General features: G+C 41.1%; 16 protein-coding genes, 3 long non-coding RNA genes, 1 other non-coding gene and 2 pseudogenes across 40 annotated transcripts; 13 read left to right on the top strand and 9 right to left on the bottom strand.

Annotated features, from left to right (window-relative positions):
• Nucleotides 1-23,323: 23,323 nt before the first annotated feature.
• On the bottom strand, nt 23,324-23,395 carry TRNAA-GGC (transfer RNA alanine (anticodon GGC)). The gene has a single exon. It is a non-coding gene; the product is annotated as a tRNA-Ala (tRNA).
• A 20,301-nt stretch (nt 23,396-43,696) lies between these two features.
• On the top strand, nt 43,697-54,427 carry HSPB3 (heat shock protein family B (small) member 3). Its single transcript, XM_069556556.1, has 2 exons — nt 43,697-44,593; nt 53,236-54,427. Exon 1 carries the CDS (start codon nt 44,133-44,135, stop codon nt 44,580-44,582), a length of 450 nt encoding a protein of 149 aa, XP_069412657.1. The 5' UTR covers nt 43,697-44,132; the 3' UTR covers nt 44,583-44,593; nt 53,236-54,427.
• A 49,822-nt stretch (nt 54,428-104,249) lies between these two features.
• Nucleotides 104,250-153,739, top strand: SNX18 (sorting nexin 18). 2 transcript variants are annotated; one of them, XM_069556555.1, is made up of 3 exons: nt 104,261-106,101; nt 131,020-131,162; nt 153,067-153,739. In XM_069556555.1, the coding sequence occupies exons 1-3, from the start codon at nt 104,475-104,477 to the stop codon at nt 153,382-153,384; spliced, it is 2,088 nt and encodes a 695-aa protein (XP_069412656.1). In that variant the 5' UTR covers nt 104,261-104,474; the 3' UTR covers nt 153,385-153,739. The 2 variants fall into 2 exon arrangements, with proteins under 2 accessions (XP_069412654.1, XP_069412656.1); XM_069556553.1 differs by lacking the exon at nt 153,067-153,739 and having other exon boundaries at nt 104,250-106,101; nt 131,020-133,690.
• Nucleotides 153,740-367,270: 213,531 nt separating this feature from the next.
• LOC138421531 (tubulin alpha-1A chain-like) lies at nt 367,271-368,860 on the top strand (annotated as a pseudogene).
• Nucleotides 368,861-411,639: 42,779 nt separating this feature from the next.
• LOC138422011 (chondroitin sulfate proteoglycan 4-like) lies at nt 411,640-484,854 on the bottom strand. Of its 2 annotated transcripts, XM_069556551.1 has the most exons (11): nt 483,176-484,854; nt 472,011-472,174; nt 468,119-471,685; nt 466,014-466,484; nt 461,121-461,297; nt 447,436-447,634; nt 443,737-443,868; nt 441,885-442,010; nt 434,091-434,263; nt 416,529-416,712; nt 411,640-415,898 (listed from the first exon to the last, which is right to left on the bottom strand). In XM_069556551.1, exons 1-11 carry the CDS (start codon nt 483,252-483,254, stop codon nt 413,851-413,853), a joined length of 7,320 nt encoding a protein of 2,439 aa, XP_069412652.1. In that variant the 5' UTR covers nt 483,255-484,854; the 3' UTR covers nt 411,640-413,850. The 2 variants fall into 2 exon arrangements, with proteins under 2 accessions (XP_069412652.1, XP_069412653.1); XM_069556552.1 differs by lacking the exon at nt 441,885-442,010.
• A 78,830-nt stretch (nt 484,855-563,684) lies between these two features.
• Nucleotides 563,685-640,948, bottom strand: ESM1 (endothelial cell specific molecule 1). 13 transcript variants are annotated; one of them, XM_069556538.1, is made up of 8 exons: nt 640,821-640,940; nt 639,415-639,739; nt 625,383-625,470; nt 619,719-619,930; nt 574,944-575,086; nt 570,895-571,691; nt 567,724-567,876; nt 563,685-563,944 (listed from the first exon to the last, which is right to left on the bottom strand). In XM_069556538.1, exons 6-8 carry the CDS (start codon nt 571,193-571,195, stop codon nt 563,844-563,846), a joined length of 555 nt encoding a protein of 184 aa, XP_069412639.1. In that variant the 5' UTR covers nt 571,196-571,691; nt 574,944-575,086; nt 619,719-619,930; nt 625,383-625,470; nt 639,415-639,739; nt 640,821-640,940; the 3' UTR covers nt 563,685-563,843. The 13 variants fall into 13 exon arrangements, with proteins under 13 accessions (XP_069412639.1, XP_069412640.1, XP_069412638.1 ...); XM_069556539.1 differs by lacking the exon at nt 619,719-619,930 and having other exon boundaries at nt 640,821-640,948; XM_069556537.1 differs by lacking the exons at nt 574,944-575,086; nt 619,719-619,930.
• Nucleotides 585,236-585,655, top strand: LOC138421718 (histone H3.3A-like). The gene has a single exon (XM_069556087.1). It carries the CDS (start codon nt 585,245-585,247, stop codon nt 585,653-585,655), a length of 411 nt encoding a protein of 136 aa, XP_069412188.1. The 5' UTR covers nt 585,236-585,244.
• GZMK (granzyme K) lies at nt 597,675-608,141 on the top strand. The gene is made up of 5 exons (XM_069556536.1): nt 597,675-597,898; nt 598,166-598,313; nt 604,682-604,832; nt 605,610-605,879; nt 607,740-608,141. The coding sequence occupies exons 1-5, from the start codon at nt 597,835-597,837 to the stop codon at nt 607,899-607,901; spliced, it is 795 nt and encodes a 264-aa protein (XP_069412637.1). The 5' UTR covers nt 597,675-597,834; the 3' UTR covers nt 607,902-608,141.
• A 9,528-nt stretch (nt 640,949-650,476) lies between the features above and the next one.
• On the top strand, nt 650,477-662,360 carry LOC138421548 (granzyme A). Its single transcript, XM_069555750.1, has 5 exons — nt 650,477-650,607; nt 652,808-652,955; nt 655,980-656,121; nt 659,422-659,700; nt 661,383-662,360. Exons 1-5 carry the CDS (start codon nt 650,547-650,549, stop codon nt 661,533-661,535), a joined length of 783 nt encoding a protein of 260 aa, XP_069411851.1. The 5' UTR covers nt 650,477-650,546; the 3' UTR covers nt 661,536-662,360.
• Nucleotides 662,361-667,412: 5,052 nt separating this feature from the next.
• LOC138422006 (granzyme A-like) lies at nt 667,413-679,069 on the top strand. Its single transcript, XM_069556530.1, has 5 exons — nt 667,413-667,685; nt 671,323-671,461; nt 673,230-673,371; nt 673,570-673,839; nt 675,816-679,069. Exons 1-5 carry the CDS (start codon nt 667,619-667,621, stop codon nt 675,975-675,977), a joined length of 780 nt encoding a protein of 259 aa, XP_069412631.1. The 5' UTR covers nt 667,413-667,618; the 3' UTR covers nt 675,978-679,069.
• Nucleotides 678,812-750,710, bottom strand: CDC20B (cell division cycle 20B). The gene is given in 13 exon segments (XM_069556535.1): nt 678,812-680,762; nt 681,688-681,903; nt 689,613-689,730; nt 690,832-690,957; nt 696,341-696,566; nt 698,928-699,022; nt 700,554-700,750; nt 705,718-705,828; nt 713,860-713,953; nt 718,040-718,170; nt 721,149-721,368; nt 750,155-750,217; nt 750,469-750,710. Coding segments are annotated over 12 exon segments (1,677 nt in total). The 5' UTR covers nt 750,664-750,710; the 3' UTR covers nt 678,812-680,762; nt 681,688-681,802.
• Nucleotides 735,235-740,317, top strand: GPX8 (glutathione peroxidase 8 (putative)). Of its 2 annotated transcripts, XM_069556531.1 has the most exons (3): nt 735,235-735,720; nt 736,332-736,593; nt 739,729-740,317. In XM_069556531.1, exons 1-3 carry the CDS (start codon nt 735,517-735,519, stop codon nt 739,890-739,892), a joined length of 630 nt encoding a protein of 209 aa, XP_069412632.1. In that variant the 5' UTR covers nt 735,235-735,516; the 3' UTR covers nt 739,893-740,317. The 2 variants fall into 2 exon arrangements, with proteins under 2 accessions (XP_069412632.1, XP_069412633.1); XM_069556532.1 differs by lacking the exon at nt 736,332-736,593 and having other exon boundaries at nt 735,476-735,720.
• Nucleotides 750,711-759,688: 8,978 nt separating the features above from the next.
• LOC138422004 (uncharacterized) lies at nt 759,689-767,183 on the top strand. Its single transcript, XR_011249711.1, has 3 exons — nt 759,689-759,809; nt 764,175-764,277; nt 765,843-767,183. It is a non-coding gene; the product is annotated as an uncharacterized lncRNA (long non-coding RNA).
• Nucleotides 767,184-770,757: 3,574 nt separating this feature from the next.
• On the bottom strand, nt 770,758-778,632 carry MCIDAS (multiciliate differentiation and DNA synthesis associated cell cycle protein). Its single transcript, XM_069556529.1, has 7 exons — nt 778,396-778,632; nt 778,211-778,307; nt 777,938-778,029; nt 774,433-774,505; nt 773,662-773,855; nt 772,964-773,074; nt 770,758-772,711 (listed from the first exon to the last, which is right to left on the bottom strand). Exons 1-7 carry the CDS (start codon nt 778,510-778,512, stop codon nt 772,271-772,273), a joined length of 1,125 nt encoding a protein of 374 aa, XP_069412630.1. The 5' UTR covers nt 778,513-778,632; the 3' UTR covers nt 770,758-772,270.
• A 3,729-nt stretch (nt 778,633-782,361) lies between these two features.
• On the bottom strand, nt 782,362-784,984 carry CCNO (cyclin O). Its single transcript, XM_069556526.1, has 3 exons — nt 784,308-784,984; nt 783,513-783,698; nt 782,362-782,875 (listed from the first exon to the last, which is right to left on the bottom strand). Exons 1-3 carry the CDS (start codon nt 784,689-784,691, stop codon nt 782,390-782,392), a joined length of 1,056 nt encoding a protein of 351 aa, XP_069412627.1. The 5' UTR covers nt 784,692-784,984; the 3' UTR covers nt 782,362-782,389.
• Nucleotides 784,690-806,117, top strand: LOC138421964 (uncharacterized). Its single transcript, XM_069556466.1, has 4 exons — nt 784,690-784,796; nt 784,888-785,218; nt 785,357-785,558; nt 804,127-806,117. The coding sequence occupies exons 1-4, from the start codon at nt 784,690-784,692 to the stop codon at nt 804,144-804,146; spliced, it is 660 nt and encodes a 219-aa protein (XP_069412567.1). The 3' UTR covers nt 804,147-806,117.
• Nucleotides 806,118-806,334: 217 nt separating this feature from the next.
• DHX29 (DExH-box helicase 29) lies at nt 806,335-860,758 on the bottom strand. Of its 4 annotated transcripts, none has more exons than XR_011249708.1 (28): nt 860,163-860,758; nt 853,180-853,253; nt 851,894-852,007; nt 849,930-850,059; nt 849,069-849,214; nt 840,536-840,658; nt 836,141-836,267; nt 835,282-835,440; nt 834,499-834,664; nt 834,114-834,237; nt 830,343-830,951; nt 828,887-829,030; nt 824,288-824,464; nt 822,816-822,956; nt 821,681-821,825; nt 821,436-821,553; nt 820,742-820,826; nt 819,276-819,364; nt 818,194-818,322; nt 818,029-818,104; nt 817,127-817,351; nt 815,916-816,052; nt 815,430-815,523; nt 811,190-811,492; nt 810,297-810,428; nt 808,705-808,801; nt 806,826-807,000; nt 806,335-806,615 (listed from the first exon to the last, which is right to left on the bottom strand). XR_011249708.1 is itself a non-coding variant. In XM_069556522.1 (27 exons), the coding sequence occupies exons 1-27, from the start codon at nt 860,338-860,340 to the stop codon at nt 806,560-806,562; spliced, it is 4,098 nt and encodes a 1,365-aa protein (XP_069412623.1). In that variant the 5' UTR covers nt 860,341-860,758; the 3' UTR covers nt 806,335-806,559. The 4 variants fall into 4 exon arrangements, 2 of the variants coding, with proteins under 2 accessions (XP_069412623.1, XP_069412624.1); XR_011249709.1 differs by lacking the exon at nt 860,163-860,758 and adding an exon at nt 856,003-856,518; XM_069556522.1 differs by lacking the exon at nt 806,826-807,000.
• LOC138422002 (uncharacterized) lies at nt 809,305-814,532 on the top strand. The gene is made up of 3 exons (XR_011249710.1): nt 809,305-809,384; nt 809,883-809,956; nt 814,484-814,532. It is a non-coding gene; the product is annotated as an uncharacterized lncRNA (long non-coding RNA).
• Nucleotides 860,573-955,590, top strand: MTREX (Mtr4 exosome RNA helicase). Its single transcript, XM_069556525.1, has 27 exons — nt 860,573-860,924; nt 867,190-867,327; nt 868,958-869,024; nt 871,875-871,937; nt 872,835-872,947; nt 888,099-888,273; nt 889,219-889,309; nt 890,530-890,654; nt 891,793-891,891; nt 892,295-892,397; nt 893,441-893,572; nt 895,133-895,212; nt 897,180-897,290; nt 899,125-899,226; nt 901,375-901,500; nt 905,318-905,468; nt 912,608-912,780; nt 913,363-913,431; nt 921,652-921,780; nt 924,700-924,810; nt 925,883-926,071; nt 931,143-931,306; nt 934,112-934,217; nt 938,951-939,007; nt 941,284-941,446; nt 949,959-950,063; nt 951,407-955,590. Exons 1-27 carry the CDS (start codon nt 860,791-860,793, stop codon nt 951,457-951,459), a joined length of 3,129 nt encoding a protein of 1,042 aa, XP_069412626.1. The 5' UTR covers nt 860,573-860,790; the 3' UTR covers nt 951,460-955,590.
• On the top strand, nt 926,097-931,135 carry LOC138421999 (keratin, type I cytoskeletal 18 pseudogene; annotated as a pseudogene).
• PLPP1 (phospholipid phosphatase 1) lies at nt 950,242-1,069,019 on the bottom strand. Of its 2 annotated transcripts, none has more exons than XM_069556527.1 (6): nt 1,067,206-1,069,019; nt 1,029,503-1,029,657; nt 993,787-994,067; nt 963,046-963,103; nt 952,856-953,032; nt 950,242-952,055 (listed from the first exon to the last, which is right to left on the bottom strand). In XM_069556527.1, the coding sequence occupies exons 1-6, from the start codon at nt 1,067,261-1,067,263 to the stop codon at nt 951,924-951,926; spliced, it is 861 nt and encodes a 286-aa protein (XP_069412628.1). In that variant the 5' UTR covers nt 1,067,264-1,069,019; the 3' UTR covers nt 950,242-951,923. The 2 variants fall into 2 exon arrangements, with proteins under 2 accessions (XP_069412628.1, XP_069412629.1); XM_069556528.1 differs by lacking the exon at nt 1,029,503-1,029,657 and adding an exon at nt 1,002,090-1,002,241.
• A 58,800-nt stretch (nt 1,069,020-1,127,819) lies between these two features.
• On the bottom strand, nt 1,127,820-1,145,416 carry LOC138421533 (uncharacterized). Of its 2 annotated transcripts, none has more exons than XR_011249525.1 (2): nt 1,144,737-1,145,416; nt 1,127,820-1,127,970 (listed from the first exon to the last, which is right to left on the bottom strand). It is a non-coding gene; the product is annotated as an uncharacterized lncRNA (long non-coding RNA). The 2 variants fall into 2 exon arrangements; XR_011249526.1 differs by lacking the exon at nt 1,144,737-1,145,416 and adding an exon at nt 1,130,759-1,130,843.
• Nucleotides 1,145,417-1,153,433: the final 8,017 nt, after the last annotated feature.

Here is a 1,153,433-nt window from a genome sequence, read left to right as displayed (position 1 = left end):
GGAGTACATTAGTTAATATAGTTGAAATGTAAAAAAAACAGGTAGTAGCCTTGGTATTAACCACACCAGACCTTTGAGCTAATAAGTTCTTTTTTGTAACCCACTACACCTTTGCTCCATGAAAATGTAACTTTGTTTAGTACTTTCTGAGGCTGACACAGATTAGAGGTATAAAAAAAAAACCCAAACACTTCAAGGGAAAACAAGTTTTCTGGTTGATCAACTTTTATCAAAAAAGGGTCATAAAATGTCAACAGGCATCCAAGGCCAGAAGATAATGTACACAACATAAAACCCTTGTTTATAGAAAAGGTATACAAAAAATATCCTGGTTTCGATAAGGACAAAACTGCTGGAATGTTTGAGTTGACTCTACATGACTTTGCCTCTTTCATTTTCCTCTATGTACAAGTCAGGGTATAAAAGCCCCTTTTAAAAATAAAGATACAGGCTTCGCTCACTGAAGCTTGGTCTCCCCGTGTCATTCTTTCGCCAATGCCATTCATCCTGGTGGTATCCCTGGACTCTGCTGGGGCTGGACCCTAACAACAGCTCATTCAGGAAAAGTGAAGTCTTGATTCTATTCTTTTATCAATTTTGAGAGCAAAGAGCTGGTAACCCAGATGACTAGAACCAGTGAGTCTTTCTGTGAATGTTATTGTAAACTACTAAATTTTTATATAATGACTTTTTAATCACTGATGTTATTCTTTTTCGCTCAGATTGTCTCAACTTTGCAGCAGAAGCCTTTTCAGTTTAGTGTTTGTGTGCCTTTGATAAGGCCTCTTCAGAGTTGCAATGTTTCTTTGTTTTCTGGCACAAAATCATATCTGACTCATTTTGTAAATGTCCTGATGTAGACTTGAAATCCACTATTTTCTAAAGGAGCTTCTTTTAGTGGAGAATAGTATCTAAAGATCATATTCTGATCATTAAAGGCAATATTACTCTTCAACAAGAGCTAGATGCAACTGGATTTTTCCAACTATACTGATAAAACTTTTGTAATTCCTTCAAGAGAAAATAGCTTTATTGCCAATCTAAACTCAGTAGTCTTGGCTCCATTTTCCGCATGAAAAAAATTTTTCCTGCTTCTTTGATAATATGAGTCTTAGGAATACAGCTAGGTTTAGCCAGACTTATAGGGAAGTGATAGGAAGTACTAGGAAACTACCTTAAGTATTTCCAAATGCTCAACTATGAAATTTTGGACTCAGAAGTTATGCTTCAAATTTTCTTTTTATTTTTGAATATTAACACATTTAAAAGAGTAAACATTTGTTCCTTTCTTGGTTGGAACATTAATATATTTTCCATTTTATAGATTATTTTAGCTTCATAGATATTAACTATTTTGATTTTGTCCTTGGTTCAGAAATCTGTTCTTTTTATTTGTGGCAGTCATTTGCAATTCTTCAGATTAACATGTGAAAAAAATCCAACTCCAACTTTATTGGTAACCAAATGATATGCAAATTAAAACAAGTGCATTTTTCTTACAACAAATTAGCAAAGCCTTAAAAAAATTATTCTTCATTCCAGGAAGATTTACAGTCTCACTTTTTAGACCTGTGCTATTCTCATGATCCCAGAATTTAGTTATTTTCTTTGTAGGGTGTCTTCTACCTCCTTCTTTCCCAACGCATCACAGCTCCCCTCCCCCAGGCCCTCTCTTCTGACCTGATAGGCTTGAACTATAATCTAAATAGAATTCATGGTTCCACTAGTTCTTTCTGTAAAGGGCCAGATAGTAAATATTTTAGCCTTTGTGGGCTAAGCTGCAAAATAATTGAGACTTATGTAACTGTTTAAAATGTAACCATTAAAGAAGTGAAAACCATTTTTATCTTGCAGGGCTGTATAAGAACAGGTGGCTGGCCAGACTTCGCCCTCAGGCTGCAGTTTGCCAACACTGGTTTAGATCTTCCTGTAAGAAAGGAGTAATGCCCAGTCCTGAGGAGTATTATCCAACAACCTTGAGCAGTTAGCTTTTACCTTCGCTGTTGTTGTTTAATTGCTGTGTCATGTCTGATTCTTTGCAACCCCATAGACTATAGCCTGCCAGGCTCCTCTGTCCATAGAATTCTCCAGGCAAGAAAACCAGAGTGGGTTGCTATTTCCTCCTCCAGGGGATCTTCCTGACCCAGGGATTGAAGCTGAATCTTTTGCATTGACAGACGGATTCTTTATCACTGAGCTTCACCTCAACTTGAGCCCTGATCACAGTATGTTTGGTGTCCTCCAGGCAGTAACTGAGCAAGGTGTAGCCTCCCACTGACAGCCAGCAAGGAAAAGGGACCTGAGTCCTCTAACTGCAGGCAACTGAGCTAAACCAGCAACCTGAACGAGCTCAGAAGTGGCTGCTTCCCTGGAGCCTGCAGGGAAGAGCCCAGCAGCTATGTGGTCTCACGAGATCCTGAGCAGACAGCCAGTTGAACTCACCCAAGTTCTTAAATAAAGAAATAGGAGATAATTACCAGGTGTTATTTTCAACCACTAAATTTGTGGTAATTTGTCATATAGCAATAGCAAATGAATACACTGGGAATTGGTGTTTGCAGGGGACAGTCTCTATAACCTAGAGCAGACTTGAGGGTGGGGTGGTGTGTGAAACAAATAATGGACCTGAGAGCAAAGAAGCCAATACCCAACAGACCATACCACAGTTTTGTTCACACATCCTTAAAGGCTTTTGGCATATATGGATCACTCTGTTTTCTCAGTGATGATGAAGATTTCATCAGCTAGCAAGAGAGGCTTCATTTATGATGACCATATGATGTTAGAAAATTCAGCTAATTTTTGTGAGTCTTACTGGACAAGGATTTTAATAATTGATGATGGCCATGTCCGCCTTTTCTTGAGACTGGCTCTCTCCATCTGTTTTGATGTTTGTGACTGAGGAACAGTTACTAAGAGGTGGGGGCTGCAGAAAAAAGCCCAGGACCACATGGATGAATAACAGTGAGTATTCCTGACAGGAAGCTTGGTAGCCAGCTGCTGCTACCTGCGGCAAGCACCTGTGAGAGCACAGGGAGTGATGGAGACAGACAAAGGTCACTCAGACGACAAAAGACCAGCTCCCACACGGTTGCTTATAAAAGTCCAAACAGAACCTAGAAGTCTCACTGCCTAAGCTTTTAAAACTCCATTGTTTCATCCAGTCGGAAGCACTTAGAGGAGCAAAATGGCTTATTTCAGTATACATGTAGAGAAAGCAATGTCACAATAGAGCAAAGCTTTAAGATCCTGTGATCAAAGATTTGTGAAACCAATAGCTAACACAGAGGAGGATAATAGCCATTTAGAATGCATCTTGAGGGCTCCTATGAGAGGTGCAATCTAACTGTGGTGTAATTGCCAGCTACTGATATTGGTTTTTATTCCTACCGTTTGTGCTATATGAAGTCTCTATCTGTTAGTGCTAGAACTGTATAGATGACCAGGGCTGGGGTAGGAAACTCTGAGGCAATCATTGAAAGCAAGAAGGCAGATGGAATTGAACATATTGTGTACCAGAAAGTTTAAGCACTTAGTTTCTCTGATAACCAGTTCAAGCTTAATTGTACAGAATTCTGAGACCTCATTAATGAAATACAGTATAATGTTTATATTATTAGCAGTAATAGTATCATATTGATTATCTGATTTTAGAGTAAATAACTGAAGGGAAAACAGTTAGGGTTTATTCTTCTTTATTGTAGCAACTGTTGTCAGGAAAAAGAAAAAGTCTTTTTTTCATTAAAGCTCTTATTTATGGAAGAATATTAGCTAATAAATGTAGTGATGATTGGAATAGAAAAGAATAAGTTTGCAAGATATAATGAAATAACTGATGCAGGCAAGAATCAATAATGAATGCTAAAATTATTAGCAGAAGGACTGAATTGATAGGCAGCTAGGTATTCACTTGGTACAAAAGGACTACCTCACAGATGGTTTGCTAATAGCAGTTGGGGTGGAGTGCCTTTTATAATAGAGAAATATGGCTATTATCACTTGGTAGTTGAACTTACTATCCAATTGTTCACTATTAATGAGGTCTCAAGGCTCTGATAATGCCTTATAAATGATATGTATCACCTGTATTATAATTAACAGTGTTTAAATGGAAGTTGAATCTGAAGGCTTGATTAGATTCACGTTAAAGGAATACAAAGAGGAGAAGAACAAACTAAGTGACAAGTCCATTCTGAAGGAGATCAGCCCTGGGATTTCTTTGGAAGGAATGATGCTGAAGCTGAAACTCCAGGACTTTGGCCACCTCATGCGAAGAGTTGACTCATTGGAAAAGACCCTGATGCTGGGAGGGATTGGGGGGAGGAGGAGAAGGGGACGACAGAGGATGAGATGGCTGGATGGCATCACTGACTCGATCGACATGAGTTTGAGTGAACTCCAGGAGTTAGTGATGGACAGGGAGGCCTGGCGTGCTGCGATTCATGGGGTCGCAAAGAGTAGGACATGACTGAGCGACTGAACTGAATGAGGAAGCAACTGGATACATTTAGAATGTGGGACTTGAACAAAACTGGTCCAATCTCTTTTTAGAAAGTCAATGGCAAGAAAAAAGGAAGGAGCTGCTAGATTAAGAAAATAAAAAGGCATAACCGAGTTCAGTACAAGATCTTTCATTGGATTTTGGTTAAAAATAATCTTTAAAAACACTTTAAGCTAATGGTGACATTTGATTATGGATTATCCAAATGTCAAACAGGGTCCTTGCAGGAAACAAACTCAAAGAACCTACTAATGAAGCACTTAATGACAAGACTATTGAGAGGTGTGGTCAGGGCTAAAGGAATCAACAGGATGCTGAGCTACCCAGGGTTAACAGGGAAGCCGTTGCCAGCTACTTTTAGACCTTAATAAGCAAGTGCGGGTCCAGTTCCAAGAGCCCAGTCACGGGTGGAGCTATGGCAGGGGATGATGCTTCACAGAAGATTCAGTAGTAGGTACAGTAAATGCCAGACCAGCAACCTGGCAGTGTGGAGCAGAGAAAACGTATCCCAGCTTATCTCTGCGCCATCATCTTCTATTAGTGCTTCTGTTAGCCTCTGGTATCTGTGGGCAGCTCCCACTGGCTGAACTCAATTGGGAGCCTGGCTGTGGCAGTCTGTACAAGTCAGCTTCTTGGGGCTAAGAGCACAGAAAGTGGATAATGTATCTGTAGGTGAGGATCAAAGGGACAATAAGGCACAGCTGGGGAGTAGAGTAGAACATTCTTCTTAATTGTTAGATGATAATAATGCTGGGGTTATATATGAGAATGCCCTGAGTTTGGGGTTTTTTTGTTTGGTTTTTTGAAATGCATGTTGAAGTATTAAGGGATGAAATGTGATGATGATATATTTACTTTGAACTGGTTCAACAAGATAGATAAGTAGATACTTGAAGCAAATATGGAAACAAGCTCAAAGGATTTTCTTCTTTATTGCTAAAGCTTTTTGCACTCAAGCTCCAACTGTGTCAAGCCTGAAAAGAAACAGTTCTTCCTCTCTATTCCCATACCCAGTATCTGACATACGGTAGATGCCAAAAATTGAATTTTGACCCAGACATCTCTTTCTCAGTGATAATCATATTTCCTGGCTACCTTATATGTATTTCTATTATAAATGCACATATCACATTGATACATTTTGTCTTTCCTACAGTAGGGCAAGTTCCTTGATAGCAAGGGTTTTGTTTTGTTCATCCATGAGCACCTGCTGTATGCCTCATGATCTCCTCTAAAATATGATATGATTTGGTCCTATCACTCACAGAAGAAATGCTGTAAGAGGGGACAAGTTTGAAAGAACAGAAAAAGTCAGAACAGAAGTTATATCAGGTGATAGAGCCTTGATATAGATTGAAAGTATGTTTCCCCACCAAATTCACACACTGAAGCCCTAATCTCCAACATGATGCTGTTTGGCTGCTGCTGCTGCTGCTGCTAAGTCACTTCAGTCATGTCCGACTCTGTGCGACCCCATAGACGGCAGCCCACCAGGCTCCCCCGTCCCTGAGATTCTCCAGGCAAGAACACGGGAGTGGACTGCCATTTCCTTCTCCAGTGCATGAAAGTGAAAAGGGAAAGTGAAGTCGCTCAGTCGTGTCCGACTCTTAGCGACCCCATGGACTGCAGCCTACCAGGCTCCTCCGTCCATGGGATTTTCCAGGCAAGAGTATTGGAGTGGGGTGCCATTGCCTTCTCTGGATGCTGTTTGGAAGTGGAGGTAATTAGGTCATGGGGTGGAGCCCTCATGAAGGAATCAGTGCCCTATGAGAAGAGACAGAAGAGAGACGATCTTTCTTGACCATACAAGGACAAAGCAAGAAGGCGACAAAGTGTGAACCAGAAAGAGGATTCTTACCAGACATACAGTCTACCAGCACCTTGACCGTGGATCTCCCAGTCTCAAGAACAGTGAGAACTACATGCCTGTTGTCCGAGCCAGCCAGTTTGTGATATTTTGTTACAGTGGCCTGAACTGATTAAGACACACCTGATTTACCTGCCAAACATGACTGTCATATATGATCAATTAATCTACATCAAAGAATATACAAGAATATACAATAAAGCAAGAATATACAATGGAGAAAAAAACATCTCTTCAATAAGTGGTGTTGGGAAAACTGGACAACTACACATAGCAGAATGAAATTAGAACATTCTCTAACACCATATACAAAAATAAACTCAAACTAGATTAAAGACCTATGTGTAAAACTGGATACTATAAAACTCCTATAGGAAAACACAGGCAGAACACTCTGACATATATTGCAGCAATATTTTTTTTGGATCCACCTCCTAAAGTAAATGAATAAAAGCAAAAATAAACAAACGGGACCTATTTAAATTTAAAAACTTCGGCACAGCAAAGGAAACCATCGCAAAACAGGCAACCTACTGAATGGAAAGGTTATTTGCAAATGATATGATCCATAAGGGATTACTATTTAGCATATATAAACAGCTCATACAACTCCACCCCAAAAAAGCAAACAACCCATTTAAAAATGAACAGAAGATCTGAATAGACATTTTCTCGAAGAAGAGATACAGATTTCATGGCCAACAGCACATGAAAAGATGTTCAGTATTACTAATCATCAGGGAAATGCAAAGCTAAACCACAGTGAGCTATTGCCTCACACCTGTCAGAATGGCTATTATAAAAAGTGTTGGTAAGAATATGGAGAAAAAGGAACCCTCATACACTGTTGGTAGGAATGTAAATTAGTGCAGTCATTGTGGAAAGCAGTATGAAGCATTTTTCCCTCAAAAAAAAAAAAAAGGATAAGAGAACTATTACATGACCCAGCAATTCCAGCCCTGGGTATATACCTGAGAAAAACCACTAATTCAAAAAGATGCATGCACCCCAAACTTCACAGAAATGTTATTTGCAATTGCCAAGATATGGAAGCAACCTAAGTGTCCATCAGCAGATAAATGGATAAATAAGACATGGTGTGTGTCTGTGTGTCTGTGTGTCTGTGTGTCTGTGTAATACTACTCAGTCATAAAAAAGAACCTTGCCATTTGCAGCAACATGAATAGCCTTGGAGGGTGTTATGCTCCCAAGTGAAATGTCAGACAAAGACAAATACTGTATTATATCACTTATATGTTACACAGTATGATATATACATAAAATACAACAAGCCAGTAACTAGAACAAAAAAGAAGCAGACTCACAGATAAAGAGCACAAACTAGCGGTTATCAGTGGAGAAAAGGGAAGGAGGAAGGGGCAATATGGAGGTGGTGGGGTAAGAGTACAAACTATTAGATATAAAATAAACTACAGGGATATGTTGTATAATATGAGGAATACAGCTCATATTTTACAATAACTATAAATGGAGTATAATCTTTTAAAATTGTGAATCACTATATTTTACATTTGTAATATGTAATATTGTACAGTAACTATAAAAGTTAAAAAAAATAACTTTCATAAAGGAGAGAGAAATCCAAAGGACAGAGCTTCAGAGGGAGAGAGGATGAAGGACAAAGCTTGATTAAATGGATGATTCTCAGCGAAGTTCAGCCTAGGGTCATAGGGTGTGGGAAGGCAAATAACAGCAGGGCCTTGGCTGGAGCTAAAGCCTCCAGGAGATCTGGGATGTCCACTAGTAAGGACGAGCCAGGCAGTGCTTGGTCATCCAGACCAGTTAGCTCATAGGCAGAAGTGAGGCCTGGATGTGAACAGACTTTAGGGCCCAGGGACCAAACAAGCAGGTAGGAGAGGCAGAGTGTAGAATCCAGACAGAGAGGCTGACAATAAGATCTGAGACTCAGTACAGGTAGGTTTAAGAGAAGACCAACTATAGACTGATGGAGATCGTCATTTCTGGAAATTCTAGTTAGTGACTCACTCTGAACTCCTATAGCATGATATCACTTGAAAGGTACTTCTGTAATAATTGCACACACATTTAATAAGGGCTTAGCTACCCTTTTATACATACTATATAAACTCATACTAATTCCATGAAGGTAGGTACTATTATTATGGCTGTGTTACAGATAAGAAAAATAAGAGGTAAGAATAATTTAGGTTAAGCTAATCCTCTACAGGCTGATCTTACAGAAGAAAGGTACTGGATTACTCCAGATTTCCATGGAAACTGATCAGGACTGATTGCCTTCACCCATGGGCCATAGATAAACACAAGTCTTATCCTTTACTCCTTCTTCTTACTAGGAAAAGCTGGTGCCTACCAACCACAAATGGTGAGGTGATGGATCCTGCCACTGGCTTGCACCCCAGTTTCCCTGATCTTGCAGACAGACAGCTGCTGCTACCCTAATCACCAATGCTGAGCTGGAAGGACAGAGCAGGAGGCAAGAATCTACTCTACCAGACTGCTGCTATATTCCAGTCCTTGATGACCCAGAGAGGAGCCTGGGCTTTCCTAACCATGCAGCTCGAAAGCTCCACAACCCAGGAACAAGCAGAGGGCCCCTCTCCTGAAATCTGAAATGTAGATCCGCCAGATTGCTGTGTGCTGTCCTAGAGTGAGTAACTAGAGACCCACACATATAGTCGTTTCCCTGTCTTCTAGCGTTTCCCAGTGGATACTGCTTCAGAAGGTTGGCCATTTGTCCCCCCCACCCCACCTTGTTTCTTTGTCTGTTTGTTTGGTTTTGTTTTGTTTTAAGACCAGCCAAAGCATGGAGAAGAATTTTCTAAAATTACATAGCCGCTAGGTGGCAGAACTGAGATTTGAGCTCAGGCTGTCCAGTTTACCATCTCTTGGGCATGACTTCCAGTGGGTTAGGTATGCTTTTGTGTCTCTGCATTTCCCCATGATATGTAGCACAAAGACTTGTACATACTTTCTCATTAAATACTTGAATGACTGTAACAGTGATATGAAATAATAAGAGAGAGAGCACTGGTTTAACAAAAAAAAATCTCTTGTAAAACTAGCCCAGCAAAGTCTCTACACATAGGATACAATTTTTTTGCATTTAATCACTAACTTGTTTTGAAGTTGAATTCAAATTAATAAATGCTATTGCATCTATCAGTTAAATGAAAGGGCCAATAAACAACCAACTGTACTTTCCAATAAAGAGGAAACAATCCTTTACGGAATAGAGGTCTTGAGAGAGTGTATGATCAATATCAAGTTGTGTGATAGGCTTTTAGAGTCTTAAGAGATGATCAGGCAAGAGAGAAAGATAGAATTGGGGTACCTGGCATAAGACTTTCTCACAAATGTGTCTCTCAGTGGATTTAGGAGGAATGATTTGGACAGAAGAAAAGAAGAGAAAATTTGCCTACAGGCATAATGAAAAAGAAGGCAGAAATGCATAAACAAACACAGAGGTATTGCAGGCCAGTGAGGAAGGATCATGATCTAGATTAGGGAAACATGATGTCTGCAAACAGTGAGAGAAATTAGAAAAAACATGATATGATATACTATATGGTTTCAAACATTATCAGTGGGCACTTGAGCTAGAAAGTAATATAATGCTCATAGGTATAATGAAAGAAAGCAATTCTTTGCAAAAATTAATCTGGTAGTGATATATACAGTAGAGGAGCTTGGCCAAGATGACTAAGTAGGAAGACCCTGAGCTTACCTCCTATCATGTGCACACCAAAACTACAAACTTTTTAAGAGCAACTATTGATGAGAAAAACAGAATCTACCAGAAAAGATCTTCTACAACTAAAGACATAAAAAAGCAACCACAATGAGATGAGCAGGAGAGGCAGATTCCCATGGATCTAAGACCCATGTCTGCAGAGGGAAACTCACAAATGGGGGAATAACTACAATTGCAGATATTCTCCCAAGGAGTAAGGGTCTGAGCTCTACACTGGGCACCCCAGCCTGGGGATCCTACAAGGGGAATGTGAGCCCCTAGGACATTTGACTCTGAAGGCCAGCAGGGCTTACTTTGGGGAATCCCAGAAGGCTGTGGAAAATAGAGACTTCACTCTTAAAAGATGTGCACAAAATCTCGTATGCTCCGGGACTTGGCAGAAACATTAATTTGAAAGGAGCCTGGGTCAGACCTAAATGCTGATCTTGGAGAGCCTTGCTCTGGGGACATAGACACTGGCACCAGCCACTCTGGGGAGCTCCTGCTACCACATGGACGCTGGTGCAGGCAGGTGAAATTTGCAATCCCCTCTCTAGCTTTTATTAACCTCAGGATCCAGCCCTGCCAGCACCCACCAACCTGTAGGCACCAGTACTTGGGTAAGTCAGGTAACTAGCCAAGGAGGGACACAGTCATGCCCACCAGGAGGCAGGTTGCCTTAAGTCTCCCTTAGCCCACAGCCATCCCTGGACTTGGCCATGTCCACTAGAGGCCCAGGACACGACCCGTAAATATACCACACTGGTATATCCAGGGTACAGGCCATACAGCCAGGATCCCCAGGGCCCTGCAGTCAGAAACCCCAAGACCCAGCTCCATCCACCAGTGGGCAGGCACCAGCTCCAGGACCTGCTGGGCCCCCGACCTTCCCACCAGCAGGTGGACACCAGCCCTAGGATGACTGCAATCCACAGCCTGCAATGGCAGGATTCAGCCCACCCACCAGCAGACCAACACTAGCTCTGAGACACCACGGGCCCCTCAGCCAGCCATCCTGGTACCCAGCCCCACTCACCAGCGAGCTGACACAAGCTTTAGGACAGGAGAGAGAGTCCAGAAGTTAATTCACACACTTGACAGTCAATTAATGTACAGCAAGGAAGGCAAAAGCATAGAATGCAGAAAAGCCAGTCTCTTCAATAAATGGAGCTGGGAAGATTAGATAGCTATACTTTGCCGACTAAGGTCTGTCTAGTCAAGGCTATGGTTTTTCCACTAGTCATGTATGGATGTGAGAGTTGGACTGTGAAGAAGGCTGAGCACCGAAGAATTGATGCGTTTGAACTGTGGTGTTGGAGAAGACTCTTGAGAGTCCCTTGGACTGCAAGGAGATCCAACCAGTCCATTCTGAAGGAGATCAACCCTAAGATTTCTTTGGAAGGAATGATGCTAAAGCTGAAGCTCCAGTACTTTGGCCACCTCATGCGAAGAGTTGACTCATTGGAAAAGAGTCTGATGCTGGGAGGGATTGGGGGCAGGAGGAGAAGGGGACGACCGAGGATGAGATGGCTGGATGGAATCACTGACTCGATGGACGTGAGTCTGAGTGAACTGCAGGAGATGGTGATGGACAGGGAGGCCTGGCATGCTATGATTCATGGGGTCACAAAGAGTCGGACACGACTGAGCGACTGAACTGAACTGAATTGAACTGAAAAGAATGAAATTAGGACAATTTCTCATACCATATAGAGAAATAAACTCCAAATGGATTACAAAGACCTAAATGTAAGACTGGATACTGTAAAACTCCTAGAGGAAAACGTACACAGAATACTCTTCAACATAAATCATAGTATACGTTTTTGGATCTGTCTCCTAAGGCAAAGGAAATAAAAGCAAAAATAAACAAATGGGACCTAATTAAACTTAAAATCTTTTTCATAGCAAATGAAATTATCAACAAAACAAATAGACAAACTACTGAATGGGAGAAAATATTTGCAAATGATAAGACTGCGAAGGGGTTAACAAATGTATAAACAACTCATACAACTCAATATCAAAAAAATCACAAACAATCTGATTAAACAATGGGCAGAAGAACTGAATAGACATTTTCCTAGAAAAGATATGCAGATGGCCAATAAGCAAATGAAAAGATGCTCAATGTTGCTAATTACCAGATAACTGTACATCAAAACCACAATGAGACATCACCTCACAGCTGTCAGAATGGTCATCATCTAAAAGAACACAATTAAATTTGGTGAAGATGTGGAGAAAAGGGAGACCTGTATACTGCTGGTGGTAATGTAAACTGGGGTAGCCACTGCGGGAAACACTGGGGAAATCACTCAAAAAGCTAAAAATAGAACTCCTGTGTGACCCAGCAATTCCACTCCTGGGTATATATCTGAAAAACCCCACTAATTCAAAAAGATACCCACAGTGCAACATTCATAGCAGCATTATTTACAATAGCTAAGATGTGGAAACAACCTAAGCATCCATCAACAACTGATGGACAAAGATGTGGTATATATCCAGCATGGAATACTACGCAGCCAGAAAAAGAATATAATTTTGCCATTTGCAAAAACGTGGATGGACCTGGAAGGTATTATGCTGAATGAAATGAGTCAGACAGAAAGACAAGCACCATATCACTGATACATGGAATCTAAAAAATAAAATGAATGACTGTAGAAAATACAAGTAGATTTCTAGAGAACAAACTGGTGGTTACCAGTGGGGAGGGTGGGTAGTGGAGGGGCAAGATACAGGTGAGGGATTACAGATACAGACTGCGGTGTATAACGTAAATAACTCACAAGGATCTATTATACAATCCCAGGAATACAGCCAGTATTTTGTAATAACTTTAAATGGAGTATAATCTATAAAAATATAGAATCACTAGACTGTTGCTGCTAAGTCGCCTTAGTCGTGTCCGACTCTGTGTGACCCCATAGATGGCAGCCCACCAAGCTCCCCCATCCCTGGGATTCTCCAGGCAAGAACCCTGGAGTGGGTTGCCATTTCCTTCTCCAATGCATGAAAGTGAAAAGTGAAAGTGAAGTCGCTCAGTCGTGTCTGACTCTTAGCGACCCCATGGACTGCGGCCCACCAGGCTCCTCTGTCCATGGGATTTTCCAGGCAAGAGTGCTGGAGTGGGGTGCCATTGCCTTCTCCAACTAAGCTGTACACCTGCAATTCATATTTATATTATAAATCAATTACACTTCAGTTAAACATTTTAATCTAATAAAAGGGTTAAAATGAATTGGAAGAAAGACCATTTAGAAGGGTTTTTGTAGACTTCAACTGCATGATATTCTGAATGGATGCAGATTTCCTCCCAGTACCAAAACTCAGAAGTAGGAGATCAAATAGTAATGGGTGGTGCACAGTGGTGGTAAAAAAGAACAATATGATAGAGGGACATGAAGAATGGGATAAGGGGGGGGATCAGATTTAAGATGCTAAGGTCCTTAAATGTAGCATGTATAGTGGCCTGAAAACACAGTACTAAAAGAATAAAAAGAAAACACATATTCTAGTCCAGTAGCAGGAATAAAGAAAAGAATACAAAGGGAGGTAAGGAAGAGTGCCCTCTGGAGCAACACAACAGGATATGAACCATACTTCCTTATAAGTAATAGAAGTATTAAACACAGGGTGGGATGGACACATCAGTTTCAGAATAGTAGTATATTCTGGAATTTTTTCATATAAGGAGGGAGGGAAGCAAATGGAATTAGGAGAGGGTTCAAAAAGGCTTCATTTCTACCTGTACTGTTCTTGGTTTCTTGAAAACATCTGAAGCAAATACCTATATCTCCCTATTAAACCTCAAGAGGAGTATATAGATTCATTTATTAATTTTGTGTTGTATAATAAATATTGGAAAAGCTATTGAAGTGAGCTTGAATGAACCTGATGTGAAGGGTCCAGTTTAGCAGGGACCAGAGCACCTTCTAACCAACCTTACCTTCTGCCCTTCCACCTGTAGCAGAAATCCTCTACATAATATCCATGAAGATGGCTCAACAACGAGATAAAAGAGTGCACAAGTCTCAAAGAGATGTTCTTTCTCTTGTTGCTAATGGTTTAAGATTTTTTAAGACAAATAAAGTCATGCTCGGTACCATGAAAGACAGAGGTTCGTCCTGTAATGTTTATAGTGCCCCCTAGTGGCACCTCTGCACCTCCTCTAATGAAACAGCTTGCTTTACATGTTGCAAGTTTGTATACATTTTCCAACATTGCCACAAAACATGCATCGGATTTTGTTTTCTTCTTTTAAATTATTATTAAGCAGATATACGAGTAATTTCAGAGTTATTAGCTTTCAATGTTATTGTTCATTAATAATGGGTAATTATTTATGAAAGAATCGTGCTTTTCTTTTTAAACTGTTGGTTAAATCTATTAAATTTCCATCAGTAAAATGTTAGCAACATAATACTTTAGAAATGTTGTATTTCATGGGAAGTCCCTAGAGAAATGTCAATGCCCTCATTTTCAATAATATGTTTCAACCTTAGGAAAAATACTGAAATAATTTATATGAAATAGTTCTGATGAGGTTTTCTGTATTTATCAGAGTTGTGGTGGTTGTTTGGTGATATTAGTTGAGAGCACTATAGGGTTATCAATCATGATTTCATTTATTATTTAAAACTTGGCTGCAACATTGCATCTTTAATTTGAATCTAGCATCTTCTTGGCCAGTGTTTTTAAAATGCATATTAGACTTGACTTACTGTCTTTACTTAATTTTCTTGATATACTCTTCAGAGTCTTAGAAAATGCTTGGTATGTCATTGGTATATTATGTCTTGGTACCTTGTGTCTCAAGATTATATGTAAAAATGACATTCATCCATTTTTACAAATCAGATGAGATACGTACTGACCTTGAAAACTGGCTAAATATTGTCCTAATAGACATATTATCTAAAATGTTTTTTTAATTACTTCATTTTTATTTTACATGCTATAAAACAACCAGATTTACTTATAAATTGCAATATTATTATTATAAAACTCTCAAAAGGCCTTTTACTTTAAAAATCACCAATAGTACATTTACCACAGTTGTTGTTAAGTCTTTATCATCTACAAATAGATTATTTTACTCTAATGTCTTCCTGAAAGTTCTGTAATCAGCTACTGATCAGAGTTTGTGTCTTCACACAATGACTGTCTCAGAACCCCACAGAAAAAGACTGTACCAGGTATGTTAATGACAATTCAAAGAACAGGCTTTGGGGTGTAGACTTCTGTTGGCATTACTCAGTCAGGTTTTAGTCTATCACTGAGGACGGAGTTGAGATTTCCTGAACTCTTTAGCTAAGAGCAGATGGCATCATAAAACTGCTAACTAGAGCTACAAGAGAAGACGACTTAATTACCTGGGATGAATGAACTCCTGAGGCATGATGGTGGTTATATGTTTGGAATATTGTTGATATTGTTTTAATGCTATACTTTCTGGATATAAAAGGAAGCCCTTCCATCTTTATCTGTATCCCATAACAGTTTAATATACTTTTATAAAGTGAAATAAAACATTTTAAAATGGTATGTTTTTTCTTGCTGAACTCCCCTCTCCTCTATTACTTGAATTCAGAAGATATTGTTGAATATCCTTACTTTAAACAGCAATAGATTTATTTGCAAAGGTTCAGTGAGAATCTGACTTTCCAACCTAGATGTCCATCATCAGATGAATGGATAAAGAAATTGTGGTACATATATACAATGGAATATTACTCAGCCATAAAAAGGAACACATTTGAGTCAGTTCTAATGAGGTGGATGAACCTAGAGCCTACTATACAGAGTGAAGTAAGTCAGAAAGAGAAAGATAAATATCGTATATTAACACATGTATATGGAATCTAGAAAGATGGTACTGATCAACCTGTTTATAGGGAAGCAATGGAGACACAAGCATAGAGAACAGGCTTATGGACCTGGGCAGAGGGCAGTAAGGAGAGGGTGGGGGAATGGAGAGAGTAACATGGAAGCATATACACCACCCTATGTGAAAAAAAACAACCAAGGGGAATTTGCTGTATGACTCAGGGAGCTCAAACCAGGGCTCTATGGCAACCTAGAGGGGTGGGAAAGCGTGGGAGGTGGGAGGAAGGTTAATGAGGGAGGGGACACATGTTTACCTACGGCTGACTCCTGTTGTATGACAGAGGCCAACACAATATTGTGAAGCAATTTTCCTTCAATTAAAAATAAGTAAGTTTGGGGGAAAAAAAAAAACCACAGAAAAGAATCTGGCTTCCTTTAACCAGGTAATAACTAGAAAAATAAATTATGCAATCAAAGTCTTGCCTGGAATGTCATACTTGGGAGAGATACCACTTAATCAGATATGACTAAAGACTTTTGGGGAGCTAAAGTCACCTTCCCCCCAAAACTGGTTTGTTGCCTGGCTTAAAGGACTATCCTTCAGGAGAGTAGGAAAGGTCATTTCTAGGCAGGCCAGGAAGTTTGAGGAATTTGAGGGACCTGAAGAAGAGAGGAATTTGCTCACATTTATAGGTGTTGCCAGTGAAATTTGGAGGAGAGAGATTTTTCAGCTGGGCTAAGAGTCTAACCTGAAGGAAATCAGCCTTGAATATTCATTGAAAGCACTGGTGCTGAAACTGAAACTCCAATCATTTGGCCACCTGATGCAAAGAACTGACTCATTGGAAAAGACCCTGATGCTGGGAAAGATTGAAGGTGGAAGGAGAAGGGGACAACAGAGGACGAGATGGCTGGATGGCATCACCGACTCGATGGACATGAGTTTGAGTAAACTCCAGGAGCTGGTGATGGGCAGGGAAGCCTGTCGTGCTGCAGTTGATGGGGTCGCAGAGAGTCAGACACGACTGAGCAACTGAACTGAAGAGTCTGACCTCCAGGACATCCTTTTAAAAGCCCATCTAAGACTCTTTATGATACTTTCAGGAAAGCAAACTTCGAAGATCTGTGTGATAAATTAATATATTGGTTGCTCCTATGTACCAATAAATTATCAGGCAAACCTATATGGCTTTTCTTACTGGTCTAGATGCTATCTATATTTTCTGCATGTTAATATTCTGATTAAATTTTATGGCCAAATACACTATTACTATCTCTCGTTCTTTTTTTCTGGTCATGGACAGATTATTAAATTCGATCTAGTTCTTTCTTTATAAATCACTTACTGTACAATTTCTCGGTTCATTATTTAATATGAACTGAGACAGAAAGAATGCAATCTTTAAATCTTCACCAAATAATTCATTGCTCCGTTTGGCAGGGGGGCAATGCGTAATGCATAAGGGAAGATGGAGGGTGGTTAGGGGGTTAATGGAATCTAGGATATCCAAGAATAAAAGCAGAGAAGGTTCTGTTTCAGAAATAGGATACCAGACTCTTGACAGCATGTCACTCTCCTTTTTCTCTTCTGCCACAGTTGGAGAAAGGAATATTTCCAATTTTATGCTTAATTCTGAGAAAACAGTATTGTTGCCCTGTAGGTATGATTTACCCCTAATAATAATGATTTGAGTTAAAATGATAGGTGGTATTATTGCTACTACTATAATAGGTGGACATTTAATGATTGAATTGCTATTTAATAAAGTATCTGATTTGTATTAAAAAATAATTATTGATACATAAAAATAATTATTTGAGGTAAATTTAGATTTTTACATATAAAATTATCTATTATTAATTTCATATTTCTATTACTATTTTCTGTCAAATTCCAAAAAGGAGAATTGGAGAAGAACCAGTGTAACTAAGTTTTGACTCTGTTCCCTAGGCCTCACAGCATACTTTTGGCCCTGCCAGCCTTAAGTATTTTCACATGTTTTCTTGATGGTTTTGCTCACTTAAATGGCACAATTGGTTTCTTTTCATTGAAGTGTAGTTGACAGATTAGTTTCCGATGTACAACATGATTCAATATTTGTTTATATCAATCACAACAGATTTTAATTACTCTTTAGTAGTTCATATTATGTACTAGACTCCAAGGTAAATATATCTTGTTCAGGACAAAATCAGTGAAATGACATTCAAATATACTGAAAACAGAAGCCGTAAGTTCTGGAGGCATCTGCTTCAGTGGGCTTTTCTTCTTCTGGGGCACCTGTTCTAGTTCAGGAACTGCAGCCAGGAAGCACGTGATAAGGGCCCTTCTGAAAGGTTTTGAACCAGCCCTTAAACTAGATTAGAATTGGTTTTGTGTGTGCACTTTAAACATATTCTCCCTTATTTATTTTCAAAACTTTCCAAGAATTTCTTCTATCATCATTGTACTTCCAGGCATAGTCCTCTAATCTCAATGAGGTGGTTGGGTGTATAGAGAGCAGATGACTCCTCTGTGTAGCTTGGAATCTAGGACTCCACCCTTCATATCCCAGCTCCCTACCTACACGGAAGTTATTTCAATTCTCTGTACCTCGGTTCTCTAATCTGGACAATGGGTTTGGTTATAGTACTTACAGGGTTGCTATGAAGATTAAATAAGAGAGCTGCAAATGAAGAGCTTTGTATATGGCAAGCACAAATTGAAGCACTTAGAAGTTTGCTGATATTATTACTACAAAATTATTTCTAGCCACTGAGAAGATTTCATTCTCTCACAGAGCTCCAAAAGAGGTATAATAGAAATGGAAAACCATCCTAGACAAGATTTAAAAAAATGGCATGGCAGTGAACTTTGGGTTTGGAGGTCAGCTATATTTTCTGTGTGCTTGTTAGAAACTGGCAGCAAAGTTTTAGAAAAATGAACTTTTGTCTACAGCAACTACAGGGTAGCAAGTGATCGGCATTTACTTTTCCGTCTTCAGTGTTAGTGGAGGCTCCATGCCTGGAAGCTAGAGTGCCCTGATCCTCCATGGATTTGGTGTTGCGCTCGGCACTCCCACATCCACTCAGCTGGAGGGAAAACCCTTTTCAGACAGGACCCTGCTGCTGAGGGTCGTGTCACAGTAACTTTGGACCCGACATGGAGTTACCTGCAACTCTTCCTGAGGTCTCACAGGGGCCTGTGGCCAAGGCAACACTTCTCTCTACCCTGATCATGCTGCTGTGGCCATCCTCACCAGTTCATCCTCTCCCCACCAGACACCACTACTGTAGCAGCTAGGACCCCAAGGGGATGCAGACGGTCTGTTAAATTAGGGTTATCCAAAGAGAACAAAGGTGTGGCTCAGACAGTAAAGAATCTGCCTGCGGTGCAGGAGACCCAGGTTTGATCCCTGGGTCGGGAAGATTCCCTGGAGAAGGGAATGGCTACCGACTCCAGTATTCTTGCCTGGAGAATTCCATGGACAGAGGAGCCTGGTGGGCTACAGTCCATGGGATCACAAAGAGTCAGACACAACTAAGAGACTAACTAACACTTTCACTTTCAAAGAGGTCTTGTTTTCAAAAGGACCAAATATATAGGAGTGAGGGATGCATCAGAACCATAGTCCCAGCAGGAAAACCCAGAAACTGGCAGCAATAGGGGTTTCCTCCCAGGCCTGATCAGACAAGGGCAGACAGATGATTCAAACCTGGAAGGATGAGTCCTGTCCAGCAGGTCCCCTTCAAAGATACAGTGATGTTAGGTGAGGTGCATAGTCAGCCTGGGTGACCTCTGGGTGACCTTACAGAGAGAGAGCTGGGGAACCCACACCCCCACCTTCCTCCCAGTTCCTCCCTCTGATCTCCTGCCTGTTGGCTCCTATTGGCTGAACCCAGAGGGAAGCCCGGGAGCTTGGATGCCTATTGATGTAATCGCTATTGCTCAGCCCGATGGAGGCAGAAAGATGGAGGGACAATCAAAGATAACTTGGCACATTTGGGAATAAATGAGGAAATAAAGAACAACAGGTATTAATTTTAGCACCTTACTTAAAATTGAGCAGGTGGCTGTGTACTGGCCCCACCTGGTATTCTTCATGCTGATTTAGAAGATTTTGGCTTCTGAATCACCCGTGTTGTTGTCGTTCAGTTGCTAAGTCATGTCCGACTCTTTGTGACCCCATAGACTGTAGCCTGCTGGGCTCCTCTGTCCATGGGATTCTCCAGGCAAGAATACTAGAGGGGGTTGCCGCTTCCTCCTCCAGGAGATCTGCCTGACTCAGGGACTGAACCCATGTCTCTTATGTCTCCTGCATTGGCAGGTGGATTCTTTACCGCTGGGCTCCCTGGGAAGCCCTCTGAATCACCCAGGGCAGCATTTATTTTTCCACATAGCAGTCTTCCCTAAATGACAGTTTAAAAAAAAAATCATTTGGCCCGGACTACTGCACTCAGTCTTGAGGCTTTCTCCTTTCTGGACTGGATGATGGTCCTTCTAGACTTCCAAGCCCCTGGTCTCAGAACCTACGCTGGGCTTCTGGCTCCCTTGCAAGTGTAGCTCCAGCTCTGGCCACCCAGGTTCTGGGCTCTTTTCCAGATCTGCCCCATCTTGTCTCCAGTGCCTTCAGATCCTGAGTGGATCGCCTGGCAGCTAGAGCTGATGTCCTTATGTTTGTCTTCACAGTTCTGGTGGCAAAACGATGACTCCTAGGTCTTCCTCCAATGGCCTTCTGATTCCAGAGGAGCCTCCTCTCTTGGTTACACTGAACAGCAAGGATCTGCAGGCTGCCTTCTCAGGCAGAGTGCGATCCCACAGTGACTCTCAGTAGCTAATCCAGGGTGCTCCCACATGACCTGGTTTGTCTTATCTCTTTCTATTGCTCCCTCCTCTGCTGCTTTCTGCCACAGATTTGCAAAAAAGCAACCTTCTTTTTCTTTTAATGCCTGCTGAATGTTTTTGTCCATATCTTCCAAAGATGTTAAGCAATTGCCCATAAACTACAAGACATTAGTTGAGCTGGATTCATCCTTAAGGATTAGCAAAAGGCCTTTTCTCCTTCTGCCCTGGCCTGGCCCTCCAGGGTCTACTACCTAAGGGCATTTCTTTAAACCACCTCCCTCTCTTTGGAGAGAGGTCTTACCATCTTTCCGTACTACTGTCAAGTGCAGGCCATTCCGAGCTAGCCAATCCACTACTTTTTCCTGGTCTGTGAAAGGATGTAAGAATTTTTCCAACTGCTGATAAATCTAATGCTGATTCTATTAATCAGCTGCAGGAGGTCTGTGGGACTACAATGTAATACTTGTGAAATAAAATTCCAGATTTCTGTATATGCTTTCTGTCTTTGGGCTCCCATGAAAGCAGACCCTAAAATGAAGATTTGGATAGAGGTTATTAATTTGAGAGGTGATCCCAGGAAAGATGGTGAGGGAATGGGTAAGACAGAGGAGGGGAAAAGAAACTAATATATATGCGCATTTATGAGCACATTACTGCTGTGGGTGGGGGCTTCCCAGGCGGCACTAACAGTAAAGAACCTGCCTGCCAATGCAGGAGAAGTAAGAGATGTGGGTTTGATCCCTGGGTCGGGAAGATCCCCTGGAGGAGGAAATGGCAACCCACTCCAGTGTTCTTGCCTGGAGAATCCCATGGACAGAGGAGCCTGGTGGGCTACAGTCCAGAGGGTTGCACAGAGTCAGACATGACTGAAGCGACTGAGCATGCACAAACTGCTGTGGGTATTGGGGTGTAATCCTCCTGGGGGCCTCTGAGAAACTACACAGAACATACTCCAGAACTGTCCTACTGAGAGAAGACAAAGTTGAGGTATTTATCTACAAACTCCTGCCCCTCTTCTGTTGAACGTGGATCCCAGGAGGTTAATTTCCTTGCAGCCCTGCACACAGGTTCCCCCTGGTCCAGGGAACGTCCCCAGAAGCAGAGTCTATCAGCACCAAGGGAACTGTTTGCAGGTGAGTTCTGGGCTGGGCACTGTCAGCATCAGTTACTGTCTTCTTTCCAAGAAGCACAAACAAGTGTTCTTTTCTAATGCCCAACTTAAAAATATGTAGCATGTTCATCATTTGAAGCTTTGAAAAATAAATATGTTTTCCCCACTTTTCCCACCAGCTGCCTCTCATGCAACCCCATGGACTGCAACATGCCAGGCTCCCCTGTCCTTCACTGTCTCCTGGAGGTTGCTCAAACTCAGGCGCATTGAGTCAGTGGTGCCATCCAGCCATTGCACCCTTTGCTGCCCTCTGCTCCTTTAGCATATATACATATATATATCCTAACCACCTGTTCCCTTACTTCAGAACATTCCTCAGAGTTTTCTGAAAGACTGTCTCCCAGGTTATAATCCTCAGGTTGGTTCAAATAAAATTTTCCTTTTCTTTGATTATTGAGTAACTTTTTTGGTCCACGTTAGTATTTAGATGTTGCCAACATTAGTTAGATCTTGGAGAAAGCAAGGGAGCTCCAGAAAAACATCTACTTCTGCTTCATTGACTATGCTAAATCCTTTGAGTGTATGGATCACAACACTGTGGAAAATTCTTAAAGAGATGGGAATATCATATCACCTTACCTGTACCCTGAGAAACCTGTATGCAAGTCAAGAAGCAACAGTTAGAACGGAATATGGAACAACTGACTGGTTCAAAATTGGGAAAGGAATATGACAAGGCTGTATATTGTCACCCTGCTTATTCAACTTATATGCAGAGTACATCATGTGAAATGGTGTTCTGGATGAATCACAAGCTGGGATCAAAATTGCTGGGAGAAACATCAACAACCTCAGATATGCAGACGATCCACTCAAATGGCAGAAGGTAGAGAAGAACTAAAGAGCCTCTTGATGAAGATTAAAAAAGGAGAGCAAAAAAGCTGATTTGAAACTCTACAGTCAAAAAACTAACATCATGGCGTCTGGTCCCATCACTTCATGGCAATTGAAGGGGAAAATGTGGAAGAAGTGACAGATTTTATTTTCTTAGGCTCCAAAATCATTGTGTACAGTGACTGTAGACATGAAATTAAAAGATGCTTGTTCCTGGAAGGAAAGCTATGGCAAATCCAGACAGCATATTAAAAAGCAGAGACATCACTTTGACTATACAGACCTTTGCTGGCAAAACTATGGCTTTTCCAGTATTCACGTTCAGATGTGAGTGCTTGTGCTTAGTTGCTCAGTCATATCAGACTGCTTGCAACCCCATGGACAAAGTAGCCTGCCAGGATCCTCTGCCCATGGAATTCTCCAGGCAAGAATACTGGAGTGGGTTGCCATTCCCTTCTCCAGGGGATCTTCCCAATCCAGGGAGCAAACCCAGGTCTCCTGCATTGTAGGCAGGTTCTTTACCACCTGAGCCACCAGGGAGGCCCAAAATATGAATATGGGGGTACTGGGGATTGAACCCAGGGTCTCATGCATGCCAAGTATGCACTCTACCACTGAGCCATACCCCCAGGCAGAGTTGATCATAAAGGAGGCTAAGCACTGAAGAATTGATGCTTTTGAATCATGGGGTTGGAGAAGACTTTTGAGAGTCCCTTAGACTGCATGGAGATAAAATAAGTCAATCCTAAAGGAAAATCAACCCTGAATATTCCAGACTGATTCAGGACAGAATATTTGGAAGGACAGATGCTGAAGCTCAAGCTCAAGCTCCAGTACTTTGGCTACCTGAAGTGAAGAGCTGCTTCACTGGAAAAGACCCTGTTGCTGGGAAAGGTTGAAGGTGAAATGAGAAGGGGTCAGCAGAGGATGAGATGGTTAGATAGCATCACCAACTCAATGAACATGAACTTGAGCAAACTCCGGGAGATACTGGAGGACAGAGAAGCCTGGTGTGCTACAGTCCATGGGGTTGTAAAGAGTAAAGACACCACTTAGCAACTGAACAACAAATATTTAGACAACAAATGAAAAAAAGGGAAAAGATGAATTGAAAAGCCAGATGTTGAAATGAAAAGGGACTAAGAAAAAGATCGCCATAGCTGACACAACTTTAGCCCAAGCAGTTTAACTGCAGAGGAAAAGGACAATCAAAACAGGCAAAGTTCCCCTGCACAGGAAATAGGGAGGTGATAGGAAAGAGACATAGGGTTAGGAAACCCTTCAGGGGTCCCATCAAGGGACAGAGTTAGCTGAGGACAGCTTAAATGCCATCTCAAGGGACTCCAGAATGGATGGAAGGGACAGACAGCCTGCAAGCTGCCACTCATGGGCTTCAGACATTCATGTGTACTTAAATCAAGCAAATGAAGCCCAGTGAAAATATCCACTGATGTTCCCACTCCCCAACCAAATGAGAGCAGACATCAGAAATTCATACAATTAGATGGGAAAACCACTGGGTTCCATGCCTCATTTTTTAAAATTTAATACCAGCTAATTCAAACTCTTAATTTATCCCTCCCTCAACTCTCTTCCCCACTTAATAACCATAAGCTTGTTTTCTATGTCTGTGACTCTAAGTTCATTTCTACCATTTTTCTTTGTTGTTGTTCAGTCGCTCAGTCGTGTCCAACTCTTTGCGACCCCATGGAATGCAGCATGTCAGGCTTCCCTGTCCTTCACTATCCCCTGGAGTTTGCTCAAACTCATGTCCATTGAGTCGGTGATGCTAACTAACCATCTCATCTTCTGTTGCCCCCTTCTCCTTCTGCCCTCAGTCTTTCCTGGCATCAGGGTCTTTTCCAGTGAGTCAGCTCTTCAAATCAGGTGCCCAAAGTATTGGAGCTTCATCCTTATCCTCAGTCCTTCTAATGAATATTCAGGGTTGCTTCTAAGTTCGTTTGAACCTTTTTTCTATATTCTGCATATAAGTGATATCGTATATTTGTCTTTCTCTTACAGACTTCACTCTGACGGTCTCTGGGTCCATTCAGGTCACTGTAAATGGCAGTTTCTCCCTTTTTGCTGCTGAGTAATATTTCACTGTACAGATGTACTGCTTCTTCTTTATCCTGTTTCTGTTGATGGACATTTAGGTTGTTCCCATGTTCTGGTTATTGTAAATAGTGCTGCAGAGAATACCGGGGCACATGCATCCTTTCAACTTATGTTTTGTTTTTTTTTTTTTTCCCCAGATATATGCCAGAAGTGGGATTGCTGGATCATATGATAGCTCTATTTTTAGCTTTTAAGGAACCTCTATACTATTCTCCATAGTGGCTATACCAAATTATATTCCCACCAACAGTGTAGGGGGGTTGCTTTTTCTCAGTCTCTCTAGCATTTATTTTTTTGATGATAGCCATTCTGACCACTTGTGGTGGTACCTTACTGTACTTTTGATTTGCACTCCTCTAATAATTCATAAAATTGAGCATCTCTTCATGTGTGGTTTTTTTTTTTTTTGGCCATCTGTATGTCTTTGGAGAAATGTCTATTCAGATCTTCTGCCCATTTTTAAATATTTTAAAATATTACAATGCATGAGCTGTGTGTACATTTTGGAGACTAATCCTTTGTCAGTTGCTTCGTTTGCAAATATTTTCTCCTATTTTGAGGGTTGTCTTTTCATTTTATTTTGGTTTCCTTTGCCATGCAAAAGTCAGTTTAATTAAATCCCATTTGTTTATTTTTGTTTTTACTTTCATTACTTTAGGAAGTGGAATGAAAAAAATCTTGCTGTGATTTATATCAAAGAGTGTTCTGCCTTTGGTTTCCTCTAAGAGTTTTATAGCATCCAGCCTTACATCTAGGTCTTTAATCCATTTTGAGTTTATTTTGGTGTATGGTATTAGGGAGTGTTCCAATTTCATTCTTTTACATGTAGCTGCCCAGTTTTCCCAGCACTATTTACTGAAGAAACTGTCTTTGCTCCATTCCTGCTTCTTTTGTTACAGACTAGGTGGCCATAGATGCATGGATCCTAAGTTAATTTTTTAAATCAAGTTTTCAACTGGTTTGTATCAGAGATACTCACCTCTCTCTCAAATCTACACCTTTTCCTACAGAGATTCTTGGCTGTAGCCCAGGAAGAAAGACAAGTTAGAATGTTAAAGTCCACAAAAATATGAAATGAAATATGGGGGGCTAGGAAGGCTTGGGATCGGGGATCCATTTCCCAAGGGTGATTACTGTAGAAACAGGTAACCAGCATTCCAGGGATGACAGACAGAAGAATATCACAGGGGAACCCATTTTTCCAAGATGGACAAACTGAAGGATGTAAGAAGAAGTGAGGAGAAATGCTTGTTTCATATTATTAACTAAAAAAAAAATATATATATATATATATATTCCATTTAAATACACAGATAACTTACATGTGAAATCTAAAAAATACAACAAATTAGTGAATGTGACAAAAAAGAAGCAGATTCACAGATAAAATGAACAAACCAGCGGTTACCAGTGGGAGAGGGAACGGGAGGGCAAGATAGGGGTAGGGGAGTAAGAAGTACAAACCATTATATGAAAAATAAGCTATGAGGATCTATTGCACAGTACAGAGAATAAAGCCAGTATTTAGTAATAATGATAAACATAGTATAGGCTAAAAAATTGTGAAATCATTTGTATATTTGTATAGCAATATATTGTATATCTATATTGTACATCTGTAATTTATATAATGCTGTACATCAACTATACTTCAATAATTTGTTTACACTTTTTCATACTTCAATAATAAGTAAATACATAAATACACACAGATAAGAGACCGAGGAATTTCCATTGTCAAAAAATTTAAACATGCAGAAACACCAAAACTTGTTGTAACTTGGCCCCCATTTTCAGATCTTTAAAATACTCTTGCATTTTATACGTCTATAGTTACAGAGTTAACTATCTATTGAAAATGTGGAGCTTTTCACATCTTAAATAAATGATGTCATTCTGTACCTGCTTTGCAACATACATTTTCACCTAATATCTCTGGAACATTGTTCCATGACGTTCACAGTAAAAGCCAAACCAAAGTAAACCAGAAAGTTCAGCATGGTATTCCACAGCACGAACGTGCCATGACAAACGTCTTCAGTTTCCTGTTGATAGGCACTCTGATGATTTCCAAGACTTCACTTATCAGTACTGCAGTGAACGTAACTGCATGTGCCTCTTTGTACATGTGGAACAAGTGTTTCTTCAGGGCAGAGTATTTTCTATCACATACAATTTCTAGCACAGACAAGCCTGTCTGTAAGGATCCAATTTCTACTCTGTCCCAGTCCAGCTGTATGTTGACAGTTTACTTAACCCCTCTGGGCCCTCGTTTCCTTATTTCCTCAAATTAGGGTAAAAATAAAATGTCTTCACAGGATTCAAGTGAAGATTAAACTAGCTGATATAACATCCCAAGAACAGTGCCAGAGACATCTTGAGGGCCATAGAGCATCCAGCTCAGTTCGGTCCAGTCACTCAGTCGTGTCTGACTCTTTGCGACCCCATGGACTGCAGCACGCCAGGCCTCCCTGTCCATCACCAAGTCCCGGAGCTTACTCAAACTCATGGCCATTGAGTCAGTGATGGCATCCAATCATCTCATCCTCTGTCGTCCCCTTCTCTTCCCACCTTCAATCATTCCCAGCATCAGGGTCTTTTCAAATGAGTCAGTTCTTCGCATCCAGGTGGCCAAAGTATAGGAGTTTTAGCTTTAGCATTAGTCCTTCTGATGAATATTCAGGACTGATTTCCTTTAGGATGGACTGGTTGGATCTCCTTGCAGTCCAAGGAACTCTCAAGAGTCTTCTCCAACATCACAGTTCAAAAGCATCAATTCTTCGGCGCTCAGCCTTCTTTATAGTCCAACTCTCACATCCATACATGACCACTGGGAAAACCATAGCCTTGACTAGACAGACCTTTGTTGGCAAAGTAATGTCTTTTCTTTTTAATATGCTGTCTAGGTTGGTCATAGCTTTTCTTCCAAGCAGCCAAGTGTCTTTTAATTTCATGGCTACAGTCACCATCTGTAATGATTTTGGAGCCCATGGAAATTCTCACTGTTTCCATTGTTTCCCTATCTATTTGCCATGAAGTGATGAGACCAGATGCCATGATTTTAGTTTTCTGAAAGTTGAGTTTTAAGCCAACTTTTTCACTCTCCCCTTTCATTTTCATCAAGAGGCTCTTGAGTTCTTCTTTGCTTTCTTCCATAAAGGTGGTGTCATCTGCATATCTGAGATTATTGATATTTCTCCCAGCAATCTTGATTCCAGCTTGTGCTTCATCTAGCCTGGCATTTTGCATGATGTACTCTGCAGATACGTTAAATAAGCAGGGTGACAATATACAATCTTGATGTTCTCCTTTCCCAATTTGGATCCAGTCTGTTATTCCATGTCCAGTTTTAACTGTTGCTTCTTGACCTGCATACAAATTCCTCAGGAGGCAGGTCAGGTGGTTTGGTATTCCCATCTCTTTAAGAATTATCTATAGTTTGTGGTGATCCACACAATCAAAGGCTTTAGCATTGTCAATAAAGCAGAAGTAGATGTTTTTCTGCAACTCTCTTGCTTTTTTGATGATCCAGTGGATGTTGGCAATTTGATCTCTGGTTTCTCTGCCTTTTCTAAATCCGGTTTGAACATCTGGAAGTTCACGGTTCATGTACTGTTAAGCCTGGCTTGGGGAATTTTGAGCATTACTTTGTTAGCGTGTGAGATGAGTGCAATTGTGCAGTAGTTTGAACATTCTTTGGCACTGCCTTTCTTTGGGACTAGAATGCAAATTGACCTTTTCCTGTCCTGTGGCCACTGCTGGATTTTCTAAATTTGCTGTCATATTGAGTGTAGCACTTACACAGCATCATGTTTTAGTATTTGAAATAGCTCAACTGGAATTCCATCACCTTCACTAGCTTTGTTCATAGTCATGCTTCCTAAGACCGACTTGATTTCGCCTTTTAGGATGTCTGGCTCTAGGTGAGAGATCACATCATTGTGATTTTCTGGGTCATGAAGATCTTTTTTCTATAGAACATTAGGTCTTGTTGTCACTGAGATAAAGTAGACAAACCTCTTACAGTTTAAGTAGATGATTCTGCAAAGGTAGTCAGAGATTGGCCATGCAGGCTTTCTTTGTCCAGCGCTCTCAGAACAGCAAAAAATTCCTTCCCCTGATACAAGATTTGAAAGGAGAGGTGGCTACATTTATTTTAACAATATTAATCTGATCTTATTTGCTCTGCAGCCAATATATGCCAGGCCCCTTGTTACCAGACATCTCAATAAATTCTCAAAACAACCTCCAGGATATGCTGTCTTATGTCCATTTTATAGATGAGATAAACCAAGACCCAGAGTATTGGGAACACTATTCTTCTTCTTTAAACTTACTTTCTCTATGCATTTACACATACCCATATATATATACACACAGAGATATACATATGTGTACATGTGTGTTGACCTGTGTATGTGAATACCTACATGCAATTATAATATGTTACCTGCTAGGTCAGAATCTTTGCAAAAAAAACTATTATTTCAGTGTTTCACCCCCACCGCCACAAAGGGAACAGGGATTCTCTGACCTATGTATTTGAGTAAAGAAATACTCACTGGAAAATAGTGAGAACAGGGTGAAGAGATCCTTCTGCAAGGTCTAACATGACCCAGAGCTCTAGCCTTGAGATAGATGGGCTCAATGTGGGGGCTTAGTCAGGCTTAGAATTCCTGACTTACCCCTTTGCAGTGCTGTGGGCTGCAAAGCTCTAGTTAAAGCTCAGAGAGGCCAGGACTGAGGTATTAAAGCTCAGGGTTTGCTAGGTTACTGATTTTGTTGTTGTTGTTCAGTTGATAAGCTGTGTCTGACTCTTTGCGACCCCATGGATTGCAGCACATCAGATTTCCTTGTCCTTCATTATCTCCCAGAGTTTGCTTAGATTCATGTCAATTGAGTTGGTAATGCTATCTAATCATCTCATCCTCTGCTGATCCCTTCTTTTGCCTTCAGTCTTTCCCAGCATCAGGGTCTTTTCCAATGAGTCAGCTCTTCGCATCAGGTGGCCAGAGTATTGGAGCTCCAGCTTCAGGATCATAGCTAAAAGATATGCTCGGCCTTGAGGCCTCAGAAACAAGCATAGGTTTTCCTGATTTGAAATCCTTGATTCAGGCTATCATGAGGATAAGAGGATGAGGCTAGAATTGAGCAATCATGCCTGGAAGTCCTCTGGACAGGGGAACCTGGTGGGCTACAGTCCATGGAGTCACAAAGAGTCGGACACAACTGAGCGACTGAACTGAACTGAACACACATGTCCTAGAGAAATGGAAGGCTAGGTTGCCAGAAGGGACAGATGTCTGTGCGAGTTTGGGTTAACGCTGTAAAACCATGGAGAGGTGGAAGCAGAATTTGCAAGTCTGGGTAGAACACAGTCACTTTCCTTTGGCTTTGCCCCAGAGTGACTGCCACAGTAAGATGAAACTTCTGCTTCTGTATCCTTTATTTAATCTGCTGGTTCTTAAAGCAAACCTGATTTTTGAGGGCAGTCGCTTCTGGGCTGTGTAACCTAGAAACCTGACTTAAACAGAATTTCATTTTGTCTGCAGATCGGCCTTCACTGAGGTTCCCTGTTAATTTCTGCTTCCGCAGGCCACTGGGATGAAAGTCACTGGGCTCCGGCTGTCATTCCTCTTTGATCACTTAAGAATCCCTCTGTAGAGCTGCTGTTTACCTACTGTGGCTCTTTAATCTTCCAGAGGCAAACATGAATAGAATGATACTTTGTGTGATCTCAGAAATGAACAGCTCTTTCCAATATTGTATGAAGAATGATTTCTTTGTTGGCAAAGTAATGTCTCTGCTTTTTAATATATTGTCTAGGTTGAAAAGGCAAAAAGATATGATGGCAGTAAAGCTGGAGAGAACTGATTTGGAGAGGTTCATGAAGGACTCAGGTTTCGGGCTGTCCTCACCAGCGGCACACTTCCTAGGAGGACTTCAAAGCAGGTTTGGAGCTGGGGCTCTTAGGAGACACAGCTTAGGGTAATGTCCTGCTGATATTAATGCCCGATCTTTTTCATTTCTCTTTTTAATTTTTTCACTTATTTTATATATTTCTTTGTTTTCACTTGTGCTGGGTGTTTGCTGCGTGCAGGCTTTTCTCTGGTTGCAGTGAGTGCGGGCTGCTCTCTAGCTGCAAAGTATGGGCTTCATTGCAGTGGCTTTTCTTGCTGCGGAGCATGGGTTCTAGGGCACGTGGAGCCTAGCTGTGGCTCCTAGGCACTAGAGCACAGGCGCAATAGTTGTACTGCACGGGTTTAGTTGCTCCACACCATGTGGGATGTTCCCAGATCAGGGATCGAACCTGTGTTTCTTGCCTTGTCAGGCGGATTCTTTACTATGGAGCCACCAGGGGGAAGCCCTCATTCTTCACTTGATAGATCTCCATAGTTACATTTAGTATAGAATTTCTCTTCCTCATTTCAAAACATGCCTAATTATCAAAGAATTCCCATTCGTCTTGGAAAAATGGTATTTTTTCTTTTTGTTCCAATGCATCAGTAACCGGTCCCTGGCTACTGCCTTTCTTTACTAAAAACTGGTACAACCCAAGTCAATGAAATTTTTTTCTAAGTGTTTATCACTAGTCTTCTTTTTCATCATTTGTCTCCTGCACTTATCTGAGATTTTAAGAAATGAGTTTTTTATCTTCACATAGCCCATACTTTTCCTGGACCTGGCACATAGTAGGTATTCAATGTTATGTCACTAAAATATATTGGAATGATAGAGGCCCCCAAACATGGAAATATATTCTATAGTTTATTTTCTCTGCTGCTCACAGAGCCAATTTAAAAAAAAGTTTATTTTTAACTGCTTCAATTAAAATTAATTCAATTAAAAGATTCAATTACACCTTTACATTTTTTTTTCTCTTCTGGTTAACTTAGTAGGAATTCCCATTTCCTCCATAGAATAAGAGGATTATTTCAATTAATGTTGATCATCTCTTGCCCTGGCTTCCCTCTTCCACCTTGTCTTGGGGGAATTTTCTTGGTGGTTTTTTTTATCCCTTTCAGACTTACTGTTGTGGACGGCGGGGGGTTGGGGGTGAGCACTGGTAGAGCTGTGTAAGGGGACTAGTTAGGATAGAGATTTTATGGCTCTGACTCTTCCCTCTTTTTGAAGAGGATGTCAAAAAAAAAGTCTATTAATTAATTATCCTTGTGACAGAAGAGTAAAAGCCTAGGTTAACTCAAGAAGAAACAAGAAATTTATTAATAGGGTCCCAAGGAAGTCATGGATGTAAAAGAAGTCAGATCTCTGGAAGGACGTGGAAACAGGTGAAGGGAAACCCATCCTCCTGTCTTCTCCTCCAGTCTCTGTATGGACTGGCTTCCTCTTCTCTTCAATCCCCAGACATGGCCAAGAATGGCCGCTGAGTTAGTTGGGTTCTCTGGGAAGCGGATATTGAGATAGAGTTAGAAGCATAAAAGGCTTGCTGGGATGAAATGCCTGTGAAGAAGAAGAGGAGGAAGGGAGATGGACTGGGAGAGCTTTCACAGCCTGATGGAGATCTGCCGCCTATCACAAGAGAGTGGGGAACAAACAGGATGGAGAGCCTCAGGCTGTGATGCAGACATGACGGGTGCTCCAGAGTGAAGACGATCTGTAAGAGATGCTCCGTGTGGATAGAAGCATCCAGGCTCTAGAGCCCCCACAGACCTTAGTCTTGGGGGACAGGGGAGGAAGCAGGGAGATTTCTGGAACAGGTGGGGCCTCAGCTCAAAAGCCAAACACTCTCACAATTCTCACTCCTGGAAGCCGTCGCTAGCCCCACGCTTGCATTTCCCAAGTCTACTCCTTTCTTCACTGGGGAATTGAATGGTACACTTCTGTGGCTGCCACAGCTAACAAAAACCCCAAAGTTTCCTTGTCATTGTAAATCAAAACTGAGAATATTCCTGAAGGTTGTAATAATTTTCTGCTCTTGGTAGCCCTGGGGCCATTGCATTACACTAGGCTTTTCCTCAATCCTCACCTCTGTAGTAGTCTATTTTTTTAATTCTCCTTAAATCATTTCCTAAGGGGCATGTGACCTACACACATAAGACAGCGACTTGGGACAGTGTTTCGGAAATCTGGGGAAAAGTTTCAGTGGGTAAATGTCAAGGGGTGTGTGTGTGTGTTTGAAGGAAGGGTAGGAAGAAGGAGATGCAGGCAGTGAAGTTGTAAAGATAGGTTCCTTGGAGGTTATAGTCCTGGAGGCAGTAGATTATTGAAGTCTACACTTTTCATGGGTTGGGAAAAGCAGTGTACAGTGTTGTGAGAAATGAAACAAATACATTCTATAAAAGCACATGCTGTAACTACTAAGATGTTATCACAAGGAGGTACTTAAGAGATGGCCAGATTGTTGCAATGAGATGTGGCGACCCAGTAAAGTTAATGTTTTGTAGAAGTAAAGGAAAGAAATGAACCCTTGAGTATGTGCTCTGTGTTGGTGTTCTGACATAACATGCCACTCAAGGAGACAAGCCTGTTGACTTTGCTTCCATCAAGCTATGAAGCTCAGGAACTGGCTATGAGATAGTGCATCTTGCTCTGGGGCTTAGAAAAGACATCTTCAGAACAGTGTCCGCTGTGAGCATGCCTGCCGACACATAGAGAGGTAAAGAAACCACTGGGGTTTGTTCTGCCCTTTGACTATTGCTGACCAATTGCTGTGGGCAGTGAGTTGCTATGAATTTTAATTAATACCAACTGGGTCTTACTATCAAAGCACTAAGCATGCCTTCCCACATGTAGACAACCTACACACCCAGTTTCTCAGCTGTCTCTCTAGTTCCACCTGTGACCAACAAGCTAAGCACTTTATATGCATACAGGCCACCTTTTATTTTTATGTAAAAGTATTTACAACTGTGTCTGCTACCTACTGGATGCTCCATGTATGAACTCATTTGGTGTTACAAGAACCCAATGAGTTGGATACTAAGCTATTACTAGAAGTTTAGGTCCTGAGTGGAGTCAGCATTTGAACTCAGACAACTAATTCTGTAGCTTATGCTCTTGACCATCATGCAACACTGCCTGTCATGAGGTCTGAATGGATGGGCCGCATGAGCACGCGAGCAGATTGCCTCAGTTGGGTAAGCCTACATTCTTCCTCCAAACGGGCCTCCAGAGAGGACTTTCTGAGTCTAGTCCGTAAAAATACCACCTTGAGTTTTTTTCAATTATAAGATCTTAGATCTTAGCATATTAAAAGCAGAGACATCACTTTGCCTACAAAGGTCTGTATAGTCAAAGCTGTGGTTTTTCTGGTAGTCATATAAGGATGTGAGAGTTGGACCATAAAGACTGAGCACCAAAGAATTGATGCTTTTGAATTGTGGTGTGGGAGAAGACTCTTGAGAGCCCTTGGACAGCAAGGAAATCAAACCAGTCTATCCTAAAGGAAATTAACCCTGAATATTCATTGGAAGGACTGATGCTGAAGCTGAAGCTCTAACACTTTGGCCACCTGATGCAAACAGCTGACTCATTAGAAAGGACTCTGATGCTACGAAAGGGCAGGAGGAGAAGGGGGTAACAGAATGAGATGGTAGGATGGCATCACCAACTCAAAGGACACGAGTTTGAACAAATTATGGGAGACAGTGAAGGACAGGGAAGCCTGGCATGCTGCAGTCTATGGGGGTGCAAAGAGTCAGACAGAACTTAGTGACTGAACAACTGTTCTTAGCTGTTTGCTTTGTAACAAAATAGAAAGTCTGATCAAGTATATTCCTCTAGAATTCCCATTAGAGCCAGGAAAATAGCATAGGAGGCTGCTATGGATTTGAGGAAACCTAAGAAGAGGAGAGTGAAAAAGTTGGCTTAAAGCTCAACATTCAGAAAACGAAGATCATGGCATCTGGTCCCATCACTTCATGGGGAATAGATGGGGAAACAGTGGAAACAGTGTCAGACTTTATTTTTTTGGGCTCCAAAATCACTGCAGATGGTGACTGCAGCCATGAAATTAAAAGACGCTTACTCCTTGGAAGAAAAGTTATGACCAACCTAGATAGCATATTCAAAAGCAGAGACATTACTTTGCCAACTGAGGTCCATCTAGTCAAGGCTATGGGTTTTCCTGTGGTCATGTATGGATGTGAGAGTTGGACTGTGAAGAAAGCTGAGCACCGAAGAATTGATGCTTTTGAACTGTGGTGTTGGAGAAGACTCTTGAGAGTCCCTTGGACTGCAAGGAGATCCAACTAGTCCATTCTGAAGGAGATCAACCCTGGGATTTCTTTGGAAGGAATGATGCTAAAGCTGAAACTCCAGTACTTTGGCTACTTCCTGCGAAGAGTTGACTCACTGGGAAAGACTTTGATGCTGCGAGGGATTTGGGGCAGAAGGAGAAGGGGACGACAGAGGATGAGATGGCTGGATGGCATCACGGACTCGATGGACATGAGTGTGAGTGAACTCCGGGAGATGGTGATGGACAGGGAGGCCTGGCGTGCTGCGATTCATGGGGTCGCAAAGAGTCAGACACGACTGAGCAACTGAACTGAACTGAACTGAAAGAAGATTCTTCTGCCCTCAAATGTATCTCTAACAGCTTGGATTGTGTCTGAAATGCCCCTTCTTGGAGTCAGTCCAGGACTAACTAATCATGGATTTACTGGGGTCTTGAGCCCCAGAATAAATTCCTCAAAGCTCTCCTTTACCCATATGTGTTTGCTTTTTAAAGATTAGCAGAAACCTACTAACACTAGCTCTAGAAATAAGATAATTTTATCCAAATGATACAAGTGTTGTTTAACAAAGTATTAACACAAGGGCAAGAAGTGACTTGGGAATCGGTTCTTAGCAATTTTTTTTTTGGTTTCTAGGGAAGTCCTAATTCCAAGACAACTATTCTCTCTGAGGCTGCATGAGCACTCTTCTCTGCAGTTCCCCACAGAGAAAGGAGAGCAAGTTGGACACAAGGACTGTCCCTCTCTGCCTTGGACCTGTCATGGCGGGAAATGCCCGTTCAATGCCATGCACACCTCAGCCCAAGGGCCGACAAGGGCCTGATGTCTCAGAATCCCAATGCCACGCCCCCATAGAATCTGACTGGCTCACCTCTTGTCAGGGGTCTACTCTTGGTCCACTCACCTGGCCTGGGCTGCTAGGCATGAGTGTGAAATGGACAGAAAGGCAGTTGCTAGGGCTGGAAAACAGGGGGACAAAAAAGAAAATGGTTAATGTTTTGGAGAACACTTTGGCAAGCTGCATAGAAACAGCGTCGTACCTGTGTGTCTTCTTTTCTCCATCTTTTTTTCTTTTTAACTTTTAGTTAAGTCGTTTTTCTGTTTTTCCACCTGAGAACTGAGGTCCATGGATGTGATGATGACCTACCTGGGGCTACAAAGCTGGTTAGGACTCCTGCATTCTGTCTCTGCCACTGACTGCCAATTCTTCACTCTACCCTTTGCTTACAGTCTCCAATCCTACATTTTCTTTAACCTGACATCCTTATCTGACCTTTAAGTTAAACTATATTGTGGAAGAAATAATACCTCCCTCCCCCTGCCAAGAACCATTTGGCAAGTTGTATTTCCTTGCAATTTTCCTCAGGTTAAAAAAGCAGACTTGAGTTTCTCAAGCTTGGTAGTTCAACAACTAAAAAGTAATGTTAATAGTAATAAAGGGCTTAAGAGCAAACTGTGGAAAAAGAATAAAAATCATTTGATCATAGCTGATAAAGACACTCTGGAATGATAGGAAAGCCTTAGGTATATCTCTCCCAGGGTCTGGCTTGATCTGAACCTTATCTGCACAGAATTAGTGGCTTGTATAGTTATCTAATAACATCTCACACTTGCCAAGGCCTTGATTAATATTTAAAGAAACATGGGCTTTTAAAATAGCCACTACTGAGTTGAAATGGATGTTTCTTTCTCTAAAGAATTCTAATCTTATTGTATATTACAAATAATAATATCTAATATTTGTTGAACACTTTCTATGTGCCAGGTTCTAGTCTAAATGTTTTATATCTCTTTGCTAATCCTCACAACAACCCTAAGAGAGAGATGTATTTTTCCCATTTTCCTGGCAAAGAAGAAATGAAGCCTTAGAGAAGTCGTGACTTGCCCTAGAGCAAACAGAGAGTGTGAAGGGCAGAGTGAGGATTCAAATTTAGGTCTTTATTCTCCCTAAAAACTGTTTCTTTAATCACACTCTTTAGGTACATTTATATAGAATCAGCATAGTTTGTGCTTGATAGTTTTCAATCAGAAAGCAAGGTTTCAAAATTTATTCTTCAAAAATTTCCCAATCCTTATCCCACCTCCCATCCAAATACAAATGATCTAAAAGCTGCAAGGGTTGGGAAGGATAGTGAAATGGGCTCAGTGTATGAGCACCTTTATTTGGAACACAGAGTCAAAAGACAAGAGGAATGAGGTGCTCATTCAGAATTTCAGTTATTAGTATATCTCTTATGAGTGTAACTCTAATCTCTGCCACCAGAGGGCAGTTATCTCACAAAAATATGAAACCACTCCTGGCTTCATTTTCAGACTTTCACGTCACAACCACGTCTGGATTTAGTTTTACAGCTCAGTAGAAATTCCGGGATCTCTGTTTCTTTCCAGTCTGAAACTAATATGTCATGTCTTGCTTTTTTGGCCCAGCAACTAAAGGAGCTTAGTATATCTTAGAAACCGCCTCTTCGAATGGGAATGTTAACATGAGCCAAAGACAGCTGCTTGGTTGGTCCTATTTTGAAGGTAGAAACCTTACACCAGTCGGTGACAGTCAAAAGCACCCTCTGTGTCCAAGATTTTAGAATATATTCCATTTAAAATACCATCTGGGCTTCAGTAACATGTATTGCCCTAGAAAATTAGATTTATATGCTTTTCCAAGAAGATTCTAAAGAGTAGCTGAGAAAAAGGATTAAAGTTTTTGATTGACAACAAATAACTTCAAGTGTCCAGTCTGTTTATGATTTAGAGAGATCACCAGGAACACTTCATTTATTGATCACTTAGCAGAATGCCTTATAGTGAAAATGCTTTGTGGCCAGAATTAGGTTCAATCTTACCAATGTCCCTGGGAGGTACATTCTGTTGCTTTTGCACATTTTAGAGATGAAGAAATTGAAACATACTCAGGTGAAGCTATGTGCCAAAGAATGCATGCTTAGTCTGTTTTATTAACCACCATGAAGTAGTGGGTCTATTGGAGATGAGATGGGCCCAAGTTCGGAGACTTGGCTCCAGGTTCAGGAGAGAGGACCACTAGTGCTCAGAAAATCCACGTCAGGAAAAGGAGGATGAGGCAGGGGAGGCACGAAGCTACCTGGCTGCTCCCTCTGGCTGCACTATAGGCTCCACCACTAAGTTAAAAGGCATAGCTGCTTAAGCAATGGTTACAGGTCATCCTTCGATGACTGGCAAGGATCCCAGGTGCTGTTTTAAGCCAGAACTCAGACAGCTTGGTAGCAGCCTAGCTAGAAGGTAGAAGACATAGGAACTAGATCTATGGCTACAGAAAGAACAGGGAGGCTCTACCTGAGTCTCCTGGACCCAGGCACCAGCTAAGATTCAGAACCTTACCAGGCCTTATGGCATCCAGGCCTTAAGAGGGCCTGTGGAACCTGGCAGGAAAAAAGGCCTCAAAAGGAGAAACCCGTGGCTAACATTCAGCTTTACAAATTGGGTGACTCCAATGGGGGGGTTGATGCCAACTCTAATTTGGAATCTGGCTGGAGACTCAGAAGGACAGGCAGACTCCTGGTTGTTGGCTACGCCACAGGCTCTGAGAAGGTCAGGTCTGATGTGAGTCCCTGTGATAGCGAGCTGAGGCTGTTGATGAGCTGTTGGTTGTAATGAGCCTGGGAGCAGAAGCAGGGTCAAGCCTCAAAGTGGGTGCCTTGGTAAACCCAATAGGAGGGACTAGGGAAGGCAGAGTGAACACAGTAGGGACTCTCTCCTGGTCTATCCTCTCAAACCCTGTTAAAACGGCTTCTATCTCAAATGTAAATTCCTTCATGGCCTTAAGGCTAACATTCCAGAGCTGACTCCAGCCTCCAAGATTGCAGCAAAGTCCAATCAAATTATCATTTGTAATAATTGTATTTTTAGGGTTCCTTCAGGCATGTGTCTATGTTCTAAGTCGGTTGTCACTTTTATCTCTTTCCAGACTGCTGATATCATCTGCTTCTGTCTCATTACTGCTTCCTCAGATAGCAGAGGCCCTTTGCACTTGTTTCCCCAAAGCCTGGTACAATCTCTGCCTTGATTCTCTCGAAGTCTATTTGACACCAGGCTGAAACACTGAACAAAAACTTTACTCATGATTTGAGGATGGCATAAGAAAACCACTTTGTTTAAAAGGAATATTTAGGATATCAGCCCTTCAGGTCTCAAACTCCATCAACTATGGCCCATCAGGGCCCCTTACTAACCAATTCTCTCCTTTCCATCAGACTAATGGTCACTTTTCTTAAGAAAATCTTATTAAAACAAAACAAGCCTTCCAAACCTTATGTCAGCCTCTAGTGAATGTGTTCCATCTCCTCCCAACCCAACTCCTTGAAATTGCAACATGCACTCCCCAAACAACTGCAGTTCAACCTTGGCCCGATTTTGCCTCTGACTCTCCCTCATTAAATCAAAGACACCCTCACTGCTAAGTCTGTGCTTCCATCCTTATCATTCTTAACCTTTCAGCACTTGACACAAGCTATGCCATCTGGTCTTGCTACATCTCTTGCTTCCTTACCCACTCAACATCTCTCTGCAGCCACAGAAGAAAAACCAGTGGAGACCATCATAGTCTCCCTACAGAGGGATAACTCACCCTACAAGGATGATGAACCACCTTGCTTAATAATATAAAAAGTTAACTAAGTGCTTCCCAAACTGGCTGTAAAATCAATTTAGTGAGTTGCAAGGCTCACTGTTAAGCTAAATGGAATCAAATAGAGACCATCAGAGTGTATTACATATAGTAAAGCTAAATGTTTTGTACCCAGTATGGGTATATGTGGGCTTTTCAGGTAGCTCAGTGGTAAAGAATCTGCCTGCTAATGCCGGAGCTTTAGGAGATGTAGGTTTGATCCCTGGGTCAGGAAGATATCCCCTGGAGGAGGAAATGACAACCCATTCAAGTGTCCTTGCCTGGAGAATCCCATGGACAGAGGAGCCTGGCGGGCTACAGTCCATGAGCTCACAAAGAGTTGGACATGACTGAGCACGCACACATGTGCGTATGTGTGTCCACTGGTGACGATATGTTTCTTATTGTGGGTATAGTCAGAAAAGTGAAGAAGGCACTGATTTGGGTCTTTGTGAAGTTAACACCTATGTTTCAGAATAGAATCTAAACCTTAATTTGGAAAAAAAAATCCTCAGTGGGCCTTTTGACTATGAAGAGGAAGATTAGTGTTTACTCTAAAACAAGAATTCTTGTATCACAGAGCAACTGGTAGCTATTTGAAAACAAAGATGACATACAAATCTCTCCTGATCTGGTCCCTGCTCCCCACCTCTCCACCCTCATTTCTCCCACTTCCTACTCTGTGGCCTGCACTGTGGTCATGCTGTGTCTTTTGTCCTCCAAACACAGAATCTTCTTCTGGCTCCAGGCCCTGGAACATGTCACTCTGTTGCCAGGAACACTTGAATTCCCAAAGCTCCATTTATCCCCCTTTATCATCTTTTTGTCCAGGCCATGAGATTACTCTTTCTAGGGAACCTTCTCAGACCCTAAGCCTTGTTGGTACTGAAATCCCCCCAAAGAGCCCCTGACACCATTGGGGTCTGGATGAGCAATTCATGAAGCCAACTAGAACTGCATCCTCAATTTTTTCTTTATTACTGCTCCAGCCTTCCACCCCCAAGAGTCTTTAAGACATTTTCCACCTGATTTCTCCCCCCTCTCCCCCATGAAATGTTAATTCCACAGATATTCTTTATGACTGTTTATGTACCTTGGCCTTTTGGAAGACCATAATCCATTCCCTAGAGCTAAGATTTGGTATAATCTTAGATAACATGAATTTTTTGTTTGATTGATTTGCTCCATAAGAACCAACTTTTGCCCCCTTAAGGGTGATATCACCTCCACTGAGAATGCATGGAATAGGATAAGAGAAAACTCTAGTTGTTCTCTCGACAGGGCTAGGACAAAAATAGTTCACATTCTTTCCTGCTGAGAGGCTTATGTCAAACGCTCAAGAGGTTAAGGAAGTTAAAGTATAGATTTGGCAATAAGGCTGACTTTGACATCAGTCCAGGGCAGAGTTATTTTGCAATAGCATAAAGAGTTATCATTGAACACAGGCTGCAAATTCAAGGAGCTGGGCTGGGAGGGGAATAATTAGCTAGGGGGTGACATAAGGGCTTGTTTTGGTTTAAAAAGATGAGGTACAACTGACTTTATGCTGATGGAAAGAGGCCTGTGGAGAGTGAGAGACTAGAGAACATCAAGAAAGGGGTAAGTGGTTGAACAGAAGCCTAGAGGAGGATAGAAGGCGCAGGATTAGGGTCAAAGGGCAGTTTGGGGAAACAGCAGAAGTAGAAGGCTTGGGTGTTTGCTCCAGAAATGTGACTACTCCCTTTAAACCTCAGCAACTCAGTCATACAAGCAACATGGAAACATCACTCATATCTAGTCCTCCTCACTAATTTTAGAGATCCTTAAGGCAATAACCCATAATTTGGCTATGTTTTTCTCTGTCCACCCTACCAGCATCTTTCTAGTATTTATTTTTTTAGAGAAGTTTTAGTTTTTTTAATCGATTTTTTTTTTTTTTTTTTTGGCCTTCCCTGGTGATCCCATGGTTGGGAATCCACCTGCCAATGCAGGGGACATGAGTTTGATCGCGGTCCAGGAAGATTACACATGCCTTGGGGCAATGAGCCCATGTGCCGCAACTCCTGAGCCCGCACTCTAGAGCCCACGCTCCACGAAAGAGAAGCCACCTCTGGGAGCAGCCCTCGCTCAAGGCTAGAGAAAGCTGGAGGGCAGCAATGAAGACCCAGCACAGCAAATACACAGGCTTATTTTTTACAGCAGTTTTTCAGAACAAAGGTTGGGAGGAGGGGAGGTGAGTAGATGGAGCTCAGAGGATTTTTAGGGCAGTGAAACAACTCTGTATAATACAGTTTTGGTGGATACACGTGATTATACCTTTGGGCAAATTCACAGAATGTGCAACGCAAAGAGTGAAACCTAATGTAAACAATGTTATTAATGTAGGTTCACTTCTCATAACAAGTGTACCCTCTGGTGGGGATGCTGACCATGGGAGATGCTATGTATGTGTGGGGGCAGGGGATATATAGAAAATCTATATACTTTCTTCTCAATTTTGCTATGACTCTTTCCAGCAATTTAAAGCCAAATCCTTAGTACCGTATATATTTCCTGCCACTGGTAGTGAGTTCTGTTTTTGACTTACCACTCAGAGCAGCATCAATGAAAACATCTCTCAATATTTTGTGAGTCAGAGGACATTAAAGATTTCAAAGAATACATTTTTCCATTAAGAGTCATCAACCTGCAAAATGCAAGTCAAAAAAGCTGTGTGTGAACAGCATAATTAAGGCATATTTTAAACTATATACCAATCCACTCAGAGTTTTAGGGTATTATAAAAGAGCTAAAGGAAATTGTTCCCTTCTGTTTTCTAATTTTTAATTTTTAAAATTTAAAAAATTTAAAATTTTGTTTTTTAGTTTTTAATTTTTTAGACTTTCCTAAGTGAAAGTGAAAGTGTTAGTCACTCAGTCATGTCTAATTTTTTGTGATCCCATGAACGATAGCCCACAGGCTCCTCTGTCCATGATCTCCAAGGCAAGAATATTGGAAAAGGTTGGCATTCCCTTTTCCAGAGGATCCTCCCAACCCAGGGATCAAATCTGGGTCTCTGGCATTGCAGGCAGATTTTTTACCATAAAAAACTAAAACTAAAAACTAGTTAGATTTATTTTTAATTCTAAGAAAATGGACATGTGTTTTAAGGAAAGGTATTCTGGAGTCTACCTATTCTAGAGAATACTAACCTCTATGGAGAGGAAGTTTTCTATATTTTAAACCCTCTTGTGTGTATGTTCATTACAAACACAGTATAAAAGTTAAAAGCACAAATGTGTTTATAGTGATAGGCAAGTCTCCCTCTAGCCCCTGCCTTCTGATCACTCTGCTACCATCCCAGGAGGCAACTTCTGTTCCCCATGACATAACTTTCAGATTCTATTTCAGAAGCAAATGCCTACTTAAGATAAAAGACAAATACAGCACATTATATGCTGTCCTGGACTTTCCTTTTGTACTTAACATGTCTTGGATATCTTGCCATAGCAGTGGATAAAGAGTTACCTCATTCTTTTTCAATCTAAATTTAATGTTAAAGGGGTTACAGTTAAGAGTTATGTTATTTATTTTTGCCATTTCAACAGCAGAGCCACTACTAGATTAATCCTTAGTTTTCTGGGCTTTAGTATCAAATAGTCAAAAAGCTTTAAGCTTTTTCTCTGCCCTGGAGCTCTATTTTCCTTACTAAAATTCTCTGTTCTATGCCTTTCCAACCCCATCTGAGGTTGGACATCATTGTCTGGCTCAGTCATTTGATCTCATTTTTCATGAGTCAAATTTAAGAAACCCAGATGGCCTGGCTCAGATGTCACTTAAGGATAGAAGATTAAAGGATGAAATGAAAGTAAATGTATAGGACAGAGGGCTGAGGGCTTGTTGAATGTTTGAGATTTTAATGGGCCTGTGTGTGTGTAATTGATTCCTAGTCAATTTAAAGCTCAAGTCACCTCCCCCTGACTTTGTGCCTGGAGACTAGGATTAGTGCAGACTTAGTTTATCCAAGATAAGTGCTCATCTCTAGGTTGTTCTGATCCCTCAGTTCACTGTAGTTCACAAAGACAGAGCACTCAGATATTTCTCAAATATTGTTTCTGACTCTCTTTTTCTCTCTGGGTAAGCGAGGCCGACACACTTGCCAAGGATAACTGAGAATGTAAGGGCAATCCTTGACTCGGCAGCTCGAGCAGGCTGTGTGCTAAAAGCAACTTCGAAACACACCCTATAAATAGCTGTTCATTGTCAGCAGGAGCGAAAAGACAAGAGGGAGCGTGCGGCACTGTGATTCAGGTCTAATTAAAGAGTTGCGTCTGCGCGGAGTTATAAGCGAAGAGCAGCTCTCCTCTGATAATCCAGTTGGAAGGCAGCGGCGAAGCTCCACGCGGACGTCGGACGGGGAGGACGCTGCTGGATGCCGGCTTTGCTTCCACTATGGCAAAAATCATCCTGAGGCACCTCATCGAGACTCCAGTGCGATACGAGCAGGAGTTCGAAGCTCGAGGTCTGGAAGACTGCAGGCTGGATCACGCTTTATATGCACTGCCCGGGCCAACCACGGTGGACCTGGGGAAGGCCAGGGCGGCCCAGGCTCCTCCAGTGGACGCCGCTGAGATGCCGCCCCAGAGAGGCGAATCCCGCTTCCAGGTCCTGCTGGACGTGGTCCAATTCCTCCCTGAAGATATCATCATTCAGACCTTCGAGGGCTGGCTGCTGATAAAAGCTCAACATGGAACCAGAATGGATGAGCATGGTTTTATCTCCAGAAGCTTCACCCGACAGTATAAACTGCCCGACGGCATTGAAACCAAAGATTTGTCGGCGATCCTCTGTCACGATGGAATTCTGGTGGTGGAAGTAAAGGATTCGGCTGGGACCAAGTGACATCGTGTCGGGTTAGTGTCTGTTCATACGTCGAGAGGAAGATTTTAGTTTAGCCCATGGTATCACGGGAATGTGTATATTACCCACGTTTGAAATGATTTTTATGAAGATTAAAAACACAGACATAATTCCTGGTATGTTGAGGTTGTCTTTGTTATTTTTATTCCGAAAGGAAAGTTGTTAAATATGTTCCTACAGCTCAGGTTGATGCTGTTCTTAACACCTGAAACATTGACAGTTTAGGAGATTGTCCTCTGATAGTAGAAACGACTCAGAATTATTTCTTCCTTACTTCAACAATGCCAGAGAAGCTTGCATTTGTAACAGTTGATGGCAAAAGAGCTATACCAATTTAAGAAATTCTTATCCATTTTATGAAAGTGTTTTATATTGCTAAAAAGAGCTGTGATCGCCTTCGCTTAATAAGCTTTTCTTTTCAGTGTATTTTAGTATAGCGTAGCTTTGTAAATATAGAATATGAAGGTTAAAATATAGTACTGGAAAATTGGATCTGAAATATATTAAGCTGAATCTTAGCTGCAGCATTTTTTAAAGCACAGTGTATGTTCTGTGGATATTTATGAAATATTAAGATGTAGTAAATCATACTTAAATTATTATGAAGTTTAGGAAACCACTTTGAAAAGTACAATGACTGAATTCAAGAAAATTTAAACTATGCTCTTTAAATGTTACTTAAAATGTTAGATTTCAGAAGATGGCAAAATGCACTGCATCTGTTCTCACTGCGTAATCCTTAGCTTTAAATAGCTTGGCAGGCAATGAAAGTTCTGAGGCCCAGCTTACGTGGGTGTCTGAGTTTATACAGAACATCGGCTGCTTCTATTTCCCCCAACTGCTGCTTTGGCCCAAAGAAGTGGCTGAGACATTGGTGGTTAGGAACAATTGCCTGCAACAGCTGGTCTGTGACATTCCAAGGATTTGCTATCTCATTCTCTACATGTGAAGTACTTCTTTGGGGGAAAGTAGCTGCCTTTGGAGAAGGCAATGGCACCCCACTCCAGTACTCTTGCCTGGAAAATCCCATGGATGGAGGAGCCTGGTGGGCTGCAGTCCATGGGGTCGCTAAGAGTCGGACACGACTGAGTGACTTCACTTTCACTTTTCACTTTCATGCATTGGAGAAGGAAATGACAACCCACTCCAGTGTTCTTGCCTGGAGAATCCCAGGGACATGTGAGCCTGGTGGGCTGCTGTCTATGGGGTCGCACAGAGTCAGACACGACTGAAGCGACTTAGCAGCAGCAGCAGCAACTGCCTTTACCCCGGACCCCATGTGAGGCTGAGGACAATGCTATGAATAGCCGGGGAATCTGGGTATGGAAAACAGCAGCGTAGCTGCTGACTGCTGATAACACCCGAGCTTCTCTATGGTGCTTTGTTTGTAGTTTACATGCAGATGCGAGAGGTATGCAACAGTAGAAAAATAAATCAGAAGCTATGCAAGTCGTTTTGAAAACAGAGATGTTGGTTTATAGTTTAACTAAATTGAGAGCATTTTGAAGCTAGGTGTTTATATGAAGTTGGTGATTGTGCATCCAACTCTAGGATCACAAATTTTGTTCTTTGACAAAGTGAATGTCATAGACCAACTCTGCTATATAACAAAGTTAATAGTAATTAATGGATTACATCTACTAATATGACTAGGACTGGGATGCCCTTTGTCTCATATTAGATTATTCTTTTCTATTATTGGGCAGAATAGTGTGAAAACAAGCTAGTACTTTGAGAAACACAAACATCCTCTCGTTGGCCTTGATCTTACTCTAGGTGAGATCTTCTGAGAAATTTCAGAAAGTGAAGTTCTTAACGTGAGGAGCCACTGATAGGAAATGTTTTCCTTTAAAAGTTAAAATTAAACACATCATTCAATTAGCATTTATTTTTCCTAAGATAAATTTTAAAGTAATACATTTTTAAAAAAATTTGGGAGATATACCAAGCACTATAAAAAATAAAAACCATTTATTATTCCTCTACTACCATGAGCTAGCTACTTTAAATTTATAGTTTGGAATTCTCCTATACATAAATACATGTATCACTTTTCTCAAAATTAGGATTATGTTTGCAAAGGGTTTGATATCCTGATCGTATTGGTTATTGTCTGTTGCCCTCCCCACCTCTCACCAACCCAGATCATCCTCTGCCCTACTCAGCCCCACTCTGAGCCCAAGCAGGCCCACCCTGATGGGCCGTGTCATGCTAGTTTCCAACGAGGTTCAGCCAATAGGAGGCACTGACTGCAGAGCAGAGATTGGAGAGAGGAAGCTGGCGGGCAGGAGGGGTGGAAGAGGAGGGCATTTCATTCTCCACTGCCAGCCTGCTGCAGATGAGGCTCCGGCAGGACCTGCATTCCCCGGGACTGGAGGTCTGCAGGGACAGTTTCTTTTCCAAGACGTGGAATTGTATCAGGCACCAGTATTCCAACGCTGTTTCTTCCTTATGCCCCTTCAACACTTGGGATGGTGATATCTTCTGCTATTTCTTGTTCCTGGTACTTCACAATTCCCTGTTGATTCCCTTTACTCTGCCTGCTCTCCCATAAATGATTCCTTCATTAAAGACCCTTTCAGGCGATAAAAGAAAATTTCACATATTGAGCTATGAGGAAGTCATTCTGGCTAATATATGAGTTGACTTGAATTTTAACTGCTAACTAAAACAGCCTGTTTTACACCTGCTTTAATTATTGAAGAAAGGGCACATTGACCAGAAGTAAAGAATGTCTATGTTAAAAATAAAGAGCAAATGATTCCCGTCCTGGGACACCAATGCTGTTCCTCCTTCCGTTGTAAGACCCCCTTCCTTGGTGCAAAGGCCATACTGACTCACTGTGTGAATGCGACCTGTTTTTCTGTAACCTTGAAGTACGTGTGCATGCTAAGTTGCTTCAGTTGTGTCTGTCTCTCCACAAACCTATGGCCTGTAGCCGGCCAGGCTTCTCTGTGCATTGAATTCTCCAGGCAAAAATATTGGAGTGGGTTGCCATGCTCTTTTCCAGGGGATCTTCCCAACCCAGGGACTGAACCAGAGTCTCCTGCATCACAGGCAGATTCTTGACCATCTGAGCCACTAGAGAAGTAAATGCCTGGCTTATTTAATGTTCCTGGTTCTGACAAGATATAAAACTATGGTGACAATCATGTGTCTCTGCAGCAGTTCCTCAGAGCTGACAGGCTGTCTTCCAGGCGATAGTCCTCACTTTGGCTCAAATAAAACTTTCTATTTTTTTTAATCATTTCTATTCCTATTATAGATTACTTATTGATTATTTTCATCCACACGGGAGATGGAATTCTGACTGGTCTTGTTTGTTTGCTTTTGCCAGAACCCTGATTGCTTGACTTCTTAAGCGATTAGAAAAAAAATAGCGCATTACTTTCTTTTGCTAGAGAACATTAAGTGATTTGTAATGGTTACACACAATTCCAACACAGATAAACAATAATATCATTTAACCATTCCTTCTCATTACTCATCCCAACAGGAAGCAGATGGCATTGTCAAATTGGAATAATTCAAATTAGAATAATTTATTTATAAAGAGATAAATTACAGAGGAGTGGGCAGGGTGGACTTGAGCCACAAGGCAGCACCCTACCCTGAGGGTAGCAGTGTGGAGCTCTTAGGTTCCTTAGGTCCAAAGGAGTGAGAGGAGGAAGCAGGCCTCAGAAATCAAAAAGAAGGTCAGATAGAGAACTCCAGCTCTGACTTTCATCTTCAGGGACACAGTCAGCCAAGGTGACCTCATAGGCACCAGGAAAATAAATACTTTTCTCCCTTCAATCTCCTACTGGGGCATCCTATTGGCTGGACCTATCTGGTAGCCAGAGGGTGTGGATGTCCTGTAGATACAGTTCAGCAACCTCCCAGGGCAGAGAGCAAGGTGGAAAAAAGTGGAAGGTGACTCCTAGGGGCCAGGGGAAAACGCCAGCTCTCCACTAAAGTGAAAACTGTTGCTATAGCTTTTAGGAAATCTTTTCTACAAAAAGACAGAGCCTGAGACACTATTTGGGTGCCTTCAAGTTGCAATACAATTTGGTACGTGCAAGCCCAGAATGGTAAAGGTGAGGAAATAGGGAGAAAAAGGGAAGAAAATACAAGAAACAAAGTGATGTGATGTGTGGCTGTGCTGGCCACTGTTTCACAATGACTATAAAGAGACTGCAGCCTCTGGGCAGGGGTGTTGGCCAGGCACCTGGAACTTATGCAGAAGACCTTCAGGAGAAAATCGAATATTAGAGCACTCCACAGGGAATAAAGGAGGGGAAATCGCCCTGTTCCCTACTATTTCCCATATCTCATCAGTCAAGTTTCAACTCACAGGCAGTAGACTCTCCTGAACTCTGAGTTGTATCATCCAGCCCCTTAGTGACTGCTCAGAAAATCGGACCCATGCCACACAGTGTGACATTTTATCCATTCTGGGGACAGAAGGATGACTCAGCCTGGTTAGGGCTCACTCCGTCAGGGAGAAAAGTGCAGACTTGGGGCTTCCACCTGAACAGCAGCCACCTAAGGAAGTTTAGCAAAGGCTCTGGCAAAGGTGGCAGCAGCATGGCTTGGGAGGCAGGTGACAAGCTTCAAAAAAAAGAAGGCAGGCCAGGAGGTACACAGGGTTTGTACTGACAACAATCTCAGACCCAGAACTGCAGGAAGAGGGTGTCAGGCGAATCACAGCATCTACACTGACTTCAAATTTAAACTCTAATATCACCTAATATATAATATTATATATTATATATGATATTATTATGTGTTATATATGTTATTATATTATTGTATATTATATATATTATTATAACATTACCATATATAAAATATATATGCTGATGTTATATATATTATATATGTATAATATATATGGTGATATTTTATATATATTATATGTATAATACATAAATTATATAATTTATATAATATATAAATTGATTTAATGAAAAAGACATATATCTCATATATATGATATATATTATAATTATGTATTATAATTTATATATATTATATAATGTGTATATTATATTTGTTATATATATATATATATATATTTGTTTGGGGGTTTGTTTGTTTGTATTTTTTGACCATACTACTCGGCACGCAGGATCTTAGTTCCCTGACCAGGGATAGAACCCATCCCCCCTGTAGTGGAGGCATAATATCTTAATCACTGGATCACCTCATATTTTGATCTAATTTTTAATGTGCAGTGTAAGTCCCCTTAAACTTCTCCAGGATTTTTCTTTTTCTGAAGATGGTGGACCACTCCTGGAAGTCCAAAAGTCACTGGAGATTTTTATCCCACTGACTGCCCTTAGCTTATTTCTCACCTACTTGTGATTATCTGGAAATTGCTATTAATGGTCTTAGCACATCTGAAGAGGAATTTTTAAAAAACACAACAACTTCAGGTAAAAAAAGATCCAAAATATCTAATAATCATCTACACAAGCTTGACAAAAATATGGGCTTCCCTGGTGGCTGAGCGGTAAAGAATCCGGCTGTCAGTGCAAGAGATGCAGGTTTGATCCCTGGGTCAGGAAGAGCCCCTGGAGAAGGAAATGGCAACACACTCCAGTTTTCTTGCCTGGGAAATCCCATAGGCAGAGGAGCCTGGTGGGCTACAGTCCGTGGAATCACAAAGAGTTGGACATGACTTAGCAACTAAACTAAAGCTAAACAAAAACAGGCTTTTCAATAATAACCACTGTTCTCTTCAAAGGCTCTCAAATAATTAGTTGGAAACAAGAATTAAAATGTTGATTCAATGTGCTGATTTACAGCTTGGACATAATTTGAAAATAACTCTGTCTTAGCAATTGAGTTGGCTAGATGTTCTCCACAAAATAACAGAACAGTATTTAAATTTGAAAGATGAAGAATTCTAAGTAACTAAATAAATGATTTGAAGTAACTATTTTCTTTTGTTTCCTCAGCATTATTTACTATATAAGAGCATGTATATTTGCATGTATATATTTACAAAATCCTGTTTATTAGTGTTTTCTAACTTCAAGGACAAATACAAAAAATATACTGACGTAATATAAAATGGCTTCTAGAATACCATTCTTTGTAATTTGTTGAGACTTTCCCTATGACATGGTATGTAGTAATTTTTCTTAAATGCACTATGTATACTTGAAAATAATATAAGTGTATACTTTCTATTTGAGAATATATATGAATAATCTCCTAATGCAAAGGAAACAAAAGCAAAAATAAACAAATGGGACCTAATTAAATGTAAAAGCTTTTGCATAGCAAAGGAAATCATCAACAAAATGAATAGACAGTCTATTGAATGGGAGAAAATATCTGCAAATGGTACAAGTATTAAGGGGTTAATATTCAAAATGTGTAAACAGCTCATGCAACTCAACATAAAAAACCACAACAACCAAACAACCCAGTTAAAAATGGGCAGAAGACCTGAATAGATATTTTTCCAAAGAAGACATACAGATGACCAACAGGCACATGAAAAGATAATTAACACTGCTAAGATCATGAAAATGCAAATCAAAACAATGTCACCTCACACTTGTCAGAGACTTTCTCATCAAAAAGACCACAAATAACAGATGTTGGCGAGGATGTGTCCACTGTTGGTGGGAATGTCAATTGGTGTAGCTATTGTAGAAAAACAGATGTTCCTCAGAAAAAGTAAAAATAGAATTACCATATGATACAGCAGTTCCACTTCTGCGTATATATTTGACCAAAACAAAACACTAATTTGAAAAGATGCACGCACCCTAATGTTCATAGCAGCATTATTTACAACAGCAAAGATATGGAAGTAACTTAAGGGTCAATCAACAAATGAGAGGATAAGCAGATGCGGTATATATACACAGTGAGATACCAATCAGCCATTAAGAAAAGAATGAAATTTTGCAATATGCAGCATGGGTGGACATGGTGAATATTGTACTTATTGAAATAAGTAAGAGAAGGAAAAATGCTGTATATTATCATGTGTATGTGGAATCTAAAAAATATGCCGAAATAATGAATATAATGAAACAGAAAAACTTCCTTCTATTATCTAGTAATATATATCGAGATTCCACAGGAGAGAATGAAAACTTGCACATATCACATAGCAGTATCCATTTCAAAACATAGCTGAGTAATTAAGGTTTTTATATTTGACATTTCCCCCCAGTTTTCAAAGCTACTTTTTCCTAATAATTTTCATCAGAACTTAAGAACACTTGGGAGCTGCTCTACATAGTGATAAACCATACTGTCATGCCACAATAACGAAAATACTGTGTTCCTGCACAAAAATAAATGAATCAGTGGAACAGAGTAGGAAACACTGAAAAGAACCCCACTGTAAAAATTTAGTTTGATAATGGCAGTTGATAAAATGAATAGGAATATGATACAGCATATGTACCTAAGATAACTATACAGGTATCTAAAAAAATTAAATAAAAAGCTTATACCTATGATACAGTACAATCAAAAGAAAAATTACAAATGCATTTTAGAAGTACTGAATGTAAAAATAAAATAGAAGTACTAAATAGAAAAACAAAAAACAAAAAAATGCCTTAAGTATCCACTGCGTTGGTTATTCTATTGTTTTCTTGTCTTTCTCTGCCCTGTTCTGTGGCCTCAGGGCACTGCTCTCTGATTTCAAGTTGAATTTACCCAGCTGAAGGCACCAACAGACAGCAGCCTGCGGAAAGACAGGCAGATTGAAGTATTTTATTCCCTGCCTCTTGCTGTTTTGATTCCAGGTTGTAGGTGGGATTGCCTCTCTCTGAAAGCCGCTCTGATGAGACTGCCTTTTCTCCTCTGGCTCCAGCCCACGTTGATAGTTTTGTTTCCTTTCCCTTGTTTCTTTAGGATCAAGGGGGTCATGACTTCCCGTTGTTACTGGTCTCTGGGTGCCTATAAATGTGCATCAATTCTGATGTGTGGGAGTTTTCCCCATATCACCAAGCAATTCTGTTATACCAGCTCGATATCCTAAAATTCATCTCAATTCTGACACTATCTACCCTTAGATCCCACAAGTTAAGGGTTCAGTCTGACAAGATTTCTCCTCTAACCCCAACTTCAGACATCAGTTGCAAGCCCAGCTTATTACCTGTGTTTCTAATAACCGGCTATATAGACTGGCAGTTTTAATAGCCCCTTTCTTGTATTGGACTAGTTTGCTAGACTGGCTCAGAGAACTCAGAGAAACATTTTATTAATACTTAGTAGATCACTAGTTTATTATAATATATAGTATAAACTCAGGAAGAGGCAGATGGAAGAGACGCATAGGACAAGATAAGGGGAAATGGGGAGGAGTTTTCACACTTTCTCTGGGGGTCTGTCTCCTTGAATTGTCCACCAACATGGAAACGCTATGAACCACCTCCTTTTGAGTTTTATGGAGGTTTCATTACACAGGCACGATTGATCAAATCCTTGGCCATAGGTAACTGAATTCAGTTTCTAGTTCCTTTTCTCTCCCAAGGATGAGGACTGAAAGTTTTCTAAACCTCTAACCACATGATTGGCTATTCTGGCAACCAACCCCCATCCTTAGATTACCTAGGGGCTTTCCAAAGGTAACTCTTAACATAATAAAAAAATGTCTTTTGTCTCTCTCTCCGCTTAGGAAACTCCAAGGATTTTAGAAGCTCTGTGACAGAAATGGAGCCCAAGATGGAATATATGTTTCTTACTAGAAATCCCAATATCACAGTGCCTCAACATTTTGTTGGTCCCTCAGCCCTGCCCACATCTCTGTAAATAATCATTTTATTGTATATTTTTTAAAAATCCAAGCTAAGTATGCTTTTTGTGTCCCTTCGTAACTGTGAATGGCATATTCACCTATATATTCTTCCTCTGGCACAAGAAAGGCCTCTTGTGCCCGAGGAACAAAAAGACAACAACAAATAGGGAAACATAAGAGGAAATTGCAAGGAGATCCAACCAGTCCCTCTTAAAGGAAATCGGTCCTGAATATTCATTGGAAGGACTGAAGCTGAAGCTGAAACGCCAATACTTTGGCCACCTGATGCGAAGAACCAACTCTTTGGAAAAGACCCTGATGCTGGGAAAGATTGAAGGCAGGAGGAGAAGGGGACGACAGAGGATGAGATGGTTAGATGGCATCACCAACGCGATGGATATGAGTCTGAGTAGGCTCTGGGAGTTGGTGATGGACAGGGAAGCCTGGCGTGCTGCAGTCCATGGAGTTGCAAAGAGTTAGACATGACTGAGTGATTGGACTGAACTGAACTGAAGAAATATTTGTATTTTGGGGGGATTTTGTCTAGTCAATAAGGCTTAAAATTATGATGATATTCAGTGTTGCTTAGTATGGTAAACAATACCTCTTTGTTGCTGATTTGTAGCATAAATTAGAACAATCTTTCTGCCAGAGAGTATGTTAAGGCTCTTAATATAATTTGAGAAGTAGAAGAGCAAGAATTAAAGAAGTTACTCTGTTACAATAAAATTATACAAAATTTGTGAGGCATTCTGTAATCTGAAATGTTGAAAATGTAAGAAATTTGTTAAGCAAACTAAAGTCTATTCCAGTTATAAAATACTATCCTGCTAATAAAAATCATTTTCCAGAAAAATATTGACTGAAGTGGAAAAATACTCACTAAATTTAAGGAGAAAAGCAAGTTACAAAAGGAATACATGGGGGGAGGGGAGAGAGGCTCAGAAGGGAGGGGATATGTGCATAATTATGGCTGATTCACACTGTTGCGCTGCAGAGACCAACACAACATTATAAAGCAATCTTCCTCCAATTAAAAAATAAATTTAAGAAAAGGTATATAAAATTTTCACCTTTTTTTTTGTGGAGATATCTCTATGTCAAAAAGTTTTTGTTTAGGATGTGATTTTAATGGAAGTATTGTACTTCATAATATGGATATGCCAAAGCTTATCATATGCAGAGAAGAATCAAAGTTTAAGTTTCAAAATGCTGAAAGTGGAGAGGGGTCAAGATGGCGGAATAAGTAGACATGGAGCTCACCTCCTACCATAAACATATCAAAAATATATCTGTATGTGGAACAGTTCTCACAGAAAACTAACCGGAAACCGGCAGAAAGCTGGAAGAAAACAACCAAGGCTGCAAGAAAGATTGCCCCCAACACATATGGCCATCCCCAGTTCCAGCTAAGTAAATGCTCCAGTCCTGCCCGTTCCATGCCGTAGCTTTACGCTGGATGTAGGACAGCCGGGTCCTGAGAAAAGACTGAATCTAGAGATGCAGAGGTGACCTGGGAGGTGATTCAGGTGGAGCCGTGGCAGCCTTTCTGCCACTCACTCAAACAGCACCACGGAAGTCGCCCAGCCTTCTGACAATGGGACAGCTGCTTCAGTTCCTGCAACTGCAATGCCGCAGTCTCCAGTCGTGCTAGGGCAAATGCTCAGGCCCTGCTCACTTTCTGCCACAACCTTGTACTAGATCTGGGACAACCACAACAAGGGAGAAGACATGACTTTGGGCTGTGTGTGAGAGAGGAGGTACAGACACATACACAGAGAGCACACTGGACCTCTGTAAGCACACAAGCCCCACATGCTTCAACACTGGGGTAAAAGCAAGGCCCCAGTGTGGGGAGAAGGAAAAACACACTTAACAGGAACAAAACCTGCTCAATCTTCAAGGCTACCGCTCTGGCAACTTGGGAGCAGACCCCGCTTCTGATAAGATGGTGAAGCCACTAAACAGAGAGGAAATCCTATCTCACACTTTGTGCAGGTTTTAGCTCCTTCAACACAAGCCACACACCCTATCAAGGTGATAGTGACCAGCACACCCGAGGAAGGATGTGGCTGGCATTCACATAAAATTTCTTGCACCAAAGACACTGGACACATGCAGTCTACATAGAAATGCTCCCACATAAAAAACACCAAAACAGATGACTGTTTCACCTATATTTATGGAGACAGAGAAAGTTAAGAAAATGAAAAGGTAGAGGAAATATTCTCAACTGAAAGAGCAAGATAAAAACCCCTGAAAAAATAAATGAAAGAAAGATAATCAGTCTACCAGACAATGAATTTTAAAAGTTGTTAATAAAATACTTACGAATTAAGAAAGAGAATTTTTGTAAGCCCTGCTGCTGCTGCTGCTAAGTTGCTTCAGTCGTGTCTGACTCTGTGTGACCCCACAGACGGCAGCCCACCAGGCTCCCCCATCCCCGGGATTCTCCAGGCAAGAACACTGGAGTGGGTTGCCAGTTCCTTCTCCAATTCATGAAAGTGAAAAGTGAAAGTGAAGTCGCTCAGTTGTGTCCGACTCCTAGCGACCTCATGGACTGCAGCCTACCCAGACTCCTCCATCCATGGGATTTTCCAGGCAAGAGTACTGGAGTGGGATGTCATAGCCTTCTCCGTTTTGTAAGCCCAGATCATTTTAATAAGGAACTAGAAACTATATAGAAGACCCAATCAAAAACAGATAATTCAATTTCTGAGATAAGAAACTCTAAAAGCAATGTACAGCATGCTAAACTACACAGAAGAATGCATAAGTGATCTGGAAGATACAATAATGAAAATCACCCAATCAGAATGGCAAACAGAGAGACAAATGAAAAGAAAGCAACGTAAGAGGGCTATAGGATGATATAAAATGTGCCAACATTCACTTCATAGGGGTTCCATAGGAGAAAAGAGAGAGAAGGGGATAGAAAATGTATTTGAATAAATTATGACTAAAAACTTCCCAAATCTAAAGAAGGAAACAGACACCAGATACAGGAAGCACAGAGTCCCAGACAGGATGAACCCAAATGACCCCACACCACTACATATCATAATTTAAATGGCTTAAATTAAAGAGAAGATTCTAAAGGCAGCAGTAAAAAAGTGAAGAGTCATATATAAGGGAATCCCCATAAGGCTACCAGTTGATTTCTCTGCAGAAACTTTGCAGGCCAGAATGGAGTAGCATGATATATTCAAAGTCCTGAAAGGCAAAAACTTGCAACTTAGGATACTCTACCCAGCACAATTATCATTTAGAATAGGAGACATAAAAAATTTCTCAGACAAGCAAAAACTAAAAGAATTCAGCAATACTAAACCTATCTTAAAAGAAATGCTGAAGTAAGAATCTATCAGGGAAGGGAAAATCCCCCAAATACAGGCAAATGTAGAGTAAGGACTGAAGATTACTTAAGCCAATATGTATATTAAAAGACAAAAATTATAAAAGCAACCATAATCACAATAAGGGCTTCCCTGGTGGTTCAGTGGTAAAGAATCTGTCGGCCAGGGCAGGAGACCCAGGTCTGATCCTGGGTCAGGATGATCCTCTGGAGGAGGAAATGGCAACCCACTCCAGTATTCTTGCCTGGGAAATCCCATGAACAGGGGCACTCAGTGGGCTACAGTCCATGCGGTTACAAACAAATCGAACATGACTTAGTGACTAAACAACAACAGTAACTATAATCGAGTAAAAGGATGATAAGCATGAAGATGTAAAATATAACACTCCAAACACAAGATGTAGGGGAGGGGAGTAAAAACGTAGATCCTTTAGAATGTGTCTGAACTTAAATGATAATCCATTTAAATGGATCAATATATATGAACTTCATGGTAACCAGAAATCAGAAATCTACAATAGATACATAAAAACAAAAAAGAAAGGAACTCAAGCATACTACAAAAGAAAACCGTTCAACCACAATGAAGGAAACAAAGAAGAATTACAAGAAATAAAATGGTAATAAGTATATACTTATCAATAATTAGTTTAAATGTCAATAAACTAAATATTCTGATCAATAGGCTTAGGATGACTGACTGGATTAGAAAACAAGGTATCCCAATCTGCTATCTATAGGAGACTCACTTCAGGGTGAAAGACACACACAAAAGTGAGGGAGTAAAAAAAGATATTTCATGGAAACATAAACAACAAGAAAACAGGAATAGCAATACTCATATCAGACAAAATAGACTTTAAAAGGAAGGCTATAACAAAAGATAAAGAAGGCGTTATATAATATAAAGTGATCAATACAAGAAGAGGATATTATACTCATTAATATACATGCACCCAACATAGGAGCAAAACAAATACAGACAATAAATGGGAAAATTGACAGGAATACAATTATAGGAGGAGACTTTAATACTTCTCTGACAATGGACAGCTTTTTCAGACATAAAATCAGTAAGGCAACAAAGATCCTAAATGACACAATAGAATAGTTGGACTGAATTGATATCTATACGAGACTACATCCAAAAAACATAAAAGAATACCCAGTCTTTTAAAGTATGTATGGAATATTTTCTAGGATTGACCACATACTGGTACACCAAACAAGCCTCAACAAATTTAAGACCACAGTTATTTTCGGATCACAGCGATATGAAACTAGAAATCAACCACAGAAAGATAAATGGAAAAACTTGCAGTGATCAGACTTGCAAATGATCACAAGGAGACTAAACATGCTACTAAAAAATCAGTGGGTCAAAGAGGAAATCAGAAAATGTCTTGAGACAAACAACAATGAAAACACAACTTCCAAAAATCTGTGGGATGCGGCATGCTATGCTATGCTAAGTCACTTCAGTCCTGTCCGACTCTGTGCAACCCATAGAAGGCATAAGTGGTTCTAAAAGGAAAGTTCACAGTGATACAGGCCTTACTCAAAAAAAAGGAAAAAAAGGAAAGAAAAATTTCAAAACAACCTAATCTACCACCTAAAAGAATTAGAAAAAGAAGAACAAAACCAAAAGCCAGCAGAAAGAAAAAAAAATAATTAAGGGAGGAAATAAATAAAACAGATATAAAAACAAAAATATTAATGAAACCAAGAGATAGTTTTTTGAAAAAATAAAATTGATAAACCGCTAATAGGATTCATCAAGAAAAAAAGAAAGTCAAAATCAGTAAAATCAGAAATGAAAAAGAAGAATCTAGAACCAACACCACAGGAATACAAAGGATCGTAAGAGATTGCTAGGAACAACTATTTGCCAATAAAATGAACAACCTAGAAGAAATACATGGCCTATCAAGAAGGAGTCAAGAAGAAACAGACAATTTGAACAGACTGATCATTAGAAGCTAAATCAAATATGTAATAAGACAATATCCCAGGAAACAAAAGTTTAGGAACAGACAGCTTCACAGGGCAATTCTACCAAATACATAAAGAAGAACTTACCCCTTCCTTCTCACACTATTCAAAAAAATTGTATAGGAAGGAATACTTCCAAATTCACTTTACAAGGCCATTACTCTGATACTCAAACCAAATACACTACCAAAAAAAGAAAATTACAGGCCAATATCTTTCATGCATATAGATATAAACATCCTCAACAAAATATTAGCAAATCAAATCCAACAATACATAAAAAGGATTATATACCACAATCAAGATGGATTTATTCTCTGGTCACAAGAGTGATTCAATACACGCAAGACTGTTTTATTAATTCAATGAATATGTCCCATCTTTATTCTGTTGCGGTATTCTGAAGAAATCAGAATTTTCAGAACCAGCAATCTCAGGAGGATGTGATCTATAGGATGCAAGAAGCACAACTTTTTAAAAGTCTAGTTTTCAGTGAATTTGAAAACTATTTTCCAGTTTGAACTGGAGATGCAGCCCAGAACTTCATTTAAGCTCAGGGTTTATTAGTGCGGGAAATCAAATAAGCCATCTTGGTTGAATGGCAAGCTAGAAAACATATCCCCTTCTTCAATTCCCCTTGTGGATGTGACCGGATAGGGCAACCACCACCTCATCCTCTTTGAAATGCTACCCTGGGGTGGCCACAGTCTTCAGAGAAGCTGCCAGGCACATACCATTCTCCCCAAACACTACTTTTCACAAGGGTGAGATTTCCCTGTACTCTTGTCTCATATCCCCAAGCCCAGTATTCTCAAATTCTCCAAGCAACATACAAAGGCTTGGAGAACTCAGTGCGGCTTTAATTTTCTGTTGCTATTGAATGGGATACAATTTCTCATGGAACTGTTTTTGTTTTTTAATTTGCTAGGAAATTTTAAATAGGCTCCTTTGATGCTAAGTCTATAGATAAACTTTATTCCTGGGACAAGGAAGAAATAATGAAACCTGTAAGGACTGTAACTTCTTGGCAAAAAATAGCTAGGAAAGTAGACTTTGGAAGCAAACAAATGGAAACAGATAGGGGTTTGAGCACCAACTCTGCAACTTTCTAGACCAGTCATTTTGGTCAGTTTGCTTAACCCCTCTATGCTTCAGTTTCCTCACCTGTAAAATGGGGATAATTATAGTACCAATAACATGTGGTTGTTTTGAAGATTAAATCAGATGAAGATGTAGGGTAACAAATAAGCACAGTCCACCCAGACCTAAGTGGTTTCTTGGTAAGACTTTCAGTGCTAAAGCTGAGACTTTCCAGGCAGACTAGTATGGTTGGTCACCCTATAGAAGGTCAAGTACTTATACATTGCCTAGTATCCACAAATGATAGCCATTATTTTATGTATTACAAATATCTTTGAGAATTTTCTCATGGGCATGTTATATAAGTTAATTAGACACATCTCACTTTATGCTTTATAAAAAGGCTAAAACATTTAATAAAAGAAGACTCTTGAGAGTCCCTTGGACTACAAGGAGCTTAAGCCAGTCAATCCTAAATGAAATCAACCGTGAATATTCACTGGAAGGACTGATGCTGAAGGTGAAGCTCCAATACTTTGGCCACCTGAGGCAAAGAGCCTATTCATTGGAAAAGACCCTGATTCTGGGAAAGACTAAAGGCAGAAGAAGAGAGCAACAGAGGATGAGATGGTTGGATGGCATCACCAATTCAATGGACATGAACCTGGGCAGACTCTGGGAGATGGTGAGGGACAGCGGAGTCTGGCATGCTATAGTCCATGGGGTCATGAACAGTGGGACATGATTTGGCAACTGAACGACAACCAAAGAAATCAACCCTGAATGTTCACTGGAAGGACTGACGGCTGAAGCTGAAGCTCCCATACTTTGGCCACCTGATGTGAAGAGCTGACTCACTGGAAAAGACCCTGCTTCTGGGAAAGATTGAGGGCAGGAGGAGAAGCAGGCTACAGACGAGGAGATGGTTGGATGGCATCACCAACTCAATGGACAGGAGTTTGAGCAAACTCTGGGAGACAGTGAAGGACAGGGAAACCTGGTGTGCTGTAGTCCATGGGTTGCAAAGAGTCAGACACGACTTAGAGACTGAACAATATGACCCCCAAAAAAAGCTTCATTAGTGGATCATAATTACTGTTCTTTTCAAAGGTCTACTTGGTTATTTCTAAAGTTCTGCTTTTTTTTTTTTTTTTTGCTTACTGAAGACAAGTCTTAAAAAAAACCTTCACATTGCTCTGTGAAGTAGTATGTAAGTACATATTTCTTCAAAAGTGCACTTGTGGCAAGGTAAGAAGCTTTGTTATGATAAGACTTGTAGAATAACCTTTTCAGTACAACGAATAAAATGTCATTCATTGCGGGGACATCAAGCATTTGGAGACAATATTCCCATCCAAAACATTTCTATTTAAGACAACCTGCTGAGCCTACTTCTTTGTCAATTCTCTCCTACCTGTCAATCCAATTTAGTGACATAGACTTCTCTTTTGTCCTTAATTGCTGGTATTGTGGCGACTAGGCAAGAACTTGTCAGGTAACATCAGACTGCAGCCAACTTCTAACTGACCAAAAGTACTTGGGATCACATTGGCATACCAGGGGGAAGGGATACAGAGTCATTGTTTTCTAAGTTTGTCTGGTTTTAAGAGTCACCTGGGAGGGACTCCTATTGAATATCCAGATTTCTGGGTTCCTCCAATAGAGATACTGATTCAGATGTGAGGTGGAGAGCCCTTGAGTCTGTAATTGATTGGTCCCCTGAAATATTTATGATGGGACAAGTTTGAAAATGGTTCTCAGCCAGGGATTGTTACTATGCCTGGGGGCCTCCAGACACTTAACGCCCTGGAACCGAGGATGCTAACCATCCCACAGTGATTGAGCCAACACAAAACACAAAACAAACCCTGGAAAAGAATGACTGTACAGAATTTTAAATGGAACTCAACACTTCATTTAGACACTTCATTAATGTCTGTCAAGTTAACAAAACGATTGCTACCCCCAGAAGTTAGACTAAATATAGGCTGACCTAGTAATTTTCCAGTGGATGATAACCTCCCTGTCTTTGAGGGATAAGAGAAAATTACTTTCATACAAGCAATTATTTTTAAACTGATTTATTCCTGTTCCCAGGGCTTCCCTGGTGGCTTAGTTGATAAAGAATCTGCCTGCAACTCGGGAGACCTGGGTTTGATCCCTGGCTTGGAAAGATCCCCTGGAGAAGTAAATGGCAACCCACTCCAGTATTCTTGCCTGGAGAATCCCACGGACAGAGGAGCCTGGTGGGCTACAGTCCATGGGATAACAAAGAGTTGGACACAACTGAGCAGCTAACATTTCATTTTCATTTCGTTCTTGTTCTTGTTTTCTTCAAACATTATACAATGTTATGTTTTATATATTATACCGGGAAAGACTGTACTATTCTTTTCAGAGGGAAAAAGAAAAAAAAGAAAATAACATTTTGAAAAAAAAAAAAAGAAATAACCACATGTAGAAAGGTATGCTTTCACAAGTCTTTTTCTTCATTCCCTTCCTATTCAACATGGCATACATAGCGCTTGCCCTTCTATTTACCTTTTTATTCTTTCTGCAGAGGTTCCCAGGTATAGTTCTCTACACCTGGAAGGTTTCATTTTCCCAGAGTTCTGTCTTCTATTAATATTTTGATTATTCTTGATTTTCTACTTGATAGTACAAGTAGAAATATATGTACTTGCACTCCGTCTACTCTTTCATTTTCTCTCTAGCATTTACACCCTCCTGCCTTCTGACCTAGAGTCTCTAGCGCCTGTATTATTCCTCTGATGTTACCAGCCAGCCACCTGATGTAGGATGACCAACTGTCCCCCAGCTTGCCCTGTACTAAAAAAAATCCTTAGGTCCCAGGCCAACCAGGATGGCTGATCACTGTACTTAACCAGTAACCTGGGGAAATAATACATTGACAGGGATGGAGGGAAAAGTAACTTTTTGGTAGTACCCTGCTGGCTCACTGTATTTTAAAATTAGTGATTGTTGGAAGAGAATGCAAATACAAATAAAAGAAATAGGGGTCAGAAGCAATTTTAATTAGCAGGTCAGATGATTTGAAGGACCAGAGAAACCACGTATGTGAGTAAAAGAGACTGAAGATCAGTGTGAGACTGAGTTGGTCTTTAGAGCCAGAGGTTGTGAAGCTCATGTGCAGCCTGCCCCTGGAGAAAAGAGGATAGCTTTGGCACTGAGATGCTTGAGATGAGTGAAAATTTGTGACGTAGTCTATTCCAGAATAACTGACAAATTAGGAGGACACATCGACAAGGCAGCAACATGGCTCTTCCTGCTCCTGGGAAGCATTGTGGAGACTGAGTCTCACAGTATGAGTTGCAGGATCAAGGAATTCCCACCAGGGAGCTGATTGAGAGCTCTCTTAGGGGCTCAGCAGACATCCTTCTGTGGCTTTCTCTAGTGCTCTTGCTCAGAGCTATTTAGAGAAGTTAGGGGCCATAATTCCTGACCAAAAACAAGCTTCACCACCCATAATTCTACCATTAAAAGGACCATTCCTCTTTTTACCTTCAGACTGCCTTTGAATGTGCCAATATCCTTAGTCAAAGGCCATGCTATGGCTCACATCTGCTGCTGCTGCTGCTGCTAAGTTGCTTCAGTCGTGTCTGACTCTGTGCCCATCGACAGCAGCCCACCAGGCTCCCCCGTCCCTGGGATTCTCCAGGCAAGAGTACTGGAGTGGGGTGCCATTTCCTTCTCCAATGCATGAAAGTGAAAAGTCAAAGTGAAGTCGCTCAGTCGTGTCCGACTCCTAGCGACCCCTTAGACTGCAGCCCACCAGGCTCCCCCGTCCCTGGGATTCTCCAGGCAAGAGTACTGGAGTGGGGTGCCATTTCCTTCTCCAATGCATGAAAGTGAAAAGTCAAAGTGAAGTCGCTCAGTCGTGTCCGATTCCTAGCGACCCCTTGGACTGCAGCCTACCAGGCTCCTCCGTCTGTGGGATTTTCCAGACAAGAGTACTAGAGTAGGGTGCCATTTCCTTCTCCAATGCATGAAAGTGAAAAGTCAAAGTGAAGTCGCTCAGTCGTGTCCGACTCCTAGCGACCCCTTAGACTGCAGCCCACCAGGCTCCCCCGTCCCTGGGATTCTCCAGGCAAGAGCACTGGAGTGGGGTGCCATTGCCTTCCCCGATGGCTCATCTCTACTGCAGTGCTAACTGATGCCCCAGGGTTTGTTTCACTTTTAGGAGTCATAGGAAGATCTGTCACCCCTATGCTTCCCCTGTGAAAGAAGATTCCCTCTACTCGGTGCACACAACGTGTATGACAAATTAGATAATTCTGAATACATAGCTTGTTCTTCCATAATTAATCCATTCTAGTGGAAGGCACAGAACTGTGAGATTCTTAACAGATGAAGGGAGTGAAATCCACAGCTCTAAATACTTCTGGGGAAAGACTCAACCATTGTATCTTGCCTTCATTCAGCACACTGCTTACTGAGCATTTAGTATGGATTGAGCACTCTGCTTGGTGTTGAAGATAAAACAATGAAAATGGTATAATTCTTGACCTCAAGGCACTGATGCTATGGTTTTTGGAAAGTTACGTGCATATGAATAATAAAGGTGACAGGTGCTAGAGTCAAAGCATATTCTGGTTACAAGGATGGTACAAGGAAGGGCATGGTTCATTCTGCCTGGACTGGGGGACGGTGACTGTAGTCAGTGTACTGGTTGAGCCTATTAGCTCTGGAGGAGAAGGTCTGTGACTGGGATTGATTTATTCATCATTGATCTCTACTCAAGGAGTACAGCCTAAGGGTCCAGGCCCTGAATGATCCGGCCCCTGACTCCCACTCCAGCTCTGTCTCCCATGCTCTGCTCCTCTTCTGTCATGCTGAAGAGTTAAGGCTTTATCCTGAAAGCAATGGGGACCCAGAGGGGAGCCTTAAGCAGGGCTGTGACATGGTCAGCTTTGTGTTTTAGAAAGAAAGAAAACTCTGGCTGCAGTGTGAAGGATGGATTAGTGGGGGGAACCTGGAGCTGGGACGATCACTCAGATTAGCAGTCATTCAGGTGAGAGAAGGCACACAAGAATCACCTGGTAACTGTCCAGGATCCACCCCAGATCATCTGAATCAGAATCTCTGGAGATGAGACCCAGATAGTAGTAGTTTTAAACTGCGCCAGGTCATTCTGGTGAGAAATGAAGTTGAGAATCAGTAGCATAAGATGGTTGCAGAATGGAAAGAGGGCATAGATACACAGGCTTTTAAAGGTAGAGGAACAAGACCACTAAGTAACAGTGGCGAGGTCATGGAGACAGGGAGGAATTGAACTACTCACAGCTTCCACTTGGAGTCATTGAAATGAGAGGTAGGATGACTGACCTTTCCAATTTCCTAGGAGTATCTTGATTTCAGTATGGATGCTTCTTCATCCTAGGGCAGTGATCACCCTACAGGAAGGATAGTGATAACTTTTACCAAAATAGGTAATAGAGATCAGAGTGTGATTGGGAGAAAGATGGGTAACTTTAAACATGAGTGACAGCAGCTAAGTACTGGTGACTAAGGCTGTCCTAAACCTCGCAGCTGAGGATCAAATGAGCTAAATACCCGACACTCTAAATGCCTAAAATCACAGCTGTTGAGGCCATCCCCTCCTTAACAGGGCTTGCTAGGAACCAGGAAGTAGAACCAGCACCAACACCTCACACTCTAATATAAAGTGAGGTTGAATGGGAGAAGGCTGTTGCCTTTTGTAGAAATACACCACTCATGCAGAAGTACTTATCCCCCAGAACAAGGTCAGGGTGGGTCTGGGCTGCTTCTCATCCTCAAGGCTGAGCGAGGGAGCTGACAAGAGGACTGCTCACAGGTGTGAGTCTCTGCTGTTGCTGGCCCCTGTCTGGACAGTTACAGGCTCTCTGTCCAGCCCCTGTGCTACCAGGATCAAGGAAAATTACATTGGGAAGAGATGCTATGGTGAGAGACTGCTGGGTGAAGCGGGGTCGAGACTGTCCCCCTTCAAAGTCCGAGAGGTTTGGAAGATGAATCCTACGATACGCCTGAAGACACAGGAGTTGGCTGTGGTGAGTAGATCGTGTCTGTAGTGTTGGTCTTACCTGGGAAAGCCACAGCACTGGGCGAGGAGGGATGGGATATGTGGCTGCCAGCTCAGGGGCTGGGCCTGAAGTCAAGAATGAAGCTCCTTCAGCAGGCACCCCTAACAACTAGAAAGAGGTTAGTTGCTGCTTACCAGCAAATCCTTTGTCAGGCAACTTTGTCAGCCTTCATCTGCCCACACTAACCACAAGGACAATTCAAGGCACTCTCCCTTCTTCAATCCTGTTCCCTGACTTTTACCAGTGAGCATCTGATGGATTCATTGCAGAATCCACCTGCAATGCAGGAGACCCCAGTTTGATTTCTGGGTTGGGGAGATCTTCTGGAGAAGGGGTAGGCTACCCACTCCAGTATTCTTGGGCTTCCCTTGTAGCTCAGCTGGTAAAGAATCCACCTGTAATGTGGGAGACCTGGGTTGGGAAGATCCTCTGGAGAAGGGAAAGACTACCCACTCCAGTATTCTGGCCTGGAGAATTCCATGGACTGCATAGTCCATGGGGTTGCAAAGAGTTGGACACGACTGAGTGACTTTTTCACTTTTCATCTGATGGAAAAACATGGGCAGGTGTGTGTGGACCAGACCACAGCCACAGCCCTATCTGCCTCAGGAGAGGAGGTGGGAGAGAGTAGAGACAGTGATTCGATGTGAAACTAGAGCTTTGAAATAAAAATCACTGAATCTTGGGGAGAGAAGTCGTTGTAACAGCTGGAAGTAACTGAGGGGACTAAAAAGTTAGAGCATTGGGCTGAAGTCATTAATTCCATGGAAAATGGAATTTTGACAGCAGTTACTGCCACACCATGAGCAACTCTGTGGAGGAGCCAGGTAGGGAGAAACTGAAGCCTGCCAACAGAGAAGTGGCCCCTTCAGGTGACCTCCGCCCCACAGGCAACTTGAATGACCTCTTGGGAAATTCTGAGACAGAACGTAAGGCACTCCTGTATTCCCAACCTCCAGGAATGTGAGATAATAAATGTTGTCTTAAGTTGCCAGTTTTGAACTTATGTGGCCATAGATAAGGAATAAGAGTTGCCCTGAGTTGGGCTGAAGAGGCCAAGCCTGACTTGCTGACTAGTAATGGGGTACAGACAGCTCCTTAAAGCAGGATCTCTTTGGACAAAGCTGTTTTCTTACCTAAAGAGGTCAGACAGCTGAAGGTGGTTTTCCAACAGTATTCTCACCAGCTGGGTGATTTAAGACCTTTGGAGGGTTCTGGGCTGCTCATCACAGCATTCACCATAAACTGTTTAGTTTGGAGCATCTATGGGCCTCCAGAAAGAAGCTTCTGGAACACAAAAAAGGTGTTGCAAGCTAGGAATCAGAATGAGAGTCTGGGAGTCTGCCATGCATCCTATTCTCTTTGTTACCACTGTTCTTTCAAATGCTGGGATTTCCTGGGGTTTCATTCTCAACTTCCTCTACATCAAATCTCTGAGTAGGAAAATCCAGGAGACCAGTGTCTACGAAGCAAGGAGGAGGAGAGACAGAGGAAGAATGTGGTGGTTGCTGAACTTAACAGTTGGAGTCTCGGGGAAAAAGACAGATGGCAGACTCCAGGGGTGAGACAGAAAATACTTCATGAAGTGCTGTGGCCTGGGATGGGGGTGGGGGGGGGCACCACCAGACCCGCAGCAGGGAGAGCAGGGAGGACGTGCCACGCTTGGAGAGCGGAGCTCCATGGAGAAAGCTGTCCGTCGGGAGCTGCGGTCCCGAGAGGGACATAGTGAGCCGAGGATGCTAGACAAGGCCAAGGGGACACACACTGGCTTTACTGTCCTCCTGCCTTCTGGGTTTTCACTAAACCTACCTGGGAGCCAGATGGTCCAAGGAGCCCATTGGTGCAGCTCAGCCAAGTCCGCTCCCTGCTGGCTGCCCCCACCCTGGGCACAAGGCAGGGTGGGAGAGGGTGGAGGGTGGCTGTGCAAGGGCAGAAATAAAGGTGTTGAGCAGATGAGAATTTGGCTCACTCAAGATCATCTCCCTCTCCAAGTGATTTAAAATAATTGCAAATGCTCAAGTGCATTGGAGTTTTAAGGATGATATCTAAGAGAAATTACCACTCTCTTCTCCCATAGTATCCTTGATACACTGACAGATCCTCCATAAGGAGGTATCATTCCTAGGGTATTACTTTCCTAGCAAATTATTTTCAGCTCTGTTTCTTGACTGTGAGTCAAGATTGTCCAAGTCCAGCAACACCGCTGCAGGTAAGCAGGAAAAGGGTACAGGAAAACTACTTTTTTACAACTGCATGTAAATCTGCAATCATTTCAAAACAAAAGATGCAATTAAAATCACGTTTATTTATATCGAACTCATTCCACTTATGATAATTGAACTTAAAGCTTTAAAAGTGATGCAGAATTCCCCAGGAGTTGCTGAGCTAGTTTGTATTCTAATTTTGTCAGAAAGAAAATTTTGAGTCACCTGATCCCTATGATTTGGAATGTGCTTCTCTCAAACACACTGTTGCAGCCTTGAATAAGAAAGAATGAATCTCAGGCCCAGGAGAGGGGCCTGAGGCCTCAGAATGCCTGTGATCTAATAGACCGTAATTGAGTCTGCCTCACACGCACACTTGGGCCTAGTTCTTGCACTGACATAATGACAGAACAATGGTACAGCAGGCTGTGCTTCTACTTAAAGTCCTTAGACGCTGGATCTATGAGTCTCATTTTGTTTGGGTTTTTAGCTTGCCAGAGTGAAGGGCATTAACAGGGACAAATCTCCAGTTATAAAATAAGCCACAAGAATATAATATACAGCATAAGAAATATGGTTAATAATATTGTAATAACTTTGTATGGGGAAAGATGTTTATCAGACATTATGGCAAACATTTTATAATATATACAAATGTCAAATCACTATAAAGTACACCTGAAGCTAACAATATTGTACATGAACTCTATTTCAATAATATCTTTAGATGCTATTGCTCTTTCAGAGGTTTTTGGTTAGTGGAATTAACTAGCTTATTTATCATTAGAATAATGTAGCAATGAAAAAACCAAATCTATGTCAACAAGTTTATTTAGGGAACAACAGTGGCTCTAAGATTTCAGAGAAGAGGGAATTAAAAACCTGATCCCAGCCAAAGACATTTCTAGACTGAAAGTGCCTGATGTCTAACTCAACTAAAATGAGTGTTTGCAATATGTGTGGAATCTTTGGAAGGACTGATGCTAAAGCTGAAGCTCCAGTACTTTGGCCACCTCATATGAAGAGTTGACTCATTGGAAAAGACTCTGATGGTGGGAGGGATTAGGGGCAGGAGGAGAAGGGGATGACAAAGGATGAGATGGCTGGATGGCATCACTGACTCGATGGCTGTGAGTCTGAGTGAACTCCAGGAGTTGGTGATGGACAGGGAGGCCTGGCGTGCTGCGATTCATGGGGTCACAAAGAGTCGGACACGACTGAGCGACTGAACTGAAAGTTTCCTTGTACTTTTCTTTCTTTGGATTTTTTTTAGCGCTATGACGTTACATTCACAGATTTAATATGAAATGGCTTGGTAGCCTAACGTTACAGAACAAAAACACTAATTCTTGGTCCTGTTTTTATAACAGCTGTCACTGACAGTGTGTATTCTTTATTCCTTTCCTTGAAGATCAAGGTTTAAGTGGTTTTATCTCCAGGTAAGATGGGTTTCATACAGGATAACTCTGGATACCTTTTTCTATATATAATTATTTCTGTCAGGACTGAAAATTTATTTTCCATCTCCTCATAGAAAATAATATAAGCACCTTATTAACAGCACCTAGGCCAGGAAATGCAAGGGCATTATAATAATTCTGACCTCATTATGATCTTAGTGAACAGGTTTAGGTTCAGGCCAATACTGGAAATGAGGGATTATAAAGTGCATACCTCAATCAGTTTCCATGGAGTCCTTATTCAGTGTGAGATAGATTTAATGCACATCACTGCCAAATGTAGCCGTGTTTGCGGAATCACTGCCAAATGTAGCTGTGTCTGCGGAAAAATGGACAGTCATTATAGCACCACTTCATAACAGAAATTGTACTATCAAGGCCCACAGATATCACCACTAAAAACAGCCCCTTTCCTAGACGTTTACATTTGATCACCCAAGAAAGAGCAGCTGATGAAGGTTAGCAGAAGGTCAGGTCTAAGGCAAAAACATGGTTCCTTTATGAAAGAAACTGCTGTTTTATCTGTCCCCTTAAATGGTCCTATTAATTACATTCAAGCAAGTAGGGTGGTGACAAATTCGATTTTGTGGAATTGAAAACAAAGGGTCTAGTACATCCAGATGGCTGTTTTGTCAGACTCTGTTAGCTATAAATACATTTAGAGTTGCTGCTATCATTTATCTTCAAGTCCTTATAACTTCTCATTATCAAAGTGAACGGGGCGGGGAGGGGGGTGTGCGGGGGGGGGGCGGGGGGAAGGGGGCGGGGAATGAATCTTCCTGGGCCTCTTCTTAGTTCAGGAAATCAGTCGGTGGCATCATGGAAATTTTCCCTTTTTATTCAATCCTGATTTAGGTTCAGAGCCTAAATTGAGTCGTTGTTCTGTACTTGTGTGTCCTTGGGGAAGTTACATGACTTTCCTGAGCTTCTATTTCCTCATCCATAAAAGGAGGGTTGTGGGATTCAGAGCTAATATATCTAAAGCACTGAGAACTTCATTGCTGCACCATCCTCCTTAAATGATTTTCCGATAATAAATCTGAGACAGGTTGTTAAATAGCTTTTTTTGGCCTCCTTCCACGTTTGAGACACATGCCGGAAATAAAGCAGAACACTTAATTAGGGCTTGTTTTTTCAGAGATAAAAGACTAGATAGTGCCCTCTAGTGGTAGACAGGCCAAACGCCTGAAGGACATCTATTTCTCACTTGGATTCAGACGGAAAATACAGAAACACAAAGAACGCAAAACTATGGGGTCAAATATAATCGATATTTGGACAGGATTTTAACTATCACGCCATCCTATAAAGGATAACCTTCTCTATTATAAAACAAAAGGCAGTTGTTTAATCATCTGAGCAACAAAACAGAGTCAGAAACTATCCTCTTTTTCAGTCATATGTGACCACTTTAATACACTTTTGCATTCCTGACTAGTATTACATAAAGAAATGATTTCAGCTGTTCAGCAGGATGAGTGAACAGACTTCTTTCCAAGTTCACATAGTAGTACAGAACTGAACATTTCACAGGATTTCTGGTAGTCTCTGACAGTTTAGAGAAAAGGACGTGTGCTGTAGAATCCTCCCAAGTCTTAGAGTTCACTCTCAGCGCTAGGCATTACAGAACTTCCCTTAGCTGGACATTAGTGAAGTTGTTCCCAGCTAGCTCCTGAATTCCCACAGTCTGCACATCTACACCACTAGTGCCTTTGCAATTCAATCAGGGCAGTGTCAACAAAAGGTTAAAGGCATGAACTCTGAAGCCAGACAGGGCTTCCCTAACGGTAAAGAATCTGCCTTCACTGCAGGAGACACAGGAGATGCAGGTTCAATCCCTGGGGTGGGAAGATCCCCTGGCAGAGGAAACGGCCACCCACCCCAGTATTCTTGCCTGGAAAAATCACAGGGACAGAGGAGCTTGGTGGGCTCCAGCCCAAAGAGTTGGACAGGACTGAGCACCCGTGCGCATACGCACTGAGTCAGCGGGGCTTCAGCTCTACGCCTCAGCTTTCTCACTGAGGAAAACACCGGTGTTAATACCAGCTGCTTCATAGCACTGTGGCAAGGATTGATTAAGCTCATACGCGGAAAGAAATTAGATCCTGGAATTTTTCTTATTGCCCAGTTCTTAAGTACCCCATCCTTCTCAATATTACAGAAAATGTATCAGAAGTAAGATCCAGGCCTGGCCCTTGAAGAGTTTATGGCTTACATGGGAAGGCCGTGCTAGAGGGGCGGGCCTTTCCCCACTTCTTGGTTGGCAAGGGGTGGGGGGGCTTTTCCTGAAACAGATCCAGGGCCACTCATGCTCTTCTCTCCACGGGAAGTGGAGTGACTCAGCTGGAGTGGGGTAACCTTGGGGGCAACCCCATGAGCAGGAGACCCATTTTTCTAAGGCAGGTACATTAGAGAGTCACTGGACTCTCACTCTACAGCACATCCTCCAACTTAGCTTGGTCAACAATACAGGTGTTGACCGGATTCTGCCAGCCAACCATTTGGTATAGCTCTCCATTTGTTCGGAATTTGGTCTGAGAGCTGGAGAGCTAGTTTTCAAAAATATTTATTTACTTATTTATTTGTGGCTGAACTGGGACTTTGCTGCAAGTGGGGTACTCTCTAGTTGCCTGGGCTTTTTATTGTGAGGGCTTCTCCTGTTGCAGAGCACTGCCCTAGGGCACGCAGGCATCAGTAGTTGTGGCACATGGGCTTAGCATTCCACATGCTACACAGCATGTGGAATCTTCCCAGACTAGGGGCTGAACCCGTGTCCCTTGCACTGGCAGGTGATTTTTAACTACTGGACCACCAGGGAAGTTCTGGAGACCTATTTATTAAGGTGACCCCCTTGGAGACTCCAACAGAACATGCTGACCCATAAAAATAATTCATTGCTAACCTGTATGGTATGGACATACACACCTGTCCAGAAATGAGAGTCTGGAATAGTCTGAAGGAACAGAAAAGAGTTTCATGGAAATGGGACTTACGTTGGCTCTTCAAGAATGGGATAGAATTTGGGTAGGAGGGGTCCTTCTGCTAGCAGAGCAAATTTTTCCTAAAGCTTGCAGCAATTTGCACTTCTGTGCCATTGGAATAAAATATAAAATAGTGGTTAAAATTAGAAAGTCATTTCCTGTTTGATGACTACATGGTGCTACAGCCAAGCTAGGGCAGAGAAACGGGTGATGTAGTTCCTCAATGCCTGATTTTCCAATCACATGTTACCCAGTGCCAGGAAAGTTCTAAGGACTTTATACATACCAATCACTCACTCCATACAGCAACCCTGAGATCCAGATATTATGTTTTCCCCATTTTGTGGCTGAGGGTATCTTGCTGCACAAGACATTACTGCAAACTAGTAGCTTTAAAACATACATGTTTACTACCTCACAGTGGGTCAGAAATCAGGGTGGCTCAGCTGGGTCCTCTGTAAGGTGCCATCAAGGTATCAACCAGGGCTCAGTCCTCATCTGGAAGCTTGACTAACCACAGTGAATCCTCTTCCAAACACATTTAGTGAAGTTACTCAGTCGTGTCCGACTATTTGTGACCCCATTGACTGTAGCCTACTAGGATCCTCCGTCCATGGAATTTTCCAGGCAAGAGTACTGGAGTGGGTTGCCATTTCCTTCTCTAGGGGATCTTCCCGACCCAGGTATCGAACCCAGGTCTCCCACATTCCAGGCAGATGCTTTACCATCTGAACCACCAGGGAAGTGTAGTCATTTGTTCAGCATCAGTAAGAAATAGAACAAGGGCTTGAACCCATGCAGTCTGACCCTAGACACCATTCTCTCACATCTCTCTGCTTTGTGATTTCTCAGTCCAAGAGAGGGGGTTGAGCTGAGCCTTCCTTATGAAGGTGATCAGTAAAGAACCAGCCTGATCAGGGTGAAGGTTTAGACTTTAGAGGCTGCAACAGCAGGCTAAGAAGTAGGTGGGGCTGGTCAATCAGTTCAGTTCAGTCGCTCAGTCGTGTCTGACTAAAGAGTCAGACACGACTCTGCAACCCCATGGACTTCAGCACGCCAGGCCTCTGTGTCCATCACCAACCCCCAGAGTTTACTCAAACTCATGTCCATTGAGTCGATGATGCCATCCAACCATCTCATCCTCTGTTGCCCCCTTCTCTGCCTGCCTTCAATCTTCCCCAGCATCAGGGTCTTTTCAAATGAGTCATTTCTTCTCATTAGGTGGCCAAAGTATTGGAGTTTCAGCTTCAGCATCAGTCCTTCCAATGAATATTCAGGACTGATTTCCTTTAGGATAGCCTGGTTGGATTTCCTTGCTGTCCAAGGGACTTTCAAGAGTCTTCTCTAACACCATGGTTCAAAAGCATCAGTTCTTCAGTGCTCAGCTTTTTTTATAGTCCAACTCTCACATCTATACACGACTACTAGAAAAACCATTGCTTTGACTGGACAGAACTTTGTTGGCAAAAAAAGTCTCTGCTTTTTAATATGCTATCTAGGTTGGTCATAACTTTTCTTTCAAGGAGCAAGTATCTTTTAATTTCATGGCTGGAGTGACCATCTGCAGTGATTTTGGAGCCCCCCAAAATAAACTCTGTCATTGTTTCCCCATCTATTTGCCATGAAGTGATGGGAACAGGTGCCATAATCTTAGTTTTCTGAATGTTGAGGTTTTTTTTTAAAATTTATTTATTTTAATTGGAGGCTAATTACTTTAAAATATTGTAGTGGTTTTTGTCATACTTTGACATGAATCAGCCATGGGTGTACATGTGTTCCCCATCCTGAACCCCCCTCCCATCTCCCTCCCCATCCCATCCCTCAGGGTCATCCCAGTGCACCAGCCCTGAGCACCCTGTCTCAGGCATTGAACCTGGGCTGGCTATCTGTTTCACATATGGTAATATACATGTTTCAATGCTATTCCAAATGTTGAATTTTAAGCCAACTTCTTCACTCTCCTCTTTCACTTTTATCAAGAGGCTCTTTAGTTCTTCTTCACTTTCTGCCATAAGGGTGGTGTCATCTGCATATCTGAGGTTATTTATATTTCTCCCGACCATCTTGATTCCAGCTTGTGCTTCCTCCAGCCCAGCATTTCTCATGATGTACTCTGCATATAAGTTAAATAAGCAGGGTGACAATATACAGCCTTGACATACTCCTTTTCCTATTTGGAACCAGTCTGTTGTTCCATGTCCAGTTCTAACTGTTGCTTCCTGACCTGCACACAGGTTTCTCAAGAGGCAGGTCAGGTGCTCTGGTATTCCCATCTCTTGAAGAGTTTTCCACAGTTTGTGGTGATCCACACAGTCAAAGCCTTTGGCATAGTCAATAAAGCAGAAATAGATGTTTTTCTGGAACTCTCTTGCTTTTCCCATGATCCAGCGGATGTTGGCAATTTGATCTCTGGTTCCTCTGCCTTTTCTAAAACCAGCTTGAACATCTGGAAGTTCATAGTTCACGTATTGCTGAAGCCTGGCTTGGAGTATTTTGAGCATTACTTTACTAGCATGTGAGATGAGTGCAATTGTACGGTAGTTTGAGCATTCTTTGGCATTGCCTTTCTTTGGGATTGGAATGAAAACTGACCTTTTCCAGTCCTGTGGCCACTGCTGAGTTTTCCAAATTTGCTGGTATATTGAGTGCAGCACTTTCACAGCATGATTTTTTAGAATTTGAAATAGCTCAATTGGAATTCCATCACCTCCACTCGCTTTGTTCGTAGTGATGCTTCCTAAGGCCCACTTGACTTCACATTCCAGGATGTCTGACTCTAGGCGAGTAATCATACCATCAGGATTATCTGGGCTGTGATGATCTCTTTTGTACAGTTCTTCTGTGTATTCTTGCTGCCTTTTCTTAATATCTTCTGCTTCTGTTAGGTCCATGCCATTCGTGTCCTCTATTGAGCCCATCTTTGCATGAAATATTCCCTTGGTATCTCTAATTTTCTTGAAGAAATCTCTAGTCTTTCCCATTCTATTGTTTTCCTCTATTTCTTTGCACTGATCACTGAGAAAGGCTTTCTTATCTCTCCTTGCTATTCTGTGGAACACTGCATTCAAATGGGTATATCTTTCCTTTTCTCCTTTGCCTTTAATGTCTCTTCTTTTCACAGCTATTTGTAAGGCCTCCTCAGACAACCATTTTGCCTTTTTACATTTCTTTCTCTTGGGGATGGTCTCTTATCCTTCTCCATCAGAGGGCAGACAGACTGAAAACCACAATCACAGAAAATTAACCACTCTTTCTTGCACAAGACCACAGCCTTGTCTAACTCAATGAAACTATGAGCCATGCTGTGTAGGGCCACCCAAGATGGATGGGTCATGGTGGAGAGTTCTGAAAAAACATGGTCCACTGGAGAAGGGAATGGCAAACCACTTCAGTATTCTTGCCTTGAGAACCCCATGAACAGTATGAAATGGAAAAAAGATAGGACACTGAAAGATGAACTCCCCAGGTTGGTAGGTGCCCAATATGCTACTGGAGATCAGTGGAGAAATAACTGCATAAAGAATGAAGAGATGAAGCCAAAACAAAAACACCACCAGTTGTGGATGTGACTGGTGATAGAAATAAAGTCTGATGCTGTAAAGAGGAATATTGCATAGGAACCTGGAATGTTAGGTCCATGAATCAAGGCAAATTGGAAGTGGTCATACAGGAGATGGCAAGAGTGAACATTGACATTTTAGGAATCAGCAAACTAAAATGGACTGGAATGGGTGAATTTAACTCAGATGTCCATTATATCTACTACTGTGGGTAAGAATCCCTGAGAAAAAATGGAGTAACCATCATAGTCAACAAAAGAGTCCAAAATGAAGTAGTTGGATGCAATCTCAAAAGTGACAGAATGATCTCTGTTCGTTTCCAAGGCAAACCATTCAATATCACAGTAATTCAAGTCTGTGCCCCAACCAGTAATGCTGAAGAAGCTGAAGTTGAATGGTTCTATGAAGACCTTCAAGACCTTCTAAAACTAACACCCCCAAAAGATGTCCTTTTCATTATAGGGGACTGGAATGCAAAAGTAGGCAGCCAAGAAATACCCAGAGTAATAGGCAAATTTGGCCTTGGAGTACAGAATGAAACAAGGCAAAGGCTAATAGGGTTTTGCCAAGAGAATGCACTGGTCATAGCAAAGACTCTCTTCCAACAACACAAGAGAAGACTCTATACATGGACATCACCAGATGGTCAACACCGAAATCAGATTGATAATATTCTTTGCAGCCAAAGATGGAGAAGCTCTACAGAGTCAGCAAAAACAAGTCTGGGAGCTGACTGTGGCTCAGATCATGGTCTCCTTATTGCCAAATTCAGACTTAAATTGAAGAAAGTAGGGAAACCACTAGACCTTTCAAGTATTACCTAAATCAAACCCCTTATGATTATACAGTAGAAGTGAGAAAGAGATTTAAGGGACTAGATCTGATAGACAGAGTGCCTGAAGAACTATGGACAAAGGTTCGTGACATTGTACAGGAGGTCAATGGAAGGTCAATGGAAGGGTTGAAAAGCCAGGTACTGAAGTTTAGATTCAGAGATAAAAAGAAAGAGGGAGATTAATCTCATGATGTTCCTGCTCAAGAACGATTCTATATTGCTCATCCTATTAGCTCCAAAGGCGGCTTCAAGTGTTTCACTTTGGCAGAATGGACATTATACATTTATGTAGGTATGACAGAACAAAACTGAAGTGAGAGTGAAAGTCACTCAGTTGTGTCCGACTCTTTGTGACCCCATGGACTATACAGTCCATGGAATTCTCCAGGCCCGAATACTGGAGTGGGTAGCCCTTCCCTTCTCCAGGGGACCTTCCCAACCCAAAGATCAAACCCAGGTCTCCCACATTCCAGATGGGTTCTTTACCAGGTGAGCCACCAGGGAAGCCCAAGAATACTGGAGTGGGTAGCCTATCGGTTCTCCAGCGGATCTTCCTAACCCAGGAATCAAACAAGGGTCTCCTGCATTGCAGGCAGATTCTTTACCAACTGAGCTATGAGGGAAGCCCTGACAGAACAAAACTAGACCCTGATCCTCTGTGCATCAGCTGGGCCACCGATGGGTAGGGCTTGTGAAACGTGTCCTCATTCAGCCTTGCCTTCCAAGCATCTGCCTAGAAGGCAAGCAAGGCTGGAAGTATAAGTGTGAGATTTAATATGTTGATATACTTAAGAACTGAAACCATGACACGTGAAGCTCCCTGAAAAACAGATTGTAGAGGAGGCAGAAGAGAAATACCAGTAGAAGAGGGAACATGGGCAGCCCAGGGCTGTGGGTGTTAGTGGACCTGTAAGACTTTCCTGGTCAGCTCCTTTAAAGTAGTGGTAGAAGATGAGGACAGGTACAAAGCCAGGAAATTGAATAATGAGTTGAAAATCATAAAAGAGAGGGGATGAAGCTTGGCTTCTTCCCTTACATCATTAGTGCATCAGGTAAGGAAATGGACATGTTTCCTGGTTTGTGTGGTGCTCCATACTGTTCACCATTCTCCTGGGGCACTGCTCTTGCTCCTGTTTAGTTGCTAAGTCATGTCCCATTCTTTGTGACCTTCAGACTACAGCCCGCCAGGCTCCTCTGTCCATGGGATTTCCAAGGCAAGTATACTGGAGTGGGTTGCCATTTCCTTCTCCAGGGGATCTTCCTGACCTAGGGATCAAACCTGCATCTCCTGCTTGGCAGGCTGAAGGTGAATTCTTTACCATTGAGCCACCTGGGTTTTAAACTGGCTCTGATGCTGCTGGCAGTGGTGGTGAACAGGCACTTTTGAGAAGTTTGGCAATAAAAAGAAATCAGGAAAGGGTAGCAGATTTTTTCAAAGATCTTTTAAGATAAAAGGATTTAACAGAATGCCCAACTTGTGGTATCATACATGTTTAATTCTTCCTATATAAATGCCATGATTATGTCATCAAGATCTTCGTATCAGGCCAGACCCCACCAGAAAAGCAGAAACCATCATGACTACTTGAAACTGGGGGCTTTAACGCATGTAACTTATGTAGGTGATAGAAAAAGTTGAAAATTCAAATAGAGGACAGTGGGACAACTTAGAAATTAGCAACAGCAGGAAGCCACTTCTTTGCCAAGTCTGTGATTTGGAGGGTCAAAGAGAAGAGGCTGATTTACTGGACATCAGAGACCAGTTTGACCTGCAGAAACTGGAAGAGGTGGGCCTGTGGGAAAGTTTGACAAAGAAGAGATGCAACTGCTGCCACAGCATCCCCAGAATGGGGGCGGGAGGAGCCTCTAGCGTTTCAATTCCTCCCACTCCAGTCTCCCTCTAGCACCTCCCATGACTGAGTCCAGTGGGACATTCACTGATGGGGAGCCTGGGAAATTCATCCAGGAAGGGTCAGGCCCCAGGACACAGAACAAAGCAGGGGACTGGCCAGGGGGAGGGGGCACCTGAGGGCAAACACATCCCAGTCCTGACCTGTGCTCATGTAACATCTGGCCCATCGTGGGGATGGTCTCTTCCTTACCAAGAGCCGAGGCTCATCTGAGGGTGACGTCATTTCTATGAGAAATAATTAGACTCATTCTTCAGCCTCAATTCCAGAAGAATCAAGGTGCCTACTGGTGCCTCTCGGGTGGGCATATGGTTTCTCCCAGATGGAGGGAGGCCAGCTGAGAGGTAGAGAGTGAAGGGTCAGGGAGAGGATCTCAGGAGCACTTCCCTCCCCCGTTAGAAGCTGTGAGAAACATACTGGGGTGGGGAGCAGAGTGGGGCAAAGCTGGGCGTGCTGGAGCTGAGTTGTGATAGGAATAGAGACTTCTACCTTGTAAGCCAGAAGGTTTCTATGTATCCCGTACTTCCTCTTTGGTTTTCTTTCTGTGTTTTGATAAATTAAGAAAAGACATTTGAAACCCCTACATGTGATGGTGGTGTTGAGGAGATGGGTGGGGTGGGTGGAGTTTTGTTCAAGCTTGTGCCACAGCTTTAGAGGGCAGTGGATTCCTGGGGCTGGTGGTCATGGGAGCCGAAGCCCAAGGGGAAATGAAATCCAGAACAGAAGGTCCAGGCAGAGGGAGGCAGTTGGCTGTGTGCCTGACTATATAACCCTGTGAGATGGTTGGAGAGTATCTTCAACTCAATGGACAGGAATTTAAGAAAATTCCAGGAGATAGTGAAGGACAGGAAAGCCTAGCGTGTTGCCATCCATGGGGTCACAAAGAGGTGGACATGACTTAGCAAATGAACAACAACAAAGCTTAGTGATTTGGAGGGTTTTTGTTTTTTTTTTTTTTTTGCCACACCTCCAACTTCCCCAAACAAGGATAGAACCTGTGCTCTACGCAGTGGAAGTGTAGAGTCTTAATCATTGGACTGCCAGAGAAGTTCTATTTGGAGTTTTTTTTAATAGCTAAGAGTTATTGAGCACTGTCTAACTCTATGTCCTTTTATTTACACTGCCTGTATCAATTAGTTTAACCCCAATAACAACCTTATGAGGCAGATTAAAGATGGGGAAATCAAGGCTTAAAGGTTAAGTAACTTGCCCTGGGTAAACTGTGGAGCCAGGACTGAATTTTAGGCAGGCTGTTTCCAGAGTCTGCATGTTTAACCACTTTGAGAAAATCTGAGAATGTTGAAAAACAAGAGAAGATGTCTCTGGGAAGAGAGGGAAGATTCTGGAAAAGATAAGATGAGAGAGGGAGCTCTTAGAAGAAGATGGGAAGGGCTGGAGAGGAGAGGACAAGTGAGTGGTTCTATGAGAAAGTCTATGCTGCCCTGAGATTACATCAGCCAAGCTGAAACACTGTTGTACAGTCTGTGTCTGACGATTCTAATAGCTGGATTCCCTGTGGAGCTGTGGTCTGTTGTGTCTGTTGATTCTTATTCAGGGCCTTGTCTCCTCATGTTTCTGGCACTCACTGAGAGGTGGAGTTGTACTTTAAAAAATAATTTATGGAAATATTTTTAAGTCTAGGCTTGTGTTAATTATCCTCAAAAAAAGACTTTGGTTTATTTCTGGGAAATGCTGGCAATCTGGGATCAGCTTACTTCAAGTTCAAGGCCTGAGGTTTTTCTGAACCACCAGGTAATGATAAACCTTGCCTGGTATAAGCTGGCTTATTTCTGATTTACTCTTTCTCTTGTGGTTATGGGAGAGGTCTTTGGGGTCTTAGGCCATAGCAAAGGATTACTTTCCATGGAAGAAGTGCTATTAGAAATAATGAGAAAGCAGTGAATGGATTGCTGTACGTTTATCATGAGCTGGTTCTGCATTTCCTCTCAGACCTCTGCTTTCTCTTTCCTATCAACTCTTGTTGATTGTTGATTCTGGGCTGTGGACTGAGGCAGGTGACCTGGACAAAGGTCAGTGTGGGGTCACAATCAGTAGACTAGACAGAGAACTATAGAAATGGTTGGGTGTAAACTCAATGCTGAACTTTCAGAAATACCCTGAACAATCTAAACTCACTCTCTGATTCAGAGAGTCAACATGAGTCATGAGGGTGCCGTGGGCTGTGACATCTCCCACATCATGAAGAGACAATGAGGCGGGGAGAGGAGGTTTGGTGGTCCTCGCTCAAGCACAAAAGGGCCCAGGTCAGTGGGCTCCCTGACCTTGCTTTTCCCACCAGACCTTCTCTTGGCTGTGAAGGGGGCTCCCAGGAGCTGAGGAGGGCAGGCTATGTGCTGTGACTCAAAATTGGAAGGGGCAGGGATGGTCAGGGTCTGGGATTTGATTTTATCCTGTTTTTAAGTGAGTAAGTTAGTTTTAAAAAGCTAATTTGGGTAAAGAAAATATGGGGTATATATATATACACACACACACACCCATATATACACACACAATGGAATATTACTCAGCTGTAAAAGTAATAGCTTATACACACACAATGGAATATTACTCAGCTGTAAAAAGGAAAAATGCCGTTTGTAGCAATATGGATGGACCTAGACATTATCATACTAAATGAAGTAAGTGAGAAAAAGAAAAACACCATACGATATCACTTATATGTGGATTCTAAAAAATCATACAAATGAACTTATTTACAAAACAGATTCACAGACATAGAAAACAAACTTGTGATTACCAAAGGGAGAAGGTGGGGGAGTTGGGGATTGGCACATACATACACACTACCATTTCTAAAGCAGATAAACAAAGACCTACTGTATAGTACAGGGAACTCTACTCAGTATTCCATAATAACCTATATGGGAAAAGAATCGGAAAAAAGAATCAATATATGTATATATATAACTGAATCACTTTGCTGTACACCTGAAACTAATGTAACATTGTAAGTCAACTATACATCAATATAAAATAATTGGCAGAGGGGAGATGGTCATGATCTGGGATTCGATTTTATCCTATTTTTAAGCTAACAAATTAGCCTAAGTATTTCACACACGCTAGTGGCAGACATTGACTTGGGTTTCACGGAGATGGGACTTTACTGCCCGTGACATAGCACGGCCACTACCACACTGGCATGGACTCTTCTTGCCTCTGGCAAGTCCCTTGAGGGTAACAGAGGGGCCTGGGATAGCCATCTGCACAGGCAGTGAGGGGTGCAACAGAAGATAACCTTGAACTTGGGAAACCTGCTGTTTAAGAACCAGCAGTGAACAGCTTCCCCTTTGCCCCAGGGGGACACTTGATCTCATTCCTCAAGGTTGCCCTTAGCAAACAACCCTGAGAAATGAATTAGGAAAATCATGGCCCTGCTTCATCCACATGCCAGCAAAAATGCCCAAGGGCCTTTCAGGTTTCATGGTAAATTCGTTTTCAGACAGAGGTGCTATAGGGGGATAACTTAAAATGTGCGTAACCTTAAAAAATTCTTACTTTCCATTTGCAGTCTCTAAACTTGGTGGTGAAGGCCCCAATTGTTAGGGTTCTGCTACTTGTGGGATCCCATCTGTCCAGTTAGCACGGCCTCCTTCACTGTTCTCTCCTGAAGTTTGCTGCCTCAGTTCAACGCTGTGCATGTTTTCAATCATGTTCTTTGCATGCTCTGCTGATTTTGAAAGCAGTGTGCACGGTGGCATGTTTGCTGATCTTGGCATTAAGAAAGCTGGGTTTAGGTCCAAGCTCTACCATTTGCCAAACAGGACACCAACATGGCTGTCAGGCAATTCAAAGCTGGGGTAACATAATACCTTTCCTTCGTTTAGTGAAGTACACTTCAAGATGTTCATTTTGAAAGTAACTTCTCCTCCCAAAAAGAGTTCCACTGCATTCTTTATCTCACTTAGGGACACCATCTATCTGTCCGGATTCTTATCTTCCATGCCTCTGCCTCAGGCTGGCAAGCTTTACCTTTTAAGTAGTGCTATTCTTTTCATCCTCTACTCTCTCTTCTCACTGACACTGCTCATCTTGATCATGTTTCACCTGGAATCATTCAACAGTTCCCGCAGGAGCTGCTGGCCTCAGGTTCACTATCCTTCAATAGAACCATCTTACTACTTACTGCCTGGTCTTTTTGTTTCGCTCGTTTCAAATGCCTCTCATCCTTGTCCAGTCAAATCCCCTTACAGCACATGCTTTTTCCTTAAGTCCTTCTGTACCTTACATTGTATTATTGTTACTTACTTGTATTTCTTAGCTCCCAGCATGGTGTTTTAAATCACTGAGTCTTTGACGTTCTTCCTACCTGGAATGACAATCCTCTCTATCTAAGCCCCATTCTTTTAAAAACTCAGGTCTTCTAATAGCCAATTACATGGAAAGGAAATTAGGAGTATAAAACTGGAATGGATATTATAACCCAGGAAAACTCAAAACAATCAATAGAAAAATTACTAGAAGCAATAAGAGAATTCAGTAAGGGAGCTTGATCAAAATAGTACCCAGAAACATCCATCAATGGGAGAGGGAATGTTTCAGTGTATTATGGTACACCCACATAGTGTGATGTGATGGTGCAGTAAAAGGACAAGGGCATTTCCTATATCCGGACACAGAAGTATTTCTAAGATATGTTGTTTAAAAAAGTTGCTTTACAATGCATATAATATGCCACCTCTGTAAAGGAGGAGGGATAAATATATATGTGCAAGGAAACTGTGTATGCAGGTCAAGAAGCGACAGTTAGAACTGGACAGATCCACTCACAGTCTGGAACAAGAGGCTGGTTCTAAATTGGGAGAGGAGTACATCAGAGCTATATATTGTCACCCTGCTTATTTAACTTATATGCAGAATGCCAGGCTTGATGAAGCACAAGCTGGAATCAAGATTGCTAGAGAAATATCAATAGCCTCAGATATGCAGATGACACCACCCTTATGGCAGAAAGTGAAGAAGAACTAAAGAGCATCTTGACGAAAGTAAGAGAGGAGAGTGAAAAAACTGGCTAAAATTCAACATTCAGAAAACTAAGATTATGGCATCTGATCCCGTAACTTCATGCCAAAGAGATGTGGAAACAATGGAAACAGTGAGAGCCTTTATTTTGGGGGATCCAAAATCACTGCAGATGGTGACTGCAGCCATGAAACTAAAAGACACTTGCTCCTTGGAAGAAAAGCTATGACAAACCTAGACAGCATATTAAAAAGCAGAGACATTACTTTGCCAACAAAGATCCATCTAGTCAAAGCTATGGTTTTTGCAGAGGTCATGTGTGGGTGTGAGAGTTGGACTATAAAGAAAGCTGAGTACTGAAGAATTGATGCTTTTGAACTGTGGTGTTGGAGAAGACTCTTGAGAGTCCCTTGGACTGCAAGGAGATCAAACCAGTCAATTCTAAAGGAAATCAGTCTTGAATATTCATTGGAAGGACTGATGCTGAAGCTGAAACTCCCAATACTTTGGCCACCTGATGTGAAGAACTGACTCATTGGAAAAGACCCTGATGCTGGGAAAGATTGAAGGCAAGAGGAGAAGGGGACAACAGAGGATGAGATGGTTGGATGGCATCACTGACTCAATGGACATGAGTCTAAGTAAACTCTGGGAGTTGGTGATGAACAGGGAAGCCTGGCGTGCTGCAGTCCATGGGGTCGCAAATAGCTGGACGTGACTGAGCAACTGAGCTGAACTGAAGGAAACTCTTGAATGATAATGCTAAGCTACTGCTAAATCACTTCAGTCGTGTCCGACTCTGTGTGACCCCATAGACGGCAGCCCACCAGGTTCCCCCATCCCTGGGATTCTCCAGGCAAGAACATTGGAGGGGGTTGCCATTTCCTTCTCCAATGCAGGAAAGTGGAAAGTAAAAGGGAAGTTGCTCAGTCGTGTCTGACTCTTAGTGACCCCATAGACTGCAGCCTACCAGGCTGCTCCGTCCATGGGATATTCCATGCAAGAGTACTGGAGTGGAGTGCCATTGCCTTCTCCATTGAATGATAATAAGAAAGTATAAAAGTTCTTGCTTTGGGGGACTTCCCTGGTGGTCCAATGGTTAAGAATCTGCCTTGCAATGCAGGGGACAGGAGTTTGATTCCCAGTCAGGGAAATAGGATCACACATACTGCATAGAAACTAAGCCCTCAGGCCACAACTACTGAGCCCATGTCCTCTGGAGCCACAACTAGAGAGAGTTTGTGTGCCACAACAAAGGATCTCACATGATGCAAGGAAGATCCAGCATGCTGCAACTGGGACACAATGCAGCCATATTAATCGATTAACTAAAAGTTTTTGCTTTTGAACAGGGATAGTGGAGAGGGCTGGAAGGAGACAGGACAGTACAGGGGCAAGACTTCCTGCCGCACACTTTATATTGTTGAGTTTTGAATTAGATGAGCTTATTCAAAAGACTCAAAACAAAAACAAAAAACAAAACCTCAAGCAGTATCTCTGCTCCTTTATGTCTCCTTCACATGAGAGGAAGTCCAGTGCAGTGGCCAGGAGCAGAGGCTTGGTGTCCAACATGTCTGGATCCAATCCCATGCCTGCACTTAACAACTTTTTGACTGAGGAAAGTCATATGTTCTCTGAGTCTCAATTTTCTTCCTTATAATTTGGGAATAACCGTCCTCAAAGTAACACTTTTAGATGCATATTGCAATGATGTTTGCAATGTAATTAACATGGTACTTTAAATAAAATCAGCACTTGGCATTTTATACATGCATATTGACATATATCTACATAATATACACACATATATACACACACAGTTAACCCTTGAATAACATGGGGGTGAGGGGTACTGAAACCCCATGCACTCAAAAATCCAAGTACTGCTATCTCTGTTTGAAAAACAAAGGAATTGGTAAATGGCTCATCTAAAGTTGTAACAGTTTAGATAGAATCAGGACTCAAATCCTAGGTCTGCTGATTCCAGATATGGTGACCACTAATTGAAAACAAACTTTCCCCCACATTTAAAGATAGACATTACTTTGCCAACAAAGGGCTGTCTAGTCAAGGCTATGGTTTTTCCAGTGGTCATGAATGGATGTGAGAGTTGGACTGTGAAGAAAGCTGAGTGCCGAAGAATTGCTGCTTTTGAACTGTGGTGTTGGAGAAGACTCTTGAGAGTCCCTTGGACTGCAAGGAGATCCAACCAGCCCATTCTGAAGGAGATCAGTCCTGGGTGTTCACTGGAAGGACTGATGGTAAAGCTGAAACTCCAGTACTTTGGCCACCTCATGCAAAGAGTTGACTCATTGGAAAAGACCCTGATGCTGGGAGGGATTGGGGGCAGGAAGAAAAGGGGACGACAGAGGATGAGTTGACTTGATGGCATCACTGACTTGATGGACGTGAGTTTGAGTGAACTCCAGGAGTAGGTGATGGACAGGGAGGCCTGGCGTGCTGCAATTCATGGGGTCACAAAGAGTCAGACACGACTGAGCGACTGAACTGACTGAACTGAAAATGGCCAAAAAACACACCAAATTTATGGTTAGCAAAGGGGGTGGTGGAAGGGTAGATTAGGAGTTTGAGATTAGCCATCTGCTATATATAAAATAGATAAACAACAAGTTCCTACTATATAGCACAGTTAAGTTCAGTTCAGTCACTCAGTTGTGTCTGACTCTTTGAGACCCCATGGACTGCAGCATGCCAGGCTTCTCTGTCCATCACCAATTCCCGAAGCTTGCTCAAACTCATGTCCATTGAGTCAGTGATGCCATCCAACCATCTCATCCTCTGTCATCCCCTTCTTCTCCTGCCTTCAATCTTTCCCACCATCAGGGTCTCTTTCAATGAGTCAGTTCTTCGCATGAGGTGGCCAAAGTATTGGAGTTTCAGCTTCAGTCTTCCCAAGGAATATTCAAGACTGATTTCCTTTAGAATTGACTGGTTTGATCTCCTTGAAGTCCAAAGGACTCTCAAGAGTCTTCTTCAACACCACAGTTCAAAAGCATCAATTCTTTGCTGCTCAGCTAGCTTTCTTTATGGTCCAACTCTCATACTCATACATGACCTCTGGAAAAACCATAGCTTTGACTAGATGGATCTTTGTCGGCAAAGTGATGTCTCTGCTTTTTAATATGCTATCTAAGTTTGTCATAGCTTTTCTTCCAAGGAGCAAGTGTCTTTTAATTTCATGGGTGCAGTCACTATCTGCAGGTATTTTGGAGCCAAGAAAATAAAGTCTGTCATTGTTTCCATTGTTTCCCCATCTATTTGGTATGAAGTGATGGGATCAAATGCCATGATCTTAGTTTTCTGAATGTTGAGTTTTAAGCCAGTTCTTTCACTTTCATCAAGAGGCTCTTCAGTTCCTCTTAGCTTTCTGTCATAAGGGTGGTATCATCTGCATATTTGAGGTTATTGACATTTCTCCCATAAATCTTGATTCCAGGAACCATATTCAGTGTCCTGTAATAAACCATTATGTAAAAGAATATGAAAAAAATATATATATATAACTGAGTTACCTTGCTGTACATCAGAAACACAACATTGTAAATCAACTTCAATAAAAAATTTAAAAAATACGGATCTATAAAATAAAAATATAGATACTATATTTGGGGGAGAAAAAATTCATATATATAAATGGACCCTTGCAGTTCAAATCCATGCTTTTTGAGTCAACTGTCCACACACATGCGCACGCGCGTGCACACACACCTGTACATATAAAATACATACATATATGTTTCAGGAGAAGTATAGTTCATGCTACACAGCTACTTTTCAACAGGGCACAGACATTCTCTCTCCAGCCAGGATTTAGGCAGGTAAGAAGTAACTTGGACTTCAAAACACGTGGCTGCAAACTGGAAGCCAGTAGAGCAAATGTTGCCCTTAGAAACATGTTACTAGATTCACATGTCTTCAAAATAGGGACATTTTACATCCAAACCAAGGTTTCTGGCTTTTTAGAAAAATTAAGGCATCTGGCAATACGAGGCCTGTATTACAGCAGACAGGTTTCCAAGAGGCAGTGCTGAGTGTCAGCGTCCTTTTTAGAAGTGCTGCTGCTGCTGCTGCTGCTAAGTCGCTTCAGTCATGTCCGACTCTGCGACCCCATAGACGGCAGCCCACCAGGCTCCCCCATCCCTGGGAGTCTCCCGGCAAGAACACTGGAGTGGGTTGCCATTTCCTTCTCCGATGCATGAAAGTGAAAAGTGAAGGGGAAGTCGCTCAGTCGTGTCTGACTCTTTGCGACCCCATGGACTGCAGCCTACCAGGCTCCTCCGTCCATGGGATTTTCCAGGCAAGAACATTGGAGTGGGGTGCCATCACCTTCTCTATTAGAAGAAGTGAGCTCCCCTCATTTCACCATAGGCCCCCAACTTCTAGCACTCACCACCCCAGCCTCCACCAGTCCCATTTATGCTACTTCTCTGACTCATGTCGGTATTTAAACTGATGATTTCTCACCTAAAATGTTATTTATCTCTCATACATCAGCATCTATGTTTCACATTTAAACAATAGGTCTGCTCTGTACCCACCTCAGGTAAGTCAGATTCCTGGATTAGCACATAGTTTTACCCTTGTATTATAAAAAAATGGGAACGCCCTCCTAGACTGCTGTGTTGTTTAAGTTCTCAGGAAGATAAATGTTCTATTTCAAACATATTCACTTCCCTTCCAACTTATTTCCTCATCTTAGAGACATTTGTTAGTGTGTTTTGATAGGCATCTTAGAGGAGTTAAGATATTATGAAAACTGATCCTGAATAAATTTTCACTTAGGTTTTGTTTGGCTGTGTATCCTTTTAGGTTTGCTTATTGGTTTATTTCTCTGAATCTTAGATTTTCCTCCAATTTCTGACATCCAGGCAAAGGTGGATGAATGCAGTTCTGAAATGACAATGAGATAATCACAGTCAGAATTAACTGGCAAGAGAGATGGACACGGCTGCTCTAGGGAGAGCCACCATGGTCTGAGGAATGCAAGGGCTTTTCTCTACAGGATGACTTCTTTCTTTCCTGAGCTGCTGCTGCTGCTGTGTCACTTCAGTTGTGTCCAACTCTGTGAAACCCCATAGATGGCAGCCTATCAGGGTACACTGTCCCTGGGATTCTCCAGGCAAGAACACTGGAGTGGGTTGCCATTTCCTTCTCCAATGCATGAAAGTGAAAAGTGAAAGTGAAGTCGCTCAGTCGTGTCCGACTCTTTGAGACCCCATGCACTGCAGCCTTCCAGGCGCCTCCATCCATGGGATTTTCCAGGCAAGAGTACTGGAATGGGTTGCCATTGCCTTCTCCGTTCCTGACTAAAGGATGAAAATGGAAAACTCTTACTACTTCTATTCAGGAACTGAAACTCACCATATTTATCCCAAACATCTCCTTTGATTCTCCTACCTAACTTGGCTAATGGTCTCTTGGTAGTACGCTTATATTTCCTATGTTGTTGTTCAGTCGCTAAGTCATGTCTGACTCTTTGTGACCCCATGGACTGCAGCACACCAGGCTTCCCTGCCCTTCACTATCTCCCAGAGTTTGCTCAAACTCATGTCCATTGAGTCAGTGATGCCATTAAACTATCTCATCCTCTGTTGCCCCTTCTCCTCTCACCCTCTATCTTTCCCAGCATCAGGGTCTTTTCCAGTGAGTTGGCTCTTCCCATCAGGTGGCTAAAGTTTTGGAGCTTCAACTTCAGCATCAGTCCTTCCAATGAATATTCAGGATGCATTTCCTTTAGGATTGATTGACTGGTTGGATATTCTTGCAGTCCAAGAAGACTCTCAAGAGTCTTCTCCAGCACCACAGTTTGAAAGCATCAGTTCCTCAGCACTCAGCCTTCTTTATGGTTCAACTGACACATCCATACAGGACTACTGGAAAACCATAGCTTTGACTACAGAACTATATATTTTCTGTTTGTTGTAGAGTCACTCAGTCATGTCTGACTCTTTGTGACCCCATGGACTGCAGCACACCAGGCTTCCCTATCCATCACTAACTCCTGGAGCTTACTCAATCACATGTCCATTGAGTTGGTAATGTCATCCAACCATCTCATCCTCTATTGTCCCCTTCTCCTCCTGCCTTTAATCTTTCCCAGCATCAGGGTCTTTTCAAATGAGTCAGCTCTTCGCATCAGGTGGCCAAAATCTTGGAGTTTCAGCTTCAACATCAGTCCTTCCAATGAATATTCAGGACTGATTTCTATTAGGATGTAGTGGTTTGATCTCCTTGCAGTCCAAGAGACACTCAAGAGTCTTTTCCAATACCACAGTTTAAAAACATAAATTCTTCAGTGTTCAGCTTTCTTTATAGTCCAACTCTCATATCCATACACAACTACTGGAAAAACCATAGCCATGACTAGACGGACCTTTGTTGGCAAAGTAATGTCTCTGCTTTTTAATATGCTGTCTAGCTTGCTCATAACCTTCCTTCCAAGGAGTAAGCGTCTTTTAATTTCGGGACTGCAATCACCATCTGCAGTGATTTTGGAGCCCCCTCCCCCAATAAAGTCTGTCACTGTTTCCATTGCTTCCCCATCTTTTTGCCATGAAGTGATGGGACCAGATGCCATGAACTTAGTTTTTTGAATGTTGAGTTTTAAGCCAGCTTTTTCACTCTCCTCTTTCACTTTCATCAAGAGGCTTTTTAGTTCTTCTTTTCTTTCTGCCATAAGAGTGGTGTCATCTGCATATCTGAGGTTACTGATATTTATCCCAGCAATCTTGATTCCAGCTTGTGCTTCTTCCAGCCCAGCATTTCTCATGACATACTCTGCATGTAAGTTAAATAAGCAGGGTAACAATATACAGCCTTGATATACTCCTTTCCTGTTTTAGATCCACTCTGTTGTTCTGTGCCCAGTTCTAACTGTTGCTTCCTGACCTGCATACAGATTTCTCAAGAGGCAGGTCAGGTGGTCTGGTATTCCCATCTCTTGAAGAATTTTCCAGTTTATTGTGATCCACACAGTCAAAGGCTTTGGCATAGTCAACAAAGCAGAAATAGATGTTTTTCTGGAACTCTCTTACTTTATTGAGGATCCAGCGGATGCTGGAAATTTGATTTCTAGTTCCTCTGTCTTTTCTAAATCCACCTTGAACATCTGGAAGTTTATGGTTCATGTATTATTAAAGCCTGGCTTGGATAATTTTGAGCATTACTTTACTAGCATGTGAGATGAGTACAATTGTGCAGTAGTTTGAGCATTCTTTGGCATTGCCTTTCTTAGGGATTGGAATGAAAACTGACATTTTCCAGTCCTGTGGTCACTGATGAGTTTTCCAAATTTGCTGGCATATTGAGTGCAGAAAGTGAAGAGGAACTAAAAAGCCTCTTGATGAAAGTGAAAGAGGAGAGTGAAAAAGTTGGCTTAAAGCTCAACATTCAGAAAATGAAGATCATGGCATCTGGTCCCATCACTTCATGGGAAATAGATGGGGAAGCAGTGTCAGACTTTATATTTTTGGACTCCAAAATCACTGCAGATGATGACTGCAACCATGAAATTAAAAGACTCTTACTCCTTGGAAGAAAAGTTATGACCAACCTAGATAGCATATTCAAAAGCAGAGACATTACTTTGCCTACTAAGGTCCGTCTAGTCAAGGCTATGGTTTTTCCAGTAGTCATGTATGGATGTGAGAGTTGGACTGTGAAGAAAGCTGAGGGCTGAAGAATTGATGCTTTTGAACTGTGGTGTTGGAGAAGACTCTTGAGAGTCCCTTGGACTGCAAGGAGATCCAACCAGTCCATTCTGAAGGAGATCAGCCCTGGGATTTCTTTGGAAGAAATGATCCTGAAGTTGAAACTCCAGTACTTTGGCCACCTCATGCAAAGAGTTGACTCATTGGAAAAGACTCTGATGCTGGGAGGGATTCGGGGCAGGAGGAGAAGGGAACAACAGAGGATGAGATGGCTGGATGGCATCACTGGCTTGATGGACGTGAGTCTCAGTGAACTCCGGGAGATGGTGATGGACAGGGAGGCCTGGCATGCTGCGATTCATGGGGTCATCAAGAGTCGGACGCGACTGAGCAACTGAACTGAACTGAACTGAACTGAGTGCAGCACTTTCACAGCATCATCTTTTAGAATTTGAAATAGCTCAACTGGAATTCCATCACCTCCACTAGCTTTGTTCATAGTGATGCTTCCTAAGGCCCACTTGACTTCAGATTCCAGGATGTCTGGCTCTAGGTGAGTGATCATATCATCGTCATTATCTGGGTTGTGAAGATCTTTTTTGTATAGTTCTTCTGTGTATTCTTGCCACCTCTTCTTAATATCTTCTGCTTCTGTTAGGTCCATACCATTTCTGTCCTTTATTGAGCCCATCTTTGCATGAAATATTCCCTTGGTATCTCTAATTTTTCTTGAAGAGATCTCTAGTCTTTCCCATTCTATCATTTCCCTCCATTTCTTTGCAGTGATCATTGAGGTAGGCTTTCTTATCTCTGCTTGCTATTCTTTGGAACACTGCATTCAAAGGGGTATATCTTTCCTTTTCTCCTTTGTTTTTTGCTTTCCTATAGCTACTACATATTTGTTGACTTCCAACAAGAAATATTTCAGTGTCTCCTGCCATTAGGATAGCTACAGAGAATATAGGCGTGAACCAAGAATAACCTAGTCTATAAGAACCATCACCTCAAACTCCTGGAATTTTCACTCTGAAATCCATGTAAGGGGGCAGCCTGGTGATGAATCTGTAACACTGGAGTGGGTTGCCATTTTCTTCTCCAACACAATGGGATAGAGGCCACAAAACAGGTATAAACAGAATGCTGTGAGAACACGAGGGAAGGAATAAATTATTCTGCCAGGGTTGCCAAGAGATGGTTCTTGGGAGAAACTTAACAGGATTTCAAAGTATGACCAACAGTTGTGCTAAGCAGATTACTACTCCAGGTAGAGGAAAGAGCCTGGGTAAAAGTCCCAAGTCTAGATAGGCACACAGCCTATTGAGGAAACAATGGGAGAGCTAGTCTGGCTGAAGTGGAAAGCAAATAATACCAGCGCACTTACAGTCCATTATAGTGAGAAATGAGCCTAAACTCAAGTAATGGTAGACTGGATGCAGGAGAAGGGTTAACCTTGGGACATAGGTGAGGGAGGGAGGAGCAGCAGGAATTAAGCGTAACTGAAGTTTGCGGTTGCTATCTCTTGTCTATGCTCTCTTACTATGGCAATTTCCCATTTTACAGCTCCTCAATTACCACCTAAACTGGTGACTTCCAATTCCATGTCTGCATCCTTCATCTCTCTCTGGATTCCAGACCTTTTTGTGCAACTGCCTACTGAACATTTCCACCTGGGTGTCCTACAGGCACCTCAAACTCAGTGTCCAAAACTGCACTCTCATCTTCCCAAGCCAAACCTGCTCCCACGTATGTCTCATCTCAGCAGATGACTCCTCCATCTACTTGGCTGCCCAGGCTCCTCAAAATTCTAAGTTTCACAGGACCATGTCAGTCTTGGTCACCGCTAGCACAGTGAGTGGCCTACACATAGCAGATGGGTGTAGGTACAACAAATGAAGGAGGCGGATCGGGTCCTTAGGTTTCTGACTTCTGTCAATCTCCTTGGAATAAAAGCCATTCTCTACCCTCCTCCTATCCCATTTTGGTCTGAATTGATCAAACCGAGCACTATTTGCTTTAGAAAGACGTCCCTAAGTATCATCCCACCTCCGTCCATGATCTGCTAAATGTTGTAATTTCCTGTATATGCCCCAGTCATAGTTCATAGCAAATGACTTCCACCAACTCCCTAAAGGAAGAAGCAGGTATCTTCTTTATATCCTACTCCCTACTTGCTTGATGGAAGGAAGCAAAGAAGGAAGGACAAACTGACAGGAATTCTGCAGTTAAAAATGAGTATGGGGCTTGGAAGAAGTCTATGGCAGAGACAAATGTGAATTATCCATGGTGATGCCACTGGGGTGATTGCTTCTGCCCTGGAGGATGTGTGAGGGACACACGCTTCCATGTCTGTAGGAGCTGAGATGGAAGGTGGTCTCCAGTAATGAGTAACAAGGACTGGCAAGAATGTTCCTATCTAAAAAACAATTACTTTGAAGAAGTGCTAGTCCAGGGTAGCCAGATCTTCTGATCTCTCTCTCTCTTTTTTTTTTTCCAAAAGAAATAGAAATAAATATATTTCTGAACAAGGAATCTCCTACATTTTAAATGCTGGTCAAACTAAAAATAGAGAAGGCAATGGAAACCCACTCCAGTACTCTTGCCTGGAAAATCCCATGGATGAAGAAGCCTGGTAGGCTGCAGTCCAAGGGGTCGATACTAGTCGGACTCGACTGAGCGACTTCACTTTCACTTTTCACTTTCATGCATTGGAGAAGGAAATGGCAACCCACTCCAGTGTTCTTGCCTGGAGAATCCCAGGGACCGTGGAGCCTGGTGGGCTGCCGTCTATGGGGTCGCACAGAGTCGGACACGACTGAAATGACTTAGCAGTAGCAGCAAACTAAAGAATGTAAAAGTCGCTCAGTCCTGTCTGACTCTTTGCGACCCCACAGACTATACAGTCCCTGGAATTCTCCAGGCCAGAATTCTGGAGTAGGTAGCCAATCCCTTCTTCAGGGGATCTTCCCAACCCAGGGATTGAACCCAGGTCTCTTGCATTGCAGGCAGATTCTTTACCAGCTGAACCACCACGGAAGCCCAAGAATACTGGAGTGGGATTGAACCAGGGTCTCCTGCATTGCAGGTGGTTTCTTTACCAGCTGAGCTACCAGGAAAGCTGGTCAAACTAAACATTAGGCCAGATTCAGGCTTTAGGTTGACAAATTGTAATCTCTAGTACAAAACATTGAAGAATGTTGACTTTTAAACCATCAGATTGTGGAGAACTCCCTGGTGGTCCAGTGGTTAGGATGCTGTTCTTCCACTGCAGAAGGCATGGGTTTGATCCCTGGTCAGGGAATTAAGATTCTGCATGCCACATGGCCAAAACCGAAATGAAACACTATCAGTTTTTGTATATATTGAAAATGAGACAGAGGCCACATTCAAAAGGGAAAAGTAAAAAAGCAAATGGGGAAATCTATCTATAAGAACACCCTCATCAGTCGATAGCTGAGTTAACTTAGGAAACACATGTTTGAAGAAAATGGAAAATTTATAAAAGGCGTCGTTGAATTGAACATTGAATCAGGTTCTTGATTTGATTTTGGAGCAGGAATGAGCCATATATGAAAGAAGTCCAGTACTGAAATATGAGGGATTTGTTCAATAGTGTTTTAGGTCCTTGTATTATATTCAATAACACTGCAGAAAAAGCAAATCTCATAGAATCCAAATACAAAAGTGTATCTAAGTCACTGAGCTCTCTGCTCACCTCAGGAATGAATTGTGCAATTTGGGAAACTGATTTTAATATAAAGAATTGGACTATGTTTTAAATTATATTAAAATTACTTTTACGCTTTGAACATTATAAAAAAACCATATGAACTAAGTACTTCATTAAATCCTATTGCAAACCTATGAATTATTTTTATTCTCATTTTTTCACACTAGGAAACAATTGATCGGAAAGATTTGTTCATTCATTCATTCATGTGACAAATATTTATTCGATTTAATATGCTGGGCATACAACAGTGAACAAAGCAGACAAAAAATCCCTGCCTTCATGGAACTTATTCTCCTGGTAAAATCAAGTAGTCACAAAGACATAATAATTAGTCTTCCTTTCAGACACAGAGCTGTCCTTGAACCCAGGCCTCCTGTTAAATCATTTACAAAACATCCAGCAAGTGGTCAGTACTCTTTAGCAGTAGCAGTTTTGAGGAGCCAGCAGGGGGCAGACCTATGACAATGGAAGCTCTCACGGCAGCTAAGTAGCCTCTGGCCCTCTCCCCAGCTTCATGACCTCAGCAGAGAGCCCTCCATGCAGTCTGTGACAGTGGAGATTACATCTGCTCTGTCATGGAAGAGCTTCTTGAAAATACATCAGCAAATAAGATTTTAAAGGATGTGAGCGCTTGTAAAATCCTACGTATTTGTGTAATGCTTGATACAGTAAATGAAAAGCTTCTAAGTAAATTGTAAATGCAGTGTTTTATATAATATTATACAAATAACTGAATACAAACATAGATTAGCCAGCTGTGAAATTTTCAGCAATCTCAGAAAATGTGGAGTGGTGTTTTAGGTGGTTGAGTTAGCTTTAATGATGTTGCTTTAAAGAAGTGTCATTTGGGCCTTCCCTCAGGGTTCAGTAAAAACTCCGCACTCCCACCTCAGGGGGGTTGGGTTTGATCCCTGGTTAGGGAACCAGATCCCGCATGCTGCAACTAAGGGTTTGCATGCCGCAGCTAAAGATCCCACATGCTGCAAGGAAGGGATGATCCTGTGTGCCACAACTAAGTCCTGCAGCCAAATAAATAAAAATTATATATATAGCTATATATCTATATATCATATCACATGATCTAGTTGCTTAGTAGTGTCCGACTCTTTGCGACCCCATCGTCTGCCAGGCTCTCTGTCCATGGGATTCTCCAGGCAAGAATACTGCAGTGGGTTGCCAGTTCCTTCTCCAGGGAATCTTCCTGACCCAGGAATCAAACCTGGGTCTCCCACATTGCAAGCAGATTTTCTTTTACCATCTGAGCCACCATAAACATATACATATATGGGTTCCCCAGGTGGTGTTAGTGGTAAAGAACCTGCCTGCCAATGCAGGAGAACTAAGAGGCGCTGGTTCCATCCCTGGGTTGGGAAGAATTCCTGGAAGAGGTCAAGCAACCCACTCCAGTATTCTTGCCTGGAAAACTCCATGGACAAAGGAGCCTGGTGAGCTACAGTCCATAGGGTTGCAAAGAGTCGGACACGACTGGAGCAACTTAGCACATGCACATATATATGTGTGTGAGTGTGTGTGTTCAGTTGCTTCAGCTGTGCTTGAATCTTTGTGATCCTATGGATCGTAGCCCACCAAACTCCTTTGTCCATGGGATTTTCCCAGCAAGAACACTGGAGTGCATTCCATGCCCACCTCCAGGGGATCTTCCTAACCCAGGGATCAAACGTGTATCTTCTGCATTGCAGGCAGATTCTTTACCACTGAGCCACTGAGGAAGCCCATAAATATATTTAGCTGTCCTTAGAAATATTTAATTTCTGCCAGCAGTTGAGAGGCACAGGCAAATAGAGCCAGACACAGGAAGAGCTACTGAGAAGAGCTGACCTCCAGGGAGATAACGAGTGGACATCCCCTCATTTGTACACTGAACAAACATTTGTGGGTTTCCTACCATGTCTGTTTTGTTCATTGCTGTATTCTTAGTACCTCCAAACAAACTCGCTGCCGTGACTATATTAATGGGTTTATATTGGGTAGTAAGTGCTATGATGAAAAGTAGCACAGGATGAAAGAAGGAGATCGGGAAAGGGGAGGTGGTATTTGTCAGAGTAACTGAAGACAGCTGCCTCAATAAACAAACCCATGCAATCTCACTAGCTTACCCAACAAAGGTTTTTTTCTCTCCCAAAATCCAATTGCAGTTGGTGACTCAGGGGCCCGAGCTCCCTCCATCTTATCTCCAGGTTCTCCAAGGCAGGAGAAGAAAGGAGCGAAGGAAAATCCATGTTGATTTGGAATGAAATGAAAGTGCAGTATGGTAGACCTCTGGGGGAAGAGGAATCCAGACAGAGAAAACAGCAAAGAGAGTAAAGCTGAGCAAAGTGGGAAATCAACCACCCTCCTTAGACCTGTAAGAAAAGTAGGGTCACAGGGCAAACTCCCCAAATTGGAGAGACCCATGGGAGGATATAGAGGATCACAACTTCCTAGAGTAGAAACCTTTGCAGGAACCAAGGCTGGATAGGAAAACCTGAACTGTAATTCAGGAATTGCTGGAGGCTTAGTGTGGACAACTCTGAGAGTCACAAACTCCAGGGAGACCCAGTCGTCAGGGGGTCCCACACATCTGTGAGTTTCACCTCTTGGATCTCTACCACGTGCTCACAGTGAATATCAGAAATATTCTGGCAGGGAAAAAGGAACCATTTTGAAATATTCCAGAGCATTCTGTTCTTCTTAACAAGAACTTCCCCCAGGAGAAACTTTCACCAGAGCCTAAGCTGCTTGGGCTTTAATGGAGCCCAGCTGATCTGGGGGCAGGGAAGTGCCCAACTCCAGCGTCCTCTAGCCATCTAGCCTTACTTAAGAGAAGCGCATGTGAAGTTCAAAATCCAGAGACATAACCTCGCCAAAAGCTTGAGACCTAATCATAGACTAAAATGTTTCCTAGCCCCCTACATCTTACCATGTAGCACTAAAGGCCAATACCTCATGCCTGGCTAGCAAGAAAATTTTACAAGGCATACTAAAAGGCAAAAATATAGTTGGAATAGAGAAAGATCAAGCATTAGAACCAGATTCGTATATGGCCAGGATGCTGGAATGATCAGATTGGGAAATTAAAACAACTATGATTAAAAAGCTAAGGGCTCGATGAATAAAGGAGACAGTATACAAGTACTGATGGGCAGTGCAAGCAGAGAAATGGAAATTCGAGGAACTAAAAGAAATGCTAGAGCTCAGAAACACTGTAAAGAAATGAAGAATGCCTCTGATGGACTTACAGTAGATTGCACATGACTGAAGAAAGGGTGCATGGGTACCCTTGTAGGAGATGCAGCTCTTCATGCCCTTGAACTTGGTCTGCTAGGTGGGGCTGTTGATGATGCACTGGAAGGGGTAGGGTTTCTTCCTGCCACTTGGGGCCACAGGGGCCCAGCACCATACATGACTTGTCCCCATCCTTCCTCTTCTCATGACTGCTTTTCAACATCATACTGGAAGTCCTAGCTAAGGCAGTGAAGAATAGGAAAAGTTATACAGTTTGGGAAGGAGGAAATAAAACTGTTTGCAGAGGATATGATTATTTATGCAGAAAAATCCAGTAGAATCAACAACAAATTCCACCCCCCCCCCATAAAATCCATTATACATTATAGCAAGGTTGCAGGATGCAAGGATAATAGACAAAAGCCAACTGTTTTCCTATACACACCAGCAATGAACAAGTGGAGCTAAAATTAAAAGCACAATACTACTTATACTAGTACCCCCTCAAAATGAACTACTTAGGCATACATCTAACAAAACACGCACAAGATGTACATGAAGAAACTACAAAAACTGGGAGAGATATGAACAAAAATGGAGAGATAAGAACAATTACGCAAATGGAGAGATGGTCCATGTTCCTAAATAGGAATACTGCATATTGCCAAGATGTCAGTTCTTCCCAACTTGACCTATAGATCCAATGCAATTCCAATCAAAATCCCAGCAAGTTATTTTGTAGATATCCACTAACTGATTCTCAAGTTTATACAGAGAGGTAAAAAACCTAGTATAGCCGACACAAAGTTGAAGGAGAAGAACAAAAGTTAAGACTGCTGAAACTACTCAACTTCAAACTTTCCTCTAAAGCTGCAGTAATCAGTACAGTGTAGTACTGGTGAAAGAACAGACAAATCAGTGAAACAGAGAGCCCAGTAACAGACTCATAAATAGAGTCAACTGACCTTTGACAAAAGAGCAAAGATAGGTTTTTCAATAAATAGTGCTGGAACAACTGGACAGCCACATGCAAAAAAAAAAAGAAATCTAGACACAAATCCTATACCCTTCACAAAAATTAACTCAAATGGATCAGAGACCTAAATGTACAAAATGCAAAATGATAGAAATCCTAGAAAATAACATAGGAGAAAACCTAGGTGACCTTGGGTATGACAATGACTTTTCAGATATAACTTCAAAGGTGCTATCCATGAAAAAAAATAATAGATAAGTTGGACTTCATTAACATTAAAAACTTCTGCTCTGTGAAAGATTACATCAAGAAAATGAGAAAACAGGCCACAGATTGGGGGAAATATTTGCAAAAGACACAGTTGATAAAGGACTGTTCTCTAAAATATTCAAAAAATTCTTCAAAATAAAAAATAAGAAAGTAACCCAATTTAAAAATGGGCCGAAGACCTTAATAGACACCTCACTGAAGAAGATATACAGATGGCAAATAAGCACATGCAAAGATGCTCCACTTCATATGTTATCAGGGAAATGCAAATTAAAACAACAATGGCATACCACTACAAGCTTCTTCAGTTCAGTTCAGTTCAGTTGCTCAGTCGTGTCTGACTCTTTGTCCACACTGGTGTAATGGAGTACTGGAGTTTCAGTTTCAGCATCAGTCCTTCCAAAGAACACCCAGGACTGATCTCCTTTAGAATGGACTGGTTGGATCTCCTTGCAGTCCAAGGGACTCTCAAGAGTCTTCCCCAACACCACAGTTCAAAAGCATCAATTCTTCGGCGCTTAGCTTTCTTCACAGTCCAACTCTCACATCCATACATGACTACTGGAAAAACCATAGCCTTGACTAGACGGACCTTTGTTGGCAAAGTAATGTCTCTGCTTTTGAATATGCTATCTAGGTTGGTCATAACTTTCCTTCCAAGGAGTAAGCTTAATTTCATGGTTGCAATCACCATCTGCAGTGATTTTGGAGCTTAAAAAAATAAAGTCTGACACTGTTTCCACTGTCCCTCCCTCCTAATCCTTGGTAAACACTGATACCTTTTCTACTTCAAAGTTTTGCCTGTTCCGGTGTGTCATATAGTGGGAAACATACTATGGAGCCTTTTCAGATGGGCTTCTTTCATTCAGTAATGTGCATTTAAGATTCCTCCGTGTCTTTTCATAGCTTGGTAGCTCATTTCTTTTTAGAACTGAATAGTATTTCATTGCCTGGGTATGCCACGGTTTATCCATTTACCTACTGAAGGACATCTTGGTTGCTTCCAAGTTTTGCCAATTATGAATAAAGCTGCTGTAAATATCTCTGTGCAGGTATCTGTGTGGCTGTAAGTTAGCAATTCCTTTGGGTGACTATCAAGTAATGCGATTACTGAAGTATGTTTAATTTTGTAAGAAAATTCCAATGGTCTTCTGCAATGACTGTACCAGTTTGCATTCCCACCAGCAAAGAATGAGAGTCCCTGTTTACTGCAAATCCTCACTATCATTTGGTGTTATCAGTGTTCTGGATTTTAGCCCTTCTAATAACCTCATGCTGGAGAAGGAAATGGCAACCCACTCCAGTACTCTTGCCTGGAAAATTCCGTGGGTGGAGGAGCCTGGTAGGCTATAGTCCATGGGATTGCAAAGAGTCGGACACGACTGAGCAACTTCACTGACTTCAATAACCTCATGCGAAGAGTTGACTCGTTGGAAAAGACTCTGATGCTGGGAGGGATTAAGGGCAGGAGAAGGGGACAACCGAGGATGAGATGGCTGGATGGCATCACCGACTCGATGGACGTGAGTGTGAGTGAACTCCGGGAGTTGGTGATGGACAGAGAGGCCTGGCGTGCTGCGATTCATGGGGTCGCAAAGAGTCGGACACGACTGAGCCTGAGCGACTGAACTGAACTGAACTGAGGAGGGAGGGAGGAGGGAAGGGATTAGCAGGCAGAACACAGAGTCGTCTTGGGGCAGTGAAAGTATTCTGTATGATAATGTAATGGTGAATACATGTCATTATACATTTGTCCAAACCCACAGAATGTACAACACTGAGTGAATCCTAACACAAGCTCTGGAGTTTGGGTGATGGATGTGTCCATGGGGAGGCTGTGTATGGGGGTGGTAGTAGAGGGGCAGGCTGTATACGGAAATATCTCTTTACTTTCTGCTCAGTTTTGCTATGAACCTACTACTGCTCTAAAAAACCAAAGTCTACTGGAAAAAAAAAAAAAGCAAGGCATGCTTGTCTTGTTCCAGAAATAGCAGAGAAACCACTGCGGTTTCTCTCCAGTGGAAGAGAGGGATAGAAAGAGGGGCAGGAGCCCAGCCACCTAAGGGTGAGGCCTCCTACCTCTGAGGCCAAGGAAAGAAGTGTGAAAATGTTTGGAGCCATTTAGTATTCCCTAGTGACTTGTTTTTAGAAAAGCATAATGAGATGGAAATAGTTGATGGTTATAATGATGATTCTGTAAATTGAGTTAATTGAAGTTCTGTAAATTGAAGTAATATGCTTCATTTTCTAGAGAAATCTCTTTACAATGTACTACTATATCTACTTCCTTGAGTGAACATTTATAAGATTTAATACTTGAGTATATTTTCTAGCTATCCACGGCCTTTAAGGGGTGGGGTCTTTCCTGCTATTAGGGTGCCATGGGGCTAGGAACCATGTCCCTGTCGTTCATGACCGCTAAACATTTGCTCCTGCACTGGTTCTGCAAACAACCTCTGGAATTCAGCAGTTCCCCAGCCATGACTCTACAGAGAAGTCCAACCTATCTATAAATCCCCTCAAATTTCAGCAACATTCACACCTGAAACAGATTTTCAGTCTCCCTCCCTATTTGAAATCCCAAAGCATCACAAGTTTCATGCTACTTAAATAACTCTTTAAGGTTAACTACCAGATGAATAGTAAAGGTGAAACAGAATAGATTTATCTTAAATATTTCAGATTAGCTTCTCAGGAGCTAATAAGCAAAATAAATTGTAATCTTGATGTTTCATAGATGTTGATGTCATGATTCTGACCACATCAATTGCTGACATCAAAATTCAGTGACCTCTGTTACTTGCTGTGAGAACTGTCCTAACCCAGAATTTTCAGCTACAAGTGGTGTAATTCAGAAGTTGCTTACTGAACTGAATTAAGGGTTTGTATTAGGGATAAATACTGTGGGAGTAACTCTGGTATACTGGGTTGGTGGTTTTGTGCAGGAAGCTTAGAATTCCACAGCTCTTATAATGATTGTATACTCTTCTGGCTTGTTTCCCAGATTTGCTTGAAAAGGGTCAGAAGACAGGATGAAATTAATGACATATGAATGCTAACACCCAATTAGAGGTGTCTTCAAAGGAATAATTAGGCTAGACTTAATAAGAGGAGATTCTGAGAAGAAAAAGCTTTAGGCAAATTATACTCTGAAAGAAAAGAAAATGTGAAATAAGGCAACTCTAGGAGATTGGCGTTGATTTAAACTTCAGGAAGTGATTTTATCTACTTATCTTAAAAATAATATAAACATAGTGAGACAAATGAATGGAGAGGGGTGGTCACTGAGTCCAGACTAGGAGCAGGGGTCTGAACACTGGTACCCTTCCTCCAGCACATATCCGGAGACTGTAATTTTAGGACCCCTGTTCTCTTTATAATGGAGAAGGAAACGGCAACCAACTCCAGTATTCTTGCCTGGAGAATCCCATGGACAGAGGAGGCTGGTGGGCTACAGTCCATGGGGTCGCTAAGAGTCGGACACGACTGAAGTGGTTTAGCATCCTGGTGGCTCAGGTGCTAAAGTGTCTGCCTGCAGTGAGGGAGACCTGAGTTCAATCCCTGGGTCAGGAAGATCCTCTGGAGAAGGAAATGGCCACCCACTCCAGTATTCTTGCCTAGAAAATTCCATGGATGGAGGAGCCTGGTGGGCTACAGTCCATGGGGTCACAAAGAGTCGGACAGAACTGAGTGACTTCACTTCTTTCTTTTCTTTCTTTCTTATGAAGGACAAGGTTTTTGCTTTTCAAAATAACAACGGCAGCAGCAACAGCGGCAGCAAACACTTAAACGGTGCTTCCCACCTATAATGCTAGCTCTCTGTTTCATTTTCCTCCTCTGTCTGCACGATTATCAAATCCCCACAAATCCCGGAGTGCAAAAAGTGACTTGCTCAAGGTCATACAGGCAGGGATTATCAGAAGACAGATCGACCCCAGTAGCCTGGGGCGGAAGCGTAAACTCTCATTCAAGCGTTTTAGGGAAGGGACACAGACAAAATGCAAGCTTTCTCAGCACATTCATTTTAGTGTAAACTCTCCAATGCCTCCCTCCGCCACACCACCCTTAGCCTCTTAATCGGTGAAACGCAGCGCCTCCCTTACTTTGCTCTTGTCACGCTCCTCTCTTTTTTGACCAAAAACCTACAGTGGGTAGATGTTAGGGAGCTCCTCCGTCAGTGTACAGCGCCCCTCCCGGCATTCCGTCTTTCTTAGCGCAATAGCTAACCTTCACTGAAAACCCTTCAACAGACGCGAGGGTTTATGTCATTGTACGAGTATTCACTGAGCACTCAGAGTGGGAACGTTAATCAGCAATGAAAATATTAACTTACTTTCTAGGATACTTTTTTTTTTCAACTTAAAAGCCTAAAAAAGAAAAATCTCAGTTCACTTCTGAATAGAAACCTTCACCCTCAAGCTCTCACCCCTGCGCCTCACTGAACGGCACTGGCCACAAGGGGGCAGTGGCGGCCACGGAGTCGAACCTGGGGTCGTGCGCCGCGGCTCGGCCATCGCTTGCTCTCGCCTGGAGCGCGGCTCTCGGCCGTGGATTAGCGCAGCTGGGGACGTGGGAGGCCCCGGGCCCCGCCCCCGACCGGCGGCGGCGGCCCAGCGCGGCAGTCTGCGCTGCTAGCGGAGCGGCGCGGAGGGCGCGACCGGCGGGTGGGGGCTCAGGAGCGTGTACTGCCCTCGGGGCTCCTTTCCGCGCGCCAGGGCGCGGGCACCACCGCAGGCCCCTCGGGCGGGCGCCAGGCTCAGGGCGCCGGGGGTCAGGGGGCAGCCCGCCGGGGTGCCGGGACCATGGCGCTGCGCGCCCGGGCGCTCTACGACTTCAGGTCGGAGAACCCGGGCGAGATCTCGCTGCGGGAGCACGAGGTGCTGAGCCTGTGCAGCGAACAGGACATCGAAGGCTGGCTCGAGGGGATCAACAGCCGCGGAGACCGCGGCCTCTTCCCGGCCTCTTACGTGCAGGTGATCCGCGCCCCCGAGCCCAGCCCGGCTGGCGACGGCGGCCCGGGCGCCCCGGCCCGCTACGCCAACGTGCCACCCGGCGGCTTCGAGCCCCTGCCTGCCGCGCCGCCCACCTCCTTCAAGCCGCCACCCGACGCCTTCCAGCCGCTGCTGCAACCGCAACAGGCGCCGCCGGCGAGCACCTTCCAGCCGCCGGGCTCGGGCTTCTCGTACGGCGGGAGCGCCCTGCAGCCGTCGCCGCAGCAGCTCTACGGCGGCGGCGGCTACCAGGCCAGCCAGGGTAGCGACGATGACTGGGACGATGAGTGGGACGACAGCTCCACCGTGGCTGACGAGCCGGGCGCGCTGGGGAGCGGCGCTTACCCAGACCTCGACGGCTCGTCGTCTGGGGGCGTCGGCGCTGCTGGCCGCTACCGCCTGTCCACGCGCTCCGACTTGTCGCTGGGCTCCCGCGGCGGCTCTGCGCCCCCGCAGCACCACCCGTCGGGGGCCAAGAGCTCGGCCACCGTGAGCCGTAACCTCAACCGCTTCTCCACCTTCGTCAAGTCGGGCGGGGAGGCCTTCGTGCTGGGTGAGGCGTCGGGCTTCGTGAAGGATGGGGACAAGCTGTGCGTGGTGCTGGGCCCCTATGGCCCCGAGTGGCAGGAGAACCCCTATCCCTTCCAGTGCACCATCGACGACCCCACCAAGCAGACCAAGTTCAAGGGCATGAAGAGCTACATCTCGTACAAGCTGGTGCCTACGCACACGCAGGTACCGGTGCACCGGCGCTACAAGCACTTCGACTGGCTGTACGCGCGTCTGGCCGAGAAGTTCCCCGTCATCTCGGTGCCCCACCTGCCCGAGAAGCAGGCCACCGGCCGCTTCGAGGAGGACTTCATCTCCAAGCGCAGAAAGGGCCTCATCTGGTGGATGAACCACATGGCCAGCCACCCGGTGCTGGCACAGTGCGACGTCTTCCAGCACTTCCTGACCTGCCCCAGCAGCACCGACGAGAAGGCCTGGAAGCAGGGCAAGAGAAAGGCCGAGAAGGATGAGATGGTGGGCGCCAACTTCTTCCTGACCCTGAGCACGCCCCCCGCCGCCGCCCTCGACCTGCAGGAGGTCGAGAGCAAGATCGAAGGCTTCAAGAGCTTCACCAAGAAGATGGACGACAGCGCGCTGCAGCTCAACCACACAGCCAACGAGTTCGCGCGCAAGCAGGTGACCGGCTTCAAGAAGGAGTACCAGAGGGTGGGGCAGTCCTTCCGCGGCCTCAGCCAGGCCTTTGAGCTGGACCAGCAGGCCTTCTCGGCCGGCCTGAACCAGGCCATCGCCTTCACCGGAGATGCCTACGACGCCATCGGCGAGCTCTTCGCCGAGCAGCCCAGGCAAGACCTGGACCCGGTAATGGACCTGTTGGCGTTGTATCAGGGCCACCTGGCCAACTTCCCTGACATCATCCACGTCCAGAAAGGTAAAGCCTGGCCTTAAGAGCGTACGGTGTGGGATGTGTTGTTCATGCTGAGAGGGTCACTTTGACAGAAGTCCCATTGTCTGTTTCAGATTAATATCCCACAGGTCGGGATCCCGGCAGGGATGTGGGCAGCCAGGCGGTGCCCCAAGGGTAGGGCGGATGGTGGGCTGGTAGCTTCCTCCTTAAAAGTATTTCCAGACAGGCTGCGGGTACACTCTTCAGAGGAGGTTGGGAGAGCACTTTTGGCAACAGTGCTGTCATTTTAGAGTTTGAATAGCTGGGTAATGAGCTTCTGGGATCGATCATCTTGTGTCTAGGGTAGAATGAGAAGGGGACCCAAGCCATGTTAGGCATCCATTTGAACACTGGCAGTGTCACTTAGCCGTGGGTTTTGGGAAGTGTGGAAATCAGGGGCAAGAGTGGATATCTGCAGAAAGGTAGGTCCTGCTTTTGCCCCTCTGCTCGTCTCAGCCCCTGCATTGGTAGGGAAATTAGGGTCAGTTCTCTGTAGGTACTACTTAAATGGGGCGGCATAGGAATTTCCTGCACAGTCTTCTTGCTTGCAGCCTTTGTAAAATAAGGTAAAAGACTCGGCCAAATTTCAGGAAGTTTTAAGAAAATTACTCTCTTTAAGCTTGGTCATTTTCAATTTGGTGTCTACTAACTGACTGAAATTAAGAGTATTATTTAGGAAAATGGTGTAGGGAAGCTATGCAGAATGTAGAGGATCTGAGTATTGTGTTTGAGAGCAGTGTTTCTGGTATCTCAGCGAGTTAGCTGCCCAACTGTCAGAGCTTGTTTTATTTAGTTGTGGTTAGTGTCCCTAAAGACTGAAGTTTGCAGATTGTTTTCTTAGAAAATAAGTTAGGGCAGAATTAGAGCAGTAATTCCTGCCTTAACGTTACTCGCTGGCTTGCATTCTGATAGCCTGCCTGGAGAGGGCTTGGAGTGGGGAGGCAGCCTTGCTGAGAGGTTTTCGGTTCAGTGTGGGGGAGGGGAAGAGGACGTCACTAACCACCTTCCTGAGGGGGTGGAAACCTCCTGGCCTTGGGTAATGAGTCGCTGGCTGCCCTTTCAGGTGGGACAACCCATTTACAAACAGCCCAGATCTTTAACCTGTTCTTCCTGGTATTAAACTAAAGTTTGTCTCTCTTGATTCTCTTTCTTTTGCCTGGAAACACACACAGTAAGTTTCTTCCTCGTCATGTCAGCCCATCAGACCCTTTGGGACAGCAGCTTCCTTCCTCTCTGCTGCACTCCTGCCTCTTCCGGATAGGTGACAGGCTTCTAACTCCCCAGAGCGGGGTCCTGCAAACATGCTGATGCTGGTATAGTCCCTGCTAAAATGCACTGCCCCAAACATCTGCAATACTAGTTTCAGTGGAGAACAGTAACTTTTTTGACAATTTACTGTAAGTGCAGTGTAAGGTTAAATTAGCTGTTTGGGCAGCCGTATCACTATTGACCTGCATTGAACCTGCATCTTTGTTCCCTGTGACCCCCCCTTTTTTGCATAAATTGCTATGAATTCTTGATATTTTTAGTCGGTGCTGGTGCAGCTGACTCTTTGAGCCTTTAATGCAGGATCTGACATTTAAATTCCACTGTGTTACATCATTCTGGATCCAGTGCTGGGTGCCTTTTTACATGTTTCTGTGAGTTTATGCAGATTGTTGGTCAACAGTTGAAAGGGTGGAGCCAGGTGCAGACTCCTGCAGTCACACACAGGTGGCTGGCTACTACGGGGCAGCATCAGTTCATTCAGTGGCTTTCCTGTCTTCAGGCCACACACTCAGCCTTGTTGAGTGGCTCTGCTGTCGAAGTGAGTAGAAAATACTTGATGTTTGCCATAAAGTCTATTTTGAGTTTATATGTAGTCTGTTAATTTAACACTAGAACTAAAATCGTCTCCTATTGGGATTTGAGAAGCTTCCTTCATTAAAACCAGTACCATTTTTATGTTGTTTAAATAATTCAAGGGCCCTAAACATAATCTTCAGGAACTTCAGAAAGAACATCTGTTGATATTCAACATGGTTTGTCTCTGCTGTAGCCTTGGTGTGTGATGTACAGTGAGCCTGTGTCCCTGGATAACGTGTCTTTAGAATGTACTGCCATTTAGAGCTGTAGTGTGCAATGCATACAGCTAAAAGCATTTGTTTACAGCCAGCATTTATCAAGGATGCTAGTGTTGGCCATTTTAAGAATACAGATGAGCTTTAAGCCCGGCTGAAGCTTTTTGAACATGTTCTGAATGTTCACATGATGGTATAGAGCAGAAGAAACATCCCCCTCCCGCCCCTGCTACACAGTTGCTGTTGGAATGAATCTTCATCTGAGCACTTGGGAATTTTGTTTTCAGGTTGTTTTTCCCTTCAGGATCTCAAAACATAATCATATTGTAGGCCTTACTGTGACTTTTGAGAGAAGAGTCAAAAAAAAAAAAAAAAAAGTGAAAATCTTTAAGCAGTTTGTGCGATCTTTTGTTGTAAGTATTTGGCCCAAAGTTTATATTAAGTCTTTGTTGTTTTCAGTAAGAGAAAAGTGGTTTTATCCCTTTTACATTTTACATGTTCTAATCATATATTACCCTGGAGAAAACCTTGGCAACCCACTCCAGTGTTCTTGCCTGGAGAATCCCGTGGACAGAGGAGCCTGACAGGCTACAGTCCATAGGATTGCAGAGTTGGACACGACTGAAGCGACTTAGCACGCACACAATCATATATTAAGAGACCCACATTCAGTTGAGTCAGAAAAAGATTAGAAAATACTTTTTGATTACTAAAGCAGTTAAGAAGGGGCGTTAATTAGTTCTTTTTCTCCCTTAATTCTTGGGGGAGAGGATGGGACCATTAGACTCCTCTGGAGCCTCTTTCTTATCCAGGAGACTGCTGCCGTCAGCCAGCTTTCCCAGAGTTTTGGACCTGAGTTCTTCCATGCTGAGTCTGTAAGCCACACATAACTCTTTAAGTTAGTTATAGTTCAATAAAAATTTTAAAAATTCGGTTCCTTAGTCATACTAGCTATACTTCAAGTGCTTTATAGCCAGTGGCTACCATACTGGACAACAGAGATGAGGCCTGTTTCCTTCCTTGCTCTAGGTTCCCATTGGACCGTGTTGAGCTGGACTGTTGGCCAGAGTTTAACTGTCCATCCTGTCATGGGTTTCTCGCAAATCGATGGTCTTTTCACATACTTCCAGATAGTTTTCTTTTCTCTTTATTATCACCTGGCATCCCCTCTCTATATGGACTTAAGGGATAAAAAGTAGGCAGGGAAACAGGTCCTGCTAGATCTTTCTCTACAGAACATCCTGGGTACCCAACCATTGAATACTTGTCCAGCGGGAGGAAGTCCACCGGCTTTGCTGCCTGCCTTCATGGCCCGTTCAGAGAACCCAGCTGGGTTCTAGATGGACATTTGAGGCTCATAAGGAACCATCTCCAGAAAGAGGGTGGAAAACGTAAATACCCTGCAGTATGGTCAACTGGGGTTTACTGACCATGCTTAGTACTGAAACCACTTACGCTTAATAATGGTTTTAGTATAAGTGCTTTCTGCAAAAATGAAGAGAGCCTCGTGTTTCCTTCGGTGAAAAGGGAATGTTAGAATTCTGATTTTTTTTTTAAAAAAAGCTACTGATGAAGTCTTAGATAAACAGACCTATTTTGGTTCATGGAGTTCAGTATAGGAAGAAGGCAGTTTTCTGTAGTCTGAGGTACAGTAGATGGAATTCAGAACCTGTTTGAATTTTATTCATATTTTGCTTTGTTGTCACAGGAGCCCCTTAAATTCTTTGTTCATGGACGGTTCACTGATTACTGATAACCAGCCTATACAGGTCTTTCAGTGAGCTTTGTAACCCTGTGCTCTTGATTTTCTTTTCTTGAAATGGCAGCCTCTTATCCCCTTCCTCTTAATCGTCCCTGCCTGCTATGTGCTTTTATAATGCCAGTGTTAGTGAGTTTGGTGTGGTGTGTAGAATATATTTCACTATCAGTTTCTTAGCATATTCAATTCTGTTTCCAAAGATACGATTAATCTCTGGTATTTAATGAAGCTTAATCTGGAAGGCAGCGAGGGATGGTGGTTTAAAAGCTTTGGGCTTATCTCTTGGGGAATTCTGTGAAAGGGAAAAACTGTAATGTTAGATGATGAGAAATGTTGGTTTCATCTTTGTTTATGAATCTGGACTAGATAGCCAGAGGCAGTGACTTAAAGGGAAACTGTATTCCAGAGAAAAGGTATAAAATCATGTAAAAGTGATGGGTTAGTATAGTCTGAGTATGTGAAGTGGGGATGCAAAACCAGACAAATAAACAGGCAGTCCTGTTTTCTGTGCTCGTAAATTAAACACTCAGGGTCTACTTCACTGCCATCTGTAAATGGTCCAGACGGAGCTTTCTTTTCAACAAAAAACAACCCCAGGACCTCAGGAATGGTACACCAGTAGTGAGCCTGTCAGTCTTGTGGGTAGAATTTCACCATTGTGCTTCCTGTCAGCACAGGGAGGGTTGGTCTTCTGTCCCTCAGACATTAATTAAAGATAGCCAGAGTCCCCGCAGGGCACTCGAGGTGAGACTGGGCCACTGCGAGCCCTTCGCTCTCTGCTCCCCATTCTCCTGTGTCTAAACATAGCCCTGAGAAGGTGGTGCCAGAAGTACAGAGAAGAGGTCTATTAAGCGGGCTGTTTACAAGCTCATCCTTACTTTGAAACCTCTGGGCTAGCAACTGAGGTCATTCACCTTTTTTGCTTTAGTCTCATCTTTAACTGTACCATTCCTCTTCCCGCATCCACTCCCAGCTATTTTTCAAGGAGACTTCAGTTCCAGCCTTACAATTTGGCCCAATCTGTATTTTCTTAGTGGAGACAAGGTTGCCTTTGGGGTTTTTGTTATAGATGACTGAATCCCTTGGTTAAAGCATCAGTGTGACTGGCCACCGAATGTCTTGGTCACAGTCTAGGTGGGGACACTGCTCACATCACCTTGTCATTGGTTTCTCTGACTTCTTTTTTGAGCCCTGAAGCCCTCTACAGAATCGTATCAGGAAGTCTGGTCTGTTAGGCCGGTCGCTGTAGAGCCCAGAGGTGGCAGGGACCCGAACTTCCACTCACGGTCTTCTGAGGAATCCTGGGCTCAGCTGGACTGTCTGTCCTCTTGAAGTGTCATATGCACAGGCTCCTATCTGGTCATTTTTGAATTTTCGAAGACCATGTGGAACCCAAACAACCCTTACCAACACGACACTTTTCTTAAACAGATTCCTTCTTTTCAGGCTAAATACTCTGCTGTCTCTTGAAGTGTTTTTTAAAACTAAAGTTTCATATCAAATTAGATTTAATTTGCTATCTATTTATGATGATCACACACACACATACAAATAGCACACTAATGCTTAGCTCTGTTTAGAGAGACTGTGCCCAGAAGACCTGAACTGTTCTTCATCCAGTGTTTATAGAGCACAGACTCGATTTTGTGTCTGCAAAAGGGATGGACAGGACTCTGATCCTCATGGAGGTTTTTGTTGTTGCAGTGGAGGTGCAGAGAAAGTCCCATCACAGAGTCTTTTGACTGGTGGCAGGGAAGCTGTGCGTCAGGGTGCTGAGAGTCCCCGGGGCTACACAGAGCAGATGGGGTTGGTCTGGGTCTGATGAGGGGCTGAGTCGGCTCTAGAGCCCCACAGCAGAGTCCGGTCACCACGGGCCAGCCCGACATCTGGGTGACCAGATATGAGGGGATCCTTGGGCCGCTGTTTTAACCTCTTTGAGCCCCATTTTCTCCCTGACAGAGGGAACACTTCCTCGTAAGGTCATCATGAGGACCAAATGTTATGGTTCTTAGTAGTTGCTCACTAAGCAATTGATTTTGCAAAGTATAAAGGTACTTTTAAGATGGGAGATACTCTCTCTTAAAAGACAATTCCAGAGATCTATCATCCCCCTTCAGGCGGCCTTTTACCACCAGAATTGGAGACAAAGTATAAAACCCCATCGAGTCATGGGTACAATAGTTGCGTGCTGTATTTTAATGCAGCTGTTGTTTTGCACAGCAGGGAAAATGGTGACAGAGGAATAATCCTTGGTGTAATTGGAGTCCCCAGTTTGCTGTTGTTCACATTAAGGGTTTATGTAAATTGTCTCTTGTCAGCCTCTCTCTTCCTCCAAATTACTGTGTCCTTGCACAAGTGCTGGCGTTTCTGAGCTTCAGTTCTATCACCTGAAACGATGAGGTTCATGGTTTCCTGGATATCGTTTTGTTGGTTAACCCTTTTAATAGCATCATTCCTGCATTGAAAATAAAATATTCCAAAAAAAAGAAAATAAAATATTCCAAAGTATATAGTGAACATTTTGACCTTGTTTCAGGCTTAGTTTCAAGAGCATTCTATTTGTTTATGTGACTCTGTAATCTAGGGGCATGAAAATCCTTTATCGGTTGGCGTGAAAGAAAAGTCACACACATTTAGTTCAGATCAGCAAACACACATCCAGGGCTTCCCCTGCCAGGTGTTGCAAATGTGAAAGTGATGACTCCCTGGCCTCCTGCCTGTGATGAGAGCTCCCAGGTGTTCCGACGCCAAGGCGTGCTGGGTGGCTGGAGCAGCTTCCCTCTGACCCAGATGAGGGTGTAATTAATAGGGCCACCAAAGAGAGAAGGTGTGATCGGCTGTTTTCCCTCCTGCAAGTTGTAGTCACCTTGAGTTCTAAATACTGTCTCCTCTTCAGACGTAGAGCCAGTCTTGTATTGTTGATCTTGATTTGTAGCTCGGTTAAACTTCATGGTTAAACGAATTTTAGTCCACATTTCATTTCTTCTCCCTTTCCTTGGAACTCTGTATCTCTCACTGTGATGTGACTTTTTTCTTCTGATAAAGAAGTTTGATTTGTTATTTAGCAGGTAGGGAGACACTGGTTGGGGAGGGGAGCTTAACATCATTCAGTTTATTCATGAGATCTCTGAAAGCTAAACCTGATTTTAGTCAACAAATTTCTAAGTGCCCATCATACATCAGACACTAGTAAAGATGCTAGGGTTGTACCAGAAGTCAAAGCAAAGACCACCACCCTTGTAGAGTTTGCATTCTAGCAGGGTGGAGACACAAAGAAAAACACACACTGAGTAATGTGTGTCCAAGTTTGGTATGTGTTCAGTTCAGTCACTCAGTCGTGTCCGACTCTTTGCGACCCCATGGACTGCAGCATGCCAGGCTTCTCTCTCCTTCACCATCACCCAAAAGCTTGCTCAGACTCATGTCTATCGAGTCAGTGATGCCATCCAGCCATCTCATCTTCTGTCATCCCCTTTTCCTCCTGCCTTCAATCTTTCTCAGCATCAAGGTCTTTTCCAGTGAGTTGCTCTTCGCATCAGGTGGCCAAAGTACTAGAGCTTCAGCTTCAGCATCAGTCCTTCCAGTGAATAGTCACAATTGATTTCTTTTAGGATTCACTGGTTTGATCTCCTTGCTGTCCAAGGGACTCTTGGGGAACCGCACCTAAACCCACACCAGCCTCTCTGGGTCACCCCTCACGATCCAGGCCGGTCCCTGCCTCCAGAGTGCAGTGGGAAAAACACCTCGGTCAGAAAGAATCTGGCAACCGGGACCCAGGTGTGCCCACCACCTGCCTCAATGCCACAGCCTGGGCCTGTCCCCACCTCCAGAGCAGGTCACTGGGGGACCTTGGGGCCGAGGGGGAATGAACGCTCCTAAGGGTGGCACAGAAGTAGGCCAGACCGCCAAGCCACAGGTGCTCTGGGCACAGAAGACCCTCTCCCTGCCCACCGCGGTGGCCTGGCCCAGGTAAGGCTGGGCCAGTTGGTCTCTGCAGCCGGAGGGGCACAGGGCGGTGCTGGTTGACCTGATCAGGTGACCTCGGAGCTTGAGTCTGGAGCGCAGTGATAGTCACCTGCCTCATGGTATATGTTGGGGGAAAATAAAAGTGGAACAGAACAGGTGAGCTTGCGGAGGCAGGATGAGGCACGTATTTAAAAGCACGATCATCAAGGCCTTGTTGAGAAGATGAGATTTAAGGAGGTGAGGGCGTTAACCAAACAGGTATGGGGGGAGAGTTCTTCAGGCAAGAGATACAGCTAGAGTAAAGGTGCTAGTGTGGGTGTGTGCTGGGCCTGCCGAGGGACGGCAGGGAGACCGGGCGATGGGTGCTAAGAGAGTCTGAGTGGGAGGTGAGGTCCCAGAAGGTTCGACTTACAGGGCTTCATAGGTCATTGTCAGGGTTTGGAGTGAAAGCCCTAGTTTGTCGGGAGCCATTACAGGTTTTGAAGGAAGGAGTGATACACCAGTAGGCCTTTTAATAGGCTTCAGTTGCTGTGCTGAGAAGAGAATGGGCAGGGATGAGGCAGGGTGGGGAGGCCAAAGGTAAGAGCTGCTGCTGCTGCCGCCGCCAAGTCGCTTCAGTCGTGTCCGACTCTGTGCAACCCCATAGACGGCAGCCCACCAGGCTCCCCCGTCCCCAGGGTTCTCCAGGCAAGAACACTGGAGTGGGTTGCCATTTCCTTCTCCAATGTGTGAAAGTGAAAAGTGAAGGGGAAGTCACTCAGTTGTGTCCGACTCTTAGCGACCTCACGGACTACAGCCTACCAGGCTCCTCCGTCCATGGGATTTTCCAGACAAGAGTACTGGAGTGGGGTGCCATTGCCTTCTCCAAAGGTAAGAGCTAGGGGCCAGTAAATCTGATAATGTGGCTGAGAGATGATGAGACAGTGAGGTTTCACTCTAGACTGATTTTAAAGATGGGACCAGCAGGTTTTCCTAAAGGAACGGATGTGGCACCTGAGAGGAAGAGGAGACCTCAGAGTGAGTCTGGTTTGGGCTTCACCAGTGCTAAGAGTGGAGTTTCCATCAAGTGAGATGAGGAAGGCTGTGAGTGACACAGGGGTGCAGATGGGCTATTAGGACTTGAGTGTAATCCTTGAGGGTGGACAGCCTCCTGCATTCTGTTCCACATCCCCTCCACCCAGCGCATTCACAGTCAAGCCCCAGGTCAAGTTCCTGTCCTTGGAGTATCCCAGCCCTTTTCTAAGTTGTCTTTGCTGATAGAATGCTGACTGGTGTGCCAGAGACTGATGTTGCTTGGTTAGTGTGCAGGGATTGTGTTTTTATGTTCCTCAAGTATAAAATTCCACTATTTCATACATGCATAGTAAGTACTTGATGAATGCTTGTTGAATTAATGAAGTAGGCACTCCAGAGTACTTCTTGGTTAATTTTGAAATAGATTTCGTCTGTGAATTATAGAATGTTTTTGTTTTTCTATTTATATGATGATGGATAACAGGATTTAAAAGCATACAGGAAATAAAGATAGGATCTGGATGTGTTTTATGGGTGAAGTCACGAACATGTGAGCAGTTTAAGTCTTAGACTTAAGTATCTACGAAATGACTTTCCAAAATTCATTGGAGTTGGGAGGAGGAGAGGAAGTTTGAAAATGCTTCATTTTATGTGCTAGAAAAATTATGTACCTCATGATTAAACTTTATATTGATTCTTGGTGTTTAAACTCGTGTATCGTATGTTTTTGTCCTCTTTGATAAGCTTTCGTGATACTACTCTTTCCCTGGGGTCCCTTTTGCTTAATTCAAAACGTGAATTAGAGCATGTGTGTTCAGGGTGTTGAGTGACTTGGATACACAAAGCGCTGGGTGTGGGTGTTGAGCAGGAGGTGCCTGCCCTCAGGGAAAATGCAGTTCCATGAGGGAGGGAGAGTGTGTGTACAGAAAACTGAAATCAGAGGTGGATGTAACTTAGTGCCTGTGTAATAATAGTGTGTGAGAGTCCAGGGTTGTGTTAGAGGTTTGAGTGGTACCATTGGTTTTCCCTTTGAAAGATAGTTGTATTTTGCCTTTTGGAGGAACACTGATGGACAGTGCATGGTTAATCCTGGGAATGCTTTAGGATAGGTTTGATAAGCATATAAGAGCTAATATGCTCCATGCCCAGAGCTTAGGTTACTGAGGGAGGCTGACAGGTGAGTTAGCTGTCACAATGCAGTGTGACCCATACAGGCATGCTAGCACATGCCGTGGTGTGAAGTAGGGAGAGGAGATGTGGTTACTTATGCAGAGTTCAAGGGTGGCTCCTCCCTGTCTCAGTCGAAGAACAGTTTTGAAAAGCAGTTGGGAGTTTGCCTGGTGGGCAGCGCAGGGAAGGGCATTCTGGGCAGAGGGAACCATGAGTACAAAAATCAGGGACAAAACCCGGCTTCCTCCCACATCAGCCTTGGCATGGTTGCAGCTGGACATAGGGCCCCTTCCGGATGCACTGAATCTGAAAGACGGGAACATGTAGCCTAGACACTGGTGTTCTTAAGAAAGGTCCTTGTGATTTTGATGCTGGAGGTGATGGAGGGAGCCTCACGGAAGATTAACAGGGGTATTGATGTGCTCGGTTCTGCAGTCCTGGTGACAGGTGTGAAGGGTGGCTTGGGGTGGGGCAAGATGGGAAGTTCCTGCAATAATTCAGGCAAGACGTGGTGAAACACTAAACTGAGAAAATGTCTTTGGGGGTGGGGAAGAGGAGACAGAAGGAGGTGTTGGCCAATAGGAGTGGGGGAAGGGGCAGGGAGAATAAAATGCGCTGCACACTGAGCCTGTGGAGCTGCCAGCAAAGATGCTAGACGATGCAGTGGGGTCTGCAGCCAACAAGTCAAACCCACCCAGGTGCCTGTTCATTTATAGCACTTGAGCTTAAGGGTGTTTTATATATATATATATATATATATATATATATATATATATATATCTGTGTGTGTGTGTGTGTGTATATGTATATATGTATATGTATATTTTTTTAGGCCTCAATTTTGCCTCAACTTGCAAAGCATCAAATATTTACTGTCTGACCCTTAAAGAAAATGTTTGCTGACCCTCCACTTGGAGGTCAGGCAGGTTAGAGAGTTGATGTCTGTGTGGCTGTTGCTACCTTTTTTGAGTACTTACTGTGTGAGCAGCAGTATTCCGGGCAGTCACATCCATTGCATCTAATTCTCTTCAGGGGTGGGTGTGACAGCAGAGTGGTCGTGAGCCTGGACCTCAACCATATGGGGCTGAGTTCCCACCAGCAGCTTCGCTCAGCCTCAGTGTCTTTGTGTGACACCTGGAATAACCATTTTCTATGGCAAATATGTCTCTAAGCATTAATGATTAGCTGTTGAATTAGTTTGCCAGGACTTGCTGTAACAAATTAACCACAAACTGGGTGGCTTAAGAAAAGTATAAGTTTATTCTCTCCCAGTTCCGGAGTCTAGAAGTCTGACATGAAGACGTGGGCAGCGCCACTCCCCTCCAAAGGCTGGAGGGGAGGACCCTTCCAGCTTCTGGTGGTTGCCGGCATTCCTTGCGGTTCCTGGCATGTGGACCCATGGCTCCAGTTTCTGCCTCCATCTTTACCTGGCAGTCTCCCTGTGTGCTCATCTCCTCTTCTTTTAAGGATACTACCACATTGGATTTAGGGCCCATTCTTCCAGTATGTCCTTGTGCTTGCATGCTCGGTCACTCAGTCATGTCCAACTCTTTGCAACCCCATGGACTGTAGCCCGCCAAACTCCTCTATCCATGGGATTTCCCAGGCAAGCTTACTGGAGTGGGTTGCCATTTCTTCCCCCAGGGATCTTTGACCAAACCTGTGTCTCTTGCATTGGCAGGCGGGTTCTTTACCATTGAGCTACCTGGGAAGCCCAATCCAGTATAGCCTCACCCAAACTAATTATGTGGGCAAAGACTCTATTTCCAAATAAGGTCACAGTTCCAGTTCCAGGTGGATGTGAAGGAGATGCTGTTCAATCCAGTATAGCTATTTAACTCCCCAACTGGGTGCCAGGTGAGGCTCAAAGAAGTTGAGTGATTTCCAGGATCACACAGCTAATAAGGAGACCTAGGATTTGAGTTCACTTTTAGCCTGACCTGAGATCAGTACTCTTTATGCTACAATAGGTAGGATGCCTGCTAGAAAATTGTTTTATCCTATAGGCAGTCAGCAGCCACTAAAGGTTTGAAACTGAAGAGTGGCTTCTGAATTGTGATAAAAGTAGCAAATGTACATTGAGGGTTTTTGTGTGCCAGGCATGGTGCTTTGCACTGGATTATATCTATTTAAACCTCATGGAAGATTTTGAGGTAAATTCTCTCATTATCCCCAGTTTGCAGGCAGGAAAGCGGTGAGCCATAGAACCTAACAGTGAGCTCTTGGCATGCGTCCCCCGAGTGCAACCTGGTTCCCAGGAAGCTGCTCCTGTTGGCTGAGTACAGACCTGCAGAGGCTTGTTAGTAGACCAGGCTCAAGGCGGGCTTTGAAAGAGCAGGTGAACTGAAGACACCTGTCAGGGAGAGTGGAAGACTGGCGAGGGTGGCTCTCTTGAATCTAGAGTTATTGTTTAGTTGCTAAGTCATGTCCAACTCTTTTGTGACCCCGTGGACTCTAGCCTGCCAGGCTATCCTGTCCATGGGATTTCCCAGGCAAGAATACTGGAATGGGTTGCCGTTTCCTCCTCTGGGGGATCTTTCCGACCCAGGGGTCCAACCCACGTACGTCTCTTGCATCTCCTGCATTGCAGACAGATGCTTTACCACTGAGACACCAGGGAAGCTTGAGTCTAGAGTTACCTTTGAAGTTTTAAGTTTGAGTGACAGAAAGTAGTGATGCCAAGAATAGAAATAGGTAGGTTTAAGAAAAGAAAGATTAGAGGGAAATAGAAGGAATGGGGCTGAAGGGATCCTTAGAAAATCCCATTTTCTGGACTTTTTATTATATTTCGTTATATTGACGTTTGTGATTTTCACAAAAGCCCACCTATTGCCTGCAGTGAGAAATCTCTATAAATGCTAGTAAATGTCAGCATGGGTAATCTATAAGTTTTCATGTTTTTTGAGTTATATTTTATGTCTGTTTTAAAATACTGTATTTCTATTTGTAGGTTGTTTTGACTTCAGATGTTTATTTATGATTGGTTCAGGAAGTCTAGATGTGGCCAGAGTAGAGACTCAGCCAGTGGAAACCTGGTCCCCGCCATTGGCAGAAAGCAGGGACACCCCAGGGCCAAGAGTGTTCTTAAGTTTAGAACTGTTGATTTAGGAATCATCCCCAAAGTGTAGTGATTGTAAAATGATGTGAAGTGCCGGTCATAATGCCCACAGCAAACACCACTGAGGGGAGGCATTAATGCTGGGCTGCTCACCACTTAGTACCCACCAGAACTTAGGTAGCTGCTGGTAATGCTGGGGTTTACAATTACATGTCTAAAGTTAAAAACTAGATATTATTTGGGAAGAATACTTGAAAGAAAGAAAAAGATCCTTTGAAAATGTTGTTCTAACTGTGGTAGTAACTGCAGCCCTCTCAGAAGCAGTCCTGCGAATCACGGGTCTGGCTTTGGATGTGTGCCTCACGTGTCTGTTTCTTTTCTACAGGGCCGGTGCCACCTCACTCTGTTCTTCCCCCATGGAGTGGGGCCTTTCGGCTTAGCTGCTTCTATTAGGTTTATGTTAGTCTGTGTGCATGTGTGCTCACTCGTGTCTGACTCTTTTGCGACTCCAGGGGTGATAGCCCACCAGGCTTCTCTGTCCATGGGATTCTACAGGCAAGAATACTGGAGTGGGTTGCCATTTCCTTCTCCAGGGAGCTTCCCAATCCAGGGATTGCACCTGCATCTCCTGCATTGGCAGGCGAATTCTTTACTACTGTGCCACCTCTTAGCTTGGGCCTCCCTTTATCATCCTAGAAATAAAGAAACTTAAGGTTTTACCTTTGGTTAAAGGTAGTTTCCAAAGTCCATTTTAGTCTTAGCTATAGGTATGTTTTGTTGTATATCAAAGGTCATTTAAATCCAAAGTACTTGCAGCTTGCAAATATCCCTGCTGCTGCTGCTGCTGCTGCTGCTGCTGCTGCTGCTGCTGCTGCTGCTGCTGCTGCTAAGTCGTTTCAGTTGTGTCCGACTCTGTGATCCCATAGACGGCAGCCACCAGGCTCCCCCATCCCTGGGATTCTCCAGGCAAGAACACTGGAGTGGGTTGCCATTTCCTTCTCCAGTGCATGAAAGTGAAAAGTAAAAGTGAAGTCGCTCAGTCGTGTCCGATTCTTAGCGACCCCATGGATTGCAGCCTACCAGGCTCCTCCGTCCATGGGATTTTCCAGGCAAGAGTACTGGAGTGGGGTGTCATTGCCTTGCCGCTTTATTTGTACAGACCAATATCCATGCGTGTATATCAGGAAACAAAAGGATTAGGAATTAGGAATTATCCACTGTGCACCTCAGGCATCAAGTGTATTCTCTGAATTTTAACCACACTATGGATTCTGTTTTATAGCATTTGTTGTTTTATTTGAGTTTTATTGTATGTTCATGATTATTAAGAATATTCCTTCTACCTTATTTTATTATGATTCTGTGGGTAGAAAACCTTTAAGAAAGAAAATGATACATGTTTTTATTATCCTCAGATTTTGGTCTTTATCTCGATTTGCTTGGCCGTAGGCACATCAACATTTTCACCATTGTATCCAGAGTCTTCTGAAATAAAAACACTATTTTTACAGTATTCTCTTGAATCTATCATCCTAGTATCTTTATCATGTATTTAATACTTAATATAAGCTGAAACACAAGAACCTTTATTATATATAACATTTCTTAGCTGTGAACAGAACAACCTATGTTACAAATGAGCCATAAGAGATATAATCACGTGATTTCCGTCTTCATTTCTGAAACAAGGTGAGCTGTATGGATATATGTACATAATGAGTAGAAGTAATCCAATGTTTTAAGATCTGGTGTACTCCAGTGAATGTTTTCATTCTTACTAAATGTCTTTCTGCCTGTACACTTCTGGTGATTGCTGAATGGAGCTAAAAGAGCTGCTTAATTAGGAAATAATAAGACTTTTACCAGAACAAACAGCTTCTTATTGTTTCTTCAGGACCAAAATGTAGAAGCCTGAGTTCTTTAAGTGATTTTTTTCATCATCAAGCAATCAGGTCTTTGTTGTTATTGTTATTATTTAATTTTTTTTTGTAATTTATTATTCTGGTCCTGCCCCTCTCTGTTCTTTTTGAATGACTCAAAAGTTCTCATTGTGAATTGAAAGTGAATTTTAAATTACTTGTATCTTTGAATTTTGATAGTTCTTGGCTCTAGGGACATTTTGTCCCTTCAAAAAGTTGCTCTCACTGATGAGTTCAGTGGTACAATTGCACCCTCTCAAGTTTATTTACGTGGTCCAAATCTGGAGCCCACTTAGTCAGACTTGATGCAGGAATAAATAGAATTGTGAGGGCCTGGAGGCGGTTCATGCATGCCTGCTGGGTTGCTCAGTTGTGTCCTACTCTTTGCGACCCCATAGACTGTAGCCCTCCAGGCTCCTCTGTCAATGGGATTTCCTAGGCAAGAATACTGGAGTGGGTTGCCCTTTCTTTCTCCATGGAGGTGGTTCATGGGTTGCTTATCCCAACATGAGGCCTCTGGAGGCTTGGTGTGGTGTGGTGTGGTGTGGTGCCCTGTGTTCTGAGCCTGGTCCGTGGGGCTTTGAGATCTCAGGCAGGAGGCAGCCCCAGTTGGGCAGGTACAGGGAACTGCGTGGGTTAGGAAGCAGACCCAGATTCACAGGTAGCTGACACCTTGTAAAGTTATTTACCTTGCCTAAGCCTCTTGTCCACCTCTGAAAATGAGTCATCCTTGCTTTTCTTTCCAGGTTAAAGATTAAAAAAAAACTAGACATGCGGGGTATAGACCACAGCTTTGCATAGAGCAGGTGCTCACATGGGACTGTTTTGCCTGGATGCATGGCCATCCTATCCTGCTCCTTTTATGTAGATGTCAGTCTTTGTTTTTGGAGCTATTTTACTAATAAAAAAAATCAAAAAGTAAATATTGGAGCAGAAAGAGGAGAAGGAGGAGTCAACAAGTGGGTGGATAGAAACCAAAAGGAGGGAGGAAAGTGGAGGGGGAAAGAGTTACTGGGGAGTTAGCAGGGACCCAGGGGGGTGGGTACCAGTGATGAGAGGATGAGAGCAAAATAGGCCACGTTGGCCAAATTAGCATTTTCTTTCAACATTTTACAAGTACCAGGGAATGAAGAAAAACAGGTCTAGTTCACCCAGCTTCTGTACAGCTGTCCCTGTGCCCTTCAGCCTGTCTCCTGTTCTGTGCCTCACTGCCTGGGTTTTCTGGGGCAGGGTCCCAGGAAGACAAAATCTTGTTAATGTTCTTGGCACATTCATGATTTCAAAATTAAATGAAGTGCTTACTTTTTTCTTCTAATTCTTTTTTTTTTTTTAAGGAAGAAAATGTAGCCTTTGGATCCCTGTTGCTTAGTGACTGAACCTTTTGTATAATTGGTCCGAGGAGGGACAAAGCACACGAGAATAAGAGATTTGGTTAAGGAAAGGAAGGCAAAGTTCAGGTGCAGAAACTAGTGGATTGGGAGCTTCTGAAGCAGCCAGCAAGCCTAGGGGGTAGGGTGGGGGCCTGAGAAGGTAAAGGTGGAGGAGAGGGCCTTACCCGGAGAAACTGAAGGGAGGCCAGATAACTTCAACTGAGTTGAGAGCCTCCCTGGTTAAAATGTCTGAGGCACTGCAGTATGTGAGTGGGTTGGTTTTTTTTTTTTTGCCTCTTTCTGGTTTTGCTGGGTCAGAAGTTGCCAGGGCAGTGCTTTCTTTCTGCAAATCAGAAGGAGATGATACAGCAGAGTTTAGTGTAGTGTAACTGTATTTGCTAATGTGCTTTATAGTTCAGCTCACGGAACCGATCAAAACTGACAAATGTAACACGGAATGATCAAATCTCTGAAAACAAGGTTGAGCAGCTGTCGTTGCCTGAGGGCAGCAGAGAGCCGGCTGGTTGACTGTCCCTAACTGTCGTCCTGTTCTCTCCTGCCCTGGCATCACTGTTCGCTCTCTAGGGCTCAGACATCCCTTCCAGAGCAAGGCAGTCTCTGGCCAAGCCTGAAATCCTACCGCATTTTCTGCATGTATGTGTATTACTTTTTAAATTGCAAGGGAAAAAATAAACATTATATTTTTAAAAAGAAAACTGGGTATATTTTCCAAACACATTTCCCTAAGCGATTGCTCTCAAAATTTAAAGAAGTGGAAGACTGTTCCTGACTGTTGGCTATTCTTCACAAGTTCTCATTGACTAGATGATACCAGAGCGTCAGTGTTCTCATTCTGCTGCTGCTAAGTCACTTCAGTCGTGTCCGACTCTGTGCGACCCCATAGACGGCAGCCCACCAGGCTCCGCCATCCCTGGGATTCTCCAGGCAAGAACACTGGAGTGGGTTGCCATTTTCAAAAACAAAATGGCAATGAAATGCTTCCTGAACAGTTTTACTAATGTACATAATTTAATGGCATGCTGTGTGAATAATGTGATGCTTTTGAAAATGGTGCTGACTTCCTGGATTGTAATTAATCTATGAATTTGAGCCCTTTAAGGTTATAATAATAATGAACTTAGTCATGTGATTGGATTCTTTTATGTGTCATTATTTTGTGTTCCCCACAAGCATGCGTAACATCATTCCTCTAAAATTGAGTGCATGTGGGTTATGAATTAGGATGCTCCTTCTGGCCTGAGCATGCTTTAAAATTATGCTCACATTGGTAAAATACCAGAACATGGGAGGAGACGAGTGGGAGTGAAGTTAGGACATGCGTTCTGCTGGGTTTGGTGATGGGGAAGTGGGCAAAACGCCTTTCTCTGAGCCTGGGTAATTTCAATAAGTATCAAAATGAACAGTTAGGAATTTTGCATGTACAGAGTCAGCTAAGAATGCCAAAAAAGTCTGGGTCCTAAAGCAAGGTTGAAATACTGGTTTAGTTTTCCTTTTATGACTCCAAATGTAGAAAGGGAAGGACCCTTTTCAACAGAGTGGAGCAGAGGCCCTGACTGGAATGTTAAGTGGAAAGTGGCAGGGCTGGAAGGCAGGTAGGAAGAGTTAGTTCTTTGCCAGGAATTAGCTGTGGGACTTTGGACAAGTCAGAGCCTCTTGCTAGAGAGACTGAAAAAAACTACCAAAACCTCATCTAACCTTCACAACCTTATAGCTCATTGAAAAAAAAAAATCAGAGACCCAACTCTGCCCTTCTTACCAAGGACTCAGTTCTCCCAGCTTCCCCAGTGGTACCTTGCCAAGGTGGAGTGGTGGATGAGGAGGAAGTTGTCATGGTCCTGCTCCATCCCTTGGAATAAAGGTTTAGGGTGATCAGTTCCTGAGTGAACTTTCTATCCTGTGGAAATCCTTTAATACTTTGTCCAACTATTTTAATAGTTAGATTGAGTGCTCAGCTGCACGTCCCTTCTCAGCCTGGAAGCCTTTTTAGCAGGGTGACTCTGTATTATGAAAAGACTCTTTGCGGTCCATGGACTGTAGCCCGCCAGGCTCCTCTGTGCATGAAATTTTCCAGGCAAGAATACTGGAGTGGGTTGTCATGCCTTTCTCTAGGGGATCTTCCCGGACCCAGGGATCAAACGCGCATCTCTTATGCCTCCTGCACTGGCAGGCCGGAGGCATACCACCAGCACCACCTGGGAAGCACATCTCTGTACTCTCTTTTCTGCCTCCCCGCCACAGAGATTCCCTGAGGAAGAAACACCTGAAATGTGTCCAGCTCAGCCCAGTGTCCTGCATGGGAGCTAGATTGCTTTTGCCTGTTGGGGAGCACAGTCATGGGTGTGATGGAAATACGTTGCCCACTTTCATGATACCTTTTCCTGTACTTCTAATAAATACCCTTTAAGAATTTATTTTTAGTTGTATAACTTGGGGAGGCTGCACCATTTTACATGTATTACCTTCTTGTTATTTTGTCTTGTTATTGGTACCTTAATGAAGAAAGTGTTCATTGTTCTGTAATTTCAGCCTCTTCTTATTTAATGTCAGAACTTAATAATTGCCTCTATTTTCTTTTCTTGATAAAATCTTATTTTGTTCATATATAACCCCATATGTTTGTCTTTTAGCCCGAGAAATAATTTTGCAGTTATATACTTGTGTTCCTACTCTGAAATGTGTTTCCCTCTGATCCCTCCTATTTTTAATTTTTTTTCACTTTAAAACAGTTGCTGTGCCCATGAGTATTATGGGTCTTTTGTTTAGTCCAGAAGCAACCACTTTTCACCTTAGGCTTTATTTTATTATTTCTCCCCCTTATTGTTTGATTTTCCTTACTGTTACAAAAGCAGGGTGACAGTGTGATGTTTGTGACAGAAGAGGCCTGGTAGGGGTTAGATTCCTCCTAAATTAGCCACTATCAAAGTACAGCTTTTGGGGGAGGGGAGTTTGGGGGACAATGGATACAGGTATATGTATGGCTGAACTCCTTCCCTGTTCACCTGAAATTATCACAACATTGTTAATCTGCTCTTCCCCAAAACAAAGTTAAAAAAAAAAAATACAGGTTTCGAAAACCTTTGCCTGGTTTTGTATTGACGGCATGATAAAAGTATGTGTTCCTGTTGGTCTTTAGATTCTGGGCCATGTTTCTAGCTTTTATTTACACTCCTCTTGGGTTTGGTACAGCTGAGAGAATACTTAAAATATGCTGTAATGTTTGTTACAACTCTGCAGCTGGTTACATTGTACCTCTGCAACTGATTCGTAGGCTACAAGTTAATATTTTAAGCTATCCTGGAAGTAGCAAGTCTGTAGGGATTTAACCCTGCCCCTAATAGTTTTCTTTCTCCAACACTTCACTCTTTAGAAGCTAAACCTGATTGAAAATGTGGCTGTCTCTGCCTTGTGATGTTTAATATTTTAGATTTGGAAGTATGGGAAGCATAGATGTGTGTACAGATAATTCCCAGTTTGAGAATTGGCAAATAAACTGCAAGAATACACCATCTGTGACAAAATGTAAGTCCTAGTTCTAATAGTGAAACGATTTTACTTATATCTAATGGATGTTTGTAATATCATTTCTATTGGAAAAGTATGTTCCCACTTTGACCTTGAGAGAAGCCAGAGTTTAGAAGGGCAGTGGGTAGAAGTGGGGTAGAGGAGAGCTTCGGGGAAACTCCAGAAAGTAGTTCTGTTCATCAATTCCCCAGTGGTTTTTCCTTTTTTCTGTATACTCTCAGACAGTAAACTAATTAACTTCCATAATTAGCTTATTGAATGATTTGACTTTATCTTTCTCATAAGAAAACACACTAAACCCTTAGTATTTGTTAAAAATGTATGGGGAAAACTAATCAGAGGCTTGTGAGGTGAATATTTAAACACAGAATGGTTTTCTTCTTGAAAGAAATGAGTTTTTAACTGTCAATATTGTTTTGACTTACTTAAGATAACTTTTGAGGGGGCTTGGGGTTCAAGGTCTTTGGGTTGTCATCCTGAAATGTAACAGCGATGCTTAAAGAACAGGATTGCTGTCAACTTGGGAACTCTTTCGATTTTTCAAAAAGTATATTGCTGTCAGGCCTGTTTTTTGTTAATCATCTTTCTTCAGAAGGTGGGTCTGGAGGGAAACCAGTTTAACTACATTTTAGTTAAAAGACATTGTGGTTTTAAAATCTGCTCCAAATTCATGGGTCCAGTTTTGTGAAGACATAATCTTCCTTGATGACACCTAGTACTCCCTCTTCTACCAGCGTGTATGTTTATGGAATGCTGTTCAGTACCTTCATTTTCTATCTGGTGTAGGTCTTTAATGGTTTCAGGAATGTAAATCTTGTCACCTCAAAAAATAATTCGAGTCCCTAAAACAGGAACCATGTCTCTTTCTGATAAACATATTTCACCTATTTCCTTGCTCCTTGCAATCCTGATGCATTACGCTAATAGATTTGAATTGTATTAAGTGCCTTAAACCAAAATTCCAAGTGAAATTGCCCTTTGGGTACTTTTCTTCAGTGGTTTGTTCTGTTCTTCCTATTTTGCAAAATAATTTTTGGCTGGGCTATCCAGCTGCACCAGAGCAAACAAAGGCAAAGCCCATCCAGGGATTGTATGTTACTATTTTTGGTGATAGTTCTTGGCTTATATAATTTTCCAAGAGAATCTAAGTCAGTGAGAAGGGGGCAGGTGGAGGGAAGACAAAACCCCCCACCCCCCATGTAAGTTTGAGTTTAAAATTTCAAAATAATGAAATATGTGCTGCCTTTTCGATTTTTTTTTTTTGTAGCACCCTAATTGTATGCTTCAAAGATAAGAAAGTCAGACATCTTATGCATATTTTTTAGAAGGCTCTACAGGCACAATTAATGAATTGAATGAGGTTACTAAGATTCCAGAGGGAACTTTTCAACACCTATATGGTTTATTTTACATATTCACAAGGTCTCCTGATGTGCATGTCAGAATAAAAGCCGGGGACCAGCAAGGAAGGCAAAAAGAGAGAAGGGGAGGCCAGGAGCTCCTGCCCTTGTCCCCAGCACCCTGCTTGCCAACCCACTGTGCCTTTTTGCCTCTTCAGTCTCCAGTTTCTTTCCTGAATATTTGTGGTGTTTGCTTTGAAGTCTGCACTCAGATCCCATCTCTCCCGCCTCTTACTGGGTTACTGCTAACTTCGGGGCTCAAAGAATGTGGGTGGCTTTCTCAGTTTCCTTGTTGTAAAACAGCAGTAATGTCTGTAGCAGAGTTGCAGCAGGGTTAGACTTGGTACACAGAAAGTGCCTCACGTATACGACTGTTTTAGGCAGCTCCCTTTTACTGTTACCTCCGCTTATTCCTGCCCCCACCCTGGCACCCTTTGTCCTCAGCACTGCCTGGCACAGAGCAGGTCCTCCAAGCATTTTCCCTTGTGACACGATTACATTATCTTGGAAGAAGCCATAGTCTGTTCCCGTGCAGAATTTCATGCTTTGCAGCGCTGTTTCACTTCACGTCATGGCCGTGTGCTGGTCCTCAGTGTGCTTTCTCATGGTGTCTTCCTTGAGAGTTCCGGAGGCTGGGGACTTGAACACTTGGTGTGAGCCCCGCCATGTGCATCCCCCTTGCCAGCTCTGTGCTGTCCTTGTGTGTGTTAAGTTGCTTCAGTCGTGTCCAACTCTTTGCAACCCCACAGACTGTACCTGCCAGGCTCCCCTGTCCATGAGGATTCTCCAGACAAGAATGGAGTGGGTTGCCATGCCCTCCTCCGGGGGATCTTCCCCTCCCAGGGATCTAACTCATGTCTTCTGCAGCTTCTGCACGGCAGGTGGATTCTTGACTGCTGAGCCACTGGGGAAGCCAGGCCCTCCACAAATGTTGGTAAATGAGCTGAGATTATTGCCTCGGAAACCCAAGTGTTCAGAGCTCTGTGTTATTTACAAAACAAATTCATAGCTGGGAGAAAAGTGAGTCTTCAATTCACAGCTCCTTTTTAGTATGTACGCTCAGAAAGCTTGAAGGTGACAAACGCCCAAAGCTGTTTAGGCCTTGGGGAGATTTAGTGCTTGTACTGTGTCCAGGAGTTTTGAAAATGTATTCTGATGTGATTCAGGTTGTGAAAACGTCAGGCTTGTTCATTTGTAAATTGGTTTTTACGGATGCACGTCTGCAGATCTGTGTCATAGAATGTTGTTTCTGAGAAGGTGGTGATCTCATCTGGAGGCGGATGAGCTGCAGGTTCATCGACCTTGGCACTGCTCAGGGCCAGGTTTCTGAGTTCCTCTGCACTGGACTCCAGTGACTGGAGCAAGTGACACTTGCAGCATATTCCCGGTGCCCCGCTGCCTCACGGCTGCCCAGGGATCTGTGCAGGGCAGGGCGTCAGTGCCTGTCCTCCATGCTCAATAGCCGGCACCTCGGCCCTGAATCGCACGAAATCAGGTCGCCTGAGACTCTGCTCTCTTGATGCCTTGTTTGGGCTTCCCAGGTGGCGCGGTGGTAAAGAATCTACCTGCCAAGCAGGATACACAGGTTCCTTCCCTGGATCAGAAAGATCTCCTGAGGAAGGAAATGGCAACCCACTCCAATATTCTTGCCTGGGAAATCTCATGGACAGAGGAGCCTGGCGAGCTACAATCCACAGGGTTGCAAAAAGAGAGTCGGACACGACTTAGCAACTAAACAGTAACAGCAAGCTCTCTCTCAACCATTTTCAACGTAAATTTCATAGTTTCATATTCTCAGTCATCTTTTAGGTAATTTTTTCTTTTTTAGTTTGCTGTCTCATGCTTTCCTAGTTTATTCAACTTCAATTTTTATATATAAATGATGACACTTGTACAAATATAATCAATATAAGTTCGCTATAAGAAATTATTCTTTTCTGTCTCTAAGGAAGAGGAGCATTCTCTGTTTAGTGTAGACCACAGGCAGGCAGGTTGCATTGCTTCTTAAGGCTTGTCTGCTGTGGGGGAAGTGTTAACAGGGCCACGTTTTCAAGGTGATGGCTACTTAGGGGATTGGGTAGGGGTCTTCCTGTAGCCCTGTTAACATGGACAACATCTCCACTGTGTGGTGACGGGGCAAGCAGGATATTCTGTCTGCTCTAGGGCTCTCCCGCTTTTCAGGTTAAGGTCTTCCTTAGAATAGATAAATGAAAATATACAAACATACATACATTTATATCTGTAACATTTGTTGTTGATGAGTTTTAATTTCTCAGGTCTTGGAGTTGTGCAAAAAAACACAAAAGTGTTTAAGGATTTTATTTAATAGTAGGTTTACTCTATTTTGTAGATTTGAAGAAATTTAGATACAGGGCTTTTCCCCTGTATATTTCACCATTGGCTAAAACAACATTTCCACAACAAAGTTGCTCAGCTTCCCCACTGCCTTCTAAACAGGCTACCTTTCCCTCCACTTAGCATCATCACATCCTCAGACCAGCAAGCCTGGTGTCCCAAGTGTTTCTCTCGTCTTTCATCATGGTTCAGTAGAATGGATGCATGTGGGGTCAGGAATCTGGATTCTTGAGCTGGCTGTGCTCAAGTGATTTGAACTTTATCATCAGTCATTTTTAAGAACACATGACTAGTCTTTATTTTTCCTACCTCCTATGCATCCTCAGGCTTTTGTGCTTTTTTTAATGACTGTGCTTCTAGGGGAAGATCTGCCCTCGTGTGGCACTTGCCACAGAAACCATCCTCTCCACCCCACCCCACCCCCAACCCCTTGGGCCCTGCATCCTCTGGTGATGTTTCTTGGCCACAGGCTATGACACCTCTGGCTTCATTCCCAGGTCACCATTAGGGCAAACTCAACACTCACTGTTCTTTACAGCCTGTAAAGAGAAGGAGGCATATGTTTACTGCACAGGGCCATTATGCTACAGGTATGGATCTCCTGGTAGAATGTGGAGTCAGAATCAGGCATGCATGCAGTATGCTCCACTTTAGAGATGACCTTCTTAATATATGTGTATATAGCGGTGTTGGTGGCTCAGATGGTAAAAAAAATCTTAACTGCAATGTGGGAGACCCAGTTTTGATGGCTGGGTTGGAAAGATCCCCTGGAGAAGTGAATGGCTACCCACTCCAGTGTTCATGACTGGAGAATTCCATGGACAGAGGAGCCTAGCAGGCTAGTCCATGGGGTTGCCAAGAGTCGGATGTGACTGAGCGACTAACACACACACATACAGAGTGGTGTTACACTTTGTCCCTTAAGAATGTTAAAATTACAGAGTTTCTTGGTTTGTCTTTAGGAAAAATTCCTTGCAGTTTTTTGTCTGTAGCATATAGTATCTCTGCTTTTGGAAGAGATGAAACATACTATTTGGTCAATGGCAAAGGCTTGTTTTGATAAGTGAATTTGTAGCAGTGGAGGTATTTTCAGAAACTTTACCAGATTTCTTCTTTTTTAATAAATAATTATAGTCACCCCTTTAAATGCCGGAGGACTTCAAAATAGTTCAGGCAAGTATTTATAATGCCCAACATTCTGTTTACTATGTAGCTGTAACACTGGGACACATATGTATTTTTTATTTTTTTATATGTATTTTTTAATTAATTTTTTTTTTAAACTACAGGAGCTCTTACCAAAGTAAAGGAGAGTAGGCGACACGTGGAAGAAGGGAAGATGGAAGTCCAAAAGGCTGATGGCATTCAGGATCGCTGTAACACTATTTCTTTTGCTACTTTGGCTGAAATTCACCACTTCCATCAAATTCGAGTAAGAGACTTTAAATCACAAATGCAGCATTTCTTACAACAACAAATAATATTTTTCCAAAAAGTGACGCAGAAGTTGGAAGAGGCTCTTCACAAATATGATAGTGTTTAATGACTGGACGTTGGATTGTGGACTTTTTTTTTCAGTTCAAGGATAATTTCTACAGCAGAATACAAACTGCTATCAAAGAACTATTGCCAACTATCAGCAGTGGCACAAGGATGGTTTTGTGTTCAACTGAAACTGGGCTGAATATATAATTATGTAGGAAAGAAGCAGTTAATATGTTTATATAACAGAAACAGTACCACACATTGTAACTAAATTATACTCTGTATGCCTACACTACCATTGTAACTTTTGGAATAATGAGTATACTATTTGCCTTATTGCTTTTTGAAGTATGGGTATTTTAGTGCATACTTTGTAGACCTCAAAACCCATGAAGGGTCTCAAAGAAGCTGGCTGGTTAAAAGCCTGCTGTGGATGCCTTTTTACTCTCATAGATTGGGATTACCTAAATTCAGCCTATTCTCTGTTTACAAACTCCAACTAGAGCAGCTATGCGACTTTGTGCCTTTAGACTCTTGGTTTTTCATTTCTCCACCCCCTACCCCCTTTTTAAAGCAACCACAACTTTTCTGATGGAAAGAGTGAAAGGCCAGTGCACATAATGACGAACTGCTGGGAACCTCCTGTTGGCACTGGGGGCAGGGTGGGAGGATCAGCTGTCACCAGTTTGCCCAGCGAGTTTTGTCCCCTGATAGATGCTGGCGAGCACAGAGGAGGGAGCCTCAAGTTCACCTTCAGATAGGGTGTCTGTTAGGGAAGAAAATGGTGCCACTCTGCTCCCTTAGATGCTGCAGTAGCCTAGTCTCTTCACTCAAGTGTCCTGGAAACTTGACGTGGAGATTTAATCAAACATGTCTTACAACCCGGAGAAGGGGTCTAATCTGTTGGGGACATGAGCACAGAATCAGTGACAATACACACTCGGTTTTAATTCTTACGAGAGTTTTCTTTTCTTTTTTTCCTTTTTTAGCTTGAAATTTTTCTTTTAATATTCTGTGTGTGTGTGTGTGTGTGTGTGTGTGTGTTTTAATGGATCTACACTGTTAACTGATTGAGACTCCACTGTGATTCACTTGTTTACTTAATCAAAAACTTTTCAGGGATGTCTATAAAATTCAGTGTTATACGTGATGAAAAGTAATGTTGGTTGATCTAATGAGGGACCAGAAATAATTTCTACTATTCCAAATGCTGATGGAAAAAAGTAAATTTTTTTTTTAAGTATTGATAAGCCCCAAGGACATTTAACCTTAAAAATTACTTTAAGTGTATTCTTTTATTACTATAAGGGAAATACAAATGGCTGATAAATACCAAAAATATTCAAAAGCAGCTTAATCTAAAAAGCACAAAGAGATTTTGGTTTGAAATACCAGAATCTCAATGTTTTTATAGTTGCTGAGCTCAATAATGTGATTCTTGAGTTTACAGATTTTAAAACTGTCACTGAAAGGTTAAAGTGTCTACTGTTTTTAATGAAGTCAAACTTATGCTGCCTCAGAAATCCCTGGGTATTCAAGTGGTAACATAGAAGTAAAGAGGTCAGTTTGGAATGTTGGTGAGTCACATTGATTAAAAGAAAATGGTCAATTTGCATATAGTCATACAAAGTGAAGGTTATTGAAATGATTTCTCAATAGCACATTTACTCTATGAAGTAATCTCACATGGGTTGAATTTTTAAGATCAGATTTGATCAAAACTTTATACCTTAGGTAACTTAGAGCCAGATTTAACATCATGTGGCTTTGTCTCTACTACCGACAAGTGGAACTGTAACCAAATATATTGTTCTCTAAAAAAATAACTTTCTCCTGTTGATTGCAAGATACAGTTCTATAAATGAAACCCATATATATATATATATATATGTTAATTTTATTGCAGAAGTTTAGAGATGATAATGATAGCATTTAATTTAAGTTTGAGTCTGTATTGGACAAATAAGCACTATGCTTTTCAAATGATTGGAAAATCATTTTTATTTGCCTCCTTTTTTTGACAGTGGTTTGATTTTTTGTTTGTTTAAGTAAAAATCACTAAACTTGTGCAATGGTAGCATGGAAATTATCTGAGGTGTCTTGTATGATTGTGCTTTGGCCAGGGTGGACATAGTTCAAATTGTAAGAGCTAAAGATTAAAGAGCAAGAAGGTATAGGTTCATGCTGCCTATTTAGAAGAGAACTTTCATTCTTCAGAGCTACATAACATGATAATGCCACTGATTCATAAGGGGTTTAAATTAATTCTAAGGGGTAGGACACCAGAATCATTAGTGTTCATTTTCATCTAAGATCTTTCTCTCTCTAACGTTCTTGGTCCTATTGAAACATTTCAGTATACAAAAATACTGCGATGTTAATACCCAAGAGAAAAGCCATCGTAATGTGTATGCTGGTCATTATGATCAGTGTGGTACAATTTTTAAAAAATAAACTATCATGCCCTTCATGCCATTATTTGTCTTTTTTTCTGTAATTCATAATCTATGATTCAAGTGTGTATTTAGAGCAGGGCGTGCACTTGAGCCTGGCTTTGCTGTTTTAATTAGAAACAGTTGTAGCTGTTCGTGTGCTGTAACTATAATGCAGCAAGACTGGTTCTGCAGCTGTGCCCTGGAGCTCTGTCACTCTGCTAGACTCTCTTATCTGAAGGTATATTTCAAACCTGGAATAAGGGAACACGTTGGAAAGTGAAATGGAAAGCCAGTGCTCATTGGCTTGAATGGAGTTGTAACTGGGATTTTCTTGGGCTTCACTAGTACTTTTGTCTTACATTTATTCTTAACAACACAGCAGCTTCTTAAATGCCAGCTTTTAACTGTCTTGAATTTTGCTGCTGTTCTCATCATTAAGGACTTGAAAAGTGTTTTGGTCTCAAATGAAGCATGTAAAGTTTACATATAAACCTTTAAATGTCATTCTTTCCTAAGTTCATTTTTTTTCTATTAATTTACCAAGCCCGTTTTTCCATTTATGCTTTTATTTCTTCAGAATTGAATACCATGGTCAATACTTTTAAATCCATAGGCATTATCCAATATTCTCATTTCCAACCTTGTCTTTGGCTGACAGAATAAGTAAAACAGGGTATTATTTATTTGTAGACTAAAACTATTGAATATTGTTTTATTTCCTTCACAATATTATGATTAGTGCAGATCAGCCATGTTTATCTTTTAAAAAATAAACAAAGGTTGCTTTATTTCTCAGCTTCAATGGAATATTATAATTATTTTTTTCTCCAGTAATCAAGGAGGCATTTATTTAACGTGAAAGACTTAAACAGAAAAATAGAAGACTGAATTCACTGTCTTGAGCTTCCACCTGCAGTTGCCGTATAAATTGTTCATGAAATTCTGTACTGTTTGATTAATTTAAATCCGTAAGCCATTTGGAAGTCCCACTGAATATCTGCTTGTGTTAGTAACTTAAGTAACTTTTGAGCTTATGACAATAAATTGTGAGTGAGGTGTTTTGAAATAGTAGCTACTGTGTGTCTAGCACCTGACACATAGTAGGTGCTTAAGTAGTTGCGTGTTTTCTCTGTTGGGAATTGTCGCTATTGGTTGCCAGAGGCAAGCCAGCTCCAACTAGCCTAATCCTAAATGCGAAGGGTCGCGATGGGTACAGGGACCTGGAAATCCCATACAGGGCCAAACTCTAGAACTAAGCTTGCCATCCATGTGGGGCTTTGTAATCTGTCAGGTTCTTATCTTTATGGGTCTATTTTATTTATTTATTTTCCTGTGGCTTGGCTTTCTCAGCCTCTTCTGATACATCTAAAATAGCCAAGCTATCTTGCAGTTCACAGATTTCCTTAGGCCAGTGGTGGAAACCTGACCCAAGCTGGAGACTTCATCTGCGGCCCAAGATTGAGGGGTGGGACATGAGAAGGAGAAGGTCTCTTAAACGGTGTTTGAAAGAAGAAAGGAAGCCGCAGGAACTAATGTGAAATTCAGCATTTAATTCCGCTTGGTCAGGGTCAGAATTAGCCATGACAAGTTCCCCTTGGTCACAGGTAGAAGCAACAAACGATTTTCCATGTGGTAAGTTCTGCTGAGGCTGAGGAGTGGTGGAGTAAACTTCTAGGCAGAGTACAGAAGGGTGCTCTGCTAGGGGTCTGGGGGCAGGCCCCTGGAAAAACCCAACTCAGGGATTTGCCTCTATCCCAGGCCTCTGACATTGTGGGCAGTTAATCTAGGATTGAGTCATAGCTAAAGCCTTTCTAGGGATCACGAGTTCCTCCTACTTGGTCTTGATTTCCCAATCCCATTATTCCTGTGGCAGAGATGGAGCTTCCAAAGGTGGCTTGTTTTATTAAGTCTTGTTTAGTCACTCAGCCACGTCCAACTCTTCGTACCTCTTTGGACTGTAGCCTGCCAGGCTCCTCTGTCCATGGGATTCTCCAGGCAAGAATACTGGAGTGGGTTGCAATTTCCTTCTCCAGGGAATCTTCCCAACCCAGGGATCAAACCTGGGTCTCTTGCATTGCAGGCAGATTCTTTACCTGCTGAGCCATTGAGGAAGTTCCATTTCCTTGGATGAACTTGTACCAGAAGCCAGCATTACCTGTGAAGCTACCCTAAAAGGGACTTAGAAAGACACAAGATGTGTGACATTCCTTTGCTGTGCATCCCATTAGCATATGTGGAAATGATTTCTAAGTTTGAAGTGGCCAGATGCATCAGATCTTATTTTTCTAGTGGTTTAAATTTTCAGTTACTCCAAGAAATAGCTCTCAGGACTTAATAACTGCTGAGTTGCTGGACTTCTCTGCCTACATAATGGGGAAGCTGACCCAGCATATCTGTGAGAAAGAGAATGCATTGGAGCCAGGGGTCATATACTAGCTCCTACTCTCTGAATGACCTCAGGCAACTCACCAGCCCATCTCTGGGCCTCCATTTCCTCCATTGTAAGATAGGCCTATTTAGATTTTATTGAATTATTGAGAGTAGTGGATTAACCAGTATGTAATCCCTTCACCATTCAGCAGTATTCCCTCTAAATAACAACCATGGGAAGTGATAAAAATTCCAGAAGTAGGTACTTAGTAAATGATAGCAATGTTCCCAAATGCTGTGTGACCTTGAGGTAGTCACTTAACTTCTCTGAGCCAGTTTTCTGTCTGTGACTAGGAGAGACTGCTTCACAGAAATTGCAAGAATTGAATGACACATAAAGAGCCCTGAGCCCAGTGCATGGCAAGAGTAAGAATGATAGATTGTGATTATGAGAGAAGGGATGAGATGTTATAGGGACCTCGTATAAGCTATAAGGAACCCACACCCTGGTCCCCATCAGACAGGAGTTCCCACTGTCACCTTGTACCTATCTTGGCCAGCTGTCCCCTATCCAGCTCTGGCTCAGGTCTAAACTCCTCTCCAGGTTCCCAGAATCCTAGCACAGCATCCTTACGTATTCTGCCTAGCAGCATAATTCATTGCTTCTCAGACTCTAAATTCTTCCTGCTGGGGTAGGCAGGGGCTCAGCTCTCTAGTGATCAGCCCTTGTCCATAAGGCTCCCTACTTGATTTTAAAGAGTTTAAATACCAGTATGTTTACAAAATTGTCCTGTAGCTCTTACCAAGATGAAGACAGCTCAGAATTCTGCTTTTGTTCACCAAATTAATAATGGTTTTATTGATGTCTGCTGTGTTCACACCCTAAAATTATATACTTGAGGCCTAGGATGAACAAAGAGGGGCAACATGCTCTTGTGTTCAGTGTCTCAGCCCTGACCTCATGAAATGCACATTTAGACACATTTCAAAATGACTGTCATTGTGTTCATTCTGGGAAGCTGAATTTTTCGAATGACTTTTGGAGCAACCATGCCCTGTATCAAAGAAGACATCCATGTAGACCAAGTTTGGTTAGACAACGTCGTAGTTCAGCTTTTGTTCAACCTCACGGTTTTAGGAAATGCAGTTTTCGTTTTTAATTCAAAATGGTTTACTTGGGGAGAAGAATGTTTTTTAAAAGTTGGAGTATGGTTTAGTATCTAGCAAATTTGTTTCAGCTTAAATCCTGCAGTGTTTCAGTGTATCTGTTGATGTTCAGAGTCTATAGTTTTGATCACTTATGTCCTGGCCTCTGTTTGTGAACTGATTTTGAGTCACCTGGAGTAGTGAGGTGCTAGCTGCATACTCAGTACAAGGCTGCAGCCACGTGAGACCAAGTCCATGTTCTTTATCTGAACCCAAATGCCTATGGAAAAAGCAAAGCCTTCCCTTGGGGGAAGGAGGGAGGCCTTCTTAACAAGTGGTGCTTTTATTCTAGAATCCATGGAAAGAAAATTTGACATTTTAGGTACCCATGCTGATAGGTGATCCCATGATAAATTGCACAGTTACCTGAAAGATTAAGACAATAGGTATCAAACATCTAAAAAAATAAAGAAATATCTTCATATACTAATATAGAATTTTCTCAAGAAAAATTTCATGATGAAAAGAATGTGTTACCCTTTGAGTAAAAGAGGAAATTCTATTTAGTTATACACGCTGGGACTATTTCTGCAGAGATAAGCAGTTGGTGACAAGAGTAACATTGTTTGCTTTGGGGTCTGGGAACTGGATGATGGGTGAGAGGGAGTTTTTTTATTATATGACTTTTTATATCTTTGAAAGTTTGAATGTATTTTCTGTTTTAAAAATAAGGATAAATTTTAAAGTTGACAGAGGTACTAGTCAAAAAAATATATATTTATATATATATACACACACACACACACACACACACACACACACACAAAGGAGGTTGGAGCCACCTCTGAGACCTGGAAGAAGGTTGTCCAGATGTAGAAGGAACAGTCTCCTGTGGACAGTGGACTCACAATAGTGAGCAAATTAGCCTTCATTGTGATAGTCCTTGTTGAAATCCAACAGCATTACTAAGTATCCTATTACCAGGATGGGTAAAGTAAACTGTAAAGAGTGAAAGTGAAGTGAAAGTTGCTCAGTCATGTCCAGCTCTTTGTGACTCCATGGACTATATGGTCCATGGAATTCTCCAGGCCAGAGTACTGGAGTGGGTACCCTATCCCTTCTCCAGGGGATCTTACCAACCCAGGAACTGAACCCGAGTTTCCTGTATTGCAGACAGATTCTTTCCCAACCAAGCTATTACGTAAGCCAGACTGTGAAGAGAGGTAGACCAAACCATAGCCTTGTTTTCTGTAGCCCAGTTTACTCTCTTGCCTTCCTCCCTGCCCAGTGAAACCTTCCACAATGCTCCCTTGTGTCTGGTCCCTTCCCTGAAACCCTGTCACTTTTGTGATGACATTTAGCAAATAAGCACACATGGATCCTGGGCTGAGATGGATTTCTTTTTCCTGCTGCTTACATCTAGAGTGTGTGTTATGCTCTAGGTGTGGTACTATTCCTGGCCATTAAGTACATTATCTACAGAACTGACTTAAACAAAACCATTTTGCAAACAAGGATATAGGCTTCTAGACATTCTGTGATGGTTACGCTAGCCAGAAAGAGGCAGAGTTGGGATCTGAACCCAGGTCACCTGATTCCAGCGCTGCTTCCAGTGGCTCAGAAATAAAAAACCTGCATGCAGTGTAGGAGCCGCAGGAGACGTGGGTTCAATCCCTGGGTTGGGAAGAGTCCCTGGAGGAGGGCATGGCAACCCACTCCAGTATTCTTGCCTGGAGAATCCCTATGCACAGAGGAGCCTGGTGGGTTACGGTCCATGAGGTTGCCAAGAGTCGGCCATGACTGAGGCGACTTAGCACACACGCATGCACCTGACTCTGGGATCACCTAGCCCCACAACTCGGTCCTCCTATTTGAGAACAGAGGTGCAAGTGCTTGAGCCTAGGAGGAGGAGGTGTGATATTCCCCTTGAGGACCTGCCCTGTCCTCCTCCTGGTGCCCCAGTAGGCAGCATGAAGGGCCCAGGCAGTAAGGGCGGGAGGGGGGACTGTGCTTTGAGAGCAAAGGATGTCTGGGACTCGCCCAGTTCACGAATTACACCAAATTGCATTTTAGGAAAAAAGGAAAGGCCAGAAAATCTTAGCCCTCTGCATTCACACTACCAGCACAAGTGGTTAGCCTTCTTGTGAGGGCCGTTTTCCACACAGACAGACCTGTGTTCTGGTTCCAGGAGGAAGGAGCCTGTGGCTGCAGGAGGAGGGGGCTGGGGAATGGCAGTGCAGTCAGCCCAAGGCAGCGATGAGCCATCGTTTTGACTGTCAAATCCACAAACACCAGGTTGCTGCTGTATGTTTTCCCTAGACACAACTGGCAGAGTTTCCCTAAACACAAAGGCACAAGCTGAGCTCCAGAATCAAGAGGAAAGCTGGCCTCCTGGCCACTGAGTGTTGGGGCAGGGGGTCTCATGGGTCAAGCCCGAGAACTCACTACAATGGAAGCTGTTTGGAGTATGAAGCCCTAAATAAGATGAGGAAGTCACCACTGCCCTGCTGTGTTTTCACTCCTTCAACAGGAAAACTTTGACTGGAGCTAGACAACATATCCTCTCCTGCTTTACTCTTTGGGAAACCAAACCCTCATCAAAAGGTTGCTGTGAAAATGTAGTCACCCCAGCGTCATCACTTACTTTGGAAAGCTTGATGAAGCCATTGGTACAGTAGAGATATCCTGGCTGTTGAATAAATACTTACTGATGCCTATTTTCTAGGTATTGTGCTAGGCTCTAGGAATATAGCAGTTAACAAAACCAACCAAAATCTCTGCCCTCACGTATTTACATTCTAGTGGGAAAGACATAATAATCAAATGTATTAGTGAAATATGGTATATTTAGATGATGATTAGTGGCATGGAGAAAAATAAACTGGGGTGGAGGTGGGGATGAGTAGAGAGAGGTGGGAGAATTTGTTATTTTAAATAAAGAGGTCAGGACAGGCCTCCCAACCTGAAGTAAAGAACTGAAGGACTTGAGAGTGAGCCCAGTGGACACCCAGGGGAAGAACATTCCAGAAATTCAACAGCAAATGCAAAGGCCTCAGCATGTTTGAGGATTTGACAGTCAAAATGATGACTGATCACCAAGGGAGGCTGGGTGGGGTGGGAGTGGGAAGTGGGGGGAGGGGTAGAGGTAACACAGGGCTGAGTAGGAGGAAATGAGGCCCAGAGGTGTGGATTCAGGTCATAGGTGGCCATATACAAGCTGTTGTGAGGATTTTGGCTTTTCCTCTAAGATGGGAGCCAATGAAAGGTATGAGGAAAAGAGCATGACCTGCCTCATATTTTGACAGGGTGACTTTAGCTGCTTGCTGGGAGCAGCAAAAGCAGAAGCAGGGAGATAAGTTGGGAGGCTTTGTGTTAGTCCAGACACAATGGAGGCCACAGTAAATGCGGGCAGTGGGAGATGAGGACAGTTGGGTGGAGACCTCTGACCAGGGTGCTGTGTCCCCACTCTGGAGCTTATGAAGCACAGATACAGTGCCTTCCTGGTTTTCTGTGGCCCCATGGCTGACAACCACTCCTTCCAATCAGATAACTTCTTACTCTGTAATTTCACAGTCCGCCTTGCTCTGATTCAAGAGCTATTCATCTCGCCTTAGCAAGACTCTTCCTATTAAGTATTGATTTTGTAACTAAGCTCTCAGAGAATACCCTATGGAAGTCCGTAGGGCCCCTTCATCACTGTCCCCAGGTATAAGAGCCTGACTAGAGCTCTGACACAGAATATTAACTTCCGTGGTTCTGTATGCACGCATCTGTATTTCAGCAGTAGATTGACTATCCTGGTCACAGCCTGAGAATCTTGTCTCTCTCTTGGCACAGTGATGTCTGCCTGGTTGCCATGGAAGCTAACCTCTGACCAGTGCTGGGATGTCCAGCATAGGGGTTGAGGGCCCAGTGCTTGCCTCTCCATCCACCCTGGAGACCTCCCAGTTGCTTTGTCAGGATGTTGCCACATGATATTTGAAAACTGAATTGACAACTTGACTGTTCACAGCGCTTCTCACTGCTGCTGCTGCTGCTGCTAAGTCACTTCAGTCGTGTCTGACTCTGTGCGACCCCATAGGTGGCAGCCCACCAGGCTCCCCCATCCCTGGGATTCTCCAGGCAAGAACACTGGAGTGGGTTGCCATTTCCTTCTCCAATGCAGGAAAGTGAAAAGTGAAAGTGAAGTTGCTCAGTCGTGTCCGACTCTCAGCGACCCCATGGACTGCAGCCCACCAGGCTCCTCCGTCCATGGCATTTCCCAGGCAAGAGTACTGGAGTGGGGTGCCATCGCCTTCTCCATCCTTCTCACTATGCATCTGCAAGTGCATGAAGATGTGTTGCTGTTCATGGTCGGGCCTGCACCATGACCAACACCCACTGGGCGCCCAGGGTGCCCCGGTGGTACCATTGTCTGTCCTTAGTGAGACTTTTTATTGAAATTTCCTTTGGCTCCCATTTGTTCATCTGTGTTTTGTTTTAGTTTTTTACAATTTTCTTTGAATATCACAAATGAATTAATAAAACTTTAAGGGGTTCCTACGTCAGTCTCTCCTGCTTTCATTTATGGTATTTTTTGACCCTGGCTTTACATTGGCATCACTTGAAGAGCTTTAAAAAATATATATATATTAAAATGCCTGGACCCCACTCTAGACCAACTGAATCGGAATCTAGAAAGTGGGGCACAGGCTTCAGCCTGTTTTAAAAGCTCCCCAGATGATTTTGATGCACAACTTGGCTTTCTTTCTTCCAGTCAGTATAAACAGGGCCTGGCACCGGCAGGCTGTTGCAGCATCTTATTCACTAGGCTCTCAAATGTACCCTCTACGTGAGGCCTTACATAGAGTCAGATACAGGGAAGGGATTGAAAGAAGAAAATGTTCACTATATAAATTTCAAATCTGTTCCATTCCCAGAACACATGGTCTGTCATGAACTGTGAATTAATACATAATGTTATTTCATTGTGTTTTATATGTGTTAAAATGAATGATCTGTTAAATATGGAATATACCATAAAATCTTTTTCCTTCTTTAATTCATCAGGGCTTTAGAGAATTAGGAGTGGCTTCGGCCTGCAGAGCAGAGTGCAGGGCTGGGACTTCTGAGAGCCAGGTCTTCCTTTTCCCGCCTAAGGCCGTGCAGATCCATTAATTCTCTCTTGAAAGGAGGATTTTTATGATTCTGTCGTGAAGGTGGGGAAACTGAGGCTCAGAGAATGTAACAAAGCTAATTATGTGAAAGTCCTCGTGTAGGGTTTTAACGTTGACTGTTTTTTTCAAATGCCGCCAGGGTCACACACCCACAGCGGACCTCACACCAACGAGCCTTTTGTAAGCTGTTTCTTCTACCGGGACGGGCTTCCAAGTCTTCTTTGTCTGACTGAATCTCACTCCTGTGGGATTGGATTCAGGCATTGCCTCTTCCTGGCAACTGTCCCTGTCCTGCCTTCCCACCCTGACTTCCCGCATGAGAACCTCCTGTGCCCCCAAGGTACCCAGTCTTCCCTCTGCTTTGCCATGTCTTGCACTGAATGATATCCTTTTGCTTCTTCTCTTCCTCCTCTAGTCAGCCAGCTTTTCTCTGTATTTTCCAGTGTTTAAAGTGCTTGGTGTATTTACAGGTCGATTATAAGAAGGAAATAAGACTGGGTGAACCCAGAGTACTATAATCTCAGTGTTGTGTGTTCTATTTGTTATGCATTTACGATTAACTGGAATCTCTTTGCTATATTCTAGAACCTCTGCTCTATTAAAAAAATTTTTTTTAAATTCATTTTTGGCTGCACTGGCTCTTCGTTGCTGTACTCAGACTTTCTCTAGTTGCAGTGAGCTGGGGCTACTCTCCAGTGGCAGGGTGTGGGTTTCTCATTACGGCTTCTCTTATTGTGGAGCACAGGCTCTAGGCATATGGGCTTAGTTGCCCCGCAGCATGTAGAATCTTACCAGCCCAGGGATTGAACCCGTGTCCCCTGCATTGGGAGGTGGATTCTTAACCACTGGACCACCAGGGCAGACCCCTCTCTTCTATTTTAAATTGATGGGCAGGCCCCCGCCAAAATCAGAAGGAGAGAGTACCTCCTGGGGAGCAGCTTGCTCTTTGGTGAAAGCCTAACATTCTCAACATCCATGGTAACAATGCAGTATTATTGTCAGGCTTTTATTAATGGGGGTTAAGTTTGCTTGGGCTTCCCTGGTGGTTCAGAGGTTAAAGCATCTGCCTGCAATGTGGGAGACCCAAGTTCTATCCCTGGGTTGGGAAGATCCCCTGGAGAAGGAAATGGCAGCCCACTCCAGTATTCTCGCCTGGAGAATCCCATGGATGGAGGAGCCTGGTAGGCTACAGTCTACCGGGTTGCAAACAGTCGGACATGATGGAGCAACTTCGCTTTACTTTACTCACTTTAAGTTTGCTTACAATTTTTTTTTCTTTTTGGTCCCAAATGATGCTGCAGTGAGCATCTTTACTCACTGTGTTAATTTCCTATTGTTGCTGTAACAAATTATCACACACTTGGTAGCTTAAAACAAATATATTGGAACTTCCCTGGTGGTCCAGTGGGTAGAATACACGCCCTGCAATGCAGAGGGCCCAGGTCTGATCCCCGGTTGGGGAACTAGATCCCGCATGCTACAACTAAGGAGTTGCAGTAATGAATAAATAAAAATAAATAAATACATTATCTTACAGTTCTGGACAGAGGAGCCTCGTAGGCTACAGTCCATGGGGTCGCTAAAAGTCGGACATGACTGAGCGACTTCACTTTCACTTTTCATTTTCATGCATTGGAGAAGGAAATGGCAACCCACTCCAGTGTTCTTGCCTGGAGAATCCCAGGGACAGAGGAGCCTGGTGGGCTTCCGTCTATGGGGTCGCGCAGAGTCGGACACGACTGACGTGACTTAGCAGCAGCAGCAGCAGCACAGTTCTGGAGGTTAGAAAACAAAAATAGATTTCATTGAGCTAAAATGTAAGTATTGGCAGGGCTGCATTTTTTCTATGGTGACTCAAGGGAGAATCCTTTTTCTTGCCTTTACCAGCTTCTGAATATCACTGCCTTCCTTGCCTCCTGGCTTTCTTCCATCTTCAAAACCTGCAGACATTGAATGAGTCTTTCCCACACCAGCACTGAATCACTCCTACACTGACTTTTCTGCCACCCACCCCTTATCCGCATTTAGATAACCCTTGGGATTTCACTGGGCCCACCTGGTATCATCCAGGAGCATCTTATATTAAGGTCAGATGATTAGCAACTGTAATTCCATTTGCAGCCTTTATTACCTCCTGCCATGAATACGACATACTCACAGGTATTCAAATTCTAGGGATTAAATTGCTAGCCATCTTTGGGTGACCATTATTTAGCTTAACATACCTACATCTTTGAACATTTATATGACTGTTTTTGTTGAATAAATTAACTAGAAATGAACTTGCAGAGTTGGGGATTGACGGGAGACACACAAAATTTTTCTTGAATTATTTCGGTTTCTTTTTTTTTCTTTTTTTTTTTTTTTTTGCTTGTAGGATCTTAGTTCCCCAACCAGGGATTGAATGCAGGCCCTTGGCAGTGAAATCCCCAAGTCCTAACCACTAGACTGGGAATTCCTAAGTTCTGAATCTTTAATGTTTAAACATTTGCCAATCTGACTCTTAAAAGTCAATTAGTACTCCAGAATTTGAAAACTGAGGAATTCTGACATGTACATTGACATTAAGAAGCTGATGAGACACAAAAGGGTTTGTGATCCAAAACTTGATTGAGTTTGCATTTTTAAGGTCTAATGCAAGTGTTTTTCATCTACTTAATCTTTGAAACTGTGTTTTGCTTAGGTTAATATTTAAATAATTTTGCATTCTCTAAGTACCATCACCCTTGATGACTAAGGGTATGGTACAGAATCAATGAGAAGGGAAATACCCTGTGTTGGACAATTTCTTGCTAGCAATTCATGAAATAGAATCTGAATTCACTAGCTTATTAATTTATTAATTAGTCCATTAGTATTTAATATATTCTTAATGCACGCACACCTGCCTGACCTCCAAGAATTTCCAAAGCAGTGAAAGGGATAAGACACAAGTGCCATTACATGGCAGATCATTTGAGGATGGACTGTACTTGTGTAAAATTCGTCCACTGAAATTTATATGATCTAACATTATAATAGATCACCTTTATTTTGGAAAACTTTATGATTTTTAACTAAATAGATAAATGAGCAATATATCGATATAGCATGTAGTGGCCAAACTTTTGTCTGAGTATAAAAATTTAAGTCTCAAAAAATAATCTAAAAATTTGATTACCTGAAATAAGCCAGTCACAAAAAAACAAATTCCACTTATAAGAGGTACCTAGAGTAGTCAGATTCATAGACATGGAAATTAGATTCGTGGTTGCCAGGGCTGAGGAGAGGGGAAGATGGGACTTGTTGTGTGATGGGTATAGAGTTTCAGTTTTGCTATTAGATGAAAGGATTTCTGGAGATCAGTGATAGAACAATGGAAATATACTAAATACTACTAAACTGTACACTCAAAAATTATTGAGATGGTAAATTTTATGTGTTTTATCCGTGATTTTTAAAAATCTAAGGGATGATTGTCTCCTAAGCAGTCATAGGAGGAAGTTACTGTAAACATTTATTAAGTGCCAACTGTGTTGGGCAACTCCATGCATCATTTTGTTTAATCCTCCCAACAATCCTCTATGGTAGGTATTATTTGATCTGTTTTGTAGGCGAAAAAACTTGAGTAACTTGCCCAGAGTCACACAAACTGGGATTTGAACTGGCTTTTTCTTTCTCCTGTGTCCTCATGCCTAATCACTAAAGGCGCATGAGTGAGATGAAAGTGATTTACACTGAGAACACTATCCCAAATATTCTCTAAAGTTATTGTTGTTGTTCAGTCACTAAGTTGTGTCTGATTCTTTGTGACCCCATGGACACACACCAGGGGGGTGTCTTTGCAGCACGCCAGGCTTCCCTGTCCTTCACTGTCTCCCAGAGTTTGCTCAAACTCATGTCTATTGAGTCAGTGATGCCATCCAGCCATCTCATCCTCTGTCACCCCCCTCTCCTCCTGCCCTTAATCTTTCCCAGCATCAAGGTCTTTTCTGATGAGTCGACTCTTCGCGTCAGGTGGCCAAAGTATTGGAGCTTCAGCTTCATCAGTTCTTCCGTGAATATTCAAGGTTAACTTCCTTTCGGATTCACTGGTTTGATCTCCTTGTTGTCCAAGGACATGGTAGACATGGTCATATTAAAAGTGACACAAGGACACACACTTACTTAGCTGGAATATAAAATTCCTAGAAACATTCATTGGCTTCCCCAGCTAAGGTTTATCTTACTAAGTAATAGGATGTTAATGCCTTTTCTTTCTTCCCTTCTTCCCTCCTTTCATTCTTTCAGTATTAGAGTAATGTCTATATCATGGTCACACAGAGCAGTATAATAATAGTATATATATAATATATATATATATAATTAGAGCTGCCTCTGCCCATCATATCATTCTTTCATCCAGAGAGGGCTGGGAAAGATCTGTAATGAATGAAGGGCTTGCCCCTCCTGTTCCTCTTCTGACGTGGGCCCTGGATGACATCACATAAAAAGTTATTTCCTGCTTGGTCCTTATCTCGAATGCTGACTAAATTATTAGCCTTACTTCCTTTACTTATGTGTAATGGAATTTAGGAATAAAAGTAAAACCACTTCCTATTGGAGTTTATACTTAGGTCCTTTAAAGGTCATGTACTTGGATGCTTTTTCCATCTCTGGGGACTGTAAAGTTGTTTGATGCAGACAAAGAACAACAGAAAATGTCATGCTGAAATTCAGTGGGAGTCCTGGATTACCTACTACTCATGTACTAGTGAATGGCTTTCTGACCCCCAAACTTGCTGAAGATTGGAAACGAGTAAAGCATGCAGGTTTTAAAATTAATTTTAAAAGACGGCTGTTTAAACTAAATCACCCCCGTGTGGTTCTTGGATGGTGCCCTATGCAGTGTGAGGTAATGGGAAAGGCACCGGACTTGAATTCTCATTTTGGCAAGAGAAGATGGAACTGCTGATCCCAAAGGGAGGCATGGCACTGACTGACAAACCTATGTGAAATGTAAACCTTCAGGATCCCGATCCCGTAAGGAGAGATGGTGATGTCTGAATTTGTGCTCTTCATTAGGAGACCGGCTGGATATCGAGTAGCCACTCCCAAGAGGTGAGCTCTGAGAAGCTTACATTTTATCAGTTATCAGTGTCCATATTAAGATGGCTCTATGATAAAGAGTCAAGCTAGTAAATCACTAAGCCAATTGTCTCCTTTACCCCTTTTTATGAGCATAAATTTTCCCTTTGTCTCCCAAAACTTCATTCATTCATTCATTCATTGTCAAATGCTGAAATAGGGTGCTTTTTATGAAACGCATATGGAGAATGTCATTTGTTGAATTCATGGTCTTGAGAAAGCAAAATACTCCTGGTCTTCTGACTATTGACTTTTAAATAGAGCTTGTATGTCATTATTATTCCCCTTATCAACAGGAAGCAGATATACAAAGGACAAAATCTCATACCAGGCAACAAGTTTAAAAAATTTATATATATATTTTTTCATCAGACCATGATTATTTAGGGGAAGCTTAGCATTCAGTTTGGATTTTTCTGAAATGAGGTTTTTGTTTTTCTGATGATAAAATTAATACATGATAAGTAATGCCTATTAAGTATAAGGAAGTATTATAAAAACAATTGCTCCCATTAATTGAGCAGTTTTCCGTTACCCATGGAACTCCCTGCTAAGTGCTTGGCCTCCATGAGCTCATTCCATCCTAAGAGCCCTTTCCTGACAAAGATGCTCAGGCACCAAGAGTGAGGTAACTCTCCAGAGGGGTTTAAATCCAGGTCATCTGACTCAAAGGACACGGCTTTATACCTGGGTTGGGAAGATCCCCTGGAGGAGGAAATGGCAACCCACTCCAGTATTATTGCCTGGAAATCCCATGGATGGAGGAGCCTGGAGGGCTACAGTCCATAGGGTCACAAAGAGTCAGACACGACTGAAGTGACTTAGCATGCACACATACCATCTAACTCCAGAGCCTGTGTTCTTAATTATTATATAATCTTCGCTGTTTGTTTCTGGCCTGTTTTCTAAAAGTATGATAAATATATAGGCAGATCAATTGTTTGTGATATTTAAACATTCTCTATATCATTTGAGTAGAATGTGATGGTTATGAGAAGGGACTGTAAGGAAAGGGACCATCTCTTCTCCTCCGCCTTTTGGATGCACGCTGTCAGGCTGGGACTCCGCCTGACCCTCTGCTTTGTGATCCAAGCAGTAGTAGCTCTAACCCTGGCAGGACTGGTTTGACCTCTCAGGAGACCCTTAAGAGCCTCTCCTACAGTTTTTTGTATGGATCTGATTCTTTCTATTTCCCTTTCTGCTTGAAATAGCTTGAATAGTTTCTTTTCTAGAGCTGAACCCTGGACTAATAATGACAAATTTATTACATGCATTTTATAATACATGCAATTTTTATAATTGAAACCAGATACAAGTTATTTTTTCAGGTTAATATTTTCTCAGAAATATTGAATAAATTTTACAATGAAGTATTTACTTTTTGGTCTGAGCCACCAGGGAAGCCCCACTATTCCTTTATATAAATGTAGCATCACTTATCTTCTATTCCTTTATTAGTGAGCATTTAGATTCTTTTCAGATTTTTACTGTTATAAATGAGTACTTTTTGGACATAGTGCATTAGTTTCGTATTGCTGTTGTGACAGATTACTGTAGACTTAACGGCTTAAAACAACATGACGTTTGGGAAGCCAGAAGTCCAAAATTAATCTTACTGGGCTGAGTTCCAGGTGTTGGGCAGGACTGCATTCATTCTGGAAGTTCTAGGGGAAGAGTCACTTCCTTGCCTTTTCCTCAGGCTGCCCACATTCCTCGGCTCCTGGACGCTTCCATCTTCAAAGACAACAATGGCTGGTTGAATCCTTCTCATGATGCATCCCTCTGACACTGACTTTCCTGTCCCCTTCTTTTGCTCATATAACCCTAGTGATTACATTGTGTCTACCTAGGTAATCTGTGATCATCTCTCCATCTCAAAGTCATCTGCTTAGCTCCCTCAGTCCCACCTGCAACCTGATTCTTCCCTGCCATATAGCATAACATATTCACAAGTTCCAGGAATCAGGATGTGGGGAATCATTTGGGAGAACCATGCTTCTGCCTACCACATGCAATAAGTCTGCTCTGAGGAGTCCATCCAGCAGCAAAAAGCTGAGATCTGGATAAAGAAAAATTTTAAAGGCTTCTGACATGTCAAATATAATTGTACCAACTTATATCCCATTGGAAAGTTTTAAAAATTCCCATCTCATTCTCATCACAGTGCTGCTGCTAGCCTGGAATATTACTGTCTGGCATAGAAGATTAATAAACACAACACCTGCATGTCATAAAAAATTCAAAAGGTACAAAAGAATACGTAAAATAGATCTCCTGCTTATCTGTATCCTCCAGAGGCTACCACTGATGCCAGTTTCTTATATATCATTGTAGAGTTATTCTGTACGTATATAAGCATTCATGTAGACTGTCTCTCCTTTTTATATACATGGTAATATACTATGCACATTCTTCTGATCTTCTCATAGATTTTTGAATTAGGAGTGGTGTGAGTAAATAGATATAATATTATAATATATATCTCTGATCTAGAATATAATATCTCTGATCTAGAAGTTACTATATGTTCTAAAATAACCACAATTAAGATGTATTTGAGGACTTTCCTAGTGGTCCAGTGGTTAAGAAACCACCTTACAATGCAAGAGACACAGGTTCAATTCCTAGTTGGGAACCTAATCTCATGTGCCACAACTAAGACCTGATGCAGCCAAAATAAATACATTTTTTTTTAATGAAAAAGATTTATTTCAGTGAATGATGGACCATATAGAGACCCTGACATCTCTTACTTACAAGCATGAGTGCATTAGGATTCCATTTTTCGTAGGTGCAAAGGCATATTGAAGGAAATTCAATCTCTGAAGAGACATATGCAACTCCATCATTAGATCTTAATGCTGTGAAAATGGATGGTGTATTCTGTAATGAGAAAACAGTAGCTGTTTCAAGCTACAGAGAAATTTATGGTATAATATATAAAAATGTGAAATAAAAAAGATTACTATGAATTCATATTTTCATAAAGAATTATTCTGTCACCATTATGTAATAATCTCTTTCTGAAACTCTCTGTAACATTCCCCAATTATGGTTTAGAAGGTAGTAATTTTAATGGAAGCAATCTATTATTAATATCAAAGAAATTCAACCCAGCTTCCTTATATTCAAATAATCATTTATAAAACACAGAGAAAAATATCATTCACAATAGTAGCAAAAACTGAACATATAGGAAAAAAACATTAAACACATAAAAATAAGCTATGAAATTTTATGAGAATATTAAAGATTATAATGAATAAATGGAGAGATAGAATTTTTTAGAAAGTATAGTCTTAAAAATCATAAAACTTGCCTCTAGTCTCCACATTTAATATAAACACAATCAAAACTCCAGTAAATTTTTGAAGGAAATTATTAAAATGATGCTAAACTTAATCTAGTAATTAAAGTGTGCTATTCTAGAGAAGAAGAGTACAAAAGAAATTTTTTGCCTTCTAGATATTGAGCCTTATTATAAAGTTATAATCATTAGCATAGTATGACATGAAGGCAGGACTAAACAGATCAAAGGAACAGAATATGATGTCTAGAAATAGATTTTAATTTTAATGGAAACAAGCAGATGCAAAAGAAGGCCCTCAAATCGTTGCAGAAAAGATATCATTATTCATAAATAAACAGGGACCAATTTGCTTCTTGTTTAAAAGCAAATTATATATATATATATATACATATATATATATATATATATATATGTTTTTGCATTGCAGCCTGGAGATATGGGATCTTAATTCCCTGACAAGTAATCGAATGCATGCCCCTGCAGCGGAAGCATGAAGTCTTAGCCACTGCAACACCAGAGAAGTCCCCAGGAAACAAATTATAATTCTTACAACAAAATAATAAACTCATATATATCAGATTTCTTTACAAAGTGAAGTCACTCAAGTCATGTCCGACTCTGCAACCCCATGGACAGTAGCTTGCCAGGCTCCTCCATCCATTGGATTTTCCAGGCCAGAGTACTGGAGTGGCTTGCCATTTCCTTCTCCAGGGGATCTTCCCGACCCAAGGATTGAACTGGGGTCTCCCATGTTACAGGCAGACTCCTTAACGTCTGAGCCACCAGGGAAGTCCTTTCTTTACAAACCATAAACCATAAACACTTAAGGTGGACATTTACTGGAATTTCTTTTTATAATCTTGAGGAAGGGAATAAGTTTGCTTCCTTAGTTTTCTTCTCTTTTAGGATTTTACAAAATACTGTCCATCCCACATTCTTTCTTTAGATTTGTCAAACTTGTGCAAGTACAATCAAATTTTGCTGATTTGGGAACAAAGGTGACTTAGCCTTTAAGCAGAAGGATGGATGCGTGTGTGTGTGTGTGTGTGCACACACACATATGTGGTGGGGAGAGTTGATACTATGCTGTGGCCCTCATGAGTTGTGTGTGAGGACAAAAGTCACTGGGAAAGAATTAGAGCGAGGTTTTTCTGACCCAGGACAGGTTGAGGAGGGGCGGGGTGTGAAAGATTTGTTGGAGCTATTTGTACAGTGCAGGCAAATCAGCGGGGGACCAGAAACAGCCAGAAGGTATCATGTGCATTTTAGAGTAGGCAGATTGGGGACTTTCCCCAGCCCTAAACTGCCTTGGCTGGGAGTTAAAGATGGTTCATTTTGTCCTTACAAAAACATCAGGGCCATGTGATGGGAAGGACAAAAGGAAGGCACTGGAAGGATGTGCCTTGCTTTCCACTGCACATCTTACTCTCTTTATAGAAACCAGAGCTGCTTAAGTAGTTCACGCTAAACCACCAGAGTATCTGGTAACAAGCAAGTGGTACAGACAAGATCACAGACTTAGCAGAAGTGGCTATTGGCTGTAAAGAGAGTTATGGCACCCTGGAGGATACTCAGGAAGTATCTCATGTTGGCCCAGCAGCTCAAAGTACCTTGGCGTCCACTTCTTGCCTGGTCTCCTGGGGCTCCCTCCGCCCCTGTGGAGACTGCTGGTGCCAGCTGTGCCTGGGGTCTCTGCGTGGAATGTTCTGTGTTTGTGGGGAATTGCTGCTGGAAGGGAATGTTGGTCCCTGGGTTTGGGAACTTCTGTGTGTAATGAGTGTTTGCCTCCTAATGTACTATTTGCTTTTAAAGTTTCCTTAGAAACCTTGCATATAATACTTAATTCACCCTTGGCTCTGTCCTGACACTTATTTTTTTGTGGAAGTCACAAGGACTGTGCTTTTTAATTGTGGCCTTTTGTTTCTCTCTGCTTTCCCTCAGTCTCCAAAGCGTGACCATTCAAGAGGGCCAAGGCCTCATTTGTCACACCAAGATTTGTGTCTGTGCTCTTGGCAGGACATGTTGTTAACCTTTAAGTGCTACATCTCTGGAGAAGGATGTGCTCCAGTGACACACTTTATGTTAGAAATTTTGTTAGTGGTGGTAGAAATAATATCAGCAGGGGACCTCTCTGGTGGTCCAGTAGCTGGCACCCTGAGCTCCCAGTGCAGGGGGCCCAGGTTCAACCCCTGGTCAGGGAACTAGATCCCACATGCTGCACTGAGGAGTTGGCACACCATAACTAAAGATCCTGCATGCTGCAACCAAGATCCAGTGCAGCCAAATAAATAAATTTAAAAAAAAATTTTTTTTTTTTTTTTTTTTCAGAAAAAAGAAATAACAACAGTACACAAGCCCAGTTCTGTGGCAGCTGTGGGCATCCCTATGCCAAGCCTTGGAGAAGCAGAAGCTATGCCTTTCCCTGCCACATCACCTGGCCTCCATCATCTAGGCCCTCAATGTACACCCCCACTTCTGTTGTTTTCCTGTCCACCTTCTCCCCTCCCCATACTGCTGCACAACCATTGCCCTCCTCATTCCCAAGGGAGAAAGAGCTTTGGGTCTGAAGGACAGCGCCTAAAACACTGTCCCAACCTCTTTTATAGTTCCTGCTTCTTCTATATAACAGAGCCCCGAAGAGGCTAGACTTAGTGTGAGTCCCAGAGGACTTGGCTAAAATAAACTTTGATTCCAAAATAATTTGGGTGTTGATAATGGTTAGAGTGCAGAGAGGCCTCAACCATCATCAGTTGTCCTTCATTACTCGTGGCTGAAAACCCCCAGAGTTGAGTGGTACGGTTTTTCTAAATGAAAATTGTTTTCTTTTTGCCTGATTTTCTGTATAATATGAACTTATTGTAAAAACTTCAAAAAATATTGAAAGATGTAAAGAAGAGGGTACCCCCCCAACCCCACCCTCAAATAATCTGGTTAAGAATTTTGGGGTCAAAATTTCTAAGCTTTTCCATGCATGCACATCCATTTATACTTTAAAAAAAAAGTGACTGTATTGTGATGTTTTGTAAACCATCCAATGTATTGCCACACAAAACCAACCTAAAACTTAGAGGTATAAAAGAGCAACCATTTGTTACAGCTCATGAATTCTTTAGGTGAGGAGTTCAGAGAGGACAGAGCTGGGATATTTTTCCTCTGCTCCATGAAGTCTAGGACATCAGCTAGGAAAACTCAAATGGCTAGGGATAACTGGAATATCTGGGGTCTGGAAATACCTGGAAGCTTCTTTTCATACTCACAGAGTTAACTCAGTTGTGATTGTACGTGAGAATACCTGCATGTGACTTTTCTGTGTGGCTTGAGCTTCCCCACGACATGGTAGGCCTCAGGGTAGTTGAAGCTAATGACTGATCTAATGACTGATGTCCTTATAAGGAGATAAATTTGGATTGAGACACACAGCCACAGAGGGAGTATGCCATGGGAAGATGGAGGCAAAGATTGGAGTGATGTATCTGTCGGTCAAGGAATATCGAGGATTTCCAGCAGCCACCAGAAACTGGGAAGAGCTAAGGAAAGACCCTCACCCAGAACCTTCAGAGAGCATGTTCCTGCTGATACCTTAATTTTGGATTTCTGGTCTCTAGAGCTGTAAGAGAATAGATAGCTGTCATTTTAAGCCACCAGGGTTTATAACAAGTACTTTGTTATAGCAGCCCTAGGAACCAAACACAGTTACCCATATTAACATAGATCTGTGTCATCATTTCATAGGGGCACAGTGACTATCAGTGCAGTTCAGCTGTGCAGTCGTGTCCAGCACTTTGTGACCCCATGGACTGCAGCACGCCAGGCTTCCCTGTCCATCACCAACTCCCGGAGTTTACCCAAACTCATGTCCATTGAGTCAGTGATGCCATCCAACCATCTCATCCTCTGTTGTCCCCTTCTCCTCCTGCCTTTAATCTTACCCAGCATCAGGGTCTTTTCAAATGAGTCAGTTCTCATCAGGTGGCCAAAATATTGGAGTTTCAACTTCAACATCAGTCCTTGCAATGAATATTCAGGACTGATTTCCTTTAGCATGGACTGGTTGGATCTCCTTGCAGTCCAAGGGACTCTCAAGAGTCTTCAACCCCACAGTTCAAAAGCATCAATTCTTCAGCGCTCAGCTTTCTTTATGGTCCAGCTCTCACATCCATACATGACTACTGGAAAAACCATAGCCTTGACTAGATGGACCTTTGTTGGCAAAGTAATGTCTCTGCTTTTTAATATGCTGTCTAGGTTGGTCATAACTTTCCTTCCAAGGAGTAAGAGTCCTTTTAATTTCATGGCTGCAGTCACTATCTGCAGCGATTTTAGAGCCCCCCAAAATAAAATCTCTCATTATTTCTGCTGTTTCCCCATCTATTTGCCATGAAGTGATAGGACCAGATGCCATGATCTTACTTTTCTGAATGTTGAGCTTTAAGCCAACTTTTTCACTCTCCTCTTTCACTTTCATCGGGAGGCATTTTAGTTCCTCTTCACTTTCTGCTATAAGAGTGATGTCACCTGCATACCTGAGGTTATTGATATTTCTCCCAGCGATCTTGATTCCAGCTTGTGCTTCATCCAGCCTGGCATTTCTCATGATGTACTCTGCATATAAGTTAAATAAGCAGGGTGACAATATACAACCTTGACGTACTCCTTTTCCTACTTGCAACCAGTCTGTTGTTCCATGTCCAGTTCGAACTGTTGCTTCCTGACCTGCATACAGATTTCTCAAGAGGCAGGTCGGGTAGTCTTTCAGAATTTTCCACAGTTTGTGGAATCCACACAGTCAAAGGCTTTGGCATAGTCAATAAAGCAGAAATAGATGTTTTTCTGGAATTCTCTTGCTTTTTCCATGATCCAGTGGATGTTGGCAATTTGATCTCTGGTTCTTCTGCCTTTTCTAAAACCAGCTTGAACATCAGGAAGTTCATGGTTCACATATTGCTGAAGCCTGGCTTGGAGAATTTTGAGCATTACTAGCTTGTGAGATGAGTGCAATTGTGTGGTAGTTTGAGCATTCTTTGACATTGCCTTTCTTTGGAATTGGAATGAAAACTGACCTCTTCCAGTCCTGTGGCCACTGCTGAGTTTTCCAAAATTGCTGGCATATTAAGTGCAGCACTTTCACAGCATCATCTTTCAGGATTTCAAATAGCTCAACGGGAATTCCATCACCTCCACTAGCTTTGTTCATAGTGATGCTTTCTAAGGCCCACTTGAGTTCACATTCCAGGATGTCTGGCTCTAGATGAGTGATCACACCATAGTGATAATCTGGGTCGTGAAGATCTTTTTTGTATAGTTCTGTGTATTCTTGCCACCTCTTTTTAATATCTTCTGCTTCTGTTAGGTCCATACCATTTCTGTCCTTTATTGAGCCCATCTTTGCATGCAATTTTCCCTTGGTATCTTTAATTTTCTTGAAGATATCTCTAGTCTTTCCCATTCTATTGTTTTCCTCTATTTCTTTGCACTGATCATTGAGGTAGGCTTTCTTATCTCTCCTTGCTATTCTTTGGAACTCTGCATTCAAATGGGTATATCTTTCCTTTTCTCCTTTGCTTTTTGCTTCTCTTCTTTTCTCAGCTATTTGTCAGGCCTTCTCAGACAGCCATTTTGCTTTTTGCATTTCTTTTGCTTGGGGATGGTCTTGATCCCTGTCTGCTGTACAATGTCATGAACCTCCATCCATAGTTCATCAGGCACTCTATCAGATCTAATCCCTGAGGAATCCCTTGAGAAATAGAGTCAAGGGATTAGATCTGACAGTAACCATAGAATGCTTAATCATCACTTATTTAATCAAACTTAAACAGGTCTAAGAAATATAGTTCAATAATTAGCATGAGATTATATTCTGTACAATAAAATGGGTGACTCATAACCTCTCTCACAGACTTCATTTGTTTCCTCCACAGGGCCTAGCTTTAACTTATCAATTAACTTATAAACACCAATAAGAGAGTACCAAGAAATACAAAGTTTGATCACCTACCAGCATTATATTAAAGGATGCCCAATGTTAAGGATATTAAGGTTTTCAAGACAATCCTGTCCCTTCTGGAAACCTTCTTGGTTAGTTGACTGGAAGGACAGGTAAAAACTTCAACCTAACTGAGCACTCCTATAAAACATCAAATATTTTTAAATGAAAGTGACTATAGTACAAAAAGTTTAAATCCCATTGCTCTTACTGATGTGATACTTCCAGTTCCCCAGCCACAAAAGCAGTTTTAAACATCTAAGCCTCTTTGCCAAGCGTTAAGAAATGACTCAGAAATGTAATCCTGGCAGACGACTACGGAAACGTACCCTGCGCATCCTAGACCTTTTCTGCTGCTTCTTTATGGCTCCTGGGTTGGATGAGGCCTCCTGCGTTTTCCTTCTCAAGTTCGGTTCTCTGTTTCTTGGCTCATTTGTGACTTCCTCTACACAGAAGGGCGGGCATGGGGCAAACCTGGAGAGGAGCCCCGGTGCCCCTCCCGGTCTCTGACGGTGCCAAATCAGAGCAGCAGGCTAAGTGCTTAGCTCTGTAAGTTGCGTGGCTGCAAGCCCTTCCAAGCTCCTCTTTTTCTTTCTTCCGCAGACCATGAGTCTTCTCCAAAAGTGCCTGTAGAAAAAAATAAAGCCTTTTTTAACTCTAAGATGCTTGGCAGTGCTTTTTGCCGTTTTCTCAAAGTCTTTAGCCACTCTGAACATAACACTCTGGACGACTGGAGTGCAACAAAAACTGCTCTGAATTCTTAGTTCGGTGTGGAAATCTAAAGAAAACTGTGCTGCTCACATAGGTGCTCATTGCAGGCTACCTGATTGGAAGAGCTTGAAATCTTCATGTTTTCTGAATATCTGGGAGGTGGTACCTCTAACCATGGCTAAACAATGCAAGGGTCATTCCCTTTCCTCCCAATGGGGCCACAGCAGCCCTGGGTCCTGGTGTTTATTTGGTGGGGAACAAGGAGCTCTGTTGTTTTAAATGAAGATTTGATTCTGAGCTTGAGTTTAAACCTCAGTCCTCTAACTCCATCAGATCTTGGCCATGACACCTCAGCAAGTCATTCATCTTCTTAGAAAGCATTTTTCATCTGTAAGAAGAGAGATGAGAAAACCAGCTCAGGGGATATAGAGCAGCATCATAGATCTAGGACTTTGCTTTTGGTAGGGCCTCATTTTTATGGAGAAGAAAATCGGAGCCCAGAGAGTTTAAGCAATTTGCCCGTAGTCATACAGCTAATTTATGGCAGAGCTAGCATTAGTATTTCAGTCCCTGTTGTTCTTTCAGCTACATTAAGCTGTACAGAGTAACTCAGGAGAAGGGATGCAGGAGACTAAGGTGGATGTAGGGATGAAGTGGGATTCAGTATAAGCTGAGGGCTTGGCATTCCTGAAGGCCTGGGAAAAACTGAGACGGGGTGGCTGAAGTGGTGGAGGCCAGGAGGAAGGCGGAGGAGCTACCCATAGTTCTTTCTTCCATCCACTTCTGGGTTTTGTGTGTAGGAACTAAGGAAGTGGCTGCAGCACCACGTGTGATTGTTGAAACTGCTGTGAATTCTGAGAGCCTACGGTGTGAAGAACTAAACTAGGTCAGATCCAAGCCTGACACAAAGCAAAAAGAATGCCACAGATTTGCAACTGAGGTTGCAAGTTAGGACACAAAATGCCCTGTTTGCTCCCAGGCTGGCTGGGCCCCACCTCCTTCCCATTTGTAATTAAAGCTCTTTAGGAGGGGTTGGGTCCCTTGCTCTGGAAAATCAATGCGCTGTTTCTGGAGGTCCCCTAAGTGCCATGCCTCCCAACTTTTCGACCTTAGCCCATGAATCAAGTCTGATGACTTAATTTACTGTTGAAACAAACACATCCATTGCAAAGTGAAGCATCACAGACGTTTCCACTTCTCACTTGCCAGGGTAGTTGCCCCAGAGAAGAAAGGAGAATTAATCCTTTCTCTAAACAAAGACATTCTCCCTGTGGTAAAACCAGAGAAGGAGATAGAATCTGAGTGTGTTCACTGGCTTTAGGCAAGCAGATGCCAATCATTTCCTCCCCACCCCCCCGGCCCCACAGCAGAGGCCCCAGAGCCCTAACCCACCCTGTCTCCAATGCAGCAGCTGGTCAGCCCTTGCTCAGCCTAGCCTCTTCTCCTGCTGTGTGTGTACTTGGGAATGGGAAGCCACAGGCAGTGAGCCGAAGGCCATGGAGACCAGGGAGTTGAAGTTGCATTTTTGACCAATCTCCAGAGAGACCAGAATAAATTAGATGTATAGCAGCAGTAAGAGGTTCTTCTGCCCCAGGGAGAGAGATGGTGATGGAGAGAAGTGACCTGGTCCCAGAGGCTCCTCTGTTGACTGTGCGGGGCCTGCTGTACTTCCTACTCTGGTCCTGCACGATGTCCCTGAACCCTTAGAATAATTTTCTCCTCATTTCTATGAGCAGGATAGGTTTCTATCTCTGAAATCAAATGCTTTTCTTACTTTTAATTTTTATTTTTTAAAATTATGATGATGATGATTATTTCTGGCCATGTCACATGCTTTGCAGTGCGATCCTAGTTCCTGACCAGGGATGAAGCTCGTGCCCCGTGCTGTGGAGACCCAGAGTCCCAACCACTGGATAACCAGAGAAGTACCCCAAATGCCTTTTTAAAAAAAAATTATTAAATTACCTAATGTGCAATGCCAGACACTGTGGGGAGAGTCAAGAATGGTTACATAAGGTAGCTAATTGATCCCTTTGAAATACCCTCCGTGTGTTTTGTTCCTTTCACAAGTACACCCACACTCATCTACCATTCTATTTCACTTACCATATTGTTTAAGCAGCTAGTTATTTACTAGTTATTCAAAGTTTGTTGATCTTAACTCTCTAATTGGACTGAAAATGGCCTCATTTCAAAAAAAACATGTCATAAATATTTTTTGCACCCCCTAACAGTGCCTAGGTCAGTATCAAATATACTTTAGCCAATAATTACATTAATTTTTAATATTTTATTTGCTTAAAATAACAAACTGATTATAGAATCGGGAACCAATTCAGCTATTTATTTACTTTAATAAATACTAATTTCACTTATTCCCTTCTTCATCCATCCATTTATCAGTCACTCATTCACTTAAGCCATCTGATTTGAGTAGCTTGGGTTTAAAGAGCTTGGGAGAAGCTAAAACAATTCAAACTTCCTACAACTCCCTAAGCATAAGGGCCTGTTTAGTAGGAATACAGAGGAAGGTACCTGTGTGAGGATTTTAGGAGTAAAATCCATGACACTTAGAAACTAGAAGGACTGTGGACTAGAAAGGAAAATTAATCAAAGATAAGGAAGAATCTTAGATTGTTCCCAAGAGGACTCACTAGCAAGGTCCTGGGTATGGGTGATGGGGTATGTGGCTGGCCTTAGCCGTACTGCAAGATGCATCTTCCTCTCTTTCAAGAAATTATTTTTTTGAAAAACAGAGAAACAGTAGTTCCTAAATATAGAAGTTGAGCAAAAGAAATACGTTGTCCTTCTAGCGAGATATGTTTTCGCATTTGCCAGATGGACTCAATATTCATCTGTCAATAATTCATTTGTCCACATGTAGACACATTCAATTATTTAATGAGTTCATACAGTCTGGCTCAGTTTACACCGGCTGGAACACACGCGCAGGCACACACACACACACACACACATACACAGAGTTCCAAGGCAGGCATTTGCTTGATGGGAATGATAAAACTGATCAATAAAAAGCATTTACAGAACACTTCCACAAAGTCCAGGTTTAACAAATATTGTGTATGTGTTAGCTGCTCAGTCATGTCTGACTCTTGTGACCCCATAGACTGTAGCCTGCCAGACTCCTCTGTCCATGGAATTCTCCAGGCAGGAATACTGGAGTGGGTTGCTGTTCCCTTCTCCAGAGGATCTTCCCGACCCAGGGATCACACCCTGGTCTCCTAAATTACAGGCAGATTCTTTACCATCTGAGCTACCAAGGAGTTTAGTTCAGTTCAGTCGCTCACTCGTGTCTGACTCTTTATGTTTGGTTCTTGCCTGGGAAATCTCATGGACGGAGGAGCCTGGTGGCCTACAGTCCACGGGGTTGCAAAGAGTCTGTCACAACGGAGTGACTTCACTTTCACTTTCCCTTCACTTTTCATCACTATTTCTGGCACAGTTCAGTTCAGTCGCTCAGTCGTGTCCGACTCTTTGAGACCCCATGAATCCCAGCACGCCAGGCCTCCTGTCCATCACCAACTCCCAGAGTTCACTCAAGCTCACGTCCACCGAGTTAGTGATGCCATCCAGCCATCTCATCTTCTGTCGCCTCCTTCTCCTCCTGCCCCCAATCCCTCCCACCATCAGAGTCTTTTCCAATGAGTCAACTCTTTGCATGAGGTGGCCAAAGTACTGGAGTTTCAGCTTTAGCATCATTCCTTCCAAAGAAATCCCAGGGCTGATCTCCTTCAGAATGGACTGGTTGGATCTCCTTGCAGTCCAAGGGACTCTCAAGAGTCTTCTCCAACACCACAGTTCAAAAGCATCAATTCTTCGGCACTCAGCTTTCTTCACAGTCCAACTCTCACATCCATACATGACCACTGGAAAAACCATAGCCTTGACTAGATGGACCTTTTTGGCAAAGTAATGTCTCTGCTTTTGAATATGCTGTCTAGGTCACACTTTCCTTCCAAGGAGTAAGCATCTTTTAATTTCATGGCTGCAGTCACCATCTGCAGTGATTTTGGAGGCCCCCAAAATAAAGTCTGACACTGTTTCCACTGTTTCCCCATCTATTTCACATGAAGTGATGGGACCGGATGCCATGATCTTTGTTTTCTGAATGTTGAGCTTTAAACCAACTTTTTCACTCTCCTCTTTCACTTTCATCAAGAGGCTTTTGAGTTCCTCTTCACTTTCTGCCATAAGGGTGGTGTCATCTGCATATCTGAGGTTATTGATATTTCTCCCAGCAATCTTGATTCCAGCTTGTGCTTCTTCCAACCCAGCGTTTCTCATGATGTACTCTGCATAGAAGTTAAATAAGCAGGGTGACAATATATAGCCTTGAGGTACTCCTTTTCCTATTTGGAACCAGTCTGTTTTTCCATGTCCAGTTTTAAATGTTGCTTCCTGACCTGCATATAGGTTTCTCAAGAGGCAAGTCAGGTGGTCTGGTATTCCTATCTCTTTGAGAATTTTCCACAGTTTCTTGTGATCCACACAGTCAAAGTCTTTGGCATAGTCAATCAAGCAGAAATAGATGTTTTTCTGGAACTCTCTTGCTTTTTCGATGATCCAGTGGATGTTGGCAATTTGATCTCTGGTTCCTCTGTCTTTTCTAAAACCAGCTTGAACATCTGGAAGTTCACAGTTCACATATTGCAGAAGCCTGGTTTGGAGAATTTTGAGCATTACTTTACTAGCGTGTGAGATGAGTGCAATTGTGCTAACAAAGATTACCCTCTGTCATTTCCCCTTATTGTTGTTAAGTTGCTAAGTTGTGTCTGGCTCTTTTATGACCCCATGGACTATAGCCCACTGAGCTCCCTTGTCCATGGGATTTCCCAGGCAAGAATACTGGAATGAGTTGCCATTTCCTTCTCCAGGGGATCTTCTCAACCCAGGGATCAAACCCCGGACTCCTACATTGGCAAGCAGATTCTTTACCACTGAGCCACCAGGGATACCCTTCCCCTTATTAAGTTTGGATTTATGTCTGTATTTATATGGATCTTGAAGGATTTATCCACTTTTGAAGGATTGCCACATTTAGCAGAAGGTCTCAAAGGTTTATTTTAATAGTACTTATTTAAAAAGTCTAAAATTTATGGATTAAGAAAGAGATGGAATAACTGGCTCTTAAGCAGGACTGCATTTATTCTTTTGCTCTCTCACATTTGTTAGGAGCTTACTTTTACAATTTATGATTCATGTTCGTGATTTTAAAGCTTCTAAGAGCAAAGCACTTCTAGCTGTTAATTATCTTATTCATTTGACAGCTAGGTAAAGCACATACCTTCTCTTTGGCTAAAGACAGGGAAAAGATTTTTTAGAAGTGTACCAAGATTTTAAACCAATGTATATATTATCTCCAAGTCTCCTTGCAAGTGTAGATTTGCCTGCAAATTATAAATGCAGAAAGAAAAATAACCACTTTTTTTCATTTTCTCCAAAAATATCGATTGAGCATATCCTACATGCCGTTCTAAGACAATGGTTGAAAAGAGTGAGGCACTGTCTCTGACTGCAGGGAACTCACGAACAAGGCGTTATGCCAAGGTGGAATTATGATATGTTTCTTGGGGACATTCAAGAACCAGTTTCCTCTGACACACTAGGAGACAGCTCAGGACTTTTGACTTTTGCTTTGGGAGAAACTACGCTCAAAAGTGAGCACTGATTTAAAAAAAAAAAAGGTGAGTACTGATGGTCTTAAGTGGTATGAAGCTGCGGCCAGGGGTTCTCCAGGAAAGGGCCATGCAGGGGGCTTAACGGAGGAGAGAGGTGGGACTTAAAAAGGAGGCATTGGAGCTAGAAAAGCAGAGAGAAAGGATAAAGGTCTATCAAAAAACTGACCCCTAGTCCCAAGAAAGCAGAAGGTCATTTAAAGAGCGTTGTGAGAGATCAAACTAGAGTGGCCTGTTCAGCTGACAAAGATTGTGTTGTATCTTAGAATTCCATGGCCTAGCGCCCACTGCAGTTCTCTTCTGTATCCTTTCTGTGCCAAGGCATAACCTGAACAAGCCCTGAATAAAGAGAGTCATATTTGGGAAGACCTAATGTGGCTCCACTGTGTGCAGAAGATCAGAATGAGAAAAACACTAGAGGTGGGGAGCAGGGACTAGTCAGGAGCAATTGTCTAGGAAATGAATGAGTGTTTTAGGAATCTGGTTGGGACTGGGGTTTTGCCGTTTCACTCTGGGGTTATGGATTCTAAAACAACACCATGCTGAAAGGGAGATTTAAAGGAAATGGCCTGGCTCAGGTTCACTTGAGCATAAATGATGACAAATGTCTCCTCAGCTTCTTCCCAGGCTCTCCTCTGCTCTGTAGGTTTATCCCCTGCTCCCAAGGGCTCCTTTCTCCCTCTCTTGTACCAGAGACTGGGGTGCATGGGCCCCTTCCTGCTTACCACCAATCAGCAAAGAAAGATACCCCGTCCAGTAAAGGCTAGCAAGGCTTGTGGGCAGCTGGCCATTTGGGGATCTCTTGTCCAGATGAAGCCTCCTCCACATGATCTTCCCCATGAGTCCTCTGTGTGGGTGGTGGTGGGTGTATTCAACCCAATCTCTCTTTAGTTGCTGTCATAACATAAGGAAACACCCAAGTGCCAATGCCCATTTGGATCTAAAGATGCCGAGTGTGCTCTGTTAGGGGAGAAAACCAGGGACACCACCACAATCGCCTCCAGCTGGCACCACTCACCAGGCTGAGCTCAGGGCCACTGTCAAGGGAGTGGAACTTCAGCTCTTTGCAGAACACCATTCAGGGATCTGAGAGCCAAGAAATCCAACTGCTGTTCAAGCTGCTTGTGAGAGTTCGTGTCTGCCCCAGCCCAGACCTGGGCACAGGGCCTCCCTAGAAATGGGTAGTAGAGAACTTTGTGGAGTAAATTCAGGTCATGGCTAAAACTCTGATTTCAACGTTTTAAAGGCTTCTGGTTTTCTTGTTAAAAATTTTGAAAGTGAACAGGTCCCTGGAGCTAGGCATCCTAATCCTATACCATTTACTATATTTTTAAAAATCTCTCAGGCGGCAGCAGCTGTCTGTGTCTTAAGTTGAAATTATTTGTGGCTGAGTCAGGAATCACAAGACATCCTGTGAGCATTAGAAAAGTTCAGGACACAAAGTTATATGATTTCAATGGTAATGTGTTTTTCTAAAAATTCTATTTATATCATTTTGTTCTAAACATAGAATCTATTTAGAAGTTGAAAAAAAAAAAGAAAACCAAAATACATAACTTACTATCACTGACTTTAAAAGAAACAAACCAGTCATGGTATCTGGTTGTGGGGGGAAAGTATAGTAATGGCATCTAAATTTCTTCTTTCAAATCTCATCTGTCCTTGAGAATTTGGTTCAAGTCCCTTCTTTACAAAGCCTTTCCTTAGTCAGAACAGCCCATAGCCACCTCTTTCTTTTCTGAACCGCTATAAAAATTATAGTCAGTACCATACAATTTAATCCTTCCTTTTGAACCATATCATTCACCATTATACGTGCTGCTCCCCAACCAGATGGCAAGATATTTTAGAAAGCATGGATCCTGTTAGGCCTCTTGTTATCTCCTAAAAGCTGGGCATGTTCCCAAAAGCGTCATAGGTATTTGATCAACACTTGAAAAAATAGGGGCTTCCCTGGTGGCTCAGAGGTAAAGAATCTGCCTGCAATGAGGGAGACTTGGGTTTGATCCCTGGGTTGGGAAGATCCCCTGGAGAAGGGAATGGCTACCCACTCCAGTATTCTTGCCTAGAGAATCCATGCAAAGAGGAGCCTGGTGGGCTACAGTCCATGGGATTGCAAAGAGTCAGACAGAACTGAGCAACTAACATTTTCACTTTTACAATTAAAAGAAAACATTGACGATCGAAGTGGGCCTCCTTTCAGGTGCAAGATCTGGCTCTGGGTCTTACCTTTACTGCAGAGGAAGCTCAGACTCAGTGTGGTCCAGGGCTGGACACGCAGAGGCAGGTCGTGATGATGTCAGCTACTCCTTGTTGACAGCCACAAGTGGCAGGGGGACATACTGGTTAAGAACAGTCAGCAAACCTGGGCTCAGATGGTATATTTCCCACTTACTAGCTATGTGGCGGAATTCCCTGGTAGCTCAGCTGGTAAAGAATCCACCTGCAATGCAGAAGACCCCAGTTTGATTCCTGGGTCAGGAAGATCCCCTGGAGAAGGGACAGGCTACCCACTCCAGTATTCTTGGGCTTCCCTGGTGATTCAGATGATAAAGAATCCACCTGCAGTGTGGGAGACCTGGGTTCAAAAAATCCCCTGGAGGAGGGCACGGCAGCTGACTCCATGGCAACAGATTCTACCATGGAGAATGGAGTATTTTCCATTATCTTACCTGGAGAAACCCCATGGACAGAGGAGCCTGGTGGGGTGCAGTCCATGGGGTTGCAAAGAGTTGGACAGGACTGAGTGACTAAGCACAGCAGAGCACAGCTATGTGACATTGGGCAAGTTACTTTACTAAACTATATTTTCCTTATGCATAAATTAGGAATAAAAATAGTACTACCTCATAGCATTTTTTTTTCAGGAATAAAATAAGTTATGTTGAACCATATGTCCCACTTCACCAGTTGCGTACATCGGTAATGTAATTCCACCCACTGGCTCAGAATATGCTACTTGAGGGCCCACGTGTTCAGATTAGGAACACTGATAATTCTATTACTTCCCTGTGGACCTACTTCCAGTGACCAGCCTGGAGACTCAGTAGAGCCTACTCAGTCTCAAGGATCAGCCCTGGATCTTCTTACCTTGCTGGGGTTCCAGGCTCTCAAATGACCTCAGCTGTAGCCATGTCACTGCCAAAGCCTGATGGTGGCAACCTATTACAGGTTGGGTGATCCAGAGCAGCCCCTTCACAGCCACAGTCCTCCCTGCTTCTCAGCCAGTACGGAGGCTGTTTCTGGGTTCCTGATGTTACAACTTTTTAATAGAATTTCCCCTAATTTCTGGAGTTTACTCTGGATCAAGGGGAATAGTCAATCCATATATAACCCCCAATGGCTTATGGAGCTAAGAGAGGAAAGGGCGTGTGTGTGTGTGTGTGTGTGTGTGTGTGTGTGTGTATGTGTGTGTGTGTGTGTGTTAGTCACTCAGTTGTGTCTGACTCTTTACAACCCCATGGACTGTAGCCCACCAGGCTCCTCTATTCATGGAGTTTTCCAGACAAGAATACTGGAGTGTATAGCCATTCCCTTCTCCAGGGGATCTTCCTGACCCAGGGATTGAATCGCTGTCTCCTGCATTGCAGGCAGATTCTTTACCATTTGAGCCACCCAAGAAGCCCCAGAGAGGAGGATACCTAACCTTAAAGTTTCATCCAGTTCAAGGTAAAAAAGTCACAATTTCAGTTTCAATCAGGTCTTTGTGTAGCTGGATCCTGGTCATTAGGGGTTCATGGCCTTATTGTTTGAAAGGATTATTAACAGGCCAGCTTTCTGAGCACTGAGGGTCTATGGGGGACAATTTGAGACACGGAAATATCAACAAGAACAACAGCAAAAAGCTGCCTCTAGCTTTTTCATAGTTGGGGGAATCATTATAGATTGTATGGTACTTAGGAAAGACGTTTCTCTCCTTTAGAACTGAGAGGTTTGTGTGTGTGTTCCAATCACTAACCACCAGAAGAATGAGGAGGCCCAGCTTTGACTCACATGGGCGGGTGGTCTTGGAAGACGACCAAACCCCCAGTACTAAGGCCCATCCCAGGCCATGCTGTAGAAACACCTCAGTATTACTCGAAACTGCATTTCCTGTACCAGACAGGCCAGAGGGGGCCCGGCACATTTTTCTGTGTACCTGAAGTCTTGGCTATTTACTTCTCATGGATAAAATGTAAAGAAGGTCAAAAAGCAATTTGATGACCTACATGTTCTGACAAACTTCTTGGTTTCTGCTCAGGAGAACTGAGTGGGGAATTGGCCACACAGGGTCAGGCAGCAGAAAGGCTCAAAGGTTGTGTATCTTTTTGTGCTGAGAGGGTGGGGTGGGGTGGGAGCCACTGAGGCCTGGTCCCATCCCCTTGGTCTTCCGTCACACTAGCTTCTGTGATCTTGAATAAAGGGAAATGGGATTTTCCCTGAAAGAGATGACCACTGTGCACGATTTATGGGACCTGGCTTGTGTAGGATTGATAGGAGAGCATTCCTAGAGTGAGGGACATATTATTCGGTAAGGATGTGATAGTAGCAGGAGCATAAACAAAGGTCTCATGACCTAGGACCCTGGAAATGGCCACGCTTTAGCCACTCCTAAGCTTTCTACTGGAGAAGGCGATGGCACCCCACTCCAGTACTCTTGCCTGGAAAATCCCATGGACGGAGGAGCCTGGTAGGCTGCAGTCCATGGGGTCTCGAAGAGTTGGGCACGACTGAGCGACTTCACTTTCACTTTTCCCTTTCCTGCATTGGAGAAGGAAATGGCAACCCACTCCAGTGTTCTTGCCTGGAGAATCCCAGGGACGGGGGAGCCTGGTGGGCTGCCGTCTATGGGGTCGCACAGAGTTGGGCACGACTGAAGCGCCTTAGCAGCAGCAGGAGCAGCAGCAGCAGCAAGCTTTCTACATCTACAGTCTGGCTGTAAGGAAATAAGGAACATAGCAGGTCAAAAGTCCATCCTTGTCACCCCGCTGTGAGGGCAGCAGCAAATCCAGGGAAAGCTAAGGTGGGAAGGAGCTTATGATGTAGAAGAGCAGCGGCCCAATAGAGCAGAGGAAGGGCCCCTTGCTGGGGAAAAAGGAGGGTACATGGTAAGGTTAATGGCGAACTGTTCTGACTCTCTTTGCCTCTTCTAGGGTGGAAGCCCATTTGCCCAACTCCAGGTGGTAGGGTTGAAGCCTCACCCACTCAGGCAAGTGTTCCCCTTGAGTATCTAAATGTTGGCAGAAGAGCCAGTCAACCTCTATGCTCATAGTGAATTTTTGAAACCTGAGAACTGGGACTTCCCTGGTGGACCAGTTGTTAAGAATCTGCCCACTAATGCAGGGGTCATGGGGTCCATCCCTGGTCCAGGAAGATCTCACATGCCCTGGGGCAGTTAGGCCCATGCACCACAACTACTGAGCCCATGCGTGCCTAGAGCCCATGCTCTGCAACAAGAGAAGCCATCACAATGAGAAGCCTGAGCACGAAAGCTAGAAAAAGCCTGCATGCAGCAACAAAGACTCAGTGCAGCCAAAAATAAAGAAATAAAAAGAAAAGAAACAGTAATTCTAAAATCTGAGAACCCACTGCCTTACCCTGTCATCAACTTTTGGTCTAGGTCATTGTCATTCATTCAAAATTTTTAATAATTTTTAGCCTCAAAATAAAAAGAAGTTAATTGCTGGTTCTTATGTTAAAATAAGAATAAGGGGCTTCCCTTGCAGCTCAGTTGCTAAAGGATCTGCCTGCAGTGCAGGAGACTCAGGTTCGATCCCTGGGTTGGGAAGATACCCTGGAGAAGGAAATGGCAACCCACTCCAGTATCCTTGCCTGGAAAATCTCATGGACAGAGGAGCCTGGTGGGCTGCAGTCCATGGGGTCGCAAAGAGTCAGACACGACTGAGTGACTAACACTTATGTTAAAATTAGCATATAAACAAGTGGTTAGGAAAGCAATTAATAGGTAATAACAAGCCTTGTCAAATCAAAGACACAATCTATTACTGTCTGGCCTTAAAAAAGCTACCCTCTGATAAGAGGGTAGCTCTTATCAGAACAAAAGGCTATTCTGAAAATATTTTTATCTCTGTAGACAGAAGACTGTCGATAACTTCTTTGTTGTTCCATCACTCAGTCATGTCTGATTCATTGCGACTTCATGGACTACAGCATGCCAGGCTTCCTTGTCCTTCACCATCTCCAGGAGTTTGCTCAAACTTGTGTCCATTGAGTCGGTGATGCCATCCAACCATCTCATCCTCTGTCGTCCCCTTCTCCTCCTGCCTTCAATCTTTCTCAGCAAATTCTAAAAGACAAAAAAAAAAAACAAAACTAAAACAATAAAACTCTTATTGTGCTATCTCTGTGAGGCGCCTACTACATATACTGGACTCTGTGTGCCTTTTTTGTTGGTTTTGTCAGTATTCCAACTGATTTTATTGTGCTCTCTTTCAGTACGTTTAGTGATAAATATTACTGTGGGTAACATCACCGCTTATCAAGAAAGAAGGAATACAGCTCCATGCTTTCCATTCATCTCAGAGCCAGAGGTGACAAGCTCATCCCTTATAATCATTCTCTAGTTCTTGTGCACACCAATAACCCCCACTGTTATCTGGCACACAGCCACCTAAGGCACAGTTTGCATGTCCCTGCCTCCCTTCCACTTAGGCATGGACACACGACTTCCTTCTGGCCAGTGGATTGGGAACAAATGTGATGAGTCCATCTACCAGGATGACCCTTAAGGGAAGGAGTATGCCTCCCTTTTCCTCTTCTCCTTTCAAGGTAGTGGGCCTCCTTGGACCACATGTAAGAAGGCAGTCTGTTAGGGATGAAATGCAGCAAAAGCCAGGGAACCTGGGCTTCTGACACCAGCATCCAGTGTCAGAATTTCCTGCACTTCCTTGTTTCACAGTACCGTCTCAGGAATTTCTTCATAGCGTCCCTAGGCCAAAAAGAAAGGCCTCAAAATAAAAATTCTATTTATTAAGTAATGATATGCAAACAATTTAGTGTGCACTTAGGTCCTAGCAACGTGTACACCATTTGAAAAACCAATACAAATAAATTCAACAACAAAAAAATGTTCTTGGGAATTCCCTGGCACTCCAGTGGTTAAGACTCAGCACTTTGGCTGCGGTAGGCCAGGGTTCCATCCCTGTGGTAGGGGAACTAAGATCCCACAAGCCACATGCAGCATGGCCAAAGCAAAGCAAACCAAGTAAGTAAGTGTTAGTCGCTCAGTCATGTCTGACTCTTTGTGACCCTATGGTCTGTAGCCTGCCAGGCTCCCCTGTCCATCAGATTCTCCAGGCAAGAATATTGGAATGGGTACCATTCCCTTCTCCAGGGGTTCTTTCTCACCCAGGAATTGAACAGGGGTCTTCTGCATTGCAGGGAGATGCTTTACCCTCTGAGCCACTGGGGAAGCCCAAACAAACAAAAAACCCCATGGTTTTTGGTTCTTAAATAACCACCATCACTTACTAGTGAGATGTGTGCACCTGTGGGGCACCACACGGCTTCTCAAACCTTGAATTCAGTTTGGGCACTGGTACCATCTTTTACTTGTATTTTATCAGAGCAACCAATTACCACCATTCAGGTGTCTTAAAACAACAGAGATTTATTCTCTTATAGTCCTGAAGCCAGAAGTTGGAAATATGGAAGAAGCAGGGTGACGTTCCCTGCAGAGGCTCTGGGGGAATTCTGCTGCTTGTCTCTGACAGCATCTTGTGCTTTCCTGAGCTTGCAGCTGTATCACCCTGATCTCTGCCTCTGTGGTCACATTGCCTCCTCCTCCTGTCTGTCTTTCCTCTGTGTGTCTTTTATAAGGACACCTATGACTAGACTTGAGACCGACTCCTGGTTGAGATTCAGTGACAAGGACTGAACTGTTGGTCAACTTTATTCCTGTCTCATGTTGATTGGGAGCAGGTGGTACTAAAATCATGGATAGTTTAACAAGAAATCTCTTGAGGCATTTGGAAGAAAGAGCAAAGAGAAGGCAACAAGGAACCATCAAGCTGACCTCACTTCCCTGAGCGGCTGCCCTGTTGTCTCAGGCTTGGGTGAGGGTGGATAGCAGATTTGGGAGGGGAACCCATGCCCCGGTGCAAGGCCTCATCCTCAGTCCAGTATGCCTTTAGATTTGTTCAAGAGTCAAGAATTGTACAAAGCAACAGCTGTCTCTGGATGCAGCGAGAAGAATTAAGACACAAACAATCTCCAGGAAACTGAAGGTGAGGAGGAGTGAGAGGGAACCTGTTGCTCATCAATGATTCAGAAGAAATCAGTGAGTCACTGCTGTGTTCTTTTTTTTTTTTCTTTTGAACATTAACTTTTTTTTGGAACTTTTTATTTTACACTGGAGTATAGCTGATTAGGAGAAGGCAATGGCAACCCACTCCAGTACTCTTGCCTGGAAAATCCCATGGACGGAGGAGCCTGGTGGGCTGTATTCCATGGGGTCACTAGGAGTCGGACACGACTGAGCGACTTCCCTTTCACTTTTCCCTTTCATGCATTGGAGAAGGAAATGGCAACCCACTCCAGTGTTCTTGCTTGGAGAATCCCAGGACGGGGGAGCCTGGTGGGCTGCCGCCTATGGGGTCGCACAGAGTCAGACACGACTGAAGTGACTTAGCAGCAGCATAGCTGATTAACAATGTTGTGATAGTTTCAGGTGAATAGTGAAGGGATTCAGCCATACAAGAATCCATTCTCCTCCAAACTTCCCTCCCATCCAGGCTGCCACATAACATTGAGAAAAGTTCCATGTTCTATACAGTAGGATGTCAACTTTGGTTTTGATTTCAGAAAGCAAGAAAGATCCTCAGACTTCTCTTACAGTGTTTTTGTTCTTCTTCACCTACCTCCCACCCCAACCAGTATGCTTGTCAGAGAGATTAAACCAAGAGGGTGACATTCCCCAATGTGGTGGTTCTACAGTGGGGGCTCTCTTCCCTTCCTCCTTCCCAAAGCTCTTGGCTGCTGGACTGGTCTGTGGTCAAAATAGGGGTTAACCATTAGCTGGGAAGATCTCTGACCTCCGCAGTCCCTTCTCTTTCTTGGTTAATGCAAATAGCACTGCCATTGGTGAAGCCAATTCCAGAATCTTGGTCTTCCTCTTTTAAAATGCAAATGCCTATGAAAAAGAGGATAAAATCATTTACCCATTTTAAGACTTCTCTTAGGATATTGTTGTTATTCAGTCACTCAGTCCTGTCTGACTCTTTGTGACTCCATGGACTGCAGCACGCCAGGCTTCCCTCTCCTTCACCATCTCCCAGAGTTTGCTGAAACTCATGTCCATTGAGTCAGTGATGCCATCCAACCATCTCATTCTCTGTCGTCCCCTTCTCCTCCTACCTTCAATCTTTCCCAGCATCAGGGTTTTCCAATGAGTCACCAGGTGCCAAAGTATTGGGAGTTTCAGCTTCAGCATCATTCCTTCCAATGAGTATTCAGTGTTGCTTTCCTTTAGGATTGACTGATTTGATCTCCTTGCAGTCCAAGGGACTCTCACAAGTCTTCTTCAACATATATTCTCTTAGGATATAGTCCTACTTTTTTAAGAAAAGAAAAACTGTAGCAAGATGAATGAGGTTTTTAGAGGCATATCTGCCTGAGGGCCAGTGTTCTTTCTTTCCTCCACTATCTCTACCAAAAAGACCTTTCAGGAATTAAGAAAGCATTTCTGGCAAACATAAAGGGTCCTGGGAGAGGTTCAACCCCAGCAAGAAAACAAGCAAATAAAAGGCTTTCCTTTGGAACTTTGTTCAGGATTGGCTAATTTGTTTGTTGTTTGCCCTCCTCAGGACAACGAGTAGGGAAGAGCTCTTCCTTCAACAGTGAGAGATGATGGAGTCTGGATGATTAACAAGTGAAGAAGTCAAGGTCACATTTTCTGCTTGCTCTGTCCCATGGCAGTGTAAGCCAGCTGTGGGAGAGTGCTCCAACTTAGGGACCAGATGTCCTGGGTCCTCAGACCTTTCAGCCACCAGCTGCCTGTTTTATGGTCTTAGCAAGTCACAATCTACTTTGTACATCTCAGTTTTATCTGTAATTGGGACAGATAGCATCTACTCTATCCTCTGTACAGATTTTTATGGCACTGCAACCATCATAGTGAGGAAGTGGTAATAGGGACATCTATGCTCCTTCCCCTCCTGTTTCTGCAGTGTGTCCTGAGTAGTGTGTACTACTCACTAGTATGAGTGAATCGAAGGAACTGGTGACTGGAAATAGCCACAGATCAGACCCAGATGAATAGATTGAAAACGGGTGAACCATGGAAACATCTGTATAGTCAAAGTTATGGTTTTTCCAGTAGTCATGTACAGATGTGAGAGTTGAGAGTTAGACCATAAAGAAGGCTAATTGCCAAAGAATTGACACGTTTGAATTGTGGTGTTGGAGAAGACTCTTGAGAGTCCCTTGGACTGCAAGGAGATCCAACCAGTCCATTCTGAAGGAGATCAGCCCTGGGATTTCTTTGGAAGGAATGATGCTAAAGCTGAAGCTCCAGTACTTTGGCCACCTCATGCAAAGAGTTGACTTATTGGAAAAGACTCTGATGCTGGGAGGGATTAGGGGCAGGAGGAGAAGGGGACGACAGAGGATGAGATGGCTGGATGGCATCACCAACTCGGTGGACGTGAGTTTGAGTGAACTCTGGGAATTGGTGATGGACAGGGAGGCCTGGTGTGCTGCGATTCATGGGGTCGCAAAGAGTCGGCCACGACTGAGCGACTGAACTGAACTGAACTGAAGGATGAAACGGTTGGATGACATCACCAATTCAATAGACATACATTTCAGCAAACTCTGGGAGACAGCAGAGTGAAGCCTGGCATGCTGGAGTCCATGGAGTCACAAAGAGCTGGACGCAACTGAGTGACCGAACAACAACAATGGAAACATCCCGTTATCCATTCATCATCCCTGTATCTGTCAATGTATGTATCAGTGCATTCGTTTGACATGTATGAAGAGCATACCCAGGTACCCCAGGTACTCTGAGTCCCTTTTGTATCTCTGCTCTGGGCCTGTTCGCTAGACTGTAGCAGTGCTAAGCCCCATTCCAGTACTCTTGCCTGGAAAATGCCATGGACAGAGGAGCTTGGTAGGCTGCAGTCCATGGGGTCGCACAGAGTTAGACATGACTGAGCAACTTCACTTTCACTTTTCACTTTCATGCATTGGAGAAGGAAATGGCAACCCACTCCAGTGTTCTTGCCTGGAGAATCCCAGGGACGGGAAAGCCTGGTGGGCTGCCATCTATGGAGTCGCACAGAGTTGGACACGACTGAAGCGACTTAGCAGCAGCAGCAGCAGTGCTAAGAGTATGAGGACAGCTTTACCTTTTCCTTCAGGACACCCTGGCAGACTTTTCTGTCCTTATAATTAGGCCAGACGCTACATGTGGCCTGGAGACAAGGAGTGGCCTGGGGACAGGGAGCAGCCTGGCCTGACAGGAGAGTTTTGACCACCCTTCTGTCCTGCTCCTATGAGGTAGCAATGCTCCAGGACCATTAGTGACTAGTAACTGGCAGCAGCACCAGAAAGGGGAGGAGTACTCAGGACTGGCAGGGAAAGGGGGCCGGCAGATGAACTTCACCTGCGGCCATCCTGCCACCTGGTTTCCACCTCTCCCTTCTGTCCTCTTGACCTTGATCTTCTCAGTCTGCTTCTTGCCTTCTCAGCTGAGATGTGGTCCACTTCCCTATTCCCTCTTCTGCCCGCTCCAACATGAGATAATAAGAATGACACATGATTGGGAAAAGATTGCAAATTTTTTTTGGCCACATTGCTGGCTTGTGAGATCTTAGTCTCCCAACCAAGGACCAAACCTGGGCCCCAGTAGTGAAAGCCCCAAGCCCTAACCACTGGACTGTCAGGGAATTCTCTGCAAATTACTTTTTTTTTTTTTAAGAAAAAAAAGCATATTAGGAACTAGGAATTTGGAGACAGATTTTGGGTGTGGCTTTAAGGCATAACTGGAGTTTTATAAAACTCCCTATTCTCTGTTTAACTGTTAACCAAGTTTCTGAAACTAGCATTTCCATTTGATAGACAGTAATCTTACTCTCCTCATGCCCAAGACTCAGTGTTCTCTGAGTGAGCAAAACTCACCCCACTAGAATGGCTATCACCTGAGGCAGAGCCCTGGCTGTGATAAAGCCTTACTGCTACTGCTACTGCTAAGTCACTTCAGTCGTGTTCAACTCTGTGCGACCCCTAGACAGCAGCCCACCAGGCCCCACCTTCCCTGGGATTCTCCAGGCAAGAACACTGGAGTGGGTTTCCATTTCCTTCTCCAGTGGATGAAAGTGAAGTCACTCAGTCGTGTCCGACTCTTAGTGACCCCATGGACTGTAGCCTACCAGGCTCCTCCGTCCATGGGATTTCCCATGCAAGAGTACTGGAGTGGGGTGCCATTGCCTTCTCTGGATAAAGCCTTAAGGGATCTTTTAATACAGGGAGATGCAGAATTGGAGAGGCAATTGAGGCGTCAACCTATAGGTCAACCTATAGGTGAAGGTTGACCTGAGGCTACCTGTCTGGGAATCATATAGGCAATAGACTGTGGAGACTGGACCCAGGTGAAGGCCAGTGGCTCCGATACAGAGGGTGGGAAGAGCAGGGAAGGTGGTGGGGCCCCTGGGGAAGTGGTTGTGATCTGGCAGGCTTCTGGAGCCTACTGATGTTGAGATTCCAGGAGGTTTTTCTTATCCTCCTTTGTCTCAAATTCAGCTGGCTGAGATAAAAAGTGTTCTAATAGTAAAGGGAGCTGGCGGGATTTTGGGAGGCAGTAAAAGGGAGGCAGTATTTGGGGAGAAAATCCATGGAAATGGCTCCTGGTGCCCCCACTCCAGTACTCTTGCCTGGCAAATCCCATGGACGGAGGAGCCTGGTGGGCTGCAGTCCATGGGGTTGCGAAGAGTCAGACATGACTGAGCGACTTCACTTTCATGTTTCACTTTCATGCATTGGAGAAGGAAATGGCAACCCACTCAAGTGCTCTTGCCTGGAGAATCCCAGGGACGGGGGAGCCTGGTGGGCTGCCGCCTATGGGGTCACACAGAGTTGGACACGACTGAAGCAACTTAGCAGCAGCAGCAGCATTATACATAAAGTACAATATGTAGTGTGCATGTATAATTTATTATATACAATATGGAGTAGTAAAATACATTATTTACCTGCATATGGCATGTGTGATCAGAATTACCAGACTGAGAACTACTTAAAAGTCATTAAAAGTTTTATTCCAAAGACTGTTACTTGAAATTTTGAGAAGTCTTGGGATATCAGAACTTGTATTTTATCTGAACCAAAGACTCAGCCAGCATGCCTCAATTCTTAGAGTCAGATGATGTAATTAACAGAGTTTCAGCTGTTCTGCTTCCTTTAGTCCTGGCTCTGACAAGTGCTTTAGTCCAGAAATCAAAGGGAAAACGATGAGAGAAGAAGCAAGGAAGAAATGCCTAGGAGGCAACTGGCCTCAGTGGGCCTTTTCTTTTGCTCCCTAAAAAGCCAAGGAAAAGTCTTCAGTTCTTACTAATCCATAATCATCAGGCTGAATCTAGGCAACTCAACTGAGAAAATCAAGCTGTAAGCAAATCTTGGGGATTTAAGTCTATAAGTATTTATTGGGTGTCCTCAGTGTGCTAAGGGCTAAGGTTACATGATGAGACCTAGCCCTGCCCTCAGGTAGTCTGTCATTGATTTAAGAGATATGGTGGTGCTTTAGAAACTAAGTTCCATCTGACTCTTATGACCCTGTGCACTGTAGCCCACCAGGCTCTTCTCCCATAGGATTTCCCAGGCAAGAATATGGCAGTGGGTGCCATTTCCTTCTCCAGGGGATCTTCCCAATCCAGGGATTGAATGTGGGTCTCCTGCATTGCAGGCAGATTCTTTACTAACTGAGCCACCAGGGAGGCTCCTTGATTTAAGAGGAGTAGAGAGTAAAGAAGAGAGAACAGTTGCTGAGGACCTACTTCATTTATCTAACAAAAACTTCTGAGTGTCCACTGTGTGCTTGTCCTAGGTACTGGAGACACAGGGAAAGAAAAGATAGATGTGATCTATCAACTACATATTGGCACTTGCCAGGGACTGAACAACAACAACAACAAAGGCACTTGCCATCTGCCTCTTTGGAGAGTGAGCCCCGTGCTGCTGCAGCTGCCCACCTTCAACACCCCCTGAGGGGAATTCAGGGTGGAGAGTGAGGCACTCTGTGCTCCAGGGAAACTGGTGGAACAAGTCTTTAGATAGACATTTTCAGGAACTGATTTCATGATCCCTGTCTTTGCATCTCCTCGTATCTAGAAAAGCACTAAATCCCTTCATGGTGACATCAGTGACTAGCAGAAAACCTTTTGTAAAATGAGTACTTGATTGCATTGAACTCCCCCTTCACCAAAATCTTAGGTATTGATCTTTCTCCACTGCGTTTTTGGAGCAGTTTCTCAGAGCTATCTGAGGTTAACTTGCAACTCTCAGGTTGTGCATCTTTTTAGTCGACAGGTCCTTCCTCTCCTGAAGGTTTTATTGCAGTGGAGCAGACAAACAAACGCATTTTCAAAATGCCATGCTTATAGAGATCCCTCCAAGAAAATTAGAGATACCAAGGGAACATTTCATGTAAAGATGGGCACAATAAAGGACAGAAATGTTATGGACCTAACTGAAGCAGAAGATATTAAGAAGAAGTGGCAAGAATACACAGAAGAACTATACAAAGAAGATCTTCACGACCCAGATAACCATGATGGTGTGATCACTCACCCAGAGCCAGACATCCTGGAATGTGAAGTCAAGTGGGCCTTAGGAAGCATCACTATGAATAAAGCTAGTGAAGGTGATGCAATTCCAATTAAGCTGACCTTTTTGTTATTTGTAGGCATCTTCCTTTTTAGGTTTGCATTCCCCAGAAAGATCCTCTAGTTGACTGGGAATGTTCTAGAGGTGGTGGGAGAGGCACCTGAGTCCTGAGTGAAAGTGCTGCGTGAAAGTGCTGCACTCAATATGCCAGCAAATTTGGAAAACTCAGCAGTGACCACAGGACTGGAAAAGGTGTTTTCATTCCAATCCCAAAGAAAGGCAATGCTAAAGAATGCTCAAACTACCACACAATTGCACTCATCTCACACCCTAGTAAATTAATGCTCAAAATTCTCCAAGACAGGCTTCAACAGTATGTGAACCATGAACTTTTAGATGCTCAAGCTGGATTTAGAAAAAGCAGAGAAACCAGAGATCAAATTGCCAACATCTGTTGGATTATTGAAAAAGCAGAGAGTTCCAGAAAACATCTACTTCTGCTTTATTGACTTCGAAAAACATCTATTTCTGCTTTATTGACTTCGCCAAAGCCTTTGACTGTGTGGATCCAACAAACTGTGGAAAATTCTTAAAGAGATGGGAATACCAGACCACCTGTCCTGGCTCTTGAGAAATCTGAATGCAGGTCAAGAAGCAACAGTTAGAACTGCACATGGAACAACAGACTGGATCCAAATCAGGAAAGGAGTATGTCAAGGCTGTGTATTGTCACTCTGCTTATTTAACTTATGTGCCAAGTACATCATGAGAAATGCTGGACTGGATGAAGCACAAGCTGGAATCAAGATTGCCGGGAGAAATATCAATAACCTCAAATATGCAGATGACATCACCCTTATGGCAGAAAGCAAAGAACTAAAGAGCCTCTTGATGAAAGTGAAAGAGGAAAGTGAAAATGGCTTAAAACTCAACATTCAGAAAACTAAGATCATGGCATCTGGTCCCATCACTTCATGGGAAATAGATGGGGAAACAGTGAGAGACTTTATCTTTTTGGGTTCCAAAATCACTGCAGATGGTGACTGCAGCCTTGAAATTAAAAGATGCTTGCTCCTTGGAAGAAAAGCTATGACCAACCTAGATAGCATATTAAAAAGCAGAGACATTACTTTGCCATCAAACATTCATCTAATCAAAGCTTTGGTTTTTCCAGTAGTCATGTATGGATGTGAGAGTTGGACTATAAAGAAAGCTGAGCACCAAAGAATTGATGCTTTTAAACTGTGGTGTTGAGAAGACTCTTGAGAGTTCTTTGCACTGCAAGGAGATCCAACCAGTCAATCCTAAAGGAAATCAGTCCTAAATATTCACTGGAAGGACTGATGCTGAAGCTGAAACTCCAATACTTTGGCCACCTGATGCGAAGAACTGACTCCTTGGAAAAGACCCTGAGGCTGGGAAAGATTGAAGGCAGGAGGAGAAGGGGACGACAGAGGATGAGATGGTTGGATGGCATGACTGACTCGATGGACGTGAGTCTGAGTGAGCTCCGGTAGTTGATGATGCACAGGGAAGCCTGGCGTGCTGCAGTCCATGGGGTCACAAAGAGTTGGACACGACTGAGCGACTGAACTGAAGTGGAAGGACAATGACTAAAATAGAAGTGGGTTTAGGAACACTGTACAAAGAAACAAAGAGCGCTGTACAGAGAAGGAGGAAATGCATTCTGTCTCAGAAAGTTTGAGGTAGATTCATGGAGGCAGTGTTTTACTTGGGACTTAAGTCATAGAGAGAGATTCATGGGGAGAAAGGCTGAGGAAAGTGTTCTAGATGGAAGGAGGAGTATGGGCAAAGACTCAAAGTTGAAGTTTAGACTTTTTTTTTTAGGTAAGAAGTGGATTTATTCAGATACAGAGAGAAACACGCCCTATGGACAGAGTGTGGGCCATTGCAGAGGGCGAGTGCAACCTAGACTTTTTTTTTTTTTTCATTTGAAGCCTTTAGGAAAATGTAGAGCTGTGCTTTTTTGCAACAGAGGCTGTGTACCTGAAATGCTAGCATGTATGAGCCATACAGCAGTCATACTCCTAGAGGCCAATATTGCTCAAACTACTTAATTTTTCATATAATTTTGTTGCAGGAAGTGGGGCCTGAAAGCAGGCTCTTGTCTAACACTCGGAAATGAATTGTCTGAGGAGACACATGTGCTGACAAAGCAAGAGATTTTACTGGGATGGGGTGCCCAGACAGAGAGCAGTAGGGTAAGGGAAACCAGGAGAACTGCTCTGCCACGTGGCTCGCAGTCTCGGGTTTTATGGTGATGGGATTAGTTTTCAGGTTCTTTTTGGCCAATCATTCTGATTCAGAGTCCTTCCTGGTGGCACATGCATTGCTTAGCCAAGATGGATGTCAGCGAGGATTCTGGGAGGTGCTTGGACACATGGTGTCACGTTTCGACCTTTCCCAAAATCTTCAGTTGAGGGTGGCCTACTAGTTCTATGTTCCTTACCAGGACCACCTGTCGTAAAACAACTCATGCAGATGGTAACTATGGTACCTGGCCAGAGTGGGCAGTTCCAGTCGGTGTGCTTCCCCTACCAATTTTAAAATTTGAAATGTTTAGATTGAAAAGCTACTGTTATGTCACAGTAAGCATAGATGTGTTATGGAATGTAATGGAATATTTACATAAATTTTACAGGTATTTCAGGTTTGAGATGGCTGCCTGGCTGCGCACAAGACTATTATCCATGTGTGTGTAAATATCTACTTTCCTCTATTTTTACAGAATATTTCACTGAAAAAGTTAGAGAATGACTGAATTGTAGGTGATACCCTTACATAGATAGTTATCAGTTAATTATTTCTTCATGAACATTTTTCTGCTATTAATTCACATATTGTAAATATGATTGCTAAAAGGTCCTCCTCTCAATTTTGTCTTGTCTTTCTCTGTACCTCCAAGTCAGTTCCTCTAAAAGTTTATCCAGATTTTGGTTCCAATGACAAGCATGGTGTCTGACCCATGGCTAGCCTTTGCATTGTTGAAGATAACTTTATAAGGACCTGGTAGTGGCAGTGGGTCTGTTGGCTCAGTTCAGAGACATTCACTCTGTCGTGCTCTTTCTCCCAACCAGGAGGGTCCTATAATCCAGATAGACTCCCCATCCGTCATACAAGCTTTTCTTTTTTTGGCTGTGCCATGTGGTTTGTGGGATCTTAGTTTCTCCTTCAGGGATTGAACCCAGGCCCACAGCAGTGAAAGTGCAGAGTCTTAACCACTGGACTGCCAGGGAATTTGCAATTTAAGCATTTCTAAAATTGAAATACTGTTTTGAGATAATTGCATATTCACATGCAGTTTTAAGACTCAACACAGAGAGCTCCTATGTACCCACTTCTCACTTTTTCCTAATGGTAACATTTTGCAAAGCTATAGTATGACATCACAACGAGAGTGTTGACATTGATGCAAGCCATCCATACTTTTCACATTTCCATGCTTTTATTTGTACTACGCAATTTTTTCACCTGTGCTGGTTTGTGTATTCACCATCCCAGTTGTGATACTGACAGCTCCAGCACCACAAGGATCCCTCATGTTGCCCATGTACAACCACCATGCCACCTCCCTCACCCCTGCCTCCACCCCTCTGTCCTGACAACCAGTAACAAATCTCTTCCATTTCTGAAACTGCATCATTTCAAAAATGTTATCTAAATAAAATGAGACAGTGAGTAATCTTTTGAGACTGGCTTTCTTTCTTTGTGTGGTGTGTTCTCACTCTCTAAGTTGTGTTCAACTCTTTGCAACCCCATGGACTGTAGCCTGCCAGGCTCCTCTGTCTATGGGATTTTCCAGGCAAGAGTACTAGACTAGGTCACCATCTTCTCCTCCAGGGGATCTTCCCTACCCAGGGATCAAATCTGCCTCTCCTTCATCTCCTGTGTTGGCAGGCAGATTCTTTACTACTGAGTTACCTGGTAACCACACATAATAAAGAGTCTAACTCCATTTTTTTTTGGCGGGGGCCAGGGGGGTGCTCCAAAGTCATTGCTGATGGTGACTCCAGCCATGAAATTAAAAGATACTTGTTCCTTGGAAGAAAAGTTATGACCAACCTAGATAGCATATTAAAAAGCAGAGACATTACTTTGCCAACAAAGGTCCGTCTAGTCATGGCTATTGTTTTTCCAGTAGTCATGTATGGATGTGAGAGTTGGACTGTAAAGAAAGCTGAGTGCCAAAGAATTGATGCTTTTGAACTGTGATATTGGAGAAAACTCTTGAGAGTCCCTTGGACTGCAAGGAAATCCAACCTATCAATCCTAAAGGAAATCAGTCCTGAATATTCATTGGAAGGACTGATGCTGAAGCTGAATCTACAATGCTTTGGCACCTGATGCGAAGAACTGACTCCTTGGAAAAGACCCTGATGCTGGGAAAGATTGAAGGCAGGAGGAGAAGGGGATGACAGAGGATGAGATGGTTGGATGGCATCACCGACTCTATGGACATGAGTCTGAGCAAGCTCCAGGAGTTGGTGATGGACAGGGAGGCCTGGTGTGCTGCAGTCCATGGGGTTGCAAAGAGTCGGACACGACTGAGTGACTGAACCAAACTCCATTTTTGGATGTTTGCTGACAGTTTCCTACCTCACCCTTCCCTCTGCCCCTTACATCCCAAAACTGGGCAAGCTGATCTGAAAGCCCAAATTCTTTCCTTTGGTGCTGGTGGGAGATTCCAACCATGTGAGCCCCTACTGTGTGGGGAAACCCTCACCCCAGCTCCACCCTTATAAATAATAACCACAACAAAAAAACCCCAAGCCAGTCTTCTTTCCCTGCCTTCTCAAGTCATTTTTGGGCTGCTTGGTAAGCCCATTTAGCTGACTCTTGATAACCATATTATGTGAGTCATAAATCTTTCATACCCCCTTGATGTATGTGTAGAGTCATCAGTATCAACATTTGAACTGCATTTTGGATGGGAGTCCATCTTATTTCTGCAGGATGGCTACCGCAGCATAATTTCCTGGACATACATTCAAGTGGTTGCATGTATCAATAGTTCATTTCTTTTTATGGCTGAGTAGTTATTCCACAATCTGGATGTACCTCAGTGTGTTTAACCATTTATCTGTTGAAGGACATTGTTTGGTTTTATGTTGTTGTTCAGTTGCTAAGTCGTGTCCAACTCTTTGTGACCCCAAGGACTGCCGCACACCAGGCTCCTCTGTCCTCCACTATCTCCTGGAGTTTGCTCAGATTCATGTCCATTGAGTTGGTGATGCCATCCCACCATCTCATCCTCTGCTACCTCCTTTTCCTTCTTTTGCCTTCAATCTTCCCCAGCAACAGCATCTTTTCCATTAAGTAGTCTCTTCGCATTAGGTGGCCAAACCTATATTGGTTTTTATAGTTCTTAGCTATTATAAAGTTGCTTTAAACTTCAAGTGCACATTTCTGTGTGAACATAAATTTTATTCCTCTAGAATAAATGCCCAGGAATACAATCGATGTTTCATATGATATTTACATGTTTATTTCATTTTTTTAAGAAATTGCCCAACTATTTTCCAAAGTGATTGTTGCCATTTTACATTCCCACCAGCAATATACAAATGTCTGCATCCTCACCAGCATTCGATGGTGTCATTATTTTTCATTTTATCCATTCTGATTGGTGTGTGGTGATAGGTCTCACAACCTCTGTGATGATATTAATTTCCATAAAAGACTGAAAGAGCATCACATCTGCTCTGTCTGCCCAACCTACATAAATATCAAACTCAAGAAGCTTGACTATGGGTTGTTACAATGCCAGGGATAAGGCTAAGTCTCTGGAGCATCCCACCATGAAATATGGATTCTAAGCTTTATCAGACACATTTACCACCAGGAACCACTATGAATGAGAAGTCTGCTTATACTTATTATTTAGTCATTACTTAACATTGTGATTATTGTGATTATTGTCTGTAGTGAGATATTTCTTTTTTTTTGTTTCAATCTCACTAAATGCCATAACAAACCACTGTGGAATCTTCATTCCTGAACAGAAATCTAGCCCTGAGCCTTTAGAGTGGAAGAGCTGACTCCAAGACCCTAGACTACCAGAGAACTAACCCTAGGGAGTATCAAATAGTGAGAACTGACATGAAGGAAACTACTTGAACACCAAGATATTTCTAATAAGGACCATTCAGGTTATCATCTTGGTGGTAGAGCAACTGATGAGAGGATTGTTTTTTTCTAATTTTTCCTCTTGCAAGCTGAGATTTTTAAACTTGGGTTTATTAGCAAATGCACTGGGCTTTATGTTTGTCATAAATATGGGAAAACAACATCCACTTAATTTCAAGGGTGTGAGAAATGAAGCCTGTTTCTGTTTTCCCAGAGACCTGTGCCATGGGCCCTCTTCCTTCTCCTGTCCCATGGCACAGGCTGTGACGAAGGCTGTCTTTGCTACAGTTTTCACCAGGGCAGACACTGACTCTGGGGAAAGTGATGGAAGCAGTCTGCCAACATTTGGCTCGGTCAGTGACATTCCACACACTGGCCCCAGCCACTGGTTCCCAAACCTGAGGACTCCTAGTCTCAGCATATGCTCAGAGAACTATGCTCTTCCTTGATCATCTCACCCCACAGCAAATCTTCCCTTATGGATTTGCAACTGAAAGCCTGGCCTCTCTGACGCTGATGCCAAATCAAATCTCAGAGTTTTAGGTCAAGCAGAAAGGATAGCTTTATTGCTTTGCCAGGCAAAGGGAGACACACTGTCTTCTGCCTTGAAAACTATGTGTCTCCCTAGGGAGAATTTGGTGGCGTTTAACAACAGTGATTCAAAGATGGAGTCTCTGACAAGATGTTTGCATTCCCCTCAGGTGGTAGGTCTCCTAATCTTTTTGAGCTTCCCTGGGTCCTTTGCCTTTCTTTGGGATTGGAATGAAAACTGACATTTTCCAGTCCTGTGGCCACTGCTGAGTTTTCCAAATTTGCTGGCATATTGAGTGCAGCACTTTCACAGCATCATCTTTCAGGATTTGAAATAGCTCTACTGGAATTCCATCACCTCCACTAGCTTTGCTCATAGTGATGCTTTCTAAGGCCCACTTGACTTCACATTCCAGGATGTCTGGCTCTAGATGAGTGATCACACCATCGTGATTATCCAGGTCGTGAAGATCTTTTTTGTACAGTTCTTCTGTGTATTCTTGCCATCTCTTCTTAATATCTTCTGCTTCTGTTAGGTCCATACCATTTCTGTCCTTTATCGAGCCCATCTTTGCATGCGATGTTCCCTTAGTATCTCTAATTTTCTTGAAGAGATCTCTAGTCTTGCCCATTCTGTTCTTTTCCTCTATTTCTTTGCATTGATCGCTAAAGAAGGCTTTCTTATCTCTTCTTGCTATTCTTTGGAACTCTGCTTTCAGATGCTTATATCCTTCCTTTTCTCCTTTGCTATTCACTTCTCTTCTTTTCACAGCTATTTGTAAGGTTTCTCCAGACAGCCATTTTGCTTTTTTGCATTTCTTTTCCATGGGGATGGTCTTGATCCCTGTCTCCTGTACAATGTCACGAACCTCATTCCATAGTTCATCAGGCACTCTATCTATCAGATCTAGGCTCTTAAATCTATTTCTCACTTCCACTGTATAATCATAAGGGATTTGATTGAGGTCATACCTGAATGGTCTAGCAGTTTTCCCTGCTTTCTTCAATTTCAGTCTGAATTTGGTAATTAGAAGTTCATGATCTCAGCCACAGTCAGCTCCCAGTCTTGTTTTTGTTGACTGTATAGAGCTTCTCCATCTTTGGCTGCAAAGAATATAATCAATCTGATTTCGGTGTTGACCATCTGGTGATGTTCATGTGTAGAGTCTTCTCTCGTGTTGCTGGAAGAGGGTGTTTGCTATGACCAGTGCATTTTCTTGGCAAAACTCTATTAGTCTTTGCCCTGCTTCATTCCGTATTCCAAGGCCAAATTTGCCTGTTACTCCAGGTGTTTCTTGACTTCTTACTTTTGCATTCCAGTCCCCTATAATAAAAAGGACATCTTTTTTGGGTGTTAGTTCTAAAAGGTCTTGTAGGTCTTCATAGAACTGTTTAACTTCAGCTTCTTCAGCGTTACTGGTTGGGGCATAGACTTGGATTACTGTGATATTGAATGGTTTGCCTTGGAAATGAACAGAGATCATTCTGTCGTTTTTGAGATTGCATCCAAGTACTGCATTTCAGACTCTTTTGTTGACCATGATGGCTACTCCATTTCTTCTGAGGGATTCCTGCCCACAGTAGTAGATATAATGATCATCTGAGTTAAATTCCCCCATTCCAGTCCATTTTAGTTCGCTGATTCCTAGAATGTCGATATTCACTCTTGCCATCTCTTGTTTGACCACTTCCAATTTGCCTTGAGTCATGGACCTGACATTCCAGGTTCCTATGCAATGTTGCTCTTTACAGTATTGGACCCTGCTTCTATCACCAGTCACATCCACAACTGGGTATTGTTTTTGCTTTGGCTCCATCCCTTTATTCTTTCTGGAGTTATTTCTCCACTGACCTCCAGTAGCATATTGGGCACCTACTGACCTGGGGAGTACCTCTTTCAGTGTCCTATCATTTTGCCTTTTCATACTGTTCAGGGGGTTCTCAAGGCAAGAATACTGAAGTGGTTTGCCATTCCCTTCTCCAGTGGACCACATTCTGTCAAGTAAAGTAAAGTAATGCTCAAAATTCTCCAAGCCAGGCTTCAGCAATACGTGAACCGTGAACTCCCTGATGTTCAAGCTGGTTTCAGAAAAGGCAGAGGAACCAGAGATCAAATTGCCAACATCCGCTGGATCATGGAAAAGCAAGAGAGTTCCAGAAAAACATCTATTTCTGCTTTATTGACTATGCCAAAGCCTTTGACTGTGCGGATCACAAGAAACTGTGGAAAATTCTGAGAGAGATGGGAATACCAGACCACCTGACCTGCCTCTTGAGAAATCTGTATGCAGGTCAGGAAGCAACAGTTAGAACTGGACATGGAACAACAGACTGATTCCAAATAGGAAAAGGAGTGCGTCAAGGCTGTATATTGTCACCCTGCTTATTTAACTTCTATGCAGAGTACATCATGAGAAATGCTGGACTGGAAGAAACACAAGCTGGAATCAAGATTGCTGGGAGAAATATCAGTAACCTCAGATATGCAGATGACACCACTCTTATGGCAGAAAGTGAAGAGGAACTAAAAAGCCTCTTGATGAAAGTGTAAGAGGAGAGTGAAAAAGTTGGCTTAAAGCTCAACATTCAGAAAACAAAGATCATGGCATCCGGTCCCATCACTTCATGGGAAATAGATGGGGAAACAGTGGAAACAGTGTCAGACTTTATTTTGGGGGCCTCCAAAATCACTGCAGATGGTGACTGCAGCCATGAAATTAAAAGACGCTTACTCCTTGGAAGAAAAGTTATGACCAACCTAGATAGTATATTCAAAAGCAGAGACATTACTTTGCCGACTAAGGTCCATCTAGTCAAGGCTATGTTTTTTCCTGTGGTCATGTATGGATGTGAGAGTTGGACTGTGAAGAAGGCTGAGCACCAAAGAATTGATGCTTTTGAACTGTGGTGTTGAGGAAGACTCTTGGGAGTCCCTTGGACTGCAAGGAGATCCAACCAGTCCATTCTGAAGGAGATCAGCCCTGGGATTTCTTTGGAAGGAATGATGCTAAAGCTGAAACTCCAGTACTTTGGCCACCTCATGCGAAGAGTTGACTCATTGGAAAAGACTCTGATGCTGGGTGGGATTGGGAGCAGGAAAAGAAGGGGCTGGCAGAGGATGAGATGGCTGGATGGCATCACAGACTCGATGGACGTGAGTCTGAGTGAACTCTGGGAGTTGGTGATGGACAGCGAGGCCTGGCATGCTGCGATTCATGGGGTCGTGAAGAGTTGTACACGACTGAGCGATTGAACTGAACTGGGTCCTTTAATCTTGCCTCAGGTGGTTTCTTGGCTGCTCCTCCCTTGATTAGCAACTGTGGACCTCAGAGAAGGTCATGGAGGCTGGAGTCCTGTCCACAAGAAATGGGGGACAAAAAGTCTTCTGCCCCGGGAACCGCACAGGGCCCCCCCGGTTTCAGAATCAACATTCCTGGCCTTGCCAACTAGCTATTGGGGTAATGTGGAAATGGTTATAATGACTGGAGCTTTTGATGGGGGTTACCCAAATGCCTTCAAGGGCAGGTGGGCGAGTGTGTCATGCAGGGGCTGTACAGAATTGTGAGGGCTTTGGAGTTGTTGTTCAGGCGCTCAGTGGTGTTAGACTCTTTGCAACCCCATGGACTGCAGCACGCCAGGCTTCCCTTTTCTTCACCATCTCCTAGAGCTTGTTCAGACTCAAGTCCATTGAGTTGGTGATGCCATCCAACCATCTCATTCTCTGTTGTCCCCTTCTCCTCCTGTCTTCAATCTTTCCCAGCATCAGGGTTTTTTCTAATGAGTCAACTCTTTGCTTCAGGTAGCCAGAATATTGGAGCTTCAGCTTCCAATGAATACTCAGGATTGATTTCCTTTAGGATTGACTGGTTTGATCTCCTTGCAGTCCAAGTGACTCTCCAGAGTCTTCTTCAACACCACAGTTCAAAAGTATCAATTCTTCCGTGCTCAGCCTTTATAGTCCATCTCTCATACTGATACATGACTACTGGAAAAACCATAGCTTTGACACTATGGAGCTTTGTTGGTAAAGTAATGTCTCTGCTTTTTAATATACTGTTCTAGGTTTGTCAGAGCTTTTCTTCCAAGGAGCAAGCATCTTTTAATTTCATGGCTGCAGCCATCATCTGCAGTGATTTTGGAGCCCAAGAAAATAAAGTCTGACACTGTTTCCATTGTTTCCCCATCTATTTGCCATGAAGTGATGGGACCAGATGCCATGATCTTCATTTCTTGAATGTTGAGTTTTAAGCCAACTTTTTCACTCTCCTCTTTCACATTCATCAAGAGGCTCTTTAGTTCCTCTTTGCTTTCTGTCGAAAGGGTGGTGTCATCTGTATATCTGAGGTTATTGGGTAGGGGAAATTTCTGGCCTTCCTTTGAAAATCCTGTTAGGGTTAATGTAGTTCCTTAGAAAAAGAGATGTTTATCCTGCAGGAAACAGTTACCAAGGGCATTAAGGTTAGATTTGTTCTGACTAAGATAGTGAAAGGCAGCCCTGCCAGCCCACTGGCCATCATGATTTTCAAAGCTTAGAACTGTTATTAGAATTAATATGAATTAAAAAAAAAAACAGGAAGGAAAAAGAGCTTTTGAGCTGTTATCTGTGATTTTCTTGCTGCTTCTGGGGCTAGAAATAGAAAATATTCCTTGTAGTTTTCTCTGGAGACGAGAGGGCCTCACACTGATGAGACCAATAGACAGATAAGAGAGATTTGTGGAATTTAGTAGGGTTGGGGAGCCTCAGGGAGCCTACTCTAAACTTCTAGATAAAGGGTTTAGAGTAAGAGTTTTGATCAGTGAATGGTAATCTCTAGTTATAGTGAGATAAGATACCACTTGTATAACATAGATCTCATTCAATCTAATAATTCATAAATAAGGAAAAATAATGGTACAGATTTAAAAGACATAAACACTAAAAATAAAATTAACTGACCATTTCCCCTGTACCAGCCACAGTGTTGATCTTCATAACAATCCTTAGAAGAAGATATAATTGTCCCCATTTTACAGATGAGGACACTAAGGGTCAGAGAGATAAAGAAACTTGTCCAAATCACCCTTTCAGCCAACCAGTAAATGATTCTATGAACCCTGGTCTTACTACTTGGATTTTTTTATGAAAAGAAACAATATGGATGGGTTGGATATTCAGGGCTCTGGGACTTCAGTTAGAAAGGCTTGGGAGAAAGCCTGACCCAGTGTAGATCTACATTGGTCGTACAGTTTGATAACCTATGTTCTGAACCAAAGTTGGACTAGGTAAGAGATTGCTGTCTCACTTCTAGATGCCCACCAGGTAAAGAACAAACCCTAGAGCAGAGTCTAGATGGTTCTTTGTTGTCTAGTTCTTGGTTATGGTTCTAACCCATCTTCCCCATCATGTTTACCCATCCTTAGTGAGGTGTGTAGCTTCTCAGGACTTTGTGCTAGGCTGATGCTGTTTCCCTTTGCTCAGTTCAGTTCAGTTGCTCAGTTGTGTCTAACTCTTTGTGACCCCATGGACTGTAGCACACCAGGCTTCCCTGTCCATCACCAGTTCCTGGAACTTGCTCAAACTCATGTCCATCGAGTCAATGATGCCATCCAATCATCTCATCCTCTGTCATATCCTTCTCCTGCCTTCAATGTTTCCCAGCATCAGGGTCTTTTCAAAAGACTCAGTTCTTTGCATCAGGTGGCCAAAGTTCTGGAGTTTCAGTTTCAGCATCAGTCCTTCCAATGAATATTCAGGACTGATTTCCTTTAGGATTGACTGATTGGATCTCCTTGCAGTCCAAGGGACTCTCAAGTCTTCTCCAACTCCACAGTTCAAAACCATCAATTCTTTGGCGCTCAGCTTTCTTTATAGTCCAACTCTCACATCCATACATGACTACTGGAAAAACCATAGCTTTGACTATGTCCATCTAGTCAAAGCTATGATACTGTAAATACCCTGGATCTGCCTGATTAATACATTTCTACCCGTTTAAACACAGACAGCTTGGGCCATCTCTTCTGTGAGGATATTCTGTCCTTACCCCGTCACTTCCCATCTGCCAGACAGAATTAGTCCCTCCCTTGTCTGTGTCCTCAGAGCCTGGTTGCATGCTTCTGCCAGAGCCATTAGTCCTAAGGTATCTGTTATTACTAAATACTTCTGAACATACAGTGCTGTCTTGTGCCGGTGCCACCTAGTTTAGGCTCTAACCAAATATTTCTGGACTTTAATCAAGAATGCAAAATCCAAAGGCAAAGAGCTTCTGTTATTCACATCTCCATCAGTATGGGTACTTTGCCAATTAGCATAGTTCATGTCAGAATTTTTTTCGTGTGTGTGTGAAATTGGTGGCATTTGATTAACATGATGAAAGTTAGAAATGGTATCTCCTTGATAAATAAAAAGATATTCAAGATAAGCCCATAAATTCAAATAGTTTAGAAACCTTCCACTCTTGCCTGAGTAGGACAAACATATTCAGCTAAAATTACAATCTTCACCCTTAGAATGATCCTCAGGAAAGCCTTTCCTTTGTCTTGGGTCCTGTCATGAATTCTGGAGGATTCTGGTTGCCCCTTGCTGGCTATACTGGCGATAGATTTCTGCCTCTGAAATACTGGCAATTGTTTTGAGAGAGTCTTGCGTGCAAGGTTATAGAAACTTCTTATTAATAAGTGTCTGTAAGAGCAGCAGAATTTTGCCGGTGGCTTGCTTTGATCATAACCAGGTAACAAAGTTGTAGAGGAGAGTAGCTGGCACTCTTGGTTTAACAATTCCTGGGTGGCTTATATTTTAATACCAGTAATCCTGCTCAGGTCAGTTTGCAAGATCTACTCACTAGAGTAAGTTTCTCAAGGACAGAAACTCACCTAATTTACTTAAGTATCTGTGAAATGTTTGAAAGTGAAAGGCGTCTGGGAGATGGAGTTTAGATGCCAAAATAAGAGCATTTCAGGGAAAAATTGGAGAAGGCAATTGCAACCCACTCCAGTACTCTTGCCTGGAAAATCCCATGGATGGAGGAGCCTGGTAGGCTGCTGTCCATGGGGTCTTTAGAAGTTGGACACGACTGAGCGACTTCACTTTCACTTTTCACTTTCATTCATTGGAGAAGGAAATGGCAACCCACTCCAGTGTTCTTGCCTGGAGAATCCCAGGGACGGGGGAGCCTGGTGGGCTGCTGTCTATGGGGTTGAACAGAGTTGGATACGACGGAAGCGACTTAGCAGCAGCAGGGAAAAATGGCAGAGCACAACTGAACTGAGAAAACGCAGGCCCCATGATTGCCACGCTTAAAAGGCAACTCTCTCCCCAGGGCTTGGAGTGACTGAGGACCCAGGCTGCTTCCATAGGACACAACTTTACAAACTAACTATTAAGATCCATAAAAATCATATTCCCTGAACCCAAAAAAATGACTGGGAGATTCCTGAAGCTGGGCTTCTAGCTCAGAACCTCCTGGGGGTGCTTTTTGCAAATGCAAATTCGTCGTCACTTTCCAGGCCTCCTGAATAAGCACCTGTTCCTATGGGGACCAAGTGTCACAAGTTTTAGCAAAATTTCCAGAGGTTCTTATCTATTTAATAATAATGAACTTAGCTGCTCATGAAAAATAAGCACTACTACATTGATGAGTCACATTGATTATAAAAACGCATTTTGCTTGGTTCAGAAACATTAAAATGTGGGTGAAATGTGATCTTGGAATAAAAGTAAAATAGTATCATGTCTTCCTAGATAATACATTTGTATTTTAACCAGGCCATTGCCACCTTAACGAAAATGAGGCTTTTTCTGTCCTCGAGCAGGCCAACAGGAGATAGTTGAGGGGTGAGGAGTCTCTCCAGGGTCCCTCACATCACATTGAGCTAGCTGTATCTTTGAATTGCAGTTGTCCCTTTACCCTGCTCTCCATGTCCTTAGACAAGAAGGAGTTCTCTTCATTTTGAGATTTAATATTGAGGCATAGAATGTGAGTAAACAACCAAAGCCCCCTTCTAAGAAAGCCAGTGGTCAGGCAAAACACACAAGCAGTGTTCTGATTCTTGATGAAACCACAAGGCCTTTCCTTCCCGTAGGCTGTCATACAGAGCCTTTCAACAGATGAATTCCCGACCTAAAGATTCCCTTTCCTTTCCTTTAAAATTCATAAGGCGTGACAGACAGAACAGAACAGAGCATGGAGTGCAGATGAATCTATCCACCAGTCATTCTGACATGTCCTGTTTAGTTCCTCAGGGAAATCACAGGGGAAAATATCACAAGGGAAAATACAGTATTCTTTAGAAAATGTTTCTTTAAAAAGGACGGGAGGCCATGTGTAAAATAGATAGCCAACGGGAGTTTGCTCTATGGTTCAGGGAACTCAAACAGGGGCTCTGTATCAACCTAGAGGGGTGGGATGGGGAGGGAGATGGGCGGGAGGTTCAAAGGGAGGGGATATATGTATACCTATGGCTGATTCATGTTGAGGCGTGACAGAAGACAACAAAATTCTGTAAAGCAATTATTCTTTAATTAAAAAAAAAAAAGGACAGGAGGAATGGTGTACTTCCCCTTCACAAGCAAAACTTTTCGAAATTTCCAGTGTTTTAACTCTTCCAGCCAGTCAGTTGCATGTGTTGAGGATGTCCTATGTGGGAAAGACCAACACAGACTGTGGGGAGGGTGGGATGGGGTGGGGGTGCTAAAGAAATGTATAGATAATATTGCCTCAGGCTTAAGAAACAGAAGTTCTAGCTTAGGAGACAAAAACATCCCACAAGCAAGATGATTATATCTCTGAGTGAAATTCTGGAAAGCATTTGTTCCTCTCTGTGTGTTAATTTTGGAGAAGGCATTGGCACCCCACTCCAGTACTCTTGCCTGGAAAATCCCATGGACGGAAGAGCCTGGTAGGCTGCCGTCCGTGCGGTCGCTAAAAGTCAGACACAACTGAACGACTTCACTTTCACTTTACACTTTCATGCATTGGAGAAGGCAATGGCAACCCACTCCAGTGTTCTTGCCTGGAAAATCCCAGGGACGGGGGAGTCTGGTGGGCTGTCATTTATAGGGTTGCACAGAGTTGGACACGACTGAAGCGACTGAGCAGCAGCAGCAGCAGCAGCTGCGTATTAATCTGCTAAATAACTGTGCCACACAGTTGGGTAGGAAATGGCAACCCACTGGAGTAATCTTGCCTGGAAAGTCCCATGGACAGAGGGGCCTAGTGCTACAGTCCATGGGGGTCACAAAGAGTGGGACATGACTGAGTGACTGAGCATGCGCAGCTGGGTAAAGTCAGCCATGGAGAAAATGCTTGAGATGAGGTCTATATCAGGCAGAGAGAAGGATCATGGTGGGAACACATTCCAGGTGGAGCATTACAGGTTCAGGTGAAGGTCTGAACTGAACTGAATTGACAAGGTGGGAGGAGTGAGCATGTCAAAGGGCAGCAGGCAGCGGTGGCATGGATTATGCTCTGGGGGATCACTTTGACCTGGTGCCTTCCCATCCTTTGCCACTCACCAGCTGGGTCACATTGAAGGCATGACCTTCCTGAGCTTGTCTCCTTGGTTCTAAAAATGGGATGACTCATAGGGTCAGTTGCCTTGAGAAGGAAAATAACATGCCATGCCCAGTAGCTAACAGACATTAAATAAACAGGCAATTAGCCTTTGAAGTAGAAAATGATTAAATGTGGAACTGGTGAAATGAGAGAAGGAGCTGAGGTCACTGGCAAAAGGAAAGGGAACCTCATGAACCCCAAATGTTTAAACATTGTAGTGTTTTCCCAGGGGATTAAATCCATACCACTGTAGCCTTTTTTTACTTTTCAGATATTAAACTCTGAAAAAACAAACAAAAGTATGACACATTGCTGACCGTGGCACAGGTGGAAATACAGAGCAGTCAAAATTATGGACAAAGACAGGTTTCAATTAATAAGCTGACTTCTATTCTGCGGCTGCAGATTCTAAGATTTAATTAGGAAGCAAAGATGAAGAAGATCCCCCAAAGCAATAGAAATGCCTACATTATTATTTAAGTGAGTGATTTCTAAGGACAAATGGCACATTTAAAAAACTCTATCATCTGACATGGGCTTTTCATGTTAGGGTCCAGTGTACTATGGACACTATGACTCTTTTTCCAGGTGGAGGAGAAGAGAAGGTTTAGTCTTTCAGTTTTCCACCTCTGTTTTATAGAGAGCTCTATCAGTCTGAGAAGCAGATGTAACACCCAAATTAGGATGATTTGGAAAGGGCTTATTTGCAGAGATGAGTGCAATTGTGCAGTAGTTTGAGCATTCTTTGGCATTGCCTTTTTTGGGGATTGGAATGAAAACTGACCTTTTCCAGTCCTGTGGCCACTGCCGAGTTTTACAAATTTGCTGGCATATTGAGTGCAGCAGTTTCATAGCATCATCTTTCAGGATTTGAAATAGCTCCACTGGAATTCCATCACCTCCACTAGCTTTGTTCGTAGTGATGCTTTCTAAGGCCCACTTGACTTCACATTCCAGGATGTCTGGCTTGAGGTGAGTGATCACACCATCATGATTATCTGGGTCATGAAGATCTTTTTTGTACAGTTTTTCTGTGTATTCCTGCCACCTCTTCTTAATATCTTCTGCTTCTGTTAGGTCCATACCATTTCTGTCCTTTATTGAGCCCATCTTTGCATGCAATGTTCCCTCGGTATCTCTAATTTTCTTGAAGAGATCTCTAATTTTCTTGAAGAGATCTCTAGTCTTTCCCATTCTGTTGTTTTCCTCTATTTCTTTGCATTGATGGCTGAGGAAGGCTTTCTTATCTCTTCTTGCTATACTTTGGAACTCTGCATTCAGATGCTTATATCTTTCCTTTTCTCCTTTTCACAGCTATTTGTAAGGCCTCTTCAGACAGCCATTTTACTTTCTTTCATTTCTTTTCCATGGGGATAGTCTTGATCCCTGTCTCCTGTACAATGTCACGAATCTCCGTCCATAGTTCATCATCTCAGATATGCAGATGATACCACCCTTATGGCAGAAAGTGAAGAGGAACTAAAAAGCCTCTTGATGAAAGTAAAAGAGAAGAGTGAAAAAGTTGGCTTAAAGCTCAACATTCAGAAAACGAAGATCACGGCATCTGGTCCCATCACTTCATGGCAAATAGATGGGGAAACAGTGGAAGCAGTATCAGACTTTAGTTTTGGGGGCTCCAAAATCACTGCAGATGGTGACTGCAGCCAGGAAATTAAAAGACACTTACTCCTTGGAAGAAAAGTTATGACCAACCTAGATAGCATATTCAAAAGCAGAGACATTACTTTGTCAACTAAGTCTGTCTAGTCAAGGCTATGGTTTTTCCAGTGGTCATGTATGGATGTGAGAGTTGGATTGTGAAGAAGGCTGAGCACTGAAGAATTGCTGCTTTTGAACTGTGGTGTTGGAGAAGACTCTTGAGAGTCCCTTGGACTGCAAGGAGATCCAACCAGTCCATTCTAAAGGAGATCATCCCTGGGTGTTCTTTGGAAGGAATGATGCTAAAGCTGAAGCTCCAGTACTTTGGCCACCTCATGTGAAGAGTTGACTCATTGGAAAAGACTCTGATGCTGGGAGGGATTGGGGGCGGGAGGAGAAGGGAACAACAGAGGATGAGGTGGCTGGATGGCATCACTGACTCGATGGACGTGAGTCTGAGTGAACTCCGGGAGTTGGTGATGGACAGGGAGGCCTGGAGTGCTGCGATTCATGGGGTCGCAAAGAGTCGGACACGACTGAGCAACTGAACTGAACTGAAGTATTTGCAGAAGTGTGGTCACAAAGGAGAAGAGATAGTACAGTGGTCCAGGGAGGCTACCAGCAGCTCTGTTCCCATCTCTAGGCCTGTGACTCCGGGGGAGGAAAAGAATCATAGAGTAGTGAACTGCCTTGAGAGAAGATGTAATCTTCAGTTGAGGGACAGTCGGCCAGAGGTGACCTTGCAGGAGAAGAGGCAGGGGAATAAATACTGAAGGGGAGTGGAATATGGCTTTTTGGCATAGGCTTATTTTGAGCTGATTATCTTGAGAAACAGCAGACAGACGTAGGAATTATCCTTTTGTAAGGAATATTTGCATTTATGAAGGAACTCTCCATTGTAAGGGTGTCTCCCTGTCTCTCTGTAATAGGAAGAGATGGATGATTCTGAATCATCATGGAGAAAGTACCTGCTTAAATCTGTATAACAAACTATACTCTGCTGACCTTATTTTTCCAAGTAACCCCCCAGGACTGGACTCCTCCATCTTTCTTTCTTTTGTCTTTAACTGAAGATGCAATTTAATCTGGAGTTCTAAGCCACCTTGGAGAGTTATTCCTCTTTCACTGGAGTTATTCCTCTTTCCTATATGTATACAAGTTATTAAACTTCTGTTTGTTTCTTCTCTTATTTGTTAATCTGTCTTTTATTACAAGGCAGGCAGAGAAGGGGATGACAGAGGATGAGATGGCTGGATGGCATCACCAACTCAAGGGGCATGAGTCTGAGTGAACTCCAGGAGATGGTAATGGACAGGGAGGCCTGGCGTGCTGCATGCAGTCCATGGGGTCGCAAAGAGTCAGACACAACTGAATGACTGAACTGAACTGAACAAGGGTCTCAGCCAAGAACTTAGAAGGATAGAAGAAGGTAAAACTTTGATACATGAACTTTGTGGTGGGTTGGAGGGCATAATTCAATCCATAACAGTTGGCCATAGGATTTATAGCAGCTTTAAATGACTTCTATGAACATATAGGTAATTGGAATAGCTCACTGAACATCCAGAACCTCTCATTTTGATTTTATTACACATCACTTTATTCTTCCAGACATCTTTTTCTGGTATTGGATGTCCATCTCTACCCCTCTGACAACAGGGCCCTTGAGTCATGGAGATTCTGACCTGGGCTGTTGACTTCCAGATATCTAGTGAACTTCAATCCAATCTGCAGCCTCATTCAGCCCTATAGTTTTCAATTCTTAAACAGCAACATGCATAAACAAGTTCTCTTTTTACTGGATTTAATTTGAGTTGAGTTTCTGTCATTTGTGTCCCCACCTTCTGACTAGTCCTGACTAGGGATAGAGGGCATTTATTTGTGAGAATTTTGTTCTAGTTGCCTAGGAGCAGGAAAAAAAAAATTAGAAATGTCACTCAATTGAGATTTGAGGTGAGTTTAATAAAACAGCAACCAGCCTATCTCTATCACTAGCATATGGGTCTACCCCTTGAAGAGACTGATAGAGCCAGGGATGAACACTAGGGCCCCTGTTTAGTGACCACTGCAGTCAGTCATGATGTATCTCAACACAGACCTTTACAAAAATATCAAGTACAGCATCACTGTTCACATTTGGCATTCACAGGATCACTTAGGTATCAGGCAAGGATTAATCCTTGATCCCCCAGGCTGGCTTGCTTCCCCACTCTCCTTGTTCTTGATGAGATGGGTGGGTTGCAGCCAGAGGCTCTGGAGAAAACTGTGTCTTTGTCAACCCTCTAATAAAATGCCTTGAATTTGTTGCCTCGGAAGCTGCAGACAGCTACTCTGCTAAATTATTCACACTGACTTTTACTGGATACCTTCCTCCCATTTCAATTACTTGGGATTTTTAATAGAAAATTGGCTGTGGGAATTTGACCACTCCAACTGCCTGGTAATAATCTGATCTGAATAGTAAACTCAGCATGGATTGATTTGGGGACAAGCCAGAGCATTCTCAAAAGAATTTATGAAGATCTGCCCTCCACTACAGAGAAAGCTAGGAATCTGTTTATACAAAATGAGGATATTTATTGGTGAGAATCTTGTGCTATTTACATAGTAACAGGAAAAATGAGAAGTGTCACCCTTCATCAAGATTGGAGGTCAGTTTTCTAAACTAGCAGTAAGCCTTTTCGTAAATGCTTTATCATCGTCTAGTGGGACTATGAAACTGCTCTTGAACATCTGTATTATAATATAAAGAAAGTTTGATGTCCACACACAAGCCATATACATAATGGTTGAAAGCTTGGCTGGGTGCTTATTCTGTGCCAGTTACTGTGCTCTGTTTAAGTTCAGCAGCTCTTTTAATCCTGACAATAATACCGTGAGATAATGGCTGTTATCCCCATTTTGCAATTTAGAAAACCGAGCCTCTAGGAGATTATGTGATGAGGTGAATTTACATATTAATAGCTTCTAAGTGGTGGTTTGATTTCAGAGCCTGGTTCTTCATAATAAGCTGAAATACTTTACAGTTAGGCCATGTTTGTAGCAGACAAAAATAAGTATTAAATTCTATAATTAATTTGCTTTTTTACTTTGTGTGTGTGTGTGTGTGTGTGTATGTGTAAGTCCTTTTAGTCATGTCTGACTCTTTGCGACCCCATGGACTGTAGACTGCCAGGCGTCTCTGTTCATGGGAATCTCCAAGCAAGGATACTGGAGTGTGTTGCCATGCTCTCCTCCAGAGGATCTTCCCAACCTGGGGATCGAAGCTGTGTCTCTTACATCTCCTGCACTGTCATAGTCAATAGTAATTTACCATAGTCAATAGTAGTTTTTCCTTGACTTTTCTTTCATTAAGAGCAATACAAGAGATACAAAAAAAAAAAAAAAACACAAAAAACATTTTGGATCATTCCAAACACATTGTGTTATATTTCACACTTGGGCTCAGTACTAATTCATATCTGCAGTGCTCACCTCCTGTTTGAGAACTTGAGATGTCTAAACTTGAGGGCCTCAACTGTATATCATAGGTTTGCAGATAAGTCTAGATGGTCAGTGGGGTGGCAAGACTCATCCTTTAGGGCAGAGAGAGTTCTCTACACAAACTCGGCTCAAGGATGAGAAACCAACATCAGGAGAAAGCTCAGTTACAAGTTTTGAGATCTGCTCATTTTCCAGATCCCCCAGAATATGTGCCAGAATCCTTGGGAGATGAAGTAATAAAGCGTAAAGAACCAGGGGCCTTTTTACTCATCTCTGTAGGAGCTTGAAAGCAAAAGGCACTGCTGTACTTCAGTGATGGGACTCTTGGGGCCTATGACACAGAGGCTGGCATGTCTCTGGAATGGGGCAGGTGGGATCTATTCTAGGTCTGACACTGAGGGGGCAGTCTCCCTAGCAGAAGAGAAGGAACCAGCAGGTTGCACACTGCAGCTACAAAAACTTGCAGGATTAACCAACAAGGACCCTACTGTAGAACACAGGGAACTATACTCAACATTTTGTAGTAACTTATAAGGGAAAAGAATCTGAATAGCAATCTCTCTTTCTCTATCTACTTATCTATCTGAATCACTGTGCTGTCCACCTGAAACTAACTTATTTTAAATCAACTATACTTCAATAAGGACTTCTCTGATGGTGCAGTGGTAAAAAATCCGCCTGCCAACGCAAGAGACTCGGATTCAATCCCTGGGTCGGGAAGATACCCTGGAGGAGGAAATGGCAACCCATTCCAGTATCCTTGCCCAGAGATTCCCATGGGACAGAGGAGGCTGGTGGACTACAGTTCATGGGGTCGAAAAAGAGTTGTACACAATTGATCTCCCACCCACCCACCCCAACCCTCTGCCAACCCCACACACACTTCAATAAAATTAATGAATTTTTTAAAAAGAACTTGCAAGAAGGGGGGTGTGTTCTATTCATAATCCAATCATCTCCATACCTACACTCACTTCATGTACCTAGGAATTTCCTCGGCTACTTGGGAGAATTGAGGCAACTAGACTCCCCAAACGTGTAAATGGTTTAGAGCTAGAGAAATACTGTCCTGTTGACATTAATGAGATTCTGTTGGTCTTGGGAAATGTAGATCAGTGCAAATTAAGAAAATGAACTTTAAAATGTTTTTGAGCTTTTTGTTATTATTTTTGCAAAATATGCCAAGAAAGACAAATAACACTCTTACCTGGGCCACAGAGGAAAACGGCTCTTCAAAGATCTCTTCTTTCTGATACACTATTCTCCTCCACGATTTTAGCATCTGGAATTTTGACTAAAATTAGGTCATACAGACATTTTTTTAAACCTCAGCCATGAATAAGCATATCTTTAAAAGTTCATTATAAAGAAATATGGTTAGTAAAGATCTCAGTGAAAGAATTACAACCATCTAGTAGACCACTGAGCAGTTTTTAATCTGAAAACACACATTGACTAAATCCATCAATGTCATGCTCATCTTTTCACTAGATCAAACTGTCTACAAATAATCCTGCTACATAGCATCAATTAAATACCACACTCTGCAGAAGCTACATAAAATAATATACTTTGAATGGTCCTAATAGTACTCGATGTTGAGTTCTCCCAGTATTCAAGTGATCTCCTAAATTCTCTCCACTGTGTGACTTTTCATCATGGGCGATTTAGAGAGACTTGGGCTCCAGTGGATTATCATTAGCAAGGCATTGTCTCCTGAGTACTTTACTTAAGTTTCACTCTTACTGTGATCAAATGCCAGACAGGGGGTTTATTTTCTGCTAGGATACAGAAGTGAGAAGACAAGAATTCCACCCTGCATATCACGTGTTCTGGAGCTCCTGAAGCAAGCCAGAGGCTTACAAGTACCTTATTTTAGTGCTTCCAGGACATTTTGGGGGCTTCTCAGTGACAAAAGAATCTACCTACTAATGCAGGAGGCGAAGATGCCGATTGGATCCCTGGGTCAGGAGGATCTCCTGGAGAAGAAAATGGCAACCCACTCCAGTATTTTTGCCTGGAAAATCCCATGGATAGAGGAGTCTGGTGGGCTATTGCCCATGCAGTCACAAAGAGTCAGACACAACTGAGTGACTGAGCATGAGCATTCAGGGTATTTTGGAAGAAAATTTCCAATCAAGACCTCAGTGCCACTATTTCAAAATCGAACTACAAATTTATGATTGTGTGGCAAAAGATTCATCGAAATGTCAGCTTCTCAGGCTGTTCAATTTCCTGTTTAATGGGAACAAAAACTGTCTTTGTCGACAAGGAGACTTTAAGGCTTATATAATAATGGAACTAAAAATCCAGAGCAGACAGGTCTAAAGCAATAGAAAAATTCCACTTAAACTTGATCTCCAGCAGTTTCCATCTCCAGGGTGAATGGAGGAAAAAATAGCTGTCAACATTGAGCTCCCTCACCACCCCCAGGACATGTGGCTTTGCAAAGTCTCCTGTGAGCCAAGTCAGTACAGATTGATTCCTGATAGTCATGTGAAAGCCTATCAGTTTTCCCTCTGAGGCTAGGGTGCCAGAAGCTTATATGTTCAATCAAAACAGCCCAAACTGGATGTTATAATGAATATGTATTTTTGAGCACCTGACTTCCTTTGGAGCTATATCTCATTCAGTCTGAGGCCATGATATTTGTTGAAAAGTTCCCCATCCTGTACTCCTAGGGGTGTGTATGTGTGTATTAGTTATCTATATCTGTATAACTAATAACTAAACTTAACAGATTAAAACAATAAACAGTATCTCATAGCTTCTAAGCATCAGGAATTTGAGCACAGTCTATTTTGCCTCAAGATCTCTCACAAGACCAGGATAATTTGTTAGTCATTGTTAAAATCATCCTAAGTAAGGCTCAATTAAGGGGAGATCTGCTTCTAAACTCACCCACAAGGTGGTTGGCAGAGGTTGAGTCCTTGCTGCTCTTGAGAGAGCCATCAATTTCTTGCCAAGTAGTCCTCTTCATAGGGCAGTTCACAATATGGCAGGGTAAGTGAGATGGAAGTAACACAATCTCGTAAGTGACATCCTATTACTTTTACTTAATTCTATCCATTAGAAGTGAGTCCAAGGACTTCCCCTGTGGTCCAGAGGGTAAGAATCCACCTTGCAATGTAGGGATACAGGTTCAGTCCCTGATTGGGAAACTAAGATCCCACAAGTGGAAGGGCAGCTAAGCAAGGGGGCCACAACTACTGAGCCTGATTGCCACACTGAAAGGTCCCACATGCCCCAAGACGTTATGCAGTCAAATACATAAATAAATACATCAAAAAAAAAAAAAGTGAGTCCAGCATACACTTAAGAAGGAGAGAATACATGAAGTCAGGAAAACTAGGAGATAGGAACCAGTGGAGGCCACCCTAGCGGCTGTGCACCACAGGGCTGTGCTGACAGTTCAGGGAAATCATGTGACATGTTCTGTTTCTCTGGCCGCAACGATTGGTTCATCAATGATACCTGATCCAAGTCAGGCCAATGGGACTAACCCTGGAATTCTGGCCAGAACTTTTGGGAAAGAGACCTTCTTTCTCCACTGGTGGTGTTTCTAAGAAATCAGCCTGGACCTTCATTGGCTATCTCTGTCACCATCTTGGGAAAGTATCTTGAAAATGAAGCCAAAACAGAGGAAAAAAAAAAAAAAACAACAACCCAGAAGACAAAAGTGAGATATTCTTGGTGTCATTGTTTGAATACCTTGATCTAGATGCATTTAAAGACAATTTTACCCCAAGATTTTTCATTATATGACCCAATAAAAACCTTCTTTTATTTATTTGTTTGACTGGGTGGGATCTTAGTTTCGGCATGCAGGATCTATTAATTGAGGCACGGGGGTGGGGTAGTAGGGGGAATCTTTTAGGTGCAGCATGGCATGTGGGATGCAGTTCCCTGACCAGGGATGGAAACTGGACCCCCTGCATTGGGAGTGCAGAATATTAGCTGCTGGACCACTAGGGAAGTCCCGAAAATCTTCTCTTTTTGCTTAAGCCACTTTGAATTGAGTTTCTGTCACTTGTTCCATACAGTACGAAAAGCTACTCTATTTGTTTTTAAAATTTTCTGTCTGGTAAAAAAGAATCAGCAAGGTCTTATAGCTGGGCAGGGATGACAGACCAAGCCACTTTTTATATTTGTAGTAAACTATTTGCTCAGTACCTTAAATTTATTGGGCCTCAACCAATGAGAGAATTTTAACTAATTTGTCCTAAGTCCTTGTCAGCACAACAGCAGATTGAGTAGTTCCCTGTTGCCCTTCAGATGCTCAGCTGGCTCCTTGTGTCTGATTGAACTTGGGTTTGAGAGATAGCTCTACTCCAAGTCAGTTTTTCTCAACCAGGGTGATTTAACAAGGCTGGAGACATTTTTGGTTGTCACAACTGAAGCGGCAGATTGCTACTGTCATCTAATGGGTAGGGGTCAGGAATGCTGCTAAGCTTTCTACAATGTGCGGGACTGCCACCTCCCAACAACCCCAACAAAGAATTGTCTTACCTAAAATCTGTGTGGTGTTGAGCTTGAGAAATCCTTCTCTAAACCATCTATGGGTAACTTAGCAAATTACACTGAAAGACTACGTTAGCTTGTTCCTGATTAAATAATATTACAAGAAGGTGCAAGCTTGAAGATGTCAAAATGTGCTCACTTGGAAGAGAGTCTGTCTTTGTCCTGCCTCCCATGGTGGACCCTAAAGCTTGAAAAGTAATACAGCAGAGAGTGGATTCTTAATGTTTCTTTTAAAACTGTTTAAAAGGATTCCTTAGGCATATATTTACATCCTCTGTTCTTTCCTAATACAAAGATTTCCATTCCAGGGTGATCTGAAATGCTGAGTGAGGAAAGAAAGTTATTTTTGATAGCTGATGGGATCTGGTGCCACATCCTGCTTACAGATTCAAATCAATACCAGGATCCTGATTTTAAAGACTAAGGGCCTTTTTCCCTAGCTGGAATATGGGGCAATTAGTATTTTAATCTATGACACTAGGATTTGAATGGAAAAACCAGGACTAAAAACATAATCCTATTCTTTGTACTAGTAGAAAATTTAGTTTTTGTATGATCAGATGATATTTAGCTTCTCTGCTTCCTTCCCTTCTCGGGGATGTGTTTTAAGCCCCATATAGGATGGCCGTGAGTAGAGATGTGCTCTTTCATTTGTTTACGCACTGACTGAAGAAATGTTTGCCTATTTCCCATAGTGCCTAGCACACAGTGAGTATTCAATACCCTTTACATCGTGCTTTGTTATAAGGGATTCTTCAATTGCTAATAACATGTTCTCCCACTCCCTCTTGCAGGCTGCAGGGTTAACAGCTGTTTTCCAAGGTTCCAGGGCTTCCTTGCGCAGTGGTGGCCAGTTGTATCAAGCATCAGCGTGTACATGAGTGAACCAACGGGTCTAGAATCCAGCTAAAGGATTCTCCTCCTCAAACTGTGTGCTTGACCCAGAGCTGTGTTTACCAAAGACACTGCCCATTAGCCAAGCCATGCTCCCCATGGAGCCACATTCCTCCAAGAGGAATGCCCTTGACTTCAACAGAATTGAGTGGCCATTATGAGGACTCCTACCTAAGTTGCCCTCAGGATATCTGACAGAGACTTTTCCACCTGCATGCAGACGTCCACGAGCTCCTCGAGCTCGAGCCTTATTGCAGGTTTCCATTATCTACACCTACAGCCTGGATTCACAGGCACTATAATTTTCAGCTCAGCAGGGTCTTATTAAATCCTACTACCTGACCATAAAAATATAGCAGGTGCTTATTAGGCCCTGACATATACTGAAATACAAATTACATGGACACTTTGCTAACAGCATGCACCCGTGTTTTTGACTTGAAGTCCATGTTGCCTTTGGCTTTACTGCACGTTAATCATTTGGAAAATAGAGTTGACACGTTGTGATTCCCCTCCTGCAGTTAATTGCTACCTAAGATCCCAAGAAGGTGAGTGAGAAGAAACTACCCTGAATCAAAAGGTGAGGCCTTGGAATTCCCTAGTGGTTCAGTGGTTAAGACTCTGTGCTTCCATCACAAGGGGGTACAGGTTCGATCCCTGGTTAGGGGAACTAAGACCCCACATGCCAGGCTGAGCAGCTTAAAAAAAAAAAGCGATGCCATTCATATTAACTTAGATCTAAGAAAGGCACTTGAGGACATTATTGAGCCAACTATTTATTATATTTGACTCCTTAGGAAAACTAAGAAGGGTTTTCCTTCTTAGTGAATGATACCGCCAACCACCCCAGTCCTCAAGTTGGAAACCTGGATGTCATCCTTGCCCCTCATTTCTCTCTCCCTTGCAGACTGTCAACCCCACCTCTTTAACAACTCTTTTACCAACTTTGCCTCTTCACCTCAAGACCCCACTGCCTTAGTCTAGTGGTCACCATCTGTTGGCTGGTCTTTTACAGTGAAGTGTAGCCCGGCTTCCAATCCCTTCTCCGGGCAGCTGCCCCAAAGACTGTGAAACTATGAATCTGATCATGCTGTTCCCCAGCCCATGCTGTTCCTTTCCTCTGATGTTCTTTTCTTCACGCTTGTGCTTCTGATGAACATCTAGCTCTTCAGCTTTATGAATCATCGCATGTGAGGGTTTTTTCTTGCCAACATCTTCTGCCAACACTTTTCTAGGAGTGGCCACCCTAACCTTTGCCCCATGCTGTATCCTGAATACACTTCTTCAGCCCACCTGTGTCCTCCACACTGGAAACTTTTTCAAGGCCAGGATGCCTTCAGCCTATAGTGTCCTAATGGCTACTGGGCAGAGCAGTCGCTTATTAAATGCCTGTGGTTTACAAGAATGCTGTTTTGTACTTTGCTGTTCCCAGAGCACTTTGAAAACATTGCCTCACCTAAAACACTTTTTTTTTTTTTTTCCTGAGACTTTCATCCTGGCTTTTGAGAAAGTCCCTCAATATCTTTGAACCTAATGCCCTTATGTATCAGAATATAGTCATACTTATTTGTGAATTAAAGTCCGTGTTCTACTTCCTGTCTTGAAGCTATCTCTAAAAAAGTGAGAGAAAAATGACTCTTTCCATTGTGTTGTGGGTAACTGCACAATTACAAGTGCAGGTGCTTGTGACAAAACTGAAAACTTTATATCTCCATTCAGTTAAGTTCAGTTCAGTTCAGTTCAGTTCAGTCTCTCAGTCGTGTCCGACTCTTTGTGACCCCATGAATCACAGCACGCCAGGCCTCCCTGTCCATCACCAAGTCCCAGAGTTCACTCAGACTCACGTCCATCGAGTCAGTGATGCCATCCAGCCATCTCATCCTCGGTTGTCCCCTTCTCCTCCTGCCCCCAATCCCTCCCAGCATAAGGGTCTTTTCCAATGAGTCAACTCTTCGCATGAGGTGGCCAAAGTACTGGAGTTTCAGCTTTAGCATCATTCCTTCCAAAGAAATCCCAGGGCTGATCTCCTTCAGAATGGACTGGTTGGATCTCCTTGCATTAACCAAATTCAAATTTCAGTTTCCACTTTTCCAATCACTCAGATCCAGGTGTTGTCTGTGTGGAATACATATCATTGTACTTTTTGGAATGAATTTGTGCACTAAATTATACAGTTTAATGAAGCCAAAGGACCAATGAATTTTTGTCACTGTATTAGTCTTTCACACAGATAAAGCCGTCTATAATGCGATTATTATAACCACTGTCCCCACGGTGCTGCATTTATCTTTAGTGAGTCTCCTTCTTGCTGAAGCCAGGAGATAATTTGATTAGGACATCGATAAAATGCTTATTGTGTGTTTTCCACAGCAACTATAGTAATTTGTGTTATCCAAGTTATATAAGGTTTGATTCTCTCTGAAAGAGTTTGTGAATATCTAACCCCTGTATTATATTGGGACTAAAATACTAGTCCAAATTACTGAAAGAGAAGACTAGAAACTAGGGGGATAGAAAGGCAAGATCACTTTCAGTTGAGAGATCAATCCATCCTTGTATTATGGAGGAAAAGTAGACTTTCCTTTAAGGCCAAGTAATAAATAACACCAGTCAACTTTCCGTGTTAAACACCTTAAAATACTTCATTTGATCCTTTAGAGAGCCCCATGAGGTTAGCATTTATAATCATATTTTATAAAGGAAGAAACTTAAGCACACACACACACAAAGCAGAGTCAAAGGAGTGGAAGCAAAAAAATTTAATTCACAGAACTGGTTTCTGCTTCCACTCAGTCAACCCACTCTGTAAATTAGGCAGTGTCTGATGATAGCATTATCAGGTCTTACCTGAACAGATGAATGATTTGCCAAATCTGCTCCAGCTCTGCTGTGGTTTAAGCCCCCTAATCCCTGTTCTATGAACACGGCTGGGAGAATTGATGCAATAGTCTGGATTAGCTCTCCCTCTGAAGTTAGACATTCCCAGACTGCTTACACAAGATGGATTTGAGTTTTGGAGAAAGGTGTAGTATGTGTTTGGCTTGGGGAGGAGGCGGGTAGCGGGTGGGAAGGGAGACAGTTTGGGAAACCCTGCATCCTCACTGTTCTTCTTAGAGGTTCTTCTCATTTTGAAAGCTGATTTACCATTTCTTTTGTGTCCTTAGTCACTCAGTCTTGTCCGACTCTTTGTGACCTCATGGACTATAGACCGACAGGTTCCTTTGTGCATGGGGTTCTCCAGGCAAGAATGCTGGAGTGGGTTACCATTCCCTTCTCTAGGGGATCTTCCCAACCTAGGGATCGAACATAAGTCTCCCATGTCTTCTGCATTGCAGGCAGATTCTTTACTGTCTGAGCCACCAAGGAAGCCTACCATTTCTTTAGTCAGTAAAAAATAGTTCTCTGAGGATCCATGGACTCTGCTGGAAGCAAAGTGCCACCTCTGACTGACCATCCTTGAATGCAGAACATCATGGCCTTTTGAAAGACATAGCAATCAAGATCTGGTGAAGGGAGCAGGGCTCAGACTGCAAATCAATTGCTTCATAGTCACTGGTGAGCACTTTTTCCAGGCACCCAGAAGAGTATAGGTTCCCAAGCCTCTCTTCATGGGACTTGGAATCCACTGGAAAATTCCACCACCTACAGAGGCAAAAACGAATTTTAGAAAACTAGTAATTCAAAGCAAAACAAAACAACCCATCTCCCTGAGGGTATTTGAATTTAGCTTCTGATGAAAATAAGGCCATTTCAGTGACATCATACAGCCATGTTTATCTTTTCCTACCATCTCTGATTGGAGCCAGCTCAGTGCTTGTCCCTGGCCAAAACTAACAGCTGGGCGTCTTTTGCAGCATTGAGAAGCCACACTTTTATTCAGTGCTGAGAATTCTCTCTAAGGAATGTTTCACAGAACTGTGCTCAGTGTCCACCTCTTCTCTAGGGAAACAAGTCCAGGATGATGTTAAGGGTAATCAGTTATCACAGAGTCAAAGTTTGTATCATTAAATCAGGGTATTGTTTCTGTGGATATTTGACTTAGTATGTGCTTAAAAGGACTCCAGATAAAGCATTGTGACCAATTCCTCTTTCACTTCTCTCTCTGCAAAAAAAAATAAAAGCTAAACATTAAAATCCACATGCTTGAATCTATTCTCTTCTATACAAGGCTATTATTAATGTAACTTTTATTGAGTTCGTACTGTATTTAAGGCTCAATTTTGGATGTCATGCTAAATGGAAAGGTGAGAAAGACAATCTTTCTCCTCTCTAGAAGATATTGAGAAGATATCACCACATATAAAATGTCTGAACAAACCTTGTGATAATCATCACTAGTTGAAGAAACCTCTAGGAGTCAGAGGAACAATCTGAGAGGAGAGATTTGAACTGGACTTAAAAATGTATAGGACTTAAGAGGGACAGGATATATGTATACTTACTGCTGATCCAGGTTTCCTGGCAGCTCAGTGTTAAAAGAATCTGCCTGCCATGCAGGAGACATGGGTTCCATCATCCATGGGAAGACGCCCTGGAGAAGGACATGGGAACCCACTCCAGTATTCTTGCCTGGGAAATCCCATGGACAGAGGAGATTGGTGGACTACAGTCCATGGAGCCGCAAAAGGATTGGACCTGATTTAGCAATTAAGCAACAACAACAATAGCTGATTCACGTTGTCCCATAGCAGAAACTAACACAACATTGTAAAGCGATTATACTCCAATTAAAAAAAATTTTTTTAATGCGCAGGACCTTCCTGAGTAGCTTCAGCAGAGTTGTACATGATTGATTACACTGTACAACACTTGGGGAAACAGCCACATTAACCGTAGCTATTCATTGTCAATGAATGTTGTGGCCTGTAAGTTTTAGCTGCCACTGAACAGGGCCAGCGCAGATACACTGAACATATTAACAGAGACCAGAAAACTTCTCACCTCTACCAGCTCTCCTATTGCACAGAGTGGAGTTAACCAGAGATCCCAAGAAGGCTCGCATGTTCTTGCTCTAGTCTCTACAAAGGTTGAGTGCAGCTCAGAGTGGAGAAGGAATGGCAACCCACTCCAGTATTCTTGCCTGGAGAATCCCGTGGACAGAGGAGCCTGGCGGGCTGCTGTCCATGGGGTCATACAGAGTCAGACACGACTGAAGCGACTTAGTGTGCATTAATGCACTGGAGAAGGAATGGCAACCCACTCCAGCATTCTTGCCTGGAGAATCCCAGGAACAGAGGAGCCTAGTGGGGTGCCATCTATGGGATCGCACAGGGTTGGGCACAACAGAAGCGACTTAGCAGCAGCAGCAGGATAGTCTTGGGAAGATTCTGGTCACTGGTCCAACGGGCACCTGGTCCCTGGAGCACATTCCCCTTGTAGGGTCCTGCATTTAAACAGACAAGACCCCCCTTTCTCTTTCTACCTCCTGGGCTATGTTTCTTGTAGCTCAGCTTCCCAGAGATGTGCAGAGGCCAGAGTAGCGGATCCAGCCAAAACATGTCCTTGGCACAGATGCCAAGATAGAGTCTTGAAGAGCAAAGGAAGCCTAGCAGATAACTGGCTTCCTCTGAAGGAATCCAGAGGGTTATGAATACAGCAAGCTGTTGGCACCAGTGGGGGATGGAAACTGGGTCTTGCAAACTGAATCCCAGCTTGTCTGTGTAGCTTGGCGGCCTGGAGGCAGTCAAACCTGGCACCTGTGGAGGGTGAACAAGAGCTGGGCGCAGGATGCCATGGGCGCTCCCTTTTGGTGGTGTGGCCTTTCCCAGGAGCCCAGCCAAACCACAGAGAAGGGAGCTGAGTCACACAGGGAGCTGAGCTGTGTGCTCTGACCACCAGAGGGGCTGCTTCAGGCTAAGGAGGGATAAGGAGATTTGTACTGGTTTCTTTAAAAAGAAAATACACAAGTTGTTTCTATTTAGCCAAGCCTCAGGCAGATAAGAAGTATCCCTTCCAAATTCAGGGTGGTGTCTTTCTGACTGAGGAATCACTTGGTTTCCTAGCTAAAGAAGCTATAAACTTCAGGCCTGGTGAACTTGAATCTGAGGAAATTTTGGAAGTTTGCAAAGTTTAATGCATGCCCCATGTGTGTCCTTTGCCCTAGATCAGTAAAATCCTGCCTCTAGTTGCAAACTGAAGGACTGGGAGGATTGCATTTTGTATACCAAGCAGGGGTGGTGGCTTTCAGAAGACGTAAATGAAATTCAAGACATTTGCTCACTTCCCCAGACATATTTAGATCCTGAAGCTGAGGCCCTGTGATACCTCAGATACTAAATAGTTCAGTGACTTCAGTGGTCACTGAACGCCTACCTCAGCTAGTTGCGTGATAAATTGTTGCAAGACCTTTTATATCTCTGAGCTTCCGTTTCTGCATTTTCTAAAGGGTAAAATGGACTGATTGAATGCAGTTGGAACTGAGAGTTCATCCGGTTTTGTCTGGGTTGAACACAGGACCCCCACGAGAGCTCCAGGAACAAATGACAGCATCTGCTTTTATTCTGCTGAGGTTTAGTGGTTGAGAACCTAGGCTCTGATGCAAGACCTTCCTGTCTGAAACCAAACTCTGACACTCATTTGCTGTATGACTTGGCAAGTTACTTCATATCTTTATGCCTCAATTTTCCCATCTAAAAAGGAATATAATAATAAGATATTCCTCATAGGTATTATAATCACATTAAGCACTTAGAATTTCACCTGCATGGTAGAAATATTCAACAAATGTTGGCATAGTATTCATTTTACATTTTAAAGATGATCCTTTGGAAGACCTGCCAGCTTAATAGCTGACAGCTTCCCTGGGGCTTGAACATAAATTTTCTACATGTCTTGGGATAGTAAACTACATTCTTTTAGAGTAAAAAAATATTTACCAAGTCTACTTGGTACAAAGGTGCAGAGAAAAGGTAAATACTTTGCCTTCATGCAGCCATTAATGGGAGATAGGCATTTTATCGTTGGTTTACTTGTCAGTAATCGTACAAAGTACTATGAACAAAGGAAGACGTTGTTAGTCTTTGGAATCCTTTTCACTTTGCTTTCATGGCAGAATCTCATTTTATCCTGACAACAGTACTGTGCAAAGCAGGCAATGTTTAGGAGATTGGTTTTCAATACTCAGTGGCTTGAGGCAATCTTTGGAGGTCCTTAGAAGCCAAGGGAGGTGAAATGAAAGTAAGGGTCTCCCCGCCCTTCCTTCAAGTACAATCAGTATATGTCTGTTTTAACTATTTGAACTTCCTCAGGAGGTTATCATTAAATCAGAGTTCTGGGTATAGAGGGTGGTATTCTCAAGCGGCACAGTGGCAAAGAATCCGCCTGCCAATGCAGCAGACACGAAATACAAGTTTGATTCCTGGGTTGGGAAAATCCGTTGGGGTAGGAAATGGCAACCCACTCCTGTATTCTTGCCTGGAAAATTCCATGGACAGAGGAACCTGGTGGGCTATGGTCCATGGAGCCACAAAGAGTCGGACATGACTGAGCACAGCAACAGCAATGAAGGAAGAAATCCAGGATCTGTCTCCTTCCTACAAATGAGGACTTCTGAGGATGGCCTTGGCATAGAACCCGGGCTCAGGAAGGGGAGGCAGAGCCTCGGGGCTCTTTCTCCTGAAGGTATTTGCTTCCCTTTGGGTTTTATTTACTTCTTTTTTTTAAGATTGAAGCCTGTAAATAATTTAGTTTGCAGTTCCAGAGGATAAAGCCATTTCTGAGCACCTACTCCACTCAGAATTACACATGTAAAAACCTTCTAACACTGGGATGAGAATCGGGAATCAAACTCCAGGCTGGAATAAAATGCACTGCAATTCTGAAAGGCAGATAATATATTTTAACCAATTTTACAAATATACTCTGTTTAAGTTCAGTTCAGTTCAGTTCAGTCACTCAGTCGTGTCCGACTCTTTGTGACCCCATGAACCACAGCACGCCAGGCCTCCCTGTCCATCACCAACTCCCAGAGTCCACCCAAACCCATGTCCACTGATTTGGTGAAAAAAATTATTGACCTGATTTATAAAATAAGCATTTTTAGAATAATTATTGCTTATCAGTGTATTCATTTCAGTGCACTGGCAATTTACTGATTACATTTAAATTACAAGTTTAATTTAATTTGTAGAAATTAAAAATTTGCTACAAATAGCATCATAAGCTATTCACCTTTAAATTTTTCAGTTTTAGAGCAGCCAGAAAATTTCATAGTGATGAATTTCTGAATTTTTGTGCCCAGATTATCATTTTCTTCCTTATTGATAGTCATAGTGTTTTTGAGAGTCTCAGAAAACATTTGGGTTGATTTGGGCCATTTGGTGGAGAGTATTCTCCAAGTGGGAAGTAGGGCTTATCATAATCAGAAGGCTTAATTATTATCATTAGCATAATAATGGATAAGACTTTTACATCCGTCATTTCAGAAGTCTTGGCACTAGAATCTAAAATCAACACTGTAGCCCTGCAGAGGCTCCTTAATTTAAACAAGACACAGAAGCCTTCATGGTGTGAGTAGATGAGATCTCCAGGCATGGGCACAGGGGTCCCTGCTCCTTTCTGAATGTCCACCTGGCCTGAGAGATTCTAACATTTCCAGTCTATCTGTCACTTCCCCGTGGGCTTGGAAGACATGCTATCCCCCATCCATCCAGCCCAGCAAAAACAAAACCTAGCCTTTTGTTTTTCCTCTTGTTTTTTAATAGACTTCATTTTGAAAATACTGGCATCTGTTTAATGTGAAAAGGGAAAATTTCAGAAAACAAATACAGATGATAAAACAACACAAAATCTACAAAGTCTCTGAAGCACCTGCTTTGGTTCCCAAGCCTCCCGGTAAAATCAGTGCTCTGGTCTTCTGCCCCCGACATGGAGGAGTGGCACCACATCCCCAGCCCTTTTCCTGGTATTCTCTTTTCTTATGGTTGCCTTGTTTTAGGTTACTGAAATGACCTCATCACACTGGGCTCAGAAGGTCATCAACTACAACATCTATTTCAGGAATGGAAAATATCTGCCATTGATTGATGGGGGCGGCATATGCAGCGGATGCTGTGTGCTCAGCCTGGATCTCCTCTCAGGAAGAGGCACTACTGGGACCGTTAGATGCTGAAGCACTGGGCGAGTGAGTCCTTACGGGAATTACTCTCTACCAATGACAGCCACAAAAACAAGTCCAGGAGCTGACTGTGGCTCAGATCAGGAACTCCTTATTGCAAAAGTCAGACTTCAATTGAAGAAAGTAGGGAAAACCACTATACCATTCAGATATGACCTAAATCAAATACCTTGATTATACAGTTGAAGTGACAAATAGATTCAAGGGATTAGATATGCTAGGTAGAGTGTCTAAAGAACTATGGACAGAGGTTTGTGATATTGTACAGGAGGCAGTGATCAAAACCTTCCCCAAGAAAAGGAAATGCAAAAAGGCAAAACGGTTGTCTGACGAGGTCTTAAAAATAGCTGAGAAAAGAAGAGAAGTGAAAGGCAAAGGAGAAAAGGAAAGATATATCCATTTGAATGCAGAGTTCCAAAGAATAGCAAGGAGAGATAAGAAAGCCTTCCTCAGTGATCAATGCAAAGAAATAGAGGAAAACAACAGAATGGGAAGGACTAGAGATCTCTTCAGGAAAATTAGAGATACCAAGGGAACATTTCATGCAAAGATGAACTCGATAAAGGACAGAAATGGTATGGACCTAACAGAAGCAGAAGATATTAAGAAGAGGTGGCAGGAATACACAGAAGAACAGTACAAAAAAGATCTTCACGACCCAGATAATCACAATAGTGTGATCACTCACCCGGAGCCAGACATCCTGGAATGTGAAGTCAAGTGGGCCTTAGGAAGCATAACTATGAACAAAGCTAGCGGAGGTGACGGAATTCCAGTGGAGCTATTTCAAATCCTAAATGATGCTGTGAAAGTGCTGCACTCAATATGCCAGCAAATTTGGAAAACTCAGCAGTGGCCACAGGACTGGAAAAAGTTGGTTTACATTCCAATCCCAGGAAAGGGCAATGCCAAAAAATGTTCAAACTACCACACAATTGCTTTCATTTCACATGCTAGCAAAGTAATGCTCAAAATTCCCCAAGCTAGGCTTCAACAGTACATGAACTGGGAACTTCCAGATGTACAAGCTGGATTTAGAAAAGGCCAAAAACCAGAAATCAAATTGCCAACATCTGCTGGATCACAGCAAAAGCAAAGAATTCCAGAAGAATATCTATGTCTCCTTCACTGACTACTCTAAAACCTTTGACTGTGTGGATCACAACAAACTGTGGAAAATTCTCAAAGAGATGCTAATACCAGACCACCTTACCTGTTTCCCAAGAAGCCTGTATGCAGATCAAGAAGCAATAGTGAGAACTGAACATGGATCAACAGACTGGTTCAAAATTGGAAGAGGAGTATGTAAAGGCTGTGTGTTGTCACCCTGCTTATTTAACTTATACGCAGAGTACATCAGGTAAAATGCCAGGCTGGATGAAGCACAAGCTGGAATCAAGATTGCTGGGAGAAATACCAATAACTTCAGATATGCAGATGACACCACCCTTATGGCAGAAAGCGAAGAGGAACTAAAGAACCTCTTGATGAAGGTGAAAGAGGAGAGTGGAAAAGCCGAGTTAAAACTCAACATTCAAAAAACGAAGATCATGGCATCCGGTCCCATCACTTCATGGCAAACAAATGAGGAAACAGTGGAAACAGTGAAAGACTTTGTTTTCTTAGGCTCCAAAATCATTGCAGATGGCGACTGCAAAGTTGCTTGCTCCTTGGAAGAAAAGTTATGACAAACCTAGACAGCATATTAAAAAACAGAGACATTACTTATCCAACAAAAGTCCAAATTGTCAAAGCTATGGCTTTTCCAGTAGTCATGTGTGGATGTGAGAACTGAACCATAAGGCAAGCTGAGCGCCGAGAACTGATGCTTTTGAACTGTGGTGTTGGAGAAGACTCTTGAGAGTCACTTGGACAGCAAGGAGATCAAACCAGTCAATCCTAAAGGAAATAAAGCCTGAATTTTCATTGAAAGGACTGATGCTGAAGCTGAAGCTCCAATACTTTGGCCACCGGATGTGAAAAACCTGCTGCTTCTCCCCCTGCCTGTCCTGCTTCCTCATCCCTTATAGATGGATTTGCAGTAGTTCTCCACAGTAAGCTGCCGCATGCAGACCATCTGACCTGTGGCAGACAAGGCTGACTTTGTGGGTTTAAGATCACAGCCCCATGCTCAAAAGGGCCTCATACTGGCTTAATGCTCTCCTTTAGTCATCTTGAAACTCAGCAATTTTTGAATATTGGCCCCTACATTTTCATGCACTGGGCCCTGCAAATTATGTATCCTGTCCCAGTGACAGTGTTTAAGGGAAAATCTACCTGGAACAGTTATGTTGAAAGGGAATCTGCAGTGTCCCTGGGCTCCGTGGGAGTGAATTCTATGGTGGATGGGCTGTGTCATTGTGGGTCTCAGGAGAGGTAGAGGCTATGTCAGCACTAACTACTTTCTGCCCCTGATTTGCTGAGCAAATCCTAGCCAAGCAAGGGACTTAGCTGAGCGTTTCACCTCTCTGACCTCTCACTTATTTCTCTTCTCTGGTCCAAGAGAAGCCTGGTTTTAAGCTTTTTAGGTCTTCTAAATTTTGACCACAGCTCAGTCTGAGGCATGCTTTTCTCTCCAGCCTTTTTTACCAGCAGGCACACTCACACACAGGCCTGTACTAGGATGTGTGTTTCTAAGTCTAGCCATTCCAACTTTACACTTTCACAACAGAACCATGCCTCACCTGTTGAAGAACTGGACATATGACATTTTGATGAGATCTTCTTAGTGCAGCCATTTTGACTCTAGGACTTTTCAGCTTGGGGAACTGAAATTAATTTCAGTAATTAAACTTTCAGTGAAAAAAGCCCTGAGTAATGTGTGAGACAGAAGCATCAGGTCATCTCTCATTTTCTCTTCTAGTAGCACTTTGACAAAACGACCAAATAAATGTGTCTCTTGTTCATATCTCAAGGCCCTACATTTCCGCATCTCTACTCTGCTTCTCATCCCAAACCTGCCTCCCTTCCCAACCACAATCCTTACTCTTGGGGTTGCTCAAAAATAAAGACGCAAAAATTAGAACAACAGCTTATTACTACTGAGTGAAGTGTCCATCTAAACAGACAACACATTTAATTTTAAACTGGCAAAATAATGTATATATAAATATGTAATTTTAAATCATATATAATGTATAATGTTAAAATATATATAATTTAAAATTATATATAATATATAATTTAAAGTCTAGGACATTCCTGGTGGTACAGCAGATAAGAATCTGCCTGCCAATCCAGAGACCTGGGTTTGATCCCTGGTCCAGGAAGATTCCACATGCCATGAGCAAGTAAGCCTGTGCTCTAGAGCCCACAAGCTGCAACAAATGAGCCCCTATGCTGCAATTACTGAGCCCACTTGCTGCAACTACTGAAGTTCATGTGCCTAAAGCCTGTGCTCCACAACAAGAGAAGCCACCAAAATGAGCAGCCTATGCATGGCAACAAAGAGTAGCCCCGGCTTACTACAACTAGAGAAAGCCCACAAGCAGCAACAAAGACCCAGAGCAACCAAAAATAAATTAATTAATTTAGAAATTAAATCATAATTATATAATTAAAATTATATAATTACTTGAGAGAATACCTGACATGTGCAATAAGCATGTATAACATATTTGGATGCATTATAAATGATATGTAATACATTTACATATAATAACTCAGTTAACCCTCACAACATATTGGTATCAATAAATTGGTACAAAGAGGTTACACAGGCACTTCCTTGATGACTCAGTGGTAAAGAATCTGTCTGCCAATGCAGGAGACACAGGTTTGATCCCTGATCCTGAGAGGTCCCCCATCCCTTGGAACAACTAAGTCTGAGCGTCACAACTACTGAGTCTGTGCTCTAGAGCCCCAGATCCACAACGCGAAGGAACCACAATGAGAAACTCATGCGCTGCAACTGGAGAGTAGCCCCTACTCTCTGCAATTAGACAACAGCCTGAGCAGAAATGAAGACCCAATTCAGTCGCTCAGTCGTGTCCGACTCTTTGCGACCCCATGAATGGCAGCACGCCAGGCCTCCCTGTCCATCACCATCTCCCAGAGTTCACTCAGACTGACGTCCATCGAGTCAGTGATGCCATCCAGCCATCTCATCCTCTGTCGTCCCCTTCTCCTCCTGCCCCCAATCCCTCCCACCATCAGAGTCTTTTCCAATGAGTCAACTCTTCGCATGAGGTGGCCAAAGTACTGGAGTTTCAGCTTTAGCATCATTCCTTCCAAAGAAATCCCAGAGTTGATCTCCTTCAGAATGGACTGGTTGGATCTCCTTGCAGTCCAAGGGACTCAAGAGTCTTCTCCAACACCACAATTCAAAAGCATCAATTCTTCAATGCTCAGCGTTCTTCACAGTCCAACTCTCACATCCATACATGACCACTGGAAAAACGATAGCCTTGACTAGATGGACCTTAGTCGGCAAAGTAATGTCTCTGCTTTTGAATATACTATCTAGGTTGGTCATAACTTTTCTTCCAAGGAGTAAGCGTCTTTTAATTTCATGGCTGCAGTCACCGTCTGCAGTGATTTTGGAGCCCAGAAAAATAAAGTCTGACACTGTTTCCACTGTTTCCCCATCTATTTCCCATGAAGTGATGGGACCGGATGCCATGAGCTTAGTTTTCTGAATGTTGAGCTTTAAGCCAACTTTTTCACTCTCCTCTTTCACTTTCATCAAGAGGCTTTTTAGTTCCTCTTCACTTTCTGCCATAAGGATGGTGCCATTTACATATCTGAGGTGATTGATATTTCTCCCGGCAATCTTGATTCCAGCTTGTGTTTCTTCCAACCCAGCGTTTCTCATGATGTACTCTGCATAGAAGTTAAATAAGCAGGGTGACATTATACAGCCTTGATGCACTCCTTTTCCTATTTGGAACCAGTCTGTTGTTCCATGTCCAGTTCTAACTGTTGCTTCTTGACCTGCATACAGATTTCTCAAGAGGCAGGTCAGGTGGTCTGGTATTCCCATCTCTTTCAGAATTTTCCACAGTTTATTTCCACAGTCAAAGGCTTTGGCATAGTCAATAAAGCAGAATTAGATGTTTTCCTGGAACTCTTTTGCTTTTTGCATGGTCCAGAGGATGTTAGCAATTTGATCTCTGGTTCCTCTGCCTTTTCTGAAACCAGCTTGAACATCAGGGAGTTCACAGTTCACATATTGCAGAAGCCTGGCTTGGAGAATTTTGAGCATTACTTTACTAGCATGTGAGATGAGTGGAATTGTGCGATAGTTTGAGCATTCTTTAGCATTGCCTTTCTTTGGGATTGGAATGAAAACTGACCTTTTCCAGTCCTGTGGCCACTGCTGAGTTTTCCAAATTTGTTGGCATATTGAATGCAGCACCTTCACAGCATCATCTTCCAGGATTTGAAATAGCTCAATTGGAATGCCATCACCTCCACTAGCTTTGTTTGTAGTGATGCTTTCTAAGGCCCACTTGACTTCACTTTCCAAGATGTCTAGCTCTAGATTAGTGATCACATCATCATGATTATCTGGGTTGTGAAGATCTTTTTTGTACAGTTCTTCCATGTATTCTTGCCACCTCTTCTTAATATCTTCTGCTTCTGTTAGGTCCATACCATTTCTATCCTTTATCGAGCCCATCTTTGCATGAGATGTTCCCTTGGTATCTCTAATTTTCTTGAAGAGATCTCTAGTCTTTCCCATTCTGTTGTTTTCCTCTTTTTGTTTGCATTGATCACTGAGGAAGGCTTTCTTATCTCTTCTTGCTATTCTTTGAACTCTGCATTCAGATGCTTATATCTTTCCTTTTCTCCTTGGCTCTTCGCCTCTCTTCTTTTCACAGCTATTTGTAAGGCCTCCTCAGACAGCCATTTTGCTTTTTTGCATTTCTTTTCCATGGGGATGGTCTTGATCCCTGTCTCCTGTACAATGTCACAAACCTCATTCCATAGTTCATCAGGCACTCCATCTATCAGATCTAGGCCCTTAAATCTATTTCTCACTTCCACTGTATAATCATAAGGGATTTGATTTAGGTCATACCTGAATGGTCTAGCAGTTTTCCCTACTTTCTTCAATTTAAGTCTGAATTTGGTAATAAGGAGTTCATGATCTGAGCCACAGTCAGCTCCTGGTCTTGTAGACCCAGAACAGCCAAAAATAAATAAATAAATAAATAAATAAATAAATAAATAAAATGCACTTGATTAAACCTACTCATTGAAAGATGCAAATAGAATTCATGGTGGAGCGGCTGACATGTGGCAATTAATAAATTCACTTTGTCCAATCTGGAAAAGACCAAGAAATGAGCAAAACATCTGTGAAGAATAAACACCATAGGAATGCCTACATGTTTGAGGACTGAGAGAAGAATTTTGAGACTTTTGATCCCGGAAATGAAATACAAAGTCACAACTATCAGAGAGGAATCTTTTCATAATAATTTTCTTATGAATTATAATTTTCTTATAAATAAAGCTTTCTTTTTCTTTCTTTTCGGCCACACCATGTGGCAAGCGGGATCTTAATTCCCTGACCAGTGATTGAAGCCATGCCCCCTGCACTGAGTGCATGGAGTCTTAACCACTGGATCACCAGGGAAATCCTTGAATAAAGTGTTTAATCTTTAATCAAATGTTCCTCGGGTCCAGAAGAGTGGATTCAGATTCCTTATTGAAAGAAGTTTGCTTATAAATTTAGATTTTGCTGGTTGATACCAGCAGTGAGGAATGGAGTGGAGTGGGGTGAGATGGGCTAGGTTCAGGTATAAGGGTAGATGAAAGCTTTAGTACAAGCAGTGCATAATAGGCAAAAGGTTTCAATGAAAATGATAAATGAAGAGATATGCAGAGGTAGAATAAGGGTCAGACTAGCTGACATCCGAGAGAAATATCAGTCACCTCAGATATGCAGATGACACCACCCTTATGGCAGAAAGTAAAGAACTAAAGAGCCTCTTGACGAAAGTAAAAGAGGAGAGTGAAAAAGTTGGCTTAAAGTGCAACATTCAGAAAACTAAGATCATGGCATCTGGTCCCATCACTTCATGGCAAACAGATGGGGAAACAGTGGAAACAGTGTCAGACTTTATTTTTCTGGGCTCCAAAATCACTGCAGATGGTGATTGCAGCCACAAAATTAAAAGACACTTACTCCTTGGAAGGAAAGTTATGACCAACCTAGACAGCATATTCAAAAGCAGAGACATTACTTTGTCAACAAAGGTCCATCTAGTCAAGGCTATGGTTTTTCCAGTGGTCATGTATGGATGTGAGATTTGGACTATAAAGAAAGCTGAATGCCGAAGAATTGATGCTTTTGAACTGTGGTGTTGGAGAAGACTCTTGAGAGTCCCTTGGACAGCAAGGAGATCCAACCAGTCCATCCTAAAGATCAGTCCTGGGTGTTCATTGGAAGGACTAATGTTGAAGCTGAAACTCCAATACTTTGGCCACCTCATGCAAAAAGTTGACTCATTGGAAAAGACCCTGATGCTGGGAAAGATTGAAGGCAGGAGGAGAAGGGGATGACAGAGGATGAGATGGTTGGATGGCATCACCGATTTACTGGACAAGAATTTGAGTAAACTCCTGGAGTTGGTGATGGACAGGGAGGCCTGGCGTGCTGCGGTTCATGGGGTTGCAAAGAGTTGGACACGAATAAGCAACTGAACTGAACTGAGTCATCTTTTTAAAAAAGTAAAACTGTGTCAAAACAGCCTTGTGGAAACACTGTTCTTTGGTTCTGGTCCCTCTAATTACAGAATTATGTGTGGTTATTGTGCAAAGTGCCTAGCATGGTCCCTGGCCCTCTGGAGGGTCTCCACATTCTACATAAACCTTTTTAGCTTTTTGGCTGCACTGGGTTTTCTGTTTTGTCACTCGGGCTTAGTTGCCCTGCAGCATGTGGGATCTTAGTTCCCCTACCAGGGAAATAATCCACATTCAAGGCATTGGAAGGCAGATTCTTAACCACTAGACTACCAAGAAAGTCCCTAGATAACTTTTTTAAAATATAAATTTATTTATTTTAATTGGAGGCTAATTACTTTACAATACTGCATTGGTTTTGCCATACATTGACATGAATCCGCTATGGGTGTACATGTGTTCCCCATCCTGAACCCCCCTCCCACCTCCCTCCCCATCCCATCCCTCTGGGTCATCCCAGTGCACCAGCCTCGAGCATCCTGTATCATGCATCAAACCTGGACTGGCGATTTGTTTCACATATGATAATATACATGTTTCAATGCCATTCTTCCAAATCATCCCACCCTCGCCCTCTCTCACAGAGTCCAAAAGACTGTTCTATACATTTGTCTCTTTTGCTCTCTCGCATACAGGGTTATCGTTACCATCTTTCTAAATTCCATATATATGCATTAGTATACTGTATTGGTGTTTTTCTTTCTGGCTTACTTCACTCTGTATAATAGGCTCCAGTTTCATCCACCTCATTAGAACTGATTCAAATGTATTCTTTTTAATGGCTGAGTAATACTCCATTGTGTATATGTACCACTGCTTTCTTATCCATTCATCTGCTGATGGACATCTAGGTTGCTTCCATGTCCTGGCTATTATAAACAGTGCTGCGATGAACATTGGGGTACACGTGTCTCTTTCAATTCTGGTTTCCTCGGTGTTGTATGCCCGCAAGTGGGATTGCTGGGTCATAAGGCAGTTCTATTTCCAGTTTTTTAAGGAATCTCCACACTATTCTCCATAGTGGCTGTACTAGTTTGCATTCCCACCAACAGTGTAAGAGGGTTCCCTTTTCTCCACACCTACATAACTTTGTAACATCTTCTATTCTACAGCTATCTGCCGAGCCAGCCCAACTCAGAGGTGAGAGGCCTGTTCTGATTGGTCTGCTGCTTTACCTTATCCAGCAGGAAATCCTGGACTGCTCTCCAGTTTCTGCAAGGCTTCTTCCAGTTTTCAAACTGCTGGATTGGAGAGACAATCTGATGCAGTTCCCTATTTCACAAACTGACAAAACTGGCTTTATGATTCTTACACTTGATGTGATTGTCCATTCATCAGCAAGACAGGCTCTCTTTACAATTTTTGATATTCAGTACCTATTGATACTCTAACTCTACATGAAGTTTTTTGAAGAATGGCTGCTGGATAGATAGTATGTTGACTTTAATGACTTAAAAATATCCCTGCCAGGGTGTATTTTCAGATAAAGTCAATGATGCCTTCTGAAAGGCTTATGGTTTTTGCAAAAACTGTCATTCCCCCCACCCACCTGGGCCATTGGTATAGGAAGGTTTAAAATAAAACACCTTGGCACTGGTGTCAGACAATCTGAGTTTGTGTTATTTTTCTGACATACCAATAAGTTTTATAAACTTACAGGACCACTCTTGAAGCCTCAGTTTTCATGTCTAAAGATGGATATGATTTTACTCCTCATATTTAATGACACACAGGACAGTTGAATAGTAGTATATGAAATCTTTAAAGTGTGGTGAAGAATTTTCCTTTTAGGAAGAAAGCTGCATCTTAAGACTGACTCTTGGGGTAAAAATTATTGATCGATGACTGGCACTGACAGCAAAAGTTTATGTGTACTTACTGATATTCTAGATGAATCGCTTCATTTATCTAAATGAATAAGTGTGCAGAATAGGTATTTTTATTGCCCACCTTTATAGATCAGAAAAATAGAAGTGTAGAGAGAGTCAGCAACTTGCCTAAGTTCACCCAGAAAGAATGGTAGGAGCTGGGATATGAACCCTGCCTCATCTCTTGACAATCCTTCTCTTTCTTTTCTTTCTTTTTTTTACATTTTGAATATTTAATTGTTCATGCTTTTAAAAAACTTGTGTAGAATACTGGCTTTATTCTTTATGTTGTACAATATATCCTTGTAGTTTATTTTACACATAATAGTTTGTCCCTCTTAATCCCCTACCCCTTTATTGTCCCCTCCCAACTGGTAACCACTAACTCATATATTCTTTATATCTGTGAGCCTGTTCCTTTTTTTTTTTCTGTTATAATCACTAGTTTGTTGCATTTTTAAGATTTCACATGATAAGTGACATCATACAATATTTTCCTTTCTCTGTTTGACTTATTTCACTCAACATAATACTTACCCTGGTGGCTCAGATGGTAAGGAGTCTGCCTACAGTGCAGGAGACCTGGGTTCTACCCCTGGGTTGGGAAGATCCCTCAGGGAAGGAAATGGCAACTCACTCCAGTATTCTTGCCTGGAGAAATACATGGATGGAGGAGTCTGGAGGGCTACTGTCCATGGGGTTGCAAAGAATTGGACGTGACTGAGCAATTGTCACTTCATGTGGCCTCCCCTCCCTACCCGGGATCAGCTATCAGAGCAGGAAATCAGCCCAGATATAAGGTCTGCTCTTCAAATATCTTACCTTTTATTTATTTTTGTAAGACTCATTTTAAACAGTATCTCAATAGAGCAGCAGCAGCAATAGAGGGGAATATAATGTGGAGAAAAATCATGTTTACATTTCGGAAAATCTAACTGGAAAGTGAAAATTTTAAAGTCCTGCCATGAGTTTCCTAACTCAGACCTCTTGAGGGTGACAGTGAAAATTTGCTCCCAGGAGTCATGATGGGTTGGCCACCAGAAGCTTTTCTAACTGGGGAAATGAAACTTTAAAACCAGGAAAGTGGTAGGTGAGCATTTTAAAACTCCAGTTTTTTTGTATGCCTTATCATCTTAAAAAAAAAAACAAAAATGAAACAAACAAACAAAAAAACCCAAACAAACATTCAGAAAAACTAACACATTAGAATCTATATTTATATTTTGTGTAAAACTTCTGTCCTTAATTTGTGACTTATTGCTCATGTATCATAGGTGCCCAGTAAATACACTTTAAATGAGCAAATGGATGGATGAATTTGGCAAAGCCGATGTCAATACCAGCATTGACCAAAATAGTAATTTCTAATATTTACTGATGACTTACTATGGCAAGTAGCTTAAATACATAGCACACCTCATTCATTCAAACTTTCAAGCAACCCTTGGAAATAAGGGCTATTTTTATCTCAATTTTGCAGATGAGAATACAGGAACTGGAGATATTTCACAATCCACACAAAGTAAATTATACACCCAAGATTTAAGCTTGGGCCCGATGGCCTGGGGCCTATCCTGAGATCCACCAAGGCCGCCCCCCATCCCCACCCCCCAAGACACAAAGTTCATCTGGGCCTGATTTAGTTTTGCTTAGTCACTCCCAGAGGAGAAGTAGTCTGCAGGATTTTTTGAGGGGCCTCTCAGAGGTTAATGATGAGGCTGACCAATGAGGTTATGTAAGGGCAAGATGACGTTGAGCAATGAGTGAGAATGGGCTGGGGGCCAGGCTGAGGACTAAGGGAGTTGTCATTTCCTGCGGCTGAAGGAGGTGGTGCTCCTTTGGCAGAGCTCCGTAGGGAGTCCAATTGGAAATAAGCCTTTAAAAGTGAATGAAATTGGGAATATGGTGATTATAGGCCTCAGTTTTCAGAATCTAAATTCAATATGATGTCCAACATGTACCCTGGCAGAATAAGCAGAGGTAAAAGAAGCCCAACCTCAAGCATCTCCTTGAATTATAAGGCCCAGCCTTGGGAGAAGAGGGTCACCAATGTCAGTAGAAGTAAGGTCTCTTCTCTTAGGTCCTGGCCCTCTGGGAGGTCCTGGATTACCCATAACAATCCTGACAAGGTACCTCCCAGCAGGGAACTGTCTGGACGAACTTTTAAAAAGATTGATAATGTCTCCTAGTTTCTCCTCGACTGTCATAATGGCAGAAAGGAACTTGTGTTGACAACCCAAGAGAGGGTGTTTCCAAAGCCCTCTGGGATGGCGTGGGATGGGGATGTGTAATTAAAACATATAAATTTGTCCATTAAAATCAGATTTATTTTTTTAAAAATCAGGCAAAAATAAAAAGAGTTCCAGAGTCCAATGTGTATCCACCACTCTGCTTTTTGTCATGAGACTTTATCCAGGAGTTCAACACCACCTTTCTCCTCATCAGTGTCAGAGCAGGGCAGCACCGGTGAGCCCTGCCACAGGTGAGGCCTGCACAGAGTCCGCTTTGGCTCAGAATTACTGTTATGTCCTGATATATTATTATAAGTAATACTATTATTATATATTGGGATGTCCTTTGTGGCTCCATGGTAAAGAATCTGCCTGCAATACAGTAGACATAGGTTCAGTCCCTGGCTTGGGAAGATTCCCTAGAGAAGGAAATTGCTATCTACTTCAGTATTCTTGCCTGGAGAATTCCATGGACAGAGGAGCTGGTGGACCATAGTCCATGGGGTGCAAAAGAGTCAGACACAACTGAGCCACTAAACATTATATATTATAATATGTTATCTATGAAACATTATATATAATTTTATTAAATTTACAAAATATTATATATAATATTATATATGTATATATCCCTCAAATCCAGTGGGCATAAAAGAGACCAGAGGCTTTCAGTACTATTTTTTTAAAAGCAGAACTTTTTCCTGAATGAAATCATGTCTGGGACCTCAACACAGAAAGTAAAAGGGAGTTCTCTTGAAGCACGAGTCAGGGGTCAGGTGAGGTGGGGAGAAGGGAGTAGTAGGCAGGGCTGGAACTGGTGACATCCCAGGAGGGGCACCCCTGAAATGACAATGAGGAATGAAAATTCTCTGAGGGCAGTCCCATCCTTTGTTTTGGACTCCTGCCCTGTATCCTCAGGCCTAGCCCAAGACCTGGCTTGTTCAGTACTTGTTGAATGAAGTGGGGAAGAAGAAAGAAACAGGGGCAGCCACACTGTTCACTAGGGTAGGGGCTTCAGAGTGGGCATGAAGAATGAGTTAAAGAATGGGTGAAGCCAGGCGGCAGGCAACAAAACCCATTTTCTATCCACTGTTTGTTATTCTTCCTTCTGTTGCTGATAACTATACTGATGTTCATCAGCTGGTCATCTGTGCAAGTATTTGTCCCTGAGCCTCAAGTTTTTCTTTTCTTCCTTTCTTTTTCTTTTCTTCTCTGATCTTTCTCTTTCTTTCCCCTCTCTCTCTCTCTCTCTCCCGCCTCCTTCCTTCTCTCCTCCCTTTCTTTCTTTCTTTTGAGAACCAGCTCTCTGGATCCTTCACCATCCCAAAATTCCTCTTAGAATTCCTGCCAGGAGTCCCATGAGAAGAATGTAGGATAGTTGTTCCAAGTCACCGCACCCTTTGAAATGCTCTGATGAAATCCTCACAAGACCCTGTGAGGCATTCCCCACCCCCTCATGAAGTATTTTTAAAGTAAACTGTCTGTAGCAAGTTTCTGAGAAATAAAGGTGAACTTTTAAAAATTATTATCTTCAGAAATGAATATTTCATTTGATGGTATCTAACCCACTCCAGTGTTCTTGCCTGGAGAATCCCAGGGACAGGGGATCCTGGTGGGCTGCCATCTATGGGGTCGCACAGAGTCGGACATAACTGCAGCGACTTAGCAGCAGCAGCGGCAGCAGCATCATTCTGAAGGGGTGTGATGAGATTTGCATTGATTCTAGGTGTTCAGAGTTAGTTTTACTAGTCTCTGAGAAATAAATGAATAAGATGAGAGCAGTTTACAACATGGTAAGATTTATCAATGGGCTTGCAGAATCCTTCAGTTATGTGTAAGTATTTTCTTGGTCTTACTGCCAAAGCTGGAGTGGTAATTTAGCTGGGTAACATCATATGAGGAGTGTTTGGTTGACATTTTTTCCTCCCCCACCAAATCATATAAAGGATTTTATGCTCCAGGAATGTAAGCATTTTTGTCTCTTTTATTTGCTGTTGTATTCTAGGCAACTAGAACAATGCTTTGTAAATGGTACGCACTCAGTAACTAGTTTCTGAATATATGAAGCATGCTACTCTGCAAAAGCCTTTGTGAAATTCAGGCCCATGGGCAAAAAGGAATCAGGTATCAACTTCTTTGACTTTCCAAACTTTAAATATTTTTTTTTCTCAGCTATAGATACATTTACCCATGTATTCCACATTCTTTGACATAAACAGGACACAAAGACCAACTTCTAGATTGAACTCAATACAAAAAACCCCCAAAATCCCAAACCTCAATATAAATGTTCATTCCCTGATAGTATAGAATAGAAGGTCCCAGTGTCCAAGTATAAATATGTCTGCTTAATATTCAAAATTTTGCATATTGTCACACAATGGTTGTTGTATTTTTAATATCCAGTGATTGCTTTTTGCCATAATTTATTTTCTCAATTAAAAATTAAGTCACAGTTAAAAATAAATTTGCATTTAATAATTAAGACTACACCAATAGCACTTGAAAAAGAGTAATTAGTATATATGAAAAACATTTGATTTGTAATAATGCTTGACATGTATATAGATCCATGGTGTTGACTAAAATATATAGTCACAACCTGAAAGTAGAGAGTTATTTTATTTGGTGGGAATATTTAGGACTCAGAGCCCAGGAGATGGCATTTCGGTAGCTCTGGGAAAACGGCTAAAAGGAGGTAGAAGGGTGAATCAGGCTATACACAAGTTTGCAACAAAGGGAACAAGCAGTCTGAACATCAAAGATTATAGTGAGGTAAGAAGGGGACGACAGAGGATGAGATGGCTGGATGGCATCACTGACTCGATGGACGTGAGTCTGGGTGAATTCTGGGAGATGGTGATGGACAGGGTGGCCTGGCATGCTGAGATTCATGGGGTCGCAAAGAGTCGGACATGACTGAGCGACTGGACTGAACTGAACTGAACTGAACTGAACTGAAGAAAAATCAGATATTAAGTTAAGGAATTTCAGTGTATGGGAAGATGCAAGCCTCTGGGCTCACTGAGTTCCTTTCATGTGTACCTCAGGTATGGGGCCAAGTCCTGTTTCCTTGTTCATTTTAAGGAGTGGTAGATATGGCAGATGGCTGATTCTTGCGTCAGGCGAGTGTATTCTCTTTGGTTCAGTCTTGTCACAACAAAGATTTGGAGTGACGGACATTAAAGCCCTTGGTGCATCACAGCTCTCGAGTTTTGGAAAGACCGCGTAATAGCTCTCAGGTCTCAAACAGACATGATATAGCTCTTAGACAGATCAGTGTTACAGCTTCGTGTTACAGCTCTATTTATTTAGAAAATAGCAGGAAAATCCATCCTTGAGGCGTGAGGGCATGCCGACATAAGGATGCAGAGAGAAGAGAGTGGGGGAGCGCTCCAGCGCATGGGAGAGAGAGTGGGAGGGAGGGAGGGAGGGAGGGAGGGAGAGAGAGAGAGAGCCCTTTGGCTCCTCTTTTTAAAGGCTTTTTCCTCCCCCTGGGCCTGCCCTAAGTAAATTGGGCTAGCCAGGAGTGGTGTTTGTTCTACCTGAGGTCCTCACTCCAGTCCTCCTTTGACCTTCCTTTGTTCTATTTTCGCGGGCTTTTCCTTTCCTTGTCTTTTAGCCACTGCCATTTTGGACTCCTGTTTCCTATTCTAACTACCTAACACTTGCATTCCCCCAGCTCCTCGGCAATCACTGTGGGGGTGGCGGCAACTACTGGATCAAAGTTTTGGGAGCCCTCATTCACATTTGGAGGCTAGAAATCGATGATGGCTGTGACTTTTCTTGTATATCAATATGGCAGGAGATATTTTCATTTCACAGTGGACTACCCTCTTCCCCTGTCCCATCCCCTCCAAATCTATGGTGGAACTGATATAGATAGATCATGTTACATTTACAAATAACAGCTACTTTTGGTTAGTTTACATAAATTATTTTTAAGGAATTAAGTCTTAGTAATACTAGTAGTAATAGATGAACATGCTACAGCTATTCACTATCCTAAGAGTGAAATTTTGGAGGAGTAAACTCCTTGAGATAGGAGGAGAAGGGAAGGAAAACAAAAGATAGCCTTTCTCTTTCTGGTTTTCCCTATCATAATTTAGGACACAGGACATGCATCTCAGAGAGCAAACCCCCCCACCCCTACCGCCCCCCGCCCCCCGCCCAGGTCCTCTATTATTGCCTTGAGCCACCGACAGGTGCCATCATTTTACTCACTCAAGAGGCTTCCCTTTCAAGAATATATATTGCTTCTTGGCCTCTGCCTTCTCCCTGAAGTCCTGGGCAAAGGGCCAGGAAAAGAATGTGATTGCTCAGGCAAAAATCAATGGTCTGGCATTTCTTCTCCTTGGGTGACTCCACTTTATTCAAGGAATAAACTGAACTGGCACTAAGCTTGGAAAGCAGCACATCCCCTTTGAATTTACTCCCTGATTTATAAGCCATAACCTCAGGGACAAATAGCTGGAGGGCCTGCCAGTATCTGTGAGCCAGCTGCTCAACTGATGTCACAGTGCTTCCCTGGCATCTGAGAACTTGTGTAAAAAAAAACCCAAACCACACAAAGTATTTAATATTAATGTTATTCCAAAGGTGAAGCAGCGAAAGTATGAAGAGTTGATTCCCCCCAACTTTCTTCAAGTTTGAGAGCCTAATGTGATGATGGCTTCTGTCAAGAAGGGAAGTCAGGGAATATCTAAGGCAGAACTTGCCACAAAGATAACTGACTTTTTATCTGTACCTGAACAGGGTAACAGTATGATTGCTTTAGGAATGGGGTACAGCTGTCAACTACAAATTGGCACTTATCAGTGATTGAACAACAACAACGAGGGCACTTGCCATCTGCCTCTTTGGAGAGTGAACCCTGTGCCGCTGCAGCTGCCCACCTTCAACACCCCCTGAGGGGAATTCAGGGTGGAGAGTGAGGCACTCTGTGCCCCAGGGAAACTGGTGGAACAAGTCTGTAGATAGACATTTTCAGGAACTGATTTCATGATCCCAGTCCTTGCATCTCTTCATATCTAGAAAAGCACTAAATCCCTTCATGGTGACATCAGCTCCTGTGACTAGCAGAAAACCTTTCGTAAAGTAAGTACTTGATTGCATTGAACTCCCCTTTCACCAAAATCTTATGTATTCACCTGCCCCCGCTACCTCTTTGGAGCAGTCTCTCAGAGATATCTGAGGTGCTCTCTCCCGGGCTGCAGTCCTCATTCTGCCCCCAGTACAACTTAACTCATAAACTCTCATATTGTGCAACTTTTTAGTCCACAAGTCCAGAGATTAAAGCCATGGATGACTATCAGAGGATCCATAATAATCTCATTTGATTCATAGAAGAGACTGTTACAGTCCATGGGGTCACAAAGAGTTGGATTCAACTGAGTCCGCACTCAGGATGTGGAAGCTGTTACTTGTTTGCCTGGCCTCCCTTTCCCCTTCTTCCTTACTAAGAGAACCTCAACTGAATGTTATCAGCAGTGCACCCAGCTGAAAAACCACATTTTCAATCCTTCCTTTACACAGGTGACTAGGCCATTTTGGCCTGTGAGATGTAGGTGAATATGATACTGTGATTTATATAAAGAAATATGTTAACGTGTTTGGTTCTTGTCTGGGAAATCCCATGGACGGAGGAGCCTGGTGGCCTACAGTCCACGGGGTTGCAAAGAGTTGGACATGACTGAGCGACTTCACTTTCACTTTCCCTTCACTTTTCATCACTATTTCTGGCACAGAGTTCCTAAAACCCCTGAAATTTCCTAAGTGATAAGAGTAATAAAGGTGTCTTGATATTCAGAAGAAACTCTCTTCAATGACACCTGAGTTTATTCTAATGAGGTGACTTTTGGACCATACCTAAGTGGTTGCAGGAGAACCAGCCCTGTGATTAGAGGGTTGGAAATTTCAGTCCCACCCCGATCTCAGGGGAGGGGAGAAAGGCTGAGCCATTGAATCCATGACAGATAACCAATGATTTAATCAACCATGCCTAAATAATGAAGCTTCCACAACAACTCGTAAGGTAGGGGTTTGGAAATATTTTGGTGCAGTGAGCACGTGAAGTGGTAAAATCAGAGAGTGAAACCATGCAACTCAGATTAGGACTTGAACCCATGGTCTTTTTTTTTGCTGTGCTGGGTCTCGGTTTCTACCCATGGGCTTCTCTGGTTGTGGAGAGCGGGAGCTACTCTCTAGTTGTAGAGAGCGGGAGCTACTCTCTAGTTGCAGAGAGCAGGAGCTACTCCCTAGTTGTGGTGCATGGGCTTCTCACTGCAGTGTCTTCTCTTGTTGCAGACCATGAGCACATGGGCTCAGTAGTTGTGGAACATAGGCTCAGTAGTAGTGGTGCACAGGGTTCTTTGCCTCGTGGCATGTGGGATCTTCCTGGATCAGGGATTGAACCCATGTCTCCTGCATTGCAAGGCAGATTCTTAACCTCTAGACCACCAGGGAAGCCCAAATCCATGGCCTTTTCACTGAGGACATACACTTGGTCTTAGGACTTAATGAAGCTTAGGTTCTTGATATCTCATCTCACAGAGAATTCAGTGAGAGACAAAGTGGTAGGTAAGAAGTGGATTTATTTAGAGAGAAACACACTCCATAGAGTGTAGACCAGTTCAGAAAGTGAGAGGCCTAGAAATAAGGCATGGTTAGTTTTTATGGGCTAGGTAATTTCATAGGGAAGCCTGGCGTGCTGCAGTCCATGGGGTCGCAAAGAGTCTGAGTGACTGAACAACAACAAAATTTCACAGACTAATGATCAGGAGGATTATTCCAACTATTTTGGGGAAGGGGTGGAGATTTCCAGGAATTGGGCCACCTCCCACTTTTTGATCTTTGATGGTCAGCCTCAGAACTATCATGGTGTCGGTGGATGTGTCACTTAACTTATGCTAATGTATTACAATGAGTGTATGAGGCTCAAGGTACACTAGGAATCAAATCTTTCACCATCTTGGACTTAGTTGGTTCTAACCAGTTTTTGTCATGCTCGAAGACTCTTGAGAGCCCCTTGGACTGCAAGGAGGTCCAACCAGTCCATACTAAAGGAGATCAGTTCTGGGTGTTCATTGGAAGGACTGATGCTAAAGCTGAAACTCCAATAATTTGGAGTTTCAGTTGTGTCCGATTGTTTGTGTCCCTATGGACTGTATCCCGCCAGGTTCCTCTGTCCACGAGATTCTCTGGGCAAGAATACTGGAGTGGATGGCCATGCCCTCCCTCAGGGGACCTCCACCTCATTTGAAGAGTTGACTCACTGGAAAAGACTCTGATGCTGGGAGGGATTGGGGGCAGGAGGAGAAGGGGATGACAGAGGATGAGATGGCTGGATGGCATCACCGACTCGATGGACAAGAGTTCGAGTAAACTCTGGGAGTTGGTGATGGACAGGGAGGCCTGGCGTGCTGCGATTCATGGGGTTGCAAAGAGTCAGACATGACTGAGCGACTGAACTGAACTGATGGCTACACAGTGGAGAAGGAAATGGCAACCCACTCCAGTATTCTTGCCTGGAGAATCCCATGGACAAAGAAGCCTGGTGGGCTACCGTCCATGGGGTCACAGAGTTGGACAAGACTGAGCGACTAACACACACACACATGGCTACCCAGTGGCTCAGAGGTAAAGAATCTGCCAGCAATGCAGGAGACACAGGAAACATAGAGTCAGTCCCTGGGTCAGGAAGGTCCCCTGAGGGAGGGCATGGCCATCGACTCCAGTATTCTTGCCCAGAGAATCTTGTGGACAGAGGAGCCTGGCGGGATATAGTCCATAGGGTCACAAACAGTAGGACACAACTGAAACAGCTGAACATGCACGCATGCATGGTTATGTCATTCTTTTAAAGGCTGTGCCCTGCCCGCTTCCTTCCTGTTTCAAGACCAACATAAATCCAACCTAGGTCAGTTTCAAGAGGGCACGGCAACTCCAAGACCCTTTCCCCACATCTTGTCCTGCATACGTCTTCCATCTGGCCGTTTCTGAGTGATATCCTTTGAATAAACTCATAATCTAGTAAGTAAATTTGTTTCCTGAATCATGTGAGCCATTCTAGAAAATTAGATGAACCTGAGGAAGGGGGCATGGGAACCTCCAATTTATAACAAGTTATTCAGAAGCACAGGTGACAAGCTGGATTTAGGACTGGGATCTGAAGTGTGGGAATTGGGCAGATGATCAGTCTTGTGGGGTGGAGCCCTTACCTTCTAAAATTTGATGCTATCTCCAGGTGCGTACTAAGTTGCTTCAGTCATGTCCGACTCTGTGCAATCCTATGGACTGTAGCCCGCTCGGCTCCTCTTGTCCATGTGATTTCCCAGGCAAGAATACCGGAGTGGGCTGCTATTTCCATCTCCAGGGGATCTTCCCAACCCAGGGATCAAACCTGCATTTCTTGCATCTCCTGTATTGGCAGGCAGGTTCTTTATGACTAATGACACCTGGGAAGCCCCTATCTCCAGGTTCAGTTCACTTCGGTTGCTCAGTCGTGTCAGACTCTTTGCGACCTCATGAATCGCAGCACGCCAGGCCTCCCTGTCCATCGCCAACTCCCGGAGTTCACTCAGACTGACGTCCATCGAGTCAGTGATGCCATCCAGCCATCTCATCCTCTGTCATCCCCTTCTCCTCCTGCCCCCAATCCCTCCCAGCATCAGAGTCTTTTCCAATGAGTCAACTCTTCGCATGAGGTGGCCAAAATACTGGAGTTTCAGCTTTAGCATCATTCCTTCCAAAGAAATCCCAGGGCTGATCTCCTTCAGAATGGACTGGTTGGATCTCCTTGCAGTCCAAGGGACCCTCAAGAGTCTTCTCCAACACCACAGTTCAAAAGCATCAATTCTTTGGCGCTCAGCCTTCTTCACAGTCCAACTCTCACATCCATACATGACCACTGGAAATAGCCTTGACTAGACGGACCTTAGTTGGCAAAGTAACGTCTCTGCTTTTGAATATGCTATCTAGGTTGGTCATAACTTTTCTTCCAAGGAGTAAGCGTCTTTTAATTTCATGGCTGCAGTCACCATCTGCAGTGATTTTGGAGGCCCCCAAAATAAAGCCTGACACTGTTTCCACTGTTTCCCCATCTATTTCCCATGAAGTGATGGAACCGGATGCCATGAGCTTAGTTTTCTGAATGTTGAGCTTTAAGCCAACTTTTTCACTCTCCTCTTTCACTTTCATCAAGAGGCTTTTTAGTTCCTCTTCACTTTCTGCCATAAGGATGGTGCCATTTACATATCTGAGGTGATTGATATTTCTCCCGGCAATCTTGATTCCAGCTTGTGTTTCTTCCAACCCAGCGTTTCTCATGATGTACTCTGCATAGAAGTTAAATAAGCAGGGTGACATTATACAGCCTTGATGCACTCCTTTTCCTATTTGGAACCAGTCTGTTGTTCCATGTCCAGTTCTAACTGTTGCTTCCTGACCTGCATACAGGTTTCTCAAGAGGCAGGTCAGGTGGTCTGGTATTCCCATCTCTCTCAGAATTTTCCACAGTTTATTGTGATCCACACAGTCAAAGGCTTTGGCATAGTCAATGAAGCAGAAATAGATGTTTTTCTGGAACTCTCTTGCTGTTTCCATGATCCAGAGGATGTTGGCAATTTGATCTCTGGTTCCTTTGCCTTTTCTAAAACCAGCTTAAACATCAGGAAGTTCAGGGTTCACATATTGCAGAAGCCTGGCTTGGAGAATTTTGAGCATTATTTTACTAGCATGTGAGATGAGTGCAATTGTGCAATAGTTTGACTATTCTTTGGCATTGCCTTTCTTTGGGATTGGAATGAAAACTGACCTTTTCCAGTCCTGTGGCCACTGCTGAGTTTTCCAAATTTGTTGGCATATTGAGTGCAGCGCTTTCACAGCATCATCTTTCAGGATTTGAAATAGCGCCACTGGAATGCCATCACCTCCACTAGCTTTGTTTGTAGTGATGCTTTCTAAGGCCCACTTGACTTCACATTCCAGGATGTGTGGCTCTAGATAAGTGATCATACCATCGTGATTATCTGGGTCGTGAAGATCTTTTTTGTACAGTTCTTCTATGTATTCCTGCCACCTCTTCTTAGTATCTTCTGCTTCTGTTAGGTCCATACCACTTCTATCCTTTATCGAGCCCATCTTTGCATGAAATATTCCCTTGGTATCTCTAATTTTCTTGAAGGGATCTCTAGTCTTCCCCATTCTGTTCTTTTCCTCTATTTCTTTGTATTGATCGCTGAAGAAGACTTTCTTATCTCTTCTTGCTATTCTTTGGAATTCTGCATTCAGATGCTTATATCTTTCCTTTTCTCCTTTGCTTTTCACTGCTCTTCTTTTCACAGCTATTTGTAAGGCCTCCCCAGACAGCCATTTTGCTTTTTGCATTTGTTTTCCATGGGGATGGTCTTGATCCCTGTCTCCTGTATAGTGTCACGAACCTCAGTCCATAGTTCATCTGGCACTCTATCTATCCGATCTAGGCCCTTAAATCTATTTCTCACTTCCACTGTATAATTATAAGGGATTTGATTTAGGTCATACCTGAATGGTCTAGCGGTTTTCCCTATTTTCTTCAATTTGAGTCTGAATTTGGTAATAAGGAGTTCATGATCTGAGCCACAGTCAGCTCTTGGTCTTGTTTTTTTTTTTTTCCCTTGGTCTTGTTTTTGTTGACTGTATAGAGCTTCTCCATCTTTGGCTGCAAAGAATATAATCAATCTGATTTCGGTGTTGACCATCTGGTGATGTCCATGTGTAGAGTCTTCTCTTGTGTTGTTGGAAGAGGGTGTTTGCTATGACCAGTGCATTTTCTTGACAAAACTCTATTAGTCTTTGCCCTGCTTCATTCTGCATTCCAAGGCCAAATTTGCCTGTTACTCTAGGTGTTTCTTGACTTCCTACTTTTGCATTCCAGTCCCCTATAATGAAAAGGACATCTTTTTTAGGTGTTAGTTCTAAAAGGTCTTGTAGGTCTTCATAGAACCGTTCAACTTCAGCTTCTTCAGCATTACTGGTTGGAGCATAGACTTGGATTACCGTGATATTGAATGGTTTGCCTTGGAGACTAACAGAGATCATTCTGTTGCTTTTGAGATTGCATCCAAGTACTGCATTTTGGACTCTCTCGTTGACCATGATGGCTACTCCATTTCTTCTGAGGGATTCCTGCCCGCAGTAGTAGATATAATGGTCATCTGAGTGACATTCCAGGTTCCTATGCAATATTGCTCTTTACAGCATCGCACCTTGCTTCTATCACCAGTCACATCCACAGCTGAGTATTGTTTTTGCTTTGGCTCCATCCCTTCATTCTTTCTAGAGTTATTTCTCCACTGATCTCCAGTAGCATATTGGGCACCTACTGACCTGGGGAGTTCCTCTTTCAGTATCCTACCATTTTGCCCTTTCATACTGTTCATGGGGTTCTCAAGGCAAGAATACTGAAGTGGTTTGCCATTCCCTTCTCCAGTGGACCACATTCTGTAAGACCTCTCCACCATGATCCGCAGGGTTGCCCCGCAGGCATGGCTTAGTTTCATTGAGTTAGACAAGGCTGTGGTCCTAGTGTGATTAGATTGACTAGTTTTCTGTGAGTATGGTTTCAGTGTGTCTGCCCTCTGATGCCCTCTTGCAACACCTACCATCTTACTTGGGTTTCTCTTACCTTGGGCATGGGGTATCTCTTCACGGCTGCTCCAGCAAAGTGCAGCTGCTGCTCCTTACCTTGTATGAGGGGTATCTCCTCACTGCCGCCCTTCCTGACCTTCAACGTGAGATGGCTCCTCTAGGCCCTCCTGCGCCTGCGCAGCCACGGCTCCTTGGACGTGGGGTTGCTCCTCCTGGCCACCACCCCTGGCCTCAGGTGTAGGGTTGCTCCTCCCGGTTGCTGCCCTGGCCTCGGGTGTAGGGTAGCTCCTCTTGGCCACCACCCCTGACCTCGGACGTGGGGTAGCTCCTCTTGGCTGTGCTTAGTGCGCCAGTTAGTGTCAAAACCAAGTTAAATTGTAGGACACCCAGCTGGTGGCACAGAATTGCTTGATGTGGGAGAAAAAAACCTCACATGTCTTGTGTCAGAAGTATTATGAGTGTGGTAGTAATGTAAAAGTAAAAGGGAAACACAAGGAAGAAGTAAGTTTTTCCTACACAGTGAAGGTTCTTGACTGGGGCTCTTTCTGAAAACTCTAATATAAGGACTGACCCAGCCATACCTATGGTCCTTGGTTCTTCCTCTTCTCTTCTAATATGATAGCCAGAGTGGCAGCTGCCATCTTGAGACAAGAGGAGACCATGAGGTTGTAAAGCATCTTGTTGTTGTTCAGTTGCTAAGTCATGTCTGACTCTTTGCTACCCCATGGACTGCAGCATGCCAGGATCCTCTGTCATCCATTTTCTCCCAGAGTTTGCTCAAATTCATATCCATTGAGTCAGTGATGCTATCTATCTCATCCTCTGGTGCCCCTTCACCTTTGGTTCTCAGTCCTTCTCAGCATCAGGATCTTTTCCAATGAGTTGGTTCTTTGCATCAGGTGGCCAGAGTATTGGAGCTTCAGCTTCAGCATCAATCCTTCCAGTGAATATTCAGGGTTGATTTCCTTTAGGGTTAACTGGTTTGATCTCCTTGCTGTGCAAAGGACTCTCAAGAGTCTTCTCCAACACCACAACTTCAAAGTATCAATTGTAAAAGCATACCTAGGGTAATAAAGCAGATGGAAGAAACTTGGGCCCCTGATAACATAGCAGAACTTCCAAAGCACCCTCAGCTGCTCATTTCTGGACTTCAGGAGAGAACATAAATTCCATGTGGCTCAACTTAGTGTTATCTTGTGGACCAAGAACATTGGCATCACCTGAGAACTTGCTAGAAAGGCAGGATCTCAGGCCCCTCCCTAGTCCAACTCAATTAGAACCTGCATTTAACAACAGGCTCATATGCTTTGCATGCACACTGAAGTTGGAGAAACACCAGGCTAGATGTAGTTGGTGTACATACCTCAGTTTCCCTGGTTATGAAATATAAAAATAATGCATCCTATGTGCCAGTACTAAAACATAATTATATAATCATAGGACAGAACAACTTAAAGGGGCCTGAGTTCTTTGTATACAAAAAAAGGAAGCTATTGTGTAAATTAACTTATGTTCCAGCCACTATACTTGGCACCAGAGATATAAAGATACTCTAGCTCTCAAGTTCATAATCTAACAAGGGAGATGCGGAAGCATTGTAATATGATAACTGTTTACAGGCAACAAGAGAGATGTGCCCAGGTGTTTGGGGAAAACAAATGAGGAGTCTAAGCTTTCCTTCCTGGGCTATGGAGCAGGTTAGAGAAATTACCAAAGTAATTATGAATTATCTTGCTTCTTTTCCCAGTTTCAGGGATGTAGAGGCCATCCTCTGTGTACTTAAGTCAGCCTACCAGCCTCCTTGGGCTTCCCAGGTGGCTCAGTGGTAAAGAATCTGCCTGCCAATGCAGGAGATGCAGGTTTGATCCCTGGATCAGGAAGATCCCCTGGAGAAGGAAATGGCAATCCACTCTGGTATTCTTGCCTGGAAAATCCCATGGATGGAAGAGCCTGGTGGGCTACAGTCCATGGGGTCACAAAGGGTTGGACATGACCAAGCAACTAAATAACAACAACAAGCAGCCTTCCCACCTCTCTGGAGGAAGAAATAATGCTTAGAAAACACAGATTTTAACACTACTGTCTTCACATCATGCCACCTTTAGTTTCTCAGTTGGTTCTTTGGCATCCTTAGTTCTGTTTACAGTTGAGGAAAATGCAGACACTGAATGTGAATGTAATTCTAGAAACTCAGAGTAGGTGATAGATTAAGCCCTTATGAGGGTTTAGCATTCATTGACTGCTGTTATCTTCTCAATTTTGTCAACACTGGGTTTTGAATTCAATCATCGATTAGCTATTTCTCTTCATGTGTCTTTCCTGCACAATCTGAAGTTAGAAATCCTTTAGATGTTTAGAATACATTTTTCCCCTTCTCTTTATATTTCTTTTTTATATTCTTCATTATATTATTCAAAATGAAATCACATTTTTGGATATTTGTGGTTTGGCTGGCTAGTTGGGAAGCTGTTTTCTGGCATTCATTAATGCTTTTCTTTTTCTTTCCATTTAAAGAACATTTACTGGATTTGGTACTTGAATAAAGAAAGTGCCAGATTAAGAAATAGGATGGAGAATAAATGGCCTATGCTTGCAAAAACCCAGAAAGACTTTTTTCCCTTCCAATTTTTATGGATTTGACAGTACTGGGTAAGGGAACACTGTTTCCAACAAAATCCAAAATTTTATTTCTCTCTCCAAGAGATATGGCTTTAATTGTTTTCTTTTTTCCTGCTGCTTTTTTGAAATGCTTTTCTAGGATCTGATTTTCTTCTTCCTTAAACTAGACAAAAATAGCCTTGGTGGTAAATACCATCATGGAAGTGAAACAGACAAAGACTCAGCTTCCCTCATACTCGTGGTCTGTCCACTTCTCTAGACAGTGCCTGTGTTCACAGCTCTCTGTTTCCCATTGCCCTAGGTTAACTGCAACAAGGGGAAGACAAGGAGAACCTTGGGATATTTTTATATTCTCCTCTATCCCGAAGAATTCACAAGCCAGCAAGTATTCAACCAGTGCTAACTAGAAGGTATTGCCAAGCATAACAGACTATACACAAATCAACAAAGCCTCCCTCATATTGCAATCCCAGCAGAAAATGACGCAGCAAAAGCCATCTGCACTCCTTGTTTGCCTGCCACCCAAGTTCTTGTTCCAAGCTATGTATTCAGCCAGCTTGAGGGTGCCGCTACCTTTTCCTATGTCCAACAGGAGGTTTACAACTTCAGTCCTGTCCACCCAGAATGTGTTATTTGGCTCTAACAAACGCAAGAGGAAGTGCCCTTCCCTGTACAGAAATCCAAACATAGAGTGAAACCACAGCTGGTTTTCAACAGGCCTCCTGTTACGAGCCCTCCTGGCTGCACTGGCCTTTCTGCAAGGGAGCTGGGGACTGGTGGTTCCAAGCAGTGGCCTCTGCCTCTTCCTGAGGATGCCTCTAACGAGGGTCTTGAGATCATTAGTCATGAGCTGGATATTCACCAACATGGCTCATTGAACCAGATCACACTTCGTCAGATGTAAAATTCTGATGTGCTATCACATTACTTGTTTGCAAACTGTGCCTTAAACAAATATGCTCATAATATATAAAACAATATAGTTCTCTGAGTTAGTTCATTATTTATAGCATCATTTACTCAATGATTGTTTATTATGTGCCAGGCTCAGGGCTATGTGCAGCAGTTACCAGTCAAAAATGAGATGGCATTGCCCTAGGTAGGCTAAGGTAAACCTCTGTCTTACCTCTCTCCACTAAACTACAAGTTCAGTGAGTGCTGGCTGGTATATAGGGAGTATTGTGGGAATGCAAAAAATGGAGTAGTTGGTTCCACTTGTGCAGGAGGGGTGCAGTTAGCACATACAACACCTTTTTGTAAATTAGAGCCTCATTCTCTGGGACCATGTCCCAGAACATGCAGTTTGGTGAGTGGAGTGTAGGCTGGGTTTACCCTACACTTGCCTCCATGACAAGTCCTTATCAGGATAATTTTCTTTAGGGGTGGTGCTTAAACTCAGTCTTGAAAGATATGGAGGTTCTACTGAGAGGACAAGCATAAACAGAGCATGACCATGGAGCACAGGTGAAGAGATATGGTATAGTTATATCTGTGCCACAAAGAGATGTGGCACCACTTGGCATAGTCTGAGAACTACAGGTAGTTGCACTTGGAGGGATGGGCATAAAAGGAAGCAGAGATAGGCAGAGGCCTGGTTGTAATCCACTTTGTGTTCCAAACTAAGGGGCAAGGTCTTTATCTTGAAGGTGGTGGGGCACCACTGAGGGGGTTCCCAGAAAATGAGTGAGATGGTCATGGTGCTCATCCTCATGGCAGCATCAAAATAGGTTGCAAGGATAGAAGACAGGGGTAGGAGACCATGAAATAGTTTGGGTGATCAAGACTGAGTCTGAACTTCCAACAGGCAACAAGGATGTAGAGGTGAGCATAGATTTGAGGAAAGAGAAGGTGGTAGAATCTTCAGAACTTGGGAACTGGTTGGATTCTAGAAGATTAAGGAGATCCTGGTGTCAAGGATGAGTGGCTCCCAGACATCTTGTTTGAGATCCTGGATAGCTGCTAGTACTTTTCACTTAAGAGGGATGAAGAAGCAGGAGATGGAGCTTAACCAGTACCCTCAAAGGAAGGATTCAGGGCACTGTCTTACTAATGGCTACCACCTATTTATGGTACTGCTTTGGCACCAGTAGAGGTGTAGCAGGCAAAGTGCAGAGGAACTTATCAGTTCCTACTTCATGTCACAGATGACTAAGGAACTTTTACCCAGACCAGACTCAGAACTTGAGCTGCCTACTCCATCATCAATCACATGGAGAAAAATATTCTTCCAAAACTATGGCTCCGTTGGCTCTGACCAGTCTGGAGAAGGCAGTGTCTGCCGTTGCTCGTAGGGGATGGTGGGATGGTGGGTCAGCCTAACATAATGCACCCCCCTGGAAGGGAAGTCTCTGAAGCACATGATTTGACACAAGTCAATACCATTGACTTGCCCTACAAAATAGGAACCCCATACTCTTTAGCACTGATAAAATATGCTGCTCTTCAGCTGCAAGTTATGCATACACTCGTGGACTTAAAAAAGAGGTCAGGACTAGAGTTCATAGACTTTGTTTCTTCTTCTAAGTCCTCAATTTAATGGGGGTGTATATTTTTGATCTTATTATTATGCACAGTTTTAAACATATATGAAAATAGAAAGGATAATATTAATATAATATACCCATCCATTTATCCATCACCCAATTCCAACAATTATTAAGTTACAGCCAGTCTTTTTTTTTTTTTTTGCCATACCATGTAGCATGTGGGATCTTAGTTCCCAACCAGGGATCAAACCCATGCCACCTACATTAGGAGTACAGATTCTTAACCTCTGGGCCACCAAGAAAGTCCCTAGAGCCAGTCTTGTTTCCTCTATACCCCTGTCAATATCCCCCCATCCCTAGATTATAGACTATTTTGGAGCAAATCTATTTCAGATATAAATATAATACATTAGTAGCATATAAAATATTACATATATTATATTTATAAAATATATTTTTACATGAGCCTTTTGTTTTGGAAGTTTAAAATCCAAAAAATTTAATTTCTTTAATACTCAATTTCCCCTATTATTAAAAGTTACACTAGTAAGTTATATTTGCTATAATTAACAAACCAGCATTGATACATTACTAACTATAGAGTTCATACTTTATTCAGATTTCCTCTGTCTTTCCCTAACATCCTCTTTCTGTTCCCTGAGCCTCTCAGAGGTACATTTCACTCTGCATTTGAAAATCTTTGAAGACTTAGGAATTTGACTCTCCATTTCATTGATTATGTGTAAGTGTTTCAGGTCTAAGAAGCAGGCTTCTAAGAAGAGGCTTTATTTCACCTCTTTGTCCTTCCTCTCTCCCTCTCTCTCACACCCTAATGGGAAATGGATGTGTAGCACACAGGACCATGGTGTAGCACTGGCCCCTTCGCTACCGTAGGAGCACTTTAGGCACAAATCACTATGGAATTAATGCTGGGACAAACCACTGAACAGAGTCTAGGACAATGGGGAAGCAGAGAATTCAGGAAGAGGCAATGTACCTTTAAAAATACATTTGTGAGTTCACCACATTAACTAAGGGTTTCCCTAGTGGCTCAGATGGTAAAGAATCTGTTTGCAATGAGGGAGACCCAGGTTTGATGCCTGGGTCAGGAAGATCCCCTGGGCGAGGGCATGACTACCTTCTTCAGTATCCTTGCCTGGAGAAAGGACGTGACAGAGGAGCCTGGTGGGCTACATGGGGTCGCAAAGAGTCATACACGACTGAGCAACTAACACGCTCACATTGTTTCACACATTAACTACATAAAATGGAACTAAAGTCACCCAGGAGAAGACAATGGCAACCCACTCCAGTACTCTTGCCTGGAAAATCCCATGGACGGAGGAGCCTGGTAGGCTGCAGTCCATGGGGTCGCACAGAGTCGGACACGACTGAAGCAACTTAGCAGCTTGGCAAAGTCACCCAGGCTGTTTGGGTCAAGGTCTATGTTGGCTGTTCACAGCTGTGACTCAGAGGCTCTGTGGAGACCTGGGGAGGGGCCTCTGGCTGTTCGCCCCTCCTTGCTGCAAAGCCACCTGGGCAATGGCCATTTGTTCTCTGCTGGCGTCACAGGAAGTCAGTTCTCTTTGGAGGTGTTTGGCCTGAATCAGTGGTGTGTGTGTGGTGCCACGTTTCTGATGCAATCAATGCCTGCCTCCAGCCAGCCTGTTGAACAAATCTAAGTGCTTTGGGCGGCTGGCTCAGGGCCAGAATGGCGTCACTGCCCATTAATAGAAGTTGATGGAGCTCAGAAAAGTGCTTTAGGTCTGGCAACAACCCAATTCCTCCTACTCTGTGTCTGCCTCCAGGCAAATGTATAGAAAAATCAATTCAGGAAGGCTTATTTTCACCAGTTTGTGCTAATTTAAGCATTGATTTGCCTAGTTACTGTTGAATTAAAAAAAAATGGTTTGTGACACATCTTGTTTTTACCCAATTTATATATTCTTTTATAGGCTCTGCTTCTTTCCAAAACGAGTTTTGAGAATTTGAGATGATTTATCACAAAGGACATTTATTATTAGCATATACACTTCCTCTGTGTTTCCTTGATGATGTTCTACTTATGTAAATATAGTTGATGATGTAAGAGCTTATTTATTTGTCTATCAAACATATGGAATACCATTATGGATACATTCAGAGTATATAGAGATTTATATCATATAAAAAGATAACACAAATTATAAATAGATGAAAAAGAGATAAGGAAACAGAACAGAACAGAAAGCATAGCTGGAAAGTAGAAATAACCAGAAATTGACACCATGAAATCCTCCAAATGGGTCACTTATCAGTCAACAAGCCTCAGAGAAGCCATGAATAAAGAGAAAACATGACCATTCGGTAAACCATAGTGGCACTATCTGAAAATAAACTGCACAGCTCTTCCTGATACCCAGGTCAGAAAGAAAACACTATGTAATGAGTATCCTCAAAAATATTCTTATTAGAGACTATTGTGGGCTAAGCTGCATGATCCTCAAATTTATATGTTGAAGTCCTAATGTCCAAGTGTCTCAAAATGTGACTGTATTTGGAGATAGGGTCTTTTAAAAAGTAACTGAAATGAGATCATTAGGGTGTGCCCTTGGGCTTCCCTGGTGGTTCATACAGTAAAGAATCCTCCTGCGATACAGGAGACCCAGGTTCGATCCCTGGGTTGGGAAGATCCCCTGGAGAAGAGAATGGCTGCCCACTCCAGTATTTTTGACTGGAAAATTCCATGAACAGAGGAGCCTGGAGGGCTATAGTCCATGGGGATGCAGTGCAAAGAGTCTGACACGACTGAGTGACTAACACACACTAATTCATTATAACTGGTGCCATACAATGAAGAGATTAGGACATACATAGGCTCAGAGGGAAAAACATGTGAAGACAAGAAGTAGCCAAGGAGAGAGGCCTCTGAAGAAACTTGCCGGCACTTTGATGTTAGACTTCTGCCCCCCAGAACCATGAGGAAATAGATTTCTCTTGTTTAAGCTACCCAGTCCACAGCACTTTTGTTATGGCAGCCTTAGCAAAACAATACAGAGACATGGTAGTGTGTCTCCTAAGGGATATCTCTAATGGTGTCCCTCCTTGCAGAGTGATTACATCACCCTACAGTGCAGAGACTCCTCTGTTCCTACCTCCCACTCGAATTCATGTAACTATGGTGGCAACTTTGATGTTCTTAAGTGATCTTGCCAAGCTGGCCAGTCTGGCAAGGCAGACAGTCAGACAGCTAATCAGTCTGGAGGCAGGCATCTGATCTAAGACAGCGCTATCAGGGCCCTTTCCTGGAATTTTTCTACCAGGAACTGAGAGAACTTAACATTAGTCAGTCCTCTCTGATGGCAGAACCTATAAGGTGGAAGCCTTGTTAGCTGTCAGTGGCCATGTTTTCTCCCAGGTAGGAGATGCCAGGCAGAGAGAGGCTTAGCATTATTCTACTTTCTAGTTTATTTTTTCATTCAACAATTATTCATGTCACTATGTTCTAGTGCTTGTTCAGTTGTTCCTGAAGTTCATTAGCATCTGTGCTTCCCTGGCAACTTAGTTGTTGCTACCCTTTTATTGATTTAAACACCAGTAAAACCCCCCTCCATTATGCCTAAGCCAGAGCAAGTGGATTTCAGTCACTTAAAGCCAAAGTAATGTATTGCAATCCTACACATTCTCCCTTCCCCCGGGTCACAGTGAATTGCTGGTAGCTCCTTGAACAAGTCCTGTTGTCTCAGGATTAACAAGCATCAGGCAAGAGACAGTCGTGCTTCTCAACATAAAAAAAGGCAAATTTCAAATACTAACTATGCCGATTTCCTCGTTCAGCCTGTAAAAACCCATCTTTTTCTCCCAAATATCTGAGCTGAACTGGATATTCCTCTCCTCTTTCAGATTTGAAGGGGTGGTTTCAGAGGCTTTTACTCACAACCAGGTGACTGTGTCAAAGAGTAAGAAGTACCTAAACTCTTTTATAACCTCTCCCAAAGTGGAAAGGATTGGTAGTAACAACATTCAGGGCTTCCCGGGTGGCTCAGTGGTAAAGAACCCACTTGCCAAGCAGGAGACGTGGGTTCAACCCCTGAGTTGGGGAGATCCTCTGGAGAAAGAAATGGCAACCCACTCCAGTATTCTTGCCTGGGAAATCCCATGGACAGAGGAGCCTGGTGGGTTACAGTCCATGGGGTCATAAAAGAGTTGAACACAACTAAACAATAACATTCAGTCATGAATTCAACATTATATGTATTAATGGATTTTTACCCATCTAATAAATCATTCTCTTTTCTTTAGTCTTACCATTAAACAGAAAGTGGGTGCATTATCTTCTATTTCATGGGGAATTTATCTTTTAGGAAAGATGCACAAAGTTTTGTGTAACTCATTTATTTTCTCATTTTGTAGATTTTAGGTTTTTCCCAAAACAAAGTTGAAAAATTGTTAACTCTGTGATGAGGCTTTCAGCCATAAATAGAAAATGGGTACTCAATCAAGTATTTCTTAGTTCAGTTCAGTTCAGTCGCTCAGTCGTGTCCGACTCCTTGAGACCCCATGAACCGCAGCACACCAGGCCTCCCTGTCCATCACCAACTATTGGAGTTCACCCAAACCCATGTCTGTTGAGTCGGTGATGCCATCCAACCATCTTATCCTCTGTCATCCCCTCCTCCTCCTTCCCTCAATCTTTCCCAGCATTAGGGTCTTAAGACATCTTCAAATAATTTAATAAATGTTTTCTGTTCTTACAACACCAAAGCCAAAGATCTAATACTTAGAAAAGAATGCTCTTTTGTTTTCATTTAGAAAGTGCATATTATCTCTGTTTCTGTAGTGGAAACACAAGATCTTTAGCAACCCAAGTTTGGATACCACCATTACTTAGGAGAAGGGAACACTCTGCTAGGTAAGTCATTAGACCCAGGGGCCTCAGTTTTTCTCCTCTATAGAATGAGAATTATTTATAAAATTTCTACTTTGCAGTATAATTGTGATGCCAATGATAGTAAAATTACTGTCACAAGTGGCTGGCACACTATAGGCATTCAAGAAATTGCACTGTCAGAACTTTGCTGGTGGTTAAGACTCCACACTTCCAACGCAAGGATGCAGGGCAAGGGTTTTATCCTTGTTCGAGGAACTAAGATCCCACATGCTGCTGTGGGGTAGCCAAAAAAAAAAAAAAAGAGAGAAATTGTATTATCATCCAGTTCAGTATATAATTGCTTATCTCTGATTTTCAATTGCCTTGTACCCTTAGCCTCTATTCTTTCTTTTATTATTTTCTTTTTATCATTTGATAGATAATTTCTGGGCTTTTGGGGACATAAAACTATTACCATGGCATTTTTTGGCTTTCATAAGCAAGCTCGGAGGTAAAGAATCCACCTGCAGTGCAGGAGACACAGGAGACTCAGGTTCAACCCTAGGGTCCTGAAGATCCCTTGGAGAAGGAAACGGCAACCCTCTCCAGTATTCTTGCTGGGACAGAGGAACGTGGTGGCCTCCAGTCCCATGGGCAGAAGAACGTGGTGGCCTATAGTCTGCTGCTGTTGCTAAGAGTTGGACACGACTGAGCACACAGCAGTGGAATAGAATGTCACCCTGCTTATTTAACTTCTATGCAGAGTACATCATGAGAAACGCTGGACTGGAAGAAACACAAGCTGGAATCAAGATTGCTGGGAGAGGGACTTCCCTGGTGATCCAGTGGCTAAGACTCTGAGCTCCCAGTGCAGGGGGCCCGGGTTTGATCCCTGGTCAGGGAGCTAGATCCCACATGCTACAACTAAGACCCAGAGCAGCCAAAAAAAAAAAAAAGATTGCCGGGAGAAGTAACAATAACCTCAGATATGCAGATGACACCACCCTTATGGCAGAAAGTGAAGAGGAACTAAAAAGCCTCTTGATGAAAGTGAAAGAGGAGAGTGAAAAAGTTGGCTTAAAGCTCAACATTCAGAAAACGAAGATCATGGCATCCGGTCCCATCACTTCATGGGAAATAGATGGGGAAACAGTGGAAACAGTGTCAGACTTTATTTTGGGGGGCTCCAAAATCACTGCAGATGGTAATTGCAGCCATGAAATTACAAGACGCTTACTCCTTGGAAGAAAAGTTATGACCAACCTAGATAGCACATTCAAAAGCAGAGACATTACTTTGCCGACTAAGGTCCGTCTAGTCAAGGCTATGGTTTTTCCTGTGGTCATGTACGGATGTGAGAGTTGGACTGTGAAGAAGGCTGAGCGCCAAAGAATTGATGCTTTTGAACTGTGGTGTTGGAGAAGACTCTTGAGAGTCCCTTGGACTGCAAGGAGATCCAACCAGTCCATTCTGAAGGAGATCATCCCTGGGATTTCTTTGGAAGGAATGATGCTAAAGCTGAAACTCCAGTACTTTGGCCACCTCATGCGAAGAGCTGACTCATTGGAAAAGACTCTGATGGTGGGAGGGATTGGGGGCAGGAGGAGAAGGGAACGACAGAGGATGAGATGGCTGGATGGCATCACTGACTCAATGGACGTGAATCTGAGTGAACTCTGAGAGTTGGTGATGGACAGGGAGGCCTAGTGTGCTGTGATACATGGGGTCACAAAGAGTCGGACACGACTGAGTGACTGAACTGAACTGAACTGAACAGGTGGGAAAAGGCAGAGAAGAGATACTAATTTTACATCAAATCATTCATTTATTCATGGAAAGTATTTATTCATAGTTCATACCACTAGAACAGCATCAGGGTTTCAAACCAAATTATGCAAGTCAATGCCTTTCAGCTAAAGATTAGCAGGAACACATCTGCTGGTTTTCTTACTTTTTGCTGGGGAGCAGCCTGTGCACCCATAAGAGAGGGTTAAAAAGGAGTTGCAGGATTTGGGCATATGATGGCAACCCACTCTAGTACTCTTGCCTGGAAAATCCCATGGACAGAGGAGCCTGGTGGGCTGCAGTTCATGCACGACTGAGTGACTTCACTTTCCCTTTTCACTTTCATGCATTGGAGAAGGAAATGGCAACCCACTCCAGTGTTCTTGCCTGGAGAATCCCAGGGATGGCGGAGCCTGGTGAGCTGCCATCTATGGGGTCGCACAGAGTTGGACACGACTGAAGCGACTTAGCAGCTTAGCAGTAGGTGACATGCAGAAGGCAAAGGAAACAGGGCCTGAGTGTAGATTGGAAGCTGTTGCAAAGGTGGGGAAAACTACAACTGGGTGTCTTAATAAATCCTATCTAGGAAGAGAGAAGACTAAGGTTATAATTACTAAAGAGCAGTACTCACTCAGATAAGCAAGAATAGGGGGATATCTGATTATTTTTTGTGATTTGAACAATGTTCATATTAATCACTGTTCAGACATGACACAGAATGGTCTTTATGTGGCTCCATCACAGTCAACAGAAGGGCCTTGTCTGAAGCTGATGTTCTGAGAAGTTGTTTGCATTCAACAGTAGAATACATGGCCTATCTGCAAGCACCAGATTGCTTCCTAACAACCATGAAATGTTGCTGTATGTATCAGGCCAGCTTCCATATGTCAGGCTGCTTTTCTCATTCTTGGGTGTTAACATGCTATATAATAGAATTTAGGTGTGGATAACAGGCACTACTCCATTTTAAGAGAATAGGATTTAGTACAGGGAATTGGGTGCTTACAAAATTGTCGGATGAACTGAAATAATGGTTCTGGGCTTAGGATCCAGGAGCAATTTCAAGAATCACCCCATTGAACTGATCCTCCAGGGGAACTGCTAACCACTTAATTCCCCAGCTTCCTGGTTGTCCCTGATAGCTCAGTTGGTAAAGAATCTGCCTGTGATGCAGGGGACTCTGGTTCGATTCCTGGTTCAGGAAGATCTGCTGGAGAAGGGATAGGCTACCCACTCCAGTATTCTGGCCTGGAGAATTCCATGGACTGTATAATCCATGGGGTCACAAAGAGTCAGACACGACAGAGCGACTTTCACTTCATTTCACTTCACTTTCGGGTTGTAGCAATCGCCACTGAAGTTGTTCGGTCTAAGAATATGTGCTCTTCAGAGATCAGGACACATTGCCGCAACTTGCAGCTTTGAAAAAAATCATCATATCTGCTAGGTAAATTCTAGCTCATCTGAACCCTGCCTCTTGTCTCTAACCATGCTGGTGGCCAGAGCATGGGTACTTCTGCTACCTTAACCATGGGACAACGCAACTCTTCTGCAGCAACCTTTGCTGACAGAAGCAACACAAATTGCAAACCACCCATTCTCATTATCACGTCCAATTTCCAGATCTCAAGTCAGCAATCTGATTGCTTGAATCAAATCATATCCAGAACTCTAGCTGCAAGGGAATTTGGGTTAGTGTTTGGGTTTTCTAGTCTCTGCAAGAGGAAGGCATATTGGAAGGAGGTTGGAATGGAGGTTGGTTTCCAGGTCAGTTTATTCATCATAAACCCTCACAGTAAAGAGGCCTTGGATCTAACCCTAATTCAGTCACCTATTTGCTATGTGAATTTAGAAAAGCATCATTGCCTTTCTGGGTCTCAGTCTTCATGACCAAGTTAATGTGGTTGATATCCAAGTGTCTCTCTTATCTTAGAATTCTGTGATTCTATTATAAATTATTATATTTTTTAAATATTAAAATATTTTCTTAACTATATCATTTTGAAAAGCATTTTCAGTACTTTTTTTACATATTTTTTTTTACCACTATTTGTAGCAAAATAAGAAGTTCACCAAGATGATTGGTGGGCCCAAATGATTTTTAGCTTCCAGTATTCTTACCCTCCCATATTGACTAGAGCTGGCCCATGTAACAGGATATTGTGGAAATAGCACTGTGGGACCTAGGGTTGTCATAAAAAAAAAATTGCTGCTTCTTGGATGACTTACTCTGGGTGAAGCCAGCTATCCTGTCATGAGGACACTTAGCCAGAGCTGTGAGATCAGGTGATGAGGACTGAGGCCTCCTGACTATAGCCACCACTGATTTGCCAGCCATATGAGTAGCCACCTCTGGAAAGTGAATGTCCCAGCACTGGTCAAGCCTTCAGATCACTGTCACCCTTGCCAACATCTTGACAGCAGCCTCATGCAAAACTTTTGTTTTTAACTAATCGAGTTTATTTGGGGCTGTGTTGGGTCTTCGTTGCTGCCTGCAAGCCTTCTCTAGCTGTGCTGAGTGGAGACTACTCTCTAGCTGTGATGTGCAGGCTTCTCGCCATGGTGGTTTCTCCTGTGTGGAGCACAGTCTCCACATGCCAGCTTCAGTAGTTGTGGCACATGGACTTAGTTGCCCCACAGCATGGGGAATCTTCCCAGACCGGGGATTGAACCTGAGTCCCTGCATTGGCAGGTGGATTCTTAACCATTAGCCCACCAGGGAAGTCCTCATGTAAAACTTTGAGCCAGAACCACCTGTCTAAACCCCTCTCAAATGCCTAACCCACAAAAACTCTGTGAGATAATAAATATTTAATGCCATTTTAAGCCACTAAGTTCTGGAGTAAAGAGTTAAATAGCAACAGAAAACTAATATATTCCCTAATTAGTATGCAAAATAGCATAAGAATTACTGAATTTATTTCTTAATCTCCAACATCAAATTTCACTTGCTTATCCATTTTTTTATATAAAGCTGGTAGCCTTTGAGGTTATATCTCTAGGACTTTGAAACCATTAAGTGTGTAAATCATAATTAAAACTAAATAATCTTTTCCTGAAATTTTATAAAATGCAGTAATGGGTAGACAGGAAAAGAGCTTATTGTTTATACACTAAGTAGCAAATATTTTCTCAGGCAAAATGCCAGGCACTTGAAACTTATCACAGGGTTAATACATTTTTTGAAAATAAAGCTAGTAGAACACAATAAATAGTTAAATGACTCTTTCACAGCCATCCCAATCAGCTCTGCAAAATGACTTTTAATTAGTGAATGAAGTATGCTGTGTCTATCGGTTAACAAGCATTTCAGTATGATAATAAAAGATAAAAGTTGCCTGTAGCTGAATTATTTTTTGTTTCAATCTAAATGGTAAATTATTTTTTTTCTATTTATGATGGCTTAAAGTTTCATTGAACAAAGAATGTTCCAACAAAACTTACTCTATAATTCTTCTCTAAGTTTATTTTAATTAATGCTCTCTTTTCTGAATTGCGCACACATGTCTGATAAAAGCATAGTTTCTTAGAACAGTAGTCTTCCACTTACTGTTACAAATATGAGTGCATTAGTTTTGGAGACTATATTAACTAGAAGTTTGAGTAACAAGTGCCACAAACTTTGTATAAATTAGCTTGAGCAAAAAGAAGAGTTTACCAGACAGTCACGGCATTCTCCTGGAATTCAAGTCACAGCCAGGTCCCGATGGAGCTGGAGCCTAAGGCACCAACAGAGCCAGGACTGGAAAGCTGCCAGCTCTCTCAGCCTCGCCTCTGCCTTTCTGGGTGCCAGCTTTGTCTTGTGGCAGACTGGCCTTCTCTTTGTGGTGGAAAACAGTTGTTGGCAGTTGCCAAGTTTCATATTTTTCCGCTTCAGCCACTGGAGACTTGCTCCGTGGGTTGAAATGCAAGTTTGCAGTGACGTCCAGTCAGGATTGGAGTTGTACTGTTCAACATGGCAGCTCTTGCAGTAGGTGGGGAGGGAGGAAGTCTTCCCAGAACAACGGCAGGCAGGAAAGACAACGCACACAATGCCCCCGTGTGTTAGATTCCTCGAGCTGCTGTAACAAAGCACCACAAGCTAGGAGGCTTAAACATCAGAAACGTATTGTCTTGTGGTTTAAAGTCTGAGTTTTTTTTGCTGTTTTTATTCTTTAATTGAGTCTTGTGGAATCTCCCTGGCCAGGGATTGAACCAGGAACTGAACCCAGGCCCTGGTACTGAAAGAGCCAGGTCCTAACCACTGGACTGCCAGGAATTCCCCAGAGCTGGTTTTTTTCTAACCTGTTCTGGGCCTCTCTCCAACTTCTGATAGTTTGCTGACAGTTTTTGGCATTCCTTGGCTTGTAGAAAGAAAGAAAGATAGCGCTAAGTCGTGTCCAACTCTTGGGATCCCATGAACTGTAGCCAGCCAGGCTCCTCTGTCCCTGGGATTCTCCAGGCAAGAATACTGGAGTGGGTTGCCATTTCCTTCTCCAGGGGAACTTCCCAACCCAGGAATTGAACGCAGGTCTCCTTCACTGCAGGCAGATGCTTTACCAACTGAGCTACATGGGAGGAAGCACCCTAATCTTGTCTTTATCTCCCTGTGTGTGTTTTGTATCTAGATTTCCCCTTTTAATAAGGATACCCATCATACTGGATTAGGGGCCACCCTAATAGAATGGCCTCATCTTAACCAATTTCATCTGCAATGACCCTTCTCTCAATGTCACATTCTGAGATACTGGGGGCTAGGACTTGCATATGTAAATTTGGGGGAGGAGAGACCATTATTCAACCTATAACATTCCACTTAGGGCAGCATATCATGTACACAGTATCTGAGAACAAAGAAAAGCAAGGACACGGAGAAGTAAACCTTGAATTATGAAACCCTTCAGATTTCATCTTCCAAGAAAAAAAGTAGGTAACAAACTTGCACCCCGAGAAGGAAGTGGAGGATGTTTTTATGGTGATGAAGTAAGTTTAGACAGGGAGAAATATAGGTCAATATGAATACCTCATGCCTATAGATACTCACTGGACATACTGACCTGCACGGATGGCCCCATTTTCTTTCTCAGGTTCAACATCCCTTCAGACCTCCAGTTGCCTAGGATCAGGGATGGGAAGAGGGGTGCAGAATGGGGCATCAATGTGTCAGGCGAGTGTATGCTCCTCAGTTCTGTCTCATCACAACGAAGATTTGGAGTGACGGACATTAAAGCCCTCGGTGCGTCACAGCTCTCGGGTCTTGGACAAACCATGTTATACCTCTTAGACAAATCAGTGTTACAGCTCTATTTTATTTAGAAGATAGCAGGAGAATCCATCCTCGAAGCGTGAGAGCATGCCAAACCAAAGACACAAAGAGAAGAGAGTGGAGGAGCGTGCCAGCACACAGGAGAGAGGGGTGGGGGGGGGGGAGAGAGAGAGAGAAAAAAAGAGAGAGAGAGATAGAAAGACTGAGAGAGAAAGGGAAAGAGTGCATGCATGCAGGAGAGAGAGAGCACTTTGGCCCCTCCTTTTATATGTTTTCCCTCCCCCTGGGCCTGCCCTATGCAAATTGGGCCAGCCAGGAGTGCTTTGCTCTACCTGATGTCCTCACTCTGATACTCGGACCTTCCTTTGACCTTCCTTTTTTCTATTTTCGCGGGCTTTTCCCTTCCTTGTCTTTTAGTCACTGCCATTTTGGACTCCTGTTTCCTCTTCTAACTACCTAACAAGTGGAAACAAACAGAACAAAGAGCCCAGTTTCTACTGCCCAGTAAACCCGACCAAGATTGGAAAGTAGGGAGAGGTGGAGAGAGGGACAAAGTCAAATGCAGCACTCCACTTTCCCCTCCTACCTCCATGGGGTGCAGTGAGGGGTCTGCACTTTGGAGCTGGAAGAGTGTTACAGGGAAGAGCCACTTGTGGCTCCATGCTGGATTTGTTTCTTTGACTTTAACCTTTGCTTTTTGTTGCTTTTGTTATATAACCATACATAATGGCCTGCCTCAAAGAACCCTGCCCGTCTGCCTGAAGAGATTAACACATCCCCTCCCTGAAGTAGGCCATTCCAGAAGATATTTGCAAGGTAATGGTCTTTACTTCCTCAACTCCTCCCTTTCTCTGTTCTATGAAAGAACCTGGCATCCAGACCCCAACAAGAATGGCTACCCACTCCAGTATTCTTACCTGGAAAATTCCATGGACAGAGGAGACTGGTAGGCTATAGTCCATAGGATTGCAAATAGTTGGACACAACTAAGTGACTAACACTTTCTCATTTAGTACTTACTATGTGCCATGTAAAGCCTGAGTGCACTAATTTGCTCAAAAAAATCAGTGGGTCTTACAAATATTATTTCCATATTACAGATAAAAAGACTAAGGCTTAATGAAGTTGAGAAACTTGAACTAAAACCTAAGTGTGGGTGAATTGTATGCTATGTGAATTATTATCTTAATAAAGCTGTTATAAAATGAAATAACATGAAACAAATCTGCTTGATAATAAAACCTACATACCATATATCATAGGCAAAATCTGGCTTAGCTGGGGCAGTTGCTAGTAGCAAAAAAAGTGGATTGCTCTCATTTACATTTTTCTTGTTTAGAAAAGCATAATATATCCCAAGACAGAGATTTATTAATTTGGTTATACAAAGTTCCAAGGCCAGGGCCTCCTGTATTCTGGGTGATGTCTTCCATGGAGGGTTACCTTGTCTCCTCAGAGCGCAAAGGCCAGATCAAAGCCTGCTTTGCTAATGAGGGAAAAAGGGAAATATGCTATTTATTTAGACATTATTTATACCCAACACTGTTCAAAACCATGTTTTATGTGATTTTGATGAAATCTTAATTTAATCCCTTGGTTGGAGCCACTGGTACATCTTTAAGGAGGAAATCATTGAATATACTAGGAGAATTCATTCTGTTTTCATATGCCACTAAAGGCAAATAATTTATCACCTTGTAAGATTTCTGAAAAAATATTCATATTGATGTTTTCTAAGTTTTTTGTGAATAAATTTACAAGCATGATGACCTCTTTGTTTCATAATTTATGGTAATGGATTCAAGTTTTTATCTCATTTTATAATATATTCTATTAGAGAAATTACTTGACCTGGGCAGTCAAAGTGGATATTTGTTGAAATGACAAATTTGAAAGCCTTGTGAGAGTTTTGTTCACAAGCCATGAGATGAATGAAGGCAATATTTCAAAGTCCTTTAATTATCTCAGATGATGTGATAAGGCAAATAATATACCAACTGCCAAAGCAAAGTCATACATTGGGATGAAGTCAGTTGCATATACAATGGATTCCTTTCTCTTGAAAATCATGGTCTAGACACATTTCAGTAACTCTCTTCTTTAGACACAAGCAATGAACCACAGAGAAACCATGAGGTCTGCGATTCTGCAGGGGGCACTTTCAAAACGCTGACTTGCTGCCATGGAAGGTCGCCCAGGGTATTGAGCAAAGTGGAAAATGTAAATTGTCCAACAATGTGTACAGTGTTGACCATTCACAAGGGGAGAAAAGATATGATATGGTACATTACAATTTAAAACAATACTATACTTCATTATAAACATAGAAAGGCAATTCTGAGAACCCAAAGAAGCATTTAACAGTTGTTGCCTATGGAAAGAATAAATTGGGGATGACAGTGTCTTTTACATATTATGGTTGAAAAGATTTTGTGGCAAAGATATTAGGAATATTAAAATTAGCAAATAAAAGAAAAATTAGACAAAAATAGTGAGTTTCTACTTTATAAAGAACAGTAGGCTGGGAAGAGCTGCTAGGTTTGTCCCTTGGAATTGGACCTCAGCAGCCCATCAATCACTTGCTGACCCACCAGCACTTAGCTGACTGCTCTCTGTCTGAACGCCATTATGTGCTGGTTGATCCCTATTGACCCTTTGTATCATGCACTGAACCATTATGAGATGACAGCATACTACACCCACTCCATATCTGTCTACCTTTCTGACACAGTAACAATTTCACATTTAAAAGACTAATAGGATGATGCTGGTAGCTACTGTTAGAATGTGTATCATAGCATTTAAGCAGATATTTAAGCTCACTAAAGCTGAAAGAAGAAATCACAGATGAAAAAGAGATTGAGTCAAAAGAAAAATCATTACAGTTTTCAGTGTTGTGATAAGCAACAAACAAAAAGCTGATTTTGGAAAAGTTAAGTTTTGACCTTCTCCTGAACCTGCTATCCACTAATCTGGAATACTGAAAACATGTATTCTTGGAGACTTGTAGAATGCTTTTTGATTCATTTTATTTCACTGTTTAAATGGTATTCTTTTATTTTTTATTTATTTATTTTATTATTTTTTAAAATTTTTATTTTTACTATATTTTACTTTACTGTATTGGTTTTGCCATACATTGACATGAATCCACCACAGGTGTACATGAGTTCCCAATCCTGAACCCCCTCCCACCTCCCACCCCATATCATCTCTCTTGCATTTTCACGTGGGAAAAGAAACATGTGTTCTAAATACTTTGAATTTTCTCATAAATACCACTTCATCCTTAATATTCCACCTCCCTCCAGCTGTAGATTTTATCTACTGGTTGAGAGACAACAAATGGTATAGTTTTAAAAATCAATGTTGATGGATTCCAACATGAAATGAAAAGATGGGTATTTCCAGTGAATGATTTCAAAGGTATTAAAAACAACACTTGATTTTATATTTTAACAAATAGAGTATAAAGTTTTGAAAAATTTGGCAAAGCATAGGGTGCAAAGTAGATATATCTACAAGCAAATATCTGCCAACTATATTTCCTAGTTGGGATGGTTTGCTATACCCTGTCTGCTTTCTCAGATGTGACAGGTCCATAGAAGCCTCCTTTCCAAACTAGAGCAGAGAAAACTGGACTCTGGAGATGTGGCCTCCTTTCCGTATTTCCATCCCTTAAGAATGCTATGTTTATTCCTACTCCAGGGCCTTTGCACTTGCTCTTCCTTCTGTTTGGAGCTCTCTTTCCTAAGATTTACAGCTTGCCTTAGTTTCACCATGTAGGTCTGTGATTGGTAGAATCACATCTAGTGTGGGAATGGTACCTAGTGATGCCCACATCTTAATCCTTAGAACCTTACATGGCATAAGGGATTTGGCAGATGTGATTAAGAATCTTGAGATGAGAAGATTTTCCTAGATTATTTCAGCGGGTCCAAGGTAATCATAAGGGTCCTTATAAGTGAATGAAGGAGACAGGAGAGTAAGTATCAGAATCGGAGATTTGAAGGTGCACCTCTGCCTTCTGCTGGCTTTGAAGCTGGAGGATGAAGCCACGGTAGAGGAGTGAGTACACCTTCTAAAGGCTGGGAAAGGCAAGGAACTCGAGCCTTCAGAAGGAGTGCTGCCTTGCTGACAACTTGGTTTTAGCCCAGTCACACCTGTGTTGGACCTCTGACTTCCAGAACTGTGAGACAATAAATTTGTGTTATTGTTTTAAGTTTCTGGCAATTTGTTACAGCTGCAGTAGGAAACTAACACAAGGTCTTAACCCAGATGTCAACTCTTAGAGGGAACTTCTTCACGCCTTAATGAAATAGTCACTCTTTACCATATTATTCTCTTTTAGCCTCTTCATAGTATACTTATAAGTACCTGAAATATTTTAGACGATAAGCACATTAAAAGCATTTTTTTTCCTTCTGCTAGTATATGAACTCCTTAGGGACAGCACTTGCTCATCCAGCAAGTCGAATAATATCTGATGCATTATAGATGCTTATGAAAATGTGTAACACTGCTTCCTTTACAGACTTCCTCTCTCCTCCTTTTTGAAAAATCACCTGCGTTGGGTTTTTGTTGCAGTGTTCAGACTTTCTGCAGTTGTGGCTCACAGGCTTAGTTGCCCTGTGGCATGTGGGATCTTCGTTCCCCAAGCAGGGATCAAACCTGCGTCCCCCAGTAATGGAAGGTGGATTCGTACCACTGGACCCACCAGGGAAGTCCCATTCCTCTTCCTCTTCTTTTTTAGAATATGCCTGTGGGGAGAGAAAAAAAAAATTTTTTTTTTTCATTTTACATGTTTGTGCTTATTGCAAAACAAACAGTTCAGAGCCATTTCTAGACGCTGGATGCTGGGTGGGAGTGAGAGTCCCCCAGATACCCTCCCCTCTCCTGCTTGTCTTTCTTCCCAAGGCTGGGAATGAGTCAGGCCAAGCAAGTTATTCCAGAATATCATCAGATTTGTTTAAGCCAAGAGGGAGGCTGAAATTTCAAGATTCAGATCTCTTGTGAATTTCCTGAAGGATATAACTTGGGCCTGAGCTTGATGTACTTCCAGATTTGATATTATCGTTCATTTATGACTAATTGGAAGCTCTCCGTGGGCATGTACCATAGAAGAGGTTGGTGGGTGGAGTGAAAAGGCATTTGTCAAATACCTGCCCTTGGCCCGCAGGATCCTGCCATTCTTGGCCACTGCGGACTTGACTCAGTTCAGTTCAGTTGCTCAGACGTGTCCGACTCTTTGAGACCCCATGAATTGCAGCACGCCAGGCCTCCCTGTCCATCACCAACTCCCGCAGTTCACTCAGACTCATGTCCATCGAGTCCATGATGCTATCCAGCCATCTCATCCTCTGTCGTTCCCTTATCCTCCTGCCCCCAATCCCTGCCAGCATCAAAGTCTTTTCCAATGAGTCAACTCTTTGCATGAGGTGGCCAAAGTACTGGAGTTTCAGCTTTAGCATCATTGCTTCCAAAGAAATCCCAGGGCTGATCTCCTTCAGAATGGACTGGTTGGATCTCCTTGCAGTCCAAGGGACTCTCAAGAGTCTTCTCCAACACCACAGTTCAAAAGCATCAAATCTTCGGCGCTCAGCCTTCTTCACAGTCCAACTCTCTCATCCATATGACCACTGGAAAAACCATAGCCTTGACTAGACGGACCTTAGTCGGCAAAGTAATGTCTCTGCTTTTGAATATGCTGTCTAGGTTGGTCATAACTTTTCTTCCAAGGAGTAAGCGTCTTTTAATTTCATGGTTGCAATCACCATCTGCAGTGATTTTGGAGCCCCCCAAAATAAAGTCTGTCACTGTTTCCACTGTTTCCCCATCTATTTCCCATGAAGTGATGGGACTGGATGCCATGATCTTCATTTTCTGAATGTTGAGCTTTAAGCCAACTTTTTCACTCTCCTCTTTCACTTTCATCAAGAGGCTTTTACTAAAAAGCCTCTTCACTTTCTGCCATAAGGGTGGTGTCATCTGCATATCTGAGGTTATTGATATTTCTCCTGGCAATCTTGATTCCAGCTTGTGTTTCTTCCAGTCCAGCATTTCTCATGATGTACTCTGCATAGAAGCTAAATAAGCAGGGTGACAATATACAGCCTTGATGTACTCCTTTTCCTATTTGGAACCAGTCTGTTGTTCCATGCCCAGTTCTAACTGTTGCTTCCTGACCTGCATGTAGGTTTCTCAAGAGGCAGGTCAGGTGGTCTGGTATTCCCATCTCTCTCAGAATTTTCCACAGTTTATTGTGATCCACACAGTCAAAGGCTTTGGCATAGTCAATGAAGCAGAAATAGATGTTTTTCTGGAACTCTCTTGCTTTGTCGATGATCCAGCAGATGTTGGCAATTTGATCTCTGGTTCCTCTGCCTTTTCTAAAACCAGCTTGAACATCAGGGAGTTCACAGTTCACGTATTGCTGAAGCCTGGCTTGGAGAATTTTGAGCATTACTTTACTAGCGTGTGAGATGAGTGCAATTGTGCAGTAGTTTGAGCATTCTTCTGCATTGCCTTTCTTTGGGATTGGAATGAAAACTGACCTTTTCCAGTCCTGTGGCCACTGCTGAGTTTTCCAAATTTGTTGGCATATTGAGTGCAGCACTTTCACACCATCATCTTTCAGGATTTGAAATAGCTCTACTGGAATTCCATCATCTCCACTAGCTTTGTTCGTAGTGATGCTTTCTAAGGCCCATTTGACTTCACATTCCAGGATGTGTGGCTCTAGATGAGTGATCACACCATCGTGATTATCCGGGTCATGAAGATCTTTTTTGTACAGTTCTGTGTATTCTTGCCATCTCTTCTTAATATCTTCTGCTTCTGGTAGGTCCTTTACCCACTTTTGTCCATATGGGTTATGTTCTTAGGTTCCCTGGAATCCTTACTGCTTCCTGAAATACTGTCTTTTCACACTCTGTGTCTTCTTCGTGTTGTGTCTGAGCCTGGAAGGTCTGTCTCCTGGTTCATGTGGCAAAGTCATGGTCTTCCTTCAGAGACAGATCTTCTTTTCTGCTCTCTGCCACATCTCCCCTGGGTACCCTGCATTGACTGACAGCTATACCAGACATACATAGCCACTGATATCTTGTGTAGGAACACTGTCTTGTGCACTCTGGCATCGCTAGTGCCTCGCATAGGGACTGACATGGTCATTTGATGGAGGAAGGAATCTCTGTCTTGAATTAAACTGGACCAGAGCCATTCTCATTCATCTTTCTATCTCAGAAAGTGAGTGTCCCAGTATGCATCAAATATATGTTTAATGACTAGACTTGAGCTAAATGGTATGGGTTGTAGAAACTATTACGCTTAACTTGTAAGAATTTAGTTTGGCACTTAGCTATATAAAGGGCTTCTCTGGTAGCTCAAATAGTAAAGAATCCGTCTGCATTGTGGGAAACCTGGGTCCAGTCCCTGGATGGGGAAGATCCCTTGGAGAAGGAAATGGTAACCTACTCTAGTATTCTTGCCTGGAGAATTCCATGAACAGAGGAGCCTGGCAGACTACAGTTCATGGGGTCACAAAGAGTTGAATATGACTGAGGGACTTACATAACCACTAGCTATCTAAAACGTTTCTCAGCTTTACAGCTAGCTGTGGCCAAATGACCAAGTTCTGGTTTATGAAATGTGAGCAGATGTGTCATATGGAAACTTCCAGGAAGCTTCATCAAGAGAAGAATGACATACGCCCTTTATCTCTTCCTTGGGTCCTGTCCCCATTCTCTTGTCTGGAACATGGATGCCTCTAATCATGCAGTGTCAGAATCCCAGTGCAGTATCCTGGGGCTGGTAATAGTAGAATACTGTTAACATCCCCAACCTGGGACAAAAGAAAGGAGCGATAATTGGTATCTGAAAGAAGATGGCTGTGTAGAGAGGGACATTCCTTAGGTGCTGTACTAGGGAGATCATCAATCAGCCTATAGGAAGATAGCTAAGGGAATAAATACCTGACCTCACTTTTCTTCATCCTCAGGTCCTTGTTCCCCATAAACTGAACCAAATGAAAATTTTAAGGCAAGGGAGCCTGTTAATGTAGGGATCTCCATAGGCACAGCAAGTGGAGAAGGATGGAGAGAGGATTTGGCTGGGTAAACAGAAGATATTCAGCACACTTGGATAGATTTCTTTTCCCATTTTAAAAATAATGGAATAGGATGAATAAAATCTCTACTATTCTTCCTGGTTGTTGTATTTGGAGTGGATCTTCTGCATTAATTGGTTTCACTTTTGCAGACCTTTGTGCTAAGGCTATAGAGCGACTGCAGTCAGACACCCCAGAGTAGCAGATAGTATGACCAATGTTTCAACCCCAAATCATATTAGTTGGTGAATAATACATATTGAAAAGCAGAGACATTACCTTGCCAATAAAGGTCCGTCTAGTCAAGGATATGGTTTTTCCAGTGGTCATGTATGGATGTGAGAGTTGGACTGTGAAGAAGGCTGAGCACCGAAGAATTGATGCTTTTGAACTGTGGTGTTGGAGAAGACTCTTAAGAGTCCCTTGGACTGCAAGGAGATCCAACCAGTCCATTCTGAAGGAGATCAGCCCTGGGATTTCTTTGGAAGGAATGATGCTAAAGCTGAAACTCCAGTACTTTGACCACCTCATGCGAAGAGTTGACTCATTGGAAAAGACTCTGATGCTGGGAGGGATTGGAGGCAGGAGGAGAAGGGGACGACCAAGGATGAGATGGCTGGATGGCATCACTGACTCGATGGATGTGAGTCTGAGTGAACTGCGGGAGTTAGTGATGGACAGGGAGGCCTGACGTGCTGCGACTCATGGGGTCTCAAAGAGTCGGACATGACTGAGCGACTGAACTGAACTGAATACATTAAATCGAAAAGTCCAGAAACAGGTCCTGATACATATGAACCATTCATTTTATGACAAAAGTAACACTGTAGAGCAGTGGCAAAAGAATAGTCTTTGTAATAAATCAATTGTATATCTTTACGGAAAAAATATCTTACCTTATACTCTCTACACAATTCCATACTATTGATCTAAATCTAAAACAAAACAAAAAATAAAATTTCTAAGGAAAATATAGGAAAGAATCTTTATAGTATTGCTGTAGAGCAAAAGAATGGATAGAAAGTTAGAACAGCACTCCCCAAATAGTCCATAAACCTAAGAGAAGAGTTCCACTTTATCAGTTATTACAAGAATGACTAACATGACATAGTCATGCAATGATGATTTCATAGTTGTCATTACATAATGACAATAACAAGAGCTGGTAAGTTTGTGGAACAACTAGAACACTTATATACTGCTAGCGAGTGTGGAAATTGGTACAGTCACTTGGAAAACTCTTTAGAAAGTTGGTCATATATAATAGCTATGACCCAGAACAACTAGGTATATCCACAAAGAAATGCATGCCTATGCTCACTTAAAAAGCAAAGACATTACTTTGATGACAAAGGTCCATCTAGTCAAAGCTATGATTTTTCCAGTAGTCATGTATGGATGTGAGAGTTGTACCATAAAGAAGGCTTAGCCTTGAAGAATTGATGCTTTTGAATTGTGGTGTTGGAGAAGACTCTTGAGAGTCCCTTGAACTGCAAGGAAATCAAACCAGTCAATCCTAAAGGAAATCAACCCTGAATACTCATTGGAAGGAATGATGCTAAAGCTGAAACTCCAATACTTTGGCCACCTGATAAGAAGAGCTGACTCACTAGAAAAGACTCTGATGCTGGGAAATAGTGAAGGCAGGAGAAGGGGACAACAAAGGATGAGAAGGTTGGATAGCATCACCGACTCAGTGGACATGAATGAGTTAGAGCAAACTCCAGGAGATGGTGAAGGACAGGGAAGCTGGCATGCTGCAGTCCATGGGGTGGCAAAGAGTCAAACATGACTGAGTGACTGAGCAACAATAATGTTCACTTAAAGACATATATATTCAAGGATATTCATAGCAGCATTCTCCTTAAGAGCCAACAATTTAAAAGCCCAAGTGGATATCAACAGTAGAATGGACACATGACTTGTGGTGAAAGTTAAAAGTGTTAGTCACTCAGTTGTGTCCCACTTTTTGAGACCCTATGGACTATAGCCCACCAATGGTATATTCATATAGTGAAGTGTTAGTACAGAGCCATAAAAATGATTAATCACTACCTGCAGCACTGAGGCTGAATTTCATGAAAATTAGACAGAAAAGAATACTAAATGATTACATTTTCAGACTTTAAAAACAGGCAGAGCAGTAATCGATGGTGTCAGAAAGCAGAGTTATGTTTCCTTTTGGGGAGAATCTAGGAACTGGATAAGTAACAGAAGCTAGTGGATTTTCTTTTCTTGATCTGGGTCATGGTTCTTTCGGAGAAGGCAATGGCACCCCACTCCAGTACTCTTGCCTGGAAAATACCATGGATGGAGAAGCCTGGTAGGCTGCAGTCCATGGGGTCGCTAAGAGTCAGACACGACTGAGCGACTTCACTTTCACTTTTCACTTTCATGCATTGGAGAAGGAAATGGTAACCCACTCCAGTGTTCTTGCCTGGAGAATCCCAGGGACAGGGGAGCCTGGTGGGCTGCCGTCTATGGGGTCGCACAGAGTCAGACACGACTGAAGTGACTTAGCAGCAGCAGCAGCAGCAGGTCATGGTTCTACAGGTATGTTCACCTATGGAAGCTCTTTGAATTGGACACTAACTTATGTTTGTTTCTGTAAACAGAGACTTACTACACCAATAAGTAAATGTTATCATTTAATACAGCTTTTTTTCTTTTTTAAAGAATAAAAGCAGGGTAGGAACCCAAACACCAGCCCTTTGCTGTTCAATACTAACATAAATATCAGAACAACAGCATGTCTGTGTTGCCATTGAGGAATGAACAGCAGTGAATGATTTCAAACAGGTTTTCTTTGAACAGGTGTTCAAAACCAGAAAGGTTTCTGAAGTCATTTCTAAAGCCAAATTTCACTGTAGTCTGGAGCCCTTGGTATCATGTCAGGAGTCATACGCAATGAGATAATTTTCTTTTGCCCACATTTCTGTCTAATAAAGAAAATAAATCTATTTGACAGAACAAAGAATTGCCTCAGATGAAAATACGTTGGAGAAAGGGCAGCATTATTCTCAACTCTATGTGCCTCAGAGAAAAACAATATGAGGTTTAAATAATAAGTTCTCTGTTCTGAGAAAGATTAACACTTTACCTACTGTTTCAGGAATTAGTCCATTTATTAAGTAAATTCCAGCTACTTCCAACAAGTCACTAAAAAAGTGACTTACTAGAAAGACACATGAGCATAAACTAATGATGAAAATAACAATGATAACAAAAACAACCAAAGTGGGAGGTGGTTTTACCATCAAGTCTCTCTACACCAAATTTACTCCAATTGTATACTACATTTCATTGTTATTGCCCTAGTGGTCAAGGTGAAAGAGAAATTTAATAAATTATTAAGCTCTTCTGTAAGAAAAAAGAAGGAAAATGAAGGAAGTATGCTAGTCCAACATGAGGAACAAACATTCCCAGCATATTAAGAGAAATTAATTAGGATTGTTTATATAACAAGGTTTTTAAACATTATAATAAAAACTGTCATGATAGGCAGTTTTATATCTATATGAAAACATTCTTAATTCTCTCTGGCAAAAGGCAGAGCCATAACATTAAATCACAATTTCTTGAAGGCACAGTATAATATATGTGCTCCTAATGATTTAAGTTGGCATTGAAGTGATTCTGCAGTGTCCAAGGGGAAGTGATGAATTTGTGTAACTAGTTGCCTTGGCTATACCACTCTGGAGCAAAAGTAAAGTAAGCCAGCAAGGTTTGTCTGACTCCTCCCTAGCCAACTCTGCAGCGTCCCCCCAGCTGTTCATGGGCATCCCTAGGGATGGCCGTGTGTGCCCTCCCATAAGGCCCTCTCAGCTACCATGGGTCTCCTGCACCCAACTTTCCTCCTCTGTGGCTCCCGGTGGTGATGTGTGTGTAGGTATGCATCTCCACTGGAGACATCAGCGGCACTGAGCTGGGATAGCCCTGCTTCAAAGCCCTTATTGCTGATTACTGATCTCTCTCATATGCTTCCTGAATGTGGTGCCTCCACATTTGTCTTCCTAGGTTGGGCTGAGGTGGTCTTAGCCCCGTTCCATCCATTCTGGGCTCCAACCCATTTCCCAATCCCAATCAGAAGGCAGCGTAACTCCTTGTGCTCTCCTCTGATAAAGCTGCCACTGTGCTTCCAATATGGTCACCTTCTTACTTTTTTACTGTCTCCTCTCCTTCGGGATCTAGTCCTTGGGGGCAAGACCAGAAACATTCTGATTTGGACCAAAGTGTGGGGGTTATCGTATTTCAATCTGAATCAAGTTGTATACCAGACTTGATTTCCCTGGAAAATCCTTTCCCAGGGTGGAGGGTCGGGGAACCTCTGCCAGGAATGCCCAGGAACATGTGAATCCAGGGGAAAACCGATCTGAACTGGAGCAGAGGCTCCAGCAGTAACAGCATGTCCCTAGTACCATTCCTCCCAAATGTTTATGCCTGATGCTTAGATCTTGTGTGAAGCCAGGCTCTTCCGGAAAGTTCACATTCCTCTTCTGACCTTGCATCATCCCAGAGCAGCAGCTCTATTTAAATAACTATAGTCACAATTGCTTAATGTCTGGTTCATCCTGGGCACTTTGGGACCCTATTTCTGCTTTTCACAATCACTCTGCAAGGGAAGTGCTCTTATCCAAATTTTAATAATGAAGAGATTATTGCTGACTCACATTGAAACTGGAGGGAAGGGGACAGGGCACAAACTTAAAAAGAATGACACAGCCCAAGGGCATGACATAAAATGATTAGAACCAAAAAGGACCAAAATGGTGGAAAAGTCAACTTCCGCTAGACCTTAAGCCTCAGTATATGCTCATTGTGGGCTTCCCTAGTGGCTCAGACGGTAAAGAATCTGCCTGCAATGCCAGAAACCTAGGTTCAATTTCTGGTTGGGAAGATTCCCCTGGAGGAGGGCATGGCAACCCACATCAGTATTCTTGCCTGGAGAACCCCATGGACAGAGGAGACTGGTGGGCTACAATCCATAGGATTGCAAAGAGTCAGACCTGAGTGAGCGACTAAGCATAGCACATACGCTCATTGTAACACATCAGCGAGCTAAGTGACACATTCATCAGTGCTATGACAGTTCCAAGGTCAATCATTAAAGGTCAAAAAGGGGGCAGTGGCCCAATTCCTGGAAACTCCCACCCCTTCCGCAAAATAGTTGGAATAATCCTCCCACTCATTAGCCTATGAAATTACTCAGCCCATAAAAACTAAGCATGCTATATTTCAGGGCCTCCTTCTTTCTGAAACAAACCCACTTCTTACCTAGTGTGTTGCATCTCACTGAATTTTTCTATACTGAGACACAAAGAACCTGAGCCTCAGTGAGTCCAGACACTGAGTTAGTGATTCTAAATGAAAGGACTGTGGGTTTAAGTCCCAGTCTGGATTTTGACTAGGTTCAAGTCTCAATTTGAGGTGCATGGTAATAATATGATAGCTCAATTTTTAATTTTTAGAGGAATTTCCATACTGTTTTCCACAGTGGCTACACCAAATTACATTCCCGCCAACTGTGCACAAGAGTTCCCTTTTCTCCTCATCTTGGACACTTGTTATTTGTTGTCTTTTATTAATAGACATTCTGATGGGTGTGAGGTGATATCTTGTGGTTTTGATTTGCATTTCAAATCACTGATTTGTAGATAGAACTAGACTTACCATGGTGATCATTTTCAAATGGATAGAAATACCAAATCACTATCTTGTGTTAATGAGAACTACCATAATGCTGTATATCAATTACAATTTATTTTTTTATTATAAAAGTTTCTTTTTAAAATATAAATTTATTTTAATTGGAGGCTAATTACTTTACAATATTGTTTTGGTTTTGCCATATGTCAACATGAATCCTCCACGGGTGTACATGTGTTCCCCACCCTGAACCCCCCTTCCACCTCCCTCCCTCAATTACACTTTAAGATCAACCAAGCAACCAAACAAACAAACTCAAAGAAAAAGAGATCAGATTTTTGGTTAAAGAGGTGGAGATCTGGGGAAGGAGGAATTGAATGAAGGTATTTAAAGGTACAAACTTCCAGTTATAAGATAATAAGTACTAGGGATTTAATGCACAACATGATAAAACTAAAATAATATTTCTGTTTATTATGTGAAAGTTGTTAAGAAAGTAAATCCTGAATTCTCATCATAAGAAAATTTTTTCTATTTCCTTAATTTTGTATCTGTATCAGATAATGGATGTTCACTAAACTTACTGCAGTAGTCATTTTATTATGTATATAGGTCAAATCATTATGCTGTATACCTTAAACATATACATGTTATTGCTATCTCAGTAAACTAGAAGAAAAATAAATAAGTAAAATATTATGCACATCAAAAGAAATTAATAAAGATGAAGCGGTTAAGTAGTAAGGTTCAGTGACTTGCCCATGGCCATGGTGATTGAGTGGTGGAGCTATAATTCAATCCCAGATTTGTGGGAAACAAGCCTAGCCTTGTCTTGATGAAAGCAGTTCAGTATCATACAGTCCTTGGAACTAGAACTTTCTTACGAACAGCTCTTTTAAGACACATTCAAATAATTTAATCTTCTTCTCTGAGAATTTAAGAGACAGATTTGCACTCCCAAACAAACAGCCTCCTGAGTCTTGGCATAAAGTCTGTTCCTGGCCTTCTTGCCTTTGCACATCAATTTCATGCCTTGATCATTTTCTAATTGAGGGCAGCTTCCATGTCTATTATGCTAAGTATATATTCTGCTGCTGCTGCTGCTAAGTCGCTTCAGTCGTGTCCGACTCTGTGCGACTCCATAGATGGCAGCCCAACAGGCTCCCCCATCCCTGGGATTCTCCAGGCAGGAACACTGGAGTGGGTTGCCATTGCCTTCTCCAGTGCATGAAAGTGAAAAGTGAAAGTGAAGTCGCTCAGTTGTGTCCAACTCTTAGCGACCCCGTGGACTGCAGCCTACCAGGCTCCTCCATCCATGGTATTTTCCAGGCAAGAGTACTGGAGTGGGGTGCCATTGCCTTCTCCAAGTATACATTCTAGGATTGATCAATTCAAATTCTTTCCTTTTGCATGGGTTCATCCTTGTAGAAAACCGTGGGCCTATTCAGGCTGAGAAGGACCCTTCTCCCATGTGTAATATTAGCACCCCTGCCAAAGTCCTTTCCCTGAAATCCACACTTCTTTGTATCTCTCTCTTCCCTTTCCCCACTCCCAGGTCTACTCAGGAATTTCTCACACCTGTCCCTGGGGTAGAGTATGTGACTGTCTTCAGATCATGTGACTGATTAACTCAGCTTAGGTCAGGGATGCCATTCTTGAACTAGATTGAGTCCTAGGATTCTTTATAAGAGTGTTGGGGCAAAGAGACTGTCTCTTCTTTTTTTGGCTGGATCTCAGCAAGGAAGTATGTAGCACTGGGAGTTGCTTATGGTCGGTCATCTTGTGACTGTGAGAGGACTCAGTCTTAGAATACAGCCAATAACACAGAAGATGGTAGAGAAATAGAAAAGAAACACAGTGACTGAGGGACTTCCCTGGTGGTCCAGTTGTTAAAAATCCACCTTGCAAACTGCAAGGGACCTGGGTTCGATACCTGATTGGGGAACTAAGATCCCACATGCTGCAGGGCAACTAAGCCCGCACACTGCAATTAACTGAGTCCACAGGCTCTAGAACCTGTGCTCTGCAAGGAGAACATTCTGGGTGCCACAGCTAGAGAAAACCAGTGTGCCACAGCAAAGAGCCAGCGCAGTCAAAAGAAAAAGAAAAAAAAAAAAAAAAAGACAGAGAGAAAGGAAGAGAGTGACAGAGCTGCTGAGAAGCAGCTTGTGTGAAATAAATCCTCCCATGGAGTTTTCAATCGTGAGCCAATAAGTTTCCTTCCTCGTTTGGGCCTGATTGAGCCAGATATTCTTTTGCTTGCAATACAAGCATCTTAAATGTACATTGTGCAACAATGAGTCAAGTTTTTCAAACGTTTCTCTCACTCCCTAGGGGGCTTCTTGATCCCTGAGAGAAAAGTGGTTGACTGAATGAGCGGGTCAAAGGAATAAGGAAAGAGAGACCACTTGTTCGTGTGTGTTGAAGACATTCACCAGTTCTTCAGGCTTCCCAGGTGGCTCCGTGGTAAAGAATCTGTAAAGAATCTGCCTGCTAATACAGGAGCCTCAGGAGATGCTGGTTCAATGTCTGGGTCAGGAAGATCCCCTGGAGGAGGGCATGGGAACCCATTCCAGTATTCTTGACTAGAGAATCCCATGGACAGCAGAGCCTGGCCGGCTACAGTCCATGGGGTCACAAAGAATCGGACACGACTGAGTGGCTGAGCTCACACACTTAGCAACAAAGCACTTGGGAAACGGATGCCCTGGGAGCCCTCTGCAGGGGTGTTGCCAATTCACTCCAGACTCAGAGGAACCTCAACAGCCTTCTGCTCCACAAATAAAATCATGTGGATGAAAATGGTGATAGTTTAAGTAGATGCAGATTTTCTGTTCTCTACTTTGTGGCTCTAATGAATTCCTGATGCTTTCAGGTGCATTATGAACACCCCCTAGGGATGCCTCAGGTGGTACTAGTGGTAAAGAACCTGCCTGCCAAGGCAGAAGAAGTAAGAGACCTGGGTTCGATCCCTGGGTGGGGAAGATCCCCTGAGGATGAAATGGTAACCCACTCCAGTGTTCTTGCCTGGAGAATCCCATGGACAGAGGACCTTGGTTGGCTACAGTCCATAAAATTGCAGAGTCAGACACGACTGAAGTGACCAAGCACACATGTACACACATATGAGCATTCCACCCCCCACACCCATCCAAGGCAGCATTTTCAGTCAAGAGTGTCAAAATGAAAAAGTGAACTTGTCACTGAAGCCCCAGGAGAAAAGTAACTTGTGCAGGGAGAGATTTCTTGCTGTTTCTCTTGGTTTTGCTTACCCGAGCTTTTGCCCCTCCCACCTTCACACCTCAAAAAACCCTCCCCCTTTACACCTCTCTTCCCCTTTCACACTCCTCTCCCCTAGCACACACAGAGGAACAGCTTTGTTGTGTGGGAAATGCTGGTCAGGAGGAAATGCCCTTTTTGGCCTTTGCTTTCACAGCATCAAAGGTCAGGAGCAGTAAGCACTGTGGAGGAAGCGTTGCATGTGTAACTGAGTTAGCAAATTGGAACTTAGGGCTTTCAGATAACAGCGAGGAGGAAATAATGGGGGGACAGAAAGTTGCTTAAGAATCAGATTCTAGGCCTGGCTCTTCCACCATTTTTGAAACACTTGGCAAGTCTTTACGCTTCTCTGGACCTTGACTGCTTCAATAACAACACAGGGAGGTTCTGGATAATGAAATGAGGCAAAATGGCCATTGACACCTCCATATATCCCTCTGGCAAAAAGCAAAAGGACAAAAGCCATTTTTCTAGTTCCTCCAGGGTTTGTCCCACCAACCCCAGTAGCTGCCAGGGAGCTGCCTCTTGAGTCCCTTGTCCCACCCCCAATAGATGTCCAATAGCCTCCCCCTCCTCACTCAGGGTCTCATTTCCAAGAGGCTCTTACCTCCTGCCATGCTGTCTCATCCAGGAACAGATAAAAGGAATCTTCATTTGGTACGTGCCATGGTCTGACGTTTGTATTCCCCTAGAATTCATATGTTGACATCCTAACCTCCAAAGATGATGGTACTAGGAGGTAGGGGCCTTTGGGACATGCTTAGGTCCTGAGGATGGAGCTGTTATGACTGATATTAGAACCTTTTAAAAGAGACTCCAGAAGATGATGAGAAGATACACGAAGTCTGCGACCTAAAACTGGGTCCTCACCTGACCATCCTGGTGCTCCAATTCCATATTGCCAGTCCCAGGGCCTGTAAGAAATGCATTTCCATTGTTTATAAACTACCCAGTCAGTGGTACATTATTCTAGCCACCCAGACAGACTAAAGCAGTTACCCAAATTGCAAGAATCACAACTAACTGACCATGTGAAGTGGTGTCACAAAGAATTATACGCTGGCAGAAGTGTACTATCCATCCTCCATTCTATCAACAAACATTCATTTGTTAAACAAATATTTAGGTTGACTTCATTCACTCACTCATCATGTATTACACTGCCAAGATCTTGGGGTTCGAGAGTAAATAAGGTGTGTGTGCATGTGTGTGCTTAGTCACTCAGTCATGTCCAACTCATTGCGACCCCATGAACTGCAGCCCGCCAAGTTCCTCTGTCTGTGGGGATCCTCCAGGCAAGAATACTAGAGTAGGTTGCCATTTCCTCCTCCAGGGGATCTTCTCGACCCAGGGATCAAACCCAGGTCTCCTGTGTCTTCTGCATAGCAGGTGGATTCTTTACCCATAGAACCATTGGGGCAGCCCTGAATAAGGTGTGGACATTTCTTTCTTGTCATTTAGTTTAGTGGGAGATACATATTAATAAGTGGCCATAAAAAAATACAATCAAATCAAATTTGATAGAGAAGCCATGAAGTGCTACGGCAGTGCACATGAGGGGCAACTATGTCGCTAGACTTTCCAAAGGAAATGACATACAGTAATGAGCAGCAGGAGTCAGCTGAGGAAGAAGGGTTGGGTGAGGGTCTAAAGAGAGTAATCCAGGCAGGAACGGCCTATATGAAAGCCCAAAGGTGAGAGAGGACCGGGTGGATTACAACAGCAGGTGTATGAGGATGGGGTGTGGACTGGGGGGAAGCTTGAATCCTGTGATAGTAATAAGGCACCTCTGTAGACTCTTGAGGGCTTCCCAGGTAGCTCAGTGGTAAGGAATTTGCCTACCAATGCAGGAGCCTCAGGAGATGTGGGTTTGATCCCTGAGTCGGAGGATCCTTTGGAGGAGGAAATGGCAAGCCATTCTGGTATTCCTGCCTGGGAAATCCCATGGACAGAGGAGTCACTGTCCATGGGGTTGGAAAGAGTTGGATACAGCTGAGCAACTGAGTACACGTGCGCTTAGATTCTTGAGCAGGAGAGTAGCACGGTAAAAATGCTTTAGGGAAGCAATTAGTCTGTTTCCTATATTCAGCGAGCATCAGAGATGACAGAAACCAGAGGTAGGGAAAGGAATTCAGGAGTATTGGCAATAAAGAAGACAAGGACCGGAGTGCCATCCATTAAAATAGAGAATAAAGAGCTGAAAGCAAGACTGTCTCTCAGATGAGCCTATGCTGCACCAGGAGAGCTGGAAGAGAACTCTGCTAAGTAATAAATGAGTTCAGGAATTGCCATCCATTGGGTGGAATCTGCTCTACATTCACCTGGACTTATTCATCATCTGGGCTTTCAAACTATGTCCAAAGATCCTTGGCATTTCCCAGAGGTTCTTTAGAGACCCCATTAAGCCTGGATGGTTCTATGTTGATCTCTTCTGGACAAATGGAGGTTTGAAAATCACCAGTATGCTTTTTCATAATGCACACGTTCTGTCCAAAGCCATTGTTCTTGATACTTGTTATTCATAATTTTTGATATATGTGTGTGTCCAGACCACTATTCTCTCTTGGCAGTTTCTTAGCAATATCCCGTCCAAGCCCCTACTAATGACATGATCACTCTTTTTCTGATATTCTGTTTTCTGTTGTTCTTCCTCTCTACCTAGTTCCAGAACCAAATAAAACCCTTTCTTAGCATCCCTCCCCACTTTCACTCCCTTGAAACTCTTCTCTAGGGTGGAAAAAATTTATTATTGTTATCAAAAACAATCATAACAAAGCATGAAAACTGACTGATGAAGTTTTAGTTCGGGCAAACCTCCTGAGAAACAGAAAACAAAAAGTCTTTTTCCTTGACTAAAATGACCATTTGTCATAGGAAATAACAAATCCTGTGCTCTTTGGGAGGAAGTGGACAGAGATGAGGGAGGTTCAGGATGTTCAGGCACAGGCCTTGGTCAAAGAATTTATTCAATGAATGTCAAGTTCATAGATTCTTCCACTCATTCTACAAAGACAAACTCTGATCTCTAGGAGTATTTAATTTGCCTCCTGAGTTGTCACTTGGCAAGACCAAAAAAGTCACCACACAAATGATGTCTGGTATCTATCAGCTGGCTTGATTTCCTGAGTTGAGTTCTGCAAGTGAGCGAGAATCAAAAGGCCCTTGGACTTGGAAGGGGCCTTTAAAAATGACTTGAAGTCAATTGCCCAGGAAGATCCCTCCCAAATATGAGTATGTTTGGATGTGTCCAGCCTCTCTGTCTTTGGATAACTCTACTAGTAAGCTATTCCTGATATTGAGCTGATATTAACCACCTCATAGTTTCTCTCTATTGTGTCAAGAAATCCAGCATGGTTTGGGGATTAGGAGGAAACACAGAATTATTCTAACTCCTCTTCTTGTTGCCAATCCTTTGAATATTGGAAGATAGAGTCCAAGTTCTCTGGGTCTGCTCTTCTCCAGTTTGTTCAGTCGTTCAGTCGTGTCCAACTCTTTACAACCAGGCCTCCCTGTCCATAACCAACTCCTGCAGTTCACTCAGACTCACGTCCATCGAGTCAGTGATGCCATCCAGCCATCTCATCCTCTGTCGTCCCCTTCTCCTCCTGCCTCCAATCCCTCCCAGCATCAGAGTCTTTTCCAATGAGTCAACTCTTTGCATGAGGTGGCCAAAGTATTGGAGTTTCAGCTTCAGCATCAGTCCTTCCAATGAATACCCAGGACTGATCTCCTTTAGAATGGACTGGTTGGATCTCCTTGCAGTCCAAGGGACTCTCAAGAGTCTTCTCCAACACCACAGCTCAAAAGCTTCAATTCTTCGGTGCTCAGCCTTCTTCACAGTCCAACTCTCACATCCATACGTGACCACTGGAAAAACCATAGCCTTGACTAGACGGACCTTAGTCAGCAAAGTAACGTCTCTGCTTTTGAATATGCTATCTAGGTTGGTCATAACTTTTCTTCCAAGGAGTAAGTGTCTTTTAATTTCATGGCTGCAGTCACCATCTGCAGTGATTTTGGAGCCCAGAAAAATAAAGTCTGACACTGTTTTCACTGTTTCCCCATTTATTTCCCATGAAGTGATGGGACCAGATACCAAGATCTTCGTTTTCTGAATGTTGAGCTTTAAGCCAACTTTCTCACTCTCCTCTTTTACTTTCATCAAGAGGCTTTTTAGTTCCTCTTCACTTTCTGCCATAAGGGTGGTGTCATCTGCATATCTGAGGTTATTGATATTTCTCCCGGCAATCTTGATTCCAGCTTGTGTTTCTTCCAGTCCAGCATTTCTCATGATGTACTCTGCATAGAAGTTAAATGAGCAGAGTGACAATATATAGCCTTGATGCACTCCTTTTCCTATTTGGAACCAGTCTGTTGTTCCATGTCCAGTTCTAACTGTTGCTTCCTGACCTGCATGTAGGTTTCTCAAGAGGCAAGTCAGGTGGTCTGGTATTCCCATCTCTCTCAGAATTTTCCACAGTTTCTTGTGATCCACACAGTCAAAGGCTTTGGCATAGTCAATCACGCAGAAATAGATGTTTTTCTGGAACTCTCTTGCTTTTTCCATGATCCAGCAGATGTTGGCAATTTGATCTCTGGTTCCTCTGCCTTTTCTAAAACCAGCTTGAACATCTGGAAGTTCACGGTTCACATATTGTTGAAGCCTGGCTTGGAGAATTTTGAGCATACTTTACTAGCGTGTGAGATGAGTGCAATTGTGCGGTAGTTTGAGCATTCTTTGGCATTGCCTTTCTTTGGGATTGGAATGAAAACTGACCTTTTCCAGTCCTGTGGCCACTGCTGAGTTTTCCAAATTTGCTGGCATATTGAGTGCAGTACTTTCACAGCATCATCTTTCAGGATTTGAAACAGCTCAATTGGAATTCCATCACCTCCACTAGCTTTGTTTGTAGTGATGCTTTCTAAGGCCCACTTGACTTCACATTCCAGGATGTCTGGCTCTAGATCAGTGATCACATCATTGTGATTATCTGGGTCGTGAAGAACTTTTCCTTGGCATAAGGTTTTCAGATTCAAAATTATCTTTGACCTTCCCTCATTAAGAATCTTCACTTTCCTGCTCTTAAAAATATGCTGCCTAGAACAGAAATTCTTCTGTATTGCCCAAGCATCTGTAGCTTTATCTAAAAAACTAACAAAAATGTTTATATAGTTATGGTAGAGAGCCAAGCCATGGTATCAATAGGGAATTTCCTTTACATTGATTCAATCTATTATTAATCAGCATCCTTTGTGTAAATCCATCCAACCTATAAATAATCCACTTAGTTTCATTTTTATCTAGTGAATAATTTTCCCTCTTGAGCAAAATAATATCATGAAAATTTTTTCAAATGACTTGCTGCTGCTGCTGCTAAGTTACTTCAGTAGTGTCCGACTCTGTGTGACCCCATAGATGGCAGCCCACCACTTTCCCCTGTCCTTGGGATTCTCCAGGCAAATGACTTTGACAACTCCAAAAACAAAAAGGCTGCGGTGTTTTCTTTCTCTATCTATCCAGGAAACTACCACAGAAGAAAATGTGTTGTTGTCTGTGAACTCCTGCAGTTTCCTAGTGATCATAGGTCTTTCATCTATGTGTTTATAACTCACCTTAATGATGCTTGGGAACTTCACACTGAAGAATAGAAATTTTTATTTTCTAAAGAATCTTATGCATTAACTAAAGTAATGCTAGTAATTGAAGCAGATAAATCCCCCTCAGTGGCTTAACCCAGTAGCATATATTTCTCACGTGAAGTCCATAAGGGACATTCCTGATTAGTGAGCGACCTTATTTTCAAACAGTAATTCCGAGCTCTTGGTTCCTTTTCTCTTATAGTTCCATGATTTGCCTAATGCAAAGGATAATGCATAATTAGATAAAAAAAGATTTCGATAGGAATAATGAGAATCACAGACTGATGGGGAAGAAAAAAAAAAGCAAGGGTGGAAAGATGTGTAGAGGATATGTCACACTCAAAGTAGGGTATACAGGGCAGGCTTCTAGACAGGAACTGTGTCTTCACTTGAGGGTTGAGGGTATGTAATGACACAAGGAGGGAGCCGAAAAAATATATATTTTGACCCCTGACCTCACTTTCTTCCCACAGGGATCCCCGTTGTCCCAGCAGAACCATTAGCCAAAGGGCAGGGGAGCTCACTGATGCTTTCCCAACAGGTTGGTCTTCAGTACACAAGATAGGAGGAGAAAGGTACAGAGGACGTATGCAGAGTTAAACAGAAGACAGCAGCACAAAGTAGCACAATCCAACTTATGCTTTGCAGAGATTAATTTGGTAGTGGTGGAAACAAAGATTGGAAAGGGGAGATACTGAAAGCAAGAAGACTCTTAGGGAGGCGAGGGCCAGGACAGGGTGAGGTAGGATGAGAGGCAAGGGCTAAATACTAGAATCAGTGAATGGCTGGATATCAGAAGCAAGAAAAGAGTTGGAGGAAACTCCAAGGCCAGGGTTTTAAAAGGAAAATGGTGAGTTCACTTGGGGACACATTAAGTATAAATTGCTGTGGGACATCCATATGGAGATGTCCTGAGTCAGCCCAGCCCCATGGGAACTGATTTTGTCATCTAGGTCTGCTGCATTCTGGAAAGCTCTCACAAATATCGAGATAGTAAAGCCTGGCCCAAAGTGAAATCATAGGTGCCTATTTAAATCATCCTTTTCTTAATAAAAAATTTCTGAGGAGCAAAAGATATTTTATATGAACTCTATATCTTTAAGAATTATTTATTTTGTGCTATATTGAATTGGTTTCCAGAAGATGCATGCTATAGATGACTTCAAGGCAACATTTGCTACCTGAAATGTAAATGGAACTTAAAAGTGCATGTTGGAGTATCTTGCAGAAGGATGGAACTGAATCAGAGCTTGTAAAAGTTAGCTTTAGTCTCAAATACATGTTTTAAAACACAGATAGTCTCAGAATTTATTGCTTAAAAACATAAAAATCAATGTAACAGTTCACCAGGCTCAGAATCTTGCTTGTCAAATATTTGTCTAAAATAAAAATCACTTTGATATAACAGATCCAATATTCAAACTTATTCTTGACTGAGTGTTGAAAACAACTTTTAAGAAACATGAAATATAATTCTAAATTGAACCTAAGTAAACAAATCTGGAGTGTAATGTTGGTGGCCTTAATCTGTGGGTAGTCCCACAATTCCATTCATTTATTTAATATTTTTACATTCCACCATCTATAATAATTATCTTTCTAAAGCAATTTGGTTGATTTTAGGTTGAACCATTTTAAATAGAATATACAACCATTTTTCTATTTCTATACATTGAAATAAAGTAATTAGTCTTATAAAAGTTGGCCTAAAGCTCAACATTCAGAAAACTAAGATCATAGCATCTGGTCCCATCAATTCATGGGAAATAGATGGGGAAACAGGAGAAATATATGGGGAAACAGTGGAAACAGTGTCAGTCTTTTTTTTTGGTGAGGGGGGGGCTCCAAAGTCACTGCAGATGGTGACTGCAGCCATGAAATTAAAAGATGCTTACTCCTTGGAAGGAAAGTTATGACCAACCTAGATAACATATTAAAAAGCAGAGACATTACTTTGCCAACAAAGGTCCGTCTAGTCAAAGCTATGGTTTTTCCAGTGGTCATGTATGGATGTGAGAGTTGGACTGTGAGGAAGGCTGAGAGCCGAAGAATTGATGCTTTTGAGCTGTGGTGTTGGAGAAGACTCTTGAGAGTCACTTGGACTGCAAGGAGATCCAACTAGTCCATCCTAAAGGAGATCAGCCCTGGGATTTCTTTGGAGGGAATGATGCTGAAGCTGAAACTCCAATAATTTGGCCACCTCATGTGAAGAGTTGACTCAATGGAAAAGACCCTGATTTTGGGAGGGACTGAGGGCAGGAGGAGAAGGGGACGACAGAGGATGAGATGGTCGGATGGCATCACTGACTTGATGGATATGAGTTTGAGTGAACTCCAGGAGTTGGTGATGGACAGGGAGGCCTGGCATGCTGCGATTCATAGGGTTGCAGAGAGTCAGACACGACTGAGTGACTGAACTGAACTGAACTGAAGGTAGCTGTAATACCAATTACCACAGATTTGAAAAGCACTTCAAAAATAAAATGACTTAAAATTGCAGATAAGAATCAGAATAAAGTAGGCAGCATGTGGTATTTAATCATGCATATGATATCTCACAACTCTAACTGGTGTTACGAACATTTACGCTGACATCATTTTCAGTAAGAGAGTCACATTTTAAGGATGGTTGACTTTTTAGGGTCCTCAGTAAATTGGAAATTGTTCATTTCTTCGAAAATGAAAAAGTATGAGATATTTGGGGGACCTCAGTTAATTGCCTTAATTATCGGCTATTCTTAAATAGCACAGGCTGGGCTATGCTGTAATAACAACCCTAATCACTCAATAATTTAAAGCAATGTTCATTTCTCATACAGGCATTACATTCATCACCCTTCAGCAGGGGACTCTGCTCCATATATGTACTCAGAGAGCTAGGCCAGTAGGCCCTTCACTAACGGGACGTTGCTGATAACGATGACATTGGGAATAATCACTGGTAAACTTCTTAAAGATTTCCACTGGGAAGACATACATATCACTTCTATTTACATGTCATTGGTCAAAGCAAACCATATAGCTATGTCTAACATCAGGAGGGTAGGTAACAGTAATACTACTCATGCCCAGAGAAGGAGAATTAGAAATATTAGTGAAAAGCATCGGGGTCTACCATGTCACCCTTTGTTTGAATTTTGCTTTTAGTTTCAAAAGTGAGTTGCCACATCAAATGCAATTGGAGGGAACTGAACTTGCATGCATGTAGGGGTTCCTGGATTTCAAAGACAAAAACAGTTCCAGAATTAACATGCATTTGGTCATCTTGACGTAGATTGGCCTGTCCTGAAATCTACCTGACAAGGAAAGTTGCAGAGAGAGTAGAAGCATAACCCTTATGAGCAATGGGTGTGTGGCCATCAGATAAATCAGAGTGAGAAAACATTCCTTCTGGAGGAGTAATCTGCCTTCTAATCCCTCTTGCCCCTCTTCCCCCTGAAGCTGTTCATTCTTGAACATCTCTAGCATTTTTACATTGGGAACGCCTCATATATTTGTTGCTTAGGGAACTACTTCTTGTCAAATGGTTTTAATTTTCTTTTTAATTCCTCATTTTTTGGTATGATATGTATTTAGTTGAGTATAGTTTGGGAGGACATTAATCTGAGCCATCTAGTTTCTTATTTTTCAGTTCATTACTTTTTATTTTGGATCAACTGACATTTTCCTCCTCTGTTTTTATATTTTTTCCCCTTAAGTGGCTCATAATGTTGATTCTTAGGATTTTTGAAGAATGTAATAATTTGGCATTGATCACACTTCCCCAGTTGGACCCAAGCACACATTAATTTCCCTATCACTCTGATTTTTTATTTAAATCTTTTCTGAATCTGGGTAGGGTACAGTTGAAGGGTTTTGTTGTTGTTGTTTGCTGACTTTTATTTTTTTTTAAACAGGCCATCTCCTTTATGGAATAGCTTCTTCCAAATTTTAAACAATCAAGGAATTCCTTTAAACTGTTCTATAATCTGGAAACATCAGAGCTTGAAAGAAACCTAAGCACTTAGTTTGCTTTGAGGATAGACAGGATGAAAGCTTAACTCGGCAAATAGAAAAAGCTGGCCTTAGGACAGAGTCTGAGCCAAATCTCTTTCAATGGTTACATCCACCAATGGGCTATGGAATTGCCAGCTTGCTGGCTCTTAGGGATTTCTGGAGAAGAAAGAGGGAAAAGATGAAACTTATTCTCATAGAGCTCCTCCTTCCCTCTTCCTAAGGATAAATTATTTAAAAATTTATCCTTTCGTTCAGTCAGAGTGAGTATAAATAAAAGCCTACATGCTAACCACCCATAGTTTGAGATTTATAAAGCAAATTAAAGTCTCATTAAAAAAATGAATACGTTGTATTTTTTAGAGCAGTTTTAGGTGCACAGCAAAACTGAACACAAAGTACAGAGTTCCCATGTATCCCTACCCCAACCCATGCGCAGCCTCCCCCGCTGTCCACATCCCGTACCACAGTGGTGCATTCAATCACTCCTTCACTGAAGGAATATGGTCTTCCCTTTTTTTGCAGATCCGAGTTTCTGACCTGTTATCCTTTTTCTCACCTTAACGAACTTCGTCTAACATCTTGAAGTCAACTTTACTGGCAAAACAATCCCTCAATTTTTGAGAAAGTCTTAATTTCTCCTTCACTTTTGAAGGATAATTTTGTAGGGAATAGAACTCAGTGTTGATGGTGTTTTTCTTGGAACATTTTAAATATTTCACTTCACTCTCACACACATATGGCTTCTGATAAGTCATATATAGTTCTTAGTTTTGCTTTCCTATAGGTAAGCTGTTATATTTCTCTGGCTTCTTTCAGTAAATTTCTTCTTTGTTTTTTTTTTTTTTGGTATTTCAGCGTGATGTGCCTGGGCATAGTTTTTTTTTTTTTTTTTTGTATTTATTCTTTGGTATTTAGTATATTTTAGTATTTAGTATTTATCCTGAGTTGCATTTTCTGAGCCTTCTGGATCTGTGGGATGGTGCCTAACATTAATTTGGGAGTAATATCTCAGTTACTGCTTCAAATATTTCTTTTCTCCTTCCTTGTCCCTCTGGTATTTGTATTATGCATATGTTATATCTTTCGAGGTTGTTCCATGATTCCTGGAAATTCTGCTGGTTTTTTTTCTTTATTTCTTTTCTCTCTTTGCTTTTCAGAGCCCATATTCCAGAATTCTGTGTCTCAACTGCCTACTGATTTCCCTTCATCCCCACTCCTCTAGTGCAGCACGCACACAAGGATAACTCAGCCACTACCTGGTGAGGTGTCGGCATCCACATGTCTAGCTTTCCCTTTGGGCACTAAACCTCCTCTCTGTTGTCTTTCCATTTGGAATGTGGCCTGGGTAGCCAGAGTTGTTCCGAAAATGGGTTCCATGTATGTGTGAGTCTAGGCTCCTTCAGTCAATACTTCAGTGAGCTTAGATGGTAAAGAATTTGCAATGCAGGAGACTCGGTTTGAATCCTTAGGTCAGGAAAAAGAAATGGCAACCCACTCCAGTATTCTTGTCTGGGAAATCCTATGGACAGAGGAGCTTGGTGGGCTGCAGTCCATGGGGTAACAGAATCGGACACAACTGAGCAGCTAAGGCTGTCTCCTTCCAAGGAATCCAGGGCTTCATTTGGACCCATTATAGCTCCTCACACTGTCTTCCTGGCAGAGGTTCTGTAACACCACTTCCTTGAAGAGATGAAGCCAGCTCAGATTCAAAGTTCTGAGTGTTTCTCACCATGTTCCAGCTGAGTCATCCAGGTCAGCACAAGGCTATCCCAACCCAGGATGCTGAAGATGGCATTTTAAGTGCAGCTGGAAATTTCACAAATCCAGAAAATGCCAGAGAAAAGGACTAAGAGAGCAGCCTAGAGTGGGTCATGCAAATAACAGCCCTTCTTGATTGTTGTTCATGCTTCCCAACCAGCCAGGGACAAACACAGGAGAAGTTCAGTGACTTTCTTAGGGTTGCTCAGCTCAAAAGAAAATGGTTGGGCTTCCTGATGCACATTTTGAAATTTATTTGTTTCTTTAGTGACCTATTGACTACCTCCTGTTATTTGAACTGCTACAATTTTCCAGCATTGATCAAGTTACAATTGCATAAGAAGAACCATAAGATTATTTTTACAGTCTCAAAGTAGAAAAGAATTTCTTCAATAAGACATGAAAGAATCAACTGTAAAAGCAAATATTATTAATATTTATGGAGGGATTTTTTTGATATGAATTAAATTTTTTTAATGTAGTCAAGTTTATCAAAGAGAAAACACCAGCTACTGACTGGGAGGGATTAACTCATAATCACCAAAGGAAATATATCCAGCACCTAAGAAGAATTCCCAGATCAATAGGAAAAAATACTCAAAATATTCAATAGAAAAATAGGCTAAGGATATAAACCAGCAGTACACATAAGAGGAACCCAAAATAAGAAATAAACATGAGCAATGCTCCATCTTACTAGAAATCAAGAAAATGCAAATTAAAACAACTGTGAGATCTTGCTTCTCCAGAGTATCTCCAATACTAGGGAATGTTAAATGTATCCTTTTTTTGTCAGTCTGATGAGTGTGAAATGGTAACTCTTAGGTAATGCTGGAAGGGTGTGAATTGGTACAACCAATTCAGAGAGTAATTTGATAACATAAAGATGTGTCTACCATTAGACCCATCAATTTTATTCTTTGTGTCTACTTCTCAGAGACTCTTGCATGTATACAAAGAAACCCAGGTAAGAAAGTTCATTTGTGGCATATTCATCATTGTGAAAAGCTGAAAGTAACAAAGATCCATCAACAGAAGAATGGGTCAAAAAAAGAAAAAATGAATGGGTCAGTAAATTGCGGTATATTCACACAATGGAAGATTCTATAGCAGCTGCTCCTGCTAAGTCACTTCAGTCGTGTCTGACTCTGTGCGACCCCATAGACGGCAGCCCACCAGGCTCCCCCGTCCCTGGGATTCTCCAGGCAAGAACAGTGGAATGGGTTGCCATTTCCTTCTCCAATGCATGAAAGTGAAAAGTGAAAGTGAAGTCGCTCAGTCGTGTCGACTCTTAGCAACCCCATGGACTGCAGCCCACCAGGCTCCTCCGTCTAATATGAATGAAATAAAGCTACACGTATCTATAGGTGGGCTTCTCTGGTGGCTCAGCAGTAAAGAATCCATCTGCAATGCCAGAGATTCAAGAGACTCAGGTTCAATCCCTGGGTCAGGAAGATCCCCTGGAGGAGGGCATGGCAACTGCCTCCAGTATTCTTGCCTGGAGAACCCCATTCACAGAGGAGCCTGTCTTTGCAGTCCATCTGGTTGCAAAGATTTAGACAGGACTGAAGCGAGCACGCATGCACATATCTACAGGGACAAATCTCAAAGACACTATTGAGGAAATCAAGTTTCAGATGGGTAGCATACAGTTGATATCACTTCTATAAAGGTTTTAAGCATGAAAAACCATAGTAAATATTGTTAACAGATGCATATAAAGGTGGTAAAAACATTCTTGAAAAACAAAGAAAATTGAAGATAGTGTAGGCTTCTGTAAGGAGCAAAGGAGGACAATGGGATTGGAAGAGTTACACAGGAGGCTTCAACTATATCTGAAATGCTTTTTTTCCCCTTAATGTTTTGCTGCAATTTGTTAAATGTTGGTTTTTTTTTTTTTTTTAAGTTCTGAAGCAATCTGTATGGTAGATACATAGGTAAAATGCTAGTCACTGTATTTCCTTATAGTTTGAAATATTTCATAATAATAAAAGAGAAAGAAATATCTCCAGTGACAATGTGTAGATTATTTTGGAGGAGTAAGTCCGGGGAGGAGGAGACCAATTAGCCTGGTTGAGAAGCAGTGGCAATAAGATGAGTAATTGTTGTAAAGGGCCCAGATTATGGCGGAGGAGTGGGGATGGAGGGGAAGACACTTCAAAGGTGGAATCAACAGAGCTTGGGTATTCATCAAATGTGGGAAATTAGAGAAGAGGAAGAATCAAAGATGACCTGAGAGACTCAGAACTTGAAAGGCGAGTTGGCTGATACTGTTGAGAATACAGGAGGAAGGCAAGCAGGGGCTGGCAGAGTTGGCAGGTTGGGTTTGAGGGGTCCATGGGTCATTCAGGCTCAGTTGCCTGGCAGAAACGTTGGCCTAACCTCAGAAAGGCCATCAATTAAGTTTCAGCCCCATATCTTATTTTTGCCCTGGCACTTACGTATGTACCCGTACACACGAGTCAGGAGTTTCTTCACGCTGCCCCTCCTCCTTCTCTGATGGTTTCGTGGCCATATCATCTCCCTTCTCTTTGGCCATTACTGGTTTGAATCTCCATTCCAGAGCCATATACTCTGACTGCTCTTTCTCTCTCTGTCCCTTGATTTCTTGCTGGTATCTCCTGTAACCAAACCCACCAGAAGCCAGAGGGCAAGGGAGGTTGACTGATGCAGGCTGTAAGAATCAGCCTCCTAGGACTCAGAGCCAGAGAGAGGTGTGTGGAGAACTGATCCTTGGTCGGATGTGAGGGGATACCAATGAGGAATAGCCAGGATAGCCATGTTTGGCCCAAGATTGAGATGATAACTCAACCCCTGTCAGGAGGAGGATGCTATGCTATGACCAGCTCAGCCTAGACTATGTGTCACAGGCCAGGGGAAGAGGGCTTGTTACCAGAGGTAGGAAATTAGGAAACTTGCTAAACCTTGAAAATCTACTATAAAATCCAGCTGAATAATTCATTAAAATCATGTATGCAGATGAGGTAGGAAGGCCACAGAAGTGCTTACTTTAGAAGAGAATGTAGTAAGGAGAGGAGATGGACACAAGTCAAGGATGGACCCAGCTAAAGCACTGACTTTTAGGGAAGAACTCCCAGAAGAAGAGGTATCCACAGAGCAACTGACAACAAGGAGCCAGAGTGACAAGAGGGACGTGAGAGTGCGGTGTCAGTAAAGCTGAGGGAGCAGAGTTCCAAGGAGAAGACAGGAGTGTAAAACGGGAAGCCAAGAATACCAGTGGACGCGGATATTGGGAAAGGGGAAGACAAGGAGAAGACACCACAGTTAGAGCTTTGGAGGTGACCAAACTCCCTGAAAGGAAAGGAAGAAGAGAGTCACAAGACAATGGTGAAATGATATCATGGATAGTCGGGAAAGAACAGAAAATGTCAACTCAGTACATGCAACCCTAAAACAGCTCTGTGGGGAATAAGATTTGATTACATCTGATAATTACAGTTGTTTTAAAACAGAAATGAATCCTTATACTACCCTCTTCCAATTACATCTTTACGTGGGCCCATTAGATTCCAGAGCCTCCTGTAACTTTCTCTGTTTTCAAATTATAGTCCATCAAACTGTCTTAGGGATCCCTAATGGTTCAACTGGTAAAGAATCTGCCTGTAATGCAGGAAACCAGGTTTGATCCCTGGGTCAGGAAGATCCCCTGGAGTAGGAAGTGGCAACCCACTCCAATATTCTTGCCTGGAGAATTCCATGGACAGAGGAGCCTGAAGGGCTACAGTCCATGGAGTCTCGAAGAGTCAGACATGACTAAGAAACTAACACACACATCGAAACTGTCTTCCTAGGGCTAACAAGGAGGTAAGGAGAATAGCCACTCAGTGGCAGAGGGAGGCATGGAAGACAAGGGTGGTGGCAGAGAACAGCTTGGGTCACACAAAGCCCAGACCTCAGATCCGATTCTGCCATGACCGCATTGCTAATCACGGGGCCACCCGGCCATCTCCATAGGCCACCTTTAGGATTGGATTGGGTGTTCACTAGCGCTACTTTCAGCCTGGACTGTCTGTGGCTCTGACCCTGGGGGTCAGACAGGAAAGCCTCTAAGGGTTCTGTGAGAGCAGCATTGCTCAGTCAGCGAGGGTACTCCAGGGGATAGGTCTAGCAAAGACTCCTGAAGCATCTCCTCCTCGGTGCTCACAGGAGGCTGTCTGATGGGGAGTCTATAGGAGGCGCTCTCCTCAAAACTCAGAACAGATTCTAGGGCCCTTTAGCAGCTTCTCTTTCCACAGGTCAACCTAGGGCCAAGGTGCCTGCTCTGCTGGGCAGGAAGGAACCCTTAGAAGGCAAGGAGCTGGCTCAATGCCTAGAGCATGTGCTCAGAAAATGCGCAGGGTGTGGACCTGTGCTGGGTGGAAAGTCTGAGGCTGGGTGGTTGTGCTGGGAGCCAGAGCACTTTGGGAGAAACTGCCAAAATTATTCAGACAAGCACTTGGGGGAATTTCAGTTGTCCCCAAAGTACCTTTTAATTTGAAAACAATCAAGAGGCAGGTCAGAGGGTGTTTCATCACTTGGCAGTGAGCGGTGGTGCCTGGTCTTAGAGAGCCTGTGCTACGTTACAGGCTCCAATTAGGTGTGAGAAGAGGTGGCTGCCGCTGCCAACTGGGGAGGAGCCAGGTAGCTCGTTATCTCTTGTCTCATAAATACAAGGGACCCCAGCACCAAGCCCAGAAAGACCAATGACACCATCCATCATGCAAAACTTTCCAAACACTGGCGGAAGCTCACAGGTTCTGCAGCACCCAAGGGTCTGAGATGACACCACTCAGAGATTTCTGCAAATAGAGATGCCTGTGACACAGACAGTATAAGAAGACCAGCACCTTTCTGAGTTCCACCAAAAGGAGGTATGAAAAGAAAAGTCTTTATCAGTGACTTTGGAGCAGAGACAGAGTCTCAGGACACAGCAAGGCAAGGAACTTCATATGAAGAGCAGCCCCCAGCACCTTTTCAATAGCCTGTGAGGCCCCACGACAGTTGGACCTGGTCCTCACCTCTCTCTAATTCACTCTGAGCACTCTCCCCTCCTTGCCTTGTTTTCCCATCTCTAAAGCAAAAACCAAATTTCTCTCTGTGTTCAGTGAAGGCTGCTGCTGCTGCTGCTGCTGCTAAGTCGCTTCAGTTGTGTCCGACTCTGTGCAACCCCATAGACGGCAGCCCACCAGGCTCCCCCATCCCTGGGATTTTCCAGGCAAGAACACTGGAGTGGGTTACCATTTCCTTCTCCAGTCCATGAAAGTGAAAAGTGAAAAGGAAGTCACTTAGTCGTGTCCAACTCTTAGCGACCTCATGGACTGCAGCCTACCAGGCTCCTCCATCCATGGGATTTTCCAGGCAAGAGTACTGGAGTGGGTTGCCATTGCCTTCTCTGCAATGAAGGCTAGTTTTACTTTATTCTTTGAAGTGCCAAGGCCAAAACACACCCAGGCCCTCAGGGTTCCCAAAACATTTCCAAACAACAGCTATCAGGATTATAAAAATTTCTTCCATCTCTTAATATAAGGTTCTCAAGCAATTTACAAGTATTGCCCAATAGCAAGTCTTCTCAACCCTGGCTTACATCAAGAGAAAGTGAATGTTTTGATTGGAGGCAAAGTCAAAATAGAAATGCATTTTCAGTTCCTCAGCTGGGTTCTCTAACACACAGTGTGAATATTGGGGATAGCCTCTTAAGCAGCTTACAAACATCCAGATCAGAATGTCCCCTCACGCACATGCTTCCAGGGCAGGAGAAATTCCGCCTCACCTCCCATCGCTCTTTCTCTCACTTCCTTCCCCCTCAGGAAGGGCAAACCCAACCGCAGGTGACCAAGGCCACAGAACCAGGGAGCCCTCTCTCCAGCCCTGCGGCTCGCTCTCACCCCCAAGCCACCCTCTATCTCTTGCCCCTACTGGCAACAAAGCAGATCCGCTGATGTGAGCCCAAAGGGCCGCCTCTCAGCGCTGGAGGTCTTCAGCGCAGTGAGGACAGGGCCCCTGAGAACGGGCGGCATAGGGACAGGCCAGCCAAGACCCCAGGACTCACCGACCACCACCTCTTAGCCTGAATGAAGTCTGTCAAGAGAGTGCCTTAAGCACTTTGATAATTTAAAATCCTAATTGACTTTTTCCTTCACATCAATTGTGGGGAAGTGATACCCTTATCCAGGATGGGGTTACTTCTCTCCCTTTGATCAGCAGCCTGGGGCAAGTCCCTCCTTATAACTCTGGGTTTCAAGTCACCAATTTGCAGCGATCTTGCAGAATCCTGTGGAATGTTAATGTGGAATGCCTGCATTTCCCAGTTGCTTGTCTTCACCACAAGCCTTTAATTTCCTGGTTCCCCATTCTCCTTTAACCCCATCCCTCCCCAGACCAGTGCAAGCATCTGAAGGTAAATAGACCCATCGAGGGAGCTCATAACCCTAAACATCTCCATGTTATTGAAACCAGTAAAACAGGCTAGTTAAACTTTCCCAACACTCTTCCCCCAAACCAAAAAATATCCCAGCTCTGTTTGTTTTTAATGTGTCTATTTCACTTGTTAAAAATAGATGTTCCTGGATCTAAGATGTATTACAAAAATAAAACGCATTTGTAAAACCGACAAAGGACTTAATGCTGAGAAACTGCATTTCCATCGGTCTGAACAGGACAAGTGCAAGCAGATTAAACTGGTATTAAACTGGTTACCACAGCTTGATGCTGATAACCTCAAAATGCTATGGTTGTGACAAATGGGTACAGACTTTCAGTTATAAGGTGAGTAAGGGCTGAAGATGTAATGTGTGATGTAATATGCTGACCAAACTTGACAAAACTGTATTGTATAATTGAAATTTGCTGAGAGAGTAGAGTTTGAGGAAACTCCAGAAGATAGTGAAGAACAGGGAAGCCTGGTGTGCTGCAGTCCATGGGGTCACAAAGAGTCGGACACGACTTTGTGACTGAATAGCAACAGAGAATAGAACTGAAATATTTTTACCAAAATACAAAGTTAAGTGTGTGAAGTGATGAATTTGTCAATTAGCTCAAAGAGAGGGAATCCTTTCACAAAGTAAATGTGCATCAAATCATCATGTTGTTTACATAAATATCACATTTGTCAATTATAACTCAATAAAGTTGGGGGGGAAAGGTTATGAATGGGTGCTTGTTTTTACATACAGAATAGTTTAATCAGATTTTCTTCTAAACAATTTTGGGGGTAGAATGGGTGAAGGAAGGAATGAAACTTGTTACTGACCTTGTCCAGTTGGTGTCCAACAAGCCCAGTGTTCTTAGAGCTAACAGAACGAGACTGGGTTTGATTCAGAAGCAAAGTTTTACTCTTTGGTCAAGGAGTGGAGAGGTGTTAGCTGATGCTCTGGAGTATAACAGTCTGCACAGGCTGCTGTTGGCGGGCTGCTTTATGAGATTCTCCTCAGCAAGAAGGATGGAGGTCTGTTCTGCTGGTGTGGTGCTCATGGCATATCAGACTGAGGTGCTACAGCGTGTCTGCACACCACACGCCAATGCCATCTTGAACTGGGGTGCCATGGGCAGCACTTCACGCAGCTGAGGAGCTGAGGTGTTGGGATGTCAGGTTCTCTGAGGAAAACTCCAATCCGATTTCTTAGGTCCAAGGCCTCTGTACAGGACCTAGGCAAGTGAAACTAGACTTGACACAAAAGAAGTGGATAGATCTTATCACCTGTGTTCCCTCTCATTTTCTCTACGGTTCCCAGGGGGCTTTGCCAGTGACACTTTGCCTCAATCAACCCCCTTCTCTTTCCTCAGATCTTCTCTACAAAGTTTATTGTCAAACATGTTGGTATTTTCAGAATGTGTCATTCAAACCAGACTGATAAAAATAGAAATATGTATCTTTTATTATAAATGAGACTGTTAATTTTGAAAAGTAAAAAAAAAGAGTCACGCAGAGATTTTAATTAAAGCAACCTGATCAGATGGGGGTTTTCTCTGGGGGTCACCAGAGCCAAACCCCTCACAAAATGAACTTTAGTTGACCTCCTGTGTCCTTATTTTAGAACTATTCCTACAATTCCCACCCAGTTATAGACCCTACTGGCATTAGAGTGGCCCGCTCTTATAAACAGAAAAAAAATCTAGATTCTTAAGAAAACTAAAAATGCAAATATTTTGGATCCATTGAGCGTTCAACTATGATTAGTGATGGGCAGTAGTTTCTACCTGTAAGAATCATGACTTTGATGTTTCCTAAGAACTGGGGGATGAATTTGGTAGGACATGTACTAACTCTTGATGCTCCTCCCAGAGTGATTTCCAAGAAATTTCCAAAAAGAACACCTCTGAAGAAGAAATGTTTGCACCCCAGTAAGGCCCAGAGGTTCAAATCAGTGAAGCCTCGAGTGACATAGGCTGGATCCCTGGGTAGCAAACTCAAATGCAGAGACCAGTGGATAGGATGTTTCTGAAGGCCTGCTCTTGGGATTGACAGCTGCAGAAGAAAAGAGAAGAAATCAGGATTGGGCACCAGGAGAAGCTGAGCTTTGATGCTGGATATTTCAGTGGAAGACAGTAAACCCTGCACAGAGTTCTGAAGATGGAATCATATTCAGAGGGCCCCTCATTGGGAAGAAGAGGGAAGATACTTTATACCTCCTATTGGATGTGGTATATGTGTACTAGATTATTGGTTATGGGCTCCCCGGGAAAGAGGTAAGGGTGTGTGTGTGTGTATGTGTGCGTGTGTGTATGTGTATATGTGTGTGTGTGTAGGTCTCTCTTCGGCTGAGGCCTTCCCTGTGGGGACAGATAGACAAAGGCAGTTTATCTGTAGCACTCCCTGTAGGAATAAGTCTTTCATTCCTGAGATCTAAATGGAGCATCAGAGCACATTTGATGTTGTGGAAGTGAAGGACTTCCACATTGAATGACGTAGAAGTGAAGGGCTTAAGGTGAAAGGAACGGGCTCTGAAAGCTGGTAGAACTGTTCGTTTCTTGCCTTTCAGGGAAATACAAAAGGAAGAATGCACTCAGAGTCAGGTAGTCTTTCACACTACACAAGATATTTTTTCACAAGGAACATTCTGTTGCTTATTTAGCACTGCTAGTGGATATTCTCCGGAAAAGGCAATGGCAGCCCACTCCAGTACTCTTGCCTGGAAAATCCCATGGACAGAGGAGTCTGGTGGGCTGCAGTCCATGGGGTCACGAAGAGTCAGACACGACTGAGCGACTTCACTTTCACGCATTGGAGAAGGCAATGGCACCCCACTCCAGTGCTCTTGCCTGGAAAATCCCATGGGACAGAGGAGCCTGGTAGGCTGCAGTCCATGGGGTCGCGAAGAGTCAGACACGAGTGAGCGACTTCAGTTTCCCTTTTCACTTTCCTGCATTGGAGAAGGAAATGGCAACCCACTCCAGTGTTCTTGCTTGGAGAATCCCAGGGACAGGGGAGCCTGGTGGGCTGCCGTCTATGGGGTTGCATAGTCGGACACGACTGAAGCGACTTAGCAGCAGCAGCAGCAGTGGATATTCTTGGTTTACCTGAACTGTGATAAAAAAAACTATAAATATTTTTATCCAAATCTAGATTCTTTTAAAAAGTAGGAGGCAAGGAGCAGGGAGGGTGGGTGATAATTAGCCTGTTCCTAGAGGACAGCCTTAGAACCCAAAGTGAGGCCAGAAGGCATTCGTCTTTCACAGGTAGTGTCTGGTCACTTTACTTGGGCTAATTCAGGCTTGTAAGTGGCACAGTTTGGCAATTCATGCAAATTTCTCAATATGTTATGGTACGGCTCTGTTGTATGTAACTGAATATGTTTGGAGGTGTTTGAATGCATTTTATTCACTTGCTTTTACAAAAATTTGGTAGTTCTCTTGGCCTTTTTGTAGTCTTTTTATAGCTTGGAGATCTGTTTATTTTTTTCTAAACATAAGAAACCATAGATATTTTATAGTGTGTATTTTCTCATTTAATTTTGAAGTCTCTGTGACCTGTTCATTTCTGCCTATTCTCACTCAAGACATCTAGTTTATGCAACTGATCATATTTGACCATGTTCAGTTCAGTTCAGTCACTCAGTCGTGTCCGACTCTTCGCAACTCCATGAATTGCAGCATGCCAGGCCTCCCTATCCATCACCAACTCCCAGAGTTCACTCAGACTCACGTCCATCGAGTCCATGATGCCATCCAGCCATCTCATCCTCTGTCGTCCCCTTCTCCTCCTGCCCCCAATCCCTCCCAGCATCAGAGTCTTTTCCAATGAGTCAACTCTTCGCATGAGGTGGCCAAAGTATTGGAGTTTCAGCTTTAGCATCATTCCTTCCAAAGAAATCCCAGGGCTGATCTCCTTCAGAATGGACTGGTTGGATCTCCTTACAGTCCAAGAGACTCTCCAGAGTCTTCTCCAGTCATTATATTTAAAAATAACTTAGGAATGATCCTTCAAGGCTGTGGTTCCTTACACTATCCAGGTGATCATAAACTCACACAAGGGATGGTGTACTTCTGGCTTTTCACTTGCCTGCTGGTACAGGCCTTTGTATCCTAGTTCATTATATTTGGTGAAGAAATGAGACTCTCCAGTTTTGGTGGGACCCTGGCCTTGACTTCTTCCTTTTGTCTTTTGAGGCCACCAAAACAGCACCTCAGCTTTACATGTCTTCAGGTTTGACCATTGAAATTGGGTCAAAGTAGCTTCCAATACCCAGTTTACCTCTCTGGATTTGCCTTCTAGATTTTTGCAGATTAAGTCCTCATGATCTTGTTAGCTTTCAAGTTTATAAGTTAAAAAAAGTTAAAAATTAATGATACCCAGTTTTTTTTGTTTATTTGTTTTGCTTGGCTTTTATCTTCTTCTTCTTCTTTTAGTTGTTCTTCTTGGAAGGGAAGAAACCTCTGATATGTCTTTTCTGTGGCAAACCTTTTGGCATTCTTTATGAGAATTTAAAGGATATCAAAGGCATCTTATATGGTATCTCAAATTTGCAAGCATATTTTGTTGGTTGAAATTGAGTCAGAGTCAAATATTAGCATTGCATGTTCTAAGAACTTAAATAAATGTCAAAATTTTTCATTAGGCATGGACCTGATTTTCCACATAGAATGTAATCACATAAATATAAGATGTTAAATTATCATAACTTCTCTAAAACTAGCAGGATGTGATACACAAACTTTAAAAAATAAACCTATAGAAATATATGCATCATCAATGACATTTTCATTTTTAAGTTATTTAGAATTTACTGGAGGTGGGATGAACTTTTGGTAGGTTATTTGAGGATGAGAAAATTAAAAAGAAGAAGTCAAGTTTTTTTTTTTTTTTTTTCAGTGCAGGAGAGGCAGTTATTTTCAGTGATAGAAAAAAAAATTCAGGTCTTCCTTATAATTATTGAGCTAGCACACAGTAATTACATGAGAAAAGCCTCTCACAGATAACAATGTAATCTAAACTGTCCAGTTTAGGGTAATTTTCCTTATTTAAAAAGTGCCAAGCACAATAAATGTTGAATAACTTTCCAAAGAATAATAATGAACTTTCATCTCTCCCATTCAAGATGAATCTAACCTAGAGACATGAGTTTCTTATTTCAGGAACTAGTTACCCACAAATGAACCCTTATGACATAAATGAAACCTGAAACTCTTTAAGTGCTGGATTTATTTCCATGAGGTCAATTTAAATAAAAAAGATTCATTCTCTCAAAAGAATGATTCCATCTCCCTTGCAATGCTGTGGTTTATAATAGAGTTATTATTAGCTTTGACCACAATTATGTCACTGTGACAACCTCCCCACCTGCCTGGACCAAGAGTGATCTCCCTATCTCTGGAATGCTGGTTGCACTTACTCTTCATACCACTTAACTGGCACTTAGCATCGCTAAATGTTACTTAGCCTTTTATATGCACGGCTATCTTCTCAAGGAGACTGAACCCTTGAAGGACAAGAATCCTGCCACATCAGACCCTGTTATATAGCTGGTCCCTGAAGTGCCTAGTCCCAGTGCTTCTATACAATATGCTCAATCCATGTTTGTTAATGATCATTATACATCATATTTGACTTGAGTGAGAAATGTATTAATATCTTATTCATTATGTTCCCTCAAATCCTAGCTCAATGCCTGACCCAGAATAGAAACTCGAGAAAAGTTTACTGAATGAATGAACAAATGAATGAAGGGATGAGTCATTAAGTGAAAATATGGCGCTTTATATTATGAACTAACTGAGAAGTCCAGTGTCTGGGACATTCTGTCCCCGATCTTCCACTCTACTTTAGAAGAAGACTATGACCCATTCCCTGGGATTTGGAGAAGACAAGACATTGGGAAACTCTATTTGATCATAATAAGAGACAAGAGTCAAAGCGGTGTAAAGAAACAGCTTTAATTATCATACTTCACATCTAAAAATTATATCAGCACTGGGTTAGCCTTGAATGGCTCCGTTGCTAAAGAGAGTATTGTTTTCTTAATTAGATGTATTATTCTCTAAGATTCCTTCTAGCTCAGTGTGTTTTGTAGGGAATATATTATAGATTTTGGAGTTTGATGGTTTGAGTGTGAAATTCTAGCTTCACTTTTCCCACAGTTGACTTTGAGCAAACCATGCAATCTGCTGACGCTCTGACCCTTTCCCAATTACTCCTGTGTAGACTAGGATGTATAATTCCTGCCCTGTTTCTCAAAGTATAACCTTGAAACGCATTGGGAAAATGCATATTAAAGTACATTAATTACTAAACTATTCAGATATAAGACATTAATTGATAGTTAAAGAAGATAAATATCTTCCCAGGAGACTATAGGGTTCAGCAGGCTGAGCATTTCCTGAAGGGTGTTTCAGAGAACACCATCGTTTTCACAAATGGTAATAGCCATAACATGACAAAATCATTTCAAACAAGCATGGGAAATTCTATGCTAAGCAAAAGTAAGCATATTCTTTCATTGAAGGACATATTAGAACTGGTAACATGGTCATGTGCTTTGTGATTCTCTATTTCCCAATCTTAATAGACAGGATTAGGATCCCTGAAGTACAACTTGAGAAAGGCTGAGCTAGCTTAAAGGCCAGACCAAATCTCACAGTACTCTGTCAGTGCTGCCCCACGTACCCAAATACCAATCTGAGAAATGTTTGTTCCTTATCTCTGGTGAGAAAAAGAGCTTATGAGAGGATATAAATCAACACATGCTTCTTTCATGAGGAAAGTCTTGCTACTAGAAAAAAAAAGTCGGTTATCTGAGTTTTGCTGATTTATTTTGGTGCAGGCTCCTTATCAGCTTGCACAGCAGCAATGGTCCTGCCCTACTCCTCGAGTAGCATTGCAGCAATTAACTCGATGGGGATGAGACTTTAGTGAAAAGGTAGGATCAAAAGAAGAAAAGCCCTTTTCATACCTTGCACTTGGTAGCAGATGTGAAGTCTGGTAGCTGTGTAATTCATTAAGCTCCAGGCTCTCAGACTAGGGGAGTAAGAGAGCAAGTTACCCTTTGATCCTCAGGTAAATTGGCATACTGGGCAAACCTACTCCACTTTCTTATCTAAAGCTAATGTCACACTCACTGGCTCTAGCCCTTCAGAGAAATGACGATCCCTGCTAGGGTCCTTTGCAGACAGAAGCTGAGCTGAGATGTTTGAAGGGCAGGTGAATTAACTTCTCAGTGACTCTGTTCAAACACTGAGACAACTTTCTCTGAACAACTTTCCAGGGGTAGTCTCCTTGGGAAACAAGGGACACAGTCAAATGGGGAAAATAGAGGAGAACTTATTGAAGGGATGGTTTACAAAAATGTACTGGGTTAAAAGTGAGAAACAGAATATTTCCTGCTGTGTCAGTAAACAAAGGGTGTCACAGTCATCAGCAATTGCAGCCACAAGGATGGTGAGCTGGTGAGCCCTGAAGAAACTCGGGAAGGCAAGAATACCTGCCATTTAGTAGCCATCAGAATGTATCCACTCCCTATAGTGAGCCCTGAGGAAACTCAGGATGTAAAAACGTAGGCTACCGGCCCCAGGCAGGTGAGACGCACATCAAAGGAATGATTTCAGTGAGCCCAGACACTTGCATCTTCCCATACATAGAAAAGTGCTAAATTCCTTAAATTGGGATATCTGATTTTCTTTAACTTACAGTAATCTTTTGATGTTCTGACTCCCTGCTCTTTGTTGCAAAACTGTCATATAACCTAGCTTTCCCCCTCGCCTCCTTAGGGTAACTTGGGATGCTGCCCCTCTTACTCAAAGGGCTAAAAATTCTCACCAAATAAAACATAACTCTCAACTTTCAGATTGTGACTGTTTTTTAAGTTCACAAAAGAAGACAGCAAGGGTAATGTTGCTAGGAAGGAAGGCTGTCTGCCCGACAGGAGCATGGCCCAGGTGGAGGAGCCCAGTCTCTGGTATTTTAACTAAAAGGCCTCACCTGTTTGATTCCTGAGCTTTTTCTTTTAAACAGAATTACCTTTGGCGGCAATGTAATGGTTCCTACACTGTTGTCATTGCTAAAAGATCTTTGTCTGTTTCAACCTTTATTGGGCAGTCTTGGCAATGGTAAGAAATATTTCTCTTTTGAGGACAGACTTTGAGGTTTATTATTTTCCCTGATGGCTACCAAGTCTTGGAAGACGTCACGCAGCTGAGACAAGTTTGAGTCAAAAAACAGCTGCATTTATAACATAATTTTATTGGTTTTGCTATATGGCTGAGATATCATTTCTGGCTCAGCTGTCAAGGACAGGGTCCACTCTAGTTGATTCAAGCAAGAAATAATTCAGTACAAGGTGTAAAATGGAAGCTGGAGATTAAATTCAAATAACCCTACTCTGACAGCTAACCCCTTCCACACACAAATACAAATACATGAACACAAATTCAAACTATACTTATATATTAAAATATATGTATATATGGTATACCAGTTTTGTTCAGTTTACCTGTACCACTAAATACTAAAAACATAATTTAGACAAACTCATAGAATTTTTTTAACTTAAAAATAATGTTATTTAAGTGAGGTTGTACTTTAAAACATTTAGGATAACTTGAATTTTCAACTATTAAATAGTGCTAGGGTTAAAATCCTTAATTATGAATTTTGGTGTGAACTTTGATCTATTTTATAGTAAATTGCTAAATGTAGAATCATTGGTCCTGAATTAAGAAACTTTTTAAGACCACAGACTGCCAGAAAATGTATGTCTATTCATGTCATCAGCAGGTATAAGCTGCCTCTTTGTCAATAGCCGGGTCATTGGAATCCTGCAGTTATGACAGTTTACAACAGGCTCTGGGAGTCATTTCATTATCTTCATAATCATGTGACCTTTGCATTCTATACAATTAGTTTTGGGGGTGGCACACTTACGGCACTACAATGGGGTTTTACTTTTACTATGGGCCAATCTGATAGGGGGGAAATGGGTAGTTTGTTTCATTCTGCATGTCTTGAATACTAGTGAGGCTGAGTTTTTTTCAGATATTTTGACAGATATTTTTGCCATTGTCTATTCTTCTTTCCTAAATTGCTTACACTATCCTTTACTCATTTCTTCTATTAGAGTACTCATATTTTTCCTGCGATTTTAAGTAATTCTTTTAATAAAAAGGTTAATGTTATGCACTAGTTATAGCAAACACCCTTTTCCAACAACACAAGAGAAGACTCTACACATGGACATCACCAGATGATCAACACCGAAATCAGATTGACTATATTCTTTGCAGCCAAAGATGGAGACACTCTATACAGTCAGCAAAAACAAGACTGGGAATGAACTCCTTATTGTCAAATTCAGACTTAAACTGAAGAAAGTAGGGAAAACCACTAGATCATTCAGGTATGACTTAAATCAAATCCCTTACGATTACACAGTAGAGGTGAGATATAGATTTAAGGGACTAGATCTGATAGATAGAGTGCCTGATGAACTACGGACGGAGGTTCGCGACATTGTGCAGGAGACAGGAATCATGATCATCCCCATGGAAAAGAAATGCAAAAAAGCAAAATGGCTGTCTGAGGAGGCCTTACAAATAGTTGAGAAAAGAAGAGAAGCAAAAAGTAAAGGAGAAAAGGAAAGATATACCCATTTGAATGCAGAGTTCCAAAGAATAGCAAGGAGGCATAAGAAAGCCTTCCTCAGTGATCAATGCAAAGAAATAGAGGAAAACAATAGAATGGGGAAGACTAGAGATCTCTTCAAGAAAATTAGAGATACCAAGGGAACATTGCATGCAAAGATGGGCTAAAGGACAGAAATGGTATGGACCTAATAGAAGCAGAAGATATTAAGAAGAGGTGGCAAGAATACACAGAAGAACTGTACAAAAAAAGTCTTCACAACCCAGATAATCACAATGGTGTGATCACTCACTTAAAGACAGACATCCTGGAATGCAAAGTCAAGTGTGCCTTAGAAAGCATCACTATGAACAAAGCTAGTGGAGGTGATAGAATTCCAATTGAGCTATTTCAAATCCTGGAAGATGATGCTGTGAAAACGCTGCACTCAATATGCCAGCAAATTTGGAAAACCCAGCAGTGGCCACAGGACTGGGAAAGGTCAGTTTTCATTCCAATCCCAAAGAAAGGCAGTGCCAAAGAATGTTCAAACTACCACAGAATTATACTTATCTCACACGCTAGTAAAGTAATGCTCAAAATTCTCCAAGCCAGGCTTCAGCAGTATGTGAACCATGAACTTCCAGATGTCCAAGCTGGTTTTAGAAAAGGCAGAGGAACCAGAGACCAAACTATCAATGTCTGTTAGATCATCGAAAAAGCAAGAGAGTTCCAGAAAAACATCTATTTCTGCTTTATTAACTATGTCAAAGCCTTTGACTGTGTGGGTCACAATAAACTGTGGAAAATTCTGAGAGAGATGGGAATACCAGACCACCTGACCTGCCTCTTGAGAAATCTGTATGCAGGTCAGGAGGCAGCCGTTAGAACTGGACATGGAACAGCAGACTGGTTCCAAATAGGAAAAGGAGTATGTCAAGGCTGTATATTGTCACCCTGCTTATTTAATTTATATGCAGAGTACATCTGAGAAATGCTGGTCTGGATGAAGCACAAGCTGGAATCAAAACTGCCTCAGATATGCAGATGACACCCCTCTTATGGCAGAAAGTGAAGAAGAACTAAAGAGCCTCTTGATGAAAGTGAAAGAGGAGAGTGAAAAAGTTGGCTTAAAGCTCAACATTCACAAAACGAAGATCATGGCATCCGGTCCCATCACTTCATGGCAAATAGATGAGAAAACAGTGGCAGACTTTATTTTCTGGGTTCCAAAATCACTGCAGATGGTGAATGCAGCCATAAAATTAAAAGATGCTTGTTCCTTGGAAGAAAAGCTATGACCAACCTAGACAGCATATTCAAAAGCAGAGACATTACTTTGCCAACAAAGGTCCATTTAGTCAGGGTTATGGTTTTTCCAGTGGTCATGTATGGATATGAGACTTGGACTGTGAAGAAAGCTGAGCACCAAAGAACTGATGTTTTTGAATTGTGGTGTGGAGAAGATTCTTGAGAGTCCCTTGGACTGCAAGGAGATCCAACCAGTCCATTCTAAAGGAAATCAGTCCTGAATATTCACTGGAAATACTGACACTGAAGCTGAAACTCCAATACTTTGGCCACCTGATGCAAAGAACTGACTTATTTGAAAAGACCCTGATGCTGGGAAAGATTGAGGGTGGGAGAAGTGGATGACAGATGATGAGATGGCTGGATGGCATCACCGACTCGATGGACATGAGTTTGGATAAACTCCAGGAGTTGGTGATGGACAGTGAGGCCTGGTGTGCTATAGTCCATGAGGTTGCAAAGAGCTGGACACAACTGAGCGACTGAACTGAACTAATGTTATGTAAGCATTTTGTGCTAATACACTCTTTTGGGAGCTTCACGATGTTTTTGCTTTTAATCCTCATACCAAAACTATGAGGTAAATAATATATTATGTATTTTGCGAATGTGCAAATGAAGACTTGGGGAGGTTAAGCAACTTGTCTATGATTTCACAGCTGCTGCTGCTGCAGCTAAGTCGCTTCAGTTGTGTCCAACTCTGTGCAACCCCATAGACGGCAGCCCACCAGGCTCCGCTGTCCCTGGGATTCTCCAGGCAAGAACACTGGAGTGGGTTGCCATTTCCTTCTGCACAGCTAGAAAGTGGCAAATCTGAAATCTGATCTCAGGTCATCCAATTCCCAAGTATCATTATTTCACCAGATGAGTCATGTTGCAAACATTACCTCCTTCCCACCACCCCCAATCCAGTTTATTGCCTTTTAATTTGTTTTGGGTTGGTTTGGGATGAAAAAAATATTGATTAATATAATAGAGATGTTTCTGGATACAACTTGTGCTATTCTGGGAAGGAAAGTGCACTTCTAATAATAGTGCTTTCTATTGGGAAGTCCATCAGTCTCTAATGCTTGAAAAATTAGAGCCTGCACTCAGACCAGGTGGTGAGGTTTACCTGGCTGATAGCAGCACACTCTCCGCTTTGGAGCTAACTTGAGCCACTAGAGGCATGGACATTCCCAGTCGTGGTACTCAGAAAGTGTACCCCTCCCTAGCTCCTAGAATATCCTGTGTTGGATAATCTCTGACCCCTACATGTATGTCCACAGGCAGAACAGCTTTCTTTGAGGGAGATATGGGAGAGAGTTTAACTTAAGAAGCAAGGAGCCATTTTCTAATTGTAGGTCCACAATCCTTTATGTGATATCCTTGGAAGTCAAATGTATTTTATTCAGAGTAGCAATTTTTTTTTCCAGAAGAAAATGAATAAATATTTACCTAAATTAGGATTAAAAAAAAAGATTATAAATGAACTTACAGTAAGGTCAGGTCTTAATGCCAAATGAGTTTGTCACAAATTTGTCAGAGTAAATAGGTTTTCAGAGTTTTGGGATTGCTGAATTGTAGAAAAGGGATTTGGGAACTGTTGTTTCTCAGGGACCCTGAGTTTCTCATCTGTCGTTGTTATTCAGTCACTAAGTTGTATCCGAATCTTTGTGACCTGATGGACTGTAACATGCCAGGCTTCCTTGTCCTTCACTATCTCCCAGCATTTGCTCAAACTCATGTCCATTGAGTTAGTGATGCCATCCAACCATCTCATCCTCTATCACCCCTTTCTCCTCCTGCCCTCAATCTTTCCCAGCAACAGGGTCTTTTCCAATGAATTGGCTCTTTGCATCAGGTGGCCAAAGTACTGGAGCTTCAGCTTCAGCACCAGTCCTTCCAATGACTGTTCAGGGTTGATTTCTTTTAGGACTGACTGGTTTGATATCCTTGCAGTCCAAGGGACTCTCAACAGTCTTCTCCAGCTCCGCATTTCAAAAGCATCAATTCTTCGGTGCTCCGCTTTCTTTATGGTCCAACTCTTCACATCCATACATGACTGCTGGAAAAGTCATAGCTTTGACTAGATGGACCTTTGTTGGCAAACTAATGTCTCTGCTTTTTAATACACTGTCTAGGTTTGTCATAGTTTTTCTTCCAAGGAGCAAGCATCTTTTAATTTCATGGCTGCTGTCTATGTCTGCATTGATTTTGTAGCCCATAAATAGCAAATGAAATCTGACATTGTTTCCACTTTTCCCCCATCTGTTTGTCATGAAGTGACAGAACCAGATACCATGATCTTCATTTTTTGAATGTTGAGTTTTAGGAGATGCTATAATAGAGTCCGTACTCCCATATAGATTCTGTCCCCCTTGGAGTCCGTTCATTATTCTATCCCCAGTATTTATAAGAGTGTCATCTCCTGTGTTCTCTTCTTGCAGTTATGCACCTCAGGGGAAAGGTGTGATTGTGAGATGCAGCAGGGAAAACCCTTACGTGACCTGGGCCTGCTCTTTGTTGCTTCCTCCCTGGTCTTTGCAGTTACAAGAGGGTGGCTCTCACCAGAGGGCCCCTGCCAATTTTGGTTTCTTGATGAATACTCCTCTTCGCACCCTCAGACAGGAGTAAGAAATATTCCTAGGAAGCTGATGATATTCAGCAGCTGTTCTTCTTAATGAATGATGAGATAACTTAAAAATGTTCTTCAGCAATGTAAATCTTTTACTTTTTGCTCCACGCTTACTAGAAAATGAAGCACTTCTTGACTCAGAGATTGATAAACATTTTCTTAACAGAAGAGTGCCAGATTCATCTTCATTAAAATCTGCTTCCTAAATTCTGCCATTTTCCTGCTCTAAAACTTTCAAATGCTTTCCAATGCATACTGAAAAAAGTCTTTCAAGACATTTATGCTCTTCCTTTCGGCCTCTTTGCTAGTCTCCTGGAATGTACTATGTCATAGCCAGCTTCTGTTTCTCCTCAGTCTTCCCTTTCTCCTTCTCTGCCTTCCTTCCACAGACTTTATTGAGCATCTCTTCTGTGCTAGGTAGTGGACAAACAGGGGTAAACAGAAGAGACATCGACCCTGCCTCTGTGGAGCTTTCTTGTAACTTGTGTTTCTGTAGTAGCCGCCCTTGGGCCCCTCCCCGTGTTCCCTCACCCTGACCACTTTGGCACACATCTGTCCAATTTCCAGCATCTGCATTTCTTTGCCTGAGAGTTTTCTGTGGCTTCCAGAGCTTATTTTGTCATCTATATGGCAGGTTGAAGATGTTGAGGAATTAATGCTCCCCGCTCATCCCCAGCATTCTCCAGTCAATGGATGGAAAACCTAATTACTGAGCTCCTCAGGTGCAGGTTATACACTGAATCCCAGAATTCCCTAGCAGAATTCAGTTCTACTTACCTTCATGGGAAACTTGTTCAGTAATAGACCATCTATTGGTTCCCTTTCTGCCCTGTCTTTTTCCCCCAGTTCCTTATCAAAGTTTCCTGGGATTAACTTCAAAATACCTGCATTTGAGTTTTATCTAGTCTGGCTTCAAGGTAACCCATAGTCATTTGCTGAATATCCTCACATTTTCTTACATCTGTGTAACAGGTAGCACAGAGAAAGCATAGATTTTGGCCTCATACAGACCTGGGCTTGAATCTTGGCACTGCCATAGACTCACCTGTGACCTGGGTATATGCATATAGAAGGGAGAAACTGGGCCATAATGAAGATGATATTGACAATGGCACATAGTTGGCACTCGAACTGAATCTTGTCTTTCCAGATTCCACTATCTTTATTCCAGCTGCTCTCTCTGTCTGGAATGTTCTTTTCCCACCACTTTTGCCTATGGAAACTTTGCAGTTGCCCCTAAGTCAGCATCAGCCATGAGATCTTCTCTGAATATGTGGGAGAGAATGAGGTCTTCTGCTCCTCAGTTCCTGTAGAGCATGCTGTTTGTTGTTTAGTTGCCAAGTCCTGCCTGACTCTTTGTGACCCCATGGACTGCAGTCTACCAGGCTCCTCTGTCCATGGGCTTTCCCAGGCAAGAACGTTAGAATAGGTTACCATCTCCTTCTCCAGGGCATCCTCCCAACCCAGGGATCAAACCTACATCTCCTGCATTGGTAGGCAGATTCTCTACAACTGAGCCACCTGGGAGGCCCAGTGCATGTTACTAGGAACATTTAGCTAATCTGCTTTATAGTGTTTTGTTCCCATCCCATCTGCTGTGTTCACTGCAGACTGACCAAGTCCAGGAGCCACATCTGGATTTAGGACAAGGCATTCTCTTTGCCGAGCACCTGGTAGAACTTCCCTATCTTCTGCTTGGTGGAATCCTGGTGACCAGCTCACATTCCAGGAAAGATGAGATCCCATGACACAAATTACAATATCAGAATAACTTTGTGTTCATTCTTGACTATAAACAGCCTGTGTCTTAATCCATTCAGACTGCTATAACAAAAAAAAAAAGCATAAACTAGTTGGCTTGAAAACAAACATTTATTACTCACAATTCTGAAAGCTAAGAAATCCAAGATCAATGTGCTGGCAGATGTGGTGTCTGGTTAGAGCTGGCCTCCCTAGACAGCTTTTTTTTTTTTTTTTGCTTTGTTTTTGTTTTGTTTTCTTGCTGTAACATCACAGGGCAGAAGAGGCAATGGGGCTCTTGTAGCTTCTTTCATAAGGGTGCTAATCCCATTTATAAGGGTTCTCCACTCAGGACCTGATCACTTCCCAATGGCTCTACCTCCTAATAGCATCTCCTTGGGGATGTGTGAATTTAGGTTTCAATATGTGAATTTAGGGGGACACAGATATTCACAACGTAGCACCCTGGCTTTTAACAGTTAAGCGAAAAAAGAACAGATTGATCTTTTATTTCCCAGGATCTTGGGGTCTAGGGTAACAGGGAGTCAATCTCAAGGCCACTTACTGTGGGTGACCTGTTCCCTCTACTTGGACAAAGTCCTTCTTTGTGTTCTTCCCCTGCCTCCCTCCTCGTGGGTCCCCCCGGAAGGTGAATGTCCTGAATGCTTTATTCATGGCCATGATGCCTCTTTGAGGAGGCTTCTAAGAAGAACAAGAATCACGGTGGGCTGCTGCTGTCCTGAGGTTGCTGGGGAAGCTTCTGTAGGACTCCCCCAGACCCCCTGTAGGTGATCACCCCTTTGATGTCACATGCTTATCAGGCATGACAGCAGAGAGGGGCCAAAGCACAGTGCAAAATCACATTGCATCTTCTTATCTTCTTTTTGTTTTTGTTGTTTAGTATTTATTTTATGAAAGTTGTACATACATATCAGTTCATTTCAGTCACTCAGTTGTGTCCAACTCTTTGTGACCCCATGAATCGCAGCACACCAGGCCTCCCTGTCCCTCACCATCTCCCGGAGTTCACTCAGACTCACGTCCATCGAGTCCGTGATGCCATCCAGCCATCTCATCCTCTGTCGTCCCCTTCTGCTCCTGCCCCCAATCCCTCCCAGCATCAGAGTCTTTTCCAATGAGTCAGCTCTTCACATGAGGTGGCCGAAGTACTGGAGTTTCAGCTTTAGCATCATTCCTTCCAAAGAAATCCCAGGGCTGATCTCCTTCAGAATGGACTGGTTGGATCTCCTTGCAGTCCAAGGGACTCCCAAGAGTCTTCTCCAACACCACAGTTCAAAAGCATCAATTCTTCGGCACTCAGCCTTCTTCACAGTCCAACTCTCACATCCATATATGCATATAATACTAGTTAAATAGTCCACAACACCAATTAGCATACCAAGAGTTATTCTTCATGCCCAGCCCATCCTAACTCCCCTGTAGTGACCACATTCAACAATTTTAATGCTTTCTTTTGATATTTGCCTTCACATCTCTGAACATGCTTATATTGTTACTTCTCCATTCTCCATAATGAATAAACTAAAAAAAAAAAACAAGATTTAACTTTTTTTTCACAGCATCACCACACCACCCCTTTCACAGGTCCACTTCCTATCTCCTTTTTCTCTTAAAATAGTTATGTCTAATGTTGAATATATCAATAGTCAGTGTTTATACAATTACAGCTATGTAAACACTTGTTATGCAGATGACACCACCCTTATTGCAGAAAGTGAAGAGGAACTAAAAAGCCTCTTGATGAAAGTGAAAGAGAAGAGTGAAAAAGTTGGCTTAAAGCTCAACATTCAGAAAATGAAGATCATGGCATCCTGTCCCATCACTTCATGGGAAATAGATGGGGAAACAGTGGAAACAGTGTCAGACTTTTTTTGGGGGGGGCTCCAAAATCACTGCAGATGGTGACTGCAACCATGAAATTAAATGATGCTTACTCCTTGGAAGAAAAGTTATGACCAACCTAGATAGCATATTCAAAAGCAGAGACATTACTTTGCCAACAAAGGTCCGTCTAGTCAAGGCTATGGTTTTTCGTGTGGTCACGTATGGATGTGAGAGTTGGACTGTGAAGAAAGCTGAGCACTGAAGAATTGATGCTTTTGAACTGTGGTGTTGGAGAAGATTCTTGAGAGTCCCTTGGACTGCAAGGAGATCCAACCAGTCCATTCTGAAGGAGATCAGCCCTGGGATTTCTTTGGAAGGAATGATGCTAAAGCTGAAGCTCCAGTACTTTGACCACCTCATGTGAAGAGTTGACTCATTGGAAAAGACTCTGATGCTGGGAGGGATTGGGGGCAGGAGCAGAAGGGGACAACAGAGGATGAGATGGCTGGATGGCATCACGGACTCAATGGACGTGAGTCTGAGTGAACTGCGGGAGTTGGTGATGGACAGGGAGGCCTGGCGTGCTGCAATTCATGGGGTCCCAAAGAGTTGAACACGACTGAGTGACTGAACTGAACTGAACTGAAGCACTTGTTCATCACTGAGCCAGGTTGCAGACTCTTAGAGTTTTGCCTGTCTTGCACGTTTATTTTTTGTTTTCCTAGAAGTTAGTGATTGTCTTTGTTTTGTCATTTGCTTGCTTTTCTATGTAGTTGTCATTAATTCAGCTCCAAATATTCTGTAGTTTAAAAGTCGTTTAAAAGTTCTCAATATTTTCAAATATGTCAGATTTCAGTTTCAACTTCTTGAAGATGTATCTCCCAGATAGAACATTCTAACATGCTCTGTGTTGACCTGGTTGCTAACTCTAGTACAGAATTGTCATCTTGAGAATGTCTCATCACAATAATCCTAGAAATTTCTTTTGCTTCTCTCTTTTGAGGCTTTACATGTTTGAAGATATTTTTATTCTACCCTCACACTAAATTGATAGTTTAGCTGAGTAAGAGATCTCTCACAATTTTAAAGGGAATTCTCTACTGTGTTTTAACTTCTAATAAGAATCTTTAGCAAGTGAAAGCAATGATAACAGTTGATGCCTTACATGAGAATCATTTTGTTCCTCTGGAAACTGGTGAGCTTTTCCCCCCCAGTGTTCTGAAATTTAATGATGTGCCCTGGTATGTGGATCTACTTTCATCCACTGAACTTTGTATTCAAGGAGCCTTTCCATTTATAAACCCATGTCCAGATTTACTTATTTTCTTTATTTCTTTCCCTCAGTCTTTTTCCATTCTCTTTCATAATTCTTGTTGAGATGTTAGAGCTCCTGGGTGGATTCTCTAATTTTCATATCTTTCTTTCCTATTTTTCTTGACTTGATTTTCAAGTCTTCTAATGAATCTTGCATTTCTCCTAACACAGTTTTAACTTCTAAAAACTCTGTCTTCTTCTATAATAAAACTCTGTCTTCTTCTATAATTATCCCATTTTTATGGCATCTTATTCTTATTTTATGAAGTTATAACTTTTTAAATCTCAGAGAATATTAATTTCTTAAAAAAAGTCTTCATATCTTTTCATAGTTTCTGTTTTTTCCAAGTTGCTTTTGTCTTTTCCTATTTTTTTTTTTTTTTTAATCATGAACTGTAAAGAGTCTAAGATTTTACCCCACTTGTAGGCTAACAGGTCAGCCTAGCACAGTTGCAGGGATGCTGGCAGAATTCATGAGACTTCTGGGTCAGAGACAAGGGACTTTGTTACCCCTAGAAATGCTACAGCCAGAGTTTCAGCATTTACATCAGTTTCTCAAGGATAATTTCCCACAGGGCAGTGCTAAGAAGCCTGGGTGATGCCTGAACACAGTAAGATGTGTTTTAGGAGAGGAATCTCAAGCTTTGGGAACCCTACTCTTTTATAATGTTCAGTATGTCTTTCTGACTTTTGCTCCAGCAAAAGATAATATACTGGGCAGCAAACAAATCTGCCCTTTGCCTCATGCGGAGATACCATCGTTATCTTTCAAGGCTGTTTGCTATATAAGCGTTTCTAAGATAACCTAGAGCAAAAGCACAGTGCCTCTGCCTGAAAGATGCAAAAAGGTGAGAGACTCACTAGAGAATTATCTCTCAACATTGTTTGTTCTCTATCTTTCATAGTAAACATTTGCCTCAAATATCTGATGACCCTTGGATTATATTTAAGAAATTCCTTAATGATATAAGCTTAGCTGCCTGAGTTTTGAAAGCTTCTTTCCACTATGGAAAGAAGTGGAAAGAAGGCTGTGGGGGATAGTGCAATTGGAAAGAAAGTTTCAACATTTAGAATTTAAGCTTCTATGTAACCCCCTTTTTTTGGAGTAGTTTCTTTGCTTTCAACTGTGCTTAGTGTCCCTCAGCCCAGAGGCCCTTTCTTTTATGCTCTGGAAACTGCAATTGAGCCTATGAAATGTGGGTTGTTCAAACTGAGGTGACTTGTAGGTGTAAAATACTCTTCAATTTCAAAGACTTAGTACAAAAAAAATAAAATATCTCATTAACAATTTTTAACCTGATCATGTGCTAAAATAATATTTTTAATATATTGTATTAAATAGAATATATTATTAAAATTATGTTTATATATATTTTTTACTTTAAAAGAAGTGGCTCCTAGAAAATTCTTAGAATCATGATGTTCTTCTTCAGTACTTTTTGGTGATATATCGCACTTGGACTGTAAAGAAGGCTGAGCACTGAAGAATTGATGCTTTTGAACTGTGGTGTTGGAGAAGACTCTTGAGAGTCCCTTGGACTGCAAGGAGATCCAACCAGTCCATTCTAAAGGAAATTGGTCCTGGGTGTTCTTTGGAAGGAATGATGCTAAAGCTGAAACTCCAGTACTTTGGCCACCTCATGCGAAGAGTTGACTCATTGGAAAAGACTCTGATGCTGGGAGGGATTGGGGGCAGGAGCAGAAGGGGACGACAGAGGATGAGATGGCTGGATGGCATCACGGACTCGATGGACGTGAGTCTGAGTGAACTCCAGGAGTTGGTGATTGACAGGGAGGCCTGGTGTGCTGTGATTCATGGTGTTGCAAAGAGTCGGACATGACTGAGCGACAAAATGAACTGAACTGAAGATCTTTTTTGTACAGCTCTTCTGTGTATTCTTGCCACCTCTTCTTAATATCTCTGCTTCTGTTAGGTCCATACCATTTCTGTCCTTTATCGAGCCCATCTTCGCATGAAATGTTCCCTTGGTATCTCTAATTTTCTTGAAGAGATCTCTAGTCTTTCCCATTCTGTTCTTTTCCCCTATTTCTTTGCATTGATCACAGAAGAAGGCTTTCTTATCTCTTCTTGCTATTTTTTGGAACTCTGCATTCAGATGCTTATATCTTTCCTTTTCTCCTTTTTGTTTCGCCTCTCTTCTTTTCACAGCTATTTGTAAGGCCTCCCCAGACAGCCATTTTGCTTTTTTGCATTTCTTTTCCATGGGGATGGTTTTGATTCCTGTCTCCTGTACAATGTCATGAAGAATTCTGAATTCTGTTCCTTAAGAGTGAATCACTAGGCCAAGTCCACATTCAAAGGCAGGGGATTATACAAAAGAATGAAGACCAGAGTGTAAGCATCACTGGGGGCCATCTGAGAAGCTGCCTTACCACAGATAGGGTGGCCAATGGAAGCCTCACTGAGGTGACATTTAAATAAAGGCAGGAAGTAAATGAGAGAGGAAGAGGAGGAATGGCATACCTGGAGGAAGAGCATTCCAGGCAGAGTGAATAGAACATGCAAAGTTCTCCAGGCAAGTGCAAGGCTGGTATATTTCTTTCTGTAAAAATTATCACCTGGATGGTCTCCAAGGTTCTTCCTGAGTTTAATATATTTTGATCCCAAATGCACTAATCAATAAGGTCTCTCTATCCAGTGAAAACATATCATCTCTCATTTGTTAATTTCTATGCAAGGCCAAGAGTGCCAACAATGAGTTCAACAATCACAAATCAGAGGAAAGCTTCTCAGGCTTGCACATAGACCCCAAAGCTTTGTTTTTAAGAGGGTGGTCTGCAATTTTGATGATTCCACAGCACTTTCCTTTAAACTCAGAAATTGTCTAGAAATCAAGAGGCTCTCGATCTATCAGGAGTTGTTAACCTAGAGTCTTTGCATAGAGTTCAGAGTGTAGGAACTTGGATGAGAAAAATTTATATCTCTATTTATACCAAGCTTTAACTTCAGTTTACTTTGTCCTTCTGTTTTGAGCATCCGTGTGATAACCAGCCTCCCATATGGCTTCCACCTCACGAATGTTCACACCCCTGTGCAGTCCCCTCCCACATGTATCAGGGTTGGTCTGTGTGACCCATGGGATACAGAAGTGATGGCATGCTACTTCTGAGATTAGGTTATAAAAGCAGCTTCATCTTGGACCCTTGCTTTTTCTCCATCACTCACTCTGAGGGAAGCCAGCTGCCATGATTTGAGGATAGGTGACAAGGAAAGGAGACACCCAGCCAAGAGCCACTGAGGACCTAACACCAGCCATCAGCCACATGATTGAGCTTGGAGGTGGATCTTCCGGTCTTCAGATGACACAGCCCTAGCCAACGGCTTGACTGCAACCTTGTGGGAGACTCTGAGTAGGAGCATCCAGAATCTCCTCCCGGATTCCTGACCCTCAGAAATGGAGTGCAACATTATTTGTTATCTGCTGAGTTGTATTATGCAGCAATAGATAACCAATACAGTAGGCAGCATACAGTCATATTAGCAGTACCCGGGATTTTGTCTTCAATTGAGATCACAGTTACTTTTATATCATAGGCTTCCCAGGTGGCTCAGTGGGTAAAGAACCCACCTGCCAGTGCAGGAGACATAAGTGACGAGGATTCAATCCCTGGCTTGGGAAGATCCCCTGGAGAAGGGCATAACAACCCACTCCAGTTGTTGTCTGGAGAATCCGCATGGACAGAGGAGCCTGGCAGGCTACAGTCCATGGGATCACAAAGAGTTGGACACAACTGAAGCAACTTAGCACAAGCTTGCATAGTCATTGAAGGGAGAGTCAATATATCATCATGACTCCAAAATTATAGCAGAACATCTTGTATATATTAATACAGAAGCATGTATCTTACTTTATCACAACTCGATATTTTTATAATTGAATTTCAGCATAATTGGTGTCCTTTAAAATCCTATGTGTGCATTTAACTTTTTGCATTTAACAATATTCTTCTGAGAAGGGGTCAATAGGTTTCACCAGACAGCCGAAGGGCACAAAAATGTTTAAGGATTCTGGATTTGGGAGTTTGATTTCTCCCTACTGATGTACAGGGAAACTTACTACACTTCCTGCGAATAAGTTCTGCATGGCCAAGAAGGCAGGATCTTCCAGCTGCCCGGCCAGCTGTCTACCAGCATGGGATGTACATGGTCAGTGAAACTGATATGCAGGAGCCATAGTCAACCAAGGGAGGAGAAGATTCTGTAGCAAGCCTGGGCTCCTCCAGCACTGGGAGCTCCTCCTGCCCAGGGTTTGCATCAGACACTGCTCTATCCTTTTTATCTAGTTTCAGAACTGAGTTTTCAGTGGCTGCCAAGCCTGAAGCATGCACGACACAGCAGAATGCCGTCACTGTGTTGACAGCCGTGTGAGAGTCAGCACAAAGCACTGTGTGCTGAGGGGCAGGAGGCCAGGCTCAGCAGAGGAGCCAGAGAGGGGAGCCGTTTGTGGAGCTGCTGTCAGACCACTTCCTCTCCCCTTGACCCTCGGGAGTCCTGTCTGGAGGAGAACCGCCCCAGGGGCAGCCTCCCAGCCCTTCCTGCAGAGGGAGGGGCACCAGGACGTCCATCTCCATCATAAGAGTCTCTTCCTGCTCTTAGAGCTCCCCGGTGACAGAGCTAGAAGAAAGCTGGAGAATGGTGGCCACTCTCTGGTGTCAGTCCCATTGTAGAGATGGGGACACAAGAAAAGAGAAATGTCTTCTCAGGACCATGAGGTTCATTTGCCAAGAGGCAGGTCAGAATTTTAGTGTCTTAACAGACTGTCTTGTTGACAGTTGTATTTCTAAGGCCTGGCAGGAGGCTGGACACATAAAAATGTGCTGAAGGAATGAGTGAGCACAACCCAATCTGGCTCTTCTTTCTAGCCATCAAATGTTTATACACTTTCACTCAAGAAAATGGAAAAACAGAGTGGACCTGCGTGAACTTCTTCATTTTAATGTTCTCCTTGTGCAAATAAATGGTAAATCATTCTCCCATCTCTCTCCCTCCTTTCTTCATCCCAAAATGAAGACACCCTCATTTTGGCACGCTCTTAGGTCACAAGAGTGCATTTTGTTGTACATTTGATAATCCTAGGGTCATCATTACTTCAGTTTGAAAATGAAGCTATACTCTAGGCTGATATAACACACCTGGCCTGGGATGAGTGGGAGGGAAGGGGGAGGAAGACCTACTCAGTGTGTGAAAGTATTAATTGCTCAGCTGTGTCTGACTCTTTGTGACCCCATAGACTGTAGCCCACCAGGCTCCTGTGTCCATGAAATTCTCTAGGCAAGAATACTGGAGTGGGTAGCCATTCCCTTCTCCATGGCATCTTCCCAACCCAGGGATCTAACCAAAGTTGCTTGCATTTCAGGCAGATTTTTTAACTTTCTGAGCCACCAGGGAAGCTTTAGCCCTGTCTGAGAAGACCCATATCTCCCCTACTGTGCCCTACACGCAGCACAAATAGTAAGTGCTCAATAGAGATCTGCTGGCTTGCAGACTGAATGACTGATGAGTGAAAGTACCTACAAGCTGAGCCCTGGTGGCCTCCACAGCCTCCTCCATTTTCTCCTTGCAGATGAGATGACCTGCCAAGAGATAAGGGCCTAACTGATCCAAGATAGGGCTTATATCTCAAGTGTGCCTTTCTGGGCTCCAGTAATGAGGAGATAGGGATGCAGGAAGGGTTATGGATTGCAGGTATGTATATACCCTGCCAATATGTACCTCTCTAGTCAGCTAACAGCAGCTAGTGGACTCTATCAAGGCTTGACAGCCAGACTCAAAGTTGTGACATCATGATTTCAAAACTGAGTTTATCTTTTCCATCTGGTGTTGCAGATAACAGGGACTAGGTCTTGGTGTTAGAGAGTCACATTGTCACTTTCAAATGCTCTTCCTGCCAAAAGTATACCTCATTAACAACAAACAAAAAACTTTTAAAATAAAATTTTTAAATATACTCATTTATACACATTTTTTTAATCTAGAAATATTTCCTTCCTGCATCCCTATCTCCTCATTACTGGAGCCCAGAAAGGCACACTTGAGATATAAAAGATATAAAAATCAAATAAGAAAAAAATCAAACAAGAAAGGAAGTATATTCTATTTTGGCTTGTTTCCTTTTTTCCAGTCTTCTCCAAATATTTGGATGCATGCTAAGTTTATGAGTTCATGGATTGGATACTGTACATGCTTTGAATTTTTATAAAATCCTTAGGAAATTATACCAGATACAATTTTTTCCTTCTTGTGATGTATTTGAGGAGAAGGAAAGACAAGAGGCACAAAGTTGAGCAGGCAGTGCCTGTGTACTCAGTCGCCAGGCTCCTCTGTCCATGAGATTTTACTGGCAAGAATACTGGAGTGGGTTGCCATTTCCTCCTCCAGGGGATCTTCCTGACCCAGGGATCAAACCCGTATCTCCCGCGTCTCCTGCACTGGAGGCAAATTCTTACTACTGAGTCACTGGGGAAGGCCAGGTAGAGAATGAGAAGGTTAACATTGCCGATGACCAGTTGTTATCCAGAGACCTGAGAAAGGAAGATTGAGGATCCTACGACCTAGTTCCTTTCCGCCTTAGAATTTCTCTCCTTACATTCCCTAAGTGATTTTCCATGTTCACATTTCCTTAATGATAATGATAGATGTCAAGATGAAAGAAGGCCAGTGAGTGTATCTGAGTATTGTGCTTTTGCCTTTCAACTAGGCACCTAAGTACATCCACAAGTCAACTCTTACTCAGAAGAATGGCCCTGTAGAAGGTATTGTCATTGTCCTTAATCTCTAAGCCCCTTCTTTGAAATGACTCTCTGACCTTCTGCCATTTGCACTTTTTCTTGGCAATTTTTCTTCGACGGTATCTTTCCTGTTTTCTCTCTAGCCATTATGTTATCTATTTTACTGATGAATACTATTTCCTCCCTATCTACCCATTAGCTTACTTCAGCTTTATTTTACTCTTTCTGACTATTGCCTCTTTACAAACTTCCCACACGAGTTCCCCTTTGGCACTTTTCCAGCCATTTTCCTTCTTAACTCCTATTTTGTTCAGAGTTCATAAAAATATATATGTAGTGAATATACAACACTTGTTCCCAAGGGCAAGCTTTACAGGAAGCATCTCACAGGCCCCATTCATCAAATTCCACACTGTAACCTGGCCTCAAATGCTTAAGTATTACCCTTATAATAGCAGATTCTATTTAAAGCTTTTGGAGCAGCATCCTGAGAATGGAACCTAACTCCTTTCTCCGTGTCCCCCTTCCTCAGCTGTCATAATGTGTGTGAAAAGGCTTTGAAAACACTGAAGCATGTGCTGTGGTTGTTGTCATTGCTGATATTACAGTGTGTTTGCTTATGCCTTCACTGAACAAGAATTTATTGAACACCTACTCTATGTCAGGCATTGGAGATAAAATGTGAGCAGAAGAGAATGGTCCAGAATGCAAATGGTGAGAACAAAAAAAAAAAAAAAAAAAAGGAAAATTACATAGTTCCTATTCTCATAGGTCTGGAGAAGGCAATGGCACCCCACTCTAGTACTCTTGCCTGGAAAATCCTATGGACGGGGGAGCCTGGTAGGCTGCAGTCCAGGGGGTCGCAAAGAGTCGGACACGACTGAGCGACTTCACTTTCACTTTTCACTTTCATGCATTGGAGAAGGAAATGGCAACCCACTCCAGTGTTCTTGCCTGGAGAATCCCAGGGACGGGGGAGCCTGGTGGGCTGCCGTCTATGGGGTCGCACAGATTCGGATACGACTGAAGTGACTTAACAGCAGCAGCATTCTCATAGGTCTTACAGTCTAGAGAAGAATATGGGTGTCACTTGAATAGCTGTGTGACTAGGTTTATAATTACCACCAGGTTTGATGCTGTGAAGAAAAGGTTTATCATGCCGTATAGTAGGGGGTGGGCAACTGATTTCACCTTGGAGGAGTTGGAGTCACCTGCTACATCTTGGGGGATAATGGGGAGTTAACTGAACCAAAGCAGGTGGTGAGCAGCACCCCAGGTACAGCGCACCTCAAAGTGGGAAGCAGCAGGGTTAGCTGCTTCAGGAACTGGAAGAAGGTCAGTGTGATTGGATGGGAGAAGGGAAGGTCAAGGAGGGATGTGGTCTGTGATGAGATTGAAGGGAAAAAAATGGTTGGGCCAAGTTTCGTGAGCAACACTTAAGGGTTTAGCTCAGTTCAGAGAGTTATGGGATGAGAGTAAAGCATTTAAACAGAGAAAAAAATTCCATTCAAAATTTTTCTCTCTGCATACAGTGGAGAATGGATTGTATTGTAGGGAAGAGCAAGGAATAGTCAATTCAAGGAGCCTGGGCGGGGAGGATGATAGGTGAGAGAGATGGTGGTGATTTAAGCTTAGGTGGTGGAAGCAAAATTGGAAAGAAGTGAGGAGAGTTGAGAAAATACTTAGGATGTGAAATTATCAGAATTTGGTGAGAAAATGAATGTAGCAGCAGCAGAAGAATGTGAAATCAAGATTTGCTTTTTTAAAAAAAGATTTGCTACTAGCTTTTCCACTTGGGCAACTAGATGTTCATGGAATCATTTGCTCAGCTCTTCATCCATGGAGTAGTAAGTGAGGCCATTCTGAAAGAGCATCTCTCCCCCACACCTACACACACAGCCTAAGATTATGAGTGTGCAGTGGTCTTGCTGAGCAGCTCTGTTTCACAGTGGCTGAGAAATCCATGATGCTAACTCCAAAGACACTAAAGGACAGGAGTCTGAACTTCAGAAATGAGACAGCCTCCATTCAACTACAGATCAGCAACCTGTTAGGCAAGACCTTCTAAACCATAGTTTGGTCCAGTCACTCCACAAACACCACGTGATGCCTGCTCATTGAGCTCTTCTCAGTCCACAGGCCCCAGTCCCATTAGAGCCACTGACGGATCCCAAGTCCAGGTCTCATGGTGAACACCTGCTAAATTTTCTGTCCAGAAAATTTCCTGCCTCAGAGCCCACATAATAATTTCCTATCTCAGAGTCCCAATCCCTCCTCTGTTATGACCTAAACCACAAATCTCTCATCCTAAATGCTTTGTAGGACAAGAGTTCATCTGCCTCTCTGCTGGAGAAAAATACAAAAAAGCAGGTTGTTGCCGGAGGTGTGATGCCCAATCAAACCTGGACATTTCTCTTTCTGAACTTTAAAAGGTTATTCTTTCATTCTTTTTGGACAATAGAATGGGATTACCTTCAAGAGGATTCTAGTCTGCCAACACAATAGATCTGCTCACAACTCCATCTCTGTGATTAGAGATGGAAGAAGAAACACCTTGAGTTATTCTCCCAATGCTGCTTGAAAACCCTCTGAACCCCACTTTCTACAGTTCAAAACAAAAACTGTTTAAGTTCATCTTCAGCAAAGCACTCTGCTACACCTGTTACATTGTCAATGATATTGTCAATGAAACTTGCACTGTGAAGAACGTATCTAGTTGTCCTCCAAAATCCAGTCTCCCCCTCTACCTAGATGGATGACCAGACTAAATTCCCAGTCCCCACTGTAGTCATGTGTGACCCTAGGTCCAAGTTCTCTCCAAAGAATGTGAGTCATAATGGTTTGCTCTACTTCTCGGTCTAGACCATTAAATCCTCCAGCCTGGACCATGAATGATTATAGAGGATAATGGGTCTCCTGACTAAAACACACACACCATGACTATTAGATGAGAAAGAAATAAGCTTCTTTTCTTTAAGCTGCTAAACTTTTGAAGTGTAACAAGTAAACAGAATATTTTTTCCTCTGAGGTGACTCATTCACTAAACCATGAGCTTCTTAAAGGCAAGGATTACACTACACCTGATTCTTCATTGAATCTATTGCCCCTAGCACAGTGCTTGACAAATAAGAAGCTGTGCAAGAAATGTATTTCAGATATGTTGTATTGCTTAGGAAACAGTATGCAATAGCCTTGCAAGTTTGCTCACATGGCAACTCAGTCATACAGAGAGATGTTCAGTTCAGTCGCTCAGTCATGTCCGACTCTTTGCCACCCCATGAATCGCAGCACGCCAGGCCTCCCTGTCCATCACCAACTCCCGGAGTTCACTCAGACTCATGTCCATTGAGCCAGTGATGCCATCCAGCCATCTCATCCTCTGTCGTCCCCTTCTCCTCCTGCCCCCAATCCCTCCCAGCATCAGAGTCTTTTCCAATGAGTCAACTCTTCACATGAGGTGGCCAAAGTACTGGAGTTTCAGCTTTAGCATCATTCCTTCCAAAGAACACCCAGGACCAATTTCCTTTAGAATGGACTGGTTGGATCTCCTTGCAGTCCAAGGGACTCTCAGGAGTCTTCTCCAACACCACAGTTCAAAAGCATCAATTCTTCAGTGCTCAGCTTTCTTTACAGTCCAACTCTCACATCCATACATGACCACTGGAAAACCCATAGTCTTGACTAGACAGACTTTTGTTGGCAAAGTAATGTCTCTACTTTTGAATATGCTATCTAGGTTGGTCATAACTTTCCTTCCAAGGAATAAGCGTCTTTTAATTTCATGGCTACAATCACCATCTGCAGTGATTTTGGAGCCCCCCAAAATAAAGTCTAGGCATAACCTTTCTCAAGATGGTTCCCTTGCTTGATAGTTGGGGTTTACAGAAAAAAGAATGCTAAATGTCCAATCCAGTGAAACTTCTGTCTATTGCCATTCTTAAGTAGCCTCATTGGGCAAAGATTAAACTTCAAAGATAATTGCTCTCATTTATTCTCAGTTGACTGCTTCCCCAGTGGCTCAGCAGTAAAGAAATCCCTGGTTCAAAAAGATGCCCTGGAGAAGGAAGTGGTGACCCACTCAGGTATTTTTGCCTGGGAAATGCTATAGACAGAGGAGCCTGGTGGGGTCCATGGGGTCACAAAAGAATTGGAAACAACTTAGAGACTAGACAACAAATTCTCACTGGACTTTCTTCCAGATGGCATCTGTTGTGTAAGAGGAAACACATTTGAGTAAAAGGGTCTCAGACCTACCTGATACCCTCCCAATCCCGGATGGCCTCAGCTGTGGAAGATCTGATTGTGGTGTGCCGTTGCCGAATGTTTTCTCAGTTTAGTCAGAGTCCTGTGTCCACTTCTTGTTGATTCGACTCCCTTGCTTTTTGCAGGCGAGACTCAAACTCTCTGAGTCTCTGCTGTGTCCTAGAACCCTGACCCAGACTTTCCTGCTCCATCCTGTACCATGAGATCTCCACCTCCCTGGCCTTCTCTTTGGTGTTCACGCCATGCAGGAATCAGGGGAGACCCAGGAGTGCAATCTAGATTCTCCATCCAAATACTGACCATTTTACTCAGCTGCTTGTCTCTTGTTTCATGGGGTCCATTGCACAGAAGCCTCTTGCAGGTTCAAAACAGAAAATGATACAAAAGAAATGCAGGACCAGTATGTCTGACAGTTTTCCTCTCCTGCCTTCCCTTCCCTCCTTTTTCCTATGATCACTTGGGGCCGAAAAAGGCTAGAATTTTTCTCCTCCTGCACAGCAAACCCTCCTACCCAGTGAACATCATATACCCAATGAACACATCATAGCAGAAAATGTGTTTGGCCCCAGAACATATTTATTTCTTAGTGTAGAGACATGTGCTCCAGGTGTGATTCTAGCTATGTGAAACTAGAAATAAAGGATTTGAGAAATCTTTTCTCTGACATAAATCTGATCTTCAAATATTTTTAGAAAATTCTGTATTGTCACCCTACTTATTTAACTTATATTCAGAATACGTCAAGTGAAATACCAGGCTGGATGAAGCACAAGCTGGAATCAAAATTGTTGGGAGAAGTATCAATAATCTCAGATATGTAGATGACACTACCCTTATGGCAGAAAGCAAAGAGGAATTAAAGAGCCTCTTGATGAAAGTGAAAGAGGAGAGTGAAAAGCCTGGCTTAAATCTCAACATTTAAAAAACTAAGATCATGGCATTCAATCCCAACACTTCATGGCAAATAGATGGGGAAATAATGGAAACAGTGAGAGACTTTATTTTCTTGAGCTCCAAAATGCCTGCAGATGGTGACTGCAGCCATGAAATTAAGAGACACTTACTCCTTGGAAGAAAAGCTATGACTAACCTAGACAGCATGTTAAAAAATAGAGACATTACTTTGCCAACAAAGATGCATCTAGTCAAAGCTATGGTTTTTCCAGTAGTCATGTCTGGATGTGAGAGTTGGACCATAAAGAAGGCTGAGTGCTGAAGAATTGATGCTTTTGAATTGTGGGGTTGAAGAAGACACTTGAGAGTCTCTTAGACTGCAAGGAGATCAAACCAGTCAATCCTAAAGGAAATCAGTCCTGAATATTCACTGGAAGGACAGATGCTGAAGCTGAAGCTTTAATACTTTGGCCACCCGATGTGAAGAACTGACTCCTCAGAAAAGATCCTGATGCTGGGAAAGATTGAAGGCAGGAGGCGAAGGGGACGACAGAGGATGAGATGGTTAGATGGCATGACCGACTTGATGAACAAGTTTGAGCAAACTCTGGGAGTTGGTGACGGACAGGGAAAGCCTGGCATGCTGCAGTCCATGGGGTCGCAGAGTTGGACACCACTGAGAGACAACTGAACTGAATTTTCAAAATCAGCTGCTAACAAGTTTGCAAGTTTGGTGAAACTCAAGTAAGTCAGTCTCTTAAAAGATAAAATCCAAGTCATGTTCATGCTTCCCACATTAATTTTGTACTAAGTTCCCCTCAAAATAATTAAATCATCCTCTAGGAAACAGAAAACTTGGTCTGACTAGAGAATCACACACTGGAAATACAAAAAGGAAACTTCTGTTAAAATTATATCTGACTCCAACTCCATTTGGGTCTTGGAACAACATGAAATGTTACCTTGTAAAAATCAGATCTGTAGAAGGTGAGAGAAACATGATTTCACCTACAACCAATGTCTTTATCAGCTGTGATGTTGACATAGGCATCTTGCTTAATAACCAGCTGTCTCTCTTAAACTATAGGGAATGCAATTATCTTTTCAAATTGGCTCTGACTTCTTCCCGAGTTTGGACAGTGGATGCCCTGAAAATAATGAATGCAGAGCACAGACAAGAAACAGCTATTTAGTTCATTAACGATAACTTGAATAATCACACGACTTGTTTGCCTTTCTCTTTTCCAAAAGGAGTTTACGTTAAACACAATTATTCATGTCAGACAATCTAAAGCAGACATCTTAAAGAAGGGAGATTAAAGTCTAATAAAGATACTAGTGTGTTATTCATCCTGACATCATAACAACAAAAGAACTTTTTTTTTTTAATGAAGTGTGTAATGTGAAATCTTCACAATAACCCAATGAGGTAGTCACACTTGTTATTTAACTTCTGCAGGTGAAGAAACTGAGGCTTGGAGAAGTTAAATGTCTTAGTCAAGGCCCACAGGGAGAAAGCAAGTAGTAAATGGAGCCAGGACTTGAACCGAAGTCCTTTGCCTCTTGGATCTGTTTTCATTTCACTCACTATACATACCATCAGTCCTCGTGTCTGAACGTTATTCCCGCTATGATTATTACTGGTTGTGCTGGGTCTTTGTTTCGGTGCACAGATTTCTCTAGTTGCAGCAAACAGGTTTAGTTGCCCTGAATCACGCAGGGTCTTAGTTTCCCAATCAGGCGTCAAACTCGAGTTCCCTGCATTGCAAGGCAGGATTCTTTACCACTGGGCCAGCAGAGAAGTCCTTGAACATTACTCCTTCTGATTTCCAACATCTTGAGCCTTTTTTTCTCTCAAGACCTCATGACATTTAATTGGCCAAAGCCCTCAAAAATGGATGGTGGTGCTATGGAGACTTCCTTGATACAGGAATTAGCTTGTTAGTAAATTAAATCAGCCTGTAAAAGAATCTTACTCTTACTCTATTACTTTAAGCCATCTGCTTTGTCATGATCCAAGTTTTAGCTTAATGAAAGAAAAAGTTGAATTAAAGTTCTTTTTGTTTTGTTTTTTTTTTTATCATAACACCAGAGGCATAGGTGGGAGACGTTTGCCATAAGCTTCGGATGGCTCATCTGCCTCATTTGTGTGCAGAGCACACAACTCTAGTCTTTCCAACATTTTTGCAAGACAACAATGGAATGGAAATGTGAAGAGATCTCTTCCCTCTGAGCTTCACAGCTCTGCCAAGCCAGGAGCAATACGGGAGCAACAAAATATAGCAGAAAACTCATTTTTATATTAACCCATCTGTCTGGGTTCTGTTTCTTTTTCTACATAATAGTTTGTAACAGTGTTTACAATATAAACTGTCCAAGACCACAGACCAACATTTAAAAAAGAAGAGAAAGAGGAAGGAAGAGAAAGAGATGTATTTCTGTCTTTAAATACTCTGAAAACCGTTGTAGAGGGAAAGAATCTTCAAACTTTGAGCCTGGCCTTTCCTGCTCTTTATTTTTATTTTTATTTTTGCTGAGCCAGGGCAGCTGTGCCTTACTCACACCCTTTCATTTTCCTCTTCTTGTGTTTTCTCCAGACAAAGCATCCATTAGCCTCTCTGGTGTGTGTAATCTAACAAATAATTCTTTTTTTTTTAAATTAACTTAAAACATAACCTCTAGCTCATGTCTTCATTATTTGAAACAATTTAACTCTAGAACCAATCAAATAAAGCCACCTAAATTCAACCAGTCATTTGTGAAAGTGCATTAATAAACTTGAATGTTAATTAACCAAAGCTATTTCTTCCACACTCCTGCATCAGGTCTCTCTCTCACTGAAGTGTCTTAGCACTGATCCATGGACACCTTCCAATTAGCGTGGCTTTCTAGAAGCCTTTAGCCAAAGGTTTAAACAGCTTATGTATTATTTTGCACATTAGTGGCGATTAGCTTCAGTAATCACAATTCCCATTTGCTGCGGGAGCCTGGCAATTAATTCCCAGAGCAGGCTGAGCACAGGACAATAGGTCCAAAGGTGTTTTAAAAGAAAATATAAATAGGTTTAGTCATAATGCATTAATCAAACCAAACATGTCAGTTGGTCTCAACATCTCTCTGTCTTCACTTTTCCGATCCCCAGTTTATATGTTTACTGTGAGGACAAACAGATGATTATGAAAATAGAGATCAGTTTTACAGGGATGGGAACCAAACCTAATTGGTATTGAAAAGACAAAGTGGTCAGCACCATGGATCGCTACCTGTCAGTTACCATATAGGTCTGGGATTCTGGGGGTTGAGCCGGAGAGCTTGCTTGGGGAACAGGGAAGGGAACTATAGGGGGAAGGGGAGGTTCTAAGATTAGCCTATTTCCTGTCTCCAGTCTTTGTTCTCATTATTAGTTTTCTCTATTTAGAACCAAAAAGCAAATGTCCACAATCCCTCTACTTGACATATCTGTATGACTTACGAGAATATTACCATAATGATGAAGAAACTGTACTTTTCTTCTGAAAAGCGTTTGATAAAAAAGCCACAAGACGGGTCTCTTACTGGGTGAAGATGAAGAATCTCCTTTTCAGCAACTCATCATCTTTTTACTTATGAAACCTCAAGGAGTTAAAATTCAGCTGAGCACAACAGATATCCCCTATTGTCATTGATGCTGTAAATGCACTTCCCGGGACACGTCTTTCATCATCATCACAGCAATTTGAGAATCCAAGTAAATCGAGGAAACAGTCATGAGTTGCAATTCAGAAATCACACTGGTATTATTCTTGCTTCCAAAGCAGATTATAGGATCAAAGATTAAGAACATGGTTTTCCTAACTTCTGACGGGAAAAGAACCACAATGATTAAGCTCCACATTAGGAATCAGGTGCAGAGAAATGGAGCTACCGTCTTTTGGAATGGAATCTTTGAGAAGGCCAATCTGCATGGTCATTTGGAAGGAACGGAACAGCATTTAGGCCCAAATGTGTATGTGTGCTAAGTGGCATCAGTTGTGTCTGACTCTTTGCGACCATAGCCTGCCAGGCTTCTCTGTCCATGGGATTCACCAGGCAAGAATATTGGAATGGGTTGCTGTGCCCTCCTCCAGAGGATCTTCCTGACACAGGGATCGAACCTGCATCTCTTAACGTCTCCTGCATTGGCAGGCAGATTCTTTACCACTAGCACCACTTAGGAAGCTCTTAGGCCTAATAAGGCAGATTAAACTTTTATAAATGCTATTATAATTCTCTAATCATTACCTTTGGCCAACTGATGTGAAGAACTGACTCCTTAGAAAAGACTTCGATGCTGGGAAAGACTGAACACAGGATGAGAAGGGGACGACAGAAGCTGAGATGGTTGGATGGCATCAGTGACTCGATGGACATGAGTTTGAGTAAACTCTGGGAGTTGGTGATGGACAGGGAGGCCTGGCATGCTGCAGTCCATGGGATCACAAAGAGTCAGACATGACTGAGCAACTGAACTGAACTGAACTGAATCATTGCATTTAACAGTAGGGGACTAGAATCATCCATAGTTTAGGAATTTAAAAAATCTACTATTTAAAGGGAATTGGTCAGCTTGGGCTCTCTTACAAAACAGCATAAACTGGAGCTTAGAAAAACTGAAATTTATTTTCTCACACTTATGGAGGCTGAAATTCTGCGATCAAGGTGCCAGCACGGTCAAGTGTTGGTGAGTGTTCTCTTCTTGTCTTGCAAACGGCCACTGTGTCCTCACATGGCAGAGAGCAAGTTCCCCGAAGAGCACTAGTTCCGCCAGACCAGAGCCTCAGCCTCATGACCTCATCGAGCCTTAATTACCTCCCAAAAGTCCCATCTCCAAATACCATCCCACTGGGGATTACAGCCGCAACATGTGAATTTTAGGGGGATATAAGCATTCAGCCTATAACATAGAGCAACACGAGATTCAAAACTTGGCCACATGGAATAGTGAGAAAAAAAAAATTAATAGCTATAGTCTTTAGAGCCAAGAATTTATGCTAACGTGTGCCTCCTTATTTTGTGATTCTAAAATCTACAATTCCATTACCTGGAGACATATTCATACTTCACGTACCTAAATACGGAAGAAAGGAGCTAAACACACAAGAAGCACCCTCTGCTGCATCAAATAACTTAATGTTTGGGAACTGAATCATCTCCAAATTATGATTAAAAGAGAGTGCAGAAAAAGGAATGAATGACTCAGCAGCCCAAAATTTAAAGCATATTTGGGCAATTATTTATTCTGTCTCAGCTTCCTCATCTGTAAAATGGGGAGAATAGATACCCTATCTATTTTACAATGCTTATATAAGTATTAAATGAGGTGTTATTGAAAAGTTTGCCTGAATAAGTAGATATTATTGTAGTATTAATGTTGCAAATACTTATTTAGTTCTACATATCTTGTATTCTGCTGTATTCAATAAATGCAAAGTTAAGTTAGACAAGGGTCCCTATCAATAAGGAGATCACCATCTGGAGGCAAAGACAAATCCATAAACAATGCTAAGCAACTGATTAGGGTACAATGTAATAAATGTTGTAGAAGAGCTGTGTATGAGATACTATAGAAGTATCACATGCACACTAAGTCACTTCAGTTGTGTTAGACTGTGACCCTGTGTACTGTAGCCTGCCAGGCTTCTCTGCACATGGAATTTTCCACACAAGAATCCTGGAGTGGCTTGCCATTTCCTCCTCCAGGGGATCTTCCCAACCTAGGGATTAAACCCCTGTCTCTTAAGACTCGATCATTGGCAGGAAGGTTCTTTACCACTAGCACCACCTAAGAAGCCAAGGAAATATCACACTGGAGGCTTAATACAGGATTCAGAAACTAGTTATTTGGCATGAACATCTGGCCAACCATTTGATCAGATCTTTCAGTTGGCTCTCAGATTTCTTGCATATGGTCTCCTTGCATGGACTAGATTGGCTGCATGGATTTTTGAAGCTCTACTATTTGAGGCAATTAATGTTTCAGTTCAGTTCAGTTCAGTTGCTCAGTCGTGTCCGACTCTTTGTGACCCCATGAATTGAGCACGCCAGGTCCATCGAGTCAGTGATGCCATCCAGCCATCTATCTCATCCTCTGTTGTCCCCTTCTCCTGCCCCCAATCCCTCCCAGCATCAGAGTCTTTTTCAATGAGTCAACTCTTCGCATGAGGTGGCCAAAGTACTGGAGTTTCAGCTTTAGCATCATTTCTTCCAATGAACACCCAGGGCTGATCTTCAGAATGGACTGGTTGGATCTCCATGCAGGCCAAAGGACTCTCAAGAGTCTTCTCCAACACCACAGTTTAAAAGCATCAATTCTTCGGCGCTCAGCTTTCTTCACAGTCCAACTTTCACATCCATACATGACCACTGGAAAAACCATAGCCTTGACTAGATGGACATTTGTTGGCTAACTAATGCCTCTGCTTTTGAATATACTATCTAGGTTGGTTATAACTTTCCTTCCAGGGAGTAAGCGTCTTTTAATTTCATGGCTGCAGTCACCATCTGCAGTGATTTTGGAGCCCCAAAAAATAAAGTCTGACACTGTTTCCATTGTTTCCCCATCTATTTCCCATGAAGTGATGAGACCAGATGCCACGAACTTTGTTTTCTGAATGTTGAGCTTTAAGCCAACTTTTTCACTCTCCTCTTTCATTTTCATCAAGAGGCTTTTTAGCCCCTCTTCACTTTCTGCCGTAAGGGTGGTGTCATCTGCATATCGGAGGTTATTGATATTTCTCCTGGCAATCTTGATTCCAGCTTGTGCTTCTTCCAGACCAGCGTTTCTCATGATGTACTCTGCATATAAGTTAAATAAGCAGGGTGACAATGTACAGCCTTGACATATTCCTTTTCCTACTTGCAACCAGTCTGTTGTTTCATGTCCAGTTCTAACTGCTGCTTCCTCACCTGCATACAGGTTTCTCAAGAGGCAGGTCAGGTGGTCTGGTATTCCCATCTCTTTCAGAATTTTCCACAGGTTATTATGATCCACACAGTCAAAGACTTTGGCATAGTCAATAAAGCAGAAATAGATGTTTTTATGGAACTCTCTTGCTTTTTCCATGATCCAGCGGATGTTGGCAATTTGATCTCTGGTTCCTCTGCCTTTTCTAAAACCAGCTTGAACACCTGGAAGTTCACGGTTCACGTATTGCTGAAGCCTGGCTTGGAGAATTTTGAGCATTATTACTTTAATAGCATATGAGATGAGTGCAATTGTGTGGTAGTTTGAGCATTCTTTGGCATTGCCTTCTTTGGGATTGGAATGAAAACTGACCTTTTCCAGTCCTGTGGCCACTGCTGAGTTTTCCAAATTTGCTGGCATATTGAGTGCAGCACTTTCACAGCATCATCTTTCAGGATTTGAAGTAGCTCCACTGGAATTCCATCACCTCCACTAGCTTTGTTTGTAGTGATGTGTTCTAAGGCCCACTTGACTTCACATTCCAGGATGTCTGGCTCTAGATTAGTGATCCCACCATCGTGATTATCTGGGTCGTGAAGATTATTTTATACAGTTCTCCTGTGTATTCTTGCCACCTCTTCTTAATATCTTCTGCTTCTGTTAGGTCCATACCATTTCTGTCCTTTGTCAAGCCCATCTTTGCATGAAATGTTCCCTTGGTATCTCTAATTTTCTTGAAGAGATCTCTAGTCTTTCCTATTCTGTTGTTTTCCTCTATTTCTTTGCATTGATCACTGAGGAAGGCTTTCTTATCTCTTCTTGCTATTCTTTGGAACTCTGCATTCAGATGCTTATATCTTTCCTTTTCTCCTTTGCTTTTCATTTCTCTTCTTTTCACAGCCATTTGTGGTCCACTGGAGAAGGGAATGGCAAACCATTTCAGTATTCTTGCCTTGAGAATCCCATGAACAGTATGAAAAGGCAAAATGATAGGATACTGAAAGAGGAACTCCCCAGGTCAGTAGGTGCCCAATATGCTACTGGAGGTCAGTGGAGAAATAACTCCAGAAAGAATAAAGGAATGGAGCCAAAGCAAAAACAATACCCAGTTGTGGATGTGACTGGTGATAGAAGCAAGGTCTGATGCTATAAAGAGCAATATTGCATAGGAACCTGGAATGTTAGGTCCATGAATGAAGGTTAATTGGAAGTGGTCAAACAGGTGATGGCAAGAGTGAACATCAACATTCTAGGAATCAGAGAACTAAAATGGACTGGAATGGATGAATTTAACTCAGATGACCATTATATCTCTACTGTGGGCAGGAATCCCTTAGAAGAAATGGAGTAGTCATCATGGTCAACAAGAGAGTCCAAAATGCAGTACTTGGATGCAGTCTCAAAAACGACAGAATGATCTCTGTTCCTTTCCAAGGCAAGCCATTCAATATCATGGTAATCCAAGTCTATGCCCCAACCAGTAATGCTGAAGAAGCTGAAGTTGAACAGTTCTATGAAGACCTGCAAGACCTTTTAGAACTAACACCCAAAAAAGATGTCCTTTTCATTATAGGGGACTAGAATGCAAAAGTAGGAAGTCAAGAAACACCTAGAGTAACAGGCAAATTTGGCCTTGGAGTATGGAATGAAGCAGGGCAAAGGCTAATAGAGATCTGCCAAGAAAATGCACTGGTCATAGCAAACACCCTCTTCCAACAACACAAGAGAAGACTCTACACATGGACATCCCCAGATGGTCAACACCAAAATCAGATTGATTATATTCTTTGCAGCCAAAGGTGGAGAAGCTCTATACAGTCAACAAAAACAAGACCAAGAGCTGACTGTGGCTCAGATCATGAATTTCTTATTGCCAAATTCAGACTTAAATTGAAGAAAGTAGGGAAAACCGCTAGACCATTCAGGTATGACCTAAACCAAATCCCTTATGATTATACAGTGGAAGTGAGAAATAGATTTAAGGGCCTAGATCTGTTAGATAGAGTGCCTGATGAACTATGAACAGACATTTGTGACATTGTATAGGAGACAGAGATCAAGACCATTCCCATGGAAAAGAAATGAATATTTAGGAGATTGTTATGTCCTCAGGATAAACTGATCCTTTTATCATTGGCTCTATTTAACCTTGGTAATGTTCTGTAGTAATTTGATACAGTCACTTTTTAGAACTTTCTGTGGATCTGTGTTAGCATGGTGTATCTTTTTCAATACTTTCACTTTTAACCATTTTATATCTCTATATTTAAAGTGGGATATAATGGATATTTCTTGTTAATCCAATCTTGCAATCTCTACCTTTTAAAAGACATGTTTAGATCATTTATAATTAATGTGATTATTGACATAGTTGAGTTGAAATGTACCACCATGCTATTTCCCTTTGTCCCATCTATTCCTTGTTCCTTTTTCCTCTTTTTATACCTTTTTTGAATTGAATATTTATAATTATTTAATTTTATCTTTTATTGGATAATTAGATGTACTCTAGGGCTTTTGTTTGACTGATTACAGTTAAAAATGGTAACTTCAAGTGATATTATACTCACTCACATTTAGTAAGAACCTAACAAAATTATACTTGTTTCTCCCCTTCTTTCCCTTGTGCTGTGATTTTTCTGCATTTTATTTCCATACATGTTATAAACCTTACAATACAGTGTTATTACTTGAAGCAAAATAAATGTCCAGAATACATTATTATTTTTACTTTAAAAAGCAGGTTATCTTATAAAGAAATTTCAGTAATAAAATGGATTTTATATTTATCCATGTAGCAATTACTTCTGGTGCTCTTCATTCCCTTATGTAGATCTAGGTTACTACCTGGTATCATAAAGACTGTCTCAAATTTCTTGTAGTGTTGGTCTGCTGGTGATGAATTCTTTCAGCTTTTGGGTATCTGACAGGTCTTTATTTTGCCTTCAATTGCCAGGGATATATTCACTGACTAAAAAACAAAAATCACGGTTTGATAGCATTTCCCCCCAGTGCTTTAAAGATGTTGTTCCAAACAGTATGGAGGCTCATCAAAAAAATAAAAATAAAACTACTATATGACCCAGCAATTCCACCCCTGGGTATATATCCAATAAAAGTGAAAGCACTAACTCAAAAAGATAGCTGCACCACAGTGTTCACAGTAGCACTGTTTAAAACAGCCAAGATATGGGAACAACCTAAATGTCCATCAAGAGATGAGTGGACAAGGAAGACGTGGCATACCTATAGAGCATGCTACTACTCAGCCATAAAAAGATGAAAGTTTTCCATTTGCTACAGTATGAATGGACTTGCAGGATATTATGCTTATTGAAGTAAGTCAGACAGAGAAAGATAAATACTGTATGTTGCTATTTACATGTGGAATCTAAAAAATAAAACAGTACTGAATATAACAAAAAGGAAACAGAATCCTAGATATTGAAAACACATTCATGATTACCAGTGAGGAGAGGGAAAGGGAGATGAGCAAGATGGGGGTAGGAGGTTAAGAAGTACAAACTACTCTGTATAAAATAAACTACAAGGATATATGGTACAGCACAGGGAATATGGCCAATATTTTATAATAACTATAAATGGAGTATGATCTTTAAAAACTGTGAATCGTTATGTGATATGAAACATATATGACATTGCAAGTCAACTTTATCTCAATTTTTAAAAAAATGAAAAAAAAAAGGGGGGATGTTTTTCCATTATCTTCTAGTTCACATTATTTCCAAGGAGAAAACTGATGTTATCCTTATTTTTGTTCCTCTGAAATTTGTCTTTTCTCTAGTGGCCTTTATGATTTTCTACCAGTGGACTTAAACAATTTGATTATGGTGTGCCTAGGTATAGATTTAAAGCGAAAGTGTTAGTCACTCAGTCACGTCCAACTCTTTGTGGCTCCATGAACTGTAGCCTATCAGGCTTCTTTGTCCATGGAATTCTCCAGGCAGGAATACTGGAAAGGGTAGCCATTCACTTCTCCAGGGGTGGGGGATCTTCCTGACCCAGGGATTGAACCTCAGTCTCCCATATTGCAGGCATTATTTTTACCTTCTGAGCCACCAGATGACCCAAGGAGATCAAACCAGGCAATCCTAAAGGGAATTAGTCTTGAATGTTCTCTGGAAGGACTGATGTAGAAGCTGAAGCTCCAAAACTTTGGCCACCTGATGAGAAGAACTGAGTCATTGGAAAAGACCCTGATGCTGGGAAAGATTGAAGGCAGGAGGAGAAGGGGACAACAGACAATGAGACAGTTGGATGGAATCACAGACTCAATGGATGTGAGTTTGGGCAAACGTTGAGAGATAGTGAAGGACAGGGAAGCCTGGCATGATACAGTCCATGGGGTCACAGTGTCAGACTCAATTTAGCAACTGAGAAACTACAACAACAACAAGGAATAGATGTGAGCTTTCCCGGCTGGCTGAGTGGTAAAGAATCTGCCTGCAATGTGGGTTCAGTCCCTGGGTCAGGAAGATCCCCTGGAGAAGGAAATGACAACTCCCTCCAGCATTCTTGCCTGGGGAATCCAATGGACAGAGGAGCCTGGTGGGCTACAGTCATGGGGTCACAAAAGAGTAGGACACAACTTAGTGACTAAACAGTAACAACAAGGTATAAATTCCTTCGGGCTTCATCTGCTTGAGATTTCTAAGTATATGGTTGATGGTTTTAGTCACATTTGGAAAAGGATTGACCATTATTTCTTCAGATAGTTTTTCAGTCTCACTAGCACTCAAATGGTGGAGAAGGAAATGGCAACCCACTCCAGTGTGCTTGCCTGGAGAATCCCAGGGACGGCGGAGCCTGGTGGGCTGCCGTCTATGGGGTTGCACAGGGTTGGACACGACTGAAGTGACGCAGCAGCAGCAGCAGCAGCACTCAAGTGGAGAGCTAGATAATCCATGTATGGTCATTGCTTGAATCTGTCCCACAGTTCAACAACTCTGTTCATTTTGCTTAGTCATATTTCCTGTTTCCTTGTTTGTTTCTTTCTTTAAACCTGTCTTCAAGTCTATTAATCTTCTGCAGTGTCAATTCTGCCAGTGATCCCATCTAGTATACTTTTTGTCTGAGGCATTACAATTCTCCTCTAGCTTTTCTATAATTTAGGTCTTTTCAAATTTCTTCCATGCCTCTACTTAACATGTTTAATCTTTTTTCCAGCTTCTTGAACATATGAATCATAATCATAATTGTCTTAATGTCCTTGTTGATTGGATCTATCACCTGTGCCTTTTCTGGGTCAGTTTGATTGATTTTTCTCCTTATTATGGGTCATATTTTCCTGTTTCTTTTCATGTCTAATAATTTTTTATTAAAATCAGATATTGTGAATTTTACCACATTGACTTCTGGATATGTTTTATTCCTGTAAATGTTATTGAGCTTTGTTCTGGATGCAATTAAGTTCCTTGCAAATTATCTGACCCTTCAGGTCTTACTCTCAAGCTTCCTGGTCTCGACAAGAGTTGCCTTTAGTCTAGGATCAATTTTTTCTCTGCTACTGGGGTGAAAGTCTTCTAATTCTCTAAATTCTATCTTAACTTTGAGGCTTTCCGCTAGGGCTGTTGGCAAAAGGTACTCTTCTCAGGCCTATGTGAAGTCTGAAGACTATTTCCTCTAATCCTTTCAGGTAGTTCTCCTGATCTTGGGTAGTTTTCTCACGTACACACGTTGATTAATACTCAGCTGAATACTCAAAGAAGGTCCTCTTCAGAACCCTGGAGTTCTCTGTGCAGCTCTCTTTTTCCCGTAGTTTCTGTGGATCCTGAGCTCTGTGTCCTCTATTCAGAAAAACATCTGGGCTCTGCCTAGGTTTTCTCTTGCTGTGCTGTAGCCATGTAGTGGGAAAAACTGTGAACAATCTTTGAGTTCATCTTGGTTTTTTCCCATCTCTCAGTGATCATTGTCCTTTGCAGCCTGATGTCCAATATCTTGAGCACTACTGTTTTATATATTTTGTTCAGATTTTTTCTACCATCTCAGTAGGAGGGTAAGTCTAGTTGCTGTTACCCTGTATTGATCAGAAATGTAAGCCCTTGTAGAATAGATTAGAATCCCTTTGATACAAATAGTCATGGTGCCAAACCTTGCCACGGAATTGGAAGACAGAAAACTTGACTTTATTTTACTACCGAAGAACAGAGGAAAGGAAATTAATCCTCCTTCTCATCCTCTAAGCTTGTCCTAATGAGCCGCTGAGCCATCAACAAGTCTGAATGAACAGCTGGTACTATAGTTTCGATGTGAGAGTTGGACTGTGAAGAAAGCTGAGCACCGAAGAATTGATGCTTTTGAACTGTGGTGTTGGAGAAGACTCTTGAGAGTCCCTTGGACTGCAAGGAGATCCAACCAGTCCATTCTGAAGGAGATCAGCCCTGGGATTTCTTTGGAAGGAATGATGCTAAAGCTGAAACTCCAGTACTTTGGCCCCCTCATGTGAAGAGTTGACTCATTGGAAAAGACTCTGATGCTGGGAGGGATTGGGGGCAGGAGCAGAAGGGGAAGACAGAGGATGAGATGGCTGGATGGCATCACCGACTTGATGGATGTGAGTCTGAGTGAACTCTGGGAGTTGGTGATGGACAGGGAGGCCTGGCGTGCTGCGATTCATGGGGTCACAAAGAGTTGGACACGACTAAGCAACTGAACTGAACTGAACTGAGGAGCTCTGAATTAGTGTTGGGTAGTATTATTAAGGATTATCATTCTAGTCTTGGGAGGATATCCAGGAACAACTGGTGTCCCTTTGTGCCCCAAGAAGTACATACAGGAAAAGCGTTCGAGGGGAATATGTTCCAGAGACACTATCTCCAGCACTTCATGGAATAAGGAGGAAGCCCCATTGGCCAGCTGAATCAGACCAAGTAGCTTCTAAAACTCTATCCTATTTTAATTTTCCTATCTTAAATGCAGAGACAATGTCTACCCACTTTCCTAACCACAAATGTTTTTCATTTTCTAGTTCTTGTTTAATAAACACTTAGCAAATTAGACCTTCAGTATAAAAAGTATTTTGAGCAAATTAAGAGGAACAAAGTATAGTTTTGGAATGTTATTAATCATACAGGAGGGGACTAGGTAGAATATTACGAAATCTACAATGTGCTTTGATGAATATTCCTCAATAAAATCACAGTCCTTGTTCAAGACATCTGATATCTTCCTTCTTTGTGTAGATTGATTCTTGAAATAATCTCTAAAAGCCTCTTAAACTCTAACATTCTATTTTTCTCAGATATTTGTTAGTCTAATCAACTTATGAGGAACTGAAATATAAAGAAGCAAAGCTTAAGAGAATCTAGTAGTAGAAAGAACATTAGATTTAAGAACCAGAAAATCTTTTTGAGTCAAGAATCTATATATCTAACTGTGTAAACTCAAGGTGGGGGGTGGGGGGGGGGCAGGGGCAGAAATCACTTAACCTCTCTAAGTTTCATTACTACCTCTATTTTTTGGTGAATAGATCTCAGTCCAGACTCATCTCTGATGTGAAAATAAATTAAATAAACATGAAAGCACTTTTGAAACACAAAGTACAATTGCCCAAGGCCACAAAAGAAATTACTAAAAGAACACAAAAGAAATATATATCAAGGATTCTAAACACCAAAACATCTAAACAACATTAACATTGTAACTCAGTTGTTTTTATGACTGCAAAAAAAGCATACAAGGGTAATACATTGAGGGATGATATCCTACATTGTGTGGCCCGTGGAATGATGTTCAGTGATATCTCGATGGCCAAATACTTACCAAAGGACAGACAACCAGTGACAGCATGGCAGTGACATCATGATGTGATACTGTTCATGACATAATAATCTTTCATCATTTGTCTGTTGGGCTGACTATTTAATACTGAGTTGCTACTGTCTAACTCTAGAGTCAGATATAGCTTAGCAACTGAACAACAACTCTCCACCATGTGATAAAATCTTTTTTGTGTGATCATTATTTGTTTTCTGAACATTCTGAACATGCTAGGATCTCTAGGAAATCCAATCTTCTGACTAATATTTTTTTATCCTTAGTCGTGCCACCCTCTGCCCTCACTTTCTGTATGACTAAAGAGTTCAAAGCAGAAACATCTTAATATTCAACTACAAATGGATCATGAAACACATTTTGCCCACACCTTTTTCCGCTCTCATCCTCCTGACCAGAGTAAATTGGTTGGAAATAAAAGACATGCAAGTAAAGCTAACGTTTGGTCTAAAGAGGGAAAAAGTGAAAGCAATCAGTGTTTCCATTGCTCCTTCTTCACCAGCTGGTGAGGGAGGGATTCTACCCTAGAGTCATGAGGATGTGGAACATGTGACACCCAAGACCAGTAGCTCAGTGGCATTTTACTGTCCAGGGAAGGAAGGCACTGCGCCACCAGAGTGGACAGGAGTTGTGCTTGGGAACACAGTGAACCAGCAGGGGCTGGGTAGAGGTGGGTAACGAGAGGGTGAAGTGACTTCTGGTTTTTATAAGCATATGCGATTGGCCTATTTGAGTAATTCCACAGGCTGCCAGGGAACTGAAGCCTGCTAATCAGGGTAAGCAGGCACTGTGCCTCATCCCTGGGATAAGGAGGCTTGTTTGGCTAGGAGAGCCTATCTGAGGGAGCAAAGTGGTTAGGGGGATACAGTGAGGCCACTGGAGGCCCTCCCATCTTAGAGGGCCGCACATAGCATTAATTTTAGGCCTACACCACAATAGAGATTGTATAAACACACTCACCACTGTGGATAATGAGGCTCATCTCCTGTAACTTGCAGGCCATTCCCATAATCCATCACCTCTTACCCCTGCTCTTAATTCAAACAATAAGTCCTTTCAAAACTGGAGATAAAATTAGGAATGCTGGAAACATTGTTGGGGCCGTTCCCAGCCATGCTCCCTTGTTTAGAAAACTGTAGAAAGACTGGGGGCCTCTTTGATGGCCTGCAGCCTGTGGTTGCACTGTCTCCAGAAAGGTTCCTTGTGACTATTCAGACATGTGACTATGATTCCTCGCAAGCATAACAGGGGCTGGCCCAGCTCCATTTACTGAAACAAGGAAATAGAGTCAATTGTGCTTGTCAGTTGCTGTAGCTGTAACTTAGGAAACTAGAAGCCCAGTGATCACATTTAAGGAAACTGCAAAGTCTACAGTTAAATAAGGCATTTGCAGCTATTTATGGAAAAGAAAAAAATTTTAGCAAAATGCAATTGAGATTAGTTATAATTAGAGATGCACATAAAAAGAGATATCAGTTCAGTTCAGTTGCTCAGTCGTGTCCGACTCTGCGACCCCATGAATCGCAGTACGCCAGGCCTCCCTGTCCATCACCAACTCCTAGAGTTTAGTCACACTCACATCCATCAAGTCAGTGATGCCATCCAGCCATCTCATCCTCTGTCGTCCCCTTCTCCTCCTGCCCCCAATCCCTCCCAGCATCAGGGTCTTTTCCAATGAGTCAACTCTTCTCATGAGGTGGCCAAAGTACTGGAGTTTCAGCTTTAGCATCAATCCTTCCAATGAACACCCAGGCCTGATCTCATTTAGGATGGACTGGTTGGATCTCCTTGCTGTCCAAGGGACTCTCAAGAGTCTTCTCCAACACCACAGTTCAAAAGCATCAATTCTTTGGTGCTCAGCTTTCTTCACAGTCCAATTCTCACATCCATACATGACCACAGGTAAAACCATAGCCTTGACTAGACAGACCTTTGTTGGCAAAGTAATGTCTCTGCTTTTGAATATGCTATCTAGGTTGGTCATAAATTTCCTTCCAAGGAGTAAGCGTCTTTTAATTTCATGGCTGCAGTCACCATCTGCAATGATTTTGGAGCCCCCCAAAATAAAGTCTGACACTGTTTCCACTGTTTCCCCGTCTATTTCCCATGAAGTGATGGGACCAGACGTCATGATCTTCATTTTCTGAATGTTGAGTTTAAGCCAACTTTTTCACTCTCCTCTTTCACTTTTATCAAGAGGCTTTTTAGTTCCTCTTCACTTTCTGCCACAAGGGTGGTGTCATCTGCATATCTGAGGTTATTGATATTTCTCCTGGCAATCTTGATTCCAGCTTGTGCTTCTTCCAGTCCAGCATTTCTCATGATGTACTCTGCATAGAAGTTAAATAAGCAGGGTGACAATATACAGCCTTGATGTACTCCTCTTCCTATTTGGAACCAGTCTGTTGTTCCATGTCCAGTTCTAACTGTTGCTTCCTGACCTGCATATAGGTTTCTCAAGAGGCAGGTCAGGTGGTCTGGTATTCCCATCTCTTTCAGAATTTTCCACAGGTTATTATGATCCACACAGTCAAAGGCTTTGGCATAGTCAATAAAGCAGAAATAGATGTTTTTCTGAAACTCCTTTGCTTTTTTGATGATCCAGAGGATGTTGGCAATTTGATCTTTGGTTCCTCTGCCTTTTCTAAAACCAGCTTGAACACCTGGAAGTTCACGGTTCACGTATTGCTGAAGCCTGGCTTGGAGAATTTTGAGCATTATTTTACTAGCCTGTGAGATGAGTATATTATCAGCTAAATGATAATATGATTATCTAAATGATAATAGGCTATGATAAGCTAAAGTGAAAGCAAAGTCACTCAGTCGTGTCCGACTCTTTGCGACCCCATGGACTGTAGCCTTCGAGGTTCCACCATCCATGGGATTTTCCAGGCAAGAATACTGGAGTGGGTTGCCATTTCTTTCTCCAGGAGATCTTCCCGACCCAGGGATTGAACCTGGGTCTCCCACATGATAGGCATTGTAGGCAGACGCTTTACCCACCAGGGAACAATCTATGATAAGCTAAAAGACAATGAAATTAGCATCATAATATCTGTGATATTTACACACTGAATTTAAAATACCATAATTAATTGAAATTTTTTTTCTGTGTACAAAAGCAATCATATTGTCTTATTTTTTTTTAAGTTTTAGGTGTTAACTGATGACATTTCAAATATACTGCCAAGTAGAGAAAATAGTAACAGATACTTATGTACCGACCTCCCATATTAACAGATGTTAACATTTCACTTTATTTGAAATGTTTTTCAATTTTCTCTCTTTTTAGAAAAGAAAATATTAAGTGTAAATCTTCCACCTCTCTCCTTAGAGATAACTGCTACCCCAAAGATAGTATGTTCCTTTCCACATGTATATATTTATACTTATATTAATATACCCCTTAAATGAGGTATATACCATTCTTTTGTATACTTTAAATATTTATATAAATGTTAGAAAACATAGTTTTTTACATTGCCTCTTGTAACTTTCTTTCCTTAGCAACACGTTTTGAGATGAATTCATGTTGATATTTGTAGACCTACTTTGTTCATTTTAGCTTTCTCCAGGATTTCATTATATGAGTAAATCAGTTTATATGCTCACTGGCCTTCTGTGATATTGTGATTTATAAGAAGAAGTACATATTTGGTCTTTGTATTGTTTCTGGAGCAGAGCTCCTAAATCATTTGGAATTCCTTAGACATTGAGACCATAAATGTGTCTTGTTACATCAGTGAGGTGACTTAGAAAGCGTCTCGGGCTGGATGCAGGCAACCAGGAGACTGGAGGGTTGGAACTTTCAGCCCCACCCTCTGACCTCTGGGGAGGGGAGAGGGCCTGGAGGTTGAATCAATCCCCCGGTGGTTCAATCAACCATGCCTAGGTAATGAAGCCTTCATTAAAACCCAAGAGGAAAGGGTTTGAGAGCTTCTGGGCTGGTGAACGCATGTAGGTGGGGAAGAGCACGGTGTCCAGAGAGCATGAAACTCCAAGCCCTCTCCCCATACTTGTCTCATGCATCTCTTCCATCCACGTGTTCCTGAGTTACACCCTGTAGTAACAAACCAGCGATCTAATGAGTAAAATTTTTCTTTGTGTTCTGTGGGCCACTCTAGCAAATTAGTCAAAGCTCAGGAGGGGGTTATGGGAACCTCCAGTTGAAAATAGCTGCTCGGTCATGAGTACAGGTGACAACCTAGACTTGTGACTAGTGTGCGTATGTATGTGTGTGTGTGTGTGTAAGGGGAGAGTTCCGCACTCCCTTGCTGAGTCTCGTACAGTTACTTCCACCAGGAGTTTCTGGGGTGTCTCCTGTCCTGCTCCTCATTTCTGCTCCCCTCAAAGCACAGGAGCTCATCCTTGAATCAGGGGCCCCTGACCCCCATGGAAGTCATGTTACCCTGTCTAGAGCCTTGTTTCTTAGATCTACTGCTTTCTAAACTTTGACACTGGAGAGGGAACAATCCTTCAGTCCTTGCTAAGACCAAGCTGTGTGGTGTTCCACAAGGAAGTGGAAAAACGCTCCCCCTTCTCAACACTGTCCCACCTGGGCTTGGGTGTTACACTAGTCATGCCTGAACCTTGCAAGGATGACAAAGCCTCCTAAAACTGACCTGTTTGGTTTATCTTTCTAGTACCTCTCTCCTTGAGGCCTGGCTAGGGAGCAGTCAGCAGTTTTCACACTGTCCCCTTCACTGTCCCCTGTCCTCTCTGCCGCTCCCAGGCTGCTCCCAGCATCTGCGCCCTGACTTCCTCCTGGCAGCCCCATTCTCCACGCAAAGAAACTTATGCAAACACACTTCAGGGGCAGCCAGCCCCACACAACCTGATAGATCTAGATTTCTCTTTGGGTTCAGGCAAGATCCCTGCTCTCTGTACAAAACAGACACACACACACACACACACACACACACACCATACCATACCACACCACACTATATCTCCAGTCTTCAGCTTCTTCCTTTCTGCTGGCTCTTTCCCTTTATATTCCCACATGCTTAAAGCTCTTCCTTCCTGAACTAAAGCAAGACCTTCCTAGACCCATCTTCTCTATAGCTGCTACTGTCTTTCTCATCCTTCACAGTCCACTTCTTCCTTTTAACTTGGTATTAAAATCTTATGATTGTTACTCCTGCTGTATTAGTATTACCTAAAGTTTTACAGTGAATGTATATTATATTTTAACTAAAAACTTATCATCTCTGTTATGGGTTGAATTGTGTCCACCACCCAGCCCCTCAAAAAGATACATTTGAATCCTAACCTCTAGTACCCCAGAACATGATCTTATTTGGAAATAAGGTCTTTGCAGAGGTAATCAATTGAAAATGGAGTCGTTTAGGGCAGTCCCTAATGCAGTATGACTGTTACTGTTATAGAAAGAGGAACTTTAGACACAGACATGGCAGAGCTTGGGGTGACAGTACAGAAGTCAAGGAATACTGAAGATTTCTGGCAAACCACTAGAAGTTAGGGGAAGCATAGTACAAATTTCTGCTTTAGCCCTCAGAAGGGACTAGTCCTGCTGACACTTTGGTTTCAGACTTACAGCCTCCAGAAGCAATAGGTTTCTGCTGTTTAAGCCAGGCAGTTTAGGGTTCTTTGTTAAAGCAGCCCTAACTTGGATGGAGTCCCTCACCTATCTCTCTCCACTGCCTCACCTGCCTCGTACTCCTCAGCTCACTGGGGATTTAACTGATGTCTCTGCCCTCTATTTTGTTGTAGCTTTCTCATCAAAACCACCAACCAACCAACCACCTTCTTGTTGCTGGTTCCAACTGGACATACTTCAGCTCTTTCCCAGTCTCTCTGCAGCCTTTTACATGTTTATCTCTTTATTTCATCCTTCTTCCTAAAACGCTATCTTCTGGTTTTCATGTCACTGCACTCCTGAGTTTTTCTCCTCCTTCTCTTTTTTATTATTTCCCTTCTTTTACCCATTCTTTTGATGGAAAATTTCCTCAGGGATTTATCTAAAGTCCTCTTATTTTGGCATGTCATTGCCTCTCTCTGAGGCTGGTGGCTAAGTCCAGGTCTTAATCAGGTTTAGGTTCAAAAGTGGCAAGTTTCTACCAGGAGACACATAATGCCCAGTTCCTTCTCTCTTTATAGTGCTTGCTGCTATTGAGGAACACAAACAGATTTATTATTTGATTAGAGGTTTGCAAGATGATATCCTTCAGTTCAGTTCAGTTGCTCAGTCGTGCCTGACTCTTTGCGACCCCATGGACTGCAGCATGCCAGACTTCTCTGTCCATCACCAACTCCCAGAATTTATCCAAACTCGGTGATGCCATGCAACCGTCTCATCCTCTGTCGTCCCCTACTCCTCCTGCCCCCAGTCTTTCCCAGCATCAGGATCTTTTCAAATGAGTCAGCTCTTTGCAGCAGGTGGCCAAAGTATTAGAGCTTCAGCTTCAACATCAGTCCTTCCAATGAACACCCAGGTCTGATTTCCTTTAGGATGGACTGGTTGGATCTCCTTTCAGTCCAAGGGATTCTCAAGAGTCTTCTCCAACACCACACTTCAAAAGCATAAGTTCTTCTGCACTCAGCTTTGTTTATAGTCCAACTCGTACATCTATACATGACTACTGGAAAAACCATAGCCTTTTCAATATGCTGTCTAGGTTGGTCATAACTTTCCTTCCAAGGAGTAAGCATCTTTTAATTTCATGGCTGCAGTCACCATCTGCAGTGATTTTGGAGCCCCCAAAAATCAAGTCTGACACTGTTTCCACTGTTTCCCCATCTATTTGCCATGAACTGATGGGACTAGATGCCATGATCTTCGTTTTCTGAATGTTGAGCTTTAAGCCAACTTTTTCACTCTCCTCTTTCACTTTCATCAAGAGGCTCTTTAGTTCTTCTTCACTTTCTGCTATAAGGGTGGTGTCATCTGCATACCTGAGGTGACTGATAATTCTCCTGGCAATCTTGATTCCAGCTTGTGTTTCTTCCAGCCCAGCCTTTCTCATGATGTACTCTGCAGAGAAGTTAAATAAGCAGGGTGACAATATACAGCCTTGACATACTCCTTTTCCTATTTGGAACCAGTCTGTTGTTCCATGTCTAGTTCTAACGGTTGCTTCCTGATCTGCATATAGGTTTTTCAAGAGGCAGGTCAGGTGGTCTGGTATTCCCATCTCTTTCAGAATTTTCCACAATTTGTTGTGATCCACACAGTCAAAGGCTTTGGCATAGTCAATAAAGCAGAAATAGATATTTTTATGGAACTCTCTTGCTTGTCTGATGATCCATCGGATGTTGGCAATTTGATCTCTGGCTCCTCTGCCTTTTCTAAAACCAGCTTGAACATCTGGAAGTTCATGGTTCACATACTGCTGAAGCCTGGCTTGGAGAATTTTGAGCATTACTTTACTAGCGTGTGAGATGAGTACAATTGTGCGGTAGTTTGAGCATTCTTTGGCATTGCCTTTCTTTGGGATTGGGATGAAAACTGACCTTTTCCAGTCCTGTGGCTACTGCTGAGTTTTCCAAATTTGCTGGCATATTGAGTGCAGCACTTTCACAGCATCATCTTTTAGGATTTGAAATAGCTCAACTGGAATTCCATCACCTCCACTAGCTTTGTTCATAGTGATATTTCCTATCATTCTTGTTTTATTAGCTGAAATAATTTGATACAGAGAAACTTTCATTTATAAATTATTTGGTTACTTGAGGAATAATTAATATAGGAAAGGGAAAGTAAATGCCTGATTTCTTTACTGTAAAGTTTTCCAAATAATGAGTTGTTTCCCTTTTTATTATTAGAACCTACAAAGGTGACAAATGTGTGGGTTTTTCATTGTGAACTCATAGATTTAGACTTATTTGATGTATTTTAATCTGCTTCAGATATTCTTTTTTTTAATTTTTTAGATGAAAGATAATTGTTTTACAGAATTTTTCCTCCAGATCTTCTTATTGATGCTAAAAGTATTCCTCTCTTGTCAGTGGGAACCTATCAAGGTGCCTCCTGGATTCCTTTCTTGTTGCCCCAGAGGTCTTTGCTTACTTTCTGTTTTGAAGAGATGCTGTAGACTCCTCTTGTAGGTTTTCTGCCCTAGACTTGGTTTCAGTCATTTCCCCAAAGAGCCCTCACATTTTCTTTTCTGGGGACATATGAATTTCACAATGAATAAAAGAAAGTTTCTGAGAAGAATACATTCTTTCACGAATAAGAGCTGGCTAGAAGAAAGGAAAATAGAGTACTTATCTAATTTGCTAATCTTGTTAAGGCCTGAGATAAATGAATATTGACAATAGAGAAGAAATATTATTTAAGGGTAAAAAAGGGCAATTTGGTGTTTTTTTGTGCTTTATATAATTACATACTACTCTTAAATTATCTTGTTTCAAAACTGCCTTAACTACATTAGGCAAAATTGCCAATCATGCCTGACACAAAGTTTCCTCAAAATGGAATACTACCTTTTTTGCTGGTCTCATAGCATATTGGAGTAATGTTTTATAGCTAAGTGAGGTGAGGAGAATAACTTCTGGCTAGACAAAGCAGAAATGAAGAGTGCAATTCTCAGAAGTTTTCTTACAGGGAAAAACTGAACTCTCTTCTGTCCTTTTTTGTACTGCCTGGAAAGCAGAAACAGTGGCTGGAACTTTAGCAGCCATCTCAAGCCATGAGATACTAATGCATGTTGAGGATGGCAAAGCAACAAAATAGAAGAATCCTGATTCCTTGATACTATAGAAATTTTCTTCAGTACAGGGCCAGATGGTAAATATTTTCAGCTTTTCAGACCTAACATCTTTGTCACAAGTAATCAACAATGCCATGTTAGAGTGAAAATGACCACAGATAATATATAGTGAATGAATTCCAGTATGTTTCAATATAAGTTCCAGTACCACGCTACTTATGGACACTGACATTGAATCATACAATTTTCATGTCACGAAATTGTACACTTTTTTTTGGAAAATGGTTTTGTCAACTATTTAGAAATATAAAATCAATTCTTGAAAGTAGGCAGTGGGCCCGCATTGATGGGGGTGGGGTTTGCCAACTGCTATAGCCCACCACAGTCCCAGATTGCTCATCTTTAGGCTTTGTTTATAGGAGAGAGACTTTTGTACTGTTTCTGGGAGATGGAGTTTGCTGTGACTCAGCAGTGCTAGACTGATAATAAGTAGTTGGCACAGCCCCCAGGGAGCTCCATCTGCACACATCCCATAGCATCCTGCTCCAGTTCGGAAGAGGCTCCCCTCTTCAGGACTAATATCGCCTGAGAGTGCACCTTTGCTAGGCTTGCTCTTCCTTTTTCTCCTGTTTCCTCTACTTTTTACTGGACTTGCTATAGGTTCAGTTCAGTTCAGTTACTCAGCCGTGTCCAACTCTTTGAGACCCCATGGACTGCAGCACATCAGGCTTCCCTGTCCATCACCAACTCCTGGAGCTTGCGCAAACTCATGTCCATTGAGTTGGTGATGCCATCCAACCATCTCATCCTCTGTTGTCCCCTTCTCCTCCTGCCTTCTATCTTTTCCAGCGTCAGGGTCTTTTCCAATGAGTCAGTTCTTCACATCAGGTGGCCAAATTATTGGAGTTTCAGCTTCAGCATCAGTCTTTCTAATGAATAATCAAGGTTGATTTCCTTTAGGATTAACTGGTTGGATCTCCTTGCAGTCCAAGGAACTCTCAAGAGTTTTTTCCAACACCACAGTTTAAAAGCATCAATTCTCCAGTGCTCAGCTTTCTTTATGGTCCAACTCTCACATCCATACATGGAAAAACCATGGCTTTGACTAGACAGAACTTTGTTGGCAAAGTAATGTCTCTGCTTTTTAATATGTTATCTAGATTGGTCATAACTTTCTTTCCAAGGAGCAAGCGTCTTTTAATTTCATGCCTTCACTCACCATCTGCAGGTATTTTGGAGCCCAAGAAAATAAAGTCTTTCACTGTTTCCATTATTTCCCCATCTATTTGCCATGAAGTGATGGGACCAGATGCCATGATCTTCGTTTTTAGAATGTTGAATTTAAAGCCAGCTTTTTCACTCTTCCTTTCTCTGCTATTTCCTCTACTTTTTACTGGACTCATTATGGGAGCACTTCCTTATGGACACTTGTAGAAGGACATGGCTCAGTATCTGCTTCTGGAAACCCCAGTCTAAGTCTGTAGCCATTGTCATTGCTCAAGGAACCCTTTCTTCAGGCTTTAATGAAATGAGGAAGTAGTAGCTTGCTCCTTATATAAATATAACCCCAGGTCCAGACATAGTTCTTTCCCAGTATAGCAAATGACTGAGAGCAGGGGCTCTGGAGTCAGCATGCTTGCATTAAAATCCTGCCTAGCCTTTCTAAGCCTCAAGACTCCTCATCTTTAAAATGGAACTAACAAAAAAGTGTACTATTCAGCACAGAATAAATACTTCATAATAACCGCCAGGACACGGAAGCAACCTAGATGTCCATTGGCAGACAAATGGATAAGAAAGCTGTGGTACATATACACAATGGAGTATTACTCAGCCATTAAAAAAATACATTTGAATCAATTCTAATGAGGTGGATGAAACTGGAGCCTGTTATATAGAGTGAAGTAATCAGAAAGAAAAACACCAATATAGTATACTAACACATATATATGGAATTTAGAAAGATGGTAATGATGACCCTATATGCAAGATAACAAAAGAGACACAGATGTATAGACCAGTCTTTTAGACTCTGTGGGAGAAGGCAAGGGTGGGATGATTTGAGAGAATAGCATTGAAACATGTATATTATCATATGCGAAACAGAGCACCCGTCCAGGTTTGATGCATGAGACAGGGTGCTCAGGGCTGGTGCACTGGGATGACCCTGAGGGATGGGATGGGGAGGGAGGTGGGAGGGGGGTTCAGGATGGGGAACGCATATACACCCATGGCTGATTCATGTCAATGTATCACAAAAAACACTAAAATATTGTAAAGTAATTAGCCTCCAATTAAAATTAAAATAAAATAAAAATAATTAAATTAAACCTGGGAAAAGTAATAGTAAAAGATTTGGAAAAAAATTGGAAGACTCCAGAAAAAATCTGTACTCAGATTATTTCACAAGTGTCTTTTAAGTTCTTGTTCCAATTTCATGAAACAAAAATCGAAATTAATGCTGTAAAAAAAATACTCCATAAATGTTCGGTTCAGTTCAGTTGCTCAGTCGTGTCCGACTCTTTGTGACCCCATGAATCGCAGCACGTCAGGCCTCCCTGTCCATAAACGTTAGTTATTATAAATATCAATATTTACAGGTTGTCCAAGGTACTTGGATGAGCTTGTCTTTTCTTTTCTTTTTTTTTTTTTGCATGCTCAGTCGCTAAGTCATGTCTAACTCTTTGTGACTCCAGGGACTGTCGCCCTCCGGGCCCCTCTGTCCATGGGAATTCTCAGCAAGAATACTGGAGTGGGTGCCATTTCCTTCTGCAGGGGATTTCCTGACCCAGGAATAGAACCCGCATCTCCTGTAAGCGAATTCTTTACCACAAAGTCACCAGGACACATCACTGCTACTTGCAAATTCTAAGAGCATTTTCTTTGTAAATAATAAAGAAGCAGTGCTTTCTGCTCTGTGGGAAGCTGAAAACCAAACAAATGTTTTCTTTGTAGGTAATACTTGAAGATCAGTAGTTCTAATTATAGTATAAAGTAAGGGATACATCCTGCTCTAAAACTTTAGCATTAAGTTAGACAAATGGCTATGGTCTGAAACCAGACACACCAGAGCCAGAATCCCAGCTCCTGGCCATTCGCTGGTTCCCCAGAGCTGTTATTACTGATTCACCCAACCAGGCTGTCAATACTTCTCTCCTAAGGCTATTGTGCAGATTAAACCACACTGTGCACATAAAGCCCTTAGCTACTCCCTATAACTTCACATGTAGTGGGTACTGGTCTATTATTACACAGAGCATGATATTCCAGACAGGAAGTGCAGAGATTCCAAATATCACTCAGGTACCTTTGCCCTGAGGACAAACATGGCAATGGTGCCCATTCCTGGAAAACTTTGTGGGATCATCATCTAGCTCTTTCCTTGGCCACTGAATTCAGCCTTCTTGGGTCAGTTTGCTCGAAACCAGTCCCACCGTGAATGAGAGGGAAAATGAGCAGCTCCTCTGCTGCTGAAATAGAGAAAGAACTAGTCCTCTGACATACTCTGCTCTGGTGGCTCCCAGCACGTCTGCACTTCAGCACCAGCCACTCAATGCTTTGTGGGTGTCACTGGACAGCAGGGTTTAAGTGCCAGTATTTGTGCATCCTTTCTGGGCACCCCCTGATGGAGACAGTGCTCAGAGCCTGCAGTGCAGGCTTCAGAGTCAAAGGGAAAACAAATCCCTTCTGTATGGACCATGAGAACTTCATCAAGGAGCCTTTTTGCTCTGCTTGGGAAGGGAGGAGAATGAAAAATGGGAAAACCACATGCTCCAAGGGATTCAATCAATATTTGCAGGCTGCCTGACTCAGCAGCTCGGGCTGACCAAATAAGAACTTGCCATATTTAAGTCTTGAATAAATGATCAATAGTAGGATTGTATTTCCATGAACCAGAGAATTCTAATTTAGTGGCACAGATTTTTTTTTAATTGAATTTTTTTTTTTTTTTTTTTTTTTTGCCACATCCAGCAATTGCTATCAGATGCTGAATGTCTGTGGTCACACACTCAGCTTCCTGTTTATAAATGTGCTCTGTTTTCTGTGAGTCAGCGGTTTCTTGTTCTGCATGGAGGTATAACTGACCACGTCAGGCCCAGAAGGCGAGCTTTGTGAATGGCCCAGTGTGCACAAGCCTCTGTGCATCAGGCCTTGGGGATTGTGCAAACAGATACTTACACTGTATGTGGCCGGACACAAGCTGAAATAATTCTGCCCAGTGAGTTTGTTGGTTTTGCGTATGGTTTGGAGCTGAACTATCGTTAAAGCTAACCAAAGCCGGATTCTAGTTAAAGTGGAAAGGGCAGATTTTAATCAGTAATACACTGTCATAATAGGGAGAAGAATCCAGAGTTAACTGAACTTAACTTCAGTTTGTACAGAGGTGACTGGATGTTTTAACGGCAGAATGACTGGGTGGGAAGGAGGGGTGGTGTTCAGTAGAATCAGGGAAGTGAAAGATCACAGATGCGTGGTTGCTGTATATGCCATTAGACCAGCAGCATCTGTTAGCTGACAGTCATATCAGAGTTAGAATTCTGTCCTCCCACAAAGACTGGGGGACAGAGGCCCTGTTCTTCCTGATGATCACATTGTGAGGAATGGCTTCCAGGTCCTTGAGAAAGACACTCGTGTGAGTCTCAAAGGGGCAGGGGAAAGGCTCACAACGGCAATCCCTTTCCAGTAAATGCTCTAAGAAAGGGTGGTCAGGGGACAGTCTCAGGTGCTCGTTGCTGGAACAGACAGTAAATTCCTGAGTTTCCTCAGGCAAGCACTTTAAGGGCAGTGAGAGTCACCCTGGGAGCGTGGCCTTGAGCTGTCGGAAATTTTTTTTCAAACTGTTCATTTTAGATGGAAGTTTAGCTGATTAACAATGCTGTGATAGTTTCAAGGACTCAGCCATATATACACATGTATCCATTCTCCCCCATACTGCCCTCCCATCCAGGCAGCCACAAAACATCGGGCAGAGCTCGCTGTGCTCTACAGTGGGTCTGCATGTAGATGTGCACCATTTTAAATATAGCCGAGTATGCATGTCGATCCCAAACTTCCTAACTATCCCTTCCCCCGGCATGTTCGTGCCTGTTCAGGTGTTTTAGGCCAAGGCTGAGACCCAGCTGAGAAGAGGGATCAGAGGGGTCCGCCTCGAGTCAGTCAAGGAGAGAATCTTAAGCCCACCAAGGTCTGTGGTTAGTGCAACACCATTTCCCTACCTAAAGCCAGGCCTCCTGTCCCCCTCAGTGGCCTTCCAGTGGGGTTAGAACGTCACGTGTCTAATCGCCTTAAAGAGCATCTGGGTTCTGGGCTTTCCTCACCTCGCTTCCCTCTCCAGCCATGGCTTGCTGCTCTTTCAGTCTGTGGATGTGGCTTTTCTTCCCCTCCCTTTACCCCACCTGGTAAGCCAGCTGCATGCCTCCTTCAGAGTTCCATTTATTCCTCCCCTCTTCTCTGGAAAAGCCTCGCCTGGTCTCCAAGAGCTGGGTTTGGAACCCCCACAACTTATCACACTCTATTTTAGTGCCTGTTTCAGCATCAGTTTCCCCCACCATTCTGTAAGCCTCAGGGAGGCAGGGACTGGCTTCAGTTCACCCTTATCCCCCCAGAACTTAGCAGCAGCAGGTGCTTCATAAATGCTTGCTGAGCAAATGAGTGGGTACTGCTTGTCCTTTGATGCCTCCTGCCAGGACCCTGTTCTTAGCGGGGTTTGAATCCCAGCTTCATCACTTACTCGGTGTGGGACTTTGCTAAATCACTCTCTACCTAAGTCTTCATCAGTAAGATGGGTTCATGACAACATCCACTTCACAGGATTGTTGTGAAGATTTAATGTTATATGTGTACAGTGTTCAGAACAGAGCCTAGCACATGGTAGTGAAAGACTGTTGTTACTATTGTTCCAAGGATGCAATCTGATACTCTCTGCCAGTGGTTTGTTGAATGAATGACTGAATGAATTGATAAATATCCAGCATGTCATGTCCTTGCTTCCTCTCCCCTCTGGACAACATTTCCACTTTTGTCTTTACTGCTTCTGTTTTCTAACTCAGAGGAGTAAGCTAGAGGGATCTGGAGCCTTCTCTCACCTGAATATGGGAGACAAGCTTGTGAAGCGAACGTATTGTTGTGCGTATTGTGGAAAATACAGTCTGTCACTACCCAGAACCTGAAGAAGAGGGTATAAAGCATTAAACAATGGATTGGAAGAGGCCAGATGAAAAGCTAGATTTCTGCCTTTCTGAGGCAGAAGCTTCCCAATGAGGGAAGAAGATGTAGAGTGAGCTATGTATGTGGCTCCATGAGAAAGGTGGTGAGAACCCTAGCTTCTCCTGAGTAAAAACCCTGCAGTGAAGGTGGGGGAAGAAACCCAGGACAGGAGGGTACCAGGGCAGAGGGGAGCTGGGTCTTTCTGCCCAGATGTAGTTCAGGAGATGCTGGTCCACAGGGAAGATGATGCTCCATAAAGAAGCTCTTGACCACCATGGTGACTGAGTGGTAGAACAGGAAAGACTGAACGTAGTGTCTGGGGCATGGGCAATGGGCAGCTGTAGGAACTCCCACCCTATCCCATCCTGACCATGGAGAGCACTGCAAGCTCTCTCAGGAAGTATCTTGTGGGGTCAAGGTGTGTGGCCTTATACCCAACTGAACTAAGGACCTTAGCAATGAAGGCTAGCTCATTGATAGCTGTTTCTCATGCCCATAGGAGAAGGAAATGGCACCCCACTCCAGTACTCTTGCCTGGAGAATCCCATGGACGGAGGAGCCTGGTAGGCTACAGTCCATGGGGTCACGAAGAGTCAAGCACGAATAAGCGACTTCACTTTCACTTTTCACTTTCATGCATTGGAGGAGGAAATGGCAACCCACTCCAGCGTTCTTGCCTGGAGAATCCCAGGGACAGAGGAGCCTGGTGGGCTGCTGTCTATGGGGTTGCACAAGGTTGGACATGACTGAAGCGACTTAGCTGCAGCAGCAGCATGCCCAAAACTGTGGTTTTGCAGAGGCAACTGTTCTGAGGTTTGCTTTGTTGTTTTTAAATTAGCAACTGATTTCTTAAGGTTTCACATTTAAAAACCTGGTCCTACCTTTAGCTTTTAAGTGCAGTTTGTGAATAAATTTTGCTGGTCTTGCAGATATTATTCCGGTCATTATTTTGGGGGAGAAATTTGCTTAATGTTTGGTTCCCTTTATGAAGCTAAACACATTCAAATATTTCAAATGACGTTATATTTTAATATGTTTATTTCCACTTAACAAACTTTCCACTTTATTTCCACTTCAATTTTCTAACTTCCCAAGAGAAAACAGAACTGTAAGATTTTCACTTAAAAAAAATCTGTTATCACTTCTTAGACTTTTGGCTAAGATCAAGTATAGAAGAATTACACTAACACTGACAGTCAACTATACTTCAATAAAATATATATATTAAGAAAAATAATACATTAAAATCAATTACTCAGTTATAAATTTCAAATTGGAGTTATAAGGCTGATCTTTTATTCTAATAAGCCCAGCTCCTAAACATTATAAGCATTTGTATGCATTAATATAAAACATCAATATTATTGCTTGGTATCCTTACACATTTTTATATGCAATTCCAAACCTCCCTGTTTCCACTAAGGAGGCTACTGTACCCCACACTATATTTAGGGATAACTTTCTCAGTGTGCTTGTCTCTTGAATTAGACCAAACTCAGATGACCTGGCCAGGGGCATGAGACCCTGGTGGGATGTATCTAATCCTTCTTGTAGTTGCTATCTAATAGACCTCACAACTTTAAGAGAATGACCTCTACCCTCTAAGGGCAAGTTATAAATTTCCTAATTCTGCAATCTGCTCAAAAAGATTGAGATTCACACTTGGGATTATCGGTTGATTAAAGTCCCTTGAAAAAGACGTATGTATCTTAAGAAGCAAAGAAATGCAGAAACCCAGAGAGGAACTTGCATTCTTTCATATCTATAAGTTCTCCAGACCCTAAGATCATAAAAATGTTCTCTGGGTGAATTTTGCACAGCTATCTCAGCTTCTCTGAATTGTCAGTCAGTCCCTGCAGGTCCATTCAGCCGACACAGGGAGACGAGGTTTCTCTCTGTACATGCTGTTCTCTACTGGGGATCACCGTGGAGCCCTGACCCAGGGCCTCTGCTAAGCTGTCCTGTCCAGGAAATTTTGTGTGAATTAGTAAAAGGCACCTCTTCTTCCATACAGAACTGCCCCCACCAAGGGCTCTAACCTGGAGAGTGAGCACAAGGAAGGTATTTCAGCCTCATTTGCCTCTGGTTCCAGGTACCTTGTGATGAGCAAACAATACAGTTGTCCCTGTCAGCCGTACACTGCTTCTCTAATTCCAGAGCTGAAGATCACTCTTGCATAGGAGATTAGGAGAAAAGAGTAGCTCTTCTGTCCATGGGGATTCTTAATGCCTTCCTCCAGGGATCTTCCCAACCCACAAGACTGAAACCATCCACAACTGCCAAGTTATCCTGACTAGCAAGCATACTATTTCTTCTACAGGACAGAAATTTGGGCTCAAATTTCTGAGGTTCAGAAATTTCAGTGGCAGGGAAATAAAGTCATCTTTGCAGACTTACAACAAAGGAAGACCTCTAGGATACGTTCCTTGCCATTTCTGGACCCCAGTTTCCACACCTGTGAAGTGGGATAATCTCTACACTAGTACTTCTCAAGTGTTGTTCTGCATTAGGCCACCTGGGAATCCTGTTGAAATGTAGATCCTTTTTAGTGGGGAAGACTCAGAGCCTGGGCTTCTGCATTCTTAGTTCAGTTCAGTTCAGTCACTCAATCTTTGTGACTCCATGGACTACAGCACACCAGGCTTCCCTGTCCATCACCAACTCCCAGAGCTTGTTCAGACTCATGTCCATTGAGTCCGTGATGCCATCCAACTACTTCATCCTTTGTGTCCCCTTCTGCCTTCAATCTTTCCCAGCATCAGGGTCTTTTCTAAGGTGTCAGTTCTTTGCATCAGGTGGCCCAAAGTACTGGAGATTCAGCTTCAGCATCAGTCTTCTGATGAATATTCAGGACTGATTTCCTTTAGGATTGATTGGTTTGATCTTGCAGTCTAAGGGACTCTCAAGAGTCTCCTCCAACACCACAGTTCAAAAGCATCAATTCTCTGGCACTCAGCCTTCTTTAAGGTCCAACTCTCACATTCATACATGGCTACTGGCAAAACCATAGCTTTGGCTAGACGGACCTTTTTCAGCAAAGTAATGTCAGTTCAGTTCAGTTCAGTTCAGTAGATAGTCGTGTCTGACTCTTTGCAACGCCATAGACTGCACCACACCAGGTTTCTCAGTCCATCACCAACTCTGGGAGCTTGTGCAAACTCATGTCCATTGAGTCAGTGATGCCATCCAACCATCTCATCCTCTGTCATCCCCTTCTCTTCCTGCCTTCAATTTTTTCCAGCATCAGGGTCTTTTCAAATGAGTCAGTTCTTCACATCAGGTGGCAAAGTATTGGAGTTTCAGCTTCAACATCAATCCTTTCAATGAATATTCAGGACTGATTTCCTTTAGGATTGACTGGTTGCATCTCCTTGCAGTCCAAGGGACTCTCAAGAGTCTTCTCCAACACCACAGTTCAAAAGCATCAATTCTTCAGTGCTCAACTTTCTTTATAGTCTGACTCTTACACCCATACGTGACTACTGGAAAAACCATAGTCTTGACTAGATGGACCTTTGTTGACAAAGTAATGTCTCTGCTGTTTAACATGCTGTCTAGGTTAGTCATAGCTTTTCTTCCAAAGAGCAAGTATCTTTTAATTTCATGGCTGCAGTCACCATCTGCAGTGATTTTGGAGCCCCCAAAAATCAAGTCTGACACTGTTTCCACTGTTTCCCCATCTATTTGCCATGAAGTGATGGGACCAGATGCCATGATCTTACTTTTCTGAATGTTGAGTTTTAAGCCAACTTTTTCACTCTCCTCTTTCACTTTCATCAAGAGGCTCTTTAGTTCTCCTTCACTTTCTGCCATAAAGGTGGTATCATCTGCATATTTGAGGTGATTGATATTTCTCCCGGCAATCTTGATTCCAGCTTGTGCTTCGTCCAGCCCAGCATTTCTCATGATATACTGTGCGTATAAGTTAATTATATGCATTTCTAAGTGTTGCTTGTTGACCTGCATACAGATTTCTCAGAAGGCAGGTCAGGTGGTCTGGTATTCCCATCTCTTGAAGAATTTTCCACAGTTTGTTGTGATCCACATAGTCAAAGGCTTTGACATAGTCAATAAAGCAGAAATGGATGTTTTTCTGGAACTCTTTTGCTTTTTCAAGGATCCAGCAGATGTTGACAATTTGATCTATGATCCTCTGACTTTTCTAAATCCAGCTTGAACATCTGAAAGTTCATGGTTCACGTATTGTTAAAGCCTCGCTTGGAGAATTTTGAGCATTACTTTGCTAGTGTGTGAGATGAGTGCAATTGTGCGGTAGTTTGAGCTTTCTTTGGCATTGCTTTTCTTTGGGGTTGGAATGAAAACTTACCTTTTCCACTCCTGTGGCCACTGCTGAGTTTTTCAAATTGTCTGGCATATTGAGTGCAGCACTTTCACAGCATCATCTTTCAGGATTTAAAATAGCTCCACTGGAATTCCATCACCTCCACTAGCTTTGTTCATAGTTATGCTTCTTAAGTCCATCTTGACTGCATATTCCAGGATGTCTGTCTCTAGGTGAGGGATCACACCATTATGGTTTATTAAGATCTTTTTTGTATAGTTCTCCTGTGTATTCTTGCCACCTTGTCTTAATATCTTCTGCTTCTGTTAGGTCCATACCATTTCTGTCCTTTATTGTGCCCATCTTTGTATGAAATGTTCCCTTGGTATCACTAATTTTCTTGAAGAGATCTTTCCCATTCTATTGTTTTCCTCTATTTCTTTGCATTGATCACTAAGTTTGCTTTCTTATCTCTCCTTGCTATTTTTTGGAACTCTGCATTCAAATGAATATATATTTTCTTTTCTCCTTTGCCTTTCACTTTTCTTTTCTCAACTATTTGCAAGGCCTCCTCAGACATCCCTTTCACCTCTTTGCATTTCTTTCTCTTGGGGATGATCTTGATCACTGCCTCCTGTACAATCAGTAACCTCTGTCCATATTTCTTCAGGCACTCTGTCGATCAGATCTAGTCCCTTGAATCTATTGTCACATTCACCGTATAATCACAAGGGATTTGATTTAGGTCATACCTGAATGGTTTCGTGGTTTTTCCTTCTTTCTTTTATTTAAATCTGAATTTTGCAGTAAGGGATTCATTATCTGAGCTACAGTCAACTCCCAGTTTTGTTTTTGCTGACTGTATAGAGCTTTTCCATTTTTTACTGCAAGAATATAATCACTCTGATTTTGGTGTTGACTATCTGGTGATGTCCATGTGTAGAGTCTTCTCTTGTGTTGTTGGAAGAGGGTGTTTGCTATGACCAGTGCATTCTGTTTGCAAAACTCTGTTAGCTTTTTCCCTGCTTCATTTTGTATTCTAAGGCCAAATTTGCCTGTTACTCCAGGTATCTCTTGACTTCCTATTTTTGTATTCCAGTCCCCTATAATGAAAAGGACATCTTTTTTGGGTGTTAGTTCTAGAAGGTCATGTGGGTCCTCATAGAACTGTTCAACTTCAGCCTCTTCAGCATTACTGGTTGGGACACAGACTTGGATTACTGTGATATTGAATGGTTTGCCTTGGAAATGAACAGAGATCATTCTGTCATTTCTGAGATTGCATCCAAGTACTTCATTTCAGACTCTTTTGTGGATTATAATTGCTACTCCATTTCTTCCCAGGGATTCTTGCCCACAGTATATGGTCATCTGAGTTAAATTCACCCATTCCAGTCCATTTTAGTTCACTGATTCCTAAAATATCGATGTTCACTCTTGCCATCTTCTGTTTGACCACTTGCCATCTCCTGTTTGACCACTTCCATTTACCTTGATTCATGGACCTAACATTCCAAGTTCCTATGCAATATTGTTCTTTATAGCATCAAACTTTACTTCCATCACAGTCACAGCCACAACTGGGTGTTGTTTTCACTTTGGCTCCATCTCTTCATTCTTTCTGGTGTTATTTCTCCACTTTTCCCCAGTAGCATATTGGGCACCTACCGACCTGGGGAGTTCATCTTTCAGTGTCATGTCTTTTTTGCCTTTTCATACTGTTCATGGGGTTCTCAAGGCAAGAATACAGAAGTGATTTGCCATTCCCTTCTCCAGTGGAGCATGTTTTGTCAGAACTCTCCACCATGACCCGTCTGTCTTGGATGGCCCTACATGGCATGGCTCATAATTTCATGAGTATTGTAAATGACTCTGCTCTTTAATATGCTTTCTAGGTTTGTCATAGCTTTTCTTCCAGGGAGCAAGCATCTTTTAATTTCATGGCTGCAGTCACCATCTGCAGTGACTTCGGAGCCCCCCAAAATAAAGCTTCTCACTGTTTCCATCGTTTCTCCATCTCTTTGCCATGAAGCAATGGGACCAGATGCCATGACCTTAGTTTTTTGAATGTTAAGTTTTAAGGCAGCTTTTTCACTTTGTTCTTTCACTTTCATCAAGAGGCTCTTTAGTTCGTCTTCACTTTCTGCCTTAAGGGTGGTGTCATCTACATATATGAGGTTATTGATATTTCTCCCAGCAATCTTGATTCTAGCTGCATTCCTAAGAAGGCCCCAATTGTTGCCAGGGGGCTTCCAGGCCTTGAACTTCACTTTGAGTAGCAAATGAATGTGGACAATTCTAAGGCTATTATTTTATGGTTACAAAGTATCTGGAGAGAGCCACCTAATTGCCTTATGCTGAGGATCAGCCCTACAAAGTTAGAGGTAGCTTTTTAGTTGTACTCCATATCTAACAGTTGCAAAGCAGAAATGTTTATATATATACATGTTTTTTCTTTTTTAAGAAATTTATTTTTAATTGAAGGATAATTTACAAATTTGTGTTGGTTTCCACCATACATCAACATTTATTAGCCATAGGTATATATGTCCCATCCATCCCCATCCCACCCCTCTAGGCTGTCGCAGAGCCCAATTTGAGTTCCCTGAGTGGCACAGCAAGTTCCCACTGACTGCCTATATTACATAGGGTAGTGTATATGCTTATGTATTTTTGAAGTCTAGCCCTCCTCTCCATTCTTTCTTGGTGTTCCAACCTCCGCAACCCTAATCCCACTTTTTAAAAAACATATCATTTCATGACATCTGTGGCAAACAGAGAAAAAGACAGTGTTTCCAGAATCAAAGTTGAATGCATGAGAAAACTTCAATAAAAACATTTTGAGGAGGGTAAAAGTATGTTTTCTGATAAACTTTAAATGATGCTTTTGGAGACTAGGGGTGGGGCACTGATGAGTATTTTAGAGAAAGCTGGGTAGTTGATGAAACATCTTAATAACATATGACATTAAACACTGAGAACACATGTCCTGTTATCCAATTCAGAAAGTATGTTCTGACCCAAATATTTGAAATAGTGGTTGTCTCAGAAAACCCATGGCAAAAGGTCCCTGCAAAGTTAGTTTTATAGAAGCTGTCACTCCATTTCCCCAGTGGTAGGGGGTGGAAATGCACTGTTCTGTATACAGGCTCACAAACACATATAGTCACACACATGCACACATACACACTCTACACTACACACACATACAGCACACTTACACAAGACACCATATAGTAGCACATTTTAAACTGGCAGAAAACTAAAATACTGATCAAGGAATGTCTTCTAATAGAAGCTTCATTTTCTTCCTCATAAAATTGTTAAATCTCTCTTTAGCCCTTTCTCCTGACACCCCAAGTGACCCTGTGTGCCACCAAGCACCCCAGGCTTCCTTCTGAAAACATAGCCTTGGCTGATGACCCCTGGCAGACTGAGCAGCCAGGGCCAGTTCGCATGCCCGCCGTCCCACTGGCAGCCCTCCGCAGCAGCACTGCAGGAAAAGGCCAGCAGTACAGCTGCACCTCTCCCCCTGCTTTGGGTTTTCTGGGTCACTGGGCCAGGATTTGGTATTCAAACTAGTAGGCCCAGGGCATCTTGTGGAGACAAAACCATCCCTAAGATCTGAGCTGCCTCCAGTCACCACCACCAAGCCAGATCAGAATGTAAGTCACCTGCTCTTTGGCAGTTTTTGTTTAAGTTGCTAAGTCACATCCAACTCTTTGCAACCACTTGGACTGTAGCTCACCAGGCTCCTCTGTCCATAGGGATTCTCCAGGCAAGAATACGAAAGTGAGTTGTCATTTCCTTCTCCAGGGGACCTTCCCCATCCAGGGGTTGAACTTTCATCTCCTGCACTGGCAGGCGAATTCTTTACCACTCAGCCACTAGGAAAGCCATTATGTAATGACTACTGACACATCCCCCTGGTTTTATCAGCTTCTCAATAATAATGTCGGATCTGACCCAAAGGGTGAAATGACCTGGGCCCACATTGCCGAGGGTAGTGGCTCTTAGTGTTTTGATGTGATTCTTGACTGTCTTTCTTTGATTCCAGCCCGCATGTTGTGGGGAAAAAAATCTCCTGGGTTCAGAGACCCTCTTGTCCCCAAAAGGTGACAACTGTACCACAGTAACATGTCAAGAGATATTAGTATCCCAACCCTGCATTTTGAAGAATGATGTGCACAGTGTTTGCTGCAGGGGTGGGGTGGGAAGAGGGTGAATAGGTCTCCACTGGAGACTGTTCACCCTGGGATTCAGACATGCCTAGACATATCCAGGGAACTTAAACAAAATTGCAAGGAATATCTGGCACATTTTCTTCCCTCTTTCCTTTGCATGAAAGATGAGAACAATTTGGGGTGACTCATGTTATTTGGCTTAACTACAATATATCAAGGTCAAGGGTAGGAAAGGAACTATTTTGAACACAGAAGTGTTTTCACTCAGATTGTCCCATGAGACTAAAGTTCCTGTGAATTCTAACCCGTGTGCTGCAGGGAAGAGCCCTGGGGCTGAGATGCATGTAGACTTGTCTGGGAGTCTAGGGCAGCACAGTGTTCACAGTGTGGGTAGGAGGCTGGGAGCCTTGTGCTGGCATTTATTACATGTGTGATATGGAATATATGTACCTAGATCCTGACACATGGGAAGTGCCCAGTTAAATACTGTTTTTTAGTATCATTTTCCCCCCTATCTTCACAATCACCCCGTGAGGTGGATATATTATTCCCATTTTACAGATGGTAGCAAAGTTAGGATTTCCCTGGTGGCTCAGCAGTAAAGAATCTACCTGCAATGCAGGAGATGTGGGTTTGATTCCCCGGGTGGGGAAGATCCCCTGAAGATGGAAATGGCAATCTACTCCAGAATTCTTGCCTGGGAAATCCCATGAACAGAGGAGCCTGGTGGCTACAGTCCATGGGGTTGCAAAAGAGTTGGACAAGACCTAGTAACTAAACAACAACAACAGCAAGAGGTTAGGCGATGCTCCCACATGACACACCTGACGTGTGCAGAAAAAGAGGCTAATTTCTGTGCTCCTATCCATCAAGGCAAATTCTGTGGAACTCGTAGCAACCTGAATAGTGAACTTTGTTCATCAATGGATTCACATACATCAAATGGGCTGAAACTTAGGTACATGCTCAAGCCTAGTTCCAACTAAGGCTGGGAAATACTATCTTTATTCTGGGTGGTCGTAGTCCAGTGATAAATCCAGGGGAAATGGAAAAGAAGAGAACGTGGATGATGGGGGAAATAGGCAATGTGCCATACAGCCTGAAAAAAGATCCTGCCCTCTCTAAGTGCAAAACTAAAGTAACCTTTGGCTTCTCTATCAGAAGCAAAAGTTGAACAGCTAGAGGCCAAAAGTGACCATGAAGAATTCTGTCGGCCTCAAGAAATGTATTTGTATTGTTTACATATTCCTCTTATTTTCAGTCTTTCCTTTGCAAAAAGTTTAAAACTGATTCTAGAGATCAAACACCAAATGAAATGGCAAATTGTATTTTACAGTAAATCAAGTGGAAACTAATCTCATATCCTAGATCTTTTGTTCTTTTTCTTCTCATTTTTCAAGCAAACTATGAGAAATGGATTGTGTAACTTTGGGGGACTTATTTATTGTTAAACCAGGAAATTCTTGCAAAACTACAGTATTTAAAGGAAGAACATATTACACAAATGCTAAAAAATGAGTATGAAAACATTTCTATTGGGAAGGTAAAATTATGGGAAAGAATTTTTGAGATTTTTAGAGATTTAGGTCAACATTTAAATAAACATGTTTGTCATGATCTCTTTCCTCTCCAAGCGGGAGTCCTTCATCTCTTACTCCAATTTCCCACTGTCCTAAAATGTTTCACCCAAAATATTAGTAAGTGTGCCATCTATTTTCTGCTATGAGTCAAGTTGCACAGGAGGTTGTTTATTCTCCCATAAATCTTCCTTAGGGCCTAGAGGCACTGACATTCACAAATGTCACAAATGCCCTGGAGTTACTCCTTTGAGATGTTGTGCCACATAGCTGTCCCTTCTATTGCTGTCATCTATTAACCTCTTGGTTCACTCCCAGGTTTCACGGACATCTTCGGCGCCCAGCTCATTGTCCTTCCAGCACCAGTCTGGTGCTAGTGACTCCATCCTTGTTGATTTCAAGTGGCCACATGGGCAACTCACCCTTCACCTTGCCTTGCATTTCCTGAAACTCCTCAAATACAGTGGCTGACACATTTGTTCCACTTAGCCCACCTAATTCCACCACACATTTTGGCTCTTGTCATCTCTTATAATTGTTCTAACCCTGTTAACCTACTATCTCACCCTCAGACAGAACTTCTTATATTTTCAGCTATCCCTTCTCTTCACTCCCTGATCACCTGAACTTCAGCCTCATGCAGATCATTAGTCCCTGGAGCTCTTTAATCTTCTTCCCGTCTACTAGCACCTTCCTGGCCTCATTCTTAAACTGTTTAGCCCCAATTCATCCAACACCCTTTTACCCACACTCCAGAGTCCTCAAGCTGTCCTTCCATTGCCTTGCGTAGAAAAATCTGAACGGGGTCACAATCCTCCCATGTGAGTGAGATGGGAAGGGAGTAGAAGAAGTACAGATATGTAAAAGAAACACACCAGGGGGACCAATTTGGAAATGATTGAACTTGTTCCTCTGAAGTAAGTGTTTGCTACCTGTATTGGATGTTAGCACAGGAAAGGCGTGAACGCAAGAGACAGTACCCAGGGAGACTATATGGGCCTTGCTTGGATAATTCAAGTAGAGTGTGATAAGGGGACTGTTTCCAAAGTGTGAGCAGGATACAGGGAAACCACGAGTGATAGTGAAGTGCTCTCAGCTAGCTACAAAGGGCACTTACCATCCTTTGGCTTGAAGGGGCTAAGGGAGGAAGTCCTATGTAGAGCCCCAGAGAAAAAGCTGTGTGAAGAGGGTCATAGCAAGGATTGCAGCCAGATGGCCTGCAGGAACCCCACAGGAAAGAAGCAGGGAATGAATGCCTTGACCTCACTCTCCTCCCACCCTCCTCCTTCTTTGCTCAGGCTCTGCATCAGCAGAGCTAACCAGAAGTCAGAGGGTGAGGGAACCTCTTGATGTAGCCCATATATCTCAGCCTCCCTGGGAACAGAGCAATGGGGAGAGTCTATATGGAGGGACAAAATGGAAACTTCCCACAGTCATCAAAATCCTAAGTGTCCACTTCTTCTCCCTCCTCCTGCAGGCAATATTCATGGGAACTCAATATTATATTGTTAATTACCACTAGGCTGTATAACATAATAGATCCGAATAGCTAACACTCTTTGAGGACTTACCATGAGTTGTACACCTGGCATAAGTATGTTCCTAGATTGACTTATTTAATCTTTGCAGCAATTCTGAGGTATGTAAAATTAATTTCCAGAGGCTTATTCTTAACAAAGAATAAAAGCTGAGAGGATAAAGGATAATTTGCCCAAGTTGCTTCTGAGATAAGTCAGTATTAAAAAAAAATACTCAGAAAAATGCCTTAGCATATAGTAAGTGCTAGTGGATTTCTCAGATGGTTCAGTGGGTAAAGAATCCACCTGCAATGTAAGAGACACAGGAGACAGAGGTTCGATCCCTGGGCCTCTGGAGGAGAGCGTGGCAACCCACTCCAGTGTTCTTGCCTGGAGAATCCCATGGACAGAGGAGCCTGGTGGGCTACAGTCCAAGGGGTTGCAAAGAGTCACACATGATTGAGCGCACACACAGAAAAATTTTAGCTGTTATTATTAACATAAAACTATTCTCCTAATAGGGCTTCTCAGGTGGTGCCAGAGTTAAAGAACCCACCTGCCAATGCAGGAGACATAAGAGACTTGATCCCTGAGTCGGGAAGACCCCCTGGAGGAGGGCATGGCAACTCACTCGAGTATTCTGGCCTGGAGAATCCCGTGGACAGAGGAGCCTGGCAGGCTACAGTGCACAGGATCACACAGAATCAGACACGACTGAAGCAACTTAGCCCACCCAAATGCCTTCTCCTAATAACCCTCATCACAGCAGCTCTGTGAGAAGTATTGTGACGATCACTCTCATGTGAAGAAAACAAAGCTCGAGCAGGCACATCACCTGCCCCATCAAGTCTTCTGACAGCAGCCGGGCGTGTTGTGCTACATCACAGCTTTTGTTCATTGTTCCCACTGCCCATCTGTGAGGCGAAGATCATGGTCTCTTTTCCAGGCTAGTCTTTTCCCCAGTCAGATACTGACAGACGAGCAGCCCAGTTACATGTCATTTATTCTCTCTGGAGTTATTCCCAAACTCTGAATGATGTTTTCAGAGAAAGTAAGATGAGCTTTTAGCCACAGAATGCTGTTGCTATTGCCTTAATTTTGATTTTAATAGACGCTTAAATCTGCAACATTTGGAAGATTATTGGTGGCGGGGCAGGGGGGCAAACTTTGCTCTTTATTTTACTGGGAAAATGGTAAATATGCCCTCTTAGCTCTGATCATAGTAGAATTGAAAGAATTTCAACTATGGCCAACCGTCCATAACGTAGCTTCTACTTTCTAAGGTGAAATAAGTTAATACAGAATGTTCACTCAGATTTAGCCCTTCCAGCCACAAGAAACTTTCCAGCTGTTGGGATCCAGGACCTCTTGCTTTAAAATGCATAGAATTCTTGCTTCTAGAGCCAGTTAAATCCACCTGGGACATTTTGTTTAACCCTTAGCTAGCCAGGAGAAAACCAGTGCCAAGTCTGGTTCACAACAAGAGCATGCTTCTTCGTTGGTACCGACAGCAGGCCTGCTGGACTGTATGGAGATAAGCCTGATATATTTTGAACTCTGTCCTCTTGGACAAGGTGCTTAACCTTTGCTGGGTCTCAATTCCATTCATTCATCCACTTGTTCAAAGAACTTCTTGACATCTAGTTAGATGATAATTATAGAAAGCCAGGTTAGAACCAAATGGAGCCTTTGAGCACAGCTATATAATTTGTACTAGATGATGACAGCGGCTATTTCCAAATCTGTTGACAAGTGGGAGATTCCATTATTGAGACAGATTGGTAGGTTTCTGTATCATACAAATTCTCCTGGACCTGTTCTTGCTCCATCGTGGCGCTTGGAGTGGTGCAGGGGCGGGGTGGGGGTGTCGCGGTGGGCAACAACAGTGATTAGTCTGGGCAAGGTCTCATCTGCCTCCCAATTCCCATCCACCTGATCTCTTTGTGCTTTGAAACTTAGCCCGACTCTGAACACCCTCCTTGGAAGAAAAGCTATGACCAACCTAGACAGCATATTAAAAAGCAGAGACATTATTTTGCCAACAAGTTCTGTCTAGTCAAAGCTATGCTTTTTCCACATATGGATGTGAGAGTCAAAGCTACGATTTTTTCGTTAGTCATGTATGGATGTGAGAGTTGGACTATAAAGAAAGCTGAGCACCAAAGAATTGATGCTTTTGAACTGTGGTGTTGGAGGACTCTTGAGAGTCCCTTGGACTGCAAGGAGATCCAACCAGTCCATCCTAAAGGAAACCAGTCCTGAATATTCATTGGAAGGACTGATGCTGAAGCTGAAACTCCAATACTTTGGCCACCTGATGTGAAGAACTGACTCACTGGAAAAGACCCTGACGCTGGGAAAGATTGAAGGTGGGAGGAGAAAGGGATGACAGAGGATGAGATGGTTGGATGGCATCACCAACTCTATGGACATAAGTTTGAGTAAGTTCTGGGATTGCTGATGGACAGGGAAGCCTGGCATGGTGCTGTCCATGGGGCTGCAAAGAGTCAGACACGACTGAATGACTGAACTGAACTGAACTGACCACCCTCCATCCTCTCTTCTAGTTGCTTGCTAAACATCTCCACAGCAAAATCCCCTCTTCTCGGCGAAGCAAAGGTCAAATGGCAGCTGAACAAAGCAGTTTGAAGGAACAAACAAAACCCCATCTCCTTGTACTTTGAATGGTTCATCCCTCTAAACTAAGATACTTCATAACAGATGGGTTTTCATTAAAGTGTTACCATATTTCTCAAGGGATGTAGAATGTCAGTAGGACATCTGAAATGGGGTTCAGAATTAAGAGCTCTGCATGCAACTGAATCTGCTTCAAATTATGCTCTGCAAAAGACAAAAATATAGCCCTAGTGTCTAAAAATATTTCTTAGTAGTTGGCCAAAAATGCATTTATTCTTGGATTCATAAAAATGCAGGCCATGTGAAATATGTGGAGAGCATGCACTCTCAAAAAAACTGACCAGAGAAAGAGAACAAAAAGTTAAAATAAACTTTGAAAATCGTTTAGTGAAGGGAAAGAGAGAAGGTGGAAATGGTAAGGCACTGGGGTATGACTGGAAAGAGGAACGGTGAAGATTTGCCCTTGGGGAAGATGACATGTCTGAGGACCCGACTCCCCCCACCCCTCGACTCTCCCCCACACAGCCCAGGAAGGTCCTGAGCAGCTGTAGGCCAGGCTCCCCACTCTCACCACTTAGGGGACACTAGAAAAGCCAGAGTGGAGGGCCCATCAGTTCAGTTCAGTTCATTTCAGTCGTTCAGTCATGTCCAACTCTTTGCCACCCCATGAATCGCAGCACGCCAGGCCTCCCTGTCCATCACCAACTCCCAGAGTTCACTCAGACTCACGTCCATCGAGTCTGTGATGCCATCCACCCATCTCATCCTCTGTCGTCCCCTTCTCCTCCTGCCCCCAATCCCTCCCAGCATCAGAGTCTTTTCCAATGAGTCAACTCTTTGCATGAGGTGGCCAAAGTACTGGAGTTTCAGCTTTAGCATCATCCCTTCCAAAGAAATCCCAGGGCTGATCTCCTTCGGAATGGACTGGTTGGATCTCCTTGCAGTCCAAGGGACTCTCAAGAGTCTTCTCCAACACCACAGTTCAAAAGCATCAATTCTTTGGTGCTCAGCTTTCTTCACAGTCCAACTCTCACATCCATACATGACCACAGGAAAAACCATAGCCTTGACTAGACGGACCTTAGTTGGCAAAGTAATGTCTCTGCTTTTGAATATGCCATCTAGGTTGGTCATAACTTTTCTTACAAGGAGTAAGCGTCTTTTAATTTCATGGCTGCAGTCACCATCTGCAGTGATTTTGGAGCCCCAAAACATAAAGTCTGACACTATTTCCACTGTTTCCCCATCTATTTTTCATGAAGTGATGGGACCAGATGCCATGATCTTCGTTTTCTGAATGTTGAGCTTGAAGCCAACTCTTTCACTCTCCTCTTTCACTTTCAGCAAGGCCTTCATGCTGGGGATGATTTTAGGTGTGGTCATTCACTTAGAGCCAGACATCCTGAGTGTGAAATCAAATGGGCCTTAGGAAGCATTACTACAAATAAAGCTAATAGAGGTGATGTAATTCCCGCTGAGCTATTTCAAATCCCAAAAGATGATGCTGTTAAAGTGCTGCACTCAATATACCAGCAAACTTGGAAAACTCAGCAGTGGCCACAGGAGTCAAAAAAATCAGTTTTCATTCCAATCCAATAGAAAGGCAATGCCAAAGAATGTTTAAATTACCCTACAATTGCACTCATTTCACATGCTAGCAAGATTATACTCAAAATTCTTCAAGCTAGGCTTCAGCAGAATTTGAACTGAGAAATTCCAGATGTACAAGCTGGATTTTAAAAAAGCAGAGGAACCAGAGATCAAATTGCCAACATCTGTTGGATTATAGAAAAAGCTACTGCTGCTGCTAAGTTGCTTCAGTCGTGTCTGACTCTGTGTGACCCCATAGACGGCAGCCCACCAGGCTCCGCCATCCCTGGGATTCTCCAAGCAAGAACACTGGCGTGGGTTGCCACTTCCTTCTCCACTGCGTGAATGTGAAAAGTGAAAGTGAAGTGTGTGACTCTTAGCGACCCCATGAACTGCAGCCTAACAGGCTCCTCCGTCCATGGGATTTTCCAGGCAAGAGTTCTGGAGTGGGTTGCCATTGCTTTCTCCATAGAAAAAGCAAGGGAATTAAAAAAGAGATCTACTTCTGCTTCACTGATTATGTTAAAGCCTTTGACTGTGTGGATCACAACAAACTGTGGGATATTCTCAAAGAGATACAAATATCAAACCACCTGACCTGGCTCCTAGAAACCTGTATGCAAAACAAGAAGCAACAATTAAAACCGGACGTGGAATAATGGACTGGTTCCAAATTGGTAAAGGAGTACGTCAAAGCTGTATATTGTCACCCTGCTTATTTAAGTTATATGCAGAGTACATCATGTGAAATGCTGGGCTGGATGAAGCTCAAGCTGGAATAAGGATTGCTAGGAGAAATATTAACAACCTCAGATATCTAGATGATACCACATTAATGGCAGAAAGTGAAGAGGAACTAAAAAGCTTCTTGATGAAGGTGAAAGAGGAGAGTAAAAAAGCTGGCTTAAAACTCAACATTCAAAAAACTAAGATCATGGCATCCAGTTCCATCATTGCATGGCAAATAGATGGGGAAAAAGGGAAACAGTGACGGATTTCACTTTCTTGGACTCCAAAATCACTGTGGACTGTGACTGCAGGCATGAAATTAAAAGACACTTGCTCCTTGGAAGAAAAGCTATGACCAACTTGGACAGCATATTAAAAAGCAGAGACGTTACTTTGCCAACAAAGGTTCATATAGTCAAAGCTATGGTTTTTCCAGTAGTCGTGTACTAATGTGAGAGTTGGACTATAAGAAAGACTGAGCGCAAAAGAATTGATGCTTTTGAACTGTGGTATTTGAGCAGACTATTAAGAGTCCCATGGACTGCAAGGAGATCAAACCTATCAATCCTAGAGGAAATCAACTCTGACTATTCATTGGTAGGACAGATGTTGAAGCTGAAGCTCCAATACTTTGCCAACTGATGTGAAGAACAAAGAACTGACTCATTGGAAAAGACCCTGATGCTGGGAAAGATTGAGGGAAAGAGAAGAAGGAGGCAACAGAGAAAGAGATGGTTGGATGGCATCACTGATTGAATGGATATGAGTTTGAGCAAGCTCATGGAGATAGTTAAGGACAGGGAACCCTGGTGTGCTGCAGTTTATGGGGTCGCAAAGAGTCAGACACGATTTGGTGACTAAACAAAAGCAAAAGAGAAAGTCAGTTTTTTACAAAATACAATAAGAAATAAATTGCTGAAAAATGAAATTAAAAGGACAATTAAAATTAGTCCCTATTTTTATTACTAGACTCAAATACCATGAAACTACATTTCAAAATTATAAAAAGAATTTGACTGTGTAGATCACAACAAACTGTGGGAAATTCTTCAAGAGATGGGAATACCAGACTACATCCCTGCCTCCTGAGAAACCTCTATGCAGGTCAAGAAACAACAATTAGAATCAGACATGGAACAATGGACTGGTTCAAAATTGGGAAAGGAGTGGATCAAAGCTATATATTGTCATCCTGTTTATTTAACGTATATGAAGAGTACATCATGCAAAATGTCAAGCTGGATGAACATAAGCTGGAATCAAGATTGCTGGGAGAAATATGTAAGAATTAAAGATTTTAAAATTATATATAAAAAAAAATAACCTCAGATATGCAGATGACACCACCCATGTCAGAAAGTGAAGAGGAATTAGAGAGCTTCTGAAGAAGGTTAAAGAGAAGAGTGAAAAAGCTGGGCTTAAAGTTCAACATTCAAAAAATGAAGATCATGGCATCCTGTCCCATCACTTCATGGCAAATAGATGGGGAAACAATGGAAACAATGACAGACTTCATTTTCTTGGGCTCCAAAATTACTGTGGACCATGAATACAGCCATGAAATTAAAAGATGGTTGCTCCTTAGGAGAAAAGCAATGACGAACCTAGACAGCATATTAAAAAGCAAAGACACGGCAAGTTCTTTTACATCAACCGCCTAAGAGTCACGCTGTAAGAAGTAACAACCTCTTCTCTCCGCCATCTGCTCAGCAACCGCAAAACAGCAATTATGCATGAGTGCATCTCCATCCACGCTGGCCAGGCTGGTGTCCAGATCGGCAATGCCTGCTGGGAGCTCTACTGCCTGGAACACGGCATTCAGCCCGATGGCCAGATGTCAAGTGACAAGACTATTGGGGGAGGAGACAACTCCTTCAACATCTTCTTCAGTGAGACAGGCGCTGGCAAGCATGTGCCCAGGGCAGTGTTTGTAGACCTGGAACCCACAGTCATTGATGAGGTTCACACAGGCACCTACCACCAGCTCTTCCACCCTGAACAGCTCATCACAGGCAAAGAAGATACTGCCCATAACTATGCTCGAGGTCACTACACCATTGGCAAGGAGATCATTGACCTCGTCTTGGACCAAATTTGGAAACTGGCTGACCAGTGCACAGGTCTTCAGGGCTTCTTGGTTTTCCACAGCTTTGGTGGGGGAACTGGTTCTGGGTTCACCTCCCTGCTGATGGAATGCCTCTCTGTCGACTATGGCAAGAAGTCCAAGCTGGAGTTCTCCGTTTATCCAGCTCCCCAGGTTTCCACAGCTGTCGTTGAGCCCTACAACTCCATCCTCACTACCCACACCACCCTGGAGCACTCTGATTGTGCCTTCACGGTAGGCAATGAGGCCATCCATGACATCTGCTGTAGAAACCTCGATATTGAGCACCCGATATATACTAACCTGAATAGGCTGATAGGTCAAATTGTGTCCTCCATCACTGCTTCCCTGAGGTTTGATGGCACCCTGAATGTGGATCTTACAGAATTCCAGACCAACCTGGTGCCCTATCCCTGCATCTACTTCCCTCTGGCCACATACACCCCTGTCATCTCTGCTGAGAAAGCCTACCATGAACAGCTTTCTTTCTGTAGCAGAGATCACCAATGCTTGCTTTGAGCCAGCCAACCAGATGGTGAAATGTGACCCTCGCCATGGTGAATACATGGCCTTCTGCCTGTTGTACTGTGGTGATGTGGTTCCCAAAGATGTCAGTGCTGCCATTGCCACCATCAAGACCAAGCGCACCATCCAGTTTGTGGACTGGTGCCCCACTGGCTTCAAGGTTGGCATTAATTACCAGCCTCCCACTGTGGTACCTGGTGGAGGCCTGGCCAAAGTACAGCGAGCTGTGTGCATGCTGAGCAATACAACAGCCATCGCTGAGGCCTGGGCTCGTCTGGACCACAGGTTTGACCTGATGTATGCCAAGCATGCCTTTGTTCACTGGTACATGGGTGAGGGCATGGAGGAAGGAGAGTTTTCTGAGGCCCGTGAGGTCATGGCTGCCCTTGAGAAGGATTATGAGGAGGTTGGTGTGGATTCTGTGGAAGGAGAGGGCGAGGAAGAAGGAGAGGAATACTAAAGTTAAAATGTCATGAAGGTGCTGCTTTTACAGGGAAGCTTATTCTGTTTCAAACATTGAAAAGTTGTGGTCTGATCAATTCATTTGTATATTGCAGTGTATACGCTCATATACAATTACTGACCTATGCTTTAAAACATGATGCTTTGTTACAGACCCAAGCTGTCCATTTCTCTGATGGGTTTGAATAAAGTATTCCCTGTCTTAAATGAAAAAAATAAATAAATAAAAATAGCAAGCAAAGACATTACTTTGCCAACAAAGGCCCATCTAGTCAAAGCTATGGTTTTTCCACTAGTCATGTATGGATGTGAGAGTTGGACAATAAAAAAGGCTGTGTGCTGAAGAATTGATGCTTTTGAACTGTGGGTGCTGGAGAAGACTCTTGAGAGTCTTTTGGACAGCAAGGAGATCAAACCAGTCAGTTAAAGAAAATCATTCCTGAATATTCATTGGAAGGAATGATGCTGAAGCTGAAGCTCTAATACTTTGGCCACCTTTTCTTTTCCTCTAAGAAAGAAGGGAAAGAAGCAGATAAAAAGGTAAAAGGCCTAGAAGGGTGAGGTGTAGGCCAAGTCCCACAGGGAAGCTCTGGAGACAGTGCAGGCCCCACCTCAGAGCTGTCCTGATCAAGCATGAGGCAGCTGCAGTATTTATACCCCCATAGCTCAGTCACTGACTGCAGGCCACTCTTGTTCCAATTTTCTATGTGCAGGCAAAGAAAACCCTGGCATTAACTTGAGGGCTGCCCTCAACCAATGATCCAGTTTCAGGCTGTTGGGAGTAAAAGCACCCAGAGAGCCTGGGAGGGAAAAACAGTGAAGGACTCATGGGCTGGGTAAGGACAGGGTCTCTTACACTGGAGCAGTAGTTTCCAAACTTCTTTTTTTACTAAAAATTTTTAGTAGAAACAAAACTCTTCTTGGAAGTTCAATAACTAATATTGATAAAGAGTTACAACGGTTGAAAAAAAGGAGAGTGGACCCTGTCTCCTCCTTAATCCTCACTCCCTCCTTTAGGCTCCAGGCTCCACAGACTTAGAGCTGCCTAGGAGGCTGTTGGGACACTGTGATCATCTGCCTAGGTCTGCCAGAACAAAGCATCACAAAGTGGGTAGGTTAAACAATGTGCTGAAGCTGAAGCTCCGATACTTTGACCACCGGATGTGAAGAGCCAACTCATTTGAAAAGACCCTGATGCTGGGAAAGATTGAAGGCAGGAGAAGGGGATGACAGAGGATGAGATGGTTGAACAGCATCACCAACTCAATGGACATGAGTTTGAGCAGGCTCTGGGAGATGGTAATGGACAGGGAGGCCTGGCATGCTGCAGTCCATGGGGTTGGGAAGAGCTGGACACAACTCAGTGACTGAACAACAACAAAACAATATAAATGTAATCTCTCAGTATTCTAGATGCTAAAAATCCAAAATCAAGGTGTCAACAGGATCACTCTCTCTCTGAAGCCCCTAAAAGGAAGCACCTTCCTTGCCTCTTCCTAGCTTCTGGTGTTGCCAGCAATCCTGGGTACACCTCGACTTCTAAACATCTGTGTCTTCACTTTGTCTTCCCTGTGCACATGTGTGTGCTCAAGTTTCCTCTTCTTAGAAGGACATGCTGGGTTAGGGCCCATCCTAATGACTTCATTATGAATTTAGAAAGACATAATTCTGCTCGTAATAGACACTACTTCTAAAATCCTTCACATCATTAAGTTTCAGTGTCCAGTGTTTCTGTATAAAGTGGTTAAGTCTTCTTCAGTGGTATTTGCTGAAGCATTTTGAATGTTAAACTTCGGTGGCTTGAACACTGTTCCTCAGAGTTAGCATCCTTAGTGAATCCCAGGGGCACCCTCAAATAGCTACCTTATTTACATCCAACCCAACAGCCAAGGAAGAAGTCTAGGAGTCAATCATGCAGACTGGGAGAAGCCAAGCATTATTCATTAACACGAGCAATATCACACAGAGAAGGCAACGGCACCCCACTCCAGCACTCTTGCCTGGAAAATCCCTTGGGCAGAGGAGCCTGGTAGGCTGCAGCCCATGGGGTCTCGAAGAGTCGGACATGACTGAGCGACTTCCCTTTCACTTTTCACTTTCATGCATTGGAGAAGGAAATGGCAACCCACTCCAGTGTTCTTGCCTGGAGAATCCCAGGGACGGGGGAGCCTGGTGGGCTGCCGTCTATGGGGTTGCACAGTCGGACACGACTGAAGGGACGCAGCAGCAGCAGCAGCAGCAGCAGCAGCAGCAGCAGCAGCAGCAGCAGCAGCAGCAGCAGCAGCAATATCACAAAAGGCAAGGGGCAAGAATCTCCTTCATCTTGTATGATCTTAAATCACCCAAGTAGGTGTTCAGGTAGTTTGGAGAGGATGTTATTTCCATCTGTCAGATGAGAAAACTGAAGGTCTGAACACAGCTTCTCCAAGGCCACATTGGAACCACCCTCCACTACTTACTAGCCAAGCCCGGCACTTTTTTTTTTTTTTTTCCAAACAAAACCAGCTTACTTTGTCTCTTCCAGTTAATAAGATAAGAAAAGGCCTTTTAAAGAGTGAAGTCTGCAGTTAATGAAGGAAAAGTGATATAATACTTTTGACTAAATCAAACATCTCTTTGGAGGAAAAGTAGTTTATATCTTTATATTTGGTTAAAGTGTAAATTGAAATTGCATGAGCCTGAATAAGGCTTGCCGTATGCCAAGCACTATTCTAAGGAGTTTACATGTATTAATTCTTTTAATCCTCACAAGAGCCATTGGACTAGGTACCATAATTATTCACATTTTATGGATGAGGAATTAGAGATGCAGAAAGGGACTAGTTTGCTAGAAAATAATTCATTCCTGCAAGTACTTCAGGGAATCTCAGCTAATAATAACATAAATAACAGTAAAGATATCTTCTATTTATTGTATGTTTTACATACAGTTTTTATACTTTATCTTCATAGTAATACTGCAGTTAAGTATTTCTATGTCCCTTTCACAGATGAATAAACAAAATCTCAGAGTTCAAGTAACATGACCACGACCCCATGGCTTATAGGTGGTAGATCTCAGGCAGGTCTATCCAGTTTCTTGGTTCTTCAGACCCTCCCACACAGTTGGTCTGACAAAAGTGGCTTTATCTTATAATTTAGGCCCTCTGGGAGACGAGTGCTAGCCTCAGGCCCCAAATACCTCTGGGGCAGTAAGTAATGCATTCCTTTCACAAAATTATAAAATTCTAAGAAATGAGTACTGTAACTAGCCATTCTCATACTTTCTAAACACATGTAAGTCATCAGCAACTTTCTAGTATATTTTTTACACAATAGGCAGCAACAACCTATCAAGTTGGCATCCAAGTATGTGAAATCAGTTATGCTATAATTAATTGAATGACTAGCACAGCCCATTACCTGGTACATTTTAATGTGCTTATAGTGGAAATGATAACATGGCAGTTGCCATAGTTGCAATATGTAAAATAATAAACAGAACAGTTTCTGGTATACAGTAGGCATGCAATAAATACTATTTAAATGCTTTACATGTATTTACTCATTTTATTCAAAGATTATTACAAATACTCAAACAGCTAATGTGGTTATTTTCATCTTCATTCTCTTCTCAATTCCTTTACTTGTGATGACTTTAGGGCTAGAATTTGGATATTTTCATAAAGTACTTATCTACTAGGCATCAAGAATGTTCTGAGTAACAGTACTGGAAATGAGGTGGGTGAGGACAGGAGTAGAGATAGAGAGATCTTTGTCTTACTTAATATTTTTGGATGACTTGAATAGTTATTTCTTCTATGTTTTCATATAATTAGACAGTGGGAAGGCCAAGGGGAAATGGGTCCAAGTTATTAGGAGAAACATATCCAGCTAAAATCAATGGGTCAAACTACTTTTGGTCAAAAGCAGGCACAACTATATGGTCAAATGACAATTTTGTAGAAAATGAATACTCATGACTCCAGAATTCTTTCCCTACTTGGAACAAATCCACCAGATAAAGAACTGTGATATGCTTGGAAGAGAGAGGCACTCCCAAGTCTCCTCAGTGTGGGCACTGTCTCCCGGAATGGCCAAGGTACCAGCAGGTACCCCAGAGGACACTGTCTCCTTCCCCATCCCAGGTTGCCAGGCGGGCCACTGTGCTTCAGGATGAGGGATGGTGTAGCAATAGGACGCATCAGAGAACAATAAAGTTAGTGCAAGGAGAGGAAGGAATTCCTGGACTTGACATCTGGCTCCTTGAAAGTCCCTAGGAAACAGTTCTGCACTCACTCCCTCGTTTTGCAAGAAGCTAGAGGAATTGAGACTGGTATTCCAGATGTTCTCCCAGGGCCCAATGCTAGCCAGTGTATATTTGATCAAAGTCTTTGGCCTGCTCAAGAGTACCTACTAGTAGAAACCTCAGATTATTTGAAAATTTTGCTAAGGCTAAGCAATGCCCTTCACAAATAAAACAAATTCTTTGACCTTCTAATAGCAGTGGGATTACTCCTTCAAAGCTCAGTCTAAATATTAGCAATTGTGACAGAAGTTATTTATGTTTCTTTGAAGATGTATTTAGAAACCTGTAAGATTTGCCTTTTTCTCTTTTTATGCTGAATGAAATGACTGAGAACATGGTAGGAATCTAACAAACATCATTCAGTGATGACTTGCCTACAAAAGGGTTCTGCTTCTCCAGTGAGACTGAAGGAGGAAACAGACAGAACAGGCTCCATCTTGAAAGAAGGACTCCATCTTGGGCTGGACTGTGGACTTTGAGCTATATGCCCAGTATCTATGGAAACAACATACCAACTGGAAACCAGACCCCCCAGATGGAAGACCCCCTTGGCTTGTACCTAGACTCTCCATTGCCTAAAACAATACTCTAATTATCTGTGTAACTGAATAGAATCATAAATTCTATTATGCTTATTGGAGTATGACCACAGGCCTATTGATATTTGTCCACCGTTAACTACCTAGGCTCAAGGCATATGAATCACGGGTTAACTTTGTATCTTTCTTTTCCTTTGTTGAGACTAGTTTCAGGGGATTTGGGGAGGTGGGTTTCGAAACGTACTCTTAGGGTATAAAAGGTTTTCAAAAACTGGTTGGGGTCCTTGGCTAAGAGGAGACTCTGCTTTGGGCCTGCCGATATAATAAAATGCACTCCACTCTCTGCATTGTCCTTCTAAGTGAGTTTGTTTGCCTGAATGCTTGGCTACAACAAGGCAAAGGTCAAGGATCTACATTTATTTCAGAAGAGGCTTCTGGGGAAGGATTTTTCCTGAAATAAGCTCTTCCTGAAGTTAGATCAAGGTGCTCTGTTTTGAAGTATTTACTTACTTGATAGACAAGAAGACTCAGATGTCTTTCTCTCATAAGACAATATGCAATTCGCTTACCCCTGAATCTGCCTCTACTCCCTTCCTGACACCAAACCAATAGATAGAATTAAGTCATAACATAATTGGGCTTTCCAGCTTTACATAGCATATCCACAAACTTCCTTCTCTGAACCTTTTACTTCCACTTCCTCTGCCTGCCACAGCAATCTCTGGCCTTTTTACTTCATTTCATTAGTTCATCTCTTTCACCATTCTTTTACCATCCCCTGGAGGAGGAAATGACAACCCATTCCAGTATTCTTGCCTAGAAAATCCCATGGAGAGAGGAACCTATTGGGCTACAGTCCATAGGGTCGCAAAGAGGGCCAGACACGACTGAGCAAATGAGCAGGCAGGAGTCATCCTAGCAGCATCCTACAACAATTTCCAGGGCCTTCTCTAGTTTATTTTGGTGTATCCTGCAGATGGTGACTGCAGCCATGAAATTAAAAGACGCTTACTCCTTGTAAGAAAAGTTATGACCCACCTAGACAGTATATTCAAAAGCAGAGACATTACTTTGCTGACTAAGGTCTGCCTAGTCAAGGCTATGGTTTTTCCTGTGGTCACATATGGATGTGAGAGTTGGACTGTGAAGAAGCCTGAATGCTGAAGAATTGATGCTTTTGAACTGTGGTGTTGGAGAAGACTCTTGAGAGTCCCTTGGACTGCAACAAGATCCAACCAGTCCATTCTGAAGGAGATCAGCCCTGGGATTTCTTTGGAAGGAATGATGCTAAAGCTGAAACTCCAGTACTTTGACCACCTCATGCGAAGAGTTGACTCACTGGAAAAGACTCTGATGCTGGGAGGGATTGGGGGCAGGAGGAGAAGGGGACAACAGAGGATGAGATGGGTGGATGGCATCACAGACTCGATGGATGTGAGTCTGAGTGAACTCCGGGAGTTGGTGATGGACAGGGAGGCCTGGCGTGCTGCGATTCATGGGGTCGCAAAGAGTCGGACACGACTGAGTGACTGAACTGAACTGAACTGAAGCACTTGTTCATCACTGAGCCAGGTTGCAGACTCTTAGAGTTTTCCCAGCCTTGGGTTTTCCCAGATCAACCCTGGGATTTCTTTGGAAGGAATGATGCTAAAGCTGAAGCTCCAGTACTTTGGCCACCTCATGCGAGGAGTTGACTCATTGGAAAAGACTCTGATGCTGGGAGGGATTGGGGGCAGGAGGAGAAGGGGATGACCCAGGATGAGATGGCTGGATGGCATCACGGACTCGATGGATGTGAGTCTGAGTGAACTCTGGGAGTTGGTGATGGACAGGGAGGCCTGGCGTGCTTCGATTCATGGGGTCACAAAGAGTCGGACACGACTGAGCGACTGAACTGAACTGAACTGAACTGGAAGAGTGCTCCCAAACCAATAAACTTCCTCTCATCCACCTTTGTATTTCATCCTTTGGAGAAATAATGGTCATCATATCTCCATATAATACACCAGTCTTCCCGCTGCAGAAACCAGACAGACACTGGCAGGTGGTGGACTAGTGCAAACTCAACTAAGTAGTAGCCCCAGCTGCAGCTACTGTGACAGAGCAGATGAGTGTGTTTTCAGGCTCATGGGGTGGAGTCAGACATTCTTATTGATCAGAAAAGAAGGTTAGATGCTTCACATTTATGTGGAATATACAATAGTATGTGTCCACTGTCTTTCCCTAGGTCTGTGTGAACTCTCTCACTCTCTCATAAAATACAGTCTGGAAGGACCTGGATGTCCCACTGAACTCCATTTGCTCTACTCTGGTGATGGCATCGCATTAATCAGACAAGAGGAGCACAGTGGCTGCTTGGTTCATTGGAGGCTTTGGTGAGACACACACACTCTAGAGAATGTGAGATAAATCCTTTGAAGATTCCAGGGAGGGCCACATCAGTAAAACTTTAAGGTTCCCAGTAGGAAATGGCAAATCATTCCAACCCATTCCAGTATTCTTGCCTGGGAAATTCCATGGACAGAGGAGCTTAGTGGGCTACAGGCCGTGGGGTCACAAAGAGACACGACTGAGCACAGTACCACCACCAACACCTTATATAAGTGTTATGATACAACCAATATGTATCACCTGCTACTGCAAAGAAGAGAAAGAAGGGAGGGAGAAAGGAAGAAAGGAAGGGAGGGAGGAAGGGACAAAGGAAAAAAGTGAGGTAAGGAGTAAACAGATATCATTATGAAGGAGAAAGAAATTACCTTCCATCCTTCTAGGTTCTTCTGACTGGCCCAAGGATTAAATTGACACAACCAGATTGAAAGGAGAACATCAAACAAAAATTTAATAACACATAGACACGGCAGAAACCCAGAAAAACTGAGTCATTTGCGAAAATGGCTGAAGCCCTCACCTTAAATACAATCTTCAGCTAAGGGCAAAAGAGCATGCTGAGGTTAGGCGATCGGGACTTCAAAGGGGAGCAAGACAATTTATGTGGAGATGAAAAAGCAAACGTTTACAAAACAAATGTTTGTCAAGCCAGGCAGAGACAATGGGATACAGAAAGGAGCTTTTACAAACACACTTTGCCAGGTCCCTCCCTGTCTACACACCTAGTTCATACTATAGTTATCTATGGTGATAGTTCCCTCCTAGGAACAGGTCTTCTATCTACATTTTTTAGGCAGTTAGGGGGAAAGTCAAAGGTTTTTCTTGAGGCCTTTGAGTCCAAAAAATAATCAGGCTAAATTAATCCTCACGGAAATGAGACATATTTGAGGGCAGCAAATTTTGTTCCCCTACACCAGATATGATGATAAAACACAGAAGAGAAAAAATCATGTTTAAACTAATGTTTAGTGTTGAAAAGTATACAGACCAGGAAGGCTATCCTGAAGATTATCAGTAGAGAAGATAATCCCTCCCCTTTAAAACACTCACCAAATGTGGTTTATACATCAAATGGATATTATTCAGCCTTTAAAAAGAAGGAAATTCTGAGATATGCTTTAACTTGGATATGCAAAGTGAAATAAGCCTGTCAAAAGGACAAATATTGTATTCCACTTATATGGGATGCCTGAAGAAATAGTCAAATTCAGAGAGACAGAAAGTGGACTGCTAATTACCAGGGCCTGGTGGAGAGTGGGGTGGGCAATTTTTGTTTAATGAGTATAGAATTTCCATTTGAAAAGGTGAGAAATTTCTGGAGATGGATGGCAGTGATGGTTACACAATAGTGTGAATGTTCAGCATTAATGTCATTAAACTGTATACTTAAGATGGTTAAAATGGTAGTTTTTTTGTTATGTATGTATGGATGTGAGAGTTGGACTGTGAAGAAGGCTGAGTGCTGAAGAATTGATGCTTTTGAAATGTGGTGTTGGAGAAGACTCTTGAAGGTCCCTTGGACTGCAAGGAGATCCAACCAGTCCATTCTGAAGGAGATCAGCCCTGGGATTTCTTTGGAAGGAATGATGCTAAAGCTGAAGCTCCAGTACTTTGGCCACCTCATGCGAAGAGTTGACTCATTGGAAAAGACTCTGATGCTGGGAGGGATTGGGGGCAGGAGCAGAAGGGGGCAACCGAGGATGAGATGGCTGGATGGCATTATGGACTCGATGGACGTGAGTCTGAGTGAACTCCGGGAGTTGGTGATGAACAGGGAGGCCTGGCGTGCTGAGATTCATGGGGTCACAAAGAGTCGGACACGACTGAGTGACTGAACTGAACTGAAATGTTACCATTATTTTTTTTAAATCTAGAATTTAAAAAAAATCTTCCCCAATATTCACATAATTTAACACTCATTATAAGTTCAGAAAGCAGATCCAGTCCTGCTGAATTCTGACATGGACTGAGTCTCTTCAGTTACCATGTGGATTTAGATGAAACCATTTTACTTCGGGGTGGGACAGGGCAAAATGTGACCTCCTTCACTGGCAGTCACTCTCTGAAAGGAAGTGGAGCCTGAGGATGCATTTGGTTCTGTGAGCCCCATTCAGCTAGAGAGCTGGGGGCAAACGAACTTCACCTTTTCCCTCTTCCCCATGCCTGCCTTCTCAGAGACGTAACATCAAAATGTCTGTTGTTTTTGTTTTTTCTTTACAGATGAGCCTTGATGCAGGTGTTTTGATGTCATATTTTAGTCCCTAATCCTGAACCCAGTCTCTTGGCCTCTGTGGCTCTCATTTAAACTCGCTGCAGAGTAAAATTTTTTCTCTTTCTGTGAGAAAGAGCATATTTTAGATATTTCTTTATTTATGATTTCCCCTCTATGTTTTGAGTTTTCAAAACTGGAGTTGTGTGTTTTTTTTTTTAAATCAGAAGTCTATACAATTTCTAATTTGAAAAAAATAGATAAGCAACAAGCAACAAAGGTTTACTGAACAGCCCAGAGAACTATAGTCAATATCTTGTAATAACCTATAATGGAAAATAATCTGAAAACTAATATATGTGTATATGTATAACTGAATCTCCTTGCTGTACATCTGAAACATTAATAAGCCAACTATTCTCTTTGCAACCCCATGGACTATAGCTTCCCAGGCTCCTCTGTCCATAGAATTCTCTAGGCAAGAATACTGGAGTGGGTTGCTATGCCCTCCTCCAGGGGATCTTCCTGACCCAGGAATTGAACTAGGGTCTCCTCTATTGTAGGTGGATTCTTTACCAGCTGAGCTACCAGGGAAGCCCATTTGTATAACTGAATCAACTTGCTGTGCACCTGGAACATTGTAAGTTAACTATACTTCAATAAAATAAATATATTAAGGAAAAAAGGGGTTTTTTAAAATCAAAGTCTATAAAAAATAATTACACACAATAAACCTTGAGAATATACTTTGGTTGACTCTCTGTAAAAAAAAAAAAAAAAAGTAAAACTGAAAAAAACCAATCTTCTAGCTTCCAGAGAGTATACTTTCTTTTGCTAATGAGGAATTAGGATTCTGTTTCCAGTTATACAAATTAACCATGACCTTGAGAAGACAAATGGACAAACTCCTGTATTGCTCAGAGCAAAGCAGGTAGAGGGAAGCTGTGCTGGAAAACAAGCATTCTTTCTTGAAAGTGATCCCCCATCCCACCCAGAGTGTGGTCTCTTCTTAAACGCCACTGTAGAGAATCTGTTTCTTAAACCAGGTTTCAAACTCAGTCTTCCAAGTTACACAGTGGAACTTTAACTTGTACCCAAAACCTTCTTTGTAACACTTCTGAAATTTTGGTTTTTAAGCTTTACTGAATTGAGAATCATTGCCTAGGTAATAAATCAGAGAAAACAGACATATGTTACCTGGATAATACTAGACTGCTCATGGTGTAGCAAATAGAGTTAGTAAAATCAGGATCCTTTTCCATTTGCTGTTTATAATAATGACTCTGGCTTCAATTGTTTATATACATGTATATTTATACACTCATGGGAAATTAACTTATCCTAGGATGATCATACTGAGTGGTGATATCTATTCATCTTGTCTACCCAGCAAACTTTCACATCTCTTTTTCTTTAGTAACACATCTGCTCCCCTAATCATAATGCTCCTATTGCCAGGCAACAGAGATCAGCTCAGTGGACAACTATTTACTTATCAGTCGTACAGTGGTGGTGATTTAGTCACTAAGTCATGTCCGACCTTTGCAGCCCTGTGGACCATAGCCCACCAGGTTCCTCTGTCTATGAAATTCTCCAGGTGAGAATACTGGAGTGGGTAGTCATTTCCTTCTCCAGGGGATTTTCTTGACCCCAGGATGAAACCCAGGTCTCCTGCATTGCAGGCAGATTCTTTATCAACTGAACTACCATGGAAGCCACTATTTACCTTTTGCTGCACAACAAATTTTCAAAACTTTGTGACTTAAAACATAAGTAATGATTTATTATAGCTCATGGGCGCCATGGGTCAGGAATTTAGACAGGGCAGAGCAGGATGGCTCATCTATGTTACACAGTGTTTGGGGTCACAGCCGGAAGAACTGAAGTCTAGGGCTGAAATCAGGTGCAGACTCACAAACATCTCTGCATGTTGATGCTGATGTTGCATCTCCACGTGGCCTGGGCTTCCTCACAACATGGAGGCTGGGATCGAAAGATGAGTATCCCAAGAGAGAGAGTGTGGCTGCCAGCCATAACGTGTTTCTGACGTCCTTTTGATATCCTTTTGATGTCCTATCCTCAAGAGTTCAATGAGGATACTTTAGAAAGTACTCTGTTTCTAAAGTACTCTGTTGGTTGGAACCATGACAGTCCCCACCCAAATAGAAGGAAGGGACATACAGGAACCCCCACCAATTTCTGTCCCCTTCTCTCACTTGGTAGAAGGAGTATCAACTATGTTCTAAGATGCTTATCTAGAATGAAGAAGGGATGTATTGATGTGATCATTTCATCTTACCAATGAAAACATCATCTGCCATGGCTGGGTACGTGACACAAGCAGAGCTGTTCCAAATACTTCCCTCAGAGTGACAGACGCTGAAAGAAAGAAGCTCCCTTTTCTTGGAGTTTCTAAGCTGAAGGGTGTAAATCAAGGGCAGCAGAAGTCAACTTCTCTACCATGTAGAAAAAGTCTAAGTGAAAAGCTAAGATCGAGTAACAATAAGGCAAGAAGAGAAAGGATCAGAGAAAAAGAGTTCTGATGACATTGTCACTACCCTCCAGAATCTAGCATTGAGTGAGTGACTGGCATATAGCTGTGGACAATAATATTTACTGAAAGAATAAAATGAAAGTCTTAATAATGAACTATTAGCCATGAAAAAGAACAAAATAATGCCATTTGCAGCAACATGGATGGACCTAGAGATTATCATACTAGGTGAAGTAAGTCGGACAGAGAAAGACAAACGCCATATATTTCCATTCATTTGCGGAATCTCATTTTAAAATGGATGCCTCTTGAGAAACCTGTATGCAGGTCAGGAAGCAACAGTTAGAACTGGACATGGAACAACAGGCTGGTTCCAAGTAGGAAAAGGAGTACGTCAAGGCTGTATATTGTCACCCTTCTTACTTAACTTCTATGCAGAGTACATCATGAGAAAGGCTGGGCTGGAAGAAACACAAGCTGGAATCAAGATTGCTGGGAGAAATATCAATCACCTCAGATATGCAGATGACACCACCCTTATGGCAGAAAGCAAAGAAGAACTAAAAAGCCTCTTGATGAAAGTGAAAGAGGAGAGTGAAAAAGTTGGCTTAAAGCTCAGCATTCAGAAAACTAAGATCATAGCATCTGGCCCCATCACTTCATGGCAAATAGATGGGGAAAACAGTGGAAACAGTGGCTGACTTTATTTTTCTGGGCTCCAAAATCACTGCAGATGGTGATTGCAGCCATGAAATTAAAAGACGCTTACTCCTTGGAAGCAAAGTTGTGATCAACCTAGATAGCATATTGAAAAGCAGAGACATTACTTTGTTAACAAAGGTCCATCTAGTCAAGGCTATGCTTTTCCAGTGGTCATGTATGGATGTAAGAGTTGGACTATAAAGAAAGCTGAGTGCCAAAGAATTGATGCTTTTGAACTGTGGTTTTGGAGAAGACTCTTGAGAGTCCCTTGGACTGCAAGGAGATCCAACCAGACCATCCTAAAGGTGGACTGGTTGGATAAGTCTTGGGTGTTCATTGGAAGGACTGATGTTGAAGCTGAAACTCCAATACTTTGGCCACCTGATGTGAAGAGCTGACTCATTTGAAAAGACCCTGATGTTGGGAAAGATTGAGGGCAGGAGGAGAAGGGGACGACAGAGGATGAGATGGTTGGATGGCATCACCGACTCAATGGACATGGGTTTGGGTGGACTCCAGGAGTTGGTGATGGACAGGGAGGCCTGGCATGCTGTGACTTATGGGGTCGCAAAGAGTCGGGCACAACTGAATGACTGAACTGAACTGATACTGATAAAAGAACTTATTTACAAAATGGAAACAGACTCACAGATTTTGAAAACAAACTCATGGTTACCAAAGGGGAAATGTGGAGTGGAGGATAAATTAAGAGTTTGGGATTAACATACACACATTACTATTATATAGTAGGTTAATCAAAAAGGACTTACTGTATAGTGTAGGGAATTCTACTTAATATTATGTAAAAACCTATATGAGAAAAGAATCTGAAAAAGAATGAATATATGTATATGTATACCTGAATCACTTTACTGTACATTTGAAACTAACAACATTATAAATCAATAAAATTTAAAAAAAAACAAACCTCAGCATTACTTGTTTTAAAAAAATAGAAGTCTTGACAAACAGAACATATTCAAGGTATCTAAAACCACTAGAAATGAGAGCTCAAAATTTTGAAGATAACTGACCTATGTTTTTTCCCTGAGGCATGTGGTGATTATCCACATGTAACCCTTCTCCTTGAGGATGGATGGGTCTAATATTACCCAACCTCTGGGGATTCTCTGGTGGTTCAGTGATAAAGAATCCACCTGCCAATGCAGGAGATGTAGTTTTGATCCCTGGGTTGGGAAGATCTGTTGGAAAAAGAAGTGTCAACCCACTCCAGTATTCTTGCCTGGGAAATCCCCTGGACAGAAGAGTTGAGTGGGCTATTAGTCCATGGGGTCACAAAAAGTCACACATGACTTAGTGATTAAACAACTACAAACAAGCCAGCCTCCAAGAATGAGACTTTTTATTCTTTCTACCCTCGGCTAGGTACTACCTCTGCAGCTAGAGGACAATTAATTTTAGTGACTATTGCTGCCAGCCCAGGTAGTCTTCCTAGAAAAAAGAGCCTTACTCCATTTGCCTACAAATGGGGCATTTATTCCTGTATCCTGTAAATCTTCCTGCTTTTATATCCTCCAGTCATTTTAAACTGGCTGTCTCTTTACCCGTGTGCTACAGATTTCCACTTAGAAGTATTTTTTCCCAGTGATTTTAGAATTCCACCTTTAGGGTGGTTTTGATACACATTTCAGATGAGAAAACTGGAAAATACACAAAACCATCTGCAGGAGAATCACTGTAAAACCTTATAAAGTACACGAGGGCTAAGACCCTGCAGTGCCCTTGCTACTGAATTAAAATATTTGGGCTCATTGCATGACAATTATATTTCTAGAAAGCTCCAGAGATGACTACGATACATACCCAAGAACCACTGGGATTTGCATTGCACTTGGGATAGAGGTAACAAGAGAGCTCCATGTTCCCTCTGTCCCCAAACCTCTAAAACAACTTTTTAAAAATGTGACCATCTATTTATTTATTTACTCATTTATCTTCATTTAATAGTATTTTATTTTCACTTTTTTTCTTCTGGTTTTGAGAGATAACTGGCCTACAGCACTGTATAAGTTTGAGGTGTATAGCATAATGATTTGACTTATGTGCATCATAAAATGATGACCACAATAAGATTAGCAAACACCCATCATCTCATACAGATATAAAATTAAAGAAACAGAAAAAAACTTTTTTTCTTGTGATGAGAACTCTTATGATTTACTCTCATAATAACTTTCAATAAATAATATGCAGCCGTGTTAATTGTATTTATCGTGTTGTACATTACATCCCTAGTGCTTATTTATCTTATATCTGGAATTTTGTACATTTCGACCACCTTCATGCAATTATCCAACCCTCACCTCCCTCTAGTAATATAAATTTTCTATCTTTCTCTATGAGTTGTTTATTGAATATATTATGTAAGTTTCAGGTGTACAACATTGTGATTCATAATTTTTAAAGGTTACACTCCATTTATGCTGTGCTGTGCTTAGTTGATCAGTTGTGTCCAGCTGATCAGTTTGTGACCCCATGGACTATAGCCCACCAGGCACCTCTGTCCATGGGGATTCTCCAGGCAAGAATACTAGACTGGGTTACCATTCCCTCCTCCAGGGGATCTTCCCAAACTGGGGATCGAACGCAGGTCTCCCGCATTGCAGGCAGATTCTTTACCCTCTGAGCCACCAGGAAAGCCCACAGTCCTTTTATAGTTATTATAAAATAGTAACTATAATCCCTGTGCTGCATAACATATGCTTGTAGCTTATTCATATTTACAGTTGTTTGTACCTCTTAATTCTAACATCACTTTTGATGTCAAACTCTTAGAAGTACAGTTTACAGGGATTTGGAAGAGATGTCTTACCCCTTCCCACCTGAGCTTCCATTGAAAGGAGCAGATTCCACCATGTATTCCCACAAAGGAAAGTGACCTTTTTCTTCCCTACAGACTGGGGTAGGAGACGGAGCTGGGAAGACTGCGTATTGCAGGACCAATGGGGACAATGGGCTCTCATAAGACCTGAAGCAAATCTGAGTAATTTTGTCCCCTCCCCTTCCCTCTACAGGGCCAGCTTTTAGAATCCAATCTTAACGTCCCACATTCCACCAGGGAAGGTAGAATGAAGCCTGAAGCAGATGCATATTAGATAGAAATGCAACCCTATAGCCAACTTTCCAGAATGTTCCTTAGGAGACACTGGGAGAAAAGCCCTCAGCTGGTCAGCTTGCCCTAATCAGGCAGAGGAGGAAGAAGCATGGAAACTCCAGAGCATAAACTGGAAGAGCATTTCATTTAAAACACTTCAGGCTTCATTTTAATTTCATCTGATTGAAAAAGGACTAACTGGTAAATAGACAGGTTTTTTTAGTTTCCCTCTGAATATGGCCAATGAAACTGAGGATTTGGAATGGCTGTAGGGGGCAGTGGGCGTGTTGCAGTCCAACAGGAACAGTTTGCACAGCTGCAAAAGGGAGTTTTCCGTGTGCGTGCTCCAGTCTGAGCTGGAGGGAGGTGAGGATTTGACGTCAGCAATGCCTCTGAGCATAGTAACCAGGTCCCACGCCCTCTCCCAGTACTCAAGGAGCCCCTCAGCCCACCATGTCTTCTCCCCTCTAAACACAGAGCTTCTGAAAGGTGCCAGAGTTCTGCCTGTGAAATGGTGGATTCCAGCCTTTGGGCAGGGACGAGAGGCATGTTCTGACACATTGCCAAGCTGACTCTGAGAGAACTGGACAGATTTTGTGGTGGCTGGAGTTTTGGCATCAGACTTTTATTTCCATCTTGTACTGCTTTGAGCTGATTTAGAAAGTTTCTCTTTCTTAAATAGGAATGTATTTTAGATGTGCTAAATCTGGTTACCATACTCCATGGGCCTATTTGCCTCCAACCAACTTTGAAAACCTACTTTGTCCTAATTGTGCCAACTCTTAAGCCATCCACAATGTTGAGTGTCCCGCAAATCTACATCTTGAAAAGCAAAGATGATTAGTCCAAAGCATTTTATTTTGTGTGGAGATTTTCACATTGACTAGATTGTCAAAGATGTTCATGACATCATGGAGATGCCTTAGGTCTAACTTGGCAGTGGGCGTGGTGCCAAGAAGGGAGCTGTTCCCACGAAATCATATTAACAATTTGAGCATACACTTGTCATATTGGTCTCTTAGCTCCCAGTTCATCACTTTTCTGTTACGGTTTTGCCACTAATATTAGTTACTACATGTGATCTTACCAAGTTATTTAACCTGCCAGGCACTCAGTTTCCTCATTTATAAAATGAAAATAATTTCTTCCATTACTAAGTTGTTATGAAATGAAATTGTGGATGTGGAATGTTTTTAATGAGTTCAGAATGCTACATGAATGTTTAAACAAAACAAAGGGATAGAGAAGTGGAGATTGTGAGGGAAATTCCAAGAGAAGCCAGGAGTTCAAAACACCATCTGTCAATTTAAGTGGTTACTGAAGGTGATTTCAGATTTCCCAATCCTGTGGAGAAATGGAAGACCCACTTAGATATGTCACAGGAGGGGCAAAGGAAAGACGCTTGGGTGGATATTGCTTTTGTATGGCTTTTAATTTATGGAGCTAACAGACCAGGGAATGGAACATGATGTCTGTGCCTGTGGTCCTGCCTGCTCCCGTTCACTCCATTCCCTGCTGCCAGAGCAGAAACAACTCTGATCATAAAAGTCAGGAATGCTAGACAAGAAAGGAACTGTGAAGTCATTTTATGTATAGGTCAGTTGATACTTGTGTAATTTTCTTAGTCTAGACCTAAGTGGCTAGACACCTAGAATACCTCAGACAGTTCCTATTTCTATCATCTGTACCCAGTTTTCTTACTGTTTTCCTTCATGAGTCCCATGCTCCAGTCAAACTAGAATACAGTTTATTGCCTTAAAATTCTACACTTCTTCAGGACCAAAACAAAACGGGCAAGAACACAAAGGAGGGTGATACAAATATATTCAGGTGAGGTCGAAGATGTAGACTGGGCTTTGAGTATGATTTGAATAGGGGGAGAGGAAAGGTAAGGAGAGTTATGGACACACAGAATTTCAGAGCAAGGGCTCAGAGCCTATTTAGTCCAGTGATTTTTAAACTATGTTCTGCAGATTGTTGGGAGTTGTAGGGAGTAGTTCCCTCTTCCAACTCCAGGCGTCACAGTGAAAGGGAGTGTGGAGTTGGGGTAAGAACAGTATGTGAGAATCTGAACTCTATATTGTTTGTCAATTAAGGTGACATATATTTCTTAATCTGCTCTGCTTATTAGCTTTTACATGAAAAAATGGTTTTGCATCAAAGGCAGACAAAGATTATAGAATAAAAGTAATTGAGCTGAAAAGGACCTTTGTCATCACTGGAGACATTTTAGTAAAATAGGAAAACTTCGGTTGTATCTCAGTTCTTCTTATCCAATAGATCTTCTTTGAAGCCTCCCTTTCACAAATTTCTGCCTTTCTTCCATTCCTGATTTAATGTTCAAATATGATGTTTAAAAAAAGGTTGAAAAGGTAGATGTGAAAACAAAATTGGTAAAGTAGGAAAATGAGAGAAGAACAAGTAGCTTCCAGATGAGGTTAAAAAAGATAAGATAAAATACATTCCACAATGCAAGAATAATTCAGAGATGCTTCTCAGAATGCAGACAAAGTGGGAAAAGTGCTGAATTATTGGACTAATAACTGAATAGGATGGTTGGAAGAATAAAGTATCTGACCAAAGAATTTGAAGAAGGTAAAGTTTCTCTGTACCATTAAAAATAAATGAATAAAAACTTAGTTTAAAAACAATCTTTTATGTCAGTTCAGGCAAACAAGCTAATACAGGGATCTATATAGACATAGACTTAGAGAGGTTATTTGTAAGTAGAACATAGCTATATCTATCTATCTATATCTATGGAATATGGGAAGAAGCAGAACCATAATCCTGCAATGGCTAGAACCAAAACCACATCACAGAAAGTTTATCAGGACGAAAAAGCAGAGGGTTTTGTCCAGGATGAAGGGACAAGATAAAGCCCCAGAAAAACAACCAAAATGAAGTGGAGATAGGCAACGTTCTAGAAAAAGAATTCAGAATAATGATAGTGAAAATAATCCAGGATCTCAGAAAAGGAATGGAGGCAAAGATTGAAAATATGCAAGAAATGTTTACCAAAGACCTATAAGAACTAAAGAAGAAACAAACAGAGATGAACAATACACTAGAAGGAATCAATAGCAGAATAATTGATGCAGAAGGACAAAAAAGTGACCTGGAGGACAGAGTGGTGGAAATCACTGCTGCAAAACAGAATATAGGGGGGAAAAAATGAAAAAAATACAGACAGCATAAGAGACATCTGGGACATTAAATGCACCAGCATTCACATTACAGAGGGTCCCAAAGAAGAGAGAGAGAAAGGACCCAAGAAAATATTTGAAGAAATAATAGCTGAAAACTTCTCTAACATGGGAAAGGATATAGTCAGCCAGCTCCAGGAAGCATAGAAAGTCCCAGATAGGATAAACCCAAGGAGGAACACACCAAGACACATAATCAAAATGACGAAGATTAAAGACAAAGATAAAATATTAAAATCAACAAGAGAAAAATGACAAACACAAGAGAACTCCCATAAGGTTTTCAGCCTATTTTTCAACAGAAACTCTACAAGCCAGAAGAGAATGGCATGATATATTTAAAGTGATGAAAGGGAAGAACCCACAACCAAGAATGCTCTGCCCACCAAAACCCTTCTTCAGATATGATGGAGAAATCAAAAAAGCTTTCTAGACAAGCGAAAGAGAATTCAGCACCACCAAACCAGCTTTACAACAAATCTAAAGGAACTTCCCTAGGCAGGAAACACAAGAGAAGGAAAAGGCCTACACAAAATACACCCACAATAATTAAGAAAATGGTAACAGGATCATACATATCAATAATTACCTTAACTATGAAAAGATTAAAAGCACCAACCAAAAAGCATCAACTGGCTGGGCAGATGAGAACATGTGCATGTATGCACTTCCACTTGATGCATCAATCACTCTACTTAACCCCCAAAATTGTATGTAATTATTTATATTGTTAAGTTGATCATGTTTCCATATGGCTTGCAAGTGCATTTATCTTTTATTTTGTGTCTGACTATTGACTGTGAAAACTGATGAACATCTTTTACTATTGAAAAAATAAAATAAACAATGTTTTTCCAATACTGTAAGAAGATGGGACTAAATGCCAAGTTCAACTAAAATACCATGACACTTTCCTCTCACCCTGAAGAAATTTCCTCCCAACCACACACACACACACACACACACACACACACGCACTCACTAGTGATATAGCAGTTGGCTTCTCCAGTGATCCAAGAGAGAGAGAAGCAACAATGCCTTTTATGACGTAGCCTCAGAAGTCATGCCATTAGAGTAAATGCTTCTTTTTTTTCTGTGTTCTGAATGAGGATGTATACAAAATTTTTCCAAAATGGATGTTTTATATATACCTAACCTTAGCTGTCCCACCCCTGAAGAAGTACCCAGTTTTATATTTAACTCTTTATTATTTATTTTATTTATTTTAATTGGAGGTTAATTACTTTACAATATTGTATTGGCTTTGCCATACATCGACATGAATCCTTTTTAAAGCAAAATGTGGGAGTAGAGAAGAATCTAGGGTAAATTCTTAACAGACACATCAACCTTTCCAAACAATATTTTCAAGTAGTTTCTGGACAGAAGATGAGGGTCATTAAAAAATACTAGAATTGTCATATTCACAACCAGCAATCCATATTCGTCAGGTAGAAATTTGCCTCTGGTCACCAGGGTTGAACACATGCATGTTGTTGCTGTTATTCAGTAGCTAAGAACAAAGATAGTGGAGGTGATGGTATTCCAGTTGAGCTAGTTCAAATCCTAAAAGATGATGCTGTGAAAGTGCTGCACTCAATATGCCAGCAAATTTGGAAAACTCAGCAGTGGCCACAGGACTAAAAAAGGTCAGTTTTCATTCCAGTCCCAAGTAAGGCAATCCCAAAGAATGTTCAAACTACCACACAATTGCACTCATCACGCTAGTAAAGTAATGCTCAAAATTCTCCAAGCAAGGCTTCAGCAATACATGAACCATGAACTTCCAGATGTTCAAACTGGTTTCAGAAAAGGCAGAGGAACCAGAGATCAAATTGCCAACATCCACTGGATCATGGAAAAAGCAAGAGAGTTTCAGAAAAACATCTATTTCTGCTTGATTGACTATGCCAAAGCCTTTGACTGTGTGGATCACAATAAACTGTGGAAAATTCTGAAAGAGATGGGAATACCAGACCACCTGACCTGCCTCTTGAGAAACCTGTATACAGGTCAGGAAGCAACTGTTACAACTGGACATGGAACAACAGGCTGGTTCCAAATAGGAAAAGGAGTATGTCAAGGCTGTATATCGTCACCCTGCTTATTTAACTTCTATGCAGAGTACATCATGAGAAACGCTGGGCTGGATGAAGCACAAGCTGGAATCAAGATTGCTGGGAGAAATATCAGTAACCTCAGATATGCAGATGACACCACCCTTATGACAGAAAGTGAAGAGGAACTACAGAGCCTCCTGATGAAAGTGAAAGAGGAGAGTGAACAAGTTGGCTTAAAGCTCAACATTCAGAAAACTAAGATCATGGCATCCGGTCCCATTACTCCATGGCAAATAGATGGGGAAACAGTGGAAACAGTGTCAGACTTTATTTTTCTGGGCTCCAAAATCACTGCAGATGGTGACTGCAGCCATGAAATTTAAAGATGCTTACTCCTTGGAAGGAAAGTTATGACCAACCTAGACAGCATATTGAAAAGCAGAGACATTACTTTGTCAACAAAGGTCCATCTAGTCAAGGCTATGGTTTTTTCTAGTAGTCATGTATGGATGTGAGAGCTGGACTATAAAGAAAGCTGAGCACCAAAGAATTGATGCTTTTGAACTGTGGTGTTGGAAAAGACTCTTGAGAGTCCCTTGGACTGAAAGGAGATCCAACCAGACCATCCTAAAGGAGATCGGTCCTGGGTGTTCATTGGAAGGACTGATGTTGAAGCTGAAACTCCAATACTTTGGCCACCTGATGCGAAGACCTGACTCATTTGAAAAGACCCTGATGCTGGGAAAGACTGAGGGCAGGAGGATAAGGGGACTACAGAGGATGAGATGGTTGGATAGCATCACTGACTCAATGGACATGGGTTTGGGTGGACTCCAGGAATTGGTGATGGACAGGGAGGCCTGGCATGCTGCGGTTCATGGGGTCACAAAGAGTTGGACACGACTGAGTGACTGAACTGAACTGAATTGAAGTTGTGTTTGACCCTTTGCAACCCCATGGACTGCAGTACACCAGGCCTTCCTGTCCCTCACTATCTCCCAGATTTTGCCCAACTTCATGTCCATTAAATCGGTGATGCTATCCAACCATCTCATCCTCTGCCACCCTCTTCTCCTTTTGCCTTCAATCTTTCTCAGCATCCAGGTCTATTAGAACGAGTCAGCTCTTCACATCAGGTGGCCAAAGTATTGGAGCTTCAGCTTCAGCATCAGTCCTTCCAATGGATATTCAGGGTTGATTTCCTTTAGGATTGACTGGTTTGATTTCCTTGCTGTCTAAGAGATTCTCAAGGGTCTTCTCCAGCACCACAGTTTGACATCAATTCTTTGGTGCTCAGCCTTCTTTATGGTCCTACTCTCATATGTGTACATGAATACTGGAAAGACTATAGCTTTCACTATACGGACAATTTTTGGCAAAGTAATGTCTCTGCTTTTTAAGATGCTATCTAGGTCATCATAGCTTTTCTTCTGAGGAGCAAGTGTCTTCTAATTTCATGGCTGCAGTCACCATCTGCAGTGATTTTGGAGCCCAAAAAGAGACAATCTGTCACTGCTTCCGCTTTTCTCCCTATTTGCCTTGAAGGGATGGGACTGGATGTTATGATCTTAGTTTTTTTAATGTTGAGCTTTAAGCTAGCTTTTTCACTCTCCTCTTTCACCCTCATCAAGAGTCTTTAGTTCCTCTTTGCTTTCTGCCATTAGAGTGGTATTATAATTACCCCAGTTACTAAAGATGAGATCTGATCTTGCTTACAAAGTTTCAGTTACAATTAGTATCCACAGTGGTACAATTTTGACACCACTGGGTATCAAAAAGGATGACCAAAACATACAGACAAGAGATGGAGTATGGTATCTAGACTCCAAATTGTCTCCGATGAGCCCTGTCTTTTTATAATTACATCCTTGTGTAGTCACCTCCCACACTGTATCAGGATTTGTCTATGTGACCAGTAGGATATGTCAGAAGTGATAGTGTATAATTGATGAAGCTAGGTCATAAAAGATATTGTTTCTGTCTCTCTTAGATCACTTACCTCTGGAAAAGCCAACTGCTATGTCATGAGGATACTCAAGTGGCTTCTGTGGAGAAGCTCATGGCAAGGAACTGAGGCTCCAGCTAACAGTCTCACTCTCCAGCTCCAATCAAGTCAGCATTTTAATTATAATGTCATGCGGGATCATGATCCAGAACCATCTAGCTAAGCCGCTCCTGAAATCCTGACTCATAACAGTTGTGAGGAAATAAATGTTTGTTGTCTTAAGCCGCTAAAGTTTGGGGGTAATATGTTATATGCATGTGTGCTAAGTTACTTCAGTCATGTCTGACTCTTTGCCACCCTATGGATACAGCTTGCCGGGCTCCACTGTCCATGGGATTCTCCAGGCAAGAATACTGGAATGGGTTGCCATACCCTCCTCCAGGGGATCTTCCCAACCCAGAGATCGAACAGAGTCTCTTATGTCTCCTGCATTGGCAGGCAGGTTCTTTACCACTAGTGCCACCTGGGAAGCCCTAATTTGTTAATATAGATGGGCTACATACTCAATAAGAAGTATTCTCACTTTGTTTCTGGGATGTGACCCAGAGTAATATTTAAAATTCATTTTAAAAGGAAAAAGTCATTTGTAAAGCCATCTATGAAGCCAGAATAATACATATTCAAAATCTGACAAAAATGCCACACAATAAAGAATAGATTAAGTCTCACTTAAAAATATACAGGCAAATATTCTATATATTATATGAGAAAATGGAATACAGTAATATATTTTTTAAATACATTGTAATCAATTAACTCATTCCAGGAATTCAAGGATGATTTGATTCATTCATTTATTCATTTAATATATTTTGGAAAATCAATTAATAGAATTCATTGTATTTTATATTGAAGGAAAAAACTATATAATTATCTGGTTAATGTCAAAAGACAGTCAGTGAAATTAAACATCTATTCTTGATAAAATATACATGTGTGGGCTGTGTACTTAGTTGGTAGTTAGTTGCTAAGTCGTGTCTGACTCTTGTGACCTTACAGACTGCTCCTCTGTCCATGGGATTCTCCAGACAAGAATATTAGTGTGGTTGCCATTTCCTTCTCCAGAGGATCTTCCTGACCCATGAATCAAACCCAGATCTCCTGCATTACAGGCAGACTTTACTGACTGAGCAGTTGCATATACATAAATATACACAAATTTTTTAAACCAGATATAGAAAGAAGTTTCCTTATTTGACAACATTTTGTCAACAGATAACACATACTTAAATGGAACTACTTCTAGTGTTATATATTCCATCAGAAATAAGGTAAATATGATTGTTTATAATATTATACATTTTTGTGAAGGTTCTAACAAATTCAATAAGACAAGTTGAAATATTTAGGAAGGAAGAGACAGGTGGTCATTATTTGTAATACAATTATACCTCAAAAACAATTAGAACTAATAACAGAGAGTTTAGGAAGACAATCATATAGCAAGACAATATTTAAATATCAAACAATTATTAATACAGCAGAAATAATTTAGGAATTACTAAATATTTATATTTCCATAAGATGTCCATAAAAAAATAACTTTACTGAAAAACAGGAAGGATTTAAATAAATGGATTTCTATACTGTGATGGACATGGGTTTGGGTGGACTCCAGGAGTTGGTAATGGACAGGGAGGCCTGGCGTGCTGCAGTTCATGGGGTCGCAAAGAGTCAGACATGACTGAGTGACTGAACTGAACTGAATATTGCATTTCTGTTTAGGAAGATTCAATCTCATAAGTTTCAATTCCTTTCAAATTAATTTATAAATTTACACAATTCTAATAAAGTTTTAATAGCAGTTTGAAAGAATCAAAAAGTTAAAATCAGTTACATTGATTCTAACTTTCATTTGAAAGAATAAATGCACAAAAAAATTAATGAGTGGAAAGCTGCCCTTCTAAATATCAAGACATACTTTAAAGCCACAGCAATGAAAACACTCTGAGTTTGAATTAAGTATGGAAAAAGAGACCAATGAAACAGAATATGGGGTTTAAGTTAAAATCCACACATGTATAATTTGTTTTTATGTTTTAAACCTACAGATGAATTTTAAAATAACTGGAGTATTTTAATGTTTCACATTTCATTATGTAGTATTGAAATGATGGTTATATACTGGGTAAAGAAATATGCTAACTCCATTTTGGAGAAATTTTTTTTATATGATGAGAGAATATTCATAAGTTCTTTTGTTTTTACATTTAGAAGTACTTGAAGGAAATGTAGAAGACTTTTATACTTTTGAGGTAGAAAGGGCTTTTCGAAGCATGTCACAAAGCCAGAAATATTAAAGCAGAAAATTAACTTTGTGACTTTTGCTTTTACAGAAGTACATAAAACTTTAAATCAAGTCTTTCACTATGAGAAAATAATAAAATGTATTATAAAATATTTTCAATGTATAACACAAAGGTTTAAGATCTATAAAATATATAGAACTTTTATCTATCAGTTACAAAACATAAGCAAAGCAAAAGAAAAATGGGCAGAAATTAAGCACTGAATTAGATAAAATACAAATGATTACCACTATCTGAAAAGAATTGCTTAAATTCAATAATAAACAGAGAAATGCAAATTTTTTAAAAGCAAGATTGAAGATTTATTTAAACCTTTCAGAGTAATTGGAGTGGTAATATTCAGTGATCCAAAGGTATGGCAAAAATGGGTACTCTTATTCTAGTTTCTAGGAGTATAAACTGTTGCAACATTTCTAGAAAATAATCTATTAACAATGTGAAAGATTTCCTGTACATGCCTTTGAGCTAATATTTCTAATTCTAGTGGTTTATCTTAAAGAAACTATAGGACAGATGTACAAAGATATACTGTATAAAGATGCTTATTGTAGTATTGGTCATAATAATAAATGAATGACTATAACCTAGTCCTATCAATGGAGAGTTAAGTAAATATGTCATGGTTCACCCACATAGTTATACACTGTAGATTTTTTTTTTAATGAGGTAGATCCCACTGACATGGAAAAATGTCCCAATACCTTAAAATGAAACAAAAATTAAAGCTACAGAGCAATATATATGTATAGTATGACCCCATTTGGGCTTCCCAGATGGCACTAGTTGTGAAGAACCCTCCTGCCAATGTAGGAGACATAAGAGACAAAGGTTTGATACCTGGGTCAGGAAGATTCCCTAGAGGATGGCATGGCAACCCACTTCAGTATTCTTGCCAGAATTCCATGGACAGAAGAGCCCTGCAGGTGGGCCATAGTCCATAGGGTTGCAAAGAATCGGACACAACTGAAGCAACTTAGCATGTGTGCATGCATGATCCCATTTATATTTTTTTAAATATGTGGATTTGTGTGCATGTATGCATGCTAAGTCGCTTCAGTCCTGTATCTAATTCTCTGTGATCCTATGAACTGTAGCCCACCAGGCTCCTCAGGCCATGGGATTCTCCAGGTAAGAATATTAGAGTGGATTGCCATACCCTGTGGATATGTTAGCATAAAAACTTAGAAGAATATATATCAAATTGTTCACTTACCTGTTAGAAATTTAGGACTAGAAAATGACAATTTCTTTCTGTTGTATTACTTAAATCTTTACAATTGAAACAGATTTTTCAAAAATATAAATGTCAGGAAAATAAAGTATTTGTGATAGTAACTCCTTGGTTTTATGCATAAAATGTTGGGCATTTGCTGGATCTTCTAATTCTTTATTTGCTAATTATTATATCTACCAGAACCTAGTGAAGACTCTGTCATTATTAATGAAAATGGAAGAGGTCAACCCAGTTACAGGGATTTCTCACGTAATCTATATGATCAACAACCACAGAATCACCGTCCAGCTGTATCACATCCTGTTCTCTGAGAAGAGTCTGCATGCAATGAAACCACTAACTATGACTTTAAATAGTAAGTCTTATCAAAAGCTACATGAGGTGAGGATATGAAAGTCTGGCCTTGCACCTGCTGATGCTGGAACATGCGACTGTGATCATCTATGGGAGAGTCACTCTGAAATAAACTGCCATCTGTGGAGGGAGAAAGGCACAGGCAACCCAGCTCTCTAGAAGTGAACTTCACCACTGTGGGTGTACCGGCCTCAGTGGCAGGACATCCAAAACCAAGGTCAGCTGGCCAGAATTCAACACTGGGGCCAGCAATCCATGTTTCAATTTGAGGTTCTAGAGCCAATGGCCACCCAGTTATTGCTGCAGAACCAACTACCTGGCAGAGAGGGGTTTGTTTGGAATCACAGTTGTGCCCACCAAGGGAAAGGGGTGTGAATTCTCAGCTCAGAGCCAGGTCCTGAGAGGCCCACTGCAGGTGGGGCATGAACTGGGGTCTGAAGAAGAGGTTTCATAGAGAAGTCTCATTGGCTCAGTTCCTCCTACCAGTTCCGAGGTCACTTGTGAGATGGGATGCAGCTGGGCTCAGGCTTGAAAAGGCAATGTGGCCACAACCCCACCCTCGTTGTAGAAAGAGAATCAAGAAAGAACACACCAGAGCTACCTAACAGCCTTCTCTATATCCTTGGAAACTTCATTTCCTAGAGTAGGAAGGTACACTCAGGTAGCAACTAGTCTTTCCTCAACTTTGAAATTCAGGCCTCTGCCTCTGAGTTGAGAAAGAGGTGTCCAAGTGATGAGCATCACATTCCTATTGACTTCTCCCACATGGAGGCCTGCTGTTGCCAAATCTTGCTCCTTATGTCTTGTTCCAGCAAGCTGGCCCAGAAATAGAAGCCTGTTGAGTTGGTAGTGGATACTTGCATCTCAAAGGCAAACTTATGAAGTCTTAGTGGCTTCAGAGAGCTGTGGCTTGTTTCATGCTCAGATGAAGTCTCATGTAAGTTGGAAGGCCGTCCTCTGCCTTGCCGCTTTGCCATATGTTCCAGCTGATCTCCGAGTTCTCCTTTGCAGAGCACATGAAGAATGGAAAAGGGACACTGGTCTGAACTCACTAGCTTGGATGAGGCTCCTCCTCCACTTCTACTCACAGTTCAAGCCAGATGATCTCGTGATTCCAACCTAACTACAGAGGAAGCTGGGAAGTATTAGAGGGACACAGGCAATACGCACTGTGCATCAGCTGTCTCTGGCACATTCATCATGTTGGATGAAATCTCAAAATGGAAGAGCAGGGCGGTAGAAAGAGCCCTTGAGTAACAGTCCAGGTGCAGTGTTCCAGAGCCATTTCTGCCAGTGGTTAGCTGAGGGAACCCTCTGCTCTTCTATACGTCAGCATCCTCATCTATAGAAGATTAAGTAGGGTTGCATGTCCAGAGCTATGCCTACATCCAAAGACACAATTCCATAAAGCTTGTGAGGATGGTACATGGATGATCACTAAGCTTTTCACCAAGGATTCCACACAGAGAAAGCCCTGATGGAGAAAGCTGTGGTGGCTTCTAACCTTCTTGCAGGGCCTGCCCCACTTGCTGTCATTTACAAGGCTCAGTTCTCAAGGGCCCAAGAGTCATTGAACTCAAACTTTTAGAAGCTCATTGAAAAACAGTAGAGGCCCTTATTTCTACCAAGGTAGGCAACAGATCTCTATTCATATCATTAAAACATGTGCAGGGAAGGGGGAGTGCATTGGCTAAGAACATGACCTATGGAGCTAGACGGCCCAAGTTCAAATTGTGGCTCTCGTACTGTCATGTTGTGGGTTCTCCAGGAGGCAGACTCTGAGTCAAGGGTTTTAGAATGCTGGAGAGTTATTAGGGAGTGTTCCTGGAATCAACTACTATGGAAGGAAAAGGAAATAAGTAGGACTGGGTTAAGGGAGACGTTAAGCTGCAGTGCAATCTCAGTGAAGGCCTGAGTCAACTTTTCAGGCTTCTGAAACCAAGATGGACCTTCAGCATTATCCTGAGATGAACTGGGGGTGGGGGTTACCTTTGTATTCCTCTGTTAATCAGTCACTGGATACAGGCTGCCCTAAGAAGCAAGTATGGCCCTAGGCTTGATGGTTCTCTTCAGCAAAGGCCTTTCCCAAAAAGGGCTGACGGCTAAGGGCTGTCTGCAGCCACACTCTCAGCAGCTGGAGGTGCAAGTCTTTCAACTCTGAAGAGGGAGCTGAGCGGTACATCTCAACATCTTTTTAAGTACTCATTAGTTACATGACTTTGAGCAACTTAGTCTCTTTATACTTTACAAAGGAGAAAAATGAGATACTATTGGAATATGTAGTTCATCGTGCTAGTGCCCAGTCATGTCTGACTCTTTGTGACTCTATGGACTGTAGCCTGCCAGGCTCCTCTGTCCATGGGATTTTCCAGGCAAGAATACTAGAGTGGGTTGCCAATTCCTTCTCCAGGGGACCTTCCTGATCTGGGGGTCGAACCCATGTCTCCTGAGTCTCCTGCATTGGCAGGCAGATTCTTTACCACTGAGCCTCCTGGGAAGCACGAACTTCATAGAGTATGATAATTAAATAAGTTAAGACATGTAAGACATTCATGAAGTACTTGCTATATGCCTAGCACTGTTGCAAGTGTTAGTTATCACATGCCTCTCATAAAACTGCACATTAACAAGAATGTTAACATTTGGGGATTAATTGGAACTGTGGAATCTTATGGGAGACCAGATAAAGGGGAGATGTCTCCACAAAAATCTATCTGTGACCCAGCCCATTGTTGATTCCTCAGAGGCCCAGGCTCTCAGCCAAAATGGTTAGCATGAAAGACTTCAGATCACTTCTTATTCATTCCTAAGCTTACAACCATAAAAGCTCAAGAAAATAACTTCACCTCAAAGGTCCTTTTTAATGCTTCTGAATGTGATCAACTCTCACCTCACTCAGTACCACAGGGAAAGTGTTTTCTCTCTCCTAAGGAAGGCATGTAAGAGCTCTGCCTTTTGAGCTTAGCCCCCAGATTCTCTGCATTCTTCAAGTAATGGAAGAATATGTCAGATCTCCTGAAGGAATCCCAGCCTCCACTCTTTCAGGGCTGGAAGAGACACTGCTCAGGGAGGAATTGTTCCATGTGGGGACTACCCAGCAAAGACTCCGCCCTCATCCGCATTTGGTATGGGCCATTGTTTAGGAATAAAATTCTGACTGATGGGGAAAAAAAAAAAAAAAAGCTAAGGCCAGAGAATATGGAGCCTGCAGGAAACAAAAGGCAAAGGGCACGATGGGATGAGTGTTCAACCTTCCTCGTTGAAGTCAGACAGATACCTGGAAAGGTAATGGAAATTTTCCTTCTAAGGCTGGGAGGGTCTCTCCTTATCTTCTATAAACTATTAATATCCCCATGGCAGTGTGAACTAGCCTCCGCTTCTCTTTTTGAAAATGTGGATGGCAATAAAGAAAGGAAGGTTTCTGTGCAGGACTCGCCTTCTTACTGCCTCCCTCTGAGACTGTTAGTCTAAAAAGTTCAACCAGCTTCTCTCATCCATAGCCTACTCTGCCATCAGGGTGGGTCAGACGGAAATTTATTCTACATGGAAACCTCCAATTATTTTCCCTTCTTTTCACCAATAAACTTTTTTTTTTCCTGCCCCAACCCAACCACTATTTTCCCTTCCCCTCCTCCAAACCATTCTTCCCCCACTCACTCCTGGACTAGCTGCCAGTGTTGGTTCCAACTCCCTACACATTTCAGTAGAAACAGAACAGTTGTTTTCAATTACATTCCAAAGCACAGGCGAGGGTTTCTGCAAGCAGCTTCCTAGTTCTCAATTGACCATGGCAATAGCAGCCTCAGAGAAGAAAACTCTTTCCAGGAAGAATGCAGACCTCACTTACTCAGAAAGCAATCTGAGGCTTCTTTTTCCATTGCACACGCACACACACACACACACACACACACACACACAATTATTGGGGGCTTTCCGGTGCTCTCTAAGGAAGGGTTTCTCAGCAAAGCACTCCATCTAGAAGCAAGTCCAGGAAAACAGGATGGAGGGGCCATAAGATAGTTTTCTGGCCTCTAGAGCTGGGAGGAAACGCAAGAAAAGCAGGCATGAAGGCCAAGGTCTTTCATGACTGGACTGTGTAAAATGCAGGCCAAAGTGGGGCCCTCACAATTTGCAAAGCTAAGCTGCTCCTTCATCTGTAACATGAAACAAACCTTGGAGCAGCCGGCCTAGGGTAACAGGAGAAAATGAGAAGTCAGAGTGTTTTAAAGAGCTTGATGATACAAGTCTGGTAACTAGGCCCGGTTGGGCCACACACTGTAGAGCCATTTCCCCACCCTCTCCACCCTGCTGTCTGTCCGGGAAGGCTGCTCTCTATGGACTAAATCAAAGGCAACCTGGCCCTGTGGCTTCCCATCGGGTTCAGTGGACGGCAGTCAACTGGCAGGAGGTCAGAAGGGAGGAGGCAGAGATAAGTGTGTGTCCCCCGCAGCTTTCTCCCTTCCATTCTCTGAGGTTGGCTCCTTCTTACAGCCAGGGAACCGCTCTCTCCAACTCTAGGAACCACTCCTTCCTTTGTCTTTCCAGCCTGAGGGGTTGCGATGGCTCCCTGTGGTGGCAAGTCCTGGGCGTACTGAGCCATACTTCTTTTTCCAGAACCCTGTCCACATCTCTGTAGACTGTTGTTAGCTGCTTCTCAGTGACCCAGTTTGGGTGTGCCTTCCGGGACCTTGAAGGTTTTATTACTAAATTCATTGTTACGATGTTTTTAGAGGCAGGAACTCTGAATTTCCCAGGGCCCCTCAGTATAGTTTCATAGAGGAGAATGATACATGAGAGCAGTGACTTTTCATTCTTCAACATGAAAACTGAGAAGTAAGTCATTTATCTGGTCTACATCCCTTAAACCATATTCTGAAGGGGATCTTGGCAGCTACTGGGAGAGGCTGAGAAGGCGACATGAAAGCCCCTACCAAGGCTTCCAGAGCAGCTAAATTTTATCTGCTTAAGAAAATCTCAAGTGGATACTCCAAAATATTCGAGAATAAAGATGATCACTGAAGAGCACTGTTTGGTAAGCAGAAGGGCCCATATGTAGACTTTGAAGTGAATGCAGCTCTGGATGTTATTTTAGTTGTTGTTCAGTTGCTAAGTCGTGCCTGACTCTTTGCTACATCATGGACTGCAGCATACCAGGCTTCCCTGTCCTTTACTATCTCCTGGAGTTTGCTCAAAACTCAGGTCAATTGAATTGATGATGCCATCCAACCATCTCTTCCTCTATCACCCCCTCCTCCTTTTGTCTTCAATCTTTCCCAGCATCAGGGTTTTTTCCATTGAGTCAGCTCTTCACATCATGTGGCCAAAGTATTGGAGCTTCAGCTTCAGCATCAGTCCTTCCAATGAATATTCAGAGTTGAATTCTGTTAGGATTGATTGGTTGGATCTCCTTGCTGTCCAAGAGACTCTCAAGCATCTTCAGCACCACAGTTCAAAAGCATCAATTCTTCAGTGCTCAGCCTTCTTTATGATCCAGCTCTCACATCCATACATGACTATTGGAAAAACCATAACTCTGTCTATACAGACCTTTGTTGGCAAAGTGATGTCTCTGCTTTTTAATATGTTATTTTAGTAGTAGAACGCTTACTCCAATAAGAGCCAAAGAAAGTGCAGGAGTATTTTGCAATGCCAGCCCATCATACTGGCATTTTTTTTTTTTTTGCCAAGTATTTCTACCCCACTGCTAGTCACAGCTAACTGAATTCAAGTGGATACCTGACTCAGGAAGAATGACTGTATAAATTAGACTGAGAAAATTCCTTTCTCTTGAGAATTTGAGCCAAGTGGCCCTGGACTATAGTCAGATGATATTATGACCTGATACAACAGTCATGTAGCCTGGGGATAAAGGACAGGCTCAGGCTATATGGTGGCTCTGGCTAGTTGAAGCCATGAGGAAATTAAAATGAAGACCTTTGTAGCAGGCGCCAGTCCACTGCCAAGGAAATAGAGCAGGTTCATAGAGATCATCTGTCTTGTTTCCTCCATGTGGTCTCTCATCTCAGTTTATAATATTTCTCTAGACCTTATCATGCTGGTTATTTTTCCTGCCATTGGGTTCTAAACTTTCTCTCTGAATTTTTACTAACAAATGTCCTTTTCTTGTGCTAGAATGAGAATCAGATAGATAAATAGATGTGTATATATACATGCATACATAGAGGAGAAAGGACAAACCTTTCTTGACAGAAGAATTCCAATTAATATATGAACACAAGCCTTCTCTAGCAGATGGAACTCAACTTCCCTATCTCTAAGTGTGAGCTGGACTTAGAGACTCCCTTCTAACAAAAGTATGAAAAGGGAAAAATAGTAGCTTCACAGTGGAGAAATCTATCAGCACTTTAACTAGCTGATCAAAGTTAATATACCAGTGATAAGTCATGTGGATATCATGTATGCCCTGATATTCAACACTTGAAGGGAAGAGACACTTCACCTCTATGCAGTTCTTCCCCTAAATCCATAATTCCAGTCAAATAGCGAGAAAACATCAGATAAATTCAACTTGAGAAACATTTTACAAAACAACTGACAAGTTCTCTTAGAAAACAAGGAAAGACTATTAAGAAATTGTCACAGATGAAAAGAAACCTGGGAGACAGGACAGCCAAAAGGAAAGTGGTCTCCTGAACTGGATCCTGTAAGAAAAAAGGAACCTTAGTGGGAAAGTGGGTGAAATAAAGTCTGCCGTTTGGATAATAGTGTTATACCAATGGTAGTTCCTTAGTTTTGATAAAAGTATCGTAGTTATATAAGATATTAACCTTAGGAGAAGCTGGGTGAGAGTACCTGAGGACACTCTCTACTATGTCTGTAGCTTTTTGTAAATCTATAATTACTTCCAAAAAAATAGAAAAGAGAAAAGATGACTGAGAAGCTCAGTGAATGTCCAGGAGCACCAGAGAACCAGGCGTAGCTATGGAGCCAGGATCTGCTGCCAAACCCACATGGCAGACCTGGGCCAACAGACTCCATGGCCCCCTCGAGGCACAGGCCTTGCAGCTCTACCACCCACACTATAACTCCAGGCCCTTTCCTCGCTCACTGCTGCCTCTAGAAACAGATGTGGCTTCCGCTACCCCCATCTGTCACCACAATGAAGTCCAGACAACACAACTCCTCCCATTGCTGGGCTACACTTGCACAACCACCACAGGGAGGGTGGGACTTCAGCACCTGACATTTTGGCTTCTATCCCTCAGTGGGGTTCCACTTCCTAAGATCAGAGGTTTCCCAGACATAGGAAGGAGGTTCCAATGCTCAGTGGCCAGAAAGAAGGACATAGGTCCATTGTGGTGACTGAGTCCACATAAATGGAGTGGTCAGACAAGGCCCCTGGGAAGAAATAGTATATAGATAAGGCATTATTAGAGTGAAACCGAATTTGAAATAAAACTCAGCAGCCTCTGGCACTCAGCCTTGTGGTCAAGGTGTGATTCTAACAAATAAAAATGCATCCTTCTCATGCAAACACTGTATTGAACAAGCAGTGCACAGAGCGTCAGCAAAAAACAATTTCATTTTTGTCTTTCATTGTCCCCTTCAATCAGCTCTGTGAGGCCATGTCTGCTGATTTTTATGCCGGAAGCATGGAAAGTCCTCAAGAATTCTCTGGTCACTCTTGAGTAATACACACAATTCTAGGGTCACTTCAAGTCATAAATCATAATTTCAGATTTGCTTCAAAATGTGTCTAGTCTTACATAATAGTCGAAATTTCAGATTTGCCTTTAAATTGTGGCCTCTCCCCCTCTGATGGCGTGGGTCTGAAGTCAAGGAAGTAGAGGATCTGTCTGCTCTCTTATCTGCGCTTCCTCTGGCTTTGATGGTTTCAATCCCTGCAGAGCTGAAGCACACTCAGAGTAAAGAGGTCAGGGGAGAAGAAAAGTTTCTACTTTCAAATTCTACTTGTCAAATTTATCTACAGATTCAATGAGACATGTATCAAAATCTTTGCTGCCTTCTTTGAAGAAATTAAAAAACTGATTTTAAAGTTCATATGAAAATTAAGGAGCTCAAAATAGGCAAACCAATCTTGAAAAAGAAGAATAAAGTTCAAGAACTCACTTCTTAATTTCAAAACTTACTATGAAACTATAGTAATCAAGACAGGGTGGAACTGGCATAACGGTAGATACAAAAATCAATAGAATAGTATTGAGAAGATAGAAATAATCAACTCATTTTTGAAAATGGAGTATAGACAATTAAATGGGAGCTAATAGTCTCTTCAACACATGGTGCTAAGATAAGTACACATTCAATGTAGAATGATGTTGGACCTATACTTCACACCATATATACTATGTGTAAAAAGGAACTCAAAATGAGTCAAAGGTCTAATTTTAAGACCTAAAACTATAAAACTCTTACAAGAAAGCACAAGTATAAATCCTCATTACTTTAAATTAGGAAATATTTACTTAGATTCTCCACCATAAGTACAAGCAACAGAAGAAATAATAAATTTTTTAGATATCATCAAAATTAAAACATTTTGTGTTTCATAGGACACCATCAAAAAAGTGAATAGACAGTCCACAGAAAGGGAGAAAAATTTTGTATATCACATATCTGATAAGGATTACTACCATAATATATAAATATCTCTTACAACACAAGAATAAAAAGAAAATGGCGTTAACAAAGGATTTGAGTAGCTATTTCTCTAAAGAAGATAGACAAATGGCCAATGAGTAAATGAAAAGATGTTCCGCATCATTAGTCATTAGGGAAATGCAAATCAAAACCACAATGGGATAACCACTTCACACCCAGTGTGATGACTAAAATCATAAAGGCAAATAATAAGTATTGGTAAGGATGTAGAAAAATTTGAACTCTCACACATTGCTAGCAGGAATGTAAAATGTAGTAGCCACTTTGGAAAAGTATAGCAGTTTCTCAGAAGATTAAACATAGAATTACCATGTTACCTAGCAATTCTACTTTCATTTCAAGAGAAATGAAAACATATCAACACAAACAGGTTCACAAATATTCAAAGCATTATTTTTTACAATAGCCAGAAAAGAGGTGGGAACAACCCAAATGTCCATTAACTGATGCCTGGATAAATAGCTCAAATGGCAAAGAATCTGCCTGCAATGCAGGAGACCAGGGTTTGATCCCTGGAGGGGAAAGATCCTCTGGAGAAGGGAAACAGCAAACCAATCCCATGAACAGACAAGCCTGGTGGGCCACAGTCAGTAGGGTTGCAAAGAGTCAGACACGACTGAGCAACTAACACACACACACATTCATACGCTGAAACATAGACAGTCACAGAAAGGAACTGATACATGCCACAACATGATGCACCTAGAAAATACTATGCTAAGTGAAAGATGCCAATCTTAAAGGCTCAAATACTGTATGATTCTATTTAAATGAAATGTCTAGAATAGGCAAATCCATAGGAACAGAAAATATATTAGGGCTAGGGAATTTGGGGATAAATGAAAAGTGATTGCTAATGGGCACAGGGTTTCTTTTTCAAGTGATGAAAATATTCTAAAATTGATTGTAGTCATGGCTGCACAGCTCTGTGACTAGGAACTATTGAATTGTATAATTTGAGTGAATTGTATGGTATGTAAATAATATCTCAATAAAGCTGTAGTTTTTAAAAAAATGCCAGTGTAGTCCTGCAATGCTGAAATGAAATGCAGAGGAGGTTTTTTTTTCAAACATTACAAAATGCACTAAATCTTGGTCTTGCTACAAGTTGTGGTGGATAATTTATTGTTTCTGGGATCTAACACAACCAGCAGAGAAACTGTAGTCTAGAGTGAGGCGATATTCAACTAAAAGGTGGTTTGGGAAAAGCCTAGCTTCTCAGCATGAGGCCAAAATAGCCAAGTCTCCCACCAGCACAAGGCTTCCTGGCTCCCACTTGCAGGCAGACAGCATGTCCCAGCAGACCCGGGTCCTTTGGGAAACAGATCCGGGAGGCAAGTAACCCAGAGCATAACTGTGTGCCTAAGGGTTGTGCAAGGGCCAAGACCCTGAGAGTCCACGGTCCTGGGGCACACAGTACAAGGACAATGTGAGCTATCATCTTAGCCTGGGTTTCCTCCAAAGCAAAGGGTCCTCTGTGAGACAGACAGGGCTAATAAACAGGACCGGAAGTATCCATGCCAGTGTATTTGTGCCCAACCTTCAGGACATTCTGAGAAGCCTCACAATGCATTTTATAGCTGTTTACCCCTGAGATGAATGGAGGAAGTGCTTTTTTGTCAGCTCTACTTGGCCAGCGGCCAAGGGCCATTCTGTGGAGAAGTAACTCTCCCTCCTTCTGTGTTGTGCAAGCATAAATTCCCACAGGCATGCTGTGGGGACCGAGGGACCCAGGGCAGAAGGTACCAGGCACGCCATACCCTCATTTTTAGCTATAAACAAGCTGAGAACAATGCTTACAAGGTGTCTGATGCAACCATCAACTAAGTTCTGTGAGGTCTCAGAATCAGCTACAGAATTTTTAAGGTTCAGTGAAACATGAAAATGTGGAGTCTTGGTTCAAAAATTATTAGAATTTCCAGATGGTGACAGCAGAGCATTAAGCCAAACCCAGGGTTTTTCTGAGAGTGGACCTTGTGTGACTGCACTGGTTGCACACGGCCATGAAGCTGGCCTTGTCCAGACTCTAAAGTAGCAAACTACCTTCATCCCAACTCCCATTCTGGCAACATACACACACACACACACACACACACACACACACCAGGTACACACACACACACACACCAGGTACACACACACACACACACCAGGTACACACACACACACACACACACACACCAGGTATTCCTAACATCTCCATAAGAAACACTGACATCAAGGAGCTGAATTCCCCTGTCCCTGCCTCTCCCTCAGCTCTGACCACACACCCATAAGGAAAGCCTCTGCAAGGGGGTTCCTCACCCTGGTGTGTGCTAAGACTTTTCCAGGCCCAGGTCAAGTCTGGACAAAGGAGAGAATTTTTCATGAAGCTGCTTATTTTTTTCCCATAAGATTCTTTAATATAAGATTTCTTCCTTACTTTAGAAATGAAATTATGGTGATAGTAAACAGCACTTTTTTGGGGGGGGGGGCTATAAAAGGATATTAGTTTTTTTGAGTGTCAGTCCTTTGCAGTTTTGGACTTAAGAAAATTACTGGCTCATGAATACCTGGAAATACTGGGTTGGGAGGAAGAAGAGAAGATAGGTGTTCAAAATCAAGAGGTTGGTTGATGTAAGGATTTGATGCTACTTGGATAGGCAGAGAAGAGTGCAGGGTATTCTATCAGCAACCCAGCATCCCTTACAAGACAGAGAACCATCAATACCTCCAAACTCAAGTCTGCCCCTTGTGAGTGTTCTTGATGTGCTTTTTCCTTCATCCATTTTTCTTGCCAAGGCTCTGTGTAAGGATGAAGGAAAAAGCCCTGTCTGTCATTCCCTTGGACTGCAAAGAGATCCAACCAGTCCATCCTAAAGGAAATCAGTCCTGAATATTCACTGGAAGGACTGATGCTGAGACTAAAAGTCCAATACTTTGGCCACCTGATGCAAAGAACTGACTTATTTGAAATGACCCTGATGCTGGGAAAGATTGAAGGCAGAAGGAGAAGGGGACGACAGAGGATGAGATGGTTGGATGGCATCACCGACTCAATGGACATGAGTTTGAGTATACTCCAGGAGTTGGTGATGGACAGGGAGGCCTGGCCTGCTGCAGTCCATGGAGTCGCAGAGTTGGACATGACTGAGCCACTGAACTGAACTGAACTGTCAGGTAGAGTATGAGCATTAGGGAAGCTCTTAAAAACCCCTCATCTATCCTTAGATCACCCATCTGGCATTCCACTGCCAGTACTGCACTGCTTTGGGTAGAATACGAGCCTCTCATTTAATCAAGTGGCTTCATGTGTTAATTCTTTTAATATGTATTAAAACCCTAGGCAAGAAGATTCAGTAGCACTTAGTATAGTGCCTGATGCATTGAAGATACTGCTCACATACGATGATGATGAAATTAACATCAGGTGATTATATCATTAAATCCTAACAAAACCCAGAGAAATAGGTGCTAATATCATCCCCATTTTTTGGCTGAGGAAACTGAAGTTCAGAGAGACTGAATAAGTTACTCAGCGCCACACTGCTTGGGAGCAGAGGGCCAGGATCCAAAACAGATCCAAAGTCTATTGTTTAACTCCCCTGCTATGTCACTAGCCCTGTGAGAACATGAGTGGGGCACCCTGAGGGGCAGTGATGCAAGGTTGGAGGCTGATGCCGACCACACTGAGAAGTACGGATGTTGGTGCCAGCGAGCTCCGTAATTCTCGCTGCACCACTGGGTGTGCTGCACTTACCTAAGAGGGTTTCTAATGAAAGCACAAGGTCCTGTCCTCACCTCTGTTTCTCTTGTCCTTCTTTTCTGTACCCTTTTTTCTCCTAGCATTCCTTGTGTGATTCTGGCAGAGCCAATAGAGGAAACAGACCAAAAATTTCCTTTTAGGACAAAATCTTTGCATCTTCAATATTAAGAAGCAGTACCTAGCATTTAGCATCTCACATATACTAGGTGCCTGATAAATGTTTGCAGATCACTCTGAGAAGGCAGCCTCTTCCAGGTCCCCATGAAATATCCAGTGGTGTCCTTGAGCAGCCTGGCAAAGTCTCTGTCATCCAGTATGCCACACAGTGGGCTCCATGCCCACTTTTATTGCCACATCTCTCCCTACATAGGACCAAAATGAAAGGTTGTTGCTGAACCACAAAAGACACTGGGATTCTTGGCCTCCGGAGGAGAACAATTCAACACGGGGCCAGTGACAAGGCTTGATCGCTCAGAGCTTTTGTGTAATAAAGTTTTATTAAAGTATTAAAGAGATAAAGAAAGCTTCTGACATAGACATCAGAAGAGGGCAGAAAGAGTGCCCCCCTGCTAGTTTTTAGCTGGATGTTATATAGCTACTAGCAGTCTGCAAATTAGAGAAAGGAAATGTCTCAAAACTGAGAGAATGGCACCAGGCCCTTCACCCACAATATGCATTTTGAGATAACATTGGCACCAGGTGAGTCATCTGGGGCATAAAACGATTGACATGAATCTTGAAGAAAGGCAGATTTCCAAGCAAATATATAGTTTCATTAACATAGATTAGGAGAACAATGTATGAGTTAAACATACTGGTTTGTCAAGACTGTTCTGAGTCTTAGCAGAACTGATTTGAAGATCAAGTCTAGGGTAAATACATAGTATATTAACATAACTTAAGACAAATTTTTCCACAAGAAAAATGCCTTGGTTAGCTCAAGGTTTGAGAAAAGTTAAGTTCAGGTGGAGCCAGGTGTTGTCATGGCAACACAGAATTTTAAAAGAAATCTTTTTAAATTTGTATAGAGAAGGGGAAAAAAATCTAACACTTGTTTGTTGCTTCCTGCTGCTTAAAAGAGAGAGAAAAAAATGTTTGGCACTTGCAGCCTATTTCCTCCGCTTGGAGAACCCTGGCTTCCCTGCCTGTTGCTGCTGCTGCTGCTGCTGCTAAGTTGCTTCAGTCGTGTCCGACTCTGCGACCCTCTCAAAAACAAAGCTCGTTATTAATTACAATGCCTCTGAAAGATGCAGGAGGTGTGTAATGCAGCCCCCATTCCCAAATTCAGGGAATGTCATCTGATATGGTCCATTGCTTCCTGTTACCTACCATCCACCCTCCAAATGTGTCTACTTCAGCTTCAGAAACCTAAAGAAACAGCTTCTGTGTCATCTCCACTTAATCAATGCACGACTCTAAGGAAGTACTCCCAAGTGTTTGAACAGGGGCTCCTGATGCTGTTTGAGCACAACTGGCTTCCCCAGTGACTCAGATGTTAAAGAATCTGCCTACTGTGCAGGAGATGTGGGTTTGATCCCTGGGTCAGGAAGATTCCCTGGAGGGAGAAATGGAACCCATTTCAGTATTCTTGCCTGGAAGATTCCATGGACAGAGGAGCCTGGTGGGCTACAGACCATGGGTTGCAAAAAGTTGGACACGATTGAGTGACTAATATTTTCACTTTTCTGAAAGGTTAGAATTTGCCAAAGACTCCAGAGAAGGAAAAATATAGACCCTCCCCTCCCAGGCCACCTCAGACAAAATATACCTTCTCTTAAGCAAAATTAGCCACTCTTCTGATACTAGCCCTTAGTATCCACTTATTAAATCACCAGTCACTTGTTAAAATGAAAGTGAAAGTTGCTCAGTGGCTTCCGACTCTTTGCAACCCCAAGGACTGTAGCCTGCCAGGCTCCTCTGTCCATGGAATTCTCCAGGCCAGAACACTGGCATGGGTAGCCATTCCTTTCTCGACGGGATCCTCCCAACCCAGGGATCAAACTTAGGTCTCCTGCATTGCAGGCAGATTATTTATCATCTGAGCCACCAGGGAATCCCAGTCGCTTGTTAAGAAGCATTGAATTCATCATGACAGAATTGAGACTATGCAGTTATAGTTCTGCAAATGGGAGAAACCTTTTCGGACTGATTTAACACTAAACAAGGCTTTGCCAAAATGTTTTGTTTCATGTTTTATTTGAGCCAGCGCCAAATGATAGGCATTGTTTCCTTTTAATTGAATCCATATGCAAATCGGTAGAATATTCCAGATCCTCTGGAAGAAATCTTTCCAAGCTTTATTTTAATTACTTGATTTATGACTGAGTCTTGACATCTGGATCTCACACTGATGTTCTTATTCTAGCAGGCACACTCACAAACAATGTGAATTATCATTTTAAAGCAGTTGTTTGTGTCTCATTCCAAAATGGACACCAAGTTTGTTTGGAGTTGCAGAGTTAACAGGAAAAAGAGGGAAATCAGGCTTTTTTGTTTGGTTTGGCTGGTAGTCCTAGCTCCAGAGACTTTATGGCTGAAGCAAGGAAGAGGCCAACATAGTCATAGAGCCAAGTATGTCCAGCTCTCCCACAAAGAACAGGCATTCTCCTTCTCAGTCAAAGGAGAGCAAAGGCTCACTTACTATATGCAAAGATGCTCCTTGGCCTTCTCTTTCTATGTATAAACTCAAGCACACATTGCCATTCTGCTTCTTCTGAGTGTCTGACTACTTAGAACAGACCTAAGAACAAGCCTATGTTGTACAGTGATCAAACCAACTTTGGATTACGACTATCATTCCTCCTTTTTTCTAAAGGGATCAAGTACAAAAACCACTTGGGAGGTCTATATAAAATTCAGGAATCCAGAAACTGCAGGAGAGAATCACTTTTGGGAGAAGAGCAGAGAAATCTACTTCTGCTAGAGGATGAGATGATTAGATAGCATCTCTGACTCGGTGGACATGAATATGAGCAAACTCTGGGAGACAGTGGAGGAAAGAGGAGCCTGGTGTGCTGCAGTACATGGGGTCACAAAGAGGTGGACATGACTTAGTGACTGAACAACAACAAAGAGAAGTCTAGTTCAGCAGCAGTTGTCCATGGCCAGGGATGGTGGCAAAAGCTGTCTGTGGCATACATCTAAGGATCTAAGACAGGGTAGTTGTCTCTAGGCACACATATGCTATGGTGGTGGTGGTTTAGTCGCTAAGTTGTGTCTGACTCTTGCGACCCCATGGACTGTAGCCTGCCAGGCTCCTCTGTCCATGGGATTCTCCAGGCAAGAATACTGGAGTGGGTTGCCATTTCCTTCTCCAGGGAATCTTCCCAACCCAGGAATTGAATCCAGGTCTCCTGCATTGCAGGCAGATTCTTTACCGACTGAGCTACAAGTGAAGTCCCTATATATGCTATACTTCCATTTATTCTGTAGTTTGTGAAATCAGCTTCCCCAAGAACAGTTAAAATTGGGTTGGGAGAGAAAAGCAACCTAGAAGAGCAGAAAAGGGAGAAGGTGAGGAAAAAGCTTTTTCTATATGGAACACTTTAGGGGCGTCAGACTTCTGGGGACACTCTGATCTCATCTTTACCTTTGTAAATATCCTCTCCCCTCCCTACTTTTCTCTCTTTTTCTCCTGATGTGTTCCACTTGTTAGTACAAGGAAACTTTTTTCCTTAGACAAAAGATTATAAAGAAATGAGTCTGGTCAAGTTTGGTTTGGTTTTTAATATTCTCTTTAAAAATGTTCATGTTTGCCATTAGCCGATCACAATTTCAAACACACTATGGATTTTTTACCCTTCCATTCCATTTTTAGAATACAGTTTTTGCCTAGACTTGGTAATGGATCTATTAATCCTTCACTGGATATAAAGGAAAACTCCACATTTATGACTTTAACCAGGGTTCTCAACTTGGCGTTACTGACTTTTGAGGCCAGAAAATTCTTGTACAATGTTGGATATTTAGCAGCGTCCTTGGTCTATGCTCGCTAGATGCCATCAGCACCAGCTGTAAAATCCAAAAATGTCTCCTGATATTGCCAAATGTCTCTTAGGAAGAAATTCCTCCCCCCACCCTAGAAACACTAGCTTTAAGAAAATCATTAAAATATGAAAAGGAGACATTAGATACCAATTTGAAAACTCAAAATCTTCATTTCCCAAGTATTTCAATATTTCAACTTGAAATACTTTTTTAGTAGATCTTATTCATTGCCTATCTAATGGCCATTTCCCAGCCCTCTGTAATTACATGGTGGGCTGACTCATTGACATTTTTTTTTAAATTTTTTCGGCCCTGCTGAACGGCTTGTGGAATCTCAATTACCCCAACCAGGGACTGAACTAGGGCCATTGCAGTGAACGCACTGAATCCTCACCACTAGACTGCCAGAGAACTCCTGGATTCACTGATTTCTGAGCTGGCAGAATCCTGTCCCAGCCCCGGAGGAGGTGCCAATCATGCAAATCCCCTTTCCCTTTGCCAGTGGTTGGTCAGTGGATGGGAAACACGTAGCTCGGTTCTAGACAATAAGAGATAAAAGTGGGGGAAATGCTTGAGAAAGCCTCAAGATTTTAAGAAGTATCAATAAATAACAATAAATAAGATCTTCTCTAAGAAAAAGTCTTTCGGCCATCTCTCCTTTTCACCCACTAGGATTTTTCACTCACTAGCCTGTGAGTGGGGCTATATTACTTGGAGCTTCAGCAGCTATGTCACAGCCACAAGGAACTAAACAAAAGGCTGAAATGCCAATAGCTTGAGGAAAGTAAAGTAGAAAGAACAAAAGAGCTTCAATCCTCAATGATGTCTTTGAACTGTTGAACTGGCCTCAGAATATCCACTTTGGGCTGCTTGCTAGTTGAAATAATTCAACATTTTTATTGCTTAGATAAACCAATAATTGACACATTATGGTCTGTGGGTCACATCCAGAAACTAAGAATTGTTCTTACAGTTTTAAAAGGTTGTTAGAAAATAAAAATAAACACCCACATGTGATCCACAAAACCAAAATATTTTTACAATATGGCCCTGCACAGAACAAGTTCGCCCAGTCCCCAACCTAAATCCCACTCATAGCAGATGTCTAATGATTTGCTACCCAAAGCATTCCTAACTAATAGAAGTACTGATGTATCCATTTTAAAACTATGGAAACTGAAGGTGGGTTGGCCAATTGTAGGCTCGACTAGGCAGGTCAAATACAAATTCGCCATTATTTCAATTCATTGTAAAGTTAAGCCAAATTGAGGCATCACAAAAGCATTAAACCTATTCCTCAGGGCTTTAAATAATGTTTGTACAACATGTTTGATAATACAAATAAGAATAGACAAGGCCTCTTGATTAAACACAATGTGTTCAATGAATACCTTCAAAAGGAGCCAGACTGTCCCACTATCTAGAGCACCAAGGCATTTCCTGCATTAGGAAATCAAAGCTGGAGCCTCCAAGGAGGAAAAGTCATTACAGAAAAACACCAGAAACAAACACAGATACGATCAATTCCGTCTTCTACTTGCTGACACAGTTCCTTCACTTCCTCACTGACTCACTCAGAGAGTGAATCTTCAAGGAAAAACACTCAAAGCCTTCCTCCACTAACTATAGCTCCTGTGTTAATCTGCAGTCAGGTCAGCACGTTCTGTCATGTAAACAGTGACAAAATCTTAAGCACACTCAGAGCACTGGGTCTAGAAGAAGGCACACAAAACTTGTGAACAGCCCCTAAGGTGAGTGTTGCACAAAAGTTACAGTAAACACCTGCCAGCATCTAACCATGGAGCTGAAACTGAGCACCAAGGGTGGCAGAGCCAGGCTTTTCTCAGTTGATCCAACCAGCATTTCTCTGCCTCGGTATCCCAGGACCTGGCACCCAGCAGGCGGTCAGTGAGGAACGAGCGCCCTGAGTCTACACCCAGTACTGCCTGCGCTTCAGTGCTGGGTTGGTCTGTCGGCAGAGCTGGACCATGTCAGGATCCAAATTCACCCATGTCTCCCAAGGAGCACATCTTTCTGCTGGCTCGGAAGCTGGAGACTTCTCCATGTGCTCACACTGTGGGGCCCTGAAAAGACTGACTGGAGGACTGCCGGAGCTTCTCAGGAGAGGCGTCACTGTGACAGTGGGGACTGCTGCGCTCCTTTCTGGCCTAGGACCCGTGGTTGTGGGTTCTAGGTCGATCCGGGGCTTAGTAAGAGGTTTTGCCCTCTCTGCCTTCCGGCCCAGCAGCCAGACACACAAGGCCACCACGGCTCCTGTTAGCAGGAGGAGCACCACTGTCAGTGGTATGATGGCCGTCAGAGGGTGACTGCTCTCCCTGGGCTGGGTGCGGGCCCCAGGGCTGGCTCTGGCGGCATCTGGTGACCAAATGACTCTGGTGGGAGAAGCCGTGACATCCAGAGTGGGCTCTTCACCACCGTGTCGTCCCCAGGGAGCTGCTTCCGGCCATCTGGTCTGGGTCAGCTGCCCCAGAGTTCCTGTCTGTGTTGTGGGTTCTGAGGAAACCACAGGCTTTTCCTGAGGGAGACTGATAGTCACAAGGTTATCAGTGACTAAGAAGGAAACATTGGGGGTAAAAGTCTGTGAAAGAAAGGGGCCAGGTGGCACTATGGTGAAGGGGAGACACCCTGTTGCTGGTTGGACATGGTCTGCCCTGAGCAGAAATGTGAAGGAGTCATTGAGGCTGCTGGGGCCCGTCAGATTGGCATGCGGCTCGAGCATCAGCAGTCCTTGGTCAATATCCCTCTGAGTGAACAGAGTAACATCTTCCAAGGCAGTGTCCCGGCCTGCTCTTCGTACAAGTCTGCTGTGGAGAGGGGGCTCTGTCACTTCAAATGTGGGGTCACTGTTAGTCCTGTCAGCAAGCTCAGCAGCATCAAGGTCCTTTCTTGTCAGCGGATGGGCCACGCTGTTGGCAACTGTCAGGTCTGACGTAACCCGCAGTAAAGGCTGCACTCGGATGCACAGTGTTTGTCCTGTCAGGTTGCTTTCTGAGGTAAACAGTGAGAACTGTAGCTGGTCCTCTGAGGCACTGAGGTTTGTCATGTGGTAAGACAGCTTTCCTAAATTCACATCTTCCTGTCCAAAACTGACGACCACCCGGTCTTCAATGAGCAGATGACCATGTTGGAGGGGCCACATAACCTTGTAAGTGATTTGGGGGCTCCTCCCATTGGTCACTGCTGATAAGTGAGCACTGGTGATGGTGACACTTGTCTGGCCTTGTGGAAGAAGAAGGTCAGTGAGGTTCACAAGGGTGATGGAGACAGGGATGACATCCAGGTGGAAGAGCTTATAGAGCGGCCGGTGTTGGCCATCGGTGACACTGAAGTAAAACGCTCCAGAGGATGGGCTTCCATCTTGTATGAACCACACCCGAGAGTTATCAATGTCGGCTTGTGAGAAGTGGTGAACAGGTATATGCAGATGGTGCGCCATTGCCAAAAAGCCATTATTAGGATCACGGATGATCACATACCTGATCTCTTCTGGAGGACTATCTAGATCTTCCACTTTTAGGTTTTCAGGTCCTAAAACCAACCTATTGCCCTGCAGAACTTGCAGTCGAAGCCCTTTTGTCTTTAATTCTGGTGCTCGGTCATTTATAGGAATGATGGTGATGTTAAACATTTCTTCATGAAAGTCGGCCTCTGGCTTCATGGTGGACTTGCTCTTTTCATTGGGCCAAATGGCAAAGGTAAAGTTATCAGCCAGTGATTCAGAGTCATCGTGAAGGTATGTGACTCCAAATTTATTAATTATATATTGAGAGAAATTGGGTTTTCTTTTGGTAATATTTCTCTCTCCAACCATAAGAGTTCCATGGTGAGGAAGAGATGTAACTTGGAACCAAATTTCATATGAAGAACGCTGAGATTTGGGCAATTTAAGTAAGAGATTGGACGCATCTAACTTAGACTGGTCAATGAGAACTTTGTCTCCCTCCTTGACAACAGCTCCTGTTAAAAACACATGTAAAGAACAAAATGGCATTTCATTAGAACTTTCAAATGATCTCACATTTGCCCATCCCAGTGGATGATTCAAAAAACCTTAACATCTGAATTAGCATTGCTACCCAAGGCATACTAAAGAAATAAATTTTAAATACACACGCCCACACTAAGTATTTCAAGTAAGAGAGTTTTAAACCTTGAGATTCACTTATAACAAGTCCATCTCCTAACTTTCCCACTACTGGACTTTCTCTTACCATAGAAACAGGTATAGCTTTCAGTATCTCTTTCTTTTCAAGAATTTACCCTTTTTGTTATGTTCATTTTCCATCAACAATTTTCAGTCATGGGCATGGTGAAGACCCATTTGGAAGTACAAATAAGAATTCTTGAAAGCTAATTTTCCATTCTTTCCCCACTGAAACTATTAAGGCTCAGGAGAGGAAAAAGCAGAGGCCCAGAGAAAAAGCATACATAAAGAAATAACACATTTCATAGCCAAAGAAGTTTTATTTCAAAGATTGATATCATGGCATTGATAATTAAAAAGGGAAAGATTTATTCCCCAAATGTCCCTGTTCTAAGAAGTGGAGATAAGGTACTGACCTTATCAGTAGGATAAGGTGGAATTACCTGTATTTGCAAGTAGACGACTCTGCCGACCAGGTTCATTAATTTCATATGAAATAGTTATATGAAACTCCTCAGGGCCTAGAGCTGCTGGCGGGGAGGACACTGTGAACGTGAAAGAGTCTTCCGTGGTCCAGCCTGTGTGTTCCCAGTCCATATGCTGGTATAATATCAGCTGTTCACTCACCTGGCCAGATAGTAAGAAAAATCAGCCCCTGGTTTCAGGGATCATATGAGAATAAACATATATCCCAATTGGAAGAGATGCATGTTTCTTCAGGGTTTATTCATCCTCAGAGTATTGCACATTTCCATGCAAATTCAGGAACATTAAAAGTGTGGTAACTTATTGGTCAAACCTAGGTGATTCTATTACCAAAAGAGAAGGAAAAGCACATTGATTTTGAGATGACTGATGCCTGCGGTATCTATATTATAGCAAGTTTATAATGAACCTTTACTTCCGTGTCAGCATCATAACTACCAACTCCCAACCAATCTTGCTTCATATGTATTCCTACTTTTCTGCCCAACAGATTATTTTGAAGCAAAACACAGACATCAAATAATTTCATCTGTAAATGCTCTAGTAAGTATCAGTAAAAGATGATTTTTTTCAAATATTCAGTTACCACTCATATGGCATCATTTAATGTGGTCCTCTGGTACCTATAGTTCTTATGTATTTGTAGTTATATCTAGAGCTTTAATAAGAATCAGGTTCAATTTTGCGGTAAGAATGTTTTACATGTATATTTCCTCTTGCATTGCATCACAAGGCAAAATAATGTTGGGCTTCTTCTCTTTTGGATATGTTAAGATTGATAGGCGGCTTCAAGTGTTGCCAGACTGATCCAACTATCTTTAAGCTCCCCATGAGTTTATCAACTAAGTTTTACATGCTCATTGATACAACTGCCTAAACTCATTATTTTCATGGGTTTCCCCAGTGGCTCAGACTGTAAAGAATCCACCTGCAATGCAGGAGACTCAGGTTCAATCCCTAGGTCAGGAAGAACCTCAGGGGAAGGGAATGGCTACCCACTCCAGTATTCTTGTATGGGGAATCCCATGGACAAAGGAGCCTGGCAGGCTACAATCCATGGGGTCGAAAAGAGTCAGACACGACTGAGAAACTAAGCACATTATTTTCACAGTGACAAAACAATGATATTATTCATCATTCCCTCTTCATTCTTATTTGTAATTCTTCTATGAAAAACTTTCTCTTATCAGCTAGTTGGCTGCACTGATATACAGTACATGCAGAACAGACAGGATAAGTGTTTTATTCTTTTCCTTGTAATATCATTCTCCAGAAGAATGAGTCCCTTGGCTCCGATCTCCAAACACTGACCACTGGTTTTCTTTTATTTGTTTGAGAATCATCATTAATTCATGAATTTTAATATATGGTGTATATCATTCTCTTGCAAGTATAACTCCTACTGATTTTTAAGTTTTCCCATCTTGCTTAAGATAGTTTTCAAGATTTAATTAAAGTCCTTCATGTCTGTGACCTATCACTGTCCTTTTTTGAAAAACGTTTTATTTTCTATTGGAGTATAGCCAATTATCAATGTTGTGATAGTTTCAGGTGGACAGCAAACTCAATCATACATAAACATGTATCCCTTCTCTTCCAAACTCCCCTCCCGTCCAGGCGGTCACATACTATCAAGGTCCTTTTTATATCAACTGATGGAGATGGTCCCACTCAGTGTTTTGTTGTCCAGATAAAATAGAGATAAAATATTCAACCCTTAATTCCTATAGGTCACATCTTTTTCTGACCTGCTATCTATTACAATATCTGAACTTACAGATACGTTCTGCCAAAGTACTTGACTGTCCGTGTCAAAAGTGCTGAGGATAAACTATCATATAATTTACAGAGAAATTTTCATCAGTCAGTATTTGGAAATATGGCCTTCCATATCCATGGGTTCCACACCCAAAGATTCAACCAACCATGGATCAAAAACATTTGGAAAAAAAATCCCATAAAGTTCCGAAAGTCAAAATTGTTATGTGTTACATACTGGCAATGATTTATACGGCATTTATATTATATTAGGTATTGTAAGTAATCTAGAAATGATTTAAAGTACACAGAAGAATATGTGCAGGTTATATGCAAATACTATTCCATTTTATATATGGGACTTGAGCATCCTCAGATTTTAGTATTTGCAGTCGTGGGGGATATAGGGAGGGATGGTCCTGGAACTAAAATCCTACAGATACGTAAGGATGACTGTAATGTATTAATTAACAGAGGTTTGGCAATGTGTTGCTCTGACTTTCTGCTCAGGACAGTGGATGTATCTAGAACCAGAAAGGCTTTTGGCTAGTGAGGTTCATGGAATAAAAGATCTGTGTTCCCAGAGTGGCCAAAACTGCTGACGAGGAGTTTTTTGTTTCTCATCCTATTCAAGGATAAAGCAAGGAAGTGCCATCACTTGGGGATTTTAAGTGGGGAGAAGAAAATATCATCTCTCAACATTTCCTAATTAAAAAAACAAGGTTACTCATGAGAAATCAGACTTTCTCCAAAGATAGTAATTTCTGCCACTAACTAGTAACTGAATACCCCAGAAGCTCCTGGGGAATAAGTCAGTTTTATTTAGTAGATCTACCATGTCTATTCCTAGTTTAAGATTTACGACAAAAGGTTAGTTATCAATATATTCCTCCTCCTAGAAGTAGGTGACTGTGCCATGGATTTTAGACCAGAGGATGGTTCCTGAAATGGTTCCATTCTGCTTGAGAAGTATAATATTATAAGGCAAACAAGATCCAGTTTCTTAATATGAAAAATCACAGACTATTAACCAGGAGGAAGGTTTTTGTGGATATGGGTCATTCGTGGCCACTGCTTCTTTGGTATGAGTGAAAGTCAGCTTCCCTAAAAACTATATAACAAATTGTTAGACTAATCTAAGATCTTTTGATGTCTATTGTAAGGAAAATGATTTTCCCATGGAAAGAATGGTTTTCATAGATGGGAAGAGTAGACATGAAGGTCAGAAATCTTCTGAAAGAAGTAACTGGGAAAGAGTCTTAAACATAGTTCTGTTTTTTAGGAGCCTAATGGCACCCCACTCCAGTACTCTTGCCTGGAAAATCCCATAGACAGGGGAGCCTGGTAGGCTGCAGTCCATGGGGTCGCGAAGAGTCGGACACAGCTGAGCAACTTCACTTTGACTTTTCACTTTCATGCATTGGAGAAGGAAATGGCAACCCACTCCAGTATTCTTGCCTGGAGAATCCCAGGGATGGGGGAGCCTGCTGGGCTGCCATCTCTGGGGTCGCACAGAGTCAGACACGACTGAAGTGACTTAGCAGCACTTAGCAGCAATGTAGGAGAGGTCTGTTCTGAGTTCTGTTTTTGAAAGGCATTTTAAGAGTAAGAAATTGTGGATAACAAAGTGACATTTTACTCTGGAGAGAGAGAGAGGGAATGGAATTAGATTCATCTTGAGTGTGTGAGCTTCCAAGACCAGAGAACAGGTAACTGAAAAGGCTGAGCTAGAAGTCAAAGGAAGTGAGGGCACCTGTGGAATGTCAACTTGCCACTCATGCCTTGAAGGAGGGTAAGAGGGTTGAGGTGATGTTTAGAAAACAACTTTGGCTTCACCAGCTGTAAGAGTCAGGTTCTAAGGGGTGTGTCTGTGTGTGTGAGTTGGTGTATTTGTGAGAGTGCCTGTGTGTGTGTGCATGCTGAGAGAGGGCCAGGAGAGGAAGAATAAGATCAAGACCTTATGCGAAAAAGTGTAGGGTCAACCTGAGGAGAGAAGGTTCTCAGAGAAGATTAGGAATTACTTGTTACCTCAAATAGAAGGCAGCCTTCGGAACAACTTCCAACAGCTCTGCATATTTCCACTGTGTTAAATATAGACAGATAAGCCACTTAGCAAAATACCTGGGCTCTGGGATTAAGGGGAGGGGAAAGGGGTGTTTTTGTTTCCTATGGATTTAGATTAGCCCAGATGTTTTCTCTTTTACAATTTTTCTGGTACGTCATTAGAAACTGAATGGTGTATACTTTCAATATAGAAAGAAAAAGAAAATCAGAAAAGTCAGGGTTTCCCTGGTGGCTCAGTAGTAAAGAATCCGCCTGCCAATGCAGGAGACACAGGTTCCATCCCTGATCCGGAAAATTCCACACACTACGGAACAACTAAGCCCGTGTGCCTCAACCATTGAGCCTGTGCTCTAGAGCCCTTGAGCCGCAACTGCTAAGCCCAAGCATCCCAGCTACTGAAGCTTCGCCCCTTAGAGCCCATGCACGGCAACGAGAGAGGCCACCGCAGTGAGAAGCCCATGCGCAACTGGAGTCGCCCCCGCTTGCCGAAACTGGAGAAAGTCCACGCAGCAGTGAAGACCCAGCACAGCCAAAAATAGACAGATACAATGATTTTAAAAAAGAAAAGAAAACTCACCATTTGGCAACCAACTAGCAATAAATGCTTCAGGTAAGAATCCTAAAATGACTGGTAAAACTACTGAGCTAAATTATGATGAGAAACAGGATATTTAGATGGTTCCAAAGCGTCTCCTCACAGATACTTACTAATTTTCAAAGGGGAAAATAGTACCTTTACAGTTGAGAAACCGGAAAAACAGCACCTGACCAAGTGATGAAAGAAAATATCATCAGGGACAGGGCAAAGCGAGCACTGGGCAGGAAGCTCTGGAAGAATCCGGCCTCTCTTGTGGCTCTCTTGCCCCAGACAAGAGGAAACATCAGATGAAATCAAGCTGAGGGACTTCCTACAAATAACTGGCCTGTTGGCCCCCAAAAATGACAAGGTCACAAAAGTCAACAGGACTGTGGAATGAATCCAGATTAAAGGCGACTAAAGGCTCCTGACACCTATTTGCTATGTTTTGTGCTGTGGGTTTTCCCCTCTGCCATAGAGGACAGTCACTGAAACAAGTTGTCAAATTTGAGTAAGGTCTATAGATTATAAAACAGCATTAGTGTTAATTTCATGCTGTTGAAAATTAAACTGTGGTTATATAAGAGAATGGCTTCTTGATTTTAGGAACTATACAGAGCTAAACATAAATGTACTAAATATAGAGGTAAATATATACAAATATGTTACTAAATATAGTGGTAAGGGGGGCATCGTGTCTGTACCTGGCTCTCAAAACTCAAAATATCAAAAGTGTGTGTGTGTGTGTGTGTATGTGTGTAGGGAGAATGATAAAGGCAGTTAAAAGGCAGATAAATGCTAACATTTGGTGAATATGGATGAACAATATAAGAGAATTCTGTATTCTATTGTGATTTTTTTCTGAGTCTGAAATTATTTCAAAATAAAAAACTAATATAACAATTTTAAAAAGTAAATCCTGGGATGTCTTACTATATCAACTTTAAAAAGGGATCAACAGTCCCTCTTCTCTGATGACTCTGTGTATGTAGAATGGGGGAAGTGCCTTGGGCACTCTGAAATCAACTAGAGGTTGTAGGCTCTGCCAGCATGCACCCCACCTCCAAATTGGTCCATTTCTCTAGGACTTTACTGAGGTTGTATTCCTCTCCGAATGGATGGATATGTGGCTCCAGATCCTAGACCTTCTCAGAGTAGTGCTTTTACTGGAAGGGACACTAGGATAACACCCTTTGGATCTCTGAGATCAAAACATCCTGGATCTCATATCCTTGATTCCTACTGAACCACAAAGAAAAACATTCATCATAGTCTAGAGAGACAGATTTGGCTCTAAGAAGGCTAGGGATTCTATTGGGTTTTGTGTGATGGGCTAAAGTTTACAGCTGAGAGGCTCCTGAGATGCTCAAAGAAGTTGGAATTTCAGTAACTCCTCTCCCTCCCTGCAGTGTCAGGACTAGCTGGGAGCAGCACAGGGGCCAGAAGCCAGATGTCCAGGCTTATAGATAAGAGCTCTTTCTTTAGAGCCACATTACTGGCAACTTTTTGCCCCCAACTACTTGAACCATTAACCTTCTTCCTCCAAGAAGGAAAAGGATGTTCATTAATATAAAAATGGAAGCACAGGAATGTAGTAACATTTGAACCCTGGATTGATCAGCCGCTGTGAAGCTTAGTTACTCAGCTGTGTCTGACTCTGCAACCCCATGGACTATAGCCCACCAGGCTCCTCTGTCCATGGGATTTCCCAGATAAGAATACTGGAGTGGGTTGCCATTCCCTTCTCCAGAGGATCTTCCTGACCCAGGGATCTCCTGTGTCTCCTGCATTGGCAGGCAAATTCTTTACACTGAGCCACCCGGGAAGCCAGATTGATCAGACGCAAAGTCAAATATAAATATTACCAACTGCCAGCTCTGTGGAGAAGGTAATGGCACCCCACTCCAGTACTCTTGCCTGGAAAATCCCATGGACGGAGGAGCCTGGTAGGCTGCAGTCCATGGGGTCGCTAAGAGTCGGACACGACTGAGCAACTTCACTTTCACTTTTCACTTTCATGCATTGGAGAAGGAAATGGCAACCCACTCCAGTGTCCTTGCCTGGAGAATCCCAGGGAGGGGGGAGCCTGGTAGGCAGCCGCCTATGGGGTCGCAAAGAGTCGGACACGACTAAAATGACTTAGCAGCAGCAGCAGCAGCAGCCAGCTCTGTGGCTTTTATGCAAGTCATTTAATCTCACTGAGCCTCCATTTATGCATTAAAATACAGAATTGTATCTGATTTGCAGATATGCATTTGACCTAATTGGTCTTTTGCCATATCAGTGTTCAAAATGGCAGGCTTTGGGCATTTCTAGGGCTTTCAAGAAAGGATCTAAGCCCTAACTAAACAATTCCTTACAGATGGAAGGCTATATTCATTTTTTATAGTGAATCATGGCATGAGAATATTAAGCAATCAGAAAGTTCTAAAATATGCCTAATAAAATGAATATTTTCCCATAAAACAAAGGAAATTGTAGGCTGGAATTTTGGCACATATTTTGGAAGCTTACTTTCAGCTGCTTTGTAAATAAGTATTAGCTCACCATTCTATGGGCTTCCCAGGTGGTATCAGTGGTAAAGATTGAACCTGCTGATGTGGAAAACACAGGAGGCAAGGGTTCAGTCCTGAGTTGGGAAGATCCCCTGGAGGAGGAAATGTCAAACTACCCCAGATTTCTTGCCTGGAGAATCCCATGGACAGAGGATCTTGGTGGGCTACCGTCCATAGAGTTGCTAAGAGTCGGACACAACTGAAGAGACTTAGCATGCAAGCATGCACCATTCTACACTTGGTGATTCAGTAAATATTTGTTTAAAAAACAGATACACTACTTACAAAGTGTTTTACGAAACTTAACTATAAAGTGTACATTTATATCATGAAGCAGTAGAAAGAAGGCAATACAAGACATCTTACCCATTTACTTAATAAAAACACATTGACAGTACCTAACCTTAATTGTGTCCTAAATATATGCCAGGCATTCTGTTTGGCACATATGTAACTCACTTTATTTTTGTTTTAGGAGGGATTGTTATATTCATTTGACAGATTAAAAAAAAAAAAACAACAACTGAGGCTCAGAAAATTTAAATAATTCACTAGCCAACAGGTGTAAGAACTCAGTTTTTAATTTAGTCCTGTGTGACTCCAGAGTTCATTGAACCTATGTGTAGAAAGCTCAGTGTGTGCTAAGTCACTTCGGTCACGTCCGACTCTTTGCGACCCCAGGGACTGAAGCCCAGTAGGCTCCTCTGTACATGGGAATCTCCAGGCAAGAATACTGGAGCGGGTTGCCATTTCCCCCTCCAGGGGATCTTCCTGACTCAGGGATCAAACCCTATCTCTTACCTCTCCTGCATTGTGAGGTGGGTTCTTTACCACTAGTACCACCTGGGAAGCCCAGAAAACTCCGTGGCACTATAGTAAGCCAGAAATTCACAAGTTAGTCTCTCTCAGTTCAGTTCAGTTCAGTTGCTCAGTCGTGTCCGACTCTTTGCGACCCCATGAATTGCAGCACGCCAGGCCTCCTTGTCCATCACCAAGTCCCAGAGTTCACTCAGACTCACATCCATTGAGTCAGTGATGCCATCCAGCCATCTCATCCTCTGTCATCCCCTTCTCCTCCTGCCCCCAATCCCTCCCAGAATCAGAGTCTTTTCCAGTGAGGAATTCAGGAATGTGGAAAGTGAATGGGTAGGTATGATTAGGGCAGACAAGTGCCATTTTGGTCTGGCCTGTCTAGGACACAGTCAGTAATCTCACCCAAAAAAATCTCTATCTTGGGCAGATATTTGTAAGGAAAGGATACTATAGGAATCCAAACAGTTCAAAAAGATAAAATTTCCAAGGTTCCATGTAGGTTAATAAAAAGTCCTAAAGGCTACAACTGGGGAAACAACAAGCTCCTGTGCTCCTGAAGGATAATCTCAGAGAAATGACTCCTTTCTGTGAGCCCTTTCTTATTTCCACCAGGACTGGGACCACCATGTCTGCAGTCACTATTAGCCAGAGCTTGTAAGGATTCAAAGAAATAGCTCCACATACTGTATCTACTACAAACAGCAAGTTAAGGGAAGGTTGTATTCATTTTCTTTACTGCTGCCATTGTAGATAAGGTAGATTTTCTTACAGGACACTGAGGGAAAGACAATAGGGCTGAAAGGAAAGGAGTTCCAACCTGGCTTCAGACTGAGGGCAATTTCTGTCCAAAAGTACATGTGGTCAGGACTGAGTGTTGGAGAATAAAATTGTCAAACTTGGCCAAAGGGCAGGGCTAGAAAGTTCCAGATTACGTCTTTCTAAAGTTCTCGGAGTCTTTCTAAATATAGCTCCCCATGATCCCGATAAGAAAATCAGAACATGAGTTCTTTACACCGATCTTTCCCTCTGTCTGTACTTAGTCATTCAGTCGTGTCTGACTCTTTACAACCCCATGGACTGTATCCCTCCAGGCTCCTCTGTCCATGGGGATTCTCCAGGCAAAAATACTGGAGCGGGTTGCCATGCCCTCCTCCAGGGGATCCTCTCAGCCCAGGGATCGAACCCAGCTCTCACGCATTGCTGGAGGATCCCTTACCGTCTGAGCCATCAGGGAAGCCTGATCTTCCCCACAGTGGATACTAAAAGTCGACTGTAGCTTTGATATTCCCACTGGAGGAGAGAGTAACCAAATTATCTCAGGGTCAGCTGGGTGAAGAGGCAGGGAGAAGGAGGGACATGCAGGCCACTCACTTGATTCTCCATAACATGACGGCTTTGCCAAAAGGCATGTTTCTAGATAAGACGATGATTGGCCAGAAGGAGCAAGGGAAAGAGACTGGCCAAAAAATCTGTATCTTGGACAGATATTTGTAAGGAAAGGAGACTATAGGAATCCAAACAGTTCAAAAAGATAAAATCTCCGAGGTACCATGTAGGTTAATAAAAAGTCCTAAAGGCTAAGAGTGAGAAAACAACAAGATCCTGTGCTCCTGAAGGATGATCTCAGAGAAATGACTCCTTTTTGTGAGCCCTTTCTTGTTTCCACCAGGACTGGGACCACCATGCCTGCAGAGAACAGCTGGGCACAGAGGGTTCAAAGGTTCCCAGAAGAGGTCAGAAGTCTGGGGCAGCTCAGGATGAACCAGCTTAGAGGGTGCCCAGGTATCAGGCATGCGTAAGTCCCAGGCATGACTCTCCTTAGTGGAAATGGATAGAGGAGGCATTTTAGGAAACTTAAATTTCCTAAACAGTGATATCTGGAAATCTCCAGCTAGAAATGGGCAACTGAAAACCAGGCCCAAACAATTATCCATGCTCCTCCATACTTTACATAAAAATATTACAACAAAAAGCTCTTCACGGGAGCCAAGCAATATATCCATCTACAGCCCTACCTGACAGAGAGGTCCAAATCCACATTTATATGGAAGCAGACTTGCTGCCAGACCAGAGTTCTTTTTTTCTGGAGAAGGGAATGGCTACCCACTCCAGTATTCGCACCTGGAGAATTCTTTGGACAGAGGAGCCTAATAGGCACAGTCCATGGGGTCACAAAGAGTTGGACACAACTGAGTGACTAACACTTTCAGATGCAGATTTGGGCTTCCCAGATGGCACTTGTGGTAAAGAACCCACCTAGCAATGCAGGAGATGTAAGAGACTTGGGTTCAATCCCTGGGTTGGGAAGATCCTCTGGAGAAGGGCATGGCAACCCACTCCAGTATTCGTGCCTGGGAAATCCCATGGACAAAGGAGCCTGGTGGGCTACGGTCCATGGGGTTGCAAAGAGTCAGCCACGGCTGAAGTGACTTAGCACACACGCACAGACATAGATTCTCATGGGCCTTATACCATTACAAGCATGGAGTCCTTTAATCAAACTACCAAGTGAGATCATATGGGACCCCCAGCTTTTACTCTATATGAGCATACTAAGCTAAAAACACCCACCAAAAATATCAGGTCCAAATCTCTCGAACCTATGAATGTTACCTTCTATGGCAAAGACTTTGCAGATGTGAGTAAGTCAATCTTCCTAAGATGGGAAGGGTATCCTGGATTATTCAGGTGGGCTCGAACTGCAATCACATGAATAAGAGGGATGCAGAGGGCTATAAGATACAGACAGAAGGGAAGGCAATGTGACCACAAAGACAGAAATTAGAAAGATGTGGCCACATGCCAGGAAAGCCTGGCAGCCACCGGAAGCAGGAAGACAGGCGAGGAAGAAGTTCTCCCCTAGTGCCTCCAGAGAGAGCATAGCCCTGCCAATGCCTGATTTCAGTCCAGTGAAATGGAGTTCCAACTTCTGACCTCCAGAACTATGAGACAGTAAATTTCTGCTGTTTTAAGCCACCAAGTCTGAGGTCATTTATTACAGCAGCTTTAGGAAGTTAATAAAAGGAGAAAGGCTCAACCATGCTTGCTGAAATGGGAATTAGTTCTCTCTGCTTTTTTAGTTATTCAAAGCCAGCTTCAAGTTTGGACAATGAATAGGTGGCTAGATAACAATGCAATACAATCATTTCCATGCATGCAAAAATATGCTACCACATAATTCAGTGAACTGCAAGGGCCAAATCAAAATTGCTAAAACAAGAAACTGGAAAGTGTTCAAAATGTCTACTGAGTCTAGTTGCCATTAGGCTTGTCACTGAAGAGACCCCAAGAAAGCAGGGGTCAGGGTGGGGCAAGAGCGATCACTAACACAAAGAAGCTTATCCTTCCCTGCTCAGAAAATAAAAGAGCCAAAGTTTAACCATCCCACCGCACTCTCCATTAAGTTGTAATAAATTAGCTTCTCTCCTATGGGAAATGCGTTCACAATTTCTTAAAATGTACACACTGATTTCAGAGTCTAGAAGGGGTTATTAGACAAAACTCATAACCCAGAATCGATTGTATCATTTTCTAAATGTGGTCCTGGAATCCTGTATCTGTGCTGAAGCAGCAGGCAGAGACGAAGATGGATGATCTACCCATAACAGCATAATGGCTGAAACACAATTACTGGGCTTTATGGAAAAGAAAAAAGGCCAGGCGTCATAAACCTCAAAACCAGAACACTTTGCTTTTTAATGATTCCAAATTATCTAAACAAGCACTGGAATGAAAATCACTCAATTAGCCTTGTGCTCTACTAGTAAGAGAATTCTTTAGAGAATTCAATTCTTACTTTTTTGCACATTCTTTGAAATGAACAATAATTTCTCTACATTTGTAAAAAGGTTTTATTTCATTTTAAAATTTGATGATTCACCTTTTCTGCGTATTTGTATGTTTAATTCTTTTCTGTGGTTTATCTATTCCCTCTTGGGCAGTTGTAAAATTACGCAGGTGAAAAACAAGAATGTTACCTGTTTATCTTGGTAGGTTGATATGGTATGGTTTGAAAATCATTAATGTCTTCCAGGATAAGAAAGTATTTTGAGCTATTAACTAACAAATGTTTTCCCCACAATTACTCTTCCAAAGGATGATATTAAGCAAGAAATGTCTTGATTTCTTTCATGAGCTGTAACCATCCAGAGCCATTAATTTAAATGGTCATTTTTGTTTATCCATCAAAAGCCAGACAGGGTATAGGTTGTACATGCAAATGATACAGTGTTTCTGCCTCCCCAAGCTGAGTGGTAGAGAGCTGGAAAGAATTTAGTCCTTTAAGGTAAAGGTGTGAAAAAAGACTCAACCACCACCTGTCTGAAGCCCTCTCCCCATTGGACCCTTAGCAGGTTATGGGCTAGAACCAACTTTTGAAATTAGAAAAAACTAATCTAAAAAGTCAAAAAGCAACTGAAGCCATTGTATTACATGAACATGGCTGAACAGCTCTGAGCTCCTTTTATAATGAAAATTGTTTCCTCTGTAATATCTCTTCTCACCAACCAGATTGAAGAGGACTAATCAAAGCACACAATAAGTGTTCAATCAAGGTCCTTGTTCAGTAATTTCAGAGAAAAGGTTTTAACCATTGTTGCTACCTCCAAAACCTATCCCACCCTCTTTTTGACTTTTTCTGGAGCTGCTGGGGAGGAAACTGAACCATCATAAAATGGCTGAGAATTTGACCAAGGTCCTGTATGTTAGAGGCCATGAAACTATTGATTTTATGAAAGGATTCATAATCCATTTGCATGTGAAGAAGAAGACAGGATCTGAAAAGAGGAAAGTCAGGGAGGTAAGTAATAAGTTTCTTTCTCTTCCCAAGTCACAAATCAAAATGTGCATTTTTGAACATACAAGCTAAACAGAATTGGAACGCCTTCACCTAAACACCAATTGCACTGAATTTTTTGATGATGCTCTACTCTTTTTCAGTATTAATTTTCTTTGTTTTGATGTCAGGACCTTTTTTATTTATATATATATATATTTAGCTTTTTATTTTATATTGGAGTATAACTGATTAACGATGTTGTGATAGCTTCAGGGGGACAGCAAAGGGACTCCGCCATACATATCTCAATATTAATGTTCTGCTTTAATGGTTCCTAATTTTATTTTTACAAAAAGCATGTGTTATATAAAAACTCAAAAAACCCACACACACTGAAAGAGCCAGAGTTAGCATTTGGGTTTGCATTCTTGCAGAGTTTCCTCTACAGATTCTCCTTTCCCCCACAGTACTGATGCTCTTTGTGACTAAACAAGAGGAAAGGGAGTCGGGGTATTTCAATGAAATTTATTCACAGAAGCTTAGAAGCTTAGCCAAACACACCCTGCAAAACACACCAGGTTTGTTCAGCCGCTCCCAGCTGCTCTGGTGAGGCCTTTCACTGGGTCCTCCTTGCCCTGACCCTCCGGGGTGGGATCCTTGGTGCTGCCCCAGCCTCAGGCCTCAGGCTGCCTCCAGCCTGTGCTCAGCCCCAGGATGCAGTCCTGCTGGATCCAGATATGAAGCCCCTGACACGGTCCCCAGCCTCCTCTTCTTGTCATTGCAGGGAAATGTGTTCCAGAACACCAGGGACTCTTCCACAAAGGGAATCAGTGAGTGGGTGACAGGATGAAGCAAACGCTACTTTCCTCTAATGGCCTCATTCCCGTTCATGGAATCATCACAGCCCATTAGGGGAGATAGAGCAGCCAATTCCAGTGCCCCAGAAAATGGCCTGCCCCAGGAAATTAGTCCTTTAGCTACGAGAGGAAAGGAACCTCTCGCGTTTTTCAAGGACAAAAAGATAATCACAATAGCCTTAGCTACTATTTATGTAGCATCTGCTACATGGGGCAGTGTGCTAAACATTTCGTATTTACTTTCTTGTGTTAATTCATTACAAACTCTAAGAGGAAATTATGGACTAGCAGATAGGAGCATGACCTTTAGTCGAGACCCTGAGTTCCAATCCTGACTCTGACACTTGTGACCTGTGTAGCTGTAGGCAAGTGGCTTAACTTCCCTGTGCTTTAGGATCCCAGCCTGCAAAGCAATATAATGCATAATATGAAAGAAATCTGTGAAAGTGCTGCACTCAATATGTCAGCAAATTTGGAAAACTCAGCAGTGGCCACAGGACTAGAAAAGTTCAGTTTTCATTCCAATCCCAAAGAAGGGCAATGCCAAAGAATGTTCAAACTACCACACAATTGTGCTCATTTCACATGCTAGGAAGTAATGCTCCAAATCCTTCAAGCTAGGCTTCAGCAGTATGAGAACCAAGAATTTCCAGATATACAAGCTGGGTTTAGAAAAGGCACAAGAACCAGAGATCAAATTGCCAACACTTGTGGGATCATGGGGAAAGCAAGGGAATTCCAGAAAAGCATCTACTTCTTCACTGACTATGCTAAAGCTTTTAACTGTGTGGATCACAGCAGACCGTGGAAAACTCTTAAAGACATGAGAGTACCAGACCCCCTGACCTGCCTCCTGAGAAACCATATGTGGGTCAAGAAGCAACAGTTAGAACTGGACATGGAACAACGGACTGGTTCAAAATTGGAAAAGGAGGATGTCAAGGCCGTACATTGCCACCCTGCTTATTTAACTTCTATGCAGAGTACATCATACCAAATGCCGGGCTGGATAATCACAAGCTGGAATCAAGATTGCCAGGAGAAATATCAACAACTTCAGATATGCAGGTGATACCACTCTTATGGCAGAAAGTGAAGAAGAACTAAAGAGCTTCTTGATGAGGGTGAAAGAGGAAAGTGAAAAAGCTGGCTTGAAACTCAACATTCAAAAAACCTAAGTCAAGGCAGACAGTCCCATCACTTCATGGCAAATAGATGGGGGGAAAGGGGAAGCAGTGACAGATTTTATTTTCTTGAGCTCCAAAATCACTGCAGATGGTGACTGCAGTCTCGAAATTAAAAGACGCTTGTTCCTCCGATGAATAGCTATGACAAGATAGCATGTTAAAAAGCAGAGACTTCACATTGCAGACAAAGGTCCATCTAGTCAAAGCTATGGTTTTTCCAGTAGTCACATACAGATGTGAGAGTTAGACCATAAAGAAAGCTGAGTGCCAAAGAATTGATGCTTTCAAATTGTGGTGCTGGAGAAGACTCTTGAGAGTCCCTTGGACAGCAAGGAGACCAAACTAGTCAATCCTAAAGGAACTCAACACTGAATATTCATTGGAAGGATTGTTTCTGAAGCTGAAACTCTAATACTTTGTTTGGGCACCTGATGCAAAGAGCCAACTCACTGGAAAAGACTCTGATGCTGGGAAAGATTGAAGGCAAAAGGAGAAGGGAGAGACAGAGAATGAGAGGGTTAGATAGCATCACTGACTCAATGGACATGAATTTAAGCACACTCTGGGAGACAGTAAAGGTTAGGGAGGCCTGGTGTGCTGCAGCCACAAAGAGGGGTTGCAAAGAGTCAGACAAGACTGAGCAACTGCACAACAACACAACTCAGCAGAAAGCTGAGAAAGTTCCATTCTAACGGCATTCCGGGACATAGGGAATGTTCAAAATGGTTTCAACTGTCATTACTACTATTTCCCCCCATTTTACAGATGAGGAAACTAACGATTAAAAGACACATTATAACTCACAGAGTTAATCCAGGTCTTCCCACTTCAGAGGCCAAGGCACTGTCTTCAGTCATAAGTGGTCAGTAGTGGCTCAAGGAGCAGCTAGAAGGCACCCGATTCCTACATGATATGCTCTGTCCCCACTCCTACACCAAAGACTGGGAGTATGGGCTGCTGTGCTGAATTCCCACAGACTCTAAACGTATCTTAGATGCTGTTTTGGGGAGATAGGAATCATCCCATCCGGGAGTTACCTGCCTAAAGACCTGATGCCTTGTACACAGCAGAAGGGGCTCCCCTTTGTCCTCTGATTCAAAGCACTGGGCAAGGCCACACTGGCATGTTGGGTGCATGCTCTGGAGAGGAAAGGGCTGTGTGGAGAAGAGGGATGTTCTCCTGGTTCATTCAAGAAGGAGAACACACCTTTCTCTCTTACCACACCTGACTTGTGATGTTGCCCAGGCTGTGCTTCCCTGGAGCCTCCCCCTGCCCCAACGAGGACCACCAGCTGGATCTAACACCCCTCATCCCCAACACCACTGTGCAGGCACTTTCCAGCCATGAGCCCCACAGTAACACATCACCCACAGACTAATAACTGCCATTGATGATACAAACAGCTGCCACTGATCATACATTTTCCTGATACTTGCCTCTTGATTCATAAAGTAGAAAAAATAAAACCTTAAATAACTGATTTTTAATCAATCAAGACTTTTTCTGCCCTACTAGTTGGCCTTCTGGGCTTCCCTGGGGGCTCAGATGGTAAAGAATCTGCCTCAATGCAGGAGATCTGGGTTTGATCCCTGGGAAGATCCCCAGGAAAAGGGAACAGCAACCCATTCCAGTATTCTTGCCTGGAAAATTCCATGGACAGAGGAGCCTGGTGGGCTACAGTCCATGCGGTTGCAAAAAAGTTGGACATGACTGAGCATGCATGCACTCCAATCTAAATTATTATATATTTGCAATGAAAAGTAGCAGAAATTAAAGCTTGAAATGATCACCATCAAAAAATAATTTTTTAAAGAACTAGGGCTAGAGTCAAGGCATCTTAATACGACTGTCATCATTTTTGCTAGTATTCAAAATACTAGCCAAAAAAAAAAAAAAACACTGGGCAAGTTTTGATGCCTTTGGGCTCATTAAAAGCTCCCCCTCACAATGTAGTTTTCATCCTTAATTCCTTTTTTCCTTCCTCCAGAGTGCATCTGTGAACTAGAGAATTTATACTTCCTCTTTTCAGTGTCCCTTTCAGAACTTCTGCTAACCTTATGATCTGTTCCCTTCAATGCATCCCAGACAAAGGCAATTGCAAAGCAAAAGCTAAATTCAATTCTGCTACATCACACTGGAGAAAAATGGCTCAGTGGTTAAAGGCAGACTTGTGGTTCACTCTGGCTATTTCCTCTAAACTTGACAAAGCTTTTTTATTCCTTAGTCATGTAAAGCTATAGCCAGATCAGCTACCATATCCCTGTACCCATTGTTTAAGAATGGAAAAAGAAAGTTGAATTGACGTGCGATAGTTATATTCAAGAAGACAATTTGGAAACAAAGATTTTTAGAAAATGAAATCACACATAAGTAGTCAGATTCCTAGGGTGCAAAAGTAAAAAAAAAAAAAAATGACTTGAAGGCTTATACATTTAAATAAAAAGGCACGTACGTATATGCTGGTGGTGATAAAGTATCGGTCAAGTTGGAAACAGATGGCTCTGGGTGCAGATTAAACACACACACACACTTTATACAAATACATATTTACATGCGTACATACAACTGTAATATGTGAAATTATGTATATCATTTCATATATTAAGCATAAATGTACACAGACATATCCTTCAGGATTTACTCTTGCAACTCTGCTTAGGGTTCCCTTTTAAATTCATCTTTAGTGATAAAAGGATCCCCTCTTATTTATTAGACACAAGGTTTGAATTTGCTTGGTGTTTTCTGCAGTTGTGTTTTACCCTGGGTTCACCACAAAGTGTCCAGTTTCAAGACCAACACAGCTGGAATTAGTAACTGCCTGGGCAAAGGGGCACCTCTGCTTGACTCTAACAGGATGAGGATGAGCAGCGAGGGGCCCGCTTTGCACAGATACCGAGCCCTGTCCAGCTGCACAGCTACATCAGGACTCACCAGATTCTGCGTAAACACGGAAACGTCCTCTGTGCTGTTGTCAGAATTGACACATAGCAGCCTCCCGAGTCTAGGGGAACGTATGACAGTAAAGGTTATAGTTCTGTTTCCTTCACTGTCCACGTCATTGGTCACGGCTCGCAGGTCACGAGATGAAAGGGGCTTCACGGAACCTAAGTGAAGATTAAAACATGCATGTAAAGCATATGAAGACTATGGTTAATGACTTTTAAAGACCCCTGGGAACTGGAAAACACGTAGTTATGTACAGGAGACTGGCTAACTTTAACTTGAAGTTGGGCTCTGAGGAGCTAGTGATCCATGAGGCATCTGTTTGTGGATGTGCTTTGCTACTGGGGCTGGAGATGAAGAGGAAAATCCCACGAAAAGACCCCCTCAGCCTCCACAGTCCTATGTGTCTAACTGATCCCAAGAGAAAGAAGGCATTGCCAGGTGAGTGGCACCCAGCTCAGCTCCAGGCACAGGAAGGGGGAGTCGACGTTGTGCATGGAGAGAACAGGAGACAGCCCCCTCCCCGGGAGGACAGGCCCATCCTGGCCTGACGGAAGCTGCAGGTGCTCCATGGAGTGTCCATCTGTGGACCCCTGAGGGAGAGGCTGGCTCTGGGACAAATGTGAGAGGTCTCCAGAGGACCCCCACGCATGCACGCTACATGCATAACACGGGGAGGGAAGAGCCTGTGTAGATATCATGGGAAGAAGAACCAGTGTGAGTGGTCAGTGTGCTAATGTGACCTCATTGATAATCAATGGCCAGAGAGACTGGGGGACATGCAGGTGAGAGCAGTGCTTGTCACATGCTCTGTACTGAAGGATCAGTGTTTCCCCCCAAATCCACTGTGGGTCAATAATTTTATAAAACACAATAAAACACTGCAACAATTTCAAATTGCTATAAAATTTTCCAAACACCTCCTTTCACTTTCCATTCTTATCACTTCACAAACCAGAAGGTCCATGGACCACAGCTTGAGGAATACAGGGCTGAAATACATATCCCTTCACTTTGCACGGGATTAAGGAGTAATCCCAACCTGACAGGATGGCAGATCTGAGAGAGATTTATGCAGTCCACCTGGCCCAGAATTTCACCTTCTCTCTTCTGTTTTAGCCCTAGCTAAAGGGCCTTAGCATCAGGTCTTGCACAGGGGCCTTGCACTAGCTCTAGGAGTAGGCACTCGATAAATTGTTTAACTAAGCCTCCTAAGTGGCATCCACTGTGCTTTCATTACTCAACGATAATAGCCCTGGAGAGTGAGGGCCACCAACTGCAGTATTTAAACCATGTTAGATGCTTAAAGGCAGGACCTTGACTATAGCTAATACATGGGGAAAACCAGCTTTCAGTAAGACTTTCAAACATGCAAGGAATGTTCTGAGCCTTTAATTAACTAAGGTTCCCTTTAAAATAGCAGACAACAAAACCAAAAATAAACAAAATTTCCTCCACTCAGCAAAGGAAACCGTCAACAAGATGAAAAGGAAACCTGTGGAATGGGAGAAAATACTTGCAAACCATATATCTGATAAAGGGTTAATATCCAAAATATACAAAGATCTAAAACAACTTAGTAGAAAAACCCCCAAATAACCCAATTTTAAAATGGGCAAATGACTTAAATAGACATTTTTCCCCAAGAAGACTTACAAATAGGCAACAGGTACATGGAAAGGTGTTTATCAGTGCTAACCATCAGGCAAATTCAAGTCAAAACCACAATAAGATATCACCTCACACCTGTCAGGATGCCCATTAACAAAAAGACATGAAGTAACAAATGCTAGTGAGGGACGTGGAGAAAAGAGAACAGAACCCTCGTGCACTGTTGATGGGAATGTAAATTGATGCAGTCACCATGGAAAACAGTACAGAGTTTCCTTAAGAAATTAAAAGTAGAACTACCATATGATCCAGAAATCCCACCTCTGGGTATACATTCAAAAGAAACAAATTCATTATCTCAAAGGAAAATCTGTACTCCCATGTTTATTGCAGCATCATTCAAAATAGTCAAGGTATAGAGACAACTTAAATGTCAATCAGTGGATGAACAGATCAAAAAAATGTTGTAAAATGTGATATATATACACACACATACATATATATACACATACACACACACATATATATATACACACGTACACTGTGCTGTGCTTAGTTGCTCAGTCATGTCCGACTCTTTGTGACCTTATGGACTGTAGCCCACCAGGCTCCTCTGTCCATGGGGATTCTCCAGGCAAGAATACTGGAGTAGGTTGCCACACTTTCCTCCAGGGGATCTTCTCAACCCAAGGATTCAACCCAGGTCTCCCACATTGCAAGTGGCTTCTTTATCATCTGAGTCACCAGGGAAGCCCAGTTATAATTTGTATGCCCTGCCTAATTTGAAAAGTTAATCTTTAACTCAATTACTTTAAAATAGGAGGACCTATCTGAGTCACTAAGGAAGCCCAAGAACACTGGAGTGGGTAGCCTATCCCTTCTCCAGGGGATCTTCCCAACCCAGGACTCAAACCTGGGTCTTTTGCATTGCAGGAAGATTCTTTACCAACTGAGCTACACAGTGAACACACACACACACACACACACACACACACACACACACTGGAATAGTAGTTAGCCTTAAAAAAGAAGGAAATCCTGTCATTTGCAACAACATGGATGAAGCTAGAGGGCATTAGGCTGATGTGAAACAAGTGAAACAAGCAAGACAAAGACAAATACTGAATGGTATCACTTACATGTGGAATTATTTTAAAGTCAAACTCAGAAACAGAGATTGAAAGTGGTTGCCAGGGGCTGGGGGTGAAGGAAACGGGGAGAGTTTGGTAAAAGGGTACAAACTTTCAGTTGTAAGATAAATAAGGTCTGAAGATCTAATGTACAGCATGGTGACTATAGTAAATAACACTTCATTGTATAATTGATATTTGCTAAGGCAGTAAAAGTGAAAAGAAAAAAGTAAACATAGGAAGACATGAATGTATTCATTAGCTTGATTTGGGGAGGATCTTTTCACAGTGTACACAAATATCAAATCATCACATTATATATTTCAGGTATCTTACAATTTTTGTCAATTATACCTTTATAAAGCTACCAAAAAAAGTCTAAAATAAGATAAAATAAAACAAGAAAAGATAAACACAATAAAGTAAAATAAAATATCTGACCTCTGGGGATAGGCACTACGCCCTGGGGCTCCTGAGAGAAGGCAGAAGTACCTGGAAATATCAGCCTCAGGAATGCAGTTCTGACTCTGCCCAAGAGTCAGAACTGCCTTGGCACACACACAAAAAAGTATGCTTTAATTGGCTCCTGTATTTCTATAGTCCTTGCTGCTGAAAGTTACTGCTACCTTTTAGCTTCTGGAACTGGGGACCCAGGCAATGAGGTCATCCCAGGGAGGCCAAGAAAAATTATTCTGTATATTCAGTCAACGTTACACGAAGTCATAGCTGAGGCCCATTCTCTGTTACCTGTCGAGCGAGGGTCCCCCCTCCTGTCAGGTGGATTATATCTCTTGTGTGCAGTCTCTGGGCACCCCAACATCCAGCTTCTTCTCATCCTCAATTTTTCATTGGAACTTTTAACACTGTGCTTTCTTAATTATTTCCTTAATGAAATCTTTTCATTTATTCCTTCACCTCAAGGATTATCTTTGGCAGGTGAAGGGGGCGTTAGTGGGTGGGTTCTTTAAAAAAATCATTTTATTTATCTTTAGTTGAAGCATGTGGCATCTAGTTCCCCGACCAGGGATTGAACCTGAGCCTCCTGCACTGGAAGGGCAGAGTCTTAGCCTCTGGACCATCAGAGAGGTCAATTTCCAAAAGTCTTTTTGGGTAGAGGGCCCACCAGAGATGCCCTAGGTCAATAGTACTTCTCGCTCAGCCAGGGTATATTAATCCCTCATTCCCTTGTCCAGCTTCCTAACCCAGGAGGGTGTCCAGTTCCTAGTCAGCAGTCACCCAGAGCATGCTCAGTCAGCAAGACTAGCTGGCTCCCTGCTGCAAATGCCTGATAAGCATCTCTGACCATGCAGCCCAATTCACCAAGAGCCAAACATCACTTCCCCCCAACCCCACCTTCTTTCATCCAAGCATTGATATTTTCATCAGTTAGCTTCAAGCACTGAATTTGGGAAAGATTTCACTTAAGTCCCACCTACAGTTGTACTGGAGAAGAAAATGGCAACCCACTCCAGCGTTCTTGCTGGAGAATCCCAGGGGCAGGGGAGCCTGGTGGGCTGCCGTCTATGGGGTTGCACAGAGTTGGACACGACTGGAGCGACTTAGCAGCAGCAGCAGCAGCAAAGGTATATTCTATAGAAGAACTGCCCTACCAGGAGTGTGGTAATAAAAGGGCACTGTAACCATATCTGTTTGGCAAGCTCCCACTCTATATGTACCTCACGGCGATTTCAAAAGCAAGTTGGCACGCTGAAGACTCTAAGTCTTTGAGTAAAGATATCTTCTTACCCTTCTTTTAAGTACAGCAATTCTCAAACATACTCATATCCTATTATGTTTGCTTCGTGAAAAACAACCACCACCATAGCAGCAAGAGTTTCATGGCCACTGGGCTAGGAGGTCTTGCGCATTCCTTCAACAGACATTATCAGGTGCCTTGTACGTGACAAGCCCTCTAATGAGGAATGGAGATATACCAGGAAACAGCACAGACCCAGTCCTGCCTTTTCATTTAGATGTCATGATAACTCCTAAGATGTATGTATTTTCTTTCCTCCTCGCTAAGAAGGGATGATAAGGTTAAGCAACTTGCCTAATGGCCAAACGTAGATCTCACTGACTCTGAAGTCAGTATTATTAGAAAGCTGGCACTCACTATATTGCCTATATCATACTATTCAGTTGGCCAAAATGTTCATTTCGGTTTTTCTATAAGATGCTACAACCAAAATGAACTTTTTGCCAATCCAATACTTTGAGCTCAGTTAAAATGACCCCTGAGTTAGGAAATGTGATGAATGATTCAGGAAATCTGATACAGGCAGCTCTCCACCTTCCAGACACAGCCTGCCTCCTCCCTGGGCTTTGCTTCAGCATCATGCTGTCCTCACTGGTAACCTCTCCCCTCTCTGTTCCCACCATCACAATGCTGCTCACTCTGCAGGGGCAGCTTCAGACCCATCTGGCCAACAAGATCTCCCTCCCCATTGTTGCCTATGGGAAATTTTCCTCCCCCAAACTCAAGGAGCTCACCCAGGCTGCACCCTCACTGGACACTTAGGATAATATATTTTGCATGATTACTATACTCCTGAGTATAAGTCTCTTATTTCCCCAATGAGTAAGTCTTTAATTTTTCCCTTGAGGATTGACAGTCTTTTCTTAAAGTTCTTGGTTATTTCCCGCTAAGTCTTACAATATTCAATTCAGTGTTTCAAGACCATCTGACTAAAAGACTTTATAAATCTCTGCTCCAAACCCTTTAGCAACATGCTGTGACTTCCATCTGCTTTCTTCTCTCCCTCAATTCCCATCATGCAGGACAGATGGCCCATTGGTGAGACATGATCCCCTCCATAGCATAACCAAACCCCAAGGGGACTGAAGACACACAGTTTGCTATGAATATCCTTCACTGCTCAGTTATTTAACTCTAGGTCTGTGCAAGCTTATATTCCAGACCAGTTTGACAAAACTCTCAAGGTCCCCCACCTCTACACTCTTCGTAAAAGAGCCAGGTACAGCTCTGATACACAGAAAGACTAGGACCTAAGGCCACAGAATGTTCCAACATGCTATAACTAAATATAAACACATTCAGTGGTGGCATTCAAGGTGAAAAATTGGTTACAAAATTCCTTTCTGGGGAACAAATTTTCCTGAAAGAAATAGAATATATGTATAAGTATACACACACATATATATATACGTGTATTTGGCATGCTGTGATTCATGGGGTCGCAGAGAGTCGAACACGACTGAGAAACTGAACTGAACTGAACTGAATTGATACTTATATACAAAATAATAATGAAAATATACATTAAATTTACTTTCTCTTAGTTGACAACCAAAAAGTCTGTTTAGAACTACAGCTCTTCCTACTTTAAAATAATTGAGTTAAAGATTGACTTTTCAAATTTGGCAGGGTATACAAATTATAACCGGGCTTTCCAGGTGATTCAGTGGTAAAAAATCCGCCTGCAATGCAGAAGATGCTGGTTTGATCCCTGGGTCAGGAAGATCCTTGGAGAAGGAAATGGCAACCCACTCCAGTATTCTTGCCCGGAGAATCTCATGGACAGAGAAGCCTGGCAGGCTACAGTCCATGGGGTCACAAAATAGTCAGATATGACTTAGCAACTAAACAGTAACAACAACACAAATTATAACTAACCTTCAAACATTCACTCAGTAAGTATTTTTATAATTATTTTGGCTTACCCTACAAATTCTCACAAGTTTCAAGCCAGGGCCTCTTTTTAAGGCAGTATACAAAGGAGGCAGAACAGCATGGCCCAAGTCTGCTGGGCTGATGATGAAAAGCCAATTGGTATGAGCTCAGTGGGAATGATTGAAAAAAAAAATTGACTAATGCTGGGCTATATAATATTTTAATAATCTGAGAAAGTAAAACACACAAAATTTCCACATAAGCACTGCTGCTTATTAAATTGCTCTGCACCACTTCTGGTTGTGTGTATCAATCCATCAATAACATTAAGATGGAGACAGACTAAGCAGCCACCATGATGGTCTTATTCTAAGGGAGCTGATATTCTAACATAGAGGCAGTCCTGGAACAGAGGCACATACAGAAAGAACAGATACTGTGATCCGAGCACACGGTTTGGGGGTTGTGTCAGCCCTTGGTCTCGAGGCTTACGATTCCTATCAGTCACCTGACTTTGAACCCGCCCACATCTCAGTTACTTATGTGCCAAATAAAGACGATCAAAACTTGCTTTTAAACACATTATTTTGTTTAAATCTTTATAACAACCCAGTTCAGTAGATTAAAAAGATACAAAACACTATAAAAACCCAGATGTCAATAGTATCTATTGATACCATCCTATAATAGAAATAGATTTTCTCCTATTATAGTTCTATGAAGTCCATAGCTCTATAAAAAGGAATAAACTGTCTCCAATATTTCAGGACACATAGGTCAACTTGAGTCTGATAAGAGCTACAGTAGCTGACAGCTGACACCTGGAGCCAAACCAGAGGTGGGACACAGAGAGTCCCCCTATCTCCTTCCCCTGCCAAAGGGCTAGCTAATAGATGAAGGAGGCAGAGGTCACTCAAGGCCTGCTCCCAGCAGGATCTGATATGGTGGAGGCGGGTCCCAAGGGAAGATGAGTCAGGCATCTGTCATCATCACCCCTGTAGCATTACACAGCATCAGGGACCAATATCCTCGGGAGGCTGCGGCAGAGCCAGGCTGAGCAAGACTCAACTATGCCTCTGGAGAGAGGATGAGGCCATGTGGTCTTCAGAATCACAGCCCACATCCAGGAATTCTGATGCAGAACAGAGGGGTCACTGCTACTTGGGGACATTAGGGTAAGAAGAATGCCAAGAACAACTGGACCAAGGGACCCATAATGTCCATCCCATCTCTAAAATCTATGACTCCCTCATTCTCATTCCACACCCACCCAAGCTCAGATCAAATGTAAGAATCAACTGATGGAAATGTACACGAAAATTCATCTTCCTTCTTACTGACCAGGGGCTGGAGTTGGATATAAGTCATGGGCTGGGGATAGAGAATGACAGAGAACCAAGAATAACAGACCTAACAGGCTAGGGGGAGCTGGAAAAAGAAACAGCTCACTTCGGGATCTGAGGATAATGTACAAGTTCTGGTGGAGGGTTCTTAGATACAGGATGCTGGGAGGCCAGAGTAGAGCAGGTGCAGTGCCTGTCGGAAAGGGAAAGGGGAGGGTTACTCAGGGCTGTGTCCATGGTTACTCTATGTTTTGCAGAGTTCCATAAGGGTGACAAGAGATACTTTAACATGTTTTTCTTGCTAAATTAATATTCAGTAAAACAGGTGCCAGAAACTCGAAACTTTCTAAGCTGTAGTGGCTATAACTCCCCTTGAATCTGTCTTCAATCACAAACCAGAGTTTAGCCAGAATAGATGAAAGGTATTTAATCTTTTGCAGCAACAAGATTTATTCTAAGTTTAGACCCTCTTTTTAATAGATGGCTGTATTTTTTTTCCAAAATATTAGGGTGTAGTAGTTTGCTTATTTTTTTAAACAACAAATGGCACTCTAATTGCCTTGAAAAATGATAGAAGCATTGCACTTTTCAGAGAAAAATTATGGACTATAAAAAGGTTTTAGAAGAGAAGAATCCAGGTTAACATATCTTCAGTTAAATTTTGATAAAGATTCTTTTTGTGAGCTCAAAGGCTTAAGGCACCTAAAATTTTCAAAAATTTTCCTTAAAATTCTTGTTTTTTTTTTTTTTTAAGTTATGAACAGTGATTTTTCTCTAGGTTTATTTAGAGGTATGTAAGCTTTGTCTATTTCCTGGTTGCACAATCAAGTTATATCATTTCTTTAAGCCACAAATTCTGCCAACTTGCTGTGAATATACCACCTATTTCACACAGATATAAGGATTAAAAGACTAGTACACCACTAGCCCCATCATCTCAGTCCTGGTTGTACTTCAGGACCACCTGAAACTTAAAACAAAATGGTGGCCAGTACCTAGTCCAAAGAGTCCCATTCAGTTGGTGAGGCTGAGACACTGGTATTTTTTAAAGCTTTGCAGTGGTTGAGAATGACTGGCTAGAGTAACCATGGAGTGACCATATTATTAAAATGATCAATGTCTATATTTTACTGATAACATTGCTGTTGTTGTTCAGTCGCCAATTCACGTCTGACTCTTTGCAATCCACTGGACTGCAGCATTACTGATAATGTATATCAGTTAAACAAGTTATAATACACAGGGTTTTTTTAAACTGTAATGTAAAATTTTATTATTTTCTGTGCAATCTACCTCAGTGCTTTTGGAAAGAAATAACAAGTTTAAAAATTTTTTCTTCCTCTTTTATTTCCCTTGCCATTGGGTAAAACCTTGTTCTATCCTTGCAGTGAGGGTTTTGAGTCAGAGATGCTCACTTATATCTCTCCATCTCAGCCAGGCTGAAATGCTTGGCAAAAACCAGTTCAAAGGCTGTAGGGCCTCAAAGCAAGAACTGCTGGTCCCCTGATACACAAGGTTTTTTATATTCAAAACCAGAAAACCCCAAGATCCAGGTAGTCATGATAGAAGCTCTCCTGCTTCTTTAAGGACCCTAAGGCTAGTGCAGGAAAACAGTGTACATGGACTACAAAGATTCCTTCCCCCACTGCCCATCACCAGCATGCCCTCTTCTGAGGAACAGGAAAGAGGAGGGATAGGGGTGGGGGATACCCAGTCTTACTTCTGTTAAATTCCTGCAAAGACACAATCCTTTTTAGGACTTTGTAACTGTTGTTGAAGTCACTCTATAGTAAAAGATAATACTTTATACTATGCAGGTAGAACTTTCTGTATTTAGAAAGATATTATATTAAGTTATATTTCAATTTATTAATTGAAAAACACTTAAACCCAAACACTCAATGAAGTTAAAATCTTACCTGGGAAGATGCTCAGTCCTCTGTTTACTTCCAAGCTAATGATCAGAGCTCGAGCTGTGATGCTAAAAATTTGTCGTGGTGCAAAGTTCAAACCATCAGTAACCTGAAAATTAAAGCCTCCTGACATTGCTCCTTCAAGAGAAGAAATTACACTCTGATCAGTCTGGTCATTTTGCAAAAGCCACCCACTTTCACCTTCTCTCCCACCTGATCTCCCTGCAAAGCTACTCCTATCAATTTGAGAGTTAGTTAATATGGTAACCAAGCTCACCAAATCAAATACTGTCAAAACACGAAATGAAAAGAATACCAAAAGGTCTACAATGCATATTCCCACCTCATCCTCTCCTGAAAGTAATAAAAGAAAGCAAAGATATCACCTCCAAGAAATTTTTTTAAAAATTTAAGACATGTTCATTACCTGTATTTTATTATCTTGGAGTCAATTTATACCAATAAAAGTAATACAAGGATGCTGCACACACATGCATCCCTTAGCAGTTTCTGAACTATTGATAACACTTGATGATAATGAAAATCAAAACTAGAGGGAATTAAATAACACAGCCCCTCCCCCCCCCAAATACTTTCCCATTATTCATCTATCTCTGTTTCCTGCTAAGAGGGGAAAGAGCAAAGTGGAGAAAGACTCAGCCCCAGTTTTGTTAAATTTCTGCAAGAAAACAATTCTACTCTCATACTTCTGTCAAGGGATCAGTGACATCAACAAAGTTATAAATTAACTTATGTGTGAAACAGAAGTTGGGCTGGGCCCCTACTGATCCTGTTTCCCCGAGTGCTTTACCAGTCTGACTCCCAAAGCACCAGGCAAGATCATCACGCAGAGAGCATGACGACCACAGTCCCCTCGCCTTTTGAAATTGTTCATCCAGCAGTGAATGTGCAGCCCACAGGTCTCTGCATCATGTAATAGGTAGAAATGCCCTCCTCGTTGCCCTCAGGGACATGCGACAAGGAACAAAGGAGGCATGATCAGGATCTGCAATTGCCTACAAGTACTCCCTTAATAACATGATTTAATAAAAGGCTGGTTAATGACTTAACCTTCTCTTAAGTCTCTGTTATTTAAGCAAACCCAGAGAGTTCTAACTCCTTAAAATAAAAGGTTACAGCCTTTAAACATTTTTTTCCCCAATATACTGGAGTCACCATATTTAAAAAAAAACAGAGGAAGAGAATTCTGGGTCTGTTTAATTTAGAATAGAGGCGCACAGCCAAATATTATTTTTGTTTGTTTGCTCCTTTTTACTAGAAATAGCACTTTGAAAGTTGTATTTAATTAAATGTGAAACTATGGAGAAAATGTTTTCTGCTATTATGAATTCAGAAACAAAATGGAAATGGAATCCAAAGGATTTATAGCAAAACGAATACTAGAACAGTGTACTAGGTACACTGACTATCACACAAATTATGACCAAAGAGACAGAGGGAGGGAAACATGAAAGTGACCTGTGGATTTTATTGCATAACCTTAGACTCTCCTGACCTGACAGTACTTTCAGAAGGGCAACCTGAAATCATTTATCCCCCCACTTCTTGGCTGTATCGACCTACTTAGGCTGTTATGTGGAAAAATGAATTAGATTAATGGCGGAGCACTTTGCAGATATAAATGCTAAGAGAGACTAATTAAACCTAAGCCTTTGTCTGGGGCTGCTGAGGGACAGATGTAGCAGGGAGAACCAGCTGGTTTTAGCAAGAGGCTCATCTGCAGCTGGGCTCCTGCCACTTTGAAGGCTATTACTGCCTCTAGGTCCATTTAGAAAATGTGATGGATTGACTCTCAAGAGAGCTTGACTTTAACTCTCCTTTTTGCTTTTTTAAGAGAAATTATTTTCTCCATTTGCCAAAAGCAAATATTGACCTGGTAGTTGACAAACAAATCAATCCAAAGAGCTAATTTATATTTCAATCCTTCACTGCAAACAGTAACTTCAGCTCTTCAAACTACTCTGCCCTTCTATGGGTGGCAACTATTAGAGAAAGCCCAGCTTTAGAATCAGACCAGTTCTATCTTTCTGGGCCTCAGTTTCTTCATCTCTATAATGAGACCGTTTACTCCCAATCACTCAGAAAACTTCTGCAGATTAAATGAAATGGGTCCTGTCACTGTATCTCCTGCAGTGCCTAGCACATGCCAGACAATCAGTAACTCCTTACCACTGCACACTGCTTAGTCTTAGAAACTCTCTCTGTGCAAGTCTCTAAAGCAGTTCTCACTATTTCGAACATATGATAATCCTTTCATAGAGATAAAAAACTTCTAGGCCCTTGCCTAATAATACCTGGATTTTTAGTATCTAGTAACCAAAACCACACATAATTGGCAGAAACATCCTATCAATTCAATGCCCCTTTAAATGAATTTTACTTTATTAATGAGAACAACTGCATACAATTAAAAAATAAAACACATGTGGAAAAGATCATTCAGTCTAGAAACAACGCTTTGGTACACATGTGGGTAGATTTATGATTTTAGATTTTATTGCAGTAAAACTAACCCCCAACAGGTCCCCGGGCTACAGGTTTGGAACCACTAGATAAGAGCAGTCACATAGTAAATGCTTTTCGGGTTATCTGGGAATTCTTTGTACTTAACTGCAGAGATAATCAGGAAATTACTACCTCTGAATTTAGCAGATTTTAATCTTTGTTTTCTTTATCATATTTTCAAAGAAGGTAATTAAAAGTGGCTGGAAAGATACAGCTTTTAGCTTTCCCATCATGCACCCCAGGCTCACACTCCTCCTCCTCCCACTTCCTCCTGTGGCTGAGAATGGGCAGCTTGCCCTCTCTGACCACTGTCAAGGGCAGCCAGGAAACAGGCCAGCTAGATCACCCCTCCTGCAGATGTACAGTGGTGATGTGACTTATTGATTTACTGATGACCAGAGGGAAGAAAACAAAGCCTTTTAATATCAGGGTCTCTTAGATTTACAGTTATATCCATTCATTCATCCTTGTAGTTATTCATTTAACAAATGCATTTGTTGTATTCCTAGCATTTGGAACATTACCTGGTACATAATAGGTATCAATAGGATTTCATTCTTACAACTAATTTTTATTAAGTCCCTACTATGTTCCAGTCACTGTTCTTAGGTGCTGAGAATGTAAGAGCGAACAAAAGAAAGATCCTATTCTTCTAGCCCTTATACTCTAGTGGGGAAGACAGACCACACACAAGTGAACAAATCAGTCTATACTACAACGTAAAGTAGCCAGAATAAGGGATAGAGATAAATGGAAGAGATGTGATTTCAGTGGGCGGTCAGGAAAAAGATCTCTGAGAAGCTTGCATTTACCTTTTTTATATCTAATGGATAAACAATAAGGACTTACTATACGGCATAGGGAACTGTATTCAATATCTTGCAATAACCCATAAAGAAAAAGAATCTGAAATGTACATATTTCACCTCACATAACAATGTGAGTAAGCCAAGTATGAGTTACAGGTACCCTCTGATGTTTGCTATTATTGGCCTTACTCAAATGTAAGCTTAAATGTACTGGCCTTACCAAAATGTGTCACTTTTTAAAAAAAACTATACAGTCTGCAAGGGTTTTAGATGGCTTGTGGTTTTCCATCTGCAGCTATTAGGTTTGACTACATGTTAACCTTTGACTGAAACACATTTTAGTTTCACATTGCTTTTCTCAGTTACCTACCGGTGTGTACAAACACTAGCTGGCCCTCGTTGATCTGAGCCTGGGTGAAGTTCTGGATGCTACGGCCAGGAATGGACTTGAGAGCCAAATGTCCATTGCTGGGTGGAGAGACCAAGTAGGCCAGGTCCTGTGGGGAGGAGTCCCTATCCACTGCACAGAGTTCATCACGGGTAATCTCAGTGACAGAATTCACCCACACCTTAAAAAGAAAGAATCACAGATCTTGTGAGGACAAATTCCAATCACATAACACCAGTAAATTGAATAGCTATGAGACACCGGCCCCTTGCACAAAGACTTAAAAGAAAAAAAAACTAGAGCAACTCACTCAAGTTTTTAAAGCATGATGAGTCTTAATTCAAAACAGACATATAATTAAATGCCAGATGAAATGCAGAGCATGTTGTAGTGTTTATTTAATTTATGAGATTTCAATAAAAAAACAGGATTCATTGTTATTTATTCAGAACTAATTATTTAAGCTGCATATGCATTTGCGTAAAGTACAAAAGCAATAAAATTGATGGTTACTAAGTACTGTCTGTGTGGCTGGTATATGCTAAGCACTCCATATGGAATCTCAAATAATCACAGAAACTACCCCATAGGGTTGACTTAAGGGTTTCTATTCATTACTTCAAGAAGCAAATGATTTAATCAGCTTTTAAATATTTGAGGGCAGAACATAAACAGTACATTTTTTATTTTTTAATTCTCCTTTATCCTATCCATCTTGCAGGGAAACAAATACCTAGTCCCCATGGCCTTGCCATGTTTACTATGCTTGTGTGTGTGTGCTGTTGCTTGGTTGTGTTCAACTCTACAGGACCCCATGGACTATAGCCTGCCAGGCTCCCCTGTTCATAGGATTTTCCAGGCAAGAACACTGGAGTGGGTTTCCACTTTCTTCTCCAGGGGATCTTCCCAACCCAGGCATCAAACCCAAGTCTCCTGCCTGCATCTCCTGCATTGGCAGGCAGGTTCTTTCCCACTTGAGCCATCTAGGAAGCCCAGGTGAGTGCTTACTACAGTTGTTTCTGAGTAACAGTCTCTATTTTTCCAATTGTATTTTAAAATCTATTTACATTATTCAACAAGTCATCCTTTTTTGAGCACCTGCTACACCCCAGGCAATGTTCTGGTGCTTGCAGTACATTAGTATACAAAACAGAGTCTGGTCCTCATGAAGCATACATTCCAGCAGCAGGGGATAAAGGGATACAGGGAAGAAATGATAGGAATAATGAAAAAATAAATGACACCGTCTGTTAGAGAGTCACAGGCACTGTGAAAAAATTTTAAATGAAGCAAAATGAGATGCTCAGATGTTAAATAGGAGGCTTATCTGAGGAAAACTGGAAGGAGGTGAGGGAGGATCCATGAGGACACGTGGGGAAGAACAACCAAGAGCGCACAGCCCTACCGTGCGAGCGAGCCTCGGCCGTCTGCGGAGCAGCAAAGAGGCCAGTGCAGCGGGACCAGAACTAGCAAGCTGAAGAGCAGAAGGAGGCACATGGACACGGCCTCCAAGGTCAAATCCTGCAGGCTCCTGAAGGCTGCCTGGGCTTCACTTGAGTGCAACCAGGAATTACCATGGGGCTTTAGGTGAGCCGTAACCTGGGCCAGCTTAGTGGTAACAGATCCCTGTGGCCTTGTGTCAAGGACAGAGTGTGGGAGGCCAAGGATAAAATCAGGACAACAGTTAGGAGACGACTGCTATAATCCTGCAGAGAGAAGAGAGTGGGGGACACTGGAAAGGAGGGAAGAAGTGGGGAAATTCTGGGTCTGTCGACAGTTTCTAACGAGCTAGGTGTGGTGAGGTGCAGAAGAAGGAAGACAGTGAAAAGGACCTGGTTTGGGTCTCAGCAACTAGAAGGACCAAATCACCATCAACCGGAATGAGGGTAGGTGCGGGAGGTGCGGATCTGGGCAGTAAGAGAAGGAGTTCAGTTTTGAAACCCCCAAAGCCCCAAAAGTCACTTCAGTCGTGTCCAACTCTTTGCGACCCCATGGACTGTAGCCTGCCATGCTCCTCTGTCCATGGGACTCTCCAGGCAAGAACACCGGAATGGGTTGCCATTTCCTCCTCCAGGGGATCTTCCCAACCCAGGGATTGAACCCGTGTCTCTTATGTCTCCTGCACTGGCGGGTGGGTCCTTTACCACTAGGGCCACTGAGTTTTAAGTGCTTGCTGAGACATCACATCACATCTCATGGAATCATGCTGCTTGGGGTTTCTCTAGTCCTACGGTCATGTGATATTTCACCAACACTAAAGGCGGCGGCTTTATCACTAAATAGATTTTCACATTTCTCTCTGTATTTATAAAGTCATCCCACAAAAATACTGTGCATATTTCCAAACTTATGTGTCATTCTCTGCTCTCTGACAAGAACCTTATCCTCTTCTACACTTGTTACCAACTCTTTAAAAATTCTGTCCTAAACTATTTAGGAGGTAATTGCTCTGGTCTAATGGGCTGTTCTCTTCAGTAGAAAATGCAGTTTGTGAAATTAACTATGACTAAACAGAATTTGAGAAAGGGCGATCAGAAACTACATAGGATTTCTACATTTTTCTACCAGAAATGATATGCCACTTTAGCTATGAAACTTTGGGCACATTTCTCAATTTCTCTGTGCCTCAATTTCCTCTTTAGTGAAGTAGGAATAATAGAATTATTTTGTATAATGAGTGATATAAAGCACTGTAAAGTACTGAGAACAAGTTTTACCTGGCACAGAGTAACTATCCAATAAATATTATTTTTATGTTACTCATCTTTCTTCATCAGATTTGGCTCTGAGAATGGATGTGATTTTTTAATATTACTTAAAAGTCACCTAGAATGTAATATCACTCTTGACGCTATTCTTTTTTATTTTTTAACTTAAAAAAAAATTGGAGTATAGGGACTTAACTGGTGTTCCAGTGGTTAATCACCTTCCAACATAGGGTTTGATCCCTGGTTGGAGAACTGATCCCACACGTCACGAGTCAACATGCAAGTCTGCATGCCGCAACTACTAAGCCCGTGGGCCACAAAAAAAATCCCCCACCCGCCCCCGACACACAAAAATTTAAAAAGAATATTGGAGTGTAGGTGATTTATAATAATGTGTTACTTCCTGGTATACAGCAATGTGATTCAGTTATATATATGTATGTATTTTTTCAGATTATTTCCCACTATAGCTTATTATAAGATATTGAATATAGTTCCCTGTGCTATGCAGTAAATCCTTGTTATCTATTATACGTATAGTAGTTTGTATCTGTTAATCCCATACTCTGATTTACCCCTCCCCCATCTCTTTCCCCTTTCATAACCATGAATTGGCTGTTCTACGATACGCACCGCACATTTGCTTCATCCCACAGCATTCCTCCATAATTTGGGATGCGTAGTTTGTCTGTTTAATGTTTGTGTTGCCAATGGATGCTCCTATGTCTTGGTATTTGGAATATGCCCACACAGGATTTTTCAGCCCTAAACTCTAAGCACATCAATTTTAATAGCTACCAGAAATACTAATCAACCTAATGTCAAATTGTAAGTTTTGGCTTTCAGTTAATCCATGAAAAGGCTACAGTTTCTATAAAATATACAAGTTGGACTGCCTAACTAAATTCTAAGCCCAATCATCCTAGTTTTGCCCTTTTTACATTTTAAAATCCATATATGAATCTTATCTTCATTTCTTCAGGAACTTGATTTGGAAACATACTGCCATTTCTCTTCCTGTGACTCGCAGATACTCATTTTTTCCAGTGGTGCACACAAAAGCTGCATGAAGCATGTTTTCCACTGTAGTTACTATTCTGTGAAACACCGTTTTTGCCCCTCTTGCCTCTAGAATATATCATCTTCCAAAACCAATGTAAAATCTGCCACTCAAAACAAGAGCTAGTAACCTCAGTTCTCCATTTCCACTCAAACAAAATTTACTTCAGTTAAAAGTCCCATTGCTTTTGATGAGACCGGATTTAATGCCTAGTCTTCGGTAACAGAAACTTCAAATGGGCAGGGACAAGAAAACAAAGACTCCAAACTTGAATTCAGATTTCAGTGTGATCCAAAGCCCAATAAAAAACGGCTTAAGGGATAAATATCTGAAAAAATTAACACTTGAACCTGAAATGATGTATTTTTTTAATTCACTTTTAATTTAAACAGGACGTGGGATTTAGAAAAATGATCCAATATATCCAGATTATGATCCAAATATTTAAAAACCCAGGCCTTTGTTTGGAGTTTCAGGAGGGATGTGAAATATCTGTGAATGGACTATCCCACTCTTTGATCCTTCCAGGCCTCCAGGCCTCCAAGTCACCGTTTCGGACTTTGCGGCCCTCATTGCTCCACGGTCCATAGCTCTCAGAGATCTTTACAGTGATGGCAAGTGCTTATCAGAAACAAGCAAATAGTTCTATTTTTGGTATAAACAACAACAACAAAACAAAATGTACAGGATCACTGAAAGCAAAAGGTGAAAAATAGAAAAATGAAGCCCCCTTGTGGACACCAGTACATTTTATCAAGCATGCACGAAAATCACTGGTCATGCCTGAGTACAAAAGTACTCAGGAGAGTGTACTTCAGAGGAAAATGCAAAGGAATCACCCCACACAGTCTAACTCAAATTCCTAACTCCAGTCTGTCATGCCGAAATGACCTCCTGTACCACCAGTGATTGGTCATGTGCTTCAAAGCAATGTTGTTTAAAGTACTTCAGGAGAAAGGAGTGTGCTTGGAATGCTGGGACTGAGTGGTGAATGCTCAGATTCCTGCCTCTGCACTCCCATCCAGAGTCTGAGAGCCTCAGCAGTTCTACCCCGTCCTCCTGCCATCTTCTCCCACACAGGCTGTAGATGAGTCTCTGTGCCACCTCCTCTAAGCTCCGATGACAAGTGAGGAGAGTGAGCGGTCATGTGGGATGGTCTGAAGGTCTTGAGAAAATGCTGTTTGAAAGTCAAAGACAGCAAGAGAATCTGAAGACTCTGATGGTTAATTTTATATGTCAATATGACTGGGCCACAGGGTACTCAGATATTTGGTCAAATACTACTGTGGGTGTTTTTACGAAGATGTTTTTGGAGGAGGTTAACATTTAAATCAGCTGAATAACACAGATTTCCCTCTCTTAGGTGTGCGTGCGTGTGTGTGTGTGTGTGTGTGTGTGTGTTAATCACTCAGTCGCCTCCGACTCTGTGCCACCCCCTGGACAGCCCACCAGGCTCCTCTGTCCGTGAGATTTTCCAGGCAAGAATACTGGAGTGTGTAGCCATTCCCTTCTTCAGGAGATCTTCCCAACCTAGGGATTGAACCAAGGTCTCCTGCATTGCAAGCAGATTCTTTACTGTCTGAGCCACCAGGGAAGCCCCATCTCAGGTGAGAGGGCCTCACCAATCAGCTGAAGGCCTGAGTGGGACAAACTGGCTGATCCTTCCCTGAGTAAAGAGTATTCTTTCCTGCCTGACTGCGTTTGAACCAGGAAAGCCTTTACATGGGGCTTCTCTTATAGCTCAGTTGGTAAAAAAAATCCACCTGCAATGCAGGAGACCCCAGTTCGATTTCTGGGTCGGCAAGACCTGCTGGAGGAGGGATAGGCTACCCATTCCAGTATTCTTGGGCTTCCCTTGTGGCTCAGCTGGTAAAGAATCCACCTGCAATGCGGGAGACCTGGGTTCGATCCTGGGTTGGGAAGATCCCTTGGAGAAGGGAAGGGCTACCCACTCCAGTATTCTGGCCTGGAGACTTTCCCTTGACTTCACACTATTGGTTCTCCCACATTTGCAGCCTGCCCCCTTGCCCGTAGATCTTGGGACCTGCAAGCCTCCATGATCACGTAAGTCAATTCCTTATAATAAACCAACAAATAATACACACACACACTCACCCTATTGGTTCTTTCTCTGAAGAATGCTTCATAATACAGAGGCCTTATTAATTCATTTTAGGACTGTTTTTGTCCCAGACTCTGCCACTGTCTAACTTGATTATTTTGGGCAACTCACTTCATTTCTGAAGCTTTCTCTCTTTTTGAAAATGGAAATAACAGTAAAACTCACTCTATCTACTTCCTCAGGTCCTTGGGCTTCTTACCTATAACCATGAAGGAAGAGAGAGTAGAGCATCACAGTTACAAGTGAAAACTTACATCCTCACCTCTGTCACTTACTGTCTACTAGGGGCTCTTCCATTTCTGATCATGGGCAAATGTCTGAGTCTCTCTGTGCCCCAGATTCCTCATCCTTAAAATGAAAACCACATCCCAGAGAGTTGTTACAGATTCGATGAATAAATAAATACAAAATGCTTAGAACAATGTTAGAAGCAGAGTAAGTGCAATGTAAGCATCAGCGACTGTTGTTGAGGTTGTTGCTCAGAGCTGTGCGCACAAGATGACCAAAATACTGGAGCTTCAGCTTCAGCATCAGTCCTTCCAACAAAAATTCAGGGTTGATTTCCCTTAAGATTGACTGGTTTGATCTCCTTGCTGTCCACAGGACTTTCAGGAGTCTTCTCTAGCACCACAGTTTGAAGGCATCAATTCTTTGGAGCTCTGCCTTCTTTACGGTCTAGCTCTCACAACCGTGCATGATTACTGGGAAGACCACAGCCTTGACTATATGGATCTTTATCGGCAATGTCTCTGCTTTTCAACACACTGTCTAGGTGTGTCATAGCTTTCCTGCCAAGAAGCAATCGTCTTCTGATTTCACGGCTGCAGTCAACATCCGCAGTGATTTTAGAGCCCAAGAAAAGGAAATCTGTCACTACTTCCACCTTTTCCCCTTCTATTTGCCACGAATGGGGCCAGATGCCAAGATCTTAGTATTTTTTAGTATTTAGTTTTCAGCCAACTCTTTCACTCTTCTCCTTGACCCTCATCAAGAGGCTCTTTAGTTCTTCGCTTTCTGCCATTAGAGTGGTATCATCCGTGTATCTAAGGTTGTTGATGTTTCTCCCGCCTATCTTGATTCCAGCTTGTAACTCATCCAGCCCAGCGTTTCTCATGATGCGCTCAGCGTATAGGTTAAACAAACAGGGTGACAGCAGACAGCCCTTGTTGTACTCCTTTCTTAGTCTTGAACCAATCGGTTGTTCCATTCAGGGTTCTAACTGTTGCTTCTCAACCTGCATTCAAGTTTCTCAGAAGACAGGTAAGATGGCTTGGTATTCCCATCTCTCTAAGAGCTTTCCACAGTTTATGATCCACACAGTCATAGGCTTTGAAAGTGAAAGTGAAGTCGCTCAGTCTTGTCCGACTCTTTGCGAACCCATGGACTGTAGCCCACCAAGCTCCTCCGTCCACGGGATTCTCCAGGCAAGAATACTGGAGTGGGTTGCCATTTCCTTCTCCAGGGCATCTTCCTGACCCAGGGATCGAACCCAGGTCTCCCGCATTGTGGGCAGATGCTTTAACCTCTGAGCCACCAGGGAAGCAAAAGCTTAGGCTTTTGCGTAAAGCATAGGCTTTAGCGTAGTTGATTAAACAGAGGTAGATGTTTTTCTGGAATATTCTTGCTTTCTCTATGATCCAGCAAATGTTGGCAATTTGATCTCTGGTTCCTCTATCTTTTCTAAACCCAGCTTGGACATCTGGAAGTTCTTAGTTCACATAATGCTGAAGCCTAACATGCAAGATTTTAAGCATGACCTTACTAGCACAGGAGATGAGTGAAATTGTTCAACTGTTAGAACATTCTTTAGTACTACCTTTCTTATGATTATGTAATTTATAGTTATTATTACTGTTTCCCATGCTCTGAAATCTAGGAAAAGAAAAATCACTGCCTGAAATAATTCCCTACATTTGAAATTTTCCCTAGAAAGAAGTAACTAGTAACCATAGCTTTGGGGAAATTATTATTTTGTTGGAAAAACTACTCCCAGAGCTTTACTATTTTGATGAAATGCATATACTTTATATATCAATTTTCAGAAAGTTAACAAGCCTAACATGTGGCACTTCTTTAATTGTATTAAAAGTTGTCAGTTTCGGAGAACACTTTGCGATATGTTCCACACACACAGTTTTTCCAGGAAGTTTTCTGTGTTCATTTGTCATTGCTATTACACACTGTCATGGATATGATAGAGAGATCATACTTCAATAAAAAAAATATTAGGGGCAAAAAGTAAAGGATATCTTAGATGTCATAAACTGCCAACACAGGCTCTCGAAATAAGCTGCCTCTTGGCTCTTTTTCATCAGATCTAAATTATACTGAGATTGATAATAGACACTATAATTATATCATAAAATTTTAGGGCTCAAGATTTCCTTCTTCTAAAATCTTTAAACCAATTTCATTCACATTATACTATATATATCAGAAAAGGAAGGTTGTCATTATATACCCAGGTCTACAACCCTTTTTTCCCTAATATTTAAAATTTTATAATTTATGATGTTCTTCCTTTTTTTGTATATGCCCTCCTCACCATGACTCTGGGCTGTAGAGCAGTACCTAAAGTGAATCAGACATGTCTGTAGACAATGTACCTAGTCTGACCATCCCCGTCTCCTTTCTTGCTGGACGGTACAGGCAGATGGGCAGCGAATGGGCGGGCAGGGCTGAACCGGCAGGTAGGCCTATGATGACAGTGTTCACAGGGAGACTTCAAAGCTGATAGTGACAATCTATGCCTCCTCCCCTGAACACAGAGACTTCTTGCATGTGGTAAAGTACCCTGATGAAGGAGTATCTGGTGGTGAGGTGGGGTGGGGGGGTGTTACAGGCTGCATTAACTCTGTTAAATCCCTCCAGTATCCACTTCCAGGTCCCTGCTAGATAGAAGTTTCTACAAATGAACTTCTAAGACTTGACTCAACCTGTCAAAGGTCAGGTGTTCCTAGGAACAGGAAGAGTAATTTTAAAAAGCGATTTATCTATATCAACACATTTAGATTTGCTAGATCAGTGTCATATAATGTTCTTTAACACCCAAAGAGAGGGATGCTTTTTACACAACAACCTAGAACATATATGTGTATTTGTATGTGTGTGTGTTTAAAATGAAGCAAAAGTTTCATATAACAATCCTGCCCTTGCTACACACAGTGCATTCTGATACTACCTGTTCTATTTGATTCTATTTAATTTGTTTTTAAAATGTTGGTCCTGTTCCACTCAATTAATTTCACAGACTATGAACAGTTTGCAACCTGGAGTTCTAAAACACTGAACCAGATCATTCACATTGTGGATAGCAGAGTGGACTCTGCTGAGACCACCTGGGCTTAAAGCTCACTCTCTTACTAACTATATGACTGTGGTCAAGCAATTTAACCTTTCTGCGCCCAGATCTACTGCAATCCTCATTCTACATCAAGGACTATGAGAGCAATGAATGAGAAGTCACATGTGATGCTTCTAGAATGGAGTCTGGCAGGGGCTCAATAAATGCTGGCCCACTTCCCCATCTCCTCTGAAGCCTAGTGGAATGACATGGTTTACCATAGGGGGTCCTTATACCCAGCAGTCAGCTCTTACCATGGAACCTGATGGCGGACCACTCTCCTCCCTCCATCTGCTCTGGTCACTCTGAGCTTCTCACGTCCTCAAACACTCCAAACCTGCTACAGACTCACAACTTTTGCTTCAGCTGAATCCTTTGCTGGGAATGCTTGTGCTCCTAACATTCATATGGTTCCTCTCTCCCCTACCTGAGCCCACTCACCCTGGCCTTTATTCAGAAAAAGTAGGCTTAAGACTGCCTTTCCTTAGGGAGTCCTGTGTGCAAATCGCTACTTGGCTGGCATCTGGAAACTCCGTTATTAAACAGTTTCCTGTACTGATACAGACCTTTTCCTAAAATAATAAGAGTGTGTATCTAAACAGCACAAACAATGTAATTTGTGCTGGGCCCCTGCTTTCCTCCTGGGAATCTGGGACTTGGTACATACTAGGTAGAGGGCGCCTGTTTATTGAGCTCCAGCCCCCAGTAAACATCTTGGGTACTTAGGATCTAATGATCTTCCCTGGTAGACACCACTTCCTGCACATCATCACAATTTGCTGCCAGAAGAATTGAGTGCATCCTGTGTGACTTCACTGAGAGAGGACTCTTATAGCCTGACCTCCCTTCCTCTGGACTTCACCCCACGTGCCTTTTCCCCGAGCAGACTTTGCTTCATATCTCTCACTGAAATAAATCTTAGCCATAATTTGATTCTATGCTGAGTTCTATGAGTCCTTGCTAACCGCTAACCAACAAACCTGTAGAGGGCTTGGGAACCCCTGACACACAGGGCTCTGCTCAAATGTCCCTTCCTTGATAAGACCTTCCCTCACCATGCTCTCTGCAAGGTCATCATTCTCTGACCCCATGGCTCTCTGTCCCCTTAAGTGCTCTGCAGAAAACTACCACAGTTCATCACTGTTTATCACATACCATCAAGGTCTTCTCCAATCAACAGAAACTCCATGGAGCACTTAGAGAGTCAAAATTTATTGCCCTTATTACTTGTCAGGGACTGTGCCAGACAGTGAGGCCACCACAGGAAAGGGAGAGCAAATTCCCTTCCCAATGGAGCTTACGTTTATGGGAGGAGACAATCAATATTCGCTTACTACAAAGGAGAATAAAGCAGGGTCAAGGGACAGAGGACAGCACACTGCTCCTTCAGCTGGGAAGGCCATCAGGGAAGCATCTATGCGAGGAGCATGCCTAGAAGGCTGGGTGACCAGGGTCCAGCTAGGCTTCCGGAGCAGGCAACAAACCCATGCTTAAGGAGTCCTGGCACTATTAATATGTTCTGCACCAGATGACTGGTAATCAGTGAAATCTAGAAAGCCTCTATTCACAATCATCACAATTTAAACGACAAAAAAAATCATTTTTTTTTTTTTGGCAAATAAGCCTAAACACCTTGATATGGAAAGATTTTCACTGATAGAGCCCCATGACCACCATCTACAACTAAAGAAACAAATTCTTGAGATTTCTTCCATTTTAAAATAATCAAGCAAATCCTACCAAAACTATTTCTACATGTATATATGACTAGTTAATATGTCCTACCGTCATACCTAGTCACCTCCAGATTTTAGACACTGACTTTAAAACCAAAACTATTCATATGTTTCCCAGTCAGAGAAAAGGTTCCCCCAGTCTAGCCTGGAATGATTCCATCCAACAGAAAATGGAAGCTCAATAGCCCCTTCATCCATCTAAGTGTAGCTTTACCCTGAGAGTGTCAAACAATGTTTCCTGTCATAAAAACCACAAGATGTTAGAACTGGGCGGGCCTGCGAGATGATCAAGGAAAGCATACACACACAGAGACGCTCACACACCCTACCCTGCAACATGCTTATGGCTTTGCTATTGAGGAAGGTGAGGCCCAGAGACTGTTCAGTCGCTAAGTTGTGTCCAACTCTCTGCAACACCATGGACTGCAGCACACCAGGCTCCTCTGTCCTCTATTTCCCAGAGTTTGCTTAAATTCATGTCCATTGAGTTGGTGATGCTATCTAACCATCTCATTCTCTGCTGACCCCTTCTCCTTTTGCCTTCTATCTTTCCCAGCATCAGGGTCTTTTCCAATGAGTTGGCTCTTCACATCAGGTGGCCAAAGTATTGGAATTTCAGCAGCAGTCCTTCCGATGAATATTCAGGGTTGATTTCCTTTAGGGTTGACTGGTTTGATCTCCTTGCTGTCCAAGGGACTTTCAAGAGTCTTCTCCAGCACCACAGTTTGAAAGCATCAATTCTTTGAAAGCTCAGCTGAGGCCCAGGGAAATTTTGCTTAAATTGGGCAGTTTACAAGCTTTTAACTCTGGTCTCCTAACTTTAATCCAGAACTTTCATGGCAGAAATGAGTTTCTTACTAGATAAATAAAAAATAAGTTCAGAAAGAGCCAGTGTCAAATGACTACACAACTCAAAACTGGGAAGTTGCATCTTTCCTGGCCTGGATCCAGGCTATCGAGGGGGACAGGCAGGAGTAAAGGCAATGGGCCCTGCTCCCAGCTACTATTATTATTTTTTTTATTATTATTGAGAAAAACACTGGATTCAGGGATGGGGCAAGAGGTCTGGGCAGACTACTTGAGCAAGCAAGGTTCCCGGCAGACTATATTTTCCTAATTTTAAGACCAAGTCTAGGGTACACTTTTTTTCTCCTCACAATCTAATGTTCTGAACATCTTAAATTGACAAGTACATTTAAATATAGTAAAGCTATTATTAAGTTGATGGTGCCTCTTACAATTGATGGTACCTCAGAACTGAACAGCAAGCCCACAGCGGGGCTTCAGTTCCTTTCCATAAGGAAGCCTGAGAGTTCACTACCTAATTCCTTGGTCCTCCTCTCTCTCTCAGGCAACTCTAGCTCTTCTCTTTCTAGAGCCCCGGTCCCTCCCCTAGATCTTTCTCACCCCTCAGTTCAGCATCACTCAGCAAAGTGCTCAGATCCTCTGCCGAGGCTCCTGAGCACACGGGGGTGTCAATATGCCTGCTTCAGACCTATTCCTGTAAGTCCACTTTAGTAGGAGCAAGAGGAAGAAAAGCTCTGGAGATTTTTCTTCACTAGTAAGACAGCCCTTGATCACAAAGACACACTGGGAGAGCTTGAGTCAGTCATGGGTAAGAGGGGAAGTGGCAGAGCACAGTGGTGAGACAGTCAGGCTTGGGCACGCTCGGCTTCAAGTCCACACCTTCCCTTGAGACTGCTCAGAGCCTCAGCACTCCCATCTATAACAAGGGTATTAATCACAGCAGTTCTTTTGTAAGGCTGTGAAAATGACACCAGCATGGAAGATGGACAGTACTCTACTCAGTAATAAATGTAAACTTTTATAACTGTGTTTAATAATGATCGACTCCTACAGTTCACCACACTAGCCCACAGCCTACTTCTCAGATCATTTTGCTGAGACTGGGTCAACAGGTACTAAAATAAGTCTGGAGAGAGGGAGAAAGGAAGCTGAAAACAGAGTGGGAGGCCCACACGGTTGACCGGTTGGAATACACTATCCCCAGGTACCTGGGCAATGACTGGGAAGTCAACTAAAAGATAAAGGAATGGGTTCCAAAGATTTAAAAACACCATCATCAATTTTTCACTTAAAATGTAGAGGCTGCATAACGAACAAGCTGTAATAGAATTAAAAGCACTACAAAGCCTATTCCCAGATCCAATTATTGTGAGCAAATAAAAACATAAAAACTCCAGTGATTTTTAACAATGCAAAATTTTCTATTTAGATTAGCCCCTGGTGGGTTCCTGGGTATGCCAGCATAATCATCCAGCTGGTGCTGGAGTGTCTTATAAATCAAGGTCAAAGGCTTCTTGTTCCTTATTTCTTTGTTGTTCTCCTTGCTTTCTTCCTGCCCCTCTCTGTCACCTGCCAGGACACCACTCTCCAAAGATCCTTTTTCTCTTTGTGTCAACTACCAGCTGGATATCATGGGTATGTTGCACCAAGTTGTAGTTTGGTGGACTAGATCCTTTGTCACTTGGAAAATAACATTTTAGATGACTGGTTTAGAATAGCACAAGCCAAAATCTAATGTCTTGGTATGACTAACATTTATTTAAAACCAGCTGGAATATGTCAACTATACATACATAGTCATATATCTTATTAACATCAAAAATAATACAAAAGAAAATCAAGCAGGTAGCCCTGTATTATTATGATAAATTCAAAAGCATGGAGCACTCACCTGGAGGATTTTATTGGCTGTTATTACTGGAGCCTCATCGTTTACTGATTCAACAGTCACAAAAAGAGTTTGGGGCAAACTCTGTTTTCCAAGCTCTGAGCTATTTGCAAAGATGATGAAACTGTCAAGAAGTGCTTCACTACCATCATGCACATAGGAAATCAATTCATTTTCTATCTGTAACCAACAAAAAAAAAATCACCAAACTACTGGTTATGTAATTTAAAACTATGACAAAAATGCTCTAAGAGAAATCCTGATATTTTATATCTCTTTAAAACACAGAAGCATGTTTTCATCCCATAAAATTTGATTCTGACAATCAGAGCGCAAATTCTGATGGATGGCATAATTTTGATGAAGCAGGGCAGTATCCCAAAAGTAAGTTTAAGGATGAACAGAGTGACTGAGCAACATGGGGTAATAAAGAAAATGCTGGACTGGTTATCACAAGGCCTGAGTTCAAAGGCTATTTCAAACCCTAAAATGTGTTGTAGGTGACATAGTCTTCCCTTTCTTCCAACAGATCACCCATTAAAATTCAGACTCTGCTGGTATATTCAGACAGACTAATTTTTGAAGTTGTAGACAATTCAAAACGTTGGACAATTCAGAATACTGGGCTCAGGCTCTGAACTTTCCATCCACTGGTTGGATTTCTGCTCTTTGGGGATACATGGTCCAGTGCGACTATTGTGTGCATGCATGCCTGCTCAGACTCTTTAAGTTTACCCAAACTTCTCTTTTTTGAGCTGTGTATGCATTATTTCCTTAACTGCTCTTTGTATGTGAGGTTACACCTGCTGCCTCCTCCTCCAGCAGAATGCAATCATTTTTTGGTGCATCTCTTAACAGCTACCAAAAAGCTCCTGAGGACAGAGTATAATGAAATATATTGTAAATAAATTATTTTATCAAGCCAGATTTCTTTCACTGTAATAACCAAAATGCAAATGTTTACTTTTACCCCTGGTTGATTTCATCTTTCTAATTTTCATTCTGAAACAGTTGTCCAATGAATCAGTTATTCCTCTTGGATTTGTGATAGCCACAGATTTAATCAGAATGCCTTTCATGTCTTTAAGGCTCTGATGGAAGTACGGATCAAAACCAGACACCAGGAGAATTTTAAAGCTAGAAGGGAACTTAGCTTCAGTGAACCTGTGACCCCAAAATACAACAGCAGAGAACTTCCAAAGCCCAACAGGAGTAGTTGAACTTCCAAAAAGTCTCTGGGGTTGTGTTTGTTTTGATAAAATACAGCCAACATTCTTAACAGTTCAACTTTGTCCAGTTCTATGGCGCACTTCCTTTGAGCAAAGACTTTTGATCTCTCAGAGGTGTCTCTGACAAGAGTTGAAAAGTTCACGAACCGTCTCAAGGGAAAGTTGTAGTCACTTGAACACAGGTGCATGAAAGTTTCTTTGGAGTTCCGTGGGAAGAGAATTCCAGACCATAGGCCTAACTACATATTCCTGGAACATACTGTTTAAAGCTATTAAAAAAAAAAAAGTAGAAGATGGCACTGATCAGAGGGCAGGAGAAATTCTAACCTAACATGCTTTAGGAAGATAGCATTTAAATAGACATCACCTTCTCTGTATCCTTCCTACAGAAATACATCATTTTCTCAATGGAGTGGTACTCTCTCAAATTACCATGTAAAATGCCAATGTGCACATGCATGTGCTAAGTCACCTCAGTCGTGTCCAACTCTTTGTGACCCCTTGGACTGTAGCCTGAAGGTTCCTCTGTCCATGGAGATTCTCCAGGCAAGAATACTGCAACGGGTTGTCATGCTCTCCTCCAGGGGATCTTCCCAACCCAGAGATCAAACTCGCAGCTCTTACATCTCCTGCATTGGCAGGTGGGCTCTTTACCAGCTGAAGCCCAAAATGCCAGATAGTAGGTATTAATCTAAAGGCAAGGAGGGTTTGGTGGGAATGTATCTATTCCTAGTTCTAATGCTAGAAAGACATCTGCTGACCTTCAGGTACTTAATACACTTGTAGAAAATCTTAAAAGATTAAAAAGCGTTTGGTCCTGTCACCAGTCATGTTCAGGGAATATTAAGTTCCCCCCTTCTGTTCACAGTAGGCTTTCCAGGTGGCTCAGTAGTAAATAATCCACCTGCCACTGCAGGAGACGTAAGAGACGTGACCCCTGTTTTGACCCCTCGGTCGGAAATCCTCTGGAGTAGGAAATGGCAACCCATTCCAGTATTCTTGCCTGGAAAATTCTGTGGACAGAGGAGCCTGGCGAGCTACAGTCCATGGGGTCACAAAGAATTGGACATGACTGAGCACACAGAAAACTAACAACGGTTCACATTCCCCCTCCCCCATTGTTCTGAACCTCACTAGGGGTCAAAGGTGAAGTCAAAAGCCCTCCCATACTGGACCTCCCTAAATCTCACCTATGGCCCCCCACCCTTGTGTGAAGCTCCACACATTGAGCTCCTCCTGCTCCCCTCACAGAACTGTTTGCTTGCTCTTCCCTCTGCCTGAATGCTCTTCCTCCATATCCACCAAGCTCACTATCCGTCACGTCCTCCAGGTGTCTGCTCAAGGCTGCCTTGGGCCCCCAACCACTGTATTTGAAGCTGAGCATCAGCACAGACAGACACACAAACACCACTGATGTTCCCAGCACTTCCTCTCTCTCTTTCCTGTTCTATTTTTCTCCATAGCACTAATCTTCATTCAACTACTTTATTTCTAGAAATTCACTTATTTATTTTATTTATTCTCTCTCTCTGCCTCTTTCTTTCCCCACCAGGAAAAAAGATGCATAAGGGCAGGGTTTGTTGCCGGGTTAATTCACTGCTTTACACTCAATACTTAGAACTAGCATACCTGACACATAACGGACACTCAAAAATTAGTCACTGAATGAATGAAGGGCAAAAATGGCCAAGACCTCTCCTTCTCTGAGTCACTGAAGGTGATAGCCACGAGTTGTGAGGTGTCACCCTAAGTGAAAATGACCATGTCTCAAACCCTGGAGACCTCAGAACGCATAAAAGAAGGGAAAATGTAAAGGTCTTGAGAAATGGAGGATTTCCTGTCACAACAGTAAACAAAGGATGTCACAGTGATGTTCTGGCTCTCTAAATGTGAATTCCTGAGCCTTTCGGGCACTCAGGAAGGAGAAGAATGCCCACAACCTGGCAGCCATTAGGCTGTAGCCACTCCCTACAGTGAGCTCTGAGCAACTCAGGATATGAAAGCAGGATACTGGCTCCAGATAGCTGAGGTGTATGTGAAAGGAATGATTCAAGTGAGCCCAGGCTCTTTCATTGTCCCGTAAATAGAAAAGCGCTAAATTCTTTAGCTTGGTTAATCTGATTTACTTCATTAACAATAATCTTTTGATGTTCAGACTACCTGCGCTTTGTTGCAAACTTCTATATAACCTGATTCCTCCCCCCACCTCCTTGGAGCAATTCTCTCAGGGTCACTTGAGATGCTGTCTCCTGGGCTTGAAGTCCTAAAAATTTCCACCAAATAAAACACAACTCTCAGCTTTTAGATTGTGACTATTTTTTAAGCCAACAGGGTCACCTGAAGATCAGGAACATACAATATTGACTATGAACAAGGCTACACAGCAACATGGATAGACACACACACTTGATGCCTATTTCAACCAACCATGCTTAAATATACACTTCTCATAATACAAAGCACAGATGATAATGAATTGGTTAAGACAGAACCAAAATTTAGAGCTCAGTCTCTCACCCAGAGTACATGGGGTGAATAGAATTAAAATTCCGTTCACATGAGAGCAGGTGGTTATCTTAGGTGGTTTGTCCAGCCTTTGGGAGGGAAGCTATGATTAAGAGATGGCTGCATGGAGTCAGTGAAGAATCACCTCCCCTAGGTCCCCAGTTGAGAGGCACTGAGCTCCAAGGTCTTTTCCACCCTCAGCACTCTCCACTTCCCCCATGGCTCTGAATACCACCTGATTGAGTCTAACCCTCTTGACATGTGCCTCAGGGATCTCCAAAGCTGGCCCCTAAGCACCCTCCAGCACACTCTGTCCATCTGGGAGCCTCATGAACTATTCCTTGGCCCCCAGAACACCATTCACTTCAATGCCTTCTCGTCATTGCCATATAGTCCCCTTTTGCTTGCATTTCTTTGCTTTCTCTCTCCACCTCTATTATCTCCCAGCTTTCTCTCTATCCTAAAAGTCTAGCTTAAACTTTATTCCCTCTGAGAAACCTTCAATTAGAGTCAAATGTGACCGTTCTGCACACCCACAGTATCATTGTTGAAGTGCTACATGAAAGACAAGAAGAGTACAGCTTGTATTAAAGCTCATGTGCCTAACTCCCCCACAGCAATTCTTGAAGGCAAAAAAATAAGTCTACTTATCATGGAAACCTTACACAGTAACTTGAACAGAGTAAGTTTTTAGTAAATGGATTCAAGTCACTTGATGAGGTGAAATCCTTAGAAGCAAAATGAAGCAGCAACACGCGTTCTTAGCTAACTGGACAAAGATATCCAAAGATGCTAGATAGCTGCTCATGGTTTCCATCCTGAAGACAGTGTGTTCCTAGGAGCTTATAAAGGGAATAATGGGGATCTGAAGGATACTTTGCAATTTTTTTTTTAAGTATGGAAATCATTCTTTTATTCATGGTAAGAAAGCAAACTACCACAGTAATAACACTCTAATAACTCACTGAGGATATTTAAGCAATGACTAGATGATCTCTCTATGGAGTCGTCACGGAAGGGCTTCTCTATCTGCTGGGAGGTTGGACCAGATATCTTCTAAGGCCCCATCCCTTCCCAAAGTCTGTGAATCCAAGTGATAAATAGCCAGGTTTTTTCTTATCCAACATATCCAAATCCAAATATATTAATTGAGAGTTATTACCTGTTTCCTGGTAAATTTCATCAGCTTTACTCTTGGGAAATGAGAATTTTCAACATAACCATGTTTGGGTGGTTTGAGTAGAACAAATTCACAGTCAAGTCCCTCAAAATGCTTGCTTGGAATTCTGAAATAGTCTTCTGGAAGTGCCTTGGAGCCACCTTCCTGGACTGTGAAATTTTGTACTGCCAGAGGAATACGTTTAGGGACAATATCCACCAGGATTTCAAGTCTGCTCACAGCTTGGAAGCCACTCATAACATCCAGTATAAAACGGTCCTGTTGTTGGTCAGGCATTGTCTGTACATAATGGATGTAACCATCATCAACATCCTGCTGCGTAAACATCAAAGGGAACTTCTCCTCTGTACTCACGCTACCCTCCTCCGGGAAAGTCCTTCGAAGGTATCCATGCACTGGCGGAGTTCTAACAATGAACACTGCCTCTGAAGGAACAGGGTCTTCGTGCACAGCCTTGAGTGCACATTAACAACACAGAGACACAAAAAGAAAAACATTAATCTACGGAAGAGTCAAGACCCTTGATGAACCAAATTATTTTCTATTAATGTTCACAAATGGCTTAAGTTACAATCCAGGTTAAGACACAGTTTAAGCCTGGGTCTGTTCTGGTAACCATGCTAATATTTCGAATTTCAGTCCTGATCACAAAGACAAAGCAACATTTGAACAGTTACTAATGTATTATCAAGACATCGTTCACAGTGGCAAGAAACCTAGGACTCAGAAAATAGAGCTGAAAGAAATAAAATGGTATCTAGAGAAGGAACAAAAGATAGTAGAAGAAGTAGCAGATAAAGTACTAAAATTGCAAGACTTTAAAGGAAAGTCTGTTTTTAAACTAGCTCAGCATTTTAAATATACATTTAATTTACTGATTCAGCAAAATTCATCTCAAAACTTTCTGTGACAGATTTAGAGTCCATAGATTTAGAGTCTATGTACACCCCCTTGTGGTGAAACAAATTCTCTAAGATCCTGAAAAATAATGGAGAAAAAAGCTGGTGGGCTCCATATTCTCTTGGTCAAAACTCATTATTCAGTAAATTGCTCTGACTTGAATTCATTTCTGCTGCTGCTACTGTTCAGTTGCTCAATCATGTCCAACTCTTTGCAACCCCGTGGACTGTAGCCGCCAGGCTCCTCTGTCCACGGGATTCTCCAGGTAAGAATATTGGCGTGGGTTACCATGCCCTCCTCCAGGGGATCTTCTCGACCCAGGGATCGAACCCAGGTCTCCTATACTGCAGGCAGATTCTTTACCACTGACCCACCAGAGAAGTCCAAATTCATTTTTACTTAATGTTATTGGCTGTATTTAGCAAGCAGGCAAACTCGTTTGCAGTCCTGAGGGTAGATTCAGAATAGCTTGCATTTGTGGCCAACTGTCATAAATCAGTTTACATACCCTGCACAGATTACTCATTCTCCCCTAACTCTGATCAGCAGGGCTGTGCTGCTAGAGGCTCTCAAGTCGGAGTCTCAGGAAACCAGGCGGCTTCTGGTGTGAAGTCTCACCCTTGGCATTCCCCAGGTCTGGGCCAATTTATCCATCAGTTTCAAGAAACTACACAAGGCCACATTCAGAGCTAAAGAAATAAAACTGTGTAATATAGTATCCTCGTCTGTTTTAGGAATCCTTTTTATGTCTGTTAAATTACACGTTTATACCCTGCTTCACCACATTACAAATGTAACTCAGATCAAATGAAATATTGGCGGTGTTGCCATGAGAAATGAAAAAAGTAATGACCTCTTTATTGACTATAATATATACATTCCCTCCTCCTTCGCAGGTTATTCTACATTATAAACATATATGCATACTTGTGTGATCATATGCACACAACTTTAAAATGAAGGGAACTTAGGATTCATTATATTCCATTTCCAATAGAACAATTAGCAGTATCAAAATCATGGACCCGTCTGGCTTTTCTTCTCAAAGGCATCTGCATTTTTAAAAAGTCATTCCAAATACCAGGAGAGAAATCAGCACAAAAATAGCTCTCAGGAGCAAACAAAGAGATCATTTGTCCCTATGGTTCCACAGGGGGAGAATGCTAGGAGCTGGGACCAGCACTTACCTGAAGCCTTCCTCTACTCAGTTTTACTGGTTTTCCTTCTTCAACCATAAGGGTCTTGCTGTGCAGAATTCGCGTGTGATGTTGGTGGCTTTCTGAGTCCACCTGCACGTAGACTCCCACATATAAATGTATATCTTTAACTCGCACTGTTAGGTTGAACATATCGAAGCTGCCACTGCCATCATGCCTATAAATCACATGCCCTTGCTTCAAGTCATGCATGGAAAATGAGCCAGGCGCTGAGCTGCTGACCAGCACTCTGCCGTGCTTTGGGGGCTGTACAATATGGAATTCGACCTCGTGGTCTGTTCTGACATCTTGGTTTGTGGTGACACTGAGGTTGGCTGTTGTGAGGCTGCTGTCTTTTCCTCTCTGTACGAGCAGCCCCGTGTTGTTGACTACACAGACGTAGGGGTCTGACACGCTGACCTCAAGGAGGGTTGATGTGTAGTGGACACCATCCGTCACGAACAACACAAAGCGGGCCGAGTCTGCGCCCCGGTGCCTGAAGAGCACGCGTCCTTCCCGCAGGTCCTCTTGCCTGAACTGGTAGAGTTTCTGCGTCGGGTCACTGGCTTGCAACAAGTCCCCGTTCGGGATGCCCCGCCGGATGTAGAGCAACTGCCCGTCGTCAAAATCTGAGTCAGGGTCATGGTAGCAGAGATCTGAGAGGGTCAACAAGCGCTGGCCGTTCCGCACAACCTGAAAGACCTTATCCACCACGCGCACTGGTTTCTCGTCATTCTTTAACTCCACAGAAATGGTGACTTTGATTTCTGTAGACAGATGCTCCGTGTCAAGATCCCTGAACGCTCCCTCTTGGTCTGGTCCTGCAGTGGAGGCCACGAGGAGGAATTCGTCACTCTGGGTCTCAGAGTCATCGTGCTCATATATCAGCTCCTCACCCAGGATGTCTTGATCCGTGAAGGCAGTAATGTCCTGATTTCCAGGAAAATCTGAAAAGCGGATCAGTTTCAGCTTTCCGTGTTGCGGACTCTTGGTGACTGTATATTGGAAAGTCCGATTGTCTAAGGTTTGAGCAAATAATTCCGACTTTGTGATTAATTTCCCTTCTCCCTCTTTTACAAGTAATCCTCTGTTCGTTACAATAATGTGCCTCCTCTCTGCTTTAAAGTTGATTCTGAAAGTATAATCTTTTGATTCTATGTGTTTTGCAACCATCAAGAACCTGAAAATATCTTGTGAATGTTTCCTGGGCCTCTCCTGTGGTTCATAACTTATCTTTCCATCTGTAATGTTTTGTTGGCTGAAGACTGAGTTTGTCTGTAGAACTTCTGTGCCAAGTAACAATTTTCCTTTCTTAGGGGGGCTCAGTAACTTAAAATGCAGTTCCCTCTCAGCTACTTCCACCCCCTCTGTCACGGCCTGTAAGTGATCAGAATTCAATATATGCCTGTTTGTTTTACTGATCTCAAGGGCAACATTTTTCAGAAGGGTAAACTTTAGCCACTGTATCGTAATAGGAAACACCAGCTCTTCGCTGCTTTTTCCTTCTATGTCAACTTTAAATTTAAAGTGATCAGTAACATTTTCTAGTTGCAAATCTTTGAATGTAGTACAGTACCGGATCTGACTCCGATCAACAGAACGCTGAGAAAAAGTACTGATTTGTTTCCACTCGCCACCTGGCCCTTGCTGCTGAATTTGGCCAAAGCGAGGTGGATAAGTGATAACATAACGGGTGTCCACCTCAGGGCGTTCACCATTAACCTCCACTGACAAGTTGCTCTGTGTAATCAGAACCGAACCACCCTGCTGTACGGCCACACCAGTCCGATTGGCCACTGCCAAGTCCCAAGGAATAGCCATGACCCGCAACACCACTGTACTGCTAACCAGCTCTCCATCATTTGCTCTCAGAAGGATCCGGGAGTTTGGATGGCCCCTGTGTACATAGAAAATATTGCCATCTCTTAAATCCCCATATGAGAAACCACTAATGGCTCTCCCGGGATCATTGATGTTTTCTAAAAACCCAGCATCTGAATTGAAGTTGCCAAGCACTGAGACACTAAGACTCAAGGAATCTGTGTCTGGGTCTGAAACGTGTATGATATTTGGAGTTAGTCGTTTCTTAGAATTCTCAAACACGAGAAGCAAGTTTCCTTCAGGGAGCTTAAGGTTTGGGGGATCATTTACTGGAATGACAACAATGTTAAACACATAAGAAACATGTCCTTGCAGATGCAGTGGCACTTCCCTCTTGCTGTTGGAAGAGACTGAAAATGTGAAATAATCCCTAGGTTCTTCTGAACCGTCATGGACATACCAAACGTTCCCTTGCTCCAAATCCAGCAGAGTGAAAACTTTTTCCGGTCCTTGCTCGGGGGAAACATCTAATCGAAGGAACCCATAAACAGGCATCTCCTTTATTTTAAAGAGTATCTGAGACTGATGGATACCCAAATCCTTCAGCTCCATATCCACCTTCAGATGCCTTTGTTCCAGTAAGGCTTGCCCACCTTCTTGGACCTCCAAGTTATTCAGGACCAAGAAATAGCTACTCACATCTTGAAGACTAGGCTTGCCCGCCTCAGAGTCGGCAGTGGAAACGGGAACTTCTGCCAGCAGCAGTTTCTCCAAGGTTGTTGCAAAAGGGTTTTCATTATCACTGCCCTTCGTTTTACACCCAGCAGATATATCTTTGGAAACAAAGGCATCCTTTAATGCTTTCTTTTCTGAGTTGGCTTCCAAGCCTCTTAAGCACCCTTTAAAAGAGATTCCTCCAGCAGATTTCCCAGACACAGAGGCAAGTCCTAACCTCCTAACTTCTTCTCGCTTGTGTCTATCAAGACCTCCCACGAAGAGAGGGCCTGCAGATACAAACAGTTTGCTCTGCAAAGGCAGGTTTGTCCTTACTCTTTGTTCATCCACCATCAGGTCCAAGTATCTTTCAGTGAATCTGAGTTGAATATCGTGCCACTGGTCGTCACTAACTGAGCTGAAAGAAGAGAGCTGAGTATCACTCCTATTCCTTCCTACATGAGCCTTCAAAAGACCTTTAACTATTTCCAAAGCGACAAAATCTCCTTCCCTACCTGACTGAAATAAAAGCAAGGCTTGTTGAGTTCCAGTCTGCAAAGCAAATTCCAACAGCCCATCCCGTTGGACCTTCCACTCTGGGAAGGTGACATAGGATCTGGAGCTAAAGAAATTGATGGCTTCATCCTCTCCTGCAAAAAATTCATCACTGCATCCTAGTGACACCTCATAAACTTTCTTAAAACCAGGGTAAGATCTAAGAGAGGAAAGGATCTCCCTCTGGTTAAACACCACATCCTCCATACAGCCACGGAAATTGGGGAGCTGTCCATCAAGATATGAGACATCAAGTCCATCGTGGCCCGCGATGTAGATTCCATGCTGAAAGTGCAAATTGTGCATCCCACCAGTGATCCGGCCAGTCATCTCATAGTGTTTGTCAATAACGAGAGAGACATGATCCTTAACACAGTACATTTCCACTAAATGCCAAGCCAGGTCATCCACACGAAGTCTTTGCTCAGAAAGAAGCACTGGTTCACCTGTCCCCAAATTCACTCTCACCTGAAAGACCAAGAATCATAATTAAGCAATCTCATCTCATAGTGTTTTATTGAGAAAATATGGCCATTCACAAAGATAAAGAGAAACCTGGACATGGAAACCCCTTCCCACACTTATGGACTACATATTGAAATTAAAATGTTTTGCATTGGAATATTTAAGACATGCTCGCAACATTGGGGGAAGATCTCAACCCTTACATGTGGCATCTGATTTTATTCTAGTGAAATAGCAATAATCACGTGTTTTGTTCTCTTTCTCTCACTGTTTTTCCCTCCAGTAATTGAATCATTGTACATTTTTAAAGATTAAAAAAAAATCTTACCCGTAAGTTTCCTGATAGAAGTTCAATTATACAGTAGTCATTTTCCCCAGCTGTAAGAAAAAGTAATCCTTGTGGTCTGCTGGTTTGAAATTTTAACTGAAGAGATAGCTCAGAGGAAACGTCTATGATATTGAGCCTCACGTAGCTTTCACCATAAAAAGAAGCTGTAGGAAAAAAAGAAGTCAGTAAACTTATTACACAATGACTGTTACACTTATATTGTCACCTCCCTGCAGGAGAGACCATGCTGAAGGCAGCTGCCTTACCCAAGGCCACACCTGCTTCCTGGGATAGCCCACAGATCTGTCGTGGGGGGTATAAACACTGTGTTCTCTTACTCCAACTCAGGACACTTCTGATGGATCAGTCCCTCTTCAGAACTCTTAAGAGGGCCAAGGCTTCTACTGAAACTGAACTGCAAATCTGCTTCTCTATATACCCAATTCTGCTTCTTTCCCTTCTAAAGGGGTTAATCCCAAGTCGCTGATGGTGAACTGGTATTGTAGTGAAAGGGAACACATTAGCCAGCTCTGAAATATCAACCTATGAGAAATATAGGGCAAGTAATAGCAATGAGAACAATGGAATTGCATGTCTATTGATAAGTTTGAATGAAGCTTTGGAAAAGACAAAGAAAAACTAGGAGAGATTAGCTGACAATTACAAGGCAGGTGTGAAAGCCAAAGGGCTACCCTTGTAGCATATAAAGTCTTTCTCATCTCTTACAGCAGGTGGGCAGGGGAAGTTGAGACTCTCACCCAGAAAATGGCATTGTCAGCTTCAAACAAAGTTCAAGTTCCAATCATGTCAGGCTGGCTCTGACACGTCCAAGGCTTTGTTTGGGAAAGAATGGAAACTTGACTTATGGGATGGGGACATCTCATAAGTCATCTTATGGGATGGGGTATTAATGCTCAAATATCCTGTGTCCCTAGATCCCTCTGAACGCTCTGATCCTGAAGAAAAGACCCATTCCCTGATTAAAGTGATCCTCCCTTTGCTGAAAGAGAATGCAGAAACCTCTCCCCACAAATAACATGTAACCCCTGAAGACACACACCCATCTCTCCTCCTGACCACTAGACCCAAAAGCCTAAGTCACAACATAACTCTAGTATGGAGACATGACTAGACCCTACAGGAGCTGCAGGACATATCCAGAAGGTAGTGCCAGCAGGAAATGCACATGGGACTAAGGATACCTAATCAAGGGGGCAGGAACATAAAGTTAAATAGGGAGACTTTATATACTTCTGGGGGCACATCCCCAGGGAGGCAGGATGTAGCCTGCTGGCACAGACGGCTATAAATGATGTGGACTCACAGCTAAGGTAGATCCTAGAAGCACAGAAAGTGTGATGACTCAGTTTGAGACGCACATGGCAGAACTGCCATGACGGGTGGATGGTGGAAGCAGAGATTCAAGGGACAGAAGTGGGACATCCAGAACTGAGCATGGACAGGACCAGAAGTCATGAGCAAGCCACATGACATGGTGGCCTGGAACTTCACGTCGTCACCTTTCTTGTGTCAGCACCTTTTCCTCAGCTTGTGAGTCTGGTTGCCTAATAAGGGAGAAACCCCTTACTGCCAGCTGATGGAAGGACCAAACACCTAAGCCTGGTTCACGGCTGAGTCAGCATCATCACGTGCACACAGACTGGAAATGGATCCCAACTGCACTGCAGCTGCTCTTAGGCGAGGCCATGAAACCACCAGTGAGGGAAAATTCTCCCCAAGGTAAAACTACGGGGTAGTACATCTAATCATTTGGTTTATATGGAGCCAGAAGTGGCTTGAGGTTAGAATAAAGACTGATAGGTAGTAGTAAACAGCCTGGCCAGATGGGCTTCCTGAGTAACCCAGGCTGCAATGCCTGCTTCTCCTCTTTGTTCCTACAACATTGTGCATTTCTTTATCCTAGCATTTGCCTGGGGGATTAAAATTACTTGTTTATTCATCTATCTCCTGCACCAGTCCATGAGTTTCCTATGATGAGGGACTCCATCGTTTTTGCCTTCCTCTCTCCAATACCTAGCATAGTACCTGGTACCCAGGTGGCATACTAGATTTTTGATACCCCATTTAGATCTCTTTTAACAGGTTGGTACATGCATCCCCTAGCTGATGACCTCTGTTATCCAGAAATTTCAGTAAAATCATACCCTCTGTCCTGGAGGGCGACCTCTAGTCAATGACTGATCAAAAGAGGTGTTTTGCTCTTCATATTTCAGAGCTGAGATGAGACCCCATCTTTGCTTGGTTTCTTTTCCTGCCCTCTCTGCTTCCATCACTTCCTAAAAGTTCTCTCCTGGTAGCACTCACTCAATTATTTACTCCCACAAGAATCCTTTCCTAAGTCTCTCTCTCTAGGGAATCCAATCCAAGGTAGGCAGGTATCAGGCAATTATTTATTGAACCAAACTGAACTAAACAATAAACCTTCATTTTATAGTTGAGTCAAGTCAGGCCTAAAGAAGCTTACGGACTTAGGTAAAGTCAAAGTTAATTTGAAGCAGAGCTAAGACAAAACCTAAGCATAACCAACCACCAAGCCAGTGTTTTTTGTTTGTTTTTTTTCACCAAGATACAAAGTTGATACGGAGATGAACACGATCTCTTTCAGACTTCCTCAGATATGCAGAAGCATCCTTTTTCCTCATTAAAAACAGCCATTAATAATTAAATTCAATAAAACTAGAATATAGAGACACAGTCATAAAGTTGAAAAAAGCAATTACAAATCCACTAGCTTATCCTTCTGGCTCTCCCGTTACTGAAACCCCCCACTCCGATTTTTGACAGACTTAGAGGGTGTATTGTTAAGTTTTCAAAACCAGGAAATGTTTTCTAAATCATAAAATCTACTGCTGAGAATGACTAAGTAACCTTAATAAACAACATCCCTATATTTTCCCATGTTTCACCTCTGGCACTGAATCAATCCCAGTCTCAGCTGGTGGCTAGAAATTTCCATTGCCTCAGGGGACAAACGAGGAGGCAGGTTTAAAACTTCTGGCCTGACAGCCTGAAACCCCATACTTCCAAGTCAACCCTAACTTTTGTGGTCCCTAGTAAGTGCCTCAAAATCAGAATAAAAAGCAAGTAGAAGCACAAGAAAAACTGGTTTCTAGAAAAAGAAAGGCAGTCTCTACCTGCAGCGAAGGGAAAGGTGTGTTTGGGTGTTTTACAGGAGGGAAGCGAATCAAGTTGAACCAAAAAATCAGAGCAACTTCCTGATTTTGTGTCCTTAAATAAATGATGAAATGTCTGAATAGAAACCAAAGTTTTGCCGTGAGGTAAAATACTTTGCGTGGAAGGTTTCTGTAATTTCTCCCAGGTAGGTGACCATATGATTCCTTTTACCTACTTTAGAATTGGTTTCAATTCCTTCTTTCAAACTACATCTTCCTGGATTTTTGTTTGACTTTGGTTTTACGTTCAAGTTTTTTGGCGTTTACTGTGTGCCAGGTACTATGAGGGTTGGTTGGAGAATTAATAAGACAAAGAAACCCCCAATCTATCACAGGAGAAAATCGTTTAGAAAAAAGAGAGTATCCAAGTGATAACAGAAAGTACTAGAACAGAAGCTTGGCTTGAGCCCAGTGGGGTATCAGGGAAGGAGCAATCTATTAAGGTCTCTCCCTGGCAGATGTAAATATCCCATCCCATGTGCATATTCTGTTCACACAGACTGTTTGGTCCTGGGAATTCAGTGGTGACTAGAAAGACTGTAAATCAAGCAATTACAGTTGCCTGATTATTAACCAGGAAATTCAGACCACAACAGAAGCACTGGGCCTTGTCAAGGAGGGTAGATGGAGGAAAGGTGTTTCAGCAAGGCACTGGCTTCTAGGAAGAGCTGGTGAGGGGTGGAGGAAAGGAAGAGGAAAGAAAAAAAGTGGGGAGAGATAGAAGAGAGGAACCAGAAGCCCAGTGTGGCTGAGCACAGTATAAGAAGTGGGCAGCCAGGATAGAAGATGCAGAGGCTGCAGCTGGCAGAGGCACGAGGGGTCGGGGGCAAATACCACTGCATCCATTTGAGGCCTTCCCTGAACTTCCAGTTCAAAGTGCATGTGCACAGCCACACACACACACACACACACACACATGCATGTTTGCAAAGGTAGAAAACAGTCCCAGTACCTGACTACTCCCTTCAAGACTCTTACTTGAATCTCTGATTATCTTCTCTATTTATTTTCTGGGTTATTATTCGGTCCCAACACCACACCACTCCAAACAGAAGGTAAGACTCTGAGGTCAGGAGCCTTTGTTGATCTTGATCATAGCTTCACCGTGCACATAGCAGTGCAGGGCACATTAGGCACTCTGTAAATGATGGCTTAGAAGCCAAGCTGAAGAGTTTAGACTATCTGAAGAGGGCCATCAAGGGGTCACACAGGGACATGACATAACCAGATTGCAACTTAGAAGAGGACTCTGGCTGAAATGCAGAGAAGGGACTCAAGGGGATGGTAGGGTGGGGAGAAGCAAGCAGAGGGGAGAGGTAGGCAAGCTAAAGAGATATTTAAAAGGTAAGACTGTCAGGAGAGGGAAAGGGAGAGGCCAAGGGGGCAATCCAAATTTCTGGTTGAGTAGCCAGTTATTAAGTGAGGGAACCTGGGAGGGGAGCTTTAGTTTTCCTTTGTTTTGTTGTGTATATATGACAAGAAATTCTCAATAAACGTTTAGGGAGTAAATAACTGACTGATCACCTGGATCCTGACTTACAGGGGTGGGTGACTTAAACAGACTTCCATATTACTTACATATTACTTACATATTACTTACATATTAAGAAGGTTGAACCTTACTCTGCAGACAGTAAGGAAGCATTACAGATTTCAGTTGGAAAAAGACATATCAGTTCTATGTTTTAGAAAGATCAGTCTGGTGACTATGCAAGGGCAAAACAAGAATAGGACGGAAGTTAACCAGGAAAGTATTTTAAAGAAAGATTTCAGAACTGTTTGGTTACACTGAAATTAGAATTGTCTTTTCATAATACAGTATTTTTGGTAACTTTATATCATGCCTTTTTATGCACTATGTTTCTTCCAAAATGTTCTATAGATGATATGGCATAAGCATAGAAAATTATTTTTTAAATTAAAATAAAAAACAACGAAAGCAAACTTCTTTGCTAGAGTATTTGCATTATACAGACTCTTAAGATGAAGTCCTAAGAGAAGGGCTGAAGTTATAAAACAGCTCTTATTCATACTGTATCATTTGAGTGGAATAACTTCACTTGGAAAGGAAAGTCACAACAAATGCATCTGTTAAGAGCTTTGACAGTGTTTCACCATGGTATTGACGGCCCATACTTTATCAAACTGACGTTGAGTATTTATTCAAGAGGTCACTAACTTGATGCACTAGCCTCCCAGGTGGCGCTAGTGATAAAGAACCCACCTGCCAAAATGCAGGAGACGCAAGAGACGCTGATTCCATCAGTCAGGACGATCCTCTAGAGGAGGGCATGGCAACCTACTTCAGTATTCCTGCCTGAAAAATCCCATGGACAGAGGAGTCTGGCAGGCTACAGTCCATAGAGTCACACAGAGTCTAATATGACTGAAGCAATTTAGCTCACATGCGCACAACTTAATCCACAGCACTCTAAGATAGATGAAAACTTACAAATGTGAAAAAAGTTAGCACAAATATCTAACATGCCCTAGGAAGCCCGACCTCCTTTATTCACTGAAAGCAAATCCCAATAGGGAAAGTTCTAACAGTCTCTCCCACAAGAGTCAGGTCCGCTAACATTTAAATTAAGAAAGAAAATCAATGAGTGAATAGATATTTGCTCCACGGCTGCAGGCTGGGCAGCTGACCAGGTGTTCACTAGGCTGGGAGGGTGGGATGGGTCCCTGGCTCCGCATCTCTATACTAAATGTGTTTCTGACACAGTTGGGAGGGTGGTGGAGAAGCGAGTAGTAGGCCCAAGGCCACTGTGAGGATGGAAATCTTAGGTTTCCAGGAAGAGCTGGAGCAATCCACAGCCCTGGAATCCTGGCTACTGCAGGACATGTCGCACCAGCCTCTCAACTTTCATTCGTTCCCCGAACATCAGTCTCCATGCCCACTGTTCAGGTGGCAAGAGAAAACCAGCACTTGCCCTGCTCATACCCCTTCTCAATGGGGCGTTCTCTAGGCCTGCTAAAAATGGCCATAAAAATTGTGTCCCGCACAACTGCAGGGGGAGCTAATCCTGCAGACGTTGTAGATTCCTATAGAAACCCCCAGAATTGAGGTAGTGGTCATCCTGGTCCCCAGCCACCTCCGGCTGAGCTGACAGCTCCTTCCTTAGTGACAGCAGAGCTTGTGTCCTATCCTGAATGCTCCACGAGTGACACTCAGACATTTCTGTGTCTGCTCCCCCACTGTCTAGGAGCTCTCTAGGCCCAGCCACAGGCTCTAGAGTGAGTGCTGGAGCCAGGCTCACTCTGCTCACGGAGAGAACCTTCTCTAAAGCTCCCAGCTCCCTTGCTCTCTGATGGCATGGGCCTTATCCTGACAATCAGAATCAAATGGCCCTCGGAACTCTGCTCAATGATATGTGGCAGCCTGGATGGGAGGGGAGTTTGGGGGAGAATGGATACACACATATATATGGCTGAGTTCTTTTACTGTCCATCTGAAACTATCACAACACTGTTAATCAGCTATACTCTAACATAAAGGGCTTCCCAGGTGAGGCTAGTGGTAAAGAACCTGCCTGCCAGTGCAGGAGACATAGAGACATGGGTTCGATCTCTGGGTGGGAAGATCTCCTGGAGGAGGGCATGGCAACTCACTCCAGTATTCTTGCCTGGAGGATTCCATGAACAGAGGAGCCTGGAGGACTAGTCCATGGGACTAGGACATGACTGAAATGACTTAGCACTCATGCATACTCTACTATAAAATAAAAAGTTTAAAAACAGAATTAAATAGCCCTTTATATAATCTCTTACTAGTTCAGACACTCCCTCTATAAGCTTCCTATTGCTGCTGTTAGGGCTTCCCTGGTGGCTCAGCTGGTAAAGAATCCACCTGCAATTCGGGAGACCTGTGTTCGATCCCTGGGTTGGGAAGATCCCCTAGAGAAGGAAAAGGCTACCCACTCCAGTATTCTGGCATGGAGAATTCCATGGACTGTTTAGTCCATGGGGTCACAAAGAGTCAGACACGACTGAACTGCTAACAAACTGCCACTAATTTAATGGCTTAAAATGACACACATTGATTGTGTTAAAGAGTTCTGGAGTTCACTGAGCTAAATCAAAGTGCTTGAATGCCTGCATTCTCACTGAGCTAAATCAAAGTGCTTGAATGCCTACATTCTTTCTGGAAGCTCTGGGGGAGACTCTGTCTCGTTGCCTTGTCCAACTTCTAGAGACCATCACATATCTTGACTTGCGACCCCAGCCAGCAATGCTACCAGTCTGACCTCTGCTTCCATCACACCATCTCCTTCTTTGATTTTGACCCTCCTACCCTCCTCTTGTGGCACCCCTATGATCACCTTTAGGGCCCGTTGAGATAATTCAGGATAATCTCTCCACCTTCAAAATCCCTAATTTGATATCATCTGCAAAGTCCCTTTTACTATGTAAAGTAATATCATCCATGTTGAATGAATTAAGATGTGACTATCTCAGCCAGAGTATCTGTAGCATCCCCAATCTGCTTACCAGACAAAGGTGACTTCCTACTGTGATGAGACTCCATAAGGACATAACACCCTGTGTCACATAAAGACTGACAGCAGCATTTATCTAAGCCTTTGTCAACCATATATTGATACTTGCCATCTACCTCTACAAGGACTAAATCAGTTGCTACTGCAGCTGCTGATTTTCAACAAAACACCCTCTGCAAGGAGTTCAGGGTGGAGATTAGAAGTGAGGCATTCTGTGCTCTGAGAAAAACTTGCAGAACAGGTCCTCAGATAGTTAGATATTTTCAGGAGACGATTTTATAAGCCCATTTCTTGAGTCTCCTCACATCTAGAAAAGCACTAAAATCCTTCATGGTGACGACTGCTCCTTGTGACTAGCAAAAACCTTCTGTAGAAAATAGCTGCTTGAGTGCATGCACTCCAACTTCACCAAAATCACGTATACACTGACCTTCCCCACTACCTCTTTGGAGCGGTTTCTCAGAGCTATCTGAAATGCTGTCTCCCTGCTGTCTCCTCATTTTGCCCCAAATATAAAACTTAACTTGCAACTTCACGTTGTGCGTTTTTTAGTTGGCATCTTCAATTAGATTCTTCAAAACAACAGCCCGAATCACCCAAGGAAGAAAGATAAGCTCACATTACGCATCTGGCTAAGCAAGAATATATTCTTCAAAGTGCCTGAAAGCAGCTTTTGGTGAGACCTCAGTATCCGATATTTGTCATGCAATTAGAGCTGAGGGTGAAGAACAGTATACATGTTAAATTATATGCTATGGAATTCTTCATTCAATCTGTGCTCAGTCACTCAGTCATGTCCAACTCTTTGTGATCCCGTGGACGGTAGCCTACCAGGCTCCTCTGTCCATGGAATTTTCCAGGCAAGAAAACTGGGGTGGGTTGCCATTTCCTTCTCCAGGGCTTCATTCAATAAATCTCCTCTATCCATATTCTGCACCCCTCAATGGATATCTAACCTATTGGGTCTCATGCCCAAGCTAATCACACAGATGAAGAGGACAGGAGAGTCATTAGTAGGAGAGAAGGGAAATGAGCGTTTATCCAGTAGTTTCCAGGCTGCCATGTCTTGCCTGTGTGGAGGTCTTGCCTGCGTGCGTGATCAGTCACTTCAGTCATGTCCAACTTTTTGTAACCCTATGGACCACAGCCCACCAAGCTCCTCGGTCTGTTAGGGAAAGCACACTGACTGAAACCGCTCACCCTTGGCCAGGCACCATAGTAACTGTTCGCATGAGTTGTTTTACGACAGGAGGTCCTGGTAAGGAACACAGAACTAATAAGCCACCACCAACTGGAAGAGTTCAGGAAAGGTCAAAAGGAGACACCACATGTCCGACCACCTCCCAGAATCCTCCTCTCTGGCATCCATCTTGGCTGAACAAGGCATGCACCACCAGGAAGGACTCTGAGTCAGAAGATTGGCTAAAAACAACCGGGAAACTAATTCCATCACCTTAAAACCCAAGACTGCGAGCCACAGCAGTCTTGCTGACTGGCAGGGCAGTCCTCCTGGGTTCCCTTGCCCTACTGCTCTCCACCCGGGTGTTCTTTCCCAATAAAATCTCTTGCTTTGTCAGCAGATGTGTCTCCTCAGACAATTCATTTTGAGTGTTAGACAAGAGCCCACTTTTGGGCCCTGGAAGGAGTCCCCCTTCCTGCAACAGGTCCATGGGATTCTCCAGGCAAGAATACTGGAGTGAGTTGCCCTGCCTTCCTCCAGGTGAGCTTTCCAACCCAGGGATTAAAACCCTCCCCCCACCTCCCCTACCCCCAACCCCTGTGTCTCCTGCATTACAAGTGGATTCTTTACCCCTCATAAAGAATTCTAAAGAAGCAATTATCATCCCAGTTTTACAAAAGCAACATCAAGACCAAGAAATTTTTCCCAAAGTCACTATGAGAATAGGTGATGACACCCAGATTAAAGCTCAAATCCACCTAATTCCAAAGCCATAGGCTTCTCATCACCCCACAGGGACCACTCAGATCCCTGGCCGTGACCATCACCACCTCACCTATCCCCCAACACCATTCACTGCCCACTCAGATCCCCCTGGCCTGCAGCCAGCACCTTCCCTCTCAACGATACACCAAAGCCACAGCCACAGGGGCCTCACACCTGGACTCCTGTACCCTCCCCTTGCTCCCTGCCCCCCAGGCAAGAAGAGGCCGGGAAGTGGGCAGAAAAAAGAATCTGGAAGGAGGAAGATGAAGAGGGAGGAGTTCGCAAATGCCTCAAACGGCAGAACTGACTGCCCAGTGTCAGAGGAACTTTGAAACAGGTCTGCACAGGGGTGAGAGCCAGGCGTGCCCCAGTACAGGGCCGGGCGCTGTACATCACCCCAGAGCTCCTTGCAAAATTGCCTAAAGTGAAGTAAAGAACCATTCCGAACTTAATCAGAAGACCACAAAGATTGGCAAGGCCTTTGATTGAGAATGAGTTCTCAAGTCTCGAAGAATGTCTTTTGTTATAAAGTGAAATAAATTTCAAGGAGCCAGAGAGGGCAGGAAGGCCCCAGTGTCCAGCTCAATGATGTCAAAAGTCACTGTGCTTTTACTAGTCATCTCTGACTTCTAAAAGCCGCCAAGGAAATGTAAAGCACCTCCAGCGAATGGGGTCCAGAAAACGTCTGCGGAACTGTGAGGGGACTTAAGGAAGGAGAGGGCTGCTGCTGCTGCTGCTAAGCCGCTTCAGTCGTGTCCGACTCTGTGTGACACCATAGACGGCCTCCTACCAGGCTCCTCTGTCCCTGGGATTGTTCTCCAGGCAAGAACACTGGAGTGGGTTGCCATTTCCTTCTCCAATGCATGAAAGTGAAAAGGGAAAGTGAAGTCGCTCAGTCGTGTCCGACTCTTGGCGACCCCATGGACTGTAGCCTACCAGGCTCCTCCGTCCATGGGATTTTCCAGGCAAGAGTACTGGAGTGGGCTGCCATTGCCTTCTCCGAACGAGAGGGCAGCCACCCACAAAAGAAACTCGGCGAGCAGTTGAAGGCCTCTTGAGGGTCACGAGCAGTCGAGGGAGGGTCTGGGTAGGGCAGGGCTGGAAAGTCTGAGAAGGGAGGACAGCAGGAAGCCTTCCTTCTGCTCGTTCGAGTGCCGCCGAGAGTCCGGCCCCAAAGCCCAGACCCGCGGCGCAGGGCCCGCCCCCGGGGCTCGCGCACTGGCCGGGACCGGAGGGGCCGCGCCGCGCGGGGCGGGGAGTCGGAAGTCTTCCGCGGAGGCGACGGAGCCACTGCGCAGGGCCGAGCGGTCTCCTCCCCCGGCTGCCCGGCTCCCGAGGCCCCGCCTGAGAGTCCAAGTCGCGCTCGCTGCGGGGCTGGCCGGGCCGCGGGCTCTCCCGGGGCCCTCGGATCACACGGGGCTCCCGCCCGCGCCCTCCGCCCCGCTCCCCACCGCCCCTAGCGGGCTCCGCGCGCGGCCAGCCGGGGAAGGGACGGGGAGGGGAAGTGGGGAGGTTGGGGGCGCGTACCTCCAAGCGCCCTGCGCGCCCCGCAGAGCCCCAGGAAGGCGGCGAGCAGGACGAGGCGGCGGGCCCCGAGGCGCCCCATCCCGCTGCAACAGCCCCGAGCTCCGAGCTCGCTCCCGGGTGGCTGCTGAGCTACCTGCTTCGGCCCCTCCCCGGCCCCGGCAGGGACCCGGAGCGGGACCCGGGGGCGCCGCCCCCAACCAGCGCCGGGGCTGGGCCGGGGCGGGGAGAGCTGCAGGCAGCCCGCAGCTGTTGCGCCCCATCACGCTCCGCCCGGCGCCGGGGCCAGAGAGCCCCGGCAGATTCGGTACGGAGAGAGCACGAGTCGCCAGCCCTGCGCGGCGAGTTCTGCGCTGGAATTGACTGTGCGTGCGGGCGCTGATGAGAAGTGGAGAATGGAGGGGAAAGCATTCCTGGTGGAGGTAGGACCTTACCGAACACGACTTTAAGGTGCCAGAGTGAGCGCCAGCTTATTGCTGAATCCCCAATGCTGACCTGGTGCATAGACACCAGCAGATGAATAAGAATTAAACACAAATTGAGCCTCTGTTACTTCCTTCTGGAAATGGAGATTGCACCAAATCTCTAAGGCCCTTCCAGCTTTACCATTCTCACGTTCGAATTCGAAACAAATGGAAAGGCTGTCCACGAGGAATGTGAGTGTTGGCACAGAGAAGGGTCCCGCCCCGGGCTGGCTGTGTCCTAGCCAAGAGCTGGAGGTGTAGCTGTGCCTGGGGTTGGAAGGGCAGGCTGAGTCAGGCATGCAGACTTTCTCCTGGCAGGCTCAAGTAACCAGAGAAACGTAAATGCGCAAGCAGTGCAGAGCGAGATTGCCCAGAGAGCCCGAGACGGCCACCAGTGTCCCCAGGGAGCCTCTACTCAACCGCCATCCCTGGTTAAGGATAGAAGCTTGGTTCCTTAAGAGACCTGAGGGCAAATCACGATTCAGGTATTATTAGGTGACCTTGAACAAATCTCTTAATTGTCTCAACTTCTGTCTCCACTCCTGTAAAAGGAAGGTAATGATGCCGATCCCATAGGTGAGTTGTGTGGTTATTCCAGCCCATGAGGACTGAGTGTTGAGCATGGTGCCTGGCTTGTGGTAAGAACTCACTGGGCAGTCTTGTTATACCCAGGACCCCAGCCAGGCCCATGGGGCTTCTCTGACCAGTTTGGAACAACTCTGGCTAGACACACACTCCTGAGAGTGAGCCATCTTTTCTCTTTCCTTCAGGATGGAGCGCCGTCTCATTTTCCTTCCATGGGCTTAGCCATATGTACTATTGAAGACAAAAATAAAAAGACCGGGAGCTGACTTGTGGCTCAGATCATGAACTCCTTATTGCAAAATGCAGACTTAAATTGAAGAAAATGGGGAAAAAATTCAGGTAAATCAAACCCCTTATGATTATACAGTGGAAGTGACAAATAGATTCAAGGGATTAGATATGATAGAGTACCTGAAGAACTATGGATGGAGGTTTGTGACATTGTACAGGAGGCAGTGATCAAGACCATCCCCAAGAAAAAGAAATGCCAAAAGGCAAAATGGTTGTCTGAGGAAGCTTTACAAATAGCTGAGAAAAGAAGTGAAAGGCAAAGGAGAAAAGGAAAAATATACCCATTTGAATGCAGAGTTCCAAAGAAGAGCAAGGAGAAACGCTTCCTCAGTGATCAATGCAAAGAAATAGAGGAAAACAATAGAATGGGAAAGACTCGAGATCTCCTCAAGAAAATTAGAGATACCAAGGGAACATTTCATGCAAAGACGGGCACAATAAAGGACAGAAACAGTATGGACCTAACAGAAGCAGAAGATATTAAGAAAAGTGGCAAGAATACACAGAAGAACTATACAATAAAGATCTTAATGACCCAGATAACCATGATGGTGTGATCACTCACCTAGAGCCAGACATCCTGGAATGCAAAGTCAAGTGGGCTTTAGGAAGCATCACTATGAAAGAAGCCAGTGGAGGTGATGGAATTCCAGTTCAGCTATTTCAAACTGAAAAAGATGATGCTGTGAAAGTGCTGCACTCAGTGTGCCAGCAAATTTGGAAAACTCAGCAGTGGCCACAGAACTGGAAAATGTCAGTTTTCATTTCAATCCCAAAGAAAGGCAATGTCAAAAAATGTTCAGCAACCGCACAATTGGACTTCTCTCACATGCTAGCAATGCTCAGAATTCTCCAAATGAGCCTTCAATAGCACGTGAACTGAGAACTTCCAGATGTTCAAGTTGGATTTAGAAAAGGCAGAGGAACAAGACATCAAATTACCAACATCTGTTGGATCATAGACAAAGGAAGAGAGTTCTGGGAAAATATCTACTTCTGCTTTGTTGATTATGCCAAAGCCTTTGACTGTGTGGATCACAACAAACTCTGGAAAATTCTTCAAGAGATGGGAATACCAGATTATCTCATCTGCCTTCTGAGAAATCTGTATGCAGGTCAAGAAGCAGCAGTTAGAACCAGACATGAAACAACAGACTGGTTCCAAATAGGGAAAGGAGTACATCAAGGCTATATATTGTCACCCTGCTTACTTAACTTCTATGCAGAGTATGAGAAATGCCGGGCTGGATGAAGCACAAGCTGCAATCAAGATTGCCGGGAGAAATATCAATAACCTCAGATATGCAGATGACACCACCCTTATGGCAGAAAGCAAAGAGGAACTAAAGAGCCTTTTTGATGAAAGTGAAAGAGGAGAGTGAAAAAGTTGGCTTAAAACTCAACATTCAAAAAACTAAGTTCATGATATCCAATCCCATCACTTCATGGAAAATAGATGGGAAAACAATGGAAACAGTGACAGACTTTATTTTCTTGGGCTCCAGAACCACTGCAGATGGTGACTGCAGCCATGAAATTAAAGGATACTTGCTCCTTTGAAGGAAAGCTATGACCAACCTAGGCAGCATATTAACAAGCAGAGACATTACTTTGCCAACAAAGGTCCATCTAGTCAAAGCTATGGTTTTCCCAGTAGTCATGTGTGGATGTGAGACTTGGACCACAAAGAAAGTTGAAAGAAAGTAGAAAGTGTCAGTCTCTCAGTCATATTCGACTCTGTGACCACATGGACCGTAGCCCACCAGGCTCCTCTGTCCACGGGATTCTTCAGGCAAGAATACTGGAGTAGGTAGCCTTTCCCTTCTCCAGGAGATCTTCCTAACCCAGGGATCGAACCCAGGTCTCCTGCATTGTAGGCAAATTCTTTACCATCTGAGCCACCAGGGAAGCTTTGATGCTTTTGAACTGTGGTGTTGGAGAAGACTCTTGAGAGTCTCTTGGACTTCAAGGAGTTCAAACCAGTCAATCCTATGGGAAATCAGTCCTAAATGTTCATTGGAAGGAGTGATGCTGAAGCTGAAGCTCCAATACTTTGGCCACTTGATGCAAAGAACTGACTCATTGGAAAAGACCCAGATGCTGGGAAAGATTGAAGGCAGGAGGAGAAGCTGATGACAGAGGATGAGATGGTGGGTTGGCATCACCGACTCGATGGACATGAGTTTGAGCAAATTCTGGGAAATGGTGAAGGACACGGGGAAGCTGATGTTCTGCAGTCCACTGGGTCACTAAGAGTCAGACACAACTGAGCAACTGAACTATACTGATCTGAACTACTGAAGACGCCGTATGTCATCATGTTCATAATCTCCAGCGTCCCCCACTTGCCCATAGTCGAACTGATTTTCCTGGGACTGCAGAAGCTTGGACCAGGTTGGTGGGAGTGGTAGTTCTACCTCTAAATGTGTCACGGCTTCCACTTTCTCTCCTATAAAATGGAAAGATTGGTTAAATGATCTGTACATTCCCTCCAGGTCCAAAATTTTATGATTCTGATTTGTCATCTTTGGCATCAGGATAGCTCTGCCATTTAAATAGAGCCCTTTTAATTAGTGCACAAAGAATCACATAATGTTTGAATTTCTTTACTTCAAGCGGTGATTGCCCATAAACTTCGAACTTTTAATTTAGAAAAATCATTCAAAGTGTCAAAAAGAAACTATGAATTATCTCCCTATAAAGTACCACTTGCTCCTCTTCTTTAAATTAGTTCTAATCTATCACATAATTTCTTCAAAGATTGAATGAAGTCTCCAGCCAATTTCTGCAGCAGTGAAGTTGGCTCTAGAATGATGAGAAATTATCATGCTTGGTTGTTATGGAAAGCCCCATGATAAATATCGTGACTCTAAGGATGTTTATAGTGTCTGATCAGGAAACCCACCTATGTAACCCACCTATAGTCACTCAGATCTAATCATCTAGTCATTTTGACTGGCATTCACCTGCTATGCCCCAGCAACAGGAGTTATTCTGTTCAGATGTTAACCTGAACACTGTTCTCTGAGGAATGAAGATATGGAGAACAGAGAATGAATATAGAGATGGACATTCACTCAACAAATATTCATTGAACTCTTCCAAATGGAAAAGGCACAGAAAAGATGTCATTCACAGAAATGAATTAGAGCCCCTGCGTCCAAGGAAGTTACCATAGAGAGGAGTTGGGATTTCCCTGGTGGTTCAGTGGTTGACTCTGCACTTCCATTGCAGGGGCCATGGGTTCAATCCCTGTCCAGGGAACTAAGATCCCATTTGGCAAAGCCAAAAACTGAAATAAAATATAAAAATATTGAGAGGAGTGTAAGACAAGTATAGCGGTAATTTTAATAAGGGTGCATTAGAAACTGGGCTTCTCTGGAACTGTCCAGGCCATACATCTCTGATGATGTGATGGCTTGAGCAGCCATGTCTCATTTACATGACCACCCTCCCTTTGACCCCCACCCCACCATGACTGGGGTAGGGTGGGTTTCTCGTCTAAGGAGCATGGACTCCAGAGAAAAGAGTGTCAAAGCTGATTCCTTCTCAAAACTTTCATCCTAGAAGCATTAAGAATGAAATGATTGGTGGTGATCTCAGACCAGTAAGTCATGTGGAGATGGCACCTTAGTGAGCACCAGCCAAAGACCCATGTCCGCAAAGGTCTGAGGGGACCATGAGTCAGGAGAGGAAGCTGTTTGCCTCTTTCTAGGTCTTTGCAGAGAGAGGATTGGCACCGGGTCCCAGAGAAAAGGTGATTATGAGGGACAGTCAGAGAGACAGACCGTAAGTTGCTGCCCATTGGCTTTCTTAGTCCCATGAAACACAGATGTACTTCCTGAGTTTTGTTTCCATGAGATTCTTCTGAGTTCTCTTGATAAATCCACACTTTACTGAGTTGGTATGCAACTCTAGCTTCACAAATTCACGTGTACATAAGTGATCATTTTCTACATTTTTAAAAACTCAACTTGATTTCTGTTTTGACCTCTCAATTTGCTGTGGACGCAAAACTATTTCTCAGTGAATTGAAGTTTTCTCTCCTGCGTTACCCTGTGTTGTGTTATGTCGAAGTGCCATAGACCTTATGTAGCGCCAAAACAGGAATGACTGAGAGAGGGGGCGTGGCAGCTCTCTGATTTTGGATGCCTCCACAAGGACACCCATGATGCTTTGCCATTTGCAACAGCATGGAGGGACCTGGAGGGCATTTGCTTAATAAAATAAGTCAGACAAAGACAAATGCCATACACTATCATCTACGTGGACTCCAAACAATAAAGCAAATGAATGAGTATAACAAAACAGAGACAAACTCACAGATACAGAGAACAAACAAATGGTTACCAGTGGGGAGACAGAAGGGAGGAAGGACAAGAGAGGGCTAGGGGCTTAAGAGGTGCAAACTACAATGTATAAAATAAATAAGCTACAAGGATATATGGCACAGTGCAGGGAATATAGCTGATATTTTATCATAACTATAAATGAAGTATGGGGCTTCCCTGGTGGCTCGGTGGTAAAGAATCCGCCCATAATGCAGGAGCTGCAGGAGACGTGGGTTGGATCTCTGGGTCAGGAAGATCCCCTGGAGAAGGATTTGGCAACCCGTGCTAGTATTCTTGCCTGGGGAATCCCATGGACAGAGGAGCCTGACGGGCTACAATCCATAGGGACACAAAGAGTCAAACATGACTAAGCAACTAAACAGCAACAATAAATGAAGTATAACCTTTAAAAATTACGAATCACTATCTTTTTACACCTGTAACTTACATGATATTCTACCTCAGTTAAGAAAAAGAAAGACCTCCTCAAAATAAATAATAAAGAAGTTTACTCTGCCACACTAGTTTGTCAGCAAGGAACAGCATCCCATTAGAAGGGCCTTGGGTAGAACAAAAGGCCATATATGATGAACATGAGGGAACCAAGAACCATATTTGGCACTGGAGCTTGACTTTGAAGCGTGAGTCACTGGAGATGGCCTAAGAGCCCAGGAAGAAAGAGGACATGAAGGCCTTGAGATCTGTCTCTGAAGAGGGTGAGGACTGAAGACAGTGGCAACAAGTTAGTAAAAAGGGTGGGGGATACTGGTGGTATAACAAATTCACCTTTACAAGACCTTCATGTTTCGCTTGGTTCTCATTTCATGTTTTGCTGTCAGCACTGAAGAGCTTAACATTGAAGGAATGTAAAACATTTTGAAATAACAGGACTTGATACAATGATGGAGGTCAGGCTCTTTCAAAACTTAAAAAGACTGAGCATCCTGGGCTGGTGGATCTCTGAGCCCCTGTCAGCTCTTACAATCCATGATGCCTTGAACAATTGAACTTTTCCAGAGGCCTTTCAGTAACACAGACCACACAAAAATGACTCTGGTCTGTAGCCATAATGGGAATTCTTGCAACCTTCCCACAACTGGTGAATTCTCTGCTTCCAATGGCCAGATTTTCTTACAAGTTATATAAGCAGAGTGACAACATACAACCTTGATGAACTCCTTTCTCAATTTTGAACCAGTCCATTGTTCCATGTCAGGTGAGGACAGAAGACAGCAGCAACAAGTTCATAAAAAGAGTGCGAGATGCTGGTAGTATAAAGAATTTAGCTTCACTCAGAATCAAGGCTCCATCAGGCCACAGGCTTCAGTGTAACACCCACCAAGAGACAGGGGGTCATACAGCCAGCTCTGAGTGGTAAGCTGCTCCCCACAGGGCTCCATGTAGAGTCAAGCCCCACATGGAAGCTCTACACTGAGTCCCAGGGTGAGGGGTATGGCCATTTAATATGTCCGCAGGACGCCTATGGGCTTCGCAACAACTGGAAAATCACCCACTGAACAGCCCCAGGGACTCAGACATAATACCGACAGGCACCAGGCCTCATTAGGGGAAGATGTTTCTGCTAAACTTGCATTTCTAACACAAAGCTGAGTTCCGGTAACCCTAGTGAAAGAAATAGAAGAAGCCACAGAAAACTATTTTTGGCTATCTGAGAACAAAAGTTGATTTTAAATTGTTGAACTCTGCTTCCCAAAAAACAATTTAGTGCTGCGTTTGGCCTCCTCTTATGCAAGTTACACATGTGGCCCACTCCTACCTTCACCCCACAGTTGGGTGAGACTTGAAAAAAACTAAGTGCTAAAAAGATCCCTCAGCCACATGACTCCTCCAGATCCAGAGCACTGAGGGTTTTCAAGTCAGGAATAAAGAGCATCACCAGCTTTTCTGAGCCCCTTCTCTGACCACCGGCTCTTGACCCTGTGTGTCTGGTGCCATCGCAGGAAGTAGAAACAGCCAGATGTTCTGTATCTTCATATGGTGTTAGTCCAGGGAATGGACTAGTGACAGCTGACTGTGGAGGAGACTGTACGTGAGCAGTCTCACAGAGTCACCAAGAGAACCAGGACATCTTGCTTCATGGAGAATGAGGGACTTGTCAGTGTTCATCAGGAAGGCTCAGAGTGCTAAAGGCATCCAGAGCAGTGAAGAAGGATAAAGGTCATCCAGTGGTTTTGACCACTGGGATAAAACTAACGTTTTTTTCTTTTGGCCATGCTGTACACGTTGCAGGATCTTAGTTCCCCAACCAGGGATTGAATCTGGGGTTCCAGCAGTGAAAGTGTCAAGCGTTAACCACTGGACCACTAGGGAAGTCTCCATAAAACTGACCTTGATGAGACTAGCTTTAATAACTCAGAGGGAGACAGAAATTGTTCAAGCCTGTGTAGATGGGACACGAAGAGGAGCCATCAGATGCAGATAGCACTTCAAAGGGTTTGATTAGAGGAGTAGGAATGAAATTAGATTATAGGATGAGGCGGTCATAATATCAAGAAAGAGATTTTTAGGATTAGAGTCTGTTTTTAGGTGGTGAAAAACAGAGAAGAAGAGATTGAAGATTAAGGAAAGAGAGGGGAAGCTGACAGTAGGTCCTGGAAGGAATGGGGTTCACATGTGAGTGGAGGTTTGTCCTGAACGAGAGGAGAGGAGAGGAGGGTGAACTTAGATACATGGCAAGTTTATGGGTCAGAGCACAGGGAAGTCAGCTTGGTAGCCTCTATTTTCTCTATGAAATGGGATAAAACATGCCTACTAAGTGTAGATGGGTTCAACACAGGTCTGGAAGGTTTGGAATTATCCTCTTTTTGAAAAAAGAAAAAATTATCCTCCACCTGGTATCCCCTTTGGGAACCATAAGTTTGTTTCTTTGTGTGTGAGTCTACTTCTGTTTTGTAAATAAGCTCATTTTTAGATTCCGCATGAAGTGATGTCACACAATATTTGGAATCATTCTTGATCTGCTCCTCCTTCCCTTTTCTTTGGTTGTGCAAACTTGTTTATAAGTAGGTTGACCATTACCCACTCTGTGTTCAAGAGAGTCCTGGTTCACACCTGTTGTCTGGGTGTGATTTCTCACAGTATCCATTCACTCTCGACAATGTCCTAGTTGGAACAATAGTTTAGACAGACAGAGATTCATGTTTTTTTCAATCTGCACAACTGTGTCATTTTCTCCTGTGGTACAGAGCCCTGCATCCAGACACAAAGCAAAATGTAGAATTGACTATACTATGTTTTAGTACAGGGTTGGGATGTTTCTCTGTTGGTGAAGTGGAAGGCTGGGCGTTCAAGAGCTTCAGAAGTTCTGGTAACTGGACAGCATGGAGATAACGACAGCCAGCCGTGCTGTTTCTGTGAGACACAGGTAAGAAGACGGAAAACTTTGCGGTTTTAAGCATCTCCCAGAGGAGAAACTCTGCCTTACAAGGTGCTTTTGACCTGTGCCCACCTCCCACCCTCTACTACTTTCCTCTCATTTACTCATTCTGGGAAACGAGACAACAGCCTCGGAGTTTACAGTGAAGACTGCACTGTAGGAAGGAGGGAGGGAAACGCCTAGAACTTGCATGAACACCACAGCCCACGTCCTTAATACATTAGCATTAAGTTATTGTTGTTGTTGAGTTGCTAAGTTATATCCGCCTCTTTGGTGATATCATGGATTGTAGCCCACCAGCCTTCTCCATCCATGGGATTCCCCAGGCAAGAATACTGGAGTGGGTTGCTATTTCCTTCTCCAGGGGAGCTTCCCAACCCAGGGACTGAACCTGCATCTCCTGCATTGGCAGGCTCAGGGAAGCTCAGACTTTGTTTTACATACTGATATAACTGAAGGCCTGCCCACCCACCTGAGAATTGCCTTATACATCAGGAGGGTGTGCGAATTTCGTGATGCACAAATGGGACTGGAGGGACTTGTGATAGGCTGGAAAGAGGAAATCTAGGGGTTACCAGAGAAGGGAAAGTATTGTCGTCCTGAATGGCAAACTCCAAAGGGCCATATATGGAAGGAATGGCAATTGTGTAGTCAACCATTAGCAACCTTCACTTTACCAGACTTCGCTTTCTTTTTCTAAAGAGCAATTTATGAAATTTGAAACTCGGAGGGACAATAAAACATCAAGGATGTCTGGAGTGGATTCCTAAGGAAAAGTCAACCCCATAGCAGACAACACCCTGGGTACATTCCCCGCTCTGGACCTTGACACTCACTGTGTCCTCTGCCAGCGATGCTCCTATGTCCTCCTGGTCCATCCCTCTCTGTCTGCAGGTCTCTGCTTAAATGCCCTCTAACTAGCAGGGCCTTCTATAGCCACCTGTGGAAAATAGCTCCTCAGTCTCACTTCCCCTGCTTTTTCTCCATAGCATTTACCACTGTCTAGTATGTATGTGGACTTATTTCTTGTCTGCCTTCACATACTACAATGTGAACTCTGTGTGGCAGAGACTTGGTTTGGTCCCCTGCAGTAAGCTCACTGTTTGGGCCATTATAGGTTTTTAATTACTGTGCGTTGACTAAATGAAAAAAAAAAGTGAATGAGTGGTTACTTCGAGTTTTAATGCAATGTCTGTTTTAATGGATTTTGATAAGTCTTCATGATCAAACGGGAGAGAGATTCTATGAGATTCTTGATTCTTACAATATGAGTAGATGAGTGGCCTCTATCTCCCTTCAGGTAAATCTGTTGGATAGGTGAGCTATGCTCAGTTTCTTGGGATCAAGGGCAAAAGGCAAATATTAATATTTAATATTTAAAGACCAAGAGCAAAACAAAACTCCATGGAGCAGGCAGTATTGTCAAACCCACGTTGCCAATGAAGAAACTGACGCTGAGATGTGGAACGGTATTTGTTCAAGATCATCCAACTGATGAGTCTCAGTCCTAGGATTCAAGTCTTCTGACTTCAAATTCCATCCTGTTCCTGTAGCCCAACATGCCTCTCCTTCCGTAACACAGAAAAGACTTTGCAAGGAGGAGTCATCTCCTTTCACTGCCTCTACTTTCTCACCTCCCAGACTCCTTTTAGCCAACCCCAATCTGGCTTCCTCATCTCTGCTCCCCTGCACCTGGTCCTATCCTAATCACTGGCCACCTCATCCAGGGGCACATCTCCATTCTCAACTTACCTGATTTTCAGAAGTGTTCAAGGTAAGTACTCCCTCCTTGAAACCCTTCCCTTTCTTGGTCTCCATTAAGCACAGGCTCCTGGTCAGCCTCCTACTTCAGTAACCATACCTCCACAGTCTCTTTTGCCAGCTCCAAGCCATCTCTACAGGCTGCAAAACCTTAGAGCTCAGCCCTGCCTCTTCTTTTCTTCTCTAGCTACAATCCCATGGTATTAAGAATCGAACTTGGGTCTCCTGCATTGCAAACAGATTCTTTACCAGCTGAGCTATCAGGGAAGCCCACTACATGGAAATGACTCACAAATTCACATCCCTGGTTATGAACTTCACCCTGGATTTCAGCCTTACTTTCATTTCCAAAAACCTTGTTATGGGTTAAATGTATCTGGCCCTGCAATCCAAATCCATATGTTGAAATTCTAACCCCAATGTGATAGTATTTGGAGATGGGACCTCTAGGAGGTGATTAGGCCAAGAGCCTGGAGCTCTCATGAATGTAATTAGTGCCCTTACAAGGTGAGACATGAGGGCTTGTCCTCTTCTCTGCCATGTGAGGATTCATTGAGAAGATAGCTGAGTGCAAACCAGAAGGTAAGCTCTCACCAGACATTGGATCTGCCAACACCTTCTTCTTAGAGTCCTCAGCTTTTGGAACCGTGAGAAATAAACGTTTGATACTTCAGTCATCCAGTTTATGCTATTATAGCAGCCGGAGCTAAGACAAGCCTGCTTGCCATCTTCTCTTGAATGTCTAACAGACATCTCAAAATTAACATAACAAAACTAGAACTCTATTTTACCACCCCAATCCTATCCCTCATCTCGGTAAATAACACTACCATCTATTCAGTGGTTCAAATCCAAACCTTAAGCATCTTCATTCATCTCTTTCCCTCATATCCAAGGTTCTTCATTTCTACCTCTGAACCTAAATTAACCTGCTTCTCTCCATCTCTACTGCTGCCCTAATCCACCTCACCACTCTCTCTGTCTTATACCCCTAGAGTCTGGAGCAGTGGTTTGTTGATTGGTCCAGACACGGCTGATAGTAAATATAGGGTGAAAAAATGAATATGAATTTTTTTTCAATTTAGAGTTTACTGGAGAATACTTGCCATCCAGGAGTCATTTCACAGCAGAACTCAGAGACACCCAGGAAAACTTTAGAAGTCAGGACACTCGAATACCTCCAGTGCCAATCCTGCCCTTACTCCCATGGGACCCTTCTACTCCTTAGCTGTCTTCATGATGTCTCATAGACAAAACCTACTCAGAAAAAAGTAGATGAAATTTACCCATACAAAAGTGCAGATCGGTGATAATCACTTAAGGACTCATCCCCCAGAGTATTTGGAAGTTCAGTTCAGTTCAGTTGCTCAGTCGTGTCTGACTCTTTGGGACCCCGTGGACTGCAGCACACCAGACCTCCCTGTCCATCACCAACTCCCGGAGTTTACCCAAACCCATGTCCACTGAGTCAGTGATGGATCCAACCATCTTATCCTCTGTAATCCCCTTTTCCACCCACCTTCAATCTTTCCCAGCATCAGGGTCTTTTCAAATGAGTCAGTTCTTTGCATCAGTTGGCCAAAGTATTGGAGTTTCAGCTTCAACATCAGTCCTTCCAATGAACACTCAGGACTGATCTCCTTTTGGATGGACTGGTTGGATCTCCTTGCAGTCCAAGGGACCCTCAAGAGTCTTCTCCAACACCACAGTTCAAAAGCATCAATTCTTCAGCGCTCAGCTTTCTTTATAGTCCAACTCTCACATCCATACATGACTACTGGAAAAACCATAGTCTTGACTAGACAGACCTTTGTTGGCAAAGTAATGTCTGCTTTTTAATATGCTGTCTAGGTTGGTCATAACTTTCCTTCCAAGGAGTAAGCATCTTTTAATTTCATGGCTGCCGTCATGATCTGCAGCGACTTTGGAGCCCAAAAAATAAAGTCTGCCACTGGAAGCAAGGCCTTAAATTGAAGGAAGAAAATATTAAAGCACACATGAGCCAGTGGGGATTTTCCTCTATTTCCTCTCAGAGACAGCTCTGGAGATTCAGGACCATGTGAGCCACTTCCTTTAGCCAAGATTAGATTCAGGATTAGTCCTTCAGCACAAGTCACACACAATTCCCCGACAGGCCACAGGGTTACAGGAAGAATTCCTAAAACCATGAAAGTTGGCATTCTGCGTGACGCCATGAAAAACACCTGCTTTTCTCTTATTCCTCTAGTCCTGTAACCCCATCATCTCTCTTCTAGGTCAGCAACTGGGTGACAGCCTCTATTTTTATGTCATGGGAGAGAAGGACAGGAATCTAGAGGGAAATCAGACATGAGAACGTATAGGCTGAGGAGTGTGATTTTTTTTTTTTCTATTTCCCTGCTAGTAATACTTGTAAGAGTGTCGGGATTAAAAGCCCCAGTCTTCAGGCCTTATGCCCTACTGCCCCCATTCCCACAGCTCTGTGTCAGGCATTTTGCTAGAGCATCATGAGGCATCTGCATCTTCAGCTGCTCAGAAAGTGTCATCTGATAAAGCAGAAGCCCAAGACACAGCTTTGACCTACCCACAGCATCTGTTCAGGGAGACTGCCACTCTGTGGCTCCTCACTGAGGCTCTCCTAGTCTTCAAGAGATCCTGCTGATGGAGGCTTACTGCATCACTCACTGCACAGATATGGGGGCGCCCAGGGTCCTCCTCTTCAGGAAGCCTGAATTCCCATATGAGACTTCTGAACAAAATGTCTTAGCCAACTACATGCCCCCAGAGCTGCCATTGGAGGCCTACTTGCCCTGCTGTAAATTGGTCCTAAGTCCCTTTGGTCATTCAGCAAACTTCTGGTTCTTTTTGGGTGGATACCAGAAGCTGAGGGCTTCCTTGGTAGCTCAGATGGTAAAGAATCTACTCGCAATGCAAGAGACACAGGTTCGATACCTGGGTCAGGAAGATCCCATGGAAAAAGGAATGGCAACCCACTCCAGTATTCTTGCCTGGAGAATTCCATGGACAGAGGAGCCTGGTGGGCTACAGTCCTCAGGATCACAGGATCAGAGTCAAACACAAGCGACTAACACAACATAACCGAACAACCGGAAGCTGACTCTCCAGTGGTTCTGAGTGGGAGCAGTTAGACTTTCCCTTCACCAGAACCTCACTACTGGGTAGTAGAACAATGAAAGGGACAAATTCCACTGAGAGTTACAATTCAATCCCCAGTTTCTATGTGGCAGAAACCCCACGCTCTGCTCTGGCCATATGATCATGCTTACATAAAAGGCCCAATCCAAGGTGCATGAACGCCCATCTTTATGGTCAAATCCAGTGACAAAGTCCTCCTTATAGCCAGAAGAAGCAGGGACAAAGGGGTTTTAGGTCTGGAAAACAGGTATCAAAGTCCTGGGCTTGTCAGATTCTTAAACATCATTCATTCAAGGACAGCAAGTCCTATACAATGCTCCCAGTCAAACCTTCTCTCACACTATGAATGCCACTGCTTAAAATGATCTCACATTCCTTATGCTAATTCACATGCCCTCTTAGGTCTTACTTCAGTATGAATACTTTAAGAGCCAAGAGATCAACTTGAGATTTAGATTGCTATTTAGGATTCACTATAACTAATTAATAACCCTGCAAGTTTCAAAGATGGTTAATCACCTCTGGGATGAAGACTGGAGTTAACTTGTACATAAAAGTCATACCCTTTATACAAATTATTCTAAAGTAAATTAATCCAAAGACAATATTAGATTGACTCTAAAATAGAAGTAAACCGTAATGCTCTCGCTCAAGGACAACCCTCATCCTCCTTCCAATATAAATCAACTGGCAATCAACACTTCTCTCTCTCTCTCTCTCTCTCTCTCACACACACACACACACACACAAACACACACACACACACACACACACACACACTGCAAAGCCCTTCTCTGTTTGCATTGGAAGAAACTGAGAAAACTGGGCAATAGCTGTGCCCTTTCTTGAAGGCACCTATTTCTCAGGCTCAGCAAAAGTTGGGATTTAAACCATTTACTCTCCAGGAAGCATTTCTCAGAAACCATCAGGAACCTGAATATAGAGAGCATGACTGGAAGGTTCAGAAAAACTACTTGGTCTTTGTGTGAGTTTAGGGTTTCAGAGTCTGCTGGTGTTGCTGTGGAAATGGCCCACGTGAAACTTGCCCTGGGTGAGCCTAGGACTCTGTGATGGAGGAGCCCCAGCTTCCAGTTAGCGCTGTAACACCTGGGCCCAAAATATAGGCTCTCGGTCCTCCTCCCCAACTCAGTTGCCAAGTGCACTCCCCACCAAACCACTGTGTGGGGCTCACACTCCCTCCTCATCACTCCCGCACACCTTATACTCTCGTCTCATCGGCCCTGCTTGGTCCTGATGATCTGCGTGCCCTCATATTTATTAATTAGGCAGTTAGGTCTAGTATTCTAGATAGCCTCATGGCACCTTGCACAGTGTAGGTGCTTCACAAATACCGGTTTCCATTTTCTCTATAGCTCATACATTCATTTATTCAATGATGTTTGAACTCAGGGGGCAGTATTCAAAGGTGACTTCAAAGGGAAATTTCAAGGTGGATTAATTTTCACCTTGAAAATTAATTCTGCTTCATGGGCAGGTCTGTTCCAGGTTTCTAGATGCCACAGAGTCAGATGTTAGAGACAAGGACAGTTTGTGTTTTTTTCTTTATTAAAGTATAGTTAATTTACGATGTTGTTTCTGGAGTACAGCAAAGTGGTTATGTTACATATATTTATATATTTATATATATATACACACAATTTTCCAGATTCTTTCCCAGTATAGGTTATTAAAAGATAATAAATTTAGTTCTCTATGGTATATAGTAGGACCTTGTTTATCTATTTCCTTTCTTCAGGGGATCTTCCCAACCCAGGGATTGAACCTGGGTCTCCTGCATTGCAGGCGTATTCTTTACCATCTGGGCCACCAGGGAAGTCCCTTGGCACGCACAGGACCTTCTTTATCTATTTTATATATTGTGAGTGAGTGAGTGAGTGAAGTCACTCAGTCATGTCCGACTCTTTGCGACCCCATGGACTAGTAGCTTACCAGGCTCCTCCCTCCATGGGACTCTCCAGGCAAGAGTACTGGAGTGGGTTGCCATTTCCTTCTCCAGGGGATCTTCCCGACCCAGGGATCAAACCCGGGTCTCCCGCATTCCAGGCAGATGCTTTAACCTCTCGCTTCAGTTGTGTCCGACTCTGTGTGACCCCATGGACTGTAGCCTGCCAGGCTCCTCTGTCCATGGGATTCTCCAGGCAAGAATACTGGAGTCATTTGCCATGCCCTATTCCAGGGGATCTTCCTGACTCAGGAATCAAACTTGCGTTTCTTATATCTCCTGCACTGGCCGGCAGGTTCTTAACCATTAGCACCACCTGGGAAGCCATTATATATAGTAGTGTATATCTGTTAATCCTCAACTCCTGACACCTTTCCCCCTTTCTCATAAGTTTGTTTTCTATGGCTGTGAATCTGTTTTTTGTGTTATAAATAAGTTCATCTGTATCATGTTTTAAAATTCCACATTTAAGTGATACAATATATTATTTGTCTTTGTTTGATGTACTTAATTTAACCTGGTAATCTCTAAGTCCATCCATGTTGCTACAGATGACGTAATTGCATTCTTTTTATGGATAAGTAACATCAAGGTGATGTATAGATATATCACGTCTTCTTTATCCATTTATCTGTCAGTGGACATTTAGATTGCTTTCATGTCTTGGCTGTTGCAAATAATAGAATGAGAAAACAACAGAATGGGAAAGACTAAAGATCTCTTCAAGAAAATTAGAGATACCAGGGAACATTCCATGCAAAGATGGGCACCATAAAGGACAGAAATGTTATGGGCCTAACAGAAGCAGAAGATCCTAAGAAGAGGTAGAAAGAATGTGCAGAAGATCTTCGTGACCCAGATAATGACAATGGCGTGATCACTCACCCAGAGCCAGACATCCTGGAGTGTAAAGTCAAGTGGGCCCTAGGAAGCATCCCTACGAACAAAGCTAGTGGAGGTGATGGAATTCCAGTTGAGCTATTTCAGATCCTAAAAGATGATGCTGTGAAAGTGCTGCAGTCAATATGCCAGCAAATTTGGAAAACTCAGCAGCAGCCACAGGACTGGAAAAGGTCAGTTTTCATTCCAATCCCAAAGACAGGCAATGCCAAAGAATGCTCAAACTACCACACAATTGCGCTCATCTCACATGCTAACAAAGTAATGCTCGAAATTCTCCAAGCCAGCCTTCAACAGTACATGAACTGCGAACTTCCAGATGTTCAAGCTGGATTTAGAAAATGCAGAGGAACCAGAGATCAAATTGCCAACATCCGTTAGATCATAGAAAAAGGGAGAGAGTTCCAGAAATAGGTCTACCTCTGCTTTATTGACTATGCCAAAGCCTTTGACTGTGTGGATCACAACAAACTGTGGAAAATTCTTCAAGAGCTGGGAATACCAGGCCACCTGACATGCCTCCTGAGAAATCTGTGTGCATGTCAAGAAGCAACAGTTAGAACTGGACATGGAACAACAGACTGGTTCCAAATGGGAAAAGGAGTACTCAAGGCTGTATATTGTCACCCTGCTTGTTTAACTTATATGCAGAGTACATCATGAGAAATACCGGGCTGGATGAAGCACAGCTGGAATCAAAACTGCTGGGAGAAATATCAATAACCTCAGATATGCAGATGACACCACCCTTATGGCAGAAAGCGAAGAGGAACTAAAGAGCCTCTTGTTGGAAGTGAAAGAGGAGAGTGAAAAAGCTGGCTTAAAGCTCAACATTCAGAAAACTAAGATCATGGCATCCAATCCCATCACTTCATGGGAAATAGATGGGGAAACAATAGGAAGAGTAAGAGACTTTATTTTCTTGGGTTCCAAAATCGCTGCAGGTGGTGACTGCAGCCATGAAATTAAAAGACGCTTACTCCTTGGAAGGAAAGTTATGACCAACCTAGACAGTATATTGAAAAGCAGATATATTACTTTGCCAACAAAGGTCTGTCTAGTCAAAGCTATGGTTTTTCCAGTAGTCATGTATGGATGTGAGAGTTGGACTATAAAGAAAGCTGAGCGCTGAAGAATTGATGCTTTTGAACTGTGGTGTTGGAGAAGACTCTTGAGGGTTCCTTGGACTGCAAGGAGATCCAACCAGTCCATCCAAAAGGAGATCAGTCCTGAGTGTTCATTGGAAGGACTGATGTTGAAGCTGAAACTCCAATACTTTGGCCACCTCATGCAAAGAGCTGACTCATTTGAAAAGACCCTGATGCTGGGAAAGATTGAGGGCAGGAGGAGAAGGGGACAACAAAGGATAAGATGGTTGAATGGTATCACCAACTCAATGGACATGAGTTGGTGATGGACAGGGAGGTCTGGTGTGCTGCAGTCCATGGAGTCGCAAAGAGTCGGACACAACTAAGCGACTGAACCGAACTGATGAGCACTAGGGTGCATGCATTTTTTAAAAATTAGAGTTTTCATCTTTCCAGATATGTGCTTAGGAGTGGGATTGCTAGATCATATGGTAACTTCGTTTTTAGTTTTATGAGGAACCTCCATGCAGTTCTTCATAATGGCTGCACCAATATACATTACCACCGACAGTGTAGGAGGGTCCCTTTTCTCCACACCCTCTCCAGCATTTGTTATTTGTAGACCTTTAATGATATCCATTCTGACTGATGTGAGGTGATACTTCCTTGTACAATAGCTCTGATTTGCATTTCACTAATAACAATGTTGAGCATTTTTCATAAGCCTGTTGGCCATCTGTATGTCTTCTTTGGAGAAATGTTTATTTATCAGATAAAGACAGTTTTAAAGTAATTTGGTTCAGCCTGGAAGCTAGTCTACCTCTTTCCAAACATGTCTTTTGGACAGATAATAAAGTAGTAATAATAACAAAGAACAACTAGTATTTTTTAGATTGTTTACTTTTTGTCAGGTACTGTTGTAAGTGCTTTACCTATTTAGTCCACATTATAACTTTATGAGATAAATACTATTGATGCCCCCATGCTACAGATCCAGTGGTTCCCAGAATTCTGTTGTTAGAGACTCATTTACTAGATTTAAATCACATCCTCTTTCAGGCAGTTCTCTCATTTTAAATGTGCATATCCCTCAGCATGATGATGCCCAGAAGTATACCAGATGAAAAAGGGAAGCTTCATGTAAGTAAATGCCTCATCCCCTAGTAGTCTGCTCTGTCTGGTGGAACTGGAGGAGGAGTTTTGAAGAGAGACAGCTGCAGATAAAGAAGGTAGGATGCACATCTGTATCATACCAGACTGGGAGCCCTGTATCTGGGCTTTAACTGAGAAATTGCTGCAGATGTTGGCCAGAGAAACTTTGGTGTCTGTGCAGTTGTTTATTGAGCCCAGGATAAAGAAAGAGTTTAGGGAAAGAGAATCTGAGCCTTGGAACAATGGTCTGACTGATGTCTAGACCCAACATTCAAGACACAAATGGTTGTCCATAGGAGGGCGATTTTTGCCCTCTCCGGACATTTGCAATGTCTGGGGATATTTTTTGTCATGACTGGGTTAGGGGAGGGGGGCAGTGAGGGCTACTGTCATTTAGTGGTCAGAGGTCAGATATGCTGCGACACGCTACGATGCAGAGGGCGGCTGCCTTGCCTTAAAGATTGGTCAAAAGAGCACCAGTGCTAATACTAAGAGACCAGATTCTGTATGATTTCAACACCTTTAGACCATGAAAATTTTGCACCTTGTTTTATGTCCCTAGATATGTTCCAGTGTCTCTCAGTTTACAGTCTATGGGACCTTGAGTAGCATTTGTATTCTTACTATTGTGTGAAAATTGTATAAATCTTTATTATGTTGAATTTGTTCATAGTGCTTTTCATGTCTATTATATCCTTCTATTTATACTACTATATCCATTCTATTTTTTTTTTTTTTGAGAGCTTGGTATTGAAACTCCAACTAAAAATCTTAATTTAGCTGCTTGAAAAATAATTGCAATTGTGATATGTAGTAGAACTATATGTAAGCTTGCCCTGTATTTTCCAAGAAGTGAAGTGAGAGTCTCTCACTCGTGTCAAACTCTTTGTGACCCTATGGATAGTCCATGGAATTCTCCAGTCCAGAATACTGTTCCCTTCTCCAGGGGATCTTCCCAACCCAGGGATCAAAACCCAGGGCTCCCACACTGCAGTCTGACTCTTTACCAACTGAGCCACAAGGGAAGCCCAAGAATACTAGAGCGGGTAGCTGATCCCTTCTCTAGCAGATCTTCCCAAACCAGGACTCAAACTGGGGTCTCCTGCATTGCAGGCGGATTCTTTACCAGCTGAGCTACCAGGACTATAACAATATGTAACCTTGCCCTATATTTTCCAAGTCTCCTATAAATGTTTTATCATACTTTCATAATTTAAAAAATAAAAAAGAGACAAAAAATTAAAAAGAAAAAAAAGTATCACCAGGGCTGAGGCTGAGAAACCCTGCAATACATTTGGATCTGCGTCTAAAAATTCTTGTCTGGGCTTCTGGGCAGTGGCGACTCACAGGCGCCCTCCAAAGGCCAGTATGAATAATGATCCTAAATCCCAGGGGGTGTCTCCTGGTCTCAATCCTTTCCCCACTGTGCTCAGCTTTCTTTGAAAGAGCTAGAAGTCCTGTCTTGTCCTTTACATGGCTGTCCCCACCTCCCAGGCACATGCATTATGAGACAGCATGGAGTGTGAGACCTCTTTCTTCATGATGGAACTCTGCTGATCTTCCAGTCTTGTAACTTTATGAAAACACCTTGGTGTTGCAAAAGTTAGTTAGTTTCTTTCCCAGAAGAGCAAGCAGCAAAACCAGGGAACTCTTTCTCCTTTGTGCCAACAAATCACACCTCTATTTGTATTTTCTCTTTCTTGGCTCTTTCAGCTTCTTTTCATTTCCCAAGTCGGTGTGGACTTGTGATCCCATGATTCGCAGAGTGGTGTTCATTGCTTTCCTGGGAATATTAATGAGTTTAGCAACAACGACAGAATCCTGATGTCTCAGAAGCTGATGAACCTCCTGACTTGTGCATACATCTCAAAGACATTTTGCTGAAATTGATCTTTCATTCTCGAAGCAATGAAGAGATATTAGGAAAGCCTTTTCTTCCTTACTCCTATAGTTTTTAAGTTGTTCGATAATTATTTTGACCCTTACCTTAGGCCTGTGTAAAATGCCAAAATTATTGGGAAAGTGTAAGCCCGAGAATCATTCTAGGTTATTCCCCTAACTGATACTGTGAGAAGCAATTTGCCATCCCACACCCCAGATTATGTCTGCATGTGCCAAGTTAGGTCTGCACTGAGTGTTGATCAAACCACTCATGCTGGTTGAGTGAGGGGAGGGGCAGTGCTTCCTGGCTCTTACGAAGCTAGTTCTTTGGACCAAGTGACTAGTAACACACCCTGGCAACAGGGTAACGCAACAGACACTGGCCCACTCAGCCACAGCCCTTGGCTGGCCTGCCTCTCCTGTTGGCCACGTCACTCCTGTTACACGGAGGGATGTGGTAGTTCTGGTGAATGATTTGTCAGCCCATGGGAAGCTCTGAACCCGTCTCCTTAGAATGCCTCAAAGATTCTTTGTTCTAAGTCAGCCTTGAAAAGCAGTGACCAGTATAGTTCTTCACCCCACCAGTAACCTGATCACTGACACTTGAGAGGAAACCTAAGAATTCAGGAGCATTATTTACTACCTTGTGAAGTATAAATCATTGTGCTTGCTTGAAACTGCATGTGTGTGAGGGAGAAGGTCAAGGTAGGCTTAGGCTCAAATCCTTTACCTATTTTCTCAAGTCTCCTCCCTTGCTCAAGCCTTAACTCGGCACAATCACTGATTCTGGGAGCGAACGCAACCCTTCCCGTGAGAACGTTGAGAAACCATCCGTCAGGCATGACCTGTCGCATCAATGCACGCATCTCCGTTCTTTCCTCGTGGCAGCAGGTAGCAAGAAGAGTCTCAAGTTCTCCAGGAATCCAAGGCTAATAAGGATGAACTTAGAAGTCATCTTAAAAGAGGATAAACCTAACTGCAGCTTTGTCACTGAAAAAATAATTTCTCGACTTTCTACGAAGCAAAGCTTGTGCCACTTGAGGGCGCCGTTGGGTTTTAAGAAAAGAGCTTTCTCTTACCTTGGAAGAGCCCAGACACAAGTCCAACAAGTTCTGCGAAATAAAACTCAATTTAGATCTCACTTCTAGGAAAAGGAAGGGAAACAGTAATCTACCTTTCATTTTCAAGTGAGATTAACCCAAATTCAGTTAAATTCTAAATTCCCTTTTACAAAACTTCCTGTCCCAGCCAAATGAAATAAAAAGAGATATTGTGTTAAAAGATGCCCTGTGTATTTTTGTAGAAGAGACAGTTGCTTAAGATCAACATTCCAGTGTGAAGTGAGAGAAACAGTGGGAACAAATTGCATAATAGGAACCTCCTGGCTTTAAACTGGAGACCTAAGCAATCTGGGTTCCATGGGGAAAAGCTTTGCTTTACTTGGGTGTTTGAAAACTCCCAGAGAAAAGAAAAGCTGACTTGTGACCCCAGTTTCCTTATCAGGGTTTGTCTGCCTAATGCAGGTCCCACTTTCAGCTGAGAATACTAGAAATAACAGGGAAAGCTAAAATTTCCAAGCTGGGGGCTACAAAGCGGTCCTGTAGGAAGGGACGGGTAAAGGCTCTAAAATGAATTTTTGAATTCAATTGAGTATAACAGTGTTAAATGTGGATTTTTCAGAATGAGACATTTGCTAGGCAAATAATCTGTAACAGGGCATTAGACATCAGAGCAGAGCATCACCAGTATAAACTGGACTTCCCTCTCCCTGCCTTTCTCCAAGCCCAGTCTGTTCAGTCTGTGGTATTCAGTGTGAGCCTTCTTTTATTTTTTCACATAATCATCTCACTGCTTAGATTTTCTCTTGCAACTGTATTGCTCTTAATGTTTTATATATGAATCCAGTCTCTCCCATTGGACTATAAGACCCTTGAAAACAGAGGACAAATATTATGTACTTGTAACTCCTATTGCCCAACCCAGGAACGTTTAAGGCACATGATACAATACTTTCTAATTTACTGAGTTATCCCAAAAGAAATAAGAAGATGGGAAAAAAGTTTCTATTTTCTGGTCTTTAAAGGCAGAGAAGGTGGCTTCTATTGCTGAAAAGGCTTGAAGATGTCAATTATCTAAAAATAAATATGGATTAAAGTTTAAAAACACACATATATATTACATTCCTTGAGGCTTTTCTTTTAAGATACATCACCACACAAGCAACATAGCAAACCTAGATGTGTTTTAGGAAAACTAATTGAGTATATCATAAAGTTTTACCAAAAGAGGAGATACAACATCCAATATGCAGAATACGTGCATAGTCGCTCAGTCGTGTCCAACTCTTTGTGACCCCATGGACTGTAGACGGCTAGGCTCCTCTGTCCATGGGACTCTCCAAGCACAAATACTGGAGTGGGTTGCCATGCCCTTCTCCAGATGATCTTCTACTCAGGGATCAAACCTGAGTATCTTATTTCTCCAGCATTTGCAGGCAGGCTCTTTACCACTAGCACCACCTGGGAAGGCCTCCCGTACACATTACTGCTTATGAAATGCTGACTCTGCAAGCCAGTTTATATTTACTACCTTTAAACTCCAGGAACCTTGCTCAGAGAGAATTAATCAGCTCATCAAAGGCCTGAAATGAATGGGTGGTAGAACTGAGGCTCAGGCTCTGAGCATGTGAATCAGAATTCATGGTTCTGCACTACAGCAAGTCCAGACTCTCTGGGATGATGACTGTTGGTTTTTTCATCAGCAGGCCAAGGACATGGCAAGAGCTGGGATGTAAGAGGGATGTGATATGGCTAAAGCCCACCTCTGCCAACTCAGCATTCATGGGAGCTGTGAGCACCACCCCCAGCCCTGGTGTGATTGAAGTCTGGAGACCCAAGTCTTGAGATGCTGCTGTGTGACCAGCAAGAGGCTTCCTGTCTTGCTACCATCTCATCTCATTATTAGCAAGCCACCTGGATGGCTGGGTTGCATTCAACCCCTCCTTGCATTTCCAGGAGGGCTTTGTCCATAATAGACATTCAGTATCAGTGGAGTTGAATCTTCAAGAGGGAGACTAGGGAAGACTAACTTCAGTGCCCCAGTAGGACTAGCTGGTGGATTCAGAGGCAAGGCAGAAAATCTTGAGAATTTATCAACTACTCTGTGTGAATGTGAGGAAGACTTACATGGTTCTAAGTTCATTTGTCCAGGGGGAAAAATATTAAGAAGAGAGGTGGTTAGAATGGGATTGGTGTTAGGGGCATGATAAATTTGGAGTGCTAAAAAGTCATCAGGTGGCATTGTCCAGACACAGTTTAAAATTGTGGGACTGGTACTTGAGAAAGAAGCCAATCAGAGTTGTCTATTTGGGATTGTTCTTGCCCATCTTGTTGGCCATGGCTTATAAATCATCCCCAAATTGATCACTCTTTCTTCTAACATGGTTACCCTGGTCCAAGCCACCATGATTTTTTATAGATGTGTCTTACCAAGTGTTGTTCTTGTTCAGGCCTTTGACCTTCTTCTGACCTGCCTGGACACTGCCCAGACTCCATGCCTGCCTGCAAGCACAAGTCAGAGTGAGTGGCCCTTAGAAGTCTTGAGCTCTTGGAGGTCTGGTCAGCCCCTCAGGGTCTCATGAAATCCTATGACTCACAAGGTGAAACAAACAGCATTGTAAGAAGGTTAAAGTAAAACCAAAGCTGCATTTTTGCCTGCAAACTGATGTTGGGATTATAAACAGGAGCCCCTGAAACTGCAATCTGAAGTCTCACCCCCTGGAGTAGACACACTGCCCAGGACCTTTTCCCAACGGGGCCTGCAGATTGCTATTAATGAGGGACTTTCCAGCACTATTCGTCTCGATGTTGGTCGACCTAATTTTGTGATATTTGTGGTGTTACAGTTTTCTATTGTTTCTACTTCTCTTTTCTTTTAATGATTGTATACTTAAGTTAAATAATCCTCTATTAAATACTGAAATTGTTTATTGTGTGTATGTTGAGTAGTTTCTTTTGTTAATGAATCCTTCAAACCTAAAACAAAAATAAAACTTGCAGCGAAACAACTGGTTTGGCTGTTTGTTTTTGCGACACCCCATCCCTCCCATCTATTCTTAAAACAGGCAATGTGGTCCTTCTGAAACATAATTTGGATCACCTTCAGCTAGAACCTTGCAATGAGTAGAAGCCAAAGTCTTCACAAAGGCTTGCATGACCCCACCTGACGGGTACTCCTAATTCTCAGAACTCGTCTTCCTCTGCTGTCTTCCCTCGTCCTTCAGCTCCAGCAACATCAGCCTTATGGCTGGACCACAAGCCCCACCAGGCTTACTCCTACCCCAGGAAATCTCCCCTGGCCATTTCCTCTGCTTGGAGCACTTTCCCTCCAATGATCCTCTCTCCAATGGTTCACTCTCTTCCCTCCTTTAGGACTTTGCTCTAATGCCATCTCCACATTAAGACTTCCTCCAGCCTCTCTTGTAAATGACAGTTAACCCCACCCCTCATTGGTTCTGCTTTCCCTGCTTTAGTTTTCTCCCCAGTGCTTATCATCTTCATTTTACATATTTTCTTTGTTTATTAAATTGTTCATTGTTTATCTCTTACCACTAGAAAGTGTCTGTGTGTGTGTTTCAGCAAGCATTAAGAACAGTACCTGGTACATAGTGAGCAGGTAGTAAATATTGGTTGAACAAACATTGAGTTATTGAACCTGTGCATACTATTAGTCGGAGCCATGATATTGCCAACGGCAAGAAGTTAAGAAATGAGAAGAGATTTGAGAACCAACCTTGGGCACAGAGTTTCACCCAGAGCTATGCAGCTGAACTGGTACATTTGCCCATCCACCGACTCTTGGACCAGTCTTTGGCCAAGACACAGAACAGCCTTGCCTCCCAGAGATTTGGAGCCCCAGTCAGACTGATAAAAGTAAAAGAAGGGAGCCCTGGTGATCACATTTCAGGTCCCAGATGCCTGTGGAAAAAAAAAGAGGATTATTTTTCAGTTTGTGGCAATGAGCACCACTAAGGATCCACTGATTTTGCTTGTGGAGGCTGAACCAAGGATTATTTTATTACCATTATAGCCTTGTTGTACCTCCAGGAGAAACAACATTTACTTTAAAATAAGGCAGGAATAAAACTAGTCCCCAGATGGTAACTGTCACCCAAACTTTAGTTAATTTATTGAAACATGTTAGTAACTTACTAAATTGTACCCTGGCATCATGAGAAGCCCAATGTACTTTCTCCAGGAGCTTTAATTGCCACCAGAGATGTCTAAAAGACTGCAGATTAGTATTGCTTGATGATGTGGTGACTATCCTGTTTCCCTTGGCTTTCTTCTAAAACTCATCTGGTTATTTCCCTGGGAATTTGACTGTATTGTCAAGGTGGTCATGTGTCTTGAGTCATGAAAGGTAGCCCATTGTTCCCTGGCCAAACTCACATGATTATTTCATAAGATCTCAGTCCATCACTGAATCCCTGAAAAACTGGTTCATTGAAAGAGAGCTCTATGGTTAATTGGCTGTGACTCTCCAGACACAGCTGTCAGGCTCGGTGTTCAGCCAACCAGCAAAATTCCACTGCAAATATCCTCTGATTAGCTCTGCAGTGAGGCAGGAAATTGGAAAGCCAAAGAGTAGAACCAGATCAGTGGAAAATAATTGCCCATTCATCAGTGAATCTAGACATGAGAAGACCTCCAGAGAGCATCATTAGAAAAATGGCTACATCTTTGCAAACATCAATACCACTTTATTGTGCCAACCTTCATAAATGCAATGACCTTTGATGTGATCATCACCACCACCACCACATCAATATCCACAGAGGCAGAATGTATTCATTACATTCCCACCATCTGTATAGTGCTATTCTGACCACCCACCAAACATTGTCCAGTGGCCCCAGCCTTTAGATGTTCACTAAATAATCTATGATTGTTGCCTGAAGCTAAAGCTGCCTTCCACAGAGACCAACTTCCACCTGGCTGATATGTTTTGTTGCAATTGTTTTTTAACCTTTTCAATAACGCGACTCACGCTTTTCAGACACAGGCTACTTTGGATTCCCTGACCAAAAGGAGTAATAACATAATTATTTGAATACTATTTTCCTGAATATAAGTCAATTTATTCCTGTCAGTAACTCTTTGAGGGGGCAGGTGTTGTTTTCCTCACTTTATAAATAGTGAAACGATTTCAAATAAGGTATGTGACTCATGGATTTAAAATTTTGGATAAGTGGTAGAGTGTGTATTTGATGACTGAAGGAGAAAATAAAATCCCAGAGAGCCATAATCTTTTCAAAGGATGACCCTAGTGATTTGAAAAGAGTGAGCCCTTGAAGTCTTCCCTTGGAAAGATACAGTGTGCGTGTGCGTGTGTGTGTGCACGTGTGTGTGTGTGTATGTGAGAGAGAGAGAGAGAGAGAGAGAGAGAGAGAGTTGAGCAGAATGAGAATGCAACAGAAGATGAGAATGAGTTCATGTGTGCCAATTCAGAAAGGAGACTGAGCTCGGGAGAATGAGAAAAATTTAAGTGCCCAGACCAAAAAAAAAAAAAAAAAACCCACAAAAGGCATCATAGGATCCCTAGAAGCAGAGTCCAGGGGACTGTGATTCAGTACGTCATTCAGTATGGAAACATCAAATGACCTGAGGAGCGTATTAACAATATTGTGATAGTTTCAGATACACAGCAGAGTGGCTCAGCCATATATATATACATGTGCCCATTCTCTCTGAAACTCCCCTCTCATCCAGGCTGCCACATAACATTGAGCAGAATTCCCTGTGCTATACAGTAGGTCCTTGTTGATTATCCGTTTTAAATATAGCAGTGTATACATGTCAATCCCAAACTCCCAAACTATCCCCTCCCCACACCCTTGCCCCCTGGTAATTATAAGTTTGTTCTCAAAGTCTGTGAGTCTGTTTCTGTTTTGTAAATAAATTCATCTGTATCATTTCTTTTTAAAGTCCGTATATAATGGATGTCATATGGTATTTCTCTTTCTCTGTCTGACTTACTTCACTCAGTATGACAGTCTCCAAATCTTGAGATACTCATTACCACGGTGAATAAAACTCAGCCTTGCCCTGTAAGAGCATCGGGAAGATGCTTGATAGAAACAACTTAATGTGATAAATCTGCAGTAGACATCTGAGTAAAATGCTTGAGAAACCAAGAGGCAAATGAGATTAATGAGAGCCTCTCAGAGATGTTGCTACCAATAAGCCCTTCCATGGATCTTTGAAGGAAATCTCTGGACAAGAAAGCCCTGGGTAAGCTCCTCAACATCTCACCACCCCATACTGAACAGCAAAAGGCTTAGATTCAACAACACTGGAGCTTAGTTCGGATGATACTCCTTGGATGCATTATTAATATCCAAGTGTTTCCTGAGGATAAATTCAGGTAAGAATCAATACTCACTGACTCCTGGGCTTCCCTGAAAGCCAAACTCCTCTGAGATTGTTTCCTTTTCTTTTCTTCCTCTTCTGATTCACATCTCCAAAATGGATCAGGGCTATTTTTTTTTTTTCTTATTACCTGTGACTCAGCGCTGATTCATTTCTTCACTATTTTGTATAATTTCCGTTGTTATTCTCTTTAGCTGAATCTTATCGACTTCCTATAATTTTTTGAAGCTTAGATTTCCCTTCCCAGGTCACATTCAATTGCTTTAGAAATATGGGATCAAGTTTGAATACTGCCTGTATAAAATGAAACTTCAGATCTACGAATGTGTGACTCACTCCGGTTGACAAATTAGTTGGTACCCAGGCCCCATCTCCTTGCCTCCTGCTTTCCTTCACGCTCCTACAGCTAAACAGGCACCATTAATGTTTTGTGGGGGGTTAGCATAACTAATTATTACACTGGGAGATTTTTTAAAATGAAAGAAGGCACTAAAATCATCAACAAGCATAAACTGAGCTACAACATGTATGAATTGGGACCATCCTGGATAAACCAAACTGTAGCATCATCCAATTTGTTACATCTTGTAGGCGTTCCTTGGGGTGGCCGTCATCTTAGCCAGTCAAATGACTGCATGGCAGTAGAGAAAATATTTTTACTTTTCTATACAGTTAGGGCTTTCCAAGCAAAGGAAACTAAAATTTGGGTTAAAAAGCAAACTTTGGAAGTTAAATAGTGTTAGACTGAAAGCTGTTGGCTCCCATTTCTAGGGTAACCAAATTTGTCTCTCCAGGAGGCTTGCAGTCCAGGGTAGGGATTTTCCCCTTTACTTCCTGAGACAATTGGTTTACACTCAAAGGATTGTACATAACAGGAGAATCAAGGCTTTTCTCCCTCTCTCAGAAGCAGAGTTTCGATTAATTGCTTTTTTCCTGTGTATAGGTCAGACTTTCTTGTTTCTCTGTATGTCTCATACATTTTGTTGAAACCTGGACATTTCAAATAATGTAATGTGGCAACTCTGGAAATCAGATCCCCACTTCCCTCCACCAGGGTTTGTTGTTGCTGCTTGTTGAAGTTGTTTGTCTTGTGGCTTTTCTGAACTAAGTCTATAAAATATATATTCTTTGTCAAGGATTACCACTGAGGTCTCTGCTGCTGCTGCTGCTGCTGCTAAGTCGCTTCAGTTGTGTCTGACTGACGTCTCTACTCAGCTTTATAATCAACTAATGACTGAATGGTGGAGAAGGCAATGCAACCCACTCCAGTACTCTTGCCTGGAAAATCCCATGGACGGAGGAGCCTGGTAGGCTGCAGTCCATGGAATCTCGACGAGTCGGACACGACTGAGCGACTTCACTTTCACTTTTCACTTTCATGCACTGGAGAAGGAAATGGCAACCCACTCCAGTGTTCTTGCCTGGAGAATCCCAGGGACGAGGGAGCCTGGTGGACTGCTGTCTATGGGGTCACACAGAGTTGGACACGACTGAATCGACTTAGCAGCAGCAGCAGCAGCAGCAGCAATGACTGAATGAAGAATTTCTTAAATTGTCTGAATGAATAAATCTCCAGTCTCTGCCAAGGGCTTCTGTGTGCAGGTTGAAGTTTGTCTTCCACATTCAACCAGGCAGCGTATGACTCTGCCTTAGCCTTTACTTCTTACTTATACAGAGCCTCAAGGTCAACCAAAGGTGAGGGCACAGGATCTTCTAGCATCATTCACAAGTGTGTACATGGCCCCACATGTGCACATGGTTGTCTAGATCTTTCAGGAATATGTTAGAGCTTCTCAAAGCACCTGCGGATAATTCATTCTTCAGTGAAGAATGCAAATAAGAATTATGTTCAGGTAATTCATTTAAGCTTGTGTTTAGTCTATTGTTTGTCTTGTTATCCATCACCTGAGGCGCCTGTGAAGTACCTGTATTTGTTTCTAAGTGTTTTCAACAAATGACCCAGAGAAAAGGTTTTAGCCTTGGGTGAAAGTGAAAGTGAAGTCACTCAGTCGTGTCCCACTCTCTGTGACCTCGTGGACTGTAGCCTACCAAGCTCCTCTGTCCATGGGATTCTCCAGGCAAGAGTACTGGAGTAGGTTGCCATTTTCTTCTCCAGGGGATCTTCCCGACCCAAGGATTGAACACGGGTTTCCCGCATTGGAGGCAGACTCTTTAACCTCTGAGCCACCAGGGAAGCCTTGGGTGAGCTCAAGTCAAATAAAAGTCTTCTGATTAGGGTCTTCCAGGAAACCATAGGCAAAGCAAGTCATAACAGTTCTTTGGGAATGAGGTTTTGAAAGAGCTCAAGCTCCATTCGGCTGTCTCTAGTACCAGGCATGCAGACTGATTTTTCAAGGCTACCACTGATCTAGGGAGCATGGGATGAAAATGGGGCACATTAAATGCCACAAACATCACTTTTCTTACTGAGATTCAGTCATTTTTACCTACTAAATGATCCACAGGTTTCTGTAAGCTTTCAGTTAGTTTCTAGATTTCTGAGAAAATTGATTTTACCCCAATCAAATTCCAGCAAATTATTTTATAGATATCAACAAACTGATTCTAAGTTTAGATAAAGAGGCAAAAGACTCAGAATAGCCAACATGTTACTAAATGAGAACAAAGTTGAAGGAGAGAGGGTACCTAATTATAAGACTTACTATCAAGTTACCAAGACAATGTTGTATTGGCAAAATAACAGACAAACAGGTCAATGGGATGAAGTAGAGAATCCAGAAACAGACCTATCAACTGACGTAAACATAGTCAATTGATCTTTGACAAAGGAGCAGTGGCAATACAGTGGACCAAAGACAGTCTCTTCAGTAAATGGGGCTAGAACAACTGAACATCCACAAACAGAATAGATGGATCTAGACCCAGACTTTACATCCTTTACAGAAATTAACTCAAAATGGGTCATAGACCTAAATGTAAAAGGTGAACTACAAAACTCCTAGAAATAATGTAGAAGAAAACTTAAATGACTTTGGGTATATTGATGCTTTTTAGATACAACACAAAAGACACAGTCCATGAAAGGAATAACTGACAAGCTGGACTTTGCTAAAATTTAAAATCTTTGCTTTCTGAAAGATACCATCAAAAGAATTGGAAACAAGACACAAACTGGAAGAAAATATTTGCAAAAGACATCTGATAAATAACTATTATCCAAAATAAACTAAAAACTAAAAACTCAATGATAAGAAAACAGATAATCTGATTTTAAAATGAGTCAATAGCAGCCTTTCAATTTTGTTTATGGTGATCTTAATACTAAAAATAATTTTATTGAAAGGAGAAATATGTCAATAAGAATGATTGTCAAACTATTAGAAAAATAGCAAAAGACATGTGAAAGTGAAAGTGTTAGTCACTCTGTTGTGTCTGACTCTTCGCAACCCCATGGACTGTAGTCTGCCAGGCTCCTCTGTCCATGGGATTCTCCAGGCATGAATACTGGAGTGGGTTGACATTCCTTTCTCCAGGGGATCTTCCTGACCCAGGGATCAAACCCAGTTCTCCTGCTTCTTCTGCATTGCAGGCAGATTCTTTGCCATCTGAGCCACCAGGGAAGCTTTAATAAAAGAGAAAATAGAAATAGTTAGTAATAACACTGAAATTTTCTCCCTCATAATTAAAATAGATTTTAAATGACTATAAAAGAATATAATTTCATTAGAAAAATTGAAACATGTAATAGTACAAGGAGAAATTGATGATCACCTGAAGATAACCATCATTAATATAGTGGGGATCATTCTTGAATTTAACTCATTATGCATATACAGCTATACCATGATTATAGGTTAATTTAAATGAGTATTCTGTGTACTTTAAAATAAAATATATGGACACCTTAAAAAAGTGGAACAAAAATCTTGACACCTCACCAAAGAAAATGTCCACACGGCAAATAAGTGTATGAAAAGATACTCCACATCCTGTGTCACGGGGTAACGCAAAGTGAAACAGTGAGATACCACTATGTATCTATTAGGCTTCCCTGGTGGCTCAGTTGGTAAAGAATCTACCTACTATGCCAGAGACCTGGGTTCGATCCCAGGGTCAGGAAGATTCCCTGGCAAAGAGAATGATTACCCACTCCAGTATTCTTGCCTGGAGAATTTCATGGACAGAGAAGCCTGGCAGGCTACAGTCCATGGGGTCAAAAAGAGTCAGACACAATGAACACATACATTTATTAGAGTGATCAGATCCAAAACACTGACAACACCCAATGCTGGTGAGAAGGCAGAGCAACAGGAGGTAGAGCAATATTAATATGCTGCTGCTGCTGCTAAGTCGCTTCAGTCTTGTCCGACTCTGTGCGACCCCATAGACGGCAGCCCACCAGGCTCCTCTGCCCAAGGGATTTTCCAGGCAAGAGGACTGGAGTGGGTTGCCATTGCCTTCTCCAATATTAATATGAGCAATTCTCAATATTAATACATTGCTGGTGGGAATGGAAAAACATGCAGCCACTTTGAAAGACACAGTAGTTTTGTCTTTAGAGGTTTCTTACAAAACTAAACTACCGTAGTCCTCCCTATCTGGTGATTCTCTTTCTGTTGTTTCAGTTACACATGTTCAACCATGGTCTGAAAATATTACATGGAAAGTTTCAGAAATAACAATTCCTAATATTTAAAATTTCAGGTCATTTTGAGTAGTGTGATTAAAGCTTGGTCCCACCCAGAACATGAATCATCCCTTTGTCCAGCGTATTCTCCGAGCATATCCTGTACATTAGTCATTTAGTAGCCTTCTCAGCTGGGGCTTTCCTGGTGTCTCAGGGGTAAAGAATCTGCCTGCCAATGCAGGAGATGTGGGTTTGATCCTTTGGTCAGGAAGATCACCTGGAGAAGAAAATTGCAACCCATTCTTGCCTGAGAAATCCCATGGACAGAGAAGTCCACAGGGTCAAAAAAGAGTCAGACACAAATAACCAACTAAAAAATAAGTCTTCTCAATTATCTCAGCTGGTCTATCTCAGTGATTGTATTATTTTACTTAATAATGCCCCCAAAGAACGGGGTAGTGATGCTGGCAATTTGAATAATATGCTCAAGAGATGCCATAAAGTGCTTGCTTTTAAGTGAAAATGTAAAGTGATTTTTTTTTTAAGTGAAAAGGTGTAAACGCTCAGCTTAAGAAAAGAGAAAATATTATGCACGGAGGTTGCTAAGATCTATGGTAAAAGTGAATCTTCCATCAGGGAAGTTGTGAAGGAAAAAGAAATTCATGCTAGGTTTGCTGTTGAACCTCAAACTACAAGTTATGGCTGCAATGCTTGATAAGTGCTTAGTTAGGATGGAAAAGGCATTAAGTTTTAAGATATTTTGAGAGAAAGAAAGATACTTCACATAACTTTTATTATAGTATATTGTTATGATTGTCCTAGCTTATTATTAGTTGTCATTAATCTCTTACTGTGCCTAAAAAATTAAACTTTATCTTAGGTATGCATTTGTAGGAAAAACAGTATTCACAGGGTTCTGTATTATCCAAGGTTTCAGGCATACATTGGGAGTCTGGGAACACCTCCCCCACAGATAAGAGAAGACTACAAAATTCTTACAATACTATCCAGCAAGCAAATTCTGTGGTATTTAACCAAAAGAATTAGAAATTATGCCCACAGAAAAACCTGTGAACAGATGCTTATAGCAACTTCATTCGTAATTGCAGAAACTTGGAAGCAACCATGATGTCCTTCAATAGGTGAATGGATAAATAAACTGTGTTATACCCAGACTAGAAAATACTATTCAGTATTAAAATGAAATGTGTCATCAGGCCCTGAATAGACTTGAAGAAACTGTAAATGCTTTATTACAAAGTGAAGGAAGCCAATCTGAAAAGGTCACATGCTATATAATTCCAACTACATAACATTCTGGAAAAGACAAAACTGTGAAGACAATTTAAAAGTGAACAACAAATTAATAATTCAAGAAAAGTAGTATGCTAAATGAACAAAGTCTACAGATTAGGAATGAACAGCCAAGAGGTGGGTTATAATCTTTAGTGTTATGTGACAATGGGACATAGTGGGAAACATTTAAGTAAGTTTGGATTAGAGCCTTATTACAGAGAAAAAAATGTTGATTTCTAGGCTTGGAAATGTGTGCTTAAATTGATGTACACTGGAAAACCCAAATATTTCTGAGCAGAAAAGTGGAGTGATATGAATTCTGCTTGCTGTTTGTTGTTCAGTCACTCAGTCAGTCATGACTGGCTCTTTGTGACCCCATGGACTGTAACCCACCAGCCTCCTCTGTCCCGGATTCTCCAGGCAAGAATACTGGAGTGGGTTGCCATTTCCTTCTCCAATGAGTTCTGCTAGAAAAAGATTAATCTGGAGACAGAGTAGAGAATACATAGGAAAAGTTTCAGGGAAGGAGAGTGGAGGGCGAGTAAACCACTTATAAGTCTACAGCTGAATTTCAGGTAGGAAATCTTGTGCAGGATTTGGGTAGAAGTTTCAAACAGACATTCAACAGAAAGTTAGCACAAGGCACAAGAACATGCACATGCATCCGTACAAATAAAACACTACATTCCTTTTGAGGAAAAGCCTATGTAAGATCCAAGTCACCCTGAAAGTTTAAACACTAAATGACAAAAACAAGTTGGATGTTAATTGTTAACAAGCTTTGGAGCTGTGCCCCCTGCCCAGCCATGGTACAGAAAGGCAGGTTTTACGCACTTGACCCCATCCCCACACAAGTGTACCAAACAGCCCATGGAAAAGAGCACTAAGGAACCAAGAAAGCTAATGATGAAGCATGATCTGTCTAAGTGAGAAATCAGCAGTGGTGGAGCTGGGAGAGAGATTTCATAAAACTCTTACCCTCTGCATAACCCTACTCTCTTGTTATTGTGACAAAGTTGACAAAGCTCAGAAGTACCTAAAGAGTTAAGGCAGGTTCCAGTCAACTCTGAAGCATGATCTTTAGTTCCTTCTCCCAGGATTCTCAGACCCAGAGCTCCCCACACTGAAACTCACCTCGATTTTCTGTCTTCAAGGAACATCATCTCAATGCTTTTTCACTTTGCTCTTCTTCATCCTGTCCTCTCTCTCCCAAACAACTCACTTGATCTCTGCTCTGTCCTTTCATACTTTGATTCTAGATCACAGGATAAACCAACCAATGCAGACACGGGTGACGCCAAGGTCTCGCGTCTGCACGTGCAGTGGGTGTCCCATCCATCGTGCCCACTTCAGGGACTCCCTCCCTGCTATTCTCTGACTGGGACCTTGTCCTGTGTTTGCTCAGCCTTTGCACTTGGTGTCCTGGGTTATCCAGAGATTAAACACCCCCAGGGGCAACCCTCACAACCAAAGGATGGATGTCAGAGGAAGTCCTTGGTTTTCACTTAATCCTGATGTGCATTTCTCACATTTCCTTAGACAATCTTCAGCTAGAAGGAGGCCAGGTTACCAGCAGCAGGAATTCTCTAACATGATTTTCATTGACTTTTCCCCCTTCCCTGTCTGACTTGCTCCTCTACCTCCTTCTACCTTCCTGGAATCACACCCCAAATAAACTGCCTTCGTCAGAGTTGTTTTCTAAGGCTCTGCCTTGGGGGGAAACCTAAAAGATAAATTACATACTCTGTCACAGGTCATTGTGATATTAGGCTGCACTATTTAGATTACATTTGAGTGCTTACAGATGCCTTCTCTGGAGAAACAAAAGAATAATCTCTTACTTTTATAAAGGAGTGACAGTTGAGCTGGTGATTTGGGACACAATTACAGAGCATAAAGGAGACACTTTGAAGTATATGGCACCTATAAATACCCCCAAACACAACACAGAAACCCATACTTATGAGGTTTTTGCCCCATATGAAGATGAAAATTTCCATACTTGGATCCACAACCACAATGAAACAAATTGAGATTTCATGCCTAGACAAGCTGTATTGTTCATTACAGATATAAATTACCTTTTTTCATGGGGATCAATTTGAACTACAAATGACGAATGTGGTACAGGCTGAGGAAAGTCAAAATTGGCACTACTAAATACAACCACTGATTGATGACCTCCTATGAACCAGAATGTTAAAGCAACATTCAAAATATGCTTACAATCCCTATAATTTAACTTAAATGGAAAAACTTTTAAAAGCCCTAACCATCTTACAATTTTCATGACATCAACGTAAAGAACTCTTGAATTTAATAAAGAAATAAATTGCATTTACATTGAAAATGTATTATACCCAATGCAGGGAGAAAGAGACACTAATGGTCAGAGTGTTGGCAAGTGTGTCATTTCCCTTTGTGTAAACTTATATTGCTACATTTTAAATCAGTTCTCAATCCCTTAAAATACTGTGTTATATTTATACACTGAACAGCTGGCATATAAAAAAACACAATGCCAGGCCCACAGAGATGAGTTGGATATAGTTCTGACCTTCCACGACACTATGGTCTAATAGGAAATTGAGCTAGTATAAAGGATTAGATTTTCAATCAAACTTACATGAATCAGAGATCTTACCCAATATCAAGCTTTATTAATAATTCAAGAATACAACTTTCAGGAAGCAGAGACTAAATAGAGAGAGGTCTGGGCTCTCCCATGTCTCCCATGTGTCCATCTCCCCACATTAGATATGTGCTTTCAGGCCCCACACCGATAGATCCACTAAGCAAGAGCTGTGGGTTGCCTTACATAGCAGGGAGCATGGGATTATGACATATCTTCATTTTATACCCAAGAAAATTGTATAGCTGATAAGACATTTTCCAGGGAATCATGCTTCATAAACCTATAGATCCCAGATATGTTTCCCTAAGCACACCAAAGACATTCTGCTAAGTGAAATCTATAGGGAAAAGACTCTCCTTCTAGGAAATACCATTAGTCTATTTCCCAAAGATCCGGTTACTTTGCTGACAAGGAGATTCAACCAGGTCACCTGCCTTCCTTCCTTCCCTTGGAAGAGTCTGCCAGTAACAGGGAAAGAAAATCCATCACAGGCTAGCTGTTTCAATTCCTTCCTCCCCAGGGAGAGAGGATATATGCCCAAATGATGACAAGACCCAATAGGAATCTGTAACTGTTATAAGGGATCAGGCAGAGGTTGATAGAGAATTCAGAGGATAGCAGAGCGCTGAAGACTCTACTGTCTGTGAGAGCTCAGCATGTACATTTTACAGCACCTGAAATCATGCCTCCTACTTATGAGATGCATATCCAGGGAGCCACAGAGACCAGCTGGGTCCAATATTGGAGGGTCTGAACCAACCAAATGAAGATATGAAAGTCTAAAATATTCAAGGGCAGGAGACTGGGGTTAGTAGCTAAGGGGTTGAAAGCTATGGTTTGAAAGGCATGTGCTGTTAGAGTGTGACGTTCCTCGGGTAACAACTTTAAGAGGGTTGTTCCTCCTCTCCATCTCCCCTTCTTGCTCACTCTCTTACTCTCTCCCTCTCCATACTTTCTTCTCCCCTCCTGCTATTCTCCTTCTCTCTCTTTAATTCAGTATAAGTAGGGGTTGTTGTTGTTTAGCCGCTAAGTCGTGTTGGGCTCTTTTGTGATCGCGTAGACTATAGCCTGCCAGGCTCTTCTGTCCATGGGATTCTCAAGGCAAGAATACTGGAGTGAGTTACCATTTCCTTCTTCAGGGGATCTTCCCAACCCAGAGATCGAACCCACACCACCTGAGTTGGCAGGTGAATTCTTTACCACGGACCCACCAGGGAAGCTCAAAAGGTAGGGTTGGAATAAATAAATGTACTTTATACCATATTATAAAAATGTTTCTATAATATGGATTCCCTGGTGATTCCCTGGCCTTCCCTGGTGGCTCAGATGGTAAAGAATCTGCCCAGCATGCGGGAAACCTGGGTTCAATCCCTGGGTCAGGAAGATCCCCTGGAGAAAGAAATGGCAACCCACTCCCAGGAAATAGCAACCTACTCCACTGTTCTTGCCTGGAGAATCTCATGGACAGAGGAGCCTGGTGGGTTCCATGGGGTTTCAAAGAGTCAGGCACAACTGAGTGACTAACACACACACTTAAAAATATTTAAATCTACTTCTTATAATATAAACTCTAAATTACATATTTACAGATGTGTGTTTCTATATAACAATTAATACTGACTTTAGAAAATACTTATTGAATATCTCCTAAGTGCTGTCAGGCACTATTCTCAGTTCTTGTGATATATCCATGCACAAAATAAACAAAAGCCCTTCCATTTTGGAGCTTACATTCTATCAGGAGGATATAGATAGCAACCAATAAACATAAGTAGCCTATATTGCTTGTTAGGATTCCCTTGGGCTTCCCTTGTGGCTCAGCTGGTAAAGAACACTCCTGCAATGCAGGAGACCTGGGTTCGATCCCTGGGTTGGGAAGATCCCCTGGAGAAGGAAAAGGCTACCTACTCCAGTATTCTGGCCTGGAAAATTCCATGGTTTATACAGTCCATGGGATCAAAAAGAGTCAGATAAGACTGAGCAACTTTCACTTTCATTGCTTGTTAGAAAGTCATAAGAACTAAGGAAAAAGGAATAGGACTGCTGAGAGGGAGCAGGCTGAAATTTTAAGTAGAGAATTCATCCTGCCATTAGAGGAATAATGGGGTGAAGGCAAGGGGCAGATGATAGAACTTCATAGACCATGTTGAAAGCCTTGGCTTATCTTCAGTGAGAAAAGGAGAATCTTTAGAACGTTTTGAGCAGGGAAATTCTGTCATCCGATCTATGTCTGCCATGTTGAGCAGACTGTGGGGGCTCAGGAGAAGCAAGGATACCAGTTAAAAGACTATTACAACAAGCCAGACAGGAGATGAGGCTGGTGGGAGCAATGCAGGTGATAAGAAGTGATCAGATACAGATATATTTCAAAGATGCAGCCAACAAAGCAGCTTCCAACTTCCTTGGGAATTGCATTTCCAGACAAAGACAGGGACTCCGGGAAACTTTCTCTGAGCACAAAGGATGCCTGAGACTGTGCTCCTGTGAATGCTGCCTGGGAGGAGGAGAATATTTTCTCCTATCCCTGCATCTGGCCACAGAGAAAAGGTTGAACATGTGGTGCATGGATTTGCAGGAGGTCCAAACTGGAGAAAACTTGGGGCATGATGTTGAGTATTTCACAAGCCTCCCACGTTGACAGGAGGAAACTGGGTTCCAAAGGGACAGTGGCTTGGTCCAGGATCACTCAAGCTCCACACCCTACTGTCTCCTCCGATTTTCTGAGAGCCTGGCCTTTGGATCACACAAGCTTAGACCCAACATCTGGTTTCATCATTTTCAAGTTGTGTTTCCATGGGTTAATTTCCTCAAACCTCTCTAGACTTCAGCTTTAGCATCTGTAAAATCTAAAATGTATCAGTGTAAAATTGATCATGATGGCAGTCTTTTCCTGAGGTTGTTGAGATGATTACATGTGATCATCATTATGTGAAATAGCCTAGTGCCTAGTAGACAGGGAGGGGGAGCTGTTACTATTAAAAATGAGTGGCTGAGCCCGGATTCGAGCACAGTTGGCACCAATGAGGCTTTCTACTATGATAGTCACTAGAAGCAGGGCCAGCAGGGATTTACAAGCAGTAATTGCCTCTTTCTTTCAAGAACTACACAGGCCCAGTGGGGAGAGGAGTCTTTTCTGTGCAGCACTCCCTGATCCTGAGACATCATCCCTGCTGTACACAGTATGTCGCGCCACACCTCATCACAAGTGCCAGAAATCTTGTTGGAAGGAGCTGTGGCTGGGGGAGTCATCCTTGGCTGCATCTGAATAGAAACTGAGACACAGAGGAGGCTTTGCTTCCCAGGCATCCACTATCCACTCCCAGAGGATGAACCTTGTTCAGATGGAGACAAAAATCAAATGCAGCATCAAAGACCAAAGAGGTCAGACTGTGCTTTTTCCTGCCCTGGCAACAGTGAAAGGACCCTTTCATATTTATTGATCCAAAGAATGTTTCCTGATTGCAAAGAGCAAGAGAACATACAAAGAAGGTAGTCCTTTAACAATGGGGTTCTAATCCCTAGATGAACAGTAGAATCATCTGGCAGCTTTGTATAAAAACTTCAGTGTACTGCCTCCACTTTAGACTTCCTAAATCTAAATCACTGGAGATGGAGCCTTGGCCTTAGTATTTTTCACATGGTCCAGATGATCCTAATGTACAGCCTAATAGTCTGTATCAGAGAAATAATTTTATAGACCTAATGCTGCCATTGAATGTAAAAGCACCTTTTGGGTCTATGTTAGTTTCTTATTGCTGCTATAACAAATGATTATAAATTCAGTACCTCAAAAAAACAGAAATGTGATATCTTACAGTTCTGGATGTCAGAGAGCTAAAATGGGCCTTACTGAACCAAAGTCAAGGTGCTAGCAGGGTTGCATTCCTTCCGTAGGTTCTGAGGGAGCAGTTTGTCTTTCATCTTTTCCAGCATCTAGAAACCACTTGAGTTTCATGGCTTATGGTTCCTTCCTCCATCTTCAAAGCCAGCAGTGCATAGGATATCTTCAAATCTCTTTTTCTCTTTGCTTCCATTATCACATTTACTTCTCTGATGCTAATAAGGACCTTTATCATTACATTGAACCCATCTCAAGATCTTTAATTTAATCAAATTAATCTCATCTGCAACATCTATCTTGTCATATAAGGTGATGATCCAAGGATTAAGAGATGAATATCTTTGGGAGTTCATTATTCTACCTGCCACAGAATCTTTTAAGAATGGAGAAATGGTAGCAGGGAGGTAACCTCAAAGGGAGGTTACCTTTGACTACTGCTGCTGCTGCTAAGTCGCTTCAGTCGTGTCCAACTCTGTGCGACCCCATAGATGGCAGCCCACCAGGTTCCACCGTCCCTGGGATTCTCCAGGCAAGAACACTGGAGTGGGTTGCCATTTCCTTCTCCAATGCATGAAAGTGAAAAGGGAAAGTGAAGTCGCTCAGTCGTGTCCGATTCTTCATGACCCCATGGACTGCAGCCTACCAGGCTCCTCCGTCCACGGGATTTTCCAGGCAAGAGTATTGGAGTGGGTTGCCATTACCTTCTCCAACCTTTGACTGAACAGCTGGGTAAATTTTTAAATCTGCTTAGATTCTGAGAATAAGTAGTTTTAAAAATTTACCTAGCTACCAGTTTACCTAGCAATCAAAGGTAATGAGACTTCCAGAATTACCCTATTACCCAGAAAAAAAGCAGAGAGATTTCAGGTGAGAATTTTGTGCTGACTCTCACTACTGCTCACTCTTTCAATTCTTGCCTCACACCAAACTCCCCAATGAAACTTTAGAATTCTCTGCAGGCTATTAGACAAAATCCTTAATTATTTTTACTAAGTAGATTTCTACCTAATAGATTCTCAAAAAATCTTTCAGAAGTAGATTCTGAAAAAAAAAAAAAAAAAGAAAGAAAATTATGATTCCCTCACTTTTACCAAGAAAAACATCCTATAAGACTTCCCTGGTAATTCAGTGGTTAAGAATCCACCTGCCAATGCAGGGGACACAGGTTCAAAGCCTGGCCCAGAAAGATTCTACATGCCGTGGAACAGCTAGGCCCATGTACCCCAGCTACTGAGCCTGCACTCCAGAGCAGCAACCTCTGAAGGCTGATGCCCTAGAGCCTGTTCTCCACAACAAGAGAAACCCCCCCGCCATGAAAAGCCTGTGTTCGACAGCAAAGAGAAGGCCCTGCTTGCTGAAACTGAGGAAAGCCCGAATGCAGCAATGAAGACCTAGAGCAACCAAAAATAAATAAATATGTTAAAAAGAAATAAAATAAAAAGAGGCAAATAATAAGAGAGGCGAGGCCCTAAACATGGGAGCACAGTTGAGCACTGGAAGCCTGGCCATCCATTTATTTTCTTAGCCGCAACATGCATGCACCATGTGTATATATTTACAAGTTGACGCTACTCTCCAATTGGAAATCCTTTTAAAGAAGAAAGGAGACTGTTATTTCCTCTCTTGTTATGGGAATAAAACCTTGCAAACAGGTGTCATGAGGCAGAAACCTTTTCAGGAAATTCTCCAAGATGAGCATCCCATTTTCTCTGCCATTTCTAATCAGCCAGGGATTGAGGGATTCCCTTCCTCTTAAGGTCCCACCTTGTACTGCTTGCAATTCCAAAGGAGATTTAGGGTTGACCAAAAAGATCATTTGGGTTTTTCCTTAATATCATACAGAAAAATTCTAACAAACTTTTTGGCCAACCCAATACTTTAATAGATTACAGATTATTTTCAGTAGCTGACCTAGACATAGCATCATCACTTCCTGATTATATTGATATGTTTCTATTATTTGCTTATTTGTGTCTCCAGAGACAATTCTTTTTTGTCTTATTGTAAACAGCATAGCAAGGACTCTGCATTAAATCATAATTATTTACCCATGCAGTTCATGCACCTTTGTCCCTGGAGAATCTGGTGACGTGAATTTACAGGAACGTCAGGGTATTTCTCACCAACAGTTTCCTGTTATTGGTATGCTTTTGTTTAGTTGTGATCTTTTTTTTTTTTTTCCTTTTCACTCCTTCGGTTTCTCAAGGGAAAAATAAACAGGCACATGAAAATTATCACAGTCGTGGGATATCATCTGGGGACTTCACATATGTGTTTTCATCAGGGACTGGGCACTCTGGCAAGGCCAAACACCGTGGGATTGTCTTGACAGACAATTAGTTATCATTCATTTGTTCTCTTGGTTTTCCCACATGCTTCAGATAGCTATCTTAGTTCATTATGTAGAACTTCCCAGTCAAGAAAGAGCCTGTACAAAAATAGAAAGCATTATATGAGATTTATCAATGAGAAATAATCAATTTTCTGAGTTCTGAAATATAGGAATCCAGTTTGATATTTTCATCTGCCAAATAACAATATAATTAGTCTCATCAATAGAGATGAGAACTCTCGTGAGTTGAAGCATCCATGCCAATTAAAATAGAAAACTATATTAGGTGGTTACTGATTGAGACTGCAGAACTTGGAAAGCTTCGACATGTACCCAAGTTTTTCAGTCTTCTTCTTACTTTAGTACACATTTATCATGATTTTTAATATCCATTAGAAATTGAAAAACAAGAATTCTTATCCTCAAAAACATTCAGGAAAACAGAGCTGGTTTTATAAATCCTCTTCTCTATACCAATCTGCTTACAAAACACAAACTGAGAATAGACATCAGCAAATGACTTTCTGGAGTTGTTCTGCTCAATACAGTGTCTGTGAGCCACATGCCACTACTTAAATTTAAATTAATGAAAACTAAATAACAGTAAAATTTCAGTTTCTTTGTCATTCTAGTCACATCTCAGTCACTCAATAGGCATATGTAGCTAGAGGATATTGTATGGACAACCCGGACTATTGAACATTTCTATCAGTAAACAAAGTTCTGTTGGACAGCTATGATCCAAGATGGGATTCAACTTGCATCAAAATCCAATAAATAGAAAATTAATACCTTTCGAGGTGAACAGTTACTAGTGGAAATTGCAGCTAAACTTTCCTTAGGTTTGAAAATGCTGCGCTTTTTTATTTTCTCCAGTGAAAAGAACCCTCTTAAACCTAACATCTCCTTTATATTTCTCTGCCCCCTTAGTTTTTGTTCCTTTTCAGAAACAAGTTAATAAAGTATATAGATCTGGTAAAGCTGAAAAATGAATCAGGAAATATAACAAAGGACTGTGAAGCATCATCTTGTCCTGCGGCAGCAGTGTTTACTGGACCAGCTGATAATTTGCCTGATGCTTGTTCATTTTCCTTTCCTTCCAGTCCTTTAAAATGCCACACTTAAGTGCAGATTTAAGTAGACATCAAAGCACGTAAATATAGAAGTCAATTGTTTGGAAATTCCTTTCATGATCTGTTTGCTCTTAGCATCAAGCCCCTTTTATCTATAGTCTCTCAAATTTTATTACCCATCTCCCCACTCCCAGAATTACCTCCAACCTGTTGATCGCTATGCTAAAGAGATGAACTGGGACAGAGTCTCTAGCTCAGATTTTGAGTCCTGTATCTGCCACTTATCTGGAGCTCTCTGACCTTGAGGAAGTTACTTTTTTCTGAGTGATGAACTTCTCACTCCTACAGAATGAGGGATGCCACTAAGCATATCTGCTCCCCAAGGTTGCTGTGAAGGCCCCGCAAGCTGCTAGAGGTGATGTCACCACATAAGAGGTAGAGTTGGTGCCTATGATCACTGGTTATCTTACATTATTGGCCCCATGGGAGGCTCTGAAGGTCACAGCCCCTGGGAGTCATGTGGAAGGACAAACCAAATCATTGATTCTTTTAGGGTCTTTAGAGTTCCAAGAAAACTAGACTTGCTGGTTTGTCACCTCCAGGATCCTTTGTCAGCATTTTCCATCTTGCTTTAGAGATGAGGAAGTCAATGTTCAACACTAAAATGCTTGTCCAGTTCCCCGTAAGTCTTGGCCAGTCAGTGCCATTGGACATTGAACACTGAAGTTCCTTATCAGAAATTTCTTATGTTGAATTTATATAATCTAATTAAGTCATCTAATCTGGGTACTGTTTCCAAAACTCTTTTCCATAAGTAGTATAAATGCAAGCATAACAGAATAAGTAAAATAATGGTGTAACCAGAAAGAACAGAGGGAAACCATCTACCCAAATAAAGTATTTAGAATATAAAGAGCTGATTCTATTTTTCTACTTAAGCTTCACTGGAAGATTCTTTTCCAAGCAAAGAAAAACTTTGCTTTTGTTCTACCCGCTTTGTCCTAGTCATCTCAGATTTGATTCTAGGGAGAAGGAGTTCCTTGTTGATGAAAGAATGATTGATTTTTAAGTTCATGAAATGGAACTCCTGCCAGGACTCTACCAGCCAAGGCAGTTCATGCAACAAACCTCTGAGCAGGCTGCCAGTAAGCCCCTGCTGTCCCCCTCCTCCCCACTGTTTGGGGATTCACTTGGTCAGGGTGGTGTGAAAGCCCTGAAACCATCATAGTGCCAAGTTCTCTGTTGGACACTTGAATAGGGCAGTGCTCTGCAGTTTCAACAGTTTCTCTTTTGCAGTGTAAAACTGATCATTTGGAGGCAATTAACCTTGCTATTCCTCATTTTTTTCATCTGAAAATTGCATGCCTTACCTGGGATACTGTGAAGACTACGCACAACATCCTATTTTGCATGTCAGCACGGTGCTGGCAGAAATGCAACAAATGTGAGTGGATCTTATCCTCCCGTTTGTATTTCCATCAATTCAATTTAACCAGCATTTATTCAATGTTCCAAGACCCAGCTAGCACTGGGAGGGATGCAGTGATAAAATGGTCTTCACTCTTGAGTGGTATACACTCTAGGAGGGCTGATGAAACAAACACATGAATAACTGTAGCATAAGGAAAAATATAACACTTGCATATCGAGGCAACAATCAAACTTCTAAAGAAGCACAGAGGAAGGAGAAAGTGATTCATTCTGGGGAGATCTCTTAAGATTTCATGGAGGAGATGGCATGGGCTCTATCTTTTAAAAAATCATAAGAGATCCACTGTGTAGATGAGGAAGAAGGGCATTCTAATTGAAAAAAATGAAACGAGCAAAGCATGGAAGGCAAAAGTGAAAGGTTTTAGAAAAGAATGGTTGGCCCAGGGAGTATGAAAAGGGCTGTACATGAAGGGGAACTGTGAGAGGTCAAGCTCAAAGAGAAGGCAAGATTGTATGGCATTGAATGCCTTGCAAAGAGTTTAGATCTTATGACCAGGACCAGGGTGTCTGCCCTTTTCCTGTCATGGCACACATAGAAAATAACCATGTTTGTTCAGCCCACTGGAGTAAGTGGATGAGACAACCTTTGGCTAGAGGCCACAGCCTGGAGCTCCCCAAAGGCCAAGAGGATCACTATCTCAGCATACCTCTAATTGACTCGTAGCACAGCTGGATCCCATGGCACGTGGACGGGAAGTGGGGTAGGAAATCTCAGCTCTACTCGATGGGAACTAGGAAGGGTTTCTGAACAGGGGGAGTTACAGTACCAGAACTTACCATTAAATAGTCAACTTTCCAAGCCATAGGCACATATGTCATGGCTGAAGTCCAGAAATGGTGAATATCTGCAGAGAAAAAGAAATCATTCTACACTGGATTTCTGTCTAACTTTCTATTTGCAAAGCTCACTGTTCAAATAAAGATACCTGACCCAATGGGTATCTTAATATTTGAATTGCCATTCACATCCAACTTATTGGGAAATGCAAGGCTTGTGAAATTAAAACATGTTCATGCCTGAATGGCTTAAATCAACACATTGGCCTTCCAAAATAGGAAGGTTACAGCAATAAACTTGGTAATTGTTTTTCCTAACTGCAAATCTTTGCTTAAATTTGGTTCTTTGGCTGTAAGATACATTCTCAATTTTTCTCACACTTTTCCTTAGAGAAACTTTAAATATGTACACAAAACTATAAAGGAAATTATAAAGGAAAAAAACTGTGTAACTAGCCTGAAAGGATTATCCAAGTTTTGCTTTTTTAACTGTTAAATGTTATCCTTAAATGTTAAGTAACTCTTGTGTCTGGTTAGGTTATTGGAAAGTTCTCCAGAATTCCTATGAATATTTAGCCATTTTATTTTTCCTTTATGTCATGCTCCACTTGTATCTTACAGGAAAACCTGACATACATAAATCTAATGAATCAAAGATGTAAAAGAAAGTTGAAACCCAAAATTAAAGCAGGAGCAGTCATATTTTATTTTGTCTATATATTATCTTTAATGACGGAGAAGGTGATGGCACCCCACTCCAGTACTCTTGCCTGGACGATCCCATGGACAGAGGAGCCTGGTAGGCTGCAGTCCATGGGGTCTCGAAGAGTCAGACACGACTGAGCGACTTCACTTTCCCTTTTCACTTTCATGCATTGGAGAAGGAAATGGCAACCCACTCCAGTGTTCTTGCCTGGAGAATCCCAGGGACGGGGGAGCCTGGTGGACTACCGTCTATGGGGTCACACAGAGTCGGACACGACTGAAGCAACTTAGCTTATCTTTAATGAAGATGATGAAAACTAAATTAAAATGTATTAGTGCTGGAAGATAAATAACACATATGACAATCTCTTTTCTCTTGTTCTCGCTCAAGCTCTCACTTTCATTTTGGTGGAAGGAAGTTAAATTCCTACTTAGAAGATGCTATCTTTAATTGTTTTATCTCAGATCTCAAAGATAATTTTAAGTGGGTTTGAATTGCTAGACAGAGTTAATATGAGTTGCCAAACTATAAACAAATATACTAATATGCACAAACATATAAAGACATAAACATGAATTTTTGTGTATGTATGTGTATGTATATATAAATGTGTATAATTGTTCTGTGCTGGAGGCAGCCACCACTGGCCCAATGAAACCTGAGAATATGTATCTCCTCTCTACCCCCTAGTCCTGTGACATCAGATTGGTACCATGACATAGACCATGGTGGAATATTTATATCATGGAAATCAGAAAACACTATAAAATGAGACTTTCCCCCCCAGAAAGCCTGTTATTAAACATTTGTCAGCATACCTTCAGTGCATATGTATACACATGTGTTTATGCACAAAAATTTGCATCTGTGTGTATTCATACACAAAGATATATATATATGTTTTGAAGATTAAGTAGCATATGAAGAGATGAGAGGATTTAGGAGAAGAGACTTCACTATCAGGAAAACAAGTGAGCAGTGACAGGAGGTGGGAAAGCACAGTGTGTATCCAAGATCACAGAATCTTATGTTTTGGTCAGAGTGAAAAATGTGTGAGGAAGAAAAAAGTAGGAGGGGAAGTGTAAAAAAGTAGGCTGGGAAGTGTTTCTTGGAGACTGGACATAAAAGGCACAGAAAACTGACATACTAGACACGCAAATTCCCAGTATGTCTTAAGAATGTTACTTGTGTAAGTAATCAGAAAGACAGATTGAAAGGAGCGGACATCAGTCAGAAAACTAGATGTTTGAATTAATGATTTTGAAGGTACTTATGAGTGATTAGATCTGAGGTGGTAGGGCTTCCTTGATGGCTCAGCAGATAAAAGAAACCGCCTGCAATGCAGGAGACACGGGAGATGCATGTTCGATCCCTGGGTTGGGAAGGTGGGTAAAGAGAAGGGGAGAAGGCATTGTAGATGAAGATAGATGATGTAGAGGTGGTAGAACTGAGGGGCCCTGGTGTTGGATAGCTTGTCTTCATGGCTGAAAAGAGCCCCAGGATGACAATCTAAAGGAAGCCTATGAGCCAAGAGCCCAAGTCATGACATGGTGTCATAGTTGAACAGCATGATCTTTAAAGGTGCAGGGATTTTGCCTCATATTCACAAGCAGAAGAGAAGAACTCCAGGGTATCAGGTTGACAAGATTAGAAGGTGACTATAACCTGTAGATATCCCAGCCTATATAATTCTAAAGATATCCTCAAGATGCCCTTGATTTTGCCAGTAGTTAATGTTTTTTTGGTCTTCTCTACCTTTTAGGATACTGATTCTGCTGCTACTAATATTAACCCAGCCAGAAAATGAGCACCTTCTCTGAGTTCCACTGGGTAAAACTTTACTCTTCCTAGGGATTTGAGAGCATGACAGACTTTCCTAAAGATCTGGGGCCTGTTTGGAAGCAAGGGAGAACACATTTACAAATAAGCAGCACAAACAATTGCAAATTAAATCATAAGTATCACTGTCCTTGAAATGTCCCCAGGCCAACCCAGCTGTAAGTGTGAGCTTCATGCCACTTCACCTTACCTGGCCTCAGCCTCTCTTCATCTCATTGGTTCTTCTCTCTCTTCTCTTCTCTCATCTCTCAAACCCTATCCAGTCTAAAAAATATATATATTTTAATTGCTTAGATCAACTTGCTAACATCTCCATTTTCCAAATGGAAGATAGAAAAGTTTCACTGGCAGTTGAATAAGTAGCCCAGTATCACTGAACTGAAATTAGATGACCCTCTCTCTCCTCACCTAGAGAAATAAGAAAATCCCTTTTCTTCTGTATGCAGAGGAATTGTTCTCTCTTCCCTAAAGCTATCAGCCTTTCCAGGTTATAGGGATTCCACATATTTTTGCAGGTTGATTCTTCCCCAAGGGAAATCCTGGTGTCAGATGTTATAATACAATAGTAATCCTTTATTCCATGTCATCACTCCTATTTATAACACTATCTCTTACCATTCTTTCATCCTAATCAGGCTAGTAGACAGCAGTCCTGAAATGCAGGTAATCAGTGTGCTCTGGCCACATCAAGAACTAAAGAAAAAAGCCAGATTGTACTAAAATGGTCACAAAGCCTTTACATGACTATCAGTTACACAATCTCTTAGGAAAAGAGACTGCATATGGCAATTTTCAGTCCAAGTCACTATAATTTTTACCACTGCCACTGAGTGAAACCAAGCTATTATAATTGCCATCACTTATCCGGCCAAAGGCCAGCATCTGAGCCAAATGAAATGCAAGCACGTATGAGCTGGATAGGAGGAAGCCAGCTGATGATGTGCACGAACTCTGTGTGATGCCTATTGGCACACTATCTCAATCAAATCCTTTCTTCAGGCAATCAATGCTAGAATCACTCTTGAGAAAGTGAATGTTCTAAAATGTGTGTGTATATGCTCAATCATGTCCGACTCTGCAACCCCATGGACTGTAGCCCATCAGGGCCCTCTGTCCATGGGATTATCCCAGCAAGAATATTGGAGCAGGTGGCCATTTCCTCCCCCAAGAGGATTTTCCTGACCCAGAGATGGGACCCATGCCTCCTGCAGCTCCTGCATTGGCAGGCAGATTCTATAGCACTGCACCATCTGGGAAGTTCTGAAATGGCTTTAATGTAATTTTGGCAGTTTCTATCACCTTTTTCACTGGTTGCCTTTCTTTCTTATCCCCAACTTGAATCCTCCATCATCCTCCTAAGTTGTTTCTTCTGTTACACCCTGTAAGTAAACTTACACCCTGTAAGTTTAATTTAGAGCCTAAATTACTGTAGGCTCTTATTATTTAAATAGAAGGCAAGAAGGTCTAAGCGTCTAAGTTGGGTGGATAATCCAGTGATCAAATCTGTCAAAGTTGTCCTCCAGTTTAACTCAGTTGCCTTGTATCTGCTGCCTAGACTGTTTGAATATGGCTTCTCTGAAAATGCAAAATTAAGATTTATATCCAACACCCCACACACAGTCTCTGATCTTCCTCACCCCCCTTTATTTCAGCAACTGAAGAGGCTGCCAGTCCCACTGGGACTCTGACAAGCTTCTTGAGGCATAATATTCAGTGCTTCCCCTCAGACCCATACCAAGTATCTCTTACTTCATGGCCTGAGGCTTCTCCGTCACAGCAAAGCTGGATGTGGACAGGAGCAAACACAACCTACAAATGTAGGAGAGGTTACCCCCAGGGATTTCCTGTAACCAGTGGAAAATGGAAGCTAATGGATAAACGCGTCTGACAATTGTGCTGTCTTATAAGAATACTGTTCTGAGATATATTTAGTAAGACTTCTAACAAGGCTGTGACAGAGGACCAGTTGCCCCAAACTGGACAACTTGAAGTGAAAGTGTTAGTCCCTCGGTGTGTCTGACTCTTTGCAACCCTATGGACTGTAGCCCACCAGGCTCCTCTGTCCATGGGATTCTCCCGACAAGACTACTGCAGTGGGTTGCCATTCCGTTCTCCAGGAGATTTTCCTGACCCAGGGATCAAACCCAGATCTCCTGCAATGCAGGCAGATTCTTTACCACAAAGCCATGGACAGAGGACCAATCACCCCAAACCAGACAACTTAACCCTTCTAATAATGCTTTTTCCTGCTTCCTGTTTTCTTCTCTATGCCTCTCTCCTACTTTCTGAGAATACTTAAAAATATCTACATGTAAGACTCTACTTCAGGCTCCCCTTTGGGGGAAGCACATCAGTTGTAAGGCAAAACACTGCACCTCATAACTGTTTTAGGATAAGAATTTTGTCTTCCCTAATATTATGCTTTCACATGTACAGTGTTCTCAATGAATGGATGTGTGGTGGTACATTGACAGGTCCTCAGATCCTAGGACTGCTGCTGCCAACTTGGCCCTCAAAGTCTGAGTCACTAGAAAATAGCCCATTAAGAGCTGAGTAATCAGACAACATGAATGAACTGCATCTTCATTACTGTATGAGATGACATATGGTAAGGTATAGTATGGTACATACAGTTTTTTAGTGAATTGAAGCACATTATTTTATTCTTAAAACTATCATTGGTGATATGAAGGGAAGAGATTACAGAAATACTTTCATTTTCACATTAAAGTTTTAAAATAATCCAAAATGTATATGAATTACAGTATTACTTTCCATATTTGCCCAAGATATCTTTTTTCCATTCCTTTATTTTCAATCTTTTTATATCATTTTATTTTAGAGTATGACTTTTGAATGGAGATAGATTTTGAGTTTTTTTCATCTAATCTAATAACCTCTATATTTTTAATGGAGGGGGAGGAATCCACTTACATTTATTAAACTTACTGGTATATTTGAATTTATTTCTTCTATTACCTTTAACCTTTTTTCTAGTCATAAATTCATCCAAAAGGCAGAGATAATTCTTTAAAAGGATGGTAAAGCTTCCTTCAGTCATTCTCTTTTTTTCTCATTAAGTTTCAAAGTTATTGGCTGCATTTTCACTTTTTGTGGTTATTAGCTACGTATATTTTTAAAACTAATTTAATATTTCTTCCTGAAGTTATTCTATCCTCATTCTGAACAAATGAAACACCTGAACATACTTGAGTTACTTTTTCAACATTATTTTGTATTATAATATTGTTGGGGCTTCCCTGGTAGCTCAATCGGTAAAGGATCTACTTGCAGGAGACCTGGGTTCAACCGCTGGGTCTAGAAGATCTCTTGGAGAAGGAAACAGGCACCCACTCCAGTATTCTTGCCCAGAGAACTCCATGGACAGAGGAGCCTGGTGGGTTACAGTCCATGGGGTTACTGCGATTCACGGAGTCGCAAAGAGTCAGACACAGACTGAGCTACAAAACCACCACCACCATAATATTGTCAAAATCTAGTTTTACCCATTTTAAACACATGTACACAGACACACATGCTCACACACACATGGTCATTTTTTTACTAAAATTTACCAACGTAAAAAGTTGATCTCTGTGGTCACAGATGTATCTTCCAGTTCAGTTCAGTTCAGTCACTCAGTCGTGTCCAACTCTGCGACCCCATGAATCACAGCACGCCAGGCCTCCCTGTCCATCACCAACTCCTGGAGTTCACTCAGACTCACGTCCATTGAGTCTGTGATGCCATCCAGCCATCTCATCCTGGGTCGTCCCCTTCTCCTCCTGCCCCCAATCCCTCCCAGTATCAGAGTCTTTTCCAATGAGTCAACTCTTCGCATGAAGTGGCCAAAGTATTGGAGTTTCAGCTTCAGCATCATTCCTTACAAAGAACACCCAGGACTGATCTCCTTTAGAATGGACTGGTTGGATCTCCTTGCAGTCCAAGGGACTCTCAAGAGTCTTCTCCAATACCACACTTCAAAAGCATCAGTTCTTCGGTGCTCAGCTTTCTTCACAGTCCAACTCTCACATCCATACATGACCACTAGATGGACCTTTGTTGGCAAAGTAATGTCTCTGCTTTTGAATATGCTATCTAGGTTGGTCATAACTTTTCTTCCAAGGAATAAGCGTCTTTTAATTTCATGGCTGCAGTCACCATCTGCAGTGATTTTGGAGCCCCCCATAAAAAGTCTGACACTGTTTCCACTGTTTCCCCATCCCGTGAAGTGATGGGACCAGATGCCATGATCTTCATTTTCTGAATGTTGAGCTTTAAGCCAACTTTTTCACTCTCCTCTTTCACTTTCTTTAATTCCATGCATTTTATTTGAGTTTGCTCTTCCTTTTGTTGAAATAAATATAATAACAGTTTTTTCACTATAGATGGTAAATTTCTTTAGTTTTATATGTCAGAAATTGCCATTATTTCATCCTTAGCCTTGAATAAGAGTTTATTTGGATATAAAAGTTGATTATTTGGATATAAAAATGTTGATAATCATTTTTCCTAGAATATTGATGGTTTTGTTCCAAGTTCTGGTTGTATCTATTGCTGCCAATAAGAAATCTGCCATCAGACTAGTAGCTATTCTTGAGAATAATCTGTCTTCTCATTTTGACAACTTAATTATTTTTCTCTTTATTTCTAATGTTCTGCAGTTTCACTGTAATGTATCTCAACATAGGTTTATTAGTTTCATTTTCACCCTTTGGAGTACATTTTCAATATGAGAACTCATATTCTTTTTCAGTTTATCTTTTAACTCTTTATTTACGACTTCTGTACCATTCTTGATCTCTTCTTCTAGAATGCCAATAAAGGAGAGGCTCAGAGTCTCCAGTTATGGGCACTTCACTGTTCATTAGGGTTTCTATTTGTCTCCATATATTTCATTGACTGAATTTCTCAGGGTTGTGCTGTGCTTGTCGCTCAGTCGTGTCCGGCTCTTAGTAACCCTATGGACTGTAGTCAACCAGGCTTCTCTGTCCGTGGGGATTCTCCAGGCAAGAACACTAGAGTGGGTTGCCATGCTTTCCTCCAAGGAATCTTCCCAACCCAGGGATCGAAGCCAGGTCTCCCACATAGCAGGAGGATTCTTTACCAACTGAGCCAACAGGGAAGTCCTAGAATACTAGAATGGGTAGCCTATCCCTTCTCCAGGTGATCTGCCCTAGCCAGGGACTTGAACTGGGGTCTCCTGCATTGCAGGTGGATTCTTTACTAGCTGAGCTACCAGAGAAGCCCGAAGAGTTCAGTTCAGAGCACTCAGTACCACCTACTAATTCATAATTTTATCTCTGCATACAGTACAAAGTTTACTTCATTTACCAAATATTTTATTTAATATTTATATTTTATATTTCCAAGATTTCTACCTGTTTTTAAAATCATCTATTCTTTAACACATTTCTTTCTGTTCTATTTGCATGTATGTATGTATTTCTGTGTATAATTTAAAATATCTATTGAGGTCCTCAGGTTTGATAAAATTAACTTCATTTTCAGAAAATTCACATTCCAATGATTGATTTTATTACATGTTTTTCTTAGCATGTATTTTGGAATGCTGGTGTGCAGGCATAATTTTGAGTGGAAAGTTTTAAGAATCTGTTTGTGGGATTTTTCTCTCTCTCTTCCTTCTCCATGCTCCCTTCCCTATTTAGTGGTTTCATAGCTGACTCCCTCAGGTGCCACTGGCCTTGCACTGAACCTCGCCAGGCACAGAGCTTGCGCAAGGATGGTTTTGGAAAGAACTGCAGATCCATCTACCCACCCAAAGGGCATCTTGGTTCATAGGACTACATCGGCAGGATTTCCTTCGTTCAGAAATTTCCCTAAACCACAGCTTCTGGCAGAGGTCTCAACCTCCTTTCATATCTGCAAAAGCTCACCCTCTCTTTTCATTTCAGGGGAGTCTGAATCCTGTCCCCTGTCTTTTAAAATACCTTTTTGTTCCCATTATCCTTGTCAAAGCTAAACCTTCAGTTCCAACTCAAAGCTCAGAAAGCTCATAACTTTAGCCCTGCTCACCACATTCAAATGTCTTCCATTTCATGAGAATTGTTCATGAGGGTATTTATCTTGTTTTCTAATCTGGCTGTGTCTTTTTTATTTTCTCAATATATGTGTTTGGCATAGAAGGGATTACTCAAGCATGAATTTATTGAGCCATTTTTACAGAAGTCTTTTATTTACTTTTATACTCAAGAATAAAAAATACACTTACTTTTGTTTTAAAGTAATGTAATCCTCTAAGACCTTACCTCCATTTAAAAAACATAAAATGGGAACTCATTTTAAATTGTGAAAAATAGCTATAATTTTAAAATTTTAATGTGTTTTTATTCTGTTAAACTGTTTGTTATCTCTGGAGTCATTTTTAAGATTTTGGTGGCAATGTGGTTTTACAGTAATTTTGGTTCTTGACTATTAAGTTATAAGTATATTCGATTTTTAAGAAAAACAAACATCCAACATAAAATAAAAAACCGTCCTGGCAACATATTCTGTATGGACTAAATACTAGACTGAACATAGTAAGTGTAAAGTTAATGGCTGGTTTGGAGAGCCACAAAAATATATGCCAAGATTCTCCATTTGAACTGTAGGAAAGAATATTTGAAATATGCCTATCTATGGATCTTTGGCCCAAACTTTTAAAAATGCAATTTCTTTGGCAAACACTCCACTTGAAAAATAAAATAAAAAACACTTAAAATATAAAAGTCTTCATCTTATATTTGATCCCAAACATATATAAAATTTTTATGTTTTTTTTCACTTTGCTAACTCTCATTTTTGTGCAAAGTGCTAAAACAAACAAGCAAACAAACTCTTTATCTAACAGCAGAATTTGGAGCCAATGACACCTGTTCCCTTTTTCATGGAAAATGTTATTCCTCCCCAGAATTACTGCTTCCTTTACTATGGTTGATTATGCACTCTCCATCTCCCTCTTCTGGAATCTTGCTAAAGAAGACTCTGTATTGTTTTGCTCAGATACGATAAAATTTAACACAGGCTGCATGGTAGTCACTGGAATATCAGTAACAGTCAAATCTGTGGTCATGAAGCACCCCCAAGCCGCACATCCTCGGCACTCCAAATGTCAGGTCACCTCACCCTGATAGTTTCTGGTTGGGTGTGTTCCTCAGTGGGTCTGCTAGTCAAGGCCACATTTCTACAGAGATTATAAACAAATAGTGTGGAAAGGTTCACCTGCCGACTCCTGCCTTCCCAGTGGAGGGGTCACTACTGGCAACCATAAATTTCTACAGGAAGAAGGTGTCTGCCATAAACTGTTGTGTGATTTTACAGACACTGTTTAAATCCTCACTGCAAAGTCTGAGACATCTCTGCCCCTGCCCATCTCACAGCCTTGTGTAAGAATCCAAATGCTGTTATATTTAGAAGAGCTTTGAGGACTGAAAGTTCTCTATACATGTAAGAGTACTATTTGTGTTTATCCAGGTCTGGATATGAGGTCACCCCATCAGATAATAAACAGCCTGACAGCTCAAACTTCCTGCCGCTGGTACATCATCATCCTCATTGTTTCATTACTGGGCTATAGCTACCTTGAAAAAGCTAAGAAACAGTTCTTCACCTTCATTTTGTGTCCATTACACTGATATACAATTGAGTTCATCATTATACAATTGTGCACAAAACTGTGTACAGTTTATAACTGATGGCTACAGGAGAAAAATCACCTTCTGTATATCGCACTGAAGAGTTTGCACAATCTGCCTTGACCCTGCCTCTACAGTTTCACATTTTTTTCTAAAACTTCGTCTTAAATTCCTCCATCCTCTAGATGTATTAGCTATTAGATCTACTTAATATACCCCAGACATGCCATGATCTCACAAATCTCCATGCTTTTGTATACACTGTTACCTAAGTCTCAAGCTTCCTAGACCTACCTACATAGTTCCTCATCGAACTGCTACATGTCTCAGTTTTCCTTCTGTGAGATGCTTCTTTAAATCTGTTGTAGACTGGACACACTTCACTTCAGGGTTTATCCCACTATATTATCCTCTATGTGTAATAGTCTGTCCCCTCTCTCTGTAGATCCAGGATCTGATTTACGAAGGGCAACTAGTAAACTTATTGAATGACTAAATCAGCTGAATTCATTCATTCAAAACTACTGCTCTTCTTGTTCTTATTGCTCATCTAGTATGTGTGAAATGTTGGACCACATGTATCTAGGATACAAAATGACTTCTCCTGTCTTTAAAGAGCTTCTATCTGTTCACGGTGGTAACACATCCAAATCAAGGCAAATCTTAGAGCCTGTCTCACTGTCCCAAGTCCTCTCGACAAAGGAATTTTTCTATTTTTACTATGCGGACCCTTCGGATGTTCCATCTAGAGTTTCTTTTACTTGGCCTAAAATTAAATGCAAGTAGTCCTGATGGAATTGTGGTGCCTTTTCTCTGGTTCCTGTCTATTGTTTGCCAAAAGCCCATGAGTATTGTGGTGAGCTGTCTCAATACCCAGGAGATGCCACACAACACTGAAAAATATTTTTTGATTGTGTCTAAATAGCAAACAGCAATGGACTCCCCAGCCATCTTCCTGCCACCTCAGAAGCTGCCTTTAATTCTGAAGAGCGATTTCCGTTTTGCATTTTTCCCTTTCAAATTAATAAAATCCCAAGGACCTGAGCTCTGATGAACTACCTATGGAATTTCCTTTTAGTTTATTTTTTTCCTCAAATTCAAGACATTTTATTTCACTTCCTCTCTGATTTTTTTCCCACAAATATTTTTATCTTTTTTGTAGTTTATCCAAACTTAATAGGCCTGCACACTGGTGATATGGAAAGCTTGGGTTGGCAAAAGATACTTTCTGGTGGTTGAATGCAGATTGCCAAAGAACACCCATGAGGCAGATACATTACAAAAGTGATTCTTCCCAGCTGATGAACAACACAAAGGCGCCCCCTCCAGGCAGGGGAATTTCCATAAAAGACACCCACTGGGGCAAACGATCACCAAAAGGCAGCCATTGGGTCACACTGGCTACAACTCGGTGAGCAGGCGTGGGTTGTGTGAAAACCCCCAGTACCCTCTAGGCAGGCTGCTCATCACAGGTTGAGTTCCCTGGGAAGACAACTCCAAGATGGAGATGAATAAGCAGGTGGTTTGTTAGGGAGCACCCTTGGAGAAACGCCTGTAGGAGGGAAGGGAGGAGGGGAAGAGGAGGAAAGAAAGGAGAGGGAAGGAAGGGACGGCAAGGGACAGGATTAGGCAGAGGGAGACGCTGACCTGTGATGCAGTCACCGCAGAAACCTCAAGGGAGCCTGCTGGGAGCTTTGAAGCCAAGAAGAGCATTCAGAGCTGTTTCGAGTTGGGGCAAGGGGACCGGGTCTTTACACTCCCATGTTAGCTAGTCTGTGGACGCAGGCAGCCCCCTCCCCCATGAAAGACTCTTCCTGGCAGAGTCAATTGTAAAAGGAAGCTGGCAGCTGAGAGCATAGCTCTTTTGGCAGCAAGCCCAGCAATGGGCACCTGATGGAGACTCTGGGCAGAGTGCGGAGTTGCCAGCACAGATCTGCACAACAGTGTTCATCCTTTCAGCTATAATGGCCCTCCAGCGTGGCTCTCCACATTAGCATCTCCTCACCTTGCATGATGGTGTCAGCAGATTTGTCAGTACGATACAGTCAGACCCGATGTTCTCTGAGATCTTGAGGAGAATGGAAGGAAATGAGGTAAACCCATATGCCGCCATCCTATTCAGCTTTGAGATCTGTTCTTTAGATGGCCCCACCCAGGTATCAAGGACCTATGGAAGGTGCAGTTCTTCCTTACACAGAGAAAAGATGTGTGGATTGAGAGACGGCTCTGGTCATCTCTCATTGCCACTGTCAGCAATAACCAGGCTCTTCCTTCCATCTCTGAATCCTAGTTAACACAAGGCATGGCCAGGGAGTGTGAATTCAGCCTTCCCCAGGAGAGGCAGGATGGTTTTCATGTCTTGCCAAGTGAGGGTTGGACATGGGGTCTCTTAAGAGAGTCTTTGGGTTCTACATGGTGCTTGGTGTTAAGGGTTTATGTTGAGAAGGTAAATGCCAAAGAAGGAAAGCCTACTCAAACCTGCTATCTCTTCACTAACTGAGAGAGCGGAAGTTCCAGTACCTTTTTCCTTCACCTATCACTGACGAGCTACCGTCCTTGGGGTCACAAGAGTCAGACACGACTTAACAGCTAAACAACAACAACAAATCATTGCTCTTAGTCAGCCACACCCTAGACTTGTAAAATATAAGTTGAAGAGAAATGCACAAAAGGAAAACTTTGCTTTATACAGTTTTCCCTGATGAAGCAAACCACCTTAAAACTAAAAATTTAACACATATTAATTGAATCCTTACTATATGCCAAGCACTGGGCTACTTCCTAGAGATGAATGATGAGAGAAAACAGTTAGATGCAATTTCTATCTCCATGGAGCTTATAGTCTCAGGAAAAGACCTAGTGTGTTCTTAATTGCTAGATAATCGCGTCTCATAAATGACTGCAGAAAAACTGTGTATATTTGGAGAGCATATCAGAAAGTAATTTAGCCATGTCTACTCTTGTCTGGAAAATCCCATGGATGGAGGAGCCTGGTAGGCTGCAGTCCATGGGGTCGCAAAGAGTCGGACGCTACTAAGCAACTTCCCTTTCACTTTTTACTTTCATGCATTGGAGAAGGAAATGGCAACCCACTCCAGTGTTCTTGCCTGGAGAATCTCAGGGATGGGGGAGCCTTGTGGGCTGCCATCTGTGGGGTCGCACAGAGCTGGACATGACTGAAATGACTTAGCAGCAGCAGTAGCAGGGATCTAGGCAAAGTTTTACAAAGTGGACAGTTAAAATGAAATTTTAAAAATGACTAAGAGTTAAATCAACAAAGAATAGGATCAGGGAAGCGCTATAGACAAGATAACAAGATACACTAAAGCCAGAGTGATTAGAGAGAACCCTAATGACCTAAGTGTAGCCCCTGAATTAAGTCAGACCTGAAAATAACCAGAGCTATTTTTCTGGGCTTCCCAGTTAGGAGAACCAACACATTCCTTTTTGTATTTAAATGATTTCATGCTGGGGTTCTGTCACTTACCACCAAAGCATAGTGAAAGAGCACAGTAGATACATTGTCTTCAGAAAGATTAATTGATTGGCCTATTGACCAAACAGACCTTTCTCTCAAAACTTTGTACTTACACACTCAGAAACTGTTATATAGTCAACCAATGAGTTTGAGTTCTAGAAATAAAAAGATTATGTAGGGTTGGGAAAGAAATTACTGCCAAAACATGGCAATACCTAGTGCAAATCAAAGTAGTGGAGGAGCACCCTGCCAAGACAGAACCACATTGCTTGATTTCAAGATCCATCTCTGCCACGTATTAGCTGTTGACCCTGGGCAAGTTACCCCACTTCACTGTGCCTCAGTGTACTCATCTGAAAAATGGGTATAAAAATAGTACCTGCCTCATGGGGTTGTTGTGAGGCCTAAACAAATTAATACATATAAAACACTTTAGAACAAGGCTTGTACAGAACAAACATTCAAAAAAGTATAAGCTACCATTGATATTATTATTAACATTATGGTTAAGCAGAAGACTCCACTTAACAGAAAGGAGAGTGAACCAGGCATAAACAGTGGAACAAGTTGAGGAGCAAAGTGACCACAGAGGAAGAGAAAGGAGTTGTCTCTATTTCAGATGTCTCTTTAGCTCCCATAGGACCAGCCATACTTTATGTCTATTTCCTTAAAATAGCCACCCTGACTTCCCTGGTGGTCCAGTGGCCCATGACTCCATACTTCCACTGCAAGGAGCTTGGGTTCAATCCCTGGCTCAGGGGACTACGATCCTTATGCAACATGGCATAGCCAAAAAATAAAATAAATTAAATAGCCACCCACTCACCCGCCAATTTTTAAAAAAAATTTGAACTCCTTTAATTGAATTTCTGTTCCTTGTAATCAAATAAGCCTAGACAAAATCATGGCATTTGAAGCACATGATGCAGGCCAGACCAGGTAACACTTCCATATTCAACACCATCGACAGCTCCCCCAGCAGATGATGTATGTGTACTCTCTCCATTGAAATCCATCTTACTTCTGGGAAAACAATTCAAAAGCAAGTATGTCTCAGATGGCAGGCGCCAGCATTATCTCAGTTGTACGGACACTCGCCGTGCTAACCGGGAAGCCCTAGCCCGGTCCTATGTTAGGAGGACAAGAGGGAATCCTCTTCATTTCTACCTTAGAAGAGTAGCTAAATCATTTCCTTTGTTGGGATCAGGCATCCAGGATTGCCCTGCGAATCCAAAGTGTTTCTAACATTCTCCTTCCTAAGTTCTATTCACAGAAAACCTTGGCCGGATGCCAGCTCTGTGTCGCATTGTTTGCGTGGAATGAGGATGTACTCTGCTTTTTCAGAATAACAAGCCCATGTTTTCGGGTCATTAAGGAAAAAACTTTTCCCACAGCATAACGAGTAGAGTTCACTTTAACACCCCCAAGATGTGTCATTCCAAAGGACACAAATAAAATGACCCCTAAAGCCACACACACTCCAGCTCCCTTGTCAGTGAGTAAACAATGTGTCTGAGAAGATTTACCCCAATGCCCTCACATTCTTCCCCAGGAAATTTACTCCCTCTCAGACCTTTACTCCTTACTTCAAAACACACAGAAACCTAAATAAGGGCAGCCAAGACAGCACTCAGAGGAAAGAAAATAGACCCTGGAAGAGGTGAAAACATCTGGTCTAGTTTTTTCCACCTGAGTTTTCACCCATCAACGAATCAAAATTCACCTTGATCCTGAATTTCAGAATTACAACCCTGACATATCAGAGCAGTCTCAGTGACAGCCACCAACCTATAAAGATGGAAATACATAAATATACTCATCTCCCCATCAATTAGAGTATTTCTCTGAAAATGGAAAATTAATCTTACTTGAACAGGAATAGCTAACCATAGTTCATTAATTTTTTAAATTTCTTTTTAATTGAAGGATAATTGCTTCATAATATTGCTTTGGTTTCTGTCATACATCAACATGAGATAGCCATAGGTGTACATATGTCCCCCTCTCTCTTGAACCTCCCTCCCATCTCCCACCCTTTCCCACCCTCTAGGTTGTCACGGAGCCCAGGTTTGAGTTCCCTGAATCATACAGCGAATTTCCGTTGGCTATCTATTTTGCATACAGTAGTGTATATGCGTCCATGCTACTCTCTATTCATCTTACCCTTGCCTTCCTCCCCAACACCCATGTCCATAATTCAGTTCTCTATGTCTGTGTCTCCACTGTGTTAGTGTTAGTCGCTCAGTCGTGCCCGACTCTTCCTGACCCCGTGGACTGCAGCTCACCAGGCTTCTGTCTCCATGAGATTTTCCAGGCAAGGATACCGGAGTGGGTTGACATTTCCTTCTCCAGGGGATCTTCCCAACCCAGAGACTGAACCCAGGTCTCCCACATTGCAGGCAGATTCTTTACCGACTGAGCTGGCAAATAGGTTCATCAGTACCAACTTTCTAGATTTCATTAATTCTTTTTTTATTGAGGCATAATCGACATACAACATGATATTAGTTTCAGAAGTACAGCATAATGATTCAATATTTGTATGCCTTGAGAAACAGTCACCCCTGTTTTTGTTAACATTTTTTTCTTATATTGAGAATTTTACCATCTACTCTCTTAACAACTTTCAAATACAAATAGTATCATTAACTATAGTCACAGTGCTGTACATTAATCCCCAAGACTTATTTATAACAGAGAGTTTGTACCTTGGTTCAGATGGTGAAGAACCCACCTGCAATGTGGAAGACCTGAGTTCGATCCCTGGGTCGGGAAGATCCCCTGGAGAAGAGAATGGCAACCCGCTCTAGTACTCTTGCCTGGAGCATCCCATGGACAGAGCAGCCTGGCAGGCTACAGTCCATGGGGTCACAAAGAGTTGGACATGATTGAGTGACTTTCACTTTGTACCTTTTTACCACCTTCACCCATTTTGCCCTCTCCCCAAAGCACCTCTGTATCTGGCAACTGCCAGTTCATTCTTTTTGTCTATGAGCTTGGTTTTTTTCTTGTTATTTTTTAGATCCCATGTATTAGTGGGCTTATACAGTATTTCTCTGACTTATTTCACTTATCATAGTACCCTCGAGGTTAATCCATGTTGTCACAAATGGCGAGATTTATTTCTTTTTTATGACTGAATAATATTGCATTGTGTATCTACCACATTTCTTTATTCATTCTTTCACTGATGCACACTTAGGGTGCTTCCATGTCCTGGCCATGAATGCTGCAATAAACTTGAGAGTGCAGATATTTTTGCAAGTTAATGTTTTCATTGTCTGCAGACAAACACCCAAGTGGAATTTCTGGCTCTCATCAATTCTTTATTGCCTGAAAACAATTGCACAAACCAAAGAAGACAATGTTGAACAGATGTGGTACTTTACAATGAGCGACAATGATCATAGAGTTAAGAGGAATCTTGCATCTGCTCTGGAAAAAATCCTCAGCCTTGGACACATCAGCTCCCTTGGGTGCGGACACCTCCCCCTGGTTATTGCCTTTACTCACTGTAGGTGTCAGAGTCAGTCTTAACAGGGCACTTCCGCCTGCAAAAAACTGGTGTTCTGGTCCCTCAGTGATGCAATCCTTGCTTTTCCTGTTACTTCGGGGTGCCATGACCCTCATGCAGACTTAGAGATGGGCAAAAGGTGCTTTTCAGGGTCTCAGAAGCAAGGGCATGGTCACCTTCCTGAGCATATTTCCTAAAAGTAGCAGCTTTTCAAGATTTTTAATAGGCGTTATGTTGACCTAATTGTTGTAAGACAATGTGGAAAAGACAGTAAAGGAAGCAGCTTGGAAAGGCTGATCAAAATACCAGTGATTACTTCTTGAACACTTACTTTGACCTAATTTTAGATTTACAGAAGAGTTTCAAGAATGGAAAATAGTTCCCATATACCCTTCATCCAGATTCCTCAAAGGTTAACATTTTTATCACTTTTACTTTATCATTCCTGCTCTCAATATGTATGCATATTATATGATTTTCCTGTTTGCGCATAAGTTGCAGCTATTTAGGTAGGGTTGAAAGGAAGAGGTTTTTTAAAAATATACTTCAAGATGAAGAATAAAAAGTCACTGATGTTAAATAACTGGATTTTCTTGAAGACAATTTTGTCTTAATGCAATTGTGAATAATAAAGTGTTTTTTCTTTGACATCAAAATAAAGTCATTTAAGAAAAAAAAGAAAGAAATTAGTGGTTAGATTATAAGAAGGGTCAAAGGGTGACTGCTTCCTGCCACTGACACGACAGCCCTTGCCCCCATGCTGGTCCCATCTGAGCCTGGTCAGGCCTCTGCTCCATTCATTGAGAAGCTTCATCTAACCCATGAAGACACTTGAACAGCACAACCCATGAAGACATTTGGTGCCTCACCCAAGAGTTCTTATAACGCAGATGATCTAGAATGGTCCCTATTTCCTAACACCCCAAGACCACAGGGTTAGTTTCTTTGTTCCTGAAAGCACTCTTTCTTGCCCCAGCCCTATTCCTACCTGTTATCTTACACAACTTAGTTATTTATCAAAACAATTCTGCCCAAGTTAATCAACATTTCACTGGCCACATTGAGCTTTGAATGGCTTTGACTACATCCAAAAATGAAATCCAGGCTTCCCTTGTGGCTCAGCTGGTAAAGAATCTGCCTGCAATGCAGGAGACCTGGGTTGGGAAGATCCCCTGAAGAAAGGAAGAGTTACCCACTCCAGTATGCAAAAACAAACAAACAAAAAAAAGATGAAAAGTCCCATGGATGGAGGAACATAGCAGGCTACAGTCCATGGGGTCGCAAAGAGTCAAACAAGACTGAGCAACTTCACTAGCTAGCAAAAGGGAAATTCACCTAAAAGGAGGAATGTGTGTCAACTGAACTCTTCATTAAAACAGGCCACAAGGCCTGAGGGTGATAGCCCCAGAAAGGAATTTCAGAGAAGCAGCACCAGCATAGGAAGAGAACAGCTGTAGCTCTCTATCCCAGCAAGGATGTCTATTCACTCCTGTCACCTGCACCTCCCAAGCTACCCTGCATCCTCCAAACTGATCGATTCAGCAGGTGTTCTGATTTTCCATCTTGGGAGATACGCCATATCCTATCAATGAATTACACTTTTGTTGAGGTTGGCCAAAGTCAACTTTTTCGGTTCTGTTTTGTTTTGCTTGACGACACCCAAGAACCATAAACCACCACATAGGATTCCACTGTGCACCGGTGTGTTTCGGTTCTGTCTGTCCAATCGCCACTGTCTCTCTCTAGGGCTCTTTAAAGATGGGGATCATCATCTACTCTGCTTCTGTTGACGCTATGCAGGATGAATACTTCCCCAGCCACATTGCCTGACTGCTCATAGATAAAAGGTGAACTAGCCCTAAACTAGACTTCCAGGATTTTCTCCTTATTTTTTAAAATGACTATACTTTTAAAAGGCACTTTTAAAAAGCTCACATCTTAAATACTTATTGTATTGTTTTTGGCTAGGCTGCGCCTGCTTTTCTGTAGTTACAGAGAGCATGGGCTTCTCTTGATGCAAAGCAGGAGTCTAGGCCAAATAGTTGCAGCACGGTTAGTTGCAGCTCCCGGGCTCTAGAGCACAGGCTCAGTAGTTATGGCGCAGGGGCTTAGTTGCTCCAAAGCATGTGGGATCTTCCTGGGTTCAAGGATCAAACTCGCATCTCCTTCACTGGCAAGCAGATTTTTTTTTTTTTACCACTGAGCCACCAGAGAAGCCCTTCCTTATTTTTTAAACTGAATTTTGCTTTAGTCTAAAAATACTGAATCAAAGTCCATCTCAAATTCCTTCAGTTTCTGCAAGGCATGAAACAATTTCATGAAAATGGTGGTCAAAATCTTCTAATGCCTGGTTTCCAATCCCTCTGCAGCTCTGATCATTAAATAACTAGAAAGTCAACCATGACCCTGGATTTCCAAGGTTGTTTTCAAACCAAGAATTCTGTTGTTGCCAAGACTAGTGGGGGTTTCTGAACTGGTCAACATTCCTTGAGTTTCCTTTGAGAGGTGAAAAAAAAGCCAGCTTGAAATGCACTATACAAGTAAGAAAGATATGAACAAGTTAAGGGGAAACTACAAAGGAAGCGGGCCAAGTCCCAAAATAAAAGGCAGGAATAGACAACTAAAAATAGTACACAGGGAAGTGTACCACATCTGTAGGGCTCCCTCACATTCTCCTGAAGCATTGTACCTTTTTTTTTTTTTCAGGAGCATGCTAATAATTGTTTGGAGACTTAAATAGAACACTATTATTTGTTCTTTAAAAATAGTAACTTCTTTTGTAGAAGTGTGAGAGTTCCAGGTGATGTCAATTGAGTTTCATTCCTTGCTACTCACCTTTCACAGGTATCTTCAAGTTTGTTAAGGAGTCAGTTGATTTTTTACAGTCTATGTATTCACTTTTAACAGAATGTGAAATACTTTAAATATTTCAGTCTTGCTGCAATTAATCTACATCTGAGATACCAAAAAAGTGAGAGTGGCTTATATAATAACACTTAAATTATCTGCTTTGTGGGATAAGCTTAAACTAGGCAGACACAGGGGCTTCCCTGTGGTTCAGTGGTAAAGAATCCACCTGCCAATGCAGGAGATGTGGGTTCGATCCCTGGGTCAGGAAAATCCCCTAGAGAAGGAAATGGCAACTCTCTTCAGTATTCTTGTTTGGGAAATCCCATGGACAGAGGATCTTGGCAGGCTCCACAGTCCATGGGGTCACAAAAGAGTCAGACACAACTTAGCAACTAAATAACAATGCAGGTGCAGCGATAGGAGAAAATGACATACAGAAAACTTGTGCACAGGTCCTTAGGACTTTGCACATAAGTCATTACCTACACTCTGCCGAGAAGATACTGGAACGACATGGTTGAAGAACACATCTGAAGTCGATAATTAGTGAGTATCGCAGTGAGCTAATCCTGGCTCACTCAGATCAAAGTACTTCCAGAGTACCTAAGATAACAAAAATATTTTTCAAAATGGCTAATTTTGTATATTTAGCACAAAGCCAGAGAAAGGATACTCGTTGCTTACTTTCTCAGTTTTGCTTACTTTTGAAGACATCGAATTTATATTTAAATTATGAAAATATATAGTACACATCCCACCATTAATATAGGTGCCATTCCTCCTGGGTATAAGGTTTATCTTCCATCATTCAGTCAGTTGTCAGATTATTATGACAATTACTTTTTCCCTTAAGAGAAATATGTCATGATAGATTTTAAGAAAATGAAATCTCGTACTGAGAGCTGCCTATGTAGAAGTCCTTCCCAACTTGTTTAATCATCACTTCCAAGTTGTTAATTCCTGTTTTCTCTAGACACAACAGAAACAGGAAATATTTACCAACTTCACAGGTGTCAGGAAATGCTTTAAAAACCCTGATTGCCTAACCCCCTGTTTAAGCAGACAGCATTTCTGTGCATAGGTGCAGAAGGTATATTGTAATTTTAAATGTCTACTATAAGCCAGAGACCTTTATCTATATTTTCTAAGTATTCACTGGATTTGGTTCTGTTGGACAAAGATTTGCTCCACAAGAGAAGTGCAGTGTATGCTAATGCGCACTGTAGCCTTTCTAGTATTTGTAAGAAAACTATAGTTCTCTACATTTACTTGCTTTGAAATCCTATCTCCCTATTTAACATAGTACCAGGATGACAAAGTACATCTCAAAACAACTTAAATATAGGAAGATGCTCTTAGTTCACCATGTATGTAATAAACCACTAGTTTGTTTTCATTCGTTTAAATTTGCCACAATTTAAATTTTCAAAAATGGAAAGAAAATCTTTTCCCCTATTATAAAGCTAACTGCAAAATTCTAGAAAATGGCTAAAATTGTAAAGGATAAAATAAGTATCATTGTTAATAAAACAAGTACAATTGTTTACATTGTAAAATTATATTTTTTCACAAAGATCATATTATTTATATAGCACTGTTGCATACTTTTTAATGTAGTACAAAGTGCTCTTGAGCAACCTTCTCTTAATATTCTCACAGGAATCACACATACTTCCATTCTCTCTGGATAACATAGAGTCTTGACATCCTCAGTGTCTACTAAAGGATGCAGGTAGGCAGGTCTCTCTCTGGGATGCACCTGAACACTTTTGCATTTCTACCAATTGAAATAGAAACATACCAAGAGGCTGTTGCATTTTTTTCTCAAACTGGTTTGTGCCAGTTATCATGGTTACATAATTTAAATATTAAAAGGTCAATAATCTAGCAGCACAGAAACAGGATTGTTGTTTCTATAAAAACTAAGGTGAATGTTTCATTCTAACCTGACAAAGGTATCACTTTAAAAAACAGGTGAAAATCTGGAAGGAGTCTGTATTCTGATTGTGGATTCGACAAGGAAGCCCATGTGTGCTCCACTGCCAGCCACAGTACCTGACCAAATCCCAACACCAACTACGTTGTCACCCTCTGCTTTGCAGTGAACACTGTATGAACCTCATCATTTCCAGTGTCTAAATCAGAGTCTGTGCTTGGCTCCACTGTCATTTCTTTAATCAGTACCCTATACATGACCTCTTCACATCTTTTACAGTTTTTCGATATTGTAGAAACTGCCACATTAGTCTTTAAAACATTTTCGAAAACTTGAAATTATTTCCTTAGAATAGACTTGGATAATTTTTGCATGAAAGTGTGTATACCTTTTAAAGCCTTCATTTATGTGTGTATGTGTGTTGAGGTGTGTATGTATTTTTAAATATGAGGTAGGGGCTTCCCTGGTGGCTCAGTGGTAAAGAATCTGCCTGTCAGTGCAGGGGATGTGGATTTGATCCCTGAATCAGGAAGATGCCCTGGAGAAGGAAGTGGCCTCCCACTCTAGTATTCTTGCCTGGGAAATCTCATGGACAGAGGAGACTAGCAGGCTATGGTCCACAGGGTCGCAAAAGAGTTGGACATAACTTATCAACTAAGCAACAAGGCAAACTAAAGATTTTAATGTTTTCATTTCTAAAAATCAATGGCTAACAGTGGTACACTGACCCTTTACAGTAGTAGAGTTTTTGCCACCAAGCATGGCATTTTATCACTGAAATACTTGGATCTAGGGAGTTTTATATGTAAAATAAAAGATTTACACTAATTCTTTAGGCCCCTCTTCTCAACCCCAGTATCTCAGATTTCTATATACTGCTGTATTTTCTAGGGAGCTTGAAAGTTATGAATATATCTACTTTATAAAAGTTATATCTCAAAACTCTATATAAATGGAATTTTCTAAACTGGATTCAAGTAATCACATCAAACTATACCATCACTTCAGAAAGCCTTTATCTGCATCTCTGACTGATAACCACTAGCTTAGAATGGTGTCTCTTTAATCTTGGGGGAGTGGAGGACAGAAGCAAAGAAATATTCTGCTAGTAAGTAGGGTTTCTCTTCTGTACTTGCAGACTAACTGCTGTTCTGTCCTTCCCAGATGACTTTCTGGAAAAGTGCTCACCTGCATGCAGTGTTCAATGCTCTTCATTCACACTTCTCCATTGAGCTCTTCACGGACTTTGCTCAACACTGGCCACCAGGGGCTTTTCGGGTCTGCCTGATGTTCCACAACACATGGCACCACTCATCACTCTTCTCGAGGCCACAGGCTCCTTAATTAGTTTCTGAGTCTTTGGTTCTTCCACCTTTACCCTCCCCCTATAATCCTCTACTGTCCCTCACAAGTCTCCATGATTTAGCTTAAAGTTTCTCTGACATTTCAACCTTCTCAACAACTTAAATAGTTAAGTATCTTCAAGTAAAATATTAAATGAACCAAGTGGTGAAGAAATATTGCAACTTATTCTTTCATAAGGCCAGTAATGATAGATTTTGATAGCCCCTTAGTTTATCTCACTTCTAGGCAAATCTAAATTTCCCTGTATCAGTGATTCTAGAAGTGTGGTCCCTGGATCAGCAGCATGTGCATCACCTGGAAACCTGTTAAAATGGAAAATCCTTGGGCATCACCTCAGACATACCAAATCGGTAATTTGTGCTTTACAAAGGATTCTGATAGGCAGAATATCACATATGCAGGTGAAACTACCCTTATGACAGAAAGAGAAGAGGAATGAAAGAGCCTTTTGATGAAAGTGAAAGAGGAGAGTGAAAGCTGGCTTAAAACTCAACATTCATAAAACAAAGATCATGGCATCTGGTCCCATCACTTCATGGCAAATAGATGGGGAAACAATGGAAACAGTGACAGACTTTATTTTCTTAGGCTCTGAAACCACCACAGATGGTGATTGCAGCCATGAAATTAAAAGATGCCTGCTCCTTGGAAGAAAAGCTATGACAAATCTAGACAGCATATTGAAAAGCAGAGACATTACTTTGCCAGCAAATGTTCATCTAGTCACAGCTACAATTTTTCCAGTAGTCATGTATGGATGTGAGAATTGGACCATAAAGAAAGTTGAGTGCTGAAGAATTGATGCTTTTGAACTGTGGTATTTGAGAAGACTCTTGAGAGTCCCTTGGATTTAAGATCAAACTGGTCAATCCTAAAGGAAATCAACCCTGAATATTCATTGAAAGGACTGATGCTGAAACTGAAGCTCCAATACTTTGGCCACCTGATGCAAAGAGCTGACTCATTGGAAAAGACCCTGATGCTGGAAAAGATTGAAGGCAGGAGGAGAAGGGGATGATAGAGAATGAGACGGTTGGATGGCATCACCAACTTGATGGACATGAGTCTGAGCAAGCTCTGGGAGTTGGTGATGGACAGGGAAGCCTGGTGTGCTGCAGTCCATGGGATCGCAAGAGTCAGACACGACTGAGCAACTTAACTGACTGACTGAAGGATTCTGATGCACATTAAATTTTTTAAATTTATTTTTAATTGGAGGATAATTGCTTTACAATATTGTGTTGGTTTCTGCCATATGTCAAAATGAATCAGTCATAGGTATACATATGTCTCCCCCCTCTTGAACCTCCCTCCCACTTTCCACCCCATCCCAGCCCTCTAGGTTGTCACAGAGCACCAGTTTGAGCTCCCTGAGTCATGCAGCAAATTCCTACTGGCTACCTATTTTCTACATGGCAGTGGATACATTCCATACTACTCTCTCAATACATAGCTCTCTCTCCCTCCCCCACTGCGTCTACAAGTCTGTTCTCTTTGTCTGATACACATTCAATTTTGAGAACCACTGCTCTGTAACATATACACTCTAAACTCTAGCCTTAGTTTAATGAATAATGTTAACTGAGGAATAATCAAAAATAATCAATTCACCCTCTAAATATCTGTCTGATGTTGAACATCTATGGATTCTTCTTTCCTAGGAAGCTCAGGATAAACGGAAGGGATAATGTGTAGGATGGAAACAACAGTCTTCCCAAATTGCCTCTCACAGAAAATAATGCTCCAGTCTGGCTACCAAGTGATGTTCCCAGTGCCTGGGGGAGACAAACTCCCTGTCTCTGTTGCCCTGGGCAACCCCTATTTGTCATACTCACTGACTCTAACATATGCCCCTGTTTTCTTCAATCCCAGTAGGCAGAATAAGTTTGCCATCAAGGAAACAGAGGAGCTGGCAGATGAAAGGAAATGAGAAGCCATCTACTCCCTCAGTACTGCGGCTCTGCTGGAGGCAGGAGGCCTGTTACCTGCTTCATTCATTCCTCCACTTCATCACCTACTCATCCTTCTCTCTTCCCATTTATCCTTCCACCCACCTGTCTACCCATCCACCCTTTCACTCGTCCATTCATCCACTCTTCCTAGAAATATTTATTATGTGGAATATGTGCCAGCCTGGTTTCTCTTCAAAATCAAATGAGGTTGGGCCTCACTGGAGATCACTGAGCCATGGCATTTTCTTTTGCTTCTCGGGTGGCTCCCAGGATAGCCTATTGGGATGGAGGAAGAAAATCTCAGAATTTCTATTTATATGTATCTCTTATCCTTTAAAAAAGTTTTAGTTTGGCTTTTTATGGCTTCCCTGGTGGCTCAGATGATAAAGCACCTGCCTGCAATGCAGAAGACCAGGGTTCGATCCCTGGGTTGGGAAGATCACCTGGAGAAGGAAATGGCACCCCACTCCAGTACTCATGCCTGGAAAATTCCATGGACGGAGGAGCCTGATAGGCTACAGTCCATGGGGTTGCAAAGAGTTGGACACGACTGAGCAATTATATACATTTTATAATGAACATAATGTACTAATACCATACTATGTATATATCAAATAGCATGCTCAGAAACTGCAATAAAAATATGCAAAATCCAAAGATTTAAGAGACCACTGCTATGAAGAAGTCAGAAGATGACAGAGCAATTTAAGACAGACAGGTACTAGTGTTTGGAATGAAGAAAGCAAAAAGTACTCAGTAGCATGAAGCTAGGTAGCTAGAAAACATGCCTGCAACTAAGACTGGATCAACCCACCTCTGTTTGTCTGTGGTCACATACATGGTTGCTACAGAGTCAGGAGCAGAGGCAATCCCTGCCCTAGTCTAGCTAGTATTCCATCATTCACTATCCCAAAGGGGCAACTGAACTGTGTCCTGGCCTTCAGTTCAAGATGGCAGATCTTTAAGTAACCCTACCCCTTGAAAACATATTCTGAAGCCTCACTGCCCACTGGTGAAAAGTAAAGATTTTTGATGCTTTCTTCTTTGCTTAATAATAATATTTATATCTTATATTAATGTAACATTGTCTCATTCACATCCAGTTTCTCCCTTCTTTAAAAAAAAGAATTAATTTATGCAAACTCGATATTTTTCCTAATGCAAACATAATTTTTTCAGCACTGTATCAATTCACTTTATTTTTTTTCTTTTTTTTTTCAATTCACTTTAAATGTTTCTGTAATTTTCATATAAGACTGAGTGAACTTATACTATTCTTTTTTAATTTTATTGAAGTGTAACTGATTTATACAATGTTGGGTTTAATACTATTCTTGATTTTTATATTCTCAACCTTCAAAGCTGTATGTTACTCTACTCTTTTGTAGGCACTGACACATTTGTCTTTGCCTAACTGAAATGTTTGTAACCACTGTCAAACACCAATAGAAGTGTTTTCTTGTTAATATACAAGAACCAACTTTTTTAGGAAGCTGTAAGAAGGCAAAGGAAAAATTTTTGACAGAAGATGCTTATCTGTAGGGGAAAATTTACATGCAAAGCCTGTCTAATGTGCATTAATGAGCTATTATTCATTGAATGAATCATTTAAATATCTTAATCATCAATGAAGTCATGAATGGACTCAGGAGTGACCGTCTTTTTTTTTTTTTAATTGATCAATCATAAACTTGTCTTTTTAAAAGAAATCCAAATAGCTTGTTCAGTTTACATTAAAAGACCCTCCCACACACACGTTCACAATTCTGTAGGCAAACTTCGAGACTAAAATACAGACAAATAGTGAAATAATCTTAAACAATTCTTCACTCCAAATAAAATACTTCTGCAAATATTTCCTAACAAAATCTAGTACAACAGTCCTGTTTGTGCTAAGATCCTTCCAAGGGTACTCATAATTCCACTTATCAACCAAGTTTAAAGAAAAAAATACATTAAAATTAACTATATTTTAAAGCTGACATTTCCTGCTAAAATTGACTCTTTTCAAACTTAATAAAAAGCATTTTCTACTTTAAATTTAAAGCTCATGTAAATCATTGCACTTACTTTTAAATAAATTCCCTCATGTGTTTTGACATTTTATAAATCCATGGTGACTAAATTTTTCTAGGTTTCTCTTATACTTACTATTAATTTTACTGTAATTATTGATAATAAATTTACCATACCTTGGATGTTTGAAAAGCTTAGAGAATTATACTTTTATTCTAACCATTTTGAACAATGATATTATGCTTATTTTCTCAAGAGAGTGATAAATATGGGTGTGGAGGATGACTTGTACTAACAAGTGTTTACAAAAAATATATAAATATTTACCTTCACACTTCTCCTAAATGGGCAAAATACTTCCTTACTGTCTATCTGAGGTGACATTCTTTAAAACCATTTATGGAAGTGTGTATTTGCCCTGTACCCAAGAACCATCCTTCAGACGGGGTAAACTGGGAACTACATTAGCCATCCTATGAAACCTGCCTCAGTCCAAGGCTGCTGCTCAAACTCCCACAAGCTTCGAAAGTCCCACTTCCTTCAGGGATTGTTTTGTTTTGACTTTTTCCAAAGTGAAAAAAAAAAAAAAAAAGCACTGAAGGAGGAAACAGACAGAACAGGCTCCATCTTGAAAGCAGGACTCCATCTTGGGCCGGACTGTGGACTTTGAGCTCTATGCCCAGAATCTATGGAAACGACATACCAACTGGAAAACTGGGCCCCCTGGATGGAACCCCAGGGCTCATAGCTAGACTCTCTGTTGCCTAAAAGAATACCCTAATTATCTGCGTAACTGAATAGAATCATAAATTCTATTATGCTTATTGGTGTATGACCACAGGCCTATTGATAATTGTCCACTGTTAACTACCTAGGCTTAAGGTATATGAATCACGGGTTAACTTTGATTGTATCTTTCTTTTCCTTTGTTCAGACTAGTTTCAGGGAATTTGGGGAGGTGGGTTTGGGCACGTACACTTAGGGTATATAAGGTTTTCAGAAAAACTGGTCAGGGTCCTTGGCTAAGAGGAGACTCTGCCTTGGGCCCGCCGGTGTAATAAACTGCACTCCACTATCTGCATTGTCCTTCTGAGTGAGTTTGTTTCCCAGAACGCATGGCTACAACATTTGGTGCATGGGCCGGAAAACTTCTAATTTTGAGGAGACAAGTCCCATTTGGGACTACTCCAAGGCCTTGTGGCTTGAATCTTCTAGAGGAGGGAAGGCGCCTGGCCCTTCTGGAAGGATTCTGCTTCTCAATGCCTGGACCTTTCACGTTAGCAGGTAGTGGATGGCAGCAGGGGAACTGAGCGCTCAGGTGAGGAGGAACCCACCTGATAGGGTGGAAGAGGGGGCCTGATCACCCCCCTGGGAGGGATTAGAAGGGGCACAGACCCTCAGGAGCCTGGATTAGGTAGGTGGCAACTATTGCTTGGTACACAGGTTGCCGAGCATGTTAGGGTTTAGGAAGGAAATTTGTGAAGGTCATTTAGGAGGTGGTGTCCACGCCGTCTTGGGGAAAATTATTACCAAGCAATTGCCAGGGGATTTTTAGGAGAAGAAACTTGGTTTTTGTGTGCTTGTATTCTGCTCTCGCCAAGGAGGCGTCCCATCTGCTATGAAATTCTTGACCCCCTCGGAATTGTCAGGCTGGAAGGAGGGGGATACATAAGTGAGTATGAATTGGCTTTTCCGGAGACGGCCTGGGACGTGGGATATTTAACCCATCTGTATTTTCATCCGCACCTGATCAAGCCCACCAAGGCAGAATGGACTTTAAAAGTTAAGGGAGAAACAGTCTTGGACCACGTGGTGTTCTGGTTTGGCTGTGCTGACTGGCAGGTGAAGGCATGCCAATACCCCTTCTCCCTCTGGGATCTGGCAGGTAAGGCTCTTCTCACCCCAGTTAGGAAGAAGGCAGAATGGCAGTTTAAGTGTCATTGAGTGGAAATGTCAGAAGTACATAGGGTAATGAGAACTTCATAGACAGAATGAAAAGGAAAAGTAGAAGAAGGTCCAAGAAGGTAAGCAAGATGGGGAGAAGTGAATCTAAGGCAACTGTATCGGAGTGCATGATTAAAATTTTAAAGAAGGGATTTGGAGGAGACTTTGGGGTGAAGATGAAGCCTAACTGCCTCCACATACTCTGTGAGGTCGAATGCCCCCTGTGGGAGTAGGAGGGCCACCAGAGGACACCATGAACTTAAAAATAGTGGAAGCAGTCTACACAGTAGTCACAGGAGAGCCGGGACACCCGGATCAATATCCATACACTGACTCATGGCTAGGGTAGCTCAAGACCCTCCTACATGGACAAGGTTCTGTATCCAGAAGGGAAAGGGAAAAATAGTAATGGCACAAAAATTGACTGATGATAAAAAAGGAAATTCTACAGGAGTTGGACGGGGATGACCTGACCCCTTCCCCATACTGGATAATGACACGCCTGCCTCCCAGTGCTCCACCAGGACCGGAGGCCACCTCAATTAATGCCCAATCCAGGGCCAGGTGAAGTTCCTGCAGCAGCCACTACTCTTCCGCCACCTCTCCCTGAGTTCGTAGAGCCGCCGTTTCGGCAGGCTCCAATCCCAGCAATGGAGACCTCTGATCAATGCCCCCAGAATTCCACCTCAGCTGGACCTTCTAGATTGTATCCCCCTCTCCCGGTGAGTACTGATGGGAAGGGGGAAGAAAACACAGCAATTAGACAGAGGCTGCGCTCCACCAAGGAACAGGGGGAAAGAACCCCACTACAGATGCCCCTCAGAGAGCTACAACAGCCTCCAGTTCAGGACCCATGGGGCACTACCATCAGCTCCCTGTAGCCTATTATTACCAGCCATTTTCCTCTACAGATATATTAGACTGGCAGAGACACGCTCCACCGTACTTGGGGGACCCACAAGCCATGATTAGGCTAACGGAGACTATTTTTTGAACCCACTGCCCTACATAGGATGACATAATCCAACTACTAGTCTCCCTTTTCAGCACTGAGGAAAGACACAGGATCCTGAGGCCAGAAAATGGATAAGAGAAATGGCACTTGAGGGTACTGCAAACCTGCAGCGGTGGGCAGAACCAGGCACCCCTGATGACAGGCCCAACTGGGACTGTAACACAGAGGAAGGGAGGGGCCACACAGAGGAAGGGAGGGGCCACCTGGAGAGATATCAGGTGACTATTTCACGAGGTCTCAAGAGGGGGGCCCAAAAAGCTATGAGTATTGCAAAACCCTCCAAAGTGAAGTCACTCCGTCGTGTCCGACTCTTTGCGACCCCATGGACTGTAGCCTACCAGGCTTCTCCGTTCGTGGGATTCTCCAGGCAAGAGTACTGGAGTGGGTTACCATTTCCTTCTCCAGGGGATCTTCCCAACCCAGGGATCAAACCCGGGTCTCCCGCATTGGAGGCAGACGCTTTAACCTCTGAGCCACCAAGGAAACCCAAGTGGTTCAAAGGGAAAGCAAATCACCCTCTGAGTTCTGTGAAAGACTGTGCGAGGTCTATAGTTTTTATACGCCAATAGACCCAGCCAGAGGCTGCTGGGTCTCAGATGGTGATAAATGCAGCCTCTGTGTCTCTAGCCTACCCTGAAAATGTCAGATGGGGGGACACCAAGTGACTCATGAATTTTTATACATCCCTGAATGTCCAGTATCTTTGTTAGGCAGAAACTTGGGGGCACAGGTGACCTTCCCCCAACGAAAGACCCACTGTTCAAGTGGGCTCAACCACCTATTTACTCTTCCTCTCAGTAACCCCTCAAGATGAACGGAGGTTGCTCTCCCGGCAAGGAAACCAGATGGGCTAAACAGTCAAGAGAGAGAGTTAACTCAGCAATTCCCTGAGGTCTGGGTGGAAGACAACATACCCGTCCCAGGCTTGCAAAACAAGTCCCACTGGTAATAGAATTCAAACCCGGTACAATTACCTCAGCACCCTCATTGGGCCTGCCAGACCTTGCTAAGCCATTTACTCTTTATGTGACTGAAAAGGACAAGGTGGCTATGAGAGTGTTGTCCCAGATTATGGGGACATGGGACAGACCAGTGACTTATCTCTAATCAGATGGACAATGTTGACACCGGGTGGCTGGGTGCTTATGGGCAGTTGCTGCAGTTGCCTTACTGGTCTGGGAGGCAACCGAGCTGACTTTGGGCCAAGATTTGTTCATAAAAGTCCTGCATGAGGTCAACACTCTCCTGCGAGGGGACCCCCATAAATGGTTGTTATCATCCCAGACTACTCAATACCGGGGACTGTTATGTGAGAACCCCCATGTTACTACTGAGCCTTGTTAGGCCCTGAATCTTCTTGTGGGAGAAGGTGGGCCCTCACATGATTGCAAGGAAATATGCCAGCAGGCCTGACTTGAGAGACCAGCCAATTCTGGACCCAGATTTGGTCCTGTACATCAATGGCACCAGCCTAGTGAAACAAGGACAATGACTGTTGGGAAATGCAGTAGTCATGGAAGAAACCATCGTTGAGGCTAGCTCTCTGCCATCACACTGGTCCGCTCAACAGACCGAACTATATGCTCTAACCCAGGCCCTCCAGCTGTCAAAAGGACAAAATCTCAGAACTGCACTGCCTGCTCACAGGTCAGTGCTGCCTCTCGGTGCAGACAGAAACCTCCAGGGATTCAGGAAAGAGGCACACTGCCCTTTGAACACCTAGAAGCGGACTTCACTGAAATGAAACCTCACCAACACTACCATTACCTGCTGGTCATAGTAGGTACATTCTCAGGATGGGTAGAAGCTTTTCCTACCTGGGCTGAAAGAGCATCAAAAGTAGCCCGGTTCCTGCTTAGGGAGATAGTTCCCAGATTTGGATTTCCTACCACCATTGGATTGGACAATGGCCCGGCTTTTGTAGCTGATTTAGTATAACAAGTAAGCAAAACTTTAAACATCAAGTGGAAATTACATACAGTATATAGGCCCCAGAGTTCTGGGATGGTGGAAGGAACCAACCAGACACTTAATGAGACACTCTCCAAGTGGATCTTAGAGACTGACTGTTCCTCAGTGGACTTGTTTCTGACATCTCTGCTCAGACTCAGGATGACCCTACAGTTCCATGGCTCTTCTCCATACAAAATTGTATATGGGAGAACCCTTCCCATAATAAAACAGGTGTCAACAAATTTGCCTCAAGTAAGGGGAGATGAGATTTCACAGCAGATGGAACAACTGGGTAAGGTAATAATTCAGGTAACTAAGTTTGTACAAGAGAGGGTGCCATTCCCCTTGGGGAACAGATTCATGAATTTGTGCCTGGGGATCAGGTGTGGTCAAGGACTGGAAACACGACTCCTTGGACTCACATTGGAAGGGTCCATACTGTTGTTCTAACCAGCCCGACTGCAGTTAAAGTTGCAGGGGTCACTCCCTGAATCCACCACACGAGGGTGAGGAGAGCATACCACGCAGAGCCGGAGGATGCCAAGCGGACTACACAAAAGGACCCCACTGGGCCCCGTGAAACCAAGATCATCTTTAAGAAGAAATAGAGATGAAGCTCTACAATCAACTGCTGCTACAAGGACTTGCTGGTATCATCTTGAGACTAACCATAGTTTCAGTACAAAGATGGACCTGTGCTATAATTAAAGTTGAATGTTGTGTATTTATTCCCAATTTGTCTGGCTATATATCAACCACCCTAGATGACATGAAAGGTCAGGTAAAAGTTATGTCTGATGATAATCTTCCTTTTTGGACTTCAGTCCTATTTTAGGTAAAGGGTGGTTGGTGGAAAACTATATTTACCGTTGTTATAGTTGCCCTGATAGGTCTGCTTTGTGGACCCTTATTTTACAATGTATTATGAACTTTGTAACCAACCCAAAGGTCGATGTCGTTCTCCCAAATTGGGGGTTGGAGAGTCAGGGTGCAATATATCCCTATGAATGATGCTCATACTATGAGTTAAGAGCATCAAGAGGGGGGAATGAAGGAGGAAACAGACAGAACAGGCTCCATCTTGAAAGCAGGACTCCATCTTGGGCCGGACTGTGGACTTTGAGCTCTATGCCCAGTATCTATGGAAACGACATACCAACTGGAAAACCAGGCCCCCTGGATGGAACCCCAGGGCTCATAGCTAGACTCTCTGTTGCCTAAAAGAATACCCTAATTATCTGCGTAACTGAATAGAATCATAAATTCTATTATGCTTATTTGGGTATGGCCACAGGCCTATTGATAATTGTCCACTGTTAACTACCTAGGCTTAAGGTATATGAATCACGGGTTAACTTTGATTGTATCTTTCTTTTCCTTTGTTCAGACTAGTTTCAGGGAATTTGGGGAGGTGGGTTTGGGCACGTACACTTAGGGTATATAAAGTTTTCAGAAAAACTGGTTGGGGTCCTTGGCTAAGAGGAGACTCTGCCTTGGGCCCGCCGGTGTAATGAACTGCACTCCACTATCTGCATTGTCCTTCTGAGTGAGTTTGTTTCCCGGAACGCATGGCTACAACAGCACAAAGAAATTCTACTGAAGCTACCAAAGAAAGACCTAAATATCATACTCTCCCAGCCCCCAACCCCACCTTCTCTTGCTCTTAATTCTCTCCAGCCCATATCTGGACATTAATGTACATCGAATCAAAGAGCCATAGACTGGCTGTGGTCTTCAGCTTTGGCTAGCCTTCTATTTGGCTGATTTCCCTCCAAGTTAAGGTTATTCAAATCGCATCTTTAGTTCGTCACTGCGACTAAAAACACATATATAACACATCTATATGCATTCAAATATTTAACAAATATCTAAAAGAGTTCAGTCATACGCATTGTATGGATTGCATACTTTTTTTTTTTCTGGACCCACCCTAAATCACACTTGGTCTCCAAAAATCATATGTCCATATGCTATAATACAGAGAATTCCTAAAATGTTGGCTGTGTGTTGAATGATTGGTAAAACAGGGTCTTCTCTCAGAAATCCCACCCAGGATCAGCGTGGATTTAACCGCTTCGTTACAGGAGATCGGGCATCATTCTCCTTCACAGGTTCTTCTCTCGTAGCATTGCCATCTCCAGATGCCACGTCATGCTCTGAAATTAGAAGGAATATAAATCATGTCCAAATGTTTATAACTCCAAGATTATGTAAAATTTTGTCTTATTCTTGTATTCTAACACATTTACAATGAAATCTATAATAGATGTGAAAAGTCTATTCCATGTTCACCTGCCCTCTACCAATTAGCATTTCCTTGAATTAAACGTCTTTGTTCACCCGTTATCACCTGACATTATTCTATACATTTATTTGTCTTTTTTTCCCCCTTTTTTCCCCTTTCTCACTGTACCACTAGAATATCAGCTCTATGATGGCAGGGACTTGTTTTGTTCACTGTTGCAACAGTGCTTGGAACATGGTAGGCACTTACTACTTACCGAATGAGTAAATGGTGTAAGTATAGATCTCTAAGTAAGATTCTTTACTATCTGATATGGAAGAGGAATTAGCTTACTGATGTGGCTCTAGAATGCAGAAAGCAGACCAAAGGGCCTTTTATAAACGTTTATGGAAATAGTCCTTGCTCTATCTAACAAGTTTCTAATATTTAGAATTTTTTTAAATGTTTCTGCTTCTAAGAGTAGTGAAGTGTGTTTGCTTCTGCAGTGAAATTGAATGCTATTAAGAGGTTAGGATGGTCCAGTAGATAAATGCATGTAAATTCATGAAACTCAACCACTATCCCCACCCCACAAAAAAAAAAAAAAAAAAAAGATGCTTGTGAATTTCCAGTCTTGGAAAGTCAGAGAGCTAATTACTAAACAATAAAAACAGCAATGACAAATGAAGATGAGAAACCAGGAAGCCCACTTGCCAAGGATGCTGCGACCAACAGGTAGAAAGTTAGAAAAGACCACTTCATCCAATCAAGGTATAAAAGGCTCCTCCGGAAGTCCCTATGCTGAGGAACCTTGGCGCAAATTACAAAGACTGGGCCCAAACAGACTTGGGCAGAGATGATGTGAAACTCGTGGCAAGGACTGAGGCCGCAACCAAGCCCCGTCCTATAAGCAGTAGCACTTAAAACTCATTAAGTCCCATGTGGAGATGCACGACTGAACAGAAGGGCTCCTGTGCATCCTTACCACGAGGTTTTTAGGATATTCTGCATTCCATCCTCAATCTAACATTTATGAAAGTGGAAGTCATTCAGTCGTGTCCAACTCTTTGAGACCCCATGGACTGGATACAGTCCATGGAATTCTCCAGGCCAGAATACTGGAGTGGGTAACTGTTCCCTTTTCCAGGGGATCTTCCCAACCCAGGGATTGAACCCAAGTCTCCCATATTGGAGAGGGGATTCTTTCCCAGCTGAGATTTAAGAAGAGGACACTAATAGTCATCTTTAGTTGCTCCTTTATCAAAAGAAACACCTTAGGTCAGAAAATGCATTTTCCATAAATTTCAAATAAGAATCTTGATATCTAATTGAGTACAGAAATTTTTTTTATGTAATCCTTAATGTAATTTTCATCCAGCAAAATACAGTTGACCCTTCCTTGAACAATGCTGGTATTAGAGGTGCCAACCCCTGAGCAGTGGAAAATCTGCCTACCACTATATCTGTCCCCCAAACAAAGTAACTGGTAAATGACTCACCCAAGGGCAGAAAGCTGAAAGAGTTTGGATAAACTCAGGACTCCAACCCTAGTTCTTTTGACTCTGTGGACTGTGATCTCTAATTGAAAACAAATTCCCCCCCACACTTAGTTAATTTAAAGATCTGTAAAGCAAAAATATAGGTCCTATATCTATTGGGGGTAAAATATGTGTATAAGTGGACCAAACTGTTCAAATCCATGTTGTTCAAGGGTCCAGAGTATCTTTTTCCAAGGCAACTATACATTGGTCAGGATTTTTGCAGAATCTGCAAGCAAATGAGAGAAAGTGACAGGCCCGAGGGAAAGAGACAGCACACTGGTCCAAAGAAGCAGAAGACGTGCTCCTGTGTGTGCAGCAGGAAGCGTGGAGGGGAGAGAAGAGTTCCATCTCTGAGGACATTCCAGAGGAGTTCTAGAGCACGCCCCCCAGACATACACCCCAAAGAGTGACAAAGATTCACCAGATTCAATTCTCTCTTGGTGAGAAAGGTCAGGAGCAATCTTAATGAGAGAAGAAGGATTCTATTAATAAAGTTGTTCCTTCAATGTCCTTTGTAGCCTGTGGTTTTAAGAAAGCAAAATAAGACAAATGAAGCTTCAAGTATTTGAGGCAACTAGTAGTGCTGAAACAATAAGTTTCAAACGTGTGTGCGTGCTATGTCGCTTCATTCATGTCTGACTCTTTGCAACCCTATGGACCATAGCCCACCAGGCTCCTCTGTCCGTGAGATTTGTCAGCAAAACCACTGGAGTGGGCTGCCATTTCCTCCTCCAGGAGATCTTCCCCATGCAGGGACTGAACCCTTGTCTCAAGTCTCCTGTATTGGCAGGCAGGTCCTTCACCTGGGAAGCCACCCGGGCAGCCTGGCAACTGAAAATGTCAGAAGGTAGATTGGAGGTTGCTAGAGGCTGGAGAGTGGGGGTAACTGCTTGATGGGCACTGGTTTTATTTGGAGCTGAGAAATTTTTTCAAGAACTAGATAGAGGCTGTGACTTCCTAACACTGTGAATGTACCAAATGCCACTGAATCATTCACTTAAAAATGGTTAATTTTATGTTAGGTGAATTTCACCTCAATAAAAAATTGTTCAGGACTTAAAGCTCAATTTTCTTCCATATTGTTTGTCAAAGACTATAGGGACAAGTCATAAGAATTTAAAATGTTAATATTGATCTTAATTTCCAGATCAAGTATTCACGAAGATATTCATGCAGTAGGTTTTTTTTAAGGTTTCACTTTAATGTTTAAGGCCATAGCCACACTTAATAATTCATAAAATACAATATTTCCCATTTATTTTGAGGTACTTAATTGAACCCATGTATAAGAAGGAGGTAAAGCTGAGAAATAAGCACATTTGTCAAATATTTCAAATTTTAATTAATTTGAAGTGTGAAGAACCAGAAACAAGAACTGAAATAAATCTGGATTGTCAACTATTTATATCTAGGGGAGAAAAGTGTATAGTTTGTGGATACTGGTAGTTGTTGTGGCTACTTGTTGCTTTAAATGAGCTACTTCCAATTTAACCATTTATTCAACAAGATTACCAAATATGCACTTCACATCATCTTACAAGCTGTATTTCTCACATTCTAATAACTTGTGTAAGAAATACATAAGCACTAACAATTAGCATGTGAGTATGATTACATTTTCATTCAAAGGTTTAGAGATGATTCCCAAATTTTAATCATAGATAGTATCTCATATTCTCTCCAAAATCCACAAAAAGACATGCTTGGAATTATTCCACTTAAATACTTCCATTTGGTTTTTAGAAAGAAATGTTTTATATTTTCTATGTTGGCTCTTAAGCCTTATCCAATAAATTCCTCAGAATACTCTTTCACTGTTAAGTTGGGAGAGAAGTAGCTTTGTCTAGTACATATATAAAACAGATCACTGAAGAATTTAAAGAGCTTTGTATATCTTGGTTATTTTTACTACCTTTTTGGTTAATCAGTCATATTTATCCTCGCTATACACTGGGTAAACTTTGTGAAATATTGTACAATCTAAAAATTATTAATGAAGTCTCTTTGTAAAACTGCAACAAATTTCAACAGCCACCTACCTTTCCCGTAAGTAGAATAAAAGAAACAGAATCATTTAAACCACCATCTTGTTCTACTCATCCATAATTTTTCTTATTCAAACTGAAAATGAGACTGTTGTTTCAGTGTTTACCTGGGAATCAGTTCTTACCTGTGTGTGATGCAAATCTCTGGCTGGTAGCCTTGGTTACTGAATGTTGGAAGAAGGGAAGCTTCAGACATTTGCCGGTCACCCTGTCGCATATGCCAGACTGACAGCTGCAAATCTGTTTGCATTCCACCCCGAAGGTGCCGAAGGGGCAATCTGAGGACAAAGGGAAGCTTGAGAGAGGGCGCTCTTGATATACACAAGCTTCCAACTTCACAGTCCCTGTGTGCACAGCCTCAGTAATTGAACAAACCTCTTGAATCTTGACTATCAGATAAAGCCCAATTATCTGAAAAGCCCAAGCTTTGAAAATATGAAATGTGAATCCCACGCTTAAAGTCACAAATGTGAAATCACACACTAAGACCAGATAATGGATTCCTTAGTTGTAGTGCCTTGCTGTGAAGTTTAGCTGAAGACAGATACACATAACCAGTATGTCTGAACTGGGTTTAATTCTGTCTACTGTCTGCTTAGAAACCAAAAGGCAGTGTCTCACTGGGCTACCTCTGTGACAGCTCAGTGAAGGTAGGCAATTGAAAAGACACGTGTATCAGCTCTTCACAGAGTTTAAAAGATATGAAATTGAATTCTGTCTTTGAATTCCCTGTAGTCACAGGCAATTTACTGTTCTAAATGTCTAGGAAAGGGCTTAAACTAACCAGGGGCTAAGAGGGCTGTCATCTCAGCTCTTCATCAAGTGACCAATCCTCAATCTGCTCCAACTCTTATCAACTTCCTTATCTATCAAAACGACAGTACAAACAAATTCAACTCCTCCAGATGTTAAGAGGATTCACTAATAAAGTCCTCTGCAGAGCTAAAATACAATATGCTAAATGAGAAGAAAGCTGAGAATATATTCATATACCTACCCAAATCTGGAAGCTTTTAGAGCTTCGATGTTCCCATACTTAGACTAAAACATACTATATTGAGAAAAAGAGAACAAATTCATTATTAAAAATGCATGTTTTTTATGATGTGAACAGCATCTCAATAGAATAGCCAGCCCTAAACAGCCAAGCAGAATAGATGCAGAATATTTATTCTCCTGGCACAAGAATGTCCTTGTAAATGTACAATCACACATGGGTGAAGAAACAAATTGTGAGGCATCTAAGTCTTTGGCAATCTAATATTGTCCACAGAATAATCAAGATAGATATTAATTAAATACATTTTTTAAGAGATTTATGACTGCTGTACTCTGCGTCCTTCAGATTAGAGAAGCACATGGTTTTAAACACTAGCCTCTCTGCTGGGAAAAAAGAAGTCCTAGAAGCAATACTGAAAAAGCCTCTGGCAGAAAAGCATGCAGGATTAGGATATGACTGTGTCTCCAGTGATATTGAAAACTAAAACTCTAGCCAAATTCCCAGTTATGCTCCTACTGTATCCCCCAATATACTAAATAGTGCTGGGCAGATAGTAGGTGCTCAATAAATATTGCTATCTGGCCAAGGCAATGCAAAATACCTGAATATTTAGAAAACATCCAGATATGCAGCTATAGTATACAGTTTTCACAGAGGTGTTATGTAAAAAAAGTTGAAGGACAAAATTTTGCCTACAGCAAAATACAATGTCTCTATGTAGCTGTTGAGGTTCACACAGCTTCACTATTTCCAGCAGAAAGAAAAATGTTCGTAACCAGACCCATGTGCAATCTGAAGGATGTCTAAGAGCTATCCTAAACAGCTTTTTAAAATAAATCTTATTAACAGCTACCTCAATCATTCAGTGAATATTGGAGTGCTAAAGACTCCAGATGCCTTACAGCCTGTTTCTTTACCCATATGTAATTGGACATTTACAATCATATATACAATCAGTTTTTACGCCAAGAGAAAAAGCAATACATGGCATATACTTGTTATATAGTAAGTATGATTGTGTTAACCACTTCCTCCCTAATTTCCTTATGTGAAGTACTCTTTTCTTGGCTGATAAGCCCTGTAATTTACAGAAATCACAGATCCCACTCAGCTGAAAGACATGTCTGTGAAAGTCCACCAAAGAAAATGTTTCCTCAGTATTCTACTTTTCATTGGTTATAAACAAAAATAAACTAAGCAAAAAACTAAAATTCTCCTTAAAGTTCAACCATCTATTTCCTAATCTTTAGTATGTTTTGTGGCTTAAAAGTTAATCGACTTATATTTTTCTAAAAGAATTCATGAGATTAGCTCAATACTGGATGATTATTATTCATAAAAGCTTACAATTGTGTTAAACACATTAAAATTATTTAGAAACTTAGTCCCTTTAATTTTAAAAGCTTCTTTGTACTATAAAACTGATGAATGGACCTATCACATATGTACTGAACCTTAATAATAATCCTTAAGGAGATCATGAGGTATCCATACACAGAGTATTTTTAAATCTTCATTTTTTTATTTCTAAACATTTTAAGCTATAGTCACTAAGTTTGAAATAAATTCTACAAATGTTGAACTACACTGTTTAGCTATAATTTCAACCTAATAAAGTTTTTCTTTAAGTCTTTTTCTTTACAGAGTTCCATTGTTTTTTTTTTTTCTTTAGGTGCTATTTTTGCTTGTTTTACACTATTTTTCTGGGTTTGCTTGATACTTCAGGGTATCCTCTTCCAAGAACATGACTCCTTTTGCTAGATGACTTAAGTCATCCTATTTCACAAAGTGCATTAGTGTGCATCAGAAATACTTGATCATGAGAGGTGCCCTCAACCCTGTAGACTCTCTTAAGATCAAAGAATCACTAAATCCCAGGGCTAGCCACCACTCCAAGAGGTTATCCAGTGCAGACCTATGTAATCACTGCCTATAGAAAAGAGACCACCTACTCCAGCCATAACAGATTACCTGTCAAATTTCTAAAGTCTTCCAGAAAGGGAAGCAACACAATTTTCCATTGCAACTTAAAAAAAAAAAAAAAATCTCTTAAACATCACGAGTGAAACGCTGTATTTCTTTGTGGGCTTTCTTACATGCAGGGTTCCCAGCGGCAATCTGTAAAGTTATCTTTCTCTCTCTCCCTATGACAGCACCTGTAGGGGGAACCTGGTCCCTAAACCCACCTGCATTTTCCCTCTTTGCATTAGAAGGAAAGGCTCCTCTCTTCCCACGCTGGCTAAAAGCCTTCAGGGTGCCCTAGGCAAGGAGCAAGAAGCAAGGGGTCGCTCTTTACCTTTGCAGATACCAATCTCGTCACCAAAATCATCCTCCTTATTGTCAAACTGACACCTCAGCCCGGGGCCACACTTCACGCCATCCATGCCCGAGACTGTGCGGTAGCAGGTTTCTCCCAGCTCCGCGGCGCACACCCGGCAGCAGCCACAGTCGTCTAGCACTGTCCTCTTACAGTGCAGGCCGCTTTTGCACTGGCTACTGTCACAGGGCTCGGGACAATCCACCGCGTACTTGAGGCTCCAGGCCCCCGCCAGGTGCGCGGGGACCAGCAGCGTGGCCAGCAGCAGGAGGCACTTCATGTTTCCCGCGGCTCCGGCTCCGCTTCCCGCTGCGGGGTCTCTGCTGGCGGGAAGCCGCCGTCCAAAGTGGTAGCTGAGCGTCTGCCTACACGTTTATGAGTTTTATACACTGGGTTGCCCGCATGCTTCCCCGTCATCAATTTCCTCAACCCAGCAGCAGCGCTGTCCTCCGGGCAGGCTCTCTTGTTTTAGTTTATGAAATCCAGGATGAAGGCTGGATTAACACGCTGCTGCCATCCAGGAATTGAAAAGCCTGAGCTGATGTCATCTGTTATGTTTAGATGGTTGTTTTGCATGAGGACTGAAAAACTCGCTCACATCCGTCTCAAGGGCTCAAGGACGTCTGTGAAGGGGGAATAAAGAAGGTTGCACACCCTCCTCCAGGACAGGAATTGTTCTGACACCGGCTCATCCGTGGAGGTGTTGCTTTGTCTCGGAGCCTCTGCAGTCAGGAGGAAAATTATATCGACGTGGATCATCAGAACCGAAGAAGCTCCTTTTAAAATAAATAAATAAGCATTTGGTATTTCCCTTCAATAAATAGCTATGAGATCATTTGGAAGAAGAAAGGGTTAGAGTGTGCCTTTTCAATACTGAGGAGAAAGAAAATATTTTTAAAGGGATTTTTTTTTTTTTGAGACACTCTCTTCCTTCCTCCCACCCCTCTTCAAATGTTTTTTTTCTAAAACAGCTCATATGACATATATCTAAGTTTATCATGGATGTAGCTGTATTTTCTAGTGAGACGTGGAACTGCCGCAGAGAATTTCCTTTCAGATCAATACAAAAACCACAAGAGGTAAGACGCTGCTGGCACTGCTTCTGGTTTACTCAGTTCTGGAAAAACTTCCCAGCTGGACTTCTCCTGAGTTAAGACTCACTGTGGAGAAGGCTCATCCATCACCAAGCCTGCCTGTCCAATCACTGAGCCCACTCGGAGCCCTACCCCTCACCTCCTGGCATTGATCAGAATCCTCACTAAAAACCACCAAGCAAGGCAGCCAGCCCAGGGAAACAAATGAGCCAGCAGGCAAATCGGAATGTGGTCCAGGGAGGCAAGTCACAGAGAAGGGAAAACATAACCCATCAGGGAACAAGGTCTACATGCTATGGAGGGTCACAGTGCTTAGATCCCTCCAGGAAAGACCAAGCAGTCCTCTTAGTACATTAACTGGATCAAGGCCTCATTAAGCAATGTTTGTGGGACAGGAACAAACAAAGTGAAAGAGGAGAGAGGAGAGTTCTTGCACCAGCTATGTGTTGGATTCTAAGCTGCATCCACCTATTGAAATGGGCAAAATCCCACTGTCTTCTAATAAATATACCAATAAGGTTGACAGCTCTTGATTTGTCACAATGTAGTGATAGGCAAGCCACAGGTTCCTCTCAGTCTCTGCCTCCCTTTTGAGAACTGACAGTATGAAGCTAGCTGATCGCTTAAGCTTTTTGTCCCTTGTAGAAGATAAGGCTGAGTTCATTGGATGCAACTTGATGATCAGCCTTCGAAAGTGCAGCTTTAGGAGGATGTAGGGGACAGAAGGTGCAGGGAAGTGAGAACACAGGAAATGAAAGCAAGTGACTCAGCTTCCAAATTTCCCATATTTTTTCATGACAATCCAGTTTCAAATATTCTACCTTAATCTCCCAGAAGGAAACATAGACTTGGCAAATGGCACATTGGTTGTTTTCAATAGTGGGTAACATCCACTGAGTGCATGGTATGTGCCAAACACTGTTCTGAAGCATTTTACATGTATTAATTCACTTGATCCTTACCACAACATTATGAACTAGGTACCATTTTCATGCCCATTTTATGAGTGAGGAATCTGAGTCAGAAAGACACTAAATAATTTGTCCAAGATCCCTGTAATGTCAGAGGTTGAACTTGAACCATGTCAGTCTAATGTCAAACTCCCATTGCCAGTTACAACATGATCATGTTTCCATGGCCAATGGTCTTGATGGCCTTGTTCACAATTTAGGCTGATCCTGAGAAAGGGTTCTTGTTCAGACTTTGCTGAACTCTAGTTTCTGAGAAGGGTGGTTAATCAGGATAGTGGTTATTAATAACACCTAAATAGTCTATTGATATAAAGCTTATGATGTATCAGACATCATGCTAAGTTCTTTATGGAAGTTACCACACTTAACTTTCAAAGAAACCCCAAGAGCTAAGTGCTATTCTTATCACCATCTTAGAGATGTGAAAACTGAGGACTCACGGAGTTAAGTAACTTGTCCAAGGTCACACAGTTAGCAAATCTTAAAAAACAGGACTCCAACCCTAAGGCAGACCATCTCCAGAGACTAGAACAAAGATTGTAAAGTCAAAGACATGTAGATTCCAAACAGGTGACCCAAGTGGGTGAGGTGGTAAGCTACACCAGGCGGCATGTAATACAAGGAAGGGGATTTGTCCACCCTGCAAGCACATGCCTCCTCTAAGGGGAGCAGCCAATCCCTAGGATTGGCTGACAGTTGCCATGTAGGAATACGAGCACATTGTGCCCAATCTTCTGATTTCTTTAAAGAGAAGGTAGAATCCAGACTTTTGAATGTAATCCCTTAATTTTTAAATGTTAGCCAGTATTTCATTCAAATTAGAAAACATCATCTGTGCCTTCATTTCTTTTGGACTGGATCCAGTCTGCACACTAATTTGGTCTAGCTATAAATTTTGGATTCTGTCAGAGCCGGATCCAGATCTCTACTCTGCCACTCACTCTCTAAGTATACTTAGTTTAATGTCTCTAAGCCTCCCTTTTTGCATGGCACACAATGGGCTAATAATACCTTCTTAATAGGGTCAGTGTCAAGATTGATAAGTGATGGAAAGTGTCAGTCAAGTAACATGCATTCAGTAAATGATGACTACTCTTCATTTTAAAAATAGAGCCATCCCAGAATTGGCACTGAGTTTAAAAAAAAAAAAAGTAAGAATCTTCTGATTTTTATAGGAATTTAAAGAAGAAACAATAAAGGCCTTTGAATGTCCAAATCCCGAGAGCTGAGGGGAAGAAGAGGCGCTCACAGGAAACCATCTTCTGCATTTCTCAAAATTGGTAATACTTAGGGCTTCCCTGGTGGCTCAGAGGTTAAAGCATCTGCCTCTAATGCAGGAGACCTGGGTTTGATCCCTGGGTCAGGAAGATCCCCTCAAGAAGGAAATGGCAACCCATTCCAGTATTCTTGCCTGGAGAATCTCATGGACAGAGAAGCCTGGTGGGCTACAGTCCACGGGGTCGCAAAGAGTCGGACACGACTGAGTTAACTTTCATTTTCACTTTAGTAAATGATAACAACAAAGAGAGAACATATCAACTGAGGATACCAAATTCACAAATAATAGCAAACTGTAACACAATACACAGAAGAGTAAAGAAAATATGCTCAACAGAGCTCACAGGCAGTGAAACCAACTCAACAAGTGGTACCTAACATCTCATTTTGGGGGCTCCTTCAACTCTTTCCAAGACCCCACAAAAACTGTTGGTCTCAGCACAGTCCCTAAGGGATTTTTGTCTAGCTGTATTTTTGTCTCACCCAACCCTGAGCTCAGATCAACCAGTCCTAAGAGGAAAGCTAGTTATGACCATGAAGAGTTAGGAAATCAGAGCATGAGTTAACAAGGAGCCATCTTTAATCTGCAGGGGGAGGACATAAGATGAAGACAAAGCTGATGATGTTGAGGATAGGAAGTCCACCTGGCAGGCTTGCTTTGAGGTACAACCAGCAAATCTCTAACCTTATTGTGTACGTCGGCTGTCAGTGAGGTCAGGAGGAATCACATAAGCTTTCACAGCTCTGAAAATGCAAGTTCAAGCCATGGTGGGTCAAACAGACCACCTCACGATCCAAAGGACAGCATGTGGCCTTCTGCAGTAGGGGCTAGAGACACAATAAAAACCATGTAACTATTCAACTCAGTACACCGTGTGCATTTAAAATACCATTGTGTTTTTTTTTATGTTTTAATTTAAATTTTTTTAGTTGGAATATAATTTCTTTACAATATTATGTTGGTTTCTGTCATATATCAATATGAATCAGCCACACTTATACATATGTTTCCTCCCTCTGGAACCTCCATCCTACCTCCCACCCCATCCCACCCCTCTAGGTTGTTATAGAGCACTGGATTGGAGCTCCCTGCATCGTATGTGATATTATGCCAAGTAGAAAAATAGGCCTAGGTAATGTGTACTGGCATTTTGTGCTTGACATTGCACATTATAATTGCTTGTGATTATATCAAGCATCTTTTCTGGATAGCTAAAGAGAGAAAGGCTCTGAGAATATTCCAAAGCTCATGGTCAATTCAAACTTTACCATGCTTATTATTGTACATGGCACAATAGTAATTCCTCACAAAATTCTTTATCAGATAAATTTAATTTAAATTGAGTTACAGGGACTTTCTGGTGGTCCACTGGTTAAGAATCTGCCTTGTAAAAAAAAAAAAAAAAAAGAATCTGCCTTGTAATGCAGGGACATGGGCTTGATCCTTAACTGGGAAGTAAGATCCCACACGCCACTGAGCAACTAAGCCCAAGGGCCTCAACTACTGAGCCCACACACCACAACGAAAGATCCTGCGTGCAGCAACCGAGACCCAAAGCAACCAAATAAATAAGCATTTTTTCATCTAAATTGAGTTACAGAGATAAACTGGAAGATTAATGTTGACATATACACACTACTATATGTAAAATGGGCTTCCCTGGTGGCTCAGTGGTAAAGAACCCACCTGTCAATGCAGGAGATGCAGGTTTGATCCCTGGATCAGGAAGATCCCCTGCAGAAGGAAATGGCAACCCACTCCAGTATTCTTGCCTGGAGAATCCCATGGAGAGAGGAGCCTAGTAGGCTACAGTCCATGGGGTCACAAAAGAGTCAAACACAAAGACTAAACAACAATATATCAAACAGATAACTAGTAAGGACCTACTGTGTAGCACAAGGAACTCTACTCAATACTCTATAATTGCCTATATGGGAAAAGAATTCAAAAATGAGTGACTATATGTATATGAATAACTGATTCATTTTGCTATACACATGAAACTATACAGCACTGTAAATCAACTATACTTCAATAAAAACTTTTAAATTAAAAAAATTTTTAATAAAAATAGAATGAATTGCAAAGGTGAAAATTTTGAAGGTGAAAATTTCCAAGGAGCAAGTGGAGGCATGTAAGTGTCTGAGGCTTTTTTCTAGTTTAGTTTTGGTTTTGGTTTTTGGTCTCATCTGAGAGTTTTACTGCTTTGACACCAGCTGATGGCAATTTTGCATGTGTCTGTGGTGAGATCTAACATATGATTAGAGTTTATACTTAAAAATATGTGAACATATACAGTTGTTTCCCAGAATCATTTTCAGACAGCAGTAAGTTAAATATGGCCCCACCATGTTCCCCAGGGGAAGCAAAGTAAGGCCAGGTTCTTGGACAGGATGGAATGAAGTAGAGATGGCAGAAGCAGCTGAGGGTGGAATGGGGTCTGAGGAGGGAGGTTGGTCCCATCCTGTCAGCTCCAACATAGCTAACCAGCTTTGTCCTCCTGACTTGCAGCCTTGGGTCTGGGAGCACCACATTCTGGAAACAGCTCCATCACTACCAAACTATGTGACTTTAGGCAAGTCACCTTAAACCCCGCATCTCTCCTTTCTACCTCAGTAATGAATCAAGAAGACCAAAAGGGGCATTGTGACTATTATTAGGAAGAGTCTGAATTTCTAAAGATTTGTTTCATTCTTTTAAAATGATCTTATGTCTTGGAGCAAATATTTTCCCCAAAGAAAAATCTCTCCAGTTCTCCAATTTTCAATTCTTAATAAAGACAATTTTAATAGCAAAGAGGGATTTGATGTTACAGGCAATTTTCAAAAACTACACCTGCTTAGGGGAGTAAAGAAAAGCGCACTTTTTAGATTTGGCTTGCTGCCTGCAAGGGGCCCTCTGATTGGTCTTAATGAGCAAGCAGGTCAAGGCTGTAGGCAGGTGAGGGACAATCATGGTTGCTCAGAGCAAAGAGCCCTGCAGGAACAGCAAGTGTGGGGAAGTTTGAGAAGGTTAGCCCAGGACACCTACAGTTTCTACGGCAAACCTTGACCCTGAATCTCTGGGCACCCCTCAAAGAACTGGAACACCATATCCAGAGCTCTGATTCCAACGGAGCCCCCTGAGGAAGCAGACACAGAATCAGGTCGTTTTTCTAACCCTGACCAAATCTAGAAACTTCCACCGTGGACTCAAACTGGCAGGATTTCTTTTAGAGTGAGAAAGTCTAGACTCGGGGGCATGTGAGGAGCTCTCACTGCCCAGCTGCCTATGTCTTTGCCCCCCAGTTCTGGAAGGTGCTAATATGAGGAGTCTAACAACTAGCCCTTTCTCCAATCAGGGTTCTGAGTCTATGATCCATCTGTAAGATGAAATACAGTGTCCTTCTACCTCCAAATATGAACCCACAGCTAGAAGCACTGGGCACTTTCCAGCTACCAGAAGAGAAGCAGTGTGAGTCCCAAAAGCAGCTCTCCGCTTGGAGCCAGGAGATCCCGAGTTTCAGTCTAGCTCCACCATCAGTCCTGGTGCAAGACACCAACCAGCTTTCCTGATTAACATGATGTCATTTTTTTCTCAGCAAAATATAAGGGATAGAAACTCTGTTGTCTATTTCTTAAAGCAATGTGGTAAAAGATCAAAGATAATGTAGACGTGAAAACATATTTTCAACTCTAAGCTATCGGTGCTGGTGTGAAACATTGTTACTCATTTATAGGATAAATTATATACCAGAAAAGAAAATAAGCCTGGGGCTGTCTACCTCAGACCTCACCCCTTCCTCCATTCTCCTCACCTTCTTCAAGGTGGTACCATTTTTCATTCTCTCAGTCTCAGAATGATGGTTAAACACCCACTTTCTGGCTTAAAAGGACCCCACCACTTCTCCCTACAGCCTCACCCCATCTGGAGTGGGATGACTAAACAGCCCACAGACTGCTCTTTTAGACCTAAAGAAGTTTTTTTTAATTGCTAGTTTCCTAAATGACTAAAGAAATAGTTTAGGCATTGGAAGTCATTTACACATTAGAACTATCTGACATAAGAGAAAGTAGGTTTAAAAAGTCATGTTAGATGTTATTGCTAAGACATTTGGAATTTTCACTAAGAATTTTAAAAACTAGAATTTCTGATTAATACAAGAGTCATAGGAAATGATTCTGCTACTTTGCTTCTCTAACAGTATGGCACTTCCTTCTTCTGACCCTAAACTGACGCCTTCTATAATGTAATAAAATGTTAATAGGACCAACCTGGCCAGACTCATCAGAATTTATCTCGTGATGAAGAGCCCTAACTGTTACATGATATATGGGTTGAATAAATAATTGCATGTTTTATTAAAATGTAAAGGTAAGTAATGAAGAGAGAGAAACAAGAAGCAGAACTTCCACATCTCTTATTTAGAATTTTGTAAGGAATTACAATTTCAGACTCTCTGATCTGGTATAGAATTATGTTGGCTCTTTTCTTCCTAGGATGAAGATGTGTCCTCAAGCCACACGGTGACCTTAAGTGTCTTTCTTTCTTTTGGCCACTAAGGAGTTCATGAAGTTTCCAAGCCTACTGTCTGAGGGCTTAATGTACACTAAAGATACCTCAGATAGGAGCTGGTGCATCAAAGCACTGGCCCCCAGACTACCTGCATCAGAATAGTCCAGGTAGCTTGTCAACATATCAGCGCCAGGCCTTCTAATTTCATAGGTCTGGGGTAAGCCTAGGCATAAACATTTTTAACAAGTAAGCCATTTGTTTCTGACAAACTAAAAAATTTGAGAAACTTCTAAACTAATGGTTTCTCCTAATTACATCCCTTCACATTAGCAGAATTAGTCTATAATATTTACTCTGGAGATATGACAGGAAAAACCTATCTTTGAGTCCTTGACCTATAATTTTTAACTACATTATGCACTACAAATATTTTAGCATATTTTACTAAGACATATATCACATATTAACCGGACTGAAGTTGGGATATGGCCATTTTAATGTAATTGGCATTGCTTACACATGCACATCAGAATTAGCAGGAGGAGTGCCAGTTATTTGGAAGAGATTCTCATAGACAAATAGTGAAGCTAGTTTTTAAGAAATGCTGCATTACTGATCATCTCTGTGACATGTGATTCAGAAGGACCAGATATAAATGGGGAGTCATTTAGGAATATTTTAACCAATTTATTGAATTTATTTTCCCTCTTATTTTCCCTCTTAGGAATGCTCAAAAGTTCTAAATGATAGAAATCTATGTCCAAATAAGCCTAAAAAGTAGTTTCAATAAGTATAAATAGAAATTCTAGTTATGCAAAAGCATTATGTCAGAGTTTAATTGGAAGGATTTTTTTCTTTCTCAATGGCATAATGGCACATAATATACCGATAACATTTCTGAGTCAATGAAATATAGTATTTGTCTAAATAAACAGATCTGCTTTTATTTGTATTGATCCACCATCAATAGTTTACTTAGCAGAATGAATTATTTCATCAGTCTGTAATCTTCTACTAGAACCTTATGTGATGAAATTGAAGACCCAACTCTTGCAAGCTGCCTGATAAATATCCTAACCTGTCCAGGTATTTTAGAGTGATATATACGTGCTGTAAAGCCCAAGTTTGATACCCCACTCTCAGTTCTAAAGTATACACACACACACACACACACACAGAGCTTACATTTCTAACAGTGCCTCATGAGCCTGTGTACACACCACCACTTCCAGACAACACGCTGAGCCTCTCTCCTTTGTAAATATATTTAGGAAGTGCTTACTGAATAAAACACCAAACAATGTCTTCAAGAATAAAAGGACTCCAACATATACTTTAGGCTTTCAATACTCTAAGTATCCTCAAAATCAAAATTTCAACCATCATGTGGTCTAGTCTAGGAAAGATCAAGAGTATAACAAATGGATAATTTGATGAGAAATTGACTCATGCTAATTTTTTAGTATTAATGCCTTCATTTTATAAACTTAAAATAATGGAACTTCAAATAAGGCCACGGATGATGGCCTTTTAAACACCCCACAGCCAGACATGTACTCATACTGAAAACAAGACAATGTGGGGTATCTGATCCTAGCAGGGTATATCTAACGGGCACGGTTGAAGGGACCTGAAAGGAAACCAATTAGTAAAACTGTTGAAAAATGGATGACTGTGTGGCATGCTTGCCTTGATAGCCTCTTCCTTGGTTAAAACACAGACACACACACACACAAACACACACACCCCATAAAGGCAACAACAGCAGCAACAAAAACAGAGGTTCACTCTGTCAAACAATCCTACATGATGAGCCTTCAAAACAGCTCACTTGCAATTGGGAAACCCATGTAAAAGCTGCTGCAGAGAGACAGGCTTCTCCCCTGAGGAGAGGATGTGTCATCAGAGCATGTCAAATTCAGTTCCAAGAGTCCAAAACTTCAAAATGGAAAGTAAAACTCCCTTCTACATAGAGTCGCGCTGCCAGGGCAACTAGAATAAACAGGTAACCAAAGACTCTAGTAGCTGAAGAGAGGAGAAATGGGCGGAAGCAATAAAGTAACCACAGAAAACATCTCAGCCCTAAATACACTGGAGCTTAGAACTAGAGAAAGTCTGATTTACGAAGTGGTTTTGGATAAGTTATTTATTCAACTGCCAGAGGCCAGAAAGAATAAACATTTGATAATTTGGAATTTTCTAATTTATTTTTAACTAAATATTTTTTAAACTTTTGTTTTTAATCTTGACCTATATACAACACTATATAGGTATTTATACTATAAGTATTTACAGTTCAGTGTTTCTCATCATAGAAAACAAAAATGACCAGATTGTAGGCAAATGTGTCCACAGCTGCTAACAATGTGGCCTGAAGACTTCTCCCCCATCCACCTTTCCCCTTCTTTTCTGCATCCATCAGAACACTTCACCCCTCATGGTCAAGCCCTCAGGGATAGTGCCCCTGCTGAGCTCCTCTGGGCCAGAATGGAACCCTCACCCAACTTGGCATACCTGCTCTCCAACACAATTCTTTATATACGCATACATAAAGAATTGTATCCGGGGATCAGATATATTTAGGCTACCAGGGAAGCACATAAATATCCAGTTGGACACAACTCAGTGACTGAACACACACAGGCATGTATTTATTGATCTGACGGCACCGGGTCTTGGTTGCAGCACTCAGGATGTACGACCTTCATGGCAGCAGGCAGGATCTCTAGTCGTGCCATGTGAACTCTTAGTTACGGCATGTGGGATCCAGTTCCCCATCCAGTGATCGAACCCAGGCCCCCTGCATTGGGAGCTTGGAGTCTTCACCACTGGACCCCCAGGAGAGTCACCTGGGCACAATTCTTGATGTGCAGGGAGCCCACCAGTTGAGGTGAGCCAGCACAATTTTACAGTTGTTGTCAAGATTGTGACAATGCTTCCCTCAGATACTGCACATCCGAGGGGCTCAAGAAATGACATATGCAAACTTTAGGGACAGTCTCACACACACCAACCCAGGGACAGTGACTGAGACAGCCATCCCCATCCCCCAGGTTCCTCCCACCCTGCCGAGATTTCAGGCAGCCGTGGCTGCAGGTGTGCTGGTTCGCTTCACCCTCCTCTAAAGGTAAACAGTAGAAGCAGCTCTGGCGTTGCCTCATGAGCCCATTGGTGGGAGAGAGTTTATAGGATCACTCTCTGCCCTGTGCCTTCTGCCGCCTCCATTCCCTCCTGTGCCAAGCCTACTTCTCTGGTGACTCCTCGCTCCACTGTTAGGAATTAAATGGAGATGGAAGCAGCAATTTATTTCACCGTATAAAGCAGTGGCTAAAAACATATGCTTTGGTGTCAAATCACTTGAATTTGGGCTTCCCTTATAGCTAAGTCGGTCAAGAATACCTATGGCTGATTCATGTTGAGATTTGACAGAAAACAAAATTCTGTACAGCAATTATCCTTCAATTAAAAACTAAGTTGTTGTGTTTTTTAAAAGAAAGAAAGAATCTGCCTGAAATGCAGGAGACCTGGGTTCAATCTCTGGGTCTGGAATACCCTTTGGAGAAGGAAATGGCAACTCACGGCAGTATTCTGGCCTGGAGAATCCCACGGACAGAGGAGCATGCTGGCTACAGTGCACAGGGTCATAAGAGTCGGACACGACTTAGCGACTAAACCACCACCACTTGAATTTAAATCCTGAGAACACAACTTTTTCACAGTAAAAACTGGAGCATAGCATTTCAATCTCTAAGCCTTGACTTCCCCGGGTGCAAACACACGTGAGAATACCTACTTCCTGGGGTTAAACTGCCACACCCAGCCAGCACACAGTAAAGCAGCGAGCTCTCAAAATATGTTGAGGCCTTGGGTTGGGTCTCCCCCAGATGGCCCCTCCATGACCCCAAGATTTCTGGCCTCTCTGGAGCATCCAAGAGAATGTAAACAGTGTGAAAAGAAGGGACAGAGAAGATCTCCAGTAAGTTATAGAAACTCAGGTTGTGTCTCCTTCCACTAAACCCTTTGATTCTCTTTACTTATGGGGGTGGGGGATATGGATAAAGCTTGATTTATACAACAAAAAGTCAATTTAAGCCCAAATTGTTAAAATGGTTTATTTTTATGAACACAATCTCATGCATGTGGAAGGAGTCTTCAGCATTGGTCCAGCGCTCTGGGGGATCTGCAAAATCCACCCTCAAGGCTGAAGGTCAAGACAGCCAGGAGTCCAACAGTCCAACAGTTTCCAGGACAGTGCAACCACAACAAGACTTGGTATAGGATGACTCACAGGGACTCACAGGATCAGAGAAGTCACAGAGGATCAAAGAACGGATGAGCCTTCCAGCTCACTGCTCCTCTGAAACCAAATGTTGCATTTTGCAAGGCTCACTATAATCTGTTCCAACTAATTTTCAGGGATTGCATCTAGAGGAAGAGTTAGCAGGAGATTTTGTTGCTATAGCCACCTGGATCTCTGACAAAGTGGACTTCAGCAGAACAATAAAAAGTCGATTTCTCACAATACCCACCCCCAAACAAAATGAATGGAAGTTGAAATCGTACTGATGCGGAAGGGATTAAAGACATAACTGAATAACTTGCAAAGAGATCAGAAATAAATACGGACATAACTGAGCAACTTGCAATGCACTGCAAATAAATATTACTAATTTATTCAAGGGCACTTATGTAATCATTTCGTAAAGGACACATCTATTTTGCTTTTCTGGTTGAATTCTTTGTCCCATGATGATGTCTGCCCACCAGCCACAGGTGAGGTGTCACAGTAATGTCACACTTCCTAGATGTAGATGAAGTGGACAACATTCAAGATGAGGCCCACTTTGCAAAACAACATAGATGAGTACCTTGGCCTCATGACATGACATGACATGACAAAATTAAAGGAAATTTTGGCTGGAGAGCTGGGGGACTGGGGGAACTCTCCAAATCTCCTGTGGGAACCTTGGTGCCACCCATACCGCTCTATTGGTTCCTGCCTCGGTTTCTTGTAAACAAAGACAGCTGGCAAAGCTGTATACACACAGCTGATCTTACAGAGCAGAGTTCACTGGGGAGGTGGGAACGGTCTCCCCATGACCCATCCTAGAGCCATGCACCAAGAGCCAAACAGAGTTAGACTTTGGGTCCCATGATTAGGAGGCCCCAGCTCTTTACCTGATGTAATCAGAGACTGGATGCAAGAGTGACATGGCATGTCAATACCTTAGCTCTGTCCCACCAGCTCGGCATTCACACTGAGGGAGAGGCCCGTCTTTCCTGACATGATGGGGCTTTGGGCTTTGGAATACCACGAGCTAGCTGCAGAACTCCCCTCCCAGCATTCGTGACTGAGGAAGAACTAGCCCATCTCCTGGCACAATTAGAGACTGCCCGGCGCTGATTGCCAAAAGCACTGGTGCACCAGGTTTCCATGGAGAGAGGCCACCTCTTCCCTGGGGAGGCCAGGCTGCTCGCCTCTAACGAATGATCTCTTATCTCTAGCAGGTGTATGCTACTTTATTCAGCACATGCCTACTACACACGCTGCCCACCTGGGCCCTGTCTAGGGCCAAAGAAAGAGTTCGAGTGTCCCATAAGAGCTCAAAGGACAGATTTCTGGGTACTATGTGGCTTTTTCTTCCAAGGAGCAAGCATCTTTTAATTTCATGGCTGCAGTCACCATAAGCAGTGATTTTGGAGCCCAAGAAATAAAGCCTCTCACTGCTTCCATTGTTTCCCCCATCAATTTGCCATGAAGAGATGGGACCAGATGCCATGATCCTCATTTTTTGAATGTTGAGTTTTAAGCCAGCTTTTTCACTCTCCTCTTTCACTTTCATCAAGAGTCTCTTTAGTTCCTCTTTGCTTTCTGCCATAAGGGTGGTGTCATCTGCATATCTGAGGTTATTGATATTTCTCCCAGCAACCTTGATTTCAGCTTGTGCTTCATCCAGCCCAGCATTTTGCATGATGTACTCTGCAAATAAGTCAAATAAGCAGGGTGACAATATGCAGCCTTGAGGTACTCCTTTCCCGATTTGGAAACAGTCTGTTGTTCCATGTCTGGTTCAAACCGTTGCTTCTTGACCTGCATCCAGATTTCTCAGGAGGCAGGTAAGGTGGTCTGGTATTCCCATCTGTTTAAGAATTTTCCACAGTTTGTTGTGGTCCACACAGTCAAAGGCTTTAGCATAGTCAATGAAGCCAAAGTAGATGTTTTTCTGCTTAATGAAATTAAAAGATGCTTCCTGCTTGGAAGAAAAGCTATGACAAACCTAGAGAGCATATTAAAAAGCAGAGACATTACTTTGCTGACAAACGTCCATCTAGTCAAAGCTATGGTTTTTCCAGCAGTCATGCATGGATGTGAGAGTTGGACCGTAAAGAAAACTGAGCACCAGCCGCAGTCGCTCTCCAACGGCAGCTGCCTCTAGCTCACCGAGCTCCAGCCAAAGGACAAGCGGGGTAAATAAGGAGGTCTCTATACCATGGCTCGTACAAAGCAGACTGCCCAAAAACCGACCGGTGGTAAAGCACCGAGGAAGCAACTCGCTACAAAAACCCCTTGCAAGAATGCACCCTCTACTAGAGGGGTGAAGAAACCTCATCGTTACAGGCCTGGTACTGTGGCACTCCGTGAAATTAGATGTTATCAGAAGTCCACTGAACTTCTCATTCTCAAACTTCCCATCCAGCGTCTGGTGCGGGAAATTGCTCACGACTTCAAAACAGATCTGCGCTTCCAGAGTGCAGCTATTGATGCTTTGGAGGAGGCAAGTGAGGCCTATCTGGTTGGCCTTTTTGAAGACACCAACCTGTGTGCTATCCATGCCAAACGTGTAACAATTATGCCAAAAGACATCCAGCTAGCACGCTGCATACATGGAGAACGAGCTTAAGCATCCACTATGATGGGAAACATTTCATTCTTAAAAAAAAAATTCTCTTCCTTCCGTTATTGGTAGTACTGAACGTTAGATATTAGGTATTTTTTTCCCATTGGGGTCAAAAGCTACCTAAGTATATGATTGCAATTGGAAAATAGGGGACAGAAATCAGGTATTGGCAGTTTTTCCATTTTCATTTCTGTGTGAATTTTTAATATAAATGCAGGGACATAAAGCATCAATGAGAGTCAAAATGCTTCAGTGAGCAAGTTTCAGCAGTTCAACTTTATAACAATTATAAATAAACCTGTTAAATTTAAAAAAAAGAAAACCGAGCACCAAAGAATTGATGCTTTTGAACTGCAGTGTTGGAGAAGACTCCTAAGAGTCCCTTGGACTGCCAGGAGATCAAACCAGTCCACCCTAAAGGAAATCAGTCTTGAATATTTGTTGGAAGGACTGATGCTGAAGCTGACACTCCAATTCTTTGGCCGCCTGATACAAAAAGCTGACTCATTGGAAAAGACCCTGATGCTGGGAAAGATTGAAGGCGGGAGGAGAAAGATGACAGAGGATGAGATGGTTGGATGGTATCACCGACTTAATGGACATGAGTTTGAGCAAGCTCTGGAAGTTGGTGATGGACAGAGAAGCCTGGCTTGCTACAGTCCATGGGGTCATGAAGAGTCAGACACAACTGAGTGACTGACCTGAACTGATGTGGTTTTTCAGGCTTCCCAGGTGGTGCTAGTGGTAAAAAACCTGCCTGCCAATGCAGGAGATGTAAGAACTGTGGGTTCAATCCCTGGGTTGGGAAGATGCCCTGGAGGAGGGCATGGCAATCCAGTCCAGTATTCTTGCCTGGAAAATCCCATAGACAGAGGAGCCTGGTGGGTTGCAGTCCATAGGATTGCACAGAATCAGACACAACTGAAGTGACTTAGTGTGCACATATGTGGTTTGTTGCCACTCATCCCACTCACCCCAGATTCAATCTCTGCCTTTTTCCTGCCCTTGCCATCACCCAGGCTCCCTTGCCCTTTGACTTCTGGTTGGGTTTGGCCTCCAGGAGACACCTACAGAGGATCACAGCAGGAGAAAGAGGCCATGGCATTTCCTCCCTCTTCCTTTCCTGCTCTAGCCTGCATCTGTGTTGGAGGCTGAATCCCACCACACCTGCAGTTCCTGTTAGGCCCCCTCTCCAGAGCTCAGCTCTTGTTGGGCTGTTGGGAGCAGCAGCGGCAGCCCGCATGTCCCTGGGGGCCACCAGAACCTTCACCCTGCCCGCTTCTGTGAGTCATCCCTTCACTGAAGTGTCTTCATTTGAATCACCTATGACCGTGTCAATAGTTCAGTCCTGTCTGGCACTTTGTGACCCCAAGGACTGTAGCCTGCAAGGCTCCTCTGTCCCTGGAATTGTCCAGGCAAGAATACTGGAGTAGGTAGCCATTCCCTTCTCCAGGGGATCTTCCCCATCCAGGGATCACACCCGGGTCTCCTGCACTGCAGCAGATTCTTTACCATCCGAACCACCAGGGAAGACCCATTGAATCACCTGAGTCAGATTCTGTTTCCTGACAGGATGTGATTGAAACCAGTATCTTTCAGCCATAACATCCTGTGAGTCTAACACTTGTAGCCCAACCACACACTTTGAAGAAACAACATTCTGACAGGAGTATATTATGGTACCAGAATTATGGCTTCTAACTCAGGTGGGTTTTCTTCTGCCCTGCGAGTAAGTAACCCTGCCTGGCTACCTCTTTGCCTCAGGACTTTATAAAAGGATCTGTCTAATTATATCAAGTTTACTAAGCAGTTCCCTTTAAAAACACACACATATATAAACATATATAAATACTGAAGTACTATTCCTGGTGACAGTTCAGGTAAAAACCTTGCATACACTAATGAATTGGATAAAACAGAAAGTTCCCATAGTAGACGTGCCTGGATTGTTCCTTGTCTCTTTACTTGCATTATCCACATGCTGATGACCCTTCTGTGTACGTTCTGTGTTGATCTTGTTTTGTGTCCAGGACTTGATTCATGGTCTACAAAGTGAATTTCAGCAGGGACTAATCCTTCATTGCTAAATTGCTATGGAGTCTTGGCTTTGCTCTGACACACTTGGCAAAATACAGGCCGCCTACTTCTCTTATTCCCTGTTTTCCCATTGGAAGAGTAACCTTTATTTAATAAGTTTAAAATATAGTTCAAGATGCCAACTGTTGCCAATGGTTATTATTACTACTTTAAAACTTGAGAATCAAGAGATTTCCCCCCAGAAAATTATTTCTAAATAAAATACAGGTTTCGCATATGTTGGTTTTTGACCCAGAGATTTTGCATCAATTTTTCTGACCCTTTCCCTCAAGAGGTTTGGCCATTTGGATACACACAACCTTTCTCATCGCTAGTCTCTTTTCTCTCTGAATCTCTTCTGACGCTTTCACAAAACAACATTGCAAGAAAAAAACCTAAAGAATGAACAGTAAGGAGTGTTCTTGATGTCTGGGAGGGAAAGCTGACAGGTCTACTAGGAAAGTTTTCCTTCTTCCCTGAACTGTAAATCATTGAAAGCTTCTCAGTTGGCACTAGAGGTAAAGAATCCACCCGCCTGCCCATGCAGAAGATATAAGAGACACTGGTTCGATCCCTGGGTGGGGAAGATCCCCTGGAGAAAGGAATGGCAACCCACTCCAGTATTCTTGTCTGGAGAACCCCATGGACAGAGGAGCTTGGCAGGCTACAGTCCATGGGGTGGCAAAGAGTCAGACAAGACTGAAGCAACTTAGCATGCATCATCTAGAACACCTTGCCCTTTGATTTAGATCCCACAACAAGCAGCCTTGGCTTTGATTCGGGTCCATCTCTTTGCATGCAGTCAGCTGGGGCTGCAACTTGCTGGGTTGGATCCTGTCACATTTTTGAGACTTCTAATACCATGAGACTTTATTCCTACAGCAGGTATCTGGCAGCTAAGAACACAAGGGAAGCATCACTCAGAGAAGGACCTTCTTCCTTAATAGCAGGCTACCCCCTTGCCCAGCTTCCTATACCCTTAGTCCGTAGTACCTGGAAATGGCTTCTGTGCATGTGTGTCTGTGTCTGTGTGTGTGTTGCTGCGTCTGTAAACCGGAAGTCCACACTGTTCCTGCAGTCCTCGCCCTTTTTGTGTTCTTTGCCCCTTCATAGGGATATTTAAGCGAGTAAATCACTCTGATTAAAGTCCAAAGTTTAGAATATTTCTCTGTCCACCTCCCACACAACCTACTCAAATACATTGGGCAGAAACACATGTGCCTTAGCACTTGTAGTGTGACAGTTTTAAACATCTGCTGGCAGCAGCAGTTCAGGAACGCCCAGCTTCTCAATTACTCAACAATATGCAAAACACAGCAACAAAAAAGTCATTCTTAGAGTAGGTGATGCCTATGTGATGTGACAAGGAATATTCTCTACCACCCCTGATAGCTCATCATTAGAGATGCTTCCTCTGAATATTTAGAGGTTTTTAAAAAAAAAAATTTAAGAGACATTAAAGAAAATGAGAATATACTATAAAGTAGCAACATCTTAAAATATTCTTGAAATATTAGGTATTTGTGGGTATTTGCTAACAAGAAATCCTTGCAGATAAAGACTGTTAATAGAAGTAGGAATTCTGAGAGCAGAAATGAAAGGCTCCCCATGGTTAATTTTACCTGCTTCAGAATGTGAACTTGGCCAGTTCTGATAATTCTGGGTTTTGTCAAATTTTATAAAGCATAAACAGAACTAAAAAGACATATTTTCAAACTTCATTTTGTTTATTAAGGGATAAATGGGCAGAAGAGAACTTTGAAACACGTTCTTTCCTGTTGACACATGTTCAAAGAATGTCTGGAGGAAATACTAAATTAAAAGACAGACTGATTCAACTATTGGCATCAAATCACTTACAGTGAAATATGGTTGCTATCTTGAATACAAGAGAAAAGAAAAAGAAGCTTCCCAATGTTATAATTTTGTTGATGAAGACAATGAGCCACGGAACAGCAACAAAACAATGAAAATCTTAATTTAGACTCCATTTTATGTAATTTTTATTTTATCATTGTGAGTCCCTTGGACTGCAAGGGAAATCAAACCAGTCAATGCAAAGAGCTGACTCATTGGAAAAGACCCTGATGCTGGGAAAGATTGAAGGCAAAAAGAGAAGGGGGTGGCAGAGGATGAGAAGGTTAATAGCATCACCACCTCCGTGGACATGTGTTTGAGCAAACTCCAAGAGATAGTGGAGGACAGAGGAGCCAGGTGTGCTGCAGTCCATGGGGTTGCAAAGAGTCAGACAGGACTTAGCAACTGAACAATAGCAACCAGGGTTTAGGACTCCATGCTTCTTCTGCATGGGGTCATGGGTTCAATACCTGGTCCAGGAACTAAAATCCCACATGCCGCTGGGTGTAACCAAAAACAAACAAAACACAGTCTATCTATCAACTGCAGGTGTCATACCTCCTTAACCTTCTACTGTGGAACTACCCAACCCTACATCTAACTTCCTGTTTGCTTGTTCAGAGTCTACTTAAAGAGTTCTGCTGCACAAAATCACAGGACCCTAGTGGGCTAGCCCACCAGCTCCAAGGGTGGAGGAGCCTGGAGGGCAACAGTCAGTTCAGTTCAGTCACTCAGTCGTGTCTGACTCTTTGCGACCCATGAATCGCAGCACTCCAGGCCTCCCTGTCTATCACCAACTCCCGGAGTTCACTCAGACTCGCGTCCATCGAGTCAGTGATGCCATCCAGCCATCTCATCCTCTGTCATCCCCTTCTCCTCCTGCCCCCAATCCCTCCCAGCATCAAAGTCTTTTCCAACGAGTCAACTCTTCACATGAGGTGGCCAAAGTACTGGAGTTTCAGCTTCAGCATCATTCCGTCCAAAGAAATACCAGGGCTGATCTCCTTCAGAATGGACTGGTTGGATCTCCTTGCAGTCCAAGGGACCCTCAAGAGTCTTCTCCAACACCACAGTTCAAAAGCATCAATTCTTCGGCGCTCAGCTTTCTTCACAGTTCAGCTCTCACATCCATACATGACTACTGGAAAAACCATAGCCTTGACTAGATGGACCTTTGTTGGCAAAGTAATGTCTCTGCTTTTCAATATGCTATCTAGGTTGGTCATAACTTTTCTTCCAAGGAGTAAGCGTCTTTTAATTTCATGGCTGCAACAGTTAATGGGGCCTCAAAGAGTCTGAGGCAACTGAGCAACTGAGGACAATGATTATAATGACCTTTGTCAGCAAAGTGATGCCTCTGTTTTTTAAAACACTGTCTAGGCTTGTCATAGCTTTTTTTTTTTTAAGAGCAAGTGTCTTTTAATTTCACGGCTGCAGTCACTGTGTGCAGTGATTTTGGAGACCAAGAAAATAAAATCTGTCACTTCTTCCACTTTTCCCCCTTCTATTTGCCATGAAGTGATAGGAACCAATGCCATGATCTGTTTTTTGAATGTTGAGTTTTAAGCCAGCTTTTCTACTCTCTTCTTTCACCCTCAACAAGAGGCTCCTTAGTTCTTCACTTTCTGTCCTTAGAGTGGTGTCATCTGCATATCTGAGGTTGTTGATATTTCTCCTGGCAATCTTGACTCTAGCTTATGATTCATCCAGCCTGGTATTTCACATGTTAAATAAGCAGAGTGACAATACACAGCTTTGACGTAATCTTTTCACAATTTTGAACCAGTCAGTTGTTTCATGTCTGGTTCTAACTGTTGCTTCTTGACCTGCATTTAGGTTTCTCAGGTAAGGTGGTCTGGTATTCCCATCTCTTGAAGAATTTTCCAGTTTGTTGTGATCCACACAGTCAAAGGCTTTAGTGTAGTCAATGAAGTAGAAGCAGATGTTTTTCTGGAACTCCCTTGCTTTCTCTACGATCCAACAAATGTTGGCAATTTGATCTCTGGTTCCTGTGCTTAAACCCAGCTTGTACATCTGGAAGTTCTCGGTTCACATACTGCTGAATCCTTAAAGCTTAAAGGATTATGAGCATAACCTTACTAGCACGTAAAATGAGCGCAATTGTATGAAAGCCCCTTTGCCATGACAAGGCTGTGATCCATGAAAGGCCCTAACCACTGGACTGCCAGGGGATACACAATAGGTGGACCTTGTTAACATGACTATCTTGTTCAGACTGGAAAGAGATCAGACATGTCCAAAAGAAAGCTAGTAGATGTGGCTAAATTGCAAGAAGGCCAGTGATTAGAAATTCGGATGAGAATAGGAAGTATGTGTTTTGGACTTTAGAGAAAAGTAGAGGTGAACTAAGGAAGTTGTTCATTCAAAAGAAAGAGGATTGACAAAATTCAAGATTAAAAGAAAGAGCGCAATCATTACATTGTTGTTAAAACCCATCCACTGACTTGTCAGCCAACAATGAGAATTTAGTTTTAGTAGATTATGCTTTTGCTGATTTATATCTTCTCAGCTTAGTAGTCTTTTTATCAGTACTTGCTATAGTTTTGTCATTAGTACATCAAACTTATTGACTTGCACAAACATGAAATGTGCTTTATTTTTATTCTGTAATCACCAAGATTTTTTAAAATATTATTTATATGCTAGGTTGTTAGTGAGGAGATGTAGTTAAAGCATTATTTTGTTTATACTTATACTGATTTATCCATCAAGTTTATTTATTATTACTCTTATCTTCTTTGATGGATCTGTAAGAGCTCTTCATATATTAAAGATATCATCTTTGGGGGAAATGTTTTGTCATATGCCTTTGGATATTACCTATGGTGGTTTTTGCTTTACCAAAGTATTTTACAAACTCTAATGTATTGGTGATTTATTTTATGCTTTCCTCTCTCAAGTCTTACTTTTAACTTATCATTTCACTTAATGTTCATAATAATTTTTTTCATAGAAAAATCTCTGATTCACCTGGAATTTATTTGTGATAAAGATAGGATAGGTATTTAAGGATCAGTGGTGTGGGGCAGGAGGGATGTGCGAGTGTGTGTGTGTGTGTGTGTGTGTGTGTGTTGTTTGGTTAATCATTCATCTTTGGAAAAAGTATTTTTAACACACAACTGTGTGAGTTTCTACATGAATTCACTGTCAGTGAAAAATTAAGGAATACAGAATCAATTGATTTATTGAGTTTCAGCTTGGCCACGGCATTTATTGTGTTAATGAATGAATCCCTTATTAATGAATCCGATCATCTCCACTAAAATACTTACTATTTTACCTACTTTGACTTGACTTTATGATTTGTTTAAATACTGAATTGCTTTCAATATGATAAGAGTACTCATTTTAACAGATCTATTTCTATTATAAAAATATGAGATGTTCACATCTCATATCACAGCATCTGAGATGTTCAAATATAAATGGAAGTGTTTCATTGTAAGACCTCCTTTCCTCCATTGACTGCTTCCTTCTTTCCTCTACAATATTTGTTTATTTCCTTCCTTTTCCTTCCTGCTTTCACATTTCTTCTGGTCTCTGTCATCGAGTTCTTTTCCTGACATCTTTCATTTGACTACATATTGACCCATTTTTTCCCTAAAGCTTCACCAGGGTCATCCAAGTCCTCCATTCCTTTCTTCAAGACCAGTGTTTCTACAGGTCTGTTGCTGGAAGAGAGATCAGGCCTGCAAACCTTCCTCTGGCAGTCCTCCCTATTGAAAAGATTTTCAATATCCAGTGATATCACAGGACCACCCCATGTGGGACTTTCCCTCTCATAACCTTTCAACTCAGTGAAAATGAACATCAAAGGCCACCCTGAAGAAGAAAAGAAAAAGAAGAGTTATCACAAAAGGGCAGCTTGAGGCCTGGAGAAAAGATTGAGATAAGGACAGTGTCTGACCAGGCAGTCAGCTCCAAGTGCACTGGGAAATCCCCATTTGCCCAATTCTCAAGCTGTTCTCAAGTGGTTATTCCTTATGCCAAGATCCTGTACTCACCCACTGTACTTCCTATCCACTGCCGTTATTTCAGAGTTGATTTGGAGAAGAGTAAATGAGAAAGAAGTCAAAGGACTATTCTGCTCCTTAACTCAATGGTGACTAGGAAATATATTTAACAAAGGAAGATAATCAGTACGTAACATGTTCTGACTAAAGACTAAGGCAGAGAAATATGATACAAATTTACTTCTATCCTACTTTCATCACCACCGTCATTCCACCCAGGGGAGAGAATAGAGCAGTTCAGACGGAGGAGCCTGGTAGGCTGCAGTCCATGGGGTCGCTAAGAGTCGGACACGACTGAGGGACTTCACTTTCCCTTTTCACTTTCATGCATTGGAGAAGGAAATGGCAACCCACTCCAGTGTTCTTGCCTGGAGAATCCCAGGGACGGGGGAATCTAGTGGGCTGCCGTCTATGGGGTCGCACAGAGTCAGACACGACTGAGGCAACATAGCAGCAGCAGCAGCTAAAGTATTTCAAACAAAGTAGCTTATGGAGATGGTAATGGCACCCCACTCCAGTACTCTTGCCTGGGGAATCCCAGGGACAGGGGAGCCTGGTGGGCTGCCGTCTATGGGGTCGCACAGAGTTGGACACGACTGAAGCGACTTAGCAGCAGCAGCAGCTTAGGAAAAAGACAGGACTCCATACACTCCAATCCAGCTTACCCAGTTTCTCTGCATTGAGATTAAGACCACAGCTCCAGGTCTGAATCAAGGGATACTTTGTTCTCTTTTGCAATTATTCTCAAATTCATCCATTTTAAAGAATCTCGTGGGAGGAACGGCTGTAATCTGAAGTAGGATTTCTCTTCTGTGACCTTCGGATATAATGTCATCATACAGCACCCCAATAGCCCTCCCTACTGCAATTTTCAAAACTGCCATAGTTTCATCATAATTGTTAGCAGATGCATTTATCAGACTAGCTAAGTCATTACTGGACAGAAACCAAGGCCCAGCAGTGATGGTCATAAAGGAAGGACCCTGTAGAATTCTGCCAAATCGTGAGCTTGAGTGCCTGGGGCAGGGGAAAATTGGATAGGCATGGGAGTCTTGGAAATCTTGGTGTTGGAAAACTTTCTGAAGGAGGCCAAAAGGGAAGAGATGGGGAGGGCTTGAAAGAAACCTGCTTTGCAGTTGTGTCTACAGAGCAGTACTCAAACTACCCAGGGGGAAGACCAGGTGTGTTTTGGAATTTTGTTTGATGATTTGTTTGGTTTTCATTTCAATTCATTGTGGACTATACAATAGAAATACGTAGAAAAATTAAAATTTTTAAAGGCATATAAAATGCATGCCCTAGTTTATGATTAGATTGGACAGATATTATATTGCATTTCATGAAATAAATTAGTATAGAGTCACGATAAATGGCTGTAACAACTTCTAAACTCTGACTCTCAACTTCTGTCTTCCTCTTGCCCGGGATGGATACTAAACAGGTCACAGACCAGTACAGGTCTGAGGGCCATGCTTTGAGTGACAAAGCTTTAGAGGGAGTGGCTAATGAAGTGATAAAAGCCCATGGGAGAGAACCACGTGTGGCCTTTGGAGTTTCTAGACAGCTGTTCTATATGAGTCTCTCAAAACATAGAAGTGTCAAGAGAGAAGAGGGATGGAGGAAAACAAAAACCCCAAGCTCAAAATCAGCATCCCCAAGAGCAGCTAATAAGGACAGCTAAACACAACACAGCGAAGAAGCTCAATGCCCCCAACCCGTGAACTAGTCCAGCACAGAGCACTGCCTCGCACTTGCTCAGCCCAGCACAGCTGCTGCAAAATCCATCCAAAGCAAACATGGCTCCCCCTGTACCAGACTCAACAGAACAAAAACCAACACCCAGAAATAAATTAGCTCTCAGAGCTCATCATGTTACACAGCCCACTGTTCTCAGATCCAGGATCCTGAATGTTATAATAAATGATACCATTGACCCACACATCGGTCTAAAGCCCAAACCAAGTAACTCTTGACTATAAACCGACATGATCTCAGAATTTTCCTGGTCAGCTACACGAGTTATGAGACTGTCCTCCCAATTAAATTAAACCTCACCATGTCTAATTGCAGTATATACAGCTAAATCCTTTTTCCCTTTGCACAGCCAGCTTGCCTCTTAGAGCATCTAAGCCACAGAACTTCTCAAAGCCCAGCAGGCATGTGATCAGGTTAAAAGCCACACGTAGCCTTGGAGCCAGCACCTAAAGGTTTAAGAACAAACTCTGCCACCTGCTAGCTTGGTACTTTCCATCAAGTCTTTATCAACAAAGCAAGACTAATATCAGCCACTTCCCTGGAAACTGAGTTGAAAATGCCTACCAATTTGTAAAAATGTATGTGGATGCTAGTCCTTGCTACACAGAAATAAGCAGCTGAAAGATGTTTTTAACCATGCCCCACTCCGCCAGAACTGAAGGAATAAAGCTTTGTCTTTTGCACACTTCATTTCTTCCTCATAGTTAAATCACTTCCACATGTCACACCTGATCTTGCTGAAGTTTCCAACATCATTGTGATAGAGTGAGGAGCTGGCATCATCACGCCCACTCCACAGCTTGCAAAAGTGGCAAAAAAATGAGGGCTCCATCAAGGCACACCAAACAGTGACAAAGGTGACTTGAAAAGTAACAGGAGCGTATGGCTGTTTGCTTTATTAAGTTTGTGGCTTTTCTTAATCTGGCTTCTACTTTTCTCACCAGGTCTATGAGACAGGAAGTCACCACTCTGCATTGGGTTTGTTCATTCTTCTTGTTTTCTATGCAGGAGAGCTTTACTGTTGCTGCATCCTAATAAAGTACAAACAGGATATTTCTCATATTTTGTGCTCTGGTGGTATATTTATTAATACACAGCTTATTTTAGATCAGGCAATTGATTTGATCCAGCGTGTATGCTGTGTAACTTTAGGCAAATTACTTAACCTCTCTTGAGTCAATTTCTTTAACTGTAACAGATATAATAGTTTGTCCTGCCTTCCACACAGACATAAGACATGAAAACATATAAATGACCATGTACAGAGAATTTTAGGAAGATTTAAGACATTTGTTAAATTTAATGTAGAATATGCAAGTATAATAGTTATTAGTGTTATTCCTACTGTCTTGCTAGAAAACAATTCAGTAGGAGTCTTTTGCAATCTGGCAAGAATAATAACTCTGGATTTCAATTTATTTTTGTAAAAAAATAAAAGATAGGATGCAAATATTTTAGAAGAAAGAAAATAAGATCTGTTAATTAAAGATTAATTTTTATCAGTGTTTTTAGAAAGCGCTTAGGGTCTTGTGCGGTGCCTAATTGGTCTGTCTGCATTCATTTAATAACATCTACCCTAGTGATCAGCACCCAGCACAGACAGAATCTCATAGAAGCTTAAGGCTAATATCTTTTATAGTAAAGGAGAAAGTACTATAGAAAGGCTGGCAATGCATTTCATCTGTTCCTGGGGAGAGTGACAAAGTGCAGTCCTTGATTTTGAAAAGATACTATTATTAAGACCCTGGATAAACACATGGTCATTTTCAATTGAAAATGAGTAAAATAAAGACTCAGAATTTTAAAATATGTTGCCAATGTTCCCCTTTAATAACATTATGAAATCTCCCAAAAATGTAACTAAAATTTAACCAAATTTGGTCACATTTAGAGAAAATGGCATGTCTAGGAATAGGCTTGCTACAAAACATATGGGTTTCTCTGGATGATATTCAGGCTTTAGCTAAGACTTATTGTAAGGCAACCATGATCTGTGCAAGGTTCCATGTCTCTCTATGTAATAAATCTATGTCCAAATGAAAAATAGAAACTAAATATGATAGGCACCATTTTCTGCCAGGAAAAATAGTAAGTATTACTTTAGAGCAATGAACGTCTTTGAACTCTGTCTGCAACTTCATTGAGTTCTTATGGTTTGGATAATTTTTATTCTCTCACCATTTATAACATGAGTACTTATACAGATACTGAAAATGGTAAACTCTGGAAATGAGATCTTTATGGCACACATACCTTGTTTCAAAAAGTCCTAAAAGCATAATTCTGAAACTCCCCAAACTGATTCATACCTTTAACATTAGGTGTGAAAAACTTTACCTCCGAAACACCTGTGGTGAGAAGGTTAAATTTGCAAAATCAAAACTCCGCCTTCAGACTCTTCTTCCGTCGCCAATACAGTCAGAATATTTCATCTGGGCTTCTTAAATCTAAGCCACTAACATGACTAAGTTTTCTTCTTTTCTTCTATGTTCCCTACTAGCCGGGACTTACATGACTCCAGACTGTAAGTATCTCCTATACCTACCACCTGTCAGCATTCAATGAGTTTCTAGTGATTGTGTTACCACATTATAAATGAAAATGATGTTTATATCCATGTAGATCCCAATAAGCTATAATGTAGCATGCAATTGTTCATCAGTAAAATTATAATCACTATTAGGCGACTGAAAGATTTTTAATCTTAGAAAATGACATAATGACTGTCAAAAGAATTAAGAGAAATAATCCACTTAGATCTCTTCCATTAACTCTTGGTTTTCTTTGGCAGGTTTTAACATGGAGATAATTGGAGGGAGAGAAGTGTCCCCTCACTCCAGGCCATTTATGGCGTCCCTGCAGTACGGCGGCGACCACATCTGTGGGGGAGTGCTGATCCATCCTCAGTGGGTGCTCACAGCAGCCCACTGCCACCTCCGGTGAGTATTACTCGCTGTGTTCCCTCAAGTTCCCTAGAAAAGAATCTCACCTCTCCCGGGAGAAAATTCAATCCACCCTTGTGCGTGCTAAGTCACTTCAGTCGCGTCCAACTCTTTGTGATCCCATGGACTGTAGCCCGCCAGGCTTCTCTGACCATGGGATTCTCCAGGCAAGAATACTGGAGTGGGTTGGCATTTCCTCCTCCAGGGGATCTTCCTGACCCAGGGATCAAACCTGCGCCTCTTAGGTCTCCTGCATTGGCGGGAGGGTTCTTTATCACTAGCACCACCGTGATTTACCCTTAGCTTCTGTGATAACTGACGAATTGGTGGAGCCGATTTTACCGTCTCACACATCCTTGATTCTGCCTGAAGTTCTACTTTTCTGGGAGAGCTAGACAACCTAATAGACAAATTCAAGTCTTTCATGTAATGCCAAGGAACAGAGCAACAGTTACAACTGAAGCAGCAATGTTCCTGACCTTGTTAGGGGAAATCAGACATCCTGACTTTGCACCCTATTTTAAAAATGGGTTATAATAACTGTAGTACATAACTGCTTCATGGGGTTTTGAGGATTAAATATTATCTATTTAAATATTTTAAAATACTTAACAGATAAGTTGCAATAGATTGGCTTTGCTTATAGACTTTTAGACCCTAACCTTAACTCCCCTGCTCAAGGCCTACCCCAGAGGCCTGAGTTCACAATTTAGGAATCACAGCTATAAGGGGCAACAGTTTCCGTAGGTGAAAAAAAAGAAGAAGTTTAGATGATTTACACAGAAAAAGAGGAGGTGAGTATTTTTCTGGGATACCAAAAATGAAAGTATTTGTAGAGACGGACTATAACCTCTCACTCTAGGATTCTCTGACTGTTGTTCAGTAGCTAAGTCGTGTCCCACTCTTTGCAGTCCCATGGAATGCAGTACTCCAGGCTTCTCTGTGCTTCAGAGTTTGCTCAAACTCATATCCATTGAGTCAGTGATGCCGTCTAATCATCACATCCTCTGCTGCCCCTTTCTCCTCGTGCCTTCAAACTTCCCCAGCATCAGGGTGTTTTCCAATGAGTCAGGTCTTCGCATCAGGTGGCCAAAGTACTGGGAGCTTCAGCTTCAGCGTCAGTCCCTCCAGTGAATATTCAGGGTTAATTTCCCGTAGAATTGACTGGTTTGATCTCCTTGCAGTCCAAGGGACTGTCCAGAGTCTTCTTACTTCAGCTAAAACTATCCAAAACCCTTCTTGGGATGCTGCAAACATCATCAAAGAAAAGCAATAGAAAACTACTTTGGTGTTTGTTATTTTATTTGCTTGTTTTGGTTTGGGGGAGTTGTTTTTTGTTTGTATATTTCTTCTTTATCTTTCTAGCCTGAATAAGCTAAAAAATAAGAAAAGATGAGCCTTCTCCTTTCCTTACAAACACGACAGCACTACACTTAAGAACCTCTTAGCCATAATCACTTACCGTCTAGGCATCAGTTATATGCCTAAAGGAAACAACTGATTGACCTTGCTTTCATATCTTGGGGATTTTGTTTGGTTGCCCCCATTTTAATGAGACTATTTGAAGACAAACAAGAAATTTTGAAGCCTGCAAACTGCGTGAACTTCTGTTTTATTTCTAAATAGCAAGCCACTAATTTCTGACTTAACATGGCTACTTCATTTAAGTGGGGTTCTTGCTGTCACAGAAATAACACTTGGGTCCACATCACTTCTGTCCTTTCTAAGGCATTTGTCCCCTGGGGACCAATTAGGCAAAGGGTGACCATCGATAAATGTTCATTCGATTTCAAATACGCACACTTCAGATATGCTTGTGGTTACACATTCAAATGAATTATCACCTCCCCAGATATGGAGCTTGATTTATTATAAAGGCTGAACAAATGCTGGATAGAAAAAAGGGAAATAAATTGGAGAAGAAGGGTTTTTTGGTTTTTGCTAAGCTAAAAGCACATTATGTGACATCCTTTGTAAGCCATAAAGGGCTACCCAAAGGAGAAAAGTGAGAGTGTTAGTCACTCAGTCATGTCCAACTCTTTGCAACCCTGTGAACTGTAGCCCACCAGGCTTCTCTGTCCATGGAATTCTCCAGGCAAGAATACTGGCGTGGATAGCCAACTACCCAAAGATAAATAGTATTATTAAGTTGAATTCTAAATTTTGTCAAATGAACTTGATTCAGTAAAAATACATTCACAAATTGAAAAATGGGGAAAAGGGAATCTTGGAATTTAAAAAAAAAAAAACATTGCTAAATATTGTTTTAAATGGCTGGAGTTTAAAAGAACTCCAGAATATGTGGCTCAGATTTCCTCTACAGGACACTTGGGTGTAAAAATGTAGGCATATTGGTGCTTGGAAAAATATTAAACTTTATGAAATCCAAAATATTTATGAAATAGTTCAATGGTGGCTTCCCACAAATGTACTCCCAAGTATCCTGTGGGAATAGCTTAGTAACACTAGACCCCTCTCTCAGCAAAATGATGAAGGAGGCCAGATCTGGGGTGTTCCCTTCTCACTACTCATCCGCACTAAGTTCTTCACTTAGGCCCCTCTGTTAGTTGCCACGCTGATTATAAAAGGAAACTGGCAAAGAGAAAAAAAAAGTGTCTTATATAATCTTATTTTCAGCATTTCAATTTATCAGAAGCAAAACTCTCACCAAGTCTTGTCTATTGTCTTCCTGAGTCTCTTCCAATGCCTTCTCCCACTGAACACTTGCCCCATCATGTCACCTGCTTAGTGAAAGTCACTCCGACTGTTTGCTACCCCATGGACCCCACTATGGTCCATGGAATTCTCCAGGCCAGAATACTGGAGTGGGTAGCCTTTCCCTTCTCCAGGGGATCTTCCCAACCCAGAGATTAAACCCAGGTCTCCCGCATTGTGGGTGGATTCTTTACCAGCTAAACCACAAGGGACGCCGCATAACCTGCTTAGCCAGCAAATATTATAGATAGAACCCCACCTCCACCCCTTCCACATGCCCTCATTCCATTGCAAATCTCTCAAGACTCCCATAGTAGAATTGTTACAAATTCAGACCTTGGGTTCAAACCAACAGAGCTTTAATCCTAATTTCACTGCATCCTGGAGCCTCCGCTTAATATCAGTGGGACTTTCTCAAGTTTGTTAATGTATCTGATCATCAATTTCCTCATCTGCAAAATGGGATGATCATCATACCTCCCTCACTGGGCCATGGTGAGGTTTAAATGAGGGAAAATATGTAAAATGCTTAGCACAAAACCTGACACACTAAAATAATTTAATAAATGTTGTCTAATGTTATAATGTTATATTGGACATGAATCTGAGCAAACTCCAGACAGTGGAGGACAGAGGAGCCTGGTGTGCTTCAGTCCATGAATGAGGTGGCAGAGTTGGACATGACTTAGCAACTGAACAACAACAATGTTATATTAATATCTGTGTATTTGTACCTTCCACAGCAATCACTCAGGAACAAATTTCATGATCCAGTCATGTTGATGGAATAAAACCGTAATAGCCCGTCTCTGACAGCCTGGTCATTCCCTCCTCTCTTATGCAAAAGATCTCAAAAAAATAGGAAATCTACCTTCACTATCAAACCCAGAGGAATGGGTCTAAGCAGAAACACTGCTCAGTGCCAAGGCAGACTGGCAGAGGAAGTAAGAGGCTTGAAGGGACTTGGCATGAGCTTATAAAGTTGCCATGCAGCCAAAAACCTCCAGATGATTCTGAAGCTGGTCTTTAGACCACCCATAGGGAAACACTGTGCTGTGCAAATGAGACACCTGTATTGTTGCTTCTCCTCCAAGGGAATTCAAACCTGAATTTAGCTAAGGAGGTGGGATTCTGGGACTCAGGTAATTCCAGGTATCCTGTGGGCAGAAAATATTGACCTTTGTAGTACAGATTACAGTTGAACTGTATCTAGAAATGGAAAATTCAAAAAACATTCATGGTCTGCTTGGGTTGTTTTTGGTATTCACATGTCCCAGTGGAGACAAAAAGTAAACAAAACACTTCAAAGTCATTAACGGATCAAGGACATTGGTAAAAGATGAAGGAAAACCAGACATTTTCTCTGCCCCCTTCCCCTAGTCAGAATTCATCTTCCACATCCCACATTCATATCTCCCTGCCTTTCCATGTTAGTTATTTATGTACATACCTGTCTTTTCTATTTAATCAGTAGCCCCAGGGATTTTATATTATCCTTCCCCTCCACAGGTTTGGGTTTAGCAGGTACACTGAATCTGAGTTTGAATCAATCCTAGGAAATCCAATCCACATCCTTTGAGAATTTCATCCCCATCCTGATTTTGCAACAGGCGAATTTTTCAACAAATAGAGCTGAAATTCCCAAAATAAACCAAAATAAACTCTTTTGGTAGAAACCCCAAAGTGTTAACTCCCGGCAGTCAGAGCCCTACCATACAAACCCATTTAAGCACAGTCATGCACTGGTTCCCCAAACCTGAAACAAACTTTTCTTCCTTTTTCTGTATGTTTCTGTGCTCTTTTTAATTTTTGCTAATCTTTATTCGTCTATATATATGTGTGTTTGGGCTTCCCTGGTAGCTCAGCTGATAAAGAATCTGCCTGCAATGCAGAAGACCTGGGTTCAATTCCTGAGTTGGGAAGATCCCCTGGAGGAGAGCATGGCAACCCACGCCAGTATTCTTGCCTGGAGAATCCCCATGGCAGGCTACATCATGGGGTCACAGACAGTCGGACATGATTGAGCAACTAAGCACAACACAGCACAGTATATGTGTGTGTTTATCAGATATGTGTGTTTTTATTGTAATCTGCCCTGACCCTTTTCCATATGACAGTGAAATAGTTACAAATGCAAACAAATATAATTCTTTTTTATTACCTTCCTTGTTCTAAAAAAAGGATTCGAAGATGGGTATTTCCTAAGAACACACATAAAAATGGGACATTTTTGTAGAATGCAAGTGGTTCCAAAGTGTAGCGAAAGTGTTAGTCACTCCAGTCATGTCTGACTCTTTGCAACCCCATGGACTGTAGGCTGCCAGGCTCCTCTGTCCATGGGATTTCCCAGGCAAGAATACTGAAGTGGATTGCCATTTCCTTCTCCAGGGGATCTTCCCAACCCAGAGATCAAAAGCAGACTCTTTACCATCTGAGCCACCAGGGAAGTCTGGAAACAGCTCCAAGGTGTTGTTGAAATCTCAAAAATAATTTTCTATTTTCATAATGATGTGAATATAATTTTACTCAACATACAATAAATCAGATCAACTTTTGAAACATTGGCATACTATAATTGTATATGACTGGGGAAGGCAGTGGCACCCCACTCCAGTACTCTTGCCTGGAAAATCCCATGGATGGAGGAGCCTGGTGGGCTGCAGTCCATGGGGTTGCTAAGAGTCGGTTCAGACATGACTGAGCGACTTCTCTTTCACTTTTCACTTTCATGCTTTGGAGAAGGAAATGGCAACCCACTCCAGTGTTCTTGCCTGGAGAATCCCAGGGATGGGGGAGCCTGGTGGGCTGCCGTCTATGGGGTCGCACAGAGTCGGACACAACTGAAGTGACTTAGCAGCAGCAGCAGCAGGGATTAAAAAAAAAACAAAAGTATTGTTTCCATCATCTGACTCACCAGTTTTATCCTCTAAATCTCCACCATGGAATTATCTATGGCTACTAACTCTAAAGTACCTTAATTTCAGATGATTTTTCACCTAGAGGAAAGTTTTCCTTTCTTGTCTGAATCATCTTTCTAATTGAGTGGACAGAACATATGAGAATGGATCTTAATTCTCCCTATTGCCCTGAGATGAGATTTAGACATACCAGATTAGCAAGTGTAAAGCTGACTTTGTTGTTGTTTAGTCATTAAGTCATGTCCAACTCTTTGCAACCCCATGGACTGTAGCCCATCAGGCTCCTTCGTCCATGGATTTCCCAGGCAAGAATACTGGAGTGGGTTGCCATTTCCTTCTCCAGGGGATCTTCCACACCAAAGAATCGAATCTGCATTGGAGGCAGATTCTTTACTGCTGAGCCACCAGGGAAGCCCAGAGTTGAGTCTTTTCCTTTTAGTTATTAAAATATTTAATATTGGGAAGGTGAATAAACTTGAATTCGGTCATTTAGGATTTTCCTTCTTTCCCTCCCACCATATGGCACTAGCTGGGGAATTGGACTGGGATGGATTTGGCCCTTTTCATCCTCTCATTATTGGGCCCATGACCTCTGTCACTCCACCTAATCCTGCACAAGTTACCCTGAAGCTGGTCCTTATTCTTGTATGTATATGGTTTCTCCACCATTTCTACTCCCCGTTGGAAGATTGGGGAGCCATTCTGTGTGTCTAATCTTTTCGCTTTTTTTAGGTTTCCCAAAAGCCAGTCTTCCAAAGTGGTTTTAGGAGCACACTCCCTCTCAAAGAATGAGGCCTCCAAGCAAACATTTAAGATTAAAAAATTCATACGATTCCCAGGATTTACAACAGACCCTAAATCAAATGACATTATGCTGGTTAAGGTATGTAGCATTGTGTTCCTTCAATTTCTCCAACATTCTTATACCTCACAGTTCAGTTGTTAAATCATCTAACAAAGCATTTTGTTAGCATTCTCCCTCTGTTCAAGGTGATGTGTGGTGACATATTCTATTAGGGCTCATTGTACTCCATTTAATGCCTTGAAAGAAAAAAGAATATATCATAAACACGCCTGGGCTATGTTTATACAAGGAAAAACAGCTCTGATGTTCACATTCGTGGGAGGAGAACCTCCCAACAGGCGCAGGGATCCACACTGCAAGCTTTTTCTCCCAATGCTTTTCTCATTAGCAAATGAAAAGTACAAGTCGCTTATACAACAGAGCCAAGCAAGTGACTTCAGGGACACAGAAGTGAGTTACAACTTAGTCTAGACCATACTAAGTCCAGTTCAAACTCAGTCTAGACCATACTCAAGGGTCCTATCCAGCAGGAAAGAGCCCAGCCCTCAAAGTCATGACCTATGGATGTTATTCCACAGAAAATCATCCAATGCAGAGCAAAGGCCAGTTGGCTTGAGACTGGGCAAAATTCCTGCTCTATGTAAGCTTCCTCCCTGAGCATCACTGAGCTCTAAAGGGAATGAAGAGCATGTTCAGAAAAGCAACAACCACAAATGCAGCTGTGGGCTACCACCAAAGTAGATTCAAGAAAAAGGACGCCCTCAGAGTACAGAGGGACCACACATACATCGATCAGACTAATCACAAAATACTACTGGGGACAAAAGATCATTTACTCTCTTTTCAATCTGTCAGCTTCACACAGCCGCAATACTCAACGAACATGTCCAACTGCTCCACCCAAGAGCTAAAACTGATATTAAAGCTGGAACAAAATGCCAGGTTGTTGGCTGGGGAGCCACTGATCCAGAATGCTTAACCCCTTCTGATACCCTGCGAGAAGTTACTGTCACTATCATAAGTCGAAAAATGTGCAACAGCCGAGATTATTACAACCACAACCCTATTATAACTAGAACCATGCTATGCGCAGGAGACGCCAGAGGCCAGAAGGATTCCTGTCAGGTAAGAGTCCCTCACTCAAACAGGCATTTCAGGGTGCTGAGCTATAGTCAAGCTCTATCCGCACACTCGCAGCAAGGAGGAGAGGTGTGGCGAACACAGCATCACAACTCCGAAAAGGTGCTCTCCAATCCTGCACAGCCTCCACTGTGCTTTCTCATCTGCCACTACAAATAAGCCATAGAACTTGTGAAACACACGGTTAGCACTCATTAATGTTTGTTAATCAGGGTAATGGACTATATCTGATAACTTTTACAGGCTTCCTCTGAGGTGTACTATCCTCCTTAGAAAGCCTACCAACCCTGAGGTCACAAGTGGTGACTAGAAAATAATCTCTCAATCCCTGACCCACCCCAGCTTTAAACTAATCAATATGTGCATGCACACTTCAGTGGTGTCCTACTCTTTGCCACTCTATGGACTGTAGCCCACCAGGCGCCTCTGTCCATGGGGTTATCCAGGCAAGAATACTAGAGTGGGTTACTATGCCCTCCTCCAGGGGATCTTCCCGACCCAAGGATCAAACCCATGTCTCCTGCACCTCCTGCGTTGCAGGCAAATTCTTTACTGCTGAGCCACAGGATAAGCCCCTAAACTAATTAATAGAGAGGTCTTATAAAATTCAAATGCAAAAAGCTCAAATGTATATTCAATATTCTGTGTTTCATAAATAATGTTGACTGCTAACTGACTAAAAGAACAACATTCATGTTTTTCAAATTCTTTGTTTCTTGAGTCATAAAAAAAAATAAAATAAAGGACTTCCCTGGTGGCTCAGTAGGTAAAAAATCCTCCTGCAATGCAGATCAGGTTTAATCCCTGGGTCGGTAAGATCCCCTGGAGAAGGAAATGGCAACCCACTTCAGTTTTCTTGCCTGGGAAATCCCATGGACAGAGAAACCTGGTGGGCTATAGTCCATGGGGTCTTAAAGAGTCAGACACAGCTGAGTGACTAAATCACCACCATGTTAACAGGTGATGAAGGCTACCTAGCACAGATGGATTACTTTAGAAAAATATATACACATCATGCTATATTAAGCATTTTTAAGGGGAGGATCTGATGATCTCAAAGATCATGCGTGACTGTAATACCCCAAGATTGTCACCTCCAAATCTCTATTTTCAGGGCCAACCAAGCACAAAGTACTGCACTTTTGGACCTGCATGGCAGCAGAGGCAAAGGCTGCTCTTTAGATTCAAAACCCAGCTCCTTATCTGAAAAGCCAGGCTTCCTTCTCTATTACCTTGTCACTTTCCTTGACAGAATTTTTGTTACATGTTTTGTTGTCAGAGTGAGTCCTCAAGAATCTGTTCATTGGGCAAGTATTTACTAAGTGTTGGGTATGTGCAGAGCCCCATGTTCAACCATATGACAATGGGAAAAAAATAATAGAGAAGGTAGAGTGCCCACCACCAAGACATTTACTCTAATATATTGCTTTTTTCTGTCAGCCTCAATAGCAACTTGATTTCAAACCCATGAGCACCAAAATGAAATTCTTAATTTTAAAAATTTCTTTTATTTCAGTGGATTATTTCAAACTTCCTTGTCTCCCCATTTCTTAATGAATAAAACTCAACAGTCCCAGTGACTGCTAAAAGACATATATGCATGTACAAAGTCTTTGAGACAGGGACATGGACAAAGAGAGGCAGAGAGACAAATGAACAAAACCATTGTTCTGGATGGAGAGAGAGACACAGAGAACTTATACTGCTCAGGGACTGTATCAGGCACTCTGTAGGGCAAAAGAAACCAATGACCCAGATAATAATCATTTGATGGTTATTAACAGCTGATAGTCCAAAAAGTTCAACATCTTCTTGCCAAATATCTGCCCGCTTTCTTCTTTCCAGGGTGACTCAGGGGGCCCCTTGGTCTGCAAAGGTGCCTTTCATGCCTTAGTTTCTGGAGGTCGCAAATGTGGTGATGCCAAGAAACCTGGAATCTACATCCTATTAACCCGGAAATACCAAGCTTGGATCAAAAGCAACTTGGCCCCATCTCATGCGGACTAAGACTACAGATGATTTTCTTGGCTCTGTCAGTTGCTTGTTTTCATTTTTGTTTCATTAATGTGTTCCACAGGCTAACTTATCTGCACACGTACTTGAATGTAGTTAAGGTGGAGCACAGTCAGGGTCCACTCCTGACCTGTTAGGACTGATTTTGTTGAGGAATCAAGTTCTTTTTCACATGTACCACTGATGTATTTCTTCTATGCTGCTTTTATTCTGAATAAAATTTAGAAGAGTGTCTATTCATCGTATATGGAAATAAGATACAGGGAATGATATGTCCCCCAACTCAATCTACACCCCCACAATGTGCAAAAAGATGATTAAAAAAGACAGTTGTGGCATCACCTTCAACCACATTTACATTGTTATTTCTGCTGTATCATTCTTAAAGCTGTATTTTTAAAATTATTGGTGTTGTTCAGTTGCTAAGTCATGTCTGAAGAAACACTAAATTCAAATATCCCAGCTCAAGTGAAGAAAAAATTATCAAGGTTTATACAAATATTTAGATAGTGCTTATTATTTTTATGTCACATTTTCTTCCCAACAGGATTTAAAGCAACATATAAAAAAAGGCAATTTAAAAATTGTGAAATTGTAAACAATTTTTCCTGAAAAAAATAGAAATACCATGTGACCCATCAATTTCACTTTCAAATCTTTGAAGAAAATTAAAACACTACCTCAAAAAGATATACGCACCCCATGTTCATTGCAGTCATCCCTCGTGATGCAGAGGTAAAGAATATGCCTGCCAATGCAGGAGACTCAGATCAGGAAGACCCCCCTCGAGAGGGAAATGGCAACCCATTCCAGTATTCTTGCCTGGAGAATCCTACAGATTGGCGGATTCCAGTCTATGTGGTTGCAAAGAGTCAGACACATCTTAGCAAGTAAACAACAACATGTTCATTGCAGAACTATTTACAATAGCCAAGATATGGAACAACTTAAATGGCTATTGATGGATGAGAAATAAAGAAATTGTGGTTTATACACACACATACATACACACACACATAATGGAATATTAGTCAACCATAAAAAATAATGAAATCTTGCCATTTTCAAAAACATAGATGGACCTTGAGGGCATTATGCTAAATTAAATGTCAGACAGAGAAATACAAATACTAAATGACCTCTGTTATATGTGGAATCTTTAACAAAAAGATCATAGATACAGAGAACAAATTAGTGGTTGCCAGAGGTGGAGGGTGAGGAGTAAGAGAAATGGGTGAGGAGGGCCAAAAGTAAATAAGTGTGATTAACTCGCTAATTAATTAAAATAAATTTGGTGAAGGAATTGAGACAAGGAGGAAATGAGAGTAAGAAAGAGAAGATGAACATAGGAATGTTGTTAATACTCAAAGTGTCACAATTTCCTCCCTACACTTTTGCTAGAAGGAGCCATATTTGGCCCTATGAGTCAATGCAAAGAGACCAACACAACAGTTATATGAATTACAGTATTCAAGGAATAAAAATACTGTTTTTCCAGAGGCAGAGCCTCTGGTGCTGGAAACAGAACTGTCTTCCATGATCCCCTTAAGAAAGACATAGTGCCATGGTTCATATATTTCTACCAAAGGCATCAGGATAACCTGAGAAGATGTTTTGGAATATAGACTGCTCTGGCTCCTTACCTAGAGATTCAGATTGAACAGGGTTGAGGTGGGCCTGGAAATCTGCATTGTTTAAAAGGAATGTAGTTGATTCTAATAAATTCTCAAATCTGAAAGCCACTGATAATAAACATCCTTAATAACATTTTACAAAAAAGAACAATAAGTCTCATGGCTTTTTTTTTTTTTTTTTTTTTTACAAATCCTTCAATACGAATTGACACTTGAAGACCAAAACGCAATTCAGTAGGGGCACTTGTGGGTCTCAGCTGTCCTTGATTGTGGTGGTCCAGTGATTACAGTGATAACAATTTCTAAATTGAATGGGTGGTAGCAGAGCATGGGAGCATAATTCAGGCTTCTCCTTCAATGGTCAGCAGCCAAAGGATTCATCTCGGCCTTTACATTTAACCTGGGTTTCAGAAGAGAAATAATGTTCTTTTCCATGTGACGTCATTGAGTTTTCTTATATTCATATAGAAATAGATACTTTTACGCTTGTTTGTTTGTTGTCTTGGCTTTTAGAAACATTAACCAGCACTATTTGACTATGAATACTTACAAATGGAAGCACTGTGTTAAAAAGCAATCTAATTAAAATTATAGAACTTCTTTGAGAATAAAGTAAAAAAAAAAAGATTCTTTAAAAATTACATTTTAGTGTCATTTTGATTCATTGAAAGTATACTGATTATGACCTAGAAATCCAAGACTGTATTTCATAAGAAAAATAGAGGGGGGATTTATAGAAACTCTGGACTCACTGGTAAAAAAAATAATTATCTCATCTAAATTTCAAATCCATGGAACGTATTGTTGTAAGCCTCTTTAATATAACAAAAGGACTGTTGAGATTTCCTCTGATTGCAGTTGGTGAGTATCCTGATAATTTGTTGCTAAAAACTTGAGAGTTGTGTTTTGAGTTTAGACTCCATGCTGTTCACATCCAATAGTCCAACCGGATCAGATTGCCGGAGAGGAAGTTTCTATCAACAGCTATGGAAGGTCTGGTGACTCTGAAACTGGAAGATAAACAGCTTATTTTGACCAGCAGCTGATGATGGAGCCCACAATTGAAAAGTATCCCTCATCCTTTCAGGGAAGTAGTATTTTATTAAACATACAAAAACCTTCCCAAAATAGCCTAAAAGAATATGGCATTTTAGTGTGGGGAATTCTGTCTTTGAGGGCTTATTTGATTCCATCTATGGCCTCAAAGGTAAGTTGAGAGTCAAAAAGAGGCATATTTTAAAACTGCTCTTATTTAAATTTTTTTAATTCTTAACTTTAATTTAAAATTAAAAAATTTTTAAACTGCTCAAGGGTTTTAGGGGAACATATTATGTATTGCCATTCTGAGTTATCCCACCTTCTCCTTTCTTCATGACTGTGGACAAAACACATTTGCATTCCTCACAGACACAGGAAAAAGCTTCATGCTTTATTTTCTGTCTATCCAGTTTTAATAAAAAGTGACAGCACTGAAAACAATTAGGTCCAAATATAGTCAATATTAATGCATGTGAGCAATTAAACTGACATAGGACTAGGGAGCAGAGTTAGTCTCTTTCACAGTTTTTGTGCAAAATAAATTCCAGCTCACCCTGAAATAATCAGAATAGTACTTCAGAGCTTGATTGTTTCAGAAAGTTATTTCATTAAAGGAGAGCTGCTTTCTGTCAGTCAGGCCCCTCTTCCTCTTTGACAAAGCTCTCCATTTGGGAAAGGACACACATGTGATGAGGGAGAAAACAGACTGTCTGAGGGCAATATACTCAGATCTCTCAAAAAGCTTACAATTCCACAAGATTACTGAGACACACGTGAAAGCTACCCAGGGGCTGTCTTATGAGTTCTTTGAGTACCAAGTCATTCTGGCTCAACAGTTGTCTTCCTTGAATAGTGGTCAAGATTCAGCCCTGTTTTCAGGCTTTCACACATTGACTTCCTGTTAACTGTTTCAGTCTTTTTGCTGAGTCATACCAGTCAACTCTAGACTGACATACCCTCCTCATCACCATTTATCCTCCACCACAAAAGGGTTATGTTCATTTTCTGGCTTTAACAGTAAATGTCTATGTAACAGCCTATTAGAGGCAGCATATGAGGCTTTACTGAGGCATCTCCTGAGAACTTAGAGGTAAGTAGAATTAAATTATCCTCTGAGAGTTAAATTTTAACAGAATTAAAATTGTAAACTCCACACATACTGGGGTAGAGTGGAAATACACAAATCACTCTGAAGAGACAGTGAGGTTCCCACGTCTACAAGATAGGCTATAATCAGCTTGAAAGTGAACATCTCTCAAGAACATCCCAACCAAAAGGAGAGGAGGATGTCTGGGGATACAGGGAAGACAGGGAGATGAGTCCTTACACCTGCCTTCTGATCCCACAGCAAGCCAATCCTGCCTTTAGCCTAATTCCACTAGGCATTCAGATGATTTATCTGGTCTTTTTCTAATTCCATGCTCACCAAGCAAATTTCTGTGAGCATTTTGCTCCCTGAAACTTATTTCTTATTGCAAAATAATAATAAACACTTTGCTTTCTTACATCTATGATTTTTTTTTTTTACCTTTAAGTTAAGGGTGTTTGAATTTCTCTTTAAGACTCACATCTACTTTCAGTGTGCTTTAAAAAAAAATCAAGTTTCAATCCCTACAGTAATGAAGATCAACCCTGAATCTTGATAAATTTGCCAACATAATGAATTTTAACTACCCCATGAGACATTTCAACAGATCTACAACCTGCCTTACCCTCAAAGAGTACTCAGGCCATCCCTGCTCTGGCCACAGATACTCACATTTGGAGTATCTCTACATATACATTCCCATTGGTACTCTGATCATCCAATAACCCCCAGAAAGTGTTATGGCTTTTTTTTACCTGTGTTTTATCTGGTTTCTTCAGTAGCAGGGCCTGCTGATTTGCTACTCAACAGCCATCTCCTTATTCCCTGGTAACAAACCTCAAATTTTATTTGGAGTTACAAATGTACACAGCTAAAAGATGGTCTTTTCCAGGCTCTCTCACTGTTAGTAATGGTCCAGGAGATGTAAGTAAAAATCACTGGCTGAGAGCTTCCAGAAAGTTACTTTATTTTTTTCTGTTAATTTAATTTTTTTAATTTAAATTATTGTTGATTTACAATGTGTGTTAGTTTCAAATGTATAGCAAAGTGATTGAGTTATACATACACAAATGCACATGGAACTTCTTTTTCAGACTCTTGCCCTTTATAGGTTGTTATAAGACATTGAATATAGTTCCCTATGTTATACAGTAGGTTCTAGTTGCTTACTTATTTTATGTGTAGCAGTGTATATATGATAATCCCAAGCTCCTATATTTTTTTCTCCATTCCTTTTCTCTCTGATAACCATAAGTCTGCTTTCTATGTCTATGAGTCTATGTCTGGTTTGTAAATAAGTTCATTTGTGTCATTTACTTTAGGTTTCCCATATAAATGATGTCATATGATATTTGTCTTCCCTTTTCTGACTTATTTCACTTAATATAATAATCTCTAGGTCCATCCATGTTGCTACAAATGGCATTATTTCATTCTTTCTTATTACCAAGTAACATTCCATGACACATACATATATATACCTATATACCCATCCTCTTTATCCATTTAACTGTCAGTGAACACTTAGGTTGCATCCATGTCTTGGCTACTGTAAATAGTGCTGCTATGAATGCTGAGGTTCAGATACCTTTTGAATTAGAATTATTGTCTTTTCTGGATGTGTGCCCAGGAGTAGAATTGTTCAGTCATATGGTAACTCTCATTTTCTGAGGAAGAGTTCTTTAAAGTGGCTGTGCCAATTTACACTCCCACCAATAGCGTAGTAGGGTTCCTTTTTCTGTATACTTTCTCTAGCAGTTATTAATGGACATTCTGACTGGTGTGAGGTAATACCTCATTGTAGTTTTTATTTGCATTTCTCTAATAAGTAGCGGTATCGATCATCATGTGCCTGTTGGGCATCTGTATATCTTCTTTGGAGAAATGTCTGTTTATGTCTTCTGCCCATTTTTTGATTATTTTTATATTAAGCTGTATGAGCTGATTGTATATTTTAGAAATTAATCCCTTGCCAGTAGCATCATTTGCAAATATTTTCTCCCATTTCATAGGTTGTCTTTTCCTTTTGTTTTTGGTTTCCTAAGCTTTTTCATCCAAAATCTATGGGACTCAACAAAAGCAGTTCTAAGCGGGAAGTTTATAATGATACAAGCTTACCTCAGGAAACAAGAAAAATTCCAAACAACATTTGAACCCAAGAACCTGGTTCTTTGAAAGGATAAGCAAAACTAATAAACTTTTAGCCAGGAAGTTCCTTTAAAGAAAGCTGATTCAGCAGGAAGGAGTGCCCTTTTCCCCTTCCTCCCTCCTTCTGCCTGGATTGTAGATGTGATGACTAAAATTTCAGCAAAAATCTTGGTACCATGTGGCAAACTTGAATAGAGACCAAGTGTTAGTGACAATGAAACAGAGAGAGCCTCTATACCACTCCTGTACTCTCTGCCTGAGAACTTCCTTTACATGAAAGAAAAACATTTATATGTGTAATCCACGATTATTTGGAACTTTCTGTTACATACATCTTTATGCGTGCGTGCTCAGTCTTGTCCAACTCTTTGTGACCCCATGGACTACAGCCCGCCAGTCTCCTCTGTCCATGGGATTTCCCAGGCAAGAAAACTGGAGTGGGTTGCCATGGCCTCCTCCAGGGAATCTTGCCGACCCAGAGATCAAACTCGTATTTCCTGCCCCTTCTGCATTGGCAGGCAGATTCTTTGCCACCGAGCCACCGAGGAAGTCCATTATACATCCTTGACCAATCCTAACAGATAAAATCAGAAACTTAAAATGTCTGGCCCTGGTTTATGCTCCAAACAGTGACAAGCATATGTCTTTATGCCCTTATGCCCATATCCTCCAAACTTCCTAATGATTTTAGCCCTATTAAAATAAGAGTTGATTCAGAAAAGTAACTTTTAAATGTTATAATCAATAAATCACTTCCTTCTTGTTGTTTCATCCTGTGGCTTAACATGGAAAAAAAATGCCCCTGACTTATTTGAAAAGATATTTTTATCTTAACCACATACTGCTGCATGGCAAACATTCTTGTTCCCACTATAAAAATAATACATGGTACTCAGTAGTCTGTAACACTATTTTCTCTTTTTGTGTATATTTTGTAATGGATCTTGTAGAATTGTTTTTTAAGTTCAATGAAAATAATTTTCTCTGACATTTGAGATTATTATTTATTTTATTATTTCACAACCATTTGAAATAATATAGCAGCTTTTCCATCCGAACTACAAGAGCAACGCCACTGGAAGAACACTGGATATAGAAATACCATGAATATTAGCCATGTTGTATAAAACCTAAGCAGGTTCACATGTGGTCATACCAGCCAACAGTGCAGAGTGGCCACGTTAATAACCAACCCAAATGCACTTCTGAGTCCTCACTATTGAGCATCCAGAGAGATTCATTCATTCACACAACAAACACTTATCAAGCACCTCTATTAACTGAGCGAGCTTTCCTGATCAGTTGGTAAAGAATCTGCCTGCAATGCAGGAGACCCCAGTTCGATTCCTGGGTCAGGAAGATCCCCTGGAGGAGGGATAGGCCACCCACTCCAGTATTCTGGCCTGGAGAATTCCATGGACTGTATAGTCCATGGACTCGCAAAGAGTCAGACACGGCTGAGCCACTCACTATTAACTGAACACTGTGCTGATCCCTGGAAATAGCAAGAGGAAAAGACAATTCCTGCCATGTAGGAACTCAGGGTCTAACAAGCTAACACGAACATGCAAATAAATATGCTATGTTCCAAAAATTATTATAAAAGTGATATGCATAGAGTAGTCATAATGGCAACATGCATCAACGTAAAACACCTGTAATACAAAAATTGTTCTAAAGAAAGCTCAGTCAAGTGTGAGTCATTCAGAATCCCTGCAGGACAATTTCCTCTTAACACTCTTGTCCAGTACAGATGAGGCCTGATTCACTAGCAGTTTGTCAACGATTTCCTAAGGCAGAGGGAAGGAAATATCTAAATCACCAGTTTCATACTCCCCATCTCTGACTAGACAAAAAAAAAAAAAAGGCTACAGCAATTGCTGTGGTAAAAATCATGTCATTGAAAATAAAGGTGAACTCATTTGCTCTTTTTGAGAACTCAACTCTCTCAGGACCTAACCCAGCATAGAGATATCTACGACTAAGCAATGTGAGCAAACACATCTCTGGAGGAAATGGTACATTTCTCTCAGCTAGAGATGAGTCAGCTTGCTCTATGAGTCAGGAATGATTATTTATCTGCCCTTTTAGAAGCATCAATGACCAAGGAAGGGAAGAAAAATTTGCAAATCCCAAGTTGACATAGGAATTTTAAGATGGAAGCATCATAAATTTTAGCCTTGCCTGTAACCTCTGTTCTCTTAATTATTTTTTTTTAAACTTAACAGAACAACATTAAAACAGAAGTGAGCTAATATATTGGTTTCCATGAGCCACTGCCTTGCTTCGCCACACTGACACACCTCATAATGTGATCTAACCACATTAATCGGCACGGAATACAGGTTTGTGTTTGTTGAACTCAGCTGTATTCAGACAAGGCCTCCATTCTCTTTTCAAATGTTCTTATCTCTAGATCTGTGCAACTAACAGTATTATACCTGAAGTTAACCATCTGAATCTTAATTAGGAAAAACATATTTCAAAAATTATTTTGGATGGAAACAGTATAATCACATAAATCTTATTAGAATTTATGCTGTAGAATTTACTATACTACAAGCTCCATGAGAGCTGAGACCCATAACTGTTTTGATAACCACTGTAGAGCCAGAATTTACCATAAGACCTCACATGTGGTGGTTGCTTAACAAAAATTTGCAAGTATATGGGTGAGTGTGTGGATGAAAGGATGGATAAATAGAAAATTTTATTGTAATGATGAATGATTGAAAAAATGGATGACAAATTGATAAAACTCTACTTCTAGAACCTTTTAACAATATAATTATCATATGCTTGAAGTTATTTTTTAAAATTCTTCATAAAGGTGAGGGGTAAGAGGCAGTGAAGTAGATGACTTAGAAAGTTCAATTATTATTTGATAATTCTTGGAGCCCTATGGTAAAAAAAAAACTATATAAACATTGAATATTATTACTTAATTAAAATTTCAATGAGCCATCCTTTATATTAGACTTGGTAAGTTTTGTCATTACTTTGTAGGAAGGGAAAAAAAAGGTTACAAAAGCACTTAGTATGCCTGGTCTGAAAGAGATTACTTTCACAGTTACTTGTTTTGGCCTTGTCATCATTGTCTAAATACTACTTAGCTTTTAGCAATATTGAACTTCAAGGAGTAAGATATTTCATTAATTTTAATAAGATGCTTGTTCTTGTCAGTTCATTGCATAAAAGATTTAGAAATGTAATATTTTCCAAATCTGTATAAAATTATACTTTCAAAGGAGCCTGCTGAACTTGATGTAATTATTAAAATACTATCAGGGTCAATAAGTCTGAGAATGGATACAACTTGCAAATTTTGTTGATGGTGGTATTGATGCAAGAGATGTCAGACAATTTGCTTCCAGCCCAAATTTTATTTAGGAATTGGTCGTCAAGAAGGTTGAATTCCTGAGTTCTACAAAGAAATGGTTTATTTTGACATTTTCCCCCTTCCCAAGTGTCAGTCTATGTGGCTTGCTTATTTCAGGAGGATTCTGTGATACTGTTAATTCTGAATACCTATTCCTTACTTACCCCAGGGAGATTTCCATAGAAATACTAATAGCTACAGCAGAAAAATAGTCCCTAGGACTTCCCTAGTGGTTCAGTGGTTAAGAAGCTGCCTACAGGGAACATGGTTTTCAAAACTGAGATCCCACGTGCTGCAGGGCAACTAAGCCCCTGTGTCACAGCCACTGAAGCTGGTGTGCTCTAGAGCCTGTGCCCTGCAACAAGAGGGCCATAATGAGAACGCGCTGCACCGCAGCTGGAGAGTAGCCCTCACTCACGGCAGCTAGAGAAAGCCCACAGGCAGCAATGAAGACCCAGCACAGCCAAAATTAAATAATTAAATAAAAGAAAAAACAACCCTTAAATTTGGGGGTTGAAATTGTGGTTGCAGATGAGGAGAATGGGGAGAGGCAGGAAGAACAAGAGGCATGGGGAGCCCCAGCCAAATGCTAGAAGGCTGCTATCCTGCTTTGGACTTGCCCAAAAGCAGATCCTGAGGTACAGATTTGAATGTGAGATATCATGACGTGTAAAAAATATATATTTGGTCATTCAAATGACCAAAGTGTATTTCTAATATCTATTTGGTCTTCTCCATGGTTTCTGGCTCACAGATCCCCCAAAGTCTTGGAATTTCCTTGGTGATAAGAGCAATGGGAGCATCTTCTGTTACAATATTTGATCTCCTATCTTCAGGTCCTGGGGCTTCCCTCATAGCTCAGTTGGTAAAGAATCCGCCTGCAGTGCGGGAGACCTGGGTTTGATCCCTGGGTTAGGAAGAATCCCTGGAGAAATGAAAGGCTACCCATTCCAGTATTCTGGCCTGGAGAATTTCATGGACTGTTAAGTCCATGGGGTCATAATGAATTGGACACAACTGAGTGACTTTCACTTTCACTTCAGGTTCTGAAATTGCTTGAGAGCCACAAAGGTGAAATGGGTGTCATACTATTCATAACAAGCACCTTTCCTCCATAATGGAGTTTACATTAAAAGATGACTTTTGGAAAGTACCTAAGGACTGATGAGATGACTTTTGGAAAGTACCTAAGGATTGGGAACTGGTTGTCAGGGGAACCTACCATGGGACTTTCAGTTCTGCCCCCTGATTTCTGGAGAGGTAAGAGGAGTTGAAAGTTGAATCAGTCACCAATAGCCAATGATTTAATCAATCATGCTTGTGTAATGAAGCCTCTATAAAAACCTGAAAGGAGGCGGTTCAAAGAGCTTCCAGGCTGGTGAAACAGAGCCCTTCCACATGCCACCATACCAGGCCCAAATTCCACAGGAACAGAAGCTTCTTTGTTCGGAACCTCGCCTTATGTATCTCTTCATCTGAACTGTGAATTCGTATCCTTTAGTATTCTTTGTAATAAAGTGACAATTCAGTGAGTAAACATGGTTCCTGAATCCGAGAGCCACTCCCAGATATTAATCAAGGGAGTCATAGGAACTTCTCATTTATAGCAAGTCAGTCAAAAACACAAGTAACAACCTGGAATTTCAATTGGCATCCAAAGCAAGGGCAGTCTTATGGCACTGAGCCCTTAACTTGAGGAACCTGATGCTCTCTCTGATAGACAGACACTATCAGAATTGAGTTAAATTGTAGGACACCCCAGCTGGTATCAGAGCATTTCTTGGTGATATAAAAGTGAAAAAGAAAGTGAAAGTTGCTCAGTCGTGTCCAGCTCTTTGCAACCCCGTGGACTGTAGAATGCCAGTCTCCTCTGTCCATGGAATTCTCCAGGCCAGAACACTGGAGTGGGTAGCCCTTCCCTTCTCCAGGGGATCTTCTCAACCCAGGGATCACACCCAGGTCTCCCACATTGCGGGCAGATTCCTTACCATCTGAGCCACCAACGAGGGAGACCCCTCCATACACACACACTGAAACTGATACCAGAATTTCGGTGTGCAGGTAACCTAGTTATGAGACACACCACTAGGAAGCCACTAGGATAGTAGAGGAGTGAGAATAAACAGGTGATAAAGGGCACTTTTTTATGCTGATTACCAGTATGGGCAAGGGAACTCAATCCCATGGGGGAACTGGGAGACAGTGCGTAACACACCTCAGAGTTATTCCAAATGTGGGGCTAGGAAACTGGGGTATTAGCCACCAACTCACCCACTGTCATTGGAGATGTTGGAGAGTTACTCCAGGGTCATTAATGTTTCTGCATTTCCAGCCTGCCTGCTCATGGGCTGAATGTACTCCCAGAGCTACAGAATAAAGCATCCTAAAGCAGAGTTCAAGGTTTCTGAGAAAGCAGCCTTCAGAGTACGGAAGTGATAGCCAGAGGATATGGGCACCAACAGTGTCTACCATAACTGCCTTGGAGGTGTTCATCAGGTTCCTGTCAACTACAAGTTGTGACTCACCCAGAGCATTTGCCAGCGACGGAACAACAACCACAAGGGCATCTGCCATCTGCCTGTGCTGCTGCAGCTGCCAACCTTCAACGCTCCCTGAAGGGAATTCAGGTGGAAAGTAAGGCAGTCTGTGCTCCAGGGAAACTGATGGAGCAGGTTTTTAGATAGTTAGATATTTTCAGGAACTGATTTCATGGTCCCAATCTTGCATCTTCTCATACCTAGAAAAGTATTAAATCCCTTCATGTGACATGAGCTCCTCAGGACTAGTGGAAAACCTTTTATAAAGTAAGTTCGTGATTGCATTGAACTCCCTCTTCACCAGAATCTTATGTATTGACCTTCCCCTACTGCTGCTTTTGGAACAGTTCCTCAGAGCTATCTGAGGTGATATTTCCCAGGCTGCAGTCTTCATTTCGCCCCAAGTAAAGCTTCACTAGCAACTATCACGTTGTGCCAGAGAAGGCAATGGCAATCCACTCCAGTACTCTTGCCTGGAAAATCCCATGGACGGAGGAGCCTGGTTGGCTGCAGTCCATGGGGTCGCTAAGAGTCAGACATGACTGAGCAACTTCACTCTCACTTTTCACTTTCATGCATTGGAAAAGGAAATGGCAACCCACTCCAGTGTTCTTGCCTGGAGAATCCCAGGGACGGGGGAACCTGGTGGGCTGCCGTCTATGGGTCGCACAGAGTCGGACATGACTGAAGCGACTTAACAGCAGCAGCAGCATCACGTTGTGCATCTTTTTTGTTGACATTCCTCAGTATTGTTCTTGACTGTGCTTCCTACCATAAAGGCTTGGCTAACTGACTAGCTCTCTCTTGGATGATGAGTGAATTGACAATGAGGTGTATGATGACTTAGTGGTTACACTTATTACTTCTAGATAACAATGAATTATAAAACAGTCTTTAACTTCATTAACCAGGGCTGAGACTTTCAGGCACTGTATCAGCTCTAGATTGAAGAAGACTTCTAATATCCTAAGAAATAGTTCACACACTCCAGAGTATTTTCAGCAAGCAGGCTCTATTTGAAATTACCAAGTGCCTAATGATCTTCTGCGCTGTTCTGTGCTTAGTCATTCAGTGGAGTCCGACTCTGCAACTTCATGGACTGTAGCCCACCAGGCTCCTCTGTCTATGGGGAATCTCCAGGTAAGAATATTGAAGTGGATTGCCATGCCATCCTCCAGGGGATCTTCCCAACCCAGAGATCGAACTGAGATCAAACCATTGCATGCAGACTCTTCCCCCACTGAGCCACCAGGGAAACCTGATGATCTTCTACCTAAGTCCTACTGGTCATGCCCAGGGACTGCTACTTGAGTGCAGTCTTAGGTCACAGCCAACAGTGACTGAATGGTGCCAGGCCCTGGTCTAAGAGTTTTAGTCATACTGATTCATTGAGTTTTTACAATGATACCATGATGTAAATGCTATAATTATCCTCATTTTATAGATGTTATACAGACATTGATAATTTGTATAAGGTCACACAGCTGGAATGCAGTAGAACATGGATTCAGTCTCAGATTATCTGACACCAGAGACCACTTATTGTATAAACTCCTTCCTAGAAACACATCAAGGTACAATCCATTCCAGATGTAGTCTGGAGAAAAGGGCACAGAACTCTGGAAACCAGCAAAATGTGAGCTCTGACCCCAGCTCTGCCAGGAGCTCTGCAACCTTGACCAAGTCACTTCATGTCTCTGGGCTTTCATTTTTTTTCATCTGCCACAAATGATTTGGACTAGAAAAGTTATAAGGTTCCTAAGAACCCTAAAAACCCCTGACCCAAGTTTCAAAACTGTTTCTCAATTACTAATGCTACACGGAGGCAATATTTTATGTTCTTTATTGAGCAGTTGACACAGTCCTACTGCTGGAGTTCCCTCCCTTTCAGATGCCACATCATTTCCAAGCCACAGCCACAGATGGCTGTTGGGTATCAGTATCAGGGACCAAATGGAAGAAGCAGAACCCTAAAGAGCAAGTCAGCAACCACACTAGGCTCCTCACCCCAGTTTCAGTTTCACAGGTTTGACAGCCCCCGATTTCTCTTACATTAGGGGAGCACACGGAAAAAGTATCTCAGCAAATTCATTTTTCTTTTCATAATAATATTTGTTAGTATCTAAGGAAACGGGAACCAGATGACAGGTCCTAAACATGGTCAGACCAAGCCTTAATGAACTCAGAAAGTAAACCTTGTATTAAGTAGGTGGTCTCTTTTTTGTTATTAACCTTTTAGCATGACTATTTTTGCACATTTGCAAAAGCAGAGAGAGTGCTGTAATGAGTCCTCATGAATCTATCATCCAACTTCAACAATTCTCAATTTATGGTAAATGTTGTTTCATGTCTGTCCCATTCAGTTCCCCCACCTCTGAGATATTTTGAAGTAAATCCCTGTCTGTGTCATGCCACCTATAAATATTGCAATATGTGTCTTCAGAAGACAAGGTCTCTCTTTAAAAGCACAACTATTATTGTGTTTTTTTTTTAACTTTTTAATTTGAACATTTTAAATTTAATATTAATTCATTAAGGTCAAATTACATCCAGTCAGTGTTCAAGTGTCACCAATTGTCTAGTTTTTTAAGCAAGCAACTTAGTCAAGTTAATATCCAAATAGTGTTCATATATTGAAATTGATGACTATGCCTCTTTGGTCTCTTTGCTAAATCGCTTCAGTCATGTCTAAGTCTTTGTGACCCCATGGACTGTAGTCCCCTGGCTCCTCAATCCATGGGATTCTCCAGGCAAAAATACTGGAGTGGGTTGCTGTTTTCTCCTCCAGGGAATCTTTCCGACCCAGGGATCGAACCAGTGTCTCACACCTCCTGCATCGGCAGGCAGGTTCTTTATCACTAGCGCCACCTGGTCTCTTTAAACATACAGTTTTCCTGCCATGATTTTTTCCCCCTTGTAACTTAATTGTTGAAGAAGCTGGGCCATTTTTCTGGTACAGCTTACCAGAGTGTCTCTTGATTATCACATCTCCACAGAAGATCCCCTGGAGGAGAAACTGCAACCCACTCCAGTATTCTTGCCTGGAGAACCCCGTGGACAGAGGAGTCGGGGGGGCTACAGTGCACAGAGTCTCAAAGAATAAAGCACAACTGAAGCAACTTAGCACACAGCATCATTTAGCATGTTCCTCTCTCTCCATTCTGTTTTCTGTGAATTGGTAATAAGATCTAGAGGCTTGATCAGACTGAGGTTCAGTTTCTATTCCTGCTAGGAACAAAAAGTACCTGTCTTTCTTGTGGTGTTAGCAGTTATTAATCATTGTCTAGATCCATCAGTTCACTAGAGTGCTCCTGGCTAGTGGCTCAGTCATCATTTCTAGCCCTTTTCTGTAGACATAGATAAGAAAGGAATTTGTATGTTTGCTTTAAAACACATAACCAGTTAACACCAATACTTACTATGTGAACTTAGGTACAGGAGATGTACTTAAATTCTTGGATTCATAGCTCCTTTTTCTCATGCTGAAATCCCAATTCTCAATGATACAAAAGGACATTCACTGGCTCTTTCACAAAATATACACATAATCTGTATTTCACAAAATACACACATAATGTCGATACACCAAAAATACAATTGCTAAAAACAGTTTAAGGGTTTTTTTACTTTGTTCTGAAGTGGTTTATTTTGCAGGGCTTTTTTTCCTAGGGTATATCTCACTAAGAATTCATTGACAAAATCTTGCATTATACAGACAGTTAAAAGAGTTTTTATTTGTGTGGTTATGCAACCAACTTGATACACAGGTATATTTGTTTCTCATTGCTTTCAATTATTAGAAATTAGTTTTTTAATTGAATTTTGTTTTTAATTATATTGAACATTTATATAGTTTCAAAGTCAAATCTGCAAAACAAATAGTCAGAGAAGTGTAGCTTTGATCACTGTCTTATTCCTCTCCTCTCCTTTCTGATAGATAACTATATTCTTATGACAAGTTGTTTATTTATTCTTCTATTTTTATATGATCCCATACTTTGCACATTTCATCTCCCTTGCTTTTCTTGAAGTTAACACGGTATTCCAAAGATTACGTCCTAGCATTATACTGAGATAGTCCTCATTTTTTTCACAGCTACATGGTACACCATTGTATAGATATACCAATATTTATTCAACCAGTCTTCTACTGATGGACACTTGGACTATTTACAGTCTTTCCCAATTCCAACAACGCCATAATAAGTAGGATGTCTCTTTCTGTTTTTTTTTTTTTTTGTAAGATTCACATAGAGAGCTGAGGGAGAAATTCTCCCTGCCTCTATTCTCAATGCTTTGTATTGTCTTCATCTTTGTGTCCCTAAAACCTGGTACCGAGTCTGACACATAGTAAATGCTCAATAAACTTTTGCTAAGTAAAAAGCACAATCATTCATGTGTAAAATCTATAAATATACCAGTTAAGTTCATGAATGAAAATTGGGAAATGTTGCTGAGGTAAGTATAAATCCTATAGGTTAGTGAATATTTTATGTATTCAAAGACTTCTTCTCTATTGATGAACTTTGAATTTAAAAAATTCTAGCTGATTTATCATAAGGATCCATTTTTTAAAGGATACTCTCAGTGAATCAGAGAATCTTGTGTTTGTTTTCTGGAATGGTTTTTGATCAAGAGGTTGGAAGTGTTGATAACCAGTGTGAAAGAGAAGAGTGTGGCTTCTGGGTGGTTGTACATGTATACAATAAGTACCACCAAAGGGTTAATGATGATATGGTTTTCTTATTATACTATTATTAATGCTTCTTAATTTTATTATGCTAAAATATATTTGTTTCTGTGAAATCTGTGTTCCCTACCAGAATGTAAGTTCTTTGTGGGCAGAAATCACATCTATGTCTGTCTTGTTCTGAGTTCTATCCTTAATGCCATGCACTAACCCTAACACATGGTAGATATTCAATTAACATTTCATGAGTAAGTAAATGAATCCAAGGTTTTAACAGGAAATACCTCTCTTTGGTGCAAACCAAAAAGATCCTGGGTAGCAAAACTGACTTTAATCTTAATTTTAGCTGCCTTCCTCTGACACTGCTCCAATGAGAAAAGAAAGGCTGCCACCTCATTTCTGGCAAGTGGAGGCGGAAGTCCAGTTTTCCCACTTAGGCTCCACTGATGCCTGAGCAAGGGACCCCTTCATTACTACTGGGCTGAGGAGCCAGTTCTGGCTTCCCACGAGATCCCCACTGAAACGTGTTTGCCTTGGAGGGTTAGGACTGCCTCATTATTGATCCCCACATGCCCTCTACTGACACCTCACGGGCACGGGCCACTCACTACCTCTCAGTGGGAATGAAGTCCCAGCTCCTTACTCAGTTTTCTCTGTCAGCACTCCAGGTAGGAGGAACTTGAGAAAACTCATTATAGACTGGGTAGAAGTCTAAGATTCCCACCTGGTTTCTGCTGGCATGGCAAGGGACCCAGAGATTTTTTGAAGGGTTGACTTGAGTAGTTTTTTTTCCCCCAAAGTATTCTCTTTCTAGGCTGCTCCTTTCCTGGCCCTTTGACTAGATAGAGCAAGCTTTTGTTGGGGCCTTTTTTTGTCCACACACACTGGTGTTTCCAGGTTGCCAGCTCACTTAGCTACAAGTCTGGGATAATAAGGACAGAAAGAAAACCTGAAGAACTCACCACTGAGCTCTTTGGGTCTCCAAGTCCTAAGCCGTCTTTCTTCTCTCCAACTTTCAGAGTCTCCTTATGCTTGTTTCTTATATAATATCTAAGAAAGAATAGGATAAAGTATGTTTACTATGTCTTCCCAGAAGTGGAATTCTGGCATTGCACCTTTTACTCCTTTTTTCTAACACCGATGTGTTAGGCAATGTTTTATCACTATGACATTGCACGTATCCTCATCTACTTATTTGCTAGATTGATGAGAATTTATTGAACTCTTACCACATGTTCAACACTGATCAGTCCCTGAAGTTAAAAGGAAGAACAAGATCATATTTCTCAGTCCAGTGGAGGAGATAATATAAAATGAAGCAGACTATTTTCCAGTAGTCACGTGTGGATCTAAGAGTTGAACCATAAAGAAGGCTGAACACTGAAGAATTGATTCGATGGAAGGATTGATGCTGAAACTGAAGCTCCAGTACTTTGGCCACCTGATGGGAATAGCTGACTCATTAGAAAAGACCCTGATGCTGGGAAAGATTGAAGGCAGAAGGAGAAGGGGATGACAGAAGGGATGAGATGGTTGGATAGCATCACTGACTCAATAGACATGAGTTTGAGCAAGCTCCAGGAGATGGCGAAGGACAGGGAAGCCTGGCTTGCCACAGTCCATGTGAGTCTCAAAGAGCCAGACAGGGCTGAGTGACTGAACAACAATAATAGTGATCTACACCAGTCCAAGTTCAATGCATGAAACAGGGCAGTCACAGCCGGTGCACTGGAACAACCCTGAGGGATGGGATGTGGAGGGAGGTGAGAGGGGGGTTCACGATGGGGGACACATGTACACCCATGGCTGATTCATGTCAATGTATGGCAAAACCACTACAATATTATAAAGTAATTCAGTTCCGTTCAGTCTCTCAGTCGTGTCCGACTGTTTGTGACCCCATGGACTGCAGCACGCCAGGCCTCCCTGTCCATCACCAACTCCCCCCGGAGTTTACCCAAACTCATGTCCATTGAGTCGGTGATGCCATCCTGCCATCTCATCCTCTGTCATCCCCTTCTCCTCCTGCCCGCAATCCCTCCCAGCACCAGGGTCTTTTCCAATGAGTCAACTCTTCGCATGAGGTGGCCAAAGTACTGGAGTTTCAGCTTCAGCATCAGTCCTTCCAATGAACACCCAGGACTGATCTCCTTTAGGATGGACTGGTTGGATCTCCTTGCAGTCCAAGGGATTCTCAAGAGTCTTCTCCAACACCACAGTTCAAAAGCATCGATTCTTCGGCACTCAGCTTTTTTCACAGTCCAACTCACATTCATACATGACCACTGGGAAAACCATAGCCTTGACTAGACAGACCTTTGTTGGCAAGTAATGTCTCTGTTTTTTAATATGCTGTCTAGGTTGGTCATAACTTTCCTTCCAAGGAGTAGGCATCTTTGAATTTCATGGCTGCAATCACCATCTACAGTGATTTTGGAGCCAAAAAAATATGCTACTTGGAGGCAAACCAGTCAATAAAGTAATTAGCCTCCAATTAAACTAAATAAATTAAATAATAATAATAGTGCCATACAAAGTGCTACAGGAGACCCAGGAGAAATTAAGTCATTGGAATGGGGTACAGATGAAAATGGAGTAGATTCAGGGAAGGCTCCACAGAGGAAGAAGCTATTGAATTAGATTAAAGAATGAGTAGAAGCTTTCCAGGTAGATAAGAGGGAAAAGTTGTTACACGCAAAATTAACAGCATGAACAAAGGCACAGAGGCAGAAAGTGGGGAAAAACAAGTAGCTCCTTGAAGGAGGAGCATGGGATAGAAGAAAAAAGTGACGAGTGGAAAATAGATGGGAAAAAGATCATAGAACATATCACAAAAGGCCAGAGCCACAGTTTTTCTCAAGCAAAATTCATGCAGGCTGCACTACATGGATGGCAAAATACGCTTCCTGTTCAGATGTGGCAGAACTGAGTCTCTTTCCATGCTTGGTTGTTATGAATTACCCTCTTTATCCAGCCAAAGCACATTTCTGTCAACAGTTTGTCAGTTCCAGGTTCCCCAGGCATTGCCACAATCATACCCCAAAGAGAGAGGACTGCTGTGTGTCTCTCAGCCAATTAGTGGTCCACTTGTGCCTGCCAGCAATTTGAAGCCTCAGAAACATTTTCCCATGAAGTTTATTTATGTCGCTGCTGCCCCAAAAACTAAAATGATAGAACAAAAGAGCAAGAAAGAAAATAACAATATTAAGTGGAAGGAAGACCTTAAACAAAGGCTCCAGACTTAATCTTATTCCTAATGGGATGCCTGCATATAAAGGAAGTGGGACTCAAATTGACGGGCTTTGGCTGGAACAGTATGTTCGTCTGACTACAGGAGCAGCAGCTGTAATCAATGGGAGGATTTGGCCCTTTGATGACAATCAACAATTCTGTTGGGGATTCTCATGGACAGGCTGTCCCCTATTGTGGTGTGTTTCATGATCCTTTGACCTTAAGCATTAGTCGCTCCATTGTATCCAACTCTTTGTGACCCTATGCGCTGTAGCCCACCAGGCTTCTCTGTACCTGGGATTCTCCAGGCAAGAATACTGGAGTGGGTTGCCATTTCCTTCTCCAGGGGATCTTCCCCAACCCAGGGATTGAACCCAGATCTCCTGCATTGCTAGCAGATTCTTTACTGTCTGAGCCACCAGGGAAGCCCAGAGTGAAGACATAAGTTAAGATTTATGGTGTGGAAAATCCCATGGATGGAGGAGCCTGGTAGGCTGCAGTCCATGGGGTCGCAAAGAGTCGGACATGACTGAGCGACTTCACTTTCATTTTTCACTTTCATGCATTGGAGAAGGGAATGGAAACCCGCTCCAGTGTTCTTGCCTGGAGAATCCCCAGGATGGGGGAGCCTGGTGGGCTGCTGTCCATGGGGTCTCACAGAGTTGGACATGACTGAGTGACTTCACTTTCACTTTTCACTTTCCTGCACTGGAGAAGGAAATGGCAAACCACTCCAGTGTTCTTGCCTGGAGAATCCCAGGGATGGGGGAGCCTGGTGGGCTGCCATCTATGGGGTCGCACAGAGTCAGACACGACTGAAGCAACTTAGCAGCAGCAGCAGCAGCAGCAGCAGCATGGTGACCTTAAGGCAGGACCACAGACTTCACTCCTATTAGATTAAGTTTACTACCCATGCTATGAGCGGGGAGAAAACAGAACTTACAGAATGTTTGCTCAGAGCTTTTAGCTAAACTTCTACTTACGACAATAGATATATAATACATTTAGTTGAGTGTCCAAGTTCATACTTTAGAAGATGCAAGATAAGGAAAATATTTATCCCTATTTTTGTATTTATCCTTATTTTTGCTTGAGCTGTTCTTTCTTCCATCTTGGTGTTCCAGGATTCCTTCTTTTTATCATTTCCTTTCTGTTGAGACAACTTCCTCTAAGAACAAACTGTCTTAATTTTCCTTCATCTGAAAATGTCTCAATTTCTTCTTTACTCATGAAAGATATTTTCACTGGATATAAGGTTCTAGGTTGACAATTTTTCTGTTTTTTTTCAGCATTTGAAAAATGTTGTGCTGCCTCCTTTTGGCCTCCATGTTTTCTGATGAGAAATCTTGAGTCCTTTGAATTGTTTTTTCCCCTAAAGGTAAGATGTCATTTCTCTTACACTGTTTTCAAGACTTTTGCTCTGTCTGTAGTTTTAGAAGTCTGACTATGATATGTCTCGATGTAGATTTATTTGGACTTACCATGTTTAGGATTGACTCAGATTTAGCTTTATGTCTTTCAGCAGATTTGAGAAATATTCAGTCATTTTTTTCTTTGAAGAATTTTTTCAGGCCCACTTTCTATCTCCTCTTTCCAGAACTCCTATGACATGAATGCTGCTGCTGCTGCTGCTGCTGCTAAGTCACTTCAGTCGTGTCCGACTCTGTGCGACCCCATAGATGGCAGCCCACAAGGCTCCCCTGTCCCTGGGATTCTCCAGGCAAGAACACTGGAGTGGGTTGCCATTTCCTTCTCCAATGCAGGAAAGTGGAAAGGGAAAGTGAAGTCGCTCAGTCGTGTCCGACTCTTAGCGACCCCATGGACCGCAGCCCACCAGGCTCCTCCACCCATGGGATTTTCCAGGCAAGAGTACTGGATATTTTATTATGGTTCCACAGGTTCCTCAAGTGCTGTTCCTTTTCTTTTTTTCCCAGTCTATTTTCTCTCTACAGTTCATATTAGAAAATTTCTATTGTTCTGTACTTCAGCTGACTAGTTCTTCCTTCGTCCCAGGTGTGGGGAGGGAAACACTGCCCCTTCTCTAGGGCACCAGCCTGGGCTCAGGTGGAAACCAAGGCAGAAGACCCTGGGCCCGTGAGTCCCAAGGGCAGCCACACTCAGTAGCCAGTTGACAATCACTCTTCATATTATAATTCTTTTCTTACCTTTGAATCATCAATTATATCTGTTTAAAGGATACAGCCTGGCCCGGCAGTTCTATGAAAACTTAAGTGAAAGGATATGTCCACATGTGGCCCAGTGAAATAAAAGAGCAGCAATATGAAGATTTGGGGAATGGGCGTCCAGAACTACATGCACAGTAGCCAGAGGCTAAGCAAAGAGGCGCCCAGGTAACTGCAAAGACACAGATGCGGTGGGATGGGGCTTGATGAAGTCACAGCCACCAGCCAACCCCCCAGAATCCTGAAAAGAGGAAGTGGAGGTCCTGCTCTCACTAAGTGGGGATATTCACATTCACATAGTGGCAGGTTTCCCTGATTGCTCAGATGCTAAAGAATCTGCCTGAAAGGCATGAAACCTGGGTTCCATCCCTGGGTAGGGAAGATCCCCTGGAGAAGAGAATGGCAACCCACTCCAGTATTCTTGTCTGGAGAATTCCATGGACAGAGGAGTCTGGCAGGCTACAGGGTTGCAAAGAGTCAAACATGACTGAGCAACTGAGCGCATATACTCAAATGAGTGAGACAGAAGAGTTATTCAGTCCACACCCACTATATAGATAAGTAAACTAGACTCAGGTGTGATGACCGCAATAACGGCCTTTTAGTAATAGCAGAGCTGGCATTTGCACCATGTTGGACTGACCTCAAAATTTATGTTTACTAAAGGAGAAGGGGTGAATTCTGGGGAAATGTGTGGCGAACTTGGCAGATTAAGTTAGACTCCAAGAATAGTATGAGAGGAAATTTTATGAAGTGGACACTCCAATGGTACTATCTGTGAAGAAGATGCTAGAAGCCTGCAAGTGGAGAACCAGAGGGTTGGGAACAGGCAGAAATATCTTTGGCCAGAGAGAGCTAAGTCATGTGATCACTGAATGTCGGCAGTCACATGTGTCCCTTCAAAAATGATTGTAGCACATTAGGCAGCATCCATTGAATGTACTCAGAGTTCACAACTCTATAGCAAAACTGAGAAAGTAAAAAGCACACTGTTCAGCAAGATGGCTGCTTGGCAAGTGTACCCACAAGAGTTTTTGCAGCCATGTCTCTGCCTAACCTAAAACAAGCCATGAACCATAGCTTCAGTGCAGACAGAAAATTTCTTTGAGCCACTTAGTGCCCATTAGACTGTACCAGCATCCCAGATACACCATTTCCTCTGTGCCTCAGTGTACTAGTCTGCCAGCAGAAGAGGAAAGCAACCCCACCAAATGCTGGGGTGATGCCTCAGTCTTTGCGATTATCCCAGATCTCACAAGTATGGTGTAAGTGCTACTGCTGCTGCTGCTGCTGAGTCGCTTCAGTCGTGTCCGACTCTGTGCCACCCCATAGACAGCAGCCCACCAGCCTTGGCCGTCTTTGGGATTCTCCAGGCAAGAACACTGGAGTGGGTTGCCATTTCCTTCTCCAATGCATGAAAGTGAAAAGTGAAAGTGAAGTCGCTCAGTCGTGCCCGACTCTTAGCAACCCCATGGACTGCAGCCCACCAGGCTCCTCTGTCCATGGGATTTTCCAGGCAAGAGTACTGGAGTGGGGTGCCATGCCTTCTCTGACGGTGTAAGTGCAATGCCCCTGAAAGCAGAGTCAGTGGTGTATTTGTAAATGGTTAGCAACAGGCTGGCCCTTGGGGGAGGAACCCTAATTTACAGTGTTTGCCAATTTCAGCTGCTTTCAAACAACCATTACAATATCACCAAACATGAAGCTGGGAAGAGATGCATGGTAGCCTATCATAATACAGCACGGATATGATTCAAATAAAACACCTCAAAAGTACAAATATTAATCAGTTCAGTTCAGTCACTCAGTCGTGTCCGACTCTTTTCGATCCCATGAATTGCAGCACACCAGACCTTCCTGTCTATCACCAACTCCTGGAGTTTACCCAAATTCATGTCCATCGAGTCGGTGATACTATCCAGCCATCTCATCCTCTGTCATCCCCTTCTCCTCCTCCCCCCAATCCCTCCCAACATCAGCGTCTTTTCCAATGAGTCAACTCTTCACATGAGGTGGCCTAAGTATTGGAGTTTCAGCTTCAGCATCATTCCTTCCAATGAACACCCAGGACTGATCTCCTTTAGAATGGACTGGTTGGATCTCCTTGCAGTCCAAGGGACTCTCAAGAGTCTTCTCCAACACCACAGTTCAAAAGCATCAGGTTTTCGGCACTCACTTTCTTCACAGTCCAACTCTCACATCCATACATGACCACTGGAGAAACCATAGCCTTGATAGACAGACCTTAGTCGGCAAAATAATGTCTCTGCTTTTGAATATGCTATCTAGGTTGGTCACAACTTTCCTTCCAAGGAGTAAGTGTCTTTTAATTTCATGGCTGCAATCACCATCTGCAGTGATTTTGGAGCCCAGAAAAATAAAGTCTGACACTGTTTCCACTGTTTCCCCATCTATTTGCCATGAAGTGATGGGACCAGATGCCATGATCTTCGTTTTCTGAATGTTGAGCTTTAAACCAACTTTTTCACTCTCCTCTTTCACTTTCATCAAGAGGCTTTTTAGTTCCTCTTCACTTTCTGCCTTAAGGGTGGTGTCATCTGCATCTCTAAGGTTATTGATATTTCTCCAGGCAATCTTGATTCCAGCTAGTGCTTCTTCCAGCCCAGCGTTTCTCATGATGTACTCTGCATAGAAGTTAAATAAGCAGGGTGACAATATACAGCCTTGACGTACTCCTTTTCCTATTTGGAACCAGTCTGTTGTTCCATGTCCAGTTCTAACTGTTGCTTCCAGACATGCATATAGGTTTCTCAGGAGGCAGGTCAAGTGGTCTGGTATTCCCATCTCTTTCAGAATTTTCCACAGTTTATTGTGATCCACACAGTCAAAGGCTTTGGCATAGTCAATACAGCAGAAATAGATGTTTTCCTGGAACTCTCTTGCTTTGTCGATGATCCAGCGGATGTTGGCAATTTGATCTCTGGTTCCTCTGCCTTTTCTAAAACCAGCTTGAACATCTGGAAGTTCATGGTTCACATACTGCTGAAGCCTGGCTTGGAGAATTTTGAGCATTACTTTATTAGCATGTGAGATGAGTGCAACTGTGCGGTAGTTTGAGCATTCTTTGGCATTGCCTTTCTTTGGGATTGGAATGAAAACTGACCTTTTCCAGTCTTGTGGCCACTGCTGAGTTTTCCAAATTTGCTGGCATATTGAGTGCAGCACTTTCACAGCATCATCTTTCAGGATTTGAAACAGCTCAACTGGAATTCCATCACCCCCACTAGCTTTGTTTGTAGTGATGCTTTCTAAGGCCCACCTGAGTTCACATTCCAGGATGTCTGGCTCTAGGTGAGTGATCACACCATCGTGATTATCTTGGTCGTGAAGATCTTTTTTGTACAGTTCTTCTGTGTATTCTTGCCACCTCTTCTTAATGTCATCTGCTTCTGTTAGGTCCGTACTATTTCTGTCCTTTATTGAGCCCATCTTTGCATGAAATGTTCCCTTGGTATCTCTAATTTTCTTGAAGAGATCTCTAGTCTTTCCCATTCTGTTGTTTTCCTCTATTTCTTTGCATTGATTGCTGAGGAAGGCTTTCTTATCTCTTCTTGCTATTCTTTGGAACTCTTCATTCAGATGCTTATATCTTTCCTTTTCTCCTTTGGTTTTTGCTTCTCTTCTTTTCACAGCTATTTGTAAGGCCTCCCCAGACAGCCATTTTGCTTTTTGCATTTCTTTTCCATGGGGATTGTCTTGAACATCATAAAATGATTAAGATGTGGTAGATTTAGAGTATTAATTATCCTTATTTTATATAATTTGTTTAATTGCAAATTTATCTAATTTAATTTTTACTATTGACTATGTTTAACAACTGGCTTACAAATTTCCTGAAAATTTAACAGTTGGCTCTTGTGAGTTGGTATAAGCCAGAACCAGTATCGTACTGAGCCAACGTTTCCTTTTATGGATAAGTATTGAGTGAAAGGTGAGCTTGTAAAAGGATGGGTTTTTACATAGGGGTAAATTATCCAAGGAGGTAACACACACGAAAAAAGAAGCTGTGAAGCAGCCTTAGGGGTTTTGTTTTTACTTTTTACTTATTCTATGTCAGAATAGTTTTGCTGTATCATTTTACTTAATGATTTGTCAAACTGTGGCTTCTCTATTGAGCCCTCTGTGGAATATATCAAAGGCCTTCCACATTTCCATCATAATAAAATATAATGGGTACCATCTTTATAGTTTATCTGTCTCACAGACACCATGAATAGGGGACAGAGGATGGATGGGGGAAGATTGTAGTTGAATAAGATGAGCTGGTGATTTAGCACCACTTCACTGCCAACAAACCCTATATTAAATTTAATGTGGCTATCAAAGAGGCAGATGGACACATGTGGAAATCAGCAGGATGTGTTAGAGCAATTAAAGATCAAAGATGTGGCTAATCCCTGCCCCTGAGGATTTTGTTCATGGATGTGTCCCCGGTGCCCAACACACTGCCAAGCAGACGCACAGGGGTACCTGGTGCTCTCTCACAGGCTTTCGGTTCTCCATCCCTCAGGAGCAAGCTCAGCACCCCCGATGCAAAGACAGCTGTCTAAAGAAGAAACTCAGGCAAAATGAACTAACCGTCTGGAAATTCAGCACCCTGTTGCATTGTTCAGATTTCTAAGGGAGACCTTCTTAGGAATATATATATTGTTGGAAGAGTTACAAAGTTTATAAATTGTAGACCTCCAAACCTCCATGAGTTACTAAAGAAAAGCAACTCACTACCACTTATTTTGCAACAACCAAATATCAAACTCAGGTCGGTTTCTCCTTAACTTGATAATGGCCTCACCCATGATGGGTTAAGTTTCCCTGAGAAAATCTTCACCTAGGTATACAGGATTGAGTATATTGAAAGTGAAAGTGTTAGCCTCTCAGTCATCTCCAACTCTTTGCAACCCCATGGACTGTAGCCCACCAGGCTCCTCTGTCCACGGAATTCTGCAGACAAGAATACTGGAGTGGGTAGCTATTCCCTTCTCCAAGAGCTCTTCCTGAGCCAGGGATCAAACTCAGTTCTGCTTTACTCTGCAGATTCTTTATTGTCTGAGCCACCAGGGAAGCCCTTACAGGATTGCTGGCCAACAACTAAATCTAGCCATCATCGGGCCCCAAAGCTTCAGAGGAAATAGTATTTCTTATCAGAAGTTACCTCCTCATAGTCTGCCTTTTCCCCCTGGACAGCATCCCCTTCCTTGAGCTCCTGCCTATAAATTTCATCTGATTTTCAAAAGTTTAGTGAGTCTGTTATGAAACATTTAGACCTCCAATAACACTCAAAAAATTAAAAATAACTCCTTGACCACATACTTTTCATGTTCCACAATAAATCCTCACTTAAGACATACAGAATATGCAATTTATGGCAAATCACATTGTCACATAACTAAACCTAATTTGACCAGGTATCCTTAAATCATCTTCCTTCTAGACACTCATGAAACTAACATTTGGAAATAAGAAAGTCAAAGAATGACCTATCAAACAAAATTTAAAATATTTCCCATTAGAAAGGTATATGACTCAACAGGGTGAAATTTCACAAATGAGACTCTCAGCACAAAGGGAAGAGGCAATAAATATTTCCCTACATATGTAAAGCAAGGAGAATAGAATTTCAAGTCTCACTTAGCTTTTAAGCTGATGCATAGCTGAAGACAATAATATACCCAGGAACCAGCATGAAGCCATCTTTCCAAGGTGGGACATTGTAGGAATCTGAAATAAGAAGTGTAACCTAAGGCATCTGTGAAAGACAAAGCCGTTCTTGGGATAATAGAGACAAGACATTTTCAAATACTGAATATAGCAAGATGACCAAAACCTTGAAATGCTCAAGGAAATTCATTTTTATTACATAATATAAATAGCTTCACAAGGGAAACACACATAGAATACTTTCAGCAGGAAAAAAACCTTTTTATATAAACTATAAGCAGTTATGGAGCTTATTTTCACAGAAGCATAATTTTAATCTAGTTACAGTCTTTTCATGTGTCATTATTTTATAAACTTTTCACCATGCAACAGCAAAGTCCACCTAGCCATCATTGTAATGACTGTCATAGGTTGGGTTCCTCCAGAACAGATGCTGAGACAGACGTGAATGCAAATAGCTTCTTTAGGAGGTGATTCCAAGAAGCAGTCAGAAAACTGAGGAAGTGAGACAAGGAAAGATCCCAATGAGCAGGCTATCACCCTGGGCAACCAGGGCTCAATCATTGGTTCGAGGGCTGTTCCCAGTGTGTGTTAACTCCCCAACACTTTGAGGCTGCCTTGTTCAAAGCTGAGAAGACCCCAACAGCTGGAGGAAGCTCGCAAGTAAAGATCTGTAGATTTTTCTGCAGCTGAAAGTTTGGGGGTAGAGTATATGAGCCAGAAGTCTTAAGGGTGTGTGGCCAGGTCCCAAGAGCATCAGACACAATAATGTGATATCTCATCCCATTGCTGTGTCATTGTTTTTCTATTTGCTTCGAGAAACACAGATTTAATTGTCCAAGTTTCAGAAAGAAATCAGTCAGTGTAACATCCATGTGAAACTTAGAATAAGCACCTGGGGAAACAAGATACATTAAACTGCTTTGTAATCAATGCTCTGGAAAGCTAAGTACATCATTACTATTCAAAAAGTGTTCAATCACTTCACCCTCATTATGACAATTATTATTTTAAAAAACACAGAATACAGTAAGTATTGACGAGGATATGGAGAAATTGGAACCCTTGGGCATTACTGGTGGGAATGTAAAATGCAGTTACTATGGAAAACAGTATAAAAAACTTTTAAATAGTATTATCCATATAATACAATAATTCCACTTCTGGGTGTCTACCCAAAAGAATTGAAATCAGGGACTGAAACAGATATTTATGCACCCATGTTCACATTAGCTAAAAGAAACAACCGAAGTGCCCATCAGTAGATGATTAGGGAAGTAAAATGTGGTATACACTGCCGGGGGCCAGCGTGAGGAACTCCGCCCATGGCAAAGGTCATGAGGAAGGAGGCTTGGCATACGCAAAGGCGTGATCAAGCCTCAGGAAACCCCCTGTTCCCGAGCATCTAACCCCAAAACCAGAGTCTGTTTTATGCTCTCACCTACACCTCTGACTTTATGGGGGGCTCTCCCCCATAACCGTTTCTCTCTGAGAAGGAGTAAACGTGCAGCTCCAAGGCAATAAAAATTCTTGGGCGTGACAAGAGTGTTTCAGCTTACGGACTCCTCTGAAGGTTATCTAGCCCACCTGTATAGGTTCGTCCGGCCACATGTGATTGTTTACAGCCTCCAAATCTGAGAGGCATGAGATGTTTTAGACTTACTAAAGGCAAATTCTTTTGGGGAGTTGGAAATTATTAGTATAGTGTGTTGGTTAGGAATTATATTGGTGAAGGGTTCTTCATTTGTTGTGTCAATAATTGCTGCTAATTCCCTGCTCTGGGTGGGACAAGGATGTCTCAGGTCAAACCTCTCTGCTGACAGACTAGCTTGTGTGACAGGATTATCCATACTCCTGCCACATGATTGTTTACTACCTCTTAACCATAAACAGCACAGAGAGTTTTGGAGTATTTTGAGAGTCTTAATTAGCATAGGACTTTTTCTTCTTGTTGAGTCAATGATTGCCGCCAGGCCTCCATATCCTTAGGCACTTGGGAATATATTAATCAATGTATTTGGAGTATAGCAAAGGAAATATAGTAGTTTTTGATGTTAGCAATACTAGACTTTTTGAGTTAATGGATTTTCTCTTTTGTAATAGATCACTGTACTTTGTTATAAATCACTGTGTCCTTGCTATGTAAGAATGTAACTTTATCATATCTTAAGACTAAATAGATCTTAAGGGGAGCATTGGTGAAAGGATTTTCATTTGTTGGGTTGATGTTTGCTGCTAAATCTCCATGTTCCCTACCCTTATAATGAATATAACTAGCATATAGGAAGAAATAAGTATTAACCTTTAAGCATATAGGAGAAATAAGTATTAACCTTTAAGACTAATCATGTTAACCTTGGGTTAAATAAATTCCTTTCTTGATTGTAACTCACTACACCCTCACCCTATAGGAATGCAGCTTTATTTGGAGGATGGTGCCTGGTTTAAGAAAAAACACCCTTGGAAAAAATAAGTTTTTTGGTTATCAGAAAGAAAGGATCATAAAATGTCAGCAGGTCTCACTCATGGCCAGAAGATGATGTAATATCCCTAAGACCTTTTTTTTAATACATTTATGTGAAGCACCTGATTTTGACAAAGGTCAGGACTGCTGACCCCCACGTGACTCTGTATTCATCCCTATGTGTAACAAAAGGTATATAAGCAAACCCAAAAATAAAAAAATCGGATCAGTTTCCGGAAAGACTGATTCCCCCATGTCGCATCTTTCTTGCTCCCGTTTTTCTGGCTGAATTCCCATCTGGAGCATGGATGCTATTCCACGTAATCCAAGTTATTCAGCCTCTTTTTCTCCACTGATCTTCCTACTACACTATCCATTTCTAATCTCTCTATATCTGTGATTAAATATGTATTTTTCCAAAGACGCCGACTCCATCCCCCCACCTTCGAATCACCCTGGATCCACCGGGGCTGGACCCCGGCAATACACATATAAAGGAATATTATCCAGCCTTGTAAAGGAAGGAAATTCTGACACAAGCTACAACATGGATAAACCTTGAAAATATTATGCAAAGTTAAATAAGCCAGTTACCAAAATACAAATGTTGTACTGTTCTACTTATATGAGGTACCTGGGGTATAGGTCTTCCCTGGTGGCTCAGATGCTAAAGATTCTGCCCACGATGCAGGAGACTTGGATTCAGTCCCCGCGTTGGGAAGATCCTCAGGAGAAGGGAATGGAAACCCACTCCAGTATTCTCACCTGGAGCATTCCATGAACAGAGGAGCCTGACAGGCTACAGTCCATGGGGTCACAGCATGTAAGGTACCTAGAGTAGTCAAATTCATGAAGAAAGAAAGCAAACCAGTAGTTTCCAGAGACTGGGGGAAGGAGGACTGGGGAATGACTGTTTAATGGATATAGTGTTTCAATCTAGGAAGATGGAAAAAGTCCTGAAGGCGGATGATACTGGAGGTCGCACAACAATGTGAGCATATTTGATACCATTGAACTGTACACTTAAAATGGTTATAATGGTAAACGTTATTTTATTTATATTTTACGGTAATTTTTAGAAAATCTTGCAAATTTTTAAGTTTTTCTAAGTAAAAGAATTAACTTCTATTCTATACAGCAATATTGGTGAGTTTTTCCAAGACGTTCATCAATTTTCTCAACATCTTCCAAGCTGTATATACTTAGTTTCTGGAAATTAACATCTAGAGCCTGTGAAAATATTTTAGCAGAAGCCACTTCAGGACCCTCTCATGTTCTTCCCATCCTCACTCTGTGCACACCCAGGGTCTTTCTCTTGCCAGAACAAAGGCAGTGTTAGGTCCAAAAACTGGAATGGTTTCGCTTCAGCTCTTTCTCCAAGATACAGTTTATTTACAGTTGTGGGTTTCTAGGGTTTATGCAAAGGAGCCAACTCACCAAACCAGGAGCTTTCAATCCCCAGGAAGAGCTGGCAGCAGGGATCCACCAGTGGTGTTTGTGTGGAGAGTTGATTTGCCTGCCCCCTCCCCTCTGCTTGAAACGGGCGTCAGGATCTGCTGAGGAAGCCAGTGAGGAAGGAGGTTTTCAAGTTGGTCTTTTGGCAGATTTCTCTCCTCAGCAGACTCCTGAAGGCTCCAAGACTGGAGGTAGCTTTTGTCGCTAACTCCTTTCTCATTCGCACTAATGGAGGCAAGATTTGGGCCTGATTCTTTCTTCCACATGATAGATACTTTCTTCCACCTTGTTCTCGAAGGTGCAGGCGCTGGGTAAGACAAAAACCATCGAATTGCTTTTAATAACCTGCTCCCACCAAACTGAACTGCTTGCTGCGTCCCACTTTCCCAGCTCCAGGCATGAGGAGAGACACACTTCCACCCTCTCTCCCCACTCTAAATCCACTCTTCTCCTCCACGATCCCTTGCTCAGTCACAAGTTAGAGGTAATTTATTCCTCTTCCACAATCCCATAATACTTTGGCAAAACTCAGATTTTTGCATTTGGCATTTTTTATCTTGTATTTTCCTTTGCAACCCCACAGACTGTAGCCCATCAGTCTCCTCTGCCCATGCAATTTTCCAGGCAAGAATACTGGAGTGGGTTGCCATTTCCTTCTCCAGGGGATCTTCCCGACCCAGGGATGGAATCCCATCTCCTGGGTATCCTGCATTGATAGGTGGATTCTTTACCTCTATGCCACCTGGGAAGCCCCATCTTGTATTTTAGGTATTGGTATTTCTATCTTCTCTCCCTTACTGGCTTCTAACTTCCTTTAAGACAAGGTCCCTATCTGATTTACCTTAGCACCCACTCCACTCAGAACGTTAGTGCAGCCTCTTTCCCATAATAGGAAGTCAGTAAATATCTCACAAAGAAATGAATAAACCAGTGACTGAATGAATGCATGAAATCCTACAAGAGAAGCCCACCAAGTCTGGGGAAAGCTCTGCCACCAACCATTTAGTTTCCAAATGTCTGTGTTTCTGCCCTGCCCCGCCCCTTTCCACCCTTGAAGGAAATAGAGGCTATAATGAGAGGACATGTCATCATCTTCAAACCTCTATCTATACCCCTTGAGCCTCTGAAACATTAGACAAGCAATAACCCCCATCACCCCTCTCTGCTCATCTCCATCCCTATGCCTTACAGTCACTTCAAACCTGAGAGCCCAGATTCCTCCAGTTAAGGAGCCTGAGTGTAGACCACAAGTTTCCAGAAGCTCTATCATCCCAAGAGGGTGACAGAACCATGAGGAGGAGACTGGGACAGCAAGGCCTTGGGACCCACCCCGGCCCCCCACACATACACATACACACACACACACACACACACACACACATACTCACATTGTGCTTCAGCAAAAGCAGCTCTGGTTTTCATCTACTTCATATTTGAGCTTTACACAGATTCCATGGGGAAGAGAAGCTTCCCTGCTCAAAAATATCTGAAAAATACTGGTATAGCCCATGTGGTTGGACTTTGATTTGCAGAAGGGCAAGAGATCAGAAAGGTACCATTCATTAACTCCTCATACCTGGCACAGTGCCATAAACTTAATTAGGAAATGCCTCAAGGGCACCAGGCAAGAAGTGCCAATAAGCTGGGCCCTGGGCCCAGCTTCAGTACAAACCAGTTAGGCAAGTCCCTTCTCTGAGCTTCAGTTTTCTCATTTTTAAAAAAGGAAATTGGCGGAGATGACACTCTGACTAACAGGGAAGACAAGGACCTATGGGGCACTAACGGAGACTGCAGGATCCCCAACATTTTCTGAAGAAATTTCCACCTCAGCTTTCAGGGCTGAAGCCTGAGTGGCCTCAGCCCCTCACCCATTGGCAGCCCAGGCACTGCCCCTCAGCACTCCTGGTTGCTGAGTGGCCAGGAGGCAATGCTGTGGGCCCAGGCGACCCCAGTTATGCCCAAGAACTTGATCTGGCACTGCAGCCTGACTCCCAGTGCCAGTGTCATGTGCAGGGGCGAGGGCTCAAAGGCAGCTTGTTAGAAAACATTTTTTAATATATATTAAGACATTGAGCTGTGCTTTGAAGTGTTTGAGAAAGGAATTTGCATGCACTTTTATATAGATCTATTTTTATTTCGTTATTAAAATTTTCAACTGTTTTAGCCAGCTTAGGCTAAGTCATGCTGTAATAACAAATGATCTCAAGCCTTGTAGATGAAACAATAAAAGTTAATGTCTTGCTCAAAAAAAAATTAAAACAAAAACAAGGGGATTAGTCCCAAAGACTCTAGAACAGCACTGTCCAATAGAATTTTCTAAGAGGATAGAAATGTTCTACATCCATGATGTCCAATATTGCAACCACCAACAGTATGTGAATAGTGAGTAGCTAAAACATGGCTACTGAAACCAAGAAACTGGATTTTAAATTTTAGTCCACTTAATTTACACAGCTATATGTGGTTACTGGCCCCCATATTGGACAACCCGGCTCTATAACATGGTCTCCAAGAACTCTTGCAGCTTTGGCATCCTAGAACTCTCTAAACAACCCTGCATTCACCCCACCACTCCCACCACCAAGCATTGTGATTACAAATCCCTCCCATTAACACACACATAGATGCTGAAACTAAAACTCCAATACTCTGGCCACCTGATGTGAAGAGCCATCTCACTGGGGGAAAAACCCTGATTCTGGGAGAGATTGCAGGCAGGAGAAGGGACTACAGAAGATGAAATGGTTGGATGGCATCACCAACTCAACGAACATGAGTTTGAGAAAAATCTGGGAGATAGTGAAGGACAGAAGAGCCTGGCATGCTGCCATCCATAGGGTTGCAAAGAGTCAGACACAATTAGCAACTCAACAACAACCACAACAATACACACACACAAGCGCACACACAGCCCTGAATTCAAAGGACTAAAGTTAGCTACCTTCCTCTAAATGAACAGTAGGTGTCTCCCTTACCCTGAAACATGGACTGCTGCAATTATGTTAGAAGCTTCGGTGATTAAAGCAGCGGTAGTATTTGCCAGTGCGCTGCCAGCCAGTTGTAACTAGGCCCAGGAATCAAGTCACTCTATGGAAACTCCCCTCTATGCCAGACTATTGGGCAGTCACCCCAAGAAGCAGAAAGCCAGGCTTCTTACAGGCCCCCCAGGCAGCTGCCCAGCCAGTCACCACCAGAGGTTTTCCCCTATCCCCTGAGCCCCAGGGTCCTCTCCACACTTCCTCATAGATTCCCACACTTCATGGAAAAACAGTCACAAGGAAATTATAAATTGGTATGTATTTGTCCAAGATGACATTCTGAAAGTTAATTTTACAAATTCTCCTCTAGTTTCTGAGTCATTGCCAGGACTCATGTCTAACTGTCTTCCCACGAAAGAGACAGAAAATGTAGCCGCGAAGTAAATAAATGGATGAGAGTGGGGACAATCCACAGAGCGGGCTTCCTGGTGACTCAGTGGTAAAGAATCTGCCTGCCAGCGCAGGAGACACAGGTTCAATCCCTGGGTCGGGAAGATTCCCTGGAGAAGGAAATGGCAACCCATTCTAGTATTCTTGCCTGGGAAATTCCATAGACAGAGGAGCCTGGCAGTCCATGGGGGTTACTAAAGAGTCAGACACAACTTAGCGACCGAATGGTAACAACAATATCCACAGGGCACTGAGAGAAACAAAGACAAGATCCAGATTTTCTGCAGTTCTCCAGACTTTGCACACTCGGACTGAGCTGGGTTGACCAGCTCCCTCATTTTAGGGAGCTAGTTTTAGATATCTCTGTTGCTTAGACGTTGGGCAAACACCACCATTGCTCAGGCATCACTGTCGAATATACGGCACTACTGCACAGTGATTAAGAGAATGGGCTCTGGTGTTGGCCTGGATCTGCATTCCAAGAGCGCAGTCAATGAGCTGTGTCATTTAACCTCCCTAAGCATCAGTGTATAAAAAGGGTAGTTGAGAAAGCTGCAGGAAATTATCATATGTGGCAGAGTTCTGCTTATATATTAGTTAAGGAAAATTAGTTCTTTCTTGTAATTCAGCTATATGATAACTGCTGTTCCATCTTACTCTTTAAAAACGGTGCCAGCTACTTAGAGATGAAGCTGGCTCTCCTGGGAAAAGCACCTGGCCTGGAGAGTCTGTGACTAAACCCTTTAGGAGTGAGCGCCAAGCCTGGGGTGGATCAGCAGAGCCTGGAGCCTCTCTTAACCCATGTTTGTCAGACAAAGACCTTGCTCAAGGTCAGCTGGACAAGTCTCACACATACATGGGCAGAAACTTAGCTCATACCTGAGTGGTCTCCAGGAGGACACAGGCTGGCACAGGAGCCAAAAGCGCCTTTCATTTAGAGGTTTCAAAAACAGTAATATCGTTTACAAAGGGGGTCGTAGATGGACAAAGGCACAGTTTAGGAACACGTCCTTAGATGGGCACGTGCTCTATCAGGTCTCTGATCCGGTGACTCACCAGCTTCAAGGGCAACGGTCAGTTCTCGGTCAGGCAGTCTTGGGCTCAAATTCTGGCTTGTCAGCTATTAGTGATGCAACTTTGGGCAAGTTATTTACCCAGCCAAGTTTCAATTTCCTCATCCGTAAATTGAGAATAAACAATTCCTCTTTCACAACAATAACAACAAATGGTGCCATTCTGGAGATGTTCTTGTTTAACATCTTGGTAGAATTACCTCATTCACTCTTTCCTCAGCTTTGTTGAAATTTTTCATTTTAACAAAAGGCATCCTAATGAAGCCCTTTGTTTTCATAATTAGTCAACTTATAGCACAGACATATAACTTTCACTCCACACCACCATCCCCCTACACCTCACCCCCATCCCACTGCCGAGGGCACTGTGTGACCCTACCCCATCCCTTTCCAAATGTCAATTAAGAAGATAAAGAGGTCTCAGTCTCCATTTACCCTCAAACACCTTCTTCAGAGGTAACTGAATCTGATCTAATAAAGTAGCCCGGTGGCCAAAGCAAAAACAATAACCCAATACCCAATAATTAGTTCTATTCTCCCAAGCATCAGTGTGGTTTTCATCCTTCAAACATTCTTACTTTAATAAGATGGGATATGTCTAACTCAAACATGGAGCTATCACTCCCCGCCCAACACCTGTGCTTTCAAGTGGTTCAATTCCTGGCTACAAAAATTGTGTCTGTATTGCTTTCAATGAAGCTATAAAAAGTCAGCATACTATACATCTCTTCAAATTCACCCAGACCAGAAATAAAGCCAGTGGTAAAGAACCCACCTGCCATTGTGGGAGATGCAAGAGACACAGGGTTCGATCCCTGAGTTGGGAAGATCCCCTGAAGAAGGGAATGGCTATGCACTCCTGTATTCTTGCCTGGAGAATTCCATGTACAGAGGAGTCTGGTGGGCTACAGTCTATAGGGTTGCAAAGAGTCCGACACAACTGAAGGGACTTAGCATGCCAAATGGAGTTTAAAGTTTTTTTTTTAAGTTATAACTCATTCTAATTAGCCAAATTTTTCTGCTTGGTGATACAAGATATTTGATAAACTGGCCAAGTTCAACAATACATCTCCCTATGAATAGCAAGAATATACTAAACGGTCACTCTTCTGTCAAAGGTTCAAATAACACAGAAAGCACAGGAAAACCATCAAAGTCTCTATTTTTTAATGTGCAAAAGTATAAAGAATAATATATGAATCCCTATATATCTATCACCCAGTCCCCACTATCAGCTAATTATCAAATGTTGCCAATTTGAAAACCTTTGAAAGGTAAATTTATACCATCTTAGGGCTTTCCTGGTGGCTCAGAGGTTAAAGCATCTGCCTCCAATGCGGGAAACTTGGGTTCGATCCCTGGGTCGGGAAGATCCCCTGGAGAAGGAAATGGTAACCCACTCCAGTATTCTTGCCTGGAGAATCCCATGGACAGAGGAGCCTGGTAGGGGTCGCAAAGAGTCGGACACGACTGAGCGACTTCACTTTCACCTTCACCTTCACCTTCCATATGTCATCTAAAGTATGCATTCTCACAAAAAATAAAATAGGCACCTTGTTGTTTCAGGGCAGCTGAAAGACTGAATTAAATCTCAGAGAAGGAGAGGAAGGCACCACACATGCTCTGGTGAAAAGTAAACCTGGGAAGTGTGTTGCCTTGAGCTAAATCCCTGGTCTCCAAGTGCTTAGAGAGGCCGGGAGGGTTATAAAGTCCTCACCCTCTTTGTTCCTGGGAAACAGGCCTCAGGCAGCTCCAGCCCAGCCAATCTCTGACACTGGCAGCAGACCCTCCTCCTCCTGACTCCATCCATTCCCCACCCCAGTCTCAATAAAGAAGAAACCAGCCTCCGGGCAGCATCTGGCCAGGAGTGTGATCTGGAGATGATTCCAGGTTAGCCCAGGAGGTCCAGCAACATTGCTGAGGGCCCTCTATGTGCCAGGCACCACTTTACCACAGCACTTCCCCGTCCTGACTGCCACTTTATAATCACCTGGGAAACTTTGGGGGAAATACCTGGGATCACCCCAGACTAAGTATCTCAGCCATTACTTCACAGCAGTCCTTCCAACAGTCCAATGAGCTAGGGACCTCTGAGCTCAGAAAGATGTGAATGTTAAATGGCAGAGCTAGGATTTAAAGGCAGGGCTCTCTTATTTCCAAACCCTGCTGTCCTCATTGACCACAGCACTGAACATCAGTGTTTCTAAGTCTTTCTTTAGGCCATAAGATCCATTCAGGCAGTAATTCCCAGATCTAGCTCATGGCAGGTACTTTATATGTATCTTAAATTGAATGAATAACTAAATGGATATTTCATGTTCTAGAAATTGAGTAAGAGTTGTATGTCCACGTAATCCAGATCAGTGAAGGAGGGAGAGATAAATTGGGAGATGTATTTATCTATACACACTACTATATATATACAATAGATGACTAATAAGGACTTGCTGTATAGCAAAAGGAGGCCTACTCAATACTCTGTAATGGCCTATATGGGAAAAGAATCAAAAAGAGTGTGGGTGTGTAACAGATTCACTTTGCTGTACATCTGAAACTAACAGCACTGCAAATCAATTACACTCCAATAAAAATTTTTTGATCAACTATACTTCAGTTTAACAAATGTAAAAAATAAACTCCTTTTTTTAAACAAATATGAAAAATGAACAAGTAAATAAATAAATTAGAATAGAAAAAAGAAAGGAAAGGAAACTGCCAAATGAGGGACTTCCTCAAAAAGCTAAACACAGATTACCATACAACTATGCAATTTCACTCCTAGGTATATACCCAAATGCAAGGATTAAAACAGATACTTGTACATCAGTGTTCATTGGAGCAGTATTCACAATAGCCAAAAACTGGAGACAACCCAAATGTTTATCAGCAGTGTGTGTGTGTGCTCACGCTTTCAGTTGTGTCTGACTCTTTGCAACGCAGTGGACTGTGGTCCACTAGGGTTCTCTATCCACGGAATTTTCCAAGAAAGAATACTGGAGTGGGTTGAAATTTCCTACTACAGGGGATTATCCCAGTCCAGGGATTGAACTTGCATATCCCGCATTGGTAGCTGATGCTTTACCACTGTGCCACCCAGGAAGCCTGACCATCAACAGGTGAATGGATAAACAATATGTAGCATATTCAGCCATAACAAAGAATGAAATTCTAATATTTACTACAACTGAACTAATCTTGAAGACATCATGCTAAGTGAAATAAGCCGAATAAAAGGACAAATATTGTATGATTCCCCTTACATGAAATATCTAGAATAGGCAATTTAATAGAGACAGAAAGCAGATTACTTTCTGGAGGCTGGAAGGAGAGGAAATGGGGAGTTAGTACTTAATGATTACAGTTTCTATTAAAGGTGACTAAAAAGTTTTGGAACTAGATAACTGGTAATAGGTTTACAACATTGTGAATATAATTAATGCCACTGAACTGTCATTTCAGATGGTTAAAATGGCAAATTCTATGGTGTATATATATTGATTTTATATATATGTGTGTATATATATACATATTTATATAAAACCACAATTTTAAAAATTAATAGTTGTATATTAAAAACCATTGAATTGTAATATTTTAAGTGGGTGAATTGCATGATATGTAAACTGTATCTAAATAAAGTGACATTTAAAAAGAAATGAAGGGAAGGGGACTTGTCCCAGTGGTCACAGTAGATGCAGCAACAGCGGGGTGGTGAGTGATCTAATAGGGTGACATGATCTGCAAAGCTAACGGTTGGGGAGCAGGCGGAGAAAAATGATCTGTAGCTTGATTACCTAGAAAACCTACCACACAGAAACCTCTGACCCTAGACCACATCTAAATGACCGAATTACAACTAGAAAGATTTGGTGGGAACCTCATAAAAGTCTCTTCTCACTGTAACAGTTCCGTCAAGGTTCACCCTAAGTCCAAAGTTCAAATGATCGAATAAGTTACAATTACCCCTCTTGCACCTGTCCCACTTCAGGGAAATCCCACTCCCACACGTGTCCCTTACCGGGAGGCAGAGGACAGGCTGCCCAGATCCCACACCATAGGGTAGGAGAAGCAAAGGTGCCCACTTACCACCACCAGTGGGGTCCCCTGTGTTTCAGATCAGTGAGTCTAGTCAACTCTAAATCCTACTTTGTGGATCTAATGTGTAAGGTCACTCCCAACTCCTAGAGCCACTCTCAACTGTCAGCTTGAGTTTCCAGAGGCGGAAGTTACGAGCTACCACTTTCTTAGAGATGAGAATTCTTGAGAAGGGGGTAGCAGGTTGTGTGGAAAGACAGGAAAGGAATGTTGAGGAGAAGCACCAATACAAGGGTGAATGGCTAGACTGGAAACTTGGCATCAAGCACAACTGATTGCTCAGACTCTCTTCCCAGAACCAAAAGAATTAGTGCTTCAAAGAATATTTATCCATTAGATTCCATCTCCTACTAGTAAATAGATTTCCTTAAAAGACTTGAAATCTCCTGCACTTGTGCATCGTGCCCTAGATCTCAGCAGCAGCAGTGGATTCCAGTGGTAGGAGGCAAAAGCTGTGTCACGCAGGCATGAAGCATGGTGTCTTAAGGTGGTGCCTGATATGGTACAAGGCCATGCAGAATTGGTCTCCACAGAGTAAGCTGAGAAGAGCAAGTGGCCAAGGTTCATGGATTACATGAGGTCAAGGGCTTCTGTGGTAACACACAAGAATTGTCTGCTATGGCAATAGTTTTGTGATCACTTTCCATGTTATTAATATTGAATTTTTGCACAGAATGGTTGTACAGATTAATTAGAGCCAACATACAATATATGTCAAATAATGCTCCCCATCTAGTCAAGGATGCTCACATCCTAATCCCTAGAGCCTGGGAATGTGAGTTTACAAAGCAAAGGGGAATTGAGGTTTTAGATAAAATTAACATTGCTAATCAATCCACCTTAAAATAGGGAGATTATCTGAGTGGGCCCATTGTAATCACGTGCTTGCTGGATCAGTCGCTAAGCTGTGTCTGATCCTTTGTGACCCCATGGACTGTAGCCCACCAGGTTCCTCTGTCCATGGATTTCCCAGGCAAGAATACTGGAAGAGGTTGCCATTTCCTTCTCCAGGGGATCTTCCTTACCCAGGAAATCAAACCCACGTCTCCTGCATTGCAGGAAGATTCTTTACCACTAAGTCACTTGGGAAACCCAGGGTAATCAGAGGGGTCCTTAAAAGCGGAAGCAGAGGCAGAAGAAGACTCAGTGTCAGAGTGATGCAATGTGAGAAAGACTCCACCGACCACTGATGGCTTTGAAGCTGGAAGCGGGCCACAAGCCAAGGAATGCAAGCAACCTCTTGAAACTGAAGAAGCCAGAGAAATGGATTTTCTTAGAGCATTCAAAAAAGAACTCAGCTCTGTTGACACCTTAGCCTAGGGAGAGCCACATCAGACTTATGACCTATAGAACTATAAAATAATAAATGTCTATTGTTTTAAGTCACTAAGTTTGTGGTAATTTGTTACAGCAACAATGCACACTGAATAAGTTTAAAGATTGTTGTTACAGCAACAATGAAACTAATACATCTCCACAATTTTTTAAAGTATGAATCATAGATATGACTTGTTGGGTCAAAGATCATGCAAAATTTAGTAATCCCTTTATATGTATTGCATTCCAGGAAGATAGTAGCAGTTTTAAATGCCATCAACAAAGAGAATTTCCAAAATCAGAGAGTATTTTTGTTTTCTAATTTTTAGTAATTGACAGGCAAAATTTGTACCTAAATGTTTTAAATTCATTCTTATTATTGGTTACTTATGATATGTGTTTATTGATTCCTCCATAGACTAGGAATATAGCAGCCATTTTTATTTCTTTTTTTGTGAATTACTTGTTCGAATTCTCTGACCATTTTTCTTTCCAGGTATTCATCTTTTCTTATTGCTTTATAAAAATAGGCATTTGTGTCACATAGGTTGAAAATGTTTGTAATGTGGTTTTATGCTTGATGTGTCTAGGTACAGAAGGTTCAACTTTTATATCATAAATCAAACTTTTACAGTTTCTGCCTTTGATGTGATAGCTCAAAGTCTCTTTCTCCTTTCTACGTGTACAAATATTCATCTATATCTTCACTTAGCGCTTTTATAGCTGAACAGTGTGCATTAAGAATATAACTCAGTTTCCCCTTAATGATTACCCAGCAGTCTCAACAACAAAAGGATCAACTATCTGTCCTTTCCCCACTAGAATAAGTTTAAAGATGCTATTTCAAAACAATTTCTGATATAGACTTGAATTAGCTTTTTAAAATAAACTCATATTTGAAAGTGAAAAAGTTGCCCCTAAATAGCAATTTTCTGTTTATTGTTCTCAGTTTATCACAGTCTCATGGATTCACATTTACACTTTAAGGTAGGAAAGGTCTAACCCTGAAAGAAATGTGAAACAAGTAAGTAACCACAGCATCTCTAAAATAAAGTTATATTTTCCAGTTATAAAACACCAAAGTCTTTAGCCACAAAGCAGAGAAAGAAAAAAATAAAAAAACCCACATCCTTTGTGTTTCATTATATATTACTATCAGTACCTGAAACTAAATAGTCTCCATAAGAAAATAACAGAAGCCATGAATGTTCCTTTTCCTTTCTCTTTTCCTCCTGCCATTTGTCTCCTTCTAATTCCTGGAGGTAAGACATAGTTTCATATGCTTTTCAGTTTTGCTTACAAGAAAATGGAATTTTATATTGGTTTACTTTTGTTCAATATTGTGTAAAAGTAAAAAAGAAATCATAACTTAATTTCTAATAATATTTCATGTTACTTTTAGTCTTTGCTATTGAAATGGTATATTGCTTTTTAAAATGAAAACATAACCTATTGTGTTTAGAGCAAAAATATGAAAGCATAACTATATCTGGAGGGTCTCACAATTCAGGCCAGATCCACAGAGCAAAACTGGCAAGTGAAAAACCAACAAAGCCATTAAACTTGGGATGGATAGATTATTTATCAACTGGAGAGCTTAGTTACCCTCTGTCTGGTGGCTCAGACAATAAAGAATCCAGCTGCAATGCAGGAGACTGGATTCAATCCCTGGGTTGGAAAGATCCCCTGGAGAAGGGGATGGCAACCCACTCCAGTATTCCTGCCTGGAGAATCCCACAGACAGAGGAGTCTGGTGGGCTACAGTCCATGAGGTTGCGAGGAGTCAGACACAACAGAGCGACTAACACAACTCATAACTCTCAGATAAATCTTAAGATTTTGGTTTTCAGAATGAATTATGTTAATTTCCAGTAGTGGGAATGGTAAAGAAAGCAATAAATCAATGTAAAATAATCCAATGAACTATATATATGTGTGTGTCAACATTTAATAAAACTTACAGTTAAGTATATTCTAGCTGTTTGACATACACTCTTCTTATGTATTATTGTTATCAGCCCAATTTACATATGAGGAAACTAAGGCCAAAGAGGTTAAGACAATTTACTGAAGTCATCAGCTAGTAAGTAGTAGTTCTGGGATTTGAACCCAGAGTTCATGTTCTTAACCACACATTATGATATTTTATAGCTCAGTGATACCTTCAGAGCTGGGATTCTTAATGTGGGATCCATGAGCTCCTTCAAGGGCCTGAATGGGCACTAAGAAGTCTGTGATTCTCCCAAAGTGAGAGAAAGAAAAGTAAAGTGAAGTCGCTCAGTCGTGTCCGACTCTTTGTGACCCCACAGACTGCAGCCTACCAGGCTCCTCTGTCCATGGGATTCTCCAGGCAAGAATACTGGAGTGAGTTGCCATTTAGTCTCTAGGGAATCTTCCCGACCCAGGGATCAAACCCAGGTCTCCCACGTTGCAGGCAGACGCTTTAACCTCTGAGCCACCAAGGAATCCCAGTGTTCCCATCGCACCTCAAGAGGATGTGGTCTCAACTTGACACTAGAGAGGAACTCCAGGGGTCGTGCCACCATTTCAAAAGACCCCGATGTCCCAATGCACTGTATGCAAATATTCACACGCATATCTGTGTCTGTACTTTATTTAGATTCTCAAATGGCTCTACATTTCAAAAATAACAAAGGTACTTCAGACAAACAGTTCTTCACAATGGATAGAGTATATTTTTTTTCATGATGAGGAACTGGATTAGAAGACTGCTTTACTATTTATTAGTTGTCTGAACTTGGGCAAGGTAATTGCCTGTCTAAACTTTACGTTCCTTATCTATGGGAATAATAACACCCACCTTGCATTGCAGCAAACAACAGAACCAGAGTCTGAAACTTACCAGTGCCTGGTAAATCATAGATGCTTTCACTATTATTGCTACTATAGTTATTGTTCTTTCTTCAAATTTAATACAATTTACCAAACCATCATTCCCAACAATAATCTCATCATGGAACACTGAGATTTTTAAAGTCAATAACACAGTGTCCAACCCCAGACTGAGACAATGAAGCCTGTAGTAGGAAGTGAACTGCTGAGGAATGGCAGAAAAAGGAGAATGAGGTTTCTCCCCTATCTGCTCTTCCCGTATGCTACTGGGTAAGTCTTTAATCTTTTTGCTTTTTGAGCTTTAATAAAAGAGATTCTATTGCCTGACAGTTTCTGCCTCCCAGGGATAGGAAGGAGATGGATATTAGGTTAAAGGTGATCTGAATTCTTGAGGAAGAGAAGTAGTATTTAAATTCAAGATACTATTATCCGAAGCTATCCTGGAAAATTGTAAAAACTCCGAACCACCTGGACCACTTTGATCTTCTCTCCCTGGACACAAAGTGCATGTCTAAGTACTCGTTCTGGATCTGTTCGTGATTATCAGAACTTTCTCAGGGGGACACGTAACTCGGTAAGACAGGATTTCACTCTGAATCACTCTTGCAGTTTTTCCAGTATCCTGCGAGGGAATTATAGGAGGAAATGAAGTGGCCCCTCACACAAGACGCTACATGGCTCTAATCAAAGGGCTGAAACTCTGTGCAGGGGCTTTGATCAAAGAAAACTGGGTATTGACAGCCGCTCACTGCGACCTGTAAGTGATTCTGAGCTCCTCCCACTCTAGACAGCCGGCGGGGAGGGGAGGGGAGGGGAGGGGAGGGGAGGGGCGGGGCGGGGCGGGGCCGGGAGGGGCGGGGCGGGCCGGGAGGGCGGGGCCGAGGCTGTCAGAGGGCTCTGAAGTCCAAGACCAAAACTAGGCAGGGATGGAGAAGAAAGTGTGCAAGTACATTCAACGTGATATGCTCTTTCTCTATAAGCAAAGGCCAGATCCTGTAGAATAAAATTGAACTGTATGACTATTTTCTCATATTATTTTTTTAACTATAAATAGCAATATTATTAACATTTTGAAAATCAAAATGGTGAAAAACAGCACTCCTAATCTTATCAACTTCACATAATCACTGTTACTATTTTGCTATAATTTATTTCAGGCTTTTTTCACAAATGTATTTTACATAGTCGAGCAAGTTAAGTGTTTCTCTATGATTACAAGTGATTTACTTACTGTGATCTAGTTAGTCTTATCCCACGTTGCTACATATTAGATTGAACCATATATTGCTGATATTTAACTGTTTGACTTTTCAAAACAGTCATTTCCTATGGTTCAAGCTAATTTTTCCCTAATTGTGATTTGAAAGTCAGAATAATGTTTATCACCTGGATATGCTGTGGTTTTCTTCATCAGTACTTGTTGTTGGTAACTGGAACCTACTATTTCCCTGCTCACTTTAGTATAAATTGCATGAATAAAAGAAAAGACTTAAAAACTAGCCCCCCACAAAGAAGATCCAAGGAGATGTGCACTATGTTGTGTCAAATGAGAATTTATCAAGTGGCAACTGCAGCACAACGTGCACGGTAAAGATCACCATTGGCTTGGTTAACAGGCCCACTTAGTGCAAAGTCTGTCCAGCAAATCAAGAAAAGCTTCTGCCCATCTCTCCCAGATTAGCTATCATTCGGTTCACAAACTAGACTTGGGGGCTAGCAGTTTATTTCCTTCTGTGTGTGCGTTTAGATTCAGTTCAGTTCAGTTCAGTTGCTCAGTCGTGTCCAACTCTTTGCCACCCCATGAATCGCAGCAGACCAGGCCTCCCTGTCCATCACCAACTCCCAGAATGCACCCAAACTCACATCCATCAAGTCAGTGATGCCATCCAGCATCTCATCCTCGGTCGTCCCCTTCTCCTCCTGCCCCCAATCCCTCCCAGCATCAGAGTCTTTTCCAATGAGTCAGCTCTTCACATGAGGTGGCCAAAGTTCTGGAGTTTCAGCTTTAGCATCATTCCTTCCAAAGAAATCCCAGGCCTGATCTCCTTCAGAATGGACTGGTTGGATCTCCTTGCAGTCCAAAGGACTCTCAAGAGTCTTCTCCAACACCACAGTTCAAAAGCATGAGTTCTTCAGCACTCAGCTTTCTTCACAGTCCAAGTCTCACATCCATACATGACCACTGGAAAAACCATAGCCTTGATAGATGGACCTTAGTCGGCTTTTGAACATGCTATCTAGGTTGGTCATAACTTTCCTTCCAAGGAGTAAGCGTCTTTTAATTTCATGGCTGCAATCACCATCTGCAGTGATTTTGGAGCCCCCAAAAATAAAGGCTGACACTGTTTCCACTGTTTCCCCATTTATTTGCCATGAAGTGATGGGACCAGATGCCATGATCTTCGTTTTCTGAATGTTGAGCTTTAAGCCAACTTTTCACTCTCCTCTTTCACTCTCCTCTTTCACTTTCATCAAGAGGCTTTTTAGTTCCTCTTCACTTTCTGCAGTAAGGCTGGTATCATCTGCATATCTGAGGTTATTGATATTTCTCCCGGCAATCTTGATTCCAGCTTGTGTTTCTTCCAGCCCAGTGTTTCTCATGATGTACTCTGCATAGAAGTTAAATAAGCAGAGTGACAATATACAGCCTTGACATACTCCTTTTTCTATTTGGAACCAGTCTGTTCTTCCATGTCTAGTTCTAACTGTTGCTTCCTGACCTGCATACAGGTTTCTCAAGAGGCAGGTCAGGTGGTCTGGTATTCCCATCTCTTTCAGAATTTTCCACAGTTTATTGTGATCCACACAGTCAAAGGCTTTGGCATAGTCAATGAAGCAGAAATAGATGTTTTTCTGGAACTCTCTTGCTTTTTCCATGACCCAGTGGATGTTGGCAATTTGATCTCTGGTTCCTCTACCTTTTCTAAAACCAGCTTGAAGTTTTGTTTTTTGCTTTAGTTCTTTATTTGGCTGCATGGCATCTTTGCTGCATCAAAGAGTATCTTTCATTGTAGCATGCAGACTCTCTAGTTGTGGCTCAGTAGTTGCAGTTTACAGGCTTAGTTGCTCTGAGGCATGTGGGATCTTAGTTTCCCAACTAGGGATTGAACCTGCGTCTCCTGCACTGCAAGAGAGATTCTTTACCACTGGACAACCAGGGAAGTCCCCTAGATTCAGCTTTAAAATTTCACTATTATGTCAAGATTCATTTCTTCAGTTCTACATATTCAGTTCTAGGCTCTTTTCCATCTTTGTCATCTTCGAGGACAAGCAAGTTACACTATCTTGTGGTAGTTACACTACCACAAAGAAATAAACCTGCTACTTCTGCTCCCATTCTTTGGTTTAGTCTCTAGTTCTTGGGTTTAGTCTCTAGTTCTTGGGTTGAGTTTCTTCCATTAGGTGTTGATTCCACAAATCCAAGGCAGATGGAGAAACTGGCAGCTCTTCTTTCTGCAGCAGCCCATGTGGTCAGCACCCGAGCACACCTCTCCAGGCCTTGCCAACACAATGCTCCTGCTGCTGTCAAAAGGCCTGGGATTCCCCTCCTGTTGCTTCTTCCCTGAAAAGACCTGAAGTTGAACCATCTAAGATAACACATGTCATAGGAGTTTTAGGTAAAACACCTAAAGAAAAAAAGCCTCATAAATGCCCCCTAACTTGCTGTGCTTATTTATATATAGGAAACCATCTAAAAGAACTGATTGGATTTAATAAATTAAATCCATACTTAATTTCATCTGTTCTGTCACATAAATTATATCGTCCTTGTTTTTTCCAGGAAGGGAAATCCTCAAGTTATTCTTGGGGCCCACTCTACATCCCATAAAGAGAAACTTGACCAAGTATTTTCCATTAAAAAGGCAATTCCCTACCCATGCTTTGATCCACAGACATTTGAAGGGGATCTTCAACTACTTCAGGTAAAGTTTTTTTTTTTTCAACGACTATTTTGAAATTGCAAAATTTTGAAATTTGGTCAGTTTAACCTGAAACCAGTTTTACACACTGGCCTCATAGTTAAGACTGGCTAATGCCAGGATGTAGGGGTAAGAAGCACAGCAGGGACCCAACCTAATTACACAGATGTTCACCTTCTTGGAAGTCAGTTCAATTTAACAAATATTGACGAAAGTCCTACTGTGGTAAGACCTGTCAATCCAAAGTGATAATGCCACCAGCAACTCAATTACAGTCAAACCAAGTTGCATTTGTTGACTCTTGCTCAGCAAGGGCGACTGCACACCATTAAGAATCATGGAGTGGCTTGTAAGAGTGTTAGATGGGACTTATCCCAGGATTTGGCCTCATATCAGATGAGAAGGAGTATTCTAGGAAGTAGGAGTTTGCTCTGAACTGACTATTGTCAGGAAGTGGGGTAATTCTATGATGGAGCATCTCAGTGAATCTTACTTACCTAGGAGGCTAAATCTGTGATTGATAAGAAGCAGTGGCCACTCATTTTAACCAATAGGGGACGTTTGGTCATTTTTGTGGCGGGCACAATGACCTTACTTTTGCCTGTACTCAAACATGACTGCAAAGTGGCCTGGAATCTTGCTCCTTTCTTTAGGCTCACCTTATCTGATATTAAAAGCAAAGTATTAGTTGCTCAGTTGTGTCCAATTCTTGTGATTTTTGTGACCCTGTGGAGTGTAGCCCACCAAGCTTCTCTGTCCATGGAATTCTCCAGGCAAGAATCCTGGAGTGGTTTGCCATTCCCTTCTCCAAGGGATCTTTCCCACCCAGGGATCGAACCCAGGTCTCTTGCATTGCAGGCAGATTCTTTACTGTCTGAGCCACCAGGGAAGTCCTATCTGATATTGGTGGTCAATAACAGTGTTCATGATCAGTAGGAAAAGTTGTGGCCCAGCTGTAAGTGCCAGTAAGATTTTCTCTCTTCATAAGATAAACAGGTGCTGTTCTCAAAGTGTTCACAGTTTCTAGTGGGAGAGACAGACAAATACATCAACAGTTCTGAGCTGGCTGTATGTGACTCATCAGTGATGGATATGACTTAGAAGTGGGCTCTGAGGGAACACGGGCCGTGTCCAGGCGGTCAGGGAAGCTTTCTTAAAGAAGGTACAGGAGTCAGGAAGCAAAAAGAGGAAAGGGCCTTCCAGGCAGGAAGTATAAGAGGAGTCTTTAATGGAAAATGCATTTGGAGGAAGAGGGAAGAAAGGGAAGTTATCATGAAATTTAAGAAAGAGGGCACCCAGACATTGTAAACCATGGGAAGAAGTTTGAACTTTCTGGGGAAGGAAATGGGAAAGTATTTTAAGCAGGGCAGTGACATGATGAGACTTGTTTTTAGGAGGATTACCTGACTGCTATGCAGAAAGTATGATCAAGGAGGCAGAATTGGGCAGAGTGTGCAATCCACAGTCTTCCAGAGGGGGTTGAGGAGAAATTTCCCCAGCAAGACTTAAGAGGAAGCTCGAGGAATCCACACGTTCCCATATCAGGAGTAAAGAGAGGACCTAGAGCTTTGTATGCTCCTGGCAAACTCCCCACACTCCTTGCCCCCCGTACTTATCAGTGACCCTCACACTCTCTACCTTGAGACTCTAGGCCCTGCCTCTCTCTCAGGTCTCCTCTCCTCCCCCATACTCTAATTCCCTCCAGTCCTGCATCCTGCACAGGGCAACGTAACTCCTTCCCCCGCCCAGTAGAGGGCGCTACCTGGACTGCTTCCCTCCTGCCCTTTTCTCCACCGCAGGGCACTTCTGATATATTCAATACTTTAGATTGTTTGTCTGTCTCCCTCAGTGCGATGTCAACTTCAAAGAACAGATATTTTTATCCTTTTATTTCTCCCCTATACCAGGGAGTATAGTGCCTACTACACGGTAGACCTTCCATAAACATTTTCTGAATAATTTTGGATAAGGAATGGAATTAAGCCAGACAGTGGCAAACCCATCAAGGGGAAAGATTCTGAACTCAGGTTTCAAGAAAGTGGTAGCAGTGGTCAAGTCTCCTTTAGGACGTCAATATCTTTATAAGAGTGTGCGGTGAGTAAGAGGTGCGAAGTAGAGTCAGGTAACCCTCCCACCTCTGACACTGTGGCCAGAAAGGCGAGGCTGCTGGAGAAATCTTAAAGAGGATGTCAGAACCTCCCCATGGTTAACCTTCCAGTGTGAAAACCTACTGATGTGCCCATCACTGGTCTGTGTGCCTGACCCCAGGAGAGCTGTCTACAGGTATATGCATCCTGACTCCAATTCTGATCCATTCATTCAGATCTGCAGTCCTTCTGGGGGTTCTGCTGCCTCCTTGTCAATCCAACCAGATAACAAGCATGAATGTGAACAGGACAGGACAGGTGTTGCAAGTGGGCATTTGAAGTTCTGTGGAAAGAGTTTAAGCTGTGGCCATTTCTTTTTCTAAATTCTAGTGGGGCGGGGGGGGCACATCACTGACTCAGAGGGGGCACTGAGGAAGTGGGGACTGTCTAAAGTCAGGAAGTGGGGCCTGAAAGCAATGCAATGATAGGAATGTGGCAGTGGCCTCTGCTGCTGTGCTCCTGTGTGTTTAGAAGGTCAGCAATACTAGGACTCCCTACAGCTTGAGGCAAGAAGGAAAAAACTAGAATTATCTTCCTCTACTCTCTTCTCAACTTTTATCACACTCCCTACTCTCCTGACCTTGAGTTTTCAGAAGAAAAAGAGAGAAAGCAAGGTAGTGAGGCAAGAAGAGGGTCTGGCAAATGAAAGCAAAGGGCAAAGTGTGCATGAACCCTCGAAGGCAGTGCAAGTGGGTTGCGCTTGCTCAGAAGAGGGGAAGCCACGTTTCCACTGAAGTGGAAAATGTCACTGACCCCTTTCCCACCCTGCCCCGCTGCACCTGGAGCTCTGGTTTCCTTTCATTGGCCTTGATATCAGTCAGTTCACAAACTTAAGATCACCTGAATAAAATAATGATTGAGCGCTCCAACACAGCTTTTCAGCCACAGAACTGTCAGCCACCACCAATAAAATTTCATCATTGATGGGTCAACTGACTGAAGTTTACTATACTATCCTAGCAAAACATGCCTGAAAAGGTATGCTGTGACTTTAAAAAACCAATAACTGATGGTCAATTCGGTTGGAACATGTTTTGATTTATATTCTTCATAAGAACATACTAAATAAGCAAGTTATCTATTTAAGTCAGAGCTGTTTTCTGGGTTTGGTTACTGTTGTCCTTGCCTTAAACTGCGTCTTCTGTCTCTTTTCTAGCTGGAAGGTAAAGCAACTATGACCAAAGCTGTAGGAATACTTCAGCTACCAAGAGCAGGAGATGGAGAGGATGTCAAACCCCACACCAAGTGTCATGTGGCAGGATGGGGAAGCACCAAAAAAGACGCATGTCAAATGTCTAATGCCTTGAGAGAGGCCAACGTTACAGTGATAGATAGGAAAATATGCAATGATGCCCAGCACTATAATTTTAATCCAGTTATTGATCTCAGTATGATCTGTGCTGGTGGAAGAAAAGGTGAAGATGATTCGTGTGAAGTAAGTAAAGTAAAACTTTAACCATTTTGGGCAATGGGAAATCAGGTTAAATAGCATGCCTAAGAAGAGCAAGGTGGACTGTTGTGATTCCTTCTTATATCTGAGGCCTGAAAGAATGTCTGCTTGACACTGGGCTGCTGTGTGCTCCCTTGTCCCAGGTGAAACCTACCATCCAGGGAGACTCCTCTCATTACCAAAGATCAGGATCGCATTTAACCACCACTTATGGTGCTGTGGGCTTACCGGTGGCTCAGATGGTAAAGAATCTGCCTGCAATGCAGGAGACCTGGGTTTGATCCCTAGGTTAGGAAGATCCCCTGAGGGAGGGCATGGCAACCCACCCCAGTATTCTTGCCTGGAGAATCCCCATGGACAGAGGATGCTGGCAGGCTACAGTCCATGGGGTTGCAAAGAGTTAGACACAATTAAGCAACTAAGCACAGCACAGCACATGGATTCTGTCCTGCTGATCATGACAGCTGGCATTTATCAGGTGCCAAGAACTATACTAAGTTGTATATTCTATGCCAGTTGATCCTCAAAGAGCCCCATGGGATAGACACTATTATTATCAATCCTATTATATAGATGGGGCTTCCCCGGTGGCTCAGTGGTAAAGAATCCTCCTGCCTTGGGTCAGGAAGATTCCCTGGAGGAGGGCAAGGCAACTCACTCCAATATCTTTGCCTGGGAAATCCCACAGACAGTGGAGCCTGGCAAGCGACAGTCTATGGGATCGAAAAAATGTCAGACACATTTGAACCCAGGCCACCTGACTCCCAGCTCCTGCGTTGTTCTGCCTTTCCATGTGCCGAGAATAGGCTTGACCAGGGTTCGGCCTTATTTAGAACTCATGTTCCAGAAGTGGTTTGCAGGGTCAGAGAGAATATGAAATGAAAACTGATGACCTGGAAAAGAGCCCTAAAATTTGTATGAACTCTCACAAGTACTCCTTGGTCTGAGATGGCTTACCCTGTTTCCTTCTTTGAAGCAGGATGTAATTCAAATCCCATCTCATGCCTCAGGCAGTCCCAACATCCAGTCTCTTCCCCTAACATCTACTGACCAAGAAAAGCAGACACAGGGCAACTGAGGGAGACAGTTATTTTCACTGTTAAAGGCTTCCCTTGCTGCTCTGTCTTTGTTTTACCGATGAAAATAAATTTTGCACATCTCCAGAATTGTCTTTTGCAAAAGGGAAATGATTGGAAAATATTAACAGATCTGTGTAATTGATGCTGAGGGCAGACAATTAATAAAAGAGATATAAATTAGCCTTTAAGGAAAGAGAGAAAATGTGTGACTGAATGAGTGAATAAATGAATGACTAAAAGGGTGATTAAATATTCTTGGAAAGCTGCTGCTGCTGCTGCTAAGTCGCTTCAGTCGTGTCCGACTCTGTGTGACCCCATAGATGGCAGCCCACCAGGCTCCCCCATCCCTGGGATTCTCCAGGCAAGAACACTGGAGTGGGGTGCCATTTCCTTCTCCAATGCATGAAAGTGAAAAGTGAAAGTGAAGTCGCTCAGTCGTGTCCGACTCTTAGCGACCCCATGGACTGCAGCCTACCAGGCTCCTCCATCCATGGGATTTTCCAGGCAAGAGTACTGGAGTGGGGTGCTATTGCCTTCTCCAATCCTTGGAAAGCACTCCTGTCTAAATCATGTAACTTTCTGTTTCAGGGGGATTCTGGAAGTCCTCTGATATGTGATAATGTTTTCAGAGGTGTCACTTCCTTTGGCAAGTGTGGTAACCCCCAGAAGCCTGGCATCTACATCCTCCTTACCAAAAAACATCTCAACTGGATAAAGAAAACCATTGCAGGAGCCATATAACATTCCTACTTCAAAGCAGAAAATCGAAGTAACCAAGTGAAAGGGTTTTAAACTTGACCTATCCGAAGAAGCATCTTGCAACGCTCTGAACTTCACATACAAACTGCTGCCTGTCTAAAATAAATTCAGCAATGAAAGAAATGACCTCCTGCTATCACTCTTCCCCAGTCAGCAAAGACTGAGTCATCACATGTTCTCTATCCATGGTGAGAGACGTCCCGAGAAAAACTTCAATTCTGTGACTTTTTGTTTTATTCAGAATTTGGACTGTCAATTTTGTGTTCATTCTTAAAAGGAAGTCAATCTTGAGAAAGTTAGAATATTCTTTCTTCCAAATGAAGATCCAAAATATTTCTGTTCTTAGAAATTCAGGGCCTGATATTGTATTCAGTGTGAGAGTAAAGATAGAGATAAGGAGGGATTATTTGCTTCTTACTATATGCTTCTGCATCGCTTAACTTCTTACAAAAATTCTAATTATGAATACAGTGGGCACATATTCATAAAATGCAGTGTGTGTTTTAGATAGTGGGAAAATTTAGAATTTGAGGTTAGAGATAATTCAGGGAAACTGCATCACTTATTAATTACAAGTAGACTAACATTACATAGACGAGTAGGCTGCAGTCCAGCCAGTACTTTGGTATGTATTTTGCTCTAGCTAGACAATTTATATATGCAATCACTAAGTTTAGTTCTATGTTATTCTTGATAGACTGTGATATATAATAAATAAAGATGCCTTTTTTATTACCTACCATTTTTAATCTTTTTGTTGCACTGTTTCTCCAAAGAGCTAATTTATAAATGCTCATTCTGTAATAATTCTGGCTGACTTTTCCACTTTAATTCCTCAGACATTTCCTGAGGGCCCACCATGTGCCAGGCATTCTGTCCAGATTTATAAATATTAAGACGTGACCACTGCTTTCAAAATGTTTGAAGACTAGTAGGAAGCAAGGAGAAATCCATAAGTATGAGGACATCTGCTTTGGGTTCTAAAGAACACGTAACAGAGTAAGGCTATCTACTGTGTTGAGAAGTGATGGGGGAAAGATAAACAATATTTCACACTCCCAGGAGCCATCCCAATTATCTCTCAGAGTCTTCCTCCTGAGATCTGCCCTCTGTTTAGACAGACCAATACAAATTTTGGATTCCCGACTAGAATGCCGCAGACATCACAGCAATCTGGTGGGAAGATCACTGGTCTACAGGTCGGACACCGGCTCCATCACTAGACAGTGTAAGACCTTGAGCAGAGTATTAGTCTGTGCCTCCATTTTCACATCTATAAACTGAAAATCTGTAGAGGGACTTCACTGGTGGCTCAGTGGCAAAGAATTCAAGCTCCCAATGCAGGGAGCCCAGGTTTGATTCCTTGTCAGGGAACTAGATCTCACATGCTGCAACTAAGACTCAGCATAGCCAAATAAAGAAAGAAACAGACATTTCTGTGTATCCAATGAGAAAATCCCAAATATTGAATGCTTTCCATCTATAAGACACTCGGTCCTAAGCAACCTCCCCACTGGTGACACTGAGACAACTTATACAAAAGTGACCTGTACTGTCCTTAGCAGAAACCCCACTGCAGAAGCAATTCATCTGCAGCGTTGATTGGTGGAGTAAGCAGAGCAACGAACCTGGGCCAGAGGCCCTAACTGCACTCTGCCTCTAACTCACCGCACGACTCTAAAGAAATCATTCAAGCTCTCTGGCCCCTGTGTCCTCAATTTGTCATGAGCAGAGTGGCTGATAATCACCCAGATCCAAAAATGTGTAAATAAAATATCCTCTAATGGAGGCCTTTGCACAAACATTAAGAACAGTGAACTTACCACAGTGTACAAGACCCTGCACAAGCTGGCGTCTCTGTCCTCACTTCACTCCGGCTGTGCCAAGATTCTTTCCTCAGTCACACACACACACACACACACACACACACACACACACACACCAGGATCTGTGCCCTCACACACACTCTCACATATGTCCCCACTCTCACAGGCACTCACACTCACACCTGCACACACACCCACTCCCCACTAGGTTTTCTCAGGTTGGCTTTAATGTTGGCTGCTCAAATGGCAACCCACTCCAGTATTCTTGCCTGGAGAATCCTGTGGACGGAGGAGCCTGGTGGGCTGCCGTCCATGGGGTCGCGCAGGGTCGGACACGACTGAAGCAGCTTGGCATGGCCTGGCATCCTCTCAGAGTCAGACCCTCTCTTAGTATTCTCCACTTCAGAACCCAGTTTTGTTCCTTTCAGTTCAGTTCAGTCGCTCAGTCGTGTCCGACTATTTGCGACCTCATGAACCACAGCACGCCAGGCCTCCCTGTCCATCACGAACACAATTTAAAAACATTTCATATGTCTATAAATTTCTTTCTTAGTAGACGTTATGCTCCATAAGGCAAAGATTAAATATTTATTCACCTTTATGTCTTATCTCCAGCATTTAGCACTGTGTCTAGCACCTCAGAGGTGTTCAATTAATATTTATGTAATGCATTAATTAATATGATTCCAGGCCTTGTCCTCAACAGCTGATTCACTTCTCTATGACCATGAAAAGAGGACAGCAAATTCAAATATAAATGCGTATAATAGCATGCATTGCTCTTTTGGAAGATATTAATTCATTGAGTTATGTAGATTTTCCAAGTTCTGACACATTCATTGCACAATATTTTAAAAATACATTTATTAATATCACTACCATCTGACTGGGAAAGTCCTTAAGTGTTGGGAAGATGTCAAGCTTGTGAGAGCAGAAACAAGTGTTTCCAAAATTCTAATTTTATCGTTAGCAACAAACATTGTCAGTTGTTTTCTCTAAAGTGACAGTTTCGCTTCATTCATATTTGAGAAACTGTCATTAAATATCAAAGTCTGAATAATCATATTTTGTCTGTCAGCTTCCTTTTTTTCTTAATTTTACTGCAGTGTAGTTGATTTACAATGTTGTATCAGCTTCTTGTTGTTTAGTCGCTCAGTCATGTCTGACTCTCTGTGACCCCGTGGACTGCAGCACGCCAGGCTTCCCTGTCCTTCACTATCTCCCAGAGTTTGCTCACACTCATGTCCATTGAGTCAGTGATGCCATCCAACCGTCTCATCCTCTGTCGCCGCTGCTGCGTAGCAAAAATGAATCCGCATTCTTTCAAATAAAAATAGTATTCCATGAAAGAGATAGATCAATTAGCAACTCAAACAATTACACTAGTGTTTTTCTTCAAAGCAACCATAGTACTTTAATGTGCAACCAACATGCTTCACACATACATTGCACACTTCCCACATAACAGAGAATATTAAGAAGACATTTACTACAGACATTTTGACAATGAATACAGTGACTATTAGTACAGTCTGATGCTACTGCACTGATTTGTGCTAAGACACCAGCAGTTTTCCCCATCATTGCCTTTGTGACATTAGCGAAAATGTTAACACACAGGTATAGAAACAAGCAACATCTTAGCGTTATTATGAAAATTAATTTAATCTCAAAGACCCCTGAAAAAGTTTCAGTAACACCCAGGGGTCCACCAACCACACTTTGAGAACTACTGGCTTACAATATTGCAAAGGCTCACTCATAACTGGAATAAATTAAACATTTTCCCAAGAGTATAAATAGGTAGCCTTAATTTACAATTTTTTTAATTTATACTTATGGGACTCTCCTGGTGGCACATGAAAAGAAACTCAACATTAGTCATTAATCATTACAGAAATGCAAATCAAGACCACAATTAGAAACTTCTTCACACTCACTAGAATGGCAATTGTAAAAAATAATACTAATAGCAAATATTGACAATAGTTTAGAAACCTGGAATCTTCATACATTGTTAGTGCAATATAAAATGATTCAGCCACTTTAAAAAGTAGAAGTTCTTCAAGATGCTAAACATAGCTAAAATATGACATAGTCATCCCACTCTTAGGTTTATGCCCTACTCCCAAAAGGAAAACATATGTCCACACAAAAACATGTACATAAATGCTCACAGCAGCATTAGTCATAATAGGTAAAAAGTAGAAACAACAAAAAGTATATCAGCTGCTAAACTGGCAAATAAAATATATTTCCATGTGATGGAATATTATTTGACAATAAAAAGGAATAAAAAGCATCATGCTAAGTGAAAGAAGTCAGTCACAGAAGACCACATATTGTGCATTTCCATTTATATGAAATGTCCAAAGCAGGCAAGTCTAAGAAGCCAGAAATTAGATTAGAGGTTGTCTAGGGCAGGGGAGTCAGGGAAAGGAGGGTAATGCTGAGTGACTGCTAATGGCTATGAGACTTTCTTGGGGAATGATAAGTGTTCTAGAATCAGATTATGGTGATGGTTGCACAACTCAAAATAGCTTGAAAGCCAGTGAATGATACACTTAAAATGAGTGAACTTGATAGTATGTAAATTATATCTCAAAAGCTGTTAAAAATCATCATGAGGTATTTCCATGGGTGGTCCAGTGCTTAAGAGCCACCACCCCCCCCCCCCCCGCCAGTGCAGGGGCACGGGTTCCTCCCTGGTCTGGGAAGATCCCACAGGCCACAGGATGACTAAGCCTGTGCTCCATAACCACTGAGCCTTCACTCTAGGGCCTGTGCTCCACAGAAGAGAAGCCACTGCAAAGAGAAGCTCCTGCACTACAGAGCAGCCCCTGCTCACTGCAACTAGAGAAAGCCCACATGCAGCAAGAAAGGCCTAGAACAGTCAAAAACAAAATCAATAAATACCTTTTTAAACATTACCATATGTCGAGGGAGGGTAAGCATATTCACATAAAAAGAAACAGAACTATATAAAATTTCCTTTAGGAAATTTTTCAGTAGCTTATAGTCAATTAAAAATTGACTTTTTTAGTCTGCATTAAAATTATTCACCAAAACCAGAAGCAGGGAATCCCACTATTTTACTGAAAATGATTCACCTTTGATGCACCAGTGATAGCTGAGAAAAAGAAACACAGGGGTCTCAGTGGGGTTTCCTTCCAAGGTCATGTGATTTCTGAAAAAGCAAGCTCTGAGTTTGAAAGCCTCAGGGTGTTAACTCTGGGGATGGCTGGTTAACAGCCAACACCCTGATCAAACACATTACTATTTATGTAGTATAATAAAGACCACATCCTCAGCTCAGAAAAAGAGCTGATGACATTTCTAATAGAAAGCATACTGAATACCGTTCCTTCAGAGACTGAGAATGATCCTTCTTAGAGTTGTTCTCCAATATCGGAACAAAGTAGCGATATCTGACTTCCATTTTCCTTTCTTAGCTAAATCCAGAAAGAAGGAAGGGAGAAAGTAAAGGAAGGAGGGAGAGAGGAAGGGAAGGAAGGAGGGAGAAGAAATTCAGATACTCTCACACGTCTAAAGTTGTAAAATCAAACCGTCAGGGAAGCACAATCAGAGGCCAGCCTGGAAAAAACCAGTGCTCCCTAACCCCACCAGCCTCTGTCCCCACCTGCCAGATTCCAGATAGGGGCACAACAAATTACCTCAACAAAGTGGAGAAGGAAAATCCAGGCACGAGCTTATGAATAAATAAGATTCCCTCCTACATTTCCATGTGTACTTGGCCGATTCATTCTTGCAAAATCCTCGGTGATAACTAAAAAGACATTTGGCTAGTGACTAATTTTTAGGTGACCGATTTTAAATCTCTGATTAAAAACTATAAAGAGCTTTCATTTGTGATAGGTAATGGATAGAGAAGATAATGTTGCTGATGAAAACTAGAATGCTCAAAATCTCAGTTGAAACATTTGAGGTCTCTTCTTGTATACTATTTCTGATGGCAACAAAGCCCCATAGTCCCCGCCTGCCACGGATTTACAACCCTCTCCCTACAGAGGTCCTCGCCGAGGGGGGTCACACCCTCTGGGGAGGAGCGATTACTCACCGTTCTCACTTGTGGGGTTCCTTTCCCTAATGCCTAACTTTGAAATGGGAAAGATAGAAAAGAAAGGAAACCACATCCTTTGTACTCTCAGTGTATAAATAAGAGCTAGTCAAGAACTGAAAACAGATTTCACATTGATTGATGTGGGGACACCAGCCACAATGAAGAACTCCTCTATCTTTCCGGCAGCCACTCTCTCGATTGTCGTTTTTCTCCTAATTCCTGAAGGTAAGACTGATCCTGGTCATTTCCACTATAATAAATTAAGTAAAATGGAGTAGACTTTTTGGCAATATTAACTAAGTGTTCTAAGAGGAGGTTTTTTTCTGCAAGTCTTAACATTCTTCCTTGGATTCTACATATATTCTTTTTTAAATTTTTATTCATTCATTTACTTGGTTGCACTGGATCTGGGTTGCGACATGTAGGATCCTAGTACCCAGACCAGGGATTGAACCCGTGCCCCTGCATTGGGAGCACAGAATCTTAACCACTGGGGCATCTGGAAAGTCCCTCTACATATATCTTTATTTTAGAAGGAAAAATCCTTCTTTCTTCTTTATAATTCTTTTATAAAAGATAATGGAACCACCAGTGCTGCCAATGTGTGGCTTGCAAATTGCCCAAAAGGACTGTGAAAACAAGTAATCAAACAGACATAAAGCTCTGAAATTAGGAAAACAAATAGCACCTTTCAGGAAAGGAATAGCGACACCTCAGCCTTTCTTGCTGCAGAAAATCAACTGTACTTCAATAATCCATCAGTCTTTAAAAAAAACCTGACCTAGATGTACCCCCCAAGTCAAAATGATTCAAATATTCATCATTATTTCTCTAGGCTAGTATGTCCTTGGGAATACATTAGGACACGGGGAGCATCGACTCTTTGGCAGTGCTGTAGAGTTTTGTATTAAGTGTATTCTTTGATGCACTAGGTAGTAACCAACTAGCCTGATTTTATGTGAGCTGCACAGGCATTAGTTTAAAACGCTGTAAAATTCATGGGATTATCTCTAGAAGGGTAATAGGGTACAATAGCCCTGAGTAGCTCTAGAAATTCCCTAAAATCTTTCTAGGCACTGATAACAACTCTGGGGCTAGGCTGAACTGTGCCAACAAGTGTAGAGCTTGGGTTTTCTCCATGGTCTGGCAGTTTTTGGAGGTGGAAATAGTGGACAAGGGCTGATGGAACCTATCTTACCAAAAATTCCCAAGGAAGATCTCTGCATCTAAAAATAAGGAGAAATTTTAGAAATAATAAGGTTGCAGGAAATTAGAAACAGAAGAATGGACAGAATACTATTAATATAAGCATGGGCTTCCCTTGCGGCTAGGATGCTAAAGAATCCACCTGCAGTGCAGAAGACCTGGGTTCGATCCCTGGGTTGGGAAGATCCCCTGGAGGAGGGCACGACAACCCACACCAATATGCTTGCCTGAAAAATCCCCGTGGACAGAGGAGCCTGGCAGGCTACAGACCATGGGGTCACAAAGAGTTGGACATGACTGAGCAGCAGCAAAATATAAGCGTGTTCCAGCGACTATGTTAGAGCATGTTATTGTTGTTTAGTCACTAAGTCACGTCTAACTCTTTTGTGAACCCATGGACTGTTGCCCATCAGGCTCCTCTGTCCATGGGATTTCCCAGGCAAGGATATTGGAGTGGGATGCCATTTTCTTCTCCAGGGGATCTTCCCGACCCAGGGATCAAATCCACGTCTCCTGCATGCAGGCGGATGGACTTCCCCCACTGGGGAAGCCCACGTCCTACGAAACACTGAAACCAAGCAGATTAAAAAAAAATCCAATCATATCTTTTCTTCAAAGGAAACAGCAAATGCTAATTACTCTGTTTCCTTCAGTCAGAGAGAGTAGTATGGGTTCCCAAATGGAACAGACACAGCAAAGCAAGATTTAATCCTCTAGACAGGTTGTCTCAATCTTTCTACACATCAGAATCCTCTGGAGACATTGAAACAATATTGACATCTCAGCCCTGGTCCTATCTGATTTTAATTTATTTTGATTCTAGGTAGGGACCAAGAATTGCTAGTTTTTAAAGCTGTTCACCTGTTCTAATTCCTCTTCCTGAATCCTAGTTTGTGGGAGATGAGGACTTTTTTCTGTGCTCACCAATCACAGGACTCTGCAAAATGAAGTATTGTACTGAGTTTACAATTTCTACAGCTCAGACAGTCCAAAGACGCATCTTTGGAACCCATCTCTTCATGATATCCGTCAGGAAAATTGAGATGTAGGTGAAGTTCTATTTGTTTCGCTAAGTTCCTTATCCTTTTACTTCTAGAGTCTAGGATTTCCCCTTCCCAACTCCCTTCTGGAAATGAGAGCCCTTCTGGACACCCATTTTCCCTGCCCCTCTCATCATTTACATCTCATTGTAAATCTGGCAATAAGTTGGCTTTATTAATAGAGAAACAGGCACAGTACCCTACTGAGAGAACCATGAGTCCTAGTCAATGGTCAGGAGCAATGCTTGAGAAGAATCCAAGAACATCTGGTGTAGAAGGTGGCACTGAGAATATATCAAGAGGGCACAACAACCTTTCAACCAACAGGGATGGTTTACCTTGTGCTTCCATCTCAGTTCAGTTCAGTCACTCAGTCATGTCTGACTCTGCGACCCCATGAACTGCAGCATGCCAGGCCCCCCTGTTCATCACCAACTGCCGGAGTCTATCCAAACCCATGTCCATTGAGTTGGTGATGCCATCCAACCATCTCCTCCTCTGTCGTCCCTTTCTCCTCCTGCCCTCAGTAATGTCTCTGCTTTTGAATATGCTGTCTAGGTTGGTCATAACTTTCCTTCCAAGGACTAAGCATCTTTTAATTTCGTGGCTGCAAACACCATCTGCAGTGATTTTGGGCTTCCATTTCACTTTTCTCTAATAGTCTCTACTCTTGGTCTATCACCAAGGAAATTTGGCTAAAGCAGAATTCTCTCCTTATAGCATCTTCTCACTTCTCTTCATTAGAAAGGGGCTTAGATTAAACCACGTGGTTCAGTCTGGAGATTGAAGAAGAGTTTCAGGTGCGAAAGACAGTCTCTCAATTTATGAATGAGAAGGGTACAAATTTCAATAAGGAAAAGACTCATGATGACCAAAAAACTCATGCGTACAGTTACAGCTAAAAGGTGCTAATGCCAGTTTGTAAGCTGTGGTGTTTTGCAAGAGCTCAGGGTGAAAAGGGAGGTTTTCAAGCTTATAAAAGCAACTCTGCTTCCCCCAGATTAATACTTAGCCAGAAAAGGGGAGGGATGGGCAGACACCAGCAGTTCCTGTAGCACCAGTTACTGGTATAAACTCATGCACAGTTGTCTGCCTTTTACAAGTCCTGAGGCCTGAGGCCAGTGGCTGTGACAGATTTCCAGCCTGATAATCCCTGGACCTGCCAATGGCATGGCTTCTGTGGGTAAAAGAGCGAGACCTCTCAGACTCCAACAGGAATGGGATTTACATTCAGGTGTCTGATCTGGGCTCTGCCAGTGGCTCCACGGTAAAAAATCCGCCTGCAGTGCAGGAGCTGCAGGCAACACGGGTTCGATCCCTGGGTCGAGAAGATCGCCTGGAGGAAGGCATGGCAACCCTCTCCAGGATTCTTGCCTGGAGAATCCCATGGACAGAAGAGCCTGGCAGGCTACAGTCCATAGGGCTGCAAAGAGTTGAACATGACTGAAGAGACTTAGCAAGCACGCCCACATCTGAAATTGACATGAAGGGGTGGAATATGCTCTCATCCCTCCTCCTCTCTATGTGGGAAAAGCATGTCTAGCCTTAGAAACGTGATTATAAGTAGAGCTCTTTAGGGTGGTCACTGATATGACTTGTCTTCGTCTTTTGAATAGATCTCTGTGAAAAAATTATTGGAGGAAATGAAGTGACTCCTCATTCAAGACCCTACATGGTGCTACTTAAGGCAGAAAATATCTGTGCCGGAGCTTTGATTGCCAAAGACTGGGTATTGACTGCAGCTCACTGTGACCTGTAAGTTCTTGGGTTTAAAAAAAAAAAAAAACTTTTGTGGAGATAGTCTAACTTGGGGGAATATCAACAAAGAGAGTAAATATCATTAAAGCCACAGGATCTTCACAGCATTTACATCTTTGGCAGCTTGCTTTAAAACCCCAAAAGGGAGTTGAGGCCAGACTCAGCCCCAGAGAATCAGACCAAAGAAGAAGCAGCATCCAGAGCACTTTTGAAAGATCTCCTCCAGAGTCACCAGGCTCAAGGGCTGCAAGTCTTGGCTTCTGGTCTTGACCTCATGATGGTGCAGAAAGGTGAAAAATTTCAGTGTGCCCTCAGGGACCTGAGCACCACTGTCAAGTAGAGAAGGCTTCTTTTGAAAACCTTCCTGTTTTCTTAAAACTTTTCACACCTTCAGCCATTTCATAACCATGGTCAACCACGGCCTTCAAACCTCTTTGAGGACTGATCTTTTCTTCCCTCCCTAAATCAAGCCTCTAAACTTGGGCTGTCCATTATGACAGCCTCTAATCATGTTGGTTACATGCGTTATCTATAGTTATATACATTTGCATTCATTAAAATTAAATCAAAGGACAAATTTAGATCCCCGGTCTCACTGGCCACATTTCAAGTCCTCAGTAGCCTACATGTGGCTCCATATTGGACAGTGAGGACTTATAGAACATTTCATCATCAAAGTATACTCTACTGAAAGCACTGTTCTAAGGTCTAAGTGAAACTAATATCAGCTGTGTACTGGAAAAACAGCAGTGTGAATATATTGTTGGTGTAGTTTATACTAAGTTATGAATGATAATGGCCTTCATCATTAATACATCAGAGAGTATCTTGATTTTATTAACCAAAATGAATCTTCAGCATGGAGTAAGAAAAGGAAGATCCGAAGGGGCCCCCCCTTTAGACCACCTTTCCCTCAAATATACACACTCAGTGCCATGCACATAGGGTTTTCCATTAAGCAGTCTATTTTTGAAAGTTTGCCCATTTAAGATAAGCTTGTTGTCCTCTTACTAAGATTTCTTCAGTGCGTCAGTTCTACAGCTACATAGTGTCTTTTGCTTTTGTTGCTAGACCACTGAGACTTGTTTTCCAGTCATCTGCAACCAGATTCTCTATTACAACCAAAGGAAGGTTGAGGGGACAGCAGTATAACTCCAACAGAGATCCCAAGACTTGGCTTGGCTACCATGGAATTCTCTTTTTTTTTTCAATATTTATTACATATTTATTTTAATTTTTGGCTGTGCTGGGTCTCCATTGCTGTGAGCAGGCTTTCTCTAGTTGCGGCAAGCAGGAGCTACTCTCTTTGCTGTGTGTGGGTTTCTCCCTGTAATGGGTTCTCCTGTTGCGGAGCACAGGCTCTAGGGCCCACGGACTTCTGTAGCCATGGTGCACTGGCCTAGCTGCCCCGCGGCATAGGGGACCCTCCCAGACCCAGGGTGCAATCTGCGTCCACTGCACTGGTAGGCAGACTCCAACCACTGGACCATCGAGGAAGTCCCCCATGGAATTCTCTTATCATTTGATTTTCAATGAACCTAGTTCAGCTTGTTATAAATAAGCTGCAGGTCAGCATGATGACAATGATAAATTCATAAACAATTCACTTTTATTCTTAAAAGTATACATTTTTTTCTGAGTCACAAACAGGTATTTCCACAGCAAGCACATTTATAGATGGCACAATGAAACTGATCAGCCCATAATATGCTTAGCTCCTGTTTTAAAGAGTTAACCAAATTAACAGTATTGCATCTGTTTTCAGGAACCAGAAATCCCAGATCATTCTTGGGGCTCACTCAATAAGCAGGAACGAGCCTGAAAAACAGATCAGGGTCTTTAAGAAAGAGTTTCCCTATCCGCGCTATGACCAGAACACACATGAAGGCGATCTTAAACTTCTAAAGGTACAAACCTTTGATTTTACTTTTGATTGATTCAAAAGTCATAGAAGCTCCTACAGTCTGGCTTCTGACATGGAAATCTTTTTTAGTGGCCTGATAACTGTATGAGAGGGTCCCTGGCAGTTGGGCTAGAACTTAAATTTTAAAAATGACATTTTTATTATCTTGTTCCATTAACTCTTTTTGCTTGCCCTCCAACAGCTGAACAAAACAGCAATACTTAATAAAAACGTGGCTATCCTTCGGCTCCCCAAAGTGGGCAGTGATGTGAAACCAGGAACTGCATGTCGAGTTGCAGGGTGGGGACAGTTTAACAACAATTCCCCTAAGTCCGATATTTTGAGAGAAGTCAATGTCACCATCATAGACAGAAAAATCTGCAATGATCAATCACACTATAATCATCACCCTGTGATTGGACTGAATATGATTTGTGCTGGAAGCCTCCGAGGTGGAAAAGACTCCTGCCACGTAAGTAAAATAAGATCCCAAACTTGAGCTGTTGGGTTAAGTCATGCAGATATAGAGAGTGTGACGTCATGCTTTGTGTTGGCTTCTACAGGGTCCTAGTGCTTTTTAAAAGAAGTCTGATAAAACTCCAGTCAAATAAATTAATGTTCTCAGCTCAGATGAGTTGTTCATCAAAAATAACAAGTTCACTGCTCATGCCTGGGTTGAACTACTTGCATATTCTTAACTTTATATCAAAAACCACTAAGAAGCAATCTTTTCTCATTTTTCATATTAACGTATATAGATCTAAACTGAAAAAAAAAATATGTAACACTCAGGAGAGCTGAAGTCAGGGTTCATCTAGGGCCTTCAGTGCCTTTCCCCATCTGAGCACCCCCTAATAATTCCTCTGCCATTTAGCCAGGTAAGTTTGAAATGCCTGCATTCCCAAGACTGACTGAAGATCTTGGAGTAAATTGCATAGCTTCCTAGCGCCGAGCTCGACCTTTGGAAACAACTTCCAAGCACTCCATACCAGAGAACATGCAAGCCTCCCTCTCAGTGTGCCCTGAGAAGGGCTGGGACAGGTCTCTGCTTAAAGATAGGGGTAGAAGAACATTTGACTAAGGTTTAAGCCCTGAGCACTGGTTTGTCCCTTCTCACCTCACTGGGATGGAACTGCACTCTCAGAACCTTTCGTTTGCAGAATTCCAGGTACAAGCCTCAATGACTCTTCATTGAGCAACACCAGTCATCCCTAAAGCCACAGCAGGGAAACAGCCAATCGGGTCTCTAGACTTTAAATATCTTTAAATATGCTGATCTAGAGTTTCTTGTGGCTTCCTTTGTGGCACAAATCCACCTGCAATGCAGGAGACCTGGGTTTGATCCTCAGATTGGGAAGATCCCCTGGAGAAGGGAAAGGCTACCCACTCCAGTATTCTGACCTAGAGAATTCCATGGACTGTATAGTCCATGGGGTCACACAGAGTTCCTGGAGAGAAGGCAAGGTCACATACTGGGTAGTGCAGTCACAAGGATAAAGCATGACTTACAGCTGACTGAAGCCCCCCTCCTAGGGAGGGAGCTCTGAAGTATAATCACTGACTTCCAGGAGCATCCATCTAGCATCAGATGCTCAAGAGACTTAGGAGGAAGGGCAAAGAATAGTGCAAATTCCACAAGAGTAGTACTTTTCATCTATTTTGTTCACTGATCTAGTCCTAGGGTCTAGAAGACTGCATGGCACCTGGTAGGTACTCCATGAATATTGACTAAATGAACAGTGTTTGCTAGAGAAGAATGGCGTTTGTGGGAGTTTGAAGGAATGGACCTCCAAGGTCTAATTTTAATATTCACTGAGCCTATGATAAGGTGATAGACACAAGCTTTACCATGTAATTTTCTCTTCAATGGTTACTGTATTGATGAATTGATGAAGTTTGAGTCTTTCACATTCCATATGCTCTTAAGAGGTATGACTTCTTTCATTAAATGTTTCTTTCTCATTAAAAAAAGAGAGAGATTCAAGGGAGCAATTTTTGTTTGAGAAGGTGAAGAACGAGTTGCTTTGGTTTTGTTCCTTTGAGAAGACAATTAACTCCCAGAAGAACTAGAAAACATAGCTTTTATTTTTTGCCTCAATGGCCCATCTGCATTTGACTGTTTTATGCTTTGAGTTACTCAGCATTTTGAGAAAATGACAAAAAGGAGAGTTTCTAAATCAGAGAGTTTGTCTCAAAATCACTGGATTCCACAAATAATAATTCAAGTTTCGTTTCAATTTTCACTGCTTTGTAAACAAATCAAGAAAAAAAAATTGACTATATCATTGAATATTCCTCAACATTTTGGTTTGTTAAGCACTCATCATCAAGTAAGTCAAGGTTGGTCTTAACTTCATGTTAAATGCTTCACATTGAATGGCATTTCTTCCATGCTGCTAGTGGTCACACTTGATGCTGATCTCCACCATTCCTCTTGTTTTCCCCAAGGGAGATTCTGGAAGCCCTCTGATATGTGAAGGCACTTTCAGAGGCATCACTGCCTTTGGCATTCCGAAGAGATGCGGAGACCCTCGAGGGCCCGGCGTCTACATCCTTCTCTCAAAGAAACACCTCAACTGGATAGTTAAGACTATGAAGCAAGCAGTTTAGATACTTGTATTTCATTTGCTGTATTGAAGTATAGTTGATTTACAATGTTGTATTAGTTTCAGGTGTACAGCAAAGTGAATCAGAGTTACACATATATCCTCTCTTTTTTAGATTCTTTTCCTATATAAGCCATTATAGAGTATTAAATAGAGCTCCCTGTGCAGGTTCTTATTAGTTACCTACTTTGAATAAACTGATAGTAGTATGGATATGTCAGTCCCAGTCTCTCAATATATCACTCCCCCCATCCCTGATAACCTTAAGTTTGTTTTCTACATCTGTGACTCTACTTTTGTTTCATCAATAAGTTCATTTTACCCTTTTTTTTTCGATTCCACATACATGTGATATCATATGATATTTGACCTTCTGTATCTGACTTACTTCACTAGTATGACAATCTCTACGTCCATCCACATTGCTGCAAATGGCATTACTTTGCTCTTTTTATGGCTGAGTAATATTCCATTGTATATATGCACCACACCTTTATTATCCATTCCTCTGATGGACGTTTAGGTTGCTTCCATGTCCTGGTGATTGTTAAGTGGTGCTTCAGTGAACATTGGAATGCACGTATCTTTTTGAATTATGGTTTTCTTCAGATATACACCCAGTGCTGTCATTTCTTAATTTCATTATAAATAAAATCAACTTCTATCACTGTACTTGTCTCCTATAACATATAGCAGGCAGATATCCACCAGCAAAGTGGAATAGAGTAATATAGAGATCTTGTGGATAACGCAAGGGACAGGTCAATGGACCAGGGTCACCCGTGTCATCCATGTGACAAGTGACATGCAAATTTGACTTGAATTATTCACTTCACTGATTCAATGGGCCAGGCCCAGCAGGAGGAACACTAAGGTCAGTCTGTCTAGTAACAAGTACAGTCAAGGGCCCAGCAATTCTGCAAGAAACTAGTAACAAGTACAGTCAAGGGCCCAGCAATTCTGCAAGAAACAGAAGCAGCCAATCTGGAGCATCTGGATTAAAAGGAAATATTTGCCCTTCACAGGCCATTGTTCCACATCAACACCTGCTACTCAGATTTATATACAAGAACCTGAGCCCACTGGGAGAAGCAGAAACAGGAAATTCCTTAGAGTATTTTTCAAAGCAGGAGAGAAATGGAAATTAAAATTCTAGGGAATATTAACAAGGCACTTAGCTAGAAAAAGTCAGCCTCCTTTCTCAGTAGTTTGAATTTAAGCTTTGGGTTAGCTAGGTGATTTCTTGGTTCTCCTCGTCCTTGAGCCTGGGTAGGTACAATCAACATGGTTATGGTGGCTGCCATCTCATACTAGGGAGTGAGTGCTGAATCATGGTCTGAAAGTTTCCTTTGGGAGAGAAACCAAGATGTTCATTCAGCATGCTGAACATAGTGGATAGTCATCAGCCCAGTAGCTGCATCAAGATGAGATTATATGAACAGATTCCTTTGATTTCCATCAGTTCACTTTGGAATATAAATTTTATGTGTGTGTATGTATATATATGTAAACATATACATATAAACACATGGTATGTCCAAACTAAGAACATGCAGCAACACTGAGACAGCTTCTTAAAACAAACGAAAGGACATAGCTTACAGACTGACCAAAATACTGGTCCACTGGTTTTCAACCATGGCTGCCCATTAGACTTACCAGGCTCTTTAAAATGACCAATGTCTATGCCTCACTTTTATTTTTATTATTTTTTTTATTTTACTTTATTTTACTTTACAATACTGTATTGGTTTTGCCATACATTGACATGAATCTGCCACGGGTGTACACGAGTTCCCAATCCTGAACCCCCCTCCCACCTCCCTCCCCATATCATCTCTCTGGGTCATTCCAGTGCACCAGCCCCAAGCATCCTGTATCCTGTATTGAACCTAGACTGGCGATTCGTTTCTTACATGATAGTACACATGTTTCAGTGCCATTCTCCCAAATCATCCCACCCTCTCCCACTCCCTCTCCCACAGAGTCCAAAAGTCTGTTCTATACATCTGTGCTCTTTTGCTGTCTCGCATACAGGGTTATCGTTACCATCTTTCTAAATTCCACATATATGCATTAGTATACTGTATTGGTGTTTTTCTTTCTGGCTTACTTCACTCTGTATAACTGGCTCCAGTTTCACCCACCTCATTAGAATGATTCAAATGTATTCTTTTTAATGTATGCCTCACTTTTAGAAATTTTTATTTAATTTGATGAGAACCAGGACAAAGTGTTCTTTTTATGTTTCCCCAATGATTTTAATATGAAGCTGGTGATAAGAGCCCTTATATTAGAAATGAAACCTCATGCTGATATCTAAAAGAGATAAGAGTCACTAGGATGATATTTTAGATGTCTGCTATAATCCATAATTAGGATTTTAATAGCAATAAGAAGATAGATGGAATATTCTCTACTGGCAACATTTATTAGAGATTTTGAAGTTCACTTAAAAATAGTTGTGTGAAACTCTTGTTCATTGCTGGTGGAAGTGTAAACTGGTAGAGTTTCTTAGGAAAATTGACAGTGTCTATTAAAACTGAATAAACACATATGCTCTGACTTAACAATTCTTACTCTTGGGTATAGTCCAAACAGAAATGAGGGCTTTCCCCACCAAATATGTGTTTGAGAATGTCCATAGCAACTTTATTCTTGAAAGTTAAAATTAAAAATAAATGTCCACCTATAATAAAATAGAAAAACAATTGTTGTATATACAATGTGATATTATTTAGCAATTAAAAGACCAAACTATAGTTACATGCAGCAACAGTAACTACTCCTACAAATTTAACATTGAATAAAAGAAACCAGACTCCACATAAAAGAATATTTACTGTATTATTACATTTATTGAAGATTGGCAAAAAGAAAAACCAATTCATGGTAACCAAGGTTGGAATAGTGGAGGGGTGTTGACTAAGTGACACAAAGAATCTTCTGGGGTAAAAGAAATGTTCCCATCTTGATCTGGATGATTTACTCATAGATCTTGATCTTAATCTATTCATAAATTAAATACATTAAGCTATACACTTAAGATTTATATCCTTTATGTGAATTATTACTCAATAAAAATTTTATACTACACAATTTTTGTAGCTAAATCTTCTGTTTTGTGTATTGTCTGAGTTCATTTTTTCTTTACTGAAACCATATTCCAGACTTCCATAAAACTAACAGCGGTAAAAGATACATTGTTGTTTTTCTTAAATGAGAACCTTGTTCACACACCAGTATTAATTGAGAGAAGTAATCTTTGGTCCTTTGGTCATGTCTTAGTCTCATGAGATTTTTAAGAGAGATGTAACCATATCAGAATGGTGGGGGAAACTGGAAATGGTCTCACCGTTTTGCTCCTTTCCCTGCTAAACTTTTCCTTATAGTTTATACTTGGCTAAATAAGATCAAATGACAGCCATTATCTTAAAAAAGAAGAGTGTGCATTAGAGGGATGTATCACATTTGCACTTTTTGGTGACCTAAAATTTTGTAAGGTAAGAATTACTAGCACTACCAAGCAGATTTTCTGAGTTTAAAAACAGGGTAAAGAACAGAATACATTGTCAATTTATCAGGAGAGTCCTAATACTCCTTGTATTTACTATTCCACTTTTCAATTATCAAGGCATTATTTGGGCTTCCCTGGTGGTTCAGAGGTTAAAGCATCTGCCTCCAATGCGGGAGACCTGGGTTCGATCCTTGGGTCGGGAAGATCCCCTGGAGAAGGAAATGGTAACCCACTCCAGTATTCTTGCCTGGAGAATCCCATGGATGGAGAAGCCTGGTAGCCTATAGTCCACGGGGTCACAAAGAGTCAGACACGACTGAGAGACTTCACTTTCACTTATTTGGTATTATTTTTTTGAAGAGAGATATTAAAGGAGTGTGTGTGTATTAGTAAAAGCTTATGATAAAGTAAATAATTTAATCAACATATGTTAGTTGACACACGCAAAACATTCCAGAGGGCACCAAAAAATATAACATGTGCTCCCTCCACTCCTCAATACAATTTTGTGAAAGAAATAAGCATGCTGAAGTTTAAATAAAGATTCCCATACTAATAAAAGATTTTTTAAACAATTAGAATAGTTATAATAACACAAAGTAGGTGACACAGGCTGATACCAAGAGTTCAAAGCCAGGTAACATTATTTCAAAACACTTCCTGGAGAGGATAGGACTTAAGTGAAGGTACAGAGCAAAGGAACTGAGGAACAGGAATTCCAGACTGGATGAGAGCTCCAACAAAGGCATAAGGCAGGAAATCATGACAGCCCAGCGATAACACAGGAGGTGAGTGAACCGTTAAAAAGAACAGTGACCTGATGGAGCTTCAAAAAACCTTAGCAGCTATCAAATCCAAAGCCCTGTTTGCACATGTCGTGGCATACCCAAGGTCACTCAGTAAGTTTATGGCAGAGCCTAGTTAAGTATAGGTCCCCTAACTTCGGATTCTGGGCTCAGATTCCAAGGTTGAGGTCAAGGGGGTTAGATAATGGGGAGTCACTGAGAGTTTATGAGCAGGGGACTGGGAGGATCAGCACAGTGCTTTTAGAAATTAAACCTAACAGTAATGTGGAAACCCATGAGGCAATTGCCACAAATTGGTCATCAGGTGTGTAGGATGTTACTGCTGCTGCTGCTGCTGCTAAGTCACTTCAGTCGCATCCGACTCTGTGCGACCCCATAGACGGCAGCTCACCAAGGCTCCTCCGTCCATGGGATTTTCCAGGCAAGAGTACTGGAGTGGGGTGCCACTGCCTTCTCCGAGGAGTTACTAGGGTGAAACAAAAGATAGAGAACAAGGAGAAAACTGAATAACCAGGAGGCTCCCTGAGTGATGGGATGACTAGGGTAAGAGGAGATCATGAGGAGAGAAAAGGGAGTCTCAAGGAAGTCCTTGTCTGGAGGAAATAATCCATATGCTTAATCCATATTAAAGTTAGTTTCTCAGTCATGTCCGACTCCTTGTGACGCCATGGACTATTGCTCACCAGGCTCCTCTGTTCATGGAATTCTCCAGGCAAGAATATTGGAGTGAGTTGCCATTTCCTTCTTCAGGAGATCTTCCCACCTCAGGTATCGAACTCAGGTCTCCCACACTGCAGGCAGACTCTCTACCAACTGAGCCACCAGGGAAGCCTTATGCTTGACACAGAGGCGCACTTTAATCAATATTTAAATGAGTAAGCTGTGCTTATTCAAGTGAATAAGTTGTGGCTTTAATGTATTGAGTTTGAGCTAAAGACAGCAAAGGATCTCAGTGAAGAAATAACCAAGGGACTTCCCTAGTGGTCCAGTGGTTACAACTTCAAGTTTCCACTGCAGGGGTATGGGTTTGATCCCTAGTCAGGGAACTAAGACCATGCCATACCACGCAGCCAAAATAGAAAAAAAAAATATATATATATATATATATACACACACACATATATCTCCAGAGACCCAAGTATAAGGCTGGAGCTTGGAAAAAAAAAGTGAAGGGGGAAAGAAGAGTTTACCAATCGTTGCAGTAGATATTCTTGGGACTATAGCAGTGAAAATGCATCTCTAACAAGGAGGAGACAGAGAGAAGAAGAAAAGCGGAGGAGGAGGAGGAAAGCAGAAAGAGCACAGAATGAGACAGCATCTGGAAGTTGTGGTGGGATGAAACAGAGCAAGTAAAGTAACCTGAGAAAAAGGTCAGGGGAACAGGCATTCACCTCAGGAAAAGCGCCATCTTGTTTGAGCCTCGTGACAATGCCATGGAGAAGGCAAGGCCAATATCATTATTCTCGTGTCAAAATGAGGAAGCTGAAGCCGGGAGGGGCTGAGTGACTAGCAGCAATTCCATATGCAGGCTGTGCCATCCGCTGCAGCAGAAAAGACTCGGGTCTGGTCTGGACTCAAAGCCAGGTGTAGCACTCAGCCTCGGTGGTCTGTGGGAAGACAGACAGACAGCTCATGTTCCATGTGTCAAGGGCTGTTGCCTAGGACTGGGAAGCAACCTAAGCTGGGGGCCATGAATCCCATCCCAGGATAAAGGGCTTCTCCAAACACCTGCCACATTTGGGGCTGGTGCTCCCACTGCACCTTTGCCAAGAAAACACAGTCAGCGTGGGCTCTGGGGAACAGCCTAAAGTGGCCAAGTTCTGCTTCACCGTTGCCCCTTCAGGGTGTTTCCCCCTTGTATTAGATCCCTGGGGCTGCTGTAGTAAATTACCACAAGCTGCATGGCTTAAGACAACGGAAATATATTCTCTCACAAGCCAGAGGTCCCAAATCAAGGGGCTGGCAGGGCTGGCTTCCTCTGGAGACTCCATTCCCTGCCTCTTCTAGTTCTGGCAGCTGCTGACCATCCCAGAATGGTGGCCACATCACTCCAGTCTCTGCTTCAGTGGTCAAGTCGCCTCCACTTCTGTGTGTCTGTTCTCCTCTGTGTGCCTCTTATAAGATGCTTGCTATTACATTTAGGGCCCATCTGGATAATCCAGAATGATCTCATCTCAAAATCCTCAACTTAATTACACCTGCAAAGACCCTTTCACCAAATAAAGTTACATTCCCAGGTTCCAGGGACTTGACTTGGATAGCTCTGAGGGGACCAGCTTTTAGTTCCCCACAACCTCATGCCTTCTACCATTATTAGTTCTATCTTCTCTACTCCACCAACTCCCAGGAATTCCCTTGGCCATGTTCCTACCACATACCCCATCCCTCTTTTTATCCTCCCCTGAAAGTAACCCCTTTAGGATCTTGGTTTCAAGAAGCTAATCAAATAAACTCATGTAGCTTAATGGAAAAGGATACAAAAATCTGTCCCACAAAGCAAACATGAGCCTTTTGTGTGAAATTCTGAGGACAATACCCCTCTTTCTGTTAACCAACTGACCATTTCTCAAAGAACATTCTGTGAGACAAAAGTTTTATGTGAGGTTGTTCGGTATTTAAAAATGAAAAGAGTCTTTAATGATCATGTTAATTTGGGAGCTCCAAGTTAAGAAAATTAAACAGGATTCCTTATTTCAAAACTGCTATATGCATTATAGGGCTTCCCTAGTGGCTCAGTAGGTAAAGAATCTGTCTGTAATGCAGGAGACCCAGGTTTGATACCTGGGTCAGGAAGATCCCCTGAAGGAGGAAATGGCAATCCACTCCAGTATTCTTGCCTGGAGAATTTCATGGACAGAGGAGCCTGGAGTGACAGTCCATAGGGTTGCAGAGTTGGACACAACTGAGAGACTAATACTTTCATATGCATCATAAATATTTGGGAGAAGAGGCTATAATAGGCAGCATTTCTGAAACCTACTTGGTCCTTTTGACTTGAGCCTCTTAAAGGACTAATGTTCCTCGGAAAATAAACCTATCCTAATCCAACAATGACTTTCATGATCAAAACTTTACACAGAAAGAGACAAAGCTGACTCCATGAAAGAAAGCTGGAACTAGGACAAAGTAGGAAAGAAGTAGGGGATATGTTTCTGAGTGGGTAGGCATTTGGGGGCACAAATAAAATCAAATGAGATCGGTGGTCACCCCCTCATAGAGCAGTATGGCTTACAATTCAATTGAGAGCTGGAATTTCAGAAATAATCTTGTTCTCTTGACACAAGATTCTCAACAGCACAGAGTATAGCTACACTATTTCACTCCTAAAGGAGACATTTCTTAGATACTTAGGGCTTTTTCCACCTGCACACAGAACTCCCAGTGCTCTCCTTCATGCATACACAGACACATACAACACACACAGAGACACCCCCCAAGGACACGGGATTGGCCCTAGGCATGTTGGTGCATAAAAAATGTTTAAATTCATTGATATAATGCCATCCTTTTAATTTAGAGTTGAAGAAAAACTTTAAGAATATCAAACGCTTTGTTCAAAGTCACACAGCTTGTTAATGATACAGCCAGAACTAGAATCCAGTTCAAAGCTTTAACTGTTTACCATGCTCCAAACTCAGCACAAAAAAAGAGTTTCTTTTTCTATTAAAGGCCAGTATCCATTATTAAGCTGGGAAAGATTGAAAACAAAAGGAGAAGGGGTAGCAGAGGATGAGAGGGTTAGATGTCATCACTGTCTCAATGGACATGAATCTGAGCAAACTCTGGGAGATAGTAAAAGACAGAGGAACCTGGCATGCTGCAGCCCATGGGGCCACAAAGAGTCAGATAGGACTGAGTACACACACACACACACACACACACATGCCATATAAATGAAAAACAACTTAATTTAGTTAGGAAAATATAGATCGTTCAGACTGGTTCCAAATAGGAAAAGGAGTACGTCAAGGCTGTATATTGTCACCCTGCTTATTTAACTTCTATGCAGAGTACATCATGAGAAACGCTGGACTGGAAGAAACACAAGCTGGAATCAAGATTGCCAGGAGAAATATCAATCACCTCAGATATGCAGATGACACCAACCTTATGGCAGAAAGTGAAGAGAAACTAAAAAGCCTCTTGATGAAAGTGAAAGAGGAGAGTGAAAAAGTTGGTTTAAAGCTCAACATTCAGAAAACGAAGATCATGGCATCTGGTCCCATCACTTCATGGCAAATAGATGGAAAAACAGTGGAAACAGTGTCAGACTTTATTTGGGGGGGCTCCAAAATCACTGCAGATGGTGACTGCAGCCATGAAATTAAAAGACACTTACTCCTTGGAAGAAAAGTTATGACCTACCTAGATAGCATATTCAAAAGCAGAGACGTTACTTTGCCGACTGTCTGTCTAGTCAAGGCTATGGTTTTTCCAGTAGTCATGTATGGATGTGACAGCTGGACTGTGAAGAAGGCAGAGCGCCAAAGAATTGATGCGTTTGAACTGTGGTGTTGGAGAAGACTCTTGAGAGTCCTTTGGACTGCAAGGAGATCCAACCAGTCCATTCTGAAGAAGATCAACCCTGGGATTTCTTTGGAAGGACTGATGCTAAAGCTGAAACTCCAGTACTTTGGCCACCTCATGCGAAGAGTTGACTCATTGGAAAGGACTTTGATGCTGGGAGGGATTGGGGGCAGGAGGAGAAGGGGACGACTGAGGATGAGATGGCTGGATGGCATCACTGACTCGATGGACACGAGTCTGAGTGAACTCCAGGAGTTGGTGATGGACAGGGAGGCCTGGCGTGCTGCAATTCATAGGGTCACAAAGAGTCGGACACGACTGAGCGACTGAACTGAACTGAACTGATACTAATGCTTTAAAATTAATCCTAAAAAGAAAATTCTATTCAATAAATATAATCAGTGATAAATACTCATGCGTTCTTTATTATGTGCATTAAGATGAAAAGGAAGGAGGGAGAGAAAGTGGAAAAAGAAACAACAGGGGGAAAGTCCAAATCTTTTATAGAACAGACTTTGAAAAGTATCTTGACTTAAAAAAAGATGGACAGCTACTTCCAGAACTTGTTAGGAAAATGGCCTTTGGATGGAAACAAAAGCATTCTTGAAATACTTCTTTCACATTCATGACAATCTTAGTTTACTAGATAGAAGGAAATGCCACCTTATTTCAGATGAAGTTCTTGTTTGGAATTTACATCCCCACGTTCCAAGAGTACTACTGTCACTGGAAGCATTGAAAGGTTGGTTTTCTTTATGAACCAACAGCCATAAGTGAGCCCATGTACTGACACATGTGTGATGGACTGATGGAACTTAGTCAAAGGCCAGGTCTCACTTATAAGCTAGAAAGTCAGCTACCACTGTTTCAAAGCTTAGAAACTACAGCCTTGGCGGTGTGGGGGGCGTAGCGGGGTGGTGGTGGGAGCAGAGGAGGGTTGGAGGGGAAATTATAAGGCATCTTTCTTCTATAGTCAGGTGGATGAGAACCTCTTTAACTAAAATTTTCCTCCAGAGAATTAAGACTGCGGGTAACAGGATCAGAATTACTAAAAGCATGACCATAATTGAAAATAGCTTCTTTCCAGCTTTTTGACCACAATTCATTGTCAAAACCACATTTTATGTGGTGACCCCACACATAGACATGCAAATGTACTGATGACAATGACAAAAGTTTCATAAAATAAAACCTACTTTTCCATTTTTCCATTCTATACCATTCTACTTCTTTTTTTTTCAATGCTGATCTTGACCCATGATGGAAATACTGACTCACAGTAAAAACACATAGAAGCTGAAGACCTCAGTGGCCCCGCACCATGTGGCATTGTCCACTGAAGGGTGTTCATAGAGCAAGATCTTGAGATGTTCCCATACAAAGATTTCCCAAAGAACTTCAGTTCAGTTCAGCTCAGTCACTCAGTCATGTCCGACTCTTTGCGACCTCATGAATCGCAGCACGCCAGGCCTCCCTGTCCATCACCAACTCCCAGAATGCACCCAAACTCGTGTGCATCAAGTCGGTGATGTCATCCAGCCATCTCATCCTCGGTCATCCCTTTCTCCTCCTGCCCCCAATCCCTCCCAGCATCAGAGTCTTTTCCAATGAGTCAACTCTTGGCATGAGGTGGCCAAAGTACTGGAGTTTCAGCCTCAGCATCAGTCTTTCCAATGAACACCCAGGACTGGTCTCCTTTAGGATAGATTGGTTGGACCTCCTTGCAGTCCAAGGGATTCTCAAGAGTCTTCTCTAACACCACAGTTCAAAAGCATCAATTCTTCAGCACTCAGCTTTCTTCACAGTCCAACTCTCACATTCATACATGACCACTGGAAAAACCATAGCCTTGACTAGACGGACCTTTGTTGGCAATGTAATATCTCTGCTTTTTAATATGTTATCTTCTGCTGCTGCTGCTGCTGCTGCTAAGTCACTTCAGTAGTGTCCGACTCTGTGTGACCCCATAGATGGCAGCCCACCAGGCTCCCTTGTCCCTGGGATTCTCCAGGCAAAAACACTGGAATGGGTTGCCATTTCCTTCTCCAATGAATGAAAGTGAAAAGTGAAAGCGAAGTCACTCAGTCATGTCAGACTCAGCGACCCCATGGACTGCAGCCTACCAGGCTCCTCTGTCCATAGGTTTTCCCTTCTCCAATATGCTATCTAGGTTGGTCATAACTTTCCTTCCAAGGAGTAAGTGTCTTTTAATTTCATGGCTGCAGTCACCATCTGCAGTGATTTTGGAGCCCAAGAAAATAGAGTCTGACACTGTTTCTACTGTTTCCCCATTTATTTCCCATGAAGTGATGGGACCAGATGCCATGATCTTCGTTTTCTGAATGTTGAGCTTTAAGCCAACTTTTTCACTCTCCTCTTTCACTTTCATCAAGAGGCTTTTTAGTTCCTCTTCATTTTCTGCCATAAGGGTGGTGTCATCTGCATATCTAAGGTTATTGATATTTCTCCCGGCAATCTTGATTCCAGCTTGTGCTTCTTCCAGTCCAGCGTTTCTCATGATGTACTCTGCATAGAAGTTAAATAAGCAGGGTGACAATATACAGCCTTGATGTACTCCTTTTCCTATTTGGAACCAGTCTGTTGTTCCATGTCCAGTTCTAACTGTTGCTTCCAGACCTGCATATAGGTTTCTCAAGAGGCAGGTCAGGTGGTCTGGTATTCCCATCTCTTTCAGAATTTTTGACAGTTTATTGTGATCCATACAGTCAAAGGCTTTGGCATAGTCAATGAAGCAGAAATAGATGTTTTTCTGGAACTTTCTTGCTTTTTCGATGATCCAGCGGATGTTGGCAATTTGATCTCTGGTTCCTCTGCCTTTTCTAAAACCAGCTTGAACATCTGGAAGTTCGCAGTTCACGTATTCATGAAGCCTGGCTTGGAAACACCAAATGATTCCTCTTGGAGATTCCCAACACACGTAATGTATCAAAGTCTTTGAAACATCATTAAGAAAGTAAAACTTTTCTTATTTAACTCAGAATTTCCAAATTTATCTGACCACATGATGTGCATTTGTAAAACAATCTTCCTGCTAAATGCTTTAGGGAAATATTGTGCATAGAAGAAACTACTGAGTTAGAGATGAAAATTAGTGTCTAAAAGTTCAAAATTAACTGCATCTTCTCTAACCAAAAACATTGGGAGAAGACAATGGCACCCCACTCCAGTACTCTTGCCTGGAAAATCCCATGGATGGAGGAGCCTATAGGCTATAATCCATGGGGTCACTAAGAGTCAGACACAACTGAGCAACTTCACTTTCACTTTTCACTTTCATGCATTGCGGAAGAAAATGGTAACCCACTCCAGTGTTCTTGCCTGGAGAATCTCAGGGATGGGGGAGCCTGGTGGGCTGCCATCTATGGGGTCACACAGAGTCGGACACAACTGAAGCGACTTAAAGGAAGGAGGAAGGGTTAAATATACTCCCTGCTGTCTAATATTTTAAAAGTTCACAAATCATTAAAACTAAAAAGTATAACTTATTATGACCAGAGAAATGAAAAAATAAAGCACTAATACCTTATTTATTCTGAGCATCAGCAAATTCATGCAAAAGTTATCTATCAGTACTCCCACCTAAGTTTTAAGGCTTGATTTAATGTTTCCCTAAACTAAAAAGGTCTGGTTAATTGTAATTAATATATGCCAAGGACCACCTCATGCTTCTCCTACACCCATTCTGGCACTGATATGGCTCTGTCAAGAGCTGTCTGTATTTTTATTCACCAAGTCACACAGTATAACAGCTGAAGGATAGAAAGTTATTTTGAGGCTAAGCAGAGCTCTAGCCAGGATGAGCACCAGAAGCAGGAAGACTCTCTGTTGAGGAGTTTTGTCATTGCCAAATAACATTCCCAGAATCTCCAGAGAGTCATGGTATCATCACCACCTAATATCATGTATATCTGACTTTTGTCTACCTCCTCCCACAGAAGTATAGGCTCCAAGAGGGCAAGGATATTGTCTGTCTGGTTCACCTGTGTATGCCCAGCAGCATCAAAATTGCCTGGTACATAATAGACGCTTAGTATTAATAAATGTTGGATAAATACATTTGAGGGATGATCAGAAAATGAGTTGAGTGGCAAGAGGAAGAAGACAGAATATATAATCAGAGGTCTACAAGAGACTGGATGTCAGTGCCCTGTTCCTTCAACAACCAACACTTCTATTTTCCTCAGCCCGCCTTAATATTTCAGATTGCACCCAAAGATAATTTAAGACTCTTGAGAACAAGGTCCGAGTCCTGTTCTCCATCATGAGGTCTTGCTTTCAAGAAGTAGCCAGTAAGTGTTTACAGATCCACACCAGGAAACCATATCAGTCTGTCTTGAAAGGGCAGAGGCTCGCCCAGAATCTCATGCTCTGGAATGGTCTCCCCGCATAGAATAATGTCTCACCCTTTGCATATTTTCCTATCTTCCACACATTTTAGCACAGCTGGTTTTTCTGCCAAATAGGGTAAAATGAGTTACAATGCTAACTCCAGAGTTCAGAAACACAGTTTGAAAACTGTCCACAATTATCACTTCATTATCCCTACACGTATGCAAAAAAAAAAATGACCATTATAAGTGATGAACAATCTTAGTCAAATTCAGAAACACTCATCTATCCCTGAGGTGTGGTAAGTAGGGTTTTTCCCCCTAATAAAATATATACTTTAAAGAACCAGAAGAAGAAAATCTTCCATTCATAGCTTTTTCCACCAATAACAGCTCACCATGCAATAGATACATGTCATTTTACCTACTTATATACTTACCAAAAAATCCACGTGACCTGGCCAGACCAGGACAGGTCCACACAGTCACATCATTCTTGGGAGAACCTTGGCCAGTTGCAATCTCCTTTGTCTTAGGTAGCCAGGTTAGGGAACAAATCTGTAATAATGACCCCCAAAATATAGAATTATGGCAATTTCTGACTCATTGAATGCATTTTAAACTAAGTTTAGGCAGTATGTTCTGTCCACATCTACTTCCAGTCTACATATAGGGTTAGGGTATTAGAGGAATTATGTTAGTTCCAGGTAAGTTTATCCCAAAGCAACAAAAAAATAAATATACAAAGAGACTTAGGCACAATGAACCTATGAATTGAAGTGGACTATGATTATTTTATTTTCTTGAGCTCCAAAGTTACTGCAGTCAGTGACTGCAGCCATTAAATGAAAAGACACTTGCTCCTTGGAAGTAAAGCTATGACAAAGCAAGACAGCGTGTTAAAAAGCAGAGACATCACTTTGCCGACAAAGGTCCATGTAGTCAAACCTATGGTTTATCCAGTAGTCATGTGTGGATGTGACAGTTGACCATAAAGAAGGCTGAACATCGAAGAATTGATGTTTTCATATTGTGGTGCTGGAGAAGACTCTTAAGAGACCCTTGGACTGCAAGGAGATTAAACCAGTCAATCCTAAAGGAATCAACCCTGAGTATTCATTGGAAGGACTGATGCGGAAGCTGAAGCTCCAGTACTTTGGCCACCTGATGCAAAGAACTGACTCATTAGAAAAGATCCTGATGCTGGGAAAGACTGAGGCAGGAGGAGAAGGGGACAACAGAGGATGAGATGGTTGGATGGTATGATCAACTCAAGGGACATGAGTGAGGAAACTCAGGGAGTTAGTGATGGACAGGGAAGTCTGGGGTGCTGTGGTCCTTGGGGTCGCAGAGTTGGATACAACTTAGCGACTGAACGACAACAGCATGATCACTGTCCAGTCAGACTGCTCCCAATTTTCACAGTTAAAGCAGAGCTGAGAAAGAAAATGAAGAAAAAAAAAAAAAGAATACACAAGTTAAATTAACTTGCAACTCACAGGTGAAAAGGGTTTTACAAAAGGAAACTCTTAAGAGCTGAAACTCCTATAGACTCAGCAGCTAAAGAGAGGTGTGTTTGGGTCCTATGCTCTATCATATATTAGTTTCACAAGATTCCAGAAGATCAGAATGAAGGTGAACTCCAGAAAAGACATTTACCTGTGAGTCTGTGCTTGGGGTCTGGATGCTTTTCCCAGTATTTATGTCCAGGATGTGTAAGCGTCCATCCTTCATTCCTCCTCCAACAGCGAGGACTTCAGTCTGCCAGGGACACCAATCAATGGCCTTTAAAGTTCCAAATAATCACACAGGCAGGTCAGCTTTGGAGGTGAACTCATGAATGAGATGCACACATATAACCAGAAGTTCCAGAGGTCTGCCCCCATGGCAGATCTCCAGAACCTCTGATCCAAAGGCAAGAGCTACTGCCCCCTCCAGAGATTACTTCTCATGGACTAGAAATCACCTATTGTTGTCTTCTTCAAATTTAGGTAACAAGTGCAAGTATTTCAAACAAAAATTACACAATAATATGTTTGAAAAGCTACATTCAACATATCCTCTGGGGCAAAAAATCTGCTGCTAAAATATTTGACATGTACCTCTAGAATCTGATTACAAAATGCAGTCTTCCTCTGGTTTGTCTACCTGTGTCATTAGGTTCTAGGTCAGAGAAGAGAACAGAAGAGAATGGAGAGCTATACCTGCTCGCTCGCAACACAAAAAATCTTATGTTTCAAATCTTAATGAAAGGTTGCTACGAGCTGTGAACGACACCAGGATTCGTGTCTTCTGGAAGAGAGGGATTTGAACCAGGGCCAGAGACAAGGCTTGATCACTCAGAGCTTTTGTATAACAAAGCTTTATTGAAGTATAAAATAGATAGAGAAAGCTTCTGATATAAACATCAGAAGAGGACAGAAACAGTGCCCCCTTGCTAGCTTTTAGCAAGGCGTTTTGTACCTGTTAGCAGCTTGCTAATCGGATAAAGGAACACCTCAAAACAGAGAGCTGGACCAGGCCCCTCTCCCACAACATGCATTTGAGATAGCACTGACACAAAGTGAGTCATCCCCAGTCATAAAGCAATTCACATGAATCTTGAAGAAAGGCAGATCTCCAAGCAAATACATGGTTTCCTTAACATAGCTTAAGAGAACATTTCCATGAGTAAGAGGTACTAGTTTGTTGATCTATTATGAGTTCAAGGTTTGAGTCTTAGACGAACCAATTTGAAGAAAGGCAGATTCCAAGGCAAATACATAGTGTCATTAACATAGCTTAAGAAAAGCTGTTAACATTTCCATAAGAAAAATCACATTGTTTAGCTCAAGGCTTGAGAAAAGTTAAGTTCAGTTTGAACCAGGTGTTGCCATGACAAGACAGGATTAGAAGAGAAAAGAAAAAAAAGAAAACTTCTGCCACTTGCAGTTCACTTCCTCTTGCCTCCTGGGGACCTCTGGCCTCCTACCAAGGCTGCTAGCCCTCTCACTAATACAGTTCAGAAAATAAAACTGCCTGTTCTTCAGTTATAAATTACTATTGCTAATTCTGATGTTTTCACTTATACTGAAGCAGGAATTCATAGGGCCTGGACTCCATCTTAGGCCTGTTGATGCTGATCATACTCAGCCACCTTTCCAATGGGCTCTGAACTCTGTGTTTAGTGCCTATGAAAACAACAGAAGGATAAGACCCCCTCCAGACCAGGGAACCTTGAAGATCGTATCTAGGTTACTCATCGCCTAAGAGAAAACATACACTAATCACCCCTTCCTCCAGACAGGCCATAAATTTTTATGTATCTATCAGTGTTACCTCAGGTTTATTGATTATTGGCTAATTGTTTGACTGTTTGAGCACATGAGCACATAGCACGTGAATGATGGGGTTATTGGGATTGTATTTTCCTTGGTTTATGTAAGTCTCAAGGAATTTGGAGTGGTGGGTTCAGACACGTACACATGGGGTATAAAAGATTTTCACAAATGCTGGCTGGGGTCCTTGGCTAAGAGGAGACTCTGCCTTGGGCCCGCCGGTGTAATAAATGTTATGCCCAAGTCTCGAAATCTCCCAATGACCACCAGGGAGCCGATATCCAATGCAAAAGCAAGAGAGTTTTCATTACCAACCTGGAGCTGGGGCTCCCACCGATATTGACGCAGCAGCTATAACGAGGAGCCCCAGGTCGTGGATTACATTGCTTATATAGGGAGTATACATGGAAAAAAGGATTTCTAGGTAGGGGAACGTCTGATTGGTCACTTTCTTTTGAATGGTTGTGTGTTGGTTCTTGATTGGTCCCTATTGTCTAGGTAGACCACAAGTTCCTGAGCGTTAAGTCAGGAGATTTTGGTCTGGGGTCTACTGGCTCGTGGGCGGTGGGGTGAGGTCAGGGGATTTCCAAAGGCTCTTGGATTTCCAAAGGCTCTTTTCCCGGAACCTTACAAAATGGAGTTTTTCTGTTAACAAAATGGAGTAGCTTAGATTCTTCAATAAACTGCACTCCACTGTCTGCATTGTCCTTCTGAGTGAGTTTGTTTCCTGGAACGCGTGGCTACAACAATATGGTTTCCCATGTTTAACATATTTTTCAAAATTATAATTTTTAATTATCCCACACTATTCTATCATGTTATTATACTCTAATTAATGTTTGTTCTAATGCTACACTCAGGTTGATTTTTTTTTCATTTGTTTTTGGTTCCAAATGGCAATATTTTTTTGGCTGCACCACGTGCAGCTTGTGGGATCTTAGTTTGCCAACAAGGGATCAAACCCGGGCCCCCAGCAGTAGAAGTACAGAGTCCTAACCACCATACCGCAAGGAATTCCCTGATCTTCATCTTATTTTCATTTGCTTTGCACTGGGTTGGGTTGAGTTTTTTGGAGAAAGTTGTGGGGCGGGAGGGGAGGGGATTGTATTGTTTCTTTTTATAAAGAATACTCTAATGAATATATTCTGGCATATGTCTTTGTTTCCAATATATTATTTTTTAGGTAAATTCCAAGCTTCAGAAGTGCTGACATAAATTTTTCCAAATAGTAGTAACTTTTTACAACACCAGGATCAGATGAGCACACTAATCTCATCCTCAGTTTAAGCTCATTTATCATTAAAAATTAATGTCCCATCCCACTTGCCCGTCTAGAACTTTGCCAACATCCTCCATCAATATGTAGAATCTCATTCTCCTCCCTTTGAATCTGGGAGGGCTTGAGACTGGCTTGCAAACAACTGACTGCACCAGAAGTGTCACTACATGGCTTCTGGAATTGGGTCATAAAAGGTGATGCTGTTGCTGGAAGGGGGACCCCTTCCAGGGCCTGAAGCTCGGCTCTTGTCTAACACTCAGAAATGCATTGTCCGAGCAGACACATGTGCTGACAAAACAAGAGATTTATTGGGAAAGGGCATCCGGGTGGAGAGCAGGAGGGGAAGGGAACCCAGGAGAACTGCTCTGCCACATGGCTCATAGTCTCGGTTTTTTTTATGGTGATGGGATTAGTTTCTGGGTTGTCTTTAGCCAGTCATTCTGACTCAGAGTCCTTCCTGGTGGTGCACACCTTGTTCAGCCAAGATGGATGCCAGAGAGAAGGATTCTGGGAGGTAGTCGGACCTGTGGTGTCTCCTTTTGACCTTTCCTGAACTCTTCCAGTTGGTGGTGGCTTATTAGTTCTGTGTTCCTTACCAGGACCTCCTGTCGTGAAACAACTCATGCAAACGGTTACTATGGTGGCCGGCCAGGGCGGGCGGTTTCAGTCAGAGCGCTTCCCCTAAGGAGGCCACTTGCGCCTCGCTCTCTGAGGCACTGGCCCTGTTGCCCTGGACCATGAAGTCCTCCTCCCTTAAGGCAGCCACGTGGTAAGGAAGCCCATGTGGTAGGACTAGCCCAGACGATGTAGAGAAGCTCGGAGACCACATGAAGAGGGAAGGGTGACTGGCCAGCCAACACTGTCCCGGCTCCTAGCACTTCCAACTTCAGTCACTGTCTGATTGCAACCTCATGAGAGACCCTGAGCCAGAACTGCTCGGAAGAGCCCTTCCCAAAGTCTGACCCACAGAAACCATAAAAAATAAAATAATTATGTTAACCCAGCCACTAGGACTCAGGGTAATTTGTTACATAATAATAGATATCAGAATAAATATAATTAGAAACCACAGACAATGAAATATGATTGTAGTTCATACAAGAAAGACAGTGAAGAACTCTAACCAGCCAAACTTCATTCAAAGACCTTGGCCTTGTATTATGAATAAATGTACAATTTAATTTTGAAATTAAAATTGAATTGAAATAAAATATTTGTTGAATAAAATAAATTGAATTAAATATTTACAATATATATGTACTATATCTTACAGTTACCTGCCTTAATCATCTTTTTCAAATAACCATTCTATTACAACCCTTACTGGGCTGAAAAAGAGAGCTATTTCAGTAAACACAAAATTTTGCATCTAATTTGAAGAGGCTGAGAAATTCTCCTGAGCCCAGGAACCTCAGTTTTATCACAGGATGAATAGTATTTTTTATATTTATTAGTAATCATTCTCTTCAGTACCCTATTTCTAATTAGCTTTTACTACAAACAAGCTGTTTTGGCAAAACTAGAAGCTCCATCATGAGCAGAATCACACAGATGTCAACATCTGAAGTCTGCTCGTTACACTAATTGGCTAGTCTGCAGTGCCTGTGAAAACATTGACACTAGTGACGGTTTTTATGATTCTCCAGGTAGTAGATGCCACAAGGCTTGACTTGTTCAGGTTTCCAGAAACTCTTCTGTCAACTTAAAAAAAAATGCACTGCAGGAAGAGTTGTGAGTAAGTTTTACATGGGGCAAAATGAGGACGATAGCCCAGGAGACAGCAGCTCAGATACCTCTGAGAAACTCCTCCAAAGAGGTAGAGGGAAGGTCAGTATATATGTGATCTTGGTGAGCACATGCACTCGAGCACATATTTTCTGCAGAAGGTTTCCGCTAGTCACAAGGAGCAGCCGTGACCATGAAGGATTTTAGTGCTTTTCTAGATGTGGGAGATATGAGAATTGGGCTCAAAAAATCAGCTCCTGAACTCTCTGAAGACCTGTTCTGCCTGTTTTCCCCAAGCACACTGTTTCATTTCTGTTCTTCACCCTAAACTCCTTTCACGCTACACTAAGTCACTTCAGTCATGTCCGATTCTTTGTGATCCTGTGAACTGTAGCCTGCCAGGCTCCTCTGTCCATGGGATTCTCCAGGCAAGAATATTGGAGTGGGTAGGCATTCCCTTCTTCAGGGGATCTTCCTGACCTAGGGATCAAACCTGTGTCTCCCACATTGCAGGCAGATTCTTCACCATCTGAGCCATCAGGGAAATCCTTCAGAGGGTGTTGAAAATTAGCAGCTGCAGCAGTACATGATTTAATTCTTATAGAGGCAGATGGCAAGAGCCAATGGCAAGTGCCAATTTGTAGTCGACAATATCTTAGTTCAATTCACTGTATTTCTGATAAGACATCTAAGAATATAAGCAACTCCTTGCAGGAAGCAGCTCTGTGCAAGAGAGCTTTTGCCTTGTCACTTTAGCAAAGCTATATTTTAACTAACCTTTACAACAGATGATCCCATGTTTAACCACCAGCCCAAGCACACCTTTCAAAACTGTTGAATTTCTTACCTTGACTGCTGTAGATTGATGTATGACTTTTAGTGGGTGACTCTGTGCATTTGCACCTGGATCATGGGGCCATATAGTTAGCAGTCCATCACTACAGCCACTGGAAAGCAGCCTGCCACCCGGCGCCCACTTCAGAGCACACACAGCTTGTTTGTGTTCAAGAGTTCCAACATGGTGTTGGGCTACCCGAATGTCGTGATGATAAACACGGCCCAGTCTCGACCCACTGCCAAGAGGTAAAGGGGCAGGTTGGGACAGAGAACTTGAGCCCTGTTGCTGCATAAGCATAACATGAAGGGAAGTTCATACTCCCGAAAAACCCCTTAGGATAGATTCAAAACATAGACATTTCTTGACTTAATAAGGATGGAGTATTCTGTCTGGGTGATTATTCTCACAAGTTAAGTACATTTGTCTGACAGTTTCAAATCTGGATATTAGAAATATATCCTTTGATAGATATCTCCAATGGCTTTAATATGATACAGACAGGCATGGAGAAAATAAATTTAGAAGATTATCATATTTTCCCAGATAGTAGTTTATGTATTGGACACAGGAAATATTACTTTTCTGGAATTCAATACTTCATATTATCTCAATGAAATGGTGTATATACCATATATATGTTAGACATAGAAACGTATTATTTCCTTTTTCTATTAATCTACAGATCTACTTGTTCATTCTACTATCATCTAAAAGATTATAAAACTATCTGAAAGTCACAACAAACTGCAATATGATTCAAAATCACTGGATCCAAATTTGGATCCAAATGATGATAAAGGTCCTATCACTCAAAGATTATAAGTGATACTGATAATGATTTCTGCACTAGTTTTCTCCAAGGAGAAAATAAATAAGTGCCTACAATTATTTCTTGAAATTTCTCAAAGTACAGTGTCAGAATTTTTTTAAACTACATAGGCTAAGCCCTGAATAGAGTTCTGATGAACTATATAGGCTCTGCAGCCAGACCACCTGGTTCAAAGCCTGACTCTTCCCCTTATGCTAACCATGTGACCTCAGGCTGCTGTCTCAGTTTACTCCTCAAAAAAAGAGGGTGCGGGGGATATAAACCAATTTCTAGTATTATTGCAGGGATTAAAACACAGTTATACACATTAAGGAATCTTCCCCGGTGGCTCAGATGGTAAAGCGTCTGCCTGCAATGCGGGAGACCCGGGTTCGATCCCTGGGTTGGGAAGATCTCCTGGAGAAGGAAAGAGCAACCCACTCCAGTACTCTTGCCTGGAGAATCCCACGGATGGAGGAGCCTGGTAGGCTACAGTCCATGGGGTCGAAAAGAGTCCGACAGGACTGAGCGACTTCACTTTCACTTTCACTTTCATACACATTAAAAGTTAGCACAGTTCCTGGCACAAAGCACTCCAAACATTTTGAAAGTGAAGTCGCTTACTCGTGTCCAACTCTTTGCAACCCCATAGACTGTAGCCTACCAAGCTCCTCCGTCCATGGGATTTTCCAGGTAAGAGTACTGGAGTGGGTTGCCATTTCCTTCTCCAGGGGATCCTCCCGATCCAGGGATCAAACCCAGGTCTCCCGCATTACAGGCAGATGCTTTAGCTGCTATTATTTTAAGAAAATATTTGCTCGTATTCCTCATGGATAATGAAACTAAACTTACACAGTGTAGATTGTAAAAGAAACCCAAGTATAGAATTGACTTGGCTGCAACAACACCTCAGGGTAAATATTTATTCCTTTATAAGGGCATTTTGGGTAAGTAGTTTTAAGTTTGGCTATAATCACAAAGTTTTGAAATCTCAATTTACATCTGAGCCACTGAAAGAAATTATAGAAGGGTCTGAGTTTTATTTAAGAAATACAGTATGAAGATGAATTACTTATTAAATAAATATTTAGACTGATTATGTAGGCTCACAGGAACAAGTCATTTAACTTTTCTAGTCAAAAAGAAGCAGTTAGACAACTAAATCAGTAGTTCTCAAAAGTGAGGAAGCATCAACATCACTTGAGAAATTAGAAATGCATATTATCAGCCCAACATCAGACCTACTGAATCTCAAATTCTCAGAGAGAAGGCAGCAATCTGGATTTTGAGGAGCATTCCAGGCCATTCTGACACATGGTCAAGTTTGAGAATCACAGAACTGATTATTCTATGAGGTTCCTTCCAGCTCTAACCTCTGTGGGTCTGTGAATTGGAATTATGCCCCCAGAAAGCTTAACATATTCCACATTAGTGATACTGACAGCAATAAATACTGATTTCAACAAAATATCCCTTTAGCAAGTACACAGAGAAACTTTCTGCTTAAACAGAGTTTTACATTTTACTTTAACAATCATTTCACCTGTGATCTTGAACCTCACAATCCCAGTACGAGTACATGCTGCAGACACAGAGCCACCATGGTACAAGTGGGACCACGTTTATCACCAGAAGGTCTGAACAGCTGACAGTTATGGTAGGATAATGACTGCTACTAATCATGTCTGTTTGGTTTTACTTTGGTTTTGGTTTCAAATTTTATAGTTCTGTTCACCTGTAATCAATTGGTGATGCAAACTTAATTGGTTCCAATAAGATGCTTCTCACCTGCTAAGGATATAGTGATTCCAGCTTAGAGCCCCAACTACTGACAAATGGCCAAGCATATTTCTCAGTCGCTTTTTAGTGACCACATCCCATAACTGAAAAAAAAAAAAAAAAGAAAAAGCATGGTTATTTGGCATTTTCACAACCCACAATCTTCTCAAAGGGCTAACAGCCAGTTAATGTTGATACACCAGCCCTCGTGAAAGTTCAGCACCTCTAACCCTAAAGCAGTTTTTAACGCTGTCTACATATTTGGATCATCTAGGGAGCAGAGTTTGGGTGCTAGACATTCTGATTCAATGGTGGGAGTAAGAGCCTGGGCATACGGCATTTATTTTAAAAGTTTCTTGGAGGCAGGAGGAGAAGGGGATGACAGAGGATGAGATGGCTGGATGGCATCACCGACTCGATGGACATGCTGCTGCTGCTGCTGCTAAGTCGCGTCAGTCGTGTCCGACTCTGTGCGACAGGAGTTTGGGTGAACTCCGGGAGTTGGTGATGGATAGGGAGGCCTGGCGTGCTGCAATTCATGGGATCACAAAGTGTCGGACACAACTGAGCGACTGAACTGAACTGAACTGAACTGAAGTTAATTCAGTCAACTGCAAAAGGTTGAAAATCACTGTTTGACACTTCTAGTTCCTACAGACTATGGGAATTCCAAAGCTGGAAATCCACCTACAGTTATCAACAAATAAAATTTGAGTGCCTACACAATTTCTAGGGTCAGGAATTCCATTTACTGCTAAAAGACTCCTTTCCTGCCAGCTATAAATGATATTCTAAGCCGTACGTTAGGAATGAGAACTTTGGCATAAGAAGAAATCACAACATGACCCTCACAGGCTCATTACAGAGATTGAAAAACAGTAGAGCCATCTGTGGCCCTCCAGAGTCACTGGGCACAAGCAATATTGTTTATCTGTTGCTAATAAGCAATAATAATAATAACATGGGAAATTAGAGAGATTGATGGAAACTTGCTAAGCTCCCATTTTAGAGAGCCTATTAGAAAAAAATTCACTACTTTTAAGTAACTCTACTTCTGATTTTGGCTTTAGGTAAGAAAGGACGACTGGAAGGTTATCTATTTCAGTTTTAGGACTTCTCCCCAACGTTCTAACAACTGGGGATCTCATAAGCCCAACTTTAGTTTGAGAGAAAAAAAATAAGGGGATAAAAGGAAATGTGCCACAAGGAAAGACTGTGTGAAAAAACAAAGCAGAGTATCCCTACATCCTCATTAAACAGCATTCAAAGAAGACCCCAGAATGGCATATCCTCTTACGCCCCATAGCTTCAAGTACCACATCACTATAAGTTTCTTTATTTTATTAAATAGTCAATCTGTTATTAAAAGTCAATCTTAGGGACTTCCCTGGTGGTCCAGCGGTCAAGACTTCGCCTTCCAGTGCAGAAGGTATGGGCTTGATCCCTGGTCAGGGGGCTAAGATCCCACGTGCCTTGCAGCCAAAGAAACAAAACATAGAACAGAAGCAATGCTGTACCAAATTCATTAAAGATTTTAAAAATGGTCCATATTTTAAAAAAAGCTTTAAAAAAGTCAACCTTGGTTATCCAGCCACTATACAGAGCACACTATGAGACAGAAACGCTGCCCAGTACTTGTATTTCTCCCTCGCTGGTACCAACGGCCAGGCAGGTCCCCTCTGTCATCCAGGACACAGAAGACACGTAGTTACAAGGGAGACTGAAGCACATACTTTCAATTCTGTGGTGATTATCCCCATTCCAGATGTACACAGAAGATCCAAGGGCTATGGCAACAAGGCTTTGAAAATTCCAGTCCAGGATATTCAGATCTATAAGAAAGCATTTCAGATTGGGGTGACTATACAGCCAAATAAAAATATTTTCCAATAAACAATTTTACTTATAGGTAGAGGAGAAAGATTAACAATTTCCCCACAGTCAGCTGGAAAACAGAATCATGGATCCAATCAGATCATTAGAAGTTCAAAAATGAAAGCTGGAATAGAATCTTATATGAAGATACACAATAACGCTTGTATCAAGATAAGCAATAACGCTTATCATTTATGCTCATATATACTTATTTAGATGCATTTAGAAAACTTGGCAGTTTCATCTACCATTATAAGTAATACATGGATTTCACCTGACAGATCATTAAAGTTTAAAAGCACATAATTCTTATGGTGACATCCTTGGACCTAGAATATCCAGATGAGAGTTGCCACCATCATTTCTAATCAAAAGACAGCCTAACTACAGTCAATCTAGAAGGGGTGATCTCTGGCTTATTTGTGATACCGGAAGTTCTTAGTATTCTGTATCTTACACTCTAAGAATTACATGAGTGCTCAGAGAAACCATATTCGTGTGACCACATACTAAGCCACATCTGATCTTATTTCTTATAAGAAACTCCTATCCTGATTGACACACATCAGTATGAGACTATGAAGCTCACCAGCTGCACCAGAGCAGTCTAAGCTCCCTATAACTCATCCCTCCCACTGATGCAAACTACAAAACAAAATTCTAAAAACAAACACTTGAGAACTCCGGAAAATCAGCAAAAGCAGGTAAATCGAGTTAAGGAAGTGAAAACTTGGGGAGGCAATCCACCCAGGGGTGAGTTTTCCACTTTTCTCCTTACACAGCTTAGCACTGAGGGTGGGCCCCAATCACAGAATAACAGCAGTAGTTCAAACTCTAATAGAAAGCCTACCTTGTTTCTGGTCAAAGAAATCAGAGAAAGGAGCTCGAGGTGGCCAAAGTGTGAGGAGAAAGCCTGGGAGGGGAGAGGACCACAGAAAGGCATCCTCTAATTGTGAGTGTATGAACCCACACACACCTCAGCCTAACCCGAAAGTGTGTAAGTACAAGGAAAACTCGTATTATCCAATCTATAAAACATGGAGGAAAAAATTTTTGAAGAAATGGACAGGACCTTAGGGATTGGTGGAATAATATCCACAAATCTAAAAGTGAAAATGAAGTCACTCAGTCGTGTCCAACTCTTCGCGACCCCATGGACTGTAGCCTACACAGGCTCCTCTGCCCATGGGATTTTCCAGGCAAGAATACTGGAGTGGGTTGTCATTTCCTTCTCCAGGAGATCTTCCCAACCCAGGGATTGAACCCAGGTTTCCTGCACTGTAGGCAGACAACATTTCTAACATATATGTAATTGGGCTCAGGTCTTAGAAACAAGACAACAAGGTTTCAAATGAGTGCTCACCAGAAACCACAGAGGCCAAAAGTCAGTGCAACATCTTTAAAATGCTGAAAATATATCTGGCAAGCCAGAATTCTATAGCAAGCAAATATATCACAATAAGGGTAAGAGAAGCCTTCAATAAGAGACCTGATCTGCAACTACTAACAGAAGGTTTTTGACTAAAAGTAAGTTATATAAGAGGAACATTTGGCTCTTTGGGAATGGAGGGGAATGTTATAATTGGTAAATATTTGGGTAAATATAAGGTCCATTTTTCCCTCACATAAATATGTATGGCTTTTGAAACTAAATGGCTTTTTAACCCATTTAACAATGGTGAAGTTTTCAGTGGACATAGATTTAAAACATAGACAACTAAAGTAACTCTCCCAAAAAAGCTGAGGGTTGGGGAAACACAAGACTGTAAGATTTTTACATATTGTGTAAAATAGGCAGCAGTAATTCCAGGTAGACTGAGAAAATTTAGACTGCATGGCAGTCCCTAAAGCAATAACTAAAAACATAATACAAGGAGATACAGCCAGAAAGCCAACAGATCAACTAACATAGAAGTCAGAAAGAAGAGATGTCCAAGGAATGAGACTTGGTGCACTTTGAAATTTAAGAGACCAAGAGACAGAAGAGGAGGGAAATCAGCGGTGGGGGGGGGGGGGGGGGGACCAAGCAAGAGTTAACAGAAAACTAGGAGGCAAACAAAGACAATGGGATATCGAGGAGAAGTGAGTGACCAATTGTCTCAACTATGGTGGACAGAGTTAAGTAAATGAGCTCCAGAAAGTGATTGTTAGATTTGCAGTGAAGAATTTTGGGTGATGTTACAAACAGCAGTTTCAATGGAATGGTGAGATTTAAGAACTGACTCAGTTCAGTTCAGTTCAGTCACTCAGTCATGTCCGACTCTTTGCGACCCCATGAGTCGCAGCACGCCAGGCCTCCCTGTCCATCACCAACTCCCGGAGTTCACTCAAACTCATGTCCATCGAGTCAGTGATGCCATCCAGCCATCTCATCCTCTGTCATCCCCTTCTCCTCCTGTCCCCAGTCCCTCCCAGCATCAGGGTCTTTTCCAATGAGTCAACTCTTCGCATGAGGTGGCCAAAGTACTGGAGTTTCATCTTTAGCATCATTCCTTCCAAAGGACACCAGGACTGATCTCCTTCAGAATGGACTGGTTGGATCTCCTTGCAGTCCATGGGACTGTCAAGCATCTTCTCCAACACCACAGTTCAAAAGCATCAATTCTTCGGTGCTCAGCTTTCTTCACAGTCCAACTCTCACATCCATACATGATCACTGGAAAAACCACATCTTTGACTAGACAGACTTTTGTTGGCAAAGTAATATCTCTGCTTTTCAATATACTATCTAGGTTGATCATAACTAGCAAGGATTAAAAACAAAATGGGGAAAGAAATAACAAATTATGAATTATGGACATCTTTTGACAGGTTTGCTGTCAAAGGGAGACAAAAGGGGTTATGGCCTGAAGGGGAAGAGGGGGAAAAAAGGGTTTTGCTTGTTTTTAATGAGTGGTGTGCTTTTTAAACACCTCTTGAAATGAATTCTTCAGTTTTCGTTAGTCATAGCAATAAATTCTCTTAGAGAAGGAGGTATAGGAGAAGAATGAGAGGGGAACTGTTCCCTTTAGTGATTTTGTGTTTTACCTGCCCGTTCCTCTCTGTAAACGTGCCGCAGAACCAAACCTCATCCCTCTGCTCTTTCTCCCTCACCGGAAGAGCTCACCCTAGCTGTCAACTTCAAACATAGTCATCTGACCTATACTCCAGCCTTTCCCCTCTTTCACCAACCTCATTTATAATGATTTCCCAGACACTCTTAAATGTCTCACTGTTCCCTCAAACGTAATACTGCAAGAAAAGTCTTCCCTCCTCATACCATTTTCCCTGCTAACTTGTCTTCTCGGTGACACCATCCTTCTCCTGCTTCAAAACTTGGAATAATCTTAAACTTATCCCTCCTCCCATATATTTTTCCTCATGCAGAGAAAATAGTCCCTTACTTTTTGGTAACTCTTCTACTAAATGCATTCTGCGTACTCTGCCATGAATTTTCCTTTGATGTTTCGCTTAGTTGAGAATTTGTGCAACAAATCTAAAAATCTGCTTCACACTTTGAAATTTCTCTATAATCTGCATCCACCCCCTATTCCCCACTCCCCAAAGTATCCTCCTCATTGCCACTGATTATTATTAAAAAGCCTCTTGATGAAAGTGAAAGAGGAGAGCGAAAAATTTGGCTTAAAGCTCAACATTCAGAAAACGAAGATCATGGCATCCGGTCCCATCACTTCATGGGAAATAGATGGGGAAACAGTAGAAACAGTGTCAGACTTTATTTGTTTGGGCTCCAAAATCACTACAGATGGTGACTGCAGCCATGAAATTAAAAGACGCTTACTCCTTGAAAGAAAAGTTATGACCAACCTAGATAGTATATTCAAAAGCACAGACATTACTTTGCCGACTAAGGTCCGTCTAGTCAAGGCTATGGTTTTTCCTGTGGTCATGTATGGATGTGAGAGTTGGACTGTGAAGAAGGCTGAGCACCGAAGAATTGATGCATTTGAACTGTGGTGTTGGAGAAGACTCTTGAGGGTCCCTTGGACTGCAAGGAGATCCAACCAGTCCATCCTGAAGGAGATCAACCCTGGGATTTCTTTGGAAGGAATGATGCTAAAGCTGAAGCTCCAGTACTTTGGCCACCTCATGCGAAGAGTTGACTCATTGGAAAAGACTCTGATACTGGGAGAGATTGGGGGCAGGAGGAGAAGGGGATGACCCAGGATGAGAGGGCTGGATGGCATCATGGACTCGATGGACATGAGTCTGAGTGAACTCCAGGAGATGGTGATGGACAGGGAGGCCTGGAGTGCTGCGATTCATGGGGTCGCAAAGAGTCGGACATGACTGAGCAACTGAACTGAACTGAATTGAACTGCCTTTGTTCATGGTGCTAACATTGCTGAAAATGCTCTGTCTTCTCTTTTCCACTCCTCCAAGCCTACCCATCTTTTTAAGATTCATCTCAAGTCTTAGTATTTCCACAAAGTCTTTCCAGACAGTTCCGAAGACCACCAAACTATATGCAGTCTTACAGTTCCTTATACCCCACAATTTATTATTTATACTCTACACTGGCATGTTGGTAGCAGTTCAATGCGAGTTAGTCTCATTTTCCCAACTGGATCACAAGCTAGAGACATAAGAAGAAACTAGGGACAAATAGCCAATGCAGTTGTTTGACTGGTAGGATTTATCCATGTTTAAAATATAAGCATAGGAGTAGGTCATCATTTATACAGTTCATTCTGTTACAGTGTGTGCTTCTTGTGCCCCACCAAGACAAACAATGCCCATTCCTGAACATGAAAATTCTACAATGAAAAACTCACAGTAGTAAACATATTTGGATGGTACACCATTTAAGCATGAGGCACAAGGCCATTTGCTTCTTCCAGAATCAAATTTCAAGTTTATGCTACAGCACAGGATACATTCTGTCATTTCAGTGTTTTAATTCATGATCTCAACAATCACATACAATAGTCATTTCGAAGACCTGTAAGATGAATCTTCACCTCTGGCTGGAGTATGGGATAGTTTATATCACTGAATCTTTGGAAGTATCCATCTGTGATTCCATTGCTGCAGCCTGCAAGAAACAAACAGTTCTACACTATAATCCTGAAAACAAAATATTAATCCTTGCAAGTTAAGAGATATTGGAGTGAACAAGAAAGTGGTCATCATGATAAAACTGAATTACAAGCTGCAGGGGGAGGAAAGGAAGAAACAGACTTCACAATTTATTTAAACACTTAAAAAAATATTCAATGACATTTATAATAAAAAGCACATGAGTACCAGACCTAAATGTAATGACAGAGCTTGTGGGCAGCACACAGAGACACTACATCATGCTCTGAATATTTGTTTTGTCACTTGAGATTTTAAGACCAAAGCAATGTTCATGTATCCATGTGTCTATAATATCAACAATTCTCTAATAGACCTAAGCTCTGCTCTGAGTCTTTGTCAATAAAACTGTTGATTCATTGACTTTTACTCTTTTTCTCACTGTTTTTGTACCAGAGCACACAGAGTTACTTTAGGCTAGTGTTACCCATGACTATCTGAATTTAAGGTTATATCTTGTGCTCAGTTTTACTTCTCATCAAAAGACCCCACTAAGTCTAAACCACAAGCCACTGTCTTTTCATCTTTCCAACCACCTGTCTTGCATCAAACTGAGAATAACATGATCAACAGGAAATGAGCCCACCTAGGTGACTTGTGGTCCCTATGACCACATAGCTTCTGATAAATGAAAGAGAGCTTCACAATGCTGCACCAAGAAGCCAGACTGTTACTCACAGACTCAGTACTAACTATGAAAACCTGCAATTGTGAGAATTACATGGTTACTAGAAATATATACTCAAGCACTGCCAATAATGGTTCAAAAAATCAAGTACAAACTGTTACAAAATAAATAAATCATGAGAATTTAATGTACAGCATGTTGAAAGTTGTTTTAAAAGTAGATCTTAAAAGTTCTCATCACAAGAAAAAAATTCTGTCATTATATCTGGTAACAGTTGTAAACTAGATTTATTGTGGTGATCATTTATAATATATATAAATATATCATTAATGTTGCATACCTGAAGCTAATATAACATTATGTATTTTTTTTAAGTAATACCCAAAGAACCAACAAAAAACTTCTGGAACTAATGGCAGATTATAAAAAGATATAAGATTAATATACAAAAGTCAATTACTTTCTTATATACTAGCAACAAGCTACTGCAACTTTAAAAGCACAATATCATCTACATGCTGCTGCTTCTAAGTCGCTTCAGTTGTGTCTGACTCTGTGCGACCCCGGAAAGAGCAGCCCACCAGGCTCCCCCGTCCCTGGGATTCTCCAGGCAAGAACACTGGAGTGGGTTGCCATTTCCTTCTCCAATGCATGAAAGTGAAAGTGAAGTTGCTCAGTCATGTCGTGACCCCATGGACTGCAGCCTACCAGGCTCCTCTGCCCATGGGATTTTCCAGGCAAGAAGTCCCCCCAAATTAAATAGTTAAATATAAATCCAACAAAATATGTACAAGATCTGTATAAGGGAAAACTACAAAACTCTAATCCAAAAAAGCTAAATAAATGAAGAGGTATTTCATGTACATGGATAACAAGACTAAGTATTATTAACATTAGCTCTTCCCACCTTGATTTATAGATACAATGCTCTACAAGTTAAATCCCAGCAAGTTGCTGTGTGAACATTGCCAAGATGGTTGTAAAGTGTATGTGGAAAAAAGTCAACATGATATTGAAGGAGAAGATTCAAGCTGAAGGACCTCCACTATCTGACTTTAAGACTCACTAAAAAGCTACAGTAATCAAGGCATCACTGATTCAATGGACATGAACTTGAGCAAACCCCAGGAGATGATGAGGAAGAGGGAAGCCTGGTATGCTGCAGTCCGTGGGGTCGTGAACAGTTGGACACGCCCTGGCGACTGAATAACAGCAGTCAAGATAGTGTAGTATTTGCAAAAGAACAAATATATCAGTGGAAGAGAACAGAGATCCCACAAATAGACCCACAAAAACAGAGTCAACTGATCTCCGACAAAGGAGCAAAGGCAATAAAATAGAGAAAATTAGTTTTTTCAACAAATGGTGTTGGAAAAACTGAATATCCACAGACAATCTGGAAAAAAATAACTGAATCACTTTGCTGTACACCTGAAACTAACATAAAATTGAGAGTCAACTATGCCTAATGGATACATGTATATCCATATGTATCACTGAGTTCCTAGTGGTCCACCTGATACTATCACAACACTGTTAATCAACTATGTGCCAATACAAAATAAAAGGTTTAAAAAAAAAAAAAACAGAGAACTCAAAAATTAACTCAAAATGGATTGTAGATAGACCTAAAAGTAAAACACAAAGCTATAAAATTCCTAGAAAATAATACAGGAAAAAATCTAGATCTCCTCCGTTTTGGAAATGACGTTTTTTTCTTTTGCCATGCTGCACAGCTTACAGGATCTTAGTTCCCCAACCAGGGATTGAACTCAGGTCCATGGCAGTGCAAGTGCTGAGTCCTACCCACTAGACTACCAGGGAATTCTCTGGTAGTGACTTTTTAAATATAATACAAAAAGCATGATCCATGAAAGAAATCACTGATATGCTGGATTTCATTAAAATTAGAAACTTCTGCTCTCCACAAGACATGCCTAAACAGTGAGAAGATAAACCACAGACTGAGAAAAATATTTGCAAAAGATATATGTGATAAAGGACTCTTACCCAAAATATACAAAGTAACTCTTAAACCTCAACAACAAAAAGACAAAAATTTCTATTTAAAAGTGGGCAAAATATCTGAACACCTCACCAAGAAAGATGGTAAATAAGCATAAGAAAAGATGTTCAACATCTTTTTCATTATATTTCATTAGAGAATTGCAAGTTAAAACAATGAGATACCACTATACATCTGTTAGAACAGCCAAAATCTGAAACACTGATCACCACCAAATTCTGGCAAGGATGTGGAACAACAGGAACTTTTATTCATTGCTGGTGGGAATGCAAAATGATACAGCCACTTTGGAAGATAGTTGGGCAGTTTCATATGAAACTAAATATGCTCTTATCATATAAGCCAGCAACTGCAAACTTTGATATTTACTCAAGTGAGTAGAAAGCTTATGTCCACAGAGAAACCTTTACACAGATATTTATAGCAGCTTTTTTCATAATTGCCAAAACTTGGAAGCAACCAAGATGTCTTCGAATAGGTGAATGCATAAATAAACTGTGGTACATCCAGACAAAGATTATCATTTAGTTCTAGAAAGAAATGAGCTGTCAAGCCGTAAGAACACACGGAGGAAGCTTAAATGCATACTACTAAGTGAAAGACTCCTATATGAAAAGGCTACATGCTGTATGATTCCAACTAAATGACATTCTAGGAAAAGGAAAAGTAAAACTTTTACAGGGTTAGAGGAAGAGAGAGAGATGAATAGGTGAAGTATAAAAGATTTTTAGAACAGTAAGACTCTCCTATCTGCTGTCATAATGGTGGATACGTATCATTACATATTTGCCAAAATCCATAAAATATACACCACCAAGAGTGAGCCCTAGTGTAAACGATGGACTTTGGATGATAATAGTAGTGTCAATGAGGTTCGTCAAGGATAACAAATGTACTAATCCAGTGTGGGATGGTGATAGTGGGGAAAGCTGTGCGTATGTTAGGGCAAGGTATACACAAGAACCCTGTATTTTATGTTCAATTTTGCTGTGAATTCAAAACTTCTCTGAAAAAATAGGATGGACAGAGAGATTAATACACACATACATACACAGCGGTAGATAGATCTCCTAGGATATCAAAATAATAAAGGTATATTCTCTCTGCTTTTATAGAGTATACGTGGCACAAGTGGTAAAGAATACGCCTGCAATGCAAGAGACCCATGTTCGATCCTTGGGTCAGGAAGACCTTCTGGAGAAGGGAATGACTACCCACTCCAGTATTCTTGCCTGGAGAATCCCATGGACAGAGGAGTCTGGTGGGCTACAGTCGAAGAGGTCACAAAGAGTTGGCCACAACTGGGCAAATAAGCACACACACATCATATCATTTCTATTCTACATCAAATATTCAGCATGTTACAGAAACACGAACTTGTTACTGATCAGATCAGAAGAAAGTGGGAGAGCTAAGATAAGACATGTCTCCAGATATTTTGCTTTTAAGAAAATACAATTATAAAGAAAAGCATAAAGAAGGAAAGGATATGATTCACTCGTTCTTCCAACTGTATATTCCCAAACCACCCAAAAGAATATTCAGCCAGCCTTCAACTTTTGTGCCTGTTTTTATGATCTAGCTGTTTGTCCCCTTTATACTGCTGGGAAACAGAGGAATGAAAAGCACGCACGCACAAAGTTATCTTCTCCCAGAGGGAAATGTAACAGGCAAGTCTCCTTGGCATTTATGAGTTAACTGAACCACTGGTTGTCTTAAGTTTCTCACAGAGCTAGAAAGTGAAAGTGAAGTCGCTCAGTCGTGTCTGACTCTTTGCGACCCCATGGACTGTAGCCTACCAGGCTTCTCTGTCCATGGGATTCTCCAGGTGAGAATACTGGAGTGGGTTACCATTTCCTGCTCCAGGGGATCTTCCCGACCCAAGGATCGAACCTGGGTCTCCCGCATTGGAGGCAGATGCTTTAACCTCTGAGCCACCAGGGAAGCCCCCTAATCAATTATTTTCCAACCATGATAACAATTTCATGAATGACAAAAAGACTTCCAAGATGGAAAGGGGAAGTAAGAAGGAGAATACATGATGGAATGCAGGGTAAATGACATTGGGAGCATTAAATGCAGAATGGAAGGAAGGCCTTCTAGAAACTGCCACAGGAGCAACATCTCTCCACTGCATGGCTGCAGACCTGCCCTGACGCACCCATGACATCACCACCCAAAGATTTGTACCAGCTTTGGGTCCAATAGGTATATTCACAAGTCACAGAAGGTATCCACTGTGAGGTTTCAGAGTCTTATCAAATATAGACAAGGCATAAAGAAATACTTTATATGCATAATATCTGGATAAAATTTATCCCAGTGATCCATTTTCCTAAGATTAGTTATCTGGCCTATCTGGAATGCATTTCACATTTTAAATCTCCTTGAGAGAATTAAGAATAGAGCCCTACATAAAATGTTCCTTTTAATTAGTCTCTGCTTCCAACAGCTCTCCCTTTCAAATCTTCTTCAGTGTCACCACCAATGATCTCTCTAAAGCAGAGCAACAGATGTGCAGTCAAGTCAGGGGAAGGGTCACATAAGTGTCCTTCCTCTGCCTTCTATTTTCAACCTCACCAGAATGACAGCTAATGACTTGCTAAGGTGTGGAGATATCAGAACAAAGAGTATGGGAGTGAATAGAGCAGTAAGAAGAGACTGCAATAATTTTCTGCAAAATGGGTAAAGGTTTGATAACTGACCAGGAGGAACATGAAAAATGAGACTCAAATGCCTATAGAGGGGACATGGTAAAGAAAAGCAAGCTGATTTGTCTTGCAGAAACCCCATAAGGGGTCAGGGTTCAGAGACACAGCAAAAGTTTAGAAAGAGAAGAGTTGGTTGAAAGATGTCAAGTTCACACACACACACACACACACACACACACACACCCATACACACATGCGCACATGTCAAAAGAAACCAAGTGTTTATTCTCTGAATAAACAAAAAATGACAACCTCTTAACTCAAGAGCATGAGCAAAGATAGATTGTGTGAAAACTGTTATACTGATTTTCAGTCAGTTCAGTTCAGTCGCTCAGTTGTGTCCGATTCTTTGCGACCCCATGAATCGCAGCACGCCAGGCCTCCCTGTCCATCACCAACTCCCGGAGTTCACTCAGACTCATGTCCATCGAGTCAGTGATGCCATCCAGCCATCTCATCCTCTGTTGTCCCCTTCTCCTCCTGCCCCCAATCCCTCACAGCATCAGAGTCTTTTCCAATGAGTCAACTCTTCGCATGAGGTGGCCAAAGTACTGGAGCTTCAGCTTTAGCATCATTCCTTCCAAAGAAATCCCAGGGTTGATCTCCTTCAGAATGGACTCGTTGGATCTCCTTGCAGTCCAAGGGACTCTCAAGAGTCTTCTCCAACACCACAGTTCAAAAGCATCAATTCTTCGGCGCTCAGCCTTCTTCACAGTCCAACTCTCACATCCATACATGGAAAAAGCATAGCCTTGACTAGACAGACCTTAGTCAGCAAAGTAATGTCTCTGCTTTTGAATATACTATCAAGGTTGGTCATAACTTTTCTTCCAAGGAGTAAGCGTCTTTTAATTTCATGGCTGCAGTCACCATCTGCAGTGATTTTGGAGCCCCAAAAAATAAAGTCTGACACTGTTTCCACTGTTTCCCCATCTATTTCCCATGAAGTGATGGGACTGGATGCCATGATTTCAGTAGCCCACAATTCTTAATTCTATTTCCAGAACACCACACATTTCAGAAAGCTTTAACTCTGAAAGAGTGAAACCAAAACTACTGGGGGAAGAGCTAAGCAAAGAAAGACAATTCAGGAAGAACAGCAAACCTCTTAATGCTTTATATGAAATTTTTCAGAGAAATAAGAGAAAATAGTATATACATGAAGCATGAACAGGATGCTGGAAAGAGAGAAGGAAGGAAGGAAAGAAGGGGGCAGGGAGGATGGAGAGGAAATAAATGAGGGCAGGAGAGAGGGAGAAGGCAAGGGGAGGGAGATGAGGGCAGAGAGAGAGGCCTGACGGAGTCCAAGGAACTTTAAAATTAAAACTAGGATAGCCAAAAGAAATGTAAATGGCAAGGCTAGTACACAGAATGAGGTAACACCTAGAAGTAGAAAGAAAGAAAATTAGATGAAAAATAGAATAGAAAAAAATAAGAGAATTAATCCACAAGGAGTAACAATTACGGCCAACATTTCAGAAAGAAAGAAACAAAGATGAAGAAATTACTAAAGAATAATTCAAGAAACGTTCCAAGAATTAACAGATACAGGTGTCCAAGACTGAAAGACCCACTAGAGTTTGTCGTTTGCCGTGAGGCTTTTTTTTAATATACACGAACCTTTATCATCATGAAATTTTAAAACAGTAACAATAAATGTTTTTTCTATATGTATTCAGAGGGAAAAAGTAGGTGCCATAGAAAGGAAGTCACAATAATATATGACTGGCTCAGCAACAACAATGGGTGCTGGGAAACAATAAAGCAATACCTTTTCCACAAAGTTCTGAGTAAGACTGGCATTTGTAGCCAGCCAAACTATGACTCAAGTGTGACAGTGGAATAAGCACACGTTCAGACCAGCAGACCCAGAAAGAGCACAACACGGCTGCCAGGGGACAGTGGATCCAGCATCGGAGAGGAGTCCCAGAATCACAGCCGTGGCACTCACCAAGAGAGTGGCCTATTCAGCAGGTTCTGGGTAGGAGCCCACCAAGGAAAACAGGGACCCATGTGCGCAGGTACATGGAAAAGGTTACTGATGGCTGTGGAACAAAGCCTGGGAGCATTTAGGGAACACAGTCATAATTTCCTAGGTATCTAATAAATGAAAAGAGAAAGCAACTTTTTAATTCCAGGAAAAACAAAGAGTTAAACTAGAAAAGAGGTACAGTTAGAGTTCACTATTTGGCTTGTCAACAAATAATAATTGTATAGTAATATGATATAAATATTAAATACTAATTTTACTTTGTTAAAGTATAATACAAATAGACAGAGAAGTGAATGAAACAGGAGAACTAAGTTCTGACTATGCTAGAAAGTTGTAATTTAGTCTAAAATTATAAAAAATTAAATTTATAGTTTACAAATATTATTTAGAAACTAGATGTAAATACCAGGGGGCATAGCTGGCAGAGCTAAGGTGGTTGCCTCTAGGAAGTGGGAGATAGGGGTCAGGATAGTTAAGACAGAGGATTATGAGAATTATCCAAACTTTATAATTATGCTGATTTTTGTTCTAATGTAAAAATAATATATTTTAAGATAAGGGAAAAATGAAGGATGCAGGGAGAGAGGAGGGTGGGAAAGCAGGACAGATGGGAAATCTTTGGCCCACACCTTTCCAAGTGCATTGGGATCCCTCACAGAACTGCATGCTCCCATTAACCTGCTGAGCCACGTTCTGGGTTGAAAATAGCTGGTTTAAGGATTTCTGAAAACAAACACAAAGAGAATACATTTGTGAGAAAACATTTGTGTACGTCTCAGGTGTATTACATGGTGTAGAAGTAAAACTGATAATTCACTGGAAAGTTTAAAGACTACGCATTGTCAAAACCAACACTTCAATAGTTCCCATTATTTATTAAATAACCACCATGTAATGAACACAGTACTGAACATTTTACTAATATATTATTTCTTTTTTTAATTAGTTTTTATTTACTTGTAATTGCTTTATGGGCTTCCCTGGTGTCACAGTGGTAAAGAATTTGCCTGCCAGTTCAGGAGATGCAAGAGACACACATTTGATCCCTGGGTAAGAAAGATCCCTTGGGGAAGGAAATGGCAACCCACTCCAGTATTCTTGCTTGGGGAATTTCATGGACAGAGGAGCCTGGTGGGCTACAGTCCATAGTATCGCAAAGAGTCGGACATGACTGAGAGACTAAACAACAACAAAATAGCTTTATAATGTTGTATTAGTTTCTTTGGGGGAGGAGGAATTAAACTAGTTTTTTTTTTTAATTTTTTATTTTTACTTTATTTTACTTTATAATACTGTATCGGTTTTGCCATACATTGACATGAATCTGCCATGGGTGTACATGAGTTCCCAATCTTGAACCCCCCTCCCACCTCCCTCCCCATATCATCTCTCTGGATCATCCCCATGCACCAGCCCCAAGCATCCTGTATCCTGTATTGAACATAGACTGGTGATTCGTTTCTTACATGATAGTATACATGTTTCAATGCCATTCTCCCAAATCATCCCACCCTCTCCCTTTCCCTCAGAGTCCAAAAGTCCGTTCTATACATCTGTGTCTCTTTTGCTGTCTTGCATACGGGGTTATCATTACCATATTTCTAAATTCCATACATATGTGTTAGTATATGTATTGGTGTTTTTCTTTCTGGCTTACTTCACTCTGTATAATCAGCTCCAGTTTCATCCACCTCATTAGAACTGATTCAAATGTATTCTTTTTAACAGCTGAGTAATACTCCATTGTGTATATGTACCACAGCTTTGTTATTCATTCATCTGCTGATGGACATCTAGATTGTTTCCATGTCCTGGCTACTATAAACAGTGCTATGATGAACACTGGGGTACACGTGTCTCTTTCAATTCTGGTTTCCTCGGTGTGTATGCCCAGCAGTGGGATTGCTGGGTCATAAGGCAATTCTATTTGCAATTTTTTAAGGAATCTCCACACTGTTCTCCATAGTGGCTGTACTAGTTTGCATTCCCACCAACAGTGTAAGAGGGTTCCCTTTTCGCCACACCCTCTCCAGCATTTATTGCTTGTAGACTTTTGGCTCACAGCCATTCTGACTGGTGTGAAATGGTGCCTCATTGTGGTCTTGATTTGCATTTCTCTGATAATGATAAACTAGTTATCTTAAAGGTCCTTTTCCACTAACTCCTTTTCCCATGAGAAATGGAAACATCAACTCACAGAGAGGTTAAGTCAATTGTCTAAATTTACATGAGCACAAAAATCAAGTTGCTATTTCTCTGGGCAAGTATACAATGAGCCCTCCTGACATTCTTATATCTGTGCGTGTGTGCTAAGTTGCTTCAGTCCTGTCCAACTCTATGCAACCCTATAGACTGCTGCCTGACAGGCTTCTCTGTCCATGGAGATTCTCCAGGCAAGAATTCTGGAGTAGGTTGCCGTGCCCTCCTCCCAGAGATCTTTCCAACCCAGGGATTAAACCTGTATCCTCACATCTGCCTGCATTGGCTGGTGAGTTCTTTACCATTAGAGTCAGCTGGGAAGCCCCTTTCTTACATCTAACTCTGATCAAAAACAAAGAGGTAAATTAGTAAAAGGGGGAAACAAAAGTACTTATTCTAGAAATATAATAGTGAAGAGTCAAAACAGAGAAGATTCTTTTTTTCTCCTTCTCAATGATACATTTAAACACTGGATCACTATAATTCAGACAGAAGTCTCTCCGCCAAGCATCACTTTGATATTTTGGCTTTCTTCCCAGATATTATGTCATATAATAGGCACTGCCAGTCAATGAATCATGGATGTTTAGGTATTCAAAGTAGAAAAATTAAATATACAGTAGAGTTTCACAACCGCAGAAATATGGGCAAATAATGCATTGTTGTGGTCTACCAGATACCTTCCCCCTGGCTTCTGATCCTCAAAACTATCTTCAGACATGTCAGATGCTCTGTGGGGAACAAAATCACCCCTGTTTGAGAAGCACTGGTATAAAATACCATTTTTAAATGCCCTGCTGGCCAGTAGCTCAGTGCCACTCTTCACGGATTCATTCTTCAGAATCCCGTAGAGACAACAAAGCTGACCCAGGCATTTCCCAGATAGTGTGCTTGCGCTCCACGCACCCAGGGATACTCTTCACTGGGTGAGATCTCCTATTGCTTTAATGAGCAACGTGGCATACAGCTGGCTGGGTATGAGAATTCTGAACATCTCCATAGCTAGTCAGTTCTCACATGGAAATACCCGCTGGATGATCTCTGAGGACCACAGGAAGACACCTGTTCACCGCCAAGGTGAAAGACCTCGCTTTACATCTGCACTGTTTTTGCTGCTATTGGACTCCCAACTAGTCATGACAATAAATGCTCTACATAAAGTAGTGAAACAGCTTCCATTATCCACTGCCCAGGTTCTCCAGTGAAACTGGGATGATGTTCAGGCTGGATAACAATTGCTGTATTGATGGTAACTTGCCCGCACCATCGTGACCCCACCAACAGAGCCACCAACTTTGCTGCTCCCAGTTACCAGACAGCACAGGGGAAGGGAAGGGGAAGTCCTGGAAGTCAGGGCAGTAAAAGCTCCAGCCACCAGAAGAGGGTGGAAAGGACAGTGGTGCTAATGGCCTGGCCTGGGCGTGAGTTCAACAGCACACATAGTTCCCTCAGCGTAACTCCCTGGCCATCTTACCCTTACCCAGCAACAAGCAAGTAACGAGTGAAGTCACTCAGTCACGTCCGACTCTTTGCGACCCCATGGACTGTAGCCTGCCAGGCTCCTCCATCCATGGGATTTTCCAGGCAAGAATATTGGAGTGATTTGCCATTTCCTCTTCCAGGGCATCTTCCCGACCCACGGATCAAAGCCGGGTCTCCCACACTGCAAGCAGACTCTTTACCATCTGAGCCACCAGGGAAGCCCCACGCAGCAGCAAAGCACCTAGGAGAAGACTTGCTCTAATACAATTGTTTTCAACTGCATATAAGTTCAAATAATTAAACTTCACATTCACAATATTTTATTGTTCCTCCCGCAAAACACATATGCCAAACACAGGAAGCACACACCAAATGACCAACTTTGCCTAAATTGAGAATTTATGACATTCCTAGTTCAGTTTTCTAAATGAAACATTGATTCCTTCAGAGGCTCTTCACTGGATTCGATAAACCTAAAATCATGCTATTGATATTTAATGTGCCCAAAGGATTTAGGGTGTACTATGATATTAGAATCATAATCAATAAGATCTTTAAAATAATTAAGTTAACTTCATAGAGAAATTAAAAAAAAAAAAAACCACAGAGACTTAGGGGAAATTTTGAGAAAACCATCTTATAGAGGAGGAGTCAAACCAATCTGACGAAGGGCAGACCATATTACCACACACTTTCCAAAGAACTGGGAAAAGACTGCACAACAGAACTTTGCACAGAGAGGAAACATACATAGTATGCATTATTTTATTTTATTTTATTTTTTTTACCACACTGCTTGGCATGCAAAATCTTAGTTCCCAGACCAGGGATAAACCCACACCCCCTGCACTGGACCACTGGGGAAGTCCCTGTTTTTAATCTTTACCTTTTGGATGGTTAGTCTCATTTTCACTTTTTTGATTGATGCTAATTAAACATTTTTTTGTGTTAATTAACAACCCTGTTTCTTTTTGGAAGTGTCCTTCATACACTCATTTTTCCTATAAGGAACCCATCCTTTCCTTATTGATTTGTAAGAGCAGCTAAGCCAGCTCTTATCTCACGTTTGGGACTCAGCTGTTTGAACTTCTCAAGATGAGAAATCTTCGGTTTTCTCTCTTCACCCACCGGGTCTTTTGAAGCAACTTTATCCTTCTGGCCTCTGTCCACTGCATGAGGTGCCTTGCCAAACTGGAAAGCAGAGTTATTTGTTCCAGAACTTTCTTTGTTGGGGGTCTTCAGTGGTTCCTTGCAGGATCCTGCCAGAAAACATTTAGCTTTGAATTTGGTTTTTAAAATAATAGCTCAGTTGGTAAAGAATCTGCCTGCAATGCAGGAGACCTGGGTTCGATTCCTGGGTTGGGAAAATGCCCTGAAGAAGGAAATGGCAACCTACTCCAGTATTCTTGCCTGGAGAATCCCATGGATAGAGGAGCCTGGCAGGCTACATAGAGTCCATGGGGTCCCAAGAGTTGGACACAACTTAGAGACTAAACCACCACCATAATCTCTTAAACCTTTGGTGGGAGGTCAGTCCTTGGCATGTACAGAACAAAATGTGAACATGTAGGCCCTCATCTCTCCAAAGCCTTAGGTGGGGTGGGGTGGAGGGGCAGCGCAGGGTCGAGGGTACTGGGTTCATGAGTGAACACTGGGTGAGAAATTCCCTTGGTGGCCTCAGAACCAGGAGGAAATGTCAAGATTAAAGACCTGACTTCAAATGCAGCAGCAGCAGCAACAGAAACACTATAACTCTGCGTAGAAAGAACACATTTGCGCATTTGAAGAATGGATACAAACAGTTCAAAGTTTAAAATGATGGTGAGAAGAGCAGCTGGTTTGCTCAGGTGGTGAACATCCTGCCAGGAAGTCACTATGGGATGCCTGCCTTTCAGTCACTGATGTTCACTACGTGATTATAGCAAAACACTTCACCTCTCCCTCTTCCTGGCGCACAAAGATATAAAACTAGTTTGAGATGACTTCAGTAAAATACTTCCAAAGGTACTGTCATGGAAGAGCCAGTGTTGTTTACCTTGTTATTATCCATGTCTATTCTCTTCTCAAGACTAAGAAAGCCCTTTACCAGACTTTTAACTGCAATGAAAACCTTGACAAGTCATCTTCTTAAGTTAAATATCTGCTATATCACTTGTTCATCAGAGGAACCAAGGGACAAATGGATTAAGTATTTTGGCCTTTTGCCATGTGACAATCTCTTCTTATTTGGACAAACATGTGCTGGATAAGCTGTCACTGATGTTCCTAGAGCCCAACCCCTCAAGTTCTGGGCTATCCAAAAATCTAAGAGAAAGGAAGAATCCAAAATCTAATTTTAACTTTGTAGAAATGTTCTGCAAAGTTTTAGATCTTACTCTTTGTCCTGCAAAATTATGCATGCCTGTTTTGTGATATTTGTAGACAAGTAAAGAGGAGAAGCAACAGTTAGAACTGGACATGGAACAGACTGGTTCCAAATAGGAAAAGGAGTACATCAAGACTGTATATTGTCACCCTGCTTGTTTAACTTATATGCAGAGTACATCATGAAAAACGCTGGGTTGGAGGAAGCACAAGTTGGAATCGAAATTGCTGGGAGAAATATCAAGAACCTCAGATATGCAAATGACACCACCCTTATGGCAGAAAGTGAAGAAGAACTAAAGAGTCTCTTCATGGAATTGAAAGCAGAGAGTGAAAAAGTTGGCTTAAAGCTCAACATTCAGAAAGTGAAGATCATGGCATCCGGTCCCATCACTTCATGGCAAATAGATGGGGAAACAGTGGGAATAGTGGCTGACTTTAGTTTTCTGGGCTCCAAAATCACTGCAGATGGTGAAATTAAAAGACGCTGACTCCTTGGAAGGAAAGTTATGACCAACCTAGAGAGCATATGAAAAAGCAGAGACATTACTTTGTCAACAAAGGTCCATCTAGTCAAGGCTATGGTTTTTCCAGTGGTCATGTATGGTTGTGAGAGTTGGAATATAAAGAAAGCTGAGCACCGAAGAATTGCTGCTTTTGAACTGTGGTATTGGAGAAGAGTCTTGAGAGTCCCTTGGACTGCAAGGAGATCCAACCAGTCCATCCTAAAGATCAGTCCTGGGTGTTCATTGGTAGGACTGATATTGAAGCTGAAACTCCAATACTTTGGCCACCTCATGCGAAGAGCTGACTCATTTGAAAAGACCCTGATGCTGGGAGGGATTGGGGGCAGGAGGAGAAGGGGACCACAGAGGATGAGATGGTTGGATGGCATCACCAACTCAATGGACATGGGTTTGGGTGAACTCTGGGAGTTGGTGATGGACAGGGAGGCCTGGCGTGCTGCGGTTCATGGGATCGCAAAGAGTAGGACACGACTGAGCGACTGAACTGAAACTGAACTGAAAGAGGAGAAGAAGCAGGCTCTCTGAACCTCAAATGAGAAAGAAAATGTTGCAGTTGAATGCTAGTACTGACAATCATCCCAGTTATCAACAAAGAGTTCACATCCAGCAGCCTAAGGAATCCTGGACCTCTCAGATTTTGTCCACAAAAGCAAATGAACCTCTCTACAAACATCCCTTTTAGGATGGGGAGGGTCCTCAGTGTTCACCTTTCTGGAACAAAAAGAAAGAAATCCCACATGCAAAACATCAAAAAAACAATGTTTCTGACTAATATGCAGTATAAACTTAAATAGAAAATAAAAGACTTTATTATAAAATTATTTTGTCTGATTATCTCTTAGAATTCTAAATTTCTCATGCAATGCCTTATTTGAAAATAACTAATTAATTAAGGATCTATGAAAGAAAAGGGAGCCACTTTAGTCAGAATCCTCTGAAACAGCATTAAAACCACCTCTCAATTTAAAATATCTTTCAGAAGACAGCCATTAGGATGACCTTCCTCCAACCCTGTATCTCCTATTGCTTCAGCCAACTATTTTCAGTATTGGTACTTACTATTACATGAGAATTTCATTGATTTAAAAAAGATTTGGGCTCCTTCCAATCTGCAGGACTATGGTGCCTCATTGTGTCTAATGTCATATTTAAAATACAACATACTTTCTTTTGGTTTTGTTTCAGCCCTCCCCTTCCCCTGCCCCCTTGGAAATTTCTTATTCAAAAGGAGAAAAACAGAAAGCAGTTGACTAAATACACTAGGTATTTCTGTAAGACAGATTCTCTCAGAAATATATCTTTTTTTAAGATTTCAAAACTGGCTTGTGGCATTTCTATTACCTCACCTGGAGTTAAGGTCTCTTTCTCAGGAGTCATCTCCAGCACAGTTTCTGGGAGGTCAGTAGTTGAACGCTCTTCCCCAAAGGAAGGGGCTGCCACATCCCCACCTTGGCTCTGCCGCCATCTTGCGGTAATCGGGCTACTGGCAACAGGAACTTCAGCTGATAGTCTCTTTGCCAAGTGGCTGGTGAAGTTAGAGTATGTAGTGTTAACTACATTAAATACCTATTTAATAACAAAAAGATCCATGATTTACAGTACCCTCAATGATACAATCATTAAGATTCCTTAAAGAGAATTATAAACAACTCATCTAGTACAATACAAAATGTATACATTGATACATATACATGAAATTTTTAATTTTTGTGACCTGGGAAAATGTTATTTTACATATGCATATAAAATAAACATATGATTACATATTTTAACATACACACATACTCAGAGCCTCTTCTGAGGGTCTCAAGACACACCAAAGCAATTGAGGGAATGATTATGCTTATGTTTATTACTATTACATACAAATATAAAATATGAAGTTGAATAACACTATATACTGAGCATATAAGATGCTTACATAAAATCATAAAATTTCATAAAATCTGAAAATAAACAGCAATTTTCTAGTCCAATCCATTTCACAGATAGGAAAAATGAGGCCTAACTTGCACAACGTCTGTCCATCCTTTCTGAGAAACAACAGGAGTTTGGTAGTTATAGATCCTTTAGAGGTGAGCCATGCCCTGGAGCTATGTGGAATTAAAATGAAAATGAATTATTTTTTAACAAAATGACAGGCATATTAAGTTGTGCCCGCTAAGTTGTTTCAGTCATGTCTAACTCTTTGCAACCCTATTGACTATAGGCCCCCAGGTTCCCCTGTCCATGGGATTTTCCAGGCAAGAATACTGAAATAGGTTGCCATGCCCCCTCCAGGGGATTTTCCTGACTCAGGATGGAACCTGTGTCTCAAGTCTCTTGCACTGGCAGGCAGGTTCTTTACCACTAAAGCCACCTGGGGAGCCCCATGTTAGGTTAATATGCTGTGCTTAGTTGCTCAGTCATGTCCAACTCTTTGTGACTCCATGGACTGTAGCACACCAGGCTCCTTTATCCATGGGGATTCTCCAAGAAAGAATACTGGAGTGGGTTGCCATGCCCTCCTCCAGGGGATCTTCCCAACTCAGGGATTGAACCCAGGTCTCTTGCACTGCAGGCAGATTCTTACTGTCTGAGCCACCAGGGAACCCAAGAATCCTGGAGTGGATAGCCTTCTCCAGGGGATCTTCCCGACTCAGGTATTGAACCGGGATCTCCTGCATTGCAGGTGTATTCTTTATCAGCTGAGCTAAAAAGGAAGCCCATATTAGGTTAATATCCTTCTATAAAGAGCTCTTACAGAAATGTAGAAACATTTGCCATCCCATGGGAAAATTAACATGAGCCATAAAAAGGCAGCTCACAAAAGAGATATAAATGCTCCCAAAATATTCAAGCTCATTTGTAATCAAAAAATGCAAATTTAAAACAATAATGAGACGTTAGCAATTGTTAAAAATGACATTTCCTAATGTTGAAGGTTCTAGAAACAAGCACTGGCATGCAGTACTGGTGGAGTGTCAATTAGTATTTGGAAAGGACAATTTGGCAGTGTGTGTTAAAAGCCCTTTATAATGTGTCTAACTTCTACTAACCTAGCAATGTCACCTCGAAGAATTCAAGGAAGAAACCAAAGATTGCAGCATCTATTGAGTGCTTACCACATACAAACCCATGTGTTAAGAGCTTTATGCACATTCACATATAATCCTCAGAAAGACTTGGTGAAGCAAATCTGTTATTCATTCCCATCTTACCAATGATGAAACTAAGGTTCAGAAGTTAAGTGAATTGCCTAAGACCACACAGTGAGTAAATGGAGATGCTATACCCTAACCTTCTCTGTCTGGCTCCACAGTCCACACTTTCAGTTGAGAACACGAGGATGTGAACTGCAGTATATAAGGGAAAAAGATGAGGGCTCAGTGCTCACCACGGGAGAACTGATCAGGTAAACTGTGGCATCCATAGAAAGGAATACTCTGCAATCATTAGAAGTGATGACACACATTAGGGAAATGCAAATCAAAACCACAGTGAAGCACCACTTCACACTCACTACTATAATCAATAAATGTATCTATCTATAACTGTTGGTGAGTATGTAGAGAAATTAGAATCTTTATACATTCCTTATGGGATTGCGAAACAGTACAGCTGCTGTGGAAAAAGTTTGGCAGTTCCTCAAAAAGCTAAACCTAGAATCACCATATGACCAGCATTCCACTCCTAGGTATATACCCAAAAGAAATGAAAACAGGTACTCAAATACCGATGTGCGGATGTTCATAGTAGTGTTACCAACTCCGAGCTCACTCTGCTCGCTGCCAAACGGCAGGCCAATGAATCTGAGAGACGAGATGTTGAGGAAAGGAAGAGACTTTAATCAGGGAGCCAGCAGACCAAGAAGATGACAAGCTAGCACCTCAAAATAACCATCTTATCGTGTTCTGGAAGCCAGGTTCTTTTATAGATCAGAGATGGGGGGAGGTGAGGAAGCAAAGTAAAAAAGCCGTTAATCTTGCAAACATCTCCTAGAATGGCAAGCCTCAGGCAAGGGATGTGTTCATTTCTCCCTTCCTGCCACCGGCAGGTGGACAGGGTTCTGAACAAAGGCACATGTTAGTTTAACAGGCAGGCAGAGGGGCAGGATTCTGAGGCAAACCATTCTGTACAGTATAATAATAAATGGGCAGGGAAGCCTGGCGTGTTGCAAAGTCAGACACGACTAGCAACTGAACTGAACTGAATAACAGCAAAAGCGAAAAAAAGCATCATGGGGTCAGAACTGGCTTCCTCCCTGCACCACTGTACTATTCATAACTGCCAGAAGGTTGAAATGGATAAACAAATTGAGGGCAGAAGTATGTGTGCAATGGAATACATACATATTCCTATATAACAACATATATACATATGAATATTACTCATATAAAAAGAAAGAAGTACTCATAAAATGCTACAATGTGGATAAACCTTGAAAATACTCCAAGTGAAAAAAGCCAGAAACATATTGTATGATTCCGTGTATGTGAAATATCCAAAATAGGTAAACTCCACAGAAACAGAACACAAATCAGTAGTTTCCATGTGTTGGGGGAAGGAGGAAATGGGGAGAAACTGCCTAATGGTTATGGAGTCTTCTTTTTTCTTTTTTTGAGTCATCTTTTGTGATGATGAAATTATTTTGGAAGAAGATAGAGGTGGCGGTTGTACAACACTGTGAATGTACTAAAGGCCACTGAATTTTTCGTCTGAAAATGTTTATTTTTATGTTTTTATATTTTATGATTTCACTTCAATTTAAAAATCTCTCAAGTAGAATAACATTCAATAAAACATGAAAATGCTTACACTCTACTAACAAGTAAAAAAAGGACACTATACAAGAGTATTCCAATATGGTCCCACTTCTTATTTATAAAAGAAAGATAGGAAGAAAGAAAATACGCGAGAACATTTAAGGCAGGGAATATTGGTTTTGTTTGCTTTTTTTAGTGAGTATGTGTGAAAGTGATCGTCCTTCCCAACCGCAGACAGGCAGTCGCTTCATCAGGCAAGAATTCTCTCCCCAAGGCATCAAAAGGACACCTTCCCTAGAAAAAAGAGAAGTCAGGAGCCTGAGGTCTCCGCTGCTGTGAACAGTGTCTATGAACAGTGTCGCTTGGGGTTGATTTTTTTGCCTTTCAATTGTTCTACCCTTGTAATTGTTTTTGAGTAGGAACAGGAAAGCTGAAAAGCAGGAAGGAGAGAGCCCGGGAAACATAAATCAGGCGTCTCCCGCTCAGAAGTCTAGACAAGGGGGCAACAGGGAAGGAACTGGCAGGAGCAGACCCCCAGGGAGAAATGTGGCCCACTCAGATTTTCCTCTTCCTACTTCTGGGGTACTGTCCTCCAAGGAAACCACAGAATCAACTCAACGACTGGAGAGGTTCAGCCGCAGGCACAAGGAGACTGGGTGGTGGGAATCTCTCTCGACTGTAAGGCTCATGTCTCAGCCGAGAAAGACAAGGGGCTTCCCCCGCAGCTCAGTGGTCAAGAATCCTCCAGCCAATGCAGGAGACACGGCCAGATCTCTGCTCCAGGAAGATCCCACATACCGCAAAGCAACTAAACCCAGGCACCACAACTACTGAGCCTGTGCTCTAGAACCTGGGGCGAGCCGCAACTGCTGGAGCCCACTCGCCGTAGAGTCCATGCTCTGAAACAAGAGAAGGCACTACAGTGAGAAGTCCGCACAGGGCAACTAGAGAGCAGCCCCTGCTCGCTGTAACTGGAGAAAAGCCCATGTAGCGGTGAAGACCCACCATAGCCAAAAGTGAATAATTAAATATTTTAAAAAAAAAAAAAAGAAGAAGAAGAAGAAGAAGAAAGTCAGAGGGGCACGTTGTCCCTGCTTTAACAGAAATTGAGACTTTGTCATCAATTTCCCTATTTCTTAAAGTCTTCAAATGATTCAAAAATTTTCAAATGCCATGGGAAAGCAAGCCTGTGGGCCCCGTTCAGGCTGTGGGTTAGGTCTGCAACTTCTGCAAACACCAGCCAAGCCACCCTCTCCCTTCTTGGTGGCAAGAAAGAGAGCAGCCACCATATTTGAAGATTAACTTGGGCCAAACATGATGCTCTTGATCCAAGGTTTTCTTGGAGCTCCAATTTAAATATATAAAAATAAAATAATCCTGAGTTTAGAAGAGGGAAAATAAAGAAGAATATGAGTATGTCCAATTGAATATGAATTGAATATATGTCATATGAATATGAAAAGAATATGTCAGCTAAGAAAAATGATTAAGCAGTTTCACACTGACATTGAGACTGAGCCATGTTTCTCTGACTGTTACTCTCACCATACAGTGTCCCCATCTGGGATGCTTTTCAACTGTTCTCTCCCAGAGCAAATTCTAGCCTTGTAGCTGGGATCAGCCGGAACCCCTTCCCGAAAGTGTTGATTCGGTAGACTAAGAGATCCCTCACCAAAATGGATGGGCACCATCCAATCCGCCAGGGGCCCAAATAGAGCAAAAAGACAAAGGAAGGGCAAACTCTCTTGCTTCTTGAACTGAGATGTCCATCTTTTCCTGCCCTCAGATATCAGAGCTCCTGGTTCTTAGACCTTCAGACTCCTTGACTTATATCAGCAATTCCCTAGTTCTCAGGCCTTTGGACTTGCACCGAATCATACCACTTTCCTGGTTCTCCAGCTTGCAGATGGCAAGGTTGTGGGGTTTAGCTCCCATAACCTCACGAACTTCTGTCTATATCTCTATTGGTGTCTGTGTCTATGTTAATGTCTATGTCTATGTCTATGTCATATATCCTGTTGATTCTGTTTTTGCAGAGAATCCTGATACAACAGTGGCCCCCTAAGATATGCAGGTCCTAATCCCTAGAACCTCTGAATGTTCCCTCCTATGACAGAGGTTTTGCAGATGTGTTTATCAAGGTCAGGACCTTGGGATGGGGAGATCATCTCGGATTATGTGGGTTACCCCTCCCTCTAGAAGGAGGCAGAGGGAGACTTGACCACACACAGAGGAGGAGAAGGCAATGCGACCACAGAGGCAGAGGCTGGAGCATTGCTCAACCAAGAAATGCTGGCTCACCAGAAACTGGAAGAGGCAAGGAACAGCTCCTCCCCTAGTGCCTCTGGAAGAAGCAAGGCCCTGCTGACTCCTTGGCTTCTGCCAGCAAAACTGACTTTGGACCTCTAGCTTCCATAACTGTCAGAGAACACATGTGTGCTGTTTTAAGCCACAGAATTTTTGGTAATTTATTACATCAGTCATTAGAAACTAATACTTAGCACTCCTTATGCTTCCATGGCTCACTGTGTGTGCTTCCAATAGAGCCAATTATGAATAATAACAGCATTCATTGAGTGCTCAGTATGTGCCAAGCACTGAGATAAAAGCATTAGAGGATTTTTCTTTAAAACCTCATCACAATGCCATGAGATAGGTACAACTGGTTCCCCCATTCTCCAGAGTTGGGAAGTGAAGGTTAACAGGCTTGAACAAGATAACTTGGGCAAAGACACAGTGCTGACAAGTAGGAGATGCCGGATTCAGGCCACCGCAATTGTAGGCAGCGTGACAGCCCCTGCAGCATGCAGTGCACAGCCTCCTAACCGACCAGGGCAACTTGCAGTCCCAACTCACAAAGCCATTCAGGCCCTGTGCTTTTAACATCTCTGCTCACACTGTAGTCTCAGTGTTTGTGTCGCTCCCCTAAAGTTAGTCGCTCAGTCATGTCCAACTCTTTGCAAATCCATGGGGTGTAGCCCACCAGGCTCTTCTGTCTATGGGATTTTCCAGGCGGGAATACAGGAGTGGGTTGCCATGCCCTTCTCCAGGGGATCTTCCCAACCCAGGGATCGAACCCAGGTCTCCTATACTGGAGAGAGAGTCTACCATCTGAACCACCAGGGAAGCTCAGATGGTAAAGAATGGGATTCGTGCCCTTAGAAAAGAGGCCCCACAGAGCTGTCCAGCCACTTCCACCATGGGAGGGCACAAGAAGAATGCAGCCCAGCAGACAGCCTTCAGCTGGCCACACTGGGACCCTGACCTCAGACTTCCAGCCTCCAAAACTGAGAAATAAAATCCTATTGTTTATAAGCTGTCCAGTCTGTGGTGTTTCGTTACAGCAGCCCACACAGACTAAGACGGCTCATATTTCACTTTCCTGATTATTGTTATGTCCTCCTACTATATCAGCAGTTCCTAAAGACCAGAGACTCTGTCTTTTCTCTTACCAGCCTCAGATTACAGGATATTTATTGGCATCTAGGAGTGCATGAACAAATGAATGAATCTCTTTCCTCTGAGGCAATTAATCCTGAAAAGGCACAAGGGATTTAAGAAACAATCTAGAGGCAGGGAAATATGCTATCTTCTTTCTTTCTTTTCCATTAAGAATGATTTTCAAATTGGACAGCATATAATAAACATTTCTGCAGAAACTGGAGAGTGAGATAAATTAAGCAGTAAGTACTCATCTGAGCAATTTAAATAAGTTCAATCACTGGGACCAGATAAATGAAACCTCAGAACACTGGCAACACTTCCAGAATGGACACTGATTAGTGATCTATGATGACAAATGAGAAAATGCCCCCCCCAAATTTAGGTAGACAGATGTTTTTCATGGTTTTCCAATAGGAGGAATAAGTCACTAGAAATAAGTAGCTTGCAGACAGCAGTCCAGAAGGCACAAGTCTTATTGAATCCATGTGAGCCTGAATGAATCCCCCTGCAATATACTACAGGGGGGTTGTCCCTGGCCTAACACTGTTCAATTTGTTATTAGTGGTTTGAATGGGAATTTATCAAAATTATTTTTCCCAAGTTGAGAAGAAAGTTAAAATATTAAAAATATAAAGCCTGGGACAAAGACCAAAGTCAGCAAAATTCCATTCAATAAGAATATGTGAAAAACCTTCCCATTTAGATTGTTTTCACTGCACAGGCCTAACGTGGGAAAGAACTGATAAGAAATAAAAATGACAGGCAGTATTAAACAACCACCTCCAGAATATGAGACAACAGTATAACGCCATTACTTTGCTTAAGTAGTACAATTTTAGCTCTTATTAAGGAAAAAACAGTGTCCAGGAAAAAAGCAAGCAAAATCTGATTATCTCTGCACAAGTCGGAACTCATCTGGAGAACTGCAGCCAGTCTTAGAACCATTCTTTTAAAAGGAGATGGACAAGCCGGGATTCAAAACTTGATTTTATTTGGAGGAAAGAGACCACAATAATAGGAGATCAGGGAAAACACAGTAACAGAGCGACACATGAATGGGGTGAAGGCACCTGGGGTATCTAGTCCAGAGGAAAGGGGGCCCAAACAGAGCTGTATTCTTCATTTTTTATCAGTTGTGCCACACAGCTGGTGGGGTCTTAGTTTCCCCCACCAGGATTCGAACCCACATCCCTGCATTGGAAAGTCCTGGAACTGTCTTCTTTAAAGGGAAGCAATTTATGAAATAAAAGCAAAAACGTATTTTTGTATTGCTCTCCTGTGACAAAACTAGGACCGACCCCGCAACACTAGGACTGATCCCCTGATGCATGGGAGGAGGCAGATGCGCATCCAACACAAATGACAGCTCAATCACTGGTAACATTTTGAATATATAGCTCTCAGGCAGCCCCTCCACGAAGGAAGGACATGTGGTTTTTAAGGGCACAGATGAAAACATTTTTTACGAGTTATATATTTTAATATGTGCTTTTTAATGTTTTAACTTTTTCAAAGTTGATAGAAAGTTTTCCCTTATGAAAATTAATCCAAGTAAAATAAATGACGATTTGAACAAAAAAAAAATTAAGTCATTAAAAAATGGTATGCAGACAAATAACTATAGCTTAAGAAACCCTGCTGCAGACTGTGGTATTTCATCTTCAATGTTTTTAAACTTTTGTTTCAGGATCTATCTCCTGCTAAGGAAATGCCTGTCGCATAGTTTTAAATGACTCAAGTATTTATTAATAGAGAGGAAGAGGAAGATAAGAAAAATAAGACAAAGAAGGGAAAAGGGATGAATGACTTGATAGTCCAAGCACATCAGTGTGGCTTGTTTACCTTTAGAGTTCACATCATTTTGACACTAAATCGGGAGGAATGCAGGGCACCAGGGCCAAAAAATAAATAGGATAGAGAGGTTAAAAATAAGGTCAGGAAGTAACGAAATGAAACAACTAGGAAAATAGAAACAAATACATATCTAGTGATAAATAATCTGACACACAAATATTCAGTGGGAGGGAAAAACTCAGACATCCCAAGGAAAGACATGCTGGTGATTTCAGGATCTTTCTAGAACCCAGTGGCAGAGACAAAAGTAACAAAGATGGCCCAACAGCTATCCAACATATCCCCAACCACCCTTTCTTAGCCTCTGAATGTCTGCCCCTACCACCACCCTCACCACCACAAGCCCAACACAGCAGTCCACAAGGCATTTCAAATTCAGGGCCTCAGTACTATTTCAGGTTAATCATGAAGACCAAAACGATTATCTTCTCCTTCTTTAACATCCAATGCCTCCTTGTCCTAGGGAGCAACACTACCCAAGCAAAGACTGTCAAGATGAGACATTCTTAATTCTGTCTTGCCAACACCTGCCACTAGGGGCTCCAGAGTGTCTTTAGCGTCTATGCCTTCCTTTCTAAGTCCCTGACCAAGGTTGCCTTCTTTAGTAAGTTATCCTCTCTGTTTGGCTTGTTGCTCTACAGACTCTGACCCCTTCCAGAACACTTCAGTACACATGGCCAAGGTTTCAGCCATTCTTCTCCACTCCCTCCCCTCTTCAAACCCTTACAGTGATTACTTATAAAACTAAATGTTTCCTCATGAATAAAACCCCTTCACCAGAGGGTAGTACTGTCGCATTCACCAGCAGTCTGACCTTTCACGTTTTCTCCTAAGTAAGCATATTTTGCATCCCAAAAAAAGGCAATGCCAAAGAATGCTCAAACTACCGCACAACTGCACTCATCTCACATGCTAGTAAAGTAATGCTCAAAATTCTCCAAGCCAGGCTTCAGCAGTACGTGAACCGTGAACTTCCAGATGTTCAAGCTGGTTTTAGAAAAGGCAGAGGAACCAGAGATCAAATTGCCAACATCTGCTGGATCATCGAAAAAGCAAGAGAGTTCCAGAAAAACATCTATTTCTGCTTCATTGAGTATGCCAAAGCCTTTGACTGTATGGATCACAATAAACTGTCAAAAATTCTGAAAGAGATGGGAATACCAGACCACCTGACCTGCCTCTTGAGAAACCTATATGCAAGTCAGGAAGCAACAGTTAGAACTGGACATGGAACAACAGACTGGTTCCAAATAGGAAAAGGAGTACATCAAGTCTGTATACTCTCACCCTGCTTATTTAACTTATATGCAGAGTACATCATGAGAAATGCTGGGCTGGATGAAGCACAAGCTGGAATCAAGATTGCCGGGAGAAATATCAATAACCTTAGATATGCAGATGACACCACCCTTATGGCAGAAAGTGAAGAGGAACTGAAGAGCCTCTTGATGAAAGTGAAAGAGGAGAGTGGAAAAGTTGACTTAAAGCTCAACATTCAGAAAACGAAGATCATGGCATCTGGTCCCATCACTTCGTGGGAAATAGATGGGGAAACAGTGGAAATAGTGTCATACTTTATTTTTCTGGGCTCCAAAATCACTACAGATGGTGACTGCAGCCATGAAATTAAAAGATGCTTACTCCTTGGAAGGAGAGTTATGACCAACATAGATAGCATATTGAAAAGCAGAGACATTACTTTGCCAACAAAGGTCCATCTAGTCCAGGCTATGGTTTTTCCAGTAGTCATGTATGGATGTGAGAGTTGGACTGTGAAGAAAGCTGAGTGCTGAAGAATTGATGCTTTTGAACTGTGGTGTTGGAGAAGACTCTTTAGAATTCCTTGGACTGCAAGGAGATCCAACCAGTCCATTCTAAAGGAGATCAGTCCTGGATGTTCATTGGAAGGACTAATGCTAAAGCTGAAACTCCAATACTGTGGCCACCTCATGTGAAGAGTTGACTCATTGGAAAAGACTTTGATACTGGGAGGGATTGGGGACAGGAGGAAAAGGGGATGACAGAGGATGAGATGTTTGGATGGCATCACCGACTCGATGGACGTGAGTTTGAGTGAACTCCGGGAGTTGGTGATAGACAGGGAGGCCTGGCGTGCTGCAATTCATGGGGTCACAAAGAGTCAGACACGACTGAGCAACTGAACTGAACTGAAGCATATTTTGTCTATTATAAGAAAAAGATAGTTTTTTTAATGTCTTTAAAATAATTTTGCTTATGAAGTTGAAAGTCCTAAATTCTAATTTTAGCTGTCCCTGTTACTAGTTCTATGATAATGAGGAGCTATTAACTTCTTCATATTTCAAAAAATTATTACATAAGGTCTATAAAGATCTTTATATAACACATGATTCCCTTTAACATAACTATGTACATACTTATGTATTAAATACAAAAAATTGCTCTCTACAAATGTGATTAGAATCATGTGTAGTATACAGCTCTTACAAACGTGAGTCATTTCTTTAGCACTTGGTTATTTGCTTCCTTGTAATCATTCCCTAATTGTTTCATGTGTTTTATGTCCAAACTTGATTCCATACTTGTGTAAAGCTGCCTGCATCATTTACACTTTATGGAATTTTCTACTTTGCCTGAGTTGATTAATTAACTGAATCAACTGCTTTAGCCCATTCTTAACCAAATAGCCTCCTTTAACCTTGACCTTCAACCTCATCAATCTCTTCTCCCCCTTTTGGAAGCTTTCCTAGATCTTCTGAAAGAGTGTTGGTAGGTTTTCTAACATATGATCCTCTATGAAGAGAAATCTTAAATGTGGATTTATCTATAATCTGAAGATGGTCTCAGTATGGATAGAACATGTAAGCAATGATGACAGATCCCCAGAAAGCTAAGAGATGATGAAATCAAATATATACAGAGAAAGACTCTGCCAAATGAAAAAAGGAGAAATTTTTGAGATCCAGAATCTGTGTTCACCTCTGTCTAGGGTGGAAATTTTCCAAACTGTTGTCTTGAATGTTTGGTTAATGGGCCTGTATGAATACTTATATATCATAAATATATATCTATATATGTATATATCATGTTCCCAAGCCTTAAGAATCATAAAATTAACAAACCTACTCTGATCTGATTTTGTCCATGACAAGAGACTTATCTAAGCTTTCAAAGCCGTTTCCATATAGAGTGAATTTTCTGGTCAAACTAACATAAAACATCAGGTCTGCACAATTGTTATATTTCTGGTTGTAAAAACTACCATGGTGGCTTCTACAGCAATTTCTTGCAAGTTCATATAGCATAATATTGGCCTTCTCAAGCCCTTTCGGCTCCGGATCACTCAATGGGAGATTCTCAGAAAACAATGGACTAGAAGCTATCATAAAGATTTTATTAAAATTACATCACCCTTTGGGGCCCTGGCTGGGAGATGGTCAGTCAACATCCTTTCCAGAGTTCTCCCTCGGTCCCCTGTCTCAAAGCACAGTTATAATGGGATGGATTTACATGATTCAAATTATAGCAGGGTCTGTGAACTGAATTTTAAAACTATTTGCTTAAATAGTCTGAGGAGTTAACGTAGCTGCTGTAGACACAGAGACATGAAATACATTTAGTGTGGAAGATAAAGGGAAATGAAAGAAGCTTGTTGCTCTGTAAACCAGAAAAAGATTAAGGTCTAAAGTTTCTCAGACTTAAATGTGCTCTTGAGTCATGAGGGGATCTTGTAAAAACGCAGACCCTGATTCAAAACAGGCTGGGATGAAACTGAAATGTGGTGTTTCTAACAAGCATCCAGGTGATGGCAGTGCTACAAACAAGGACCAGAATTGGAGGAGGAAAACCAGAGAATTTAAGCTATAGATAGCAGTGTTCAGATGTAATATAAACACAGGGGCTTTATCTTTTTCAATGACTCTGCTAGAGAACACCAAAATAATATCACAGTTAAGTGATAGAATACATTTTGTGTACGTTTTTAGTTTTTACTAGAAATTTTATTTACAAGAGATTAGTTTTCTTTTGTATCCATTCTTACTAGGGCCCAAGAGTGGGAGTGAAGTGGTTTATGGTCTCTGAAGGTTTAGGTGCCTCAGCAGTGGGCGTTGCTCAGCTGCCTCCAAACACACACAGCGCAGAAGCAGGGCTAGCAGCCACTTTAGCATTTCCTCTAAATCTCCAGAGATCTAACAGCAATGGCAAGGGACTCTCACAAGCTTCTCAAATCATTCCATGCACTTTCCTAGCACTTTCTGCAAATTCACCACAACATCAACAGTCAGGCCCTGGTGGAACAAAGCAACTTCATTCAAAACTTGCTATGTGTCCTAAACAGTGCATTTTTTTAAATGGCTAAAGGAACCACGGCTTTCGGGATATGCAGACTTCAATTCCCTTTCCATATTTGCTCCTAAAATTTTCAACAAAGTTAGGCTTCCCATAGAAGGTGGCAGCCACAGAAAAAAATGAAGACAAAAGATGAAACAACTAGATGACACACCCAAGTAGAAAGGTGGGGGCAGGGGGTTATGGGGAGCAGTGTTTTGTATAGAAATATCTTCCCTGGTAGCTCAGTTGGTTAAGAATCTGCCTGCAATGAGGAGACCACCAGCAATGCTCAAGACCTGGCTTTGATCCCTGGGTTAGGAAGATCCCCTGGAGAAGGAAGTGGCAACCCACTCCAGTATTCTTGCCTGAAAAATTCCATGGACAGAGGAGCCTGGTGGGCTACAGTCCATGGGGTCACAAGAGTCAGGCATGACTTAGCAACTAAATCACCACCACCACCACCATCTTATTTAATTGCTAAAAGTCCTGTGTTACTATAGAGTTAGGTTTTTCCCCATCTAGAGTTTGCAGCCCATTGGTGAACCTTGAAATCATTTTGAAATCAAAAGCAGGCTGTTTTAAAAACACAATAGACCAGGATGTGCTGCAGTTCAAAGGGGAAACCTCATTTAATAAAACTTCTCGGTTACACCTGTCTGTGTATGTACTGAGTTATACCATAAAGTGTATTTCTTACTATGCACCATTACCAAAAATTTGAAAACTCACTGAACTACAGTTTGTTTTATGATAGAGGAGGGTTTTTTAAAGACGTCATTGTTTTTCATCTGTTTATTTTTACTATATTCACCTGGCTCTGCCTTAGCTGGATGAGGTCGGAGCAAGTAGCCTTTTCGGATATTTCACTGCCTTTTCCACTATAAATTCCTTGAAGTTACAGTATGCTTAAGCCATATGACTTTATATACATATAAATATCAAATTCCTACTGATTAGGTGACATACTAATAGACCAATTTAATTGCCACTCTGAGTTACTAGGTATTATACACCCAATCTGCCACATTCAGCCAACTGCTGGAAGCACTTTACAGCTTTTAAGATACAAGGGCACCATCTTCTGGTGAAATATTTTCTTTGTTGGGCAGATATGAAAGAGCTACCAAAAATGTCATTTTTCGAGCAAAAATTACAACTGACATACTATATACATTGATATTTTTAGAGCTTTGTACTTCATTTAGGAATTGGCTCCATCTCTGAAAAGGAGCTTTCTATTCCCCAGCAGTGACAGGAGCTAGTCTGTCCTTCCTGACTTTCCGTTAAGCGGAGCTGGTTTCAAGTTTCAGCTCCTCCTTGAATTCCAGCTTGCTGAGACTTTCCTCTAGAATCATCCAAAATGGAGCCTCTCACAGCCTACCCTTTGAGATGTTCAGGGCCCAAAGCAAAGGCATTTGCAGTCTTGCTGTCTATGATTCTGTGCACAGTAATGCTATTCCTCCTACAACTCAAATTCCTAAAACCTAAAATCAACAGCTTTTATACTTTTGAAGTGAAAGATGCAAATGGAAGAGCGGTTTCTCTGGAAAAGTTTAAAGGCAAAGTAAGTTGCACCTTCTGATTTTTCTGTTGTTTGTCCATGTTCTCTGCTTATTGTCATAACAGTCTATTTTTTACTGTTATATGTTCATGTTATAATTTAGTCCTCAGAGAAATTGGTATATCACTTTAGCCATCAGTGCTCTCATAGTTTCTATGCTAATTGATAACTGATTATCTTGACTATTTGCTTTAAGACGTTTTAAGTGCTGGATTAATACTTTAAATCATTTAGGAAATTCTAATAGTAATGTGATTATGGAGTATGCCATATAATGTGAATATGAAAGTATTAACTCCACAATCTAACAGCATTAAAAAGCACTCTATCAATAATCATATTTTATCTTTTATTTAAAAAAAAACTTTCATGAGTACCTAGGGCTTTATTAATGGTTGTGATCTTTCAGAGTTTTAACTCAGGCATTCGGGTTATGATTTTCAGTAGAACTGGGGACATCTACTGTATCGAATAAATTTCATAAAAATATGAAATAATCATCTATCAAAGGTTGTATTCCTCCAAAATAGTTTAGGGTTTTAACTACTTGCAGAATTTTTTTTAATATTTTATTTGCTTCACTTTCCGGTTGGATTTTTTTCTTTTTCCGGGAGGTTGCACTAGTTGTAAACGTGGCTAGTGACTGCCAACTCACAGACAGAAATTACTTAGCACTGCAGGAACTGCACAAAGAGTTTGGACCATTCCACTTCAGCGTCTTGGCTTTTCCATGCAATCAGTTTGGAGAATCGGAGCCCCGCCCGAGCAAGGAAGTAGTATCTTTTGCAAGAAATAACTTCGGAGTAACATTCCCCATCTTCCACAAGATTAAGATTCTAGGATCCGAAGCAGAACCTGCATTTAGATTTCTTGTTGGTAAATATCTACCTTGCCTCACCAATTTAATGTTTTTAGTTGCTTTCATTTTTAAAACAAATGCACCAGGACCATACTTTCCTATTTCATTTTAAATGTTTTAGTGGGAAAGTTTTATAAAACTATCAAAGAACTAGATTCTCATCCTCTGTAACTTTCTAGAAGTTATGTTTTCCTAAAATCAATGTTTTAACTTCTTGGATGGCAAAATAAATCTACTACAGTGTATTTTCCTTATTATTTTCCAAAAGAATGTACTTTAAGCTGGCTACACATCTCTTATCAATATTGCTGAGCATTACTAGTTAAACTAATCTTTCTGGTTAATTTTATGTTGCCTTATCTGAGATATTATCCTCACGGGTGAACATCTCCGTTTGCCAGGTGGTTTTTGGTAAAATTCAAAATAACACATCTTGATTTTTTTTGGAGGAGGGTAGTGTTAGGCTACCTCTGTAATTAAGCTAATTATGGAAGTCTATTTAAAGACTTTTTTCAGCATAAAGGGAGTGCAGTATTGTGACTAAGGGCTAAGCTTTAGCCCCAGCATACCTGGGTTGAAATCCCTGCTCTGTTACCTTTGCTGTGTGACTCCAAGCACATATCTTAACTTCTGTCTGTTTGCTCCTTTGTAAAATGACATCAATAGTATCTACCCCTTAAGATTGTTTGGAGGTTTAAATTGTTAATAGTAAAAATAAAGTACTTACTTACAGAGCTTCCACTGTGCCAGACCCTATTCTAAAGGACATTCAGCTCACGTCCTCTCATCTAACTTAGGTGGATGATTGCCTCAGTCATTTCCACTGCAGGTAATTTGAATTTTGCTAAAACCATGACCTTAGCCAGGCAATCAGTCTTCCAGTCCAACAAACCGGCTAATGATATTCTATAATATTTAAGTATGAAAGCAGAATCTTCCAAAAACACTGTATTCAAATTTCTAGGGACAGTCAGCATAATGCCTAACACCATCAATAACGACAAAAGTGAGGTCTTTATTCCTTTTATTTCCAGTATACACTGAGGTGAAGAAAAGCCACAGTATGTGCCTGTGTAGTCATCTGTCAATTATAAGAGCCAAATACTTGAGCACAATAGCTCCTAGGTTCTTCCCCTTTGTCACTAAAAAAGAAACTCCACTTACCCTGTGTAATCAAAAAGGTAACAATGATTTAAGGTTTCACTAAAGTTAGATGAAGCTCCAAAGACAAAGACTATGAAATGATGGCTAAATGAAAATTAGATCTTTTTAAATTGGCCAAAATAGATAGTAACTGATCATGTGATCACAAACAAGATGGCTCTGTACAGGTGTGCAGGTTGTTCACTGAACAGGAATAAGGGGTCACATGGGAGCTGAAACCCAGGCAAATGAAACATATGTGCCTAGGGACTGTTCCCACCTAGAAGGGTATCTTTTTCTAATTCACGCAAAGATACTGCCTAGAGAGAGCCCTGCTCTGATGAGTGTTATCTTTTAAAATACATTTTCCATTATAGAAAATGTCTATTTTTCAGAATGATTTTAAGAAGACTTTAACCAATAATATGATGCTCCTACCAAGTCAATGATGTTTGAGCTAGTCAGCAATACTCCTAATAATGAAATAATCAGTGTAAGTGCTTGGCACAGTATGCAAAGTATAGCACACAGAAGTAAACATTAGGCTACTTTTTATTTTTTTTAACCTATGTTCCCTTATTGGTTCTTTCCCCAGCATAAACAAAGGATCCCCCACCTTTAAAAACTCTAAGCAGTACGTTCCTTCTACCTACCTCATCACTAACATCTTTGAAAGAATAGTTAACATTTGGTTTCTCTTGCCTCCCTGTCTCTGCTTCCTTCTTAGATCACCGTGTTTGATCTCTCATTCCGACGACCCTCCTGAATCTAGTGGGTCTCAGTGTCTACGACTTCTACTCCAGCTCCTTCTCTTCCTTCCAGGTTCCTTTTTTCCATCCACCCTTACCTCTACTGATCCTCAGGATTCTGCCACATCCACCTGGGCTCTCCTTACTCTGTCCCCTTTCCCTGGGTGAGCTCTAGCTCCTAAGCTCCAAAGCCTCCTCTGATGGGGTGTCCCACATAACCTGAATCCCCTCATGTACAAAAATGAACTTGTCATTGTTCTCCTAATATCTACTTGCTTTGCCATGTCCCCTATTTTAAGAGCATGAGCTCTTCTAATAGAAAGGACTAACTAGATATCAGTCTGGACTCTACCTTCACTAGCTATGTGACCGTGAGTCTAGACCTCCATTTTTCTCATCTGCAAAATGGGGATAATAATAATAGCCAAGCTTTACAGGGTTGCTATACAGATTAAATGAGAGGATCCATTGAAAGCACTAAGCATACATTACTAGGCATATAATAATTATTTATATTTTTCTCATGAAGTGAAGTTGCTCAGTCATGTCCAACTCTTTGCAACTCCATGGACTGTATAGTCCATGGAATTCTCCAGGCAAGAATACTGGAGTGGGTAGCCTTTCCCTTCTCCAGGGGACCTTCCCAACCCAGGGATCAAACCCAGGTCTCTCACACTGCAAGGAGATTCTTCACCAGCTGAGACACAAGGGAAGCCTTTTTTTTTTTTTCATACTAGTCAATAATAACGCACACAAATCCTGTATGATATAAATAGAAAAAAGTTCTACGTTTCTTACCTAAATTAAGATTATCAAAAGGATGTCTACAGTTATTTAGCATTCCTTACTATGTAATACACAACAATATCAAAAACATAAACTTACTACGAAAAGTAGTCCATACATTCATGTTACCAAAGACCATAAAGCGTCACTTTATCTTAAAAAAAAATGTTAAGCAACTGAAAGTTTCAGCTAGTGACAAGGTAAATTTTTTAGTGGTTCAGATCAACAAATCTAGTTTTATTTCATTTCATGATTCTAGTTCAGTACAATCTTCAGTGAAGTCACCAAGTATATAGACATCTAATTACACAGAATTTGAGTTTGGGTGTTTTGCTTTTTGTTTAATTCAGTTTTTGCAGTGATGACAATTCTAGAACTTGATTCTAAAGTTGTAATTTATTCAAATACTAATAGAAATGAAAATCTTGACAAAGAATAAAATTTTACTCATGAAAATATATTCTGATATTTTAGATTCTTCAAAGAAGGAACCAAGGTGGAATTTTTGGAAATATCTGGTCAACCCTGAAGGTCAAGTTGTAAAGTCCTGGAGGCCAGAGGAACCCATTGAAGTCATCAGGCCTGAGATAGCAGCTCTGATTAGACAAATGATTATAAAAAAGAAAGAGGATCTATGAAAATGCCATTGAACCATTATACGGCAATAGAATACAAAATGTCTCCATGAGGGTTTGATCCCCTTTTAAATTAACTCTGACAATTAAATATGGCACTGAAGGATAACTTTCCTTTTATGTTATCTTGTGAGTGGTAATGAATGTCCACAGTACAGATGTTACCTAAAGCAAAAATAAACAGCAGCCAATGACTCTAAATGAAATATATTAAATACTTCATCCAACCACACTAAATAATTCAGAATACCAATGTGCTTCAATATCCTATTATTTCACTTGACATTTTCTAGGATTGTACTTGATGGAAATGTCAATACACTAGACCACTGTTTGAATTCAAGATACCGTGTGACATTTCCAGAGTAACTGTAAATGATATTTTTATGTAATAAAAGGCAAAATAAACATTGAAAATGTGAAATATACATAGATTCTAATCATTATGTATTTTTGTTTCACGTACAGAATTTTGTTAAGTACAGGGTCATGGTATGTTTTACCATATCCAGCCAGATCAATGTCATTTAGTCACTTGGTCATGTCTGACTCTTTGCTACCCCATGGACTGTAGCCCACCAGGCTTCTATGTCCATGGGATTTTCCAGGCAAGAATACTGGAGTGGGTTGCCATTTCCTTCTCCAATCCAGCCAGATCAGTTCAGTTCAGTTCAGTCATTCAGTTGTGTCCAACTCTTTGCGACCCCATGGACTGCAGCACACCAGGCCTCCCTGTCCATCACCAATTCCCAGAGTTTACTCAAACTCATGTCCATTGAGTCAGTGTTGCCATCCAACCATCTCATCCTGTGTCGTCCCCTTCTCCTCCCACCTTCAATCTTTCCCAGCATCAGGGTCTTTTCAAATGAGTCAGTTCTTCATTCACATTAGGTGGACAAAGTATTGGAGTTTGAGCCTCAGCATCAGCCCTTCCAATGAATATTCAGGACTGATTTCCTTTAGGATGAACTGCTTGGATCTCCTTGCAGTCCAAGGAATTCTCAAGAGTCTTCTCCAACACCACAATTAAAAAGCATCAATTCTTCAGTGCTCAGCTTTCTTTATAGTCCAACTCTCACATCCATACATGACCACTAGAAAAACCATAGCTTTAACTAGATGGACTTTGTTGGCAAAGTAATATCTCCACTTTTTAATATGCTGTCTAAGTTGGTCAGAACTTTTCTTCTAAGGAGCAAGCGTCTTTTAATTTCATGGCTGCAATCACCATCTGCAGTGATTTTGGAGCCCAGAAAAATAAAGTCTGACACTGTTTCCACTGTTTATCCATCTATTTCCCATGAAGTGATAGGACCAGATGCCATGATCTTAATTTTCCGAATGTTGAGTTTTAAGCCAGGTTTTTCACTCTCCTCTTTCACTTTCATCAAGAGGCTCTTTAGTTCTTCTTCACTTTCTGCCATAAGGGTGGTGTCATCTGCATGTCTGAGGTTATTGACATTTCTCCCGCCAATCTTGATTCCAGCTTGTGCTTCTTCCAGCCCAGCGTTTCTCATGATGTACTCTGCATAGTTGTTTATTAATGACATTATCATTTAATGTCAATATAAATGACATAACATTTGAAAAAGCCTTGATCATTTTCAATATTTCTTATTTTCCAGAAGTAACTCAAATTCCACAATTAAAATATTAACACTTGAGTCAGTCTGTATTACTGAGTGAAAATTCCAAGTGTAAGAAAAAAGCCATAAGTATATGATCATTCAGCTTGATTCCTTCAGGTTAATTTTGGTTAATTCCTTACAGGTTAATTTTGGTTGCTAATCTGGTCAAACTAGATTAGCCATTTGGAAAGAATTCAATGGTACATCATTCCCATGGCTATAAGAAGAAGAATCAACTTCAAACAGTCAAAATGGTTAATGTAAAAAAAGGGAGTGAGTGTAATTACACGAGAAACATCAGCAACCACTGAGTTTGTTGAGAATCACAATATATCTTTTCTCCCAAAGTCCTGATCTTTATGTTTTGTCAGCCTTCTAATTACTAACAAAGCAACCTTAGCCCCATGAAATATATCTTCATTTCATAAAGGAATTAAACAGGAATAGTGGGGGCAAAACAATGTGAAAAAAGTTGGCTAAGAAGGAAGACCCAGTCTAAATAAGTGAATTGACTCTCCAATTCTGACCTGATGAGTGAAAGTGAAGATTCTTTTTCATGATGAAATCAGCAATGCCCACCTGAGTATATAATTCTGCTACAGCACTTACAAGTTCTTAAACCAAATATATCCTGGAATACCTTCTGCTTCAACATATATGTCCAACCCTCAGCTCTGAATGGATTTAGTAAGCTCTCAGGTAGGGGTGGAGTGTGGTTCCCCTCAGGTAAAGGGGATCTGCAGGAGCTCCTGAAGAATGGCGGTCAGTGTAAGTAAGCCTGCTTCTCCTTCTCACCAGCAGCAGGGCCTTTAGCCAGGCCACTACTTTTCAGTTTTCTCACCTGTAAATTGGTTATGGTGGGGGTAGGGGGACTCAAATTGAACAAAAAGCCCCTTCCGAATTACCAAGGTGAATCAAGTGTTCAGGAATCAATACTAACCTATTGTTGAAGAAATGGAAACCACCTAACCAGTCTATCTGTCCTTTGCCAGTGTGCCCCCAAAAGCCTTTAAGCAATTTGAATTCTGGGCCTCTAAGCAAAACTTTGTTTAGCCTTCAAGTGCTGCTTCCGGAACATTCTTGCCATATATTCCCACTTATGACTCCCATGAGTTCACAGCAGTGCTGTGAGACTGCTGGGGTGCTTATGTGCTCACATCAGGGTATGTGCAGCAGTGCAGAGGCTACACAGACACCCCACTGCCAGACAGACCAGAACTGTCCCGGAGAAAACAATTCAGATGTCCATCCTGCCCCAAACCACCAGTTCTCTCCAAAGGCATAGAAAGTGGGTTTTTAACTCATGTATCTCCTGACTTGTTTGCCTTATTCATTCTGCAGTCTCCACAAGATTGGACTTGATTCTCTCACCACTCTGAGGATGCAGGGAGGGCAGGTGGGGGTTTGAATGTGTGATGTATGGGTGTCCATTCAGGGTTATGGCGTCCAACCAGGCTGTGCTGGGCTGTGTGCTCGGGCACCTCAGTTGTGTCCGACTCAATGTGACCTATGGACGGTAGCCCGCCTGGCTCCTCTGTCCACGGGATTCTTCAGGCAAGAATACTGGGACGGGTTGCCATGCTCTCCTCCAGGGGATCTTCCCCACCCAGAAATCAAACCCACATCTCTGGCATCTCCTGCATTGCAGGCGGGTTCTTTACCCACTGAGTCAGCTGGGACGCCTGTCCAACCAGGCTACATGTGGTAAAAGGGAAGAGAGCCATTTACTCATGTTCTGCTGCCCAGACCTTAAATGACTCATGAACACCACCAGCAAACACACAGAGGAAAAAATAATGCATCTTTCCTGAATTGAGCATAAGCTCTGTCTCAGCATCAAAAAGTCTGGGAAATAAACTGCTATGGGCTGCCTGACTGAGAAGGATAACAGAAAAATAGTAGGTAAAAGAGTATTGAGCAGTTGCCCTTCTGACACAGACAAAATCTATTTTACTTTTAGTGGTTAATAATTCAGTGACTTGACGTTTGTTTCAGTTTGTTTGGGAAGTGGAGAGGAGTACTTCCTGCTAACTCCTGATCTTCATCTAATGGCAGCAGAGTGTGCTGTTACATGTAGCAGAGTGTGCCGGACATTTGGATAAATACGAACTGGCCAGAAATATTCCCTAGAAGTTGTATTTCATTTCTGAAATTTTATACTAATCATAGTGTACCTATAGCATGTATATACATACATAAATGTAATTCTTAATAACTATAATTAATCACAATGCTGTGATCACTCACCTAGAGCCAGACATCCTGGAATGTGAAGTCAAGTGGGCCTTAGAAAGCATCACTATGAACAAAGCTAGTGGAGGTGATGGTATTCCAGTTGAGCTATTTCAAATCCTGAAAGATGATGCTGTGAAAGTGCTGCACTCAATATACCAGCAAATTTGGAAAACTCAGCAGTGGCCATAGGACTGGAAAAGGTCAGTTTTCATTCCAGTCCCAAAGAAAGGCAATGCCAAAGAATGCTCAAACTACCGCACAATTGCACTCATCTCACACGCTAGTAAAGTAACGCTCAAAATTCTCCAAGCCAGGCTTCAGCAATACGTGAACCGCGAACTTCCAGATGTTCAAGCTGGTTTTAGAAAAGGCAGAGGAACCAGAGATCAAATTGCCAACATCTGCTGGATCATCAAAAAAGCAAGAGAGTTTCAGAAAAAACATATATTTCTACTTTATTGACTATGCCAAAGCCTTTGACTGTGTGGATCACAATAAAATGTCGAAAATTCTGAAAGAGATGGAAATACCAGACCACCTGACCTGCCCCTTGAGAAACCTGTATGCAGGTCAGGACGCAACAGTTAGAACTGGACATGGAACAACAGACTGGTTCCAAATAGGAAAAGGAGTACATCAAGGCTGTTATTGTCACCCTGCTTATTTAACTTCTATGCAGAGTACATCATGAGAAACGCTGGGCTGGAAGAAGCACAAGCTGGAATCAAGATTGCCGGGAGAAATATCAATAACCTCAGATATACAGATGACACCACCCTTATGGCAGAAAGTGAAGAAGAACTAAAAAGCCTCTTAATGAAAGTGAAAGAGGAGAGTGAAAAAGTTGGCTTAAAGTTCAACATTCAGAAAACAAAGATCATGGCATCTGGTCCCATCACTTCATGGGAAATAGATGGGGAAACAGTGGAAGCAGTGTCAGACTTTATTTTTCTGGGCTCCAAAATCACTGCAGATGGTGATTGCAGCCATTAAATTAAAAGACGCTTACTCCTTGGAGCAAAGTTATGAGCAATATAGATAGCATATTCAAAAGCACAGACATTACTTTGCCAACAAAGTTCTGTCTAGTCAAGGCTATGGTTTTTCCAGTGGTCATGTATGGATGTGAGAGTTGGACTGTGAAGAAACCTGAGCACTGAAGAACTGATGCTTTTCAACTGTGGTACTGGAGAAAACTCTTGAGAGTCCCTTGGACTGCAAGGAGATCCAACCAGTCCATTCTAAAGGAGATCAGTCCTGGGTATTCATTGGAAGGACGGATGCTAAAGCTGAAACTCCAGTACTTTGGCCACCTCATGTGAAGAGTTGACTCATTGGAAAAGACTCTGATGCTGGGAGGGATTGGGGGCAGGAGACTACAGAGGATGAGATGGTTGGATGGCATCACCGACTCGATGGACATGAGTTTGAGTGAACTCTGGGAGTTGGTGATGGACAGGGAGGCCTGGCGTGCTGCGATTCATGGGGTCGCAAAGATTCGGACACAACTGAGCGACTGAACTGAACTGACCTGATTGTACATATGGGCTTCCCTGGTAGCTCAGTAAAGAATCCACCTGCAATGCAGGAGACCCAGGTTCAATCCTTGGGTCAGGAAGATCCACTGGAGAAGGAAATGGCTACCCACTCCAGTATTCTTGCCTGGGAAATCCCATGGACAGAGGTCCCTGGTGGGCTACAGTCTATGGGGTCACAAGAGTCAGACAGGACTTAGTGACTAAACCACCACCATGTAACAAACATACAGTGGTGACTCATGAATGCTTAACAACCAAATCCCTAGTGGAGGAGTTTCAATTTGCTGCATTTCCAATTTCTATGGCGTGAACAATTGCACATAGTCAATTTTAATCTACTGTTTCATAACGGGCTTGTAAAATTTCTGAAAATTTAGCAATCGATTCTCACCAACTAGGACAAGCTGGCTCTAGCACAAAAAGATTTAAATCAGACTTAATCAGAGTATCATAAGAATCTCGAAAGAGAAAAATCTGAAGCAAAAACATAACATATATACTCCTTCTTGTTATCACAAATATACTATTTTGACAGGTTATATATAAATGTGGATGTATATGCAGTTACTGAATTATGAAAAGCTGCTAACATTTTAACTGTATACTCACACTATAATGACTGCCAGAGGCCACCACGGGAGATCCCACCCATGACAAAGGCCATGTGGAAGAGAACTGTTAAGCAAGGCTTCAGAACTCAAGGGGCTCCCTAGGCTTTCTCGAGCATCTACCCCAAAACCAGAATCTGTCTGTTTTACTGTTTCATGACTTTCACCAACTCCTCTGACATTAACAGGGGGCCTCGCAGAAGCTTGGTCACCCCGTGTTTCTTCTTCTATCTTTCTCTCTCTCTCTCTCCCTCTCCCTCTCTTTTTCAAGCTGATCCCTTGGAGCATGGGGGCTCCCTGCATTCACTTATCTGCCCGGGTTTCTAAGACCTGAACAGGAAGACGTTCTGCGTCTTCACTCCCTCGGGAGACCGGGAGGGCACCTGTGGCCTCCGTGAACAGGGCAAACTTCTTGTCTTGAAGTTTTATTGGTTCTCTATGTAAACCAAGGAATATCAGCCTCTTTCTCTCCTCTATTTTCTTATCTACAACATTCTTATCTATCTCTCTCTAAATCAATCGCAATCGCCGGCGCCGTTTCTCCTTCGGGTTTCCCTGGATCCTGCGGGGGCTGGACCCCAGCAAATGACCTAATTGGACTTCAGGTAATTTCAAGTAGGAAGACACTCCAGTAAAAAATAAGAAAATATATATATATACAAAATCTAAGAAGGAAAACAAAAACTATTTCTCTATTTTCTTTAAACATAATGACTGTGTTTCAAGACTGCCCATCATGAGCTGGAAAATCCTGAGTGATCCCTGTACAAAATCACGTGTAGTCCTGACAACATGTCCCTTTGAAAGAAAAATGTCAGTTTTGGGTGAAGCTAATATGATGACACTCTATATTTACCCCTCAGCTTGACTTCATCTTCCCCAGGGAACAATAAAATCCTAACTGTTACACCAAGAAACTAATACATAACACGTCTTTCCATTCTTCACATACCCTCTTCCCTCTGAATAGTTAAGGCCACACTTTGCAGAGGGAAGCCTTCTCTTTTGGGGGCAGGAGCTGCTGGGGGAGGGCAAGTAAAGAGTAGTGAGGGAGTAGGACATTTTCCAGAGGGTGTGATGGGGAGCAATTACATCCCCGGCACCAATGGGGCTGCCGCAAGAGAAAACACCCAAGAAAAAATACTCTGAACCAGTGTTGCCTGCCTCCCTCTTCTTTTTCAACCCTCTTTCCTCTTCTCATCCTTTGACATCCCAAGTGTGACCCCTCTCTTTCCTTCTCACTTCTATGGCAACGTTTTCTTTTTGAATTTATACATACAATCACCTTCTTACCCATTGATCTCATTTATTTTTACTGCACTCCATTCTTTCTTCTTTCTCATCATCTCAGTAATAGGAACAACTATGTCTTCTGTTTATTCAGTATCAATGTTGGCATTTTATGTCTTGCTCTTTACAAAAATTTTTAAAAAGTGAAACACAAAGGACCAGCCTCTTAAATTTAGTAGGTTTTATTTTTTATCAACAGATCAGTGGTTGTCTATAGAAAATAACATATTGAAATTTAACCTCAGAAAAACAAGATGAAAACAATATTTACATGTAAAGGATATTTAAATACAAAGATGCTGAAAATGGAATGATAGTAGGCAACAACAAGGAGATAAGATTTGAAAGTAGCAAAACACTTAAGAGTCAAATCATAGGTATCTATTTAACCCATGGTTCTAAAAACACTTACATTTAAATAAGAATTTAAATTATTTTACCAATAACTTATAATCCAATGCAGTAAAGAATGTAATGTATTTCTTACACCTAATTTAGGGTAAAAATAATTGACCAAACCAGCAAAAGTCAGTTCCAAGAACTTGCTGCAAATGTCTACACGACCACAGTGTGTCTGGGACCCAGCACAAACCTGGAACTGCTCCATGGGTCAAAATGTGCTCCAAGGGAATAAGAAAATATTTAAAATTATGTTGAATGGTCAGTTCTCCCCCTTCACAAACTAAATCTCATGCTCTTTTCTAAACACTGTATGAGTCTGTGATTTTACAGAAAATGAAGACTGGAGACAAGTCTTCTAAACAATCAACCCCATCCCCCAGCTCCTCTAGATCCCCAGTTTTCTTCATATTCAAGTGAAAATGTTTTAGTTGACTGACTCATTTGGCAAGTTACCTACATTCTACCTTTAGCTGTATACACACATGGTAACTGAGACCTACTCTAATGTCAAATTAAGAAACTAATCATTCAAAAGGAATATTGAAGACTTTTAGTTGAAAATTGGAGGAAACATTTTAGTTCTTCCATTCCAAATTGTCATTATATTCTAAATTTTGTACTTCAAATATATAATTTCTCAAATACTTTAATACTGTCTACAAGTACGACAGACTCCAGAATATTATCTGAAATTTTTAACATGATTAAGTAATAGTTGATTATTATTGAGTAGTTTCTTCATCATTATAAAGCTGTTCATTGTATTATAAGTGAAAAGTCATAATAAGCATTATGTAAAGAGGGTCCTGGTTCATGGCAAAAAGTACACATACACACACACATATTACCTAGATTTAATTATACCCATTACTGATGCTCATTATACATGCAATAAGATAGCAGTTGCATGTTAGCTGATGGCACTCACATATTCAACCAGCTAACAATACACTGCCAACCCATCACACATAGGTCACCGGTGTACTTCGTTAACAAGAAGAATTTATCCAGAAGCAAGTGGCAGGGCAGTTGTGGCTGCTGAATTGACCCAAAGCAGCCAGCTAACAATACACTGCCTACCTGATTCAGGTCACTGCTGCTCATCATGGCCCATGAGGTCACTGAGGCTAAATTTGTAACATGAAACAGTGGCAGAACTTTCATCTTAATAGTAACATGTTTTAAAACTTATAGACAAAACCTGTTTCTCCAAAAATATCATAAGAAATAAAATCAATATTTTTTCATGTATTCAAAAACTTTAAAAAAAAACTTTCAAAATACTTCCACTTAGGTTTATAAACTAAGGCTCAGATATGAAAATAGTTATGGCTTACAAGTGAATTAAGAAAGTTATAATTAACTACAGTTTTTCCAATGACTTTTATTTACAGACCAAAAAGCCAGTCGTTTGTATTAAATAGTAAAATATCTAGGAGTCATGGTTATGCAAAATCTGGGCATAAGACAAATCTTCAGCTATGTTCAGGAAAAATAAATATATGAGTATTCAGGGAATTTAAGGAATTAAATGCCATTTGTTTTCTCCTGATACAAAGGATATTAGTCATTGCATTCTGAAAGTGCATTCTGAAAGTTATGTGTTGAATTTATTGTGTCACCAATGAAATACAGAAAAATGTGAAGGTCTAGAAAACTCTAATACTGGTGGATTTGAAACTAGAATCGATACGTAAAGACTAAAGGAATGTGAACTATTTAGAGAGAAAAAAAGTGAATCCTGATAATGAGAAATCTAAAGCATACGCATGCATGCTAAGTTGTTTCAGTCGTGTCTGACTCTGTGCGACCCTATGGACTGCAGCCCACCAGGCGCCTCTGTCCATGGAATTCTCCAGGCAAAAATACTGGAGTGGGTTGCCAGTTCCTTCTCCACCCGATCTTCCCAACCTAGGGATCAAATCCGCGTCTCCTTTGTCTCCTGCATTGGCAAGGCGGGTTCTTTACCTCTAGCGCCATCTGGGATCCATAAAGATAAAAGAGCTCTTTATATGTAAAAGTTAAGATGAAAATCTTTGGATTTGTTTTATTTTCACACTGATTACAAGAGAAGCTGAAAACCTTTGCGTTCAGACTTTCAAGGTGAAATTAACTGGATCAACAGTTAAATTACTAAGCTAGGACGGTGAATTATGCACTTCTCCTCTTGACCACCAGATGGCACCATTTCCGATTCTTTGGAAGGCAAGATTATGAATGCAACAGAGGGGAGTGCAACTAGCAACTGTTAAAATGAAATTTTAACAGCCAGCTAGAGATGCACTGCCTACCTGACACATTCAAGCTTTTTTTTTTTTTCTGTAGAGGCAAAAACTGGAAAGCACCATTCAGATACAAATGATTACCGTTATTTGGCAGAAATCTTCAATTACTTACAAAAATGTTTTAGATATAGACTCTGTAGTTAGTGATGATATGAGACGTGCAAATTTTCTACATTTTCAGACCATTTCATACTTCCAACAAATATCTTCTTTAGCAAGAATTAGTTTGTTCAAAGTCATATTTAAGACAGAGAGCTCGATTAAGCACTGGACACTCACCTTGGGAGAAACTTGACCTCTCCTCTGCTTCAGGTCTTTGTCGAGCACCCGCATGACATCCTCCTTTGAAAATAGAGGCAACATACTATTTACAAAAATCATAATATTAGGTGTGAATGTTTCTAGAGCCTCAGCTTGTCAAATTACGTTCACTTTTAAAGCAAACAACCACCTCCAGAATATAAATTACACAATTCAATATTAGATTTAGAGTTCTAACTACCTCTTGGTCCTAGACAGGTATTACGAACAGTGACTTCGACAAGAAACCCCTTTAGGAAGTTGGGGCGAAGAAACGGAGGAGCGTTACTCACCCACAGAATCTCTTCTTCAGTGCGGACCCTCCTCCGGGCGGCGCGCTCCAGTTTCCACTCCATCTCTGGAGGCGTTTGTCCTACTGGCTCGAGCGTAGCCTCTCCTCGACCGCTTTTGGTTTTGTCCCCCAAGAATAAGCCAGTCTTGACCCTTAATCGACAAACCTCTGGAGTCTTGTCCCCTAGGACGATCATATTTCACTCCTAACCTCCATTTTCCTCCCCCTCCTCCCACCTCTCTTAGAGCGTGGTCCCCAGAGTACCGTTTAAAAAGCCTGCTGGGCGGCCGCCGGAGCGGGAATTCCCCTACCCGACTTCTCATTGGCCAGAACTGCGGTGACGTCAGACTCCGGGAGGGATTCCCCCTGCGCGCGCCTGGGTCCTCCCTCCCTCCCGGCCGCGGCCCCGCCCCGCAGCCTCCAGCTCTTTGTCCGCGGAGGCGCGCTTCGAAGCGCCAAGGTTTGCCGCGAGCCGTGGCGGGTCTGAGCTGCGGCGGGCGCGGAGGGCTGGAGAGCCGCAGGAGGCGAGAGGGTTGGCGGGCAAAGAAGCGGGTTCTGTGAATTAACGTTCTTTCCATACTAGAAACAAAAATGTTTCGTAATAACGGGTCCTGCACCCTTCTCCTCGGCCCCCACTTCTCATTCTCCAACCCTATCATGCTGCCTTTGAGGCATCGGAGGGGTACAGTAACTCTGGCCACCTCTGTTTTGGCGATAATCACCGTTGTGTAAGCAACTGAGTTTAGGCGTGTTCCCCCAACGTGTTCATCAGCTCTCCCTCCTTATTCAAAGTGACTGGGAAATGTGGCAAGATTTCTATGCTGATAAGAAAGGGGGGAGCACTGATTTACTTATTCAAGAAATTCTCCTTTGCTCTAAGTGGTCAGCTTCTCTCACTTGATCTTATGAGCTTTCTTCCCAAACAATGGTTATTGAGTTGGTGAAAGAGCCTGTGACCTGATAAGGAGTGAAGACCCAGCAAGAGAGCTGAAGAGACTAGGAAATAAGTGATAAGAAGAGGATGATATTGGGGGTTGAAGGAGGGGCTTGGGGAAAAACGAAAAGGAGCCAGATGGGCTGTGCAGCCTTAGCTGCCACACCTGAGCTGCCAGGCTGCCAGGAGAGGAGAGCTGTGCCATATGGCAGGAGGCGAAACCTCTGACAGTCTGAAAGCCTGCTCCCTCCTCCCCTTATCAACTACCTCCTCCCTGCCCCCCCCACCCCAACTGACAATGGATTGAAAGTGTTAGTCACTCAGTCGTGTGGGACTCCTTGTGACCCCATGGACTGTATTCCATCAAGCTCCTCTGTCCATGGAATTCTCCAGGCAAGCATACTGGAGTGGGTTGCCATTCCCTTCTCCAGGGGATCTTTTCCCTCTAATACAACATATGAGTTTATGCCTTTGAGGTGGGGAAAGTAACAGATATGATGATAGTCAAAAGGGTCAGTGATTTTGTAAAAAAATCTAAACTCAGTCTCCTGCGTTCCTCCACACTGAAAAGCAAGAGAAATGGCACCAAGGCTAAGACCCAATCTTAAGACAATTTTCTATCTACAATGATAAAGGTTAGGGGAAATGCTGCAGAGGGTAACAATCTTCAAATGAGATTCATCAAAATTCTTGCTAGTCAAATAACCCTTGGATTAAAAGATCTCTAAACTTCACCCACAAGAATTCTACTTTCCTTTCAGTGCATTCAAAGGATACTCATTCCAACTTCCAGTAAATCCTTTCAGCAAACATGGAGGCTAAATAAACTGAAATATCATTGGATAAGAGTCAGATGTTCTGTTGATTTAAAGGATTAGTTTTCAATACCAACTAAAAATAGCAACACATTGGAAATAGTGTTAAAGACTTTTTGTCTTTGGTCTATTTTAAATACCATTTTACATTTACCCATTTATAAGAATGGGTACAAACTTAGGAGTAACAACCAATTCAGTTAATGAGTTTATAAATACATGTAAATTATGATTTTAGACCCCATGTTCTTTACAAGTACTAAGGATAGCAAATTATTCATTTAGAATTCAGTTTTCTATGAGCAATACCTTCATAAATTCCACTGTAGCCACTAATTCCATGGTGTATCTCACAGCTTCCAAATACCTTTTCCCCCTAATGTAAAGTAGAAAAATATTAGTCAAAATTTTCCTTTTAAAAGCTATTGTGCCTTTTAAATATTCAGATTGAAATTTAACTTCAGAATAATGGAAACAGAAAAATCACCATTTGGCAAATATCACACACTATACCAGTCAGAAACCTTGAATGCTAAAACTGGTGTGAATATGATGAGGATGTTTGCCTCTTATGATTAAATACAAAAAGAAAAATTATGATGTTTCATTGGACAAACCTGGCAGACTCTACCTTCACTAAGCAATCTCACCATTAATGACACATAAACCTCATGTGCCTCTTGATATTGTGTACTTGGAAGGGGACAACATTACTTCTGTGATATTCTTGCCCCCCCCAAAAAAAAAAATTATAACTTCAATAATGAGAAAATACTAAATAAACCCAAATTGAAGGACATTCAAAATAATTGGCCAGTAGTACTCTTCAAAAGTGTCAGACAGGTAGAAAGACTGAGAAACTGCCACAGATCAGAAGAAGCTAATTAGACATGACAATTAAATGCATTATGAAATCCTGGATTGAAATCTAGACTAGAGCTGGGGGTGGGGGGAAGACATTTGTTGGATACTTGTAGAAATGTGAATAATATCTTGTTGATTAGTTAATAGAGTAATAACAATGCTAATTTCCTGGCTATAATCATTTATTATTGGTATGTTTAATGTTAATATTTAGGGAAGTTGGGTGAAGGATATAATGGGATTCTATCCACCATTTTTGTAACTTTTTCTATGCCAAATTAGTTCAAAATGAAACCTTAAATTTTTTAAAATTAGTTTAACATCATGTGGTTATACAAGTAGAAAAAAAACTATGGTACAACTGTTTAGGAAATATATATCTATATATACATACTCTATAAAGATTTTATCTTAACTTTTTGTCAAATATGTTTTACGAATAACGGGCTAATTCAAATGTTCAGCGCCTGAGTAATTTACTATCCTCAAAATATCTTTGGGAGTGAATTTTGAAGATAGATTTGTAATAATGAGAAAGGCTGTGCGTAAGATCCCTTGGCAAAGGCCAGAGTCCACCTCGAAGGATTTGGAATAAGAAGGTGACGGGGAAACAGGTGGTTTAGAGAGGCACGGAGAAGGGCGAGAAGGAAGAAGCTTTTCCGGGCTCATCTCTTGCTGGTGCTCTGAGTCTGAGCAGGGCTCTACCGATGGGAAGGAAAAGGACACCCAAGCTTCCCAAACGCAGGGGGTTTTGTTCTTACATGATAACATTTTCACTCTAAATAATAACAACGTTCACTATCTCAGAAATGTACAATATACAAAGTAAACTCCTTTCACCCGCTCTTGCAAGCTACTAGTCCTTTCCTCAAAGCATCGTCAGACCTTTTCCAACGTATTTACAGACTTACACATAAATAATCCGGCTCTGTGACGCTTTCTACATAGATGGGATCTTACTAAACTTATCCATTTCGCAACTTGCTTTTTCTGCTTCACTGATTTCAACTGCTTTCCCAGAAACGCAAACCGAGAGCTCCCCCGCCCCAGTTTCAACGGTCTGTTGGCGCGTCCCTCGGACCGCGGCTCCTCCCGCGCGGCTGGAGGCTGGGAGCGCGTCCACAGCCCTGCTCGCGCCCCAGCGCCCGCGCGCCCGCCCCACCCGCCCGGCGCCCGCCCCACCCGCCCGGCGCGCGCGCGCCTTACGGGACAGGAGGGACGGTTGGTGTTTGTGCCAACGGTCCGGGGGCACGAGCCACGCCCGGTGAGGGGAAAGCCTGCGTGGGGCCGGGAAGGAGCGGGACGGGGTTGGGGGGCCCGCGGGGTGGGGGGCGGGTGCGAGACTAGATGAGGACGGACTTCAGATCTCTCCACTACGGAGGAGTGAGGGGAAAGGGAGGGAACTAATAAACTCTCTGAGAGTGCTTTCTCCCCAAAATATATAGCTCAAAATAGCGCGGGGGAAGAAATCAATGTATCCCCTTATAATTCAGACTATCAGTAGGACTCTTAAAATGTAACCTGTGAAGGTTCTAGCTCTGTAAAAGCGTCAATTAGAAGAGTACCCAGGAGAGTAGGTCACCTCTGGTTACAAGACATTATTTTTCAATTAGCAGTAAAGTACATGCTGGGAGGGATTGGGGGCAGGAGGAGAAGGGGACGACAGAGGATGAGATGGCTGGATGGCATCACTGACTCGATGGACGCGAGTCTGAGTGAACTCCGGAAGTTGGTGATGGACAGGGAGGCCTGGCGTGCTGAGATTCATGGGGTCGCAAAGAGTCGGACACGACTGAGCGACTGAACTGAACTGAACTGAACTGAACTGAACTGAAAGTACATGCATGTTGTCCCGTTACTGAATGATTTCTTAAGAGTCTGTCCCTTTCAAATGTTTTTCGCCATCCATACCCCAGTTAATGACTATGGAGAGTAAAGTCGGCAGCTGAAAGCATAAAAATCATATCACTTCCCCTCCAACCACTTAACTCATTTCCCCCTTCTCTTTCTCGGCAGGGTAGCTCTTGCATAGGGTATTAAGTTATTTCCCCACGATTTTAAGGGATGTAGAGTTAACTATCAAACCAAAATGAGAACAAATCTGTATAAAACACAACAGATGAAGTCAGGCATATGAACATGACACCTCCTCAAGGAAAAGAGGGCTCAAAAGGCTCTAGACCTGGAAATTCTTGTATTAGATGTCCTACCAGCACTTCAAATACAACATAATCCAAAACAGAACTGAGACTCTTTCCCTATTCCCATCCTCCCCAAAAGACTGTTCTTTTCGCTGGCGCCTTGTTCCCAATATTGCTATCTTCCCTGTCGAGAAAGTCAAAGGCACCCTTAACTCTCCTTTTACCATGAAATCCACTATCAAAGACGGTTGTTTCCTCTGTAGTGTTGATTCCATGTGTCCTCTTTTTGAAAATTACAAGAACCTAACTGATAATTCAACCTCTGGTCTAGTCCGCCTCCCTTCATGCCGCATTTTTATTTGCACCCAGCAAGCACCATGCACGAGGCAAAGCAGTGGAGACCCAGCGACAAAGCTTCTAAAGGCAGTAAGCATCATCTTGAGCGGATCATATTTCTCCCTTGCCCCAAATCCCTGAAAGGATCTTCTTTACATACAGAATTAAGCTCTAAATTTTCTAGATCAAATACAAATCCTCCGTGGTTTTAACATCTCTTTACCTTTCTTGCATCATCTGCCACAATCCCACCAAAATATCTCTAGTCCTCCATGCTGTGGGTAATGCCCAGCACTGTCCTGCCTTCAGGCCTTTGCTGAGGGAGCCTCACCTTAGAGTTCTTTTTCCCTATCATCTCCTGGCAATCTGATCATAAAATTTCAGTTCCCATTTCCCAAAAGCCTTCTCAGATCTTCTTAGTTGGAATTTTTTCTCCTCCTTATGTTCCCATAGCATATCTTTTGTACTGCTTATCTACCTAATTCCAGCTTTTACGCATGAGTATGTGTGTGTGTTCTCCACTATATTGTAACCTTCAAGTATTCAAGAATCTTGCTTTTTCATCTCTGTGTCCTCTTTAGAGAACAGCTCACTACCTTGCACATAGTAAACTTTGTACATCATTGTCATTCAGTAAATGTTTGCTGAATTGATTTGCAGACTTGAGATTAGGATCTTTCCCAAATCATGGAACTAGGATTTGTTGTTGTTGTTTAGTCCATAAGTCATGTCTGACTCTTTGTTGCCCCATGGACTGTAGCCCAGGCTCTTCTGCCCATGGGATTTCCCAGGCAAAAATACTGGAGGGTGTTGCTATCTCCTTCTCCAGGGGATCTTCCCAACCCAGGGATTGAACCCTAGTTACCTGCTTGGCAGGCAGACTCTTTACCACTGAGACACCTGGGAACTAGGACAATAGAGCCACAAAAGAAAGACCTTCCTACCACTTGCTAGTTGTGTGACTTGAAAATGTTATTTGGCCCCTGTAAGTCTCAAGTTCCTCATCTGCAAAAATGTGATAATTATTTTCTACTGTACAGATTTATGATGAGAATGAAGAGAAATCATATAAGGCCTCTAAGATAATAATTTTTTTCTTTTGAGATAAAGTAATGGCACTTAGCTGTCTAACTTAGAAGAGTGTTTGAATAATACATCTCTATAAAGCACTTGTCAAGAGAAGACTATCCCTGGGCCCAGAGCCTACACATAGTAGATGCCTGACACATAGCAGATGGTCAATAAATATTATGTGAGTGAATACATTCTAAAATTCCAACCTCATTGTCTAAATAGAAATATCCTAAATCAAAAGGAATCCATGTGGCCTCTCTGGTTTGATGATTATATCATTAGAATACTCATATATTCCAATTCTGTGCTCACCATGCAACCTTTTGATTTAAGACTTAAGCTTAAGTTTGAGAAAAACTACCCCTAACAGGGACCTGCCCCTACTCTAGACAGTTACATATCTACAATTAGAAATGAATTGAATTCTGATTTATCCTCCAGATTTGAGCTGGGGTAATGTAAAGCAGTGCCCCGTAATCGTTCTGAATTGAGAACATTTCTGGAGAAGTAGAATAGAAACTGGATGGGTGAAAAGGACAGTGGACTTCTAGTGCAAGCTAGACACTCTTGTTCTGCCATTAACTTGGAGTGTGATTTTAGCCAAGTTACTCCTCTCCCAAAAGTCTGATTACTTATAAAATTAGGAGTTCTAATATTCTTTCCACCTCTGTATCATACTGTTCACCAATTAACAACTAAAGTAGGCACTAACAACTTGGTAATACTCTGCTTTAAGTCACAACCAGAGCAGAGACATTACTTTGCCAACAAAGGTCTGTCTAGTCAAAGCTATAGTTTTTCCAGTAGTCAAGTATGGATGTGAGAGTTGGACTATAAAGAAAGCTGAGTGCAGAAGAATTGATGTTTTTGAACTGTGGTGTTGGAGAAGACTCTTGAGAGTCCCTTGAACTGCGGGAGATCCAACCAGTACATCCTAAAGGAGATCAGTTCTGGGTGTTCATTGAAAGGACTGATGGTAAAGCTGAAACTTCAATACTTTGGCTACCTGATGTGAAGAACTGACTCATTGGAAAAGACCCTGATGCTGGGTAAGACTAAAGGCAAGAGGAGAAGGGGACAACGGAGGATAAGATGAGATGGTTGGATGGCATCACCAACTCAACGGACATTGAGTTTGAGCAAGCTCGGGGAGTTGGTGATGGACAGGGAAGCCTGGCGTGCTGCAGTCCACGGGATCAAAAAGAGTCTGACACGGCTGAGCAACTGAACTGAGCTGAGTCATCATCTTGCTGACTCAAATGCCAATAAACTGATTAGGACCAGAAACCCTAACATTTATCTTAGAAGACATTCCCCCATGGGTCTCTCGCATTCCTGCATGTCTTGTTGAATATGCTAAGGATGGGATGCAAAGTCTGGATGACTGGTAAACCATTTCTCAGAGTTTGCAACAAGCAGTCTTGAGGGATGGGGTAACCTCTCCATCTGGAACAAAGAACAGGCTTTCTTCTGCTTACTATAAAAGAAATAGATTCCCCAACTAAGTTTTCCTCTTCTCTAACGCAACCCACTGTGGGGGAAGGCATCTATTTGGACCCTTCACATCATCCCTGTGGGATTTGAGGACAAGGTGAATTGATGTAAATATGATGTTCATGCCTCTTGCTGTGTTGTGAATAACAAAGTCCTTTGTTCTTAAAAAAAACTTATAGCTATGTGTGGCAATAGATGGGGCTTCCCTGGTAGCTCAGCTGGTAAAGAATCTGCCTGCAATGCGGGAGATCTGGATTCGATCTCTGGGTTGGGAAGATGCCCTGGAGGAGGGCATGGCAACCCACTCCAGTATTCTTGCCTGGAGAATCCCCATGGACAGAGAAGCCTGGCGGGATACAGTCCATGAGGTCGCAAAGAGTCAGACACGACTTAGTGACTAAGCACACACAGCACAGCATGGTGACAGATGTTAACTAGATTTATTGTGGTATTCATCTCCCAACACATACAAATACCAAATCATGTTGTATGCCTGAAGCTAACATAATGTTATATGTCAGTTATATTTCAACAAAAAAATTTTAAATTAAAAACAAAATCTTTTGTCTCTGCTAGCACCCATGCAACAGTAATAGGCTAATTTATCAGATTTAAATAGGATAAAATAAAATTGAAGACCTAAATGGCAACCCACTCCAGTACTCTTGCCTAGAAAATTCCATGGACAGAGGAGCCTGGTGGGCTACAGTTCATGGAATCACAAACAGTCGAACACGACTGAGCGACTTCACTCACTCACTCACCCTTAAGTGATAAGTTAATATGAGAGCGAAAGCAGAAAACCAAGTTTCATACAACCATAGGTTTTTTCTGTTTACTCTTCTGTGTCATTTTCATAGTCCAAGTTAGGACATCTGCAGATGGCTGGAAATTTAGATGTTAGAGAAATTTAGTTAGCCCATGGTATACTAACAAGATCAAAATTATTATTTCAATCTCTGCACAATTTATTTAGTTTACTAGATTTATTTTTAAATTTTATAAGTATCTGGATACCTACATTAGAAGTCAGTTAACACAAATGTGACAGATAAGAATTTTAAAGGCTCAACAATACAATGCACTAAAAATTTGCATTCTAAATAGATGAAACTTGTTCTATGGTTAAAGTTTTCAATGTAATTCCAGCTAAGCCATTATATCCTCTTATAATCCTAATTAAAATAATGTGTTTAAAGGACCAACCTGGCCTATTATACTCTAAATCTTCTGATTTAAGTTTTTTATTTTATTTATTACATACATTTTAGTAAGAATGAAGTAGGTTACACTCAACAAAAACATTCCTCTTGATTTATTTTTGTTTAAAATTCTATATTGTTCTACTTAACAAATTAAGGCATTTCCAAAGACTAAAGCTTGGTCTTCACTTGTCTTCTTGGTTTTCCTTTTTCTTAGTAGCTACTATTGGTTCATTCTTACTAAGCTTTTGAAATGTTTAAATAGCATGCTGCTAATCAGTTGAGAGGCACGGCAAGACCTAAAATTTGAAGTTTTTGCCAATTTCTGTATTGTAAATATTTCCACCATTGCCTGTTTCAGGTTACCAACATGACATGCAGCAATGGGAAGAGAAGAGCAAATCGGCTCATGGAGCACTGCAGATCAGCTCCAGCCCACCACTGGGGGGGTTTCCTCTTAACACTATACCTACTCTCCACAGGTAATCTCAACCTCGTTCATGGTGTCAGTTACCTATACCTAATCCAGACAAATAAGCTTCACAAGCACCTCAGACTTTTACTAAGAGCAGACTAAAGACCTTCCCCCAAAATCTTGGCCTCCTCCAATATTCACCAACTCAGTGAATGTGCTGTAATCTATCCAGTGATATAAGCCAGCATCCTTGATATCTCATTGCTTTTCCTTGTTCTATCCACTACCAGATCCAATCAATTTTACCTCCTAAGTTTTACTCACTTTTCACAACCATCTTCTTAGTCTGAGGTACCATAAATTCTTTTTTTAATTGAAAAAAAAGAGATAAAATCACAAGAGTAAACTAAATGTGAAAAAAGGCTTAAAAATTACAATGAATTTGATGCTCTTTCCCTAACTGAATGTATTTGCATTGAAAACATACAGATAGTTTGGAATTTTAATCTTTAAATGATCCTTTTCATTCATTCTCTTAGAAAAAGCACATGTATGTTTTAAGAGGTCTTGTTCTGCTAACATCAAGAAATGAACAAAGCAATTTATGGATCATCTGCAACCTAACAAAGTGAAACCTGGGACATAGAAGTGAATGTTGTTCAGTCGTGTCCAACTCTTTATGACCCCCATGTACTATATGGTCCATGGAATTCTCCAGGCCAGAATACAGGACATAGAAAATGAGAGAAAAAGGCTAAAGGTTTCCAAAGGAAGAGATGATTTGAAGTCCTGTGGTTCAAACCTATTATGAGACTATGACAAGAACCCACCACTCTGAGATGTTTTCAGCAAAGTGTGTGAGCATCTTCCTCTAACCAAGCTCTTGCTACAAATCTGTAGAGATGCAGCCATAAGTGACAATACCTCTGGCCCTAACAATAGCCATGACTGTCTGGCTATTCTCCCATATCCATTCTTCTTCTCTAACCCATTTTTTGTTATAGTAAAGTCCGAGTGATCCCTTTTAAGGATAGATCATGTCACTCCTCTGCTTAAGTTTTCCTAAGACCAGAATCTTCACAAGGCCGAAAGTTCCTCTATGATCTGGCCTCTGCTTTTCTCTCCAGCCTCACCTGGAACCATACACCCCTTTGCATTGTATTTGCGGTAACCTTTCCTTTTCTTAAAGAAACCGTATTCCTTTCATCTTCAGATTTTCATATATTTCATTCCTCCTAATGCCCCTCCTCCTCAACCTAGTTAATTTCTTCCCTGATTCCAGAGTTCAAACATAACTTCCTTTCTTAACTTTTCAAATCATATCCCAGCCCCTAATTTTTGATGCCAGAGCACCCTCTTCTTCTCCTGATTAGGATTTATCATAATTCACCCCACTTCAAAGGAAGTGGTAAATATATGAGACTCAGCTACAGGAGATCTTGGACAAGATCTCTTATTTAATTTCTCTTGTCCAGGAGACTTTGGACAAGATCTCGGCTTCAATCTTCCCAAATGTAAAGCAAAGTTTAAATTAAAGCCTCTACCTTCTATACATAGCTCTGATTTCTATGATCCCATGTAAAGGTTATTCCAGGAGGTAGTATAATGTAGATATTAAGAAACTGGACTCTGGAGTCACCTTGGCTCTAATACCACTCTCTTCTTTATAATAATTTGTATATTATGATCTAAGTATGATATTCTGAAAGAAAATAAGTTAGAAACATTCACATTCCCTTTCTAATCAATTTTTTAAATACCCCACATCAAGAATTTAAAACTCTGCATTGAACACAGCCAGGCAGAAAAAAATCAGACATTCTCATGATAATGGATTAAATTAAAACTAACATTGTCTTTATTATGCCTAATCATCAAGTATATGACCTAGCTCAAATCAAGAAGGACATACTTGCACTAAATTAAAATGAAAATTTTTCCTGAAGGTGGCACTGTGAACAAGGAAAAGTAATAAGTCCACTAAATTTTTCAGGACTACAGGACTATCTTATTAGGTTAAAAAAAAAAAAAAGCAACATAATATGCATCCTGGTACCTTTGACTTCTTACTTGCCATTTTCTTTTCACTTTTGATTCTTTAAATTCATTGTTAACTGTAGGTGTACCCATTAGCTTTTTGAGTAAGTTTTTAAATTGATATTTTCTTGATAAAAAAACAACTAATAGCTGAAATTTATTGAATGCTAACTATGTTCAACCACTGTACTACAAACTTCAGTGAATTAAAGGAAGGAGTTCCCCCACTAGGGATCAGACCTGTGCTTCCTTGCAGGGGGAGCCTAGAGTCTTAACCACTGTCCACCAGGGAAGTCCCAGGAGCTCTTCTAAAGTAATATTTAGCTCACACAGCTCCAACCTACTTGATTTTGCTAGGGAATTGAAGCATTTATAAACTTGTTCCTCTGCTTACCGCCTCCCGCCCCGAGACAACACGTAAAGAGACAAGGTAGGATGTTTGTCTTTATTAATGGGAGATTTGACTAAATAAGAGCCTTTATTTTGTTACCTGCTGCCAAATAAAAGTGAAGATCTCATCAAGGACATTTTCTGTTTCCTGTTGTTAAACACCAGTCGACGCGCACCAGAATCAGACCTACTTTATAGCAAGGTACAAGCCACCTAAATTATTTTGTCATCCAGCGTAGGAAGGTGTGAGTCCAAAAACCTAAAAGTTTACTGTTACCTTACTGCCAAGAGGCTAGTACAATTTTAGAACAACCTTCAAAGTTTGAGAGCATAATTTGAGTACATGGCTTGGCTGTGTGCCACAGGGGCTACCATTCTTAATTTTTCTTGAGGTTTCATAGCTTTATCTCCTAGATATTAGTTTTTCAAATTGCTCAGAAAACTTGAATTGTCTCACTATTATGGAAAACGTGCCCCTCAGCTGCCGCACAAGACTGTTAGACCATCAAACTTAAATGAAACACTTCCAACTATGCTTATCCAATGAGTAAATATACCTGTGTAAATACAGAAACATTTAGTTAACATTTCATACAGTTCAAATTAGCAACTTGGTCATAATTTCAACACAATTATGTTTACATTTCAGTAATACTATACACAATGACCTGATTTACTAGAGGAAGGCAGAGGCAAATCTTCCTAAATTCTTTTTCACGGGACTAGGAAACACAGTAGCATACAGTCACATGGCTGGCAATTCCTTTAGAAACTTATGAAAATTGGCATAGTTACTGTAGGCAGGACTAAACTCTGGCTACTCTCTAGTTCTCTGAGAGATCATGATTACGGTCAACTCCTGTTCAATAGACAGCACACACTACAGGGTAAACAGAGAATTGAGTTCATTTCTGCCCTTGGGGAGCTCTTGGACTAAAAGTGAAGAGGAAACAAGCTCAGTAATAGTTCTAATATTGACAGTCTCCGAGAGGAGACACATGAAAACGCAAGGTGTTGTGGAATATTCATTTATATAAATATATTGTTGTCTGTAAGCTTCCTCTTCTTAAGATTAAATAATTTCCATTTCTATTTCTCAGCGCTTTGTTTACTATGCTCCTCTGAAGCCTCAGGTTTCAATATTTATCTTAGATTATAGAACTCAAAACCTTCCCACCATTATGACTCACATCCATTGAGTCAGTGATGCCATCGAGCCACCTCATCCTTTTCCTCCTGCCCCCAATCCCTCCCAGCACCAGAGTCTTTTCCAATGAGTCAACTCTTCACATGAGGTGGCCAAAGTACTGGAGTTTCAGCTTTAGCATCATTCCTTCCAAAGAACACCCAGGAATGAGCTCCTTTAGAATGGACTGGTTGGATCTCCTTGCAGTCCATCGGACTCTCAAGAGTCCTCTCCAACACCACAGTTTAAAAGCATCAGTTCTTGCGGGTTAGGCATGATCTTATAAAAGTGCTCGAAACCATCATTATCCCTCACGGAACAGTGTATCTGTATTTGCTTTAAACCATGGCATGAGTTAAAAAATAATTGAATTTTCCACATCCTATACCTAAATGCAATTTCTAATTATTACTTGGTTATCCATATAAATCAGGTAAATCTGTAGTGTTTCTTTTCCCTTGCATCAGTACAATATGAATAAATGTAACTAATTGACATGTCTGATTTATGTTGTGTTTTGTTAAGCAGCTAAAAGTAAATATTGAAAATATAAGGAAATGGCAACCCACTCTAGTATTCTTGCCTGGAGAATCCCATGGACAGAGGAGCCTGGCAGGCTACAGTCCATGGGGTCGCAAGAGTTGGACATGACTTAGCGACTACAAGTTTGAACAGTTGTTTGCCTCAAGGAAGGCTATAGATCTTAAAGTGCAGGGCTAACTTAATCAAAGCAAATTACTATCCTAAGTATGCAGATTCCCTTACATTGAATGATACTCAATTTTCTTATTTTGTTTGTTTTGTTGGCATCACTTGCAGCTCCAGGAGATCACCGACCAGGGACTAAACCCTGGCTCCCCACAGTGAGTCTTAACCAGTGGACCACCAAGGAATTCCCGATGTTTTAATCATCCTATTTCATGTAAGGTTTCATTACAAATGGTCTCAGATTAATTCTAGATGTAAGTGGCAATCCAATATGAACAACTAGATGAAAATAACACACAGGACCTCATAAATGAGTGAATCAAAGTTCACTCCAGACAGAAAGAGGTGCTAGATGAAGATGGATTCATTACTACGAGGATATATTTTTTTCAAAGAAAGATCTATTAGGTACTTGGGATGGCAAGAAAAACTCAGTTAATCCAGTGAGTTAGAATAAAAATGTAGAACTTTTAAGTAACATTTTTAATAGGCTTGTGGTCACATCATAATGCATTTTTAAGCTTTTCAGAATTGTGGGACATTGAGATATGCATAAAATGTTCTCTCTTTTTAAATCAATGCATCTTTCCCCAAGGGACTAAGATGCCTCCAGGACCTGAGCAAGTTTCCTTCTATAACTCAATCTGAGATACCTGGAGGCAGGGAATTCCACTGGGAAGGAAGAACTGGATTCAATTTACTGTTTCTGGATTTCCTCCCCAGGATTGCCTAGAAGAGTTAAGAAACTGTTGTGAATGTCTCCAGCACTCAATAAAATTGCTCTCTAGATCCCTACATTTGACAAGTAGGCTCCAGAATTCAGCCGTGAGCAAGGACACCACATTTGCTCTCCAAATGCAATCTATGCCCACACTTTCGACATTAACGCATACCTATATTTTTACTTCATGGGCAGTTTTCTCCAGTTGGAAGCAAGAGAGAAGGATGAGTTAGATTCCAGTGAGAAGGATTTGATATACCTTGCTGGCTTTGAGATTTAGGGGCCCACATGCAAGGGCCAGAATGACAGCTCTAGGAGCAAAGACAAATCCCCAGTTTGCAGCAAGCAAGGCAGTACGGACCCTGGCCCTGCCATCATAAGAAACTGGATTCTGCCAACAATTAGACTGAGTTTGGAAATGGAATCCTCCCAGAGTCTCTAAATAAGAATCCAGCCAACACCTTGATTTTCAAGAAATCCAGAGCAGAGAACCCAGCTTAGCCATCTCCAGCGTACAGAACTATGAGATAGTAAGTTTATGTTGTTTTAAGCACCAAGTTTATAGCAATTTGTTACAGCAGCCATAGATAACTAATACAAACAGATAAGTATAGTGTTTATTAGGTAACAGGTGTGTCAAGCATTTGAGATCCATCACCTCGATCAGTCTCACAATTTCTATTGTCCTGGTTTCAAAATTGAGCAATAAGGCCCAAGTCACCGAGCTGACCAGTCCCTTCAGGACCATGATAGGAATCAACCATCTCTATGTGACTGTAGAACCTTTGACCATTTTTATTCAGTGGTCCACAGCTGCTATTCAATAATCATATGTATAGAGGATCCAAGTTTTAAATACACACAAACATACTTACGAATTTACATATGTATATATATTAAAAATTTCTGAAAGAAAATATACCAAAATATTCAGAATCCTATCTTTAGATGATAGGATTATCACTTCTTACTTCATTGTGTTTTCCTGTTTATCTGAATTACTTTACAATGAGCATATTTTACTTGCATAAAATTTTTGTTTCCTTTTTTTTTTTTAGTTAAAAGATGAAGGTGAAAATTTATTAAGGAGAATCCGACCTGAGTACCAATCATTTCTTTCATCTTATTCCCAGAGACTTCCACACTTAAAGACTCAACACATACCCGGGTCCCGGGCTCTAGCGGCAGCCTTCCAAGTGCTTCCTTCCCTTTCAGGCTCCCTGGTCCCCAAAGGAAGGCCAAGAACTATCCTGGGCCCTCTCTGAGGATGGAAGCCCACCTCACTCCCTGCTAGGGAGCCCAAGCTCTGGTGTCAGAGTCTAAGGGACACATTTCTCCTGTCTTTTCTCTTCAGGTTTCTCTACATTAGAGACACCAACTAAACCTCTGAGACAGATCCTGTTAGATAGTGTGAGAGCTTTTCCCAACTCCTTTCTCTCTTGCATACCTGTTACTCTAGTGGCTAGGAGAATGAGAAACTAGATTCTCCAACCTCCCTTGCCAAGTAGGGGTAACTGTGTGCCTCAAGTCTGATTCTGAGACTCAAGTGAAAACCCACCTGGGAATTTCCTGGGAAATGCTTTTTTGCTTCCTTAAACAAAGAGACAGAAGCAATCTGTGAAGCTTTCTACCCCTCCTTTCTTCTTATCTTTAATGCAGACAAGATGCCTGGAGCTACAGTAACAATCTTGTGATCATGAAACATCGAACATGAAGACAAATGTCTAATAAATTAGTGGAGCATAAACCATAAAGTCTGGTTTGTTGATAGCATCATTAGCAGATGTTAGCAACTCCTGTCTCACCTGATTATGTGTGGAAAAACAAACCCTTATCTTAAAACCCAAATGTGATTACCTCCATTCCTATCTCAACTGCTGCAGACATTAGAGTACTGGTCCTCTTTTCTGTTAGATGCAGAAGTGAGATAGAGAACAGGGAGAGGGGATGAGAAAGAAGTAATTGGGGGAAATCTGTTTGTGTTTTCCACATGTAGATTGCTTCAAGTCCCTAATTTTGTGCTGTCCCATAAAACCCTATGCTGAAACCAAGACATCATGCTTATCACTTATGACACAGATTTCAGCCCACAGGATCTATTTTAAGGAGGAGACATTAAGATTGACCTTTAGATTCAGTCACGTGACCTACAGAATCATCCAGCCAATGATTCTACTTATGTTTTGATTCAAATAAATTTTTCATGAATAACTGATAAAATGGAATGCCATTTTATTCCTGTAGCATACTCAAGGCCATGGGAGTAGTCTATCTACTTGAAGGGCCAGGACTAAGAAGATACATTGCCTGGACACTTTAACAAAATAAAACCAATTACAAGTCTATTATGTAAATTGTCTGTTATGTCAGATGAGTAATTCTAAATAAATGGGATAAAATATTCCTGTCTGAAAAAAGCTTTTGTTGGTTAGTCTAAGTTCTACAATCTATGGTCATTGTTGAATTTTAATACTACAGATGGAAGCTTCAAATCAACACACTTTTATTTCTTATTCTCTTAGAAACATTGATAGTTAATTGAGAAAATCCCCATTATACAGTCAGTCCTCAACAAACAGGGTCTTAACTACATGTCTTTGAGAGAGAAACTTCTTCATGTTTTAAGCTTTGTGAACTTGTGTTAGAGTTCATGTCACTCATTCCTGTGATATATCATTTTGTTACATTTCAACAGGAGATTAAAATTGAACAACACTGGCACAGTGAGCAAGCAAAGAAATGTAACTTATTTCAATTATGTCATGTTAAATGGCCAGTTGGAATTTTCACATATTGCTTTAAATTTTAAACAGTGAAAATCAGTGTAAACTGCAAGGTATATTGATTTTCATTTGTTAAGTGAACATTGTGTCTTGCACAGGAACTATTTTAATGCATTTGAATCTTTGTTATTGAAATTTAGTCTCTTGTTTTTTCAACTATTTTTATACAGTTTTTCAAAGTTATTTTCCATTTACCATTATCACAAAAGATTGACTTTATTCTCAGTGTTGTATGACCCTTGAGGCTGTCTTACACCCAGTAGTTTGTAGCTCCGCCTCCCCCCACCTCTTCATTCCCTCTCTCCTACTAGTTTGTATATCTATAAATCTGCTTCTTTATTGTTGTAGTCACTAGTTTGTTGTATGTTTTAGATTCCACATGTAAGTGATATCATAAAATGTTTGTCTTTCTCTGTCTGATCTGTTTCACTTAGCATAATGCCCTCCAAGTCCATCCATGCTCTTGCAGATGGCAAAACTTTATTCTTTTTAATGGCTGAGTAGTGTTCCATTAGGGGCTTCCCTAGTGGCTCAGATGGTAAAGAATATGCCTGTAATGCAGAAGACCTGGGTTCAATCCCTGGGTCGGGAAGATCCGCTAGAGAAGGAAATGGCAACCCACTGCAGTATTCTTGCCTGGAGAATTCCAAGGACAGAGGAGCCTGGCAGGCTACAGTCCATAAGGTTGCAAAGAGTCAGACACAACCGAGTATTCCATTATATACACACTCTCACATTTTCTGTATCCAACACTATGTTGTTTCCATGTCTTGGCAATTTTAAATAACGCTGCTTTGAAAATAGGGTGCATGTATCTTTTTGAGTTAGTGTTTTGGGGTTTTAAAAGCATATTCAAGAGTGGCTGGGTCATATGGTAGTTCTATTTGTAGTTTCTGAGAAACTTCCATACTGGTTTCCATAGTGTGTGGGTTAGTCACTCAGTTGTGTCTGACTGTGACCCCATGGTCTGTAGCCCACCAGGCTCTTCTGTCCATGGAATTCTCCAGGCAAGAATACCAGAGTGGGTTGCCTTTTCCTTCTCCAGGTGTTTCCATAGTGATTGTACCAATCTACATTCCCACTAACAGAACACAAGGATTCTCTTTTCTCTACATCCTCCCTGATTTGTTATTTGTGTTCTTTTTGATGATAGCCATTCTGACAGGTGTGAGGTAATATCTCATTATGGTTCTTATTTCCATTTCTCTGTTGATTAGTGATGTTAAGTATCTTCTAATGTTCATATTGGCTGTCTACATTTCCTCTTTGGAAAATGCACAATATATTCAGCTCTTCTGCTCATTTTTTTCTTCCTAATTTCTTTTTTTTAACTTAAATTTATTTATTTTAATTAGAGGCTAATTACTTTACAATATTGTATTGGTTCTGCCACACATCAACATGAATCCACCATGGGCATACACATGTTCCCCATCCTGACCTAATTTCTTATTTTATTACCATAGAAGTAACACAACACATTCCTACCCATTTTTAAATCAGGTTGCTTGGTTTTTTGACATTGAGTTATATGAGCTGTTTATATACGTTGGATATTAATTCCTTATTGGTCATATCATTACTCCAAATAATTTTAAATTCTTTAAATATGATTGTACTATCTAGTTCTCCTTTAGGTTAAATATAGACACAAAAATATCATTAGTTAATATTATAAATTAATGACATTATAATCCTTCAACTGGAAGTGTTACATATTATTCTTCTATGTGAACTTTGAGTTAATTAGAAGAATTAGGACTAGGTCCTGATCCCTCTGCCCATGTTTAAGGGTCAGCTGAATTGAGCTTCTTTAACACATTTCATAAATAATTTTATTCAGACTCTTCATGCTTATTTTCAAGATCAAGTCCTTCATTCAAGGTATTTAATTAATCACTGAAGCTACCTTCTGTGTTGCTTAACATCATTTTTCAAAGTACATTATTGTCACTTCCAACTTTTTGAAATATAGCCCTTTTTTGAATGTAAGATTTTTATTATTAAAAACTTAATCCTAAATCACAAGAATTATTTGCATGCCATCAGGTCAGCTGGTTTTTGTTTGTTTTAATCTTTTTGAAGTGACCTTTTAAAAATTTCTTTACAGCAATGGCCCTAGATCCAAGCATCAACATCACCTAGCAAATTATAAGAAATTGACATTCTCAGACTCTACCCAGATTCACTGAATCAAAAACTCTGGGGAGGTCCCAGCAAGCTGGGTTTTAATAAGCCCTGTAGGTGATTATGTGGAAAAGGGAATGGAAATCTACTCCAGTGTTCTTGCCTTGGAAATCCCAAGGACAGAGGAGCCTGGTGGGCTACAGTCCACAGGGTCGCAAAGAGTTGGACACGACTGAATCGACTTGGCATGCAGTAGCATAGCTGATTCTGATACATGCTACAGTTTAAGAACCACTGCTTTACAACAACATCTAACTGTTACAAATATGAAGTCATTTCCTTAAAAATAATTTAGCTAAAGTGTGTGTGCCTCTTTTTTAAAACTGATTGTGCTGCTATAGAAAGTGTTCGAGAAACACTCCAACCATGTTATCTAAAATAATGATTCCAGTTACATCCTATCCCTAAACCCTGCTTTATTTTCTGTATAACAAGGTCTTGGTTTTGTTCATGCTTGACTCCCCAACATCTTGAATGGTGTCTGGTCCTATTTGAAATGAAATTATTGCGATAATTTCAGGCTAACATGTCTTCATGATCTAGGCTAGATCACACAGCTGAATATAAGCTCAAAGAATCATGGAGAAAATGGCTAACATTTGGTTCAAAGCTGTTCTCCCTGATGTTTTCTACTAAACCAGCAACAAGCAGTAACAAGAATTCATACCATGGAAGGAACATAAGGACAAATATTAGTGAGCACAGCTCCAGTCATTGCTAATATAAGCACTCAGTCATTGGGTGGTTAAAGTCCCAAAGAAGTAAGGAAAACACCAGGTCAAGGAAGCTGTGCTTTGTGTGATCATTCAGCTCTCTGAAGGGCCCCAAACCACCAACCACCTAACACAGAATTCTTGATAAGCCTTATAATTTTTTAAATTCTAGCCATAAGACAAGTAGAAAAATACATATAGATAATTTTTTAACTTTTCTGTCATTGAAGCTAACGCATTATGAAAATACCAATTGAGGAGTGGAGAGGAAAAGAACTTTTAACGAGCAGTTTCTTGAAACAAGTTAAAGGGTTTTATTTTTGTTTTCTGTGTCCTCTGATGCTGAACTGCAGTGACTTCATATTTAAGCTGATAAAAAGAACTCTGAACCATCCAATATATTTTTTTGAGTCCATTTGTTAGACAAAGTATGAGGAAATGTGCTCCATCACTTTTTCGTTTGTTTTCCAAATGGCCATTTCAATGTAGATAACAGTACACAGGATAAACTGGAGAAGCAGGTTCTGCCACCATGCCCAGCTCACCTGCTTGTTACTTGATCACTCCATTCAGAATAGCATTCAGGTGGCAGAACCAGCTATGTGGCCTAACAGGGTTGGAAACCTGCCCAGGCCGAGCCCCCAAAGACAAGAAGTAGCTCTCATGATGAGGACTGTGGCGATGGGGACAAATCGCTGCTTGACACACTCTACTCACAAAATCGCACAACAGAATAAGAAAAGGAATGGCACTCAAAAGAGAATAAACAAAAGGCAAAGTGAAGGCATCATGTAACACCCCCATTTTTTAAGGAGATGAAGCCAAGAAATATGAAACATGAATGTGTACCCTAGTTTTATCCACGGAATTCAAATAGATAGTTTTACCAAGATTTCCACACTTGGTTTCTGCCAAAAAAAAAAAAAGAACAAGCTAAAATACATTCTTTTTCACGTGGGATAAGCCATTTTCTTAGAATGTTTTTTACTAAGCTTGCTTTTTCTGTGGTTATTCTGTTTAGACAAGCAAAATTATATTATTCATACAAATATTTATCATAAATCTTACAAAATCATAAGAATGATCATTACAAACAAATGTGTTTAGCACCTGTTTTTGCCAAAAACCCATTCACTCAGAATCTGCACTTTCCTGTTCTATTGCTTGCCCTGAGACAAGTGATTATAAATTCTTTATCCTAACCTCTCCTAATTTTTATTCCTTCAGCTCCAATGAAAAGTTTCAATAGTAACAAAATTAAGTGTTCTTCATGGATCAAGGGAAGTGAGTGATGTACTGAAACCGTTCACCCAAAGACCTGGCTTCTGGACCTACAATCTTTGAAAAAAGTAGTGAGAACACTCAGAAGGCTTCCATGACGCCTCTGATTGTAGAAAATTACTTAATTTCTTCTAATTTCCTTTTGCTTCCTGCGGAAGTAGGGCATTATGTAATTAAAAACAGCTAAGTGGTTTTTAGGTCACTTCCAGCTCTGAAAAGCACAGAATTCAAAGCTGCTAAAAATAAATACTTTAAAACTGACTGATATATGCACACACACACACACACACACACACACACGGTTTCGCTGTGAAAAGGGGAGGGGCTATACAGTATTTTACAGAACTTTACAGTGCATCAGTATCAAAACGTTTTACATTCTTGTTCCTGAAAAAAAAAAGTTTCAGGGTGGCATCGGCCCTGCAGGGAGAGTTCTGAGAAACCAGGTTTCAGCTACCCGCGTTTAGCTTCCAGGCGCTTCAATCTGCATAGAGGCAGTGTTTCGGAGGACCACATCCCAGCTCAACTGGGGATCCAGCGGAATTTGTAACCCCCGTTGGCGGTCCGGATGGTGAAGGCATTGCCCTGAGGGAAAGCAAGGGTGCGGATGGTGCTGTGGCTGCGGATGGGGGTGCTAAAGGAGCCGCCCTCCTCGAGCTCACTGTGGCTCAGGTTCAGCGTGCTCCGGCTGCAGTCTGTGCGCAGCCCCGGGAAGGCGCCATGTAGGTTCCCGGGCCTGCGGTCCAGGCTCGGGGGCTCGGGCTGCAGCCGGAGCCTCTTGGGATCGCGGCTCTGCAGAGCTTCATCGCAGCGCTCGGAAATCTCCCTCAGAACGGCGTCCACTTCCGCGCAATCCTGCCCCGCAGCGCTGAACAACTCCTCCAGGCTCCTTTTGGCCGTCGCCTTGAGTAGGAAGGGCTCGGCTGCCGCCCCGGGATCCCGGGAATGGGTGATCATCAGCTTCTACAAGAGATGAGGAGGAGCGCTGCCCTGGGGCCTGCCAGACTCGCCTCTGACTGGCGCCCGAAGGAGGCCTGGGCTAACTTCCAACAGCGCGACTCGGCAGACCCCTGCAAGTGACTCAGCAAGCTGCCAGCGGTCCTCTCCTTCCCTCGACCCTCGCTGGGTCCCAACACTGGGAGCAGGGTCGAGGTGAAGGGTGCACAGGAATATTTCCGACTTCTGCAGTGCTCTACACGCCCGCGCCCCACTTACATCCAGCACCGAGGCCAGGTGCCGGGTCCGACTGGCGAGTTCCTTCAGTTGCACATTGCGCTCCTTCAGGGAGGCGATTTCCTCCTGTTTCTGGGTCAGCGTCGCGTGCAGCTGCAGGAGGGGACCCAAACATTGAGCTGTAGGCTCCCGTGCTCTCTCTCCTCTGTACACTCGGCAGGAACTGAACCCAGATCCTCACGTCTAATCAGAAACTTGGGGGCCCAAGAACGTTTACACTAGTGAGAATAATAATCAGTTTTTATTACAAAGCACATAGAAAGTTTCTCAGTGACTCCTCAGTATAGTGATGAGGAGTGCTGACTTGGGCAACAGGCAGATAGATACAGATTCTGCCTCCGAAGTTCAGTCTTCTTGTACCTCAGTTTCCTTATCTGCAAAGTGAGGCTGGTAAGAGTAAGCTCAACGTCTGTGGGTATTAAATGAGGAAAAGTAAATGGGTAAGCGCAATACTAGGCATATAGCCTTCAATAAATATTGGTGGCCCTAATAAAAATCTGGTGGGTAGGATTATTCCCACTTAGGGACGTTGTAAACTGAGCCAGTAGAGGAATAGCAGCTGCTTGGACTGATCCACTGGCTCTAACGTGCCAAAGAGGCACATCTCTGCGCCTGCAGCCTCCACTTTGTCCCGAGCACCATGCCCTGCCCCTGCCCCTGCCCCAGCCCAGTGTCCCTACTTGATTGTTCTCGATGAGCGCGTCCCCCAGTGCCCTCTGGTTCTGGTCGGCCACCTCCTTCCAGTACTGCTCTGGCGGGGGCACTTCGGGCGGGCTCAGCGGCGGGGAGAGACAGGGACCAAACGGCAGGATGTCGCTAGGAGAGAACGGGAAATCTCCGCCCGCCAGGGAAGGCGACATCAAAGAGGATGAGTCTGATGAAGAGCAAGAGAGGGAGCTGGGTTTGCAGCCTCAGACTCGTGCCTGGCTAACTACAGGGACACATGTCACGACGGGTGTAGGGTTTATATAGAGATGTTTCTTTATTTATAAATCAACCCTCACTCTGCAATCCCCAGGATTCCCAGGCCCTTCCTGATATCCTGTACACTCTCAGCAGGCGCTCAATAAATGCCTGTTGAGACGCTCTACACTGAACCTCCACAGTGGCCGGGGCAAACTTGTCTGAAGTCACACAAATCCACTACTCCGAACACTCCTGTCACCCAGGCTCTTCCTAGCCACGTCACAGCTTAAGGCTGGGCTCTCTTCCAGAAGTTGCACTGGCAAGCGGAGAAAAGGCTATCTATAGCGATCCAGCGATTCATCTTCTCCATGAGGAAAAGGGAGGAGATCCCCGCAATATGGAAGAGCCTGACACTTTGATGAGTTGCTGGCGAGTTGTTAATGAGTACACAGTTTACCACCTTCAGGGCCACGAAATTTGAACTTGTAGGATTTGAGGGGTGGAGGACGCCCCCGCTTTAATTTTACTGCAGAAACTGCACTTGCCTGCAATGAGATTATCCACGGTGTCTCTGAAATCCTGCAGATCGAAGTCCGCTGCCGTTTGCAGGGAATGGCTCTGAAATAAACCAGAGGTGAAAACTAGTTAATGTTAAGCCTGGCGGGTCTCGAACACCTCCTAGACGGTCAGCTAACCTCCGGGACTCAGTGGCAGGTCTACGCGCAAACGCGTTCACAGTGGAAACTTATACCTGAAAATCAAAGCCCCGCCCCAGGCGCGGAATCCAGGAGGCTTGCACCTCCGTGGTGGGGACTCTGCTACGAGGGTCCTGCCGGGCGCTGAAAATGCGTTCAGCTCACCGCCGCCACCTCGCGCCTGGCCTCCGGCAGCCGGCACCTTTCCGCGCCGCCTCATTGGCCCGCCACCAGCCAACCCTACGCGTTCCTAGTGAGGCCGCAGACCTCCAGCTCAGACTTACCTCTCACAGGCCAAGGGGCCACAGCTCTAAAAGCTGGGAGCACGGTGTGCAAACACTCCGTCCTTGCTCCCAAGATCTGCCGGCGTACAACGGCATCCAAAACAGTAACTCCAGGCCACCTAACCCAAGAAGGCTCAATCACAACTAAACCACCCGTCCCCACCAAGAAAGGGAAAAGGTCGGCTAAGATATGATGGGCCAAGAATGCTATGTGGAAAGTGCTTCTGTTCAGCACGCAGCCGGCATGGTCCCTATTGCTCTTTTGCTTCTCGAAAAGTTGGAGTTGACTTTTCCAGTCCAGCGTGATACGCCTCTAACATTGTGGACTGGACGCTCTCCTGGGTTCCTGCAATGTGCCTGGGTGAGTGAAACGGAAGGGTACCGTAAAATGCTGGCTGCCAGGAAATTTCTCATTCCCTTAATTCGCGGACAAAAGAGCTGACAAAACTCTTTTACGTTGATTTTCTCTGTTAATTCTCACAGCAGTTCAGGAAGCTGGCAGAGATCAAGAAGTGATTCCTCCCCTGATGGAGAAGCTGAACTCAGAGAATTGCCCAAGCAACCAACTTTGAAATAGTGAAACTGGAGCTTCTGCTCCAGAATGCTGGTGCCTATTTCAAATCCTCTTTCCTCTACCCCTCGTTGCCTCTAGCTTTTATTTCTTTTTTAGGAAAGCCTGGCTTCCAATGAAGAGCTCGGGGAAGGCGAAAGAGGTCCCTCAAGGGGCATGATCTGAGGGGTGCATCCAATACGCCCACCAGAGATATCTGTTCTAATGATCTTTGTTCTATCATCATTTTTTTTATTCCTCTGGGTTAATCTTACTCGTCTCCCAAACCCTCATCGTAACTATTCAGATACTTCTGAGAAGAGGAGCTTAATCTGAAGTGAAAGTGTGAAAGTGAAAGTCACTCGGTTGTGTCAGGCTCACAGTCCATGGAATTCTCTAGGCCAGAGCTTAATCTAACTCTAACTTCAAAGAATGTACAAGTTATCCATTTCCTTCAGGGAGCACCAATTGAGATCTGAGTTGTAAAGGGAAGTCAGCTTAGAAAGGAAGGACTGAGGGCCCCAGACAGATCCTGAAGCACAGATTGTTCCCTGGTTGAAAGAGTCAGAAATCAGGCATTTTCCAAGGGCCAAAAGGCTAAGGCTCTCCCTCTTAGCAGAGAAAAGCCCTTACCACAGGAAGACTGGAGGCCATCTGAGGAAATGGTGCCCAGGAAATGCTTTCTCCTGTGCTATCCCAGGTCTTGGCCCATTCTGGACCCCAAACTCTTCTAGAGCACTTCCTCTCTGTGTCCACTTTCCCCAACAGGAAAGAGAAATATAACCAGAGTGTGTAGTGGCCAGAGGGTTCCCCTGGAGAGTCTTTCTCTGGGGATGTATCTCCTTCTGCACCAGCTCTGCCTTCCCCAGGACAACTGAATCTCTTGGGCCATCTGGCAAGAGCTCTGCCCTTAAAACTCTCTGAAACTCGAAAGAGACGGGCTAACTTCGGTTCGGTTCGTGGGCTCTGGTTTGTGGGCTTAATCCTTGGTGCAGGCTGTGCCAAATCCCTTCAGTCGTGCCTGACTCTGTGTGACACTATGGACTGTAGCTTGCCAGACTCCTCTGTCTATGGAATTCTCCAGGCAAGAATACTGGAGTGGGTTGCCATTTCCCTCCTCCAGGGGATCTTCCTGACCCAGAGGTTGAACCTGAGTCTCTTATGTCTCCTGCATTGGCAGGCGGGTTCTTTGCCACTAGTGCCACACAAAATCCTAGGTAATTCAATGATATTTCTGTGGTTACTCTGTTACTATCTTCCCAATTAGATAAAAACCTGGCACTTCTCCAACACAAACAGTAGGGGGGAAAAAAAAAACTAAAACAGAACATGATGTCGAATTTAAGTTCTGTATTTATAAGCCAAAATTCAGCAAGAGCCTGCTTTTTCTCTTGCAAAATAAACATGTTGCAGTAAGGGAGTGATGTAACCCTCTGGGTCAGTTGAATGATGCTCCTGTATTGTCTTTTTTTTTTTTTTTTTAATCTGAGCATCCAGACTCTAAGAGAACAAGAGAATAAATAGCCTCTGCAGGGCAACACCCACTCTTCCTGCCTTCCCAGTCTCTGCTCTCAGGGGCCACCTACCCCAAGTCTCCCTGGGCTCTGGCCCAATTCTAAGAGGCACTTAGACCCTGGGACACTTTGTTCCACCATCCCAGTCACAGTTCTAGGAGGTGGTCATATCCTCTGGGGAGTCCCTAGCACCTGCTGCCAGAAACCTCGAACAGGCACCCTTCTTGTAGGTGCCATCTAGCTAGGACCTCCTGTTCTTCTGGGCACTTCATATCCCATCAATGAGTCAGGCTTCTGGTCTCAGCCCTGGTGAGTGGGAGGAGTGAGATGTAAGTGAGAGGATAGGTTTTCTTGGGGGAAACGCCTCTTTCCCCCACGGGAGTGACAGTAGCCTTTGCAGAGGGTGAAAAGGACTTTTATAAAGTGCCCAACTGCTGAAGGGCCATCTCTGTACAGAACAACGTTTTCAGTCAGATTTCTTCAAATCCTTTGTCACTCTTCCGGCTTCCTCCAAATGTAAATTCTCTTCGTTTTTTCCAGTCTTGATGGAGAAGTTATTCTCCAATCTCCACACTCCTTAGACATCCAGGGAATGAAAGTAGTTACATGAATGACCCGGAAAGGCATGTTGGAAGGACAGAGAGGACGCGCTGATATGGTGCCCAGAGCGCAACTGTACTCCCACTCTCCCACCTGATCCCTCGGTGCGCAACCTCCAAGTTGCTCTATCGCAGCTCCGAGGAATTGATGGGGAGGAGAACGCGAAACCCGTCTGGCAGGGGAGCCCTCCCTGCGCAGAGTTGGTCAAAACAGCTCTGAGAATGGAGCCACCGTTAACATGCTAGGAGGGAGGAGGAAGTTCCTATTTTCGCGGCTCGGATTCCTGCAGGACATCTCTCCCTGCTAGCCAGGTGTTCCTGTGCTCCCCTCCCCTAACGTTTCTTTAAGGAAACTCGGGAAATAGAACTTTGGGCTGAGAGGCAGGGGGATTCCACCGGGGGAAGTACCTGTGAGGCGGCTGAGTCACCACCAGGCGGCGGGTCGGACCCAAGAAACGAGGAGCAGTCAGCGAGGTCCTGCAGGTCTATGGTGGTGAGCGCTGCGCGGCGAGAACCCGAGACACGCGCCGGGCGGACCCTGAGCCTCCCCGCAAGGTCTCCCCGCGGGCATCGCCGCCAGAAATTCCGAAACCCCGGGGGAGAAGGTTCTTTTGAGCCTCGCGAGCCCCACCCACCTGACTTGGGGAACTCGAGGGGTCGAGCGGGGACCACCGTGCTCACCTGGCAGTGCAGGGGTCTCGGCGTCTGGGGGATCCTCGTACACCGACACCCGGCTGCAGCCGCTGCTACCGGAAAAGAACTTCCGCGGAGGAGCGAACTAGCCGGGCACAGAAACGGTGAGCTCGGGTCAGCCCTCGGGGCCGGGAGTGTGCGGACCCCGCCCGGCCCTGGCCCGTTGGCCCCACCTTCCTCTCCGGCTTCCCGGGCTTGCTGATGGGCAGGCCTCGCGGATCCAGCATCCTGTTGGGGCAAATGCTGTCGAAGGCCCGGCGACCCGCCGCGGTCCCCCCGCACTCCTGCATCCTGCCTCCCGGTCCGCTTCAGGCCCGGAGCCCCGCGCCGACTTCTCGGAGGCGGCGGCCCGGGCCAGGATGGCAACCCTACACCCAGCGCTCCGGAGGCTCTGAGGCCGGCCAGAAGTCGGGGAGGCGCGTGGTCGGGGTGGGGCTAAGGAAGTACAGTGGAGGTGAGGAGGGAGGGCCGGGTGGAGAAGGGGGGACGCTGCGCGGGAGGGGCGGCTCGCGCCGGAGCGCCAGAGGTGGCGCCTTCAGCCCCGGACAATCTGCACTTTGGCGGAGGCGTTAAACCCAACCTGGCAACGCGGCTTCCCCCGGGAACCCGGAGCGCGGGGCCCAGGCCCGCGAGCGCCCTTTAGGCTGGCATTGGCGCCAGCCTCCCGGCCGCGCCAGACAAGAGAGGAGAGGACATCCCCTACTGGTCCCTAACGCTGGGTACAGCCTTCCCGCCTACGGACGGCGGGAAAGGGAAAGTTAACGATTCTGATTTCATTTTCTTCCAACCCCAGCCACAAGGCAAGAAACAAACTTGGAGCGTCCATCGCCAAAGCCAGAGCCCAGCATTTGCCCCGCCATGTCTGTAGGATTTGGTGGGGATGTAGATTACGGAAGATACCCCAGATTACGGAAGGGCTGGAGGAGAGCCCTCCTGGTGCTGACTTCACTTTGTCTGAAGCCTAGAGCCCTTCTCCATACCCGTACCCCGCACTTTCTCAGGCAGCAGAACCTGAACATAGACTTTACAACAGAAGGTCGCATATCTCTACAGCCCCAAATCCCCTAAAACCCAGGTCTCTCCCACGGAAGCCCCAGCCACCTCTCCAAGCATTTGGCCACTTTCCGTACAACCTGCTTCGACCGCTCTGCGGGAGTCTTGGCTCCTCTTTCTCACCCTGGAAGGCTCTCCCAGGAAGGGGCATCTTCATCTGCTTGGGTGAGAGGTCTCTCTCAGGACCACTCTTACATCCATCCAACTTGAACAATCATCTGAAGTTGAAATCTTTGTGACCCTCTATTGGGCGCCTTGTGGATGTCTTGTACCTTACAGGAGTAGTGCCAGGTCCTCTTTTAAAGGGCATGATCCTCTTTTATTTGCACCTGTTATCTGGATTCATAGACAAGATTATCCTAACAGAGATGGAAAGCAACCTAATGATATAATTAGAAGAGACTTAGAGACTCTCTGACCCACCAATAGATGCAGGAACCCAGTGAGGTCAGCCAGATAGAGTTGGTGCGGTATTGCTGATGGCGAGGAAAAAGCTCTGGCTTTAGGGTCAGAACCCAGGCTCCACCAGATCTGTGAACCCTAGTTCTTTCGGAAAACCATTAAACCAAAACACTAACTAACTTCAAGCGAGTTGCTGTGAAGATGAGACTGTTTATGTAATATGACTGGCCCCTGGTGTGGATAAATTAATGTTGTTTTGAGAAGCCTTTTCAGCTGCGTGTCCAGCCTCCCACAGCCTGTTGCCCAATCTGTCTCCTACTTCCTCTGGCTCCCCAGTGGCCTAGCCACTAGCTAGTCCATTCCCAGGCCCTATCCTTAATGACTTCCCAGTTTGTAAAAGGAGTGGGGAAGCTCTTAGCTGAGTTTCGGGGAGATCTCTACATACCCCAAGATCCAAAACAGGCCCATTTTCTATCATGAGTTCCGAGCTGGAGTAGAAAAATAAGGGTATTGTATTTTTAAATGTGCAATAGATTTTCTGTGGCAATGGGAGCTGGAATAGCATGATTATCCTGGTCTGGATGATTTCTGGCACCAAATCACCCATATCAGTTTCAACTGAGTGATGGAGTAAATGCTGGTGAAGACAACTGCTTCTCAAGCCATTCTTTTGCAGATACCCCACCCCTAACACTCAGGCTGAGGGCTCCAGATATTCTGGAACTTGGAAGAGATGGTGTGATTTTTCTCCTCCTCCTTTTCACCATCACAGACTAGCTTTTCCTCAAACAGCTTGGCGATTACCACTTCCCTTTCCCTGAGCTAAGGAGTAAGTTCCTAGAAAGCATAGCATATCAACCTATCAGGAGATAAGGGGTCCCAGACGCCTAACGTCAGGTGCTCTTCGCTCTAGAGTATACATGGGTGCCTAAGAAGAGCAAGGAAGTTTCTCTAAATATGTTTTGAGTTTGTTTTTTATTTGTACCATTTGTCATACATTCAGGTTTATGCTAAATGCAGTAGAATGACAGTTTATTCCCAACTTGAATTTTTTCTACCATACAGAAAATTTGAAAAACCAATGAACAATGGTAGCATTAACATTTTCCTATATTTGCTTTATCTCTATTTTTTTTTCTTCTGTGTAATCTCCCTTCCCATCATTGTGTAGGCTGCACCAGCCTTCTTGAAGATTTGTTATGTACCAGGCAAGACCTGTGCTGAGGGGTGTGTGGAGAACATTTCATTAAATCTATACCTCAACACTTCCAGGTAAGTGTTACTGTTATTCTCCTTTTTACAAGAGAGACTTAAGCACAGATATGTGACTTGCTTAAAGTCACCCAGCAAATTGATCTCAGAGCCCAGATGTAACCATTACTTTATAGTACCTCATAAGAATCTAGTTTAAGCTTCAGAACAGCCCTGGTGACAGTTGGCTTTTGGTTCAGGCTAAGAAATTTGCAGGAGGCTACAGATTCAGGGCCTACAGCAGATTCCCAACAGTAAGGATGAAGATGGTGGGACAGCTGTGGAGTCAGAACTCCAGCAAGCCTCTGTCCCATTTCTTAACTCGCTTTTCCATCTGTAAAATGACTCCTGCAACATGACCAGAGGCAGGGACTGTACTGGCTCTCCAAACACATTCTCCATAGTCCCTATTGAATGGAGGGCATTGAGCAGATCACTTGTCCCACATGTGCCTTGGGAAGAGACTTTTTTGAGCGTTTTCAGAAACCTGTGAGAGAAATTGAGCGTTGTGGCAAAGTGTGGAACTCTGGATTCAGACCACCTACTTTCAAATCCTGATTGCTCCAGTTGTTCAGCCTCTCTGTGGCCCAGTGTCCTTCTCTGAAAAATGGGATAATAGACTCTGCCTATTGTTGGAGGCACTGAAATAACAAATGCTGAACACTGTGCCTGGTACACCTAAGCACTATTACTATTGTAATATTGTTACTGTGGGCTCACGTGTAGCAGGTATAAGACAAGCGGGAACCCTTCAACCACGTGACGGCAGGATAAATGGATTCAGTTTGTAGTGGCCACCACCGCCTGCAAAGCCTTCAATTTTCCTTATCTGGCACTTTTCAGGGTAGCTCTCACTTGCCCTAGCTAGTGGGACTGCCTGGTCCCAAAGTTTGTCAGCTTGGCGCCTCCTGCACCAGCAGTGTGCTTCATGCCCTCCCCCTCCCACCCCCAGAAACATCAGCGGCTGCAGTGCATTCTTTTCAGTCTCACACCCCACCACACCCTTTGAATCTCTAGGAGTAAGCAGTCAATTTCCTAACAAGAGGATCCCTGGTTTCAGGCCAGCAAGTGACCGTGACTCGCCTTGTAACTGGCTACAGAAACCTCGAGGGACCTGGTGTTTCCAAACAGAGATGCCCCCAGGGAGGGAGGTGCTCTCCTTAGTTACTGACCACTTCTGTTCTCACCTTGCTTTCACCTTCCCTCTTCCCACAAATGCTTGCATTTGTAACATTCAGATAAACCACCAAGACAGCCTGTTTATTGAGGAGAGATTTGCTTTTCTCTGTGCTCTTAGCAAAACAATGAGATGCTACTACCTTACACTATACAACCTGCAGGATGACCTGGAGACTAAGTGGGAGCCCTGAGAGCCCCTCTTTGGGTCAGTACTGTACTGTTTCAGTGCAACGGGAGAGGTCCAACAGCCAAGAGGGGTTCAAAGGAGACCAAGGGTCTACTTTATTTCGAGCTCGGGGACAGGGAGCACTTCTCTCGGATCTGGAGGGGCAACATATGAGTCAGGGAGGTTCCGTTTATGGCCACCAGAAGCTGCAGCTTGCCCAGGCAGTCCTGCAGCGCCGCCTCAGGGTGCCCACCCAGGCGCAAGTCCATGGGGCGAGGGAGCTGCAACATACGGTCGGCCAGCGCCAGGCAACAGATGGCCAGCAGGGAGGGGGTGTAGCTGGTGAAAGCGTAGTCAGCCAGGCTCAGCTCCGCCACCCCACGCGCCAAGGCTTGCGCTTCCAGGGCTTCGGAGACCTCGGCCTGCCCGGCCTCCACGCGCGCGTGCGTGAAATGCTCCAGGAAGAAGCTGATGGTGGGAGCGCCCAGGCTGAAATGCAGTTTGTGCAGCACGATGCATTCGAGGTTGCAGAGCTGCTGCCTGGAGAAGGCACCGCAGCACAGGGACAGGAGCTGCTTCACGCGAGGCGGGTGCACCTCCACCTGTAACAGACACTCGGCCCTCGTTGTGCAGCATCCAGGGCCAGAGAACCCCCCAGGCGAACCAGGACTCCCCCCATCCCTTCCAGAGAGAGATGTGGGGGTTCCTCTCTCCATACTTCCACTGTAGTTGTCTCGGGTATACTTTCTGCGCAATTTCTCTAACTACCGTCGCGCAGAAAACAGATTTGAGAAATTTGGCAGATTCCCCCCCCCCCGCCCCCGCCCCGCCCCGCCCCGCGACTAGAATAGAGAGGCTACAGAGAGCTGTGAAGACTCGGCTTTTTTCTTTGGGGACTGAGTGAAAGGATTGTTCGTTTGGCCCGGGCGGCGGCGGGGTGGGGGGGGTGGGGGGGTGGGGGGAAGGGGGGCAAGCGGGGGCGGGTGGCTGAGGAGTTGTGAAGTTAAGGCTGTGGGGTAGGCAAGTGTGCAAACCTCTGCCAAAATGAGTTCAGGGAGCCTAGACCCACTCCAGTATTCTTGCCTAGAGAATCCCAGGAATAGGGGAGCCTGGTGGGCTGCCGTCTATGGGGTCGCATCCACTGAAGCGACTTAGCAGCAGCAGCAGAGTTCAGTCAAGTGCACTCGAGAGCCAGAGCGGCCGGGAGCCTGGCTGCCCCCAGACCCCATGAGGAGGTACCTGTTTGCAAGCGATGAGCAGAGAAGTGACCCCGAGCAGCTGGAAGCAGTCTGCAGCCACGGGCGTGGTGATAAGGAAGCGGTCCAGAGTGTTCACCGCCAGGCACAGCGACTCGAAGGAAAGGCCGAACTGGCGGTGCACGGGGATTAGCCAGCTGAGCAGCTTACAGCGGGACTCCGCCGTCACCTGCCGAAGGGAGGAAGGAGGCGGGCCCGCTGAGCCTAGGACTCAGAGGGACTGTGGAAGGGACAGGGCACCAAGACCCGGAGCGTCCCCGGAGGGAGGCGGGAAACAAAGGAAAAGCCGAGAGGTGCTGGAAACTGGGAAACAGGTGAGCAGCGCCGCTGAGGAACGAGCACAGGCGGGGCTGGGCGCCGGGATGCCGGATACACGTTACCTCGTGTAACCCTCTCAGCAATTCAAAGGGTCCCCACACGTGGCAAATGAAGAAGCAAGCCTCAGATTGTTAAGTAACTTGCCGGGGTGGGTAGGAGTCCGGACTCGAACCTAGAAACTGCCGTAACTCCTCTGCATTCTACCGGGTCCCTGCTACCCAGTTTGGAGACCTCGGGCCGGTCACTGAGGCCGTCCAGGCCCCACTTTTCTCCATCTGTAAAATGAGGCTGGTGGCCCGGCCCTTCAAAGCTCTTTCTCGCTCCGACCCGAGCGGAGGGAGGGAGAGGAGCTGGGCTGGCGAGGGCCAGGGCGCCGCGGAGGGCAGACAGAGCAGGAAAAGAAAGAGCCCGGGAAAGGAAGAGGAGCGGTGGCGGAGAGCTGGCTCCGCCAGCGCCTCACTTGTGGCTGCCGCGCCAGCGACTCCCGCGGGTGGAAGCGGCCTTCCCGCGCCTTGCGGAAGGCGTAGCAGCTCTGACCATAGTCGCGGAAGGTCTGCAGATCGAGTTGCGCCAGCTGCTGGGCGGCACCCGGCGCGGGGCTGCAACCTCGCGCCGCGGGGCTATCTGCGCCCTCCGAGCCGGAGCTGGGGGACTCGAACAGGTCGCAAACGCCAGAGTCTCCCGGGAGCGGGCTTGTGTTAAGCGGCTGCAGCGGCTGCTTCCTCCTTAGGCGTGGGCGCCGGCTCTTCTTCACTGGGGCGCGGAGGTTCCGGGCGTCCCGACTCCCAGGCCAGGCGGCGGGGCTCATGGGGCTGGTGGGGCTGGTGGGGCCGGGGGTCACCATGATGAAGTCGGACGGCCGTTCTATGACTCCCGGGCTGCGGAGAAGGTGGACCCGCGCACCTGGGAGTGCGGAGGAGACCAGGCCGGACTCGCCTCCAGCCCTTAAGTACTCAGCCTGCGCGTTCCCTCGGCCACACCCCCGGCCTCTCACTGGCTGAGCCCAGAGCCCCACGGAAACCGCGCTTTCCCGGCTAAAGACCCGCTCACGAGCGCGCAGCTGGCACACTCAGCCTCCTGCGTCTGCACCAGGGAGGGGTAGCTACCGCCGGCCGAGCGCTCTCGCCTTGCGCGGCCGGCTCCCAGCGCATCCCTTGTTACCTGAGCAACTGCACCCGGCTGCCGGCGGGATTTGCCCGCGCCCCGTTGGGTAGGGGTAGAGGCAGGGCGGCGGTTAGGCCAGGTGAACGCAGAATCCAGCTGAGGGGCTCTACTGTGCGCCCGGGAAAAAGATTTCCCCAATGGCATCTCCTCAACTTGACCAGATGGTTTCGACACGTGCGAGCACCTTCTATGCCGTCTCTAATCCAGGTCGGTAATTTTGTAAAGGTCTTATTTCCCAGCTCCAAACGAAGCCTCCAGCTAGAATTCGGGCAGCACAGACGTTTTCTTCAGTGAGCAATACAAGCAATAATGATAATTCAATTGCTTCTGTGATTTTCGTTTTAGGCAGGCTTGAGTAGTATCCCTCCTTTCGCCGGGCCGGGGAGCAGAGCCTCCGAAGGTTCCTGGGCGCTGCCGTGTCTCCAGGGGCCAGTTCAGCCAGTCAGCCAGCAGGTATTCGTGCTCCTAACAGAAGACTGCCCGAGGAACCTCCAGCAGCGCGTACACGGCCCTGGAATACTTTCTGCGTATTTTCCCCCCAAAACAAGTAAGCTGCAGCAGTTTAAGAACTGCGTATTCTCTGGGGGTTGCATTTCTAGCTTTACTGAATTGCTCACAGCATGTTACGTTTTAGATCATTAACTTCTGACCCTCTGCCCCTGGAGGCCCAATCTTTCTTGGTTATAACGTGCTTCCCGTTTCTTCTCCTTCAAAATGGAAGTTTTCTTTGAGGAAGCTTCCTTCAGAAGCTTAGAGAAGTAGAACTGAGGTTGGGGAGGCTAAGAGCGTCCTGCTGAGAAAGACGGATTAGACGGCAGCTTCCTGTCCTGGTAGGGACGACAGTGCTTCTCTGGCCAGAGTGAATCTTCCTAAGGGGCTCAGATCCTTTGGGACAAGAGGCACAAATAGCATCTAGTCAGCCTTATAGGCATCTCCCAGTGGCAGAAAGCCTGCATACTCTCTGGCTGATGAATTTTGCAGAGTGCTCCAAGAGATGAGTTACTAGGTGCTGTATTGAGAGCAGATTCAGCCATTTTCATTCCAGAAGAAAGCTGACAGATATATGTAATCAAGGTGTAAATCCTTGTTCCCAGAAATATGTGGGGTGATGTCTTCAGGAGATTCAGGTAAAAGAAAAGGGACAAGTTTCAGGTTCTTGTCAGTGTTACTCCTATTTCCTAGCAAGGTCTTTAGTCTTCAGACCTAAATAGTGTCATTTATAACATGAGAGATTAGTTAAGACTTACTTGTATTTCAAAATACAGATGCCAGGCCTCCTTGTCTCCTCTCAGGCTGTTGTTGGGGAATCTTTTAGGAGGAGCAATTAAATCTTTGGAGAGGAGTCAGGTATCAGACTTCTTTGAGAGGGTGTCTAGGAGAAGAGGAAGAATATAAAGATTCTGATTCTTTACATTGGCCCAGATGGCTGTGTGGTATGGGGGAGGAGCACATGGTCCTAGGGTCAAAATGGTTACTCCCTTTGATTGGTCATCTTGGACCAGTTGCTTACCTTCTCGGAGCCTCTGTTTCCACATCTGTTAGATGTGGGTATTAATACTTGCCTCAAAAGTCAAGTGAGGAATTCCCTGGTGGTCCAGTGGTTAGGACTCTGCTATTTTTCTGCTGGGGCCCTGGGTTCAATCCCTTGTCAGGGAACTAAGATCACACAAGTCATGCGATGTCACAAAAAAAGAAAAAAGAAAGAAAAACAAAACCATTTGAGTCTTTCCTGGTGGTCCAGTGGGTAAGACTTCACCTTGTAATGCAGGTGTGAGTTCAAGCCCTGGTCAGGGAACTAAGATCCCACATGCCTTGCAGCCAGAAAACCAAAACAGAGACAGAAACAATATTGTAACAAATTCAATAAAGACTTTAAAAGGGGGCCACATTAAAAAAAAAAAGAAAACCTGACAAAAAAGAGTCAAGTGAAAAAGGTGTGAAAACACAGTCCTTTTTTGAATATAAAATGGTAGGGTCACCTTAAAACTGTCCTTGGGAGTCAGTACTATCACACTGGCAATACTCTGAAAAGTGGTACCACCATTTTATCCACCTGAGGACATGAGATTAATGGTACCTGTTGAAATGCTTTGTCCTCCTAGAGAGTTTGCCTGTTGTTAGAGTTAACTGGTAATAGGGGGTGCCTGAGCTTTGGCCTGATGGCTGTATTCCTCAGACCATTCCTGCTTGGCAGGCATGTATTTGTGGAATACCTGCTGTGCCAGGTCCAAAACAATGAGCAAGGTTGCCCAGGCCCTGCCCTCACAGATTTCACACTCTAGGTGGGGAAACAAAACCACTTGTCATACTTTTAAAATTACTAAAGTGTAGTAAGGGTGACATTAGAGGATCGCCTGTGTGTGAGGTTGACAGATGAAGTACAGGACTCCCAGTTAAATTCGAATGTCAGATGAATAAATGTGTAGTGTGTCTCAAATATTGCATTGTACATAGTTATACTGAAAAATTTGTTCATTCTTTATCCAAAATCCAAATATTGCATGGGGTTTACTTATGCTAGGAGAGTATTTGTTGTTTAACTGACATTCAGTTTTAACCGGACCTTCTAACCTCTGGCAGTCCTGCCTGGAGCCGTGGGAGCCCATGGTAGAAACAACTGGTCTGGACTGGAAAGGTTCCCCAAAGCAAGTGGTGTTTAGGCAAAGATAGAAGGATGCGGGTGGAAAGAAGATCGAAGGGAGATTTGGCTGCAAGTATTTAAAATAGAGAAGCAGGATGTGGGAAGGTCTGGAAGAATGATTCTTGAGACATTCTCGGACCTATCAGATGCAGAATGGCTGGAAAACAGAGTTGGGGGGAAGGGAAGAGAATAGGGGAGATAAGAGATAGTAGCTAATATTTATATAAAACTTTTTTATGTGCCAGGTACTGTGTTGTGTGTATGCTCTCTCTCTGTATCTATCTATCTGTATATGTATGTATATTACTTACTCTTCACAACTCTATGAGATAGAGTATATTATTATCCCCATTTTACAGAGAAGAAAAACTGAAATATAGACAGGAAAGATCATGCAGATAGTAAATAGCAGAACCAGGATTCAAATGGAGACAGCCTAGCTCTTTGCTCCATAATCACAATGCTCTACTCCTTCAGTGGGCTTCCCTAGTGGTAAACAATCCACCTGCAATGCAGGAGAGGTGGGTTTGATCCCTGGGTTGGAAAGATCCCCTGGAAACGCCTAGGAAATGGCAAGCCACTCCAGTATTCTTGCCTGGGAAATCCCACAGACAGAGGAGCCTGGCAGGCTACAGTCCACAGGGTTGTAAAAGAGCCAGACAAGACTTTGCAACTAAACAACAACTCCTTCAATAGCAAAATCATGCAATTTCTTGTAGTCTATGTTAAATGTTTAGACTTTACCTGAAGCGAAGACACTGAAGGTGCTTGACCAAGGAAGAGACATGATCTGCCTTTTGTTTTAGAAAAATATTATTCTGATGTGTGAGAAATGGATTGGAGGAAGCGAAACTGGAGGCCTTTAGGTACAGTAATTGTAGTTCAAGCTGAGGGTGTTCTATTTTTCCTGTGAAAAGTCTCTAAAATTAATTTCTGCTTGTTAATCTTTCTGGGACCTGGGCCCGGTACGTCTTAAGGGCATTAGGTACATCTAAATTACTTTAAAAACGTAAAACCTAATTAGACCCAGGCTGCTGTGATGAAAACTGCTTAGCCAAGATTTGACCCTGCTTATTTTCAGGTGTTGCTTATGATTTTCAAGTGAGTATTAATATAATGGAACCCATCTTGTCTTGGTTTTTTTTTTTTTGTTTGTTTGTTTGTTTTTTTTTTTTTCATTTTAGCTTCCATCAAAGCCCCTAACCTCACACTGCCCCAGGTCTAGGATGGGAGACTGAAGGGGAAGATGACATTTCCTGGCAGTACCTTGTTTCAGCAAACAAAGCAAGTGGGTTGCTACTTAGATATGGACAACTTTGTTAGCACCACACATGAGCCTTAAACTCAGTTTTGATGTCACTAAATATATTCTCCAGGCAAGAATACTGGAGAGGGTTGCCATTTCCTTCTCCAGGGGATCTTCCCGACCCAGCTTCTCTCATGTCTCCTGAGTCGGCAGGTAGGTTCTTCACCACTAGCACCACCTGGGAAGCCTTAAAAATATTTGCTTAAGACTCTATTTTCTATTCATGTATATAAGTGCCCAAATTGAGAAGTATTTAAAGTACTTAAAATCAGACAAGTTTTGCTGGTATTTAGTAAACAAAGGAGGAGAAGGCAATGGCACCCCACTCCAGTACTCTTGCCTGGAAAATCCCATGGACGGAGGAGCCTGGTAGGCTGCGATCCATGGGGTCGCGAAGAGCTGGACATGACTGAGCAACTTCACTTTCACTTTTCACTTTCATGCATTGGAGAAGGAAATGGCAACCCACTCCAGTGTTCTTGCCTGGAGAATCCCAGGGATGGGGGATCCTGATGGGCTGCCATCTATGGGGTCACACAGAGTCGGACACAACTGAAGTGACTTAGCAGCAGCAGCAATAAACAAAGGGCAGGAATTTTCAGCACCTTTAAAAAAATCCAGACATTTTACTGGCACACCTAAATGTCCACACCTGTTACCTGCCTTCTTGGTGCTTTGCCAGTTACCAGTTCATTAAGGGTTTAGTACACATGCTCAAGTGCTTCTTTCCTCGTGCATGCGTGTACTTTTCTCCCAACTCACATCCATCTGTGGCAGTCTGGTCAGCACAGGTGGTAGCATGTAATGGTTAAGAGCTTTGATTCTGGAGTCCAACTTCTTGGATTTGAAACCTTGGTATGCAGTGCACAAACTCTGTAAAGAGGGGCAAGTTATTCAACCTCTTTATTCCTCAGCTTCCACAGCTGTTAAAAAAATGACATAGTCAATTCTAGTGTGATTTCAATTCTTTTAAATTTGTTGGGATTTATTTTGTGGCTGGAATGTGATCTACCTTAGTATGTATTCTATGGGAATTTGAAAATAATGTGTATTTTGCTGTTGTTGGTTTTATTGTTCTATAAATGTAGATTAGGTTCTGTGTTTGATGGTATTATGGAATTCTATATCCTTGCTTATTTTCTGTTTAATTGTTTTATCATTTGGTAATGAAGTGTTAAAGTCTCTTAAAAAAATGTGGTAGTGAGAGTATCCCAATACTTAAGTTCCAATACTGTGGCCACTTGATGCAAAGAGCCAACTCACTGGAAAAGACCCTGATGTGAAAGACTGAAGGCAAAAGGAGAAGAGGGTGGCAGAGGATGAGATGATTAGAGCATCACTGACTCAATGGACATGAATTTGAGCAAACTCTGGGAGAGAGTGGAGGACACAGGAGTCTGGTTTTCCACAGTTTTTGAGGTTGCAGAGTCGTACACGACTTAGCGACTGAAAAACAATATGTATTAATACTACATTCTTTTGTTCCATCATTATCATTAAAAATAAATAACATGACATTTGCCACTTAAATAACTTTAAGTATTAAAAAAATTGTTGTGAGGATTAGATAAGGCATATAATGTGCTCATGTAGTACTCAATATGAGTTACCTGCTGGTATAATAATGAATTTTCCTAGCTAAAGTATGTGGGCTATTTTGCCATCTAGGTTGGCTGAGGAAAATAAAACATGTCATTCAGTGTGTTGATACATATATGTATTACATATATATACTATCTCATATATAGCTGAACTATATGTTGATATATGTTTATATATAGTTGCAAGGGTCAAGGAGGCTGCTATTCATATTACAGTCCCACTGGACTTTATTTGAAATCTGAGGCTGATCTTTGAAGTGCTGAATTAGAGATATAGCCCACTGAATAAGAATCACCCTGGATAACGTTTAAGAAGTTTTCTTCTGTTAGGTGTATATCATTTTGCCACATATGAGAAGGAAGATGTAATATTGAGGTGGGAGGTCTCTAGCAGCAGCCTGTCCTTGCAGAGCCTGAGTCAGAAGTGGGCACTGAGAAAAACTGAAAGAGTAGTATAAATCTGTTTTTTAAATGGCATTTTTCATATACAGGTGAATGGAAAGTTACAAAGTGGGGCCCTTGGGAGAGGCCTGAAAAGTGGCGATAGCTGTCATATGTGGACATTAGACAAGAGTGGGTAAGAATAAGACAAGGCCTGGGTACTCTGGGAGCAAAGTTGCATTGGATCATAGCTTCATATACGAGGCTTTTGCTTTGGATCTTGGATTACATCAGCAAACAGAACTGACATACATCCCTGCCTTTGTGGAGCTTACACAGGATGGCAGGGCAAGGAGAGACAAACGGTATAGGGACGGGGGCATTGAGAGTGCGAGCAGGCAGGTTGCAGGATTAAACAAGTTGGTCACATAAAGCTCGTTGGGAAGTTCGGAGCAGAGACCTCTAAGAAGTGGGGGTTGGTCAGAGGGGAATCTGGGGGGAAAGCACCCTAGACAGATAGGATAGCTGGTGCAAAAGGCCCTGAGGTATAAGCAAGTCCAGTGTGAGGAGGAATATCGAAGAGCCCAGTATAACTGGAGTTGGGGTGAGGGGATGAGCAGGTGAAGTAAAACTGGGAATAGAGCCACATCCTGTAAGACCCTGTTATTGCCCACATTCACTGAGTTCTCATGCTTTGTTAGGTTGCACTTCTATTTGTTGTAGCATTTAACCATTGCCTGAACTGTATGAGCTTGTCCCCATTTTCCATATGAGAGAATCTTTAGAGAGGTTAAGGAGTTTGCTTGAAGATTCACAACTAGTAATGGAATACCAGGCCTTAAACCCAAGTCTGCAATTCTAGACTGGACATTCATCCTGATGCTGTTCTCTATTTATTTATTGTTTGTTTCCTTATTTATTTTAAAGATTTTTTTGATGTGGACCATTTTTTTTAAAGTCTCAATTAAATTTGTTACATTATCGCTTCTGTTTTGTGTTTTGGTGGTGGTTTGTTTTTGGCTGCAAGGCTTGTGGGATCTTAGCACTCTAACCGGGGTCGAACCCGCACACCCTTCATTGGAAGGCAAAGTCTCAACTCCTGGACTGCCAAGGAACTCCCTGTTCTGTATTTACTAAGCACTAAGGGAGAACTTAGAGCAAATCCTGGGAGATAGGAAAGGATAGGGAAGCCTGGTGTGCTGCAGGGCACGGGGTCACAAAGACACAACTTGGCGACTGAACAACAATAAGGGAGAACTAGGGCTTCCTCGGAGAAGGCAATGGCAACCCACTCCAGTACTCTTGCCTGGAGAATCCATGGATGGAGGAGCCTGGTAGGCTGCAGTCCATGGGGTCGCGAAGAGTCGGACATGACTGAGCAACTTCACTTTCCCTTTTCACTTTCCTGCACTGGAGAAGGAAATGGCAACCCACTCCAGTGTTCTTGCCTGGAGAATCCCAGGGACGGCGGAGCCTGGTGGGCTGCCATCTGTGGGGTCGCACAGAGTCGGACACGACTGAAGCGACTTAGCAGAGTTAGCAGCAGCAGGGCTTCCTAGGTGGCTCAGCGATAAAGAATCTACCTGCCAATGCAGAAGACACAGGTTCAATCCCCGAGTTGGGAAAGTCCCCTGGAGAAGAAAATGGCAGTCCACTCCAGTATTCTTACCTGGAATATCCCATGGACAGAGAAGCCTGGTGGGTTATAATCAGCGAGGTCACGAAAGAGTTGGACATGACTGAGCGAAGAAAACAACAAAGAAAGAACTAAGAGAAGACTTTGAATGCTCCCTTGGGCCCCTGCTCTAAAGGAGAGCCTCCTTCACTCCAGTGGGGCATCCTGTGTTAACATAAGCTCAGGTTTCTCTGTTGGATAGGGCAGATCTATCATATCTCTTCTTTCTCTACCACACAGAAAACAAAGAGGGTAGCAATTAGTGTCTTCAGTCCCTGGGAAAACAACCGCCTGTCCCAAAAGTAAAGCAAAGCTGGTCCTGTTGAAAAGCAACAAAGAGGAAGGCTGAAGGGCACAGTATGCAGTGCACCTACTTGGATGTCAAATCACAGGGTGCAGATCAAAATAGAGCAGCTGGCGAGGGCCACCTCATCACATGTTTCTCAGAATTTATGAGAAAAGGCACCAGGGGCCTGCAGTTGACAAAGGCACTCAGCATGGAGCAGGTTAGGCTGCCCTGTTGGGAGCACAGGCCAGTCTCTGAGTGAGTTCAGCTATGCAGATTTGAAATGAATGGACCACGTGGATGGATTTTCTCCCCATGTGGCAGGTCTGGGTGTTAAAGTTATATCCCTCAGGAAGACTGTTTTCTACTACTTTTGGTGAGAGTAGCAGAAACAAATTTTCATTTTTATTTGTCATTATAATCTGCATTTCTGTATGTTGATTACGTCTGCTGTCTCTGTATCAGCTTCGAGGCACACGCGTGTGAATCATTTGTGGAAAGTCTGGGTTTTGTTCCAGACACTGTGCTCTCAATGTGTTCCAGACGTTTTGTCTGCAGACGTCGCGTCCTATACAGTGACATCAGTTTGTAACTTAAGGATAAACAACAAGGTCCTAATGTATAGCACAGGGAACCATACTCAGGATCCTGTGATAAACCATAACAGAAAAGAATATTTAAAAAGAATGTATATGTATAAAAAAATTTGTAACGCAAAGACCAGTTGGAGGTTGTCTTTTTGGTGATATGTGCAATACAAGTTTCACATAGAACTGTGAAAACTGTTTTTCTCCAAAGTAACATGTTTAGAGAACTTGCCTGACTTATTTTGGAGATGTACAATCATTCTTTTTTTTTTTTTAATTTTTTTTTTTTACATATTCTTTTTTTTTTTTAAATCTTTAATTCTTACATGCATTCCCAAACATTAACCCCCCTCCCACCTCCCTCCCCATAACATCTTTCTGGGTCATCCCCATGCACCAGCCCCAAGCATGCTGCATCCTGCGTCAGACATAGACTGGCGATTCAATTCACATGATAGTATACATGTTAGAATGTCATTCTCCCAAATCATCCCACCCTCTCCCTCTGAGTCCAAAAGTCCGTTATACACATCTGTGTCTCTTTCCCTGTCTTGCATACAGGGTCGTCATTGCCATCTTCCTAAATTCCATATATATGTGTTAGTATACTGTATTGGTGTTTTTCTTTCTGGCTTACTTCACTCTGTATAATCGGCTCCAGAATACAATCATTCTTAAGTAGCTAGGGTTTCCAGGAAGAGGAGAGACAGCAGCATGTACTCCTTCCTCTAATATGGCTGATACTGAGCAGAAATGCTTTTCATCTCATCTCCCAGTGTTCATTCAGTGTATGCCCTGAGCCTGGCCTCATGCTTTCTCATTAATAACATTTATTATATGCTCCTGATTAGAAAAGTAATGTCTGTTTATTGTACTACAATTAGAAAAATCTCATAATGAATAGAGAATTTTATGATTACAATTTTATAAGAGAAAATACTGGCATTACAGTATTTATCTTTCAGTTACTTGTGTGTAAACATCTAAACACATACATATAATACATACACATATGTTTTTATATGTACTTTTTACTAACAAAATCAAGCTCTTCATACATATACGTGTGTGTATATATATATATGCATATATATACATATATATACACACACTAGGATATACTATGTCAGTTAAGTTCAGTCGCTCAGTCGTAACTGACTCTTTGTGACCCCATGAACTGCATGCAGCATGCCAGGCCTCCCTGTCCCTCACCAACTCCCGGAGTTCACCCAAACCCATGTCCATGGAGTTGGTGGTGCCATCCAACCATCTCATCCTGTGTTGTCCCCTTCTCCTCCTGTCCTCAATCTTTCCAAGCATCAGGGTCTTTTCAAATGCTCAGCTCTTCATATCAGGTGGCCAAAGCATTGGAGTTTCAGCTTCAACATCAGTCCTTCCAATGAACACCCAGGACTGATCTCCTTTAGGATGGACTGGTTGGATCTCCTTGCAGTCCAAGGGACTCTCAAGAGTCTTCTCCAACACCACAGTTCAAAAGCATCAATTCTTCAGTGCTCAGCTTTCTTCATAGTCCAACTCTTTCATCCACACATGACCACTGGAAAAACCATAGCCTTGACTAGACGAACCTTTGTTGACAAAGTAATGTCTCTGCTTTTTATATATATATAGCTTGGTATCCTAGTGTATTCATTGTCCTAACAACTAAATCTGCTCTTAATGACGTAACAGAAAAAAGGTTAGCTTCTTGCTTTTAGCATAGTCCTTACAGATCAGGCAGCTGTTCTGGTCAGCTTTCCTCCAACAGTATAGTACAGATAGATTGATCAGAGCTGCTTCTGCTTTGCCAGTCACCATCTTTGGAGCTCTGTGCTTCCAGCCATATAGCCATGTGTTTAGGAGAGTGAGCTTAACTAATTTGCAGTGGTTTTTTACTGCCTAAGACTAGAATGTGATGTATCATTTTTGCTCACATTTCCACTGATGAGAAATCTAATCATATGATCCCAACCTAACCCAAGGGAGGCTGGTCTATAAGCTCTTTCTTTGTAAGCTCGGAAAAAGGAAGCAGTGCAGCCCACATATATTGTCTGTGTCCCATCACATAAGACGGTGTCATGGCATTTTCCTCCAAATCATTAAATATTCATCAAGATCATGATTTTTAATAGCCTTAGAGTTTCCCTTCAAATAGATATAGCATTCTTCACTTAGTTAAGCATACCAGGATGTTTCCTGTACAGCTCTCACTCCAAAGGGATTTCCTGAAGCCAACTAACCTTAGGTTTTGGACATTTAGTGTGTTGGCATTTATTTAGATAAGATACTCATGTTAAAGATGCAAAGGAAAATTTCTCTTTACCTTAGCACAAACTTACAGTTCAAAACCGTAAACAGAAGGGCAAAGCTACTTTCTCTATCCCCAAATGTTCCATCTCTTCTGCATATAGAGTGTTGCCCTGTACCCTCCCATTTTCCTCTACTATCATTTCTCTTCATTCACACCCTTTTATCTTCTTCTTTCCTATGCAAATTTCCTCCCCTCCCCCCCCAGCCCAACCCCATTCCCCAAACCAACTCTAGGGGCTTCCCTGGTGGCTCAGACAGTAAAAAGTCATCCTGTAACGCACATCAGGGATCAATCCAATCCCTGGGTTGGGAAGATCCCCTAGAAAAGGGAATGGCAACCCACTCCAATATTCTTGCCTGGAGAATCCCATGGATAGAGGAGCCTGGTGCGCTACAGTCAATGCGGTTGTGAAGAGTCAGACCCGACTAAGCGACTGAGCACGCATGCCAGATCAGCTCATCTTGAGTTATGCTGCTCTGCTTTCCCCCTTTTGTGCTCTATTTCATCTCCTTCCCCAATCCCTCCTGACCCTCTTCCCCTCCAGAGGTGCTGGGCTTTGCCCGCCAGTATTACCACTCCCCTTACGCCTTTGTCCACAGGGACTTAGGATGAAGGGATATAATGTTAAGTAGCTGAGAAAGAGAAAGGACTTGTGTAACCAAGCAAAATTGGACTTGCTTAATAGCTCTCAACAGACTGTGGTTTGAGGTAAATTAATAATTCAATTTTACAATTAAATGTGAAATATTTGGGTCTCCACCAGTCTCTAAATTCTTACACATAGAAATTAAGTAGCCCCTGTGACCTTTTAGTAGGATATTGATCATTTGTTTTAGAATACTTTATCTCATAATGACTGTATGCCAAAATCCATACAGCTTTTGAATATATTAAATTGGCCTACTAAAAGGTGTCAACTGAAAGAAAGGCACAACCCAGAAATTGAGAATTATGTTTTATTCAGGGATGTTACTGAGGTCTATAGCCCAGAAACAGCCTCTTAGATAGCTCTGAGGAATTGTTCTAAAGAAGTATGGAAAGAGCCAGGAGTTTTTGCTTCACAGAAAAACATGTAGTCTAATATATAAAAAGATGACTGCTAATTACAAAAGAACACATATCTCAAATTAATAGTTTTAGTGCTTTTCTGTGTATCTCTCTCTCTCTTTAGTCGCTAAGTTGTGTTTGGCTCTTGCATGGACTGTAGTCTGTCAGGCTCCTCTGTTCATGGGATTCTCCAGGCAAGAATACTGCAGTGGGTTTTCATTTCCCTCTCTGTTTCTATGTGTGGGAAGATGCAAGAGTTTGGGCTCATTGAAATTATTCCTTTGATAGCCATCTTAACCATCTAGGGTCAGTATCGTGTTTTTCTCCATCCTAAATTCCCTTCAGGGTACACTGAGGAGGGGAGTAAGGCAATTGGGGTGGGGCTGCAGTTGCTGATGGCTTGATGGCGCAACACTCCTTGTTTTCTGAAGTAGCAGACAACATTTTCTTTTTGTCCCCATAGGAAAACCCAGTGTATGGACAAGGACAGACAGTCCTGATTCTGTCTGGCTTTTACTTCAGAGGGTCCAGATACTCCCATTGGACCCACAGTTGCCACACTCACCTGACCCTTTTCTCTTTTGTTATCTAGAGGCTAGAATAGAATCTTTCACAAACATATCGACTAGAAAACTGAGGGGAAAATATATCCAGAGAATTGATTCCTTCTTCTACAGATTCTAGTCTAAAGCTCTACTACTGACTAGTTGTGTGACTTTGTCTTGACCTAGTTTTTGGGACTCTTGACTGGATAGAATTTTAACTAGGTACCATTGTTTACTCTAGGAAAATTCCAATTTACTCCTAGATTATATCTTAGTGTTTTCCAGGTATGTGAGGTCTCTACGCTAGATTAAATTTTACTTGTTAGCTACCATACCCATGAATACTGTTATATAGTAATTCCCTTTCTATATGGCCTCAGAAATTCACAACCTGAATATCAAGGCTACCCAAACCTAACCTTAAAATCTCTTTCTTTACTCCTTTTAATAGTTCTTTATGACTGTCACCCCATAAGCCCTGCCCTTATTGGTGGCCCTATTTTCCTAGGCCTTGTGTGTGGTTTGTCTAAATTAATATGACTGTAACGGTAACAAATCTGCCTGCAATGTAGGAGACCTGGGTTCAGTTTCTGGGTTGGGAAGATCCCCTGGAGAAGGGAATGGCTACCCACTCCAGTATTCTTGCCTGGAGAATTCCATGGATGGAGGAGCCTGGTGGGCTACAGTCCATGGGATTGCAAAGAGTTGGACACAACTGAACAACTAACACTTATACTTTCACCAGTTAGTTCTTAAGGGTGGTACTTTGGTGAAGTTGTTCTCTTTACCTCTGATTCTTACTTGACACTTGGATTGGTCTCTCTGGTGCCTGAGTGGCATGGGCTGAGTTGACCGGGCTCTCTTCATTGGAATCTGCCTTTTGTGTGTTGTTGTTGTTCAGTCACTAAGTCATGTAGGACTCTTTTTGACTCCATGAACTGCAGCACGCCAGGTTTTTGGGTCCTTCATATCTCCTGGAATTTGCTCAAACTCCTGTCCATTGAGGCCCTGATGCCATCCAGCTATCTCATCTCCCATTGCCCCCTTTTTTTCTTGCCCTCAGTCTTTCCCAGCATCAGGGTCTTTTCCATTGAGTCGGCGCTTCACATCAGATGGCAAAGTATTGGAGCTTCAACTTCAGCATCAGTCCTTCCATTGGATATTCAGAGTTGATTTCCTGTAGAATTGACTGGCTGATCTCCTTGTAGTCCAAGGGACTCTCAAGAGTTTTCTCCAACACCACAGTTCCAAAGCATCAATTCTTCAGTGCTCAGCCTTCTTTATGATCCTGCTCTCACATGCCTACATGACTACTGGAAAAACCATAGCTTTGACTATATGGACCTTTGTTGGCAAAGTGATGTCTCTGCTTTTTAATATGCTTTATAGGTTTGTCATAGCTTTTATTCCAAGGAGCAAGTGTCTTTTAATTTCAGTTGATTTTGGAGCCCAAGAAAATAAAGTCTGTCACTGTTTCCATTTTTCCCCCATCTGTTTTCCATGAAGTGATAGGACCAGATGCAATGATCTTAGTTTTCTGAATGTTGAGTTTTAAGCGAGCTTTTTCACTCTCATCTTTTACCTTCATCAAGAGGTTCTTTAATTCCTCTTTGCTTTCTGACATTTGGGTGGTGTCATCTGCATATCTGAGGTTATTAATATTTCTCCTGGCAGTCTTGATTGCAGCTTGTGCTTCATCCAGCCCAGCATTTCACATGATGTACTCTGCATATAAGTTAAATAAGCACAGTGACAACATATAGCCTTGACATACACCCCATTCCCAATTTGGAAGCCATCTGTTGTTCCATGTCTGGTTCTAACTGTTGCTTCTTGACCTGCATATAGGTTTCTCAGGAGGCAGGTAACGTGGTCTGGTATTCCCATCTCTTGAAGAATTTTCCACAGTTTGTTGTGATCCACAGTCAAAAGCTTTAGTGTAGTCAGTGAAGCAGAAGTATGTTTTTCTGGTATACCTTGCTTCATCTTCATCTCTGTGTTCCCGCCATGTTGGTGGTTTGGCCTGAGGCATTCCAGCACTGGAGCCTACAGGCTTTGGGGTGGGGCCAGGTCTTGGCCTCAGATGACTGCATCCAGGACAGTTCACACCAATGAATACTTCCTAGTACCTTTGCCACCAGTGTCCTTGCCCACACAGTGAGCCACAGCTGCCTCCTGCTTCCCTGAGAGACCCTCCAAGATCAGCAGGTGGGTCTGGTCCAGGCTGCTATGCAGTCACCACTTTTTTTCCCCCCAGGTCCTGGTGTTGATAAGACCTTGTGTGCATCCTCTAAGAGTGGAGTCTCTGTTTTCCCCAGTCCTGTGGAGTTCTTGTGATCAAGTTCTGCTGGCCTTCAAAGCCAGATGCTCTGGGGGCTCCTCTTCCCAATGTTAGACCCCCACACTGGGGAACCTGATGTGTGTGGCCCCAGACTTTCACTCCTGTGGGAGAACCTCTGTGATATAATTGTTTTCCACAAAGTCCTGTGGATCTCAAAAGTTCTCATCATAAGAAAGAACAAAAAGGAATAAAGAAGTAGAAAAAAGAAAAAAATTTATAGCCTTACATGGTGATAAATGTCAACGAGACTTATTGTGGTGATCATTTTGCAGTGTGCAGTTGACCCTTCAGCATTGTAGGGTTGGGGCACCAACCCATCCCCTTCCTGCCACGCTACTGAAAATCCATAGATAACTCTATTAATAGCCCACTGTTGATTGGAAGCCTTATTGGTGATGTCAACAATCGATTAACATATTTTGTATGTTATACGTATTATATACTATATTTTTACAATAAAACAAGAGAACAAAAATGTTATTAAGAAAGCCATAAAGAAGACAAAATAGATTTAGAGTCTGTTTCACTCTTAAGATCCCAAGGTCGTGTGTATATATGTGCTCAGCTGTATCTCTTTGTGACCCTATGGACAGCCATGAAATTAAGACACTTGCTGCTTGGAAGAAAATCTATGACAGACCTAGACAGCATATTAAAAAGCAGAGACATTACTTTGCCAACAAAGGTTAGTCTAGTCAAAGCTATGGTTTTTACAGTAGTCATGTATGGATGTGAGAGTTGGACCATAATGAAGGTTGAATGCCGAAGAATTGTTGCTTTTGAACTGTGGTGTTGGAGAAGGCTCTTGAGAGTCCCTTGGACTGCAAGGAGATCAAACCAGTCAATCCTAAAGGAAATCAGTCCTGAATATTCATTGGAAGGACTGATGCTGAAGCTGAAGCTCCAATACTTTGGCCACCTGATGCAAAGAGCTGACTCACTGGAAAGACCCTGATGCTGGAAAGGATTGAAGGCAGGAGAAGGGGACGACAGAGGATGAGATGGTTGGATGACATCACTGACTCAATGGATGAGTTTGAGCAAGTTCTGGCAGTTGGTGATGGACAGAGAAGCCTGGCATGCTGCAGTCCATGGAGTCACAAAGAGTTGGACATGACTTAGCAACTGAACTGACTGACTGGACTGTAGCCCACCAGGCTCCTTTGTCCATGGGATTCTCCAGGCAAGAATACTGGAGTGGGTTGCCATTTCCTCCTCCAGGGGACCTTCCTGACCTAGAGATCGAACCAACATCTCTTTGAGTCTTTTGCATTGGCAGGCAGATTCTTTACCACTGCACCCCCTGGGAAGCACAACACCAAGGTCACTTGAATGCAAAAAAGCCTTTTATTAACTTAAGTTGCTTATCTCCTCAAGTCCCTAAGCATTTCTGGGTAGGGAAAGCCAAAAAGCTTTTTCAAGTTGTTCTCTGTATTCTTTAGTTCTTTCTTGGGCTCTTTCCAATGGTAATATTATCCTCAACCTCAGCTAGTTATTTATCTGCAAATCAGTGAAGGCCTTTTTTAATCCTAAAGTATCTCATTCTTCAACATCTTATGCTGTTTCTTCATCACACCTGTAAGGAGTACTTTTCACTTGGTACCCTACCTTTTAGTTTGTAATCATTCCCTAAAAATCCTTTGTGGGAATGGCTTTGGTAGCTTTGTGAGTGTGCAGGTAAGAGTTTTCAACACAGCAGTCCTGAGGTTACTGTCTTTAGAAGGGTCTGTTTGCAGGGCTGGCTCTTGGCTGGAGCCTGAGAATTCATTTCAGATAACGCTTTTTTTCTGCTTGAGGCACTGAATGCCTGCTTTCCTTCTGGGAGTCTGGAACTTTGATAGTTATGATTTTGGTCTTTGTGTCTCTAACCAGCCCTCAGTAAAATCCTTGGACTTCGAGAGTCCAACGAACTCCTCTGGGCAGAGACATTGCACAACACGTAGAAAACCTGTTGGTAGATTCCTCCAGACTCCCTGTGAAGTATCTTCCCCTGGCTGATCCTATTGTATATCTCTATCACAGTAGTCCTGCAGGTGCCTTTAGCAAACCACTGAATGTGCAGGTGGCTGTGGGACCTCTCAGTGTCCTTCCTTGCCAGCCTTAATTCAAACACTGCTCTCAAAAGTGGGACCTGCTTATGAAATCTGCAAGTCTTTTTTTAGTCCGTAACATCTGTTGACAATACCCTTGCTTCCCAGAAACTCTCCTTCCTGGACTTTGGCAAGAATGCCTGACGCTGCCCCTCCTCATACCTCATTCATCTTCAGCAGACATTTATTGAATGCCTGTATGTGCCACAGCCAGTATACAGTAGCCCGGGAAAGCAGTCAAAATGCAGTCTGTGGTCCTGTCGGAGAAGACAGAAAGCAGATGGTACCTTCTGAGAAGAGTACTGTGTTGAGCGATTAAAAAGGGGCGCTACACTTCAGCAGGGTCATCAGTGAGGAAGTCAGTAGGGTGGTCTGTGAAGACAGCAAAGGAGCAGGATAGTCTGTGTGGTAAAGAACCAGAACAGAGAACATGCATAAATAATTAAAAAGCAACTTGGCATCTTCTGGGATTCCGAAGGAGCCTGGTGTGGCTGGAGCATTGCAAGAAGAGGTTAGACAGGAGAGGAGTTGGAAGGTAGCGAGATACAGATCACTTAGAGCTTTGCAGGCATGTTTCAAAGTTCATACTTTAAGGGCAATGGGAGGCCAGGCAAGGGTTGAATCAGCCAAGCAACAGATAACTTTTTCAAAAGATCATTCTTACAGTTGTAGGGAAGATGGATTAGAGAGAGGTAAGAAGGGAAGGGCCAAATTTGTAGATTACTAGTGATGTAGGTGAAAGATGATGGTGATGTGGGTCTGCGTTATGGCTGAGGAGATGGAAAGGAGTGAGTGGATTTTGAAATATGGAGTTCTGTAAGAGTTTAACATCACTTATTTTCTATCTGCTCTCTCCTTTGGTGGTTATCTTCATTCCCACATTGTTAACTATCACCTCTGTGTGAAAGACTCTATGATCCGAATCCTGATGTGAGCCACTGTTTTCACATTTTCAAAGGTATGGTTACATTTCAGAAATGTAAATGGCTTCAGAGCCATAATGCTTCTGCCTCATACTATCAGCCTGCTCTTGGACCAGTTATTTCACTTCCTCAGGTCTGTTTCCTCATCTGTAAAATGCAGATAATGCACTACCTACCTCGTAGGGTTGTTGTGGAGATTAAATGTCAGTATACAAAAAATATTTGGGCACTAGCATGCACACACAAAGTAGTCCATTGACGTTAGTTCCCGGAGAAGGCAATAGCACCCCACTCCAGTACTCTTGCCTGGAAAATCCCTTGGATGGAAGAGCCTGGTAGGCTGCAATCGATGGGGTCACTAGGAGTCGGACACGACTGATCGACTTCACTTTCACGCATTGGAGAAGGAAATGGCAACCCACTCCAGTGTTCTTGCCTGGAGAATCCCAGGGACAGGGGAGCCTGGTGGGCTGCCGTCTATGGGGTCGCATAGAGTTGGACACGACTGAAGCGACTTAGCAGCAGCAGCAGCATTAGTTCCACCAGCACAACTTCACAATTTCTATGTCCTTGTATTTCACGAGTTGAACTGCCTCCAGCACCCTATCTAGCTCTTTAACATTTCCATTTCTATTAATGGCATTGGAGAGGGAACCGCAGTCACATTTGACTCCTTGCTGTCAATTCACTTCTCACACTGCAAGCAGAAACCTAAAATGAGATTGTTACTATTTTTACTTTCATCTGCATGTAAAGCTTCTTTTATTCATTCATCAACAGACGCACTAGCCCCCTAGTGCCAACGTAGGTCTGAACTATGTGGGTTCACTTACAGAGATTTTTTTTCAATAAATATATTGGAAAATTTTTTGAAGTTTGTGACAATTTTAAAAACCTGCAGATGAGCCATGAAGCCTAGAAATATTTTTTTAAAAATTAAGAAAAAAGTATGTCATGAATGTATAAAATGTGTGTTAGATATAACATAGAAAAGTGAAAGTCAAAGGCATTCAGTCCTATCTGACTCTTTGTGACCCCCAAGGACTATACAGTCCATGGAATTCTCCAGGCCAGAGTACTGGAGTGGGTAGCTGGTCCCTTCTCCAGGGGATCTTCCCAACCCAGGGATCAAACCCAGGTCTCCTGCATTGCAGGCAGATTCTTTACCAGCTGAGCCACCAGGGAAGCCCTGATATAACAGAAAATATATGTTAATCAGCTGTATGGCTTCTGGGCATCAGTAGGCTAGTAGAAGTTAAGTTTTTGGGGAGTCAAAAGTTAGACACACAAATTTTTGACTGTGTGGAGGGTTGGTACCACTCTATGGATGGTCAAATATAGTCACTAAGTACCTACTCAATTCTAATCTTTTGTCCTTCAGATACAATTTTTGCCATTTAGTCTACACAAAAATATATTTGAACTTCCTAGAACTGTACAAAAAAGAGCTTCATGACCAAGATAATCATGATGGTGTGATCACTCACCTAGAGCCAGACATCCTGGAATGTGAAGTGGGCCTTAGAAAGCATCACTACAAACAAAGCTAGTGGAGGTGATGGAATTCCAGTAGAACTATTTCAAATCCTGAAAGATGATGCTGTGAAAGTGCTGCACTCAATATGCCAGCAAATTTGGAAAACTCAGCAATGGCCACAGGACTGGAAAAGGTTAGTTTTCCAATCCATTCCAATCCCAAAGAAAGGCAGTGCCAAAGAATGCTCAAACTACTGCACAACTGCACTCATCTCACACGCTAGTAAAGTAATGCTCAAAATTCTCCAAGCCAGCCTTCAGCAATACGTGGACCATGAACTTCCAGATGTTCAAGCTGGTTTTAGAAAAGGCAGAGGAACCAGAGATCAAATTGTCAACATCCACCGGATCATCGAAAAAGCAAGAGAGTTCCAGAAAAACATCGATTTCTGCTTTATTGACTATGCCAAAGCTTTTGACTATGTGGATCACAATAAACTGTGGAAAATTCTGAAAGAGATGGGAATACCAGACCACCTGACCTGCCTCTTGAGAAACCTATACACAGGTCAGGAAGCAAGAGTTAGAACTGGACATGGAACAACAGACTGGTTCCAAATAGGAAAAGAGTACGTCAAGGCTGTATACTGTCACCCTGCTTATTTAATTTAAATGCAGAGTACATCATGAGAAACGCTGGGCTGGAAGAAGCACAAGCTGGAATCAAGTTGCCGGGAGAAATATTAATAACCTCAGATATGCAGATGACACCACCCTTATGGCAGAAAGTGAAGAGGAACTAAAAAGCCTCTTGAGGAAAGTGAGAGTGAAAACGTTGGCTTAAAGCTAAGAAAACTAAGATCATGGCATCTGGTCCCATCACTTCATGGCAAATAGATGGGGAAACAGTGGAAACAGTGTCAGACTTTATCTTTTTGGGCTCCAAAATCAGTGCAGATGGTGATTGCAGCCATGAAATTAAAAGACGCTTACTCCTTGGAAGGAAAGTTATGACCAACATAGATAGCATATTCAAAAGCAGAGACATTACTTTGCTGACTAAGGTCCATCTAGTCAAGGCTATGGTTTTTCCTGTGGTCAAGTACGGATGTGAGAATTGGACTGTGAAGAAAGCTGAGTGCTAAAGAATTGATGCTTTTGAACTGTGGTGTTGGAGAAGACTCTTGAGAGTCCTTTGGACTGCAAGGAGATCCAACCAGTCCATCCTAAAGGAGATCAGTCCTGGGTGTTCATTGGAAGGACTGATGCTGAAGCTGAAACTCCAATACTTTGGCCACCTTATGCGAAGAGTTGACTCACTGGAAAAGACTCTGATGCTGGGAGGGTTTGGGGGCAGGAGGGGAAGGGGACGACAGAGGATGAGATGGCTGGATGACATCACTGACTCGACGGACATGAGTTTGAGTGAACTCCAGGAGTTGGTGATGGACAGCGAGGCCTGGCGTGCTGTGATTCATGGGGTAGCAAGGAGTTGGACACGACTGAGCAACTGAACTGAACTGAACTGAAACAATCTTGACGGAAAATTCCTCAACATAATCAAGATGGAGTTTTAAAAATCGTAAGTAAAACAAAGAAAACCACTGAAAAATACCTAAGTATGCTTTAGTATCTTAAAGTTACTGACCTTATCAATCCTATTATCAGTACAAAAAAGATTCAAGAGCAGTGATATCAAAGCTTATGACTGAGGAAAACGGTGCAAATGGTGTCACCCCGGGTTGATAGCAGCATTATCCATTGCTGCCTATGCTCCTACAGTACTCTGTCTTTGTGCTTTAGTGAATGCTACTGATACAGATGGCATCTATTAATAATGTATACCTTATTTAGATTTTGACTTTTCCTATCAAGTATTAAATAACTGAAGTTGTATGTTTTTGTGAAAATTTAATTACAACTGGTTTTGGAGCTCATTTTCTCCTCTGGGAGAAAGACCTTTAGACCTTTTCCTCCTCAAGAAGGTTTGAACTCTCTAGACATCAAGGACTGATAAGAGGATGAGGTGCGTACACAGGGAATCACAGTAGTAAGTTACGATACTACAGACATAGGCTTTGCCCGTAAGGCACATGATGATGAATACCACATGGATGGTACCAAAGAATTTATTGTAAATGTAGTGGCAAATACACTGAGAATAGCTATCATTAAAAAGAAATTAGAAAATTACTCATGTTTAAAGTATGTGCTTTTTTCCACCACCTTTACATTAGGACTAGTACCAACATTTTAAGTACTGAAATACTTAATGGGATGGTCCATTTTCACATCATTTCATGACTCTCTTCAAAGCAGCTGATCATGAATTGCAGTTTCAATTATTATTCTCTGTTTTTATCAATTCGGTAATGATCTGGAGAATCTTGTCATCTGGATGGAAGAAGAAAAAACCAATGAATAAATTCAGCACTGACTAATTTTTCAGTGTATACACATGTAAACCACAGGTATATTTCATTAAAAGATTCTTTTAAATTAGAATACAGAGTTAACACCAGCAATATTCACTTACAAAACTAGAAATGCCTCTATTGTTTCTTAAAAATTCTATTCAGACAGTAAATTTCCTTTTTCACCTACCTCAAGTCTACTTTTTGACTCATCCATGTACTTCAGAATTAGCCAGGATGCCAACAGTATGGGCAAGGAATAAAGCACTCTTTATCTGTTTTTCCATGTTTAGTTCAAAGGAAATAAAAAAATTTACCAGGGAAGTGCTCTACGAGAAGTGTGGATGGCACAGTGACAGACCTCTCTGCACAACAAAGGAATCAAACACCAATTAACTGGACAAATAGACTAAATAGGGGCTACATTATTTGTTAGAGGTTTTAACAGCTGCCTCTGCTTTTAATCAGTTGGCCTGATATTGTGACTTCATAACTACTTTCTGAATAGCTGTAATTATCAGGACTCCCAAGACTGAAATTCTTATCTTATTAGACACTTCAATAAGAAAATGGTCTATGTTTCAATGACTGGAATGGAGAATTTTGATAACTGGGCCCATGGCCTGACACTCAGGCTCTTGGAGGCTATAGTGGCATTAAAAAAAAAGGAGTGAGGGAAGAAAGTTCACTGGCTGCAAGGTCAACATGACAGGTCTAGAAAGAACTATGATTTTTAGTCTGAGAACAGTATAGTAAAAGAAAATAAAAGACCAACTTCAGTTATTTCTTTTTCAAAAGCTTGGTGTCCCTTAGATCCCAACTTCTCTTACTCTAAAGTCCAGAAAGAGAGGACACTAAGGTACTTCATCCTCCCTGAAGTCAAAAATACATGCCTCATCAGAGAGCAGGTTCCACTTTTCCTGTTATGGCAAAGAGAAGCATTGAGAGCATTTTAAAATTGATTTTTTTTAATTTAAAAGTTGAGGTTCAACCTGTCCTTAATATAATGTATTTTTTGTTTGTTTTAGGCTGTGTTGTAGTATACAGAGTTCCTCAAGAGAAGAGCCCACTTCTCTTAATATGTTAAGACCTGATTTAAGTTTCCAGCAGTTCAGGAAAACTAACAGTTAAGTGCTTATTCATTCACCTTCAGTTATGGAAATTAACATAAAGTATGAGACTTCAGGGCAGTAGCACTAGACCAGTAGCTCCCCAACTTGCCTACCTACTAGAATTAATTGGGATATTTGTTACATATAATCACATTGAACAAATTGATCAATTCTTATCATTAAAAACAAGAAAATCAAACTGATGTGATGCAATGGGAAGGATATAGCACCAACCAAAAAATATTCTTTTCCTAAAAACCAGATTCTAATCAAGTCATTAGCTATAACTACTGGTTTTCAGGAAATATAGAGAATGTGTATGTATGTTAGTTGCTCAGTCACGTCCAACTCTTTGTGACCCCCATGGACTGTAGCTCACTAGGCTCCTCTATCTGTGGAATTCTCCAGGCAAGACGACTGGAGTGGGCTGCCATGCCCTTCTCCAGGGGATCTTCCCGACCAAGGGATCAAACCCAGGTTTGCAGAAAATATAGGGAACAGAGAAACATTAAATTAAAGCATGAAGATGCAACTGCCCAAACCCTAAAGGTAAGAAATTCCACCAGAAAAACAACCTAGTTTATTAAAAATAATTGCATTTAAAAATGGGGCTGGTAGTACAGGGGAAGCGTTACAGATGATGATTTGGCAAGTCTGGGAAACACTATACCAGATTACCCTGGAGGAGGGCATGGCAACCCACTCCAATATTCTTGCCTGGAGAATCCCCATGGACAGAGCAACGTGGTGGGTTACAGTCCACGGGGCCGCAGAGTTGGACATGACTGAGTAACTAAGCACAGCAAAGCACATAGCAGACTAAGTGGCAACTCAGGTGTCCACTGCAGATTTCTGTTGAAGGATTACAGACTAACAGCTCTACATTTGGGAGACTGGTAGAGAAAACATATTGAGAACCTCAGAGAAAGTTTCTCTTTCTTAGAGTCAAACACTTACTTTCAAGAGACATCTTAGGGTTTTCAAGTTTTTTTCTTAAAACAGAATCAATGAGAACTCGTAGCTGCTTGAAAATGACAGCTATTTTAACAGGTGCCTGTTGAGAGATGACAAACTGAAAGTTAATCCCAGGGAGTATGAATGCATTTAAAAAAATCAAGGTAAGCATATATGCCTTACAATGTGCTTTAACACATATTGACTTAAATATAAAATATTATGGGAAAAATAAATTACCTCCTGCAGCTAAGAGACATAAACTTCAATTTCCTTATTAAGTACCCATAAACTTGATACCTCTTTCCAGAATAAAGCAACCATTTTGCAATTATTTTCTTCTCTTGTATCAACTCTATGGGAGTGAAGACTACAGTTTCGTTTTTGTGCTTTTTGATTTTATTGCTCAAAAATGCTTCATTTTTTATTTTAGCTTTCTGACTCTGTGCTTGTGCTTTCAACATTTTCACAATGATCTTCTGCTCCTCGATAAGGAAAGCATGCTTGTTCTGTCGTGGACACATTTAGCACACATGGAAACATCACAAGCCCAGCTGATTGTGTTTTTTCATTTTAGACAACCTTATAAGAACTTTAGGTCTCACAGCATGAACTCCTTGAAGTCGGCCTGAGCACAGCCCACATGTGGATTCTGGTGCTTTCCCCACCTTCTTGGTATAAAGGTAAACAATTCCATTACCAGGGATTCGGCACAGCCTGGTTTTGTTAGAGGCTGGACCATCCTGAATGCCTCTAGATATCGTCCTCGGAAGAGGAAGAAAGAGGGCTACAGGTTTTAAAATGGAATTTTTAAAATAGCTTTACTGAGAAATAATTTATAGATCACAAAAATGTACTCACTGTGTACAACTCAATGATTTTTAATGCACTTATAGAGTTGTACAGCCATCACCACAATCCAGTTACAGAACACTGTTACCATCTCCCCCTCTTTGTGAGAAGTGCACGTATTTTTAAAACTGCCTTTAAAATTTACATCTCCAGTCTTAGACAAACAGCTATCATGGTATATCAGAGCAGAATGTATTAGAGTTGCTTAAAGTGGTCAATGTTGATAAGTTACAGAGAAATAAACTTATTGTTGGTAGCACTGGTTGGTCTAATTTTTCCAGAGGAGAATTTTAACAGTATGAATTAAATGAATTTGTGTCTTTTTATAGGTGGCATGATATAGCAGAAGGAGCACAAGTTTGAGGATCTAGGTTTAAACCTTGCTCTACCATTAACAATCCATGTAAGCTATTTAACTCTCACTCAGCTTAAGTGCCTTGTCAATAGAAAATCATCTAACAAGGTTGTTAGGGTATTAAATTAGGATGATCCATGTAAAGGTAACTACTGAAGTCTACCACATGGCAAATCGTTATTACTGACAATAAATGTAATATGCAATTAGGAATATAGTTTGATTTTAAAACTAAACAGATTTAAAACCATACAGGCAAGATAAAATACAGACATCTTCTATTTAAGTCAAACCATAGGAAGAAATTACGCAAACTCCAATAAAATTTAAAAAAAAATCTACCTCAATGGTATGGTAGTAAAATTTTAAGATCAGTTGTAGCATGTACCTGAAAATAGATCCAGCCATCAACAGAGATAAGGCGTTCCCGGTGCTGAACTTCTATATCACCACCAAAAAGTAAAACTGGAAAAGGGGTTATTAGGGTAGTTTCCCTCAAATACACTCGGGCATATCGTATCTGTATTAAAAAAAAAAAAAAAACAACACTTAACAGCCTAAAAAAATTAAAAATTCAGTCTGTTTCATGTAAGCATTTTTCTACAATTTGCTACTATTTTAAACTGTTTTATAAAGCTACATGTCTACATTATGTTGCACAATCTCTTTTATAATAATCACAGTCACCACCTGTGTATTTATACTATTATAAGGATTTCAAACATTAATCGTAAGGCTGAATTGTATACCTTGAACATAAAGGATGACTAAGCAGTGTTATGCTAATACTGTTAAGTAATTAGTGGAAAGATAAAATTAAGTTTCAAAGTGTCTGGTTTCTACAGCAAGGTTCAGCAATGACCATTAGTCAGGAATTTGTCTTGTTTTACATGTGTAAGTTTGCTGATAAGCTGGGAGTTACTCAAGCCAATGCTTGAAATTATGGATCTTTATTAATTTAATGAGCTATGATTCAAAAGGTTGACTGTTTTAATCTACAAACATTTGCTATTAAGTTATCTTAGGTTGCATTGTGTCTCAGACTGTTGTAACATCATGTTTAGTTCTATCCCATTCCATATTCCCCTTATTTGGAGATGTGGAAAAAAGACATGTCTATATTTTTGTTGAGAAACCATGAACATCTTGATTTCAAATATGAACAAACATGAATAGCTCAGTTTAAGAATCAAATATAGTATTTGGTGGGCATCCAAATTTGTTATGACTGACTTCTAGAATAATGTCCGGAATACTGGAATTAGAGAATGAGCACTTTACCTTCTCCTGGTATAAAAGCCATCCATATATCTGCAAATCTCGATTTACTGAGGATGGATGTACTTGTGCTTTGCCTTGGGCTGTCTCCACAATGCAAGCCAATTTTTCTGTAATATCAACTGATTTTGTATAGATTATCTTCCCCACGTTGTCATACAGTCCAGCAGTAAGTACAGCTTTAAGAAGGGCAATTTCTTGGAAGGAAAGGGTCTGTGTGGCTCTGTTTCCTTCGAAGCTATTAGAAGTTGTGGATGATAAAAATCCTGCTGCTTTAACCAACTTGATTAACTCCTGCTTTACATCCTAGATTGGTTTGTTAAAAAGAGACACAATCATAATCAATTTAAAGAAGCTGCCAAACAACCTTGTACTTTGTATTACTGTTTCCTATCAAAATGGACAGGATTCCAAAAAGCTAAAAAGAGAATTACCACATGATCTAGCAATCTCACTCCCGGGCATAAATCCAGAAAAAAATGAAAAGACTAATTCAAAAAGATACATGAACTCCAATGTTCATAGATGTTTACAATAGCCAAGACATGGAAGAAACCCAAATGTCCATCAACAGACAAATGGAGAAAGATGATAATACACACACACACACACACACACACACACACACACACACACAATGGGATATTATTCAGCACAAAAAAGAATGAATTTTTGCCTTTTGCTACAAAGTGGATGGACCTGGAAGGCATTATGCTAAGTGAAATAAGTCAGACAGACAAAGAAAAATACTATATGTTATCATTTATATGTGGACTCTAAACAAAAATAAAATTAGTGAATGTAACACAAAAAAGAAACACAAACATAGAGAACACATTAGTGGCTACCAGTAGGGAGAAGGAAGGAGTGAGGGGCAAGGTAGGGGTAGGTGGCTGAGAGGTACAATCTACTATGTGTAAAATAATTAAGTTACAAGGATATGTTGCCAGCACATGGAATATACCCAATAAAACCCAATATTCTGTAGTTAACTATAATGGACTACAATCTTTAAAATTTGTGAATCACTATGTATATACCTGAAATTAATATTATAAACCAACTACATGCCAATTAAAAAACTTACGGAATTTAGCATGCTAAAATGTTTCATTTCTAACCTTATTATAAATATTAACATTTGTCAAATATTTTCCTAATCCATCATATTACTAAGTAAAACCAGCAGCATGAAGTATATACCTCTGTGCGTTCTTGTTTTGTTTTTTTAATTTTTTTGGCCACATCTCATGGAATGTGGGATCTTAGTTCCCTACTGCTGCTACTGCTAAGTCACTTCAGTCGTGTCCGACTCTGTGCGACCCATAGATGGCAGCCCACCAGGCTCCCCCGTCCCTGGGATTCTCCAGGCAAGAGTACTAGAGTGGATTGCCATTTCCTTCTCCAATGCGTGAAAGTGAAGTCGCTCAGTCGTGTCTGACCCTCAGCGACCCCATGGACTGCAGCCTTCCAGGCTCCTCCGTCCAGGGGTTTTCCAAGCAAGAGCACTGGAGTGGGGTGCCATTGCCTTCTCCGTTAGTTCCCTGACCAGGGATCAAATCCATGACCCCTGCATTGGAAGCACAGAATGCCGGCCACTGGACCGCCAGGGAAGTCCTTGTGCATTATTCTTTGAATAATACTTTATTAGTTTAGCAAACTCTTTAGATTAGGCATTTCATTAATGTATCAGTTTATTTTCAAGTTTAACACAGCCAATACTTTGAAGAAATGTCTTAATATATTACTATTCCTCAAGTTCCAGAAATATATAATAAAACTTTAATAAAAGTGAAAAAAAGAAAAAAAAAACTCTGCCATTTGCAGCAATGTTGATGGACTAAACAGTATGCTTAGTGAAATAAGGCAGAGAAAGACAAATACTGTATGATATCACTTAACTGTGGAATCTAAAATAAACAAACGTATACAGCAAAACAGAAACAGACTCACAGATATAGAGAACAAAGTGGCTACCACTGGAGGAAGGGAGAGGGGGAGGAGCAAGATAGGGATATGGAATTAAGAGGCACACACAAGTCTGTATAAAACAGGCCACTAAGATATATTGTACATCACAGGGAATTACAGTCAGTATTTTATAATCACTTCTAATGGAGTATAATCTAGAAAAATACTGAATCACTATGCTGTATGCCTAAAATATTATATTATAAATCAACCATACTTGAATTAACCTACGAATGTCTAATATGTGAAAGCAATAAAAATGTGCCTGAACATATTTTCATCCAGTGTATCTACTTTAACAGTAGCTCTGCTTTCAATAGGTTTACTCAGAAAGGATGGTCACATAGAGACACTGAGGAAGAATTACAGAGGACTCTGATCCTAGACTGCAAGAATCGTCTTCTCTTGTCTCTGGGAAACAATTTCCTAAAGAACTCTGACAATGTTTATTAATGGCAACCATCTAAACTTGTTGCTTAAAATCTTTTTCTACCTTTAGTAATGCCAATCAGCTAAAGTACCATAGGGAGGATGAGCACTTTTTTTAAAAAATCCAATTTTATTTATTTTTTTGCCTTTTTTTTAAAAATTGGAGGCTAATTACTTTACATGGGTTTGAGTGGACTCTGGGAGTTGGTGATGGACAGGGAGGCCTGGCGTGCTGCAGTTCATGGGGTCGTAGAGTCAGACACGACTGAGAGACTGAACTGAACTGAATTACTTTACAATATTGTGGTGGTTTTTGCCATACATTCATATGAATCAGCCATGGGTGTACATGTTCCCCCCCCCAACCTGACCCTCCCTCCCATCTCCCTCCCCGTCCCATCCCTAAGGGTCATCCCAGTGCACCAGCCCTGAGCACCTTGTCTCATGCATCGAACCTGGACTGGCGATCTATTTCACATATGATAATATACATGTTTCAGTGCTATTCTCTCAAATCATCCCACCCTTGCCTTCTCCCAGAGTCCAAAAGTCTGTTCTTTACATCTGTGTCTCTTTTGCTGTCTCACGAGTATGAGCATTTTTAAAGTAGACAGGATACAAGTGATTAAAAGATGAAGTTTACATTTAGGATTTCCTTGAGTTTTCTGGTTGGGGCTTCAATTCCAGAAGAAAAATCAGACAGACAGTTGCTGTAATACCACAAGACTGGTAAAGAACTGAAAACCCTGTAGCCTAGGGGAGGTGAAGACAAGGCTGATAGAAGGAAGGGATTGGGAGGCAAAATGAAGGTCTGGAGGAAGTGGAGGGCAGACAAAGGAGTGTTGCTTATCTCTCCATATCTTGAACCTGAGCCAGATAACCTTTTTTTTTTTTCAGACAACCTTTTAAAATATGAGCATAGGATAGGGGAATTATGTGAGAGGTAAGTTTATTTTTCTGAATGCTTTTATAGCACTTCTGCTCTAAACACCATTTCCCTTTAAAGTTGCACTACACTTGAAACATACCAACCAATTTTAATGTGTGGACCTTGTGTGGATCATGATTTGAACTAGCTGTAAAAGAAAAAATTATGAAAAATCAGGGATATTTACACACTGTATAGTTGACGATATAAAGGAATTATTTTTCGAGGCATGATAATGCTAAAGAAAAAAACGAGTCCTATACTTCAGAGATATATAACAACCTGACATCTGGGATTTGCTTCAAGATAATCTAGAGGGCAGACAGTGGATTAAGGGGAGTATTAGTAAACAAGATTGAGCACATGTTGATAATTATGGAAGTGAGAAATGAGTACACAGGAGTTCACTATACTATTGTCACTTTTATGTATAGTTGAAAATTTCCATAATAATTCAATGACAACTGATTTTCAGATTTGAGAAAAACTGTAGCATTTCCCCAATTCAATTTCGTTTTTTTAAAAATGAGAAACTGAGACTAAATTAACCTTCTCCAAGCTTGAGCTGTTGAATAGACAACTATCCTAATTCCCAAACTAGTGTTATTTCTATGAAATCATGTTGCATCTTTGACTACTTCCTGAATATACTATGATTGTTAAACACTATTTTGGAAGCACGGAGTCTTAACCACTGAACAGCCAAGGAAGTCCCTGTTAAATACTATTCTGAATCACCGTGTAATATAGGTTACCTGCTGTGGTAAACAAAACAAAAAAATCACAAATTTATTCAGCTAATGTTTATTAAACACTTACTATGTGTCAAGCACTATCCTAGGCATTTCTTTTCCCAAAATAATCCCACTGGTCCACCATATGACCCTAAATTAAGACAGTTGCATTAAGACTTACCTCTAGGGTTAACAGTGATGTTCTATTAAGAAAGTTCTTCCGGCAATATGCTATTTCAGAACGATAGCCTCCTTCCTGCCGTGCTTTTTTCCACCTATGAAAGAAAAATGACCAAAGTTTAATGTTTCCAAACTCTCACTTTCAGAGGTACTAACCATAGCTTTAATTATATTATAATCATATAAAACAAGGAAGGGCCTTGCCTGTTTTAAGAGCTAGCCAATTTCAACTACAATATAGGTATTTGTTGCTTATGTATAACAGTACATTAATAACTTCAAATATAAGGTAATAGACACATAGTAATACAAAGTACATTGCTCTTAAATTTTAGGATTATAAAAACACAAATCTCTAAAAGATGAAGTAACTAATACTAAATTTAAACCTTTAATGTATCTTTTTAATAAAAGTCAAAGATAAATTTTTTAAATAGTAAATACCCTCAGGTTTGACCTACTGACAAAACCCAGATTATTTCTTTACCCCAGGTATGCATTGTAGATCGTCAGATGATCTGAATCTGCCATGGCCAAGGCTGATTTTGCAAGATCTGCTTCATCTTTTCGACCAATTGGTGTGGTAAAAGGAGACTTCTCTGTCATAACTGCAGCTAATGTTGCCTAACCATAAATAAACAAAAAAATTTAACCTTAAAGAGGTATACACTGAAAGCTGATTTGTATTGTAATAGAAAGCAAATCATAAAACAACTGCACTTTCAAGTTGCATGCTTCTTCTTCTGAATTTATTGTGTTCTATAATAGCTAGCATTTTCATTTTAATGTTACTTTTAGTTTCATTTATGGAATTTAAAAAATCTATCACTTACTTTTATATCATCTTTGTGAGACAGGGAAGTAATACCAACAAAATCGGGGATTTTAAAAAATGAGTATTTGTGCAAGAGACTGATAGTCTATCACACAGTTAAAAGAAATTCCTTAATCACAGATCAGAGATCTTGACTCTGAGTCTGAATTTCCATTGCCTGCAATGCTCCTTAAATAATTCTGACATAATTTGGACTATATAACAACCCATTTGTTGTTGCTGCAGCTTTTCAGATCAACTATCATGGCAGTAGATATTTCTTGGACTCAACACAATTCTGGTATATATTTCTGATACTAGAAAAAAAAAAGACTAGACTAAGTCATACTCTCCCCATTTTGATTTCAAACAGGCTTATTTGTAGTCCCAGAAAAGGCTACAACTTGATAAAGTTGGAATGGCAAAGCAGGCAAGAGATTCAGAGAGAGGCAGAAAGTTTGTTAATTCTGAGATAATTTGAGAAAATGGAATTGCTGGTAATTGCTAGCTCACAGAAAACCCAGAAAAAGGGAAGGAAGTTTTGATTCTGAAGTGTGGAGTTCAAAACTCTCAATGAATCCATCTACTATATGAATCATCTACTATATATATATAAAAGTGGGATGTTTGATAGCAGAAGTCTACAAGCCAAAACCCTTTTACAAAATAATACCTACAATACACAAGAGTATATGGGTGAAGATATTTTCTTGTATATAAATATAAAAAGTTAAATATTAAAAAATTCTCATTAAGCATTCAGATTTCCTGGCTTTAATGTTAGTACAGACACCCTATTTAGTCAAAAAAAATTTTCCCAACTTAATACCTCCCCAACCAAAATGCTATTTACAGTGAAGAAGCAGCAGTGTTGCTTGTCTTACCACTGGATCCAGGCAGCCAAAAATGGCGCCAAAAATAAGCATCTTGCCAATCTTGACATTCACAGGCAGAGCTGCAAGGTGTTGGCCCAGTGGAGTCAGTTTAGGCTCATTTAGTTCACAAGCTCCAATTTTTCGGAGTAAATTCATTGCATTGCTGATTACTTGAAGTTGAGGAGGATCTAAAGCTTTAGAGAGGAAATCTTCAGGAGAACCAAGATTGCATTTCTGCAGGTTGAAAAAGTGATAAATTCGGATGTGATCAGAAAAAATTAAAAAAAAAAAAAAAGATGGTCAAACTGGAACTAAATTTAAGTAAAATTTTAAGCAAAGAGATTTTTCCAGTTGCATATTTTTAGTTTCTTCATTCCTGATCTTTATAGAACCAAAAAATCTAAGAACTGAAGGATATTATAGATCTTTCATACCAGGAAGCCTTTGGTCTAGGTCAGGACTTTTCAAGTCCAGCTCTATTGTTAGTGGGCCCAGATAATTCTTTGTTTTAGGGGACTGTGCTGTTCACTGCAGAGTGTTTAGCAGCATCCCTGGTCTTGACCCACTAGATGTCCACAGCATGGTCTCCCTCTCCCCACAGTTCTGACAGCTAAAAATGTCTCCTGACATTCCAGGCTTTCCCTGGTAAGCAGTATCATCCCCAGTTGAGAACTAGTGGTCTGGGCTATGAGTCTGTATTTTAATTTCTTAAGGTATGAGTGCCTATGGCAGATTTAAAGCACAGTGGGTTACTTACAAAATAGGAGGGAAGGGGGAGTTTATTAGAGCAGAGTAAATACAATACTTGAAAATCTAGTGCAACAGAAGGTAAGATTAGTTTAGGTCTTCTTTTTCTTTTTTCTAAGAAAGGGGTGGAGAACAAAAGTTCATCTGAATTCCCCTGGGATTACCATAATATGAAGACATAATTCCTCCAAAGGCACGCGCAAGATTTCAGGGACAGAATAGTCCATAAAGCCTTCAAATCTGAAAAATAAGGTAAAATAATCCTAAACACATATTATCAGCAATGCCATGCTGGTTTGTGTGTTTTTAATCTCCAGGCTATGCCATACCTTTCTCTTGTGTACATGCGGAAACAGAAGCCATCTCTGACCCGCCCAGCTCTCCCCTGGCGCTGCAGAGCACTGGCTTTGCTGACAAATGTCTCGACCAAAGAACTCATCTGACTGCTCTCATGGTACCTAGAACAACGTTTTAGGAGATAATATGTAGATAACTTACTTAAATCAAAATCTAAAAAAAAACTGGAAGTATTTGATTCTAAAGTTGAAGACTAATTATGCAGTAAGAATTCTTTGAAAAAGTGAGAAATTCTGCTGTGAACATCACAATTCAAAGCACCTTTCACAAAATACAGTTCAACCCCGAAAACACTTCCTCTAAAGGTACAGTTAAAAAAAATCAGGAGTCTATTTTGTACTGGACAGGCACACTCATTTCCAAATACTGCTTAAGTTTTCTAAGATTAGGAACAATGTATATAGATTAGAATAGACCACGAAGATGGTCTCCCTTATTTGTTAAATATGAACATCAAAACATTTATAAAGCAATAATCTGTTAAAGTTAAATTTATTTAACAGTTAAAGTTATCTACTATGCACCAATTACTGTACTATGTACTTTCAATTTATGAAATTTTATTTTAATTTTCCCACTTACATATGAGAATACTGATGATTATAACTGATGTCATATTACTTGCTCAAGATTATAGATCAGAGATTTATAATCTAACTCTGATTCTAAAACCCATGCTTTTTTATAATCCCACAAATAATGCGTTTGTAAAACTATTTTACAAACTAACTGATAAGAATTTAAGTCTGAACATTTTCTCAGCACTTTCCTATCAGGAGCAGTACGCTGATATTACTTATGGGAAAACCGATGACATGAATTTTGACGTTTACTCTCAGACATTTTAAACTTCCCTACAGCTTCTCTGAGACCTTTTGTTTTGGAAAGAATTAGGACATTTGAGATGTTCCCCATATGATTCTGAGATCTAGTGCTTGTTTTGGCAGTACATGTACTGACTTGAATGGTTCTGTGATGTCTCCTAACAATTCAAGAGTCCCAAGCCCTTTTCAGGTTAAATATGTTTTGATTTGGGAGGAAAATGCAAACTTACTTATTTTCTTTCGTTCTTCCAGTATCAATCACAAATACAACATCTGGAATAGTGATACCTGTCTCTGCAATATTTGTCGCCAAAACAATCTGAAAACACAAAGCCAAAACATTTAGGTAACAACCTTTAGCAATGTGCCATCACTTACAAATTCTTTAGTTTAGCCAATGCATTTTAAAAAGTGAATTTCAATTATTCTTTATAAAAATTCACAATCTAATTGCTATTACTGTGTAACTTAAATTTGCTCTAATTAATTTTATTACCTCAGCTTATTAATTAAACTTACAGATTCTTATTCCAACAGAAATACTGTTAGTCCCTTAATTCTAGTCAGTCATCTTAAAAATGATACACATAGAATGGGAAAGTGGGTCAGAGAATGGAGACTGCTCAGCAGAAACTTTACAAATATTAGGGAATACTTTCTTTAGTAAGAAGAACTGGTGGGTTGTTGCCCTGGCTCTGCTACTTAATAGCTTTGTGACCTGGGTAAGTTATTTTACCTCTCTGGTCTCAAATTAGGAGGTAGAAATACATGATTTCTTAGGTCCCTTTCTAGCTCAAAAATTCTTAATGGTGATGGCTGAAGAGCCCATCTTCTTGTGTATGTTTTTTTTGCTTCTGTTGAGTCTCTGGAGGTGAAACATTTAGGAAACTCTAGGTCAGTTCACTATGTTATCACTCTAACTCAATACTGAATGCTTGCTTTTCTTATCCTTCATCCTAGGAAAGAGAACCCAGATTATTAAGACTTAGATAGGACCTAGGTGATCAAAGTGTTTAGACGTGGTGGAATTCTTTTCTTCAGACAAAATCTTCCAGAAGCCCAAATGTTACAGATCAGAGCATAACCTATGAACCCCTGGATTTTTCAGAGCAGTTAGAAAATAATAAATTTAATTCAACCCCTTTTAAAGATGAGAAAGTAAGGCTGAGTAGGTTGCCAAAGGCCACAGACATGGCAGCAGCTTAGGGACAAGAATCTGAGAAACTTTTTTTTGCCAAGTAACTCTTCATTCAGAATCCTGAACAGAGGAGACAATGAAAATACCTTAAGATTGTTTCCTAACCTAATGTTCTCTGTGTTTCAAATATGATCAGAGATGAATAGACTATAGAGAACAAAAAAAGAATCCTCCCAGGATTCAAGTATCTTCTGACATCAAACATCCTTTGTGTTCTCTTCTTGAAGGAAGAGTAGTGACTTTTTCTTCTCAAAAGTAACAATAATGCCATGTTTTTAAACTACCACTCCTCTAAAGTTATTGATAACATATAATATAAACACCTAACATAATATAAATTGAATTTTAATATTTGGTTCACTTTTGATGATATTAGACTGCAGAGCATCTGGAGTCTGCCATGTGCTATAAGGCACTTATTAACTGTCTTTGATGATAGTCATTTTCATGAACTGTTCTCAGGTGGATCACATATAAATTTGATGTACTGAGTTTTACCTTCCTGACTCCTTGAGGAGGAAGTGTGAATGCTGCAGCTTGATCTTGAGTTGAAAGAATAGAATGCAGAGCTATCACTTTATATCTGAAAGTTAAAATCATAGTTCTTAGCAAGAGTTTCTCTTTAGAAGACACTGCAAAGAATAACAAAATTTATTTGCAAATAGGAAGCAATTTAAAAATTTATTATGAAAAATTTTAAACACACACAAAAGTTCTGAGAATAATATATATATACTCATTGATGAGAAAAAAGTTAATATAAATTATATGAATGTAGGGTTTAAAGAATTTAAAAAAAAACATATTCTGATGCCAAAGTGATAATGATAACAGCAGTAGTAAACTATATCAAAACAGACACAGTAAAGAGCCAATTCAGTCTGTATGGATGATAAACTGCAATGCTTTTGGGGTTTTGCACCATCCCATGGGGAGGGGAGTCACCATCTTATTCTTAACTACAAATTTCCCTCTGCTAAATCATATAAGAAAATAAAACAAATGTAGAAAAAGTACCTAAAATTTTTAGTAGATAAAATGCTATAACAGTAAGTTAAAATAAGAATTGTTTTGTCATGGACAATTTTAACTAAAAGTGAAAAGACTTTGAAAGCTCTGATCAAGAATTTTAATGTACAAAACGCTGCTCTATTCTAAAACTACCAGGAATATAATGAAGATCTGTAGTTACCGTTCTGAAAAAAATCTTCTGTCAGTTGATAAGAGATCATACAACTGTTGAATATGAGCAAGGCCTGGTAAAAAGATCAGTACTGCTCCTTCAACATTTTTGAACTGAGGACTTCTGTCTGAAATTTTTTGAAAGATACAATATTAAAAAATAAGAAACAGCATATAAAATATTAATAAATCATCTCCAGTTAGTAGAAAAGTTTTATCAAAACAAATGGAGACACATTAGAAATAGGTACATACCTAAATATATAAGAAGTTCCAAAATGAGGTCCAGGTTGATTTTATGAGGATTCATGTAGAGAATAGCATGCTGAGTGCGACTGCTATACTTTTGGTAAAATGGATTTAAATCAGCACTTGTTCCAGTCTGAACTGGGATATATTCCTAAAAGAAACATAATCAGAAAAACTTAAACAAAAATATGAAGTAAAGACAAAGAAGGAAAAAATGAGCTACTTGCATTTATTTAACTCTATATTTTTCTCACTGTCACCATTATTAAAATATAGCAAGAATACAATTTTTAACAGTATTAAAGTATGATAAAATTTCATCTCTACCCTATTAATTTCATCCAGCCCCCTTAAGTACAGCAAAACTTTTTAATCTTGGCATGTAAATACTTAAAGAAATGAAGAAAAACAGAATAATGGCTGCATTGTTCCATGGCAATTGAAAAGCAGGCAGGCCAAGAGGTCGTGATAACTTTATTAAGTAATTTACACCTGCCTCATTCATTCTAGATTCTACTTTGGTTGCTGAGTTCCAACCATCTCCTTTGAAATACTACCTTTAATTTTTTTGAAGTCTTTCTTTAGTTTCTAATCTCTGTTTCTACAGTTTTAAGAAAAGATTTTAGTTTTTGCTTCTTGATTTATCTGCTTACTTAAAAGATAAACTAACTTTAAATTTGTCCGTTAGATGAATGAAATAATGTAGATACAGTGAAAATATGTAAATAGTACCACTGGTCAAAACGCAGGATAGCATAGCTTTTGTGATATTCCTAAAATTATGTCATTCAAACTAAACTAACTCTCTATGAAGAACTGTGCTTCCCTGGATGGCTCATGCCAGCACAAAGGCTCCTAAGAAAACCAGTGGCAGGGATCTAGACTCTGGGCCTGCCCCAGTCTATTTAAGGTGTTGAGATAAAGCAAATATCATAAACCAAAGAGTAAGTAAAACAGTAAAAGAGTCAGTAAAACAAAGATTAAAGAAATGATCTTTAAAATTTGCTCATAATCATATCTGTTATTCCTCTAACAAAATGTATTTGAATGCACTGTGCCAGCCACATGACTTTAAAACTCTTACAGTAGTGTGTGCCTTGGATATCATCATCAGATGTCTTTTAAAATGTTTTTTTCTTACCTGATACTTTTTTATTCCCCCTGCTTTGGTTGTAACATTAATGGTTATTTCTTCTTCCTCCTCCAGAAATTTCTGACAATATTCTGAGTCTTTCTCCAGTACAAAGCCTGTTTCCTCTATTATATCTTCAAGATGAAAAACCTGCACAGATGAAGGCATATAAAGAGTGAGCTCAAATTCATTTCAGTAAATATCATCTTTAAGAGACAAGGGATTGCTAGCTTCCTGAATGTTACCACATGCTGATTAGAATATTATGAAAAAAAATTTTTTCTGCATTATTTGGGAATGAAGAACTTGCCTGATATAGATGGATCTGTCCCTACATAGTTCCAGGACAAAGTACATTATGGTGTATAGTTTTTACATGTGAAAATCAATTTAAAGATTCTTTATCAGCTGAACCAAAAGGGCAAACATTAAGAACAGAAGAAAGCGTCAAAGACAAATCCCCCTCAATTTGAGGGATGGGTGGAAAGTTCAGTTCAGTCGCATCCAACTCTTTGTGACCCCATGGACTGCAGTATGCCAAATTGTCTGTCCATCACCAACTCCTGAAGCTTACTCAAACTCATGTCCCTTGAGTCGGCGATGCCATCCAACCATCCCATCCTCTGTTGTCCCATTCTCCTCCCACCTTCAGTCTTACCCAGCATCAGGGTCTTTTCCAATGAGTCAGTTCTTCACATCAGGTGGACAAAGTGTTGGAATTTCAGCTTCAGCATCAGTCCTTCCAATTAATATTCAGGACTGATTTCCTTGGACTGGTTGGATCTCCTTGCAGGAGATCTTCTCCAACACCACAGTTCAAAATCATCAATTCTTTGGAGCTCAGCCTTCTTTATACTCCAACTCTCATATCCAACTTCCACATGGGTGGAAAAGCAGTTCCTTATTGTTAGGCAGTGACCCCAATCTGGATGTAGATTTGGCTTTGCTATAGAACTGTGTTTTATGCTCTGTACCTCTGAGGTATGTCATTCAGCACAATCCTCCTTCCAGTCCACCCATGCTTAGTCAAGGCAGCTCAGCTATCTGATTCCCAAGGCCAGCTCCAGGTCCTCTCTTGGCTTGCATTACCTTAGGAATAGTTCTAGGCTCAGACTTAAGGGGGAGAAGACAATGGCAACCCACTCCAGTACTCCTGCCTGGAAAATCCCATGGACAGAGGAGCCTGGTAGGCTGCAGTCCATGGGGTCGCCAAGAGTTGGACACGACTGAGCGACTTCACTTTCACTTTTCACTTTCATGCATTGGAGAAGGAAGTGGCAACCCACTCCAGTGTTCTTGCCTGGAGGATCCCAGGGACGGGGGAGCCTGATGGGCTGCTGTTTGTGGGGTCGCACAGAGTCAGACACGAATGAAGTGACTTAGCAGCAGCAGCAGCAGCAAACTTAAGGGCCTATCTTCTGGGGACACTCACTGGTGGGAATGTAGTTTCTGTTTACACAGGCGTTATTAAAAAAACTTACCTCAACAGGATAACTTCTTCCTGAAATTCTCAGAATAGGGCAGTGTGTGAAATAGGTAGAAAACTTTTCACTGTCTACAGTGGCACTCATGAGAATCAAATGTAAATCAGAACGTTTCTGTAAAATTTCCTTCAAGATAATTAGTAGGAAGTCTGACTGGACACTTCTCTCATGAACCTAGTATAAAAGGAATAAAAAAAAATGGTCAAATATAAGGTCTGTGTGTGTTATCTGCTCAGTCGTGTTCAACTCTTTGCAACCCCATGGGCTATAGCCCACCAGGCTCCTCTGTCCATGGAATTCTCCAGGCAAAAATACTGGAGGGGTTGCCATTTCCTTCTCCAGGGAATCTTTCCAACCAAAGGATCATACTCAGGTCTCTTGCATTGCAGGCAGATTCTTTAACATCTGAGCCACCAGGGAAGCCCTTACATAAGAAGGTCTAGTAAGAAGTTAAAACAATCAGACCTTCAAATCTACTAAAAGTTAATCAATATTTACATACAGTCAATACACAGAGAAGGTGAGAGAAGCTGTGTTTCAAATGAGGTAGATCTTGCAAATTGAAAATAAAGTCACCCTCTTTAAAACTGAAGTCAGTAAAAATCAGCATATAATGAAATAGATTAGCTATGATATTAAGACTCTACCTTAGGAGATAGTCTGTAACTGTTCAGCTGGTAAGATTAAAGTATCTCCCAAATTTCACTCAGAAGCCAGTGTAATGCTTAAAAGCTCTGCTGCTAATATATAATTGAATAGACACAAAACTGCAACAAGACAGATGGTTTATACACTTTTCTGCAAAGGGGGAATTTTTTTAGTATGAATCTGACAGGTTCTATCAACTGCCTAAGAAAATGGGTTTTATGCTTTTCGGACACATGCATTTTAGGGATGAGCACTGTAAACTTGCTATCGAGCATTACAACGTGGGACATTGTCAGAACTTAGTATCTGCTGGATGTACTAGTCTATATTGAAATTTGCTGTACTGGATTTATTTCTACCTCATTTTATTTCTTGAGATTTAAAGCAGCATACAAAAGATAGAATACATTGCGATAACAAAAATTAAAACAGGTTTGGTCAACAAAAATTAAAACAGGTTTGATCATTTTGCGTGGAAGGGAGGCAATAGTGGTTAAATGTTCAGACTCTGGAATCGCTTGCTTAGGCTTAATTCTTCTTGGCTTGATCAATTAAAATATGACTTTAGGAAAGTTATTCAAATATCCCTGGGCCTATTTCTTCTTCTATAAAACAAATAATACAAATTTCATAGAGTGATTGGCTATCAGAGATCAACAAATAGTACTCAGCATTGTGCTAGATGCTGGGGAATAATGACTGAGATAGTCTTCATTTCAGTTTATAGCCTTATAAGAGGATTCTGTAGAGGATGGCTTGAAATTACATATGAAGGGCAGCTATTTTGTTTTTTTTTTCGGTCTAATATTCTTTTTTGGTTTTGTTTTATATATATATATTTTAATTGAAGTTATAGTTGATTTCCAATGTTGTATTAGTTCCTGTTGTACAGCAAGAGGTAGCTAATTCAGGTGGTCAGGAAGGCTACTATGAGGGAATTGACATCTATGTTGAGAACTGAAATGAGTTTTTAAAAAAGGAGGAAAGAACAGTATGATAAAGGGAGATAAGGTGGTCATGGGCCGTAACTTGTGCAAAATCATGGAGGACAGTGGGATCATATTACATTTCAAGAAATGAAACAAAAATAATGCCTTGAGCATGAGATGAGGAATGGGAAAGAGACACAGAGGGTGAGGTGCTCAGTTATCTGTTCATATGAGGTCTCGTAAACCCTGTTAAGAAGCTGAGACTTTATTCTAATGAGTCAGGGTAGTGAGTAAGATATTTTAAAGTAGGGGAATCATGTGGTCTGAACTTTGTTTTAAAAAAGGTAACTCTAGCTATAATGTGACGGAGAAGGCAATGGCACCCCACTCTGGTACTCTTGCCTGGAAAATCCCATGGATGGAGGAGCCTGGTAGGCTTGCAGTCCATGGGGTCGCCAAGAGTTGGACACGACTGAGCGACTTCACTTTCACTTTTCACTTTCATGCACTGGAGAAGGAAGTGGCAACCCACTCCAGTGTTCTTGCCTGGAGGATCCCAGGGACGGGGGAGCCTGTTGGGCTGCCGTCTGTGGGTTCGCACAGAGTCGGACACGACTGAAGTGACTTAGCAGCAGTAGCAGCAGCTATAATGTGAAGAATGTAGAAGAGAGCAAAACAGAAAGTAGGCAGTTTAATTAGAAGCTTATTAAGTAATTAAATAAGATAATGGTATCATATATGAGGGCAATACCAGTAAATATGGAGAGAAGTATATGAATGCGAGAGAAGTATTCAAAAAAATCAACAAAGTCCAGGTAAACTGATTTAAAGGATATGCAAGAAAGAAGGAATAATTTTGGATGTTTTTACTTTACTGGCTTGACCAGGATATTATCTGAAGCTTGAGAGAAATATTTTCTGACAGGTGAAACAGATCTGGGGAACCTCCTCAAATAGATGGTAATTTATACAGGTATTAATTTTTAAAATTTATTTTTTGCTGCACTGCTCTGCATGTGGGATCTTAGTTCCTCAAGCAGGGATTGAACCTGTGTCCCTGCAGTGGAAGCATGGAGTCTTAATCACTGCATTGCCAGCGAAGTCCCCAAATATTGATTTTTTTTAAAAGAAAATTTAAAATGAGGATAAGACATAAAATATAGCTAATAAAGATATATACTTTATTAAGTCCATTTGAGAGAGGTGGGCAAAAAGATTGGCTGTAAACATAACAGCTGCCAGAGGAAAAGCTGTATAACTCTCACACTGACCATAAACTGAAACAAATCACACCAATTATTCCTAGTAAGAAAGTCAGAGTATCATCCTAAGCACCTTCATAAAGAAGCTCCTGTATCATATAATGAACTCTGTCCCAGCATCTCTTTCATCATTATATTTAACATGATGATGAATTTCACTGGGTTTTCTCTTACTCTTATTGTACTGTTCAGTAAGAGGCTGAGAGTATCACACTGAAGCACAATTCAGTAAATCAGGTCTACAGACTGCTCTTAATAATACAAAACCATCAAAAAACAGCTCCCTGAAGTTGGTCTAACTTTTAAATTAGGATTCATTCTGATAAATATTTACTAAACAAACTTCCCTGGTGATTCAGACAGTAAAGAATCTGCCTGCAATGAGGGAGACCGGGATTCGATCTCTGGATTGGGAAGATCTCCTGGAGAAGGGAATGGCAACTCACTCCAGTATTCTGGCCTGGAGAATTCCATGGACAGAGGAGCCTGGTGGGCTACAGCTCATGGAGTCTCAAAGAGTTGGACACAACTGAGTGACTCACACATATACAGTGTTTTAATAATTTGGAGTTCCCAGAAAAACTACTGGCTGATGCAAATATTTCATCTTACCTAGCAGGAAAAATTTCTCACTATAAATAGACAAATTAGCATTTTAAGTTGATTCTTACAATATATACGATACTGATATAATCCAGGTATTAACAAACATGGCTACAACTGTCACACCCTAGTCCCCACCCATCACTGCCAGGAGCAGTTACCCATGGGCATGCTCAATCAAGCTGCCATACATCCTCTTTCTTTCTCTTGAATTTCTATCACTTACCTATTACCAAAATATTGTATTTAAAAACATCTTAACCTAACTAGTACAACAACAGGAAAATGGTTAAATAAATTATGGGATATCCAAATAACATACTTCTATAAAGCTATTAAAAATGATATTTTTGCAGACTAATGATGTGAAGAATTATAAAGTGAATATACATACAAATTATTAAAAAATACATATATAAATGCACAAAAGGCAACATTAATTTTTTTCTGAATCATGAGACTACAGATAATTTTTATTTTCATTTTTGTATCTCTTTATACTTCAAATACTAACCAAAAGGAGGAAAATAACCCAGTAATCTATATTTAATTAAATCTATTAATTAAAAATCAAAGAATGATTGAACTTTCACTAATGCCTTCTGAACTTGGTCAATTAAATTCATAAAAACTTTACATCAGGGAAAATTGAAAAAAAATTTAAATAACTAAAATGCTGTATATATAATTTCTTCAAAAAATTATGTACAAAACAAATCAGTTTAACATACATTAACTGATAAGAAATGTCTGCAGCTGGCTTCCCTAGGCTTGAACCCCTAGTTGCAGAACTTATTGACTGTATGAACTTGAGTAAGCTATATAACCTCTGTGTGCCTCAGTTTCCTCAACTATAAAATAGGGATAACAATATCTACTTCTTTTGATTAAGTGAAGGATCGCTGGAAGGATTAAATGAAGTTGTATATATGAAGTCCTTAGAATAGCCCCTTGCATACAGCAAATGTTATAGTGTATTTGTTAAATAAGTCAATTAGCATGAGACTTGTTAGAGGAAATTAATTAATTACATGTAAAGTACTTGGCATTTAGTAAAAATGAAGAAAATGTTAGCTAGTATTAGAAGTAACATCTTTTTAACACAAAAATGTTTAGAGTCATTTCCTGAGCATACAACAATAGAATCTACTCACCTCATCTACAATAACATGAGACACATTTGTTAGGAGACCATCTTCTTGAAGTTTTCTTAGCAAAACCCCTGTTGTACAATAGAGTAACCTGGTAGATTCACTAGCGCGAGACTCCATCCGGATCTGATATCCACACAAAGAATTCTGAAGGGAAAACATAGCCAAGACTGGATTCTCACAAATGATGTGGGGAAAAAAGCTTTAGAGACTGAAGTACAGGTGCTGGTCCTGCTCCTATATGGAGCAGTCTAAGAAAATCTGTTTAGTGCCACTTATTACTTTCCTATGTTTTCAATTATACCAAACTATAAAATTTGTTCTGGCAATTTAAACAAGGAAGAATTTTCAGAATTTTGAAACAAAAAGCTGTTCTCCTGCTCTGAGTACCATTAACATGATTATGGAAATATTAACAGATTTAATCAATTTCTTATGAAATTATCTTGGAGCAAAATACTGAGGTGCTCAGGAACAGAATTTTAGATCTGCTCCTACAACTTGTCTACTCTTCTATCAAGATCTCATAGAAGCTGCAACCATTAAAAACCAGTGGTGCCTGATAAGAATCCTGAAGTCACTTCTATTTCCATCACATTTTCTTTCATACTCCTTCAGTCATTCCTCTGCTGTGTTTGTAAACATGTCTGTCATCCCCTTTATTTAAATTCCTTATAAGACAGAAATTGTGCCCTTTGTCCCCTTACATGTCATGAGAGTCCAGAAAAATTGCCACATAAAATTTTTTTTTTTGCCACATAAAATTTTAATGGAAGGGTTATCTAACTTAAAGATAGACAAAAATGTTAAGTACTCTATCTAGAAAGAACAATTCAAAGCATAATTAAATTGAATTACATGAACTTGGAATTCATTATATTTGGTTCTAAACCAATTTTATTAATACATTTTGCAGTCACTCTGGTTAAGGTTTGGCCAGTTTTGTGTACACTTTTATCCTCAAACACAGGACAACAGGTATTTTAAGTTCTTTTTTCTATTGTTTTTATATACAGGATTTGAAAATAGTCTCATATTGTCTTCGATATTGTTTTTTTGCTTCTGTTCATTGAGCTAATGAAAATCATTCAGGAATATATCCTACAGAAAAGATTTCCAAATACTGAGATATCTGGTATTACAATTTATCTGTATGTATTTATATTCTTTGAATGATCAACTTAGTAATGTAATATATTTGAGTACTCAGTTACTGAAGTGAATATATTTTTCCTTTTACATGAGAATTTTAATGATAATTACTTACAATCCTTTTCCTACAAAGGAGAGTGGCATATCATACCTATCAAAGAAAACACAAAAAGCACCTAAGAGGTGCTACTGAACAAACAGTATCGGCCAAAATTCATATATGGTACAGGTTCCATTTGGATCCCAAGAGCACAGGTAAGTAATGTCATGTCACCATTCTCTGAGGTAGAGCTGAACAACATTTTACCTTTCCTCCAGGTCCATTTTCACAGCCCAATTCATCACACACTCTTGTGGCTAAACTCACTGCTGAGATTCTTCGGGGCTGGGTGCAGACGATGTTACATTTAGTTGCTCCCCACTCATTCAGAAGCAGATCTTCTAAGAGAAAATGTGGCACCTGAGTACTTTTACCACTCCCTGTTTCACCTGCCACAACCACAACCCGGTGCCTTTTAAGAGTTTCAACAATTGAACTCCTGTGTTTAAACACAGGCAACTGTTGCCTTTCCTTTAGAAGTCTCTGGTACTTAGGTGTGCTTTGCAACTTTCTAAAGAGGTTTCTAACAGGTTCCAAATCTTCCACCTTTTCCGATTCCAAGGACAGTGCAGAAAAATCCTCATCAGAAACTAAATTTTCCCAAGATTCCTCAGGATCTTCAGAGTTTTCTCTCTTATTTTCAGAATGCTGTTGTTGCTGTTGCTGCTGCTGTTTCAGTTTATTCAGAAGTTTGGCAATAAAAAGGTCACGTGGTTTATTGGTTTCCATTTTATTTAATTCTTCCTTTTTCTTTTCCGCATCACTCCACTCTAGCCAAACATCTCGGTAAGTAGGAGGAAGCAACTGATGAACTGACTATAAAGGAAAAAAATAGTAATACATTGTGTTGACTAATTACTGGATACCAAAATTCAATAGGTTAGAACTGAAAAGAATAGCTATTGCTTCTTAAAATATCTCTTAAACTAGTAGGTTACTACTGTATTTTAATAAAAGATATACACGCATATTGTAGGGAGTAGGAAATGGCAACCTGCTCCAGTATTTTTGCCTGGGAAATTCCATGGCTAGAGGAGGCTAGTGGGCTATATAGTCCATGGGGTCACAAAGTGCTAGACGTGACTGAGTACAAACATACACACATATGATGCAAACTGATAAACAGCATATAAACAGGCTTCTGGACTTACTAGCTGTGTGACCTTGGGCAAGTAACTTAACTTCTTGGTGCCTTAGTTTCTAATTGTAAAATGGGGCTAATAATTATACCTCCCTTATATGCATACTCTGAGGTAAACTTTCAGTTAATCAAACACAGTGCTTATTCTAGAACACAATAAACTATTAAACACATGTTTATTATTTATTCCTATGGTAGTGCTATTTAAATATGTAGATGATCCACAAAGCACTGATCAAAGTTCCCTCTGAGATTCCATTTGTATATTACAAGTCAAAGTATTTTACTTTGAACTCCATTGGATGGAATCTAAGTTATCCTGCCTCTGTTTTATTAAGAGCCCACAATTATTTTTGTAACATTGTCAGTCATTTCCATTAATTAAGCTTACCTTATGATACCTTATTTTGCAAAACAAGGGAAATAAAGACATTAAGAACTTTTACTGAGAGAAAATGGAAAAGAACTATTCTTTGGAATTCTACTTAATCAGTGTCTAAATTTTCAGTAGTTCTAATTCACCAGGAAGAAAGATATACACGTTCATTACAAAGAGAAAATGCTGACAGTACTCCCAACCCCACCCCACCCACAAAAAAGAGCACAGTGTTCTCTTAAAAGTGCTCTCTTCAAATCAATATAGTGAAAATGAGTATACTACCCAAAGCAATTTACAAATTCAGTGCAATCCCTGTCAAGCTACCAGCCACATTTTTCACAGAACTAGAACAAATAATTTCAAGATTTGTATGGAAATACAAAAAACCTCGAATAGCCAAAGCAATCTTGAGAAAGAAGAATGGAACGGGAGGAATCAACTTGCCTGACTTCAGGCTCTACTACAAAGCCACAGTCATCAAGACAGTATGGTACTGGCACAAAGACAGACATATAGATCAATGGAACAAAATAGAAAGCCCAGAGATAAATCCACACACATATGGACACCTTATCTTTGACAAAGGAGGCAAGAATATACAATGGAGTAAAGACAATCTCTTTAACAAGTGGTGCTGGGAAAACTGGTCAACCACTTGTAAAAGAATGAAACTAGATCACTTTCTAACACCGTACACAAAAATAAACTCAAAATGGATTAAAGATCTAAATGTAAGATCAGAAACTATAAAACTCCTAGAGGAGAATATAGGCAAAACACTCTCAGAAATAAATCACAGCAGGATCCTCTATGATCCACCTCCCAGAATTCTGGAAATAAAAGCAAAAATAAACAAATGGGATCTAATTAAAATTAAAAGCTTCTGCACAACAAAGGAAACTATAAGCAAGGTGAAAAGACAGCCTTCTGAATGGGAGAAAATAATAGCAAATGAAGCAACTGACAAACAACTAATCTCAAAAATATACAAGCAACTTATGCAGCTCAACTCCAGAAAAATAAACGACCCAATCAAAAAATGGGCCAAAGAACTAAATAGACATTTCTCCAAAGAAGACATATGGATGGCTAACAAACACATGAAAAGATGCTCAACATCACTCATTATTAGAGAAATGCAAATCAAAACCACAATGAGGTACCACTTCACACCAGTCAGAATGGCTGCGATCCAAAAATCTGCAAGCAATAAATGCTGGAGAGGGTGTGGAGAAAAGGGAACCCTCCTACACTGTTGGTGGGAATGCAAACTAGTACAGCCACTATGGAGAACAGTGTGGAGATTCCTTAAAAAATTGCAAATAGAACTCCCTTATGACCCAGCAATCACACTTCTGGGCATACACATCGAAGAAACCAGAATTGAAAGAGACACATGTACCCCAATGTTCATCGCAGCACTGTTTATAATAGCCAGGACATGGAAACAACCTAGATGTCCATCAGCAGATGAATGGATAACAAAGCTGTGGTACATATACACAATGGAGTATTACTCAGCCGTTAAAAAGAATACATTTGAATCAGTTCTGATGAGATGGATGAAACTGGAGCCAATTATACAGAGTGAAGTAAGCCAGAAAGAAAAACACCAATACAGTATACTAACACATATATATGGAATTTAGGAAGATGGCAATGACGACCCTGTATGCAAGTCAGGAAAAAAGACACAGATGTGTATAACGGACTTTTGGACTCAGAGGGAGAGGGAGAGGGTGGGATGATTTGGGAGAATGGGAATTCTAACATGTATACTATCATGTAAGAATTGAATCACCAGTCCATGTCTGACGTAGGGTGCAGCATGCTTGGGGCTGGTGCATGGGGATGACCCAGAGAGATGTTGTAGGGAGGGAGGTGGGAGGGGGGGGTCATGTTTGGGAACGCATGTAAGAATTAAAGATTTTAAAATTAAAAAAATTTAAAAAAATTAAAAAAAAAAAAAAGTAAAAACAAAATTTGAAAAAAAAAAAAGTGCTCTCTTCAGTAAGACTTTATTTTCATCTTTCCTTAAACTGGAAGTTTTAGTCGATATAACCTAAAAGTGAAAACTGGAACCAATGTTTTGTATTTTAAAGTTGAGAGATAATATAACATTAAAGGAAAACAATTGTTTAAAAACTCTCCTTAATTCAATCACTCTAGCACAGTTTTTTAATCTTTAAATCAGTGTAGCTTGCAAAGCTGGACCAAATGGTTCAGTGCCTCCAGTCCAAGGAGAGAAAGCTTGAACTATGTTTGGAGATGAGACAAAGTCAAAATTATAAATAAGCAGAAACAAGGACTACTCAGAAGCAACATTCAGTGAAGAGAAAACTGGCACAAAGGGCCACGATTAAACCTTACCTTCCACATGCAGATCGTTTCATGTTGACAAAATATACCCATTACTCCACAAATGAATTCTGAGACACTTGGATCTATAAAAACTTACCTGACCTTTCACTAAACGATAAAGAGCTAAAGTAGCTCCCAGGTGCTGAGCCTGCATACCATCCTCTGTTAAGATCGTGGGGCACACAACCAGGACATCATCTTCAGACTTGATTACCCTCACCCTAAAAGAAGCCAAAGACATTTTAAAATAAAATTGATGAAGTAAAAATGGTCAGAATTCCATTAACATTGAACTGTAGTTTACATTATTTAAATTAAATATTCTCACAGAAAACACTATATTAATACCAGGTAATGATTTATAGGCACTATCAACCTAGAGATGTAGAACCAGCTTCCTAAACATCTACTTTACTCATAGGAAAAAAAATATTTTCATCTTAGATTTTTCTAAAAGTTCACTCAGTTAACCAAAAACATACCTACATTTCCAGTATCTACCTACTGCAACTTTTTCAAAGGAAGGATTTGGACTCTTGGGAAGATTCTTCCTGACCCAATCGATCAGAAATTGTTTGGGAGATTTTCCAGTCCAGCTTCGAGCAGTATAGTCAAAATTTCTTACATCATGAGGTTCTTTCTTTTTCTCTAAAATGACAAAGATTGGTTCTTTAAAAATGCTTATGTAGTAATACAGAATATCTTTTGAAGAATTAAAGTTCTCCCACTTTTGGGAACAGATTTTTTTTTTAAGAGAACAGGTTAGAAAAGGACAGACAGACCTGATTCAAGCAAGGGAAAGGTTGGCCAAAAAGGGGATAATAGGATGAGCAAAGTCATGGAGCCATAAAACAATACATGTTTTAAGAATGATGCAGCTGGAGTACACAGCTGGGAGAATAAGGTGGAAAGGTAGAGTGTGGCAGAATGCAAAGGATCATCAGAGCCATAATAGAAGGTTTGAACTTGTTAACTGATTAAAATTTTTAACCAGAAACTTATATTTTCATCTGTGTTACAGAAAGATAATTCTGGCAGGAGTCTGAACTGGAGAGAGATGAGGCTGAAGCCAGATGTTGGTAATCACAAAATGCTAAACAAATTATTATAATGATTACTTTTCCAAGACAGTGTGTGGAAGTGTAACTTTACTGCCATCTTTTGTAGTTTGTTGGAATACAAAGTAACACAATTTCTCACTTATATAGTCCTTGATGTTTTACTATTTACAAATTACACTCTGGAACACTCTCCCTTCATTTTACCTCTTTCTTCTTCAGGAGCAGCTGTAGACTTTTCAAATAAATTAAAGTTCAAAGCACTTTCTCCTTCTGTGACTACAGGAGGCTTCTTTCTTTCATTCTGTTGGTGTGAAATCTTTATGGCTGGATTGAATACTGGATGATCTTGTAAAGTTTCCATTTCTACCAAAAAAAAATGATGCTTATTTATTTTTTTATTCATATTTGTTTTTCATGCCTTTTTACTTTGCAATTTTTTTTTTTTAAACATTGCTTCTTTTTCCTTCTTACTAGGAATTTGTACTAGAAGTTCAAGGCAATCTATTTTCACATTACATACTAACATTTTTAGAACAAATCACTTAACAGATGTAGAAGGCCAAGAAAAACATCTTCACTAAAAATAAATTCTCATGGAATTATATTCACCTCTCCTTCTTGAGTGGAGATAGTGTTTTATGGTGTACACTTCAGGTTAACTAACTATGGCTGCAGGCCAAATCCAACCCTGCTACCTATTTCCATATGGTCTGTGAGCTAAGGATGATTTTTACATCTTTAACTGGTTGAAAAAGATAAAAGAAAGAAATATTTGGTGCCATGTGAAAATTATATGAAATTTCACCATCCATAAAGTTTTCTGAGAACATAACCATTTGCTTATGTCTTGTATATGGCTGCTTTTATGCTGTGGCAGCAGAGCTGAGTAATCATAACAACCTGTAAAACTTAAATATTTACTATTTGGCTTGTTGCAAAAGTTTGCCACCCCCAAGTGTAAAATGTTAGGAAAGAGAAGACATATAAAAAAGAGGCAACCTCCATCCAAGGAAAGCCAATAAAGAAGACATATTAATACATCTAAGAATTTTAAAGCATTTACCTCTTTGAAATTTCCTTATTTTCTCCTGAGTCTCTTTTTGGCCTTGCTTGTTCTTTTCTAGTTTAAACGTAGCTGCCTGCTCCTTTGCATCCAGAAGTTTAGCTGCAAGGTGCAAGTACCTTTCATTCTGTTGTTCCAAATAAGATGATGACAAAGAAACGAAGAGCAAGATTAGTTTATCTACTGTCAATGTATTATATCAAAGCCTGTGATCTTTTGATCTTATTCTTTGGTCCAACAAATCTTTTAGCAATTTTTCATAGAGAAATAATACAAACGTACAAATCTGTAGGTACACAGATGTTCACTGCAGTTGCTGATTGAAAAGGAAAACTGGAAATCAAGTGTGGTATGCTCTACAGAGAAAACTAGTCATTGGGGGGAAAAGTCAAGAAGCAATAGAATGACGGTAATGCAAAGAATTGACTCACTAGAAAAGACCCTGATGCTGGAAAAGGTTGAAGGCGGGAAGAAAAGGGGACAACAAAGGATAAGATGGTTGGTTGGCATCACTGACTCGATGGACATGAGTTTGAGTAAGCTTTGGGAGTTGGTGATGGGACAGGGAAGCCTGGAGTGCTGCAGTCCACAGGGTCGCAAAGAGTCGGACATGACTGAGCTACTGAACTGAACTGAATCCACATGGAGAAACTTACTTGACATGTTAAATAAAATAAGCGAACTATGGAATAAAATGTAAGTATGAGCTCATTTCTGTAAAAAGAAAAGTTACTTTTACACATTTTATAAATATATGGATTTCAAGGACTGCATATGCAATAGTACAAGACACTCGCAGCCAAAAAACCAAAACAAAACAGAAGCAACACTGTAACAAATTCAATAAAGACTATATAAAAAACAAAAATACAATTTTCTGAAAGCTGCTGCTGCTAAGTCACTTCAGTCGTGCCCGACTCTTGTGCAACCCCATAGACGGCAGCCCACCAGGCTGCTCCGTCCATGGGATTTTCCAGGCAAAAACACTGGAGTGGGTTGCCATTGCCTTCTCCATTTCTGAAAGCTACCTTCCTATAATCTCTATCTTATGGAAGACAGTCAGGGATGTTACCCAAAAAAAAAGGCCTCTGGAGAAAATGTGTATTATAAAATTTAACTCTGCTGAGCAAAAACCAGACAGAGAGCTAAACTCAAATTACTGGTTTCTCCTTTAGGTTAGGTTAATAAGAGATGGGAAGCATCAAACCACTGGGAAGAGAAGAGGGTATTAGCAGTGCTGCTATGAGACACAACCACTGAGTCGAGGGGAAAAGAGACAACTAAGGAAGCACAATTCTGGGATCATTCTGTGTAGAAGCAGACAGCAATAGAGTGTAACAGACAGAAGGATTAGCTATCGCCTCAATTTCACCCAAACCACACTCATTCTTTCAATCTTTCCTCTCTGTGGCACTGATACCACCATCCCTCCGCCTACGAATCTCCTGCTGTCTTTGGCTCCTTAATTTATGTTCAGTATATCAGCAATTTCTATTGATTCTTCCTTTAAATGTTTCTCTTCTAAGTTCCAATTTGGGGACCTCCCTGGTTGTCCAGGGGCTTCCCTGGTAGCTCAGCAGGTAAAGAATCTGCCTGCAAATCAGGAAACCTCGGTTCAATTTCTGGGTCAGGAAGATCCCCTAGAGAAGGAATAAGTACCCACTCCAGTATTCTTGGGCTTCCCTGGTGGCTCAGATGTTAAAAGAATCCACCTGCAATGCGGGAGACTGGGTTCAATCCCTGGCTTGGGAAGATCCCCATGGCAACCCACTCCAGTGTTCTTGCCTGGAGAATTACATGAACAGAGGAGCCTGGCAGACTACACTCCATGGTGTCGCAGAGTCAGACGTGACTGAGCAACTTTCACTTCACTGGCTGTCCGGAGGCTAGGAGTCTGCTCTTCTACAGAAGGGGGCACAGGCTCAATCCTGCTCAGGGAAGTTCTGCATGCTGTACGGTGTGCTCACACCTCTCCTCCAAAACACCATACAAATTCCAATTTGGGACTTTATCATTTCACACCTGAGCAAGTGCAAAAGTTATTCTTGCGGGTTACCTGCCTCCACACAGTTAGCGAGCCTTCCTAATCAATAGGGAAAGTTCTTAAATTCACTTTCTGGGCATCAAAATTTTCTAGTCTCAGTTAAACTCACTTGTTTACTCCTATTTGCTAGTACTCACACATTTTATCCTGATTACAGTTTAATATGCAAAGGCCCTTTGCACAATTCCACTTCTGTACCCTTATTTACACTATTTCACTCATCTGGGCCATTTTCCCATTCTTTGTTGCCTATGCATGTTTCATGCATCCTTCAAATCCCACTTCTTTTCAGTTCAGTCACTCAGTCGTGTCCAACCCTTTGCGACCCCATGAATCACAGCACACCAGGCCTCCCTGTCCATCACCAACTCCCGGAGTTCACTCAAACTCATGTCCATCGAGTCGGTGATGCCATCCAGCCATCTCATCCTCTGTCGTCCCCTTCTCCTCCTGCCCCCAATCCCTCCCAGCATCAGAGTCTTTTCCAATGAGTCAACTCTTCGCATGAGGTGGCCAAAGTACTGGAGTTTCAGCTTTTAGCATCATTCCTTCCAAAGAACACCCAGGACTGATCTCCTTTAGGATGGACTGGTTGGATCTCCTTGCAGTCCAAGGGACTCTCAAGAGTCTTCTCCAACACCACAGTTCAAAAGCATCAATTCTTCGGCGCTCAGCTCTCTTCACAGTCCAACTCTCACATCCATACATGACCACTGGAAAAACCATTGCCTTGACTAGATGGACCTTTGTTGACAAAGTAATGTCTCTACTTTTTAATATGCTATCTAGGTTGGTCATAACTTTCCTTCCAAGCAGTATGCATCTTTTAATTTCATGACTGCAATTACCATCTGTAGTGATTTTGGAGCCCAAAAAATAAAGTCTGACAGTAAGACTGACCAGATGCTCCAATCAGAAGAGACCTCTTTTTCTGAACCTCAAAATAACATGTACTATCATAAATTGTTTTTGTTACTTTAATACAGGCACATGCTTAAAAAAAATACTCAGGATACAGAAGAGTATAATCCACCCTACTAACCCCAGCCCTGTTCACTAGTAATAGCTTCTTGTGTATTTCTCAAGATGTCTCCTTTGCATACAAAAGGATGCAAATATATGTGTGTGTGAGTGTGTGTGTATGTATTATTTTACTCAAATGAGTTCATTATACTACACATGCTGTTGTACTTCCTTTTCTCCATTCTAAATCAACTTTATAAAGGTATGATTCGCTTATAACAAAACATACCCATTTTACGTGAATAGAATGTGTTTGATAAACGTATATATCCACATAACCATCATCATAAAGACATAAATCACTGCCATCATCCCCAAAAGTTTCCCTATCATGCCTAACAGTCAATCTCCTTCCTCCATCCGTGGGCTCAGACAACCACTGATCTGGTTTCTCTTACTAGAGATTGATTTTGCATAGATGACTTTTCTAGGATTTAACATAATGAAATTGTTCAGCATGTACTTATTTGTGCCTTTCATTCTTATATAATGATTTTGAAAGCTGCTTATAGTGTTTGGCTGTTATTAATAAAACTGCTATGAATATTTGTGTACAAGCTTTTTTACGACATTTTCATTTTTACTGAGTAAATACCTAGGAATGAAATTGTTAGGTCATATGGTAAATGCATGTCTAACTTCATAAGAAAGTGACAGTTTTCCAAAGTAGTTGTACTCCTACAATCGGTGTAGGAGTGTTCGGTTGCTTCATATCCTCCCAACATTTGGTATTACTGATCTTTTAATTTTTGCCATTTTGATAGATATATAGTAGTATTTCATTGCAGTTTTCATTTTCATTTTTCCCACAACTAGCAATGTTGAAGTTATTTTTACATGTTTATTGGCCATCCAAACATCTGCTTTTGTAAAATGCCTGTTGTCCTTTTAAAACTTCTTTATAAATTCTAGATAGAAGTCTTTAATCAGATATATGTATTGTTATTTTCTTCCTACAACTTGATTTTTTCACTTAATCTAATATTTTTAGCTTATCTTATGATATGTAGGTTTTCTCTGTCCAGGCAAAGGCTTTCGTTTATAAAATAATGTGCTTTTAAAATTATCCGAATCATTTAGCATACTCTTAACACTTAATCATTTAAAAATACTTGGCGACTGTCTCTTTAGACATGGGAGTGATGTAACAACATTTATTGAATGGTTATTTCTTGTCATGTTTTTCCCTAAGTGTTGTTTTATTTAACTCTCACATAAACCCCAAGAGATAACTACTTCAATTTACAAATGAGGAAACTAAATCTTAGAAAACTTAAATATTTTGCAAGGAATATCCAACTATAAGATTAACACAAATTTCTACTCACAGGGTCAAATTTTTCCTCTTCTAAACTTTTAGAAGCCTCACTCTTTTCTTCATTTTGTTGTTCAGCATATCGCAAAATCCATTCTTTCATATTTACTTCCAAATTTTTTCCATCCTTTTTTGGCTAGAAAAAAAAACAACAAATATCTGAAAAATCAAAATTCGAAAAAGATGTCAAAACTATCATCAAGTGTCACTGCTTTTATAATTTCTTTACACTCAGAAACAGCAGACACATAAGTCTCAAAAATCATAGTGAAGGACAAATGAGTAGAACTCAACATTACTTTGGTAAGTCTAAACTTACATAGTTCAAAGAATCCATTTACATAAAGAGGCAAAAATTGACAGAACTGTGAAAAACCTGCGTTATTCTTTACCAGTGGTTTTGTGCAGATGCTGTTTCCACAGGTTTTTATTTATTTTTAAGCTTTACTGAGGTCTGATACATTAACAATTGTACATATTATTGTGATTTTAACTATTATATATGCATACACTCATCATTTTGATGAGTTTGGACATATGCTTATATCATGGATGCTAAAGCTGAAGCTCCAATACTTTGGCCATCTGATGGGAAGAACTGACTCATTGGAAAAGACCCTAATGCTAGGAAAGACTGAGGGCAGAAGGAGAAGGGATGACAGAGGATGAGATGGTTGGAGGGCATCACCGACTCGAAGGACATGAGTTTGAGCAAGCTCTGGAAGCTGGTGATGGACAAGGAAGCCTGGTGTGTTGCAGTCCATGGGGTCACAAAGAGTTGGATATGACTGAGTGACTGAACTGACTGATATACCCATGATACCACATGATACTACAACCAAGGTACTAAATGTGCCTGTAACTTTCAAAAATTCTTGAGCGTTCCATTGTGTGTGTGTGTGTGTATTGCTGTGGGGAGAGGCGTGGTTGTGGTAAGAAAGCTTAACATGAGATCTATCCTCTTAACATATTTTAAAGTACACAATACTGTTCTGTTGACCCCAGGCACTATGTTGAACAGCAGATGTCTAGAATTTATTGATATTGCATAACTGAAATTTTATTACCATTAAGCAACATTTTCCCATTTGTCCCTTCTCCCTTTAGCCCCTGGTAACTACCATTCTGTTTCTATGAACATGACTATTTTAGGTACTTCATATAAGTGACATCATGCAATATTTGTCTTTCTGTGACTAGCTTATTTAACTTAGCATAATGTTCTCTAGGTTCACCCATGTTCATAGATGTTTTATGATATGCAAAGTATTTGTGTATAATGCCCTAAGTGTTAGGGACCAAACGACCGGCTCTAGGACCTGAGTCATGTTTACCTGAAAGAGACAGGATATGCGCTCATCCTGCCTGGCCAATCATGTAACGCCAGCTACTCCTGTAACTGAGACAAAGAACTGCCTGTATATAAGCCGCCATACTCCTTTGTTCAGGGCTCTTGTTGGATTCCCTTGTGCGGGATGAGACTTGGGCCCTAGCGCGCTGGGAATAAACAAACTCCCTTCTCGCCTTTGCATTACTGTGGTGGACTTGCTCTCTCGGTTGGTTCAGAGATACGGGCTCGGTGCATAACATTTGGGGGCTCGTCTGGGATCTCCGCCCCACCGGGGAGGACAACTCTCCTGGTAGAAGGCAGTAACCTCATTAGGAGATAAGAGCTCTGAGCACCGGTGCTAACGTTGCAAAAGCCCAGATTAAGGCCAGGGCCCAGTATCATACTGGGGAGGCATCTGGGTGTAAAGTGCAGAGGCAAGTCCAGCGTAAGGCCGGGGCCCGATATCTTGATGGGGAGGCAGCTGGCTCTGGTTACTGGATTAAGTCCAGTGTAAGGCTGGGGCCCGGTATCTTGCTGGGGAGGCGGCTGGCTCTGGTTACTGGACTAAGTCCAGCGTAAGGCCGGGGCCCGGTATCAGGCCGGGGCCCGGTATCGTGCCGGGGAGGCAGCTGGCTCTGTGAACATCCTGCAGGTAAGATTGAGTGCATTGTTGGTGGCCACCTTGCGTTTGTTATCTGTTTGTCTATTTGTGGTGTCTGCGTTGCTCTTTGTGTGCTCTGTTGGCTCCCAGTGTACTTTTCTGTGATCATGGGACAAACAACTTCTACTCCTTTATCTCTTATGATTAACCACTTCTCTGATTTCAAGTCTAGAGCTCAGAATCTTTCGTTACTGTTGAAGAAGAGCGAACTGGTGACTTTCTGTTCCGCCGAGTGGCCCACCTTTGACGTTGGATGGCCACAAGAGGGAACCTTCAATCCCCAAATTATCCAGGCAGTTAAAGAGAGGGTGCTTACTCCTAGTCCTGCCGGGCACTCAGATCAGACTCCCTACATTCTGGTCTGGCAGGATCTAGTGAGAAACCAACCAGAATGGCTTAAACCCTTTGTTTTCATTCCTTCTAAACCTCCTAAACCTCCCCGTCCCTGTTCCCTGACTCCAACCTCGCCAACCCTGCAGGTGCTAGTCATGACGGCTTCCGAAGACAAAGAAGGAAAAAAGGACGAGAATCGACGAAGCCCGTCTTCCAGGAATCTTCTCTGTATCCTAATCTGATAGATTTAGAGACCGAGTTGTCCCCACCCCCATATGCAGATCCACATCCGCCTCTGCTTCCACAGGTTTCATCGGGAGAAGCCCGGAGGAGAGCCGAGCCCTCAGCTCCTCCCAGAGAAAGGGGCCCTGCCCAGGGAACTCGGGGAAAGGCAAAAAAAATGGCCGGCGTAGGGGAAGTAGACCCGGAGGTTCCCTCCTCCACCGTTCATGCGTTTCCGGTCCGGGCGGGGCCAGCCAGAGAGGGTGGAGAATGGACTTATCAGTATTGGCCCTTCTCCACTAGTAATTTGTACAACTGGAAAACCCAGACTCCCTCCTTCTCTGAAAAACCGCAGGGTCTTATTGATCTTTTAGAGTCTATCCTGTTTACTCACAATCCCACTTGGGATGATTGTCAGCAACTGTTACAGGTACTTTTTACTACAGAGGAGCGCGAACGGATCCTGTCAGAAGCCCGGAAAAATGTGCCAGGGGTGGATGGGAAGCCCACAATACAGCCTAACCTCATTGAGGAGGGGTTCCCCTTGGTGCGACCCAACGGGGACTTCGAACGCGCTGAAGGTAGGGAGCGTCTCTGAGTGTACCGTCAGACTCTCATGGCTGGCCTTAGAGCGGCCGCCAGAAAGCCAACTAATTTGGCCAAAATAAATTCAGTGAGACAAGAGCCAAATGAGAGCCCAGCAGCCTTCCTGGAAAGGATAATAGAAGCTTTTAGACAGTATACCCCTATGGACCCACAGGCAGATGAGTCACGAGCAGCAGTTATGTTAGCATTTGTAAATCAAGCAGCCCCCAATATTAGAAGAAAGTTACAAAAGATAGAGAGGTTAAGTGAACAATCCTTGCAAGATCTAGTGAGGGCAGCCAAGAGAGTTTTTAATCATAGAGAGACCCCGGAAGAGAGAGAGGACCGCATTAGAAGAAAAAAAAGATAATTTAGAGCTGAAGAAAACCGTAAAAATCAAAAAGAGCTGGCCCAGATATGGATCTTGGGGTTTGCAGAAAAGGCCAGGCCCCTATATAAAGGGACCAAACAAAACAAGGACTGGAAATGGACTGAGCCAATGAAAGAGGCCTTCCAAGAGCTCAGGTGAGCCTTGCTAGAAGCTCCTGCCCTTGCCCTCCCTGATCCATCTAAGCCTTTCCAATTATTTGTAGATGAAAAGTGGGGGATAGGAAAAGGGGTACTAACACAGAGATGGGGACCATGGAAGCGACCTGTAGCTTACCTTTCCAAGAGACTGGACCCAGTGGCAGCCGGATGGCCACCTTGCCTCCGTATCATCGCAGCCACTGCGCTCTTTATCTAGCTCCACGATGCTGATAAACTGACTTATGGACAGAGACTCTTGGTCTACACTCCTCATGCCATAGAGAGAGTTTTAAAGCAACCCCCAGGTAAATGGATTTCTAATGCCCGCTTGACGCACTACCAGGCCTTGCTACTTGACACCCCACGGATTCATTTCCAAACACCCTGCACTCTAAATCCAGCCACTCTTTTGCCCAATCCGGAGGAAAACAGCCCCCTCCATGATTGTGATGAGATACTGGCCGGGGTAGCAGCAATGCGAAAGGGCTTAACCGATACTCCACTGGATAACAGTGAGCTAAAATGGTTCACAGATAGCAGCAGTTATGTAAAAGATGGACAGAGATGGGCGGGAGCCGCAGTAGTAGATGACTCTGGACAGACGATATGGGCAGAGGCCCTTCCCCCGGATACCTCAGCACAAAAGGCAGAGTTAATTGCCCTGATTCAAGCATTAGAGAGAGCCAAAGGAAAAAGAATAACTATTTTCACTGAGAGTCGCTATGCTTTTGGCACGGTACACATCCAGGGCCCGATATATCGGGAACGGGGGTTTTTGACAGCTGAAGGAAAAGAAATTAAAAACTTGCCTGAAATCCGTAGACTTTTAGAGCTGTACAGATGCCTCGGGATGTGTCAATAGTACACGTACCTGGACATCAGAAGGGTGACAGCCCCACGGCACGAGGGAATCGTGCCGCAGACCTGGCAGCTCGAAAAGTAGCTGATGAAGATTTCATCACCCCTGTGTTGGAGATTGGACTTCCACCTCCAGGTATGGGAACTCTGCCCCAACCCCTGAGTATTCATCCACAGACCTTGCTTAGATTCAAGAACACATCAACCTTCAAAAAGGTAAAGATGGATGGTACCAAGACTCAGACGGCTACTTGATACTCCCTGCTCAGTTGGGACGGCAACTATGTGAGCATTTACACTTGTCTACTCATCTGGGAAAAAAGAAGACTCTGATGCTCTTTCAAACTGCGTGCCTGCGATTTCCCCAGCACCAGACAACTGTAAAGAACATAGTGCATGCTTGTAAGGCGTGTCAACAGATGAGGCCAGGAAAAGGACAACATGCAGGACTGAGGTATCGGGGAGAAGGACCAGGGCAACACTTGGAAATAGATTTCACCGAGGTAAGGCCAGGCAAGTATGGTTACTGGTACTTGTTAGTGTTGGTGGATACCTTCTCAGGGTGGGTGGAGGCTTTTCCTACAAAGGGAGAAACCGCAATGATAGTGGCAAAAAAGATTTTAATAGAAATAGTTCCCAAGTTTGGCCTGCCAGTGACCATTGGCTCTGATAATGGACCTGCTTTTGTGAGTCAAATAGTTCAGAGCCTTGCCCTAGCCCTGGGGACTAAATGGAAGTTACATTGTGAATACAGTCCACAGAGCTCAGGGCAAGTAAAAAAAACAAATCGGACTCTAAAAGAAACTTTAACTAAATTGGCTATAGAGACTGGCGGGGACTGGGTGACCCTCCTTCCCTTCGCCCTCTTCCGTGCATGTAATACTCCTTATCAACTTAATCTGACCGCATTTGAAATTCTGTATGGGAGACCTCCCCCTGTATGTCCAATATTTGAAGGAAAGAAACTACCACTTCCCACCTTGGGACAATTCCAAGAGGCCTTGATGGCCTTAAGCAAGGTGCACTCTCGTGTCTGGAAACTGCTCCGGAAAATACATGTGGGTCAAAATAAGGGAACTATTCCCTCACATGACACTGGCCCAGGAGATTGGGTATGGGTCAAAAGGCACCAAACCAAGGCACTAGAACCCAAATGGAAGGGTCCTTATGTTGTTCTTCTTACCACCCCAACTGCCCTAAAGGTCGACGGTATCGGGCCTTGGGTGCATTGCAACCACGTATGCCCAGCTGCTTCAGCAAAGCAGAAAGACGCTAAAAAAAAATGGGAAGCATCTCTGCACCCATCCAACCCCCTGAGGCTAAAGCTTCGAAGGCGCCAATAGGACCAGGACAGCTCGGCTGGGCCGTCTTGTGGATGACCCAGTTACTCTGCTCCGGAGTTGCCAGCATGAACCCACATCAACCCGTCAAAATCACCTGGAAGCTGCAAAATGGACTAACACGAGAGGTGCTAAACTCCACTACTGCAATACATCCACCAAACACATGGTGGCCAGACTTGTACTTTGACCTTAAGCCGATGGTAAATGTGCCTTGGGCTAGGGGTTATCTCTGAGAACAAGGGTTCTGGGCATGCCCAGGCGCACCCAGACATGACTGGAAGACCTGTGGGGGGGCACAAGACTCTTATTGTAAAACTTGGGATTGTGTTACTTCTAATGATGGACCTCGGCGCTGGGAAGTAGGAAATCGAGATTTACTTAATTTTTCATTCGCCAAGCCCCTCCCTAGGGTCCTCGGAGATCCAACTTTTAGCTGTGAAAGTTGCAATTATGCACAAGTCAGAATAAGGTTCAATCCAGAAAAAAGCAAAAAAGAGGGGACTTGGATCTCTGGCCTATCTTGGGGGCTACAGACGAGGGAATCAGGAGGGTTTGGGGTTGATGAGAAAGAGATTATAGTAGTGAGCCAGGCCTTAGAGCCAATTCTTGTACACAGTATCGGGCCCAACAAAGTAGAAAAGCTGGCTGTAACCCCCCACCTAATGACTTCCATGCCAACATCTTTGGCAGTGAGCCCCGAAGCAGAAGCGCTCACTGAAATAGATCCCCTATGAAAGCTGATTAGGGCAGCTTATGCCACCCTGAATCAGACCCATCCTGAGGCAACTAAATCTTGTTGGTTATGTTACAACTTAATTCCCCCTTATTACGAAGCAGCAGGCCTCAACGCCTCTTATGACTTGGCCAACAGCACCGATCCTCCTCAGTGTCATTGGGGGGACCGAAAGGTGGGTCTTACGATGAAAGAGGTATGGGGAAAGGGCTTATGCATGGGCACAGTGTTACCAGCAAAGTCTCCACTTTGTGTGTATGTCGTCGAGCCTGATGATTTGCCTGTAGCTAAATGGTTAATACCTCAAATGGGGGAATGGTGGGTCTGTTCACGGGGCTAACTCCATGCCTGCATAGCTCAATCTTTGATCCCAAAGAAGAATTCTGTGTTATGGTGGCTGTCGTGCCAAAGATTCTGTACCGACCAGAAAAAGCAATATATGATTATTGGGCCCAAAAATTAACTCTAAATCCTCCAAAAAGAACTTATAAAGTTAAGAGGGAACCTCTTACCGCCATAACCATAGCAACTATGTTCGGTCTTGAAATAGCCGGGGCCGGAACCAGAATAACAGCTCTGTCCCTGCAAAGCCAAGGATTTAACTCCCTGAGAGCGGCCATAGATAAAGACATTACCCGTATAGAGCAATCTATTAGTCATTTAAAATCCTCTCTAACTTCTCTATCTGAAGTAGTTCTGCAAAACAGGAGGAGATTAGATCTGCTCTTTCTGCAACAAGGGAGACTCTGTGCTGCCCTAGGAAGAGTGCTGTTTCTATGCTGATCATACAGAAATAGTTAAAAAATCTACGGCCAAAGTGAGAGAAGGACTAGCCCAACGTAAACAAGAACATGAGGCTCAACAGGGATGGTTTAAATCTTGGTTTCAACAACCCCCTTGGCTGACTACCTTAATCTCCACTTTGCTGGGACCCCTGCTAGTATTTCACTAATGCTCACCTTTGGCCCATGTATTATCAATAGACTTACAGCCTTTGTAAAGGAACACATAAATACAGTACAGCTGTTTGTGCTTCGACAACAATATCAAACTGTGTCTCAGGACCGAGAGAAAGATTCCTCTATATGATCTAAGGACGGGGGGGAATGTTAGGGACCAAACGACGGGCTCTAGGACCTGAGTCATGTTTACCAAAAAGAGACAAGATATGTGCTCATCCTGCCTGGCCAGCTACTCCTGTAACTGAGACAAAGAACTGCCTGTATATAAGCTGCCATACTCCTTTGTTCGGGGCTCTTGTCGGAGTCCCTTGTGCGGGATGAGACTTGGGCCCTAGCGCGCTAGGAATAAACAAACTCCCTTCTTGCCTTTGCATTACTGTGGTGGACTTGCTCTCTCAGTTCCTTCCAGTATCAGTGCCTTTCTGTAACCCCCTTCCACAAAGATTCTGAATTGGCCACATGACTTGCTTCAGCCAATGCAACATTAGCAAGAGTGATACAAGCAGAGGCTTGATAAAAATTTGTACACTGGTGTTTACTATCTTGAGACACTTGCTTTTGGAAGCCAGATGTCAAGTAAGAAGTCTGACCATTCTAATATCAAAATGTAAGAGGAAACCTAAACTAATCATGTGGAGAGAGAGGTGCCTTGCTAGCAAGATCCCAGCTGAGGCTCTAGTAATGTGAGCAAATAAACCATTTTGGATGTTCTAGCCTGAGGAGATACCTCTTGGATCAGACAAACTGCCTAGCTGAGCTCAGTCCAAACTGCAAAATCGTAAGGAATAAAATGTTGGTTTAAGTCACTCCATTTTCGGGTGGTTTGTTATGTAGCAATAGATAACTGAAACGACAATGCTAATGGGTTTGGCAAACCCATTAGACATTTTCAATGAGTAAAAACGTAACCGCAACCTAATACTTATACTCTTATGAACTGTTACACGTTTCCCTCTGATTTTACACTTTAAATGTTGAATTCTTAAATTACCATGATCTTAGGATCTTCTTCCTGCTTTTTGGTTTTAGGTTGCAGTGGAGGTGAAATAGTGGCTTGCGTCTGAGGATACTGAAATTTTGGCCTACTTTTAGGTTGTTGCTCTTCAAATTCCTGGCTGAATCCTTCAGGAAGTGCATCTTAAGAGAAATTGGGATAAAAATGATGTACACGATACAGAAAACATACAAATATTTATTAAATACATGCATAAAACCTGTCTAAACAAAGAGCACTTAACTTTCTTCTACTGTTCATCTCCTAGGAATAGAAATCCTACAATGAAAGTTGTTTTATTATCAAACCAGTGGGAACACTCTCTAGACAAAAACCAGCCCACCTCGATTTGGCCATTTCACCCTCAAAGTGCTAGATGCCTAAATTTTCATAAGAAAATCTTAACTCTCCCCTCCTCCTTGGTTGCATGTGGTAGTAGTCTTAATCAGTCATAAAAGCAATTTACATTCCAGGATCTTGCCAAAGGTTACAGCCTGAACCTTGTGCTTAATTAAATATTATTTACCCAAAGCAAGACAGCCCTAATTTCTAAACCAAAACCAGGTACACAGCCTGACAGGTTACAGACAGTCGAGAATATGCTGTATAATGTGCATTGCAAAATGGCCATTAACAACTGAAAGCAACACACACAAAAATAATTTTTTCTTGCACAGACTATAATCTTTAAGAATATATACCAAAAAGACCAGAAAAGGGTAAGAATATTTTAAAAATAATTATAACACAATGAAAAAAAATTTAAGTGCAAACCAAAAGCTTTCTACAAATATCATAAACACAAATTATTTCAAAAGGTTTTATAAACTGAAAGACTGTTATGATAATACTGCTTACCATCTGAAAGGTTTAAACAGAGCCAATCCAAGGCAGAATGAAGATCACCGCCATGTAAGAGTGTGTTAGTCATGGCATCTTCAATGTCCTTAGTTTTAAATGAAAATGCTTGTAAAGCCATGTATAAATCCTATGGAAGGGAAATGTAAAAAAGCCACTCTGTCAATTTTCTGTTTTTTCATTACTAAGTGTATTCTCCCATTCATTTTAAAACGGAAATTCTGACACAAATTATAACTTCAAAAGTATCTTTTTCTCTTTTTTTCCAGTTTGAAGAATTATTTGATAACTAGGGAATTTGAGAACTACAGAAAAATAAAAAAGGACCAGGAGAAATTGCTCATATTCTCACTATCCAAAGATACTGTTTGCAATGCAATGTGGGTCCTTCAGTCATTTTTGTGTGATTTTTTTAGAAACAAATTTTATTTAACATTATAACTAAGCATCTTCCCAAATTATTAGAAATTGTTCATCACTTGTAATAGTTACAAAATATTCCACTGGATAGATATATCACAATCTAACTATACAGTTTCCTACTGGTGCTCACTTGGAATGTTTTCTTTTTCTTAAATCATAAGCAGTGCTTCAATGAACATGTTCATATAAAAAGTAAAGCTTTTTAATGTACTTTCTAAAACATTTTTAGATCTGGGCAAGACTGGGTTGAAATTCATACTCCTTTTATTTTGAAAGCGAAAAGCTCAGTTGTGTCCAATTCTTTTCAACCCCATGGACTGTAGCCCATGGAATTTTCCAGGCAAGAGTACTAGAGTGAGTTGCCATTGCCTTCTCCAGGGATCAAAACCAGGTCTCCCTCATTGCAGGCAGAGGCTTTACCTCTAAGCCACCAGCGAATCCCTTTTTATTTTGCTATTTAGTAATTAACAACCTCAGGCTATAATTTATATAATCCTTCTAAGCCTCGATTTCTTCATTTGAAAAATGGAGCAAAATACCTTCCAGCATTGGTGTGTCAGAGAAAATGTAAGCAAAGTGCCCACTACAAGTCCAACATAATTTGGGGGATGTAATTTTCATATCACTATTTTAATGTGTACACTCACATCTGGCACAACTTCTTTCTCATTTTTGCACATGGAACTAATCTACATGAAATTTCAATGGAAGTTGAAAAGTCAAGGGAACACTCTTGCATTGCTGGTGGGAATGTAAACTGATACAGGCAGTATGGAAGATGGTCTGGAGACTCGGCCACTATGGAAGATGGTATGGAGACTCCTTAAAAAGCTTAAAAACCATGTGATCCAGCAATCCCACTCCTAGGCATATACCCTGAGGAAAGCAAAACTGAAAAAGACACATGTATCCCAATGTTCACTGCAGCACTATTTACAATAGCTAGAACACGGAAACAACCTTGACGTCCACTGACAGATGAATGGATAAAAAAGCTGTGGTACATATTTACAACAGAATACTACTCAGCCATAAAAAGGAATGCATTTGAATCTGTTCTAATGAGGTGGACAAAACAGAGCGAAGTAAGTCAGAGAAATATAAATATCATTACTGACACACATATATGGAATCTGAAGAGATGGCACTGATGAATTTATTTTCAGGGCAGCAAAGGAGAAAGAGACATAGAGAATGGACCTATGGACAAGGTGGAAGGAGAGGAGGGAGAAGGGGAGATGTATGGAGAGAATAACACAGAAATTTACAGTATCATGTGTAAAACAGATAGAAAATGGGAATTTGCTGTATGACAGGGAACTCAAACAGGGGCTCTGCGACAGGCTGAAGGGTGGGGTTGGGAGGGAGATGGGAGGGATGTCTGGGAGAGAGGGGACATGGGTTGTACCTATGGCTGATTCTTGTTGATGTATGACAGAAAACCACAAAATTCTGTAAAGCAATTATCCTTCAATTAAAAAAAATTTTTTTTTAATGCTCCACTAAAAATAAGTAACTTTAAAAAAAGGTTTGCAAAATACCTGTAATTTTTTGGCAGTAAGTCTTCCAGAAATCACTCCCTTGTCATTGTTTTGCTTTTTATGTTCATTTATCACTCCAATAATTTTTTGCTCTAGTTTGTTATTAATTACCACCTTTGAGACCAAAAAGATCATATCAATTAGAAGATGAATTACTAAATAACATTTAATAATTAAATAATTAGAAGGAATCAGTTTTCTATATCCCTACCAACCAAGCCCAGAATTTCAGCTGAAATCAGATACACCAATTATACTGGAATACCATTCATTGTATCACATTCCTATCACATATTTAAGAAAAAATGAGGTATGGTAAAAACAACAATATCTGGCAAGACAAAATTCCTTTTACAAAGCTTCTTGAAGCCATGTATTTCATGACATTGTCCTTGGACCACCCTTATGTTGCCACCGCAGAGACAGATTCCTAAGCCTTATTAAACACATTGAATCTGAATCATTTGGGAAGGAACCCAGAAATGTGCCTTAATATAAAGCAACCTAAGCACACTGCCTGAAAGAATGGATGCAATGCTAAAAGAGGGGCAAATCAAGTAAAAACTTATACTAACATAAATTGTAATATTAGATTACACAAACTATTTTGGCTTCCACTGTTTGTCTTCAATTTTTTTCCTACTGGCCATTTTATCTTCTGTTGTTTCCATATACTTAACCTAAGATCACATAACCATCTACCCTCAAATATATCTTCCTTTGGTCACATCTTTAATGAATGCTCACTATGAGCAATGCACAAAAACATACTTTAGGAATTCAGTCTAGCACAAGAAACATATAGAAAAAGAAACTATAACCCAGCATGTAATTATTAAGAAGACATAAGAAGGGGAAGTAGAGCTTTCTAGCCAGAGAGCCTATGGACAAAAGCTTGGAGTCATAGAATCATATGGGATTTAGGGGAACAATGAGATGTGAACTAAAATTTTAAGTGGAGAAGTGTAATGGAGAAGGCTGGAAAGGTATGCCAAGCCAGATCTAAAGGGATGTGTATGCTAGGCTTATAAGTCTGGGCCTTACCCAGCACTTCCTTAATTTCTTAGAGGCTCTCAACAGATGATTTAATTTTATCAGAAAAGTACTTTTATCATATACTTTTTACCATAAAAAGTATGATTCACTTTTTATTTCATATAGATGAGTAATTATTGTACTATTTACAAATTTTAAAATATCCCATCATTTGCTTACATTTAAGAGTACATTACATTTTTTTTTTTAAGGTAACATATCTTGGAATGACTCAAAACGTGGGTACTCACTTTCAGAATAGATTTATCCAGATTTGCAGGACCACCAGAATCACTTGCAGAATTAAAACTGTAAATTTTCGGACCTATACATAACAGACAATAAATAGGCAAGGTAATTTAATGATCAACATCCATTACACTATTTTAATTTTTATCTAAAGATCACTAAATATTAAATATTTGATCTCAACTCTTTTCCACTTTACCAAATAACCCAATCCAGAAGGCAGCAATACTGCTCAACTTTCGAAACCATTTTATGCTGTTAAGCATTCTCTAGGTTAACTAGTTTCTCACCGAATGCAAATGCTTCAGCAGTTAGCTGAAGGAAGACCTCTTAGAGGATATTTGATTCCTGGCAGAGAAGATGGGTAACTCTGAACAGAAAAAGGAAGTGGGAGCACCTATCATGTCTCCTGCTGAGTACAAGGTTGCTGTATCAGTATCCAAGGGTCCTGAAACAAATTATCATGGACTTGGTGGCTGAATATACAGAAACATTCTCTCATAATTCTGGAGGGTAGAAGTCCAAAATCAAGGTGTCAGTAGGACCATACTTCACCTGATGGCTCTAGGTAACTCTTTTCTTCCTTCTTCTGGTGATCCCAGGTGTTTCCTGGCTTGCTTGTCTCGCTCCTAAAATGGGCCTTCATACGGCCTTATTCCTTCTGCCTGTGTCCAAGTCTCCCTCTCCTTTCTCTGACCCTAGTCACTGGGCTTAGGGCTCTCCTTAAATCCAGGATGATTTCATCTCGAGATCCTTAACCAATTACATCTGCAATGATCTTTTTTCCAAAAAAGATCACATTCTGAGGTTCCAGGTAGACGTGAATGTTTGGGTGAACACTACTGAATCTGCTATAGTTGTCAAGTCTGTTCCAGTCAATAGAAATACTGTATGTTATCAGTCTTCTAACAATGACTAACCAGGAAGGAATAAATTTTACTTTCAAACTTTGGTCTCATGATCTCCTTCTCTCTTAAAAATGACTAAAGATCCCAAGTACTTTTTGTTTATGTGGGTTATAATACTGATATTTATCACATATTGATAAAAGAGAAAAGTTTAAAAACATTAATTCATTGAAAATAAATTTTACTATGTGTTAAAATAAGTATTACTTTTATGAAAAGTTTTTTTATTAGATAAAAAAAACTGTTCTCTACTTTTGCAAATCTCTTAATGTCTAGCTTCCACATTTAATCTTCTATAACATTACACATCAAGTAGTCACTGTACACTAGTGAGAAAATATAAATGAAAATGACAAATAACATTTTAGATTATGAATATAGTTTGATCTCATTAAGCCTTGGCTAGAAAGGTCTCAATAATTCCCCAGGATCCCCTGAGCACACTTTTGAGACCACAGCTATATAAAAATAATCCTAGTACAAAACCTAGTTACTCTGCTTTTATAAATCTTAAAACAAGAATTTTTTTTCACTTGGAGAAACCTAACATTAAAGAGTTGCTTGTTATAATTTTAAATTCAAGGATTTTAGTCTCTGTTGACTTACAGCAGGTTGTTCATTTTAAAACACTAGTAAATATGTTAAAAGATAATAAGAATTCTGGTATAGTATGGTTTTCCTCATCTTTTAGTCTCAGACTGTACCTTAATCCTAGTAACCTTGTTCATAAACTAATGTCAATCATATCAGCAGTCTTTAATCCCAGACTTTCTGGGAGTCTTACCAGTTGTAGTAAATTCATTCACAAATTTAGCATACTAATAAATCCCTAAACCCATGCAGAGGCAACCCCTCCCCGCCACGACCCCCAACCATTAACCTTTTCTACAGATGGATGTTTCATTACCTAGAGAATACTGAGAAACAGTTCAAGGTTGACGTGTTATTGTCAGAGGTAAGATTGTAAATTCCTTTAGTAAGTTTTGCTTTATTTTCTTTCTTGTTTTGGCAGTGCCACACCACTTGCAGGATCTTAGTTTCCTAACCAGTAATTGAACTTGGCAGTGAAAATGCCAAGTTCTATTCACTGGACCATCAGGAGATCCTAGATTGGTTTTGTTTTTTAGTGAATTGAAGACTGCAGTCAGTTCTCATTTGCCTCCTCCAAGTATTGCACCTAAAACATCCAATCATATCACTTGCTTGAGGTCAGTTTATACTGCAAACTTTCAGAGGGCAAATAAAAGAAGATCTAAGTCCCCAGAACATCAAGAGGGGAATGAACAATCATACTGCTGTGCATTCCCTGGGTGTCAGTCAGGGTCTCTGAAAATGGTGTGCTTTCATTTTAATCAATACTCTGAGAAACTGAAGTAATAATGAGATCATGCTAGGGATATTACCAATTAAATCAAGTTAACCAGTAAGGCCCTTTCATTTTCAAATTCTTCCTAAAACATGCTAACAAATGTTTTTTAATCAATACGAATAAAAATTCCAAAATTTGAGATGCATTTTAAAACAATCTGAAAGAAATCCTTCTAAAATGTATTTACACTTCCTGCCATAATAATACTACAATAGGCAAAATTCAAAGCATTTCATGATGTAATACTTATTATAAATACCTATTATTGTGCCAACAGGCTTGCAGAGCCTACCCAATTCTCTGAGACTCTTAATTTGGTGTCCTCTCCTATCAGCCAGCCAACTTTCAGAATGGAAACCTAACAGCTCCCCAGTCCCAAATTCTAATCTGTTACCTAGGAAAAAGTGATGGCACCAGAAGAAAAGAGATATCAAAACTTGGACATGAGTAACCCTATTTTCAAATACAATCCTAAGTCAACAGGCCGTGCAATAAAAATGGTCCCCATTCTTTTGCCAAGTAACCTGCGTAAGATGTATGACAGTTACCTTTTTTGCTGTTTAGAAATCCTTCTCCAAGTTTTGGTTTTGTTTCAGAAGAAGGGAGTTACTGGAAATTTGACTGGAAATAAGGAAGTTAGTGTGCAGTACGTATCTTCAAGGCAAATGCACTAAGGATTTCAATCTATAATGACTATACATGGACAATGGAACCTATGTTACTGGCTCTCAGAAATACTTATTAAAGCTGAAGCACAGAAAAACTAAGTAATTTCCTCAAGATGATTCAGTGAGGAAGAAGAGGCATCAGCCAGAATCAGTTTCCTGTTGCCCAATACTCTTAGAATATATTCCTTTTACACAGTATTGCATTTTACATCATACAGTGATTGTAATCATCTACTAACACTGAGACATTCACTGTGAGATGCTGATGCTGGTGATCGGCGGATTGAGGCACCCTGGCTCCCTTCTGACCAACAGCACACATCTGCAAGAGCATCCAAACCAGCCAAGAGATCCAGTCAGGAATAAGACCCAGTCTTGTCCTCACAGTGCTATTCTGATGAAGTAATTAAGCAATTAATTATCCAAGGAAGCTATAAAGGGGAACTACAGAGTATCTGGAGAATAAATGAGAGCTAGCTGACATAATCGAAGCAGTCAGGGTGTCTGAGGAAATCCACAGAGCCACAGCTACCTGACTAATCCTAGCTAAGGTCTCTTCCCCATTTAATACCAACACCAGTCCCCGCTCTTTCACTCCACCCACACAGACTTTGTCTGACTGCTTCATTTCAAGTTCCCACCTTTGGGCCTTCACCTTTGTTCCCTAAGCCTCACTCTTCCTCCAGATGTAACAGTTGGTTCCTACAAATCATCTCAGCAGGTTTCCTCAAAAAAGCCATCTCTGCTCTAAATCAAACAGACTGTACCACTGATTTATTCTTTACCAAGTCACTGTTTCCTTTGACGGCACTTTTTCTGTTTTATTTTGGTGACCCTAAAAGATATTTATAATGGCTTTCATGAATTTATTCAAGACATCAGTCCCCTTGTCTTATTTCCCTCTTAAGATTTTAAGTCTCAACTAGGTTTAATAATTTTCATAAACACAAGCCTTATGGTTGTAAGTAGCCTCCACCAACCTTCAGTCATATAAGCAGTAATCTCAGGCTGTTCTGTTCTTATGGTATCCTCTGTTCCTCAAATCTTGCCTGGCACATAGCAGCTCTTCAAGAATTATTTGATGAACAAAAGAAATGAAAAAAACAGAAGTGGAAGAACACCTGGAACTGTGCCAAGAACTATTCTGTAGCACTAGTCAATCTCTACCTGTAGATGAGAGTTCAATTTTGAGGACATATGCTATGTACAATTCTTCAAATTGTTTGAAAAGACAGAGAGAGATGGAAGGGGAGTAAAATACTAACATTTACATTAGGAACAAAAAAGAGTTTAGAGATAATTTTTTCTGTGTATTTTGTCACTTTTTCTTCCAGGTAAGCCTATTATATACAATATAAAAATACCCAAACAGAAAAAAGAAAACAAACAAAATAAACTGGCAATCACATTGCAACATCTTATTTATCTGCTATATATACAGATATTGATTTATGATTACATGAAATTCTCTACAGATTTGGTAGATAACTTCTCATGTTCTCTCGATTTCTTGGTCTTAATAATTTCTCTGAGTTTTCCTTGCCACTTATCCAAGAAATTTTTTGGATGACTATATTCAGAACATTTGAGTAGAGATTGAGGGATATTAATACATATCCACAAAACAGTTCTTACCTCCTGTAATTTTGTAGGACAGATAAAATATGTAATTCCTCAGATCTAAATATCAAAAAGAATGATTCAAACAACAATGATACACGAGCTGTGGGGATAGGAAGAATTTAAAAAGTAGTTGCTATCTGAGGTGGGTATTACAGAATTCTGATAGATAGTGTTAGGGATAGATGTCATTCCATAAGAGAAAATGGCAAGAATAAACACAAGGACGCAGAAAGCTGAATTTGGGGCAGTGAAAACACAGAAAGTGTTATAGGTGAATACCAGAATTAGCTTCCCTGGTGGCTCAGTAGTAAAGAATCTGCCTGCAAAGCAGGAGATGCAGGAGACCTGGGTTCAATCCTGGGTTGGGAAGATCTCCTGGAGGAGGAAATGGCAACCCACTCCAGTATTCTTGCCTGAAAAATGCCATGGACAGAGAAGCCTGGTGGGGTATAGTCCACAGGCTCACAAAGAGTTGGACATGACAGAGCATACACACACAATACAAGAACTAGTAAGGCTAGAAAGGGTGGTCTTAGATACAAGCTGAATGGTTGGTACTTTATCACAATGTCAGTAAAAATGCTGTAGAACAACTTGGGAAGTGATATAACCAATGCAGTGATTCTGAAGATCAATCCAATACTTTACGCAGGACAGACTGCAGGAGGAAAAAAGAACACAGCTAGGGAGATCCATTAGAAGGCTGCGCTCATACTCCAGAAATTCATGAGTGCCTAAAATGAGGTATGAATAGTATATGAAAAGGGGCATATAAGGAAGACAAATAAACAAAGACTACATGGAGCTTGAGAACTGATTGGATGTGAAGAAAGGAAGGCATAAAAATATAACCTCCAACACTGAATAAAGAGGAATATGGAAAACAGAAACAAAGAAGTCACAGGAGAAGCTAGTTTGGGAGAGAGTAATTAGCCATGTTATTAAATTTGACATGCTCGCAAAACAGGGCCAGATCTCCAAGTAAGTGTAGAAATGGCTGACTTGAGCTTGGAATAAAGACCACGACTGGACGTGCTGATTGTGGAGTCACCTACACAGGAAAAGTTAGAAGTAACGGAAGTAGATGAGTTCTTCTGGAAGGGCTGGAGAGGGAATCATACTGTTAGACTGACATGTTCAGCAACTGTCACATTTTGGGGCTGGGGGACTACGAAGCCAAAGAACACAACAAATGACTATTAGAAAGTTCAAAGAACTCAGAGGAATAGCATGAAAAGAAGAGGCTGATTCACAGAGTAAAAGTGCCACAGAATCATCAAGGAAAAATACTATACATTTCCAATTGCAGGCATAGCAATTCTGTAGTTAAAATATTATGATAAGTTGCAGGACAAAGAATTATTATTCATCTAAGTGAAAGTTTGTTACCTGCCTACTTCAGTCTCATCTCCTTTCCTCCTTAGGCAATGCTTACATTCTGAGTATCTCAAAGGCCCATGCTCTTTCCTGACTCAAGATCTTGGCAAGTAGTGTTCCTTCCTGCACAGAAATACTATTCCCCCCATTTTTCATGGAGTTAATACCAATCCATCCCCCCTATACCATCACTTTCTCAAAGACACCATCCAATAGTGCTCCTTTTTCCCAGTTAAAATCAGATTGCCCTGTCAAGTTCTCTTTCTTAGTGACACTTAACAATCATAAAGCAATGTTTGTGTAACTACTGCCATTAGAATGGCAAGCTCCAAGAGTGGTGATTTATTTATTTTGCTCATCCCTTACACGGAGGTTTTCAATACATATTTGTTGGACGAATATTTCTGTAAGAACAAGCAAACACGCTAAGCAGAACAAAATAGCGTATAACTATTTCCACCTTTTGAAATCAGCTGTAAAAGAGGCCCGTTGATCTGAAGCCAGAACTGGCAATCTCCAAGATGAGTTATCAAACCAAAATGCACAAGAAGCAAAAATGCATTGCTGCGGTAAAGATCGATGACACTTTTTACAATAGATTATAACCATATTCGGGGTGTAAGCGCTGAAATTCTTATTAAGTACTGATTTTTCCATAACACGTGGAAACGCTACATCGTGGCTGAAAATGGTCTGAGAAATAAGGAGGAAAAGGGTCTGGCTCTGGGAGGTTAACAACTCTGCATTCGCCTTGCTAGTTTAGAAGGCGGCTCAGGGCTGATCCCTGCACAAACAAGAGCTAATGCAAATCTTTTTTGTTTCTTCTCAAGGCAAATGGAGGTTAGGTGGGGGACGCTACCGTCGGAACTCTGAAGGCCCGAACAGCCTACACTAATCTAAAACAAGGCTACCAGATGCGGAGACAGCAGCTCGGGATGTGAAATAAATTTTAAGATCGAGGGTCTGCCCACGTGCGAAAGGTTCTCCCTCGGGACTGGTAGTTGAGGCTCCGGAGGAGTCCGGGGCCTAATCATTCGTACCTTGCTTCACCCGGGGCTCCCTGGTGCTGGCAGCCGCGGCTGGGGCCGGCCTGGACACTGGCTTAGTTTGGGCCTCCCCGGTAGCTCCGGCCTCGGCGGACTTGGCTCTGGAAGCAGACACGGCAGCCCGGACCGCCGCGGCCCCCGGCGTCTTGTGTTTCTTGTTCTTGCCACCCATGTTGCAGCTGTGGCAGAAGACCCCTCCCTGTCCAGCTGCCGGCACCACTCCCGTACGGCCTCCAAGAGATCTTCACATTCCCCCGGTCCCACGCCGCCACCTTGCGCCCTCAATCCGGGCTTCTCGGGCCTGGACGACCGCTGCTTCGTAATTGGTCGGGTTCACCAAGATCCCGCCTCCTCTCCGCCCCACAGGTGTCTGTGGCTTGCTGGGAATCCTAGCTGATCTCCTTTCTTAGTCACGGAGTTGTTCCTCCGCCAGTGGGAAAGGAAAGGAAAGATCAGAGAAGAAAAAGGAAGCGTGGAAGGAGTCTCGGCGACTGTGTAACTCCACTAATTTTATCACTTGCGGGCCCCCGTTGAGGCGTCTCCTAGCCTCACTGTCGTCACTGTCGGTGCGGTCGCGGAGCATTGTGGGTAGGAGGAAAATTGGGTCTCGCCGCTTCGAAAGATGGCTGACGCTTTCGGGGATGAGCTCTTCAGCGTGTTCGAGGACGACTCGACCACGGCTCCTGGAGCCAAAAAAGACAAAGAAAAGGAGAAGGGGAAATGGAAGGGTCCGCCAGGGTCTGCAGAAAAGACCGGGTAAGGAAGATGACCCCAGTGTTAAAGGAAGAAAATCGTACTGTCTTTTGAAGACCTCGAGAAGCGGGGTGGGTGTAGGGTGTACATGATTGGAGTAGGGAAATGAAGAGGGTTGAGAAAAATGAAGAGTGAGGAAGAATGTTGGTTTGAGGAGGCTGGGTCTTGGCGTTTCCCGGTGACCGCAGGTAGCGTGGGCTCCTGGCCCTGCAATTCCCTGATGCCGGCATGAGGCCTGACTCTGCTCCTGCCTGAGTCTTCCCGTGGGGTCGTGAGGGCATGGCAGCTTTTTCTTAGCTTCTGCACCCGCAGCACCAGCACCAACTGGGCACAGAGCCTTTAATACACGAAACGAATCACCAGTTGAGTAAAGGGTTAAGAGGCTTAGAAAATGTGACTTGGAGAGGACAGGGCAAATAACAGCAGAAGGGAGAGAAATTCAGTCTTAAAGCTGGAGTTTTCTTGCCCATAATGAGGTGATAGCGCCGACCACTAGGATTTTGGTGAAGATTAAATGAGATAGTATGTGTAAAGCGCCTAACAGTGCTTAGCATATATTGGATTCTTAGATGCTGGCTTTGATTTCATTAAGAAAAACCGAAAAAATTACTGGTCCCTGAAACGTCAATTAAAATAAGATGATTCCTTAGTAATGAACAAAATTTACTCTTGACATTGGAGGAAGATACCCAGTAGATGCTTGAGTTAAGTTAGACATAATTTTACTTTCAAGGAATTTTTGAAGTAAGGAAGTGGAACAGATACATATTTTAAAGAGTAGGAGATTGGAATATAATAAGCTGTATGTACAGTGAAGTGCTATTAAAGTTCAGAAAAGTGGTATCTGTTTGTGGTGTCCAGAGAGCTTTACATGCAAGAAGCTATCTAAGTTGAGGAAATGATTCCTTATTGATGCTTAGATTGTTTGTTTGTTTTTTTTTTTTGGTAGCACGGATTGGCCTAGAGGAAGTGTTTGCTTAGGACTACAAGAGATAAGGCAGAGGATATAAATTGGTTTTAGATTATGAGGAGCCTTGAATAACAGGCATACGACTTTTTATTTTTAAAAAACCCAGTGTTTGTGGGAGGGTGTGCCCAGTGAACATGTAACTTGGTAACTGGAGAAGTAGAGTGTTAGTTTAGAAAAATTAATTTGGTAGCATTTGTTGATATGTTTAAAGAGGAAAGGCACTGATAGTAAAAGTAAATTTAAAAATTTAAATTGTCTAACTATGAGATTATAAGGACTTCGGCTCAGGAGGTGACAGAAGGAAGGAAAAAGGAAGATATAAAATGTTGTAAAGGAGAAAATTGACAGGCTTAATTTAAGGAGAACAATGGAAGGGGGTCAAAAGAGGTGTTTTGAATTTGGATATCAGAAAGAAGAAAAATAGGGAAATTTATAGGTGATTTTGATTTGAAAATTAATCTGGCTCAAGGCAAAGTGAAGTGATGATAGTATATCCGTATTGAAGTATCCATTGGGCAGTTTTAATTTGGATTTGAAGTAATACCAGACCTGAAGGTATATATCTGGATGTTACTTGAATTGGTACTGTTTGAAGTGAAGATTTCTCTGGGAATGTGTAGTTTTCATACACATGACAGAGATTAGAGGGACATCAGAACAATCAAAGAATGTGAAATGTCATATGTAAGAAAGAATGACAGAAAGGAGAAAAAAAAAGTCTTCCTCTGTCATTGAGTTAGAGAGTTTAGTAATTTTGGATAACTTTTCAGGGAAAATGAGGAAGGACAGATGATTTTTGTTGTTTTCCAAACAGAAATAATTAATTTCTGTAGTTTGAGTGGGCAATTATGATGTTATGAAGATGCATGCATGTGTGGTCAGTTGCTAAGCAGTGTCCCACTCTTTGAGACCGAATGGGCTATATCCTGCCAGGCTCCTCTGTCTGTGGGTGTCTCCAAGCAAGAATACTGAAGTGGGTTGCCCTGCTCTCCAGGGGATCTTCCCCACCCAGGGATTGACCCCACGTCTCTTATGTCTCCTAGATTGGCAGGTGGGTTCTTTACCACTAGCACTACCTGAGAGGCCCCTGTTACATCCCTAAAATCCTTTATTTTACAAGTCTCTTTTTTCCTTATGCTGTTGATTTCTTCTGGAAGTGTAGATGAGAGGAGAAACCAGCTCATTTGCCCTGTATGGTTTCTCACATCCTAAAATTGCTCTTATACTATCATTTAACTAGCTTCTCTATCCTCAATTATTTACTACAAACTGTCCTTATATATAGAGCTAAACTATCCAATGTATAGTAGTCCCCTCCCCGTATCTGGAGGAGAAGGCCCCGACAGAGAGTGAGACGGTCGGATAGCATCACCGGATCAATGGACATGAGTCTGAGCAAACTCCAGGAGATGGTGAAGGACGGGGAAGCCTAGCATGCTGCAGTCCATAGGGACATGGCTTAGCAACTGAACAATCCCTTATCTGAGTGGGATGGGTTCCAAGAGCTCCAGTGGATGCCTGGAACCTTGGGGAGTACCAAAACATGTATGTAGTATTTTTTTTTAATGTAATACTATCTATGAAAGCATAATTTATAAATTAGGCATGATAAGAGATTAAACTTATTAATAATAAAATAATTATATCAATGTATATGTTAAGAACTTTCACCTTTTCACTTAAAGTAAGCACTTGACAGCTTCTCTTTGGCTCTCAAAATTGCCGACATCACTACTTTTGCAGCTTGGGGCCATTATTGAGTAAAACAAGAATTTCTTAAACACAAGCACTGCCATACCAGTTCAGTGATCTGAGAACTTAGACACTAAGTGACTAACAAGCTGGATGCTGTGGGCCTAGGGATGATTCGTGTCCCATGTGGGATGGAGCAGGAATGCATAAGATTTCAGCATGCTGCTCAGAAAGGTGTCCGGTTTAAAACTTACAAATAATTTACCTCTGTAATTTTCCATTTAATATTTTGGACCTCAGTTGACCCAGGGTAACTGAAGCCTTGGAAAACAAAAACACAGATAAGTGGGGACTGCAGTAATAGCTACTACCTACCAGTAGCTGTTGAGCACTTAAATGTAGCTAATCAGAATTGAGATGTGTTATAAATTGAAAATATACACTGTATTTTGATGACTTGATATAAAAAATATCCAGTAGTTCATTTTTATTTTTATATACTGAAATTTTAATATGTAGTATATTTGAAGTTAAATGAAATATATTAAAATTGGCTTCTTTTGAAACTATTTTAATATGGTTACTAGAAATTTAAAGTTACATCAGTAATTGCATGTATATATCTTAAACAGTACTGATGTAGAGACTTGATTAGCTTCAGATTCAGTTGTTTAGATAAAAATACAATGTTAAAGAATAATGGAACTCTTCTGAAGGAAAATATTCCACCATGAAGTTAGGTTTTAAACTTCCCAAAGGTATAGGAACTATATTTCTTTGTTTTATACTTATCATTAACTGCTAGTAGGTTTTTATTACAGTGGTTTGGTTGATGCTTACTAATTCAGACCGAACAATAAAATGTTAAAATTAGAGGAATCATAATTGTCATTTAAATGTCTTCTTTTACTGAAAGCCAAAGATGTTAATGGCTTGTCCTAAGGAGATTCATGTAAGTAATATGGGATAACTATCAATACCTATTCCACTAAATTGAGAGTGAGATGTTTTATGTATTTCAGGTTTTGCTAAGCATCAAAGAATAAACTTGTTATAGAAAGATTATAGCATATAGATCAATACTAGTATTCATTGGCTCTTAAACTTTTCTATTGAAATAAAACATGTAAGAAAGGTGTGGAAGTCATGGGACAAATTCTTCTAAAGTGAACATGCAAATGTAACCCCATTTGGGATGAAAAGTAGAATATTGTAGAAATCCCTCCTCTTTTTCCCCCAGAAAAGTGACTAACATGATAACCACGTGTTACCGTTTTTTTTTCCCAGTTTGTAGACATAATGTAAATGGATTCATATATGTTATTTTGTGTCTAGCTTTTGCTCAACATTGTAAAATTCTTGAGTGTAGCTCTAGCAGTACTTTTCAAAGTACGATTAAATTTTGATATGGGGTCAGAGGAATATTCCCAGTTATCTGAAAAGTCTGCTCCTTTTCAACTATATGAGACTGGATTTTTCTTCATATTCTTAAGGCAAAAACCATATCACAAGTTGAAATAGATGAGAGTCCAGCTGCTTTCTATTAAGCTAGACATTAAAGGGACTTGGAATAATAGTAAACAGTGCCATTATTCTCATTTAAATCTTTTTGGGGAAATACTTATTTTCTGTCGAAATGTTATTTCTATTAACTTATAATAGGTCAGTTATGCCTCAGCATTGCCTTGTGCTCAGTCTTGTCCAACTCTTTGCAACCCCATGGACTGGAACCTGCCAGGCTCCTTTGTTGATGGGATTTTCCAGGCAAAAATACTGGAGTGGGTTGCCATTTCCTTCTCCAGGTGATCTTCCACATCCAGGGATTGAACCCATGTCTCCTATGTCTCTGTGCATTGCAGGCGGATTCCTTACCCACTGACCCGTTGGGGAAGCCCTAACTTCTAATAGTTATTGCCATTTTAAAATGAATAACTAAACTTAAAATTTTTTCAGTTTTAATAGTTAATATGGTAACTATCAATAGATATGACTACATAAACAAAATTCCATGGAATACTGAATAACTTTTAGACTGGAAAAGGATTCTGAGATCTAAAATTTAAGAGCCTGTGATACTGTATAGTCTGATTTCCATTTTCCTATAATTAATGGTTTCTGAGCTTCTTTTCATATGCTTATTGGTGATTTGGATATCCTCTTATGAAGGGCCTGTTCTAGTCTTTTCAGTTCAGTTCAGTTGCTCAGTCGTGTCTGACTCTTTGTGACCCCATGAATTGCAGCACGCCAGGCCTCCCTGTCCATCACCAACTCCTGGAGTTCACTCAAACTCACGTCCATCAAGTCAGTGATGCCATCCAGTCATCTCATCCCCTGTCGTCCCCTTCTCCTCCTGTCCCCAATCCCTCCCATGAGGTGGCCAAAGTACTGGAGTTTCAGCTTCAGCATCATTCCTTCCAAAGAAATCCCAGGGTTGATCTCCTTGTTCATTTTTAAATTGGGTTATCTTTTAAAATTTGTAGTCTTCCAGTATTTTAGATACATATGCCTTTTGTTAGTTATATGTATGTTTTTTCCCACTTTGTCTTTCCTTTTTTAAAAATTAATTTAATTGGAGGCTAATTACTTTACAGTATTGTAGTGGTTTTTGCCATACATAGACATGAATCAGACATGAGTGTACATGTGTCCCCCATCCTGAGCCCCCTTCCCACCTCTCTTCCCCACCTCTTTCCTCTCTTAATAGTACCTTTTGATTTACAGAAGCTCTTAGTTTCAGTGCAGTCCAAATTCATCAGAATTACTTTTTGGTTTATAATTTTATGTTGTTTAATAAAGCATAAAGATAGTTTCCTTGTTTTATCTTCTAGAGGCTTTGTTGTTTTTGCCTTTTACAATTAGATCTAGTATCTATATTGATTTTTGTGTAAATGAGCAGAAGGGTCAGATTGAATTACCCTATGGATGTCCAATCTACCAAGCACTGTTGATTGTCACTACTTTTAACCAGTAAATCCAACCACATAAAAATTTTTTTTCTCCAAAATATTGATACTATGCCATTAGAAAAGCATTAAATGTTTATTGAAAGTGCTCATGTAAATGTATAACAGTGTTTTATAACTTATAAGAATATTGTGTTAGTAGTACTCTTGCCTGGAAAATCCCATGGACGGAGGAGCCTGGTGGGCTGGAGTTCATGAGGTTGCTAGGAGTAGGACACACTGAGCGACTTCACTTTCACTTTTCACTTTCACGCATTGGAGAAGGAAATGGCAACCCACTCCAGTGTTACTGCCTGGAGAATCCCAGGGACAGGGGAGCCTGGTGGGCTGCCATCTCTGGGGTCGCACAGAGTCGGACACGACTGCAGCGACTTAGCAGCAGCAGCAGTTATGTTAATGTGAGTTGTTGCAAAATATTTTAAAAACAATTTCCAAGAAAATATGAAATGAAAAAGGAGTAATGTTCAGTTTTATTAGTTAAAATTAGAGTATTTTGGGCTCTAGCCAGTTTTGGTTTGTAACATCTATTTATGTGACTTTTTCTGGTAATAGTGTATATTTTACAAAGATAATATTATATGGGAGTTGCCCTTAAAGTAATAAGTGCTGTTTCAGAATTCATTCTAACCTCTTTACTTTTCAGAAAATGTTTTGATGGTAAATTACAATCAGAGTCAACTAATGTTGGAAAAAACAAGAGAGATGCAGACTTCGAGGGTGTTGATGAACCTATTTTTGGAAAGAAACCCAGGGTGGAAGAGTCAATAACTGAAGATTTAAGGTAGTATTTCCACTGTCATAAATGTTGGTAACTCCGGATGGGTAGTTACCTGAAGTTTTGAAAGTTGCTTATATGTTGTTACTTAATGAATGTGTTTGTTGAATTAGAAAAATGAAGGTAAATATTCTTTATATACTCAAATAGACATAAAACTAAGATATTTATCTGTGTTTTGGGAAATGGAAAACAGTATAGAAAAGAAAGATTTTTAATACTTTTGAATCCAATTTCAAGAAAGAGTCTTGAAGCTTGATTTTTTTTTTTTTTTTGGTCTGCACAAGATCTTTGTTGCTGGGTCTGGGCTTTCTCTAGTTGTTGGAGTAGGGGCTACTCTTCATTGCAGTGCACTGGCTTCTCATTGCGGTGGCTGCTCTTGTTGAGGAGCAAGCGCTCTAGGTACTCGGGCTTCAGTAGTTGCAGCATGCGGGCTCAGTAGTTGCAGCATGCGGGCTCAGTAGTTGCAGTGCACAGGCTTAGTTGCTCCATGGCGTGTGGGATCTACCCAGACCTAGGGGTCGAACCTGTGTCCCCTGCCTCTGAAGGTGGATTCTCCACCGACTGGACCGCCATGGAAGTCCTGAAGCCTGATTTTTTAAAATGAAGAAATGACACGTTTCATTTATTTGTTAATGTCTCAAGAAGAGGATCACTGGAAGTGTGGGATAAAAGGAAAGAATAAAACTCACTTGAGAAGGAGCAGTAGGAGGAATTAGATTTTCACTCTTGCGTGCAGCAGTAGAGTGGCTATGAATCTTAAGACTGCTATCAATGAGGGAGACCCATGGGTATCTGAGGTTGAAATAGTTGATGTTTCTCTCCTTTCAAAAGTTGAAACTTTGTAGATACTGATGCTAGTTTCTTAGGTTGACTTGTTTCCTGTTGTTATGATGATCCTGACTTTGCTTTTCCCTCCTTGTTTGCCGTATTCTAGCTTGGCACTACAGTGGAAGATTTACTCCAGTGTTTTTTTTTTGTTTGTTTGTTTGTTTTTTTAACCAGTTAGCTGTTGTGACTAGCAAAAGTAGGTACTATAGATGGTGATAGATGTGTCCCTGAAACATTTAAGATGCACTGTTTGTCCAAGCTAATGGAATAGGTTACAAAATAATATTGATAATTTAAAATCATTGTTGCGTCTTGTAGTAACCCTTGAGTTTTACCCAAAGTGTGGTTATTGATTCAAAGTAAAAACAAAAGTACAGTCAATGAGAGGATAATAAATCTTGTGCAGAAATACATCTATTTTTCTTTAATTTATCCACAGTCATGTCCTTTAAGAGTCTAAACAGAGAACCTAGATGAATAAAACCTAGGATTCTGATGAGACTAAGGAACACTTAAAAATTATAACAACATCTGTATTAGGCTAGTTTATTTTACACTTTCTATCATGTAATGGTTTTTATAAGCATCTTTGTGTTTTGAAGTAATGATGATGCTTTGTAGAAGTACTTTTTATTTAAAATAGTCACTGGAACTAAGTTAACATAATTCTTTAAATAATTATGTGGAGTCTCTTTGTTTTGTATTTGTAGTAAGAGATGCTAGCTGATCATTTTGAATTCTCAGCCTATATAATTCTCAGTAATTTATCAATATTTTAATGTAATTTTAATAATTTTTTTTTAAGTTTGGCTGACCTGATGCCCAGAGTCAAGGTACAGTCAGTTGAAACTGTCGAAGGGTGTACACATGAGGTAAGCACAAACAGTGTATGATTAAGTTGGTGGTGTACGTGGGATTTTGCTTTGGATTATCTAGTCTGATGAGCAAGGGGTTTAGCCTTAGGGCTTTGAAAACAATTAGTAGCTTTTCTGCAGAGTACATAGTCTAGTGGAAGGAGCTGGGGCTTTGTATTCAGACCTGAGCTCAGATACTGACAGTGCTTTTCCTAACTACAGTCTTGGGTAAATTTCTTAACCTCTGATGTTAGTTTTCTAATTTGTAAATTTAGAATAATAAGATTTACATCATGGGATTGTTCTGAAGATTATATAAGAAAATTAGGTAAGATACCCAGCACAGAGTAGGTATTTAGGTATACGTGTTCATTCCCATGCTCCTAAAGTCAAGTAACAGTGATGTTTTACAGGTCATGTGCTTTCTTCATCTTGCTGACAACCGATACATTGCAGTTATATTGTTTTGCCACAAGATGGTGGTCAAGGATAGCTTGTGGTAACCCTTTATCACAGAGTTTAAGGAAACTGTAACACTAGATCTTTCTATTAAGCCCCCTTGCCTTTACCATGTAACCTGACAAGTTATTACTACAGATAGTTGGGGAATCTTACTAGAAGTCTTTATTGAATAAGCAAAATAATTCTAGATTAACAAAAATTGATGTAGATTTGGAGCCTTTTTTTTTTATACTTATTTTTTAAATTGAAATTTCCTTATGTTCCTTTAGAATAGCACTTAGTTTGGTGGGTATAATATCCATTAGATCATATATTCAACACTTACATGAGACTCTCTTTGAAGCTGTGGTCTTAAAAAGATGGGAAAGAAAACCCAAACACAAATTTAGCTCTCAGAAGGTCAAAGGTTCCTTCTGTCCTCCATGATTATCCTGAAACCCTACATCCTGTTATCTCGTCTCACTTTTTTAGCAGGTCACCTTTACTTTATCTAGGGGTTCAAAGATACAAAGTTGGAGTCATATCCACTCCAAGGCAAAGGCACTGCATTGTTTAGGCTGAGGAGGGTTGCTCCGTCAGTGTTCTTGGTCGTGTCTTATCCTGCCTCCACAAAGACTTGGATCACTCCATTTTCCCTTGACTGTTTTTAGTGTTTCCTTTTCTGTTTTCCCTTTCTTACCAGCATACGAATATTTAGAAGCTTCTCTTTCGTTATATGTTTTCATTTTAACCACTGTGTTGTTTTTCTTCTTCACCATTGTAGTTACTCATTTAGTACCTATCTTTTGAACACCGGGCACATTTTATTATTCACTGAATATAAAGAGAAACACCACACACACACAAATATATATGCATATATATGTATATATAGTCCTTTTTTTCCAGTGGTGTTAATTGATTGCTCTGCTTAGAAAATCCCTGCTCAACTTCCTAGCCTTCCAGTCATCTTTTAGTCTACTGTAGTTAGAATTCTTCTTTCTCCATGTCTTTCGAACTATTCTGGCAAAAATCACCAATAACTAATTGCTAAGTCTGTTTGATTTTTCTGTTGGTTTTCTTTTTTTCTGACTCCTTAGTCCCTGTAGGTTTCTCTTCTCCCTATCTGTCTTATGTTAGTGTTACACTGTTTTCAGAGAATAAGAAGAAAACTGATTCTCATACATGTGAAAACACAATTTGTTGTTGTTGTTGCTATTAAATCTCAGAGATGTTAAAATCTTAATTGCTTTGTGTTAAAGTTTTTTGTTCATGTCATAGCGAGTATCAAGGAGAAATGTGAGGGAAGTGAAATTGGATCACACCATGATTGAGGATCTAGTCCCAACATTTTTAGATTCAGAAATTTGGTTTTGTCAGTGTGCCAGCAGTTGTGCTCTTTAGAACAGAGTCACTTTCATACTCATGGTATAGTGTAGCAAAAGAAGGACATTTCCTAAAATTAATGGATAAGTAATCCTCTTACTATCAAACTACCTGGGAATCAGAAACTACTTAGAAGTTTCTTAGAGTCATAAAAGGAGAATATGTGGGAAAGATTGATGAAAACTATTCCTATCCCCCAGAAAGGTTCATTCACTAATAAAAACACCTCCTGAATTTTTGTAGTGCGTGCTGGATAAGCTTCCAAATTCTGCCCCTTTATAGATTCCATTTAGAGTGTCACATTTCTTTTAACACATTCATTATATTAGATATTTTTCATTAGATTTCATAATTTATTGTTTCACTTCATTATAGTCAGGTTCCACTTACTGCTTTTTGAAATGCTGCACATGTCATCTTGATTGCAATTGAATTGCAGGTTTGCCAACAATCTCTCAATATTTCTAAGACAGCTAATCTTATCTCATAATTGTTTGTTAAAATTTTGCTCTTAGAAATGATTTCTGACTTCTTTGTGTACCTTACTTTGCTCGTATTATTTATACACTACTTGACCTAAGTCTTGGGAATTTAGGTATATTGTGAACTGCTCTGTGGATCTTAATCTTCAGTAGAGGAAAATTAACTTCCTCTTCCAGGGAATACTTTATTCTATACAGTTTTCTTTCATATAGTGGCATCCCTTTTTATGTCCATTCAGCTTTTTTGAGCATTCATTGTCAAGAAGTACATTAGATATAGAATATACAAAGATAGCTAAGATAAGTCCTAGAACTTAATAAATTTTCTTTTGGGAGGTAGACTTAAATGCTTTTGATTACATAACTATTAGGTAAACACTTTTTGGACTGTTGTAATATTTGCATTTGCCTTGTTCTTGGAAGATGGTTATTTATTTTTGTAGTGTCTAAGACTGTCAGCAACACTTTAGTTCATCACCTTTCTTTTTCAAACCATCATTAATTATGGTATGCTGAATGCATCAATTCTTGAATGGTAAATTTTTTTTTTAAACATCAGGTTGCACTTCCTGCAGATGAAGATTATCTACCACTTAAACCTCGAGTTGGAAAAGCTGCAAAGGTTTGTACCTTGAGCGGTACAGTTGGTACAGTTTTGTGAGTCTGTTTTCCTAAAAATCTTAAAGGTAAACTTTAAAATGAGATTTTTATATTTCCGTGTGTGTGTGTGTGTATGTGTATGTAGATACACACTCTGAAGCTTCCACTTGAAGTCAGATATGGTGAGAACCAAATCAGTAAACAACCATACTGAAAACCAAGCATCATCTGATAAGATTTTTAAGCATAATTCTCAGCCATTTCAAACAATCTAATGAAAAGTATCAATCTTTCTCTAGAAAAAAATGCATATGTACAATATGTTTTGCATACAGTTCTGGAGCCTAACAAGCTTCTAATGAAACTTAAACTCTAATGCTGATACTAAATGCATCTTGAATTCCTGATAGACTATAAGAGAGTAGTGTAGGTTTTCCAAGTCATTTTCTTTAAGTAAAAAAGGCAACACTGTGTGGTAAACTTGAATTTTTAAAGTCTGATAGATATATTATTCTGCCTCTGCTGAGTGAACTTCATTGAGGACTTGACTTCAGACTCTCAGTGTTCCCATCTGGGAAGGAAAACTATACCTATGTTAGGAGTTGCTATGGAGATTAATATGTGGGAACTGTGTTCCACAGTGCCTCCCATAAAGCATGTTCTTAATATATGGTAATAATTGTTGTGTTGTAATTAGTATATGTGTAAGCATAATTGAAAGATGAGACAGCAGAAATAACATATTCTGTCTCGTTAAAATTTTCTTTTTAATTCTTCCTAATTTTCTCTAGTGGATAGAATGTTTCCCAAATAGACTCATAAATACTTCCGTAATGCTTCTGGGGGTAGCATCTCTTGGTTTTAAGTATGTTCCGATGTGGCAAGGTATCTTCATACGTATATTAATTTTTTTTTATAGGAATATCCATTCATTCTTGATGCTTTTCAAAGAGAAGCCATTCAGTGTGTTGATAATAATCAGTCTGTTTTAGTATCTGCACATACATCAGCAGGAAAAACTGTTTGTGCTGAGTGAGTAGCTTTCTTTTTAAATGGGATTTTAGGACTGTTAATATTTGCTGTGTACATTTAGGTGCTCTTGTGTTGGGTGCATATATGTTTATAAATACTATATCGTCTTGTTGGGCTGGCTCCTTTATCATTATGTAATGTCCTTCTTTGTATGTTGTTACAGTTTTAAAGTTTATTTTGTTTTATGTAAGTGTAGCTACCAGGACTTTCTTTTGGTTTCTGTTTGTATGGAATATCTTTTTCCATTCCTTCACTTTTGAGTCTGTGTCTTACAACTGAAGTGAGTCTCCTATACGCAGCATATAGCTGGCTCTTGTTTTTTTAATCCATTCAACCATTCTGTCTTTTGATTGGAGAATTAGTCCATTTACATTTTATTATTGGTAAGTGTGTATGTACTGCCATTTTGCTAATTGTTTTCTGGCTGTTTTGTAGTTTCCCTCTGTTCCTTTTTTCTTCTCTTGCTCTCTTTGTAGTTTTAAAATCGAATCTTAAGATTTGTTTTAAGAATCTTAAAACTTAAGAATCTTAAGTTTTGTTTCTTACCATACTCTTTAAAAGTTTTAATTTTCTCTATTTGGTTTCTGTAAGTAAATTTATACCTTTTATTTCCTTTCTTATTACTCTGGGCTTCATTTGATCTTTTTCTAGTTTTTTAAAGGAAGCAGGTGAGGTCATTGATTTCACACCTTTCCTTTTCTAATGTAAATATTTAGTGCTATAAATTTCCCATCAATCATGAGGATGGGTCATGATTCACTAATGCTGTGTTCATTTTTTCTGTGTTTCATTTCAGGTCTTTTCTAATGCTCTATCTTCAGATTCATTAATCTTTGCTTCTGCATTACCTAATCTGTCCTTAATCCTTTTCAGTGAGACATGTATAGTTTTCTTTGCTAGAAGTTCATTTGTTTGTGTGTTTAGTGTTTTCCATGTGTCTACTTACTTTTCTCCAGCTTCTTGAACAACAAAATACAGTTTAAAAACTATTTAAATATTCCTTCTTACTATTACTTTCATCTGTGTTATTTCCTGATCTGTTTTAATTAATTGGCTTTTCCCTTCATTATAAATCAGTGTTTTCCTGCTGCTTTACATACTGCTCTGATGCGATGTTTGGCTGTTTTTAATTTCATCACTGACTTTTGGCAATTTAATTATGACGTGACTTTACATAATTCTTCTCATATTTCTTTTGCTTGAATTTATTCGGCTTCTCAGATTGTGGGTTTGTTTGTTTTCATCAGATTTGGAAAAATTTCAACAATTTTTTGGTTAAAATAGTACCCCTTTTTAGTACTCAGAGGACCTCACTTAAACTTGTATTAGTTACTTTAAGTTGTCTCAGAGCTCACTGATACTTATTATTTTTTGTTTATTCTCTGTGTTTCATTTTGGACAGCTTTAAGTTTATTCTTGTTTTGTTTTTTTTTTTCCCCTGCAGTGTCTAATTTAATTTTACTTTTATCCAGTTTAATTTCATCTCAGATTTAGATTTTTCGTGCTAAAATTTTGGTTTGCATCTTTTAATATTTTTAGTATTTCTTTTAAGCAAGCTATTTAATCTTTCCTCAGTTTTCTTGAATATATAGGATACAGTTATACTGTAATGGTAATTTTCTGTGTCCTCATTTACTGATTCTGTTTTCTGTCTCATTTTTGGATGCCTTTTCATTTATTTATTTTTACTCCTTATTTGTTATATTTGCCTTTTTCTATTTTTTAATTCACAAGACATTGTGAATTTTACCTTCTTGGGTGATGACTATTTTTGCATTTCTATTAATATTCTTGAGCTTTGTTGTGGGATACAGTTACTTGGAGAAAAATGTAGTTCTTCCAAGGCTTTTATGATTTTAGGCAGGACTAGAGAAGCATTTCAGAGAAGGCAATGGCACCCCACTCCAGTACTCTTGCCTGGAAAATCCCATGGATGGAGGAGCCTGGTCGGCTGCAGTCCATGGGGTCGCTAAGAGTTAGACACGACTGAGGGACTTCACTTTCATTTTTCACTTTGATGCATTGAAGAAGGAAATGGCAACCCACTCCAATGTTCTTGCCAGGAAAATCCCAGGGACGGGGGAGCCTGGTGGGCTGCTGTCTAAGGGGTCGCACAGAGTCGGACACGACTGAAGTGACATAGCAGCAGCGGCAGCAGCAGAGAAGCATTTAACTTAAGGCTACTTTTCTCCATTTTTTAGTATATTTCTTGATATTCTAGCCAGCATCTTGTGAATTATGAATTTTTCTACCATGACTATTGGGAACCTGTGTTACTCCCAGCTCTGAAGATTGTATCATTTTTTTTAGTTCTACTCCATTTGGTTGTTTTTTCCCATTGCTTCAGGTTGTTTCCTAACACTTATTCACTGATTATCACTTACTTGAAGACACCAGAATGTTCAGCAGATGTTCAGAGCTTTCCCTTTGTCTACCTCTTTCCTCTCTGGTTATTTTGAGCTGCAGTGTAGCTGCCATGGCGTCCCCAGACTCCTGTCTGCTTAACTTCTGGAAACCTTCAAGGTTCATCTCCTGGAACTGTGACTTGGAAACTCTGTGGACAATAATCTGAGATTATGTCATTTACTTCCCTCTTCTCAGGGATTACTCTGTGATTATTCAGTATCTGAAATCATTGTTTCACATATTTTATCATATTTTGCCATTGTTACAGGTGGGTAGGTAAACCCAGTCCTTGTTACTCCATGCTGAAAATAAGTAGATATTTTCTCTATTATTTTTAATACATGGTCTCTATTACTATAGTAGTTCCCTTACTTAATGTGTAAAATAAATACACATATATTGTTTGTGTTTTAAATTTTTGGATAGGTATTATATTTTCTTCTAAAATGTATGTAAAGACCATTGTTCTAGAGTCTTGCTACTCAGAGTATGGTCCTAGACCAGATGCATGCATATCACCTACTAGCTAAATTAGGCAAAAATCTCACACCCCACCCTAGAACTACTGAATCATAATCTGCATGTTAACAAGATCACCAGGTGATGCATACATCTGTTAAAGTTTCAGAGGAACTGGGCTGTTCTGAAAGTGGGTTCTGCTCTTTAATGTGGATGGGATTTTGCAGTCTGTTGCAGATAGACTTCTGTGGTTTAACTTGTTTTCCCTTACTGTGTGCAGCTGTCTCCAATATCTAGTTCATGAATGTCTTCACCATGGCAGAAAGAAACCACACACCCATTAATCAGTCATTCCCCATTCCCTTAGCTCCAGTTTCTTTCAGCCATCAGTCTGCTTTCTGTTTGTATGAATTTACCTTTTCTGGGTATTTTATTTAAATAGAATCATATGATATATGGCTTTTTTTTAATGTTTTATTTCACTAAGGATGATGATTTTAAGATTCATCTGTGTTGTGGTAAACATCAGACTTGAGTTCCTTTTTATGGCCAATATTTTGTGACTGATTAATTATATAGTATGATATACCACATTTTGTTTATCCATTCATCAGTTGATAGATGTATGAGTGTTTCCAGTTTTTTGGCTATTATGAATGATGCTTTTGGAAATGTTTATGTACAAGTGTTTGTTTGAACACGTATTTTTCCTTATCATCAGTATATACTTAGGAATGGAATTAAACTTTGTCATGTTTAATTCTGTGTTTAACTTTTTGAGGGATCACCAAACCGTTTTCCATAGGAGCTGCAACGCTTTATTTTCCCATAGTTATATGAGGGTTTCAGTTTCTCCATGTCTTTGCCAACACTTGTTACTACCTTTTTAAAAAAAATTGATTATGTAGTAAACTTATTTTATGATTGTTTCAAATAAAAAATTTTTTAATGTGGATTTTCAGTGTAATATAGGTTAGTCAGAATAACACAAAACATTCTGCAAGGTGAACTAGTTAGGTTTCTGAAAAGAATTCCAGAAAGAAAAAAGCACAATAATGTTACTTATTTCTAGACAAGATTAATGTTCTGTGGGTATTGGTAGTGATATAATCCTATATAATGTTCATTATTCTAATTTCCAATATGTGAAGTTTATTTTTAAATAATTTTTCTTTCAGTTTTATTGAGATAAAACTGACACATAGCACTATGTAAGTTCAAAGACTGCAGCATAATGATCTGACTTGCATGCATCCTGAAGTGATTATAAGAAATGATGGCTTGGTAAACATCCATCATTTTGTATAGATACACAACTAAGTAGAAAAATTTTTTCTTGTGATGAGAAAATAACTCATTTAACTTTTTTATATAACTCTTAGCAGTGTTAACTATGTTTATCATATTGTGCATTACATCTCTACTACTTAGAAACGGAAGTTTCTACCTTTTGACCATCTTCATCCCTTTTCCCCCCCTGCCCCCACATCTGGTAACCACGGATCTGATCTCTTTTTCTGTAAACTCGTTTGTTTTGAAGTATAATTGACCTGCAACACTGTGTAATTTCCTGTTGTACAACATAGTGATTTGATATTCCTGTACATTTCAAAATGGTCACCATGGTGAGTCTGTTTACGCTATGTCACCATGAAAAGATATATAATTATTAGACTAGATTCCCACACTATATCTTTCATACCTATGACTCATTTATTTTATAGCTGCAAGTTTATACCTCTTAAGGTCCCTCACCTATTTCTTTCTTCCCCTCAATACCCTCCCCTCTGGTGATTACCTGTTGGTTTTCTGTATCTATAACTATTTCTGTTTTCTTATGTTTGTTCGTTTATTTTTATATTCCACATATAAGTAAAACAATATAATATTTGTCTTTCTCTGACTTATTTCATTTAGCACAATGCTTTCTAAGGCCATCTGTGGTGTTGCAAATGGCAAGATTTCATTCTTTTTTATGACTTAATATTCCACACATATACATATACCACATCCATTCATCTATTGATGACACTTGGGTTACTTTTGTATTTTGACAATTGTAAATGATGCTGTGGTGAACATAGGGGCATGCATATTTTTTCTTATCAGTGTTTTTGTTTTCTTTGGATAGATACCCAGGAGTGGAATTGCTGGATCATATGATAGTTTTATTTTTAATATTTTGAGGAATCTCTATACTGTTTTCCATGATTACTGTACCAGTATACATTCCTACCAGCAGTACACGAGGGTTCCCTTTTCTCCACATCCTTACCAGCACTTGTTATTTCTTGCCTTTTTGATAATAGTCATTCTGTCAGTTGTGAATGTGGTTTTGATTTGTATTTCCTTAATGACTAATGATACTGAGCATTTTTTAGTATGCTTATTGGCCTTCTGTATGTCTTTGGGGGAATATCTGCTTAAGTCTTTTTTTATTTGTTCATTAGATTGTTTGCCTTGTTCAATTGTGATAGTTGTTTTGTATTCTGATACTAGTTCTTTGTCAGATATATGATTTGCAAACATTTTCTCTTTTTCTCTAAGTCATCCTTTTACTTTCTTAAGCGTATTCTTTGAGGGACAAATGTCTTTAATTTGACCAAGTGCAATTTGTCTGTTTTCTTTTCATGTTATTTTAAAGAAAGCATTGCCTAATCCAAGACCACAAAGATTTATGCCTATATTTTCTTCTAAGAATTTTATAATTTTAGCTATTAGTTCTTTGACCCTTTTTGAGGTTTTACATTTCTGTATAATTTATAAGGTAAAGGTTCAACTTCATTTTTTTGCATGTGGCTATCCAATTGCCTCAGAACCATTTGTTGAAAGACTATTTTCTCCCCTCAATCTTGGCACCTTTTCAGAAGTCAGTTTGTGTTCACAGGTTAACTCTTAATAATTTATAATATATTTTATTTCTTCATCATGGAGGAATTACAGCTTTCCTATTGAACAGCTAAATTAAGTGTTCTTAACAGCGATCGCATGAAGAGTGAAGAAGATCATAAAGGAAAAAAACATAAAAATTGCACCAATCACCCTGTTCAGCAGTGCCTTTCCCTTGGCATAGTGGTGGATATTTTTCATGAGTTTTGGAATATCGTCCTTCAGATAGTCAGAGCCTGAGTACTGTATATTAGTCTTTTCAGACCTTGGCTGAGGTATAACTCAAACGTTTTCTTTTTGTAGGGGAGTTAGAGGAGTGAGGCTCTGGATCTTAGATTATCATTGAAATGGTATCAGCCAGTTGCAGAGTAGTCTTAATCTGTTTGTTAGATTCAGACACATTATGGTCCAGTATTACCCTAGTTCTATCCAGTGGAATAGGACTAATTTTTTTTATTGTCCACTCCTTTTTAGGAGGTACTGAAGTCAGAAGCTTGTTTCCTTCTAAGGCACAAATTATAGGTTTGACTATTTTTAGTTCAGTTATTTTATCTCATTTTGAGAAGTGTACAGGTATATAGTAGTTGGTGCATTATCCATTTGAAGCCAACATATATAGATGTTAGAATTCTAGGCATTAGTGTAACTTTGCTTTCGTTTTTGCTACTAAAGCAGAGAGATTTTCAGTATAGAAAATTTTCCAGTGTATGTTAAAACTTGCTTTCGTACTCTAGGGTTCAGTTTAGTCCAGTCGCTCAGTCGTGTCTTACTCTCTGCAACCTCATGGGCTGCAGAATGCCAGGCTTCCCTGTCCAACACCAGCTCCTGAAAGGATGCTCAAACTCATGTCCATTGAGTCAGCGATGCTATCCAACCACCTCATCCTCTGTTGTCCCCTTCTCCACCCACCTTCAGTCCTTCCTAGCATCAGGGTCTTTTCCAGTGAGTCAGTTCTTCACATCAGATGGCCAAAGTATTGGGAGTTTTGGCCTCAGCATTAGTCCTTCCAGTGAATATTTGAGACTGATTTCCTTTAGGACGGACTGGTTGGATCTCTTTGCAGTCCAAGGGACTCTCAAGAGTCTTCTCCAACGCCACAGTTCAAAAGCATCAATTCAGCTTTCTTTAGAGTCCCAATTCTCACATCCATATATGACTACTGGAAAAACCATGGCTTTGACTAGACAGACCTTTGTTGGCAAAGTAATGTCTCTGCTTTTTAATATGCTATCTAGGTTGGTCATAGTTTTTCTTGCAAGGAGCAAGTGTCTTTTAATTTCATGGGTGCAGTCACCATCTGCAGTGATTTTGGAGCCCAAGAAAGTAAAGTCTGTCACTGTTTCCATTGTTTCCCCATCTGTTAGCCATGAAGTGATGGGATTGGATGTCTTGATCTTAGTTTTCTGAATGTTGAGCTTTAAGCCAACTTTTTCACTCCACTCTTTCACTTTCATGAAGAGGCTCTTTAGTTCCTCTTCACTTTTTGCCATAAGGGTGGTGTCATCTGCATATCTGAGGTTATTGGTATTTCTCCTGGCAATCTTGATTCCAGCTAGTGCTTCATCCAGCCCGGTGTTTCACATGATGTACTCTGCATATAAGTTAAATAAGCAGGGTGACAATATTCAGCCTTGTTGTACTCCTTTCCCAATTTGGAACCAGTCTGTTCCATGTCCAATTCTAACTGTTGCTTCTTGACCTGCATACAGATTTCTCAGGAGGCAGATAAGGTGGTCTGGTATTCCCATCTCTTGAAGAATTTTCCACAGTTTGTTGTGATCCACACAGTCAGAGGCTTACTCTGAGTTAGGAGACTGTAAAGAGATTTTAAGAAATTCACTAGGGTTATAGACACTTTTGAAAGCTCTTGAGTGCTGTTGTGGAAAATAGTCTAATAGTTGTTCAAAAAGATACTTTTAGAATTACTGTACAACTCAGCAGTTCCACTCCTAGGTGTATTATGCCAAAGAATTGAAAACAAATACACAGATGCTTATACATGAAGGTTCACAGCAGTACTGTTCACAATAATGAAAAGGTAGAAACAACCCAAAAGTCCATCAGTGGATGATAGATAAATAAATCTGGTGTATCTTTACAATGAAATACCACTCAGCCATAGCAGCAGTGAAATACTGATATATGCCACAGTGTGGGTGAACCTCAGAAACATTATGCTGAGTAAAAGAAGCCAGACTCAGTAGGTCACATATTATTTGATTCCGTTTGTGTAGAATATTTCAGGTAAATTCTTAGAGAGAGAGCAGATTGGTGGAGGCCAGGGAATATTTAGACGAGGGGAGCAGAAAGTAGCTGCTTAATGGATATGGGGTTTTTGGAGGGATGAGAATAATGTTAAGAGTCAGATAAAGGTGGTAGTTGCACAGCATAGTGAATGTGCTAAAATCCACTCAGTTGTGCACTTTAAAACAGTTTTATGTTTTATGAATTTTACCTCAATAAAAACCTCCAATGAAGTGTATATTTATATGTACGTACCAGATTTTATGATTTCAGCAAGTGGTTCATGGATCTCAGATAAAGATTTCCCCTAGGAATTCAAGAACTTAAGGTAAACTCCAATGTTAGCTGATAACTATAACAAGTACGACATTTCATTTATAAATCTGGTGCTAGATTAATATATTGGTACCAGGTTGTTTACCTAGGTAATTGAGTAGCTTTCCTAACCCTGTTTATTTTTTATTCTATGTAAAGCTTTTTTAAAAAGCATTAGCTTTATTATTATACAATTTAAATATTATGAGATCCACCCATTTAAAGTATATAGTTCACTGAGTTTAATAAATTTGTACAGCTGTGCAGCCCTCAGCAGTTTAGGCTGCTGTCCATAATTTGCCTCCAGCTCCAACGCTTTCACTGATCCGCTTTGCCTAAATAGTTTTGCCTTTTCTAGAAGTTTCATATAAATGAAATCATGTAATATGGAGTCTTTTGTGTCTTTTTCTGTTTAAAATAACACTTAGAGGTTCATTCATATTGCATATATCATTAGTTCATTTCTTTTTATTGATAAGTTATATTTTATGAATACATGACATTTTGTTTATTCAGTTGATAGAAATTTGAATTGTTTTGCATTTTTGACCATTCTAAGTAATTCTGATATGAACATTCATACACAGGTCTTTATGTAGACACATTTTTATTTCTCTTGGGTAGATAGATACTTAGTAATGTAATTGTTGGATTTGATGGCAAATATATATTTAATGATTCGGTAAATGACCAGACTGTTTTCCAAAGTGGCTGCACCATTTCGTATTCCTATCGTAATGGATAAGGACTCTTATGTTTCTCTTATGTCCTGTTTCTTTTATGTCCTAGCCACCTGTTGGCATAATCTTTTTTGATTATACCTATTTTAGTGTGGATATCTAATGATGTTCCATAGTGGTTTTGAATTTCTTTGATGACTAATAAAATGTTAAGTATCATTTCATTTGCTTATCACCCATTTGTATATCTTAAATGAAATATCTATTTCAGTCTTTGCTGATTTTTAAAATTGAATTGGTTGTCTTATTGCATCATAAATAATTCTTTAAATCATCTTAATGGTATCATTTGTAGCACAAAAGATCTTAAAGTTGGTGTTAGCTTCTCATGTATTTTCTTTTATGGATTGATCATGCTTTTGATATCAGTACTTAAGACATTTATGCCTATCCCAATATCACAAATAATATCCCTTTTATTTTCTTTTTGAAGTTTATAGTATTAGCCATTCCACTTAGAGCTATGATTTCCTTTGAATTAATTTTTATGTATGATGTGAGGTAAAGGTGGGGTTTAAATTAACCTTTTTTGTATGTGGATAATTGTTCCAGTTGAAAAAATGATGATTTTCCCACTGAATATTCTTTGAATTGAATTGACTGTTGAATTCCTAGTGAACTGACCATAAATGTATAGGTTTGGCTTTGGACTTGCTGTTCTGTTTATCTCTGTGTCTATCCTTATACCAGTCCACGCTATCTTGATTACCATAGCTTTAAAGTATGCATAAAATTTAGGTAATTAGAGTCCTCTAACTTTATTCTTTTTTATAATTGTTTGGGCTCTTCTAGATCCTTTTTGTTCCTCAATAAAAATTTAAGATTAGTGTGTTAATTTCTACCCAAAAAGACTACTTGCATTTTTATGCGGATTGTGTTGTATAGATTAATTTGGGGAGAATTTTCATTTTGACATTATTATAGACTCTTCCAGTCCATTAGCATGATATATTTATTATTCACATCTTCTTTAATTTCTCTCAGCAATATTTTGTAGTTTGTGTACAGATTTTACACATCTTCCTCTTTTAACATTTTTTTTCTTAAATCTCTTAAGTATTTTATTGCTTGCAAATGACATTCTTCCTTAAGTTCATATTTGGGTTGCTAATGGCTTGGGAAGTACAGTTTATTTTTTATGTTAATATTTTATCTTGTCACTTTATTAATAAACTGGCTTACTAACAAGTTATAGTAACTTTGCATATTCCATAAAATTTTCTATGTAGTTGGTCATATTGTCTGTGAATAAAGACAGTTTTTACTGCTTCTTGCTGATGTTTTATCCCATCTGTTTCATTTTCTTATTGCATTGGCAAAATCCAGTACAGTGTTGAATAGTAGTAGTGACAGTGGATATCCTTGGATGTTCCTGATCTTAAATGAATGACATTCAGTGTTTCACCATGAAGTGTAATTTAACTAGCTTTTTCCTAGGTTCCTTTTATCAGGTTGAGTAAGTTCCTTTCTGTTCTTAATTGGGAACAAATGAAAGAATTTTAAAAACACCCATTTGAATGGCTGTTATAAAAAAGACAAGAGATGATGAGTGTTAGCAAGTATGTGACGAACAGGAAACCCTTGTGCAATTTTGTGCGAATATAAATTGGTACAGTTACTGTGGAAAATAGGGTGGCGATTTCTCAAAAAATTAAAAATAGAATATAATTCAGCAATCCCACTTCTGGGTATGTATCTAAAGGAAATGAAGCCAGTATCTTGAAGAAATGTCTGCATTCCCATTATTCATGGTTTCTGTCTGTCTACACACACACACACACACACACACACAGTCAATCACAATGGAATATTATTTAGCAATCAAAAAAGGAAATCCTGCTGTTTGTGATAGCATGAATGGACATTATTTGAGAGCAGTATGTTAAGTCAGATAAGTTAGAGAAAGAGAAACACTGTGATCTCAGATGTGGAATCTAAAAAAGTTGAATTTTATGAAAAGAGTCGAATGGTAGTTTCCAGGGACAGAGATGGGCAGGGTGGGGAAAGTAGGAAGATAGTGGTGAAACGAAACAAACTTCTAGGTGTAAGATGAGTAGTTCTGAGTGTCTAACATAGAGCATGGTGATTACAGTTAACAGTACTGTATTGTATACTTGAAAGTTCCTAAGAGGGTAGATCTTAAATGCTGTCACCAGAAAAAAACCAAAAGGTAATTAATGAGGTGATAAGGATGTAAATTAAGCTTATTGTGGTAATCATTTCACAATATATATGTGTATCAAATTTTACAGTATATAGTTTAAACTTACATAATGTTATATATCATTAAATCTTAATAAAACTGGGGGAAATAAGTGTATCAAGGATTAAAAAAGAAGCATTGTATTTTATCAAATCCTTTTTCCGTCTGTAGAGGCAAGGATATGCTGTTTGCTTTTTATTCTTTTAAAGTGTTACGTTACAATTTTTCTGTTGTTAAACCATCCTTGTATTTCTGGAATAAACCTAGATGTTTATGGCAGTTGATCATTTTATATAATGTTGCCAGTTTCAGTTTACTCATATTTTGTTCTGGAATTTTTTTGAATCTTCATGAGAGATCTGGATATGTAGTTTTCTTTTTTTTTTTTTAACAAGATCTTCGTCTAGTTCTTTTTTTTTTTTTTCATCTGAAATTCATATTTATCAGGGCATGGTGTATTTTTAAAAATTATTTATTTTAATTGGAGGCTAATTACTTTACAGTATTGTAGTGGTTTTTGCCATACATTGACGTGAATCAGCCATGGGTGTACATATGTCTCCCATCTTGAACCCCGCCTCCCACCTCCTTCCCAGTCCCATCCCTCAGGGTCATACATCGACTGGTGGTCTGTTTCACATATGGTAATATACATGTTTCAAAGCTATTCTCTCAAATCACATCCCACCCTCCCCTTCTCCCACAGAGTTCAAAAGTCTGTTCTTTACATCTGTGTCTCTTTTGCTGTCTCGCATGTAGGGTCATCATTGCCATCTTTCTAAATTCCATATATATGCATTAATTTACTGTATTGGTGTTTTTCTTTCTGACTTCACTTCAGTTTCATCTACCTCATTAGAACTGATTCAAATGCATTCTTTTAAATAGCTGAGTCTAGTTTTGATATCATGTTAATACTGACCTCATAATATAAGTTGAGAAGTGACCCTCCTGGTATGTTTTCTCTAAGAGTTTGTGTAGGTTTGGTATTTTCTCTTTAAATGTTTGACAGAACTTGTTAATGAAGTCATCTGAACTACCTAGGCTTTTCTTTATGGGACAGTAAAAGTGAAAGTCGTTTAATCATGTCCGACTCTTTGCAATCCCATGGACTGTCGCCTGTCATGCTCCTCTGTCCGTAGAATTCTCCAGGCCAGTATGCTGGAGTGATTAGCCATTCCCTTCTCCAGGGGATCTTCCTGACTCAGGGATCAAACCCAGGTCTCCAACATTGCAGGTGAATTCCTTACTGTCTGAGTCACCAAGGAAGCCCAAGAATACTGGAGTAGGTATCCTGTCCCTTCTCCAGCAGATCTTCCTGATCCACAACTCAAACCAGGGTTTCCTGCATTGCAGGCGGATTCTTTACTAGCTGAGCTACCAGGGAAGCCTTTCTTTATGGCAAGATTTTTTAATTGCATGCTCAGTTTCCTTTCTTCTTGAGTCAGTTTTGGTAATCTGTGTCTTTCAAGGAATTTCTTGAGGTGGAATTAGATTGATTTTAGATTATTCTTCCTATCTAATATTCATGTTTAAAACTTCAATTTTCCCTCTTAGTACTGCTTTATATGTATCCCATAAATTTTGAGTTTTATTTTCAATTTAATTCATTCTTTAGTTTCTCTTTATTTCCTCTTTACCTTTCAAGTATTTGTTGGTTTTCCATACATCTTTCTATTTTGGGGTTTCTAATTCAACTTTTTTGTGGTTGAAAAAGATACTTTATAATTTCAGTAATTTGATTTAATGATTGATGTGGTTGTATTTATATTTGCCTTTTGTTTTTTAGTAATGTTTCATGTTTTTATAGTTTTCTGTTTAACAAGTATTTTTTAGTGTGCCATTTTAATTCCTTTCTTATTTTTTTTAACCTTTGAATTACATGTTTAGTGATTATTCTCACAGCCACAGTCTCTGTAAAATACTGATAGCCTTATTCTTTCATGTGCTATTTTTGCTACCTATATATTTCAGTTATATATGCTGTGTGTATGTGTGCTCAGTCAGTCAGTCATGTCCAGCTCACAACCCCATGGACTGTAGCCCACTAGGCTCCTCTGTCCATGGGATCTTTCCAGTCAAGGGTACTGGAGTAGGTGCCATTTCCTGCCCAGGGATCTTCTCAACCTAGGGATCAAACTTGTGTCTCCTATATTGCAGTGGATTCTTTGCCACTGTGCTACCTGCTATAAATCCAGTATAATACAATGTTAAAATAATGTTTTTGCTTTAAATAATCTTTTATGTTTTTAAAAATATCAATTGAATAAAAGAGAAGTGTGTACAGTCTTACATTTACCCACATATTTATTATTTTAAGCTCTATTCTTTTCTCTGGATTCTGTTTAAAGAATTTTTTAAGAATATTTCTTGTATGGTTAATGTTTTAGCAGTGAATTCCCTCCATTTTTATTTGACTATGTCTTTGTTTTGCTTTTATTTTTGAAAGGATAATGCCACTGAATATATACTTCTTGATTGACAGTTTTTTCCTTTGAATATTGGATAGTCATTCTACTGACATTGTTTGATTCTACTCCATTTTTTCCCATCAGAAGTAAGCCTTAGTTATGGTGCTGGTCTCTTGTATGTTTTGAGTTGTTTTTCTTTTGTTGCTTTGAAGACTTTCTTTTTCTCTTTGTCAGTCAGCAGTTTGTTTCTAGATGTGATTCCAAAGTTTTTCCTGCTTGGGTTCATTGTGTTCATTGGACCTATAGATTAATATTTTTTAAAAAACAAGTTTAGAAGTTTTTTTATTGTTTTTTTTTTTTTAATGTTTGTTTTGTCTCTTTCTCAGTTTGGTACCCCTGTTGAAACACACGGGGCTTCCCAGGTGGCGCTAGTGGTAAAGTCTCTGCCTGACAGTGCAGGAGACACAGAGACGTGGGTTCGACCCCTGGGTTGGGATGATCCCCTGGAATAGGAAATGACAGCCCACTCAAGTATTTTTGCCTGGAAAATTCCATGGGCAGAGGATGCTGGCAGGCTACAGTCCATGGGGCCATAAAGAGTCAGACTCGACTGAGGGCACACACACACGTACATTGGAACACTTGAGGTTGTCCCACTAATCTTTGAATGTCTGTCTGTTTTTCTTCTGTTTCTTTCTTTAGTTTTGATAATTTCTATTGATTTATCTTCATATTTACAATACTTTCTTCTGCCTTCTCATATCTGTTCTTGAGCCATCTAGTGGATTTTTCATTTCATTCTTGTACATTATTTTACTTTTCATCTGTAAAGTTTTCATTTGGTTTTGTTGTTATAATTTCAGTTCTCTATCGAGATTGCCCCTTTGAATCACTGTCCTATGTCCTTTAATTCTTAGAATATGGTTTCCTTACATTTTTTGGACATGTCTTTTACAGCTTCTTTGAAGTCTTTGTTTGCTAAGTCCAACATCTGGGCCCACTCAGTTTCTCATGACTGCTTCTTTTCCTTAAATGTTGATCACATTTTCCTGTTTCTTTTTATGTCTTCTCATTTTTTACAACTCATTTTCCAATGTTTATTAAGTATTTATAGTCTTTATGTAAAAACTGACAGGCAGAGGCTCTGTAAACTTTTAGAGGTCCATTTACAGAGCCAAAGGTATTTTGCTTCTGAGAAATAGGGTCGCTATTAGTAATTCATTGATATTAGTAATTAAGTTACATTGACTCCGAGACACCAGAGTGTAAAATGTTTTTGTTCATTTAGACCACTGTTCTTCAGATTTGTCATGATTATTATTATAGTTTGTTGAAAGTGAATAAAATAAGACATTAATATTTTACAAAGTCTTTAGATAATAAGGAAAAATTTGGACACAATTTATATATTAATATAATAAAATCACATACTTCTAAAGAGTTTTTTGTAAACAGTTTATTCTTCTTTATTTTCACATTTTTAGATATGCCATTGCATTGGCACTAAGGGAAAAACAACGTGTAATATTTACTAGCCCAATTAAGGCCCTGAGTAACCAGAAATACCGTGAAATGTATGAAGAATTTCAAGATGTTGGTCTGATGACTGGAGATGTTACTATTAATCCTACAGCATCCTGTCTTGTTATGACCACAGAGGTAATTTATATGATGTCTCATCTAATTTTTCCTTTTTAACTTAATTAATGTGATTCATCAGTTAAAACAGCTAATGTTTTATTACTTGCTCTATGCAGATAAAAGGGCAATACTTTTTGAGTAGATTTACTTGAACGGGGTAGTAGAGTTTATCTTAAATTGTTTCAATTTAGTTGTAAATTTCCATTATTTCTGTCATCATATAATAAAGTTGCATAAAGTATTTTTAAAGGATATTGTCAGTGACATGATAATAGTTTGATGGTTTTATATAGTTTCAATGATTGGAGTACGTACCTTTGAATAAGTTGTGACACCTTCTTTATGATTTTTTTTTTCTTTTGCATCTGAGTGTTGATGCAAACAGATAAATAACTTTTTAAAAAATGCCCAGTTATGTTTAGCTTCTTCCCATAATCACAGTCAAGTTTTGCATGTACTTATAGCATCTTATATTTTGGACACTTAGCTGTCTTTATTAAGTACTTTTCTACATGCTTGAATTATATCCTTGCATTCTGCAAAGACATATTATACTAGAGAGCATAAATTAACAGTTGCTAGGAAGTATTCATGTTGTTAAGATGAGGTAGAAAAAATTGGTAGGAGTATGAGATTCGTTGTGTTAGACAGAAGATGATTTTAAGTTACTTTCGTTTCCTAGCAGGTGTAGGTCTTGAGTGAAGTGTTTTACATATAAGGAAATAGCTTCATATTCAAAGTATATGGAAATGGAGTTGATAATAATTCTCTCCATGGATTATATATGATTACTAACTTGAGAAATAATTTATTTTGGATTTAGCAAAGGAGTATTATATACTTAAGACATGTCACTGTCTAAAATTATTTTAATGTTTCTATTAAAAAAGAATATACAAAATTTCTTGTTAGGAGAGTTTTTGGTATGTCAGAATCCTGCTAAATCTTCTACTTCTTCTTTAGATTTTGAGAAGTATGCTGTACAGAGGTTCTGAAGTTATGCGAGAAGTTGCTTGGGTCATATTTGATGAAATTCATTACATGAGAGATTCAGGTATATTTTGTAGTGTTACTGAGATGTGTGCCATGTTATTTAAGAATGAAATTAGGAATTTTGAACAAGTTGTCTTACTTTCTTGTGGGTAGAGTTGTAGTAAGCTAAATTGTGGATAACATGATATAGTTTTTATGGTTGGACCTCATTCAGTTACAGCTTCTTGAATAGTAACAACTTCTGGGTGAGAAACTGCAACTTCAGATTTTAAAATGAAATTAAAATTAGTTTGCTTTTAATAGAGAGTTCTCTAATATATCTAATATTAAAGAATTTCCCAAACTGCTGGCCTACAGAGTTAACTTTCTTGATTTTTATCAATTTATTTTAGTTTTTTTAAAAAACTAAGGCATGCATGTTTATGATTTTAAAAATGAGAATTATGAGATAAAAATGAACAACAACAAAAAAAGTGTCTTTACGTGAACTACTGCACTACTATAATGGAAAAGTAAGTGTATGTGGGATTTAGGTAGAACGTGGCAGAAATTAACATATTTAAAAGTTAAATGTTTAATATGTACACACTTGAAGCTTAGTTTTTATTTGGCTAAAGCACTGAGTTAACCTATATTTATAGGAAAAATAATACAATTTAAGAAATCATTTACCCTTTGTAAACATTTTACTCTTATTAAATTCAAGATTAAATTATAAACAGTTATTTTTGTTTTAAATTATGAATCTTTTATTGATTTGTTCATTTGGAAGAAAATTCTCAAATGGATTTTCCTGTTTGTTTTCTACATTTTAATAAAACTGACTTATAGTTTTGTTGTTTATCAGATCCTTCTTTCATCTCTAGTCAGATCCTTCTTTCATCTTTAGAGATCATAAGGGTAATTTAGATGAAAGACACTGTGGTATAGTAATAGTGTTTCTTTGAAATCTGTTTCTGTGACCTTCTGTAAGCCAATAACTTCTGCTTCTTTAAGTGAGATGGAAATACTCTTTCCATTGTCCTGGGACTCTTGTTGTACTGAACAGGATTCAATTTGGACCTGCTTATTTTGCAGGCCGTTATTTCAGAGTACATTGTGTTTATGGTGGTCTAGTCTACTAACTTTCTGCTAGATGCAATTCATGGTTAGAAAGTAGTTTACAGTAAGGATCTGTGGCTAAAAATATCTTTGTGTAAAGTGATCTGCATTTCTGATAATTGAGCATGAGAGAAAATGATAAAGGGACATTGAATTCCAAGGTATATTTGTATTTTTCAGAGCGTGGTGTCGTATGGGAAGAAACTATTATTTTGCTTCCTGATAACGTTCACTATGTCTTTCTCTCGGCTACTATTCCAAATGCCCGACAGTTTGCTGAGTGGATTTGCCACTTACATAAACAGGTATTTTCTTTCTCTTTTTTGATGTTTTCAATATTTAAATATTACAAGTTTGCCTTTCTATATCCTATACTTTGTTCCTAATGCTACCTAGAATAAATAAGACATTTTAATGTAAAACTACTTTTCAAAGCAAGCAAGCTTATCAAAATCAACTAAATTTTTTTATACGTTTGAATTTCTGAATCCAACTCAAACCCAGTACATCAAAATCTCTGAGAGTAGGATCTTGGGTCATGAAATTTTTAACTTTTAGGAGCTCCCGGAGTGATCCTGATGATTTGCCAGGTTTGTAAACTACTGCATCTACTCATACAGGGAGCCACGAGTACCTAGTGGAAAATTTCCTCTAAGGCCTTGGTACCAGAAAAAAAGCTGGACATCTCTTGAGAGTGTGGGCGTCCCTTGTGGCTCAGCTGGTAAAGAATCTGCCTGCAATGCAGGAGACCTGGGTTTGATCCCTGGGTTGGGAAGATCCCCTGGAGAAGGGAAAGGCTACCCACTATAGTCTTCTGGCCTGGAGAATTCCACGGACTATATATATAGTCTATGGGGTCACAAAGAATGGACAGGACTGAGCAACTTTGACTTCACTTCTTGAGAGTGTGGTTTGATTTTTCTCATGTAAGCGTGGACTTTTTATTGACTGCATTTCCTTTTTGCTTTTCTAGTCCAATTTTAGGAGCATTAAAGGACCTTATAACAAGCATTTTTCTTTATTTTATTTTTCTGCCCTTATTTTTCCTTTATACCAGAAGGTTCACAAATTTACTTTTATCCATTTATTAACTCTCTAGTGGTATTTTTGTAACACCCATGTTGCTCCTGTAGGATAGAATCTCAGTGAATCTTCTGGAAGAGATCAACCTACTGTTTTGTTTTAGTAAAGCTGTAAAAAGTCTCTGGGGTCAAGAAGTCCCATTTTACCTCAGTGCATTCTTTGTTGCCATACTGCTGCTGCTAAGTCACATCAGTCATGTCCGATGCTATGCAACTCCATAGATGGCAGCCCAACAGGCTCCTCCGTCCCTGGGAATAGAAGTCTTCCTTAATTACGGCATCATAGGTCTGAAGTATGAAATCATTATGGAAACTCCAATCTTGTATTTGTCCTTGATTTTAATTTCCTTTGTTTTTACAGCCTTGTCATGTAATTTACACAGATTATCGGCCTACTCCATTACAGCACTATATTTTTCCAGCCGGGGGAGATGGCCTGCACCTTGTGGTTGATGAAAATGTAAGGGAGTAATTATTCTTATATCTTGAATATCACATAACTGCTTATACCCACTTTTCTTTAAACTAGGGAAGTAGAGCAGAGGTCTGTTTTTTTTTCTTTCTAGTTTTATAGTCCAAAGTTATTATTGATTTTCTTTGTATATGTATTTTTATTTCAAAAATTATATTTAAAACTCATTTTTTTTTAATGCATGAGTTAGATTCCCCTCCTTTTCCAGTATTTTTAAATGTCTTGAAAATAAGGGGGTCTGTACATGTTTCAGATATCTTATAGTTTTGCTTTTTCTAGTTTTATTATTAAATTATTTATTATTTGAAGAAGCTTTGTTTTGAGGTAAAAAAAAGTTTGGATTATGATTAAGTATTACTGAAGTTATATAGAAAAATATTTGTGATGCTAGGGTGACTTCAGAGAAGATAATTTTAATACTGCAATGCAAGTACTTCGAGATGCTGGTGATTTGGCAAAAGGAGATCAGAAGGGGCGAAAAGGAGGAACAAAAGGTAACTTGGAACTTTGTTTTTGAAAATTTTACATGAAAATTGTATTTTCAAATTACATAAAAAAAAAAAAAAGACGTTTTCCCCCCTCTGGAAGCTATATAGATGTCTAGATAGTACGTGATAAAACTGAGTAAAAATTTATGTCTTTTTTCTATGTGACATTTGTTGAGAGATAGTTCATTTTACAATTGACTTGTTAAAATATGCAATTCAGTGGTTATTAGTACAGTCACAGAATTATGCAGCTGTCATCACAGTCAACATTTTTTATTGAAGTACAATTCACATACTATTGAAGTCACCATATTTTAAGGGTGCAATTAAGTAGGTTTTAGTATAGTCACAAAATTGTACAACTACTTTGTAATCTAGAACATTTTCATTAACTCAGAAAGAAACCCTATACCCATTCATGGTCATTCTTTATTTTCTCCCAATCTCTTATCTACCCCTCACCCTTGAGTAATCACTAATCTAGTTTCTATTTCTGTTTTCCTTTTGTAGACATTTCATATAAGTGGAATCATGATATATGTGGTCTTTTGCATCTGACTTCGTTCAGTTAGCTTTTTTTTTATCAAGTTTATCCATGTTCAGCATATATCAATACATCATTCCTTTCTATTGTCAAGAAATATCCATTTTATGATTTTATGACAAATATCTATTCAAATTTTTGGTGCATTCAAAAATTAGATTTTCTTTTTGTTCTTGAATAGTAAGGATTTTTTATATATTCTGGATACTAGACCTTTATCGGATATCTGATTTGTAAATATTTTCTCCCATTCTGTAAGTTAAAGGTATCTTTATTGCTGGTGTCTGTTGAAGTACAAAAGTTTTAAATTTTGATGAAATATAGTTATCTGATTTGTTTTCTTTTGTTGCTTGTGCTTTTGCTATCATATCTTAAGAATGCTTTGCCTTACCCAACATCATGAAGATTTACGCCTACATATATATGAGTTTTGTAGTTTTACAATGAAGTCTGTGGTCCATTTTGAGTTAATTTTTCATCATAGTTTATGTACTTTTTTTTGCAGGTCCATCAAACGTATTCAAGATTGTGAAGATGATTATGGAAAGAAATTTTCAACCTGTAATTATTTTCAGTTTTAGTAAGAAAGATTGTGAAGCTTACGCACTTCAGATGACCAAATTAGATTTCAACACAGGTACTGTATAATTTCAGTATTGCTTTAATGCCATGTGGAAGTGAATGTAAATATATTTCTGGTAAGACAGCAATTGTGTATTGCTAAGATTTGCAGCTCACCGTACAGTTAGAGCAGTAATTCTATCACATTTATAAAAGCTTTAAGGCTCGATTTACCATTTCTTTTCCTTCTTTTATCGGAAGATAAGTATATATATAAAATATTTGTTCTACATGAAATCCAAAGAACCCTACTAAGAAGTATTAGACTCATACCTTCTTATACTTTATTGCCATAGCTCTTTGGTTACTGTGGTTTTCTATCTGATTACTTAAGATTAGTCTCTTGGTCAGATTATCGTCTGTTAGGTTTCATTCTTCTGGAAATCCAAACCAGGAAGACCTGCCCCTGTACCTAACTGTGGCATAATTTTTGAAAAAAGTAGAAAAACTTTTAGCAAATCAACTTATTATTCCCACATATTAACTGTAAGTGTAACTACTTAAAAGTCACCCAGCTAGAAAGTAGTATATCCTAGGCAAAAATTGCTGCATGCTGAATACCAACCCAGTTGTCATTTACTTTAGCCTTTTACATATCTAATCCTATACAGTGAGAAGTAAATAATATTTTCAGTCATCCAAAATCAGATTTTAGTTTTCTTGTTTTCTCTATCAAGGCATAGAATTAATCCCATGTATTTTTGAAAATTGGCTGCGCTGGATCTTCTTCCCTGCACATGGACTTTTCTCTAGTTGTAGTGAGCAGGGGCTACTCTGTAGTTGGAGTGTGCAGGCTTCTCACTGCAGTTGCTCCTCTTGCTGTGGGTCACGGGCTCTAGGCATTCCAGCTTCAGTAGACGTGGCGCACAGGCTTAGTTGCTCCATAGCACATTGGCTCTGAGTTCACTGGGTGGATTCTTAAGCACTGGACCACTAGGGAAGTCCCAATCCCATGCATTTTAAAGCTAATTTTTACTTATCCATGGGTAAAAATAACATGGCAGATAACCCATATGCCCACCTAAAGCCAATATTGTTTTTCTTTTTTACTGAGTCAGTTGCTCTACTTAGAAATATTTTATCACTGCCAGTGCTGCATGTGCTTAATGTTGCAGGGTTTTGTATTGATTAAGTCAACAAGTGTTTTTTGGCTATTAACTTAATAGGCACTGTAAAGAAGGCAGTATAAATGGTTAAGAGTATAGGCTTTGAAATTGTTGATCTAACAGTTAATGCCAATGCTCATTATTTGCTGTATGTCTCACTTTCCTCAATAGTGAGTAATAATAATCCCCATATCCTGCAATTTTTTCACTTAAATATTGCATGTATATAGCTATTGTAGTTATTGTTACTGCTTTTATAAAAAAGCACTTTTATTCATGGGCTAGCTGCTAGATCTGTTTTCAAAGGCAGTGAATTATATTTAATTATGTGGTAAATTTGATATGCTTTCCCTTCTGTCTTAAATCCTGAGTCATTACTTTTACTCTTCATGAATCTGTTCTTTGCAGTGTGAAATTTGGTATCACCAACTCACTTAGATATTTATATACCCTTGAATTTTCTCTCCTAGATGAGGAAAAGAAGATGGTTGAAGAAGTTTTTAGTAATGCAATTGACTGCTTGTCTGATGAAGACAAAAAGCTCCCTCAGGTGTGTTTAATGTCATTAAGTAGAGTGTGGATATTAACAGATAGTATATATTCACTTTGTAGTTCATGGTTTTGTTACTATGTTATATATTGCACTATTTGCACACTGCAGTAAATATGTTGCATTGTGCACTGAAATGAGACCTTAATTTTTGTTTTGAACTTCTAAGAAGGTGACAGAAGGAAAGATTTGCTGCCTTGAAGGAACTTTTCTCTGAAAGCTAGCATAATCTGGAAATTACTGCTTCTGTTCCTAATACTGCAAAATTTTTAAATGCTAATTTTAAGTCAGTCAGTTTCTTAATTCATAAGGGTAGCAGATACAATAAAGTACACCTAATGAAAATCATGTTTAGTGAACAACTTAATTTCTGCTTTTCTTTAGTTAATTAAAGTGGTTTTTTCTTTTGGCTTCCCTGGTGGCTCATACAGTAAGGAGTCTGCCTGCAGTGCGGGAGACCCGGGTTCAGTCCCTGAGTCGGGAAGGTCCCCTAGAGAAGGAAATGGCACCCCACTCCAGTATCCTTGCCTGGAAAATCCCATGGACAGAAGAGCCTGGCAGGCTACAGTCCATGGGGTCCCAAAGAGTCGGAGACGACTGAGCAACTTCACTTTCACTTTTCTTTTGCCTGTAAGAGTTGTTTTAGGAGTTCAATACTCATGCCTCATTGCCACTCCAAGGCTGCTGATTTAATTATCTGGTGTGCCCTGATAATTAGATTCTTTCAGAAACTCTTGTTCTAATGTGCATCCAATCCTGAGAACTAATTTTTTAGTCCAACCTAATACTGTGTGAAAGTTTTATTTTGTGAAAAGAAAAATTGGAAGGTCATACTCTGCCTACAAATAATTGCTTTGATTTGTGTGGTCTTTACAATAGGACTGCACTGCATGTTTCTTGGTATTTAAACTGTGATTTAAAAAATAAATAAATAAATAAATAAATAAACTGTGATTTTTCTTTCCAGCTGAGTTAACAGTATCTAAGGGCTGAGCCATGTCTTTATATATCCTTGTCATTCTAGCACACTTCTTTTTTTGGTGTTATTTTGAGAGAAGAGCTCCTTTGGATTTATTATTAGTTAGAAACGTAGAATATTGATGGCAGAGACCTCTGTGAAGTGTGTTGTCTGTTTCCTTGGAGAAGGACTACACGACGAGTAATGCCTTTGTGGAGTGGCCAACAGTCCTTGTCTAAAAAGGGCTTGGGTATCTTGGGGCATATGTGTGTGCCCATCTCAGCCTTCACTGATGAGTCGTGCTGGCCCATGAAGTCTGTGCTAATAAAAAAATTTAATGGCATTTATTAGTGTTAATGAGATGGACCTCTAGAGAAATTTATTTAAGATGAAGTACAGGTGCTAGTAGTAAAGAGCCTGCCTGCCAATGCAGGAGACATAAGACACATGGGTTTGATCCCTGGGTTGGGAAGATCCCCCTGGAGGAGAGCATGGCAACCCACTCAAGTATTCTTGCCTAGGAAATCCCATGGACAGAGAAGCCTGGTGGACTACAGTCCACGGGGTTGTGAAAGAGTTGGACACGACTTCACGACTAACAACCAAATATTTATATTAAATATGCTTTATAGTTAGTTATTCCCTTTTGGTTTGAGTTGGCCAGTATTTTTTGTTTATTTTGCACAGATACACACTTTGCCATTTAATAACCATTAATTTTTTAGGAGGAGATGAAGTGATGCTAGAAAATTTGAGTGAGGAAGCAAAGCATTTATAAAGTTTATTTAAAACTTGTTTATATTAAAGCTATGGCAGAATTACATTGTGTTTTGTATTTAATAATCTGGGAATATGGGTTTGTTTTTTGCTTTTTTCTGAAAAAGTTGTATAATGTTTCCTTTAACAGGATTCTTTCTTGATTACTTACTTTCCTTTGCTTGGTTAGTTTCACATTTGAAAAGTTCTTTTCCTCACATTTTTAAAAAAATATAATTTAATCCAATTGTAGGTTGAAAATGTACTTCCTCTCTTGAAACGGGGGATTGGTATTCACCATGGTGGTTTACTGCCTATTTTGAAAGAAACTATAGAAATTCTCTTTTCTGAAGGATTAATAAAGGTATGATTTTATTTTTACTTATTATGCCCTAAAATTGTGATTTGTGGGCAGTTTGAAAATTATCAAGAACACTGTTCATAAGCAACTTTGTTTCTGTTATTGTTTTGTTTTTGAGTAAGTTGAGTGGAATGACTTGGGTGATGAACTTGATTTTTGTGTGCAGTATTATGCTTCATAAATTTGGGACTATATGTGGAAATCATTTGTTTCATTTTCTAGTCTATTGATTTGGCTGCACTGGATCTTAGTTGCCACACGAGGGATCTTTGGCTGTGGCATGTAGGGTCTTTTAGTTGCAGCAGGTGAACTCTTGGTTGTGGCATGTTGGATCTAGAGTCTTAGCCACTGTACCTACTACCAGAGAAGTCCCTGTTTTCCTAGTCTTAAAGTAAGAAGTGGTATCATTACTGAATACAGTGTAGAATTTTCCAGGTGTTGTTTAATTATCACACCTAGAGTTGATTTTGTAAGTGAACTCCTTTATACAGATTAAAAGGACTAGTTTAGAGAAAAAACAAGGAGAATTGCCAGTTAGACTTGTGAAAGAGCTATTTAGGATGTTCTCATTTCAATTGAAAAGAGTCTAACTTAATTTTTAATAGTATGTCAATACCTGTACCCAGTAGCAGACTATTGAAAATGGAAAACAACTCTAAAATGTTGTCATAAACCTTTATATGACTCAAATTATTTTATGTTTAAAACTCAAATTAGAGATTTGTCATGAGAACTTTAGTACTAAATAGGATATTTAAAAGAAATTTACTCACCCTAAAAAGATCATACTTGAAGTATTTTAGATAAAGAATTGGTCACTGTTTATACCTGGGACCTGGTAAGGCCCTGTTGATGTTCTTACATAGATTGTATATTTTGTTTAGGTCCATTTTAAGGAATCTTTCAAGTATAGTGTAGAAGTCAAATTGAGTAACTGTACATAAAGTAAAACATTAAAGACCCCCATTGCCCTTCACTTCCCATAAATATCTACTAGGATACATACAAATAATACTTGATTTAATTTTTATTCAAAAGTGATTATGTTACCTATATTACTCAATTTTGTCATATGCATTGCTCTTCATTCATTTTAACAATTGGATAGTATTCTGTTGAGTTGATGACATAGTTTTTTTTTAATCTTGTTAGCTATTGATGACAATTTAGATTATTTAGTAGTACTTCAGTGACTTAATTTGTACACATACCTTAATTTCTATACATACCTTTATGTGCTTTTTGTTGGTAAAGTCTTAAATGTGAACTGAAAGTGCTGCCGATTTTGAAAGGTGTCTCTGAAACCACTGAATCATCAAGGAAGAAGCCAGGAAATCTTAATATGTTTATAAAAATACTCTACAGCCTAATAATGCCTTGCCCATTAGACCAGTAATAGTCTTTTCAAGTTACCACCTCTGGAATTAAAGAAAGACTGTTTTCCCTGAATTAAAAACTTGGGGGGGGTGTAAGGTGCATTAAATATAATATAAATTTATAATAGTATATATAATTATATGTAAATTTAATAATTTGAGTATAAAATACTAAAATAAACCTGGAGTAGCTTGTCTTATTTTTGTAGCGTTTTATTAGCAACTAATGGAGAAGGAAACGGCAACCCACTCCAATATTCTTGCCTGGAGAATTTCATGGACAGAGGAGCCTGGCGGCCTACAGTCCGTGGGGTTGCAAAAAGTCGGACACAACTGAGAAACTAACACACACACACACAAGCAACTGATTTTAAAAAGTAATGATTTATTTATATTTGAATATGAGACTAGTTTTTCAGTTTAAAATATGTATTTAATTGTGTAATTATTCATTCATTTAGGCCTTATTTGCCACTGAGACTTTTGCTATGGGGATTAACATGCCAGCTAGAACTGTTTTATTTACAAACGCCCGAAAATTTGATGGGAAGGATTTCCGATGGGTAAGTAAAATAATTTCATATATTGAAGTAACTTGAAGCTTCAATTGTTAATCACCTAAGATGATTTTGGCTCACATAATCTTTGAGATTTTCAGTTCTAAATACTTGTATGTGAGCTAATAATTCATTAAGTTTTCAAATTCATTCTATCACTGTTTTTTAGTCAAAGATTACTTTTGGTGGAAGAGTTTGGTGATAAGTGTACAAATGAGCCATGACTGTTGTAATGCATTTTAAATATATCTAGAATTTTTATTTCTTAGAGTTTGTTATTTAAAACACCTCTGCTATAGTGGATACAATTGTGGTTCACTGTTTTACTCTTCAAATTTAAAATGAAGATTTTTAATAGGTTTGCACATATGTCTTTTCTAAAGCAAAAGTCGGGATCATGAGTGAAATGGTGAATTGGAGTAAAAATAAATTCTTAATCCAGAGGCAAGTAACCCCTTCTTACTAAACTTAAACTATGGGTCTAGAACTATGGTAAGTGCTGAGGATGTTAAATTTAATGCAAAACCAAACCAGTTTCTACTGTGAAGTGACTTAGTGCAGGTGGAAGTTATTTTATGGACCCTGAGAAGTACGTACAGAAAGAATAAAACAAAAAAAGTCACTTATATATAAGGGGTCAGGAAAGACTTCATAAAGAAGGCAATCCTAAAACTGAGCGACAAACAGCAGATGGGTATTTACCAGGCAGTCAGTGGAGCATCACAAGAGTGAAAAGAAGGTGGAGGAAGAGAGATTTCTAGTTTTAAGTATTTAGTGCAAACCAAAAATTCATATAATGTGGCATTTGGAGCAAATTATTAGCTGTTTCTTTAGTTCTTAATGATTTTTTTCTGCTTAAAGAAATATCTGGCAGTAGTTACTAATCACCAATACACTGAAAAATCTCATGGTAGAATTCTAAAGGCAAAGCATTTTTCTTGATTTGTTTTGAAGTGTGTTGGATCCTAAACAAAAGAGAAATGTAAGTATACAGAGTCAGTACCATTTCTTTTTAGAAATTTTTACATAGCGTTCAAAAGCTTTACGTAACTTATGACTTTTTAAATTGAAAGAAGACTGATTCATGTAGAATACAATTTTTAATGGTAAAGTGGACAAAGTCTTCCATGTTTTATATTTTAAGTTACTATACATTTTTAAATTCTTCATAATTTATCGGTTTAAAAATAGTTCTTTGAATACAATTAATGCTACAAGAAAATGAATAAGTCTTTTGTTACTATACATACTCCTTGGCCTCCAGTGGACCCCAGAGAAAGGATATAGAGTCATGAGGGTAGTTGAATTTTAAAAAGGGACTTTTTCTTGATGGTTCAGGAACATAATTATGAAATCTAAAGAGCACAATTTTAGATTATGTCAAAATGTAATGCCCTTGAGCCCTGTTGAGATTTATCAGACTGCCATTTTGAAATGTTCTTTTCTAATCTTTAAGGTTGGTCTCAGGTTGTTAGGTTTGTTTTTAATGCTATCAGTAATATGCCTTCTAGTAGCATAATAGTTCATAACCCTTCCTGAGCCAGACATTTTTTGAAAGTCTGGAAATGCTGAACCCTTTCCGCAGGAGAAGAGTATGTGCGCTTACAGATAAAACTTTGCCCAGTGTTCAGTTGGTTCACTTTTACCCTGAAAGACTGTGTGTGGGAGACTTACTAACCTTTCTACTTTAGGTAGTTCTTAGTGATGAATGGACTCTTCTGGATGCCAAGGATATACACTGAGAAAGTAGAAATTGTGCTTTATGTGTGTGTTAATTTTTATATTAATCCCGTTTGGAAATTAAGAAAATTTATGATCAAGTCAGAATTGATATTTAGTAGATTTGAGGTCATTGTTTGCTTTCTTAAACTTTCCTGTTTTCCAGAATATCTAGCTTAAAGATATTTTTTGTACAAGTTAATTAGCCAGTATTTCCTTATAGCCATTTGATCATTACAGAGCTAAAATTTTGCAACATTATTCTTAAGTGTTGCTTTTTTGTCTTTTTATGTAAATCTTTCCTAAAAGTTCATGTTTTTAATCTTTTTCTTTCTTCAAATGTATAGCTTGTGCTTGTGTATTTTATGATAAGAAAAATCTTAAGAATATGTTTTTCAGCAGAGTTTCTCCTAAACTTTGATTATTTTCATTCAGATTTCCTCTGGTGAATATATTCAGATGTCTGGTCGTGCTGGAAGGAGGGGAATGGATGATAGAGGAATTGTAATTCTTATGGTAGATGAAAAGATGAGCCCAACGATTGGAAAACAACTACTTAAGGTAACCAAGTTAAGCTTCTGTGCCATCACCAGGAATTTGAGAAGCATACTTCAGGACCACATCAAAATTAATTGCATCAGTTCAAATACTTTCTGAGTAGATGAGTTAATTTACTAAACTATCTGGGCTTAGAAGAAGGTAGAGGAGGGTGCCTGCTCAAATTGCTGATACTTTGTACTCTACTTTCTATTCTAATAGGAAAAGAGCAAGTCATGCAGTGGAGGGGATGGGGGTCTGCAGAGAGGGCAGAAATGTTTATTTTGCCCTCCAAATATAAGACAAGTCTATCTGCCCACTCCACTGCACAGATTGCTTCTTACCTATCGGAACCAGAAGTAGGGCAGATGATATCAATATTTTGCACAGTTAACCTTCTTCTATTTTTGTAAGCCCAGATAGCTTAACAAATTAATTTTACAATCTACCATTCCAATTCATCCTATTAAGAGTGTGTAAATATCCCAATAATAAATTTAAATATATAACCTTTATTTCAAATTAACCTCCTCATTTTGCTTGTTTAATATTTGTGTTTTGGATTGTCTAAGATACTTGTTTTGTTTTGAAGAGCTTCTCAAGGAAGTTTGACCTGGTTGCTTTCCTTTTCCTTTTCCATGTAGTAAAGAATTATTAGGCATATCCCTAGAAAATGCTGTCAATAAGATAAGAAACTTAATTAACATGCATTAAAAATATAAAATTAACTGCCAGCTAATCAGCTACTTAAAGCTTCAAAACATGTAAAGACATGCATAAGGCAGTATCTTAGGACTTGCCTAGAGAATTTGAGATAAGGTTGTGAGAAGCCTGGTATGCTGCAACAAAAATAGGTTAATTCTGTTTTTGTTTTTTTTGTTGTTTTTATATGAGCGAAGGGAAAGCTTATCTGTACGTATTCATAGTGATCATATGGTATCTTATTTTCAGTTTTAAAGATTAACACTTGGAAACCCATTTTTAGGATCTATGTAACTAACTTTAGTCCTTTGTGTACAGAAAATGGCCAAGACTGAAAACTTGTATTATTCTTTTCTTTTAAGTTTTGTTGGCTATAATAAACACTATTTTTCTTTCCTCGTATTTTGTTTATGAAAATAATTGAGTCAGGAGGAAATAATGACAGCTTCTTGGTTTCTTTAGTACAGATTTTTTTCATTCCATTTACTTAACAGCTCTAGATTTGTTACCCTATAAGTGTAAAGTTCTGTTCTCTTTAATTTAATTAAAGGGAGGAGTTTAAATTTTATTGTGGAAAGGACACTTAGCATGAGATGCACTCTCTTCTTAAACTATTATTTTGTAAAATTATGTTGTTATTGACTATTGTATAGCAAATCTCTAAAGTTCATTTATCTCACTTCACTGCAACTTGGTGCTCTTTAATCAGTAACTTCCCAATTATTCCTCTCAGTCTCTGACAACTATCAGTCTACTCTTCGAGTCCATGAATTTGATTTTTTTAGATGCCTCATATAAATGGAAGTATGCAGGATTTGTCTTTCTATGATGGGCTTATTTCATTTAGCATAATGTTCTTAGAGTTCATCTGTGTTGTTGCATATTGCAGAATTTTCTTCCTTAAGTCTGAATAGTATTCTGTTATGTGTATTTAATCACTGTATATATTTTACAGTCATCCTTGGTATTCTCAGGAGATTGGTTTTAAGGACCTCTTCCCCAATACCAGAATACCAAAATCCAGGGATGTTCATGTCTCTTACGAATGTCATAGTATTTGCATATACTCTGTATACATCCTTTTCTTTAAATCTTCTCTAGGTTATAGTATGGACTACAGTGTTAATGCTATTTAAATAGCTGTAAATACAATGTAGATAGTTGTTGGTGCACTATGGCACATTCAAGTTTTGCTTTTTGTAACTTTCTGCAATTTTTTCCCCAAGTATTTTCAGTCTACAGTTGATTGACTCCCCAGATAGGGAGTCTGAGGATACTGAGAGCAGGCTGTATAGCCATATTTTTTAGTATCCAAATTAGAATACTGTAATAGTGAAATAAGGGACTGTTAATGATTATGCCAGTATATCTTGTATAAGTTGGGGTTATCCTGGGGTCACTGGATACAGTGTTACAATGCTGCTGCTGCTGCTGGGACTCTGTGACCCCATAGACGGCAGCCCACCAGGCTCCCCTGTCCCTGAGATTCTCCAGGCAAGAATACTGGGTGGGTTGCCGTTTCCTTCTCCAGTGCATGAAAGGGAAATGTGAAAGTGAAGTCCACTCAGTCGTGTCTGACCCTCAGGGACCCCATGGACTGCAGGCCTGCCAGGCTCCTCCGTCCATGGGATTTTCCTGGCCAGAGTGCTAGAGTGGGGGGCCATTGCCTTTTCCGGTTACAGTGCTATGTTGAGTTTAATGTGATGGAGAATTCAGATAGGTGTATTTTGCAACAGCTGGAATATAAAAGAGCTTGAGGTTGGAAATAAGCTCTTATAATATTGAAGCATCAAATTTCTTAAAGGTAGTAAGAGTAGAAAGGAAAAAAAATAATAAAAAGCTGGTCTGTTTGCAAAATTGCAAAGTAGATGGAAGTTGTCTTTCATTCCTCTTTCTGAAGAATATGGTTTTCATATAATTCCACATTTCCATTTGGCTCTATTTTGTAGGAAAGTGGATACAAATTAAGGTTTTTAGAGACTTACTCACCCCCTACGGTAAATGGCTCTTGATTTTTCAGGAATTAAGGAATATGATCATTTGAGACTGTTGAAAGTTCTACTCCTTGTCATAAAATCCTGTATGCATATATTTATAATTCTGAATGCAATAAGGCTAGCTTATGGATTGCAGTTTAAAAGTTCCTAAATACCTTAAGAGTATCTGCATATTTTGCTATGCCATTTAGGGATATGAATATTTTGTGACACTTCTAAGTATTCTAGCATGTATCTTTAAGAAGTTGGTCATTTCTCCTATACAACTACATAATCATTTTCAATCTTAGAAAGTATTTGCATTTAGAAAGTAGTATTCCTGAAGAAACATTGTAAGAAAAGTTTAGATCTTTAGAAAGTATTTTGGATATAAACCATATTGCAAATTAAGGTCACACTATTTTGTGATAAATGTTTTATTTTGCCTGGCCCTTCTTTGGTAATAGCTACAGTAAGGGAGAAAAAGAGGAATTGTCAAAGTGTGGATAAAAAATGACCTATAAATTTTGGGGAAATACTAGAAAGTTTTATATCATTCTAGGAAATTGAGAGTTTCAAGGTAGCTCATTTTTATATGAAATAAATTTAGTGTGCTCTGTCAACATAGGCTAGATTATGCTACTGTAACAAACATAAATCTCAGTAACTGAAAGGTTTGTTTCTCTTAACCTGTTCATCGCAGGTTTACAAAGGAGACTCAGCTTATTATTGGTTATGGATTCAAGCTGATAGCGAAACCGCTGTCTTGAATACTAGCAGTCACTGTGCCAGGAGGGAAAATACAGCTTTTCACACCACCGATTAAATATTTGGCCAGGAAGTGATACATCACTACACCTGATTTGCCCTCCACACTGAGGGCAAAATGTGTAATCCTGTCAAGTGCCTAGACGGCAGACAGCTAAATGTGTTTGACCAGTAGTATATTAACTACTACTGTCTTATTTAGTGATTTTTTGCCCCCTTCACTTTCCCCAAACTACTCCTTTACAACTTTGTGTGGGTCATTTAAAAGAAGGAACTTAGTATGTTTCTATAGTACTCTTTAATTTAGACTAAATTATTAAGCAGTTTGAGGTTAAAATGTTTGTGTGAATTTATTTGAAAAACCTATAACATTAACATGTTTTTTCCTCTCTTAGGGCTCAGCTGATCCTCTAAATAGTGCTTTCCATTTGACCTACAACATGGTTTTGAACTTGCTACGAGTAGAAGAAATTAATCCTGAGTACATGTTGGAAAAATCCTTCTACCAGTTTCAGCATTATAGAGCAATTCCAGGAGTAGTAGAGAGTAAGTATAAAATTACTATAATAGCTTTATTTAGCTAGGGTAGGCTAAATAGCAAGGTGGATGTGTTATTGACTGCTTTGGCCCTTGGTTTTTTTCTGGTAAGCCAAGAATTGGTCCTTACATAAAAGTACAGTAATGTCCCACCTGGAAAATTTTAAAATGAAAGTAAGAAAACCCTGTCAGAACATGAGGCCGCTGCTAATTCGAATGTAGTACACTTTATTGTTATAGACATATCACATAGTAACTCATTTGTGAATAATGATATAACAAAATTAAGATAATGCTTTCTAAAGTCCAAAAGTAAGTGTTCTATGGGTAATTATGTTCAAGTAGAGCTCTGTGTTGTGTGTTGATCCTTATTTTAGAAGATAGAGCTGATTAAAATCTAAAATAGAAGAAAGATTTAAAACGCTGGTTTGGGTAAATCTTGTAAAAATAATGCATAGCCATAAAGAAACAAACACAAATTTTGCAAAAGATACAAAGGAAATTGAAGCTCAGTTCTGATCTCACAGACAGCCACACAGCCAACTGTTAACACTTTGGGTTCTCCCTTTTTTTTTAATACATATTTTTCATATTGTTTTTTAAAGTCAGATTTAACAATGCTTTGGTAATAACAGCAATGCTATTTATAATATCAATTATTAAACATTTACCATATGCCTAGCATTCTGTTAAATGCTTTACATTCACTGACTCACTCATTCTGGCTTTTTAAAGTTAATTTCAAGTATCCTTTGAAAGTGTAGTTTTTAATGACAACGTAATTTCACTTTGTAAATGTCCTGTGAGTTATTTAATAATAAAAGCAACAATACCTTTCCATCAAAAGTAGATAGGACACTACCACTCAATTTTCATGTAGCTAAAAGTAGACAAAGTATAATAGTGTGCCTTAAAAAAGTGAAAAAGACTTGGAACATTGAAGTAAGTTAAGTTCACATTTTTTTTTTACCCTTACCTAGATGAGAGATCATAACTCTTTCCTCTTAATTTCTTACATCTTAATTAAGAGCAGCTTCTTCATTACAAGCTATAGCTCTGGAATAAGCTTTGGCATCATTTTACAGCTGTAAAAGAAATAAGGCATAAGAGAAGTTATCAGTACATTAGGTTACACATTTGATTGATGACAAGTTTGAGATTAGAATCTTGGTCCTGTTCCTAACTAAGCCAAGCTGTTTTTATTAAAGCATGAATCGTCCCTTTTTGATTATAAGAGTAGATGTAGTAAATTATCTTGGAGAAGGCAGTGGCAACCCACTCCAGTACTCTTGCCTGGAAAATCCCATAGACGGAGGAGCCTGGTAGGGTGCAGACCCTGAGGTTGCTAAGAGTTGGTCATGACTGAGCAACTTCACTTTCACTTTTCACTTTCATGCATTGGAGAAGGAAATGGCAACCCACTCCAGTGTTCTTGCCTGGAGAATCCCAGGGACGGGGGCGCCTGGTGGGCTGCAGTCTATGGGGTCGCACAGAGTCAGACACGACTGAAGCGACTTAGCAGCAGCAGTAACTTATCTGCCAAACATGGATGAGAAAACACTTGAGCTGACTTATTTTAAGAATTGTGTGTGTGTGTGTGTGTGTGTGTGTGTGTGTGTGTGAGTTGCTTGGTCATGTCCAGCTCTTTGCGACCCCATGGACAGTAGCCCATGAGGCTCCTCTGTTCATGGGATTCTCCAGGCAAGAATACTGGAGTGGGCTGCCATTCCCTTCTCTAGTAGATCTTCCCAACCCAGGGATCGAACTTGGGTCTCCTGCATTGCAGGCAGATTCTTTACCATCTGAGCCACCAGGGAAGCCCTTTCTTATATTTCCAGAAGCAAAGCCATTGATTGAATCTTTAAAACACATCATATAAAATTAATCACAAATATAATTTTAGATCACTTTACATTTTATTGGGTTGGCCAGAAAGTTTGTTCAGTTTTCCATGAGACATTGCAGGAAAACTCAGATGAACTTTTTAGCCAACCCAATATTATTTTCTTGTTAAGTATTTAATATAGTTTGTCTTGATAATAATCCGTAGCCTTAGCAAGGAGAGAGGATGATTCTTGTTTCAAAGAATTGTGATTTTAAAGGAGCTATAAATCTGCCTGCATGCAAAAAATAATATGTGATAATAGAATTAAAAAATCAACAGAATTTAAGTACAGTGTGGATTTGGGTTTAAATTAAGGAGGTATTGAAATTAGGTTGATACTGAAGAAGGAAAGTCATTAATTTTACTTTAGTTCTTAGAAATTTCAAATGGCTGTTGTTGAGTCAAGTATATAGTTACAAGCCGCCTTAAATATTTTCAGTAAAAAGAATGAAACTTTAAAATATTCCTCCAAGGCAGTTAGCACTATCATTCATGATTAAGATAATTATACATGCACATACAGCCAGAAAGACTGAATAACCAAAAGAAATAGAGTGTACTTTGATACACTTACTTTTGCTTTTTTCCCTTCTTTATAAAAATAGTATATTTGAACACTTATTAAATTACTTTAAAAAAATTGAAATATAGTTGATTTATATAATATTGTGTTAGTTTTAGGTATATAGCAAAGTGATTTGGTTATACACACATGTATATATATAAATCTATATTCTTTTTTAAAAAATTCTTTTCCATTATAGTTTATTACAGGTTACTGAATACAGTTCCCTGTGCTATATAGTAAAACCCTGTTTATTTTTTATATGGTAGTGTGCCTCTGTTAATCCCTTGCTCCCAATTTATCCCTCCCTAACCCTTCCTATTTGGTAAAGTTTGGTAAATTACTTTCTAAACTTCACCTATTATTATTTTGTAATTCCATAGGAAATATCCCAGATACAGTGGAGGATAGTGGCAGAATTCTCCAAGTATTTTCTCAAGTTACGTTGGTGGGAAAGTAATTGTGGTTTTGCTTTGTTGAACTTTGCTGTTTGGTATTGGAGTACATTCTTAAATAAATGTGGTTCTTAAATATTCAGATTTCATTTTAATCTTTTTGTTTATTCATTAATAGATAATGCTATGGTTAAATAGCAAGAGCTGTGGAGTTAGACCTGGATTTAAATCCAGACTGCCTCAGCCTTGTGTTGTTGTGTTGTACTTAGTCACTTAGTTGTGTCTGACTCTTGTGACCCATGTTCATGGGATTCTCCAGGCAAGAATACTGGAGTGGGTTGCCATTTCTTTCTTAGGGGATCTTCCCGACCCAGGAATCGAACCTAGGTCTCCTGCTTTGCAGGCAGACTCTTTACCAACTGAGCTATCAGCCTTAGTTTGCTTTTTTATGCAGTTGGAATAATACCTAGTTCATTCAGTTCATGAAAATTAAATATGATCATTTATGTTAAATGGTCAGTAAATACCTATTTTATTAGTGTTAGTAATGCCATAGATCAGTAAAGCCATTTAAACTTAAACCTTTCATAAAATTTCCTCAGTACTGGGGGTAGCATTTTATTTCTCCATCTCTCACAGCTCTATCTATTGCACGTTTTATGTGATACACATATATTTTTGGAACCACCATCTCTCCCTCAAAAGGGGAAAATTGGTTGAAAATTGTCCTAAGAGTTTATGAGCATGTCTCACATTCTGTTTCCTAAGATACTGAGGCTTTGTTACGGCAGTACACTGCAGGGAAACCAGCTTATACTGAGGTTCCTCTACTTTTTGATTGGCTAGAAAGAGATACTGTCCTTAATTTGGGAAAAAGCAGGCTGCACCTAAATTAACTTCCTAGATGGCAACCCATTCCAGTACTCTTGCCTGGAAAATTCCATGTACTGAGGAGCCTGGGTAGGCTACAGTCCATGGGATCGCAAAGAGTCGGACACGACTGAGCAACTTCACTTCACTTCACTTCAGAGTGATATGTAGCTGTAGTTAGAGTCCTACTTACAAAACACATGTGATTTCTTAAAATGTCTTTCCAACTTTTGATTCATTAGTTACGTAGTCTGAGAACAGAAATGCTTTGGAGTGGAGGATGGGGGCCTCAGGCAGAGTCTTTGTGTATATCATCTCTCCATAAACAACCCCTGTCAGTGCTTATTTAGTATTCTACTGATACCTGCAATGTTGCTTTGTAACTTTTGGTAGAGCAGCAAGATTAACATCTCAGTGTATAGTTTTCCTTCTCATAAAACTTCTTATTGACTTTAGCCTACCAATTTTTTAAAGTCATATCTTTTTCTGATTATGTTTACTGCTGTAACGTGTTAAGAATAGCCTTCTATTCTCAAGTGAAAGGAACATGATTCTTGTAAGAAGTAGGGCAGTTCATTAAAAATAACCAGGAGGATGCAGTATGCCTCAGAGGGTATCAAAGACCAGAAGTTAGAGGTTGAAAGAAAAAAGGAAAGAAAAAAAAAATCCAAAGAGCATGTCTCAGTACTTACGTAGACCTTTGCAGCATCTTGACTCTGGTGTCACTGAAAATAAGCAATTAATAAAAATAAATAGGCTTAGAGGAGGAGGAAGTAGTCTTCAAACTCTGGGTCTCCTTACATGTCCAGTCTCCAGCCAGCTTTATAAATGTCTAAATGTGTCTTTCTTAAATTGTGGTGCTTGAAGGTAAATTGTATATTCTGCATGGGGTCTGGCCAGGGACAGTAGAAATGTTGTAACTGCTCCTTTTGATTTTTCTAAGAAAGAAGTCAAGTGCAAGAAGAACTGTAGAGAAGAGCATTGCACTTGCTGCCCACCGTTGAGCCAGGGGATTAATTTTGGCCCTGCTGCGTCTTTGTTGCTCCTTGGACTTTTTCTTTAGTTGTGGCAAGCAGGGGCTACTCTTTAGTTGTGGTGCATGGGCTCTCATTGCTGTGGCTTCTCTTGTTGCGGAGATGGGCTCTAGGTGCGTGGGCTTCAGTAGTTGGGACATGTGAGCTCAGTAGTTGTGGCCCACAGGCTTTAGGGCATAGGCTCAGGAGTTACAGCATGTGTCATTAGTTGCTCTGCTGTATGTGGGATCTTCCTGGACCAGGGATCGAACCTGTGTCTTGTGCATTGGTAGGCGGATTCTTCACCACTTAACCACCAGGGAAGCCCCTGTGTCAGTTGATTTTTAACAAGTGCTGCTAGGACAGTAGAATAGCCACATGCAGTAAAGTGAATTTGGACCCTTACTCCATACCGTAACTGAAAATGGGTGGATGTCTTGAATAGAATAGCTGAAACCTTAAAACTCTTTGAAGAAAATAAAGGTATAAATCCTCATAAACTTCTTTTTCCCAGTGGTTTCTTAGATAAGACACCAGAAGTATAAGCAACAAAAGAAAAATTGAATAAATAGTATTTTGTCTAAATTTTGAAACATTTGCGCTTCAACATACACCAGCAGTAATAATAAGAAAACCCACAAAGTAGGAGAAAATACTTGCAAATCATGCATCTGTTAAGAGTCTGGTATGTAGAATATATAAAGAGCACTTAGAACTCAGCAACAAAAAGCAAATAATCTAATTTTCAAATGGACAAAAGATTTGAATAGACATTACTCCAACAAAAATACATAAGTACATGTAAAGATGTTCAACATTATTAGTCATTAAGGAAATGCAAATGATAACCACATTGAGATACCACTTCACACTCACTAGGATGGGTTTTTTGTTGCTGTTTTTTTAAGTAATTGACAAAATGGTGTGATCACTGTAGAAAATAGTTTAGCACTGGTTCGATCCCTGGGTTGAGAAGATCCCCTGGAGGAGGGCATGGCAACACATTCCAGTATTCTTGCCTAGAGAATTCCCATGGACAGAGGAACCTGGTGGGGTTGCAAGGAATCAGACACAACGGAACAACTAAGCACAGCAGAGCAAGTTAAGTATAGAATTACCATGAGACCCAATGGTGCCCTCTACTAATGGGTATACATAACCAAAAGAGTTGGAAGTATGTTCAAACAAAAACTGGTGTGTGGAAATTCATAGCAACATTACAGCCAAAAGGTAGAAATGGTCCAAATGCCCATCAACTGTTAAACAAAATGGTATACCCATATAGAGTGATGTTATTTCACCATTAAAAGGAATGAAGTACTGATACATGCTACAACATGGATGATCTTTGAGAAAAGAAAGAAAGTGAAAGGGAAATCGCTCAGTCGTGTCCGACTCTTTGCAACCCCCATGGACTGTAGCCTACCAGGCTCCTCCATCCATGGGATTTTCCAGGCAAGAGTACTGGAGTGGATTGCCGTTTCCTTCTCCAGGGTATCTTCCCGACTCAGGGATTGAACCCAGCTCTCCCGCATTGTAGCCAGATGCTTTACTGTCTAAGCCACCAGGGAAGTCAGATCTTTGAGAACATTATGCTAAGTTACGGAAGCCAAAGACAGAAGCCACACGATGTATGCATCCTCATATATAGAATATCTGGAATAGGTAAATTCATGCAAACAGGAAGGTTGCTGGGGTCTAGGGGAAGGAGAGAATGAGTGTTCGCTAAAAGGGTTTGGAACTCTCTTTTGGGGCAGTGAAAATATTCTAAAACTACTTGACAGTGATGATTTCATATATTGTGAGTGTACTGTCTGTCATTTATGGTAAATTTTATGTTATGTGTGTTTTATGCCAATAAAAATACTGTTTGTTCACAGTGGAAATGAGCAAGGAAAGTGGGTCTGCACTAGGTGAAAGATGGCATCATAGATGTTTAGATTAACTAAAAGAACAATTGCTAAAAGGCTAGTGTTTTAGCCACTGACTGAGTAGAGAGATAACTAGTTAAATTTCTTGTCTTCTGTATTAGAGACATAGTACCAGGTGATTGTGGAAGCCTAATGAAATTAGCAAAATGGATTTTTTGCAGAGTCAAAGCGCCATATTAGAAGATCCAAAATAGTGCTACTCAATATAACTTTCTGTGGAAATCTTCTTGCTATTCAAGTAGAGAAGTCAACACCCACATATAACTGTTGAGCATTCTAAATGGTACCAGTGCGACTGAAGAACTATTAAAGAGAAGGGAGAAACTAGGCAGCATGCTTTATGGGGGTCTCTGAATCTTTTCCTCAGAGCTTTTAATCTGTGCAATATGTAGCAGTACAGTCCCCACAGTTATAGTAGCCAAAGATGTGTGCTTGGTATAATCTACATAAGGTATATTTCTTGATACTGTATATGTGTTTTATTTATAGAGGTAAAGAACTCAGAAGAACAGTATAATAAAATAGTAATACCAAATGAAGAAAGTGTAGTCATCTACTACAAGATTAGACAGCAGCTTGCCAAATTGGGTAAAGAAATTGAAGAATACATTCACAAACCAAAATATTGCTTACCCTTTTTACAGCCAGGTCGTTTGGTAAAGGTATGTCATTTTTATTATAAAATGTTCAATATTTAGTATTTTTTAGATAAAGTAAAGTAGGTAGATGCTTCCTGCTACAGTAGTTGATCTGTACTAATTTTATTGTTTAACCTGTTTTACATGATACTGATTAAGGAAGGAGGGGTCATTTGAAGGCCTTTTAATCTCTACTGGTTTTCATTTGGGGGAATATTAACTAAAGTAGACAGTTTTGGAATTAATATGAAATATTTCTAGTTAAGAAATGCTATCCAAGCATAAGGCAATTTTAAGACCTGGATGAATTCATTAGTTATCAAAGCTTTCACATATATTCCGAACAAATACAAGATACCATTTTTCACAGTTTTTTGCCAACTGAAAGATTCCTGTTGCTTCCTGGAAAGCCTGTGAAATTTGGCAGTGATTTCTTTCTGTAGTGTCAGTGTCTTTTTTTTTTTTTTTTAAGTTAATAGGGATCTTAAAAAAAAATTTTTTTATCAGGAAAACTCAGAATGTTTTATTAGCCTATAATGTGGGCATGACATCTAAATTGCCTTTTAACATAAATACTCTTTTGTACTTGCTTTACTTTCTTTTCAGGTGAAGAATGAAGGAGATGATTTTGGTTGGGGTGTAGTGGTGAATTTCTCAAAGAAATCCAATGTTAAGGTAAACTGTTGTCCTGAAAGTAGAATTGTATATAAATTTTTAGTGAAATATTTTTTCAGGATCAGAAAATCAATCAGATTAGAAATAGCATTACCTTAAGAGAAGCTATAATAAAGTCTGTATAAGGAATTAATTTTTCAATTAATCATAGATTTTATCCTTAAAGTGGTATGGTTATTTTCCTAACACTATCACAGATTTTAATTTCATGACTGTTTTATATTTTTTCTCTGAGTTCACCAGTCCTTTTTAATACATTTCCTATAAATTGAATATTAGAATAAATTAGCATCTGACACTGAAAATTAGAATTTCGATATGGGTATATATCAGAGACTTAAAAGCATGACCTTAGGAAAGCTGGTCAATTTTAATTATTCTTTCTAATTCATATGAAGGCAATAATAAAGTTGATTTTGGTCATTATTTATTTAAATACTTTGAAAATGTCACTCATATATAAAATCAAGGATAATTTTAATAATGTTAGAAGAATGATCACCTCAATTAAATCAGCCTTCCTGTCTGTTATATTTTCTTTACTAGTTGTAGGCACCAACTAAACAGGTGCCAGTAAGTGACCTCAGGCAAGACATTTTGTATCTCCATGCCTATTTTTCCTTATTTTTAAAATGAAAGGTTTGCATAAGGTGACATTTACAGTGTTTTAAGGTTGATCATTTCATGAGTTTGTTATCATTAACTTATTAATCCCACCTTTGTGTAAAGGTAGTTGAGAATTAAGTTTTAGAATTAAAAGTTAGTTCTGAAATATGTAAAGGAAATTTGAGATACTGATGCCATTTCTTGTGGAGAAACGAAGTTCCTAGGTTTGTGGTAGGTGTTTCGATTAATGGTCTATGGTTAATCCTACTGAATAGCTTCTTAAGGATATTTAGTTTACTGTTACCATCTTCATAGATTACTTTCATTAGCAATTATTAATTTACAAAAATTTTTTTCAAAGTATTGTCACACTCATTGTCTCATTTTATTCTAATTTATGAAGCATTCATTGACTACAGACACAGAATCCCTATACTTACTTATTTGGTGAACATAGCAAATAGTGAAAGTAACATGGCAATATATGAAATACTTCAATAAAGACATAAACAGTGCATTTAGAGCAGGAGGAGGAAGATATTTTGTGTGAGCTGTTTGAGATGGCACCTGAGGAGGAAGAGAACTTTTGAAGTTTTAAACAGAACCTTAAACACTGATTAGAATTTCATTTCATGGATATTCACTGGTAGAAGTAGTATGCAGCAGGTGCAGAACACTTCAGATTAAGGGAAGGAGAAAAATCAAAGTATTGAGATTAATCACCAAAAGTACTTAAAATACAGATTTTAAGTATGTTGGGTCTGGATTTGAAACATTTGAAAGCAGTAGCAGGGCATTGAAGGTTAATTGGTTGATTGATTTGCTTGGCTTTTTTTTATCTTTCAGTTTTATTGAGATACAGTTTATATATAGCGTTATATAAGTTTAAGGTGTACAACATAATGATTTGACTTATATACATCATGAAATGATTATCACAATACATTAAGTGAACACCCATCACCGCATGTCGAAACATTAAAAGATTTTTAAACTTTTCCATGTGATGAGAATTCTTAGGATTTACTCTCAACTTTTGTTTATAACCTATAGCACTATTTATTATATATATCATGTTGTATCTTATGTCCCTAATATTTATCTTACAACTCTAAGTTTGTATTTTTTTATTACTGTCATCTCATTCCTCCTTCCCTCACTGTTGCTTCTGATAACCAAAAATCTGATTTCTTTCTCTATGAGTTTGTTTTTGAAGCATAATTAACCCACAACACTATTAGTTCCTGTTACACAGCATGATATATTTCTGTACATTTCAAAGTGTTCACCTTGATACTTTTAGTTGTCACCATGAAAAGATACAGGCTGTATTCCCCACACTGTACAGTTCATGCCTATGAGTTATTTATTTTAGAACTGAAAATTTGTATCGCTTAATCTCCCTCGCCTACTTCTTTCCTCTCCCTCCTCCCTGTCATCTGACAGCCATCTTCTCTCTGCATCAGTGACTGTTAATTCGGTTATGTTTGTTGGTTAGTTTGTTTTTCATATGCCACAGTTAAGTGAAATCATCCCATATTTGTCATTCCCTGCCTGGCATCTCTCATTTAGCATAACTCCTTCCAGGTGCATCCATGTTGCCGCAAATGGGAAAATTTCATTCTTTTTTTCATGGCTTAGTACTGTTCCCATGTGTTTATGTGTGTGAGAGACATCTTTATCCTTTCCTCTATCAATGGACTCTTCTTGGCTTGCTTCTACATCTTGACTGTTGTAAGATATACAGTAATGCTGCAAAGAATGTAGGGATGCAGGCACATTTCCTTTTGGATAATAGTGTTTTTGTTTTCTTCAGATAAATACTCAGGAACAAAATTGCTGGATCATTTGGTAGTTATATGTTTACCTTTTTGAGGAACTGTCACCGATTTACATTCCCGCCAACAGTGCACAAGGATTCCCTTTGTTCCACAAGTTCTTATTTCTTGCCATTTTGATAATAGCTATTCTGTCAGATGTGAGATGATACCTCATTGTGGTTTTGATTTGCATTACCCTGATGATTAGTGATGTTGAGCATCTTTTCATGTACCCAATGGTCATGTGTATGTCGTCTTTGGAAAAATGTCTACTCAGTTCCTCTGCCATTTTTCAGTTATGTTTTTTGTTTGTTTGTTTTGATATCAAGTTGTATGTTCTTTAGTCACTAAGTTGTGTCTGACTCTGAGACCCCATGGACTCGCATGTAGTTCATCTCACTTGCATGTAGTTCGCTGGGCTCCTGTCCATGGCATTTTGCAGGCAAGAATACTGGAGTTGGTTGCCATTTCTTTCTCCAGGGTGTCTTCCTAACCTAGGGATTGAATCTGCATCTCCTGCTTGGCAGGAGGATTCTGCATCACTGAGCCACCTAACCTCTTACTGGATATAACATCTGCAGATATCTTTCACCATTCAGTAGGTGATCTTTAAGTTTTGTTGATAGTTTCCTTCACTGAGCAAAACCTTTTTGGTTTGATTTAGTCCCTTTTTTTAAAATTTTTGCTTTTATTTCCCTTGCCTGAGGATACAGGTCTGAAAAAATATTACTAAGACCAGTGTTAAAGATTTCATTACCTGTGTTTTATTCTGGCAGTTTTATGGTTTCATACCTTACATTTGAGTCTTTAATACATTTTGAGTTAATTTTGTGCACAGTGCAAGAATGTAGTCTGGTTTGATTCTTCCACGTATAGCTGTCCAGTTTTCCCAACACCATTTGTTGAGGAGACTGTCTTTCCCTCATTGTATATTCTTGCCTCTTTTGTTGTAGATTAATTAATCGCCAGTAAAAGTGTGGGTACATTTCTGAACTCTATTCTGTTCCATTGATCTATGTCTTTTTTGTGTGTCTGCCATGCATTTTTGATGACTGCAGCTTTATAGTGTAGTTTTAAATTGGAGCGTGTAAGATTGTTTTAGTTATTTGGGGTCTTTTGTGTATCCATATGGCTCACATGGTAAAGAATCTGCCTGCAATGCAAGAAACTTGGGTTCTCTCCCTGAGTTGGAAAGATCCAAGGGCATGACAACCCACTCCAGTATTCTTGCCTGGAAAATTCCATGGATGGAGAGCCTGGTAGGCTACAGTCCATGGGGTTGCGAAAAGTTGGACACGACTGAGTGGCTTTACTTTCACTTTAATGAAGATAATGGTGACCTCCCTCAAAAGATCCCATGCATGTACTGCTACACTCAGTGCCCCCAACCCTGCAGCAGGCCACCACCGACCCACACCTCTGCTGGAGACTCCCAGACACCCACAGGCAAGTCCAGGATAGTCTCTTGCGGGGTCACTGCTCCTTTCTCCTGGGTCCTTTCCTGTTGTTCAAGCTGGATTTAGAAAAGGCAGAAGAACCAGAGATCAAATTGCCAGCATCCGCTGGATCAAAAAAGCACGAGTTCCAGAAAAACATCTATTTCTGCTTTATTGACTACGCCACAGCCTATGACTGTGTGGATCACAATAAACTGTGGAAAATTCTGAAAGAGATAGGAATACCAGACCACCTGACCTGCCTCTTGAGAAACCTGTATGCAAGGTCAGGAAGCAAGAGTTAGAACTGGACATGGAACAACAGACTGGTTCCAAATCTGGAAAGGAGTACGTCAAGGCTGTATATTGTCATCCTGCTTATTTAATTTATATGCAGAGTACCTCATGAGAAATGCTGGGCTGGATGAAGCACAAACTAGAATCAAGATTGCTGGGAGAACTATCAATAACCTCAGATATGCAGATGACACCACCCTTATGGGAGAAACTGAAGAAGAACTAAACAGCCTCTTGATGAAAGTGAAAGAGAATGAAAAAGTTGACTTAGAGCTCAGCTTTCAGAAAACAAAGATCGTGGCATCTGGTTCATCACTTCATGGCAAATAGATGGAGAAACAGTGGCAGACTTTATTTTTTGTGGCTCCAAAATTACTGCAGATGGTGACTGGAGCCATGAAATTAAAAGACAGTTACTCCTTGGAAGAAAAGTTATGACCAACCTAGACAGCATATTAAAAAGCAGAGACGTTACTTTGCCAACAGAGGTTTGTCTAGTCAAGGCTATGGGTTTTCCCAGTAGTCATGTATGGATGTGAGAGTCGGACTATAAAGAAAGCTGAGTGCTGAAGAATTGATGTTTTTGAACTGTGGTGTTGGAGAAGACTCTTGAGAGTCTCGTGGACATCAAGGAGATCCAACTAGTCAATCCTAAAGGAGATCAGTCCTGGGTATTCATTGGTAGGACTGATGTTGAAGCTGAAACTCCAGTACTTTGGCCACCTGATGTGAAGAGCTGACTCATTTGTAAAGACCGTGATGCTGGGAAAGATTGAAGGCAGGAGAAGGGGATGACAGAGGATGAGACGGTTGGATGGCATCACCGACTCAATGGACATGAGTTTGAGTAAACTCCGGCAGTTGGTGATGGACAGGGAGGCCTGGCATGCTACAGTCCATGTGGTTGCAAACAGTCGGACACGACTGAGCAACTGAACTGAGTTCAAGGAAAACAGCAAGCCCATCTTCCACAACATTAACCAGTCCAATCTTACTCAGTGTCTTTTAACTGAGCAAAGTCTTCTTAGTGTCTTTCAACTGAGGGTAACCCACTCAGTATCTAAAGTGAGTAAAAATCTTCCCAGTATTGTTCAGCTGAGTTTCAAAGATAACCTACTCCCCCAAAGAGGAATTTATTACCAAATATCTTGTCTGCAAGGAGGGAGACAGACCCATTTGACCTCTGCTAGTACCAAGACTCTGGCTCTTCATGGAATTCAGACAAAGGAGAGAAGTCCTATACTCCAAGTCTGTTGGTCACCAAAACTGCCTTCAGGAAAAAACATGCATACCCTGAAAGTTGAGAATTGTTTAATTTGGCAGACTTGCAGAGGACTTAAGCCAAAGAAACAACCTCAGATAGCTTTGAGGGATTGTTTTGAAGAGGGAAGGGTGGAGTCAGATACATGGAAAGTTTTTGTAAACAAAAATTAGGTAGTCAGAACTACTGCTGTTAATTAAAGAAAACCAGACACCTTCAGTTAATGAATTTAACTGTGTTTGGGAAGATGCAAGAGTCTGGGCTTATTCATATTGTTCCTTTGATATGCACCTTAACTGTCCTGTTTTTCTCTGTCCCAATCCCCTCAGAGTGAACCATTGGGGTGGGGTGGCTGCAGAGGCTGATGGCTGACAGCTTGTTTTGTCTTAATCCTGAGTTTCCCTCAGGATCCACCATCAGGGGTGGCTGCAGTCAGTAATGGATGCACCATTCTTTGTTTTCTCATTTGGCAGGTGACATTACATTCTTTGTCTGCAGAGAGAAAATGTATACTTCAGAAGAAAATATTTTAAAGCATTTTAAGGAGATAAAAATGTGTCATCAATATTTCGTGTTGTTTCTTTACATTCTACAATCTTATCAAAAGTATATTTCTCTTATGTTAAGGATGATATTATTTATCTTTATCAGATAGAAAACGTTTACTGAGAAAAGCTTTATCATCTTAGGAAATAAATGTAACAGCAAGTTTTCATTTAATGCTGCAAAAAAAGGAGGCTTGGAATGATTTTCCATACTAATACTTGAGAATATCTCTGTAATGTTGTAAGTGGTTTTGGTAGTTCAGCTTACTGTCTTTGCTTTGTATCTATACTACACTGAAAATTGTTTTAAAACTCCTTTGAAAATAATCATATTTGGGAAAAAAAACATGCTGAGACAAGACTAGTTTCCCTTTTGAATTGGAAAACCATTTATGCTTTCTTTGAAGAAATTTGTACTCAGAGGTTTGATTGATTATACTTTTGATTTGTTTTGGAGATATATTTTACTGTTCTTAGGCAAATTCATAGGTTAATACAGAAATAGGTTGTAGGCATGAATTAATGGGTATTTCTTGACAATTTTTGCATAAGTCTGTGCAGGAGGGATAGGAGGAGATTGAGTAATCACTTCTTTCCCTGTTCCCCTTTCGATCAAGATAACTACCCGTTATGGGGAAGCTACCTGTGTTTTTGGTGGGAATGTAGATTTGTGCAGCCACTGTGGAAGGCGGCATGGAGGCTCATCAAAAAACTAAAAGTAGAGTTGCCATGTTGTGCTGTGCTTAGTCGCTCAGTTGTGTCCGCCTCTTTGTGACCCCATGGACTGTAGCCCGCCAGTCTCCTCTCTCCATGGGGATTCTCTAGGCAAGAATGCTGGAGTGAGTTGCCACGCCCCTCGCCAGCGGATCTTTCCAACACAGGGATCGAATCCAAGTCTCCTACATTGGAGGCAGACTCTTGACCAAACAAGCCACCAGGAAAGCCCAAGAGTACTGAATACTGAAGTTGCCATATGATCCAGCAATCTGACTCCTGTCATATATCTGGACAAAGCTATAATTCCAAAAGATACATGTACACCTGTGTTCATTATTCACAATAGCCAAGACTTGGAAATAGTCTAAATTTCCATCAACAGATAAATGAATAGAGAAGATGTGATACCTGTATATTATGGAATACTGTTCAGCCATAGAAAGAATGAAATAATGCCCCTCACAGTAGCATGGATGGAACTAGAGATGATCATACTAATGAGTCAAAAAGAGAGAGACAAACATGATATCATCTATATGTGGAATCTAATATATGACCCAAGTTAATCTATCTAAAACAGATACAGACTCACAGAAATAGAGACCAGACTTGTGGTGGCCAAGAGGGAGAGAGGTAGAAGAGGGATGGAATGGCAGTTTGGGATTAGCAGGTGCAGGCTATTAATGTAGAATGGATAAACAACAAGGTCCTGCTATATAGCGCAAGGAACTATATTCAGTATCTTGTGATAAACCATGATGGAAAAGAATATAAAAAGATTGCACTGTATGTATAACTGAATTGTTCAGCAGAGATGAATACAGCTTTGTAAATGTTGTAAACTGTGAAAGTGAAAGTTGCTCAGTCGTGTCTGATTCCTTGTGACCCCATGGACTGTAGCTTGCCAGGCTCCTCTGTCCATGGGATTCTCCAGGCAAGATACTGGAGTAGGTTGCCATTTCCTTCTCTAGGGGATCTTCCCAACCCAGGGATCGAACCCGGGTGGCCTGCATTATAGGCAGATTCTTTACCATCTGAGGCACCAAATGTAAACTGTAAACTGTACTTCAATGAAAAAAATAACTTCTGTATTTACCTAATTTTATACAAAAGAGATTATTCAAATATTGAATCAAAAACTAAAATAATCTCCTCGGTGTATTTTTCATCTTGTTTAATTAGAGTTATTTGAAGATACATATTTATTTTCTGATACTGATCATTCTTTCAGTTTCATTTTCTAATCCTAGCATAAATTGACCTATAGTAATAAGCTGATCGTTAGAAACTTAACAATGGCATATCAGGTGATGGTAATCATACTATTTAAATTCATATCAGGTAAGTCCTCTGTTTCCTCATCCAGTGGAGCATGTTGAAGAATGAAGAGACAGGCTTCATTTCATGAAGGAGACATTGTGTAGCATACGCCAGTCATAGTGCTAAATGCAAGAACATAATTACTGTACACATGGAACTTATAATTTGTGTGCCAGTTTTTGGAAATTAATGTACTTTTATCCCGTTTTTTTTTCTAGCCTAATTCTGGTGAACTGGATCCGTTATATGTAGTAGAAGTACTTCTGCGTTGTAGCAAAGAGAGCTTGAAAAATTCAGCTACTGAGGCTGCAAAGCCAGCTAAGTCTGATGAGAAAGGAGAGATGCAGGTTTGTACTTTACTTTTCATTTCTAGATTTCAGATATTTATAATCACTGGATTTCCTGAATGTGATTAAAATAAACACTCTCATGATTTCTAAATTGGAAGTTTTCAAGGTTTGTTAAAGCTATCTAAAACCAGTAGGATGATTAATCCCTTTATCAAATTATGGCAAGATAATTAGTGACATAGTGAAGGATAAAGAGAATTTAGTAATGAAGCTGGAATTTACCTGGGCTAAAAAGAGGTTTATCATTAATTTGTGATTGTTTCATTTTACACTTTATTCCATCCATACTCTTTTTTTTTTGCATTCTTATGAAAATAATGACTGAAAATAGCCAATCTTTTGAAAATAAGTTATAAGATTCCTTAAAATAATTTAATTTACATGTCCTTTTAATTAAGTGCAAAGCATTCAGTTTGCCACATTAGGAACCCATATTGAATGTCACCTATTTTATTTTAACGGAGAAGGCAATGGCAACCCACTCCAGTACTCTTGCCTGGAAAATCCCATGGATGGAGGAGCCTGGTAGGCTGCAGTCCATGGGGTTACTACGAGTTGGACACAACTGAGCAACTTCACTTTCGCTTTTGCTTTATTTTAAAATAATTAATATAGAGTAATTGTAATTAAACCTTATTGAGGACTTTTCAAGTATCTTTTTGTAGACCAATATACTGAAATTACATTATTTTTAAACATTGCTTTAAGTATGTGGTACATTGGCTAGGTCTCTGAAGAAAGGTCATTGTAATGATACTTGTCATAATAGGCATTGGTTTGTGGAAAGTAAAATCGGCCACTGCAGCATCATAGTCTGCTGCTTTGGATTGATGAAATGAATGTGAGACTCGGAGTTGACAGTATTAGAAAGACTATATTCTTAAACGTTTCAAAATAATCATTTAAAAGCCTAGTGTTATCTGTAATTTTAAATACCTTCTAGCTTTTGGTCTTTGTTCCTCACTCTTATTTGTTCTCTAGAATTCCACCACCATTGAAACTTACATGATTTAGTTTTCCCTAACATATATCAATTGACTGCTTGCCTAAAATTGGGCTAAAATTCTCCCAATCTAGCATATATTCATTGTAGCCAAAGGAATCTTTTAAGTTGCTGCAACTTGGAATGGCAAATATGTGGCATACATCCCAACCTTCTTCTTCTCTCCTGGCATAGATTGGTAATAATTCATGGCTTCCTTTTACATTCAAAGCTTAGACTCTTTCTAAGAAAATGATCTGATGAGTAATTCATTGGAGTTAGTATTTTAGGTGAAAACTGTTAGTTGTCTACCGTGTTCTAGGCCCAGATTTTATTAAGCATGCGCATGTGTGCCTGTGTTACTTAAAGATAACGAGAAACTTTGCAGCTCTTAATAATACGATTTCATTCGGTTCAATTGAAATCTCTATAGAAAAGCCTTCACTGAACCCTGGGCAAACTGAGTATCTTTCCTCTGCTGAAAAAAACATTTTCTATTCAGTTTACTTTAGCGTGTCTTACTAAGGAAATTAAGGTGGACATGCATAAGCCTGAATTGCATCAATACACGTAGTCTCTGACTTTAAGGGGTTTAGAGGTACGAAGGGAGCGTCTTGTGCTCAAAGAGGTGACTTATCGAAGATGTGTGCATGTTGTAAGCTTATAAAAGAAGTAATGAAATTTAGGCAAATTTTTAGGAATGTTAGAACTTTTTAAAGTTACATCTGCATTCCAAGATATGGAAGCAGCATGTGCAGAGCACAGAATAGCCCTCTTTAAAAATAACTCCTGGTTTTTCTGTCTGATGTGGTTGAATGGCAAAGGCATAGAATGAAACAGGGAGGAAAAGTATACCTTAAGAAGTTGAATACATATATAATGTTAGTTGCTTTTGCAAATTAATATTTTCAGTAGGACTCCTAGATATAGGCAAATAATGCCATAGGCAGTTTGTAAGGAAATCTCATCTCTCAACTACATTGATTGTGTAGCACTATTCAGGGTTGGTTTGAATCTGTTTTCTTTTACATGAAATATGAGGAGGAAATGGGATTTCCATAGTTACCTTTCCCTTCTCTAATTTTAAGTGTATGTAATGCCAAATTTAATTTTTCATCAGCATTTGTGTAAGACTTTGTAAAGTGGCTATTTCTTTTGCCTGTGAAATAAATCTTGAATTTATTTTTCCAGAAAAAATAAGATGGCTTAGAATATAGCTAGCTTTGGATAGTAGTTGATTAGTAGAGGTTAACACTTTAAACAGTGTATTCTAAAAATTACTTTTATCATGCCAGCTTTAGTGTGATGACGAGGGAAGGGTATTCTTGTCAGGAGAATGCATGGAGGAAAGTTTGAAAATAGTTGGTTTTCAAGATTATGTCTAACAGAGTCATTCTGGCCCATCCAGAGATTACATGAATATTTCATGGCCATCTACACTTAGTTTTTCCTTCATTTGTAGTGCTGTAGTACTTTTAGATATTCAAAAAGTACCAGTTACTGAGGATGCAAAAATGAATGAAGTATGGATTCTGTTGAGGGAATCACTTATTTTTATGTACCATTTGTTAGCCTGTTACTTAAAGATTTGAATTTGTTTTTACTTTTTAAATATAGTTCTAGAGACTTCCCTGATAGTCCAGTGGCTGAGACTCTGGGCTTCCAGTGCAGGGGACCTGTGTTCGATGCCTGGTCAGAAAACTGGATCCTATATGCTGTGACTAAGAGCTGGTGCAGCCAAATAAATAAATATATTTAAAACAAAATAATAGTTTCTATTAAGGTATAAGCTTCCACAATGGTTGCTATCCACTTATTAATACCTGTCACATAATATAAATGTAATTTTCTTATAAGGATTCAAACTAAATTTAAGAAACGGCAGAATTTGAAAATTTACAATGTTAGTTGTTATATATATATTCTGTTGGTAGGTTGTTCCAGTTTTGGTGCATCTCCTGTCTGCTATCAGCAGTGTTAGACTTTACATCCCCAAAGACCTTCGACCACTGGACAACAGACAGAGTGTTCTAAAATCAATACAGGTATGCACATTAATTTTATAAATATAAATATAAATTTTATGTAAATACAAATAGATTGTATAACAAGGCAATTGATATGCTTTTAAATATATTGCTTTCTTTCAGGAAAACTATAAACACTGCCAATAGTGGCAATTATTTTTAACAAACATAGTGGGAGCAGGTCTATATGTAGATTGCCCTCTCTTTGAATCTACCAACAAGTTAGTCTAAGGGAGGGCTCACAAAGTAAAACGTAACCACTGTTGTATGTTAAATACATTTGCTTTACTGGTTATGAATGAAAGTAACTATAGAGTGTGTTAAAAGTTTTTATATATAAAATCATGTGCCTGGACTTTTGATTAATGCATGGATAAAATAGTCTTATGGAAAATTATTAGTTGGTTAGTAAATAAATATTTGAAGAACATTTACTATGTAGCAAAGGCCATATACTAAAATCTGAGAAAACTGGATGCTTTTCATGTAGAGTAGGAATTTTTAAGCTTTGGTCCATATGTGGGCTTCTTAAAATGAATAATTCTCTTAACAATTTTACAGTTTTGTGGGTAACCTTTTTTTTAAAATTTCTAACTGACCAAATCCTATATTACGTTTAAGGCCTATCTAAGACCCCGAAAGTCTTCCAATGGGATATCAGACTGTAACAAACTCTCTCTTCTCTGAATTCACATGTTCATTATATTTAATATTTAAATCATGTTAGAGAAAAAAAATGTAGCAGTGGGGATCTGGATCCCTTAAAAAGTTTGTCTTTTTAAGTCTTTCAACTCAGTACCACGCTCCCTAAGAATCAGCCCAAAGAAGTAATCAGAAAATTGAAAAAAATTTACACTTGAGATGTTCAATTCAGGATTATTTATAATGGCAAGAAGTTACAGCAGTAAATGTACAGTAATGGGTTTTATCAGTAAGTTGTACCACACTAGACTCTAAATATTAGAATTATTAATGAATTATAATACATGTCTATGTGCATAGGAAAAACATAAAGGAAATACTGGTTTAGCTTAGTCTTAACTGATATTACCTGTGAGGTGAAAAGTGAATTTTAAATATTTTGTTTCAGGAAGTTCAGAAACGTTTTCCTGATGGTGTTCCCTTATTAGACCCTATTGATGACATGGGCATTCAGGATCAAGGACTGAAAAAAGTTATCCAGAAAGTAGAGGCCTTTGAGCATCGAATGTATTCTCATCCTCTTCACAATGATCCAAATTTGGAAACTGTGTATACACTTTGTGAAAAAAAAGCACAGGTATGGCAGAAACATTTTTATCATAGAAGTCTATGTATTTCACTATATGAGAGAGTATATATATTTTTTCATTTTATTTTTTTGTTGGTTTCATCAGCTAAAGCAAGAAGGTGCCTAGCTATCAATTCTTACCAGCAAAAAAAAGTTGATCGCTTTAATTGAGATACCATTCACATAGCATAACATTCATCCCTTTAAAGCATACCATTTAGTGGTTGTTAGTGTATTCACAGTATGGTCTGCAACTATAACCACTATCTAACTGCAGAACATTCTCATCACCCACAAAAGAAACCTCATCCCTGTTAGCAGTCACTCCCCATTTCCCTACCCTCCAGTCCCTGGCAGCTGCAAATCTCATTTTGCCTTATGGATTTGCCTGTTCTGGAGCTTTCATGTAAATAATACAATACGTGGCGTCTGTGTTTGCCTTCTTAGTTAACGTCTTCAAGATTCATCCATGTTGTAGCATGAATCTATATTTTATTCCTTTTTATAGCTGAAAAATATTCCCTTATATATGTGTTATACCACATTCTGTTTACCATTCATCCGCTGATGAACATTTGGAGTTTTTCCATTTCTTGGCTGTTATGAATAATACTGCTATGAACATTTGTGTACAATTTTTGTGTGGACATATGTTTTCATTTCCCTTAGATGGAATTGGGTTGAATTGCTGGGTCATAGAGGAACTCTGTGTTTAACTTTATGAGAAACTGCCAAACTGTGTTCCAAAGTGGCTGCACCATTTTATATTCTCAGCAGCTTATTAAAGTTCCAGTTTCTCCACATCCTCCCCAACATTTGTTATTGTCTGCATTTTTAATTATAGCTGGTCTAGTGGTATAAAGTAGTAATTCACCTTTTTAGGGTAACTAGCTGTGTTCTCTAACCCTAAAGCATTCTTATAGCCATTCTGAATAACGAATTTAGAAAAAGCTTGTTGAAGTGAACACATTTCTTTCCACTATCCACTTCTCTTCAACTAGAATCTCTGTATAGCCAAATACCATTTTCTCCTTGAAGTTTATAAGTCTTTGCTTTTATGCTTTTTCAGTTTTTATCACATGCCACTCTTACTGTGTTTGTCTTTCTGTCTCACAAACTAGATTTTAAGCTCCTTAAGCTCAGGTGTTTCATTTTAGCTTACTTATACTCTTTCATATCTCCCATAATGATCTATTTTTATAAAGTAGATGCCTGGTGTTTATTGAATAAATAATATGAGTAGAAACTTCTTTGCCTAATAAAGTAACGTGTTCAGCTCATGGTTTTAACAGCACTGCCGCTTCCTAGGTTTTTGTGAACTAACATGATGTGGCCCTGTGCCATGTTGTGCACAGCAAGTATGTTCTCAGGGAACATGTAGTATATATACTATGCTATGGCCCACCATGAAGGTTTCTTCTCAAAATGAGGAAACTGAGACATTAAAAGCTTGAGTATGCTCAGACTGTGCTAGTATGATCCTAGCCTGCCCATCTCTCACCAGGACCTTGCAGCTCCCTCCCTGCTTCCAGTTTCTCCCTACACCAGAGAATCAACTTTAATAGTTTCAATACAAGAACAAAGAGACCTGAGTTTGGTTGAGTGATAACTGGAGAGTATCCATGGATAATGTGACTTGAAGCCCCAGAGAAAGGGATTATCTGAGCTACTGAAATGTAACAAAAAGGCCCTAGTGTCTGGCTAAATGAACTTGTTATAAAGACTGCAATACATGCAAAAAGTGCTTATGCAGAAGCATTAAGTCCTAAAAGTAAGACCTAAAGTTGATGTGGACTGTGTTTTTATTTTGCTAAGTAGTAGTCATACACCAGAAACGACTGAAAGGAAAACATAATCTGTTGTGAGATTATAGTAGGTATCTCCCCTGTTCCCCCTTACTTATACTGCAAGAAAACTACGAAGAGTTAACAATTTTATGACCTTCTAGAGACTGCAAGATAAACTTAACATTCCTTAGCCCTGCCTAGGAAGCCCTTCAGAATCTGACTGCTCAACTGTCAACATTTTAAGTCCTCATACCCTCTGACCCAGCTTTCTACAAAGTGAGGCAATATGAGGATGTTCTTGTAGCATTCTTTGAAAAAGCAAATGAATATAAACAACCTCTGAGTTCATCAGTAGACGGTTAGATACATGAATTATGAATATCCACAATGGTATCAAAATGACCCTTAAAAAGAATGAGGTAATGTATATGTACTTTTTGGAAGAGAAATCCTGATTGTATTAAGTGGGAAAGGAAGCTGATCACACCTTTGTGGGGAAAACCGCTGTACCTGTGTGTTCATGTATTTACAGACATGGATAATCTATTCTGTGTTCTTTTAAGGTATGTAGAAAAAGATCTAGAACAGCATCATGTAGTATATAATACAAGCTTCTCACATAATTTAAAATTCTTTAGTAGACACTTTTTAAAAAAAATGAAAAACAGGTGAAATTAATTTTAATAAGATTTTTATTTAACTCAGTATATCCAGAATACATTTCAACATGGAATCAGTATAAAAATTACTGAGGTAAAAATCTTAAATAGTAGACTCTCTTCTACCAACCTGTAAGCTTTGTATGCCTCTATTTAGCACAGTCTTCTATGCTAATAACATAGGTGCATCTTCAATTAAAGAAACTTTAGAAGATAATTTTCTTTTTTTTGATAGGCCTAGTAAACATACCAGGTGGCAGAGAGGTAGCATGCTAGGTAACGTATAAAGCATTCCTTCTTATCCTCCTAGCATTGTGACATGTCAGTTCATGGCAATGTAAATAATTGCTAAGAGTTTAAATTCTGGAGTCTGAATCCCATCAATCCCAAGCTTGGGTTTGAATCCCATCTTTTATTACTCTCTCTGTGATCTTGACCAGTTTACTTGGTAATCTCTCTCTGCCTCAGTTTTCTCATCTGTAAAATTCACATTTATGTCTGCGTAAGAATTAAATGAGACCACCCAGCACCTAGAGTCCTGGCCTCGCTCTTTCCTCGAGAACAAACATCATGAGCTTCAGCGCCCAATCCACCTTCTCCAACTACCGGTCCCTGGGCTCTGTGCAGTCGTCGGGCCACCGGGTCCGACCGGCCTGCAGCGCGGCCAGCGTCTATGCAGGCACTGGGGGCTCAGGCTCCCGGATCTCCGTGTCCCACACCACCAGCATCCGGGGCAGCTGGGGGTCTGGGAACCTGGGCGCCAGGATGGCCAGGGGTCTGGTGGGTGTAGGGGGCATCCAGGGCGAGAAGGAGACCATGCAAGACCTGAACGACCGCCTGGCCTCCTACCTGGAGGAGGTGAGGAGCCTGGAGGCGGATAACCGGAGACTGGAGAGCAAAATCCTGGAACACCTGGAGAAGAAGGGACCCCAGGTCAGAGACTGGGGACACTGCCTGAAGATCATCGAGGACCTGAGGGCTCCGATTTTTGCAAATTCTGTGGACAACGCCCGCATCGTTCTGCAGATTGACAATGCCCGTCTTGCTGCTGATGACTTCAGAGTCACGTATGAGACGGAACTGGCCATGCACCAGTCTGTGGAGAGTGACATACACGGGCTCCGCAAGGTCATCGATGACCCCAGTGTCACCCAGCTGCAGCTGGAGACTGAGATCGAGGCTCTCAAGGAAGAGCTGCTCTTCATGAAGAAGAACCATGAGGAGGAAGTAAAGGGTCTACAAAACCAGATTGCCAACTCTGGGCTGACCGTGGAGTTGGATGCCCCCAAACCTCAGGACCTTAGCAAGATCATGGCAGACATCCGGGCCCAGTATGACGAGCTGGCTCAGAAGAACCGAGAGGAGCTGGACAAGTACTGGTCCCAGCAGATTAAGGAGAGCACCGCAGCGGTCACCTCGCAGAACGCTGAGATAGGAGCTGCTGAGATGACCCTCACAGAGCTGAGGCGCACCGTCCAGTCCCTGGAGATCGACCTGGACTCCATGAGAAATCTGAAGGCCAGCTTGGAGAACAGCCTGAGGGAAGTGGAGGCCCGCTACACCATGCAGATGGAGCAACTCAACGGAGTCCTCCTGTACCTGGAGTCAGAGCTGGCCCAGACCCGGGCAGAGGGGCAACGCCAGACCCAGGAGTACGAGGCCCTGCTGAATGTCACGGTCAAGCTGGAGGCTGAGATCAATACCTACCGCCGTCTGCTGGAAGATGGGGAGGATTTCGGTCTTGGCGACGCTCTGGACAGCAGCACCTCCAGGCATACCATCCAAAAGACCACCACCCTCAGGCTCGTGGATGGCGAAGTGGTGTCTGAGACCTCAGACGCCAAAGTTCTGAGGCACTGAGGCAGCAGAAGCAGGGTCCCCTGGGGGGCAGGAGGTCAATAAAAGTTGAGACGTTCATTGCAAAAAAAAAAAATTAAATAATGTAAAGCACTTGAAGAATCAGGATTCATAGTTAGCTGTCAGTAAATGTCAATTACTGACCACCGTTGTTGCCTTTAACTTCTCTTCAGTTGAAGCTTAATAAAGCATCTGCAAAATACCAGTCTTTGAGTTTCAGCTTCTCAGTTCCTAAACTTTCTGTCAATGTTTTTCTGAACTTCGAGCCTCCATTTTAGGATCCCAGTGTTTCCTTGCTTTGTACTGTCATCTCTGTCACAGTTGATGAGTATATAATATCTATATATGTCATTAATTTAAATACACATCTAACCTAAAATATAACCTCAAAATAACATTTTCCTTTTAAGCTTTCATCTTTGTCTACAAAATAAAGACTTTCTTTCTTTGCTAAATCATTTTCCAGCTTTTAGGCAGATTTTATGCAATTTGAGGGCTTAAAAGAGAAAGAACACAAGATTCATATACTCATCTTTCTTTCCTTATTCTCTTGAGTTGCCCCTAATTCCATAAGGATTGAGAAGTTGGAGCTGATGTGATTGCTACCTCAGATAACATCATTCTTCTTATATAATATCCTGGAATAGTAAGAAACTGCTATGTTCCTCTCCACCCCTCCCCCCAATATAATTATGTTTTGTTTCATTTCATGAGTAAATGTAATTTTTATTTTGTTTACTTTATTATTGAACTTCTTTTTACTTTTGTATGCCTTAGATTGCAATAGACATTAAATCCGCAAAGCGAGAACTAAAGAAAGCAAGAACTGTCCTACAAATGGATGAGCTCAAATGTCGCAAACGTGTTTTAAGGAGGTTGGGATTTGCTACATCTTCTGATGTCATAGAGATGAAAGGACGAGTGGCTTGTGAGATAAGCAGGTAATACTAGAAAACTGATTCTAAAATGGAATACTGATTTTAAAAGAGGGCTGTTAATCTTTTGGAAAAAGAACTGTTTTAAAAATAATAAAGTTTGTTTGGTGCTTTTCATATTAAAATACAGGTTTTGGCCATGAAGTTGAGAAATTAGGGAGAATAAAAATCTTGGACCTTACTAATTAATGCAGATACCATTAATATTTTCATGTTTCCTTTTTCTTTATTTTATAGCACGGTGGAATTTTTATGTAACTGTAGTCTTAATTTACACATGAATTTTTATACTTTTAATTTTTTTGTAGTAATGAAGTTTCTGTAAAGTTTTAGGCTAACGTAGCATATTATATGCCATAGCTTAAAATCAGATATAATCTTTTGTATATTAGATATAAGCTGTTTATTTTGGTAATCTTCTACCACATTACAAATGACCTTAAAGCTAAATGACATAAAGCAGAAGTCATTTCATTCTCTCTGGTTGTTTCTGTGGGTCAGAAATTGTAGAAGAGTGGGCCCTTCGGATGGTTCTGGCTCAGGATCCCTTGTGACTGCCATCATTTTGAAGATATTTTGCCATAGTCAATTATTCTCTGTGAGTCCATAAAAGACATCTCAAAATAGTTTTTGTGTACTCAGCAAGGCCCTAATGTATGGGGTCAGAAAATTACAGGCCTTTGTAAATGCTTTGGACATTCCTGATGAAGACTTACTCATATCGTTCTTGCGGATCATCTAGTTCAGGTACGACTTCAGATATCTGCAGGGGCCAAGATTCTGTGGCAAACAGAACAGCTGTAGGCCACCAAAAGGAGGCAGCAACTACCCAGCCTCAATCAGTTATTAAAAATAATGTGATATCAGAGTATAAGTTAGAAAAGTCAAATATCTAGTTTCTTTTTTTTTTTTGGTGAAATCTCTTGATTTTTAAATGTTCTCAAAATATTTCAGAATTATGTTTTTAGGTTCTTATGCAAGCTAAATATAAAACACTTCGTGTTAGATTTGGCCCACAGGCTTGTATTGAATAGCTTTCCTTAAACCTTGATAAAATTAAGCTTTCCTGCTTTGTAATTAAGGAAACCTAGGTACTATAAAGTTAATAATTTATACAGAATTAGATTTAGACTATAACATTGATCTGTTTATTTAAATGCCAGTTCAGTTCAGTTCAGTTTGGTTCAGTTGCTCAGTCGTGTCCGACTCTTTGGACCCCATGAATCGCAGCACGCCAGGCCTCCCTGTCCATCGCCATCTCCCGGAGTTAACTCAGACTCACATCCATCAAGTCCGTGATGCCATCCAGCCATCTCATCCTCGGTCGTCCCCTTCTCCTCCTGCCCCCAATCCCTCCCAGCATCAGAGTCTTTTCCAATGAGTCAACTCTTCGCATGAGGTGGCCAAAGTACTGGAGCTTCAGCTTTAGCATCATTCTTTCCAAAGAAATCCCAGGGTTGATCTCCTTCAAGATGAATGTTATTGGAATTATTTCTTTGTGATGTTATATAGTATTCAATAATTGAATTAAATTTATTTTAAATTATTAAATATAAGTTTAATATATTATTAAATAATTGATTTATTTCTCTTGGGTATCTGCAGCAAGATTTAGTCTTGGAAGAAAGAATATTTAGAGATAACAATATCACATATCAAAACACATTACTTTTCCCCCAGACTTGCCTCTTGTGATCTATCTTGGAGAATAAAACCACTGCAGGCAAAAACTGAGGAGTCATCCTTGATTCCTCCTCTCCCTTCTTACTCTCTTTCTACGTCTTCATGATCGTTTTCTCCTATCTCTGTGCGGTTTTTTAACTGTTCCCACTAACTGAAGTGCATCCCTTTTATAAGTTTCTGCAACCCATCCTTTATTCTCTTGCTTTCAGAATTGTCTTTCCAAAGCATAAATCCTAGCATGTCGTTCTTTGGTAAAAGTCTGTCAATGATTCTCTGTTGCTTTTAAAATAAATTCCATAATTGAGTATATTCTTGTCCTTTCCTATGTATCCCTTCTGTTGCCACATCCCACACGTTTCTTTCATTTAGCATGACCTTTCCATCACTCCCCATTCCTGCATGTTTTTTTCAAGATCTTCTGAAACTTGCTTTGAGTTTCTTCAGATTGATTTTAGTCTCCTCAACTCTTTTTTTTTTTTTGCATAATTGCCTGTATAAACCTCTACTAAATTGCTGTCATGTGCTTATTATCTTTCTCATCTGCCTCTCCCACATTAGACTATAGAAGTAGTCTTATCTGTGTTTTTCCTGTTAGGAGCTTAACTCTGTTTATTGTTAGGAACCCATATTTAGCTTTTGACTTTTGTTTTTGATTAGTTATTACCGTAAAGCTTGATGGTTTGTGACTTTTCTTTTAGAAATCTTAGGAAGTTTGCAAATTGTGTGTCTGCTATGGATACATTCTAATTAAGATTTCTGATAAAGTTTTCATTTAATATTTTTTAAAGTTATTTGTAAAGAATAATTCTAATTTAATTGAGCTACAAAAAATTTAAAAGGTTCTTAAACCTAGGTAATAAATGCTAATAGCTAATTTTTATGGTATTCTGAGAGTCAAGAAAAGATTGTTTATTTCGATGAATATCTGTTTTGGTGTTTGCTAGAATGAGCTGTTTATATGAGATACCCATTTTACATTTACTATTGATTTATTCATAAATGCCTGCCATTTCCTTAGTTAGATAAGTCTTAATTTAAAACTGTATCTAAACGATGTGTGGGTATATATATGTGTTTTTATATTCTGATATTTGGAGTTTCTTTTCTTTTTTTTTTGTGGTGGTACAGTGCTGATGAGCTCCTTCTAACTGAGATGATGTTTAATGGCCTTTTCAATGACCTGTCTGCAGAACAAGCAACAGCACTACTGAGCTGCTTTGTGTTTCAGGAGAATGTGAGTTTATGTATTTAGCACATCTTATTTATTAATTTGCATTTTATAGTTTAATATTATGGATTTTTAAATTATAAAATGACTTTCATATTTACATATTAATAGGTATATTGTCAGAAAAGAACAAATAGAATTTTATTTATAGACAATCATTATTAGTCAGATTCTAAGTTATAAATTTGTTGTATAACCCAGTGCATTATTTGAAGGTCTGGCTTAGTCAGACAGTCCTAGAAGAAAAAAGAAAACGAAATTTTGGCAAACTGGTGAAAATGAAAAGAAAGTAAGACTGAATTAATACGCCTCTTCTCAGTTTTGGAGAATAACTATGAGGCAGCTGATGATATCAATACTAGCAGCTGAAATCTTTGTTTTCATAGGCAAGATTTGAGGTAATGGCCATACGATTCTCATCAGTAATCTTTTCAAGTGAGTAGTCGAGTTTCAACAGCTTCTAAGAAATAAAAATGAAGTGCTAGATGGACCATGAGAACACTAATCATCCATTGTGCTCAGTCGCATCCGATTCTTTACAACCCCGTGGATTGTAGCCCACCAGGCTCCTCTGTCCATGGAATTTTCCAGGCAGGAATACTGGAGTGGGTTGCCATTTCCTACTTCAGAGGATCTTCTCGACCCCAGGGATCAAACCTGCGTCTCCTGCATTGGCAGGTGGAATCTTTACCACTACATCACCTGGGAAGCCCTTTACTTTAATTCAAAAGCCAGTGTTTGTTTAAAAGAGTAAAATACATGTTTCACATTTCAAATTCAAGATTTTATTCATTGTGTATAAAATTAATGAAGTAAGAGTAAGACAAGGACATTTGCCTTCTAAAAATAATTTGATGTTATGCAAATTTTTAGATGACGTTTTATCATGTATACTTAGTTTAATTTTTTTTAAAGTAAATTGTGTAAGACAGATTTGTTTTTGCAGTTCTGCCGTTGATCTATTTATCTATTAACTATTTCCTTATTAGTCAGATCAGTTACATAACTTCTTGAAATAGGTATGGGCGCTTTTCTTTAAGCTCTCTGATTACGGATTAACATTACTGTTATAGTGGCAATGATAACAAGTAGGACACTAACTGAAAAATGGTTTATGCTCTCCTAAGAATACCTGCTGCGTACTTATGAAATAATTTAATCTGCTTGTGAGGAATACATTTCTTTATGAAATATTATGTTAGGCTATTTTTCTTAGGTTCAAAATCTTACTGTTAATTTCTGAGATAATTGTTAAGAATGTTTGTCAGATTTTCTTTGAACAGATCTAAGGTTTACAGATTGTTTGGGGGTTGATGATCTTCTACCTATGGCAGACTTTTTCTTCTGGCTAATTTCTTATGCTGTGTTGTGTTTTTTGTTTTTAATTTGGCACAACAAAACTCCTGTCTTTTGAAAGGCCAAGTATGTTACCTCTTCACAGGAGTTGGGCTTCACCAAACTATAGTTGCTAAATCTTGAGGCAAGGTGTCACTGTGTGTGGTCAGGGTTGGTTCAGTGAGGCCACGTTGTGCTGCCTATACTGTCATCATTCTTACAGTGGGGCCTTCAACTTCAAAATGGACAGTTGTGTTGAAAGTAACATGGAATGTTGTTGATACTTTTAAAAGTATTTTCTAGCCAGAGAAGAAGGTAAATATACTAAGATATTGGTTATCAGTGCTGATAATTTCTATTTTATTTTAAAATGTGTTATTTCTAAAACTGCGCCCTTATTTTTATATATTACACAGTCTTTATAATATAAATAACAAGTGTTTTTCAAATGCTTATTAATCACTCACTGTGTGCAGTGCAGAGACCAAGACCTGAGAGAGAAAACAGAATTTTTTGCTTTCATGATACTTTCGTGTATGCTAGTCAATGAAGATAAAGAAATAAGAATAGATGTATTATGTCAGAAGGATGAGGGGTTTGGAGAAAAGTGAAGCAAAAGAGGCAAATAGAAATCATTTTGAGGGGCTGCATTTACTATTTTAAATAAAGTGATTAGAAAAGCCTCACTGATAGAGTAAAATTTAAATCAAGACCTAAAGGAGAGATGGGGCAGACTGCATGTACCTGGTGGGAGCGTGTTGGTAAAATGACAGACACTTATCTTACTTATATCATGACCAGCGCCTTCTGCTTACAATGACCAGGAGAGAGGAAGAGATCAGTAACGGGTGACCAGGGAATGGATGCAATATCAAAGACATTTACAGTCTTCGTACTTTTCACTAAACTGAGATATTGAGTTCATTCTGGCCATTTTGCTTTCTCATTACTTATCATGATTTTTTTGTTTTAACAGGAATAACACAGAACCTGGTTCATAATTTATTATATAATATATACCTGATACAAATCAAAACTAAGTCCTATATAAATACTGATGCTTAAAGGCAGATCTGTTACAACTAGCCTGTAGTTTGGTTTTTTATTTAGTTTACCTATAATTACTTTAAATCCTGTCTCACACATATATACACACATTTCTTGTAATAATTTTTTGTATAGTAAGTCTACCTTTGTCAAAATTAATTGTTCCTTAATATTAGATTGGTACAAAAGTAATTACCGTTTCGGACCTTGAATTTTAAATCATTATAACTAGGCTCAAGTTCATCTTTATTAACCAAAATAGGAACCATTACAATTAACATATTTTTGCCAATGAAAAATGTTTGTTTATTCCTGTAGCATAGAAATCCATGCTTTGGGATTTGATGAACTCATGGAAAGTATTTTCTGCATCTTGCTGGTTGTGGAAGCATTTTCCCTTCAAAAAGTTGTTGAGAAGCTTGAAGAAGTGGTAGTGAGTTGGTGAGAGGTCAGGTGAATATGGCAGATGAGGCCAAACTTTGCAGCCCAATCCGTTCAGCTTTTGAAGCGTTGGTTGTGCAACATGCAGTCAAACGTTGTTGTGGAGGAGAATTGGCCCCTTTCTGTTGACCAGTACCTGCTGCAGGCATTGCAGTTTTGGGTGCATCTCATTGACTTGCTTCTGGGAAGCATACTTCCCAGATGTAATGGTTTCGCCAGGATTCAGAAAGCTGTCATGGACCACATGAGCAGCACACCACCAAACAGTGACCAGGACCCTTTTTTTGGAGCAAGTTTGGGTTTGGGAAGTGCCTTAGAGCTTTTTTGCATCCAGCCAATGAGCTGGTTGTCTCTGACTGTCATATAAAATCCACTTTTCATTGCACATCACAATCCAGTCGAGAAATGGTCCGTTGTTGTTGGGTAGACTAAGAGAAGATGACATCTCAAAATGACAAATATTTTGATTTTCGGTCAGCTCTTGAGGCACCCACTTATCGAGCTTTTTCACCCTTTCAGTTTCCTTCAAATGCCAGATGAGCGTAGAATGGTCACTGTTGAGTTCTTGGGCAACTTCTTGGGTAGACGGAAGAGGATCAGCTTCAGTGATCCTCTCAGGTGATTGTCGTCAACTTCTGATGGTCAGTCACTGCTCTCTTCATCTTCAGGGCCCTTGTTGTCTTTGCCGCACTTCTTGAACCAGCACTGCACTGTATGTTCATTAGCAGTTCCTGGCTCAGATGCATTGTTGGTGTTGCGAGTTGTCTCCACTGCTTTATCACTCCTTTTGAACTTGAATAAGAAATTTGCTTGAAATAGCTTTTTGTCTAACATTATTTCCATAGTCTAAAATACAAATAAACAGCAAGTAATAATTCATTAGCAAAAAGCTTTATAAAGCAAGAAATGAGCATTAAAATGATGTATAACAGAACCACATTTGAATGTATTCCAATATCAAATGGTATAATTTAACATTGCAAAACTGAAATTGCTTTTATACCAACCTAATAATATCTTTATACTAATCACAAATCTGTACGTTTTGAGTACCTTAGAGTGTTAAGAAACCAACACACAGAATTGAAGCAGCTTGTCCAAGTTAATTTGATTGGTTAGTAATAGACCTTAAACTTTTAATTTTTCTAATTGAGAAATTGATGGACTTTTCAGTAATGGAAAGAGAACAGTAAGAACAGTGAAACTCATTTAAATTTTTGTCTTCAAATGGGCTTCCTTAGTGGCTCAGATGGGTAAAGAATCTGCCTGCAGTGCAGGAGACCTGGGTTCAGTCCCTGGGTTGGGGAGATCTCCTGAAGAAGGAAATGGCAACACACTCCAGTGTTCTTTCCTGAGAATTCCATGGACAGAGTAGCCTAGTGGGCTACAGGGCTACAGTCCCTGGGGTTGCTAAGAGTAGGACATGACTAAGCACTTTTCAGAGTGGTTAGAGAGTTAGAAATACCTAGGTAAGATTAAAATTGAAGGCATTACTTCCAATGTAATTTATCCAAGATTTTTAGTTTTCACACGTTAAAAGTTGCCTAGAAGTCAAACTGTTTAAAAAATCAAAGTATGGTATAACAGTTTATAAATGTTGATGTAACTAAACTACTATGCATCTTTGTTCTCCTTCAGTTCCATTTATGGTCACAAAAAATAGCTAATTTAGCACATTTTGCAAATTTAGCAGTGCAGTATTTTCCTCTGAAATATAAAAGAATAGTCTAATTCAGGATGACAGGAATGATAATTTTGCTGACATAATTAATTAGAAACTTTAAATGCTAATGACTGAGGTCTTATAATTTGAAATTAACAGAAATCATGAAAGCTTTGTTTTGTTTGTAAAAGTAAATAGTATATAATGCATTTTAAACTTGGGTTTTGTATATAATCTTCCTTTTCTTTTATAGTCTAGTGAGATGCCCAAATTAACAGAGCAGTTAGCAGGACCACTTCGTCAAATGCAGGTAAGATTTTTTTGAACTACATATTTTAAGAATAGTATATTGTGAAATAAACATTTGTGACAGTCTAATCATAGACCACCTGACTTGCCTCTAGAGAAACCTATATGCAGGTCAGGAAGCAACAGTTAGAACTGGACATGGAACAACAGACTGGTTCCAAATAGGAAAAGGAGTATTCAAGGCTGTACATTGTCACCCTGTTTATTTAATTTATATGCAGAGTACATCAAGAGAAATGCTGGGCTGGAAGAAGCACAAGCTGGAATCAAGATTGCTGGGAGAAATATCAATAACCTCAGATATGCAGATGACACCACCCTTATGGCAGAAAGTGAAGAGGAACTAAAAAGTATCTTGATGAAAGTGAAAGAGGATAGCGAAAAAGTTGGCTAAAGTTCAACATTCAGAAAACGAAGGTCATGGCATCCGGGCCCATCACTTCATGGGAAATAGATGGGGAAACAGTGGAAATAGTGTCAGACTTTATTTTGAGGGGCTCCAAAATCACTGCAGATGGTGATTGTAGCCATGAAATTAAAAGACCCTTACTCCTTGGAAGGAAAGTTATGACCAACCCAGATAGCATATTCAAAAGCAGAGACATTACTTTGCTAACAAAGGTCCGTCTAGTCATGGCTATGGTTTTTCCAGTGGTCGTGTGTGGATGTGAGAGTTGGACTGTGAAGAAAGCTGAGCACCGAGGAATTGATGCTTTTGAACTGTGGTGTTGGAGAAGACTCTTGAGAATCCCTTGGACTGCAAGGAGATCCAGCCAGTCCATCCTAAAGGAGATCAGTCCTGGGTGTTCATTGGAAGGACTGATGCTAAAGCTGAAGCTCCAGTACTTTGGCCACATCATGCGAAGAGTTGACTCATTGGAAAAGACTCTGATGCTGGGAGGGATTGGGGGCAGGAAGAGAAGGGGATGACAGAGGATGAGATGGCTGGATGGCATCACCAACTCAATGGACGTGAGTTTGAGTGAACTCCGGGAGCTGGTGATGGACAGGGAGGCCTGGCGTGCTGCAATTCATGGGGTCGCAAAGAGTTGGACACGACTGAGCGACTGAACTGAATTATAGTATTTTTCATTTCACAGAGACAGCTTCCTTCAAATTAAATATATCATTTGATGTTAGTTTAGTCACAATACTATTTTGATAACATCATTTTTTAATTTTTATTTTAAAAATGAAACCATCTCCCTCACCAAAATAAGTTTTATAGAGTTGCTCAAGTTCAGATTTACCATTGCATAGTGTAGATAAACTGTGTCAGCAATTCAGTGCATGCACTGGTTTCCTTGATGTTAAGAATGGCATCTTGATAGATTTCAGTTTGTTTTACATTTTTCTATCCTAGTTTATAATAAATTTTAAAATCAGGTTTTAAGATTATCTCTGGATCCTCAAAGACATGTCTTTTTGATACCAGGCACCAGTTTTATGGAAGACAAATTTTTCACCATCAGAGTGAGGTGGGCAGATGGTATGGGGGTAATTTTACATTTAGTGTGTACTTTACTTCTGTTATTTTTAATCTGCTCCACCTCAGATCATCAGGTATTAGATCCCAGGGTTTGGGGACCCTTGACTCATCATAATGAATTGGTCTCTTTTATTATTTCTTAGGAAGAATGATTTTGTCTACCATTGTAAGACATTGCAAGAGAGGAATGAAGAGTGAATCATAAAAATGATCTCTTTAATGAAATATTTAGCACTTTATCATGTTACTAAGAAGGTTAAACTCCAGAACCAGTGAAGTCTTCATAGGCCTGAGAGGTTTTGACCCTTTCAGTTACCAGGGGAAAAGAATGACTCTAACGTCTTATTATCAAGAAAAGAAAATCTTAAAATGTACCTTGTTTAAAGCTTTGTTGGAGAAAAGCATCATTTTGCCATAGGACTTTTGTTTCTCTAAGGCTGTTTTGTTATTGTTGTCTTTGTTTTGTTAATGAAACAGAGATTAGTTAAATGTCACTCTTGAATAGTTTTAAGGAAGAGTTTTGGTTATTGTACAAAAGGTATTACTGGGTGAAAATCATGCTCTTGATTTGTTTTTTCTAATTAATGTAGTGAAAAAGCTTTGCTGTTTGATTACTGAACAATGGGTCAGGCATTGTGGCTGCTTAGAAGCAGAACATCCAGATTGTAGGCATATTATTACCAAGGAAGAAAAAGGAAACTTGTAGAAAACCGGCTTTGGAAGCCTAAAGAGAAGGTGATATGGGAGTCATAAATAAGAAGTTTGAAGCATATCTTTTCTTTTCAAAGGAATGTGCTAAAAGAATTGCAAAAGTTTCAGCAGAAGCCAAGTTGGAAATTGATGAGGAGACTTATCTAAGCTCATTTAAACCTCACTTAATGGATGTAGTATACACCTGGGCAACTGGAGCTACATTTGCCCATATCTGCAAAATGACAGATGTCTTTGAAGGTATGGTTAAGTCTTCTATACATATACTTCTTTCTGATATAACAAATGTACTTAGGATGACATTGATTTACCAAAAAAGAATAATATATTATTTTTAACTTTTGATACTAAAAAGAAATCTTCTGCCCAAATAGGGGTTTCCCCTGGTGGCTCAGTGATAACGAATCTGCCAGCAATGCAGGAGACCTCCTGCAATGCAAGAGATGCAGGTTCAATCCCTGGGCTGGGAAGATCCCCTGGAAAAGGAAATGACAACCTTCTCCAGTATCCTTGCCTGGGAAGTCTCATGGACAGAGGAGCCTGGCAGGCTGCATGCAGTCCATGGGGACACCAAAGTCTGACACGGTTTAGTGACTAAACAACAGCAACCTAATGGCTTGCTATATAATTCCACCAAAAAATGCTCTCCATTGCATATAAAATCAAAGTTACTTAATTTAACTGAAGAAAAATTTTAAATGAAAAAGTAAAGGTAAAGGAAATACAAAAGGAGTAATTATAAGTGAATTATAAGAAGCAAATAATAGGCACAGTATATAAAGAAAGCCATATTTAGAAAAGCTGTATTCATTGCAAAAAGATTGGCTTATGTAGATATATATAGTGGTGAATTCTGTATACATTGAACTTTCTTAAAAATGAAAATAAATAAGCTTGGTCTTCATACCGATTATTGTAAGATCCTTAAAATATTATTATTATCTATTTATTTTGAGGTAAATTATTTTTAACATACCCTGAATTATGTGCTCTTACCTGATATTATTGAACATAACTAATAGGTACTGAGTTTATGAATCAGTGATTTTTGCATTGCATAGATTAAACATCACAAAATCAGCTGTGAGCTTTTACTTCACTGCATTGAATTTTATGGGTTTTAAATATGAAGATTCCCCTGGAGAAGGGAAAAGCTATCCACTCCAGTATACTGGCCTGGAGAATTCCATGGACTGTATAGTCCATGGGGTCGCAAAGAGTCAGACACGACTAAGTGACCTTCACTTTCATTTTTAAATTAATAGTGTGCTATTTTAGTCCTTTCCCTGAAGCTTATTTCTAAACTTCCATTAAATGATCGTTAGTATTATGGTCCCAAAATCTTTTTATGAATACTATACTCTGTTATGAGCATGGCGATTATTTATTAGGTAAACAATGTGCCAGGCATTGTGCTATAATCAGCATTTTATATACTTTAATCACCAAATGGCACATCTGAGTAGATACTATTTGCACTTTGCACAAGGAGACTGATTTATAAAAGGTAAGTAATTTGGCCAAGGTCGTGGAGGTGTACCGCATGACGACGGTGTGTTTAAATTCTGGACTCTGACTGCAGGCCACATGGTAGTTGATGACTTCATCTAAAAACCATAATTCCTCATCTTTGAGTTTTGGATCACCAAGAGAATTCTTAAGCACTACCTAGAACTGTGCCATCTCCATCCTCTGAAAATTCATGCTGTGGGGGTGGTCAGAAGGCCTGTCATAACTGATGGTGTGAGAAGAGGGACACGTGACACCCTCAGCTCACTTAACCCACAGAAACCCAGGGGGGCGAATGACAGCTTGTGTGTTTCAGGGATACAAAGGCAGTCAAGTACAGGATCACCACTCTTCAGTATAACTTCTTTTTGGAAGATAAGAATGAAACCATGACTGTTCTGTGCCTGGATTCTGGACTTATTCATAGGCTAGCTCATATTTGTATATCTGCTTCTCTGAGAAGGTAGACACAGTGGCGTAAAACGGAAGTGATGCATTGTTTGGTTTATTTGTTTAAGAGAAATGAAGGAACAACAGACCTAGAAATAGAGGAGGCCTTATAAAATCATCTTTGTAGATTATTTTTCTGTTCTTTGTACTTAAGTGGAAAAGTTATCACAGTATGGAAGATAAATTGTAAAGTGTTAAAATTGAAGGTAATTTTTATTCTGTCACCTATGAGTTGATGTTTTCCCCCACATAGGAGCAATTCCTGAAATCAGTATTTTTGCCTCTTTTCAATTCCTTGCGGCTGTTTTGATGTCACAGTTTGCTTGTGAAATCTAAGATTGAAAATTAAGGGATTCATAACTATAAGTTGAACTTGGGTCTGATACCAGCAGTTTGCATGGCACCATTAATGTCAGCTCTACCTTTTCTTTCTAAAACTGGAATAGACTATATATTAGCTCATAAGAGTAAAATATGTAACTAAACAGCAAAAAAAAAAATATTGAGAACCTTGGGATATTACTTAGGATATTATTTCCTTTTTCTGGCATACTGTGTCTCCTTACCACAACCTTTTTTTTTTTAAACTGTGGTGGCATTTACTTTATCCATTTCAGAATAGCCATTCTCTCCTCATCTTGTTACAGTACATGCTTGATATAATTGGAAAAGTACTATAATCACAGCTCTGCCCATAGTATAGTGTCTTTACTTTTATAGGCAGAAAATGACTACATTGGAACTCTTTAGTGTGCTGTGGTCAGGTGTCCAGTCATGTCATGTCATGAGCCTCAGAAGTAGTTTTAAGAATTTTTCGAACATTAGCTGGAGCTAGTTCACTTTGAATGGTGGGTACTGTTTATTTGCCTATGCAAATACAGTATGGTGCTCTTCCCTGTGCAGGATGGATTTGCTTTCCTTTAAGCACGTGCCATCAGGAAAGCTTCTGTGACAGATTATCATTTGAAACCGTTTACTGTAGTGCTTACGTCTGTCATGGGTTTTTAAAGCAAATGCTGTTTTGTGCATTCCCACTCTCTGCCCCGCCACAAGTTCTTTTCACATGCCTTTCAACTAGCATAGCTTACCCTTCCCTGGGAGAGGATACATCAGTGTCATAAGGGATTTTCCAGCTGGTTTGTATTTTTACATACTTTTGCTAATAGAGTAGCATTTTATTAGTATGTATCTTTTCTCCATTTAACCTTTGGCACAATCTTAGTACTAAATGGCTTAAGAATTAGCACCTGATTTTTTTTTGATGAATAATTAACTGAGACCCTAGTGGGACCAGGAATTGTGCTGCATGCAGGCAAGCAGTAGTCTCTGCTCTCCTGGAATGTTTTCAGCCTGAGCTGGGATCTAATATGGGAAATGATTGCAGGAAAGTGTATTTATGGTTCTAATCTCAAGCCTCAGTAACCACTTAGATAGGAGGTATTATATCAGATTTAGGGTATGGACTGTGAGGAACCACTTTTGGGAATGCCAGAAAGTTGGAGGTAGAAATAAATACCTCTCCAGGTAAAGAAATGTGTTGATTTCTTCTATCCTCAACTAGAATAATGTTTTGTTCAAGAACCACAGGAGCCTGATGTTTGTGAAACTGCCCTTAAGCTTGTGTGCTTAAATGTCCTTCAGTGGGGTAGATAGTTAAATTGTGTTTTATTCACACAGTGGAACAGTATACAGCTAGAAAAAGGAGTGAAGGACTGATTTGTGCTAGTATATGAACTTGAAACACTTTAAGGTTCTAAGTGAAAGGAGGCAGACACAGAAGCCACCTACTGTATAATTTCATTTATGTGAAATGTCCAGAATAGGCAAATCTAGAGAGAAGTAGGTTTGTGGTTACCATGGACTGGTGGTGGGTGTGACTGCTTAATGGACTTGGGTTTCTTTTGGGTTTGTTAAAAGGATTCCGAAATTAAATAGTGATTATGGTTGTACAACTCAATATACTAAAAACCACTGGATTTGTGCACTTATTTAAAAGGGTGAATTTGTGTTTGTATTGACTCTACTGGATCTTAGCTATGGACACGCAGGGTTCTTTGTTGAGTTGGGAGGAATCTTTCATTGCAGCATATGGATTCTGAGTTGTGGTGCTGGGGCTCTGTAGTTGTGGTGCTGAGACTCAGTAATCGTGATGCTGGGGCTCAGTAGTCATGGTGCTGGGGCTCAGTAGTTGTGGTGTTGGGGCTTTGTTATAACACTGGGGCTCAGTAGTTGCAGCTCATGAACTTAGTTGCTCTGCAGCATATGTGATCTTAGTTCCCCCACCAGGGATCGAACCATGTCCCTTGACTACTAGGGAAGTCCCCAAAGGGTGAATTTTATGCCATGTGACGACTTATCTAAGTGCATTCTTCCAGAATGGTGATATAAAATAAACCTAAGTGTAAAAAAGGGGTAGTGACGCTGGGGCACATGCTTTAAAGTGGTAGATTTTGTTTGTATTTTACCCCCGTTTTCATTACTATTAAGGATTCAGTTTTACTTTCCACTCTGGCAAAACCAGAAAAAAGGTTCATAATAAACCATTTGGTTGTTAGTGTGTCTTTGTTTCTTGTCCGCGTCCGATGGCCTGGGAGGAAGGGTGATGATGGCCTTTGGTCTCTTGTCTCACACTTAATCTACGTGGTCCTTATTGATGAGGCAGAATGATTTCTAAAGCTGGGAGTAAGGAGAAGCTTTGGATTATGGAGAACTGTAGCAGGTAGAAAGTGTGCTGGGAAATTCACCTCTTTCCAGGAGTCTTCCTGAGTCTCCATCAGGAATAAAGAGCCTCAGTGCTGCATGCAGCTGTGAACGGTGTTTGTGCACACAAGATGATTTCTTGACAAGACTGAGGCCAACTGCCACAGCCATTGTGTGGGCAGCCCTGTATCTCCTGGCCTCATTTCTTTATTGTTCTTATGTCATCTGAAACTGTCAGAACTCAGTTTTCCAGAAATTGAGTTGGCATGAGCTGTATCTGGCAGCTCAGATGTGTGTTTAGTTTCTGTAGTTTCTACCTTAATCTTAGCAGTTTACTTCATATGTTTGGCCTCTGATAGCTTTTGCAGATTCTGGCTATGAACATGCTGCTGCTGCTAAGTCGCTTCAGTCGTGTCTGACTCTGTGTGACCCCATAGACGGCAGGCCACCAGGCTCCCCCATCTCTGGGACTCTCCAGGCAAGAACACTGGAGTAGGTTGCCATTTCCTTCTCCAGTGCATGAAAGTGAAAAGTGAACGTGAAGTCGCTCAGTTGTGTCCTACTCTTCACGACCCCATGGACTATAGTCCACCAGGCTCCTCTGTCCATGGGATTTTCCAGGCAAGAGTACTTGAGTGGGGTGCCATCGCCTTCTTCACTATTAATATGAGTTTCTCAATTTGTAGAAATACCTACACAATATCAGGTTATCTGTGTTTCCCAGGACACATTTGAATTCAGTCTAAACAATATTTGTGAGCACAGGCACCTGCACAGCAAACATTTATGAAGGGCTCCATTTGAGTTCCAAGTGACCTGCGGAATCCATTCTTTCCTTTTTGAAGTGCTATATATTTACATTTTTAACCACTACCTAATTTTATTTTCTTCAAATAGAAGTGTTTGCAAAACACACATTTACTATCTAGTTGCATGAGTAATCTGATGTCCATTACGTTCTCCGTTCCAGCCCCCACTCTCTTTAGACACCCAAATGTTACTGCGATTGGATTTCCTCTTTCAAAGCAAAGCAGTACTAGAGCTCGGCATTCTTTGCACTGAGAACAGAAATAACAAATACAGCCAGCATTTATTGAATTCCTATTGTATTACTGCCACTTATTAAGCACCCTGCATACATTATTTCATTCATTTCTCATAATAACCCCATTTAGGTTTAAGAATTATTATCTCCACTTTATAGACGAGTAAACTTGAAGTTTTTCACAGGTTAATAGAGAAGATTTGAAAGGAAAAGAATGAATTCACTTTGTGAAACTGTTGAGTTTGAGGTGTCTGTAATATGTGTGGGTGATCGACTTTTTGTTGATCCAGTAAGAGCATCTAGGTAGAATTGATGGCATTGTTTTGTTTTTGTAACAGCTGTTTTTTATAATTGTGGCCTAGAAGTGAGTAACTTTCACTTATTTAAGAAAAAAATGTTACAGCAAAAATAAGTAATATGCTAATAATTGAACTTCATGAAATAATATCTTTAAAGCTAAAACTTAGGGTCCACAAATGATTATCCTGGTACAGAAATATCACACATGGACCATCGAGAACTTTATGTTTGAATCAGGGCTGAAGCAGACTCACCAGGGCTCCTATTAGCATTTGAAGGAATAGTATTAGATTTGGGGGCAGGAGAGGAGCACTATTCCTCCTGGGATGCAGGGGGTCAGGGTTAGGCTCCTCACCTGCCCACAGGACTGAAGCCCTTGTTATTATGTTGCTTGTGCCTGCACAGGGGTACCAGTAAAGGGCAGTAGGAGCTGAAACACGCATCCAGGGGAAGAGATAAAAGCAGGTGCTATCCATTTATCCAGTCATGAATTTACCAGTGGGTCTAGGGGATGCCACCTTCTGACCCTACAATGGCTAGTGGCCAACCTAGCAGCTTCCTATTGCTCGGGAATAGGCTTATACTCTTAACTGTATTTGTAAAGTGGTTGAAGGTCCGAGATTCTTCCAGAACTCTTAGCCTCACAGTTTAAACAGGAAGCCATTGCTCTAAAGGGTGAACCTGAAAGTCATTAACCCCTCTAGGGTTTCTCATTTGTAAGATGGTGGTAGGATGTTGGAAGTAACCAGTGACACTGTCTCCTCCTACTTGGGAACATCTTTTGTGAAATCATTTTTTTTGTTGTTGTTAAAGGTTACTAGTAAAAGCAGCAGCAAGTCTGTTTTCACTTGTTCTGTTAATTTTCAAAATCTTAATATAGCTTATTGGTGTCAGAATCAGTTGTCTCAGTAACAGGAAGTAAATGCCCAGGTAGGTATGTTTCTTCATTCTCTTGGAGACCTGCTGTGAAGGGGCCACACCTACCACTTAGAACTTCCTTCTGAGCCACAGTTCCCTTTCTAGTCATGGAAAGAGAATTAGGATGCAACTGAGATTCTTGTGTTTCCATCTGCCATTATATGCACCTCAAGGTGGATCAGTCTAGTAATTCATTCTCTGTTCCTGTACTTCAATAGCAGAGTTCTCCAGAGGAAAGATTGTATCGTTTGGTGTCTTCAGAAGCCATAGTCTAACCTCAGAATCATATTAAACTTTCCTAGTGATGATAGAAGTGGCAGCAGCAGAGGAGGAGGAATTGTTGTGCACCAGCTCGGTACCTGACACTTGGAACATTCTGCCTCGTTTATAGTTTCCCTAGCTTGCTAATACAGTCCCTCAGGCAGTAGATGGCACAGTGGAAACGTAATCCCTAGTCTGCCTACCTCCAGGGACTGTGGTCTCTGGCTCTGAGACTCGTCTTACAGACGACTCCAGATCCTCACTGCTCTCCTTGTGCACCTGCCTCAACTTGTGCCAGCTTTCTGGGTGATCAGTTCTGCTTCAGAGGACAGGCAGGTGCCAGTAAGCTGTCTTAAGCTAGAAAATCAGGTGCATATCTCTTGTCCCTTATTCTCTCCTCTTCAGAGGAAATTACTCTCGATTCCAGGGCCTTCTTCCACTCTTCTGCACCCTCTTCCGTTTTGAATCCCATCCTTTCTGCTGCCACTTTAGTAGTTTGTATTTCTCATCCACATCTTCTCCAGCTACCAACATAACATACCGTGTTTAAGAGCAAGAGCTTTATGAGTTAAATCTCCATTGTTTTTCTCCCGTGGGCGCATTGGACCATAATGTGGAGGGCATTAAAAGGTAAAAAGAGCCCTGAACACAATACAGTGAGTGTTTTACAAGATACATGTTAATAAATTATTCCAGTGTTACAAGGAGTTATGTAAGAACCTGAAGTGTGAGGTCACAGCTTGCATACCAGAGAGAACTGATACTCCTCTTGTATTTCAGGCATAAAACTAAAATCCAAGAGTTTTCAACTTAGACACGTAGCACCTAGAGAAAGAATCCCAAGGCTCCTCCTCATGCAAGCCTGACGGAAGTGAAAGTGTGTTTACAACTTCACCTTTGATGCAGACACTTGTCTCAGGGAGTCAAATCCCAATGGGAAGGGACTGATTGCCTCTTCTGTGTGTCATTGAGGATGCACTGTGTGGAGAAAGTATTGATGAAAGAGCCTGTTTAAGATCCAGAAGAATGATCAGTTGCACCTTTAAAATGAAGATCTGATTCTGTTATTACCTTCCTTAAACATTCCCTGTTGTATTCTCTTCACAGGATAGTATCCAGAGGCCATAGTAGGCCACACCTGGGGCCCGAGGTAGTCTGTTGGGCATTTCTGCATTGCCTCAATGGTCTTGCCCTGTCACTGTCTGACAGTGACCTTATGCATAAAGGACCCAAATTAAATGTCACCTTTGCTGCCCTTCACCCATGTTGTTCTGTCCTCTGTTCCCAGGGCATTTTGTGTACTTCTGTAAGAGCAAGTGTCAACACATTATAATAAATCCATGACTCTCTCTACTGTTAGTCAAAGATGGGAATTAAACTTTTCGTCTTTGTAGTCTTCCTGGTGCCTAGCAGTCACTAGTCAGGTTTACTACTGATTTACTGCAGTAGAAGTTCCTCAGAGGACTATTGGTTAATCATCCCATGTTCGCCTTCCTTGTGTCTTAACAAAAGTTCTGCTTTTCCTGATTATTTACACTTTACAAGTGATTTGTTTCCTTTTCTGTCCAGGCAGCATAATTCGTTGTATGAGGCGCCTGGAAGAACTACTTCGACAAATGTGTCAAGCAGCAAAAGCCATTGGAAACACTGAGCTGGAAAATAAATTTGCAGAAGGTCAGTATCCAGCCCATAAGGTTTTTCTAGTAATTTCAGCAAATCCTGTTGAGATTTGACCTCTTGACCACAGCCTAGGAGAACATTTTCAGATATTCTTCAAAGGATTGCCATGGCGGGCCACCTAGTAGCATTCAAAGAAGATATCAGTGTGTGTTAGAAAGTTTGTAAATGAATATAGATAAAAATCTCAAAATGTTTATTGTGCACTTATTGTGTGCCAGGCATTGGTTTAAGCACCAGGGAATACAGCAGTGAACAAAAAAGACACAAACCCCTGCCTTCATGGCACTCACATTCTAGTGCGGGGAGGGGGACAGTAAACAAGTCAACAGTTAAAATACATCAGGTGGTGATACAGAGAGACAACAGAGAACTGAAAGATGGATATGATGGCCTAGAGCCCCTCCATGTGTACTTGATATACTTGAGCAACAGGCCAGTTTGGCTGGAGCACAGTGAGCAGCGAGTCGAACAGTGGGGGTTGGAAGAAGAAAAGAATGGTCCTGTAGGCCCCAGCACTCAGCTTTTTCCTCTGAAGTGATGGGAGGTTTTGAGCACAGGAGTGGGTGCTCTGGCATGGGTTTCGCCAGGCAGTTCTTGCTGGTGCATTGTAGATAAGTCTGTAGATGAGCTCGGTGGAAGCAGGAAGACCAACTCAGGAAAGGCTGGCTAGATCATGGTGGTAGTGCTGGGGGGGCACACATGCTTGCACATAATTTCATGCCATCTGCGTGTTGGCCAAGAAAAAGGACTTCAAACACCAAAGAATAGAGACACGGTGCTGCTCTGAGCTGGTTGCCCACAGTCAAACCTACTGATTTTGCTATCTACTTAGTGTTTGTTCTAAGAAGTTGTTTGCAGAAACTGGCTTACGTTTTCTTTTGTTAAATAGAGCAGACCTATTTAATCACTGTTGGGTTTAAGCCTAGTTTTGTAAACTTTAGAAAAGTTTGGCCTGCCTTAGCCCAGAAAGTATTTCACATGGTAACTGAAATATAGTGCCTTCCATTGTAGGCTGAAAATTCATGCTTTTAGGTAACTAACTTCTTTTGACAGCTTATTCCTTCCAAGTCTTTTAAAATAATTTTGGACATCCCTAGCCCCCACACACATGGGGTACTTTAGAGTCAGGATTCATAATAACAGTGGTCTGCTTTCGAAGTTTCCCATTTCTCAGAGATGGCTATGAACTCCTCTAGGTGTCTTTCAGACCAGCAAGGGTTTTGTATCTTCCAAACTGTCTTCTGACCAATTTAATGAGAACTGTTAAAAACCCCAGTGGATGGGCATTACATTCTTTGTGGTCTTGAAATTTTAAATCATATTTTCTTTTCTCTTAGGAATCACCAAAATCAAGAGAGATATTGTGTTTGCCGCCAGCCTCTACTTATAAACAGTCAGCTAAGGAATGTGGAATTGTGAATTGTTCTCCACCTGTCTGATTACAATCAACTATAAATGCCTATAAGTATTGATTTGGTTTTCCTATCTCAAGACAGTTGTCCTGAAACATTTTAATATGTATTATATTTAAATCAAGCATCATTCTAGGAAAGCATATTACATACACATTTGTACATAAGCGTTACATTTTTTAATAAAAAAATGTACATGGGGGGGCATTGTTTGTTTAGTGAAAGGCCGTTGAAATTTTTTTAAATGAACTTACAGCTATTAGATAACCATTGTGTTAAATGTAACTATATACACACAGGTAAAGTAGGCATCCAAGAGGTATAGTAGCAGCAGTCCCTTAAAGGCTTGTACACCGGGAAGAAAGACGCATCCTCTTGCCTTCTGGTTGCAATCATTTTTCTTTAGAAAGCAGGCCAGCTTCATCTGGGCACTCTGCCACCTTCAAGGCTGGTGACTGTTCCGATAGTGATTCCCTGTCGTCGGTGTTTCATGCAGAGTTGTATGAGAATCCTCCTCTTTTCTTTCTTTAAAAGGAGAATTTCTCTTTTTGAAGAAATCTGATACATATACAGCCTATGGAGAACAGGTAACATTTAGAATGGGGCAGAGTATTAAATAATAAAATTTTAAATAAGCTGAAAAACCATAACAAAAACTGCAATAACCAGTGTGCAAAAAATAAAAGGATATACATTACAGGGTACAAGTTAAGGGTACCAATAAATTAGTGGCTGGGCTTCCCCAGTGGCTCAGTGGTCAAGAATCTGCCTGTAATGCAAGAGATGCAGGTCCACTCTCTGGGTCAGGAAGGGCCCCTGAAGAAGGCAATAGCTACTCACTCCAGTACTCTTGCCTGGGAAATCCCATGGACAAGAGGAGCCTGCCAGGCTAGAGTCCATGGGGTCACAAAGAGGGGGTCACAAAGAGGTGGACACGACTCAGTGACTAAACGTCAACAAAACATTAGTGGCTAACAGGTATTTTTGTTAAAGACATTCTGAGAGTTGCTTTGTTATGTCTTGGGCAAAAAGCTTCACTCTGCCAGCCAGCCATTAATGAAAAAAGTGTCATTTTTCATGTAAATTATTTTTAATTTATACCAAAAAGAAAACTTTATACCCAGGGCTTTTTACAATTTAAAAAAAAAACTTAGTACATTTTTTAAATAACTTCTGCAGAAAGAAAATAACCTAGGTATTATTTGCTGTCTGTCCTAAAATGACTTTTAACAACATTGGGGTCCTTACCCAGTAGCAGTTATTGAGCCACATTTTCTGCCTTAACATAGTTTTCTCATTGGAACCTTTTTTTTCTACTTATTTGTCCAAGTGTTCATCAATTTCAAGATGTAGGCTGCTGCCATGTATACTTACAACTAATATTGCAACCAGAGCTCCTTGAATGAGTCCAGTCAACACATCACTCCAGTGGTGTTTGTAATCAGAAACTCGAGAAAGGCCCACATAAATGGACGCAGCAACAAGACCAAATTGCAGTGTAGGGCGTAAAAGTCTTGCCCAGTCTCCCTTCATTCTGGCTTGAAGATAAAGCTAATAGAAAAGATGGGGGGTGGGGTGGGTGGAGAGTTTAATATACCAACTGAAGACTATTTTATATTAAATATCATTTCTAAAGGATCGATGTTTTAAATGATAGCATTAACAATCATTAATCAGTGTTATTATATATGGAAGAAGGCTTTTGGCAAGCATTCTTGTACTCATGAATACCTAAAAATTAATCCCAAAATAAAACGAAAATACAAACTGCCCTAGTAACAGTTTACAAGAATTTATTACCTATCTAGTTAGACCACTCTCCAAATTATAAACAAGGTAAGCGTTTCTGTGTTTATAACCTAGGATTTCGGGGGCTGCTCCTTCCCTTCCATTTTGAGTTACAGTGGTCATTAGTTCAGAGTCTTGGGATCAACCGCCAGTGCTCTGAGCACTGGCTGCCGTTACCCTGGGCCAGGCTACTGTTATTTTCTGCCCAGCCTATTTAGGAACTAAGTTTGCTTAATTCACCCAAACAATTTACTTGAGAGTTCCTCTAGCCTCAAATTATTTAACATGAGTGACTGAGACTAAATAAATCTAAATCTGTATTTATAAGTAAATACAATAATCTGCCTAACTAAATAATACAGTCTGTAGTTTAGTCCTGATCCAATGAGAGTGTTCTTTCAATAGCACCTGTACCCTTTAAAGTTCCCTTTAAACGTCTATGATTTTTCCATACACTAATCAGACCTGAGAATTTCCCCTTTGCTGTGTCAGCCTGCCCTTGACTTTGGTGCATCCCCAAAGACTATAATAAAGAACAGATTTGGAATAGTTTCCTATGAACACCTTTCAGCATATATAGTCTTTTTTTTTTAACTGTATCTAATAATATAATTCTTAATATTCATTTTAAAAACTCTGTTCAATAATTTATGGCTCATAAACTTACTTAAATGCAGTCTGCAGAAAACAATTTATGTGGCTGTGCCCACTGACCCTGCCTATTTAAAGTAGATCGATAAGTCCATTCTCTGGGAACTGCTCTGCGTGTTCAGTTTTTAGCACCTGGCAAAGACCCAGAGGTTGTCTAATTTTATCTAGTACTTTTATAGTATAAACATCTAATCCTAAAAGAGCATACCAGTTGTTTAACTGAGTTGAACTCATTAATAGGCTGAAGTGCAGAGCTTTTGGCAGAGCTCCTCTCCCCTTTTCTGTTTGCTGCTGTTGAAGCTATAAACAAGTACAGAGTAAGAGGCTTGTCTCAAAATTCTGGAGGTGGTAAGATACTTGGTTCTGGTTGGGGCAAAGTTACTTAGCATGTGCTAGCTGAAGCCAGTTAGGTACCACAGCCGTGGCAGATAAGATTCACCTCATTAGTTCTTTCTGGAAATTTTTTGTTCATTTTAAGGAAAACAATTCTTTAACTAGGGGCCAAGTTTTGTTATTATCGAAAAGTTTAGTTGTCTCTCTTCTAGTTATTGTTAAGCTATCTTTCCAGATGATGGTTAAAGGCATCGGATATTTAGACTATAAAAACATATACTTAGGAATTGCAAATACTTGACATGAATGCAGAAATATTAGGGAGAACTGCATCCATCCCTGCTAGGAACATAGTGAAAAACAACTCTCAAATGGACTTAGGGGTTTATTTTATACTTCCAACATAAAGGAAACTCAGGACTTTGACTTTAGGTAGCCCACACACATATGTTAAGTAAGTTATTATTTTGCCCCAATCTCCTCCTCAACATCCCTGTGAAAACAAGCATTTGCTTATGGATCAATAACCAAACACACTGCAGTATACTCTAGGTGAAATCTTTCCCAAGTACCTAATTAAGAGTCTGTGTTCATCTCTTCTGGGAACTAATGGCCATGGCTTGAGTAAAAGCTCTTGTTACAGAACAATTCTCAGCTCTGAGTGAGACTGGCTAATTGAATGGGCTTCCTATTTTGCCTGTTTTGTATCTCTGGGTCCAGGGCACTTGATGTAGCAAAAGCCAGGCACCACCTCTAGCCCTGCTCTTCCCGGTGAGGACTTCGGTTTCAGTAGACCCTCAAGAGGTAAACACATTGAGTTTGTTGAACCTTGTGTCACCTGAGTTGCATGGCTGACATGTCCTGAATTCCAGACCTTGACAACTGACCTCCTGTGTTGCCAGCCCAAAGTCTATCCTATATAAGCAGGTCCAAGAAAGCGTACAATGCTGACTTTCTGGGGGCTCCACTTCCTAAGCCTTTCTCAGGTTCCACAGTGCAGATCTTTTAAGCTCCCACCTCGAGAGGCACTAGAGATTCAGCTTCCTCCTACCACTCCTTTAACGCTTTCCAAAATCTTGTACCTCTTGTTTATTGTCTCCTTTTCCATTCTTTGACTTTGTGAATTTATATATTTTTTTCTATTCTACTCCTTGTCCTTTGACAGGGGAGAGAAAAGCATATATGTTCCTTTAAAAACAAGTCTCTATTCCTCCATCTTTCTCTGTCTCAGAGAAACTGAGTATCTGATGTATCTCAGCACTGCTATATTAGAACTAGATGTGGGGACTGCTCATGCTTTAATGCCAGAGTTGAGAATAAAAAGGCTTTGTAACCTTTGTTGCCTTTGCAACCTGTACTCTTTCCCCTTCTCCCTCTACATGCATATGTTAATCACATATGTACTGCAAGAAGGAAAGCATTCAATTGCTTATATCTGAAGGTTTAGAACTTCCAGAACTCTATATCCAGTGCTGTGTATGGTACCAGACTGGCTGGCTCAGTGGTAGCATCTACAATTTTCAAATTTCCCCACTGGGGGAAACTGCCAATCCACAGACAAAACTGAAGGGCACCACATAGCCCTGCCTGACTTTATGAGAGGGCCCGGAGTATGACTCGCAGCAGACTTGGCCCGGAAATCTGCTGGGCTGCATCTGCTCTGGGGTTTATGTATGAAGGAACTGTTTAGTTTTCACAAGTTGTAGAAATGGTACCTAACAGATTCATGATGGGCTGCTGGCAAACAAAAGCTAGACAAGAACAAGCCATTTAATAGAAAATGGAGAAGAGTGGCAGCCACACTAAAAAACCAAGTGGCCAGTGAGACAAGTGGAAATTCAACTTTCTGGTGAAGTAGAAAGGTCACAACTAGAAATAAAAGACAAGCTTCTGGCAGGACAAAAGCAAACTGCAGCACTTCACTAAGGTGCTCCCCAGAAGCAGAGGCTTCACACTGTGATACTATAGATTCAGGAAGCCCCAAGGCAGGACAGCAGAGGAACAGAGGATGAAACATGCAGCTACCAGTTCTGTAAGCAGAGCAATCCACGAAACTCCAGACAGCAAAGGAAGACTTGTTGACATAAAAAGGGAGGCTGAAAACGGGGACTACCTGGCGAAGGAAATGGTATCCACTCCACTCTTGCCTGGAAAATCCCATGGAAAGGAGCCTGGAGGGCTACAGTCCATGGCCATGAAGAGTTGGAAACAATTTTGCAGCTAAACAACAACAAAACCTTGTTTTCTTTGGAATCCTAACTCTAATAATCAGAATTAAGCCTGCTGTCATGCTTTCTGTGGCAGGTTGATACCCTACTACTGTTATCATCAGTGGTATTTCTGATGCTGTTTTTCTTAAGTGACATGTTGGAACAAATAGGAGTCAAAGTTCCCTGGTGAAATGCCTTTGGGTCAAGACTTGGTCAGATCTTTGTTCTGGGCTCCAGGTGACTTCCCTGATGGCTCAGTTGGTAATGAACCTGCCTGCAATGCAGGAGACACAAGAGATGCAGGTTCGATCCCTGAGTTGGGAAGATCCCCTGGAGAAGGAAATGGCAACCCAGTATTTTTGCCTGGGAAATCTCGTGGGCAGAGGAACCTGGCAGATTGCAGTCCGTGGAGTTGGAAGGATCAGACACAATTTGGCAACTAACCCACCAAAAACACCACCGGGTGGCTAAGGAATGTAGGCAGGATCCCTTCCCACAACCAGTCAGCAATCCCACTGTGTGATCTGGTTAAAACTATCTGGGGGGACTTCGCTGGTCCAGTGGCTAAGACTGAGTCGAATCAAGAGCTCAGAGCCAATCTGGTACAAGTTCCAGTCAGCAGAAACTGGTTTGAAGAGACCTTATGACTCGACCAATATCCTCCATTAAAGGATCTAGTTATACAATCTCATTTAAAAAATTCAATTAAACTTTTTTTTTAATTGAATAAGGTATTTTTTTGAAGCCGGTTTGTTTCTGCCGTTCCTCAATTGACTCTTAACATACAACTACAAAATGCTGTTGCCTCATAAAGTCTCTTAATACAGGCATACCTGTATTCAGCCATACCTGGAGATGTGGCTTTGGTTTCAGACCACTGCAATAAAGTGAATATCACAGTAAAGCAAGTCACATGAATTTTCTGGTTTCCCAGTGTATATACAAGTTATGTTTACACTATGCTGTATAGTCCATTAAGTGTACAGTGGCATTTATTATTACTATAAAGTACTAACAATCATCTGAGCCTTCAAGTACAGCCACTCCAGGCAAGAATACTTTCTGCAACACTAATATGAAAGACCACAAATGACCATAACAAACAGAACAGTAATAATGAAAAAGTCTGAAATATTTTGAGAATTACCAAAATGTGACACAGAGACACAAAGGGGGCAAATGCTGTTGGAAAAATGGCTCCAATAGACTTCCCTGGTGCAGGGATGCCACAAACCTTCAATTTACATGATAAAATGAAACACAATAAAACAAGGTATTCTACATTTTACTCTTAAAATAAGGGGGTCCCTCCACCCAATTTTCAACTAGAGTCAAGGGCTTATTTTCACATTTTTAAACAGTCATTTGAAATGTGATCATATGGACCACAGCCTTGTCTAACTCAATGAAACTATGAGCCATGCTGGGTAGGGCCACCCAAGACGGACGGGTCATGGTAGAGAGTTCGGACAAAATATGGTCCACTGAAGAAGGGAACAGCAAACTACCTCAGTATTCTTGCCTTGAGAACCCCATGAACAGTATGAAAGGTCAAGAAGCAACAGGTAGAACTGGACATGGAACAACAGACTGGTTCCAAATTGGGAAAGGAGTACATCAAGGCTGTATATTGTCACCCTGCTTATTTAACTTATATGCAGAGTACATCATGCAAAATGCCGGGCTGGATGAAGTACAAGCTGGAATCAAGATTGCCAGGAGAAATACCAATAACCTCTGATACAGGTGACACCGCCCTATGGCAGAACATTAAGAACTAAAGAGCCTCTTAAAAGTGAAAGAGGAGAGTGAAAAAGGGGGTTGAAAACTCAACATTGAAAAAACTAAGATCACGGCATCCAGTCCCATCACTTCATGGCAAATAGATGGGGAAACAATGGAAACAAAGACTTTTTTGGGCTCCAAAATCACTGCAGATGGTGACTGCACCCATGAAATTAAAAGATGCTTGCTCCTTGAGGGAAAAGTTATGACCAACCTAGACAGCATATTAAAAACCAGGGACATTACTTTGCCAACAAAGGTCTGTCTAGTCAAAGCTACAGTTTTTCCAGTAGTCAGGTATGGATATGAGAGTTGGACTATAAAGAAAGCTGAGTGCTGAAGAACTGATGCTTTTGAATTGGGGTTTTGGAGAAGACTCCTGAGAGTCCCTTGGACTGCAAGGAGATCCAATCAGTCCATCCTAAAGGAGATCAGTCCTGAATAGTCACTGGAAGGACTGATGCTGAAGCTGAAACCCCCAATACTTTGGCCACGTGAAGAACTGACTCATTTGAAAAGACCCTGATGCTGGGAAAGATTGAAGGCAGGAGGAGAAGGGACGACAGAAGATGAGATGGTTGGATGGCATCACCGACTTGATGGACATGGGTTTGGGCAAGCTCCAGAAGTTGGTGACGGACAAGGAGGCCTGGCGTGCTGCAGCCCATTGGGTCGCAAAGAGTCAGACACGACTGAGTGAACTGACTGATTTTGGAAAAAAAAAAAAAATGCAACTGAGATTGCACCTGGTTTACAGAGCCTAAATATTATATGACCTATGACAAAAAGTTTGCCAACCCCTGAACTAGACTAACAGCATGCTCAACACAAAGAAATACACCTTGACCTACGACCATGCCAAGTACACCGCTGTTCCACCTTCATGTGATGAGAGACCTGGCGAGAGAGCACTGAAAGGCGTGCCTTCGTTTTCTTTAGGATTCACAGAATTCCTAAAGGTAAACCTCAAATCCCTCCTTAAATTGGGTGGGCAAGCACTACCTGAACACAGCGGGGGGCGAGGCCCAGACATGAGGCAGTCTGACAGGCAGGGAAACCAAGCTGAAACATACACACTGAGAGGTACTTGGGTTCCCACTGGAATAATTTATACAGAAAATTCGTAACAGCAGTGATACAAACAATCGTAGTAATTTACAAACGTCTATAACAGCAGTGATATAAGCAATCTAGGGTGACAGTGTCCCTATGACAGTGCTGGGAAAAACTGTATATTCCTTACTGTACTGAAAAAAGGACGGTTTCAGCCCATGCCTATTTTACTGAACAATCAAGTAAATTTGGAATCTGGCATTTGGCCAAAGTCAAGGGGAGTCAGAGTCAGTTGCACATCAGTTGTCTATATGGAAAGAAGCCCTGCCCTTTGCTCCTGCCAACCTAGGTGTTTTTCAGGGGGCTAACTCACAGGGTTCCCACTAGAGAAGAATGATGGTCAGGTATTTTAAGAGACATTTTTAACTAGAAGTTAATTTCTGGGTGTCAGGAATTAACAGGGAAGTTTTGGCTATCAAAGACTATCCTCAGGATTTAAACTGACTACATCTTCCAAATCTGGGACTGACCCATGATGCCAAGATGCCTAGAACAAGATGAGTCATTGCCTAAGGAAAGTGTGTGTGGCAGGGGACAGGAGGGTAGGTAGTGGTTAAGTGATGTATACAAATACGAAAGCTGGAAAGCAAGGAGATATCCATGTATTGGGGCTGAAATAAAAGCTAGACCCTACATCCACATCAAGTCAGTATTTCCACTGCTCAGAGTCAGTGAAACCCAGTGTGTGGCTGCTGTAGCCTGCCAGCTTCTCCAAAGTTCTTGGTCTATGACAAACCTCATCTGAATTTTTCTTGTTGCATTATACCTGTACATCTAAATGGCTCATACCAACCCAATTACCAAACTAGAGTTGAGGTAATTTACCCTCTGCTGTTGCTGCTGCTGCTGTGTCGCTTTAGTCGTGTCCGACTCTGTGCGACCCCATAGACTGCAGCCCCACCAGGCTCCCCTGTTCCTGGGATTCTCCAGGCAAGAACACTGGAGTGGGTTGCCATTTCCTTCTCCAATGCATGAAAGTGAAAAGTGAAAGTGAAGTTGCTTAGTTGTGTCCGACTCTTCGCGAACCCATGGACTACAGCCCACCAGGCTCCTCCGTCCATGGGATTTTCCAGGCAAGAGTATTGGAGTGGGGTGCCATTGCCTTCTCCGAATTTGCCCTCTGCATATATCTTTAATTTGCCTCTTCGTTTATTCCTGGGTGTCCACAGGGCAGGCTAGCCATCAAGGCCCTCTCTGGTTTCATCCTCCATACATTAATTTCATATTTCACAAAAAAAGCTCATTAAATGTTTCTGTTTGGCAAATATTCAGATATTTTAAGGTCAAAGTAGCAAAGAAGAGCAAAAATAATTATAAGGTCTAAAGTATGATACATCTGAGAATATTCTTTGTAATTAAAGAGTGGGTTGAAGTTACATGTTACGTCTTACTTTCAGAGATCTCTATTACCTGATTTTCAAAATAACTGGACTAGGGTTCAGCTCAAGTAATCAACACAGCAAGGGAGCCTGATTAACAAGAGATTCCCAGAGGGCTTATAGACCTTAGCAGCTCCTCCCAAGGCCCCTATTTCCCCATCTGTGAAAGGGGTGGCAGTTATCCCTCTTCTATGTCATGGGAGCTATCAGAGACAAAACAGAGTAGTGTAAAAGCAAATTATTCTCAGTATCAACCAACCTCAGATTCTTAGGTCTCTCTCATAAAGAAGGACTTAAAGATCCTGACACACGAGTGAATAACAAACCACAAAAGCAGCCCTGGTGGTGTCTGTCTCTGGGGCATACGAACATTCAAAAGCCATTCACTGTAGTCACAAACTTTGCTTTGGGAAAAGTTCTCCGGATACGTTAATAGCTCCAGCCTTTCCCTTCTCCCCTGGTCCCACACCCTATTTAAAAAGAGGAGAAAAAAAAAAAAAATGGTGGCTCCCTTTAGGAAGAATGGTAGCTTTTCCTAATAAGATAAATGAACTGAACAGTATTTGTTGTTACTACCATCAAATAGCTCTTTCCTGATAGCTCAGTTGGTAAAGAATCCATCTACAATGCAAGAGACTCTTGTTCAATTCCTGGATTGGGAAGATCCCTTGGAGAAGGGAAAGGCTACCCACTCCAGTGGCCTAGAGAATTCCATGGACTGAACAGTCCATGGGGTCACAATGGGTCAGACATGATTGAGCGACTTTCACTTTCACCATCAAATAAGTCACATTTCCCATGGCACAATTTCAGAAACGTGGGTATTTTTTAAAAAGGAAGTTCTGAATTTTGTTGAATTGGTACAGTTTCTTCCTTGCAAAATTAACACATGAGGAAAGCCTTGCAATTTCAAGAGATGTTGAAGAAGCCAAAAATTAGCTTTACTGAAAAGGTTTTGAAGTTGTAGATTTGAATTTTATGTAACACATCTGCAATTTTTACATTTTATAAATTTTATGCTCTTTTAATTTCTAGAGTTTGGTTTTTTCAAATAAAAGTAAGATTCTGGTAAAACTGATATTAAATTCTTCCTAAATGAAACCAACCAAGTAACTTCCAGAGGGTTATCTTAACAATACACATCATGAATCTTTACTCCACATCATAGATTTAATTATTATACAGCACTTGTGATCTGAGGGGAAAGGGTAACTGAAAACAGCCAGATAACAGAAAATTTACACAGCACAACTATATAAAAGTTCACTTACAAAGAAAAATTACAGCTGATCTTTAAGGGTAGAGATCTCCTTTCCCCACCAAATTTTGATAATTTTATACATAAAGAGACAGAGGATTGATAAAAATAAGTCAATTAAATTGACCTTTGAAAACCCCCTGTAGTGCCCTAAAGCCTGGTCTTGCACTAATTGCTGTCGATACACATTCATCTCTAGTTTGATATGCAAAATATGGGTGCCGGTCTTCTCTAACTCTTCACTGCTGACTTTGTATAATACAAGTGCCACTAAAATTGCTCCTGCAGCCTATACTGATGACAAGCTCCTGAAGCAGCAACTGGCTTTCCCTGAAGCTGAAACCTTTCTAGTCCATGGAAAGCAGTCTGGGCAATGTTTCCCAAAGTGGAAGGAAAATAAGACTTGCTCAGATGAGAGCAACAGAGCTGTCTTCACATCCAATAATCACAATTCCTCACCCCAGCAGCCCCCATGCGGGGAAAGCCAGGCCACTCAGCACCCACACTGTGCAGATGAGGCCAGGGCTCCGGCTCAGGGAGAGGCTACGAGGAGCCGCAGCACCACCTTGGCTTGGATTTCAGAGCAGTGACCTGCTGAGATGAAGCAGGAGCTGTCTGTATATTCCAGAAAACCTCTTCGGAAAACAGCCCAAAGTAAGGGGACAAGTCACCTAATTCTCAGCACTGGACTTGCAGACCTGATGATCTGTTTAGGCTTCTACCACTGTCAGAAAAGTGACAAGTAACTTCGACCACTTGTCTGCTTCAAGAGCAAAGATTCCCTCTTATCCTGAAGGTTGCCAGTTTGCAGCTTGCTATACAATGCACCTGTCTGCTTCCTCTAAATGAAGGACAGAAGTCATTTCAAACAATTGTAACTGGCCTTGGCAGAGCACAGGCAGCCATCCATTCCTCTTCTGAACTTAGTGCAACAAGCAGTGGCTTCCAGTTGACTTGGGCAGTGAGACCAATGAGAACGTCAGAGGCAGTTGCACAGGATAAAACACCAAACCCATAACCCACCATCAACAGACCCAAAGTACTTACTGCCACGAACATCATGCAGTACATGGAGAATGAAGAGTGGCCGGAATAAAAGGACAGTCTAGAACAGAAAGAAGAGAAACATTAATCTTCCCTCTTAGAGACCGAGAATATTTTTTATTTCATAAATCTCCTTACCTTCCCATTGTATATAGCTCCCTCCCCTTACCTTAGAAGGGTGGGGTGGGAGGGCAGTTAAACAGGAACTTTAAAGAGTCCTAGGAGGGTCTTGTGTGGATCACAATAAACTGTGGAAAATTCTGAAAGAGGTGGGAATACCAGACCACCTGACCTGCCTCTTGAGAAACCTATATGCAGGTCAGGAAGCAACAGTTAGAACTGGACAGGGAACAACAGACTGGTTCCAAATAGGAAAAGGAGTACATCAAGGCTGTTACTGTCACCCTGCTTATTTAACTTATATGCAGAGTACATCATGAGAAACTCTGGACTGGAAGAGGCACAAGCTGGAATCAAGACTGCCGGGAGAAATATCAATAACCTCAGATATGCAGGAGATACCAGCCTTATGGCAGAAAGTGAAGAGGAACTAAAAAGCCTCTTGACGAAAGTGAAAGAGGAGAGTGAGAAAGTTGGCTTAAAGCTCAACATTCAGAAAACGAAGATCATGGCATCTGGTCCCATCACTTCATGGGAAATAGATGGGGAAACAGTGGAAACAGTGTCAGACTTTATCTTCTTGGGCTCCAAAATCACTGCAGATGGTGACTGCAGCCATGAAATTAAAATATGCTTACTCCTTGGAAGAAAAGTTATGAACAACCTAGACAGCATATTGAAAAGGAGAGACATTACTTTGCCAACAAAGGTCCGTCTAGTCAAGGCTATGGTTTTTCCAATAGTCATGTATGGATGTGAGAGTTGGACTGTGAAGAAAGCTGAGTGCCAAACAATTGATGCTTTTGAACTGTGGTGCTGGAGAAGACTCTTGAGAGTCCCATGGACTGCAAGGAGATCCAACCAGTCCATTTTAAAGGAGATCAGTCCTGGGTGTTCTTTGGAAGGAATGATGCTAAAGCTGAAACTCCAGTACTTTGGCCACTTCATGCAAAGAGCTGACTCATTGGAGAAGACTCTGATGCTGGGAGGGATTGAGGCAGGAGGAGAAGGGGACGACAGAGGATGAGATAGCTGGATGGCATCACCGACTCAATGGACGTGAGTCTGAGTGAATGAACTTCAGGAGTTGGTGATGGACAGGGAGGCCTGGCGTGCTGCGATTCATGGGGTCGCAAAGAGTCGGACACGACTGAGCGACTGAACTGAACTGCACTGAACTGAGGAGGGTCTGAGGTCTGATTGCTACACAGTGTCATTTTATTGATACTTTCAGGATGGGTAGTGAGTCACTGACAAATTTGCCAAACATTTCTAAAGGAAAACTTGACAAGCTACACGAGCATAAATGGCCTGAATTTCTCACATAAAAACTTACATGACCATAATTTAAGTTTTATTTTCCACTTTAAGGGTGTGTCCCTGAATAGTAGTAATAAATACTTTCTTTGGAACACTCACAAGTTGAGTACTTTAAAAAATAATAATTTTAAAGTGATATTTTAGCATCTTGCCTTAGATTTCCCACCAGATTAAGTGCTTTTGCTTGACATTTATTTTTAAATTGTGCACTGATAGTCCTGTACCAGATTAACCATGTCTTTCAACTTTATATTCTATAAACATCTAGGTATCATCTTTCTACCTAAAAATGACAGAATGCTTACAAAACTTAATTTTATTGTACTTGAGAATAAAATCACAAGGAACAGGTTCTGAAGTATTTTACTTATTATGCCCTACTTGGTTCAAAAGGAATTTGTTTTCCCCAATACATAAAGGAGAAAAGACTCCTAAAACACATGCCAACTAAGATTTATGTAATCAAACTTGATAATTATTCTGGGTTTAATATACATAAACAAGAAAAATAAATCACTTTTAGCCTTCCCAACCACCTGGCTGTGAAGAGATCAATTATTTTCATATTGGTTAAGTCTCTAGGAGATACAGCATCTTATTATGTCCATAATTCACAAATGAACAAATAATTATATGGGCACTTTGATAAAATCCAAAGAGTAGTAAAAATGTAGACTATTTTCATCATAGTGACCTCAACTGAAATTCTGTCCCTGGTCTAAGAACTTGCTTTGTTCTTGAGGTTTTAACCAATCTTAGACTCACTTTATTATAGCCAATCTGATGAAATTACATACATACATTAACAATTTAAGCTAGTTCTCCACCAAAGTTTAGGAAAGACTTTCAAAAAGAAAATTTACAAAGATAAGAATATATTCTGAAATGCAGCTGTTTTCATCAGTTCTGTGGCCTGGTCTATTAAACAATGAGCAAGTAGATTGACTATCTATGTAACTTACTGTGAGTGGGATTCTATTTCAAATGGCAAATTTAAGATGATTTTTTTTCCTATATCTGTCACCCAGGTCATCCCTTTCTCCTAGGAGAGCTCATTAAACTTGCTTTAAACCTCAATATCATAGCCTTAAGAGCATTCTTTCACAGCCATCCACCCACCCGGCGCCCACAGGGTCTGAGCTCCTACTCCTTAGTTCACCACTCTTCCATCTCTGTATTTCAACAATGACATCAGTGTTCAGCCTTATGAAATGCAAAGACAACCAAATCCAGCTTTTATCAGTCATCAGAAGCAATCAACTCACACAAAGTGCTTCTTAATTTTTTAATGGAGTTTACTAAATATTCTGGGGCTCATGGGAAGACTAATTCACAAACAACCTCCTAATCATCTCACGGCTCTTCCCCTACTACCTGACTTTCTTCCTCTCTTCTTCCTAACTCACAAAACAGTTACAACTTTGGTTATGCTTTCAGTTTGAAAATTTTTTGAGTTTGCATTAATGTTTGAATGATGATACCTAACTACAGAATGTCTAGGCTGATGACTTTTTTTCCTTATCACTTTGAGTATATCATACTATCTTCTGGCTTCTACTTTTGCTTTAAAATATGAGCTGCCTTTCTGGGTTATACGTGTTTTCTCTGTAATTGCTTCCTCTACTGCCAAAGTCTTCAATATTCTGCAGTTTTGCTATCATGTTTATAAGTATGAATTTCTGTTGATTTACCTGATTTAGTATTCGTTGGCTTCCTATGTCTGAGGATTTGTACACATCACCAATTCTAGATCAGTCTCAGTTATTACACCTTTGAATTATGTATCCTCCATCCTATTTTCCTTTTCAGAGATTCTGATTCAACATGTTAGACATTTCCATTTTGTCCCTCCATATCTCTTAAACTTTCTTTTCTATTTTTAATCTTGGTCTCTTCAGGTTTATCTTCCCTTCCTTTACTGTGTCTAGTCTGCTTAACCTGGTTTTTCATTCAAATTACTATGTATGTATCGTTTATAGGTCTTTCTGGATCGTCTGCAAATCTGTTTGGTGAATTTTGATTCTCACCATCCTGCATCATATTCTCAATCTTATTTGTTCTTATACAGCAGATATGTAGATTTATTTCCTATAGGGTAATTCTAGTATCTGAATCTTTGAGATAAACTCTAATATAGTTTGTTTATATAGTTTGTTTTTCTGCTGACTCTCATATTAGATAAGAGCTCATATTCTTGGGACTCTCAATCTGGGGACTCTTAAGAGTATTTGGTTGAAAGAGCATTCTTCCAGAAATATGTGTTCTCTTCTGCTAGATTTACTATCAGCCCACTTCAATCTTTTTCTTTAAGCCACACAGATAGTACGAATTCTGACTCCAGAAGAGTATGAGGGTGGTATTATGGTTAAGGATTCTTCTTGATGGGTTTCTTCTGGGAGGATGTTTCCCTTTGGGAATCCTTATATTATCCACAGGCTTTCCATCTGTCTTTCTTTACTGCTCAGCCTTTATCTCCTGTGCCATGTTCAGAGACTATCACAATTCAGGCTTTAGGTGACCAGGAATTAGCAAGTACTTTCAGAGCACACTTCAAATCTATAGCATTATCTGACTCCAGCCTTATAAAAATTCCTTTACCCTTCCACCAGCTCAGCTATTTATTTAAAAGATTTATATGTTTGTAATATATAAAACAAACATGTGCATGTGTATATTGTGATATATCATCTAGCACGTTTAGTTGAGGGCTCCTGGGTGACACTAGTATTAAAGAATCCACCTGCAAAGCAGGAGACGCAAGAGACGTGGGTTTGATCCCTGGGTTGGGAATATCCCCTAGAAGGGGAAATGGCAACCCACTCCAGTATTCTTGCCTGGAAAATCCCACAGACAGAGAGGCCCGGTGGACTACAGGGGGCCACAAAGAGTCGGACATGACTCAACACATGCACGTGTTTAGTTGAGTTGTATCAATAAGCATTTCTAACCCTACATGTTGCCAGAAATAGAAGCGATCTTTTTTAAAATCTTTCTTTTTAAAACAAGACTTAGAACTAATAAAATGTTATCTAAAATAAACTGCTCTACTAGGAGAGACAACAGTTCTTAATTTATAAACATTATAAAATTTAATTTATAAAACTAAATTATATTAATATAATTATTGATAATATTGCTATATTAATATTAATTACATAAATATAAATATAATTAAATGTATCATATTAATAATTAATTTATAATTTGTGTCTAATTATAAAGTGGCCAGCACTCACAGAAGTTGCCAATTATTACTATTCTACCAGTTCACTGAGTATGCCAAAGTGACTCTGTTGCAAATTAGGAGAACTTCCTTTTTTCTCCAAAAATCATCCTGAAATCAATTTCTAAAGCATTCTAAAGATGAAAGATCCTCAAAACTGTTAATGGTTACAAGCCATTGATTACCATCTATGTTCAGGTACTTATTAATACACAGTATTTCCACTCTTTACGAAAACACCAATAGCAACTATCAAACTATTTCACACACAGAGAAAACGGAACCTACCAGAAGTTCAGCAACTAACTCAAAAGTCATATCACTTTGAGGTTTAAATCTGAATCTTCCCATCTCTTCTCACCATGCCATGATTCCACTCCCATGAATGGCAGGCAAGCCAGCAGCAGCATTAATCCTGCCATCTCCAGGCAGGGAGCACCATCAGAAGAAACAGGACTCCCTGCTTATACAAGGCAACATGTGTGAAGTAAAGTGACACTTACATGATCTGTGACAAAATAAATATTGTTTATGTGTAAATAGTCATCTTAAGCGAATACTAATGTGTCCTTTGTATGTTCTAAAGCTCAAATAAAACTAAGTCAAATTGCAAAATGAGGCATTTTCTCCAAATAGTATTTCCTGATTATACACTTTACATAACAGCATGTTATGGACATGCTTAACTTGAAGGACATGTTAAATTTCCCTTCAGTGATAACCTTTAAACATGGACTGATCCTGTAAAACAGTTAAACTATGTCTCAACCAACTACACATAGGAGGAATGACCCTTAATGACCAATTTCCCCAGTATTTTATTTCTAAAGGGTTTTTTTCCAACCAGTAACTGTTAATAAATGCTTAAGCAATGAGATATCAAGTTATTATCTTTTAAAAATTCACACCTAAGATACTTTGGCATTCAAGTACCTATGAAGGTAAAATGAGTACTTTTATATTGAATTGAAAAAGTTCACACTTGTTGGAGAGTGGTCTGGCAACATCTATCTAAATGTATCTATCTATATATAAAACCAGCATATTTTTTGACCCAGTAATTCCACTTCAAGGCATTGCGGCACCCTAGAGAAACATAGCATGAGCACAAAGATGTCTGCTACAATACTGCTGGTGACTCAAGGACCCAAGAGAACAATTCTATCACTAATTTTCTGAACACAGTACTACAAATCAGCTAAAAAGTAACTATATAAACCAACAAGAGTATTTTAAAGGGTCATTTATGTAAACCACATAAAACTATATTTCACATTTAATATAAAACTACACAGAAAATGACAGAAAAGATGCACAAACTGTTAACAGTGGCTCTGGGGAAAGTTATCAAATGGAGACTGAAAAACAAAACCTTTTATATTTTATAGTACACAACCTGTTATTATAGGGATAATATATATGAAAAATATTTTTTCAATGGTAATCAAAGTATCTTCAATGTGTCTGCTATAAATGTCCTACAAACCTCTTCCCCACTACACACACACCCACACCCACCCACCCACCCACCCACACACACACACACACACACACCCACACACACACACACACACCCCAAACTCCTCTTCCTGATTAACAGTTTCCCTGAGAGCTGCTCTGCCAAGTGAGCTACGACTTGGAGAACAAAAGCGATCAGACTGTCCAGAAATACAAGGACTACAGAGTATCTCTCCTCTAAAGTGTACAAAGACAAGGATAAAAGTAGTAAATGGTGGAGGAACTCAGATGATCCCAATCAAACTTATTTTAAATAAAATACAACAAAAACTAATGTTAATTCATCTTATATCCTTGAAGCACCCAGAGATTGATGACTTATTTCATGAGCACTGAAAACCCTGTCATACGTTCTTTGAATTATTTTTACAATGATTTTAATATATTTCTATATAAAGCTGATGCTACATTATATGGAGTCAGCTTTAGCCAAGCCACTTTATGCATAAAAGTGATAGGCCTATCTGAAATAAGTCACGTGACTATTCAATTTTACTCAGTATTAAAGCATCAAATACCACTGTCCAGCCACTAGCATCAGTTAATCATATGCTGAACAATCAATATTATATCATGAACCTTAAAGGAGAGAAACTAGCAGGACCATGGAAAATGAAAAAGAGGGAGGAAAAAAGTAGGACACAATTGGTACACGTATAGGGTATTTTTAACTCTTGATTTAATGAACCATTTGATGACTAAAAATAAACAATTATGTGTTGTGTGCTCAGGGAAGAATACTGCAAAAAGCAAGAATCTGGACAGTAGGAAGTGGCTAAGAACCTCCAAGATAAAGGAATGCAGAACTGTGTGTGTCTTGAAAGTCAGATGATCGCAAGAGGTTGCAAACTCTCAGCAAGGAAATGTGTGACTCAAGCAACACGAGAAACGTGGAAGAAATGGACAAATTCTTAGAAAAGTACAACTTTCCAAAACTGAACCAGGAAGAAATAGAAAATCTTAACAGACTCATCACAAGCACGGAAATTGAAATTGTAATCAGAAATCTTCCAGCAAACAAAAGCCCAGGTCCAGATGGCTTCACAGCTGAATTCTACCAAAAATTTAGAGATGAGCTAACACCTATCCTACTCAAACTCTTCCAGAAAATTGCAGAGGAAGGTAAACTTCCAAATTCACTCTATGAGGCCACCATCACCCTAATACCAAAACCTGACAAAGATGCCACAAAAAAAGAAAACTACAGGTCAATATCACTGATGAACATAGATGCAAAAATCCTTAACAAAATTCTAGCAACCAGAAGCCAACAACACATTAAAAAGATCATACACCATGACCAAGTGGGCTTTATCCCAGGGATGCAAGGATTCTTCAATATCTGCAAATCAATCATTTAATTCACCACATTAACAAATTGAAAAATAAAAGCCATATGATTATCTCAATAGATGCAGAGAAAGCCTTTGACAAAATTCAACATCCATTTATGATAAAAAAAACTTTCCAGAAAGCAGGAATAGAAGGAACATACCTCAACATAATAAAAGCTATATATGACAAACCCACAGCAAATATTATCCTCAATGGTGAAAAACTGAAAGCATTTCCCCTAAAGTCAGGAACAAGACAAGGGTGCCCACTTTCACCGCTACTATTCAACATAGTTCTGGAAGTTTTGGCCACAGCAATCAGAGCAGAAAAAGAAATAAAAGGAATCCAAATTGGAAAAGAAGTAAAACGCTCACTGTTTGCAGATGACATGATCCTCTACATAGAAAACCCTAAAGACTCCACCAGAAAATCACTAGAGTTAATCAATGAATATAGTGAAGTTGCAGGATATAAAATCAACACACAGAAATCCCTTGCATTCCTATACACTAATAATGAGAAAGTAGAAAAAGAAATTAAGGAAACAATTCGATTCACCATTGCAACGAAAAGAATAAAATACTTAGGAATATATCTACCTAAGGAAACTAAAGACCTATTATAGAAAACTATAAAACACTGGTGAAAGAAATCAAAGAGGACACTAATAGATGGAGAAATATACCATGTTCATGGATCGGAAGGATCAATATAGTGAAAATGAGTATACTACCCAAAGCAATCTACAGATTCAATGCAATCCCTATCAAGCTACCACCAGCATTTTTCAAGGAGATAGAACAAATAATTTCAAGATTCGTATGGAAATACAAAAAAACCTCAAATAGCCAAAGCAATCTTGAGAAAGAATAATGGAAGTGAAGGAATCAACCTGCCTGACTTCAGGCTCTACTACAAAGCCACAGTCATCAAGACAGTATGGTACTGGCACAAAGACAGAAATATAGATCCATGGAACAAAATAGAAAGCCCAGAGCTAAATCCACAAACCTATGGACACCTTATCTTCAACAAAGGAGGCAAGAATATACAATGGAGAAAAAACAATCTCTTTAACAAGTGGTGTTACGAAAATGGGTCAACCACTTGTAGAAGAATGAAACTAGAACACTTTCTAACACGATACACAAAAATAAACTCAAATGGATTAAAGATCTAAACGTAAGACCAGAAACTATAAAACTCCTAGAGGAGAACATAGGCAAAACACTCTCAGACATAAATCACAGCAGGATCCTCTATGACCCACCTCCCAGAATACTGGAAATAAAAGCAAAAATAAACAAATGGGATCTAATTAAAATTAAAAGCTTCTGCACACAAAGGAAACTAGAAGCAAGGTGAAAAGACAGCCTTCGGAATGGGAGAAAATAATAGCAAATGAAGCAACTGACAAACAACTAATCTCAAAAATATACAAGCAACTCATGCAGCTCAATTCCAGAAAAATAAACGACCCAATCAAAAAATGGGCCAAAGAACTAAATAGACATTTCTCCAAAGAAGACACACAGATGGCTAACAAACACATGAAAAGATGCTCAACATCACTCATTATCAGAGTATTGCAAATCAAGACCACAGTGAGGTACCATTTCACACCAGTCAGAATGGCTGCGATCCAAAAGTCTACAAGCAATAAATGCTGGAGAGGGTGTGGAGAAAAGGGAACCCTCTTACACTGTTGGTGGGAATGCAAACTAGTACAGCCACTATGGAGAACAGTGTGGAGATTCCTTAAAAAATTGCAGATAGAACTGCCTTATGACCCAGCAATCCCACTGCTGGGCATACACACTGAGGAAACCAGAATTGAAAGAGACACGTGTACCCCAATGTTCATCGCAGCACTGTTTATAATAGCCAGGACATGGAAGCAACCTAGATGTCCATCAGCAGATGAATGGATAACAAAGCTGTGGTACATATACACAAAGGAGTATTACTCAGCCATTAAAAAGAATACATTTGAATCAGTTCTAATGAGGTGGATGAAACTGGAGCTGATTATACAGAGTGAAGTAAGCCAGAAAGAAAAACACCAATACAGTATACTAACACATATATATGGAATTTAGAAAGATGGTAATGATAACCCTGTATGCGAGACAGCAAAAGAGACACAGATGTATAGAACAGACTTTTGGACTCTGTGGGAGACGGGGAGGGTGGGATGATTTGGGAGAATGGCATTGAAACATGTATAATATCATGTAAGAAACGAATCGCCAGTCTAGGTTCCATGCAGGATACAGGATGCTTGGGGCTGGTGCACTGGGATGACCCAGAGAGATGGTATTGGGGGGGAGGTGGGAGGGGAGTTCAGAATTGGGAACTCATGTATACCCGTGGCAGATTCATGCTGATGTATGGCAAAACCAATACAGTATTGTAAAGTAAAATAAAATTAAATTAAAAATTAAAAAAAAAAAAGCAACACGAGAGAGTAGGTGTGACAGAGGACAAAACATGCATAGGTATACCAACCAGGGGAAGGGAGCTCACAGGTTTTCTGTGACATGCAGGGAAATTCATGACTACATGCAGAAAACTCCAAATTTCCAAAGGCATCTTATATAAGACAGTTACAAAGGAAACAACAGGCAAGTGGTAGATTAAGCAAAGGACACACTGAAGTACACCAATGCAAACTAACAATGCCTTGCCTGCCAAGCCCATCTTTTGAGGGAGGTCACCATATCTTCATTACCTCCATCATAGTTTGGCCCCAGGTAAACAGCAGGGAGGGAACACAGCTCCACCCATCAACAGAAAATTGGATTAAACATTTACTGAGCATGGCCCCTCAGAACAAGACCCACTATCTCCTTCAGTCAGTCTCTCCCATCAGGAAGCTTCCGTAAGCCTCTTATCTTTCTCCATCAGAGGGCAGACAGAGTGAAAACCACAATCACAGAAAACTTAACCAATCTAATCACACGGACCACAGCCTTCTCTAACTCAATGAAACTATGAGCCATGCTGTGTATGGCCACCCAAGATGGATGGGTCACGGTGGAGAGTTCTGACAAAACGTAGTCCACTGCAGAAGGGAATGGCAAACCATTTCAGTATTCCTGCCTTGAGAACCCCATGAACGGTATGAAAAGGCAAAAAGATAGGACACTGAAAGATGAACTCCCCAGGAAGGTATGTGCCCAATATGCTACTGGAGATCAGTGGAGAAATAACTACAGAAAGAATGAAGAGAGGGCGCCAAAGCAAAAACAACACCCAGTTGTGGATGTGACTAGTGATGAAAGTAAAGTCTGATGCTGTGAAGAACAATATTGCATAGGAACCTGGAATGTTAGGTCCATGAATCAAGGCAAACTGGAAGTGATCAAACAGGAGATGGCAGGAGTGAATAGCGACATTTTAGGAATCAGCGAACTGAAATGGACTGGAATGGGCGAATTTAACTCAGATGACCATTATATCTACTACTGTGGGCAAGAATCTATCAGAAGAAATAGAGAAGCCATCACAGTCAACAAAAGAGTCCAAAATACAGTACTTGGATGCAATCTCAAAAACTACAAATGATCTCTGTTCATTTCCAAGGTAAACCATTCAATATCACAATAATCCAAGTCTATGCCCCAACCAGTAATGCTGAAGAAGCTGAAGTTGAACAGTTCTATGAAGACCTACAAGACCTTCTAGAATTAACACCCAAAAAAGATGTCCTTTTCATTATAGGGGACTGGAATGCAAAAGTAGGAAGTCAAGAAATACCTGGAGTAACAGGCAAATTTGGCCTAGGAGTACAAAATGAAGCAGGGCAAAGGCTGATAGAGTTTTGCCAAGAGAATGCTCTGGTCATAGCAAACCCTCTCTCCCAACAACACAAGAGAAGACTCTACACATGGACATCACCAGATGGTCAACACTGAAATCAGATTGATTATATTCTTTGCAGCCAAAGATGGAGAAGCTCTATACAGTCAGCAAAAACAAGACCGGGAGAGGACTGTGGCTCAGATCATGAAATCCTTATTGCCAAATTCAGACTTAAATTGAAGAAAGAAGGGAAAACAACTAGACCATTCAGGTGTGACCTAAATAAAAAATCCCTAACAATTATACAGTGGAAGTGAGAAATAGATTTAAGGGACTAGATCTGACAGAGTGCCTGATGAACTATGGACAGAGGTTTGTGACACTGTATAGGAGACAGGGATCAAGACCATTCCCAAGGAAAAAAAAAAAGCAAAAAAGCAAAATGGCTGTCTGAGGAGGGCTTACAAATAGCTGTGAAAAGAAGAGAAGTAAAAAGCAAAGAAGAACAGGAAAGATATACCTATTCAAATTCAGAGTTCCAAAGAATAGCAAGGAAAGATAATAAAGCCTTCATCAGTGATCAGTGCAAAGAAATGGAGGAAAACAACAGAAATCTCTTCAAGAAAATCAGAGATACCAAGGGAACATTTCATGCAAAGATGGGCTCGATAAAGGACAGAAATGGTATGGCCCTAATAGAAGCAGAAGATATTAACAAGAGGTGGCAAGAATGCACGAAGAACTGTACAAAAAAGATCTTCATGACCAAGATAATCACAATGGTGTGATCATTCACCTAGAGCCAGACATCCTAGAATGTGAAGTCAAGTAGGCCTTAGGAAGCATCACTATGAACAAAACTAGTGGAGGTGATGGAATTCCAGTTGAGCTATTTCAAATCCTGAAAGATGATGCTGTGAAAGTGCTGCACTCAATATGCCAGCAAATTTGGAAAACTCAGCAGTCGCCACAGGACTGGAAAAGGTCAGTTTTCATTCCAATCCCAAAGAAAGGCAATGCCAAAGAATGCTCAAACCACCTCACAATTGCATTCATCTCACACGCTAGTAAAGTAATGCTCAAAATTCTCCAAGCCAGGCTTCAGCATACGTGAACCGTGAACTTTCAGATGTTCAAGCTGGTTTTAGAAAAGGCAGAGGAACCAGACACAAATTGCCAACATCTGCTGGATCATGGAAAATGCAAGAAAGTTCCAGAAAAACATCTATTTCTGCATTATTGACTATGCCAAAGCCTTTGACTGTGTGGATCACAATAAACTGTGGAAAATTCTGAAAGAGATGGGAATACCAGAGCACCTGACCTGCCTCTTGAGAAACCTGTATGCAGGTCAGGAAGCAACAGTTAGAACTGGACAGGGAACAACAGACTGGTTCCAAATAGGAAAAGAGTATGTCAAGGCTGTATATTGTCACCTTGCTTATTTAACTTATATGCAGAGTACATTATGAGAAATGCAGGGCTGGAAGAAGCACAAGCTGGAATCAAGATTGCCAGGAGAAATAACAATAACCTCAGATGCAGATGACACCACCCTTATGGCAGAAAGTGAAGAAGAACTAAAAAGCTTCTTGATGAAAGTGAAAGAGGAGAGTGAAAAAGTTGGCTTAAAGCTCAACATTCAGAGAACAAAGATCATGGCATCCGGTCCCATCACTTCATGGGAAATAGATGGGGATATAGTGGCTGACTTTATTTTTTGGGGCTCCAAAATCACTGCAGATGGTGACTGCAGCCATGAAATTAAAAGATGCTTACTCCTTGGAAGAAAAGTTATGACTAACCTAGACACCATATTAAAAAGCAGAGACATTATTTTGTCAACAAAGGTCCATCTAGTCAAGGCTATGGTTTCTCCATTAGTCATGTATGGATGTGAAAGTTGGACTATAAAGAAAGCTGAGTGCCGAAGAATTGATGCTTTTGAATTCTGGTGTTGGAAAAGACTCTTGAGATTCCCTTGGACTGCAAGGAGATCCAACCAATCCATCCTAAAGGAGATCAGTCCTGAATGTTCTCTGATGCTGAAGCTGAAGCTGAAACTCCAATACTTTGGCCACCTGATGCAAAGAACTGACTCATTAGAAAAGACCCTGATGCTGGGAAAGACTGAAGGTGAGAGGAGAAGGGGCTAACAGAGGATGAGATGGTTGGATGGCATCACCGACTCGATGGACATGAGTTTGAGTAAACTCCGGGAGTTGGTGATGGAAAGGGAAGCCTGGCATGCTGCAGTCTATGGGGCTTCAAAGAGTTGGACATGACTGAGCAATTGAACTGAACTGCCAACACCTTTTTAAAACACGTTGAACAAGGATACCACTTGCTAAAAGGGAAAAGATCTCAGAGTAAGAGAGAAGGAAGAGACAGTTCTAAATCACTTTCAGTTGTTTATCTTTTTTAACTGGCAGGATTGCTACCTAGAGGCAAGATTTCTAGTTTAAGCCCTCTCCCAAAAGACAACACCAAGGCCAAGAAAGTCTATTGGCACCTACCTAGTATGCTCCGCTTCCAACCCTAACACAGACCATGAAATCACCACTAACTCTTAGTCACCAGGGCCAAGAAGGACAAGGTTCAAGACATTAATAAAACTATCTTTAGGTTTGCACCAATGAAAACTTTAGATATGAGCTGAAGCAGACACTTTCAGAGGCAAGAGAAGTGGCAAAGGCCCACAAAGATGTAAAATTGTTAGAGCCTAAAAGGAAGCTAGCCAGAGAGGTCATTCTTGGTCCTTTTAGATTAGACATGATGATATCAGTAGAACTCATGTTACAGGACTAGCAAGAGTTCCACTTACAGAAACCTTTCTATACAACGCACAAAAGCAGAAAAGTCACATTTCCTTTAGTATTTCAAGTCCTTCTGTTAAGAGAAAAGAAAATTATATCAGTTCCTATAATGCCCATTTTAGTGTATATTTAGATTAAAATTAAGTGCAGGAATGCTAAATATTTTTTACAAGTATAAAAACAGAATTACTCTCCTGTTTCGAATCCTTCATGAGCACAAATTACTGAACATAGAATAACAGACCCTTCATAAGCCCCACCAGTCTCTCATCTGCTACCAAAGTACTTAAAATTCCCAATGCACACCATGTTTCATGCTCTCTCTGCTATTCATCCTCTGCCTGGCACAGGCTTCCCACTTTTCTTTAATAGTTACTATACAAGAGCCACTCACTTCCTCCAAGAAACCTTAGTTATTGCCCTTTCTTTCACCACAAAGGAGCGACCAATAACACTCAATGAATAAATCTGTCTTAGCACCAACCTTCTTAGAGTAAAATCATCTATAACTATGCCTTCTTCCTCTAATATAGTAGATGGGTAGAGGTGGAATAGACATTTTAAATAGGAATTTTGGTATATTTTTATTACATAAGATACATTCATAAAAATTCAGAAGGTACAGCTAAACAAAAGAAAAACTGCTGGCAAACTCCCATCTTCCCTGATTGAGATCCCATCTTAATTTATCTTGTATCTCTAACACCCAACAGCAATATCAAGCACAGAGTAAGTTCTCAACTTATTTTTTTAAGCTAAAGTAGAACTTAATTTCTTGAATAATCATTTTGATTTAGTTATCCTAGAAAATATTAAATTCACACACTTCATATTTTAAGGACTTCCCCAGTGGCTCAGACGATAAACTGTCTGCCTACAATGCAGGAGACCTGGGTTCAATCCCTGGGTTGGGAAGATCTCCTGGAGAAGGAAATGGCAACCCACTCCAGTATTCTTGCCTGGAAAATCCCGTGGGCAGAGGAGCCTGGTAGGCTACAGTCCATGGGGTCACAAAGAGTCAGATGCGTCTGAGCGACTTCACTTTCACTTTCTTTCGTATTTTAAACGTGACATACAAATCCACCTTTTCTGCCCATCACCCCCCAACTCATCATGCACCAAGAATAAGGTATCACTTTAGTGGCTCCATTAAGAAGTATACTTTAACTATCTTGTGCTTTGACAGTTGTAAAATGCATAAAAATAAAACTAAGGAAAATAAGTTATCTTTGCATGATAATTGTATCATGTAATTAAAAACTATGCTTAGTGTGTGGGCTTCCCTGGTGGCACAGAGGTAAAGAATCTGTCTGGCAATTCAGGAGATGCCAAAGACTCAGGTTAGATCCCTTGATTGGGAAGATCCCCTGGAGAAGGAAATGGCAACCTGCTCTGGTATTCTTGCCTGGAAAAGTCCATGGAAGAGGAGCCTGGAGTGCTACAGTCATGGAATTCCAAAGAGTTGGACACGACTGAGCACATGTGCGCATGCGCACACACAGCTTAGTCTATGCCAATAAACTGTAGCAAGCCACATGAGATAAATTATGATTTTAACAGCATGCCCTCTGCTGTGTTTTCCCTTACAGTGATTAGGATTCTGATCTTATCAACAATGTTCAGGAGAATTAGGAGTTTCCGTGTCAAAGTGTTACGAGCTTAAACATGCAGTACCTAATGCATGTTTCCCAACACATCTGGCAAACATTTTAACAATGCATGTAAAATGTCCAGAAATCTTTTTACATTATGGTCAAAGGCAATCAGATTAGCGGAGCGAATGATACCCACAATGATGAAGTGACAGTTATATTCTGTTGTAAATTTTTTTTTTAAGTTTTTTAAAAGCATTCTCAAAGCAAAAGTAAGTGGCCAAAGCCCAAAGCAAAATGACAAGGGATGACAAATAAGGGAAAAGGTCTTAGGTACTGTCCGAATGCTACTTTCCATTACCTATATGAAGACTTTTCTCAGTTTTTAAAAGACTCATTTCTATCCTTCAATAAAACAAAATCTTGAAAATTGCCCAACTTCTTCAGAAATTTCCAAACGTAGGATACCTCAAAAGCCAAACATTGCAGCTGCAATATATTACATAAAAGAAAAAATTTACCCAATCCTGTGATCTTTCTCTCTCAAGAAAAATGGTTTAAGTTCTTTTATTATACAAATGAATAGTAATAATATTATTAGATGTTATTTAGTGTCTTTCCAAACCTCTCTCTCCCAAAAGAGAAGAATTAAAAAACCCACAGCAACACAACCATTTCTGTCTGCTTACTCAACAGAGAATGGTGTCATAAGGAAGTCAAGATCCAGGCACCTAGTGGTCATTTATTACTGACTGGTCCCCTGGTACTCAGACGGTAAAGCGTCTATCAATGTGGGAGACCTGGGTTTGATCCCTGGGTCAGGAAGATTCCCTGGAGAAGGAAATGGCAACCCATTCCAGTACTCTTGCCTAGAAAATCCCATGGACGGAAGAGCCTGGTGCAGGCTACTGTCCACGGGGTCACAAAGAGTCAGACATTACTGAGTGATTTCACTTCACTTCACTTCAGTAACCTCTTAGGAAATTAGCTGGTCCAGGTGAGATGAGTGCCATTTTGGTACAGCAGTCACAAGACAGAGCAAGGTTTGCTCCTAAAACTAATGTATGGAGGTATTACTTGGTGAACTTGTTCAAAATGGAGAATTTACAGGTAGGGCCAATGGTGGGATGCAAGATTCTGTTGTCTAACAAGCTCTCAGGTGATACCCAGTCTGCTAGTTGTTATGCTCCGAGCCCGTATCTCTGAACCGACCGAGAGAGAGCACAAGTCCACCACGGTAATGCAAGGGCAAGAAGGGAGTTTATCTCTAGCGCGCTAGGGCCCAAGTCTCATCCCACACAAGGGAATCCGACAAGAGCCCCGAACAAAGGAGTATGGCGGCTTATATACAGGCAGTTCTTTGTCTCAGTTACAGGAGTAGCTGGCGTTACATGATTGGCCAGGCAGGATGAGCCATATCTTGTCTCTTTCTGGTAAACATGACTCAGGTCCTAGAGCCCGTCGTTTGGTCCCTAACACTAGTCAGAGCAGAGAACCACACTATGAATGGCAGAGGGAGAGAAATGAGAAGAAATGACCTTGAGTTGGAATACATTTGGGCTTCCCTGGTAGCTCAGATGGTAGAGAATCTGCCTGCAATGCAGAAGATCAGACCAGAGGTTTGGCCTCTGGGTTGGGAAGATCCCCTGGAGAGCAGAATGGCTACCCACTCTAGTATTCTTGCCTGGAGAATCTGATGGACAGAGGAGCCTAGAGGGCTACAGACCATGGAGTTGCAAACAGTGGGACACAACTGAGCTACTAACATTTTCACATTTTTTTAGGAATACACTTAGGATTAAGTCAACAGTGTGGGCACTTTATGAAGATAGCCACTACCAAGAGAATGATGATGCTTTTCATGTTTTCCATCTTCTCATTACAAAAGTTACTTAAAATAGAAAAATACTGTGTTTTATTTAAAAAATCATCACTCTAATGCAGATTTCTAGTGGCGGCCAGGAGGAGCTATCCCATGTCCGAGGTCAGGGGCGGCAGCCGAGAGGAGCTACCCCGCGTCCGAGGTCAGGGGTAGTGGCCAAGAGTGCCAGGCTGCGACAGCGCAGGAGCATCCGAGAGGAGCTACCCCACGTCCGAGGTCAGGGGTGGCAGCAGGGAGGAGCAACCCCACGTCCAAGAAGTAGAGGCTGCGCGGGCACAGGAGGGCCTAGAGGAGCTATTCCACGTTCAAGGTCAGGAGGGGAGGCCGACTTTCCTGGAGCAGACATGAAGAGATATCCCATGTCCAAGGTAAGAGAAACCCAAGTAAGATGGTAGGTGTGGCAAGAGGGCATCAGAGGGCAGACAAACATAAACCACAATCACAGAAAACTAGCCAATCCAATCACACTAGGACCACAGCCTTGCCTAACTCAGTGAAACTAAGCCATGCCCGTGGGGCAACCCAAGATGAGGTGGAGAGGTCTGACAGAATGTGGTCCACTGGAGAAGGGAATGGCAAACCAGTTCAGTATTCTTGCCTTGAGAACCCCATAAACAGTATGAAAAGGCAAAATGGTAGGATACTGAAAGAGGAACTCCCCAGGTCAGTAGGTGCCCAATATGCTACTGGAGATCAGTGGAGAAATAACTCCAGAAAGAATGAAGGGATGGAGCCAAAGCAAAAACAATACTCAGCTGTGGATGTGACTGGTGATAGAAGCAAGGTCTGATGCTGTAAAAAGCAATATTGCATAGGAACCTGGAATGTCAGGTCCATGAATCAAGGCAAATTGGAAGTGGTCAAACAGGAGATGGCAAGAGTGACCATCGACATTCTAGAAATCAGTGAAATAAAATGGACTGGAATGAGTGAATTTAACTCAGATGACCATTATATCTACTACTGCAGGCAGGAATCCCTCAGAAGAAAGGGAGTCGCCATCATGGTCAACAAAAGAGTCTGAAATGCAGTAGTTGGATGCAATCTCAAAAATGACAGAATGATTTCTGTTCATTTCCAAGGCAAACCATTCAGTATCACAGTAATCCAAGTCTATGCCCCAACCCGTAATGCTGAAGAAGCTGAAGTTGAACGGTTCTATGAAGACCTATAAGACCTTCTAGAACTAACACCTAAAAAAGATGTCCTTTTCATTATGGGGGACTGGAATGCAAAAGTAGGAAGTCAAGAAATACCTGGAGTAACAGGCAAATTTGGCCTTGGAATGCAGAGTGAAGCAGGGCAAAGACTAATACAGTTTTGCCAAGAAAATGCACCTTCTTCCAACAACACAAGAGAAGACTGTACACATGGACATCACCAGATGGTCAACACCAAAATCAGATTGACTATGTTCTTTGCAGCCAAAGATGGAGAAGCTCTATACAGTCAGCAAAAACAAGACCAGGAGCTGACTGGCTCAGATCATGAACTCCTTATTACCAAATTCAGACTTAAATTAAAGAAGGCAGGGAAAACCGCTAGACCATTCAGATATGACTTAAATCAAATCCCTTATGATTATACAGTGGAAGTGAGAAATAGATTTAAGGGCCTAGATCGGATAGAGTGCCTGATGAACTATGGAACGAGTTTCGTGACATTGTTCAGGAGACAGGGATCAAGACCATCCCCATGGAAAAGAAATGCAAAAAACCAAAATGGCTGTCTGGGGAGGCCTTACAAATAGCTGTGAAAAGAAGAGAGGCGAAAAGTAAAGGAGAAAAGGAAAGATATAAGTATCTGAATGCAGAGTTCCAGAGAATAGCAAGAAGAGATTAAGAAAGCCTTCTTCAGCGATCAATGCAAAGAAATAGAGGAAAAGAACAAAATGGGAAAGACTAGAGATCTCTTCAAGAAAAGTAGAGATACAAAGGGAACATTTCATGCAAAGATGGGCTCGATAAAGGACAGAAATAGTATGGACCTAATAAAAGCAGAAGACATTAAGAAGAGGTGGCAAGAATACACAGAAGAACTGTACAAAAAAGATCTTCACAACTAAGATAATCACAATGGTGTGATCACTCACCTAGAGCCAGACATCCTGGAATGTGAAGTCAAGTGGGCCTTACAAAGCATCACTACAAGCAAAGCTAGTGGAGATGATGGCATTCCAGTTGAGCTATTTCAAATCCTGAAAGATGATGCTGTGAAAGTGCTGCACTCAATATGCCAGCAAGTTTGGAAAACTCAGCAGTGGCCACAGGACCGGAAAAGGTCAGTTTTCACTCCAATCCCAAAGAAAGGCAATGCCAAAGAATGCTCAAACTACCTCACAATTGCATTCATCTCACACACTAGTAAAGTAATGCTCAAAATTCTCCAAGCCAGGCTTCAGCAACACGTGAACCGTGAACTTCCAGATGTTCAAGCTGATTTTAGAAAAGGCAGAGGAACAAGAGATCAAATTGCCAACATCTGCTGGATCATGGAAAAAGCCAGAGAATTCCAGAAAAACATCTATTTCTACTTTATTGACTATGCCAAAGCCTTTCACTGTGTGGATCACAATAAACTACGGAAAATTCTTAAAGAGATGGGAATACCAGACCACCTGACCTGCCTCTTGAGAAATCTGTATACAGATCAAGAAGCAACAGTTAGAACTGGACAGGGAACAACAGACTGGTTCCAAATAGGAAAAGGAGTATGTCAAGGCTGTATACTGTCACCCTGCTTATTTAACTTATATGCAGAGTACATCATGAGAAACGCTGGACTGGAAGAAACACAAGCTGGAATCAAGATTGCCAGGAGAAGTATCAATAACCTCAGATATGCAGATGACACCACCCTTATGGCAGAAAGTGAAGAGGAACTAAAAAGCCTCTTGATGAAAGTGAAAGAGGAGAGTGAAAAAGTTGGCTTAAAGCTCAACATTCAGAAAACAAAGATCATGGCATCCGGTCCCATCACTTCATGGGAAATAGATGGGGAAACAGTGTCAGACTTTATTTTTGGGGGCTCCAAAATCACTGCAGATGGTGACTGCAGCCATGAAATTAAAAGATGCTACTCCTTGGAAGAAAAGTTATGACCAACCTAGATAGCATATTGAAAAGCAGAGACATTGCTTTGCCAACAAAGTTCCATCTAGTCATGGCTATGGTTTTTCCAGTGGTCATGTATGGATGTGAGAGTTGGGACTGTGAAGAAAGCTGAGCACCGAAGAATTGATGCTTTTGAACTGTGGTATTGGAGAAGACTCTTGAGAGTCCCATGGACTGCAAGGAGATCCAACCAGTCCTTTCTGAAGGAGATCGGCCCTGGGTGTTCTTTGGAAGGAATGATGCTAAAGCTGAAACTCCAGTACTTTGGCCACCTCATACGAAGAGTTAACTCATTGGAAAAGACTCTGATGCTGGGAGGGATTGAGGGCAGGAGGAGAAGGGGACGCAGAGGATGAGATGGTTGGATGGCATCTCCGACTCAATAGACCTGAGTCTAAGTGAACTCCGGGAGTTGGTGATGGACAGGGAGGCCTGGCGTGCTGCGATTCATGGGGTCGCAAAGAGTCGGACACGACTGAGTGACTGAACTGAACTATACTGAACTGAATGCAGACTTCAATTTTTGAATAGGTAGCTAAGAAAAACATACATTAGGCTCATATTGCTGTTCACAAACTCAACTTCCTTCCTAGCTCCCAATAAAAATATTTATTTGCTATTAGACAAAAATATCCAAGGGTATTGTTCACATTTATTTTGAATGAAAACTTACACTTAATCACTTGATCCATGGGGTTTATCATTATATTTTAATCTGGAAAAACTCACTAATATATCTATGAAACTGTTTTTCACATTTCAAATGGGGCAATGTGGCATTCAAGGGTTCTAAGGAAACGGTACACAGTATCAACATGATGTAATTAGTTGATGATATGTTTATATGATTTAGTAGCCTTTTAACATTTAAGATAAAGCACTGGTTGATTTATTAAAACCCAAGGATATCTTTCATATTAATACATCCACTGCAAGACCTACATTCTAATTCAGAAACTGAGAAGAAAATCCAAGGGATAATTAAAAAAACACAAAAAGCTGATATACTTGTTAACACTATTTCTTTAAACAGTCATTTAGAAGAGGAGAGGGGAATACAGTGAAATGTCAAACATCTAAAACTGAAGAGTATTTGCTAGTATGGATGGTGTGTGGTGGGGAAAGGATTTTTGATTGTTTTTAAAATAACTTATGGTACACAAATATTTATCAATACGTACTGACAGGATGTCACAGAAAGTGAAGACAGGCTCTTATCTTTGCAAACTTGCACCTTAGCCAAAACAGATTCACACCTAGACTCAACTCATTCTGTCTCTCAGGAAAAAGAATCAAACACCAAGTTAAATCTAATGGGGGAGAATCTTTTGCTTTTATTGCCAAATTAAAATTATATGGAATGTATGAACGCAACACAGGCTAAATCAGAAGTTTGCATGAAATATCAGCTCTCACAACCTGAGATAGCAGATGTCATACAAAGTCATATTCCCATATACAAGTGATATAAAGCAGTAGTTCTCAAAGTGCGTTCCCAAGATCAACAGAAGCAGCAACAGCTGGAAACTTCTTAGAAATACAAATTTTCAGACCCTATCCCAAACTTCTGAATCCAACACTTGGAAGATGAAGCCCCAGAAATCTGTGTTTTAAACAAACTTTCCAGGTGAATCTAATGAACCATTAATGTGAGGTGCCCATTGATTCTCTAAAGAGAATTTTGACCTGTGAGGGGAGCTACAGGTTTAAACTACCTGGGGTCATTAGGAATTTGTTTCAAAGACTGAGAGTAATGCTTTTATCACTAACATAAGCAATGGAAATTAAATGTCCTACTGTTCCAAGTGTTAAGTCCCTTTTTATTTCACAGTAAATTCACAGGTATTGATTTTAAACAGTGACTAGGACTCTCTGGCTATTACAACTAATAAATATTCTATTATAGTCCATTATGTTCTCACTTTTATGTTTAGGACCCAATGGCCACTGCAAATGAAGCCTAGTAAAAATCCTGTGACATCAATGATATCAGAGAGCACAAGAGCATACACATGAGCAGAAAGTGTGGAGGGGAAAAGAGAAAAAGAAATAAGAGAACAAATGGGGAAAAAAATCAAGACCAAAAACCAAAACTGCAAGAGGATACTCTCATCCTAAGACGTAATTATGACTCATTTATAATCAACAAAAATGACTCATTTTGGGTGCCTATGTTCCCTTCTCTCCATCAAACATTATAATTTTATAATTAAAAACTTACATGGGCAGGCTGTGGCGATAAATAAACTAAAAGAGCAGACTATACCATAATCTTAATAAACATATAGGCAATTCTAGACTGAAATGTTTTTCCATTCTTGGCATCCTGACTTTAAAATTCAAGAGAAACAGAATAGGAAAGTCTGTATCCAACCAAACTATGTTCCACAACAGAACAGCAATGCAAGCCACAGTTATGTTCCAATGTTATACGGCTCTGAAACTATCTACAACCAATTCATTCTGGAAACACTGATGGAAATCACATTTTTCTTATAAGATATAGTCTTCTTAAAATTTCATCTATATGTCTGGTTTTCCCTTATCCTTGTTTCAGAAGCTCAAAACTTACTAACAGAAGTTCTTCACTGAAAACTATAGATAATAATCATGTGTAATATACATAGCTTTGCAATTTGAGTTATCCAGATATTTATATTGTTTTGTAAGATGGTTTTTCTGACTCTTACATAACTGCATATGGGTTGATGTAGAAATGTTAAGTGATGATGCGTGAAAAACCCAAGTGTACTTAAGTCAAAAGTTCAATCAGAGTAACAGTACATGTTGGCTAATTTGGGTACACTAGAAAGAGACAGAGAGTATGACACATATGGGCTGAAAAGTGTAGTTCTTTTTATACCATTTAAACTAAATTATATTACTTCTAATTTTGCCCAAATGGTTGCGTAAGAAAGAAAAATTTCTCAGTAAGATAGGCGATGGCACCCCACTCCAGTACTCTTGCCTGGAAAATCCCATGGACAGAGGAGCCTGGTAGGCTGCGGTCCATGGGGTCACTAAGAGTCGGACACGACTGAGCGACTTCCCTTTCACTTTTCACTTTCATGCATTGGAGAAGGAAATGGTAACCCACTCCAGGCTTCTTGCCTGGAGAATCCCAGGGATGGGGGAGCCTGGTGGGCTGCCGTCTATGGGGTCACACAGAGTTGGATACGACTGAAGTGACTTAGCAGTAGCAGCAGCAAGATAGGTCATAATCAAAGTTTGAGCTAAGATTTACGTACCTGAACCTGAAACACAATATATGTGTGAAGAATCTGTGTCCTTTAAGAATCATTTACAGGCTTCCCTGGTGGTCCACTGATTAAGAATCTGCCTTGCAATGCAGGGGACACCAGTTCAATCCCTAGTCCAGAAAGATCACACATGCTACTGGGCAATTAAGCCCATGCCACAACTACTGAGCCTGCGCTCTGGACTTGTGAGCCACAACAACTGAGCCCCCGTGCTGTGACTACTGAAGCACCCTAGGGCCTGTGCTCCACAACGAGAGAAGCTACCACAATGAAAACCCCACGTACTGCAACTAAAGAGTAGACCCTGCTCTCCACAACTAAAGAAAGCCCGAGGAAAGCAAAGAAGACTCAGCACAGCCAAAAATAAATGGAAACATTTTTTTAAGAATCATTTACAAAACCATTTTCTGGAGATCAAACCAGTCAATCCTAAAGGAAATCAACCCTGAATATTCACTGGAAGGACTGATGATGCAGCTGAAGCTTCAAAACTTTGGCCACCTGATGCAAAGAGCTGACTCATTGGAAAAGACCCTGATGCTGGGAAAGATTGAACACAGGAGAAGAAGGGGGTGATAGAGGATAAGATGGTTGGATGGCATCACCGACTCAAAGGACATGAGTATGAGTTACCTTGGGAGTTGGTGATGGACAGGGAGGCCATCTGGGAGACAGTGGAGGACAGAGGAGCCTGGCGTGCTGCAGTCCAAGGGGTCACATGGACATGACTTGGCAACTGACCAACAACAGTAACAATCAAAAAGCAGGGATTTTTCACACTAGATTATAAAGTATAAACTAGATCTGACTTACATACTTTAAGTACCCAGCAAACACACTTTAAATTCAAGGATTCACAGTTCTGATGAGATGGGTGAAACTGGAGCCGATTATACAGAGTGAAGTAAGCCAGAAAAAAAAAACACCAATACAGTATACTAACACATATATATGGAATTTAGAAAGATGGCAATGATGACCCTGTATGCAAGACAGCAAAAAAGACACAGATGTGTATAACGGACTTTTGGACTCAGAGGGAGAGGGAGAGGGTGGGATGATTTGGGAGAATGGCATTGTAACAGGTATACTATCATGTAAGAATCGAATCGCCAGTCTATGTCCGACGCAGGATACAGCATGCTTGGGGCTGGCGCACGGTGATGACCCAGAGAGATGTTATGGGAAGGGAGGTGGGAGGGGGGTTCAAGTTTGGGAACGCATGTACACCCGTGGTGGATTCATGTCAATGTATGGCAAAACCAATACAGTATTGTAAAGTAAAAATAAAAATAAATAAATAAATTCAAGGATTCAAATGAACTGAATGTTTTATTTATGGAAACTATATACTATCCAAACAATAAACATATAGACAGGAGACTGGCTACATATTATTATCAGACAAAACAGACTTAAAGGATGTTTCTAGAAACAAAGAGAGACAGTTCATATGGAAAAGGGTACATACCACATGAAAAAGACAGAAATGTTATACACTGAACAACAGAATCACAAAATATATGAAACAAACGCTAACAAAAATGAAAGAACAAGAACAGTCAACAATTAGAGAGTTCAAATTCCTAAGAATAAGTGACAAAACATCTCCACAGAAAATTCATATAGACATAGATCAAAAAGTCAATTACAGAAAGATATACAAAGAACTGACTCATTTGAAAAGACCCTGATGCTGGGAAAGATTGAGGGCAGGTGGAGAAGGGGACAACAGAGGATGAGATGGTTGGATGGCATCACCAACTCAATGGACAAGAGCTTGAGTAATCCTGGGAGTTGGTGATGGACAGGGAGGCCTCACGTGCTGCAGTGCATGGGGTCGCAAAAAGTTGGACACGACTGAGTGACTGAACTGAAATAACTCACTGATCAAAGAGGAAAACACAAAAGAAATTAGAAAATAATTTTAGTTAAACAAAGATGAAGTTACAATATATAGTAATCTGTGATATAACTAATGATCTAGGTTTTTACCTTATGAAACTACAAGAAAAAGAAGAGGAAATAAAACTGAAAGAAAGCAGAAGAATAGCAGAAATAGATGAAATCAAATTACAGAAAAACAATAAAGTCAACGATCCCAAAACAAACCAATAAAACTAATAAAAAGATTAATAAAACTGATAAAACTTCTGGCCAGACCACTCAAGAAAAAAAAGAGATTAAGACAAAAATTATCTATGATAGGAATGTAAGAAGGGTTAGCTCTACACTTCTTACAAACAATAAAAGGACAATAAGGAAAGAGAAACTGTGAACAACTTGATGTCAACAAACTTGATGATTTAGATAAAATTTAAAAATCTCTTAAAAGACAAATGATGACAGTTCACCTAAGAAAGAGATAACCTGAATAATCCTCACCTACTTTAAAAAATAAAACCATAGTTTACAACATTACTACAAAGAAAATTTCAAGTCTAAGTGTATTTAGTGGTGAATTCTACTTAACATTTATTACCAAATGTTGATACCAAATCTAGCCAAAAACTTCACAAGAAAACTATAGACAAGTAACATTCATGAACACAGAAGTAAAAATCATTAATACAACATTAGCAAATTGAGTCCAGTTAATACAAAAAGTATAATATACCATGACGAAGTGAAGTTTATCCCAGGAATGAAAAGTTGCTTTAATAGTCCAAGATTAAAGGGATACACTCTTTTGAGAGAAAAAAGAAAAGCAGTATGACCTCAACAGCCATAGAAAAAGCAACTGACTAAACACACATTTATGACAAAAATCTAATAAAGCGCATCTACCAAAAACATATTGGTACTATATTTAATGGTGAAAGACTGAGTGCTTTCTACCTAAGGTCAGGAACAAGACGAGCATATTGGCTCTCACCACTTCTTTCTACATTGTATTAGCAGTCTTAGCCAGTATAATACAGTAAGGAAAAGAAATAAAAAGCAATAAAGAAAAGGAAAAAAAGAAAACAACACTGTTTATCCACAGACAATATTAAGAGGAACAGAGAAAATCTTGAGGAATCTATATAGGAAGTTACATTAGCAAGTTTAAAGGATAAAAGGCCAGATAAAATCATATAAAAGACTTATTGTTTTATTTTTAAATACAACTAGAATTCAATTTAAATGTTTTTAAAAAACTTTTCACAATCACATCAAGAAATCTTAAAAATTAGTGACACATTTAAGCAAAATGTATGCAAGACAGGGACACCAAAATCTAAAAACTACTGCTAAGAGAAACAACAGAACATCAAAAAAATGGAAAGATAATATCATATTCATGGATTAGAGGAGTTAATGGGAGAAGGCAATGGCACCCCACTCCAGTACTCTTGCCTGGAAAATCCCACGGACAGAGGAGCCTGGTAGACTATAGTCCATGGGGTCGCTAAGAGTCAGACACGACTGAGTGACTTCACTTTCACTTTTCACTTTCATGCATTGGAGAAGGAAATGGCAACCCACTCCAGTGTTCTTGCCTGGAGAATCTCAGAGATGGGGGAGCCTGGTGGGCTGCCGTCTATGGGGTCACACAGAGTCGGGCACGACTGAAGTGACTTAGCAGCAGAGGAGTTAATATTAAAATGGCAGTTCTTTACAAACTGTCAAATTAGAAGTAACCTCTATCAAAATAATGGCTTCCCTCATAGCTCAGTCAGTAAAGAATCTGCCTGCAATTCAGGAGACCTGGGTTTGATTCCTGGGTTGGGAAGATCCCCTGCAGAAGGAAATGGCAACCCACTCCAGTAATCTTGCCTAGAGAATCCCATGGACAGAGAATTCTGGCAAGCTACGTCCATGGTGTCCCAAGAGTCAGACACGACTTAGTGACTAAAGCACTACCATTAAAATAAGCTTCCTCTTCTCCAACCAAGCCACTTTATCCCTTCCAACCCAATTCCTTCACTGTATATTCTGGAATTCTATGGTTGTATGTGATAGGTATGTGTGTGTGTGTGTGGGGGGGGGGGTGGTTCCCTGTTGGCTCAGTGGTAAAGAATCTGCCTGTAATGCAGGAGATGTAGGTTCGATCCCTAAGTCAGGAAGATTCCTTGGAGGAGGGCATGGCAACCCACTCCAGTATTCTTGCCAGGATGGTTAAAGTTCTCTATATTTCCCTGTGTCTTCAAACTCTTCACTGAAGCTCACTACATCTACTAGTCATCAAAGAGCCTTTCCCTAAGACAGTACTTGGCTCTACATCACTATCAAAACAGAGAATGAGATATCCACATCCTATACCTTAAGAGTCCACTGTTGGTCTTGATTATCTTCATCTTTCTTCACAGCCATTGCTGGACCAGTCTTTCCCTCTTATTAAAAAAAAAAAAAGGTTGCTTACCTAAGCTCAAATCAAAAACCACCTTCCACTATCTACTTCTCAACCAGTTTCCACTTAAGTCACTTTCCCCACTTCATTAAGACATTATACCCATATCAGTCCTCGTATCATCACCTCAGAGCCTGTCATTCAACAACCTGTTTATTCTTTGGCCTTGTTAACAACAGGAAGATTATCTTCCATTATCAGTTCAGTTCAGTAGCTCAGTCGTGTCTAACTCTTTGTGACTCCATGGACTGCAGCATATCAGGCTTCCCTATCCATCACCAACTCCCAGAGCTTGCTCAAACTTATGTCGATTAAGTCAGTGATGCCATGCAACCATCTCATCCTCTGTCGTCCCCTTCTCCTCCTGCCTTCAATCTTTCCCAGCATCAGGGTCTTTTTAAAAAGTCAGTTCTTTGCATCAGGTGGCCAAAGTGTTGGAGTTTCAGCTTCAGCATCAGTCCTTCCAAAGAATATTCAGGACTGATTTCCTTTAGGATGGACTGGTTGGATCTCCTTGCAGTCCAAGAGACTCTCAAGAGTCTTCTCCAACACCACAGTTCAAAAGCATCAATTTTTCGGCACTCAGCTTTCTTTATGGTGCAACTCTCATATCCATACATGATTACTGGAAAAACCATATATGGACCTTTGTTGGCAAAGTAATGTCTTTGCTTTTTAATATGCTGTCTAGGCTGCTCATAGCTTTCTTCCAAGGAGCAAGAGTGCTTTAATTACATGGCTTCCACTGTCAATATTTGTTTATTATAAATCTTTCCTGCTAGACGAAGCTCCATGAAGATAGAAATCAGAGCTGTCTTGTTCACTGCTGAATTCCAAGCACACAGCATAATGCATATTCTTAAATAAAGTGTTTTTTCATCTCCATGAAATGCAAATATTGAGGACCACCAGCAGGCCTGAAAAAGATACTCTAAGAACACTAAGAGATCTAGCAGAGCTCCATTACATAGTTGAAGGAGAAGGAAATGGCAACCCACTCCAGTATTCTTGCCTAGAGAATCCCATGGACAGAGGAGCCTGGTGAGCTGCTGTCCATAGGGTCGCACAGAGTTAGACACAACTGAAGCGACTTGGCATGCATGCATGCTTTGGAGAAGGAAATGGCAACCCACTCCAGTGTTCTTGCCTGGAGAATCCCAGGGACAGAGGAGCCTGGTGGGCTGCCATCTATGGGGTCGCACAGAGTCAGACACGACTTAGCAGCAGCAGGCCTGTTTGACTTACAAAAGAACTAACAAGGACAAGTATGCGTCTGGGAATCGAATATAAAAAAACAATCAGAGGATGTTTTTCTGAGAGAAAGTATTTGTTGGATGAATAAATAAAGGAAAATGTTAATAGGTATCTTAAAATACAAGAAGATCAAACATAGAATAAGTAAGATTGACAATTCTGAGATTTGGGATGAGGAACTGGCTCTGCTACTAATCAGTGGCTTTTTTGTCATTTTAAAAGAATTTTATTATTGGAGTATAATTGTTTTGCAATACTGTGTTAGTTTCTCCTATATAACAAAGTGAATCAGCTATATGGTATACACATACCCCTCCCTCTTGAGCTTCCCTCCCAACTGCCCACACATCCCGTAGAGCACCACGCTGAGTTTCCTCTACTATAAAGTATCTTCCCTCTAGTTAACTATTTTACACATAGTAGTGTATTTACGTTAGTGTGGCTTTATTCAGTGTTACTGGGCCTTTGTCTGCTCATCCATAAAGTAAAGGCATTAGACCTTTTGGGTTCCAAATATTCTCTTTCATCCATGTCTAATAGCGCTCCCAATGTAGAAAGTAGCCCAAGTGTGCAGTAAGAAAGCAATCTGAGGTCCCAGATCTATCAATATATGAATGAAATTAACTTAAAAAAAAAACATACTCTAAGAATACTAAGAGATCTAGCAGAGCTCCATTACATAGTTGAACTAGATCAAACATAAGCAAACTATATAACCCATAGGGCAGCCACTATCTACATAGTAAATAAAGTTTCATTGGAACACAGCTACACTCGTTTGTTCAAGGATTGTCTATGATTCCTTTTTTCTGTTACAAAGGCAGAGTTGAACAGTAGCCAACATATGGCCCACAAAGTCTAAAATATTTATTATCTGGGATCTTAAGAAAAAGTTTGCTGATCCTGGACTGTGTGATCTAAAGGGTTCATTTTACATTATTATACAGTGAAAATGAAAAGAATTACATTAAAATGCTCTTAAACAGAGTACTGGGATAAAACAGGAAAAAAGAGTAAGTAGAGAAAATAGATCAAACATGATTTCAATTCACCTCCCAGTGATTATACTAGCTTCTATCTCTTTAAGCTACTAGATAGCTCATCTTCCAATCACAGAAAGCTTGTATTTCAAGAATGCACAAGATAAAACAAGCATTAAAAATTTAACACGCACCTGCCCTCCTTCACTTTTTGTGCATTCCCTCGACATATGTAGTTTTCAATGTAACCATCACTGCAGTTGATTTTTGACCAGTCTGGGTCACAAACATCCAGGAAGTGAGGCCGCAGTCTGCCTATCGAATACTTGGCAATATCAGTCAGGGACTGACTAGCAGCTGCACCAAATAAAAATGTTCCAATGGCTTTGTAAATAGTGGCTATGTAGTTATTCCTGATAAAGGAATTCGAGTGCAAGAGGCTAAAATAAACAGACAGGGTTTCTCCAACAATCATCTGAAAAAAAAAACAAAACAGAAAAATAATGTTAAAGCAGTATCCAGGCACGTCAAACAAAGTAAAGAATAGAGAAGAAAATGGTAAATCACAATAAAATGTTTGTTTTAAAAATACCTCCCTCTCCTTTTTTCTTTTCAAATGGAGAACAACTCAGGATTCCTAATTCTAGACCACAAAAAAGGTATCCTCAATTGATATTGCTTACAGAGCAATGACAAAGCCTAAATAATTCCAAAGTCTACCTTGAAACAATAAGGCCTTACTTCTTGTATTCAAATAAACCGAGCCTCAATAAGTAGGCTTACTGATGTACCACGGAGTATAAAAACAATGGCTTTTCAAAGAATACAAACTTTCTGATTAGAATATCCCTTACATAAGCACTTTTACCTCAGAGTCTGCATTTGCATCAGACATTACTTTGAACCAAAAATATTCATCATGTTAAAAACAGTAAAACATTTTAAGAGACAAAGCTAAAATAATAAAAGCAAGGATCTAACACTGAGGTTAAAGGGCACAGAGGGCAGAGATCAGCTGACAACATCTCCCAGGCCTGCCTCTCCAGGAAACCTTTAGGGCTGGCTTCCTTAACAAGTCTCATTAAAAGACCATATACACACTTGATGTTCTCTTTTGCCAAGAAAACATTTCAAGTGACTCCCTCCTCTTTATTTTTCACTGACTTTTGTAAAATGGCAGTCATAGCCTTCTCAGATACCAGTAGTGTGTGTGTGTAAGTGCACACCAGTATAATGGGTTTAAAGGCATAAAAAGGTTTTCAAGTACTTTACAAATTCACAGACCAATATCCTAAGAAATCTGAAAAAATACTGAATGGCAACATTATAAAAAATAATAAGCCACACTCTAGCTACCTGAGATCAAAATAAACACTTAAACAAAAAATTCTGCTTGCTAATTTATCTTAGGCATGGATATAAATCAAAGAGTTTCACTGCTTCATCTTAAATTTATATAAATGATTTTACAAAGCATTCAAACATGTCCATTTAGCAATTATTAATTGTCTTTGGGGGTGAGATAAATGGTTGTATCCTGAAAGGGATTTCAAGAACCTGATATCAAAAATTCTTTCTTCATCTGGCTCAATGGCTCCGAGAATTCCACAATTACAATGTTGTAACTCTGACAACTAGACTATGAACTCTACAAAACCAAGAATAAATTTTTAGTTGAATAGAAAGCTAACACCACCACAGATGCCTAAAACAGAGCTGGTGGTCAATAAATTTCAATTCAAGGTGCTACCTCTTGGGTAAAAAGTAAATATCCTTAAATATATTAAATCCCATAGGAATATATTCCTTGTTATAATCCTTAATGTGGATGACTTAATAAAGCCTTTGCTGAGCATAGGTCTCACAGGAGAGGAAAACCACATTCACTTCTGGGGATACCATACCTCCACAAGTGTGCTTAGGGTACTCCCTGGTGACTGTCCTAGAGGCCTTGAATTAAAATATATTACATCTCCTCAGGCCATTAAGGTGTTCCAGCAATTGCCTTGATAAATAAGCACCAAGACAAGATATCTCTAATGTTTTGTTGTGGAGATGACCTTTAATAATTTGAAATATATACCAAGTATGTTAGTCAAGCACAATTTGAGCAGTGAAACTTCACTTCTCAGCTGTCAGTTCTTCTTGTGTAAGCACTCAACTGCTTTCTAAAAACAAATATTAATCTTTGTGAGTCTTCCTAGTCATAATGATCATTGTTTAGGGCCACCTAGACTCTGGTTCTTGCCACTGATGACTGAAAATCAATTCACTAGTAACATTCAGTGTACTGGACACAGATTAAAAGTTGACCTACAGATGTAGAATATGCTGAAACTTAACCCTTAACCCTTAATTCTTAACCCTTAACCCTTAATAACCCTTAACCTTATTTTGAAACTTAACCCTTAACCTCAGAGGGACTCTAAATCTAACAAATGCTAGGTCAAAGTACATCATTTTTTTTTTTATTATGTATGCCATCTGTATTGAGAGAAACAGATAACAGAGACATTCTAAATCAAATGCAGGGAGATGTCTGTGCCTTCCACCGACGCATGACAGCCATATTTTCATTTCATTTTAAAACCTTATCTTGCCCTTTGAGCCATTTAGGACAACTCAGCCTCTGGTGAAGTTCACACTTAAACTAACTACTCTAATCGTAAAGCTGGGATTGCTGGTCAAACATTATTTAATCAGATTAAGGATAAATTATTAAAGTACTAAAGATGATGTTTGGGGGAGTAAAACAAAATACTTTTTAAGATCAAAGCTATCTAAATCAGAAGGATTTAATCACTTAAAACCTATGTACCAGAGTATTTTCTCACCATCTTTATATCTCCATCAACCAAGATAATTTTATATGTCTCTATACTGTCACTATAGTTATCTGTCTTCCACTCAGGACCCACCTTCCTAAAAGAATAGTCTAAAATCACTCACTGCCATACTTCCACTCCTTCCTAAATATCTCTAAATACCTCTAAACCCTTTAGTCTACTGAATAGCTCTCCAAAAAGTCAAAATGGTCTCATCGGATCAAAGAGATTTTTATCAACCCAAATCTTAACTTCCCAGTACTATATGACATCACTGACCATTTTGTCCTCATTGAACTTCTCCCTTGACTTCTGTGATACTATATTAATTCTGATTCTTTACCAGGTTCCCTCAATCACTCATATATTTATGGCTCACTTGCAAGTCACATCAAAGGCCTGGTCTGAAGTCCCAATCATAGTCCTGATTTTTTTTTTAAAGAAATGATTTACTTTCTAGAAAACAAAATTAAACATAAACAAGTCTAACCATGTACTACCTGAAAGAAATTGAGTTAGTGAATAATCTGAAATTATGTTAAACTGGTACATAAAACCACTGCCACTGTGTGTCTTTGTTGATATCACTTCAGTTCAATTGCTCAGTCGTGTCCGACTCTTTGCCACCCCATGAATCGCAGCACGCCAGGCCTCCCTGTACATCACCAACTCCCGGAGTTCACTCAGACTCATCGAGTCGGTGAAGCCATCCAGCCATCTCATCCTCTGTCGTCCCCTTCTCCTCCTGCCCCCAATCCCTCCCAGCATCAGAATCTTTTCCAATGAGTCAACTCTTCATATGAGGTGGCCAAAGTACTGGAGTTACAGCTTAAGCATCATCCCTTCCAAAGAAATCCCAGGGCCGATCTCCCTCAGAATGGACTGGTTGGATCTCCTTGCAGTCCAAGGGACTCTCAAGAGCCTTCTCCAACATCACAGTTCAAAAGCATCAATTCTTCGGCGCTCAGCTTTCTTCACAGTCCAACTCTTATCTCTCCAACCATACATGACTACTGGAAAAACCATAGCCTTGACTAGATGGACCTTAGTCGGCAAAGTAATGTCTCTGCTTTTCAATATGCTGTCTAGGTTGGTCATAACTTTTCTTCCAAGGATAAGTGTCTTTTAATTTCATGGCTGCAGTCACCATCTGCAGTGATTTTGGAGCCCCAAAAAATAAAGTCTGACACTGTTTCCACTGTTTCCCCATCTATTTCCCATGAAGTGATGGGACCAGATGCCATGATCTTCATTTTCTCAATGCTGAGCTTTAAGCCAACTTTTTCACTCTCCTCTTTCACTTTCATCAAGAGGCTTTTTAGTTCCTCTTCACTTTCTGCCATAAGGGTGGTGTCATCTGCATATCTGAGGTTATTGATATTTCTCCCAGCAGTCTTGATTCCAGCTTGTGTTTCTTCCAGTCCAGCGTTTCTCATGATGTACTCTGCATATAAGTTAAATAAGCAGGGTGACAACATACAGCCTTGACATACTCTTTTCCTATTTGGAACCAGTCTGTTGTTCCATGTCTAGTTCTAACTGTTGCTTCCTGACCTGCATACAGATTTCTCAAGAGGCAGGTCAGGTGGTCTGGTATTCCCACCTCTCTCAGAATTTTCCACAGTTTATGGTGATCCACACAGACAAAGGCTTTGGCATAGTCAATAAAGTAGAAATAGATGTTTTTCCGGAATTCACTGGCTTTTTCCATGATCCAGTGGATGTTGGCAATTTGATCTCTGGTTCCTCCGCCTTTTCTAAAACCAGCTTGAACATCAGGAAGTTCACAGTTCACGTATTTCTGAAGCCTGGCTTGGAGAATTTTGAGCACTACTTTACTAGCATGTGAGGTGAGTGCAATTGTGAGGTAGTTTGAGCATTCTTGGCATTGCCTTTCTTTGGGATTGGAATGAAAACTGACCTTTTCCAGTCCTGTGGCCACTGTTGGGTTTTCCACATTTGCTGGCATATTGAGTGCAGCACTTTCATAGCATCATCTTTCAGGATTTGAAATAGCTCAGCTGGAATGCCATCACCTCCACTAGCTTTGCTCGTAGTGATGCACTTGACTTCACATTCCAGGATGTCTGGCTCTAGGTGAGTGATCACACCATTGTGATTATCTTAGTTGTGAAGATCTTTTTTGTACAGTTCTTCTGTGTATTCTTGCCACCTCTTCTTAATGTCTTCTGCTTCTGTTAGGTCCATACCATTTCTGTCCTTTATCGAGCCCATCTTTGCATGAAATATTCCCTTGGTATCTCTACTTTTCTTGAAGAGATCTCTAGTCTTTCCCATTTTGTTCTTTTTCTCTATTTCTTTGCATTGATCGCTGAAGAAGGCTTTCTTAATCTCTTCTTGCTATTCTTTGGAACTCTGCATTCAGATGCTTATATCTTTCCTTTTCTCCTTTGCTTTTCGCCTCTCTTCTTTTCACAGCTATTTGTAAGGCCTCCCCAGACAGCCATTTTGGTTTTTTGCATTTCTTTTCCATGGGGATGGTCTTGATCCCTGTCTCCTGAACAATGTCACGAAACTCGTTCCATAGTTCATCAGGCACTCTATCTATCCGATCTAGGCCCTTAAATCTATTTCTCACTTCCACTGTATAATCATAAGGGATTTGATTTAGGTCACACCTGAATGGTCTAGCGGTTTTCCCTGCCTTCTTTAAGTCTGAATTTGGTAATAAGGAGTTCATGATCTGAGCCAGTCAGCTCCTGGTCTTGTTTTTGCTGACTGTATAGAGCTTCTCCATCTTTGGCTGCAAAGAATATAATCAATCTGATTTCGGTGTTGACCATCTGGTGATGTCCATGTGTACAGTCTTCTCTTGTGTTGTTGGAAGAGGGTGTTTGCTATGACCAGTGCATTTTCTTGGCAAAACTGTATTAGTCTTTGCCCTGCTTCATTCTGCATTCCAAGGCCAAATTTGCCTGTTACTCCAGGTATTTCTTGACTTCCTACTTTTGCATTCCAGTCCCTCATAATGAAAAGGACATCTTTTTTAGGTGTTAGTTCTAAAAGGCCTTGTAGGTCTTCATAAAAGCTTTCAACTTCAGCTTCTTCAGCGTTACTGGTTGGGGCATAGACTTGGATTACCGTGATACTGAATGGTTTGCCTTGGAAACGAACAGAGATCATTCTGTCACTTTTGAGATTGCATCCAACTACTGCATTTCAGACTCTTTTGTTGACCATGATGGTGACTCCCTTTCTTCTGAGGGATTCCTCCCCACAGTAGTAGATATAATGGTCATCTGAGTTAAATTCACTCATTCCAGTCCATTTTAGTTCACTGATTCCTAAAATGTCGATGGTCACTCTTGCCATCTCCTGTTTGACCACTTCCAATTTGCCTTGATTCATGGACCTGACATTCCAGGTTCCTATGCAATATTGCTCTTTACAGCATCAGACCTTGCTTCTATCACCAGTCACATCCACAGCTGGGTATTGTTTTTGCTTTGGCTCCATCCCTTCATTCTTTCTGGAGTTATTTCTCCACTGATCTCCAGTAGCATATTGGGCACCTACTGACCTGGGGAGTTCCTCTTTCAGTATCCTACCATTTTGCCTTTTCATACTGTTTATGGGGTTTTCAAGGCAAGAATACTGAACTGGTTTGCCATTCCTTTCTCCAGTGGACCACATTCTGTCAGACCTCTCCACCACGACCTGCCCGCCCTGGGTTGCCCCATGCACATGGCTTAGTTTCATTGAGTTAAACAAAGCTGTGGTCCTAGTGTGATTGGATTGACTAGTTTTCTGTGAGTATGGTTTCAGTGTATCTGCCCTCTGATTTCCTCTTGATATGAAAAAAGTACTTGTACAGCACTTTTAAAGAGTCTGTTCTTTTTATACTCAACTTAGGCTTCCCTTGTAACTCAGTCAGTAAAGAATTTGCCTGCAATGCAGGAGACCTGGGTTTGATCCCTGGGTGGGGAAGATCTACTGGAGAAGGAAATGGCAACCCATTTCAGTATTCTTGCCTAGAGAATCCCATGTATAGACGAGCCTGGCAAGCTAGTCCATGGGGTTTCAAAAGTCGGACACAACACAGCAACTAAACCACCATCACACTCAACTTACTTGCTGTTTTGTCAATATAAAGATAACCTTTTCACAGGTGATGGTGAAATAATCAAAACTTCCAAGTTAATAAAATATACATAACAAGTTTTTCCTGAGTGTCTATGGATCCTGCACTTGCTATGCAGGCTGCACAGCACCCTGTCCTTTGACAGGCCTCTGGTCTGTAGCAGATTTCTGTAGTTTTGCTCATGCAGCATCCTTCTTACTGAGACACAAACAAAAGTAGAACTGAAAGACAAGTACATTTGTAGCAGCATTTGAGTACTTGAATCTTGTCTAAAATCCGCTATTATTTGCAGAAAAGTCCTGCTAAAATTTTTATATGTAAAGAGCTATTAATCTCTCAGAAATATATACTTAAAAAAGGGTCTACTCATATTCCCTCTTTAATAGAAGGATCATAGGCTTTCTTTCTTTTCATACTAAAAACTTAGTGTAAAGATCTGTCTAGGTTAAATGGGCCACTGATTTCTTAAAACTTCACTTTATTGTAGGAGAGTCACCAATATTACTACATAATCTCTCCAGTTTCATTCCAGCACCTAGAACATGCCAGTGTCCATGGCAACAGCAAGGATAACAAGATGAACAAGGCACCATCTCTGCCTTAAGGAGCTCACAGTGTTGTGAAACAAACATTTGTACAGCAGAGATATTCTTTTATTAATTATACACCACAAATTAGGAATTGATTAACTTTTAGTGCTAATAAGGAGCTGTGATCATTCTGCAATCAGACACTAAATTTCTAAATCAAGAAGTTTTGCTTTGTTTTTTAATAAACTTCAGAACAGACAAGATATATCTTTTTGGCTATTTATCTTTTTGGCCTATCTCCTGGATGAGACCATATTTTCTGCTTTTAGCATAAATCTTACTTTCTAAAATTACAAGATATGTAGCATAAAATTAAAGTCATAGAATCTCTGAGTCAAGAGATAATAAAAATCATCTAGTCAAATCACTTGAAATCTTCTCCCCAACCAGAGCACATTCTCTAGACATTCTCACCTGAAATTCCAGAAAACAGTAATTATCAGTTTTAATACCAGTAAAAATGCTTTCATATTCATTGTTAATTATGTACAAAACTTAGGCTTTTCTCCCCTATTTCTGCCATTATCTAAAATATCTTTAAACTAAATATGGGTTAAAAGAAGCCTTTTAACACCTGTTAGTAATTTTTCTTTCCTAGAACTCAGTAACTAGAGTCAGTTCATAAACAGTCTCAATAAATCATAAAATAATATCCTAAGTATAAAGTATGCTAAAAATACATCAATACAGTATTCATCTATTGTATTATTACTCAAACAATAGCAAATTAGAGCTAAAAAAAAATCAGTGACTTCGAAAAGATTAGCATAAAACCATACATATTTAGTAAGGTTCTTCTAATTATACACTGTTACTCTTTTAGCCCCACTTAAAATAGCTGAAATTATTTTGATCAAATAACATAAAAAGTTAAAACACATGTTTTAGAGGGTTATATACATTCAATCATTAACAGGCTAACACAAAATTAAAGCCAACTGCCCAAAAGTGATAAACTTGGAAAAGTGGATTTAACTTACAACGATAATACTGAATGGAATGATTATTCCACCTAATAACGGATAAGGTATGGTGTCTTCTTTGTAAGGGTACTTGATGGACTCATCATTACAGAATAATCCTCGTTGGAAGGGGGTATGCCTTGAAGTAAGAATTGCAAAAGGCAATCCAGCTAGCAAAAGGAATAAATGAAAATATCATTAAAAAGGAATATCAAAACTAATTAATGGCAATAATTATCCCAGAGATCATCTTTAAAAATATGTTTGCCATGAAAATAGTAAGAGCGCATGGAAAAAGAAAATGCAGCAAAACATGCAACAGAAGTTAGAAAAATTACAGCTTAGGGTAAAGATTTTTTCCTACAAAAACAATGCCTTCAAGTCCTCTATTAACCAGTTTAACCAAGAAAAACTTCTTCTCTTTGTTTCTACCCAAATACACTAACCTGACTTTAGAGGAAGAAAAATCTCTTCTTATGCTCTTATTGTCATTTAATCATAGGGTTTTTAACACTATTTTAAAACCAGTTTGTCAGAATCTTTAATTCCAAAAGGAAAGCAGCATTCTGACGTTCTCTATTTTATCTTGATATTACTTGATGTTACTACCATATCACAAGTCATGGTCACTAGCTAAGTTGTCAGAGTATCTAAAGATTATCCACTCATTTCTGTACTGTCTACAGCAAGTTTAGAACTGCTATGAAAAGGAGTACAAACTTACACCAAGTTTCTAAAGAAAAGATGGACAGTGAAGTCAAGCACAAAAGCACCTAAAAGAGCTCTCTCTTTTGTCTTCATCACGATCATGCCTCACACTCACCTCCTAAGATGTCTAAACTTTTACCTAAATGTGAACTTTAAGAATTCAGTCCTCCTTGATTTCATCACTGCATCCAGCATCCTGATTAAAACGGCAGCATACTGACGAGGACTGCTTTCTAAGACAGCTGAGCAGAAACCCTCACCATGAGTTCTGCTTCAGGACTTTCCCAAGGATGGACCCATTCAGCCAGCAGTAATACCATAACCATTTAGCTAACATACTGTATATTCAAGTGTTCTTTCCATGAAGCACCAAGTCTTGACAACCATTTACAGTTCTCATCAACTCTGCTAAGCCCTAAAGACTCAAAGACAACCAAGCTTCTGACACTCTGCCTAATGCACAGACTACAAACATCAAATGTGTTCAATCTTCAAGGGTCAAATGAAAAGATGAAGCCTGTTCCTGGTTCTTTTTATTTATCTTTCTATTTTTCATTAAACTGAATATATGAACCAAAGTTTATTTCTTTGTGTTAACCAATCTGTCATGCTGTTAACCCACTAGAAGTCTTTATGATGTGAGAAGTGACCAAGAAGGCAGAATAGGAAGACCATGAGCGTGAGCTCCTTCTGCAGGCACAGCAAAACTACGATTATTTACAGAGCAACTACCCATAAAGGCGAACTGAAAATTAGCAGGAAAGATCTTTTACAGCTAAAGATATAAAGAAGAAATCACAAGATAAGCAGAAAGGGTGAAGTAGGGTCATCACCCATATTTCCAGGGTATACAACCCACAAATGGAAGAATAAATTACAACTACAGAAGTCCTCCCCAAGGAGCAAAGTGTCCTAACTCCATATCAGGCCCCTCAATCCAGGGGTCTGCACCAGAAAGAACTCCCCTCCCACCACCCAGACCGTTTGGCTCTGAAAGCCAGTAGGGCTTCCTTTTTGGATAATCAGAGAGTTGTGGGAAATAGAGACTTAAGTCTTAAGAGAGCACACACAAAATCTTATATGTTCCAAGATCCAGGGAAGAAGCAGTAATTTAAATGGAACTTGGGTAGGACCTACTTGCTCATCCTGGAAAGCCTCCCAAAGAGGCAGAAGACAACTGAAACTCACTCTGAAAACAAAGATGCTGGCAGCAGCCATTCTGGGAAGCTTATTCCACCACCAAGACACAGGTGTTGTTAAGTGTCACTTTAGAATCCTCCCTCTAACCCATCAGTGAGAGACCAGGCCTGCCTACCAACCACCAGCAGCCATGGGATGCGCCAGGCCAGGCAGCTAGGTAGGCAGGATCACCAGCAGGCTGACGCTATAGAGAACACCCTGAGTCCCCAGCCAATTCAAGATATGACCCCACCCACTACAGGACCCAGGACCCAGCCCCACCTACAAGTGGGCCACCATAGCACTGGGACCACTGGAAACCACACACACACACACACCCCTTCAATGCCAGGCAATTGTTTTCTGAATGAATTACACACACACACGCGCACACACACACACGCACACGCACACACACATGCACACGCACACACACACACACACCAGGTGTCAGGCACCAGCCCCAAGATCTGCTGGGCCCCAACTCCACCCACCTGTGGCAGACACCACCCTTGGGATACCCAAAGCCCTGCAGTCACAAACCCTGGGCCCAGGAATGCTCACAGAGGGGCCAACGCTAGCTGCAGAAACTTCAGGCCCCACAGCAAAAGACTCCAGGATCTCATTCTGCCCATCAGTGGGCCAGCACCAGCCCCATGTCCTTTTGGGCCCCCATACCAGCCACCAAGCCCCAGGACCACCACAGCCCCCCACAGCAAGTTGTGTGAAGTCCTGGCCCACCCACTAGTAGTCTGGCACCACCCTGGACACCTAGGGCCCTGGTCCACCAAACAGCAGGCCAACACACCAGCTCCAGAACGCCATGTCAGGATCCAGCTCCAACCACCTGCAGGCCATTACCAGGACTGGAGGCCACACAGCCAGCCAAGCCATGATCCAGCCCCACCTACCACCCAACCTCACCCACCAGCAGCTGGTAGCCTTCACATAAGATAGGGTCTGGCAATCAGTGGGACCAGGCCAACCACGCATACCAGTAAGATAGCCACAGATGTCAATCAGGCATAAGAAACAGACCTATGCAGCCCACATAGAGGGTACCCATTAAACATATAGCTCTGGTGATTAGAGGGGAGTATGCTGCTGGGCCATGTAGGACATTTCCTACATAAAGCCACTTCTCCAAGATCAGGAAATGTAACCAACCTACCAAATACACAAAAATATAAACTTTGAATTAGGCGAATTGAGGTGACAGAGAAATACATTTCAAATAAAGAAATAAGATAAAACCCTAGAAAAAGACCTAAGTGAAGATAAGCAATCTACTCCCCCGCCCCCAACGAAAAAAAAGGAATTCAATGATCATAAAGATGCTTGAAGTACTTGGGAGAAGAATGGAAGAACAGAATGAGAAGTTAGAAGTTTTTTAGAGTTGGAAATATAAGAACCAAACAGAGCTGAAAAATACAATAACTGAAATAAAAAATACTCTAGAAGTAATCAACTGTAGATTAGATGATACAGAGGAACTGGCAGGCAGAATTATGGAAATCAGTGAAGCTGAACAGAAAGAAAAAAAAAAGAGGACAGTTTAAGAGACCTCTGGGAGAACATCCAGGTCCAGAAAACACAGAGTGTCTCAAACAGGATCAACCTAAAAAGAATCACAACAAGAACATTATAATTAAAATGGTAAAAATTAAAAATAAAGAGAGAAAATTGAAAGCACCACAGTAAAGGCAACAAGTTACATACAGGGGAACCACCATAAAGCTGTCAGCTAATGTCTCAGCAGAAACTCTGCAGGCCAGAAGAGAGCAACATGATGTATTTAAAGTGATGAAAAGCAAAAACCTAAAACAAAGAATACTCTACCCAGCAAGGCTTTCACTCATAGTTGAAAGAGAGCTCAAAAGTTTTACAGGCAACCAAAAGCTAAAAGAGTTCAACACAAGAAGAACTCAACTCAACGTCAGTTTCTACAGGAAACCAGCTTTACAAAAAATATTAAAGGGACTTCTATAAGTGGAAAAGAAAAAGCAACAATCAGAAATGTGAAAACTATGAAAGGAAAAGGGGCTTCCCCGATGGCTCAGTAGTAAAGAATCCGCCTGCAATGCAGGAGACGCAGGAAACAAGGGTTCAATCCTTGAGTCAGGAAGGTACCATGGAAGAGGAAATGGCAACCTGCTCCAGTATTCTTGCCTGGAAAATTCATGGACAAAGGAGCAAAGAGTTGGATACGACTGAGTGACTGAGCACACACGCATGCATGAAAGGAAAATTCTCACTGGTAAAGGCAAATATACAGTAAAGGTGGTAAATCAACCATGTTTATAAAGCTAGTAGGGACGTTAAAAGACAAAAGTAGTGAGGTCATCTATATCAAAGACAAGTAAACGGATGCACAAAACGGAAGAATATAAAATATGACATCACAAATGGTAAGGGGGTGGATAATAAAAATGAAGGGTGGTTAAAATGCATTCAAACTTAACAGATCAGCAACTTAATCCTGGTAACCACAAACCAAAAATATTTAATAAATACACAAAAGAGAGAAAAGAATCCAAATATGATACTACAGGTAGTCATCAACTCACAAGGAAAAGAGAACAAAAGAAGAAACAAACAAAAAAGGACCACAAAAACAACACCCAAACAATTAACGAAATGTCAATAAGTACATGTGCTGCGTGGTAGTCGCTTCAGTCATGTCTGACTGACTCTTTCTGATCCCATGGACTGTAGCCTGCCAGAATCCTCTCTCAATAGGGTTCTCCAGGCAAGAATACTCGAGTGGGTTGCCATTTCCTCCTCCAGGGGATTGTCCTGACCCTGGGATCAAACCCACCTCACTTACCTCTCCTGTATTGGCAGGCAGGTTTTTTACCATTAGCACTACCTGGGAAGTCCAATAAGTACACACATATCAATAATTACTTTAGATATAACTGCTTCAATCAATAGACAAACTATTCAATACATATAAAAAGAAGACTTATATATACATTGCCTACTCTTCAGATCTAAAGACACACAGAGTAAAAATGAAGACAGGCTCTTCAATACATGGTGTTGGGAAAACTGGATAGCTAAACTAAAAAGAATCAGTTCAGTTCAGTTGCTCAGTCATGTCCGACTCTTTGCAACCCCATGAAATGCAGCATGCCAGGCCTCCCTGTCCATCAACAATTCCACAGAATGTGGTCCACTGGAAAAGGGAATGGCAAACCACTGCAGTATTCTTGCCTTGATAACCCCATGAACAGTATGAAAAGACAAAAAGATAGGACACTGAAAAATGAACTACCCAGGTCAGTAGGTGCCCAATATGCTACTGGAGATCAGTGGAGAAATAACTCCAGAAAGAATGAAGGGATGGAGCCAAAGCAAAAACAACACCCAGTTGTGGATGTAACTGGTGATAGAAGCAAGGTCTGATGCTGTAAAGAGCAATATTGCATAGGAACCTGGAATGTCAGGTCCATGAATCAAGGCAAATTGGCAGTGGTCAAACAGGAGATGGCAAGAGTGACCATCGAAATTTTAGGAATCAGTGAACTAAAATGAACTGGAATGAGTGAATTTAACTCAGATGACTATTATATCTACTACCGTGGGCAGGAATCCCTCAGAAGAAATGAAGTCGCCATCATGGTCAACGAAACAGTCCAAAATGCAGTACTTGGATGCAATCTCAAAAATGACAGAATGATCTCTGTTCGTTTCCAAGGCAAACCATTTAATATCACGGTAATCCAAGTCTATGCCCCGAACAGTAATGCTGAAGAAGCTGAAGTTGAATGCTTTTATGAAGACCTACAAGACCTTTTAGAGCTAACACCCCCAAAAGATGTCCTTTTCGGTATAGGGGACTGGAATGCAAAAGTAGGAAGTCAAGAAATACCTGGAGTAACACGCAAATTTAGCCTTGGAGTACAAAATGAAGCAGGGCAAAACGCACTGGTCATAGCAAACACCCTCTTCCAACAACACAAGAGAAGACTCTATACATGGACATCACCAGATGGTCAACACCGAAATCAGATTGACTATATTCTTTGCAGCCAAAGATGGAGAAGCTCTATACAGTCAGCAAAAACAAGACTGAGAGCTGACTGTGGCTCAGATCATGAACCTCTTACTGTCAAATTCAGACTTAAAGAAAATGGGGAAAACCATTAGACCATTCAGGTATGACCTAAATCAAATCTCTTATGGTTATACAGTGAAAGTGAGAAATAGATTTAAGGGACTAGATCTGATAGAGTGCCTGATGAACTATGGACGGAGGTTTGTGACATTGTACAGGAGACAGGGATCAAGACCATCCCCACGAAAAATAAACACAAAAAAGCAAAATGGTTTTCTGAGGAGGCCTTACAAATAGCTGTGAAAAGAAGAAAAGTGAAAAGCAAAGGAGAACAGGAAAGATAAACCCATTTGAATGCAGAGTTCCAAAGAATAGCAAGGAGAGATAAAAAAGCCTTCCTCAGTGATCAATGCAAAGAAATAGAGGAAAACAATAGAACGGGAAAGACTAGAGATCTCTTCAAGAAAAGTAGAGATACCAAGGGAACATTTCATGCAAAGATGGGCTCAATGAAGGACAGAAATGGTATGGACCTAACAGAAGCAGAAGATATTAAGAAGAGGTGGCAAGAATACACAGAAGAACTGTACAAAAAAGATCTTCACAACTAAGACAATCACAATGGTGTGATCACTCACCTAAAGCCAGACATCCTGGAACGCAAAGTCAAGTGGGCCTTAGGAAGCATCACTACGATCAAAGCTAGTGGAGGTGATGGAATTCCAGTTGAGCTATTTCAAATCCTGAAAGATGATGCTGTGAAAGTGCTGCACTCAATATGCCAGCAAATTTGGAAAACTCAGCAGTGGCCACAGGACTGGAAAAGGTCAGTTTTCATTCCAATCCCTAAGAAAGGCAATGCCAAAGAATGCTCAAATGACCACACAATTACACTCATCTTACACGCTAGTAAAGTAATGCTCAAAATTCTCCAAGCCAGGCTTCAGCAATACGTGAACCGTGAACTTCCAGACGTTCAAGCTGGTTTTAGAAAGGCAGAGGAACCAGAGATCAAATTGCCCACATTTTCACTTTCATGCATTGGAGAAGGAAATGGCAACCCACTCCAGTGTTATTGCCTGAAGAACCCCAGGGACGGGGGAGCCTTGTGGGCTGCCGTCTATGGGGTCACACAGAGTCACACTGAAGTGTCTTAGCAGCAGCAGCTGGATCACCGAAAAAGCAAGAGAGTTCCAGAAAAGCATCTATTTCTGCTTTATTGACTATGCCAAAGCCTTTGACTATGTGGATCACAACAAACTGTGGAAAAAAGAATCAAACTCACACCAAAAGAATGCTCTCTTACACCATGCACAAAATAATAAAAATGGATTATAGACTTAAGTGTCAGACCTGAAACCATAACACTTCTAGAAGAAAACATAGGCAGTAAGCTCTTTGACATCAGTGTTAGCAACATTTTTTTGGATATGTCTCCTCAGGCAAGGGAGACAAAAGCAAAAATAAATAGGACTACATAAAACTGTAAAGCCCTACATAACAAAGGATACTATCAACAAAACAAAAAGTCCACCTACCGAATGGGACAAGGTATTTGCAAATGATATATCTGGTAAGGGGTTAATATATAAAGTATACAACTCAACATCAAAAAAAAAAAATCTGATTTTAAAATGCCAGAGGGTCTGAACAGACATTTTTCCAAAGAAGACATACGGATGGCCAACAGACACATGCAAAGATGCTCAACATCACTAATCATCTGAGAAATGCAAATCAAAACCACAATGAGGACATTCTTCGTGGTACAGTGCGTAAGAATCCGCCTGCAACGCAGAGGACATGGGTTCAATCCCTGGTCTGGGAAAATTCCACATGCCTCGGAGCAGCTGAGTCTGTGCGCCACAACCACTGAAGCCAGCACACCTAGAGCAAGTGTTCCTCAACAGGCGAAGTCACCATAAGGAAAGGCCACAAGGAAGAACAGCCCCCACTCGCCTCAACTAGAAAAAGCCAATGCAAAAGCAATGAAAAAACAGAGCAGCCCAAAATAAAATATATCAATAGAATTTTTTTAAAAGATGCTCACAAGGTTCCCAAAGCTATATTTCTAGTAAATGCAACATTAAAAAAAAAATTAAACTAGAGCTGACTTTGTTAACCATCCCTTATCATATATGAATTCAGATTATACTCAGATTTACCAAATAGTCTGCATGCAGAGGAAGGGGTAAAATTCCCAAGTCTTTAATACAAATACCACAGTTTGCAGCATAAACTTTTGCACTTAGCAGTACACACTGTGGAGGTTAATACTCAGATCTATAATTTTAATTGCTGCCAGCTGTAATAATTAAATGCTCATCCTTCAACCAATAACCATACTCTTGGCTCAATAACCAAATTTATTTCATATTTACAAAGAACCACCACTTCTAGAATTCATTTAACTTACACATAATAATGGAAACTTGCAATGTCTACAATGCATATTTCTGAATTGGTTGAACGTTTAATTAGCATTTCTTTTAGAGGAAGAAATGATATGCAGTAAAGAAATTAAATCCACATGATTAATATCCAAAACTCGGTAGGCTTTATATCCTTATTTTGAAGAAAAATGTGTATTAATAGACCCAACTATATTGAAATATGTTCTTAATCATATCCATTAACATTGTTTTTTTCCCTTGGACCACAAAAGAAATTATTCTTAGATTTAGAAAAAAAATTGTGGGAAACAAAATCACAAACAAGTATAGTTAGTCCATTTTTAAAAACAGCAATATTCAAGTGGGCAAATATTAAGTGAATCTCTAGTGCAAGGAATTCTGTGAGAGGATACAAGGAATACAAAATTGAATAAGGCACAGTACATAATTTCAGCAGAGAATAAACAGATGCAAAGAGTTATGAAGTTTCAAAAGAGAACAAGAACTGGTGAGGCTCTAAGTGGTGATATTCAAAAAGATGCTGGTTAGCAGAGTCAGAATCTCAATAGAAGGCGTCTGGTATAGAGACAGAGATCTGGGAATATAAAGTATTGCTGAAGCCAAAGAAGTAAAAGAAACTGTGCAAGATGGACATGAAATACAAAGAACTGAAAAGTGAGGCATGAGATAATAGCAATATTAAAGAGATGAGCACAGCAAGAGGATCCACTGAGGCAGCAGACTTGGTGGGCTGGGAGGGAAAGTCAGGAGAAAGCAGTATTATTGAGGCCAAGTCCAAAGAGAGCATTTCAGGAGGTGGTGATTGGTCCACAGTGTCCAATGGGCTTTCAACTGCCAAACTTAGTAAAAATGGTTTCAATAAGGAAGAAGGGATAGAAACCAGATCACAGAGGTTTTAACAGGGAATAATTTTTTAAAAGAGCATGAATCTACCACGAATGCACACTATCCTTCTGAGAGTTTAAGTGAAGAGACTATATTACAGAAGCCCTTAGAAATATTTTAAATTAATACTAATATTTGCAGTCTCTCATATAAACCCATGAGATGTATTACAAAGTCACTTGTTGTTTAGTCATTATGTCTGACTTTCGTGATTCCTGGACCATAGTCCACTAGGCTTCTCTGTCTGTGGGATTTCCTAGGCAAGAATATTGGAGTGGGTTGTTATTTCCTTCTCCAGGAAATAACAGACACAGAGCTCAAACCTGCGTCTCCTGCACTGGCAGGCGGATTCTTTACCACCAAGCCACCAGTGAAGCCCAGATATGACAAAACCTAAGATTAAATCTAAACATAAGACTAGAAACTGCAAAACCAATACAGTATCGTAAAGCAAAATAAAGTAAAAAAAAAAAAAAAAAGACTAGAAACTATAAAACTCCTAGAGGAGAACATAGGCAAAACACTCTCAGACATAAATCACAGCAGGATCCTCTATGACCCACCTCCCAGAATACTGGAAATAAAAGCAAAAATAAACAAATGGGATCTAATTAAAATTAAAAGCTTCTGCACAACAAAGGAAACTAGAAGCAAGGTGAAAAGACAGCCTTCGGAATGGGAGAAAATAATAGCAAATGAAGCAACTGACAAACAACTAATCTCAAAAATATACAAGCAACTCATGCAGCTCAATTCCAGAAAAATAAACGACCCAATCAAAAAATGGGCCAAAGAACTAAATAGACATTTCTCCAAAGAAGACATACAGATGGCTAACAAACACATGAAAAGATGCTCAACATCACTCATTATCAGAGTATTGCAAATCAAGACCACAGTGAGGTACCATTTCACACCAGTCAGAACGGCTGCGATCCAAAAGTCTACAAGCAATAAATGCTGGAGAGGGTGTGGAGAAAAGGGAACCCTCTTACACTGTTGGTGGGAATGCAAACTAGTACAGCCACTATGGAGAACAGTGTGGAGATTCCTTAAAAAATTGCAGATAGAACTGCCTTATGACCCAGCAATCCCACTGCTGGGCATACACACCGAGGAAACTAGAATTGAAAGAGACACGTGTACCCCAATGTTCATCGCAGCACTGTTTATAATAGCCAGGACATGGAAGCAACCTAGATGTCCATCAGCAGATGAATGGATAACAAAGCTGTGGTACATATACACAAAGGAGTATTACTCAGCCATTAAAAAGAATACATTTGAATCAGTTCTAATGAGGTGGATGAAACTGGAGCTGATTATACAGAGTGAAGTAAGCCAGAAAGAAAAACACCAATACAGTATACTAACACATATATACGGAATTTAGAAAGATGGTAACGATAACCCTGTATGCGAGACAGCAAAAGAGACACAGATGTATAGAACAGACTTTTGGACTCTGTGGGAGACAGGGAGGGTGAGATGATTTGGGAGAATGGCATTGAAACATGTATAATATCACGTAAGAAACGAATCGCCAGTCTAGGTTCGATGCAGGATACAGGATGCTTGGGGCTGGTGCACTGGGATGACCCAGAGAGATGGTATGGGGAGGGATGTGGGAGAGGGGTTCAGGATTGGGAACTCATGTACACCCGTGGAGGATTCATGTTGATGGCAAAACCAATACAGTATTGTAAAGTAAAATAAAGTAAAAACTAAAAAAATAAACAGCTGCAGTAAAGAGGAAAAAAAAAAGCTTGTTAGGTTTTGCATAGTTTCATTTTCACTAAATAACTAAACAGGAATGCAGACCACCCCCCCCCCCCCGCCACCAAGAAAGATGGAGAGGAAAACTAAATCACCAGTTGTTCACTGACCCACTTAGGGCTGAAAATGATGAGCTAGTCCAGAGTCCTGCTCTGGAAAATCTGGAACTGGAACAAAGACTGACTCAGAGCTGGCAAACAGCACTGGTCCATGCACAAGAAAGACTGGCTGCAGAAGAGATTGAGACAAAGCAGGTCTCCAAAGAAAACTGAAGTGCCTAGCCTGACTGGAGACTGAGAAAGGTGAAAGCAGCTTTGGTTCCCCACTACCAAAGGGCTGCACTGATCTTGCTGTTTGGGGGTTGTTAGAGCACCTTGTATGCTTTCAACAAAAGTCAATTTTTCTTAAGCTGGTCATAAAAGGATATGCTCCTTGCAACCAACAGAGCCTAACTAAAACAATTATAACCATTCCCCCTACTTTGAGAGCATGTAGGTTATTGTTTGATTGCCCTATATAAAGCTATAATAACATTTCTAAAAACCGATCCTTTTTTGCATTTCTAATTATTTCCTTAGAATATATTTTCATGTGAGATTATAGGCCAAATGATATAAACATTAAGGTCCTTGATTAGCTATTCAGAAAGGTTATTTTAACCACCAATTTATTCTACCAGCCACAGTATACAAATGTGCAGATCAATGCAAAAATTTAAAGATATCTGATGCTATCTTTGACATTTACTGTAGAGTTCAGGGCAAAAATGGAGGGTTGCATTTACTCTTTTACCTCTTCAAATCAAATACCCTTTTCCTTTTACCTGAAAGATTACATTTCTAAAACAATCCCTTTTCATTTGTCAAATGACTGCATTTGTCATATAATGTTTCTCTTAACACTTTAGTTTATAAAATTCATTTTCATTTCCTTTTTAAAACAACTGAGGTACAACTTATATACCAAAAAATTCACCCACTCTAAATACATAATTCAATGATGTTGGTAAATGTATAGAGTTGTGCAACCATCAGCACAATTCAGTTTTAGAACATTTCCATTACCCCCAAAATTCCCATGAGCCCATCTGCATTCAACCCTTGTTCCCACCACCAACCCCAGGCAACCACTCATCTGTTTTCTGTACCTACACAGATTTGTCTTTTCTGAACATTTCATAAAAATGGAATCACACAATGTGTGGTATTTTGCTAGCGGTTTATATCATTTGTTGTTGTTACTGTTCAGTTGACTTATCATGTCCGACTCTTTGCAACCCCATGGACTGCAGCACGCCAAACTTCCCTGTCCTTCACTATCTCCCAAAGTGTGCTCAAACTCATGTCCATTCAGTTGGTGATGCCCTCCAACCATCTCATCCTCTGTCGCCCCTTTCTCATCATGCCCTTGATCTTTACTTTTGAGGTTCATCCATGTTGTAACATGCATTTTGTTTCTCTTTATTGCCAAACAGTATGGTATTATATGTATACAATACATCTGGTTTACCCAGTCACCAGTTAATGGATAACTGGGTTGTTTTCAGTGTTTGTCTATTATGACTAGTATCTCTAAAAACATTCATGTACACGTCTTTGTGTGGACATCATTTTCATTTCAAATGAGTAGAATTTGCCAAACTGCTGTACCACTTTACATTCCTACATTCAGCTTTTTAATATGCCTAAGTGGCTAATCATATTAGCCTATTTAAGAATTAGATTCTCTTCAAAGTAAACTCACAGTCGCCCACAAAGAAATATAGCCTTCCACCTTCTATAAGTGAATATCTGTAATGGTTCAAAAGAGAGGTGGTGATATGTAACTCATTGTTTCCTCAAACTAAATACCACAAGAACACTTACTTCTCCATCCTTTTACCAGAGACAGGAAAAGACAACATAAGATCACAGTCACACAACATCTTCTTCAACTTCCTCTTGCACAAATAATCAGGATCTTGAAACCATAATATAAATGCTAACAACTATGTTAGAAAGACTGGGGACAGAGTGTCCAGCAAAACTGAGAAACTATGGTTAAAAACTTTTTTACATGCGAAGGGAACTCTTCCACTGAAAACTACACAAATGCCTCCAGAAATATTTTCAAGTTTCATCCATGGTACAGCATAAATTGGCATTTTGTTCCTTTTTATTGCAGAACAGTATTCCATTATGTATACATAAAACCCATCAGTTGCTCAGGAGAGAGTGGCATGCAGCTTCAGAGTCATTAATAGCAAATATCAAATATATGAGGGCTCCACTGCCTCAGAGCTAACAGCAGTAGGCAACAGCTTGAGAAATCCTGACACAAAGATGTTAGGCACCTCCAGATTTGCTGCAAAGTCTGGTACCACACCTCAGCAGCCTGGGAAGATGGAAACACCCTACTGGGAGGCCAAAAGACCTCAAACAGACCACAATGGACGATGGCCATTTGTGAACTATATGGCAGATCATATTCTTTTCCTAATGCATGAACAAGGGAAGGATGTAGATAGAGACCAAAAACCAAAAGAATCCACAGGTACAAGTCAAACAGTAGGATAATGTGTCTATGATTATCTTTGCCATCTGACTGTTCCCCTAGGCTAAGTAAGTATGTGAGGGGGGTGGGGTGTGTATTTAGTCTACCTTCTCTATTAGGTCATTTGTTTATTTACCAATGGGGAAAATTCCAAGTAGAAAAAAAGTCAATTTGAAAACGCAAGTTGTCAAAAGATACTAGAGGCTACCTAAAAAATAATCGTATTTAGTAAGACAGTAAAAAGAATATGCCAATGGCTTACTTTTTTCTTCTGCTTATATTTAAAAGAATGAAATTATGGTGACTATTCAAGAAAATCTGTGAAGTTACTCTGCCTGTGAAGAGTTACTCTGCCTGTTACTACCTGTGAAGTTACTCTGCACTTCAATTCATGCAATTCACTCATGAATTAACTGAAGTGCACTAGGGTACATGGGGGTACGTGACAAAATGCAGTTCAGGAAACAGAAGGAATGGACTGGAAACAAAAATAATTACTGAACTACACCAAACAAACAAGAGCCATAAAGGGAAAATTGAGATAAGTGTTAAAAGAAAGAAAATTTGGACTATCGCATTCCTTTACCACACAGCACAAATGCATTTCTTTTGTTGTAAACAATTGACAGCATTACTGTATATACAGTGAAAGTGAAAGTGAAGTATTCCAGGAAGACGCTTTAACCTCTGAGCCACCTGCCTCTAGTAAAGATTAATGTTAATGAAATACACTCATAAAAGCACTAGAGGCAGGGTTTTTAAAACAGAAAAAATAATTATTTTCAACCTGCTTAACAAATTGTAACTAAAATAAACTGAAGCCAGAACATTTTTTCTATTTGTAAATTCTATCACCATATCTTGGGTTTCCCAAGTGGCACTAGTGGCAAAGAATCTGCCTGGCAATGCAGGAAATGCAGGAGACCCAGGTTCAATTCCTGGGTGGGAAAGATCCCCTGGAGGAGGTCATGACAACCCACTCCAGTATTTTTGCATGGAGAATCCCATGGACAGAGGTGCCTGGCGGGCTACAGTCCACGGAGTCACAAAGAGTCAGACATGACTAAAGCAACTTAGCACACAAGCACACATCACCATATCTGAAAGGAAAAACTCTGAAACAGTTTAATGTTAACAGTCGTGTCCGACTCTTTGCGACCCCACGGACTGTAGCCTACCAGGCTCCTCTGCCCATTAGATTTTCCAGGCAAGAGTACTAGAGCGGGTTGCCATTTCCTTCTCCAAATATTAACTACATTTGACCACAATTCAATACACAGACCAAAAGGTTAAGGAACTCAATCAATAACCAAAGTCTTAAGAATGTAGGAAACTTACGATGTAAAAATAACTTATTTTTGTCAACATTAAGGGACATTGTAATTCAACTAGAGAAAATAAGATCTCAAAGAGATTTCTCTAATAAAGAAGCAATAATTCAATTCAATTATTTAACAATTAACTGAGTTCCTACTACTCTGTTCAAGATATAGGCTTGAGTTGGGGAGGGACTTATAGGTAATGGTACAGATCTTACCATGGTCAAATTTGGATTTATTCTGAAAGTAGCATCATCTGTATTTGCTGATGGATGGGTTGAATATAAGTACAAGAAATGAGGAGTCAATAATGATGAAGATACTCCATTTTGGAGACTAAAAGTTTAAAGCTGGATTAACTGAGATGAGGAGGACTAGAGATTGAAGAGGGGGAGCAAAGAATAAAGCCAAGAGTTCATAGTTGTATATGTCAAGTTTGAGGTGCCTATTAGTAGAGATGTCAGGGAGGCAGCTGGATGTAAGGTCCATTGTGGGGGAAGGTCCAGACTAAAGCCATAAATTTAACACAGAGCTGCTATGAGAGCCATGAAGCTGAATGAGATTATAAAGGAACAAGTACAGAGGAGAAAAGAGGACCCAAGGACTGATACCCACATCACTCCAAAATTACAAGGTCAGGAAGAGAAGGAACTTGCAAAGCAAAATGAGAAAAAGCAGCCACTAAAGCAGAATTAAAACCATGAGAGTATAGAAACTCCCAAGTAATCTATCCCCAAAATGCCTTGAACTAATAAGTGTATATAGCAAGATCATAGGATATAAGGTCAACACACAGTTATTAGAACAGTGAAAATAAAAAAACACTGACAATAGTAGTTATTGGTGAAGATGTAGAACACGATACACTGCTGGTGAGAATGATAAATGGTACACCACTCTGGAAAACATTTTGGCAGTTTCTTATAAATTTGAACATACATTTACCCAAAAGCCTAGAAATCCCATTACTGGGTATCTACCCTGGAAAAACAAAAACTTGTGTTCACCCAAAAGCCTGTAGGCACATATTCATAAGAGTTTTACCTATAATAGCTAAAAACTGGAAATAACCAAAAGATGTTCCTTAACAGACAAGTAGATAAATAAACTGTGATACATCCATATATCAGAATATTACTCAACAGTTGAAAAAAAAAATCCAACACACTACCAATGCACTCAACAACTTGGATATATCTCAAGGGTATAACTCCAAGGGGGACAAAAGCCAACTTAGAAAGGATAAATACTGAATGAATCCGTTTATATAACATACTTGATAAAATTAGAGTGACGGAGAATAGGTGAGTGATTGCCAAGGGTTAGGGACTGGGGGAAGATGTGACTAGAGAGAGACAGCAGCAGGGAGTTTTTATGAGGTGATGAACAATTCTGAACCTTGACAGTGGCCACTGTTACACAAATCTATACAAGTGATAAATTTCATAGAACTATACACATACACAAAAAGAATGCATGTAAAAACTGGTGATATCTGAATATGGCCTGTATTTTGGTTATAGTAATGATAATTTAACCATAGTTATATAAGATGTTATCCTTAGGGGGAGCTGGGTGAAGGTTACATGGGAACTCTCTGAGCTATTTTTTCAACTTTTATATGACTCTATAATTTTTTTCAAAATAAAACATTTCTAAATGTTCTGTAAATGGTGCTTATAGATGAAATAAGATTGGGGTCCACTGGATTTATCAACTTGAAAATTACTGGTGACTGAGAGGAAGTATTTCCATAAAGGTGGTGATAATAGAGTAGAATGTTTAAAATTCAAATTATGGAGGGGTTTAATTAATTAGACATGGAAATGACATGAGAGGTAAATAGCTGAGGCAAACAAAGGATAGGATCTTAGAGGCAGAAAAATTATGGGAACTGAAAATTTCTTATTAAATTGGAGGGGGAAGATCAGTTTATTCTTGAAAAATTCCCAAGGAAGCTACTGATTATATCAAGTACAATAAAAACCACACATTTTCTAGAGTTCCTGAAAGGTCCACAAAAAAGTATATTAAAGCCCAAAATGAGTAGTAAAGATAGACAATGAGAAAAAGTCAGGGAAAGAAAGACAAGTAAAGCACTTCACTCCTGAACAAATGATAAATAATTTGCAGTGTTTTTCTCCAAAATACAATACCAAGGTAGCTACTATCCTGGGAATTAAATCAATGAGCTCTATTCTTAGGAACAAGGACAGACATTGAAATAGGTTAGGAGTTTGCATCAATGAAACAAACTCTCTTTACAAGGCTTTCTGATAAACCAAAAAGCACCCTTTTTATAGTTAGAGAAATAAATATGAACAGATTAAGTGACTTGCAAAAGGTTACAGTGAATTTCAGGAGTGCAGCTAAGAAACAAGATTCAAATTCAAATTTTCACTCAAAGAGTGTAAATTGATTCAGAAATTCTTCTAGAGGTAAAGTCAACCTAGGCAGATAAGTTCCACTACATGCTTTGGTGGCTGCTACCACAAACCCAAGTTTCCTACCACTCTTCTCTAATCTTTACCACCTAGACTCATTCATCAGTTCAGTTGCTCAGTTGTGTCCAACTCTTTGTGACCCCATGGACTGCAGCACACCAGACCTCCCTGTCTATCATCAACTCCCAGAGCCTACTCAAACTCATGTCCATGGATTCAGTGATGTCATCCAACTATCTCATCCTCTATCATCCCCTTCTCCTCCTGCCTTCAATCTTTCCCAGCATCAGGGTCTTTTCCAATGAGTCAGTTCTTCACATCAGGTGGCCAAAGTATTGGAATTTCAGCTTCAGCATCAGTCCTTCCAATGAATATTTAGGACTAACTAGAACTGTGGTGTTGGAGAAGACTCTTGAGAGTCCCTTGGACTGCAAGGAGATCCAACCAGTCCATTCTGAAGATCAGCCCTGGGATTTCTTTGGAAGGAGTGATGCTAAAGCTGAAACTCCAGTACTTTGGCCACCTCATGCAAAGAGTTGACTCATTGGAGAAGACTTTGATGCTGGGAGGGATTGGGCGCAGGAGGAGAAGAGGACGACCGAGGATGAGATGGCTGGATGGCATCACTGACTCGATGGACGCAACTCTGAGTGAACTCCAGGAGTTGGTGATGGACAGGGAGGCCTGGCGTGCTGCGATTCATGGGGTCGCAAAGAGTTGGACACGACTGAGCGACTGAACTGAACTGAACTGAACTGAATTTCCTTTAGCATTGACTGGTTGGATCTCCTTGCAGTCCAAGGACTCTTAAGAGTCTTTTCCAACACCACAGGTCAAAGTATCAGTTTTCTTTGGCTCTAAGCTTTCTGTATAGTCCAACTCTCACATCCATACATGACTACTGGAAAAACCATACCTTTGACTAGATGGACCTTTGTTGGCAAAGTAACGTCTCTGCTTTTTAATATGCTATCTAGGTTGGTCAAAGCTTTTCTTTCAAGGAACAAACATCTTTTAATTTCATGGCTGCAGTCACCATTTGCAGTACTTTTGGAGCCCAAGAAAATAAAGTCTCTCACTGTTTCCACTGTTTCCCCATCTATTTGCCATGAAGTGATGGGACCGGATGCCATGATCTTAGTTTCCTGAATATTGAGCTTTAAGCCAACTTTTTCACTCTCCTCTTTCATCAAGAGGCTCTTTAGCTCTTCACTTTCTGCCATAAGGGTGGTGTCATCTGCATATCTAAGGTTACTGATATTTCTCCTGGCAATCTTGATTCCAGCTTGTGCTTCCTCCAGCCTAGCGTTTCTCATGATGTACTCTGCATAGAAGTTAAATAAGCAGGGTGACAAAATACAGCCTTGATGTACTCCTTTCCCAATCTGGAACCAGTCTATTGTTCCATGTACAGTTCTAATGGTTGCTTCTTGACCTCCATACAGATTTCTCAGGAGGCAGGTCAGGTGGTCTGGTATTTCCAGCTCTTTAAGAATTTTCCACAGTATCTTGTGATCCACACAGTCAAAGGTTTTGGCATAGTCGATAAAGCAGAAATAGACATTTTTCTGGAACTCTCTTGCTTTTTCTATGATCCAACGGATATTGGCAATTTGATTTCTGGTTCCTCTGCCTTAAAATCCAGCTTGAACATCTGGAAGTTCACATACTGTTGAAGCCTGGCTTGGAGAATTTTGAGCATTATTTTACTAGCGTGTGAGATGAGTGTAATTGTGAGGTAGTTTGAGCATTCTTTGGCATTGCCTTTCTTTGGGATTGGAATGAAAACTGACTTTTTCTAGTCCTGTGGCCACTGCTGAGTTTTCCAAATTTGCTGGCATATTGAGTGCAGCACTTTCACAGCAGCATCTTTCAGGATTTGAAATAGCTCAACCGGAATTCCATCACCTCCACAAGCTCTCTTCATAGTTATGCTTTCTAAGGCCCACTTGACTTCACATTCCAGGATGTCTGGCTCTGGGTGAGTGATTACACCATTGTGGTTATCTGGGTCATGAGTATCTTTTTAAATATAGACCTGTGTATTCTTGCCACCTCTTCTTAATATCTTCTGCTTCTGTTAGGTCCATACCATTTCTGTCCTTTATTGTGCTCACCTTTGCATGAAATGTTCCCTTGGTATCTCTAATTTTCTTAAAGAGATCTCTAGTCTTTCCCATTCTATTATCTTCCTCTATTTCTTTGCACTGATCACTGAGAAAGGCTTTCTTATCTCTCCTTGCTATTCTTTGGAACTCTGCATTCAAATGGGACTTTGACTCATTCGTAACTTAGAACAATGAAAAGAAAACCAAACAAAAGAATTTACTGGATTTACCTACTTTCAGCAAAATAGACCCACACCACAATGAAGACAATGAGGGCCTGTCAAAAAGAATGTAAATAGACTTGGTGGAGTTAAAATCCCAACTTGGCCTCTTAGTAACTATAAAAAAGAATTACCTAGCAACCTCAGAGAGTGGTTACAAGGAAAGAATGTGTAACACAGTAGTACTTTAGACAAAAAAGACACTCAATAAATGACAAAACAAACACAGCCTTCCATTACCACATATGCAAAAATTCTAAACGAATGAGTACTCAATTATAATCTTAGAGAGTAAGCAAAATTTTGTAGGTACCTTCATAGTTGCTCCTTCCATCTCCCTGCCCAATGATTTCTTTCTGGGTCCCACAAACCAGTTACTCTCCAGATTGAAAACAGGAAATCTGCTGCTAAAATAATACCAGGGCATACTCCCCCAACTTACAGAGAAATTAATTTGACAGAAATTTCATTTTTTCTCTCAAATGTTGCTAGCTTCTAAGAGGATGCTTTTAGGTATATCAGAAGACTAACACTCAAGTATAAGAATGTATCTGATTGAAAACATGCTTATTTAACTAAATACATGATTGGTGCAACTGTGCTTCAAAATTACCACATATTTTATTGAGAAAATCAGTGAATCATTAGACCCCACATTTAATATCCTGCCAGTGACCTCTGCTTATAGTCCCCTAGATTTAATAAGATCCCAAACTAAATCGCCTCTCATACCGGTCCAGCCCTCTAAGCCAAGAGAGCCTTTGAGGGCCAAGAAAGTCTGATTAAAACAGATTCCTCACTGCTGCTCACTGGAAGCTCAGATGGTAAAGAATCTGTGTACAAACAGGACACCGGGTTTCAAGCCCTGGGTCAGGAAGATCCCCTGGAGAAAAGAATGGCAACTCACTCCAGTATTCTTGCCTGGAGAATTCCATGGACAGAGGAGCCTGGAGGGCTATAGTCCATGGGGTTGCAAAGAGTTGGACACTACTGAGTGACTAATAACACTCAACCAGCTACCTTCCCTGGTGCCAGAGAGGCAGCAACTGGGAACTGCCTTCTGAAAGTAGGTTACCTTAATTCCACACTTTGAAAGTAGGTTACCTTAATCCCACACTTTGAACCATTCAGAGTCCAAAAACAAATGTAAGAACACAAAAGATTTTCTTTCTGTGAGTATATAGCATTTTGTTTCTTGTCATGTTAGAAACACAGGTTCATGATAAAACAATAAATGACCATTTTTAAAATGTTAACTCATTCTCACTCTAAATGTGGAAGCATAAAGATAATTGACAAAAGTGGTGGAGAGCTTTATAAAATTCTTATTTAAAGATGGAGCCCACAATAATTTGGCTACAATAGAATATTAAGTTATTTTCCAGAAAGTCAGACAGGCAATATAAGCTCTTAGTAACTACAAGGGAACACTAAGATGTTCTTTACAGCATAATACTTTTGTTCATGTGCCACAATTATTGAATAAGGTAGCAAAAAAAAAATCACTGTACTGCACTGGACATGTTTATTTTTTATGGCTTACATCACTAACCCTGCACTCCAATCACAAATGAGTTTAGTTTCACATGAACAGTTCTAAGTCTACACTTTTAACCATAAGTCCTGCTTCTCAACAAAAACTAAATTTTAGGATTTTCAAATATTTGTTTAAAGTAACCAGATAATAGGACTAAGAAATAAATAATTTTAAATCAGCTTTCATTAAAAGGCCCACAATCCCTTATTTTAAAACCCAAAGCCCTCAAAACCCTAGTTCTTTTATGACATTTTGGGACCAAAACCTAACCTGAACTTACCTAATGGCAAAACTTAACCTGAACAGATGAATGTCCTAGCCTTTATTTACCCCATTTATTTTGACTAGTCTTACTTCACTATTTAAAAATTAACATCTCTGATACATGGTACTGTCCTAAACCCTGCTGAGGGCATTTATAAGGTGTGTGAATCATATAACCTTTCAAAAATTCAAAAAATTCTGACTATAAAAGTTCTGGATAACAGATGGTGAACCTGTATTTATACAAAATCTTCACTTTTAAAAGATGCTTATGAATTCAATTTATTATTTTTCAGAGAGCCAAAAAAAGTTAATGGATTATATAGGTCTATTACATAATAAAACTTGAAATGGTAATGGTCCTTTACAAAAAATGAACTAAATTATATCCCACACATATTTTTTTAATTATAAGATTGTGACAAGATTTCAGTTGCCTGTTTGCTTTTTTCATTATAAAAACTGAAAACTTACACTGAATTTATAAGTTCTATCATGTTTTCTAAATTTAAGTCTTCACTAGCTATTGTCAAATACTTTCATAAAATGAGTTAACAGGTGAAACATTTGAAGCAAAGCCCTGAAATTTTACTTTTTATATCTTATCAAGTAATCTTATTCCTAGCAACAATATATCAATTATTCTCTATGAGGATAATTGCTTGTAGCAATCATTACTAATATTATTTAGACAAAGAGCACTGACATTTCACCAAACATTGTGAGCAAATTTTTTTTCTTTTCAAAATTTTTAAGATTAATATACTTTATTTCTTAAAGTAATTTTAGGTTTATTTTAAAAACTGAGCCGAACGTAAAAGATATACTCCCTGTCTACAACTACCACCCTTAGTGTCCTCTATTACAAACAATTTTTATTGGTATGGTATATTTGTTCCAAATGATGAATCAATATTGATACATAAACTAAACTGCACAGTTTACAATTAAAGGTTGTCCTTTGTATTGTACAGTCCTTTTCAGTTCAGTTCAGTCACTCAGTCGTGTCCGACTCTTTGCAACCCCACAAACTGCAGCAGGCCAGGCCTCCCTGTCCATCACCAATTCCCGAAGTTCACTCAAACCCATGTCCATCGAGTCGGTATGCCATTCAGCCATCTCATCCTCTGTCATCCCCTTCTCCTCCTGCCCCCAATCCCTCCCAGCATCAGAGTCTTTTCCAATGAGTCAACTCTTCACACGAGGTGGCCAAAGTACTGGAGTTTCAGCTTCAGCATCAGTCCTTTCAAAGAACACTCAGGACCGATCTCCTTTAGAATGGACTGGTTGCATCTCCTTGCAGTCCAAGGGACTCTCAAGAGTATTCTCCAACACCACAGTTCAAAAGCATCAATTCTTCAGCGCTCAGCTTTCTTCACAGTCCAACTTTCACATCCATACACGACCACTGGAAAAACCATAGCCTTGACTAGACGGACCTTTGTTGGCAAAGTAATGTCTCTGCTTTCGTTATAACAAACACGTAATGTAATGCATCCATCATTACAATATACGGAACAGTTTCCCTTCCCTAAAAATCCTCTGTACTCCAACTGTTCATTCTTTCTCTGTCCTCCCACCAACTCCTAGTAACCACTGATCTTACTATCTCCATAGTCTTGCCTTTACCAGAAAGTCATATGGTTGTTATCATACACCAGGTAGCCTTTTCAGATTGGCTTCTTTCATTTAGCAATATGTATTTAAGGTTCTTCCATGTCTTTTTATGGCTGGACAGCTGATTTCTTTTTAGCACTGAGTAATATACCATTGTATGGAGGTACCAGAGTTTATCCATTCACCTATTAAAAGGACATCTCAGTCGCTTTCAGGCTTTGGCAATTAAGAATAAAGCCACTATAGACATCATGTGCTGGCTTTTATACAGACATAAGTTTTCAACTCATTTGCGTAAATATGCAGGAACTTGACTGCTATAGTAAGACTATAGCCACCAGGGAAGGTTCCTTAGTAATGATTGAGAACTGCTGCTCCACATCCTAACAGCATTTGGCATTGTCACTGCTTTGGATTTTAGCAATTATAATAAATGTGCAGAGGAAACTCACTGTTGTTTTAATTTACAACTCTAAAGAAATAGGATATGGGGCATTTTTTAATATGGTTCTTGGCCATTTCTATATCTTCTGCATTAAGGTGTCTACTGAGATCTTTTCCCCACATTTTGACTGGATTGTTTGTTTCTGTTGTGCTTTAAGAATTCCATTATCAGATATATGTTGTAAAAATATTTTCTCCCAGTGTGTAGCTTTGTACAGAGCAGAATTTTTTAATTTTAACTAAGTACAATTTATTATTTCTCTCACAGACTATATTTTTATCTAAAAACTCACTGACAAATCCAAGCTGTAAATTCACTTTTAATTACAAAAAATTTTCAAGAAAATGTCATCAGTTCAACCAATTCATTAGGACCTAAAAAGGTAGAGTTTATAACATCCCCAGCCAGAGTTTTTAAAATAGTATTTATGAAAGAGGAAAATTAATGTATGAAATATTAACACAAATGGCTTCACTTTTACCTAAAGTATGACAGATGACATGCCCAAAATAAGTCATACTGAATATTGTACTTTCAAACTCGCTGGTCCACAACAGAAAAACACAGACATTATCAAACTAGTATTTTCATGTACTCAGAGATGAAAGGTTTATTTTTTTTTTAAAGAAACATTTGGCCTATGCTATAAAAAAGCAATTATGAAAAAGATAAATTTGACCTTTTCATATGTTTTAACGTAACTGTATGTTAATCTCATTGCATCCATCAAAAATATATTTGGTCAATATTGGCCAGTTCAATATTTAACAAATTTAAAAAGTATGTCAATTCTGCTTTAAAAAGTAGTAATAGTAGAGGTGTAACTCTGACTGCAAGTTTAGGGTTTGGGTGGACTCCGGGAGTTGGTGATGGACAGGGAGGCCTGGAGTGCTGCGGTTCATGAGGTCGCAAAGAGTTGGACACAACTGAGTGACTGAACTGAACTGAACTGAAGAAGACTTAATTCCTGGTGGGAGGCAAAATGAACATTTTCATTTCAATTATCTCCTTATCACATATAATTCACTAGAAAGAGATTTTAGAGGATCTCAAAAATCAGAATTCCTATCCATGGGTAATATTTAATCTATTCAAATCCTGCAGATTTGTCAAGATACATGCAGTAGAAAAGTCAGAAGATAATGCCCACTAATTTAATAAAGCTATACTCAGTGAAGCAGTTCTTGGACCACTTAACCTTAGCAAAGGTATTTTACAACATTCCCAGAAACTATTTTTAAAAAGAAAATTTCATGAGCAGATATTTCCCCCTATGAATCCTTTTAAAAGCCATAGCATTTGGGAATGCAGTGGAATCTGGTAAGCTTGGCTAATGTGAAACTAACTGAGCTTTAGTTTTCATTATTGGCAGTATATACTCAATATTTACATAACTTCTCTTTCTTTTAGGTTCATCCAATATACTAAAATTTATCAAAATATTTTTTAAGTGTTCTGTAAAATGGATATACAACAAATACTTAATATATCAAATCTACACATTATCTCTTCCAAAGGTAGTATAAAAAGTTGTTTCAAACAAAGAAAATGTCTGTGATTATAACAAATTATTTAGGGATGCATCTTATACTACTTCATTTTGTGACAATTACATACAGAAAGAGTACTGGAATACATGAACCGATTAAAGCAGAGCTTTTCATAACAATGTAGGAAAAAATACAGTTCCACATTGGAATAAATAAACAAGGAAATAAAATGTTTTTCAACCTAAGAAATGAAGCTCCTTAACACCGTACTTCTTGCATTCTAATAGACATTCCCCCATATTTTAAGATATCTTTAATCAGGATTACATATTCAGTATATACTATCCCATTCTTTTCAAAATAGCTTTTGAAAAGCTATTTTAATGAGGCATCTGATGCTAAGACATGCCTTTCTGAAGACACACTGTATTTCCAAAGAGTTAATCTGAATTTTCATGGTAGTAATTATTATTAAACATAATTGACAGTCTTATTCCACTTCTCATTTAATGGAGTTAAATACTGCTATCTGTATTTATTAAACAGATAAATTACATACCAAGCAATGTGCCTGGCACTAAGGATACAAATGGAGCAAAACAGACCATTCCTACCCTAGCAAAGCTTACTTACTGCCTTGTGCCGACTGGGAGTAAACTGGGAAAAGGCAGCACAGCACTTACGTCAACATGGAAACAAAGGAGCTGAACTCTGCAAGTGTGGGCAATAGGCCCTTTTGATATCAGCATTTTGGACTAGTACAGGAAAGGTGGCGCAAGAGACTTGCCATGCCATAAAACCCAAAAAACACCGCTGTCCTCCTACAGTACAGGGCACTTATGGTCACTTTTGCCATATACAGCACTTTAAAGAAAGACAGACAGAAAGTGAAGTCGCTCAGTCGTGTCTGACTCCTTGAGACCCCATAGACTGTAGCCCACCAGGCTCCTCAGTCCATGGCATTTTCCAGACAGGAGAACTGGAGTGGGCTGTTGCCATTTCCTTCTCCAGGGGATCTTCCTGACCCAGATCAAACCTGGCTCTCCCACACTGCAGGCAGACGTTTTACCGTCCGAGCCACCAGGGAAGCCCTTACACAACACTTTACTTATATATTATTTTTACAGTTTATTTAAAAAAACACACATTAACCCATCCATTCTTTCTTCTTCATAGCAATTTTTTTTTTTTTTGCCATCTAAGAAGCTACTCAAATAAGTAAAACTTGGGCCTAATCTACCTCCTTTGGGACAGTCACTTAAAGAAATATGATTTTTCAAACTATATGACAAAAACAAAGAACTTGAGAAAAATTCAAATATCTATAGTAAATGATCTCCATCTTTCCAAACACTGCTAAATCTCAAATTTTACAGACACAGGATTATAAAATAATTCAACCCCCAAACTTATCCTGAATTGTCTTTTCCTTCAGTCATTAATAAAGAGTAAAGTGATTTTTAAAAATTAATTTGAAAGCAATTAGAATACCAAAAACAGAGGAAAATATTTCTTCAAAAATAGGGTGTGAGGGGAGCCCGTCTGTCCTACTGTGGAGAAACAAGGCTTCAGAGTCTGCTAAGACAATAAAAAAATTTAAGTCACCTACCTGGGGAAGGCAAGTGACAAGAGACAGTGATCAAAAGAGAAGTATGGCATGATGTCTGCTGGACAGTTCAAGACACTCAAGGAGGTAAACCTTTGCTTTGCTTCTTCTCATCTAACTCCAGCTCACACAGAGAGACATACAGTAAGGTGCCGAACTCAGAGCCAAGGATAAAGAAAGTAAGCACAATACCTCAAGTGCCAATCTTAAGCTAGTCTGTGAAATTTTACCTAGAAGGAAAGTTTCCAGTTGTCTAATGTAATGAAACCCAATATTAACTTACAAACTGATGACCTTTCTAAAAAATAGTACAACTTTAAAAAGTGATATGGTTTTGATATATTCTGAGGACTTGCTTTTGCACATGTATTAACATTCTTTCTGATGAGCTGTTTTCTCAAATTTAACAAATAAATCTCTCTCCTTTTTTATGGGCTCAATTTCCATTTAATATGATAAAACAAACTTAATCTTAGTTTCAGCTCTGCCATAAAATAGCTTTCTGGGCTTGAGCAAGTATTTGGGTTTAAGTTTCTTTACTTGTATACTGAAAAGGGTTGATTCAAATGACTTAAATGAATTCTTCATTCTAAAATAATCATTCTATAATTCCTTATGATGGCATTGAGTTGTTTGGGGCAATATCTCTCTTTAACTGGAGAAATACTGCCCTGGACTGAAGCAGTGGGTATATTCTTCAAGTAATCACTCACCACGTCAACACCGGTGAAGACAATACTATGGATTTACCCCCACCCCAACTCGATCACTTCATACAGTCTCCAGCACAACAAACCCATCACTACCTACTTATTAATTTACTTACAGAGAAAATGGGTAAACCAAGTCCCACTGTGCTGAGGACAGTGGATGTGATGGTACCGTCATGGTACGGATACTGGATGCTGTTGTCTTTACAGAAAAAGCCTCTCTGAAATGGATCTATTTGGCCCAAATTTAGAACAGCCATAGGCATGGAAGCTGTTAGGGAAGGGAAAAAAAGATACACGTGGTTAAATTCAATTCACTTCATTAGGAAGTAAAGTCTACTGAATGGGATGCAAATTTTAACTATATTTTGCCATTTCTGAAAAGGGATCACTATTCCATTATATCGAAGACTCAGGAAGGAGGCAACCATGCAGCATTAGCTTGTCCATATCAGCCTCACCTTTATCAAGTTTAAATTCTCTTATTAGCGTTGACCTCTGATTTTAGGGACAATCAATAAAAGAAACCCCCAGGGAAGAGAGAAAAGATACAAAATTTTGTTTCATATTAAAATTTAAACTAACAGGGTTAGAAAAAATAGAAACTGTAAGGACAGAAACACGCCCTTTATTTTCCAAAAACAAATTAAAGATGGTTTTTATTAGCCCTGGCAGGACTGCAAAATCACTTTAACAAGTTATATAGGAATAATGTTCATTTGAAATTTTTCACCCAAATAAAATGAAAGACCAAAGAGAAGTTAAATAAGGTGAGTAGCTTCTTAGCATGTTTAAATATATCACACTTTTAGGCTTTGTTTTATTCAATTTAAACATTTAAGCATCTATTTACTATATCCTTGATACAAGGCTATGCCGTAATAGAGGAGACAATAGTATAAAACAAGGACTCAGTTCAAGAACCTAAATTGTACATGTGGAAACAGAATGCATACTCAGGAAATAGTTTTGAAACTAATAACACTAAGACAGATTTTTGAGGGATGATTAAATTGTTTTCTATCTTGATTGTGATGCTAACTCCACAACTCTAAACATTTGTCAAAACTCATAGAACTGTACCCAAAAAAGTAAATTTTACTGTATGTAAATTTTAAAAGGAATACCATTTAAAAAAAGACTAATTTCTAAAGTGGTAAAAAAAGGCCCTATAGGAATTCAGAGGTCAAGGTGAACTGGAGTAGTCAGAAAAGACTATTAAAGAACAGGCAACTAAGTTGAACTTAAAACAGCACATAAATCACAGGCAACAGGAAGGGACTCAAGGAGAGCACTTAGTGGTAGAGGGATGCAAGGGCAGCATGACATCACACCAACAAGAGCACAGAGAACCAGAAAGAAGTTTTCAAGGTACATAACATTTTATAGCAAATGTCTACTGCATGCTCACACATGCCAGGCACTAGGCTCTAAAGATTAACTTGATTCTTAACCCTGTGAAGTAGATAATTTCACTTCCCCCTTTTTTCACATAAAATTATTATGAGGCTTTAAGAAATGGGGGAACTTGCTGGAACTAGTAAGTATCAGAACCAGGACTACAGCACAGGCTGTCGTTCCTAGAGTCAGTGTATATATAGTACCTTCCATGGAGGCCAGTGATTGGCTAAATTAACAGAATTCTGACAAGGAAGATGACTTGAGTGAAGGGGAACTATCCTTTGAAAAAGTTTGTTCAATATAAAATATATGCTGTGTTCATAATAAAATCTCAATGTTAATGAAACAAAATCTTCGTTTATGCAGATTACTCAATTCTGCAACTGTGGTTTCTCATGGGAGGAAGACAGGTTGAGATTTAGGGGTTTAAAAAAAGAATCATATTTTTAAAATACTAGCCTAAAAAAGGATTTGTCCTGTAGGAAATAAAATATCACCGTCCTCTTTTGTACAGGGTTAGTAACAGGGTAAAATAAGGGGTTTTAAAAACTAACTTAAAAAATTAGAAAAAGGAGCATTATTAATACAGCTTTGAAATAATCTACTAATTAAATGATAAGCAGTGTTGACAGTGAAAATAGAAAAAGATGCATGAAAGAGTATTTTGAGTATCGAAATGACTTGACTTGAGGACTCATCACAATTGTTGAGGCAGACCTGAAGATGATACTTCAGGCTTCAAAAGTAAGGAGAATGATGGTCCCGTTGACAAAAATATGAAGTTGGGATGGGGAGCTGGTTCATGATGAAAGAAAACTAGTTGAGTACTGAAAATATTGCCTTTGAGGTGACAAAGGCACCTTCTTAAATGCTCAGCCTCATCTAGCCCTTAAAGCTCTGATCAGCTGAACCATTTGTTGAAGGAACATACTATGTTTTCAAAACTTTAGGTACCTATGTATACGTTCAACCTTCTGGTGGGGATACCTGTCCTCTCGTTTCAAGTCCAAGCCAGGCACTCCCTACTTATCTGTCCCGTGGCACCTTGGACACACATACATTACACAGTATTTTAAATTACTTTTTGCATCCTGTCAACAACTTGAGGGCAAAGACTATATCACTCTTGTATCCCCTGACCAGGCATACAGATGGATTTTAATAAAAATTTACTGAATGGCTAAAGGAACATAATGCAGGATGAAGATCAGAAGTAGAGAGAGATTTGCAAATTGTTAGCATTAGCGGTGGTAACTTAAGCCAGGAGAATTAAACAGCTCTCAGAAAGCCTAAAGTCAAGACTAACAGGGATTAAAAGAAAAAAACAATCAGGTAGGGACTAATATCCATAGTGAAATCATGAAAAGAGACTGCAGGAGAGAGAGGAAGAAAAGATGATCACAAGCTCTAGAGGGCAGAATATATTGGCCATTCTTTAATCACAAGCATGAAAAGAGAAGTCAGACAATGTTGTTATACAAAAGCCAATGAAAGTAGCTTAGAGTATCAAGTCTGCTGCTGCTAAGTCACTTCAGTCGTGTCCGACTCTGTGCGACCTCATAAATGGCAGCCCACCAGGCTCCCCCGTCCCTGGGATTCTCCAGGCAAGAACACTGGAGTGGCTTGCCATTTCCTTCTCCAATGCGTGAAAGTGAAGTCGCTCAGTCGTGTCATGGACTGCAGCCTACCAGGCTCCTCTGTCCATGGGATTTTCCAGGCAAGAGTATAGGAGTGGGGTGCCATCGCCTTCTCTGGTATCAAGTCTATATCTAGGTAAAGTAGGATTTCAAAGCTAAGACATCGAGGATGAGAACTGAGTAAAGACAATGAGGTCTGAGGAAAAAGACTGTCATATTTAACGCTGTGAGAATATCTTACACCACCTCCATTACCACAACAATATCTTTATGAAGAAAATTCAATAATGAGTTTCAATATTGGGTTGTCATTGTCTAAGTATGAATCTCTTTCAAGTTTAAATATATCACAATGATTTCCTCTACTGCTCATATGATTTATATATATAAACACACATATGCATGCACACTCCGATGGACTGAAGTGTGTCTGCCCCCTGCCAAATCTTTATGCAGAAGTTCTAACCTCGAATTACTATAATTGGAGATAGGACTTTAAGGAGGTAATTTAGTTAAATAAGGTTATAAAGGTAGGGTCCTAATCCAATAAGATTGGTGGCTTTATAAAAAAAGGAAGAGAGAGATCTCTTTCCACATGCACAAATCTAAAGAAAGGCCGTGTGAGGATACAAGAAAGTGGCCGTCTACAAGCCAGGAAGAGAGAGCCCTGACCATCCTTGCACCCTGATCTCAGGATCCCAGCCTTCAGAACTCTGAGAAGAAAAGTCTCTGTTAAGCCACTGAGCTTATGGTATTTTGTTATGGCGGCCCAAGCAGGCTAAGACACACATACACACAGGATAGCCATCCCCCTAGAGTACTCGACTCTAAAAAGCAATGAAATATTTCTATCTATATAGAAATTAATTTCAATGGTAATTTTTTAGGGTAGTAATAGAGTTCTGTATCAATGTTAGTGTTATAGGAAGATTCTTTTCAAAATAAACTCTTTCAGAGGAGATATACTCCTTCTTTAATATATAAAGGCTATAGAAACATTTTTTGATCCTAATCATAACTCTAGAATATTTTTTTCTTAATTAAAATTCTCTTAAGAGAAGTCACTTTTTAAAATCTCAATCCTGCTAATAAACACATTTGTTAGCTACTGTATGTCTGCTGTTAGTGCATCTCTTCTAAGCTATATTGAGGAAGACAGATAAATGAATACCTACATTCTCCCCCAATTAAGTAATAACTGAAACATCTCCCATTTTATATACAGTACATATTTTCTTAAAGACAGGTTGTTACAAAAAAATCCAATGGAATAAATCTAAAATGCATTTTAAAGAGAATTAAAGTTAATTTCTAATATGTTGAAGCAAAGGTAAAGAAAAAGAAGTTCTAAGTTTACTTTTTGAAAAGAATGAAATATAAATCTAGATGTTCTTAAAGTGACTATACTGACTTCAGTACTCACTATCTTCACCTATTTTCTCAGTTTCAGACATCTAAATAAATTATGCTATACCACAGGGACATTCAAGTGCCCATCCTCTTGAAGATCTCACTTTATTCACTCAGACATTTCAACTTCTGTTACATGACAGTCATGGTGCCAGGGAAGGAGGAAAAAAAAGACTACAAAAGGGAAGGAGGAATTTCCCTGATGGTTCAGTGATTAAGACTACACTTGAGGTGTGGGTTTGATCCCTGGTTGGGGAACTAATAAGGTCCTACATGCCATGTGCAGTGAAGAAAAAAATTTTTTTAATCCAGTTAAAAAAATAAAAACAAAAATTAAAAAAGGGAAGGAATGAAAAAGACCTCAGCAAAAATTTTTTAATAAAGAGAAGTGCTACTGGAAAATAACACGGCTGTAACTGCAAACAGTACTGAAGCTTAGATGACTGTGACAATGCAGCAGTCAGGATCCCAGCAGTAAACTGGGAAACTTAAGAAGAGCTTAATAAGGGACTATATACAAGGTATGGAGGGTGTGGGTAAAGTTATGAGATCGTATTAATACAACCTCCTGAAGGGACAACCACTCATAGGCCTAAAAGGTTCGGAGAGCTATGACCTCTGGGAGAGCCAACATGATAGGATTTGGCAAGAGAATGCCTGGAGAAACAACACACCCACCTCTTCTTCCAGTGCTTCCCACGCATCAAACCCATCAAGAAGTCAAAGGGCAAAGTGAGTCTCCAAGTACTGAGTACTAGGTGGACAATGATGAGAGCAGATCCACACAAGGAAAAAGAAGCTATCTAGAACCGAAAGGCCAGAGAAGGCAATGGCACCCCACTCCTGTACTCTTGCCTGGAAAATCCCATGGATGGAGGAGCCTGGAAGGCTGCAGTCCATGGGGTTGCTGAGGGTCGGACACGACTGAGCAACTTCACTTTCACTTTTCACTTTCATGCATTGGAGAAGGAAATGGCAACCCACTCCAGGGTTATTGCCTGGAGAATCCCAGCGACAGGGGAGCCTGGTGGGCTGCCGTCTGTGGGGTCGCACACAGTCGGACATGACTGAAGTGACCTAGCAGCAGCAGCAGCAGAACCGAAAGGCAGAAGATAAGACCAGTTAGGGTCTCAGCATGGAATACAGAGTAAAAGCAGATAACTCGCGAGAGGTTTTAATAAAAGGACTATTCATAGAATCTATATTGAGACTGTGTATTAAGAAGTTTGGACTTTATTCTGTGGGTGACAGGAAACACACAACCCAGTCTGTCCTTTAGTAGGGGAAAAGACTCAGAAAAATTGTATAAAGGAAAAAGAAGTGTGGAGTTAGAATAGAAGGAAAGTCCAGAGGCAAGAAATACAAGTGTATATAACATGTTGAGGGTTGAAATAAAGAAATAACAGTGGGAATAGAAGAAGAGACAGTTCTAAAAATGTTTAGATTTTTCCTTCAGAACTATGGACTGTGTCTCTGAGTATGTATACATGGATGTGTATCTCTGTCTCTTAAATACATATACACACGCCCCTATCTTCAGCCTTTGGACTCTCTACGGAATACAGTTTTCAATTCTCCTTTACCCTGAGTAGACTACTATCTCACAGCCTTCCCCCCACAATCCCGCTTATAGTAAGCACTTCAAGGAATGTACACTGAATGAATAAACAAGCAAGCAAAAGCCTCTGAGGCACATAATAATAATTCTGCATAATTATAAACTTAGGTCTTGAAAAGTTTTATGTTATTTTTCTCTCCATAAGACCCAAGTTAAAACAAACAAACCAAGAAAAGAACAAAAAGCAAAGAAACAAAACTGGATAACAATCTTAAGTCCAAGAACATGCTAGGGAAACACTTCTAATTCTATAGTCTAACAATTATTTCTCAAGCTTGTTTTCCACTGGGAACACAAAGTGCTAACAAAGATAAAAAGACTGATATGCCCATGTTAACTATATAAGGAATTTATGATTCAGGAATTCCTGGAATCTTAGAGGCAATTTCTGTATAGTCCAGTCCAGCGTTATCTCCAAGCAAAGCTTCAGACATGGCTACTGCAGAAACAATTCTATCAACAGTACCCCTTACTCTTTTCTCAATGAAAAAAGGAGTTGGGGCCCCAACTCAATCCTCTTTACTGATCTACCCAAAACTGATGTCTATCAATTCCCTGCAGGAAAGCAGAAGGATCAGATTTCCAAATGAACTACGAGTATAAATCAATAATACTTCAAAATAGGACTTTGCAAATAATTAACAATCAGCTCTACATCCATCTTTTCCTAATCTCTTCTCTAGAACCTCCAGAAACTATCAGACCTGAAATTTCATCACAAAGCACACAATAACATATGCCACTCCATAACAGGTGCTCAGTTCCCAACCTCAGCACCCATTCTGTACACCTTCAAAGTTAGCAAACGACTTCATTCCAAGACTCCCAGGTAAAATGTTGTCACATATTGTACAACTTTACAGTGCATACTATAGGATAAATCATAATGTAGTCTCTTAACCACCAGTAAATCTTTGCTCTTACAGAAGCACCTAAAATAACTGGGGCAGCCTAGCTTACAAGACTCTTTAGCAAACCTGCTAGTCTTGTAGTAATTTATAAACCTGAATCACAAAACACAAATATGATTAAGAGAAAGATTTACTTTACAGTGAAAAAAACAGTTAATCATCTTCCACGGCCTTTATCATATATGTCCAAAAAGAAGAACGGAAACTAACATGTACTGAGCACACATGACAGATCACTATCATGCTAAAGCAGCTGCACATACACTACAATTGTATATTATCTTTACACAAAACATAGTTATTCTTCAGATGTCCTGCTATACAATCGGGAAAAAATTTTAAACCCAATCAGTAGCATGAGTATGAATCATATACACAGAAATATATGTATACGTACATACACTGTTTAGTAGGCAAAATCTCTAAAAACATTGTATTTAGTGTAATTTCATTTATATAAAACAAATTACTCGCATTTATGTTCAAATATACATTGGAAAGCCTAGAAGAATATACAACCAACTTTTCAGTAGTTATCTCCAGATGGTATTAATACAAATTAGGTAGAAATCTCATTTTCTACTATATGTGCTTCAATGTTTAAATATTTCATAATAAAACAAAAGATCATGATCATTGATTTTGAACCTTAAAAAATGTTTAATCCACACCTTTTTCACTGTGCTTCCTGAAATTTCTATACATGCAACTTAACTGAAAAAGTCCTATCTATGGTATAGAGACTGTCTGAAACCAAGGCAAAGAAAAAAGCCTATTTTTCTAGTCTGTTAAAAACAAAAAATAAAGTAACAGTAACAAAGTAACAGAAATTATCCTTTGGCTTTTATGCCTGATTGACAGGTTCTCAGAAAAGTAGCCCTACAGTGAAATTAGTACTTCTGGGGGTTTTCCTATCTTGCAACTTTTGAGAGCTATGACGATTTACCACATGTGAAGCAGGTAAATCATAACAGCTATAAGTTTAATATCTCCTAAAAAGTGTACTAAACAAATTTCCAAAGTCTGAGACATCAGAAATTTGTTTTTGACATTAGAAATTATTAAGTTCCTCCAGAACATTCTTATCTTATAGGCAGCAGAAATAATCTAGAAGGACATCAGTTTAGGAGAGGCAATCAAAAACAACCCATAAGCAATATACTTTCGTATACTGCTTCTTGAAAAATTGGCTTCCCTGGTGGCTCAGATAGTAAAGCGTCTGCCTGCAACATGGAAGACCTGGGTTCGATCCCTGGGTCAGGAAGATCCCCTGGAGAAGGAAATGGCAACCCACTCTAGTACCCTTGCCCGGAGAATCCCATGGACAGAGGAGCCTGGTAGGCCACAGTCCACACGGTTGCAAAGAGTCGGACACGACTGAGTGACTTCACTTGCTTGAAAAATTGTATAAAATAACAGCACTCAGATTATTCTAAAAGGGTGGAACTATCTGTTAAATTATGTAATATGCAAAGGAATATTACTTTAGTGGGTCTTTCAAGTTTTATATTTTTAGCAAAGCTCAAAATTGATTAAGTTTTAATAAAAACCATTAGTCTGATGGAGGAGAGAAGAAAGAAAATAAACAATTTCATTTAGGGTAAGGTTCAACAAAATTTTCTGTGGTGACAAAAATGTCCAATATAATGTACTGTCCAATACAGTTGCTACTAGTCACACATGGCTAATGAGCACTTGCTCTGTGGCCGGTGAGAATGAAGGATCGATTTTTAATTTTATTTTAATGACCAACCTAGACAGCATATTTAAAAGCAGAGACATTACTTTGCCATCAAAGGTCCGTCTAGGCAAGGCTATGGCTTTTCCAGTAGTCATGTATGGATGTGAGAGCTGGGCTATAATGAAAGCTGAGTGCCAAAGAATTGATGCTTTTGAACTGTGGTGTTGGAGAAGACTCTTGAGAGTCCCTTGGGCAGCAAGGAGATCCAACCAGTCCATCCTAAAGGAGATCAGTCTTGAGTGTTCATTGGAAGGACTGATGTTGAAGCTGAAACTCCAATACCTACCTGATGCAAAGAACTGACTCATTTGAAAAGACCCTGATGCTGGTAAAGATTGAAGGTGTGAGGAGAAGGGGACGATAGAGGATGAGATGGTTGGATGGCATCACCGACTCAATGGACATGGGTTTGGGTGGACTCCAGGAGTTGGTGATGGACAAGGAGGCCTGGTGTGCTGCAGTCCATGGGGTCTCAAAGAGTCGGACACAACTGAGCAACTGAACTGAACTGAACTGAACTTCATCCTAAACAGCTAACATATAACTAGTGGCTTTCATAATGGATAATGCAGATTTAGGGGGTTAAAGATAAACTGAGGTTGAGAGCCAACAAATTTTACTAAGACTTAATATACAGCAAACCTAACTTTGATTCCCTAACTTAAAAGGAAATAATTATGAAGTACTTGAGTAAACATAGATTTAACTGTGACCTAATGCTCAGAATAAAATTCCCCCACAAGAATACTCTTGCCTTGCTTCCTTTAAAGAACCTATCCCTGTTGCATTCCTCAAATTTTAGAACCCTGAATTGGTTTCTCTCTCCAGGCAACTAGCCTTCCTAGATGGGGAAGAAAGAGGGCCAGTCAAGTAATGTGGGGGTACTCTCCTACCTCCTTCACCAAGCTCCAATCTTCTCACTCTTCTGTCCTGGAGTAAGAAGTTCCTTAATCTCTAAGCCAGCAGAGTGCCTTCTGTCTCTGGATGCCCAAAGTCTGTCTTTACAGCATTCCACCTTCATGGCAGCTAGCAACTGTGGCATCACTGATTCAATGGACATGAGTTTGAGCAAACTCCAGAAGATAGTGAAGGACAGGGAAGCCTGGTGTGCTGCAGTCCATGGAGTCACAAAGAGTCGGACACAACTGAGCGACTGAACAACAACAATAACCAACTGCTTCTTACCTCCAGAATTATTCCTACCCTTGGTGGAGGCTGTGAACACTTAGCTTAGCTGTATAAAAATACTGCTACTCAAAGACATTTAAGTTTTGGTAATTCATTCCAAGTCATACAATATTTATGGTTATAAAATACCATATAGTGTTTTTTTAATTTTTACTTTATTTTACTTTATAATACTGTATTGGTTTTGCCATACATTGACATGAATCCGCCACGGGTGTATACAAGCTCCCAATCCTGAACCCCCTCCCACCTCCCTTCCCATATCATCTCTCTGGATCATCCCCATGCACCAGCCCCAAGCACCTGTATCTTGTATCGAACATAGACTGGCGCTTCGTTTCTTACATGAAAGTATACATGTTTCAATGCCATTCTCCCAAATCATCCCACCCTCTCCCTCTCCCTCACAGTCCAAAAGTCTGTTCTATACATCTGTGTCTCTTTTGCTGTCTCGCATACAGGGTCATCATTACCATCTTTCTAAATTTCATATATATGTGTCAGTATACTATAGAGGTGTTTTTCTTTCTGGCTTGCTTCACTCTGTATAATCGGCTCCGGTTTCATCCATCCCATTAGAACTGATTCAAATGTATTCTTTTTAATGGCTGAGTAATACTCCATTGTGTCTGTGTACCACAGCTTTCTTATCCATTCATCTGCTGATGGATATCTAGGTTGTTTCCATGTCCTGGCTATTATAAACAGTGCTGCAGTGAACACTGGGGTACATGTGTCTCTTTCAATTCTGGTTTCCTCAGTGTGTATGCCCAGCAGTGGGATTGCTGGGTCATAAGGCAGTTCTATTTGCAATTTTTTAAGGAATCTCCACACTGTTTTCCATAGTGGCTGTACTAGTTTGCATTCCCACCAACAGTGTAAGAGGGTTCCCTTTTCTCCACCATATAGTTTTAAATTTCACTTCACTAAAAGCTAAATTCTGACCTTAGTACACCACCTGACCATCTACTTCTAACCTAAGGAATTATCAGGAACATTCACCATCTCTCAAGAGGGTAATAATCACTACTGTTAGAACAGGAAAAAACAGAATTCTTTCCTGTTAAGTTTCTCAATTTATCCCACACAGTGAGGTCTCTAAAGTAGCAGTTCTTTAACTTCTTGGGGTTCCCAGACTCCTTTAAGTTTCTAATGAAAACACAAGAACTTCTGCCATATAGTTTTACAACCTGTACACTGACATACCAAAAAAGGTCATCTATGGACACTTCTGTTATAAAGGTATAAGAAACATAATAAAAATAATTAATACTGTAAAGCCCACAGACCTAAGTGTTCAGTAGAATATGATCTCAGAAAAGCTAGAATTAATTCAACCTGATATTACTATATCTTCCCTTAATTTTCCTTCCTCTTCTCCTCCTTCCAATTTTGCCCTCTTCCCATTACCCCTCTTTGCTCTTAACAGTTCATTTCCTTCTTTGGCTCTATTATAGAACTAAAGTCACTATTAGAATTACTTATACTTATTCCAATATTATGTTTCCTGTTCTAATTTCAAAAGTAAAAGTTTACTTTTTAAAGAAAAGGGAAAACGTTTGTGGAATACCAACTATTTGCCAGGTATTTGTCTATATTCTATCTAACAATTCCATGATGGGGAAAGAGAGTATCCTCCCAAATCTGTACGTTTGAAAAGTTACAAGTCACTAAGAGAAGAGTCAAGATATAAATCACAAAATAGTTGGGTATGAATGAAAATATGACAAGTAAAAATTTAAAGTATAGTTAAAATACTACATATGAAAACGTAGTTTTAGATTCATGCATTAGAAATTAATGAAACAAACATTCAACACAATAACTTTTAAAAGCTCAAGAAAGTGGAAGAATATAGGACAGAAATTAATGAAACAGAAAAAGGAAAAATCAAATCAATAAAACCAAATGAGATTTTATAGATTAATTAAATAATCAGGCTTGCTAAAGTTTAACAAAAGAAAAACACAAATACAGCAAATTATTAAAAATTTCAAACTATATCTTAGAACTAAATTTTATCAGAAACTCATGGATGTTAAGCAACTCACCCAAGAGTACAAAGATCTTGGGTGTGTACTAGGACAGGTACTAAAATTATACAGTTGGTAAATAGGGAAGTCAGAATTTTAACAAAAAGTTCCTCTTCTTTTCATATCATACCACCTCTCTAACTATCAGGGTCTCAGTCTCCTTAGCTACAAATGAAAAAGAAGAATGACATTTCTTAGGTCTCTTTTCAATCCATGATTCTATGAGCTTAAGCTGGTCTGTATATAAACAGTTCATTTCCTTATGTTGGTTCAATTGCGGGTGACAGTGGAGTTGCTTTGTGTGACCAAGAATACATCTCAATCTGCTACACTTGGGTTGATTGAACCATCCTAATGTGTAAGTGCACTTTGCAAAACTTGAAAGAAACCTCAGCAAAACTTACAAGAAAAATAAACAGCGAACTTGAGAGAAAAATAAACAGTGAGGTAACTGCTTCTAGGAGCTGATGCTTTACCAAAAAGGTAATGGATAAAACCCATATGTAAGAAATATTCTCCCTTCCCCCAAAAAAATCCAACATATGTAAATTTAACCATGTTTGTTCATTTCCCTACATGTATATTTGGGTCTAACAAATAAGTCTACAGTTACTTTTGTGAAATTTGCTTCTACAAACCCTTTCATTTTCTCCTTTTAGCAGTCCAAGGTTAAAAGTAAATAAAATTTTTGGGGCTTTTTACTACTTAGTGTTACCTGAGCAGTTTTTAGAAAGTTCTATTCATTCCAAATTTAAGGAATGTTCTTTATTTGGTGTCCAATTCAGTTTGAACAAAAAACATTTTGGAGAGAAAAACATGCAATATTTTTCCTGCTTTCTTTGGAAACAGGTGTTGCACATCTTTCCAGAATCACATGAAAACTCTTCCTGCAAATTGACAGGAGTTGTGTGTTATTTTTAAGCAAAAAGGGTTCTCTTCTCCTCCTCTATAAAGGTAAAGAAAGTCATTCAAAATTTTACCAACTGGAACAAGTGAAACTAGTAAGTATGCCAGGTAAGACAGTTTGTTTCCTCTACATATCAAATGCTGAGACTCCTTCTTGATTCATATTCCAGATCATTTGACAAATGTTTCACATCTAGCTCACAGCTAGACATTCATATCTGGCACTCAAAAGAGAATGCAGACTAGAGATGAATATCTGAAATTTCAATTATAAAAGGGATTAGCTGAGGCCATGAGATCTTACTAAGATCAGAAAAAGTGACAATAATCTAAAGAAAAAAAGAGACAGCTAACTAATAACTCACCTAGGTGGCGCTATTGGTAAAGAACATGCCTGCCAATGCAGAAGACAAAAGAAACATGAGTTGGATCCCTTGGATGGGAAGATCTGCTGGAGAAGGGCACGGCAACCCACTCCAGTACTCTTGCCTGGAGAATCCCACGGATGGAGGAGCCTGGCAGGCTACATTCCATAGGGTCGCAGAGAGTCGGACACAACCAAAGTGACTTAGCGCACACACACACCAGTTAATAAGGAATGAACTACCAGGTAAGTAGGATAAAGAACACGAAAGAACAGCGTCAAGGAAAATGGTGGTGGGGAAAGGCACTTCTCAAAAACGTCAGTAACGTTTTTACTTAACTCCCTGACAGTATGCTAGGTTTCTTTTAATCACTTTAAAAGGTAACTGTTACTACATCATTTTGAAGAAACTGGCCCAAGGGAATTTAGGTTGCAGGATTACGACTCAAAACCCATGTCAATGAGGCCATGAGCCTTTTGGGTTCAGATGGTCTTAACAGTAACAGATGCCACTTAAAAAGAAGCAGAGCAGAAAAGGAACACACAAGTGGTAACTGATGAACCATAATAGAAGAACTGCAGTACTCTGAGTGAAAACAGAAAGACTGAAAGAATTAGAGAAAGAGAGTAACTGGGTAAAAAACTTTTAAATGCCTTGTGATATAAAAGGAAGGAAAGAGGAGAACTTGGTCTACACCTTGAAGGGTAAATAGAGCAAAAGAAGGGTGATGATTTTCTCGGTCTTGTCTATGATGCAAAAGATGTGATAGTGAGCTGATGCAGTGAAATGCAGGTAGTGGGAGAGGAGAACTTGAGAATGAGGATGAATGGCTGGAGCTGAATCCACAGGAGATGAAAGGAAATGTAAACACACTGAGACAATCAACTCATCAAAAGCAGCGTTATACTTTTGGCTGATTCATGACGTTGTATGGCAGAAACCAGCACAATATTGTAAAGCAATTATCTTCCAATTAAAAATAAATTTTAAAAAAAAGAGCAGGGTTGGTTACTGTTAGGGTTGTTTTTTTTTAAATTGTTTCCTATTTGATTTGTATTGCTCTGCAATGTAATCAGGCTCTGGTTACTCTTGAGATGCCACGTTCGGTTATTAGCATTGGCTTCACTCTTTCCCCTCCCCACACTCCCCTTGGCCCTTTGGCCTTGATGAAAACATGTGACAAAGGAAGAAAAGGAGCTGAAACAGTGTGAGCACCTCTGTGGATGTGATACGATGCCAAACACTTAACAATAATTTTCATTTAATCCTTACAATACTAGAACACAAGCTCCAAGAAGGCACAAATTTCTTTTGTTCTCTGATATACCCCAAGCACCTAACACAGTTCTTAGTACAAGACTGGCCCTCAACAAATATTTAGTGAATGAACAAAGAGTCACCATGTTATTACTATCCCCATTTTAAAGATGAGAGGATGACTCAAAGGGGATAAGTAACATAATTAAAGTCATACACATAATAAGGGTAAAATTAAAAATATTTAACAACTAGTACACACCAGCACGGTCATTCGGAACTGATGCCAGCTGGTGCTAGAGGAGCTGGCTTCTGCTTCAACCTTTTAGTTGTGGGATCTTGGGTAGGTCCATGGGAGGGCTGCGGGTGAGGGAAGGTAAGACTCAGATATATACTGTCTACCAGTTTTGACAGTAAGTGATGCATCCAGGACTCAAACACACACTTATCTGACTAAAGCCTTCTAAATGAAGTAGGAAATGGTATCATTTGCAAAAAAATGAGGAGAGTAGGAGATAACTGGAGTTTAATAGAGTAGAAAAACATTCACAACAACTGCAATGGGAAACAAATGAATTAAAAATTGATTACTGAGCTCAATCTGTTGCCAGACAATTAGAGGAGAAAAAAAAAAAAGATAGTCCAACTGTGGTAGGGTAAAGTGCAAGGAGGAATAAAATAAATATGAATGGGCAGAGCAAAACTACAGGACGAAGATTTTCAATTCCAGGTAATTAATTTGGATATGCTTCAGTAAGACATGAAAAATCAACACTGGCTTTGGGCAAGAAAGGACTTGATGGAAGTTGTACCTCAAGATGAGTTTGTGCAAGGTAGAGAGGGAGAAGGGGAAGAGTGGAGAGCCACATGGGAGGGGTCCGTGGTCGAGAGCACTATATATTTGGGTGTGATTCACAGAGATGGCACTCAAAGTATCCAGGGGCAAGAGTTCAAAGAACAGTGCACCCTCAGCTTTTAGGAACACCTACATTCTGGTCACTGGCTTGTAGTCACTACCTCTCTGTGGCTGACATGGTTTTACTATAAAAAGTACTTAGTTATCGTTTTGGTTTTCTGTTTAAGTTAAAACAAAAGGGAGAAAGTACAGTTTAGATATAAGTGACATTTACCAAAGAAAGTTTTACTCTTTGTGGTTTTCTGTCAATAATTACCTATAATATCCTCAACCTTAGAGTCTCTTAGTTCATTAAGACACTTAAAATAAATTTGTGTATGTATTTAAACAGCTTTTAAAAAAATCCAAGACAACTATATGGGCAGGTTATTTTAATACAGACCCTGAGATTTCTGCACAAAAAACAAGTAAGCCTATTTATTTATACACTAACAAAAATAAAAAGCAGAAGTTGGTCACCTGTTGTTACTGCCCCAGAAAGGCACACACTGCCAACTGGCCAGGAACAACATTCATTCCTTCCACTCTCTCCTATAACAGCTGTTCTCTTTTTTTCTTCAAGCTGGCAAAGGTCACATTCAGTAGCAAACTTTCCACACCGATTTCTACATACAAAAAGCAAGAAGGCTGACGTAACAGGGTGTGGGGAGAGACAGCTGATTTTGTTCTATTTTAATTTCTCCTGGGCATTTACCAAGAATATTATTTTGGGCTTCTTTGATATTTGGAGCTATAACTATTAATCATTTCTCAGCAAAAAAAAAAAAAGGCATTCTGTTTATATGAAACTGGACTTAAAGATGATATAAGCAAATTTTGAAGCAGGCAAAAAACTATAGCAAAATTGTACAGTAACATTTACATCATTAATGGCTGCCTAATTAAAATGCATTATGCTAAGTGAAGAGGCCAAATTCAAAAGACTACATACTGTATGACTCCATTTACTACATGACATTATATGACATGCCATTTATATGACCTTATAGGATGGAGAACAGACTAGTGCTTGTCAGAGGTGGAGAATGGTGGGAGGAGCTGACTAAAGAAGAGAAATATGACGGAATTTAGGGTGGCAACAGACTAGTTCTGTATCTTGGTTGTGTGGTGGTTACATAACCCTAAATTTTAAATTGTCGACAATTCACAGAACTGTATCCCCAAAGAGTGAATTTTACTATATACATTTTTTTAAATGTTAGCTTATGCCTCACATCACCTCTCTCTACTCCTTATTTCAAATCTCTTCGACAAGCTTCAAACAATAACCCCACCCCCTCCACCCAGCGAACACCTACTTGCCATTCCAGCTTCTTTCTATTCAGTTCCTCCTGGAATCTTTCCTTTGGTGTGGCAGGGTGGGGTCCTAAAGAGAGCTGAGGCTTTGTAGTCAGATATACCTAGTTGGGCTTACTTTTGGCATTCTCCCAGTTACTACTTGAGTGAGCATGAGCAAATTATCTATCTAACTAGCTCAGTTTCCTCATGCAGTGAATGCAAATAAATAGAATTTATGTACCTCCCTGTTGTAAACAAATTAAATGCTATTCCCTGATCTTTCTCCTCTGCCTACTGCCTTCAGAATCACTTTGAGTTTCCACAGACCTGCCTGATAAAATTATCACAACACTTAACTCATGTACTGAAATTATTTATCTCTGGCAAATAAAATGGCTCGGTGTCTCTCTCTGATTCCTAAATTCACAGAGGCCAGCATGTTCACTGACAGATAGTTAAACTGTTTGAAGAATACTGTGTCGACCCGATCTGGTCTTACTGTTAAAGAAGGAAATACTGGAAGAAAGAGAATCAGGAAGAAAAGGCTAGAACACTCTGAGACAGTCTGGGGTGGATGACTCAAGCAGGTTTTCCAAAATATCTACTAAGGTGTTGCATACTGAACTACAGCACAAAAACTGCAGATAATCTAAATTTTTAAAAACAGAGGCAAAGAGGATTATGCCAAAAACAATGAAATACCACATAGCCATTAAAGGTAACTTCGTAGAAGACTATGTCAAAAAGAGTACCCCAAGTAACAACTCAACTTTTTGTTTAGAGCACTGGTTTTTAAAAAAGTGTTAAGTTCATAGATATAAAAAGATACACAACAAAATGTTAAAAAAGGTGTCATCTCTCGGTGGTAGTGAGATTAGTAATGATATTTATTTTCTTTTCTGGGCATTTCAGAATTTACCAATTTATTACATGTTAATTCTAGAAAAATTGGAAACCACAGAATAATTATTTTAAAAGAAAAAACTAATCTAGATTTCACTAATGATGCTATTCCATGACCAAGACTCAGATGTCCAAAAATGGGGGTAAAATACATTATGCTGAATCCATATAATGAAACACTATGTATTTCCAAAGTAAAATAGATTATAAACTATATATCTTTGGGAAAGAAACAAGATATGAGAAGTTCCTCTATTGAGAAAGGATTTTAACTTGGAAGATCTATGAACAGATATACAGGAATATTTCATCAAATATTAACTACTGTATCTTTCTTTGAAAGTTTATTAAGAGACAACAAATTTCAGAAGACAATATAACATAGTGAATTAAGGAGAAAGTTCCTCCTAGAAACACAGTTTCTACAGAATTTATTTAGTCTTTAGCTTAAAAAAATGATGCGTGCCTGCAGTTGTGATGCCATAGACTACAGCCCGTCAGGCTCCTCTCTCCATGAGATTTTCCAGGTAAGAATACTGGAGTGGGTTGTCATTTCCTTCTCCAGGGGATCTTCCCCATGGGATCACAAACTCCTCCCTCGCCAACCCCATATCCTGCACTGCCAGATGATTCTCTACCATTGAGCCATCTGGGAAACCCCCCAAAAATTATAAACCATAGCGATTTATCCAGGTATTATTTAAGCTTGTAAAACAAAGCATCCCATGTTCAGGTGAGAACACCTGATTAAGTTATTTCTCTCTTTGAGCCAAAGAGACTTCCAGTCTCGGAAATCCCATCCACAAACTTCTCTTAACCAATGAAATCTCCTTTTTCAGCAACTAGGCAACTGACAACTTCTCCCATTCAGCAGGAAGGCCTATATTCCAAAGAATAATGGTGTGTGTTTACTATTAATATTATAGTGATTCTTGAATAAAACTAACAAACTATAATGCCTTTATAGAATTTCTAGAATTGTTATCATCTAGAAAGGTATACGGAGAAGGTGATGGCACTCCACTCCAGTACTCCTGCCTGGAAAATCCCATGGATGGAGGAGCCTGGTAGGCTGCAGTCCATGGGGTTGCTAAGAGTCGGACTCGACTGAGCGACTTCACTTTCAATTTTCACTTTCATGCATTGGAGAAGGAAATGGCAACCCACTCCAGTATTCTTGCCTGGAGAATCCCAGGGACGGGGGAGCCTGGTGGGCTGCCGTCTACGGGGTTGCACAGAGTTGGACACGACTGAAGCGACTTAGCAGCAGCAGCAGCGAAAGGTATACACATAAATGCTTCTTTAGAGACTATGGATGGTGGTGGCCGGTGGGCAGATTTTAAATTCTTTAAGGAGACTTCTTTAGCAACTGAACTTGTAGAAAAAAAATCTGACAAACTTGATTTCACCATTTTGGAACAAATATGCATAAGAAGTACTTAACGAATCAAAATTACATGGTATTTGGCAGAAACCAAGGCAATGCCAAAGAATGCTCAAACTACTGCACAATTGCACTCATCTCACACACTAGTAAAGTAATGCTCAAAATTCTCCAAGCCAGGCTTCAGCAATACATGAACCGTGAACTTCCAGATGTTCAAGCTGGTTTTAGAAAAGGCAAAAGAACCAGAGATCAAACTGCCAACATCCACTGGATCATGGAAAAAGAAAGAGAGTTCCAGAAAAACATCTATATCTGCTTTATTGACTATGCCAAAGCCTTTGACTTGCTGGATCACAATAAACTGTGGAAAATTCTGAAAGAGATGGGAATACCAGAGTACCTGACCTGCCTCTTGAGAAACCTGTATGCAGGTCAGGAAGCAACAGTTAGAACTGGACACGGAACAACGGACTGGTTCCAAATAGGAAAAGGAGTATGTCAAGGCTATATATTGTCACCCTGCTTATTTAACTTCTATGCAGAGTACATCATGAGAAATGCTGGGCTGGAAGAAGCACAAACTGGAATCAAGATTTCCAGGAGAAATATTAATAACCTCAGATATGCAGGAGACACCACCCTTATGGCAGAAAGTGAAGAGGAACTAAAACGCCTCTTGATGAAAGTGAAAGAGGAGAGTGAAAAAGTTGGCTTAAAGCTCAATATTCAGCAAACTAAGATCGTGGCATCTGGTCCCATCACTTCATGGGAAATGGGGAAACAGTGGAAACAGTGTCAGACTTTATCTTTTTGGGCTCCAAAATCACTGCAGATGGTGACTGCAGCCATGAAATTAAAAGACGCTTATTCCTTGGAAGGAAAGTTATGACCAACCCAGATAGCATATTCAAAAGCAGAGACATTACTTTGCCAACAAAGGTCCGTCTAGTCAAGACTATGGATTTTCCTGTGGTCATGTATGGATGTGAGAGTTGGACTGTGAAGAAAGCTGAGCACCGAAGAATTGATGCTTTTGAAGTGTGGTGTTGGAGAAGACTCTTGAGAGTCCCTTGGACTGCAAGGAGATGCAACCAGTCCATTCTAAAGATCAGCCCTGGGATTTCTTTGGAAGGAATGATGCTAAAGCTGAAACTCCAATACTTCAGCCACCTCATGCGAAGAGTTGACTCGTTGGAAAAGACTCTGATGCTGGGAGGGATTGGGGGCAGGAGGAGAAGGGGACGACAGAGGATGAGATGGCTGGATGGCATCACCGACTCGATGGATGTCAGTCTGAGTGAACTCCGGGAGACGGTGATGGACAGGGAGGCCTGGCGTGCTGCGATTCATGGGGTTGCAAAGAGTCGGACACAACTGAGTGACTGAACTGAACTGAACTGAACACAATACTGTAAATCAATTATCCTTCAATTAAAAATAAATTAAAAAAAAGAATCAAAACTACAGATGAAAAAGTTTAAACTACCAAATAAAATCCAGACCTAAGATCTCAACTGCTTTTAAGAGTTCACATGCCCCTACCAATTAAAAAATGTGCTGTGTATTTAAATCTTAATTTATATGGATCCATCATGTCTACTCTGAAATTATGCCAAATGGCAAGGTTCCAGAAACTAAAATAAGGTTACACTAAGGTGTGTCTCAGAAGGAAAACATAAAAACTCTAACTTTGGCAGGAAGTGACCAAAGTAGCATATCTAAATTAGTAAGCTTTGTTTAAAACACATATGCTTTTTTTTTTTTAAAAAGGCACACAAGCCAAAAAGTTTGGTAAAATTCTTTTTTTTAATAGTTACGATGATTGCAGCAGCAAATCATATATCCAACTTCCCCAAAATCTATGTTTGTACCACTCAAGTTAAATTTTATACAGAAGATAAAAGTTATATTTTGTATAATTTTATACAGAAGATAGAAGGTGCAAGAAGGAAGAACTCCACAAACTATTCCTTTCAGGCCAAGAGCAAACATGCAATGCTGAAACTACACAATAACAGCAGCTGCCACGGGGAACAAGAAAAAAGACAGGCAGGTAATAGTTTGTTGACTGCCTACTAATTCTTATTTATTACTAACAAATCTGTGAAGTAGACAGTATTCTCTCCATTATGCAAGTGAAGAAACTGAAGTTCAACAAGACTAAATAAGCCATCTGTGTGACCAAAAGCAAGAATGCGTAATAAAATAGTACACTTGCGCTCAGTTATGTCCAACTCTTTGTGACCCCATGGACTGTAGCTCACCAGGCTCCTCTGTCCACAGGACTATCCTGGCAAGAATACTGGAGTGGGCTGCTATTTCCTCCTCCAGGGATTGACCAGGGATTGAACTGGCGTCTTCAGCAGCTCAGCAAAGCAGAATTTTGAAACCAGTCTACCAGGCTTCATATACCAGATTCCACCGTATCTGGTTAACAATTACTTTGGAAAGCATGGATATCAAATAATCCATTGTTCTCAGTAAAGACGGTTCTATAAGAGGAATTCAACTATTCCTATACCACTGACCTAAAAATGGTTCCTTTATCTGGGAAAAGTATTCTTCCATCACCTGGTGTATCACAAGAAACCATGACAACCTACTATCCCAGACTACTAGCTACTACACTCTCTTTTCTAAGTCCAACTTTTTTTAAAAGAACTACCAACACCCACAGATTTCCACTTCACCAACTACTCACTGCTCTGCTGCTGCTAAGTCACTTCAGTCGTGTCCGACTCTGTGCGACCCCATAGACGGCAGCCCACCAGGCTCCCCCGTCCCTGGGATTCTCCAGGCAAGAACACTGGAGTAGGTTGCCATTTCCACAATTTAAAAATGGCTTTACATAAAGTTATCAGTGACCTTAATATAACTAAACCAAATGGACACTTTGCGGGTGTTACCTCACCTTTCAGGAGGATGTAGACATTGTTATCACTCTCTTCTTGAGGTACTCTCTTCATTTGGCTTTCCAGAAACAGTCTTCTGGTTTTTTCAAGTGTCCTCTCCCTCTCAGTCTTGGCCATTTTTATTTCTTCCAACCAATCTGAAGCTCAGTCCTAAACCTGTTTTTTTTTTTTTTTCATTTATAACTTCTTCTTGAGATTTCATCAATTCTCATGACTTCAATTACCATGAATATACCCGAAAAGGACTCCGAAAAGTCAGACAGTAGCTCTGAGCTTTAGATCCATTTATCCAAACAAGGACCAAATACTCCTTCTTGGAAACTTTAAAACTTCACGTAACATGGTAAAAACCAAACTCACTATCTCATCTCCATCCCCATTCCCATTTTAAATGGGTTCTCTCCTAGGGCTCCCCAGTTTAGTTATTATAGAAATCAATATCTATCCAATTATACAAGCCAGAACTTTCAAAACTATCTTTGATATTTCTCTCTGACTCTCCATTTTTCCTATGTCACCAAAACTTGTCCATTTTATCTCCCAGATACCTCACAAATCCCTCAACCTTCCTCCATCTCTACCAGCACCTCTTTACTGTCACTACCGTTATCTCATTTGGACCCCTGCAACAGCTTCCTAACTGATCTCCCTAAATCCATTCTTTTCCAGCTCCAATCTATTATTCCACTCTGCAGCCAAAGTCATCATTTTAAAAAGCTACCCTATCCTTCTTATTCAAAATCCTGTTTATGAACTCTCATAGTACCCAAACCTCTCCTTCAGAGCACTTAATGGTTCATTTTTATATTTATTTGTGTGACTATATGCATCTCCACTGCCCACGACAGAACCAAGCACGCAATGTGTGTAAGAACAAATATTACCGGAATAAGCAAATGCCTACTACATAATGGACACTGCATCACAGCCAACGAGAACATACAGATGAAGACCCAGTCCTTTTCAGATAAAGAAACTGAAGTTGTGAACTTGGGTGATCACCCTAGTAGGTGATCAGACCTGTACTGTTTCAGTGTCCATATTCTTTAAATTTTATGCATCTTATGAATACAAAATAATTCTGTAAAACTTTTATACATTAAAAAAATAAATGGAACTAATATCTTGATAAAATAAAAAATATTTTAATAAAGTTCTGTTGAAATTGCAAGGTAATACCCTACATTTAAACTGCAACAGTTCATTTCTCTCTTATTTTTGAGTAGTTTGCAGAGATGATGCTAGCCCCCTCAAACAAGTACCCATTCACACACTTTAATATAGAAAGTATTAATAAGTCTTTATATCCTATAACATAAACACCTTCTTCTGAATTATATTCAGATAATACACTAAAATATGTTTATAGCTAGCCCCTATCTGAACTATAACATTTCTGTCACAACTCTATTTGATATATCTGACAGTTCAAAATTTCAAACCCCTCTGCTTTTAATTTATAAAACATTCAACCATGTTATGCTATCTTCCAATCTCAATATTTTATTCTTTTTAAAATTTTATTGATTGATTGATAGGTAGATGGATTGACTGATTTTTGCCACACCGGGCAACTTGTGGGATCTTAGTTCCATGATCAGAGATCAAATCCAGACCATGGCAGTGAAAATCCCAAGTCCTGGGAATTCCCTGGTGGTCCAGTGGCTAAGACTCCATGCCCCCAATGCAGGGGGCCTGGGCTTGATCCCACATGCTGCAACTAAAGATCCTGCGTGCCACAATGATCAAAGATCCAGTGTGGCCACAACTAAGACCCAGCACAGCCAAATAAATAAATAAATATTTAAAAAGAGAAAGAAAGAAAGCACTGACTCCTAACCACTGGACCACCAAGGAATTCCCCTCCAATCTCAGTATTTCATTCTTAATTATGAAAAGTCTGAGGACATGAAGTAAGGGTAACTATAACAAAATTTTTTCAGCAATCTGTTCTCTTTCCCTAGTAAATCCTAAACACAGGTTGAATTATCATTGACCAACCTAAACAACAAATTCTTTACTTCAGGAAATTTAAACCATTGTATATGTGACCCTTAGATTTATCCAACTGAAAATCAGAATCTCCACTATTATCTCTTTATTGGGAAGCGCTTCTTTACACTTAGTAAAGGCTTAATCTAGGCCTCGTAAGGCACCGTCATGGTTAATCCTACTGTCCCTCTTTCTCTCCAGGAAGCTTCATCCCTTTCCTGACTTCCTCTTGAAAGGTAAAAACAGACTATAGCAATATTCACTTCTTCATTTAAAAAAATTGTTCTTTTCCTCACTCTACTCTTTGCCTTCCTTTTTATCAGAAGAAACTAAGTTAGCCAAAGCCAACATCAGGGCTTTTGAGCTATAGATGCTTATAAGTTCAAAATTTCAGTCACAACTACTGAATAGCTCAATGCTTTTAAGTGTAAGCTTTAAATTATTACCAAACAAAAATATGATTCTTAAGTAGGACTCAACTTAAGTAGTTCTTGTAACTTTGGCCATAGTATTTTACTTCTAGTGTATATATTTCCAATTGGTGGTAGGTTTCCAGGGTTATTGGGTAAATGAAATTCCTTAACTGTTCAATGAAAGCTATATGCCAATACCCTACATAGTAATGCACCATTCTGCCACCCAAAGCTACACAGTAACATTAAGGTCTCACCACTCCAATCATTAACTGACTAACAAACTACAAGACTAGTACTGAGGAAAACAGAAACATAATCTTAGATAATGTAATTCTTTTATTTCAAAGAACATCTCCCTCCTATTTCCTATTAAATATTCTGCAAGTCACTGGAATAGAATAGAACACAGGCAAATACAAAGTTAGAAGAGATTTCCCTGGTATTTCAGATCTTTGGCAAAAGATTTTGACAGTCTTAGCTGAAGACAAACTGCTATTGATAAAGATGACAATCTCCTGATATTAAGCAAACTAGATCTAACCTAGCCTAATTGTGATTTCTTTTTGTATTTTTTTTTTAATTTAATGGCAGTTGAACATCCTTTTTCATCTTTTTTAAAACTGAAAATCTCCCTTCACTGAAATTTCAGTGAGTCTGACAAACTATATTTTGCTTTGGTTTCTCAAGGTGGCATATGTCACCACTTCTAACAGTATGGCTGATAGAAGAGTATCCAACTAGTTTCAAGATTTCATAAGTTATCAGGTCACTAATAAAGTCATATGCCTATGTGTGGCAAAAGAAGAAACTCAAGCAGGGGGTCTACATTATTTGTATCAGGGACCATTTTTCCTATGTCACTACTTTCTGAATACTTCAGTCAGCCTTCAGATTTTTCCTGTTTTCTGCTGACAACACTCCCTTCATGGCCGGCTAGATTAATAACAGATCTCCTACAAGTGTGCTGCCTTGCTCAAAATGCCCCATTTACCCTGCATTCTTTGTTTTCCCACCCTAGTGTCAAATGCTCAAATATGTTCTGCAGCTATTGGCTCTCCTTAATAAGAAAGTTTGCTTACCATTATGACCCAGAGAGATAGATAAGGTAGATATTATTCTCATTATAATTTACACATGAGTGAATGAAACAGCCCAAGTGATCCTGCCCATGTGATCAGAGAGAAAAGCAGCAGCAAAACTAGAACGTGACTTGCAAGCCAACCACTTTCACTACCAGATGACACTTTGAACCCTTTAAATAAATTACATAAACAAAACTGTTATTCAGTGAAAAATCATCCACAATGTCAAATCCTAAGCAAGGCGAGGAAGTCTAATGCAAAAAACTTATCTTCTTAAAAGATAATTTATTCATTGTTAGATTTGGTTAGTAATTAAACTGCAATCAATGGCAGAACTTAGAATCTCACTCATATTCATATAGATATCCAACACTAACCATAAAGTTGAGTATTACCCATAATTTGCCCTACAACTTTTGATAACATCACAACTTAAGAGACCTCTTCTCCAACTAGGCCACTGAGTCAGACATAGACAACATATGAGAAGGAGTATATTCAAAATTTCTTTCTCTTATCAATGCCATTTTTTAAAAATATAAAAATAATAAATGTCACTTGCTTCTGCTACACTGTATAACTATTCTAGGTATATTTTCCAAATCAATTGGGATGTCACTTGAAAAACTGTTTAAATAGGCTTTTTAAAGAAAAGTATTGTAAATATATAATATTAAAACATAAAATATTATAAAAGTATGAATTTTAATTATGTTTAGGCATACATTTAATTACAGAGCCATATTGTCTTTATGAGGAAGGCTATCCTAAAATTAGGCCTATCCCAGAACACTGCAGGTGGATGGGACCACTATAAACATTTACTTCTTAAACTTCATGGAAAGAAAACAAGGAAAAATTCTTATTGATCAAGAGAAGTTATGAAAAGAACCTGTTATGTTTAGCTGTACTGCAGCCATACTTTAGCCTGAACTGCAAGTTATTCGGTTCTGACTAGCTCATACTCAAGAAATAAAATCTTCATGTTTTAAAACGTGAGTACCAAGAGAAGTTACGATTACCCAAATCATGCCATTTCCACTTCACACACACTTTTGTTTATTACTATTTCGCTCAACTACAGATACTCATGTTGGTACCTTGTCTATGAGCTGTGGAAATACTGCTCACCTAGAAGTAAAATGATAAGATCTCAGTGAGGTATCTGATTCCAGAAAGAAACAGGTTAGAAGTAATCAGAACATCTCCCATAGTGATCTGGGCACGAGAAACTGAAATATGAACCAGGTCCCAATTCAAATGCTATTTAAACTGAAGCTAGAACTACACTAAACAATGTCCCAAAAGAAAACTCCCCAGTACATGGTATCAAATTTAAACAACAGACAGGATCAGTGGCCGAATTGAGTTATTATCTTAATAGGGATCATGATAACAACAACGGGACAGACCAGGACTATGTTAAAACTTCACATACACTCTCTCACATTATCTCATCTAATTTCACAGCACTATGAGGAAGACACAATTATCATTATCTTTTTCCTCATTAGGTGACAAGACTCATGGAGAGCTGAACCAACCTGCCCAATGTCACACAGTTAGTAGCAGAGTTAAATTCCAACCCCCAGAAGACCGACTGACTCAAGTATCTTGCCTACTCATTCATGTAAAAAATATCTGAATGCCTAACATGTATTACACACTTTCTAAGCACTCATATCAGAGAAGGCAATGGCACCCCACTCCAGTACGCTTGCATGGAAAATCCCATGGATGGAGGAGCCTGTTGGGCTACAGTCCATGGGGTCGCTAAGAGTCGGACACGACTGAGTGACTTCACTTTCAATTTTCACTTTCATGCATTGGAGAAGGAAATGGCAACCCACTCCAGTGGTCTTGCCTGGAGAATCCCAGGGACGGGGGAGCCTGGTGGGCTGCCTGCCGTCTATGGGGTCGCACACAGTCAGACACGACTGAAGCGACTTAGCAGCAGCAGCAGCAGCAAGCACTCATATTACAGTGTTTCCACACAGTAATAAAGCCGGATTCTGAACTATCCACTGGAGAAGGGACAGGATACCCACTCCAGTATTATAGCCTGGGGAATTCCATTGACTATACAGTTCATGGGGTTGCAAAGGGTCAGACATGACTGAGCAACTTTCATTTCACCACTTCAGAACTATCTACAGGAATTATTTCCAGAATTTAGCACTAACCAAAAGTGTAATGTTCCCCAAGCTTTGCAGTATCCTTGCTGGAAAGCAAAAGCGAAGATGTCAGGAGAAATTGTTCTGAAATTCACAGACTTCATTAAAATACCTACTTCTCTCCCCTTACAGCTTCTGTGTACCCGTTGGGGACAGAGACCCTGTCTCACTCACTCTTGGTACCTAAGTGCTATGACATATCAGGCACTCAGCTTACAATATGGTATTGTCATTGTTACGAGTCTGTTTTCCAGAGTAAGCAAGAAGCTACTTGAGATCCATGAGTTTTATTTTTTTATCCATTTTTGTACCACCAGTGCTAGGGCATACAACAAGCCTATTACTTCACAGTTTTGTAATGATTTCATGAGTTATGTAAAACATTTACCAAAGGCTCATTTATGCATTGAATAAGGAATAGTTTTCTTCTTATTTACCCCTCAAGCACCTATGCAGTCAACCCCTCTCTTCCTGCTGACGTAAATGAACCAAAAGGCAAGGCAGAACCTGGCTAAACAAGCTGCCAATTAACTCAAGAGCTCATCCGCTACACATTTCCTATATGTCATTTTCCTAGGCACCCCACCCTGAAAAAAAGACACAGGAAACATTTCCAAGAAGTGACAACTGAGAACTAAACCATGAGGTTCTAACTATATTCACTGGAATGAGTTACCAAAGGTGACTCTAAACTCTACACACATGATTCACATGAAATGCAATAAAGTACAAAGGTCTTCCTTTCCTGGGTAAAACTGCCTAAACAACAATGCTATTTGAAGAAAAAATCTATGAGTATATTAGTGATTGGGCTTTCTAGGTGGCACAGTGGTAAAGAACCCACCTGCTAATGCAGGAGACACAGGAGATGTGGGTTTGATCCCTGCATTGGGAAGGTCCTATGGAGAAGGAAATGGCAACTCACTCCAATATTCTTGCCTAGAGAATCCCCATGGACAGAGGACCCTGGCAGACTATAGTCCAAGGGGTCGCGAAAGAGTCAGACACAACTAAGCGACTAAACAACAACAAACTTTACTGATCAGGATAAATCAGTTATATGTTCCAGTATGATATACTTTCCTAGCAAACTCTTAGTAGTTATTAGGAGTTTGATTTATGAAAAATTAAAGTGCCTCCTTTGGACAGCAGATACATGCTCAAAACATGATAAACAGAAACTGACTATGAAGCCACATCATATGGAATAAAGACAGTCATAAAAGATTTAGCCCACCTAAAATAATCACTGCTTTTACAGCCAATTAATTCCCTCAGTCCTTCATTTCTTATCCTCTTCATTTCTCAATCTGGACAGTTAATCTGAATTCAAAAGTTGTAACTCTTAAAAATGCATTTCCCAATTCCCAACCATGCCACTTCTTACCTGGGTTCCACTGGTAGTTTCTCAGGTACCTTAGGCCTTAGTTCCACCATCAACAGAATGAAGATAACTAAGCTATCCTCCCTAAGCAGGTTTTGATAGACCTCATAGCCACACACAGACATAGAGCACTAAATGTCAGTTATTGTTATTATCCACTTCGACATTTAGAAATAAGCTGCAATAGTTACTATTAAGAACACTAGGATACATACTGTATTCCAGCCACATTGGCCTCTTTTCTGTTATAAATGCCCTTTGCCCCTCAACACCTGCTCTTTCCTATGCCTGGAATCATCTTCTTTCAGCTCCTCCATGACCAACTTACTTTCATTCTTAAATCTGAATTCAAATATGCCTTCCTCAGAGAAGCCGTCCTTGAGATTACCACCCCTCAATATCTCACTCTCTTCTAACCTTGCTTACATTCTTTCATGGCATTCACAAATATCTGTAACTATCAGTATAGAGAACTTACTTATCTTTTTCACAATGAAATTTATAACTCCTAGCATTGTAAATATTAAGCACGTGTGTGTGTGTGCGCTCAGCCGTGTACAACTCTTTGTGACCCCATGGACTGCAGCAATGCCAGGCTCCTTTGTCCATGGAATTTTCCAGGCAAGAATATTGGAGCGGGTTTCCATTTCCATCTCCAGGGAATTTTCCCACCCAGGGATTGAACCTGAGTCTCCTGCATTTTCTGCATTGGCAGATGGGTTGTTTACCAGCTTGGCCACCAGAGAAGCCCCATTAAGCACATAATAGCTGATAAACAAGTGAACAATGTTGCAAAGTCAAATATTTTAAAACTTAACATTGTATTCCTAAAGGAAATCAATATTAATATTCATTGGAAGGACTGATATTGAAGTTGAAGCGCCAATACTTTGGTCACCTGATGCAAAGAGCCGACTCATTACAAAAGGCCTTGATGCTGGAAAAGATTGAGAACAGGAGGAGAAGGGGGTGAAAGAGGATAAGATGGTTGGATGGCATCACCAATTCAATGGACAGGAGTTTGAGCAAACTCCGGGAAATAGTGAAGGACCGGGAAGCCTGGTGTGCTGTAGTCTTAAGGTCACAAAGAGTCAGGCACGACTTAGCAACTGAGCAATAACACTGTATTAAACACAACATAAAAAATAAAAGATAGTATCAGGTTAACATATGTCAAAATAAATAGCTGAGGTAATTCTCTGGAGATCCAGTAGTTAGGACTCCATACTTCCACTGCAGAGGGCCGGCGTTCAATCCCTGGGTCAGAGAACTAGGATCCCACAACCAACACAGCACAGCCAATAAATAAATATCTGATTGAAAAAACAGAAGTAAGAGGGAGATGGGGTATGAAGAGGTATTACACAATAGTTTTTTCTTTGATGCCTGCTTAACCATAGGTAGGAAATCAAACAACAGAATTCACACAAATGACGGAATACAATTAAGGTCATTCAAAAATTTTAGGAATATTAAGTCTACTTTTTATATGGTGACTCAATCAGTTCCAAGGCCTGGACAATAAAAACAGTAAAGGTGACAAGTGTCTGGCTAACTCAATTTTCTTAAGTTGAAATTCAGGACTTAACCACTGTATAACGTAACAGTTTTTCCGTCTGTTTAGTTACACTCTACCACAGACTGTACAGATCATTTTCCAACATAACTGGGATTACCACTACCTGAAGATCATATATGTGGTTTTTACACATGACTGATAAGACACTACTATTTCAAGATGTTCTGTAAGCTTCAAAGACATTCTATGAGTATTTATAGGAAACAGTTTGAAGTTTGTGTTTTTGTCCCTAATACAAAACTATGTTGATGTTATTTTTACTAAAATAATGATGTTTTAATTATTACAGGATTATAGAGGATTACTTTTATTTGACAATTATATTATGCACACGAGTGCAAGGCCTACTCTAAGACCTTTATATTTTCACTCATTTAAGCCTCACAACAACCATACAAGGTAGGTACTTTATCATTACACAGCTGACTCAACAGACACACACAGAGGAAATCTGCCTAAGGTCACACAGCTAATAAATGGAGGAACTAGAATTGAACCTACACAGTTTGGATCCAGAGTCCATCACTAGACTATGCTGTCTATCTAAAGTTTTAAAGAAAAATCAATAGTTTATAAAGTCATAACCAATGTTAGACTAGTTTCAGTTAAGTAAAACTGAAACAACTCAGTCTGAGCCATCCGGGCTTTAAATCTAGATAGCAAGAAGGTTGAAGGGCAAAGGAAAGCAGGAAGGAAAAAGTGGAAATGAAAAATAAGGTAAGTAGAAAAAGAAGGACTTTTCAAGCAGCAGTGGTAAAGAATCCACCTGCCAACACAGGAGATGCAGGAGACTCAGGTTTGATCCCTAGGTCAGGAAAATCCTCTGGAGAAGGAAATGGCAACCTGCTGCAGTATTATTGCCTGAGAAATTATGGACAGAGGAGCCTGGTGGTCTACAGTCCATGGGGTCAAAAAGAGTAGGACATGACTGAGCATACACACATACAGCAAAAAGGAGAGACAAAATGAAAGAAAAGAGTTACTGTAACCACTGTTCATAATATCTGAATGAATGCTTTTTCAGAAAGAAAATAAGGGACAAGACAGTGCCTATATAATCCCTAACTAGCTTATTACACAGACTGTATATTTCCATCCCAAATGCTGAATTAAACCAGTAAATTAGGAGGAAATAACATTTCAAATTCCTTTGCATAAGGGAATTCCCTGGTGTTCCAGTGACTAGGACTCCAGGCTCCCATTACCAAGGGTCCGGGTTCAATCCCTGGTCTGGGAACTAAAATCCCACAAGCCATCTGGCAAAAAAAAAAAAAAAAAATTTAAAAAAACACGTTTCTTGAGACTTCCCTGGTGGTCCAGTAGTTAACACTCTATGCTGCCAAGGCAGGAGGGCCTGGGTTCGATCCCTTAGTGGGGAACTAGATCCTACATGCCAGAGCAGCCAAAAAAAAAAAAACCATAAAAAACCTAAAGCTACATGTTAACTAGTTCTCTTAAAATGTAGGTTTTAGCAACTTTCTACCAGCTTCTTTTTAAGTCAGATAAACAGTAACAAAATTTCTTATCAAAACTAATTAGAATAATTTGACAAACTGAGTAATATAATACACAGGAAATTTTGGTAGAATTCAGCCAAAAAATGACTAAGCAAGAAAAAAATTAACAAAGATTATGGCATGTCCATGAGTTTCCAAAAGGATTTAATTCAAACAGAATATAAAGGAAAAAATTACTTTTCACAAAAGCTATAGAGGGGAATGTTTTCTGAATATTTCCATACTCTCATCCAAGCAAGGTAAATTCAAGTTTAAAGTCAACTGTATAAAGCCAACTAAAGCCAAATACTATCAATTTCCTCCAGGCCTCTGCTTTTGTTCCAAACTAGCCATTTAAAGGTAGAAAAAGTCTTGCAAGAGGAGGCCAGTCTGACCCAAGAATATGCCAGTTTGACAAATTTTTGTTCATTTTTTTGAGATTCCTTCCCCCTCTCAGTGGCTGGGAGGAAAGACAAAAGTTATATAAAACAGAGAAACAAATACAGTAAACTTGAATCAGAAGCAAAAGAAGTTAGCTTAATAGAAGTAAACAGAAATTGAAATGGCAAGTAATCAGGATAAGTATTATGTCCTATTTATTTACTTACTTATGTACCTCTTTGGTATCTAACAGAATTCCCAGCATCTACTAGATAATAAAACAAATGTGTGGGTGAATTCACCCAATAATGAGTAAATGGACAAATAAATGTTAGGAGAAAAAGGAAGGCGGCAGACTTTCAGCAAGGGAGACTCTTTCATTAAATATCTGACATTCCCTTAAGAAAGCGGCCCAAACTGAGATCAGGAAAAGGAGCACTCCTATGGGTAATACTTAAGGGGCAGAGTGAGATCAGCATAATTACTGAAGAATAAGTAACGGGGTTCCACAATCACCTGGGGCTTCCCAAGAGGCACTAGTGCTAAAGAACCTGCCTGCCACTGCAGGAGACATAAGAGACTCAGGTTTAATCCCTGAGACAGAAGATCCCCTGGAGGAGGGCATGGCAACACACTCCAATATTCTTGCCTGGAGAACTTGCATGGACAGAGAAGCCTGGCAGCCTACAGTCCATTAGGGTAGCAAAGAGTCAGACACGACGAAATCAACTTGGAACGCACACACAACCACCTAGTATGGTTGCCAGATTTTCCCCTAAATTTATTGACTCTGATGTGGCATAAAGGTGATACCATGTTTGCAGTATTCTGAGGAAACCATGACCCCCTCCGTTCTAAGAAAACCAATGTTGGAGCCCATGAGTTCCTGTTATCATCTGCTTTTATGGGCCAGTGTAATTGCTGTCAAGTGCAGAAAAGGAAGTCACCTCAGAGATGTTTTGGACATAACATGAGTATTATCAATAGCACCCTGGCAAAAAACAGCACACCCAAATAAGGTATTTAAATAAGAATTTAATGAAGGAAACATCTTCAAAGGTATAGGTAGGATTTAGGGAAAGTAGCAGGGAATGGTACCAGCAACATCAGGAAGCCATTATCATCTCTAGGCTAAAGGGGGCAAGTAAAGGGTTACCAAAACCCAGAAAGATCTGTAACTGTAGCTGGCTGGCACAGAGGGCCACTGAATAGAAGCTGTGACCTACTCACAAAACACAAAATAGCTCTGGCAATGCAAATCCAGCAGGAAGAAACTGGCTCTTCCAGGCCTCCTGCTGTTGTCCCACTGGTCAAAGTCAACCAGAAACAAAAAGCAACAGCCTAGTTGCAGTCCATAGCACTAGCCTCCCAGAGCACAGCGCAAGGTAGAGAAAAGATCTAGAGGAGCCAAAGAAGGCGGCACAATACAGAAAAGATATTCCAAATGACTGCTACCCAGCAAAACTCAGGCACATAAAAAGGTTCTGCCAGTTCCACCTAAATCTTCCAGGCATCACGAGATACTTGCAAAAAAGTCATACACACGTGTAGCTACTTACTTGGGTTCCCACTGCCCTGTACTGAGCTGAGAGAGAGAAAAAAAAAAAAAGATTCCAAGAGTACTCCTGGGGTACCATATGTCATTTCTGTATCTCTAAACAAACATTGCTAATGCTACTGCTAAGTCACTTCAGTCGTGTCCGACTCTGTGTGACCCCATAGACGGCAGCCCACCAGGCTCCCCCGTCCCTGGGATTCTCCAGGCAAGAACACTGGAGTGGGTTGCCATTTCCTTCTCCAATGCATGAAAGTGAAAAGTGAAAGTGATGTCGCCCAGTCATGTCTGACTGTTAGCAATCCCATGGACTGTAGCCTACCAGGCTCCTCCATCCATGGGATTTTCCAGACAAGAGTACTGGAGTGGGTTGCCATTGCCTTCTCCGCTAAACAAACACAGACAACCCCTTTATCTATGATAGATCATTTATAGCACAACTCTTTTTTCTGTACTCAAAGAGCATCTATTCCATACCTTTATTATTACATTTACCATGATGTATTATAACCTCTTGTTTGTTTCTCCCTCATTAGACCCTAAGCTCCTTGAGGGCACAGGCTTTCTAATTCATCTTTATCTTTAGCACCTAACATGAACTTGGAACAGAGTTAGCCTTCAATCAATGTGCACTGAATCAATTCATTGGCAGCCTAATGCCAGAGTGCATAAAATCGAAAATGACTCTGAGCAATTAAGTTTTATTTAGGACATGGTTTAACACGATGAGCAAAACACAGCTTTCACATCAGCCCACTATGATTCTCTGTAGAGCAGCTTTTCTTGTGTGCTCAGGTGATATTTATGGCCTTCTTCTAAAATCATAGAACTGATTATCAAAGGAGCCAGAGAAAGCTGGCAAGACCACACTCCATCTCAGAAAGGAATCAAATACATATCATCTCTCAAAATTCTCATTCTTTTTCCAAGAAGAGACCAGATCCACTGAAGGAAGTAATAATTTGGGTGTATTATATGGAGGAAATCATGTTTCATAGTGGTGGTAATACTGACTTGGCATAGAAATGCTTTTACACGTGCATAAGCATGCACATACCCGCCCCCTTACATACAGGTATGTTTATCATTTAAACAGACATCACTTTCTGTAATATTATAAAGTAGCCATGTAACACAATCATATAACATCATCATATTAAATGAATACACTGCATGATGTTGGGTGATCATTAACAGAACCTGGAACATATTCACATTATAATTAAGAACCACTTGCACATAACCCTGTACTTATGATCTGCTTGATCACCTTTCTGTTGCTATAGTCAACTTTTACCTGTAGTTCTCCAAAGAAAAATAAAAAACTTAATGCCAAGTTGATAACCCTCTTTGAGCTACCACTATTTTAAAGGCCGCCAACCTCCTGCTGTCAGTAAGATGAATAAAAATAAAACTTTAAATGACCCTTAAAGGGGATTTTTTGGCAGACCAGTGGTTAAGACTCTGCGCTTCCACGACAAGGGGTACAGATTCAATCCCTGGTTGGGGAACTAAAATCCTGCATGCTATGCAGCTCAGCCATAAAGTTTAAAAATAAATAAAATGACTCATAGACCCCACTAGAAAGGTGAGTTTTTTAATAAAAATATATAATCTCCCAAAACTCAGCATGAAAATACTTTGTATCTCTAGCATCACTGTTCTCCTTCACTGTTGTTTGTAACAGAATACTGATGCTATTAAATCTAATGTCATCTTATACACCATTTTAAAATAAGCCAGTATTTCACTTTCTATTTAGGAAAAGGGAATTCTGAGCTTATCTTGACAATACACTTACTTATTTTAAAACTCTAGCAATACAAAAACAGATAAAATGTTTTTCAAATAGATCAGGTATCTGATACTGATACTTAATGCATAAGTCTCCTAAACAAGCTTTTCCCAAAACCAAAGATCTTAAAATCAGAAATAACAACTTTATCTTTTTTTGAGAGTCATCATAAATTCTGCAACTGTCAGGCCAAGTTAGCAATAAAATTACTCAATTCTATTGGACAGTTATGTGATGCTTGCAGCATGCTGAAAACATAGACTACAAAACCCCACAATTTTATAAAGTTGTACTGCAAATAGTTTCCTCAAATATACATGAATTAAAACAAACAAAACATAGATTTAGCATATGGCTCTGTATTTAATAACATTGAGCTACCTGAGAGCAGTATTATGTTTCATCTATCCTGGTTCAGTGCTTGGCCCAAAGAGAAAACGCATTTGTTTCATAAATTAGTAACTGCATAAGGTAGGAAAAATGGGAAATTTATATATAATTCTGACAGTACAGTATGTGGCAATGATAGGATAATATTCAATATATTAGAATTTTAAAAATCACTTCTGACTGAACATTTTCCTCTCCCCGAACTAAAACATAAATGAAATTTAACAAAGCTCCACAAACACTGAGTATAAATTTAAATACATTTTAAAATATAACATATTTACCAAGGTGAACTTTTCATTGCCAATAAATCTGAATATAATTAATGTAATTATGAATATGTCCGGATATCTGAAAGGATCACTTATGTTTTTATAAAAATAGTGTTCCAAAATTGTGTTTCCCTTTCCTAAACGGAATTTCTAAAATTCACTGCGGGGCTATATAGGAAATGTCCTGGTAAACAATAAAGATGTTTCATAAGCAAGATTTTTCCTCAAAAAACAGGTAACAGAATTTATAAAACTTCGGCAAGACTACAAGCGCCTAAACGCTTGTAGGTCAGGTTTGAGGCAGGGGAGATGGATACTGGATTAAAAGCGGAGGAAGTTTCCCTCTCACCGAAAAGCCATTATGCAGACCTGCGTCTAGGATGCTAAAGTCACAGCTCTCCAACGCTGAGAGCTCGCCAATACTATTACTTCGATACTCAAACATGAGGACTACCCGAACATCGAGCAGGTCTTCTGGTAAGTAGTTTTTTCCAAAACATATAAATAGTTCAAAGATACTGCCTTACACAATATATATGAAGACGGTGAAAATCTCTCCTTCCAATGCCTAGCCCTTACCCAGATGACTTCGATTGTTTTTCGTCAAAAGAAAAGAGCAACTGGCGACCAGAAGCCCTACGACTGAACTCTTACTTCAGAAACACAACGTCAAATTCGCTGCAGCCAAAGAAATGTCCAGTGCTCCTTGTGGGCTCTCACAGGAGATGGAAACCTACACGATGACGAGGTCTGTGCAGAGAAGGAAACAGCAAGTCTGGGGCACACCACGCCAACCCCATCCCCCTCAAAAGCAAGCTTCTTCAAACCTATAGGCAGAAACCTGGCATCATCACACCCACTTACAGCCTGACAATTTACAAGCCGGTAACACCTTCTAATTAGCGTTCTAACCTTTTATAGACGAAAACTTAAAACTGCTTCCCACAAGGAAGATAAACCTGGCACTGGCGCCAGTTACTGAGAATTCCCAGTGCATCAAAACCCTCCGGTTTTGTCACCAAACCTGATGAGCCAGTGACCACCAGGCTTCCCTACATCAGCGAGGGGAGGAGCCCACCCTCTCTGTTGGGAGTGAAACGGGAAACAGAGGAAAGGAGAGCAAGGGATGGAGCGCAGAGGCGTGAACAGCATCCAAGCAGGGTGGGCTCAGCGCACCGCCGGGCAATAGAAAGGCAGACTGACAGCATCGGCCACGCGTGGATGCGGGCTGCGAAGCGGGGTCCCCGGGCTGCGGAAGCCGCCCCCAGCGTCTAGCCGGGCAAGGCTCGCGCGTCAGGCACACACACCCCCCCCCCCCCCCAACGCCCGTCCGCGACTCCCGGCGAGTCACCTCCCAGCGGACACACGCCCGCACCCCACCGATGCACCCACCCCGGGCTCCCGCGCACACGCCCCTCGGGCCGGCGGCGCGTTACGTACCCAGCAACACGCAGAGCACATCGAGGGCCACGTACGGCAGCCGCGTCTTGTCAAACATGGTCTCCGCACGGATGGCAGAGGAGGCACCCGAATCAGGAGACCGGGTCGGGGACTGGCGACGGTTCCTCTCAGCCAGGGGAGAGCGGCTAGGGCTGACGGGGACCCCCGCGGCGTTCTGACGGGCAGCAATGGCGCCCACCACGCCTCCCCTTACAGCTCCCGCAACCACTTGGTCCGGGCCGAGACGCTCGTGTGCCAGCCGCGGCGGCTCCGTAGCCTCAGGCCCTCCTCGGTCGGCCCTGGCCCGCCCCGGCTGTTGGCTGTCCACAGCCAGGCGCCCTCTCCAACAGGCGGAGCGTCTGGACTCGTGCTTTAAGGATGGGGACCGGTAGGCCCCTCCCGCGGGGCAGCGCGGGACCTGCCTGCGCGCGGCCTCGCGGGCTGAGGGAGCGCGGCGGCGGCGGTGGGGCGGCCAGTGAGGGGCGACGGGGCGGGGCCGGGAAACCCCGGCTCGGGCACGTCAGCCAATCGGCGCCTCCGGTCCCGACCTGCGGAGCCCGCCCCTCAAGTGGGACGCGCGGCGGACGGGCGGAGCGTGTGGGCACCTCCCGTGCGGTGTGAGGGCCGTCGTTCAGACACGCATCCTGCTGGTGTTGCCGAACCTGGCCTTCTGATCTCTGGCCACCGGTCATTGCTGCTTCGGAGAAAGAACTGGACCCACCCCAACCCCGGTTGCCTGCCAGCTCCCCTCATCCATGGGGATTGGGTAATAAAGAGAAACGGAGTTGTCAGTGACAGTCTCTCTCTCCTTGGCCGAACTTTAGTCAGGCTCCTCCCAGCCCTCTACTCGCCTAGGCCTCCATTGAGGCCTTCGAATCTGGCCGGGCAGAGCCCCGTATTAGTGTGAATTCTGCTAAGTCATCCTTGCACCTTTAGTATCTGGTTACCTTGTCTATGCGATCAGATTCGTTTCTATATAAAGTCCGTTAGTATAAAAGTCCTCGGACTTGCCTTTAAGCAAGCATCCCCCTATCCTTAATGTTTTATCTTAATTTCTCATCCACTACCCCCCTCACTCTTCTTGTTTGTGGGCTATAATAACTTTCCGGGTGTCTTTGCTGTATTCGAGGTTGAAGACAATTTCTCCTGCTGCAAGTTATGATCCCCTATTGAAATAGTTTTAAATCGACTGTACCTCACCATTTTAACAAGTACCAGAATGAGTTTATTTCTCTCACCCCTCATTCCCGTAGGACCCTAGCAAAGTAACCCGTAACATCAGGATGTTAATAATCCCTGCTGTGTGCTCTAGTCAAGAAGAAATGAAGCCTGGAAAAAAATAAATATGAAAGTGTTTTCCAAAAGATTAAACCCTCTATCGATGTTAACCATTGGTAACTTTCCTCCACATTCATATCTTATCTTCATCAAAGACGTTAGACAAATTGAAAACTGTTCTTAACTGGTTTGGACTTTCTCCACAGAAGTGTACAGGTGGCACACAAAAGGGGCGGGGATTACACCTGGGAGCCCTGGAAACACTTCATAGAAGGGTGATAGTTACATTGCTCTTTCCTGTCTCTCTCCCACATCAACAGCCATTTTCTTAGGTGAGAAGATAATGAAGAAGACAGTATGTTTTGCCTTTTAGAGGAGTTACAAATAATAGCTTTAAAAATAAATCAACAGGGAATTAATTTCCTGGCGGTCCAGTGATTAGGACTCCACACTCACTGACCAGGGTCTGGGTTTAATCCCTGGTTGGGGAACTTAGATCCCACAAGTTACTGAGTGTGGCAAAAAAAAAAAAAAAAAAAAAATCAACAAAGTCCACTAAAATGCATTGTCGTGCTCTGTGATTTTAAAAGGGATGTACACTATGTGCATATAAGCAGTAAGTCCTCAGTTGAAAGAATGATTAAGAAATGTCATTTTGTTTGGGGAAGTGGGAGGTTTTGTTAGTTTTTGGAAGGAGTGTGGTTTGTTTTGGTTTATTTTCATGATTAGTTTCTAGTGTGATCACTGGAATTGAGAATGAGTTAAATAACCTTGAAATGATAGTGAAAATAACAAAAAGGAGACAATTATTGTATAGTGACATCATTAACACCCCCTTGGGGTAGGTTCTAATGTGTCTGTGGATTGGACATGAACCCTTACAGATTTTCTTAACAAAAATTTGTCCTGGAATCTGTATTTTTCTCTGTGTAATATAGGCATCAAATATAAAAGCAAAGTAGAGTGCACTTGAGAAGAATAGTCCTGAAGAATCTCTGAAGAAATGAGAAAATAATTTCCTGTCTTCTTGTATTACTAAGCATTTTAAAAAGGAGACTGTAATCTGCACCATCCATTTCAATTTCTCTTTCAATATTTGTTGTATTCTCACTTCTGTCCCCACTCCTTTCCTTGAGCTATTCTTTAACATAATGTTATTGGTAAGTCTCCTATCTGTTCCAACAGTACTTGCTTCCTTTTATTTTATAAAGTTTCTACAAAGTGAATGATATTCACCTTGCAAAATTTAATGAATAAATTCCCTTAGAGTATTTGTATGTAATTATGTCTTTTCTCCCCACTCGGACTGAATCAAATGTAGTTTTTATTATTACTCAAGAAGCTTTGTGAAACTAAAACAATAAAAAATGTAAATGTCTGGTTCCCTAGTACATGTGTCTCGCCCATCCAAAAAGCTTTACAATCTGCTGTAATCTTTTTTTGTATTGTCAAAACTATTTGTTATTAAAATTTTTTATTATGTAATGTTTGATACATAGATTAAGTAAGTTTTAAAACATAAGTGGATGACTGGGAATCCACTACTCAATGCCTAGAGCATTGTGGTATCACTGAATCTATCTATGTGTTCAATCCCTTTGTTGTACTCTACTTCAGGGGAGGTAACCACTATCCTGAATTTTGTGTTTATCTTGTTCTTTCTTTGTTTTTTCCATGTGGAAAAACACATGGCGACATGTGTACATGTCACTGAAAATATGCATTGTTTAGCTATCTTATATTTTATCTTTTAAAAACATATGCCATATATGTAGTCTTTTGCTCTTGATTTTTTTCATTCATTTCTTATACCCATTGATGTTGCTGCAATCATTGCAGGTATATTATATAAATGTACCATTTTATTCATTCTTTTGACAGTGGCCACCTGGGTTATTGCCATCCTTGCTATTACAAATAATGCTGCTGTGAACGTTCACCTACATGTCTCCTGTGTGGAAAGCTGTGGAACTACTTTCATGGGGTATACAAGCATCCTCGGAGAAGGCAATGGCACCCCACTCCAGTACTCTTGCCTGGAAAATCCCATGGATGGAGGAGCCTGATAGGCTGCAGTCCTTGGGGTCACGAAAAGAGTCAGACACAACTGAGCGACTTCACTTTCACTTTTCACTTTCATGCATTGGAGAGGGAAATGGCAACCTACTCCAGTGTTCTTGCCTGGAGAATCCCAGGGACGGGGGAGCCTGGTGGGCTGCTGTCTATGGGGTCGCACAGAGTCGAACACGACTGAAGCGACTTGGCAGCAGCAGCACAAGCATCCAACTTGACTAGAAAATCCCAAATTGTATTACTAAGCATTACACCATCTTACCTACCCCTCACCAGTGGTAGATATGACTCCATATTTACATCAACACTTAAAATTTTGAGAGTTCTTAATTTTTGGTAATTTAATAGATGCAGTGTCTTGTCTTAGTTTACATCTTCATGATCACTAATATGGTTGGGCACCTTTTCCTAAATTTGTTTACCAAAAATATTTCCTCTTCTGTCAATTACCTAATCACTTTTTTGCCTATTTTTCTATTAGATTGTTTTTATTTTTATCAAACTGTAGAAGTTCTTTGTATATTCTTGATAGCAGTTCTTTGTGTTGTAAATTTTTCCTTCCAATATGTGGCTCGTCATTTCATTTCCTTTATGAGCAGCTATGTGCCAGAGTTATTGTAAATGTAATGTAAGCAGAGGTCTACTGGAAGATTTCTGTGAAAATGTTTACTTTCCTGACCAAAGGAAAGCACTGGTTTTCCTTCCCTCTTCTTTCTGCATTCCTTGAACAGTATTTGAGTTACAGCAGCCACCTTGTGATCATGAGAGAAAGGTGAAGAAGAGAAACCCTGGTCTTTTTAATCCTGAGCTACTAAAACAACCAGCAACTTGGCTACCTCCAGATATTTTCTGATGTAAGGGAAAATTATTGCTTAAGTCTCAAATATTCACAACTGATATAAGGCTCGAGTACTTTGATTACTATTTCTGAGAAATCACATATCATATTACTCTAAGAAAACCTTTTACTTGAGCTAATTTAATTGAATTTTTGGTCCTTGAAACCACAAAGTCCTGAAGAAAAAAAAAAAAAAACAGTTCGAGTAGCTGGAATGGATGTTGAATGGTTTGAGCATAGAGGCAAAACAAGTGACATATTCTGAAGTCTTTGAATAGGAAAGGGAGTGAAACAAGGAACTCACATTGAGGACTAGTAGAAGATAAGGTTCTAGGACTTCCCTGTGGATGCAGTGGATAAGAATCTGCCTGCCAAAGAGTTTGATCTCTGGTCCAGGAAGATTCCATATGCTGCAGAGCAACTAATCCTATGCACCATAACTGAGCCTGGGCTCTAGAGCCAGCCAGCTGCAACTTCTGAGCCTTCATTCTGCAACTACGGAAGACTGTACACCTGGAGCCTGTGCTTCACAACAAGAGAAGCCACCACACTGAGAAGCCACACAGTGCGACTCAAGTAGCCCCCACTCACCACAACTAAAGAAAGCCCTCACAAAGCAGCGAAGACTCAGCACAGCCAAAAATAAATAATCTTTTAAATTATATTAAAAAAGAAGATAAGGTTCTAGAAGATAGGTTAAAGCACTTTGTAGCTTTAAAGTGTGTCTGGAAACAAAAAAACTTGAAAATATATAACCGTGTGCTGAAAACCGTCATTCAAAACAAGTAATCTAGTAGTGAGAGAAAATCATAATCTCTACAGTGGGTTGTAAATTCAAGACAAATAAACTTTATTTTGTAAATAATAAACTTTATTTTGTAAATCATGTTATTTAGTTTCAGGTCCTTTCTGTGTTTATTTCCATTTTGTTTTCTCCTGTGGTTCCCAAAATCTTGTTTATGGCTTCCAGCCCTTTTTTAGCTTTGCTGCAAAGTACTAGAAGGAAAGTCTTCTGTTAAAATTGAGCCAGTCTACCAATGTAAGAAAAAGTCTGCAAGAGTATTTATCTCCATAAAAGGAGGTGAATCCCTAGGATCAGAGTTGGAAGCCTAATGGGTGGGCAAACCAGCTCCACCAAGATTTTCTTTTACTGAGACTCCTTCAGTGTCAAGCTTGGAGGGCCTGAGTTTTCTGTTTATTTTTTCAGATGACAGTATTTCCTTAACAGGCTTATTATGGTAATCAAATATAAAAATGTAGATGCAACTGTCTGTTCTAGGCAGACATGCAATACATATTGTTTCTAAAACAAACATTTCTGTGAATCCACATCTATTATTTTTGCTTCCCTACCACCCACTCAACCCCAAATCAACCATGGTTCTCTAATCTATTAATACCAAAGAAATGAACCTGATCTCACATGACTTGTTCTTGGCTCAGATGTTCACCACTTCCCTTCTCTAGGATGCTCACAAATTATTTCTTCAATGATCTCTTAAAAATATATATCACCAGAGATAAAGTTAAATTCCTATAAAATGTGTACCCTTAAAGGCATCATATATATTTTTCTTTAAAAAAAAATCTTGGGTAGGATTGCCATCCAGTTCCTGATGTTTAATCAGAATCCACCTTCTTTAGCTGTTTTGGAAATCAAGAAAATTCTCCCTTCTCACACCTTTTAACTACTTTTCCGTTCACAACCGCCAATTCATGCTTTGTTAAACCTCATACCTCTATTGATATAACTGGTTAACTCCTTTAAAGCAAAGTGTGTAAGCCTTCTTCAGCTCTGTATCCCCAGCTCCTAGAGCTACATTTGGCACAATGAAGTCACACTTAAGTTTTTATGTTAAATTGCTTGAATAAACAAATGAATAGAGAACAAAAAGTAAGCAAGAGTTTAGGAAAGACGCAAACTATGCCTCACATGCTTTCTGTTATTTAAACTTGCCTGAGGATGGAGGTGAGTTATAGGATTAATTTTCCTGCCACTATGCTTACAGGTTCATGACACCACTCTATAAGAAATTTTTTGGGTGCTCGATAATGTGAACTACAGTTGATCTTTGAACAATTCAGCGGATAGGGGAGCTGATCCTCCCCTGAAAACCCAAGAATAACTCTACTGTCAACCCTACTAATCCTAGGTTCAACATCCATGCATTTTACCGAATGGGGATCATGTAGTGCTATAGTATGCATTTAGTGGGAAAAAAACAAATAAAAGTGGGCCCCAGCAGTTCAAACCCTCATTGTTCAAGATTGAACTATTCTTTAAAAAGTGAATCTATCCCCCTCCTCTGATTAGAAAAATTTAATACTAATATTTTCCCTGATATAGTCAGTTTTATGGTATTTAAAAGTTCTAAAAAGTCACATGGAACAAACACCTATCCTTATGTCTAAATTACCAATCAGTTCAGTTGCTCAGTCGTATCCAACTCTGTGACCCCATGGACTACCAGACTTCCCTGTCCATCGCCATCTCCCAGAGTTTCCTCAAATTCATGTCCATTGAGTCGGTGATGCCATCCAACCATCTCATCCTTTATCGTCCCCTTCTCCTCCTGTCTTCAGTCTTTCCCAGCACCAGGGTCTTTTCCAAGGAGTCAGCTGTTCGCATCAGGTGGCCAAATATTGGAGTTTCGGCTTCAGCATCAGTTCTTCCAATGAATATTCAGAACTGATTTCCTTTAGGATTGACTGGTTTGATCTCTTTGCAGTCCAAGGGATTCTCAGGAGTCTTCTGCAACACCACAGTTCAAAAGCATCAATTCTTTGGTGCTCAGCTTTCTTTAGTGTCCAACTCTCACTTTCACACATGACTACTGGAAAAACCACAGCTCTGACTAGATGGACCTTTGTCATCAAAGTAATGTCCCTGCTTTTTAATATGCTGTCTAGGTTGGTCATAGCTTTTCTTCGAAGGAGCAAGTGTCTTTTAATTTTGTGGCTGCAGTCACCATCTACAGTGAATTTGGAGCCCAAGAAAATAAAGTCTCTCACTGTTTCCATAGTTTCCCCATGTATTTGCCATGAAGTGATAGGACTGGATGCTATGATCTTAGTTTTTTGGATGTTGAGTTTTAAGTCAACTTTTTCACTCTCCTCTTTCACTTTCATCAAGAGGTTCTTTAGTTCTTCTTCACTTTCTGCCATTAGGGTGGTGTCATCTGCATATCTGAGATTATTGATATTTCTCCCTGCAATCTTGATTACCAATTGAGGTTATCATACTAAGTAAACCAGACAAAGACAAATATCATATGATATTGCTTATGTGTGGACTCTAAAAAAAATGATACAAATGAACTTATATACAAAATAGAAATACACCCACAAACATAGAAAGCAAACTTATGGTTACCAAAGGGGAAAAGGGGAGGAATAAATTAGGAGCTTGGGATTCACAGATACACACTTGTTGTTCAGTAACTCAGTTCTGTCCAACTCTTTGCGACCCCATGGACTGTGGCACGCCAGGCTTCCCTGTCCTTCACCATCTCCTGGAGTTTGCTCAAACTTATGTCCATTGAGTCGGTGATGCCTGCCAATCATCTCATCCTCTGTCGTCCCCTTCTCCTGCCTTCAATCTTTCCCACCATCAAGATCTTTTCTAAGGAGTCAGTTCTTTGCATCAGATGGCAAAAGTATTGGAGCTTCAGTTTCAGCATCAGTCCTTCTGATGAATAATCAGGACTGATTTCCTTTAGGATTGACTGGCTTGATCTCCTGACAGTCCAAGGGACTCTCAAGAGTCTTACACAACACCACAGTTCAAAAGAATCAGTTCTTCGATGCTCAGCCTTCTTTATGGTCCAACTCTCACATCCATGCATGACTACTGGGAAAACCATAGTTTTGACTATGTGGACCTTTGTTGGCAAAGTAGTGTCTCTGCTTTTTAATATGCTATCTAGGTTTGTCATAGCTTTTCTTTCAAGTATCAAGCATCATATATATATATATGAATCACTTTGCTGTATATCCAAAACTAATACAACATTGTACATCAACTATACTTCAATAAAAAATGTTTTTAGACAGTGGAAAAACGATTTTTTTCTGTAAACAATCCCAGTAATAAATATCATAAACTTTAAAAAAAAGTGGATCTGCTCTAGTCTAAGTGATTATATTATGGAATACTCCTGTTAGGACTGCAAAGGAAACTTCCCCTCCTTTTCTTCTTCATTAAGATCAGAGTCAGAAATGCACTTCTAGGAACTTCTTAACCCTCAGAGCCAACTTTCCTTGTTTGAATAACAAATTTCATTTAACTTACCTTTGGATTTTTAAAACTCTGTGTGTGTTAGTTGCTCAGTTGTGTCCAACTCTTTGCAGACTGTAGCCTACTAGGCTCCTCTGTCCATGGAATTCTGCAGACAAGAATACTGGAGTGAATTGCCATATCATTCTGCAGAAGATCTTCCCAACCCAGGAATCAAACTCTGGTCACCTGCATTGTAGGCAGATTCTTACCATTTGAGCTATAGGGAAGTCCAGAAACAATATCCTTTGTAAAATCTATGGCAATGATACTCAGACTTTACACATTAGAATCAGCTGCGGCATTGCTTAAATACACAAGTTCCCTCCCCAACTCCCAGAGATTCTATTTTAGGATATAACTCAAGCATTATTTCATCATGTTTAACAAGTGCCCCAGGAGATTCTGAATTTGAAAATCCATCAGAATTTGAAAACCTCTGGTCTAGTTGGCCCACATTTTCACTCTCCTGACAAATTTTAATAAAAGGAACTACTTTCTTCAAAGTAATTGCTATACATTTTATTTTGGGGGGCTCCAAAATCACTGCAGATGGTGATTGCAGCCATGAAATTAAAAGACGCTTACTCCTTGGAAGAAAAGTTATGACCAACCTAGATAGCATATTCAAAAGCAGAGACACTACTTTGCTAACAAAGGTCCGTATAGTCAAAGCTATGGTTTTTCCTGTGGTCATGTATGGATGTGAGAGTTGGACTGTGAAGAAGGCTGAGTGCCGAAGAATTGATGCTTTTGAACTGTGGTGTTGGAGAAGACTCTTGAGAGTCCCTGGGACTGCAAGGAGATCCAACCAGTCCATTCTGAAGGAGATCAGCCCTGGGATATCTTTGGAAGGAATGATGCTAAAGCTGAAACTCCAGTACTTTGGCCACCTCATGTGAAGAGTTGACTCATTGGAAAAGACTTTGATGCCAGGAGGGATTGAGGGCAGGAGGAGAAGGGGACAACAGAGGATGAGATGGCTGGATGGCATCACTGATTCGATGGATGTGAGTCTGAGTGAACTCCAGGAGTTGGTGATGAACAGGGAGGCCTGGCGTGCTGCAATTCATGGGGTCGCAAAAGTCAGACACGACTGAGCAACTGAACTGAACTGAACTGAACTGAAGACTAGATTGAAACATAGTGATTAAACATCTGGGCTCAGGAATCAGGCTCACTCAATACACTTGAGCAAATTACTTTAACCTTGCTATGCACCAGTTCCTTACTTGTCAGATGAGAATGGTAACAACAGTACCTTCCTCTTAGATTTGTTGTGAGGATTAAATGAGATGATACAGTGAGAACTTTTAGCATAATGCCAAAGCATACAGTAGGTGCTCAATAAATGTTGGATGTTATTATTCAAAGATTCCTATCATTTCATCAGAATCAGGTTAATAATGTATATCCTATTAACCTTATATAATCACAATGGTGTGATCACTCACCTAGAGCCAGACATCCTGGAATGTGAAGTCAAGTGGGCCTTAGGAAGCATCACTACGATCAAAGCTAGTGGAGGTGATGGAATTCCAGATGAGCTATTTCAAATCCTGAAAGATGATGCTGTGAAAGTGCTGTCCTCTATATGCCAGCACATTTGGAAAACAGCAGTGGCCACAGGACTGGAAAAGGTCAGTTTCATTCCAATCCCAAAGAAAGGCAATGCCATAGAATGCTCAAACTACCACACAATTCCACTCATCTCACATGTTAGTAAAGTAATACTCAAAATTCTCCAAGCAAGGCTTCAGCAATACATGAACCGTGAACTTCCAGATGTTCAATATAGTTTTAGAAAATGCAGAGGAGCCAGAGATCAAATTGCCAATATTCACTGGATCATCGAAAAAGCAAGAGGTCCAGAAAAACATCTATTTCTGCTTTACTGACTATGCCAAAGCCTTTGACTGTGTAGATCACAACAAACTGTGGAAAATTCTGAAAGAGACAGGAATACCAGACCACCTGACCTGCCTCTTGAAATCTGTATGCAGGGCAGGTAGTGACAGTTAGAACTGGACATGGAACAACAGACTGGTTCCAAATCAAGAAAGGAGTACGTCAAGGCTGTATATTTGTCACCCTGCTTATTTAACTTATATGAGGAGTACATCATGAGAAACGCTGGGCTGGAAGAAGCATAAGCTGGAATCAAGATTGCCGGGAGAAATATCAATAACCTCAGACATGCAGATGACACCACCCTTATGGCAGAAAGTGAAGAAGAACTAAAGAGCCTCTTGATGAAAGTGAAAAAGGAGAGTGAAAAAGTTGGCTTAAAGCTCAACATTCAGAAAACTAAGATCATAGCATCTGGTCCCATCACTTTATGGCAAATACACGGGGAAACAGTGGCTGACTTTATTTTCTGGAGCTCCAAAATCACTGCAGATGGTGACTGCAGCCATGAAATTAAAAGACGCTTACTCCTCAGAAGGAAAGTTATGACCAACCTAGACAGCATATTAAAAAGCAGAGACATTATTTTGCCAACAAAAGTCCATCTAGTCAAGGCTATGGTTTTTCCAGTAATCACGTATGGATGTGAGAGTTGGACTGTAAAGAAAGCTGGGCACCAAAGAATTGATGCTTTTGAAGTGTGGTGTTGGAGAAGACTCCTGAGAGTCCCTTGGACTGCAAGGAGATCCAACCAGTCCATCTTAAAGGGGATCAGTCCTGAGCGTTCACTGGAAGGACTGATGTTGAAGCTGAAACTCCAATACTTTGGCCACCTGATGCAAAGAGCTGACTTATTGGAAAAGACCCTGATGCTGGGAAAGATTGAAGGCAGGAGGAGAAGGGGATGACAGAGGATGAGATGGTTGGATGGCATCACCAACTCAATGGACATGAGTTTGGATAAACTCTGGGAGTTGGTGATGGACAGGGAGGCCTAGCATGCTGCTGTCTATAGGGTCACAAAGAGTTGGACATGACTTAGCAACTGAACTGACTGACTGAAGGACAGTGTCCTGGGGTACTCCAAGTGCTTGGGGGACTCAAATCTCCAACTCCTTTGCAATTATGTTAAATTCAGTGTTTATGAATCTTGCTGTGAAATGGATCTATAGATAGCACTTCCCAAACTTTCAAAGTGGGGAGGAGGGTAGGGTTGTGGGTGGCGGTCTGTGACACAATTCTGAGCTCTAGAACCTTGCTACTTGCTATTCAAATGGTGCTCTTGACTGGCAGCATCTGCATTACCTGCTGCTTTCAGAAAAGCACACTCAGATGCCATTCCAGACCTACTGAGTCAAAATCTGCACTTCAAAATGATCCCAAGTGACTCCTGTGCATGTTAAAATCTGAGAAGCAATGCTCTAGAGATTCCCAGGTTTCCTTGATAATTGAGTATGCAGATTATCTGATGTCTTTTTTGAAAATTCTGATTTATTAAATCTGGTAACTTTTAAAATTACTCTGTGTGATTGTTATATTTAGGGAGGAAACACTGCTGTCAAAAATGAAGCTATCAGCAAGTTAAGAATTTGTGAGATAATTGGTTTGTAGCTGGACCACTGCGCCAGATTCTTCTTCCTGTGCACCAGAGCTAAGTTAATAATTTAGCTGCTTCAAATCTCAGAAGCTTCCCAGTTCCTATCCATGTGAATTCTTGTGATAAATCCCTTTGTTTTCTCCAGCTTGAGTCTATATACCTAGCTTCAAAACATGCCTAGCAATGCCACAAATTACATTGATGGGTTTTTTTGAGGGGGTGGGTTTTTTTTTTATTGAAATCTAGTTGACATACAATGTTATATTAGCCTCAGGTATACAACATAGTGATTCCACATTTAAATACATTATGAAATGATCACCATGATAAATCTAATAATCATCTGTGCCCATAGAAAGTTATTAAAATTTATTGACTGTATTCCCTTTGCTATATATTATATCCTGTGACCTACTTATTTTATAATTGGAAATTTTACCTCTTACTCTCCTTCACCTGTTTTGCCCACATCTCTTCCTCTACCCCTCTGGTGACCACCAGTTTCTCTATATCTATGAGTCTGTTTCTCTTTTGTTTTGTTTGTTCATTTGGGGTTTTTTTGTTTGTTTTTTATGTTTCACCTGTAAGTGAAATGATGTCATATTTGTCTTCCTCTGTCTGACTTATTTCACTTAGCAGAATACCCTCTAGGTCCATTACCTTAGGGTTTTAAAAAGTATTTGATACATATATAAAATATTTGTAATATGTACAAATTGTAAAGCATAAGAAAATAAACACCTTAAAACTCACTACCCAACATGAGAGTTAAAACATTTACAATATTGCTGAAGTTACCTGGGTGTTCCTTCCCAATCCCCAACTCCCCGCCTGTTCCATTTTCTACCCCCACTAACTACATTCTAAATGTTGTCTTTATCATTATCTTTATTTAAAAGAAAATCAAGACTTTACCATGTATTTCCCTGGTCAATATTTTACGTGTTTTGAGCTTTATAAAAACAGTATCACATCGTGTACACTTGTAAGTGGGGATTTGGTTTTCACTCTGTTGTTTCTACTGCTTATTCATTGTCACTAATGGATAAACTTCTCTTTATGTAAACATGCCACTCATTATTAATCCACTCACTTACTAATGGACATCTGGATGTTTTCCTTTGGACTTTTAAAATGCACTTATAAAGTACGCTTGTGAATAGTAGAGTCGGACTCGACTGAAGCGACTTAGCAGCAGCAGCAGCAGCATGAATAGTCTTGTATATGTTTCCTGGTGCTCTTTGGCAGGAGTATCTTCAGAGCATTTAATTGGATTGGAATTGCTAGGTATTGTGGTAGGCTGACAATGGTCCCCAAAGATATGTTCACATCCTAATTGCCCAAACCTGTGACTGTTACTGTATATATTTATAGAAGAAGTATCTTTGAAGATGTGATTAAATTAAGGGCCTTGAGATCAGAAAATCACCCTAGATCATCCAGGTGGGTTCTTATAAGTGGGAGGCAAAAGGAGATTTGACTCCAAGACAGCAGAGAAGATGCCCTGTCAACACATTGAATCAGTCCAGTAAAACCTGGACTGTGGACTTTGGACTTCTGGTCTCCACAGCTGTGTGAGAATAAATTTCTGTTGTTTTAAGCCATCAAGTTTGTGGTGATTTAATAGGAAACTAACAATATGTTCAGTATTACAAGATAAAGCCAAACAGTTTTCAAGGAATGTTAGCAAGTATCCAGAAGGTATGATGTGTCAAAGTCATGTATCAAATATTAGCTCTAGAAGTGTTAATAGTTCCAGTATTCCTACATAGGAGGATTCAGGAAGTGTGCCTTAAACTTGTACTTCCATAACACTTTCAAAACAACTGGGAAAAAAAAAATCAAAGGTCCTATCAGAGAATATGGGTAGAGAGAGTAGATTGTCAATGACTGATACACTGTCAGAGTACTATTTTGCATGCTTGCTAATAACAATGGAGTTCTTTTGTTTGGCTCTATTATTCCTCTATTGTTGGAGACCTTGGAAAGGTCATCTTCTTGGCCGCAGGTCAGGGAGGTGTAACCAGTTCTCAGATGTGTGGATGTGTTTTTAGAATTACTGGCATGCCATGTGTTTATTTGAATGATTTCCCTATTTATGAAGTCACTTTTGTTGTTACACCAAGGGCAGGTGTATATTGGAGCATTTCCTGACCTCTGTACCTTGCGGAAACAGCACTTCTTTTCATGACAGAGCCTCCGAGGACAGTGAAGGGGTTGAACTGCAGATAAGCCCTCTGTGCCCTTTACTCCTTGCATATCTGTTTTGATTCAGTATAATTATAAACTCCCAGTCTTGCCAAACTTCTGATATTCTAGGATATTTGTTACTGCTGCTGACAGTGGTAGTTCACAAAGGGTTAAAGCGTGAGGTTTTTTTTTTTCCAAAAATTGCATTTCTAACAATAGGAAAAAGGAAGGTCTGTTAGTTTTCTGCTGCTGTTACAAATTATCACCAACTCGTGGCTTAAAACAACACAAATTTCTTATCTCAAAGTTCTATAGGTCAGAATTCCAGTGTGTCTCATTGGGCTAAAATCATAGTACTGGCAGGGCTGTGCTCCTTTCTGGAGGATCTGGGGAGATATATTTCTTGGGCTTCTTCTACTTCTAAAGGCTGCCCATATTCCTCCTCCTCAAAGCTGGCAACATTGCATCTCTCTGAACATTCTTCTAATAGTTATATTTCCCTCTGACCATATCTGGGAGAGGTACTGAAATTTCAAGGACACCTGTGCTTTTAGTTTGGGCTCACTCATATAACCCAGGAAAATTCACTTCTCAGAGTTCTTCATTTAATTACACCTGAAAAGTCCTTTTTGTCATATAAAATTATATATTTACAGGTTCTGGTAATGAAGACATTATCTTTGAAGGGGAAAGTCTTATTCTACCTATCACAGATTTGCTTAAACGGGGAAATAGAGAACAAATACCATGTTTATTTAGCTGCAGGTGCTGTAGACACACAGAGAAGGCAATGGCACCCCACTCCAGTACTCTTGCCTGGAAAATCCCATGGACAGAGGAGCCTGGTAGGCTGCAGTCCATGGGGTCGCTAAGAGTTTGGCACTACTGAGCAACTTCACTTTCACTTTTCATTTTCATGCATCGGAGAAGGAAATAGCAACCCACTCCAGTGTTCTTGTCTGGAGAATCCCAGGGACGGGGGAGGCTGGTGGGCTGCCATCTATGGGGTCGCACAGAGTCAGACAAGACTGAAGTGACTTGGCAGCAGCAGCAGCAGCAGCAGCTACTCTTTATGTATTTATCAGACACAATTATATTCTCTTTTATGCAATGTCTATTCAACACTTTTGTTCATTTTTTCTGTTGAGTTGTCTTTTTCTTATAGATTTTTAGGAGGTCTTAGTATTTCTGGAAATAATCTCTTTGTTGATGCAGTATTATTATTTATAAGAAATACATATATGATCATTCAGATGAGCAAACTATATCTTCTGTATGTATTTGGTCTTCATCCATAGTTCATAGCTCACAGCTCCCCAAACCCTTGGAATTTCCTAAGCATTGGGAATGGTAAAGTGAATGAGGTGACTTTGGAAGCACTAATAGATGCCAAGAGAACCAGTCATGTGATTAGAGGGTTAGAACTTTTAGTTCCCACCACCCATGCCCCACTTTTGGAAGAGGGGCTAGAGGTTGAATCAATTACCATAACCAATTATTTAATCAACCATGCCTCTGTAATACAACTTCTATAAAAACTCAAAAGAATAGGTTTTAGAGAGCTTCTGGGTTGGTGAACACATGGTGATTTGGGAAGAGTGGTCCCCCTGGAGAGAGCATGGAAGCTCTGTGTCCCTTTCCCACTCCTTATCCTATACAACTTCCATTTGGATGTTCATCTGTATCCTTCATCACCTCCTTTTCTAATAAACTGGTAGTCCAGAACTGAAATGTTTCTCTGAGTTCTGTGAGCTATTCTAACCAATTAATCAAAACTGAGAAAGGGAGAGTGGGAACCTCTGTTCACCAGCCAATTGGTCAGAAGAACAGGTAACAAAAAACCTGGACTTGTAATGGGCATCCAGAATTGCAAGGGATTGTTGGAAACTTCCATTTGTACAGCCAGCTGGATAGAAGGACAGGTAAACTGGGTACGTAACTAATTGCCTAAAGCAGAGGGTAGTCTTGTGGGACTGAACCCTTTACCTGATTCTAACTCCAGGTAGATAGTGTCAGAATTGCTTTGAATTCTCAAACAACCTGGGGGCATTCCAGAACTGGCTATTGGTATGGGAAGCCTACACACACACACACACACACACACACACACACACACACACACACAGATTGGAATTGATCTGGGAAGTCCTTTTCAGTTGGATATATCAGTTGATTGTCTTTTGAGAAGAAGAAATTCTTAATTTTCATACAATCCAGACCAATATGTCAATTTCTCCCTTTATGGTTAGCATTTTGCTGTTCTTTCTTAAAAAAATACTTTGCTTTATATTTTAATTTTAACCTTGTTTTCTTTCTCAACTTAAAGTTGCTGGGGCTCTTATGTAGAAGGCCTGTCCCCCGAATAACTGGGCTGGATCACTGATGTTGCAAAGATTAGCCTAAGGAACTCCCCATGAGATTTCTTTTTTCATTGCCAGACCCTAGTTTCCCTTGTATCCGTTCCACATTGCACCAAATTAGCAATGTTACAGAACCTTGCTTAATATACAAAATACAGATTTTACAAAGGAGTCTGGTACCCAAAATGAAGTTACTAATTATTATCATTAGAATAATAATAAAAGTAATAACAATAAAGAAAAGATAAATGCTCATTCATTTAGAAATATATGGATAATAAAAAGAAAAAAGATTTAAAAATCAATCATAATTCAATACACCCAAAACAAATACAATTAGTATTTTATAACCTTTAGATAACTTTGTATAGGGACAGTTGCTGGAAAAGCCCCTGATGCTGGGAAAGATTGAGGGCAGGTGGAGAAGAGAGCAACAGAGGATGAGATGGTTGGATGGTATCACTGACTCAGTGGACATGAATTTGAGCACATCCAGGAGATAGGGAAGGACAGGGAGCGTAGCATGCTGCAGTGTTGGGAGGACCCCAATCAACAATGGTGTAATTGGCCATAAACATTAATTTCCCTGATTTAGCTTGACATTTATCTCAATAAACAGGAATATATTTAAAGTCTTTATAAGTAAACCCCTTACATTTTAACTTTTGTCTTTTTCTTAGAGTTTTGGTAGTATTGACATGGTTTTTATAAAAGGACAGGGCAATAAACAGTCCAAGCAATGTGTGGAAGTTTCTTCTTGGAGGCAGGACGAAAGCCCATGTTTGTCGACTAACATTAATACATAATTTTGTTGGGTCCATGCATAAAGGAAGGATTTCATAGCCTAGAGAAATGTTAATTAGTCTTCCTTCTTCCTCAGACTGAGAGGGCCCCTCCAAGCTCCAAGGAGGGAGCATATGTGTTGAGTCAGTAGTGGATACAATTGGTCCTATACCTGTCCATTCTATAACCTACAATAAAAGGGGGCGGATTAGGTATATAAGCCCAATAAGTGTGATCAATCAAATCAGCCTGAGCGGGGGAAGCAAAGCAAGCAAAGCAAGCATAGCGACAAAAATATTTTCAGGATTCCGAGGCATTCCCTGTTGAGAAATCAGATTTTCAGCTTGATTAGTAAGGGTTTTTATCTGTCTCCAAATAGGGAGATCATAAGGTTGATGACTTTGAGTGTGGTGTCTTTTGGAAAATTTTAAAGCCGCCATGGCTTGTATTGGAATGTTTTCCTCTTGGGGTTTTTGTTTTGTATTGTGAAACAGGCATTGAAGTTGATGTTATTTTGTTTTAAGAATCTTACAGACTGGGAACAGAAATAAAGCTATATTAACAATAGTTATAGGCTTAAAGAATACTTTGCATTAGAATCTAGTAAAGTCTGCTCTGGATAAAGAAGATAAAAGTGTTCCTGTGTACTCCAGGAGATAGGGAAGGACAGGGAGCCTAGCGTGCTGCAGTCCATGGGGTTGTAAAGAGTCGGACATGACTTAGCAACTGAACGACAACAAGAGACAGTTACTAGGCTTATCATGGTGATCATCTCATAAAGTATGCAAACGTCAAGTCACTATATGCTAGCAGATCTGAAGCTAACATAATATCAACATTGTACAGGCTAACATTGTACATCAACATTTAAACTGTTTAATATTTATTTGTTTGGCTGCTCAGGGTCTTAGTTGCGGCATGTGGTATCTTAAGTTGGGATTAAGTTTCCTGACCAGGGATTGAACCCAGGTCCCCTGCATTGGAAGCGCAGAGTCTTAGCCACTGGACCATCAGAGAAGTCTCAACATTTTAATTTTTGATTTAAAAATTCTATGAGTGATAGTAGTTAATGAAAATTGTGATTTCATGGAATTTTAATAAATAAAACTATCAAATGTACCAACTTACATTGAAAAATTAACCCATTAATCTCAATATGTTCTGCTTTCTCCTAAACCTTGTTATCCCAATAACACTAGACTTTCAGTTTCATAGGAGCGCTAACACTTTTCTACAAAACTGTGCGTGCTTAGTCACTCAGTTGTGTCCAGCTCTTTATGACCCCATGGACTGGCTAGGCTAGGCTAGGCTCCTTTGTTCATGGGATTTTTCAGGCAAGAATACTGGAGTAGATTGCCATTTCCTTCTCTAGGGGATCTTCTTGACCCATGGACTGAACCTGCGTCTCCTGTGTCTCCTGCATTGCCGGCAGATTATTTACCTGCTGAGCCAAAATTGTGGTAGAAACCTAATGTAACAGGAGTCTGATATTTTGTACCTCATTAACATGCTTTTTTTTTTTTCGCCAGAGATACTGACAAATATTCATTGCCAGGTAGATAAAATAAATTCTTAGTTTATAGTCTTGGTTTTCTAGTTTTTTAAAAAACTTAATCTCTAAAAGATATTATACAGTTCCAGGAGAAAAAAATTATGGGTGCTTAAAAATAAAAATCAATAGCTTTAGAAAAATAAGCTTTCATTTTTTTTTTTCATGCCAGAAGTTTTTGTTGGATGGGGTGAAAAGCATCTTTTTCTAATTTTTCACTCTAAATCTGATCAAATAACTTGCCATGCAAACTATAGTCAGTAAATTTATTTTAAACATTATTTACTTGTTTGGTTGCACTGGGTATTCATTGCTGCACACGGACATTGTCTAGCTGCGGTGAGCCAGGCTACTCTTCTTTGTGGTGCACGGGCTTCTCATTGCAGTGGTTTGTCTTGTTGTGTTGTGGAGCACAGGCTCTAGTCATGCAGGCTTCAATAGTTGTGGTACATGGGCTTAGCTCCCCTGTGGCAAGTGGAATCTTCCTGGACCAGGGATTGAGCCCGTGTCCCCTGCCTTGGCAGGTGGATTCTTTACCACTGGACCATGAGGGATCCCCCATCAGTAAATAGTGATTAAGCAGTTATTACATCCTAGACAGTCCAGTGATATGTCTTCCAGAAGACACTGCACCTTGGTGACTTATTTTGAAGATCACAAGGTACAGTCTGTAGGGAGGCAGCAAGCCTTATCACACATTTGAAAAATTCTGAGGAATACACCCTAGGGCCCTAGCCCATGACTGAAGCCCTGTCTGCTTTATTCTTCACCATCTACTCTGGAACTTATTCACTTATACCTACTTAAGGAGTGACTGGAGGCCTGGTTCTGAACCCTAGCTAGTTCTGTGGATGGGGTTATATCAACCAGGATCCAATAAAGAAAACAGAAACTGTTCAGAGTATTTTATTTTATTTTTATTTATTTTTAATTGAAGGATAATTGCTTACCTCTATCCCCTCCCACTTGAACACCCTTCCCACCTCCCTCCTCATCCCTCACCCCCTCATCCCTCTCTAGGTTGTTACAGAGCCCCAGTTTGAGTTCCCTGAGTCATACAACAAATTCCCATTGGCTATCTATTTTACAGATGGTAATGTATGTTTCCATGTTACCGTTCAGAGTATTTTAAATAAAGAGAATTTAAGAAAGAGAACTGGTTACATGGATGATGGAGTAGTTGAGAAATTAGTATGGAATTTAAAGCATTCCAGATATTAGCAGCAGCAGAAGGAAGGCACTTCCACTTCAAACCTGAAGGTATGGAAATGGAAAATAGTATGATTAGAGACTGGGGGCTGGAGTCAGCTTGTGGAAACAAGAACCACAGTAGGTCTGTCTGTCGGAAGCTGAAATGGTGAAGAAAACACAGTTGCAGCTAGAGGAGGCTAAGACAGGGATATAGGGAAAAATGCCCTGGCTTCTTCCTTCTGCCCTCTAGACTTATGTCAATATCTCTCACTGACTAATCTCACTGGGAAGTCAAATTATAGGGGCCTAGGAAACAGCCCGCAGGAACAAGATATCCTGCTGTACCAAGCAGAGCAGAGAAAGAGTTGAAGAGGAGATCTGATAACAAGTAGCTCAGAACTGGTATAGGACTGGTTTGAGGCATCTTGGATGCCAGATGCTTACCTGTCTTAGTTTACTCTCAGCTGAACTCTGCACACTAGCCCTCCAGAATTCCCTAGTATCTCTTGCTGGAACTCCCTATTGTCAATTTCTTGCCTGAGTGCACATTGGAATCACCTGGAGACCAGATGATTCCTGGGCTTCTCCCCACACGTTGAGGAAGAATTTTTGGAAGCGAAGTAGAAAACTTAACATGTTTAACACTTCAAGATGATTCTGATGTAGGTGGTCTGTGGAGTTTTTTGTTTTTTTTTTTTAAAGCAGCACTTAAAGATAAGGCTGCTGCTGCAGCTAAGTCGTTTCAGTCATGTCCGACTCTGTGCGACCCCATAGACGGCAGCCCACCAGGCTCCGCCGTCCCTGGGATTCTCCAGGCAAGAACGCTGGAGTGGGTTGCCATGTCCTTCTCCAATGCATGAAAATGAAAAGTGAAAGTGAAGTTGCTCAGTCATGTCCGACTCTTAGCGACCCCATGGACTGCAGCCTACCAGGCTCCTCTGTCCATGGGATTTTCCAGGCAAGAGTACTGGAGTGGGGTGCCATTGCCTTCTCCAAAAGATGAGGCTATTTTAGTCCAAATTTCTGTATTCTCCAAGTTTTCTCTTCTCCTACTAGAACAAAACCTATTGTGCTGAGCTGGACTAGCCTCCAAGCAAACATATACTATTTAATATACATAAATAGACTGAACACAGTATAGTCAAGTACTATACCCCAAGCTAGGTGACCCACAAAGGGAGGATCACCACGATTGCATAAGCTCTCTCTAAAGAGCAATGGGTCTGAGCCTTACATTGGGTTCTCAGATCCAAGGATCCTGCACGGAGAATACAAGTCCCTAGAATGTCTGGCACTGAAGGCCAGCAGGGTTTGTGTACAGGAGAGCCAGAGGGCTCTAGGAAGCCAAGAGTTCTTTCTTAAAGGATACACCAAAACTGCACAAGCTCTCAGACTCAGCACAGAGGCAGTAATTTGGAAGAAATCTGAGTCAAACTCACTTGCTTAATTTGGAGCCTTCTGGAGAGATAGAAGGCAACTAGGAATGCCCATGGGGACACAAACACTGGCAGCAACCATTTTTAGGAGCACATTCTACCACAAGGACACTGGTGCTGGCGAGGGCCATTTTGGAATTCTCTTGCTAAGCTATTGGGTTGGGGCCTTACCCACCCACCCATTGATAAGCACCAGTCCTGGAAGCCCCCATGCCAAGCAGCCAGTGCCCCAGAACAAATCCCAACCCACCAGTGGGCTGGCACCAGCCTCAGGACCCTGTGGACCCCATAACCAACTGTCCCAAGACCTGACCTCAGACATCAACAAGCTGGCAACCTTCACACTTGGCAAGGCCTGACAACCAACTGGGCCAGGGGTGGCCCCACATACTAGCATGCCCACAGAAGTTGACTACAGCACATAGAGAGGGCACTACTAGAGCATATAGCTCTGGTGTCCTAAGGGTGTCCTAGGACTTCTACATAAGGCCACTTCTCCAAAATCAGGACACATAACCCACCTACCTAACAGTAACACATAGAAATGAAAATAGAGAATCGGGCAAAACGAAATGACAGAGGAATGCATTCTAAATGAATAAATAAGATAAAACCCCAGAAGAACTAAGCAAAATGGAGATAAGAACTGACAAAGAGTTCAAGGCAATTTTCATACAGATGATCAATGAACTCAGGAGAAGAATGAATGAACACAGTAAGAAGTATATTACAAGATATAAAAAGAACCAATCAGAGTTGAAGAATACAATACTGAAGTTGTTTTCTTCAAAATGTAAAAACACTACTTTTTAATAGCCCAGCAGGAATCAACAGTAGATTAGATGATAAAGAGGAATGGATCAGTGAAATGGGAGACAAAGTAGTGGAATTCACCCAAGTTAAACAAAATAAAAGAAAAAATATTTTTAATGAGCATAGTTTAAGAGATCTCTAAGATCACATCAAGCATACTAAAATTTGCATTATAGGGGTCCTAGAAGGAGGCAAGGGAGAAAGGAGCAGAAAACATACCTTAAGAAATAATAGCTGAAATAACTTCTCTAATCTGGGAAAGGAAACAGACCGCTAGGACCAAGAAGCACAGAGAGTCCTAAGCAAGGTCAACCCAAAGAGATCAAGAGACACTAAAATTAAAATGGCAAAAATTAAAGATAAAAAGAGAATCTTAAAACAAGCAAAGAAAAAGCAACCAGTTAAATATAGGGGAATTTCTGTAAGATTATGAGCTTACTTTTTTTTTTTTTCCAGTTGCCCTGCACAGCTTGAGGGGTTTTAACTCCTCAACCAGGGATCAAACCTGTGTTCCCTGCAGTAGAAGCTCAAAGTTCTAACTTTTGGACCACTAGGGAACTTCTAACACTATGAGCTTACTTTTCAGCAGAAATTTTGCAGGTCAGAAGGGAGTGAGTCAGTATATTTAAAGTGACGAAGAGAGGGTTGGGGGGAAACTACAGCAATAATGCTCTAACTGGTAAGGTATCATGCAGAGACAAAAGTTTTACAGACAACAAAAGCTGAAAGAGTTGAGCACCAAACTGGCTTTATACCGCCAAACTGGTTTTACAAAAAAATCATTAAAACATTGCAGGGACTTCTCTAAGTGGAAAAGAAAAGACCAAAACTACAAATAAGAAAATTATGAAAGGAAAAAAGAAATCTCAGTGATAAAGGCAGATATATGGTAAGGGTAGATCAACCAAGCACTTACAAAGCTAGTAGGAAGGTCGAAAGACAAAAGCAGTAAAATCATATGATCATCTCAGTAGATGCAGAAAAGTCTTCTGGCAAATTTTTACATTCATTTATAATTTAAAAAAAAAACTCTCCACAAAGTGGGTATACATGGAATATACCTCAACATAATAAAGGCCATAGATGACAAACCCATACCTAACATCATTGTCAGTGGCGAAAACCTGAAAGCATTCCCTCCAAGATCAGGAATAAGACAAGGATGTCCACTCTTGCCACTTTTATTCAACATAGTATTGAAAGTCCTAGCCATGGCAATCAGAGAAGAAAAGGAAATAAAGAAATCCAAACTGGAAAAGAAGAAGTAAAACTTTCACTGTTTGCAGATGACATGATACGATACACAGAAAAGCCTAAAGATACCACCAAAAAACTATTGGAGCTAATAAATGAATTCAATAAGGTTATACAATACAAAATTAATATACAGAAATTTGCATTTATATATACTAACAACTATCAGAAAGAGAAACTAAGAAAAACAATCCCATTTTCAATTGCATCAAAAAGAATAAAATACTTAGGACTAAATCTAACCAAGGAGGTAAAAGACATGTACTCAAAAACTATAAGGCATTTATGAAGAAATTGAAGATGATACAAGCAAATGGAAAGATACATTGTGCTCATAGATTGGAAAAATTAATATTGTTTAAATGACCGTGCTACCCAAGGCAATCTACAGATTCAATGCAATTCCTATCAAAATCCCTACCAGATTTTTTTTTATGACTTTTCTTAAATCCTTATGAAACAGAATACAAAATTCTGGCAATGACAGTTGGTATAAAGGAAAGTTTCTGTGCTGTATCAGTTCACCTGGTACGGTGGCGTTAAAGTGCTTGGATGGTTTTTCCACTTTAAAACAATTACAGCTCTTTTTTTTCTTCTTCTTTTTTACACATCTTTACATTGAACCACTCCAGTGCCCTCTTCTCCCAGTGCCCCAGTCATAGTAATAGTTCCGACCAGTCCTCCAACCCTCACTGTTGATGTGATGCGGGAAGGAAGTGGCTGTCCCACCTTTGGGGGAAAAAAAAACCAAAACTGCTCATAGCTCAGCTTTCCCAAATAAAATAGCCAGGTGCCTGAAGCCATGGTATGTTTCTCTCCACCCGAAGTTCTGTCCTCCTGCCCAGCAGAAACACAGCCTGCACAGGAGGTAAGAAGGATGCATTCCCAGATGGGGCTCAGGCTTAACCAGATCCAAAGCCACAAGGAAGTGAGGTGCAGGCCACAGAGGTCAGCAGATGGGAGATTGCAGGATGTTACATGTTATTTTCCTTCTCAGGTAGCAGCACCATCTTCCCAGCAGGGGTATTCCCAGCCCAAGGGCCACATTCACAGAAAAAGAACAGATTATTATAAAATTTATATGGAAATACAAAAGACTCCAAATAGCAAAATGATCTTGAGAAAGAAGAAGAAAGCTGGAGATATGGTACTGGCACAAAAAAACAGACATATGGATCAATGGAACAGAATAGAGACCCCAGAAATCAATCCATGTTTATATGGTCAATTAATCTACAACAAAGGAAGTAAGACTATACAATGGGGAAAAGACAGCCTCTTCGGCAAGTGGTGTTGGAAAAATGGGACCACTACATGCAAAAGACTCAAATTAGACTTTTTCACATTGTATACAAAAATAAGCTGAAATGAATTAAAGACTTAAATGTAAGACCTGAAGCCATAAAACTTGTAGAAGAAAACCAGACACCAGGCTTAGAAAGTTTTTTGGATTTGTCTCTCCATGCAAGGGAAACAAAAGCAAAAATAAGTAAATAGCATAACATCAAACTAAAAAGCTTTTGTCACAGCAAAGGAAAACTATCAACAAAACAAAAAAGCAGCCTGCTGAATGGGAAAAGACGTTTGCAAACGACAAATCTGATAACAAACCTATACAAAAAACTAGTAAAACTCAACATCAAAAAAGCAAACAGTCCAGTGAAAAAATGGGCAGAGGACCTGAATAGACATTTTTTCAAAGACATGCAGAAGGTCAGCAGACATGTGAAAAGATGCTCAACATCTCTAGTAATCACAGGACTGCAGATCAAAACCACAATGAGATACTGCTTCACACCTGTTATCAAAAAGAAAACAAGTGTTGATAGGATGTAGAGAAAAGAGAACCCTCATGCCATGTTAGTAGGATTGTAAGTTGGTATAGCTACTATGGAACAGTATGAAAGTTCCTCAAAAAATTATAAGTAGAACTATCACATGATTCAGCAATCTCACTTCTGGGTATTTACCCAAAGGAAAAAAAGACACTAATTCTAAAAGATATATACACCAATGTTCATTGCAGCATTATTAAGAAACAGCCAAGACAGAGAAGCAACCTGAATGTCCACTAATAGATGAATGATAAAGAAAATGTGGCATATATATATATATATATATATACAACTTTTTTTGTAAAGTTCCAGAGAATACTAAAAAGAGATAAGAAAGTCTTCTTTGTGAACTCTGCAAAGAAATAGAGGAAAACAATAGAACAGAAAACACTAGAGATGTCTTCAAGAAAATTGGAGATATCAAGGGAACATTTCATGCAAGGATGGGCACGATAAAGGACAGAAATGGTAAGGACCTAACAGAAACAGAAGAGATTAAGAAGAGGTGGCAAGAATACACGCAAGAATATACATAAAAGTTCTTAATGTCTCCTATAACCATGATGGTGTGGTCATTCACCTAGAGCCAGACGTTCTAGAGTGTGAAGTCAAGTGGGCCTTAAGAAGCATTACTATAAAAAAAAAAAAAAAGAAGAAGAAGCATTAACAAAGCTAGTGGAGGTGATAGAATTCCTGCTGAGCTATTTCAAATTCTAAAAGATGATGCTGTGAAAGTGCTACACTCACTATGCCAACAAATTTGGAAAACTCAGCAGTGGCCACAGGACTGGAAAAGGTCAGTTTTCATTCCAATCCTAAAGAATGTTCACACCACCGGAAAAATTGTGCTCATTTCACATGCTACAAAGGTAATGCTCAAACTCCTTCAAACTAGGATTCAGCAGGATGTGAACCAAGAAATTCCAGATGTTCAAACTGGATTTAGAAAAGGTAGAGGAACCAAAGATCAAATTGCCAACATTTGTTGAATCATAGAGAAAGCAAGGGAATTCCAGAAAAACATCTACTTCTGCTTCATTAACTATGCTAAAGCCTTTGAATGTGTGGATCACAACAAACTGTGGAAAATTCTTAAAGAAATGGGAATGCCAGACCACCTTACCTGCCTCCTGAGAAATCTGTATGCAGGTCAGGAAGCAACAGTTAGAATGGGACATGAAACAACAGACTGGTTCCAAATTGGGAAAGGAGTGTGTCAAGGCTGTATATTGTCACCCTGTTTGTTTAACTTATATGCAGAGTACATCATGCAAAATGCTGGGCTGGATGAAGCACAAGCTGGAATCAAGATTGCCTGGAGAAATATCAACAACCTCAGATATGCAGATGATATCACTCTAATGCCAGAAAGCAAAGAGGAATTAAAGAACCTCTTGATGAGGGTGAAAGAGAAGAGTGAAAAAGCTGGCTTTAAAGCTCAACATTCATTGGTCTATATTTCTGTTTTTGTGTCAGTACCATACTGTCTTGATGACTGTAGCTCTGTAGTATAATCTCAAATAGGAAGGTTGATTCCTTCAATTCCATTCCTCTTTCTCAAGACTGCTTTGACTATTTGGGATCTTTTGTGAATGAATTGTGAAATTTTTTGTTCTAGTTCTGTGAAAAATGCCATTGGTAATTTGATAGGGATCACACTGAATCTGTAGATTGCATTTGGTAATATAGTCACTTTCACAATATCTTCCAACCCAGGAACATGGAATATCTCTCCATCTGTTTATGTCACCTTTGATTTCTTTCATCGGTGTCTTATAATTTTCTGTGCATAGTTCTTTTGTCTCTGTAGGTAGGTTTATTCCTAGATATTTTATTCTTTTTGTTGTAATGGTGAATGGGACTGATTCCTTAATTTCTCTTTCTGATTCTTCATTGTTAGTACATAGGAATGCAAATGATTTCTGTGTATTGATTCTGTATCTTGCGACTTTGCTAAATTCACTGATTAGTGCTGGAAATTTTCTGATAGTATCTTTAGGGTTTTCTATGTATAGTATCAAGTCTCACTGCACAGTGAGAGCTTTTTTTCTGACAGCTTCTATTCTGATCTGGATTCCTTTTATTTTTCTTCTCTGATTGCTGTAGCTAGGAATTAAAAAACTATGTTACATAATTGTGGTGAGAGTGGACACCCTTGTCTTATTCCTGATCTTAGGGGAAATGCTTTCAGTTTTTCACCATTGAGAATAATGTTTGCTGTGGGCTTATCATTTATGGCCTTTACTATGTTGAGGTAGGTTCCTTCTATGCCCATTTTTTGAAGAGTTTTAATCATAAGTGGGTGCTGAATTTTGTCAAAGGCTTTTTCTGCATCTTTGAGATTATCATATGGTTTTTATCTTTCAGTTTATTAATATGGTGTATCACATTGTTTGATTTGTGTACATTAAAGAATCCTGCATCAACTTGATCATGCTGTATGAGCTTTTAAATGTGTTGTTGAATTCTGTTTGCTAGAATTTTGCTGAGGATTTTTGTATCTCTGTTCATCAGTGATATTGGTCTGTAGTCTTCTTTTTGTTGTTGTTGTCTTTGTCTGATTTTGGTATCAGGGGGATGCTGGCCTCGTAGAATGGAATAAGATAGAAAGCCCAGAAATAAACCCACACACTTATGGGGACTTTATTTTTGACAAAGGAGGCAAGAATATACAATGGGGCAAAGATAGCCTCTTCTATAAATAGTGCTGGGAAAACTGGACAGCTACATGTAAAAGAATGAAATTGGAACACTTCCTAACAGCATCAGTTCAGTTCAGTTCATTCGCTCACTTTTGTCCGACTCTTTGCGACCCCATGAATCGCAGCACGCCAGGCCTCCCTGTCCATCACCAACTCCCGGAGTTCACTCAGACTCATGTCCATCAAGTCAGTGATGCCATCCAGCCATCTCATCCTTGGTCGTCCCCTTCTCCTCCTGCCCTCAATCCCTCCCAGCATCAGAGTCTTTTCCAATGAGTCAGCTCTTCCCATGAGGTGGCCAAAGTACTGGAGTTTCAGCTTTAGCATCATTCCTTCCAAAGAAATCCCAGGGCTGATCTCCTTCAGAATGGATTGGTTGGATCTCCTTGCAGTCCAAGGGACTCTCAAGAGTCTTCTCCAACACCACAGTTCAAAAGCATCAGTTATTCAGTGCTCAGCTTTCTTTGTAGTCCAACTCTCCATCCATACACGACTACTGAAATAAACATAGCCTTGACTAGATGGACCTTTGTTGACAAGGTAATGTCTCTGTTCTTTAATATGCTGTCTAGGTTGGTCATAACTTTCTTTCCAAGGAGTAGGTGTCTTTTAATTTCATGGCTGCAGTCACCATCTGCAGTTATTTTGGAGCCCAGAAAAATAAAGTCAGCCACTGTTCCCATTGTTTCCCCATCTATTTGCCATGAAGTGATGGGACCAGATGCCATGATCTTATTAGTTTTCTGAATGTTAAGCTTTAGGCCAACTTTTTCACTTTCCTCTTTCACTTTCATCAAGCGGCTCTTTAGTTCTTCTTCACTTTCTGCCATAAGGATGGTGTCATCTGCATATCTGAGGTTATTGATATTTCTCCCAGCAATCTTGCTTCCAGCTTGTGCTTCCTCCAGCCCAGTTTTTCTCATGATGTACTCTGCATATAAGTTAAGCTTACGGGGCTTCCCTGGTGGCTCAGATGTTGAAGAATCTGCCTGCAATGCAGGAGATTTGGGTTCAATCCCTGGGTTGGGAAGATTTCTCTGGAGAAGGGAATGGCAACCTACTCCAGTATTCTTGCCTGGAGAATTCCATGGACAGAGGAGCCTGGCGGGCTACATACAGTTCATGTGGTCGCAAAGAGTCGGATACAACCGAGCGGCTAGACTAACACACACACATACACATACACAGAGAGAAAGAGCTTATAGTAGGAACAGAACCGTCTACTTACTGCTTACATTAACTTTGTTTTCTTTTTTTGAGTTAATATTCACAGGTCATGAAGTTAGCAATTTGGGGACGAAGGGATAAATTAGGAGTTTGGGATTAACATATACACACTACTATATATAGAAGATTAACAAGGACCTCCTGTACAGCACAGGAAACAATAGTCAATATTTTGAAATAACCTATAAGGGAAGAACAACAATCTATGTAAATATAAAAAACTGAATCACTTTGCTGTACACAGCCTTGACGTACTCCTTTTCCTATTTGGAACCAGTCTGTTGTTCCATGTCCAGTTCTAACTGTTGCTTCCTGACTTACATACAGGTTTCTCAAGAGGCAGGTCAGGTGGTCTGGTAGTCCCACCTCTTAGAGCAATGTAAATCAAAACTACAATGAGATTTCATGTCACACCAGTCAGAATATCCATCATCAAAAAGTCTACAAACAATAAATGCTGGAGAAGGTGTGAAAAAAAGGGAACCCTTTTGGTTTGTTGGTAGGAATGTAAATTGATACAGCCACTATGGAAGATAGTATGGAGATTCCTTAAAAAGCTAGGAATAAAACCATCATATGACCCAGAAATCCCACTCCTCAGTATATACCCCTAGGAAACCAAAACTGAAAAAGACACATGTACCCCAATGTTCATTGCAGCACTATTTACAATAGCTAGAACATGGAAACAACCTGGATGTCATCAGCAGATGAATGGATAAAGAAGTTGTGGTGCATATATATGGTGGAATATTGTGTGTGTGTGTGTGTGAAGTCACTCAGTCATGTCATACTCTTTGTGACCCCGTGGACTGTAGCCCACCAGGCTCCTCTGTCCATGGGATTCTCCAGGCAAGGATACTGGAGTGGGTTGCCATTTCCTTCTCCAAGGGGATCTTCCCAACTCAGGGATCGAACCCAGGTCTCCCGCATTGCAAGCAGACGCTTTAACCTCTGAGCCACCAGGGAAGCCCCCCAGTGGAATATTACTCAGCCTTAAAAAGAAACACATTTGAGTCAGTTATAATGAGGTGGATGAACCTAGAGCCTATTACACAGAGTGAAGTAAGTCAGAAAGAGAAAGATAGATATTATATACTAATGCATATATATGGAATCTAGAAAGATGGTACTGATGAATTTATTTGCAAGGCAGCAATGGAGAAACAGATATAGAGAACAGATGTACGGACATGGGAAGAGGGGAGGAGAGGGTAAGATATATGGAGAGAGTAACATGGAAACTTACATTACTATATGTAAAATGGATAGCCAACAGGAATTTGCTGTATGTCTCAGGGAACTCAAACAGGGCCTCTGTGTCAACCTAGAGGGGTGGGCTGGGGAGGGAGGTGGGAGGGAGGTTCAAGAGGCAGGGGACATTTGTACACCTATGGCTGATTCATGTTGATGTTTAACAGAAAACAACAAAATTCTGTAAAGCAGTTATCCTTCAATTAAAAAATAAATAAATTAAACAAAAACTCAACATTCAGAAAACTAAGATCATAGCATCTGGTCCCATCACTTCATGACAAACAGAAGGGGAAAAACTGGAGACTGTGACAGGTTTTATTTTCTTGGGCTCCAAAGCCACTGTAGATAGTGATGACAGCCATAAATTAAAAGACACTTGCTCTTTGGAAGAAAAACTATGACGAACCTAGGCAGTATATTAAAAAGCAGAGATATCACTTTGCTGACAAATGTCCATATAGTCAAAGCTATTTTTTTTCCAGTAGTCATGTATAGATGTGAGAGTTGGACCATAAAGAAGGCTGAGCACTAAAGAATTGCTGCTTTAGAATTATGGTGCTGTAGAAGACTCTTGAGAATTCCTTAGATTGCAAGGAGATCAAACCAGTCAATCTTAAAGGAAATCAATCCTGAATATTCTCTAGAAGGACTGATGCTAAAGCTGAATCTCCAGTACTTTGACCACCTGATGTAAAGAGCTGACACTTTTGAGAAGACCCCTATGCTGGAAAACATTGAGGGCAGAAGGAGAAGGGAGTGAAAGAAGATGAGTTGGTTGGATAGCGTCACTGATTCAACAGACATGAGTTTGAGCAAGCTCGGAGATAGTGAAGGACAGGGAAGCCTGGTGTGCTGCAGTCCAAGGGGTCACAAAAAGTTGGACGTGACTTAGAGACTAAACAACAACAACAACAAATACATACAATGGAACATTACTCAGCCATTACAAAATGAAATATTTCCATTTGCCACAAAATGGATGGTCAACACCAAAATCAGATTGATTATATTCTTTGCAGACAAAGATGGAGAAGCTTAATACCATCAGCAAAAACAAGACCAGGAGCTGACTATGGCTCAGATCATAAACTCCTTATTGCCAAATTCAGACTTAAATTGAAGAAGTGGGGAAACCACTAGACCATTCATGTATGACCTAAATCAAATCCTTTATGATTATACAGTGGAAGTGAGAAATAGATTTAAGGGTCTAGATCTGATAGAGTGCCTGATGAACTATGGATGGAAATTCATGACATTGCACAGGAGACAGGAATCAAGATCATCCCCATGGAAAAGAAATGCAAAAAAGCAAAATGGCTGTCTGGGGAGGCCTTACAAATAGCTGTGAAAAGAAGAGAAGCGAAAAGCAAAGGAGAAAAGGAAAGATATAAGCATCTGAATGCAGAGTTCCAAAGAATAGCAAGAAGAGATAAGAAAGCCTTCTTCAGGGATCAATGCAAAGAAATAGAGGAAAAGAACAGAATGGGAAAGACTAGAGATCTCTTCAAGAAAATTAGAGATACCATGGGAACATTTCATGCAAAGACGGGCTCAATAAAGGACAGAAATGGTATGGACCTAACAGAAGTAGAAGATATTAAGAAAAGGTGACAAGAATACACAGAAGAACTGTACAAGAAAGAGCTTCACGACCAAGATAATCATGATGGTGTGATCACTCCCTAGAGCCAGACATCCTGGAATGTGAAGTCAAGTGGGCCTTAGAAAGCATCCCTATGAACAAAGTTAGTGGAGGTGATGGAATTCCGGTTGAGCTATTTCAAATCCTGAAAGATGGTGCTGTGAAAGTGCTGCACTCAATATGCCAGCAAATTTGGAAAACTCAGCAGTGGCCACAGGACTGGAAAAAGTCAGTTTTCATTCCAATCCCAAAGAAAGGGAATGCCAAGAATGCTCAAACTACTGCACAATTGCACTCATCTCACATGCTAGTAAAATAATGCTCAAAATTCTCCAAGCCAGGCTTCAACAATACGTGAACTGTGAACTTCCAGGTGTTCAAGCTGGTTTTAGAAAAGGCAGAGGAACCAGAGATCAAATTTCCAACATCCGCTGGATCATGGAAAAAGCAAGAGAGTTCCAGAAAAACATCTATTTCTGCTTTATTGACTATGCGAAAGCCTTTGACTGTGTGGATCACAATAAACTGTGGAAAATTCTGAAAGAGATGGTAAGACCATCCTGGTAAGACCACCTGACCTGCCTTTTGAGAAATCTGTATGCAGATCAGGAAGCAACAGTTAGAACTGGACATGGAACAACAGACTGGTTCCAAATAGGAAAAGGAGTACGTCAAGGCTATATACTGTCACCCTGCTTATTTAACTAATATGCAGAGTACATCATGAGAAACACTGAGCTGGAAGAAGCACAAGCTGGAATAAAGATTGCCAGGAAAAATATCAATAACCTCAGATATGCGGATGACACCACCCTTATGGCAGAAAGTGAAGAGGAACTAAAAAGCCTCTTGATGAAAGTGAAAGTGGAGAGTGAAGAAGTTGACTTAAAGCTCAACATTCAGAAAATGAAGATCATGGCATCTGGTCCCATCACTTCATGGGAAATAGATGGGGAAACAGTGTCAGACTTTATTTTTGGGGGCTCCAAAATCACTGCAGATGGTGATTGCAGCCATGAAATTAAAAGACGCTTACTCCTTGGAAGGAAAGTTATGACCAATCTAGACAGCGTATTGAAAAGCAGAGATATTACTCTGTCAACAAAGGTCCATCTAGTCAAGGCTATGGTTTTTCCAGTAGTCATGTATGGATGTGAGAGTTGGACTGTGAAGAAAGCTGAGAGCTGAAGAATTGTTGCTTTTGAACTGTGGTGTTGGAGAAGACTCTTGAGAGTCCTTTGGACCACAAGGAGATCCAACCAGTCCATCCTAAAGGAGATCAGTCCTGGGTGTTCATTGGAAGGACTGGATACTGAGGCTGAAACTCCAATACTTTGGCCACCTCATGCCAAGAGTTGACTCATTGGAAAAAACCCTGATGCTGAGGGGGATTGGGAGCAGGAGGAGAAAACGACGACAGAGGATGAGATGGCTGGATGGCATCACCGATTTGATGGACATGAGTTTGAGTGAACTCCAGGAGTTGGTGATGGACAGGGAGGCCTGGGATGCTGCAGTTCATGGGGTTGCAAAGGGTCAGACATGACTGAGCAACTGAACTGAATGAACTGAACGAACTGAACTGGATGGATATAGGGGTGTTACGGTAAGTGAAATAAGTCAGATAAAGACAATACCGTATGATCTCTCTTATATGTGAAATCTAAATAACATAACAAACAAAACAATGAAAAGACTCAAAGAGAACTGGTGGTTGCCAGGGGGTAGGGATGTTTTGAAGGAGATTAAGAGATAAAAGTCTCCAGTTATAAAAAATATAAACTACAGGGATGTAGTACACAACAGAAGCAGTATAAGTGATAATATTGTAATAACTTTGCATGAGGAAAGATGGTTACTCGACTTACTGTGGTGATCTTTTCATAATATATGCAAATATCAAATCCCTATGTAGCATACCTGAAACTAACATAATATATAATATATCAACTATATTTCAGTTTAAAAAAATGAGAAACAAGATTCCAAAAGATAGGGTAGGGAATGGTTTAGGTGTCTAACATTAGTTAAATTTCAGTTGTTAGATAGTAAATGACCTCTGATTATATTTGAACTCAAGATTTGGGTTTTAAAAATTGTATCTACCTATATGTTTTTATATAAGAAGAACTTTTAGTACAGTAAAAATGAAAAATTATGTAAGATTATCCTAAACTTTAATTAATTAATTATATTCTTTGCAGCCAAAGATGGAGAAGCTGTATACAGTCAACAAAAACAAGACCAGGAGCTGACTGTGGCTCAGATCATGAACTCCTTATTGCCAAATTCAGACTTAAATTGAAGAAAGTAGGGAAAACCACTAGACCATTCAGGTATGACCTAAATCCCTTATGATTATACAGTGGAAATGAGAAATATATTTAAGGGACTAGATCTGACAGAGTCTAGGGGACAACAGAGGATGAGATGGCTGGATGGCATCACTGACTTGATGGACATGAGTTTGAGTGAACTCCGGGAGTTGGTGATGGACAGGGAGGCCTGGCGTGCTGCAATTCATGGTGTTGCAAAGAGTTGGACACGACTGAGCCACTGAACAGAACTGAACTGACTGACTATGTGCATTAAGGTCAATAAAGTTAGTTATAAATTCTCTTACTAAATATTGTTTCTTGGGAAAAAAGAGAATTCTTTTTTTTGCTTTTTTTTTGCAGATGTGGCCCTTCTCCTTATCAATATCTCATCTATTACTCTGTTTCATTTCTTGCTTATTTCAGACTCAACTTTTGCATGAGAATGTACCTCGAGGACCACAGTACTGGGGAAAAGAGAAAGCTGAAGAAGTAAAACTCTGAACCTGAATCTAGCTTGGGCCTGAGCAGATTTTTTCTTTAATGTTTTACATATTAGGTTTCTGTATAAACTTTTATTTGAAAAAAGTGTTCCATTTACTCATTTTTTAAAATCCGGATTATGGACAGTGCTTGACAAAGAGCAGATTAATATATTTTCCAGAATTGCACGGTCTAATACATTTGATGTTTCTGGGAACCAAGCTCTTGAAAGAGGTGTGATTTAAGGCAACTTGGACACATAGGTTTGAACAGGCTCACTAGTCTTTTCACTATTGTGTTCATTAATGACCATGGTATGAAACTATCTGATACCTGTTAGCCAGGGACATTGCATGCGCAAGCCAGGGGATGAGGAACCAGGGCAGCAAAGATTATGATCAGCAAACACTGTGGTTTCCTAGGTTAACTACGGAAGAACTGTTTTAGCTAGAAGCCTCCTCCGGCTCTGACATGACTATTTTAAAGACTATTTTATTGAAGTATTAGTACATGCAGACTAGTATACATAGGATGGACAGATAAACAATATGACTATATTTTAAAGAGACTTTTGCTAAAATCTTAGGTGGCTTAGATTTGCTGTCAAGAAATATTTTTTCATCTTTGAAATATTGGCTTATTTCCTGAGTAAAATTAATAAATGTGACTTTGTATATCTTTTTTCCTATCTTTACAGGTATAGAGAAGTTTTTAAAGTTGCTCATGTATTTTTTGGCCTCAAATAAGCCATGTTTTATAGCCATATTGAGTCTCACACAAGATGTGGTTAAAGTCAATCGTTAGAATTAGAAGTTAAAAACAGAAGTTAAGTGTCCCGTGTACATAGCATTCATATGGTTAGAAGTAAGAATTCACTTGGTAAGAGATTTTGCAGCCATTGAAATGATATTTACAAAGTTAATGTGGGATCATGAAATGATATAATCTTTAATGTAAGTGAAGAACATATTATATATGATGCTATTATTAGTTTACTTTAAAATATATGCTCAATGTCCCTTGATCCAACAATTCTATTTCCTAAATAGATGTGCAAAGATAAATAGACAAGGATGTTTACTCCATTTTTTAAAATATTAAAAAATTGGAAACAAATCTTTATCAGTAGAGATTACATAAAATATACCATGGAACATCATTTAATGAGATACTAAATAGTCATTTTTAAAATGGAGTAGATACATATATCTGGACTTTGATATTGTTGTCTGGATAGTGTTTGTGAAAAAAAGGAAATTATAGAACAGAATATATAGTATAAGCCATTTGGTAAAAAATTGTCATTATATATAATAAATGATATGCGAAGTGAAGTGAAGTGAAGTCGCTCAGTCGTGTCCGACTCTTTGCGACCCCATGGACTGTAGCCTACAAAGTTCCTCTGTCCATGGAATTTTCCAAGCAAGTGTACTGGAGTGGGTTGCCATTTCCTTCTCCAGGGGATCTTCCCCACCCAGGGATGGAACCCGGGTCTCCTGCATTGCAGGCAGATGCTTTACCCCCTGAGCCACCAGGGAAGAATTAATGATATGTAGTAGATATATATTAGACACTGTATGTATATATCAATTAATTTATGAATTATATGTCTACATTATATATATATATAATCTTGATATAGACTAGATACTATAAACTATTGTGGATTGGGACTTTAGGAAATGTTAGTTTCTCCTTCATTTCTTGTTTTAATTGATTAATCAATTAGTTTGCTGTGCTGGGTCTTCATTGCTGCACGGGCTTTTTTTCTAGTTGCAGAGAGTGGAGGCTACTCTCTAGTTGCTGTGTGTGGGCTTCTCATTGCGGTGGCTTCTCGTGTCCTGGAGTGCTGGTAACTAAGTTGCTTGAGCTTTAGTAATTGCAGCACATGGGCTCAGCGGTTGCAACTCCCGGCTCTAGAGCCAGGCTCAGTAGTTGCTGACCACGGGCTTGGTTGCTCCACCGCATGTGGGATCTTCCCAGACCAGAGACTGAACCCACACCTCCTGCACTGACAGGTGGATTCCTTACCACTGAACCACCAAGGAAGCCCTCTTCTTTACTTTTTACGTTAATTGTAGAAAGTATGATGATTGATAATACAATATAATGCTATACACATGATTTATAATATAAAATATATTTCTTTTTCTGCATAGAAAAAGATGTTACAATAATTGTTTTTAGTTTGGGAACCATGAAAGGTTTTTTAAATTGTTTTATGCTCTAATAAATTCTATTCCAGGTGTATTTGTGTACTTTTTTTTCCTTTTTGCTTCTTTGGCCGTGCTGGGCAGATTGTGGGATCTTAGTTCCCAGACTAGGGATCAAACTTGTGCCTCCTGCAGTGGAAGTGTAGAGTCTTAATCACTGGACTGCCAGGGAATCCCCTGACCTTTTAATTTTTTAAAAAGGAAGAAAGTAGGGAGGCAGGGAAGGAGTTGTTAGGGATTAGATTAGGTCATTTAAACACCTAAACATCTATCTTCAACTTATTAACACCTAAACATCTATCTTCAATTTATTCTCTTTCGTCACTGACAATGTTGTGTTTTCAGAATGCAAATGCAAAATGTGCAATTAGACAGATTAGGCTATTTAAGAAGGCCAAAGTGGCAGGGTCAGGGGTGGCAGGCGGGGGTGGTGGTGTTGCAGAGTGGACAGCATCAGGGATAGATCCACTGATTGCTTTTGCTGGAGGTTTTCCACCACATGTGTTCTTACCAGTGTATTAATCACATAAACTGCTGACCGTGGAATTCCTCATAGCAGAGGACACTCGCTCCAGGGGCATAAATTCTCCACTTGCTGCTAAGGAAGCATCAGTGCATCTGACTCCAAGCTAGAGTCAATTGTAAACAAATAGTGGCTTTAAGTTTTCTAGAGCTTTAGAGTCTTGAGGCAATAAGTCCTTCAACCATATGACATCAGCTTATTTCTCAGAAGAACTCCCAGCTGAGTTTTTCTCAGAAATGTTGACCATCTGAGGCAAAGATGAAGACACTAGTTCCTCCCCTCAGAAATTCCTTTTCTGGTAAACTCTCCTGTGGGCAGATTTTAATATGCCAAGAGTATGGAGCAGACTTCAGATGTCCCAGAACGTGAGTTCCACAGGTCATGGTTCGTAAATGGACTATGGTACCACCCGCGGGAAACTGCAACCGAGATCTCTATTTTTCCAGCACCTATGCTCTGCTGACTTTCCACCTTCCTAAGAAACAAGGAATAGGGGCCAGGGATCAACAAATGGCAGCCAGATCAAAATTCCAAGTCACCAACCGAAACCACAGCAGGTGAGGTTTGCCTCAAAACCAGAAGCACAACCAGATTTATGGCATGGGAGTCACCAAACAGCAGTATCGTTTTGCAAGGAGCTTGCTGATGGAAATAATTTCATCGACGGAAAATCATCACATTGCTTCACTTCTTTGCAGTTGTGTTTTTAATTGGCATTCCCAAAGGCTTTGTGGCAGGAGTTGCAGAATACATAAATAAGGTCATTTCATGACATAAAATCTTTTCAAACGCCAAAAGTCGGAAAGGAAAGAAGAGTTGATTCAAATGCCACAGAGACAAAAATGTATTTTTCTGGGACAAAGGAAAATGAATGATTTAAGTTTGTGGCAAATTTAAGTCTCCTTCCTGTACACACAGAGACAATCTTTTTAAAAAATTCTATTCAGCACTTGGGTACAAGCACAGGGTATACCCAGGAAGTTCAAATGCTGATGATCGTTATTAATACCCTTGTTTTCCTCACTTGCTCATTGCCAAGTAAAACAAGGAATTAAGCACAAGCTGCAGCAGCAAGCCGACCCCGAGTGTCCTAGATAGGAAAGGCCCCATCAGCCTTTCCGTTTCCAGTGGGGCCGGGTTCCTGCTCTTGTAAGGATGGCGCCTTGGAGAAGATTACCAAGTGTGTCATTCTGGGTACTGTCTCATTTCTCCGGGTAAAAGCATTTCCTACACTTCCCTGGATATGATGGAAACAGAAGCAAATGCTCCCCAGAAGATGGTTCCTTGCTCAGCAGTCAGAATAAAAAGAGATCCTGAAGGATGCTCTTATCTCAGTGGCTGTGTTTTCTCTCTGGAAATGCAACCTCCATCTGGGGCCAGGTGTGGTTTTGTGTTGTTTTCTCTGGTGGGAAGGGGGCTGGGGGGGGGGGGGGTGGAGTTGCAGACTTCTCCTATCTTTGTAGACCGTTCACAATCAGTTTTGAGACTGGAGGCTGAAGCAGAGTTGCTGTGCTCCCAGAGGCATGCAGTTTTCAGTTAAAGTGGCCAAAGGAATGTCCCAGCCAGGCATTTCTACCAACAAGGCAAGCTAAGGGATTCTTTCTACTTTTTGGAACTTCACTGAACTGTGGAAGGAAGAAATGAGTATGGTTTCATTTTTTCCCTCCTTCTTTTTTTAAAAGCTGAAACAGAAGCAGAATTGTAGCTGTCACAAGCTGACTGAATTTTTTTTTTTTTTTTTTACAGTACCAAAGTCTTTAAAATCCTTGGAACACTGGTGAGAACTAATGTTTTTGTTGGGACCTTCACATTAGTGTGCAAGTTACATGTGCACAGTGCCAGCTGCTGCCCAGGGGCTCCACATCTGAGGAGAGTGGGGAGAGCGAACCATTCTAGCCATGGTCTGGAATAACTTAAAACTGCAGCGAAAAAGTCTTCAGCTCAACAGTCTGAAAGTGGATGAATCAGAATGAGGTTTGCAGCAAGCCCAAGAATGCCCTTGACATTCAAACCATGCACTCTAGCCTCCCTGACTGCGACGTGTAATTCTACTCTTTCTACCCCTCTCTGTGGACCGTCTATGCAAAGTCAGAATTCAGCTTGTACGCCTCAAAACCCTGTGAGGATTCTATTTCTTAAAGATCAGCCTAAGACCCAGTTGCAGAGGATTGATTTCCACCCTCTCCCTAACAGAAGCCACCAAATTTTAAAATATATAGAAAAAAGGAGACCGTGTGACTTGAACAGTTTACTTTAATCAGATTAATGCCAGGATGACTTAGCATTTATCCAGTAACTGGTTCCCAAACTGAAGCTTTTTTTTTTTTTGTAATGAATCCATGGATCAGTTTACTGGCATGCTCACTAGGTACTCTTTTGCATTTGTAAAAGATTAACTTTTCATAGGGCAGTTGAGCAAATTTACATAGGAGGTGACTCTTGGGAAAGTCAATCAGAGTGTGACTGTAAAGGTCATTACCTGACTTAGAAAAATAACAAAAGGTGAATCAGCAAGGTCATCTTTCATGTGGGAAATATGGTTGGCTGTTATTGTCAAAGTGTAATATTTAGAAAGTGAAAAACATGGCCCTCAATACAAATATTTAAGTCAGCATGTGCCAAATGTTTATTTACCTTATTGGTTGGGGAGCCATCAAGATGGTAAAACTAGTTCATAAGAGAATTCAAGAAGCTAAGTATATGAAGTTTAGGAAAGAAAGAATCTAGGAATACGATTGCTAGACTTTTTTTTTTTTTAATGGGAATGTAAAATGATGCAACCACTTCGGAAGACAGTTTAGCAGTTTCTCATAAAGCTAAATATACCCTCACCATATGCCGACTGAAAAAAATGCACAACCTAAAAGCTGAGAGTTATGTTTTATTTGGCGAACATACTGAAAACCTAAAACTTAGGAAACAGCCCCTCAGAGAGCTCTGGAGGACTGTTTCAAAGAGGTAAGGAAGGAACCAGAATATAGGTATCTTTGAAAAGACAAACACAGGTAGTCTAACATCAAAAGTTTACTGATAATTAAAGAAAAAAACGGACATCTCAAGATAATTTAGTTTCTTTAGAACTAAAAGAATTTAGTTTTTTTCTGTGTATGGGAAGAATGCGAGAGTGGGCTTAATGGAAGTATTCCTTTGACATGTGCCTTAACAAAATACTTATCAGAGCAAGCATTTTGTTCTTCTTTTCCTGAATGCCCTCAGGGTGCACTGTCAGGAGTGGCTGTAGTGGCAGATAGCTTGATAGGTGCCACATCATTTGTTTAATGTTATGGCAGATACCATTCTTTGTCCACGTATATGATTTGGCAGTTGCAAATGAGTTGAGAACTTATGTCCACATAAAAATCTGCATGCAAATATTTAGAGAAACTTTGTTCATAAATGCTAAAAGCAGGAAGCAACCAAGATATCCCCCAATAGGTAAATGGACAAATGAATTGTGATATATTCATGCAATAGGTATTATTTGGCAATAAAAGAAATGACCTCAAATGACATGGAAGAACCTTGAGATCATAGCACTAAGTGAAATAAGCCAGGCTGAAAATACTACACAATGTATGATTCCAGCTACATGACATTTTGGAAAAGGTAAAACTGTAGAGACAGTAAATAGATCAGTGGTCGCCAGGGGTTTGGTGGGGGGATGGTGGTGGTGGTCAGGGTTGAATAGGTGAAGCAGGGGAGATTTTTAGGGAAGCAAAACTTATCTTTATGATACTGTAATGATGGGTATATAACATTATGCATTTGTTAAATCTCATAGAACTGTACAACATGAACAGTAATAATGTAAACTATAGACTTTAGTTAATAATATATCAATATTGGTTTATCAGTTATAACAAATATTCCACACTAATGCAAAATGTTATGAATAGGAAAGACAGTGGAGGTGAGGTGAAGAAGAAAGGATAGTATGTTGAACTGTCTGTATTATCTGTTTAATTTATCCCTGAACCTGAAATTTCTAAGAAAAAAAATCTATTTGTTCTTTAAAACTTGTTTAATGCCCTTAGGGTAATAAAACCATAATTTCTGAGATTCCTTTTTCTATCCAACAGAAGTTATTTATGATTCTACTCTAGAAAAATAATTTGACACAATCTTCTACAAGTTTATGTCTAATTTCACAAAGCAATTATTGCCCTTAGCAATACTAAATAATAAGTTCAACAAAAGTGCATTTCTTTGGAGTATGTGGGTAGGCCTGTTAGACAATGCCAGTGTGGACAATGCCAGTGTAGACTGAAGGGACAGACATACAGTCATCCTTTTGCCTTATTTTTAAAGTTTTGAATATTTTTTCTTAATATTAGAATATGTCTTATTTGTTAGAGGAAAAATTTTGCACATTTTTGGTCAATCTTGCAAATAAATTTCCAAATTATGAGTTAGTTAGTTGTACCTGTCAGATTCCAATCAGAAATCAGAACAATTATTTTAACAGAGGGAATTTAATCTAAAGAATTATTTATCAAGTGCTGAACAAAAAGAGAGCATTAAGATATTACAGAAGTAACTTCAGGACATGATTATCATGCCTAGGACTGGAGGAACAAACATAGGGGCTGGATGATTAAAAGCTGACACCATGGAGGTGGCACCTGAAGATCTAAAATGCCTTCAGAACTCAAAGGAGGGATCCAGAGGAGTCAGGGGTCAGCTTTCTGGGAGGGGGTGTGGATGGACCGTATGGCATCACTGAGTGGGTGCAATGTCTCTAGTGCTAGGAATGCAAACAACTTGCAAACTGGAATCCACTAGAAGGAACTGCCACTGCCAAGATGAAAAGCTGTTTCCAGGGTGACACTGATAGGAAGAGAAAACAAACAATAAGTAGCCAGTAACTTGTCCCCCTAGAGCTTCCATTGGCAGAACCAATCAGGGAGCCGACTGGCAAGGGAGAATTGTGGTTTGTGTCACAAAGCAGTGAACAAAAGGGTGAGTTTGAGGCCGAGAAAACAGTTTAACAAGCAACACACTGCTCTAACTGTGCTCAATTGTGTCCAACTCTTCATAATCCCATGGACTATAGACTGACAGGCTCCTCAGTCCATGGGATTTTTCAGGCAAGAATACTGGAGTAGGTTGCCATGCCCTCCTGCAGGAGATCTTCCCAACCCGGGGATCAAACCTGTGTCTCCTTTCTCTCCTGCATTGCAGGAGGATTCTTTACTGCTTGAGCCATTGGGGGAAGTCCTACTCTAACTGGGACACTTATAATCAATATGATTGTGGAAAAGCTTGAGTTCTGAGGTCAGACAGACTTGATTTTGAATCTTGCTAAAATGTCTACTAGTGTGTTAGTTTGGGCAAATTCTGGATTATATTTAATGTCTCTAAGACTTCATTTCCTCATATAAAAGTAGGGACATGAAACTTATCTCAAGGGGCATTTGTGAGCATGAAATAAGATCATGTATATAAATTACCTAGTGTAAGGGCAGAGTCAGGATTCAGCCCCAGGCAATAGGGATTTCTGAGCCATTCTTAAACTATATATATATAGGCTTTCCAAAACTAAATGATAAATAAAAAAATAACACAGTTTGGGGGATAGGAGGGAAGCCTGTGTGGTTATGAAAAGGCAGCATAGGGAATTCTTGTGTGATGCAACTGTGTGTGTGTGGTGATGCATTTGTGTGTATTTTGGCTGTGTGGTGGATACACAAAACTACATAGATGTAACCTTAAACACACACACACACATGCTGGAGTCCAAGTAGAACTGGATTGTATCAATATCAGTATCCAGGTTGCTGTACTATAGTTTTAGAACATGTTACCATTGAGGGAAACTGGGCAAAGTGTACACAAGATCTCATTGTATTATTTCTTACAATTTCATATGGACCTACAATTACTTCAATTAAAATTTCAATTAATAATAATAACACAGATTGTCACTGATACTGAGGCCACCTTCTATGATGCCCTTATATTAACTGCAAAATGAGGACAATATCTCCTGGGGGTATATTCATGTTGTACTCAACATTTTAAACGATGTTTCTAGGGACATGAGAATGAATAATTTGAGGTTTTGATCCCAATGGATTTAACTTTATTATCATAGGTAAAAGCTACAAAAGGAGATCAAAGTGGAGTTGGTGTTGCCAAGAGAATGCTCTTAAATGGAGCTCTTAAGGAAATGTGACTTGGACAACATCTCAGCTTAGTTGGAATCTGAAGTTTTGACCTGATGAAGTTGTCAAAAACACTGGTCAGAAACTCAAGATACTTATCGGACCTTCATCCGAAAACATCTTGGCCACCTGATGCAAAGAACTGACTCATTGGAAAAGATCCTGATACTGGGGAAAATTGAAGGCGGGAGAAGAAGGGGATGACAGAGGATAAGATGGTTGGATGGCATCACCGATTCAATGGACATGAGTTTGGGCAAGCTCCAGGAGTTGGTGATGGACAAGGAAGCCTGGCGTGCTGCAGTCCATGGGGTCACAAAGAGTTGGATACAACTGAGTGATTGAACTGAACTGACCCTAAAATACCTTTTGACATAAATAAATTATCAGACCCCTACTTTAAATTACCTAGTGATTCCCTAAGGGCGAATATTTTCTTGTCAAAGTTGATCATAATTCTCTCCAGGCAACTTTTAGCAACCTTGTGACTTTTTGTCTTTATAAGTTCGGATTCTTTCTCTTCCTTGGAACATTCCTTCAGTGTTACCCAAATCTGTGTCTCCCAAACTGCAATTCCTAAGATCCCAAACAAACTCTTTTTTTATTTGCAGCCTCGTGCATCATCATCATTACCATTTTTGGTTGGCAAATCCATATTACCTTCAAATGATATCTGGGCTCTACACAACTTAATAAATTGGATACTTTGTAAGATTTGGTACAATATCCCAAAACTTAAATGCAAAGCTTGGAGCAACACAAATTGTTTAGTCTCTGTCAAACAATTACTGAAAGTGAAACAACTGAAATGTGTTCCAAATTACAAAATAATGTTCTTTCTGGTCCAAATCATCCAGAAACTTTACTGAAATTCTCTTCTGTGTTTGGACACAGCCAGTAAACTAAGCTTAGTCATCATTTTGAATGTCAAGATGAAGTGACATTTCAAAGAACTCAACTGGTCCCACAGATAAGAAAGTTTTAAAAAGTATATGTCGAAAAGATCTTGCCAAACAGCTGAAGTAATAAATGAAATCCAGCTGGTTTCCTGCGGAGCTTTATCGTCTCTGTGGATTCATTCTTATGCAAGTTGTGGGGAATTTATTTGGTTTGGGCTATTTTCCTGCTGTGTGCTTGTGGTTGAAATAATAAGTTGTTCTGAATCAGTTGCCACTTCTCTAAGGCTCTCCTGTGATTAAAAACATATCTGAATGGATTTCTTTGCTTATGTCAGACTTTCTGACCCAAGAAGTGACTGAGAAAAGTGATAAATACACAGGGCAGGTTTTAACAGCCAGACAAAAACAGAATTATTCTGAGAAATCATTACTTATCTCTACTGTGACAGATGTTAATGTTGTATCTGTCTTTTCTTCAGACTTGGAGCATCTCTCCCAATTCTATAAGTGTCCGAAGTCAAGAAGAGAGAAAAAAATAAAGATAAACCCCTTTCTCTGTGGCTTCATATCACAGTTCCATCTCATCCTCTGTGTGTGTGTGTGTGTGTGTGTGTGTGTGCGTCAGTCATGTCTGACTTTATGCGATCCCATGGACTGTAGCCTGTCAGGCTTCTCTGTCCATGAAATTCTCCAGGCAAGAATACTGGAGGGGTTGCCATTCCCTCCTCCAGGGGATCTTCCCTGGCTCTGGGACTGAACCTGCATCTCCTGCATTGGTAGGTGGATTCTTTACTGCTGAGCTACCAGGGAAGCTGATCTCATTTCACAGTTAACTGCAAATTTATGATGAATCATGCTCCAGGATGCCATATAATTCTACCACTGAAATATAGTTAATTGCTCAGATTAAAATGACTTTTCTAAAAAGGGGGGAAAAATCCCACCAAACTCTTTCATTGGATTTATCGAATTAGCAACTTGTTTTGAACTCTAAACAATGGCATACTATTATTATACTCTGAACAGAGTGGGTGTTCCACAAATCCTTGTTAATTATCAGAGATAAGAAGTGAGAAGAAAGAAATCTGCACATGAGACTATTCCAGTTGGAATTTGATGAAGACTTGTGGCTTAAACAGAATCCAACCCTCTTCTTTGAAAATATGTTTCTATTAATGCTATCATTTTAATTAAACATATTCTGTCTGTACAGCAAGAGCTATAAATTACATCTCAGAATTTCCCAAGATATCTTACAATTGTGACATGAGGTCAAACCACCAAAAAGACAATGGAGTGAATTGATGAACAGAGAAGGAAATTGCATGCATGTCTGGGCTTCTTCCTCTCAGGCTCCCACAAGCTCTACTGAGAAGAGGCTGCCAATGGAGCACAAAGGTTTGACCTTTGCTGCAAATAACTGTGCTATTCTGAGGGCATCAAGGACTCACAAGGCAATGAAGCAGTGTGTTGGTGGGCTGAACTCAGTCATAAACAATTTAAGATTACAGCAAAGAAGCTTCTAGTGGATCCTGCAAATCAGGATGAAATCGGTATTAGGTGAATGCTTTTATAGAACAATATGTGCTGAGAGTGAACAGAGAGCAGGAATTCACGATGGCATTTCTGGGTCTGAATCCCACAGAGACAAGCTAGTTTGGCCCTGATACAAGCATGCAGATTTCTATTTCTAGTCAACTATGTCACCAAGGACAGTTGTTAGGAAAGGGAGAAGGGAGGAAGAAATCCACGCACAGCCATCACCCCTGGAAAACCGCGTATAAGCTGAGCAGGTGTTTTTATAGTTAAAAGACAGAATGTTAATTAACAATCAGAAAGTTAATGCAAAATTATCTCAAATTAATCTTTTTTCTGCTATTGGGATCATAACATTCTAGGCCATGCCAGGATATAAATGGAGACGATTATAAACGGATATATAATGGAGACGATTGTTGTTATGGTTGTTTTTCTAGTCAGCTCATTTCCTGATGCTCCTATTTTTGCTAATGGTACAGTCACCAACTCAATGGACATGAGTTTGAGTAAGCTCCAGGAGTTGGTGATGGACAGGGAAGCCTGGCATGCTGCAGTCCACGGGGTCACTAAGAGTTGGACATGACTGAGTGACTGAGCAACTGAACTGAACTGAATCATCACTTACCTGTCATCCTGCCTAAAACCTCAAAGACTCAGCTTAAACTCCTCCAATAATCACCGTGTGTGTGTGTGTGTGTGCGTGTGTGTGTATGCTCAGTCATGTCTGACTCTTTGTGACCCATGGATTGTAGCCTGCCAGGCTCCTGTCTCCATGAAATTTTCTAGGCAAGAATGCTGGAGTGGGTTCCATTGCCCATTCCAGAGGATCTTCCTGACCCAGGGATCGAACCCACGTCTCTTGTGTCTCCTGCACTGGCAGGTGGATTCTTTACCATTGTGCCACCTAGGAAGCTCCCAGGTGCCGCATGTAGTTAAACAATGCAGTCAGTCTATGATTTTTTGCTTCTTGTGCCTCTTCTGACCTCTCCAGCCAAATGTTATACTCAGTACTGGGTTGCTCTGGATTTTGAAGAACCTTTTTTGTCACACTTACATTCAGTTTAAAGCTTCATTGTTTGACACTGTGGCAGAGAATTATGGAATTCAGGCTGTGGTCAGTTATTGATCATCATCCACTAATCTATACATTTTAGAACCTGTTGGGTTCCATATAGTAAACGGCTTCGGTACATGATGCAATTTGACTTTTAGGTGAAAATTACTGAAATATGGCATATCTTGCAGAGAGGAGTTTAATAGACTGATTTGTACTTTGCTTTTCAAAGTGCAGTGCACAGTCTAGCGTTGTTTCATCCAGAGCTTGTCAGGAATGTACACGCTTGGGTACTCACTCCCCTGGCCTCCTTATTAGCAGTGGCATGTTAACAAAGTTCCCTTCAGGACATGTGCGCAGTAAAGGCTGGGAAGCTCTAGGACAACCCCTATCTTGAGATACAGAATGACTGCACGACAACATGAAAAGAAAGAGGCAGGGTGCGATAGAAGAAATCACGCTGAAACAGAAATCAGAAGTTGTGTGTTCCTTGTCTGTCTACCAGTTGGGATCCTGGGAAAAAAATCAGTTAACCATCCTGGGCCTCACTTTCTGATCTTTCAAATGAGAATGATATCTCCCTGCTATTTCATGGTGGTTGGGAGGTTTGGGGGAAAATGTCAAAGTGGTTTAAAAATCATGTAACTTTTTAAAAATTTATATATTTAAAAATTACTTTTGGGGGGATCACACAGCTGGTTTTTGCTCTCCTGAATTCTAGTCCAGTTACTACAGAATCTAGAAGGCCCTTGGCACTGCAAGAAGCAGTGCTGGAATAATCTTTTAAGAAAAGAATTTAATAATTCATCTCAAGAGTGTTTAAATGTGTTAACTCCCCACCCCCGCCACCCCCACCCCCCACCAACCCTGTAGTTTCTCTACTGGGAAACTAGCTTATGGAAATAATTGAAAACAGATGAAGAATTTTAAATAATTATGTTCACTGCAAATTTACTTATTATAGGAAAAAACCCCTGCAAATCTAAATGTCCAACCATAGGGAATGGTCAAATACACTGTAAGATATCACAGGACAGTATGTCATGCAGCTATTAAAATTTTTGTCTGAAAAGAGTTTTCAAGAATATGAAAAATGTTTGATATAATATTGAAACAAAAAAGAGGTAGGTCATAAAGTTTATAAGTATGATCTCAACTATGAGATCTCAACTATGTTAAAAAAAACATATATGTAGGGAAAAGGCTACAAGGAAACAGGAAAACATACTGTACTTTCTTCTAAGCTGCAGCATATTTTGTTCTGCTCTTCATTTTGAGGGGCTTCCCTAGTGGCTCAGACAGTAAAGAATACTCCTGCAATGTGGGAGACCTGGGTTTGACCCCAGGTTGGGAAGATCCCCTGGAGAAGGGAAAGGCTACCCACTCCAGTATTCTGGCCTGGAGAATTCTATGGACAGAGAAGCCTGGCAGGCTCCAGCCCATGTGTTGGAATGAGTTGGACATGACTGAGTGACTTTGATTTTTTTAGAATGATATTGAGTGATTTTGATCAGTGTACGTGGACATGCCTAAAATGGATTAGGAAAAGTGATAGTTTCTCTAATGATTTGTGCAATGGAAGCGAAGTTTTTTTATTGGTTAGTAACTGTGGCTACCTTTAAAACAACTTTTTCTGTCTTTGTGTGTGTCTCTCTCTCTTTCTCTCTGAATAGAGCACGTGTGCACAAGTTAAAAAAATTTGAGGTGATTCCAGCAGTACAATTAGAGAAACTATATAGTAAACCTCTCTCCTATGCCATCCCTCAAGCCAATTCTCCTCCCCAGATACAACCACTAGTATCAGCTTCTTCTGTTTCCTTCCAGAGCTCATGTACACATTTCTCCCCAAAGTGATAAAATACAGATTGCTCTGCACCTCTTCTTCTGAAACTTTTTCCTTTAAAAAAATGTGGAACCTTCAGAAAATTTACAAGACTAGTAAGACGAACTCTTGTATGCCTTCCACCTAGACTCATCAAATAACATTTTGCCACAATTGTATTCTCTTTTTATATATATATATATATATATATATATATATACACACACACATAATTTTGATTATTTGGTACTATCATTATTGCTGAACGATTTCAGAGTGAATGGCAGACATCTTCATCCCTAAATACCCGTTTGTGTATCTCCTAAGAATAAGGACAATTCAATTGTCCTTTATTATTAGTTTTGACTCTGCCTCCAAACTCATGCATAACCCCAAGTTGGGATTCCCAGGAAGCAGTACTTTTCTAGAAAGCTGTATGGGAAGTCAGTTTTGTTTTCTTTCTTCCCTCCGAATAAGTCTCAGTTATCCTCACAGCTTGTAGCCCGAATGCTTGGGGATCTTATTGTCCATTCTTAGCAGGCACTTGGCTTATCAATTGTTCTTTAATAAGCATTGCTTTCTCTAATGGACTGGGTATATAACTAGGCCTTTCATCACTGATTCTCTGCTTATTCATTAGAGTCTAGATGGTACCAGTGGATGTATTGGGAAGCCATGGATGTCATCCAAGACAGATCTAGGTCTATGTTGTCCATGAGGCTAGAGAGCACCATCTATGCTCTTCTGAAGACACACTCATATGATATGGAACTCCTCAGACGACAAACTGGTCTACTTGATTTTGTTCTCTGCCTCCAGACCCATCCTGACCTTTGTGGAACCAGGGCAAGAATACAAATGTAGGCCTACATACAATGTTTTCTAAATATTAAAAATTAGAAATCAAGCCAACATACTGTACAAAGCATATTTTATCCTCCCTCCTTTATAATCATACCTTAGTATTGACCTGGAAGGCTGGTTTCAAGTTTGGCATTATCAGAAATCTTAGAGTTCCACACCAAAAAAATATGGAAAACCAGCCTCTGATCTGCTTACTATTCTTTGCACCCCTTTCCCAACTCATGACCCATTCCTGGGATTCTTGCACAAATATGTGCAGACAACCCAGTCACCCATATCTTCATAGATAAATATCACTTGACTCGGAAAGTGTACACCACCAGCTCAGTGATCTCTGGAGGTCATATTTAGGGACGAGGTCTGTGTAGGAAGCAAGTGCAAGGGCCTGTTCCTGTTTCCAGATGCTTAGCGCATGGCCTAGAAGTGGGTGAGCTTGGCTCCTTGGATTTCTGGCCCTGTGGGGAGGATGGTGGCCAGAGGAGGACCACAGCTCAGCCCCTAGATCTTGTGGCCCAGGAAATGCCCCTTGACCGGACCTAAGGCAGGACCATCTGGCTCCTTGCCTATTTAGTACCTCATCATGCAGCGTGTTGCTGAAGAACTCGCTGTGACTTAATTTTGTGTATATTCTTTGAAAAATTTTTGACAATTTGCTGAATTTTCTTGGTGGCAAGCTTCTACAAGGACTTTGCCATCTTTAGGCTTTTCCAGCAAGATATGTAAAACTACAAAATATTTTATGCTTACTTTCATGTCTATGTGTTTCAGTAACACATGGATTCACAAATGTTTGTTGTTGTTCTAAATAAATATATTTATTTCCTTTTTCTTATATAAAAGTAACATATACTTACAGTTTAAAAAAATCCAGACATTTCTTAAAGGTTAAAAAAAAAGAAGGCAAAAAAAAACCACTTATAGTCTTATCATTTAGGAAGAACCACAACTTATAGTTTGGTAGATAGCCTTCTAAACTTTCTTCTGTGGATACGCACTCACATGTTTTTTTATACAAAGATGAAATTATTCTATTCATGCAGTTTAGTGATGTGCTTTTCCTTTCCCACTTCAATAAATATAAATTTGCTTCATCATTTGTAATGACTATAGAACATCTACTATATCTGTTTATTCAATAAATATTCATATATATACCTGAGCTAGAAGCTTCAAATGCAGTCCTAGGTAAGTAAGTCTTTAAAAACACAAACTTACCATAATTCATTAAATTAACCTCCTATAGCTAAACAGTAAAGTTCTTCTTTAGCCATTATAAAAAGAGTTATGATAAATATCCTGTACATAAATTTTTGTGCCCTTGCCTGAATAGATCCTTAGAATAAATTCCTAGAAGTGTTAATTGCTTGATTAAAAATAAATAATATTTTAAATATTGATACAAATGCAGATTGACTTACTTTCAGAGAAGTTGTTACAGTCAACATCTCATCCACAGCACATACTGCTCCATATTCTTGCCAACACCAGGTATTAGTAATTTAAAACATTTTTGCCAATCTAGTAGGAAAAAATTAAAATAAGTGTTATTTCCTCTCTTTTGTAAACTAACATTTCATATCCTTAACCTTGAGATGTTCATCTTTTTCTTAGTGATTTGTAAAAGCTATTATGTACATTCAGGGAATTGTCATATATTTTACAAATATGTCTCAATTTTTTTTGTCTGTCTTTGAACATGGTTGTGGTATTTTAGCGATATTGAAGTTATTTTTTTCCCGAATGGAACTAGCCATAACTTTTAATAGTGATCTTTTAATAGTTTTAAAACTTTTAATAGTTTATTGAGTGGGAAGAGTTTGAAGTGATTAGGTTCCAGGCCTTTGGGTGCAGAAACACCAATATAAGCATGCAGATTTCCTGTTGAATTTTTGGCAGTGTGAAGTGAAGCCCTCAGGAACACGTGAAAGGAACACTAGAATGACCTGAAATCTTCTTTTGCATGGGGCAGCTGTAGTGTCTGTTGGGTGGGAGATGCAAGCTAAGTAGTTTAAAGAAAAGCCGTGGGAAAAGAGGTAACAACCAGTTTGGCTGTAAGAAGCCTGAGGAGGAAGATGGGGTGAGAGAGAGAAAGAGATGTGGTGGCCGTGGTGAGAAGTGGAAATTTGGGGAAAGAGAAAGAGGTTTACAGATAATTTTTAGGAAGTTTGTTGGTATGATAGCCAGTTCTCACCAAACCTGTAGAATACAAACCGCATTACTCATCTTACTTTGAAGTTGGGCTTGGACATATTTTTGGATACAAAAGTGGAAGATGGACCCCAAGGCAGCTGTTGGTGAGCCCAGTGCCAGCCCAAGGCACCCAATTATGTTTAGGGTCCCTGGTGCCGTCACACTGAGGTTGACTCCCCCCGACCCTCAATCCATTGCTACATAATTAATCCAAGTCGCTCATGGTAACTGCTCCCTCACCAGGACGCTGTTCAGGAATTTGTGCCAATGAGATACCAGGGAAGGCTTGCTGGGGCTTTCAGAATGAGAAGAAAATGTTTCTCCTCTTGAAAAGGAACAGGAAAATATGTTGTCCCAGGTTGTGTAGCCTCAAGGGGAATTTGCCTTAGAGAGAAGCTGAACAGGTAATTAGCAGAGAGAGGGGGAGAAGTTGGGGCCTAAAGATATTGTCAAGCCACTGAACCCACCCACCCTGAAGTCTGCCCATCCTGTCACATGAGGTAATAAATAATCTTCAAACCTGTGTGAGTCAACCTCTGTTACTTACAGCTGAAAACATTCTGACTGACACACAGAGTAAAGTGTGAACAAGCTAGAGCCCTGGCAAACTGCTGAATTCCTGAACAGATTATTAGTCTGGACTCAGAACAGACCAGATGTTTAGACTGGACCTGAACTAGTTAGCTCCCAGAACATGCTGTGTTCTCTTTCCATCTTAGGGTCCTTGCATATGCTCTTTCCTCTTTCTCCTCACTCTGTTTTATGCGTCCCTGACTTGGGCTCAACTGCAGACCTCTAGTAGGGAGCAAGGGCCCAGAAAGATTGCTCTGGCCTGTCACATTTGAGTGGTTGCTCCTTCCCTGTACTCCCACGAAGCCGTGTGCTGTACTGAATTGCCTGAATCTCCCAGTGAAGGCAGGGATATATCTGTGTTGGTCACAGATTGGATGAAACTTGAAAACAGTACATTAAGTAGAAGAAGGCACAAAAGACCACACGTTGTATGATTTTATTTTGTTTATAAGAAATCTCCAGAACAAACAAATCCATGAAGGCAGAAAGTAGATTTGCTGTTGCCAGGGGCTGAAGGGAAGGGAAATGGGGAGCAACTCCTGTTTGGTATGAGATTTCTTTTTGGGGTGATAAGAATGTTCTGGAATTAGATAGTGGTTATGGTTGCAGATATCTGTGAATATACTAAAAACCACTGAATTGTATGCTTTAAAGAGGGGGGAGGGGGGAATTCCCTGGCAGTCCAGTGGTTAGGACTCCTTGATTTCACTGCAGGAGGTGTGAGTTTGATGCCTGGTTGGGCAACTAAGATCCCTCAGGGCTAAAATAAAGGGTAGGGGAAGGGAGGTTATGCTATGTGAATTGTAAATCAATTAAAAAAAAGAAAGCACCTCTCCACTATTTTCTTGTTTTAGATGATGAAAGCAGCTAAAAGAAAATGTATACTCATTTGTTTAATGAAATACTTAGAATTTTACAATAAAAAATGTCACCCTAATTGTAGTATGTCAGTACTTTATTCCTTTGTGTGTCTGTATAATATTCTATTGCATGCATATATCACATTTTATTTACCCATTTATCAGTTGATGGGTAGTTGTGTTTCCACTTGGGGGCTATGCTGAATAATGCTGCTATGAACATTAGTAGACACGTTGTTTTGCGAACATATGTTTTCAATTCTCTTAGGTACACACCTAGAAGTGGAATCGTTGGGTCATATGGTAACTCCCTGTTCAGGTTTTTTGAGGAACTGCCAGGCTGATTTCCAAAGAGGCTGCATTGTTTTCCATTCCCACCAGCAATGTGTGAGGGTTCCAATTGCTCCACATTCTAGTAAAGATCCATCTGAGTAAATTTCATTTAGGCAAACAGAATGCTGACCTGGAGAAACAGGAATGATACAGTTCATACGTAGCTAATGTGCATGAGTCAAATAATCAGTAACGACCCTGCCAATCTGCCTTTTAACATCCAAGAGCTCATGAAGAAAAGGCAAAAGAAAGGCAAATGCTTAACTTGGGAATGAATGATTGATGTTATCTGTTAATTTTTTTTTTTTTTAAGCATACATGCTAGCTAAAGAGCCTGCAGTAAACTTGAAAGTTATATAGCAATGGCCTTAGCTTAAGCCTAAGCCATCCCCTGCTGAGGTTCAGATGTGTCTGGGCCTGTTTGGTGAACTGAGCTGCCAGACACTGATTTTTAAGAGGAAGAATAAACTTGGGAGAGAGAACTAATTTAAGGGGAGAGAGACTTAAACAGAAAAGCTTGTTAAGCTTTTGTTGAGAGGCATAGTTCCAAAAACACAGGACTATCCAAACCCTGGTCTTGCCTCCATGTACCCAGGACTGAGTCCCAGAAGAAAAAGGCCTGTCTGTAAAATCTGAAAGCTTGATTTCCATGGTTTGACTGTCTGTGTCCTCTTAAAATTCATATGTTGAAATCCTAACTCCACCATGTGACAGTACTAGGGGGTGGGGATTTGAGGAGGTGATTAGGTCATGAGCTTGGCGCCCACTAGGTCATGAATGGGCTTAGTGCTCTTATAAAAGACACCTCACAGAGTTCCCTAGCCACGTGTGTCACGTGAAGACACAGCAAGAAGTGAGAAGTCTGTAGTGCTAAAGAGGGCCCTCCCCAGAACCCAACCAGATGGCACTCTGATCTTGGACTCAAAGCCTCCAGAATTGTGACAAATTTTTGTTGTTTATAAGCCACCTTCCTAGGTGGCACTAGTAGTAAAGAACCCCCTTGCTAAAGCCAGAGATGTTAAGAGACATGGATTTGATCCCTGGGTTGGGAAGATCCCCTGGAGGAGGGCACGACAACCTACTCCAGTATGCTTGCCTGAAGAATCCCATGGACAGAGGAGCTTGGTGGGCTATGGTCCATAGGTTGGCAAAGAGCTGGACACCACTGAAGTGACTTAGCACACATTAGCCATCTAGTCTGTGGTATTTCTGTTACAGCAGCCTAAGTGGACTAAGATAACTATTCTCATCAAAAACTCTAAGACCCTGGATGAAAGGTAGTACTGCCATAATACTTCATTCATATAGATATGTTACGTAAAAGGGAGAAGACCTTCCCCCATTCTGTTCCCAAACTTCATGACATCCAGAAGAGTCCTCTCTACGTTGGTACACTGAGGCCCCTGTGTATTAGAGGTGGTGGCAGTGGCAATGTGCCCGAAGGAGTTGTTGGCTGAGGATGTTGGAGGCAGGCTTGAGGCACCTTCACACATCTGCCCGGGGAGTGTGGGCTGGGCAATTGATATCACTGGGGAGGGACAGGACAGAGGAAGAGAGTGATGGCAGCCTGTGGTGGTTCCGAGCTTTTTGATGAGTCCAAGTGAGATGCTCTCTGGGGATTCCCAGAAGGGACCCTGGTGGGGACTAGAGGCGAGGCTAGGGACAGGAGACGTATGGATCTTCACTATTTGTATTTTCAGAGTACACAGCAAACTGGCCAGCGTGGCCTAGGGAAATACAGTCTAACCGCTATTGGGGGAAAAAAAAAATGGAAAAATAAGTAGGTGGCAGAGGAATGAGCCAAATTCGAAATGAATGGCTAAAAACACATTGTTCTTTTGGGATGACTGGTAATCTTGTAAAATAATAATTTTTCCACCCCAAGAGTCTTTGCTATTGTGATAGCTGATGTAATAAAGCTGTTTAGTGGCCTTTCCCACCATAGGTTGCTGTGTTGTTCTCACATCTGGGAACTTTCCATTGCTTCAGAGTCAAATTTTCCCACAGTTTTCTATCTGTTGACGTCTGAGGTTATAGATGAAAATGTAACTAGCGGTCAATGGCAGGAAAAGTAAGCGGCTGATAGAGTGTGTAATAATAAAAAAATGAAGCAAGTTCAATTTGATCCAAGATGTTGAGTTAACACAAAGCCAGTGCAATAGAACTGGCAAAGGTAGCCACACCCTGGGTTCTCCCATCTCATGAGGGAGGTAAGCGAAACATGCGTCAGTGCTGCCTTCTTGACCCCAAGGGAATGAGACCTTGTGATCACACCTGTATGTTTCTAGGAGGATGACATACATTAAATTCAGGCCAGTGCTCTGTTTTGAAGATATCATGTGTTATCATCAAACTCATTTTCCATCAAAGGACACTTTCCAACTTTTAAGAAAGAGATATTGGGTTGGTCAACAATTTGGTCGAATTTTTCCATAAGATGTTATAGAAAAATCTGTTTGAACTTTTTGGCCACCTATACAACTCTCACTCCATAAAGTTCTTGAACAAGTTTGGGGGAGGAGTGAGGAGGTGTTGTTGGAGGAATACCTGATAAGTCATGATCAGAGAAGCTGCATATTCCTTCTGTGTGTGTGGGTCAGGCGCGACAGAGCCCACGCACCCCTGGGGTTGACTTGTGAGGGGTGGCATATAGGTCCCCAAAATCAGACAGGCTGAGTTTTGATCTCTTTAAGGTATTGGTTCTTGTCTAAAATGTATATTTGAATGTAGGGATTTGCTACCAAAGAAAGGGAAAAGAGAGGGTGTGAGAGAGAGACATTAAGATTGAAAGACGCCCCTTGTGCAAATGTTATAGTTTCTCAGGAGGGGCCTTCTCCTGGTTGAATCCTGGATGTTAATCACAGTCACAGCAAACTCGGTTGCTGTTTTCCTTACTCACACCGGGAATTCATCTGCTCCTGGCTCCCAGCACACAGTCTTGGCAATACTCGCCATGGCTGCTTTGTTTCTGAGCCGCATGGTGGAAACTGAGCAGAGCCCTTGGCTGGAGCCGTCACATCAACCCTTGGCTGACCTTCCAAACTGTACTTCTCCACGTAAAGGGGAAGAAGGCTCAGGAGCCCCGGAGAGGAGAGGGCTGACTGGCTGGTCCCATCCAGAACTGGGGAAGCTCTGCTCAGGACAGCAGAGTTTACCAGAGTCAAGGAAGAGACACCAGCGATTCCTCTAGGGGTCAGAAAACTTATGGAAATGCCAAAAGATGACAATCCAGAGGGTTTGGAAATTTGGTCACTTTTGCACTCAGCTCCCTGACCTTTGGAAATGACGCATCGCAGTATTGAGTCCAAAACCAGCTTTGATTGATTTTTGTCTTCAGCTCTGCACTCAGGCATTTTAAGACACTGTAGAGAGGTCTCCTAATGTTTTCCACACATCATAATGGCATACAACCAGGAGAGGAATAGTGACAGCCAGAAAGAATTACAAATAGGAATAGAAGACAAAAAAAATGTGTGTGTGTGTGTGTGTGTGTGTAAGGGTGGGGATCTTAGGGGGACATCTGTGGGCTTAATCAGTAACTTAATCTGACAATGCAAAACTTAACCAGTTAAGAGCAAACACAACCAGTTAGGCCCCTGCCTCTTAAGGAGCCCTTACCCCTTCCTCAGGCTTTTGGGCTCTTGAGCTAGCAACAGGCAGACATGGCAGTTCCTGCTGGCTTCAATTCTGTCTGGCCTCTGGAACAAGGGCCAAGCACTTGATCATTCAGCATTCCCTGTCCTGAGCTTCCAAAGGCTACACGTGGCATTACTGGAAGCTCTTTGTTATTAGTGGGCCTGGAATTTGCCTGCTGCACCCACATCTGGCCCCCAGATGGTGGGACTGACCCAGGTGTGCCCTAAGCTGTAGGTTCCCTGTGATTATGGTCAGTCTGCCCGCCTAATCTTTTGCCTGGTCTCTGATTTTGTTATTGTTTTTTAATTTTTGCATTAAAAATATTTTTAATTGAAGGATAATTACAATATTGTGTTGGTTTCTGTCATGCATCAACACGGATCAGCCATAGGTATTATACATATGTCCCCTCCCTCTTGAGCCTCCCCAGCTTTTTCACTGGGACAAGGGCTTGCTTCAGCGCTAGCTTGGCTGCCGTGCCTGCCCTGGCTCCTGCCAGTCTACTCATGCCATCTTCTCTCACTGCCTCTCCTCAACCCTATAAAAACGTTGAGGCAACCGTACAACGAATAGTTATATACCTTTCATTTAGATTTACTAATTGTTAGGACTTTGCCACACTTGCTTCTCTTTCTTCATCTTCCCATACACACAGACACACACAGTTGTCTTTTTCTTTTGGCAGCACACCAATGGCCTGTGGGATCTTAGTTCCCCAACATCAGACTGAACCCACGCCCCCTGTAGTGGATGTTCAGAATCTTAACTACTGGACCACCAAGGAAGTCCCACATAATTATCTTGATAATATCCTTTATGGCTATATATTTTTTTCAATTCAGGATCCAATTAAGGATCACACATTGCATTTAGCTATCATGTTTCTTTAATTTTCTTTAGTCTAGAACAGCCCTCTCTTTTTAAAACTCTTTCTTTAAAAAAAGGGATTTTTTTTAGTATAGTTGATTTACGATGTTGTGTAAGTTTCAGGTGTATAGCGAAATGAATTGTTTATATATATAGACATATCTACTCTTTTTAAGATTCTTTCCCCATATAAGTCAGCACAGCATATTGAGAAGAGTTCCCTGTGGTATACAGCAGGTTCTTATTATTTATTTTTTACCTAATAGCGTGTCTTGACTTTGATATTTTTGAAGAGTTCAGGACAATTGTTTTGTAGAATGTCCACAGTCTGGATGTCTGAGTGTCTCTTTCTGGTTAGATTCAGTGGGGCCACAAGGGTCTTTTTCCATCTTCTGCACTGTTGCACATGCAGCATTTTTGGCAGTAATGCCCTCTAGGTCTGACTGCCTCTTAGGCGTAGGCTGTGCCCAGCGTCCACTTGCTGTCTTCTGTACATCACTACACAGAAACCACCGTTCCCCCCAGAGGCGATGCAGCGAGAATGGCTGAGGAGCTTGTGTGCAGGGCAGACCTGGGCCCCCAAGGGCCTGGCAAGGTTACTGCCACCAGATACCACTCTGACTACTCAGCCCAGTTGGATCAGTTCTAAATGGAAACAGCTTGAATTTTCTTTGGCTCCCACTTTCATTTGTCACCGATGAGTTCTCAGATATCCTGGGCTCTTAGAACTCTGTCATAGCCCAGTGGTACTCAGGCTGAGGAAACAAACGGGGCTGAGATCCCACAGAAGCAATATTTTAGAGGTCCCATAGGTCCAAAGGCTCTGGATCTAAACTTTGATATGTGGACAAAACTTCTGTACCTAAGTGGAAACTCCAGGTTGCTGTGATGGGCTTCAGAGACAAGATGAACCAGGAGAAGTTGGGACCAGACGTCTGGCTGAGTTCAGGGATTTGGCAGATATTAATGTTCTGCCATTAGCAAGGAAACCAAGTTCCTCCTTGGAAAGGAAGCAGGGGTACTATAAGTTCCAAAAGTCAAAGTCGAAACCCAACCCCAGAGCTCACATGGATTGGAGGAGACCTGGAACTAGGGGTTCCTCCAAGACAGGTAGCCTTTCCTATTATTCTATGCATCCCATGACTGAGCAACATGCTTGATGGATGAGAGACACCCAACCCTTGCTATTGAATGAATGGATGACTAACTAAATTTAGATATAATTTCCAAAGAAGCAAAGTCAAATTTAGTATCCAAGAGTTCCATTTAATTGGGAGGATATAAGAGTCGGTATCTGAGGATATAGATGGGGAGAGATAGCAGAATATAGCGGAAAAGGCAATGGCACTCCACTCCAGTTCTCTTGCCTGGAAAATCCCATGGACGGAGGTGCCTGGTAGGCTGCAGTCCGTGGGGTCACTAAGAGTCGGATACGACTGAGCAACTTCACTTTCACTTTTCACTTTCATGCATTGGAGAAGGAAATGGGAACCCACTTCAGTATTCTTGCCTGGAGAATCCCAGGGATGGGGGAGCCTGGTGGGCTGCCGTCTACGGGGTTGCACAGAGTCAGACACGACTGAAGTGACTTAGCAGCAGCAGCAGCAGCAGCAGAATATAGAATTTTGAGAGACATACATTGAGGGTAACTGAGTTGGAAAATGGAGTTGAGCCACAGTAAGTTGTTGAAATGTGTTATAATTCACCCTCAATTCACCTAACTCCAGATTTTTCTTTTATGATGAGCTCATTGGTGTCCTGGTTTTGTTCAGCTACTGTGTAGCCAGGAACATGCCTATCCCATCAGGCACATGATCTGCCTCTGAGAAGCTGGGAAGTCGGGCCACAAAGATGATTTTTTCCCCTTTCGTGCCCGGTTACTCATGGCAGAAACAGAAGGCGAGATGTGGACACACTCATACAATATCCAGGCTTTTCAAACATTATAAAGTGGCATGCAAGCTCACTCTCTAATATCATAAAGCTGGGAGGGAAGTCCAGAAGTGGAAACAGAAATTCCATGGAAAGAAAGCTCAGGAAGCTCCTAATAAAACATAGCTTAAACATAAAAATTCAACACTTTATTATGAAAGGAAAATAGTGAGGGGTCGGTGACTGAGCCATGGACTGCATTCAGCATCTGAAGAGCTGGAAGCTTCCAACGAGACCTGCTAGACTGATACAGGGGCTCTGGAAGATCCCTTAATGGAAGTAAGTGCTGTGTAGGGAAAAAAAAGACTTGTCAGGTGATTCAGAAGGAAAGTATTTTTAAGATGAGAAGAGTGCAATTGTATTACCATCACCACATTTAGAGATGAATAAAAAAGGCACAGAGAAAGGAAGTGGGCTGTTACTGGGCCTCCCATAACTACAGTTCAGCTCAACTTCCTTATATAGGTTTCTTTTTTGCACACATGCTCCTAGTTTAGGTTTCTAAAATCCATGGCTTTTATTTATAGGTTAAGCACACCCCAATTTTTCTAAATACTGAAGATGATGCTGGCCAGACCTTAATTTGGGTTATCACCATGCCTAGTGCCGCCTCCCTCCTGCTTTTCTGTCTGAGTCCCTTGAGGAACCTAGGTGGCCTCTTCATTCTCTAAACTTTTGCAACTTTCTTATCCCCTTCTATCCTTTCTTTCTTCTTTCCTTCCTCTTTCTTTTTTTTCTTTTTTGCTAACGTGTCAGTACAGCCGAGCCCTCCTGATCCCTGTTGGCTGCACAGACCCAGCTCCAGCTCTGTCCTTTTACTGGGGAACTGATGTCAGCCAGGTTGGATTACAGCCCGGCAGCCGTTCTGCTGCTAATGAATTGGCGTGGAGAACAAAACACTGCAACTCTCCTGGAACAGTTTTGTCATCTATAATTGGAGCACAGAAAACCTCGGGGTTTGGAAAAGAACAAATGTCACTGGAGTTTGCTTATTTGCCTTTGGGATGTCAGGACCCCCGGTTCACCACACCCTGAAAGTTTATCTGATTACAGAACTCCTGCAAATAACAAAAGGTTAAAGGAAAACCCCACCCTTGTAGCATTTCCCTACTCATTTCCCACCCTTCAGGACTGGCTGGCAGGCTTGGGTCAGGAAAATTTTTATATTTATAGTCCTATGAATAAGAGGACCAGACTTGGCCACTTCAAAAGGGCTGAGCGAATCTTGGAAAGCTGAGATTGAAAGAATGCTTAAGGAGCATTAAGCCCAACAGTCTCCTCTGAGTATGAGAAACTGAAGCCAGAGAGGTTGCTGGGTGTTAAGGGTTGAATTGTGTCTCCTCAAAGTTCATGTATTGAAGCCTTAACACTCAGGATCTCAGAAAGTAACCTTATTTGCAGATAAAATCTTTACAGATATACAAGTTAAAGTGAGGTAATTGGGGTGGGTATAATCCAATATGAATGGTGTTCTTATAAGGAGGAGAAGTTTGATGTATACAGGGAGAATGCTCTGTGAACATGAAGTCTGCAAGCCAAGGAGAGGGACAGGGAACAGATCTCATCTCACAGCCTTCAGAAGGCAACAGCCTTGCCAACACTTTGATTTTGGGATTTCTAGCCTCCAGAACTGTGAGACAATAACTTTTTGTTCTTTAAGCTCAGTTTGTGCTACTCTTTTAGAGCAGCCCTAGCAAACTATTGTATCTGAAATCTCAGTTCAAGAATGGCCACACAGGTATGGTCTTCTAACTCCCTTGTCTAAGGATTCTTTCATCATATTGCCACCTGGATTAGATACATACTATAAAAGTACTACATTAGAGAAAACAAGAGTACTTTTCAAGACGGACAGTTTGTCTAAGAATTTGAGGAGTAATGTCTCTGATTGTCCATGCTAGAATCTAGCTGGCAAACCCATGCTAGAATCTTTATATGTAAATGTGTAAATCATAGGTCACGGTGAAACAATATTTATTCAACCAAAGTGACAATAAAAGGTCTTTAAGGGCTTTCCATTGGAGCTTGTGGTAAAGAACCCGCCTGCCAATGCAAGAGATGTAAGAGACTCAGGTTTGATCCCTCGGTCAAAAAAATCCCCTGGAGAAGGGCACAGCAATGGACAGAAGAGCCTGGCAGTGTACAGTCCATGGGATCACAAAGTTGGACACGACTGAATTGACTAAGCACGCATGCACGCATGGCAAATACAGATCATTTAGAAGGCAAATGAATTCACAATTTGTTATCAAAAGTAGCTCAGCATTCCAAGAAAACTTTGTGCTCTTAACAGAGGGAAAGTGAACCCAAATCCAGTCCTGCGCTGGCCCACTCTCAATAACAAAATTTATTTACCTATTTAAGTTTAATCCAATCCCAGGCTGAAGTGTACAAAATTATTTTCTCAGGGCTCCCTTTCCACAGAGCTTCCACAATTTTCTGTGTCTGTGTTAGCTTATCGCTTATTTTTCTGTTCCATTTAGAAAACCAGCTCTAAGACAAAGTCACTCTTTCCCTTTAAGAAAATGTATTTCTATCTCTCATACCTTCTCTTATTGAAAACACACATCCTACTTACCTTGCGTACTGACATGTTTCCTTTATTATTTCTAGTAGCTTTAATTACATATTACAACTTTAACCATTAAAAACTCTCTAGTTAAAACCAACAAGCAGCAAGTAACTGTGAACTGTTTGTCATACCAACATTTCCTGGTTGGCAAAATAACCTCTAGAAACTTACATTGTCTGGTAGCATAGTTTCTTTTCTCAATGTGGTGCCAGACACATGTCTAATAAACCCCAAACATCTTTAGTTTTTCTCTTGTAAGAACACAAAAGTAGACCTGTTTAGCAATTAATGTTCCAGGATGTTACCTTATTTGAAATCACCTGGCTATCCCATGAATTCTCTTCATTTAATTTAATTTTAGCAAAACTCTAAAGTTTCAAGTTACCAAAAATCTGGAGAAACTATTTTAGATAGACATATCTAAAACATAATTACTCCTAAGGAAGTCACCTGAAAACTCTTATCTCATTTACCTTTATTTTATCAAATGAAAATAACATACCAAGTTATCATACCAGTGGCAATGGCTGACGGCTTGATCACGGAAACAACCGTTATTTGCTGATATGGCAAGTAACATTCTTTGTCTACAATGAAAAGATTGTCATTGTTCTTAGGTTTTGTCTTTTTAATTATAAAAAATTGTTTTAAAAATAAATAAAATAAAATGTTTTAAAAATAAATAAATAAAATAAAATGTTTAAATGCTTATGCTTTTACAAAATAGGATTGATAGAAGATACTACGTTTTAAACAATATGCTCATTTGCCAGAATTAAAAGATGTCAATCATTTGCTGGTGTCTCTCCTTCACTGGGCAGGGGGTGAGGGGAGAATGTCATGAAATCCTAAACTCTGGGAGCCACTGATCACAAGCCCACAAGGGTTATCTTTCCCTCTGTTAAGGGCACAAAGTTTCTTGGAATGCTGAGCTACTTTTGATAACAAATTGTGAATTCATTTGCTTTCTAAATGATCTGTTTTGCTGTGTGTGCATGCGTGCTAAGTCGGTTCAGTTGTGTCCAACTCTCTGCGATCCCATGGACCGTATACGGCCAGGCTCTTCTGTCCATGGGATTCTCCGGGCAAGAATGGAGTGGGTTGCTGTGCTCTTCTCCAGGGGGTCTTTCTGACCCAGGGATCAAACCTGAGTTTCTTACATCTCCTGCATTGGCAGGTGGGTTCTTTACCACTAGAGCCAATGGAAAGGCCTTAAAAACCTTTTATTGTCACTTTAGTTGAATAAAATCCTGTTTAACCAGGTGTTTTAAAACCTTTTGATATCTTTGACAAACTTCCTCTAGTAAAATTCTAAATAAAGTTCTTTTGACCTCCAGCTAACTTTGGGATACTCCAAAGGGCCCCTGAAACATCTCAAGAGACATATTAAATTAACCAGGATTATTTTTGTTAAATTACATGAAAACATTGTCAAATAAGTTGTGATAAAAAACTTCTTAGGTTAGATGTCTTTAATATATTACAAACTGTAGAAGGCATTCCTAAAAGTCTGATATGTCCTGGTATAATGTTATCAGGCATAATTCTACTTATTACCTTAAAATGTTGTGTGTCATAGAAATATCCAAATTCCTTGTCAATTGCATTGTAATCAAATCTTTAATCATGCAATTTTAAGTCTTGTTTATAATCACTGTTTTACTCTGATGCTCTTATAAAATGAAGATCTTCAAGAAGATTCATAAAAAGGACTTTTTGACAATTATGTTTCTGATAACTTTTTAGATCATACCACTGAACTGGGTAAGAAATTACAAAACTCTAATGGCAGGACTTCTTTGGTGGCCCAGCGGCTAAGACACTGCTCTCTATGCTGAGGGCCTGGATTCAATCCCTGGTCAGGGAACTAGATTCCCCATGCTGCAACTAAAAGATCCTGCATGCTGCAACTAAGACCTGATGCAGCCAAATAATAAAATAAATAAATATATTTAAAAAAACTCTAATGGAAAATCTGATGACTTCATCCAGATCAACAGCAATTTATTACTTAGGACTGAATGAACTGATACACATGGTTTATAATTTTATGACTTTTTTTCTGAAATACACTTACTTTTAATTTTTGTTTCCTAGAAAACCTTTCCTCTTACACGAATTATAACCAATAAAAAATTGATGAAGTATACCTTTATAAAAAAGATGATTTATCTTTTTATCTCTACCTGATCATTCCAGAACTTGGCTTCTCCAGTTGCCTGCCCTGTGGACTTAATGGCATATTGTGACCAGGTTATAACTTATTATACTAACGTTGTTTTAATGTACTCTCTCTTGTTATTTTCAAACTACTTACGCCATGTGCCTCTTTCTGCTGCACTAGGACTTTATTAACATTGCTAGCTGTATTACTTAATCCTGTTTTATAAGACTGTTGCCTCCTGCATTACACAATGTGTAATCAAGCCTCCAATAAAGTTAATGATGTCTCAAGACAGTTGATCATATATATAACTCTACATAGAATAATTGTCATAGTGCAAGTCTAGAAATGAGGAGGCAACAAGGAGAAATATTTCTTGGATTATACTAAACTAGTAAGATCCAGAGAATTTTAGGTTGTTAGCACAGAGTGGTCCATCAACAGAATTTTCATCTGGTCTAGGAAAAAGACTTCCTAGTGTTGTGGGACAAAATTGCTCATGAAATGCCTCCCCAATGTTTGAGTTATGACCAAGATAAGGCCCTGTAGACAAAGAGTATTGCCTTATCAACAACAGGATGTTGCAACTATTAGGTCATCAGCCACTGCAGCTGCCCCCAGCAGTGTATCCTGAAGGGAGTCAGGATGGAGAAAAGCAAGATACTAGCCCTAGGTAGCTAAGATCAAAGGAATATTATAGGAGTAATTTCACTAAGCCCAGACTCTTACATATTCTAATACATGCTAAGTCCATCAGTCTTATCGGACTCTGGGAACCCATAGACAGTAGCCTACCAGGCTCCTCTGTTCATGGAATTTTCAAGTCAAGAATACTGGAGTGGGTTGCCATTTTCTACTTTATCTTCTCATACATAGTAAAGCACTAAATTCATTAACTTGAGTTGTCTGTTTTTAATTAACAGTAATAGTTTGGTGTTTGACTACCTGTTTCTTGTTTGTTTTGCCAAAGCTCCTGTGCACTCTGACTCCTCCCTCACTTGTTGAGCACAGTCCCTCAGAACTATCTGAGGCTCACGTCCTCAGTCCATCTGTCCAATAAAACAAAATTCTCAGCTTATATGTTGTGCATTTTTTTTCCAGTCAACTCCATCAAACTACATTTGATAATCCTGAAGTGAAATACTTTTTGAAACAAGGTTATATTTACCATTTCTTCAAGTGGAAAAATCACAACATAATATTTTATCACTACTGCCTCTGGTGCAGTTACTGGCTCTTGAGCCAACCTGTCCTCTGTCCCAGGCTCTTTTAGCAACCCCATGGCTTCAGCTAGATGATGTCCGATATGACAGGGATTTCGTGACTTGAGATTCACCTCCTCCCTTTATAGCTCCCTTGTCTCTACAAAAACAGAAGAATTTTTGCATCTTTTTATCGAGTGAAGAATTAAAATTCATTATTGGTAATAGGAAGCTCCTTAAAATGCTTTGTTTGCTAATATCAGTTTTCAAAAAGATATGTCATCCCCTACTACGAAAGTGAAGTTTTAGTTTGGGTTCTTCCAGAAGCAGATTCTGAGTCACGGATTAGCGTGCAAGAAGGTTTCTGGAAGGTGATCCTGGTTGGGGAAGGGGGATATAAGACAGTTAGGAAGGGGATCTTGGTAGAGGAAGGGAGATGTGAAACAGAGGAGCAGTTCATAGGGAGGAAGCCTTAATGAGCCCACTGCCACTGGGGCAGCTGGGAAGCTCTTGAAAACAGCAGAGTGCCCCTTAGAGTGTTGTAGCACAATTCCCACCTGTCACTTGGTAAGTGCTGCTCCTGAGGGCATAAATCACCTAGCACTTGTCACTTGCCCCATGCCTAAGCCACGTTGAGTCTGCAGCCAGAGCAAAATCTTTAGGAAGAGTCACAGAAGTCGCCTGCTTTAATCATAGCAGAGAATGTGGGTGGGGGACCAAAGGCATCTGCTATCTGCACTTCTGCAACCTCTGAACTCTTGATATGAAATCACATCATGGACCCTGCCCTTTGACTGAGAAAGCAAGAAGAACTATGACTCATCTTAGCTGTAAAAGGAAAAAGGAAGGGCCTTCTTCCCCAAAGAGCCACATCCTAATTTCCCATGGGTGGCCAGCCAGACCGTCTTAGATAACTCTTGTCTCAAATCTGTGGGCAAGACCACTGATGCACATCATGATGATAAACTGCATATAGACAAGACAAAAATCTTCCACTAATACCATGGGACTTTACTAACAATGACCTAGATCAGAGACGGCAAACTGATTACACCTGTGTGTCAACCCTGATTCATTGTTGGTGGCTACCCAGAGAATTGTTTTGAGAAGAACTCTGAAAGTGTTCGTCTTTCAATCATTTCCCACTCTTTGAGACCCCACGCACTGTAGCCCACCAAGCTCCTCTGTCCATGGAATTCTCCAGGCAAAAATACTGGAGTGGGTTTGCCACGTCCTTCTCCAGGGGATCTTCCCTATTTTGGGATCAAACCCGGCTCTCCTGCATTGCAGGCAGATTCTTTACTGTCTGAGCCATCAGGGAAGCCTGAAGAATGCTGAAGCATGGAAAGAAAAAGTGGGTTGATCATGGATTAGGACAGCTGGATACCAATACATAAGGGTGCAAAAAAAAAATCACCAAAAAACTTCAAAATTCCACATATAGTGAGGCAGAGAAAGTTGTATTTTGCAGATCTTTTCAGGAACATTATATGTGTACATATGCTACTGGAAGGAATATTTCATAAGATCCTTGGAGGTTGTGTGTGGGTGAGACACACAGCAAAACCCTCAGAAGGCAGCATGCTCTAGTTAAATCATGAGTAGGAATCGGGTGGGTGGAGACAGTCTACTTTTGTGGGGTTTTTTTGGCTGCTTTGTGTCTTAGTGGCAGCACGTGGGCCTGTGCTTAGTTGGTCTGCAGCATGTGAAATCTTAGTTCCCCAACCAGGGATTGAACCCATATCTCCTGCATTGGCAGATGAATCCTTAACTGCTTGACCACTAGGGAAGCTCCAAGTCTAGATTTTATTGCTGACATGGTAGGCAAAATTACATTTAAAAGTCTTTTTAAATGTCCTAAAGGCAATCCACTCCAGTGTTCTTGCCTGGAGAATCCCAGGGACGGGTGAGCCTGGTGGGCTGCCGTCTATGGGGTCCCACAGAGTTGGACACGACTGAAGCGACTTAGCAGCAGCAGTAAAGTCACTGGTATCTGGGCCCTCAAAAGCTTAAAGGCTGTACAGCTAAGCCCCCAAATGCATATATGATACAACTGTTCTACTGTAATACATGATCCTTAACTAGCCTTCCAAGGTGTCCATAGGGGTCAGGTCTGGTAAGCTGAAGGCTTTTATTTTGCTGAGTGATTGTATAATCTGGTGGCTGCTTAACCTTAGCTGCTTTTCTTACACTTTCCACACCTAGTGCTCTGCTCTTCCTCCCGTTTTCAATATTCACAAAATGAATAAGTTAGGTCCCTATCTCATATAGTACAGAAAATTACATTTCAGATAGATTAATGAGCTACATGAAACTGACCACAATTATTTTAAAAACTTAAATGGGGGGGGAGGGGGAGGTGATGGTGGTGTTTACCTGGTGGTCCAGTGATTACCATTTGGCATTTTCACTGCCATGGCCTGGGTTAAATCCTTAGTCAGGGAACTGAGATTCTTCAAGCCACATGGCGTGACCAAAATAAGAAAAAGAAAATACTTAAATTAAAAGTTTGAAAATATTCAGTGTTGGCAAGGATGTGATGCCATGGGTACAATTTCCTAAGAGGACTATTTCTACTAAAATTTATATTTAATTTCTGGTTATCTATCCTGAAAAATACTAAGTAAATACTAAGATACCTATACAAAGTTATTCTTTGCAGTATTGTTTATAATAGTGAAAAAAAAAACCTGGAAATAAGCAAGATAGTCCTCAAAGAAATAAGGCTAAATAAAGACGCCTCTTATAGGATGTTACACAGCTTTTAAAAAAATGAGGTAAATGTATACACATTGAGAGGGAAATAGTTCTAAGACACATCAAAACTTACTTGAATTCAATGTCTTCATGTGTAAGATGGGGAACTTGGACTAAAAAAATCTCTTAGATTCCTTCGTTCTATAAAAAGGGAAGTACATCATATCACTCAAGAATTCTGTGCTCCCCAAAATAGAATTGTGTCCTGTTCAACTTTTTCCCTAGGAAAATCTAAAATTCACAAAACCAATAACTCCCTCTCTACTTTTTCTCCTTTCTCAAGGTTAAATCTTTCTTTCTCAATTCAGATGATCAAACCATCTCAAAATTTAAACATCAATAATAGAACTCTGAGAGTAAATATGTTCAGATAGATTTACTAGGCGAGAAAACCCTGAATGCATGGGTTTCATAGATAATACTCCAGAGCCAGCAGTTCAGCTGTTCACTGTCTATACCTTCTGTGGGCTATTGGTGACATCGATCAACAATGACCTGACTGGCCAGAAGAGGGCTGTGTTTATGTGGGGAGGGGAGGCCTATAAAGATGCCACCAACGACTGGGATGTCCTGGAGAAAATCGGTTCCAGTTAGAGAGGATTCCAAATTTACATGTGCCAGAAGCAATCTCCTAGGAACTGATAACTCAGAAAAGATTTCATTTTAAACAAGCAGGAAAGATAACCCAAGGAAGCAGAAGTTTCATTTCCATTCTGACTAGATTTCCATAACCACTTGAGAACCCAGAGTTCCTTTGTTGCCCGGGTAGGAAATCTGCTTAACCTTCCTGGGCCCCAGCTTCCCCATATGGAAAGCAGGTATGGAACTTCTGACTCATCTTTTGGGATCATTTTGAAGAAAGGTGAATATTAGAAAAGCCTTCTGAAAACAGAAGAGAATACATCAATCACTGAAGGGAAACGAGGACATAGAACATAACAATAAATTATCTATTGCCTAAGAAAGTCCTGGATCCAATATAGACAATCATTTTTGTTCTTATTTACAGCCAGAGAGGCCTCTGAAGTTCATTAGAGTCTGGAATTACTTCATACACTGCACTGGAAATTTCAAAGGAAAACTTCAAGAAATTTTAAAGGAAACTTCCATATCCACTATCTGGTCTATTCTTCACTAGATGTTAGCTGGATCATTTGCTTTTAAAAATCGGGCTGTATTTTGCACTGGTTGAGCCAAATTCTGCCTCTATCTCTGAGCAGCTCTTGCTGTTGTCAGTGTAGCTCTGTGTGTGGACAGGAGAAGAGAATATGGCCCATTGTCCTTCCAGATGCAAATTATGGTCCTGATTCAACAAAAAACATCTGTCTTCTACAGAGGCAAAGTAAGAAGAGACTGTGAAGCCAGACTGATCTTTTGTGACATGGCACCCCACTCTTGCAGGAATTCACATTGTGGTTGGTGATTAGCTAAAAAAAAAAAAAAAAAGGATTCTGAGAGGCACATAATTTGTAATTTTTCTGTTTTGAGGACTGTGCCAATGCTAAAATTGCAATTCAATTTTACTTAGAATAAACATAGTTTTTTGAAAGAGAGAAAGGATTTTGAAAGAAGAAATTGTTATTGGTCTGACATGGCAGTACATGGCAAAAGTTCATGCTTCATTACGTCATTCTTTCTGGACCTTTGGGAAACTGATACCCAATAAAAAGCAGTCTTAGTAATTGATTTCATAACTTTTTATAGTCACTGATCATTCTTTCATTGAAGGTATGAATGGCTGAGATTAAGTGTTGGTGGACTACATATAGATCACACTCTTCAAATTAATAAAATACATTTGATCCCTATCTACTTGTAGTTGAATAATACTATAACTTTAATCTTATAGTTCTCTATTCTTTGTGTTCCTACCCTTCCCCCAGCATTTCAGTAGCAGTGAGGGCTTTTGTTTTGTATTGCTTCTAATGTAGAGTCTAAGCAGCTAAAATGCAGAGAAAGAAACTGACTCAATGCCTAGCTTTGAGTTTTAAAAACTTGACTTTGATGATCAAGAGGAAATATGGAAGAGGGTGCTCGAGTCACTGTACCACAGTTAGTAATGAGTACTCTAACTGATGGGTTTTTGTTGTTGTTAATAGCAGTTGTTAGGAAATGTTTTCTGTCGTTTTATGACTGTTAGTCATTTATACGTCTTCTTTTGTGAATTATCTATTTTTATGTTCTTCCCATATTAGATTTTTCTCCATTATTTACTTCCACGTTGATATGTCATTATATGTAGCCAATATTTTCCCAGCTTGATATTTCTTTTTAAATGTAGCTTATGATTTTTTGATCTGTAAAGTGAAAGTGAAGTCGCTCAGTCGTGTCCAACTCTACGACCCCATGGACTGTAGCCCACCAAGCTCCTCTGTCCATGGGATTCTCCAGGCAAGAATACTGGAGAGGGTTGCCATTTCCTTCTCCAGGGAATCTTCCCAACCCAGAGATCGAACCCAGGCCTCCTGCATTGCAGGCAGACGCTTTAACCTCTGAGCCACCAGGGTTTTGATCTGTAGAGGTTAACAATTTATGTAATCAAGTATACAGCTTCTCCCCACCCCACCCTCAACCCCCATATGATTTCCTCCATGGCTCATAGTTCTCATCCATTCACAGCTGAGACAAACATTCATTCATACTTTCTTCTATTTTGTTTGTTGCTTGATTTGTTACAACAAATTCTTTTTCTAGCAGCTATCTTATTCATTCCATTAACAAGTATATCTTGAGTGTCCATCTGTGTGTGACAAGGTAACAAGATAAAACAGTCAACAAAACACCTAGAGAATAACAATAGGCAATTACCAAACAGTAGAGGAAGGATGGGGAAGGAGGTGTGGCTGCTCTTGGTACAGTGTTTTTTTTTTTTTTTTTTTCCCCTCTGATTGGAGGGTAATTGCTTTACAATATTGTTCTGGTACAGTTTCGAGCCCAGTGAAATTGGTCCAGGTTGAGTGCCACTGAAACCTTTCTAAACCTTAGCTGTTTTGTTTTTTTCTCAGAAAATTCCCTTGTGTTAACTTGATAAACTAAAACAACTTCTGCTGAAGGCTAAATCTGATTAATTAAACCATAGAGCACGAACCATGCCCCAGGTACTAGGCAAAAAGCCATCAGAAACAAAGGATCTGAGAGAACTACTTGAGAAGGTCTTACAGAGAAAACAAAATCAACAACAACAACAAAAATAAAACAACCTTCACCAAGATTTCAGATCAGGATTCAGAGTAGCAGAGCTGTCTGAGATGAGTTAGACTTGGCCTTGCATAATAAACAATAAAGGAAACAGAGCAATCAGTAAATGAGAAAAAAAGAACAATTTTAACTGTAATTGAAGAGAGGCTTTGAGTGTTTCAAGAGAGTGTTGCCACCCAAATTTAACCTGATACTACCTTTGGGCTCAGCCTGTGGTCTGGGAGGCGCTGGATCCAATGGGCAGGAATTAGAACTGCTTTGTGTGGTGCTGGAGAAGACTCTTGAGAGTGCCTTGGACTGCAAGGAGATCCAACCAGTCCATTCTGAAGGAGATCAACCCTGGGATTTCTTTGGAAGGAATGATGCTGAAGCTGAAACTCCAGTACTTTGGCCACCTCATGAGAAGAGTTGACTCATTGGAAAAAACTCTGATGCTGGGAGGGATTGGGGGCAGGAGGAGAAGGGGACGACCGAGGATGAGATGGCTGGATGGCATCACAGACTTGATGGACGTGAGTCTGAGTGAACTCTGGGAGATGGTGATGAACAGGGAGGCCTGGCGTGCTGCGATTCATGGGGTCGCAAAGAGTCGGACACAACTCAGTGACTGAACTGAACTGAACTGTGGGAGCACAATTTGCTGCTAGGCCTTGGGCAATGGCTTGACTGGAGGTCCCAGGGCTGGCTTGTCCCTGGAAGCTGTCCCAGTTGGGCCTCATTGCTTAGTGTTTCAGAGCTGCTGTGTACTGGACTTGCTATCACATTTCACGCTGTCTCCTCCCATGGCACACCCAGAATCACCCTTGGACATTCAGTCGTAGGAAATTCCTGGAAAATTGACAAGGGAGGGATGGGGAAACTGCAACCTGCTGCTGTGATTTGTAAGTTGGTGAGTCTGATTGTTAATTTTCTGTCATCTTGGCCAGGCAATGATGTCAGATATTTGGTCAAACACAGCTGGATGTTTCTGTGAATATCCTTTAAAGATGAGATTAAATCAATGGACTGAATAAAGCAGATCACCCTCCATAAGGTGGTGGTGTTGTTCAGTCACTAAGTCATGTCTGACTCTTTATGATCCCATGGACTGTAGCATGACAGTCTTCCCTGTCCTTCATTATCTCCTGGAGTTTGCTCAAACTCATATCCATTGAGTTGGCGATGCCATCCAACCAAGGTGGGTGGACCTCATCCAATCAGTTGCAGGACTTAAGAAAAAGACTCACATCCCTTAAGGAAGAGGAAATTCTGCCAGCAGACTGCCTTCAGTCTGGAGCTGTACACTCAACTCTTTCCTGGGTCTCTAGCCTGCCAGATGGCTCTGCAGATTTTGGATTGCCAGCCTCTATAATCACATGAATCAATTATTTAAGATATCTTCTGATCTGTCTCCTCTTGGTTCTATTTTTCTGAGAAACTCGACTACCACGGTGAATAAAGAGCTCAAGTAATCCTATTTTGGGCTTAGAGTGAGGAAAGAACTGAGGAGTAGTACATCTCCTTTATTTTTTATTTGTATGAGTGAGTGTTGGGTGCTGTTACATCAGACTTTTTGCGACCCCATGGACTGTAGCTTGCCAGGCTCCTCTGTCCATGGGATTCTCCAGGCAAGAATACTGGAGTGGGTTGCCATTTCCTTCTCAGGGGATCTTCCCAACCCAAGGATCAAACCCACATTTTCTGTAGCTCCTGCATTGGCAGGCAGATTCTTTACCTCTGAGCCACCTGGTAAGCCCTTTTATTTGTATTGTATACATGTTACATAATCATAGTTCATCAAAAGAGTAAGTAAGGACTAACTGGGACTAAATAGTCCCGATTTGTATGATGTAATGAAACGCATCAATATGTTGTGTTTCTATGATTTCCAGATGTGTTATCACCCACGCTCACTTGAAAACCACTCATCTGACTATACAAGCAAAACAAGAATTCTTTTCCCAACTTTCTGCTATGCTTTTCTCCTTAAGTTATACAGCCCCTCAGTAGGAGTCTGGCCAATTCCATCAAGTGGTTTCAGAAATGTAATGATATAATCCTGAAACTGAGCATTTGTACAGTATTTCAGTTTCGTAAGGTGTTTTTATATAGTGTTATATATATTCTTCTAAAGAACTACATTAATCAGGTTAAACAGGTGTAACAATTCTAATCACCTCCATTTTGTCAAAGAAGAAATTGAAGACCAAGAAGTATGCATGTGTCATAAAGCTGGTCTATTGAGTGATACTATGGCAAAGCCAGGATTAGAAACCAGTTCTCCCATGCTTCACATAACACTTTTTCTTACCACCCAAACATGCATATCATCAGGTAAGCAAACTCTTTTGCCATATTAGAGTGCCAACTCTGCATTCTATAGAGAAAATCTATTGTTAGTGATTTTTGACAATGAGATGAGAGGAAAGGGAAGCCAGAGCAGTAGGAACCATGCTTAGTTAGGACTGAGGATAGCTAGAGAACTGCAAGTTCAGGAAGTAACTGGTGAGTCATTTCCATTTTTCTTTTTTTTTCATATTTAACATTGTAGCTTTTATTTGACCCAGGATTTACAAAATCAAAGCAAAAAGACAGGAAGGTTGTTTGAGAGTAAGGAATGCTGTTGCTATCTTCACAGTTTTGTATGGTGTCAGGTTCTTTTCCAGACTCTGTTCTCTTTACCTTGATGTATAATTGTATTATTTACAATTTACCATTTCCTCTTTACTATATATGATAGAATGCAAGCAAAGGGTTTTCATAAACTGCATGTCCTCTGGAAGTGCAATCAGAAGGCTAACTCATTCCCAGTACCACACTTGCTTACACAATTCCTCCCCCTTTCTTTTTTCTACTTTTGCTAAACACACACACACACACACACACACACACACACACACACACAAACCACCCCCTCCTCAAAACAAAACAAACAAACAAAACCCCTGGGAACTTCCCTGCACCCTGGACTCTGCACTGGCAATGGAGAGGTCTTGTGTTCAATCTCTGGACAGGGAAATAGATCCCACATGCTGCACCTAAGACTCCCATGAAGCCAAATAATAAATAAATAAATACTTAAAAAAGCAAACAGCAATGAAGAACATAAAAACACCTGGGTTTTGGTCAGCATAATACAGTAGTTAAATTTTACTTATTTTCTATTTAGTTTTTAATAAATATTAAACATTTTTTCTAATAACGCAAGATATAAAAACATAAAATAAGTTGACAGCTAACTTGCCAGAGATTGAAACACATCAAATGTTAGATATGAATAACTAATTCTAAAGTACATTAATAAAAGTTTTAAATAACTAGAATCAAGTACTTAGAATGTATGATTTATAGTAAAAGTCAAACCATAATACAGTAAATTTTACTTCTTTTCCATTTTGTTTTTAGTAAATATTATTTTAAATATTTTTGTAATAATGCAGGATATAAAGACATAAAATAAGTTGATACTTAACTTGCCAGAGACATTGAAACACACCAAAAGCTAGATATGAATTCTAAAGTACATTAATAAAACAGTTTAAAATAACTACAACCTTCAACTACTTAGAATGTATGATTTAGAGTAAAAGTCAAAGATTATTGATGCTATGTTATAAGCTTCCATGTTTTGGGAAAGAAATATGTAAAGGGAGATAATTTTCAGCCCTGGTGGTATTTCATTCCAAGAGATATTGAATCAAATTAACAACCACAACCACAACTTATTGTTTTTGTCTCCCCACAAGCTAAAAAGTGGGGGAATGTAGAAAGTGACTGCTATTATGTATGGGCTTTTTTAAAGGGTGATGAAAATATTCTAAAACTGTGGTGATGGTTTTATAAGTTTTCAAATATACCACATAAACTACTGTATTGTACTGTATTTAGAAGGGTGAGTTTTATGGCACACGAATTCACTCAATAATTTTGTTTTTTCTACACACCCAAGGACACATGGGAAAAAAAAAAACTGTAAAGAAGAAAGGAGTTGATTACCACCAAAGCCCAGGGAAAGTAAGGAGGGTGGTAGGGGAGGACAGAAGAAGGGAAGGAGAGGGACATGCACTGCTGACTAGTTCTTCCCTCCTCCATTCAGTATACATGTGCACACACTTGCACACGTATGCATGCACACACACACACTGTGATAACCAGTGACAAGCAACTGGCTGCTTTATGTTACGGATAAAACCATAACTGCTTTGTTTCTTGAAAAGGTCTCCTCCTCTTGTAAATGTTGCCCTTGCCTGCTAAATAGCTGGTATTTGTTGATGAGGTTTTTCCTTCTTCTGCTCTTGCTTTTTGATTTTTAAAAGCAAATTTTAATAATGAATATACAGTCTGTCACATCTTCTTTTTTGTAATTTAAGTCATGCTGTATGGTATCTGTAAAGTCATATTCATTTTATTCTGAAAAACATCTGCTTCTGAATCTTTCTCAGTGTAAGTATTATAGTTACCTTGTCAAGTCAAGTAAGTATTTCACAAGTACTCCAGGGTTGAACTCTTACAGTCCACGCCTTTTGGGTGTTCTCTTGGCTTTCTTCTTTTTAAGCCTTCTTATTGACTTATAAGGGCTTCCCAAGCGGCACTAGTAATAAAGAACTCGCCTGCCAATGCAAGAATCTAAGAGGCTCTATGGAGGGGAAGATCCCCAGGAGGAGGGCATGACAACCCACTCCCATATTCTTCTAGAGAATCCCACAGAGGAGCCTGGCAGGCTACAGTCCATAGTGTTGCAAAAACTAGGACACAACTAAATCAACTCAGCATGGCCCACACTGACTCATAGACACAAGCAGCTTAATTTCAACAAAAAGATGATAGACCTCTACACTTTTATATAGAAGTAGAGGGATTCTGAAAACCAAGTTTCTTTCTTTGTAGCTGAATTTTATTAACTGGCAATAAGTCACTGTTTCAAAGTCTTAGTCATTTGCCCAACTTTTTATTGCCTGTATATTATATTCTGGGAAGTAGAATCAAAGTTAGGAATTATCAGTTACATAGTCTGAATACAAATGTTAAATAGTCTGAACTGATAGGAAGACTGTCCTCTTGGAAAAGAAAAGCAGTCTCCTTAAGAGAGAGATGGAGAGATAGCCACTTCCCCCCTTTTTCTAATTGTATCTTGACTTTTCTCTTTATTGAAGACCCGGAAGTGCAAGCCTGAGTCTCACCTTGTGGCTTATAAGCATCATGGGCTGCACCTGTAGCTCCATTCGTATTCTTCCTTGCTGTGGACTGTTCACTGGCTACTGCTCTCTCTCTCATTGAAATGCGAAAAACACCAAATGATGGTCTTTTCACATTCGATCTTGAAGTACAGTCTAAAGGAAATAGATGTAAAGTGGTGTTTTCGTCTCTCCGTGTAAAAGGAGAAAATATGCTTTTGCTATAATCAATCATACTTTCCTCTGAAGTTTCAGATAATATTTCAGTAGGTAGGTCTTCTCCTGGAGAAATATTGGAAAGTCTCCAAGGGAACTCAATCTCAGTTCCACTGTTTGGTGTGGAGATCCTCTGTGGGGAAGTCCTCTGTGTGAGAATGGATTTGCTTTGTGGATGGCCACGCCTGGCATCAGGAAGGCTGGAGTCATCTTGAAATCCATACACTGTTTGAGGGCCGAGTGTAGACGCTGAAGGAACAGGGCTAGATGACTTCTGACTGCCACTGCTTATTGTGATAGTCTTACTGCTGTTAGAGGAAATCTTCTCCTGAGGGCTCTCTGGCACCTCAAAGACGTCCTGACTATAAAATGGAACCTGAAACGGGGAACTGTGTGGCTGTTTCTTTTTCCCTCTAGATTTCCTCTGTTTGGTGATCGTTTGCATCATCAGTTTGACAGCCACATGCCTCTGAGGTCCGGGTGGAGAGTCCCTGATCAAAATAACTGACTCGCTCTTTAGAGGCCTAGGGGCGAAGTCGTCATCACTATCAGAAAAAGAACGGCGAAACTGTGGCTGTTTCCTCTTGAGCCTAGCCAAAAGCGGCTTGTTTTCTTCTCTTAATTTATTCCTTTCTGCTGTGAGCTCACCAGTAAATTACAGATTTTGTTGTTGGATATCATAAAATTCTTGCTGTAGCCTATTTCTGTATGTTTCGTTTACTGTAGAGCGATCACATACTTTGGCATTTAATTGACCCCGCAGATCATGGACAGTGTCATTCAGGGCTCCTCCGTTGCTCCGTAATTCTGGATATGGAGCCTGTCCACCTCCCGTCTGACAATCGCTCTTTCCTCAAACTGGTTACTTTCCGCTGAAGTCGGCGTGGCTCTCTGTCATGGAGCTCTTTTAGTGTTAGCCAGGTTTTAAAAAAAATCTTCAGAAGACACATCACAGAGGCTAATCTGCATTTTATTCCCTTCGGGAGAGCTCTGCCCGCTTTCCCGGTCTTCTTCACCCACGTCCCCCGCCTTCATCTTGATTCCCTGACTGAGATTGGGAAACAGTGGAGACAGACACCAGCAAAAAATGGCGGAAGGGCCGCGGACGGAATGACAGTTTAAACTCTTCTACAGACCTGTGAAGCGGCCTCAGGGCACTGGGGCGATCCGACTGCCAAGAGGATGGATCGAAGATGGCTCGGGGTGGACAGGAGGGCGCGGATGGTGGGCTAGAAGGAGACACCAGCCTCCTTTTGCCGAGAAGAGCGAAGGCACGTAGGAGGGAAGATGGTGCCTTCCTCCATTTTTCTATAGACTGAATTTCTGAAGTGCAACAAGAGACTCAAGGCTTTTATTCCTCCTTTCTTCTTCAGCTTGTCAAAATAATTCAAATGGACCCTACTCTGGAAAGTAGTTCCTAATCACCCAGTCAAAATTAACCACTATCTCTTCTATGTGGTCATTCACATCTTCTGTTATAGGACTAATATATATGGCAGAAAGTGAGGAAGAACTAAAGAACCTCTGGATGAGGGTGAAAGAGGAGAGTGAAAAAGCCAGCTTAAAACTAAATATTAAAAAAACTAAGGCCATGGCATCCGATCCCATCACTTCATGGCGAATAGAAGGGGAAAGTGGAAAAGTGGAAGCAGTGACAGATTTCCTTTTCTTGGGCTCTAAAATCACTGCTGGTGGTGACTGCAGCCATGAAATTGGAAGAGGATTGCTTCTCGGCAGGAAAGCTATGACAAACCTAGACAGTGTGGTAAAAAGCAAAGACGTTACTTTGCCGACAAAGGTCAGTATAGTCAAGGCTATGTTTTTTCCAATAGTTAAGTATGGTTCTGAGAACTGGACCATAAAGTAGGCAGAGCGCAGAAGAACTGATTCTTTCGATCTGTGGTATTGGAGAAGACACTTGAGAGTCCCTTGGACAGTAAGGGATCAAACTGGTCAATCTTAAAGGAAATCAACCCTGAATACTCATTGGAAGGACCGATGCTGAAGCTGAAGATCCAATAATTTGGCCGCCTGATGCTAACAAACAACTCATTGGAAAAGACCCTGATGCTGGGAAAGGTTGAAGGCAGAAGCAGCAGCAACAGAGGATGAGACAGTTGGATGGCCTCACCGATGCAATGGACATGAACTTAGGCAAACTCCAGAAGATGGTGAGAGACAGGGAAGCCTGGTGTGCTACAGTCAATGGGGTTTTGAAGAGTTGGATACAACTTGGCAACAGATTACAGGCCTCTCTTCTATTGCAGATAATGTGCCAGAAACAGTGGATACAAAGGTGAACTTCCTTACCTGGATGGTGAAATATATATGGCCAGTAATTACAATGCTGCTGCTGCTACTAAGTCACTTCAGTAGTGTTTCGACTCTGTGCGACCCCATAGACGGCAGCCCACCAGGCTCCCTCGTCCCTGGGATTCTCCAGGCAAGAACACTGGAGTGGGTTGCCATTTCCTTCTCCAATGCATGAAAGTGAAAAGTGAAAGTGAATTCGCTCAGTTGTGTCCAACTCCTAGCAACCCATGAACTGCAGCCCACCAGGCTCCTCCGTCCATGGGATTCTCCAGGCAAGAGTACTGGAGTGGGGTGCCATCGCCTTCTCCAGTAATTACAATACAATGTGATAAATGCTTCAATAAAAGCATGTGTACAGGATCCCACCCCTGCCCTGTGTCCACACGTCCATTCATTCTCTACATCTGTGTTGCTACTGCTGCCTGAGGACAGGTTCATCTGTACCATTTTTTTAGATTACACATATATGGGTTAATATATGATATTCGTTTTTCTGACTAACTTCATTATAATGTAACATTCTAAAGCAACTATGCTGCTGCTGCTACTATACTCCAATTTAAAAAAAAAATGTGCCAAGTGGAAAGTACAGAAAAGGGGGCATCTAATTTATTAGATTGGAAGGGAGTTAAAAAGGATTATTTCCAAGAAATGTCCTGAAAAATAAAAATTTGTGAAGTGTACAAAAGAAATAGGGCATGTCAGGCCCAAGGCACAGCATGTACAAAAGCAGATGAAATAACAGAGCATGACCAGTGAGAGAATTAGTAGTTTTGTATGAACCGGTGGAAAGTTGGAAAGGTAGGAAGACTGTAATAAAAAGGACCTTCATTACCAAGCTACAGCATTTCTACTTTATTCTCTAGGTGTCCTTCCCAACCTGCAGCTACAAAGTTGTTTCAAAATTGGTAATGTAGACTACGTAAGTCTAAAAGATCTATGAGTGTGTGTCTGTGTACAGCCAGTGGGGAGTGTTGTTTGTACATGCTTTAATATATTCAAAGCTATATATAAGTGGCATAGAAGTTATAGTAGCTTTTTGTATTAATCAATAAACACTAAAGGGACTTCCCTGGTAGTCCAGTGGTTGGGAATCTGCCTTGCAATGCAGGGAACGTGGGTTTGATCCCTCACTGGGGAACGAAGATCCCACATACTGCAGAACAACTAAGCCCTGGCACCACAACTAGAGAGTCCGTGTGCCACAACAAAAGATCTTGCACAATGCAACCAAGATCCCATGTGCTGCAACCAAGACCTGATGCAGCCCAATAAAAAAATAAAAATGAAATTTTAAAATACTAAAAACTGAACTGCTATTATGTGAGGGTCCAAAAGGTTTTGTTATTAATATCAAAAGGGATCCTTAAAGTCATGATAAGTCAGTGAAAAGATATCCTTTTAAGAAAAAAAACACTTTATTTCATAATACATGATACATTTAAAAGCTTTAGAAAACACACATAAACAAAACAGGAAGAAACATCCAGTAGTCCTAGCACTTGGAAGTACCTAATTCATATTTGTTATATAGATATCCAAAAATATACACAAATGTTCTAAACTCTATACATATTTAATTGTAATCGCTTCACTTATATTTATAAACATCTTATTGACACATTGCATATGTGCATTTGCATCATCATTAAAATAGATAAATAGTATTCTATTGATGGGTATTCCATAATTTATCTCCTATTGTTGGATGTTTAGATTGTTTCTAATTTTTCCATTACAAATAGTAGAGATGAATATCTCTGTGTTTATCCTCCCATTAGGATAAACAACCAGAAGGGAGTCAAAGTATACCAGCATTTTGAGGCTTAGATGCATATTGTCAAATTACCTTCAGAAAATCTGCACCTAATTTTATACCCACCACTGTGTATGAGTGTTCATTCCCATACCTTTGTCATGATATAATAATAAAAATAAAATAATAATAGTTACTATTATCTTAGTACTTGACAAATAGAAAATATTTTAAGCTACTTTTCTACTACCATGGTTGAACTTAAAAAAAAACAACTGCTTCAAGGGATAATTTACATATCATAAAATTCAACCAATATAAGTTTACAGTTCACTGATTTTAATAATTATACATTTGTACAACTATTACCACAGTCCTCTTCTAAATCATTTCTATAGTCCTAGAAAATCTCCTCCCCATGGCCATTTAGGGCTTCCCTGGTGGCTGGAGTGGTAAAGAGTTTGCCAGCCAGTGCAGGAGACGTGGGTTTGATCCCTGGATTGGGAAGATCCCCTGGAGAAGGAAATGGCAACCTACTCCAGCATTCTTGCTTGGGAAATCCCATGGACAGGGGAGCGTGGTGGGGCCACAGTCCATGGGGTCGAAGAATCGGACATGACTTAGTGAATAAACCATCACCACCACATAGCCACTTCTAGAGAACCCCTGCTCCCACCCCCAGTCTTAGGCAACTATGATTTGCTTTCTGTTCCTATAAATTTGCTCTTACTAGACATGTCATATAAATGGAACCATACAATATGTAGTCTTTCGCACCTGGCTTTTTTCACTTTCATGTTTTTGAGGTTTATCCATTAGCACAGATCAACGTTTCGACCCTGAACTTTTTTTCTCTTCATGTTAACTTGTAGTTGCTCTTCTGAGTTGTCTGTTACAAAGGCCCTTGCCCATTTTTCTATGGGGACACTGAAGGTTTTTACAGAAGAGGGACATAATCAGGGTCATGTTACATAAAGAGAATTCTGGCAGCACTGGGAAGGATGTCTCTATATTGTACTTCCAAATCTGGGACAATCAATAGGCTTACTGCATTGAATTAGGCTTTATCATCTACAGTAAAGAAGTATTAATATAAACTACAAAAAAGAGCTATAAAATTATAAAAGTTTATTTGAACAGTTTCCTTAAAGAGTGTTATAAATTTCTAATTTAGTCTCTAAAAAAATGTTTCAAGTTAATTCTTCAAAGTTGATTTTACTTTATTGTAGTAGAAACAGGTCTTTTGTAGAACAAAGTGAAGTGTAAATAAATGTTGCCTTACCCTAGTGTTGCTCTTGGTGGCTTGTTTTCTGCATCAAGAGCCCTTAAAATGTTTTCATTTCTAAGATTCATTGACAATTAAGTTCGTAATTTGACAAACATTATCTTTGAACTCTATTATTTCTGTAAAGTTAAAAGGAACACCCCTCCCCCATTCTCCTCACCCCTGCAAAACCCTCCCCCAAGTCAAAACTGCCTGGTCCAAAAAAGAAAAATGTCCCATTGTGATTCCAAATTAACCATTACTGAATTTGTACCCCATGCTGTTTTGCTAAATCCAATTAGACCCTTCCTGAAACAAAGGCTCAGATCTGATAAAAGTTGCAGTTCTTAAAGGTAACAGAGACACTGAAAACTTGACCTATCAGAGTGCTGAAGCTTTTCTTCATTCTATCTCCTCTGGTCTTCTAAATCCCATCTTCAGAGCTGTCTGAGGATGATTTACCTTACAGCTAAAAAAGTTAAAGCAAGGGATCTTCATTTGTATGGGGTTCTCTGTAGTATTTCTGTTTTTCCTTAAGAGGTAACAACAAATTATATAACGTTCAGGCCCCTCTGGATTGGCTCTATAACCAACAACCTCTATCCCCTGTTCCAAAGGTTCTTTGTAAGTTGGTCCTTTACTTCATGGGTTGAGTGTAGATATATTTCTACAAGGCTTCTCTTCTGTGATTTGTAACAGATATCCTTTTAGAAAGTTTGTCATGCAAATCATAAAGTAACAACATACACGATTAGAATCTCGTCACTTCAACAGGTGATGCACATTTATTTTATGGTCCCTTCCAGTTTTTGTCCACACGCCTACATAGTTCACTTTACAAAGTCCACATGTTTACATGTCCACATGCCTACATAGTTCACTTTACAGAGTCGCATTTATTGCACCACTGTTCTATATTCATCTCTTCCAAATGTGTATGATGTGGCTATGTCACAGTCTTCACCAGAAAGAGGGCAGCAGAAAAGGATCACAGGCTGGTACTTCATGGCACCAAGAAAAAATGACCAGCTGTCAGAGTTCAGAGGGTGGGCAGGGATGCTGACTGTCGGGGCCACATTTGGCTTGTCACCACCGGATGCTCCATGCTTAGCAGGGCCTGGCATCCAGTTAGTATGTAAATATCAACCAAGGGACTAATTCTGAACCCGACTAATCCAATTTTGTTGATTTTTTTTTTGGGGGGGGGAATGGGGGGTAATATAACTCCCAAGTAGAAACAAAAAACTTTTAAAATTAGCAATTACTGTTTTTCATTAAAGTGGAATCTGCATCACTAATTCACTGATTAATTAAACAAGTGTATAAAGTGTCTGTTGGGAACAAACACAATTGGATTACTTGGAATATCGTGAGAGACCCAAAGGAGGAAAATTTTGCAGTGTGCTCTTTCTAAACCCCATCCCAATCCTGTACTTTATGGCCTGAGATGAATGAAGAGAAAGGAGAAAATTTTAATCTTTTAAAAAGACATAGCCTTATTTTATCTTTGCAGAAGAGTTGAGAAATAATGAAAAAAAAATTGGGAACAAAAGGAATTTTAACTTAAAGAAAACAGAGCTGTTTATTGCCTTTAATGGCTCTGTAAGATTATACCAGAAACTGGGCTACCCTTATCTGAAGTGCCACATTCACTGTGAAATGCTCCTAGAGGGAGAAGTCATAACAGTTTATTGTTCAAAAAGGATCATTGTAGATTTTGGTTAACATAAAGAAGCATATAACTTTTTCTAAGATCTAGAACATGAAGGAGGGCGCTATGTAGCCTGTTGTGAGACACGCTTATCGGTCACTTGGATGGCCTGATGTGACACACGCAGAGTCACTTGAGAAGTTTGACCCAGCAAAAGATGGACTCCTTTTGTCCTGAGGTCAGTGCTAATAGGCATTTCCCGGCAAAATTCAATTAAACAAAACCCCAGAGTTGTTTTTCATCAAAATAATTTTGATTTAATTTCTTCTTTAATATAAAAGGACAACAAATTACATTTCAGAGAATACTGTTTAGGTTATGAGGTTCCCGTCAGAGCTGTTTTGCAATACATGTTTATATAATCAGAAGTCAAGTCGGCAGTCGACTGTGAAACTGGGGCCAGCCAGGCTGCCTTGTGTGCGTTCCACTTTGGACAACAAACTAATGTACCATTCTATTGTTTAGGTATCAGTGAGGTTTGGATTTTGTTTTGGACATTCGAGTCGGGATGAGAAAATGAACCAGCAGCAGCAGCAGATTCTAAAATGCAATAGGTCAGTGCTTTGTAAAGAGAACAAGCAACATCAATACTTCCTACTCTAATCAATGGGCCCAAACATTTGACATTTTGAATACTGATATTTAAATAAGTTTTTGGAGAGAAAATTTTATAGAATCTTTCTGTTCGTATTGCCCAGTATATTACTGATTATTTCCCCTATTGATCAGTTGTACTTTGCTGTCCAAGATTCACAGAAGTGAACAAGGCAGTGCAAAAAGGCAAAGAGAACAATAAATAGCACACAGAAGCAGTTAAACCTCTCTTATTTAGAGGCAATTTGCCAAAAGCAATTACACTTTACAAGATCCCAATTGACAGTGAATGCATCAAAGATCTAAAATCTTGGACAGTTATCTTTGCAGCTTTACCACTCAGCATCCTTCCTTACCTGCCCTCCCTGAGGATCCCAACTGGAAGGGATCTGTTTCTCTTGGTCTGACGGTACCCTGTGTCACAGTTAACTGTCGGCATAGCTCCTTTACTAGACTACAAGTTCCTTTAGGCTGTGAATGATGTCTTATACATATTTGCCTCCTCCAAAGCACTGGACATTGCAGTGTCGAGGTTCAGGGCAGGCTGCCCCAAGATGGTATACTGATTATTCCGAAAAGAAGTTACTTGAGAAACAGCTGGTAGAAAAAAAAAATATATATAAAACACTCATTTCCTCCTTCTGCATGAAAGCAAGAAGTAAATCTCTCAGGTGAAGGAATCCTCCCTATACCAGGAGGCTAGAAAATATCCTTATCGTCAGAGTTAGGGAATTCAAGGCTTAAACAGATACCTAAACAAACTTGTTACTTCCTCATTAGTTTGCTATCCTAGCATACATTAAATCTTCACCAATTTCTTTCCTTGTCTAAAAATGATATATATAAGAT

Source organism: Ovis canadensis, chromosome 16 (assembly GCF_042477335.2).
Source record: "Ovis canadensis isolate MfBH-ARS-UI-01 breed Bighorn chromosome 16, ARS-UI_OviCan_v2, whole genome shotgun sequence".
Taxonomy (NCBI): Eukaryota; Metazoa; Chordata; class Mammalia; order Artiodactyla; family Bovidae; genus Ovis; species Ovis canadensis.
Note: the sequence above shows the minus strand (reverse complement) of the source record. Positions and strands in the feature narration are given on the sequence as shown.

What these genes read in the sequence shown, in the direction of transcription:
- LOC138421964 (XM_069556466.1), top strand. Translation starts at nt 784,690, where the DNA reads ATGATGAAGTCGGACGGCCGTTCTATGACTCCCGGGCTGCGGAGAAGG. An exon ending in GACTCGCCTCCAGCCCTTAA is followed by an intron (nt 784,797 to 784,887) that starts GTACTCAGCCTG and finishes TCCCGGCTAAAG; the next exon opens with ACCCGCTCACGAGCGCGCAG. An exon ending in CTATGCCGTCTCTAATCCAG is followed by an intron (nt 785,219 to 785,356) that starts GTCGGTAATTTT and finishes TTTTCGTTTTAG; the next exon opens with GCAGGCTTGAGTAGTATCCC.
- SNX18 (XM_069556555.1), top strand. Translation starts at nt 104,475, where the DNA reads ATGGCGCTGCGCGCCCGGGCGCTCTACGACTTCAGGTCGGAGAACCCG. An exon ending in CATCATCCACGTCCAGAAAG is followed by an intron (nt 106,102 to 131,019) that starts GTAAAGCCTGGC and finishes TTTAAACTACAG; the next exon opens with GAGCTCTTACCAAAGTAAAG. An exon ending in ACCACTTCCATCAAATTCGA is followed by an intron (nt 131,163 to 153,066) that starts GTAAGAGACTTT and finishes TTTTTTTTTCAG; the next exon opens with AAAAAAGAAATAACAACAGT.
- MCIDAS (XM_069556529.1), bottom strand. Translation starts at nt 778,512, where the DNA reads ATGCAGGAGTGCGGGGGGACCGCGGCGGGTCGCCGGGCCTTCGACAGC. An exon ending in CGAGACCCCTGCACTGCCAG is followed by an intron (nt 778,030 to 778,210) that starts GTGAGCACGGTG and finishes CTCGCCGCGCAG; the next exon opens with CGCTCACCACCATAGACCTG. An exon ending in CGCTCATCGAGAACAATCAA is followed by an intron (nt 773,075 to 773,661) that starts GTAGGGACACTG and finishes CCCCTCCTGCAG; the next exon opens with CTGCACGCGACGCTGACCCA.
- PLPP1 (XM_069556527.1), bottom strand. Translation starts at nt 1,067,263, where the DNA reads ATGTTTGACAAGACGCGGCTGCCGTACGTGGCCCTCGATGTGCTCTGC. An exon ending in TTGGTTTACCCATTTTCTCT is followed by an intron (nt 994,068 to 1,029,502) that starts GTAAGTAAATTA and finishes TTTTTTTTTCAG; the next exon opens with ATGATTGTTGGAGAAACCCT. An exon ending in CTCTGGTTGCAATATTAGTT is followed by an intron (nt 952,056 to 952,855) that starts GTAAGTATACAT and finishes TGTTCTCCATAG; the next exon opens with GCTGTATATGTATCAGATTT.
- MTREX (XM_069556525.1), top strand. Translation starts at nt 860,791, where the DNA reads ATGGCTGACGCTTTCGGGGATGAGCTCTTCAGCGTGTTCGAGGACGAC. An exon ending in TTGGAAAACAACTACTTAAG is followed by an intron (nt 901,501 to 905,317) that starts GTAACCAAGTTA and finishes TTCCTCTCTTAG; the next exon opens with GGCTCAGCTGATCCTCTAAA. An exon ending in GGAAAATAAATTTGCAGAAG is followed by an intron (nt 950,064 to 951,406) that starts GTCAGTATCCAG and finishes CTTTTCTCTTAG; the next exon opens with GAATCACCAAAATCAAGAGA.
- LOC138421548 (XM_069555750.1), top strand. Translation starts at nt 650,547, where the DNA reads ATGAATGTTCCTTTTCCTTTCTCTTTTCCTCCTGCCATTTGTCTCCTT. An exon ending in TCTCCTTCTAATTCCTGGAG is followed by an intron (nt 650,608 to 652,807) that starts GTAAGACATAGT and finishes TCACTCTTGCAG; the next exon opens with TTTTTCCAGTATCCTGCGAG. An exon ending in GTGAAGATGATTCGTGTGAA is followed by an intron (nt 659,701 to 661,382) that starts GTAAGTAAAGTA and finishes TTTCTGTTTCAG; the next exon opens with GGGGATTCTGGAAGTCCTCT.
- LOC138422006 (XM_069556530.1), top strand. Translation starts at nt 667,619, where the DNA reads ATGAAGAACTCCTCTATCTTTCCGGCAGCCACTCTCTCGATTGTCGTT. An exon ending in GCGATCTTAAACTTCTAAAG is followed by an intron (nt 673,372 to 673,569) that starts GTACAAACCTTT and finishes GCCCTCCAACAG; the next exon opens with CTGAACAAAACAGCAATACT. An exon ending in GTGGAAAAGACTCCTGCCAC is followed by an intron (nt 673,840 to 675,815) that starts GTAAGTAAAATA and finishes GTTTTCCCCAAG; the next exon opens with GGAGATTCTGGAAGCCCTCT.
- GPX8 (XM_069556531.1), top strand. Translation starts at nt 735,517, where the DNA reads ATGGAGCCTCTCACAGCCTACCCTTTGAGATGTTCAGGGCCCAAAGCA. An exon ending in TGGAAAAGTTTAAAGGCAAA is followed by an intron (nt 735,721 to 736,331) that starts GTAAGTTGCACC and finishes TTTTTCCGGGAG; the next exon opens with GTTGCACTAGTTGTAAACGT. An exon ending in TGCATTTAGATTTCTTGTTG is followed by an intron (nt 736,594 to 739,728) that starts GTAAATATCTAC and finishes CTGATATTTTAG; the next exon opens with ATTCTTCAAAGAAGGAACCA.
- LOC138422011 (XM_069556551.1), bottom strand. Translation starts at nt 483,254, where the DNA reads ATGGGGCGCCTCGGGGCCCGCCGCCTCGTCCTGCTCGCCGCCTTCCTG. An exon ending in AGCTCCCCCTAGCCTGTTAG is followed by an intron (nt 434,264 to 441,884) that starts GTCTGTTATTCT and finishes ATCTTCACTTAG; the next exon opens with GTTCCGTGAAGCCCCTTTCA. An exon ending in CCGTGTTTACGCAGAATCTG is followed by an intron (nt 416,713 to 434,090) that starts GTGAGTCCTGAT and finishes CTATCTGGCCAG; the next exon opens with GTGAGTGAACAGCTGATATT.
- DHX29 (XM_069556522.1), bottom strand. Translation starts at nt 860,340, where the DNA reads ATGGGTGGCAAGAACAAGAAACACAAGACGCCGGGGGCCGCGGCGGTC. An exon ending in TGGATAAATCTATTCTGAAA is followed by an intron (nt 852,008 to 853,179) that starts GTGAGTACCCAC and finishes TTGGTCTCAAAG; the next exon opens with GTGGTAATTAATAACAAACT. An exon ending in GGCTTTTATACCAGGAGAAG is followed by an intron (nt 810,429 to 811,189) that starts GTAAAGTGCTCA and finishes TTTTTAATACAG; the next exon opens with ATACGATATGCCCGAGTGTA.
- ESM1 (XM_069556539.1), bottom strand. Translation starts at nt 571,195, where the DNA reads ATGAAGTGCCTCCTGCTGCTGGCCACGCTGCTGGTCCCCGCGCACCTG. An exon ending in CGAGATTGGTATCTGCAAAG is followed by an intron (nt 567,877 to 570,894) that starts GTAAAGAGCGAC and finishes CTTTGTCCTCAG; the next exon opens with ATTGCCCCTTCGGCACCTTC. An exon ending in GAGATTTGCATCACACACAG is followed by an intron (nt 563,945 to 567,723) that starts GTAAGAACTGAT and finishes TTCTAATTTCAG; the next exon opens with AGCATGACGTGGCATCTGGA.
- HSPB3 (XM_069556556.1), top strand. Translation starts at nt 44,133, where the DNA reads ATGGCAAAAATCATCCTGAGGCACCTCATCGAGACTCCAGTGCGATAC.
- GZMK (XM_069556536.1), top strand. Translation starts at nt 597,835, where the DNA reads ATGACTAAGTTTTCTTCTTTTCTTCTATGTTCCCTACTAGCCGGGACT. An exon ending in GACTTACATGACTCCAGACT is followed by an intron (nt 597,899 to 598,165) that starts GTAAGTATCTCC and finishes TTTCTTTGGCAG; the next exon opens with GTTTTAACATGGAGATAATT. An exon ending in GCAGCCCACTGCCACCTCCG is followed by an intron (nt 598,314 to 604,681) that starts GTGAGTATTACT and finishes CGCTTTTTTTAG; the next exon opens with GTTTCCCAAAAGCCAGTCTT.
- CCNO (XM_069556526.1), bottom strand. Translation starts at nt 784,691, where the DNA reads ATGGTGACCCCCGGCCCCACCAGCCCCACCAGCCCCATGAGCCCCGCC. An exon ending in CGCTGGCGCGGCAGCCACAA is followed by an intron (nt 783,699 to 784,307) that starts GTGAGGCGCTGG and finishes TCCCTTCGGCAG; the next exon opens with GTGACGGCGGAGTCCCGCTG. An exon ending in TGCTCATCGCTTGCAAACAG is followed by an intron (nt 782,876 to 783,512) that starts GTACCTCCTCAT and finishes TGTCTGTTACAG; the next exon opens with GTGGAGGTGCACCCGCCTCG.
- LOC138421718 (XM_069556087.1), top strand. Translation starts at nt 585,245, where the DNA reads ATGGCTCGTACAAAGCAGACTGCCCAAAAACCGACCGGTGGTAAAGCA.